The 944,155-nt window shown below is 38.3% G+C and overlaps 1 protein-coding gene, 1 long non-coding RNA gene and 1 other non-coding gene across 17 annotated transcripts; all 3 read right to left on the reverse strand.

Annotated features, from left to right (window-relative positions):
- Positions 1–23,854: 23,854 nt before the first annotated feature.
- ESRRG (estrogen related receptor gamma) lies at positions 23,855–667,441 on the reverse strand. Of its 15 annotated transcripts, none has more exons than XM_012459661.3 (9): positions 620,928–621,045; positions 471,009–471,100; positions 276,769–276,913; positions 205,033–205,448; positions 176,401–176,517; positions 88,766–88,876; positions 84,992–85,153; positions 39,560–39,829; positions 23,855–27,752 (listed from the first exon to the last, which is right to left on the reverse strand). In XM_012459661.3, exons 4-9 carry the CDS (start codon positions 205,433–205,435, stop codon positions 27,508–27,510), a joined length of 1,308 nt encoding a protein of 435 aa, XP_012315084.2. In that variant the 5' UTR covers positions 205,436–205,448; positions 276,769–276,913; positions 471,009–471,100; positions 620,928–621,045; the 3' UTR covers positions 23,855–27,507. The 15 variants fall into 15 exon arrangements, with proteins under 15 accessions (XP_012315084.2, XP_012315092.1, XP_064239575.1 ...); XM_012459669.3 differs by lacking the exon at positions 276,769–276,913 and adding an exon at positions 388,465–388,632; XM_064383505.1 differs by lacking the exons at positions 276,769–276,913; positions 620,928–621,045 and adding an exon at positions 667,404–667,441.
- A 160,516-nt stretch (positions 667,442–827,957) lies between these two features.
- Positions 827,958–828,037, reverse strand: LOC135277652 (small nucleolar RNA SNORD45). Its single transcript, XR_010345258.1, has one exon. It is a non-coding gene; the product is annotated as a small nucleolar RNA SNORD45 (small nucleolar RNA).
- A 23,942-nt stretch (positions 828,038–851,979) lies between these two features.
- On the reverse strand, positions 851,980–873,386 carry LOC105722029 (uncharacterized). The gene is made up of 3 exons (XR_001108468.2): positions 873,309–873,386; positions 854,773–854,927; positions 851,980–853,654 (listed from the first exon to the last, which is right to left on the reverse strand). It is a non-coding gene; the product is annotated as an uncharacterized LOC105722029 (long non-coding RNA).
- Positions 873,387–944,155: the final 70,769 nt, after the last annotated feature.

The following is a 944,155-nucleotide window of genomic DNA, read 5'->3' on the forward strand; positions in this document are numbered from 1 at the left end:
TGATATAAGGAGGTTATAAAGGCTAAAAACAAGGGCTTTATGATAAGACAGACAGAGGTCTAATCCTAGTGCTGCCTCTTAGGTTTATATGTAACCCAAGGGATGTTATTTCATCTTTGCAAGCTTCAGTTTCCGCATTATCAAAGTGGTGGCAATAATAGAATCTACCTCATAGATACTGAGTATTTAATAAAATATGTAAAGTGTTAAATATAGCACTTGACCCATCAGAAGCATATAAATAATAGTAGCTACTATGCTAAAATTCTCTCTAGCTAATGGTCGTGCATCACAATTTCATAATATCTAAGGAGACCTAATGTGAATCTAAGGAGATGAGAATATTTTTAATTTTTTAATTATATTATTATTTTTCTTTAAACCCATTGCTTTTCCTAATTGTCTTCTTTGAATACTGGGAATGGATTCTCATCAACTTTCTTTCTTTTTTTTTTTTTTTTTTGAGACAGAGTCTCGCTCTGTTGCCAGGCACCAGGTTGGTGTGCAGTGGCACAATCTCGGCTCACTGCAACCTCCATCTCCTGGGTTCAAGCAATTCTCCTGCCTCAGCCTCCCGAGTAGCTGGGACTACAGGTGCACGCCACCACACCCAGCTGATTTTTGTATTGTTAGTAGAGACAGGGTTTCACCGTGTTGGCCAGGATGATCTTGATCTCTTGACCTGGTGATCCGCCCGCCTCGGCCTCCCAAAGTGCTGGGATTACAGGCGTGAGCCACCGCGCCCGGCCACCTTTCTTATATATACATCTTTTACATATCTAGAACCATATGATTTTACAGCTGGGAGAGACCATGAAGATAGTTCATACAACTTCTTTGTTTTACAGATGATGGAACGAAGTATTGAAACAGTGACATGACTCCTACAAAGTCACAGGTATAATTATGAAAAATAACGTATTCTGGGCCCCCACCCAATGCTCATTCCAGATAAAACTCGCTGAATTTGAAGGTAAGTCATTATTTCCAGCTGTTGTCCATTGACATGAATTCTTTTAAATGTTTCTTATGTATCATTCTATCCTTTTTATAAGCGTTGCTTAATACATTTTGGGTTCTCTGGTCATTGTTGAAGCCTCCAGGCTAGATATATTTACCCTATCTGGTGTCTAATTTGCAGACAAGGTTTATTAAAGGATTCTTCCCTGATCCTGATCCTTGATTTTCTGTACTATGGTGTCAACTCAAAGGATATACACTGACACTTTCCTGAACACCCCTGGTAAAGGTTAGTCTTCTCTTTTGAGCTCTCATAGCTACAAATACATGGATGTGTTTGACCCCCTTCCTAGACGCTACAACCATGGAGGGCCAAGCTCACACAGCTACTCACTCATCACCCAACAGGTCTCTGTGAAAGAGTCACCAAACATTCACCTTTATTTTATTTCGTTTTATTTTATATTATTTATTGTCTATAGAAGAGCAACTTCCAGAACTAGATCAAGAACACACTGGCGTTTGCCTCTGACTTCTGGGAAGTAAAGTAAAATGGAGGAGAATTTGAGTTACGATTCATCCTCCCATTTAACATCCACTTGGCTCTCACTTGACATACCAGACTGTCCTGTTTTTCTTTTTTCACAATTGACTTTTTTCAATGTAAGTGTCTTGACTCAAAGATTGTGTTCCATGGACAGAAATATTCAAGGTTGTTATTTGGTATAAAGATTCTACCGATGTTCTAATTTTTAAAAAGAAAAGAATTTCCAATATCTATCAATATTCTACTCGGAAATCAAATACTGGTTTCTGGGCCAGGCATGGTGACTCATGCTTGTAATCCCAGCGCTTTGTGAGGCCAAGGCAGGTGGATCAGTTGAGACTAAGAGTTTGAGATCAGCCTTGCCAATATGTTTAAACCCCACCTCTACTAAAAATAACAAAAATTAGCCAGATGTAGTGGTGCATGCCTGTAATCCCAGCCACTCAGGAGGCTGAGGCAGGAGAATCACTTGAACCTGGGAGGTGGAGGTTGCAGTGAGCTGGGTGACAGAGTGAGATTCTGTGGGAGGGAGGGAGGGAGGGAGGGAGGAAGACAGGAAGGAAAGGAGGGATGAGAAAATACTGGTTCCCAAATAAAACTAGCAGAGAGTAACATCCTAGCCAGAAATCCACTTCATTACCTATAGTTGTTGAATGGAAGCTTAATATGAGGGAAACAAATGATTTCTTTCATTTTTTTAGTTTCTCTTATCTTCATCTTGCTTTATTCAGACATTCATTTGTTCTCATAGGCAACTTAGGATGATGGATAAATCCCAAACTGTGGAGTCATGCAGAGCCAGATACAAATCTTAGACTCTTATGCCTGCTTTCTGAATGATTTGTCTCTTTTCCTGTTTTCTAACCCCTAAAATGGAGATAACACAGATCCCAGAGTGATCCTGGAAAGATTCAGTGAAATTTTATTATTTCCTTTTCCCCTTTTATTTTCTTTTTTATTGGCCCCATGCTTCTTTCCTGTGATTAAACTTTTACCCTGCTTCCTTTTGATGAAGGCCAAAAAAGTATAGATTTGATGTGAAAAGTTTTATATATCAGTTATGCCTCTTTGAAATCAAAGATTAAATTTTGAAAACTGCTTTCTACATAACTTTATTAAAGCTAATTTGAAATAAGCAATTAAATCCCTCTCCAATTCCAATGGGTAAGTTTACAGGATGTATACAGAAGGCTAGATAGTGACAGAACCAGTTTCAAGTAAAATATCTCTATTTTTTAACCTGAATTCAATGAATATAACCCTTAAACTGAAGGGGATGGTTGTGGGCAAAAAGGTGAGAACAAATTCCCCATCCATAAAAAGCATCTGGCACAAGGAAAACAGTAGCAAGTCCAGATGGTAATAAGCTCTGACACAGACCAAGGAATACTCTATGGGCAGAAATGCCATATAGATTGTGTATAAGAAACCACAAGGCCGGGCACGGTTGCTCATGCCTCTAATCCCAGCACTTTGGGAGGCTGAAGCGGGCAGACCACCTGAGGTCGGGAGTTCAAGACCAGACTGACCATTATGAAGAAACTCCATCTCTACTAAAAATACAAAATTAGCTGGGCATGGTGGCACATGCCTGTAATCCCAGCTACTTAGGAGGCTGAGGCAGGAGAATAGCTTGAACCCAGGATGCGGAGGTTGTGGTGAGCTGAGATCACACCACTGCACTCCAGCCTGGGTGACAGAGGGAGACTCTGTCTCAAAAAAAAAAAAAAAAAAAAAAAAAACTCACAAAAGGCAATCTTGAAAAATTAAAAATGAGAACTTTTGTGGCTGAATAGCTAGAATTTAGTCAATATATTAATAATACAGCTTTATAGGACTTTTAATGTATTTATGTTCATGCTTTTCCTTAAAACATATTACAAGGTGTGTGACAGTTTTAGCCTGGGCCCTTACATTGGCAAAGCATCGTTGTTACTGGGAGTTGAAAGAACCAATCAGAAAAGCAAACACCCATGGCACCCAGTGGTTTCCATGCTATCAAATACGGTACAATTGGGAGATGAGCAGTTGACCTCTAATTGTTACCATTCAGCATGTATTTGGTGGATAACTTTGCTTAAGGTCTTCTGTACCAATTTATTCCTCTTCCCTTCTACTTTCTCTTCAGGGAAGCTAACAGCTAGTTTTTCTTGGTTCATCTATTTCTTATTCAGGGATGCCTTCTTCAATCTATAGAGGCTGGATTAGAGCTCTCATTTTATACTCCTTAGTGGGCAGTACTTCCTCTGTTTAAAGACTTACTATGAATTTAATCTTTTGCTCAGAGCCTGGCCTCCCCATAACCCAGAACCACATGAATTCAGGGAATGCGCCTGTTTCTTCCCATTCTTCCCCAGATACCACAGTGCCCAGTGTGTGATAAAATTTCCATCTATGCTTCATCAGTCTGTGTCACAGACATTGTTCTAGGCACATGTCATATACAGGAATGACAAAAATTGACAAAAACTCTGCTCATGGAGCTTATGTTCTAGGAGGAAAATGAGCAAAAAGCAAAATAAGTAAGGTATGCTGTATAGAAATGTCAATGGTGATGACTTCTCTGGAGAGAAATAAGGTAGGAAAAGGGGATAGAGAGACCCAGGCCAAACCTGTCATCCAGGAAATTTCAAAGCATGCATTAGGCAAGAAGCAAAAATAACTAATCAGGAAGCATCAACTTTAAGGAGTTTTATAAAAGCAAAATAAAGCAAATAGTAAACGATAGAGGAAGAATAGAAATTAACCTATCAGCAATCATATAAAACAGGAGAAATAAACACATCCAGGTTTGTTTTTTGAGAAAACGTTGTATAAACCTTGGAGAGACTGATTAATAAATAAAAGGAGGGTATACAAATAACCAACATTAGAAATAAAAATGGGAGCCTCACTATCTAGGCTGAATTACACCCCCCAAAGACATGAGGTCCTAGTCCTGGGAACCTGAAAACATAACTTTAATTGGGAAAAGAATCTTTGCAGATGTGATTAAGAATTTTGAGTTGGGAAGGTAATACTAGACTAGCCTAGTGCCTAAGTGTTATCACAAATATCTGTATAAGGAGGAGGCAGAGGGAGATGTCTCACACACACAAATGAGAAGCTATGTGAAGATGGAGCAGAGAGAAATTTGAAGACACTGGCCTTGAAGATTGAATTAATATGGCCACAAAGCAAGGGATGCTGGCAGCCACCAGAAATAGAAGAAGCCAGGAGTGGATTGTTCTCCACAGCAATGACTTCCAACCTTTTTGGCACCAGGAATTGGTTTTGTGGAAGATAATTTTTCCACAGATGTGGTGGACAGAGGGGTAGAGGATGGTTTGGGAGTGAAACTCTTCCACCTCAGATCATTAGGCATAGTTAGATTCTCTTAAGGAGCATTCAGTTCAGATCTCTGCATGTGCAATTCACAATAGGGTTCATACTCCTATGATCTCGCAGGATGTGGAGCTCAGGTGGTAAATCTCGCTTGCCCACTGCTCACTTCCTGCTCACTTCTATGCGGCACAGTTCCTAACAGGACATGGACTGGTTCTGGCCCATGGCCTGGGAGTTGGGGATCTCTGCTTGAGCCTCCAGAAAGAACACAGTATTGCCAACAGTTTGATTTTAAACTGGTAAAGTTTATTTCAGACTTCTGGCTTCCATCACTGTAAGAAAATCAAACTCCTGTTATTTTAAGCTACCAAGTTTGTGGTGATTTGTTTCAGCAGCCATAGGAAACTAATATAATCACTCTACTATAGATCCTGAAGTCATATTAACTAGAGAAAAGTATGAACAACTTTATGCCAATAAATTTGAAAACATAGATAAAACAATTCCTACAAAAATGCCAACTAATGAACACGATATAATAATAGATAAAATACACTGATATCAAAGCCAGACACGAACCTCACAAGAAAATTACAAGCCAGTATCCCTGATGAACACAGATGTAGGAATCTTCAACAAAATACTGAAAACCAGAATTAACAGCATAGTGAAAGGATCATTCACCACCATCAAGTTTATCCCAGGGATGTAAGGATAGTTCGATGTACATAAATGTGTAAATGTGATAAGCTACCTTAACAGAATGAAGGTCAAAACCACATGATCGTCTCAGTGGATGAACAAATGCATTTGATAAAATTTACCATCCTTTCATGACTAAAAACTATCAAACAAATTACTTATGGAAGGAATGTACTGCAACGCAATAAAGGCCACATGTGACAAACCCACAGCTAACATCATATCCCATGCTGAAAAGTGGAGTTTTTTCTCTGAGATCAGGAACATAAGAATGTCCACTCTTGACACTTCTATTCAATATGGTATTAGAAGTTACAGCCAGAGTGATTTGGCAAGTAGAAGAAATAATAGGTATCCAAACTGGAAAGAAGTCAAATTATCCCTATTTGTAGATGGTATTATCTTACATATAGAAAATTCTAAAGACTCCACTAAAAACTATTAGAAGTAATGCATGAATGAGTAAAGTTGCAGGATATAAAATAAACATACAATAATCGGTAGCATTTCTATATGCTAATCACTATCCACAAAAGATACCAAGCCAGGCATGGTGGTTCATGCCTGTAATCCCAGCTCTTTGGGAGGCTGAGTTGGGCTGATCACTTGAGCCCAGAATTTTGAGACTAGCCTGGGCAACATAGCAAGACCCAATCTCTACAAGAAAAAAAAAAATTAGCGGTGTGTGGTGGCACGTGCCTATCGTCCCAGCTACACAGGAGGTCAAGGTGGAGAATCAATTGAGCCCAGGAGGCCAAGGCTGCAGTGGGCTGTGGTCATGCCACTGTACTCCAGCTTGGGTTACAGAGTGAGACCTTGTCTCAAAAAAATAGAAAGAAAACAATCCCAAAGACCTATACAATGAAAATCATAACACGTTGATGAAATAAACTGAAGAAGATGGAAAGATATCTGTGCACTTGGATTGAAATCATTAATATTTTTAAATGTTCATACTGCCCAGAATAATCTACAGAGTCAATGTAATCTCTGCCAAAATTCCAATGATGTTTTTCAAGAAAAAAATCCTAAAATGTGTGTGGAAGCACAAAAGACCCTGAATAGCCAAAGCAATCTTGAGTAAAATAGCAAAGTCTAAGGCATTGCATTACCTGACTCTAAAATATACTAAATAACTGAGGTAACGAAAACAGCATGATACTGGCATAAAAACAGCATGGTACTGGCACATAGACGAATTGAAAGGAATAAAGAGCCCAGAAATGAATATATGTAAATAGGGTCAATTGATTTTTGACAAAGACACCAGGAATACACAAGGGAAAGGAGAGTCTCTTCAATAAATTGTGTTGAGTCAAGTAGACATCCACATGCAGAGGAATGAAGTTAAACCCTTACCTTACACTATATGCAAAGATCAACTCAAAATGGATTAAAGACTTTCAGACCTGAAACTGTAAAACTACAAAAAGAAAACCTAGGTAAGGAACTCCATGAGCCTCATATGGGCTGTGATTTTTTCTTGGTTATCAATCCAAAAGCAGAGACAACAAAAGCAAAAATAGACTAATGAGACTACATGAAACTAAAAAACTTCTGCACAGCCAAGGAAACAATCAACAGAGTGAAGAGACAATTTACAGGCTGGGAGAACATATTTGCAAACCATACGTCTCGTAAGGGGTTAGTATCTAAAATATGTAAGGAACCCAGAAAAACTCAATAGAAAACAACTCAATTTAAAAATGGGCAAAGGGGTGACTCTTTCTCTTGAGTACACACACACACACACACACACACACACACACACACACTCCCCTTTCTTGAGCATGTACTTCTAACTTTGTTGTAAATCTCCATACTTTCACTATTTTCTGACTCAGTCTTGAATTCCTTCTAAAGAAGGTGTCAAGAGTCTGGATACTGGCTGGGCCAAGGTCCCACTCACATTTGGACACCCCTACCACAAACCCACCAGTATCATCTTTATGGTAAATAAGCCAGGAGCATCATCACTCTCATTTTAGGACCATCAGCAGTTGGTCATGCCAAGGACAAGTCAAGGCTAGAAAATGGGGTGCAATGGCCAGATAACAGGACCCTTAATTTTAAATATCATCTTGCAATTAGATTTATTTAAAACATTGGGAGAAATGGACTGAAATATCATATCTTCATGACTCACTATCAGAACTCTGACCGTCATGGAAATTGCCACCTTTGTTATGCTCATACCACTTTAGGGGAACTAAATGGGGAACTAGACAACCTAGATGATCCCCTTTTGAAAAATGTACCTCCCCAGAGCCTTCTCCCACTTCCTAACCCAGACCCAGTTCCTGCCTTCCCAGCTCCTCCCTCTTACCCAACCCCACCTTTGACTCCCCAGTCTTCTGTTAGTTCCACCATCTCCAGCCTGCAGACTCCTGCTAGTCCACCTCCTTACCAGCCTGTATGCCCTTCCCTCCCAAAGGAACAGAGCCATGCCAGGGTCACCAGCAGTGGTATTTTCTGCCTTCCTGAGTTTTCTAAGTTATGCCCACTTAGGGAGGTGGCCAGTGGGAATGCTGGCCATCCAGGTACATGTACCTTTTTCAATGTCTGATCTAGCACAATGCACAGACAGGTTGGGCCAATTTTCAGAGAACCCAACTAAATTCATGGAGGAATTTTGGCCTCTCACTGTCATTTGCACTAACTTGGGGAGATATTCATATTTTCTTGCCCATGTGTTGTGCCCATGAGGCAAAGCAGTGTATTTGGGTAGAGATCCAGGCTTATGCTGACAGCTTGTCAGCAGGAGATTCTGAACAATACACTGTGGGGGCCAAGCCTGTGCCTAACAATGACCCTTTCTGGAACTACCAACAGAGCCAGGCTGATCTAAGAATAAGGAACCATATGGTGGTTCCTTACATGAAAAACATGTAGCACTAAGCCTGTGAAAATCAGATAATATGATAATATAAGAGAAATAAGGAAAGAATGAAAACCCAGCTTTGTTTCAGGGATGCCTTGTAGTGGCCCTAGGAAAACATACTAACGTTGACCCCAGTATTGGTACTGGCCAAATTTTACTAGGGAAACACTTTAGTAACCAGTCAGCATCCAACATCAGGAGAAAATGACAGAATTGGCTTTGTGACCCCAAATGCCTATTAATCAAATGTTGGATGTGTCTTTTGTGGAGTTCAATAATAGGGACAGGGTTGAAAAGCCTGAAATGACCCAGTGTATCAAACAATGGGATAGTCAGCCAGCCCAAATGATAGCAATTGCTATAAGCAGTGCCCTATAAGCTCAGGGTCCCCCAGGGGGATGCTTCACTCATGGACCAAATAGGCCGAACAGCAAACTTACAGGCAGTGGTTGCTGCTTCAAGTGCAGGAAGCCAGGGCATTGGAGCAAGAAATGTCCCAGCCAGGGCAGCCCACCTGGACCCTGTCCTCACTGCAAACCAGGAGGGCCATTGGAAAAGGGATTGCTCTCAGCTCCAAAGGGAGAGGACACCTGATGCTATAGTAATAGCCAAAACTGAGGACTGAAGGGGCCTGAGGTTCCTGGCAGCTCCCACAAAAGGCATGGTCATCACAACTGAGGAACCTCAGGTCACTCTTGACCCCGTAGGTAACGATATTAATTTCTTAACTGACATGGGGGCCAGTTACTCTTAAACAGCTACTCTGGGCCCTTATCCCTCAAAGAGCTGTACTGTCACAGGTGTCAATGGCACCCCCAAAATCAGAATGCTTTACTTTACCCCTGAGCTGCAGGTTAGAAAACGACGTGGTAACTCGTGAGTTTCTAGTTATGCTAGCGTCCTCCTTTTTTATTGGGACAGAACTTCCTAGCCACCCTCTGAGTTATTTTACAGTTAGCAGGGCCTTGGGAGCCCTTCTTATTAGCAACACTTCTTTTGTCTAAGTCAACCTCAGAAAAACAGGATATCTCCCTCAAAATAAGGTCTCAAGTAGACCCTCAATTGTGAGACCAAGAGACCTCTGAGAAAGCAATACATTCTCAGTCAGTGATTGTCTCTTTAAAAGACAAAAATAATTTCCTACACAAGTATCAATATCCCCTCAAACCAGAAGCTAGATGAGGTCTACAATCTCTAATAATTGACAGGTTTTTAAAACACGGCCTCCTGGTTCCATGCTGCTCTCCTTGTAGTTCTTTTGCCCTCCCTGTCCAAAAATCCAAGTGGGGAATATTGTCTAGTTCAAGACTTATGAGCCATGAATCAGGCCATAATTCCCTTGCATCCTATAATGCCAAATGCTTATCCATACTTACCCAAATAATGGGAGACAACAATTGGTTCACGAAACTAGATCTCAAGGATGCTTTCCTTTTGTATCCCTTTGCACCCCAACCCTTAGTATTTGTTTGCTTTTGAGTAGACTATCCTGGAACTAATATTACCCAGCAGTACAGCTGGACAGTACTGCCTCTGGGCCCTAGGGATAGCCCTCACTTGTTCCGAAATGACTTGGCACAAGAATTAAGGGAGAATAGCTAGAAAGGGGAGTCATACTGCAATATGTGAATGACATCCCTATAATTCAGTCCCATTAAAGAGGACTCACATAAGGATGCCACTCAAGTCCTAAGCTTCCTGGGAGAAAGAGGACATCAAGTCTTTCCATTCAATACCTAGATTTCTAAACCAGAACTAAAATATCTGGGATACCTTCTAAGTCCAGAAAACCAGAGACCTTGTCCATTGAACAACAACAACAAAAAGCTACCTCCACAAATGAAGAAGAAATGTAACTTTCCTGGCAAGGGCAGGATTTTCCAGGATTTGGATCCTAGGATTTGGGCTCATTGCTAATCCATTGTATGAGATCCTAACAGGGCCAGAGCATGAACCACTCAAATGGTCAGGGAAACAAGAGACTTCAGCTTCTAGCTGAAAAAAGAGATGTTTGTGCAATGATAAACCACACCAGTTGTTCTCATATTAATAATTCAGGATTGGTTAAGCTGCAAGTTCAAAAGAGTTAACAGCAGGCTACCTGGCTGTGTAATTTCAATGACCCCACCACTCCAACCATCTGGGTCTCCATTGAAGGCTATCTACCAAACGTGACATGGTTCCCACTTTTCCTGGGACCTTAATAGCTATCTTATTACTACTAATCTTTGGTCCTTGCTTGTTTAGCCTCCTAGTAAAGTTTATGTCTTCTGGGTTGCAACAGTTCCGAGTCAAAATGTTGCTCATGCAAGCATTCCAACTAATCTCTGCCTCAGATTCACTCTCCTAATGACCCACCCACGGAACCCTTAAACTAGGCAACCAGAGATTTCCATGTCCTCACTAGGCAGGACCAACGCCCCTAATCAACAGGAAGAAGATACAGAAGACCTCCCTCTTCAACCGTTAAGATTGAGGGATGGAAATCTGAGAGGAAAATGAGATAGGAATAATATGGGGTGATTGCAGAAGAATAGAAAATGCCAGGCAGCAGTTACACGTGACTAGCAAAAGGAAAAGTAGCTGTATAAGCAAGGGGCCAATGAGACCCTGAAAACCAGGGTGTGGACCAAGCTGACTAAGACAGACTGGACCCAACATGGTGATGGGTTTGACCTACGTTTCACCCATAACCTTATTATATGCTTATTAACATTCTAAATCACACACCCACCCAGGCCATGATGGTTCTGGGAGCATCCATATTTGTTGTAAAAATGGGTGGCACCTTGAGGAATCGCCACACTGTTTTCCACAATGGTTGAACTAATTTACACTCCCACCAACAGTGTAAAAGTGTTCCTATTTCTCCACATCCTCTCCAGCATCTGTTGTCTCCAGATTTTTTAATGATCACCATTCTAACTGGCGTGAGATGGTATCTCAACGTAGTTTTGATTTGCATTTCCCTAATGACCAGTGATGATGAGCATTTTTTCATATGTTTGTTGGCCTCATGTATGTCTTCTTTTGTAAAGTACCTGTTCATATCCTTTGCCCATTTTTGAATGGGCTTGTTTGTTTTTTTCTTGTAAATCTTTTTTAGCTCGTTGTAAATTCTGGATATCAGCCCTTTGTCTGACGGGTAGGCTGCAAAAATTTTTTCCCATTCTGTTGGTTGCCGATTCACTCTATTGACTGTTGGGTGGGGAGTTGGGGAGGGATAGCATGGGGAGAAATGTCAGATATAGGTGAAGGGGAGGAAGGCAGCAAATCACACTGCCACATATGTACCTATGCAACAACCTTGCATGTTTTTCACAGGTACCCCAAAACCTAAAATGCAATTAAAAAAAAAAAAAAAATGGGTGGCACCACAGTTCTGAGAAATCTCCACTTTTTCCAGGAATCTTCATGAATATTCCACCCCTTGGTTAAACAAACCCATAAGGATAGAAACGCCAAGCCCCCTTGCATGTGACTCTTTCTTGAGGACACCAGCAGCATCCCCCTTTCTTGAGTGTGTACTTTTACTAAAAAAAAAAAAAAAAAGGCAAAGGATCTGAATAGACATTTTTCAAAGGAAGATACAGATATGTGAAAAAATGTTCAAAATCACTAATTGTCAGAGAATTGCAAATTAAAACCACAATGACATGTAAATTCACACCAGTTAAAATGACTACTATTTGAAAAGACAAAAGAGAACACATGTTGGAGAGGACGTAGAGACAAAGGAACCTTTGCACAATGTTGGTTGGAATGTAAATTAGTACAAACATGATGGGAGTTACTAAAAAAAAATTTAAAAACCTTCATATGATCCAGCAACGCCACTCCCAGCTATATATACAAAGGAAATGAAATCAGCACTTCAAAGAGATATCTGCACCTTTATGTTTATTGCATCATTATTCACAATATCCAAGATACAGAATCAACCGAAGTGTTCATCATGGATAAAGAAAATGTAGTATATCTACGTAGTAGAATATTATTCAGCCTTAAAACATGAAGCAAATCCTGTCATTGTGGACAACATGCATGAAGGAGGACATTATGTTAAGTAAAATAAGCCAGGCACTAAAAGACAAATAGACAAATACCACATGATCTCACTTACATGTACCATCTTCCAAAGTCGAACTTGGAATTAAAGAGTAGAATAATGGTTATCTGGGCTGGAAGGAAGATGTGGGAGGAGGTTGGTCAAAGGCTACAAAATTTCAGTTAGACTGAAGAATTAAGTTCAAGAGCTCTTTTGTGAAACATGGTAACTATAGCTAATTACAATGTATTGCATTTTTGAATACCGGGAAGAGAATAGACTTAACAGATTCTCGCCCCCTGCCACACACAAGTAAGTATGTGAGGTAATGCATATTTTCATTGGCTTTTTTTTTTTTTAAATGAAGAGATACACAATTTGAATGGTGTAATAATTGTTTCAAAAATACAATCTCAAATCAGTACCTTTATCTAGAGAAAAATGTCAGGCACATACCATATCCCTGACAAATTTTACCATGCATTTACCAAAGAACACCATCTCCTATGAATTGTTTAAAAGAAAAAAGTTAGAGGTATTGTTCTTCCAAATTGTTTGGTAATAATCTTAAAAATATCAATGCCTGAAATCATCTTACAAAAAAAATTGTATTTTCTTATCCATAAACAGATAAAAAAAATTTTTTAAAAATACAAGCAAGCCATATCCAGAAATATATAAAGAGATTAATACACCATGTTGAAGTTAGATTTTTTTTAGAAATGCAAAATTAATTCTACTTTAAAATAGCAATCAAAGTAAGTTGTCACATTTCCAGATTCGAGAAGAAAAATCAGAATAGCTCAATAGGTGCAAGAAAAACTATTTTTAATAAAATTCAAAGTTCGCTGGGCACAGTGGCTCATGCCTGTAATCCCAGCACATTGGGAGGCCGAGGCGGGTGGATCACCTGAGGTCAAGAGTTCAAAACCAGCCTGGCCAACATGGTGAAACCCTGTCTCTACTAAAAATACAGAAATTAGCTGCACATGGTGGTGGCACCTGTAATCCCTGCTACTCCGGAGGCTGAAGCAAGAGAATCACTTGAACCTGGGAGGAGGAGGTTACACTGAACTAAGATGGTACCACTGCACTCCAGCCTGGGCTACAAGAGTGAAACTCTGTCTCAACAACAACGATGACGACGACAACAATAATTCAAAGTCCATGCCAATATAAAAATTCATAGAAATCAGTGGAGGGGAAAAAAGGAAAATTTCTTAGTCTATAAAATGGTGTGTATAAGCAACTTATATCAAACATAATGCTAAAGACTGAAAGCATTTTCTTTTGGGTAGAAAATAAGGCAAAGTTACCTCCTGTCACCACTTTTATTCAACATGACCTAGTGGTCTTTACCAGTGCAATAAGACAAAAATAAGAAGCAAAAGATAGAGTTGAGAGGGGAGAAATAAAGCAATAATTATGTGTGAATAATATGTTTGTAAAAAATTCAAAAGATCCCACAGATAAATTATTAGAATTAATAGGCAAGTTTATCCAAGTTAGTGGATGCAAAATCAATATGTAAAATCAATTTTAATTCTATATAGCAGCAAAAAGCAGAACATGAAAATTTTAAATTAGCTAGATTCCCTTTATAATAGCAGCAAATTATTTATAGTATTTATATGTTGTAAAAACTCAAGATAATTTTAAGATGCTATTTTATAAAAACATCAAAAATTTCAAGAAGACCTAAATAAAGTTGAGAGAGATAACATGCTCATTAATAGGAAGTTTCAATGTAACATAGATGTAAATCTACATATTGATCTATAGAATCAATGCCATCCCAGTTAAAATATTAACAGGTGTGTGTGTCAGTGTAAATTGACAAGATGATTTTATAGTTTATATAGAAATGCTAAAGCCAAGATACTTAGGGGAAAGACACCAGTAAAGTGGAACTGCTCTGTCAGATATCAAGCCTTATCATAGGTGTTTTAGGAAGTAGTTAAGAATGTGTAGCCTTGGTACAAAGATTGTCGAATGAATAGAGCAGAAAAGGAAAGCCAGATAAAGACCCATATATTACACAGGCAACACTTTAGAGCTGTAGAGAAAGGTCAGACTTTTCAGTAAAGGGTGTTTAGACAACTGGATGTCCATGTAGAAAAACAAAAAGATGTAACACTTAACGTCCATTTTATATCACACAAGAGTGAATTCCAGCTCATTTGAAAATCTAAAAGAGAAAAGTAAAACAATGAAATCTTTAGAAAATAATATTTGATAGTATTTTTATAACCTCAAAGAAGAAAAGTATTTTTCAAACAGAATTAAAGCACTCACTATAGAGAAAATGATTGATAATGTGGATCATATTAAAATTAAGAACTTCATTAAAAGAGACCATTAAGAATAAAAATTCAAGACAGAGTTAGAGAAGTTATTTTCTTATAACTGGATCGTACCCAGAATACATTAAAAACATCTACAAATCAATAAGTACAGACTACCAGAAATTTAAAAGGGCAATTCACTTAAACAGAAACTTCATTAAAAATTAAGAAATGTCTAATAAATGTATAAAAAGTGTTCAATATTATCAGTCCTCAGGGAAATAAAATTGAATACTTCTATGAAATACCACTGAACAGTCATTAGAATAATTAAAAATTTAAAATACACAATAAAATTCAGACTTTTAGAAAATTCTCCCACACTGTTGTTAGAAAAGTATATTGGTACAACCACTTAGGAAAATAGTTTAGGATTATCTATTGAAATTGAAACCCATATAAGACCGTATGATACAGCAGTGCTACTCTTAGGAACATATTAACAAATGCATGTACATTTAGGTCATGTGCTATGTGCAAACAAGTAAATTCACATTAGCATTAGTTGTAAGAGCAAAAATTCTTTACAACCCAAATTCCATCATTTGGTAAAACAAACAGTAGGATACAGCAATGAAGATAAGCAAATGACTACAAAGCACAAAATGGGTGAATTTCTCAAAAGTAATATTGATTTAAATAAGCCAGTCACAAAATATTATACACTGTATATTTGAAATTATAGAAGTATCAAAAGCAGATAGACTTCTGCTATGATGTTTTGGATGTATGTTTAGAAGGAAAAATGGGTCACAGTTACCTTTGTTTTGAAGAAGGGGCATAGATATGTTTTGGAAGCCTACAGTGTTTCAATTATTGACCTGGATGATGCTTTCATAAAGTTAGTGTTTAACTTTATGAGAATTCATTGAGAAATGTCTACGTTTTATGCACTTTGCTATGTTTAAAAATGTTTTAAAGGGGATATTATGTACTCTTAAAAACAATGATAGATTAAGATGTCACAATGATAATGATCATACATGTAATTGATAACACAACCCCCAAATACACAAAGCATCAACTGACAGAAATAAATCAATAATTGTAATTAGAGATTCTGAAACATTTCTCTTAAAAACTAATATCAACTAGACAAAAAGTAAGCAGTTAGGAAATATTTAAATAATAACAATATGTTAAAAATAGGTACTTCACCTACCACTCAGAATATTTCCATTTTTTTTAAGCTCAAGTTGAACTTTCTCAAAAATTGGGTAGACAATCACAAAAGAAATTTTTAAAGAAAAACGTGACTCAAGAACATACATACTACGTTCTCTGAAAATAAGCAACATATAAATCATTAACAAATATTTTAAAATACATCTCTGTGAATATGTATATACATACACACATGTACACCAAGTTGCTAAAAAGTCTCCGTTTAAAGAGAAAATCATAAGAAATACTGTGGAAATCTTAGAACTAAATGCCAGCAAAAGCACTACATGTCAAATTTTGTGGACAACTGCTAAAGCAGTATCTAAAGGGAAATGTATAGCTTTCAACACATTCACTGAAAAAATAGAAATTGAATAGAAATTATCAAAGCGATTGTGGTATATTGAATTATTGTTTGTTCATTTACTTTTCTGTATATCGACACTCGGCTATGTATATTTGTGGTTCATCCCACAAAACTGCTTTGGACTTAGCCACACGACTGACTTTGGCTAATGGTAGGTGGGTAGACAGGAGACAAGCAACGGGCTTGAAATGTATTTGTGCCTTGAGACTTGCTTTCTTGTACCTCGGCAATCATCCCTACAAAACCATCTTCTGAGTAGCAGCAGCCTGGACCCCAGAGAGAGATAAGTGGAGCAGGCCCCCACCATTCAGACCTACAGGGTGAAGCAGAGCCATTCAGTAAAGTCCTGTCTAGCCATGACAACCACCTCTAAGAAATAAGTGCTTATTTTTATAACTCATTGAGATTTTGTGGTTGTTATGCAGCAAAAACTGACTGATAGAAAAATCAGAAGTTGAGTTTCTGCCACAACATAAACCTAAAATATCTGGAAGTAGCTTTGGGACAAAGGCAGTGGGGACAGTCTATGGAGAGCTGCAAAAGACTGTTATCTAAGGCTGGGGGGCAGGCGGGGGTTAGGGAGAAGGTAATTTATGTTACGTTCTAGCAATCCATTTGTAACAGTTTTGGCTACAGTAACTTGGAAGAAAAAATGAATCTAACGTATTTATGGACTTCGGAAAGATGGCTTATAGTCAAAATGATAAAAGCATGAGTTGCTCTAACTGCCTATAGTAAGATAAATGGATTTATAATAAGGAGAAAGAGATGTACTCAGAAGTAAACTGGTCAGTTTGCAAGCTAAATTAGAGGGAATATAGATCATTTACTTAGAAAATCCAGGACTATAAACATTGTATAGATATTGTAGAAATGAAAGAGACATGAGGGAATGAGATAGTATTCCTTGATCTAAGCAACAGAAGTAATTCACTCTGCATTCCACCTATTCAAAATTTAAAATAAAAAAGTATTATTCAGTTTCAAGAAACTGCTATGATTGTAAGGAAGTTCAACAAAGTTTCTAAGTACAAAATCAATATACAAAACGAAATAGCATTTCTGTTCAAAAACAAAACAATACACTAACATAAAAAATAAGGTAATTTACAAACGCTGCAAATCTATAAAGTATCTAGGAATTAGTTGAGGAAAGCACAAGACTTGTGATACAATTTAAAAAAATCTCTATTAAAGAAATTAAGAATAAATGGAGAGATATACATTCATTGAATTTGATTCATAAAAATGTTAATTTTCTCCAAATTGCTACATTAAAAGTTCTAATATTTACAGAAGTATCAGTTTTAGAATTCAAAATAAGATTTCAAATTTTAAGTGGAAAAATAAAATTTCCCAAGTAACTAGCAATTTGAAACATAAGACAAAGCTTGTTGTCTTAATATTTTGTGGCATGGGAGCAGGATACACTCTATCAGATATTTAGATGAATTATAACACTGATAATAAAATAATATGGTATTGTGGCAGTAACATATAAATTGTCCAAAGAACAGAATAAAATACATGAAATAAACTTCTTTAAGTATGGTAGTTTGGCACGGTATCAAAGTGACATCATAAATTGGTGGGGAAAAAGGTTGGGATATAAATAGAATCCCATACACATTAAAAAGATTCAAATTAGGTTGAAGAAGACCTAAATGTGATTAATTATAAAAATAATTGGAAAAAAAATTGAAATAATATATTTTAAACTCTGGAGCCATAGGATGAAATCGATGAATTTGACTTTATCGAAGTTAATAATTTGTAGTCAACAAAGGCAAAGGTCAATGTTATGAGATGCATGACAGAATAGGGGAAGATATTTGCAAAAACTGAAAGTGACAGGGATCAATATGTAGAATATACAAAGAACTCCTGCAAAGGAACAAGAAAATGATAGGAAACCCAATATTTTAAAAAAGGAAACCTTAGAAATACAAAATTCACAGAAAGGAGAGACAGAGTAAGTACAAAAACAAGGAAAGAAGCTCAGATAAATAGAAATCTGACCAAAAATACACTATTTTAAAAATAATGAGATTAGAAAAAATACGCAGATAAAATGCATTTGCTGCTGAGGGGAAATTAAGCAAATATACTGCTAGTGGAAGTTGAAACTAATCTAATTTTGTAGGATAATTTCTGTAAAGAAAATATATAAATGGTCAATGACCTAGTAACCCCATGCCTGGACATATATTTCAGAAAAATAATTACATTGATACATAAGAAAAAGCATCTGAAGATGTTCACTGTAACATCACATATTGCATTAAGCTTTGAAAGCAACCTTATTGTTCATCACAAGAGGAATGGATAAAATATGATATATGCCTTCAATGGCTTGCGACGTGGCAGATTTCCTCCTAAAACACAGATAAGTCTTAAACATCTAGTATAGAGTAAAAAATAGAGTAAGATAGCCGACACAGCACCGTTTCTGTATATTAAAAGTCTTACATAAACTAACATACATTTTTCAAGGGCTCACAAGGAAACATTGTAGAAATGAAAGAGACATGAGGGAATGAGATAGTATTCCTTAATCTAAGCAACAGAATTAATTCACTCTGCATTCCACCTATTCAAAATTTAAAATAAAAAAGAGTACTATCATTCAGTTTCAAGAAACTGTTAAATATAGGGTTAGTGTTTTAAGATATGAGGTTCAGGAGCTAGAAAAGGTGCATTCAAATTTAGCTGACGTGTGTATTAATTATTTGGTTCTTGAGCAAGTTATTTAAGTTCTCTGAGACTCCTTTTCTTCATCTATAAAATGGAGATATTAATGACATTTCCCGCATAAGGAAATTGGGAATATTAAATTGTATGATGTATTTAAAGAACTTAACATAGTGTCCAGCACAAGAGTTAGGCCCATGACTGGTTTCTGACTGAACCTGCATTGTGCAGCATCAAGTCAACCCTGATTCTACACTACTTTAATGTCCACTCAAGAGAAATTCCCCAAAGCAGCCTCCCATGCACCTGCATCCCAAACACCTGCGTTTTCCTCCTGTCCTAAAGACTTTCTCCCTCCTTGATTATCCTGGAGTCTTATCTAGCCTCTCTTGGAAAAGACTTAAAGAGGAAGAAAGAAATTACATTTTCAACATATTGAACTTTTAAAATAGATACAAATTATTTCCCTAAATTATCAAATTTAATCCTAATAACAATCCCTCAATGGTATACTTATCCCCACTTATCTAAGCAGAATATACTTAAATAGTAATAGCACCACACAGCTAGTTAGTGGCAGAGTTGGATTTGAACCTGTACGTTACAGACTCAAAGTTTATGCATGTAACCAGTATGGTGTACTGTTACTCTTTATCACAGCACCATCAAATCTTATTAAACCCAGACAAGTCTTGTGTCATAGAATTCCTTGTGTATAAAAACATACTCATATTAAACGTCTATTTACTTACTAACCAGCCCAGAAATAACTCTGAACTACGTACTTATTTCTGTGGAGAAAGTGACTTTTTTTCGGTATGTACAGTTAAAAATATAGGCTACAAGTCTTTTGATTTATAAGCATGAACAAATTTGATACATTAGGGATGGCCAATTCATTCTGATTACAAAAGGAAGACCCAGGCAAAATAAAAGTCTGGTGAAAATAAAGAATATCTGAGAGATTGTTACAAAAATAACTGCAAAATAGTTTTAACATTAATGTCTAGTATTCTTCATTTGTAATGACATAAAATCTAATGTAGACGACGGAGCGATGGATGCAGCAAACCACCACCAATGGCGTGTGTATACCTATGTAGCAAACCTACATGATCTTAAAATATAATAAATCCCATATTTTAAGGGAAAAAGTCAACACTTGCATGGCTATAGACCTCATTTTGGAAATTGCTGTTATGATTTTAACTTTCTATGCTGCTTTTTTAAAACAGCAAACAGTTCTTCACTTCCCAACAAAACTGTGAAATTCGACTGAGCATGACAGATTGAATTTGAGTGTGAATAGTGTGATTTAATGCTCCTGCTAGTCTGAAATGTTTTCCTATCAGGCCCTTTTAGCGACCCCTCCCAAAAGTTTGTTTGCATTATCTAAAATCAGCTCCCCAAAGTTCAGCCCATTGTGAAACACACAGGCCACTATTATTTTCACCATGCTAACCCTTTTTTTATTTTCTCACCGTAAAGTCCATTTCTAGTTTGATTGCATTCAACAAAATTTGTAGTCTAAAGCTTCACTGTTTCAGAATCCTTCATCAAAGTTGTGATATAGGGCTTCTGGCAAAATTATCCAAATAATCCCAAATACTCCAAGATGTTGTTTTCAATTCTTTTTTTTTTTTTTTTAACTTTAGTCTTTTGTGGGTCGGGGTCTCACGATGTTGCCAAGTCTGGGCTTGGACTCCTGAGGTCAAGTGATTCTCCCACCTCTGCCTCCCAAAGAGCACGATTACAGGTATGGGCCACTGTGTCCAGCCTGTTTTCAGTTCTTTGAAAAAATAATACTGTTAAATGTATATTATGCTTAAAGAGCATTTTCATTCATGGGCTCTGCTACGTCCACTGTGTTTCTTTTTCATGTACACACATATACACTTTTGGTTTATGATAAATCAAAAAATACTTCTTACTTGGAGCAATGTTTGAAATTCTGTGACCTGCTATGGCAATATATGACTATACTGGTACTTTTTTTTAAAGACTGCACAATACATGAAATGGCTAATTATTAATCTGGCTGGCATCTGTAATGAAAAAGGGGGCCATAGACTTAGTACATAAATCTCTTGTGTTGCTGCAATCATAATATTCCTGCAGCTATGGTGTCACTTATTGTAATTTTTCTGCTAATAAACAAATTTGAACTAGCCAGGAATCCTAAAATTTGAGACTACTTGTTTATCTGAAATATACTCCAGAGAAATAGTAATGTCGTTCTGCTTTGAATTTAATTTAAACAGAAAAAGGCAAAACAAATCTCGATGGAGGATATTTGACAATAATAAAATATTTCTCCCAGCGGGTGAGCTGGTAGCAATTGTATTGTGCAATCCAAGCTCACGTTTCAGTAGGTCATTACCATCATAACAAGCCCTTGGACCAACTGGCATGGATATGCAACATTGAGCCCCTGATGGTCACATTATTTCAGACCTTTAACTTCATGAAGAACAAGACAAATACTCCTGGGAAACCAGGATTATATTTTGAACTTCCTTTCTTTTCTATTCATTTCATAATAAGATGCAATACACAATCAATCTACACTTACTTGTTTCATTTTGTTTTTTCCGCACTACCAGGGGACATGAGAAGCTAGATTTAGAGATCTGAAAGGCCAGATGCACTGACTTAGACACGTTCTTATCTACTGGTCTATGGTGCTATCCATTCAGTATGTAAACCATTGTGGATGAAACAGAAACCTTAAGCATAACTCTCTTTTTCTTTTACAAGTTAATCACAAATTAAATTTTATAATCAAAGTGCATCTAAAGTCTTTTTTCAGAGGCCCAAGGATAAAATATTCTATCTTGTTTCTACCTCTCACCTAAATCAACAACTTGAAAATATAAGTAAGAGAAGTCCTTCCAAGAAATCAGATTTTTATTTTGTTGCTTTTTTGTTTGTCAATAGGGAAGGACATGTATTTTAGATCCCACCTAAATTAATTCTAAAGCACATTAATGAGCCAAATGAACAGGATTTAAAAAGTTGTGAGATATTCTGCAAACAACTTTTGAGCAGCCATCCATCTCCATCTTTATATGGAGACATAACCGGAAGAGGTGGCTTGGGAGTCATCGAATAAAATGTATTTTCCATTTGTTTTGTGGAGGTCAAAATAATCAAAGTGTGTTTCATTGGTTTTGTAAGAAAAAGTTAAGTATTTTTGTTTTGTTATTTAAAAAAAAATCTAAAACCCTAACAAAAATTTAGAACCAATATTAAAAAGTTCATTATTTTTGGTTTATTTGAGAAAAGCATAAAAATTTAGAGGAAGTGTTTCTCCATTTGTCTTCATATTGGATTCACCTGGAGATCTTTTCTAAGCATTCCAAAAACCCAGAACACATCGTGGATCAAGGAAACCACAATCTCTGTGGGTGGGATGTGAGTATCAAGAATTTTGACACACCCCAGGTGATTTCAATATGCAGACAAATTTGGGAATCACTCGCTTAAAAATAAATCGTTTGCAAGCAACTGGTGAAAATAGAAGTGATTCCTTAAAACAAACATATAATGCATTTGTCAGAGGTACTTGTTTATATATCCAGAAACAACATGCTGAAATGTCAAAATCCTGCTTCATTTTCTTTTACACCTGAGGCATCCATGATAAATATGTCAGTACCAGAAAAGTTGTCCTGTAATAATTCTAAATTATAGGAACAGCAAGAAAATTCTAATAGGAATTCTTAAAAGTGTGTGTGTGTGTGTGTGTGTGTGTGTGTGTGTGTAGCATATTTTACAATGAGGACCTCACTGGAAGATTAGACATGATTTTTCCTTTTAGATTTGTATCTTGTATTGTTTCAGTCCCACCCAAGCACTTAAAAAATATCAAAAGTAAAACATGTCAGATTTTAGGTTGAACTGTTGCCACTCAAATGACATTAAAATATAAAAAACACAGTACTGAGCTATCTTGGTAGCTAGTGCATCTCAGTGATTTAGGTAATCTCATGCCCCTACAACCAATTCAGTTTAGTGGCCTTTGTGTCATCAGCTTGCTTCTCCAGAGAACCAACCACCTCTGAAAGGTGAGAAATGTGGTGGGCAAACACAATGACAAAACACCCTCAAGATAGGCAGAGAAGCCAAGAAAGCACATATTAGCACTTCCGTGATGGCTCCAGGAGGGTCCAGTGGAAGCTGCAACTTGACCCTGCGCAGCAAGGGCTGTAACCTCTCTGAGTGTAAACGGCAAGAGGAGGCCATTTGCTGTCAGCAGTGCTGTTTAACCCTCTTGAATTCGAAGACAGCTCCTGCTCCTAATTCACACGGATCTCTAAGCTCTGCTTGTGGACTTCCCATTAAGGAAATCTGGTCAGCAACTCCACTGCTGCTCCACACAGCCTGCAACTTGCCGAAGAGCTCGGAGCAAGCGCATGATTTAATTGTTGATAGAGGGAAATAATGGGTATCTCTAGCAGGTTTTAATATGATCTTAAAATAGGGGGAGAGTTTTCTGTTATGACATTGACATAGAGGCGATGATTCTGAGTAATGCAGGATGATGTGGAGATGCTTTAAGATTAAATAAGAGCTATATAAAGGCTTGTCAGAATGAATTCTAATGTGCCATGAGACACTTTGCATACTCTTAAATATGCAAAATGTCTCTTGGCACCCTAGAATTCATTCTGACAAGCCTTTATATAGCACTTATTTAAACTCTGACTTTATTTTTAGGGAACAGGTACTCGGAGATACTCTTTGAATGGAAGCAACAAAGGGCAGTGTTTATTGATTTGGTTCCTTAGTGGGGGAAAAAAAGAAACACAATACAAAAGAGCAGTCAAAAGTGGAAGCTTGTTTAATATTGCTCTACCATCATCCTGAAAGGCATAATAATTTGAGTTACACATCTGAACTGATTGGAGTTACAGAATCATATCTCCTTTTTGCATTTAACAATATATACAATATAAAATAAATACATTTACACAAATGGACATTTGCTGGAGCACACAGTATGGTACACATCACAAAAATATACAATTGATTGCTTTACAGATGTGAAGCCCATCTACAGCTATAGACATGGTTTTATTATTATTATTTTTACTACTGGCTATAATGCAACTCCTGGATTATTATAAGCAGTTTAAATTTTTTGTCCTTTTACGATCTTTGCACATAAGACTGCCATAAAATGTTTTCCTAGGCAGGTAAACAGAGACGCTTAAATAATTAAAATACAATCACCAACACCCATTTTCTCTTCTATAAGAAAAATAGCAGTTTTAAATTTTTTATATCTTTTATGTTATCATTTAAATGCAAAATAGTGGAATAAATACAACAATCTGATCTGATTGAAACACAAGTGTAACTACAAGGAGTCACACAATCATATTGCTTTAAATAAGAACAAACCTAAAAGAAGCAAAATTAAAATTAAAATCATATGGCTAAAACATACACCTTTATAACTTTCCAAAACGTCACATTAAGTAAATGGTCTTGCTTGAAACTTGAAAAGACTTCTCTCTAGTGAGGTTTAAGATGAGCATTTACCCTAAAGCCCGTGCAGTTCTTTTAAATCTACGTTTTAGTTTTATTTCCTATTTGTGAGATACTTAGTCTTTTGTAATGCTGAGAGTTACTTAAACTGAAAACTTAAAAAGTTGTATCTCGTTTTTTGAACAATCTCCATCTCATGTTTTCAGTTGGTTGGCTCTGACTTCTGAAGCCCAAGTACTTTAATGTGATACAGTGAAAATAATGTATATATTGTATATATTTTATTTATATATAGTGTAGTTGAATAGTAGCAACTTAAACCCTGCACAAACTTTCTGGAAAATAATCTTTTTAAACACTTACATATATAAATAATCTTATAGAATCAGCACCTTTTTTCCCAGGAGTTGTATTTTCTGTTGTTATTTTTAAAGGGATGTGCCAATTTCTGAACTCCTATCACAGCTATAAATTTCAAGTTATTGACCATCTGAATGAATTGCTAATGATGATTTATCTAGAATCACACTACAGTCACTTCTCTACTGAGAAACCACAATCTACAATATAGTCCCATATAGCTAATGATAGATACACAGTATTCCTAGCACTGGGTTGATGTTTCATCAACCCAAGGTATTTTGTTTAAAGCACACAAAGTAGCAATAGTTTTGGAAACGAATCTGCACCAAAAAGTTTTGCAACAACACAGAGCGAGTTAATAACAACATCTGAGAGATGATTGAGTGAAAGCCATATATACAGCATTTAAAAATTAGACTTATCTATATTCTTGAAATATTCAAAGTTTTATTTCTAAGCTATACATTGGTATTCTATAATAAACCATTAGAGAAATTATTCCTTGTTTTGAAAATATTATGATTTTGATGTGTATCTGTTCATAATGAATACTTGTTTGGAGTTTCAATCTCTTAATTATTATTAGGAAGAACCTTATTACTGGTAAGGAATAGAATATACTACTGTAGTCTCCTGAGGAATTGTACATCCAATATTGTCTCTAATTCTACCCTGTGTCTAAAAGCACACACCACAAGAATCCAAACACCACAAGAACAAGACAACAGTCTTTGAATGCAACATAAAATTCAGAAAAGCACAGCAAACATGAAACATTGAAAAGCTGAACTACATTTCTTTTGTTTGTTAGGATTACAATTTTAATTACATCTGTGTACATAGAATAAGACTGTTCACATAGTACAGGGAGCAGCTACTAACACTGGTCCATTGGTATAGCATTTGATGGAGGTTACTGTTTATTGGTTATTCAGCGACTGTAGATTTCGGGGCATCTAATTGATTTCTTCATTAGATTACACCTCTTAACAGTCTGGAACCTGACTGACTTTCATGCTGTGACAATACTGGTTGAAAAGCACATATATTGGCTTAGCTCTTGGTAAAAACTGCAGATTAATTTAAACAAAGATTCCTAAATGAATAAACTTACAAGGATTCAATTTTAGAATTTGGTCAGGCGTTTGCTGTCTTTGATGATTTTTTTTTTTTTTAATTCTGGCATTTGCCTTATTGCCTCTTAAATGAATACTGGCTCACAGCTCCTTCTGAGACAAGGTCTGTAACTTTGCAAACAGGCAGTATCTCATTCCTAACTGCCGTGGCAGCTAGAAATCATATGGCAACTGTACCTCCCAAGTACAGAGGTGCACTCCTGATAATTCTACGGATCTATAGCCCATGTGCAGTGCTTATATATGTGACTACTCAGAGTCACTGTAGGTGTAATCTAATCCTTTGTGTCAGTGAACATTTAGGTAAACTGGAGCTCATGTTAAGAAATTGATGTTTGGGACCAGACTGGCACACAACATAAATTGCATCCGTGATAATATGCACCTTCCCTTCAACTATTGCTTGAGTAAGTTAAATTCCCATATTAATAAATGGCTGAAAAGTGGTAAAGCTGGTACAAAAAAATCTCCATTTGTAAGAAGAAACAAAACATTTTTAAAAATCTTCCTTCAGGATTCATTTGTCCTTCATTATTGTTCATAATTGTTCAAAGCCAGCACAAAATTGCAGTATTCTTATTTCTCTTTAGTATTGCATGAATGAATAAAGCTTAAACTATTCCCTGAAAAAGTTACATAGTAGCTAAACTAACAAATACCTGGAAGACTTGAAAAAACAATTAAGGAATCAAATGGCTGTAACTGATCTAGATGGAAAAGCAATGATAAGAAGCAGCCGATGCAACGTTGCTTAAGTTGTCTAATTAGAGGCTGCTCCCATGAAATCTAATACTGCACTCAGTCAATTCGTATATGTTGCACTGTACTTTTAGGTATGTTGGTTCTCTTTCTTTGATTCCTTAGTCATTGGGGACGGTATGGTTCACAATAAGTTCACTGGCATCCATAATATGGATCTCCATCCTTTGGCAGGGCTGGCTTCCATCTCTCTTCAGTTAGAGACCTCTTTTAAAAGTTCAGCAGCAGAAGGAAGAAAAAGAAAGAATAGAAAGAAGGTCAGGAAGAAAGAAAAAGAAAGAGGAAAGGAAAGGGAAGGAGGGAATTTTTTTTTTTACAACTAAAGCTATTTAAAATTTAGAACAAAGTGGGAGGATGAGGAAAGAGGGGAGAGAGTAGGCAAAGAAAAGAAGGAAGGCAGGCAGGCGGATGAAAAGAAAAGAAAGGAGATGGGAACTAGGAACGAAAGAAGCCAAGAAATAATGGAGGGGGGAAGAAGAAAGAGAAAGACCAAAGAGGAAGATAAATGTGGGAAGAAAGAGAAAAGTTGATAGAGGAAAGTAGAAAGAAACTCATCAGGAAGCTACGGAGGAATCTGAAAGCTGCTTCGTAGTCTTGCTGCTAAATTATCGGTGCAGTCTGTTGATTTTTGATGTTGTTAACTAAACTCTAAGTTTCTTCGACGTCACTCTTGGGTTTATTTTCCCTTTTTCAACGTGCAGGATGGGAAGGCCCAGGGAGCTTTTAGTCAGACCTTGGCCTCCAGCATTTCCAAAAAAAGTTTGTGCATGGGGACTTTGCCTTCTAGTTTGATGTTGTAGAAATGCTGCACGGCCTTGGTAGAGGTCTGCCTCAGGAGTGGCAGTGTCATCAGCATCTTGCCAGCTCGACGAGGGTCTTCCATGTGCTGGCCAGCTTCATAATCCTGTAGCGCCTCATGTAAGACATCCTGAAGCTTTTGAACGGCTTCAACATCTTCTATGTGCATGGAGTCTGTGCAATGAAGCAAAAGATATAAGTCATCATATTAATAACAAACCTATATAGACTAGAGTTATAAAATTGGTTATTTTTGAACTTCTCACATTTCTACAATCTATTTCTACATTTCCTTACATAATTTCAAATACTAACTTGGAAGATGGGAATTATTAGAAAAGATTAATTATTTAAAATGTGTATTTTTCCTCCTCAGGCTGAGCAAGAGAAGGCTTTCTTCTAACATATTATAATATTGACTATTTTATTCATTGACTCATCCAGGTATATATTCATTCACTCAGCAAACAACCATGGAAGGCCATCTATTAAAAGTATTATTCTTAGTGCTATGTAGGGGAAGCCTGTTTAAAATTCTGATATTGCTTGCAAAAAGCCAATATTTCCCAAAAAGGAGAAAAAAGTTGATGACTAAGATCCTAAGAGCTCCATGTGAATACGTGGAATCTAGCGCTATACAGAAATCACAATAAATTATTTATCCTTTTAAGATATTTAATGTTCTAGTATGAGTTCATTAAAGCATCCTGACATAGTCTGCTTCCCTGATTAAAAACAAATGGTATCTTCAGATCACTGAGTTCTGAAATATTTTTCACATTTGTAAAGGTGAACTTTGCCCTTAAATGACAAATTTGAAAATCTAATTCAATCAAGCAAAGAAAGGGTTAACAAGGTTGCCACAATTATTCTTGTGAGAAATGTGAGATGTGGGGAAAAAATAAAAGTTACAGCTCCAGCTCTAAAGCAGACACTTAATTATATACAAGTTTGAATCATTTAGCACGTTTTATTGATTCTGATGACAGTTTATCTGTTAATTACACATAATGGAGTCTTTGGGGGATTCTTCATGTTTAATAATTCTAGTTCTCTGAGAATGCTGAGCTCTAAGATATATGTAGTTAGCCTAATCTTTCATACAATTCAAACATAGATCACATGAACAAAAAGAGGGAATGTAATTTAAAATCAAGTGGCTAAACATATAATAAGAAATACGGCAAAGTAATTAAAAGATAGATGGATATAACTAGGAATATATCTTAAAAATTTATTTGTATTTTATTTAGTGTTCTTTTTTTCCCTTTACATTGGCATTTTGAATCATTGCACCACATCATTGGTGAACTGACCACTATTAACAATAGGTAGTTTAATGACAACTCCTTAAAAAATTTTTGAATAATCTGGAATAAAGTTGCTTATTGCTCAACACTCAATTTCTGCCTGGCAGAGCAAAAAAGAGGGAATTTTTCCAAGTGAGAAATAGTGTTGATAGTGGTGCCCTGGAGCAGGACTCAAGTCACTCCCCAACATACGCCTGGCCTTTCCCTGTGGATTGTTTCTACCCAGCTTCTCTCCAGTCTGGTTCCTCTCAGCATGGCGATCTCATCCACCTCCTATAGTGCTCTTAGAAACAAACATAATTCCTAAAGTTGTCTAAGAGTTGGTAAAGTTAGGGACAGAAAAAACAGTCATAGAGATGATGGCAACATGCTCTGATATTCTTTCTATGTTTGCACTTTATTGCTACCTGAAAGAAAAATGGGAGGCATGGGGAAACACTATGGTGAGTCTTTAGGTAGACAAAAGACTGTAATAAGGACCTTGTGCATAAGGGAACAGAGATGAGTTGGACTTTCCCAACTTATCCGGAGTCTAATGATTAGCTCTCTACAGGAAAACGGGAATAGATGGAAGGAGAAAATGGGAATTACACACTGCAGTGAAAAGTCAACCTTGAAATAACTATTTTCCAACTAGACCAAAAACACACCAGAATAAAAATAATACATTTACCAGTTATTTAGCACCTATTTCAGGTGGACATGGTCTCATTTTACCTCCCCAAACCCTAGAAGACAGGTGGCACTGGTAATACATGTCAGACTCAGGTATAAATTCAGGATTCTTCAAATCAGTCATGCTTCTAGAATACAGAACACTAAACATGCATTCCCTTAAAAAATGAGATGAACTGTTCTCTGAACACATCCCATACAAACTCCCATCTTCATCAGCCATCTTTATAACATTCCTAATGAAGACATTGCCAGGCATATATTAATTATGTAGATTCTCCTTGACAACAGGCAAAACTAATTATTGTCTTCTAAAAATTTTCCTAAATATGTCTCCAAATTCTATCCTGTGGTCCTGTTCTAGTAAGAACAATACAGGATAAACTTCCTTTTCCTACATGGCATATCTTTAAATGCTTGAAGTCAGCTACACAGTTACCTTGGCCCTACCCCTAGTCTTGCTTTTCCCACTACTCTTGCCCAGCAGGAGATATATTATAGGATGTCACGGGAAATGAGGCGAGAACAAATAGCAGAGAGATATGCTCACAAACAGCAATTAAGACTTCAAACTATTCTTTAAAGGCTGTGATTTAGCATGAGAGATTTAAAAATGATTTAATCAAATTACTATGATAATTTAACTTCCCATTTGCAGAAAAGATTCTAACTCATTTTAGCTTTACCCATTCTCAGATCTGCTAATACTTTAAATGCAAACTCACTAAATCTGAACTATTTAATTAGACAATGATTCAGCTGGCAGACTGCTGAAGAAAATATTAATCTCCATTAGGGATCCTAGTTCAAGTTCTGGATCTGTGGTTTTCATCTCTGTTTTGTTCTTTTGGTTAAATTTACATGTTGGCACCAGGCTCAATAGAACTGGTATTAATGTATGTAATTATTTAGTTTTCATTGTTTGTGCTAGTTTCTTTTTAACTAGGCTTTAAAGGAAATAGTCCTAGTGTTTGTGCTAATGGGAACCAGCTAAACTTAATAGAAATCATGAGTTTATGAACTAACTAGACAGGATTAGGCTACATATTAGAAACACTGGGTGAGGTCTTAAAAAAACTTGGATACTGGCCCCAAGTCTAGTAAGTCAGAGACCAGAACTAGGATATCAGCATTGCTAAAAAATCTAGGTAGTTCTACTGCCAAGCCAGGATTGAGAACTACTGCATTAGACAATAAGACAAACAAATACTATTCTAAAAGAATCAAGATTTCAAAAGATGACCAGAGTGTATATGACTGAATTTAAACCTGAGACTGACATGCATTACCAGTGCCACCTCTCTTCTAGGGTTTGGGGAGGTAAAATGAGGCCACATTCACATTCATAGGTGCTGAATAAATGATATATGTATTTTTTATTCTGATTACATATAGACAACACATATAATGGCCTATATATTAAGTCTCAACACCTAATAATAAAATAGAACCTTATAACATCCAATATTTTACTCTGTGAAAGGGATCCTAAAGGAATGTGTCTAGTTCCGATCATTTACTTTGGAAAGATGGCTAAATATCATCATCCTTACAGCTGTAAATTTAGTAAGACTTAGAGCCACTGAAAAAGTTTTATTTTTATATCCTCCCTAGAATAAAACACTGTCTTCTCAATGATAAAAAATATTAATCACTGGGGGCACAGGCGTAGCTACTCCAAAATACCTAAGTCCTACTTGGGAACTTTCTTCAGGACTTTTAGACCATTCTTGGCAATACTTTCTTAATGGTGCCAAATCTCATTTTGAGTATGGAATTGAATATTAGATACAGACACAGTATATTCAGAGTCAAGCCTAGTATATAACATAAACCGTCAGTGTAAACTTTTCTGTGAAGCACAGGACTTGATTTTGTTTGTAAACTGCCTACCTAAAGATGGGTAGTAAGGGAAGGATGAATGGGACTCTCTCCAATCACTGAATGAATGAAATAGAATGTGATGGAAAGAATAGAGAATTGGGAAAAGGTCTATTTCTATGAAAGAATTTGTATCTTTGAATTTCCATATGCAATATACATGGCACCTAACAGAGTGGTTCTTCAGGTAGCAGTTGGCTGGGTACTGAGGAAGACTGGGGGATTGCCATTGCAAATTGACTCTAAGTTAACATATATAGTAGAATTTTTTTTATTATACTTCAAGTTCTGGGATACCTGTGCAGAATGCGCAGGTTTGTTACATAGGCATACGTGTGCCATGGTGGTTTGCTGCACCCATCAACCCATCATCTACATTAGGTATTTCTCCTAATGCTATCCCTCTTCTAGGACCCCTCACCCCCCTACAGGCCCCAGTGTGGGAATTTTTTTAACCTCTCCAAATGTTCTCATTAAAAAAACAGAGCAACTAGATGGCAAAACTAAAAACTCAGGGACATCTATAGAAAAACTAGGTGACAAGGTATTCCCAAAATATACATACATTCACACACACACACAGTGCCACAATGATGTCTATGTGTCTGCATCCCCAGCTCTGTACTTATGTAGACAGATGATGTTGGCCTGGGAAGAAAGGCCAACCCTGGAAGGTACTTCAAGTGCCCAGGCTGTAATCTGATTCTAGGCTTCAGTCAGTAAATATTTAAAATGAACATGGAACATTTTGTCACACCAAATAGAAAGGATATTATCTACAACTACTAGGTTATTAAATAAGATTTCAGAAGCCAACCCGAAGAGGTTCCCACTGACAAAAATGGGACAATTTGAGCTTCCAAAAGGATTATAATTGCAATTGATTGAAATCCATTAAACATGTTTGAATACATGTGTTTATGATAGTTTTTTTTAATATAGGACACCAATTATTCAGAGAAAGCTAGTAAATAAAGAGAAATAATGAAGCGTTTATACTACCTTTCCTAAACAAATTGTATCACTGATAGCCAAATAAGAGATAAGAGAAAGCGTTATTTTATACATATCCCACCTGCTGAATGAAAAGAGGAAAAAAAAGACAAAATTACAAATCACTATTTTTCAACCCCCAGTGACTGATTAACTTAGGTAACGAATGCCAACAGTTGCTAACATTACAAAAAGAGACTCAGCCAAATAAATAAGATGGATCCAGTTGCCATTTTGCACAAAATGCAAAGGGCAGAAAAAACATGATGAACTTCTCCAAGACTATGCAGTCTTCAAAATCCAGACAGTGGAAAACCCTGTAGGTCAAATGCCCTGGCATCTTCAACTAATAAATTATAAGAAAAAATGAAGAAGGAACTTTGGAGTATAGACTTAAAAATGCGTCCATAATTTTTTATGAGTAAATGAGCAAGACTAAAGTGTAGTAACTAAGTATGCACATTTATTTTAAAAACTATAGTAAAAGGAAGTGATGACTATAAAACTCAGGATAAGGTAGTTATTACTTTTGTGGGAAGGGAAGGGGCTGAGATAGGAACAAGACACCTGAAGGGCTTTCCAGGGTTACATTGCAAGTTTTATTCTTGATCTTGCCTATATACTCATTGTGGTAGGCTGAAAAATGGCCATGAAGATGATATTCAGGTCCTAATCTCTAGTACCTGTGAATGTCACCTGCTATGGCAAAATGAACTTTGTAGATGTGATTAAGTTAAGGATCTTGGTAAGGGAGATTATCCTAGATTATTCAGGTGGGCCCTCAATGAAAACAAAAGTGTCCTTGGAAGCAAAGGAAGAAGGCGGCAATGTCACCACTGAGGTAAAATGCTACACTCCTGGCTTTAAAGATGGAGGAAGGTGCCCTGAGCCAAGGACTTCCGCCCTTGGAGCTGGAAAAGGCCTGGAAACAGATGTTTCCCAAGAGTCTCCAGAGGGAGTGAAACCCTGTCCATATATTGTCTTATGCCTAGTGAAACTGATTGACTTTTGACATCCAGAACTGTAGGAAAAAATATGTGTAATTTAAAGCCATCAAGTTATGGTCATTTGTTAATGCAGCATGAGAAACTCATACACTCATTAAGGTCTATATTTTTGTGTAATTTTTTTTTGTGTTTTCTTTTGCATTAAAATGGTGAGATAGATAAAAAGAAAGAAATTTCTGATGGAATGGTCTCTTCTAGAAAGTAACGAATCAAGTGGAATTCTGTGGAGGCTGTAGAAACAGGTAGCAGAAATATCAAGGAAGCTTTTCAGATACCGAGTAGGGAGCTGAATAAAAAAAAAATCTAGGTTTGTTCCATCCCAGAAATCTTATGATTTTATTACTGAAAATAGTAATAATAATTCTGATTTTTCTGCTTCACCATGGTGACAATAATAGAATTTTCAGTTTCACAGCTCTCCATTAAGATACCTTTAGGTTTTTTTAGAAGGCCTGTTTTCCTCCTTTCCTGCTGTGGCTATAAAGCTAGCTTTCTTTAACATTTACATCAGCCACACAAATCACTCTGACTGTATTTATATAAAATGTTGAACCACAGAAAACCTCCATGGTCGTGGTTGTAGTTTCTTTCCTTCAGCCTTTCCTTACAAATCCCAAATTACTGTTAATTTTGTTATGTTTACTTTGCAAAATGGGATTTACCCAATAGGTCTTTTCTATTTTTCTATAATTACTCAAAGCCCCCGCCCCCCACCGCCTCTCTCTCTCTCTCTCTCTCTCTCTCTTTCTCTCTCTCTCTCTCTCACCGCACCCACCCCACCCAAATCTTTTCTCTCTTTCCAAACACTTTTCCAGGGCTTTCTAACTCATTTTGCTAAAAGTCATAAAGACAATTACAGTGTATTGGGTAAGTGAATGTTGATATCTATTTGGGTGGTGAATAGTTCAACATTCTACAACATCATAGATGATCTGCACCATGCTAATGATCTTTCGTAACAGAGAGCTCATTATATTAAAATATATAGATGAAAATAATGTTATGCTATAATCATTCCCTGGAAATAAGCAACTGCAGAGTATTTTATGTGCTTATTGCCCAGGTAATGAACACATACTACCCAAGTATTTACCCAGGTAAATATTGGAAGGCCGAAGCTATTTGCAGCAAATATTTCCTAAACCATGCCAAGACGGAGCAACCATTGAACATGAAACATTTAAGAGTCAGCTTTTATTTTTTTTTTAACCTAAAAATTACAATACTGTAATATGTTTAAAATTTAAGGGTTGTATTAAATTTTTAAAGCTCACTTCCAAAATATATTATTCTAAATAAAATAACCCAATGAAGGCAAACTTGAGTAAAAATCAAAGAAAAGTAAAGTAGGAGATGGAAGGTTGTAATTTTGATTTCTTATTTACCTAATACTATTACTTATGGTTTGTTCTGAGTAAAAATTAGGAACAAAGTTCTACCTGCCACACAAAGCTTACATATATTCATTTCTCATAAAATGTTACAATTTCTTGGTAAACATTTCATGTCCAATTCTGTTGTCACTTTTCTGGGTAGTTTTATAGTCCTCTAATGCCAAGAAGATGGCAAGATAAAGGAAGTGGGCAGGAAATTCTCAAATTGAAAATACTAATTTAGGCTCTCAGATATGAAATTGTAATGGGTGAAATCTTCTGCATTAATCCTTTTAAAAACATGTATATAATTATTTGTGGAATAGAAATAGCTTATTGATAGCAAAAGACAGAAGGTCCCACCTTCTGCCTCATAATAACCATGCATGATTATCAGCTTTCTTTGCATACCTGTAAATATATATTGGGCATGTCTAGTGCACAGGTATGTTGTGGGAATCAAATAAGAGAGTTCCTAGAAGCTTTAAAAAGGAAATGTCTACAGAAAGATTCTGAAAAAGGATTCTCCTTTGACTAGCAGCTAAAACTATCCCCAGAACATCAAATCAACAAATTGTCAAAATTTTGTAAAATTGGCTAAGGCCCAGTTGTTTTACTTTACATACACACACACACAACACACACACATATGCATGTATATATACATGTATCAAACCAAACTGGCCACCTTTCTTCAAAGTAATCTAAAATGTTTAGGCCATTTAAAGGATATTAGACATTATTTAATTCACCTGCCTTATTTTACAGATGAGAAAACAGTTACATATTTAGGCCACGTACTCCCAAAGGAGGTGAAATTTGGAATTAGAGAGTAGAAAACATTCCTCTTTTTAGGCACAATGCTTATATATGCATAAATGTGTGTATACATATGTATATATGTGTGTATATGTATGTATGTGTGTATATATGTCCTAAACAGATGATATTACTATTTCATTGGGTGGTTATTACAAAAACAATATCATCTAAAAAGGCTTCCCTAATAGTGATAGTAAAAACACACTAAGCCAAAGCTATATTGAGGGTCCAAATATCCTAATTAAATATGGTGCCCATTCCAGTATCCTACAGCAATCAAAAACTTTCTATACCTTGGAATTAATTATACAACTCTGCATACATAACCATTTGTCCTTAAGAACAGAATGCTGTCATAAGGTTGTTATTATTTATGATTTTAAATTGATTACCAAATCATTACTTGTAGCTTAATATCAATAGGTGCTATTATTCTGGAAATAATGTGTAGAAGTAATAAAACTCAAAACATGTTTATTCTTGAATGAATTGGGCTCACCTGGCTTCAGGCTGGAATAGGGCAGGGGTGACAAAGGCTGGGATATGAGTGGTTGCTTTAGGGATTGAAGGTCTTATGACTTGAGCAACAGAGAATGGTCAGACTAAAGTGATTCAGTAGCTTTAACTGCTTTTAATCTCACAGTATATAATCTCAAACAAACAAATTCTTAACATAAGAATCAAGAGATCCAATCAAGAGAAATAAATCCCATTACATAATCTTACCTAGGTGCTTATAGAAATATTTTACTATATTTTCTAATACAGAGATGAAATTAATTATAGAATCATAGAATTCCAGAATTGGAAATAATTTGATATTAGTCAAACCTCTTGTTATATGCATGAAAAAACTGGGTCCCAAGAATTACAATATTGTGACATAGAGTTTTCCATCCCACAGATATATCAGGGATGCAATAATTACCCAAGCGCTTGTTAATACTCAAAAATAAGAGAATACATGGCTGAAATGAGCCTGTAAGTTTCTTATCTTCAAAAGTAATTGGAACTATTATTTAGGGTTTTCAAAGAAGATGTGAGCGTGAAAACTGCAGAATTATAATAGTTCATGACATATTGCTGTTTCAGTCATATACATGAAGATAGAGTTTCCAGTGATGTTCTGGTCTTACAAGTATTCCTGAATTCACTTATGACAGAAACAAAGCTACAAAAAATATGACAGCCATTATCAGGAAACCAAATGCCTGTTTTCCAAGCATAAGCACAACATTTATAATTAATTATTGAATAAAGACAGATGTTTAAAATAAGGTAAAATTAAGATAAAGGAGAAAATGGTTATTATATCTACATCCATGCAGGAAAAGCTAGGATATCTACCTAAATTACACTGAAATAGATTTTCTTTATTGCACGAAAAGTTACTTATGTTAATCTGGAATTTCTAACACACACACACACACACACACACACACACACACACACACACAGAGAAACCACAAAAAAACAGAAGCCATTTAGGGTGTCTAGAGTATTACGATATTTTTATACTGATATGTGTATGGGCAGCTTAAGAAAACCACATTGGATCTAAGCAAGTTCGAATCTACATTCAATATTGGATCTACAACTTTATTGCTGTGCTCCAAATAACAGTCAGAAATGGAATAAATAACATATTAATAGTATCAAAGAAAATTACTTTCTGAGTTGTTTGCCCCAAACTAAAATGATGGGGCTTGCAGGTTAGATGGGCGAAGAAAAGGCCATAATTACACAACACAGTAGAAGTGGCACAATTTAGAAATTAAAATAGTACTTAGCGCACTTAATCAGTTATTCTTTAGTATGAACTCTGATTCAATTGATTTTTCATGTATTGAGGGGCTAAATGAATGATGGAATCACCTGTAAGAACATTTTGGGACAGACGTTTTTTGAAAAGAAGCAATGCTACTCAACTACCATGATAAGAGAAAAACGGAGAGCTTGTTGACTATTTCTGACTTTACACATGAAAAGTAAATAAACCAGTTATTTAATGGCTTTCTAATCATCAGTCACTGCTATGAGGTAGTCATTTCCTCTCCCAGAAGCAGAATATGTGGATTAGGACATTTAGCTATCAGAAATATTAATGCTTATACTTCTAAGCAACAGAGACAGAAATGCTGCTACTGATTAATTCATGTACTCTATAATACTTAGCCATAAAGTATACATCCAACATCTAAAATCATACAATTTTAGCAATTTTGTTGATAAAGTTTTAGCATTGCTCAGCATTCATGGTTAGTTAATAATTTTAAAAAGCGATTTGAAACATCAAAGATATAACACAGGCTTAGTACATTTTAAAAACAACCAAGTAAATGTTTTAAATTAGAATTGTTTCAAGATTGCCAAGAAAAAATTCTTCCCCAAACCACTGTTTGTTATAAAATATTTCATCTAATTATGAGAGATGCTATAAAGTGAAGTCCAATCAAACTAATAAATCCTCAGAAAATTTCTCACTTTGATCTTCTGGAAAGGGAGGGCAGGGGGTTCCTCAGGGTTTATAATAACAATGTCCTTTGTCATAGGGAATCATATTTTATAATTTCACGGGAGAGCAGGAGAAGAGGGGTGCATGGTGTGAGGAAGAGGGTTATATTCACAATTAAAACTGTGAAATGCTAAACTCTATTATGAAGACAAATAGGAAAGTACAACTTCATTGTTGAAAACAATTTCCCTCCTATCAGTCCAAGGATTCATGCATCAATATTGTAGATGAACTGTTAATTACAAAATCAATTAAAAATTATTTCTAAAAACAGTCACGCGTCCCTGGCTCTCATGGGGGCAATTTGGGCAGAAGGTCTCATCTCACTAGGACCGCGCCAAATCACAAAGTCGTCATCCACAAGTAAGCAAAAGCAATCTGGTTTTTCATTTTTCAGCGCGGCTGAGCCCAGCCTGAGATTGATCGTCACATATGGCCCCAGAAAACAAACTGTCAATACCTTGAATGCTGCAGAATTTGAACAAATAGCCGTCCGCCCATTCAAGCCACTCATTGCATCCCATTTAACAGATTTTATCGACAGTTTCCTTCTTGTAATTAAAGGGAAAACTACTGGCCGGCAACCAAGATAAAGTTCAAAGATAGGGTCAAAACAAAAGCAGATGGAGGGGCACGGTGTGACTGTCAATGGTACATAGCATCAGAGCATGTTATTGACACACAGGTATCTAATGATCGGCACGTCATTAAGGAGGGATCTATCCTGAACTTTATGCAAATGCTAAAAAAGACTTAAGACCATAATAAAGCATTAAGAGAGGCACGAAGGGAAAAACAACAAAGCACCAACGATTTTTACTTATCAGAGGTTGCTCTCTATTTTAGCACCTTTCAGTTCAAATGCTCAGAACAGTTACTCCCGTAATTCTTAACCCTTACTGCATAGGCAGAATTTGACTTCTAAAGAACTCCGGAATGTAAGAAAATAGTAATCTTTGATAACCCAAACTCAAAGCAACACGAAATATATTTTCCCAATTGCATAATTTGCGTTTTTCAGGGAAAAAATGGTTTGTGTGTACCAATTCCCTTGTTTGTTTTAACTTATGTGTAAAAGACAATGGAGCTAATTTTGTCTCGGGAGTGTCCATTTATGCTATTCCTACAGGAGCTTTTGCTTTGCTATGATTCAAATTAGTAGATGCATTAGTTGATAAAAGTTTCAAAGCATTCAATAAGCAAGTCAAATGAAACTAATTCCTTTTAAGTATATTTTTCCTATTTCTAACTTTCCACTAGAAAGTGATACTGATTATAATTTTTATAGTTTTGCTGATTCATACAAAATTTACAAACTAGGTGTAGCAAATCCCTAAAGAAGTTAAGGAGAGGGATAAAACTGACATATAATAAAATATAACAATGACCATGTCAATATGCCAACCTGAATTAGCAAGAGCTATAGCTTTGAGGGTGACAAATTCTTCTTTCTCCAGCTTCATGCTCTTGTATTTCTTTACCAGCTGCAGGATAGCATTATTTAGATCAAGAAGGCCTGCTAATTTGGACTGGTCTTCATCCATTATATAATCGTCTGCATAGACAAGTTCATCCTCAAAGGAAAGAGATCGGTATACGACACCAAGGATCAAAATTTCCATCCAAGCACTCTGCAGAAGGCTCATCTGGTCCGCCAGGGACAGCGTGGAGAAGCCTGCATGGAAAAATGGGCAGATCAAGTTACTTTAAAGCCATAATTTCATAATGCAACATTAGTTTCATATGGTAGCCAGCTTCTGCATCACTGCTCAAAATTATGCTGAGCTTTGATTAGAAGCTCTTAAAATTTTCCCTGGATCACTTTGCAAACAGCAAAGTGAAAGTCACAAACCAGCTTTATCAATTTGTGGGTATTTTCTGTAAGTTTTATAGACACAGCTTAGGGGAATATAATAGAGATGTAGTTTTCTTTCATTTGAGAAGAAAATACCATGCAATTTTTATACTTGATTTCTGGTTGAAGTCTTCAGGAACATCTTATAGCAAGTCGTCTATCTTATCTCTAAAAACTACTATTGATAAACAGAATGCAAGTAAAAAACAAAAAGCTAAAAAACAAAGGTAAACAAACAATTTAGGCCACAGAGCTCAGCACACCATGGAACATTTCTGTATGATATTAATAGTTACAAGCATAATGGATAATGAGTTACAACTAGGGGAGCTTTCTTGATTGGATATTTCCCCCCACTGATATTTAACATGAATTTCCTTTAAAATTAGTGATAATTGGCATAAAAGAAAGTGGAATACTTAGCAGCCTGGCCTCCTCACCAAATAGAAAAGCCCCATTCACTATTGTTATTAAGATCCAGATATTTAAAAAATTAAATATAAATAAAAAGGTAGCAGGGTTTGGTGCAAAGGAGTCAGATTCTGAATGTAAATGTTGGCTCCAATTAGCTACTGGCTCTTTAACCCTGAGCAAGACAAATTGTATCTTAAATTTTGCATTTGGGAAATATAAAATATCACCTACCTAAACATTAAGTTTAACATGCAATTCATTAAGTGCTGTATTATTAATATGTTATTTTTATCTGACTTATCTAGCTGATCAATTCTTTTCTGCAAATCTGGAATGCATTCACACATGCACATTTAAAGTCCCTTCTGAGCTGGAGAAAACATATGCAAAAAAGTTAAAAAGAAAATGTTCAATAGAGAAAGATGAAGCAGTACAATTGAGGCTACTTAGGAGTGAAGATGTATATTTCTATGTCAGAGAGACTAGATCTGTATTCTAAAGTGAAAATACCTATGATCAGATGCTTTTCCCAAGTCCTAAAAAGCAAATGCTTCTTAAAACTTCACTTTTATTTCCAAGTATATACCTAAGACTTCTAAGGGTAACCCCCCCACCCCATGGTTTCTGAGGAGAGTGGTACCGTCATTTAACGTCCTGCCACCAGTAATTCTACAGAAAAGGAGGATCATTTTTAATAATGCAACTTAAGAAATCTATTTTTGCTCCCTTTCTAGACATTACTACCCACATCATAAATACCCACTGATGCCCGACCTTTTTAGGCTGCTGCTTATGGTCACTGTTGCTGTCCTTTTCATTCATATCAAATTGTGCATATCCCATATGATACTAGAAACTGCAGCACGGTAAAGAAAAGGAAATGATTTCCTGACCTATTGGTGGAAACTAGTGGTTTGCCATTTGTACCATTAATTATAAGCGCTTAATAAAATCATCAGAAGGGATGAGTCAAGCTTTTCTTAAGGGAGTCTTTAGGGCATATTTAAAAAATGCATTTCTTTCATTGTTTATTAAGGTGCTTACACGTTATGTGACAGGATTTCTTTTGGACTGGTTGTGTAAGTCTTTTTTCTTATCATGTTTTTGTCATTGCATTTGGGGTTAAATTAATAAATATCCTCTTAGAGATACAATAGAGGATAACATTTTAAACAGCGATTCAACAGAGAAAACAAATTATTTAACCTAAATAGATTTGGCTCCAGGTGCTTTTAATTTTAGCAGTGTTATATTCACAATAAACAGAAAACCACACTGCTCTTTTTTCTATCCCCTTCCAAGGAAAAAAGGTGAAGTATGAATCCAAATATCTACCTCAAGAAAACATACTAAGTAGGAATTTCTTGTGTAAATTAAAAGACCAAAAAATCATCTAGAAAGTTATGAGCAGAAAAGGAATGCATCCTTTCAATTTGCCGGAGTTTTCCCGTTCCTTTTCATGCTCCCAAGCCGCAGTTTTTCTGCAGCAGCAGATGGACAGAGCGTGTAGCCTGCAGCACCTTCCTGTGACAGCCCTATTCTCCCTCCCAGACACTGCTGTTAGTAAATACATTTACACATTCTCCAATCTCCACACATCTTTCTGCCGAATAATTAAAAGCAGGATGATTAGTTTATTGAGTGGAAGGAGGAACTTTTTTATTGCGGTCCATCCACGATTTTATCAGGGCCAGCACTTTTACGGTTGTCAGGGGGGTGCAGGCATCCAATTTTTCTTATCTGCCTGATTAATACAAACGCTGTTTCAGGACGCATTAATTAACAGATACAAATCTACGTTCTCATGGAAGGATCAATACGGAGAAGAAAAGAGGCATCAATGTGAATTTAGTGCTGATGATGGAGAAGGCACGCTATCGACATTTACGTGCACGGAAACTTTAAAGTTGCACCGGGCCCCCTTTGTCCCTGTGATTTACAAATTAACAATGTTCCAGCCATTACAACGTTTCACACATTTTTGGGGGGTTTAATTAAGCAAAAAAACAATAAAATTTCATTTTTAAAGTTGATCCTGCAATTTCTTCTATGTTGATGGGTGTCTGTGCGTGTGTGTGTGTGTGTGTGTGTTTGTGTGTGTTTATCCTTCCTGTACAACAAACTTTTCTTTTGCTTCTCTATGAAATAAAGAGAAATAAGGAAAAAAGGTGAAGAAAAGGCTCTTTTTTTTTTTTTGGTCATGGAGCATGGAGAGATGGATATAGCACAAAAGGTTTGACAAGTTTGCTTGCTTGATATCCTCAAGTATATTTCAGCTGATTAAAGGAAGTATAATTTTTGCAAATCCACAGGAAAAAGAACAATCTATGATTTAAAAAATAAAAGTCTGAACTTCTGTCTTTTCTTGGTCTAGAAATTGCTCTCTCATTTTAACTCTTTCCTACCACACCACCGAAATCTGGAAGTTAGTACAAAGCACTCTCCTGCCCAAATGCCTGAGCAGCAGTTAGACGGACTTTTGTTAGGAGATAGTCATATTCACCTGGTCGCTAAGGAGGCCAAATACATAATAGAGATTTTATCTTAATTCCATAAAATTATTTTACCTCTCCTTTAGGAGCGCTAGCTATATTGCACACACATAAAAGCACAAGGATAAAATAACATTTTTATCAATAGACCTGAGCACTGTATGAAATTCTAAATAAACAAGGTCTAAATGAAAATGCATGTTTTAATAAGCTGAGTCTAAGAAATTTTCTTAAAACAAACATAATTGCTCTATTGGCTTACACATGCTCGTATCCAAATGATAATTACTTGTTTGTGTTTTTATCAGGCATGTAACGGTATTTTATAGCTCTTGGGCTGCAAGTTAGAGGTCTTCATCATCTGTGATATTCAGCTATCTTTGGAGAGAAACCTCTTTCCCAAGTGAAATAAAATATGCTTTGCAGTTGTCCCGTGTGAACTTCATGTTTTGTACATCACGGGATCTTAATCTTTGGCGTGTGACAGGTTATAGTTTTAAATGTTCAGCCATATTACAGCTTTTTAAAATACACTGATACCATGGCACATTTTTTCTTCCCCAGCTACAGCCCATTCCGTGCATATCACTGACAACTCGGATCTCTCTTCATCTCTGTCCCAGAGTCAGTGCCATTTAATGTATCTCAGGCATTTTGCTAGCAGAATGACTCTCTACCTTGACCCGCAGTTAAATAGCATGTTTATCTGCAATGCAGTGTGCTCCAAATAAACCAGATGACAGTTGGGAATATCATCATTTGGAAGGATTGAAAAGCTTCTCAAGAGGCAGGTACCCCTGAGGTAACAGGCTTGAAGAAAGCATGTTTTGTGCCAACCGTCTTGCCTTCTTCTACTGGAAACTTCAGAGGTTGACAGTGGTGCCATGGGCACTCATCAAGCACTCTTTTTTTAGCCTGGCAAACTGATGCACTTTGCAGTCAACTTACAAAAAAGGCTAAGCATTTGAAAGTGTGAAGGGCAAAAAATATCTGACGGCTAGTCTTCAAAAATACACTTTCATTTCAGAAAGCATAAATGTTTATTTCCTGAACAAAGTGTTGACAGAAATAGGCTGCAGCGCAGGCATTTGGGTTTAACCCCTGCTAGGCATTTTCTTCTCGGCTGCTCTCTTGAAATAGAGAGCAAGCATTTTAAATCTTCAGGGCATCTGTTAATATCAGTTAATCATGGCATTGATTTACCTGATCACAGTTTTTGAACTGTAGTTTTTCTGTTCCACAAAAAAAAAAAAAATCAACATTTTTCAACAAATAGCATATCATGCTAGAATTTTAATGATGCCATAATGACTCACTGAGATCACAAACGAAGTTCATTTTGAGAAGCTGATTGAGCAACGTGACATAAGCTAGATAATTTTGTCTCCCATACAAATAAACCTAATGTTTACAGGAACCCGAGAAGAAAAGAATAATAGTGGCACTAATATTTGGTCTTAGCTACCAATAGACAACAGATGCATAACCCTTGTTAGAGATAAACTTATTTTGTATTTTTAAGCCAGATGTTCTTTTCACATATGGGGCAGACATATCACTTTGTCCTATGATTCACAAAACACACAGCTCAGGGGCTTGTTGGAAACTTTATATATATATAATGTTTTATATATAGTCTCTTACAGGAGACTTTATATATATATACACTTTTTTTCATAAACTGGAACTCAGTAGGAGCTAGTTAAACAGCTACAGATGGTTAACTGCTGAAGTGAAAGCTGGAACATCTACATGGTGCTATCAGAAGCATTTTATTTAAAATTTTTCTTTAAAAGGGATGATAATTATATTGTTTGTACTTAAGCTTTAGATACAATACCTATACTATTCTTTGAATCTTTACTATTTTGAGCTGACCATGATTCAGATTTCACTAATTTAGACACAATCACAATTGGGTGGAATGTAAGAATAATTGACAAAAATGGAAAGTAGCTCCCTTGCTAACTAATCATTTGTTTTAACATTTGTTGATTCCATAAGAAATCTGTTTCTTGTGCTCTGTTTCTATACTTTAAGTAGGTTTCACATAAATTTTATGGAACTATTATTTTTAAATAGTGGTTAAACAAGACAAGTACAGATTCCTAAAATCTAAAAGGCAGGACTCAAGTTTTAACACAATTTTATATATAAGGGCAGAATTGACCACCTTCTATAAAACTAAGCAAATGATCGAAGTAGTTGTGAGAAATTAAAGGAGAGGAGAACAGAAATGCAAAGGTAATACCTACCAGTCTAAAACAGAATTATCACTATTAACTGAATTTACGGGTGCAATTGACCACTGACCACTCATGCTGATTATATAAACAACCAAATGAGTTTGCAATTAGCCCAATCACAGGAACAGAAATGGAAAACATGCCCCCATAGCAGTGGTGTAATGCTTTCTTTTGCAATTATTCCTGGTTTTCCAGTCCAGCTTGCTAGAAAAATTTGAAATATAATAGCAGCTAAGAAAAAATATTACAAGTGGCAATACAGGAAAAACTCAAAATGATGACAAGAGTTTTTGTTTTGTTTTTTTCCTGTGAGTGGGTGGTTTTTTTAACAACTGCCAACCTACTTTCAAAAGTACTAGAGACAGGGCCGATGAATGCCTCATAAGAATGTAAAGACATCTACATGGAGTGTGTAGCTCCTCTTTGGAAGTCCTTACTTGCCCTTACTTATCTACTACTTCTGAATGACTGGAGAGGATCTGAAATAATTCCCTTAGCTTTTCTCAAACGCCCTCTTACTTGACCTCAACTTTACTTCTTCTGACCTTTCATCTAAGCCAAAAGAAGAAAGAAAAATGGTTGGGGGACATGGAGGGAAGTATAGGCTGAGCTGCCTTAAAGAGGGAAATCTAATGGCTTGCTTTTCCTACAACCTTTATTTTTTACTAGTTGAAAATAAGTTCTGCCTGGCAAGCTCTCCTTTTTGATGTGACTGAAATTTGTTTGACCATCAAGAAAAAAGGAAAGCAATGCCATATAATATAGGGCTCTAAAAAATATTTTTAAAAATAGCATTTTCAGTCTCACTTTGGGATTAGATGGATACCGAATAGGGAAAAACAACATTTGGAAGCCACACTTCTGATTTTGAAAGAAAAAGGATCTATGCTTGAATCCGACTTGCTTTACTGATGCACTGGTAGAACCAGGCCAAGCAATATCCATAGAAAACCAGTCCCACTTGGGAATCAGATATGCAAACATTATCCTCTTTAGGAAATTCCCAAGGGGTCCACATCAAATTTGGTCTAATAGTTTAAAAATCAAGCCTCCAAAATAAACACATACGTGTGCTATCTTGGACTTTGGAGAAGGCTGACAGACATTTCCACAAGCCTTTAAAGAGTCTGTGGAAAACATTTAGCAACAAATACCCATCAGATAAAGGTTTATAGCCATGAAGTGACACCTGAGGGGAGAGGAGGGAACTATGACTTTGAGGTCTAGAGACCTGACTACAACCATTGGTATTAACATAGCCCCTGTGATGAGCTGACTTGTGCCATCCCAACCAGAAGATGTTAGAGTCCTAACCTGCAGGACCTGGGTACGTGACCTTATTTGGAAACAGGGGCTTTGTATATGATCACATTAAGATGAGGTCATTAAGGTGGGCCTTAATGTAATATGACTGTATCTTCATAAAAAGGGGATATTTGGACACAGAGATGGACATGTACAGAGGGAAGATGATGTCAGGACACAGGGAGAATACCACCTACAAGCCAAGGGATTCTTGAGGCCACCAGAAGCTAGGAGAGAAGCATGGATCAGATTCGCCTGCAGAGCCTGCAGAAGGAACCCAAACCTCCTGCCACCTGCTCTTGGGTTTCCAATCTCCAGAGCTGTGAGCCAATAAATTTCTGTGGTTCAAGCCACCCAGTCTTTGGTATTTTGTTTTAGCAGCCTTAGCAAACTAATACAGACCCACAGGTGACCTTATCTGTCTATTGCAAACTGTAGACTACACACTGCTGATGAATCTTCCAGTTCCAATAGTTTCTAATTCAGAATAACAAACAGAGCTACTTTCATGAAGCACAAGGCTGTCTGGGTAGTGGTGAGCACCTCAGACAAAGGCCATGGACTGGGAGTAAATAGACCTAGAATTGGGTGCCACCTCTGCCACCAAGGAACTGTGGGACTCTGAGGAATGACTCAACTTCGCTGGTTCCTGTTTTCATCTGTAAAATTAGAAAATAGAAAAAGTATTTCTGAAGGTTTATGCCAACTCTAAATTATTAGGCTTCCAATGGTTCTACTGTAACAAAATTCAAATCAACTAATATTTAGAGCATCTATTGTAAGTGAAGCCCTATGCTCAGTACCATTGGAATATGCAAAATGAATATGATGTAATCCTTGTCACCTAAGATTTTATAGCACAGTAAAAGTGGATAACACCATAACAACCAAAAAAGAAAAGTATTGTAAGGATGGATCCAAGTACATGTCTATGCAGAAAAGGAGAGATTGGTGCTTGGTTGTACACATTCTCCTAAATGTATCCATATCCATCACTGTCTCTCCTCCCCCTACCCAATTTTGGTTAGGCCTTCATCATCTTTTCCAGGTAAATTTTAACAGGCTCCTTACCAAAATCCTTTTATATCTGGTATTTTTTACTTCCATCCTACCCATGGCTAGTCAAGCAATCTTTAAAATATGAAACCTATGTCATCCACTGATCAAAATGCTTTCTTGGTTTCCATATCTCCTACAAGATAAAACGGAAACCCTCTGGCAGAATATAGGATTTCTTTCACTGTTTGTTCCTTTTTTCCTTTCCTGCCATATTTCCTAAAAAGATTTTCCCTAGTAACTCCTCTGTGGATGGCCTAATATGTGAAGTGAGCTCATTTTCCTAATCCTAATGTCAAAACCCATAGCTCCATTACTTCCCTAAGCACTGCCATCCACCTGCCGCCTCACCCTTGGCCCTTCATTGATCTATCACCAAGTTTTTCTTTTGTACTTGTGAAATCATTCTCAGATACACACACTTTTTTCCATTCTCGTTGCCATGATCATTGTCACTGGGTAGCATCTAAGGGCACTTTTAAGATATAAAAGTGAAGATGAAGGTGAAGGCATAAGCAGGAGACACAGAGCTGAGTGTAAGTGACCCCTGAAGTAAGGGAGTGGATGTGAAGGTCTGCTGCTTGATGGGTAGATCTCTATCCTCTGGACCATGGTTTGACATGTTCTAGATAAGCTCTTCAGGGTGGAGATCTCTGATTTGCTTCCTGCTATATCTCCAGCTCCTTAAGCTGTGCCTGTCACATAGCAGGCACTCAGCAAATATGTGCTAAATGAATGAATAGATAATTCTTCAACAGCTCATTGACTGGGTTTCAAAAAGATGAGAGGTTAGGACAGAAAAGGCCATTCCAGAAACCAGATCCCTCCCCCACAGAAAATATGTCAACATATAACAAAAAGTGGTGCCTAATGCTGTTTCATTAATTCAATGAATGTTCATTAAGGTACTGATTTTGTGTAAAGCTCATTGCTTATAAGTGCCTATACAGTATATAGGATTTTTATTTGGAGCCACTTAGACTCTGATAAAGTCCTGCCTAAATTTATTAACCTCAGCCAAGTCCTCTTTAATTTATAAGTTGATGTTTCAGTCAAATGGACTAGCTGCTTCTCTTACATATAGAAGTAACCCTTCACAACAGACTTCATGAAAATGTCACAATTACTTTTTTGTTATTCATAAATACTGTCATTAATTTCTCTACCTATCCTAGTTGTATCATTATTTTGACAATATACACATTTATATTCTGTAGCTTGGATTTTAAACCTCTGAAATACTAACCTAGTCAAGTCATAGATGAAAACAATGCCCATGGCTTCTTTCTACTAGCAGGAATAAAATATTGCGTGTCTACTTTTTTAACAAAAATTTTTAGGTGATTCCAACGTAATTTTTGTCAAACCCAAGAAAGAGCTTCTCCTGAGAACATTTTCCACACTAAAAACAGTAGCAAGAAGATTGAGAAATCCTGGGTTTTTATCATCATGGGCTGCTGCTCTCCGAATCAAAAACAGCAAAGAGGAGAGAAGGCAATAAACATGCAAACATATGGCATCTCCCTCTGAGTCCAGTCTAGAACAATGGATCCTCACTAGGTAAACACTCACTTGTCAGAAGTACTTGCAACACTACAGTCATTGCAGCACCAAGGGAGTAAGGGCCCTTCCTATTTTAAAGCAGCAGATCAGACAGTTACAAACAGCAAAGAGGGTTCTTGTCCTTTCACTGTGTCTGTACGCCCAGGTGTTAATGCAGTCTAAATGCCGTTTAGATATGTTTGGGGTTTATCAAACTAGTTTGTGTATCCATTCTTACATAATAATTTTGAAGAGGGACCGTTTCTACCTGCTGTGGGAACCAGTATAATTATACTGGTTTCTACCTGCTGTGGGAACCAGTATAATTATAGATAGCTCTATGCTATCTCTGGGCAAGTCAAGCAGAATCTATTTAAATCTGAAAGAAATCAGGTAGGACCTTGAGGAAAGGAAGCAGGAACCAAAAATATTTTTTAATAGGTCAGAACCTGGATCATATTATTTTGGAAAAACTTTGTTTTTCCATTGACTGTTGGCTGAGAGTTTGGATTCATGAGAAAATTATATCTGTTGAAGTTTATAATTTTTCATTTAAAATAGAGAGATGAGGAGAAATACAAGCAGATGAATTTGGTGAATGTAAATTTTAGGATCAAAAATGTGCTTTTTCGGTCATGCAAAATTTTAATAAACTAACCAATATGTTATTGGTAGAGCATGTCATTTGTCGGGCTTCAAAAAGAGATCAGCGTGGCTCTAAAACTCTTTAAAACTGTCAGGGAGGCAATCCCAACTGTAATTTTTTTAAACAACAAATGATTGGCACTTCTGCCTTCCTTCCTACATTTTTCCTTTCTATTCTTTTTTCCTTTCTATTTGTAACCCAAAAATATATTTCAAATATAACATTTTTATGAATTTTCATTTTGCCACACATGAAGTTAACAACAATATTTTTAAAGAACTGCTTTTCTTGGGAATATTCCACAATTAAAGGGAATTTATAATTAGTGACTGAGCTGGCCAGGCATGGTGGCTCATGTCTGTAATCCCAGCACTTTGGGAGGCTGACATAGGCAGATCACTTGAGGTCAGGAGCTCGAGACCAGCCTGGCCAACATGGTAAATCCCCGTCTCTTTTAAATATTTAAAAAAAAAATTAGCTGGGCATGGTGGCATGTGTCTGTAGTCCCAGCTACTCAGGAGGCTGAGGCAGGAGGATCGTTTGAACACAGGAGGCAGAGGTTGCAGTGAGCTGAGATTGCACCACTGCACTCCAGCCTAGGTAACAGAACAAGATGCCACCACACACACACACACACACACACACACACACACACACAAAATAATAGTAACTTCTATGGCTGCTTCATTTCTGTTATTTGTAATCCAACATTAGAGTCTAATATTTTAAGAACCTTTTAAAAAGCACATTCTATACACTGAATAAATTAGAAATAAGCTGTAGTGAATTAGACAGATTATAGATATATTAAGGTCTACCTATTATCTATCTCTCTCTCTATCTTTACTGATGTAGTACAAAAGACAAAATTAGAAGGAAAAGGGAAGTGCTCAATGCACCCCAATCTGATTTTGGATTAAACACTGCCTATTCAAGTAAGATGAAAGTTCGAAGTTTCTCCTAATACCACTTGCATTAATGAAGGTAGAGTTGCTGACTTTAAGGCTCAGGGTATCTTGTCAAACAGATCTTTGCGTATCATTGTGAAGGCCACAGTCACACACATTAAGGCACAGAATGACATAGGCATTGTGAGAACCTGGTTCATTTCATATGAGTTAATCTAAAAATTTGAAAATTTTAAGCTTCCACATACAAAAGAAAGTTGTGATCGTCTTGTGTACTTGAACTGAAATGACCAAGAATCAACTCTATCTGGGATCTCTAAAAGACAAATCACTTATAATTTCTATATGGCCTTTAAAAACATACCTTCAAATCCTTTCAGAGTTACCTAATTGACCCCTTGATATAGAAATACAAATTCCAATAAAAACACTAATTATCATAGATGTAGTGTTTGTGGAGTTAACACCCCTCCCCTTGTCTTCCTTTTACTAGTTACAAGTAAAGCAGAAAAAAATGAAAATCCTTTAGGTGTGCTTTTCTCAATTTTCCTAAAATAGAAAGAAACTATAACTCAGTGTCTCTAACATATGCCCTAGGAGGAGGAGAGGCAGACAAAAAATCAGGAGGTCTTCTGCATAAATGGAAGTTAAAGGATTTACAGCATAGGCCATTAAAAACAAAGTGCCATATGTATTCATGAAAGAACGTAGAAGAAATATGTTATCCATGAGATGCATGTCACAGATATGAAATTATAGCACGCTGACCCTGAAACTCTACATTCAAATAATATTAGAAATCCTCACTACTGATGCTTGAAGACCTAGGCATAATTTGTGTTCTGGACAGCATGGAAAAACAGCTTATCTGAATTCCTAGCTCTGAGAGTTCGGTTTAAAGTCAGGCTCCCACACTATTTTTCTCTGTGGCTAGTGAAGATCTGTTTGCGAATATTTACTCCCAAGTTCGCGGCTGGTGTTTGCTGGCTCAAGCAGAGCTAAGTCATTATGGCTTGGCATACGTTCCACTGGGGAGGCGACCAGTTATCTTCTCATTGACAATTGAGGCAACCCCTTCGATTCCTCTCAGCCCTCCCTTCTTCCTCTCTACACTATCCCCCGTTTGGATGACTGGCCAAGTTAAAATGAAACCAAAACAAAAACATCAAACAACACAGCTCTGAGAATTCCTCAACCACATGAATGCAGAATCGTTATCAGTGGTGAAAGGCTGCCGGTCATATATATTTACTATGGATATATGATATACAAACCAAACCTGTGCCTCTTATAATTCTTTTGAGAAGATCCTCCATTCACAAGTAGAATGGAGGAGGCAAACGTAGCTGCAGTTAAAAGCTCTCATGCTATAATTCTTCTCCTCCCCAAATGAACAAGAGCACCCACAGCAGTGCCTCGCAGCTTTCCCGCTTTGATCTGTGGGAGAGTGCATTTACCTTTGTATCCCACCTCTCTCCTAGGCCGTGACCATTTCCTTTCATGCCACTGAAACCGCGCAAAAAAACCCAGGAAATCCTGGAAGTTTTTAGATGAGGTTGATTCAAGGAAACATGTGAAGGAAAATGCAAAGATTCCCATATTCGGAAGTTGCTCCGATTCCTAACTAGATTTGAGTAGCATGAAGACTACCTCTGGAGGCAGGCTCTTCTGTCTGCAACCGTCCAAAATGAAAGGGGGAAAAAAAAGAGAGAGAAAAAAAGCTGCCTGATTCTAATACACCTAATTAGCCATCGGCAGACTCTTAATTGCATACATTAGGATGATTCCATAGTGGAGATTAATTCTAAATATACCCAAGCAGCTGGTTAAGATGCCATGGATTACAGTGTGGACTGTACTTTTCCACTTAATTAGATATCAAAATTAAGCAGCAACAAGCATTTTGACATAACGGGGATCAAGCCGCTGCTTGGTATCCCAGAGCTGCACTAAAGTGACCGCTAAACAGAGCCGCACAGATGGAGAGATATTAAATGCCGCACTGGAAAGTAATTTCAAATAATAAAATATCAATATTTACATTTTAATTACCCCTACTGAGAGCCCCTCTGTCATTTTCACTATTGCCGACGCAGCAAGGGGTAGTGGAATGACATTGCGGCTCTGGCTGCAATGACTATTTTGTTTCCATTAAAGAATGACAAGTGTTTTAGAGGCAGTGACACTCGGTGTGTGAACAAGAATGACAGCAGATCAGAAAATTCCTATTAAGGGACTAAATGCCTCAACAAGAGAATTTACTCTGAGCACCAGCTCCTCCTTGAAGCACATAATCCTTCCTAAATTTTCTGCTGAAAGTTTATTATTGGGGAGGCCCAAGGGAAGTTTTAGTCTCCCATGAAATATTTAGATCCGTAAAACATTATATGATGATTGTCAATTTAAAAACAATAATACTTGACGGGAACAAATATCCAGGAGTTATGTGTAAATCACAGCGAGGTTGGGGAGTTTCTTTTTTTATATTCTCTCATTTAAATTGACAATAATACCACGGATGATGTTTCCTGGAAGTATATCTATTTCTTACCGAGTACATGGATGAAAGCTTGGGATACAGCTTAGAATAATTACAATAAAAATATTGGACTTGTTTTCACTATCTTTTCTTTAGCATTTTATTGTACCTGACTAGCTCAATTATAATTTCCTTAACATAGAAAATAAAGTTGAGGAATTAAAATTTGTATGTGTAAATGTAAATGCACATCTGTGTGTATAAATACTATATACTTTAGTTTCCATTATTATTTAAATGTAGCAAATTCCTAGTGGCTCCTACAGGCCCTCACCGAATTTAATTACTTTTTATGGGGTGTGAAGATGAGATTATGAAAAAAAAAATAAAAGGTATATATTAGATGTGACATGCTGCATTTACAGGATAATAAATGAAAACGGTAAAGTCTTCCTTTGGGGATGCCTGTCAAAACTGTAGAGATCTTGAAAGAATTTTAATGCCTCAAGATATGAGAGAGTATATAAGAAAAACTCCTTGGTCAGTATACTATAGTAGGCAGTTAACTGACCCCCTATCTCAGAGCCTGCATTTATTTAATGTGTAGAGATGAACAACCATAAATGTGATAAATGGCTACAGCAGGAGGCTGAATAGAATTTTTCAAAGAAAAGAAAAGGGAAGTCGGGGAGTTCTAGAGATCCTTAGCAGTCTCTTTTACTTCCATTCCTTTTAAAGCATCAGTTTTGAAGTTGAAGTAAAAACTTGATAATAGGCATGGTATACTAACGTGTGCTCCCTAACTAGGGACGTTCCTCTTAACAAAAAATAAAAGTGCATTGGAAAGTATTTCCTAAGCATCCCTAATGCTTTTAGGACAAGACAGATCCCCATTTCTCAGCTACTAGCACCTTTTAATTTCTGAAAGAGCCACGGTTGAAAATCTTAATTAATTGTTCCATACTGCTTCAGGATCATTATGCAATGTAATAAAGGCCGTGTAATTATGAAATTTTACAGCCATTATCAAGGCTGATGGCTCGTATTTCATCCTCAGCTGGACCCAGTGGCTTTTAGGCACTCGTCTCCCCTTTGATGAACTACAGACAGATCTATCAGGCCCAAACAATATCCAGGCGAGGCAGCTATAATAGCTACCTACAGATGAAGCCATAGATAAAGATAAACTATAAATCTACACACACAAATGCAGGCACATCGCCTGGGGATGACAGAGGAGAGAGGATGAGACACTTGGGAAGGGTAGTTGCTCCCATGAAGGCCGCCTCCTGTGCTTCTCACCCATTCACTCCAGAATGGGGTGGATTTTATAAAAGACAGCGAAACCCAAGTGAGCATCTCATTTATTCTCCGTATCTCGAAATCAAATGAGAGAAGGAAAGGGTGTCCATGAGCATTGTATTTAGTGCATTATGTAAAGGGCAGAGACTACTCAGATATCCTAACATCTATTTCAGTAGTGAAAAGAAAAAGCTAGATATATGGGGTTTTATTCCCAGCACATAGCACTAACACAGCAATCCAAAATAAGTACTCTGAGACAAATTCGGTTGTGGCTCATGAGCATCTCTTTCATAGATATTAACATTTTTTAAACAACAATTCAAGAACAACAAAAATCCATGCTGAAATGTAGACAGGGAAAATAACATTGTATTTATACATAACTAAAACATTTGTAGTTCGCATGTATTGACTCATTTTGGAATGTAGGAATTCATGTAGCCTAAGAACTGATGCACCTATTCTGCTTCGCATATTTCTGACGTATCTCTTTTGGTAAATTAAGCATTTCCATAAGTTATTTTAAACATAAATGTAAGACAGTCATCTAGGAGGTTCATTTGACAACCGTAGGAGTACACTCCAGGGAACATCTAGTTCAACTCTGCCTTTGGGTTGTGGCAACATCATGGAGTTGATGCCTTTGGTCCTTATAATGGCATCAGCCTTATGATGGCTCCTTTCATGAATCTGACCAGATAGCTTGTCTGCAATGTGGCTTATCCCAAAGAAAAAGCCCATCAATGGGTCAATCTGATTCAGCCTGCAAGCTGAAATGATGCACTATGCAGAGAAGGCAAGAAAAGTATCAGGATGTATGAAGGCTGAGTGTGGGGTTGGTGACTGACAGAGAGTTAGGGTGTATGTGTGTGTATAAGAGGCAAGGAGGGGGTACATATACAAAAGGATGTCATATTGGTTTAAGTGACATCAAGTCTCCAGAAAGCACAGCTTGAGACTGTTCACTGAAAGTATGGATTAAAAGTGAGAGAAAACTGACTTCAGTGCAATCTCAGCTACTAACTAGCTGTGTAACCTTGAGCCAGTCACTGAATTGCTCAATTTCCTCATCTGCCAAATAAGGTTGCTAGACTGAATGATGCTCTCTCTGGTCTATGGTATGCCCCAGACTGAACCTTCCATTGAACTTCTTTGGTGTTCTTCAGTATGGGCTGGGAAAGCATGGATCCAAAACAAGTCTTTCCTACATGAATGGACAGTCTCCCCACCCGAATCAAGGCTGATTGTATTTCATCCTGCAAATGTGATCTCACCTCCCATATTTTAGATAAATGAAAGACATCAGATATAAATACCCTTGACCTATTTCCCTTCTCATCTATACCAGGACTAATTCTTAACATCTTCCCACTTCCTGAAGTTAAAGAGATTGCTCCTTCTTACCAAGGAAGGCCTTCCCTATGTTCTCAATCCCATGTGCTCTGGACATATTGAAGATTTTGCTCCATCAGTTTTCTGCTCAGCCCCTCTCCATTTCTTTTTCTTTTCTTTCTTTCTTTTTTTTTTGTGATGGAGTCTTGCTCTGCCAGGGTGGAATGCACTGGTGCAATCTTGCCTCACTGCAACCTCCACCTCCTGGGTTCAAGCAATTCCCCTTCCTCTGCTTCCTGAGTAGCTGAGACGACATGCAAGTGCCACCACGCCCAGCCCCTTCTCCGTTTCTTATACCTATTAATCTCTCCTTCTCCTCAAGTTCCATTCCTTCTTCCCTCTATTCTAATAAAATCTTTCTCCAATACTGGCTCCTCCTCAATAGCTAGCTCTGTAACTCTGTCTGTACACCCATCTGTCTGTCTGTCTGTCTTTCCATCTCTATTCACTGCATCCCTTCACTACTAAAATTACTAAAATTCCTGATACAATGGTATATATGAACTTTCTCATTAAATTCATCTTCATTCCACTAGAGTCTGGATTGACCTAACTGCCCAATCCCATGACCTGTTCAGATCCGAGTTGATCTCTCTGGACTATTTTGTCCAGACTGATCCCTCTCTTACTTCCTGAAGCTCTTTGCTCCTTTTGCTTGTACAAGACGCCTTTCTCTTGGTCTTTTTTTTTTTTTTATGCCAATCCTTTTCAGATAATACTTTAAATAATTCTGTGCTCACTTCTTCTCTCCTTCCTCTACCTGCCCTTTCATTTCTATGGATGTAACAAAACTATATCACCAGTACCCCCTTCTCCCCAAAGAGCTAGACCTTATATTTCTGGTTGTCTACAGGTCATTCCCATCAAAATGTCTCATAGGCGACTCATATCAAAATATCTAAAACGGAACTCATTTTCCTCCCAAACTTAGAGCATTGTTAAATGCTGAACCACAAAGAGTTGAAATTTGGGAGTTAGTCATGTTTTGACTTCTATATCCAGTTTTCCCTATGAACTATCTCTTATTTCCAAATCTTATTTCTAGTCCCACTGTCTAGTTCAGTTCCTCGTCGTCTTCCATCTGAACTAAGTCAATAGCCTCCCAACACAATTTCCCTGACTCGAGTCTCTCTTCTTCTAGATCTGTATTAATCAGGGGTTACTTCTCCCCTTTTGTGATGGTTTCTCTCATTGTCAGGGCCCGATTTAGTTTTCTTTCTTCATTTTTTGGTAAGAATAACGATGATGATGACGATTATTACTATAAAAATGTGTAAAATTCACTGAGGGCTCACTAAATTCCAGTCACCATGCTAGCACTTCCATTTATCATGAGCTAGGCATTATGAATGCAACAAAAGAAAAATATGGATTCTCTGGGGCTTCACATTCAAGGGGAGGGGAGGAATAAATACAAATATAGGAGGCAGTGATATAATACTGCAATAGAGAAACATGTACCCAAAACTATGAGGGAAAACGGGCCCTGGGGATGGGGCATGGGGAAGGAGGAGCTGCTGTTGTAAGCAGTGGGAGATGGGGTCAAGGGAAGCCTCACTGATAACTGAGGTTTGAGCAGAGATCTCAAGGAGGTGAGAGAACAAGTCCTGCATCTGTCACGGTGCTATAGACTGATGGTTTATATCCCTCTAAAATTCTTACATTGAAATGCTATCTCCCGAAGCCATGACATTAGGAAGAAGGGTGTCTGGGAGGTGATTAGGTCATGAAGATGAAAAGAGTCCTCATTAATGAAATTAGTGCCCTTATAAAAGAGACCAGAGAGCTCCCTTTGCCTCTGCACCATGAGAGGACATGATGAGAAGAGAGCCGTCTATGAAACAGAATAGAGGCCCTCACCAGACACCGAATCTGCCAGCACCTTGATCTTGGACTTCCCAGCCTCCAGAACCATAAGAAATGCATTTCTGTTGTTTACAAGCCACCCAGTCTATGGTAGTTTTGTCATAACAGCCCAAACAAACTAGAACACCAGAGCTTTCAGGCAGAGGAAATGGCAAAGACGGATATACTAAAGGAGCCTTCTTGTTTTGGTTCGGAGAATTTTGCAGAGGCCAGTGCAGCTGGAGAGTAGCAGGAGATGCTGTGGACTGGGGAATGGGGCAGGCATGTCACAAAGGCTTTGCCACTTGTGCCAACTTTTGCAGCTTTTACTTTAAGTGAGATAGGAAGTCGCTGGGGGCTTTGAGCAAAGAGGAGACAGGATCTGATTTGTATTTTAAAAGTTGACTGGGTATGGGATTGGAGGAAGGCAGTCAAAGCCATTTCATTCTCACGGAAACCTTATGGAGCATACATTATTCTCTTTGCCACTTTACATTTGAGGAAAGTGAGGTACAAACCCACTTCAAGTCACATGACTAAAATTATTAGAGGTATGATTTGCACCAATGCCATTTGAGAACTTAGAATTTAACCGCCACACAGCACTGTTTGTCTTCCTTGTTCCGCCTATCAGTTTTCCTTTCCCAAACAAGCCATGCTGTTTTGTACTTCTGTGCATTGGATATTTCTTCACCTTTGCGTGAAATGCCTTTTCCCTGCCTTTCTGCAGGCAAATTCCTCTTAAACGATCCAAACATATCTGAAATATTTTTCCGTAATCATTTCTTTAATGACCTCAAACATAGAGGCACTTCCTTCTCTCCTGCTTTCTCCTCTACTGCTTTGGCCCATTTCTATTACTGCAACGTGTTGACACTGCTGAAGTCATTATCTCTTCGATGATATTAAACCATACATTCCTCTTCGTAATTCTAGTGCTTGGAAAATAGCTCTGTTTTTGTTTTTGTTTTTTGTTTTTTGTTTTTGAGACGGAGTTTTGCTATTGTTGCCCAGGCTGGAGTGCAATGGTGCCATCTCGGCTGCCCACAATCTCCGCCTCCTGGGTTCAAGCGATTCTCCTGCCTCAGACTCCTGAATAGTTGGGACTACAAACATGTGCCACCACACCCAGCTAATTTTCTTTCTTTCTTTTTTTTTTTTTTTTTTTGTATTTTTAGTAGAGACAGGGTTTCTCCATGTTGGTCAGGCTGGTCTCAAACTCCTGACCTCAGGTGATCTGCCTGCCTCAGCCTCCCAAAGTGCTGGAATTACAGGCATGAGCCACCATGTCCAGCTGGGTTTTTAAAAATTAAATTGTTTTCGTGTGTGCATGCCCAGAACTTGCAAGGCCTCAAGGACCTAAATCTTAATCCATGTTTGCAGAATTGAAAAATCAACAACTGGTGGAATGGTCACATCTTGAACAAGGACAAAAGCATGAGCCTGTGAGAAGCGCTTAAGAGCATGGCAGCTAGACTCTTCCTGGCACCTATCTCCCCACCCTATGACTGTCTGTCTTTCTGCTCTAAAGAAAATGGAAATCAGAACATGGTGAAGCCTTTCCACTGCTACCACGCAGCTAAAGGTGACTCAGGCAGCTGAGTAATTCCTCCAGGGAAATGCAGAAAAGCCTGAGAAGCTTGAAGAGTTTGAGAGAGAAAATGCATCAAATGCATCCCCTAGTTTTAAAAGAACATGTTAAAACCTTTTAAATGGACTCTACCCATCTTCTTGTCCCTCAGCTTAATACCAAGTTACTGCTACACATTCTTAGGTTTACATCTTGAGCAAGCATACACCCAATTAATAGCAATTCTTTCAAGGTAGCTCTGAAAAGTTAAATGCAACAGTATGATGAAGTTGCAAGATGTTTATTAAATAAGGTCCATAAGACCATAGAAAATAAGCTTAGGAAATGATTTTAGAAGTTATCATATGCAAAGTGTTCACGAAACAGGCAGGGAAACTAATGACACTTAGATAAACAAATCCCACCATTATATCAGGCATGTCATGTCAATTAACAATTACTCTAGCAAGCATAAGACTTAAACATTTGTTGTCATGATATATGTTTAAAACAGATTTTTAGATGCATGTTCATTTCTCAAATTATAATTCTAATTTTTCAAACATAGTCTAGGAGATGAGGAAGACCATTCTAGTTGCACAAATAAAGGCTAACTTCAAATCTTTGGAGGGATTGCTCCTCAGTTATAAAAAAGTCAACCTGGAGACACACACACACACACACACACGCGTGCACACAAATACACATATATCTGTTTTAATGAATATATTTAATATATAAGTAAGCAAATATATATAAAAAATATATATATATATATATTAACCAATCCACGTCTTAGCTAATGGTTAAATATATTTGCTGACAATTTCTTTAGTGAATTTGAAGACTTTTCATATATATAAGCCTTTAGTAAGAATGGCATGTCCCTGACATCACTTAAAAATATACAATTTTAGGCTGAGCATGGTGGCTCACACCTGCAATCCCAGCACTTTGGGAAGCCGAGATGGGTGGATCACGAAGTCAGGAGTTCAAGACCAGCCTGGCCAATATGGTGCAACCTCATCTCTACTAAAAATACAAAAAGTAGCCAAGCACAGTGGCAAGCGCCTGTAATCCCAGTTACTTGGGAGGCTGAGGCAGGAGAATTGCTTGAACCTCGGGTGGTGGAGGTTGCAGTGAGCCGAGATCGCACCACTGCACTCCAGCCTGGGCGACAGAGTGAGAAACTGTCTCAAAAAAATTTAAAAAATAAACAATTTCAGTTTGGTTGCTTATTATGGCTATTAATACATAGGTTATTACATGAGATAATATACTTGAAAACACCAGGACAGTCAGTTCCCCCTCCTCCCACCTTGTTTTCTGCCACCCTCTCTGACCACTACTCCAACCACTTGGGCCTTCTTCCTATTCCTGGAATATCCAAGCACACTCCTGCCTCAGGACCTTTGCATATGCTGTCCTTCCTGTCCATTTTCTGTCTCCTTCACTGGAGTTTAAATTCCACAAGAGTGGGGATTTTTTTGGTAACATTTGTTCACTGCTGATTGCTAGTGTTTACAGCCTCACACATAGTAGGTGCTCTATAAAATACTTGAAAAAATCAATGAAAAGATGAATGACAGTGCACAACATTAGCAGCATATTGTGAATTTAGTAAGTTTATAATGGAATGTGCTCAAAATACATTAGTTTGTTGTCTCACCATTGATGCAGAGAAAAACCAATTAAGTTAATTTGAGATGTAAAAATACATACAAAAATTTTTACTACCAAAGTATTTCTTAATTCTACCCTCCAAAGAACAGCAAAAAGTTACTTTAAATTTTATTAGAAAAATGTTAAAATGAAGTGGAAAATGAAAAAAAATCAGAATTTAACAAAGAAATTTAAAATAGACCCTATTTCTGCTAACCTAATCATTCTTGGAGATGCTGTCTAGCCACATTGTATGTAGAATTTATGTACTTTAATATTTCCACCTTATCACATACCTATTATAGAGTTAACCTTGTGAGCCTTCTCCCTTATTAATATTTCCCATAGAATTCATATACTGCTATTATATTTTCATATTCCAAAGAATCTCGGAAAAGCCAATAGACTCAGAAATTCCTATATAATAAAACAGGTGTAAACTTCCATATTAGATGCAGAAAAAGATTCTCTAGGTCATGTGGTACACATATTTTTCATTTATTACGCATTTTAAATTAGAACTAAAGGGTATAATATCAGACTTATAATTTAAGCCTCTAACTGAAGACCGGACCTGGCCATAGACAAGGGACCTTGTTTAATTTGTTGAGTATTCTATCTTTTCGACCACAAAATATGTGCCCAAATATTCAATAAATGTAGCAACTCACAAAAGCAACTTCTCTGTATCAGTCAATATTATGTTTAAAGTAATGTTTTCAAATTTTTCATTTCTAAATTTGATTTTAATATAAATAAAAGTATTTGCAAGTAACTTGGCATTTAATAACAGTAAAGATGTAGATGTAATGGTGCTACGTGCTAGTTTCTGTTTTAGTTTCTCTAGGATCAAGGCCTAGAAAGCCTTGAGTAATTGAAATACAGGAGAAACGATAGCTAGAAATAAAGACTAATTCAAAGCCAATTATATCCCAATGTGAACCTTCCTTTATTGTAGTACTTTTACTAAGTTATGCTCTTTAGATAGAATCATTTCTGTTGTGCTTGATTAGGATTTCTCACTACTTAAAATTCAACAGTAGAATTATTTCTAAAAAAAAAAAAAATCAAAGAATTTGCCTTTTTACTCCTACTGAAAACAGGCAGTTTTTCAAGAGGTTTCTTTATAACCCAGGAAGATGACATTTACTAATGTGTTGAAGAGACAGAGATTCTCTTTTGAGTCAGGCAACACTAATAAGAAAGATATGGTTCAATGTCCTAGGTATTCTTCCAAGTTTTATTAATTAGGTGGAAAGCTTTTCCCACTGGAATAGTGCAAGGTATTTATTAACACTTCAACCCACAAATAGAACAAATGTACAGCAAAGGAGGTAATTATTAAATACACCAGCCCCTTTATCTACTTGGCAGGAACAACCCAAAAGACGGCTTCTGATTATGATCTTTTTCATGATATTTTAATTGTGCTTCTTAACCTGCTAAATTAAAAACTACAGGGCAATCTCACTTAGATCACAGACAAAAGAGATCATATCAATTTGCAACAAAATGTATGAATGCTTCTATCTGCTTTAATTACACCAAGAACTTAACAGCAAATTCAATAGGATCACAGAAGGATTGAGAGCTAAATGTTATCTCTTAGTCAGTGGCATTATCATCTCCTGTATGTTGTTACACATTATGGAATGTGAACCTCAGTTTAATAATAACTTTGGGAAATAATAGTATTGAAGTAAAGGAGGCTTGCTCAGCTATTTGAGTCTTTGGTTCTGTGTGTGTATGTTTGTGTGTGGGGTGTGTGTGTGTGTGTGTGTGTGTGTGATCAGCTATTTATACCCTGGTCAGGAGCTTAAGATGAGGGACTATATAAAGAAAAACTATAATGACCAAAGTCTTTGCTTGTTAAACAAAAAGCTAGGATACAGAATATGATTTACAAATATTTTTTAACTTTTCTTTTTGTTCTATGTCTGTAATCATTTTTAGACCAATACTCTGACTGAATTCCTTTCAACCAAACCTTTAGTTTTTCTCAAATAGTCCGTTTACCTTTATCCTGCAAACCTCACACCAAACCTTCTTGTGCATCCCTGAGAGTGATCACACAGAAGATTCCTGGGAACTTCGACTACTAAGGGTTTGGGTTTTTCATTCTGGCCATAATTTGAGAGCCAAACCCAAGCCATTCACTGGTAATGAACTGATCTGAGATATATTCTTTGGTAATTCTTCATGAACTGGATATACTACATTTTGTGGATATAAGGTGTGTGTGTGAGACAGAGAGACAGAGAGAGAGAGAGAGAGAGAGAGAAGGTTTTCTGATTCTAGTACTAATCCTGGTTGATCAATTCCTATCCTTTTCATCTGGTTTACAAAGGACATCCCTTCTAATGCTCACATTCTGTTGAATTCTGTTTTTTTCTCTTTCTTGAACTATTTTCTATGTTTTTCCCAGATGTAGGACTTCTTGCTTAACTACTTCAGCAGGATTAGGCATTTTTCTCTCTTGGAGGAATAAAAGGATGCAATTCTTTTTGATTCCTTATAAAGCAACTCTTTAAAATTAGCTATAGCTCTTAAATACAAAAATAAATGAAATATCAACATGTAGCTATGCAAGACACAGCCACATCTCCACAACAGTGGATGATGCATCACATGTATCCCTAGAATTTCCTATTAGGTCTCAATGTAACAGAGAGAATTAAGAGATAGAAAGGTGCTATATGAAGGATTGTACTTCAATAATATTCAGAAAACTACCATTTTTCCACTCTGGATTAGGATACCTTGTAGCATTTATTACACACATCTCTAATTGTCCTTTAAAGCTTTGTTTTTAAAACTTTCACCTTTTTATACTCATTTACTAAATAGACTTAAACTTCTTAATAACAGCAACTGTGTTTTAAAACATTGAACTCCACACAAAAATATGTCGATAACATTGTAGGATTGAATTTTTCTTCTATATACCTATTTATTCACTTATGAATGTAGCTCTTGGTCCACATTTTGTGTGGACAATAGAGTCTTGCATGTGTCATGCATGAATAATTCCATTTTGATGGGTACTGGTTTTAATTTAGTATTTATTTGCACTCAAATTGTTCTCAATTAAGTCAACTACTTGCTATCTCCTCCTCCCCAGCACCCTTCCCCCAGCAGATGGCATTTAAAAATGCACAGCAGTGTTTTTGAACTGGGGAATTTAGTGGAAGAACCAAAAATGCTAAAAGTTCCACAAAACACATATGTTTCAATTCAAAATAGCCATAGCACCCTATTGACAAACACTGTGAATTAAGTGCACTGTAGAAATAAACTGGAAATTGACTACCTCGTTACCATGTGCAACAATGCACATGGGACGATCTTCAAATCACTGACAAGAAACTGTATTCTGTTATTGCCTGCAGCACTGTGCTATCCATCCACTAAATCCATGGAATGACACTGTTTTTTGGGATTGTACTGTTGTTTCCAAATCTGCTTTCAAGTCTATCATTACATATTCATCTGGAAGTTTTTGAAGTTTTCTATCATCATTAAAAATGTTTAGGGATAAAAATATATTTTATTCTTTTGTACAAACATCCAAGAAGTTTCTTCCATGCCTCTCCTAATCCCTGACAACTCTTGATGAGTAAAGAAATAACTGCCTTAAAACTCAAGGTTTGAAGATCATCTTGACAACATGGGTTTATATCACACAAGGATTTCAGCAAGCATCTAATTGTGTTTTATTATCTTAGTATTCATGTTTAATTGTTGCCTCTTTAGAGGCTTACCATTAAAATTTGGATTACAAATATATGGAATTATAACATATACTATTACATTATTTTATGTATTTCTAGTGCTTCACTGTGAAAACTATGATTACTTTTTCAGTGTCGTCTCAGTCTGTTCACTAGGAAAATAGTATCCACCATCAGATGAATAGGGTTGGAACACTATTCTACACTTTGCAGGATTTTATTTATATTTAACATCATAACGACAAGTAGAGTTACTAACATATCTTTTTAAGAGATAGTACAGTTAAAAAATACAAAGAAGAGATTGTAAAATTTATTTTTTTTGCATTTATGTTCAATAATGCTGAAAATGCAAAAAACAGATTTGTTTCAAATATTGAATGGAAATTTTTGATAACTTGAATTCACATGTATTGTAAAATGTGAATAGCAATTACTTGAATGATGCTTTTCAGGACACAAATGTTCATACAGAGTTTACTGTCTGCATTTGGAAATAAACTTTGGCTCTTGGTTTCCTCATTCAGACAAAATAGGAAGATGACTACGACAATCTCACAGGGATGTTGTAGGTATCAAATGCAAGTGAATATTTATTTGGAATGGTTTTATAATCTAAACATCATTGTGCATTTGATAATCATTGTCGTTATTATTTTTTCACCAATAATAATATTAATTCAGAACTGTAAAGTGGGGAGACATTTCACATAGGTGAATTTCATTATCTAAAACTTCAAAACGTGTTTTAATGATTTTAATCACCCTGGTTAAATTCCTAAAAAAATAATTATATATTTCTCAGTCTTCCTAAACAAAGTCTATTACATACATATTTAATTTTCTTGCTGACTCAGAATCAGCACAGTATCAGGAACCAATCAGGAGATGCAGGGTTGTAAGAAGATCCCCTCCAAGGTTATTGAGGAATATGGGGGTACCCAAACCCACATTACATAGCCTCCAGTGCTAGGCTTTTTAGTACTTAATCTGTATTTTATATTTTTTCATGTAGGCTCTTTTAATTGCCGTCCATGGGATTCCCTTTAGCATCAGCCTCCCTTCAAATTTGCTGTGGAGTAGAAGAGTCAATTTAGTTAGAATGGTACATAGAATGAGTTTGAAGAGCTGAGGGACTCTATTCCAAATACAATACTTTCTCAGGTTACCCAGAGAAAAGTTTTTTTGGTAACATTGCTGTAAGGAGTTGGAGTTATTCAAAATTTGATATGATATTGTCCTAGATGGAGAGAAACCAAATTGAAAGATAGTGACATAAAACTGACTTTAATAAAGCATAAAATATGGTTTTATGGGTGTTTTTCCTCTTAAATGATTAGGAAAACAATTTAAGAATTAGAAAATGACAGTAAGAGTTGAATTATACAGCCTCTTCTATAGTTTTGAGTAATTGCCTGGTATTTATTCAATATAACAATATATTACATATAATGATTTTTTAAAATGTACCTATTTATTTTATTCTTTTGGAGACAGGGGCTCGCTCTGTCACCCAGGCTGGAGTACAGTGGCATGATCATAGCTTACTGTAGCCTCGACCTCCAGGGTTCAAGCAATCCTTCCTCAGTTTCCCCAGTAATTTTTTTTTTTTTTTTTTTTAGGGATGGGTCTCACTATGTTGTCCAGGCTGATATTAAACTCCTGGCTTTAATAGATCCTTCTGCCTCTGCCTCCCAAACTGCTAGGATTATAGGCATGAGCCACTGCACCTGGCCTGTGTTAATTATTTTACATAAACTTTAAACAATTCATTGTCAAGCTTGTAACATATGCATCCCAATGCATAAGTTCTAAAAATGTCCAGTTTAATATTAACATTCGGAATTATTCTGATGTTATTTGCATAAATTCATATAAAAGATTTATCTGTAAAAAATTCAAATGTCTTCAAATATACATAGCATTGAGCTGAGTATTTAGAACATTTATCACTTATTGTTTAGAAATTTTTCAAAATGTTATTTGCTACAATGGCCTCTTTCTCCCCATTATATGTGAATATGTAATTAACAATGTAGTAAATTTCTCCCATGAAATTTGCTAGAAAACCCTTAATTCAAATGTTCCATGGCCACTTTTTAGAATTCACTATTTTTTTTTGGTTTTATTTTTAAATACCAAAGATAAAATGTACTGCTTGGCCACAAAGTGCTCATGCAAATATACCCTGTCTGCCCCCAAAAAATTTATTGATCTTATTGATCAATATGACTTCTTGTCAAGTGAGAGACTAGAGATGATAATAAAACTATCCTACTTATGTATTAATTTATAAGATCTGCAAAATTGAATAAGAAACTAAAAAACTCACTTGTAGGATGGTTTAAGACAGATTTCTCAACTTCAGCACTATTGACATAATCCTTTGATGAGGGCAGGAGGTGGGGGGATTGTCCTGCTCATGGCAGGCTATTTTGCAGCAGTTCTGGCATCTATCCACTGGATCTCCCTCCCCTGACTCTACTGTAACAGTCAAAATGTTGTCAGACATTACCAAATGTTCCCTGTGAGGCAAAATTGCCCCATGTGTGAACTACTGGCTGATGATGATGTAAAACATCTTTTCTTTCCTAAATGAATTATTTGTTGTTGAGAATAATGGTATCAGAAAAGCTTGTCTGAGTCTGTGTAGCATTTCTGCAAACCTAATCTACACAAACTTGAACAAGAAGGCCTCCTCTATTTCCTAAACTTGTTCCCAAGCAAAATCTCCATCTCTCATAGCAACAGGAGGCCAGCTTCATGGGCGTCCAGACTGTGCAGGGAGCCATGCTCAGTTTAATGCTCTTCTGTCGACACCTTGAAATTCTTAATCATTTTTTAACAAGGGGATCGGCATTTTCATTTTGCACTAGACTTTGCCAATTATGTAGCCAGTCCTGCAATAATGATCAAATCAACATTATCAGATGCATCAATGAAACCTATATTTCGTCAGCATAAGTTCTGGAGATCCTGTTGTGCTAAAAAAAAATCAGGTTGAAACTTCAAAAGGACTAGTCTATATTAGTAATTTGGTTTAGCACAGTGGATAATGATCAGGGTTTGGACTCTAATGGACCTAAATTTAAATCTCACCTCTGCTATCTTTTATTATTATTATACTTTAAATTATGGGATACATGTGCAGAACGTGCAGATTTGTTACATGCACACACACACACATATATATATATATATATACACGTGCCATGGTGTATATACACATGCCATGGTATACACATGCCATGGTGGTTTGCTGCACCCATCTACATTAGGTATTTCTCCTAATGCTGTCCCTCCCCTAGCCCCCCAACCCCTGACAGGCTCTAGTTTGTAATGTTCCCCTCCCTGTGTCCATGTGTTCTCATTGTTCAGCTCCCACTTATGAGTGAGAACATGCTCACCTCTGCTATCTTACTAGCTTTGAGATCTCAAGCAAGTTGTTTGACTTCGCTACGCTTCGGTTTTCAGTTATAAAATGGTAGGAGAGGCCGTTCTTAAGTCTGGGTTGAAGATTAATAGAAATAATGTATGTAAAACAATCAGTATCAGTCCCGGCACCTAGCAAGAGCTCAATGAACATAGCTGTATGATGCTGATGATGACAATGATGCCAAAATCCATTCTGGATTGAGATGAGAAAGAGTAAAATTCAACCTCAAAACCTTCATACAGTTTTTGAAAGCAGAGTTCCAGAGTTCAATGTTAGTCCCTTAGTTTGAATTACTGACAATTTTTTTCCCATCACTGCTAACAAAAAAGTTTCAATTCTAAATTTTAAAAATGCTATCAAGTGCTTAAAACTTAGCCATACATCTACACGCCCAGGTACAATTGTCCAGAGGAACACATTTAATGGGGCTGCACATACACATCTGCTGACATCACCCTGTCGATGGTGCAAGCGTGTGTGTTAATACATTTCATACATTAAAGATGTAAATTTTATTCTTCAAGCTGAAAGCCAGGTGATTAATTCTCATAGCATAGTGATCAATTGGTGCAGATGCTCCACCTGTATTAATGTTTGTTTTTGTACACATTAGTAGCAGGAGTACACCAATAACGCAGGTGTCTGACACAGAGCTATGCAACATTCCCTTTAGCCGGCAAACATCGAGATCAGTAGTTAGGTTGCACGTAGCACTGCCAATTTTTTCAATTAGACCCATTATTGATTTGATGAAAAAGCAAATTAAACATACCATGGTGGTATGTAAATTGGTTAGAGAGAGCATAAGGTTCTGGTACAAAGCTTCAAAGGCATGAGCTATATGGCTTTCATCAGCAGTAACTCATAGGGGTTCCTGGCAATTGCTGCTTTATATGGGGTTCCTTGAGTTACGTGGGCTGGCTGGCAAAATAATCAATGGCAAACACCAGGACTGTATTTTAAAAATTCACATCAGTTTGGCAGAAAGAAAAAGAATGCTGGAAATCAAACTTTGAGTGTATATGGAGAATAGAAAAGGTATGGAAGCAGCATAAGATTGCTTTTGTAAAGTATGGCTCATTTTTAAAAGGTTTGGCTCTTTTACCTGCCCACCTGTATGGCAAGCAAGGTGAATCAAACATGAGTACACTTGTGACATTTCAGAAGTTGATTATGTTGATTCAAAAATTTGTCTTGACCTCTCTGTCAAGTGATTGCATGTTCTCATTGTCTAAATTTGAAATCTCCTGGCTTGGTCTATAGCCAGAGTCTAATCCAACTTTTATAATTCCTAAAAGTTTCAAAGAATGTTCTTCTTTCTTTGATAAATGAGTCTTCAGTTCTGCTAACAAATGAGGCAGAGGTATTGAAAATGGATTTGTTTAACCCATGCTATAAGTTTAAAAAAAAGGAAGAAAGCTAATACTTAAGGTTTAAAATTAAGGAAAAAGGAAGTTAATACTTAAACCTTCTACTGATATCTCTCCATACATTTATTTTCACTTAATTACTAAGTGAATATAGACAATATAGATTACTCTATATTGTGCAAATCCAGCTGAGATATCACTTTCTTCAAGAAGCCTATCCTGTTTCCAAATGTTAGTTTCCACCATGGAGCACCCATAGAATGCTGTGCTACTCCATCAGTGTACGTAGAACACTGTTGCAATTGCCTCTTTGCTTGTCTGTATTCCCCAATAGACTCGAAGCTTTAAGAAAGTGTGCCCACATCTACCTGGCTTACTTTCGTATCCTACAGCCTTGCAGAGTAATTACCATAAAGGCACCCAACATATTTAAAATAATTACGTAAATCGTGCAGTGAAAAATGTAAATTTGTTGATTTTAAATGAGAGTTTTTATTAAGTAAGATTCCAAAGAATTTGCTTTTCTCACTGCAAATACAGGACCTAGCAGGCCAAAGGATTGGTACAGCAAATGTTAAGCTCTAAATGTTAACTATATAGAATATGACAAATCTGTCCAGACAAACTGGAATCTCTCAATGACTGTTTGAAGTGGCACCGAAATAAGCAGCAGGTGCACCGAGGTCATATAAATATGTTCTTAACATCCTATTTAGCAACTTACACTGGAGAAGACAAATAACTTTTACAGAGAAGAAAGAAAAAGGACAAAAGTGATGTCAGTAACTAGGTAAGGCTAAGACCAAAAAGGAAATCAGAGAGTTGCAAATTTTAAATATCATAAGATCAATGATGGAAAAGAACTTTTTATATCAGAACTCAAAAGAGAAAAAGAGATAAGAGAAAAATACTGAAAAGGAGGGAAAAGTATGACTACTGATATTGAGATAATCAAATAGAACCAAGAGAGATGGGAGGGGGGGAGGTCCTCCATTTGTAATAGGACAATTTATGCAAATAAATAAAGAAATAAAAGGGCAAGTGTCACAGTTCATCAGCAGATATTGAGTTGCCAGGCTAGCATAATTAGGGAAAAGACATTTAGATCAGATATTCCATCCAAACAATTACACTGCTTATCCTTTGAATTATAACATCTTATATCCACCAAGATTTCTGTATGTGCCGCAAATTAACACACTCTTTGCCTTTCCCGGCAATATTGGGGCACTGCATACATGTATATTTTCACAGAGAAGTGTGCTTATATCAAAAGAATACATTGCCCACACAGAGATGCTCCAAAATGTGAAACTTAGAAAAATAAAGTTTTTGTTCACTTTTTCCCCACTGAAGGAAAACTATTCCATCAAAACACATGAGGATGGCATAAATCACCTGAAGAGTTCCTGATTGTTTTTGTTTTTATTTTTACACTTGTAAGTTCATTTTTTAAAGGGAGGAAGTATAGAAGATTGAAGCTGGCACTGCCAGCAGTTTCTGATGGGAGAGAGCATATGTTTTCTGTCATGTTGGCATCTGACTGCAACAGTCGTGCGGAAGTCAGTTCAAGTCCTTACATCAAAGTTTGCTTGCCATTGTGGGGACGTTGTTAGAAGTTGAAAAAAAGCAATGTCCATTTGAAGCTTGTCTGTGAACTTTGCATGAACCGCTAGGAATAATGTAGTGTGATGACAAGCCAGTTATACCTTCCACTAAATTTGCTGTCTGGAATGAACTGAAATAGTGTTTGGTTTGTGTAATTACGTCCATCTATCTTTATATTCCAGCGGCATATCGCAAATTGAAAATACTAAAAATTGACTGTTGGTTCTGATATTTAATGATTGCCAAAGACAAGATGATGATTTATTGGTTACTTACCGATGTGACACATTTGCATCTTATTAGACGGAGATTACTATTCCTTAAAATGCGGACGAGGCCTGATCATGTCTGATGGATTGATTTGATTTGCAAATGTAATCAAACTAATAAGAGGGAAAAAATGAGCAATAATGCCTTGTTTTTCAACTGGCAATCACTCCGCTGCCAACAAGGCTGATATCCCTGACTAAGCAGCCTTTACACAGTCTTCCTGTCACCTCAAATAAACAAAGGGATGCTAAGAGCTTGATAAGAGGATAACAAGCCAAGTATGGACGCAACATGGAGCCCACACCTCTGAACTGTGCTGTTGCCAGAGAGAACGAAAGTCAACGGCAGGAGATGTAGCACGACCTTAACAATCTTGAAAAAAACGATGGTTGTAATCAGTTCTATATTTCCATAGTAACTCATGGTCAATGAAGAACCTTTTCTTAGTAAAGATACTGCCATTCTCCTTAATGCAGAATATAGGTCTCTGTTCATAAAGGGACCCCGTTTCTGAAGTAGTTTATTTAAAATCCAAATGGTTTCAGAACAACGATGCATAGGGAGTTTGAGAACAGCATAAAAGCCCTTTCAGGCAGATGCTGGCTCTCTGGTTAGTTCACAGATGATGGCTGATACTCAGAACACAGGAATAGAGTGTGTAGAGCAGTCAAAGCTGAAATACTAGGCCAGGAGACATGGTTGACATCTGACTTACATCACTCTCAAAACACTCCTTCAAGACTTTTGAATATGTGAGACAGAAAAATTAAAATTATGATCACGAATAGGCTGCCCAACAACAGTCTCAAAATAAAATTTCAAAAAATATTTTGATAATGCATAAACCATGCATCATAGTCATAAAATACTCAGTCTCCCAAGAATAGCAGTGTTAGTAAAGCTTATCATATAGTAGGCTCTTAATATATACTTTGTTTAGTGCATAAATGAATAGGCATGAGCTTGCTACAAAAATATATTGCACATGGTATTTTTGTTGAGGAATTGAATATTACAAAGTGTTTAGGAAAATGTCAAACTGAAATTATAAAGCTAATTACCATATTCAGATGTCTCAAAAAATATCCTAGTTGATGTTTTGTGATAACCTGACTACCCATTCTCAGGCCATATAAAATTTATTCAACCCTACCACTATAGTATGGTTAGATTCAAATTAAATAATAAATAATTCTATTCTAACTATAAAAAATTGCCTTGGCAATTTGAGTTAAAGTTTCATGGCAAATACACAGACATGTTAACACCCTCATAGAGTGTGAAGGGTCAGATAACCGATAGGGTTAATTAAAACTCGTGGATTATTCACAAGCTAATTTTAGCCAAATGTTATGTAGTGATCTGCCAGAAACAGTGTTTGTTCAAAGATAGCATCAGTGCTTACATGGTATGTTCAAAGATGCTTTATAAGTAAGGCACACCTCATGAATTCATGTTATTTTATCCTTCTGTTGTCTTTACTATTTAGCTCTGCATCAAGATCCTTGGCAGTTCTTCCATCAACCAAACTCTCGGCCGCTTGGGCTGTTGGCCATGTTTCCCCAATCATAAATCTCAGTCAGTCTCTCTACTATATCCCTCTGCACAAAATAGAAGGATTCTGAACAATATCTATAAGTTTATCCTTCAGAAACAGATTTGATTGGACATATTCACATAGTATACCCAGGCTATATCAAATAACATAGGTCTATTGTTTATACTTTGTGATAATTTTTCAAATGTACCAATATAATTTTCCTATAACACATTCACTGCTATCCATCTATCTTCAAGAAATATAGTATATTGTCCATATAAATATACACACATATATAATGTGATATAATATAGAAAAAAGTTAAGATGATAATTTTTAAATATCTAATACTATGCACAAGCAGGTATAGTTTACTCTTCTCTGAAAAACTGTTAGTGATAATGGTAAATATCAACAGTGCACAACTGAGAGTTAATAGACCTGAGTTTTAGTCTCAGCCCTGTCTGACTAGCTTGTGACCTCATGCAGATCATTCTACTTTCTTGATCTTAAGCATCTTTATCCATAAGTGAATGTGCAAGTAAAGGCATTTAACATTTGTTGAACACTTGAAATTGTATGTCAAAGACTGGATCGAGCACTTTTGCCTATGTTAACTCATTGGTTTATTTTAGCAATCCATACAGTAGATATTGCTAACCTTAACTTATATATGAGCAAACTGAGTTCATGGGATGTGGCAATACCAAGATTTGAACGAGCGTCTCTAACTACAAAGACATTACACTGCTAACTACAATATGGTGCCTCCTCTTAAAATACAAAGTTCTAGCAAATTATCTCTAAAAGCCATTCCGGCTCTATCATCTCAGAACTGACTTTTTGGGAAAAGGGATCTCTCTTTGCTATTATTCCATATATTATAAAGGGGGATTACAAAGCTTCCTCTAGACATGCTTTTAAATAAACAATCATATTTTGAAAGTTTGGAAACATCTATTAGAAAACCTTCTCTTTTAGAATAACAGCAATTCACAGAAACGAAGCTGAAAAATCTGCAGTAAATATTCCAGGTTTTTTCAAAAAAGATGATTCTGAAAAAACATTATAGTTGAACCTCTGAGAATGCATTCCTCTTTTAGGTATACAAATCTGTGCTGAGGACACCCTGCCACTGGGCTTTGCCATGACACAGACAAATAACAAGAATAAGAGCAGCTTGACTTTTTTTTTTCCTAAAACGCTGACCATGTCAGGAGGAGTTAGTTTCTCCAGGAACTCACAGCTGCTCCTTCTCCCTCTCTCCCTCTGCAGCCCAGGCCACCATGTGCCCTGGCACAAACGTGCTGACTGGTGGAGGAGGCCCAGCACTTCAGGTAATTAATCCTTTCCTAATGTAGGTTAAGCAGGTGTGAAGCCTCCCTCATACAGAGAGGAGGTGGCTGCTCTTCGGAGACACCCCTAGTGTTACGGTATTTAATTGGGCTCAGATGATTCTCAGAAACTGGGTAGGTGTGTTGCTGATCTGGGCATTCAGTTTTCAACTTGCTTAAGCTAAATCCAGTTGAAGAAATTGGTCCTTTCCCCTTCTTGATTTTCTAATATTAACAATTTGTGGTTGCCGGAATAATGCCCATTCTGGCAATGAAAATACAATTTCCTCATTGGAAGCACAGTTATGTGATTAATGGAGACTAGTAGAGTTTTAGGATTAACAAGTTGAATTGACTATTGCTCTCAGAATTATCATGGATTGGGTTTATTCATTATATTTCTCTCCTTTCAAAAATACAATGCACTAGTACTTTTAAATTCATATGAAAACAACATTTAACTGCACCACAAGAGATCCAAGGGTACATAAAAAGCTAAAATAAAACCCTACTTTGAATTTATATACTTTGTATATCATTCCTGACACTTTAGGAAAAAAAAAACCTGGCAAAAATTAATATAAAAAAATTGTGGACTACGCCAGAAACAAAAATTTTAAAAAGCGTTTTTTTCTGGGGAATAAAAGTTTTCTTAAGAGTCATAGCAAAGTACGTATAAACAAATGGAGGTGTTACAACCATTTAACATACAACATAAAATGTTTATACAGTTGCCAATGAGAGTGATTTTTGGCAGGTTAAATTGGTTCTTCTAATTGAATTCTTCTAATTGAGGTCATATATGATGGCTGAATTGGGGAGGAAGCAGCATGACTTTAGTGAAATTATATGCCTATAAGAGTCTAGTGCTGTGGACACACCTGGTACGGTGCTTAGATATCTCATTTGAGGCTGGGCACAGTAGTTCAGCCTGTAATCCCAGCACTTTGCGAGGCTGAGGCAGGTGGATCATCTGAGGTCAGGAGTTTGAGGCCAGCCTGGCCAACGTGGTGAAACCCCTCCTCTACTAAACATACAAAAATTAGCCGGGCGTGGTGGCGTGCACCTGTACTCCCAGCTACTTGGAGGCAGGAGAATCACTTGAACCCAGGAGGTGGAGGTTGCAGTGAGCCAAGATCATGCCACTGCACTCCAGTCTGGGCAACAAGAGTGACTCTATCTCAATAATATAAAGATATCTCATTTGAGCTGAGTGCAGTAGCTTGTGCCTGTAATCTCAGCTACTTAGGAGGCTGAGGATGGAGGTTTGTTAGAGCCCAGGAATTCCAGGTTGCACTGAGCTATGATCATGCCACTGCATTCCAGCCTGAGTGACAGAGCAAGACCTCATCTCATAACAAAAAAAAAAAAAAAAAAAAAAAAAAAACCTAACTGTAAAATGTCATAACATGGATAGTTCGGGTCACTTTTGATGTCAGTTAGTACAACTTTCCTGTTACAGTTGCTGAAAAGTAAAGAAAAGAGAATAATAAAAATGTATTGTTAAAGGGAGAGTAGCGCTTTGACCATATCTATGTGGCCTCTTACTGTGGGTAATAAGGAAAATTCATCCATTGTCGACAAGAAAGAGGGAAATGAACAGCAAAGGACTTTGCTGTAGCTTTCGCCTTCACTGCCCTGATTCCCTCAACAGAGGTGATGCAACAGTCTATTAGATCTCAATATCAAAAATATTCCCTGATATTCCTCACACCTTTAATTCCTCCCCAAGTGTCCATATTGAGTTCAGTTCAACTCCCTTTCTCTTTTCTTTATCCACATCAGCACCGTTGCCTTTTACACATCAAAACCACACTTTGTTTCTTGAACCTGGTGGTTACTTATTCACTGAACCTTGGTCTAACAAGGAGGTAGGCTGACTCACTCACATAAAAGAACACAGCCAAGGTTGATATTCTTGGGGTAAAAAAAGCATACAGATGAGCAAAGGTACATGGCTTTTCTCTACTGAGGTTTGTGATCCGAAATTATTTCAAATTCTCCTTCTAGTGGAAAAAGCTCTATCCTTTAAAACACATACACGCTTTACTATAAATCACTAGCACTTCCAAGGTAACAATTCTATTTTGTGTTTAAATGGACTTGAATATTTCTCTTCCAAAATAATTAGGTTACTTTCCAGTTTTCATGAACTAATTTTGATAGGTACAAAGCTGGATTATCCGGTTATTATACACACAAAATACAGTGCATCCTCTCGGAAATTCTAAGTTCAGCTAAATAATACAGGTGCCCCCTTTTAAAAAGAAAACTGAATAGTTAAAACAATGTTAAGAAATCACTTTTCTGCCTGTTTAAAAAGTGCTTTTAAATGACTGTATTCTATCAAAAACTCCTTCTCGGACGCCCGGTATCTCCAGCTGCCACACAATTTATATCTCTTTCCTCTGCTCTTTGTTTTTCAGCCATTTTCCCTGAATGTCAAAGTCAATTTAGTGCATTTCACTTTGCTGAATAAATCAGAGGCGAAATCCTTGCTAAAAGTGAAAATTTGATTTGCTAAAAGGAGCTTAGGGCAACTATTAATCAATATATCCAGAGTGTCAAAGCCAAGGCCAGGATAGACACGCATTCATTTGGAGATTGGCTGAGGCAGATAAAGGGGGACGCAGGGGAAAAAGTGCAACCGGCCCACTGAAGGGAAGTGGGATTAGGGTTGGAGGGAGGGTCAAAAAGGAGCAAAGGGGAAAACAAAACATTCTGTGCATCGTGTTCTGCACTCCTCCCCCAACTTTTCTTTTAGAGGTGGAAAAAGCTATTTTAATCAAGCATTTAAGCATATATGAATTATACGAATTATGCCAGCTTTTATCTAACAATTTTCTCACAAGACCCATAAGGCTTTCTCTTTTTAACTTATCAAATAGCTTAAGAATAAGTAAAAAGTCAGAGGTAATAGATCCATTAACAAAAACAAAGAGTGCCAGGAAAATAAAAGATATGACCTGGGCCAGGTCTATAGGATGCCAAATTTTTGATAATCCTCAGTTAAGTTTCAGGAAATTTCAGGCTTCTAAAAGATTATAATACATAGTGAACTGAATGATTGAGCTCTTCCTGTCACTTTATCATTTAAAAGAGCTTAGCAATTACCATGAACTTGCCTTAAAATGATAACATATTTTAAGACATAGTACATATAGAAATCCTTAACACTCAGGAATTGTTTTCAAATGTATTGGGTAATCTTTCTCTGTGTAAGATGACTCAAAAGTTCCAATTTTAATCTTTACAAAATGCAGTTCAAATCAGGTCATCATCAGTTAAAAACTTCCAATAGCACATCACTGCCTTTGGAATAAAATCTGTTTTCCTTAGCATGAAATTCAAGGTTTTCTAGGATGGGTCCTTGCAGATGTCTCTGGCCTCAAGTCACATCTTCTTCCCATGCTCCTCCTTCTCAGTTTCCACGTGACTCTGTAGGAGAGGACTATCATGGCCCTCATCATTCAACTATAGTTGTCAAATGATCTCTCTGAATTACCCACCACACTGTGAAGATCTTAAAAGCAGAACCTGTGCTGTATTCATGTGTGTATCCTTAGTGCACAGGGCCTGACCTAGAGGTCATTAAATGCTTATGCATGGAAGGAAGGAAAGGAAGGTGAGGAGGGAGGAAGAAACTAGGAATAAACTAAGAAGTAACTGTTAAGTGGTAGAGCTAACATTTTTATATGGTTGAAAGTCTTGCACAACTACTCACTTCTGCTCCAATTTACCTATAACTTTCAATCAGATTCAATGCTCAGTGATCTGAAGACAGTCAGAGAGAGAGAGCATCTAATCTTAGCAACCAATCATTTAAGGACTTTGCCAACTCTTCACACGAGCAGCTAGTGATTTACTTGTTTTGGTAAAATTTGTAATCAGGAATGTTTCGAATATACTTTTGTCAAAACACCTTGATTTTTATTGATTTAAAGATGATCATACATTTCTTTTTTAAATTCACTCTCCTTCCCTTTAATCTTTCTGTTTTTTAATGTATAGATAAGATTTAATGATAGGGCGAATATGTTATATTTGCCTTGTTATAAAATGGAGGTGGGTAATCTGGAACAAATGACGATGAACAAGAGAAAAATAGACAAGGAATGGAAAGAAAGATATAAGGAAGCCACTGGTAACAAACCAAACCAAGCCAAAACCACAACCAAAACACATTAAGTGAAATATACGACGTGTCTGCGTGTCATTTATCAATGGTGTATATCAAGGTTCCTGACTCTCGGGTTTGCTCATCTATGAAGTGGGACTACTAAGATCAAAAATTACCTACAGAATTGTGGACATCACATAAAAGTTTGTAAGGGTCTTTTTGTAAACAATGAATAACTATGGAGATGTTTGTTATTTTTATATTTAAAGCTTAACCTCATGAAAAAATAAAGCTGAATAAATTCAGATCTGAAACTAATAAAGTTGTAAACCAAGTAGATTATCACAAATATATGCACAAACATGTATATGTATTTATGCAGATATATATCCATCATTCAGGGTAGGTGTCCTGTCATGTACAACTTTTCAATTTCCTATAATACAAAGTGTAGTGTTAGAGATATAGCAGACGCTCAAATACTTAAATTGCATTCGGTGATTACAATGAAATGATGATTTCACTTTGATCACAGGTATACAAAAGCATGGCTATGTATTGATGGCAAATGTATTTTGGGGAGTCCTGGGAACAAGCAGAAGCAATGCTAGAATGGAGGTCACGTGAGCACAGGATATTCAGTATGATGACAGAATTGTATATTAGGTCAAAAACAATGGCACGAGCCGGGAGGACAGGCCTCTCTGAGAATTTTTCACAGCTTTAGCTGGTCTCTTGAACTAGCTCTCTGCCTAGGAAACCTAGCTACTTCTGTTAGTCTACTTCTTTGTTTCCAGCAAGGGTAGCTGCAGAAAATGGAGTCCCTGAGTAATACTTCAGATTATTTTTTTCAAAACTTGTTTCTCAACTTACTGGTTCCTGTTTCTATGCCACAGTTGTGACTTCAGAAAGTATTAAACTGGTAAAATTTCAGTTATTTGAGGTTGGACTAAATTGTTTAGAAGCTAACGGTCCTGCCCATCTAGAATAAAATTACAACAATATCCACACAGTGATTCTCTTGGTTAAATAAGCTTTCCTCCTCTCTCTATTAAAATTGAAGTTTGTTTTGAATTTTTATAAATTGCTTTTATGAATATGAACTTTTTAGATCAGTTGGTTTTAATTGCAATGACAATCTATGTGCAGTGCCTGAAAAAAAAATGAATACTGAATGCTGCACATTTAGATGTTTTGGAATTTGAAAATTATTTATACATATAAATAATTTGCATGCGAATTTTTTTCTCATTTGATTTCTATCTTAACTGATACTGAGAGCAATTAAGTAACTTACAAAAAATTAATCAACTATAGCTCAGGTTTTCTGATTTTACTTTCAGAATCATTCGACCCCTATTAATCACAATTACAGGTATATAAGTGCCAGGTACATTAAAGATAACCTTTAACTATTTCATAATATTCTTTTTTTTTTTTGAGATGGAGTCTCACTCTTGTCATCCAGGCTGGAGTGCAGTGGCACGATCTTGGCTTGCTGCAACCTCTACCTCCTGGTTTCAAACAATTCTCCTGCCTCAGCCTCCTGAGTAGCTGGGATTATGGGTGCCTGCCACCATGCCCAGCTAATTTTTGTGCTTTTAGTAGAGACAGGGTTTCTCCATATTGTCCAGGTCTCAAACTCCTGACCTCAGGTGAACCACCCATCTTGGCCTCCCAAAGTGCTGGGATTACAGGTGTGAGCCACTGCACCGAGCCCATAATTGAATATTATTACAATTTAAACAGTCTTATTAAGTGCCAAGGTTTTGGGTCTTATATTTAACTTTCTTCCACTTAACTAAAAGACTTAACTACCTCCCAGCTCTAAAATCAGTAGGTTACATACACAAAAGAAAAGTTAATCCTGAAAAAAGAGGCTGCAAGTATTTTACTTCATTCATAGCAAAGTAGAAATATTATAAGTCTATGTAAATTGAGTTATGGCATGGAGTAGAGGGTGGAAACTTAGAGTCAATTGAGAGTTTTGTGCTATGCATATTTTTAGTCACCTAAGCAATAAACATTTCTCAAGTGCCAATGATACAGATCCAAAACAGAGTATAAGGTGTTACTATCATATGGTATAACTCACCCTTAGTGAACCATGTCCTGTTTCCTGCACATCAATCACACACATATACACATGGAAACAGTTTACATTATAAATGGAAACATAACCTTAAATTATTTCTGCCATATTTTATTGTGCTTCTGCATGTATCCTAATCACTTAATGGTGCTACCATTTTAAGATAACTGTTTTACCCATCAATATCCAGTAAGGAGTATTTTGAAAATGAAACCTCCATAATTTTGGTTGGTGGATAATATAATCTTAAAAATTGGTCTCTCTAAAATTTATTAGAACAATAAGTATATCTTCAAGCATTATCTTTAACAGTAAATATTTACACATTCTTTTCCAAAATATACCTAAACATAGAAACCTAAACATAGAAACAGTTTACCCATGTTCTTTACAGATTCCTGTAATTGCTAGAAAAGTCTAAATGCTTCTGAGAAAACTATAAAAAGTTAAGCCAATAAGCAATTTTTGATATGTTCTCCTAACTAAATTTTTTATTTAAAAAATGTTTCAGGGCAAATAGTAAATATTGGTTTATGTGGTATAGGTTTTTGCTTCTTATGTGAATACATATACTTAGACCATTTTGTTATATCGTCTTCTTCATGTAATTTTTTTAGAGCTTAATATCTCCTGCCTCCAGTTAATATGAAGAAAAATTATAGTTTTCTTTTCTATTTGATATCATTACAATAGATATCATTTGAAAAATGTAACAGAGGCCCCCAGACTTGAGCAAAGTCCTCCCTTCTTCAATAGGTAATTATTTAATTTGTCATGTTAAAAATAAGCAGACCTGAAAATTTGCTATATTAAACAAGGACAATTTTTTCTAAAATGCATTCATTCACTTAATTGTTAAAATACCAGTCTGTTCTTTTAAACTAAGTTGTCTGGCAAGATACATACATATATTTAAGCCGCTTATATAGGTCAGCTAATATGGGTTATGCCTTTTAAAGCATCATCTGACTAAGCACATTCTGCATTTTGCTAACAAAGTTATAGTACATAATAATATTTTAATCAACCAAAAAGAACAATAACAGATCTGAATGTTGGGCTGATAATCGTCTTATCACACTCTGTGAAACCTAGCTCTAATATTTGACGGAGCCTCCATTACTTGGCAACCCATTCTAAAAAAGGCCAACAATGGAGAGAGAATGAAGTGGAGTGTGCAGTACCTCCGTATCTACATAAAAGAGATTAGAGGCGACAGCGTTCCATTTTACAGCTCAATCATATTGTGTTAGCATGCGCTTATCCGAGCGCGGACGAAATTGAAAGAGAAATAAAAAAGAGTCAGGCAGATAGGAACCAGAAAAGCGAGGCATGAGCAATTTCCAAGGATATAAAAGGATGCTAATGGCTGGGCCCTGTCATTCTTAAAAAGGGCTATTAGGGCACCATCATCTGTTCTTGTGCCCTTATGCTCCTCCAACTAAAGTCAAGCATTTTCGAAAGCCCTTGTGATCTTTTTTCTTCTTTAGATAAAGTATGGTCATGTTTCATAACAACACACTTTCCCATTTATATGATTTATTAATGTAAGTCAACTAATTCTATTTACTGATAAAACCCCTTCCATATGTATTTTCAATATTTTCTTTTGTTGTATTCGTCACTTTTTTATGTAGCAAAAGAAAGTGTATAAAAGTATATTAGAAGTAGCACAGAAAAGCTACCCATTTTAGATGCTAAACTTAATTTTAAATATATATATATATGTATGGGTATAATTATACAAACTGAGAAGAGCATAAAGATAACAGGGGCTTGAATTTTAGTGTGTTAAAAAATGACTTCGCTTTAACATAAGCTTTACAAAAACAAAGAGTTTTAAAGTTAAGACCAAAACAGATCAAATTTCAGTTCTGATTTGGCTTTAATTCTGGCTATGACCCCAGTTATCAGGACTGGTTCACATTATCAAGAACACGATTTCATTTTTCTCGAGGCAGAAATGTGACTTTAACCTTTACTTTCTCCATGCCTTTACCTCCCTGTCTCTCACTCCATATAGTTGTGTGATCCTCTAACGACCAACCTCCTGAACCCAAGGTAAGGCAGCAGCGCACTTTGATACCAGAACACCCTCTCCTTCTACCTCAAGCACTGTATGGCATAGGTATTGTTAAAAATTTTTTTGAATTTCTGTTAACTCTTGTTTTGCTAATCCCTTTCTGAAAAGCCAAGATATTCCTCGCAATCATTTAAAACACCCTCAGGGTATCATGAAAATCAGAGCTGTGAATCATCACTCCACAGTGAACTCTCCTGGCATTTGCTATAGAGAGAGAATAACGTCAGTCCCCACCAATTCTAAGCCTCAGCTTAAGACCGAACCCATAATCGTATAGTAATTGTTTCCAACACTGGAAATGGTGTTACTCATAGCTATTTAAAGTTGCTATCTTTACTAAAGTCACTAGAGCCCCTTTACTGTGACAAGTCCCTTTGTAAGCTGACATTTCTACTTGGATGCATAGTTGGACCTAAAAATTTATCAGACTTTCCTTACTAAAAAGTTCAAAAGAAATTGTTGACTTTTATTGATCTTTATTATGTTTTATCAAACTGATATCAACATATTGGCTTTACAGATCAGGGAGAACTTGAGCAGAATTCTCTGAAATAATGGGTAGTGTGGAACCCTAGTGACATAGCTTTTCATGCTGTTGTTAATAACAATACTATCATCATTATCATTTTGAAGTAGTTTATTTGAATGCCATCAACTGGCGACTAAAGTATCTTGATTCTCCTCCAGGAAGCCATGCTGAAGGTACTGGATACATCTGTGAACTTGCACTAGTGTTTTTACCTCTCTCTGCCTCAAATCTCCCTATCTTGGAATTGAAAATAATAATACCTGATTCCTGGGTTAGAACAATGACTTTCAGTTTGGGGGAGGAGGGTCAGGCTGGTGCGCTTTCAGCTCCTGGAGGACATTTGGCAGTGTACGAAGACATTTTTGTTTCTCACAATTGAGGGGTGCTACTGGCATCTAGTGGGTAGAGGCCATGGGTGCCGCTAAACCTCCTATAATGAGCAGGGCAGCCCCTCATGACAAAGAATTATCTTGTCCCAAATATCAATAGTGCCAACGCTGAGAAACCCCGGGTGAAAATAATTATATTTAACATGTATATAATAATATATTAATATAAATTATGTATATCAATTGTCTAAAAAAGTATGGACACTTCAACAAATGTTAGTCTTGTTTCTTTGGTCTCTCAAACCCTTCACTAACACTTTCCTTACAAATACGTTTTCATAAACTGTTGAAGTACATTCTGGCTGTTCCCACTGCCATAGTCAACAATTGTCTTACATCTCGTAATAAATCCTTTCTTTTTATTTTTCTAAAAGTCATATAGATGTGATTATAATCCAACTGCAATATCAAATATCCACATGATCAAATTCTTATTCTTCCTTTAGATGTAGTAATCCTTGGGTAGGTGTCTTCTAAAGAATATACAAGCTCACCTATTTAAGTAGTTTTGACTTAATTTGGGGGGTTTTATTAGCAAACAGTGTAAGACAAAGTAGCTGGTATAATACAGAGTGATGTTTAAATTAGTTTACAATTTGCTTGGCCTCATCTAGAACTGCAACGAACAAAGCCATTCAGAAATGTCAGCTGTGTTCCTAACCACTGTAACAAATTGTCGCCTGAACGCTGCACACCTAATGACTTCAAATTAGCTTCACTGCGGTATCGCCTGACAGTTCGTTACGACTGTTAGCAACATAGCTGGCGTATCATGACCAATAAATTGGTTTCAGTGTGGGCTGGGAAAGGGACTTCCATCAATTTGATTAAAGAAATTACTGTAGCATCCAAAGCGTAAAGACAAACTAGTTTAAGGAGACAGAAGTAAGTTAACTGTACCAGAAAAACATTGCTCATCATTCGAAAATTTGTTTATAAACTATCTGAAAATTAAAGACCAAACAAAAAATAATTCAAGTAGAATACTTAAATTCTCAAAACTTACAAGCATGTATATATTTATTCATATTACAAGATGAGTCAAGAAAAAAAAGAAGAGAAATATTTTTAAATGCTAACTTTACCACATAGGAAAAGTTACCATGTGCATTTAATATTTATTTTCACAATTTATCTGTACAGTTAAGATAAATATCTAGTAAGCCAAAGCAAAGCTTGTGACTATGACTAGCAATTGAATATAACTAGCCACTAGGAGCAAAACTAGTGATTTCTCGTTGAGAAAATAGTACATTAGACTACCTCTGACAAAAACACTTTTTAAAGTGAAAAGGAAAAGGAGAAGTATTTGCTAGGAAAAAGGTAAGAATTTTAACAATGGATAAAGGATTTTTTTAAATTTATAATCCCGTTAGCTTACCCTGGCAGTAGTACCCGTACACATGAAAAACTAACACGAACTCAAGGTGGTACCAGTATAACTAATACAAAGTTTAAGGATTCTATTAGGATATGCAAAGCTCTAAATTATGATTAAAAATAAACGTAAAGATTTTTTTGTTAAGTCCAAATGAGAAAAATTTGAATTTGCCCAAATCTATATACATAACCTAGGGAATTAATTGCAAACTTTTCTTTTTCTTTTTAGAAAATGTACCTGGAATATGCTTCGCCCATCCAATGATAACCACCAACTCGCGGTCCGCCAAGTCACACAGTGTAGTGAGGGCTTTAATGTCACTGTCGGGGACAGTCGGGTCAGGCATGGCATAGATCTTCTCCGGTTCAGCCACCAACAAATGTGAGACAATCTTGTTATCTGCAGGATCAGACCAGAGCACTACAAGATCACTAGCAGTATCATCCCTCTTTTATAAACCCTAGAGTATTTTGTGTTTTGAAAAATAATCCAAATAGCCTACAATAAACCTTAAATATTCCAATTATGGCTGAGATGTATATATTAAACAGTGTTCAGCAAAACTCATAGCCAGACATAAGCCACTGCAGTCATGATAGAATGTAGTCATTTTTTTCTTCTTTGCTCTACCTGCTTTTGCTGGAATGAAGCATCTGTCCTGTAGTGAAAATTTTTATAGCAAACAGATAAGAGAAGTTAGATGCTTTCTGAGTTTGTGCTTTGATTCTTAAGTGGGATTTGGGGAAGTAGATTAAATGGTATACAACAGCTTACAATAAAACCTCCAGTACACCATTGAAATATAGACCATAACGCAGGAGGCAAAGAACTACTAATGCCCATAGTCATAATGGGCATGAAAGTCATTAATTGTCTTAATTCCTTTAAAGAAGAGCAAAGGTCAGAGCCCTTCTGCCTTGGTGAATTACTGACTATATAACTCTATCTCCGTGGGATGCATTCAATAAGAATTTCTTCTTTCTCCCACTCCCCACACATCCAGCCAACCTTCCAAATACAGCTAATATGTTTCCATAAAAATACTCCTACTTAAATGTTACAGTCATTTTCTCTTCTGTGTGTCAAATTCTTTAATCCTCTATTTTCATCTGTTGTCCTTAGTTCCTTCTCTGGTTCAGATTTATCTGTCTGAAATTTGTGATATATGCTTTAAAAATCCTTCACAAAATAAACACTAGAGACAAATGGAGAGCATCACATCAAATGTGTTTTATTGCTCAGGGGCATGTGAGAGTTTATGGAAGGGGCTGTAAAGCCTTGCTAACAGAATGATTTTTCTTGTTGGCCCTATTTTCAATTTCTATATGTAGCTTAAGATTTTATACTTTCTTCTAAGTGAGGAGATACAAATGGGTAAGAATAAACCCATATATTTAAACGTTCTATGTACTATTACGGTAGAAACCAGGACTTTAAATGAGATTCTTGTGAACACAGCCAAAGTTCCCAATGTGTTTACCAGACTCTTTGCCTTTTGCTATAAGTTTTTAACTTTTTAACCCAATAGAGAAGACTTCACATAACTTAGAATTAAACATAGCATTCTTTTTATCTCCTTTCATGAAAGAATGAGACTTGTCCAAGCTATCGTTAGCACTTTTCTAATATAACATTTAAAAATTTCTAAATATGGCTCCCATATTCATTATACTTATTTCAAATCGACAACAGATAATATTCAATCATCATCAAATGGAGTAGGCAGATTTGGGAGGAAATATTCCCCAATACTGTTTTCTAGAAAAGAATTAAAAATTAAATAGAGATTAATTTTCAATTTGCAGAATCTACAGAAAATGGCATTCTTTTAAATATGCTACAGAAACAACACCCTGTATTTTCAGTTATGCTTGGAAAAGTTTCAACTCTCATTGCTCTGACAATGCAACAAAACCTGTCAGCAACCACTAGATTCTCAGGATTAGAAGCAAATACAATAGCAAAGAGCAGAAAAACATATCCAAAGGTAATCATGATTCCAGTTTTTTTTAGTACAGGGAACATAGCACTGGCTTTATCCGAGTCAATGGATACTTGACATGAGGGGTCAGAGAAATCTGGTTGAAGTTTAGAAATTCCCATCATTCAGAAAATGGAATAGCCGGCAGCACTGTTTCTAGGTAAATCTTATTTAATGTTTCCCTAATTAGAATCAATAGAACCCAATTTTCATTCCTGGGCCTTTGTAGTACACAATCAGTCAGGGTCCAGAAATCTCCCCAGCCACTTTCTCAGAAAAGCCCGAGCACAGTCTCTTGACACTTATCTGACAGGATCTGAAAATTAAGTTTTATAAATGTTTGTTACAAAAACACACTAATTGGATGGACTAAGGAAAATTAACACAGAGGCCTTTAGATAATGACTAATGATTTATTAGGAGTCCTCTTTATCTCAGACAAATGGAGCTCACTGAAATTGCTGTAATCTTCTTAGAGGTACTTGACAAGCCACTTCCCAATTTCTCAGGTTAACGAAGAAAACTATGGATGTTTCTCTATCCTTTCAACTTACAAATGGGGTGGCACTCATTTTTCTTTCAGTAGAGGAAATTATCAATGGTTTCAGTCAACGTTTGTATAAAATAAACGAGAAACGGGCAGTCTGTATATTAGTGAATTCAGGAAAACTAAACCTCTAATGAAATTAAGCATTAGTGTTTATTGCATTGTATTGTATTATCAGAGACTTTTTTATTATAATGTGCAAAATCTGCTTAATGCAGTCCTCGATTGTATTTTCAGAATGCCAAACGGCTTATGCCGGCTGAGGAGAAGATGCCAGATTGGACAATTGAAGGTATAATCAACATAATGTTTTTTGGAAAGGCAAAAGGAAACTACGCCATATGTTCACTTAAGCTTTAATTTTATGTAAAACTGGTTGTTTTTCCTTTGACATAGCTAAAATGTCCTTTCATTTACAGTTCAGGGTCTGTTTTATTTATTTAACAGATTCCCATATGCTCACATATGTATGATGCACAGCAGTGACCCCTCCTGGAGAATCTGAATTAGAAGTAGACACCTCTTCCTTTGAAGGCAGATCCAAAATTACCCATGTCTTTCCTAGAACTGCTATAGATGCATTTTCCTCTGGTGAGTGCCGGTTGCGTCTTCTTAGACAAAGAGAGCTAAACGTGAGAACTGTTTTCACCAAAGCACTCCTCCAGGCCCAGTAGGAACCCTATTCATAAACATCCTAAAACGCTAGTTCTATTGCATTCTATTGCACTACAACTATTAACTGATTTTTCAGAAAATGGGATACAGTTATTGCCTCAATCTATAGTCCAACTCTTTTTAGTTAATGACAAAAAGAATGGGGCTTGCATTTTAGCAATGTACCAGTCATCCTTTCAAATTGCAACTTGGCCACATAAAACCATGAGCTCTTTAAAAACAATTCATACCGCCCATAAGGGCATCTCAGATGGAACCAGCAACCTATGCTTGTTATTAGTAGTGCCCATTCTTGTTTTAATCTATTGCTAGCTAGTGTGTTAACCTTCTATAGCTTCAAATTAATGAGGCCCCTAATGTATTTTCATTGGGAGGTTGAGCAGTCAAACTCATTTAGTTAGTGAAAACTACAAAAATCACTTTCTTGTGAAATCTGAAACTAACAGCTCCAATGAACTAATGATCACAGTATGATCCATTTTATGTACCTCTGCAAATAAAGATAACCAGTAAACGTAAAATTCACACTGTATAAGCTATGCATTAATATGCTTATGCTTCCACAAAATGACTAGGTAAAAAGAAGGCTGGAGAGAGAAAACCACAGATATTTTTAAAAGAAAAAACAAGATAATTAGCTGAGTTTCTGTTGCTCCTCATGGACAATCCTTGGGAATAGAGCCACTGTTCTCCAACAAAGAGAAGTCTCCTTGGAGTCAGTAGGGATGGGCATGCCAAAGCTGATGTATGTAGGGCCAACTGGGAGGATTTCACGTTCTGGGAAACCAGACACATCTGCTGTACTTACATGGCTTTTTGGCTGGCTGAACCAGCTGAGGGTTCAGGTATGGGCTGTTCTCCGCATCTATTCTGCGCTTGTACTTCTGCCGACCTCCACGTACTCTGTCAAGACGCACCCCTGTGAGCAAAGACAGGCACCGGCTTACTATTAAGGTAGCTACCTTTGAGACCAATCAAATGCATAGACAGTATCCCCCAAGGGCACATAGGTGACAAACAGTAGAATGCAGAATAGACCAGGGGTACTAGAATAATGTAAATAAGTGGTGGCTAAATCAAAATTGCCAGAAGTTGAAAACCAAATCTGCCAGCACATGACAGACCCAAAAGACATTTTAGGCAAAGCCATCAAGGTCACTATTTGCACATCAAAGAAAAGGCTGATTTTCGTGTGGATTAAGAAGCCACTATTATTTGGTGGTAGTATAGTTTCTTAAATTAAAGACACTGGTATTTTGTATCCTCTTCATCAGTCAGCCCTGAAAGCTCAATGTGTAGGACCAAGTAGATCAAGAGCTATCCAACTCTCCTCCAGTCTTCCAGAGGCCTCAGTATGGACCTGTGGAATTGAGCTGAATAAAGAGCACCAGCACTTTGGGAGGCTGAGGTGGGTAGATCACAAGGTCAAGAGTTCAAGACCAGCCTGGCCAACATAGTGAACCCCCATCTCTACTAAAACATACAAAAAAATTAGCCGGGCATGGTAGTGTGTGCCTGTAGTCCCAGATACTTAGGAGGCTGAGGCAGGAGAATCACTTGAACCCAGGAGGTAGAGGTTGCAGTGAGCTGAGATCCCGCTACTGCACTCCAGCCTGCATGACAGAATGAGACTTCATCTCAAAAAAAAAAAGAACACCTATGTCCCATGTGTTGGGAAGAGGGAGGCTGGAATTACACGGTACAAGATTCAGTCCTGTGAGATGCAAGAATTGTTCCATATCAAAATGTCAATATGTCTCTGAAGGGGAATGTTATTTACATTTTGGCACAAATTTACATTTCCTCTCATATGTAAGAAAACTGAGAGCAGGTATAGGCTGAATACAGGACAGAAAGAGCTGCTTCCCAGCTGGGCTTGGTGACTCACACCTTTAATCCCAGCACTTTGGGAAGCTGAGGTGGGCAGATCACCCGAGGTCGCCAGTTCAAGACCAGCCTGACCAACATGGGGAAATCCCATCTCTACTAAAACTACAAAACTGGCCTAGCATGGTGGCACATGCCTGTAATCCCAGCTACCAGGGAGGCTGAGGCAGGAGAATCACTTGAACACGGGAGGCACAGGTTGTGGTGAGTCAAGATCGTGCCATTGCACTCCAGCCTGGGTGACAAGAGCAAAACTCAATCTCAAAAAAAAAAAAATAAAGAGGAGCTTCCCAAAGAGTTCCAAAGTCCTGGATGTCGAAGGAAGGGCACGTCAATAGGAGAGAACTGAAGGGTGAAGCTGGAAAGTAGGCAAAAGTAGTCTGTCAGGAATAAAACTTTTTCCCAAAAAGTGATGAGTTGGGTCAAGATTCAAAGGGGATTTTCTGGCAGTGGATTTAAAAGATTAAGGAAAAAAACCAAGGGAATGAATTGGATTAAAAACATAGGACAATTTCATTAATATCAGGAAGTGATAGGGAAGAGCTTGTTAATAATCTAGTTTCCAGCCTGTAATTATAAAGTTTAGCACAGGACCACATAAATCCCTACCAAATATAAGGATGATTACTTGGGAGCAGAAGTGAGGAGACATTCTTTTTATGGTATTAGGTTGTACCTTAATTGATATAACAATGTAAAATTATCCATTTATAAGTCCAACCATGTAATTCATTGTACATAGTTTGGTATTTCTCAAACTGTTTAGGAAAGAGATTTGGTTGAACAGCATCATCAGTATTACTACTTTTACTCTCTCACAGCCATTAATATGCAATGGGCTCTGTGAAACTCTAAGAGGAAGATACATAGCACATGCAATGTTTCGCAAACCAATTGAACCAGAGCTGGGCTTTTTTGGAATACTTATTAATGTCATGCAGAATGTGTGAGTTGTGGGTTATCTGAGTTATATGAAACAATTTGGGAAAGGCAGATATATTTCTGTGTGAATACTTACAGTAAGTATATTACTTAAATATTAAAGATTATTAGGAAAACAATTTTTCATATTATCTTAATAATACTACTTTAAGAGTTGATTATCTTTTAGTGGAACACACAAATATTTGGTTCTAGATAAAGCCTGAATTGTCATATTGAAACATCAGAATACAGTGTAAATAAAATCAAGAGACAACTTTGAGAAAAATTAAATAGGTTAAACAAACAAATATCAAAAACCAAAAGTTAGGTATGGTTATTAACCATTCACTGAAAATTTCCATGCATGTTGGTCACAAAGAAGTTATATTTTTTTTATTGCTGCCTTTAAAGCACTTCATGCCTCCAGCAGGTGTGTTCCTTTGTTCATCTAATTCCTAATGTTCTATTTTTATTGCATCCATATTTAATAAAGTTTAACGCCTTCTACTTCTCTCCACTTTTATCATGATTTATCTTTTTTCCATCTTTCTCTTCAAAATGTTCTTCAGAATACTTTCCCAGTTGAAGGTGACCACATTTTATCTGGTCATCTAAGACACGTTCAAACCTGTTTCATTACATGAGTTTTGCAAATTCAAAATCTTACTAAAAAATTAAAAGCATATGACACTAATTATATCCTCACATATTTGTCATCCAATTCCAACCCAATGAGAACATTTAATCTGATATTATTAGAAGTGTAAAGAGAAGGCAGGGAGAGAGAAACCGACAGCAAAAGCTAAAGAGAGAGGAAACATTTTTGGACATCTCTACAATTGTTAGAGCCAAGAAAGCTGACAGAATAAATCTTGATTGGGTTTGTAGACTCCCTAAATTTGCCTTTCATGCTTGTCAAAAAATGTATTCACCATTAGCAATATGTCCTCATATATTGAACAAAACATGACATATTCTCTAACCTAGAAGTCAGAGCTGGTGAGTTTCTGGCAATAGAGTTTTGTCCATCTTGAAGGCCTGTGGAAGATCATGGCTGAGTGACTTGATTCAAGGTCTTGGTGGAAAACAATTCAGACATTCAGTTATATCACATTAAAGCCATCAAGTGGTTTAGCCAACTGGGCTAAGTGTACAGAGAAAGAGCAACAGTGAAAACTAGCTGTTATACATCATGAAGAAAAAATGCACATCATTGATTGACAGGGTTTTTATTATGTGTTACGGGTTTTTTTTTGTATTTGTAGAGACTCATTCTTTAAATATTATCAAATATATTCCATTACTATGCATTTCTATTTCAACTTCACAAGGTGACTACAGAAAAATTCATATTACCTATTCCATGCCTCACAAATCTAAGAGGGTGCTTTCTTATGTATCTACCCCACATCCCTTCCTGTGTGTGTGTAGATCAATAACTATCCATACACTCATACATCCATCTCAGCCTTCCCATCTATCCATTCATTCATCCTAACTACACACCTATCTAGTGAAAAACTTTTCACCTAAGTCATGATTTTACACTTTATTTCCTAAAATAAAGATTAATTGGACAATGCATTCTTTTATGATTTGTAATCTTATTTATATGATAGTAGGAAAAGATTAGCTATTGAGACTTATAAAAACAGATTACGTAATTATAGTAAGAGTTGACAGGGACTCCAAATGCAGTAATATTCTCCTCAAGTTTAGATAGTAATTAATGGTAAAAATTTCTAGAGCCAATATATTTTAAAGGATCATAATAACTGATACTTGTGAATTTTTCATTCCCTGTAAAAAGCAGACAAATATTTCCAATTTCAAATATTTCAAATAAAGTAGAAAACATTTCTACTGCTTTTAACTCATTTTCAAAATCTGGAAAAATCTGTCTTTTATGCATTGTGTAGTGGGATGATGATTTTATTATTGGTAACTTATGGTTTATCTGACTTCATACTTGGTGAACTGTTTGAACCAAAATCCTAGTAACACACAGATGCAACTACTTCGACATCATAATGAAAGTAATCATCAATTTATTCAGTTAACATTGAGGGAAAAACACTACCAGTAAAACCAGTTTTTCCCCTCAGGACAATCATATAAACACCTACACACAAGGGATATAGGTCTAAAAGTTAAAACAGTCCAAACATGTCTTCAAACATGTGACAAAGCCTCTTTATTTCTGCAACATTGAAAATAGGTTTATTCATGTAAATCATCATAATATATGCACTTAAATTCAATAATGTTATTTTAAATGGTCTTATAAAACAATACTGTACAGATATCCTTAAGATATTTGTATGGTTTCAACATAATTCTATTTTTAATGTTTTTCCAGATAAAAAAATTTAAAAAAATTAAAAACACCAATACAATTAAAGCACCATGTCAATAAATGAGGCAGGATCTCAGAAAAATCAAACATTGGATTATGAAAAAGCACCTCTCATAATTTTTAGGAAAGTCAATGGAAAATAAACTCTCCATAATTGGGATACTACATTTCTCATTAAAAAGCAAATTTTATTGTGATAAAAGGTAGATTGCAAAGGACAGAAGTATTTAACTAAAAAGTAATGCTATGAAGTTTAAAATATTCTAAGTCAAAAGCATTGAATGACAATTCTATCTCTATCACCATTTCCTGGACATAGACTTAAGCCATGATTTCTTATTAGGAGGAATACATGCAAATAATGTTTTGAGTTAAAAATAAATATAAATCTAATAAAAAATGAGGAGAGGCCAGGAAAAGAGAAATATAATACAAATTACCAAATAAGATGATTTTTATGTAATTGTTTGTAACTACAACTAAGTTATAGTAATTTTGTTACATGCTCTGGACTAAAATTTTTAGCCTTGTATATATCAAAATGAAGGATAGCTAATAATCAATCTTTAAATCCCTATGAGCTTGGTCTATTATCTGTAATCACAATTTTGTGAAGATTAAAGTTTTCCTTATTAATGTTTTCAACTATAATTACATAATACTCTATCTTAAGTACTTTATCTTAAATATTATGCAAAGAATGTGTCAAAGGAAATAAAGCATAGTTTGCAAGTCAGAATGGTTCAGTTCTTTAGCTCTTTCCATAACTATTTCTATAAACATTGATGAGTCTCTTATTTGCTTTTCCAAATATAAGATGGATATAAAGAACATATCTTCCATGATGTTTTGCTATAATGATCCAATAACATTATATTATGGTTATTATACAAATGTACTTAAAATATTTTCTAAATCTTAAAATGCCAAGATCATTTATTGAACATCTATCTGCATAGAGTGTTACAATCTATCCCATCACAATTCTGTAGGTAAACAGATTTGAGATATGATGGAATGGTAAAATAAAGGATAAAAGCCAAATAATAATACTATTTGGGCCGGGCGTGGTGGCTCAAGCCTGTAATCCCAGCACTTTGGGAGGCCGAGGCGGGCAGATCACGAGGTCAAGAGATCGAGATCATCCTGGCCAACATGGTGAAACCCCGTCTCTACTAAAAATACAAAAATTAGCTGGGCGTGGTGGTGTGCACCTGTAGTCCCAGCTACTCGGGAGGCTGAGGCAGGAGAATTGCTTGAACCCAGGAGGCAGAGGTTGCAGTGAGCCGAGATTGTGCCACTGCACTCCAGCTTGGCGCCTGGTGACAGAGTGAGACACTGTCTCAAAAATAAATAAATAAATACTATTTGATGTCTAAGTGATTTATAGAAATATCTAGTATCTAGATATCTAGTATCTAGATATTTATAGAAATATCTAGATATTAGAAATATCTAGAAATATTTTATTTCCTGCCCACTCCTATCACTAATAATATCATTTAGATTGTGATTATTTAGAAGAGATACAGAAACAAATCAAAATTCTATTTTTTAAAAAAGATGCTTTTCCTGAGTTTAGCTGTAAGTACACAATGCAAAGTTAGAGAATTTATAATTATCTAATTAACCTAATACATTTAAAATATTCAAACTAACTATTTTAGCAGAAACAAACAATATTTATGATCACAACCTGGGAAATCCAGATTTGTCATAAACAAACAATAATATAATCCAAATATTTCCACGGAAGGTGGCAAAGCCTGTCTCTATATACCTTTTCAATCTTAAACACAAACAATATCTGTTTGGACTCCACTTGAAAACCACTTTTGAAGAAGTTTAAAAATAAGAATTCTCCCAGGAAATAAAATACCCACAATGTTCAATGTTTGACAAGATTGGAAGTTAATTAAGGCAATTAGATTTTCTATTCATGTGTAGATTGCCATTATCTTTTTCTTAAATAAAAGATTTTAATAGTTGGCATTACCTACCTAACAATGTTTCACATTGCTTCTTCTTTCAAATACTGCATTTGCCTACATTGCCACAAGGGAATTGCAAATCTTATACATTGTCAGAATTTACAAAATTGAGAAAGCCAGAGTAGGGCAAGGAGGCAAAAAAAATAAAAATGCTGCGAGGCGAATAAACACCAATAGAAGTAAAACAGTTCAGCCCAAGGTCTTCTTAGGTCAGCTAATTTTGAGTCTACATTTTTTGTCCAAATGCAAATTTTTATAATATTCTGTAGTCCAAAGTCAAAACTATTTTTCACATCTTTAATAGCACAAAGTCAGAGGCATTTCATAGGATAATAAAAAATCTCCCCTTCAGAGAATTACACAAGGAAACTCTAGCCTACTTTCCTAATTTACAGATAACATATGTATTATGTTCCTAAATACAAATTTGCAGAAAAGCATTAATTATATAGACCCCTGGAATACTTAAGAAAGATGCAAATATTCACATTAAAGTAATAATGATTTTGAAAAGATAGTTAATGAATACTATAATAAGCAAACTGTTGTGTTAAATAAATGTCATCAAAGATAGACTGTAACTGAGTATTGGGAGCAGACTGGAAAGGCAGGACTTCTGAAACAATAAGGTAAAGAGGATGGGAACTTCTTCCTGCACTATACGTCTTCCTCATACAGTAATTACCTTTGCTGCCTAAGGCCACCTCCCTCCTTCCCCTGGGAAAGAGAAATATCCAACAGCACCCTTGAATTCTCCTGAGATTTCTATGAGGGAACCATCATAAACAGAGGATAGAGAAAAATCCCTTTGAGGAGCAGCAGGAAAATAAGCAAAGGCAGATTTGCAGTATCAGCCACAGCAGTGGGAATTTTAGTGCCAGCCCCTGATGGGGTTCTCCTTTGGGACAATATCCTGAGAGAGGGTACCCGTTTAACCTAGAGTAGCTGTGCATATTTACAGGCTTCTCAGCAAGAGGAGTAGTGAAAATTATTTGTATATTCACATGTATACTCCAAGGAGAATCTAAGCATATTAAATTCGTGAGGCTCATATAAGATAATTAAAGAAACCAACCGCTAGATATTTTATCTAACTATATTGCCTCTTCTCAAAATAGATTACGATACTGTTAAATACAGTTCATGATTTAGCCTCTTTCTTTCTGTTTCAACAGTTTAACTCATTATACCTACCTCTCCCTACCAAGCAATATCTTCGTTGTTAAATGAATTAATCAGTCTGTGCATGAAGTATCTTGGGATAAACCAAAATCATGGCCAGTGACTAGCAGTCTCTGGTTATTGAAAACTTACCATGTGCTAGGCAATGGCTTCATGACTTAACACATACTAACACATTTATTCCTTATAGCAATTCTATGAGGCAGATGCTATTATCATCCCATTTTACAGATGAGAAAACTGAAACTAGTAAGAGGCAGAAACAGGAGTGGAAGTGGCGGAGAATGGCTGCAGGATTCATTTTTTTAAGCACTATGTTTAAACGGCTTCTCTGCCATCAAAGTCCATTTTTGGAAAAAAGCATTTAGTATATACTCCAAAAGCAGAAACACAGGCAGCTGAAAACCCATTATGGAGGTAAACAATACCTGCATCATGATATGGGGCCCATATAAAAGGCAGGCAGAATGATGAACTAGCAGGAGGAAAAAAGAATGAACACTCTTACTCAAAAGGGCTAAGTGATTTTGCATCTATCACTTTGTAAGGTGATTCACCTTTAAACGTTTACAGCTATGAGACCGTGAACAAAAACCTAAAGTGATAAAAAGATTTCATTCCTCTTTTTTCCCACTGAGGCAGGGACTGAAGGATATTAATTTCCCTGCTCCTGGTCTTCAGACTATCACTGCATATTAGACAAGGCGTGTTTTTCAAGGGCCATGGAAGCAGAGCCACCTTCCAGTTGAACTTTACAGTTCGGGAGGGAGACCCACAGAATCGATTTTCCATAAACTCCCCGGCCAATGATTACATTTACTTATGCTGGAATATCATGACAACAATTCAGAAACTTTGGAAGCTGCTTGGCTGCATGTGGAAACATTATAATGTCTGATGATATAAAAGAGAAAAATCACACAGGGAGAAAAAAATGCATATCCATTAGGCGGGCTTTTTTTTAAAAAAAAAAAAACAAAAAAACAGAGTCCTCAGTCACTAAAAGAGATAAAAGCCATGACTCACATTAAAGCTTCCTTGCTCTACAGATGAATTAACAATTAGCAAGGGGAAGTCTTCCGTTTTCGTCTCCTGATAGCTATCTGGACTATTAAACATGTGAGGCTTGCATAGGAAATTACAAAGGCTTCCCTCTGTTTCAGATTCAAGTTGCACCCAAAACACAGTTGTGGATTTCTGTGCATAGGGCATAACCCCAAAGAAGTCCCTTCTATTTGTTTCCCTCTCCACATCTGATTGACTGCTCTTGGCTGGTTCTGGGGATCATGTGCTAAATTTATAATCTGCATCGGAGCTGAGATTGCAATGACAGAAATCGGAAATAACCATAAACAAAATATTTAGCAGGGGAGATCTTCTACCAGAGGTAAAGTTGCTTCATCTGAAGCATGGAGCCCTAATCTATGACACATACAAGTACAGATTATGTCATCTGCAACAGGTGACAAGTTTTAATTGAATGTCTTCTGTCTGCAATTCTGACAAAAGGTGAATGGAAATAAATGAGTCTGGCAAGACAGCCCTGAGCCTTACAATACCCAATATCTCATTATTTTTAAACAGCTATCTATAAACTGATGCTGACAAGCCTTGAACCTTTTATTTCTGCTCAAGAGGAGGTGGCTGTGAAGGGGGGAAAAAAGAAAGAAAGAAAAGGGGCATCCAGAACATTACATTAAACATGCAATACCTACCATTATCACTTCCCCAACGTAATTAAAGGAAATCTCCTATTCAAAAGGCACTATTTCTTACTTTGCTTGATGTCAGAGGGAGAGAGAGAGAATGAGAATGAGAGGATGCTTGGCCTGCATTTGCTAAACATAGGGACTGTCTGTAAAGAAAAAAAGAAAATCTTCCCTTTCCTTCTTTTTGCCTGTTAAAAATTTCATAAACTATTTTTAAAAAAAAGATATTACGATGGCTTATGCCTATCTAAACTATATTTTGTCTTGTTACTATTTAAGATGAATGAATCTTCTCTTTATCCTTTTCCAAATTGCCTTCTTGTATGAATAAAGTTATGAATTCATGGGTAAAGACATGAAATGGGGTTGTACATCAACATCAGGAAAAGTGATTCTACTAATTCACAATTAAATGTGACACTGGCAGCAATAAGTTTAACCCAATAATAATAGTAATAACAGTGCACAGCACCCCATGGGGATGCTCTGTATAAACAGAAGCACAAATGTTATTTATGCAAAATTCAATGCCCTGTAAAATGAATTAAATATGAAATCAACCAAGCAGGTTTACAAGTTGCTGGGTTGAAAGCCCTCAGTCACTTTGTTTCACTTGATGGAGATGAATATAGTGGAATACAGTAGAGTCTAATGATCAAAAAAGCAGACATGGATTTAAAATATAGATTTTTTTAAGGAAATAGATGGCAGGAAAGGTGCCATAGGAGCCTGGAGGGCATTTGGTTTCAGCATATGTGAATCTAGATCATACGGGCACCTAGGAAGAGCTTATCAAGCTCAAAAAGGAGCTTATGGAAATTCTAATACGGGAAAACTTTATGTCCTGGCCAATGTGTCAGTAATTCACTAAAGACAATAAAATGTATTACCAAACTCAAGCAGAAATTCTGAGGGTCAATTATAACATACCAAAAAGAAGCATGATGTTTGCTAATATTTCTCTGGCGATCACTATAATTTGGCAAAGCTGAAATTCAAAATAAAGTAAATCTAGTATAAAGGATATAATATATATTCCCAGGTCATGTGTAAAGGGAATTATACCTCTTTAGGAAAAAATGTTTCCCCTTAGGAAAAGATTAGTTCAATAGAGATTAAATGTAAATACAATACAAGTGAGAGATTTCTTGTTCCACTGTGACACTTCTTATTTCTTGTGACATTGGTAGCAACAAACTTAACACAGTTATAGTAGTAATAACAGTGCATAGTACTCCCATGGGAAGGCTCCGTGTAAAAGAAGCCCAAATATTATTTCTTCAAAATTCGATACCCTGTACAAATTAACCAAATATAAAATTAAACAAGCTGGTTTTCAGGTTGCTTGGTTGCAAGCCATAGTCACTTTGTTTATTCAATGGAGAGAAATACAGTGGATTCTAATGACTCCATTGTAAGTCTTAGTAGAACAAACAAGAAGTAATGAAGGAACATAAAGGAGTTAGAAGGATACTCTAAAATGGGTTGATTCAGAGTCTGATACAAGAGAATACAGTGGCTTCCATCCCCTTCTCAACCAACTCTATATACCATTAGTGACCCCCATTAATCTACCCATTGTGTTATTAAATAGTCATGAGGAAAGTTAGTAAAGAAAAAGAAAAGAAAAACAGCAGAGATTATGAGAGAAAGGTATAAGCTCTGTAGAAATTCAGAAATTGAGAAGAAAGGCACAAAAGATTCAGAGTACATTCTTAGCTGTCTTGAGCCCTGAGCTATCCACAGTGGCACATAGTCCCCTGAGGGCACATTTTCAAGCCAATTAATATACAGTTTTCTTCTCCTAGAGTTGACAATTCAACTCTTGAGGAATGTAAGACCTCATGGGAAAAACTGAAGTTAGAGAATTATGAGTAGCAGTGAAAATAAGAAATATATATATATATAAATGATATATACTCATTAAAGTGAAGAAAAATATGAAAATACTATAGATGACAGACACATTAAGTAAGTAATGTTTCTTGTTCAATTTATTTCCATTTAGCATCTTTTGATCTCTTGTATGTTTTCAGAATCTCAATTCAATCTGGTTTCAGTAAGATGACTATAAATTCTGTTTGCTTTGATGCATACAATATGCATATAAAAGGCATTCTATTTTGACATCTGGATTACAAGCTAAATATTCAATGTTATTTTTATTTTGCTGCATTGACCAACTAGGTCTTAATATGGAGCCATTCCAGATTCACATTAAATTGACATCATGGTAACAATTTGGAGGAGAGTTATATATACGTGTATGCATAGTTACATGTCCATCTAAATATAACAAATTTTTTTTGTCAAGGAAATTAACAATTGCGAAAGTATATACTCTGAGGGCCAATGAGGAAACTGTACATGTGAAGTATTGTGGTATGGTGAAGTCCATAGCCTGTATTTTTGTTATTAAATTAGAATAAGTGAAACATATGTGGAAATATAGAAAACAGCAATGATATAACCAGACACCAAACAAAGTCTTGGCTGAGGAAAGTTTGTATTTGTATCAAGTCATGAATTTCCTGACAGACTTCCCCGTGTTTCGTTATTATATGATGTGTCATAGGAAGGGAAACTCCCAGTCTACTCAATGTGGTTCTCAATGCAAGGCTGCATCTTTATATTCCAGTGTGTGCCAAGAAAAATACAAACACACTTTTCCATTCACAAGGCAGCTCAAGGCTAGATGTCGAGAGTGGAAACTCCAAATGTCACTCCCTCATAGAGAAGGAGGCAGAATTCCCCATGAAAATTTCCTGGTATTTTCCAAATCTAATTATCTTAGTCTTTTCTGTCAACTGTCTCCCTCTATGTTTGTGGAATATAGACTGGACTAACTGTAAACGTCAAGGTATTTCATTTGTTACATATATTCAGCTTAATTCCATAAAAATTTGAGAGTGGACTGCATTGTGAAAATGACATACTAATTGAAAAAGCTCCAAAGGGTCAAAATATAATCAAATGATTTTGGTGTATGTTTTAAGTGTCTATTCATCATCATGAGCCATGCAGTATGTTTCACGTGCCTGCTACACAGTAGGCACTCAAAAATACTGAATAAGTGAATAAATAAATGTACAACAGGCTTTACAGCCATGCACTAATCAGATTTTTGTATTTCTTTCGGTAATTCTAAAACTGGAATGTACACACACACACACACACACACACACGAATCTCCTGTCAGTTTTCTCAGTCATTCTTGATTGGCATGATTTTCTTAATGTACTAGTATGCAGTAACTTAAGAAAAGTATAGAAAACCTGAAATAACGACACATGAAGCACTAGAGGAAAAAAAAAAAGAGTTGGCTGAAAGGTAGACTCTCAGAGTTTTATTTTTTACTATTCACTATGGACAACATAAAACAAATCAGTGTTTGATTTGCTGGGAAAATCTCAGTTAGATATTAAGAAGAACTGACTGATGAGAGAATTATATTTAGATACTGTATATTGAACAAGAAAGATCATAGGTTCCTATACTTGGGAAATTTGACAAATGAAGAAAACCATTCTCTTGCTGAGACATTTTTATTGCTCTCCTGCCTGGAAGCAGATGAATGAGTTAGATCACATGTTAAGCTCTCTTCCAGTTCTAAGAGTCTATGAATGAAATGGTGTACTTAAAAAGATGGAATTGACCCACAGATTCAGAGTCAGACAACTGCCTTGGCAGTTGGAAACATCAACATACTTCATATCTTAAATCAGGGAAGACTGGAGCCAAATGGATAGCATTAATGAACCAGAAGAGCAGAAGGCTTTCTGGCACAGGTTTTAGCGTTCCCCTCATACTGACCTTGGCCAAATGCATTTCCTTTTGTTCTTGATGATAATAAAGCGAATAAAGTGCCCATGTTTGAAAAATGCTTCTAGCTTATTACTGCATTAGGAAAAGATCAATGTCTGTTGCACATCACTGTGGAAACTGAAGTATGGGAAATCATATACAGCTTCAGATTTGCAGACATTTACAACATACAGACTAAAGTAAGCTGAGGAGAATAGGACCAAATAACATATTTTGAAAGCAATCGATGAATGGATACTGACTATTCTGTTATTTAACTGAATTCCATCTAATGTTTTAAAAGTCGAAAGGCATTTGGCTAAATATGACCAGATTTCATTAAATATACCACAACGGTGAAAATTAATGTTTCATCTCAACATCTACAGTCACCCTTTAGACAGAAACCACATTATATATAGATAGATATGTATAGCTCTCTCATATGTATATATATGCATACATGTACATATATCCACACATATGGATACATACATAGAGATAAATATAAAAACACAAACACAATTATAAACCAGTAAAACATTATCCAATTTCTTTATTTTTCTGATAATGATTCGGCCCAGCCAAATGATTCAGTGAGAATTAATTCATTTGCACAAGTTTCCTCCCAAAAGAATCCATGTCCTATGAGTTTATATCAGCATTTACATCAAGTCACAAATTCAGACAACTACAGTGACTACCTACACAAAGGGAGTGAATGAAATGGACTATGTGTTAAAAAAAAAAAAGAGAGAGAGAGAGAGAGAAACAATGGGTGTGAACTGTGTTGAACCCAATAGCATTTACCCCCAAAGGACACAACCACTGCTCAGAGCCAATCAGATAGCTATTGCCTTACGGGAGTAGGGTGGGCAATCTTGAATGTGAGTCCAGTGTTATCAGTTTCCACTCCCAAAAGTAACCAGCAATCTGGATGTTTCTATAAACTCATTCGATGCTTAAGTGCTTCCCAAAAATATTTTCTAATTGTCTGGCCCTCAGGCCACCCGTTTCTAATCTTTGGTGTCTATACCAAAGATACACAGGGCCTAAATGTTAGAAGTTTCCTGATAGAAGTCAAGTTTGACAATTGGCTGGTTAAATTAGCCACAGTGTAAGTTGGTCACTATTTAGAACTTACTCTTTTATTTATTTAGGCTCTCCATTATATCTGCATAGATTAAGTTACCTACCTACTTAAGTTGTTCTATAGGCTATATATTGAAATCCTGATTTTAAAAGGTCATTTGTAGGGCTTTAGGTATAATACTAATGTATAAAATACATATGTTTCCATTTAAAAACATTTCAAACAAGAATAAAACTTTAATCGTCCATATCCAGATCTACTACCTGTTAAAGAATGCTGACATATTTTGGTCCAAAAATCCCTCCTAAAGAATTTCTTGCTAAGCTCTGGTCTCCTCTGGGAGTTATAGCAAATGGCAACAAAGGCTCTCTTTAAATTCACCCATTACATTTACTAAATGTTTTCATGCTCTGAAGGAATGCCTTTCTGCTGAGTAAAATCTGTTGGAAACTGCAAGTCAATTCTTTTTTTTTAATTATTATTTTTTATATGGAGTCTCACTCTGTCACCCAGGCTGGAGTGCAGTGGCACGATCTCAGCTCACTGTAGCCTCTGCCTCCCAGGTTCCAGCGATTCTGCTGCTTCAGCTTCCCAGGTAGCTGGGATTATAGGCATGTGCCATTATGCCTGGCTAATTTTCGTATTTTTGTTAGAGACGGGATTGCACCATGTTGGACAGGCTGGTCTCTAACTCCCGACCTCAGGTGATCTGCTCGCCTCGGCCTCCCAAAGTGGTCATTTCTTAATGTACAACTGGTGATCTCCATTGTCACTCAGATTACACCAAGTTCATCATCACTGATAATTAGCTGACAAAGAATTTTTCTTCTGTTGGCCTGGACCCTTTTTCCCTAAATTCTTGCATTGTATGAAAGGGAAGGTCTTTAAAGTGGCAAAAGAGGAAGAGGATGCTGAATGCTTTTTGGAACAGCCCTGGGAGGAATTAGGTTTTAACAGTGCTTTCTTAGGGTTTGTCAATCCTAGAGTACAAAGGAGCAGAAGAAACTGCTAGAATAGAAAACCAAAAGGGATGGGAGAATGGGAGAATGACCAGGAAAAACTTTATAAGAAAAAGAGAAGAGAAGGGAATTTAACTTAAAAAGACTATTGAATGTTTGAAGAAAAAAAAACTGTAAATATGAAAGAAGGCAGTAAAAATCGTTTTTCTATCAACCTTTTAAGATTATGCAGGCATATTATGAAGAACTGTCCATATGACAAATAGCATATTACATAGGGTGAAGAAATGAATCTTTAAACAGCATATGACACATACTGGATGGCCAGCAATGGATCCTAGACCACCAGAATGTTAGTATAATTGCAGAGAGACAGTAAAAATATAAACTTGTTAGCAACAGATGAAAGGAAAATGCATACACCTACTGAAGTAAATGGTTATTCCAGAATTCTTGTCAATGCCAAATCACTTCAGCAACATGGATCTCTGACAGAGGTGCTGGCTTCTCCCAATGTACGTATTTCAAAAACTCACTCCACAAAGCCTCTCATCTCTGCTGCCATTGAGAGAACTAGATAGGAATCCCCTTGGAAGTTGTCATTACAGTGCCCTCATCAGTCAAGAAGGTTGCTGTTGGGCAGCATGAGGCATCCCCTCCCTCTACAGGGGTTTCATGGCTGGCCTCTTACCATTCAGAGTCCCTGCTAGCTAAGAAAGTGAAAGACGGTGAAACTGAACTCAAGTTACCATACAGTAGGTCAAGAAAGCACAGAAACTGGGCCACCAAAGTAGCCCGGGAATATGTTTTAATGTCATAATAAAGACACACCCAAGACAATTAAAAAAGGAAAGAGGTTTAATTGGACTTACAGTTCCATGTGACTGGAAAAGTCTCACAGTCATGATGGAAGGCAAGGAGGAGCAAGTCACATCTTACATGGATGGCAGCAGGCAAAGAGAGAGAGAGCATGTGCAGGGGAACTCTTCTTTTTAAAACCATCAGATCTTGTGAAACTTATTCACTATAATGAGAACAGCATGGGAAAGACTTGACCCCATGATTCAATTACCTCGCACTGGTTACCTCCACAACATTTGGGAATTCAAGATGAGATTTGGATGTGGACACAGCCAAATCATATCACCATGTCATAAAGGAGAGAGCAGAGCCAAGAGTTAATATATGCTTTGACATGAGAGTACAGTGAAAAGCCACTCTTCTTCTCATTCTTGTTTCCTTCCCCTCTTTGGCCAAACACTTTAGTTATGCACGTACATATAGGACCTATAAGATCTCTCTACAATAAATCATTGTTGTTTCTACATCAAGATACTCTCTGTTTTTTGTAAATTCTATTTTTTTTAAAAAAACTTACAAGTTATAAATGGGAAAAAAATACATTAGTAAACTCTTCTGAGCATTCCTTGCATAGCCACTACTCAGATTATTTCAGATTTTAAAAAATTTCTCAGTAATAAGAAATTTAAGATCCTTTATAAATTTTCATATTACTTCTACATGTACTTTACTTGTTACTTATAACATCAAGGAAAATCAGAAAGGTACCAGTAGTAATCTGATGTTACAGATGGGGAAATAGAGCTCAGCTCTGTAATTACCTAGCTTTTCCTCCCTAATGTGATTTACTTTTTTATTGTTGAGGATGTGGTTGGAGAATATCAATGTGTAACAAAGTAGTTTTAAGACCAGCTGTATACTAAATGATGGTAGGTATTAAATGTTTCAGATGCAATAGTGCCTGAGTTTTTCAATACAAATTCGTTGTTAAAAAGAATGAAATAAAAATGGCTGGAATTATTTTAATTATTGGCTCTAATAAAGTGAGAGTTCATTCATCTGTCAACATGCGTTCATTCCCAAATTGATAAAAGTTTAAAAAGCTAATTATGATGGTAGGGGCCTAGTAGAAAGGTAAAAAAAAAAATCATCTGCAGAAAATATTGCTAGGTATTTTTCATGTTTCCTTGATGAGTATTATGGATTTTGTTTTTCAAGGATAGGATACATTTAGAGAAATATAGAAAAATAAAGAATATGGCAGAACTCTATAGATTTATATTAAGTCACATTTAGTAAACTGCCAACATGCTCTTAACTTTCATGTTAAAGTCTTTCATGTGGAATTGCACCAATGTGCTCTCTAAATTTAAGCTGCAGTCTCTAAATTTGAATCATATCTCTCCTATTTAGAAGAGAACAAGGAGAACAGATTTGAATTTAGAATACGTAATTGTAAAATTTCTCTTGAAATCAAAAAGTTAAGACTAAAAGAGTAAATAAACCTGAAATATTCACTGAAAAAATAAATGGAAGAAGAAATTTGATCCAACATCTTTGAGAAAGAAGTCTACTTATTCAAAAGTCTACTTCTTCAAAAGAAGTCTATTTATTTTAAACAACATCAAAATAGATTTTTGTGGACAGTTGTGCATAAGTTTTAAAAATCATTATAACATTCTATTGATTAAGGCAACATAAATAGAAAAATAGGCCAATCAAATCATATACATTGTACTGACCCTAATAACTGATTCCAATAAAAAGTATATAAAATATGGCTAAATTTTATATTAAAAAGTTCTTTTTAAAAAATCTTAGTAAAAAACAATATCCCACTTTTCATATTAAAATATGGAAAATTTAAACAAATAATTCACAGCCAGAGTAATGATTCTGTAAATTAAACATTCAAATTTTCGTAGCCATTTCCACTCTCCTGTATTGTATAAGCCCAATTTCTGAAGCTATTTGGGTTTCAGCTTCTTTACCAAAACAAAATTTAGCATAATTTTTTTAGGATTCTGGAATAAAACTTACTTTTATAATATTTCAAAATAAAAGCTTCTAAAGAAATCATTGCCATAGATGAAAGATGCATTTTGTAAAAATAGTAGTTAATGTTTTCTGTTAAATCAGGCTTAAGGTAAATTAAAAGCAAAGTTAAAAGGTGTATTAACTATGGCCATTAGAGGAATGGGCTAATTATTTCAGAAATAGAATATATAAAAATTAAGTTAAATCACAGAATACTCTATGTCAACTTCTTCTCATACAAAGAAGCTAATAACTGAAGTAACTTTTGGGCTTTGTTTTCTTTTTTTTTTTTGATTTTTTTTTTTTTTTTTTTTTTTTGAGATGAAGTCTCTCTCTGTTGCCCAGGCTGTAGTTCAGTGGCACAATCTCAGCTCACTGCAACCTCTCCCTCCCAAGTTCAAGCAATTCTCCTGCCTCAGCCTCCAGAGTGGCTGGGACTACAGGTGCCCACCACCACAACTGTCTGACTTTTTTGTATTTTCAGGGTTTCATCATGTTGGTCAGGCTGGTCTCCAACTCCTGACCTCCAACTCCGCCCACCTTGGCCTCCCAAAGTGCTGGGATTATAGGCATGAGCCACCACGCCCAGCCAACTTTTGAGCTTTCAACACTTTATTTTATCAGCACCAACATAATACTTAAGGTGACATTTTATCTTCCTTGCAACTTCAATATCTGCTGTCCAACAAGTACCTGTATGATGAGTGTTTAGTAAATAATATCACATTACCGATACTTAAATATAAATTAGACATTATAAAGCTTATATATATGTGTGATAAAAATCACAATCGAAGTAAAATAGCTTCATGTAAAACTTAGACATATATTTCATAGTATTTTGAGCAAGAAATTCACGTTTGCAAAATTATAACTTATTTCACAATCCATAATGTTGCTTCAAACTAATGCTTTGGACCAAAATGGAATTACATTTTTAAAAAACTCTAGTGCATTTAGTAATGGTTAGACAATCTATACCTTGATTACAACATGTGCCCACTCTGAACTTTAAAAAGAAGGAATAGCAATTTTATAGTAATCTGATAAAGACGCATTTGGACCTTTGGGGAAAGAGTTAATGAATTATAGATCTGAAACCAGGTTTCATGGATTCACTGTGAACTTTCATTCTAATAGTTAAAGTAGATGTCTATCAAACTGCTTATGAGGACAAATTTATGGAAAATAACCAAGAGTAAAGCTTTGTTCTTATTAAGAAACATGAATATGTATGTAATTTTAGCCAGACTAAATTAACCCAAAAATGAATAAATAAAAAAATAAGGACAATAATTGTTGTCACAAGAGAAGACTTGTCTCCCTTCCCCCTCATAAAAGCATTTATGTTCAGAATTTTTTAAAATTTCACATTTTTAAATAAAACCATTTGGAAAGAAACAAAAGGAAAAGAATCTGCAAGGAAACCATTAAGGAGTAAGAAACATGTAGAGTTCACCTCCTTGGTAATAAACCTTCTTAAAACAGGGAGAGCCTGCAGGCTAAATACAGCGCTTGATATAAACATAATACATGAAACTTAGCAGGCAAACAGTGTGTTACTGCTGAAGTGTGTCCATTTCCCAAGCATGACTATTTAGAAAGGTTACATTGAGCCATTAATCCTAATTTTACATTAAACATCTTGTGAAACTGCATGTGCTCTGAATAGAGTAAGATCCTATTTTAGCTGTAACAGTATAAGTAGGAAACAAATATAAAATGTCTCATAGATATTCCTGTGAATTCTTCTGTGTCTTTGTGGGTTTCGTACATTGACATGTATTCGCCCTGGTGGATGCTCAACCAATTATGTGAACCAATACCAATAAATAAGTGAAATATACCTGTGACTTCACCTTTATTTTCAATCTAATAATTTAACTTGATAAATGTCCATTGATCATTAGGGATTTTTGCATATGAAACTGGTACTGTTTGAGTTTAGCAAATTTACAAATTATATTGCTATTATGTCTCTTGTCCCTTTGGGCTACTGATTCTTCTGTAACCTTTTGATTTCCAAAGATCTGAGAGTGAGGAGCTACAACAAACAACAACAAAGCCAAAGCAATCTGGACCGTTTCTATTACTAAATTTAACGCTGGCATTATCAAACATCAAATAGAAATAAATAACTGTAATTTTAAGGCCTTTATGTTCTAGATATTATTCCTCACCATTTCAAAGACTTTGGAATAAAATCAGTCATTACGCCCAAGTGATTTGTTAATATTTACAAAGCACTTTCATATATCATCTTATTTTAATTCCTACAATTCTGTGCTGAAAGTATAGGATTACTGTCTCTGCTTTACAGGCTCAGAGAAGTTAAGCAATTCATGACTAATACTCTGCACCTGTTTTTCTGATTCCAAGTCCTCTTTAAAGAGTATCAATACTATCATGCTGATATTTCTATTTTCCAAAATTCTAACCATTTTTTTTTTAGTAAGAAGAAATAGAAAAAGAAGGGGGAAAAGGAAAGCAGATAATTCATTCATTCACTCTCCCACCCCTAAAACAAGCGCTTTGGGAATCTATTGGGTCCTCCTCTGAGGACTTACAGTCAAAAGGAACAAAGTGAAAGGCAAGAATCCATAAGCCACTAACTGTGTATCATTAAGATTTATGACTGAAGGTATAAGGAAAAAGAAGATGAAGTCAAAGCAAATGCCAAAACTCAGATTTTAAAGGAAAGAAAAACAGTGCTTCTGACCAAAATGGAAAACCTGGAAGGTAGAATCTGTTTCTAAAGAAAGATGAGAAGTATGGTTTTATACTTGAGATGACTTTGGGAAATCCAAGATGTATCGCACAGAACTCAAAACTGAAATTCTTACGAATACAGGGCTGGTTTTGTAAACTTAAGCCACCAACACAGATACATGAAAATATAAGTGCAGATTTGCTTTGCAGTATGTAGAATAAGCTTGTCCGACCTACATGTGGGCCATATGTGGGCTACATGTGGCCCAGGACAACTTTGAATGTGGCCCAACACAAATTCATAAACTTTCTTAAAACATTATGAAATTATTTTTGTGATTATTATGTTTTTTAGCTCATTAGCTATCGTTAGTGTATTTTATATGTGATCCAAGACAATTCTTTTTCCAGTGTGAGCCAGGGAAGCCAAAAGATTGGATACCCCTGATGTAATATAAAAAGACTAGGACCAATCTTGGAAACCAGTCATATACAGAGGAGAAGCAATAAGTGTAGCCAGAAAAGAAAACTAATAAAGGATGATTTTTAAAGTAGGAGGGAGAAAATTGGTGACTACTGTACCATCCAAACTAAGGGAAGAGAAAGCATTAAGAAGTGAGATTCAAATCCCGGCACTTAGGAAGGCTGAGGCAGGTGGAGCACTTGAGGTCAGGAGTTTAAGACCAGCCTGGCCAACATGGTGAAACTGTGTCTCCACTTAAAGCACAAAAATTAGTTGGCGTGGTGATGTGTGCCTGTAGTCCCAGTTACTAGGTAGGCTGAGGCAGGAGAATTGCTTGAACCTGGGAGGCAGAGGTTGCAATTAGCAGAGATCGTGCCACTGCACTCCAGCCTGGGCAACAAGGTGAGACTGTCTCAAAAAAAAAAAAAAAAAAAAAGGAAGATTCACAGAAATTTAGCCCAAAAAAATGAAGTTGAAAAAATATATATAACAGCAATTTAATGAAAACATGGCAATATTACTGCAAGGTAATAAAACTTAAAAGTGAGTATCTTAAAAATAGTATAAATGTGGCCTGGTGTGGTTCATGCCTGTAATCCCAGCACTTTGGGAGGCTGAGGCAGGCCGACTACGAGGTCAGGAGATAGAGACCATCCTGGCCAACAGGGTGAAACCTTGTCTCTACTAAAAATACAAAAATTAGCTGGGTGTGGTCGTGTGTGCCTGTAATCCCAGCTACTTGGGAGGCTGAGCCAGGAGAATCACTTGAACCCGAGAGGCGGAGATTGCAGTGAGCCAAGATCGTGCCACTGCACTCCAGCCTGGTGACAGAGCAAGAGCAAGACTCCATCTCAAAATACACACACACACACATACACACACACACACACATACACACACACATACACATATATAATATATATAGTATAAATGCATATTGTCCAAGATACTTCTTTTTCAATCAATCCTGATGAAAATATATTCAACATTACAGATCCTTATCTAAGCCAGAACCCTCTAATAATATGAGTACTATATAATAATGCATCATATCATTATTAAACAACAAAATGTTAGTAGTCTAGTATCTTCTAGAAAAATCACAAAGCTACATACTTCCAACAGTTCTAAGAATCATAGTATGAAACTGAATTCATTTTGGTATTTTTGTTGTTGTTAAATTCCAGAAAAAACAATCTCATATGAAATACCACTCTAGAGTGCTTTACTCTGAACGTTATGAACTTAAACTGTACAGTCAACACTGATTTATATAATGATGTCACATGTTAAGAACAGGCAACATAATTTGGATGAATACATTTTTTTAAAAAGTTCAAACTGGCTTCTTCCCTCTGTCTGGAATTTAACAAATACGAAGTCTACTGAAATCTTACACCCTGAAAAATTGTTTCACTACAAAGGACATTAATATGCTCACCAGGCCATGCCTGGCCTGGTGTTACCATCTTGGTATAATCTGGCAAAGGTGATAATTTGAAGAAAATTTGTGTACTGTTTTTCAATCTATGGAGCACTTCACCTAGCTTACCTTAACTGATTCTCATATTTGCTGTATGAGATAGGTATTATTATGCTTCTCATTTTAAAAATGAGAAAATTGAAAAATCCATCACAAGGTTTGTGGATTGCAATGAGCAATTCTAAAGATTTAGTTACAGAATTTTGGAGAAAATGAAAGCAGAAGGCAATAGAATTGTTTCTAATGGTGAAAACCAAAAAGACTGAGTATTATTCTGTAATTTCAAGTCTTTAGACAGTTTTGTCTGATACATCATTAGAGTATGGACGAATGTCATGAACTATAAACCCAGTCTCTTTTTATACAAGACAGTATAAGTCACAAGCCAGTGCCTCAATTAGACTCCAATTCAGTAACTAAAGAAGGGGATGATAACATACGTTCCTTTTTCTGTCTCCTAAAGCTTACACTTTGTTGCAACTTGACTTTCTAAGCTTAAGCTTTACTGACACATGATCACAACCCTGTGATAAGGTGATGTTCCATTTATACAAACAACTGTAGTATCATAGGAAGATACTTGATTTTTGGCCCTGGTTTCTGGTACAGTGCTCCTAATGCCTTTGAAATTTCCTGAGTGAAAAGGGTGAGAAGAACCTCCTTTTTACTAATGAACTGACTCTGGACAGACCCCTGGTTAGCTTCAGAATTGGGGCTGGTCACCAGAAATACCAAGCCTTGATTAAAAACTTAGAACTTTCACCCACACTCCCATCAACCTCCAAAGAGAAGAGAGGGGCTGAAGACTGAGTTCAGCACTGATGATCATGATTTAATCATTCATGCCTACATACTGGAACCTCTGTAACACCACCAAACAGATGGAGCTCGGAGAGCTTCTAGGTTGATGAACACAACAACGTGCCGGAAAGGTGGCGTGCCAGAGAGAGCATGGAAGCTCTGTGCTCTTCCCAGTCGGGCTTATGGGACTGAGCTCTTTATTGTGTGATCTGCTAATAGCATTGTATAGGGTGTCAGAATTGAATTGAAGTACTGGATACTCAGTTGGTGTTTAGAGAATCAGAGAACTGGTTGTTGGTGTTGGAAAACATTCAAAAACCATAGCAATGGTATCTAGATCTTGGTTTCTTAAAATCTTTTTATACCACAAATTAATATTGCTCCTTGGAGACACGGCTGATGCTGAGGCTATTGCATGGAACACACAAAACCAACCTGGACCATTTTTTTGTGCCAGAAAAGTAAGAAAATGAACCAGTTATGGGGATGTGTCAATAAGTTACAAGAAGGCAGCTTGAAGGGGCTCTCTCTGGATAAATCTGGGGTGATTTGAGGATCAAAATAAATAATGATAGCAATGGATTATAACTCATTGAATAAAACAGGATCCATGAATCTATCCTGACATAAATAAATAAATGAATAAGCTGATGAGGAATGAAATAATTACACAGTCTCAATTTATCATGTGACAAAATTCTTATTATTCTCCAAGGGGAAAAGAGCAACTTTATAGTGGAAAAGCCTGGTAGATACCCCTAATTGAGTGACCAAGCTAATGTCATCAGTAATGAGACAAAGGGCAATTTGTGCCGTCTGATATAATGCGATGAGATCACTGCATCACTTCTGTGAAATTCCTGCCAAAGATGCATAACCTGAATCTAATCATGAAGAAACACCACAATAGCCTAAATTGAGGAACACTCTGCAAAATAACTGGCCTGTAATCTTCAAAATTGCTAGTCATGAAAGTCAGGGAAAGAATGTCAATTTAATTAGAAACTCGTATTTTGTGTCAATGAAATTATACTAGTCTTAGAGTTTCCAGTAATCCTTTGAATATCTTTATTTTTACTTCCTTCCATGTGGCTCACACTCTCTTTTCTTTCATTCTCTCCTTTTTCCATATCTCTCCTTTTCTCCAGACTCCAAAAAGTTACTGTTGCCTAGAAGTAATATTACCAAAATGCTCATTTTACCTCCAGTGGATCTTGATTTTCTTTTTCCACACTCCTTATATTTGCCATTGATATTAATGACAGTGGCATTGCTACAATTTCAGGATGGTGCTACCATATACCTTTTTTATTTCAGACAGTCTTGCTGTCACCCAGGCTGGAGTGCAGTGGTGCGATCTTGGCTCACTGTAGCCTCCCACCTACCAGGTTCAAAAGATTCTCATGCCTCAGCCTCCCAAGTAGCTGGGATTACAGGCATGTGCCACCACGACCGGCTAATTTTTGTATTTTTAGTAGAGACAGGGTTTCGCCATGTTGGCCAGGGTGGTCTCAAACTCCTGACCTCAGGTGACCCGCCCACACTGGCATCCTAAAGTGCTGGGATTACAGGCGTGAGCCACTGTGCCTAGCCTGGTGCTACCATCTTGGTATAATCTGGCAGAGGTGATCATTTGAAGAAAATTTGTGTACTGTTTTTCAGTCTATGGAGCACTTCACCTAGCTTCCCTCAACTGATTCTCATATTTGCTGTGTGAGATAGGTATTACTATGCTTCTCATTTTAAATATGAGGAAATTGAAGCAGATTCAATCCATTACAAGGTTTGTGGATTGCAGTGAGCACTTCTAATATCAGTACCACACAGCTGTCTTCCCTGTATACAAGGAACTGTCTGCATTTCAGCATTATAAAAAAGAAGAAATCTATTAGAGAAAGAACGGCCACTGAAATAAGTTAGTATTGTTCAGGTTGCTCAATGTGAATGAATAAGTCACTATGCCATCTCAATTAACGAATGGAAGACTGTAGTAATCTATCTTCTTTTCTATTGTTGCTTAGCTTTTTAACTAAAATAGATGGTCTTCTATTGTTAATTTTTTTTTTTTTTGAAAGAAGTAAAGAGGGAAAAAAAGAAAATGATCAAAATCAATTATAGTTGTTGGTGAATTCCATATATTTGAGGCACAACTTTACTGTTTTAATTAAATGGAAATATAGGCTCATTGTTTTAAAGACAATAAAAAGACAATTCAAACCCTGACATTGGGCCATCCCTATATCCCAACACCATCTTTTTTAAGTGGAACATCTAGAAGAATCAGGCTAACCATGGTTTAGAAGATTGGATTCTGCTAACAGCAACTATAAATAACTACCTGCATTCTAATTATTCGTCTAAAATTCCAACTAATTACAAGCCCACGGCTTTGTACACTTCTGTAAAGTTTGGATCATTGTCTAGTTTGAAGTAATCTGATAGAGTTGCCAACTGTGAAGTCAAAAGGAATTGCATATCAGTTAGAATGGATTCCCCCTAAATAATTCTAGGATTTATTCCATTCATACTGACTGATTTTTTTTTTCTTTGAGACAGTATCGCCCTCTGTCACCCAGGCTGGAGTGCAGTGATACAATCATGGCTCCTTGCAGCCTCTGCCTCCTGGGCTTACCCATGTCAGCCTCTCAAATAGCTGGGACCACAAGCACACAGCACCATGGCCAGCTAATTTTTTTTTATTGTGTAAAGAGAGGGGCCTCATTTTGTTGCCCAGGCTGGTCTCAAACTCCTGGGCTCAAGCAATCCTCCTGCCTCAGCCTCTCAAAGTGCTGAGATTATAGGCGTGAGACAATTTTAATAGTATGAATTTTGAAACTCAAGAGAAACCTCTTATAAGGTACCTTATTGGCATAAGGAAGCAATTGTGACTTCAGATTTATGAGAGTTGAGGTCAAATTCCTGGTTCATCTCTTCTCAGATGTGTGTCCTTTATGTCTCTAGGCCTTAGTTTGCTCATATGTAAAATGGGGATAAAAATACTATGTCTCTCTTAGACCCATGATGTCTAAACGAGATGATGTGTCTCTGGTACAAGACATGTTCATTATTAGCATTTACATTTGTATTACAAATATAAATACTCTCATCTCTGGAAATCAATGTAATTGAGGCACAACAATATTATTTAAATTTCTTTGAATACTATTCCAAATTGGAATATTTTAAGGTTAGCAAAATGCCTGAGAATATCTATTTGCTCAATATTGCCATCAGCCCTATTGTGTGGCCAGAGATCTAGCCTAGAAGGAAGATCTTAGGCAAACTGTCTTCTATTAATCCTACTTTTAAAAGTGGTCCTCTAACTCCACCTCATCAGCTGATCAGAGCACTCAGCATCTAGAACCAGCTAGTGAAATCTGAGCACTCAATTAATAATAAAGTGAAGTGAAAAAAGAAATGATTGGTTTGAGTTTGAACACAGCTGTATCTATCACTTTCTTGCTATGTGACCTTTGCATACATCGTTCATTAACACCATTATCACCTTCCTCCTCTCCTGGACACTTAGGGTTTAGAAAGACAGCATCTCTGAAAAGCACAGTACCTGGCACACAGCAGACACTCTGTAACTATTAATTTGCTATGGCCCTCATTTCACTCCCTTCCAGGAAGATGCACGTAAGAAGGAAACAATTGCAATGCAAAGAAATTCGTCTTTGGTGGTAGAACTTTGGGACTTGGTAGTACCCTAGTAGCGAAGATATTTTGAGGCCTGGAGTATTTCTAGCATCTGTCATATCACAAGAGGCAACCACTTCAACCATCCTGCAGAAAGTAGACTATGGCTAGAGGTGATGTTTCTATAAACTCCCCAAGGAAAAATTCTACAAGCACTTGTGTGAGAGCAAGAAATCTATCTCCCCTTGTTCTATGAAAGAGGACAGGGACTTGTATTTTCTAGACAAATGTTTGAAAATGAAAACAACTAGTATGATTAAAACTAAACATTATATAGTACATTTTTAAAATGTTTAATGATAGAAAACATAGCTCAGTTTTACAAAGGTGATATTATTACCTGAGAAGCCTTACGTATGTTTAAAATTCTCTAGTGCTCATGGCACTTAGTGCTCATCAAGTTAAGAACTCAGGTAATCTCAAAAATGACAGGGCATGATACATATAGAAGTAGGAAACTCCAATGTGGCACAACAGCTATATTCTCGCATAATCAATTATAATTGAATTTATTTATTTTTCCACTTGATAAAATATATTCTAGAAATGCATTGAGAAACATGCACAATAAGAAGCTGTTTAAATTATTTTAAATAATTAAATATCAAATAATTCAAAAAATAAACTGCTAGTATCAAATGTCAAATGCATAAAATGTCAATTTCTCGGAAAGGGTGCAGCACATTTCATTTCTATTATGCTTTTAGCACCTTTTCTCTATTTCTGGAGACAAATAAATTTTGAGGAAGCCTAATTAGCTGTCTATTCAAGTACAACTCAGTGAAAAAGCTAAGGGTATTCCTGGCTGTTTCCTCTCAACTTCTGATTCCTTAGAATGCTGAATTTATGCTGAAACTCCTTTAGAGCCCCTGGGATCAACTGCCAATTTTATTTTCCTTAATGCTGGATTATGAAAACAATTAAAGCATCAGTAGTATTTTTTCCACATAATTTTGGTAGAAAAATGATAGGACCTTAGAAAAAACACAGCAAGTTGGGTGTTTTTAGCAGTGTAGAAGAAAAGACAACGGTTTATTACCATGTTTCATATGCATGATTTTGACGCATGCTGCCCCAAAGCCAATTCAAACAGTAATGGGGACTGCCGGCAACTTCGTTTACTCTGGAGAAGAACATGCGTTTCTTACGTTTCTTCCAGCTTGAACAAGCCCCATCCCTGGGGTCAACTGGCTCACCAAGAAAGTCGGATGAGGAACAACATAAAACAGGATCGCTGCTCTAGTTTTCCCTAAATGCTCTAGGTAGCTGTCACTTTACCCTGTGTACACCGCATTCCATTACTGCCCAAAGTAATAAAGACTTCTGTCACTGCGAGAGCTTTTCATCTTCAGGGCTCCTTTCTCCTCTCCTGATAAGACTGCCAACTCCACTCTCTGTAAATGAGCTCATGTGAACACTTCATTTTCAGTGCGTGAAAACAAAAAGGGCCACTGCCCAGCTTCAGAGATGGAGGGGGTAGTGCTCTCTCTTCAAAGTCAGAGGAGGATGTTTGAAAGGGATTGAAACTGACCTAGGGAGCCTCCCTTGGAATAAGGAAGTTAAAGCGGAGCCATTATAACTCCTCCACTAGCTGCACTTTTATTTTACAATGCCTGAAGACTTGGGAGTGCAGGGAGGGTGAGTGGGAGGAGAACAGACCAGCTATCTCTAAACCAATTTCTGTTTGTGAACATTAAACATTTGCATTCACTTTGGCCAACACCACTAGCCAATATCAATGCTCCAAGTATATGTGAGCTGAACGTTTCACATGTGGGACAGATGGCTAAACCATTACAATGCAGTCAATTTCGAAATAAGTGAATCCCAGCTTAGCCTTCCTCGTCCAAACAGTAACTAAATTTAATTTTTTTGCAATCAGTGGCATATGTTTGCATCTGTCTACAATATGACTTGGGCCAAATCTGATCTGGCCATGGCATCCTGAGTACTAAGGCTATACAATTCCTAGTGTTAAATTTATTGCAGATACCAGAGGGGGACAGGTTAATTAATTAAAGATATATATTGGGTATTTTTTGCCCTTTGGAGATCTATACCATGTTTGTGATGAAGGTAAGAGCTGCTGACCAACTACAGGATTTTCTCTGTTGTATTTTTCTAATGTTTAAAATTTCCCCATTCAATACTAATAATAACTAACAATAATAGTAATAACTGGAACCCACATTTACCCACATTTAATTGTCTATTACAGCTAAGAGTAATTGGTTTTATCTGTTGGCTTCATTGTAGTCACCCAATTCAATTTATTCAAATGTGTGCAATGTGCTTATAATGCGCCAGGCACCGTGCTAGGCATGGGACAATACCAGAGCATTGTTTCCAGGGCTTACTGTCACAGTCAGGCCGGTACATGGGAAAACAATTACAGCTATATAATGCTTGCTTTTTAATAAAAGATGGGCTAGACCCTAGAAGGGGCATAAGAAAGAAAATGTAACTCTTTCTGGAGAAGTCAAAGAAGGAACTCAGGCATCACTGTACTGAGCTGCTAAGGTGTCTATGTGCATGAAGAAGGTGGAAGGATATTTCAGTCACAGAGAACAGCTGTGGCAGAAAAGCAGGTAAAAACAGGATTTGGAACTGTGTTTTCCAACATGTGTTATATAACTTAATTAAAATAAAATAAAATTTTAAATGCTGCTAGTCAGTTACCTTGGCTGTATTTCAAATGCTTCCCAGTCACATGTGGCCAGTGGCTATCATATTGGACAGTGCAGTCATGGAACATTCCCATCGCTGCAGAAAGTTCTGTTGAACAGTGCTGATTTGGAAATGTAGATTATTGAGAAGAGAGATGCTACAAAATGTGAAATGTATGAAGGGACCTGGTCCTGTAGATCCTGAGAAATCTCTCAATGAAATGGGGATTCCAGTTTATAATGCTTGAAGAGCCACTGGTGGATTTAAGCAGTGAAGTAGTGTGGATAAATGAAGAAGACAGAAAATGAGTTACTTGATCATATCTGTATTTTAGAAAGAACTTCATTCAACCTATACTGTGAAGGGTGATACGCATATGTACATCCACATTCACATACAATATTCCACAATATATATATCAACCATACAGGCTTTTCCCTTCTTTATTGTTTCAGTGAATAATAATAGTTAACATTTATTAAAGGTTTATTGTGGAAGATGCACCACCCTGAATACTTCACATGTATTAACTTATCAAGATCAAGGAATAAAAGGGTATCTTCAAGATACATGTTGACTTTTAAAGACCAATATTTCAATTTAATCCTCCATTTATATTGTTTTATAGGACTAGATATATAGAACAGCGAATAGAAAAACGGTAGAAAAACATAATAGACAGGTTGAATCAATGGTGCAATTCATCCTGCCAACCAAATTTAATCTCTAAGCAGGTTAGCTTGGCACCTGGGGACTGAGTGGACTATGGCTGCTACATGCATCTGCAAACAGGTATGGCATTTGTGGGAATGCCAATAAAAATCTCTTGAACTGCATTAATGGGAACTTCTCTATATAGAATATTCAACTAAAATCCCTGAAAGAAAGTGTTGATATGGAACAACCCATCTTGTGAAACTGTAAGAAATGGAGGCAACAATTAGAAGCAACAATGAGCAGAGAATTCTCCAGTGACCTGCATCTCACTTAAATGGTGAATTGAGGTGGCTGGATGTCTGGCCAAGTCTCAGCTTTCTTTGTTTTCTTGGGAAAGGTATTTTACTCACCATCCTAATCGCTTAAAGTCATGCTGTGCTCCTACAGCAAGTCAGTGAAATATCCTTTCTTCTTTAATGGCTAAAACTTGATCCAGGTTTGGTGGGGTGGGGGGAAGAGGCTTGATACAGTCTGGGATCTGGGTTTGCTTGTAAGCTACCTGTATACCTCACCACTTTCCCATAATTCACTGAGTCAATCAGTCAAAAAGAATTAATTTAGTCCCTACTGTGTGCAGAGAAGAGCATATGGCATACAAAGACACAATTCTGACATATTTTAAAATCCGGTTAAGAGAGAAAACAATACCTATAGAAAAAAATATTAAATAATCAATATTTAATATAATATGTTATAAATTGAATGCTTGAGTGCAAGAGAGACCTGGGAATTTAGGTAAAGTCATGTGCATGGTATATGATGATATAAAAGAAGATCATCTGAAGGAGATTGGTTGTAAATTAAATTGCAAAGTGTCAGAAAACTAGAAATATTATAGGTTTAGATATTCATAAGGGGTTCCAATAAATTTTTTCTGATTTATAATAAACCCACAATTAAAGATCTTGAAAATCTAAACGAGAGACATAAAAGATAAAGCATAACAAAGCTAGTACTGGTTCACAAGTCATTTTAAAAGAAAGAGTAAAACCACATCAGAAAGCATATGTCCTAACATCTCACAAGTAGAAAACTTTACACAGTGTGTACTTTCCATATAATTTCTTGAAGCTTTGCTATTTACGATTTCTAATATAATTAATGGGGTGTTTTTAATGCTTAATGCTAAAAATCCTCTGATCTAACTAATTTTGAAAATGAATTATTCCACTTAACAAGGAAAAAAAAAATCCTTTCGATTTTTACCCAAGTGCTACAGTTCTCCAAGTATTCCACATTTTCAGCTATTATCCCTTTCTTACAAAGAGCCCACTTAATAATGTTCACTCTAACAACCTCATTTATTTTCCAGAAAATTAACTCAGTTTCAACCCTGATTAATGATTTCATCTAAATGAATCAAATTAAAAATTGAAAATTATATTTCAAAAGCCAAAGAAAAAAAAATTGACCATTTCCAGTTAACAAATGATCCTTTCAAATATTAAAAGATGACCATGAAGAGTGCGTGATAGTAATGAAATCTGGCTCGGGCCTGCTGCTTATCTGGAGTTCATGGAGGAGGAGAATTAACAGGAAAAAAAAAAAAAAAGAAAAGAAAAGAAAAAAGAAAAGAAAAAGGTACCCTATGCATTTTTAACACTGAAATCCCTTGGGACACCAAAGTGACTTCCACTTAGGTTTTGCCTATAATCAGTGTACCAAAATAATATGAGCATTTCCCTGTTAATTAAAACTGGTTAAGCTAGAGATGCCCCTCAGCAGAAGGGGGATTAAGAAGTCACACACACTAATAGCCCCTGTTAACAAAACCTAAACCGTGCAAGAATGCTTCATGCTATGATGTCTTCTCTATGAACCGGAAACAGTCCATGAGGAAAACAAGCAACAAATTAGGGAGAAACTTCTGGTCTGATAACGTTATTTTTTAAAAATCCATTTTGGCCCGGGGTTAGGGAAAGGAGGGGTGAATAGGAAGAGCACAGAGGATCTTTAGGGCATTGAAACCATTCTATGTAATACTGTAATGGTGGATACATGTCATTATACATTTGTCAAAACCCACAGAATGTACAACACCAAGAGTGAACCCCAACATAAACTAAGGACTTTGGGTAATAATAACGTATCCACGTGGGTTTATCAATCGTTAACGAATGTACCAGTCTGCTGGGAAATGTTGATAATGAGAGACAAGGCTGGAGGGGGTGGGTCAGGGGATATATGGAAACTCTCTGTACTTTTTGCCCAATTTTGTTGTGAATCTAAAACTGCTGTTATTAAAACAAAAAAATAGAAAAAAAGAAAAAAACAAGTTCAGAGATAAATGTGCAGGTTTTTTACATGGGTAAACTGGAGTCTTGTGGGTTTTTTGTGCAGATTATTTCATCATCCAGATATTAAGCCTAGTACCCACTAGTTATTTTAAAAATAAAGTCTTTTTTAAAAAAAATCCCAAATAAATCAATCCAGTCTTGAGGTGTAGAGATGACTGCATTTATCTGAAGTCCTGTGAAAGAACTTTACAATTAGGGACCACGTCGTTATTACCCAGATTTCCTGATGTCATTCAGTGTTTTGAAATGTACGCACATCAAGAGTAAACAATGCAGAATGACGGGTCTCACAGCGGGTCACAGAACACAACCGCGCTGCTCCGGTTGGACGCAGGCTGAATCCTGTTTCCTGGACACATTTATTCAGCCCAGTCTTTCCCGTCTGAATACTGTTAAAGATAAAATAGTATCTCAAATTGTGAGCGAGAAAGAGCTGCTTCGGCGTTCCTCCCCCATTCTCTGCCTGGATTGGACTCCCGTGGGTGGCTGAGGGCCTCGCGGGGGCCTCGGAAGCCCGGCAGCACAGGCGGCAACAGCGGGTGGGGTTCAAGGCCAGCTCGGAGCGCGGGCTCCCGCCCACCGCCACCCGCAGGCTGCCCGGGGCTCCTGGATGGGCGCCCGGCCAGGGGCTCTGCTCGAACCATGGACAGCTGGGTGGAAAGGACGCCCCGTGAAGGACACCCGGCCGGCAGCCCGCGCGCACCCCTGGGCCTCCTGGGGGCTCCCTCTGCAGACTCCCAGGGACTTCCTCCGAGCCACCAGGGAGGGCGCTGCGCGCATCCAGAGCCGACGCCTGGCTTTAAACAGAAACCGAAGCCCGCTCCACCTTCGCGAAGGAGGGGAGCTCCCAGCGTACTAGAGAGGAAAGCTGGAGGGAGCGCATCAGAGACACAAGGGCAGATGAGGCTTAACACATTTCCCAAAGAGGATGCCTTGTCGCGAGTTGTCTTGGTTATGACAGAGGAAGAAGACTTCAAAGTGAATAAGCAAGGGGGTGCCCTCATTCAGGGCAGAAATGTGGTAGCTTTGGGATTTACCTATTTCGTGCAAGTTGCATTCTTTTCAGTGGTACTTCCCATGTCCCTTGCAAGAGCTGTTGGACCCACTCCCCTCTTGCCCACAAGCTGGAAGATTATTTCATTAATCACCACAACAGGAGGCACATGTTACTTAAGATTTACAAGGGGAAATGAAGGCATAGATGAAGGGGCTTGCATCAAGTTCAAAAAAGAGTATTATGTTTATAGCTCCTTAACTATAATTAGTTACCTGCCAGGCTTTATATAACATACTCTGTAAGTTTCTGGAATTTTTAAAAAGTACCCCACTTATCTTTAAAAACTGAAATCCATTCAAAGCCCTACAACTAATAGGGCCTTTGGGAGCGTTATTAAAATCCCCTCAATTAATAATAACAAAATGAAGGCTTAAAATGGTTGAATGACTTTTCCAAGATCACACATCTAGTAAATAAGCACTGAATAAAAATGCATGAAATGTTCTGCTTAAATTCCTCAATTTTAAATATAGTTGTTATTTTCACATACCATTGAGGCTATTATCCCCGTTAGCAAAGAAAGTGCTGTACTGAAGGCAGCTTTCAACATTTTCAGGGATTGTGTAAAAATGCTGAGGGGTAACTATGCTGTACGTGGTTCCTCTTCTATTACATTTCCTAGAGGAGGCTAAATGGCTACACACCCTCACTTGTCATGAGCCTGAAAGACTTTGTGTCTGTTCTAGACATACATGTAACAAGCTTTTGATGCAAAACATAATGCAAAAAATAAAATATTGTTTGTGAAGGCAAAGATTCGTCAATACCAAGTATGATCTGTTCCTATACACTTTTCAAACAATAAGACTGGGATAAGAAAATCAGAACTAGGGCCAACTGTAACAGGTGCTAATAGAATTTTTCCATGAACTATTGTGTCAGTTTAATCCCCAGCCTGACCTGGAACACTTTGGTCATTTTAACACCAAGCCTCCCTGGATTATCTATTCTGGGTTAAATGTTCCCAAGTGGATTGGTGATTTGTGCAGCAGAGAGAAGATCTGCAAGGATTATTCTAAAATTTCACAAGAATTTCCCTGACCTATACTATATATTAATATGAACTATGTTTTCAAAATTATGATTCAATGAATTGCCTAGCCAGGCAACATCTTCAGTTTAAACACTGAAATGATTTTCCACAAGCTCAAGGTTCAGAAAATAAGTGTAAATGACTAAATTAATTTAGTCTTTAAATTAATACCTGATCGATAATCTGACGTTGTTTTCATTGTCTACATGAAAACAAAAGACAAAATAGTTTTTCAGCTAGATCATAACTTAATGTTAAACTACACCTGTATAGCCCCTTCTATATAGATGGAGAGACTCTTTTAATTCAAATGCTATAGATAGCAAAATCTGATAATGGAGATCTTATATAAGCATTATCTTTTTACTTGAATTACTGAATTTAGCTGCTGTCTACATTGATGAGAATAATACATTAATTTTCTTAATTTTATATTTGCTATTACAGAAAATCCCATTTTAATGATTAAGTGTGATAAAATGACATTTTTGAATGAAATTAATGTATGTAGTTTAAAATGTTTCGTTTTCATTAGCATTCCCTCTTATTTTTTTTTTTTAACATTAAACTCCTTTGCTTATTTTAAAATAAAACTCAAAGCCCACATTCCACGCAAAGTTTTTCAAAATTATCATTATTCATCCATTCTCCAAAAGACTGATAGGATCTGTGAATTGACCCTAACTTTCATTGAAGTAGCATGCAAATATTTGTTATAACTTTACCTGTCTGCCTTATCTGGTTTGATTTAGCTAGATGTGGAGAGATTTGTACTTAATCCTCACCAGAAAAAAGACACTATTGAATGCTAAAGGCTCTGTGAATATTCTACAAAAGATCTTTCATTGCAGATCAGTTTAAGTTAAACAAAAAATAAAAAACCAAAGATAGTTGTTCACTGACCTCAGTAATTTTCAAGCCACTCTATTAAACCTGGAGATTCCCAGTAAAGAAGACAGAAAAATTGGCTGAGTGCAGTGGCTCATGTTTGTAATCCTAGCACTTTGGGAAGCCGAGGTGGAAGGGTTGCTTGAGGCCAGGGGTTCAAGACCAGCCTAGCCAACATGGCAAAACCCCATCTCTACTAAAAATACAAAATTAGATAGGCATGTTGGTGCATGCTTGTAATCCCAGCTACTAGGGAGGATGAGATGAGACATTAGAATCAATTGAACCTGGGAGGTGGAAGTTGCAGAGAACCTAGATGGTACCATTGCACTCCAGCGTGGGCAACAGAGTGAAACACTGTCTCAAAAATAGAAAAAAAAAAAAGAAACAAACAAATTGTTTAACTTATGCCATTACACCCTAGTCACACATTCTAGCATCTTGTGAGGAAATGAGGATGTGAAATTAAAAGAAAGAGTATATATAAAACTAGGAAACTGCTGGTCCACCTTTGTTAGAGTCCAGACAGTGAATTAGAAACCACAGTAGGCCTTTTAACAGGGAGAATTTAATATGAAAACTTGGTTGAAAGGGTGTTGGAGAATTACAAGAGCAAAAACTGAACAGGCATTTTAACTACAGGAAGCAACTATTGCCTCTGGAAGTTGTGGGAACAAAAGGAAGTGTTCAGCACATCAGAATCTAAAAGCTCAGTGAAGAGGCCCTGTTGGACTGAGGCTGATCTCAGAGGAGTGAAAGCCAGTGGCCGGTGCTCGGCTTTCCCAAGTACACAATGGGGCTTGATCTGAGAGTGCCACAGAGAGCTAGAAACTGTGCCAAATGTCAATGCCAGGGCAAACGGTCTTCGATAGAGCGGCACTGTCAGGAACACGTTAATAGGAAACAGACACAAGGATAAAATCCTTTCTCTCTCCTTGTGTCCTGAATCCCAGCCCCCACATCACAAAGAGTGGGTTTAGAGCTGAGAGACTGTAGCCTAATAAGGGGCATATAGGCTTAAGAGGGCTTTCATAACTGGATCATCAACCTCATCTCTGAAAAACAGTGACCTTTCCATAAAAGTGCATCCTATGACATGAGAATGGGATTGGGTCACTTTCTTGATCCAATAATCTGTTGCTAATACCTAGCGTTCACGCCCTAACTACCCTGCATACATTCTTTTCCTTGGCCTGTATCATCTAAGATATTTACCTGTTGTTCCTTGTTCTAAACATGTATTCTTGACCTTTTTAACTTAAAGGCACAAATTATATCATCATTTGTTACCAAATCCACTATAACATTTTGTGTAGGATGAATTATACTTGGAGTATATCGAAACCCTAGCCCTCTGCCTGGCTTTAGGGCTTCTTTGGCTCATTACCAGGTGGACAGGTGGATAGAAGGAGGAGGGGGAGATGCTTATATGAGTGGGGTATGAATATGTGTGTACAATGAGGTTGTGACTGTAAAGAAACACACAGCGCAGAACTAGGCCAGTAAATACAACCAAGAAACAGAGCTTAAGCTAGAACTTAATACAGGAGTTTTCTATTCTCTTCTCTTTTTTGCATTAATATTGTTGGTCAGATTTGCAATGTTATATGAAAACAGTACTATGGCACATGAACCAATTTACTGAACAAATAGCAGCTGTAGCAAAACATCTGTTTGGGAAAGAGGAAATATAAACTCATAAAATCAAATGAAGGCAATGTGATCTGTACTTTCACAATAAGCGAATACTAGACATATGGAGCAGTTTGCAAAAGATTATCAATCATTCCATTAAAAAAAACAAAGTGTGAAACAGGTAACAATATGATGTTCACACAACACATTAGCCAGTATCTGAGCAAGACTTTAGAAAAGGGTATGAGAATGTCTCTCAGGAACGAGAACACCTACCAACATCTCCCTTGCAAAAGGAAATTTTTAAAGTATACAAGAGGATTATATCTAAAAATAACTATATGTGTCTATGTAGACTGACACCAATAGTAAGATGATTGGTGTGATATAATTGTACAAGATTAAAGAAAGTAATAATAACAAAAAGAAAGAAAAATTTGGTGTTGTGAACTCAGGAAAGACATTTGTTATATTATGCATAGACCTGCCTTCTAGTTCATTAGAGCCAAAATGATTTGCTTTCTGAAGATCAATCATTAGAGGAACTCTAATAAAAATTTCGATGAAACTATAAAAGAGAAAAGTAAACCAAAGACTGGGTTTCATCCTTATGCACCCAGTCGGCAAGAAAAGCAAAAATCAATAAAGAGAGCTTAAATTAAAAAAAAAAAAAAAATCTTTCTGAAGAAGCTGTTGGCTATCTTCCTAATAAGAAGAAAGCCGATTTTGTTTGTTTGCAATACTTTGCTGCCCCTGTTCGCCTTCTCTTTGCTTCACGGAGTTTAAGCTAAAACTAAAGAAAGATGTAATACATCCCAAAACAAAATCACATCACTGGTATAAAGCAAATCAGAGAGCAGTAATAAATGTCAGAGCTGTAACAGCAAAGGCAGCAGCTAGGTTCCTTCACTCCCACCCCCCAACCCCAACCACCGCACACTTAAAAGTGAAATACCTAGCTGTTATCTTGGTGCCTGCAGAGCCTCCCCATTGTAGATTCAATAATACAAGAGGCTTCTTATCAGCGGCTGGGGTGACTGATTGGAGCTGTGATATGTTTAGACAATGCACTGTATTTAACTGAATTTACAGATGCCCCAACTCAGACGTGGTAGTAAACGCCAGAGACTAATAGGAAATTAAACATGTACAATGGACTAACTCCATTTGCTCTCACACAGTGTAATGTGTTTAGTTAACTTACTCATAGTCACACTTTATCTTTTTCTCTATGGATTCTCTGGGATATGTTTCAAATTGGCCAGAGATTAAATCTTCTTTTCAATTTTTTGTTACCATTTTATTGCCGCTTTCCCTTATTATTGGCCACTCTTTCTCTTGCAGAGATAAGCTAAACAAGATGACCCTCAGCCCTCCCCCCCAACCCAATTATCAGATAGTCAGCAAGGAACGCAAGGGTACAGAAGATTCCATAATATTAATATTAATATAACATGAGAGGAACAAAAATCAGTCACTTATTTGAAAGCAATGGTGTATTTAACTCATTTGAAATTTAAATGTGAATTTTAATGTACCTGGTATGTAACACATACATACAGAAAGAGACAGTGTGGGAGCAGCATGCATAGGTCAGGTTAAGAATTATTTTAACTCTTCATTGTTCATATATTTGCTAGCAAAAATGGCTTCAAGTAGGCATGTGTCTACATAACTGCATAGCACCATTGTTGAGGGGTGGAAAGGAAAAGATGTCACTATGCTCCGGTGCTTTTCATCTGGTTAACAGAGAAAGGTAATTTATTGTTAGATAAACCCACAGATTGATCTGTGGATATTCTAGGGAATCCTTGAAAGAGGCTGTTCACAGAGAACTCTCTCGTTATATAACAGCAATTGAATCCATAATGGTTTTGTTGTCCTTAGGAAACTGTAAAGGATTTCTACATTCATAAAAGCATGTTACCCAGAAAGTATAAAAGAACTCTTGTCTATTCCAATCACATTCAGACTCCTGAGAGGGTTAAAGACAGTTCCAGCTGAATGCTGACCACAATCCCTACACCCCCATGACCCTGACTGGGAGAAAAGTGGATGGAGTTAGATGTGGAAAAAACTGGCCACCAAAACTGACAATAGTACAGGTTTGACCGTCATGACCTCTCTGTCACTTGTTTATATTTATTACATAGACAAGAACACTGTGGCATCAGCCTAACTTACAAAGTAAAAGTAAATGAGATCCAGGGTGAGCACAATGATCAGGAAGGCTGGACAGAGTGGGCGCTTGTACGGCAATTTACATGCTTTATATTTGAAAGAAAGAAACTGAATGGAGAGATGTTAGAGCATCAACTCTGTGTGTGTATATTCATGCCTGTTTCTGAAACACCATTCCCTAGACCTCACTACAGAATGACTCGAGTCTGATAGACCAGAGCACTCACACCAGTGACCACGACCTTAATATTACATTTTCTTCTCCTTTATTCCCTATTTTCTTAGTGGCTATTTTTTACTGAGAACACAACTATTTTATTACCAAAATTTTGCATTTAAGGAGAGGTATAAACAAAATAGAAAAGAAATATGTAACTATGATGATCAAATGACAAGTGCCTGAATATCATAATCCTTGCAATCAATTCTTTGCTTGGCTTTTTTAAAAAGCAAGGATACCAAATGAAAACACCGAAAGTGCATGTAATCAAACAAAATCGCTAATAAGTTTATATAAGTCAACATCCCAAAGCATTATTTCTCCTAGATCAAAATTTTTCTCTGTTGAAAGAGCAGGGTGGCATGATATCAAGGAGTACTAATGTCATTTGAAAATCAAGTTATAATCAAATAGCCATTATTCAGTAAAATGGACTTCATAGTAATCATTTCTTTCTATAACTGAGCAGTCCAATAAATGTTACTTCTCTTAATCAGTTCTGATTGGTATTTGCTATATGAGACACAGACAAATCTTTGACCAATCTTTAATTAGTATCACTGATGAAATATTTATTCTTTTAATTTGAATTTAGAAACCCAATAAAGCCATGTTTGCATCTTTTATCAACTTAAATATTATCCTCCTTTATTGCTTTTGTCATGACTGCAGATTCTGAAGATGTTCTCCTAAAACATTGCGTTATTTCTTGTATGCACAGTTGCCCTGGTCTCATTGCTTTTGGGGCAAATATTTAATATAGGCATTCAGGTCATAAATTCATTTCAGTCTTCTTTCTTAGGGGATCATGAAGTAAATTTCCTCGAAGTGATGAAAGGAAAAGAGGAAGATATTTTTAGACATCCTAAGACCTTTTTAGGGAATCACTGATTCTCCAAATTATAACTAATCCTTCCTGGAGCTCCTGGAGTTCGATTCACAGAAATGATAGGACTGGACAACATTACTGGGCCCTTGTGCATGGAATGTGTGGTTCTAGTGCCCAGATACTGAACTCAGAAGCCAGTGTTCCATTTTTGGCTCTACTACTGATGAGTGGCCACCTTTAGCTTAATCTGTCTTTTCAACCAGAGGCACTGTTAAACAGTTCCTTACTCTGATGGTTTGTAGAGATCTAAGCTTATTTAAAATAGGCAGAAATCACCAAGCATATTATTAAAATCTAATGAAGCAATCAGATTGCATCTTGTTATAAAAACCACTTTACCAATTTCCTCTAGTTCACAAAACACCTCCAAAATTAATATATCCAGAGTAACATAGCAAAAAAAGAGGAGGAATTATCTTCTGAAAGATGTAAAAATAAATGACATATATGGGTCTTCTGCACAGCACAGCGGTCTCCAGTACATATGAACATCTTTCCTGGTTACAGGCTTTGAATTTTCTTTCACCTTCTCTTTTGTACTCTATAATCTCCAACGAAAGCTAACACTTTCTAACAAATCTATCAAAAATTAGTAGATTGCGTAGAACCTTAGATGTTCATAAGAGCTGTGCTTGTTAATCTATTACACACACTTCATGACATCATATACCACTGGTACATAGGATTTCCCAGTTACATTTATTCTACATTTACTAATGAGATTATTTGATTCATGTCAGACTTAAACATTAGATTATAAGCTTTTCTAGAACATGGATCACACTGTCTTTTGTTTATGATTATATACTTAAAGCCTAGCACAATGTCTGGCATATTAACATTCATCAAATGAAAAGAACACAGACCGTCCCTCAAAGAAGCCAACACTTATTCTATACTTGTCTCAGGAGAGCCTTTGAGTGGGTCACACCTGTATCTACCCTGGAGAGCAGATTTCATTGTTGCCACGGTTTTTGCAGCACAGCCCTGAACCCCAGGTGAGCATAGTCCCTGGCACTCCTGTATTTCCACTTCTTTCTAGAAATAACAAAAGTAATATCTGAAGTTTCATAATTCAGTAATATCCATTTTATGAAAAAATGAAAAGTAGAATCCCTAACTACTTAAGTCAGATTCAATAAAATGGAATACTCTGTGATTCACTAAATAATCTTAGCTAAAAACAACTTTAGAAATAACTAGTCTATCTCTTCTCAAAATAATCTGCCATGAAAAAGACAGGAGACGTAAGTATAAAAATAGCAAAATTATTGACACATTAGTTAACATGTATGTTGTAAATTCTGGCATTTCTTGTCAAAATCTTCATTAGGGGTTAATTCTGTCAAACAAAATCTTGGCCTACATTTCTATTTGGTGGTAGCTGTCAGCTTGTATTTTGCACGTTTCAATATTATTTAAAAGTCCTTTTCCATATTTAATATATGATGGCTTACTGTACCCTTCCACTGGCATTTATCACCTCTCAAGAGTGATCAGTCTCCACAAAAGTGAAGTTCACTGTCACAGAAGGGCCTAGCCCTCATTTATTTCCCTATACGGTATTTGGTACAGAGGCAGAGTGTACGATAGCAGGTGTGCCTTCAATTTAGTGGTCATACATTTAGCAATGGAAATATAAGTTATTAAAATAGACTTGTCATCTTTAAAAGAACATACGACACCCTTAAAGTGTAGAGAACTGTACAAAATTCAGTGCTTCTATTCTCTTTTGCTCTAGGTTCCAAAATGATTCTAAAGATGCTGCCACTGCCCAGACCAGAATTGCCATTGTTGGCAGGATAACACTGAGTCGAGAAAAATATAGGTTTACGATATGCCCATCAACCAACTTAATCCCTGCCTAATTTCCCCATCTCCAAAATAGGCTCAGTTGATGCAGCTTGCAGGCTTGAAGGAATTTGAAGACTATTTAGAGGAACATTTTATTTTTCCATTTGACTTAGCTTTAGTGTGATAAGAGCATCTTAAACAGTCTCTGATCATTAGTGTTTGAGGGGAAGGTGCACTGCAGTATAGGAGAAACAAGTTGTCTAAAGCACTTAATTTGATATTCCTTTCCCCCAGCTCTGCCACCTACTAGCTATGTGTCTTAGGAAAGGATACCCAAATACTTCCTCATCCTTAAGGATATAAGGCTAGCTAAGTGCTACCAAGAAAAAAATGTGTGTGTGTGTGTGTGTGTGTGTGTATAAATATATATATGTATGTGTACATGTGTGTATTTTATTTGTTGATAATATTGAGCACTAATCATGTGAAAAACAACATCTTAAGTGCATTACATGTATTAACTCATTTATTCCTTAGAACAAACCTGTGAGAAAAAAGGAAAGGAAACAGCAGTTAAGTAAGTGCCCAGGTTTACTTAATCTAAAACGGCAGAGGCAGAACTGGGATCTAGCTATTGTACTGCCTATAAGGAATAACTAACATTATAAGAAGCGTCTCAATTGGGAGGCCAAGTCGGGTGGATCACCTGAGGTCAGGAGTTCGAGACCAGCCCAACCAACCTGGTGAAACCCTGTCTCTACTAAAAATACAAAAATTAGCTGGGTTTAGTGATGAATACCTGTAATCCTAGCTACTCAGGGTGCTGAGTCAGGAGAATAACTCACTTGAACTCAGGGGTGGTGGGAGTGAGGTGGGGATTGCAAGTGAGCTGAGATTGCACCATTGCACTCCAGCCTGGGCAACAAGAGCAAAACTCTGTCTCAAAAAAAAAAAAAGCATCTTGTTCACAGTTTGGCACATGGCAGATATTTGACATAAGTCTAAGTTGTCACCATTTGTCTGTTTCTTGTGTTTTCTTTTCATATAATAATCAGATTCTCCTAGAGTAGCCTGAAGACCTAATTCAATTGGTATACCAGATCTTAGCAGGGAGTCACTAGATACAAAGTCTTGTAAAAGTATATATAAATGTAAAGACTACTTATAAATGTAACACACATATAAACACACACACTCATGCACTCATGTGTACACTCAAACACACATAGGAAATTCAAATAAGCCTTCAAAGAAAGTCTCCTGAAATATCTGCTGCCAATGAGTTTATCATCAGAATTGATGGAACATGGACTCAGATCATAAAACTATGTTGGGTTTAGGGGCAGTGAGATGAGGAGGTGAAACAAGAATAAAACATAAAACTTATTGCCTGCCCTCAAGGGCCCAGAATCCGCTGGGGGACTCTAAGAACTCACTGTCATATATTTTGTACTGTGCTAGAGGTATGTAAAAAAAAATAATAAATCCTATGGGAATATAGGGCAAAAAAAAAATTAATTCTTTCTGAGGATTCACAAAATAGAAGTGATTTCTTTTGGACATGTTGAGAAGGGCATTCCAGGTTGAGAGAATGAACTAACAGAAACACGGAGGCATGAAAAGCACATGCTATAAGCAGGCAAGTGGCTAAAACATCTGGTGTCTAAAGAAGGTTAGGGAGAGAAATTGTGAAGTTCCAATTGTGAATGGCTGCCTATATAACTACTAGGGAGTCTGGACTTTTTCTTACGCAGTAAAAAAGGCAGGTCGGGCACAAGGCACCAAAGACATATAGACTGGTGGAGATTATTTCAGTAACCCAGGTGAGAAAGGGAAATAACCTGTACTAAAGTAATGGCAAAAGGGATGAATAGAAAGAGATGGGTTCAAAAGATCCTCTGTAGGTAGAATCCACTAGGCTTAGTAACTGAAGAGATGTAGGGAGCGGGAAAAGGATGAATTCCAGGATGTGTCTAATGGTAGCAATCTATATATTTAATGATCTTTACACTTACCCTTGAAGGAGGGAAGGGAGGAAGGAAGGGGTGAGAATAGAACTGTTTCAATCCCCGGGTGTCATGAAATTTAAGCAGATTATCTGATATCTTGGGTTACAGAGAAGTCATCAAAAGGAACTTGTTGTCGCTCTTTATCACTTCCCAAAATGAATACATAATACTCGTTACAGTTCCTTCCTCTCCACCCCCCTCATTTCTTGTTTCCCTCGCCACTCCTCTGTGGTCTGTCCTCGCATCAGCAGGGCTTAGCCCCACAAGGTGGGAAGAATCCATATAATCTGCTCTCCCATTTCACTCATAGTAACGTTAGTGTCACAACCACAGTTGACCTAACACTCCTCAAAATCCCACAATAAAAATTCAGGTTCTTCCAAAACTGCTTTGTGGGACTTATTTAACCTAAATAAGGCGATGTTTACATCTGAGCCTGCAGCAGCGCAGTGGAATAACTTAATAAATGGAAGTAGCAGAGACACCTTTATGTTTCCTATGCAAATACTGCTTAGAAAAGCCATTAATGGGAATTATGGAAGGGGAAAGTCAACTAAATACATGGGCCAGAGTAAGCAGGATGACTCAACTGGTCTTCAGGGGCCTTCTCCTCTGCTGGTAATTTTATTAGAACCATTACCAGTGAAGAAATTTTCAGCTTTTCGAATTGAACTGTAAATTGTTCCTGATTTCCATAGCATCTTAAAGAGATTTCAGGGGGAATTTTTTTTTTTTTTTTTTTTTTTTTTTTTTTTTTTTGGTGTGGAATGATTCCCTGCAGACTACGGGAAGTCTCTTGGAAATTTCTGGGTTACTGCTGGGAATTTTTCCTGAAATGGATTCTTCTTTAGAAATCTTTTGGTCATCTATTTAAATAATATATTGGAAAATCTCTGTATAAAGATTTGTAATATGCTCCCAATTTTCTGTTTATAGGATTCATAAGAATATTATTGTCATGGTAACATCTTGTAATGGTGACAATGTTTCTATTAATTGTTATGAAACCCCATACCACTGCTTTAATCTCTGCATAAGAAGTCATTATTTTTTAAAGTACCAAATGTGTTTGTGACAATTCTTCATAACCCAAATTATTTCTGGCAGAGGTGCTAGGAAGTTTTCCCTCTTTATTTATAAAACTACATTATTTGTAATTCTGGGAAATAGACTACGAAATGACATGGAAAGTACCTTAAAATGTTTACGTATGAGACCATGTAAAGCCTCATAATAACTACTGTGATATAACATTGTTGTGTTCAACCGTTACATCATTTATTTTATTCAAAAGTGTGTGCCTCTCTACATATACCCATTTTAGCAAAATTGTATTTTACTGTTCATGTCATGCTTAGAAAACTTCAGGTGACATTAATAATGCTAACCATTCACAGTGGCAACGTAAAAATTCCTTTATCATTCTCCTTTTTCTTCTAACTAACAACAGAAAGTGTATTTGAAAGATGATGGATACAAATGGGAGAACTGGTTTTAGTTTTCTGAGAACAGTATCTTATGCACAAAGCTTTTATCTTATTGTTAACCTTCTAACACAAATAGATTTCCTTCTGCCATTTCCCCTCCTTTATCGTAAGTTTCACGGGAGAGTCTTTGCTGGGTTCGCAACTTTGGTGTCTTCATAGGGCCACATTGTCCAGGCTGCACTAAATTCTAAGTCCCTTCTCCCTGACTTCCACACCCTGCTTTACAAAAACACACCATTTTGCAGATCAAAGAGAGACGATTTATGCTTTCATCCAGCTGACGGACGATTAAATTAAAACAGATCAGCAGTGCGGTGCATGGGCAGGTGGCTCCCACCACCACTCTCGGCCTCAGAGCGATTAAATCGTGGCGGAGATGGAGGGCCTTCCGCTCCCATTCCCGCACTTACAGATCAAACGGTGACAAATGAGATGTTACTGCTCTTGTAAAGCAAGGCTACAATCTGTCAAAATCCAACATAATTTGTGACCCTCTGTGACATCCTCTTTCTCTTTTTTTTTTTTGACATTTGAATACAGTGATTGTACTAGAGTCAAGTCCATTTAAGTGAATATAGTCAATTCTATCTAAAGGAATACAGCCTGTTAGCTAACATGGTAGCTGAATATATATCTGGTGAGTACTCCAGCGACCCTTTGTGTTAAGTGCATACCATTAACAATGAATTCTGATTTTTTCCAAGTTATATAATTTGATATCTTGACAGCCCAGACACTTAAAGCACTACTATTTGTTTTAAATGGCTTTATTTTATTGTTTAAATGTCAGTATCAAAATAAAGTAATGCATACAGTCTTGTCAGTTCTAGTGCAGGGGGAAGTGTTCCTGTTGAGAAGAGTCTTGAAAGAGTTGGTTCTAAAAATGGACTCAAAAGTCAATTGCAATGTCTCTTGGCTGAATCCTTAAATGACTCATGAAACATATTTATACGGCATTTTCTGTTTAGCTGGTGCATTTAATAAGGCACTGAAGCATAAACAGCAAAGGGAGCACAGCATCTTAACTTACTGAAGTTGACATTATTGCCAGGTTTGAAAAAACAGTGACTATGGGAAATAATGGAGAAATGCACAACAGAACCCAAGGCCCAGATACAGACTTCTTGGTGTGTTTTAATTATATAATCTGCTGGATTATTATAGGTGACTTGGTCATAAAGGAGCAAAATTAAAAATTCAAGAGACTGATTAAACACAGTTTCTAATATTTTTAACTACTAGAATGGCAGGGAGAGTTGACTCTCCCATGCCTCCACTCCACTCAGAACTGTGTGGGGGTGACGAGCCTGTCACAGTTCAGAGCAGCCATTGACTTTCTACTTCAAAGTGACTGAGGAGCTTTTTCAAAAGACTTTTGTTGACCACAAACCTTTAGGCAGGTTAACACCAACCTTCAGGGAAATCACTCTGAATAACTTTGTTTACAAAGAACAAAAGTATATCTAGACTCTTTGAGCACTTCTTTCCTAAAGAAATCGGGTTATAGTTTAAAGTTCTTTGGCATACTTTTCTACTACGGAGCTCGTTCTGTGATCTACATTAAGTGGACATACTCAGGTTAGTCTACCCACGCTGGTCTATTTCCTTAACTTAGGGCTTGTTTACATATGTCTTAAGGTAACTTTCCTGCTTGATGTATAATCTCCATTAATACCTTTGCTTCAGAGGCCCAGCTAGGTACAGGGCAGACCCCAGAGTAGTCAGCTGGGCATTTCAGAGTAGTCAGCTGGGACTGAAAAGTCACCTCTGTGTTTGGCATATGGCATTGTGAAAGGCCTCTACCCCTACCATCATAGACCCTTTTATCCTCTCCAGGTTTTAATGCTGTCCTCGCTCTAGTGTTACCCATATGCGGAAAGAAGGATAAGATCTACAGACCTTGCCTATTTCAAGGCAGGGTCCCAACCTCAGCCCAGTCACATTATGGGTGTCAGGCATTTGCTTTCTATAGCCAGGAAAAAGCATCTCACCCTCTATAAGAAGGTTCCAGGGCCTCAGGACAATGTGTCAGGAGTATACTAGGGTCACTGTGGTGGATGATCATAAAAGAGGGTCCACTGGATCCTGACGATCACTACTGTGTGCCCACAGAGACCTGGAAAGTACCTACCCCAAATCTACCCAAACCTGCAGGTGCAGGTGGCTTTTGTTAACACTGAAAGCCTACCAGGAGGTTGGTAGTAAATTCAAGATACACATTCTACTCTGAACCATTTGGGGGAATGGGCACACTGACACAGAAAATGCAGATTTAGCGAATGCTCTCTTCACAATCATCTTTCTCAATCAAAAAGTGCTAGATTAAAAAACAAAAGTGGACTGGGAGCAGTGGCTCATGCCTGTAATCCCAGTACTTTGGGAGGCCCAGGCGGGTGGATCACGAGATCAGGAGTTCGAGACCAGCCTGACCAACATGGTGAAATATTGTCTCTACTAAAAATACAAAAAAAAAAAAATTAGCTGGGTGTGGTGGCACACACCTGTCATCCCAGCTACTCAGGAGACTGAGGCAGGAGAATTGCCTGAACCTGGGAGGTGGAGGTTGCAGTGAGCCAAGATTGTGCCGCTGCACTCCAGCCTGGGCGACAGAGTGAGACTTTGTCTCAAAAAAAACCAAAAAACAAAAAACAACAACAACAAAAAAAAGTGCCCGATAAAAATCTTTAGAAAGGTTGATTTTTTTGCCTCTTCATCAGTTTCCCTACATTTTGTTTATAAATGCAAATGTGTTAGGATTGTGTGTTGATCTGTACCTGCTGTGATGACAGAGGGCAGTCATTCAGGCTTGCCAACTGGCTGCATTTGTGAACAGATTACCTCCTTTACTTTTTTGTGAGTTCTGTCTGGCTCCCGTTTCTGTAAAGGCCTTTGCTGATTTCATAGGCCGCCACAAACCACTGAGCTGATCTCTTCTTACTTTCCTCCCTCTTCTCTCTATTATCTCTAAAAGCACTTCCTGCTTTTGACATAGATTCTCCATTAGACACAGGAGATACAGGGCAGGTTTTCACCTTTGCCTGTAAGCACGAGGGGAGGAAAGAGTAAGGTGGCAGAAATATTACTAACTTTAAAATCTTCCTTCTACCTCCAAGATGAGAATAAATGTCCCCCAAAGATTCCCTGAGATATGCATAGATAGTTAATCCCCCACAGGAATCTCCTGTCACCTCAGTTTTTTTTCTTCTTTTAATGGAATAGAAGACTCTCAGTGTATGAAGAGGTCTTTTCAAATGAAACTACTGTACTGCATCTGTCAGATGACATTTTCATAATACAAAACTCACCCAACATGTTTCTTTTCAACATTTTCAATGTCTGTTATATGATATCAGTTAGAGCTTAACTTCCTTTACCCTAACGATTTCCTAGACTTTTATTAGATTGGCCAGCTAAAACTCACATATTCCCATTTAACTTCTCAAGCAACAGAACAGAAGGCATGAGTGGCTGATGTTAACCAAACCAAAGGCCACTTGAGAATGCCACTAAAAGAATAGTGGCTGAAGGTTATAAATAGGTGACACTATTTATAAAGCATAAACAAAATGTTTCATGATGTGTAACATAAAGCCCAAGCCGTCCTATTGTTAAAAACCTGCTCCTGTGCCTAATGTCTACATAAATAGCAGCAGCAATGCAGTATCATGAGCTGCTTTGTTTGGCCTCAAGCAAATCACAGGCATATTCGATGTAACATTTCCTACTAATTGCTGGTCGGCCTTTAGAAAAAAAAAGTTGAGGGTAGGGGACTTACAAAGTGAGAAAATGTAGTGTCATACAGCAGAGTTCTAAAGAATCTCAATTATTTGAACATTCAGCAATGATCATATATTGTGGCACTTAAGTCCAACAATAGCATGTTGATAACAGAAATGCTAATCTCTTGACCTTAACCCCACCCAGCACTTGTTGCTCCTGAAAGATTAATGTTATCTCTCTATTTAAGTAACCCACATATATGTCCAAAATTAGACTGTAAAGCAAGAGCCTGCTTGGCTAGAATAAAATGGTTTTTAACATCAATTTACAAATACTCTGAAAATGCGAGTCACTTTCCCTCAGCTGAATGGCTAATGCTTTACAAGATTTTGTGATACCCAAACCACTGGATGTCAGAAAGATTTAAGTTCAAATCAACATGCATTTATTCTATGGTAGAGCAATATGGAAGGCTGATGGCATGAATATTTTACGGTAATACTTCAATATTAAAATCCCCATATTGAGATTCTAGAGTAACATACAAATTATATTTAACCATCAAAAAAATTCATGGAAGTACTTATTAGAATATCAGTAATAATAGTCATTAAAATTTTATGATCACTTAAAAGAACACTAAATAAAGACAGTTTAGCAAATGCCCTATTTACATATTTTAACAAGACTCACATAGTAATATCAAAATCACACATTGAATTTGAGAGTAAAATTATACTTGCCCTCAAAAGAACAGATACATTATGGATGTACCGTGATAGGTTTGCGTGTTTTCCCAATAGTGGGGTGAGTTGCACTGATTCATTCACACAGCCTTTTTGGATCAGCTGCAACATTATACAAGATCTGACTAAGAATCAGGGGTTCAATCTACAAATAAAGAACAGAATTAACTAAGCAGGCTATACAGGATTGAATCTGCCACCTTAGCCTCATTTGGTACCATATCCCATTTTGCTTAGCTAAAAACTTACCCATTTATCTACCTAATTTACATATATATAAATAATAAGTATATAATAATTCAGACATCTATATGTACCCACTATGTGGCTTGCTTTCATTTTCAATATTTGACAGTATTTATGCAAGTTGTAGCCCTTAACTGTTTTGATATTTAGCATCCTATTTGATTTTCACAGCATCTTAGAATGCTAAAGAAAATAATTTTTGAAATTTTCCTAAATCCAGAGGACAGCATAAATCTTAAAAAAAAAATGGTGTGATTTGTTTTCTTGGCCTTCTATGTTTAAGGTTAGGAGTGATCACAGTAAATTCAATGAACTTGAGTGAAGAGTAGGTCACTGAAATTCTGAAAGAGAGATATATGTAGGCACTCAGGGAAGATGGGTGGCCTGGGGTCAATGACCAAGCCTACTGAGAATGGCCCATGCCATTGACACAGGTCACTGTGGTTTCCTTGGCACGTGTGATTTACTGGCACACATATCCACTAGAACCCTTGTAGACTTTGTCAGAATTTGAGGCTCATGAGTGGCAAATTAATCTGGTGAGGCATTCAGCTCCACCAGATCCCATGAGGAATACAAAAGTCACACCAATATACACATTCTTAGCTCTTTTCCTTGTTTAATGCATTTACAACAATATCTAATATTATGAAATCAGAGAAGGGAAAGACTTCCTAATATCGTACAGTTCTGATGGTTGAAATGTATAGGTATGTTCACCTTTACGCACACATGTACCTGCTCACATGTGTGGAAGAGGGAACGTCAGTGAAATTATAGAGATTCCTATAATTAGAAATTTATTAAAATATATAAAATACAAAACAAAATGTCAAATGATGTTTCCACAAATCTATCTAACTAGGCAAAGAAAACACATCATTGGAAATATTTGGGGCCACCTTCACTCTATTGTGGATGATCAGTTCATCAAACAGCCCATTACTTTCATTGTTCCTGCTTCCTCTCTTCAAAGAAATGAAAAGTAAGATCTCTTACCTTCATTGGCCTTCAAATAAGTGGCTTGAGCCACAATTCATATGGAAGCTGTAGGAGCTTTCCAGTAAGGGAATTAATTTTTTCTCAGCCAAACTGTATCTAACACTAAGCTAGAAATATTGTTATGTTCTGAAATATATGCAACAGTGACAGAAGACAAAAGACCACAAGTAATATATGGGTCCTTGTTCTGAAGCTTGCTTCCCTTTCCAATCATGAGTTTTGAGATTAATATTAAAATCCAATTGTATTCTTCACAGCATAGAATGGTTTGTTTAGTTGAAGAGTTAACAGATGCCTAACTGAAAAAAATCCATGGAGTACACCTAATACATGTGGCCAGGAGAGTCAAATTGAACTAGAAATATCTAGTCAGTAAAATGCCTTAAGATGTTTTTAAGCTGAAATGCTTATTCAATGTGAACTAGAAAAACTCTGAGAAGACAACACTGAGTCAAGAAGACTGAAAGCACACACTTTCTCTATGATCTTTCTCAACATTTCAACAAGTCAAAAGTAATCCTGCTATTAGATATTAAAGATCTACATAAATACATATAGGGAAAAAATTTTGATATAACTTAAGAACCTTCCACTCTCTGATAGCAAAGAATATAGTGTAGCCTTTTTAAGCCTAGGCTCAGAAGCCAATTTCTGGGTTGCAATCCCAACTATGTAACTTACCAGCTGTGTGATTCTGATCAAATTATCCAATATCTCAGTCCCCCAAGTTCGTCCACAATATGGGTTAAAAATAGTACCTAATTCATAGCATCGTTTTGAGAATAAAATGATTTAATACATGTAAACCATTTAGAACATGCGGTCAGCTCTAATTATAAACCATCGGTATTATCTAATATGTTTAAGACCCATCCACCACTCCAGGACCAACTTGCTAGTTTAAATGTTACACTGCCCTCAGAGAATCCTTTTTATCTAATTAATTTTTCATCCACTCAATTATTCCATTGTTCATTTTCTCAAAAAGAGTTTGGAGAAGGATATACCACTTAAGGACTGGCAAACCTATAAAAAGAATAAAAGGCCTACTTGTGACAATAAGCATGCATTTCTGTGAGCTGGAGTCATCAACTAATGTAAGTCAATCCTCCCTTCACCTCTAATTCATTCACATTGCATTGTGGTAACAAAATGAATAAGGAGTTTAGCCATTTATATGTGACCCAGGAAGATGCTTAAGACATATTTTATTTGACCTAGAGAAAAAATATGTAAGTATTTAGAAGAATGTCCATTGCTGATAGGTGGTAATATACCCTTATCCACTATCCTTTGAACTGTGTCTCTAGTTACCATTTGGAACATCTCTTCTACTTAAATATTCTCTGTTTTAAGAAAGTAGTTCAAGGCACAGCAGTATTTTGAATGATGTAGAAAAAGGAATTAATCTCTAGATATGTTTGGTTTACCAATCTGAAATCTGCTATCCCTTGAGATAATATCAATATTGACATCATGTTTGGACACAAGATGTCAAGATGCAGAGTGTTTTCCAATGAAGACTCCCATCCCATTTTGCTTTTACAACAGCCAATGAATATGGATAAGGTCCTGGAAGCAGCCCGGGATATGTATCCACAGTAGAAACTTAATGTAAGTGGCATATAAGTGATATTTATGTATATAATTTTGCTTACTTATTCTAGGCTAACACACACAAAGTACTAACCTTGACCTACCTACCCTATCTAAACTGGCAAAAATCCAGTTTATTATCCAATTTAAGGAATTTTTTTCTTCACATTTTATTGGAAAATTATGCCCATCTAGCTTATGGCACTACTAAAAGAAACATCCCAGTGATCTGTGTTTAAAAGACTTTTGACAAAGATGTGCAATATCACGAGCCACACAGAGTAATTATTTTTGTCAATTCCATACATTGAATCAAAAGATGACCATTGGTTGCAGCCCATTTGTTGCTGGGTAAGGAAAAAGGAGATGGAGAAAGATCTTAGCCCACATGTGCTGGGTACATGATGGTAAAGCCACACCCCTTAGAAGAAAGGATTCCTTCTGATACTCCTCATCTCCAGTCAACATCTGAAGTTGTCCACAGTCCCATTTCTACATCGTCATCTTGAGGAAAATGAATGCCCCATGGTTGATCAGGCCATCAACCACTGAAGACAAAATTTTACTCTCCAGAGTCATCTTGGCTTTGCTGTTCAGAACTGCAGACTGATGGCATATGGGGATTAGTCTATTGCAACAGATGGCTCCACTGATTTTCCTCATGAAGTGATTATTGCTCCTTCCAACAATATTCCCAAATCCAGTCAGGCACTGGGTCAGGTTAATTCTGCCTTAGGAATGTTTCTCAAGTCCATCTCTTTCTTTCTAGTCCCACTGCCACCAATCTCACGAGGGCCCTCATTGTTTGAGACTTTGTATCTGCAGTGATGTGGTGCTCACTAGACTGTGCCTATGCTCTTCATTCTGCCATCACAGATACATGCACAACTATGACTTCCCTGCACAAAGGTCTGAGGTGGATGACTACTGTCTACAAACTACAGGGCAAATATTTGGCCCGGAATTCAAGAAACACATTCTATGAGTTGGACTTTATCTACTTCTCTATCCTTAGCTCCAAATTCGCCTTTTACAAAAACTTGACTCTAGCCAAAATGATACTTACTGTATCAGGAAAACACCATGCATGTTGTCCTTGTGAGACTGCACTTGACCACAATGACCTCAATGTAGAAAGTCCTTTCTCTTGACCTCTGCAGTTCAAAGAACTAACGTTTCTTTAAGAACAGTAGAAATTTGGTGCCTGCCATGTTTATACGGGAACTCATCTCTGCTTTCTTGAATTATTAGTTCTCTTTTAGGCATTCTCTGATCCTTCTCAACTGAATCTTCAGCCCTTTAGGAATACAGACTCCATACTTGAAATTCCCCACATGTTAGAATGGCCTATACATTATAAAAATTTTGTTTACTATGATATTAAGAGAAAGGCATGTTTCTTCTTTTTATTAAGTAGCTCCAATGGAAAACAAATAATTTTATATATATATACACACACACACATATATATACGTACATATATACATATAGATACACACACACACACACACACATACATTTCCCATAAGATAGTGTATCTAATGATTTCATTAGAAGAAAATGCCTTTATCGGTATTCTGCTTCTTGTAAACTCAGAATTTTCCTGAAGAAGAAATTTAGATGCACATCAACCACTCTGGTTACACATTTCTTTATCAAAATGCTCTACATTAATTTGAGCATATGAAGCCTGAAAATAAATAAATTACTAGTGTATTTTGAAAAGAATCTCTCTATTTTTAGATGAGATTAGCATTTATTAGAGATACGGAAGAAAAGAAAAAGGGACATATAGCCATGTGAAGTAATCGAAATACTTTTTACAGAAGATATCTTCATGTTTAAAATATTCATCCTTTTTTTTCCTCTGGAAGAACCAAATATTTATTTTTATAGTCACAGTTCAATGCCACTTATGACTAAAATTGGCATCAGTTGAAATCATTAAACTCTAACTTTTAAGAACAAATATACGCAGAACAGGAAAGATATTGCTTGCAGCATGATATACATTAGCATCAACCATATAGGTGATATCATTTTTATCTTACTAAATTCCTGCATCCTGTACACAACACACCCACATGTGGAGACCAGAACATACCAACATAAAATATTCCCTGCCCCTGTTCTTCTGGCAAAGAGAAAAGGTGCCAGTGACAAAACTATACTATTGAGGGACCAAGGAAATTGAAAAGTTACTTTATCAAATTCTGAGGCTGTAAGGAAACATAAAACAAAGCTAGACAGATGCTTACAAATACTGATATGAATAACTAGACCATGTAGCACTAAAAACTTACCCAATGTTACATTAAATACTGACCTTTCTAGGAGACGTACCTTCTAAATTGTGTTAAAGTTAATAATAACTAAATATGAGAAATACACTGAGGATTCACTCGAGTCGTATACAGGCTGGAATGGGCATGAAAGGAAAATGACCATGTGTGGATACATAGCAAAGTGCCCAGAAACACAAACAAATACAGAACAAAGACAGGTCTACACTGAGAGCAGGCATTGATTGTGCTCAATGGTATATATCCAGGTGACTCAAATGTACTACACCAGTGGGATCATTATTTATGACTCTAACACTACTAGCCAACTCCACACCTAAGACCAATAATGTTTGGAAAAGATCTGGAACACTCTTTTCCTCTAAAATATGCTAAGCCATTATGGTTGCCACTAACACCTAGTTAGAACCATAATGCTTAGCATATTTTAGAGGAAAAGAAAACCCAGGGAGGCACAAAAGACTGATAAGCAATCACTAAACACCAGCCTTGGTCTCTTTTTCCCTAAGTCCTAGGCAGTAGGGTATTAGAACTCTAAAAGGCTAAAGAGGAATTCCTAGAGCATGAATAGATACATGACTTTGCTCATTTCCAGTGATACTGTGAGTTTCTGTTACTGCGTTCAATTATCAGTGCAAAGATGAAAAAGCATTCAGATACTTAACGGTGTCTAATAATAGTAGACAGTTTAGGACAGAAATAATTCCAGACCTCTAAGAAACCTGTCAAAATTTCCCAGAGGTAAGAAACAATGACCCTACAGTAGACTGTGGCCATGACCCTCAGGTCCAAGTGCTAACTCTAAAAAAGTGCCATGAGATATGTGATGATAGCTGATCAAGACATCATTTTGACGCCCTATCTAGAACAGATAATACCCTTTGAAATGAATATTCAGCACACCTGCCTTCAATACCACATGGAAAATCACACAGAGGCAAAGGAGAAAAAATGACATTCTTTCTCAATTTAGGCTATTTGTGAGTTAATACATAACCCAACCTTCATCTTTACGCTTCTGTTCTCAAATTAATATCTCCATCCCTGAAACTCTCACCCAGATTCAAGCTTCACATTTTTAATTGCTTCTAAGTCATTTTGATTTGGATACCCCATTATTACCTAAAGTCCAGCATACCTCAACCAAACTCATGATGAATCTCAGTTCAGTACTTATCAGAGGGCTCAGCTTATAGGGAAAAGAGAAAGCGCTCTAAAAATTCATTAAGTAAATCACTATTTCTTCTCATCCCAGTTTCTACTCTCTATTCCCTCAATTCTGTTTCTCAGCTTCTGGTATCCTACTTTGTTTCTCTGAAATAATTGAGTCATCTTCTGTTGCAGCCCTCCTTGAACCCTCATTCAAAATACTCACCATATCTCAATTCTTTCATCAGAGACTCTCTCAAATTTAACTCTGAATGCTACCACTCTCAGACAGTTACCATATTATACATGGGCCAATGAAAGTGTCTCTTCTTTTAGCCCAATTACAAACTGTCTGTTTCTCCTTTCATTTAATTCCACTATTTCTACAGGACTCAGATTCGTGAAATAATATAGCTTTGTTCCTTTCTCAGAAACATACACTAGCTGAAAACTGTTGTTACATCAACTCTTAACTACCACATCTATTCCAATGTCTCTCTAAACTGAGTCCATCCTGTTTATCAATCCTTATCACCTACCAGATATCCCAGTAGTACCATTTGAAAGTTTTTGTCCTCATTATACTCATGAAAACTCTTTACTGTTGCTTATTTGGCCAAAAAAAAAAAAGAAAAAATCTATCTAACACTTGTTCTCCATATGAAGTTGATTCTTATAATACTGTCTTACTTTTCATTTTGTTTCACCTGGAAACATCATGCTTCCCTACACAAACACTAAATTCCAGGTGTCTAGAGATGATGATATAAGCAATATACGGTAGTAATTAAGATTCGAACTCTGGAGTAGACTGCTTGGGTCCAAATTCCAGCTCCAGCGCTGAAAAATTATATGACCTCAGGCAAGTCTTTTAACTTCTGTGTCTTTGTACTCATCCTTATCTGTAAGATGGGGATAGTAATATCTATTTCATATAGTTGTAAGAATCAAATGAGTTTATATAAAAAGAGTGCTTAGAAGTGGACACGGCATGGTTACTCTCAATTATTCTGTTATTATGTATTTCTTTAGCTACTATTCACTGTTTCTTTCTGTGTCCCTATATCTCTTCGTCTTACTGTCTCTATCTCCATCTCTGTATGCCTGTCTCTCTCTGACTTCTCTTTCACTCCCTCTGTTTTTCTTCTCCTTCACAGTCCAGATGGAGGAAAGGATTGTTCGTATTCATTTCTTCTATTTCCTGACATCCCAAGCGTTTCTCAAAGCATCTGATTTCTGCCCACATCATTCTAATGAAACTGTTCTTGTCAAAATCGGCTTTGACCTCTTTGTTGCCAAACCCAGTGATATTTTCAGTTCTCCTTACTGACCATTCTCTAGCGTTTCACATTTCTCTTTACCACTTCTTCCTTCAATCTCCGTTCTCTGACTTTCTGCAATACCACGTTCTCTTGGGTTTTCCTCATACATTTTCAATCTTAATCTCCTTTAAATTCCTCTTCTCCTAACCTCAACTTATTATTAGCAAACCCAGGACTCTGTCCTGAACTCACTTCCCATCTTGTGTTTTAAAGAAATTTCCCCATGGCTTCTATCTTTCATTCCCATACAAACACTGGCAGCTTCCACAGTTTCACCTGCAGTCCAGATCTCTTCCAGCACTCCATCCTGTATACTGGATACCGCAGCTCCACTATCACACTTCAAACTCAGTACATCAAAAGCTATACGCATACCCTCTCCCCTCTCACTCCCAAATCCTGTTCATCGTGGGTGCCCTGGGGCAGTGAAATGCAGCACCATTGACAGTCAGGGATGCCTGTGCCAGTCCTGATCCAGCAACCCCCCCGCCACATTCGGTGCATTCCACTATCTTATTCCCTCCTCACCACTCTGTTCACTTCTTTTAAGGCTTAACTAATATTTTACTTCAGTCTGTCATTGTTTCTACCCTAGATTACTGCAGGAGGTTCCTCACTGGTATCTTTGTAACTGGCCTTGCCAGCTGCCTTATCCCTTGGCCACACTGCAGTCTGACTCATTGTTCTAAAAATGAGAATCTAATCATATCAGCCCCCAGGTTAAACCCTTCATTGGATCTCCCACTCCTGTCTGGATGAAATGCAAACTCTTTAAAAATGCTCTTCTTCAAGACCTCACTTACCTTGCCAGCCTCATCTCCCCCATCATTTCCCTCCTTAGACACTAAAGAACCGGAATGGACTACTTGTCATTCCCAAAGGTGCCATTCTCTCTAGTAGATTCTACTCCCTCTATTTGGAATTCTTGGTGCCCCTCTTCTCTGCTTCCCTGCTTAACTCTTACTTTTCCTTTAAGGTTAGTTTGGCTGTCACTGTGCAGAAAGCCCTCTATAATTTCACAAATTTGAATCAGGCAATCCTTCTTTGTGTTTCATTTGTATCTCTGCATACCCATAATATGGCAATTATTGCTATCTTATAATCATCTTCTGTCCCTCTTAAGAGACACAATCCATGCCTTATTCATCTTTTGAGCCCAAGTGCATGGCAGAGTAACCAGTACCTAGTAGCTGTTTAATATGCATTTACTAAATGAATGAATGAATGAACCTAACTGCAGTTCTCAATTCATAATGGGCATCATCATATTATTTTTGGTCTAAAAATATAAATGTTTAAATCCAAGAGTAGCTTGAATGAAAATATAATGTCTCAGGAGACAAAGATTATATCAAGAAAATTAATAGTGTCACTCTTTCCAATAAGGAAAAAACTTGGTAAAAATATTGGTGGGTGTGGGAGTGAAAGAAACTTCAAGGGTAAGTGATCATATCATCTTGGAGCTTATAATCACCAAAGAAGATGATGCAAAGAATGCCCATCTATGTACCTTAGACTCTAAGATATATATATATATATGTATGTATATATACATATATAAGTGGATATATATAGTTCTTTAAAAATTTAGAGTGATATGTATGTCATGTCAAGAAATATAAAACCACCCACACAACTTGACCCAGTTTTGCCTTTTACAAATTTACCCTAAAGAAATTATTCAAAAGAAGAAAAATACTATAGAGATATGTAGAGTGATCTTATTTATAATACAGAAAAAAATAGAAACAATAAGTTATCCCATGAAGCAAATAATTAGGTTAATTGTAACATTAGTTTTTAATGATATACCACTTAAAAAATACAAAAGTATATGTAAAAATAATTTATATACTAGAATTATAACTACAAAATATATGGATACATAAAGAGATCATATAAAATTTGTGTTTTCTGTAAGTTTGCTTTCCATAAGTCAAAAATTAAAACATTATATTCAATAGGGAAGTCAAGTTTGGTTTAGTGTCTAAGCAGAGGAATGATGAGGGAGGTGAGGCTGTCAAGATAAGTGAGATCTTGAAGAAGAGCATCTTTAAAGAGTTTGCATTTCATCCAGACAGTTTTTAGATATTTAATTACACTTATTAGATTTCTAAAATTAAAATCATTATGTTGTTAACTAAACCTAATGTTTTTAAACATAACATTTAATATTTTAAAAATGCTAGATTTATTATGTGCTAAATTGCTAACAATTTCAAAGGGAAGAAGAGAATCGAGTATCTTTAAAATCCAATGTGGCTAATGGTAATGTAAAGTGATCATTTATTGAACATCTATTATAGACTAGGTTCTTTAAAACATTTTATCTTTTCCTGCACCCCAATGTTTATTGAAGTAGTATTCACAATAGCCAAGACATGAAATCAACCTAAATGTTCATCAATGGATGCATAAAGCAAATGTGGTGTATATATACACAATGGAATACTATTCAGCCATAACAAAGAATAAAATCCTGTCATTTATTGCAACATAGATGGAGCCAGAGGTCATTAAGTAAAATAAGCTAGGCACAGAAAAATAAATACTGCTTGTTCTCACTCATATGTGGAGCTAAAAAAGTTGGTCTCATGGATGTGGAGAGTAAAATAATGGTTATCAGAGGCTGGGAAGGCAGAAGGTAGAAAGAGAGGTTGGCTAATGGGTATAAACATACAGTTAGAAGGAATACATTCTAGTGTTTGATAGCACATTGGGTGACTATAGTTAACAATAAGATATTGTGTATTTCAAAATAGCTGGAAAGGAAAGTTTGAAATGTTGCCAACACAATAATAAATGTTTGAGGTGGTGGATATGCTAAATACCCTTCTTTGATCATTATACCATGTATGTATTTATTAAAATATCACACATATCCCATAAATATGTGCAATTTTTCCACATCAATAAAAATTTTAAGATTAAAAAATATTATTTTAGCCCTTATAATTACTTTACAGTGTAGGTATTGTTCATTCCATTGTATAGGTGAGAACTTTGAGTCTTGAAGAAGATAAATGGCTTATCTGAGGCTCAAAGATAGCAAGTGGTTCAGTCAGAGTCAAACTCAACTACGCCTCTGTTCTGGCCTAGAGCCTTTCTTGCACCAACCTATGGCAGGACACTTTCTCACAAATTTAAATTTTAGCAAACAAGAACATTGAAAGTGCAGAGAGGGAACAATGAAAATATTCAAAAGGAAGAAAAGAAATTATAAATAAGAAATGCATTTTCCCAAATTTAGCCAAGGTTTATAAAAGATAGCAAAACAACGAATATCTTTTAGTCTGTTTTAATTGTCTTGCTTTTCATTTGCTTGGGAAAGATGGTTATAGTATGTACTTATTTATCTGTTAATGACAGTTCCACTTCCCCCCACAAGACAACTAAAGCTCAAAAGACTTGCTGACCTCAAAGACAGCAGTGCTCAGCCAATCAGAAACCCTGCCTGATCTCTGAATGTGAATCAAAGAAGAAGGGACTGTTGAGAACTCACTCCAGGGCCCACTGCAGCAGCACTCAGCGCCCAGTGAGAGCGGCTCCTGTGGTGGCCACAGCAGTGTCCTTAGGGGCATCTTCCTGGGTACTAACTTAACCGTGGTTCAGTCACTCAGCTTCCTGCAGTCCCCTCCCATTCCTGAGCCAGTTTCTTTAGTATTCCCATCTATTGTTGAGCCGCTGATCTTCCTGCCCATATCTATTCCTTTTTTGTTTAACTAACATCAATTTATATTGATGGCAAGAACTTGGCTGGTGACATAGTGTAACAGAACATATGGCCAAGTGACAATATTACTCTTTTGTCAGAGCTTTTTCTCCCATTTTCTCCATCAAAGAGAATGATCCTCTAACTAGATTACAAATGAATAAACCACAAAATAAAATAATAAGTGAGCATCTACAGACTTTAGTAAATGTCAAATTTCTTTTATTAAAAAGTATTAAATCACAGGGAAATCACATCTGGAATGCTATGATAATATGCTTATGAAACTTGCATATTTCCTAAAGGAAAACTTAGGAATAAAAGAATCCCATCTGCGGATGTGACCAAGTCTAGATTCTCTAGAAGAGGGGAAATAGAAAGTTTTATAAACTACAGATCCTCATGTGTATCCCTTAACAAGTTTTAGAGTTAATTAGGCTCAAAGCCCCATAAGCAACCCCGCGCTCACTCAAGCACACAATAATTGTCTTTTGGTATTGAATTTTTCTTTCTTTCTCTACTCTGCATTTTCCACATTTATTTTCTATAACAAATAGCAGTTAGTCCTTTAAAACAGAAGAAAACATTTAAAGGTCAAATCATATCATATTATAGAAAACCTCATATCCTTTTTTGATAGAGTTATTCTCCTAGTGGGTGAGTGGGATACCACAGACATCTTGATAGTGTTTTCTCCCAAGGACTTAGCGAAATCCACATGAAAATCCTGTGGACAAGACAGCAACACGTGGAGTAGATGATAGTAAATTTAGAAGAATTCAAGGCTGAATGATATTAGACTTAGGCAATCTCACACCTGGATGTGCTATCTTACTCAAATGTGTATTCATGAATTGATGTCAATCTGCAGGGGAGGAGAACTCCAGAGGTGGATTAGACACTTTTATGAAATGAAAATGTCAACGTTAGTTATAAGGACTTGAAGATTAAGAATGCAAATTGATTATATTTACAGGCTACCCGAAGAAGAAAATACTTAGCTTATATAGGATAGCAAAGCTATTCTAAAGGGTACAATTCAATCAGATTCTTTTTTAAATGTAATAAGGCTAAATTTAAAGTTCAAGTTAGAGTGATAAGTCAATTAGGTAAATAAAGAATAAGACAGTGAAAATTCAAAAATAATTCAACAAAAAACACCTAAGGACTGGAACCAATGAGAAGGTTAATAGCATGAACAATACGGAGAGAGCTGTTGCAGCCGAGGGATCCGAGTGAGCAGTATTGAGTCATAAAACACCAGTATTTTGTGCAGGTCTGAGAACTATGCTTTAAAGAAGAACATTTATTATGTTAAAAAAATAATGAAAGGAAGCTACCAGAATAAGGGGTCTGCAATTAGTTTTTGGGAAGAGCTAAAGACAAACGATAGCTTAACTTGGAAAAGCATGAAGTTGGGGTGGAAATGAACAATTTCTGATTTTGAAAGTACTGATACATGCACAAAAGCATAGACTTCTGTGTGACCGCAAGGCAAAAGTAGGGGTGATCAGCTGATGTTCAAAAGAGGCAGTAGAGTGATTTACATTGGAGAGAAGAGTCAGGGCATAGATAGCCAAATAGAGTAGAATCAAAGGCAACAGCACTGTACTGTAAGTTATTCCATGGAGCTAAGGTTTATTTTTCTCTATCTGTGTGCCCAGTGGCTCTGCCAGAACCCAAAAGACTTAAAGTATAAGAAAAGTAGTATTTCTGGAATTTGTAACCAGTAATGTCTATGAAAGGGCAAGGAAATCCTCCAAAGCAGATTCTCTAACCCATGTTCAAGGGACTTGTTTCCAGAATTTGAAGAAATGTTACATATGGTTATGATGGCATGATTTGATATGGAAAGCCTTGCTCTTTGTGGATGTCAATAATGAATAAAACACCTGGAATCCGTATAAGAATAACTAGTTCATAGCTACAGATTTTAAGTTTGTATCTGTAAACTTTGAAATCTCTTAATTCACAGGTGCCATTTTTTAAAATGTATAAATTTCCTGGTCACTCAATCCTTTTCTTTCACCAGGTCTCTGTGCCTCTACCTCCCATGCACCTCACCCCTGAATTCCTTTCCTTTTCTTTTTGGTCACGTTGTATCTGGTTCTTGCTCTCTCAGATGCCAACTCAGCTTCCTCAACACGTCTCAGTCCTGCTTATTTCTACTTCCACTCTGCTCCATCTAGTGGAATGCTGATTTTTACAGTGTGGTGCCAGCTTAAAAAAAAAAAAAGTAATACTCTACTTTGCTTGTAGGGTCAAGAAATAAACACTGAAACAAAATCAAACTTTTACTTTTGATAGATAAATTAACTATCATTTTCCAAATACCTGGACAGAAACCAGAATTCCACAAGCACAGTTACGTGAAGAAAGTGGAAACACGTTCAATCCAATAGCAGCATTAGGCTCAACAAGGGCTATTCCATCAAGAAATAAAAGAAAAATGATTATTATTTTCTCTGTTATTGAAGGTTTGTTAGCATGGCCCTCTTAATATAAATTATTTGATAATTAGGAAATCTGCTTTAGGGATCATTAAGAAGTTGTTTTTTATTCTTATACTGAATGATAAAAGTTAAACTATTAGGAAAGTGAAAATATTCCTATGCTTTGTTTTTGTACTTACAGTATGCAAGGTATACTTGGAACCATGTGAAAATTAATTTCATCACAAAGGCAAGGGTCTGATTCTCTGGAAAACATATATTTCTCTATGCAGACAGTTATTTTTACAATATTCATAGGGTATGAACTATACAATCAAGCTAGAGCTTGATAGTGTACTTTCTTCAGATAGATCCTGATGTATCTGTGTCGATTATCTTCATGATTGGAGTAATGGATTTTAGAGCTAGAAAGTATCTTAGTGTCTACAGCCACAGATGTTAATTCATGTCCTTTCTATACTTCAGTGTACACTCTGTGAATACAAATAACTCTGTTGAACCTGATGGGATCCAACCTTTATTTATTCATTTATTTGTTCATTCATTCATTCATTTTAGAGACAGGGTCCCACTCTGTTGCCCAGGCTGGAGTGCAGTGGCACAATTATAGCTCACTACAGCCTTGCACTCCTGGGCTTCAGCAAACCTCCTCTCTCAGCCTCCTGACTAGCTGGGATTATGGGTGCGATCCACTGTGCCTGTAGGATCAAATCTTAAAGACTCAAGCTAAAAGCCAATTTGGAGTAGATTCTCTTATGATTTTATTTCTGGAGTTGAGAAGTACATGAATAAGCATGGGGCCAATTATTATCATCGAATGAATAAAATGTCTTATTTTTAAATTTAACTGGGGACAGAAAGATCATAGATATCAACTAGGAGGGAAAGAAATAAAGTTCATTCTGAAATGACAGCAAGTCTAGACATATCCTACCCTCATGCCAACACCATTGGCTCATTCATTCATTCCCCCGTGTTGTAGCCATAGTGCTCCTCCTAAAACATACATCTAATCTGGTCCCAAATAAGAAAAAGCAAAAGCTTCAAAACTTCTCATTAACCTTGGGCAAAGTCCAAAGCCCTTAAATGGATTTCAAGATCCTTCATTATCAAGTCCCTGACTCCATCCTCATCACTAGTAACCTGCCTCTTCACATCGCTCATGACCCTTTGACCATCTACAACAACCTTCATGTCCTCAAAGGAGCAAAGCTCTCTCAGCCCCTGAGCTTGTGCATCAACTGACCTCTCCACTCTCCACTTGGAATGCCTGCTCTCTTTCCCTCCACCCTTCACGGGTTAATGTCTGCTTATTCTTCAGGTCTCACTTTGCACATCACAAGACTAGGACAGATGCTCTTCCTTTCTGCTCCCATGACACCACCTTGTTCTGTTCCCCAGGGCCAGTTAGATGGCAAACTCTTCAAACTCCTGTTCACCTAGAACTCTTCATCACCGAATAGCACTGGGACAAGAGACGGTCGATATACCTTTGCTGAATAAGTCAATGTATAAAGAAAGGAATGAAACCCAGACATCAGGGAAGCATTAGCACATAAGCCAACGAACTGACAGTGGACATTTCAGGGTTGTTTTATTAAACATAAAAGAGAGAAGGAAAGATTTCTTTTTTTTAAGCATGAAGTATAAAAGCCACATAATTTTGCCCATTGGGTGTGTATGGATATAAGACATGACTGTGAGAAGAAAATCTAAGATACAGTTAGCAAGTCAAGTTAGAATGGAATAACCACGAAAAATAAGTAAAATTTCCCTATTGGACTTATTAGCTCCAATATCTAAGTCACTCCCTGGGGAGAATTTGGCTCTTATATAGGAATGCTAACTTTTTTTCACCAGAGCAGAGTCTAATCAAGTGTGTAAATGCTGCAATACACCAAATGGCAGAGGAGAATTAATATTTCCCTTGTGGGTTCCTGAAGTGTCTTACCACCGGGAAGTAACTTGTGCACTGAACAGAACAGGGATCATTAGAAACAGTTATGCAAAACTTATGAACAGAAATACCCTTGCTTTATGTGAAGGTTAGAATTTGATGATCTTTTTTTGGTGCCCTTGGGTGGAGACTTAGGTAAAATACCAAGTATTACCCACAGTCACAGAGCTCAAAGGAAAGGAGGGGAAAATGCCAGTTTACAGTTCCTGTGGTTGTCTATTGCTGACTTCAAACACTGCTTGAATAATGTTCCCAAGTTAATTCTTCACTTCTAAAAATTTTAAAAGAAAAAGTGTCAGGCATACACGGTAATTTTTGAAGCCAACTGCCTCCCCACAAATTTCCCACAAAAATGAAAACTCTGACACCTCCATTATAGATAAAATCCTGGTGAAGTCACTGAAAACATTCAGGAAATAACTTGACTTCTAGGCACACATTGCTTTCCTTACCACGAAGTCAGGATTAGATGACCAACAAATACTAGAATAAGTGCTATGAAAAACTGTTTGCTTCCTGACAACAGCACTTATGAATTTTTGTTTGTAACTTTCATTCTCTGTGATCAGAGAGACTTCAGTGCTCTAAATCACAATCGTAGACTATCAGGCTGAATTATTTTCGCCTTCAACATAGAATGATCACTGAATTACAGTTAGACTTTGGGAGTCGTGTCTACCTGCTCATCAAACTTCATTTTGACAATATTTAAAACTGTTAGTAAAACTAACATATGTGCATGCACATGTGCATATGAACACACACATACACACACACACACACACAATTAAATCTTATAGGAAAAGGCATCTACCTCTGCCAAATTTCAGCTGGGAACAAATTTTTATGGCTAGCTAATAAACCTGCTGAAAACAGGGGTTGATAATGGAAACCCTCCCGAGCCCTTAACTACAGTGTGCACGGCTATAATAAAAAGAATTAATGCAGTCAATTTGTACTACTGTTCTCGGAACAAAAAACCCTATTTCAACCACAGTCTTTTCAAGAGCTGATTGGCAGCCCTGTCCATTTCCCCTCTGCAGTGTTGTCAGGAGTCTTCAACATGATAATGAGCCTGTCACCATATTCAAATAGCCCTGTGACAGCATGTTTTGTGAGTGTGACGTCCACTGCAAAGGGTCTGTCAAAAAGCACCTTTCAGAAAATGAAAAGAGAATGCTGTCCTGATGATAAACCTAATTTCTCCATAGATAAAAGAGTGAGATTTTTCATCAGATTTTGTCAGTGTTGTGTTGCATTTATCTCTTCAAATGTTCCTGTTTTCTTTTTTAAATATACATACATTTAGATTTGTCAGTGACGGGGAAAAATGATGATGAAACACATTTTCTGTTCTAGGAAGCTGAGTTCACTAGGTTACCACAGAGAGAAAAGAAAAAAAAAAATCCTGATACTTTCCTATCACATTAAAAACTGGCAGAAAAGTAGGAGGCTAACTTGTTAACTCCTCACCTAATAAACTTCCAAGCATGGAACTCAGATTCCATGTGCTTCACTCACTAGGCCAGTTGCATCCCCAAAAATACCCACAGGAAGTTGCTGTGTTCAAACTGTGTCTCTATACAGTCACATTCTCAGCACACATGAAAATCTGTAACCATGTTAATATCAAGGAGAGAGCTCCTACTTCAAGATTCGCGGGCTACTTATTATCTTGGTAAATAGTGATTGTTTTCCGAATACTTGGAAAATGCATTTATATCATATTTCAACACACTAAAGGTTTTTGTGTGTGACTAAGATGTTTAGAAGTACTATTATTAAGGGAAAATAATCCTTCTTGTGTTATGAAGACTTATAAATAGCCCAGGTTCTCTAGAACATCATTTAATTTTCTTCCTTTGTTCCCTCCCCAGTGTAGACTGAATCTCAATGTGTTCAGTATTAATGCAAAAACCTAATTTAGGTGGTTTCTCAAAAGGGATCTATGTATGTGTATAAGTATATGTACTATATATATAAAACACATACCACACTTATGTATATTTATTATACGTATATGAAATAAATATTCATACGTAGGTACACATATATATGTGTACATAATACATGTACACACACAGTAGAAAGAATATGAAAGTGTTTATTCTTTGTTAATATTAGTGTCTCAAAATTTAATAAAATTTACACGCACGTGCCCAAGGAAAACAGGGAAGCTCTCTGGCTTTGACAGTGGAAGAGGTGGGACAAGGATTGGGATGAGGAAGCAGGGGGACAGGAAGCCAGCAAAGAACTGTCACTTTCTCCCTCCTGAGGTGCCCTCCATAACCCCTTAAGCAAATAAACACATGCCAGAGGTCCCGAAGGCTTCTAAGAAAGAAAACATAGGAAGAAATGTACATCTAATGCCTACTTTATCTAAAACTCTATGACAATAAAAGAATCTTATATTTTAGAAAACACATATTCTGACCAGTGTACTACTATGTCATTTAATTCACTAATATGCCTATATTAAACTATATCAAAATACCTTTTTAAAGATATTACCAAACATACATAACCTTATGTCGCACTACCCTAACTTTAGCTAATGGCTCAACTGACATAAGTCCCATTTTCAAAGCAATATTTTCTTTCATTCATCTCTTCCATGCAACTTATGTATCCATAGGTGATGACAGCATTTGTGAAAGCTTTTCGCTATTTATAAGCAAGTAAACAACTGGAATTTTCAGTTTTCCCATTTCAGCTAAACACAGTCTGAATTATATCTCATTTGAGTTAAAGTCTGACTATGTCAGAAGGACCTATTAAAGAAAATGATAGTTTCATGTTTTTGTATGTATCACAGATACAAAGCTGACATGACTAGGACTTAGCTGAAAATTAATACATTTTGGTGGCTGAGGAGGGTGCTCTCAATTTTTGCAATAGCGGTTATCTTATCCTGGATATTCCAGGAAGCATTAAAATTTAAAATGCAAAAGAGAGATTTTTGTAAAGGTATGATTTACCTGTACTAGTCAACAGTTACTGAAGCTAAAATTACTGAAGAGCTTTTAGGGGTTTTTATTTATTATTATTCCAGAGTAAGAAATGGCAGCAAAGAAAAAAAAGGAGGGAGAGGTTCCCCAATATGTGAAAAGTCAATGCCTGAAGAAGAAGGTAACTCATTGAGGCTCAGCAATAAATTTGACTGATTTTAAGTTTGTCAGCTGGAGGGAACTATTATAAAGCCAATAAATAGAGCTATAGACAGCTGACTTTGTATAATATCCTGTTCCTTTGCCTAAATGTTTAAACTACTGGTTCATTTGAGATTTTGTTTTTTTTAAGAGGGAAAGAGAGAGGGAGAGAGATCACAAATTGAGCTATCCTCAACATACAAAGCAAATTCTAGAATCTTGAAGACTTTCATTGTCTCTGAAAGTCATTGTCACCACCCTAATCCCCTCATTAAAGCTAAAGAAATGCTAGGATGGCATTAAAATGAATGCAAACCATTTGCAGCAATCTCCTGCTCACACCACCTCCAAATGAAGGCAGGCACATTGCATAATCCAGGCAGCAAGAGCTCCTGACAGGTGGATGATTTATGCTCATAGTCAGAAGAATCGGAGAGCCTGCGGAGGAGACAGCATGAGCAAGGTGGTGGCGAGACAGATGCTCTCAGTGGGCTTGCAGGGGTTGGCAGGCTCCAACTAGTTCAGGTGCAACCTGGACACTTTAAGTGCTGAACTCCTATTGCCTAGATTCCAACACTCTGATGTGTCATTTGCAATATTATATGCCATGTACACAATGAATAAACTGTCAAATCCAGGCAAGCATTGTACACATACTGCATGTACCTCTTGCATACATAGATGTTATGTACACAATGCCCAGCATATAAGTGAAAGGAAATCTCTTTTTGTCAAATGATTATTATGAGACAGATGTAAATATTCTATATCTTCAGGATCCTCAGTTCTGAAAATATTTAGCCCAGGTATGGTGAGTGGAGAGTGACAAGATTTCCTAACAATTGGATCAATATTAAAGATTGCACAGTGGGACTAGGAGAAATACACCTCAGCAGAAAACCGACATTCCTGTCAATTATATTAATTATTTTTCAGATACATGACATGTTTTCATGACATTTTATTCGAGAAAGCATTTGAATATTTGAGAAGAAAATGAATAAGAGATAGATAAAAGGAAGAATCACTACAGAGTTGAACTGCTTTGAGATCAATTTTTAAAAGAGTTTTCCAGAATTTCTCTCAATAACTCCAAACAATAACAATCTGGTAAACATTATGGTATTGGTTAAAAGGGTAGATAAACCTAATTACAGTTATTGATGACAAATTACTGTGACTCCACTCTCTAACAGAAGGTATTAGCCAGCATTTTACTGGTCAGCAGTAAACCACCAATGAACAAAGAAATTCACCCCATAGATCTGCATAGAACTATATACATCATTCCTTTTCCCCGTTCAGCTCAGTATCTCTGAAGCATAAAGCTTCAGGCATCAGTGAAAGGGATAAGCTTCCAAATGTACAAGCTTCGGGTTATGTTGGATGAATGTGATTTTACTTTCAACTCCTAGATATTGTAGGGTCAAAGGTAGAATTGCCAATGAGAATTAAAGAGCCCTTTAATTAGATAACAGTATTCAAAGTCTTGTAAATTCCCAAGAAGCCACTTTGCAAAGCAAGAGTTACAGTGTTCTCCTGGGGGAAAAGATGGGCAGTGGGCTTTTTTTTTTCCCCCTCAGCTATTCACCACTATAAGAGAATTTTTTAAAGACTAAAATGGAATACATTGTAAGTAATTCAGAATGCCTCCAGACTTTACAATTCTCCCTAGAGAAAAAACTCAAACAATTTGAAGTCTTCACAAACTGCATCCAAATCCTTTTTCTAACTTCATTAAGCTCCAGTACTTAAAAATCGTTCATAGCAAGTACTTTAATTAGAGGCGAGCTGGTGTGGGATAGCTGGACAGGCAGTGCATCCACCCAGCGAGTGGGCTGCGTGGGGGACAGTCTCCACCTCACTGATGCAACTGGTGAAGGGACAGACTGGAGTGCGGATACATTTCTTCCTTCCCCAAAAGAAAACGGGAGGATACGTGTGGGTTGGTGGGTTACAGAGAAAGATTCAAACATCATTCTGGCCTCATCAGTATTCTGGCAGTTTACCACGATACATACAGAAAAAGAACAGAAAGTGTGTTAAAGAATGCAAGTTTTAAGGGGAACGGAGATCAAAGTCATCTGCACTATGTAAGCCTATTTTTTCTTTCTCTGTTTCCCCTTCTTCTCTCTCTCCTCCCTCTTTTTCTCTTTGTTTTCTCTCTCTCTCTCTCTCTCTCTCTCTCTCTCTCTGTCCACCATTCCTCCTTCCAAATCCCATACTTTGAGACTGAAACCATGAAACCACTGTCATGAGAACTGTAGTACAGGCCCAAAACCGGTATCAAAGGATATAAGTGTCACAGAGAATCCTGATATGCTGTCATTAATTTAATGTTCTGGGGTCAATACAAGGGTGGAAAGGTAGCAGGGGAAGGAGAAAGAGCAGAGAATAGAGGGGAACAATTGCTATGCATGAGCAATTTACTTCCCTGGCTAGAATAATGTCTTTGAGGCAGAACTTGAAAAAGCAAGTAAAGAACTCACAGGTTCTAAGCTACCTGCAGTTTTGAACCCAAGTTGTTTGGAGATTCAAAAAAAGCAACAAGAACAAGTGGTTTTTAAGGGACAATATGGTTGTTAAATATTCTAGGTGGTGGTAGAAGCCCTTTCCTCACCAATAACATATCTTTTTTATCCTGAAATGCTAGAACTGAATGAACAGATTAGCATGTGCAAAAGTAACTGTAGATGCCTTCATAAATTACACCTGAGAAAAAGTTAGCACTGTCCGGATGAGAAGTGATTCCATGGATTCAAGGTCATTTGTTTCTGGTCCATGACAGACTTTCTTGCTGTCGCCCCACAATCTACGGAGGGGTCTCCGTAATTCTGGCAGGTTTTGCTGACCCTGCCTGTCACCTCCAGCTCTCCTGCACACAGGAAAGGGTCTTGGGCCAGAGTCACACAGAGCATTATCAGGGACCTCTGACCTCAGTGAGTCACGGACAGCAAGCAATGTGAAGGCAACCTAAGCCTGCTGTGAACATAGCACTTGGTCATTTTGGAGGGAAAAAAATTCCAGCAAGATGACATTTGAGACCGGGCAGAACAGATTCATCTTTGGTGTAGCTACACAAAGTCCTAAACGTTTGGGCAACAAAATAATAGTGATGATAATAATAATGAATATTTACTGAGGACTTAACATTTGTCAGGCACTGTGCTATGCATTTTAAATATATTATCTTACTTAATCCCCACAGTGAATTCTGTAGGACAGACATTATTATTATCACTATTTTACAGATGAAGAAACTGAGGCTAGAGATATTAAGAATCTTTCCATTAATTGGTGACTTAATAGCAACTCAGGGCTATCTGTTAGCAAATTCTATGATTTTATTAGTATGCTATGTGGAATGATGTGTTTATAATACAATTCCAAATGTATTCTCTTTATTTTTCAAATATACTTAACCTGTAACTTTGTAAGACATTATACTGCTTACTGAAATTTTGCAATGGGAAAAATTAATGACCATAATATTTCCCTCCATTTATATCAGCCTTGAGTTTCTTTAAAATACCCAGTCCTGAAGAAAAATAAAAGCCAAAATAAAGAAAAAGAATAAGGTATGCCTTAGCACGTCATTTTAGAAGACTTTTCATCAGTGACGTCTCTCATTGTGATCAAAAGGAGACAGTAGTAAAGTCCCTGAAACTAACCTCTGCTTCTCTGACCCATTAGCTATTTTCCGATGTGCAAATCGCTCTGGTCTCCCAGGACTATTTAAGAGTTCAGCTGACTACAGCACTGTCTCCTTTTGGGTTTCCAGTTAAAATCAATGCATTAACTGAGGCTGCAAGTTAGATTCTAGAACTGCGAGTTGAGTAAGACAGGTGAGGAAGGGAAGAATTCCTAGCTTTATAAGCTTGGGAACTTTCAAAGAGGCCAGTTCCTGAGTAGCATTAAAATAGAAATAGAATTACTTGTAAAAGCCGGGGGATTTTGTTCTTTCCTACCTTAACAAAACTTTTGATAGGTTTTCTCTGCTGGAGTACATAACCAAATAGTTAAAGATTTGTGAGATAATCAGGAGATTCTCTAACATTTCTTAGGTACCCAGGGTTTGAATTGAATTTCTGTTCCTTTTACTTTGTCACCGTTAGTGAAGCTTTATTTTTCTACACTATCCCCTCTGGATCCTAATTAATGACTGCTGGGGAGACCTGCAGACATATACAGAATCGTTGAGAAATACATTTGTTCACAGACCACAGATTTGGACCAGTTGTCTACAGAGCATGAAAGTGATGCTACAAACAGAAAATGAAATGATCAGACAACAACCTGGACAGCGTCTAGGGGTCAGATGCTGGGCAGTGGCAGAACCTCTTCCGCCAAACAATAGGCTATGATAGTCTACATGGAAGGGGTGCTGTCCAGAAATATACATAGCTTAAACATGATTCAAACCATCTCTAAGATACAGCAGAAATACTCTACACAGAGATTTCCAGCAATCACTTTCTAGTCCTACAGAGAGTAATATTTGCAGAAATCAGAAAATGTTCTTATTATTCCACAGCCCTCCTGTTTTAGAATGACTACAGCAAGGAATGATTCTGGAATTTGTAACAGGCCTGGCACCAAAACCATTCCCTAAAATAATGGTCTCGTGCTCACAAAAGGAAGTAATAGCAGAGAACAGCAGCTTCCACGTGACTTAAAGGATATTTCACCTTTTGACATTCTGGTAAGATTAATTGAGAAAAGAACCAAAAGACTTCATTATAAATATCAGTACAGCATATGAGCTTCAGAGTCAGAAAATTTAGGATTGAATCCTAGCTTTACCATTTAATAGATGTCTGATCTTGGGTAAGTTATTTATATAGCTTATTTAGAATAAGTCTTAGTTGTTATCTCTTTTATATTCACTAACTTATCACATGTCTATGGAGAAGATAGATTAAAACGAACACTATTCCTCATGTTTTTTCTTTCTTTTCCTTTTTTTGGATTCCAATTGCTATGTTGTCAATGTACTCAATATACTTTTGATCAAACAGGATTTCTGAAATACAGTTCTGTCATGGTCATATGCACATAAAAGAACACTTGTTAGTAATGTATATAGTAATTAAAATTTTCTAAAAATCATTATTTTTGAAAAATTAAAGTATACTGAAGTAGGCTTTAAAAAGAAAAAAAGTCGTATTTTATTGAGCACCTAGTCTATGTGGTCATTACTGTATAGGTGCCATGAAAAACTAAAATACAAACAGTTCCTGTCACCAAATTGTTTATGCTTTGCACCATGAGTCATCCCAGTGAAGATTAGAATATTAAAAATTAATAACACCTATTATTTTCCTAACGCTGTTGTTTACCAGATACTGTGCCAAGAATATTACAGATATTATCCCATTTAACCCTCAAAGCTATCCTGTGATATATGTATAATTACAAGCTCCATTTCATAGATAAGGCTTAAAAAGGTAAAGTAACTTGTCTGAGACGGCAGACAAGTACTATAACTACTACAAGACTAGTACTACTTACTAGTAGTAAAGTTTACTGTGAACCCTGAGTCTATATCTGCACTATCCAAGATGGTAGCCACCAGCCATGTGGGGGCTATTTAATTTAAATTAAATAAAATTAAAGACTGACTTCTTCAGTTGCATTAGACACATTTCAAGGGCTCGATCAATAGTCACAGACTCCATTTGACCCCGAGTCCATGCTCTTTAACTTTATGCTCTATTTCCCTCTGTAGAAAATGAAATTAAATGCTAAATAGTATGAAACTGAATATAAATACTGGTGAAATTCTGCAAGGGGTAACATCTCTGTAATTTTAAGTCTTTAGGCTTATGCAGGATCATAAATTCCACAAGGATAAAACTCATTTGACCATGTTCACAAAGTGAATGGTATGGAGCCATCTCTCAAAATACATTTGTTGAACGGATGAGTCAAGGATGGATGAATAAAAGTTTGGAGATAGACTTACAATCTGTATTATTTGGACTGATAGATAGCAAACAACTCCTGAGAGGAACAACCTCACTCCAACTCTAGATGTTGTAAAGAACAGGATGGACTTCTGCTGTAGCAGATAGAAATATTTACACAGATCAAACCATAAGGCAAGAATCCACTTTCCTTCCAACTACTTCCAAATAATGTATGAATTGATAGTAACCTAAGACTGGCTAAGGTCAGAGTAATTGCCATTTAATTGGCTTCAAATATACTAATGATTATGATAATGTTGATACTGAAGAACTTAATAGGCCTGGAGACAAATGTCTAAAAGAGCGGAGAGGTGAATTCATGGGGAGCAGGAGTAGGGAGGGGACCATTACGGAATTCACAAGTTTGGAAATCACAAAATGGTAATTCAGTAGAGCTGTGAAGAAATTTGGCTTTTAGAGAAAACTATCTGAAAAACAACAAAACCAAAAAAACAAAACAAAAACAAACAAACAAAAACTTCAGAGGGTGAAGGGACAGAAAGTTGTATTTGTGCCAAAACTTCTGTGTGAAGAAGTGTGGTTGGGGGATATTAATTGGACAATCCAGGGAGAAGCCACTAAAGAAGGGCTCAGGTGGCCTCGAGGAAAACGCTTATTATAGCTGAGAACGGAGAGGGAGGCCAGGCAAAATGGACTGGACCTCCTGAGGGGGCAACGTGCCGGCTTGAACTGATACACAAAACCGGAAATTGGCATAGAAACCAGATCTAAGTAGAAACACATATTAAGTTAAACCAGGTAATGTATATTACCTCATTTTTACACATTCTTCTCCTTAAATTTTCCACATCCCCAAGATACATACAAATGCTAGTAAAACGGTACAGACATAATAAATTATGATTACTCAGACTATGTAGAAAAGATTTAACAGATGAAAATGTAATTCTTGAGAAAAATAGGATAGGGAATTTGATCCTAGATACACACAATCTTTTGAGAAACAGGTTAAGCAAAGGGCAATTGCTAAGATACCCTCCCTTTGGGTTTTGCCATAGGTCCCATTTCATCTCAGACAGTCATCTGTAAAAGAAGAGTATCTTACAATTGGGGCTTTTAAAATAGTAGAAATCCTGACATTCCTGTCAAAGGGCTCTGTAACGCTTCCTGCTTCCAAAACCATTTCCATATCACTCTCTTCTAATGGCATGATTCATATTCATGTCAACTTGAAAAAGCATGGAAGCTGAAGTAAGGTAAAAACAAATGAATGTTGTGGATAATCAGCTGAAATCCGTCACACCTGAGGGTCCGTTACTATTGTGCTTGGGCTGCGCAGTCTACTTGGGAAAGGCTGAGTGGGAGTGGCAGGTCCTGATATTTGTTCTAGTAGCCACAAAGCAACACTGGCTTTCAAAAAGCACAATCTGCCATTCACTTAAGTCTGGATTGCCAGCAAGCCCAAGGATGGACTCCCCACTAGTACCATCAGGCTCAGGGAATTTGGCTAGCACCAGGCACCTCAGACTTCTGCCAGCTAATTGGCTTTGGGGAAGCCGCTGACCTACTCTCCACTGAGTGGCTTTTGTGAACCTGGAACCTAGCCTGCTTCTCATCATTGATCAACCTTGGCCAAGCCAGCTGGCTTGTTCCTTTGCAGACAGCTTGCCTTAGGGAAGCTGGTTGGTGGCTCCTCAACCTACTAAGCGAGAAAGAGAGAGAGAGAGAGAGAGAGAGAGAGAGAGAGACAGAGAGGATGAACTACAGAACAGTCTCTCAACTCAGTGGTGTCAGTGGAGGGGGATTTAGAGATGAACAAAATCATGCCTAAAATTTGATATATTCATAGGTGGAGTAGAACTCTGCATAGCCTTAACCAGAAAGGTAACTAACAATTTAGGAATGGGGCCCAAATGAAATAAAACCATGAAGCACTTCATTAAACAGGTCTTATTCAAATGTATACCTGAATTCCTTTAGTTACATTTAAGCACAATGTCATCATCATCGATATCAAGTTGATATACATATGCATTGGTGACAAGAAACAAAAATCTGTTGTTTGGAGGCTGGTGGAAAAAAATTCCACATTAAACAGAGTCCTATATGGCTCTGGCCACCCCTCACCACTTACCAGGCTAGACTTCCAGGGCCTGAGCAAATGTTCAAGCAGGTTTCCCATGCTTGGGGCAAAATCCAGTTTTTTATAATCCAAAAAGAATAAAAATGTGTAACATATTAGATAAAAGCTGGCTTCTGATTTCAAGTTCACAAATGGAAATGACAAATGGGGACAATCAAATAAGTGATTAACTTTAAATAGTATCCCTCCTAAATCAGCTGGAAGAAAGCAAAAAGAACTGTTTCTTAGGATTGCAGTCTTTCTGTCCTCTCTAACACAAATGCAGGGAACACAGGTTTATTCAGCTGAAATAATTTGTAGTGCTGCAAATGGTTAGTTCACATCAAAGATTCCATCTACTTTATTTCTAATATAATTATGATTTTAAAATATATGCATAAATATAAAATTGTTTTGGAGAACCAGGCATGCAGGGAGTATGTGATAGTCTCCTATGAGCCACATGGATTATATGCAGACTCATGGACAAATCTTTAAAACATTAGAACTTCAATTTTCCCCATTTATATAATAGATGAGGTTATAATACTCCAGTGGCACACTACGGCCATATCCTCATAACAACTGAGGCAATATGGTGCACAAAGTCAGTGGATCAAATTCATTCCTCTCTGCAAAAGCACAACTTGTAAGAAACGTGGTTCTGGAGTTCATTTGCTAAAAACTGAGCCAGAGACTAAAGCTATGCTACAAGGCAAAATTTTTCTCTCTGTTCCAATTTGGATTTAAATAAGATGTCATACACTGACAAAAACACAAACCCCTAAATAGAGTTCCCAGGAATTGAACAGCTTCGGTATTACTGATGTTTATTCACATAGTTTATAACTGCTAAGTTCTTCCAAAGTTTATGTTGAGATGTCAGGATTCTCAGAGTGGGAAGTCACTGTAAAAGACAGTCCAGTCTAATCCTCACATCATACTTGAACTTGTTCCCTACGGCATCTCTCACAGTGCTGGGAAACTTACTGCCTTCCAACACAGTTCATTCTATTTCTGGACATTAAGCGAAGAATTCAAAGCACTGAAGTGAGCCCTAGTTCAAAAAAAGGGGGAAGGGTTACTCAAGTCATCTTTTAAGAGCTCAGTATCTCATACATCTTTTAAGAGCTCAGTATCTCATACCCACGGCCTCTGAAGAATCACAAGTTAAATACATACGTGAATATTCCTAAAGTTCTCAAAGAATAACTACATTAAACAAATACACAGCAGAAGCAGTAGAATCAAAATATCTGCTACAGAATCTAGACTCCTTCATACACGATGAGAACACTGGAAGGTAACACAATCTCTCGAAGCTTCCCTTTCCTCTGTGAAATGGGGAAATACTTACCACTGGGGCCATTGTAAAGATTAACAATAACAGCAACAAAAACTCCAACCGAAGCACACAGCACACAGCCTAATGTATATTCAGCTCTCAAAAATCTACGTTATTAGTCTTACCTTCAAAATCTTTACTATTCATTTGGAGACTGACTATTCAAGTTTCGTATCAGCAAAATGTGAAAAAAAATCACCATCTAGTAATGCAGTATCTGTACATAAAATAACTTTTTGTTGTATCTTAAGTACATTCCCAAAAGGCTTAATGTCAAGACGAAGCTCACAAAGAAGGTGTTCTTCCCTATTGCTTATATTATAACTTGGGAGTTTTGTTTAATACTCTGCATTAATGAGAGAGCTTCTTAGGATAATATTACAACAGAGAGTGCAAGAAATACCAGTGAGGTCAACGCAGTTCTATTAACTGTCATCTAACACAGAAATATTTTCCTTGAATACCATTAAAGCTTTCTCCTTTTCTTTGTTCTGCTTTTTGAAGGCAGTAGGAGCCCAAATTTCCCTACCAATAATTTGTGTTTTCGACTTGGCAGCATAATGATATTAGACTTGAGGAAAAAAAAATCACCTTGGCAATGTCTTCTTCAGAGGTTTTTACAAAAGATATTTTGTTAGGATAAATTATACTAAGTAGGCTCTTTAACTAAGCAAAAACAAATCCACTTGTAACTAAATGACCTGAGTAGCTTTATATTTTTTAAAGAGAACCTACCTGGAAAACACTACACTCTTTATATGAACATTTGATTAAAATGGAAAGTATGAAACAGAAGGGTAATTAGACAAGTAAGTTGCTCTTTGCTACTCCTGCTGATAGGATAAACTCAGAAGACTCTCCGAGTTCCCACTGCCATATATAAATCAAGACTCAAGCTGTGGTTGCAGCAAAACAGTTCTGGGATAATTTTTCTTTATATCTTGGGGGTTCAGGCCAACTGATTGGAGAGATGTAATACAGTTAAATGAATAAATGTATAATATGCACTCTCTCATATATGTGCGTATATGTAGACATGCATAAATTGCCTTCTCTAAACTAAAAAGGTGGAAACAGAAAATGTACCCCACGGATTGCACTGAGATCACTCAGACTAAAGAGAGCATCTGGACAACAAATCCCCTTATGTAAAAGAAGAGGATCTCCATACTCCTACCATTTCTTCCACTCAAGGATTTCCTAAACATTACGTCAGTGCTAATTAATCTATGAGTCAGAACAAAAGAGGAACACCTTTCATTTTATAGACTGGCAATTCTTGATGGATTTAAAATGATTTGTCAAGGTAAAGGGTTTAAGCTGGGCAAAAATGGTACGACCCTTTTGAGATACAGTGTCCTCAACCTTGCCGTTTGACCTTCACAACTCCTGATGCACTTTGCCTTCTCTAACTCACAATCAGTGCAATACTCTAGCCTGCTCAGTTATCCCAAAAAGACTTTTCCCGGATCAATCTCCATCATTACCTCACTTCAGCGGTCGCATCAAACTTTAGGTGAGAAGCCTGGTTTCGTCAGAACAGAATCCTAAGGAAAAGTCACCTCCTAAAGAATGTCACTTATTTATATTCCTTAAGCTCAAACCCCTTGTTAGACTCATAGACTCTGCTGGTTATTGGGATCTCCAGGACTTTTTCAATTTTCCCCACCCCCCTACTCAAATAAGTAGTTCAGGTCACTATTGGCCTACCAACAGGTGCAGGCAATCAACCCAAGTGTGGAGCAGGAAAGACCCCTTATTTGGCCAAGGCTGCAACACAGCTTGGCAAAGATACAGGGTGGTCCTGGGTATATGACATACTTGGCTTTTAATCCCATTCCCACTTGGTCTGCAATGGGACTGTGGGGAAGTCACTAAAACTCCCTGATCTTGGGTCCCTTATCTGACTAATGAGAATCTGACACCCAGGTTCCCACTTTTCTAAACTGGGTGGGGTCTTAGCATGATAATTAAATCTCAATATCCTGTATTCTATCACCGCAAATGGTGACTTATTCCAAATGCCACTTCTCAACCTCTGTTTTTACTTTATCTGGAACATGGGCACTCACGATTCTACTATACTGTTTACACTGCCTGCCTGGGATCTGCATACGGTGTGTATTTTCTAGACCATTACAAAGTGGGAAAAAACATACAGACATAACATTGAGCACCTCTGAAATTAAAAGATACTTTATGTTTTTTGTCTTTTCTTTTTCTGGGACAGTTTGCATTCTGTCACCCAGGCTGAAGTGCAGTGGCATGATGATCTTTGCTCACTGCAACTTCCCCGTCCCAGGCTCAAGTGATCCTCCCACCTCAGTCTCCAGAGTAGCTAATACGACAGGTGTACGCCACCACACCTTGCTAATTTTTTATTTTTATTTTCGGTAGAGACAAGGGTTTCATCACATTGCCCAGGCTAGTCTCAAACTCCTAAGCTCAAGCAATCCTCCCACCTCAGCCTCCCAAAGTTCTGGGATTACAGGTATGAGCCACTGCTCCTGGCTGAAAGATATTTTAAAGAGATCAAATCAAGTATGAAAATCAAATATGGGTATCAGTAAAAGACGTAACTATCTGATTTGTTTTGCTTGTTTTAAATAACTTATTGTTTCCTCTAGATGAAATATTTAGAAGGCATTTAAATTATATAAGCTTGCTGTTCTCCTTTCCTACTGCTGTCAATATTTTTATTTAAAAAGTAACAATAAGACTTCAAATAAAATCTGACTGGTAGCAATCACAGCAATCTGTGTTGAGATTTCAGATGCCCATAGAAATAAAACCATATTGACTGCACTTCAATATATTGACAAGAGTTGGGAGGAAATGTGAGGAAATATAGAGCAAAAGTTTTCACACACAGGCAAAAATACACAATCAATACTTCAATTCCTACGTATTTAAATACCTATTAATTGTTCTACTGTGCCTTCAACTTTCACGTCTGTTAACTTTGAAAAAACAATGATATATTTCTTGCCCCTCTAGGAAAACAAAAAGCATCAGAAGAATTTTCAGTTAAGACAAAATTCACAAATAGCACAAATCACTATCCATATTTCTCAAACCAGAGCTCCTATTGTAGTTCCAACTTCATTGATATGGTCATCATCATCATCATTATGGTGAGTCTCTTGGTGTCATATACTGGTATAATGTTTATGTAGGCATTATGCCATTTTTAATAATATATATATATAATTTGAGATAAGAAGGAATAAGAAAGAATACAGTCTAACTGCTCCCCTGAAGATGCAGAAGTAGAGACTCCCAGAGATGAATGGACTTGCTTCAAATCACATCACAGTATTAGGTAGTTGAGAAATCGGAATTCAAAGCTAAACCATAGGCCCGGGTACAGTGGCAATTGCCTGTAATCTGAGCCCTTTGGGAGGCCAAGACTGGAGGATCGCTTGAGGCCAGGTGTTTGAGAACAGCCTGAGCAACATAATGAGATACTATTTCTAAAAAAAAAAAAAAAAGCATGGTGCCATGTGTCTGTAGTCCTACCTACTCAGGAACCTGAGACAAGAGGATCACTTGAGCCCAAGAGGTCAAGGCTGCAGTGAGCCAAGATTATGCCACTGCACTCCAGCCTAAAGGACAGAGCCAGACCCCTTCTCAAAAAGAAAAAAGAAAAAGAAAAAAACTAAAATGGGGGGAAAAGCCCACAAAAATGTACTTATGAAGTTAATGGGATCTTACAATTCTCCTTGCACATTTTAAAATGTGTGCCTTTTGTTCCATTTTCTTTGGTGGAACATTAGTTTTCGCCTCCTCTGCCTTCTCTTCTTTCTTCTCTTCCTTTTGCTTTGAAGACAAAGGAGTAAGTTCTCCTTTTTGAAGCTACAGCAGTAATTGTAAAGCTTTCTTCACCTCGACTGTTGTCAGTGAAAACCTCTGCTTGGGTTAAAGCCCCTTTTCCCTTTTTATACTGTTGTCTCTCTTCACTTGACCTAAGGTCAGATATTAAAGATTAAATTTCGTCATGAAATTTCTGAGCAAATTTACACGTATTGATGTGCTTCTATAAAAAGTTTGGAAAGCACCCCTAAGGCCATTGACATTGCCAAAGGATAACAAATGACGTGACCTTGGGTTGGTCTAGCAAGTCAAGCTCAAAGTGTCGCCTGCTAAGCATGTACTAGACCCTGTATCTACGTTAAATCAATTGGTTTTCACAAAAACCTCACAAAATAAGTTCCAGCTTCAATCTCATAATTATAAATAAATAGGCTGAAGCAAGTGAGTCTTAGAGAAGTTCTTTAACTTGCTCCAAGTCTGAGAGGTGGTAGAACCAGGGCTTGAATCTATGAGCCACCTGACCCTGAAGCTTGACCCTTACTGTCTCTGCTCACAGTAACTCATGTTGGCGGCATCCTTACACTAGGCAACGTGGTATGCTAAGCTCTCAACCTGCAATATCTCATCGGCGATTTATAACACTTTGCAAATACTATTAGCAGTGCCATCATTTTACAGATGACAAAATAGGGCTGGTGGGGGTGGCTTATGCTTGTAATCTCAGCACTTTGGGAGGCCAAGGTGGGAGGATTGCTAGAGCCCCGGAGTTCAAGACCAGCCTGGGTAACATGGTGAAACCCTGTCTATAAAAAAAATAAAAATAAAAATAATATACAGACGACAAAATAAGAGATTAGAAAAGTTAAGTAACATTTTTTAAGACAAAGGAAAAAGCACACTTTTTGGCATGAAATAACAAAACTGGTCCTCTAAGTTGCCTCGATGCATCTACACTTTGACATGCATGCTGGCCTGGCTAAAGAATATGTACGTGAATGTGAGTCTTTTGCTCACTTGCAACAGTAAAAGAAAAATATTTGAGTTGCCAAGGTGAGAGCCATCATGCCAATAAACATCAAAACACTCTTAATCCTTTGATCAGTGAATTCTATACCTAAATAAAATAATTATTGCTTTCATAAAATGTCTCTGTTTGCTACCGACAGAGAGCAAACTGAGCTAGTATGTCCTGCAATAGCCTTTAAATAACCAAGGAGAGAGATCAAAATAAAAATAAATCTTGACCAGATTTATAGGTGCACCTTGATTAGTTCTTGTTATTTTCCTTCAAATAAGCAACACCCGAAAAAAATGAAAAGGGAATGTTGAGACCAGATATCATGTAATAGATGGGCTTTGTCTGACATACAGTATGGTATAATGCCGAAAAAATAATGCTGGCCCATCAGTCGTGACACCTACCAGCTAAGTAGAGCAGAGAGAAAGACAAAGAGGATTTCTCAGGATGCTGAACGGGGCCACCACTTGGATTTCAACAAATTATCATTTGTTTTACTGTACTTCTCAAAGTTTTGTTTTAGCGTAGCATTTTGTCACTTTCTCTAAGACAACAGGTTTTTCTTTTGCTTCAACTGTTAACATTTTTTTGAAAAATTCTACCATTAAAATCAAATGTAGTTTATTCAAGTATAATTCCATTGCTTGCTAATGAGAAAGTATGTCTTTTAAGAATTTTAATTATGTACAATGTGATGAAACTGGAATTGTTTACCTACTAAGCCATCTCTTTCTCCTTCACACTCCCACTAACACTCAGATCTTCTCAAAGTGAGATGCCATAATTAATAGAAATGCCAGTCAATAAAGCTAAGGATTCTTCTTTTTAAAACGTTATAATTCTCATTTTTCTGTAAACTACCTTTTTAACGAAAACTTCATTTCCTTCAGGCAACACTTTATTTACGACGGATTTGGCTAGTTGAATAAAAATACCTGTTAAAGGAGAGAAAGTTCCCTTCAAAGCTGTTGAAATCTGATTTCATTTCAGATTCTAGGACTAATGTTGTTTTTTGTTTAAATAGATTTTGTCTGTCAATTTGCAGACCTGCTGTGCCATCAGCCTGTATGGACTGCTGTGGTCAACACGGGGGTTGTAGCAGCAAATTTTATTATGGACTGGTAATTGAATTGAACAGGTTTACATTTGAATAGATTTACTACATCATGATCTCTGACATACTGCATGGGACTGAAATCCCTGTCCATCCATAAAGATACATTTAAGACAGTATCATTCTCTCCAGGCTTAGAAAGCAAGTCTTGAGCCAAGGAGATGGCCAAACATAATTGTGCATTTATATGCAGGGTACAATGCAATATTTCACTGGATTTTTTAAGCATAAAAGAACAAGAATATTCCATTTTTACTCATAACCATCCCATTCTTTTGATTTGGTGGTTGCAGGGAGGTGGGGGGTGGTGGTTAAAGAACTGATATTCTGCCATCAAAGTGGGCATTAAGAAGTAAAGGAAAATAAATTATTATTTGTGTATATCAGCAACAGCAGCAATTCCCTAGAAAACAGATACTTGCTTGATAACAGCAACTGAAGAGGTGTGAATCATAGATAAGCACTGTCCCATTCACTTTTACCAACAATGTTTAATTAAATACAGTTCACACCTCTTCATTCACTCTTAACACCCTTCAGGACTGTTCCTGCTAGAAATCACAATGGAAAAAATATTTAAGGAAAAATATCTTTTATTCTTCCTCCTTAAACCTGGAAAAGCAAATAGTTGTATAAATTATAGTAGTAAGTCAAACTAATAAAAAATATTATGTATTCCTAGATTTGGAGAAGTGACTCCATGTAACTGAGTTTTTCAAAATAAAACCTAAATCTAGATCAATACAAAGTGTTCATTGTTATGTTAATTTTAGAACTTTTTAAAAAATGGATTTGCTTTTGAAAAATAATGATTTCTTAACTTTCAAGGATTTGAAATCACTCTTAATTAAGCCTTTTTGAATGAGCATAAGTTAGGGTTGAGTCTCTACAACGAAACTAAGTGGCAACATAACCATAATTAAGGCCAGAAATTGACTGTCAATCACTGATCATTAACTTTCAGAAATATGTTTTGTTTGTTACTCTGCCATAGGGTTTAAGGCAATGGTAGCTTATGTTCCACTTCACGAACGTAAGCTACCACCATCATCCTAACTAAAAGAAAAGCTCTTTGTCATGTGAGTTGGGCGGCTGTTGTCTTAATTATATGTTTTCCTTTATCAAAAGTGTCCTTCTGGCAATTGCGCATAAGTTTTCTCTAGCAAGAACCACCTTATCTGTCTTTTTCACTGTTGTATCACTGGAGCCTGGAATAGTGTCTGGCACAAGGGAAGACCTTGATACATATTCAGCAAATGGATTATAAATGTCAAACATGTTAACTCTGAAAAATCCTAACAGGACCAAAGGCTATACTGTGAAACGTTCCCCCATCCTCATTTTCATTCACCAATGTGACACTCTCACTAATCTTTAGGTATCCTTCCTTCCTTCCACTTTTCCATGTATACACATGTGTGTGTCCAAAACAGTGTGTATCCACTATCATCCATTCTCCTTTCCATCTCTCTCTATATATACATATATATGTATACACACACACTCTCATACACACACACACACACACACATAATGAATCATACTATTTACTATTAGAAAACTTGTTCTTATAGATATTTACTTGGTAATGTATCTTAGTCATCTTTTCATAAACCTTTTTTATAACGTTATACACTTCTTTGTTTTTAGCTCTTTCTCAAGGGAAGAACAAAGGTGAAGACTAGAAGAATTTGAGAGGGTCTTCTCTGTTTCTATTTGACAAGTAAAAGGCAGAGAAACACGATGTGAATTCCACATATCCAAACATAATTTGATATACTCATCTTCCTATAACATTGTTAACAGTAAAAATCTTGAAAGAAGAAAAAAACAGGAAAAATTATGACACCGCGTGATGGCACACACTCATTGACACTCTGGTTCACTCTTGGTGAATTAACATGTGAGCCTATTTGGATTTAAAAGTTAAAAAATAGAGGATCTCCAGTAAGAACAAAATATACTAATAGGACAAGCCCCAGAAACAAAGCATAGTTCTATAGTTCTATAATGCAATGGAAGTCATACATTTAAATATTTAATGAATCTAATTTTTCATCAAACATTAATTACCACTTTTTCATTGTGCTACTTTATAAAACTGTGTTTATTACAAACTCTGGTGGATGTTCTGAAGAAAAGGAAACAGAACATTCTAAATGCAGTATGTAAAATGCATATTTACAAAAACACACAAGTACAGCAATGCATAAAAGAACAAAAACTAAACGGTAGGCCTCACAAAGAAAACTTTTTCTCCATCTCCAAGCTAAAATGTGAGTTTCACTAGAAATGCTGAAATATACAAATATTTCAGGACCTTTGACATGTGTGTAATAGTTGAGTGGCATCTAGAATCGATGGGTTCAGTTCCTGGCTCCACCAATTGTAAACTGTGTGAGCTTAAGCAATTTGTTTGGCACAGAATACATGTCACTATTACTATTTTATGCTGGTTGTTGTTATCCCCCACTAGAAGCAAATAGAAAGCAATTTTAATATCATATTTCAAGCTCGTAGTGATAGAAAATAAAGTCTAAAAGATAAGGTTGGAAAATAATAAAGAGTGCTTTAAACTCAAGATTAATTAAAAAAAAGAAAAAAAGAAAAAAAACTCTCTGCAAACCTAGTAATGAGAAGAAAACCAAAAAGTCAATGACAGTAGCCTCTTGGTTTGTCTTCATCTCCTTTGCCTTCTGCAATGTGTAAAGAAGGAAAAAGCACAACAGTTAAGCATACCTGGTGTGTTCAGCTGTGCATAAGAGTCTCCTACCTTGTCCCTTCCTGTCGATGTCAGGCAGTTACCCATAAGGTATCAGAAAGTCCAGGTCTAAAGAAGGAATATTCTGCCATCGGAGTCAGGGTACTTACTGTTACCTCATCTTTTTCTGGTTTCTCTAGAATTGGTGGAATTTCTTGCCTCCCATCCACACACCAAAATCTAAAGCTCAGGGGCACTAGCAAAGAGCCTTACCTTCTTTCAGCATGCCCACTTTTAAACACTTCATGAAGCGGCAAGCCTGGCAGGATTTACGTCTGCGCTTTGTGATTTCACATTCATTCGTGGCAGGGCAGCTGTATTCTATATTGCCTAAAACACAAGTTTGAAGAAAAGTTGTCAGATTTGCAGGATCCAGGAAACATTAGCATCCCAAAGGCAACGTCAACTCTATTATTCTTACTCCCCCACCCCAAAAAATGTCACGAGACTCAAGAGAAATGTCAGAAATGTCATCACGCTGGATGCTCTGCTATAATCAAGAAGCTATATAATCATGAAGCACTTCAAAAGACGAATTTTAAAATTAGCCTTCAGAACATTATGCTGAGTCCACCCATGCAAAGTAAGAGTCTTCCAGAATCTTGCGATCCAAAAGAAATTTCAAAATAGATTATGTTCATGAAACACAAATATCAAAACCAGAGTCTTGGATTGTCAATCCTGGATTCATTTTGGTTCCTCATACTTTGGTGCATTAGGCTTATTGTCTTTCTGACGTTGAACAAGGTAAACTTCACTCTGGAATATGACATGTAAACTAATCTGGGATGTTAGAGTAAGCTCCTAGAGGGCAGGGACAGAAATTACACAGTTGTTGCTACGGCACTTACCAGAGCCTTACAACACAATTCTTTGCTTGGTAAATGCTTATTGATGATGGTGATGATAAGGAAGATGATGGTCATCATCATTATCATCATCATCATGAGGTTTGTTACATAATTTTCATAATTAATTCCAAACACTGAAGTTCCCTGATGTTAGAACGAAGAATAAACTGCCATGAAATTGTATTTTTAATATGAGACTGTATCATTTATGGTAGTACCTACATATTTAGAATGATACCTATGAAACTAGCAGAAGATCCAAACTAAATTCTTTTACAATTAGTACCAATGACAGTGTGTGGGATGTGCTCTGGGGCTGCCTACAGCTTTATAAAGAAGCTGCCTTTAAAATAAAGCCTTTCTCCCCTATCAGCTCTGTCACATACTGCTTGAAGGTCTTTCCTTACTTCCTAACCCTTTCCCCTTGTGATTAAGTGCATTAGTATCTTAATGAAAATGCATTCTGTTTATTGCCCTCTTGGGAAGGGGGAGGTCATCACACCAAATGCATAAATTGTCATCAGAGACGGTCCGAGCATAATTGCAATTTTGCTGCTCCGTGTTTGCAATACTCAGGGTCCATCCAAGTCCCCTGAAACATGCGCAGTTTCTAGTAATTAGCATAGAGTCTGCCTGGGACCACAGCATTGATGAAATATTTCAGAGTTAATCACACTTTGTAAACACTGATTTATATTGACTACCTTTCTCCAGACTGATGTCTCCTCATTAAATATCACATTAGTGGATTGCAGGATAGTACAAAGACTCAACTACTCAGCAACTGCTAATTCAACAGGAAGTAATACCTAACCACTTATAACTACTGAAAATGGTTAAGTATGCATGACTTGAAAAAAAAAAACACATTACAATTTGAGAAAGCCTATCAAAATTGCCTAAATTAGCATTCTAATTCAGGGCATTTATAACAATAAAAGCAACTACTTTTTAACAGCAGGTTAAATAATAAGAGTAATATTAATTGCATCAACAGAAGTATATACCATTACCTTCCTTAAAGATATTATTGATGCTATTACTCTTAGAAAACCAAGGATAAGTCAAAGAAATCAGGGTGGCTGGGTCACAGCTAAGAGTAAAAGGATTTATAATCTGAACTTTAGATGAACCACTCTTCAGAGTTTCTTTAACCATCTCTGAATATTTATTTTGCATCAAGAGTGTTGCTTTTAATTTTCTAAGGGTTAATTAGTATTCCATGACTAGAACCTTCCATCCTATACAGCTCTTCCTATACTTACTCAAAAAGAAACAGGCCTTTGCTGTCTTAGGAAGGACTAAACAGTGACTGGTTAAAAGGATCAAAAAGCAAGAAAAAAAAAAGTTTGCCAAACAGCATTCCTCTCCTTTCTTTCTGCCTGAAAAGTCAGTATGAAGTAACACTTCGTTCACTTCCCTTATCAAGGCATGAGTGCTAGTCCTGCATACCTTTAACCCAGTGCTAAAAGCTTCTACCAGGATGAGCCACTGCCACAAACGTAATCACCATTCTTTGAAAACCTGTTCCACTTCCTCTTTGAACACTGTATCCTCATCCTTCACATCAACATACTTCTGGCAAGAATGCGCATCAGGCATGTGTGAGCTCACACCTGGACTATGGCAGTTATCTCCTCCCTGGGCTTTTCACCTCCATCCTGACCCACTCTAATCCACGTGGTTGCTTTGATCATGTCATCACGCTAAGTTTTAAAAATCAATAGATTTCTTTGCCCTCCTGAATGAAATACAAACTATAAGGCTTACAAACAAGGTCCTCTCTCAGTCTTTCATCTACTTTTCCAGAAATATTGCTATTATTACCTTACATCAACTTTTTGAGGAAGTCAATTTGATTTATTCATTTTTTGCTAAGTATCCTTCAGATTTTCCTCTGAGAATTATCTACCTTTGTCACTTTTTTCTTTTCAAAATTATTTCCAAGTCTCCTGTTCAATTCCAACTCCATTCGAATCTTTCACGGGAACTTCTCCGACTATCCCAGCAGAAAATGATTTCTTGGTTTTCGTATCTTTTTGGGTACTCTCATCATATCCAGACAGACACTATTGTGTTATACCTTTCACACGCATGTTACCCATTGGATGGTAAGACACTAGAGGACAATGAACATTTCTTATGCATTATAAAAACCATCCAGGCTGGGCAGGTGGCTGTAATCCCAACACTTTCGGAGGCTGAGGCAGGCAGATCACTTGAGGTCAGGAGTTCAAGACCAGCCTGGCCAACATGGCAAAAGCCCGTCTCTACAAAAAATACAGAAAAATAAGCCAGGAGTGGTGGTGTGCACCTGTAGTCCCTTAGGAGGCTGAGGTGAGAGAATTGCTTGAACTTAGAAGGCAGAAGTTACATGAGCCCCGATCATGCCACTACACTGTAGCCTGGGCAACAGAGCAAGGCTCCATCCCTCTCCCCTCCCCAGTAAAATAATATAGTTAAAATAACTTAGAATTCTCTTATCTCAGGGTCATTATTATGAACATGAATTATGGTGCTTTAATACAGTGTCACAGGATCAAGTGAGCTGCCCGTCTCACTAGGAAGCAATGTTAAAAATAGTAGGAAAACTACTATTTCACATATAATCACAGAAATAGAAAAAAGGGCCAGGTGCAATGGCTCACACCTGTAATCCAGCACTTTGGGAGGCCAGGGAAGGTGGATCACTTGAAGTCAGGAGTTCAAGACGAACCTGACCAACATAGTGAAACCCCATCTCTACTAAAAATACAAAATAGACGTGGTGGTGCACAACTATAATCCCAGCTACCCGGGAGGCTGAGGCAGGAGAATTGCTTGAACGCAGGAGGCAGAGGTTGCAGTGAGCCAAGATGGCACCATTACACTCCAGCCTGGGCAACAAGAGCAAAACTCTGTTTCAAAAAAAAAGAAACAAAAGGAATTCTAGTTAACATTTTGATATCGTGAACAGTAGCTTTGACAAAAATGGGAAAAGGTGCAGCAAAAGGAAAAATATTATGCAAAACAAACCACAAAAGCTTCTGTGGAGTAAAGTGTGAATAAAAGAGGAAATCGTAAAGGAAATTATAGTATATGGGAAATAAAAATCCATCCTGATATGTATAGGATAAGAATAAAAGAAAAATAAAATAATACAGATAGATGGTACCAAATGAATTATTTAATTTTTATCTTACTATATAATTCCTATCAATATTAACAAAATAAGTGCTCTCAAAATTGAAGCTACATTGGAGAAAATATTTAGGATTGGTTCAATAATAGCAGCTAGATCTATGAATGACTCATCTAAGAATAATTATGTAAAGATTTTTAAATCTCTTCAAAAGGCAGAAGGGAATCTGTCAAATAATGATACGAGAGTTTTAGATCACATTTAAAAGACTCTGGTCTCCTTTCTATCCATTACATTCCATAATTCTTCACTGACAAAGGGAAAGGTAAAAGCAGGGGAGGTTTTCCTAGTGTCTCAGAATGAAATCTTGGAGTAGGACCTCTGCCTTATTCCTTTTGAATCCTCAGTGCTTATCAATGAGCCAGGAATTTTGTGTTATGGCTGGTTTGGGACAGAGAGAGGTGGTTTCTGATACTAAGGAGTCCACATAGAGGAAACAAGACGTGTAAACAAACAATACAGTTTAGTGGGTGGTGCCATGGTTCAGGATATAGTATTGGCACGTACATGTATTCCCACAAACACAGGGATGATGCTTAGGAAGATCAGCAAATTCTTCACATAGGAGCAAATGCCTGAACTATGCCATTAAAAACAAACTAGTAACTACGTTGAGGTAAAGGAATCTTCCCAGAGCTACAGCAAATACAACATGGATGTAAAAATTTCCCCATGAATGGATGGATGGAAAACACAGTGGTCCCAGTGTCTTCACAAATGATATATTTTTAGCTGAAATGTGTAGAAATTGCTTCTGATAAACTGGGCCTCTTTCACAGATATTTTCATTCAATAAAGTTGCCTTGACACGTATGGATAATAACCTTGATTTCACTAAGTAACTCTGGTTTATATCTTGAAAAACAAGTCAACATCATTCTAAATCATTTATTTGCTGGAGGAAAACCTCTCTAATTTCCAAGCCCTCCCATTGAGTTATTTAGTTCACTGTTGTTGGCGATGATGATCACCCACCCAACAAAGTCTTTGATCCATGTTAGAGTCTACAGAGATTGTGCCCTTGAAAAACCTTCCCTGATGCTTTTTGTATTCGATAAAGAAAGCATTTTATCCTAAAAATGTGCTGCCCCAAGCACCTGCGTAACAATGTTACATCTATTTTGGTAATGGTTCAAAGACATGACTCCCAGTAGACCATGTGATCTCTATGGGGCACTTGTTTTCCTTCCATTCTCTAATAGTGGAAACTAGACAAAAGTATTTCCAATAGCAACTATGGGCACCTGGAATGTGAACACTGGATATTCATTCAGGAGGATGCAGAAGTTATTGTTCACAGCACAGGATTTTCATTTCACACACGGAGTTTTCCTGGATTATAGGTTGCTATTTTCTGGGGCACAGTTGTTAGATGGCACCGGGGACTGAATTGAGCAGCTACTGATGACACAACTGGAATTTTCCCAGTTTTGTCAATAGCTAGGGAAGTGCGCTCTGCGGCAGAGGGAACCAAATCAACATGGAAGCTCTGGGTTTTTAAACCAGGCTGACAAGAATGATAGAGCCATTTATAATATCTCCTGGCGGCTTTTCAGAAAGTCCCGGGCTCTGATTACTTATTTCAGAGTCTTTGGTACAATTAGTTTGCAGGCAATATAATTTTCTCACTTACTGCTTAATAGAATCTTGCAGCTAGCTGGCGGTAGAATAACAGGGTGTATGTAAAACTCCAGCCTGGAGTGCCAGTGGATAATTTGTATATTCCTTTCAGTCACTTAATGGACTTTTACAGTTTGTCAGTGAAAGGGCTGAATGATGCAAATTAGCATGGCATCTCAAAATAAAAATATATGTCAAATCTTTATTCCTGAATCACATCACTCCCACATGGTAATGATGCATTTGGATTTATGTAATTCCTAAGACCTGTCCTCTTTTTCATACATACAGACACCATAATTGTAAAGCCGATTTGAAAGCGTCTGTATATTTCTCCCAATTGTTTTAATTTTATTAACAGAACCAAATGGCTTGCAGTGACCCACAGGGCACTCCAAGTGAGGTTTATCCAATTGTTTTTTAACATTAAGTGATTTAAAAATAATGGGATTTGCCTCAGTACACAATTACAGAGCACTAAAAACATGCAGGCAATAATCTGTAGTATTTTTGTTTTAAATGCCCTAAAACAGAAACAAGAAAAATAGAAAGAAAACTCTCTCTTTATTGTATATTAGTAAAGGTTTTTCCATTTTTACAGTAATCCAACTTTCCTTTTTTGCTTTGTTTTTCTTTCTTGTTTTCAATGCTTTGTTTCTAGCTACTCTCGGCTCATTTCCACCTGAAAGAGAAAATACTACTACCTATAGCTGAGATTTGTATTAGAGAATAATAATTCATTATATATCTTTAGCTTTAACAAGTCATAATTACATCAATGCACACATAAGTTAAGGGAGCTATTTGTTTTTCAAAGAATGCATCCAAAGTTAGATTTCAGCTAAGTTATGTAGGAACACTACACTTGATCTCAAGGGATTCCACCAAATACTTTTTGGTGCTTCCTTTAGAACTGCCACCAGAGCCACTTTACAAGCTATAAACAGGGGTTGGGAGGCACTATATTATACGTCATTTTCATTTTGACATGAAGCCAGATGATTTTTGTTCATTACTAAATTTTAAGTCTACCCTTAAAGGTCAATGACTTGCCGTCACCGAAGCTATTGCGAGAATCTGTCTCAGGCTCTAAAAGAGAATTTTCAAAAATACTACAAGGAATCGGTAGTATCACTGTACTGATGGGACCCCAGATCACCCGCCAGGTGAGGTTGTGGCATACTGAAGCGGAGGAAAGGAGGGTCTCATCAGGTTAATAGTTAGACCTGGCTCTTACCAAAGCAATTTCATACACAGGAGTGTGCTTAAGTCTCACGATCTTTGCCTCTGTACTGTCTCTCTACACTATAAAAAATGAGGTGGGGGACAGGAGAGTATAGACAAGGTCTTTTTCTAGTTGATTCTTTAGCATTCTCTAGGATTAAGTTCTGATAATCATAAGTGTAGTGTATAAGAGGCATATAGCATAGTGGCGCAAATTGCTGCATTCTCGAGGTGAAACTCAAGCCTCACTCCCAAGTAGGAATGGATGATGCTGTGCCTTTAAGGAAAAAAGATTGGAAGGATATCCACAAGCAGGCAGGCTTTTAAACCCTAAGCAATCTCTAGCCACTGGAGATCACACACTCTGGGTTCATCCTACCGTGTCTTTTGTTTGGGACAGTCACCAAGGCTGCCGTCTGTGCCAGTATAGACCACCTCCATGTACAATATTTCTAACAATAAAATTCTATTCCTCCATGGTATTGAATGAAAAATGGGCCGGGCACGGTGGCTCACGCCTATAGTCCCAGCACTTTAGGAGGCCGAGGCAGGTGGATCACGAGGTCAAGAGATCGAGACCATCCTGGTCAACACGGTGAAACCCTGTCTCTACTAAAAATACAATAATTAGCTGGGTGTGGTGGTGTGCACCTGTAGTCTCAGCTACTCGAGATGCTGAGGCAGGAGAATTGCTTGAACCCAGGAGGCGGAGGTTGTGGTGAGCCAAGATTGTGCCACTGCACTCCAGCCTGGGTAACAAGCGCGAATCTCCGTCTCAAAAAAAAAAAAAAGAAAGAAAAATGGTTAGCATTTAAAAATGCTGTAAAATGGGGACAAATTCCTTAGTCTTGACTTTGTTCCAGTTTAAAAAAACTAGATCTTCCCTCAGGTTCCCCTGAATTTGTACACATGGGCATTCCTTTATCAGTTTAATTCTATAACTATCAACTAAACACTAGTCATTGTGCATGATCATTTTAAGACAAAATTTTTGTATGCCCATTGTATGTACATCTTTAGCATATTACTTTGCATATAGTTGAGAAAAATATCTGAAGAGAAATGAGTGACAGGAGGGGAGGAAAAAAGAAAAAAAAAAGGCCAGGTGTGGTGGCTCACACCTGTAATCCCAGCACTTTGGAAGGCTGAGGCGGGTGAATCACCTGAAGCCATGAGTGTGAAACCAGCCTAGCCAAATGGCGAAACCCCATCTCTACTAAAAATAATAATAATAAAAAAATTAGCCAGGCATGGTGGTGCATGCCTGTAATCCCAGCTACTTGGGAGGCCAAGGAAGGAGAATCACCTGAACCCAGGTGGTGGAGGTTGCAGTGAGCAGAGATTGTGCCACTGTACTCCAGTCTGGGCGACAAAGCAAGACTCTGTCTCAAAAAAGAAAAAGAAAAAAAAAAAAAGGAAGGGAAAGGGAAAGGGAGAAATAAAATGCAAACCTAGGTTCAAATTCCAGCTCTGCCATTTTATTGGCTGTGTGAACTTGAACTAGTTGCCATTGTTACCCTGTTTACTAAAGCACAAAAGAGGAATAATCATATCTGCTTTTAACTTTGTAAGAATTACATGAAATAAAGGTATTAAGATCATATACATATAGTTTTGGTCCCTTTTCTGAGGAAAATGGAGAGAAATGTCTTAAGATTCCATGTATGATTATTTACCTTGAATCCTAAGACTTTAATCTGGAGTTTGCAAATATTATAAAATAAAACGACCTTCCTCAGATTTATGCAAGTCTGTGAAAATGAATATGCAATTCACTCAGAGACGCTGAAAGAAGATTTTGTCTTTGCAACACTTGTAGAGAGAGCATTTAGCTATGTTTTACAGATATTGAGAAGGAAAGGAAGACAGTCATTCTTACGAGTACCAAAATGTCTGAGAAGTGAGTTTCTGAGGCATGAACCACATCTGGTGAACAATTCCTGTGTCTACCTTGGAGCACATACAGTGACTCTTGCCGGGTGTGATCTGATTAGAACAGAGGGCAAAGGATTTGCAAAGCTCTTCAAAAATCTTATCCCAGCCTCATCTCTTGCCACAGTCCCAGGTCGACTTCTACCTCATCTCAAGCCCACCTTCTTCTCTGATACCCACATGGCATTACTTGAAATTCCTAGAAAGTAGCATTCTTTCCTGCTGCTCCTCTATATGTGCTGCTTCTATCATTTCTTCAGTGAGACTCTCCAGGGGCTCCCGAGACTGACTTAGGGGTCCTTAGGGGAGTAACTAGTTCATCCTGCACTTACCTTTCAGGCGAGTCCTTCTCTTAGCACTTAACATACTTCATTATATGTGTCTGTGGAATTGCCCCCATCCTGTCCCAACTGCGTATTCTTTGAGGGCAGGGTCTTATTCCCTTCAGAATCCTCTGTGTCCAAGAGACTGTCAGGTCAAGTCAATGACCCATAGAAAACACTCATTTGTCAACTTAATTTTTAGTGAGTCTATTATTCATTCCCCCATTTTAGTGTTTAGCCCTAAATTATTCATTAAAAATTTAGAATGGAAGCATTAGCAATCCACCAACAGTATATCAGTTGGCATAAAGCAACACAGATTTATAGGATATTGGATTTCAAAGAGATTCTAAATTCCAGTTGCTTCAGCCCCCTTGTTTTATGTAGAAGACCATAGAAGGGGTAAAGATGTAATGACTTATCTGTTATCACTAGAACCTATGATCAGTCCACCCTCTTTACAAGAATATGGGCTAGTTAACTGCAGAAATGAGACAGAAATGAGACATCCCAACATCCAGTTCAATGGCCTTTAAATGCATCCATAAAAACTTAGATATCAATACCTAAGAACTGGATAATAACAAACACCAAGACTTACAGGTAGTCTTTGATGTGCTTTACATTATGAACTCCCATTTTGTGATTAGAGATTTCAGGCAGAGAGAAAATAAGGTAACACACCCAGAATCATATAGCTAACAAGCGCTAGAGCCAGGATTTGAACCCAGGCAATCTGGATCCAAAGTCTGTGCTCTTAAATATGAGGCGATGCTGTCTAACTCTAATCTTTCACAAGTAATTAACTGAATGTTGTTTAGAACAGAAATAAAAATGAAAATTCCATCTTCTGAAAGAGCGCTTTGTGTAGCTGTTGCTGTTGCTATTGTTGCCAGTCAGAAAGGAAATTTTGATGCCTGACATAGGAGCCTGAGAGTGATAGGTTCAGGGTGGATCTTGGCATTGTCTTTTGCTGTTGTCAGACTCGTGGTGTAAGGGCAGCTGTGGGATAGGATAGGGTTGCTTTTAGAGAACGGAATCTCTCAACACCTCAAAAAGAAATCCCTCAACTCGTCTCTGTACCAGTATGGTTGGTGGCCAGTTTAATTCCACAGAAACCAAACAGACCATGTCACCAAAGCAACAGGTGTCAGGATATACACAATGCATTTTAACAATCCCAAAATAATGCTATTGTTCATGATGGAAAAAAGAAAAGAGTAATCCATAATCATGAGGGTGTGTCCTGAAATACACTTAAAAGGGACTGATAAGCGTATAATAAAAATACACTGGTGAAAATGATGGAGAAGATAAACTTTAGTCTCTTCCAAGGACTAAAGAAATTCAATGTTTTTAGTTCTGATATAACGATATCTTCTTGTAAAAAGGCAACTGTTTTTTACAGTGTAAAATGCATCTCTTACATGATACGTACAGCCTCTTCATCTTAGTTTTTAAGTTCTTACACAGATCATGTCACAGAGGTCCTTATAAAAGAGCTCAAAGATGACCACTGCCACAAGAAATACATAATATCTGAGCTGACCATAACCTCCAAATTTGCTGTGCTCTATATCCAACATCAGTTTTATACGTTCTTCTTCTACCTATCAATTTTAAACAACCTTGATGCAAGTCTGCTTATCTGTCTTTCAAAACATGCAGTAACAACAAAAGGCTCAATAATAAAATATTCTTTGAAAAGAAAACAATGCTAATACACCTAATGCATTCAGTATCTTTGGATAGAAAAAGCTTCAATATGTACTTTCTATGGTACATTTGACTTTTGCAGATTGGCACAAGTCTATATGACCAGTTAGCGGCATTTGGATGATACCCTATATGATAAAAGCAGTTGATTCTTAAATAGGAATTTTACTTCTTGGGATTTCCCTTCTACATTAAACAAGTATGACCTTTCCGAGTACCATCCCTAAGTGCTTCTGTTCTTGAATGCTATCAATGTGCCCGAAGTTTGTCAGAAAAGAAAAAATGGAATTGGAGTTTTAAGATCAAGTTCATATATACAACAAATATCAGCAACCTCTAAAATTAATACTGATTTGGGGAACTCCTTGACATAAGTAATGGTCATTGATCTGTGAGTAAACTGTAGGAGGCAGTATAACATACAGATTCCGAGCTAACATACTGGAGTCAAATTGGGCTGCCTCATTCTACCGTTTTCCTGGTGCCTTTGGAACAGCTCTTAAATTTGAAGTTACTTTTATGAAATACATGTGGATGGGTATAGTAATTGATATGTTATGGGATTGCTATTAACATTAAGTAAGATCATGTATTTAAGATGCTTAGCAGAGTTCCGAACAGGGAGCAAGCATTGATTATAATATTAGCAATAATTACAGCGTCGTTGGTATACTCAGGGAAGGAATGCAGAAGAAAGAGCTAAGAGGGACTCAAGAACTGCCAGGGCGCTGGTTCTCAGCACAGAAGTGAGGAAGTGCTGGCCAGAGAACTTCTTCTGGCCTTGTGCTTTTCGGCCAAAAGACAAAGAACTGATGTCTGAGTCAAAAGGCGCTTTGTGAGAAGCAAAAGCTAACGACAAACCAACCAAAAGACTACGCCGTGGACCCAGTCATGAAAGAAGGTAATACATTCAAAAAACAGTAATTATCTCAAGGGTCAGGGAACTTAGGGCTGCTGGCTGGACTGAGAGAAAGACAAGGAAAGCCCAGAAAACAACGAAAGCTCCTGGCATGTAGAGTCTGTACCCAAAGTTTAAAATAAAATCTGAATACCTGAAGTGTCTGCTATGTTAGGGATTTCAGATAAGTGCCTCGCATTTCCTTAGGAAGAGTAAGAAAGATCAGTATAGAGGAAACTTAGCAGTGAGAGTGGGGTGGGGGGGGGGGGGGTTCCTGTTTGATGATTGTCCAAGGGACACAGGGTAAAAATGCCTCCTCCGTTTAGGGATACTTGTTTAACTCTAACTCTTCCACAGAGGAGCAGGGGTTTGATTGGCAAGCTTTTTCTGAAAGGCCCAGATTGTACGTATTTTTGTCTTTGCAGGTCATGCAGTCTCTGCTGTGACTCCATAACTCAGCTGCTGTAGCACAGAAGCAGCCACAGACTATACTAGAATAGGTGTGGCTGTGTTCCAATAAAACTTTCTTTAGCAAAATGGATTTGGCCTGCAGGCCTTGGTTTAGCCATCTCTTGTCTAAACCATATGGACAAAAGGCTGCAAGGACAAAAATACTTTACAGTCTATTATCCATTATTTCCTTTCTTGCTCGTGACTCTGTAAGGTAGTTTTCCCCAAGTTAGGTACAGAAACTTTTTTTTTTGAGACATAGTCTCGCTCTGTCACCCAGGCTGGAGTGCAGTGGCACAACCTCGGCTCACTGCAACCTCCACCTCCCGGGTTCACAAGCAATTCTCCTGCCTCAGCCTCCTGAGTAGCTGGGACTACTGGTGTGCACCACCACACCCAGCTAATTTTTGTATTTTTAGTAGAGACAGGGTTTCACCATATTGATCAGACTGGTCTTAAAGTCCTGACCTCATGATCCGCCTGCCTTGGCCTACAAAGTGCTGGGATTACAGGCATGAGCCAAAATGCCCGGCCTAGGTACAAAAACTTTTAAAAGAAATCTTGGTAAATTGATAACTGAAAAGAACAAATGGAAGAATGAATTTGAGAACTTTTGCTTTAAGTATAACAAAATTTGAAATTGTTCTCCATATAAAACATAGTTGAAAGCTCTGGGGCACAGCGAGGTTTTTCCAAAAGCAGGAGGCACTTTGGGAGAGTGAAGATGCTCTGGAGGCAAAAGTGGGAGGAAAAAGGTGCACTCAAGGCCAAGACATTGGGCTACACTCCTTCCTTTGAAGACTTTTGTGCTTATCTCTGATCGTCCTCAAATGGAAACTGTAAATAGTACTCACTAAAGAGAAAATGGATATCAGAATGCAGATTTGGGAAATGTATTCAGATTCACTCTCAAGGTGCATTCAGATTTTCAGCTCTACATTCTAAATTAACAAAGACGTCCTTGAACTAAGCCGTCTCTAAGTAATGCTCTTTCTAGTATTACTCAGAGTTGCCCTTAAAAAAGTATATGAAAATCAGGGTTATTCTTTTTTAAGTCTGCTCAAATTGAGATAAAATAAGATTTAATTCCAGAGAAGATACCAATTTTTTCTTAAAAATAAAAATTAAAAAAAATACTTTTCTTCTTCTATCATTTATCATAAGAAAAAAAAAAAAGACCCAAACAACAACAAGAAAAAGGGATTGATTCTGAGCTGCCTTCTGGCATGGTCACAAAGTTTATGCAAAGGATAATTATTCTCACATCAAAACAGGAGAGAAATAAGCCTCTTTCTTCCTAAAATCAAGAGTTAAAAAATACAGTGGAGACAGATTTCTAGGATCAGTCTAAAACTAACAAACAAAAATCGGGTGGAGAAATGAATGTTAGCTGATAAAAATCCAGAGAACTGACACAGAAGACAGAGATGGTGGTGATACTGAAGAGTTGTGCTCTCAAGCTTCACATTTAAGGAATTTCCAAAAATGAATTACAAAACATTTAGGTATTTTTAAAACTTAGTTCTGCCTCCTTTATAAAAACCTTGAATACCGTCTAATCATACCATGTGGAATATTCTTAATTCTTCATTTTTATTTTAATAACTTCAACAATTTTGCCCATGGATTAAAATTCTGTCAAGAAAAATACAATCTAAAATAATTCAATCTTTTAAAAGCTTTAAAAATATACAAGGCAGTGTAATGAGGGGGTTAGGAAGATAGGCTCTGGGTTCAAGATTTCACCAATTATTCTTTGGGCAATTACTTCTCTGGGCCTCAATTTCCACATCTATAAAAGGAGATAATACAATAATGATATGATTGCCTACTTCACTGGGATGATTAAAGAAATAAGATAAATAACATAAAGCAGATAGAACAATGTGTGACATTTCGTAAAATCAAATATATTCATTATTATAAATTAAACTAATATATTCATTATTACTATTAATATTACTATAGATGAACAAATTCTTCCTCTAAAGGCATTGCATTAAACTTAGGAATCTTAAAACAACCATGTACATTATCCATATATATAATTACTTATGGATAAGTCTAAGATGATCAAAGATTATAACTTTGATGTATAGATAAGTTTGTATATATATATATAAAATATATAAAATCTCTCAAAAATATTTAAACAATCACCTCCTACCCATTAGGATGGTCACTATTGAAGGAAAAAAAAAAAACCAGAAAATAACAGGCACTGAAAAGAATATGGAGAAATTAGAACTCTTGTGTTCTGCTGGTGGTAATATAACATGGTACTGCCACGCTAGAAAACAGTATGGGAGCTCCTCTAAGGATTATAAACAGAATTACCATATGATCAAGTAATCTCACTTCCTGGTGTGTATATATATCCAAAAGAATTAAAAATAATTTCTCAAACAAGTATTTGTACATACACCCATGTTCACTGCAGTATTATTTACAATAGCCAAGAGATGGAAGCAACCGAAATGTCAGCTGAGAGATGAATGCACAAAGAAAATGTGATATATCCGTACAGTGGAATATAGTAGTCCTCTCTTATTTGAGATTTCACTTTCAGCAGTTTCAATTACCCAAGGTACAGTACAGTAAAATATTTTTAGAGAGAGAGACTGCATTCACATAACTTTTAGTACTGTATATTGTTATAATTGTCCTACTTTAGTATTAGTTATCTTTGTTAATCTCCTACTGGGCCTAATCTATAAATTAAAGTTTACCATAGATATGTATGTATAGAAAAAAAAAAAAACTAGTCTACCTAGGGTTCAGTACTGCCCATGGTTTCAGGTATCCACTGGAGGTCTTGGTACACATCCCTTGCAGATAATGGGGGACTCTTGCATTATTCAGTTTTTAAAAAGAAATCCCGTCATGCACAACATGAATGAACTTTGATGATATTATGCTAAGTGAAACAAACCAGTCACAAAAAGACAAATACTGCATGATTCCACTTATATGAGATATCTAGAGCAGTCAAACTCATAGAAACAGAGAGTAGAATGGTGGCCACCGGGGACTGGGGGTAGGGAGAAATGAGGAGTGGTTTCATGAGTGCAGAGTTTCAGTCTGCCACGACAAAAATGTTCTCATGAGCTATTGGACAACCATGTTAACTATAGTTAACACTAGTGTACTATACATTAAAAAATGATTAAGATGGCAAATTTCATGTTTTTTACCAAAATCATTTTTAAGTTTAAGTGTCATTTCTTTTAAATAAAAACATATTAGCTTTTTTTTTTTTTTTTGAGATAGAGTCTCATTCTGTTGCCCAGGCTGGAGTGCAATGGCAAGATCTTGGCTCACTACAACCTCCACCTCCCAGGTTCAAGCGATTCTCCTGCCTCAGTCTCCTGAGTAGCTGGAATTACAGGCATGTGCCACCATGCCTAGCTAATTTTTTATTGTTTTTTTTAGTAGAGATGTGGTTTCACCATGTAAGTCAGACTGGTCTCAAACTCCTGACCTCGTGATCCTCCCACCTAGGCCTCCCAGACTGTTGGGATTACAGGCATGAGCCACCGTGCCTGGCCACGTATTAGCGTTTAAGCATAAAAGCTAAAATACTATACCAGCACCCTTTACCTAATTTTGTGTTTATGTGAAACTTTTTAAATTGTATAAATAAGCTCCAATGACTAGGACTTTTTGCATCACTGAAGCCTCATTATCAGCAACTTGAAAAGAAAGTGGAAAGTGAATTAATATAGTTTATAACTTGAGTGAGTTAATGTATTTTCCAACTTCTAAGAAATTGTCTAAGTTTATCCAGTCATATATCAGGAAAACACATCACTGCCCTGGGCTTTACCAAAAAAAGAAAAACAAATTCTGACTCATGAGTTTTATTCATGTCAAAATTCTGAACCCCACCCAGCCATACCTCACAACTTGCCCAACAGCTTCCACAGCTTGACTTTTAACAAGAACTGATGTTCCCCTTAGCATCAGTTCTTGCTAATCGTGGATTTAGCAAATCATATTGAGCCATAGTCTCCTCCAGCTAGTTACCAGGCAAAAGTGACCCACATCAATAGGAACTTCTGACAACAGACCTCTCACCATTCATTTTGGTTTTCTTTCCCACATTTAGAGTGAACGTTCTAATATACCCTACCTGGCTTTAGCCATAACCAATTTTGAATTTACTGGAGGAGTGGCTTTTACTATATAATTATTTGAACATATGTACAAAAACATGCATTTTGAAAAATGTAAAGCAGAAAGTGCCATTCCTATTGTTTTGCACGCAAGCATTTAACATGTTGTTGGGTAGACTGGGGTTATTCTCACAGGGTCTGAATCAACCTTATTTGTCATGACTGGGTTCTGGGGTAAGGGAGCACAGGGAGGAATAAAGGAGAGCTATTAGAGTGTTAAGAAAGGCACGGATGTCTTTGTTTGGGAGTTTATCTCGTAATCAAAGAACTGCCTCCAGTACCTTCATCAAAACAAATAGTCATCAGATAATAGAGATTATGGATGGCATGTACTCTGGGGAAAGTGCAGGGATCTGTAGGCAAAGAGTCAGCCACACCCGCTTCCTGAAAGTCCATTCGCAAATGTAAAATTCTACCTTGCAAAAGGCAGGAAAGACAATGGCATATTTATAAGAATTAACTGGCGGTGGCTCACGCCTGTAATCCCAGCACTTTGGGAGGCCGAGGCGGGTGGATCACGAGGTCAAGAGATCGAGACCATCCTGGTCAACATGGTGAAACCCCGTCTCTACTAAAAATACAGAAAATTAGCTGGGCATGGTGGCACGTGCCTGTAATCCCAGCTACTCAGGAGGCTGAGGCAGGAAAATTGCCTGAACCCAGGAGGCGGAGGTTGCGGGGAGGCGGAGGTTGCGGTGAGCCGAGATCGCGCCATTGCACTCCAGCCTGGATAACAAGAGCGAAACTCCGTCTCAAAAAAAAAAAAAAAAAGAATTAACTGGAAGTGATCTGTGAAGTCTTTTAGACTGGAACATAAAGACACACAAACTTCCTTCTTAACAGTTACTTGCTAGGAGATCTCATAGACTTAACAGGTTGTAATAGGTTAAGGCAGGCTAAAAGAACTCCCCTCCCCCGCCAAAATAAATCACTGTTAGAAATGGCAAGGCGACAGCTTCCTTCCCATAAGAGAATGATTGAATCGAGAACAGGTATGTTTGGGTGGCCCAGATGGGTCAGGATAGGGGATGCTCCCACACTGGAACCAGAGAGGCACCAGGACTTATGCCAGCTGCACCCACAGTCAGCACCTGAAGGGCAGTTTTCTGTCAATGCTACTACTTCTGAGGACAAGAGCTCAGGTGAGCCATGGGGAACTGATTTTATTTTTTGAGTGCAGAGGGTTTTATTAAAGAAAAAATAAATAAGAGTAGAGGTTCTGATTCGGTATGCATATGTAAAGAGAATTTATTCCAGAACAACATCCTTATTTTTTTGGATTCTAACATAGGCCATATCTCACAGTAGAATCCATGAAATATGGGCTTATGTTAAAGATACATTATAAGTTCAGTTAAAGTATAAAGATAGGACTAAGTTTAGGCAAGGCACAGTGGCTCACACCTGTAATCTCAGCACTTTGGGAGGGCGAGGTGGACAGATCATTCGATAGGAGTTGGAGACCAGCTTGGCCAACATGGTGAAACCCTGCCTCCACTAAAAGTACAAAAATTAGCCAGGCATGGTGGTCTGTGCCTGTAATCCCAGCTACTCAGGAGGCTGAGGCAGGAAAATCACTTTAACCCGGGAGGTGGAGGTTGCCGTGAGCCAAGATATCACCATTGCACTCTAGCCTGGGCAATAGAGCAAGACTCTTGTCTCAAAAGAAAAACAAGAAGAACTAAGTTTAAAAACTATCTAAAAGCTTGTCCTTTTATTTTGTCCTTTTATTAATTGTAACTATCATGAATTAACAATATTGCTATTTTAAAAAGGTATTAAACAAATAAATAAAAATTTAATATCACCAGAGGAATATGGAACACTTACTATCAGTTCTTCCCAATCACTGTGAAGTAACAGAGATAGTAGGAAAGAAGGTTACCCATTTTGTAAACACATTGTTAGGAAGATTAATTTCATTTGCCTAATGTGACAGTGATTGCCTAATGTGACAGTGCCTATAGCGGGGCATTAAAAGTTTTATTGCAAATTTGTGTCCATCCTGAATGCCACTGGCATATACTCCTTACATGGGATAGGCTCTTATGTATTGTCACCCAACAGGAAAATATACCCTACAAGTCAAAGCTAAAATGATGTGCCTATTTTAAATGACTTTCAAAATACAGTAACATAATGCTATGTGTTTTATAAGCATGTAAATAACACCAGAGACTCTGTTTTCTGCAAATTAGAGTTTCTAATATTTGAAGGACAAAAATCTAGTGAGGATCATTACATTTTGTTCTGTTTTTCTTTCCTGGATCAAAGAATAACCATGAAATGAAATCTCTGAAAATAATCACTCTGATTTTACAACAACCAAAGATCTAACTATTTTCATCAGCCACTCTGTGACTTTCTTAATTTACATTGATTCTGTTTTCTAATTAGCTAGCCAACACACACACACACACACACACACACACATTCACACATATATGTCATAGTGCTCACAAACGTGTAGTTCAAACAGGCTTGAAATATGCCAACACAGAAAAGAGACTAGAAAATTCTGAAGGAGTAAAAATACTCTGAAAAGGGAAATAATAGATTAAAAAAAATCATGATAGAGAATTTGGTTTTAGTTTCATAAATGATATGTACACAAAACTGCCTGGGAAATCCTTTGGCGTAAAAATCACGTATTTCAATGTTGCCTACAGGGAAGATAAATAGAGTGTTTTGGTTTAGAAGTTACCCACACTATGACCAGCAGGTCAAATCCAGCCCTGGGCTTGTTTTTGAATGCCCTCAAGCTCAGAGTGGTTTTATATTTTTAAACAGCTTTAAAAAAACAAAACAGAGAGTATGGAACAGAGAAGGCATGTAGCCCACAGATCCTAAGATATGTGATAACCTATTTAAACCATCTAATTTATTATCTGTCTCTTGAAAGAGCCTGCTGACCGGTAGTTCTCTGACAACCTCAGAAGTATAACAACTTAGGTGAATTCCCAAAAGTCAGAACAAACCATGGAAAAGGAATCACTACTCATTTGTCCCAAGAAGTGGTTCCAGTAAGTCAAAACTGCAAATTATGCTGTTTTAGGATACCCATAAATACAGTATATCTTCTCCACCAAAAAAGAAAGTCTGCAATACTAACTTTTACTATTAAACACTGGACCTAATAATTAAAATAGCAAGAGTAGAATGATATTTGTTGTTTATAATTTGGCAACATTAATGCATTTCAAAAACTTAGACATAATTGGCATCAAATGCAAGAACAGGTGGAAAAGTCAAACTTATAACAAAAACAACTTAAGAGTTAGAGCAGGCTGGGGATAGTGGCTTTGGAAGGCTGAGGAAGGTGGATTACGTGAGGTCAGAAGTTTGAGACCAGCCTGGCCAACATGGTGAAACCCTGTCTCTACTAAAAATACAAAAATTATCCTGGCTTGCTGGTGTGTGCCTGTAGTCCCAGCTACTCAGGAGGCTGAGGCAGCAGAATCGCTTGAACCCAGGAGGCAGATGTTGCTGTGAGCCGAGATGGCACCACTGCACTCCAGCCTGGGTGACAGAGGAGACTCTGTCGCCAAAAAAAAAAAAAAAAAAAGTTAAAGCAATGGCAATGAAAATATTTCTTTGGAAAATATTACTTCTATAATTTAACACTGCATTCAAACTGATAATCACTGCAATTCATCAAGTCAATTTAGACATTTCCATCTTATTTTGGATTTCAATTTTAGAACATATTAGAGTTTTAAAGCTACCATTTACCATAAACTGAGGTAGTTATTTTCTCTAGATGCTATTTGGGTTAAATAGGATACATTTTATTATTTTCCTTTGGAAGGTTCTTATCACGTACACTCAATTTGTAAGTTCTTACTTCCCCTATGGCTAAAAACATTCTAAGACTGAAATAGTACATGATAGCAAAAGAAATGCAACACCAGGAAAGATCCTCTAGGACTACAGCCTGCTTCAGGAAGGAGTCATACAATTCACATTGTAGGAAAGCAGTTGGTCGCATCAGATCTAAGGGCTATGCCCACATGCCTTTAGCATACAGCTTGCAAGCAAATGACTAATCTTTAATGCCCCATGTATAAGGTAAGATTTAGGCTCACATTAATGCCACCTTAGCCTCAGACAAGGAAAGCCCTTGCCCAAAGGCTATGGGCTTTAGAAAGTATACATAGCACAAGGAGCCTATTCAAAGTGCAAAGGCAACAAAGGCCAGCTGGAGCTGTCCCCTGCGTACCCCATGATCCTGAGTACCTGGGGCCCTCCAACACCCAGGCTAAATCACCACCAGCTCATGGAAGTGCCAGGGCCGGAGCGGGTCTCTATCCTGGGTCTGTCCTCTGGAAGCTAGACTGGACTAAATTCCCTTGTGGTGGGCACATGAGACTGTGTGTGGTCAAGGAACAGCTGTTTGGAAGGGGTCACTGGGCCTCAGATGTGTGGGCAAGGGTGTCTACACTAGGTACAAGATCGGGAGACAGAGGAGTGGGAAAGAAAGGGGGCTGCGGGCTACGAACCAGCTTTCCTTGCACTGCCTCTCACTGACACAAAACTGCTCCTTGGAGTCAAAGTCTAAATAATAAAAAGTCAGTCTTCCAGGCCGTTAGAAGGTATATTTGGTCAAATAAGAGACTAGAACAAATTTCACTTAGCGATTTGTTATCCTGATTTATAACTCTGACATGTTTACAGATACTATGCGGTATTTGGGTGTTTGCTCTATACTTGTTCCAGGTCCCAGAGTGTCCAGAGTGGACTTAGTTCCCATAATGGTCACTCCCACACCTCACGCAGAGAAGAGATGCTACTAGTCCAGCGCCTAAATCTCACACGTGAAGCTTAACTGAGAACTTTGTGTTTTATGTAAGTTCCACAATTCAGGCTTGCTTTTGGATGTATGCAGTTTCCCATCCATATTCACAGGGAAATAAAGTTAATCGAGCCTCATAAGCTAAGTATAACTAAACAAATTTCCAGACAGCTCACCTAAATGCCTCCAGTCATATAAGGGCACCGTCAGTGCGACGTGGCTACAGGGAGAGAGGGTTTATGGTCATAGCCAAAGGGCAGAGACAGCTGTGGGCTCAGGAAGGTGAGTACGAGTGCTTCTAGTTTAGCATCACGGACAACTCTCTGTGCTAGATTACATGAACCATCCAGTGTCTGGGTACCCCAGTCATATTCCCAACATCAACCAAAATTAATGATTTATTGAACATTTACTATGGGTCAAGTAGTCTTATATTCATTCTCTCCTTTAACCCTTATCACTTGGGAAACGAAGGAATGGAGGGGTTAAGGTCTCACAGCTGGCAAGTGGCTGAGACTTGGGCCTAGCTTTACCTAAATCCAAAACCCACGCTATAAGAATGTCTTTTTAAATCTCGTATTTTTAAATATACAATTTCCTCTTTTTCAAGTGTGGGGGAAAGAAGAATACTTTAACACTATAATGAGCAGTTAGAATGGCTATATTATCTACACAATGAAAACTATTTATAAAATTATTTTCCTTATTATAGGACATAAAAACTTCAGGGGGCTAGTGTTTTGTGTATTAAATAATGAAATATGTATTGACTTACTTGGGTATAAGGATGTTTTCCCTCTCTTGCCTCCTTAACAAGAGTCTAGGAGAAAGTTTTAATGAGAAGTTCCAAAAAGAAAAGGAGTGCAAGGGAGGGGAGAGGAGGGAAGGGGAGAGGAAGACCTTATTTATTTATGAATTAAAACCAAAGGAGGGGAGGGGAGGGGAGGGGAGGAGAGAGGAGAGGAGATGAGAGGAGGGGAGGGAAGGGGAGGGGAGGGGAGAGGAGGGGAGGGGAGGAGAGGGGGATGGATCTCATTTATTTATGAATTAAAACCAAAGGAGGGGAGGGGAGGGGAGAGGAAGACCTTATTTATTTATTAATTAAAGCCAAAGCAGGTGAGAGGAAAGGAGGGGAGGGAGGAGGAGAGGGGAGGAAAGGGGAGGGGAGGAGAGGAGAGGAGAGGAGGATGGACCTTATTTATTTATGAATTAAAGCCAAAGGAGGGGAGGGAAGGGGAGGGGAAGAGAGGGGAGGGGAGGAGAGGGGAGGGGAGGGGAGGAGTGGGGAGGAGAGGGGAGGAGTGGGGAGGAGAGGGGAGGAAAGGGGAGGAGAGGAAAGGAGAGGAGAGGAGATGAAGATCCTATTTATGAATTAAAGTCAGGGGAGGGGAGGGGGGAGGAGAAGGGAGGGGAGGAGAGAAGAGGAGAGGAGGATGGAACTTATTTATTTATGAATTAAAGCCAAAGGAGGGGAGGAGAGGGGAAGGGAGGTGAGGGGAGGGGAAGAGAGGGGAGGAGAAGGGAGGAGAGGGGAGGAGAGGACAGGAGAGGAGAGGGGAGGGGAGGAGAGGAGAGGAGAGGAAGACCATATTTATTTATGAATTAAAGTCAAAGGAGGGGAAGGGAGGAGAAGGGAGGAGGAGAGGGGAGGAAAGGGGAGGAGAGGAAAGGAGAGGGGAGGAGATGAAGATCCTATTTATGAATTAAAGTCAGGGGAGGGGAGGAGAGGAGAGGGGAGGGGAGGAGAGGGGAGGGGAGGAGAGGAGGATGGAACTTATTTATTTATGAATTAAAGCCAAAGGAGGGGAGGGGAGGGCAAGGGAGGGGAGGGGAGGGGAAGAGAGGGGAGGAGAAGGGAGGAGAGGGGAGGAGAGGAGAGGGGAGGGGAGGAGGAGGGGAGGAGAGGAGAGGAAGACCTTATTTATTTATGAATTAGTCAAAGGAGTGGAGAGGAGGAGAAAGGAGAAGGAGAGGGGAGGAAATGGGAGAGGAGGAGAGGAAACAAGAGGAGAGGAGGATGGACCTTATTTATTTATGAGTGAAAGCCAAAGGAGGGGAGGTGAAGGGAGTGGAGAAGAGGAGAGGGAAGGAGAAGGAAGGAGAAGGGAGGATATGGGAGGAGACGATAGGAGAGGAAGACCTTATTTATTTATGAATTAAAGTCAAAGGAGGGGAGGGGAGGGGAGGAGAAGGGGGAAGGAAAAGGGAAGGGAGGGGAAGAGAGAAGCGGAGAGGAGAGGAGAGGAGAGGAAGAACCTATTTACGAATTAAAGTCAGGGGAGGGGAGGGGAGGGGAAGAGAGGAGAGGAAGACCCCATTCATTTATAAATTAAGGCCAAAATTGGAATTTGAAAAAAAATCAGAAGAATAACAATATCACATCCCCAAAATTACTATGCCTAGAAAATGACATAAAATCACTGCTGCCATCGTAACCCTATTGGATGACAGGGTAGAGCGGTCAAAGTTCGGTAAAAGTATTTTGGTCAGCAAAACAAAAACAAAGAAGCAAAACCTTGACTTCTATCCAACTAAATGCTGACCTAATTCAATAGTTTTTCAATGATAACTTGGAAATAGTCAATAAGTAAAATAAATATTCCTTTCTATTTACCTTTCATTGAAATCCATGATTAATTGCCTTTCACAACAGAAACAGCACATTCAGCTTGAAAAAGAACAATTTGTATTACTTTTCTCAAGATATGCTCTGGATGTATGTTCTTTCGGTTCCAGTTTAAGAAGTATTTTTTCCAACTTTTTAAACTTATGTATTATATACTTGATAACCAATCCTAAAAATAAATTATTAAAATAAGAAATAAAGATATCTCATGCCTGTAATCCCAGCACTTTGGGAGGTCAAGGCAGGAGGATCATTTGAGACCAGGAGTTTGAGACCAGCCTGGGCAACATAGGGAGAGCCCATCTCTACAAAAAAGTGAAAAATTACATAGGCATGGTAGTGCATTCCTATAGAGGCTGAGGGGGAAGGATCACTTAGCCCAGGAGGTCGAGGCTGCAGTGAGCCAAGATCAGGTCACTGTGCAACAGTCTGGACAACACAGTGAGACCCTGTCTCAAAAAAAAAAAAAAAACAAAAAAGAAAAGAAACCAAAAAGAAATAGAAGGAGGAGGAGGAGAAAGAAGGATCTAAACAGGTGATGGCCTCCATGAAAATGCCGATGGAAGCAAGTGTCCCTTAAGTCAATGAGAGCAGAACCAGGCCCTGGTGAGGCAGGAGTCACATTTATGTAATGGCCTGGCCATTAGCCCTCTAGTCCAGAAAGGCTTGTTGTCAAGGGGCGGTAAATAATTTCTTCTTTTTCCTCAGACAGCTTTAATGGCGGGGGAGGGAGAGACTACGATCTGTCTAGAGTGGTTTGGCTGCAATGCTGTCTGAAGGCGTGAGAATGAACTCCAAGGCAGCTTCAGCATTGGAATAAGAGTCTGGGCCACATTCAACATCTTTGGTGTTCAATCGCTATCACTACTGTATTTGGCCACAGAAAGAAGGGGCCGCTCCAATCCTCCTTACAATTACTGCTCTAATTATTACATTATACTTTCACAATTTAATCCCTTTTTTTGCCTCACTGCCTTTGTGGGGCTAAGTGAGCACCACAGTGTGATGCCTGATGATGTAGCTAGCGGGGCAGCCTCACCAAGTGCTGCGCAGCTGCCAGCTACAAGCACAGCCAGGTGGGCAAGTCCAGAGTGCTAATCTGGACAGTGACATCTCTGTCTCCTGCTCAAAATCCTTGAAACTTGCTCTCTCCAATATGGAGTAAAACTGAGCACATACATCAATGCCAAGAATCACCCTGTGCTTTGCTCTGTTAAGCTTTTGGTAGCATTTCAGCATCCTAAAGAATAATCATGCATAGAATTCTAATTGTTCCATTCTAATGATTGCTCAGTAAATAACTATTGCCAAGCTATTAATATCTAACCTATAAGATTTTTTGAGACAAGGATCAGGAAATTTTTTCACATTGTTAATCTATCATTACCAAACATACTGAAGACCCAAGGGTTTAATCCCCTCAAACCCAAAAACTGGTATTTTCTCAAGGCAGGAGACATTTGTTAGAGGAATTCATCTCAATCTACAACCTTTGGGAAGAAAGCTTTAATAAAATGTGGATAAGAGGGCACTCCAACCAGCCTGCTGTCTGAATCACGGTAGGTTCTCAGTAAATATTTGTTGAATAAATGGGAGTGGTTTTCACATTGAGAACCTCTTGCCTATATCAGCATACTCAGTGCTCATGAATTTATCCCAAAATATTTGCTTATCTTTGTGTAGTTAGATGCAGAGCTGTGTAAACTGAGTTAACAAAATCAAATTCATAACAGTTTAAATTGTATATACTCTGTAACCATAAGGATTATAACACTGTTGAACAGTGGCTGGTAAACACCCAAAGATTTGAGGTGTGCTTTCATGCTCAAGTTTTGCAGTGTTAGCAAATAGGCTGAAGAGATCTCTCAAATGCCCAAAAGTGATCAAAAGCCTATGCACAGACCACCACTGTTTTTAGCTTACTCGCTTTCCATGTGATTTTATATTTCATTTTAAATTTAAGTATTCTGAGGTTAATGCCTTCAATTTATAGATGAGGATGAAGAAGATAAAGATCCAGTAGATGAAAGATTTTTGAAACAAAATGTCAATAAATATAGCAATGATGAGCCAGAAATTATACAGATACAGTTAGGAAGATATTTAGAAAATTTGTATGTACTGCACACTAACTTGGCTTTGTGTTCTTCATTTAAAACTATGGAAGGCTATGAAAAGATTAGGATTAAGTATCTCATCTACTATGTAAGAGTGTGATGCCTTGAGAACTGTGCTTTAAGTAAATTTTTTTTTTTTTTTTTGAGACCATGTCTAGCTCTGTCTCTCCAGGCTTGAGTGTAATCATGGCTAAGTGCAACCTCCAATTCCTGGGCTCAAGCAATACTTCTGCCTCAACCTTTCCAGTAGCCAGGACTACAGGCACATGCCATCATGCCCAACTAACTTTTAAACTTTTTATAGAGATAGGGTTCTCACTTTGTTGCCCAGATTAGTGTTTTGAACTTTTGGCTTCAAGGGATCCTCCGGCCTCAGCCTCCCAAAGTACTGGGATTACAGGCATGAGCCACTACAATTGACTAAGTAAATATTTTGATTGTGTTCTCATCAGTCACAGATTAAGGAAGCTATGTAACAGACAACAAAAAACCAAGGGAGAGACAGTACAGCCTATTCCACTAAGGACTGTCACTAAAATCTTCAGTGCAACTCATGGAGAAGAGTTAAATTTCCAGATGCTCTTAAAAGGGAAGGTGGGGGCCAGGCACAGTGGCTCATGACTGTAATTCCAGCACTTTGGGAGGCCAAGGTGGGCGGATCACAAGGTCAGGAGTTCCAGACCAGCCTGGCCAATGTGATGAAATCCCGTCTTTACTAAACATACAAAAAATTAGCCAAGCATCGTGGCGGTCGCCTGTAATCCCAGCTACTTGGGAGGCTGAGGCAAAAGAATTGCTTGAACCTGGGAGATGGAGGTTGCAGTCAGCTGAGATTGTGCCATTGCACTCAAGCCTGGGTGACAGGGTGAGACTCTGTTTCAAAAAAAAAAAAAAAGGGAAGGGCCAGGCACGGTGGCTCACACGTGTAATCCCAGCACTTTGGGAGGCCGAGGCAGACAGATCACGTGAGGTCAGGAGTTTAAGACAAGCCTGGCCAACATGGTGAAACCTCATCTCTACCAAAAATACGAAATTAGTGGGGCATGTTGGTGCATGCCTGTAATCCCAGTTACTTGGGAGACTGAAGCAGGAGAATCGCTTGAACCTGGGAGACGGAGGTTGCAGCGAGCCAAGATCATGCCGTTGCACTACAGCCTAGGCCACAAGCGCAAAAATCCGTCTCAAAAAGAAAGAAAAAAGGAAGGTAGGAGACTGCTCTATGTACACATAAAGGGTTTCAGAATCATGTTTTGTGAAAATATTTAAAAGGATTAGTACTTAACAAATATTACTTCCTTTGTACTTTGAACACTAGCACATCACAGAATTATGAAGACTCCAAATAAATTGGTTTCAGTCCTGTTCAACAAGGGATCATTAGATGCTGATGGTCTATGGTCAGTGGTTAATGAGCAGTAGCATGATCTGGAGCAGTGGGTTTAAACTTGAATTAGCATCAGGATTACCCAGAGGGTTGGTAAAATGCAGATTGCTAGACCCACCCTAAGAGACTCTGTTTAATACATGATGGGGCCTGGGAACTTGCATTTCTTACATTTTCCCAGATGATACTGATACTGCTAGTGCAGCTACTGCACCTTCACAGCTGTTGGCAAAGAACACGGCACAGTATAATGCAGTGGTTCTTAACTGTGGCTTTACATTAAGTGTCACCTAGGGAGCTTTCAAAAATCCCCCCATCCCTGGCTGTGTCCAAGACCAATTAATTCAGAATTTGGGGACATGAGCCCTGGCATCAGTATTTTTTTTTTTGTCTTCCATTGATTCCAATGAGCTGGCAAGCTTGAGAACCACTGATATGTGGGAAGATAAACTTGGTGTCTATAACCAGTTATGAAGAAGACGTATTTTGTAAACCACTGAGCAGAACCATTGGTGTGCTGCGGATCTTCAGTATATATATATTTTTTTCCTTCCCCTATTTTCTTCAAAAGTGGATCACAAGAGATCTAAAAAAGTGACACCTAATTTTCTGCCAGAATATATATCTATAGCTTGTTAATTAACTGAATTCTGTATCTGTAGATTACCAGTTTAAAAGGGCATAAATAAATTTCAGTCCTATTTTTCTAAATTGCATGGGGGCAGTAATGTTATTTATAAATCTGGTAATCTAGGAAATTTGGGGTATATATCACTTATATATGTTGGAGGTATATTTTAACATTCAATGACATTTTATTGGTATAATTTGGAAGTCTTTTTATAGTAATTCATCTAAAAGTTAGAAAAAGTATATCTAACCATAAGAAAAAAAGAAAGATGAATAGGTAATGACATCTGTCTAGAGCAGTGGTTCTTTCTATTGGTCCCTGGACCAGCAGCATCATCAGCATGACCTGAAAATTGTTAAAAATATACAATCTCAGGCAAGCCCCCTCCCCAGATCTAACGAATCAGAAATTCTGGAGGTAGGATTCAGGAATCTGCATTTTAACAAGATTTCCAGATGATTTTAATGCACACTCAAGTTTGGAAATCACTGGTCTAAAGTATTTGTTATTTCCATGCATATGTAAGAAGATCCAAAGGGGTCAAAAGCACTTAGTCCAATGTGCATTTGTACAGTTGCTATATAGACTCACATAATATAATAATGTGGGTCTATATAATAATAGTAATAATAATAATAATATGCTCTAATGATAACTATGCCCTTGTAAACTCTAACCAAAGTTTATTATCCTTGCACCATTAAAGCTTAACAGTAAGAGGAAAATTAATAGGTATGGAGTACATCTGGGGGAATTTTATCCTATAAATCTTCCACTATCAATTGTAATCTATTTCTCTTTTTTGTTCAAGATAGAATTAAGACTATGGAACTTGACTTATAAGAATACGAAGTAGGAAAAACAAAAAACAACCCATCATGTGAGTTTGGAAGAGGGGGAGGGTATTCCCAGATCCAACACTAACCTTGAATTGTCCTCTTGAAGAATGCCTTGCAGGCTTCACATGAAGCTACCCCATAGTGGTACCCAGAAGCGATGTCACCACACACTAAACACAGTCTCTTGGGCATCGAGTTGAGCATGTATTCACACTTGGTCTGGGGATCTTCAACAATGGTGCTGGAGCAGTCATCATATAGTTTCCTGACAGGCCCACTACCTCCCAGGATAGGAGCAGAAGGGTAGAGAGGTGGCGAGTCAAGTCCGTTCTGATGGCCATTCATGGTTGAACTGTAGCTCCCACTGGCGTCTGACGAGCCACCAGGGCTGTGGTGGTTGACGCTGTCCGTCAGGGAGGCCGGGCTGGAAGGTTCCGTCTTGATGAAGGACGAACAGCTGGAATCAATGTGTCGATCTTTGTTTGACATTCTGCAGAGAAGCCTGAGATTGACAGAGATACAAAGAGAGAGAGAAAGAGGAGAGGGTGTCAAACACAGAGACCAAAAGAACAAAAGAGATGGTGAAAAAATAGAGAAAGGGAAAGGGAAAATTAAAAGGAGGGAAAAAAACAACAGAATTCATACGTTAAAAACATTGCTCTTTGAGAGTGTTTCCTAAGGGCTAGGGACTACACATCATTCATTCTCTAGTCAATACTTCTTGTTCTACAAGAAGGTAATCAGCATAAGGGCATGACAGGGTTACATCAAAGGGCCCAGACAGGCCATAAACAAAAGCTCTAAAGCGTCCAATTGCTTTTATTTTACCTTTCTCTTGGAGAACCAGTGTCAATATCTAAATTAACTCTAGATTCTAAATTTATCAATGGAAGAGGTGGTGATTTGCAAAGTCTATATCATTTCTAAAATTGTATTTATCCTCACTCTACCTTTCTTTCCTCATTCTGATGCTGCAATCATTTTATTACGAGCAGAATAAAACTTTTGTTTTCAAGACCGAACAGATGATCCTCAGCTCTGTAATTACTGTGTGTCAGCATGCTTCCATAAGCATAACTGTGTCTTTTATTGATCTGACTAAAACACATAGGGAATATATCCTCAATCACTTTGTTCCTTTATTTAAATTGCTCTATTTCATAGTCATTTGGCAATATAGAAGGACATCAAGTATAAAATTCCAGCCAATATTTAAAGATTACTTCCCAAAGCCTGCAAAACTTAGTGACTGATCACCAGTATTGATTAATAAATACGTGCATGTGTTTCTTGTGTGTGATTTGCCATTGTTTAAAAGATGAATCAGTAAAAGCCATTTGAGCCTTCAGTATACCCATGAGTCCATAAATCTGATATTATATTGTCTGATATTATAAAATCTGATATCATATTTATATTCAGTAAAATAGAAATGTATCAAATTTTGTCCTAAAAAAAGATATTTCCGATGGTCCTTCACCCACTTCTGTCATTTAACATTATTCTTCCTAAAACGAAAAATGTTGAAGCATCTATTCTGACACACTGTTTCTCTTATCTAGAAGACACACTTCATCCCTTTTGTTGGTCTCACTAGTGACCAAATTTTTGGAAATATAATTAGACGAAAATATATCATCAGTCTTATTTTCTTTTTGTTTAGCCATTGTGCAAAACCTCGTTTAGCAAAATCTCTAAGAACCTTCTGAGAGCCCACCATAGAAAGAAGAGGTGACAATCAAGAAAAGGACTTGGATAATTGCTTCCCAATGGAAAGCTGATTTATGGGAATCCTTCTGGGTAATGGTCATTCACTAGAATTTGGAGGACTCCTCACAAGATAACCAAAGAGATGCAACTATCTCTTTCACTATATATCTAATGATATTTCATCACTGCACAAATTTTACACCCTCCTCCAGCTTCTCTTTCCCCGATTGTTCTGTTACTTTCAAACAAAGAAAAATATGGAACTTTTCTGGCAGGAAGATTCATGTAACTCTTCCAAGAAGGCGATCTCAAAAGCAAAGCGTTGAGGCAAGATTTGCCTCTTACCAAAGATATTTCACTTTGAGAAATTTTGCACAGCTTTCTAAAGTCAAGCAGTATCAAGATGTGAAGAAAGCAAATAGGAAGGAGAAAGCCACCAAAATATCTTCCTGCTTTCACCCACCCACGTGTGTTGTCCTTCCTCAAGAACTAGTGAAAGAAAAAAATAGCCCCCTCGCCAGCCTGAACTACGGCATCCTCTTTCTTCTGCATCTGCTGCCTTGTACCCGTCACTGCTAATGAACGTTGTAATTAATAGATCGCTCTCCTTGTCTCCTTAGCACTCTGGGCTAAGCACTTTCCTCAAGTCAACGTTTGAAAGAAAGCGGGTCGACACTGACTTACAGCAGCCCTGCGAATTCCTTTTAATTTAGAGCACTTACACCACCACTTCACTTATTACCTTATAATTACTGGACTGCGCGCACATACATTATGATCTTAGACTAGAGTTAGAAGTTATTAGGGTACTAAACCATGCTTGCTCCCCCTTCCTCTCTCAAGCACTGAATTTCTCACAGCTATGACAATTAACTCTTTCACCATCTGCCTACAAGGCACCGTTTTTTAATTTAGAAAATGTTTTTTTTTCATCCGGAGGAGAGTTGCTTGGAACTGCTTGATCACAAAACATATCATGATTTCTTCAAGCACTCTTTTTTTTTTTTTTTTTTAATTTTTTCCCTCTCTCTCTTTTCCTGTATCTTCTATGGTCACTTTCACCCCAATTTTTTTCCTTCAGGCCTTTGCTCATGGACTTGTAAAATTTGCAGAACCCTTGATTTAAAGAACAAGGCCAGAAATTACCCTCGCATTTCTGGATCAGTTATTTACTAAGCCATCAAATATTTATGTGTCAAATGCATGTCGTTAAAGTCCCTGAAAATAGGGACTCTCCAGCAAGCTGTCTCATCCAAAATCTCAGTCCATAACTTGGCAATAGCCTGGATAAAGCAAGGAAATTCAGGAGGTACAAGCTGCCAGGGAGGTCCTTGGAACAAAAGCAATATCTTCTCCTAAACAAGGTCTGGCCACTGGAGCCATAAATGAAAGTGAACCAACTGGATTTGCGCTGTAGGTTGAACATGTTTTTGCCCTGCCATGAACTGCTTCCTTAATTAATATCTTTTACCCAGTGGAAATAGTAAAAGTCAGAACTGCCATTTATCAAGCGCTTATTATGTGCCAGGCACTGAGCTGAGCTCTTCACAAATATTACCTCACTGAATCCCCAAGATAACTTTGGAAGAAAGGTATTTCTCTTTAGGAAAATGAGCCTCAGACCTTTCAGAATTTGCTGAAGGTCATACAGCTAGGAAGCAGTACAGCCTGAATTTGAACTCAGGTCTGACTCCAAAGTCTGGAGCAGAAATGTCTTGAAGCCAACAGTTTTTAATGGTGTTTGTTTACTCAATTTTAAAAAATAACCAAGCAAGCAAGGTAGAGGTGGCATGCAGAGATACGCTTTTCTTTTCAGCAATGACATCCACAGACCACCCATGAGTGGAGAAGGGCTGAAGGGGCCACTGCGCTGGCTGCAGGTCTGTCCTACTGCCTCACCCACCCCAGGATTTGGAGTGACGCCTAAACAGAATCTCTGAACGAACACAGTTGTCTCCTAATTACTACTTAGCTCATTACAACGAACACTTCCTAGACACTATTATGTTATAACCTAAAACTACAGCGAGTCTTAATTCTCTGCCTCTCTGTCTCTGAAATTCTACAGCTCTATTATTCAAGCCTGAAATATTCACAACTATCTATAAATTCAATTGTCAGCTGGTGGGTTTTATTCTAGACTTCACTTCAATCTAAAATTAGAGGCACTAAAATTCACATTAACTCTAAGAGGAATGTAGTGAATAGGACTTTATTTCAAAAGAACACCTTTTTGTCAGAAAGAGCCATTTTCAAGATGATGGCTTTATCTGTAGCCAAAGAGAATAAGCCCAATTCCACATTGTGCTGTTAATGCAGAAATTTTAAGTCATATCGGATTAATAAAAATATAAATTTAGTTAAGAATTATGAATAGAAATAACATGTGTTGAAATATGTGGGAAATGTTTATTTTAAAGCCTTAATATGGTTACCATTATTATTTTAAGAGAAATGATGAAACGAACAGGGAGTAAGACCAGCTAGCTCCCTTCCCAAAACCTCTGAATGAACCCCCTGAGAATAAACTGGAGGGAGAAATAACAGTGTCAAGAATAACCTTTTGTTTCTACATGAGACACTAGATTTGAGGAATTTAACAGACGTCCTGAAATTTCAGGGCTTTAAAAAGCATTTCAACACAATTTGAGATACAGCATCAAATAATTCTGATGATCATACTTCAACCTAGGAAGTCACTTCCTAGCCCTGCTTAGGGTCAGCAAGGGTAAAAATTATCTTTGGTGTAGATACTAATGATTAGGCAAATAAAATGTCTTAGTTGTTTGACTATTTAAAGATACAATTTTTGAAAGTTAATTAATGGTGTGTAGATGTGTCCACATAGAGTGAGAGAAAGAAAGAATAAGAATCAATTAAAGTTGCTGCTGTAGGGGAAAAAAGGATAATCTGTGTTAATGTTCGATTTATATTGTAATTATCAAGCTTAATTGTTTTCGGAGATTCCACCTACAACCAGGTAAATGTGTGATCGTGAATGAACTGCCAGGATTTTGAATTTCCACATGCATGTGCTGATGTTCAAAGTGGTCTACATTTCGATGGTAGGTCTGAAGCTCAGCCAGTACTTTTATTTGTTAAACACTGGTATAACAATAATGTTCCATAGGGCTATACATTATTAACCCTTTCATTGAAATTCAAGTTTTTAACAAGCAGCTGCATTTCATCATGTGAATTTTACACAGATCTTCAATTCATTTGCTACTGTATTTCCCCACTAAAACAAATGTATAAATGAATGGGAAAATGGGTGCATAAAATTCTCATAAGGAATGTGTGTACAGGTCATCTTAGATCTTCTTGTTGGTTACACTAAGGCAAGATCTTCTGCAACTTTTATTTATACCAATAAAGAACCTTTTGGTAGGCTAAATAAATGTCAACTAAAGAAGTCAACACATTTTCATTTCTTCTTTGTCATCCTTAAGGGCCTAGAAACGTCATCATTATAAATTCCAAATGCTTTAAAAATTTGTTTTCAATATTTTTGTGTAAGGACACAACACAGCAAACCTGCAAATTTACATACAAATACAGAGATAAGAAGAGTTCCCAGCTCCTCTGTATGACTCAGCAGAATCATAGAATTTCAGGGACGGAAAAGAAGGTTATCAAGTCCCACCACCTAATCACTACTGATTCAAAACAAAAATGAATCTATGGGGATTGGTTGATTTTCTACATTCTGAAATCACCAGACTAAATATTTAAGTATTTGTGTTTTAACAAATAGAAAGCTCTTAATAGCCTACTGTGTGTGCTTGTGTGTGCGTGTGTGTGTGTGTGTGTGTGTATGTGTGTTTATGCTTTTAGAAGAAAACCTCCAGACTAATGCTGCAGCTCCCAGAGGTACAGGCTTCAGAGCCCATGACCCCAGCAGCTCCCATGGCAGCCTGAGTTACAACTTCAAGCACGCTACTTTACAATGAGCTTTTTTTCCCCCTGCTTCAACTAATTGCACTCTCGTAAAGTGGCAAAATGTGAATCACTTAGTAACAAAATGGGCACCAGCTGCTATTGTCAGAGAATGGTGATGCTGAAGAAAGGGAAAGCAACCGAATGAAGTGTCATGTCAGAAATCAACGGTGCAACGTGTGATTTGAGAAAACATGACTACTTTACAGAGACAGGGTGTCATTATGGCATCACAGTAATACGATGCTTTGACAACTGCTGGGTCTAACATATCATCATTGCATTAAGGTACACTGGCTTAGTTGGGAAAAGAAGAGAAAGGATTTTTTCTTTTAATAAGAAATATCTTAAGGTCTGCCTGGTTAACCTAACAGAAGGAGATCGTTAATTGTAAAGGAAGAATTGTGAATCCTGACCCACACGCTTAGAAAGATAAAAACACATGGCAACTTATGCACACATGCTTCTGTATAATTTTAAGACCTCCTTTAATAAACGTTGAGTCCTATCTAATAGAATGGATTTCCGAATATCAGAATCACAATGATTTAGTAGTGCTGCTTCTTGATTCTTTGAACAAATAACTTGTGCACTTAGTTCAAAAGACTCTGTCTAACTTACTCCATCAAGAACAAGAGTAAGGAAATGACTGCCATCAAAGCTGGTGCCTGAGTTGCTGACAAGAGATAGAGCTATGTAATGTGGAGACATGGGGCCAGCCCCCTAAAAAGGACAATCAGAGCTGAAAGCTCTCCCAACTCTGTAAAAGGCTCTCTGCTCTACCAAAAAAGGAAATTCAGTACAAATAATTAACACGTCCAACTTATATCTGGCTGATTATTGACACAAAAATGTCCCATGAATTATAATTTCATACGTACTGACCAAACTCTTACCAGGAGGACCTCACTGAAACCCTATGTGCTTTTAGAGTTGTAGAGTTCAACGGTCCTTCCTCACTTAATTTTTTTCTAACATTGGGTTGATCAACTATCCTGGTTTTAGCAGCAAAATCCCATGTCCTGGGTACCCCTGAATCCCAGGTAAACCAGGATGGTTTGTCACTCAATCTGACATATAAAGATACCTACGAAATCCCATGTCTTCACTCTTACAAAATCTAAGGGATTTGGAAATGGAGGCAATTCATTTCTCGTAATAGAGGCCCAGAAAGACAGCAAGAGAAATGTACTAATAAGATTAATTAAACTAATGAGGACTAGGGGTGTCATAAGTATGTATGTGTTGTAAGTGTCTGTGGACACAGCAGCATCCCGTTTTACTATGTCATGCAAGCTGGAAGTGACTGCTGATTTTCTTACGTCATCCAGACTATTTTAGATGTAGGAAATTGCAGTTGCTTCAATTTGTATTGCCAGGTGATTTCTTATGCTTCCTGCTTGATAAACTTTATTAATGGGAAAAGAAATGGTCCTGTGATATCACAATGTGTTGCACATTATGATTGTTGACAGTTTCTGTATTTAAGGATTCGATCGGATGCAGAAGCGCTTAGTGGTGCAATTTATCCTTAGCTTGTTTTCTTGGACCTATTTCAATCTGGGGGTGAGCATCTCTTGTTTATGGCTCTAAATACAGTAAGTGAGCTACTGACAAATCAATAAAACTGTTAAATGCGTAATAATGCCGAGTAATTGCATACATGATGCTTTGCATAATTAACTGAGCTTTTCTTTAATATAATGGGCACTCATGTAATATAGAGCAGCTATAAGTCTATAAAATATACACAGTTTATATGAACCATGATTCTGCTTAAAACTCTGGCTAATCATCTACATCGGCTTTGAAGGGAAAACTCTTCTCCACTGCCAAGTCCAAATCAATTCTTATGACATTACTTTATAACTAACATGATATTTAACTGATGATGGTTATTAGCTATTCTACAGATTGCATTCAAAAACTGTAACAGTAGGGGGGGAATACCATTTAGTTTAAACAAACTTCTGCCATGTAATCAATATTATTGAGGCAAATTAAGTGTTTTAACAAGTGTGTATATTTGCTCTAATGCAGCTTAATTAACTATATCCTCACAACTGTTCAACTACATGACACCAATGGATCTGGAAAGAGAATCTCGAAAACCTCCTAGACAGAAACAATGACGCACAGCAGATGGAAAAATAAGCATTTTGTCTTCGATCCCTGAAAATATTTCTTACTTTCCACAAGTTACTCTTCTGTTAAAGAAAAGCCCGAGGACAGCAGGGCTTTGGAATAGTGTTGTGCTACAGTCAACCATTTGGGTAGTAGATGTCCCGGTACTGACCAGGTCACTATGCCCATGGTAGAGTGTAACAGCCCTAGGCAACGGGTGGGGACCACCACTAAAATGAAAAGTTTCTATGAGACTTAAAAAAAAAAACTACCTAAGATAAATCGTTAAAATGAAGCTTACAATATATGCTGAATGTAAGTAACATTTATTCGGTGTTAGAGATTTACTACGGCACGAGCAGACCTCTGCAGTAAGCTTTCTAGGGGAAAGCTATAGTCTCCTACTTCTACAAATCTCTGGTCTTTCAAACAGAAATATGGATCAATAAAGTTTGCTTGCGTTCAGACAATTCTGTTTTCAAGCAGTCAAGGAGCACACCGAAGTGAACTCGACACAACAGAAGGGGACTGACAGCTAAATGAAGACCTTCCCACAGCACCGCACTAGAGAAGAAATAAACATTCAACTCATAGAAAGTCTATGAACTGATCTTTACAAATTACAATTGAATATAGATGCTTTGCACACAGACACTCCAGTGATAAGAGTTCACAAATCAAATCCAGGTCAACGAAAGCTCAGACTTCCTGAGTTTCCCTTTCCTATTCTCTGCTACACTGAAATAGGAAATGCAGATGCTATCAGAAGTTGATATAAGGATATGGAGATCATAGTATTGATGTCACTCTTTACTCATTAACAAAGTGTTTTGAAGAAAAAAAAAGAAAAAAAAAAGTGTTTTGAAAAAGCAATTACAATGACCAATAAACTAGCTGCCTCTACAGACATAGGCCAGTTCACTAGGAGAGGAACTCTAAAGGGTACTCTGCAATTGAGTGAATCACAGTGGTGAGAAAATCTAAATGTTAGGTAATCATTATTGAAATAAACGTTGCTTCAAGCACATATGAGAATTTCTGTGTTAGATGGAGATTTACAGTATAATCAGAGATAATAAACCACATCTGTTGGGTAGCAGTTAAACTATATTTATAATTTTACTTTAATAGCTTAGTCTGCAGTAGTTAACATCTGGATGTAAATGCAGCTGGTCTTGGGCAATCTATAGCAGAGGTTACTTTATATTGTTGGTATCAGGTGTTGTCCAGCTGAAATAGGAGAGTAGTGAGGAGGCAGGGAGGAGGAGAACTCAGCTAATTATTAGTTCAAAAATTTCCTCCTCTATCCTCTTTTTAAATAAACATTTCAATGACTAGTTACTTGAAGAGAAAGTAAAGCTAAAACACACAAGCCTGTATTTGCAGGCAAGGAAAAATAACATATATCTGCACATATATTTAATTCAAGCCGTGGAAATGACTAAGGATTTATTTTGTAGCATGACAGGTTTTGTTGAAAAAAAAAAAAAAAAAGGATTATTCAGCAGCAAGATAGCATCCAGTGAAGCCAATAGAAGCCATCGAAAAGCCCAGAGTTCAGATCAGGACTTGCTTGTTGTCTGTCACATTCAGAAGTCCAAATACAAACACGCAGAGAACAATTTCTAAATATAATTTGCTACTCTAAAAAATCTACTTTAAAAAAGGGACTATACCAAAGTCTTTGCAGCTTGCTTTTCTTCTCTTCTCCTTTCCCAGGGAGTCCTGACTTCTTGCAGCACTCGACAGTAGGAGACAGGGGTTCTAGCTCTGGATCTAGGCACTGCGTAGCCTGAGACAGTCATTGTACCACCCTGACTCTCAGTTTTCTCATTTACAAAATGAGAGTATCTGCCTACATGCTTCCTAAAGAATTTCTGCCATTTTTGAAAACCATATATTCTACTCAAATAAAAACCACACTGGCTTGTGAGTCTGATTAGACCTTGAGAGCAAGGGTTATTGTACTAAGGAACACTCTTCAAACTCCCAGACTTCCATTTCCTTCTCTGCTACTGCACTGAGTCACCATTCAGGGACATGGCAGGGCCCATGTCTGTGTGTGTGTGTGTGTGTGTGTGTGTGTGTGTGTGTGTGTGTGTATGTGTGTGTGTTGCAGGAGAATAAGTATTTAAACAAGACTCACTCCCAGTAGTCTACAAAAGGAGAAACAGAGACGTGATCATTTTAGGGGAACTGGGGAGTGGGACTCTTGGTTTTTTCCTAGAAATGGTTCTCTTTTTGCTCATTACGTTTTTGGTGGGAGGCGTTGGCGGAAGGGCAATTCCCTGCAATCAGTGTTTAAGTGAATGTTTGTCCCAGTGTGTGACACCACGCTGTCAGCAAGCAGCGGGGAGCTGTGGAGTTGTTACTACATTTGATTTGACTGCCAGTAGGAAGCTTCATTTCTACCAACTGTTAGTTGCTCGCTCAAAGAATCTTCTCTTCATTTTTGAAGTGATTTTTCCCCCCCTCTTCTATTTCTCGTTCCTTGATATGTCGGAAGCCCAAATGTCATGTAGATATGTAAGAGGTAACCTTAGTTCTTGGCCCCTAAGCTTGTCAGATCTGAGAATCTGGATGTAAGGGACCCATGCAAACTGATCAGTGTTCCTCGTCTCTCATTTAGCTTCTCCAACATCTGAAGATTGCGTTTTAATTCAGACTCCCTAGACCATCCCAAGGTCGACACTGGTATAAAATGATTCTGCCACATTGTGGCCATGTCTTTATACACTGTAGGGTTTATTTTACCTAACAGAACAGGTATTTCTGCAGCCCTTATTCAGCGAAAATAAGTGTTGTCATTCACCTTTTCGTGAAATTTTGTTGAAATCCATGCCAGTTTTGGTGACTGCTTCTAGCACCTTTAAAACATTTTTCTGATTTGGTAACTTTGGTAATTAGGAGTCTCAAATAGTGCCTCTGACAACAACTTCTGACAATGAAAAGCATCTTCAGAAAAAACACGAAAGAATATGCATGAGTGAAAAGGGTGAGAAAAAAAGAAAAAAGAATCCCTGAGAGATATTACAAAAATTCAGGCTGAATGAAAAAGTAATTAACACTAAAGAGCTAAAACTGTAATTAAGAAAAATTTCATTAAGGGGAGGCAGGCGAGCCTGCTTTTCTAAATATGACAAGGTGCTGTGTAAAAATAAAATAGAAGCAGGTTTCGGTGAGTGGAGCAGGAAAGCCATGTCTTTAACCAGATCAAATTCTCGAAATTGGCTGTCAAGACAGGATTGTTGTGATTTATACCCGTCTATCAAGTGCACGAACGAGAGACAGAGAGAACAGAGGCAAGCTGCTGTCGCTTCCATTCGCAAAGAACCTTTAATTTCCACAGCACCATCTGTTACCAAATCTAATTCACATTCCCCCTTAATCTGGTTTAGTTCCATAATACTAATTCTTCCCCAACCTTTATGAACACAAACCACACAAAAACATAACAAAAACAAAACAACAAACAGGGCTTTGGTTCTTGGTGAGTGAGAAATTGAATATTACAGAGTTAAGGTGTTAAGGCTCTGGTGACTTATGTGAAGCAGGCTCTCTTCCATTAAAATGTATTCCTGGTAAGGGGATTTGTTTTCAGCCAATGTGGAGATATGAAACTGTTCATATTTGGGGTAAAAAAGATGATATAAAAGTAGGCCAGGGACATGAAAGCAGAGATTGTCACAAAATACAATTGTTGTCAAGTTTAGTCACTTTCAGAACTGGCTATAAAATCACTTTGTCATAGCTTTCATATAGAGAAAGGCCGAAATTGTATTTTTGGTAAGGAAACTTGAGAGAGTGATGTATATATTCAGAAAGAGTAGAGGAGAGGAGGGTTGGGGAAAAAACCTAGGAGAAATAGAAATGGAAAACAATTGTATATATCTTAAAATAAAGAGATGCATATGGGTAAACACACATTAACTCCCCTCAATCTAAGATTCTATTAGCACATCCTTTTGATTCACCATTGCTTCTACTCTTAGCCAATATAATAACTGGCATTCGCAATAATGAGTCTGCAGAGCTATAAAATTAGAAAGTGCTTTCTGCATCAGAGAAAGATTAAACTATGCTCAGTAAAGATTTAGTGTTAAATGTATTTTATTGCTTTCCAAGTCTGTGGAAATTTGTTATCTCTAAAGGCAATAGTACATAAAGATCCACAGGCATCCATTACAAATGCAAAAAAGGTACCATGTGAATACTGGGGTGAGTTTTGATTACATATTTAGTCAACTGGCTCACTACCTAAGTCTTCTACAACCATTATAGGAATTATCCTTTTGTTCTTTAACCCAGTATTACAGAACACTAGCTAGGTTATATAATACCATTCCCTTAGTTTCAGAAATAATTGGAGAGACTGTGATATAAAATTTATTTTTATCACAAGTCTGATTATCACCCATAAATACATTTTTATAGAGAAGACTTTAACAAGTAAAGTCCATAGTTGAAGTGATAGTATCTTAATATCCAATTTTTTTAAATTCAAAAATGTTGTGATTTAGATTGGTAAGAAAAAATTCTCATTTTTCTGATTAATTAGCTATACAGATAATTTCAACTATTAGACGTAATAAAAGTCTGATTTTTTAAGAGACGTGGGAGATTATGAAAGGAGATAAACTGTTTTATAACACTGAAACAAACAAAAGACTTGAGACCTGAATAATATGCCTACATGCACAAATAGATTATCTATATACTTCCTATAAAAAATCTATGGCTATCATAAACAAATGTAACTGATTAAAGATTATACAGATTATAAAATATAAGGCAACACTCAAGATTTTCATTATTCAATAAGGAATATGCTAATTCAGATATCCCTAAATTATAATATGTATTCTGTAATTTTTAGAGTTTCTATTTCAGTTGCAAATTAAAGAAAATTTTCAGTTCTTCACACACATAAGAGAGACTAAAATTCCTAAGACCGACAACAATAAATGCTGAGGAAGATGTCCAACAACTAAAAATCACATGTGTTGCCAGCAGGGTATAATATGACACAACCTCACTGGAAAAAAAAACATGTTTGGAAGTTTCTATTAAAGTTAAATGGGCACCATATCACAGCAATTCCACTCCTAGATATTTACTACCATTGAAAATATATCCCCACAAAAAGAACTGTTTAGGAATGTGAATCTCAGCTTTATTTATAATATTAGCCACAAGCTGAAAACAAATCAAGTGTCCATCACTAATGAACAAATAAATTGTGAAATACATATACTTGTGTGTGTGTGTGTGCATGTGTGTGTGCATGTGTGTGTGCTCAACGGAATCCTAGTCAAAGACAAAGAGAAACAAACTGTGATAAATACAATGGCATGGTTAGATCTTAAAAACATCCTGGCTAAGTAAAAGAAGCTAGATGCAGAAGAATACATACTCTAATGTTCTGTGACGTTTCAGAAGAAGGAAAACTAATCATGAAAACAGAAATCACAGTGGTTTTCTGGAGCAAGGAGTGGGGATTGCCTATAGGGGAACAGAGGGAAATGCAAAATTACAGGCAAAACCCAGTTCAAATTCCAGATTTTTATCTCTTAGGTCAGCTCTTTTCTTAAGTAAGGCCTGCACTGAAAAATATTCTACTGACTTGAATAAAGTGCTTTTCACATTCAGTTTTTTAAAAACTTATAAAATCCTTGCAACTGTAAACATAACATAAATGCATTCATGTGCATATTTTGAAAGAAAAGAAAGCTAAACTGCTTTCATTAACCATTTTCTTCCCTCACAATATTCCCAATAATAAAATGGCTTTAGGAAATATGCAATATGTGAGTAGTCATAATGTGTCAATATAAGTCAGTCAAGGCAGGCTTAAAAATTTTCTTCGTTTGGTTTGTTTTGGTTTTTGTAATAAGGAATTAGATGCTATGAAATACAGAATAAAGAAAAATGTAGGATTTAGTAAGTAGAAATAAGAAAAAGAGGACAGTCATTTGATTTTTTTAAATATGGTTAAGCTATAAGTATACATATACAAAGTACAAAGTATTAGGGACAAAAATATCACATGTAAAACCTGAGAGGTAAAATGATACATTTCAAAGGAAATGCATAATTTCTGAGAGGCTATCAGGAAAGCAAACTTGCATAGCAACTTCAATAAATGTAAAAGTTACTTCATCATCAATTTGCCAAAAGCTTCTGATGTAGGGACACCTAGATAACTTTCCTTAGCAGGAAAGGAAATATATCATACAGCACATTTATTGCCTTCTTTAAATTTCACACACACAAAGGTTACGGCATTTAGTTTTAAGGAGAAACAACATAATTATACAGCTAATTCATATTTTCCTGAAAAGGGGTTTCTGCATATTAATAAAACTCTGTGTTTTAATAAAACCCTGAAGACAAATCTGGCCAAGTTCACCATTCAACCCTTTCAATGGCTCTATATATGCTACAGGATACCAGATCTCTTAAGCAGGGTGTCCAGAACCAGCCTTCCCTAAGCTAACCTGACCTTTCTCTACAACCTCAGCCTTGTATCTTATACCATCATGCATGGTGTAACAACATGTCAGTCAACAACAGGCCATAAATATGACACTGGTCCTGTAAAATTATAATGGAGCTGAAAAATTCCTATCACCTAGTGACGTCATAGTGCAATGCATTACTCACATGTTTTTGGAGATGCTGGTGTAAACACATTGCACTGTCAGTCATATAAAAGTATAGCACGTACAATTATGTACAGTAGGTTGTATTGATAATGATAATAGACGAGTATGTTACTGGTTTATGTATTTACTATACTTTTTAATCATTATTTTAGGAAAAAAAGAGTTATTTGTAAAACAGCCCCAGGCAGGTCTTTCAGGAGTTATTTCAGGAGAAGGCACTGTTGTCATAGGAGGTGACAGCTTCACGCATGCTGCTGCCCTCAAGACCTTCCAGTAGGACTGGATGTGGAGGTGGAAAACAGTGAAATGGATACTCCTGACCCTGTGTAGGCCTAGGTTAGTGTGTGTGTGTGTGTGTGTGTGTGTGTGTGTGTGTCTTAGATTTTAACAAAAGAGTTTAAAAAGAAAAAAAATCTAAAAAATAGAAAACCCTTATAGACTAAGGATATAAAGAAAAAATATCTTTGTACAGCTGTACAACATGTATGTGTCCAAAGCTAAGTGTTATGATAAAAAGAGTAAAAAAGTTGTTTAAAATTTGAGCAGTTTATGGCTAAGCACAGTGGCTCACGCCTGTAATCCCAACACTTTGGGAGGCCAAGGTGGTTGAATCACCTGAGGTTAGGAGTTTGAGACCAACCTGGCCAACATGGTGAAACCACATCTCTACTAGAAATACAAAAATTAGCCAGGCGTGGTGGCAGATGCCTGTAATCCCAGCTACTCGGTAGGCTGAGGCAGGAGAATTGCTGGAACCCTGAGGGCAGAGGTTGCAGTAAGCCAAGATCATGCCACTGCCCTCCAGCCTGGGCGACAGAGACTTCGACTCAAAAAAAAAAAAAAAAAAAAAATGAGCAGTTTATATAAAGTAAAAAAGTTACAGTAAGCTAAGGCTAATTTATGATTGAGCAAAGAAAATTTTAAAATAAGTTCAGTGTCACCTAAGTGTACAGTGTTTATAAAATCTAGTAGTATACACTAATGTCCTAGGCCTTCAATTCACTCGCCCTCACTCACTCATTCACCCAGGGCAACTCCCAGCTCTGCACATCGAGTCATGCTAAGTGTCCTCTATCAGTGTTCTATTTTTTAATCCTTTTTACTGCATTTTTGTTATACCTTTTTATGTTTAGCTATGTTTAGATATACAAATACTTACTATTGTGTAACAATTGCCTACATTATTCAGCACCAAAACATGCTGTACGCGTTTGTAGCCTCTAGGTTATACCACACAGCCTAGGTGTATAGTGGGCTATCTGATCCAGGTTTGTGTAAATACGCTCTAGGATGTTCACATAAGGAGATTGCCTAACGATAAATTTCCCAGAACATATCCTTGTTGCTAAGTAACACATGACTGTATACATGCAATGCTTAACACTTTGTAAGACGCCATGCTAACAAGCTTTTCACACTGCTTTTCCTTCTCTCTGGAATTTAACTCTCTCGCCCTGAACTCTACTTTCTGCACAACTTCCATTCATCAGTAAAAGTTCAATTGGGTTATTATTTCCTCAGCAAGTCTTTCCTCACACTCCTTCCTTTTGGTGTTCCCATAATACTATGAGCCTATTTCTATAATTGCAGTTAACATCTTTTGTGTGTGTGTAATTAAAAACAAAAAAAAACAGAGATGAGGTCTTGCAACGTTGACCAGGTTGGTCTTGAGCTCTTGGCCTCAAGCAATCCTCTTGCTTTGGCCCCCCAAAGTGTTAGGATTACAGGCGGACTCACCACACCTAGCTGTAGCATCCTTTTTAATGTGCAGTTGTCCCTCAGTATTCATGGGGGATTGATTCCTGGATGCCCCTCAGATACCAAAGTCTACAGATGCTCATGTCCCATATAGAAATTGATGTAGGATCTGCATATAACCTGTGCATATCTTCCCATATACGTTACATCATCTCTAGGTTACTTGTAATACCTAATACTATGTAAATGCTATGTAAATAGTTGTTATACTCTATTGTTTAGAGAATAATGACAATAAAAAAGTTTTTACATGTTCAGTGCAGATACAACCATCCATTTTTTTCTGCCTTTTTTTTTTTTATCTGCAGTTGGTCAAATCCATGGATGCAGAACCCACAGACATGGAGGAATGACTATACATTTACGTTTTCATCCTTCCACTGTGAATTAATTGTTTTATATTTCTATGTAACCCTATTTCTGGGTTATTGAGTAAATGAACAAACCATTAATTCACACACAGAAAAAGTTGTGGACTTTAAATGTTGGGGCACAAATTTCCTAAATAAAAGCATTTTTCATAAAACCTCAAGAACCTGTAAAATAAAACATTAAGCATAGAAAAACTATTTTTACAGAAGACAAAACAAAACAAAACCAAAAACCCTGCTGGTGAAGTAGTAAAACGATTACAAGATTTTTAACTGGAAGGCCTGGTTTTGAGTTCACCAGCACTGTCATTTGCTAAAGATAAACTCTGACATGGTATCTGCAAACCTTGCTTGCTAAAGCTGTTAAATGGAAGGTATCTCATTGTGAATTTTAAGAAGATTAAATAAAAATTATTTGCATTGAATCAGAAGGATATCAGTAAGCAAGGAAGAAAAATACCATTTTAGGGTGAAGGAGGATGCCCCCAAAAATGAGAAAGCAGAGAGTAGGCTCAGAGAATGTAGGAGGAGGTGGTTCTGAAGAATACCGTAGGGGACATGGAATCAGCAATGGGTTCAGAAGCCCATTGGGACCAGATTGCAGAAGGTTTGCAATATTATGCTACATAGATTAGATGTCACTTTGTAGGTAATGGGAAGCTATTGCAGTCAGCCAATTTGTGTTTCTTTACTTTTCTTTTCTTTTTTTTTCTTTTCTTTTCTTTTCTTTCTTTCTTTCTTTCTTTTTTTTTTGACCCACAGTCTCACTCTGTTACCCAGGCTGAGTGCAGTGGCATGATCAGAGCTCACTGAAGCCTCTAGACCTTCTGGGCTCAAGTGACCCTCCCACCTCAGTCCCCTGAGTAGCAGGGACTACAGGTGCGTGCCACCACACCTGGCTAATTTATTTTTATTTTTATTATTTTTCAGGAGAGACAGGATTTTGCCATATTGCCAAGGTTGGTCTTGAACCCCTAGACTCAAGCAATCCACCCGCCTTGGTCTCCCAAAGTGTTGGGATTAGTCAGGCATGAGCTACTGCACCTGGCCCGACTTTTGTTTCTGTTAAACACTGTTTTAGCTCCAGCATTTTCCATTTATTCACTCGTTCATTCCTATCATGTTTTAAGCCTATAACCTGGTAAGCAAAACACACCACATCTTTGAACTCAGTATTTACAGCCCAACTATGAAGCTATTATATTAAATGAAGCTCCATTTGTCATGAAGATAAATCATGAAGAAATGACCTGAACTAAGATGATAGAAAAGAGAATGAAAAGAAAGGAGATAAGTATTATAGGCATCATCAGAGGTTTTTGGACTCCTAGTATTCTGCAAATAACATATAATAGCTGGTCAAGCTATGATTTCTTTGACAAAGTACAATTTTTAATATATAATATAAAAAACTAATGCTTTGTCATGGAACTGATCATTTTCTTGAACTGTGGTAGTTACAAAAATCTCATATATGATAAAATTATATAGAACTAAATATACACACACACAAATGAATATGAGTAAAACTGGTGCTATCTGAAAGGTCCACAAACTGCAATTACCTGGCTGTAATATTGTACAATAGTTATGCAAGATGTTACAACTGAAGGAAACTGAGTAAACAGGATTCTCTATATTATTTCTTATAACTTCATGTGTTTATAATTATCTAAAAATAAAAAGTTTTTTAATTAACATTTTCCTTGAGGGCTAGAGTATAGATTGTATTTGATTTTGTATCCTCTGTACTTCATATTATGCTGAGTTCATGTCAGCTACTTCATAAATGTGTCACTTAATAGATGCTTGTTGAATAAGTAAATGAATAAATAAATGAATTACAAAGCATCACATCAAGTAAACACATCATTTCTATTTATTAATGTTATGAACCCGATCTTATGAGTTTCCACGTCTGACATACCTGTTTATGACATTAGTTTAAATAACAGAGTCATGAGTATCTGACTCTAGATACCATGAAGTCAAGATCATGAAGATGCTGGCATAGATGCTTGGATAGTTCTCTCTTTCGTGACACCTCTCAGTGTATGGTGAATTCTCAAAATAATGTTCTTAAGAAATACTGATATAATTTCATATGTCCCAAAAAGATATCTAGAAAGTTTTTTCTTTTTCTTTTCTCTGCTATGGTGAGAAAAAAAATTACAGTCCTACTGGTTCTCAAGACAACCTTGTAAGATGAGTGTTATCTCCATTTTACAGATGAGGAAACAAGGCTGGGGTAGAACCAGAACAAAACTTGAATTTTCTATCAAAATTCTCCTACTCTGCACTACAAAATGCTATACTACAAAGATTGAATATCAATATTTTATAAGAGACAACTTAATATGTCAACTGTAGACATATCTATATTTAACACTTTAATCTTCTAAAGTTTTTTGTATTCTTTAGTTTTCTTAAACAATTGTGCACTCAGTAAGTGCCATAATGTACCTGTCTTGACTATTTGACCCCATGATAACAAAAATGTGACCAAATTAAAATAAAAACAAAAAAGGTACCTTAGTCCTTCTTAAATGCCCAAGAACAAAGAATAATAGTGTTAAAAAGTCAAAATTACAGAGCAACTTAAAAAATAGTAGGATTATTTATATCATCAGATAATAAAACATACTAGGATGATTTATACCATAGTTACTCCTTAATTGGTACAGGATTAGAGCCTTCTAATGAAGAGAAACTGACTTATTTCACACCATGGAAAACTGGAGCTAGATATTAGGTAGAACTTCCTGCCCAAATACTTTCTGTCATTAATTAACTGCATCAATATATATAATTAATATACATTAATTAACTCACTGTGCCTCAGTCATCTGATAAATATAATAGGGTACTGATACCTTTCCTATCTAATGTACAGGAATGTTGAGACTCAAAAGATAAAATAGTTATCAAAATCTTTTGAAAAGCTTAAAGTATTATGCAAAATTAAAGTACTATTAAAATTTGTAGAACAAAATATCTTTTTTGTTTGTTTGTTTGTTTTGAGATGGAGTCTTACTCTGTTGCCCAGGCTGGGAGTGCAGTGGTGCCATCCTGGCTCACTGCAACCTCCACCTCCCAGGTTCAAGTGATTCTCATGCCTCAGGCTCCCGAGTAGCTTGGGGCTACAGGCATGCGCCACCACGCCCAGCTAATTTTTGTATTTTTAGTAGAGACAGGGTTTCTCCATGTTGGCCAGGCTGATCTCAAACTCCTGACCTCAAGTGATCTACCCGCCTTGGCCTCCCAAAGTGCTGGGATTACAGGCATGAGCCACCACACCCAGCCCAAAATATCATTTTTAATCTTTGGAATAATCAAATATTAAAGAAAATTTGCATCTGATTTTGGAATACAAATCCACATTTACCTGGAATACTCACAAAAAGTTATTTAATTTTTGAGACTTACTGTGATTTGAGTTTGTTTAAGCACTTTAGCAATGTAGTCTGAGTTTTACCTATCTTTCATTAATTTATACAATGTTATACCAAATGATTTCCTTAATTCTCTGTACCTGAGATTAAGAGGTTATGCTAGCTGTTTATAGCACAGCTTTAATTCAGTCAATTCACAAATCTTTTGTGAGTACCTTCTAAGTGCAAGGCATGGTGCTAGCTGGGATAATGAGGTCTTTTTCCAAAGGAAAATGTGGTGAACTTCAGGGAAGGTTAAAATAGCCAGGCTAAGAATTAAGGTTGTGTGGAAGTTATGCAAGAAACTAATGAGGTCAGAGCCCTCCATCAGATTCCATGTGGATAACAATTAATTTAACACAGGTCGGGGGAAAATGTAGACACAACTTTTAAAACTGCTTAGCTAGATTCAACCATCTTAGCCACTAACCACAAGGAAAATAAGATAAGATAGTGTGAAACCTATCTGTCACTACTTCTGGAAATAAAAGTGATTCCTGTGTATAAAGGCAGAGTCTCAACCAAGAGCCTTGAAAACTTCTCTGTGAAGTTAGTTTAACAATGCCCAGTATTAACTGTTCTCAGCCTCAGTAGCTGCTCGCCACACCTAGAGACTTAAGCCCCTGTCCCCTCCATGTGCCCCTAAGATGTTGACAGTTCATCTGTTCAGTTTCCAGAAAGGAACTAGACATGGCAGGGATATTTATTGTTCTTATCCAAAGCTCAGTCAGTAGGGATTATTGAGGGAAAACAGGGAAAGGAAAAATTAGTGCAATCCATCTCGTGAAACACTTGGCCAGTGTTACATATTAGCTAACTAGTTAGATGTGTAAGATTGCAAGTTTGCAAGTTACCTCCAGAAGCACATATGTCCCATGCAGATTCTGCTCATAATTAGGCCTCTTTTTTTTGGGAAAACCATGAAACAGTAAGTGATGGTCAGTATAGAGGCATTAACTTTACAGATTAAAAAATAAACAACATGATGGTCAATAGTGAGAAATAAACTTAGGGGGTGTCAGAGAAAGAAATGGAAATGAAGTAAGGAGTTTGATTTTATCACTTCAGAAACCTCTATCGAAGAGACGCCTCTCTCCAATGTCTAAGGAACCAAAGCGTCCGTGGCTCAGGGAACTGAACTTTAGGGAAAACAAATCTCCTGAAAAATGGTAACTTCTATCCTAGCCTATGCCCACATGTACATATTTCTCCCCACTCTCCAAATTTTGGCTGACAGATTAGCTGGTTCAGATAATAATAATGCTGACTGATGTTATGAACTTTATTCATTCATCTTTCTATCCCTGGAAACTTACAAGGCTGAGGGCTGCATGCTGAGGCCATCGCAAGCACATGCATAAGGTCATCTGTTTATTTACCTGCATGGCTGTATCAAATATGCTGTCACATTTAAACTACAGAGCTACTAAAATATCTGCCACAAGGAAACAAATAATGATAGCCAAATGATGGTGTGTGATTGGTTGACTGTACTGAGTATAGGGGGTTGTTACCTAGTAGTTTTCTTAAATATGAAATCAAAAGATTTATATTATGGGTGATAAGGGCAAGAATGCTGTAAAAGTGAGAAAATATGGCAACAGTGTGCTGTACATCACCAATGGGATAATTATTTATCTAAAAAGTTGGCATTCTTAGACTTCCAACAAGCAGTGTATGAAATTCATATATTCAAAGGAGACATCATAATAACCTGCCGGCTGGTGGTGATGGATCTGTTTTTAATCCAAATGACCACAATCTTCAGTCTACCTGTCACGGAGGGCCAGAAAAAAATGGAATTTTCCTTTCATAACTCTTGATGTTGAAAGAGGAAAAACCTGGAAGAATGATAAGTGGCTCATTCCAATGGACAAATGGACATGGAGCTCAGAGAATGAGTGTGAATAAAAGTCATTGTTCCTTAACTAATGCCATTTTCACTTGTTACACCGAAAAAAAAATGGAGCCAGGGATGATTTCTGCCCCCTTCATGTCTAAAACGCAGGAGTTCAAACTGCAACAAAAGCTGGAAAACCTTCAACACCATGTGAGTTAATTTACAAATTACCTCTTGCTGAAAAAGTCAGGGAGAGGCTGGTATAATATTTGTCTATTAACTAAAACTTATTGTACAAACACAGCAAGAAGAGTGACGCTGTAGTGCTTTATTGACTAGAAAGCCTCGCCTATGGATTTCCTCCTTTGAGGTTTAAAGGAATTCCTATTTCTCATTTACAGTCTATCAGAAAAGGTATATGACCTGCATTTTTTAATTTATATAAATCCACTCAGTCAATCAGCCTGGGCTGAAATTTAATGGATGTATCAGTCATCTTTGGTCCGGGGAGAGAGAACGAAGCATCAACATCTACCACCTCATCTCTGCTCCCTCTGCTATTATCCCCCCACTATTTTTTAACCTCACTAGCTTAGGTACCTCACTTAACTATTAAGCGGGAAGTCTTGCAAAGTTGTTGTTTTTAAAGGGAGAAATCTGAGTAAAAATAAACTGATGGAAAATATAGGAAGACTCTGGCTATTTTAGCTTTTAAAAGTCTTCATTTTCCCATCTGTGTCATGGCAATATCATTGCACATTCAGCAAATATACAGTAACAAGATGTTTCCTTGACAAATTAAATACTTTCTAAGCATTTTATCAGATAAATAAAATATCACCAGCGGAGGATAAAATCAGCTCAATCAGTTGATTTAACCTGTCCTTCGGGAAACTCACCTGAAATAGATTAAGAACCACCTCTCAGACACAGACATACACAAACACACACACTTATGCACTCATTTGCTCAGACTCTTACACACATAAGCTTGACTCTCATGCTACCGCTAACAAGGCTCATCAAGGCCTCCTAACATCAAAGCCAGATAGTACTGTTTACTGGATTAGTATGAAGAGGGTATTCCCATGCCTTTCAAAAGATAGGAGAAACTGAAGATGAGAACCTCTTCAAATATCTTTAATCTCAGGATAATATGCTAGAATCTATACTTTCTCCTTATCTACCCTTAGTAGATGACTTATAGTTTTATTTTGACATTTCCTTTAATATAAGAAAATATTATATTTTTATAGTTCTATTCTTACCCTAACACTCTAGGCAGAAAAGAAACTAGCAAGTGGCTAGGTTTCTGTCTTTACTTTGCTTTCCCCTTTGCTAATTTCAGAAAGTGAATCCAGCAATTATAAGTAGTGTGAGACTGATAAGGAGTCACACATGCAAGAGAAATAGGTTCAATTCAAGCTTCCCTGACTAATCCTTATTATGACTCATTTCGACTTCAGAATTTGTCGGTTGAGGTAAGAAGCTAATTTGGCTTTGAGAAGTAAAATCTCAGTTTTGTACTTTCCTTCTAGTGCTATTAACAACCCTATTATTAAGAGCAAGTTTGTTTGGGGGGGGCATGAAATATTTATTGAGTGCCTACTCTTGCCAAGCATTTTTTGCATGCTATTTTATGAGATCACTGGACTTAACATCCTTTAAGCAGCAGCATAAATTTCTCTGGCTTTCAAACTCATAGTCTGCACCATACTATCTTGCTTCCCAAAATAAAGTGCATTATTTTTAAAACCTGCACCAAATATCACTCTCACTCTATGACCCTGAGATTAACAGTCTGACATCCTGACAGGACATGGTAGCAGAAAGGACTTGAGAGATTTCTCTTAACTGCTTTATGCCTCTATGCACAGATGCTGCTCCTTCTGTTTGCACTCATCAGCAGACCTGTCTCCTCTCTTGCCATGGGTTCTCTCCTGCAAATACAACTAGGTTTTAATCTATATGTTTTAAGAGAACAAAGGAATCTGGCAGTATGCCTGGACCAGCTGTGACATCCCAAAACAAAAGATGACGAGGCCATGCTGACTGTCTTCAGTGCTTAAGTAAATACCACCCTATTTATTAGCCTCGCTTTTGGGAAACCCCAAATGGTCACCTTACCTCCTGACTCACGAACCCATAAAAATGCCCATGATTTATTACTGCATCCCCCTTCTTCCCTATGAATGGGATAATGAAGTTATTTATGGGAGGCTATTAAGAAGCAACATGGATGCTACTATTTGCTACTTACCCATATAATTAATAACACCATAACTGCTACTAGAAAGCAGTATTTAAAGTAGTCAGACCAGCATAAATACGGCTGATTTGACTAAACTGTCAATGGCAAATTTCAAGAAGAACCACTAAAAGGAGATTTACTTTTGAAATATATATTACAGAAAGGCTTTTATTCACATTTATTTTATTTATATTTTGGTTCTAATGAAATCACTAGACTTACCAATTTACTAGATAATTACAAAGTCAGAATTCTTAAAAGCAAGTAGTTATCACAATTAATTTTCTTCTGGGTATTGACAAATTATAATATCTCCCTTTTACAGTTTCTTACATATAGTTGGGCCATAGCTTTCTTTAAAATGTAGCATTGCGTCTTGAAATAACACCTTTGATGACAACGCTGATCAAATAAAAATAAAATTAACATCTAGATTATGGATTCTCTGTTCTTATGAGAGAGGGTGAAGAATGAAATCAGTAAAAGACTAAAAAGAGATGTGCTGATTAATATTCATTTACTAAGTTTCAGTTTCCATTTTATGGAAGTAAACACACTCTAGACTTCCCCCTTTGAAACAAATATATTTTTATGTGATCTTAGGATAAAGTAAGTTATTAGATATTCCAAGCAAGCCAGGCGCGGTGGCTCACGCTTGTAATCCTAGCACTTTGGGAGGCCAAGGTGGGTGAATCACTTGAGATCAGGAGTTCAAGACCAGCCTGGCCAACATGGTGAAACCCCATCTTTACTAAAAATACAAAATAAAATAGCCAGGCATGATGGCGCGTGCCTGTAGTCCCAGCTACTCGGGAGGCTGAGGCAGCAGAATCACTTGAACCCAGGAAGCGGAGGTTGCAGTGATCTGAGATCCTACCACTGAACTCCAGCCTGGGCAACAGAGCAAGATTGTCTCAAAAAAAGATATTCCAGCAAAGTTGACTCAGGCATATGAGTTGGTGAAATCATGTGCATGTGAAATATTCTAGTCCTGTCCATATTAGATCAGAGAAGTTCTAATACCCTAACATCATAATAAAAGAGGAGAGAAAAAAGTGCTCAGGAGGATTCTTGTCAGTATGTCTTCAATTTAAAAATAACAATAAATGAGCACGGTGAGTTGTGGTGAATACAAACCAATCAAGGCAGTAAGAAGAAAGCTTAAGTATTCTTGTAAATATACAGTTTAAAAAATGTAAAATATTTAATTACTTTGTACATCTAAGGAGCCTCAAGGTATCTATAGATGTTCCCTGAAGTTGTCAAACAAATACTGAGCCAGCTACTGTTCTTACAGTTAACAAACCACTAACACGTGCAGGGGTGCCCAATCTTTCAGCCTCCCTGGGTCACACAGGAGGAAGAATTGTCTTGGGCCACATATAAAATACAATAACACTATGATAACTGATGAGCTTAAAAAGATCACAAAAAAAATTCTTATAATGTTTTAAGAAGGTTTATGAATTTGTGTTGGGCCGCATTCAAAGCCATCCTGGGCCACATGTTGGAAAAGCTTGATAGAGATTACTTTTAATTAAGTTTTGTCTCTGTCAACTTTGTCCTTCTTTGCCTGTCTACAGTAGCAAATGGTGTTCCAGTGACTCTGTGAGAAGTAGCCTGCTTTTCAGGAAAAGATAATTTAAGAATAAGTGAAGGTCTTTAGGCCGGGTGCGGTGGCTCATGCCTGTAATCCCAGCACTTTGGGAGGCCGAGGCGGGTGGATCAAAAGGTCAAGAGATCGAGACCATCCTGGTCAACATGGTGAAACCCTGTCTCTACTAAAAATACAAAAAATTAGCTGGGCATGGTGGTGCGTGCCTGTAATCCCAGCTACTCAGGAGGCTGAGGCAGGAGAATTGCCTGAACCCAGGAGGCAGAGGTTGCGGTGAGCCGAGATCGCGCCATTGCACTCCAGCCTGGGTAACAAGAGCGAAACGCCTTCTCAAAAAAAAAAAAGAATAAGTGAAGGTCTTTGATACTAATTCTGGATAATTTTTTTTTTTTTTGCTTTTTTTTTTTTAACTGCAAGGAAAAATAGACAATGGCTTTTTTTTTTAGTGGCATGTTTTCAAAGCTGGGTGGATGTGTGCATGTGTATTTGTGCGTATGCAGGAGAGGGATTGTTGTTGAATGTGGGGCTGAAAAGAGAGAGGGCTGGGATGCCAAAGGAGGAAGTGTAGAGCCAGAAAAGACTGGGTGAGAGGGATAAACTTCATCTTGCCTAACTCACCTGAATTTTATTGACTGCCCTTAAATTTTACAGAGTTGCTTGACATAAGGAAAATATCTCATTTTATATGGTGCTGGAAAATGATTTTGGATGCAGATAAAAAGGCATCATCTCAAGTCTTTTTGGGGAAAGACTGGGTATAAATAAATTTTCTCAAAGTAAAAAGTACTGAAAACATATGAAAAGGATTACTAGTTATCTTTTGAGTTAGCAATGTGATTCATTTTCATGTATGTTCTGTTCCTCATATAGACATTGCTTATTTAAAAGAAGGCTAGCACTTTACTGGCTCAAAAAAAAAGCAGATCTTTTAAACACTTTACTGGCTCAAAAGAAAAAAAAAAGCAAATCTTTTAAATTTACTTTGGAACTGAATTGAGTCAAGTAGGATACTGTAAACTAACCCTAAAGATCCAGTAAATTTGTCCAGGCTCACACCTATAATCCCAGCACTTTGGGAGGCCGAGGCGGGTGGATCATCTGAGGTCAGGAGTTCAAGACCAGCCTGGCCAACATGATGAAACCCCAACTCTACTAAAAATACAGAAAAAAATATTAGCTGGGCTTGGTGGCAGGCACCTGTAATCCCAGCTACTCGAAGGCTGAGTCAGGAGAATCACTTGAACCCGGGAGACAGAGGTTGCAGTGAGCTGAGATCACACCACTGCACTCCAGCCTGGGAGACAAGACCTCTATCTTCAAAAAAAAAAAAAAAATGTTTAGTAAATTCTAAAGTGCAAAACATTACATGCCTTTTTGTACATATGGAGCCAGAGGAAATATTAATAAACATATTCTCTTTTTCATGACTTTATCATAGGTACTCAGTTAACAAATAAGATACAAGTTATAATCACTAGATATATAACGTTATCCATATGTATATGTCCGTGTTAATCTATAATGTAAAAATGGGAGTAGATATTTTTTAATCATAATTTCAATAAAATCCCCCTACCCACAGCCCAAAATGATACTATGTTCTGAATGATTCTGAGGAAGAAAAATAGGACGGAAAATTTATTTCAAGTCTGGAAACTACGAATTCCATTCCCAGTTGTAAACTTTGATTTACAATTTATAATCATTGTATAAAAATTAGCTCTTCCTAGACCTCAATGACACTATAAATTAGTAAACATATCTTGTATATACAAAATGTTACCAGTAAGTCTTTAAAAACCAGTATATTTAAACTTTCCTAATTGCAATAGTGTCTATTTCAGTATATGACTTGACTCTAGTTTACAATTTCTTTAAGTATTTCTTTTCTGGTCTAATCAAGTAGGTACCTGTCCATGTAGTTTATCTAGGCACAAAACACACAGTTATATAGAGATTTATGTGTTTGAAGACTTTCATTTAATATTTAGTATATATTAATGTGTATGCAAAATCCAGAACAATGCTTTGTGCACAGTAGCTAACTAAAATATTCTGACTGGCCACATAAACAAATAGAATTGATATAGAAATTATTTTCTAATTTTTTATATCTAGTAAGAAAAAAAGGACAAAATCTGTGTGAATTATTAGTCACTAAAAAGTCAAATGTGTTATCCCCATTTTAAAAAATCTGTTTCCAAAAGGACACACAGTTATTTTATTTTGCTAAATCAATACCCAAAAATATTACCTTTCATCCGTTACACTTACGTTGAAAGTCCCAAAGATTCCCTACCTGGAATGGCCTATAGTTGAAGTGCAAAACAGACTGAGCACTATCTAAATCTAGATAAAACTCATTGGTTTGTAATCCGCGTAATGATCTATACATCTAAATCTATATGCAAATCGGATGCTTTCATGCATTAAAGCATTCCAAAGCACCCAGGACCAAGGGAGCAGCAGGTTCTTTCAGATGCTTCCCCTGTTACTCTTCTTCTTTCCATTTATTTATACTAGCTACCTAAATAATTCACACTGCCTGCTTTTCAGCCCGAATGTTCCTCAGAAGAGGCCTACAATGAGCTATTGCAGTCACCAGATGGACTCACGAATGCAGCAGGTGGGGCAGATGGCAAGGCGCCCTGTCTGATGCTGCCTGCCTGGGCATGGACTGCCTTTTCCTTCCAGGTACATTATCATCATCCTAACACTGAGCGGTGTGTAGTTTGGGGGTGGGGTGGAAGTGGGGCACTGGCAAATCCTTTACATGCAATACTAGAGAAATCATAAATTACCAGCTGCCCTCTTCCTCCTCATCCCCCACCCCCAGCAACCCCTGATGTTTCACGTTGTTGCTTTGTTAGTGGGTTTGTTTTTTTTTTTAAGACTTTGGCGAAGGTTTCTGAAGCATTCTGGCACTATACATTGAAGAAGAATGCATCCATTTTAAACATACTACCTTAGCTTTAAAAAGTGAAGAGAATTCAAAGGGAGTGATATGGGAAAAGCCCGAAAGACTATGGGGGGGAGGAGAAAGCATATTCACAAATATTTTGCAAAAAACCCACAAACGAAGCAAAAACATAGGTGAGATGACTCAGCTCAAGTCTGCAGCGCTTACATAAAACTTCTTTGCATATATGGAGTGGAAAAGATAAAAACCATATGTTTACAGCCTTTTGATGTAGCAGAAAATGCTGGCTGTGCCCACGTTGCAATAGTTCTTTGTCTCATATTTCCAGTGCCATTTCTAAAAGTGTGGCATTTCCCTTCCAAAGTTTGTAACCCTATAATACTATAACACAAAGAAACTGCATTGCACATCACTTGTAATTGGAAACTTGCAATATCATGGTGCCAAGCTATCCTGAGACAAGCACTCAGTAACATGTAGTTTAAATTTTAATTGAGCATAAACACTTGACAAAAACTCTCTCGAGATATCTCTGGCATATTCCAATTGGCAATGGTGCCATGATACCATGATTTTAATTCTTCTATAAACTTAACTGATGCCAATATAAATCTTATTACCTAACTTCACTAATCATCCAATTATAAACATCTAAAAATGTGAAAGACAATAATTTTAATGACCTGAAGCAAACCAATCTGTATCTTCAAAAATAAATAAGTAAATAAAACACCTAAATAAAAGGCATCCACTGAAGAGATGCTGCAAACAGAGAACTGCTTTGAATTCAGTCTTCGAGTCCTCAGGCAAATTGAAATCCCAGGCTTTTGGGAACTACCAGGCAGTGCTGTAGGAATGCTGGACAAAGACAACAGCCGTGAGATTATCTCAAGAGTAAGGGCAAGGTTTTCTTATAAAAAATACTTTTCAATAGTCATTTACTTTGATTGGAACGAGTTTACTAATTCAAACCTTTTCCTCAAAGTCAAACAATATTAACCTCCTAGAGTTCAAACAAATCTTTCTTACCTTCTCTATACCTGGGAAATATACTGTCTTACATGATCTTTTAATGCATTTTTTTTCTTTTCATTAATCAGTCTAAAAAACCAAACCATATACAAGTAATGTTGAGCATTTTAAGATTCAGTGGCAACTTTGGTGATCAAGCCTTCACAAAGAGAAAGAATCTGGCCCACCTTTTAGCTGAAGGAACACAGACCAGGTCAGACTTAACTCCTGCAAAACCCCAATCACTTTGTGGCCACACTCGGGATCTAAATGCACAATTCCTAATTACATTCATGATGTGAACCTCACATCAGTTCTAAAAAGCCAAAACCAGAAAGTTAGGGTGAAAGTTTCGATTTGCTTCAGTTTTATGTAAAACTACTGCTACTTAAAGTCCTGAATTTATTTTCTGAAGACTGACCCCTGTTTAAATTGGAGACTTAGGTATGAAAATTCCCATTTTTAAATGTTTTGCATGCATTCATATATTTTTATCATTTATTTCAGGATCTTAGTGCTTAAGACAGTGTCTGCACGTAGCCAAATACTTTTGAATGATCAAGAAAATGCAGTTTAATGCACTAAATTGATAACTTTAATGATTTTAAAAACTGCAAAAGAGCACGTGTAATCTTTGTGGATGCAATGTGAGAAGTTACTGTAAGCAATCAATTTGACACCAGACAGTCGGTTACATGGAATACACTTCAAGATCAATTTTAAACTGATATTTTCTAAACCTGATTTCATTAACTATCATTAAGCTATGCACCCACAACCCAATTACTGTACATAATGGAGGATACTTAAAAATACTAAACAAAAGAGAATTAACACTTCTTAAGAAAAAATAAACTAGAAGGCAAGTGGTGTTAAATTAACTTTTTAAGATAGTAACTGTGGAATGGAAACATAATTTTTAGAATGTATGTAGTTCATAAAGATTTGAATATTCTTGGTATATTCAACATGCATTAAGACTGTCATAATTAAACTAGTAGGCAATATTACTTCTAAAGCAAAATTAGTAGCAAAGTCTCAGAAAAAAACAGCCATTTTAAAAATAAAAGAATAACTGTAAATAAAAAAAATGAAGAAATGAGTGTGTAATTACAGCTTAAGCTTGGAATATAAAAGATAATAAAATTAATATATATCACCAAGATGCTACTGAAAGAATTATAAATAAAATTTTAATTTGTTACATTTCAATAGTATTCTTTTAGTAAAGTTTACATTATATTCTCAAATAGATCCACCTTATATAAATGTCTACATTTGAACACATTTTTGGAATGCTAGAAATCAGTGTAATGACACTGGTCACTCGAGAAATGCAAATCAAAACCACAATGAGATACCATCTCATGCCAGTTAGAATGGCAGTTATTAAAAAGTGAGGAAACGGGCCGGGCGCGGTGGCTCATGCCTGTAATCCCAGCACTTTGGGAGGCCGAGGCGGGTGGATCACAAGGTCAAGAGATCGAGACCATCCCGGTCAACATGGTGAAACCCCGTCTCTACTAAAAATACAAAAAATTAGCTGGGCATGGTGGCGCGTGCCTGTAATCTCAGCTACTCAGGAGGCTGAGGCAGGAGAATTGCCTGAACCCAGGAGGCGGAGGTTGCGGTGAGCCGAGATCACGCCATTGCACTCCAGCCTGGGTAACAAGAGCAAAACTCCTCTAAAAAAAAAAAAAAAAAAGTGAGGAAACAACAGATGCTGAAGAGAATATGGAGAAAATAGAAACGCTTTTACACTGTTGGTGGGAGTGTAAATTAGTTCAACCACTGTGGAAGACAGTGTGGCGATTCCTCCAGGATCCAGAACCAGAAACACCATTTGACCCGGCAATTCCATTACTGGGTATATACCCAAAGGATTATAAATCATTCTACTATAAAGACACATGCATACATATTTTTATTGCAGCACTGCTCACAATAGCAAAGACTTGGAACCAACCCAAATGCCCATCAATGATTTAGACTGGATAAAGAAAATGTGGCACATATACACCATGGAATACTATGCAGCCATAAAAAAGGAAGAGTTCATGTCCTTTGCAGGAACATGGATGACACTAGAAACCATCATTCTCAGCAAACTAACACAAGAACAGAAAACCAAACACCACATGTACTCACTCATAAGTGGGAGTTGAACAATGAGAACACATGGACACAGGGAGGGGAACATCATACACTGGGGCCTGTCGGGGGGTGAGGGGCTAAGGGAGGGATTAGGAGAAATGCCTAATATCGATGATGGGTTGATGCATGCAGCAAACCACCATGGCACATATATATACCTGTGTAACAAACCTGTACGTTTTGCACATGTATCCCAGAACTTAAAGTATAATAATAAAAAAAATCAGTGTAATGACAATACATTCACATGCAAAAAGCTTACATTTGAATGAATTCAAAGAAGAGTTATGTGTGTGTGCATGTGTGTACATACATGTATGTGTGTGTGTGTGTATATATACACACATATATTCAATTTTCTAATTAATTAAATTGCTATTTTCTTATTTCAGATCTCTTGCTAGATATGGCCAAGTCTGGAAGTTTCAAAACACATGTTTTTCTAAACCTAATAAAGAAAACATATCCAACTTTTAATCTAACATATAATATATACTAGAAATAGTTTAATTTAAAAGAGAAACATACTTTTAAATGCTCCCTTCTCTTTGCCAAACAAAATATTCACAAAGTGACTCAGATGCCATAATTCAATGCAATGCCCCATTCTCTGAATTCATGCAGTCCCCTTTATTAACTGTGATTTTTTTTTGCCAGCTTTTTTTTTTCCTACGTAAGTAGTGCTGATTTAAAAAAAAATAAAATGGAGGGAGTATGTATACTCTCTCATGAATTACTGATTGTACTTATTTGTGGTTTGCCAACCTCAGTGAAAATATAAATTAAGTCACATAATTAAACACAAAAAAATCTTAGAATAAACCAAGCAATAATTTTTTTCTAGAGCTGGAAAATACAACACACCAAATGATGATCAACGTTTAGTTTGTGAATGAGGACAGTATCTTTGCAACATTAACCTGTAATCCTGGTTCAGAATTTACCCAATTTTTGTTTTATTCTGCTTTTCCATTCTGAGAGTCTTAGAATAATTTTCTACAAGTATTTTGAGTTTATAGTTTAAAAAAAGAGAGAAGTGAGTGCACGCTCCCTCACATGCCTTCTCTGTGCCTAAACAGAGCCATTTACATAGCTCATTGAACACTGTTTAGTAAACAAAGCGGGTACAAGTCCAGAGTGGCTTCTATCTTCTAGTCCTGCGGTCTTTTTAAAAACAAGGCAGGGGTTCTGTTTTTAGTACACACTTCGGTTCAGTGTTAATCCTGTTTTATGTTGTTCACACCTGCTGCTGACTAGCAGCCTGCTGATGGGCTGGGGCTCACGCTGCTAGGAGAAATCCCACTAAAACTAACGAAGAAGCTGGACAAAAGCTACTGTACAGAGCTGGAAACAAAGCCCGCCCAGGGTCCAGGAGACAGGAGAAGCAAACCCCACAAAATCTTTCCTCTCATTTGCAAATAAGGCTCTGACATCCCAAGTTTGCCACTAAACAAAAAAAGGCAACCAATGGCTTTTTTTGAAAGTCCAACCACCATTGGGTTATTTATATTCCTGAGCTTTTTATGTCTTTTAGTAAAATGGATGCAAATACAGTTTTAAAAATGCTGTTGTCGTCAGGTGCACATGTGAGTCACTGAGTCCTTAGCAAAAGAATCTGTACTTAAAACAAACATAATTATTCATTTAAAATACTCCACGGTTAACCTCTCTATTCATAGAATTTTGCATCCAAAGTGAACAGAGAATAAATACATTCCACCATCAGTGTCCACGGTGTGGCCGGGACAATGACTTGTGTACTAAGACTGCTCTCCTCCCACTACCCCCACCACCCCACTGCACTGCATGTGCCTAATAGCAAACATCAAAAGGAATGATTTCTTTTTTGATCTTAGTACCAGCGATAAATCAAATTCAGTGCCACAGACGGGGGGAAATGCACTACTAAGGGAAAACTCCAAGACTGACAGTGGGACCAGGCAGAGACATTCGCTCAATCAAGTTTCAGTAAACGATGCCCACCCTTCTCGTTGAAACAAGATGTAAGCTGTTGTGCATTTACCCAGAATGAGAAAAACGTACTGAGTCCTGACGGGACCCCAAGTCAAGAAGCACTTCGTGCTGACATTTGCAGCAGTGGCATCAGAGCCCCTCCCTCCTACCTATAGACCGAGTCAATTTCCTTCCTATCTGGGAGCCAGGTTCTGCCCGCAGGTGGGCAAAGAAAGTTCCTATTGGCCAGTGAAGGGCAGCTCCAATAGAAGCTGCACATCTGGGTGGGCTTTGGGGGGGTCAAATGGTGGCTCTGGGATCATTTTATTACATTTCCTGAAGCACCTTTCCCGATTGCAATAGCCAATAAAGCATCTCGTGCTCCACTGCCAACTCGGGGAGTTCTGCAGCTGCCCGCTCCACAGTGGTGCACAGATTTCATGGAGCACAGTTTTAATACTTCTCTGGGGGAAGCACAAAAAGCGCTAACTAGCATATTAAGGTTCTCGGAACGAATGTGAGGATGAAATATTTGAGGTGTTGGTATCTTTTCTCCAACTTGTTTTGAAACCATCTACCTTTAGCAATGTGCTCTTTCTAGGAGGTCACTACTGTTTTCTAACGGGAGGATTCTCTGGCATTTGTGGCATGGTCTTCATCAGCAGATACACATTTTACATGGATTCTCAAAAGCAGCTAAGCAACCACAGAAGACGTATCAGCTAAATGCACACTTTTTCAGTGTGTACAATACTTTATACTTGGCAGCTCTTTAATGATGTTAGAGGAAAAAAGTTGCTAAAAATGATATTATAATATACTTGCCATAATTGTGTATAGAATTAATGTGTCTCCTATCATCTGTGACAGCCCATCAGAAAAAAAAAAGTTGTTGCTTTCAATTTGATTATGGAATATGAACAGTATAGAAATAAATTCAATTATTGTGTTGAATCATATGAAATTACTGATATTTGACCATTATTTGACCTACAAAAATAGCAACTACACGTGATTCTGCCTAATATAATTAGAATCCCATTACCTTACTTTCATTCAACAAAACATGATGTTTCATCAAGGAATTTTATGATTTCAAACTTTACCTTCCTATTGCTTTTTCCCTTCGAAAGCCATATCAATTTAAAAATATATATGTATCAAGATGAGAGAACTTATCTAAGTCCATTCTAAGACTTGAACCTATTAAGGCCTTGAGCACACAGGCCCTAGTGGTGAAAATTTCATTTGAAATGAAGTTTTTTGCATGTAAGAACATTTACCTAATCAATGGAGTGTTTACTATATGCTCACCTTTTGGAGAAGCCACTCAGCAATGCTATCTAACGCCAGAGCAAATGCTTCATTCCAAGTGCCAAGACTGCACAATAATGGAATATGATAGAAAATCTTATCTTTGAGGTCCTTGACTAAGGGACTTGAGACATGGATGATTTTCTTTTTTTCCAGCAACTTTGTAAGTTTACTCAGACGAAAAGATTTTAATGTATCAGCAGTAGAGGAGGTTTTCAGATCAAATGATATTTAGTGTTTTGCGTGTAGTATTGGAGACATGATGAATACTCTCACATTGGAAGGAAAAAAATATAAGCAGCTGTGCGCTTGATCAAGGTGCGCTACCCGCTGCTGCCTCCCAGCACTGCTGCTAAGCTTGCCCACTTCTGAAGAACGTGAAGACCACCTTATTTTGATTATAGTGCTTTCCTCGGGCAGGAATTTTTATTTCCGTTTGAATCTTAAACCATTACATTTCCAGTGATGCATTTTTATGTTTACAATTGACTTCTTCATAAAAGAATGAAACCTTTGAGCAACAGCTCAAAAGCATGAAGGTTGCCTGCAGTAAGTACTTAAATTATTTTACACCTAAATGGAGCCCAGTTGTTTTTAGTTAAAATTTAATAAACCTTAAACTGATGACCTTTCTTCCACAGAAAGGTCCCGAGTTGCAAAAACGAACTTTCCAATGAAATATATTTTAAGGAACTAGTGCTGAACAAAGGGCTATTTAAAGCTGAACGCTTTGTCAATTTATCAGCTTGTGAACATTCTGTTCCTGAATTCCCCACTGCTGCTGAATGTATAGAACGGCGGTCCCTTGCTTAATCGAATACTATTGATTCGAGTGTGTCACAGTGATCTCATTGAGAGTAATCAATAGTAATCCAAAATCAATCAATCTGCTCTTGCACTATCATTTATCAAAACTGAATACGCCAAATTATTTGTAGGCGTCAAATTACAAAGAAGAGAAAATGGCAGAACTGGGAGAGTTAATGGTTTATATTGAAGAAAAAAACCAATATCTCTTTTTTCAAGGGGAGGTGCTTTAAGATGGACTATTACTCAGACAAATACATTTATCTTCTCATTAAAGAATCCTAACTTTATAATTAATCTAATTCCTTTCTTAAAAAAAAAAAAAAAGATTTCTCCTGTAGGAGTTTGCTCATTCAGCACAACTTAAGATGCCCTAACTTATTTAACCAGAGCACATTAGCATTTTACAAGTCTGATAAGCTAAGTTTCAAATACCTGTAACCCATCTGCTGAAAAAACAGGGAAACTGGATTGACATAGGACATAACTGCCGATGTTGAATAGAATTGGAGAAAGGAGTACTTAATTTCTCCAGAGAATGTGCAGCAGAGATGCACCTGCTTATCAAAGAAGCTGCAGTTGATGCTGAAGTTTATCAGCATATTCACCTGTAGTTTCGTCAAGGTAATAAATCCCTCCATTCATTACAGCACACTCAAAAGCACCCCTCCTATTTAACTTGAAAGAAAAAAGGCACAGAGTGTCTAAAACATTTACTTTTGCTAATGTAAAAGTGTTGGCATTTTACTTCATTCCCGATAAGCTGGTGCCAGTAGAAGTGATTATTCTTTTCTTATTCAAAGCCTATCAGCATTTCGAAAAGCTCTCTCAATCTTATCAGGTGTATGAACAGCACAGTTAACTGAAAACAGTTTGTACTGCTCCTCTCTCTTTCTGCCAAGCTATCTGATAAACCCCCATCTAACTAACTGTATTTACACACAATCAAACATAAGTTGTATCTTCTATGCACTATAGCCAGATTCCAGTTTACCATGGGTTTTTCTGCTGTGACATTAACTTAACAAAAATGTCAGCCTCCGGTATCCCAAACTGACAACAATCAAGAAAACACTATAAAAGCACTCAACTAGAATGCACAACAAACAGAAACAAAAAGAAAAACAAATATAAAAAGTTGAAGGCAATCTCTTTGGAATTCAGAGGGAAAATGAAGTATACTCTGTATGCAAATATGGGTGAATATCATGCACTTACCTTTTACCAAAGTAAATGATCCTTTAATAAAACAGATGAATAGAAACAGAAATTGTAAAGGAAAATACTGCTGGGCTAGAGGAAGGGAAGGTGTTCAGGAAAGTGTTTTAGAACTGAGCAGGCATTCCCCCCACATTTCAGGTTATCTCAATGTGGCAGCAGAGAAGTTCTATAATGTAAGCAAAGGAAGACAATAGACAATATCACCGAACTTACCCCAGAAACTGAAGACAAGATAGAAAGCAAGGCTGTCACATATGGTGACCACATTCTCAGGATAGATTTTCCAATCATTAAAACCCTCATAAATGCTCTAGACATTAAAGTTTTGTTCACTATAAGAAAATAAAGAAATAAAAAAAATACAATTTGAGTTTTTAACCTCTTATTATTTTTCTTATTCTTCAGACTTAACCAACTGAATAGTTCAATATAAAGGTATGAAAAAAGAATCATCATCCACATTAACGTAAATAGATGATCTGTTCTCTATTTCTATCTATTAAAAAAAATGCTTAAACTAGTTCATGGTTCATATGAATTGAAAGGCACACCTAATCATTTATGGGTAGTACTTTGGAGCATGAAAGATAACAATGACATTTCTAGAACATAAGAGAAATCGGAAATCTACTTGAATGACTGAGTAACAACAAATTCCTGACCCCAGGAAAGAATCTCTGCCTGAGCTTCTGTGCATAAATTGTCCATTTGTTCCTCACCTCCCTTTGCTGAATGACTAAGAGAGAACAGAAAAAGGCGGCCACATGCTCCCACCTGAGCCCAACTCCTGATGCTGTCTAGACTCCAAGAACAGAATGAGCCTTCCTTTAGATGTGTAGAGCAATAAGATGAATTAGCCAAGTGTGTAGTTCAGTACAATTCAGCTGATGGTTGCTTTTCCATCTGTGACACTATGATCCCATGACTGATGAGGCAGGTCTCATTCAAGTCTATGGATAAAAGGGATGCTTCCGTCATTTCATAGGACCCAGCACCAACTGTATACAGTCACTTTCTCATAGGAAAAAGGCATGGTTCTCACCAACCATATACATCTGTCCCTTTCTTTGGTCATGAACGGTTGGTTACGGGTATGATATTCCTCCTCAAAATATTTGATCTGTTTTAATGGATTAATGGCTGAAAAGAAATTAAAAATTGTCAGAATATTCTTTTATTTATTAAAAAATGAATACAATTTAACATGGCCATCTTACATTTTTGGAGAAGTTAATGTCCTAGGATAATTTGGAATCATGGAGGGCAAAGGGCAATCAAATTGTACAACCACACACTTTATTTCTTTTTCCTCTTAAATCAGTCCCTTAGTTTATACTTTTTTATATGACATACTATTTTGGTTAATTTTGGATGCAGTTCTGGACATATGATTAATATGCATTTACTATTATTTCCAAAGCAATACAAGTTCTTATAAACAGTAACACAATTGCCTTGAAAAGTATCCTTTTAAAACATTTTAACTCACATTGTATGAAAAGAAAATATATTTATTTAACAAGTCCTTTGTTCAAATTATCAAAAGCCACTAAAAATGAGTAAAATCTTTCTATAGTAGATGAAAAAGGAATTATCATTTACAAAGATATTGTTCTGATCATGTAAAAAAAGAATTTAGTGTGCTTCTGCCTATTTTCTATGCATAAGTTCTTAATTTACTTTTTAAATTTTCTTTTTTTTTTTGCATATTGAATATGCCATACAAAAAGAAAGCATAAGATTTTTTTTTCTTTTCCAGAAAACGTATGCAAAGTGAAACAAAAAGAGATGTCCCTTGATAAAGGTGGATTGTCCATGTTGCTTTGGATTCTCCACTTCAAGTTTTTCTTTACTTCACAAATAAGAGCAACTGAGGTTCACCACATCAGAGACTTTTTGTCTTTCTAAACCTATTTTACTTTTAAGGTAGTAGAAAAATCTCAATGTGCCTAAGTTACTCCTTTTTTTTATCTCTAGGAAACTTACTATTATCTATGCTATCTGTATTCCTACAGTTCATTTTTAAAGATAAGTAAGCAATGAAGCTGTTTTTTCATTACATTTGTACTAGCCATCAATGTGATATAATATGAGAATTTATTGGTAGCTTCCCTTTTATTTAGTATCATCTTAGCCAACTGTTTGCAGAGAAGGTATATGATGAAGCAAAGTTAAATTGACACGTCTGTGATATGCCTGACAGCCCTCAGTATGCCCAATATTAATTTGTTTTCTTTGGCTAGGTAAGTTCTGCCAAAGCATATTACACATAATGTGTACTTCCAACCAAAATGATGAAAAGTATATAAAATGTTGTTTCACTCAAAGCAAAATGAGAAGACACAGAGGAATGTAGATGACAAAGGCTGCTTTTTATAATTAAAATATAAATGTACTTTTCAGTTCTTCTTTTAGAATTTAATCTTAAGTAGGCACCCCATAAGTTTTAGCAATTTGATAAGTATTTTATAAATTTTAAATGCCAAAATCAAGTGTTTTTCTTTTCTATATTGTTTAAAAGAATTCCATATAGCCATATGCTGTATTTCTAATTCTTAGTGTTGCATGTTATAGCTACATTCAAATGCACATAAAGATCTATGCCAGTATACTGAAATGGACTTTAATTGGCCAGAAAAAAAGCCAATTTCTTTAAAACTGTACCTTTTATTGTTTTGCCTGAATAAGTTACCTTCCAAGTATACGTGCATTGTCATAAATTAAAATGACAAATCATTTGAAGAAATCAAAACATAAAAAGCAAGGTTTCTTCAAACATTTAAAAATATTTTTAATAAGGAGAAATTTGTGTATATATACACATATATACAACACTCACTAAATCTAAACTCTCTGAATTCAATAGTTAGGATAATTGATTGGAAGATACACTTGGAAAATCCTGGATAATTGATTAAGAGAACACATTTGGAAAATACTGAGAAATATTGTCCAAATCATAGAACAAGAAACATTCATCACTTCTGGAAAGAAAAAGTAGAGTTGAGTGATGTGTGCTAAAACTCTGAATGGAAATTATTTTATTAGCTAAGATTTCCTAGACCTTACAAAGCATAAGTCTAAAAACGAACTTGAAACAAGAATAAAAGGCCAGGTAAATCCTTCAAAAGGCTGTCACTTCTCACCCTCAGATAATAAAGGAGCTAACTTTGATCTGATAGACTGGCATAAAGAAGCGGTTAGCAGAATTTTTTAAAACACAATAGCAGTAAATTTGTTAAAATGTTATGCAAACAAATAAAGGTAGGCAATGAATCCAGAAATTTTAAAAGGAATATGAATTAGAACAAGAATTAGAATAGAAAGAGTAATTGTATAAGTGCTTTCTCTCAACACTCATTCAGATTTGCTAAGTAAAGTCACAGATGTCTAAACTTACCTCTTAGAATAAAATTAATAAATTCTGAAATCTATAATGTACTTTATAGAAATATAACACTTATTAATTATATATATATATTTGCTTTTGGAAAAAGAGCAAATGACATATTTATGTAGTGCAGATAAATGAAACTCATATTTTGCATTTGTTTGAAAGCGATCATGCTTTACATTAAGATGTATTTGTCAGGCCCAATTGTGTAAGAAAAGAATGTAGCCAAGAGCCAATTCAAAATTGTTTCTTGGATATGGGCCCAAACCATTAAATTATACATTTAATATCAGTAGTTTCTTTCCTATTTTACAAATTATTTATGATTTCTAGATACTGAATACATGAATGATAACAATGTGAATATTCTAAAATCAGAAACAAATTGACTTACTAGGTTACCTGTTACCTGTCTAAGACACAGTAGTTAAATAAACTCAGTTTAAAATCAGACCTGTAAATACCTGAAATACTAATTCCAGGTTAAAATCATGCCTGGCAAATTTAACTGGCAACTAACTGATTAGAGTAATACTTGAGATCTACTTTATTATATAAATGTACATGAATGAATACTTTTGCCAGCATATCTATAATCTACATATATTACCTCTTCCCAGATACATGCATATTTCACATGCATACTATACATGCACACAAATATACTCCTGTGTATCCTATCAACTGCTTTGAGTTTTAAAGTACCATGTATATTTATTTATTAATAGTGTAGATCATGTATATCCACATATACGTGACTATCAAAAAAATCAATGGCAAAACATACAAAATGCAACAGAAAGATTGTCAAGCGGCAGAAATGCTTGGTGTCATCCTTGCACTATCAAATATACACATAAGTATGATTGGAGAAAGAGAGGCTAAATATTTCACTGTCAGAGAATGTAGAGAACTGCAATTCATTCCTATCTCTCGTGCTTTAAGACAATGACAATTTAATACAATGCCACTGGATGTAAAAGAGATAAAAACTGAACAAACTGGGCCAGTGTAATCAAAGATTTTCTCCAGAGAGCTGGCTAGGGCCGGAGCTCATATGCACTTATAACAGATCAACATTGTATTGTTTCTCTCTTCCATGAATTTGCTATGAAGGAAAATTCAGAGCAAAGCTTAACTGCTGCAATGACTCTAAAGTTCTATTCAGGTCCCTGAGATCCTCTCCTCTTATTTCTAAAAGCTTGATAGGTGATGCTAAAAAGTTTATTTGGTATTAATTGGTTTAATAGAAATCCCTGCTATTAATTGCCATTTGTATGAAAAAGTATCTCTCATCAGCATATAATTTATTTTATAAAATAATATAAAGCCTAACCTTCAGTGCTAAACATCACTTTACAAGTAAGACAAAGAAATATTTTGTTTAGTCACTGAGCTAAAACAAATGTTGAGGAATTTTTCGTAAGTGATACGGACTTGAGATTGGGCATTATGCCTACCTCCCAAAAGAACGTTTCTTCTTTGTCTGTAATTCTTGCAGGAGTGAGGTATTGTGAAAGTATTGTTAAATAGAATCATAGAGAAGTTAGCTGCCCTCTTTGATGAATAGCACCAGGTATCTAAAATTAATTGCAAAAGTATGGCCCGGCTAATGAGATGGTCCTTATCTTCTCTCAGCACAGGAAGCACAAGTATTTTTCTGCTGGCTCAATATTTTACAAAAATGCCTAAAGTGTTATTAACTAAGAAAAAACTGATTAAATTACCTCAAAGAAATAAATTATTATAAATGGTAAGATCTGAAAAATTTAGTGTTAAAACTGATTTCCTGCATTCTTTTTAAACCTTAATTTCTTTTCCTTTCTCACTTTAGAAAGAATAACAACAAAAAAATCTTTCCTCCTGCTTCTATTAGCATTTTTAAAAGCTAAATTAAATACTATTCTTCATAAGATGGCCAATATATATTACAGGTCAGATTAAATCAAAGAAATATATCAAAGGCCGTCAATTTAGGGAAAAAAAAAACTGAACAATGATACCTTATTGGGGGAAAACACTAGAAAAATGATCATCCATGCAAGAGAATTAATGGATATCCACAAGGGCTTTGCTAATAACATGGGTTAATTACTGCTGCAACACACTAGGCTCAGTAAATAAAGCAGCAGTGCCATAAACACATTAAGATGAGAAACCATCATTATAAGAAGAAACAGCCAACACCAGCACCCTTAGCTCTGCCCAGGAAATGGAAAGCTGTTTTTCAGTCCTTTCTATAAAAAACGGATTTTTAAACTTACCACCAAATGTGTATAGGGTAATACACACCCTGACACAAAGGGCTAGTGGAACATGGAGTGCCCATCATTTATCCACCACTCCCATTCAACATATATTTCATTAACTCAGAAACACTTTTTTTGTTTACTTCAAGGAGAAAATCATATGTTACATAATACTCATCATCTGGCCATTTCAACTATATATAGTTTGGGACATGTACAGTGATTATTTAATTTTTAGGAAAATAGAATTAATCTGCTCACTTTAGTAATGTAATGGGCAAGGTTACAAGACTACAGCTCAAGAATGCTCACAACTAATTGCAGCTGGTTGTCACTTCAAGCAATTTACAGAGAAATCACCTGAAAACCCCACCAACACCACATACCTTTAAGGCTGCAGGTGTTTTCAAGATTTGTAGAGAAAAAATAAAAAACAAAACAGGAAGAAAAGTCATGTGAGCTCCAAGTCTAGAGTTTAAGTATTCTTACTTGAAAAAATAAACTTTAAGCGTCTGTTCCGAGTTCTCAAATAATATCACATCTAAAGTGACTTAGCCAAGCTCTTATCATTCCCTAAAAAAAAAAGCATTCCCTCTGATTTTGGCTTTTTTTGTTATTACTGTTACTGTATACATTTTTTCTTTCTGCCTATTTTATCACCTATAATTTGACATTATGGAGTTACTTTGGGATAGTTGCATTTTAAAATTAGTATAGCTTTAAAAAAGAAGAGATGATAAAAAGAAATACATGAAAACCCTGAAACAGAATGAGTGAAACATACAAAATAAAACTTGTGTAGCTCCAAACATGAATCTTAAAATACGAAACTTAAATTTTCAATGTCAGGACTTCAGTCATCAGGCTGAAATTTACTAAACTGTTCCCTCCTCGCCTTGTCTGTTTTGGAGTGTTTCAGTTGCCTTTCCTTCTTCCAACAGCTGTGACAACTGTTAAAACAGTCAGTAAAATTAAGTCCGCTCTATAATCCTGTAGTCAATGTTACATTTTAATCAGAGGTTGAAAGGGATTCATGTGATGAGCACACTCATTTAGAATGATTAGACTGACACATATGTCAAAATGAGCAGATATATTATTTTCATCTATTTATGCTATCAGCTATTACTGCTATTAAATGTGAAACAAGCTTTCAAGTATTATGTTCTTTAATGTGCTGGCACATTTCCTAAAATAAAAAAAATACATAGTTAGAGGTTAACATTTTAAGCTCTCTTAATGGTGGTCAGTAAATTGTAGGAATCTTTTTAACAGCCTCCAAAGCAGAAACTGTCCAATATTTGCCTCTAAAACTGTATAACTCTGGTTTCATTTCTGTGTATATACACACACGTGATGGGGTTTAACCCAGTACAATTACTATGAATATTAATAGCATGTATAAATTCTGTGGTTTATTAATTGAGACAGAGAGGCAGATGTGTTGCTTACCATTAGATCTTTCTGTCTGTCCAGTGAACCACGTAACCATCAGAACTGCATCCAGACAATAAATCTGTATTTTTTTAAAGATGACTTTTAATTGAGCCAAAAAGAAAGCCAGTTTGAATCTTGCGCCAAAGCCAAAAAGGACATGTGCCTTGATTTCATTTAAATGCATCTGCTTTAAGAGGCTTATCTAAACGAATTATTCAAATTAGCTATAAGAAGTTAAATTCAAGGAAACTACTTCAAAAAGAAGCCTCTGGGGGATTTTAAAAGTTTGTTTTCTTTATTTATTTACTAGAGAAAGTTCAGAATCTGGATGTGCTTCGATAAGCCATTCTTCCTGATACGAAGACATTTTAAACTCTCCAGTTCTACAGCCCGAGGTACACTAACCTTCAAACTACACTTGAGTGGGCAGTCCTACCTTTGTTTATTTTTCATTTTTATTTTCCCACATCTTAAGGTTGTTTCTTCTCTTGAGTGTTTCAAACTGATGCAAGCACAGCCTTCTAATCTTTCAGTTCCTCCTGAATCTATCTCTTGGCTAATATTCCCTGTGTTAGTGTGGATGTGGGTAGGTGTGCGTGTGAGTGTGCATACACACACACTCACACTCACGCTCAAACATACAGGAGCAGCCACTGAGACTGCGAGTCACTTTTCATCTCTTAATTACAAAGCAATGCAATATGCAGTCACTAAGGACAGCTAGTGGACATCTACCTATAATGCACTACCTCATCTTCCAGAGTTTTATATTTTCTTCACAATCTATAGAGATAAATGTTTGCCAAGGGCACTCTTTTCAGAATTATAACAGTTGGTATTACTGTAATGTGAAAGCAAAGCAATATAACTGACTCAACAGAAAGGGAGATAAACCAGTGACAGCTCCGGTGATATACTAATATTTTATCTTAACAGTGGGTTGAAATTAAGTTTATGACCTACTCATTTACACAAAAATGCCTAATTTACTTCTCGTACCCCTTGCTCACCCCCCTTTAGTAATCTAAATATATATTTCCATGTGCATAAAGATATTCATAAATACTAATTAAACTGCATGTAAGAACGAAAGTACTTTCCTATATTTTCTGGACATAATAAATGAGACAAATTCACACTCTGAGCATTGTTTATTTAAGGGGAAAATTTTAAAGTCACTACTGTTTCTTCTTTAGATTTTTTCCCCCTTAAATATTTATAATGTGTGAAAATCTCATGTTACTTAATGGACTGATTTGTCAGTTAAGTGCTGACTTAACGCTAACCATGCAAATAACATTATTCTAGCCCAGAATTGCATAGTGCTAGTTTTTAAATTGTTCTCTGAAGGAGAATTAGTAAATGTGCAATTTTGCCTCTAACTCTGCGCGGTAAGAAATGACAAGGAGCTGAAAATATCTGTCAAACTGCAAATACATAAGAGGCACTCAATAGTATAAATCATTTTGAATATTGTATTTTAAAACATCTTTCCTTGGGAAAATGGGTCCTAGTAAAAGATGCATTTTAACAGTTCACTGAGCATTTGTGCCAAGTGCCTATTCTTAGCACCTGAATAAGAAGTGACTGTCACACAGCTGTTTTACTGACAGTCACTGAGCTTTGCCTCAAAGGTAACATTGTAGTCAGAGAACAATTCTCGACTTACTGAATTAGGAGATCACCCTCAACACAAAAGGCACAAGACAGACACAAACAAGCACTCGTGCACACAAAATACCCAGGGCATTACCTGAATCAGTGTGTAAAGATACAGTCTGTCCGCCCCCACCCCCGCACCCCCACGACGAGTTTAAAAAGGAAAGAAAAAAAAAAAGGTACCTACTCTTCCTCGTAGTGCAGGGAAAAAGATTCAGGAAGGCAAAGTTCTACCGAATCCATGTGCGACCGGCAACCATTATTTGTGCACCCCAGCTATAAATCAAAGTTTCCTTGACAGAGCACAGTGCAATTAACACAAATGTTCTCCTAGTGACAAGCCTATAGGCACAGCCAGTTGGGACCAAAGCTCTCACACTCTCCTAATCAAGGACTTAAAGCCCCGATTGGAGCTTATTAATATGAAGTAGGGCTTTACATATGCAGTCCCACCGGCCCAGCAGCGCAGCCGATTGGGGGGCCTCTGCCCAATCAGGAGGGAGGCGACGGGAGGCTGCACGGAGCGAGCGGAGCCAGGCAGGTAGGCAGGGTGCAGAGAGCCGAAGGGGGCTGGAAACTGAGAGTGGGCAGAGAAAAAGGGAGCGGAGAAGGGAGCGATTGAAACGCTCCCAATACATACTCTCGGGTTTGATTTTTTTTTTTCCTCCCTTCTCTCTCTTTTTTTCTTCTGGGAAGCTACAAAAGAAACATAACTAACTTAACTCTCTAAGCACTGGAGGGATTTGCCTTTGATTTCTAACCTAAGATCTCTTTTGCCTTGAAAAGGAGAACTCACGCAGACTCTCAGTTAATTTGGGAAAGGATTCTGCGGAAGGTAGAGAATTAAGTTTGTCCTGCCGTTGTCTGTGTTTTTATTACACCGGGGGCTGGTGCTTATTTGGTGCTGTACTTTCTCATGTATTCCTAATCATGTCTTTTCCTGTTTTCCTGATGTATGCTGGGCATTCAAAAAAAAAAAAAAAAAAGGCATTCTTGTAAATTGTTTGAGCATGTGAACTGGGATTGCCATCTCTGAGGTGGAATGCAGTTTTACACAACTACAGAAGAGGAAATAGTGACAATACAATTTGAGAGAATGCCTAAGTAAATTCTATGTGTAAACATTGCTATACCTGCGACTGTCTCTCTACATACAGATAAAACGCATAGCTTTTCAAAACAAAGGTAAACAACCGCAGGACAAATTGGCTTCTTCAGTTTTAGGGGTGGGGAAACTGACGGCTGTGGGGGTAAATAGCGAAATAAATCTCTCAATGTATTTTGAAAAAATAAAGACAGCATTTTTTTTTGTAGGGAGATTATTAATAAACAGTACACTAAAAGTATTTATATATATATATATATATATATATATATATATATATATATATAATTTCAATGCAAGCTTCCAAACTAAGAAGCATATATTTATATATATGATTTTACCCAAAACACACAGCTTTCAAATAATACGCGTGTACATATTTGTTTCTATACATAAGGCATCCTACATGCTTTAAAAAAAAATCAACCCAGAAACATTTTGTAAACCCTTACACAGTCTGGTCACTATAAGAACTAGTTTCAAACATATATAATTTACAAAACTGTTCAAAAAAAATAACAGGAAGCTATAAGAAGTGTGGCTTTTCCTCCTTCAATTGTGTATACCATGTCTTTAATTTCCATATAACAAAGAGTTTGCTTAGGTCCTATTTTAATCTACAGGATTTTTTTATACTAGCAAATGTACATTGGAATAGATACCAGCTATTTATGGCAAAGAGATAACTGCTACCTTATGGAGAGTGAAAAACCCACAATTTTGATATAATTCAGCTCTACTGCTTACCAACCTTTACGTCTTTAAGTCTTAAATGATAGAAATAGTATAATCTTTGAGATCAAAATAAATTAGTTCAGATATTCATCGAGTGTTAAATTCACAAAATTAGGACTCAACTCCCTCAACCCTCTCAAATTTTCTAGGTCTTTAAAAAACAAAACACTAAAATAGAGCAGGCACATTAAAATTCAGAATATAAAAATGACAGACATGATTTGGTCCCCCCACAGAAGAAAGCAATTTCACTGCCTTGTATTTAGCTATATCTAAGATATAGGCCTGATTCCTTTTATTTGTGTTCTAAATGCATACAAGTTTCTAGATCAGAACTCACAGAGCAAAAACTGTGCCTCAGAATACTGTATAAAAGCAGGTAGTAAAAGCTTAATTACCAGTAGCATTATGCTGTCTATATTGTTAAATGTGAACTCTGCAATTAAGATGTAAATTTGGTTGTGAGCAGTGAATTAAAAGAGCTTTGAGATGTAGAAGAAAATCCAAGCATTCTACAGACACTGAGAGGGAAAAAAAAAAGTCTATTCAGTCTAAAATAAGACATGTAATCATTTTACAATTAAAAAATAAGTAAAACAGGCATTTTGCAAAAGAAACATAATTTTTCTAAAATACACTGAAAGAAATATGGAAGGTAATACTGCATTACAAAGACAAAAAATCCTTTGGTTCACATGATTACTATCTTGATTTCTGAATAAACTAAAATTCTCAGGGTAAATAATAGATTCAATTGTGCACACTTTGAAAAAGATATACCAAAAAAAAAAAAAAAAAAAAAAGAAAGAAAGAAACTTTCTTTCCTGGTTTGGCTACGGATATTTCTTTAAAAAACATAAATTATTTAATGTACTGAATGCATCTTAATGTACTCAAAGAATGCATTCCGATTTTGCACCTGTGTAGAATCCTGTACTGTGTTCAGTTTCTTTGCATTATCATGCTGTGACAGAACCTGTTTATTACTCCTTTGAAATGGCTTTTTAAAGACAAGATTTGTAGTCTATTTACCGATGGACCTCAAGTCACCAAATTTCGTATAAGTGATCTTTTATTTCCCAGAATTTTCTTATTTCCCTTTGGGTACTTATTTGCCCTCATTATGATCCATCTGACTTCACTGGTGTATCATTTTAAACATATTTAGACTCATACTTATGCATAAGTCTTTTTTCTGTGCTCACAGAGAGACATGTACAAACATACAGTGTTGTCCCCACTGATCTTTCACTAACCATATTTCATCTACGCAAGGTGCAGTGTTCACTGAGCTCGCTGCTTTCTGAGTGACCAGACATGTACTAGGTTTGTAGAGTTGGATGTTTTCCCCTTGGGATCAAAGTGTCACCTGTACAAGTCAAGGACCTAAGGACTATACTTGTTGTCATGAATCCAGTTTAACCAATTTAAAATTTTTAAAAATATCCTCTTCACTAAACTTGTGAGACAGCTTCCAGAATATTTTATAAATATACAGCTCAGGGACCAGTCATCTCAAGAAACTTCCCTGGTCCCAGAATTTTCTCACCTTGAAGGAGAAAAAAATGGGTAATCATAGGAAATAAGTGTACCAGGAGTAATACTGAGCTTAAACCTTCATGAATCTCAATTACAAAGAATTTGGAAAAATACAAATAGATAAACAGCCTAGGATACACATATATTGCCAGTCTATACACTTCACAATCTTACCACAAGGAGTCGACCCAAATCAAGAAAAACTGAACCAAACAAAAGGATCTCTAGCGATTGTTTCACAAAGAATATTAATAAATTAGTTAATATCAGTCTATTATGCATCAGTCTCTGAGTGTATGCAGAGTTTCAATCTCTTCTTCCTTAAACAATGCAGTCACAAATATCCAAACAACTTCATTCTCAGTCCCCAACTAATGCACAGTCACCAAGCAGAGAATACACTTCATTTCTATTTGAAAGAACAGAATGGAAACAAACAAAACTCCAGTGGAAAAACAGGAAGATTCCTATAGTTGTATACACCAGACATTTTACTACATTTAAGTCAGAATCATTTCCTGCAACACTCTAACAAGGAATTCTTATGTTGCTAGAAGGTGATGAGAAATGCTTAGTCTTCCTGTTATTGCATATTAACAGCTATTTTTAGCTCCTACCTTGCTTTTCTGAAAATTAACAGGACTAATCTGCATTAAATATTCAAGTTTATCACTGTCATTTTTGAAGCAGATTTTTATTTTATGTTACACATTTGTCATTTGTTAAATATGTAAAACTAAACAAGGCATAACAAATTTAGATTTTCAAATTGCCTTGTAATCTTTCCTTGGGATCATAACATTTTTGAAAAGCTGTTTAACTTTTTGAACTGTTTTCCCTGCTGTTTTAAATGTGTCATGTATAATATAATATACCATCCCACAAAAAGCAAGCCAAGACAATTACAAGCTACTAGCTTTAACTCCAAAAGAATATCCACAACGAAGAACCTTGGGAAAAGAACCTAAAATGACAAGCAAGGCACCAGGCTCCCTTCTACTCCTCTGAGCTGTGTGGCCATGGGCAGGTGGCCTCACTTATCTGTCCCTCATTTCCTCATCTGAGAATTGGGATTTCTATTGTGCTATAAACCTGCTTAAGCACACACCTTTCCCGCTGACAACATGCAGACTTCTTTCGAAGTCAGGATGACTACTTTACACTATATTACCACCAGACCTCTATCAATTCATCATTCCTCATTTTCTGTTGCCTTTCATTTCTAGGGCACAGGCTTTGATATTTAAATTATTGTCTCGATTGGCAAGAAGCAATCATTTCTACTGAAAGTGATCGCTTCCACAGAAGCACTAATAAAAACCTTTCCTTTTGACAAACCTCTTGTCCTATAAACCCATCCCATTCCCAAATTATGGAGTCTATATAAAAAAAGCCCATTCTCTGGGGAGCAATTGTCTCACCTCCATAACACACCAAACTCTTTCCCACTGTGTTTGTGAAAGTTGATGGAAAAAAAAAGAATCAGAGAACGACAGAGAAACAAATAGAGGCAATTCAGTTTCTGTTTAATTAATTCAGGATTATTTCACTTTCATTTTGTCAAACTAATAATACACATAGAGAAATGTCAGTAAAAATTAAATTATAAACTACAGTAGCTCCAATGGGAAAACTGACTTTAGTTAGGTTGTATTTCCATCATACCCTGGTAAGATTCCAAATGCATTTTATAGTATCCTACAAGCTTTCTATAATCCGTATGGCATGTATTTACAGAGCAATACTTAACGTTTTGAGATTATACATTAATAAATGAGTTGCAGTTATATTCTTTCCTGAATGTTAAGCACCATGAGCTAAATGCAGAAAACATTCAAGGTCAATGTCCCGTTTTAGACCTTTTCAGGCAGCTATAATATTATGATAATCAAGCTTAAAATATTCCTATAGAAAGAGTAAATTAGCCTTTTCACTTGAAAGATGATTATGATAAACAATAAACCTAAGAGAGGACAAAATCCCTATTTTTAAAAGCCATAAATTGTTGACTCAATCATGTGTGTGATAGTGTTGTCCAAAATAAAGGGTAGTTAACTCTGAGGGGAAGGTGGGGGCAATAGTGGAGATAGAGAAGGAGGGGGAAGTGGAACAAATATGACAGATTCCAGAATAAGCAATCCATGCTTTGATACCGGTAAAATGATCAAATTACCTACCTTAACCACCCCATTCAACATAGAGTATATTTGAGTCTAAAAAAAATATATCATGAAACATCAAAAAAAACACAATGTTATTTTTTCCCGATGTATATGTATGTTTAATACAATTTAAAAGCTCCCTTTTCCTATGGCTTCTGTTAATCCTTTTGTCCGAATTTTCAAAGGACTAGTTAAAAAAAAAAAAAAAAAGTAAGATATTAACATCTGGTGTCCATATAAACAGGTTTAAAGAGTTATACTTTTTTTTGATGTTTGAACTCTCTGACACACTTCTAAGATTTCTTTTTATCAGTGACTATGTTTGATAAGAGTCTCTTTCCCCCAACCAAGGCAAATTAATTAGAGGTGTGTGGATTTGTCGTAACTCGTAGAAGGTTTTAGAGTAAAAGGTTACAGGCCATTCTGGAACATGCCTTGGGCTCAGATTCCAATTACGAGGGGTGAGGCTTTGGACTGGAGTCAGCTTCACGCATCTTAATCTCAGTTTCTCAGCTACTAAATGGGAATAACAATAACAACCTTGTAGAATTCTTACAGGGATTAAGCAGGTTAAACCAATGTAGCACAATATCTGGCCCCAGTTTGGAGGACCATATGATCCAGTGGGCTGAGGAAATTTGGGCTTGTGCCAGTTGTCCCAGCATAACAATTTACTGTAGCACCTTCTTACACCCTCAGTAGTACCCCCGTTTGGAGAATAAATTTTATTGTCATCCTACAATTAGTGAGCCTTCCATAAATGTTAGCTGTATTATTTTTAAATCTTTAAAAATTATTTTACAAAATTTTAAAACTGAATAGAGAGAGGCAAGAGAAAGGCACTGTAATTCATTTGCCTCCGTCTCTGAATAGGAAGACACTTGGTACAGAAAAGAAAGTGAAGTGCAGTTATATTACATTATGAATTGCTTGCCATACTGCCACATATACATTGGCTGCAAGAAATGAAAGGGAAAACTAAAAGATGTTCCACTTAAAGTTACCATCATGTTTTCTGCATGGGTATGAGGAAGACAGACTTGGGAAAGTTAACTGATTCTGCTGACTCTCCAGAGAATTCAATTGTACATTGTTCAGCAGAAAGAAGGGGAGAGAGAAATTGCTCATACTCCATTTCTCTTCCTTTAAGACACTTCTTCCACATCCCTCTACTCTAGCAGTTCAGTCAATAATGCTGTTGATTTTATTACTATCCCAAGCACAAGCTCATTCACTTAGGAGCTCTTTTGATCAGATATCCCAAGAACTCAATTTCTTCACAAGGCTTTGCTCTTGTTACATTGAATGGCCACTAATCTATGGCAGCACAGAAAGTCTGGGCAATGGGGAATTACAGGCTGGGAAAGACCATAGGGATTAAGAGTCCAGCCTGGTTACTTTACAGGTGAAGAAAATCAGCCTCAGAATGGTTAAGAGCCTTAACCCAGGTTACACACCTAGGTAGTAGGAAAGCTCCTATTAGAAAAGATTACATTTCTCCCCTTTCCAGCGCTTGGTTAGCAACAAGCTACCAATGTTAATGTCACAATTGTTGACAATATACTAGTGCATAGAACTCCGATGGAGATCTGAACCCTCTGAGGACAAAGGTCCCCGTAAAAGCCAAGGGACATCTGACTCTAAGAGATTAATATCCAAGTATAAACCAAATGGTCCTCCACTTTCTCTAAAAGCTTAGAGAGATTAAAAAAAAAAAAATCACATACTGAAAAAGAAGTGGGAATGTACTGGTAGAAATAAATTCTGTCTTCTCCCCAGCTAATTATTGTCCTTCTATAAGCATATTTTAGCTATCATTTCCTTCAGGGATTCAGTTTTGTTAAATGACCACACCTTTCCCTACTCTATCTGATTGTAATCCATCAGCTGGGCTGGGTCTGACCGTGTCCCCAGGGCCAGTAATGGAACTCAAGAAATATTCCTGTCAATGTTATAGGAACACAATGGATATGTCTTGGATGAGTGAATGAATGAATGAACTAATAACCAATGCTACTACTCAGTTTATTATTCAGTTTAAGGGAGACTGCCAAATTTAATGAGATAATTCAGCTGGGTAACTAGACTAATATAGAAAGAATTTAAAAGATGAGTGGAAAAAAATAGGTAAATGACGAGGCAGAAGGTTCATAGAAAAAGATAAAAAGGAAGAAAGGATTGAGGATGAGGCCTACTCCTTGCTACACTAAGGCGCTCCAGCACTTCATCATCATTTATTCTTCTGACAGCTAAGGAGGAGCACTGTAGAATCATTGCTTTCTTCCTCCACTTTCTAATTTCCATGTTTTGCAAATATTCATATTGACTGAGTATTGGATAATGAAAACAATTAGTATTCAAACAAAACCAAACAAAGCTGCCATATCAGGACCTAAAACTGTGACCCTTCCCAGGGTAACATGGAAACATTTTCTCATTTAATCTGACAGCAAGTGCTTTTAAAAATCATGATCCTGCCAGATATGTCCTGAAAACAAATTTTTTTAAGTGCTCAAAAATGGTTCTTGTATGCAACATAAAATTTCTATATTAAGGATTCTAAGTGCTTTTCATTTCCTAAAGATTTCTTTGGTTAAGTGTCAACAAGGATCCCATGAAAAACGGTCACAGAGTTCCTATTTCTTTTTTTTTTTCAGAGTTCCTATTTCTATGAGATGTTTTACTGGAGCAGCAGTGAACACCGAATACTTTTAGTGGGGAGGTGGATTTTTCCCCTTATGGAGAGAAGAAGGAAATCAATCAGCAGAAAAAGACAAAGGTTTTCCCTTTAGGCCACTCTTTACTTACTCCCTGAAATTTTTTAAACAAGACCTGTGTGTTTTGCTTGATGATTTCATTGCAAGAGCAAGGCCCCGATGAGAACATATCACGTTCTAGAGAGCCAAGCATTATTTCTAGAAAACCACATTTTGGATGCAAAAAAGAGTGAGATTTCCTGGTTCAATTATTAAACACTGTATGCATGTATCAAAATATAATATGAACCCCCAAAATATGTACAACTATTACATATCAATTTTAAAAAGAGAGAGTGAGACAAAGAATTCCTCTCCCGTTTCTGTGGTACATTAAATTACCAGGAATGGTGATGGGCGAAGGGCATGAGGACTACTCGGACACTGAAATCCTGGGGCTCTTCTCTCACCTGCAGTTGGTAACTAAGTGCGCAGCTATTTGGATCACGAACGTTTACCCAATCAAACTGTGTTACAGAAAAGCAAATAATTATAAAGACCCTTTTTTCTAGAGTTCAGTTACCAGTTGATTTAGGAAACTAAATAAATCAAAGACCATTTTCATTAGTGAGAAAAGATACGGATTAATTCATCTTTGATAAATAAGAACTTTAAACAAAAAAGTGAAATTTAACAGGGGCAGATTTTTTAAACTTTTATATTTTTAAAATAGAAAAGTTAGCTGTTTAGAACATTGTAAAATTCTAATTAAGAAGTGAAATATCCAATATTTTTGCTATAATTTAACATGAACAAAGAATTTTCACGTGCTTCTTTTATTCCTCATGACAACTCGCTGTAGCAGGTAGAAACTTCATTATATTATCATCCCCATTTTATAGGTGGCAACACTGAGATTCAAAGAGTTTATTGATAGCCCAATGGCACTCAGTTTTCATACTGCAAAGTTATCATCTGAATTTACTGTTTTTTTTCTTTTTTTGAGACGGAGACTTACTCTGTCACCCAGGCTGGAGTGCAGTAGCGCAATCTCAGCTCACTGCAACATCTACTGCCCAGGTTCAAGCGATTCTTTTGCCTAAGCCTCCCAAGTAGCTAAGACTATAGGCATGTTCCACCACGCCCAGCTAATTTTTGTATTTATAGTAGAGACAGGGTTTCACCATGTTGGCCAGGCTGGTCTCAATCTCCTGACCTCGGGTGATCCGGCCCCCTCCCCCGCCCCTTGGCCACCCAAAGTGCTGGGATTACAGGTGTGAGCCACTGTGCCTGGCCTGTTTTTCTTTACCTGTTTTTTTTTTAATTCTACCTCTTTTGCACTCCCAATCTCAAGCTGTTTCCTATAAATCTTTTTGTATCCTCTTAAAAGGACACATAGGTGTATTGAAGATTATTCATCAGCATGTATTTTTGCTCACCAATGAATAGTTTTGTTTTAGGAAAATGTAATAAGGCTGTTCCTAACAATTCTATGCACTATTCTTACTTTCTTACTCAGGGAAAACTCACCTTTAGGTGCCTGCTATGTACCAGGCCATGTATCAGTTTCCTGGAATAAACACATACAATACTGGTGAAAATTTACAATACGAAAAGGAAACCACTGGGCATGGTGGTGTGCACCTGTAGTCCCAGCTACTCCAGAGGCTGAGGAAGGAGGATTGCTGGAGTCCAGCAGTTCAAGGCACCAGTGTGCTATGATCGCACCTATCTATGAATAGCCACTGAACTCCAGCCTGCAAACATAGTGAGACCCCATCTCTAAAATTTAAAAAAGAAAAAAGGGGGAAACCCTGTGATCTCAATATTTTCCCCTCTTCATTGAGAATCTTACTCTGGTTTAGTATAGCTCCAAATTGACTGTTTTCTCTTTCCCAAGTTTCCCAGCCACACAACCACAATAAAATTCTAGGATACATGAGCTAAGAGACCAAGAGACTTAAGGAGGAGCAAATCATTCTTCATTAAGACAGAAACAACAACAATCCAAAAAACACAATTCAACTTTAAAACTACCATATTTGCTTAGAATTTTTCAAAGATTCCCTTCTTAATAAAATAGAACTGTGATCAACCCAAACAGCGGAACAGCTCTTAAACATTTGTGTTTCCTTCAGAATTATTCTATTTCATCTCTGTAACCTTTCCAGCATGCAGTATAAGGGGATTTTTGGTCATAGTACCAGGTGTTTCGGGGCCTGGGTATGTTATTGCTAAGAAGATCTTGGGAAAAAACTTGCCTGCATTTTGCCTTCCCTATCAGCAAAGATGATGAAATAGACAATCTTAGCTTTAATGGGCTTTTCCTGTGGTGAGAGCTTTCCAGTACTGCCCACGTTCTGCCCCAACATTGACTTCATTGCCATCAATTGAGCATTTAAATCTATTCAATTATTCAATCCTAATCAATATTTTGAGATGTAAAGAAAGTAAATGTAAATGTTTTGTTCATTTTTACCAGACTTAATTCATGTGCTCTTATTGGAGGAGAAAGTTACATAACTATAAATAAACAATTGCAAAAAAAAAATGTGTTGGGGGGGCTCCTTTCCTTGTAATTCTGGCTCTCATTTAGTCAGCTATAATATTTAGCAACAATGCACAGGGTAGATAAAACACTCTCAGGCCAGGCATGGCGCAGTGGCTCACGCCTATAATCCCAGCACTTTGGGAGGCTGAGGTGGGCGGATCACCTGAAGTCAGGAGTTCGAGACCAGCCTGACCAACATAGTGAACCCGTCTCTCCTGAAAATACAAATTAAGCCAGGCGTGGTAGTGGGTGCCTGTAATCTCAGCTGCTTAAGAGGTTGAGGCAGGAGAACTGCCTGAACCAGGGAGGTGGAGGTTGCAGTGAGCAAATTGCACCACTGCATTCCAGCCTGGCTGACAGAGTGAGAGACTGTCTTTTAAAAAAAACAAACACACACACACACACACTCAAGTGTTTCCTCCTTTGGGAAGCCTTCCTGAAGGGCCACCAGACAGAATCAATGGCTTTCTCCTCTGTGTCCATTATGCTTCACACTCACTGGTCTAACTGGTTTGTGTCAAGGTAGATTGTCCTCATGTGTCTCTGCCTTCCATTGAGTAAACTTCTTGTGACCTTTACTCCTCTGCACTGTGCTGAGCACTGTAATCTAGACATTTTAGACTCTCAACAAATATCTGCCAAATAAATTCCTGATTTTGGCAAAAATATTCACAATCATTGATATGGTTTGGGTATTTTGTCTCCTCCAAATCTTATATTAGAATATGACCTCCAGTGTTGGAGGTGGGCCTAGTGGGTGGTGTTTGGTCATGAGGGCAGATGTCATGAATGGCTTGGTGCTGTCCTCGCAGTGATGAGTGAGTTCTCACTCTAGCAGTTCATCTGAGAGTTGGGTGTTTAAAATTTAAAAGTGTGTGGCCCCTCTCCCCTCTCTTTTGCTCCCTCTCCCACCATGTGACACGCCACTTCCCTTTCACCTTCCGCCATGATTGTAAGCTTCCTGGAGCCTCACCAGAAGCAGATGATGGCACTTATGCTTCTTGAACAGTCTGTAGAACTGTGAGCCAAAATAAACCTCTTCTCTTTATAAATTGCCCAGCCTCAGATCTTTCTTTATAGCAGGGCAGCAACAGATTAACACACTCATACAACTTGATATTCTTTTTAATGAGTTTCAACTTTTCTATGAAAAAATTTTGTTGATATTTTAATGGGGCTAATATATTAACTCTTTCAAAATTAGCTACTCATTAAATGAAACATTTTGACTTATGAAGAAAGGAGTGTTATTTTTGAATTTTCCCCTTCTACGCTATAAATTGAAAAAAAATGTTGGCTACATATTTCCATATTCATCTTTTTTTTTTCTTTTTGATGAAGTCTCCCTCTGTCACCCAGACTGGCAGACTGGAGTGCAGTGGCACAGTCTTGGCTCACTGCAACCTCTGCCTCCCGGGTTCAAGTGATTATTCTCCTGTCTCTGCCTCCCAAGTGGCTGGGATTACAGGTGTTTGCCACTACATCCGGCTGATTTTTATATTTTTAGCATAGATGGGGTTTCACCATGTTGGCCAGGCTGGTCTCGAACTCCTGACCTCAGGTGATCTGCCTGCCTTGGCTTTCCAAAGTGCTGGGATTACAGGCATGAGCCACTGCACCCAGCCTCATTTTTTTTTGTTTTTGAGACAGAGTTTGGCTCTGTAACCCAGGCTGGAGTACAGTGACATGATCATAGCTCACTGTACCCTCAAACTCCTGGGCTCAAGGGATCCTTCTGCCTCAGCCTCCTGAGCAACTGGGAATATAGGTATGTGCCACCATACCCAGCTAATTAAAAAATTTTTTTGTAGAGACAGGGTCTTGTTTTATTGCCCAGGCTGGTTTCAAACTTCTGGCCTCAAGTGAACCTCCAGCCTCAGCCTCCCAAATTGTTGAGATTATAGACGTGAGCCACCACACCTGGCTCATCTTTTTCTTAAGACAGGGTTGTGCAGCAATGGCAAATCCCTGCCCTGTCTCCACCCCTGTCACCCATAAGAGAACCTCTAGAACAATCATTCACTAGTTTTCAATCTTTAACATTATAAATACATCTGCATACTTACGTAGCCCTGACTGGTATCAACTAATTAAATAATTTACTTAAAAATTTCAGGCCAGGCACGGTGGCTAACACCTGTAATCTCAGCATTTTGGGAGGCCAAGGCGGGTAGATCACGATGTCAGAAGTTCAACACCAACCTGGCCAAGAGGGTGAAACCCAGCTCTACTAAAATTACAAAAATTAGCCGGGCGTGTGGGCGGGTGTCTGCAATCCCAGCTACTCAGGAGGCTGAGGCCGAGAATTGCTTGAACCCAGGAGGCGGTAGTTGCAGTGAGTTGAGATAGCGCCACTGCACTCCAGTCTGGGCTGCAGAGCGAGATTCCTCATCTAAAAAAACAAAAAAACAAAAATTGCTCTCCTGGGTCACTATACTCACGTTCACTTGAGAAAGATAAGAGGAGGGGAATTCTCAAGTGTCCATTACTAGGGTATTAATGAGTAACCTTTCTAGACCGTTTGATCCATTCAAAATATAAAGCTTCTAGGGACTATTTTAACTGTGGTATTTATCCCCTCAAGTTGATGTCACACTGAATTTTAGGGTCAGGGTAAAAGTACCATCTCTGAAGTTCCCCCATCTTTCTCAGAGAAGCAAGATGTGGTAGAAGAACAGCTGAGGAAGAATCTTGGTCATTTGTACCCTTGCACTAAGTGCTGCATTTTGCTGGGCTTCAGTGAATGAGAGGGAACCAGTGCAATCATTTTCAAAGTGTGGATTCCAGACCAGCAGAATCTCCAGCAACCAGAAGCTGGTTGAAAACACAAATGATCAGGTTCCACCCCAGACCTACTGGGTCAGAAACTCTAGGGGTAGAGCCCTCCAGGTCATTCTGGGGCATGCCAAGATGTGGGAACAGGATCTCTGTAGACCTGTTTCACTCTAAAATTCTACAGCTTCATCATCAGGAACAGAGCTTTTATTAAAAACCAGTGACTCAGAATTTGCTCTGTTATTCGTATATGCTCCACCCCCAGACCCTAGGTTTTTCAAACTTCCTGTTTCAACACGCAGAGTCTTAAAAATCAAATCCTGCAAAAAGAAATACCAAATAAATCAATAACTAAAGTGATGCTGGCTGCTACAGCTCAGTTTGCAGACAGGAATGTGCTCCTTGAACTTTTAAAAACTCTAAATTCAGTTCTTTCTCTGGTTAGTATAAACCTCTTGGTTCACTCAGCTGCATCTGCTTTAAAATTTGAAGCAAAAGCCTTAATTGGAGGAGACAGATATGGTGACCAGAAAAGCTGCAGACAGTGGTTTCGAGCCTGGCTTCTGCTATTCTTTAGCTGGTAGACAGGTGAGCTGGTGGGTTAAAGTCTTACATGTCTCAGTTTCCTCATTTTAAACATGGTGATGACTCCAATCTCATATTGTTGCTAAGGGGATTAAATGACATGGTCTATATATCATTAGTCTCAACCTTTGAAAAATTCCAATCTTCAGGCCTCACCCCAGCCAATTAATTTAAAATCTTTGGCATCAGGAGTTTTGAAATCTCCCAGGTGAATTCAATATGCTGCCAAAGTAGAGACTGAAACCCACTGGTAAATTACTTAGCCCAGGTCCTGGAATCATTATTTTACCATTATTGAACCACATAAAAGACGTGTATGTAAGAGCATAAACTTTGATATGAGATGGCTCATTTTAATCCTGGCTGTACAGACTGTTGGCTGTGTGACCTTGGGCAAGTACCTGAATTCTTGGTTTTATCATCTGTTAAGAACAGTTAACAAGAAGGGATTAAAATAAAAAAAACAAACTTATCTGCTTACTCCATAAAATTGTTGTGAAAACAAATAAGATAAATCCAAACTCACTGTGAATGATGCAAGTATAAGATTTGTCCTTACATACAGCCCACAAAAACTATCAGTGGCTTGTGTTAGATGCCAAGTCACCAAATGCAAGTGACGTCCAGACCTTCACTAGTTATGCAGATGAAACATCACTTTTTTTTTGAGGCCACACTAATTCCCCAAAGCTCAACCATGATCTTAGGATGAGATAATCTGGTTCCACATTGGAATCACCTGGAGACTCTCAAAAACTACAGCTGCCTGGGTCTCACCCAAACTCAGTGAAAATCTCTGAGGGTGGGGTCCATACAGAGGTATTTTGGGATAAGATCTACTGGGGATTCAAACTGCAGCCAATATTAAAAAGAAGGAAAAAGGTGAAGTTAACCGGTGGGGAAGGGACTTAGGGTAAAGTGAACACCATCTGTGGACTTCTGCTTTTGTATTGACACAATGCTGAGAAACCAAATTTCCAGGGATCCATCAGTTTATGAAACTTTACTAAAGTAAGTCCTATACTGCCAACCATCTAAGGAGAAAAAAGTGAACCATGAAATGCTTATCAATGAAGAGCTAAGTATAATGTAAAAGTCTCTTCTAAACACTATGCTTCAGGGTAAAAACAGATGTGAAATGGTTAAACAAAACCTGTGGTATCACAAGACAATAAAATTTAGTTGCTTTTCATTTTCTTCCTTATATTATTATGTATTGTTTGAATAATTTTATAATGAATGCAGATTGTTTATGAATAGAATGTAGTAAGGGAAAAAATAGATAAGTAGGAGGAAAGTATGAAATGGACAGACAGTAAAATAAATGCTAGAGCTGAGAAAGATGGAACAGCGTGCACTTATCAGTAAAAAAATTCTAGGATTCTCAAAGTGCTGGCAGATTCCTGAATACACACCAATGTTTCACTTCTCTCTGCCTAGCAAAATCTTACTTATCCTTTTTTAAAAAATTGTTTATTATTTATCTTTGAGACATGGTCTCACTGTCACCCAGGCCTGTCACACAAACTGGAGTCCAGTTGTGCAATTATAGCTTTCTGCAGCTTCAAACTTCTGACCTGAAGTGATCTCCCACCTCAGCCTCTCGGAGCACTGGGATTACAGGTATGTGCCACTGCAACCAGCCCCTACTTATCCTTAATACTTAGTTTACCTTGGAGTGGAGGTCAGGGTAGGCTCCCTGTAGGATAGAGACCTCAGCATCCCTCTATCATCTTGATTAACCAAATGCTATTGAAGTTTTCTTTGTATTTATCTGATTCTCCCATGACTGTAAGCCTCTTGAGAGTAAAACTGCATCCTGTTCATCTTTATAAATAATCCTGACACTGATAGACAAGTGCATAAAAGGTATCTCCAAAGATTCATTAAAGTGAAGAAAAAAAGCTGTCTGGCTGTGGGAAACAGGCAGAATAAGATGTGATATAAACATAGCTCTACATAAGCTATTTTTTAAATAAAAACAAAACGAAGACAAGTCCTACCCTTGTAAACTATCTTCTGTGATCTTTCGGACTTTCTATTTGAGGTTAACAGTGAAGAGTTTCCAGCATTCATTGTTCAGTGGGTTTAACAGAAAGGTGCTCTGAAACTGCAAATCATTTGATCCTCTGATGATTGGTATGTAGAGTTTATACCAGTAGTTCTCAAAAGGAAGCATCAGTATCACCCAGGAACTATTAATGTAAATTCTCACCCCGTCTCGGAGAAACCCTGGGGATCAGCAATCTGTGCATTATCAAGTCCCCCAGGTGATTCTGATGCATGTTCAAGTTTGAGACCCACTGGTCTAAACTAAAAGATTTAGAAGAAATGAAAAGCCAGCTCACTGCTAACTCCTTTTCAAAGTCAATTTCACTAATATGGCTCTCCTATATGTGCCATGGAACCCCAAACTCTGATGAGCAAGTATTTCAGAACAGACCAAGACACATCTCAACTGTCCTCCCGCCCCTCAGGAGAATGAAGTTTGAGATGCAGAGAACAAGCCTATCTCTTTCCTACAGCGTATCCTGCCAGACTCCATTCCTCACTCTGTTCCCTGCAGATTGTCTTGTAAATGTGGCCACAGACACATCTTCAGTCCTGAGTCCGACTCCTGACCTCGGCTATGTTAGCCCCTTTGCAGCTGAAGAACCACCCCTTGGATCACTGACTTGCTATTATTCTATGCTTAATAGCCCCGACCTGTGCAATATTTTTTTATCTGGCTATGGTCCTATCTCTAAATTCTCTATTTTGAATGAATACCGATTTTGTGACATGAAGTCTGCTATATAATGAAATGCAAACAATGAAAAGGCTAAATCAGTTTACAAAAAATCTATTTGTCAAACAGTGTGGAGATGTTCCCAATTTAGTCTGGGCAGTTCATGCAGCTCTTGATAAGGGAGTTAAAAACCTAGCTGTTCACAGAATGAAAATAAAGGCATCTGCACCACAGATATATTTTCCTTTCAAAAGTCTTTGTTGTAACTTGTAGCTAATTAAATGCCCTTACACAAGAGGTGCACACACACAGCAAAATCAGAGAATATTTTTACAAGGGAGCCCCAGAGAAGAGAAGAGCGCAACACAAGCTTCCCACTACCATCTCTTATATTCCATTTACATTTCTATACAGCTTCATCAGCCTGACAAAAAAAGCACAAGGGGAGGCCTTTTTTGTTCAATTTTGGACTAGAGAGATTTCTAAGCCCTGCAAAGGAACGTGCTTAACATTAAAAAAAAAGAAGAAAGAAAGAAAAAAAGAAAGAAACTGTAACCCTGCCTTAGATGCTTGTGGAGAAATAATGCTTTCTACACACCTTTCTGTATCACCGACTGAGGAACTAAAAAATTATCAAGAACTTAAAGTGTTCCATTTTTTTTTTAAATTTGTAGTGTTTTCTCCTCACTCCTAGAGATTATTTGCAGGCAGAGGTGCCCCTGTATTAAGCTCCACATTTATTGGAGTGGCTTTGAATTTACCATGTCACATTCATCAAAGTGAGATTTTATATATATATTGACGTTCTTTCATTTTTCCACCTTCTGAATTTAACTATTTCATTGGGCAGAATTTAAAGTGTTAATTCTCAGATGAATTTTGTTTTAAGTCATGTACGAAATTGGTTCTCAATATAACTGGCATTGAGTTATCACAGTCCCCCTTCTCTCTTCTTTCACGCCCCCGTCCCCATATGGGAAGACTGTCCAACATAATGGAATAGCATTGGATATAAAAACAGAACATTGTCTAAACAGAAGAACCATTACTAGAGAATCGAAAGCTCTTTGGGGTCAGGGTAATTTATATTATAATTATTTCTTTATACCTGTTCACAATCCTGTGTCACTACATGTGTGGACCCCTCAGGCTAAAACACCAACCTCACAACCCCTTTTTAACACTCCCCCACCCCTACGCACACCCCCAAAATACCCCCCCTACACATACACACACATATACCTCGTTTCCATACAGAAACTCAGATCACCTCCTCTCCGGAGGCATCTCTTATCCTGCCATTCTTTAGCATTTTCATATCTGTACATAATTTTACTTCTCTTATTAAACTGTAAGCTCCTTGAAGGCAGAGACCCTGTCTCATCTCAGAATGCTTGGAACACAGCTTAGGGCCTGACAGATTGGATGTTTTTGAACAGGCTATTTAATGAATAAATGAAGGAATGCAAGCTTAGCTGAGCAATTGCTTTCTGAGCTTTGAATTCTTACTATTATGAGCCAGACGAATTCATGCAACCCTCTTGATGTCAAAAAATACCACTTTCGTACATGGGTACTTGGAATACACTTGTCAACTTTTAAGTCCTATTGGTTCTGACTCTAAATCATCTCTGCATTCTCAAAGTTAAATTCCAACTGCCTGAATTTCCTCACTGGTGGTTTCACTGCTCTCCCTCCCTCTGTTTTTCTGCTTCTTTATAATTCATCCTATATGACATTCTCAAGTACTTTTACCCCACATTTTCCACAGTTACAGAACAAAATCAAGATTCTTGTAACCTGAAATTCAAGTCTGTTCATAACCTGACCAAAACCCCCTTTCCTGGCAAGTTTCCCACAATTCTACTTCAAAGAGCCTGGATATCACAGTCTTCACTGAACCTAACTTACCAAAGGCATTCCTGTTTCCAGGATTTTTGCATCGGCTATTCCCACCATCTTCTAGTTAAAGGACACACATTTGTAATGCTCTTTATATATCTGATATGTCTTCGTAAAGCAGGTTAGAGCCTTAAAAAGGGGCATGGCCAATTCGACTTGAGAGAGGGACAAAAGAGGCAGATTCTCTGAGCTGTGTCTCTACAGACTTTTGGGGGAGAAACAGTTTGTGGTAAGTAAGCAACCTTTAATGATAAAAGGGAGGAATGGAATCATATTTCTCCAATGGAATGTAAGTTCCTTGAAGACAAGAACTACCTGGTTCATCTTAATATTCCCAATAGTACCTAGTAGAGTGCTTTGTATGCAACAGTTGACCAGTAGATATTTCTCTAATGAGTCTCTATCCATTTCTGTCCTAACTCCATCCAACCCTTTCTTACAGTACCTTGCATATACTAGGTACTCAATAAATGACAACTAAATGAATGAATGATTTCTTAATCTTTCCATTCCTTTTTAAAATGTGAAAGTGGGGAGAGGAACAGAGTAAGTAAAATTTCAGTTACTGAAAAAAATCTTAAGAACATGAATCATTATGAACATAAAATATGCTTATTTTATTTACACACCAAAAATAAACTGTACAGGAAAACAAGTAAAAATGTTGAATTCACATCGCCCTCTGGTGTTGGACTCTCCCAGACAATTAGAAAACCTTCAAACTTAACAGTTTAGGGAGATTTTACATCAAAAGAGGAGCATTCTACCTTTCCTGATCAATGCAAAATGAGTGTCGCATCGAATGAGAAGTGCAGCATCGTTCAAATTTGCTTCAGTTGTTAAAGATGAAATTGTTAACTTCAACAAAGTATGGAGCCTTCAGTATATTTGCTTAATGGAGTGAATTCCTCCTTCTGTCAAAGTCAGTATGTCTAACCACGATAGTCATTAGAGACCAATGGAATGGGGCTGTTAACTGTATTACGGGTTCTCTTTATAAAAGGTGTGCTTTAAAATCTAGGATAATATGACTTTTCTACAATAGCACAAAATGAAAATTTATTTATTTGTTAAGTGTGAGAAAAGTCATTGTGTAGAGAATGAAAGTTACAACACAGGCACAGTCTATTCATTTGCTATTAATGGTGTATCAGTGTGTCAATGCAGCTGAACTAAAACAATACACCATCCTTAAAGTGACTCTTAGGATCATGGAGAGAACCCTGGAGTAAATATCTCAGTGCAAAATCATCATACTGGCTATGGCATAGAATTCAGAAAGTTCTTTATATTTTTTAATATTGGTATTGGTCTTCGGGGTAATTTAATTTAGAGAGCTGGTTTAAATTTTCCAAAAGCTAATAGTATGTTTTGAAGGCAGTCTTAGACCCAGAAACATACATTAGAAAGCAGATTGTGCCGTGATTCCTTTTAAGAGTTTTGCTAGCAAGCTGTTAGCCATTAAGTGCTATCACCATTGTCATCATCTTCACTGTTGTCATCATCATCATCGCCATTCGTGGGTAACACTCATCATCATCATCACTATCACTGTCATTGACATGATGGTCAGTGTTGCTAAGTATCACTAGTTGATGATGTGCTAGGACTGTGCTCAAAATTTCACATCATTTAGTTCATCTGAACCTCACAATAATCTTCATAGCATTCCAGTTTTATGGATTAGGAAACTGAGACTTAGTAATTTACTACAACTTCCATCATAGGTAACTTGCAGAAACAATTCTAACCCTACTGATGGAACGAGCAGGGTTACCTTTGGCTCTTAGTCATTACACTGACTGCCATTAAGTACCAGATTTTACTTGTGATTCCCCTGAACATGGTGCTACATGGAGTGTGATTCTGCTCATTTATCTGCTGTAGCCCTCTTTTTATCTTAGTGATGAGCAGAAAGCTTTGCTAGGAGAGTTTTAAAGGGTTAAGTGCTTTAAGAGAACAAAGCTGTAGAGATCAGTCTTGGGTGGATAAGGAACCGTGAGGGAGTAAGAAATACATTGTCCATTAGAACCTCTTCTACTGTGCCTCTGAACAAATGACAATAAAATAAAGAACATGAAACTTCTGGGTGTTAAATCTATTTATTTATTTATACTATATTTGGCAAGCATTTATTACATTGTTGTTAGCACTGCACTAGGCGCTAAACAAAACATTTACTCGCAGCAGAAATGCAAGCCCACATTCTTGCCTTGGAAAATAAACATCAACTGTACAGCATTCATAGGGTAACTCATTTGATGTTTTAATCAACTCCATCTCATCTGAGTCTAGTACCACACACTTGGATATGTGCACAGACACACACACACAAGCACACACACACACCTCTGTACACACTCCTTAAAGCAAAGGTCCAACAATGCCCAAAACACACAGATTTCAGGCAAAAACTTTCCAAATTCATCCAACAATTAAAAATAAACTGATTTTAAGAAATGCACACACATAGGACTTATAGAGGTTATTTCTACATCTCACCATCTTTATTCCTGGCAATACATGCTGTGTTACCTATGAGTAGTCTCTTTTTGGCTACAAATGTGTCCCATCTTCCATCTGTTCTTCTAGCAATATTGCTGGCCTACTGCCACTGAAGCTACATCAGCCTTCATGATGTCGTCTGAGTAGGTTTTCTCAAGTACCCGTTCATTTAGCTCTCCAGGTGAGGGTAGGCATGTACATTTTTCTGTAGTCCTCTAAGCAGGTTTAACTTTGGTTCCATATTAGCAAATGTGTATGTTTCTGCTCTATTTACCAAAGTTTGCAACCTATTTTGCTAGGGTAGAAAAGAGAGTCTAAAGTTCCTCAAGAAATTGCTGGCTGAGCCATGAGAGGGCTCAGCCCAGGGTCTCAATTTTTCTTTTATAATGGGATGTCAGTTAGAGGTGTACCTATTAAAGACAATGCACCCTGGATTTTGCTATATTCTTTCACATGTTGCTTTTCTTTCCTTCTTCTTTTTTTCTTTTAAGTCGAGTTTCACTCTGTCACCCAGGCTGGAGTGCAGTGGCACAATCATGACTCACTGCAGCCTCAAACTTTGGGTTCCAGTGATCCTCTCACCTCCAGCCTCCTAAGTAACTGGGACAGCAGGCACACACCATCCTCCCCCACTAAGTTTTTTTTTTTTTCCATCATTTTTTCCCAAAGACAGGGTCTCACTATGTTACGCACGCTGACCTCCAACTCCTGGCCTCCCGCGATTTTCCTGCCTTGGCCACCCAAGTTGCTGAGATTACAGGCATAAGCCACCATGCTCAGCATGTTTTTGCTTCTTTCATATATTTAAGTAACGTTTTTCTCTATTCCAGACACTGTGCTATGCATAGGAGCTTTTACCCTCTTGACTTGAAGGCTGAGGTTCTCCCTGCCCGCTCCTTTCCCTTTGTCCAGTCTCTCACTGCATGTATTCAATGCAGGCCGGTTAATCAGTTGGTTAGGAGGTTGGGTAAGTTTCCATGTCAGCTCTGTGTATTACTAGGAGTTTGTCCTTGAGAAAGTTACTTAACCTCTCTGCATTTAGTTTACTCATCTGTAAAAGACATACTCAATAAAGAACGGCTATTATCTTTAAATTGTATTATGGTGATGTATATTTATATTTCAGTCTTCATGTGGAAGGCAATTATCTATGTATCAAACTCATTCTGTAAATTGTAAAAAAAAGTATACAAATGCAATGTGGTGTGATTATTTAATACAGGGTTTAATATAGGCTTTAATGTAGAGTTTGTGTCAAAGAGGAGTGAAAAATATTTGTTGAACACCTACTATGTCTTAAGCATTGTTCTGACTGCTTTACTTATTTTGCTTAACCTTAAAAAAGTTCAGTGATATAAAAATAGTAACAGCCTTCTTTTATTGTGCAATTATCTAACAATAATATAAAAAGTAGATATTATGGTGATAATGATTCTGATTTTATGAAGAAATAAAAACAAGAAAATGCAGTTCAAACATTAACTTATCCAAGGAAACCTGGCTAGTAAGTGACAGAACCAGGATATGACCCCAGGACTATCTGCTGGCAGGGTCTGAGCTCTTTCTGCTAAAGCACATGCTTTTCCTAGATGGAAGCAATGTATAATAGAAAAAGCCCAAGCTAGGCTGATGAAAAGAAAAATGATACCGAACTAATAAAATATTTATATTTAGAGGCAAAATGCCCTCATTGGCAACATATTAATTTAATGTATACAGTGTTTTATATCCCAGATAGTATGGCATCCACATAACTGCAAATGACAGAAGTTACCAAAGCTAACGTTTAAAAGAATTCTTTGCTTAAAGTTCTTAATTTTCATAGTATTTTTGCTTGTCTAATAATAGAATGATGAATTTGAAAATGTAGGTAGATGTATTCATTTTTAAAGGTGTCACTTGGAACATTATACCATTTATTTATATCCTATAGCTGATTAGTGACCTGACCTGTTTAACAAACGTAAATGGTAAATGTTTGGTGAAATAATAAATGTACTCACTGAATCTTCATCTCCTAACTTGAAGATCTTAGAGAGTTGTCAAATGCTAAATAAACAGAGACTGGTCCCTTTTTCCAAAAACTGTCTGCTCATCAAATATATGAAGCACGTAAACCACGTGCATACACTACCTTGCTTTGTTTTATGCTATGCCTGTTTGTAAGAAATTATAATCATTTTCCTTAAGATGGCCTAATTTAACTTAATTTTTCCCTCAACATATTCATAAGACCTTAGCTTATTATCGGTAATTAGCCAGTATGGCTTAGCAAAGGAATCCTCATCAAAGAACTCATAAAACAGGCTTATAATTTGTATTTTGTAGACTTTATTTTATTAATTTCTAGCACAAACATCTCACTTTAAAGCTTCCAAAATGCTTGCACATTCCTAATCTCATTTTACCTATTTGTGAGTTAAATCATGTTAGTTTTCCAGTTTTATCAATTATGAAACTGGGATTCTGAGATGTCATTTAAATTGCCTGGGCTCATAGCAACCCATAAGCGGCAGAGACAAACTTGGGAGTAATTACCCCCATCCCACCAGGCTTCTTTCTGTCTTAGCTCTCTCCTTATTCTTCTGCCTCTCTCTCTGGCAATACCATGTTATAGAAATAATGACGGTTTTCATATACCTCTTTGTCCCATGAGCTGGGTCCTTGCAATATCATTCCTATGGTTCTGTTCCTCTGCACAGCTCCTTTATAGCATCATGAGGATATAATGATAGGGTGAAATCCCTCCCCCCTTCCCCCACCCCCAGCAACACAGCTTCTCTCCGATTTCTCTGGATATCCCAGACACAGGAAGGTAGGACAACTGGGTGTATGGGCCACAATGATTGCATTTCCTTCCAAAATAGTTACAATGATTTTTGTTAACTAATCCACAGAGACAGACAAAATGTCACCAGAATGCCCAGCCACTCTAATCTGTCTGGGACCCCATTTTTTAAAATGCAGTAGTAGCAGAATAAGACAGACATGCAAGAGAGTCAAATGTTTTCCCAACTGCAGAAGCAAACACTTTGCCAGTAATTCCAAATAAGTTAAAACGTGGCCTTGCTTCTCTCTGTCTCCCTTTTTTACTATCAGTACCAAGCCAAGAGTCTAAATATTCATAGAATTATTTGTACAGGCTGTTGTCCACCTTAATGCAGATTTTCAGATTTCTTCTGCAACTTGCTGTATCTCAACACACAGGATCCTCTTTTTTCTCTTGTGTTTGCTCAAGTTACACAAGTAAGTTCATGAACATTTTGTCAATGCACAATTTCTGATTTGTGTGTGTGTGTGTGTGTGTGTGTAATATAAGTTGTCCCTGCGTTTATAAAGTGACGGGATCTGGAAGGATGGTGTCAGGCCAGCCAACGTTTTCAACTCACTAAAATCAAGTGCTGTTATTGAGACACATGAGCCAGAACATGGCACAGAAAGAAAGTCCACAACTGAGTGCAGTGACCCTCTCCAACTAGAAATAATCTTGAAACATGGTATATGAATGTGATCTCCTGGGGGGCACCACATACCTTGGTAGACAGGGACAGAGCCAGGGAGTGGCCCATCCATTTGTGTCTACGCTTATGGGGTGGCAATCTTCAGTTGCCTACGGTCGACGCAGAAAGACAACACCTGCTTAAATCAAATCTCTCATCCATCCCTTTTAATGTTTCATGGCTACATGGTCTTTATTCCAGTCCATTCTCTTTCTAGCACTCTAAGGAGCAGGGGGAGCAGGCAAGAGACCCAGCAGCAGTCTGCTTGCCAGGAACTTGCACAGCTAAGGTGTCTAAATATTTTTTTTTTGCACTGTTATGCCATCACTTAAGGATCAATTAACTGGCTTCTGTGGCAAACTGCTGTTCAGTGACTGGTGCCATCCTGTGCGCTGGGCAATCTGACACCGATGACCAACGCTCCCCGTGGTTTGCCCTGTCTCTCAGGTTCCCTAAGACCTTACCGACGGCACCTGTTAAAGCTGCTTCTGCTAAGCTGTTCTGCATCTGTCTGGCTGGATTTGGACTTCCTGGATCTCTGACTGAATACAAAGTGATTAGAGAGCCCAGTGTTTGGCAACAAGCGCGATGGGGAGCACTCTGTGTGTGGGTCCACAGGAACACAATGTGTTCTTCATAACCCCATGCAGGGAGCGCCCAGCTAGATTCCCTGTGCTGTGGAGATCAAAATGGTCTCCTTTGTCGTCAGCTGTTTAACAGCAGCTGTTTAATGTAATTCCAAATGATTTGCTTGAATGAAGTTGTCATTCTTGCAGTAATCTTTAATTTAGTAAAACACATAGCTGAGTAACGCTATTTTTAATGTTATTTTAGCTTTAAAAAAGTTTCCAATCCCCATATTTTTCATGTCAATGACAAATCAAATCATTACTGGGAAATATAAATTATGCAAAGGAGAAAACTAGATATTAATATCAGTATTTTGCTCCCAAAGTTAGTCAAATGCTAATATGCAAATAGAGGTTTATCAAAACAAACTAAAAAGAAGTATAATGAAGTTAACAGAAGAACTTTTGCATCATAAACATTGTCCTCATTTATCACTAAATAGAAATCGCACCTTTCTTCTGAGGACTATGTCTTATGTTAATAAACTCAAACAGCTAGTCCAGGAAAAACATTTTAAAGATTTAATGTTTTAAACATTTGGACAATAGTGCTCCAACAATACAAAGATGACCACAAATCAACCTACCTTCCTTCCTTGTTTCCTTCCTTTCTTCCTTCCTTCCTCCTTTCCTTCAACTTTATTGATTATCATCCATTGCAGTTTGTAGAGAAGTCTGTTTACAAGGCAAAAAAATGCCTGGCCTCTGTTCTCAGGCAATTCTGCAGTTCTCCTGTGAACAATAGAGGGCACTGATGCTTCTAATCTGGCAGACATCGCCTCAGAGAGAACGAAATCGCTCTCCTACTTGTGGCTTGCCTCCTAGCTAGCCAACCTCTGGGTACCACATTCCATTTGTGACACACATTCTCTCTCCTAAGAAAGCTACCTTTATGCTTTCTCTATTCGTTGATATTCTATGTCCAGTTTTCAAAGCACTGCATTAAAAAGCTGTTCTTCAGTAATAGTTTGTGATCTTTTTAAAAAATATCTCCTGGCTTTTCTGCTTATGAATGGGTGTTCTTGAAGCATTTTTTCTTACCTTACTGCTCTTCATCCTAACTCTATTTAAATACAGTTCATTCAGAGATGATGCTACTTGCTAGCATCTTGGCTTAAAAATGAAAACTCCATAGGCTAGGACCCTTTATAAATACGTCCTGACAACCAACTGTCCAGTGACATGTATTTATCAAATGTCACAAATTAATACACTGATAGGCACCAGGCCACCAGCTGAAGAAGGACATACTGTGATGCAGTTCTTTACGAAAGAGAACTATTTACCTTTTTTTTTTTTTTTTTAACTCAAAGCCATAACAATTTAAACTGTTTCACTTGAATCAAATGAGATGCATCATCCATTTCCCTGATGTGCTTTCAGTAAAGAAGAAAAGCATTCATACGAAATACCTTAGCAGAGTGCTCTGTGTTTAACCATTTTCTCACCATAAAAGCTAAAATCACCTAATCAGAAAACGCTCTATCATTTTACACTGAATGGTTCATAAGAACATAAAATTCCATTTAGCACTGCTACCAGCTCTCATCATCTACCCTTTTAAAATGCTTACCCATCTTTCTCATTGCTATTCAAAGAAACAGATTTATTTCTCACCCTGGAGTTGGGAATTTTGGCATGCCAGATTGAAAATGTACCCAACACCAAGTAGTGGATGGGTTATTCTTAGTCTCCTTACACGCTTAAGAGAAAATGGGGCAGTGTATGTCTCTAAATCAAGTGAAGTTCTTTGGAAACTATGACTTCAGCTGTAGCGAGATTAGTGAGGCTGTTGTCATATTAGAAAAAGAACTGGGATCATGAACAATAGAAACGCTAGTCACGGCAAAAGAGATGAAGGGGCAAAATCTTAGGGACTGTGAGAAGAGGTTGCAGAATTATTACCATATTCATCATACTTCTGAATTATTTTAACTTTGGTTATGGAAATTAGAGAAATTCCTCCAATGCCTTTTTGATGTCTCTGAGCAACCACTGACATTTGGTGGGGGTATTTTGCCTCAGCCCAGCTGTGCAAACCCCTTTCATCATTTCTCTCCTGTTCCTTTCAACTGCCCTTTCTCTGTCTGCCCCTCCACTCGCTTTATTCTTTTCCCTTTTTTCCTCCCTGCCTAGGCATCAGGGCCTGGGAGCCACAAGTAGACCCAAAAGACGCAAGGGTGGCTAGAATAGTTCCTGTTTCTTCCCTGATGAAGTCAAGGGAAAAGGCCTCCCTAGATAACCTGTCTCATTTTCTCTTCTTTGCTCAAGGTTTACAAAATAAAAATCAGAATCGTTTGTGTTAACCTTTCTTGTGTGTTAGACTGTTTATCATATTAGATGGAAGAATATTCAGCTGATTTGTTTTTTCTTTTTGGAAGAAGCTGTTGCCATGCTGTGGCTGAGCTCTCTGGCAGCCAACAGTGCCTTTGATTAGAAGGCAACTTCATAAATTACAAACCACCAGAGTGAGAGTCATTATGTAGAATGGGCTCTGCCATCTGGTCGTCCACTCTCTACATGATAAAGGCCATCATCTTTGCTCTGTGGCTTGGTTACCTCAAGGGGTCCTCAGCCACAGCACTGAAAGAAAATAGTTCCAAGCTCACTTGGCCTTTTAAACCTAAACAACTCAGGCACTTGGAAGGGCTAGTATTCCCATTTAACAGATGGGGAAACTGAGATGTAAAAGAGTTAAGTATTTTTGTAAAAAATCCAGTACTAAAAATGTATAATTTGCCCTTTGTTTCAATAGCAAGAGATCAGAGTCCTCTTTTTTCTGCTTTCTCTCTGTATAAGAAATTTCACAAGCATTCCATTTCCATTTTCTGAAAGGTTCTATCAATGGAAATTACGGGCACAGGTGACAGGAGAGAATGAATTTCTTATTGAACTGGTAGGCACTCTGCAACAATTCATCTCTGCTGCCTCTAAAGAAAAAACTAAAAGTTTTTTAGTGAAGTTGATAAAATGCCAGACAGGAACTAATTCTTTACTTTTATGTATGTTTCTTTCCTGAAGCAAACAGGAGAAACATACCTCTCTTTACCTCTGGAAAGCAGTTCAGAACACACTGCCAGAGGTCCTATTCTCTTCAGAAAGAACTTCTGGGCATTTGAACTAAAACTGACCAAATCAAAGAACTGTTTAGCCCAGCATGGATTCAATATGAGGGGAATTACTAATTACTTGAGTCTGAGATATTTCTTTCTTCCTATATTAATGTATTTTTAGAACAGTAGCGTATGGTGGCAAGAACATGTATTCTGGACCAGTGGCTGGGTGCCATCTGGTTAACTAACTGGCCCATGCCTTATTAGCTATCTGGCCTTGGGCCAGTTAGTTAACTTTTTTGAACTTCAGTTTCTTCCTCTATGAAATGGGTTTAGAATAGAAACTACTTCATTGGACCACTGGGAGAAGTAAAACAGTAAAATTGTTACAGTGATTAAAACAGAATTGTTTCAATGAAAATCTTTTGCTGCCTTCTCACTAGTTTTTTTTCTCTCTCTCAAGATTAAAAGTTATCAAAATAAAAGAAAGTTAGATTCATAATCACCAATAGATTTATATAAGGATGATGAGGATGATGTCTTACTTCTATTAGTGGAAATAATATGTTTGGCTTTGCTGTCTTTCTAACCTATAAGCATTACCAATTAACATGGGCAAATGATAACTGAAGGCAAACAACCATACATCTTTATATTGATCACACACACACACACACACACACACACACACACACACACAGTAGTACCTATCATTAGAAGTTCCTATGCATACACAAACATGTTTCTTGTATTCCTGTATCAAAAGTTTGAAACTGCACACTAGTGCATATGTTTCTTTGCAAAGATATGACAATTCAGTTGGATGCTTTCAATTAACGTTCAGAGACTTCTGCCTGGCCTGTAATGTCAGACTCTTTTCTTATCAAAGAAGGTTGGAATTTATGAGACATGGCAAGAGAAAACCATCAAAGGGTACTTTTAAAGTCCATATTAACGATTACTGCCAGCCTCCTTTTAAAAAATAGTATAAGAAAATTTCAGGAAAGGAGATCAACAAACTAATACTACTGCAGCTTACAGGTTTCCTTTTATCTAATTCTATGTTCTGATTTTAAAAAATTGATCTCAGAGATGCATTTGTGCTTTCTGCATATTTTATAATAGTTGTGCAAATATATAAAAGTGTATATATTCCTACATTCATGTGGTATAGTCCTTTAACAAAGTATACAGGTATAGTCCAAATAAACTTAAAGCATATATAATTTCCTAGATGAAAAGCAAAGACTCTTTGGAAGTATTAAGGATTATGTATCATGACTTCATGTCAGAGTGTAAGAAACCCTGGCTTCAGATTTAACAGGAGGGAGAAGGTGGGGAGTGGTAAGAAGGACCGGGTGTGCATGCATTGTCTACGTTTTCTTCAGAGCAGGAATAAAACCGGTCGCCAGTGATCTTGCACGCAACATAAAGCTGGGCTTCCTGGGCTTGTGCTGCTCAGCTGTGACTCCACTCAGTGCTATCAACTCCGTGTGGCATTTGGTTATCCTACCATTGTTGCTCGCAGGCCTTTTGTCAGAAACCATGCTGATTTTACTGCCAATTTTTTTCTTCCCAAACCATAAGAGCTTTCAAAAGTAACTTAATGGGAAGCAGCTAGACATTGTAAAAGAAAAGGAGAAAAAAACAACAACAAAAAAAACCCAAACCTTCTTCCTTCCAAATATTCTGAAATATAAGACCAAGAATGAATGTGACCTTGACCCAACTTATACATTTCACCAAGTGGTCTAAGTCCTGGGGAATCCCAGGCCTTCCCTCCAGAACACTTACACACATACTCACATGATACAGTGCTGTTTTAGGATTAACTTTTACAAAAGAACAGAAGTACCTCAAACTTTTACTCTAGAGACCCATATCTTTTCAGTATTTCCAAAAACATTTAAATTGTGTTTTCCCCTCTCTGTCACACTGCAAAGGTGACAGTCAACTATAATCATTCAACATCCTTTTGGGAGCGTCTTTCCTTCTGCATCCTTAGTTCAGATTTACCAGCAACTGTTAAAAAATATCCCCCTGGGAATTCTATATAAGAACAATGAGTTTGGCCTAAGTTACTGCTGTGATGATTCAGAGATAATCATTCAGCTTCCGGGCTCTATTTAGATATTTATTTCAGTCACTAATTTCAAATTTTATTCCTTAGTAGCTAAGTCAGTACAATCAGGCAAAAGAGAAAGAACTTGCATTTTTATTTTATTTTATTTTTTTTGCCACATTTTAATCTAGTTGGTTAAAAGATTTGGTGGGAAACTTTGAAAATAATGAATCACACGTTCTCAATGATTTGTGGATTTCACTCTCAAACGTTCCTTTTCTATTTCAACTCCATTATAATGGATAATTGAGAACTGACTACACAGATGGGGAATGCATCCATCCATTCATTCAACAAATATTTCAAGATGATGACAGGGACATCAAATTTGCTACATGTAACTAGGCTTTCTTAGGCAGATTACGACAGACTATGGAGGAAGGATAGTATAGTTTTCATGTTTATATATTTTGAGTATTTCATGAACACATTTACAAAGAAAAATAAAAAGAAAGGGGCAGTATCACAGATATTTTATGGATTCCAAAGCAATTCATGATTTTATCACATCTACTGTTTTTTTAAATAAGATATTTTTAATAAAATCTGACTTTACTTTTTTCAAAACAGCAAATTGGTGAATTTTTGATGTTTTGTAATTTCCCAAATTATGGTTTTATATTAAATGTCATTCCTCCCAGAGTGGTAGCAAATTGCATGATTTGTCTTTAAATCAAAAATTAATTTGTGAATTTCAAGTCATGATTTGTCTTCATTCCACTTAGACCAGGACTCTAGATCTTAGAGCCGCCCAAACTCAGCTACCGTATAATGTAAAGAGGAACATTTGGTTAAATAAATGGCCAAATTAACAAAGTGACTACATCACGCACCTTTTACATGGAATTTCTTATCCTGAATTATCAATTATATACAAACTACATACTATATAGAAAATAGCTTTGTTATATTCAGTAGCATATTATACTGTTGTTGGTGAAAATAAAATTCCTCTTTACTCCTATTTCCTTATATTTACCTCACATGGTCCCCAGATATGAGGACAGAGTGACCTTTATAACTCAGTCCATGCTGTCAATCCCCAACACCCAGTCTCCAAATTCTGTGGAGTCTCAAGTAGCTGAATCAGAGCATCTCAAGTAGCTGAATCAGAGCAATCAGTAGATGTTTATAGAAGTGAATCTTCTTTCTTTGGTGTAGACCATCAATGGCAGAAACAACAAGAAACAGTATGCATTTTTATGCTAAGGATTTACTTTGCAATACATACTGTTCGAAAGCTTTTCAACTTCTATTCCAGGGGCTACTTGCATCTGCTAATTTCAAGGATTCTACTTAAACAGTGAATATGTTTCTCCCGGATGAGGGCTCCCTATTAGTAGCAATACAGAGATGTTGCCTGACCGTGCCCGTCCCTGCACATTACAGAATCTAAAAAAACTAACTTGCCCCCAGAAACCTGAAATAGTTTGGATCCAAGTAGTGTGCATTCCCAAAACTCTGTTGTACCCCAGATAAATCTAGCTTCTTGCTGCCAGATCTTAAGGAAGCCTGTGTACTTTAATTTTCTCATCTGAAAAATGTAGATAGCATCTGCTCTATCTAACTTACAGGCATGTGTGGAAATAGATGCAATAAAATGGAAAGCCTGGCATTCAATAAAATCCATTCTCTCCCCAACCTCATTAAAACCAAACTACTGAAAAAAAGCAACATACAAATATTAGGGTTTTTTCTTTTTTTTCTATATTCCAGGATATCAGAATGATATGTTATGGTGGACAAGTTCAAAGAGTCTGGGAAATGTGCCATTTCTTGGTCCTGGAATAAGAGAATCACTTAGGGTGGGGGGATTGAGAAGATTATTTTAACCAGCCAGGCATTCCTACTCATTTTTCTCTGTGTATCACCACAACAGGAGCTTCAACGAGAGAAATCCGTACTTATCAGAATCAAGAAAATCAGGTTCTTTCTCTCTTTGACAGATAGAGTTCTCACCATGGGTCCTGATAAAGCCTTTTCCCCACTAGGAATTGAGAGATAGCTCATTCTAGCTACTTTAAAAGAGAACAAGGCAGGGAAGGGGAGGTATGGATAAGATTTCCAAAGCTAGAGAACTTGCAAATATCTAAAAAACCCAGTATTTATTTCAAGAAATTAAAGAGTGAAAAGTTGACAACTGAAATAACAGAAAGCTGAAAAGGAATACTCTTAGTACTCTCATTATATTCTATCACGTAATAGAAAAGTCATACAATTTAAATGTGCACAGCAATTCTCTATGCAAAGAATGGTCCTCATTGGTTTTGAGAATATCTTTGGGATCCAACAGGAACAGCATGGACTAGAGTAGAGATTGAAAAATATTATCCTAAATAAACCCATATCTCATAACTGGTAGATTTCTAGGGTATGCAAACCCATCTCCCCAAGACCAAGGTGGGAGATGCCAGTATACAAGAACCGCTCCACCATTCGGCTCTCCTCATAAAGGCATTGCCATAGCTCCCAGAACTCCTATCTAAGGTTGTCATTGCAACTTTATGCAATGTTTGGCTCTAAACAATTCACTAATTCAGACTGTAAATCTTTATTATAAAGATTTCCTTCTCCTAAGCAGTAATTCTCTCTGCTCTGGTGGGGAGAGGAATGATTTGTTTTTTCGTTACTGGTTATTTATAAGATATCTACTCTAGATTAGTCCTGCTTGAGTGACATCCTAAATGGCTCCATTCCCCAGCAGTACTCTACTTCTGATGGGGGACTGACAACCTCTACTTAGAATGTCTTTCATGGTACACAATGAAGTGTAAAACTGCTGTGAAAAAGCTCATGTTTCAAAACAAACCATCTCTATAATAAGCACTTAAAACACTTTTCATTAATATATTTCTTTGTGTATAAAACAAAAGCTTAATGCTGGAACATGGCCTTTGACGAGATATATATATATATATATTTTTTTTTTTTTTGCAAAAATAAACACTATTTCACTTTTTAGCTAGACCAAAATAATGAAAATGTAAGTGAGGCTTGCTTCAGATTTTACCCACATCCACACTCTTAATGCTGGTGCAAATTGTGTTGTTTTCAACCAAAATATTAAAGTTCAACAAAAATCCAAAGGCAAAAAGCTTGAATTAGTAAATATAGAATCTAACAACCTTTCTATCTCAGGTATTAGCAAATATCTTTGATCTAGAGAGATATAGTCCTGTCTAATCCTTATCTGAATTTGCAATTAAGACTTCAGAGCCACGGATATCTGTACACAGTTCTGTACACATTTCTGCTCTCTTAATTTTAAATGACTGGAACCAAATCAAATCAGGCTTCAAATACATTGAAAAGTAAATGTCTAATGTCTAATTGAACTAATAGATAGTACTCTTTAATACAGCTAATGCTTAGTGCCAGCTTTAGGAGCTCGGGAGCTGTAGAAATATGAGAAATGAACAAATAAACAGCATGAATAAACAAGAGGAAGAAAGAAAGAAAATCCTCCTTGGAAAACCTGTCATGAGATTATGATGACTTGATTCTTTAATATAAATATAAAAGTAAGCAAATTCATATTGATTCCTTCCTGCCATACCTCCTCCTCCCTTGAGCTAAATGTGCTCTGAATTAGATTCCCATTCACTTCCATTAATTGTCACCTCCAATAGAATATTGTAAGAGCCTCAAAATGAAGCACTTATGAGTTTTCTTTTTCAATCTCTTGTGGGCTTCTCTCAGTTTATCGCAAATGAACAATCATGTTGGAAGGGGCTCCGTCTGTTTAATGTCATTAGCGATTGTTTCATAAAACAAACAGCCGCTCCACCATTCGGCTGCAGTTAATCTTAAATCTAAATGTGGCGGCACTCAGGGAGAGCCTCAGACGTGGTTTGTTCTCACCAATGCAAGTCTCTTAATCTATTGCAAGTCAAGGCGCTTATCTCTCTGCTCAGTTCAGAGCAGGGATTTCTTTGTCCAAATACTAAACCAAACCCAGTTAACATTTTGAGTCCAGAATTTTTTTTTTTTAACCTCCTGGGCAATTTTTTTTTAAAGCGACTCAAAGTCTACAGTATATTTATTTATTGACTGTACTATTTTACAAATATTTTCCCAATACTGACAAAGTCAAATTCTTTTTCAGGTTGGCGCCTACAAGCCAGCCTAATCAGTGAGTTTGGGAATCCTGATAAAAGGCTAAACTGAGAACAAAAACACATTTACAGACCTGGGAATGATGGGTACTTGGAAAGTCAAAGAATTCTGGGGGTTATATGCTCCCAAAAGAGTCTGATTACCTCCGCAAATGAGGCTCAATCATTATTATCTTAACAATAATATTATTTTTTAGCATAGGCATGGTCTTGAGTACTTACTATTAATTTTTTCATGGAAATAGTCAAATAACCCCTAAGGTATTATTATCCCCATTTTTGGATAAAGTAGCCAAGCCTGAGAGAGGTAAAGAAACTTGCAGGATGTCACACTGCTGGTACCAGGCAGACCACAGGAAGTCACACTGCTGGTGCCATCATTTAAAAAAAGGTCTAACTGGGTTTGAAGCATATGTTTCTAGCCATAAGACCCTATTAAAACTGGCCATCACACCAATTTGAAAATCCATGTCTATAACAATCATATATTCTGCAGTTCCTGGGAGAGTTCTAATTTGCAAGTTTTTGTGCCTCTGCCAGATAATGTGCCCCAGATTTTTAGTGGAAAATATTATGGTTCTACGCTACAGTTTCTAGCAGCAGAAGTCTGCCTGTTGCTGCTCAGGCTCAGATAGCAAAGGCTGCTTCAACAAATAACTACCCAATTTGCCACCAGAGCTTAATGGAGGGGCTCTGTCCAAGTTCTCTGACCTAGTCTCCCCAGGTAGAAACTTTCAGGTTCCAGGCACACACAGCCCCGTGTGCCCCCCTCAAACCTCCTGAGGGTCTCCTCTACCTACCACGTGCTTTCCCCCCATTCACTCAAGGCCTTTCAACCTTTGCCTGCTCTTCTGTTGAGTTTTTTTTCTGATTTTTAAAACCCTTTTGTTGTTTCTAAATTTCCACCAGCTCCCAGATAAAACCAAAAGATACTGGAAGGCAGAAATCAAAACATGAAACTCCTTACATAGTATTGAATAGCCACTCAGTGAGCAGATAAGCTGGAAAACATTCACTGAGTACCTGTTAGTCCCAAGCACTAGAATATTTGCTTCCTAACATACCTACTATGCTAATAGAACAATGTTTTTCTTGCTCTAATAATTTGTTAAAGAGAATCTGAAGGTCACACCTCATTCATATCTCTCTGCTCTGGCCTTTTGGAATGATTTTCAGCTCTTTAGAGGGGATGAGGAGACAAGCACTTTTACCTCCAAGCATTGGCATAAATGGTTCTCTCAGCCTAGTAGAGTATCATCCCTCTCCTTACTTGCCTAGCTCCTGCTCAACCGTCAGATCTTAGATCACATGTCACTTCTTCAGGGATATGCCCTCATTCACTGTATCCCTAAATGGGACAAGTGTCATCGGTTTCCACAGCATCCAGGATTTCCCCACATCCTCTGCATGTCTCCCACATGTCTGTAAGCACCATGAGGGGTAGGTACTGGTCCACATGTCTCTAAGCACCATGAGAGGTAGGGACTGGTCCATATGTCTGTAAGCACCACCAGGGATAGGGACTGGTCCACATGTCTCTAAGCACCATGAGAGGTAGGGACTGGTCCACATGTCTCTAAGCACCATGAGAGGTAGGGACTGGTCCACATGTCTGTAAGCACCATGAGGGGTAGGGACTGGTCCACATGTCTGTAAGCACCACGAGGGGTAGGGACTGGTCCACATGTCTCTAAGCACCACGAGGGGTAGGGACTGGTCCACATGTCTCTAAGCACCACGAGGGATAGGGACCGGTCCACATGTCTCTAAGCACCACGAGGGGTAGGGACCGGTCCACATGTCTCTAAGCACCACGAGGGGTAGGGACCGGTCCACATGTCTCTAAGCACCACGAGGGGTAGGGACCGGTCCACATGTCTCTAAGCACCACGAGGGGTAGGGACCGGTCCACATGTCTCTAAGCACCACGAGGGGTAGGGACCGGTCCACATGTCTCTAAGCACCACGAGGGGTAGGGACCGGTCCACATGTCTGTAAGCACCATGAGGGACAGGGACCGGTCCACATTTCTGTAAGCACCATGACGGACAGGGACTGGTTCACATGTCTCTAAGCACCATGAGGGATAGGGACTGGTCCACATGTCTCTAAGCACCATGAGGGGTAGGGACTGGTCCACATGTCTCTAAGCACCATGAGGGGTAGGGACTGGTCCACATGTCTCTAAGCACCATGAGGGGTAGGGACTGGTCCACATGTCTCTAAGCACCACGAGGGGTAGGGACTGGTCCACATTTCTGTAAGCACCACGAGGGATAGGGACTGGTTCACATGTCTCTAAGCACCACGAGGGGTAGGGACTGGTCCACATGTCTGTAAGCACCACGAGGGATAGGGACTGGTCCACATGTCTCTAAGCACCACGAGGGATAGGGACTGGTTCACATGTCTCTAAGCACCATGAGGGGTAGGGACTGGTCCACATTTCTGTAAGCACCATGAGGGGTAGGTACTGGTCCACATGTCTGTAAGCACCACGAGGGATAGGGACTGGTCCACATGTCTCTAAGCACCATGAGGGGTAGGGACTGGTTCACATGTCTGTAAGCACCACGAGGGGTAGGGACTGGTCCACATGTCTGTAAGCACCACGAGGGGTAGGGACTGGTCCACATGTCTCTAAGCACCACGAGGGATAGGGACTGGTCCACATTTCTGTAAGCACCATGAGGGGTAGGGACTGGTCCACATGTCTCTAAGCACCACGAGGGGTAGGGACTGGTCCACATGTCTCTAAGCACCACGAGGGATAGGGACTGGTCCACATGTCTGTAAGCACCACGAGGGGTAGGGACTGGTCCACATGTCTCTAAGCACCACGAGGGGTAGGGACTGGTCCACATGTCTCTAAGCACCACGAGGGATAGGGACTGGTCCACATTTCTGTAAGCACCACGAGGGATAGGGACTGGTTCACATGTCTCTAAGCACCATGAGGGGTAGGGACTGGTCCACATGTCTCTAAGCACCACGAGGGATAGGGACTGGTCCACATGTCTCTAAGCACCACGAGGCATAGGGACTGGTCCACATGTCTCTAAGCACCATGAGGGGTAGGGACTGGTCCACATTTCTGTAAGCACCATGAGGGGTAGGTACTGGTCCACATGTCTGTAAGCACCACGAGGGATAGGGACTGGTCCACATGTCTCTAAGCACCACGAGGGATAGGGACTGGTCCACATGTCTCTAAGCACCACGAGGGGTAGGGACTGGTCCACATGTCTCTAAGCACCACGAGGGATAGGGACTGGTCCACATGTCTCTAAGCACCACGAGGAATAGGGACTGGTCCACATGTCTCTAAGCACCACGAGGGGTAGGGACTGGTCCACATGTCTGTAAGCACCACGAGGGATAGGGACTGGTTCACATGACTCTAAGCACCATGAGGGGTAGGGACTGGTCCACATGTCTCTAAGCACCATGAGGGGCAGGGGCTGGTCCACATGTCTGTAAGCACCACAAGGGGTAGGGACTGGTCCACATGTGTCTAAGCACCATGAGGGATAGGGACTGGTCCACATGTCTGTAAGCACCATGAAGGGTAGGGACTGGTCCACATGTCTGTAAGCACCACGAGGGGTAGGGACTGGTCCACATGTCTCTAAGCACCACGAGGGATAGGGACTGGTCCACATGTCTGTAAGCACCACGAGGGGTAGGGACTGGTCCACATGTGTCTAAGCACCATGAAGGGTAGGGACTGGTCCACATGTCTGTAAGCACCATGAAGGGTAGGGACTGGTCTGTCTTGTTCAACACTATCTCCCCAGCACAAGGGACCATGCCTGGTACAGAGGTGGTGCCCAATAAATACTGCCTACATGGATGGATGAATAGGAAAAAAGGTGTGTATCTTAAAATAATTTTTTTCTCATAACCAATCAAAAACTTCTCACGTTCTTTTAAAATGGAGATAGAATATTTACATTCTGAAGAATATATTTAAGAAACAATGTAGAGAAGAATATGACTATAAATAAGCATATATCTCTCTATATATGAATATATAAACATATAAATGACAGTTAACTGATATCCATGGCCTGGATTTTTGCTGTTTTAAAATTCAAATTGAAAGCCCAGTATGGTGGCATGCATCAATAGTCCCAGCTACTCAGGAGGCTGAGGTGGGAGGATCACTTAAGCTCAGGAGTTTGAGGCAACACTGAGCTATGATTACACCGCTGTAGTCCAGGCTGGGTGACACAGGGAGTCCTTTTCTCTAAAAGTAACATAAATTAATTAATTTAAATTGAGAGGGAATAAAGGACATTTTGGATGGAGTTAAACACATCCTAGAAAAGATAAGGGCAGGCTTTAGCAGAGGGATCAGAAGAAGGAGGACATGTACACTTCTCCTGTTTTGCAGTTTTAAGCAGGAAAATCACTATTTTATTAATATGTATCTAGAATTCAATTCAGTTTAACCAATAGTCATTGATTGTTAGCTGATAGGAGAGCAACTCTACTAGGCATTATGAGGTGGTGAGAGGTGATAAAACATCCCAGTTGTAAGAATGTATAAGCAGAGGGCTGGGCGTGGTGGCTCATGCCTGTAATCCCAGAAGTTTGGGAGACCAAGTTCAGGAGTTTAAGACCAGCCCTGACCAACATGGTGAAACCCAGTCTCTACTAAAAAGACAAAAATTAGCCGGATGTGGTGGCGAGTGCCTATAATACTAGCTACTTGGGAGGCTGAGGCATGAAAATCGCTTGAACCCAGGAGGCAGAGGCTGCAGTGAGCTGAGTTCGCACCACTGCACTCCAGCCCAGGTGACAGAGTGAGACTTTGTCTAAAAAAAAAAAAAAAAAAGAATGTATAAGCAGACTGTCCCTGCCAGTGCCTACTATCTAAAGAAAACAACACTTAAAAACAGGAATAACAGCAACAAGGCAATACTTTGAAAGAAAGCAAAATTAATTTTCTACCTGTATTACCAAACCTTAAAAGGCTGTGCTTTCTGCATTGGGCTTAAACATGACCACATTTTGAAATACCTTAATACTTGTCAAGTAACGGGAAAAGTGATATGGCTCATTTACAAGTCCTGTCTTCCTTTCCACTAGTTCATAACTTTAGGTATACAGCTTGGAGCTGTCCAGCTCTTCCATCCAGTCCCCAGTTTTCAGGGAATCAGTTTCATGCTTTACACCCCGAGGGTGTATATGTAGTTCTCCAGATGTCTGACTCTCAAGTACTGCCATAATCGTACCTTGTAGTGGCTATTAACAATAACAATAGTAATACCAACACTCTGCCAAGTGTTTTAGCCCCATTGCTTTATTAATTCTCACAATAACACTCTACGATGGGTGTCATATTATTAAATGCCCTTTTTTTTCCTTCAGACAGGGAAAATGAAGCTTGGAGGACTGTGTAAATTGCCCAAGGCCATGCAGCTATTAAGAATGAGCACCCTGTAGTAATAGATCAGGCTAGGGAGCGGTTTTTTTTTTCTGCAACAGTCCTTAGGCCTAAAAACTTGCCTTTATTCTTGAGCTCAAAACACTTTCCCAAAGGAAAGGGAATGCCAATGTAAGTGTAGAAGGACCTTACTCAAACAAATTCCTGGATTATTATTCATATGAAATTCTCAAGATTATAAATTTCTGAAAGCCTATGAAGCAAGCATTTCATACATGATTTTTGGATTAAACTCATAAGTTACCTAAGAGTGCTAACTCCTCTAGAAATTTTCTTTTGATCAGTTCTCATCATTTATACGCTAAAAAGCAACTAAAAAATGGGTTAGTGCAGGCAAGAACGGGAGATGATTATATTGCGAAACCATCTACAATGGGAAATTGCATTGATGTGAGAAAATCAGTTGCACTCATTTCCTCAATTCTTCATGTTGAGCTTTCCTTCTTAAATGTATTAGATATATTTTCATATAACATTTAATAAAAATGTCTGGAGTGTGAGTATTTTCATGCCATAACATGTTGTTATCGGCTATGAAGGCTCTTTAGGAGCACCATAATTTTCAATACATCACTAAGAAAAACAGTCTTTATTATTTAGAAAAAAAATTCTTTTGCTCTCAGCTGCAGTAGTTACACTGATTTTGAACTTTTTGGTTTTACAAATCCCATTTGGGTTCACACTACCTAACCAGTAAGGTGAGGCAGAGGATAAGTAGGAGAGGGAGTGTGAGGGAAAAAGAGGAGAATGAGACAGAAACCTGAAATCAAAGAGAAAACTGGTCACAATATTAATGTATGCTTAGCATTTTTGGCTAAAGTCGATTATTACCTTCCCTGATATTGTAAGGTTAAGTTCAATTCTATTTTTTGATTTGCAGTTGTTCTTCCCAGTTAAATGTACTCCCACATTCAGTTGTTAAAGTTTTCACTGTGCACAGGCAGTTACACATGATGAAGAGGGCAAAGGTTTTGGATCCCAACAGGTGTAGAGATGGATGGATCTCAGACAATTACCAGCTCCGGGTAAACTGCTCAAGGTTTATGATCCTTGGTTTTGTCATCTATAAAACAGAATAATAATGGCCTATGTAGGTTTGTGATTATTAACTATAATATAAAAACTTATGAGAATATTTTGCGCAGAGTAGGTATTCAATGTGTTACAGTCATATAGAGAAGATTAATCAGGGAGAAAAAAAGTGAATAAAATTCAGGACAGATTGAAATAAATGCTGGGATAGTTCAAAGCAATGTCCTACAAGGTATGATACTTCTGTGGCTATCAGAATCTGCAGGGGCTCTTGTTAATCACACAAATCTCTATGTCTCATCTCAGACATATAGTACAGAGTCTCCAGGGGCTGGATTAAGGAATCTGCAAATCTGCATTTTCAACAAACTGCCTAATTGATTCTTTTCTTTTCTCTCTCCCCCACCGCTCCCCCTTTTTTAAATTAAAGAATGGGTCTTGCTAGTCTTGCTAGGTTGCCCAGGCTGGACTCTTTCACTCATTTTTTTTTGAGACAGGGTCTCATTTTGTCCCCCATTGCGTCGTGCAGTGACGCAATATTAGCTCACTGCAACTTCTGTCTCCCAAGTTCAAGCGATTCTCCTGCCTCATCTCCTGAGTAGCTGGGATTATAGGTACGTACCACCACGCCTGGCTAATTTTTGTATTTTTAGTAGAGATGGGATTTCATCATGTTGCCCAGGCTGGTCTCAAACTCCTGACCTCAAGTGATCTGCCGGCCTAGGCCTCCCAAAGTACTGGGATTATAAGCGTGAGCCATCACACCCAGCCCAGTCTGTACTCTTAACTCCTGGTCTCGAGTGATCCTCCTACCTCAGCCTGTCAAGTAGCTGGGACTATAGGTGTGTGCCACCTCACTGGGACCTAGCTGATTGTTATGTTCACTAAAATTTGAGATTTTCTCCTAGAAAGAAAAAATAATTTGTATCCCTAAGAGATCCAACAGCAAACGGATGGCTCATTTAACCTGTGATCATTCTAGGAGGGTTGACTTGCCAAGGGTCTAATTGTAGGACTACTAATTACAGGGGTAGGGGAACAGCAGATACTGCAGGAACCCAGGAGGAAGAGCAGTGAAACTAGGCCACAAGGCCCAAAGTGAGAGGGCTGCTGGATTGCAGAACTTGGGAGAGGGAGAGTCGTGTGAAGACGCCTCTCTTTAGGTGACCCTGGACTGAGCGATACTTCCAGCACAAGGCTTGGTGCGGGGAGAAGGGGCAGGAATCTGGATTATAAATATCTTGTTCTTACTCTTCTTCCTCTCTCCAATCTCCTACTGAGTTTCCCCATTGGTCAGAGCTAACTGGAAGTGAGAGAACCCAGGAGCCCTGTTACCATTATTTATCTTATTCATTCATAAGATTCTCTGTGCCACCTGGAGCAGAGAGCCAGTGGGAAAGGCTGGAGACTGCCCTGGAGGGACAGGTATGTGTCTGGCCTGGAAGAGAAGAGAAGGGGTGGAGGCAGGAAGGGGGAAGACATCCCAAATAAAAGAGCTCTTGAGGTTGACACCAGTAATAGTGATGATAATGGCTCTATTTACTGAGTTTTTATTATGTTCTGCTGCTCTAAGGACTTTCTACCTATTAAGTTGTTTGATGCTCTCAACAGCCTGATAAGGCAGGCCCTATGATCACCCCTAGTCATATAGATGAGAAATCCGAGGTAGGGAAAGATGAACTTCCCTGTTCAAGGCTACAGCTAGTTAGCAGGAAGCCAGGTTTATCTGGACCAGTTTAGCTAGTTTATCAAGTTGATCCAGTCCCGAGTCTGTACTGACAGTTCTCCTGCTCTACTCTCTCCAAAGACGCTGTCTGAGGGAAAGTGGGTTCCATGCTGAGGAAAGAAGGTTAGCAAACAAACAGAGGACAGAAAGGTGCCTGGCGTGTGAGAAAAACATGAAACATGGTGGTGTAGTCAGACACTAAAGCATCTGGAGAGAGACAAGAAAGCCTCGAACATCACACCTTGGAGTTGCTTTTTTTCCTCCTGGCGGTAGGGCGCTCCACTGCCTGACAAAGCTTTTGAACATGCTGTTCCTATAACGTGGGTACTGAGCTAATCCCCGGACTTTAGCTGAACCCGACATGCTGAGGTTGAAGACAGCTTTATTGTTACTCACAAATGGAGTATTACGGATCCCTGGTTCTTTTTCACCTTTCATTTCTTGCGACTGATATCACTTTTTATATCAGTAGCAATAGAAACAGAAACTCAAAATATCTCAAGGCAGTGGAGGCAAAAATAGAATGTAATAGTAAAGCAAAGCAAAGCAATCTTCGTCACAAATCTTGTAAAGTGAACCTGTCGGGTTTTGATCTCTTCATTCAGCGCATTTGTCCTCGCGGAGGTGCACTCACTTGGAAAAACTGGGACAAAGGAAGCCGGTCCTTATTACTATGTTAGTATTACATCTCTCTCTTTTTCTCTACTTTCTTATGCTTAATCAATTCTCAGCCCACCACAAGGATGGAGATAACTCCCTGCATCGGATATTTGAATTTATAGCTGCTGCTGTTTGGGGCACTCTGGAGGGAGGTACAATTATGCAAAGAAGACCGTCTGTGTGGAGGAGGAGTGAGGCAAATGTAAGGAGAGAGTGGGTGAAAATCAACCCTGACTTTTCCTTGATTCTTACTGATGCCCCCACTTCTTCCATCTTTCTCTCTCATTCTCACAGCCCCAGTCCAAATTTGGGGATTACTAAGATAAAAAAAGAAATGAGAAAACTGTTCATTCATTTCCTGGAACTTTTCCTATATCATATGAACTGCTTTGGGACAGCAGCACATTTGATAGGTTTCAGTGCTAAAAAATATCTCAACGGTGTGGAATTCTGTACCTGACTTAGTGGGAAAACCAGTGTGATATTTGATGTGATGGCAACAAATGCTTCATTATATATCAAGAAGACGTCTTTAATTTTTATCAGAAGTTACACCAGAGACACTGACCTATTGCCAGCATTGATATAGTAAGAAAGTCAGAGTCTCTTTAGAAGGGTCTACCTTATCCATCACTGATCTCAATAATTCTGCTCTCTGGGGTCAGACATGACTCAGACCAAACGCCTCTGGCTGTAGATCCAGTGTTCTCTATCCATTATTCAGTTAGCATAGATGTTATATATTTGATTGTGGTTATTACATAATCTTTTTTCTGATCTAAAGCAATTTTTCTGCCCTTACAAATAAAACTTGATGAAGCTCGAATCATTTATAACCACTGAACTTAAGAACTTGAAGTGATCTTACAATCACAATCCAACTCCCTGTTCTAACAGGCAGGAAAACTGAGGTATAGCAAAGGGAAAGGCACTTGTCCAAGGTCATAATAAGTAGTGAACCTGACTCAAAGTGTTCTTTTTGATTTGTCTTGTCATGCTGACTCAGCAAACTATCCAGCATTAACAAGGTTTTCCTTTCTTTCCTAGTTCCTCATATTTTTGAAGTCACATTGCCTTCTAAAAAAAGAAAAGAAAAAACCCACACACACAAAGGAGTGGGTATTGCCCAAAATTTCAAAGACACTATTTCTGAAAAATAAGGGCATAAGGAAAGAAAGAGGGGGAGATTTTTGAGCCTATGGACTAAAATGCCATCTAGATATGTTCCCCGCAATCTAATCACCTGCAGTGTTTATCATGGGTTATGGTAACAGTGAGTTTAAAGGTATTTGGATAATAAGATACTGGGTTTTTGTCAGCTATAGCTCCATGATGTCTGTAAGTTTCAACATATCTCATGTTGGAAAAATATAAGCAATCTTTAAGCCTTTGATTGCTACTAGTACAGTTTACTTAAACAGATACATAACTTATACAGTGCAAAGCAGATAACTGAGTAATTAGAGAGCAGTCACATGCCCGTGGCTGTGTGAATGTACAAATGGCACGAGAGAATCCTTCACAAAATTTTCTTCTTCAAATGAATTTTCTCATTATGATACCTTATATTTAGTTTGTGCTTCAAAACTTAAGTATGTATTTGCTCCCAAGACAAGATGTGGGGACAAAATGGGTAGGAAAAGTGTCACCTATTAAGAAAAGAGGGTGATTTAAAGCATCAGTTAACTTTGTTCCCAAACAACTCTTCCGTGAGAAGAAGGTAACCCATTAGAAAGCTACAGCTGAGATTATTAGCTAAAATAAAAATTTTAAAGTCAGGGTGAAAAGTCAACAAATTATTTGCACCTACCCACATTGTTGGTATGTTTTATTATTGAAAGTGGCCAGCCCATTATGTGCTAAGCATCAAACTTACATTGTCTCTAATCCTCACCAAAATCCTGAAAGGAAAGTGTTATAATTCCACTTCCAGTTGAGGAAATCCAGGTACTGTTCCCTGAGACCAGACTATGGCCATAGCTAACAAGAACAGATTCTATTCTCAAACTGAAGAATGGGTCTCCCCAAATTCCAAGGTATATCTCTGAACTATGCTTCCCTGTTTTAGCCTATAAAACACTCATATGCATTGAGGAAGGGTTGGTGTGAAATTTCAGGAGAAGAAATGATTCTTAACATCCTTATATCTATAGTTTCCTTATACAAGCCCTCTTTAAAAACACTTCTTGGAGAAAGGATAAATCATCTTTATTCATTGACTAAATATAATTAACCTGTGAGGTAAATAGATACAGATATAGATAGATCTATCTATTTCTCTAGCATCTATCTATCTTTCATCTATCTATCTGTATTTTAGTAGTAGGATCTTACTTTGTCACCCAGGCTAGAAAGCAGTGGCACAATCATAGCTCACTAAAGCCTTGAACTCCTGGGTTTAAGTGATCCTCCTGCCTCAGCCCTCTCAGTAGCTAGGACTACTGGCATGTGCTACCATACCTGGCTAATTTTTTGATTTTTTTGTACACATGGGATCTAGCTATGTTGCTCAAGCTGGTCTCAAACTGCCGGCCTTAAGCAATCCTCCCTTCTTAGCCTCCCAAAGTGCTGGAATTACAGGTGCAAGCCACTGTGCCCAGCCCCCGGGAGGTAAATATTGTATAAATAAGTTCAATACATAAGGAAGTTCAACCTTAAAAAAGTTAATATCTTGTCTAGGATTACACTCTACTAAGAACAAGAGTCACGAATTAAATCCCACCATGTATATTGTTTAGAGTCTATGCTATACCACTGTATTTTAAGCCTTAAAATAGAATTGACATTAAGTCACATTTTTATGAAATACTTCATATATCATAAAATATATGATATACTTCAACAAATGCCTAATGTATGTTATTGACACGAGAAGCATGGAATAGATGCTTTAGGAAACTGAGGCAAAGAAAAAAACTAATGATTAAAGATTGCCTCCTGACCTCAGAAGCCAGCGTAGGATTAGGTTACCTCAGGAGACAATTGATGAGAATTTAGCAGGAGAATTGAGGAGAGTGAAGACCATTATGGCAGAGAATGTTTGATTAATGTCCCAAAATAAGAATGAACAGTATAATTGCATTTCAGACGAAAGAAAGACCAACTATAATCAGAGCGATCAAGGATGCTTCCCAAGGGTGTCCTATGAAGTAGTCATTGAATAATGGGTTTTCAAAAGATATTCCAGGTAGACAGAATAACTTAAGTAACCGTGAAGAGAAGGGAAAGAGTAAATGAACAAAATTAGTTTAAGTATTTTGGCAAATAGTGTGAGATGACATTGGGAAAGATCATTTAAGATCATCGAAGGCCTCAACATCTTTTTTTTTTTTTTTTTTTTTTGAGAAGGAGTTTCGCTCTTGTTACCCAGGCTGGAGTGCAATGGTGCAATCTTGGCTCACCGCAACCTCCACCTCCTGGGTTCAGGCAATTCTCCTGCCTCAGCCTCCTGAGTAGCTGGGATTACAGGCACGCGCCACCATGACCAGCTAATTTTTTGTATTTTTAGTAGAGATGGGGTTTCACCATGTTGACCAGGATGGTCTCGATCTCTTGACCTCGTGATCCACCCGCCTCGGCCTCCCAAAGTGCTGGGATTACAGGCGTGAGCCACTGCACCCGGCCCGAAGGCCTCAACATCTAAGCTAAAACTGTGGGTAACCATGGAATATATACTAGGTGAGGAGAACAATCTAGTGCATACACGAAGCAGTCACATGTAAGTTGACCAAGAGTGCTTCCATAGTCAAGAAACTGTTATAAGGTTACTTAAATATAGTATGAAAAAATGTGAATTATCTTCTATTATAGGTAGGCACACCAGCCATAGGAATATGGCAAGAAATGACAAAATCAGGAAGCAAGTTAAATACAGATTGTCAGGAATTTTCAAGTGACTGATAATGTGTAGAGATTTATAAATGTTAAATTTGAAATGCTGAAAGGACATCTGAATTGAAGTTGTACTCAGAAATATGGAAATCACACAAAGACATGAGGTGACATGGAAACTGTGATTTTAGATTACTCTTGCATAGAGATGGTAGATAATATTGTTAAGGAAGAGAATAGAGAACTAATAGAGAGGAATATTAACTAAGGAGAAGTCCACTTTTTAGAAATAGAAACGAAGAGACAGAGCTACCAACCAAGGAAAACGGAGAAGTGAATTAGGCTAGGGCAAAAAGAGCAAGGGAAGCTAAGTAAGCAGGTGAAAGATAGATAGAAAATACCACAGACACAGAGAAGGAAGGAGAAGAAATGGGAAACAAGGTCACCCAATTTGGCAACAGGAAAACCCTGGTGAGTCTTGGTGGGCTGATAACTGGAGGCCAAGGGTGTACATCCCTTAAGAAATCTGGTGGTCTATAGAAGGAAAATAAATAGAACTGACTCAAAAGTAGCCTATAATATAGATGAGTTGAACTTTTTGTAAGCACATAGGAGACTTGAGCATGTAAGAAAAGAAAGAGACCAGAGAGCTAGTTCCATTGTCCTGGATTCTTCTGCATTATTTAGCATTTATTAATAGTTTACTCAGCTGAGCACAGTGGCTCAAGCCTATAATCCCAGCACTTTGGGAGGCTGAGATGGGCAGATCACCTGAGGTCAGGAGTTCGAGGCCAGCCTGACCAATATGGAGAAACCCGTCTCTACTAAAAATACAAAACTAGCCGGGGGTGGTAGCACTTGCCTGTAATCCCAGCTAGTCGGGAGGCTGAGGCAGGAGAATCGCTTGAACCAGGGAGGCGGAGGTTGCAGTGAGCCAAGGTTGTGCCATTGCACTCCAGTCTGGGCAACAAGAACAAAACTCCATCTCAAAGAAATAAAACAGTTTATAAATGTTTGCATCTTTTCACCAGTCTGTGTTTCCAGTATGAGCCAAAACCTTTAAGCATTGGGAGATAGGTCAGCTATTTCTTTTCGTTCTCCACCTAATGTCAAATCAGAGTAGAATACAAACATTTTTCTTTCTTTGACCATATTTCTGTGTATATATATATGTATATTTCTCAGACATTCAAGTTTCTTTTAATTGAAAGAAAAAAGGAGCACATAACAATGATTATTTACAATAAATAGCAGGTAAAAAATGTTAAGCATAATACACATGACACTTTACATATATTACGTCATCTCTTTAAAAACACACATTTTAAGCAGTAACAAAAAAATACCTGTTTCATCTTTGGATTACATTTTGTATGTAACTATTCAACAATTCCTGCTCTTTTTTTCAAAAGCTGATAGTAGATTCATTGTCAAGTCTCTACCACAATGACCTATCCATTTATCTTTCCATTCATCCAACCATGCATTCACCCACCTACCCATTCACCCATCCTTCCATTCATTCATTCATTTATTCATTAATTCACTGGTTCACCAAATATTCCTACCCTATGCTAGGTACTGGATGAGATAAAGCATCAGCCTTGATTTACCAATTTCACTTTCTGTCTTGTTTTAAGAGACACTGTCTTGCTACATTGCCCAGGCTGTCCTCAAACTCCTGGGCTCAAGGGATCCTCCTGCTCCATTCTCCCAAGTAGCCAGGAGGCCATCAGGCACTTCAATTCCACTTTAATCTCAAAGGTACATTTCTTTGCCAAATGAACAAACTAGATTTCCATTAAGTGGAAAATTTTTAAAGTCCAATAAATAACAAAAGAAAATTATACTTACTTCTTACATTAATTTTACTCATCTAATAAAGATGCTCAATAATGCTTTAGTGCCAATACACATACGCTTATAACAGTATGTAAAAAATTCATTTGAAAAATTTAAATTAGGCACATTTCTAATTTAATGTCTTATAATTTTTGCCATAGCATATGCATAGTTATCTAATAAGTAAAATATGTAGAACAAGGAAGAAGAACCCTGCCCTAAGGGAATTTATAATATATTCTAATGTATTCTAATGGTGTGTGAAATATACATCTAAACTCAGAATTTGTCAAAACTTTGTAACTGGGAGACGCTGACAACTATGTCCATGTATGCATCTAAAAGATTCCTGCCATGGGAAAAAAGTCTTTATTTGATGATGCTCATATACTGTATTTAAAAGCTTCCTTACGTACTGCAAGAACAATTAATAGGCCTCCACTTAGAAATATTTTGAGGAAATAATGTGAAACAGCCCTGCTGTGTTTATTTACTGTATTGTGGTATTATTTTTCATGTGCTATCATCAGATATACAGGTGATATATTTATTTATAGTATTTTTATTTTTAAGTTTATGGTGTTTCCTTTTTTTGAAAGACATAGCTAATGAGGTAAAAATTTAAAAGTCAAATCCCAAATTGTGTGGTGAAAATGACACTGCTACAGTATTCAGGGTCCTGAGTTCTGGTCTTAGCTGTCTATGACCTTAGGTGAACATTTAACTTCTCATAGCCTCTGAGGCAATCTTTTTATGAAGAGGAGATGGCATCAGCATAAACTGATGGCAGTTCTATAAAGTGGCAGCTTCACACACTGAGATACCTACAGGGTCCAGACAGACACCAGGCACATTCAAGCAATTCAGAGTAGTGGGATCCATGGTGAGTTGAAGAATGGAGGCCGCATCTAAATGCATTCACATTCAGATCTAATAAAACCACAGCCATACATTGCTCAGACCAATAGTCAAAGAAACAAGCAAAGCATACCTGCAGTCCTCATACAGCCAGCTGGAAAATCTGCATGGACTGTAAATTTCCAGTCTTAAAACTGTGTGTCTATGATGTTGAGCTCCCAAAAGAACTCTGCCCTCTCTTCCTCTGCTCTAACATCCCAGAATTCAGCAGCTCTGGAAGAAGCTGCACATGACTAGTTGGGGAAGATTCTTCAATTCCACAGCCCTTTAAAAATTTCTAGATGTATATCACTCTATCTTTATCCAACAGCTAGAGCACAATGTGCGAAAAACAATGATGACACTAACATATGAACGCTGAAGTACCTAAGCTTCCTTCTCTAACATAAGTTTTCAAACTGTCAAAGCATATTCTTTGTCATTCCTCAATACATAAGAACAGCATCATTAGCTTGAAAGGTATATGTTATTTACCAGTGACCTCAGAGAAAGTCTGAGGTATTTTGAGGGTTTTTTTTTTTTTTTCCACTTATCAACCTCTTCTGGCTTTGGAACTAGATTCCCAAATAACTTAGTGAGTCTGACCCACTGTCAGATTACCCAAAGAGAGGCTAAGAAAGGTACTGGGCAGCTGCAAGTCAGGAACACTAATACATTTTTAAAAATAAGTTGATATTTGATGTTTCCAAAAAGAGGAAAAAAAAATCTCTGAGGGAAAAACCAGAACATTATTGATTTCTTAAACTATCTTTTAGTTTATTTGTAATTACCTCTAGATCGGAGATCGGGAGATGAGCGTCCCTTTCAACACTGAACATCGTTTCTAGAGGTCTTAGTCTGCCCTTGATCTGACCATTCAGGTATGCAGAGAAGTCAAACAAACAAATCAGGGCATGAAAAATAAATCTTAACCAAGGAATCTCAATCAAGTAAAGACAAAAAAAACCCGAACTTAAAATGTGTATGCCTTTCTGTAAAATTCATAGTGAAATATAGTGTAAACTGTTTTTGTTTTCAAGAGATCGGAATTAGAAAACTGGATAGCTTACCAAGCAGATAAAATATTCACCCTGGAATTCATGCATTTTGCATGCAGACACATAACTTGTTTTGGGTTTAAAACTTCCACCAGAAATGCAATGATCCAATATAAGCAACATATAGTTTTATTTACTCCATGGACTTCCTTGATGTAGTTATGGTATCTTACTTAGGGAATGTATTTCTGCACCAGTGATCCCACTGAAGATTACTGAGCACCTTTGGGATCTTCCCACTTTTGAAAAAAACTGTCATTTGTAGTCAACTATGAAAATGCTTTTGTATGAATGATATTAGACCTAATCAGAGCGACAAAAAAAGAAGAAGAAGAAGAAGAAGGTCTCAGGGCTTCAATAAATATCTGAAAGATAGAAAAACATTTACAAATCCCCAACACGTGGTCTCTAAGGTCTTTCATGAAGAAAGAGGAGAGAGCTATCTTTTATATAAGGGAAATAGTCAGACTTGGGTCTTTTGAGAAAGCAGCTGCAGATCAGCTTGTTTTGAGGCTAAAACAGATAAGATGAACAGTGGGGAGTAAAATGTATTAATAGGATCGTGCACTTTTAGAAATGAGAAGGCCTTTATAAATCAGGCAGTACAGCCCCTGATAGGCTCCTTGTCATAGATAAGATTGCAGCCATAATATGCCAGAGGACTGAATGGATTTTATACATAAGTACTAGATGATTATAATTTTATTATTAAAAATAGTAAAGTGGTTACTAATATCTTAAAGTATGATCTTTTGCTTATATACCCCTGCATTTAGTCTTCATAACAATTCTATAAAAAGAGAGCATTAACCACCATTTAAAGACGAATGCATTCACAGCCATAAAGGCAACATAGCTGAAGAGTGGAAGAGCCAAGATTTGAACCCAAACATAGCATCTTGATCTCAAGACCACTGCACTTAGCCTCAGTGCTTCCTTAGAGAGCTTGGTCAGAACTTGCTGGCAGTAGCAACAGAATTGGTATTTTGGTAGCTCTCCCTGCCTCCTTAGCTTCTGCGTGGGGAAGCCTGAGAAATCATTTAGGTTCCTTTCAAGATGATGATCTAGCCCACGTTATAAGTCTGCGGCAGGGGCCACAGTTTAGCCTGCATTAGAGTGCTGCTCACGTCACGGGTGTGAAAGCACATGATGTTCCATTACACAGTGTGGTGGGAGGTTATGAATTGCAAAAGCAACATGAAATTCTAAACTTAAGTCTCCTCTGTACATCAGTCATGCTGTGCTATCATGTTACTTTCTTTATCAATGAACATCTTTCTTGCTCGACCCTCCAAATCTGTCTCTTCTTCTCCTTCAAATATACACTGCATACTTTCCTAAAGACACTGTCAGGTTTCAAAGCCATTGTTCATAAATAGACTTTGAAGTAAACAAAAAATCCTCATGACATATTATTGAAAAGGCTCAAATGCAGCACTAAATCCACACTCTGAATAAAAGCATGTGAAAACTGACTGTATACGAACAAGATCTAAAAAGGAATACAGAAACAATTAGTTAAGGTAGTAAGACAGTAAGACAGTGAATAATTTCTTCTCTTCTCTTTTTTTTTTTTTTTTTGGAGACAAGAGTCTTGCTCTGTCCCCCAGGCTGGAATGCAGTGGTGCGAGCACAGCTCACTGCAGCTTTGGACTCCAGGGCTTAAGCAATCCTCCCATATCAGCCTCTTGAGTAGCTGGAACTACAGGCACACACCAACATGCTTGGCTATTTTTTTTTTTTTTTTTTTAAATTTTTAGTAGAAACAAGGTCTCACTATATTGCTCAGACTGGTCTAAAACTCCTGCACTCAAGCGATCTTCCCATCTCAGCCTCCCAAAGTGCTGGGATTATAGATATGAGCCACTGTGCCCAGCCTCTTTTCTTAGTTTTTAATTATTGAAAATGCTATATGTATTGGAGTAAAAATGTGAACATAGCAATATCGCCCAATTTCCAGTTTGCCATTTGCCTTCTGTCACCTGTTGTTCCTCTATCTATTGTATAACAATAGGGTTTCCTGGGTTCTAAGATCAACTTCTTCTTGGTCTTCCCACGCTTCTTATGGGAACTCATTCACTTCGTGGCTTTAATTATCTCTCTGATCTTTATCTCTAGCTCTTGAGCTCTGCAACCATATAACCAGTGGCCTAATGTATGACGCGACTTGACTGTTCAACAAGCACCTCAAAAGTCATCACCCCCTCCCCAGACCCATTCCTCTTCCTGTGTTTCTCATGTTGGTGAATCACACCACTCTATTCCCAATTACTCAACCCTGACAGCAAAGGGTATTTCCTACCCAAATAAAACGTCACATCTTTTTTTTTTAGACAGGGTTTCACTCTGTTGCACAGGCTGACCATTGCAGCCTTGACTTTCCAGACTCAGGTGATCCTCCCACCTCAGCCTTCCAAGTAGCTGGGACTATAGGTGTGCACCATCACGCCCAGCTAATTTTTGTATTTTTTGTAGAGACGACATTTTGCTATGTTGCCCAGGCTGATCTCGAACTCCTGGGCTCAAGCAATCTGCTTTCTTTGTCCTCCCAAAGTACTGGGGTTACCAATGTGAGCTACCATGCCATGCTGTTTTTTATACAATATCACCCCCAATTTATCACTCTTTCCTTTGCCCATTGCCATTGTCTTAATTAAAGCTACTCTTGCCTCTCATCAATACTATTGCAAAAGGCTCCTATAAGCAATTTCCAGCTTAAAATCTCACCTTGATTCTCTCCAACAAAACCAGAGTGATCACTTTGAAAGGCGGAGCTCTTCTTATCGTTCCTCTATGTAAATCCCTATAGTAGCTCCCTTTTATTTTAGATTAAGGGCACAGTGCCTAACATGGTTTACAAAGTGCTTTTTGGCCTGGCCTGAGCCTACATTTAGAATCCTTTCCATCACCACTTCCTTCCCTACCAGGCTTATTAATAACAAACCATAGTAACCATAATCTGTTCTCTCATAATACCTTGTCCTTTGCACAATACGGCAACCACTCCCCACTCCACTCCCAACACAAATTTTCCCTGACTTAACCTAGTGTCCTTAAGGACTTTTCCTTGCCCCAAAGGCTGACTTAGATGCACCAAGTTGCATTTCAAGGTGATCCCAAGGATCTCAACCCTAGCCCCGTTCTAGCACTTAGCACACTCTATAATAATCACCTCTTCGTAGATCTGCATTCCTTCACTGGACTTTATACTCACCAAGGGTTGGAACGACATCTTATTCATCATTGTGTCCATAGCGTAGTTCCTTATACACTTAATTATGGAATAAATGCTAAATGGCTACATCTAAAGGTCAAGACCTATTCAAATATTCCAGTATGTTGGCATGGACACCATTCCATAGAACCACCTTCAAAATACATTGGTAGTAAGGGATTTTATTGAGTTCAGGAGGTAAAATAATATTCCATCACTTTCCAGATGACATGACAAGAGACAAGGACTAATCTCAAGACTTTCCAGTCTTGATTATATTAAAGAAGAAAGTAGTGATGGTCATGGAAGCCAGTGACAGGCAGCACTGAGGCAACACTAGGAGTGTGGCCAGATGGGGACAGGGACAGAAGAGCCACACACCTTGACAACCATTGGGTATTGCATGTGCTAAGGAGAGCACCTAAGAAGTTGGAAGACAAAAGAGGGTCTCTCTAGGCACTTTTAACCCTAGGTTGGCCTCCACATCCAGTCTTCTCTTAACCTATTGAAGTGTATCTATCAATATTTTAGATTTATCCTACTCTCTCTCTAGCCCAGTACTACTGGCTTGATTCATGAGAAGGAGCATGATTCACCAGTGGGGCTTGCCTACACAGGCTGTAATCGGCAGTGACGTATTTTGTGACAGTTCTGTATAAAAGATGACTAGCATAAATAAAACACACTGTATATTATGGGGTAACAAAATATAAAAGCATTACAGCTCTATTCCTCCAGCGACAAGGAGCCAAGATTTCAGTCCATGAGAGACGGCATTCTGAAGCAACGCTAGGAGTCTGCCTGGCAGCTCCTCCCATGCCCAACAGCGTCCCCGCAGTAGAGCTGTCAGCCAGTGCAACGCGAAAACCCTCTCAACAAGAGCTAATGAAGAGCTGCCACAGACATTTATGATCTCAAATCACACATCCAGAGTGCTGTTTCACTTTTCATCCTACTTGTTTAGTCAAAGAGGTGTTTCTTTGTAATCTGTTACAGATCACTGAAAATGATGGATAAGAATCAGCAAGGGGTTGTGTAAAGAATCACAGTGCTAGAGTTAAATCTAAGTCTGAATTTTGACTCCATCACCGAATAATTATATCCTTATTAGATACTCATGGAGACTCAGTTTCCTAATCTTTAAAATGGGCATCTTGTCTTTTTCATCTCTATAGTCCCAACATCTAACACAATGTAATAGTCCTATTGTAAGTGATTCACGTTCTTTCTCTCTTTCTTATACACACACACACACACATACAACATACAACACACACACATAAATTTGGCATTTACTATTCTGAATGCAGGAATGTTTTCTTGAAAACCTGATAAAATTTTCAACTTAGATATCTTATTGTGGAATGATACAAGTACTCTCTATTCCATTATCTCTCCCATGCTGACTTATGAAGACAACCAGGGCTGCCATCAACAGTCAAACCTAGCATTGCCACCTGCCTTCACCTACCTGGTACCTATCACTGCAAACTAATTATCAGAAAAGCAACATGCTCAGATTAATTAAAGAGTAAGAATCTGGCCGGGTGCGGTGGCTCACGCCTGTAATCCCAGCACTTTGGGAGGCTGAGGCGGGCGGATCACCTGAGGTCAGGAGTTCGAGACCAGCCTGGCCAATATGGTGAAACCCTGTCTCTACTAAAAATACAAAAATTAGCTAGGCATGGTGGCATGTGCCTGTAGTTCCAGCTACTTGGGAGGCTGAGGCAGGAGAATTGCTTAAACCTAGGAGGCAGAGGTTGCAGTGAGCCGAGATTGCGCCACTGCACTCCAGGCTAAGTGACAGAGTGAGACTCCATCTCAAAAAAAAAAAAAAAAAAAAAGTAAGAATCTAAGAGTCATTTGGGGTACCTGGTCTTGGATCGATAGAAATTATAAAACGGACCAAAGCGAGAAACTTGTTGAAGATTGTAATAGGTGGGCTTTCTTGGAAAGCAAGTTCTGAGATTTGTGTGCTGGAGGTGAGGTGTTATTAGAGAGTGCACCTCAGAACTGAGTGACTAGGGAAGTAGAAATGGGCAGAGGGAGGAATTTAAGTGCAACGTGGTGGATCCCACCAGGAGCTCCGAAGTTCAAATGGCTCCTCAGAGTTGTCCTTATGAGACAAGAGAGCTGGTCCTTTGTACCTCAACTTAGACCAATCATTGGAGCCTTGGGAGATGCATGGATAATTCTTGGGGAGGGACTCAACTGTAAACCATCACTTTTGGTAGCAGAGGGAATGAATTTCTTGGTCCTGGAAGAGTCTGAGCAGCACACCGCAGTGTCCACTACAGAAGTGTGTGTCAGGCTCTGACTGTTAGAGTCTATAGATCACTGGGTTGCTTGGCAGTCAAGCAGCAGTCTCTAATTACCTTTCTTAGCCCATCCCAGAGGTCAGAAAGTGGGCTCCCTGTGACCCTGAAGTACTTCCTGACCAGGGAGTGGTCAACAGGCACCAACAGACTATCGACATGCAGGAGGAGCCATACCTTTAGCTGAAATGTATAGCATACCCATTGCAATATTGTACTACTCGATTGGAAATAATAAGCCTTCCTCTACTTTTGAGAGGCATCCAGTTGGGATTAAACCTATGTGGAAGAAGTATCTAACTTCATTGTTCTGAAAGGAGGAAATACTAAGAAATGAGACTCATTACTAACATCTGAGAAACACTGGAGTTGAGAGAGAAAGTAAGCTTTTGAACAGAAACCAATCTATGCATCAGGTTCTCAGAGAAACACAGTGAATCAGCAATGTTAATCTGAACCCATGGGCCTCTTCCTCAGTCACTCCATCAACTCTATTTTGCCAGTGCCAAAATAGTGCCAGAATACAGAGCTGAACTGTAAAGAAAATCCCTTCCTTAGTGGTTATTCAGATTGCTTTCTATCTCTGTTATTATATGGAGGCTTAAGCTTTTGGCATATATATGTATGTATGTATGTATGTATGTATGTATGTATGTATGTAAACGGCTAGGGCAATATCCTAATGCAGCCTACCTTAGAAAAACTTGCCCTGTTTTTAAAAAGTACTGGTTACAGTCTTACTTTTTGAGTTGTAATGGATTTAAAATTATTTTAGCACATCTTGCTAACAATTTAGTTGCAAATATTGAGGTAATTAGAAGTACCTTTGAGATCACAAAAGGGAAGATATGATTCACATAGGCAGACATTAGAAGAACATAAGAAAAGGTTAGGATTTGGCATTTGGGGAATGATCTTGGATGACTGGCTTATCTCTCTGAGACTCAGGACTTTCATCTGTACAAAGGCATCATAATGCACCATTAGATTCAAGTTAAAAATCAAACAGGATGCCATGTATCAAGTGACTGGCAGCCAACATCTTCTATACACCCAGGATAGAAGCATGTTTGTTAGTTTCTTCTGCCTTGTCTTCTTCTACATAAACTCATTCAGGAAAATTGTTTAAAAGACCATGTACATGTTTCTATGGCTGAGATCTATAGCAAAAAGAAAAAAAAAAAAAGTATGTCAAGAGGGCTCATGCAAAGAAATTGTGGCTCATGTGCAATAGCCAGTGATTAAACCTTAATACAACTTGACAGTTTTAATTTTTATATAAATACCACCAGGGCCTATCATTCACATTATGGATTCCAAGCTTAACAAATGTAATTTAGAAACAACAAAGCTGCTTTTAAAGGAGTACTGTCAAAGCGCTGACATTTCCAAAATTGAAAATGTTCCATATATAAGATTTGAAATGGAAAACCCAGCAATTCTTCTCTTTCCCTGACAGAAGTTATCAGGATGGACCCTGGGAATGCTTGGACATTTTTTTAAGTTGAGTTATTGATAGATTGGGACAACTTCTCATGGAATCATACATATTTAGATATAGAATAAAAGCTAGTAATTGCTGAAATTTACTGAACACTTACTAAATCAGATACTGTGCATACATTATCTCTTTAATCGTCACAGAAATTCTGTGGGTCTGTCACTATCAGTATCTTCATGTTATCAAACAGAAAACTAGAATAGAGACATGAGGCTCTGTGCCTTTGGTTCCAGGTGATTCTCCTCTAATCTATATTATCTCTATAACAAATCCCATAGAGGGAGTGGGTTCCTACAAATGAGAAAACAGAGTCCAGGGAACAGAAGGGATTTTCCAGGACTTACAGTGAGTTAGTGCCAAGGCAATGAGCAGAACCAAGTACCGAGACCCATGTCATTCCCAGACCTACGTTCATTCTCACATGCCTTATGTCCTCTCTGGATTGTAGTTCTAGCACGAGAAGTTAAAATGTAAAACAAAGCTTCATTGACACAGAACTAAGTATTGTGACTCTATTGAAAGATCATTTGTTTATCAACAACATATATGGATCTGCACATTTCTACTTTGGCATTATATTCAACCAGTATAATTTCAAAATAAATAATTCTGTGATATCGTTTAATATGAGTAACTAAGCACTTATTTTTAACCCAAGTTAAAATTAATAAACAATGTCAACCTCTTATCCAAAACAAATAAGAAATACACCTGGCTTGTGGATAAGAAGTATATAGAGGATGATAGTATATGTTACTATTTTAACTTCTTCACTATTGGCACAACATATTCATGCTTTAACTCAACAAGCATTTATTGAGTACTTACTATGTGACAGGCACCGTGCGCAGTGCTAGGAATGCATCCCTGAACTTGCCTCAATCTTTGCTGGAGAGTAAGGCCATAGTGAAAGGATGTAAATGGATGTAGTTTTTGTTTGTTTGTTTTAGAGCAGTGGTAAAAATCGCAGATAATAAATACCACATTTGCATGCATCTCTAAATGGCCTTCAAATTCTTCCCATTTCTCAACATCCAACAATGGATTTACCTGTGTGAGCATCAAGTCAGTCAACATTTATGTAAAGTCTTCTGCACTGTGGTCACTACACCAAGTATACCATCATAGTTCGAGAGAGCTTATATCTTAGTGGACTAATTAGAGCAAGTCAGAAGGCAGCCAGCACACACACCACTTCCGGTACCTAATGCAGAAGAGATCGCCTTTACGCGTGCAAATAGTCCCCTCTTCGCTTCTGTCTCCTTTCATGGTTACCTCAGAAAGCCAAGCAGGTAATCAAGTAAGACAAAAATCATACGGGAATGGCAAGCCTAACTTTTTTTTTTGAGACAGAGTTTTGCTCTTGTTACCCAGGCTGGAGTGCAATGGCACGATCTCGGCTCACCGCAACCTCCGCCTCCTGGGTTCAGGCAATTCTCCTGCCTCAGCCTCCTGAGTAGCTGGGATTACAGGCACGCGCCACCATGCCCAGCTAATTTTTTGTATTTTTAGTAGAGACGGGGTTTCACCATGTTGACCGGGATGGTCTCGATCTCTTGACCTCGTGATCCACCCGCCTCGGCCTCCCAAAGTGCTGGGATTACAGGCGTGAGCCACCGCGCCCAGCCCAAGCCTAACTCTTTAACTCATTTCCAGATAATTCCTAAGAATTATTAATGAGCAAAATAGGAGGCAGATTGGCCAGTTTCATATTATGTCCTGCACAATGGTAGCGAGACATGCCGTGTACAAATGCTGGTGATTTCAAGGTGACAAGCCTCTGATTAAAAAGTCCGAAGGTTGATAAGTCTCATGATAAGGTTGGGGTCACCTGGCCTTATGGTCATCTCAGCTGACAAAGAGGAGACTTTTTAGAGAATAAACCCTAATAAGCTTTTTAAAAGCTGGGCCTCCCTTTCCAAAATAATTATGACACACCATTTTTTCCAGCTTCAAAAAAGAGACTGATTTCACATTCTTTGTTATTTGCAAGTCTTGTGTGGGGAACTCACTGCAGACCAATTACAAAGGCCTTGGCTTTCAAGCAAAATGCAAGAGCTCTTAAATACAATAGGGCTGGTAGATCTGCCCTATAAATCCCTTGTCTTTTTGGTCCCAGGGACAGATTTGCACTTGTTACAGGATGACTGAGTAAGTCTCACATGGCGTTGCCACTTGAGAGTAATGGCACGATTCCTTCCTTCTTGGGGTATTAAGTATTTTCTCTCTGTCTCTGTCTTTCCCTGTATATATTAATATCTAATTTCCATATTGGTTATCAAAATGCAGGCAAACATTTTCTGTTGTTGCACAGGGAAGATAGAGGACATTTTAGAAACTCTAGAGAAATTCAAGCCTCAATCATCTTCTAACTTACTGATTTATGTGAAACAATATGCATTTTAATAAACTATCTTTTGGCTTTTCTTTTTTAAAGTTAGCACTTAACAGCAGAATTTTAAAGTTAACACTTAACAGAAATTAAGGCCATTTTCATTAGAACGAACCTCTAATGAACTAGTTTTTTATTTAAAAGAATACAAGTTCTGCTCTCAAGAATGCTATAACATTTTGTCAATAGTTCAGACAGGACTTACAATCACCATTAATGAAAGCCCACTGTGAGTTTGAGACCTCCAGTTTATTTCTTTTACCAAATGTGGGATCTAGATAAAAATAACTTTACAGTAAACATTTTCCACCTTATAAATAAATAAAACAAGCATGCCAGAGAAGGTGACGGGAAATGTGTGGCTGAAAATAAAAAATATCCCTTGTCAGTTTTAACAGGTATTCAATCTTTTGAATCAATGAGAAATCTGGGGAGATATTGTTCTCCTTCTCTTAAAAAAAATCCTACTGGGATGCCCTCTGTTCATTATAAATAGCCTTATGTATAATTACCCAGAAGATGAAATAGAGAAGAAATGAAATAACTCCAACCTGACATTCCTGCTAAGAAGGGGAATATTGGAATCTCCTGGTGGCTGGGATTCCATGGGGCAGGAGAATGATCCATAGAATTAAATTAAAAATGCTTTTCAGGTGATTCTATATATATAGAATATATATATATATACACACACATACACACACACACACACACACACACACACACACCCACCCTGGTTGAGAACTTAGAAACTATTTCCTTGGTTTACCTGATCATAAGTCTCAATTACATTGTGAATGGTTCCAATATCTATTCCCTTAGAAAAATACATGTACCAGGAGGGACCCTCTGCAGAGTGACTATGTCTGAGGAATAGGACTAATTATAACTATCACACATATGAGATGTGTGTGAGAGCTATGGTACTTTACCAGCTGCACGATTACTAGTATTAATGTATATAGAAACAGCGCGATCTGCCTTATAACACAGCTCCTTCAGAAATTGTCTTTTACAAGTTCATTTTTTTAATCTTTAATCTTTAATTAAAATAAAAAAATAGCTTAAGTTACTTTACCTCCTCAGAAATCACATTTCCTGATTGTACCTTTCGTTTCTGTTGTGCATCTATAAATATATCTTCTCATGCTAAAATACCAGGTGCTTGTGTATTTAGTTTCCCAACGTCATTGGGAATTGAGGTTCCCAGCTGAGGTTAAGCTACTCCCTCCACAATTGGTCACAAATTCCTAATAGAATTCAAGTCCTCCTAGGTCCCTTTCTCAGACCTTGACAGTACCGCAGTAATATCTAGAGTGACAAAACTACATTCGAAGGGACCTCCCAAAACTTCCCATAGGACACCTGCTTCAGCTTTGTCCTGACTCTTCTGATGTTTTCAAGGCTGGATTCAGTCTGAAACATTTCCCATTCTTGGTTTATAAAATCTCTTGCGCCCTCTCTCAGAGAATTAGAATAAAAAGAATACTGTTGGGATTTTGCAGTCGTATTAGCTTGCACTCTTGCAGCATCGGATGGTTTCCCCATCATTCTGGGTACCATGTACTTGCTTTGCACCACGCCTCGTGCTTTTGTTTCTTATCTCTTAGTTAAGGCAGCTCCTCCTGAGTGAATTAAAATTTCATTCAATTAAACCAGGCCATTAAAAACAGTGTTCGGCCATTCATTATACCAGCTAAAATTTCCTACGATCCCACAATATTCCTCTGAGAGTTTCTTTTTTATATGTCTTATTTTTTCCTATATCTAATGTTTAGTGTTTTCTCAATATTTTAACATCTTTTTCTCATTTTCCATATCTCTCCTAATGTGTTTAAAATAGCCACGATGTCATAGTTAATTGTAGTCAAGATTTTTCTCTTTTTAGATAAGAATACTTTCGCTTTGGATTAAAATAAGTTATATGCAGACGCCTTCAATTTACTCCATAGTAACTCTCTATCTAAGTTACTTCTCATGAGTCATAGTAAAAAAAAGAACTCCTTATATATTTTATTTTTATGAACACAACAACATACACATTCTAGACTATATGGTAAAAATATATATATAAAGCACTTGATTAAGATTCTGAGTTTTAATAGAGAACGCAGTTCATAAAATGGAACAATTTATTCTAGATTATCTAAAAACAAATATGTACTAATGAGTTTCTCTATGGTTTCACTTACTTATCTTCAATAGAGTTAAGGAATTATAAAACAGATGATTGTATCAACGTTTCACTGAGCATACTTCATTTAAAAAAAAGTGATTACTTGGCCCTAGTTTCCTTTCTTCCTTCTTCCTCCCTTTTGCCCCAAACCCCCAACAAAAAGCTTACCAGTTGGTTAGTCTCTGTGTTATTAGTTCGTGGAAATGCTAGTATTATTTAACAATAAAAATAAAAATCACACTCAAGTGAGCACTGAATTATTCATGCACTCCGATTTTACATAATTTGGCCATCCCTCTTTTTATTGCTATTTCAGTTTCTATCACTAAATAATTCTCCACTAGGTCTACCTTGGATTCCTGTGAACAAGGAGATAACACTTGCAAAATGTTCCCTCCGAGACGATGGTCTGAGCTGATGTCCAAACATTTGCAGCCAAAGCCTGAACTATGAAAACAGCAAGGAATACCCTCAGTGCCCAGAATAAAAAGTAGAGTCTTAACAAGACTTTTTTCAAAAAAAAAAAAAATCAAATTTCTTTAGATTTTAAAAATCTTTAGTGACACAAAAGCTAGCAATATTGAACCATCACGGAAAAGACTTTTAAGACTTTCACTGTCACTCTGTATTTTCATTATAAGAGCATACAGACCCAAAGCATCATTTAAAACACAATTAAGGCACTTAATGTGGTTTTGGCATTAAAAGTTACCATTGGGCAATGTCAATCTCTCTCTTCAGGAGTAGAGGAGGGAAAGCAGCTGAGCAGGGTATAGGAATAGAAACACAGCTTGCACCATCAGCATAATGTCAAGCACTGTGAGGTGAGCCCATATTACGGTGGTCAATATTCTAGACACTATGGTGTTAGGGCACTGTCTGCACTGGCCTGTACCTCATGCAGCAAGCCCCTCCCTCAGGGTAGTAGGAATTTTGCTCAGAATGGGAGGGATAAGCTAGTTTCAGTGGCAATGTTGAGACAAAAACTGAAGAAAGCAAAAAAGAGAAAGAAGACTGCTATGCAATAAAAACCAAACAACCAAAAATGGTTGTAAAAACTGCATTCTCAGCCAGAGAAGGGTCTCCTTTAAAAAAAAAATCAGTTTGTTTTTTTGCTCATTTCCAAAATATAATTTTTAGCAAGTCATTAACCTAAGTGACGGAAGTGTAAACTAAACCTTTGTAGCAACATTCTTTAAATGTGCAGTGTTAAGTGTGGGAAAAGAAAAAAAAACACAGATGGAAAATACTATAATGAACTGACATGTTCTATTTAAAAACTGTTTGTCAGCCGTAGTTAAGTTGACACTGTCAGCATGGCAACAAATCATAACATTTTGCATGTTTTGCTGCATGCTTGAAGCAAGGATAGCAAGCACATCGCATGCCTAGACCATAGCGGTGGGAGTTTAGGGAACAGTACAATCAATGGAATGGAACAGAACATGTCTGATCTGCTGCTCCCTAAAGGTCAGCCACCAGGGAAGTGCAAAATGTCTGGTGTGCTATTTCTTTGTGTCTATCAAAGAAAACTGCTGTTCACAGTTTTTAAAATGGGATGTGAGTGGCCCAGGAGTACTAAGGGATTCCCTCCTCTATATTGTTTAATCGTTGCAGTTCACTTAGAGATTCATGTGCTGCAAGCATGAAGACCTGAAATAGACTTCCTTCCTTTCTGGCCTTATCACAGAGGAAAACAAAAGCCAATATTTCACAGAAATTGGGAAAAAATTAAATATAATGGAATATGATCTCAAATGTTGAATTTATACAGAAAGCAAGCAAATACAGGTAATGGCAAATAATCTGATTTTAAAAATTTGTATTGAGTGACCTACTAGGTGCTAAGCTCTGGGCTAGTAAATGTGGGGTTAACACCAAAGAAATAATTTTAAAATGTTTGCTGCCCTCACAGAGCAAACAAACACATTGAGAAAGTAAAACTAACAGAAACACACACATAGACTCCTACATAAAATGATATAGAAAATAAGCATCAATATAGCCACATATAGTCCAAAAACTTCATTTTAGCTAATACTAAGGGAAGTTCTGGATAATCCATAAAGCAAATAACAGAATGTTGGCTATATTAGAACAAGTACATATATGTTTTACACTAATATCATCAAATTCCAGTCTGATTTCTCTACAGAAGCATTGGAGTTAGTCAGGTAAGATTTATTGACACACAATAGCTAGGCAAAAATATAATTACACAATAGAGAAAATACACACTAAGTGTCTAAGACTGTACTTTGCACATTTTGGAAACCTAAAAACCATCTGCTGAATGAATTTATCATGTGATAAACATCACATTTTAGTAGAGGCATACCTTGTTTATTGCACTTAGCTTTATAGTGCTTTGCAAATACTGCACTTTTTACAAATGGAAGGTTTGTGGCAACTTTTCATCAAGCAAGTCTATCAGTACCATTTCTCCAAAAGCATGTGTTCACTTTCTACCTCTGTCACATTTTGGTAATTCTCATAACATTTCAAACTTGAAGGTGATCTGTGATTGATCTGTATTCTTTAATGTTACTGTTGTGATTGTTTTGGGGCACCACAAACCGTGCCCGTACAAGGCAGGAATCTTAATCAATAAATGTGTGTGTTTGAACTGCTCCATCAACTGGCCATTCCCTCATCTCTCTCTCTCTTTCTCTCTGTCCTTGGCCATCCCTATTCCCTGAGACACAACAATGTTGAAATCAGGCCATTAAAAAACCCCAGAATGGCCTCCAAGTGTTCAAGTGGAAGTGTTCAAAGGAAGAATTGCATGTCTTTCACTTGAAATCAAAAGCTAGAAATGGATAAGCTTAGTGAGGAAGGCATGTTGAAAAACAAGATTGGCCATAAGCTAGGCTTCTTGCACCAAATTGTTAGCCATGTTGTGAATGTAAAGCAAAAGTTATTGAAGAAAATTAAAAGTCCTATTCCAGTGAACATATAAATAATAAGAACATGAAGCAGCCTTATTGCTGATACACAGAAAGTTTGAGTCTCTAGATGGAAGAACAAACCAGCCACAACATTCCCTTAAGCTAAAGCCCAATCCAGAGCAAGGTCTTAACTCTCTTCAATTTCAGGAAGGCTGAGAGAAATGAGGAAGCTGCAGCAGAAAAGTTGAAGCTATCACACATTGGTTCACGAGGTTTAAAGAAAGAAGTCATCACCGTGATATAGAAGTGCAAGGCTAAGCAGCAAGTTCTGATGTAGAACTACAGCAAGTTATCCAGAAGACCTAACTAAGATCATTGATCAAGGTGGCTTCACTAAACAACAGATTTTCAATGTAGATAAAGCAGACTTCTATTGGAAGAACATGCCATCTAGGACTTTTACAGCCAGAAAGGAGAAGTCAATTCCTGGCTTCAAAGCTCCAAACAACAGGCTGACTCTCTTGCTAGAGGCTAATACAATTTGTGATTTTAAGTTGAAGCCATGCTCACATACCATTCTGAAAATCCTAGGGCCCTGAAGAATGATCCTAAATCGACTCTGCTTAGATTCTATCAGTGGAACAACAAAGCCTGGATAATAGCACATCTGCCTACAGCATGATTTACTGAGTACTTTAAGCCCACTGTTGAGTCCTTCTTAGAAAAGGCAGAAGCAAAATATTACTGCTAATTGACTATGTACTGGTCATCCAGGAGGTCTGATTGAGATGGACAAGGTGATAAATGCTGTCTTCATACCTGCTAACACAACATGTATTCTGTAGCCTGTGGATCAAGGAGTAATTTCAACTTACAAGTCATTATTTAAGAAATACATTTTGCAGGGCTCTAGCTGACATAGATAGTGGTTCTTCTCATGAATATGACCAAAGTCCATAAAAAAAAAAAAAACCTTTCTGTAGAGGATTTACCACTCTAGATGCCATTAAGAACATTTGCAATTTATGGGAGCAGGTCAAAATGTCAACATTAACAGGAATTAGAAGAACCTGATTTCAATTCTCATTAATGACTTCGAGGGATTCAAGACTTCAGTGGAGGAAGGAGCTGTAGATGTGGTAGAAATAGCAAGAGAATTAGAAGTGGAGCCTGAAGGTGAGACTGAACTGCTGCAATCTCAGGATAAAATTTGAATAGAGAAGGATTTGCTTCTTATGGAGGAGTGGTTTCTTGAGATGGAATCTACTCCTTGTAAAGAGGCTGTGAACATTGTTGATACGACATTTAAAGGATTTAGAATATTCCATAAACTTAGATGATAAAGCAGCAGCAGGGTTGGAGAGGATTGACTCTCATTTTGGCAGAAGTTCTTCTGTGGTAAAATGCTATCAAGCAGCATTGCGTGCAAGAGAGAAATTATTCATGAAAGCAGGAGTCAATCAATGTGGCAAACTCCATTGTTGTCTTATTTTAAGAAATTGTCATAGCCACTCCAACCTTCAGCAGCCAACGTGTTTATCAGTCAGCAGCCATTAACATCGAGGCAAGACCCTCCATCAGCAAAAGGTTTATAACGGTGAAGGCTTAGATGATCATTAGCATTTTCAGCCATAAAATATTGCTAAATTTTTAAATTAAGGCATGGACATTATTTTTTTTTCATTAATGCTATTGCACACTTAATAGACCATAGCATAGTATAAACATAACTTTTCTGAACAGTTTCTGTATAAACATAAGCAGTAAATGAAAAAATTTGTGTGACTTGCTTAATTTTATATTTGCTTGATTGACGTGGTCTAGAACTGAACTGGCACTATCTCTGAGGTATGTCTGTACCTGATAGATTTTGGAATCTAATATTTTCATTTCACAAAGGAGAAAGCTAAGGTCTGTAGATTAGTGCCTTTTCTGGATCTGTAGCAAGGCTGAACTAGATAACTTTTAGATGCAGTATTCTTCACAATCCCACATTTTCTTTCACTGGTAGAAATCTAAATGATAAAGCCTCATAAAGGAGAAAGGCCACCAGACTTGGAAGCGTAAGATCTGTATTCCAGGTCTTTGGCAGACACTGCTACTTGTCCATCCAAATCTGTTCCACCCTGTTTCCCGGACCCAAGGCGAGGCTGCATTTCCCACTACACCAGCCAGGTAGGCAACATAACTAAGCTCCTACCAATGAATTATGAGCAAAAGTGCAATTTTCACTTCACTTACTCAAGAGAAAATATCCTGACGTGAACTTTGCTCTCTGCTCCTTTCCTTGGCTAGAATGACCAAGGCCAATGAGACTTTCAAAGTCATGGGTTGAAGATGACCATCAGGCTGGGTCTCCTAAAAAACTGTGAGGAACAGAGCTGCCTGACAACCTGAAGTCATCACTTTGGTCAATTACATGACAGAAAAATAGGCATCTGTATTATTTATTCCACACTGTTTTGGAGCATGTCACAGAAACTTCTTACCCTTAGCTTATTCAGATCCTGAATCTAACACTGGGTAGTATGATGCCATGGGAAAGTCACCCACTTCTTTTGAGACTATTCCCCATCTGTAAAGTGGATACTGTCATATTTGCTTTTTTTAACCTAATGGAATAAGGACATAAGTGACTCCATAAAATGCGTTCATACAAACATAGAATATAAATCAATATAGGAGTTCAAAGGAAAGAGCAATTCCTTCTAGCTGCAGTGACCAGATAATACTAAAGAGAAGAACTAGAGATGAATCTTTGTAAGGTTTGGATAAGATTTTAACTTTCAAAGATGTGCGAAGATGGGGAAAATTATGGTACAAGACTAAAAATATATAGTACATTTTTTAAAGAACAGCAGAAGAGAGTTTGGCTATAGTAGAGGAATCTGGTAGAAGGGTAATAGGAAACAAGGCTAGCAAAATAAATTTGAGGGCCAGATTGTAGGGAGTAAAAAAGGCTTGAAAACAAGAATAATGAATCATGATCAGCTGTGGTAATTTCATCCTCTGTTTGGTAGAGGATAGATATCTGCGTGAGACATTGTTATATAGAGGTACATTGCTTGGATCTGGGACAGCCATCCTGTGCTGTTAATGAAAAGGCCAACAGAATCAGAGAGATGCCAGAACCTCAACATTGTGAAACAGTTGAACAAAAATAGAAGTATTTATCTCCAGGATTTTTGTGATAGAGGATAATCAAATGCTTATTTTTTAACCAACATTAATTGGTATTTCTGTTACTTGTAGCTGAAAGCATTCTTTACTTAAGGAGTAAGGAGTGTAAGCAGTGAACTCTATTACAGAGAACAACATATCAGGGTGATAGAATCTGGATATTTTCCCCACCCAAATCTCTTGTTGAATTGTAATCCCCAGTGGTGGGAGGGGAGCCTGGCGGGAGGTGTTTGGATCATGGGGGCAGATACCTCACGGCTTGGTGCTGTCTTCATGACAGTGAGTGAGTTCTTGCAAGATCTGGTCATATAAAAGTGTGTGGCACCTCCCTCCCTCACTCTCTTTCCCTCTTGCTCCTGCTCATCCCATGTGATAGGCCTGCTCCCCCTTTGCCTTCTGCTATGATTGCAAGCTTCCTGAGGCCTCCCCAGAAGCAGATGCCACTACGCTTCCTGGACCGCTTGCAGAAACATGAGCCAATTAAACCTCTCTTCTTATAAACTACACAAGCTCAGGTGTTTCTTTATAGCAGTGCAAGAATGGTCTAATACACAGAGGAAAGATTTGATCTTTGAAAAGATTCCTTGCAAACCATCGCTTTAATTTTGCAGACACATGCCCTTCATGATCAATACATTGGAGCCATAAACCCCCCCATACTCACAGTCATATTCTAAGATATATTTACAAAAGTAATCTTGGAATTCACTTTATAAGCAAGAATATTTTTTCATTATTCACAATTTATATACTTATTTTATAAGCATCATCACTTTTATCATGCCACTGGTGAATAAAAATTACATATATTTTCATAAGGAAGTCAGCCAGTGCAAGTTTTTTGATAAAACTTTAGAGCTAGGAAAAAGAAGCAAAAAATCAACTAGATCTTCTGCATAGTTTTGTAGATAAGGAAATTCAGATCTAGATACTGTACTAAATGCCTTGCTAAAATCCTAGAACGAGCCCTTCCTTCCTTTCTTTTCTACAAAAATTACAATTATTTCCACTGCCATCCAGATTTTCTCTTTGTTCTCAGAATAAGAAATATGAGAAAAATTATTTCAAAGCTCTAAGAGGAAGGGCTAAGTTTTCCTGGCATTCCCTATGATTAGTCCATCTTATCAATAACATATACATCTAAAATATCAAATTTAAAGTGGAATATTTTAATAAAACATAACCAAAGGTGCCTACCTAAGTGCATACACAATGACAGGAGGCCCTTGGTCAGCCTCATTCATGATCTCTCTGCTACTCATGCACATTTGCTCAATATCTCATTTTATATCATATCCTGTATCTGGACCTTTTCTCCAGACCTAGTCCTGTGTTATACAAGAACTGGCAGTCTGAGCACAGGTACAGTAATAGAAAGTAATACCAATATAATTTATTCTTCCTGTCCTTCTAGCTATTACTCTATATATTTCCAGTTTTTCGTTCCTCCAGGTAAAGCAGGGGAAGGCTAGGGGAGACAAGATGCTTAGATATTTACAGCCCTAAACTACTGCTTCAAAAGCAGCTATTCAAGGTCTGGGCACGTTGGCTCACACCTGTAATTGCAGCACTTTGGGAGGCCAAGGCGGGCAGATAACGAGGTCAGGAGATTGAGATCATCCTGTCTAACACGGTGAAAGCCCGTCTCTACTAAAAATATAAAAAATTATCCGGGTATGGTGGCGTGTTCCTGTAGTCCCAGCTACTCAGGAGGCTGAGGCAGGAGAATCACTTGAACCCGGGAGGTAGAGGTTGCAGTGAGTTGAGATCATGTCACTGCACTCCAGCCTAGGTGATAGAGCAACACTCCATCTCAAAAACAAAACAAAAAAAACAAAAAAAACAAAAAAACTGAATGGGAAAAGGGGAAGGTAAAAGTCGAATCGGCCTAGGCATTGTTTTCATATTAGAAGCAAAGATGAGGTGGTGGCATTAGAATACATATAGTCTCTGGCATATTTTCTCAAGTTGAATAAATGCTACTTTAATAGACTTCTTTATATGAAGTAATTTAGTCATTAAGAAGAGAACGATGCAGTCAAATATGCCACTTCAATCTAGATCAGTAATAATTTTGCAAATGTACCCACAAAAATTTTTCTTAGATCATTTTACAACAAACTCTGCATGAAATGTCGTGGTGCACGAAGAAAAACTGCTTAGCTTCAGTTGGTTTTGATGCCATACCATAGGAGCCATAGAGGGGACTCCTTCAATATAGCTTTTCATGCTGTTCCCATTTCCATTTTCATAAGGCTCCATGATCCCTTAGTGGAAAGAATTGCTCATAGTCTGCTGCAGATAGGAATATGATCAGCAACCTTAAATCCCTTTCTTTGTAAAATCAGAATCATGCAATTCAGTTAGAATTCAGAATTTCTATAAAACAAATTTCCCAGACTGGTGTCTGATGTTCCTGCTCCTTTTGGCAAATCCGTATTTATCCTCTATGTGCACCACTCCATCTCTAAATTTTACTGCCCTTTTGGTCCCATGGTGTTGGCTGAAATCTGGATATTCCTGCTTATGCTTCTTTGTTGCTAATCTTGGACACTGAGCAGGTCAGTATTTGGATGGATGACTGGGGTAGTAAGCCTCTGTGATTCCCCAAGTGATTCCCCCATCCTGGTATTTATGTATTTGCATAGGCCCCTCCAATGTTGCACCAGGATTTGTCTGTGTGACCAATGGAATGCGGCAGAGGGGATGGTATGTCATTCGGAGATTAGGTCATAAAAGACACGCGACTTCTGTTTTTGTCTCTCTTTCTCTCTCTCTCTGATAATTTGCTTTGGGCGAAGCCAGCTGCTATGTTGTAAGCAGCCATATGAAGAGATCCACAGGGTGAGAACTGACACATCCAGCCTACAGTCATGTGAGCGAGCCTGGAAGTGGATCCCCTTGCCCTATCATGTCTTCAGATGACTGCAGCTCTGGCCAATACCTGAGTACAACCTCATGAGAGACCTTGACACAGAACCACCCAAGTTACTCCCAGGTTCCAGACTCTCAGAAAATGTATAAGATTATGCATATTTGTTGTTTTAAGCTGTTAAAGTTTTCAAGTCATTTGTTATGTGGCCTAAAACAAACCAAAAGGCACCATTGGTTTTTGTTTTGTTTTGCTTTTCTTCTAATTTTTAAGTGACTAGAAGATAAGAGCCACATTTATTCATCTTTCGGTTTAGCAAGTGCCTAAGAATGTAGCAGATCCAATAACCATTTTCTGAATGAATGATCCTCTCCTTCTTGTTTTTATCATTAAAGTAAATTCAATGACAATTATACTTCTAGACTTCTGGCTTAACTAAGGATTTTTTTTTTTTAAATACTGCGGTTTAAACCAGAGAATACAAAAGAGAAAAAATTCTGAAATGAGATCACCTTTCAGAAGGTCCAATTTTTTAAATGCTCCTACCATTAAGAGTTCAATATAAATTTACAACAAAGCTCCCTGAGCAATTTAGGAAGCCTTGGCCTTCTGCCTTATAAGCATTCATGATTACAAACTAAAACTTGGCCTCACCAGCTAAGACATGACAGCATAATGGGAAAGACTAAAGGCTGACGTAAGTGTAAAAGAAATAAACTCCTGTAGGTCTTGGGTTTAGGGAGCAGTATTTATACTCAGTATGACTTGGGGAAAAATTTCCTAAAGGTGAGTATCCCTTGGTAACCTAGACAGCTTGGGAGGAATCCAGGAGTCAGTATCTTAGTTTCCATAAGTGGGAACTATATCCTGCAGTAGCAGGCATTAGTCCTGATAGATACTTCATAGTATATCCATCCCTCCAGATCCACCAACCCCCATAGTCTGATAAATTCCTATTGGGAAAACACAGGTTACATAAAGGGGTAAAATAATCCCATTACCATGTAGAGAAATAAAGATGCATCCATTTGGAAACCTCTTAGGAGACGTGCTTGTTTGAGCTAACATTTACTAATAGAGCAACATTTCTTTTTTTTCCCCACTGACTAAGCCCCTTTCCTAGACAATGATCTCCTCTGGGAGACAGTTATTAGAGTTATTACTCTAGAGTGTTAGTGAAAAGGGTTCACTGAGTAGAAAGAAGAAAAGCAAAGGTTTTGCTCAGCACAGTTGAAGTTTCACCAAAGGGAAGTTCGAGATGCATGAATGAAAAGGACAGCCATTCACTAGGAAATAATTTCCCTGGATTGCACAGGCTACACCTTCAGGGACCATGAACCAGGATAATCTCTAGGCTTCTCTTCAGGGAAAGCAAAGACCCAGGGAATGCCGTCTTTCTTGTCCCTACCCTAAATTAGCTGACAACTAAATACAGCTCAAGAAGCCAATAGCCAGAATCATTTATTTTTGTCATCTAAGAAATTCACTAAAATATTAAAAGAGAAAAGAACTGAATGTGGTGGTACAAAAAAGGGCCTCAGGTTCAGTTAATTTTCATTCCAGAAAACAAGCTTTGATTCTTGTATCACTTGATGAAGACTGCTTACCTCTGAAAAATGTGAGAACTGACCCAATAACAGGAGGTAACATGTTCCAAAGATGAAACCTTAAACCAGACTCATCGGAAAAATAAATGAACAACTATGTTTTTTAATGTACATCTATTTTTCATTAAAATAAACAAATAGACTAAAAAATACATTAAATTTTGTTTTATTTATTTTATTTTATATTTTTTTGAGACAGAGTCTCACTCTGTCACCCAGGCTGAAGTGCAGTGGTGTGATCTCAGCTCACTGCAACAGCCTCCTGGGTTCAAGCGATTCTCCTGCCTCAACCTCCCGAGTAGCTGGTACTACAGGCATGTGCCACTGCGTCTGGCTAATTTTTGTATTTTTAGTAGAGACGTGGTTTTACCATGTAAGCCAGGTTGGTCTCAAACTCCTGACCTCAAGTGATCTACCCACCTCAGCCTCCCAAAGTGCTGGGATTACAGGCATGAGCCACTGGGCCTGGCCTCTAAATTTTAACATATATATATTTAAAACATGAATACAATTCTAGGAAAACAAAGGCAATTTAAATTTTGAATCTTGGTATTCTGATGTTAAGAAGGTGAAGATTGTGATGCCTCCTCTCTCTCAGGAATCATCTGTAAAACAAGGAGACAAAAACAGAAATACATTCTCCATCGTTGATGGAAATAGGGGTCACAGGTCAACCTGAACCATGGCTTATGAAGTTGCAAAGCCGAGTGCAGAGTAGTAGCTGACCAAGAGGTACACAGGAAGTGAACCATAAACACAGACCAAGTGGGATATCAACAAGAAGCAGGACTCTTCACCCCAAAATCTCGGCATCATGGGGCATTGCATCCCAGGTATTGGTGTGAGGAAGGGGTCAGGCCTGTGAGGCATGGGCATGAAAATAAGTGGGGCTGGCTGAACGTCTGCCTCAACATCCTCCACTTACTTCCTAAGAGGCTTAGCAACCATTCTTCCTCCCTACTTTGTCTTTGTAAAAAATTAGCTAGAGAAGTTCTGATAACAGAAATACAAGAAGCAGAGGGGTGCTGTGGAATGCCTTGCTGAAAATGAGAGCATTACAGGAAAGTCTGCACACCCTTACCCCACTTCCCCACTGAGCTCCCAGATGCCCTCAGGGAATTGTATATCTCCAAGGCAGAACACTGGAGGACCCTGCGCTGGAGAAAAAGAATGTTCTAGAGAAAAGGTCCAGAGACACCAATATTTTAGGATTCCCTCAATAACAACAACAACAATAGCAAAACGGGCTCCCAACAATATCACCCTCAAGTAGAAAGAACCATTCACAGTCCCTGTCATTGCATCTAAGAATCACTATTGTAATGCCTCACTCTTAAACATGAATGAAACAAGCATTTGGGCGATTTCTTCTCCTGTGTTATTAATAAATACACAGTTTTCCAAATCTTAAAAAAAAAATCCTTCACTGGCCTCTACTGTCTTTTCTAGGTTTAATCCAATTTCTTTCCTTCTGCCTGCCGCACTTCCTGAGGAACCTCATCTTCCTTAGCTACAGGCATTTCTTTAACCCTGAGGTCTGATTTTACCACCAGCCCTCTCCACAATTTCTAAGGCACAAAGCCAGAAACTTCTTGGTTGATTCTCCTGCTTCTATGATACTCTTTCCCAGTCACCCAATCTCAAAATGTCAGCATCGCTTTTTTTTTTTTTTTGAGACAAGTCTCACTCTATTGCCTAAGCTAGAGTGCAGTGGTACGATATCAGCTCACTGCAATCCCCGCCTCCTGCGTTCAAGCGATTCTCTTGCCTCAGCCTCCTAAGTAGCTGGGACTACAGCATGTGCTGCCATGCCTGGCTAATTTTTTTATTTTTAGTAGAGAAAGGGTTTCACTGTGTTGGCCAGGCTGGTCTTGAACTCCTGACTTCATGATCGGCCCGCCTTGGCCTCCCAAAGTGCTGGGATTACAGGCGTGAGCAACCACGCCCAGCCAGCCAGCATCACTTTTTGAAAAACAAACTTTATTTTTTAAGAGTCAGGGTATCCCTATGTTACCCAGGCTGGAGTGCAAAGACACAGTCATAGCTCACTGCAGCCTCCACCTCCTGGGCTTAAGCAATTCTCCCACCTCAGCCTCCTGAGTAGCAGGGACTAAAAAATAAACTTTTAATTTTAGAATCATTATAGACTTACAGAAAATTGGGAAGATTAGAGTTCTCATATACCCCACACCCAATGCCTCCTATTGTGTTGTGTTGTGTTTTGTTTCATTGAGACAGAGTCTCACTCTTGTTGCCGAGGCTGGAGTGCAGTGGTGCAATCTGGGCTCACTGTAACCTCCACCTCCCGGGTTCAAGCGATTCTCCTGCCTCAGCCTCCCAAGTAGCTGGAATTACAGGCGCGTGACACCACTCCCGGCTAATTTTTGTATTTTTAGTAGAGATGGGGTTTCACCATGTTGGTCAGGCTAGTCTCACACTCTTGACCTCATGATCTGCCCACCTCAGCCTCCCAAAGTGGTGGGATTACAGGCGTGAGCCGTCATGCCCAGCCTCCTACTGTTAACATCTTGCATTAAGATAGTACGTTTGTCACAATTAACAAAACAATATTGAAACATTATTATTAACAACACTCCATACTTTATTCAGATTTTCTTAATGTGTACCTATTCTTCTTCTGTTTCAGGATCCCACCGGGGATGAGGATGTCACATTACACTGAGCTGCCCTGACTCCTTAGCCTTCTCCTGAGTGTCACTAAATACTTTCTCCGTTTCTGTAAGTGGGAACTATGTTCTACAGTAGCAGGAGTTAGTTCCGATAGACACTCCATCGTACATCCATCGCTCCAGATCCACCAACCCACATAGCCTGATAAATTCCTATTGAGAAAACACAGGTTACATAAAATCCCGTTACCATAGGATTTTCCTTGTTTTTGATGACCTTGATAGTTTGGAGGAGTATTGGTCAGGTCTTTTATAGAATTCCTCCACTGAGATTCGCCTGATGGAAAGGTAAGGAAACTAAGGTAAGAGAGTTTAGTTCACTCAGCGAAGATCACATATTTCAGTCTATTTGTCAAATCTGTTCATTTTTCTCTATCACCACTATCCCTACTTGAAGCCAAGCTACCATCACCTCCATCTGGACTTCTGCAAAGGCCTCCTAACCAGTCATCCTACATCCACTCTTACTACCTGGATGGATTCCCTTGGCAGATTTAACAATCAATTTAAAATTCCAGTCTGGTCATGACACTGCCCTGCTGTCGCCTAAGCCCAGGGGTTGTGGGTTTGGGAGAGGGAGACCACAGGTGTAGAACATTGTTTTCATCACATCATATCAAGGGTGCACACAACCAAAATGACTTATCACTGTTGATGCTGACCTTCATCACCTGCTTAAGGTAGGGTTTGTCCAGATTCTCCACTGTAAAGCTATCCCTTTCACCCCTTATTTTATACTGTACTTTTTGGAAGGCAGTTACTATGTGCAGTGCACACTTAGGAACTGGAGTCATGTTCCACCTCCTATAGGGCAGAGTATCTATAGAGATTGTTTGGAATTTTCTCAGCATCACTTTTGACCCCTCTTCTGTCCTTTCTCCTCTTCCTCCTCAATTTGTGCATTTTCCCAAAAGTAAGCAGCATGGTTGGGCCTGGAATCAGATCCTCTAATGCAAAAGCCTGACTCTTTTCATTGAACCAAGAGAGAAATTTAATTATTCCTGGAACCTTAGAGCTTGATCTTTCCTTCTTCTTTCTTTTCTCTTTTCTTGACTTTTTTTCTTTTCTCTTTTTTCTTTCTTTTCTTTATTTTCATCAACACGTACTTCTTGTCTGCTACCTCCCAGGCATTGTATTAGCTTTAGAAACACAATAGTAAGCCAAACATAGTCCCTGAGGGTCCAAAGGCTTGTTTTTAATAGTGCCATCCAATTGAGCTAGGGAGTCACAGAAGGCTTCCCTGAGGAGGTGACCTTCAAGATCTGAATGGTAAGTCTACGAACAGAATCCTCTATAAGTAAGAGAGCATTCACAATAGAGGCCCTGCATGTACAATGGTTCTGGCATGTGAGGGAGTTTGGAGGAAGCCCTGGAGTACAGTGAACAGGGGAAAGAGGATGAAAAAGGCCTCCAGAAAGGCAGGAAGGGCTGTCTCCGGAAAATCCTACGAGCTACTTGTGGTCACAAACAGCCTGGCAATGTCATGACCGGATTGGAATTTTAAATAGATTGTTAAATCTGCCAAGGGAATCCATCCAGGTAGTAAGAGTGGATGTAGGATGACTGGTTAGGAGGCCTTTGCAGAAGTCCAGATGGAGGTGATGGTAGCTTGGCTTCAAGTAGGGATAGTGGTGATAGAGAAAAATGAACAGATTTGACAAATAGACTGAAATATATGATCTTTGCTGAGTGAACTAAACTCTCTTACCTTAATTTCTTCATTTGTACTAGGGGGATAATAATATACCTGTCTAGGTGCTGTTGTAGAGTAATGGGTTAACATATGCAAAGCATTTAAATAAGTGTTTGACTCATATTAATATTATCATTAATAATACAAGTTAAATAATCATGAATAGGTATCTAAATTATCACAGATTTAGACACAAATCAGCTGGAAAAATCAATCCCCTCACTGACAAAATGAAGAGGCTTGGCTATATAATTTCCAAGACCTTCTGTAGCCCTAAATGGCTAATTTTCATAACCATTATTCTTTGCTTGTCCAAGAAGACCATATGCTCTGATGTATGCTGTCCCCAAAGAGCCCACTCAATAAATGTTACCTTGTCTTATTTAACCTATACCATTGCAATTCCTATCAGACCCTTTCAAAAACACTGACAAAGAAGGAAAAATATTTTCTTGACTAAGCAATTGCAATAAACATGAAATCGATTTTTTTCCCCTAAACATTTCATATTGAGGGCCAGCAGAATTTGGTCTACCATTTCTGTTAGCTTCAGAATGGTTCTGTCTTGCTTTTTCTTCCATATTTTAAAAGTATTTCCCCAGCAAGCTTTATACATCCCAGGACACCAATCACACAACCACAGTTTAGATGATGATTTTGATTCCTCAGGATAGGAGGTGACGATTATAATCCCTGAAGCAGGGAGGCACAATGAGGAGGGCCCTTGGCCTCCAGGAGCTCACAGTTTAGGGAGGTAAGGCTAACCCATATGAAAGAAGACCGATTATAAGACTGTATAAGAATGGTTTCTCAATTCAGACTCTAGATTGACTGGAAAGAATGTATAGGAAAGAAAATGAAGAATATGCAGTGACAGAAAGAGCCAAGAACACTGGTATATATTATCACAATTAAGTTTTCCTATCAGTAAAATGTTTACAAAATCTTACAAACCAGGGGGACAAAATTTTGCTCTTACCAATCCCAGGCACATTGTACATTCATAAACACAAACTAGAAAAAGCAAAACAGAAATATTCCAGGCACTTCCACAGGACTGAGTGAATTTATCTGGAAAGATAACTCTATATGTTTCATTAGTCAGTAATTTGGGATTATCACTTACATAGCCCAAGAACCATGTAATATTCTTGAAGAAGGGGAGTCTCCCCCACAAAAAAATCCCTGCATTTAAAATATCCCCGCAAATAAAAATATCCTTACTTATTGCCATGAGGGGGAGAGGAATCTCAGCACTTTCAAATGAAATTATGCTAAAACAAAGAAAAGAAACAGAAGGTGCTAACTTAAGAAATGTAGACTTAAAATTCATTGTAAATAAGCTAACATGCAGGTAAATTTGAACTAATAAAACAGATGATTTTACTGAAAACTTAACACCTCTCAACACAGCTGTCTGCCCAGTCAGGAAACCATTAACATATTGTCACCAATGCCCCCAGCGCATTAATGATGTGAATTCTAAAAACAATCCAGAACAACAAAAGGAATGAACCACCGAGGAGCCAATGGCACACAGGCTTTCTCAACTGCCCTTTCATGGCACACCTCTATACACTGAAAAATTTGCAAAAGCAGCAAGAACACAGGCTGGAGAGAAAAGGGAGAAAAATGGTAGACAACTTTGAAAAGCAAGTACGAATATTTCAACCAACACTTAAGACCGCTTAAGAAACATCTATCCGAAATACACAGTTAATAAGCAGGGATACACATATGGGGTTGTTAAAAGCCACGAAAGCATCCCTTTAATAATGATAAGTCATTATATACAGTATTGTATTTTAATAAGAAAGAAACATCATTTTATCAAATTGAAATACCAAAGCAGGGGTCCTTAATTACTTTTGTGCCAGAAGCTCCTTTGAGAATCTGATGAAAGCTGGGGACTTTCTCTGCAGAAAACTGCATATGCTCAAAAATTTAGGATTCCATTTCACAGAGTTTACTAATTCCCAGCTCTGCCCATTGTCAAACCCATCCCTACATGAGTTCTCTGTTGCCTTCTGGGTTCATGTGTTAGAGGCTTATAAACCATGAGTTTATAAAGCCCTGTGGTAAAGAAACAAGCATTCAGAACTTGGGGCAAGAGTTTGAGGGTATTAATATATTAACAAACAGAATAGGAATAAACACATCATTTAACTGATTTTGCGGTATACAATGGTATCCACTTAGTTTCACATCAATTCTTTTTTTTAAATGTTATTGTATATTTTAAGGCATGTTTTGATATACACATAGTGAAATGGTTATTATAATCAAGGAAATTAACATATCCATCATCTCACAGTTGCCCATTTTTTATTTATTGCAAGAGTACCAAAAATCTACATTTTTAGCAAAAATTCCAAATACAATATTATTAACTGTAGTCATGTTGTACATTAGATCTCTAGACTTGTTCATCAAATTTATCTGCTATTTCAGAAAAAAATTAATTGATTTTCTTTTAGATGGGATCTTTCTGTGTTGTTCAGGCTAAACTCAAACTCCTGTTTTCAAGCAATCCGCCTGCCTCGGCCTCCAGAGTAGATAGGACTACAGGCATGCCGGCAGTCCTGGTTCCACGTCTGCTATTTTGTGTCCTGTGACCTATGACTACCTACCCCATTTTTGACAACTCCCTGCCCTCTGTCCCTGTTAACCACTGTCTTATTCTTTATTGTTCTGTATTCAACTTTTCTTTTTCAAAGATTCTATATATAAATGAGATCATCCAGTATTTCTTCTTCTGCGTCTGGCTTATTTCACTTAATGTACTGTCTTTCAGGTTCATTCATGTTGTGGCAAATGAAAAGATACCCTTCTTTTTAAAGGCTGAATAATGTTACATTGCAAAAATACGTCAGTTTCTTTATCCATTCATCCATTAATGAACATGTAGGTTGCTTTCATGTCTTGGATGTTGGGAATAATGCTGCAGTGGACATGGGTGTGCAGATAGCAGATATCTTTACAGGTAGTGATTTCATTTCCTTTGGGTATATGCTCAGAAGAGGGATTATGGGGTCACATGGTAGTTCTATTTTTTAATTTCTTTAGGAATGTCCATACTGTTTTTTTACAATGGGTGCAGAAATAAATAAACATGCTCACTAAGAGTGTACGTTTCCTTTTCTGCACGTTTGCCAACTTTTCTTATCTCTTGTCTTTAATCAGAGCCATTCTAACAGGTGTGAGATATGTCATTGTGATTTTGATTTGCATTTCCCTAATGATTAGTGATGTTGAGCACCTTTTCATATACTTGTTGGCCATTTTTCTGTCTTCTTTGGGAAAATGTATATTCAGGTTCTTTGCCCATTCTTTTAAAAATCAGGTGGTTTTTCTGCTATTGAGTTGTGTGAGTTACCAATTCTTGATAATTAGGAGTTGATTTCTGCTCCGGAGGGAATCCTGCTTATCTGTTTTTCCATCTGGTCCCTATTGTGTACATTTGAGGCATGCCATTCCTCAAAAATACTCTGCACATGGAAAGTAGAAAACATTTTTATGAAAAGGAAAGACAAAAATGAATTAGTTGTATACTTGTTAGCTCTGGTCATCAGTTTGTTTATTCAGTCAACAAACCCTGAATACTATGTGTCAGAATAACAGTTAAAAAAAGACAATGTCCCTTCTTTCAAAGAGCAAACCGTCCAGGGCAGTGACTGGAGAAGCATCAAACTAGGCTGTGACGCTGTGTGGACAGCCTGAGGTGTGCTTTTTTCTGCTTGGGGAAGTGTGGAAATTGAGCTGTATAGAGGCCAAGCAAGTTTTACCTAGGGAAGGAAGGAATAGCAATGTACATCTTCCCAAGAAAATGGGGCATTGGGACAAAGGAAGTGGGAGAATTGCAGTTTGGTTGGGTCAAACCGGGCACGTTTGGAAGGAGGGCATGGCAGTAAGGAGAGTAGAAAAAGAAAAAATTAACTGAGAAGTATCTGATAATGCCAAAAGCTAGCTTAAAATATCCAATAAAAGTTGTCATTGGAAAAGAAATAGAAATGCATGAACGAAATCAAATACCTATATTCAGAACCAGCTGCATAATTTGTGGGGCCCAGTGCAAAATGAAAATAGGAGGCACCTTCTTCAAATACTACTAAGAATTTCAAGATGGCAACAGCAGAGTAATACACCAAGCACGGGACACTTCTGAGCATGGGGCCCTGTGTGACTGCACAGGGGACACATCCATGAATTCTGATTGTATTAGAGAATTTCAGATGTGTATGCCCATCCTTTACTACCCCTGTTAACTATCCCACATTTCTCAAAATGGTGGCCAAGAAGCACTTAATATGTGCTAAGCTGGGAACTTTATTCACTTAATTTTCTCAGCAAACCTATGAGCTAGATATTACTATCCCCGCTTATAGATTATAAAACCAAAGTTTAGAGACGAAAGCGATACTAAAAGGAAAAGTGATTTGATATATCTTGAAGACATTGCCTCAATTCCTCATGCCATGCTGTTTTAGTGAGTGCTCAATTGTCTTTTGGATGTGGGTATTTTCATTTCTTTCTATAGGTCCAGATTCTGTGACATCAGCTAGGGAGTTTGTGCTCATATTAGCGAAAACTGGAGTGCGAAGGGCCACATTTCACCATTTCAATGACATCACCCAACAGCGTCCCCCAACAGCTTTCTCTTATAGGAATGTGGGGTGGATGTGGAGGGAACAAAATGTTAGCACACTTAGAAATATCCCTTTTCAATACAAAGTTCTAAGGATAAATTATACATTAAAACAGCATAGCCACACTACAAGAGTACAAAATCTATTTTAAAAGAAGTTATTAAATCTTCAGAACCTACAGTAATTTCTGATTTCTCCCTGCAAACCTCCAATTAATAGTTTGTTGAAACAAAGGCTCAGTAGAGTGTTCAGATTCATGAGTGTCCCCTGCCCCATTATCAAATGCTGCTGAATAACCAATGTATGACCATCAATAAAATCCACTTTTTCCACTTACAGATGAGAATAAAAACTGCCATAATCACAATGGAATATCAATTCAACAGTAAGCACCAAAGAATCTAAATATTTACTAAAATCCCTTAGACTTTTTCCTAGACTTTTTTTTTTTTTAGCTTATTTGAACAGGTCATTCCTCTTACATTTTGTCTGGGCCTTTCTGTGGTGCATTCAGGGCTCTCTGTGGAGCCTCCGTCCTTTGGTCTTAGCTGTACTCACACAATCCCTGCAGCTCGGAGCCCATAGTGTGATTAATAGCTCTGCCAGCCATTCCTATTTAAAAACTATTCCTACTTTATGTCTTTTTTCCTACTCGTCCCTGCTTTTCTCTGATCCTTATTTTTTTACCCAGCAAAAATTACCTACTGTCAAGAGTTTTATCCCCACTCTAAAGCCTTGTAACTTTATTCCACATTGTTTTGTTTTGGGGAGCTTTTGTTGAGTAGATAATAGGGCAAAGCCTATTCACACAGTAAACAAGTAACTGGCCGAAAGGTTCTAATACAGGTTAATAATCTGCAGTACCTCTCTCCCTCCATCTGCCTTCCTATTCCAAATCCACAATTTAAAGGCCGAAGGAAAAAAAAATATTCAAACCACCAAATGGTATATACCCTCTCACACCAAGCAAACAGCACTTCCCTTGTTCTGCTCTGCACTGGAAATGTAAGTTGCATTTTCAAAATTATTCTGTCAGCCCTGTGACAATTTAATCTATTTATTTATTTATTTATCCAGTTTCTCAGCTCCGTTTGGGTAGCAATGTCTCGTCAATATCTCATTCAGGTGTGGCATGGAAAAGCCTAACAACCCCGGGCCTGCAGCCAAGCTTACCAGTGACTGACGCTTGCTTAACTGAGCAAAGATTTGCTCTGCACAGAGTGGGGCTTGACTATACAAGAACCAGTAGTGACAGCAAGGATGCCGGCTAGAATCCTAACAAAGCTACTTCCAACTTGTGCTCAGGCAAGTGGAACCGACACTTAAACTGAATGTTAAGGGGCTTCAATCTTGGTACTTTTTTTTTTTTCATCATTTACCTTCTGAATAAACCCTGGGATTTTAGAGGGAAAACAGCACATTAGCACACTTAAATCACAAATCCTTGTACCTTTTTAAAAGGCTGTTGAAGATTTATTAACTTGTAGGAGCAATCATTTAATTGCTTGCTTCTGCTACACCACACACTTTTTTAAAAAAATGACCAAATTAAACCTGCCGCACAAATTTGTGCTTTGAAGTTCATGCAAAAGGATCATTCCTTTGAGGGAGTGATAAAAAGAAGAATTGAAATGCTCTCCTTTGGTACAAATGTCCACACATACCCGCCTTCCCCACCCGAGATGCCTTCATATTACAGAAGCAAATCTTTCTCGCTTAAATGTTTCTAATTCATTTTCTAAGCCAGGTCAGAATTTCATTGTCACATTTCCCTCTGCAATTTCAATGAAAGCCCATAGCATTTACAAATGGAGGAACATTGTACTTACAATTTTGGGATGTGTAATGCAGCTGTGTATCTTATGAAAAAACTGTTATGTTTATTTTTGCTGTCCTTCCTGTTCAAAGACAACAGCACTCTTGGTATAGCTGAAGAAACTAGTGAGACACAGAAAGTCCTTTCCACACCACGAACATGTGAAAACTATTCTTTGAATCGAGATGCCGTAGCAGTTAGCAGTCTGTTGTTTGAGACTTTTGTCTCTCAGATCAAATGCAGCCCAAAGCCAACAAGATGATTTAACATCTAACCTCACTGAATTTGGTGACATGCAACTGCAGAATCAAATATTTAGACTAATTTCCCACTTCACCGATAAAAACAGTATAGACATGAATCAGTACACACACAACAGTCCCCCAGTTTGCACATTTGTTGAGTTAGCTAGCAATATTCCGATGCTGTGTGTGGATAACTACACAATGTCAGAGTGACAGAGGCAGTGCATCTGGGTTTTAAAGTGCTGGATGCCTCTTACTTGGAAAACAGCTCTGTTCCATTGCATCAGACACCCAGTAACAAGATACCATGAACCTATGTGAGCATCACAAGTCCAGGCGGGTCACAAGTGAAATTCCCTTCGTTGCCAGCTGAGATTGACATGTGCTGTTGTCATAAATATCACACTGTCCAATTCGGTCAAATTGGTGGTCTTGAGAATAAACAAAGGTACAGTCTGTCAAACCGAAAGGCATTTGCTGTGCTCAAGCGTTAGGCTTCCATAATGACAATTTGCTGAATCTGTCATTTAAAACACTGTTTTGTAATTGGGGGAAAAAACGGATTTTTTTTAACCTTTAGGTATTTGGTTTTGTTTTGGCTTTATTTGTTGTTGTTTCAGTCTGTTTGTCAAGGCATTCAAGCCCAGAATACTACAAAGGTAAATACGTACAGCCTCCCTGGCAGGGACATAACAGTGTCTGGATTTTGAAGGAGAGAAGATGACTGGAAGGCTGTTATAACTCCCTCAAACCCCAAACCTGGTTAGCTGGGAAACAGCATTTCTTCAGAGCCATCCTTTCTTTCCTCTGTGGGACCGGGAACCTGGATGCTATAATTGAAAGCCAGTGTATTAAGCATAACACATCAAACTACTGTTAACACCCAGCCTCCTGCAAGGCTGCCTCCTAACAGCTCTGTTTTCTGCCTACAGTATGTGCAAGCAAGTGGAACCATCACATGCCCTGCATGCTAAAGGCCGCAGCCTTTGTCTTCTCCAAGTTCTGTCTATTTCAGAGGCTAACACGCAGCAATTAGTCTAATTAATGTGAAACAATGAGCTGTGTTACCACTTATCAAATTGATTGTTCCCCTATCAAAACAAAACAGGCTGGCTTTTTGATGTAATTTCAAGAGATGATTTGAAATGTCATGTTGCTGCAAGCCAATTACCTTATGACTAGAGTCACGGTCAACAGAATACATAATTAGCATGAGTTTGGGAAGGCTGCTTACTGCTAGTATGTTAATTAACTGTCTTTTGTCATAAAACAAAAAGGTTGTACGAAAGGTTTTGAAATAGGTCTTTTTTATTTACATTTCTTTGTGCTTATCAATGTGAGGCATGACAATGCAAAAGAATAGAAAATTTTAATTCCACTCCTTCAAATTAATACTCAGCTGCAAGGTCAGGCATAATGTGCCGGCTGCAATACCGTTCACCTCACTCTAGTCCTGCCCCGGTGTATTATATTACTCGTGGAGTTAAATTAAGTATTGGGTAAAACTCGAATGTAAGAAATACTGAGATGGAGGAAACAAATCCCCTAATAGACTTCTTTGGGGTCTCAAACATGTTTTTGTGCATCTTGCCAGGGCTGGACAGCACTCGGCTGCCCTGGGAATTATATTCCGGTGTCAGCTTTCTATTTCAATCTTGAAATTTGGAGAGAATAAACCCATCATCAAATGATGTTACTGCCTTTACCTCACTATGGTAGAGACAGAATGCATAATGGGCACCTGTAGGCTTGTAAAGGAATCCTATCTGCGAGGCCAGGGCTCCATAACTCATCTGTAGCTTCCTCTCATAGGTGATAGCTTGGCAATTCCACATTCTTGATTAAGGAACCAATTCTGTGTTTCTGGAGCTTTAATGCATTCTAGGGGTAGCTACCATCAGTAACTGACAATTAACAATCAAGTTCATGGCAGACTTACGCCATGGTTTAACATGAATATTAGTAAACTAGCTTCTGGTTTGGAGGACAAGTTGGAAGTCCCCTAAATTCTAATACTTTTGTTCCACCATCTAACGGCGTTGTTTTCACCTGCAAAGACAGTTGGGAGAGGTTCTCTTGGGCATCTCACAATTTTCTATGAGAAATGTGTTACCATATTGTGGGTGCTTAAAAACGCTTCACTTTTTCTCTGAATGTGGTTCAGGTCTGACAGTCATATTAGAAAGTTACTCAGGAGTCTGAGAAAAACACACCACTTTGCTATTTTCGGATCAGTTTAATTTACAAACTAGACTTTCTGTTCTAACTTGTTTCCATTTTTCAACATAGTTTCTTTTATTTCTGTTGTCATTAAAATCCTTAAAATATGATATGAAAAATACTAAATAAAGGGGCAATGCTTTTTCTTTCGGAGTGTGGGTTTCTCATTTTGGTGATGCAGGGACAAGAGCGTTGGGGTCCAGTTATTTGACAGGAAGGAGGCAGACCTCAGCTGTGCTAGACAGGAGAGGACAGTAAGTTTCTGATACTCTCTTTATCTTTTTGCAGCAGATTCTCTTCCCTCTGCCCATTAAAAAAATTCATCGGCCGGGCGCGGTGGCTCACGCCTGTAGTAATCCCAGCACTTTGGGAGGCTGAGGCAGGTGGATCACGAGGTCAAGAGATCGAAACCATCCTGGTCAACATGGTGAAACCCCGTCTCTACTAAAAATACAAAAAATTCACTCTATTGACTGTTTCTTTTGCTGTGCAGAAGCTGTGGAGTTTGATTAGGTCCCATTTGTCTATTTTGGCTTTTGTTGCCAATGCTTTTGGTCTTTTGGTCATGAAGTCCTTGCCTACGCCTATGTCCTGAATGGTTTTGCCTAGGTTTCCTTCTAGTGATTTTATGGTGTTAGGTCTTATGTTTAAGTCTTTAATCCATCTGGAGTTAATTTTAGTGTAAGGTGTCAGGAAGGGGTCGAGTTTCTGCTTTCTGCATATGGCTAGCCAGTTTTCCCAACACCACTTATTGAACAGGGAATCCTTTCCCCATTGCTTGTTTTTATCAGGTTTGTCAAAGATCGGGTGGTTGTAGATATGTTGTGTTGCCTCCGACGCCTCTGTTCTGTTCCATTGGTCTATATCTCTGTTTTGGTACCAGTACCATGCTGTTTTGATTACTGTAGCCTTGTAGTAGAGTTTGATGTCTGGTAGTGTGATGCCTCCCACTTTGTTCTTTTTGCTTAGAATTGACTTGGCTATGCGGGCTCTCTTTTGGTTCCATATGAAGTTTAAGGTGGTTTTTTCCAGTTCTGTGAAGAAGGTCATTGGTAGTTTGATGGGGATAGCATTGAATCTGTATATTACTTTGGGCAGTATGGCCATTTTCACGATATTGATTCTTCCTAACCATGAACATGGAATGTTTCTCCATCTGTTTGTGTCCTCTCTTATTTCGTTGAGTAGTGGTTTGTAGTTCTCCTTGAAGAGGTCCTTTACATTCCTTGTTAGTTGTATTCCTAGGTAATTTATTCTCTTTGTAGCAATTATGAATGGCAGTTCGTTCTTGATTTGGCTCTCTTTAAGTCTGTTATTGGTGTATAGGAATGCTTGTGATTTTTGCACGTTGATTTTGTATCCTGAGTCAATAGAGTGAATCGGCAACCAACAGAATGGGAAAAAATTTTTGCAGCCTACCCATCTGACAAAGGGCTGATATCCAGAATTTACAACGAGCTAAAAAAGATTTACAAGAAAAAAACGAACAAGCCCATTCAAAAGTGGGCGAAGGATATGAACAGATACTTTACAAAAGAAGACATACATGAGGCCAACAAGCATATGAAAAAATGCTCATCCTCACTGGCCATTAGAGAAATGCAAATCAAAACTACATTGAGATACCATCTCACACCAGTTAGAATGGTGATCATTAAAAAATCTGGAGACAACAGATGCTGGAGAGGATGTGGAGAAATAGGAACACTTTTACACTGTTGGTGGGAGTGTAAATTAGTTCAACCATTGTGGAAAACAGTGTGGCGATTCCTCAAGGACCTAGAAATAGAAATTCCATTTGACCCAGCAATCCCATTACTGGGCATATATCCAAAGGATTATAAATAGTTCTACTATAAGGACACATGCACACGAATGTTCATTGCAGCACAGTTTACAATAGCAAAGACCTGGAACCAACCCAAATGCCCATCGATGATAGACTGGACAGGAAAAATGTGGCACATATACACCATGGAATATTATGCAGCCATTAAAAACGAGGAGTTCGCGTCCTTTGTGGGGACATGGATGAACCTGGAAACCATCATTCTCAGCAAACTGACACAAGAACACAAAATCAAACACCACATGTTCTCACTCATAGGCGGGTGTTGAACAAGGAGATCACATGGACACAGGGAGGGGAGCACTATACACGGGGGTCTGTTGTGGGGGAGTGGGGGGGACAGTGGGGGGTGGGGAGTTGGGGAGGGATAGCATGGGGAGAAATGCCAGATATGGGTGAGGGGGAGGGAGGCAGCAAATCACACTGCCATGTATGCACCTATGCAACAACCTTGCATGTTTTTCACATGTACCCCAAAACCTAAAATGCAATAAAAAAAATAAAAAAAATAAAAAAATAAAATACAAAAAATTAGCTGGGCATGATGGCGCGTGCCTGTAATCCCAGCTACTCAGGAGGCTGAGGCAGGAGAATTGCCTGAACCCAGGAGACGGAGGTTGCAGTGAGCCGAGATAGCGCCATTGCACTCCAGCCTGGGTAACAAGAGCGAAACTCCGTCTCAAAAAAAAAAAAAAATTCATCATGAATTGTTATTATGGTCTTTACAGGGAGTAGATGGGAGAGAGAGAACCAAGATGAGGATGGTTACCTAAGCAGCCTGGCTCATTAAATAGTATTAATAGCTAACCATTGCTGAGTGCTTTTTAGGTGCCATGTACAGTACCAGTCCCTTTTTAAATTTCAGACAAACCGCAAAGCCCAATAGAGTCATGGGCTTAGTATATGAGTAGCTAATAACAAAAGAAATGTGCTAATTTCACAGCTGGGCGTGGAGACTCTAGAGCGTCTGACACTCCTGTTTCGGAATCAAAAGGTCTTAGAACCCTATAGTTGAGTGAAATCTTAGAAATATACTTAACCTAACCACCCTTCCAGTGCGGAATTCTTTATTCTTTTTGAGACAGAGTCTCGCTTTGTTGTCCAGGCTGGAGTGCAGTGGTGTGACTTGGCTCACTGCAACCTCTACCTCCCGGGTTCAAATGATTCTCCTGCCTTGGCCTCCTGAGTAGCTGGGACTACAGGTGCATGCCACCCCACCTGGCTAATTTTTTATATTTTTAGTAGAGATGGGGCTTCACCGTGTTAACCAGGATGGTCTCGATCTCCTGACCTAGTGATCCAGCCGCCTTGGCCTCCCAAAGTGCTGGAATTACAGGCGTGAGCCACTGCGCCCAGTAGTAGAATTCTTTCTATACTGGCCCTGACGGATTGAAATGAGACTCCTTTCAGGGAGCGGTCTCTTTGATGGAATTTAGAGAAACATCCAAATATGTTCCAAAATTTTTTGGATTCATGCTGATAAGAAAATTTAGAATTCTTGATGTTTGGTTGCTATTATGTTACTCTAAAGCTAAGGCAGGGTTCATTGATAACGTGAGGGGCTACACCTCTGAACTTGGGTTACTTAGAAGGAAAGACAAAATCCATGTAAAATGGCTTGGCTGAATAAAAGTCCTATCTGAATGAGAATCTTGGGTGAGTCTTAATGAAAAAGCATCAATGAATCTAAAATTTATTTATTTACTTATTTATGTATTTATTTATTGCTATAGGCTCTGTCATCCAGGCTGTAATACAGTTGCACGCTCATGTCTCACTGCAGCCTCAACCTCCCAGGCTTAAGCAATCCTCTCACTTCAGCCTCCCAAGCAGCTGAGACTGCAGGCACATGCCACTCCACCATCTACTTTTTATATTTTTTGTAGATGAGGTTTCACCATGTTGCCCAGGCTAGTTTCAAACTCCTGGGCTCAAGGCATCTGCCTGCCTCAGCCTCCCAAAGTGCTGAGACTATAGACATGAGCCACCTTGCCTGGCCTGAATATAAAATTTTAAATGTGGAGACTATAACATCAGGTTTGCTAATAAACAAGTGTAAAGGTTTACTTGTAGTATTATTTGATCCCAGCTCAGGTCCCAATTTAACCATTCCTCAGTTAATAAAAGTCATTAAGAATAACATCAAGTTTCATATGATATAATTCTGTCAAAGGATTTTCCTTCTTTTTTTTCCTTTTTTTCTCAAGTGGTAACGAAAGAAGAAAAGAGTTATAAGGGAAGGAAAGAAAGGATGGAGAGCAGAAACTGTTAAGTGGCTATTAGTTGCCAGGCACTGTTCTAGCTTACATGTCTACGTACCTTTGTACAGGGGACTAAGCTAAATTTTTGTAGTGCCTCATTAAGTTCACACAGCAACCCTGGAAGGTGTGTACTATTTTTCGAACTGTATCATTTTTCCAACGTTAGTGATAAGTCAAGAAGCCTTAGAAAGGGTAGTTAATTAAACCAAGGCTCTGAAACTAACTTTGACTCTAAAATTCTACTCCTTCCAACTATACAAGGTGTTTTCAAATTTTATTTTAATAGCTGAACAAGGGTCTGACTGCTTTTTTATAGTTAAAAAAAAAACATGAGAAGACCTCCAATTGTCATCATTAAAAATGGAAATGGAACCAAATGAATTGGGGACAATAACTAGCTCCATCCTATGAAGCGGTATGATGAGTTACATTTCTCTCACTTGAGTCTTGAGGATGAGGGATTTAAGGAATGCTGAGTGATAGCAACATTTTTGTGCTGAATTCCAAGTGTTTTCCTGAAATTTAAGAACATTTTAAGACAAATCAGTGTGTATAAAAAACAAGGTATTTTGGAATTTTGTTCTCCTTAAAAGCTAAAATTTCTCTGAAGTGTTTTCTTCAGTTTTAAGCAAACCTTGAACACGCGCAGAAAACAAGTACTCAACGGAAAACAACGTCTTCGCCAGCCATCTAACAAGTGGGCCCCAAGCCGATGGGACTGTTGCTGCTCTTACTGCAAAGGTAAAGGTAGAGGAGGGCTCTCTGGAAGGACCGGGGTGTGGCACAGCGAAGGGGCATGAAGTGAGCTGTCCCCACAGACAGATTGTTGAAATGGCAGTCAGGCACTTGGCTCGCCTCCACCACCTTGCACAGAGCTAAACGTCACTTTATGTCAGAACAAATTGGGCAAGCCTCAAATCTTTTTGTTTTCTCTGACTTCAGTGAGATGAGCCCATAAGCTCAGGGAATGAGGAGGAGAGAGACGGAGAGGGGAGGAAAAGAGGACAGTTCAGTTCACATGAAAGCACTATGACATAGCTACATGCCTGAAAACTGTTCCTGGGAACTCTTAGGATCTTCTGTGAGTGGTGGTGGTGAAAACAGAGAAGCAGCAGAGCCAAGTTGCCACTTTCCTGCATTCAGATGACCAGGACTCAAGTTCCTTCCCCAAACCTGCACCGGACACCTCAAGACATGCCTTCATGCCTTTGTGCAAATGGCAGAAACACTTGGCCCTTTTTTCTATGCCATCTATTCCTTTTGCTCTTGCTTACAACCTGCTTATCTATGTTCAGAGCAGACAGAATTACAAATTAATCCTTACATGACTTCACAGTGGCATATATGTCAGTGTTTCTGGATGTTAAGTCTCAAAGAAAATGTAAAAGTCTGGAAAGAATCCAGGTGGGAAGATGGAAAGACAGTATACACCGGAGAAGACACGATCGTAGAGAACAGCTGGATAGCCTCAAAGCATACTTGATAAAAAGACAGTGCTATATAAAATGTGGTGATCAGTAAGAGAGGGCAGAGTATTTATATATACATGTACGTATAATATATATAAAATATATCATGGATTATATATATAAGTATTCATGATATTCTATATGATATGTAGTTTATATATAAAATCTGCCTCCTCAAGTATTGCTTTTTGGAAAGTAAAGCTAATTCTTAAACAAAAATGGATGTGTGTGTGTATGTGTGTGTGTGTGTGAGATATACATGTATATATATAACTCTATGATATATACAACTATTATACATATACATGTAAATAATATATATAACTATGATATATATACACATATATGTAACTATGATATATATGTATGTGTACATATACATATATATAACTTTATGATGTATATATACATATATCCATTTTTAAGTAGCCCACTTTCCAAAAAGCAATATATTTAGAAACAGACCAATAGAAGATGCATAGAAAAACTAAAACATAACCTGCCTTTATGCACAGCCCTGATCATACCAGATCTCTGGGCTCTGTTTTGAGAGGCAAAAATAAATTTCAGAAACTAAAGAGAATAACAATGAGTAAAATACTGAATTACTGGATTTAGCACAAATATGAAGAATGTTAATTCTCCAAAGATTTCTTTTTTAAATAGGAGATGATGGTTGCTCTTGAGGAAGTGTTTGGTATGGGAGAAGATGGGACCTATCAAATAAGATGAGATAATATAAATATTTCATTTAGTCGTTACCATTTCTTTATGATGATGAGAAGACATTATTATCATATTTTTTATTCTAACTGATAAAAAATGGTCAATCTTCCACATTTGTAATGGGCTACAGCACACTAATCTTAGTTTGGCATGAAGCTCATACAAACCACTCAATATTTTCAATATAAATGTAATGACTTCTGATTTTAGGGAAACGTAGCAATGTTAAAAAAAAAAATCACTAGTTAACTCTAACCTCTCCTATTGGTCATTTACATAAGTATGTGCACTTGCAAAAAATAAAATAAACTTTCTGCATATTCATTATGAAGAAGACGGATGACAATCAGTAGGAGAGACAGCAAATTTCTTCTTGAGGATTAGGCTCCAATTGGTTGAATTTCAACATCAACCTGGCAATTTTACTATTAAGTCAGCAGAAGTGAGTTCTTATACGCTATGCCACTTACTACCGGAGAACATCAGGCAAAGGGAAAAGAACACCCTAGAATAAATTGTGCATTATTTCTGGCATTAGTTAAAGGAACAGAGCATTATAAGAAAAAAAAATACAGTACCATTGATTTTTACAGGTGTTTAATACAGATAAGCTGAAAAAAGGGTTTCCATTTTAAGCCTAGTGATGGCTAAAGATGCATTCAAATATGTTCAAAAGCAATCTAAAGTCTTCTAAAATGGTGTTTAAGCTATTCAAGCAAAACATAAATAGTTTTTGTCATAGTACTGAGGAATGTAGAACAAAAACAGTGTCCAAGGAGCTGACTCTGGCACACTGCCGGCCACTGGTCAAATCAGGGGGGTCATTAAAACAGAGGTAATACTGTTTATCCATTACATGATCACAGGTTATTTGGGAAAAACATTAACAGACTGTCCTTAGAAAGGTAGGAGGCATAATTACCCTGGAAATCTCCAAGTCCCACTCTCCAGAGAAGATACCAAAAGAAACAATTATATTAAAGAGTCAAACATATGCTGAAGAGAGTTACTATATAAAATAAGTAAATCCATGATTTTTTTAACCTTGTCTATTTTTAACATATTTCTTTAAAGTTCAATTTGAAAGAATAGAAAAATTTTTGCTTTTACCAGACAACCATAAATAGATACACATTGAACTGCTTTGCAAAAACCAAATTAAAAAATACGGTTACGTCTGCACATCCATTCAAGGGATAATTTTTCTATTTACTTATTTTGGGGAGTCCCTTGGTCTCCAATTTCTGCAGAGCTATTTGTTCATACAGTAGATTGCATAATGAACAAGGAAAAAAAAAAAGAGCAACTATTTTCGACCACACAGACCTAGCATTCCAAGATGCTATAAGAACGTGAGAGATAGGTGTGTTTTGGGCATTCTTTACTATGAAATAGGTTTTGTCTTACTCTCTTTAGCAATCAGTCTTTCTTTCTTAGAAATAAATTTGGTAACTCTGGCTCAAATATAAATTCAATTCCTATGGTTTTCCAGCTCTTGTACATCTTTTTAATCCACCCCTTTTCCGCCATGACCTTGGCCAGATACTCACTTCTCTTTCTCATTACTACTGTGATCATATCCTTACTGATGGTATAATGCGTGTACTTGCATAAACATTTGAGAAGGATTATTGTTGATCAAAGTCCCTCAGGTCAATTGATCAACAAGCATGAATTTAGGGTCTGTTTTCGATGCCATATAGCAATGAGGACAGGGCTGATATAAATGAGGACAGAGGGTGTTCCATATACACAAATATCAGCCTCCATAACAAGTATTGGAATAATTACAAAACATGATGTCAGCTGAGACAAAAGAATGCTGTGCAGCTGAACAGCTGAATGCTGTGGATTACAAGCTAGTGGAGTAACCAGACTTAAGCTGGATGGGGTTGTTATATGGATGCCCAAACACTAATAGATCCCGTGAGCTGTGATGGCTGATTCATGTTCTGGAAATGCTAGAGTAGAAAACCCACGACTGAGATACTTTTGTCTGTTCAACACTTGATATGTCAGAGGACCTCAATTAGTAACCTTGCCAGGCCTGGTTAGTGATAATTCTGGACAGTAAGTGGCTCAGCTGTGACCCTCTGTGTGTCTCAGAGTTTCCATATGGGAAATGTCATGGGACTCCTTTGTGTTATAAACGAAGACTTTGTGGTATCAGTAACTTAATAACATTCTGGAATCCCATTATACTTGTAATATTATGGAACTTAGTTATAATGGGTCATGGAGTATGTCCCAACTCAGACAATAACAGAATCTGTATAATACAAAGTCATAACTAGTGTCTATTTTAATTCTACATAGGTTGGGTGATAGGGTGGCAAGAACATAGATTTTTTTGAAGCTAGAAAATCAAGGTTCAAATCTTTGCTTGACCAATGGTGAGCAATGTTTGGTAAGTCATTTAAGTGTATCAGTGGCTTATCTGTAAAACGGTGAAATAGTAAAACCTGCCTCTTCCAGGGATGTCATAGTGAAGCTCAGGCAGGTGGGTATGCATGAAAATGATCATAAGTTCCTACACACTATACCCACATAATTGTTATTCTCCTTTACCTAGATTTGTACTACAAAGTCCTGATTATGCAGCAGGGAAACCATTCAGAAAACACACTCATTTCCCCAGGAAAGAATTCTGACCACTCTTGTGAATTTGAGGGATAGTATCTCAGTTGCATTAACTGGTGTTTATTAATGTATTATGAACCTCTGCTGTGGCATCTGATTCACAATAAAGAGATTAAGCATACTAATTTGTCATTTATTTTCCAATGCCTGCTTTCCTGCCTGCAGCACCACTAATATCCCAGGAGCTCCTCAACCCAATTATTTCCTATTTTACATTACTGCTGAAAGTAGTGCTAATGTGCCCAAAAGGCTTTAGTCCTTGGTCATGAAAAAAAAGAAAAAAAAGCTTCTTCTCTCCCTTCCACAATGCTATTGTCGTTTACTGAGAAGAAACACCCCCGGACCACTGGGCCCCCCGGACCACTGGGCCATATCTAGTAATCAAACCAAATTAGCAGCCTGACTGCTCTGTGGACATGAACAGCAGACCTGTGCTTATTTAGTATTTATTTTTGGGGTGGAAGAGAATTCCATCTGTAGAATGAAATTCACAACCTAGAGGGAGTTGAATTATATGATGGTTATATACACAAACTGTTTTGTTTGCTCGTTTGGGGAATTGCTGGTCAAAATCACTCAAATAACTGGTGAATTCAATTTTTTTCATCTCAAAATATTAATAAGCAGTTGTTTAGCCAAACCCAAATATTAACATGCAAACTAATTTGTGAGTATAGACACAACTCATTATTAATAGAAGAAGCATAAAGATTCCTCATTTTCTATGCTTTTAAATCCAGCCTTATAAATAGTTTTTAACCTTACCATGTAATATTCTGCTACCTTCCTCCATCTCTCACTTTGAAATGTGCTTTTTGCTCATCCCAGGAGTTTCTGTATTGCTTAAGGCAAAATACTCCAGCATAGCATACCTCTACAACTATAAACTGTAAACATTTCTCAGCCTTTTTCTGTCCAAGGCTCAGAGCCCATTTAAATGTCTGTGGATAGTTTCAGAAACATACAGGACTCCACAGTCACCAAAAGTAATTACTGTCAATACTTGCCAATTTCCCCAAGAACATAAATTTATATTTTAAAAAATTGAAAATTTGAGCCTTGAGGAGATACTGACTGAAAACAGATTGTTATTTATTTCAAATATGTTCAGCACCAAATCTGAGATGCAGCAGATTAAGTTAATCTCTATGAGGTTATTTCTTACCATTATTTTCTTAAATCCTCCCCTCACTTTAATCAAGAATAGGAATGTTAAGGGCTTGACACAGGGAAGAAGCATAGATTAGTGGTTAGCATAATAGCATCAAAGCCAGGAAACGTGACGTCTATTCTGGGCCAAGTGGTCTTAGGTGAGCACATCATTTACAGCCTCAGTTTCTCCATATAGAAAACCAAAAGCGTCGCACACACTGAAAACAAGAGCTTCACTGTGGTGACATTGTTCAGTGCTGACTATGTGTCAGGCACCAAGCTCAGGGCTTTAAAAGGATTACCTTGTACCCATATAATCTACTTCGAAGTAGATAATATTATTATCCAGATTTTACAAATAAGGTAACTGAGGTATAGACACGTTAAGTAAATGGCCACACAGCTGGGAACCAACTGTGGAGGCTGAGCTCTAACCTACAGGCAACACCGCTCTATACATTGTTGGTTTGGCGTCACTGGAAGGGCTTTGTGGAGTGGGGTATGCTACATACCTCATCCAGAACATTTCCAGAATAGTGGCCCAGATTTTCCCCTCTCCTCTTGGGGATCTGTGCCACCTGCCCTGGGAAAAAGACCACCCGGACTCAGGCCTCCCTGGCCTGGCTGCACCTGGTAGCCCCCACATACTGTGGTTGCGACACAGCAGTGCTTTATCTGCCAACTGAACCCGAGACATTTGTATTTGGTTCAGCGCAGCTGGTGGAGGGAGGCTCAGATTTCCACCGCGCTGAACACAATGAAGCAGCCCTGTCACAGGACCATTACGAAAGCACATGCTCCCTAGCTAATTTTTGTAGCATAAGGGTGTAGACTATTTAAAACTATTCCCCGCCTCCAGCTCTTAAATGCCTGCCTAGGAGTCAAGTTCATCCAGAGGTCTATTGACCATATGTTATTTGATGTCACTTTTTTTCTGTGTATGGGGGAATACACACACACACACACACACACACACACACACACACGCACACACAGAAACTGGCTTCCAGGGGAAAATGTTTGTGATTGCCAGCAGCCTGGATACCAAATGGCTCACTTGCAAAATGTAGAGGAACAATGCTGCAGCTCCTCTGCTCGACCCTGGTGTCTGCAGGAAAAGCCAACTTGTACTTGACTTGCACAGATGCTAAAGGAATGCCTCTTTCACTACCAGCATTCATCGTGGGGCATCAGAGTTAACTCGCCAAAATGGGAGCAGAGGTTTTACCACATCACATCCTGGGGTACTGTATGGAGCTTGGTTTCAAAATATATCACATTCCTGGGTATTCATTAGAAACTGTGGTCATTTAATAATAACACATCTCATAATTGTGGACTTAATAGGAGCTATTAAAAATGATAAGTATGTGTGGTAATGCACATGCTAATTAGCTCAATTGAACCATTCCACAACGTACACATATTTCAAAACATGTTGTGCCCAATAAATATATACAATTTTTATTTGTCAATTAAAAAAAAAGAAGAGGTACTGATCTTCACATTCCGTGATGTTGGTTAAACAGTGAATACTAACATAACGCCTTTTGTGGCTAGGCCGAAAACAAATAAGCATTAAGCTACAGTAAAGGAATCACACTCTAAGAAACACACTCCAGTACTTCAACATATCTGGAATAGGGTTGAAAATGGTGCATGCCTGAGTTTCCTGAAATTCCAGAGTTTTTACATGCAGTTGCTAGATCAATATTTGCACATTTAAAATATCTAAACCGAGTTAAGAGATGTTTGATATCCACTAAAATCTCACTGAAGGGAAGAGAAAAAACAAATGATACATACAACTTTTAAGATGTTTTGAAACTAGTTCCCCAATAAAGAAGTCTTTCAAAGAGGGCAAACACTGAAGATTTGCTAATAAAGAAAAATATCTTCCCAAATAAGTGATTCAAAGTGGGGCATCTCTCATGGCTTCATTATCTTACTCAAGGTTTAGGAAAAAACATTTCTTAGACTTTCAATATTCAGATATTCTCTTTACAAAACACTGACTGCCTTCTTTCAAAAATCACAACCAAATTTAAACAGTTTTGTAGGAAAGCATTAAAGAGTGCAAACTGTTGTTAAACGAAAAACTAAAAAATAAGAAAATACAGGTTTTGTGGTTCAGTGTAGAGCAGGCTTTCTGAAATGGGGAAATATTTCAGGAAACTTATCCTAAACATGCATTCAAATAATGTCTGAAGTTGTAAAAAGACCTTAGGAAATGAACTCTTTTCCTTTCCACAAATATTGAGCAAACAGCTACCAGATGCAAATGAAGTGCTGAACTCAATCCTTGGTCTTAAAAATGTATTTCAATAGAATAGCCAATGTATCATCTAAGTATGAAAAAGATGTACCATAATAGCATTCTGAAAAATGAATTAGGAACACATTGTCATCAACTCCAGGAAAAATAATAAAGGTAGAAAAGATTAAGAGGCAAGCATATCTTTTGGAATTGTAAAACGGGTTTATAGGTCTTCTAATAACAACTTTTACTCAAACCTTACATAAATAGGCTTAGATGATACAAATATTATGTGAGCTGTGTGGACACTCCCAGGTTCCTAATCATGTTTAGGGATTACTCGACAGAACAGAGACATTTCATTCCTATTGGGCCGAGGGATTACAGCAAAGAAACATCTAATATTCCATTTTTTAATTTCATGCATTTTTTATTTACCTTTAATGATGCTGTATATATTCATCATCCTGAAATATTAAAACAGTATGAAAAAAGTAATAAATTGGTGGAAAATTTAGGGAATAGGAATGCAACAGCACGCAAATCATACACTATCAAGTGCTTGATACACATTTAAAATTACTGCCTGCTACGGCAAAGCCAAATTCCTAGCAGATTTCTGAAGCACAAAGTCACAATAAGAAGATCAGCAGAACAGACTGAAATAATAGAATATTCATCCCTCTAATCCATATGCAATTCTTTAGGGCTTTTTTTTTTTTAACAATGCATATGAGGTCTGACTGTATTCGGGATTTAAATAAGTTGTCTCCTTCTTGCTCCTCTCTATTTTTGTAAAAAAAAAAGAAAGTATATACAGTTATCATTTCTGCACTGCTGCACCAACAATGACAAGGTTAGCACATTTCCTCACACCTCAAATGAAACAATAGCATTTTTAAACAACAAAAGTGTTAAAAAGAAATCCATTTATTCATCCCACTAAAACCTCCTGAAACAGCTTTTTGGGAAGAAGAAAAGTTGTCATTATTCATAGGGGAAATGAAGTGATGTTTTTGTCATTTAATTACCAATTAATGGATTGATACTGTAATATAATATTGCATTTAAATACTGAGAAGAGCTAAGGTTGGCATTTTATCTTTGCTTCACTCACCTTCCTTTGCAGGGAGATGAGAGTGCCTATCAGGCGTTATTCAATATTGTAACAAGGATTAGAAAACTGCAGAGGAATAAGGAACCATCATCTGGTTTGGCATGGGAACTTCTGGAGAGCACTTGAAACTCTGAGAAAAAGAAAGGGCACACTGGTCATCAGATGCCCTGTTCAACAAGGTGCCTGCCATGGTCCTCATCCTCTTTGCCTATGTTCTCATTGCCAAGCGTTAGCAGCCATTGTCCAGGGGTGTAGTGTGTTTTTTCCTTCTCCTTCAACTTTTAAGTTCCTGGGTACATGTGCAAGATATGCAGGTTTGTGACACAGGTAAACGTGTGTCATGGTGGTTTGCTGCACAGATCATCCCATCACCTAGGTATCAAGCTCAGCATCCTTTAGCTATTCTTCTGGATGCTCTTGCTCGCTCCTCACCATCCCCCGCAGACCCCTGTGTGTGTTGTTTCCCCCATGTGTCCATGTGTTCTCATCATTCAGCTCCCACTTGTTCGTAAGAACATGTAGTGTTTGGTTTTCTGTTCCTGCATTAGTTTGCTGAGGATAACAGCTTCCAGCTCTATCCATGTCCCTGCAAAGGACACGATCTCATTCTTTTTTATGGTTGCAGAGTATTTCATGGTGTATACGTACCACATTTTATTTATCCAGTTTATCATTGATAGGCATTCGGGTTGATTCCATGTCTTTGCTATTGTGATAGTGCTGCAGCGGACAAACGTATGCATGTATCTTTATAATAGAATGATTCGTGTTCCTTTAGGTATGTACCCAGCAATTTCCTTGCTGGGTCAAATGGTATTTCTGTTCTAGATCTTCGAGGAATTGCCACACTGTCTTCCACAATGGTTGAACTGGTTTACACACCCACCAACTGTGTAAAAGTGCTCCTTTTCCTCAGCACCTGCCAGCATCTATCTGTTCTTTCTGTTTGTTTGTATATGCTATGCCTGTCTTTAATGGGCCTTGATTGTCTCACAACAAGGAGGAAAATCAACAAAACAGAAACTACTTCAAATGCTTCCTATTCTTTAAAGTTTTCTGTATATCTTCCTCCTTTTTTAAGAGGCTTTCTTTTCCATTCACCCAAAAGCATTGGCCCTACCTGTGCTAATGTTAATAGCAAATTTCTTGTGGCCCAAATCACATTCCACCTCGTAGAATGGTCCTTTGCCATATAAGCATGTCTTTTATGGGATTAAGTACCTTCAGGGCAAAAGCTGAGTCTTCTTTTTCATTCTTTTCTCTCATGCAGTACTGATCACAGCTCTCTGTACCTAGTGGGTATTTAGTAATTTTTTTTGTCATTGTCATTGAATTGATGGAAGCTAGTTAAGTGTTTTATTTGGTTATGTTCAGTGCTTTTCAGTTCACCATTCAAATTAGACAGTCCTACCAGTTGTGGACACGGTTGTTACTATTAATAATCCTAAGCAGAGGCCTGTTTTCCCACCTCAAACACTGACCCTAACAGCAAAGAGAGTACACAGCTTTACAGAACAATGGAAATGTGTACAGGGTATGGAGCAGACATAACCAATACAACTGTAGAAATAAAAATTCCCATTATTGACAAGTAATAGATAAAATGCCAATCTAAGCTCTTCTCAGTATTTAAATGCAATATCATATTACAGTATCATTTGGGGAGAAAATAGGGTTTCTTTATGGACAGTGATGCCACTACATCCAAATTTAATAAGTGTGGTCAGATTTGAAATAAGAAGAAAAGTTTTAAGTAAATTCTCATATTCCAGACTATAGTTCTTAAGATCCTTTGCCAGTCCCTCTTTGTCATTTGTATAGCAGTAATGTGCACCATTTTCATCCAACACTCAGTATATTTCATAGTCAAGATAAACTGAGAATTCAGTTTTCTTTCTTCCATTCCTTCTTGAATGTTTTAAGTTTATTCTTTCATTCCCCTTTAAAGACATGCAATAGCTTGAGAAAAAAAATATTCAAAATATGGAGTGATAAATGGCAAGAAGGAAAGAAAAAAAACTCATAAAGGTGATGTAAATTGTAGAAAAAAATCAAACCTAATGTCTTTTACACTCCCTCTGCCTTACGTCAAAGCAAACAGTCCTCAATTCTGATCATGACACAGTGATCCTATCTACGACATGATATCATCTTTTTTTTTTCAGTTCAAATTCCCATGCCAGTAAGCCTTTCGACTCTAGGCACTCATTCAAAAATTCAGGAGTGTTCTCAAGTTCTTGTGTGAACCAAGATGTGTCAACCCACAGCAGGTGGTTCAGCTGCTCTGAGATTCTTTGCTGAGTATATCCAGCCCTTGGCTAAAGCCTCTAACAAACAATGCATTGCTGTGCAATTAGCCACCGTTCTTGTTAAGGTTAATAAATTACCTGCTATTTATAACTGTTGACAACAGGTCAAGGGTGTCACATATGATGGGGTGGAGAAAATAGTAAAAGTTTGCTAACCTTTAAATTCTATACCAAACACCAATTCCATTCATGAAGGCTTGTCTTCCTTCATGAAAGCATCCCTTCTCTTGTCTACTTATCTTCTTTATGGTTTCATGAACTTTGCTTTCCCTGCCTTTGTGGACTGATAATATTTTATCAGACTTTTTGAAAATATTTCTAAAACAGAAATAAATGACATTATGAAGTTTTCAGAGCCTGACTTGTTTTTATAGATTCAGCTGCATGTGTGTTAATTCGTTTAAAAGAAAAGTCTGAGCTAATAAGAATACACCAGGGTTAGCCAAGTGACATAAACAGTTGGAAGGAGAAGCCATTGGTGACTATGGGTGTCACCGGTCTTACTTGCTCCCTCCTTCCAGGACAAATGTGTCCTTTTACCCTCACCAGGACGTGCAGAATTCCCACTTTCCAGCCCATACTTTCCCTATTTTGAAGTTACTATTTAGTAGGATTTTCTATTTGCTGGAAAATATTCTAAATGTTTTATCCATTCAACTGAACCATTTGAAATTCTAGAGTTTTTTTTTTTTTTTTTTTTTTTTTTTGGTGGGGCTCATAATGGTTAAATATTAAAAATTCCTAGGCCAAGCACAGTGGCTCCTGTCTATAATCCCAGGGCTTTGTGGGGCCAAGGCAAGAGGATCACTTCAGCACAGGAGTTTGAAAGCAGCCTTGGCAACATAGTGAGACCTTGTCTCTACAAAAAAATTGTAAATTAGCTGGACGTATGGCATATTCCTGTAGTCCTAGCTACTCAAGAGGCTGAGGTGAGAGGATGGCCTGAGTCCAGGAGTTTGAGGTTGGAATGAGTCAAGACAACGGCACTGCACTCCAGCCTGGGTGAAAGAACAAGACCCTGTCTCAGGGAAAAAATAAAAGTAAAAATAGAATAAATTAAATTTAAAAAACAATAAGAACATTTTAAAAATTTTAAAAAAAATTTCTTTGTTTCAGCCTAATGTCTTATCTCACTTGTGTCTGACAAAGCTATTTTCTGGTGGATAGCATTATACTGCAGTGCCACACAACTACTCACGTACGAAAGCTGAGCTTTAAAACTGGGTCTGTGTGGGTTCGAAGCTTGGTATGCTGACCTCCATGTTCTGATGTCCCTGGGTAACTCTCCCCTGCCTGGCCAAACAGAAGGGGGGTGAGATCTTTGTCACAAACATATTCATCTTTTAAGTGTTTGGTAACTCTTACATGATAAATCACAGTATCTCAGATTGGGACTGTCTACATCTCTCAATAAGGATGGAGATGTGTTTTTTTAGAGTAGTGTGAGATGAAATCATTTGATGGTAAATTTCGGCCTCTGCATAGAAATGTACTGTACCCAGCCTACATGTAAATATGGAACTCTGCCCAAGTAGTTTTAAAAAGTCACTCTTCTAAAATGAGATTTCACTAAGAAATACGGATACTCTCTAATTAAAGTCTGAATAGATAATAATCTATACAAAATAGCTAACACTTGGAGGAAACCAATTAACAAACTCAGCTAAAAAACTAAAACTGTCTCACATGTAAAAGAGATGACCAGCAACAAAAGAAAATTTATCTCTTGAAAACAAATAGTGGTATCAAGGTTGTCATTGTACTTCTTAACAAAAATGCTCACAAATCAATAAATTTAAAGAAAGAATCAAGGCTTTAAAGTGGTAAATATTTTTCCCAGTCCTCCTCTTCTAGGTAAATCCATTGGCACACACCTGTTGTTATTTAACAAAGTGAATTAGGCAGGTGTGTGGAAGGCTTATCTTTAAGTCGTCAAGGATTTCTGCTACTCCTGAGTCTCAGGCTGCTTCCGGGTATCATGGATTATCAGTGTGTTCCTTCATTTGTTTATATAAATGGGCCAATGGCTGTTGAAACACTTCAGAACACTTAGCTAAAGCAAACAAAGCTCTTGAACTTTAAATATCCAACAAGAGAAGCTATTGACAAGTAGGACTTTACTTAGCAAATCTCAGTATTATTTGGAACCTTAATACAATCTTCCAGATTGATAAAGAAGCCATACAACCCAGATACTTATCTTCATTTAGATTCTGCATAGAAGACACTGTACTGATTTTAAACAAGTTTCCAAAAACAATGCTGCCACCTAATAGTTTTGCTTTGGTTTTTCTCTTTCTTTTTTTAAAAATTTTTGTTGTTGAGATTGAAGATGAGTTTACCCAATTAGAGAAAGGCAAGAATGTCTTTGATTTGTAGCTTAGCCTTCCAGCTTTCTTACTTCCTCCCAAACTGAAAGGTATTTCAGAAAGATATCCTGTGATAAGAACCTTAGATTAACATCTCGGCACCTGGATTTCATCTCAGTATTCCTATTATCTGAAAGAATGTGCGTAAGTCACAAACCTTCCTGAGCTCTCTCTCAAATCTGTAAAAAAAAAAAAAAAAGGGAGAAGGACTGGACGCAAAGACCTCTTTCAACTCGAATAGCCAATTATTTTACTATTCAATGTCTTTACAATGATGAAATCAATTGATTGTTTTATATTGATAGCTAGAGAAAGATGCTACAGTACTGTTGTATATAGGTCGCAGTGGCTCATGCCTGTAATCCCAGCACTTTGGGAGGCCGAGGCGGGCAGATCACCTGAGGTCAGGAGTTTGAGACCAGCCTGGCCAACATGGTGAAACCCTGTCTCTACTAAAAATACAAAAATTGGCCTAGTGTGGTGGCACACTCCTGTAATCCCAGCTACTTGGCCAGCTGAGGCAGGAGAATCACTTGAACCCAGGAGGTGGAAGTTGCAGTGAACCAAAATCATGCCTGCACTCCAGCCTGGGCAATAGAGTGAGACTCTATGTCAAAGAAAAGTAAAAAATTAGGTTGCATAAAATATTCTCAAGTGAAAGCAATGGATTCTTTGTTTTGTTTGTGTTTAGGAAGAAAATAACTGCTTCTCTCATAATTCTTGGAGATGTTGGTATTGCAATGGTGTGGAGATGCGGGGTTTCAGATTTCCTTTGGAATTTCATAATCTTACTTTAGTTACTGCTTGGATATGGCTTTCCTTTTAGCACTAAAAGGAAAAACACAAAAGAAAACTCATTTTTTTTTTTTTAATGCTGAGAAAATATGCAAATATATGACTTAGAAGTGGCGGTGGTTATAGCCTTGGGCAGGTACAGGTGATCAGCAAGAACGAAGCCAGCCCACAGAAAATTCATTCTTATTTAAAAATTTAAATTATTTTCATTTTCCTTTCTAGGTTGACAAAATACTAAAATAGAATAAGTTGAATTCTAGCTTGTCTCAACTTTTAGGTTTTCTAATTTAACGGACATGTTTATCTTCTCATTTCAGACTTAATAAAATCACCCATTTCTGGTAGGAATGTAAGCTTTCTTTACAAGACACGAGGCATTAGACTAAAATAGTTTCTCAGCAAAATTCCAAAACTTCTACTGGCTCCTGGCCTGTGATTTTTTTAACTTACAGTGCGGGAAGCATTAAAGTAGTATTCATATCTTTAGCTACTGATTGCCCTTCATTGCAACAAAAGAGTGTTTTGTATATATCCTCTACAAAATGGTCATGGCTGAACTCTGCAGGACTTGAGGGCAGGCTCCAACTGCGACGCATTCTTCTTATTTATCTTTTTTCTGATATAATCACCAGTAATGATGAAGCAAAGTCTAGAGAAGCTGTAAACTGACTTTCTTTCCCCGACATTCCCTAGGGCTGCATTAGGGAGCAATGCCTAACATCTTGTCAAATGCCTTGCTGTGTTTTAAGTTTTTCTGTTAGGCTGGGTGTGGTGGCTGATGCCTGTAATCCCAGCACTTTGGGAGGTCAAGGCAGGCAGATCATTTGAGGTCAGGAGTTTGAGACCAGCCTGACCAACATGGTAAAACCCCATCTCTACTAAAATACAAAAATTAGCCAGTCCTGGTGGCAGGTACCTGTAATCTCAGCTCCTCGGGAGGCTGAGGCAGGAGAATCACTTGAACGGGGGAGGTGGAAGTTGCAGCGGGCTGAGATCATGACACTGTACTCCAGCCTGCACTCCAAGACACTGCAATTTCAGGCTTCAGAGTGAAATTCCCTCTCAAATAATAATAATAATAATTTTTTAAAAAGTTTTTTTTGTTTTCTGTTTTTTTTTTTTTTTTTTTTTTTTTTTCTAAGCCTATATTAGGCAGAGTGTGAACTATGGAATGATAAAATGTAGTTTTAGGTACAGATCCTGAGGGGAATGGCTTTTGAAATTCTCCGACATACTAAGTTATAATTGGGTTTTAATGGATAAAATAGCTGAGCAATTTAAATGTTTAGAAAAGAAAACAGTCTTTCCTAGAGTTTATGAAGTGGTAAGCCTATTTCTTATAATGATTAACTGTGAGTCATCCTTTCAAATACAAGCATCTATTAGCATATGCTTCTCACAAGAAATGCTGAAGGCACTCACCAATTTACCGAACTAGCATCTTATTACGGCAAATTTGTTGCAGATTTTTATCTGAGAAATGAAGATGGGAAGTAACAAACCATGAGCCACATTGAGTTTGCTGTCTACCTGCCTTGCTTTACCAGGTGAAGAACAATGTTTTAAAAACATATGATCTTCTCTGGATGTGGTCTTGCTTGGAAACAGAGAATGCTCTAGATCAGGAGGTCTGTAGTCTACAGAATGTGACACACGGACAGAGGCCTGTCCTGGAAGACTTGATCCATCTGCTTGTTTCTTACCAGAGTTTCCCTTTGCCATCAGTTTCCAGTCCCACACCATAAACATCATGTTGGCAATGGTGAGCCCTCTTCCTCCTTTCATGTCAAAGTATGCAGGAAACGCAGGCATCGTTACCTCTACATGTCATTTCTGAAGGCTTCTGGGCCCAGAGACAAGTCCTTCTTCCACATCCTTCCTGCCCCTTAAGGAAAGGTTTGTATGGAGAAATCACTGGCTTAAGCCTCAGGAGAACAGTGCTTGGAACTGAGCTCCATCACACATTGGTTATACAGCTGAATACTGCTTAAATGTTCTAATGAAAACAACACAATGTGGATACAGTAATATGCACATTGGGTTGTTGTAAGCATCCACTGAGATAAAGCAGATGCAGATAAGGAGGTTTGCAAATGCAAAGTATCATCGTAAGGGAAATCGGCCCTTTGAATTTTTTTTTAGCAACAGTTCAGGGGCTGAGAGACGAAAGAGCCAGAAAATCTGAGATAATGATTTCAAAGTTATATTTAAATTAATATAACTTAAATGGAAGATAAATGGGAAAGAGAAATAAGTTAATAAATACACAAGGCAAATAAGTTTGGTTCTTATTGATGTTGGAAGTGTTTGTAGTGGTAAGCTGGGCGGCTTTGGGCTGTAAACAGTCGAGACTGCTTATGCTCTGCAAAGCATTTTAGTCTGAGAAGAACTAAAGGTCACATGACTCCTTGGCATCAGCATCCTAACAAGGTCCTTCTGGAAATGTAACGATGGGGATCTTCAGCTCAGCACTACTGAAAGATACATAGTTGCAGGCAGATGGGCTTCCCATCCCGATTTATCCAGATTCAAACTAAATCTATTAGCTCTTCAGTGGCAAAAACATCCCAACCAATGAAGTCCACCTATTTTCTGAGTTGACAGGTCAATCAATGTTGATTTTGCAGCATCAAGTTGGGAGTACAAACTCCTATTCAAGTTGCTTATATTTTCCTTGCTAACAAAACTAGAGAAGCAGCAAAGTTTATCTAAAATTCTCATCTTTCAAGATGTAAAGGATGAGCAGGTAGAGTTACTTTGCATTTAAACTAAGTTCTAGTGATAAAGTGCGCAAGTCACTATGATCCTAGCAAACTGTTTAAGGAAAACGCATGCACACCCCCACAGAGACATACAGACGGCGTGCAATCAGTATGTCAATGCACACTGGCTAAAGGTACACTTCTAATATAATATATTTTATCTGGACCAGTAAATAAATGGTATGATAAAATGTAGTATTGGGATGAAATGTATAGTGTAGAATAATGAGAGCTGGTACACCTATTGACCTTGAGCTTTGAGTGCTTGCTGTGTGTTCTGGGCTCGCCAGCCATATCAGAACAGTTTACAACCCAGCTCAGAAGTCAAGATGGGTGATAAGCAGAGGTTAGTGACAATAATGCTATTGTTAGAATAACATTATTAAATTATTACAATATTATTTGATATCATGAGAAATTGCTCTTATAAACATTTCCCAATTCATAAAACATTTCCTGGTTTAATTTCATCCCTATACTAATAAGCCTCAGAGGTAAGTATCCTTGACTCTATTTTTCAGATAAGGAAACTGAGGGTAAGGAATTTAATCTTTCTGAGTCCAACGGTCTTTCTTTTAATTGTAGGCCATACTACACAAATTCCAATTTCAGATTTGATCCCAGAGTCTTTAGCTAGAATGACGTTATGATTGCTCTGGTCCTTGGTTCAGAAAGGAATCTGAAATTGCTCCTTCATACTTTTACACACTTTGGTTCTAGAAGGGCCTGGTAAGCTTTGCAATAATCAGTTGACTGCATGAAGTGACCTTCAGTATCTGCAATTTTCATGAGGGCCCTTTAAGCTCTTCTCTTTTTCCCAACTATATGAGCAGGGGGGTGATCCCTGCTGTCCATCACAGACATTGATATGGAAGCCCTGATTGCTTCCAAACCAAAAGAAAAATACAGCTCAGATCTACAGATTATGATCATAGAAAAAGCCTGAAAGAATTATTTTTACTTAATGTTAACAGTGGCTTTCTGTATGTAACGGAATGATGAGTAATTTTCATTTTCTTCTTCAGGTTTATCTTTATTCTTAAAATATTTTATAGTAAATATGCATTATTTTGTTACTAAAAGAATTAGGTTAAAAATAACAGTGATAGACTGGACTAATTTTAGTGAAAAAGAAGTCTCTAAAATGTTCTCTCTTGTTGTACTAAGACACTCACCTTATTCTGTCCTGGTTTTTAAAACATATTCAAATGTGACCTATAGTTACACTGTATTTATTCATTGCTCTGGTTTGTCTTCTGATTTCTAGCATCTGACAATAACTGCAGGGAATGCTGAGATAAATACTAGCTCCATCCCTCACTAACTACACAACCTGGAGTAATTCAGCCTCTCCATTTCCTCATCTATAAAACAGGAATAATTATGAACTACATCTTTGTATGCAAGTAAAGTTTCTTAAAATTCTCTAGTTATCCACAATTTTTCCTCTTCATAAATATAGAACTTATTTCATATAATTCATTTGACATCTTAAATTGATAGTTTGTATATGTATTCTATCTCACGAATTGGTCAAACGTATAAATGAATGAAAGGGTATGCATGGGTACATACAGTATCAAGTATGATGTATGAATAAAGAAAGGTAAATAAAAGCTGGTCACTCACAGTCAAGTAGGTCCTAATAGATCCATGTAAATAATCACAATACAAGTTAAATGGCAAGAGAAATCGAGGAAGAGGAAGCTTAATTCCAAATAGAATCCGAATCGGAAGCCTTCATGTATAAGGTAGCATTTGAAAAAGGGTCTCGAAAGAGGAGCAGAATTTCATAGGCTGCAAACTGGGGATCCACATGCAAGAAAAATTGAGAACTTCTGAATCATCTTTACATCTCTACCTCTTAGTATTGTGCCTACACAAACCATTTCCTACCATTTCATTGTTCATTATTCTTTGCTTAAAACTAACTCTTTCCTGGTTGAAAAAAGGATTGAACATTTTTCTCAAGCTCAAGAAAGAACCAGAGCCTGCACCTTGGAGCTATTTCCCAGAGGGAGGAGAGCCTGGGATCTTCATAGCCCTCATAGCTACTATGGAAATGGATTCCCATGACACTTCACAATAATCCCGTTACTGAGCCAAAATTGTATATATATTCTGCAAATTTAAGGATTGAAAACAAGTTGTGTTTTTGTTTGATTACTTTGGGTTTAAAACTCTGAAATTACCTTAATGTATTTGCCTGTTAATTATTTACCTGTTCGTTTGGTTGATTAGTTGGGTTTTTTTGCAAAGCACTTCCTTCACAGAGGTGGAGGGAGACCAGGTTTTGTATGTTTCCATATCTGCCTGGTGGAGATGCTAACAGTTCCTGTATCAGAGGGTTCTTATTAAAAGCACATAACAAGAGTAAGAGTTTTATAAATATTTAAAACAGTATCAAAATCATGTAACCAGAATACACACACCTTCGCCATGATATTTTCCTTGGTATTGTAGAGATTGCTTATTGTCTTTACAAGTACTGGCATTTGTATTTTCTAAAAGTAGAAAACTCAGGCACAGGGAAAAAACCCCAAAGAACGACTGGTCATAAAATGTTAGGTTTTTAATTTTTCCATGCCTAACTGATGAAACCAAAGGCTTTATTTCAGTGACCAATCACTTTGTTGCTGTGTTCTCATTGATGCTGGCACCCAAACATAAAGATGTCCTCTTGCTAGTGGCTCATCTTTTACCTCTTCTCTTTTATTAACTCATCACCCTAGTCTGCGTGTGTAGTAGTTGATCATGGTGCGCATCTCCGTGAACACTTGTCAATCTGCCGGTGTCTCAATGCCCCGTGGTTAGGGATATATTAATATATTCAACATTACACAGAGAAGGGTCTCAAGTCCTTGTTAAAGATGAAAAACACTAGGATACTAGGATACAAGTATATATGTATGTCCTTAAGTGGCATTTATTTTATTCTTTTATTTTAGAAGATTAAGCTATCTCAGTAAATATGAATCATATTGATAGAATGGCTGTGAAAATCAACTACAACCAACAGCCCCTTTGTTTTGTTAACCTGTGAAGTTTATTCTTTCTCCAGTACTATAACTGCTACTTGAAGAGCACCAGAGCTCCTGACACACCTGGAGTGTATCTGTGAACATATACACATGCACAACAAGAAATCATTGAGGACAAGAGGGGTGAGGCAATTGTTAATAACCATCAACATCAATATCACAGGGTCATTCACTGGTTACTGACCAGATACTGTGCAAGATTCTTTCAGAGATATCTCCGTTTAGTCCCTTAGAACTACCCTATAAGGTAGATACTATGATTCCCATTTTACTGATCGAAAAAAAACGAGGCACAACAAAGTTAACATGTTTAAAAGTCTGTAGTTCATAAGAGCAGAAGCTAGGACTTCAACCCAGACCTGCCTCACTCCAAATGCCAAGTTTTTGTTTTTTTGTTTTGTTCTTTTTTTCTTTTCTGAGATGGAGTCTCACTCTGTCACCCAGGCTGGAGTGCAGTGGTGTATTCTCAGCTCATTCCAACTTCCGCCACCCAGGTTCAAGTGATTCTCCTGCCTCAGCCTCCTAGGTAGCTGGAATTATGGGCGCCTGCCACCACGCCCAGCTAATTTTTGTATTTTTTAGCGGAGATGGGATTTCACCATGTTGGCCAGGCTGGTCTCAAACTCCAGAACTCAAATGATCCACCAGCCTCGGGCACCCAAAGTGCTGGGATTACAGGTCTGAGCCATGGCACTGCATCTGAAATGGCACGTTCTTAACCACTCTACCTCACTGTCTTCTCACTTCAGGAGAGGGATTCACGGAACGAAGCAGTGGCTAAAATCGCAGCCAACTTGATAATGCACAAACTGTGGTATCAGTAAAGGCCTAAGCAAAGCCATGTTTCGAAATGGAAGCATCAAGGCACTGACAGCACACACGCGCGCACGCGCGCGCACACACACACACACACACACAGGAATTTTATTAACATCCTTTCCCTGCTGAAACTTTTAATGCAGCCCTACAATGTATTCATTGCAAGGTGCCATTAGGGCCAGGCTCACTTCAAGTGTTACCAATTCATGGGCAGATTAGAGGGCACATTAATAACGTAGTTAATATGAAGTGTTTAGAGCCTCCACATCGGTGACAAATACGACTCAGCCAAATTTCCTGACCACTGAGGCCACGGAGGAACAATTTGGTAGATTTCATCAACAGTTCTAATTATGTTCCTGTCAAGTCGAGAACGAAGTAATCCATAACTGGGGGGTGCTCGGAGACAGTGGCACAGAAGAATAATTTATGCCCAAGGCACAGGGTCCTTTCTGTACTTAGTGTGCACAACGCTTGACTAACAAGTGGGTTCAGAAAGGAATTTATTAGGGAAAACACAACCCTCTCGCTTTGAGAGGCTTGTCAGGTGTAAGCTTATGAGGAGTTATGAGGTAATGACTTCTAGGAAGTCTTGTTTATACAAGCATCTGGAGTTCAGGACTCTCGGCAGCCTCGGAAACTGCAGGTTGTAAGTCGCAGGATCTTGGCTCCAAGCCTCTCTCAGACTTTTTTCAACCGCTAGATTTGAGCCACGTCTCTTGAGAGGATTTGCGGGCAGACTTTTAAGTGTGACAGGAGGGGAGGCTGGATAGCGGGAGCCAATGAGGAGTCAACTTAGGGAATAGATTTTTTTAAAAATAACAGTTCAATCCTCAGATAGCATTATCATCGGAGATACAGGGATAATGTTAGAGGGGGGGAAAAAAGGGACCCTTTTACGAAGCTATAAATAATGTGCTAATGGAATGTGCAAAGGAATTGTTAGGAACAGTAAACTGAAATGTCATAATACCCTCAACCCCGGGCGTGCTCTCACCTCCTACAACTGAACTATGAGACAGACAATTGGAAAAGAACGGGGGGAGGAGAGGAAGGAAAGGGGAAAGGTGGGGAGGTTGGGGGAGGAAAAACATCATGCAATGTTTGAGTGATTTTCCACTGCGATCTATATTGGGATGCAGCTCCGGCTCTCTGCAACAGGGTAATTTTATACATGGCATTCTTATTAAATATTTCAAAGGGGGGAGGGGGAGGAGGGGGAGGAGTTACGTGTCTGGTGCATATTTTTTAAGAGTTAAAGCTGGCATTGTTAGCAGAGCTTGGTTATTATCACCGATCAACTGTTAATTAAAATAAAATGAAGCTTCTTAAACTTCAACACCTTACTGCAAATTATGCAAAAAACACAACTAATTGCATTATTAGCAAAAATTACATTTAAAAATAGCTTCACACAAAGAACTAAAATTATCCCATCTAAACTCGCTTTTACCAAATGAAGCCTGAGGAGACAGAACTCTGAGGGAAACAAGGGAACACAAAGGTTTCTCAGCCTCTCATTCAACAGGGGGAGGAAAGAGGAGGAGAAAAAGAGAGAGAGATAAAGAGGCAGAGGGGGGGAAGAGAGATAGAGAGGAAGGGAGGAAGGAAAGAAGAGAGAAAGATTACTAAATGCCAATAGAAATCGTGAATAATGTGTTATTACTTAAGGTAAACTATTCATATTAGATAACAAATTTAGATAATTCCTACTCTATACAATATAATATGCATTTGGATATAGCCAATTCCTGATCCTCTACAAAAAAATTTTCCAGGCAATGAAGTGAGAAAAACCAGGACTCATTATTACTAAGACCTTCTTTGGTTTTGAAATGTAGGACCTGGTCAGAGATGGGATGAAAATAAAGCCCAAGAATGGTGAGAAAGATGTTTGCAAGTCACTGGGCACTTACATGTGAATATATATACATTTTTAAAATAGACTATTATTTATTGTTCTTTTTTCTCCCAAGATGCTTCTCAACTTCTCCTGGGTAGAGCCAAGAGCTGCCTGTCTGCAAATGATTCTTCACGCTTTATTTTGCTACACAGAGACTTCAGGGTGCCCACAGGTCCCCTTGGGCTCTCTCATGTTGTACAACTGGCAATGTGCTAACAGCAGACAAGACGTTGCATTTGTTCCTATGAACAAGTGCTACACAATGAATGGCTCATTTTCAATGAATCACTGTGCATTTAAGATAATTTTATTTTTTTTCTTTTACCACACCCCCTTATTTTTAAGGCCACCAACATCTTTACTCAGGAACAGCAGGTGTTTTAGCAGAAAGTAAAACATTAGATGGACAAAAGGACAATTATAATATACATTTCTGGGAATTCCTTGCTCAACACTGACTGACGCTGCTAAGCTTTGACTGTTAGTCTTGGCCAGGTTTCTCCGGTAGGTGGAGAACACTAGCATTATTATTCTAATCCAGGAGAGCTAGAGACAGGTCACCTGCTGAAATGTCATCCTGCTTCAGGATGTTTATATAAACAGCAACTGCCTCAGGAGCATCTTACATTCAACAACTCTGGGAACGAAAGCCTGCAAGCTCATTCAGCAAAATGGCCACATTTGCTAAGAGAGTAAACTGGCCCATCTGGTGGTGCAACCAACACATCAAAGTCTGGGAGAAGAAAAGCCTATGTAGTTTTCCTACACTCTTTTTAAAATTCCTCTACTGGCTGGGTGCAGTGGCTCATGCCAGTAATCCCAGCACCTCGGGAGGCCAAAGCAGGTGGATCACTTGAGGTCAGGAGTTCGAGACCAGCCCGGCCAACATAGTGTAACCCCATCTCTACTAAAAATACAAAAATTAGCCAGGCATGGTGGTGGGCACCTGCAATCCCAGCTACCCAGGAGGCTGAGGCAGGAGAATTCCTGGATCCCGGGAGGCAGAGGTTGCACTGAGCTGAGATTATGCCACTGGATCCCAGCCTGGGCAACAGAGCAAGACTCCATCTCAAAAAATAAGTAAATAAATAAATAAAAATAAATTCTTCCACTGCCATCATGCTTTTTACATCAATTAATTTTATTTGTTTCTCTGTAGGAGACCCTAAATTCTCCAAGATTTAGGAGAATAACAGCAGTACCGAACAATTGCGGGACACTGACTGCACGAACACTCACAGTTCCAGCAGGGTCAGCGTGTCAGGATCCTTCGCATTGTAAGTGCTCAAGAAATTACCTATGGATTGACCATTTTGCAAGGAAAATTGCGTATTTTCTCAAAAAACACCCGTTATACTTGAAATGTTATGAAAAAATTATTCAACCACATAGTATTTTGAAAATGTGTAATTTAGAAATAACATATATGGTGAGGAAATCAATTTAGTCATAAGAATTCAATCAGATCCACAGCATTTGATATCCAGTTCCAAGGCTGTATGTATTGTTATTAGCATTAGCTGCAATTTCCTGGGCTATCTGTTCTAATATTTACGAGATATCTGCCTGTAGATTTGTAGGCTTTATAGTACGTTGATGCTTTACTGCTTCTAGGTAGTTTGGTCCTTCTTCAAAATCTAGACTCATCGTTTCTGTGACAAATTTGACACACAAAATTAGCCAATTAGTACCATCATTTGTTGTTCTTTTCCTACTCCTCTTTAAAGAGAGCAGCCAATAGATACCGCTTAAGGCTAAATTTAGGGGAGAGAAAGATCATCTGTCTAAATCAAGGTGGTTAATCCAATTACCAAATTTCTCTCAGTATAGTTACCCTCAGGCTACTGTATATTATTGTTCATCTGAAAAGTGCTCTTCAGAGACTTTGCTGGGAAAGATCTGCCAGCATTGTGCTACCCATGCACAGCTCTATAGAACAAGCAAGTGGTAATAAAATAATATGGATAGCACATATGTTGAGGCTGGCTCGAGGTGGGCCCCAACTGTCATGTAATGGAGTTATTCTTTATGCAATGGCATTCAGAGTGTATTAACCATCAAAACTGAGGTAAGACCATGAGACTCCAGCTCCTCATTTGTACCATTATCATGGGACAGCTCTGTCCAAATAACTGCTGCAATGAGGGTGAAATAAAATATACAATTCACACATTTTGCAAGCTATAAAGCTGAAAGAGAAAGAGGAAGAGTCAAAGGTGACTTAGAGATGGGTACTGTGGCTCACCCCTGTAATCCCAGCACTTTGGAAGGCTGAGGCAGGAGGATCCCTTGAGCCTAGGAGTTTGAGACCAGCTTAGGCAACATAGTGAGACCACCATCTCTCCAAAAACTAAAAACATTAGCCAAATATAGTGTCTTGTGCCTGTAGTCCCAGCTACTCAGGAGGTTGAGGGGGGAAGATCACTTGAGCCCAGGAGTTTGAGGCTGCAGTGAGCTGTGATTGCATCACTGCACTCCACCCTGAGCGACAGAATGACAGCCTGTCTCTAACAAAATAAAATAAATACAGTAAAATAAAAAATCAATATAACCCTACCTGTAATGTAAAGGACCAATGAAGAAAAGGCATATATTTTTTATTTTTTAAAAAGATGACTTGGATATTTGTCAGTGGAGATGGATATTGGAGTAAATGGTGAGTGATTAACAAAATCATAGTGAGGAGGTGATAGCCTGGAAAAGAAGATAAAAAATGTTTGAGAATTGAGTGTCTTTGACCAGCATTTTGCAGTGTTGTTGAAAATTAGAAGAAAGGCCAAGACTGGAATGTACAATTGGGTACTATATGCATAGATATGAGCTTTGAGGCCCTACCCATGGAAGAATAACGACCACAGATACTAGCAATTAGAAAAGAAAATGTTGTCTAAGAAACAGGGAGAAAGTCAGGCATGGATACGGTCATGAGAGCTAAAGAAGAAGAGTCAGTAAGGAAAAGGCCGTTAAATACAGCAGCGAGCACTGAGACAGTCAGTGGTTTTGGTGATTGGAAGATCACTGGAGCCTTAGAGGCAGCAGTTGAAGTACAGTAGGGAGGCAGGCTCCAGATCACAAGGGGTTAAAAATATTCTGTGATAACCAGGTGGAGATCAGGCCGATGAAATATTTTAATGATAAAATTGGTAAGGAAGAAATGGCAGTAGCAAGGAAGGCAGCTGTGGGATTTTTTGTTGCTATTTGCTTTGTTTTTGGAATAAGAGAACTTCGGCATGTAAATGGAGGGACAAACTGATAGAGTCGAATCTTTGGTAACACTGTGTTAAAAGAAAAACTTCAGCTGAATTAATTTTAAAGGAGTTTAAATGAGCAATGAACGATTCACAGATCGGGCAGCCCCCAGAATCCCCGAAGATTTAGAGACACTCCTGCACAGCCACTTGGTGGAAGAAGATTTATATACACAAAAAGGGAGTGACGTGAAGAAATCAGAAGTGAGATACAGAAACAACTGGACTGGTTACGCTCAGCGTTTGCCTTATTTGAACACAGTTTGAACACTCTATAGTATATGAGAGGTTGACACGGCTGCTGGGATTGGCCAAGATCCAGCCACTGTTACAGGCCCACACTCCCAAGTTAGGTTTTCAATCTCATTTACCTATTAAGTTACCTTGCAGTTTGTCCTCAAGGACTCAAATATAGAGAAGTACAGAGTCCTTCTCAGGCCATATTTAGTTCACTTAAACAACCAGAAAGGTTGGTATCAGTTCTGGAAAGGAGGTACATCCCACTGGAGGTGAGAGAGGAGAGAAGACGCCTAAAGCTCCATTTAACTTGACATTGGAAGAGAACAGCAAGATGAAGTGGACGATGACTTCCAGTCTCTTAAAAGAATTATAAGCTACCAGGAACGGGAGTCAGGTCAAACAGCAAAACAAGGCTCAACAAATAGACGGCCATAATGTTTATATTACAACATTTAATGAGGGAACTTAGCTAAAGCGAGTTTTTAATGCCTTGCAAACAAAGCCACTTGATTTATTGAAGCTTCTACTTTTTATTCCATTGTTCTGAAATCATGTGGCCCTAGTTCAATAGAGTCCCATTGTATCAAAAAGGAGAGTTTAAGAAAAAGTATCTGCTTAATCATGTGTCTACCTCTCCATCAAGTGAAATATTTTATGAGCTCTACGTTCTGCTTGTGCAGGACGAGAAACACAGGAAGTGCTGTATTTTCAAAAAAAAAAAATCCGGAATGATAAATTAGACATCTATATTTTTATCGTTAGATCAATTTTCAAACCTAACAAAAATAATTAAGGTAGGTTTTGGATAATTCTGACATATTCACAGCACAATTTTAGAAACAAAACAAAAACTTCCTTGTCCTCTAGTTACCTTGCTGTTATTACACCCTCTCGTTTCATAAGGCAAGAATCAGTCTGTTAACCTCCATAAAGAAAACTTTGGGACAGGGAGAATAAAAGAAAACAAGAAAATTAGGTTGCTATCTTATTAGGGAGTTAAAATCCATCAACAATAAGTGATTGAATTTAACTGCATGTCTTTTGTTATTTTATTTTACGTTTCACTGTTTTTCTTTCTACAATCACAGGCCTACCAGCACTGTAATCTCCCAGTGGGAGCCAGGCACAGCACAATCAGATGACCAGGGAGGCGGCAGGAAAACAGGTGATCTCTCTCTTCTTCCCTCTCTGTGTGTACAAGGAGCCCGGCATAAATGAGTTTTACAACAGCCACCAGCCATTGCTTATTTTTTTCTGAGCAATCATCAATATCAGCATCAAGTGGTGCAGTGGCTCCACAATGAGTCGTGGCGGCGGAGTGAGCCCAGCATGCAGACATTTTGGCTAATTTAAAGTCCTCGCGCGGCCGAATCAAACATGACAAGACGATGGCAAGAAGAGAGGCTATTATCCCAAATGAGAGTTGGTAGATGGCTGAAATTGGTTTGAGTGGCAGAGACAAAAGAGGGGCAAAGAAGAGAAATAACTGAGAATGATAATCCCAGATAAGGCAGGCTGCTATACATACGGGTGTACCAACAAAAAGACACACACACACACACACACACACGGACACACACACTCAGAGCAGAAACACAATTGCTTTCAAGCTGTAGTACTGGATGGATCAAGCAGGCAACCAGCTTATAATAAAAATAAATACTAAATAAAATTACATATGATAAGCATTTATTCAGTCACAGGTAAAGATACATTTTACTTTTTTTTTAAATAAAAAGTGCTACTCCATTAAACACATCAATGATAAGAAAACAAAATAGCACCATTACTGATATGGAGAAAGACTTAGTAGTAGAAGATCAAACCAGCCACAACATTCCCTTAGGCCAAAGCCTAATCAAGAGCAAGGTCTTAACTCTCTCCCATTCTATGAAGGCTGAGAGAGGTAAAGAAGTTGCAGAAGAAAAGATGGAAGCTAGCACAGGTTGGTTCATGGGGTTTAAGGAAAGAACCCATCACCATGACATAAAAGTGCAAAGTGAAGCAGCAAGTGCCCAGTTCAAAGCTGCAGCAAGTTATCCAGAAAAATCTACTTAGGATCGCTGATGAAGGTGGCTACACTAAACAAGAGATTTTCAACTCTTTCTATAGAAATTTCCAATTTTAGAATACTAAAACTGTCATTTCATGTTCGAATAAATGTGCTGATGTCTAATAGCCATGACTATAAGGAAGAAGGGGAGTCGCTGATTTAGGACTGGCAAATTTTGAGTTAAAGATAGGTCAGTGAGTTGGTGCTGAGAGTCCAGAGATACCTTGGTCATCAAGAGATTCCAGGAGAGAGGGCTGGAGATGAGGAATTCCGCATGAAAGGCAACAGGGAGCTAAAAAAGCAGGCTGATGGGGTCCTGAGCCACGAACCTTGACCACAGCTTACGGTGCTGTGGCTTCCAGCCTGTGGAAAGACGACGTGTGGGGAGCTGTCTTTTGTAAGATTAAGAACTTAAAAGGGCTGAAATGAATTTTGTCTAATAGCTATGGGTGCAGACTTTTCACAAAGTAGGTTACAAGGTCAGCCAGCTTTCAGAAGCTGTACATTGTGAGGTGTTTTTGTCGCTGTCATTCCAACAGAGTAGATTTAGAGTGGCATGCAGCGGAAGCCCGAAGTATGGATATAGCCGAAAGTCTCTCTACCACAGCCTAGGCTTGGGAGATGAGCTTTTCTTTAGTCTCTTCCCCACAATTATGTCTTAAATAACTGCACATGAGAAGGCATGAAATGGAGATTAAAGCCTCCATGACAGCTGGCTCTTGCATTCTGTCTGCACTCAGCTGGTGAAACACCTTTTTCTTGCCTTAGACCTCCTCCTTAGCCAAGCACCTGAAGCCAGCAATTGCAAGGCAAGAGTGAGGTCATTATGTGTTCACTCATACCATACATTCTCAATATCAGGTAAAAACTGGTTCTCATGTTGGTAACGATGAAACAGGCTCTAGTGTGGCAACAAAAATTGGGTTTAATTGGTTTTTCAGTCTCTCAAAGTGTTGTCATTAGTACATGAAGATCACACCACTGACAATTAGCATTTATACACGTTGTCATTTTCCCCTAATTTTGATAATGCCTTTGAAACACTGACACTCCCTTTTCTGATACTGTAGTGACTAGAAGCACACATGGGTAAGACATTTAATGAATTTTAGAGGAATACAGTGATTTCTTTTTTTTTTTTTGAGGAGGAGTCTCACTCTGTTACCCAGGTTGGAGTGCAGTGGTGTGATCTCAACTCACTGCAACCTCTGCCTCCCAGGTTCAAGCCATTCTCCTGCCTCAGCCTCCCAAGTAGCTGGGACTACAGGCACACGCCACCACACCTAGCTAATTTTTTAATATTTTTAGTAGACACCGGGTTTTACCGTGTTAGCCTCCCAAAGTGCTGGGATTACAGGCGTGAGCCACCACGCCCTGTTCAGTGATTTTTTTTTTTAAAGAGGATAAACAACTGGCCTAGCAGGGATCAAATTCCTGACTTTAGCCTCAACTTTGCTCTAAGCAAGTAAATTTACCTTAAATAACAAATGTTTAATGTGAAAATAATTGTTAAGTAGTTACACAGGCATACCTCGGAGAAAATGTGGGTTTGGCTCCAGACCATTGCAATAAAGTGAATATCAAAATCAAGTGACTTACAGGATTGTTTTCTGGTTTTCCAGTGCATTTAAAAGTTATGTTTATACCATAATATAGTGTGCAATAGCATTATGTATTAAAAATCAGTTTAAAAATATTTTATTGCTAAGCAATGCTAATGGTCACCTGAGCCTTCAGTGAGTCATAATCTTTTTGCTGGTGGAGGGTATTGCCTCAGTGTTGATGGCTGCTGATTGATTACAGTGGTGGTTGCTGAAGGCTGGGGTAGCTGTAGCAATTTTTTAAAAAGGACAACAATGAAGTTTACCACATTGATGCAGTCTTCCTTTCAAAAAAGATTATCTTGCACACAGGGTAAAACTTTGAAAGAAGTTTTATTACCCACCATAAAACTTCTTTCAAAATTGGAGTCAATCCTCTCAAATTCTGCCACTATTTTATCCACTAAGTTTATGTAGTATTGTAAATCCTTTGTTTCCATTTCAACAGTGTTCACAGCATCTTTGCCAGGAGTAGATTTCACCTTAAGAAGCTACTCATCTGTAAAAAGCATTTTCTCATCCATTCAAATTTTATCATGAGATTTTAGCTATTCAGTTGAATCTTCAGGCTCCACTTCTAATTCCAGTTATTTTGCCATTTCCACCATATCTTCACTTACTTCCTCTACTGAAGTCCTGAATCCCTCAAAGACATCCATGAGGGTTGGAATCAAGTTCTTCCAAACTCCCATTAATTGGCTATTTTGACCTTTTCTTATGAATCACAAATGTTCTTAATTACATCTACAATGGTGAATCCTTTACAGAAGGTTTCCAATGTACTTTACCCAGATCCATTGGAAGAATCACTGTCTATGACAGCTATAGCATTAGTAAATGTATTTCTTAACTAATAAGACTTGAAAGTCATAATTATTTCTTCATCCATGAGTTGCAGAATGGATGTTGTGTAGATGAATGAAACCAACATTCATCTACATGTCCATCTCCATCAGAGCTCTTGGGTAACCACAGATTCATGTATTTTTCATTCATCTGTTGTGCAGATGAATGAAACCAACATTCATCTCCTTGTCTATCTCTCTATCAGAGCTCCTGGATAGCCAGGGGCATTATCAATGAGCAGTAATATTTTAAAAGGAATCTTTATTTTTGAGCAGGAGTTCCCAACGGTGGACTTAAAAACCATTCTGTAAACAGTCATCCAGGCTTTGTTCCTTCATTGATAGAGCACAGGCAGAGAGGGTTTAGCATCATTCTTAGGAACCCTAGGATTTTCAGAATGGTAAATGAGTAATGACTTCAACTTAAAGTCAACAGCTGCATTAGACTCTAACAAGAGAGTCAGTGTGTTCTTTGAAGCTTTGATGCCAGGTATTGATTTATCCTTTCTATTAATAGCTAGGAAAATTCTAGATGGCATCTTCTTCCAATAGAAGGCTGTCTCATCTACACTGAAAATCTCTTGTTTAGTGTAGCCACCTTCATCAATGATCCTAGGTAGATTTTCTGGACAACTTGCTGCTTCACTTTGCACTTTTATGTCATGGTGATGGGTTCTTTCCTTAAACCCTATGAATCAACCTGTGCTAGCTTTCATCTTTTCTTCTGCAACTTCCTTCCCTCTCTCAGCCTTCATAGAATGGGAGAGAGTTAAGACCTTGCTCTTGATTAGGCTTTGGTGTAAGGGAATGTTGTGGCTGGTTTGATCTTCTACTACTAAATCTTTCTCCATATCAGTAATGATGCTATTTGTTTTCTTATCATTGGTGTGTTTGCTGGAGTAGCACTTTTAATTTTCTTCAAAAACTTTTCCTTTACATTTACAACTTAGCTAACTGGTGCAAGAGACCCAGCTTTTGGCCTGTCTCTGCTTTCGACATGCCTTCCTCAGTAAGCGAAATCATTTCCAGCTTTTGATTTCAACTGAGAAGTGCGTTAAGTCTTTCCTTCACTTGAACACTTAGAGGTCATTGTAAGGTTACTAATTGGCCTGATTTTGATTTGCTTGTGTCTGAGGGAGTAAAGAGGCCCAAGGAGATGAAGAGCGATGTGGAAACAGTGCCTTGCTGGAGCAATCAGAATACATATAACATTTACCGATTAAGTTCTTGGTTTTATATGGGTATGGTTTGTGGTCCCCAAAACAAGCGCAATAGTAACATCGAAGATCACTGATCATAGATCACCATACGAGATAGAATAATAATGGGAAAGACCGAAATACAGCCGAATACTGCAAAAATTGCCACAACGTGACACAAAGAACTGAAGTGAACACAGGTTATTGGAAAAATGGCAATAGGTTTGCTGGACACAGGGCTGCCACAGACCTTCCATTTGTAGAAACATGTAAGATCTGTGAAGCTCAGTAAAAAAAAAATGCAATGAACGAGGTATACCTATAGTCATCATAACTCACCCCAAATCGGTGGCTCCCTTGTTAAAGGTTATTGTGGATCTTTAAATGAAAATAGAATTTGTTTTTCTAATTTCTGGGGAGGGACTGAGAGAGATGCAGCAGCACAGAGGAGAGAGAGAGAAACACACACACTCAAGGTAGACTCCCAGCACTGGCCTCTGCACCCCACAGCCCTTTTCCCATTTGAGAAGCTCTTAGAGCACAGAAACAGACCTGTTTTCAGGGTAAACATCTTACTTTTAACACCAGGGCTGGCGATCTGGTCAGCATCAGTTTGTACACTATCCTTGTCCTGAGGGATTTTACAGGGATTCAATCAGGAAGAAAACTGTGGAAGGACATGAACACTGGGCCAAAACAGCTGCCAACTTCATTTAGGACGGAACTTTAACATGAAGGAACAAGGTCTAGGAGCATTTTGCAGCCCACTTTGGAGAGCAGTTAAGAATAATGCCTCCTCAGGACAGTGGCAGGCCAGGTGAAAACCTGAAAGAATAAGACAGGTAGCTTATGGCAGGTTTACTTTATCACGTCAGCACCTCTTAACCTCCCCTTCAGCCTGCGGGGCCAGATGTAGCTTGCAGTTTGGAATAAAAGACAAAAAGGCAAGTGTCTGGTTCTAACATAAAACCTTTGGAAAATGCACGTTAGTTCATCCAGGTTCAGCCAATAGAGCAATCTTTACTTCTTCACTAATTTTTACATTAAAAGAAAGAAAAAAACAAGAAAATATCTCGGTTTAGAATGGCACGGATGATTTTTTTTAAAAAGCAGAACATTATTTTCCATAATCAGGTCCTGTTTTGATATCTAGCTTTCATTTTTTAAAGCTAAATTAAGTAACCCTCTAATACAAAATAAGCTTTGAACATTTAAGAGAATAAAATTAATTGATCTAGAATCTTGTTGTCAGATTGGAAAAAGTAAAGCCAGAAGATAAGTCTCTCCGTTATCCACAGAAGCAAGAAAGACTAAAACAAAGCACCCAACAACCAAAGATCAATTTTGATGCAGGACCGTCTTACTTAGGAAATCTTTGCCGTTAAACCTATTCACTGTGCCTAGTTCTATGGGAGGTTCTTCATTTTCCTTTTTGCCTCAGAGTTGAATTTATGTCCTCATACTGAGGCTTAAGAGAACCCCTGTTCATAGTTCAGAAACACATTGCTTTCTAGGGAAGTCCGACGCAGGTCTGTAGGCCATCTCATCCATCCTGTGCTTGCAGGGCACGCACTACCAGGGGAGCCCATTAGGAAAGAAGGACACACTGAAGTCTGAACCAAAAGCTGTCGGAGAGGGAACACCCGGATGCTTGTTGCAGCAGCTATGGCTGAGATTCCATTTGTCTTCAGAGCATCAGCAGACAATATACATATTCTGTCACAAACTCCACTTCTCTCTTCAACCCAGAGTGTCTTTAATGCAAGAGGCAGATGTGCTTTTTGCCTGAAGATGTGGCAGCGACCAGACTGTCACCCAAGACTCTAATTAAGTGGTATGTGACATGCCTCTAAGGCAACCCAGCCAGAAATCAACCTGCCTATTTTACTGAGTAAAGACATGCATCTTCATCTACCCATTGGCAGGAAAGCAATACTACTAATCCAAGAAGCTAAGATGCCGTGGCTTTGATAGTACATTTATACCACAAATCTTTGAAGAGGTAAAAGATTGTTGAAGACTGCTTTATTGCCTCATGTGCCAGCTATGATCTGACATACACAAATGTAGGAATATTATTCTTTTTTGAGCTGATAAAATTTCATAAAAACCAGTAAACTGGAATCCACGCTCAGACCAATGACATATATACCATCCAAACATTAGTGACTGTGAACCAACACTGGTCTGGATTGATCTTTCTTTATGCCTTAAAGAGACTAAAACTACACTTTCTACCTTGTCCAAATTCATGATGATCAGGGAACTGGACAGAAAACCTGGTTGTTCCACAGCCCAAACACTCATGAATGGGAAATACATTCGAGAGATTCTTTTTTTCTTCTTAAATTTCCATGCATCTTTATAACACTGTCCCAAGAAAGGAGGCTAAGAATCAAAATTTGTTTTTTTAAAAATATTTTATATGAGATTTGTGAGGCTATTTTTGTGACTGTAACATGGCAAGCAGGGAGTTTCAAAATTGTGGTTTTATTAAGGAATAGAAGACAACCTTTTTTCAACAGGGTTCTACAAAATATTCCATCAGCAGAAGTGTTAGGCAGGTCCAAAAGACTACCTTTTCCAAGGTATTAAATTAAAAGATGTTGAATTACGTTAAACGCCCCACATTGAATTGACATTTCCCCTTTTTTAATGCAAGCTAAGATTGATGAAAAATACCACTTATCTACATTAAGGGTCAAAATCTCTCACAAAAGGAGCTTCTGGTTCAACACGTCAGAGCAGAGTCAGTCTTCCATAATCCAGGGACCAAGACGCGGATCACATTCTGATGATCCAATTAATGGTGGGATACTTTGCAATCATCCGGCAAGCAAGGCCCCTAACAGATTGTGGGGCTGTAACATCAATTTCTTAAGTGCATTTAAAGGATTACAAATGTTAGTCCTGGCTTGAGATTGAAACACCTATTGAGGTGCTCTGAACCACATTACTGTAATTGGGTACCTGAATTAATGTCATTTCTTCTGATGGGTGAGTTGAATACTTTGGAATTAAGAGTTCTTTTTGCTGTATTTGAGTTTCTCATTCTTTCTTCCTGGTTTTTTTTTGTTTCCTTGGAACATAAATCTGAATTGAAATAACTCTTTTTTAATCCAGATAGCTTTAATTACAGCCCTCAGGAATCCAAGTATTGTCCTCATTTTACCTCGTTTGGGTGCACCCTTCTTTGAGCTTGTTATCTTAATATGCAGTGCTTAGACAATGAAAATACAGTTCTTTTCTTAAAAAATCTAAGGGAATAAGGGGAGGGGGGGAAAGGAGAGGAAGAAGGCTCTGCTTCTCCTTCCTTCCAGCCACATGAACCTTGTTATGAACACGGAGGATGGCACTTGAAATTCATTACAGGCCTGGAGCATTAAGGTCCAGATCCTCCCTAAATCTTTCACTCTTTCTGAGGTCAGTTAAAGTTCTGATTAAAGAAGAACTAAGTAGATGGGTATTGTCCAGATATTTTAAACTTCAAAATAAGTATTTTTACCTTCTTTCCCACCTAATCTTCATTAAGTCCCTCAACTAAGGGGAAATCACATAGCGTGAGTGCTTCAAACCTCCCTGAAGCTTGCTATGTACATTGAATGAAATCGAAACTCCTCACTTGAGTCTAAAAGGTCCTACATGCTCTTCCTGCTCAGCTCTGATGTCATATTCTGTTGCTCTCCCACCTATGCACCAGGCTGTGTCCTCCTGCAGCTTCTTCCTGTCATCTAAATCCACCACGCTCCTCCTCCATTAAGGTCCTCTGCCTTGGGCATTCTACTCTGAGACTTTACTCTAACTCCTTTCATATTTCTACTCAAATATGAATTTATAGAGAGTTCCCTGACTCTGCTATAAAACAATACTGATGCGCCCCCATCCTTCTCAAGTCATGCACTCCTTCTTCCCTACCTCATGTTTCTTCCTAGCAATCGTGCATGTGTGTGTAGGTGTGTGCACGTGCATGCAAACTAGTAATATATGCACTGCACACACACATTCAAAAACAATGACTGTACAAATAGGAACTTTGTTTCATTCACTACTAGAAGACAAGTAATCAGAATAGTACCTGGCACACTTCAAATATTTGTTTAGTTGGATCGAACTAATTTTTTGCACGGCTAATTCTGCCTCATTATTCTGGTCTCAAACCCAATATTTTCTCACAGATGACCCCGGACACCCCTTATCTAAAGTAGCACTTTCCCTATACTCTCCTTTATTACCTTGTTTTATTGTCTTACTATCTTTTACCAACATCTAAAATATCAATGTATGTATGTACGTTTCTATGTTCGCATATGTTCAATTTCTATTTATTCTATTTCTTAAAGTTTATGAGGGTGGGAAGATGTTTTCTGTCTTGTTCAATTCGGTGTCTTTCGTGTTAAGAACAGCACTGGCATGTAGAAGGTGTACCATAAATACGTGTTAATTTTATATGCAATTAATTCAACCGGAGGGAGCCAAATGTACAAGAGCCTTTACCAAAACCCGGTTGTAGATGATTCAAATTTTCTTCACCTGGTACAGGGCTAACATTCATAGGGTATAATTTATTCCACCTACTCTAGAAAAACAAAGCTGGCCATGGTAGTTATCGTCGGCTTTGGTAAGGAGACATAGAAGAGCTGTGAAGAAAAGTCTGACTTAGAGAAAAGCTGACTCTGGACAAAATGGGAAAATAGGTGATGCCTGTCAAGCTGTGCCCCCACCTCTCCTGTTCTGTGCCTTTTCCTGATTTGTAAGCTATACTGTTTTATCCCCTCTATTCTGAAGCATCCAGTGGCCTCCGTGTCAGTACCTGACTCAGTTTTCCCCTCCCCTGAAAACACTCCTACTCTGGAAATTTCTGACTCATCCTATCCTTGTCTTCCTTCCAAAACATCTAGATTCAGGCATCATGTTCTCCCAAATCTCTACTCTTAGACTTAAGCTAACCTGGCAAACCTCATCAGCTGGCACTAATATTGAACAGGACCCCACTTTCCTGGAAGAGTGATACACCCTCCACTCAGGATGTCTCCACTCCACTCCTCTCTGGGGAAGGGAAAGAAAGCTGCATTTCCATTGCACCAAGAAAACCATCTACAAAAGGTTCCCAGTGTCTCCTGTCTTTCTTTCCTTTGTCACAATAACCACTTAACTGTTTTCATTCCTGATAGTAAAAGTAATTTTCTAAAAATACAGTTGCAAATTTAGATCACGTAAAAAGAACAAAATTTAAATAGCCTATAATCCTAAAATCCATAAATAATGACTTTGTAGTTTGTTTCTTTTTGGTTTCTTCTGTCTGGACGTTTTTACGTGGTCAATATCATACTCTATATTTAGTTTTCAAATCTACTTTTCCCCACTTAATGCATTGTGAAAATATTTCCATGTCTACGCATTCTTGATCACCATCTTGGGCAGGAGAGCATATTTCAATGTAGGGATTCATTGCCATTGAGTTAACAATGCCCTATAAGAAATTACTAGGTAATTTAAAATTTTTTACTTATAAACAATGAAACAACAAACATATGTCTTTGTCTAGAGGAGTAGGCAAACTTTCTCTGTAGAGGTCCAGATAGTCAATATTTTAGGCTTTATGAGCCATATGGTCTCTGTCTCAACTACTCATTTCTGCTGTAGCCAAAGACAATGAGTAGATAAATGGCCGTGACTATGTTCCAATAAAATTTTATTCACAAAAACAGGCAGTGGACAGAATTTGGCCTGAGGGCAGCAGTTTGCCAACCTCGCCCCTGGTCTAGATCTCTGATTGCTTTCTCAGGATGCATAAAAGTGGAATCACTGAGCCAAAGGGGTGAACATTTGTCACAGATATTGAAATACCCATTATTCATCTTCAATAGGGTTGCATGCTTGATTTTTCACAGTAACAAAGTCACTAATTTAGTTATCTTAGAGGAATCCTGACCCAATTAACATTCCTCAAAAGGGAGGGAAACTGGGTCCCAGATAAAGCTGAACCTGGATCTTCTGTTTTATTTGACATTCCCCTTATGTAGTTCTCCTTAAAGACAGTTTTTTCTTTTTTCTAACTAATTCAGACACAGAAAGCAAGTTTCTCAGGAGTACTGTAATAGTGGAGTCACTAAACTAAGAAAAGACACAATTTCTTGAATTCTCAGGGCTTTGATAACTCAACATTCCTTCCAGGTAGATAATTCAATGGCAGTCAGCAGCAGGGTGACTACTGCTTTTTTCGTTTAAAATGAGTAAGATAAGAGGGTTGTTAATCACGTATCATGATTACTGCTTAGGCCAGAAAAGCGAGTTGACAACACCAGTTATAGTACATCAAGGTCTGCCGTGCACAATTTCTGCTACTAGGGCTCTATGTTATTAAAGTTTGAAGATGTGTGAGGGTATAAATGACTTCTATCTAAAGTTTTCAAGTAATGTTTAGTATTTACACTATCAATCTGCTCTAATACGGCATTATGTTGCAATTTTAGTTTTACTTAATAAACTGTATGGGGTTGGAGAGCCTATTTGCTATTTATCTTTATTCTCAACAGAAAAAGGATTTCAATAAATTCTCAAGAGAATTCAAAAGGTACCATGATTTAACTAAAGTAGAAAGGAAAGGGATAAATTTTAATTCCCAAAATGATTTTCTTCGGGGGAGTATGAACATTTTTTGCATTCTGTCATGTTTTCTTTTTGGCTACACAAACACATCTTTTCCTTGCAACCAATCAGAGATGATGGGAGCCAGGATGAATCTCATGAGTCATTTCAGTCCAGGCTCTTGTGTCGGCAGAGCAGTTTTCATTATTCTTAAGTATATCGTCGCTTTCTAAACTGGGAGTGTCCAGGTCTGTGATTCTACTATGATATGAATGGATATTAAATCCTGGATGAACCTGCTCTTCATTGATGGCCTATTATCAAAGCATCATGACTGCTGAGCTGAGGGGTCCACACCCAATTACAGACATTGGACATCTCGTTGGCAAGAAACACAGTGGCAGTGGCTATGTCCTCTGAATTTCTAATGTACAACAATATGTTCAGGGAGCAGAAAGTGGACACTCCATTCTTGTCTCCTGTGGCTAATATTTTAAATCATAAATAAATGCTCTTCCAAGGTGTTGGAATAGGACAGGTTTTCTCGACCTCAGCATTATAAACATTTAGGGCCAGATACTTCTTTGTTGTGGGAGGCTGTCCTGTGCATCGTAGGATGTTTTACAGCATCCTTGGTTTTTGCCACCCACTTAGTGACAACCAAAAATGACTACAGACGTTGGCAAATGTCCCCTGTGGTAATGGTGTGGGCTGAAATCATCCTGGTTGAGAAGGATCTAGAATGGCAACACAAAGGCAGAAAAACATGCAGAAGTACCCAACACACTTGGCCATCTCCTCCGCCAAGTACGGTTCTGGGATGGGAATGAAGCAAGCAACACAGTCCCGAGAAGAGACGCCGAAAAGACTGAGCCCTCCAGGGCCATGTGAACTTTTTCCCTACCTGAAGCTTGGAATTTCTGGCTTGTTGTGTTCTGCACTCATCTCAAAGCTAGATATGAATTTCTTGGCTTTTGTTTTTTTGACTCATTAGGTCGCCCTGCTCAAAATGATTTACACAGAGATAATTAAACTTAAGCCCCAAGGACTAGTTAACTGTTTAGCAGTGTATACATTTCATATAACCATTTCCATACATCTAGTTTTAAATTCATTAACAAAAATTAATAGCTACCCAGCTCTCTATTGCGCAGCATGTTGCTATGGTATGCTTGCTAAATTACCCCTTTCTATCACTCCTCCAGAGATCTCATAGACAGCTAAACTTTGCTATGCTGGAAATGTTGCCTACCAATTTGCAGCAAAGCTCATATTTACTATATTTAGTATGAATAATTGACTGCACTTCAGAAAATATTTGTCTCTGTTTGGTGTGCCTCTGGAACATTCTATCAGCTTTAAAGAACAGTACATGCACTTTTTTCACTCTTTGAGGAAACACTGAGAAACATTTAATAGGTAATATTAGCACTGAATATGCATTAGAAATATGTTTTTTACTAATATTGTCCTTCCTCTTAAAGTCCCTTAACTGCATTTAAATATCTTGTATATTTTCCTCCTGGCGTATTTTATGAGGACAAAATGCCTTTCTGATATGAACTACCTATGACCCATTGAATAATTATCTTTTTATTTCTGAATATCAATATAAAAAGAAAAATGAGACAGTAAATCTCTTTTCTATAAACTTATTGCCACATTTATACACATTTTAGAATTTTTGGTAATTAAAATATATTTTCCATTAAAAAAATAACCTCTAATCATTCTTCACCAATATTTACATTGTTCACTTCAGGTTTGAAAAGGAGTCAGGGTGAACTAATTCATTGTTTACACTCAGAATCCTAGGTGGCCCAATCCCATAAAGGTAGTACAATGCACTGTATCTTTCATTCTTAGTACTTATCTTAATCTTAATAACTAGCCAGACAACTGACTCCAGAGTCTGGGGCTTATCAACTGGAATTCGTCACATGAACCCAACAGAAGACAAGAAATACATTATGTAACAATGCTACACAAATCATATCTCTCGACATTTAAAGGTATGCATTCAAAAGGCTATGTAAGGCTTTTATTTATTTATTTATCTTCTGCTGAACTCAAATTCCACTTGTTCCTATTAAATTTGATAGCAAATGAACACAAATGCTCTTGTTAGGTATTATCTGCAAACAGTTTACCCCTGAGAGATCAAAAGGATTCATCCTACTTCATTTTAGCATTGGCTATCGGGAACAATGTGCTTAAAAACTTTCTTTGATATGGATTATTTAGGAAACAGATTAATAAGAAAATTAAAAGGCGCATGCTCCTCAAATATTGAGAAATGTCAACTACTTTAGTAGAAATTTCAGTATTTTCCCATTAGCAGTTTTTCTGGATTCCTTTGAAGTAGCTTATACAAACAACAGTAATATTGAGCCATCTGTACTACAGTTTCCCCAAACCATGTTTTGGGTTAAAAACAGGACATGACTCTTTCAACGATTCACATGGGAAGTCTCTTCTTCAGCAGAAAGAAGTTTATGAACTCACTTGTTTTGATGAATGTAAATATTTCTAATTGAAATTTAAACTTTTCATTCTAAATAAATGGAGGCTCTGAAAGGTGTAATGCACTTTATATCCTTCTACAAGATAAGATTTATTTCTCTTACCAGTCTTACAGAACATTCATTATGTCTATAATGAGCTAAATATTTTTACTGAGACTTCAAATAGAAATATATACACAATTTAAAATGTAGATGGCCAAATCATCAGCATCATCCAAATAAACATTTTCTTTAAAATTACTCTTTTTGAAGTTTATTTTTTCAAATGAAATGAATAGTGAAAATGTGGGTTAAATGACAGCTGGACTTTGCTATTTACCTATGTTGTCAGTATGAATACACTTTCTAAGAAGTGCTACCTAACACCTTTCCTATTCTCCACAAGAAAACATCAATTCATTAGTTAGTTTAAGAACTCTTTTTTTGTTTGTTTTTGAGACGGAGTCTCATTCTGTTGCCCAGGCTGGAGTGCAATGGTGCTATCTCAGCTCACTGCAACCTCTGCCTCCTGAATTCAAGTGATTCTTCTGCCTCAGCCTCCTGAGTTCAAGTGATTCTTCTGCCTCAGCCTCCTGAGTAGCTGGGACTACAGATGCACCACCACACCTGGCTAATTTTCGTATTATTTTATAGAGACAGGGTTTCAGCATATGCCAGGCTGGTCTCGAACGCCTGACTTCATGATCCACCTGCCTCGGCCTCCCAAAGTGCTGAGATTACAGGCATGAGCCACCGTGCCCAGCTAGTTTAAGAATTCTTAGTATTAGCATATTATTTTTGGTGTGAGTGACAGGAAGTTATTAACACTTGCATTGTTACAAGGGATGTAGTCACTATGCAACTCTCTATAGGTAGTTTTAATCCAAGACCTAACGTAGAAATTGCACCATGTTGGAAAAGGCTAAAAATAAGATATAGGGAAAGATGTAATATAAATGTTTAGCCTCCTAATTATATAATACACTGGATTATTATCTCCTTTATTCCAATAATCAAAGGTGCATTTCTTGATGGCATTTCAATGTATACAAAATTAAAGGTGGCAGAGTTTAACATGAAAAGATATATATCATTTCCCCTAGGAATTAAACTCTTCCTGTGATCTGTAATAAATAGTGTGCTGTTTTACAATAAGATTGATGATATTGATCATAAGTTTCATATTTTTCACTGAATCTATTGATGAATCATTTACCAAGAATGAATGGGACAAAATATCTATGGAAATATTGCTTAGTTAAGAAAGAGATGTGCTTAGATAATATCAAAATATTTTTTTCAAGGCTGTCATGTAAAGTGCTGATAAAGGTTTTATCTTGCTGGAAGATATAGCCCTCTAGACACGTGTGTCTAAGCACTAAAAAAGGTGTGGTTTACATGCATGTGTTTAGATGTGTAGTTTCTTTAACTAGTATATAACACTTCCTCCACCAACATGATATTTTGTTTTTATTGAATACATTCTATACTTAATCAGATATCATGATGTAAGTATGTTTTTTCTGAACTCTTAGAATCCTGGCTCTACTGGAAGAAAGATTAAAGATCTATTACTCACTAGAAAGATACTTTTTGTAAAGATAGAATAACTACACTTCTCAGAGTACCCACTCATTACTGAAAGCTGTGTGCTTTGAGTCAGCAGACCTGAAGCCAACAAGATGCATTTGCTGCTTTTCTTGTTTTGGCATTAAAGTTAGTTTTAAAACACAGCAGTTTAGGAGAAAACTACTTGTTATGGACGAAACGTGTGTATTACACCAAAACTCTCAAGTTGAAACCCTCCCCGTTCCCCACTATGTAATGGTATTAGCAGGTGAGGCCTTTGGGTGGTAATTAAGTTAAGAGAGTGGAGCCCTCATGGATGGGATTAGTGCCCTTATAGAAGAAGCTAGAAAGCACTCTTGCCCTCTTTCCATTGTATGAGGATACAGGGAGAAGTTTACATTCTACAAACTGGACGAAGGCCCTCACCAGAACTTGATGATGCTGACACCCTTATCTCAGACTTCCAGCCTCCAGAACTATGAGAAATTAACTTTCTGTGGTCTATAAGCCACACAGTCTATGGTGCTTCCTTACACCGGGCTGAACGAAGACACTACTGTGGGCTGCTAATTTGCAGAAATGTGCATCTCTTATTGACCCTGCTAAGGATCCTTTTATTTTTTCCTGAATATCATAGAAATAAACAAGAAACATCAAACAAATATTAGGGAACTCGTATTTAGGGAGAGTAGAAAAATCACCCAAGTGGGGCCACACTGATACCAACTTTACAGAATAATACAATACAAAAAATAAATCACCAAATGGATTGGTCAGAAGAAGAGAATTCAAAATCTTGACAAAGTGCCCTTAGAAGGGACGTTAAGAAAGAAAAGCAATCTAAGAAAGAACTACATGCAACCTATTGCTGCTGAGAAATTTGTCAGATAGATGAATAAAGACTTAAAGCAAAGGAAACAGAGTTTCCTAAAGGGGTTGTTTATGGCTGGTTTATTTGAGACTTAAGAAATACCCTTTTAAAAGTATTCTTGTGTCCAAGTCCTTCACTCTTGAAATTCATTATCACTACCTTTAAAGAGATTAATGGTAAACGCTTGCTTCTTCATAGACAGTACTGATATACACTGGGTTCTTGGCACTCTCTTACAAGAATGTTAATAAAGAACCACTATTAGTTAATCAAGATGGTGAACACAACCATGGTAAACAGGACATTGTATAGGAAATTCTTTGGAGTAGAAACCGTGGTACACATATTAGCAACTGAAGACATAAACAAGATCGGAGAGTTCTGATATAATTGCAGAAAGCAGCTCACTTCTCTGCTAAGCATTTTATTATTTAGTACACATTTTGGCAATTTAGCATATCTTGTGTTTTATTTCTACAATGAGATTGTAAAATCCTGGAAGGCAAGAAAAAAAATTTGTTCATACTATCCTGTTTAATATAAGACAAAACTGAGCGGAGGCAAGCAAGCACTTATGTGTTAAGTTTCACTGGATTTTGAATAAAATTTGGTTTAGAGGATGCTCAAAAAGCACAGAATTTTTACACAAAAAAGTTGAATATATGATTTTTCAAATTAAGATAGTGAAGCCCTAAATGCCAGAGAATCTAATCCAAAGTCTGGACATGTATGTCTAGAGATAGGATTCACCCCACTTTATCTTCTTACTTCCCACCAAGGTTCTTTCTACACTAAGATTAATTGTTCAACTCTCTTGAAACACATTTGAGTCACTCTGACCATGCCCTCACTTATTTTTCTAGATCCCAGGAAACCTGATATGCACCAGGTATGAACTACTTGTTTTACATATTTTCTGTGAGATTTTATAAAAGTGCTTCTAGCCTGCATCTCAGCCTGTTAGAACCCCTGTCCTTTGCAAATAGTTCCCAGACTTTGTAGTACTCTACATCTCAGTCAAGGACAAACACATAGCAAAAATGTTTATACTCTGACAGGTATGCAATATGCTGAAGGACTGAATCAAGTAATGGTAAAAAGAGCCTAACCTCTTTTGTACAAACTGCAGAGCAATGTAAAAAGGCCAACTGGCTAAATGGAAGCAAAGAGAAATGACAAGTCCTTCCGATTTAGGCTTCACTTTCAGAGTAGACCCTATGCCTTTATCAACCTACCTTTCACATGCTGCCAGTTCGCTCTGAAATATCCAGCGTGGATCAAGCCACATCCAACTTCAGAAAAGTTCAATGGTGCACATTCTTACAAGAGAAATCATAAAACCCAAACTCCCTTATATAATATTTGAGATCTTTCCTATTTTGTCTTCAGCTCAGTGTTCTATTTAGCAATCACACTCAGTTTCTTTTTTATTTATTTATTTATTTATTTGAGACAGAGTCTCACTGTGTCACCAGGTGCCAGGCTGGAGTGCAGTGATGCGATCTCGGCTCACTGCAACCTCTGCCTCCCGGGTTCAAGCAATTCTCCTGCCTCAGCCTCCGGAGTAGCTGGGAATACAGGTGAGTGCCACCACGCCCAGCTAATTTTTGTATTTTTTAGTAGAGACAGGGTTTCAAGATGGTCTTGATCTCTTGACCTTATGATCCGCCCGCCTCGGCCTCCCAAAGTGCAATCACACTCAGTTTCTACACACACCTTCACTCTAGAGCCTCCATTTTTCTGTTTCTTTCTCACATTTTCTTGCCTTTATTCATGCAGCCCCAGATCTCTCAATGCTTCCACAACATACACACTCACTAAGAGCCCTGTCTCACACACTCAGTGTATCCACCCATCACATTCTCTCTCTCTTCCAAAGACCAGGTAAACACACTGGTCCTCCAAGATGCCATTCCTTATCCCCCAAGTGCTAATAAAGCACTCATTTCTGCAAACTTCCACAGCGAGTTGCTTTGAGTGCTGTCTCTAGCTTTCATCTTTTATTTCATCTTTCCTACATTTCAAGCACTTCATGATAATTTCTTGGTGAAATGATTCAACTGATTAAATTGCGTATCTATCTCGTCATTGGACGTGTACTTTTCACCATTTGTAGTTTTTTGAAAAGCCTGTTTATACCTTCCAGAACATGTGTGTCTTCTGTTGAACCTGAAATACTGTGCTAATCCAGACATAGAGCATGAGCCCAGACACAATGCCATCGTTACCTTGTGAAGAAGCTGGGAGTTAGGCTCAGCTGGCTGCTTCTGCAGCTGCCACAGAAGCTCCCTAGATGTATTTTTTACTAGAGTGTAATATTCTTGAAGATCAGGGAGTTGTCTTACCCATTTTTGTACACCTTGAAGCATCTAACGAATACCAGGTAGGTACTCAAATGTGTACACAAGTCTGAGGATCAACAGGAACTGATACATTTTGTGGAGATGCAAGTGAATTAACTGCCTAGACTAAGAGCAATCACCCTTTCCACTTTCACTTCTCAGGGCAGGAGAGGCAGAAAGGAGTGCCTATGGGAGAAGTGATAAAGTCTATATGGAGCTTGAGATAACTACTTATGGCTGACAACAGTCTTGGCTGATAGATATCAGAGTTCTGATATAAAAAGTAGCTCACTTTATCTGCTAAGCAGTTCATTGTTTAGTACACACTTTGGCAATTATAGCTTGTGTTTAATTTCTACAGTGAAACTGTAAACTGGAAGGCAAGGAAAGTTTTTTTTTTTTTTGACAAAATTGAGCTGAGGTAAGCAAGGACTTACATGTTAAGTTTCACTGAAATTTGAATAAAATATTGGTTTACAATATGCTCATAAAGCATAGAATTTTTGCTCACGTTTGGTTGCTCAACTTTTGGTCACACTGAACAATCCTCTAGAAGTGCTGAGTCCTCTGAAAATCCCAGAAAGCTCCTGGCTGGAGAGTCTGTCTGGTCAGGCTTTAAGCACTATGGGTCAATGTCAGGCTCCATTTTGGAAGAATTTGTCCCGTATATATTTTCATCCTGAAGAGGAAAGGGTAACGCTTTTTTTCAAAATCATTTAGGACCTATGGGCCACTGATATGACACTTGGATTCAATACTCTGAAACAAAAACATGTAAAAGTTGGCTTGAGCAATAACAGGGCTTAGGTACAAAGCCATGTTCCTGGCAACGGCATCTAAGAAACAATAAACAGTAGCTCTCCCTTTAAAGTTGTTGCTGCTGTTACTGTAGCTGACTTGATGCTTCTTTGGTGCCAGTCACTGGGATAAGAGCTTTCTGTGAATTATCTCATTTAATTGTCAGAAAAAAATCTCTGTGGATACTATTATGTCTCCATTTTTCAGATAAGAAAAGTCCAACTCCGACAGATTTAAAAACTTGTAAAAATTCAAAAGGTAAGGTAGAACCTGAGGCCAGCTAAAGTGCAAAACAAAATGCTTTTCGATTGTTATGTAAAGATGACACTGCCGAGGCCGCAACGAGTCTGCCAAGGTCCAGCAAGTCTGAGTCTGAGGCACGAGGAAGAAAGAGTCCGCTCTGTGACACACAGGGTGCTTAATCTACCCAATCAGGTATCTCCACCTGCCCCCTGCTCCCCAACAAGGCAAAACACCTGTGAACCAACCAGATAAATGCAGCTGCAAAGATCCTGCTCCTGCTGCATCTGCATAACATGCCTCGTGACAGTTCCCAACTTGGAAATGCAGTTGTGCAAAGGACTGTGCAGAGCATGTTTTCCCTCCCACGCTTTCCATTCTCATTTCTTTCTCTCATGTTTATGGACTTTATCTCAATTTGAGTGAAGGCAGTTGGGCTGAATAACGATGAGGTGCTTCCTTCAATGCTGCACAGTGATAGCGTGATAGTTTCAGCCAGCTTGGAATTCTTCAAATATCTTCTTTTTGTTATTATCAAAAGAGGTGACCTACTACCTGGGGCATTGTGTTGATACCTATGGATACCAAAGAGGCAAAGTATTCGATATCCTCTTTTTTTTCCTGGTCTTCCCTGGGATTGTGACTCACTTACTTTCTTATTAAAAAAAAAATTCTATTAAAAGAAAATATACAATAGAGTTGATACACAGTGTGTTCAATATAAAGAAAAATAGATCAATGGATCTCAAGCTAATGTAAAGGAAAATTTCCTGGAAAGCATGCTCTTTACATTTTCCACATAGATATTACCAGTGACTTAATAAGTCTGTCTCTGCTTCTCTGTTCAACACACACACACACACACACACACACACACTTTGGAATGAACAGAAGTGATTTGAGAGTGAAGAAATTCATCTTGACCTGAAATTCCTCTTGGAACAAGTCCATCTCTGACATCAAAACAATTTCTGTCAAAAAGTGTCTGGGTTCAAGCAACCCACAAAATAGCAGCTTATTTAAAAACCAAATCCACTCCTTATTGAAAGTGGTGATATTTGAAGCACACACAAGTAAAACTAATTTAACCTTTGGAAAGTTATCTCTGGAGAGAAGAGTCAAAATCCCTTTATAAGATTTTTAAGCACTGCAATTATTGACGAAGAGTATATTACTTCAGTTTTCTCTGATAAGGAAGAGGAAAAAAGGGAAAAACCCACAAGAGACATCAGCAGCTGTCAGGCTATTTTCCAACTGCAAAGAGGTAGTTTACAGTGGGCTTGTGCCAGTCTCTTAAGACCCAGTTAAGAAGCCTTTTTAAAATGCCTTAAAAAGCCAACTCATACATTAATCAAGTTGAGCCCTCATCCATACTCACTGCAATACATCAATTACTATGTCTTTTTTTTTTTTTTTAAATAAATTCCAGTTGACAGCAGACACCTTATTAAGGCCCACTAAAATGATACAATAAGTAGAAGGCTATTAATATTGCTCTTTTTTTTTTCTCCTTGCTATTGTCTTGCTGCACTGGTCTGCAAACAAATTCAGGCTGCATTACAATTAATGCCAGTGGAACTCCTTCTAACGACTTCCAGCTTGCTAATTTTTTACGCTAATAATAAAAAAAAGGCATTGCTATGCAAGAACGACCCCCTTTTATCATGCTAGCATAGCACACCAGAGAGTGTCTGCTATTGTTCACATGAAAGACAATTAAACCCTGGAACATCAAACCTAAAAATGACAATCTGCTAACCAGCACTGGGCATTGCTCAATGCTTTTCTCTATTTTCTGAACTGATAGAATACAATTCTCTGAAGACATTTCTTTCCTGTTCTCCCTTAACCACTCTTTGGGGGGGAAAAAAAAAAAACTTTAAAAAATACCCTTTGCTGATTTATGCATTTCTGCTTAGAATTTATTAACTGTCTAGGACCGATTTCACTTCAACACTCCTATTGCCTGCAGGTTTAAATTCTGGACACATAACATGAAATGCACCAATCTCACTCACATAGTATCATATTTAAAAATAAACATAAAAGTATTCTTTAAAAATGCACACAATATAAAAGTCTAGAAAGAGAAAGAAAAATCTAATTCTGCAACTCTGTGTATCTCATCTCTGGGGACCATGTGAGAGAGTCACAGGGTGCTCTGAAAACTAAGTCTAGTCCAGATGCTAATTTTCCACAAAGCCAAAATAAAAATAAATAAATAAATAAAAAGTCCCCTCACTCTTAGCAATATAAGGATTTATTCACCAAATCAACATGCCCATTTACTGGAAAAATACCCTTTATTCCTTTATTTGAGCTTCAATTATAATATACAGAATAGAAATATACCCACATAAAAGTTCACTGACTTTCTCAAAAAATTTTCAACTTTTGACTGACATTTTTCCCATGGTATAAGGAGAACTAAAATAAGTCAGAACCTCTGAGTTGCAACCTTGGTCCTGAAACTGGAAAGTCTTGGGTCTCAACCAAATCTTGTAATCTCTCTAAGTGTCAGTTTCTTCATTTGTAAAATCATGAGAAAAATAGCTCCTTCTTCAAGCACAATTGTAAAGATGAAATGAGAAGATGGATATGAAAACTCTCTGAAAATTAAACCATAATACATTGTAATTAAAATAAATAATTAAGGCCAGGCAAGGTGGCACATGCCTGTAATTCCAGCACTTTGAAAGGCCGAGGCAGTTGGATTGCCTGAGGTCAGGAGTTCGAGACTAGCCTGGCCAACAAGGTGAAACGCTGTCTCTACTAAAAAAATACAAAAAAAATTAGCTGAGCATGGTGGCGGGTACCTGTAATCCCAGCTACTCAGGAGGCTGAGGCAGGAGAATCACTTGAACCTAGGAGGTGAAGCTTGCAGTGAGCCAAGATCGGGCCATCACACTGCAGCCTGGGTAAAAAGAGCGAAACTCCATCTCAAAAATAAAATAAAATAAATAATTAAATGAATTTGTTGCATGACCTCACTAGAGTTGCACTGAAAGCTTTATTTTCTGATTAGTAGTGAGTGACTCTCAAATGCTGAGCATGGCCACACCTTATATATTTACTCAGTAAGTTTTCGGTAAAGGGGCCAGGCACTATTCTAGGTTCTTCGCATTTGGCATTTTACTGCATTTTCACAAGAACTCTCTTGTTAGGGATGATCATTCTCTGATTACAAATGAGGAAACTGAGGCCCAGGGAGATTTGGTGATTGGCCTAAGTGGTAGAGTTGAGATTTGAATCACGGTACTGATCACATAGAAGACACTCAATACATGTCCCCAGCTGTGACTCATTCTTAAGGTGACTTTCCATGGTGGACATCTTGTATAAGAGAGCAGTTCTGAGAAGCAAAATTAAGAGATGAGTTCGGGCAACCTGTATTGATATATGGGCTCGGACCCTAATTGGCACTGGAACTCTAGGTCAGCCATTAATTCCACAGTTTTTGCATCTGTAAAATACAGGCAATGTTTATCTCCTGGAGTGGTTGTGAGAATCAATTAAGTCCATGTATAATGTTTAGAAAAATACTCAATAAATGTGAATACGTGTTATTACTTTATCCTCCCGCGCTGTGTGAGAAACTCTAATATGTAAAATAAGCATAAAATAGGATCAGTAGCTTCCGCAATTAACCAAGATAAAGCAACAAGAACCAGACTTACCCTCCCATCTCAAATGATAAAAACACAAACAAAATATGCAGAACAATGAGTAAGATCTTAGAATGAGGTAAGGAGATATAGTGATCTGAGAGATTAGAAACAAATAAGGTAAGACCTATGATCGTCTCAGCTTACTCCCTTGAGAGAGGCTCCAGGCCAAATGCAAAAAAGTAAAGTTAGGCAGAGGTCAACAGACTCCTTCAGTTCAGGAGACATATCTAAGAAGCTCAAAAAAATCAAGGCAAGAGTAGAATAGAGGACTAGAGAAGATGGTGCTGCAAAGATAGAACACGCTCGAAATTTGCAGATGGTCCTTTTCTTTTCTTTTGAGGTAGAGTCTCATTCTGTCGCCAGGCGCCAGGCGCCAGGCTGGAGTGCAGTGGCACAATCTCGGCTCACTGCAACCTCTGCCTCCTGGGTTCAAGCAATTCTCCTGCCTCAGGCTCCCGAGTAGCTGGGACTACAGGCGCACGCCACCACCTCCAGCTAATTTTTGTATTTTTAGTAGAGACGGGCTTTCACCATGTTGGCCAGGATGGTCTCAATCTCTTGACCTCGTGATCCGCCCACCTCGGCCTCCCAAAGTGCTGGGATTACAGGCTTGAGCCACCGCACCCGACCACAGATAGTCCTTTTTAAGTGTTCAACTGAATATTAATCGGTGCACGCATGCAAGGAAACTATTGAAGGCTGGGAAAAGAATCATTAAAAAGTCTGGAGATACTAGTGCCCGGTGCTTACATTAAGACGAGGAACAGCGCTTGCTCTCATCACCCAGATTGGAAAAAAAACTCATGATTCATGGGACGTTGGGTGGGGTACACAGACAGTTCTTTACTCAAAAATGGTAAATAATTAGCTGTAGACCAAGCCCTGTTCCAGTCTACCTAACAAATCTTAAATGTAAGAATCTAAAGAATGAAATTACTTCCAAATAACTGCATCCCAGAAAAAGCTCAGGGATATTAACAGAAACACAAAATATCCAACATATAAGAAGATATAATTCTCAGTGTCTGGTATTCAATCAAAAGTTACCAGTCACTCAAAAGAAGTAGGCATATATAATTCAAAAGTGAGAAGAAAAAAAACGATCAATTGAAACAGATCCCAAAGTGACCCAAATGTTAGAAATAGACAAAGGCCAGGTGCAATGGCTCATGCCTGTAATCCTAACACTTTGGCAGGCCAAGGTGGGCAGATCACTTGAGGCCAGAAGTTCAAGACCAGTTTGGTCAACTTGGTGAAACTGTGTCTCCACTAAAAATACAAAAAGTTAGCTGGGTATGGTGGCACATACCTGTAATCCCAGCTACTCATGAGGCTGAGATAGGAGAATCACTTTAACCTGGGAGGCAGAGTTGCGGTGAGCCAAGATCATGCCACTCTACTCCAGCCTGAGTGACAGAATGAGACTCTATCTCAAAAAAAGAAAAAAAAGAAAAGGAAAGAAAAAATAGCCAACAAAGACATTAAAACAATTATTATAACTATATTTTATATGTCTCCAAATCTGAGGCAAGGGAGATTTATACACTACAGATTAGTGAAGCTCTGCAAATCACCAAATAAGAAACATAAAGGAACTGACACCAGGCATATCATAACCTAGTTGTTCATAATGACTGGTCAAGTATAAAATCTTAAAAGTAGCCAGAGACAGGAGACACTATGTGGAGACCTGAAGGTAAATAAAACAGAGATTTCTCATTGGAAAGAGTGAAAGCAAGAAGACAATATATTGGAACAATATATTTAAAGAAAGAACAAACTGTCAACTGATAATTTGAAATATTATAGCTTTTGAAAACAAAGGCAACAAAATATACTTTTGCGTATACACAAAGGCTGAAATAATTCATCACAAGCATAGCTGCACTACAGAAATGTCCAAGGAAGTTCTTGTGACAGAAAGAAAATGATACCAGATGGATACATGAATTTACACAAAAGAATGAAGAACACTGGAAATGGTAACTATGTGAGTTAATATATTTGTTATTATTATTATTACATCACTTTAACAATGTACTGTTTAAACAAAAATGATAGTAACAATGTAGTGTGGGGTTTATAATATATGTAAGAGCAAAACATGTGACAAGAATAGCACAGAAGTTGAGGGAGGAAACATGGAAATAAATTAGTGTAAGTCTCAAACAATAAATGACGAGATATACTATCAGTTGAATGTAGTCTGTGATAAGTAAAATGTGTATACTATAAACCCTAAAATAATAAAGTAAAGAGTTATAGCTAATAAGCCAACCAAGGTCATAAAATAGAATCATCAAATTTGTTCAGTTAATCCAAAAGAAGATAAAAATATGAAGAGAAAGAAAACAAAAACAAAAAAATGAAATAAATAAAAACTAAATAGAAAAATGCTGGATTTAAACCCAACATATCAATAAACACATTAAATATAAGAGGTCTAAATATTCTAATTAGAAAGGAATTTTCTATAGCATTATAAAGTATAAATAGCAATAATTTAGTGTATATTTTCAAATAACTAAAAGCAGATTTTGAATGTTTCCAATACAAATAAGTGATAAATGTCTGAAGTGATGAATATGCTAATTACATGTATCAAAATATCACACTGTATTTCATATGTATAATTATTATATGTCAATTAAAAATACTAAAAGCAAAAAGATTAAAAAGTTAGAGATTATTAGATTGGATAAAAAAGCAGAACTCAACTATATGTTTCCCATAAAAATAAATATGCATGAGAAAAATCTTTGTAACCTGGGCTAGTCAAAAAATTTTTTTCTTTTAGGTACAATATGAACAGTATAACCTATAAAATGGGAAATTGATAGACTTCACAAAAATTAAAAACATATATGCTCTTTAAATAACACTGTTGTGAGAATGAAAAGACAAACCAACACTAGCAGAATATGTTGTAAATTGTAAAATCAAATAAAGACTTTATATCTAGAATATAGAAGGAATTATGAAAACTCAATAACAAGAAAACAACCTAATAGAAAAGTAGGCAGAAAATTAGAACAGAAACTTCAACAAGGAAGATATATGAATGATAAAGGAGCACATGAAAAGATGCTCAACATCATTCGTCATTAGGGAAATGCAAATTAAAACTACAAGATACCACTACACACCTATTAGAATGAATACAATTAAAAAGTCTAACTAAACTAAGGATTTGGAGCAAGTGTGATTCTCATATACTGTTGCCGAGAATGTAAAGTGATACTACTTTGGAATACAAACAGTTTGACAGTTTTCTGAAAAGTTAGATACACAGTTAATATATGATCCACTCTCAGGTTTTTACCAAAGATCAACGAAAGTCTATGTCTATGCAGACTTGTAACAGTTTCTTTTTTCTTTCTTTCTTTTTTTTTTTTTTTTAGAGGAGTCTTGCTCTGTGGCCCAGGCTGGAGTGCAGTGACGTGATCTTGCTTCACTGCCACCTCCGCCTCCTGGTTTCAAGTGATTCTCCTGCCTCAGCCTCCTGAGTAGCTAGGATTACAGGTATGTGCCACCACGCCTGGCTAATTTTTGTATTGTTAGTAGAGATGGGGTTTTACCATGTTGGCTAGGCTTGTCTCCAACTCCTAAACTCGTGATCCCCCCAAAAGCCCAGGGTAAAATAACACAAAAATCCACAGACAGTAAGTGAATAAACACATTGTAGCAAATCCATACAATTTGATGGTATTTCAGTAATAAAAAGGAGCTAACTACTGATTCAACAACATGGATATATGTTAAAATAATTATGCTGACTGAGACATACCAGATAAAAAAGAATATATACTGTAGGATTCCACTGATATGAAACTCCAGAAAATGCAAACTTATCTGTAGAGGCAAAAAGCAGATAAGTGATTACCCTTGAGATGGGGGAAGTAAGTCAGTAAAGGGGTTAGAGAAAAGGATTATAAGGCAGCAAAAGAAAACTTTTGGGGTAAGATTTGTTTATTAAGGTATTGGTTTCATGGGTGTATATGTATGTCAAAATGGATCCAGTTGTATACTGTAGTGTGTAGTTTATTGTATGTAAGTTATATCTCATAGAGCTGTTACAAACAAGGATAGGAGCATTGTCCATAAGGCATTTAAAAGTTAATTATTGAAAGAAAACATACATACAAAATTAATTTAATGAATAAGAAGATAATATAAAGTGTTTTGTACAAAATACATGAGAAGTAGAGACCGGTGATTCTAAAACTTTGATATGCATCAGAATCACCTGGAGGGAGTATTAAAACATAGAATCACCTGGAGGGAGTATTAAAACATAGATCGTTGGGCCCAATGCCCAGAGTTTTCTGATTCAGTAGGTCTGGGATGGGGCTTAAGGATTTGCATTTCCAGCAGGCTCTCTGTTAATGCTGATGGTGCTGGTCCCAGGACCACACTTTAAGAATCACTGATATATAAGAGAATAGGACAATATAGAATAAAGGGCCAATTTAGAAAAGGGAGAAATTACAGCATTTCTTGAAAAGCTTTCTTTTTTCCTTAAGTTCACAATGTAACAGAATTCAAGTGAATAAAATTTTATTTTATTCTCAGAATTTCTTTCCTTCAAAATTTTACTATGTTCCTACTGAAAATTCCACACTTTGCAAGTAGATCTCATACTACCCAGTTGCAGGATTCACTGGTTTAGAGAGTCAATATCCTCTTAGAGAGCAATTAAATATCAAACCAGTGAGAAAATTAAGAATAGGGCGAGGGTATATTTCAACTAGTCAAACCTTTTATTCCCACTTTCTGCCATATTTCAATTATTCTTCTCCTATACCCTTTTGAGAAACGGTTGTTATTGTAGGTTTAAAATAAATAAAAATAGTTTCTCTTTCTCAGGAGTCGCAGGCTTTGTTCTTTGCTATTGCCTCTCCAACACTTTTTCTCCTGCCTGCTCACTTTCATCTGGCTAATTCTAATTTGTCTTTTAAACCTAGGATAGACGGCACTTACGTGCAGAACTTTTCTGGGCACACTTCACGCTCACTCTGCTGCACAGGAAGCGCCTCCTCTGTGCTCCTTGTCTCTACTGCCTCTGCCATCTTGCACTAAATCATCTTATCTTACTCATCCCATTTTTTTTTTCTACTTCTTAAATAATGTATTTCTCTTTAACTTAATGAAATTGCATTTGGGACATCCTAGCTTCTTTGATCCCCTCTGAGTTGCAGAGTGTTAGGGATAGAGAAGGAGGGAGTCAGAGGTCACAAAATCTAGAATCATAAAACTGGAGAGACTGAACATGGGATGAAATTGTAAATATACAACATATACTTGCATACAGGCACATACAAACATTTTGGGGGTTGTTAATGACTTCCCTAAGGATAGTAATTTCAAGTGGCACCAATCTTTAACCCAGATTGAATCACAGGACAAATGAAGTTTCCCAATTCCTACTCATGCATTTTACATATTTATGGTCTGCTTTTATAGCTTTTGATCACAATTTCCTAGGAGGCAGCTGGTCCCTAAATCAACAAGTCAGGAAAAAAAAAAAAAAAGAACAGCCAAAGTCCAGTCCTGTTAACAAAATTACCTATTGAGGAGGTCAGTGCTGTTTGAAACACATATAAAACATGAGAGTGATTTTTAAAATGTCTGCTATTGGATGAAGGTTACATTTAAAGATTCCAATTGTACTTTTGTATGACACTATACTTCTGTGGTAGTGCTTTGCCCAAAACAAAGGTTTAAGGAAATAAAAATAATAAAAATGATACAGAAAATAAAAAAACACTTTTCTGAAAATTTTCATTTCAACCAGAAGGAAACATGTTACAAGAAGGCAAAGCAGAGTTAGGAATAACTTAGTGTTTCTCTCAGGAATAACTGTGATCTTCCACACTTAGGGGTTGATGGTCAGGGGTGACTTAGATCAACTCAAGAAGGAAGCATCTGGGGCTGTCCACCTAAGGAGATGCTGCTCAGAGACCCAGCACCTTGGGAGAACACTCCAGGTTCTCTGGGGAGGTCAAGAGTTTGGGATTCAGGATCATACTGAAGAAGCTCAGCCCAGCAAAGTAGCTGACCTAGGATGTAGGCTTCTGACTTCCGGATTCTACTATCATCATCAGAGGCCCAAAGTTGGGGCCCACACTCAAAGAGTATAACGATTCCCAGCCTTCAGCACAACAGGAATTGACTAGAAAAGAAAGGCCTTTATTCCTCTGACAGAAAAACCTGATTCCTCCCACCCAAAAAAAATGATACTTTCACCTTGTTCTCTTTCTCAGTGGATCTATATTTTCATGAATGAAGAAAAGTATTGAACTCTCCGATTAGGAAGGTTTCTTATAAGAAGGTTTCCAATAGGCTTCAATTTTTTTAAGCTACGCAGAAAAACAAAATTTACCGCAAAGGAATAAAGAGCACTAACCAAAGAAATTTCACTCTCATAGATTTTGTAGCACCTCAGAACTTCCTTTGGAAGGGAAGGACAAAGCGGCCATTTGCTCAGCTTAGATCATTTGGATTGAGACTCATATGTTATTTTAAATGAACATTGCTCAGGTAGTTAAGCCTTAAAAATCAACCATCCTTGACAATTGTCCAATTTTTTTTTTTTAAAGTCTTACCTTAAGGGTTTCAGAAACACATTTACAAAGTATGCTGTAGTGGGAACTAGTCAAGTTTCCTACCTGGTTTCATAGCACAATTGGGACTGCTGGTCTTTGTTCATTTTTGTCTTTGAAAACTTTGTCACAATTAAAAGAGGGAAAAGTAGTAAATTTAAAAAGTAGTAAACTACAGTTGTTTAGCACTTGGAATGATACAAAATTCCAATGCACATTAAAAATGTAATCCAATAGAACATTGAATTTTCAAGATTTTACTTTCACCGCTTGACTTATAAGGTTAAGAAGGAAAGTACTGAATTTCTCTCCTGACACTAGAACTGTCTCTTATAATGGCATTCCTTTTGAGAAATCAGAACTGAAGTTTTCTTTGCATTCTCTATGTGCTGAGTCCCTATATTGGATAATATTAGCATCTTTTATATCCATACCTAATATAACATTCCTTTTTCCTATATTGTACAAGTTCCAGAGTCGTAACGCTTTATAGTAGTGCCAACAAAAATGTTTAAGGAAAGGCCATCCAAAAGCAGACATGACATTTTGCAGAGTCTTCAGTTTATCTTTAGAATGTATAATTATAAACTGTGCTTGAAATAAGCTGCCCAGATATTTGTGTTAACACAGAAACTCTGTTACCATTAGTTCTTGCTCAGTAAATGCAAATATTGTGAACATGCTGTTTAACGGCAGCAAATATCATGTCTCCCATTTTTATGAAAAGTAATATTGTAAAACATGCTATCAAGTAATCAACATATTTATTAAACAGTTCTCCATACAAGCCATGTACATACATACACACATTTTATTGGACAGTGTAGTAAGTAACCACAGTTGAAGTGTTCATATCCAGTATGAGACATATGTACATCCGCTTTATATGGTACAAATATAGCAATACAATGACGTTATAAAGATTGCTTTTATTGTTATTTAAACATGTATGTTCTTATCAATATTGAAATATGTATTTTTTAGGGAAAAGCAACCAGCATGCACATTTGTTTCTGCTGAAGACCTACCTTTTTAAAATAACCATATTAAAATCATAAATATTAGCTCTCCGATGTAGAAATATCTGTATCTCATGACATCTTTATCTTTCTATTTATTTTTTTTTTGAGATAGGGTCTCACTTCATCACTCAGGCTGGAGTGCAATGGTGTGACCTCAGCTCATTGCAGTCTTGACCTCCTAAGCTCAGGTGATCCTCCCATCTAAGCCTCCTGGGTAGCTGGGACTACAGGGGCTTACCACCACACCCGGTTGATCTATCTTTTAAAGGAGCTTAAGATATGTCCACAATTCTTCCTCCAGGTGGCTTTTCTTACAGTCTTCAAACTCTGGCATCTGTGATTAGATATTCTTTCATTTTGTGATGTGGTTTTTCAAACTTAAAAAGAGACTATAAAGTAATCTCTCTTCTTTATTTTCTGCTACATAGACAGTTTTTAACCTTAAATATTTTACATTTCCCTAATTACAAGTTTCTGTCATTTTCTTCATCAGTGTTCAAACTGTGAAATGAGAAAAAGAGATATTTGGTTTTAAAAAATAAAATGATGAAACTTTGTGATACTGGTGTTCTTCAAAGGCCTTTGAGTCTTCTCTTTCAGTATGTATGCAACATGCATGCTGACATGGTCTCAGGAAGTACATTAGCTGTAACTATCTTTGCACTATGCATATGGGAAAACTGAGGCATAGAACAAAACCACTTGTCCAACATCTTGTAAAAACTGTAAGTATACACAGAAACTAATCGAGAGGACATACTTTAATTCAAGTCATTTATCAAAATAATTCTCCTTTTGCTTTGATAATATGTTTCTAACCTTTCATTTTTACACAGCCAAATTCTCAGCTACAACCAGAAATTCGATCCTAATGTCATTAAGAGCTTTGTCTGCTATGTGCTTTGCAAATATTTCCTTCCAGCAAGGGAACTGTTCTTTCATTTTCTTAATAGTGAGAGTGCAAACATTTTAAATTTTGATGAAGACCAATTTATCAATTTTTTGTTTTATGGATTATATTTTTAGTGTCACATTTAAGAACTTTTTACATAACCCTAATGATGATTTTCTCTTATGTTTTCTTCTAAAAGTTTTATAGTTTTATGTTTTACTTCTAGGTTTTTGTTCACTTTTAGGTTTTGAGTTACTTTTTCTACAAGATGTGAGGTTTAAGTGAAGGTTTAATTTTTTATTTTTTATTTTTATTTTTTGCCTACTGATGTTCAGTTGTTTCAACATCATTTGCTGAAAGGATAAAATTGCCTTTGTATCATTATCAAAAACCAACTGGTCATATTTATGTGAGTTTGTTTCTGGATTCTTGTTGTCATCCATTGGTAATTGTCTATTTCAATGCTACACTGTCTTGATTAGTGCAGCTATTCAGTAAGTCTTAAAATCAGAAAGTATGATTCCTCTAAGTTTATTCTTTTTCACAATCAGTTCAGTTGTGCTGGTTCTCTTGCCTTTCCATAAAAACTCTAGAATCAGTTTGTCTATGTCCATAAGAAAATCCTCCTTGGAATTTTATAGAAATTTCATTAAATCTATTATCACATTGGGGAGAATCAACATCTTTACTTTGTTGAATCTTCTGATTCATGAACATAGACTATGTCTCAATTTATTTAGATCTTCTGTGATTTATTCATCAGTATTTGTAGTTTTCAACAATATATCCTAGAAATATTTTATTAAATTTACATCTATATATTTCATTTTTGGAGCTATTATAATTTTTATTTTTAAAGTGCACTTTCCAATTGTACACTGCTAGTATATAGAAAAGCAATGATTATTGTATGCTAACCTTGTAACCTGAAAAGTTGCTAAAATCATTGATTATGGCTAAGAGTTTTTTTGTAATTTTCCTGGGATTTTCTACGTAGAAAATCATGTTGCCTGTGCTTTATTTATTTCCAATCATCTTCTAGTACAATGTTGAATAGAATTTTTATAGGTAGGCCATCCTTGCTTTGTTCCTGATTGTAGGGAGAAAGCATTTAGTGTCTCACCATTAACTCTATTAGCTGTAGATATTTTGTGGATGGACTTTATCAAGATGGAGAAGTTTCATTCTATGCCTACTTTGCAGAAAATGTTACCATGAATAGATGTTAAAATCTGGCAAACATTTTTTCTGCATCAATTGACATAAACCCGTGTTTTTTGTTTATGTTTTTTTCTGGAGGATTACATTGATTGACATCTAATATTCAGCCAGCTTGGCAATCCCAGTTTACAAAATAAACCCCACTTTGTTATTACGTGTTATTCATTTTACATCTTCAAAGATTTGATTTGTTAGTGTTTTATTGAGAATGCTTGCATCTATGGTCATAAGAAATATTGCTCTGTATCTCGCTCTCTCTTTTCTTTTGTTGTCTGGTTTTGGTATAAGGGTTACTCTTTGGAGGCCGGAATTACTCCTTTGGCCTCATAAAATGAGTTGGGAAGTGTTCATTCTTCACCTATTTTCTAAAGATTTTTTAAAATTGGCATTGTTTCGTCTATAATTATTTGGTTAAATACAACAATGAAACTACCTGGGCTTGGAGATTTCTTTGGCAAAAGGATTTTTAACAATAATTCAATTTATTTAACAGGTATTGGTTTGCCTAGGTTATCTTGGTAGTAATTCATGATTTTCAAGAAATATATTCATTCTGTCTACATTGCCAAATTCCTTTACATTGAATTTTTCATGGTATTATATTATCCTTTTAATGGTTGTAGGATCTGTAATGATACCTCCTATTTATTCCTGATATTGACAATTTGTGTATTTCATTTTTTCTTTGTCAATCTTGCTAGAAGTTTATAAATTGTACTGATTTCTAAAACAGTGCTCATTGTTTTAGTGATTTTATCTATTGTCTTTCTGCCTTAAACTTTATTAATATATGCTTATATCTTTATTATTATACTCCATTCTACTTACTTTCAGTTTTCTTCTTTTTCTGTTTTATTAAGGTGGAAAGTTAGAGTATTAACTGAAGATCTTTCTTATTTTCTAATAGATATAATGCTATAAACTTTTCCTGTAAGCACTGCTTTAGCTGTATCACATACATTTTAATATGTGTATTTTCATTTTCATTCAGTTGAAAATATTTTCTAATTTCCCTTGAGACTTCATCTTTGACCATGGATCAACTAGAAATGCATCGTCAAATATTTGTTTGGACATTTTCCTATCTTTCTCTCATTTGGCTTATGCATTAATTTTGTAAGATCAGAGAATATATTTTAGATTATTTCAATTTTTTTTACACTTTAAACATTGGTTTTATGATCTAGGATATAGTCTATCTTAATCAATGTTCTATGTTCCTTTGAAAAGCATCTGTATTTTCCTGTTATTTGGTGGAATGCTCTAAAAATATTAATTAGATTCAATTGGTTGATGTTTTTGTTCAGTTCTTCTATAATCTTGATAATTTTTTCTCTCTTAACTATCACAGAGAGGAATTTTGATGTCTCTATAATTATAGATTTGCCTATTTCTACTCTCAGTTCTCTTAGTTTCTGCTTCCTGTATTTTCAGTGCACATTTACAATTGTTACATATGCTCGGTGAATTGATCCCTTTATCAATAAGTGGAAACTTTATCATCCTATAAATCCCTTTATCCTTTCCTCTTTATGTTGTAGCCACCATACATATCAGATCTATATACATTGAAAACTCCATCATTCAACGTTAAATGTTTTGCTTTAAATTGTCAAACAAATTTTAAAGAACTCAGGAGGAAAAGAATAGTCTATTATATGTACCCCAGTACTTAATATTTCTTTTGCTGCTCTTTCGTGCTTGTTCTAAATTTCCTTCTGGTATTATTTTCCTTCTATCTGAAAAAATTCCTTTAGAAATTATCTTAGAGCTGACTTGCTGGCACCAAATTCTAATTCTCCTTTATCTGAGGACGTCTTTAGTTCACCTTCATTTCTCAGCAGTATTTTTGCTGAATATAGAATTCTGGTTTGGCAGTTCTTTTCAGCACCTTAAAATATGTGTCACTTCCTTCTACCCTCTATGATTTCTGATGAGAAATCCACAGTCATCTAAATTGTTCCTCTACAGGAAATGCATAATTTATCTCTGCCTTTGTTCAAGAGTTTTTTATCTTATTTTTGTAGCATTTTGATTATGATGTGTCTAAACATGGATTTATTTGGATTCATACTGTTTGATTTTCACAGAACTTGAATCTATGGGTTATTTTCTTTCTTCCAGTGTTGGAAGTTTTTGGCCATTATTTCTTCAAGAGTGTTTTAGCACCACACTTTCTTGTCATCCTGTTCTAGAACTCCTATGATGCAAATGTTAAACCTTTTTTTTAAGTGCCACGCATCTTTGAGACTGTTTATTTTTTTCTCTAAGTTTATTTTTTTCTCTGTTTGTCAAACTGGATAATTTCTATTGATTTATTTTCAAGTTTACTGATTCTTTCCTCTTCCATTGCCATGCTGCTATTGAGCAGATCCAATAAGAATTTTATTGTGAGTTATTGTATCCATCAGTTCTAAAATTTCCATTTGATTTTTCTATTTCTTATTTCCTATTGCCGAGGTTTTCTACTTTAACTTTGTTTCAGGAGTGTTTGTGACTGCTTGTTGGGGCATTTTTTTTAAAAAAAATAATAGTTTCTCTGAAAGTCTGTTAGAAAAGTCCAACATCTGTATCACCTAAACATCAGTATCTGTTAATTGTCTTCTTGATGTAGGTTGAAACTTTTCTAGTTAATTCTTATTCCAAATAATTTTAGATGATATCTAGAGACATTTTTAATGTGTTTTGAGACTATATGTCTTGCTTAACTCTTACGGAATATGTGATACTTTTGTTTTAGCAACCAAGCAAACTGATGAGATTCAGCCCACAAGTTCCAACTGACCTTCTCAGGATTATGGTACAGTCTCCAAGGTTTTTGCAGTGGTATTCGGATTTTTTCTGTGCATGCACTACCCAGTGTCCAGTATGGACATAGGTGCAGGTGGATCTGTTGGTTTAATTCTGGAAGTTTTTGATATACTAAATTAGGATCAGATTCACACTCGACTGGTGAGCCCAGGAGTTCATAAACATCTTTTTTGGTTGTTTTTGTTTGTTTGTTTGAGACTGAGTTTCATTATTCTCACCCAGGCTGAAGTGCAGTGGTGCGATCTCAGATCACTGCAACCACCACCTCCTGGGTTCAAGCGATTCTCCTGCCTCAGCCTCCTGAGTAGCTAGGATTACAGGTGCTAGCCACCATGCCTGGCTAATTTTTGTATTTTTAGTAGACATGGGGTTTCACTACATTGGCCAGGCTGGTCTCGAACTCCTGACCTCAGGTGATCCGCCCACCTCAGCCTCCCAAAGTGCTGAGATTACAGATGTGAGCCACCGCACCTGGTCAGGAGCTCATAAACATCTTTATAAGGTCACTTTCCCAAGCTCTTAACCAGCAGGATTCTCTCAATTTTCTACTTTCTTGGGATCCTCTTTTCAGTCCTCTAACTAGAAATCTGGGGCTTTAGTTATCCTATTCAGCCACATATGCCCATGTTTTTCCCACACAGTGCAAGGAAAGAGACAAAGACAGAGAGGGAAAGTAACACGGATGTGCTCTACCCTCTTGGAACCACAGCTCCACTGAAATGAGAAGAAGACTCCTCTTATTCAGGCATCTGGTCCCTGTAGGCACCTGTTGCCATCATTGTTAGCATTTGGGGCCTGGGTGCAAGGAACAGAGAAAAAAGAAGAGAGGGACACAAAAGAAGGAAGGAAAGAAGGAAAGAAGGAAGGAAGGAAGGAAGGAAGGAAGGAAGGAAGGAAGGAAGGAAGGAAGGAAGGAAGGCAGGCAGGCAGGCAGGCAGGCAGGCAGGCAGGCAGGCAGGCTAGTCTCTGCCTCTACCACTCCTCAAGTCAAACCAGTGGTTTTCTCCTGGAGCTCTCTCTGTCCATTTCTGGGTTTCAACTATGAGATCAAGTAAGAAGCTACTAGAAAGGAACAATGATGATAAACTCACCACAAGTTTAGGAGTAAGTCCAGTTCTGATCTCCTACTCTTCGCCTTTCAAAATTATCACATAGTGACTCTGAATTCCATCCAGTTCTTATAGCTAACATTCAGTGGGAGACACAGGGTAAATTGTGTGTGTGTATTCTATTATATCCAAACCAAAACTCAGGAAAAAAAAATTTTGAATTCCAAACTGAATGTATTATGCACACAAAATATAAGAAATAAAATTAATATAAAGTTTGATGAATAATAAATACCAGTGTACTCTCCTCTAAGTTAAAAACTTAACACATAAAGTAGTCCCTGAGAAGCTCTTGTGTCTTCCACACTTAGCCTTTGCCCTTCCACACAGAGGTAATCAGTAACTTGACCTGAGAGGCAACCATTTTCTTGTATCCCTTTATAGTTTTACCATTTTAGTATATAATTCTGATGATTAATATTGAGTGTCAACTTGATTGGATTGAAGGATGAAAAGTATTGTTCCTGGGTGTGTCTGTGAGGGTGTTGTCAAAGGAGATTAACATTTGCATCCATGGACAGGCAGAGGTACACCCACCTCAATCTGGGTGGGCACATCTAATCAGCTACCATCTCAGCTAGAATAAAGCAGGCAGAGAAGATGGAAGAGCAGTCTTGTGGAGTCTTCCAGCCTTCATCTTTCTCCCATGCTGGATACTTCCTGCCCTCGAACATCAGACTCCAGGTTCTTCAGGTTTTGGACGGTTGGACTTATACCAGTGGTTTGCCAGGGGCTCTCAGGCCTGTGGCCACAGACTGAAGGCTACACTGTGGGCTTCCCTACTTTTAAGGTTATGGGATTCAAACTGATCCATCACTGGCTTCCTTAATCCTTAACTTACAGACAGCCTATGGTGGGACTTCACCTTGTGATCGTGTGAGTTTCATATATACATATATCCTATCAGTTCTTTTCCTCTAGAGAACCCCAGTACAAACCCTGAACAAGATACTGTTTGACTTTTATTTTTTATATTTTAATTAACTTTTTAAAATTAAAATTATACAGAAAAGTGCACAGGTCATACTTATAGAAGTTGACTATCCCAACGTGACATTCTTTTTATCCATTACCTGATCCACGTATCACCAGCACCCCGAAGTCCCCTCAGACCTCTCTAAATCACTATTTCTACCTTCTTTCCCAAAGGTAACCATGATGCCGACTTCTGGTATCTCAGATTATTTTTATCTGTGTCTGAACTTTATATAAACAGAAGCCTACAGAATGCATGATATATGTTTAGCTTCTTCTCCCTGATGCTACATTTATGAGATCCAACCTTATTGCATATAGCACAGTGGTTTATTTTCATTGCCACATAGTATTCCTATATATGAATACTATATTTATATATTTTTTTATACTTATTACTTCATTCTCACGTTGATGAAAATTCGGGTTTGTTCCAGTTTTTGGTTGTCATAAATATTATGAAGATGTTTTGTATGCGTCTTTTGGTGCATATTCTGTTGGGCATACACCTGGAAGTAGAATTGCTGGGTCAAAGGCTATGCATATGTTCAGCATTAGTACATTCTGTCAGTTTTCCAGAGTGGTTTTCCCAATCTACACTCCCACCAGCAGAAATGGGCATTCTAATTCCAGAAGGAAGGTACTTTTTTTAAAGACAGAAAGAGCCTTATTTAGAGGGAAATGTCATCATCTAGTATGGATATCAGGCAAAAAATGAAAAACTATAATGACAGTGCTCCCTAGACTTCTCTTAAATCTGGGCCTTCAGGCTTATGACCAATATATTCACTAGAAGATGCCCTTCTAAATTAATAAGCTAAAGGAATAAAAGAAATAAGAAAAGTTTTAAAATATGAAATAAAATAAAGGCATATATTCCCTGGAACAGGATAACAGAATAAAATATATTCTGTTATGTTTATAACAGAATATAAAAAGGTATATATTCCCCCAACAGTATAACAGTAATCTTGGATTATCCCACACAGAGATTAAAATATTATTTTTGAATCAGATTTTTTTTAACTGCAAAGGCTCCAACCTTTAATTAAATGGTTCAAGACCCAATAGATCTTACAACGTAGGTACTACAAACATTTTTGAAAAGTTTTAAATAATAAATAACCACATATGTAAAGTTATGAGCTATCTTTCATTACTGACATTCTGGAGGAAATATAATGGAGCTGCCTGGGGAATGTTTTCGAAAGTCTCAGAAGGCCCTACCTGTTAAACAAGAATCCCCCACCAGCCTGTTATAATGTCAGAAATTTCCACTATAATTCCCATTTATATTAAAGACAAGTTGATCATTGTATCTAGAAATATATATTTCCAGGGAGGTGGAAAAAACATACAAAGGAAATCTACTTTTTTTTTTTTAAATGATAATATCATTTTTGTCACATTTTGTTTTTTTTTTCAGGCATGATCAATGCTGAGGCATTTGTACACTTGCATCTTATGGTTTTGGAAATTGTGAGATGATTGATCACTGATAGTATCATTCATAGAAGCCATAGACCCAATTGTTCAGTCATGAGATAACTGACCTGAAGCAGATTTAACCAGCACCTGTCATAATGCTACAGTCCACTGAGCTACCCACTGTCATGCTAAATGCTCAACATGAAATAATAGGTAGGGCCTGACGTGGTGGCCCACACCTGTAATCCCAGCACTTTGCAAGGCCAAGGCGGGTGGATCACAAGGTCATGGGTTCAAGACCAGCCTGGCTAATATGGTGAAACCCTGTCTCTACTAAAAAAAAATACAAAAATTAGCTGCATGGTGGCAGGTGCCTATAGTCCCAGCTACTCAGGAGGCTGAGGCAGGAGAATTGCTTGAACCCGGGAGGCGGAGGCTGCAGTGAGCCAAGATCACGACATTGCACTCCAGCCTGGGCAGCAAGAGCGAAACTTTATCTCACACACACAAAAAAGAAAAAAGAAAAAAAGAAACAATAGGTATCTTGACTAAAGACGTTACACCTTTTAATAGAGTAATCCTGAACAAAACAAATACATAGTGTCAAAGATAAAGGAAAGTAGTTTTCAAACCTTTCCAAGTAATGTTAATGTGTTATCAGATTCAAGAACCTCTTCACTAATGTGTGTGTGTGTGTGTGTGTGTGTGTGATCTATGAAGTATGGAAGAATAAAAGTTTAGACACACTACAACAAAACGATATTTGCCCTAATGAAAACCTTAGTCTAGTAGAAAAATAGTACATGTTAACACTCTGTTTAGATCCCCCAATTGTACTTACCATGTTTCATTATAATTATTTATGCATCTGTCTCATTCACTATACTATTAATTCCTTATGGATAGTAATCATCCCTAACCCACCACAAGTACCATCCTCGTTGGACTGTGTAAGACTCATCTCATGTTATATATTTGTTCTCATGCCCCACCCACAAAACAGCAAGTATTCTCGATCATATATGTTAAGTATTCTTGTAAAGTTTGCAATGCTATTTTATGTGTATGTGTTTAATAGATGTAAATGGTATTATGTTATGTAATCCATTATGTTTCCTTATTTTTTTCATTTAGCGCTATGCTTTACCAATCCATTCACATTGCTATGTACACACCTAGACCATTACTTCTAACCTCTGAGCAGTACTCCACATGTACACCTACTGAGTTCTATCTATTCATTCTTTCAGTGATGTACACGCCAGCTCCTTACCTCCACAAATAATACTGCTTGTAGGTACATCATGGACAGTGTGAGAAGTTCATTGGGAAGCATATCAGGAATAAAACTGCTGGGTCATGCAGTATTCATATACTGGCTACAGCAGTCTACAGTTCCACAACATACATGAGGAGTCTCAAATTTCCATATTTTTGCCAACATAATGTTATACAATACCTATTTCTAATTTTTGCCTAATTCGCATTGTGGAATTTGCATTTCACTTAATGAGTTTGAGCACTAACTATGCCAGCTAGTTCTTTAGGGTTCTTCTTCTATAAATTGTCTGATCATATACTTTGTCTACCTTTTACATTGAGATGGCTTTTTCTTCTTAATTTGTAGGCTTCTTTTTATACATTAGATACTAATCCCTCATCAGTATTAGACACTGTAAGTAATTTATTTTGTTCTCTTGGGCATTAACTTTAATATGTTCTTTGTAAAATATAAATCCTTAAATTTTATATAAATAAGTTAATCAATGTCTTCCTTAATTTATGCCTTTGAGATTTAAAAAAATTCCTTTTCTATCTGTAGATCATGAAGATATTTTCCTGCATTTTCTTCTATTATTTTTATTGTTTTACCTTCCATGTTTATCTCTATAATACATCTAGAGTTTGTCTTTGTAAGAGTTGTTAGGAAGAAACCCAATTTTGTTTCCCTCCATGGAGTAACATTTTTAAAAAGCAACAATACACAGTCTGTCTTTTCCCCATTCATGTTTTGATGCCACCTTTAGTAAATTTTAAGTTTTCACAATTTATGTTTCTCTGTGCATTTATTCAGTACTATTGGTTGCTTGTCTTTTCAAAATGTTCAAAATAGGCTGTTGAAGAATATTGTTCAAAATACTAAAAAATACTATAAAAGTATTAAATTATAACTTGATAAAAATATGGGTAAACTGCTAGGAGATTTTTATTCTTCCACATAAATTTCAGATTTATGTATTGTATTTATCCTTATATTTCCCAGTACACAGCATAGTGTCTGAGATGAAATAGGTCAAATAATATATTTTTGAATGAAACAGATTAAATGACAACTATGTAGATGGACCAAAAAGCACTAGGTGAGTATAGAGGCCAAAGACTACATGTGAGATGAGAGAAACTGGATTTTAACCAACAATTTGGCCTTAGCACAGATAGTTTAGTACTAAAGGCAAACAGGTGAACATATAGCTACTGAAATATAGTCCATTTATGTAATTCTTTAGCAAATCTGCTTTGCCATCTGTCTTTGTCTCTAAATAACTTGGAGTTCAAGAGTTTACAGGGGGTTGCAGTGAGGCTCAACTTTCTGGTAAATGGTTATAGAGCATTGAACTCACTCTCAAAAGAACAAACAAACAAAACAGTGTTGACTTCCTGTCCACTGCCATTCATCTCTCTCTGCAATTGCCATGACACTCTCTGATTACTGATATTATTATCCCCAGAAGATGGTTCATGGGAATTCTCATCCCCTGCTAGGCTGTCCCAGTTTCATAAAGTGAAAATCTGGTTGGCTTACTCTTGAGGGGAAAAAAAGGCCACCAAAAAAAAAAAAAAAAAAAAAAAGAAAGAAAGAAAAGACTGTTTTAAAAAAGATACCAGCTGCTACGATGCTGCATTAATGCAAACACGGCAGAGTGTAGAGAGGATGTCTGTTTTGCTGTTTCATTTCTCTTCTTCTTTTCTACTCCTTTAGTGACAATATCACCAGAGAGTTAATGGAAGTACTGTTGTGGAATTTTCTGAACAATAAAATGACTACCCTCCATAATTACCTCAATCCCAATATCATCCTCTCCCTAAACTAGGCAAATTTAGCAGCAGTCTTTCCTCTTTTAATCTGTCTGCATCTCCCATTGCTTTTTCCAAATATGGTATACATATATGTAGCTACACCACATCTAAACTAGCAGTTTACATATCTTGGTGGCACCAATGAAAACAATAAAACATCACTAACTAGGATGTCTTGAATTCTGTATTTGTTAACTAGATAGTCGTTAATCTGAAATGCCTCTGTTATCAATAAGGTGTGTATTTAGTTAAAATTATTATAAATAAAAGTAAATTACTTTAAAAAGATAAACTAGGCTGGGCATGGTGGCTCATCCCTGTTATCCCAGAACTTTGGGATGCCAGGGTGATTGGATCATTTGAGGTCAGGAGTTAGAGACCAGCTTGACTAACATGGTGAAACTCCATCTCTACTAAAATACAAAAATTAGCAGGGCATGGTGGTGGGTACCTGTAATCTCAGCTACTCGGGAGGCTGAGGTAGGAGAATTGCTTGAACCTGGGAGGCAGAGGTTCAGTGAGTCAAGGTTGCACCACTGCACTCCAGCCTGGGCAACAGAGCAAGCCTCAAAAAAAGGGTAAGAAAGGAAAGGAAGGAAAGGAAGGAAGGGAGAAAAGAAGGAAAGAAGGAAGGAAAGAAGGAAGGAAGGAAGGAGGAAGGAAAGAGGGAAGGAAGGAAGGAAAAGAAAATAAAATGAACTGTTTTCATGCACCTTATATACTTTCAGAATGCCCATTAACATTTAGAGGATTGATAACATTAATGCTAAAAACAAAAACCATGGAGATAATTTTGTCTAGCATTTATCTTGCATAAATTAAACTAGCAAAGTTCAAATGTTTCTACTTTTATGTACATTACATGCTTTTTATAATGAGTATGAATAAATGATACCAAAGAAAATCTTGGTAAAAATTGGAGTGAACCAGCTCCTAAATAAACTCTCATTTTTTTTCAACATATTCCATAATTTCCTCACTAAAACAGGATATTCTCCAGATGTATAAAGACTATAGAAAGCAGATGCAGATTATCCTCAAAATAATTGCAAAGCTTGGTAGCTTGTCAAATATAGTGTCCTCATCTGAAGAAATTATAGTTAGCAAGCATCAATAACAATGGAAAGTCATTTTTCAAAGATGTTAACAGATGTAAGCTACATTTCCTGTGCCCATGAATTGCCACACCAACTTCCTCTGGTCCTAGTCTAATACTGCACAGAAATAAGGGGGAGTGGGGATGGAGCCAGGGGTTGAAGGGGAGAGAGGAGTGGTATCTTTATGAAAGGAGGAGTAAAAAAATCAATAATAAAATTTTTTTTCTATGTATCTAGGGTTCCCGTCACCATCCTTACCTACTCTTCTGTTGCTACCTCTCAGCTCCCCCAACAACAACAACAAAATAGGATTCATTTTACCATATTGGTCAAAGAAAATGAATACCTGACCCTAATGATAATTTGACGTTAAGGAAGCCAGATGTGTACTACAGAAACATATGAAAGGAGGATAAAAAGTTATGGACACATTCAAGCAAATGTTTCAAGGGGAATGAAGATTTATTGCATAAATCTAATAGGAAAGATGTGTTGTGAACCATCTGGTAAGTGACTTATATAGCCCCATACATTAGCATCTGTTGTCATGTTTTCAAAGTACAGAATTCCAAAACTGTGCTGATGCGTCTTCTGAATGCAATGAGTTTGCTATGCACTGGATTTTTTTTTATCCTTAAAAAAAAGGCTTGGACTTGACCTCTAAATAAAATTTAGAATGGTGTTTTATTGATTCACATAAGCACTCTCCCTATGATACCTTCATTTAGCCCTCACAACCATGTTATGGGCAGGTGGGCATTATAATTATAATCACCATTTTTTGGATGAGGTAGTTGAGTTCAGAGAGTGCCAGTGATTTTCCCAAGGTTATGTGGATGATGGGTGCAGAGCCAAGACCTTAAGCTATACATTCCTTGATTTCTTCACTTCTTTAGAAGGTCCAGCGGCTTTGAAACAAAGTGCGAGCTTTGACAGATACCAGAGAATCCATCCTCCTGTGGCTCACCAGACTGCTCTGAGCAAGGCGTAAAGTCCTTCAGTGGAAGGACTAAGGATTCTGAGTGCCTTGCAAATTACCTTTCCCAGGGGAAGAACAAAGGGTTGTTGAATGAATTAATGAAAAAAAGGAAAGCCAAGCAATTCCTAGCACCTAGAATATACTCAAGAACACAATAGATGCTGGAATAAATAAACAAAATACAGATTATGTCCCAGTAAGACTAACAAGATGAAAAAAACTAAGTACGAGTTATTGTAAGAACTAAATTGTTCAATATAGAGCATACGTATTAGAGCAGTCAAGAGTGTCTCACAGAGAAGTTAGGATTTCAGCTGTATTTGGAAATAATGAACTTATTAATAATACAGAAAATGGGTAGGGGTAGAAGGTGGCCTTTAAACACATTAAAATGAAGCAGAAGAAAAACAAGTTTTTAAAAGTAGAATTAAAAATCATTTCAGTAAAATTGAAAATGGATTTATTTTAATTTTTAAGTTTATATAATAAGAAACCTAATCATTTCATACTTTTTCAGCTATCCAAGAGGGAAAACATGTTTTGATATTTTTACTCCTTTTTTCTTTTTTAAGAGAGTCACAATTTGGAAGTCATTGTCTAAAAAAAAAAAAAAATGCTATCTAAAAGCATAAGCCTAAATTAACTGAAATCTACCTCTTTCCTTATTTAAACTACATGGAGTACCAACAATGTGCTAATACAATGGCAGACCCACAGGCATGTTAAATCCTAAGCAGGGTTTTTTCTTAAGATACATTACTCATTGTGAGTGCCATGAACACTTGCTTAAAATAAAGAGTTTGAATATACAGGTTACAGAAGGGAGACAGTAGCAAATGGAATGAGAGAGATTTGATTGCTTCAATGCAGCCATAAAGCTTAAGCTTAATCCAGCAGAGTAGACAAAAAGGTAAAGCTCTAAGTCTGTCTCGTCAGAGTCCTTTTCCATTAGGTATGTCTTCCTGCTCCAACATGAGGTCCCTGCAGTATAAGGTTTCATCAGAGGCAGGTAGAACAATTAATTAGCTGCTGCTCTCCAACTAATACACCCCCTAATGGTTGCACCACAAAGATTCAGGGACATGCCTATAAGAGCAGTCAGTTCCAGGTAGTTACCGTGAAGAATATCACTGCAAATGAGGATCAATGTCCAACACCACTTTGGAATAGTAATTTCTTAATTCTTATTCAAATCTGGCAGGCAAGATAATATAACTTGATCTGAATTGGCCATGTGATCCTGATGGCGTCCTGCTAATGGGCTGTTCACTTAATTTATGTAATTTAAAAAAATTAAATAGTCATATTTTAAATCCCCACTGCAGTCCTTCAGAATGAAAGTACACGTTTAAAAGTTCCAGTGTCTTTGTAAATCAGCATTACCAAACTTCTTACCTTGTTGACTATGTTCTCCTAAAGTTTTACCTTTGGTTGGGTCCCCTTTTAGCTTAGGAGGGAACATTCCAGAATCCCATCAGCAAGTCACTGAAGGCTCTGCTGCGGGAAACTAGGTTTGTCAATTTGGTTTTACACTGAAACATAAATCTCTTGCTTTATGAATATATAGTAGGAACACAGCATGCTGTGTGACAGATATATTTGTAAAAAAGACTTAGATAGCAGGGCAAATGCCATGTTCAAAAGGCAACAAAATCAAATTCACTCTTTGTTACACACACGATTCCAGAGAAAACACATTTCAATTCATGAAACATTTATTGAGAGCCTACTATGTTCAAGGCTTTGTGCCAGATATTGATAACATTATCTTTGTTTTTAAATCAATTTATTTGCCCTGGTCTATGTGTGCAGTGGCTGACCGAAACTTCCTTAGGTTTCTCTTGGGTTCAAGGTTTAGAATAATCATACCAGCAAAGGGAAGGCTTGTCAGAGGCACTCAACACTTCTCATTAGCTGCTAAAATCTTTGCTTTGGGCATTCTTCAGTACCTGGAACAGTCTTTCAGTCTCCCCTAGTCTAGGACAAGACACCCTTCTCTGGCACCTTCTGTCAATGATTCAAATAGAGAAATGGACATTATGTCTCCCTTAGAACGTGCCTGAACACACATTGGCTGTTCTGTGCTCTAATTGCAGTGAGGTTTACAGCTGCTTTGTTCTGATTTATAACTAATTTCTTAATAAATTAATGAAACTGTTGGGAATAGCCACACGATACAGCAGTACATAAACAGGCCACCAGCTGCATTCCACACGAATTTTCTGCCTTGTTCTTTTGTTTTTCTGTTTTTGTTTTTTTTGTGTGTTGTGTTTTGCTTTTGTGGAGCAGGAAATAGGATGAAGTCAAATGACTTTGTATTCAGCTAATCCTCTCCTCTCAGCTTGTACTGGGTCACCGAAAGGAAGGAAAAATCAATCACTACATCATATAGTCCAACTATTCCAAGTAGGAGGAGAAAAGTGGCTAGATGACTTATGGTTTAGAGCAGATTTAAGGAAAGCAGCAAGATACATGATAGAAAGAGAGAGACTTTTGATTTACTTAAATAGAAATAGAATTATATTAAAATCTGTGTTCATTTAATATATTCACTTAATCATATATAAAATATATATGAACACATAAGATATACACTATATCAACATATATAGTACATAGTAGAATACACAAATAGGATATATGTTCACTGTACAGACATATGGATATGCCTGCATACAGAACAATGAGACGGAATTTCACAGATTGGCTTCTAAAGATGTCTGGGGAGAGGAGGCATGGGATGAGGGGTGCTGAGGAGCAGGAGGAGTATGAGGAACCACTAATCTGAGCAGTTCCATTTTATCCATCTATAAATTAAGGCTCCAAGTTTCCAACTTAGATTTTGCTTGGGAAAAGTCACCCGTTTTCTCACTACGTTTTTTGTTGTCATTTTTCTGTTTATTGAATGTTGATGCAATCTTAAAGTTATTTTTTTAAACGATTTCCATCGATTTCCTTATTCATCCGTCTTAGTTTTATCTTGCCAGGGATTTTCTTCTTTAAAAAATACTTTGAGATCATTTTAGATTCATAGGAAAGTTTTAAATTTATTAATGTTTCCTTTAGCATCTTCTAACGCTGCACTATTTTTCATTTATGCTGCTCCCCAAAGATACAGGCTCTCTTTTCCTCATATAGGTTGATCTACACATGGCCCTCCTCCCTTCCCTCTGATAAAACAAGCTGTGCTTACTCCCAGTTCAATTCCTTCCACTGGTTCAATCACTACTCATTCATTAAGGCCAAACTCATGCCTCATTCCTACATAAATCCCTTCTTAGAAACTCCAGCCTGTAACCATCTTCGTCCTTTCTTTTAACTCCTTTTCCTCTCTTTGACCTTTCAATTAATGTCATCGGTTTCTGAAGATAATTTGCATGTTGTGTAATTCATTTTTAGTTTTGAATTACCAGAGTTTAATCCTATGAACAATCTCTGAATATCTGTGTCCCTTAGGTAGGAACAACCAGCTGAACACAACTAGGATCTTCCTCCCTACCCTGCTCCAGCCAACCTAAACTGTATGTATCCACTTCATTTTACATTTCACTTGAGACAGTGGACTGTCCTGTAAGGTCACCTGGAGCTGGACCAGGGAATTGTCTCTCCATATACCTAACTGGCCAAAGCTTAAAACAATTCCATGTCTTCTGATCTATTTGGCTGGATAACATAAGAATACTCTTTTGGTCAAAGTGGGGAGACGCTCATTTAAACTAATAGCTACAATCTCATATTTTAAATGCAGTAGAAGATGTAGTCATAGAGGAAATATATGTAATGGCAAACAAAACATATAAGAAATAAAAGTCACGTTTGCGTATGAAAAAATTATAATAAAGAATTGGCAATGCCAATATCATAATCCATGAATTTGCTGCCTTTAAAAGCTTCCTCATCCTTCCATATACCTGTATTCCCTCAAGAATTCATTTAACAGCTATTTTTATTCCACTTAAAAATTGTGTTTTGCTTTTCTATTATCTTAATTACTAGATTGCCAGGATCTACAAATATTTTATAACTGCTTCCCTCCCTCCCTCCCTCCCTCCCTCCCTCCTTTCCTTCCTTCCTTCCTTACTTTATTATGGGGACTGAAGTGCAATGACATAATCACTTCTCACTGCAGCCTTGACCTCCTAGGCTCAAGTGATCCTCCCACTTCAGTCTCCCAAGTAGCTGGGACTACAGGCATGTACCACCATGCCTGGCTAAGTTTTTTTTTTTTTTTTTTTTTTAATTATAAAGTTCTGGGATACATGTGCAGAACATGCAGGTTTGTTACATAGGTATACACGTGCTATGGTGATTTGCTGCACCCATCAACCTGTCATCTACATTAGGTATTTCTCCTAATGCTATCCCTCCCCTAGCCCTCCACCACCTGATAGGTCCTGGTGTGTGATGTTCCCCTCCCTGTGTCCATGTGTTCTCACTGTTCAACTCCCACTTACGAGTAAGAACATGCAGTGTTTGGTTTTCTGTTCCTGTGTTAGTTTACTGAGAATGATGTTTCCAGCTTCATCTATGTCCCTGCAAAGGACAGGAACTCATCCTTTTATGGCTGCATAGTATTCCAGGGTGTGTATTTGCCACATTTTCTTTATCAAGTCTATCATTGATGGGCATTTGGATTGGTTCCAAGTCTTTGCTATTGTGAACAGTGCTGCAATAAACATACATGTGCATGTGTCTTTATGGTAGAATGATTTATAATCCTTTGGATATGCCCAGTAATGGGATTGCTGGGTCAAATGATATTTCTGGTTCTAGATCCTTGAGGAATCACCACACTGTCTTCCACAATGGTTGAACTAATTTACACTCCCACCAACAGTGTAAAAGTGTTCCTATTTCTCCACCTCCTCTCCAGCATCTGTTGTTTCCTGACTTTTTGTATTTTCTGTAGAGACAGGGTTTTGCCATGTTGCCCAGACTGGTCTCAAACTCCTGGGCTCAAGTGATCCACCCAGCTCAGCCTCCCAAAGTGCTGGATTTACTAGTGTGAGCCATGGTGCCTGCCTCTTAAAACAACTGCTTTTCTTCTTTGGGCAGTTACCCACAACCCTTTAAGAAAATATCATTTTCCTCACTTTTCAGATTTCAAACCGATGGTCCAAGTGCCAATATAATTTGTCCACAGTTATTAAATATATAAAGATTTCAACTCTGTTCTGGCCAATTCTAAAGCCCAGATCCTCCCACAGAACCACACTGACTCAACATTTAATATATACAGTATTTCGGCTACATAGCAGTTAAGTAAACTTTCCTGGAATAGCTGAATTGCTATACGCTACGTTCTTACTGAAGAAAATACCTTTTTAATTTCATGTAACTGATTTCTTTTTTTTTTGAGACGGAGTTTCGCTCTTGTTACCCAGGCTGGAGTGCAATGGTGCGATCTCGGCTCACCGCAACCTCCGCCTCCTGGGTTCAGGCAATTCTCCTGCCTCAGTCTCCTGAGTAGCTGGGATTACAGGCACGCGCCACCATGCCCGGCTATTTTTTTTTTTTGTATTTTTAGTAGAGATGGGGTTTTACCATGTTGACCAGGATGGTCTCAATCTCTTGACCTCGTGATCCACCCGCCTCGGCCTCCCAAAGTGCTGGGATTACAGGCATGAGCCACCATGCCCGGCCATGTAACTGATTTCAAACTTGAACTATCAGAACACAAGCACTGTAAATTCTGAGACTCTCTATGCTAGTACATGTCTAAATTAGGTCAAGAAAAATCGGAAAATTTACTCTTGGTTCTTAAACATGCTGTCACTTTTATACAAAGATGATATTGCATGTACATCCTAGCATGCACTTGGAATTATTCCCTAAAGTGATAATTATTGTTTACTTTTTAACGAGTATGTATACTATGGTTCTGTTTATGGAACCCCATCTTTTTCTGTTTATTAATGTAACTGACCTATTCATAAATGCTTTAGAATTTTCTGCCACATGCAAAAACTCCCACTCACTTCCTCTGAATGGCTTATTTTTCCTCTCTGAATAACTACAAGGTACACATCCTCACTGAACTGTATTAAAGGATATACCTAAATGCATTCACATCTCTTCATAGACCTTTCATATAAAAAGGACAGAAAACATTTCTTTAAAGCCATAAGAAGAAACATGTTCTCCATTTAGAAATGTTAGTTTTCAGTCTCCTGGTGACAAAAAGGAGATAATCTTAGATGCATTAGATGCAGTGAAGTTCTATTCACTTTGAGTATTCATTCTTATGGTGGTTTCTCTGCCTGATTGGTTAAGGAAGACAACACAATTTGTAATTGATTTTTTTAACCACTAAACAACTAATTTTGTCTTCCAAAAAAAGCTCTAGGGTTTATTAACTGTGCAATCACAATTTACTGAGGTCCTCTCGTCAAATTAGCACTGCAACAATGCAATTTTTCCTTTATTTTACTTCTATTTCAAGAAGGGCTTTCCACTATGCCTCTTATTAAGACCGACAGTCACTCTCCTCTAATTTAGGTGTTTTTCTCATGGCAACAATTCATTATTACAGCTGCAGAATTTTTAAAATCCAATTCTGGGCTTCCTTTTCCTTATTTCCTACAGCATCATAAAATGTGCTGTCTTCAAATTGTAGTAACCACAGGCTCTTCAAAGGAATATGCTCTGTTGTTCTTTAGAAAAAGGAATGTCAGTCTAGGAATAATTTCTGAGACTCTTTGCTTGCTTGTTTTATTTAATCATGTGTTTTACACTTAGACTTTATAATAATAAGATTCAATAAACTGTACTGTTAAAATCCTTTTTTTTAAGTGTTCATTTCTTTCAGTGTGTCCAGCAAGATAAATTTACTATAGCTTACCTTTCTCCATTTTACCTGTAGGGGTAAGGGATTCATACAGACTCTCACCAATATCTATATCAAAACTTGCTTCTACAGAGTCACAGAAATATTCTTTATCTAGTTCCTGGCACCTACCTTAACAATTGCCCCTCAAAGGAATGGCCAATATCCCAAATGCCAAAGACTGCATCTTGGAAATCCAGAAATAGAGCCCTGAAGATCAATAGATGTGACTGAGAAAGCGTTTACATTCTCAGGGGTAGAGTTCACTGTATTTCTAAGCAGATCTGAGATATGATCCCCAGCCACTGTGAATGGAAAGGAAACTAGATGCCATCAGAGAAAGATACAAGTACTAATGCAGTGAGGTAATGCGGCAAAGAATAGAAGAGTCAAGGAATGAAATGCTGCCCTGAGGAATCTTAAAATAAGCTTATCCTTGCATCCCCATCCTCAGAAGAATGAGAAAAGGCAAAGGACAGAATATCAGAGTCTAAAACCTCTGGAACTGAGAAGTGTGAACTTTCACTCCCTGTGCCTATCAACTGAAGTTACACCCTGAGTCGTTGGAGCGTTATCTCAGCATGTTTTCCTAGGAATGTAATAAGCGAAAGATTGCTGACACCCTTCCAGTTTGGTGGGAGGGGATCAAAATGCTGACTCTCCACACTGAGATATCCAACAGGGGTAGCCCTCTGACTGGCCATTTCTAAGAAGATTGCTGAAGCACAAATTTCAAGCCAAAATGCCTGGGAAATGGGCAACATAGAGGGTTTTTGCACATGCTAGGCACACGGCAGCAGCCTTTTTTGCAGAAAGCAATTCAGCAGGCTGTCAATCAAAGGTCCTGAGGCTGACAGACCATGGACACCCACTTCTGACCTTGCTGGGTCATCAGGACAAGGAGCATAGAAAGTGGCTGACAGCCAAAATCCCCGCAGTGAAAGAGGATTAAATAAAACTATTTATAAAAGAAGTTTTCTCCACTCTGGTCTTTGCAAACCCATTGTGCACCATACTCTGATTTCACCTAAATCTCTGGAAGGTAAATGAGGGGCTGCCAGAAAAATAAAAGTGCATCACTCTTAGCAATTTCCACAAAAGCAAGTATTCATAGTTTTATCATTTTTTGTTTTGTTTGCCAACAGTATTTCTCAGTGGGTAGGACGACTCACATATTCACTGATTTCGCTTTCCTGATAAATCAATTCTCAATAAATCAAGTGACTTTTAGGTGAATGTATGTGAAGACATTTAAATATAATAATTGTTTTACTGTGTCAAGAAATTGGAGAAAAGATGGAAAGGTCCCTTTTTATTTACTTTAAACCAGGGTTGAAAATACTGAAATCTTATATAGAGATAGCCCAGCACGCAGGAAAAACAATCTTATCTCCGCATTAAATGCTTTTAATAGGCTGGGTGTGGTGGCTCACATCTTAAACTCAGCACTTTGTGAGGCCGAGGTTTGAGGATCACTTGAGGCCAGGAGTTCAAGACCAGCCTAGGCAACATAGGAAGATCCTGCCTCTACAAAAAATACAAAAATTAGCCGTATGTGCTGGCATATGACTGTAGTCCCAGTGATTTGGAAACCTGAAGCGGGAGGGTCACTTGTGCCTGAAAGGTTGAGGCTACAGTGAACCGTGATGGCGCCATTGCACTCCAGCCTGGATGACAAAGCGAGACCCTGTCTCAAAAAAATAAAAATAAAAATAAATAAATGCTTGCAATAAACTGAATTTGCTTGCTTGAAAATTGGTTGAGTTGGGCTGTTTTATAAAGCCTATATCATTTTGTCCTTATGAATGAACTTTGATAGATTAATGGGCCTAAAGTCACTTATTAGAATCTAGCCATAAGCTATGAGTTGCAGATGCAAAAGTGAATACAATATAATTCCAACTTTATCATTCAGGAGTTTGTGGTTCAGAGGGGAAATCTTACGTATAACTGACCACTAAGATAAAATAAATTATGTGACCCTATTACTGCTCCTGTTGGTCTGGAAATTATAAAATTAGGGTTTAACAGTGAACACTTACTGAGCAATTCCAATGCAATGTATTTGACTCAATAAACTGAGTCAAATACATCCCCTTATTGCCCCCACCCTGAAAGTGTTCTCCATTGCTTAGTTGGACACATGGATACATCAACCTGGACACATGACCTGTGATATAAAAACCCAAACTATGGGAGTCTTGCCTAGACCAAATAAACACACATGTAATTTAAAAATAAATACAAATTCACACACATACACAAAAACACAGGAAATTGTGTACATGTCTCCCCTGTCGCACTGTTTCTTTTACATGTTTGGGTCCCTACTATGAAAAATCGTCCATTTAACTTCCCCACCCAACTTCCAAACCTTAGAGTAATAACTTCTAGGGAAGAAGAAATAATAAAGAATGATTACACAATCTTATTTGGGCAAAAAGCTAACATATGGGTATCAAGGCCAAAAATATGGATTTCAAGAAAAAACATATGGACGCCCATATGGAAAAAAAGGTTTCCTGGCCGGAAACTCTGTTGTTGCATTTTTTATGCCTATATGTATGGTACAGTTTTTCCCTTTTCTTGAACAACGCTGTCTGCCGACAGATTATAATATTATAAATTCACATGCAAATTTCATAAAATGCTCCACTGTTATCATCTTTATTAGATTTTTTTTTATATTCTCTTAATCCTTTTCATCACTTAATAGCTCAACAAGTAATGGAGTTTTAGGAAAATGGTGAAGCTTATTACAATCAATCCTGTGGCTGAATCTCTCCTTGATGCTCAACTAATGAAACTTATTTTTCTCCAGAACCTCAAATAGAAAATCCTTTCCTTTGCACACATCCGCATGCATGGGGAATTGCATGTGCACACACACGTGCACACACACATGCATGAGCAGACACATACACACATATTAGGTGGTTCACTTATGATCTGGAAGAATAAGGCTGCTTTTGTCTTGAGAAGCCACACAAGCTTGGCAACAGTCACTTGCTCATGCTCATCAGTTTAGATCCTAGACAGGACCTACACCACGTAGATAGCAAAACATGGGTCAACTAACAGATGTACTCTCAATAAAGTTTCTACATTAGTCTCTTAGTATTTATTCACGGAGACCCTTTTTCTTTAGGGGGCAGAGGAAATAAAGTTATCAAGAAAGAAAAGGAGGTTTTTAAGGAAAGCAAATATACCCTTAGAGTGATGCCCACTTTTAAGCAAGTGGATTCTTTGTGAGAAGATATTTAAATTTAAAGTTATAAAATGAATAAAAGAAAACATTATTTCATGGAAAACTTAGAGTGCCCCTTATGGCATTCAGATAACTAGAATGTAATATTAAACTCTGATCTTAGAATATGATACTTTATGGGTATCGGGTATGCCCACCAAGAAGGAGACCCTTTCTCTAAAGATCTGTTTATTTTGCAGTTTTAAGCGGGAAAGGGGATACTTTCTGATTTTGGGCCCCTGGATCCCTAGATTTCTAGTAAGAGCATTGACTTCTGAAGGTTCCCTACAGGGTTTACATATTACCTCACCCGGGGGAAAGAAAATTAGCCTCTATGTAACAAAAATCATATTATGGGGAGTTTAGCTGTGGTATTTCAAACTATGAGGAAGTATTTCCGTTCCTTCTATCCTCTTTGTGAAAGCTAAAGTGGATGGTGGGGGGTTGGAGGACCTCAGTTCATGCAGGCTAAGTCTGTAGGATTTGTTCTGAACCAATTTATACCAATGGTCTAGAAGGCAAAGAAAGTAAGGAGAAATTAAATTCAGCGAAAGGACGAAGCAGTGGCAAGCTGATCTATGGCAATGAACACAGCACTGTCCTCACATACTTCAACAGCACTCAGCTATTACAGCAATTACAGCCAGCACATCTGAATTATTTAATCATCCTCTCCACCACCCATCCTGCTTGGCACCTCTAGAACCAGAATAAAAGCCCAGCTCCTTCCCCAACTCTTTATGTTCTTAATATATGATGGCCAACCTTGCCTTTTTTTAAGGAGATTTTCTTCAAATACAGGTTACCGTGATCAGTCATTAACCATATTCAGTTTCTGCCCACAAGAATAAAGTCCAAATTTCTTAGCTGCACATTTAAGACTGCTCACAATCTGGTCCTAAGCCACCTTTCCAAACTTCTGTTCAGTGATTCCTTTTGATACATACCAGACTCAACAAACTATTTGCTATTTGTTGAAACAAAACAAATATGAGACGGGCTTCTAAGCTTTTGTTCATGGAGTCCTTGCTGCCTTGAATGCTCCCTGATCCATTCTGCTTCCTTTAACAGCATGTATTGAGCAAACATTCTGCCAGGCAATATCACAGATAATGGAAATCTATTGATGACCAAATAGACACAGTTCCTGAATGGAGGGAGCTTACAACTTACTCAAGATCGAAACCATCTTTTGAGGTTCAGCAAGAATTACCCCATTCAGTATCAGATAAGACTGAAATTCCAGTGTCTAATGTAGTGTCAGGGCCTCATGAGGCATCCAGGAATAAGTGAAAACTTTAAGGATATAAATAAAATGAACTTTAAAGATAAATCATGAGAGAATTATGTTGCTATTAAAGAAAGATTCAGCCCCTTCATTCATCCAGTTGACTGTGTCATTTGTCCTAGACACAGTGTCTGGCAAGCAGTAAGCCATCAATAAAAGAACCAGAATAAAGGCAATATATCTTTATTTAACCATAAACAGGAAAGGACATATTTCCCTCCTTCAAGGAGCTTAAAATCTTAAAGAAATGTGTAAGATGTAAACACACAGGCAAGAAATACATACTGTTTCTAAGTATGTAGAAATACATACTGAAAAGCTTATTGGAAAAACAATGTTGGCAAGGAAAATGATATGCTACAAAGTAAAAGGAATGTAAACTTTGTCTGTTTAGTGATCGCTCCTGAAAGGTGCATTTGAAGGAAGGCCACTTCACAATTACTTAGGGAATCCAATGCACCAAACTACAAGAATCAAAACTAATTCGAAATTATTTTCTAAATGCAATGTAATGTTTGATTCAATTAAAAGAGATGCTGTGATTTGGAATGGAGTCAAAACAACACATTATTCAATGATTCTGGAAAGGCTTTTTCCAAAATGCATGTTGGCTTCAGTGTATGGAAAAGCTGACCTCCTGACCTGGAACAGAGGCAAGTGATTTTCATTATGTTTATACTGTGGATTTTTCTCATCTCTAATCCTGGTTTGCTAAATTGAGTATTCTGCTCCGATTATAACCTATGTTCTGCTTGACTGTGGATCATCCTGCAAAAGCTATAACTATGGGTCAGATCAGGAAACTATGACCTGGTAGTGAATTTCATTTCATAGACTCAGGAACCAAAATGTACACAGTCTTAAAAAAAATAGATGCCTTAAAGCCAATGCTCAATTTCTCTTTTAAAGGTCTTTGGTCATAACTCCCTGAGTCAGGTAATTTGTCCTGTAAATATTCTGAAAGAGTCCGAATCAACGAGACAAATGCAAAATGAACCATGCTAGCCAGGTCCTATGGTAGCCAGAGTGAATCATCTATATTTACACAACCCCTCAATCAAATGCTTGGGTAGAGTAGCTGTGTTTATTTCTCTTGGTGGCATCTAATCTCTTTATTAAGTTTGTTGTCTTTACACAGGAGCTAGTGGGCTATAACTTAAAGGCTCTCTTTTTTTCCCTCCTAGCTGAAAATCTTTTTTTTAGAAAGAAGAAAAGATGAGGGAGCTGGGGACTCAGGAAAGAGGCAGTGTGGGGAGGGAGGAGGAAGAGAGCGATTACTTGCCAAACCAGCACATGTTCACCAGAGAACACGGTCAAGTGGTCAGGAGCAGCACTGATGTTAATTAGCAATGAAATAAGGAATGAACCAGCATTAGCCCCTAGACTAATCAATGGGAAAATCACTCCAAGCAGCAGCTTAATGAAGTAGTATACAGCTGTTTATTTTTAGTCTGTTTTATCCTGATTCCTACCCCATCCCCATTAAATTTTTTTAGAAAAGATTTAAACTTGCTAAAATATATTTCTTTTCAAAGTCTAATACAGCTCTGATTTATATATTTCTATTATAATTCCCTATACTTACGTTTTTTCAATCAAAATGGCAAAGCATACAAATTGGCGGGGGAGGGGAGGGGGGTGGGGGTAAATAAACACCTCCATCATGCCAGAAATATGCTTTCTTCTTTTTCCTATCTTTAGATATACATCCATATTAGTTTCATTTTCAAAACATCACTGCATTTCCTTGAAGTGTAAAATGGAGCTAATTTTTTAATAAGTGCACTGTGAACGAAATACTATTGACAGCAAATAAGACCCTGTCTCGATTCTTTTCACATGTGAGGAGAATTACTTAGAAAATTTTTGCTTCTTTCTTACTTTTAAAAATATGACTGTCATCCATCTAAGAGCAAACTCAAAAAACCTATTAATTAAGACCTACTGATCTCTGGGATTTATTGATAGAAGGCACATCATGACATATATGGGGATCCAAAACTAAAGGGCCAATTAGGGTGAAAAAATCTTTGTCATTTTATCAGGATGGTGGAAAAACAGGGTAGTCAGTTTAAACAGAGTAAGTCTCTCTGAGAAATTTTTCTTTGGCTCTAATTGGAAGATAAAATTTTCCTCTGAAGGATACAAATGTTCTTCTACCTTAGAAAGTTCCGATAAACTAAAGGGACTTCTCAAATGAGCAAATGTTATTCACAACTCTGAAACCAGAGGTAGAGTCAACTTTTCCTTCTAATGATGGGGATGTTAGTGAAAGCACATTCGCTAACTACAGTCAGACTGACTTGAATGAAAATGTGAGTTATAGGGCAAGGGAAGGCAAGGAAAAGCAAAAAAAAAAAGGGAACCAAAAAGAACTCTTATCTTGTGCCTCATTTTATTTTCTCCTTCCCTTTTTCTATTTGTCAATAATTTGACAAGTGGCAGCATTCCCCTATTATACAGAAAAATTAGTGTTTGCAGCAAGTTCAAGTAGAAATCAGAACTTAACCATAAAGGATAGAAAAACAGGTTCCCTTGCTTTCTCTTTAACTAGAGATTCAAAATCCAAAGTAAAATATGAGGCTTCTCCTTGTACTCACTCCTCTACCAAGTCCAAGTGTAAACACTGACTTTATTTATCCCAAGGATAAGGGTACACGAATGATTGGTTTTATACATCACATCAAGACCAATGACATATACACATATTCTCTCCCAAATAAAGTTTATGCAAACCTTATATCTGAAAAAAAAAAAAAAGGCTAAAATTTTAATAGATCGATGTTGAGGGTCATTAACGGGGAGGAAAGAAGAACTCATGTTACTGGAAGCAACTTCTGACACTTGGCCTGAGCATCGCGATTCAGGGCCATTGCAATTTTTCAAGCACATTTTCCACAGAATGAAGTATCTTGAGAAAACAAAAACACAAACACAAACACAAAAACAAACCCACTGCTAAATGCAAACCTGGGAAACAACAGCACTCAGGTAATCCCCTTTATAGGTTGATTTGATAGCTCGCGGAAATCGAAACAAAGCACCCAGCACTAGAACACCAACAGCTGGCTGGGAAATTGCCGCAGATTGTTAGGGGGAGCTGCAAACTAGAGATAGGCAATGAAAAGGTTAGAAATGATAGTTAAAAAAAGACAAATTACTCCAAAGACCATATTCTTTAAATCGCTGAAGCAAAACATGTTTATTCGATTTGTTTGTATGCCTATTACAAAAATGCTACTTTGGGATTCTAGGAACCCAGTCTGTCAATTTTTCAGTTTCTGCACTTTCATGGTTGCTTAGAGCTGTTTAATGCAAATACACTTCCAATAAGAGATTTCATGCCCCTAAATTACACCCAGTTAAAAGCGAATGAAAATGTAAGGTAAATAACTATAATCAGCCATATTATCTTTCTCTTGGCACCTCTCACTTTACAGGCATATTTAAAGACATCTCTTGGGTCCTATCCTTTTTAACAAGCAGCAGCGTATTTCCTGGAATATTACTTAAGATGCTGTGCAGTGAACATTACACAGGTTAAAATGTTACCTAGAGACCTAGAAAGAATCGCATCTGTTGCAGAGCCATCTTTTTTTTTTTTTTTTTTTTTTTTTTTTGCCACATTTTGGAATGTCTGAGAAGATGAAAGGGCATTTGCTGTGGAGGGGATGAAAAGAGATGAGAAGAGTTTAAGTTTGTCTTTTATGTTTAAGTTCATTGATCAGCCGTTGTGAAGAGCATGGAAGTTTGAAAAGTAACCCTGGGAAGAAATGAATGAGGAGGAAAGAAAATGTACAAATGAGAAGGACCCAATGGATTTGCCATACAAAGTACCTCTGAGTAAAACCACTAAATTACTCTTGGGGTTGTGGGGAATTGAGATGCCACTGGCCATTTTTGCCTTAGTTAACCTTTTTTGGGGTCAGTAGTTTCTCAAACATCAATGTGCCTAAGGATCACCTTGTGAAGTGTTTAAGATTCAGAGTCTTGAGCCACCCTGAGAGATCTGGATTAAACAGATCAAGGAATCTGCATTTTTAACTAGCACTGCCAGTGAGTTTGTGGACTACACTGAGAAAATGGCTCTACAATGTTAAAAGTACACATATTTTTTAAAAATGACAAATGCCATTTCAAACAGACTTACAACCCATTCATATAGGCTTTCCCTGCAAAGTACACAGTTAGGACTTACAATCAAGCCTACAGGAATAAAATTAGTGAGGGAGCAAAGGAGAGCAGGAGATTAGGAGAAGAATCAATAAATGGCTCAAATATGTGAAATAACCTTGTTCATCCAAAACACCGGATAGTGTTGTTCTAACTGTCATCGTAGGGTTCAATTGCCTCAGTTCAATTTTAGGAAAACTGGCAATCATTTCTTTTGCAGGGGGGACAATTTCTGAAGAACCCAGTCATTTAAAAAAGAAAGTGAGCTATCACCCCACTATTGACAGAGCAGTTACTAGCTCAGTGTCGGTGTACTCAGATGGGCAGCCTGGCAGACAGGGAGAAGGAGCTGTCTCTCCTGTCACCCGTTATCAGTGAGACCTTGGGCAGGGCCTAGCTCATTTCCTGGCACCCAATAGGCTTTCCTCATCTGCACAACGAATATGCATCCATGTGTTAAACCACCACCACGTTGCAAATTATGAGCTTGAAATGAAATAATAAAGCTGTGTCCTTAGCATAGAGACTGGAACGTGAGAAGTGCAGGGGGAAAAATCAGAGAGATCTGATTTTGTTTTTACTCAAACCAAGCAAGAAGACTTACATTTCAGCAATACAGTTTGCACCATGAATTTCTCCACTCAATTTATGAGAATTACTATTCTGGTGAAGTGACCTAGGGAATCATTAAGATTTGCCAGTAGAAGGTGGGACTCATTTCATATACTGTTACCCTTAAGCCAAGACTACCAGGAGAAGTTGGCATGTTATGTGACACCATTGACCAAGAGGTAGTCATAGCTTTTATACTCTGAAAGTGCATTTGAATTTCATGATCATTTAGTATTTAGAATTTTTCCAGAGAAACCAAGTCATCAATGGAGCACAGATTTCTAGGTCACCCCACCACAGCCTACAGAACACATAAGTAAATGCACTATTGTTTTTATGGGAAAACATGTCTATGGAACACTAGGATACATTTCCTTCTACTGTTGACCCAGGTGGAAAGGAAATCTTAGCCAGGCTGTAGGGAAGGCCACCCAGCCCTAGCCTCTTCTGCTCAATACGCTCCCCTTAGCTCAAGTGCCTCAGGACTGGAACAGCACATTCTCTCCTCTGGCAGGAACTTGAGTCACAGGTAGGACTGGAAACAGCTTCTAAGAAAGTGGTAACAGGGTGCGATTGAGTGATCATCTGTATATATATTGTTAATTTTCTCTAAAAAGAAATCACGTGGGCCATTTTCAGGAGATGAATGGCTAAGAAACTTTATAGATAATGATGCAAAGGTTTCATGGCTAAGTACTAAAGACCCCTGGACTTTGTTTCTGTATTAGCACTTGACCACTGTCATTAATAGTATAATCTGGGACACTTGGAATTTAGTCTTTGAATAAATATTCTTATTAGTGGCTAATTTTATAGAGAATCTTGACAGTGTTTATATTCTTCCAAATCACTGAGAAGTGATTAAAAAGAAAAGCATTTATGTCATATTTCTGCTCTTCATCCACTAATTTTAGCCTTGAAAACAAAGGCTTCGAAGCAGTCTCAAAGGCATTGTGTCATCTGTGTCGGGCCACTGAAGATGAGGAAGAGAAATATTTCATTTATGTTTTGCAATTCTAGGGCATCTAGGAGATCATTTTAGAATTTCCCCCGGAACAGAGTATCTGCTGACAATCCTCTCTGACTTCAACATGTGAATACTTAAAGGTAATTACCAGCCATGGTGGAAGTTACAGGGGCTCTGCATAAGCCCTCCTGCAGCCTTGTTCCCCATCTGCATACAATGCAGTTACAGACCTCACATGGTACATACAGAAACTATCAGAGATACTTGGATGATGCCAACATTGACGTGCTTATGAGGGAAGACAGGGAACGTTTGGCCAAAGCCCAAACAAAAGGTGGGTGACAGAAGCAGCAGAAGCCAATCAGCCCACCAAGAAGGTGAGTCTGGCAGATGCTGGCAGCTACAGAGGCCCAAAAGGTAGCTGGATTACCTGCCAAGTCTCTGAATGTGCAGCCATAACACATTGCTTCATCTGAGTTATGTCTTATGCCTCCGGCTTGTACATCAGAATCACTCACTGTTTATCACGATGCACTAGACAGGTGTTTCCCTTCATCCCTTTGCTTTTGTAAATTCAACAATTTTGTCCTCTCTATATGCTATCACAAAGCTGCTTAAGAAATCCAAATTGGCTTTTTCACCCTTCAGAATCGGGAGCTTTTATAACCTCATTATAAAAGATTTAAATAATAAGGCATAGATACCCATAAATAAGGGTTGGTTGCACTTACTACAGACTTCCACGGTCAGGAGCTATAGAGAAAAGTCAAAGAAGATGAGTTATCTCAAATAATGTGCCGGTGCTTCTGGGCTGACAACTCACAAATCTGGAATTTTAGAGCTTTGCCAAAAACAAATTAAAAACCCTAAATATTCAGGTTTGATACAGGATGCGTACTGCTTCCCCAGAAGTGTGGGGGAAGATATCACCCACTCATGTTGGTGTTCAGGCAGCTGACACTGGAAAGCTCCCAGAATAAAGCAGTAATGGGAACACTCCCTGAAGCAGTTAGAGAACTGAGCAAAATTATATCCGGTGTGTGAATGCATGAGTGTGTGTGTGTGTACTGTTTGGTGTGTTAAGGGGGCAAGAATTTTGATCTAGTGTGTAAATTTAATCCTAAGCTATGCACCTTATTACCTCAAACTTTCATATGAAGAGTCAGCCTCTCATTTTCTCTTTTGGTCCCAAATCATAAGGACCTTGACACTTTAAGGAGAGGACCAAGGGTAGATTATTTAATAAAATTTTAAACCACGGCAGCTTGATCCCCTTTAGTTACACTAAGGGCTCACAGGTAATCATAATACATTTACTATATCTGTATCTTTAAATTGCAAAGTGTACACTGGAGAGAAGTCCGGGACATGTAACCATATCCAGTTCTCGTGAATCTCAGATAATGACTATGTAGAGAAATAGCAGAAGTTAGAAGTGCACTAAGGGTGTCACATTGCCAAGTGAAATAAGCTTCTAGAATATTCATGCAGGGAGCCCAAATTTCTCACTTGCTAGCTCCCAGCTGTCAAACCAGAGGAAACTAAGGCTAGACTATGAGAAGCAATCTCAGATTCGCTGCTGCTGGGGGTGCTTCTTAACCCTGTGACGACGTATCTATGTTAGCACAACGTGGTTGGAGTTGAAAAACTACATGAAGATGTGCTGGGAGAGCCAAAAACTGCATCTACCTTGTGTGTGTGGCGGGGGGAGGGGGGCGGTGGGGGTTACAGCATCAGAGTCAGAAACAGATACGGGCACAGAATCAGAGTCAGAAACTACAAAAGTCCTTGAGAATTTATGTGATTCCCTCAAGCAAAGAATTACAGAGAATTAATTCCCCCTTCTCGACTTCCTGACATATAGGATACTAGATCTGATTTTAAGAGATTCTCCTCAGTTTATAACTCAAGTCATCACCTGTCTTTCTGCTTTTTCCTTTTTCTTTTTTTGAGACAGTCTTGCTCTGTCTCCCAGGCTAGAGTGCAGTGGCATGATCATAGCTCACTGCAGCCTCGACCTCCCAAACTCAAGCAATCCTCCCACCTCAGCCTCCCAAGTAGCTGGGACTACAGTTTTGTGCCACCACATCTGGTTAATTTTTTAAAGCTTTTGTAGGAATGGGGGTCTCCCTATATTCCCCAGGCAGGTCTTAAATTCCTGGGCTCAAGTAATCTTCCCACCTTGGCCTCCCAAAGTATTGGGGTTGCAGGTATAAGCCACCACACCCAGCCTTCTGCCATCTTTCTAATGTTTACCTGCATTTTCTTTAACAGTATAGTTGTATTCTTAAAAAATAATCAGTGACAAAATGCCTACCAATACTTCTTTAATTTTTTTTCAGGGGCAGGGGTCTCACTCTGCTGCCCAGGCTGGAGTACAGTGGCATGATCATAGCTCACTGTAGTCTCAAATTCCTGGCTTAAGTGATTCTCCTGCCTCAGCCTCCCAAGTATCTGGGACTACAGGTATGTGCCATCATGCCCAGCTAATTTATTTATTTTTAAAATTTTTTTGTAGAGATGGAGTCTCACTATGTTGCCCAAGCTGGTCTTAAGCTCTTGGCCTCAGGGGATCTTCCTGCCTCCACCTCCCAAATTGCAGGAATTACAGGCAACTCAACACTTCCTTTTTATATCTAAAGTCCATCTACGTGATCTTCTCAAGACATCTCTCCCAACTGCTATTTCCTAAACTTCTAATTCTGAATCATCTCTTCATTCTCTGTATCAATCCTGTATTGTGTCAGCTGGGTGCAGTGACTGACGCCTGTAATTCCAGCATTTTGGGAGGCTGAGGCAGGCAAATCACCTGAGGTCAGGAGTTTGAGACCAGCCTTGCCAACATGGCAAAACCCCATCTCTACTAAAAATACGAAAATTAGCTGAGTGTGGTGGTGGGCGCCTGTAATCCCAGCTACTCAGGAGGCTGAGGCAGGGGAATCATTTGAACCCGAGAGGCGGAGGTTGCAGTGAGCCAAGATCATGCCATTGCACTCCAGTCTAGGCAAGCAACAGAGTCTCAAAATAATAATAAGAAGAAGATGAAGAAGAATTATTTCTGCTTCTGTAACAAAAGAGAGGAGAGAAACCACTGTCTTCTCTGTTCATGCTCCCGTGTATTGCCCACATACCTCTCAATGCTGGACCTATTCCTGCCATCTTTGAGAGTTCTGTAGTGAGCTGATAAATAGTCCCATCTTTTCTGAGACTTCCGCCAGCTAAGGAAGCATGAGAGCTTTTGAAATGGCTGTGCAGCTCCATATGAAACACAACACTAATGGCTGAAACGACACTCAGTTCAGAGGCTGCTCTACCTCCCGGAACACGCTGATCTACTACATGACCACACGTATAGCACTGGGTCTGCCAGCCTTTTTAGTGGCAGTTCTCTACTGTTGACACATTTGGCCTGTGGTTCCCAGTGACTGCTGGCCAACTGAACTCCATCCTGTTTGCACGTTCCCACTTGTTGAAACAGTACAAGGCTGTCATTGTTTCATCAAGCATTTCTGAGTGGCCTTTGTGTGAAAGGCACAGTACTGGAGTTGCTTTCACAGCCCAGTTTTAAGGGACCACCTGTGCATAATCATATACATCTGTTTATTTGCATGTTTGTTGTGTGCGAATACACGTTTCTCTGACCTTTGTAAAACATACCTGGAATCATGTACACTCTTATTCCCTTAGTCTTTTGTGTGCCCCAGGCCCATGTCATGTGGCATAGATTACCAGTGCTACATAATGCCGCACTGCGGGGGATCCCTGTCATGCGAAATGACCACTGGAGACATGACCCAGCCTGTTATTCTTCATGGAGTGCTTTGTGAAAGACCGTGACTCTTGTAGCACAAGGCCAAGCTCTTTTTTAAGCTAAAAGGCACTTAGGCAAAGAGATGCATGTGTGTTTGTGTGGCTGTGGCTGAATGTGCAAGTGTGTGGTTGTGTGTATGCAAGTGCGTATGTATGCAAGTGTGTGTGTGTGTGTGTGTGTGTGTGTGTGTCAGGAGACTATAGAGGAAAGAATGGAAAGAACGAGATTATAGGTCTGAGGCGATATGGTTAGAATCTGATTGCTCAGCTGTAAGGAATGGAGGGTGTGAACATGATTCACAGAGGAAACAGCAGGCAGTGGAACCCTGTACAGCTGGTCCCTGCTGGCCTATATACTCAGGGGACAGACTGAATCTCATTTGGAGAAATACTCAGAGATGCAGAAGAGAAAAAAACACTCTGAAGAGTAAGAAGTGCCTTGGGGAATTGAGGATGAGGACAGTGGATGTCCTGGTTAAACTAAATGTCCCTGACATGCCATCTACACCAACCATCCTCTGCAGCTCTGGCAGCATGCTACCAGGTACGGATCATTATTTGGTTAAAAAAAAAAGGCACCTCTCTGCAGGATCTGATTACGTTCTTGGTTGGACACTTGAGCATTTGTTCTAAGGAGGACGCACAAAGCCCAGGGCACAAGAAGGAGGAGGGAGTGGGCCTGATGCAAAGAGCCTGGGTTCACATCTCCACTCGGGGGAAATCCCTGAACCTCTTGATGATTCAGTTTCCTCACCTGCAAAACAAGCATAGTGACCGTAGCTACCATTCAGGGTTGCTCTAAGTATTAAAGATTATTTCAAAAATGCCCCTAGCACCAAGAGACTCAGTAAGCAGTAACTCCTTTGAAAATTCATCAGAGGGCTAAAAGTTTTAGTAGGGTATTTACTGCAGCTGCAATCATCACCCCCAACTGATAATTAGTTAGATAATAATTTCTTAATTCTCTAAACGAGATAAACAACAACAGTCTCTCACAGATGACATAGTGCAACTGACATTCCTCAAATAACTCAGAGGGTTCTTTTTCTACCTGCAGATGTGATGATTTCACCAGAGACAAGTAGCTTAATCAAACCCTCTGTTCAACTTCAAAGTTTAGGGGATATCATGGTAAATGTAGTAAGAGACTGCTAAAATTAAACAAAGTCATTAAAAAGCGTACATAGTGTCTGTTATAAACAGAAACAGCTTCTTTTCTCCCAAAGATACCTATTTTTTCCCCCTTATCTATTTACTGCTGGGAACTGCTGAGCTTAACAAAGTAAACTTGGCTTTACTTATCAGAGCGAGCTCAGGAAGCCCTAAGGGGAGGGGTAACACAAACACCTGAGAATGAGATGTTCAACGAGAAGCCCAGAAGACAGCTTTCCGCCAACAACTCCTGGCTGTGGCGTGATCATTAGGCAGGCTCAGATATTACAAATACAAACGGGTATCTGCATTGTATGTGACTACAAACCCCAGCCATTGCCTGGAAGTCTACGACAAGGCAGGCATTCTGGGGTTCGAAGCGGTTGCTGGGATCTTTGCATTAAGCAGTGATACAAAGAATGCACAAAACAGAACGTTACCCTCTTCTGAACTGCTCAAGGAAAATTCCTCACCCAAAATGAGATTAAGGGCCCAGTGCAGATAGGGCAGCCTTTCAATACCATCCAACACAAAATAACATTTTATTTCATTCAAACTAGAATGGTTTCAGAATTCTTGTGAAAATCCAATATAGGCTGAATTTTCCTTCATACTATATGTAAGGAAAGATTAGCCGAGCAAATTAAAGATGCAAGGAATACTACAGGGACAGAACTTCAATAAACCTTAAGAATTTCCATGCACAGTCTGCAAGCAGATACTCTGGCTGTCCATCACACACAGAATGCACTGCGCACACCTTACTGGGGGCAACAAGGCTGAATGCAATCGGGTCTCAGCTTACCTGCCAGCCTCAAGTCCAGACACTCCTTCATTCACTAGGCTGCAGTCTTGTTGCTTTCTTTTCCTGTTCTTTGAACCACCCCAGCTCATTCCCACCTCCAGGCCTTTGCACCTGCTCTTCTGTCTGCCAAGAACATTCTACTCTCAAATCTTCACAGGATCAGCTCCTCCTCCTTGTTCAGCTCTCGGCTCAAAGGTTACCCCTTAAAGCTCAATCTTCCTCTGACTGTTCAGTTGTTCTCTATCATATCCTCAATTTATTTTCTTCCTATCACCACCCTCTGGATTTCCGGATGGTCCTCTTTGTATAGTTACGTAGTCACAGAGCACCTCCATGAGACATTAAGGTCTGTGAGTGCTGGGGGCTCTGTCTCTTTGTCACCACTGTAGCCTCAGGGTCAGGAGCAGGGTTTGGAAATCAGTGGACTCCCAGAAATATTTATTACAGGAAAATTAATTACAAAATATCTAATATATCTGTCAAAGAATTTTCTTTTTCTTTTTTTAATTTTTTTTGAAACAGGGTTTCACTCTGTTGCTCAGGCTGGAGTACAGTGGAGCAATCTCGGTTCACTGCAACCTCCACCTCCCAGGTTCAAGTGATTCTCTTGCCTCAGCCTCCCGAGTACCTGGGACTACAGGCACGTGCCACTATGCCCTGCTGATTTTTGTTATTTTTAGTAGATAGGGGGTTTCACTATGTTGGCTAGGGTGGTCTCAAACTCCTGACAGGCGATCTGCCCACGTTGGCCTCACAAAGTGTTGGGATTATAGGCATAAGCCACTGTGCCCAGCCCTGTTAAAGAAATTTCGGAAAGACCTCCACCTAGAAACAATGTGAGGATATCCACATTATGTACTGGTGATTAACAAAACATCCTACTTTCCTAAACTTTATATTTCAGACTTTTTCCTAGTTTGAACTAGCGAGCTGTCTACCTTTCCATTATATATCCCCTCTATTCCATGTTATTTATCTAAACAGAAAAACTATCAAACTCTATATACATTTAATAAACTAAAATTAACATGCTGCTGATAGTTTTATTTCCTTAGCATCACTGGGAAGCAGCAGAACATACTCCTGAAAAAAATCTCAGCCCCCAGGCTAAGGTGGAGGGAGAAGCTAGATGGTGACTTGAACTCTCCCAACCCACGTAATCCTCAGGCATCTACAGGCTATTTGGGCCTTTGTCCATCACACACAAGGCCAGGAAAATACAGCCTTAATGGAACAACAGAGCCCTCCCTTGCCTCACCCTGGGGATTCGCTGTCCCTCCTACTTCCCTCCCTACCAGCCAACTTGACTCAACAGCTTCATAGACTCCAAGACACATTAACATCCTGGAAACAAAAAATGGGCATTGTGAAAACACACTTATCATAATGAAGAGATTAATGTCACACACTAGCGATTGACCTGAAGATTACTTCCTAGGACATGGGACCCAACACCTGGAAGAGTGAAAATAAAGAAAGAATCCAGGGAATTTTTGCAATATTACCCACATCCAAATGACCAGTGTAGAACTTCTCTTTCCCTGTCTTAAAGAAGCAGTTCATCACATTGTTTCCTTTTTAATTTTTGTACATTTAGAGATAAAGATCATATTTCTAAAGCAAGAAATGAGATAAAGTGCTAAGCACGAGTTCATTCACAGAATCCAGAGGTGCTGCTAATGTTTTTTTGTATATATTGGTTCTCGTCTGCATATGTGTATATATTTGTGTATATGAGAGTATATGGGGGGGATGTGTGTGGATATGTACATTGATTTGGAACACTGTAAAAGTTGGGGTAGGACCTGTCACACTGGGAGAATCTCCAAGAGCTAGAGCATTCTGAGTAGGTAATACTCTATGTTGTAAACTGCTCATGCAGCAGGACTGAGGAAAAGGCATCGCCTGGCCACCGGCTGTTACTGACTCTGGGAAAATGAAAATACAGCATCTCTGCACCTGTTCACCTGATGGTGAAGGAAGGAAAAGCCATTATCGAGTGACAGGAGACAAAAAACCAAAATCCACTTCAGCAACTCATCCCACTGCTGGTGATTAATCTCACACTCCCACAGCCTGATGCACATTAACCAGATAATTAATAATTTCTTTAGGGATTCCGGCTCGGCAACTGTTTTATCAACCTGCACAGCATTAGGAGGGAGATGCTGCATTTGTGATCAAATGTCTGGAACTGGGAAAAGGACTGTAGATGAACAGTGAGGGCTTTGCAGCAATTTGTGAGCCTACTTCAAAATGAACAAATATGGTATGAGTCATCCTGAGTAATTTTTTATTACTACTGTTGGCCACACTGAAGAGCCAAGGAATGGCACCTTCCCTTGTACCCCCGTAACCACCACCACCAGTAGATACTCACAGACTTGAAATCACACGGGTCTACTACTGTGTGTGCAAAATAGAATATACCAGGCATATCTAAATTCTAGAAATGCATATTTTTAAAGAATGCATAATCTAAGACACTCCCCCATCAAATCAAAAGTTTCAAAGGAGTGTTTGATCAGAACAATGCCAGTTGACGTATATTCTGTTCTTGCTGGCTCTAATTCACATCTATCTAAAGGAAGACAGGCACAAAGGATCGAGATCACCCTTTCTGAGTACCCTGTACAAATGTACCCTTTTCCTCTTATGTTAAAACATATTCCACAGGGAGAAGCCAAAACCTCTTTTTTATATGTATTTTTATTAAGATTTTAAGACTATGAATAAAATCCTAAGGAGAATAATAAATTATAAGCACTACTTATTAAAAAGGCTCTCCATTAAAATTCCAACTTATTCATGTTCTCTCCTAATGAGGAAAACAGTACATTGAAAATATTATTACAAATTTCTCTCAACTCTATCCAGAATACTATTTGGATGGAAAAGAAACAAGAGTATAATCCATCCTTGTCGGAAATCACCGTGGACTTGCCAGCAGAAACCCTGAGTTGAGGCCTGCCCACTGTGTCTTGGTATTATATCCTCCAGCTTTCCTGAGGGAAGCTATCACAGGCAGGCAAACAGCACTCTGCATGGGCTTTGCCATGGGAGTGTTAATCAGGATGGTTGGCAATTACAGAGCGTGTCCACCTTATGTATACCCAAAGGAGAAGTTGCCCTGAGACGTCAGGGCTAGGATAGCCGGGGATTCACTCAAGAGTGGATCACACAGACAAGGCAAAAAATTAGGACTGAGAATTTGGGGGCTAGGAAGCAGTTCAGAGCCAAATGAATTGTCTATTTCCAGAAAATTTGCAGGACGGTAATATAGGTATCTTCACACACACACACACACATAATTTCAGCTTGCTAGGACAGCCTGTTTTTTTTCACCCTGATTTTCAGAAGTTTTTAGATTATACTGTATGTCTTTATGAGAGTCCCCTCAAATCATCTTAAAGTAAGATAACGAACTGGACAAAAAGAAAAAGAACAGAGAAAAACAAACTGTAAAATTTTGGGCAAAACACAAGCTCACATAACAAAATAGACCCAGAAGGACCTGGGATTTACCTAAGCGGTTGGGCATGCCCTAGGTGCAAGGCAATATGCCATAGGGTACACACCTGTAGAAAAATAAACATAGAGGATCCTCCATAGCATAGATTTCACTCTCTGATTTGGGTTTGGGAACAATTTTTTTCAATATTAAAACATATATTATGAAGTAGAATGCAAATTTCACATGCACACAACAGATAAAGCAGGGATTGAACATTTTGTTTGTTTGCTACTGGCCATTTCAGGCCAGATCCTCACAAAGCACACATACATATTCCTCGACTTCTACTTCTGGAGTACATGGGCAGAAATTCCGAGAAACACTTGACTAGATCACATTTATAGAAAAGGAAAATGAGATCCAGTGCTTTGACCTTGTTGAGCTTTAGACTCTAAACTGAGGGTAATAATACTTCACTGGCTGCCTTCGAATTTATATATAAAGAATATCATAATCTATGAAGCAAGTGATAACGCTAAAATCTCAATCAAAAGCACATGCGATTTAGATTCACAAAATTTCAGTTTTCACCAAGAACTCTACAGCCCTCCCCTATCTAAGAAAGTAAGAGCACAAGGAAAGACCTGGTGGTATGAGTTACCAAATCACAATACCATGGATGGTAACCAGTTCCCATCAGGTAAAACTAGACCAGAAAGAACTGACATCATAAGGTATACCAAACACTCCTTGAGGATAAAAGTCTCATCTCATTTATTTTTGTTTATTTATATATTTTTTAGATACAGTACCACTCTGTCACCTAGGCAGGAGTGCAGTTGTGCAATCTTGGCTCACTGCAACCTCCACATCCCAGGTTCAAGCCATTCTCCTGCCTCAGCCTTCTGAGTAGCTGGGATTACAGGCATGCACCACCACACCTAGCTAATTTTTGTATTTTTAGTAGAGACAGGGTTTTGCCATGTTGGCCAGGCTGGTCTTGAACTCCTGGCCTCAAGTGATCCACCCATCTCAGCCTCCCAAAGTGCTGGGATTACAGGTGTGAGCCACCGTGTGAGCCTTCTGATCAAATTTATTTGTGACCTCCTGGACCAAGCACAAAGCTTACACTAGGCACCCACTATATTAGGCACATAGTAAATGTTATCAGAGCCACTATTTGTTGAATAGAGATCTGGGGGACAGACTCAATTAAACTTTAAAGTACTAAATTGTTACGGGCTCTTTTCAAAAATGAAACTAGCACCATTAATAACAACAAACAAAACACACAAATGAACAAAAACAAAAGAACCCAGAAACATGAATGTGGTTCAGAACAAAGAACATTGGATGTAGAGTAATAAAACCTGGCTTAACTCCCTGACTTTTAAAACATTTTAGCTTTATAAACTTAAAGGGGGTAATTTCAATCAGATACAGCCTATTTCCTTGTTAAGATAAATTGAATAATAATACTAACCTTACAGTGTTGTATAAGGTTAGTATGTGACTTGTGCTGAGGAATGAGTTTATATAAGAAAAACTTGTCAAATAATAAAGTACTAAAATCCCTTCGTTACTATCCATTATGATGCAAAAGCTCTGCTGAAACACACACACACACACACACACACACACACACACACACACACACTGTAGGTTTTGCTCTCTCTCACATGGCTTGATTCCAGAGCCAACTAAACCAAAATCCTTACAAACTAAAACAGTATTTTTAAATAGCTACACACCATCTCAGCCACTAATTATTTTTAGAATTTTACTCTATGCAGCTAATTGAAAGTGTTCGGTCCTTTCCATTCATTAGTTTTATTACAAGCACTCCACTGAATTAAAGAAAAATCTGCCATCACCACCTTCCTTGAAACTTTCACTATATTGTCACAAAGGCCTTGACCTTACAAAACCAATTCATGTTAATTCAGCACAAGTCACAGGACTGGACAGAGGATAAAAAATCGGCATTTCTAATAAATAGGACACTACTGAATAAGTTTGATAGAAGGCTATTATACTCTTGATGTCAGGAAGTGGGGCTGACAATGCTTTCTTTGTTATGGTGAGGGGCATTATACATCACCGACTATATGGAGACTCTATTGACCTGGAGCCAACCAAATGTGTGAAGGGAAGCACTCCTTAATAGGATTGTTACTTTATTAAAAACTTTCGGGCCGGGCACAGTGGCTCACGCCTGTAATCCCAGCACTTTGGGAGGCCGAGGCGGGTGGATCACAAGGTCAAGAGATCGAGACCATGCTGGTCAACATGGTGAAACTCTGTCTCTACTAAAAATACAAAAAATTAGCTGGGAATGGTGGCGCGTGCCTGTAATCCCAGCTACTCAGGAGGCTGAGGCAGGAGAATTGCCTGAACCCAGGAGGCGGAGGCTGCGGTGAGCCGAGATCGCGCCATTGCACTCCAGCCTGGGTAACAAGAACTAAACTCCATCCCCCGCAAAAAAAAAAAAGGAAAAAAGAAAAACTTTCTTATGTACACTGATAAGAATGGGACTCTGAAAAGATGAATTGCAAAGATCACTACTAAGAAAGCTTTGAGACCGTAGGTATGTCTACATTAAGAAGCAAATACCCAAGCCCAGGTAACTCTATACTTCAACATAAATGTTAAGTCCATACATCTGTTGCTTTTGTTTATTAGTAATCATTTATTGAATAATATTTCTGTACAGTGTACTTTATACATGTTTATTCCACATTTATTTAATCAATATACATCATTTTATCTCGTAGGCCTTTTAATTGTCATTTTATAGTTGCAAAGAAAAAAGAAGAAGCTTGGAAAAGTACATTACAGTTGAAAACTTATGTTCATACAAAAACTTGCACACAGATGTTTATAGCAGTTTTATTTTTAATTGCCAAAACTTGAAAGCAAGATTTCCTTCAGTAAGTGAAAGGATAAATAAACTATGGTACATCCAGACAGCGGACTATGATTCAGTGCTAAAAAGACATGAGCTATCAAGCCTTGAAAAGACATGGAGGAATCTTAAATGCATATTCCTACGTGAAATAACTCTATGTGAAATGGCACACACCATGTAATTCCAATCATATGAAAAGGCAAAACTGTGGAGACAATTAAAAGATCAATGGTTGCCAGAGGTTGGGCAAGGAGGAGGGATGAACTGGTGAAACACAAAGGATTTTTAGGACAGTGAACCCACTCTGTATAATATTATAGTGGTAGATACATGTCATTGTACATTTTTCCAAACCCCTAGAAAGCACAACACCCAGAGAGAACGCTATTGTAAAGTATGGATTTGGGTGATAATGATGTGTCAGTGCAGGTTCATCAACTGTAACAAATGTACCACTCTGGTAGGGGACGCTGATAATGGAGCAGACTGTGCCTGTGTCAGAGAGGGGTATGCGGAAACTCTCTGTACTTTCCTCTCAATTTTGCTGTGAACCTAAAACTGCTCTAAAACTAAAGTCTATTAAAAATAAAAGAAGGGCCGGGTGTGGCAGCTTATGCCTGTAATCCTAGCACTTTGGGAGGCTGAGGCGGGTGGATTATGTGCGCTCAGCAGTTTGAGACCAGCCTGGGCTACATGGCAGAACCCTGACTCTATCAAAAATGCAAAAAGTTAGCTAGGTGTGGTGGTGTGTGCCTACAGTCCCAGCTACTCAGGAGGCTGAGGTGGGAGAATAGCTGGAGCCTGGCAGGTAGTGAGCTGAGATTGCTTGAGCCTGGGCAACAGAGCAAGACCCTGTCAAGAAAGGAAAGGAAAGGGAAGGGAAAAGGGAAGGGAAAAGGGAAAAGGAAAAAGGAAAGGGGAAAGGAAAGGAAAGGGAGAGAGAAAGAAAGAAAGAAAAGAAAAGAAAGAAGAAGGAAGGAAGGAAGGAAGGAAGGAAAGAAGGAAGGAAGGAAGGAAGGAAGGAAGGAAGGAAGGAACGAACTACAAGGTAAAGAAAAAAGGACATTAATTTCCCTAACGTCTTTTTTTTTTTTTTTTGACACAGAGTCTCATTCTGTTGCCAGGTGTCAGGATGGAGTGCAGTGGTGCGATCTCAGCTCACTGAAACCTCCGCCTCCTGGGTTCAAGCAATTCTCCTGCCTCAGCCTCCCGAGTAGCTGGGACTACAGGCCCGCGCCATCATGCCCAGCTAATTTTTGTATTTTTATTAGAGACGGGTTTTCACCATGTTGGCCAGGATGGTCTCTATCTCTTGACCTCATGATCCGCCCACCTCGGCCTCCCAAAGTGCTGGGATTACAGGCGTGAGCCACCGCGCCCGGCCTCCTAAAGTCTTACAGTCATTCAAGATGGCAGTGGTGGGATTGAAATGTAGGCCTATGTAATCTCAAAGCCTGTTTGCCTTGTGCTTATTTATATTTTAAAAATATTTGGGAGATACACATATCTTCACTCAAATCAGCCTCTTTTACATCTGTCCTTCCCCGAACACATTTGTGATTTTATCCATAATAATAAGTAATTACATCTTATTAAATTAGTACCTACTACATGTTCAATTAGATACTACTGATACAATAATTATTTACAAACCATGAGGTATGTCCATCTGACACCATGTGTGTGGATATATATTATATTGAATATAGTATACACACAATTACACATACACACACAAACACATATATATATACAGTCAGCCTTCTGTATCCTTGGGTTCCACACTCCTGGATTCAGCCAACCATTAATTGAAAATATTTGAGGCTGGGTGGCATAGCTCACACCTGTAATCCCAGCACTTTGGGAGGCTGAGGTGGGCAGATCACTTGAGGCCAGCAGTTCAAGACCAGCCTGGCCAACATGGTGAAACCTCATCTCTACTAAAAATCCAAAAAAAAAAATTAGCTGGGCATGGTGACGCAAGCCTGTAAACCCATCTACTCAGGAGACTAAGACAGGAGAATCGCTTGAACCCAAGGAGTGGAGGTTACATTGAGTTGAGATCGCACCACTGCACTCCAAAGCAATACTCTGTCTCAAAAAATGAAAAAAGAAAGAAAGGAAAATATTTGAAAAAAAAAAAAAATTGGATGGCTGAATCTGTACTGAACATGGGCAGATGTCTTTTCCTTGTCATTATTCCCTAACCAATACAGTATAGCAACTATTTACACAGCTTTTACATTGCATTCCATAATGTAGAGATGATTTAAAGTATATTGGAGGATGTGCATACGTTACATGAAAATATTACACTATTTTATATCAGGGTCTTGAGTATCCATGAATTTTGGTATGGGGGATGGCTACTGGAAACAATCCTTCATGGATACTGAGGAATTAATGAATATGCATCCTTTATATCTATGTTTTTCCAATGATATCAAAGGAAAGTACAGAGACCATTATGTTTAATATTTAGGGTTTTAAAATGTGTCATCATTGCTCCACATAATCAGTGGATTGTGGCTTCGAAGATAGGAGACCTGGGTCCCAGCATGAACACTGTACTTTTTCCAAGCTTACTCACTCTGAGGCCCTTGCCGATCCCTCCAGTGTGTTGAGTCTGTTTCCTATTTCTAAGATGGGAATAAAAATAGCTTCCCTGTCTACTTCAAAGGGTGGCTATGAATATCAAATGATGCAGTGCCTGCGATAAGCACTTTACAATGTATAAAACTCTATATGCTGTAAGTCATTGTTATTAATGATAATTATAAACCTTGAGGAAGCCTGAGAAATTAGCTATCATTATAATTACAGCAGTAGTTGCAAGGTTTTTACCCTTTTCTGACTTTGAGAGGTCCACAGTCATATCCAGAGGAATTAAAATAAGGAGAAAAATTTTACAAATCAATGCATACTATTTCTACACTAACAAACAGCTAACTACAATGCTATATTTGAAAACAGAAATGACAACATGGAAAGCAGCAGAAAAGTTAATTCCAGTGGGTCCTGGTGAAGAAAAATCTATTTCAAGTTCTTAAAAATCATATTAGCCTCCCACCCCTGTTTTTTAACTTCACGCTATCTTCCTGTACTGCTATATCCATGAGCCCTGCTATCATCAGAAGATAAAGCGAATCCGCTGGCACGCAAAAGCCTGAGTTCTAATCTCAGCTCTGACACGGGGGATTAATAAACAAATATTTGTAATGTTTTCTGAAGAGGAAAATTCCGGTTTTTTATTAGTATTAGCAGCATATTCATATGTGTACTTGACCCTAGTGTAGTATTGCATATTTAACATTGATTGTTATATGAGCATCATCACAGAAACGAAATAAAATGTTCCTTATAAAAATGCTCACTCTTTCCCCATTTTAAGTTAAACCCATTGCTAAGAGGTCATTTTTCAAACCATCAGTGGCCGTGCAATTCTCTAAAAACTTTCAGCTTTTCTCAGAAGGAACACTCATGTGAAACATCTCAGTATGAGAAAAAGGCTTTGACTATGTAAATATGTCTAACGGTCTGCTGACATTACCAACAAAACTGAATTGTGCAATTTTCAAAAGTGCTCACCTAACTAATAGTGCCAGTGGTTGTTACCCCTTGATACCTCCTCTGCCAAGCCAGGAGAGTAACTGATACCAGTGTTCCTGAAGCTCAACGTAATAATCTGGCAGTGGTCCAGATGAGGTCTATGAAATCTACGAAGCTCTGGCCACCATAACCACTGACTGGCCGGAGCACAGAGGGATTCAGAAGACAGACAGGCAACAGGGAACATACCCTTTACCTCTTTCCTTACTCCATCCAGAAGCCTTGGTCTCTGAGAAAATGTTCACAGCACAGGAAGGATTTGTTTTTAAGGACTAATTTCCCAGACCTTTATTCAAAGATCCAAATAGAAGTTGAAGAACCTGGAGGGAGAACAGTGCTGCTTGTCGCCAGTGTGGCCAAAGCCTGCACACAATTTCCAAATTTCTTCCTCAAATTTCCATCAGTAAACATGGGAGGGTCCCCAGAACCTCTTCCATCTGCTGAATTTCCCTTGGTGTGACTGCCAGCAACTGCCACACCTCCTGAGGAGTTGTACTAGCGCACATCCTGTGGTTGCTAGTTACCTGGTTCACCAATGTGTGGGGCAACTTGAAGACGACAAAGAAGATACATAAAGCAGCAAGGTCACCACTGCTCTGCCTCTGAAAGGATGCCCAGGAGCCAGGTGGCCGCTCAACCTCACATCTGTTCGTTGGTACGAAGAGGCCAAACGTGTCACCACAACTTACAGAAAACCAACCACGCGTTCTGCTCTCCTCAAGGAGGTTGCAGATGGGGTGGAGAGGAAGAAGGGAGGAGGTGCTCTTTCAACACTTCAAACGTTCAAAGTTCAACACCCTGAATGCAACATTTTGCATTCATACAAAATCACATCAATCTACCATCCAACCCAAAACAGTCAAGATAGCTTAAAAAAAAAATGGGAAAGGAAAACCCTGGAAACGAGTACTTGATTACAAAGAGAAATTTGAACTGCTGTTAACAGTAGCAGAGGCAAGGGTTAACTGCTGTTAACAGTAGCAGAGGATGCAAGGGTGAATCTATTCAAGAGAGTCTTCTGAGGAAGGCTGCAAAAAGAGCCATGTCAACTCACATCCAGGTAGTGCTGAGAAAAAAATCCAGGAATGGCTATTTCAGCAAATCAGGAGCTTGCTGTGTGCACCGGAAGTGCTGATGGTATCACAGTGTCCCTCTTACACACTGTACTACCTGGAGCTTCCAAAGGAAACAGCCAGTGACAGTACCCTCGCTGGTATGCAGCGTGACAGTTCACATCCAAACTCTAGGAGATCTTGTGAACTATTCGCCAGGGGAGGAAGATGGCTATTTTCCTTTATGTCGTACTTTTAAGAACTTTCAGTCATTTGTGATTCTCTCTTTCTCTACCACTGTGTGTGCGTGTGTGTACATGCGCCCACCCACTCTCCTCTCCCTTTCAGCCCCAATTCAAGCATTAACCTTTGATGTAACATTTTTGCTCCTCATCAGAATGGAAAGAATGAGCTTCAGAGAAGCAATTGAGTTGAGAGAATAAAAAAGATGACATCACTTCAAACGTGGACTTGCCAGAAAATTATCCTTTCAAGTGCTCCCCTGTGTTATCAGCCAGGGACCCTCAGCTCTCCCTGACCGCTGCATGCTGCCCCTGTTTCAAATCTTTTGATCACCATTTGTTTCATGTCACCGTTCATTATGCCCCCCATGTGTGTATGTGTGTGTTGAACTTGTGTACTTTTCAAAGTTCCTGTCAGTGCTCACTTTATAAACTCCCAAGTGAAAGAGAGGAATTCATTAGCATCCATTATTAGTTTGATAATTCTAAATAAAGTCAATACAAACATTTACATGGCATTTGCCCAGGAAGAGGATCAGGAATGAGAATTTGGGGACACATGCTCATGTTCTTTCTGATACACGCACCGCCAGGTACGCGCAGCAAGACGGCCCTGGGGATGGGTCCTATACCACTGCTGTGTTCCTCTTTTCCTCTAAAGTACAAAGTAAAGAGTCTTCTAACGTTTTCTTTTTCGGAATTCATTCATGTCAGATGCAGACCATTTTGAGAAGTGCTCAAATACCACCGGATTCCGTTCCTCCACTCCTCACCCTCATCTTATGAGCAAACACAGTGAGAAAAAAATGTATATACATTACAGCCAGAGTGATCTGGGTTCAAATTCCACTCAGCCTCTGCTTTTGTCTTTTTTCTTTTTTCTTGTTTTTTTGCTACGTAACTGAGCACCCAAAACTCAGTGGTTATAAACATCCACCATTGTATTTGCTCAGGAGTCTATAGTCGGGGCGGAGCTCAGTGGCACCATTCAGTTCATCTTACTGGTGGTTGCTCACGTGGCTGCATTCAGCTGGCTAGTTGGCTGGGATCTGGGCTCAACTGAAGCTCTCTCTCTCCTCCCCTGAAGTCTCAGTTTCTCTCCCTTTTCCTGTGTCTTCTCTACATGGTCTCAGCATGTAGTCTCTCCAGCAGGGTAAACAGATATGTATTTTTTTTTTTTAACCAGGTGACTTAGGGCTTTCAAGATTACAGAAGTGAAAGCCGCCAGGTCTACTTAATGCTTAGGTCTGGAACTGGAACGAGATCATTTCTGCCACAGTCTATTGGTTAAAGTGAATCCCCAGGCCAGCTTTGATTCCAGGAGTGATGACTACATGAGTGTGAGTATAAAAGACATGGTTCACTGTAAGCAAGCAATGTAGCCAATTACCACTGACACGCAACGAGTCACCTCATCTATACACTCTGATGTTATGTTTCCCATCCATTAAAAGGGAACACAATAATTCATATTTTATAGAGATCTCACAGTTAAACATGATAATGAATGTGATGCGGTTAGCACAGTGACTGACACCCAGTAAATACTCTGTAAGTGGTCTCTTTCGTATATCCCAAAGTACTCGGAAATTTGTGAGTCCCTTCCTGCAACTGTCTACGCCTCCTACAAGAGCAGAGTCCACAGTTCATGTTAGCCATCTTAGAAATCACTCCAGCACCTAGTACAGAACCTGGCATTGTGTGTTTGTTGAATGATTATGTGATCAAATGAATTGGTACTCACTGTCTCCATCCACTCACTTCTACAACACATAGACAGATTGAGCTATTTCACAAGAATTTCTTATCCGCAAATTAAAAGTTATCAAATTCAATGTCATGAGCAATCATAGCAGTCTGGAGTTCATCTTCACCTCTTTTTAAATATAGTATATGTAGCAAATTCCCCAAAAATATTTTGCCAGATTTCCACTGCCTCAATTTTAAAACTCAGGCGCACTATAAGAAATATGTAATCCATATGTCTCTGATTCATTTTTACCCAGTTCATCAAAATGCTGTTTTTGTATTAAATGTCAAAATGCCTTTTATGTCTTTATTTATGAGCCCTTTAAAGTTGTTGTTTTTAAATGATGCTAGAACATGTTTTGCCAAATTTAAAATCTACAAAGACATTTGTAATTTAATTCCAAACATCAGCTTCTGGGACAGTTAATTTTGTTTACTCCTGGGAAAATTCCTCTTTTCAAATATGGACTTTTAAGGTTATTTTAAATAACCCACATTCTCATATTCTTCATTTTTAACATACTAATGAATGGAATCAGCCATTATGTACACAGAGAGTTTGGAAAAGCAATATGTGGCCTGCTGACTCGGTCACCTGATTCTGCCTCAACTCTATAAAGTGGTGTGGGGAAAATGAGCCTGCTGTGTGTTACCTATTTTTAAGACTAAAACAAATTGCAAATTTTTATTCTCTATAATTCTAGATAGCGCAATCTTCTCTGCATTGATACACTATATACTCAGCTTATTCCTGACATTCAAACTTCATCAAATCCTCTTCCTGTCTCTAGAGACTTCCTGTCTCTATTATTGTTTAATTTTTCACTATGAGATTTAAAAATAAAGATGATAATGACCTAATGGAACTTTTCCATAACTCAAATTTCTGTGATAAACTATGCTTTGAGTTAAAATTTTAAAATATTTACAATAAAGCAGAATGTTAGCTAAAAATAAAAATAAAATATATATATATATAAAATAAACTCTGAACTCACTTATTAATCTAGAAAATGAGGATAATGATGTCTATACTACCTGTATCACACACTTATGAATATCAAATGAATATAACATTTATAAACTACAAATAATATTAGTGATAATACTTAATATCTGGTATTAGCTGTTACATATTTTTATGTCAGTTTCAAATATAACCCTGTATAAATTGACTTCCTTATCTAATGTTTCCATTTCAGAGTAAAAGTACTTATATCCATCCACTAAGGAAACTATGGGAAATTAGCTTGCCCTAACTTTGAAACTCACAAACAGGAGGCCTCACGTGCTTATTGGCTCCGGTTTCAAGCTCTTTCTCCTAGTGCCAAGGGTTTGCTAATTCCAAGTCACCTGCTGAGCAGGGGGTGCTACTCTTTCCCTTCGTAGAGAAAATGCCATCCATGTGGCATGGATAATTTTACGTTCAATTTGTCAAAATGTTAATCATTTCAGGAACAGCACTTTGGGGGTTGAACTGAGAAACATCATATTTCAAAGGCTTTGGTGAGGAGACCAATTGTACAGCTAGAACACTCAGGCTTGGACTGAAAAGCAGCTCTGAAATTTGAACACCAACCAGTATAAATCTGTTGCTAGGTTAACAGTGTTTTCTATTAAACAAAGTTGCTTCCTTAATAATGTATTAAAACAGAATATATTCTATTTATTCTTCTCTTACAGAATTCAAGGAAAAAACAAACACCTTATCACCATAGCTAGGCCCCTTCTCTAGAAATCAGATAAGAAAAACTCACATTCCACATCTGAATTAGTCTTACATGGCGGAGAAATATCATGTTTCTATACCACCACAGACCTGACCCGGGTGTTAATTTGAATTTTAAGCAGAACCAAGCTTTTGTTTGGGTCCATCCCACCTGTCAGTGTATGGTAGGAGAACAAGATAATTACTTCCTCTTATTTCAAAATGCCAAACACCCAAGTAAGAGTTCCATGGAAAATGAACAGTGCACCTGTATTAAATTTTATTCTAAAAAGTCTAAGACTGAGTATCACTGGCATCTTGTTATGTTATTCAGGGAAATGGTGGCAGATGCCAGACGAAGCCTACAAAAGGGTAGAACTACGATACAGGAGATGTCAGAAATGCATCATGGAAAAACTTGCCAACGGCAAGATGAAATTGTATAATATATCATTCATTCACGTAGCAGTGCTTCCTTTGCAGAAAATACAAGGTTGAAATGCAAAGTTATTTAGAGAAGGAAAAGAGCAATGCTGTGCTTCCACTACAAGACTAGTGTTTATTTAGTTCATCAAAATTCTAAAGATTGTAGATGTGAAGGCTTCTTTAAAAGTCACGTCCAGAAGGTGGTATGGATTCCATTCAGGGAAAATAATGATTTAAATATTTCAAATAGAGTTGATCAAGATAATCAACATGAGTCAAAATTACAAACTAGACCTAGAAAATAGAGAATTCTAGTGTGGGAACGTATGTGAGTGTGTGAGCGTGTGTGTGTGTGTGTGTGTGTGTGTGTGTGTGTGCGCGCGCGCGCGCACACATTTTTCCGTATGTACAATTGTGTGCCTGCATTTGCCGGCCATGGTATAGCGTTTCACGTTCATTATAAGAATTAGATGAGAATATATAATGATGCCTTTTTATCTTTCAAGTTAAACATAAAAGAAACAAGCCAGAATAGATTGTTACTGATGTACAAAGAAAGAGACTTATATGGTGGTTTATAGGATTTGGAAAAGAAATTTCTGAGACAAATGAAATCTAAGGACAGTCCCCAAACACTTACTTACTTCAACACAATGCTGTCACTTGTTACAGTGCTGCTTTTTCTGGCTACAGGGTTTCGATATGATCCAGCAGATAACTGGACATCTGCCCCAGGATCTGTCCTGGAACATGGAAGTAGACGTTTTAGGAAGGAGCTGCATGAAAAGGTCATTATTATGGGCATTTCCTTCCCTAAATATACTGAATGCATCTTAGTTTAAAATTATTACTGTTGTAGAGGCAGTATTACGCTGTGAGCAAGGCACACGACTCAGAATTGGGCAGCAGAACTAGGTTTAAATCCCAGACCCAACACTACCTGCTTCTGTGACCTCGAGCAGTTTTACCCAACTTAAAGATTTCCCCATGCTCTGCTGTCTCATTGAGAAAATAAACTTCATGAGGCAAATGGTATCCTGAATGGTACAATTACTACATGACTTTGAATCCAGATATTCAAAGGGTGTAACATCTAAAAAATAAAACTGGCAAGATCCCATTTGATGGTAAAAAAGACATCACGTAGATGCCAGACACATCTTTCATCAGAAGGCGGAGAGTAGTAGCAGCGTGGAGGAATAAGACAGTGTGTTTTCTGCCTCTTAGTCACATGGTGACTTTTCGCAAGTACTGAACTGAACTTACTCTGCGCTCCCTCTGTGTTCCATTGGTAAGACAAGGATAACATAACCTACTTCTCAGGCTTTTGAAATGTAAGAGACATAGGGTCACGCCTCTGTCTAAAACTTCCCAAGGGCTTCCCATCTTCCAAAGAGAAAAGGATACATTCCTGACAATGGGCTGCAAACTCCTAAGAACTTGACCTCTTATTAACTCTGACCTCCCCTAATCCTCCTACTGCAGTCTGGTGAGGGCCTCTGCACTTCCTCACTTTGCACTCTTCCCCAGAACCTCAGTGGCTATTCGCTCACTTCCTTCAAGTCTCTGCTTCAATATTACCTGCTCAGTGGGGCTTTTCCACTCATCTTATTTTGAACTGCAACTCTTCTTTACTCTCCTGCTTTCTCTCCGTAGCACCTACCACCTTCTCATATAATGTAAAAATTTATTGTATTTATTGTCTTAACTCCTTTCACCGGAATAAAAACTTCAGGAGGGTAGCAATTTGTGTTAATTTTAGTCCCTGCTGTATCTCTAAAGAAGAACCTGGTACTTGGGATCACTCAAGCAATATTTATGGGATGAATACATTTATTGTGTGTTATCAAATGGCACCCTATCTATAAGGTACAGTGCCTGGCACATGATAAGACCTTCATAATGACAGCTACCAGTCCTGAAGCGTGAAGGTTATAATCTTTGGAACTGTGAGTGGGTATGTGCTGCTTTCGGCCAGTCAACAATGGGATAACACCCGGCTACCACCAGGAACTAACTGGAAGGCGCTGATCTATTGCTGGTTCTCTCTCTGACTCACCATGTGCCTTGGGCACACCAGTCTCTGCATCTATAAACAAATACCATAATATCTACCCTCCAGGGCAGAGAGAAGCTAAGGAAGGCTCTGACTGTCACTTGGTTTGCCATCACAGATGAAGCGTACACAGCAGTTTTTAAAACATTAAATAAAATTTAAAATAATAGGAAAAACTGCAGCTTTTCCCACCTGATAATCTTTCTGGCTCCTAAAAGCATCTTTCAGCCAGCACTCCCAACGCTCTGCCTAACAGGGTTTCAGACACAACCTTTTTAGTTTGAGTTGCAGTTAAGCAGTAATGAGGGAAAACCCAGCCTGAGACTTTCCTGGGGAAAACTAAGGATCAGGTTTGTTGGTCAGGGCAAGTCATTCTTTTCATCAGGGTAGGAAAATACAAAGGATATAGTGCTGGTCACCTGTTCATTAGCTGGGTAGAATTACTGCAGCTATGAAGGTTAATAACTACACAAGTAATTAACACTTCCTTCATTTTCATACTCTAATCCTATAGATGCAGGATTTCAACTTTGGTCCCTGAGTCCGAGGGAGGATGAGAGCAGAATGGCAATGAATTGGATTGGCTTTGGAAAGGGAGCTGGGAAACCCGAAGATAGCCCTGGGTTTCCAACCACTTTCTAATGAGGTACAACTACAACACGTGAACAATACCAGCAAGCACGTCAGTCTTTCCTGTGGGTTTTGTTGTTGTTAACAATTGCAAGTTTTTGTGGCAGCAAGAGCCATACTGTTGTGCGCCATACAGGTATTTGACACCCCGATCTTCCACTAAGCCTCCACGCCTACCCTTTCACGCCTGCACATTGTATATTTGGTGTCACTGTTTATTAAAGATAACTAATGCCTTAAGTCTTTATTTACTTCTGTTTATTGCTATTTTAGCAAGAGTCACCAGAGAGCAGCTATGCTTCTGGTCCACTCGGGTTCTTTAATCACTGTTAGTAGGTAAAATCATCTGTGACAACTAATCCAAAAAGCAGATTATATTTATTTTGGCTACAGTGGCTTGCAATTCGTTAAAATCAACAAAGCCTTTTCATTAGCCCCCTGCTGATGTCCTAAAAACAGACATTTCAAGGGTCTCAAAGCACTGAGCTACACATATGCAGCCAAGCTAATTCTGACAGATTCTCAGTGCCATTCTTAACACAAAATCTTATTAAACTAACAAACAAGAAACAGAACCCCTCCGCTTCCATACAAAGGCTTAATTAACATGCCTAAACTCCAAAATCAAAATCATAGCTGCGAAGCTCCCTGAATGTGGAAACAAAATAAACAGAGACTGTGTCATTCGTTAAGCAAGATTTACCAAAAACTGGGACCTTTTCTGTATTTTTTTTTTCCAAAAAAAAATGTGGGAAAGGATTAGAAATCAGAACCACGGTGCCTGTTACTCAACAGTTCTGCATGGGCGTTCTGGCCTTCAAAAGCTGGGATAGTGATTAACTGGACTGTTGGTGGAGTCAGCAGATCCGAACAGAGGATCAAGATCTTATTCCAGAGGTTGCCAGAGATTAGAAACAGTGGCAGCAGGTTTTAAGGACGGTATCATTCCATCAACATTCCACGCACCGGCTTTCTCCAACCCTCATTCCTATAACCACGCCGCTGCATTTTTCTGGCATATTTCTTTTACTTGCCTGACCACCTGGCTGTCCAGTGTCACAATGAAGAGCCTCTTTAACACTGAATTGGATTTTCGGGTTCAGTGTCAGAAACGGGGGCGTTCCAGGGAAGATGCTCACGGGAGTGACTCAGCCATCACTGCACCACCAGGCAGTGGCCATAATTAATGAATGTATCAAAAGGTCTACTCAAGGAGCAAAGAAGGTAGACAATGATTTATGTTTACCTAAGAGGAAGATTATTTAGCTTTGCAAGAAGCTTTCAAAATGAGGGAGCCCAGAATTATTTGGAGATGGTGTGATACCTCCCCAAACCGAAGAGAAATTCAAGGAGTGAGCAAGCAGATCCAGAAATGAAGGGCAGTGGGAGAAGACAGAGGAAGAGGTTTTCTCTCCCACATTTCTCCCTCCATAGCTCTGATTGGAAAGCTGCTATGATTTGTGTATTTCCACGACTGCTACTGCAATGGAATTACTTGTTTGTCCCTCCAGCATAATCCTGAACATTGTCAAGTATGATTACCAGATGATATTTCATGCAAGTCTCTATCCTAACATGCAGATTTCCACGGGTTGAAAGGGGAAGCCAAAAGCGGCCCTGGAGAGCAGTGGCTTGCTTGGTTCTTAAATGCACATGTGACGAGCACATCAGGCTGCCTCCGAGACCAAAAGGTCCAATTCGCCTTCACCAGGGCCAATCCAGCAGCCCCTTCAGCCAGGACTTCAGCTTCTTCTGGTTTATTCCATAAGCAAAAGAGCTGTCTGTTAGAGCAGATAATAAATCCGTCCTAGAAGCAAACGCCACATGCAAAGCCTCTCTGAAATCAGAGTTTTGTCCACAGGGAAAAGTGAGCCACATCTGATATACAAGTTATCATTTTGCCTCTCCATAATTAAAACTATTGTTGCCATGGCAATCCAAAGAGTGTTGCAAATACAGGAAAGGCTCATGTTGTGGCTTTCTGTTGTTGTTGATATAGTTTGCAGTTCCAGCCAGGGTGTATTTATGACAGGGCAGAAATTTGACTTGGGCACACAGGAAGCCATAGCGGGTGAGGTGTGAAAATTTAAAACTTCATTATGTACCCGAGATACTGTTTTCAATTGTCCCTCAGTCCCCAGCCTGACTTATTCCATAGATATTAAAAGCATACGGTATTTCTTATACATATTCACCTCTAGTAGCTCTGCCAGCACACTCTAAAGCTTCCTGGTTTTCTTCTATATCGTCTGCTACTATCTACCCAAGAAGATCTCCAGGTTGTTTGAAACAGGTCCCTTTTCTGAGCCATCTTATCGGGCAATAGGAACCACAGGCAGTTTTCCCACAGGGAGACAAAGGTCTGGGGACTTAAACAGGATGGCTCAACAGGCTGCATTACTGTTGTCGTATAAAACACGTTGAGACAAGCAAGACAGCAGCGGTTGCCCTGAGGAGTATTTCAATTTTATACCTTCTAAGGTTATTCTCGAGTAAGGAGAAGAACACTCCCTTGAGTACTTTTTTTTTGTTTTTTGCGGGGGCAGGGGGTTGAGTTTTTGTTTTTTGGGTTTTTTTTTGCGGGGAACAGGCTCCCTCTTTTTCTGGCCTATTCAAAGTGGGTCAGCTTAGCTGGGTGGGGTGGTTCACGCCTATAATTCTGGCACTTTGGGAGGCCAAGGCAGGAAGATTGCCTGAGGTCAGGGGTTCGAGACCAGCCTGGCCAACGTGGCAAAACCCATCTCTACTTAAAATACAGAAATTAGCAGGCCTGGCTGTGTATTTCTGTAGTCTCAGCTACTTGGGAGGCTGAGGCAGGAGACTCACTTGAACCTGGGAAGTGGAGGTTGCAGTGAGCTGAGATCAGGCCATTGCACTCCAGCCTGGGTGACAGAGCTAGGCTTTGTCTCCAAAAAACACCTAAGTGGGTCTGCAGTTCACAGTTCATGATCTCACTAGAAGAAAACAATCTGAGCGAGCATAAGAAAAAGACCACACAAACAACTCCACAGTCCTCGGACAACCCTGAAATCCAGTACATGGCTGCACGTAAAAAGCTGGGATGGATGGACCAGGGTTTCCCAGACTTGCCCGACCCAAAGGATTGCCTTGGGCACTGATTAGAACACAGATGACAGACCCCCGCCCTGGAGTTGCTGCTTCCACAGATGTGCACACACCTGGGAAACACCAGATCCAGTGAATTTGGCCAGGTGCCCTAAAGGACACACCACACTCTCATAACTGAGTAAAACATTAAATCCAGAGCCAAAGAACCTGAGGAGACAGAGGCCTTGTTCCCCGGCCTGTTCTGCAGGAATGGGTAATTCAGCTCATCCACTTTCCCTCCCAGGAAAACTGAGAACATCCGTGGAAAAAAAAACCACTCCTGTTAGGCTCCTATGGCTCTTACACATGAAATGTGATTCCATAGAGTCCAAAGACCAAATGGTTTGGCAATGTTTATTTGGCAGAGGAGTGAAGGGGAAAGAGTTATGTTTAGTTTTAAAATTTTATTTTTCAATAAAAAATAATAGGAGAGAAACTAGACATTTAAAACTCAGGAAAATGAACTACTTTTTTTTTTTTTTTTTTTTTTTTTTGGTCTGAGAGGGACACTTGCACTTGCAGCAATAGAGATACGAAAAAAATGTATAATGTTTCACTTAATGCTGAGGACAGTAGCTCAAGATGTTGAAAGAAGCATATAATATTTCCCCTGGGGGATCTGAAGGTAGCAGTGTAGGTGACAAAAAAGCCTGGAGGATTGAGGTAGAGAAGGAAGCTTTCATCTGGTCAGATGAGTAGCTGGAGTGCAGGGTGGAATGCTGAATGCTGAATGCAGCACACTGTCACTAAGTGAGCTCTCCCTGCACGAAGAATAGCCCAACAGAGCCCCAATTACTATATTTCATGGACACTCTGTCTCACTGGAATACAACTTGTTAGGGGATTCCTGTCTAGAGAGAGATTCTCAAATAAACTTTTATTAAAGACTAGATGCTTAGAAACGGCAACTGCTTCTTTTTAATTCCAAAAGCAATCTGAACCGTAACTCAATAGTTCTGCCGTCTGATAACTGAGTAAAATCTAATGCTGTTCCTGAAATTTTATAGACACTCCTCTCTTTCTAAGTCCATGAATAGTGTATATATACTCTTCAAAGGCTCGATTTTTCTCTTTTGTAGCAAAATGGCAAGAGCCTATGGGAGTGCGGTGCCTGGGGCAATGTTCCTTTTTGCTTAGAAGCGACCAGCTAATCACCTGCAAGTTATAATAGACTACAAGGGAGGCAGCCTGAAGACGGCCCCTCCCCACCCCGAAGGGCAAGGGTTAAGTAGAAACAAAGAGAGGGAGGCTTTCTTGGCCTGAGGGACCTCTGCAAAGTGACCAGTGAGAATCTCCCCGAGGATGGATCCAAGGGGCTGAGGAGCAGCAGTTAAAGATCAGAGGTAACTTGAAATGGGCCAACGTGCTGAGCTTCTGAAGTAGAAAGAAAAAAGATAATACTTCCAAAAAGCTTACACAATCTTAGGGCCAGCCATATCTTGGAAAGTGACTTGCTCTGCCTTTAGGCTGAGAGGTTGAGCTTGATGGGTATGGCACGCCATGGGCCCCTCTCTGCAGGCTGAGCAATTTCCTTCAGGAGTATAGCACTCTTTTACTCCAAGGCAGGACTGGTGCCACACGGGATGCTGGCACTGAGGGATGGGGTTCCCAGGTCATGAAAGACAGCACTAGCTTCACACGGGATATGAGGAAATCTGGCTATTCCTACTGGTGTACTTTAACCCAAGAGAACTTAGAGCAGACAATTCAAAGGGCATTAAAGGCTTAGAAAACTGTAGCTAAGAAGTTGTTAAGGGAAAAGAGTTTAATCCAGTTCCAATCTTTAACTGCAAAAGAATTCAGGCACGTGAGGGATTTTCATGGGGTGAGTTTTAGTAATTCTTTTCTAGTTACTGAAAAGACAAGGAGAAGAAAAGGGCCCAAAATAGTCTAGTCAAAAAGAAGAAAATCTTGAACATGAGGGATTGGAACCTAATGGTGACCGTGGAATCTCTTTCTACGTGTTGTTGTTAATTATAGAATAGATACGCATCAATCTTGTGCTGAGGGCTCTTCCTGCATAAAATTTGTAGAATGGCTTTGAATTAATTGGCTCTTGCTTCACCAGTGAATTTCTCCCCTGTAAAATACCTGTGGCCAAACTCCCTTTTAGCCTCCACTTTTTCCTCACCTCTTTTCCTCAGTGTCTCCTCTGAGAGGATATCTCACTTTTTTCTGCCCCTTCTAGCCATCCCACTTTTCCATTTCAATAACAAGGTAAGGTTAAAAAAAAGGAGCATCTCTCAACCCCACTTCTCAGTATTTAATATCATTAGAAATTCACAGCATCCATCTTCATTGCCTTCTTCACATCAAGACTGCCATGACCCGATGGGAACATTCCCTTTTCCTCCTGTCACAGCCTCCATGTTCGCCGACATTTTTGATGACTTTCCCCAGCACATGGATGATTCTTCCGTCTACCCTTTCCTCCCCTGATCAAATCCTCCAGCTGCATGCCACTGACCATCTCCCAGGTTACTAAATCATGTGGAGGATTATGTATTTTAGGATTTAAAACAATAGTCTCCTATGGAAACAATCCAAATGTTATCAATAAACGAATGGAAAAACAAAATGTGGTATCTACACATAGTGGAATATTATTCAGCCTTGAAAAGAGTAGGATTCTGATACATGCTACAACGAGGATGAACCTTGAAGACACTTCACTGAGTGAAATAAGTCAGACACACAAAGACAAACATTGTATGATTTTACTTATTTAAGGCACCCAGAGTAGTCACATTCATAGAGACAGACAGAATGGTGGATGCCAGGGACAGGTGGGGAGTAGAAATAGGAGTTATTGAATAGCTACAGAGTTTCCATTTGAGATGATGAAAAAGGTCTAGAGATGGATAATGCACAACAGGAATGTACTTAATGCCACTGAAATGTACGTACACTTAGAAATGGCTGAAGTCATCAACTTTCTTACCACAATAAAAAAATATACTGGGAAAAAAAAAAACAAAAACCACCGGTCTCCCAAATCTGAATGTGAACATTCAAGTCACACCTGATTGTTTCAGAAGACACTTGTTAGGCTCTGCTAACAATTAGTGGTAAGAGTTTGTCACTCAAATTCATTCCTTCCTTCCTCCCTCCCTCCCTTCCTTCCCTTAAGAAATATTTATTGTACAACTACTCTATGACAAGTACAATAAAGATGAAAGTCAATAGAATTCACAACCCAGAACAGAAAAGGGACCATCAAAAAGAAAACATGTCTCCCATCAAATTTTAAACATAGGAAATGAATGCTTGGAAACATATAACAAAGACCTGACCCAGTGGGTGTGAGGAGGGGAGTTGGGAGAAGGAGTGCTTGGAAGAAATGTTTTTAAGCTGAGATCTGGAATTTGAATAAGAGTTGGGCAGAAAAACAAGGAGTACATAGAAGAACATTCCAGACAGAGAGAATGGTATTTGAAATGAGAAAGAATGCAAGGCTAGTGTATTACAGGTGATTTGGCTTCGCAGTTTAGGAAAGCAGAGAAGCATGTGATCAGGCTTGAAAGGTGGGCAGAGAGTGGACCACAGGGAGCCTAGGAGATGGCATGCAGTCTTTTAGACTTTTTGGCCTAAATGTCAAATTAGAATATCAGACCAGAACCCCCAGGTCTCTTCCTACTTTATGATGCTATTCAACTATAAAACGCTACGTCAGTGATCCCTTTCCAAGCACAACTGCTGTACCAGTCCTGCCATAATCCTTCCCATGTTCTCATAGAAACTGTACCTGATTTCCAGCCACCAGGAAACCCCCTAACACCTATACTGTATCACTCTTACCTTACCTAAGTTATTAGTCACCACCTGATTTCATTGGACATCCTTCGTCTCTGAGTCCAAGAGAGACTCCCTTGCCGCTCTCCTCACCTCCTGGACATTCTGCCAAGTTTATTATGCAATCTGCCTTTCTGACTCACATCCGCTTCGAAGAGCCTTTCTCTGACTCACTTCTTCCTTTTCTCACACATCCTTCTTTTTCTCTTTCATCTTTATCTCCCTTCTAACCTCGTTCCTTCTGCTTCAGATATTCTCAGTCTCTTCTATATCCATATTGCTTTTTGGTTCTCAAGTGCAAAGGCAGAGGTGAACATGGCTCATTACCAATTTGTTCTATTTAACTTCAACTTTGCCTTCCACCATGAATACCAGGTGATCCATTTATTCATCCCATGAGCATTCCCTGGCTCACTTCTTTCTGAGGTTTATTTAGAATTATTCTCCCCTCAAGCTTCATCCCCCGATTCTCAGAATGACTTTACATTCTATTTATTCTGTGAGTGTCCTCTCTGCCCTTGCCTCTGCTGTCCATGGGTCTGTTTCTAGACATGAGTTTAGTGTTCTAGTCCTTGTCAGGGTAGATGAGACTCACTGTGTTAAAGACCTGGAAACTGCAGAGAAGTATAATACATAGTTCTTGTCCTTCCAGAAATTTCGATCTAGTTAAGGACCTGTAGAAATATAGCACTATAATACATTGCTGTTATAGCATGAGTCTTAAATGGTACTGACATACACTTCAACATCTAGATTTCTTCTAGCTCAAGATGTCAGGAGTCTGCAGGAAGGAAGTAACATTGAAGTTGAGGCTTGAAAGATAAATGGGATTCCAGTTAGCTTGTCAAAGGGGTATGGAGGAGGTCCCAAAAAGAAGGAACTGCAGATAGGAAGCACTGTCTGTGGAACACACAAGGTTCCACAATGATTAAGCTCTTTAAAGTGAAGAAGAGAAACTAGAAGTGGGTGATGGGATAATGCTGTGGAGAGCTTCACTGCCCAACCAGGACAGATCTCACTAGAGATAATGGGAATTCATGTGATTTTAGTGAGGAAAGCTGGTATGTTAAGGGATGTTATTCTGGTGTGGCTGATATGAGGATTGGAAGTTGAGAGGCTAATGGCCAAGTTCAGTTAGGGAGCACCTGTCACTGACTGGTCCCAAAGCAACCAGGAGAAGGTACATGGATATTAAAGATGACATCCATGTTTCTCCTAATTCTCTTATGAGGACCCTTGTCCCTTGTCCATCCCTGATCACTTTGGAGGAAGGTATTCCTTACCCTTATTGACTTATTATTTCATTTCTCTAATCCCATCTTCAGAGTTTTGTCTTCAGCTTAAAATACCTTCTGTGGCCTATTCTTTGTCTAAAATAAGAGAAATTCAGGAAAATAATTCTCCCTATGAAAAACATTTTCCCTTGACCCACCCTGAGAGACTGGTCCTTCCCTATTCTGGAAAATGGACTGTCTTTCCAAAGTTTTCCAGCTCCCTGGCTTGCTCTTTTCCTCCTCTGGAAATTCTCCCACCCCTGCTGCCTTAGCCTTAGAGGTTTATCTAGGATGTTGCCCTCAGGTGGACCAGCCGCACCCCGCCCTCCCAGCCACCCAACTGGCCCAGGTGCCCTCCTCAGGGTTCTCCTGGCACTCTCAGCACCCTTGGTTACAGCACTGACCAAACAAAGCAGAAATCCCTGCGCTCTGCAGTCGTCTCCCTGACTCATCTATGAGCTGTGGGAAGCAGGGATCATACTGAAACGACATACAAAATATTTAGAATAAAAAAAAAAATTTCTTTCTTTCAGGGGAGACTAATTAAGACAGAAAATTGATAAACTACAAAAAAACACAAAAGAAATATAATTTGACTTCTTCTCTTCATAAGAGACAATACAAACCAAAATTAAAAGGTAAAAATAAGACAAGGAGTGGTGGCTCATGCCTGTAATTCCAGCACCTTGGGAGGCCGAGGCAGGCAGATCACAAGGTCAGGAGTTCGAAACCAGCCTGGCCAACACGGTGAAAACTGGTCTCTATTAAAATACAAAAATCAGCCAGGCATGGTGGCCTGCACCTGTAATCCCAGCTACTCAGGAGGCTGAGGCAGCAAATTGCTTGAACCAAGGAGATGGAGGTTGCAGTGAGCCAAGATTGTGCCACTGTACTCCAGCCTGGGAGACAGAGTGAAACTCCGTCTTGGGGGGGAAATAAAAGGTAAAAATAAAATAAGGAAATATTTTTATAACACATTTAAGAAAAAGAGGTTAATATTGTTCGTATAAAAGAAGTTTCGACAGAGAAGGAAAATGAGAAAGATTTTAATAGAAAAAAATTGGCAAGGCAGTAAATCCAGAAGATACAAAGGACCAATAAAACTATAAAAAATGCTCAGCTTCATTAATAATTTTAAAATTGCAAACTGAAATAAGATGCTACTTCCCAATAATAAACTGACAAAAAGTAAAGTCTGTTAGAACCATGGGTAACTAGGAATTGGATCCTCACACAATGTTGGTAGATGTGTGTCTGTGTTTTTGTTTTTGTTTTTTCAGAGACAATGTCTCTCTTGCTGTGTCGCCGAGGTTGAGGTACAGTGGTGTGATCGTGGCTCACTGAAGCCTCGAATTCCTGAATTCCTGAGCTCAAGTGATCCTCCTGCTTCAGTCTCCTGAATACCTAGGGATACAGGTGCATGCCACCAAACCTGGCTTTTTTTTTTTTTTTTTTTGTGGTAGAAAAAAGGGTCTTGCTACATTGTGCAGCCTGATATCAAACTCCTGGCTTCAAGCAATTCTCCCACTTTGGCCTCCCCAAGTGCTAGGATTACAGGCATGTGCTATCATGTCCAGCCGATTTATATAATTGTTTTAGATCCATGGACAATTTCTTATAAAACTGAAAATATAGATACACTTTGGCTTAGCAATCCTACTCTAGATAGCTATCCTACAGAAATAAGACCACAAGAATTAAAAAATGTCCTGCTTTCAAGTCACAGCTATTTTACTTGGCCAAAGCTTTTATCTTCTCTGTAACTCAATTCCCCCATCTTTGAAATGGGATAATGGCAACTACCTTATAAAGCTATTTCCAGGATTAAATGATTTATTATATTTAAAGCACTTAACAAGTGTGGAACATATAGAAAATATTATAGAAGTTGTTATTCTTAATTTCCAAATTTTCTATATTGAACATATATGACATATATGCTAATTATAATAAAAAAGTATTTAAAGAAAGACAATGACTCCCAATCATTTCTGAATCGAAGATAAACCACTGGCCTAACTTAATGAGATGGAACCATTTTCCTAATGTAGCCCTGCCTTCTCACAGTTTTTCATTTAGGCTTTCCAATTTTCTAGCCCCACCTCTACTCCCACCCCATGCTTGCCTGGTAAATTTCAAGAACTGGCTTTCAAATGAAAAAAAAAAAAATTGGGGGAACTGCCCATTTCTGTGGTGTAAATACTCCCTCCATGGCTGATTGGAGCTACCAACATGACATGGTGAGCATGGAGCTGATGAGGAGATGCAGAGCAGTGCAGTGTTCTAGGCTACTTCCATACTTCGAGAACATGGATAAGACCAAAATGCGGTGAAGAAGAATAATTGGCAAATGATTAATTTGGAGTATTTATTACTTTTGGTTTTTATATAGTGATTTATTATATGTTCATATTATTCAATTTTTAAGAAAAATAAATTATAACTGGATCACAAAATTCCTATAAATTTAACAGTTGTCTCTGTTGGTAAGAACAGGTTCTGGTGCATCACTGAACTCTGCTTCAAGCACTCTGCACTCTTATTCCTCAATTGCATTCCCTCTTCAACTCCAGCTTTGCCTCCCTCCTGATCTGCTCCCCCACCTTCCCTCCACTGACCCCTGGCCTATCAACTCTGCAATATCTTTTTGCAGGATGTCAGCACCCCATTGGCCCTTCCCTTACCCAATTCTATTAGCAATTTTGGAGAATATTATACATTTAGCAGCTCAGTATGTGTATTTTATTGTCCTTATTACTGATTATTTTGTGTATCATCCTTTCTCCCAACTCAAAATTAGATTCTATTGGTGTATTAGTCTGTTTTCACACTGCTGATAAAGACATACCAGAGGCCAGGTGTAGTGGCTCACCCCTGTAATCCCAGCACTTTGGGAGGCCGAGGTGGATGGATCACCGGAGGTCAGGAGTTCAAGACCAGCCTGGCCAACATGGCAAAACCCCGTCTCTACTAAAAATACAAAAATTAGCCAGGCTTGGTGGCAGGTACCTATAATTCCAGCTACTTGGGAGGCTGAAGCAGGAAAATTCCTTGAACTCAGGATGTGGGGGTTGTAGTGAGCCAAGATTGCTCCACTCCACTCCAGCCTGGGAGATGGAATGAGATTCTGTCTCAAAAAAAAAAAAGAAAAAAAGAAAAAAAGAAACAACAACAAAAAAAACCATACCCAAGCCTGGGTAATTTATGAAGATAAAGATTTAATGGACTCACAACTGCACGCGGCTGGGGTGGCCTCATAATCATGGCAGAAGGCAAAAGGTACGTCTTACATGGTAGCAGAAAAGCCAGAATGAGAGCAAAGAAAAAGGGGTTTCCACTTATAAAGCCATCAGATCTCATGAGACTTACTCACCAACATGAGAACAGTATGGGGGAAACCACCCCTATGATTCAATTACCTCCCACGCAGTCCCTCCCACAACACATGGAAATTATGGGAGCTACGATTCAAGATGAGATTTGGGTGGAGACACAGCCAAACCATATCAATTGTTTTTTTTAAAAAGAGGTTGTCTACTGAGAGAAAGGGCTGGGAGAGTGCATATCTGTGACTCTTTTGGTATTTCACCTCCAATGTCCACTTCACTTAGGTTAGAAAACCATTATTTTATACATTATAAGTCTTAGCACAATGAATGCCTGGTATGTAGTAAGCACTCAGTAATTACTTGTAAACTGAAGCTTTAAGATATTTAAATAGAAAAACAAAAACTCTGTTAACTAGTAATTGACTAAAAATATAAATTCCTGGTCGATGTAGGTACAATAACAGGAAAAATTAAACTGCTTTTCCTACTCTCACATTCAACACAGAACACTTTCACGTTCAGATGCGTGGGCTTTTGCTTTTCCACACAGCAGTTCTCAGTGGTCACCAACTGGGTGCCCTACAATTTAACTCAATTCTGACATTCCTACCTGGAAATAGCATCAGATCCCACAGGTGAAGGGCTTGGTCCCACAAAACTTCCCCCAACTTCAGACATGAACTGAAAGTTGTAGGCTACCTACAACTGCTGTTTGATTTGACTACAAATTGGAGCTTTCCATAACCCTCTTCTCTGGTTTGATTAATTTGCTAGAGCAGCTCACAGAACTCAGAGAAACACTTGCTTTTACTGGTTTATTATATTTATAAAGGATATTATCAAGAATACAGATGAATAGCCAGCCAGATAAAGAGAGAAAGGTATGTGGGAAGGGGCATAGGGCTTCCAAGCCCTTTCCAGGCACATCACCTTTCCAGAACCTCCCCACGTCCAGCAACCCAGAAGCTCTCTGAACCCCGTAGTTTAGGGATTTTTTTTTTTTTTTTTTTTTTTGAGATGGAGGCTTGCTCTGTTATCCAGGCTGGAGTACAGTGGTATGATTTCAGCTCACTGCAACCTCTGCCTCACAGGTTTAAGCAATTCTCCTGCCTTAGCCTCATGAGTAGCTGGACTTACAGGCACACGCCACCATGCCCAGCTAATTTTTGCATTTTTAGTAGAGATGGGGTTTCACCATGTTGGCCAGGCTGGTCTTGAACTCCTGACCTCGTGATCCACCCACCTTGGCCTCCCAAAGTGCTGGGATTACAGACTTGAGCCACCATACCCAGCCCAGTTTAGGGATTTTTATAGAGGCTTAATCCTGCAGGCATGGTCGATTATTAACTCAATCTTCAGCTTCTCTCCCCTTCCTGGAGGATGAGGGGTGTGATTGAAAGTTCCAAGCTTCTAATCATGGCTTGGTTTTTCTGGTGACCAGAACCCATTCAGGAGCCCTCCAAAAGTCACCTTATTAGAGCAAAAGACACTTCTGTCAAACAGGAAATTCCAGGGGATAAAGAGCTCTGTAGTCAGGAATGTGAAGGTCGGGGGTGTTGTGGGGGCGGCAGAGAACAAATATATATTTCTTATTATAAATCACAACCTCATAGTAGATGTTTGCCTTCTCGTAGCACGTGTCCAAGAAACAACAATAAGGTTGTGGTAGTTGTACTGAGGTATAATCATGAGAAAACAAGTTAGCATGTCAGTATCGTTCTTATAAAAGAAACGAAATAAATGCCTTTTATGAAGGATCTGATTCACAAGCACAGTACCATTAAGAAGATAAAGTGGTTGATGACTATTAATGTGAAAATGACCACCATTTGGATGTTCCTGCTGTTTCACATTCTTAGAGAATTTGGGGATGGGTAAATGTGTGTGCGTACACGCACATGTGCACACACACACAAGTATAAATATATATGGCCAGACCATATACTTACTGTAAAACAATCTTAAACTCCAAGTATGATTGCTATGAACAAACTTCATTAAAAATAGTATTTAGAGATCAAATTGTTTTACTCTTCCTTACTTTGAAATAACATTATAATTAACTTTTCTCTCATGGACCTTGAGAAAAAAAAAAAAAGGAAGAAGACAAACAGCAAGAGACAGCTAATGGCCTTCATATCCCCCACGTAAATTTTAGCTTATACTAAAGCACCCAAGGACAAGCATCAGCAGTAAATCATATAACCTACATTTCAGAATCAAAATTGCCACACTGCATCCTTTCTGAAATCAGAGGAGAAATTTTAGATTGTTATTTGCTCAAACCTATTTGCGTTCCCTGGGCACATACCCAGTGGCAGGACTTCACCGAGAGGCATTCTCAAGCCATCCTGAGACATCCACTCTGCAGGTTAGCCACACTTGTAAGCTCAAGAACTGTATGAGTGGGTTTTTCCCTTTTAATTGGTACTTATCTTTGCCCTCAAGAAAGAAAGATGTTTTCATATACTCTGTGTAGTAACAAAAAAGAAAAAAAACTAAAATTTTTTGTTCCACTTAGCCAGTCATAAGCTTTCCTTTAATTCTCAGTAATAAATAAATAGAATTGACAAAGACATTAAAGATGGAAACAATAAAAATAGTCAGGAAGTACAGAAAAAAAAAGATTGCCATGATATTCTGTCTTGTTTTGCCAAAAAGGTATTAAAGTACCAATGATATAAAAATAGACTTGAACAATTTTTTCTAAAGGAAGGGGGGGTAGCTACTCCCAGAATACATAAGATGGGTCCTAAAGGTTTCATTGATTAGTTGATAAGTTTGCCGGTGAATGATTAGTCAATTAGTCAGAAAGGTTTGAATTAGTTACTAGAGCTCTGCCTCCCATGAATAAATGTGGGGAGTACTCTCTCTCCCACCCTCTGTGACAGATGATATCTGTTTTCTCCTGTGAGTTTGAATTTAAGAGCCACTGAAGCTCAGCAACAGTATATTCTGGCTCAAATGAGCTGAAAATTGCATTCAATTTGAATTTCAAAAATGGAGGGGAGGAAGCGGTAAAAAAAAAACCTCAGCACCCATCAAGTCTCTACACTCTTCAACTACTTCCTGCTGCTTAGCTGCTTTCTGCCAGGCTGAGGACCTGAAACCCAGGATGTGTTGCAGGGGAAAGAGCATCGCTGGATTCCTGCCCAGTCTGAGTTTAAAAATAAACTTTTTATAGTTAGGATCAAAGCAAACCTCACTTTTACACACATGCATAATGCAGAATGTGACCCACCAAAGAAATAGATTTACCTTTTCCAAACTGAGATTGGCCTGCTTTATTATTTTTTTTTCTTTACATACTCTGGAGGTGATAAAGGTGAAGGTGTTTTTCTTGAGAAACTCTGGAAAAGCAAATTCCTTTCTAAATAATTCCTCTTCAGCTCACTTAAGACCCTCATTCCTTGTGGCTGGATGTCCCACCTTCACCTGCCTCACGTCACAAAGCAGATGTGTTCTTGAAAAGTTGAGTGTATGGCTATTGATTTTTCAAATCAAATCATACTTTAAATGCTCTAAGAGAGTTGGTTATTTAAAGGAATGTTGTGATAAATTATATTTTAAAGCCAAGCTATTTTTAGTGTACAAATCATTGCCCCTTCCTGCAATGGCATAGTAAGCATGAATTTGAAGCACATCCAAGTTTTCTGAAAGCAGGGCACACCTGTAGTCCATAAGAAGTAGATGTAAGTATCACCAATATTTAAAATTAAACTGATGTTATGCAAAACAACAGATGATATCCCAAAATCATGTAACTGAACGATCTGGGGCCAGAACTCCATTTTATGATAGTTCGAGCTGAAGGAGCAGAGAGAATGCCAAATTCATTCCAATGGACTTCAAACATGAAAACATATTCTCCTGCTGACTAAATTATTCTCAATTTGCAAATTAAGCAACCTGGGTGCCATGAAAAAGGTAATTCAACTTCCAAAGTGCCATTTTCCTCACTGAAGCAGGAATCTGCTGAATGCTGTTCAAAAATATGCCTCATTCCAGAGGGTTCAGTAGCAAGCACCATTGAAAGACATCATCTGCAGTGAGTGCACACAGATTCCTGCACACCTACTCTGTGCTGGCCTCTGCTGTAGGAACTCAGAGTAACTAATAAATCAGAGACTCTGCATTAGAGGAGGCAGGGGCTCTTCATCCTTCCTGAGTTACAAACCAGTGTGAGAGTAGAGTGAATGCCAACTCGCCACCAAAAGAACCCTTCCATGCTATGATCCTTGTATGACAGTCATTACAACTACAACATGGATCCAAGTGAAGCACCTGGGTGGCGGAGATTAATTGACTAACTGATGGTAACCTGGGAACGTTAGTGTTATATAACTGTCCTTCAAAAATGGAGTGAAGTAGACAGATATCCCTGGAAAAATAAATGGGTATTCAATTGGAATCTAATGGATACCAAAAACTTTTAGTAAGCTCGCAGAAGGTAGAATTAGAAAGAGAAGGATCCCTATCTCAAACACAGGACAGGATGTAAAGAAGAGTAATATTTTACTTCCTAGGCATCAGTGAAAGACAAGAATTAAGAAATAGTCTGACTTTGACAACCGCAGCTTACTGGTCAATATAGCGAATCAATAGAAACAAGGGCAAAACCTTTTCAAAGCACCCACATGATCACTGCAACATACACTCAGTTAAGTCCAATCTGCCAGAATATCCTACTTACACACACACAAAAAACACTTTAAAGGCATTAAAAACGATGTTTTTACATTTTAAAAGGCAGAATGCAGAAAACATTTTTCCTTACTATGAAATACCTGCCAGCCCCACAATAGTAGTCAAAGATGCCAAGAGGCCACTTAACCCTCTAATGTGTATCACGTGGCATTATGTTATGTAGATTTTAAAAGAACATTAATATCTCCTAATCTTGTAGGGAGCAGCTTACCTTTCAAACTGCGACAATGTTAGCGTAGGATTTTTTCCTTACATCTTCATAATTTAATATTGTTTCATTGATGAACCAGTAAATTGTCAGCTCTATTCATTTATGTGACGTGAGCAAGGATCCAACCCAAAAAAGGAAAAAAAAAAAAAAAAGGTAAGGTCAATTTTCTTGGCCACTGCATTTAATAAAATCTCCCAGGCAATAGAGTTAAGCACACATTAATAGCTATGACTTAGTATGCTCTGCCTTTAGCAAGTCTTTGATTTTCCTATATATATACTCAGGGCTGCATTAACACTCCAACGAAGGTACAGTTCTCATTTCTTATTTTAAGATTTCTTCCTTCTCAGCTTTATCAGATTTATTAATCTCCTGCTACTCTCTTATTTATAGCAAATGCTCTGGTTAGGGTTTCAAAACGCTTTCCATTATAACACACATATATAACTTACAGAAAAAAAATTCTTCCAAGACCAAGGGACATTCTACTTATTTCATATTAGTCTCAAAATAGACGCATTTCTCCAAATATGAAGGCTGTGTGCCCTATTTCTCTGATATTCAGGAAAAAGCACAAGAGGGTAGGTAGAGAAGCCCAAGTTTTCTACGTGGAAGAACTTAAAGCTTCTGTTTTAAGTAAACTCCACAGTGGGTTTTCACTAAACATACACTAATGATGTTTTAGGTAGATGTCTCTTAAATGAAGCTACTGGGTTGAACCTAATGAAGTTGCTTTTACTCTATCTAATTTTGACCTACAAAAATGGCAATTCCATATGATTTAACTTAATACTTCACATATCTTTACTCATATAGAAAAGTACTGTTCAGAGCAACAAAGCAATCCCCTGGATATCCGGGGAAATTCTGTCCTCAACTTGCAGCTCAGCAGGTGAGAAAGGAGAAGGTTGTGACCAACAGGAGGCTGGAATGCCCTTGACAATTTGTTTAGTGCATGCATGCTCTGGTAGAATTTATTAAGTAAAAGATGTGGAGAAAATAATTATTCAGGTGGCACCAGACCACTTTGCCTCACATCCCTTGAGGCATAAATGTGGTAACTGTAGACTCTGGGGAGCGAACACTTCAAATATGCCTGTATTTCATTAGAAGACCCTCACTGGGACCTCTAAATCTATCCACCAAAGACACGCTTCAGACTCATAGCTTTCCTGCTCTCTTTCAAGAATGAAGTTAAAAGTAAAATGCTTGACAAATAAACTAGATTGAAGTTTCAATCCCAACTTGCCCCTACACCCAGTAACTGGAATCATACATTGGTAATTTGCTATAATGCTAAAGAGAAACTGTTCGAATACTAGAAAACAAAGGGATCATTTTAAAATAATTTCTTGCATAAAGTGAGCGGAAGATCAACTAAGACAAGCGACCAAGGAGGTTTTTGGTGCAGGTAGGAATTTGACAGGGTCCAGGATCAAGAAAGGAGGGTGCTCTACAGAAAGAAATAGAATGGTGTTTAGAGCATACTGATGAGAGAGACAGGAGGTAAGATGACTCGAATGTGAGAATCCAACCCTATTTATTTTCTAGGATTGTGAACATAAGAGACTGTTGAAAAGCTGTAATCTATATAAGTATAAAGAAACACTATGGAAGAACCCACCCAAAAGACACTAGAGGGTAAGACGCCTAAGAAGACCTAACTTAGACTGTTACTTTTTTAAAAAAGAAAGCACAGGACTCAGGAGGTATAAAAACAGGACTTGAATCCAGAAAAGTCCTTCAGGTGCTGATTTCAACAGTTACGTGGCTGCTTTCTGTGTAATATTGCTAATGTTCACAGTCAGTGTGGCCATAGATTTCAAGTTAACATTTAAACTCTACAATTTGTCATACTCCATCTCTGAAATCGCCGAAAATTTGAAATAATGTTAATATTATAACAATAATTTTTAGGAACCAGTCTCCTTTTGATCCCACACAAACAGCTATCTCTAACCAGAGGCATTCAACTCAGGAGGTTCAGAGTTTGTAGGCAAGAAAAGATGGTGGGGCATTGGAAGGATGTGTGGAATCAGTTCCTGTCACCCCTATGATTTCCTCTTATTACAAAATGCAGTATACATTTCCCTAGATAAATCTTGTTTTAAATGGTGACAACCAATCCAGGTGAAAGATTTCTTATTCAATACTATCGGTAATTTACTAAGAATAGGGAAGAAAAATGGTTGTAAACGGCCTTTAGAAGTGCAGTAACAATATGATGGAGAAGCTTTTTGTGGGTAACCCAGGAAATGCACTACGATTTATCTCCGTTTTCCCTTGCCTGCAAATATTCTAAATTCCAAACAACCAGTTTTATTTTATTTTCAGTTTTAGATTCAGGGGTGCATGTGCAGGTTTTTTACAAGAGTATATTGCGTGATGCTGAGATTTGAGCTTCTACTTATCCTGTCACCCAAACAGTGAACATAGTACCTGACAGGAAGTTTTTCAGCCCTTGATCTTCTTCCTCCCTCCCCTCTTTTGGAGTCCTAGTGTCTATTGCTCTCATCTTTGTCTGTGTCTATCCAATGTTTAGCTCTCACTTATAAATAAGAACATGTAATATTTGGTTTTGTGTTTCTGTGTCAATTCACTTGTGATAATGGCCTCCAGCTGCATCCACATTGCTGCAAAGGACATGGTTTCATTCTTTTTATGGCTGCATAGTATTCCACACTCTATATGTACCACATTTCTTTATCCAATCCACAGCTGATGTCCAGCTAGGCTGATTCCATGTCTTTGCTATTGTGAATAGTGCTGTGGTATACATTTGAGGGCAGGTGTCTTTTTGGTAGAATAATTTCTTTTCCTTTGGGTATATATCCAGTAATGGGATTGCTAGGCTGAATGGTAGTTCTGTTTTTAGTTATTTGAGAAATCTCCAAACTGCTTTTTATGGAGTCTGACCTAATTTACATACCCACAAATAGTTAGAAATGTTCCCTTTTCTCTACAACCTCACCAACATTTGTTATTTTTTCACTTTTTAATAATAGTCACTCTTACTGATGTAAGATGGTATCTCCCTGAGGTTTTGACTTGCATTTTTCTGATGATTAGTGATGTTGAGCATTTTTTCATATGTTTGTTGGCCACTTGTACGTCTTCTTTTGAGACATAATCTGTTTACATCCTTAGCCCAGTGTTAAACTTCTTTTTTCTTGTTGAATTGTTCAAGTTTCTTGTAGATTCTGGACATTAGTTCTTTGTAGGATGCATAGTTTACAAATATTTTCTCCCATTCTTTAGGTTGGGTTGTCTTTCTTTTGATAGTTTATTTTTCTGTGCAGGAGCTCTTTAGTTTAATCAGGTCCCAGGTGTCGATTTTTGTTTCTGAACAACCAGTTTTAAAATGTAGACTGAGGCAGAACTCACAACTGTTTTGTAAGCTGATGATTGCCTATCCTATACCCAATTAATTACTACAATTGGGGATATAAACTTACTACAAAAAAAATTCCAGTATTAAGAACTATCAGGTGCAGTTGCCTGGATTTTACATTGCATTATTCTTAGGGGGCAGCTTTCACATGCATTACAACGTGAATGGTCTGCACCACCATGGATGTGTAGTATGGGATATGGAGAAAAAGTCTCTGGATTCCCTTTTCTAGCCCAGAGAATATTTTTAAGACAAATATAGATAACTAAATTACCAGTGTCCCTTCACTCACAAAGTCATTGACCCCAAGGCAATAGGACTTAAACCATCCCTACCATCACCAGCAGCTGCCTCTGCATTGTTGCAGGAAACTTCTTAGAAGGGGAATGACCTCTCTAAATACAGAAGAAGAAAGATCTGTTCTTCGGGTCTCAAACAAGTTCTAAGAATAGATATTCCAATTACAGAAGAAGCCACTTAGTACATGATATTCCAGAAACATGGCAGCATTACGGTGGAACCCGACCATTCACCCAGCTGTCCTTGGGGAAAAAACACATTTTGAATTCCAAAACCTTAGGAATATATCTTATTGGGAGGGGTTACCTGTAATCTACTTACTACACGCAGATACAAAAGCCTGATCAGCATATACTCTCAAAAAGTGAATGGATAGCAGAAATCAAGATTTTTAAAAGGGGAAACACACATAGTTCCTTTAATTATTCTGAGTATAATCTTAGTGTACAGCCAGGAAAAGATAAACAGAAGAAATTCCTCAGCTTTCCAGATCCCTTACTATATGTTATTCATGTGGGTCTAAATAGGTTTGATTATTTGAAGTTTTTTTTTTTTTTTTTCAGGATTTCGATAAAGGCAATCAGGCAGGATTATCTTGGGCAGGCACAGGATATACAAGCAAGCTACTGGATGCTGGGGAGATGTGGGACAAAGACAACTTCAGCTCCCCCCGGCAGGAAACTTGCTCTATTAAGAGATAAAATATCATGATATAATCTATATGATGCATCTTTTAAAACAAAAAGTGCCTCAAAGATTATGAAATAGTTTTGAGAGTGGAAAATAATCCATCAATTTAAATACAGCTTTTTCAGTGACGGGTACCATATAAGGCTCCCCCAGTTAAACTGAGGCCAAACTTAGAATTCCAGATTTAGATCTCCCAATATTTGCCACTCTATATTTAGTCTTCATAAATTCAATAATATTGGCTACTTTCTGATGCAAATGCTGATGGAGGAAGCTTTTCTGAGGGGACAAAATATTTTTAAATAAGAGATTTCTTTATTAAGTTGGCCAAGATCCTTGATTCTAGCATTTTGCCAATTATTTTCCTTCCACTTTAACCCTGGAAACATTAAAAGTTAGTAAGGAAAAGGGAAGGGAAAGAAACAAGAGAAGAAGACATAAATGAAAGTCTTAGAGAAAAGAAAAATGATGGGGAAAAAAAGGAAGGTTAATAAAGGAGGAGCACATGGCCTCCATTCACTCAAACTCACAATACCATTAATGCACCCAATATCAAATGCAGTACGAGTTCTTCTTGGTTTATCATCCCCTTCCCTGGAGAATGCAAGATGGCTATTGTTGATGAAGATCTTGGAGATAATCCACCCCATTTTACCAGTAAGGAAAGGAGAGCCCTATAAGGCCAAGGGACTCACAAAGTGATGCCTAGAAGCCAGAATCACCATAGACCAGTCTAATGTTCTACCAACTATATCTGCTTGGAAGTGGTAATGGCTTTTTCAAGTCTTAGACAACCGCTAATGACAACAAGAGTGAGGTAAAATGGAGATGCTCTTCTCTCTCTGGGGGGAAAACAGAGATGATCAGCTCACAGTATTAGGACCTACAGGAACAGTTGGGCAAGGCTGCAGCTGACCCAGCTTCCAGGGTAATCTGACCGTTGCAGAACAGCACACTGCGAATTTAGAGGGACAAGCTCTAAGCCCAGTTTTCTCATAGTTCCAACAAACTGTCTCCAATGGTCATTGTGACATAACATTTCTGATGATTAATTAAAAGCTCTTCATTAGATCAGTCAGCTTATCATTAACAGCTCCCCCTATCTTTAATAGAGTAAATAGAATGATGTGAAATAAATGAGAGAGAGCAAGAATTAGATAAAGCCTAAACCCAAATGAAAGCACCCTCTGCTCTCAACCAAGGAGGCAAAGAAACAAAAGGGGAGGGAAAAGTGGGTTTTGTTAAAGATGAGAAGACAGAGTGCTGAGGAGGGAAATGTGGGGAGGAAGGAGGCATTTGCTCAATCAGTACCTATTTTCAGAATTTCCTTCAAGCTGGCTTGAACTGAGAGCCATCAATTATTTAAAAGATGTAACATGATGCTTCCTTTGTTGAGGCAAATCTGCAAGCAGACCCCGAGAGAAAATAAAAAATGAATTAGGCAGAATTTATTAGTGCGCTTGAAGAAAACAAAGATTTAGCTATTGGAACTGATTCTTTTAGAAATAGTTCAATTTTGTCTCCCAAAATCCACAAGCCTTTCTTCCCTCTCTCTATACCTATTTATTTATTATTTTCTACAGTAGATCACACAAAAAGGAGAATGAATCATTTCCCAAACTTCTCCTTTCTTTTCAGATTCAGCTTGATGTACTGTCTTCATTTAAATTACAAATACACTAATCTGAAACACTGTTTACCAAGTAGCATTTTAAATGAAAGAGACAAGAAATTGCATCACTCACATTTAAAAAATGACTTTAGACTCTGGACCTCATAAAAAACAGCCGACAGTGTTCTCTGCCTTGGCTGCTGTATTTCAGTCCAGTGAATGAAATTCAATTAGTGGGCTTTGTACTTAGAACATTATGATTCTGATGGTTGGTCTGATCAAAACTGGTGTGCCAAGCCTCAGTTCTGTTTTTTTGGCAGACCACAGTTAAGGAAAAATTCAATAGAGAAGGTTGGCAGGAGAAAAGTTAGTTTCAGAGGAGCTTACTTTTCACCAACAGAAGAAAATATGGGAGGAGGGAGCTGCTCCCTGGAACAGTTCGTTATTTACTAAGTGAATGAATTAACTTTTTGAGAAACCTCAGTACCTGAGTCTGTCATTACCAGTTTTAGTACTTTCCAAAAATAGCAATTGGCATAAAGTAAACCAGTACTAACTAGAACCAATAAATCCCAGATTTCATTCATCTTTAGGTTTTGATCAGCCTCAGCTTGTGTTTCAAATGAATCATAGAGAGACCACTGTCTTCATGATGCTATCAGAACCCTCCCAAGTAGAACGAAGCAATGAGCACCTCATAGGAAATGCCAAGCCTTTAGAGTGAAGACTTAAGGTAATCATCAGTTCGAGAGGTGCTGTATCTTTAACACTTCTGAGGACAAACCCACACACAGCAAAAGCAACTGGATGCAGCACAGGCCCTCACATGTCTTGACCAGCTAGCTGGACTACTACACTATGATTCAGGAACACCACACCCACATCTGCATGGACCAAACAGAAGAGTAAGAGCAAATCAAACTGATCATTATATGGCTTGATTCTTTGGCCAGCAAAAGCTGACAAGTAATAGTGAAAATTTCTAAAGGATATATAGTCATTGGTCTATTAGTATTGATTGATTAGTCAATTAAGATTTGAGCATCCATTTAAATTTTAGCATTGTTTTCTTAAAACACAGACCACCCCCATATCCATCCGTCCATCCATCCATCTATCCTTCCTTCCTTTCTTCCTTCTCTTTTCTCTTCTTCTCTTTCTCTCTTTTTCTTTCTTTCTTAGAGAATCTCACTCTGTCACCCTAGCTGAAGTGCAGTGATATGATCTCAGACCACTGGGTTCAAGTGATTCTCCTGCCTCAGGCTCTCAAGTAGCTGAAATTACAGGCACCTACCACCATGCCCAGCTAATTTTTGTATTTTTAGTAGAGATGGTGTTTCACCAAGTTGCCAGGCTGGTCTTGAACTCCTGACTTCAAGTGATCTGCCCTCCTTGGCCTCCCAAAGTGCTGGGATTATAGGCGTGAGCCACCACGCTCAGCCTGATTTTTCTGCTTCTCTCACAGGGAATGACACCACCATCCAACTTCCTTTATAATCAAAAACAGAGGAATCATCCTTAGCATCTTTTTTTTTTCATCACCATTATCCATTTCATCTCCAAGTTTTTCCCTCTTCTTGGAAAATGATTACAGGAACAATCAAATGAAATTCCAAGAAAAAAATGTAAATATATATATCCCAGAAGTGGCATCTGTCTTCTCGGTACACTCATTGGAAAGTCGTGCTAGACACTTTACATATTGCCTGAGCGTGACCCAGGATTTAAGCCAGATGAGTAGCCTTGACTCACTGTGCCCTTGGTGCTATTTTTCTCTGACTCAAAATTCTATGCCCACATTTGTTGTTGATACGAATATATCATATTGATGGTTTTTTCAGATGATAAAGAGATTCATTCTAAAAATGAATCTTTCCTGTATCAAATACCAAAGGCAAAATGCATACTTACTGCCTTCCCATAAATGGGCTTCCTCAGATGTCCTTTTTTTCAGAATTAGTAAAATGACAAGCTAGAGTGGCTTATTCTTAGCTTTCTAGAGCTAAGGCTGTGCGTATTTACACCAAAGATATTAGCAAACAATACAAACCAGGTGAGGTGGTTTTATTCCCCCCTGGGAGAGCCAGTTACCAGCACATCACGAAAAAGGATTTTACTTTGATTGTTTTCTTCTTAGCAAATAGAAAGATCCATAGTGTCCTGCATCAACTCCCATTTTTTTCTTCTTTTCCTTTTGCCACGGAAACTAACCAGCAGTCCACCAAACTGGTTTCCTCTTGCTCCTTGACACACAGCTAACCATTTTCTGGCCACTCTTGCACTTATGTAAGGCCATGAGATGAGTTTTCCTCCATGGAAAGAGAGTGGAAGTGACGGGAGCCTCCCTATTCTTGGTCCATAAAAACCCTCCCGCTCACTGTATCCCACGTGGTCTTCTTTTCTGCAGATGACAGATATAGGAAACTGTGGACGCTGTGTATTGAGGTCAGAGAGCCACAAAAAAGAAGGATCTTGGCCTTGAAATCATCACTTGAAAGAGACCCCAATCAGGAACACCCATTAGAAACTTTTTGTGAAGGAAAAATTAACTTTTATTATGTTTGAAACATCAAATATTTGGGGAATTGGTTTGATATCCCAACCACTACTGCTGTAACTAAGCACTTTTTCCCCTCTTCTTTCAACAATTCCTCCTACCAGCTACTGTGATAAATCTGGAGATGAGAAATGGTCAAGATTAGGAAGAAAGAAATAGGGGACCTGGCCACGCACAGTGGCTCATGCCTATAATCCCAGCACTTTGGAAGGCAGAGGAGGGCGGATCACTGATGTTGCGTGCCTGTAATCCCAGCTACTCAGGAGGCTGAGGCAAGAGAATCACTTGAACCTGGGAGGCAGAGGTTACAGTGAGCCGACATCACGCCACTGCACTCCACCCTGGGGAACAGAGCGAGATTCCATCTCAAAAAAAAAAAAAGAGAAAGAAAGTAAAAGGAAATAGGGGACCTAATAGATACTGTTTTCTCACCTAGAGTTTTTATTTCACTTCAGAGTTTTTGGTTCTGTGTGCTAGGGCAATTCATTTAGAAAGTCATCAGCTAGAAGTGTGTTATTTCCATATACTTGCAGTACAGGGTGCAGCTTATTCTTTTTCCCTACGGTGATGTCACCTAAATGAAATGTTCCAATTTAGAATCATTTCCACGTTAGAAATATATGAAGCATCCAATCCATATGCCCTACAACTTGTCAAGGAAATTAACTATAAAGACAGTATTGATATTATGCAATTAAAGTGAGAGCTCTTAACATATTTAATTTCCCCCTGACCTGACTTTCTTCAGTCATTATGGACAAAAAGTATGAATTCATTATTTGCAAATAGCCCAGATTGTTTAATGTATTCTAAAAGAAACTAAGACACCCCCTTGCAGGCACACGTGTGCGCGCACACGTACACACACACACACTCAAGCACACATGTTTCTCTATCAAGGGCAAAAATAATAAAGAAGGTAAAGATAAGAAACATTCTAAGTTGTTAACAATGTAGACTTAGTGTAGTAGAACTACAAACATGTTTTTAGTCCATATGTTGTATCTTTCTATAATACTCAAAGTGAAAAAAGGAAGGGAAAGGAGGAGGGAAGGGTGGCAGGGTGGGAGGGAGGAAAGTAAGGGAACAAAAAAACTGTCTTAACCTTTCCAGACTCTCTACTATATATAGTGTCATGTACCCCCTCTCCCCCATACACTGGTATGAGGAATATATTTGGGGGTATTTGGGATTGTTGTGTTCTCAAAAATTTAACAATCATGGCTCTGAGGCTTAATCACTTGTATGTGTTACAAAACCAGATGGTTCAAGTGGGTGTTTGTTTACAAGCTCTTTGCATAAGGTTTTTAGCTGTTTTTTAGACCAAAGCTGACTATTTCCACTAAGAAATAAGGCACTGAGGAATTAATGAAAAACCACTGGATTTCATAGGTCCCTGGGTTTCCTGCCTTCACTCTGACACCGTTTGGTGTACTTTTTCAAGGATCTATTTAGGGCTCCCAAAACAAGAACATAAGCTTAGAGCACTTTGAGTTCTAGTTTATGGGACTCCAGCATAATTTGGAAGGAGGAGGCCTCTCCCCTGGGCTCAGCATTGTTCTGGATGCTGTCAGTGAATCAACTGGGAAAGAAGAAAGCGCTCCGCCTTCCCAACACCTTCACCGTGCTGAACCTCTTGAACTTATTATGTTTCCTGTTTTAACTGGCTTCTCCCACTGAGTTGTTTTGACCAGCTGTATCCATCTCCAGCTCCCTCCTTCTGGATTTAGATGAAAGGAGAGAGAAAACTTTATTGGCGATTCTCCTGTTCTTTGTTTCCTGTACGTTAACCACATGGCTACTATCTGCAAACATGCAAAGGCACAGGTTTATTTACTGCAAAATAAGGGAAATAAGGTTGATTTCTTAAGGGAGAATAAAAGGGTTCATCAAGGCACAAACTTTTATGACTTTGAAAAGATGAGCGTGTGTTTCTGGTTTTCTGGATGAGAACGTCACCCCTCTCCTAGCACACTGTCCACTCTGTATTTGACCTTCTTTCAACAGAAAGAGAGGCAGTCAATGCTTGCTTCTCTTCGTTTTTAACAAGATTAATCATGTCCATCATAGTTAGCACCCATATTATTAATGTCTGAGATCATAAGTATTACCTAAACTGGTCTCTTTCCTGTCACCACCTAATCAGTTCCAAAAATTTACAATATTTGAGGTGAGAAAGGCAAGGACAGTACATGAATATCTTGACATTTTTGTGAACTTGTCTCTGTCATCTTCTAAAACAAATGAGCAAGAAATTATAAACTAACTGAAAATGTGTTTCATCATTATCATTTGAGTCTTCTCTCTTACTAGTTAGGGGAGGGGAAAGAAATGAGCTTTCCTAACTTCTTTTTTTTTTTTCTTTTTTTTTTTGAGACAGAGTCTCACTCTGTCACCCAGGCTGGAGTGCAGTCGTGCCATGTCGGCTCACTGCAACCTCTACATCCCGGGTTCTGGCCATCTGCAGCCTCATCCTCCCAAGTAACTAGGATTATGGACGTGTGCCACCACACCCAGCTAATTTTTGTATTTTTAGTAGAGAAAGGGTTTCACCATGTTGGCAAGGCTGGTCTCAAACTCCTGACCTCAGGTGATCCACCCACCTCGGCTTCCAAAAGTGCTGGGATTACAGGCATGAATCACCGAACCTAGCCCTCACTTCTTTTGAATTACTTCACCAAAATGAGGTATTATTTGACTGCATTTTCAGGATAAGAATGTGCTTCATTTACTATTAATTTTGTCTAGAGAGCAACATGGTTTCTGGCCCATAATCAGTGTTCCATAATTGTATGTTGAATGAGCTACTAGATACGACTATCTTCCAATTCTAACAAACTCAAAACTTAATTTAATATATGTCATTAGACTTTACAATGTAATATAGGACACCTAGATAAATTAGCACATTCATGATTTATGTGACTGTTTTGCCTCTTATTCTGAAGGTAACTTTTAAGAAAGAGCTTTTTCATTGTTTATAGCTTTTAATAAAGAAAAGTGTATCTGGTGGAATTCAAAAGACTTGAAATACTGCCTAGATTGTCAACAAAAGAAATCAAGCTTAGAAAATACTTGTCTGTGGAAAAAGCATCCACCATATAGTAGTAAACTCTCAATTAAAACTTATTAAATGAATTCATAAATAATAACCAGTTTCATATCAAGGTAAAGATCTAGGCTGAGTGCAAAAGGTTAAACAGAAACTCAATTCCTGATTTGCTGACTATCCTATATTCTATTTATTTGTCCATTATTATGGGCAATGCTTATTCTATTTATGACATAGATCATTTTACACAATTACTGAAGATGTTCAAAAACTCTTCCAGAAATTCATATTATTAGTTGTATCCCTATTCTGAAAGCACATTTCTCTATTTTAAAAAAAATATGTGGAGTATCCACCTAATCATAGGGGTCATATACAGAATTTTCATGAGGCATTGAACATGAAATTTAGTTTAAAATTAGTGGTCACATGAAATGAGCATGTTTAAAACCAAGAAGTGATATCCTCTAATCACAATCCTCTAACAAACACTAGGAAAATCTGTGATGGTCTCAGCACACAGAGAACTACTTCTCTGCAGATCAAAGGAGAGTGGAAAACACCAGCAGTAGCCATGAAATATCACTTGTATCCACTATTTATGTTTTATATCCTGTCAACAGCAGAATGTTCATTTAGCATCAGACACAAGTTATTCAGGGACTTAGATGATGCAGCAAGTGTCAATACTGATGTTACTATTTACAGCCCAATAAACTATACTTTGAACAATATTAGTAATGTAAAGCCTAGGTAGCACTCCTAGTATTAATGCCTTAATACAGATATATTGCTATGAGCATAGTTTACAGCGTGGAACATAAACACAAATCCAGTGATACTAATAAATCACTTTCTTGACTGCTTAAAAACGTACTGCCAAAATGGGCTTTATGCATTACACAATGGAGCAGAAGGCAGTGATATATATTTAAATTTTCCATTTTTAAGCTGTCACTCAAAAACTTTCATACTTTTTTTAGCTTATTGATCTTACGGGCTTGTGATAAGACTTCAACTGCTTGGTTGGGCTGTTTTTAGCTTCTGCTTCTTATTAAAAGAGCTAAATCAGGAATCACAAAATGCTACTAATTTAGCACTTTCCAATAGAAATGAAAACTAAAAACAGCACCAAAATAGTGTAACCCTCATGTTTTATTGCCCTAGAATCCCAGATTTAACTACTATATAGCATAATAATGGGTATAATGGAACTATTTATCATTATATATACGTATGTGTATATATATATATCTATATAGATAGATGTACACACACACAGCAAAAAATACAAGCTTGTATTAAATATACTAAAACGATTGTGACAGGATTCTGACTCTTATTAAGTATTTTGCACAAGAAAACACACATACAGACATACACATGCTATATATACATGTTTTTGTGCGTGTGTGTATATATATATAAAATACATATTAAAGGTTCTGCAGTTCTATTTCCCACTTGTTCTTTAATTGACAAAGAAACATACATCCTTAATTCCTTAATGTTTTAACCACTTCTTACCTTCAATTTATACCCAACAATCTAAATATCCTCAGTAGAACAGCTGGAGTGATTGGCTACATCTGATCAACCAACTTGTGTAAACGCTCTCCACCCCACACCCTGCCAATACTCCCACTTGTTTTTGAGTGGCAAATTATATATCACAATCAGAAAACTTTCAAATGCTGATTTGGGGCTCAGAACCCTGTCCTCTCAAACCTGCGGGTGCTCTCACATTCGACTTTCTACAAGTTCTTCAGGGTGATTTGTTTTCTCCCCTCAGTGCTGGCCCCAAAGTTCAAGGCTTAGTGTGGAAGAGATAGTGGCCCTCATAGCTAATTGCCCATATTTCGCAAAGGGCAGCATGGAAAGAAGCCAGAGCCTCACGAGGACAGGATCCATAATAAATATTCCCGTGATGAATGAGTTGTGTGGTCATGGTCAGGGATCTTATTGCATTCCTGAATCTTACCCACTCAAATATGACAGAGCACTAGGTTTGTTCTTATTTCCCCCATGGCATCCTCCTGTGACGTCCTAACCAGTAAAGATGGTGGTAGCCACTGTGAAACAGACACGAAATTTATTCTTGGCAAAAATAGCTGCTGGAATTTTTGTCGCGATCATTATATCCACCTTCTGAGAGGATCCTGAGCAGCACGCAAGATAGCAAAATCGGTTAAAAATACACACATAAGTTTTTTTTTTTTTTTTAGTGTATTTAAAATCATCAGTCTTCCAGAAACAGCTCCTATTGTCAATAATTTTAAACTTCCTGCAACATTTCCAACTGAGCCCCCAGATATTTCCTGGCATTGCCTTGCTGTCAGCTACTACACATGGACACCACCGAGAGTCATCAATTTTCTACAGAGCTCGCTGTTTCATTTTTGAACCCCTTACTTCCACTAATTCAACTGCTTCTTTGAAGACTGCCTCACAATCACTCACACTGGGCCACTTCGGCATGTCTACAATCTGCATATGTATATGTATGTGGGAGTGTGCACACCCAACCACAGAGGTACATTTCCATTTCTCCCCCACATAAATATGGTGATGAATTGGCCGCTTAGAGCTTTTCTGACAGCCAGTCGAAATGGTAGCGACAATGACCAGGGGATGTCCTAGTTCCTCCATGCAGAAAGATATTCAGCGCACGTAATAATTATCCATCCATCTCGTTCACACTAAAGGCATGGCAATGCAATTTGGGCCTTATAATCAAGACCATATGACAAAAACCAAGGCCATTAGGGACCAATTTCGAGTATTCTCTGCAAGACAATGATTTTCCAACTGCACTTACATATGCTGAATAGTTACCTCTGCACGACCGCACCTGCTCTCATTTATGTAACCCCTCTGTTTTCCAAAGCCTTTCTTAGTAATGCCATAGAGCAAAGTTTTAAAGGCTTGCAGGCTTTTTTTTCCCCTTCATTATTTTTTTTTCATTTTCCAAAGCATACTATGAAAATGCTGAGGGCAAAATTTCTTCTCAGGCCAATGACCGTATTTCAGAGATTTGTTCTCTTCTGTTCCCCATCCCCTGGTACCTTCATCCTCACTCTTGGCCCTGCTTGCTTTCCTTTGAACTGAAGCATGGTCTTCAGTTCAGGCCCATAATTACTTCACATATACTTCTGACCTCACCACTTCAGGTTCAGTGACACAATAGTGTTATCTCTGAAAGGACGTGATATCATCATAAATCACAGAGCTGTACAGGCATAGGTGCTATTTGCAAAGTGGGAAGAATACTAAAATTATTTTGAAATTATATAAAATACAGCTCAGGTATTCTTTTGTGTCTTATTTACAATGCTTAAAGAAATGATATAACAGATATAAATCTTAAAATTATAATCTATCATTAATGATGTATCAATTTGGGGGGCAAAGGAAAAAAATCATAAGACTAGTAAGAAGGAAAACATTAAAAAGCCTATGCAAAATGGAAACTGGCCCAGACACTTTATATTACTATCATTACTTTAGATTTTCTATAGATTCCATGATCCTTCCTATTTTTCAATTGATGAAGAGAAGATAAACATGTCTAAAACATCAATTAATTGTCATCTTGGTTCTTGAGCTTATGAGCCAAGTTATATCATATCTTGTCTCTGAACATATTTTTTTAGATTATGAGATAATGGGCTTGTTAATATGAGTGCAATCAGTATTTTTTTAATTGCACTGCTCCATGGATTAAAAAAATGCTATAAGTAATAACTCAATATAGTAAAACAATAAAAACTTTAATAGAGCCCCTCTCCACTGAAGAAGTCTTCACATCTCTCAGATGGCCATTTTCAGGAAAACTCTGTAAAGATACTCAAGAACTCCCTATCCCTGCATTGGAGCCATGAAAACCAAGTTCAGTTTGCTTCATTCTGTACCCTGGAAATTCCATCATTATTCCTACTTCTTGCTGCTTAATTTAACATGATGAAGCTTGGCCTCTTCTAGGGAAACAAGAGCAGAATGCATTATGCAATTTTCAATATAAGGCACTCAAGAGCTCCTAATTACTTGATTTAGGCATATGTAAATAAGAAGACCTTATATAAAATGAGTCAAAGATCATGCCTTGAGCGTTCCACCAGTTGAACAATATTCTGATTACCTAATCAGGTTCTAAATGTATGTATAATGTATGCCTCAGAATATCAAGGCTATCACATATAAAGCAGTATGGTTCACGTTAATATATATGCTGTTTCTTCAATTAAGATACTTGCCAGCTGACAGGCAGAGGAGTAAGTTGTGACATCTCAGTAGTGATCTTGCCTGAGCATGTGTGAACTTAGCTGTTCATCTGATTGTCACTTCATTGGTACTATTTGCATTGGCAAAAGCGTATGGAATTGAGTTTCTGTTCCCTTTATTTTTAGTTGACATGTAATAATCGTACATATTTATGGGGTATAGAGTGATATTTCGATACATGTATATAATGCGTAATGATCAAATTAGGGTAATTAGAATATCCATCATCATAACCATTTATCATTTCTTTGCATTGGGAACATTCAAAATTTCTCTTCTAGATTTTTTGAACATATACACTGAATTATTGTTAATGACATTTAACTCACAGTGCTATAGAACACCAGAATTTATTTCACCTATCTAGCTGTAATTTTGTAGTTAACCAACCTCTCCCATCTTCCCCTCACACCTGCCCCTCTCAGTCTCTAATAACCATAACTATACTCTCTATTTCTATGAACTCAATTTTTTTTATCTCCCATGTGTAAGAATATCTAGGGTATTTCTTTTCTTTGCCTGACTTATTTCACTTGATATAATGTCCGTCAGGTTCATCCACGTTGCTGTGAATGATAAGATCTCATTCTTTTTTAATGGCTGGATGTTATTCCATTGTGTCTATATACCACATTTTCTTTATCCATTAATTCATTGATGGTCACTTAGGATGACTCCATATCTTGGCAATTGTGAATGGTGTTGCAATAAATGTAAGAGTGTAGATATCTCTTCGATATGCTGATTTCTTTTCTATTGGATAAATACGTAATAGTGGGATTGTCGGGTCATACAGTAGGTCTATTTTTAGGTTTTTTTTTAAAGAACCCGCCATGCTGTTCACCTTAGCAGCTGTGGTAATTTACATTTCCACTAGAAGTATATAAAATTTCCCTTTTCTCTGCATCCTCATCAGCATTTGTTCTTTTTTGTCTTTTTGATAATAGCCATTCTAAATGAAGTGAAATGATATCTCATTATGGTTTCAATTTTTGCAATTCCGATGACTAGTGATGTTGAGCATTTTTTCAAATACTTATTGACTATTTGTGCATCTTCTTTTAAGAAATTTCTACTGAGATCTGTTGCCCATTTCTAATTGAATTATTTGTTTTGTTTTGTTTTTGCTGTCATTTGTGTTTCTTGTGTATTCTGGATATTGGTCTCTTGTCACAGCAGTCTGTCAGTTTGCAAATATTTTCTCCCATTTACAGGTTGTCTTTTGACTTCATAAATTGTTTTCTTTGCTGTGCAGAAGTTTTTTCAGTTTAATATAGTTCCATTTATCTACTTTTTGGTTGCTGTCTGTGCTTTTACAGTCTTATATGCAAAATCTTTTCCTAGACCAACGTCCTGAAGAGTTTCCTGTATGTTTTTTTCTAGTAGTTTTATAGTTTCAGGTCTTCCAGCTAAGTCTGTAATTCATTTTGAGTTTATTTTTGTATGTGGTGAGGGATACGGATACAGTTTCGTTTTTCTGCGCACAGATATCCACTTTCCCCAACACCGTTTCTTGAAGAGGGTGTCCTTTCCTCAATGAATATTCTTGGCACCTTTGTGGAAAATCAATTGCCTATAAATATGTGAATTTATTTCTGGGTTATCTATTGTGTTCCATTGGTCTATGTGTTTTTATATCAGTGCCATGCTGTTTTGATCACGATCGCTTTGTAGTATATTTTGAAGTCAGGTAGTGTGATGCCTCCAGCTTTGTTCCTTTTAGTATTGCTTTGGCTGTTTGAGGTCTTTTGTGGTTACATATTATGGAATTCGTTTTAACTTAAATTTGATTATCTTAAAATGCCTTCAAAAAAGATTGACCTGTGGTGATGCACTAGGAATAATGTCATTGGGTATGAAGGAACTATCCTGTTAGATGCCTTGCTGTGCAGTTAGAGACAATAGATATGGCCAAGTCTTCCAGAAAAAAAATAATAAAATTTTGAAAGCTAACAGAGGTTGGCGTGAACAATTCCAATGTCACTTGCATGGCAATATTTCTCCATCAAAATCTTTCAATCAAGGTATAAATAAAACCAAAAGGTTAACCAAATAGGAAAAACCACAAAATAAAAATTAGATGAAATCCTAGTTCCTGCAAGTCTTGAAATTATATTTCAATCTTAAAGGTATTAAAAGCATGTTATGAAAAGCATCATATCACCGTGATATTAAAAATATTGACTAGTGGATAAAAGTGATTCCAAAGAATTTAAATGTGAAAAGGACTTGGTTAGTTTCTTTGCTGAGCATGGGGAATATCATTTTCTTTTTGCTTTCTTCCTCACTGTTTGCTTCTTTTATTTCATCTGTTGGTTGTTGCTCATGTCCCAGTCCTCTAAATGTTAAAGAAGCTAAGTCCTTGGATCTCTTCTTTTATCTTTCTACACTCTCCCTAGGTGGTCACAGCTAGTCTCCACAAGTTTGAATACCATATATACTTACAGATCCCAAATGTATAACTTTAGCCAAGATGTCTCCTGTGAACTCCAGAAATATTTATCTATCTTCCTACTCAGCACATTTATTTGGATCTAATATGCATATTTGTCTAATATGCATCTCAAAATTAACATTTCCAGAAATGAATCCTCATTACTCTCACTCTTTAACCAAATCTACCTTTCCCCAATATTTTGCATCTCGTGGTTGGTTGCACAGCCCAAAAACTTTAGAAGCATCCTCAACCCTTTCTTTCTCTAACACCACCCATGCAATCCATTTGGCTCTTCCTTCAAAACACATCCAGAGCTGATCAGTTCCTCTCATTTCATCTTCACCACCTCATTCCACAGAACCAGCATCTCCCTCCTGGACGATGGTAATGGCATCTGGACTGGTTTCCCCGTCTCCACCCTCACCCTCTTCAGTCTATTCTCCATAGGCAAGCCACAGTGATATCTTTTTCTTTTTTGAAAGTCTAAGTATTAAGTTACTCATTAAATAACTAATTATTGCCTATAATAAGATGCACAGATTTTAAAAGTAAAGTTTGATGAGTTTTGACTAATACATACATTCTTAAAACCATCTCCATTGAGTTACAGGACATTTCTATCATCCCAGAAAGTTTCCCTTATGATCCTGTCTAGTCAGTCACCTCCCAGAGGAAACCAGTGTTCTGATTCTTATCATGAAAGCTTAGTTAGCTTGTTTCAGAAGGTCACATGAATGGAAACATATAGTATGCCCCACCATGTGTGCCTGGTTTTTTTTTAACCACATCATAACATTTATGAGATGCATCTGTTATTGACAGTATTCATAGTTATATCATTTTATTGATGAGTAGTATTCTATTGTATAAATATCCCCTAATTTGTTCATTATTTGTTGATGGACATTTTGAGTTGTTTCACACATTTTAGCCATTATGAATAAAGATGCTATAAACTGCACAAAACTTTTTGTGGATCTATGCTTTTGTTGTTCTTGAGTAAATACCTAAGAGCGGAATTGCTGGGTCATAGGTAAAAATCTTTAGTTTCATAAAAACTGCCTAGTTTTCAAAGTGTTGTGCTATTTTACACACTCACTAACAATGAACAAAAATTCAGCTTACACTACATATTTGTAAGTATTTGTCAGTGGGTTCTTGTTGATACTGTTTTAATTTTAGCCATTCTAATGGGTATACAGTGGCATCTCACTGTGGCTTTGATCCATCTTTCCCTGATAACTAATGATCGTGAACATATTTTCATATGCTTATTGATCATTTGTATATCTTCTTTTGTGAGGTGTTTGTTCAAGTCTTTTGTAAATTTTTAAAGAGTGATCTTTTAAAAATATGTTAGGTCTTATCACTTCTCTGCTCAGAGCAATCCAATAGCATTTCAGATCACTCACTAGGAGCCAAAAGTATTTACAACATCCACTAAAGCACAACACGATCTGCTGCTTGGGTAACATTATGATCTCATTTGCTAGTACTGCTCCATCTGCTTAGACACTTCATTCTCCTGGTGTCCTTGAGAATCCAATCACCAGACCTCTCAGAGCTCCTGTTCCCTCTGCAGGGACTTTCTTATCCCAGAGATCCACCTGCCTGTTTTCTCATTTCCTTTAGTACCTTCTGGAATATTCTGCACAAAATAGCAACCAGATCTCCAGCATTCCCTATTCCTTTTATCCAGTTTTATTTTTCCCATAAGACCCATGAAGATGTGATTATTTTTACACTTATTTTTTAGTTCCTTTGCCCCTCTTTCATTCCTCCCTTTTGCACTTTCATCTTCCTTCCTTCCTCCTTCCCTTCCTCCATCCCTTCCTCCCTCCCCTCCTCTCTTCCTCCTTTCCTCCCTTCCTCCCTCCTTCCCTACCTCCCTCCCTTCCTTCCTTCCCTCCCTCCCTCCTTCCTTCCTTTTCTCCTTCCTTCTTTCCTTCCTTCCTTCTGTTATTTATGGTTTATCTCATTCTACCAAAACACAAGCTCTACGAGGACAAGGAACTTTTGCCCATTCATTCCACAACTTTTGCTCCTACTGATTCCTAGATCCTAGAATAAATTTTTAGCCCTCCAGAAGTGTTGAGAGGACTATATTTTTGAACTCTTTACCAACTTAAACACATAACATTTTAGTCTTCAACTATATTTTAAAAGCTGCAGATATATCTATTTAAAAGAAAAAAAACCCTCAAACTGTGCTCCCAAACACTGTACTAAATCAATTTGATTTTTAAGAAATGAGGCTAGGAATGTTTGCTCATGCCTGAAATCCCAGCACTTTGGGAGGCTAAGTCAGGAGGATCACTTGAGCCCAGACATTTGAGACCAGCCTGGGCAACATGGCAAGAGCCTATCTTAAAAAAAAAAATAGCTGGATGCAGTGGCACACACCTGTAGTCCCAGCTGCTTGGAGGACTGAGACAGCAGGATCCCTGAAGCTCAAGAGTTCAAGGCAAGAGTAAACTATGATTGTAGCACTGCAGTCCAGCCTGGGTGACAAAGCAAGACCCTGTCTCTAAAATAAATAAATAAATAAATAAATAAATAAATAAATTTTTTTTAAAAAAGTTTTTAAAAACTGAGACTGAGTGAGCATGTGAATCATATAGACTTCCTAGAACAAAGTGAAAAATTATATATTTTATATATTTATCTATATGTATACATACTTCTGTACACATACATGTATAGAGAATTTGTTAAGTAAAGTAATAATAAAATAGATAAATAAACTAACCTGTACTGGGTGCTTACTGTTAACCCTCACAAGAATCCCAGGAGGAACTATTTCCACTTTACAGATAAGAACATTGAGGCTTAGGGTGTTTAAGTAACTTGTTAAATTCACACAGCTGGTCAGTTCTAGAGTCAGGATTTAAACTGTATTACATTTTATCAGTTTGCCTAAATATTATGTATGTGTGCATGTACATTGAACTTGAATTAGAAATAGAACAATTAAGAATAAAGTCTGAAAGAAAACAATCTAGTCCCCTGCAATGCTTTCACAAGATTATTATCACATACATATTTTACAGTGTTTAAATATTCTTTTTGTAATTGTTAGAGACTATATATATATACACACACACACACATATAATATATGTAAGTTATGAAACATAACAGAATAAACTCTTACGGATCTATCATCCAGCTTAAATAATGAGTACTGTCAAACTATTAAAGCTACCTGTCTTCCTCAATTCCACTCAGCTACCTTCCTCACCAGAAGTAAATGCCACCTTGAATTGTGTGCACATCACTCCTTTGTTTTACTTGGAAATTTGATTAAATGAATGTGTCCTTAAGTGATATACTGTTTAGGTTATTTCTATGGGATTTTTCAAGATGGTATCATACTGTATAGAGTCCTCTCTCGTTGTTTTTTGTTTTCTCATTAAATACTATCCTATTACGACTTCTCTATGGGTTTGTTTGTTTGTTGAGACAGAGTCTCACTCTGTTGTCCAGGCTGGAGTGAAGTGGCATAATCATGGCTCACTGCAGCCTTGAACTCTTGAGCCCAGGTGATCCTCATGCCTCAACCTCCTGAGTAGCTAAGACTATAGGTGCATGCCACCATGCCTGGCTAATTAAAAGAAAATATTTTTGTAGAGACAGCATCTCTCTGTGTTACCCAGGCAGGTCTTGAACTCCTGGCTTCAAGCAGTTCTCCCACCTAGTCCTCTCAAAGTGCTGGAATTACAGGCGTGAATCACCAGGCCTCACCCAGTTCCTTCATGTTAATACTCACAGCTGTGGTTCACTGATTTTAATGCTCTACTGTATTCCTTGTAGGAACATACCAGATCTATTTGTTCATCCTTTTTCAGGCTTCTTCCATCAGACATCAAAACATATTACAAAGCTACTGTAAGACAATATGATATTTATACAAGGAGGGAGAGACAAATTGATCAATGGGACTAAATTGAGAGCTTACAAAAAAGACCTTGCCAGATGGTAACTTGGAATCTAACAAAGTAAATCGCAGATCTGTGGGAACAGGATGAACTATCAGTAAATCGTGCTGAGATAACTGATTAATCTTAAAAGAAACTCTACCTTATATAACACACAACAAATTCCAGCTGGACTAAAGGTTGTGAAAAGCAAACCTCTACAACTTTAAGAAGATAATATAGCAGAATATCTTTATGACCTCTCAGTCAGCAAAAAGAAAATTATTTTTCCAACACAAAAAATACCGACCATAAAAAAATGATAAAGTCTATCTGATATGAAATTATTTTTATCAAAGGATACCATAAAGAAAATAATAGAAACCACAAACTATTGGAAGATATTTACAAGTAAACTATCTCTTATTAAGAATTTATTTTTTTCAGTATATTTCTACCTTCCCTGAAATAGTCACAACTTAAGAATTTTATTGTTTCTTTGTCTATTTCTTCCTAGAGCTTGGAAGAGTAGGTGGTACTTGATACATTGCTGATTAACAAACTTTTATTTTCGGCTGTTTTCTATGGCAGCATATGTAAAATTTTACCTTGTTTTAAACAAAGGCTACTAACTATAGGTGGCATTGTTGTAACATATATCATGTTCTCAATTACCTGTATGACAGCAAAGACTGATACTAGTAAAACTTCATTTAAGTTTCTTAATTCAATTGAATAAGAAGGTCATTGACACTTCAGTAATTGCTACTGAAAACGATTTGGCTAAAAGAGAAACACACATATATACACACAAAATAAATTGTGACATAATCTTTATGACAAATTATTCATTTTAAAGGAATTACCCACTATGATTCTTGTTACAGGATCATTATTGCAATTATTTTAGCTAAGAAATTATTTGACACCTCTAACCCTACAGTCAAACATGACATAATTTATACAACCATGAAGAAAAAAAATTGTCAGTGCTTTCTGCTATTTTTTAAACAGTAAATAGAAAGTTCAATTTTTAAGCTTTGTTCTTATTCAAAAGTATGGAATAAACACAAAGGGATCAAAAGAACTAGCAAGAGAAAGAAAGTGGTTTTGGGAGAATCTGAGAGCAGCCCTCTTACTACAGATGGCTGCCAAGCTGGTAACCTCAGTGTGAGGCCCTGGCATTGCCTAAGTACTACTGAATGCTGGTGACCTGGTTATTTCCTCCCAAATAAGGACCTCTGGTCAAGTCTTTTGAGTTTTTCTGCTTTATTCTCTGTCTTCATTCCAAGAAGACAGGGCTTAGTGTAGCTAAGTGCCTAAAATTCCCTTGTCTGTGAATGTTTAAAAACGTGTTCCCACTTGAAAGCATGGCAGAGACAGAGGTGTAAATGAACATTTCAGGCTACAAATTTAATCTGTAAAGTCCTGCATCTGTTGTCTCATCCATTAGATGGTGTGTTTCCACAAGTAGGAACCTTTTTTCTTTACTTTTCTTTTCTTTCTTATTGTTAAATTATAAAAATTACCGCTAGGCTAACAAATCTTGTTGCTAAAAAACAAAGCCAGCACACTACCAGAATGTATGAATAGAAGTGCACTGTATAGGAACGATTGAAATCTAATCACTTTAAAGTTTTCTAAAAAGGCACTGTATTTCAGGACTACATAACCAATATATTACACAGAGAAAACCTAGAGCTTAGAAAAGAACAGTCAACATGAACATAGGTGTAGAAAATAGCGACTGAGAATGTATATACAATTAATATGACATGATGGGAAGTCAAAAAAAGAACCAGGCAGAATATCAGTTCCTGTGTACAGAGAATGGCTCCTGATATTGTGAAAATGTGGAAATTCACACACCTGGGTTAGAGACCCATATGTGTCACTTACAAGCCATATGACCCTGAACAAGTTCTATAATCTCTCTTGGTTGTTTCTTGAAAGGACAGGAAAACAATATTCAACTCACTGAGTTGCTTGGAGATTTAATGAGATGATGTACTTAAAGCACTTTGTACGCTATAAGACACTATACAAATGTGATTCATCTACCTAAAGAATAATAATTAAAACAGATTATCCCTGAAGAAAGAACAAAAGGAAATGGGTTTATGAAATTATAGTGAAAGGGAAGTATATCACGCAGTGGGACAAGCATCCTGGCTGTGACACTGATTACTAGGGAAGCGACAGGGTTGGTTTCTGAGGTTATAAACCACCATTGCTTGAGAGAGTTAAAACAATCTTGCCTAGAGGTAAAGTCATAGAGTATGTGACTCTTTCTGATGCCACCCAGGATAAAAATAATTAGACTCAAAGTTAATACAATTCATTAGATAGTTCTGTCTTCTAAAGACAGGCTGAAACCATGTTTCCTGAGGTCCTGAGGAATCTAATAGCATCAAGCCATGTAATTCTAGAGCATTTGCTGGCTTCCTCTTGTACAAGTTGAATGAAGACCTGTCTATCCCCCTCCATTATTCTAAAATGAGGCTTTAAAAAAATGAGCCACCAATCTATAAAAATAATTTGATGACATTTTGCCAAATATTAAACCATGCAGTGGTGTCCTTAGGGAAACCTGGGAAGAGGAAAATCACATTGTGCTCTCTGATCCCTCCCACAAGGGACACCAGGGGCCTTCTTTGTGCAGGGCTGTATGGAAAGTACAAGGAAGGCAGAGAAGCTAAAGCAGACACAGTCTCTGCCTCAAAGTGTCTCAGTCTAGCGGGAGAGTCAGCCATTACTCAAAGCCACATTAGGAAAAGAAGTAATCTGAAGAGATTTGACTGACAGAGAGAAGCCGGTAAGGATTCCCTAAAGATGAGGAGAAGAAGTAGATATCTAAGAAAAGAGTAGGAATTAACAAGGCAAAGATACTGTCTGGAGATTTCTAAGCAGAGAGAACAGCAGGTGCAAAGGTCCTGTGGCAAAAAGGACCACAGCAATTCCAAGGATCTAAAAGAAGGCAGGAGGATGGGTGCACAGGGTGGAGGAGATGAAGTGAGATGAGGTGCAAAAGGTGGGTAGGGCCAGACTAACTAGGACTTTGAAGGCATGCTTAGGATTTTGGTCTCTATCCTCAGAGCAAAGCAAAGTCACTGGCACAATGTAAATAAATATAAGTGAAGAAAAAGTAAATCACAGAACAGATGTAAAAATTGCATGTGAAAGAGATCAAGGATGGTCATAACTGCTTTGCAATGAAATGGATAAAAGATCACTGGCTGCCTCCTCAAGTCACAGGTCTGCTGCCAGCAACGTTATCCACTCCACGACCCCATCCCCAAAGGATACTGTGTAGCCTGATCTTCTCCTTTTCCCCAAACAGTGGGTAACTCATTTGCCCCACAGAAGCTGATGATGGCCCTGGAGAGTTCAGATAATGGCAGTATATGAAGAAATATGCATTTCCTAAAGTGAAACAAGTGTATGGAGGGGTGAGGGTGGCAGCTGACACTGAGTGTCAATCTGTATGTGTCTACCTAACCCTAAAGCTACACCTGGAAGGAAAAATCATTATCCAAACTCACTTCTTCTTTCTGGTCTAGATAATGGCTCTCTATATTAAAAATGTTCCTACTATTAGTAGTTCCTTATTTATAAAAGGAGAAGAGAAGGAAAAAAAGAAAAAGAAAAAAAACCTTTGGCAGGGAAATAATAACAAAATGTATGATCCACAGAGGTGGTAGGAAGATATAACGTTATTTTACATATTTGATATAGAGCCTAAATTAAGTCATAGAAAAGAGGCCATGAATCTTCACAGCCTCATTATCAAGCTTCCCTAAACCTCAAATACAGAAAAATACATTTCATAAACAAAGACCCAATAGGATTTTAATAGTTCAATAAATTTCACAGACATTTGCACTAATCACATTTCATTACATCTTTAAAAAGAAATTCCATTTGATGGAGAGTCAGATTTTGACAGAGAGCACGAAATATCTTTTGGGAAGCTAGTTTTGGCTAACCATGAAAATGCAAGTCAAACGTATTATGGACAAGTCAAATGTTACGCAACTGAAAAGTTACACATATGCCTTTTTTTTTTTTTCCTACTTCTGAACTTCATTGTGTCAAGAGTCAATCTCTAAATCTCTCAGGACACATCTTCCTCCAAACCTTCCCAACCCGAATGGCAAGAAATTCAGACGTCAGTGTAAGTTGTCAGCCCCTCAGACGTTCTACGATCCTGTATGCCTATCAGCAGCTCCATTTTCTCAAGACGTAGATGAATTTTCTAACGCAAGCTTTCATCTATTCATTACCAATTTATTGAAGACATTCTAGTTTGAATGTTATCACCACAATAATCCCATTTCCAGGGAAAAAAAGACATTCATCCAGTACTACTCAAACCAGGGCACCAGAAGTCCTGATCTTCTGTGGCTCCATGGTATGGCTGAGGGGACATGTCCATCTAGAGCCTATGCCCCTCTTCTAGGAATTCTCTACTCAAGTGGTTCTAGGTCTGCTTCAAGCCTGACTCCATCCTCCCAGTGGCTGACTGTTCTATTAGATACACTCCTAGGCCTGAAGGGAGGCCAAAGAGCAGCTCTATTGCTGCTGATTTGGATATAAATGTGTAGACTCGGGCATCCATACAGGTGTGCACAAGGCACTCTGAGATATTGGAAGGAGCTGGGAGTAGAAAGAGGGTCAGATTAGGGGTTAAGGGCTGAGAAACAGTTCTTGTCATGTTGCCATGGTCTGGTGCACCACTCTAAGAATTCTATGGATTCTAAATTAGAGTTTGGCCTTCCAGGTCATTCTTAACAGTGCCTTTCAAAGTTTAATGTACTGACAAAATACCTGGAGGTCTTGTTCCAATGCAGATCTGATTTGGTAAGTCTGGGGTACGGCCTGAAAGTTTGCATTTCTAATGCGCTCCAAAAAGATTCTGACACTGCTGGTATGTGGGCCACATTTTAGGTAAAAAGGATCATGAAGGTACATTTGTCAAGGTAGAAGAATAGAACACATTTTATTTAACAATGTATAAGCTTGATTTGTAGCTTTTAAACATTTGTGGTACCTGGGTCTCCATTTGGACTCTTGTCCTAGCCCAGCAAATGTTAGGGATATTCTTGCATTTATCTTTCATCAGAATGACCCACCCACTTCCATAGAAATCTCATTTTAAGGGAAGAATTATGTTGGAGTACAACGTGTCGACAAAAGATTATTTGTATCCATTCATTCTGCTTCAAACGATGCACCAGATGGTTGCTCAGGCTGTCTATACGTACGAATTTTGATACTAGGAGCAAAGTAAGGATTTGTTGTCTGTTGGCAGCAAATCACTTACTTATCTTCACTATTCCCAAGTCCTTGGGCTCCACCTCTAGGAGTAATCATCTTGTAAACAGAAACCTGGACAACAAGACCAGAAGGTAGAAACTTGCCACACTACTAGGAAAACATATGTTCAGTGGGTACAAGCTCACCTGTAAAGGATTTAGATATAGAAACATCCCCCAGGATGGCCTTCCTTCCATGCTTGCTCCTCCGTGCCCTTCCCCCATCATGATGCTCAACTTCAGGCTCTTGTTTTTTATTCCCAGCATCCTCCTGAGGTCCCAGGGAACCTCAGTCTATTCCTGCTGAGCCAAACCCCAAGCTTCTCCCTCGGCCTGTGAAATTCCATACTGCAAATTCCACCGTATTATAAGCCACTGTAAACCAATGGCCTTCCAGCTGTCAAAACCCATGCATCCAACAGAGGGAGGTTGCTTTTATAAGAAACAGAAACATATACACACGAAAGAGAAAAGGATGGGATCCCACTCTTGGTCTCCGTATTTGCTTCTGGCTGGCCCTACTTGCATCTCATGTCACATCTCACAGCACTTCAGCTTTGTGTACACGTCCATTTGAACTGGACTACCTGAGTTTCCTAAACAAGATCTTACATTTGGCCTTGTTTCTACTCTTTTTAAGAAAATAAACTTTACTGTTTAGAGTAGTTTTGGTGTGACAGCAAAATTGAGAGGAAGATACAGAGACTTCTTACGTATCGCCTACCTACCGTCCACATACACAGCACCTCCCCCACCATCCATTAATATCCCCCACCAGAGGGGGACATTTGCTACAGTTGATGAATTTACATTGACACAGTGTTTCCACCCAAAGTCCATACTTTGCATTAGGGTTACTTCTTTGGATTATATAAGGGTTTAGATACATGTAGTAGCAGGTATCTATTATTATAATATCATACAATATAGTTTCACTGCCCTAAAAATCCTCTGTGGCTCACCTATTCACCCTCCAGTCCCCAACCTCTGGCAACCACTCATCTTCTGAACTGTCTCTGTAGGTCTCTGTCTTTTCTAGAAAGACGTATCGTTTAAATAATATACTATATAGTCTTTTCAAATTTCCTTCTTTAGTAACATGCATTTAAGTTTCCTGTAAGTCTTTTCATCACTTGATAGCTCATTTCTTTTTAGCAGTGAGTAATACTCTGTCTGGATGTACCATAGTTTATTTAACTATTCACTATTGCAGGACAATTTGGTTGCTTCCAAGTTTTGGCAGTTATGAATAAAGCTACTATAAGCATATGTGTGCATATTTTTGTGTGGCACAAGTTTTCAGCTTATTTAGGTAAAAACCAAGGAACATGATTGTTGAATCATAGAGTAAGAGTGTGTTTAGTTTTGTAAGAAACTGCCAAACTGTCTTCTAAACCAAAGTGACTATACCATTTTGCATCCTTATCAGTAATGAATGAGAGTTCCTGTAGTTTCACATCCTCATCAGCATTTGGTATTGTCAGTGTCTTGGATAAGTGCATAGGGGTATTTCATTGTTGTTTTAATTTTAAATTCCCTAATGACATCATATGATATTGTCTTTTCTTATGCTTATTTGCTATTTATATGTCTTCTTTTGTAAGGTTTCTGTTCTGATCTTTTGCTCATTTTTTAATTGGGTTATTTGATGTCTTATTGTTGAGTTTTAAGAGTTCTTTGTGTATTTTGGACAACAATCCTTTATGAGATGTCTTTTACAAATGTTTTCTCCCAGTCTTTGGCTTGTCTTCTCATTTTCTTGACAGTGTCTTTCACAGGGAAGACATTTTTAAGTCTAATGAAATCGATTATTTATTTCATAAATTGTAACTTTGGTGCTGTCATCTAAAGAGTCATTGGCATACCCCAGGTCATTTACATTTTCTCCTATGTTACTGTCTGAAAGTTTTATGGTTTTACATTTTACATTTAGGCATATGGCACATTTTGAGTTAATTTTTGTGAAGAGTACAAGATCCATGTCAAGATTAATTCTTTTATTTTTGCATGTGGATGTCCAGTTGTTCATGCAGCATTTGTTGAAAAGGCTATCTTTTCTCCTGTGTATTTCCCTTGTTCCACTGTCAAAGATTAATTGACTGTGTTTATGTGGTCTATTTTTGAGCTCTCTATTCTGTTTCATTAATTGATTTGCCTATTCTTTTGCCAATACCACACTGTCTTGATTACTGTAGCTTTACAGTAAAGTAGTATCTGTTTTCTGATTTTGTTATCTTTCATTCTTGTGCTGACTAGTATGTGTCTTTTCTCTGTCTCTATAAATTTAAGAATTTATGGGTTGATATCCACAGAGTAACTTGCTGAAATTTTGATTGGAATTGCATTGAATCTATAGGTCAAGTGGGGAAGAGCTGACATTTGGCAATATTGTGTCTTTCTATCCATGAACATGGAATATCTCCATTTATTTAGTTATTCTCTGACCAGAGTTTTGTAGTTGTCTTTGCATAGCTCTTGTACACATTTTCTTAGATTTATACTTAAGTGTTTTACGTTTTGGGGTGCTAATGTAAATAGACTACTATTCTTCTGCAAGAAATTTTCTTCCTCTGCTTCTACTCTTCCTAGACTAATTCATATCAAAATTTCAGGTCTGAGTACTTATTACTTTGGGAAATCTTTCTTACACACATATTTAATCATTCATTCATTCACTCATGCATTTACTTAACATATACATGGTCTGTCTACTATGTGTTAGTTGTTATTCTAATCTCTGAGGACATGGCAGTGACCTAACATTTCTACTCTTATAAAACTCACATTCCAGTGGGTAGAATAAATGTAAACATAGAAAATCTGATATTAGTAACCCACTTGAGAGAAGATATTCATTAAGTATTCAATGAATGAATGAGTAAATGAATGAATTAATGTTGACGTTTTCTGACCCTTATGGTGTTCAAGGAACTTTATTTTTGGTTAAGCTTTTTCCTCCATCAAACTGAAAAAAAGAAAAAAAATATATAGGTAGAGGACCTATTTTATGTTTCCACTGACCACAACCCATTATCTAACTTAGTTATAAGTTCACCTTCAGTGCTTAGTAACTACTTAAATGTTTGATTGATGATGTTTTAGGAACCATATTTTGGATTATTGTCCCTTCTATAGAAATTTTTTTTTCTTTTTTTTTTTTTTTTAGATGGAGTTTTGTTCTTGTTGCCTGGGCTGGAGTGCAATGGCACAATCTCGGCTTGCCACAATCTCCGCCTCCTTGGTTCAAGCTAGTCTCCTGCCTCAGCCTCCTGACTAGCTGGTATTACAGGCATGCACCACCATGCCCATCTAATTTTGTATTTTTAGTATAGAAGGGATTTCTCCATGTTGATCAGGCTGGTCTTGAACTCCCTACTTCAGGTGATCTGCCTGCCTTGCCCTCCCAAAGTGCTGGGATTACAGGTGTGAGCCACTGTGCTCGGCAGAAATTTTCAAGCAAGAATGTTAAATTTGAGATGGAAGATGCCTTTCATAACTGAGATGTTTGAATTCTCTTGAATCTGAGGGGAAGAGACAAGGGCACATGAAAGAATCACCACCTTCTTTATTTCAAATTCAAATTTCTCCCTACCCCCATCCCAGATTCGAATTCAAACAGCTATAATCCCATAGCTTTACACCAGAGTGAAGTTCAAGTGAGCCACTATTAGGCAGAAAAATGCTGAGAATCACCAGTGGAAACCACCAAAGTTTTACTATCAACTAGAAAAATGAAGAAGAGAAAATGCATCACTAAAAATCTAATGTGCAGTTGGGTAAATGATAAACCAATTTGGATTAGTGAATACTAATTGAAAAACTGCATGACAAAGTATTTTCCCATTAAAGTAGGAATTTGCTAAAGGCATCTTCAATTATTTATCATGCTTCAGTAAAAAGCTTCACATATTCTAACAACATAGTGCATTCTTAAACTTTGCCTCCTGATGGAATTTTTAGCACAATGGCTACCTAGCTCAAATAACTTTAAAAATTATATGCCAACGACCTTGCCAATGTTCTTTAATTTTTATGAGGTTCTTTTTTTTCCTCTGGTCCTCACACCTAACAGAACAGATGTTTTTAACTTGAGAACCTAATTATTATCTATGAGTGTTAATATTTTTAACCTAATCATTGCTTATCTGCATCCCAGAAACTCAGAGTTCACTGTTCTTTGCTAGACAAGTAGAATATTTAGAAGTTTTGACCATCTAAAAGGACATTTTAGATGAAGGACTATCTCCCTTTGAAGTTCACAAATATTTGAATGTCCTTTCAATTGCTTGGATAACTTACTCTTCTCAAAATCAGGGCAGAGGTGACTGCTGGGAGCCAAAATTGTGGATTCCAAGCCTACAGGGAAGGGAATATATCTGGAACATAATACCCTGTTGGTGCTCAATAAATGTTTATTAATGAGCCCCATTTTTTTGACCCAGGCATAGAGAATAAATCCAAGGAAGGAAGATTATGCAAATAGACAGAAAGGTCACCCAGCCCTACATGGGGGTGTGGCCCAGGGTGGGGGCAGGACCAAGTCATTCAGGTGACAGGACATTCTCCTGGGTGTATAGCAGTGACCCTGGCAACCCCCATTCCAATAGTTATCTGCTCCATTATAAAATAATGTAGAAGAACACGTCAGCCTCTGACTGCAGAAAATACTGTTTGAGGGAAAAAAAAGGCTCTCTCCTCACAACAGTTTGAAGAGATTCTTAGGCCAGAGGACTCTTGATGGAGAATAGACAGTGAATAGAATCAAAATGCGAGCTGTAAGAATCATTAGTAATTGGAATATCCACACTGCATAACTGCAGAATAGAGGAAGAGCACTCATTAAGCCAGACTTAGCAATATCTTTACAGTGAACAGATTTATTGTGAAAGTGATGTGTTAGAAAGAAGTACAAGTATTGGAAATGTATGTCATCCAAACTGATGACATTGGCCAAGGGCCTCTCTAAAGGCAAAAGTCATAAAACAATATTCCCCCTCTCTGGAATAAAACAGAAAAGGCATGAAACAGTTACCAAAATGCCTCAAAAGATTCATCTGTTATTTCTTCTCAATACTGCGGAGAAAAAAGTCTGTATGATTTGGCAACAGTCATTAGCTATTTTAAATTATTGTTTTTAATCTAGTAACTAAAACCGAAATTTGTAATGGTTTATTTTAATAAAATATTTATGATGCTTCAGGAAAATAGCTAAATAGCTCTGATCTGAAAATGAACAATGAGAATGAACTAAATTGATTTCTCCCCAGTAGGACACACAGCTCAAAACACACACACGTAAAAGACTGACACGTCAAACATGAAACTGTATTTCGTAGACATCGTCTTCTTTTAATTGAAATCTTATCTGAGGTGAAGATTATCTCTTTTCCTTCAGCTACACTAATCTCTTCTAGCCTGAAGGCCCATAACTGGTGAATTATTAAACAATCATATTTGTAGCAGCAAATTGATTTCTGAGAGATTCCATATTGATTGAGATATTCAGGACTAATGATTTTGAGGTTAGGGTGTTGAGACATTATTACCTCTGATGAACTAAATTGGTAGGCATTTTTTTTTCTATTTATATTATTTTCCATTAATAGTTCGACTTACACTTTAGCCTTGAATCCACCTATCAGACCAATAGGAGTGCCAGGTGGCTTTCTCAACTACCAACCCGATATGCTAAAATTATGCTAGGTGTTGGCTGCATTCATAAAAAGATAGCAACTGTGATAGGTGAGCCAGCTGGTTAGCAACCTATCAGGAGCTGGAGTCAGAGGTATAGTTGTTGGCTTGGCTAAGTAGTCTGGCTCCTATCTTAGTAACTCAGGAAACCTCCCTGAACCATAAATCACTGCCAATGGGCCACATAAGAATCACTGGATGAGAGTGAGGTGGCCAAAACTGAGTAAATTAATTGCTAGTTACCAGAAAACAATAACACCAAGTACATAGTCAAATATACTTCACTGTAGGTCAGAATCTCCACCTTCATACACAAAATATAATCCATGTTCACATACAGCATTAGCATCTAACAGTATTAGGAATGTGTCACATTGACTCTGCTCGTCAACGGACTGCCTGGGTCACTGAAATGCTGGAACCTCATAAGGTATGGTCCCAGCACTTAGTAAGGAGAATTATCTTTATGACATCAATTCTGTAGAAAACCCAAGTTTAAGTGTCTGCTCTACCACTGGCTGGCTGCATACGTTTAGTCAGAGTATTTAACGTCACCAGGCCTCTGTTATTTCATCCGAAAGATGAACTAGTATGTACCACATAAGTGCAACAAGAACAAAGTAAATAAAAGCTTTTTCATTTTTAAAGTACAATGCAGGTGCCTGTAAAAGTTTGCGTTGTTCTGGTTGATATTAAAATGAGAGATTAAGGTATTTAAGGTATGGGAGTCTGTGATTTAAAGATTTTCCTTCTCTTTTACCCTACATCTAAACCATTGCCAAATCTGCTTGGCACTACCTTTGAAGGATACCCAGGAAATCCAACCACTTCTCCCCACCTCCATGTCTACTGCTGGAGTCCAAACCACTGTGTGCTCTCCCTGGAGAACTACAGCAGCCTCTCAATGAGGCTCCCTGCCTCTGTCCTAGCTCCTTGTCAGTCTATTTTTTGAAACGACTGCTGGGATGATCCTTCAAAAAGGTAAGTAAGATCGTGTCACTCCTCACCTCAAAAATCATAAGAATGATTTTATCTCATTCAGAGTAAAAGCCACAGCCATGACACCGGCCTAATGAGCCTACATACCTTGTAGTGCTCCTGTTTCTCCCCTGACATTACCTCTCATTGCCTTCTCCTTAAGGAACTTCAGCCCAGCCTCTCTGCTGTCCTCACTTTCCTAAAATATATCACACAGCCTCTTTCCACAGAACGTTTGCACCTGCTGTTCCCATTACCTGGAATACACCCCTCCCAGACATTTACACAACCACTCCCTCAATGTCTTCAGATCTTTCCACAAATGTCATCTTCCTGGTAGAGCCTCTCCTGACCACTCTATTTAAGATATAACACCACCCACTTCCATTCTATTTTTCCCATCATCTGACATACTATCTATGATCCTTCTTTATTTGCTTAGTTTATCACTGGAATGTAAGCTCTGTGAGAGCAGAGGGTCTGTCTCCTTTGTTCACTGCTGTATCCCTAGGGCCCAGAAGCAGTGCTGGACCCATACACAGATGTTAAAGAATAAAAAGATGAATGAATGAATGAATGAATGAATCCCAAATCTAGCTACTCTAACACCATTCTTGATTCTTACAAACCAGTAAGTGTATCCCTGGTTTTTAACATACTGTATGTTCAGGCCCCTTTCGAAAACTGTGTTATCCTACTTGTCCCTACCCCCGTGGTTATAACACAGTAAATCAGTCACAAACCCTGGTGTAACTCTCGAGCTTAAAATTACAGTAGAAAAAGATTATTATCATAATTGGATTCATTATCATTAATATTTCTGTTTAAAGAACGTAAGTAGGTAACTTTCAACGATATTCATCTTTCCAAAAGTCTTTTTTTTTAGAAAGACTATAGTTAAAAATAATTTATTATATATTTCAAAATAGCCAGAATAGGAGAATTGGGATGTTCCCAAAACAAAGAAAAGACAAATGATTGAGGTGATAGACATCCCAGTCACCCTGATTTGATTATTACAGATTGTAGCATGCATCAAAATATCATATATATCCCAAAGTACGTGCAACTATTTATTATATATATTTTTTAATCTTTCTAATTGACTTAAGTTTCTGAAACTCCTGATTTGACAATAACCTAGACCTGACTCTTGTAGGTATTCATTTTCCAAAAGGGAAAAAATAGCAACAAAAAGATCTCAACATTTCTTAAACTGAGATTCATAATATTTTTATTCCTAAACCACATATACATTAGTCTCCAAAGTTCTCAGGGTAAAAAAAAATAAAAAGGTTTATAATTTTTTAAACAGAAAAAAATGGGCAGCAGCACTTTAAAACTTCTCAGTTTGAAAGGGATATGTTTGGTCAATGATCTATTTTTATTTCTGCTCTGCTGTTTCTCGAGGAGTCCAATGACAAGGACCTGTCCTTCAAAGTTTTAGTCTGTGGGCACAGAATTAGCATTTTCAATTACTTTCCGTGGATGAACTATGCGGGTCTCTTTCCCTCCCCACCCCCAGCCTTTTCTCTCATTCTCTCTCTCCCCTTGGAGGACAGGGAGGGCAGTTTCTGGGTTACCCGTCCTTTTGAGTTTTTAAAATTTTCTTTTAGAATTTTCTCAGCAGGCTACAATTATGCTTTTAAAAGTAATTTATAAATATTTTTCCCAGAAAAAAAGAACTGCAAATATAGGATTGAAGTATCATATGATATCTGCTTAAACTGTTGACACTATCTCTTTTAGTTAACAAATTTGTTTTATGTCATTCTTAATCAACAGACATATATTTTTGTTACTCCTATTGATTCTGCAGCAAAGCCAGTTAATGTTATTATTATCTTGGATATATACTCAGAACAGTTACCCTTACAGACGTTTTTAATAAAAATAAACAACAACTGGGGGGACTCATAAATGAGATCAGATTGTTTCATCAACCAAGGAACAACCATTTTTCTATTTCACACAGTTTACATTCCTTTTTCAATGTCCTCTCTCTTACCAACCATTTTAAATACAAGGAGCTGGTCAGATCAAGGACAGACACGGAAAGGGGAAGACAAAAAGAAGCAACCTCTGTTTATTTTTTTATTAAAGCCAGCATCCAATGAAGGAAAACCAGAAAGTACAAAAAGCTAGGTGCAAGGGTTGAGCCCAGGTAACAGGAGCCATAAATTCTTCTATCGTAAGGCAGCTGCCCTGCCAATTTGGCGGAAAATCTTGGAGGGCCCTTTCTTTATTCTGGCTCTTGTCTTTATTAAATCAGAGAAATAAATTATTCTCAAGCACTTTGGAAATACACAGTGCTCACTAAAAAGACACTGAGAATTCTGAAACTATTCAATTCTTAACCTTTATATATTCTGCATCTATACTTTTAAATCTTGAGGGGAGGTACTAGAGAAAAATAGATAGTCAGGGATCTAATCTCTTTGATTGAAGAGTCCCCATTTAATTAGAGGTTAAGAAACAGGCAACAGGCACAATAACCAGGACATCTCTTACGTCAGTGGGAAAGAAGTACATTTGTTGAGCACGTGCACATGCTGGTTCTCTGCGACATTTTTCACATATCATTTGAAGGAACAGATCCCCAGGACAAATCACCTTACCTTCTTATCCCCAAAAACTCAGCATGAAATGGTCTTGACTCATGACAAAGATTCCAAAAAGGGCTGCTTTCCATGACAGATCCAACCACCTTCTAAATGTCCATGAGCTTCACAATTCTCTCAGGGCTGAAGTTTTCTTTAGAGCATGTTAAGCAATTTATCTAACACCTAATAGAAACTTCATTCCAAGTTTCTTGGAAAAGTATATCTAACAAAATTCTTAGTAAAGCCCTTGCTTAATCAAAAAAGTTTGAAAAAAACGGTAGATATGAAAGGTGATAAGTATGAAAAATATAAATTACTCCAGTAACTCTAAATGAGTAACCCATTTAAAGCTATGTAAGCAAAACCCAGCACTTCAAAGTAGAAAATGCTCATGTGTGTGTGTGTGAAAATGATCATTCCCCTTCCCTCATCCACTCCAGCCTCCATAGCTTAAAATAAAAAATAAGTTGGAGAGAATTAAACTAGGACACTACTCCATGAGGTTGCAAATGTTTAAACCATTAGGTGAATCTCTACACCACGTCTGTGCTATTGGCTGTTTTATTAAGTTTACCTTCAGCAGATGTAACCTTCGTAACCCAATGTCTCCATAGGTCTGACATTTACCTGGCAATATCTTTTTAAAGCAATATCCTTCAATGCTAAACACCTCTTAATTAGGGGCTCATTGAACAAAGGTAGCATTCATCTCTTCATTTACAAAGAGAGGCAACAGCAGCAATGGTAGCAATTTTTATTTGTAGGAACCTAACTGCCAGTTAGACTCATTTTTATTACCCTTCAATAATGTGCTTTGTGTTTTCTTTTGTGCTTAAATAATGGCTTGTAGTCACATGAGTCTGTCTTTCCTCCTTATTACTCTTATGATTTTCATGAAGAAGGAAGAAGCAAGAGACAGTTTAGGTAATTGTATTCCATATCCCGCCTAAGCCAAGTTCACTAGAGGGAAAATAAGTGAATACGGAGCTTCCCTCACTCTTTTCATTAGTTTAATTTTAGTGGCCACCACAGTATGGAGCATCTAGAATGGAGATGGAGTCATTTCCTTTCTTATGTAGTACTCACTTGGTACAAGTCATACATATAGTCATGAAAGAGTGAAAGCCAATAGAATCTTGCTCTCTCTCTCTTATTTTCAATGTGTTGCTTTCATTGTTTGGAGAAATCCTGGGAGTCTTATTGGAACAAAAAATTACATACCTGCTCCATTATTGGCTTAAAATTTTTTTTAGCAAAAACTTCCTTTACTGTCCTCTAGACTCACACATTTACTCTAGGGTATTGGACCTATCTGTCAAGCTCTTAGGAGTCAGGTCTTAACGAGACCTAATGATATTAGAAGGAAAAATCCTTACAAATGAGACACTATACAAATTTTCCAGGGATGAGAGAGAGATATATATATATGCCTAAAATATAATGTGAACTAAATTTTAAAAGTAGATTTTTAGCTACATGTATCATCTTTATTTTACTTAATATTTGTAGATGACTTTCTCAAACTCTTCTACATACAACGTGAGGACTGGGAAGCTACTTAAAGGTAACCCCTTACTGACTGGAAGAAATGGAAGCACAGAAAATAAGTACAGGGCCAAGGTTCCACAGTTGGCAGGTGCCGGGGCCTCCAGGAATCCAAGTGTCCTGACTCCCTACTCAGCATTCTTTCTTCTATGCGCCATTTATCATGCCAGGTATCTGCAACCTCTTGCAATGATGGGTAAGAATAATTAACCAGCTGGATTACTGTGATTTGAATGTCCTCACCAAAACTCATGTTGACATTTCATTGCCATTATAATAGCAGTAAGAGGTGGGGTCTTTAAGAGGTGATCAGGCTATGAGGGCTCTGTCCTCATGAATGGATTAATGCTATTAAGCAGGAATGGGTTCATAATCTCAGGAGTATGTTCCTGAGAAAAAGGATGAGTTTGGCCCAATTTGCTCTTGCCTGTACATGCTCTCTTGCCCTTTATCTTCTGCCATGGAATGATGCAGTGAGAAGGCCCTTGCCAGATACTGGAGCCATGCTCTTAGATTTCCCTGCCTCCAGAACTGTAAGAAATGAATGAATTTTCTGTGTAGATTATCTAGTGTGCTGTATTATGTTACAGCAGAAGATAACTAAGACACGGAAGAATGGGGAAACTGAGACAAAGAGAAATTATTTGCTTAAAACGAGAGCTGGCAAATGACTTCCAGTGGGCCAAATTCACCACCCCTAACTCCCACCCCACCCCCCAACCTTTTTAAAATAAACTTTTATTGGGATACAGCCACCACAGCCACACTCATTCATTTCTGTGTAGCCTAAAGTTACTTTTGCACTACAATGGCAGAGTTGAGTAGTTGTGACACAGACTATATAGCTGGCAAGGCAGAACATATTTATTCTCTGGTCTTTACAGAACTAGTTTGCTAGTAACTGGCCTAAGGTACACAGATAGTGCCAAAATTGGTACTAAAACCCATGTCTTATAATTTGTTTCACACAGAGAATAAAATTTATTCTAGTCAAACATGCTAATACTCACCCTACCAGAATCAACAAGGATCTTCCAGACAGTGTGGCCTCAACTCTGCAAAGAGGTATTCAATATCTGTCTTTTGACCTCTGTCCACATTTCTAGTCTCATGGCCAACCCAGTGTCTCAGTACCCCAACGCTATATGCAGTGCTTCTAATGCCAGTCTCTTCCATGACAGAGCAGAAAGAGCCATCTCTATGCAAGTACCCTATTCTCTTCCCCTAAGGTACGGTACTTTTGTGTTGCAAAGGAAGTTTTTTTTCACATATCCACTAATGAAATGAGAGCTGTGAGCCATTTTGGCTTCTTGAAGAAGGAGCCCAAGGTCTCCTTCCCTTTTTGTCTTCTTCAGCTATATTTTCCCCAGAGAGCTCAAATTCCTGGAGCTGATCAGGCTACATGCTTAAAGAAGTAAAATATTCCCAGGTCCAAACATCACAGTGACTGTGTGCACATGGGCTGGGACCTCATCGCTTTTGCTGAATTTTGAACCCAGGTGTTGTGGATCCACTATCAATAGATCAGAGAGACAATATGATGCCGGTCAGTGGAACCACAACACCTGGGTTCAAAATCCAGGATCAGCTACTTACCAGCTGCTTGACAAGTCACTCAAACTGTGCCCGTTTCCTCAACCTGTAAAACAGGGATGATAACAACCCCTACCTCATAGGAGTACTGTGAAAATTAAATGAATTAATTGATGTAAAGTACTTAGAACTCTGACTGGCTCCTTAAGTAAAGACTATAATAAGTGTTTAATAATTAGAATGAAAACTTAGATTGTAGAGGAAAACTGGCACCAACACATTCCACTATTATATAATCAGCTTGCCCATTTCAAAAGAGGGTCTAATAGTGATTTAATAAAAATGCACATATTTCACTGAGCTACTCACTCTTCTTAAAGTCATTCCTGAAGCTCCAAAACCTCCATAACCCAAGGAGTCAATATTTAAAATAGACACCTCCCAAGGGAAGTGTCTAAAGCATCACATTGCTAAACTTAAGGACGGTTCCATACAAAATGCTATCTTTCCCCTTTCTTTTCTCTCTACCCGATTAAAACCCTGACTTTCCAGTCCCAATTATTTTGTTTCATGATGTCCCCCTCTATGGTCTACTAAATCCTACTTTGTCTAGTTTTATTATGAATTTGTGTAGCACTAATGCTTGCCTTCCATGTTATGCCACCGTGCACAGAATGATAACTTTGGTTAGTAAAATTAACTGGCTATTACCTCCATGTCTGCTGCTGATCCTTGCTTAAACACAGTCCTGTTGTCTAAGTTTGAGTCATGTGTGTTCCACTGCCTTTTAGACAATTCCAGCTACATGTCCCAGAAGAACCTCAAACCTGAGAACATTGAAACAATGCATGATGTTTTACTCCAAGTTTGTTTTATTATTTCATTCCCCATCCCAGTTAATGGCACCATAACTTACTAATATTTTCCACATTTTCTAGAAATGTATCTAATGAGTGACCAGCCATATATATCTTCATATACTGAATATTTAGTAAGTCCGTGTGACCTCTTCAACTCCACAGGAACTGCACTGTTTACACCCACATCATCTCATCCAGGACCACTGCAATAGCCTCTAATCTTGACTGCTCCCCCATCCTCTTCAATTCAGCTTCCATGGGGCTATTTCTGTGGCTGAACCACTCCTCCATAATACTCACGTTACTTAATTGGCATCCTCACTGCTGCAGATAAGCACATATCCCACTGCATGGCATACAATGTCCATTACAACTCTGCTCATTTATTGAACAATCTTGGCTCCCTGTCTTGCCTCTACTCAGTCATCTTCCATTTTATGCTTTAGCAATATAGAACCAATGTAGTTGCCAGAACAGAGCAGGCAGTCTCCTGCCTTTCATATGCTCTTCTCTCATCCTGGAATACCATTTCCCACCTTATCCATAGGGAAACTACTATTTATCTGTAAAGTCTCAGCTCAAAGTTTACCCGTTTGCAACCTTTCCTGGCTACACTATTTATTGAGTACCTACTACGGCAGATATCATGCTAGTCACTGATTATGTAGCAGAGTACATGACACAATACCCCTTCCTCCATGCTACCGCTGCCCCAATGCATCTTCTCATTACAACGAGAATGTTATTAAGTGGGAGTTATGTATATATCTGTCTTTCCATTCTATCATAAGCAAAATAATAAAAGATATGTGGAAAGAATGAAAAACTATAATTTGTCTCTTCAACTAATCTGTCCTCTGGTTTCATTGGATTTCTCAAACATCATAATCTAATACAAGGCTCAGTGGTCAAGAGTACCGGCTCTGGAGTCAGACAATCTCAGTCCCAAACTTGACTTCACTATTCATTTGCTCTATGACCTCGGACAGCCTACTTACTGCCTGTAAAATGGAGACAATACTGGTACCCTATTTCAAAGTGCTGTCATGAGGAGTTGATGGAGCAATTCACGTAAATAACTCAAAACAGCACCTTGCACAAAACAACTCTTCAATATTAACTTTTATTATTTTATATTTAATACTGCTCACCTATGCATATGAGTAACAAATTACAGAAAGAAATAAAAATTAATTTATTGGTTCAAATAGTTACTTATGCTATAATTTTTATTACCCATATAATCTCCAGTTGTGTTGAACCTAAAGAGTTAAACACACACACACACACACATATACACACATACACATGCACACAGACACACACACACATACATATGCATTTTCCAAACCAAGACATGTCACCTGAGGATGAGGGTCGGAGAAAGGAGTGCTGCTGGTTATGGATGTTAGATAAACAATTTTTTCTTACAACAAACCCCTGGCACCCTGTTCTCACCATGTCATGGCCTGTGATGACTTAGTGTCTCCCAAGCATGACCAAGCGATTAGCGGGGCTGTGTCTGTGCATCTCAACAGTAATGGGAGCTCTCTTTCCATTTGCCATGTATTGAAGCCTGAGCGCTTCGCTGCTTCGTGCATTTTCAGCTTGATGAATTCATTATTCTCCATATTTTTCTCCTCCCTCCTTCAGAGAAAACTCTTTCCCCAAAATGCCAGGACTATTTTTCCCTTTTTAAAGATGGGTGATTTTTAAATGCAAAAATTTTACAGCAGTGTGTAACAGCTTAGCTGCACCCAGTGCCACTTTGAGAAAAAGGAGGAAATAATGCAATGTAAGTTCTCTGATTCAAATACCACAGTACAGCCTTTCTCTGGATAGAAACATGCAGGTAGAAGTTGGATATTTTCTAAGAAAAAAGTACTTTCTTTTTGGATCTGGAAAAAATGAGTCAAAAGTTTTATGCTCTGGATGGGCAGTGATAGGCCGTCTAAGCAAAAGATCTGAGCACTTATCTCCCATTCTTTTGTTTTTTTCTCCCCATAAATAATGCACTGCCATACCTGGAGTATATCTCTCACCACTCCCCCCATACAGAGAGCATCTGCCCCTCCGACACTGTACTCATGGATAGAAATGCAACTGGAGGGTGATAAAGGCAATTTCTGCAGAGCTTATGGTTTTCTAAAACACCTTCAGGAGAAAAGAGAAAGAAAGAAAAGTATTCAAAAAGAATGGAATAGTAGAGAGTAGAAGAGCACCTTACTTAAAACCAATCTTTGGCTTCCAAACTTAGCGATTTCAGCCATATAATCCTGGGTTTCAGCAGCAAGAAAACTCTAAGGGAGAATACTCCACTCCACAATAAGCAATAGGCAAAGAGCTTCCTTCTGTGATTTCTAAATCAAGACCCAGAGTTTAATTAGCACTAAGAACTCGGCACATATAAAAGGTGACATCACAGACACTGTTTATTCCAGCCAACTGCTGATGCCTAGACCACAATCATTAACAATTTTATCTTCACATACAAGATGACATGAGTCACCAGAGAATTATATCTATGAGCATTAGGATAATGGTTTAACGCTCTGGCCTTGGAGTCAGACCATCTGAATTTGAAACCCGACTAGTTATGTGACTTTGAACTGTTTTTTTTTTCTCTCTAAGCCTAAACTTTCTTATGTGTAAAGTGGGAATGGTATTACATATCTGATGTGTATCACACAGATTAAATGAAAGAATTCATGAAATGTGCTTAGCACATATAGCTATTAGAATTAGCATCAAAGACAGTGGTATTGTTTTTGTTTTTTGTTTTTTTGAGACAGGTCTCACTCTGTCGCCCAGGTGGGAGTGCAGTGGTGTGATCTCGGCTCGCTACAGCCCCAATCTCCCAGGCTCAAGTGATGCTCTGACCTCAGCCTCCCTAGTAGCTGGAACTAACAGCATGTGCCACCACACCTGGCTAATTTGTGCGTTTTTTGTAGAGACGGGGTTTTGCCATGTTGCCCAGACTGGTCTCAAACTCCTGGGCTCAAGTAATCCTCCCATCTTGGCCTCCCAAAGTACTGAGATTACAGGCATGATGTATTAATTTTTTTGGTGGCGAATTCTATGATATATCTTCAAAGACTTATTTCCTTTTTCAAAAGCAGGTATCAAAGATCTTCCTGGGTTAAAAGTTTTGTTGATATCATTGTTGCAAAACTAGAATTTCTTTTTTATTTTTTCTTGAAACTAGAATTTCTAATGTTACCCAATAAAATGTATTCGTGTGTGCAAACGATAAGGATCTACTCCAAAAAGTCAGTAATATGTAATGACAGCAGCATTTTTTGCAATGCATATCAGGTTATTATAAAAATGCATTCTTCTATCAAATGATATAAAAGAGAATCTGCCTGCTAATTGGGTTTCTTACACAGAGGTCTTATCTCCCAGAAGGTGAAAATGTCCTAAATGGATATCTCCTCCATTTGGTGAAATATCCTTATAACCTGCAATCCTTCTCAGAGGCACAACCTTGCTGTGGTCACAGAAGATGACGCTTCAGATCTAAATATAGGGTCATGGTGCTGGAAGAGCGGGTGGAGAGATAATAAGAAGGGAGGGTACGTGGAGGCTCATGTGCTATAAATAACCAAAGAACATGACTACATTTAGAACTTCCCATGTGTAGAATTCAAGCAAATCTTGTGCTTTGTTTCTTGAAACAAAAGAAACAAGAGCCATGTCCAGGTTTTGGGAGCCCCTGGCAGGAATATACTCTTACGTATATTTTTTCTTTTGAAGAACTGAGACTCAAAATAAACACTCATGATCATTTTAAGATCCTTCTAATCCCCAAACTGCATCCATACTACACTTAGAGAAGGACCTGCCCACACGAGCTGACAATAGCTTCATGCAAAATAACTCCCTAAACATAAAAGGGTATTTTGGCAAAGGCTTAACAAGCAGAGTACATATTTCAGTTGTGAATATTTCTCTAACATCTCCAATATGGAAACTTCTTATAATATTCTGGCAGAAACAAACATCTGTTTGGGGACGACACCTGATAATTTTAACTACTCCTATAATGGGAAAGTGCTGACTAGAGGAAATGTTTACAAAGAGTCTTTGTGCAGTGAGGATGGCCCAGGTATCTATAAAAATGTCTGCTCAGCAAAAGCACAACCAACATTGCTGAAATCCCTGGGCTGTCTCTACTAAAAAGTTTTCTAGGCTACATGCCACAGAAGAGAATCCCTTAGTGAGCCCACAGGAGAATTATCTGCATAATCCTTGGCTATTCACAGATATTTGGTGACTAATCTGCATTCCTGTCAAATTGAAAGGGGTCTACACGCCCGTGGATTTGTGGCGTCCCAGGAGAAGTCTGGGTTCATAAACCAGTGAATGAATCCCATTAACACATATACGTAGCTTCTTCATCTGTGACATCAATGACATTTTTTACTCGCCTATTTCTGAATATTCTTTATTAAATAATAAACTCAAGAATAATTTCGTACAAATCACCAGTGTATGTATTATTCTCTATTATTTCAATGGTTTCCTCACAGGCAAAAGTAAGGCTCCAGTTCAGAATTGTGGCTGGGTTTGCCACCATGGAGCCCCTTTATGGCAGGTCCAGCTTCCAAGGCTACTTTTTCAAAACCTAACCTGTAAAAGATCAGCTGGAGAGAATCTTGAATAACTAGGAACTTCCTAACATATTTGTAAGTATCAGAGGCAGGTGTAGTAGGGCAGGAGCTTCTTTTGAACAGCCTAATAAATCACCTCTCAGTTTTTCCCAACTCCACAGGAAAGAGCCTCTAGTAAAGGAATTCTTTAGCTAGCAGCCTTTCCCAACCCACCTCACACACTGGAAGACGTGAGCCAATACAACCCGGAGTAGCACGCTGGAAGCTTTACCCTCAGATCCAGGCTGGAGAAGGAAGAGGTAGTACAAGGTTTCTCCAAATATTTCAAAGGCAGAGTTGCTCCCTTCATGACTAAATCCCAATAAATGGCTTTATATCTCCCTGTGCTGGACTAATCTTCCCCATCTCTATATCTTTGACATTAATGGTATGATTTTCAACTTAGGAAGTTGCTTTTCCATTGGGTTAAATGGAATAAAACTCACCCCTTCTATGTTGTGTAAGGCAATGTTGGTCAAGTCTTCCTTGAATTTGTCTGACATCATTCATCAACTACCATAATCTTATCATTTATGGGGGGGGCAGTCAGAATTGCTGATAGCAAAACTCTTAGAGGGTAAATGTATTCAAACTTTTACCTTAGATTTGATCCAGAAGAGTAAGGTTGAATATGAGCTGGCTGCCAAGGTAGATGGCATCTGTCACACAGAGACAGGCAAGGAATTAGAAAGCAAAAAGCTAAGTAAGATTTGTACAAATGTATGACAGTCCTTGGGAACTAAAAATATAGGTCTCTTAGACAGGACATGAAATAGGTAAAGACCATGACAACTTCTAAAACCATGCTATGGGGCTAGGTGTGGTGGCTTATACCTGTAATCTCAGCACTTTGGGAGGCTAAAGCGGGCGGATCACAAGGTCAAGAGATCGAGACCATCCTAGTCAACATGGTGAAACCCATCTCTACTAAAAATACAAAAATTAGCCAGGCTGGTGGCATGTGCCTGTAGTCCCAGCTACTTGGGAGGCTGAAGCAGAAGAATCACTTGAACCCGGGAGGCGGAGATTGCAGTGAGCTGATATCGCACCACCGCACTCCAGCCTGCATGACAGAGCAAGACTCCCTTTCAAAAAACAAAAACAAAAAAATGCTACGGACAAAGATAGCCTGACCACGGAGCTAAAGACATCTAATCTTTAGGTCCCCTCACTATGAAAGCTCCTCTCAAGGCCCTGTGTACACATAGTTGTATATTTTGGTGACATTTTGTATAGCAAGATATTTTGACCACAATTGATCTCTGGATTTCTCTCCCTATGTCTCTTAGGTTGGGTGACCCAGGAGTGACCCCAGACGCTCCTGAAATTTGGCAAAGGAACAGTTGAGCTGTGAATATATTTATTTTGGGTTTAATAGTTTATATTTAGGTGGCTCACAATCACATATAGTTAAATTATTGTTAGTTATCCCCATGCAGGAATGACTTGCAGGAATTCTTCTACCACTCTATCCACCCTGTACAGGTATCACGTCTGAGAACGCAGGATCAGAAATTGTATAGAGATGTAAACATGGGGCCTGGCTCCAAACCTATGGGTTATAGAAGAGAAAGAAGGTTTGAGGCCAGGTGTGGTGGCTCATGCCTATAATCCCAGCACTTTTGACGCCAAGGTGGGCAGGTCACTTGAGGCCAGGGGTCAACCAGCTTGGGCAACACAGAGAAACCTCATCTTTATTAAAAAATAATAATACAAAAACCAGCTGGTGGTGGTGGGGCATGCCTGTGGTCCTAGCTACTCAGGAGGCTGAGGCTGGAGGATCGCTTGAGCCCGAGAGGCAGTTGCAGTGAGCCAAGATCACACGACTGCACTCCAGCCTGGGAAAAATAAATAAATAAAATGAAATAAAACAAGAAAAAAAGGAAGCATAGACCCAGTCTGGAAAATTCTTCTAAATCTCACAGTGCATATATGAAAGAAGTATGATAGAGTTTTTCCAAAAATTCGACGACAATCCTACAAAATTTACACAATGTTGCCAATAATGAGTAGTGTAACTAAAAGAAGCCTTTTTAAACCATCAATAATAAAAAACAAATTTCAATCAACATGCTAGAGAGAAGACTAAATGTACTTTCTATTCTCTCTATGGAAAATGACATTACAAAACTTTTGTTGTCAAAGAAGAGGCAATCAAAGTGCATGTAGCCCAAAAAATATAGAAAAAAAATATTTTACAGAGGAGTGTCAGACAGTTAATTAGAATTTTGTTATTTTTCTGGATTTTTTAAATGTTGTGATTTTTGTAAGCTTTGTTACATTTAAAATGTGTTGTGATTTTCTTTGTTGTTGTGAATAAATAATCACTTTTGCACTTAATTTTGCAATTTTAGTTTGATATCCTTTCTCTAACATAGCTGTGCTTAAGGAAAGACAGCATGCTTCCATGCATGGCCCAGTTTAAAGAAAAGCCATCAACCTACGAGGGAGCACAATGCTAGTGGCACCAGGGACTCCAAGGGGAGAACAGTCACTGCTGCCGCCTGGTCTAGCTTCCCTCTCCTGCTTAGAAATGTCCTTCTCATACTGAAGGTTTGGGATGTCTGAATGTGTGTGTGCTCTAACAACGGATGTGATGATGCCATTACAATGCTACTTCCTCTTTGAGGGGAAATCTAATTTCAGGGGAAGAAGACAAGTGAAGGGATGCTGAGGGTTTTATCTCTATTCTGTAGAAGAGTTTGGTCAAGAGTCTGATGGAGTAATCATTTCCTTTCTACCACTTTCTACCCTATAAGCTTAAATCCAGGACAAGCACTCTCTGGGTACAGCAGAAGTTGCCAGCTCCCCACTCCCATCCCTTCCTTCCTTACCAAGTTAGTGAAGGCTGGCTTAGCTGCCATCACCTAAAACTTTTTTTTGCCTTTGGGCATTCTCTGGCCATCATGATGGTTTGCCTGTCTGCTTGCATGGCAGTGGAACTGTACCCGGGAATTGATCCCTCACCCAAGCTCTAACCAATGATTGACAGAAGAGTTAATATACAAATATTCCATCTTTTTCACCCTTTGGTGACATCACTCAAAAGCTTCCCAGAGTTTCCCAGTAAGACTGAACTCCAGTTATCCATAGTGTAACTCAGTAACAAAACTTTTTATTGGCTGCCTTTCCTTCTGCCTTACTTCCTTTTCTACTATGATCACTCCCTGATAAACTATGTGCCCTCGAATCTTTGTCTTAGAGTCTGTTTCTGTGCCTCAAACTAAGGTCTTGGGTTACTGAAGCCTCATCAGAGAAAACACAATTGGAAGAAAGTAAAGGTACATAGAGAACTGCATAATACCTATTACTTTACCTATTATCAAGTTCAGAAGCCATATGTGGCCAACAGCATCACTGATTTCTAGTCACCCTGAATGTGAGATTTGAGGGGGAGAAACTACATACCATCCAGATTTAGGTATTTTCTTATCACTGGAGAAACTTTTTGGACTACCCGTAAAAGACTGTTTTTGATCTCTCATACTTACCAGTTGTTTTCCTTGTTGTAACTTTCAACACTCAGGGTATGTTGGTTGTGAACACAGGAACTCAGCAGCAAAACTCACTGACTCCCTCTTCCTACCAACTACATGGGGCTCTTTCAGGTTCCCTGTCCATCTAGCTCTTAGCTGTGGACTCATTCTTAATTTCTGTCCTTCTGTTTGAGAACCCTATTCCTCAGATCCACTGGGTTCTGATACGGTGGCTTGAATGTTCAATCCATACTTAGCTCCTTTTTAGGGGTAGCTATTTGAGCTTCATAGCACCATTACTTGTACATTCCCCTGGCTTAGATTCTGGTACCTTCAAGTGTTACTCTAGATATCTTCCTAGATGATTCACGCTTTTCAGACAGCAGCAGTGGACACTTCTGGGCTTCCTTCTCATTTAACCTTAGTCATTTACCACAGCCCCAAGGAGAATGTCTATCATGAACAAGTATTCAGACAAGTATTCATTCAATTGGGACTGCAACAATCACACTTCCACTGTGAGACCTGAAAGGCAGACGTTGCAGTTGGAGTCTTTCTTGCCCACACAAGTATGAGTGCCTACTGTTTGTATTTAACGACCTGTCTGAAAACTCTGGAGTCGGTACTTTTTCATATAACAAAACTCAACACCATATATGTGTGTCGTTTTATTCAAAAATGGAGATTTAAGTGGCTCACATATGGAATCCCAGCACTCTGGGAGGCCGAAGTGGGTGAATCGTTTGAGACCCAGAGTTTAAGACGAGCCTGGGCAACATGGTAAAAACCCATCTCTATCTCTACAAAAAAATACAAAAATTAGCTAGGTATGGTGGCATGTACCCAGCTACTCAGGAGGCTGAGGTGGGAGTATCAATTGAGCTGCAGTGAGCCATGATGTCGCCACTGCACTCAGCCTGAGTGACAAAGAGAGACTCTATCTCAAAAATATAAATAAAGGTAGGGGAGATTTATAAATTTATCTAATGAATGTTTTCTCTAGTTAAAATTATCAACCAATAGGTGAAAATAGGCTTTAAAGGATTCCATCAATAAAAAAACCAACCCAAATTTTTGATAGTGTGTATATACATGTGTGCATTTAAATATAGCCCCAAACTTCCTTCATGCAATTTTTTTTTTTTTAGACAGAGTGTCACTCTGTCACCCAGGCTGGAGTGTAGTGGCACAATCTCGGCTCGCTGCAACCTCTGCCTTCTGGGTTCAAAAAATTCTCCTGCCTCAGCCTTCCGAGTAGCTGGGACTATAGGTGCGTGCCACTACACCAGGCTAATTTTAGATTTTTTGTATTTTTCGTAGAGACAGGGTTTCACCATGTTAGCCAGGCTGGTGTAGATCTCTTGACCTCGTGATCCACCCGCCCCAGGCTTCCAAAGTGCTGGGATTATAGGTGTGAGCCACCACGCCTGGCCCCTATATGTACTTACATTCACCTATGACAAACAGCTCAGTGATGGCTTATGCTTTCCTTCATATTCAGAGAAAAAGTGTGTCTCTGCAGCTTCCTGTTTCCAGGCAATATGAGTTGGTTTCCATGGGCTTCTACCTATGGCTCAGCAACAGTTATTTACAAGTCACTTTAAAGTTCTGTATCACTAGTTGCTGGGATGTTTCAACAGGTTCCTAAACTTTACACTCTAAAATGAGTGGCTTGGCTTTCGTCTACATGAATAGTGTGCCTGGGGGAGGAGACAGAGAAAGATATCCCGAGCTTTTTTATAATGTGTCTTAGTTGAGATGTGGATGGTTAACAAGCTAGATAATGATCTGTAGGAACACTGAGAAATTCTGTTATAACCAACAATTCTTTAGAGTCAAAAAATTATCTGAACTCACGAAGGAATGTCACCAGAAAATTTTCCAACATGGTTCTACTCTTGGGTCAAACCATTAAGATTTTCACAGTGGTGTCAGTGAAGGGATGGCATGAAAGGCAAAGATAATGTTTCTAGAACAATGGATGCTAATTTTGTGTAGCCCCACCCTAAAAGATGGATGTTTTGCAAACTGAACCAATGAGTCCTATTGTTATCAAGTTGAATAATAGCACCACTTATCCAAATTTCAAAAACATTTTTTAAAGTAAAAAGCATATATCTTTAAAAATAATCAACACAAACAACGTTTTAGCCCCATTTACATAGTTTTTTTTTTTTTAACATTTGGTGCATAGTACCTTTCTGTATCATAAAGTTTAGCAAAAAGAGGTAAAGCGTTAATTTCTTATATAGTTGACCCTCGAAAAACATGGACTTAAACTATGTGGGTCCACTTATATGTGGATTTTCTCCCATCTCTGCCACCCCTGAGATGGCAAAACCAATTCCTCCTCTTCCTCCTCCTTAGTCTACTCGACATGAGAATGACAAGAATCATGATCTTTATGATAATGTACTTCCACTCACCAAATAGTAAATATATTTTATCTTCCTTATGATTTTCTTTTTTTGAGACGGAGTTTCACTCTTGTTACCCAGGCTGGAGTGCAATGGCGCGATCTCGGCTCACCGCAACCTCCACCTCCTGGGTTCAGGCAATTCTCCTGCCTCAGCCTCCTGAGTAGCTGGGACTACAGGCACGCGCCACCATGCCCAGCTAATTTTTTGTATTTTTAGTAGAGACGGGGTTTCACCATGTTGACCAGGATGGTCTCGATCTCTTGACCTCGGGATCCACCCGCCTCGGCCTCCCAAAGTGCTGGGATTACAGGCTTGAGCCACCGCGCCCGGCCTATGATTTTCTTATAAAATTTTGTTTTCTTTAGCTTCCTTTATTGTAAGGATATAGGGTATAATACATATAGCATACAAAATATGTGTCAAACCACTGTTTATGTTATTTTAAAGTTTCCAGTCAACAGTAGGCTGCTGGTAGTTAAGTTTTGGAGGAGTCAGAAAGTTATAGGTGGGTTTTCAACTCTGCATTGTTCTAGGGTCAACTGTACTGTGTTGCTATTTCATGTGGTCCAATAAAGCAGGGGTCCCCAACTGCCCCCCCACCCCATGTAGGTCCGTGGCCTGTTAGGAACCTGGCCACATGACAGGAGGTGAGTGACAGGTGGGGCAGCATTACCGCCTGAACTCTGCCTCCTGTCAGATCAGCAGTGGCATTAGATTCTCACAGAAACAGGAACCCTATTATGAATTGTTCATACAAGGGATCTAGTTTGTGTGCTCCTTATGAGAATCTAACTAATGCCTGATGATCTGAGGTAAAACACTTTCATCCCAGAACCACCTCATACCCATCCATGGAAAAATTGTCTTCCACAAAACCAGTTTCTGGTGCCAAAAAGGTTGGGGACTGTTGCTATAAAGAGAACTAATGTTCTGCCATTGAAACAACATAGAATCCTTGCTCTGATTTCACAACATTTTTCCTGTCCCCAGCCAACCTCTCAGGAATCCCAAGGATTTTATTGTTGCTGTTGCTGCTGCTGTTATCATCTGTCATTGCTAAAACTTACTAACTCAGCATATATTCATTGGGACCCTACTCTGGGCAAAGCACTGGATGAACAGATGAACAAGAAAGTGTCTGCCCTCGTGAGGTTTACATATCTGATGGGGAAAATAGATAATTAATAAGTAAATATATTCCCATTAGAGAATTGCAGAATAGGATAGGATGGGATGGAATGAGATGGGATGTCATGGGATGGGATGGGATGGGATGGGATGGAATAGAATATTCCTTGAAGAACAAGAAGCAGGAAGGGGAGGTAGACTGTGATAAGCCATGGCTATGTTAGAGAAGGTTAGAACAGACCTCTGAATACATGCCATGTCTGATTCCAATGTAAACTATAGATTCTGCAAATAAACATGAATTCTCTCTAGATTGCAATTTCCAGGTGTGTTTTACTTGTGCCACTAAATGTGCAACGTATATATATATGTGTCTATGTTGTAAATCACTTTGCCCAACTTTCACTTCATTCCATCATTGGGATACACCTGGGTTGTGATTTTTCATCCCTAACCTTTCCCAAACTGTATGTGATATGCTGGTTTCAGAGGCCAAAAACTAACAGGGTGTTACCAAGTTGATTTTGGATTCCCACGTAGTCTGGATTCTTCACACCAAATGAATTAGTTGGGCCTACATAACCTCAATTAAAATGGGAATGGGGGCTTCACCTTGGCCATACATACTAAACCACATACAGTGTTTAAGCTTCCAAGCTGTCAGTCTTTGTGACTCCCCTTCAGTGATATTTAACCACTTATGACGTGACTTTGAAAGCTTTTGAAAGTCTTATTCGCTAATGGAAAAGCCTCTTACATATTTTATAAAACTAAACAAACATCAAAGTTAACACTCAAATGCATCTTGTTTTTCCTAAACTCTCGGAGCCTTATCAGCATCTGAATCTCTCCTGCATGTTCTATTAAAACAAATAGTGCAAGAGTCTTTAATTATTAGGGATAAAATCAGATTATAAGCTCCCTGAAGGTAAAGATTTTATTTTACATTGATTTGTTTCCCAGTACCCAGCATAGTGCCTGACACAAAACAAATGGTCACGAAATGTTTGTTTCATTGTATTAATCGGGGGGACGTTGTAAGATATTTAACCACATGAAACACTCGGCTTTTTTTTGGTTTTCCTTTAAATGTTATTAGATATCTCCAAAGTTAAACTGTGACTGAAAATAAAAATTATTTATAAACATAGATATCAAATTCCATTATAAGTGTGCTTCAAACCAAACTCTGTCTGATACTTTACAGATTCCCAAAATTTACAAAGAGCATGCAGGCTTCATGTATACCATTATTATCAAGGATTATGATCACAGTGATTATAACAATAGTTACCATTAATTAAGTGCTAGCCGTGGTGCACGATGCCTCATTATGTCCTTCGCTCTTTGTTCAGCAAGTCACCACACAATGTCACCTCCCACATCAAACAGGCTTCCTCTAATCACCATCTAAAATATAACCTCCACTGGATCCCTCTCACGCCTCACCTTGTTTTATCACCCACCCACTGATACATTTGTTTCAATTGTTTACTAGGTTTAGCTCTACCAACCCAAATGTAAGTTTCACAAAAGTAGGAGCTTTAACTTCATTTTTTACTCTGAGGTCTTTAGCAATTAGTAGAAATTCAATAAGTAGTTGATGAATGAATAAGTTATTTTATTCACATTTTAAAACAACTCTGCAAAGTAGAACATTTAGCTCCAGGAAATTGAACCCACATTTCTCTAAGTCTCATACTCTTCCTGGTACCTCATGCAAACATGTGTTAAGTAAACAAAAAGGTGAGAGAAAGCCCTCCTCCCTCACCTTCTCCCTCCTTCTCCTGCCTTTCTATGGTATAACTGAAATCTCTACTTCTCTCTTCACTTGTCCATTTTCGGGGAAACACAACGAGCAAAGTCCACACATATTAATCATTTCTCATGCTACTTTTATAGAACTTATATGCAACCCAAGAAGAAAATATTATATCATTTGGAGTTTGGGAGCAGAGATAGTTGGATTTAAGAGCCATCTCTGAGTCACCTGAAGCATCCCTGCCTTGTGGACATGGCCTAAGGCAGAGACCGGAATCAGATACGTTGATTACTTTGAACTCACCCGGAGATGATGAGGGCAGATCCAAGGTTAGGGTGACAGATTTTCCCGTACTGCAGTCTTGCCCATTTATATCCAAGACCCTCCACCTCTGAGGTACCCTGTTGAATGACTCACTCCTGGCTACGTTTGTGCCTCAAAAAATATTGGGTAGAGATTGCGCTCACTCTGGCTCCAGTTCCACAATGATCTCACTCCAGCTCCTGGTCCATAATGATGAGGTTCTGCCTGAATTATAACCTATAGCAGATTTTCAGTTACTTCTTTCAGAAAAAGGGACTTTTATCTTCCTTATACTTCAAATTTTATCTCCAGGTAAATATCACTTTTTCTCTAATATATTTTTATTTCATGAATATGATGGATGAAAACAGGAGCCAATGTTTTAATTGCTCTAATAAAATGAATCATCTCTTTCCTTCTCATTTTACTCCTTACACAGACTTTTTTAAAAATCTGTAAGTGCATTTCTGAGAGTTCCTGAATGTAAGCATATCTCTGAGCTTGCTAACTACATTTTCCATAGTAGGTTATTTAAAATGTATCTTTAAAATAGATTACATGTCTCAGGGGACTGGTAACGGGCTATAGAGTCACTCACTTTGAAGTTACCAGTTCAAATTTTGTCTAGATATTAGGCAGTGAAAAAAAAATCATTTCAGCTGACAATTGTTTGGCTTACTTTGGTGAAAGATGAGTTAGTAGCTCCTCTCCAGTCCCAGGTACGCATTTTACAAGTACCACCATCATCTGAGAGGCATTGAAGGAGACCCTCCCAGTGATGGGGGACCCAGAAGGGATGTTATCTGCACAAACACACACACACACATACATGGGACTGCACACACATATAAACCCATGTGTGTAAACACACACACACATTCTGGTACAACTACTTTGACTGTGCTCATCCATAAGAGACAGTAAAAATGCATATTTTAGCCTAGTATTTGAAAACACTCAATTCAATCCTAATCGTTCGACAACTAAATTTGCCTACAACCCTCAGTGATCCTGCTCTTGCTCTGCAGATTTCTGCACACAGATGAGAGTACCTTCACAAGTCAACTTTGCTGTTCACTGTGATGAAACAGAAGATGGCATTTGTCTTCAGGGATGTCAATCTGGAAGCTTTTAGGAACACTAGCCTGCACTTTAAGTTCAAAGACGACTGAGATGACTCTTCCGAAATAGAACCTTTCCTCAGGACTCAGGAGACCAAATGCCATTCTTGACCCCTGCCCCTCCTTCATCTCTTGCATCCAATAGATAAGCGTAGGCTGTCCATCTATTCTCTTTATATACCCTGAATTCATCACTTACTTGCATCATCACCACCTTAGGGAAGGCCACTGTCATCTCTCACCTTGATTACTACAACTTCTCACTGTCTGTTAACTGTCTGTGGTTTTCCTCCATGACACTACCAGAGTGCCTCTCCAAAATGTCACTTCTCTGTTTAAAACCCTTCAGTGGCTCTCCAATGCCTTCAGGATGAGGTCCCTACTCCTTAGCTTAGCCAATAAGATTTTTAGGATTTCACCCCTGTGGGCTCCTCTACTGTCATTCCTGTAAGGAGCATGCTTCTAATGGCTAGGCATGAATTGCCACTTTCCACCACTTCTCTAGTTACTGTTAAATTATCCTTCTTGACTCAGCCTTGCTGTCATTTCTACCAAAAAGTATATCCTGATCCTTCCAAGTTCTAGGTTGGGCGTTATTCTTATAGCCCTATCATTTCACTTACCGTTTCACTTACCATTTCACTTATATCTCTTTCAAACAGAATCTGAGTCTTATTCACTGTCAAGTCCCTGCTTACTAACATCTAGATTCCAGATATTATCATCTAGGTTCTAATAATATAAATAAATAAATAAATGAGGTCAGAAATTTAAGAATGGCTTATAGCATTTCCTCTATTTAGTGACCATATTTTGTCCTGTTTATTTTGTTCTACCATAAACCAACTTGTGTCCTGAACCCATTGTAGTGTTTTCTTTCTTGCCACTTACTCCTTTGCATCTAAAGCACAGGACAGCAGAAATGGAGAATGGACTGGAATCTTCACTGAACTCCAAGAATCAAAACATGGGTTACTAAGGAAAATCAAGTAATAACCTTTCCAGAAGGGCTTTTATTTAAAAAAAAATTAAGGGCAGTTTATCCCCTGCTGAAATATTTTTAGGCATGATACTACCTGAAGATAATGAAATAGTTTGGATCATTTGTTTTTGCTATAAACAAATCTGAGTGCAGATTTAAAATGAGGGGAAAGAGTCTAGGATAATTTCTTCTATGACCATATCTCTGCTTCTTTGGATTTTACAGAGATGGAAAAGAGGAGGAAGAGTTAGGTAAGATGATATGCTACATTTTAAAAGGAGAGTATAAAAAGTATATATGCAGAAGACTAGAGTAGAAATGGTAAGTACTCAAGTAGAACAAGAAATGGAAATGGGAAGAATGGACAGGGTACTGGGATGAGAGGAGGAAAAGCAGAGAAGAGGATAGGCAGCAGTACAGATAAATCAGAGGAGGAAAAAAAGTGAAAAATAACAGGCAAGAAGAAGGAAAGGGGGAAAATGGAATACAGTAATTTACGCATACCTGGGTCCTTATTTTGACAGTTGAATAAGTAAATGAATAAGTGAAGGTGAGAAATAAAGATGAGAAAATAAAGGTGAGAAGGAATAAAGGAATAGCCAAAAAAGGTGAAAATATTTACAATCTGATTCTAGTCTACCACGTTATTTATTTATAATTCCGTATTCATTATACTCAAAAAGTGCTGAGTCCTCCCCTAATCCTGTCAATGAAGAGCAAAACCCTATCACAACAATATTTGAATTGCTTGAATCCAACAGGTGGAGGTTGCAGTGAGTTGAGATTGTACCACTGCACTCCAGCCTGGGTGACAGAGCAAGATTCTGTCTCAAGAAAAAAATAGAATAATCTGAGTGCTAATATCATTCATTCGTTCATTCATTCAGCCAATGTTCACTAAATATTCTCAGTGAGCCAAAAAAAAAGAACAATCTGAGTGCTAATATCATTCATTCATTCATTCCACCAATGTTCACTAAGTACTCTCAGTGAGCCAGACACTATATTAGGTGTTAAGAATTTGAGTGTAGGACACACAACCTATGCCCCTAAGGAGACTGCAAAAAAAAGCATTAAATATATTTTGCAAGTTGGAAAAAATCTTCTACTTTATATTGCACAGGCTACATAATCTGTGAAAAAAAAAAAATCAAAATCAAAAGTAATAGTATGTCTTGGCCAAAAGCCACAGGAAACAGGGGCATTTTTCTCAATAGAATTAGATGACATTATGACATGTGCCCATTTAGAATGGAACTGCAAATCATAAAAATGCCAAAAATGTGGAGAAGAAAAACATTAAAGGAGCTAACAGCAGAATATTAAAGACAGACATAATTAAAGAGAGAAAGGCATAATAAATACAGGGTACTTTAAATTCTCTTTGTCATAGGGCTGTACTGCAGTTTGACTCCCAATCCCATTAAAGTCATTCTAAACTGATTCCCTGGGTATAATGAGCCCCTCTTGATAACACCAAAACACTTGGCCTCTCAAGAGCTCCTTAAAGGCAACCCTGCAGAACATGCCACTAGCAGGATATTCCTGCAAGGAACTAGCAGCCACTTCATTTAGCAGCCTGGCATGCAGTGAAACAGACCAATGTCTGGCTTTTACTCCCCGGATGTACAGCAAAAGAATGAACAGCTTCCCTTTGCCCATGAGGGGAGACCTTTAAGGTACATATTGCAACAACATGGTTCTACCTTTGATATTTCCTGGTTATAAATGTCTTAGACTTTGAGTTGTTACATTGTAGGTTTTCTGTAATGAAGTCTCTTAATGATTTTACATTTGGGCTACAAATTTTAGCTTCCTACTTAATTTGAATAAAGAGAGAATTTAAGAAATTTCCCACTGAGGTCATCTTTCCTAAATATTTTTGATAATTCTCTATGGAAAAGGGCTTAAAATAGGATCAGAGTATTCCAAACACGTTTTATAATCAACACTATTCTCTTCCACCATACAATACTAGCAAATATAAGGAACAGACAAGTCAGTGGGACATCCAAGGAACCCAAATTATTACATTACCATTTTCCTGGACCCCATTAACCTTGAGAGAACTGTAAAGGTCATTAGTTTGCATGACTAAATCGCTTTCAGCAATTTCTCTAAAAACGTAGCACCAATAACTCTTTCACCCATGCTCAGGGATTTTTTTTCCTTCCCTTTTTTAATCATGAAAGACATTTGCATGAAAACAGGATCTTTGTTTCCTAAGGATTGATCCACTTGCTACTTACTGTTGCTTCTTCTGCACCTTGGTGACATCATAGCTCTGGCTAAGGAGCTAATTTTAAAATCACAAAGGACTGTGATTTCAAGTGGAAGCAGCTAACCTCTTGTGAAACAAAGACCCTGTTTTCAAGCCATTGTTTCTGACAATAAAATGCAAGAAACATTAAACAACTAAAATGTTAAATAGATGTTTTATCTGAAAATAGATGTTAACATTGTCTATGATTCTCTACTTCTTAAAGCTGCAGGAAAAAGTTAGACAAATAAAAAGACAAAAGAAACTAAAAATGAAATTTTGAATGTTAACAACATGCTTTCTGTACACTTTTGCCAGTGTTGTTTGCCTGCAAACATTGGACAATCATATTATCATTGTATTATACTATCCTCATTTCAAAGAGTGATAGCAATCTGAAAATAGGCTTTGAAGATGGCATATTTTATCTAGACATTACTTCTTTTTTGCAAATATAAATCCACTTATAATATTGTTATCGTTTAATTATCCCTACATACTTTAATGTTTTGCTTACATTTTGTTATTTCTGTTATCACAATTAAGAATCACTTTTCAGTGATTTTAATCTCAGCAATGTGCATATATGAGGATAACCCTAATCACTATTTATGAGATAATTAGAAATATTCCTTTGCATAGCATGAAATAAAACTCTATATCTTGTAAATTTCAAGGTATTGAATAAGAAGAATATAAATGGATTTATAACACATTTTAAAGAATTTATACAATTTATAAAATCTCATGACAAAATTATAAATGACCATTGAGAGCACCTGGGTGATGTCCACCCTTTGAATGAGGTTTCAGAAATGATAACAAAGCATGGACATTCACATTTGCATGATTCCTGCAACCCATGGACCATAGGCTGGAGTTAGTGTGCCACTTCTCCTGTATACTACTGAGACAATCACACATGGCATGGTCCTGTTTCCTGTGATTATTTGTGGCTCTCCTGGGCTTGAATACAACAATGTGTCAGAAAAGAGAAGGCTGTGGGTCAGTGTCTTGGGTGAACTATTTAGTTTTGCCCTCTCGGGACCACAGACTGCATGCCCAGCCCCAATTACCTGAATCAGTATGCCCAGTTCTTGTGTTAAAGGAAGACTGGGGGAAGACAAGAACTGAAACTGGGTTCACATCTTCTAATTGTTCTCACAAAGCCAACTCACATGCACACGTCACAGCAGCAGCACGGTTTAGGTGTACGCAAAGGTGTTGTTGTAATGGGTACTATACTTAAGAATACTTAAATAAAAAGAGCCACTCTTTATCAAGCACATATATGCTAGGAACGGTGCTCAGTACTTTACATACATTATCTCATATTTACAATAAACTTTTTAAGGTATTTTTTTCTCTGTTAAGGAGAGGAGGTGACTGAGACTTGATGGAGGTAATTAGACCACCTTTACACAGTTGGTGTGGATATACTGGAGTTCAAGCCAATCCCAGGTCTGTCTGACTCCAAATTCCTCATTTTTCTTCCTAGTTCAAGAGGTATGTACCATGGACTTAAAAACTAGTGGAAAAAGATCCAGTATTTTACCAACACCCAGGCTGAAAAATCTGTAGATTCACTTACTCGCTCAGCAAGCATTGGTTGAGTAGTTACTCTGTGATGATTCATAGTTTGTGAGAGGAAATGTAGTATTTTTTCAAAAAAAAGGATGGTTTAGAATCTCAGACTGACTCTAAGATAAACTGATAAGCCTCTTTCCTAGCTTCTGTGATCTGACCACGGCAAATCACTCAACCCTTGTATCTTCAATGTGAAACGATTAGATGTGACTATTCCCATGTTTGCTTCTAAAAAGGGAACCCCTTCATGCTTCTGTTCCAATTCTCAAACAGTATCTACTGTTATTCTGTAGCAGATATACCAGTAACAAGCATTCCATGGAAATGTGGGCTAAACAATGACTTCATTACATGAGCATAATCTATTTCATACGTCTTTGCTGATCCCCAAGTTTTTTTTCACATGTAAAATGTGCTAACTGGAGTGCTATGTTGCCATCTGAATGCTGCTTAATGCTTGCTTTATTAAACATAAGTGAACAGCTCCTGTATTAGTTTGCTAGGTCTGCCATAATGAAGTACCACAAGCCAATGGCTTAAAAAACAGAAATTTGTCTCACAGTTCTGGAGGCTAGAACTGTGAAAAAAATCAAGACGTCATCAGGGTTGACTCCTTTGGTAGGCTAAGAGAGAGACTGTTCCGTGAATCTCTCCTAGTTTTTAGCGGCTTGCTAGCAATCTTTGGAGTTCCTTGGTTTATGGCATCATAACTCCAATCTTCACGTGGCATTCTCCCTTTGTCCCTGTGTCCAAATTGTCCCCTTTTATAATGACACCAGATATATTGAATTAAGGCCCAACCAAATAATCTCATCTTAACTTGATCTTCTGCAAGGACCCTGCTTCCAATAAAGGCCCTATTGTAAGGTATAGGGAGGTAGTTATGGCTTCGATATCTTTCGGGGAGACACAACTCAACCCACAACAGTGATCCTACATAAAGCTTGATTTCTTTAGATGTTTCATAAATTTTAGGCTCAGATGTCTCCTTGTTGCACTAACTCCAAGTGAAGGACCATGTAGCAACATCGTCACTGGAAACCCACAGAAAAAAAAAAAAAGACAAGACACAGCTTCACGTTTAGAGAGAGCAGGCACTCAGCAAAGCACTGGTCTCATGCAACAAGGGCCCATGCACTCTGTTTCCATTTCATAGAAGTCCATGCCAATTGAAACGCCAGCTATCTATACTATGCACATGCTAAAGACAGATGCACTTTTCCATTCAATCAGGGACAATTCCATTCAATCAGGGACAATGAACCCTGCTGTGTCACATAGGATGGCGGCCTCAATGAGATATATCTTGATTTAATGGAGAAATAAAAGTGATATAAGATCATAAGCTAAGACCATCATAAAGTGCATGCAAGCACCCTATACTTTAATACTCCCAAGCTGCTTTTTAACTCTGAGTGAAACAATTTGTCTAATGTCTACAGAAATGGTTCAACTAATTTCCTCCTTTAAGTAATATCAACCTGTCTACTATAATACACCTTAGTGGAAGCTGCCTTCTTTTCTCTGGTTCTTTTTTTAAATGCTGCAACTCTATAAAGATATAGGAATGGATGCAGTGCTTATTTCTCAATGGCAGAAACTATCCCACAGAAATAAAGCAAATCCACACTTGATTACTGTCTTTAGAGACCCTTTGCAAGCACCAGAGTCTGAAAATAGTCAAGCAGATGATAACAAACTGCCTTAGGCAGGAGAAAGCAGCCACAGCTTTTCCCTATGCCTCCATTAATAATTCCTTCATTCAATCATGCGTAATTTTTGAACACCTATTTGGTCTCATGTTCACTGTTTTAGGTTTAAATAGGGTAGTGGGTACAGACTTCATTGAAAATGTAACATTTGAGAAAAGACTTAAATTATAAAAGGCGTTGATCCTGAAATGTATATAAAGAATATTTCAAGTAGAGGAAACAGCCAATACAAAGACCCTAAGACAGGGGCAAGTCTGGTGAACTCAAGGAATAGCGAAGAGACCAGGGTGGTTGAGGCAGAGACAATGAGAAGAGAGGAGTTGGAGGTGAGGTCAGGGAGGAGGTAGGGACCAGTTCACATAAGGCTTTCTTGGATACTACAAAGGCTATGATTTTACTGAAGGAAATGGAGAACCATACCAGCATTTTGAACAGAGAGAATGAACAGACTTTTGTTTTAAAATCTCTTTACCTTAAAAGTCAAAAGTGAATGGCCAAGAATTGATAGCTTAAGCCAGTTCAGCACATGGAAATGGCCCTTCACAATCCCACCTCAAATCTTCAACTGCTAATGAGTTTGGCACTATTATAATTTTTTTCTTAAAGAAAGGAACACCAGGTGTAGTGGCTCACACCTGTAGAACCAGCACTTTGGGAGGCCGAGGCAGGTGGATCACCTGAAGCCCAGAGTTTGAGATCAGCCTGAGGCCCGGAGCTTAAGATCAGCCTGGCCAACATGGTGAAACCCCGGCTCTACTAAAAACACAAAAATTAGCCAGACATGGTGGCACACATCTGTAATTCCAGCTACTCTGGTGGCTGAGACATGAGAATCGCTTGAACCCAGGAGGCAGAGCTGGCAGTAAACCAAGATGGCACCACTGTACTCCAGCCTAGGCATCAGAGCAAGAACTCTGTCTCAAAACAAGAAAAAAGAAAAGAAAAAAGAGAAACAGAGATTTATGCATATTGTATGCATAATAATCTTTATTTTAGGGTAGATTCTTTCCTAAAGTTATATGAGCTTAGATTCTATTTCCTACTCATTAAAATTAAGGGTTGATTCTGAAAGTTATCTATAAAATTACATATACACAGTATTAATATCTGTAGGAGCCAGCCTCCATGGTGGTCTAGGATGACTTTTGCCCCTGATATTTACATCTTTACAGTGAATAAACAGTGAATGATGACTGGCCAGTATGACCAATACAATATGGCAGAAATGATGGTGTGTGAAGGCTGGGTCATAAAAGGCATTGCAGGTTTTATGTTGTTCTCTTGAATCACTTGCTCTAGGAAAAACAGCCATTGTGCTGTAAGGAGAGGCCCACGTGGAGAGGAACCCGCTTGCCAGCCATATAAGCAAGTCACCTTGAAAGTGGGTCCTCCGGCCACACACAGGCTTTCATTTGACAGTAGCTCCAGCCAACAACTAGTGACTGCAACTCCCTGGTGACATGCAATCCCATGAGTGACCATGAGCCAGAATTGCCCAACCAAGCTGCTTCTACATTTCCAATGGACAGAAATCACAGAAATAAAGTCCTCACTATTATTTTAGCCATGAAAACTTTTGTTACTCAATCACAGATAACTGTTACATTTCAAATAATCTGCACAGGAATTATCAGTTAGCTGTTGTTCAAAACATTTACTTTTGTCAAATATGCTTTTGAATTTTTGAACTCAACTAAAAATTCAGTAATAAGATCACAGCCAGATAAAACTACATCAGAAAGTTGCAAAAAAAAAAAAAAAAAAAGGACCTTTCATTTGACTGATATCAAATCAAAAAAGTACTGATTTGAAGTGATATAGAATGTTGGAGAAAGCATGGACTTTGAAGTCAGAAAAAAAAATGGTTTTGAATAATGCTCTACTTAATAGTTTGAGCAAATTACTTAAACCAATCAACCCTCAGTTTTTCAATCTGTAAAACATGGAAAATAATACTTAGCTTACACTGTTGAAAAAAGTGTGAGATAATGTGTAAAAAATAATTTTATTCAATAAACATTAATTTCTCTTTTATTAAAACGAATCTGGGCCATGTTTATTTTGTAAAGACAAATACTCTAAAAATAATAATTTAATGTATTATGTAAGCTTTATTTGGTTGTCTCATCGCTAATATTAATACTAATACTAGGTTTGAAATATTAATATTAATACTAATAGTAGGTTTGAAATATTAATAATACTAATAGTATTAATATTAAACAGTAATATTAAACAGTATAATACTAAATAGTAATATTAAACAGTATATTAAACAGTAATATTAATATTAGTATTAATACTAATATTAGGCCTAATATTGAGCTAACCAAACTCAAGAGTATAATCAGTAATTCATTTGTTATTGGCTACTGAAAAGGCATTTACATTTTGGAAAGAGGAAATAACTAAATAAACACTTTGCCCAATCAGATTAGCCATAATATTTGTGTGACTTCTAAGGCTAGGTCAGATATGAGACTTATTTTTAGTCTGTTGTTTTTAATCATAAATGTAATTTCAATGACCATATGACATATGGGTACTGACATGGATGGACCAAAATAATTTAAAAAATAGAAGTCCTCATTAATTCAATAGCACAATTAACTGAGTTTGTGACCTCTAATTTGGAAATATGGTTTGATTCACAATTAATATTCATAATTATCTTATTAATCATAATCTCATGAATAAATAGTGTATTGTCTTATAGGGCTAAAAGGGAAGAAGGAGTTAATACAGGAATCTTGATCACAATATCTACGGTATTTACCAATGCATAGACTGTGTTAAACACAATCTATATGCCAGGTACTGACATAAGCACTGGGGGTATAAAAACCCAAAATGAACCTGCCCCTGCTTCCAAATAACTTAATATCTAGTGTTCTCTCTTTGGTTACTTCTACAATGTAAAACTGACAGACAATGAAGCATATTTTCCCCAGTTCTTTTATTTATCTTGCCTGTTTTCACAAGTTTTAGAGAGGACTTTAAAAGAAAGCAGAATGGATTACTGACTGATATGGTTTGGCTGTGTCCCCACCCAGAACTCACCTTGAATTGTAATAATCCCCATGTGTCAAGGGTGGGGCCAGGTGGAGAGAATTGAATCATGGGGCTGGTTTTCCCCATACTGTTCTGATAGAGAATAAATCCCACGAGATCTGACGGTTTAATAAATGGGAGTTACCCTGCACAAGCTCTCTTGCCTACCATCATGTAAGTGTGCCCTTGCTTCTCCTTTGCCTTCCACCATGATTGTGAGGTCTCCCCAGTCATGTGGTACTGTCAGTCCATTAAACCTCTTTTCTTTATAAATTATCCAGTCTCCTGTATGTCTTTATTAGCCGCGTGAAAACTAATACACTGACCAAATTTACAGTGAAGTAAACAGTACCCAACCCAAAGTTTCCCTCAGATATGGTAAGCTATGGGCATATAATCTAATTATTTGAAAGAAAACAGATTGTGCTGGTTAAGAAATTAATCCGTATAACTATATCAACCAATTAATTTATTCTGAAAATATTTATTCTCATGAATGATGCTGCCTGACACTTTATAGTGCCTGTGAAATGAGAATAATATTATTTTGGTGTCTAGCTGCCATGATAAGTGGTTCATCACCTTGAAATCACTGAACTAAAAACAGTAAAAGGGACTTTGGACTTTTGGCTACCAAGCACACTTGATACGTTTTAGTGGTTTCCTCACCAGTCCTATTGTTTTGTTTTTGACAATCAAACTGTATTTAGTTAGTATTAATGATTCTACTCTTATTAATAAAAAGCTATTTATTGCCAATCAGACTTTGTGATTTGCATAAGATAACTCAGTGTTGTCAAAAGGGGGAAGTGAGTTTATATCAGCCAAACCAAGACCAAAACCAAAGAGACGTCTTAGTTAGCTTGTGTATATTTTGATTTTATATCTTATTTTCATTAGACTTTGAAAAATACTGAAAATCAGTCATTCCCCAATTACTTCCTCCAAGGATTTTAAATGAGAAAAACTATTCAGATCCAATCACCTCCTTTTAAAGATGATCATGACCAGAGGGGTTAGATGATTAGTCTAAGAATACAGCTAAATAGTGGCATAAGCTGAACAGGAAATTAAGTATTAAAACAAAGATCGGTGCCTTTTCTCCACTGTGCTAAAATGATTGGTTTGCTCATGACAACCACCAGCTCAATCAGACAAGTCAATAAAAGTTTCAATCACAATTTTTGCTTGGTTTACATACATAAGCCCTCTAAAAGAACAGGAAACTCTTAGGACACGTAGGATAATGTTAAACAGATAGGAAAACTAATAGGAGGACTTGTTATGTAATGTTCTCCTTCTCAAAGTGTCAGCATCAACCGAAGAGGTGGTTCTGCTGTTTATCATATTTAACTCAAAAGATAACCTCACATTTACAATACCATAAATTCTCCCTAACAATGTTGTATAATAACATTAGAGTTGGTTCTTAAATGGTTCTTCTATTAGGAAAAATATTTTTAGCAGTAGGTCTAAAACCATAGCTTTCTATGTCAAAATTCTCTCTTCTTTTTTTCCATGCATTTTAAAGTCAAGTAGCCTATACAAATTTACAGGAAAAGTGCTTTCGCTTACTTTTAATGTGTCAATTTCAGAGCCAGTCTTCATTACTATGTTAATCACTGTGGTCTTTACTGATGGATATTTTATCCCAACATGTAACAACTTACTTACAGTAGAACAATAACTAATAATTAGAGACAAAATTGGTTCACTCTTAAAACCCAGAGACTAATGATTAACTAGCACAGCTGAGTCCAGTTTAAATTGGAATGGCTTTGAACTCATAGAATTGAGTCCTTTGGCTTACCATCAGACTTCTTGCATATTCTACAACAGAGTATAGAAAAACAAACATACACTCAATGTTCAACATAAGTTATTCTGAGAATGAATTTATAAATCACTTAAAAATGTTAAAAAGTAAAATGTAACTAAATAATATGATTAGGTAATATAAAGATCCATAGTCTTTATTTAATATTATTTGTGTTAGGCTCATCTGAGTAATGGACATATACAACTTTTATTCTACAAATAACACCATTGATAATTTGGCTTAGTAATCTTAAATTATATATATATGGTAGCATACAATATACTACAATATACATATAATTTCAATAAGCCTCACAGGTTATGTGGAACCAACATTGCACTACAGTTACATTGGAACTGCCTTAATAACACTGATTGATTTTAACTGTAGGTTGAGTATCTCTTATCCAAAATACCTGGGACCAAAAGTCTTTTCTATTTTGGATTTTTTTTGAATTTGGAAATATTTGTATATACATAGTGAGATATCTTGAGAATGAGACTCAAGTCTAAACACAAAATTCATTTATGTTTCCAATATACCTTATATGCATGGCCTAAAGGTAATTTCCTACAATACTTTAAATAATTTTGTGCAAGAAACAAAGTTTTAACTGTGCTTTGACCGAAACCCATCGAGGTCAGGTGTAAATTTTCCACATACGGCATCATGTTGGAACTCAAAAAGTTTCAGATTTTGGAGCAATTTGGATTTGAGATTTCCAGATTAGGCATGCTCCACCTGTATTTAGTAAACTGAACTGCAGTCAAAGTAATTTTTTAACTGCTGTGCTATTTTATTTATTGTCATCACCAGTAAAGTCTAGCTTCCCCATAAGTACTTTATAAATCATATCACCAGTTTAAGGCTTATAAATACTATTTTAATTCTGTGTGATTTAATGCTTTCAATAATCCATCAGGATTTTTCTTTAGATCTTTAAAAGGACTATAATGAGTTCAGAGATGATAGAGATTAAATTTACACAATACGAGAGTGAAAGGAATATTTCATCACCTCACATACATGTACGTGCAGCAGTCTAATGTAGCAGATTGTTCTACTATCCCAAAACATTAAGATGTGAATATGACTTCTCAATTCCCCAGAAAATTATGTGGGTCAAGCAGGGGAGGGCCAGTGCTGGTGCCATTACCATATGATTTCAGGCTAAACTTTTTAAGATATTTTCCCATGCTTCTATGTCATTGTTAACTCAACAATTTTAGCCTCTTCTTCTAAAGGGGGTGAAGGAGAAGGAAAGAAACACTAAGTCAATGAGATTTTCATAACAAACTCTAGAGCACTGTTATTGTGCTACTGGATAATTCAAGGACATTATACTCACCCTCAGCTCAATGTCTAAAAATACTTGTAAGGATTATTGTCAAAAACCATTTATGACTTCCTTTTGGAGAATAAGAGAATAATAAACTTCAGTCTTGTAAGTATCTTTATCAGAACAGTCTCCATGAAAATCTTCCCCTTCCTTTCTTTTTCTTAGGCTATTTATTTTGATGAAACTGAGCTTTCTAAACCTATCAAAGGAGTATTTACTTGGACTGACTGACTTCCTTCCTCCTTCCATCATTTCTTCCTCCCTTCCCTCTTTTCTTCTGATGCTTATTCACTATATATGTACTAAGCATTTACTATTTGCCAAACACTGTTCTAGGTGCTATACAGTCAGGGGCAAATAAAGGGGAAAAAACCCCAAGCCAATTATGGAATTGGGGTGGAAGCAGGTGCAGTGGGAGAAAAGGGCATTAAGAGATGAGCCTGGCCAGGCTCGATGGCTCACGCCTGTAATCCCAGAACTTTGGGAGGTCATGGTGGGCGGATCATGAGGTCAGGAGTTTGAGGCCAGCCTGGCCAATATGGTGAAACCCCATCTCTACTAAAAATTCAAAAATTAGCTGGGCATGGTGGCATGCACTTGTAGTCCCAGCTACTCGGGAGGCTGAGGCAGAAGAATAATTTGAACCCAGGAGGTGGAGGTTGCAGTGAGCCGAGATCACACCATTGCACTCCAGCCTGGATAACAGAGAGAGACACTGTCTCAAAACAAAACAAAACAAAACAAAAACAGAGAAAGAGATGAGCCCAAGAAAAGAGTCATAATGCAAACAAGAAGAATGATCTATCAAAGGGAGCCAAAGACCTCAGATTTTCTGCACAGTGTGTCTAGTCTTATATTATAGTTTTATCTTTCACTTGCCATGCTCAAACGTATCCTAAAGTAGAACTAGGCACTTAGACAAAACAACAGCTACAACAGACACTTCCAACCCAGTGCAGCAGATATTAAAATCTTCACCATTGCAAACCATTCACCTTTTAATTCCTTTCAGCCTGAAAGCCACTGTGTGATATGGGCAAGGTAACCATTATTCTCCCCATTTTACAGATGAGTAACCTGAATCTTAGCAAAGGGATTGTTCAAGGTTACAAAGTTCAATTGCAGAACTAAGGTCTGGAACACAGCCCTCTGATTGCAAATGCAGAGCATTTTCCATACATTATTTCTCCACAATTAGAATATATGCTCAAAGAAAGTATAATCTAGCAATTGAATTCAAACGCTGGACTCCAGTAACTGCTCTAGAATATCTACATAATGAAATACAAGAAGGCGACCAGTGGGGAAAGATTTCCTTGAAGTTGCTTAGGAAACATACTATACTTATTTACATTGTTTGCACTCTCTAGGCTGGTGTTGCTAGTGATTGTGAGAACTCTTGGAGTAGAGAGAAGAGAAGACGCATATTGATAATGAACTAAACCCCAAAGGCAACACAGATGTCTGTGACCAGTTGCCATGTGAAACGGCATCCCAACTTCTACTTCCAGAAATCTTAAAGGTCTTATTTTATTAATCAGGGACAAAGGCTCTTGATATACAACTTAAGTTCACACCTCCAGGGTTTTGCGCTGTGACTGAATTGAAATAAATTCCACTTGCTTCTGTGGTAAAGAGACTTAGTTAAATAGACTAGTGTTCCCCAACTAACTGCTAACTAAATCTTCCCACCAAAAACCAGGTATACTCTGCAGGAATTAGAAACCAAAGAAACACCATCTTGAGAAGTTAATCAGAGATTTTAGTAGTCAGATTTCAATGCCACCTAATGTGATCATATTTGAGGAGATTATTTCTGTATATTTCCAGAAATTTATTTGGAAGCAATTAAATATTCTCATTCTTCATGGTAAAAAATATTTTATGGCTCAATATGTCACATTCACTTCTGTCTCTGTAATTTCACCTGCTTCCTTGTTACTAAAATGCTTACTGCTCAAGTCAATCTGACCCATCTGAATTCTATATGCTTAAAACCATGTATTACCCTCTTACCCCTCTCACAGTACCACACAACACAGGGCCCACAGGGCAGTCTACATATTGGTTGACTTATTTTTTTTTAAATGCACAAAAGATTGCTCTTTAAAATTCATTCCATAGGATGGTAGATAATGTACATTTTTGTTGAGACTGGCCTACAGGGGATGCCACACCTTTAAAGAATCAGGTCCCTGGCTTTGAGGCTTAAAGCTCTCCATTCCAAAAGACACAGAGGCACAGCTCAGGTCATTCAAATAAGCTCATGATGTTATTTGACTTGAAAAGTAAACAATAATAAACAATTAAAATGGCAAGCTATAAAACAAACATAAAACTTCCCATTGTTCCGTGATGTGCTGCTACTACATTAGCTTCATTGTCTATTGTTCATGGTGTTTGGCAAGAATACTCTAGGTCTGAAAGTTGCTTAAGGAACACTGGGAGTGCCAGACCTCTAGATCCATGTCTCCCATGAGCATATCCCATTGAGTATAGTTTTCAAATTTTAAATGGCTCTAACTTACACTCAGAGCATAAACATTAGGCCAGCCATAGGCACTTTTTATTGATAGGGTATAATATGAAGAGATTTCGCTGTAGGGGGAAACATCAGCAAATCAGAAATGCAGAGATGATCCCAGCCAGCCCAAAATGAGAGGGGCAGATGTAGTCATTAGCAGAGTTTCTGATGAATAAACATACCCTCTTGCATTATTTTGCTGTTTGCCTGTTCTTCATGCTGTGTCTCTTTGGCAAAAGAGAGCCAATATCTGGGTCTGAAAATGACTGTTAATCACGTTTTTTAAAAACATATTTTAGCAAAGGATGAAAACACTCACAAATGCAGCTGAAATTTTTAAAAAGAGAGAGAAAGTGAAAAGCAACCCCCCTGCAGCCAAACAACTCAGTGTGGGCACAGTGTCATGTTGACTCATCTCTGAAGACCAACTGATTTGTAAAATCATCAGAAATGTGGTGGCTGGCTCTGATTACCATTGTGATTTGGGGGTGTATTTATCCTTCGATAGAAAATCTGTTCAAATGAATTCTCCCATATATATGCCACCCGTCAAGCAATGTGCTAACAGTGATCTTCACAAAGAACTGAGCCTTGTCAGAGGTTATCTTTTCATTCAAAGGTACCAAATGAAAGATGGAGATGTAACTCCACACCAAATTTTGCCCCATGAAAAGAAAATATAGAATGACTATCTAAAGAGGCCAAGAGAGACTTTGAATAAAATAGGCAAAGACCAGGAAAACAATGACCATGAAGGGAAAATTATGGGAAATATGATTACGGTAGGTGTGTGCAGACCAGGAAGCTAACGTAGGAAATTAGGAGGATAGGGAAATTTAATTCTCTTCTCTAAAATATCAGCCCTTTACCTCCTTACCTATCCTTTGAGACAGATTAGGTCTTAAAATGCCTTTGATCTCCGGTAGACAAGTTACAGCACCAATAGGCTAAAATATTCATGGGCAACAGCCTACAAATTCCAACAAGCCATGTTAACTACTTAGATATACTGAGGATACCAAGGTTACCACCAGACGCCATCAACTCATAGTACCATATGATCTGCTTACTATGCAAATATGTACATACATGCAAAGTCTGATTATTATAAATAACTCATTTCCCAGCTGCGTACACACTCTACAGAGAAAATGACACATTGCCTGACTATCACTAAAAGAAGCCAAGTGAATGTGATTTACAAAATCAGGCTTCCAAACCTGTTTCTCCTGATTTTAGGTTTTGTGTGGAACATAAAAGGAAGTCCCAACTGAAATGAGAGTTGTCTGGCATTCAGTAAACAGGTTTATGGGTGGGCACTTCAATGCCAGGAACCAAGGTTGGCCTCCCTTGAGCTAGTCTGAGTAGTGACTTGGTAAACTGTGAATTAAGCTGAATTATTGCACTGGCTCTGGAGGGAACAGAGGCTGTGAGTGTCTAAATGGTTGCATACTATCCCGCTTCTTCTACACATTAGCTAATGAGTTGGCTGCCTACATACCAAGCATTTGCTAGATACTCTCCCAAGGAAATAAAATTCTTCATTCCTCACTTGAGTAGGTTCAGTCAAGAACCTACCCTCTCCTCTCCTCGCTTTGGTATTGGTTTTGTCTTGGAGAAGACATAATTTCCACAAATGCACAAACACACACCTCACTGTGGGTACCTCATAACCAGTTATTAGTCTAAATTCTCCAGGGATTCTTCTGCGAACAGATTTGAGTCGGGGGTTTTACAGTGAATTGTGGCTGAATAAAAACCTAGTATATTGGAGAAGTTGAATGTCTGTAATGGGTACTTTAGTTTAAGGTTATTAGTTATGAGATGAAGCTCCAGTGCTAGTAAGAGGCCTAAGGTGGTCACACCTAGGGCTGTGAGCTTTAGGTGGTGATCCCGACTTCTCAGCTTTAGGCTGTGATTGCCTTCCTCCTCTCGTCCCTACTCTGTCCCTAGGCTCACCCTTTGGCCCACCTCAGCCTGGAGCTCTAGTTTCTCAGCACTTACCTCATTTGAACTACTTATCTCTTTAGCCCCGAATTTTGTATACATGGCCTTGTTTTCACTTCTCTTTGTATTAGCTTCTACACCCTCTGCAAGATTACAGATTCCTAGAAGCATATTCAGGTTTTGAAGTATCTGAAATGCATGCAGTTGGAAAGGGACTCTCTTTAAGAAGACGCGTACACAAATATAAATGTAAAGTGATAAGCAAAACTTTACATTTTGGAGGGGACCCATGAAAGTGCAGTGACCTAGAGCTTGAGTTTTATCCATTTCTTAATAAATCTGCCTCTGATGTGGATGCCATCATTCTAGTGGATTGCCATTAAAGGCTTTTGGCCCGTCTTCTGAGAAACCCATCTATTTCTACAGCACTTAAGACTTTTTCCTTGAGAATTTGAGATTTTAATAAAACTTGAAAGTGTTTATGCCCACAAGAGGTATGCAATCAATATCTGCAAATGTAAATACTAAAAATGATGAGATGTGATCACAGGGGCCCCAAACTCTCAATGCATAAAATGTAGGGAGAAAAAAAGCTCATGAACCCCACACGTTACCTTGGAAACTGCTACTGCTGCATACCTAGCTTGATAGCATTTGAAACAGCGCCTAACCAGACAGTATTAGAAAACCCTTGTTTTGAGTTGCTGATAGCAAGAAAACGACACTGACATGGGCAGTTTAGAAAAGGCAAACTCAGAGGCTAAGCTTAGGCTAAGGAAATTAGGAAATTACAGAATACAAGAACACTTCTGTTCTTTCCTTCCACAGGTTTCTCAAGCTGCCTCTTCCTCAAGTAGCTACACGTGGCCAGGGAGTTCTCAAGCTAATTTCATACATGGACCAGTGAGCAAGAATTCCTGCTCCTTTTTTTCTGAGTTCTTTGAATACTGCTGTATTATATCCTCAGGATTTCTATTCATAGTTTGCCCCAGGGCTATTGTAACAAAATACCACACACTGAGTGGCTTAACTACAGAAATATATTATCTCAGCTCTGCAACTTCGAAGTCCAAAGTCAAGGTGCTGACAGGGCTGGTTCCTTCTAAGGGCGTGAGAAAAGGTTCCAGGCTTTCCCTGAGTTTCTTCACATCATCTTCCTCCTATGCATGTCTGTCTCTGTGTCCAAATTTCTCCTTTTTACAAGAGGATCATTCTGGATTGGAGTTTACTCTAATTGCCTCATTTGAACTTGATCACCTCTGAAAAGACCCTGTCTCCAAATAGAGTCACATTCCTATGTAGTGGAGGTTAGGACTCCAAAATATCTTTCTTGGAGTATACAATTCAACCCATAACAAAACTATGAGCAGCTCTCTTTATTAGATGCTAAGAAAAGTATACAGCTAAAGTGACCATTAGTTAGTTCACTGAGCAAAGCAGATATAACCTTAGGATGCCAAAGGAGTGTTTGAAGACTGCATTACATTAATGCCAAAAAGTCAGGTTGAGAACATGATGCTGAGTAACAAGTATAAATTTGGCAAAGAATAATGTACAATTGCACAACCTTTGTTGCTTTGCTTCCACGTTCACGGACATTTGAGCAAGTAAACTCAATACATTACAGCTTTTTGAAGGACAAACAGTCCATAATCACTGACAAACTATAGTTCCTTTAAATGCCCCTCTGCCAGATAATTTAGGACTCACAAAAAAGAGAAGTTAAGACCTATCACTTATCCCTAAAGTATGACATTAGGCTTTAAATGTATTTCATCTCCAGATGAAAGAAGCGGGAATTGTTTAGTGCTTACTTTTTGGAGCATACATCAGCAATATCAGGACCTGAGGATGGCATGTGAAATCATTTTAATTGCTAGGAGGGCCAGTCACCATTAGCTAAATGTCATCCTCATGAAAGAGTGGCCAAGCACAGTGCTCCACCTGACTGGCAATTAGAATCTTGTCTAACCTCCTACCTTTAAAATGAGGGGCTGAAACATTAGCACACCAGAGTGAATGACGAGTGTAAATATGATATGATGATCATGAAAATGAAAACCAACTCTCGAAGCAAGGGGAACAAGATATGAACAATTACATTTAGTGCGCCCCCAGGTGAATAATGCTTGATCAGAGTGATGCTCCGAAAGCAGAGAAGGGTGCCCATCCGCCCTTCTCTTACTTCTTGCATCCGCTTGGAGGATTCCTTTGGCCTTTGTTTTTTACCCCTTTTCCCTCCTTCCAAAATAAAATTTACTTTTGTGACTGCTGTGGGTGTTTGGGTTCTTATTTTAATTTATTTTAAAGTTTGATTTAAATTTGGAACCTGCATAAGACTTTTGACATTTATTTCTGGGGGTGTTTTCTGAAGCTGGATGAAGTGGGTGTTGACTGACAGACAGGTTGCTATGGGAACAGCTGTCATTGCAGAGACTAAGGCTTTATTTCGTACTCTTCTTTTGTCAGGCAAAGGTTTGTGGGATATTTTAAAAATAGTATAAGTGCCCCAGAATTAATAGGAAATTGTTCAGTGACTCTTTTCTAACATACCTATCAAAACCTGCAATAGTTTCATTCTGTACTGCTCTGTTCTGCATATGGATTCATAACTTTTTTCTTTAAAACAACTGCTTTCCAATATGGTTTTCTCTCATTGGTTGTTTGTTCTTTACATTTCCCCTTGTGATATTGGCCCTCTATAAAATCATACAAGTAAGAAAATCAAAGTAATAAAAAGCATCCAACAGGTGGACTTGGACCACCTATTAGCTCTATCGTGGGGCTTAATTTACCAGGCAACTTCTTCATCTTAGGATTTTAAAGAGTAAATTCAGGAGATATAACACATACAAGTTAAAAGAGGAGCACGTAAGTTATCTTAGACTTAAGTTTGGTTCAATTATTTTTATCTCCATTTATTTATTCTCTACCTTTAGTAGCCTCTTGGATATTTGAGTAGATGATTAAAAAAGATGCAGGAGTTCTGCATCAAATCCTAATCAGCCCCAAATCTTCTATTTCTCAGGTTGCTCATTCCACAGACATTCATTACAGCTCCCAAACCAATTGAATTCTGAATACATTCCAAGCATCACTTAGAAAAATGACAAAAAAAAAAAAAGCAGAAACCCCATTGAACAATCTGCTCTGTAAATAAAGACAATTGACCCTTCTCTAAACGCAGCTTCCTATGAACCTGAATTCAGTCATTTCTGTTTTTTTACAACAGGTACCTCTCCATGCTACTTCACATATCGACACAGTGAGGAACCCTGTATAGTTAGCTTTCTGGATTTCTGAAATTAGTGCAGGGGCTGACTGTTTGTATTATTTTGCAGTGTTTGGCTGCATTCAATTTCTACCATCTCTTTACTGGTCTTTCTTTGCTCTCTTTTATATGAACGTCAAATTTTGCATTTGTTAAGGGCCATCATCCTGATGCTGCTGGAAAAGCAAAATTTTACCTTAATAATTTTTCAGATGTATGTTACCTAAATAAGAATTAAACTCATAGTTTAGACAAAGTAAAATATATAAAACATAAATTCATTTCCTTGAAACTTGCTCAAACTCATATCTTTTCTTTCATCATTCCATTAGAGGAGGTTTATAGAATATTTTTTTCTCTACACAGGAGCTATAAGTGTTTATGCCATTTTGATACATGGAAATTTGTTTTATTAACTGAAATTGTGCACTCCGTCATATTTTCTCACCTCCTGAAAATACCTACATAAGATGCAAGAGATTCATGAGGATCTTAATTTTGTATGGTAAGCATGGTTTGACATTTCAGGAACCTCAGATTTTGTGCGGTGGGAGAGTGGAGAGGGCGGCTAGATTTGTATTTTTTTCTTTTTTTTTTTTTTTTTGAGATGGAGTTTCACTCTTGTTGCCCAGGCTGGAGTGCAATGGCACAATCTCGGTTCACTGCAACCTCCACCTCCTGGGTTCAAACAGTTCTCCTGCCTTAGCCTCCTGAGTAGCTGGGATTATAGGTGCATGCCACCACACTGGCTAATATTTGTATTTTTAGTAGAGACGGGATTTTGCCATTGTGACTAGATGAACTCCTGATCTCGAACTCCGACCTCAGGCGATTGGGGGAGGCTCTATTTAAAGTGAGAAAGAAATATGCCTAGAAATTTTGTGTTGATCTTACCTTCCCCTTCCTGTGGCTGATTTGAGAAGTAGACTAAAAGGGAGATCTTAGAACAGAGAAAAATTATGAACAAAATAAAAGACATTAGGAAAAGAGGTGAGTATGAGAATAAAAATCAATCTAAGAAAATGCTCAAAAGTGCTGAGAAAATATTACCATCACGTAGACTGAGAAGCTCTGCAACTTACTTATCATAACTATAGCACTGTATAGCATTATTTGTATATTTTTAACAAAGACAGGTGCCTTTCCTTTTTTTTAAGATTGTATAATGGAACAATTACTACATTTTGAGTCAGATGAGCTGGAATTTGGCTTTTCATGTGATCTGATACATGATCTCAGCCAAGTAACAGTTTAGTTGAGACCATCTTGTCTTTAAAATAACACCTTGCCTACCTTACAGCCCAGAAAACATTTAGTAAAACTGTAAACTACTCTCCAAATCTAAGTTGTTATTATTGTTTTCATCTTTCTTCTCCTTCTTTCGTTCATTCTCCAACTTCCGCCACCAGTTATCTTTATCATTCTCACGCTCATTGCCATCATCATCACTGGGGGAAAATATCTGAGCTGGAAAGCCTGTTTTAGCATTTGTTCCCTGTAGTCATACACTTAGAAATGATTTACCTACAAACTCAAGAACCCTCAAAAGAGATCTTCCTTATATTTCCTCTATTTGACTCTGCTGATGTATCTCTAAAGCTAGGTGTTCTGCTATATTTTGCTATAAATAGATCCAATTTGGCTACTGACATTAAATTGATAATCTGGGTAAGCAATGAGTATTTACGTAATTCATTTGCAAACTGTAATTGTCAATTAGGATACCTGATGCCTATACTTCTAGGCATGTGTCCATATAGTTTATCCTCATGCAATACAGGAAAATTGAAAATCCAGTAAGTAAACTCTTTTACTAAGAGACATAACCAAAAAGCCTGTTGTCACTTTTTAACAGACTGCAAATCAATAAGTGATGTAGGGCTTTACTTTTTGGTAGCATTAGGATGTTGGCTTCAGCAATAAGCATGCTATAGATCAGAAGTTGGGATAGAATGCTCTGCTGTGATACACAAGTGAAAAGCTTCTTATTTTAGAACTGTAGACAGTTAGCTTACCCAATGATCAGCTCTACTATCTTGCAGAGTAGAGCATAATCTATGCCCATCACACTAGTCTTTTCACTCCAGCTTCTACTCAGGGAGGGGGAAAATGCAATATATTATAGTGAAAGTTACCAATACACAAATGCAGAAGAACCTAATATAATAAAAATAACCCCTCTCAGCCTCATTCACGCTGAGAATAAATGAAAATGTTATTATTCATGCTGCTGTCAGACAGGATCACATCTGAGTCACATCAGACACAACTGAATCTAGCTTGATTTTTTATTTACAAGATCCCTGGAGAAAAGAGAATCTACAGAACTCAAAAAAAAAAAAAAAAAAAGGAGAAACCTACTTCACTATTTGCAGTGTTCACTTTCAGGACATTTTAAATGATCCTGTTTCAAGTTACAGAAAGAGGGAAAATTGGAATTTAATTTCTAGGTTGACTCCTTCCCAAATTTGTTATCTTAGGCAAATCACTTAACTGTTTAATGCCTCAGTTTTCTTCATGTGTTTACAGTGAGGTAACAATAGTATCTACCCCATAGGATTTCTGGAAAAAATCAATTAAAATAAAAAATTCTTAAATATCCTGAAAACTCTATTGTGCTATATAAATGTTAGTCGACAGTAATAGTTCATAGTGGCAGCAGTAGCAGAAACAGCAGTAACAAAAGGCACACACCATCGATTGCATAACCCCTCAGCAGGGCCATAATCAAACACGTTAATATTCCTGCAGCAAAAGATATGAATATTGACACTTAGTGGAATAAACAAAAGAAAATAAATTGCCTGCTGTCAGTCAAGGTCAGATTTTGCTCCCAAGTAAGTTTCATGGCCAAATGTATAAAAGAAATTTAAAAACAAAAACCAACAACAACTTTTTTTTGGATTTCAGAATTATGAGTAAATAGATTTTGCATTTGAACTAATAAACCAACATACGAGCCACACTTTACTATGGAAATAATGGCTATTAACTTTCCAGCCATTCTGCATCTCAACTAAATTATTCTCATTTCACTTTCCTTCCTAGTGTAATACCTCAACTTTTAAAAAAATTTATCGTTCACTGCCCCCCTTTTAATACTTTCCAGTCTCCACATTGCTTGGACAAGTTATCTAGCGTAATAGGAAGACAAACACTTCCAAATGTGATAACAGTTTCCTAGACTGGTCTTCCTATTTCCCTCCAATCCATCCTCCACCCAGCAGTGAGAGATCTTCTTAAAATGAAAATTTAGATGTGACACTTTTCTGCTAAAATCTTTCAATGCCCTTCCATAATTCTACTCAACAAAGATCTAACTTTTTAATATCGTGCACAAAACCTTTTCTGAGCTGGTTCCTGCCTCTCTTTTCAGCCTCATTTTCCTGCTCAGCCCTTCCTTCCCCATCCATAAAGCCCATATTCCAGTCCAGCCAAATGACTTGCATTTGTGAATATGCAATTTCTGTGAATATACAATTTCCCAGTGAATATACAGGTGAATATACAATTTCTTACCTTTCCATTTTGTTCACACTGTCCCTTCTGCCCTGTCCTTCCCCAATTAGGTATGTCAGGTGACTATTACTCATCCTTTGTCCATCCTCTCAAACAAAATTTCATCTCTGAAGTCTACCCTGTCCTCTTCACATTTCTTCTAACACTCATGCCGTCTTAAGCCAGCGTCTATCGTGCCCTTATCACATTGTCACATGGACCACATTATGGCACAATTACTTGCTATAATTATGCATCCACTCCTCTTCCCAGACTCTTCAAGTAGGCATCCTTGGTATAGCAAACCGGCACAGACACTTTACAAAGTGAGTGCTTAGTGAGCATCTGCTTCATGAATAAAAGTGCTTCCTATAACTTTTCATCAAAACTACAGATGTTCAAGGTATATGAAAAGCCACCACGCACTAACTTTAAAGTTGGAGAAAAGTTCAGATGTCTTTTATATCTCAGATAAATTTTAGGTTTGTTCTCCAACTGTAGTTCTCACGGAAGAACTATTAAACAGTCTGGTGCTCAAGTTGAACAAAATTCTCTGCTTTTTACCTTAGTCTATTTCTAAAACTAGAAATACAAAGCATTCAAGTAGGTATCACCAGCACTAGACAAGATTAGAATTTAGCCAACAAGAGCTTGCTTTCAAGTTGGAAAGCTTTCAGAGAGAGAAAAATGCAGAGAGAGGACTTAGGTCCATAGAATTTTCCATAAAGGCATGACTTTCCCACCACTTCCAAGGGAGTTACTTTATGTGTTGGTGACATTTGCTCTACATGACAATGCCTGAAAATCCCTGACAGCTATCACACAAGCATATCCATGGGAAGGAGAAAAATGTTCCAGGAAGGAAAATGCTTAGATTGTGCAAGGACGGTCTTGATAGGAAAATCTGCAAGGACCAAAACACATGTCTGAAGAAGTCAGATACTATTCAGAGACACTACTAACTAGTACATTCCAAGTATATTTGGGATGAATGATTAAAGATACTTTATGTATTAGGAAACACCAAGCCTGTCATATTGGTTCTTTTCTTCTACTTATCATTTTTTTCTTTATAGAAACCAGGTTTCTTTTTAAATTAGGAAGAGCAGAGTCATCTCCAGGTGGGAATGCCTCTGTCTTATCTTATTCATCCTCCATGCCCAGTATGGCGTCTGTCTCATAGAAAGTTGTTGTTCGTTGAACAAAACTAAAAATTTTCACTTAGAGAACATACTTTTAAAAATCTCTGTCAACATCTTAGCTCTAATTAGGAAGTATTTCTAATTTACTGATTTTGGTGACTGCTTGGAGTTAGGGCATGGTACTTTTTTACCCAAGGATCAGGTACCCAGATAAAATACTACTTTCCATGGACCTTCAGCCACAGGCTCAATCAAAGCCACAGAATAAGTGACAGAATAGTCTCCTTTTCCTCCTCTTCCCTAAATCACAAAGTTCTTGGTATACCCTCACATGGTTTTGCTCAAATAAATAAGGAGGCATGAAATAATCTGTGGGAAAAATAGCACATAAGTGACAATGAATTTTAAGTGACAATGAATTAACTGCTAAGGAGAGTTGATATCACAGTTCCATATTTTAAAAACAAAAATGTAGGAAAACTCTTGTAAAATTTGACAGATGTGCAGAACTTCTGGGTGAAGTTTGTGAAATATTCACTCATCCATCAGACAGTCTACCTTCTACCTTAGCCTAGAGTGCTATTGCTTAACTGTAGGGATTATGTACCACAACATTTTACAATGAAGAAACTGAGCCTTGAGAGGTAACTTACGCGCGTTCACACATTCTAATATCCAAAGGGAAAGACTGCCTTTCTCTCCTTCCTAGCAGAGCTTTGTCTTGATAACAGCCCTACTTGAAATGGAGAAATGACCAGTATCTTCTACCCTCCACATAAAATCCTTCGAAGATAAAAGCACAATTACAGATTTCAGTGGGCCCTGAACACTTGTTCGAGGGGGGCAAGGACAAGGAGAACAAGAAGTGAAATGGGACAGAGGAGCTCTTTCTCTTGTTTAAGACTTATAAGGTACTGTTGAAAAATCTACAGATAAGCATCTTAAATCATGGTAAATTACACACTGCATGCTGGTGACTCGGTCATGGAAAATTATGAAGCTACGTGATGTCTCATTTGTTGTGCTGAAAACAAATGTAAATAAATTACTGAGAGAATCTCATTTACATTTAGAAATTCATCCTGATGCATGACATGACTACCAATTTTTTTAAAGATACTTTGAGAAGAAATGCCACTCATTAAACCCTGATCATGAGGATCCTAGTATGAGCTTGATTTGGTGCAGGGTTTTCAAAGCAAGGAAAGGCTACCCTTTCATGATAGGAGAACCCCCAACCCTGTCCCCTAACCCTGTCACTCACACACACACACACACACACACACACACACACTCACTCACACCAGGGAGAGGAAGCAGCATTAGGCTCGTGGTTGTTTCTCTGTTTCTAACGACCCATCTGCTGTTCCTCATGTTCACAGACAACACTCCGGACCCACTGTTAGCGGGACTAGCTGGTTGCCCAGTAGAGGGGATGGTTTGTGGTGAGCTATTCACATTCTCTCACCCCATTCCACCCATGACCTAAGGCAGCTGGCAGGGGTTAATGGGACAGAATGGAGTTAACTGGCTCCTGCAGGGATCAAACCCATGACCGATCTCATTAACACTCTGCTTTGACCAACTGAGCTGCAGAGCCATGGACTCTCATTGAATAGGAATTGGTCATCAAGTGGCACAGATGCCCTGCACTAAGATGCAGATGACCTGAAAAGGCAGATATAAAATACAGGAGATTGATGGGATTTGAGCAAAAACCTTGAAGGGCTTCAGGTCTAGGGTAGCTGTTAGGCTTGTTGCCATGCTTAATTTATCCCATCCACCTCTCCATGACTCCATTCAAATCACCCAGGGCAAAAGCAAGGACTTATGAAACAGGGACAGAGAGTTACAGCACATTGAATGTAATGAGAACAAATCAGGCAAGCACTTAATAAAAAGTTTTGAGAACTGTTATATATAGTCTAAAAAGCTATAGCTACAAAGGATTGGACCGCTGTCTCTCGCTGAAATTACACTACACTTAGCATCCTCTGTGCAATATTGCTCCTTCCCCATCGGATAAAATAACCCATCCTAACACCCTGTCTTCTAAGTGAGGGCCTGGGACTTAAACTTTTTTCCTCTGCAGCTGTGACTATGGGTTCGCTTTCCAGCTCTTAAATTGCCTCCCATCTTTTTCTTTTCCCCATTCTAAATAGATACTGCAAAAAGTTGTTAAGTTTTGCTTTCCACCCCACAAGGGTAAAATACAACCATTTCCTAAATAGGGATATTATGGTGTGCTCTGCCTCATCCACAGCAGAATATTTACATAAGCCTGAAGAGGTCTGAGAGTTTATTGGTTAAGGGAAAAATAAGCAGGCCATGAAATAATTATTTTTCATTGTGCCCTGCCAAAGCCATTCAGCCAAAGGCTAAATTGAGCTGCTATTGTGATTATTTGAACTGTGGAGCCAAAAGTCTTTGCTGCAAAGCATCCCAGCTGTCCTAAATTTTGTTCTGATGGTTAGTTTTCATTCTGGCTCAGACCCTGCCAAAAAAATGGTCCCTAAAATAGGCGGGTGGAAGGGTTGCTTTATCCAGACCCACATCAATTACCGATTTAGGGCCATTCGGAGAACTTGATTATTAACAAATCACTTCCTGAAACTGTTATGACAGGATTCCCATATGCAAACGGCAAGTCACTCATTTTCACACAGTGAGGTGAGGAAATTAAAACTAAGACTTCACAAATTCGCTGATGGTCACTTTTTTTTAACGCTGAGGCACATGAATTCTTCCCAACGGTCCTCACAGCTGGAAGGCTGCAGCAACAGCAGTTACCCAGGCTGGATTAATGGGGGCATCGACCCTGTGCTTGCCGGGCACCTCGACAGGTATGTGTAGTGACTGTAGCATTTCACAACTGAGTAAAATGGCCCTTCCAGGGCTTTCGGATGCAAGGTACTCTTTGTTTGTTCAATGTGGCATCCCCTACATCTGGAGCAATACCTGCCCATTGTAGGCACTCAAGCCGTATGTGTCGGAAAAAAAGGAGGAAGAAAGGAAGGAAGGAAGGGAGGGAGAATGGATGGAAGGAAGGCAGAAAGGGAGGCAGACTACCAATCCATTGGGGCCTAGAGTTTCAGTTAGGGTTGCCTTCTAAATAAATATTCCTTTTGTGTGCCGGGATGAACACATTTCTGAAAATGAACCTAGTGTGGAGACACAAAAAATAGCCAAATCAGTTATATTTCATCAAACCATTACTTTTTTCTACTTTGGCCAAGATCCATTCACAACGGAAAAAAGAAGCTAATGCAACATATTAATTTAATGCATGTACTATGAAAATGTACACTAGCTTGAACAAAAACCAATGTGTCTCTAAAAGATTCCCTAAGATTTTCCTGCAATTTACATTTCCATTAATATATTTCAGAAATGGAATCAGCTGCAATTGTACATCAATACCATGTAAACCAATAAGGCCCATCTAGAGGTAAAGGAAGGATAGCAGAAGACCAGACACCAGGAGGAGGGATTCTCGGGGAAACTATTCCTGTTATCTGTACCTACACGACATCCAGAGGGAGTTTCCTGGAGCTTCAGGTTACTCCCACTTTTGGTGGGAGAAGTTTGATGTGCCATGAAGCCAATTCTTCAACGCAGGGATAGAGCCTGGAGACACTGAATCACCCTCTGGAGTGAGGGTGGGTTTTTGTCATTTCAGGAATTACTTGGAAGGAAGGCAAAATCTTTAAAAGCAAAATTTCTTTCTTTTCTTTTTTCTTTTTTTTTTTTTTGAGACGGAATCTCACTCTGTCACCCAGGCTGGAATGCAGTGGCACAATCCTGGCTCACTGCAACCTCTGCCTCCTGGGTTCAAGCGATTCTCCTACCTCAGCCTCCCGGGTTCAAGCGATTCTCCTACCTCAGCCTCCCGAGTAGCTAGGACTACAGGCACCTGCCACCACACCTGGCTAATCTTTGTATTTTTAGTAGACACAGGCTTTCACCATATTAGCCTGGCTGGTCTTGAACTCCTGACCTCATGATCCGCCCGCCTAGGCTTCCCAAAGTGCTGGGATTACAGATGTGAGGCACTGTGCCTGGCCAAAGCAAAATTTCTGTAACACTAGTTGCAATTTAAAAGGTCATTTTCACACATATTCACGCAACTCTAGAAATCTCCTTCCTTGAGATGCTTTCCTGGAACCATCACAAGGGCGTGGACTTCTTTGGTGTGTCTCTGTCATGAAATGATTTTCTCCCTGACCATTCACTTCCGCACCCTAACCCTTGCCCCAAAAACTAAAGGTTAGAGATGGGAAAGGGGAATATTTATCCACCCAATAATTAGCACCTCTGTCAAACATCAGCCATCTCTGACTGTCCATCAGCACTAACTAGCTCCAGATCAGGCTATGAAGTTACCATGCGTAGCAATGCATGAGCAGAAGAGCCATCTTTTAAACAGAGATGGCTAGCAGATACAGTCATCACATACAGGGAAAATCAGGATATCATAAAGCTAAAAGATATATTTGAAAAACAAAATGGTTTTGTGATTAACAGCAGGGACATAATTGTAGAGTGTTTCCAAGTAAATTTAGAGGTGTACATTACTTCAGGCTAGGACAGGTAGGTAGTTTGGCTGCTTCGGAGGACACCACCAGAGGTTAATGTCCTTCCCAATCACCCACTCCACAACTACCCACCCATACCCATGCCAATCCCCATGTAAGGGACAAATAAAACAAAGCCTGGAGACATGAGCGTCATTCAAACATTCACCAACAAATGCAATTACTTTTTCTTTTTCTTTTTTTTGGTTTTGTTTTGTTTGTTTGTTTGTTTGTTTGTTGAGGTGGAGTTTCACTCTTGTTACCCAGGCTGGAGTGCAATGGCATGATCTCAGCTCACCACAACCTCCGCCTCCTGGGTTCAAGCAATTCTCCTGCCTCAGCCTCCCGAGTAGCTGTGACTACAGGCGCACGCCACCATGCCCAGCTAATTTTTGTATTTTTAGTAGAGACGGTGTTTCACCATATTGACCAGGATGGTCTCGATCTCTTGACCTCACGATCCACCCGCCTCAGCCTCCCAAAGTGCTGGGATTATAGGCGTAAGCCACCGCACCCGGCTGCAATTACTTTTTCTTAATTCTTAATCTCTCTTTTTCTCTCCATCTCATCTTTCCTTTATTGTCCCCATTTCTTCTTGCCCACTTTATCATCTTTTACGTCTTCCTAGGTCTCAGGACTTCCTTCCTAGCAGTTGTAGGAATGATAAGCACTTGCTATACCAGGAACTATTCTGAGTGCTTTAATATTCACCACCTCATTTGATATTCACAACAGCTCTATGAGGGAGGCACTATTATTGTCTGTGTTTTATTATAGATGAGCAAATTGAGGTATAGAGAGATTAGGTGACTTGCTCCAGATTACTCAGCCAATTAACAGCAGAGATGTATTTTTAAAACATCCTTCCCACTTACATAGGAGGAAACTGAGGCATGAAGAGTTTTAGTAAAATGCCCGAGGCCACTCAGCTTGGAAGAAGCAGCACCAGGACTGTAGAGCCCCTGCATCCACTCACCACCTTCCTCATTATCCTGCTCAGGACCCCAACATTAGAAGGCTTGAGGGACCAGAAGCAATGCTGAAGTCAAACAGCTGTGCTCAATAAGTCCCAGAGTCTACAGCATCATTAGATTAAAAAATGTATTTAGAAATCCAGAGAATCAAGAAAAGGCATCCACAGAGTGCTTTTATTTTGTGAAAACAAGGCAAGAATTATTTAGCATATGTTCCTGCAGAACGATTTTGCCAGTTTCAGTCATTAAAAATAAACACTTAGTAGGATGACATCTATTTCAAATAGTTGCAGCCAAAAATAAATCTCTGCTTAAAAAAAATGTCTAAATAAAGTCATTCCAGGGCTTTTGGTTCTAACTTCTAGGGTAAATCAATTGGGAAAAAGTATATGCACAAGAAATTTAACTGTTTTTGGTCAAAGACAGTGGGGAAATCAAAGGATGGCCACAGATCATTGAAAACTCTATTTTAGTCATTTCAAACGCTAATGTTCTTCCTCCCACCTGCCAAAGCTGTTCACCAGAGAAAAAAGAGTAATCTCTACAAGCCTGGCCCTTTGTCTTTGGCCATAGCCTTGTGTAGAAGGGTCCAAACACAGTTCTATTGACTTTATAGAAACTCAGGATCAGGACATAACCAAAGTCATGTGTCCTGAAAATTATTGGGTGAATATTCATTGCACTACCAAATTGTTTTTAAGAAGAAGTGTCATGTCAATGTCCTAGGAAGATTCTGGAAAATATCTAACATATGGTTATATAGTTATACTACCATTTAACTTCCATAGTCCTGGTAAATCATTTTCATTTTGGTTTTCTATTCTCTCTTTTACGTATTATTCCTATCTGGAATAATACACGGCCTGAGATGAGAGAAGAAATAGCCGAAAAAGGAAAATTCTTGTAAAATGATAAGAACTAAGCCCATGACCCCCATCAGAGGACAACCTTTGCCCCACTGTTCTCCACTGAGGTCAGCCGTGCATGGTGATTTAACACCTTGCCTTTAGTTTCCTGACCTCTCATCTGGCCTGCTGAGCCCCACACAACTTTCTGCAACTTGTGATTTAATTCCTATCTGAGTTGGAGGCATAGAAAGAGCTTGACCTGTCACCTGTGTGGCAGTCGCAGCTCTACCTGCTGACTAGATGCTCTTCTGGATCCATCCCATTGGCCAGATGGAGGAACAAAACATCTTCTCCTTTAAGGAACAGGAAGCAATGCCAAGAAATGCTTTGTTTCAGTTAAACTTAGCAGAGAATCAGAACCAAATCAGTCATATTTATTAAAAGACCCTGCAAATGGTAAGAGTTTTGAAGACACCACTCACAGTTAACTAAAGAATAGGTAAAATGTATGTGCATTCAAGGTGGTTCACTTCTTCCCAAAGAGTTATGGGTTCAGGGCAGGTGAGGGCTCCAGTTTACAGGTTATTAAATAGCACCTCTGTCCTGAGTCTGGGTGAAATGGTGGAATGCTTTACATTTGATAACATATGTGGCTATCCACTTGTGGGTATCTAATTTGGAGTACTATTAATGTGTAGCCTTTCCTGGCAAATCTGCCTGAGGGATTAGTCACCCCCAAAAAAGTTGAGTTGAATATTAACCACATTAACTTTGCAGCCTGCAACATACTGTTACACACAAATGGCCTACAGTGCCTTGTGGATGACTTGTTTAACAAAAAACATTCCATGCAGGGTTCCCACTGCTGGAAAAATTGTGTTCCATCAAAAGGGATAACCACCCTGCCAGTCATGGCTGAGAACCCCTCCCTCAACCATACTCACACACACAAAAAGCCTAGTCTAGGGTATCATGGTTTTATTCAATTGCCAGATTTTCTCTGACCATGTAAGACTCCTTTTCTTTCAAGGCTTTACTGCAGGTCAAGTCCTCCAAGATTGACTGAAAAGATTTATCTTTAAAGGTAAGAATTTTAAATGTTCTGTGTAGATTTTTTTTAAAATCTCTCACCATAAAGGCCACGTGTTCCTTCTATTCCCCAAACATACTGTCCCCAAGAACAATTTCCTAATGTCTGTAGTAATTCCAGAAAAGCCACATAGAATTACTATCTCCAGTAACCAGAAAAGGATAAATACATCTTGAACCCACATTATAAATAGAAACAGTCACTGATCTTCTGCTCAGTGACAAGAAGACCAGCTCACCAAAACCCTACTAAATTACTGTCCTCTTTCCTTACACTCTAGTTCTTTGTTACATGCATTCTTCAGCTCTTACAAACCAGCCTTGCAGAGGTGATTCAGTGTAATTAGAAATCAAGTTAAATCTTAGGGCCTGGAACCTTTATTTCTTCATAATGTTGTACACTTAATTGCTCCTGCCAGTTAGCAATGCAATTATGTTGTCTAGAAATGGAGACAAACAATAGATTTTAGTATTTAAACAGGAACTGAAACTGCAAGCAGAGAGCCACAAACCACACCATTAAACTGGAATTAAAGCTATATGTGAAAAGAAAAAGTTGGCCCAGCAATCACCCGCCTACCATTCAAAGAGAAAGTACAGATCAGAAGGAAGATGGAACACAGGACGCGATGCTTGAGTTCCTAGTTTAGGGTGGGATTTTATGAAAACCCCAGGCATAAAAATATGACGGAATAAAGTAGACACCAATACAGGACAATACTTGCCTGTTAGTGACTAAATGAATAAAAGAAGCCTCTGTATTGAGAGTGTCCCTTGCGCATAATCATTGCCTCAATGCAGCCTGTCTCCAATCTCCATGCCTACCAAGATTTTCTAAACTAATGCCTTACTAACAGGGTTAGAAAAGAGAATAAACAACCACCAACTGAAATTCATTCCATTTTCTAGAAATCGTAATAAGAATCATGAAAACTCAAGTGACGCGCAGATTTGGCCTTGCACGTCCCTCTGGATCCCATGCCTAGAATTTCTTTTCCTTTTTTTTCCTTTTTTTCTTGAGACAGAGTCTCACTCCCTTGCCAGGCTAGAGTGCAATGACACAATCTCTGCTCACTGTAACCTCCGCTTCCTGGGTTCAAGCGATTCTCCGGCCTCAGCCTCCTGAGTAGCTGAGATTACTGACACACCACCATGCCCAGCTAATTTTTGTATTTTTAGCAGAGACAGGATTTCACCATGTTGGCCAGGATGGTCTTGATTTCTTGACCTCATGATGTGCCCGCCTTGGTCTCCCAAAGTGCTGGGATTACAGGCGTGAGCCACTGCACCCGGCCGGCCCCATGCCTAGAATTTCTATACACACCACAACCCCATCAGCTCCAGCAGTGCAACAATCTTCTCATTATAATCTACAAAGAGATATTCAGTCTTCCAGAATAGCAGCTTCCTTCAGCTTTATAGAAGAAATTAGTTCAGCCTCTATCTCCATTATCTCTCCATGTAGAGACCTGAAAGGACTTAAAATATGCAAGAAACAACTAGAGTAGGTGTCTCCAGAAGACTCTTCTGCTGGAAAGCCTCTACAGAAACTACAAAGTCTGAGAGAACCCACATTGGAGAATGCAACTCTCCTCATACCTGCAAAGAATTGTGGCTGGTAAATACACAAGTCCAATACCACTTTGGAGGGCAAACATGTCAAGATATTTGATGCCAGGTTCAGAGGGGCCTAAGCTTTGCCTGTTACATGAATCTGCAAAATTGCAGAGCCCCTAGTGAAAATAATTTCTCCCATGAGAGGGGTGAGAGAAATTTCTGGGTGCAATTTTATGTCTTTGGGAATAGCAAATTTTAGGAGTCTATCATCATTATTTCCTTCCAATTATACAAGTCGTTTTTCTGACAAAATAAAAATTTGGCAAAGAATATTTTCAAATTCCAGGAAGTTTTCACAAGATGGCAAAAAAAATACATATGTAGTTCATGGGTTTGTGCATGGGCCATATACTTAATTACGTGGACATCTGGCACCAACCCCAGAGCAGAATTCATTAATGGCTCTGTCTAGCTTCTATCCGGCCTTGTGCTTTCACTGAAAAAGCCTCGTCCCAATTGTTTTCTAGACCCTACCTTAAAAAAATACTAAGTGTTGCACCTTATGCCCCTGCTTTCTGAAATGCAATCATTGCACCAAAAACTAAGTTAGCCATCTCTGTACTACAACACTGGACCCTCCAATAACTATCTCCCATCTTTATCTTTAATTTATCTTTAATTCAAAAGTAATTGTGTACCATTACAGCTCAGAGTTTAAAACGAGCTCTCTACAAAACTTAAAAAAAGAAAAAGAAAGAAATTAATTCTAACCCTTACCTTTGGCATCTTATAAGACTTTTGGCCATGACTTACCTGTATAAATAGAAAGAACTAATTTACTACAGAAATGCCCATGGGCGAACATGTACTAGCTAATGAAGTGTTCAGCTTTTGCATGATTAACCAGCTGGTGGGGGTAGTGTAAAAGCAGAGGGCATAAAATAATAAGAAAAATTGATTAGCAGTCATTTTTTAAAGTAGTCCACGAAAAATTCCTTTTTTGTACTCACTAGCTCAGAAATGGACTGTAAGCGGAGATAAACTTGAATGATTCACTAGGAAACTGAGCAGGCCTCACGGCTGCTGTTTGTGTCTTCAAAATTCTCTAAGTAGGGAGGCCCAGGTGAAGCAAGAAAAGACACCAAACTGCTTCCAAACGGACTGACTTACACAACAGGTCCTGCCAGTTGTCATAAAGTTAATTTTCTAATATGTTGCGAAATGCATTATAGAAAGTTGAAAACTATGACTGGGCTCTGTGTCCATTCAATTTTCTCCCTGGAGCACTCTGCTAGACCACACTTGGCTTTAACTACCGCCAGACCAATTCATTAAGAAAAAGGGTATAGTCTTGAGCCAGAATATTTATACACTTGACTCAGAAACAATCTATTCTAGGGGACATTTTCCCAAGCTAAATGCACTACAGAGGCCTTTCCTATTCATAAAATTCTTTAGCAGGTCTGCAACTCCCTTAAGGGAAAAGAAAGGCAGTCAGGTCCAAAAAGGAAAAATGCACGCTGACCAAAAAGAAAGGAATGCGTAAAGAAAGACGCAGGTTTGAGGTTACTTATAAAGCAATGAAACTGCTTTCTTCCATTTGCTTTGATTACACAACTAATATTTACTCAGCTTAGTCCTCCCTTTAGCACAGGGACAGGTATTTTCCAGGCAGGGAAAAGAGAAAAACTGAAGGTGGGTATTCCTCACTAGCACACCAGACTGCATTCTCCGATCCCATCCTTTATCCGGGATGTTGCCCATGTCAAAGAAAGAATAAGGTAGTGCAGAAGCAGTGCCTACATAGAGATTATTTCTCTCCCTTTTCCTTTCTCTTTCCTTCTCGCTCTCTCTCATGGACATGTCCATAAACCAAGTGATCAAAGCACAAGCCTTCCCATCCCTTCACTCTTCTCTGTGGTGATAGATAACAGCCCTCTTTCCAACCAGACCTTTCACAGATGTTCAGCAGACCATAAGTAGAACCAGACACCGAGCTATGCATGAGATAAACACACCACCACTACCAGAAAATCAACCATTTCCCTATGACTCCCAGGTAGAGAATCATTAATCCCACTTGACGTTTTAGGTTTTACTGTGGAAAAGCTCAGTGTGGTGGGAAGGCCACCACTGGCAGGTCTAGAGATCCGAGTTCTAGTATGAGGTCTGCTGCTAGCCTAGCTATGTGAGCTTGGGCATACTGCTTAGCCTTTCTGATGCCCAACTTCCTCATTTGCAAAATGAAGAGTTAGACAAGAAGATCTCTAAGCCTTCTCCCTGAGGTCTGCAGCATTCTTTTTTCTCTGCTCATTGATATGTCAATAAACAAGAGGAGAAAGGCTGAGCATTTGTCAAATTTTACATTATAAAGCTGTTCCAGGGTTGTGCTGTCCAATGCAGTGGTCACTAGCCACATGCAGTGACTATCGGGCACTTGAAATGTGGCCAGTCTGGATTTCAGAGAGTATCCCCAAAATGCAAAATATCTTACTCATAATTTTTGTAGTAGTTACATTGAAATGCTACCCTTTAGAATAAATAGAATGCACCTTTAAAATCACCAGTGCCCAGCTGGCTCCGTCAATAAAACATGAGACTTAAAGTTACCTGTTTATTTTTATTTTGTAAAATAAAGCCGCTGGAAAATTAAAAATTAAAAATGTGGCTCACACTGTATTTCTGTTGCACAACCAGGCTGTACAGGAGAGTTTGGCAAACTATGGCTTGCAGGCCAAATCTAGTCAATGGATTGTTTTGATATATCCTGAAAGCTAAAAATACTTTTTACATTTTCAAAGAGTTGTTATAAAAAAACTGTGTTATAGAAACCACATGTGACCATCAACGTCTGAAATATTCACTATCTTGCCCTTTATAAAAGCAGCTTGCCAACCGCTGCTCACAGCTCTCCTTTCAGTTTGGGTACAACAGTAATACCCAAGTCTTCAACATAGTGCCATGAACATAAGATGAGAGAGAATTCCTCTACCCATCTTCATCTTCCCACTGCTGTCCTAAATGTGGTGGGAGAGAGTAAGAAGAGAATCGCAGAAAGAGAAGGAAAGGAGAGTCCACACTCAATGCTTGTATTTTCCCTGTCTAACCACAGTAGCAGCAAAGCTTACACACATTTCAACCCCACAGCTTTCAGGTTTCTTCTTAAGAGAAAATGGCTTAGCATGAAGAAACTGAGCCAAGGGGGAAACGCATGACAACTTTAACCTAATTTTGTAGCATAATTTGGGGGGACAAATATACAGTGACCAATTGATTTGGTTTGGCTGTGTCCCCACCCAAATCTCATCTTGAATTATAGTTCCCATAATCCCCATGTGTGGTGGGAGGGACCTGGTGGGAGCTAATCGAATTACAGTTTCCCCCATACCATTCTCGTGATAGTAAGTTCTCAGGAGATCTGATGGTTTCATTAGGTGCTTCCCGCTTCACTCAGCTCTCATTCTTCTTCCTGATGCCATGTGAAGAAGGACGTGTTTGTTTCCCTTTCTACCATGATTGTAAGTTTCTTGAAGCCCCACCCCCAGCCCTGCAGAAATGTGAGTTAATTAAAACTCTTTTCCCTACAAATTACCCAGTCTTCAGCCGTTCTTTATAGCAGCATGAGAACAGACGAATCCACCAACTGTCCCAGTTTGCCAGGATCAAGAGCTTTCTGGGAATGTGGGACTTTCCCTTGCTAAAGTGCTAAATTCAGGACGGTTCCAGGTAAACCAGAATGAGTTAGGCACTTTGAATTTGACCAATAAAAAATATGGTACCATGTTATATAAAGAATGCACAACTAATCACATTTTTAAAAATAGAAATACCTTCTTTAACAAGCTACCTGTTGAATTTTTACCTTTTCTACTTTCATTGCCTCTTAATTACCAAAAATTAAATTTTCAGTAAGTTTTCCACTGACCATTCAGTTCTTTAATTTTATGATTTTGGATAAGATCTCTACTGTTTCTGGGCCTCACTTTTTCCTCTATAAAAATACACTCAGTAGATAGTGCATTCTTCCCTGTAACTTCTTGGGGAGGATAAAACAGTAGACTCAAAGAACTTTGAGTCAATTGAGGATTTGCAATTCAAGATCCATGTTCAATACAGAATGACTAGACAACAATTGTCCATAGGATGGATTTTTAAAGAGTTTTAAATTGTTCAACATTGTAATTGATTGAACTGGAGATAACATAGAACTCAACATGATCCAGCTTCTAAAGAAAAAATTATATAAATGGCACTTCAAACCCCAAAAAGTTATATATTCCATACATGTAATCCTAATGGAGATATTTTATTATTTGTTTCATTATTGGGGGTGATTGTTTTGAAAACTGTGGATGAAATGATAGCACATAACAGTTTCACAAACAATTGAAACTTCAAGCAAGGAATTCCCCGTCTCCCAAATGCTATGAAAATATTCTCATTGTTTAGGAAAAGATGGTGTCATTCATTGCATATTAAACACACACTCTCTCTGTTTCATTGGGGATGCTCTATTGTGCAATAATTGGTCCCCATTGTTACATGCACAATTTGGCTGCTCACATGTAAAAGTAAAACCTCTTAAATAGCTATCTCCACTGATAGCCTTAGGCATAGACGGTCCCCTGTGGCCACATGCCTGCAGCAACCCATGACTAAGTCTTATGGAAGGGGAGGGGGAGATTAAAAGGGGGTACACCGGTAATCCTCTATTTATATTAGAAAGGCACCCCTGAAACCTCATTAGCAATGGCTGAATGCTGTGTCAAGTCTCAGCAAGGGTTTTGCCCAGAGTGGAGCTTGCTAAGGTAAATGTCGTGGGCCATGCCCAGGACAGAGGGAAGACACTGAATGACAAAAAGTTCTGCTGTATCCTAGCCCTTCTGCTCTTTGCAGAAGCATCTGTCCCTTTTTTTTTTTTTTTTTTTGCAGTACCCAGTTTCACCTATGCTAAACCCACAAATCTCAGAGGCCATTTCCTTCCTTAACTAACTATCACTGAGGCCTCTCTACCCCTGCCAGCTCGTAGAGTAGAGATGCCTTCTAAATACTGAAGACATTTTGGTTTCCTCCACGTTATTGAAATTCTCCCTCCTACCTTCTGAACTCCTTTTACGTCAAAGTCACACTTTGGAGATTTTGTAAATGATTAGTGTTAATGTTTTGATGTCTTTTTTTTTAAAAGAGACATGAATTTATTAAGCCAAAAATAGATGTAAAATGTTCTAAAATTATATTGTGGTGATGGTTATACAACTCTGAATATACTAGAAGCCATTAAATTGTATACTTTGAAAGGGAGAGATGTATGGCATGTACATTATATCTCAATAAAGCTCTTTTCAAAAAGCCATAGAAATCCAAATAACTTCGTTTGGAAAAACTAAGAGGCATAGTTCTGAGTTAGCTTAATTTGACACAGTAACCCTCTGCTGTGAATAATAATAGCTAAAGTAGCTTGAGTGGGTTCTTTGGAGTAGGCAGTTCATAGAGGGTCTTATTTAAAGTTCATAGTAAGCTTATGAGGAATGAAACACTGTTATTTTACAGAAGTGAACTAGATACTTAAAGAGATTAAATGCCTTTGTTAAAGCTATGCAGTTACTAGGGAATGGCACTGAGATTGGAGCCAAGGCCTTCATCTCCAGAGCTCAGTTTCTGAAACATTGTGCTCATCTGAATATCAAGAACTTGCTTGGTTTTTGACAACAATTATCCTGAATGAAGGATTCTGAAGACCCAGATAAGTTCTTTCATCTAGCCATGGCTTGATTTCTTGATTTTATACAATAAGACCTACCGAACAGTTATTTACATAGAATAGATCCTCAATAATCTTTCATTTAATATGCATTTGCTGAAAATAATAACGTCTATGAGATTTTGCAACTTGAATTACATTTTAAAGCATCCAGGGATAAAGTAGCTTGCTGTAGAAAGGGATCTCTATGGCCCCTACATAAATAAAAATGGTAAACGTCTTTCATACCCACATAGCCTCATTGTTAGGCTCCACTTATTTCAAGCAAGGTATTCTGACAACTGTTAGAGTTTTACAGTTTGAGACACATCCTTCTGAAAATTCTTGGTCCCCGATGGTCTGTCTGAAATGCTGCGACTCCTGGATCTAGCTCAGATAGGCCCAGAGGATTTTCTTTCCAATTCAGTGTAGTCTTGTGAACCACTGGGCGACCTGCCCTTCTGTAGCAAGCTTCACTCTGGCCACAAAACAATTAAGCACATTGTTCTGTCATCCAGGGTACCGACATCTAAACCACTAGGGCAATCACTGCTTCCCCTGAGACAAAAGCCAACTTTGTCCTGCAAAATCTTTTTCATACAGATAAGCAAAGATGGGAGAAAGCCCAAGGCATGGAGCATGTGGGGCAGCGTTGGTCCACGCTCCTGCTTCTCTTGCATCCTATTCAGAGGCCCAGGAGGACAGGAACCAGGCTGCAGTGCACGATATGTAACACCAGGTACGTTCTGGGCCTACTGATAATTTTAACAATACAGAGGAATGGTGGGTAAGCAATGCATGATGAAATATTACATCATAAATTAGAGGGTCAAGATCTAGGATTTCCTGCATTGCATGGGAAAAAAAGGAAGATAACACCTTCTATGTATCTGTAGGTTACTTTATTTTTAATAAATCTTTAAAAAAAGATTTCCAATTAAATGTCAAATCCTCCTTGCTGATGGAGAACAAGATACAGCAGGCTAGTCCAGAGTTCAAATCCCAGTGGATTACTGGTGTGACCTTGGCCAGATTTCTTTGCAGGACTTGGCCTGAGTTTCGTCATTGTTGAAGTAGGACTAATAATATCTACCTCATTAAGATTGCTGTGAGAATTAAACAGATGATGTATAAAAGTGCTGAGAGGCCTGGTGCAGTGGCTCACACCTGAAATCTCAGCGCTTTGGGAGGTGGAGTTGGGAAACTCCCTTGAGGCCAGGATTTCGAGACCAGTCTGGGCAGCCTAGTGAGACCCTATCTCAGCAAGAACAACAAAAAAGTGTTGAGCAAAAAGCCAATATGATGTCTTAGTAAAGAATAGCTGTTGTTGTACTGCTAGTCCTAGTGGGTATTTAAGAACTCAGAAATTGAGGAATCAGACCAAGGTTACTCAATATTGCCCATCTCAAGGCAGGCCTGTTTTCTTACTAAATTTCAGATAGTTTTCTCCCCTAGGCAATCTTCTTCACAAAACCAGCCCCTTCCAAATGTCTCTGGCCACAGAAGTGAGCTATAAACAGTACTAGGCCCTATGATATTTAATAGGATGTTTAGGTTTAATACAAAAGTCAAATACTTTAATAAAGTAAAAACTCTAGGGATTCTGTAAAATAATATCAGGAGCTGAAGGCAGAACCATTACAAAGGAAGCCTAAACAACTTGTCAGAGTTTTAAGGAAACCTAGGATTCTAATATTAGCCCAAATACTACATGTTCTCACTTATAAGTGGGAGCTAAATGATGAGAACACATGAATACATGGAGAACAACACACGCTGGGGCCTATTGGAGGGTGGAGGTTGGGAGGAAGAAAAGGACCAGGAATAATAACTAATGAGTACTAGACTTAATACCTGGGTGATGAAACAATCTGTACAACAAACCTCCATGACACAATTATACCTATGTAACAAACTTGCATTGTACCCCGGAACTTAAAGTTAGAAAAAGTGCATAGGCAATGGAAACCAGTCAATCAGTCAGGAACATGACACTTCCCCGATGCTGGTACTAACCTCATACCTTTTTAGCTCTCCTCAGTCATAGCAGATTTGGGGGCTGACCACCAGAGAAGAATCTCTCCTCCCAGGCCAGAGGAATAACTTCTAAGCTGCTTCCTGTGGACCACAAGGCTGAGTTTGTTCTGTACAAATGGTAAGGGACTGACAAATGTCTCAGGGAGCCTGATCCTGTTCCCTGATAACAAATACTCAGTTTTCCTTTTTATCTCTGATCTGAGATTCCTCTCTCATACTCAGATAAGGTAGATATTTATCCCCTTCTTCCTTAAAGAGAAGACTATTTGCACTACTCCAAATGCTTTATATTTTTTCTTATTTCGCTGTATTAGTCTGTTTTCGTGCTGCTAAAAGACATACCTAAAACTGGGCAATTTACGAAAGAAAGAGGTTTATTGGACTTATAGTTCTACTGGGTCCTTCTCATAACATGTGGGAACTATGGGAGCCACAAGATAAAATTTGGGTGAGGACACAGCCAAACCACATCATTCCACCCTGGCCCCTCCCAAATCTCATATCGTCACATTTTAAAACCAATCGTTCCTTCCCAACAGTCCCCTAAAGTCTCAACTCATTTCAGCATTAACTCAAAACTCCACAGTCCGAAGTCTCATCTGAGACAAGGAAAGTCCCTTCCACCTATGAGCCTGTAAAATCAAAAGCAAGTTAGCTACTTCCTAGATACAATAAGGGTACAGGCATTGGGTAAATACAGCCATTCTAAATGGGAGAAATTGGCCAAAATGAAGGAGCTACAGGGCCCATGCAAGTCCAAAATCCAGCAGGGCAGTCAAATCTTAAAGCTTCAAAATGATCACCTTTGACTTCATGTCTCATGTCCAGGTCATGCTGATGAAAAAGGTAGGTTTCCATAGTCTTGGGCAGCTCTGCCCCTATGGCTTTGCAGGGTACACCCTCCCTCCAGACTGCTTTCACAGGCTGGTGTTGAGTGTCTCTGGCTTTTCCAGATGCATGGTACAAGCTGTTGGTGGATCTACCATTCTGAGGCCTGGAGGATGCTGGCTCTCTTCTCAGAGCTCCATTAGCCAGTGCCCCAGTAGGGACTCTGTGTGGGGCCTCCAACTCCACATTTCCCTTCTGCACTGCCTTAGCAGAGGTTGTCCATGAGGGCCCCACCACTGCAGCAAACTTCTGCCTGGGCATTCAGGCATTTCCATACATCCTATGAAATCTAGGTGGAGGTTCCCAAACCTCAATTTTGACTTTTGTGCATCCACAGGCTTAACATCATGTGGAAGCTGCCAAGGCTTGTGGCTTCCACCCTCTGAAACAACAGCCCAAGCTGTACCTTGGTTCCTTTTAGCCAGGGCTAGGGCAGCTGGAACACAGGGTACCAGGGTACCTAGGCTTCACAGAGCAGGGGGGGTCCTGGGTCCAGCCCAGGAAACCATATTTTCCTTCTAAGACTCTGGACCTGTGATGGGAGGAACTGCCATGAAGACATTTGACATGCACTGGAGACATTTTCCCCATTGTCTGGGGGATTAACATTTGGCTCCTTGTTGCTTATGCAAATTTCTGCAGCTGGCTTAAATTTCTCCCCAGAAAATGGGATTTTCTTCTCTATAACATCATCAGGCTATAAATTTTTCGAACTTTTATCCTCTGTTTCCCTTTTAAAACTGAATGCCTTTAACAGCACCTAAGTCACCTCTTGAATGCTTTGATGCTTAGAAATTTCTTTTCCAGATACCCTAAATCATCTCTCTCAAGTTCAAAGTTTCACAAATCTCTAGGGCAAGGACAAAATGCTGTCAGTCTCTTTGCTAAAACAGAACAAGATTGACCTTTGCTCTAGTTCCCATCTAGTTCCTCATTTCCATCTGAAACCACTTCAGCCTGGACGTTATTGTTCATATAACCACCAGCATTTTTGTCAAAGCTGTTCAACAAGTCTCCAGGAAGTTCCACACTGTCCCACATTTTTCTGTCTCTTCTGAGCTTTCCAAAGTGTTCTAACATCTGCCTGTTACCCAGTTCCAAAGTCACTTCCACATTTTCATTTATCTTTTTAGCAACATCCCACTCCTTGTACCAATTTACTGTATTAGTCTGTTTTCATGCTGCTGATAAAGACATACCCAAGACTGGGCAATTTAAAAAACAAACAGGTTTGTTGGACTTACAGTTCCACGTGGCTGGGGAGGTCTCACAATCACATCAGAAGGCAAGGAGGAGCAAGTCACATTTATGTGGATGGCAGCAGACAAAGAAAGAGCTTGTGCAGAGAAACTCCTGTTTTTAAAACCATCAGATCTCGCAGGACCCACTCAACATCACAAGAACAGCACAGGAAAGACCTGCCCCCATGATTCAATCATCTCTTACTGGCTCCCTCCCATAACACGTGGGAACCACGGGAGCCACAAGGTGAGATTTGGGTGGGGACATAGAGGCAGACTACATCATTCACTAAATCCATGATAAGTTTTCTTTAAAGCACTTAAATAAAGGCTTCACCCTACCAATTATGTGTACTTGTTTTTATACATTTTGATATGTTTCCAAATTGCATCTCATTATATTTTGTTCCTCCACCTTGAATACAAGCTCCTACAATTTGAAGACTGGCTTTTGTTTTTTCAACCCCATCCCAGTGCCTCCCGAATGGTAGTATTCTGTACACAGTCGCAAAGTAATCAACGTAACTGCATCCACTCTGCCTTAAGCTTTGTAGGCTAGGCTCCATGGAAATATATGGAAATAAAGATAAAAAACCCTCCCTTACACACAAACACATGAACACACACCACACACAAGAGCAGGGCAAAAATGAGAGAGAGTGTGTGTGTAAGGAGAGGGGTGGCAACAATGGCTAAATTATTTTAACATAGTGATATCTCACACAACATCCCTAATTGCCCTCATGTTCTTAAACCTTCTGGTTCATAAGAACTGTGTTGCTATATTTTTTTAATATTTCAGGCTGGTGGTGGCAAAATGGGTTATTTAGACTGTAAGAAAATAGGTATTTGGACTGGTCATGTGAGAAAAAAGCCACCAGGCTGGTAAGTTCAAATTCCATCTCTTCTGTGGCTTTGCTGAGAAAATTAGGAAGTCATTGCCTTGTCTCCCCATCTAGAGTCCAGTGAAGAAGGTAGCTAAGAGATGCCTTGACCCCAGTCTCCACAGAGAGAAAAATACCCCCTTTTTTTCCTACATCATCTGCCCTTGGACTGGAATTTCATAATTCTCTTCAACTATTCATTTTTTTACTTCAGGATATAGTAAGTAAAGCTGTTGCTTTAGTTAAACTTTTACAGCAGTAAGTTAGCGATCAAAAACTTTTTTTATGCTGATGACTGTTTTAGTTTTGGAAGATTTCAGAGTTTTTCTATTAAAAATTATTTTTTTCCTCTCCTGTGAAATATCTTCACATTGCTAGTACACCTTTACCCTTCCAAAAATCCTGAGATTATTTGTTATGATTATGAGAAATCCGAATTATGGAGGTTCAGTAATTTGCCCAATAACACACTATCAGCAGAAATTTGGGTTGAGATTCAAACCAAACCAATTTGTCTCCAAACCCTACTCTTTGCACTTATGCTAGCTACGCAGTGGGACTCAATCGATGCGGTTGGGTCCACGGATCCACTTAACACAGATGGAAGCCCAGAAATTTCCTGGACCTAAAGGAAATACATACACGATCAATTACATCAACACAGGGCATTCTGAGTTTGATTTGGAGTTTCTGGCAATATATCCCATTGCCCTGTAGTATATTCTGTTACTCTTTTGTACATTGGGTACCCTCAACAGTTCTCCTACATTTAGTTCAGTTCCTTTCCTGCCCCCCAATCTTAGTTTAAAATTCTCCACTGAGTGGGTGTAGAGAATTTTAAACTAAGCATGAAAAAATATTCTCATCTTTTTCATAAAAAAAAAAAATGAAATCACAGAGGCCCAGGGATCTCTAGCTAAGAGGCCCCATAGTCAGAAACACTGTAAAAAGATCATAGCTGACACCACAGTTGGTGAAAATAACAGCCTGCAAGCTGTGCCAAAAGCCCTTTTTCCTCATCTAATCCCCCATCATTCTTCTGATACAAGACAGCAAATGCATTAAATCCTTTAAACATTCATAGCAAGTTGGTATAAAGGTAGTACATTTTAAGAGTTGAAAGAATGTCTATAAACACACTCACACACATACGTATACATCCATCCACAAATAATACTACATCTTTTTTTAAAAAAATAGGTTCAGTAGAGACTTAAAATAGTTATTTAATCTAATTGATGCCATGTATGACAGTAAAGAAGCTAGCTACGTCCAAATTAGATTTGAGGAGTACATTTTCCGTCTTTTGCTTCTCCAGAAAAATCAGTCTCCACAACAAGCCCAGTATATATAGTTTTTATTTATTGTTTCCTCCCTGGAACATGAAAGTGGTCTTGGATATCAGAGAGTAAACAGGCATCTGACTGTCACCCTACCAGCTGGCAGATTCAAGTGTCACAGCTAGAGCCTACACCTGCTTAGTTTCCTACAGAATCCTCACTTTAATTAGAATTAGATATTGGTCTGTGAGTATGTGTTCTAATTTTATTTTAAATCTTGCTTTGGCATGCAATATCTTTTTAGATTCTTTGAAGGGAATAAATATGCTTATCCCAAGGAACCATCAGGGTTATATTCAAACCAATGCACCCAGTAGGTTCACATCATTCTGGCATGTATCATCTGAAGCTCATGAGAACCATGTGAGAGCCCTGTCATTCGGCTGTGCTGCTGTCATATTTTGATGGTCCCTGATAGCATTCCATTTCAGTCTGAAAGAACCCATCACTCTAAGAGGTGGGCTTGCTCTAACCATAGATATGTATTTCTGCTTTAATAAAATGTAGAATTATTTATATTATGGATAGCTCTATTTGTTTTTCTTGAATCACTCAGCTATACAGTATGCTGAATGACATATAAATATAGAAATTATGGAAATAGAGAAAGCATTTTACCCAATGCAGATCCTGAGTTGCTAAAATGAGTCACTAAAATTTCTCTCTAGGGTGGCATTTCAAATCTAACCTTGTCCCAGATAACAACTGACCACCAATTTCTTTGATTCCCAAGAATGGAGAGCTCTGCAGTGTGACTCAAGCACAGAGCATTTGCTGTTCCAGCTTGAAGCACTCATCTAGGAGGAAAGTAAAGGGGAAAACACATACAGACAGACAGACACACACACACACAAACACACACACACACACTGCATGTGCTCTGACATCCTGCAGCAGAAGAATACACAGAATTCCACTACCCGTCCCTAGCCCCCGACACTCCCCGTTGCCCATACTCCACAGGCCCATTCTAAGCGTGCAAACAGTATAGGTACAAGTGTTTGTAAACAAGGAAGTGTGAAGATATTTCTAATTCTAATTATAGACAGTCAGAGCTAAAATTAGAAACCCGATCTGTTCACTTAAAAAAAAAACAAAACACTTTTTAAAAGCTCTCCAAAAGGGTTTATTTAAATGAAATCAGCCAGTAAACTCTGATTTGGCAAGGAGTGGTGAACTCTGGTGACACAGCCAGGGAACTGCTGATAATCAGCATTGCCACTGTGCCATATGGTATGCTTCCTCGTTCCTAGTGAAGAAAGCCATGATTTTCAACCTTTATCATAGTATGACACTGTCTTCTCTGGGACAGGACATTAATGATACCTCTTTTACTCAGTGTCCTGGTATCTCCCTTCATAACCTCAAAACCATGTTAAAATGCATTCTCATAAATTCCTATTTTTCCTTTTGCTCCCAGCTCCAGCGCAAATTTAATGCCAAACATTAAGCATTTCTTGGTATTCACAAACACACTCACACACACAGACCCAATAATAACCTCTGTACAGATGCTCAAGTCTCAACATCCATCAAGAAACTCAGCTAAGAAGACAAACTTTACACATCTGTAGAGCGATCACATCACATTCCAATCCTAGACCTAGCAAAGTAAGCCGCCCTCACCCATTGCAGCTAAATTGGGCCTCAAAGATGCTTTCCATAAATGGAAAGAAGGAAGCTGGTTCAGTTACAAAGAGGAAGCTTTTCGCTCCCATTTACACAAACAATATAAAATTGCCAGACTCGACCTGAAAAGTTTGTGTCATTTTCAAAGCCTATCAATAATAAATGAATAGTGCACAACTTATTTCTAATTAGCCAAAATTCTCAGTCATATTTCCTAAAATGAAACACATCGTTTGTTGACCCTTTTTGGTCTTACAATATCAATTCCTTGGTACTTTTATTAAAGAGCCATCATCTTAACCAGAATTTTTAATTTAGCTATTTTTGTACTTATTTTTATTACTCTTACATTGAGCCAACTTCTCAGGATAAGAGGCAAAAGAATAATGGAGATTTTCTGTACCCACATCCTGGCTCTTAAAAACATATATAAACAACAATTTAAGTCATATTTCTAAAGATAAAGTGTTAATGTTCTTTATATAGATTATGCCCATACTGGAACAAGTCAAAAACTAAGAACTCAAAACAGAGAGTTAAAGGTCAATTATCTGGGATTACAGAAAATGTAGATAATGGTCCCTCCTGAATACTCATTCATTACCTATTAGTAACAACTTCAATCTCATCCCTTCCCTTATACCACTACCCACAGCTCTGAACAAAAGAAAAACAATCTGCCAGATTTTAACTTTACCTTTCTCCAATTTCTAGAAAAGATACCAATAGGAATAATGTAACCAAAGGCAAATAAAAACAGAAAAAAAAATGTGAATCATTTGACTATTGTGTCCTCAATCTCAAGACCCAGTCAATTATTGAATAAGGCAATAATCACCTCTCAAGTTTACTGAACTAGGTAGCAGACTTTGAAATGCAGAAGTCCAGATCACGTCTTCTTTCTCCATAGGATGCATAATTGATCCTTCTGACATTCTGTCTACTGACCACCCTCCCTTTTGGCTACATGGAAGTCCTTGCCCAGCTTGGCCTCTGTGACTAGCCACTGCACGTTAGCCCCCCTAACACCCTGGGCTCTCCTGCCTCCCTAACTTTCTCAACCCTGGGGACCCTCCCGCCACCTGCACACACTCACTGTGTTCATTAACTACATGGCTTTACTAAAAAGATTCATGTAATGACACAATGGTATCCCATTCCAAGTTTCTTCTATATTAAATTGAATTAATGTGACCCAATCCTGGAAATCTTTAATTCACCTCTTGTTTGTTCGTAAAGTAATCCACATACTAACTATTCCAAACCTAACCCGTACACCTCCTCTCCCTAAGCTGACCTCCAACTCAGGTTACCGGTGAGGCAAAAGTGTAATTGCAGCTCCAGATAACTTGGAAAGAGGCACACAATCATGGACTATAAATGACACATAAAGTCTCAGTCCATTTTCATATTTTCTGACTGGCACTTTTTAAGAAATAAAAAACAGCTCTGCAGGAAAATGGACTTCCTGCCGAAAGCCTCAGCAAAAACAGCCACCAGAATAATTCACTGGCACTGGGTTATTAAAACCCCTGACAGGTATTACTTAAGACGTTAGAAAATTATTCAGGCACATGTGTACACATATATCTATCTTCTGTGCTTGTGTGCTCACACACACAGACACACACACACACTCACATTTTTAGTAAGTACTCATTAAGCTATCGGAGATATTAAAACTAATCACTGCAGTTTTCCTTTAATGTTATCCTCAGCATAAAGAGAAATGAGCCCATTGCCATTTATTTTAAAATCATTCTTTATAAAAAATAGCTAATCTCCAGAAGCACACCTGGTTTACTGAAGTGAATACAAAGATGCAGCATATAGCCTTAATGTGCTCAGCTGGGGAAATATATTTTTTTAAATGAGCATTTGTTAGGGCTTTATTTGCAAATGCAAAACTATCCAAGGCACTCTTTGTGCATGTAGAGATTTTTCATTTCAAAAACCACATTAATATAGGAGGATTCCCATCAACCCCTAAAAGCAGCAAAGAAAATTAACCCTTGCGGGATTGTAAATGACAAAAACCCCATAAGACCAGGTCAGAGGAAGTTCAAAAGCCAGGAAACCATCAACACAACCCCAAAGTGCATCCAACAGAAACTTCTAACAGTCTTCCCACAAAATCTCCAGACTCATATATTTAAAGTGAAAGGATCTGCAGAGTTGACTCAGGTATTAAAAGTGGGAGAAAAAGGGAGACCTGCTGGAGTAAACCCATGAACTATCCTTAGGACCTCACGAAGGAAAATGATGAGAAGTCTAGAGCTTTCCCTGATCTCCCGAGATGGCTGGTCTCTGTGAGGAGGCACGAGGTTGCCCCAGTTGCCAAGGATGGGATATTGGAAGTTTTGCACGGCAAGGCCATGTGGGATAGTATGCGTGGCTCTTCGCCATGTTAACCGGGTGTTTCCTAGATACGATGGCAGGTGTCATTTTTTTTCCATTTGATCAGGGAATGTAATACATCTTCAAAACAATTTTCACCCAACTGGCCAGAGATGTTAAAATCCAACCCTGAAAGACTCCCTTGGGCACTTTCCCTTGGAGGCACACTGTCCTTTGCTGCTATGTTTCTTTTGAAATATGTAATTTTCACACAAAATTCTTTGGAGTGTTTGCTTCTTTAGGATTTTGTATGTATTTAAAAATAAAATCAAAGTATATAGTTAGTATATATGGAGATGCTTTTCCATTTGGGAGCTAAAGAAAATAATAATTCTGATAAATGACAAGGAACACAACAAGAGCAAGTAGGTTGGCATTTCCAGTGCTAAAATACATAATGTCCATGGAGCTTGCTGTGACCCCAAAGAGTTCAGGCATGTCTCCAATAAAAGGAATTATGTCAGGAACCACTGATATCCATGCTGCACATTCCTTTCCAAAAAAAAAAAAAATCCCTAAAATTAGTGCTACCTTTTTCTACTTATACCCCTGATGGATACTAGCATAATACCAGGAGATACTTTCTAACTTTTCATTTTATATCCCTATAGCACCCAGCACAGTATCTTACACAAAAGAGATGATCAAGAACTAGCTGTTGATTGACTGAATGAATTCTCCTGCTGGCACTAGATCAAGAAAGACATGTTAGCCAAATGTACCTAAATTAGGTTACTCACTCCTTGGCTTAAAACCCTTTGATGGCTTTCCATTACGTATTTTCAGATAATATCCAAGCATCTTCTAATTATTTAGCTCCTACCTGCATTCCTAGCTTCATTTCTCATCAAGAATTTTGCAAGTATTTGGAGCATAAAGTAATAATACAAATAAAGTTGATTTTCAAGAGGAAAATCTTAAGAATCACACAGAATGGGATAAGAATGGAGATATGGTGGCTCACACCTGTAATCCCAACACTTCAGGAGGCCAATGCAGAAGGATCACTTGAGTCCAGGGGTTCAAGACCAGCCTCGGCAACATTGTGAGACCCTGTCTCTACAAAAAAAAAAATAGCCAGGTGTGGTGGTATACACCCATAGTCCCAGCTACTCAGGAGGCTGAGGCAGGAGAATTGCTTGTGCCCAGGAATTTAAGGCTGCAATGAGCCATAATTGTGTCACAGGCACTCAGCTTGAGCAATAGTGATGAGATCCTGTCACACACACAAAAAAGGGAATGGAAGATATGCAACATCATTGGAAGGAGAAAACATTACTCCCTGGTTGGTAAGATTTGTTGTAGGTTTATTGAATATATTAACATATGTAAGTGAAGGCTGTGATCAGCCATGGGATATGCCGTGGGAGAGGGAGTACCAACCAACAGACTTACGTATCATCTGGCCTCAATGGTAAGCCTGTGCCTACCATGAAGTGGTTGTATCAAACTCCTTACCATTTGAATAATCTAGTTACCATCTTCTAATTTAATACTCATCTACCAACCTTATGATTATGATATGATTTCCTAAAGAAGTATCCATTTTTTAGATTGATGTAAAGCTGTATATCCTACTGATTACTAAATATCTCCACTTGGATGTCTCATAGGAACTTCAAATTTGGCATGTCCAAAAATGAGCTAATCCTCCCAACCAATTCATTTTCCATATTTTGTGTCTTGGTAAATGGTGTGGTCATCCATCCATAAGAACCAGAAACCTGGGATTCTCACATTCAATCAATTCACCTCGTCTAATTAAGCACCAAGTACTATCAATTCTACCTTCTAGATATTTTTCAAATCCATTAACTTCCCTTCATCCCCATTGTCATTACTCAAGTCCAAGCTACAAATATCTTTCTCAGCACACCTTGTTTCTATTTTTAGTAGGGAGAATTTTTTGAAATAATAAATAGATACATTAAATCCTATTCTGTTGCACCTATCCATTTTCACAGCTGGGTGATGATGATCATTATCCCAATGGGGGAAGCAGATGGGAATCACCAAGAAGAAAGAAGACATTGTTCAGCTTTGAGTCTCAAAGCTGACTTGCTTGATCTTTGTAGCTAGACAGAAGCCTCAAAAGCCAGGCTTTGTACAAAGAGAGAAAAGGAATTCTAATCCCATAGTTAAGTGCTTTGGCTTTTAAACTGGATTGTAGTGTTTGACCATAGGCCAAGGGAGGGAGAATATGCAATGGAACTAGAGAAAAAAAAATGTAGCCCACATTTCCAGGCCAGGGTATCAGGGGAGGAAGAAGAAGATGGACAGAGATAGCTGTAGCAGACCAAGAAATATGTGTTGTAACTCACTTCTCTGAAGTGCTGGATCAGGTGGCAGCTGAGGAGTTTTTCTCTCCTTCCTATTTGAGTCTGTCTTTCAGAGTCCTCCCTAACTAAAGCCGCCCAGAGTAAAGGTGAAAGGAAACACGAGTTAGCAGAGAGTAAGTGTAAGTAGCTTCCCAGTTGTTCCTTTGCCTTCAAGGTAGTACAGTAGGATCCAGGAGGTCTTGTGTGCTCAGTGGAAGGACAAGGGCGGTCAGTGATGGTATGGTTAGAGAGGCCACAAAGGGCTTGCGCTGAGAGGTGGAGAGTAGAGCGTATTCTATTGGCTTCCAGATGGAACACGGAACCAGACTTCAGACAGCCATGACGCAATAGTGTCAGAGAGAGCTCAGGAGCAATGAGGCAGCAGAGAGGACTGCAGGCCCCAATCTAGCTGAAATAGAACAGACATTGAGTTCAGCTGCAAATGGAGGCAGGACTGCATGACCAGGCCAACAATAAGGGTGCTATTCCTGCTGAGGGCAGCAGGGAGGACCCAGAAGTCACCCAACACTCCTGTGCAGAAACCAGGCTCCCTTCAGCCAAGACCACAGGCACAAGAAGCTCTCGCATTCCAACTGGATGGATAATTCTTGACTAAGAAGTTTCCTGAAATGAGCCATCTTAAAGGAAAGGAGAGTAACTGAATCTGGAAGGACTAGGATACAATGTATTTCCCTGCTACCCACTGGCGTCAGAACTTACAAGGAAAATCAGATTAGCCATAGAAAATGAAGACGCCTACATTTTCTTTATACACCACACCTTAGCATAGTGTGAGTAAATTCTGCAATGTACCCTAGCCCCACTCTATCTGCTCACAACTTGTAGCCACAGTGGGTTTTGACAATGCACATTGACTTATACAGTACAGGTTGTAAAAACACTTCCCATGTCTTCCTTTGTCCATCGGATAGTGATCAGAATCCTTAATGTGGCCAATCGGCCCTTCATAATCAGGCCCGCACCACCACCACCTCCTGCCTTGCCTAGCTCCTCTGTCACTCCAGTGCACCAGCCATCATGGTCTCCTCAGAGTTTCTCAAGCTAACATTCCCTCCACACTATCTCCAAAGCTCCTCCTTCACTCCAAATCATTCATCATTCATCACTATTCATCATTCAAGATGGAACTCAGCTATTTCTTCCTTAGACAAGTCTTTCTTGACTAGGATTTTCATCTCTGAAAAATTCTTGGTTACACAAACTAATTTTCTGAGTGTAGGAATTCTCAGAGCCTTTACTACACCACTGTGAATCTCCAAGAAACAGAATGAAGCCAGCACAGTCTCCTAAACCTATTTGCCTGGGGTACACTTTTCTCCATCTCACAGAATTGGTATCTGCAAGAAATCATTTGGTAATTGCTGACTCATGAGTCACAGAACCAAGAATCATCTCTTTGAAACCAAAGGATAACTAACGGTAGTAAGGCTTCTGGGAAAAGAGATGCAATACTATTCCTATCAAGGGAAGAAACTGTTGGATTTCTTCTGAGAAGGTGATAAGGCAGTCATATAGCAGAGACTGGAAGAGGAAAGAATAACTTGTGTGTCCATCAGAACTGTCAAGAAGATCTAGAGGTGAGTGTCGGCACTTGCCCTGTGTAGGGCACTCATGATCTCCCTGATGGGCAGGACCCTCCACCCAATGTCTTGGCACATGGTTGCAGCCTGAGCTCCAAGCACCACCGGCTGCATTAGAATTGGTTCCAATCCAGGGAGGCCAGCCAGTGCCACTCGTGAGAAGTCAACAGCAGCTTTTCTGGCAGCCAGAAGAAAGAGGCCACAAGAAAAGAAAGTGAGTCAGAATGGAGCAGAAAGTGAGGTGAAAGCAGCTGGTCTTCTCTGCTCCCACTTGGGAAGACTGGATGGAAAGGGCTTAGCTCTGAGATACAGATGGCATCGTTCTGCATAAGTAAAGTAAGTACATCTATGAACGAGCAGAAATATGAGAACACTTCACAACAGAAGATTTATGGCATTATCCACATGGAGCAAACGTCACTGTAAGTCAGATGTGTTTGAATTCCATTCAAGGGAATTTAATAACTGAGATGTCAAAGAACCTTATTAGAAGGCAATCTTACCTATGTGATCCTCTGACCTGGACCTCAAGGATCATCTACAGTGATGTGCCAAGATATTTGAGCCAGGGGGGTGAAAAAGAACTTCTGGCAACACAGCTTAATAAATGGATTCTTTGGCCCAGCGAAGTTGCTGAAGTAGTAAAACGAGACGCAGTCCAACAAAAATTAGGTTACACATGAGAAAGATCTTGATAAAATATAGCCCTTCTCTAGAAAAACTACATTATTTTCTATTAGATGGGAGAGACCACATAGCCTGTGCAGCTTTATTGTCTGAGGTCTTAGGTCATTTGGGGACAACTGGATTTTGAGCAAGAGGAGCCAGACATTCTGTACATGGTTTGAGAAGCCTCAAGCCTCAGCACCTGGAAGCTGCTGGCAAGAAAGCTAAGTCTCTCCTCCTGTTCATAAGAAGCTACATAGAGAGGCAGGTGACTGGGAATCAATTGACACAATGGTAATCTCCAAAAGTCAGTACTCTCAGAATGACCTTATGATTGAAAGAGCAAAATTTGCAGGGTAGTAGGAGAAAGCTCAGGCCATCCACTACCCAAACTGAGATTTGGATCATATCTCCTGTTCTCTTAGCCACTGCGTTTTCCTCAATGTGTTTGTTTATAAATGGTCATAGCAGATAGACTCTCACCAAAATAAATGAACCACTAAACTAAGTCTGGGGGCAGCCAGAACCCAGCTCACTGTGTTACTTGGCCTTGAATGCCAGTACCCGCTATTAGTATACCCTTCTAGGGCTCCAAATGATAAAAATAGTTGAGTTTTAGATGACTGCTCTGGTCAAGGAACATTGCTTTGGCCATTCAGGTTAGAAATAGCCAGGTGTGGGAAGGACTCAGTGAACAGAACAGACTCCAAGGTGGAAAGAGGAATCTTTTTTAAGGCATGCATGCATATAGGCTGACAAAGGGAAAAATGAAATCAGGAAGAAAGGTTTTGTGAAAGACTTTTTTCCTCCTTATTTCATATCCAGGATCTAAGGCCTAGTACTGGCCAGGAAGCTGAAGTCAGCAGTTACATGTCCTCAGGTGGTTCTGAGACAAGAGTGGAGGGAGTGGATAATGGGGCCGGGTGTGGGGGCAGGGGGACTGTAAGACTGGGTCATTTGATAATTCTTGGCTTGAACCTAAGAGGGTTTCCCTTTGGGTATTATCCTGAAGAAAGCTCCAGGCAACCTAAGGCGGATCCTTTACTTGTCACTTCTAAAAGGCGAATCAGTTAACACTTACAATGGCTGACTCTGTTCTGCTGTTTAGGTTCACATGCACCTTCTAATTATAAGAAACAGGCTTCTTGGGCTTCTCCAGGCAAAAGCTGAGAGTAAGCCAACATTATTTTTGCTGTTACTGCAACATCCAAATAATTTTCCATCTGCTAGAGCCTCCGATTAAAAGGGCAATGATGATGAGTCAATGCATGCCCACTGGCATGGGCCATCCCTTACTTATGTTTCAGAAAGAATCACTGTTCCATTTTCTGTCTTAGGAGGTGAGAGAGAAATAAGCCATATGGAATAGGAGTTGGCCTGAGAGACAAGATACCTGGGTTATGGCCTGACCATACTTTTAAATAGATAAATAGCCAAATGCAAAACAATTTAACCTATCTGGAGTCCTATTCCAACCTCCCAACCCTGTACTCCATTTTTTAGAGACAGAGACTCACTCTGTTGGCTTGGCTGGAGTGTAGTAGCACAATCATAGCTCACTGCAGCCTCTAACTCCTGGGCTCAAGCAATCCTCCCGCCTCAGCCTCCTGAGTAGCTGGAAACCACAGGCTCACACTACCTCACCAGATATTTATTTATTTATTTATTTATTTTAGAGACAGGGTCTTGCTATGTTGCCCAGGCTGACCTCAAACTCCTGGGCTCCAGCAATCCTCCTACCTCAGCCTGCTAAGTTGCCGGGATTACAGGAACAAGCCACTACACTCAGCCTATTTCCCATTTATGAAATACACAAAGGTTCTGTGAAAATAAGAATGGCAAGAGCATAGAAATCACTTTGAATAAAGTCCTCAATCAGAATTACTTCAAGGGGTAGAGGAAGACATACTGAGAATGCAAAATGGAATTACACCTTGGATTTTGAGATTGAACTCTAAAACTACGAAGAAAGTGTCACTGCAACTTCAGCAGAAGTGCCACAGAATGAATTGAGATGATTCAAAACAGATCAATTTTAAGATTTGGTGCAGAAAATGATCTTCATGTATCCAAAGGCACTTTGGGCAAGCCTGAAGCAGATGCCAGGGCAGGTTTCATAGTGACTAAACACATCAACATCAAAAGAATCTCCATCTGTAAATCATTTCATGTGAATTCTTTGTTATAGCTTGAGTAGTAACCACATATTACATTCATGTTAGAATGTTATTCTGTCTCACCCTCCATCTTTCTAAAAGGATCTAAGAGAGACCTAGGTGTTCAGAATCAGAAATTTAATAACATCTTTAACAAAATATCCAAGAGTTCTTCAAAAGAACCAAATGTTTCCCTTGACTTGACAACATTTCTAGACTTTCAAAGGGACAACTGCTAGTCAAAAACCAAATAAGCACTTTTTTTTTTTAGATGGAGTCCCACTCTGTTGCTCAGGCTGGAGTGCAATGGCATGATCTCGGCTCATTGCAACCTCCAACTCCCTGGTTCAAGCGATTCTATTGCCTCAGCCTCCTGAGTAGCTAGAATTACAGGTGACTGCCACAATGCCTAATTATTTTTTTTAAGTAGAGACAGAGTTTTTCCATGTTGGCCAGGTTGGTCTCGAACTCCCGACCTCAGGTGATCTGCCCGCCTCGGCCTCCCAAAGTAAGCACTTTTAGAAGAGGATGGCTTCTGTCTTCCTATTGGGGTGAGGGATAATGAGGACTGCAATCTGGCTAATGTTGATCACTAACAGCAGCAGAGTATTCCTTAAGTGGCTTCTCAGAGGCAGTCTGGAGCAGCTGGTTAAGAAATCTTGCATCTTCCAGCCAGAGTCCATGGACTAGTCACCCTTAATCACTAAGAAGGCTTTACATATCATAGGAGCTTTGATGAAAATAAATAGACCACCTAAAGATGGACATGGAGACCCAGAGGTACCTTGCTTTCAACTTCCTTCATTCATTCTTCCTTGGTCACATCAAAATTGCATATCCTTTGCCAGACACAATGACGTATGCCTGTAATCCCAGCTACTTGGGAGGCTGAGGTGGAAGGATTGCTTGAGCCTAGAAGTTTGATACCAGCCAAGGCAACATAGTAAAATCCCATCTCAAAAAAAAAATAAAATAAAGAAACAGAAAGAAAAGGCTGGGCATGGTAGCTTATGCCTGTAATACCTTTGAGAGGCCGAGGCAGGCAGATCATTTGAAGCTAGAAGTTTGAGACCAACCTGGCCAACATGGTGAAACCCTGTCTCTACTAAAAATATAAAAATTAACTGGGCATAGTGGTGTGTGCCTGTAATCCCAGCTACTCAAGAGGCTGAGGCAGGAGAATCACTTAAATCTGGGAGACAGAGGTTGCAGTGAGCCAAGATCACACCACTGCACTCCAGCCTGGGCAGCAGAGCGAGACTCCATCCCAAAGGGAAAAAAAGAAATAAAAAAATAAAAGATATGCATGCCATAATGAGGTTGGAAAAACAAAATCTACAAGTGCTGTAGAAAAATTATGTCACTTGTGTTTTGGTCATTAGATGTCCATAGATTATTCAAGAATAAATATTAATACAAAAAATTGCATGTTACCAAAATGATTTCTTATGTTCCAAATAATTTGCATGGCATGACAAATAAATTATTGGCTTGTTCCTAAAATGTGGTGGTTGTTTTGTTTTTTACCCTGATAGTACAGAAGAAGAGTCCCTTTGTGTTCTTCTGCCAGCCACCAAAGGGCTGGCTATCGTCATGGTCATTATCACCAGACATGGGGGCAACATGGGAAGAAGGGGTTGGCACATTTTTCCAGGAGTAAGGGCATTTGGAAACTCCATGGTGGGTCCCAATGGCACAAAGGCTCTTGTGTATGGTACTACTTTACAAGAAAGGCTCAGTCAATTCCTCAGCAGCTGTGAAGTTGTCAGCCGTGGCATTCTTTACAAAGCTGGGTGGCTGCTTACTGCTGACATGTTTGGTTTTGAGCTCTGAAAAAAAAAAAAACCCTCACTGGAATGTTGAGCTAGGCAAAGGCAGCAGATGCCCACAATGAAAAAGCCCATTGTATGTCAGGTGCTTAGGAAGTTTCTGGAAACTATTGACAAAACATGAGTATTTTTCTACTAAGTTTGCACTGAGCCATTTCAGTTGTTTTTCATCAAAATCTCTCAACTTCCCCCTCCTGTACTTGACAGCCAGACTAGAGACGATCCAATAGGCTATCGATCACGCTCTCTTCTAAAGGTCATATTGGGGGGAACATAAATGCCCAGCAAACCACACACTTCTCTAAGGAAGAGGCACATTTCATTTGCCTTCCCATTTAACCTTATATGGGCTTTTATTAATACCAAGACTCAGAAACGTCTTGGAAATGTCCATGTGAGATTTGGTATAGTACTTGTGATCATTTTCTGAGATTTCCTCAATTTGAGGATTGACTCAAAAGAAATGACAAAATACATGTGACAATCTTCCTAGATGCCAGTCTAAGCAAAGACTACTTAACAGCATACTTCAGTATCTCCTAGTGGAAGAAAAACAATCTCCCTCTGAGAAGGTTGAAACACCAGTTCCTGGGACTAGATCTTGCCACAACTGTGTCTATTTAGGTTGTAATGACCTGAGCAAAGCTAAATGTATGGCTACTATGGTTATTATACGGGTGCCTGGCAATAAAATACTACGCCTTAGCAAATAAAGAGACATAGGAGGTGAAGAGAGGTCAAAGAAAAAAACAGATGAGAAATCAATGTCAAAAGAGGTCACTTTATGAGCTTCAAAGGGAGCTATAGTCATTGATTATAATATCACTGAAACAACACAGGCCCTGTGAGATCTGAAATTACATTTCCAGTCTGAATTTATAGAACTCACTGCAGACTCTGGTTGTGATCGTAGCACATTAATGGGAGCCTACCAAGTAAGCATGATTTAGATGGGCACAGGCAGAGGTGAATTCAGTTTTTCCTGGGTTTGGATGACTAGGTGTGTGATCAAGAAAGGTTTAGAATGGGTTTCTTCTGCAATTTCAGAGACATTGCTGGTAATAGGGGCTGGAATTAACTTTCAAAAACACAAATCTGATTATGTCAGTGCCTTGCTGACCAACCACCAATAGCCCTTTTTTTTATGCACGATAAGGTTTAGAATCCTTAGACAATAGGCAAGGCGTTTCTTATGAGGTGTTGTGCTGAACCCCTATTAACCTCAATAGGTAAGGCATGAGGTTCAAGATGCAAAAGAAGAGACTCAGAGCCAATAAACAAGACGTGGGGTTTCATTAGGGAATTTTAGAGGGGAGAGAGTCCAGTGGTGACAGGCTGTACAGGAGAACCACCTGATGTACAGAATGAGTCCAGTGGGAGTGAGCTGGACAAGATACCCACTTTCCTACAGCCCAGCGGCAGGCTGAGTGGGGAAGAAACTGTAGCCACTTTGCAAACAGCATGCACTTTATACAACGTTTCAACTCAACACCCTTTCCTTAACGGCCTCCGTCTAGCAATCTTCGTGTATTGCAAAACTCAGGGCTTCAATCCCCTGTACAGCCTGTTTTCCATGCGATAGGCCTGGGTTCAGATGTTCCTTACAGACAAAGAATGAATCTCCAGGTTGGCCACTTCTGGATTCCCCATTCAGATGTGTCTGCCACACAGGGTCATTCTAAGGGTTTACCTAAGTTATCACTCTCAGGTATATTTACACTACATGAAGCCACCAGAGTCTCCTTTTCAGATCATCTGAAACTCCAACCATATTAAAAATCTTTCAGTTTTCCAAATCCAGTGTCCTCTTCCCCACACCCAGATGTCTACACAGTTGTTTTCTGGCTGAAATGCCCTCTCTACTCTAGTAAAATATTCCTTTATTCTCTTCTTGTCCCATTTCCTTGCTATAGCAGATCCTAGGCCCATCAAATTCTATCTCCTGTTCTCCTTGGGCACACAGCTACTGCCCTTCCCAGCTTCCCTTGCTGTCAGATAGGTCTACATGACAGAACTCTGGCTAGTGGAACATGGGTGAAAAATATGTTTAACAACTCTGGTCCCTAAAATCCTTCCTGGAGATCTTCCATGTTCTCTTTCTCCCAGTGATTCCAATTCTGAGGCCCTTGAAGATGGCCTTGGGTCCCTGAATAACTACGTGGAGCAGAACAGCCTACTCACCAAACCCTGCAGTCCGTGTTAGACTGTGGCGTACGTGAGAAATACTTTAAGACACCAAAAGGATCAGGGTGTTTGTTTCAGCAGCTAGTCTACTTTGACGAATGCACTCAACCAGATATTATTAATTACATTTTACTTGTTGTCATTGTGGTTATATTTATAGGTCACCATATATTTATTTCTGGAAGAAGTCTGGGTTATAAATAGAAATTCATGTTTATTAAAGGAAAGAATTTATACTAAAACAAAAATAAAACTATACCAGACTTTTTCTACTTCTGGGCTGACTGGCAGAGTTGTCTAGAATATGGTGCCATTGAAATTGTATTCGGGGGATCCAGAATAAAGCCCTTCTGTGGGCCAGGCTACATTCCGTTCTCCTGGGCTGCTGTTTCTCAGATGTACACCACTAAACATAAAGGACATTGTTTACAATACTATGAGGGTAGGGGGAATTCTGGAAAGATGTTGGCAATGATGGAAGAATAATTTTTCAATCTTTTTATTTTTGAGATGAAGTTTCGCTCTTGTTGCCCAGGCTGGAGTGCAGTGGCGCGATCTCGGCTCACTGCAACCTCTACTTCCCAGGTTCAAGCGATTCTCCTGCTCAGTCTCCCGAGTACTGGGACTACAGGCATGCACCACCATCCCTGGTTAATTTTTGTATTTTTAGTAGAGGCAGGGTTTCACTATGCTGCCCAGGCTGGTCTCAAACTCCTGATCTCATGAACTGCCCTCCTCAGCCTCCCAAGTGCTTGACTACTGCACAAATGGAGCAACTAGATAACAAAACCCCAAATCCCGGGCAATATTTAAAACAAAACTAGGAGACAAAGTTTCCTCTTGAACCCCAAAATACAAGTTAATGGGACAAACCATCAACAGCCAGAAATTCTGCATGGAATCAGCACCTGGGTGGGAAGACGAAGGAAACAATGGGTATCTATGGACCTGAGAACAAGAGAACCCAGAAGAGCTAACAGTGCTCACTGGTAAGTTCAGTGGGCCACTGTGAAACAACAGCTATCACTGGGAGGGGTTTTATCCTCTTTACCACCTGAGTACAAGGGGCACATGGGAAGGAGGACTGAGGGAGACAAAGCAGTTTGCTCCTCGTGAACTGTGCAGCCACCAGGCACCCTTCCAGCATAAGCCTCCACCAATGAGAAACTGCTGAGAGCAGCTTCACACTTGAGACACAACAGAGTCTAAAGAGAGAGAAGGTCTTGGCCAAAGCAATTGAGAAGAAAACAGGGAATCTCAGGAAGCATCTACCATATCTACCATATTTTTAAAATACTACACATACATGAAAAGGAAGTTCCATAAAGTTAGTGAGATTTCCTGAATCGTATCTCATTCTAAAATGTCAGAAAAATTAAGTTCACATAAAAATGAACAATGTAGTATTAAGGTCAAGGTCGAATCCCATAGAAAGTAATTATAATTACAAAATAGAATAAGGAGCAGAATAACATCGCTAGAGACAATAAAAGCATGCTGAGTCTGGGCACGATGGCTCACGCCTATAATCCCAGCACTTTGGGAGATTAGGTGAACTCCTGAGGTCAGGAGTTGGAGATCATCCTAGCCAACATGGTGAAACCCCGTCTTCACTAAAAATACAAAATTATCCAGGCGTGGTGGGGCACGCCTGTAATCCCAGCTGGTCAGAAGGCTTAAACAAGAGAATCACTTGAACCCAGGAGGCAGAGGTTGCAGTGAGTCGAGGTTGAGCCACCATACTTCAGCCTGGGTGACAGAGATGGGACTCCATCTCCAAAAACACAAACAAACAAAAGCATGCTGAAAGCTGTAACCTATAATTTCAAAAGAAACTTAAATACATTAAGAAATGATACAAACTACCAAAGAACACTACCATCTAATTAGAAAACTTCATAAACAAGGTGGTAGGACTGAAAAAAATAATTTTAAATAAAAGAAAAACCGCAGAAATGTCAACTAAACTAGAAAAAAAGAAACAGAACAGATAATCTATTAATAAATATAAAAGGTGAAAAGGAGGAAAACTACAAACTCAAAAAGCAATCAAGAGATAAAAAGGATTTAAAACAAGCTTGTCCAACCCACAGACTGTGGGCTGCGTGTGGCCCAGGATGACTTTGAATGTGGCCCAATACAAATTCATAAACTTTCTTAAAACATTATGAGATATTTTTTGCAAGGTTTTTGTTTTGTTTTGTTTTTTACCTCATCAGCTGTCATTAGTGTTAGTGTATTTTATGTGTGGCCCAAGACAATTCTTCCAGTGTGGCCCAGGGAAGTGAAAAGATTGGACGCCCCTGAATTAAGAGAAAAAAAATAGTGAACATAGGCAAAGAAAATTGAGCATATGGATAACAAGAAATTATGAACAAAAAAAGCAAGGGAAGAGAACAAATACAACTATAATTAAGAAAATGTCCTAAGTACAAAAAAATTGAAATAATATTGAAAAGTTGTGCCATGTATCTGAAAATATTGACCTAAAAAATATTGACCTCTTGTTACCAATACAAGACATATTCTAGTAAACTCTCTGAATTTCTGAGCAAAAAGAATACATGGCTTATAGTCTAAAGAAGATTAAACTATCATCCGACTTTCTAAAGCAAATGCTTTAGGCTAGAAGAAAACAGAGTAGCCTGCTTAATATACTAGAAAAAAGAAAGGGGTTTCATATCTAGCAAAGCTGACTTGCAAGTGTGAAAGACTCAAACAAACTATTATGAATATAGACAAGAACTTAGGGAATATTGCTCCTATAAGTCCTTTCTGAGTAGCGTATTAGAGAATGAGCTTCCGATGATCAGATCAAAATAATAAGACAGAACATCAGCATAAGGACTGGTGGTGAATATTAATTATGTAGTTACCTGTGGACTTAAGTTTAAAGGGGACTGAGAACAGAGTATCTGATGTCTCTATGCTCCGACAACGTAAATAGAGCATAACTATTTAAAAATGAAGGAAGTGGGGGGAACCATATGCAATGAAAAGTTGTAATGTTTTCAATAACCACATAAGTGCTGGTACTAGTATTGTCCTCTTGAGATTACTGTGCATATAATATGTGATAAATCAATGATTACTGTTAGAATATTATCACTCTATCACTCCCTGTGTCCTTGACGGTTCAGATTTTTTTGGGAAGGAAGGAGATCTAACTAATGCAGAAGAGGCTAAATAAAATTCTGTAATAGTAAATTTGAATTGGAGTACTAGTAAGAACTCATAAGTTCATAGAACACGTAATACAATAAACTATAGATATTATAATGCAGATATAGAATAAACTATATAAAATATAAACTAATATAAACTATAAGTAAAATGCAAAACTATATAATAAAGTATCTGGGGGTGCCAGGGGAGGGACAGCGGGGGGTGGGGAGGTTAGGGAAGAACAACATGGGGAGAAATGCCAGATATAGGTGACGGCAGGGGATGGAGGCAACAAACCACATTGCCATGTATGTACCTATGCAACAATCCTACATGATCAGCACATGTACCCCAGACCTAAAGTACGATTAAAAAAATTTTTTAAAGCTATAAAATAATAAAAACTATATAAATGAACAAAATAAATTATAGTATATAATAACTATAGTATATTATACAATAAAATACTATATAATCTCAGGGATCAAACCTGAGTGTGATCCACTCCCAGGCGCCAATTTACAGGAAATGCAGGGGGCAGAGGAACATACTGAATTGCACTGTGAGCCTGAACTCAGGCTCAGGTGAACTATATATTATATATACTAATATACCATAGTATATTATATAATGTATAGTACTATGTTATATTATATAATATACTATGGTTATTATATAATAAAGTATAACTATAGTATATAACTACATATATAGTTTATTAGTTTATATAGTTTTTCTAAATCTCCCCAATTCTATCCTCTACAAATGTTAAGAAACCATGACCAACACAGCACCAATGAGCATCCCTAGCACCTACCTAGAGTGTAGTCTTCAAATAACATTTCTTATCTAAGGAAAACATAGCTTCTTGGAGAAATGGTTGAATCAGGTCTAGGACAGGAAATGTATACGATATGCCTGAAATGTCTTGTGTTGCCCCATAGCAGGGGAGCTATCAAAGCCTTTTAAGGTTGTGACAAAAGGACTCAAGAACCAACCTGCAGTTGCCCCTGCTGGCTAACGTGGAACTATTTGAGCTTTGATAATGATTATAGTCTTGCCAACCACCACCTATAGTCTTGCCAAAGGGATCAAACCTGAGTGTGATCCAGTCCCAGATACCAATTTGCAGGAAATGCAGGGGGGCAGAGGAACATATTGAACTGCACTGTGATTACATAATATATGTAACCCAGGCTCCGAAGAACTATACCGGTCAAATGGCTACGGTCCCTCAATAGCTAAACTGTAAGGAAATAAAAGGTATTAAGGAGGAACTTAATGATTAAAAGATAGTTAAAGGACATGCCATTTTTCTAAATGGGCAAGACTAGATTCCAGTCTAGTGTTTGAGGATGCACACTGGGTGATAAATGTATTTTTTTTAAATATAAAGAAATTATTATTACAATAGAATCATGATTACTTATGAGGAATACAAAGGACTATAATTGGGTAAAGCATGTGAAGGGGTTTTGGAGGTGGCAAAATTCTCTCTCTTGTCATGGCTGTCATACAATACATACATAATAGACATATATGTATAGACTTATACAACATTAACGCAATATATAAACATACGATATACTAGGCCATGCATTGTATTCATGTGAATTTCTCTATTTGTGTTTTAATTACAAAAATATATATATTTTTAAAAGACTATGAGTCTCTCACTGCCATACAATCTCCTATTGAGAAGACAAGGTTGAAATAAAAAAGAATGCTAGCAAATCATGACTGACATCATCTTGTGAAGGTTCACAAATGTCTTTGCAAAGTTGTATTTAGTTTGGAGGATAATGTCGATCCTCTTAAAAGATTTCATGAGTCCAGCAATTGCCCCTTTCCTCTGAACTTCTTTTATATATATATAATATATATATTATTTATAATATATAATTATACATATTGTATATAAATATTATATATTATATATAAATATTATACATATATATAAATATATATTTTATATATGTGTGTATATATATATATAAATATATATATTTTTTGATACAGAGTTTTGCTCTTGTTACCAGGCTGGAGTGCAATGGCATAATCTTGGCTGACCACAACCTCTGCCTCCTGGGTTCAAGCAATTCTCCTGTCTCAGCCTCCAGAGTAGCTGGGATTACGGATGTGTGCCACCACTCCCCGCTAATTTTGTATTTTTAGTAGAGATGGGGTTTCTCCATGTTGGTCAGGTTGGTCTCAAACTCCTGACCTCAGGTGATCAACCTGCCTCGGCTGCCCAGAGTGCCAGGATTACAGGTGTGAGCTACTGTGCCCAGCATTTTTATATATTTTTAAAATTATACTTTAAGTTCTGGGGTACATATGCAGAACATGCAGGTTTGTTACATAGGTATACTTGTGCCATGATGGTTTGCTGCATCCATCACCCTGTCATCTACATTACATATTTCTCCTAATGCTATCCCTCCCCTAGCCCTCAACCCCCTTCTATCCCTCCCCTAGTCCCCCAGCCCCCAACAGGCTCCTCATCTGAACTTTTTAATGTCTCCACCATTTACCTGATTCTCCTATTTGTATAATTAAAATGAGAGCGCTAGAGAAATACGATGCAAAAGAAACCGTGGCTGTACAAGTAGCATCAGGCAGGTGAAGAGTGATGGGCTGGTGCCATGTTTGTGTATTAAGCCACCTTAACACTGTTTATTGCAGTTTAACAGAAACTTGCTCAGTTCTGCCATGCGTATAAAATTAAGTTTATCCTAAAATTTTTGCCTTTTCAAGCATCTAAGTTCCTCCATTTCTCAAAGAATATGCTAGGACCCAGAAGAAAAAAAGTCAACTTTGAGTAATAAAATCAAAACAACATTGAACGCTAGATAGAGAGAAAGAAGACAATAAATTCCTCTGAGAATTCCTGGTACCTGAACACTCAAAACAAATGTACAGGAATCTTCTTGAGAGTGTGGAGAAGATATTCCTTAGAAATAACTACTTCATACCCATTATTCTATTTTGAAATATTTTAAACTTTCCCGGGTCATCTTTTTTATTTAGTATGTTAAATACTTTTAGTGACCACAAAGAATAATTATAAGGGATCTTGTGGATTTGTTCTTTTTTTTTTTCCCCTCAAAAAAGGTCTTAAATTCTTCCATTCCAAATTATCTATCCAGTGGGATTTTCAGGAGTTAACAATGTGTAAAATATTCCTTGTTCAAGCCAAAGACAAAAATGAAGCTTTTAAAATTGCCCATGTCACAGTTAGGATAAAACAACCTGCCTATCACCAGAGCATAATTCAACCCCATATTACATAAGCATTACCTTCCCAGTTCCTTTAGAAAGAGGTGGAGTATGAAATCGCAAATAGATAACAAAATTTAAGCCCCCAGAGAGAGAGAGAATACGTATCAAAATAGCTAAATGCATGTAAATAAGTACTAAATTTAACAGGCATGAGTAATGCAAACCTCACAGGAGCCATCTTGCCTAGGACTGCTTTCATGCTTCCAGTTAGAAGGATATAAATGGGCTCTCCCCTCACTTAAATATGGAATAATAAGACAGTAGCACTGGACTATAGAGGAGGTAAGCCCAAATTCACAGAGGTTTTATTAAAAACAGGAAAAGGTCAGTCCTCTTCCCCCAAAGGAATGTCCAGGGCTTGTAGGAATTATTACTCCAAGATAGTTTCTTTATTAAATTCGCTGTGCAGAAATAGAAAGACAAGGCCAGGGGAGAACTAGAAAGACATAGAATGTCTTACTTTTGTCCAGCCTATGCACTGCCACGATCTAAATTTAATGCCAAGATACCTCCTCTTTACTGTATCTGCAAATCAGATATATTTAAAAACCTCGAGTAAATCCTTAATGAAGTAAGAAATTATGCAATTAAATAATCCACTAATGATAAATATATCATCTATGTGCTTTCCTCAAAATAAAACAAGATAAATTCAGAATATTGTGCCAGGTATGACACCTGCAAAATACCTCACTGCTCACCAACGACATGAAACACTCATCTACATTTTAACCTATATTTGCTTCTAGTTAAAATCAAGTGTTCATTAATGAATTAGTTTGAGTGAATTTATAGATCGAGGGCAGCCCAGCACTGCCTTGTTTAGCAAACATTTTTCAACATGGGCAGTCACAGGGAAATCTCAAGCCCAAGTTAAGTGCCAACTTAAAATGGATTCCTGAGACATCCCTGGTGTGTGAATTAATTCTATTTGTATTAATATTTGGAATGTCACGCAGGATGCCGCAGCTGGTTTTGCGTGACACTCTGGCACTCTCTCCACAGCATTTTTATCATTAAAATGACCATGTTTTAAAAGCAATGACATACCGCGTGAGAGACTTTTTATAAGAGTGAGAAGGATGAAAAGCTGGAAATTTCTCTACTAGCCTCTGCCTATTAAACACTCTAGCTTTACAACAGCAGGGCACATTTTAGTGTCAAAGAACAGGGCACTGTATTCAATTTCAGTGCAGTGAGGGGTTTGGGTAATCCTGTCTCTTTAACGTTTGAGATCACAGCACTTCTAGAAAAGTCAACAGAATCAGCTGCTCCAAAATAATGTCCACGACTCAGGCACACTCACACAAAAAACACTCCTTGTGAGGAGGTAAGAAATTAAAGCAACATCTGGCAGAGAAAAAATCTGTTCTGAAGAGCTGAAACCAAAGAGGAGTGTCAGAGCTTGAAGTCTTCTCTTTGGAAAGCTTCTGCAACCAGCGCTACTGGTTTTGTGGTAACCAGAACGGGGCCGGTTTAGATCAGTGAAAACCAGGTAGAGACGAATACCTCCCTTCCGTCTACAGTTTCAAATGTTTCTTAACATCAAACACTTTTACGACTTAGAAATGAAAACATCACCTGGTTTGGGTCGTATTTCTTTCGCTTCCGGGATTCCAGTGAAGATGGCAATAAAACTAATATGGCTACAGAGAGCAGGAAGAATCATGAAAACCAGGATAAGGTGCATGCTACTTCATCAGCTCTTAAATAATCAGGAAGGAACTCTATTATGTACCTATGTGACCAGCTGTTTTCTACCTCCGTTGAGATCTCACAAGCAGATCCATTCTGGGAGAATATCTGATCTGGGGCTTTGGGGTTTTATATATTGTTACCCTTCCCCTCCTCCTCCTCCCTATTTAATGGGTTCTAGAAAAAGCATAGGAGATTGCAGTTTCAGCAGACAGGGAAAAGAGGGCTGATATGCTTTACATAGTTATTTTTATATTTAATCCAAGAGCAAGAGAGGACTAAGCAACCCAGCTGACTCTAAAAAGCATTTTAGGAAGTTGGCAACTGAACAAGCCACCTCCTGCTATCTCCTACTGTGAAGTAACAGTATCCGGGGTATAGATATGTTCCTCAACGATATCAATAGCACAGATAATTAAGTTAGCGCAGCAAACTAGCTACATGCTTTGAAGTGTGGAGACAGTTGGTGCGCTAACCTTTCCCTCACCTGATAGGCTAAGCCTACAATCTCCTCACACATGTTAACAATCTCGTGACCTTTAGTCCGTCCTCATTATCACATCAGTTAGGTTACCCAACCACGTGGGGCCTACCATAAAAAGGGCTGCTTATAAACTGGGATAGTGAGTTAACAGGCTCAAAGACAGACTCTGCCTGGGTAGGAAGAACCTCCAACTAGAGGAGCTGAAATTCTCTAGATTAAGCTATCCTGTGGCAGGAGAGAAAGAGCATCACAGCGGGGGAAGAGAGACCAGCTGACCCAGGCATCAAACTCTGGAGTGCATCTTCTAAGTACACCAGTTACTGGATCCCAATGTCTAGAGAGTCACTCAAAGTGTTAGGGTAGAGACATAAAATCTGCATTTTAATGAGTACAATGGTGATTCAAAATTTGTGGTTCTCAGACTACATTTCTTAGAAAGGTAAAGACTGAAGCAAGTTTCTGAGGACTCCAGTAGTATGCACCTATTATCCAGAAACTAGTAAACCCTGTGGCGCTTTGTATATTTTAAGTAATTTAATCTTCACTATATAAACACATACAATAAATATGTGTATATATATATATACACACACACACAAATATATATATACATACTACATACATTTGTAAAATATACGAAGCATAGGGGTTTAGTATATGTATTTTTCATTAATCTTCACAACATGCATATATATATGTATATATACACATTTTATAGATGTTATATGTATATATGTATATATTGTATGTGTATATATGTTGTATATACATTACATAAATTCTGTGTGTATATTATGTGTATATATACATATATGTATGTATATATGCATGTTGTAAAGATTAAATATGTATATATGTGTATTTATATAAGGATATATGTATGTTATGAAGAGTAAGTGATGAAAAATACACACACACATATGTACAATTTGATTCATTTTATAACCACAGAAACTGAGGCTGAGCAATATTAAGTAACTTGATCCAAGGTCACACGCTAATAAGTGACAAAGCCACATGCAGAACCCAGATGTGCCCCTACCAAATGGACCCATAGAACACTATGGGGAGAGGCCTCAAAGAAGCTGCAGTCCTTCCTGATGTGTGTTTAATTCACCTGTATTTCAGGCCTTTCCTCCACAGAAGACAAGAGCAAATGAGGCCAGGAGATTGAGAAAAGGCTGCAGATAACAGGTACAAAATATCAGAAGTTGTCCAAAATACAGGCATTCCCTATTAATTGTATGACAACTTGCACTAATAAATTGCATGTAGAGATCAGCCTGTAGGTAGAGGGAAGCCTGCTATGAACAAATGAAAGATGGCTGTCTTTGAATCAGAAGGGGATAAAGAACATGGGAAACGGGTCTTTCTATTCCACTCTCTACCCTACCCTGGTTATGCCAGACCCTGTATAAACTCCCTAAACCTGAATATATCCTGACTGTGTTTTACTTGGGGTTTTTAATGAGGAAGAAATAGGGACAAAAAGAAGAGAAAGAAATTACAGTCCCTCCTCTAACACCCCAAAACAAATGTAAGAATGCCACATTTCTCTGACTCAAGTACCAGGCCTGGGGGCTTTATAGCTCCTTGATGGGAAGCCCTGCTATAGTAAGAAAAAGGCAGAGGTGTTTCAACTGCTACTAGAAAGATAAATAGCCTAGGATATCCATTAATGCCCCATAAATTCTGCTGCTCAGAATACTGATATCTTTCTAGTGATTTGTGATGTTTTCTTTTCCGGTTTTTGATGGCAACTTAGGTTTAATACAATAGACTGGTTTGGCAAAGGTAAAATGTCTAGCTATGACAAACTTAATTCCCTAGACTCGAAACCCCGAGCAGGTGTGAAAACAGCAAATCTAGTTAACTTCCCAATTCCCATAGAAATCTCCACTGGGAATATGACTTTCGATGTGGCATTTCTAGGGGAAATTCCATTGTTAAAGGTGTTCTTGGAGAATCTCCCATGAGGCTTGCTTAGAGAAATTTTACCTATTTCTCTTTCAAACATGAGGTGTCAGTGGGTCTGACCCACCCTGATGATGAATCTTAAAGGACAGCCTCACTTCCCTTCTGAAAATGCTCAGAAGGAGGCTTAGAAAACAGTCAACCAGAAGGTGACAGTCACAGGTGGAACTGGCCAGTTCGTATTTACAAGGCTGAGCCACACTGGATACTGTCTGTCATTTACACAGAACCTGAAGACCAGTTCAGTCAGATATGGCTTTTGGGGAGGGAAAGGCAGGCATGCATGGGATCAGGTGCAGAACTGGCAAAGTGAGAGTTACATAATCATTTCCTTTTTCTCCCTCTAGAAACAAATATAAACCTACTTTATGATGGCAGTCCTCATTTCCCAGAGAAGCACTTTTGCAATAATAACACTATAGAATAAAAGCTTGAGCAACCAGAGGCATTTAGAAAAATAAAGCCTCCCAACTTCCAAGTATTGTGTTGTCACTACTTTGTTCCTTACATTTTCTATCGGGAGCTCACCATATTCCTACATACTCCAGAACTGAAGGGCACAGTCATTGCCCCTCCCCAGTGGAGTTGCTTTGAGGAATAACTGAATTAACATGTGGACAGTCACTCTGAACTGTGTCTGGTACATTGAGTAAGCTCTCTATAAGTCATAGCTATTGATATGGTTGTGCTGGTATTGTTGAATGTGGCTCAATTAGACACAACACACATATTACATGCCAAATATTTTTAAAGCAAATATGTGGCTTGTTTGTAGTTTTCATCTGTATTCTATATCCCATGGGGAGAATTCTAATTATGAAAGCAGCCATTTAAAAAAGATTAAAATATTTAAGCTACCTACTTTCTCTCTTACCTTTTAAACTTTGTAAGTGTCTAAAGCAGGGCTTCTCCACCTAGGGACTGTTGACATTTGGGGCTAGACAATTCCTTGTTGTGAGGGGGAATGCCCTGTGGACTGAATGATTTTTAGCAGCATCCCTGGGCTCTATTCACTAGGTGCCAGCGGCAGCTTCTTCCCAGTCTTAATAATCCAAAATCTCTCCAGATGTTGCCAAAATGTTCCTTGGGGGACAAAACTGCCCCTGACTGAAAATCACTAGTAGGAGCCATTTTGAAATAGACGAATGAATTATAGACATAAGTTCTCTAAAATATGCCTCAAATGTGAGATGATATGCTCACACCAAGGATTTCACATACACCACAAATAGCATTTTACTAGACGTAAACTGAAACCCAGAGTCCCACAGGAACAGTGAGATGCTTGGCACTAGCAAGTTATGGTGAGCAAAATAGTCCAAACTTGTTCACATATGCAAACTCAACATTTAATTTTCTGCAAGATTACCCACAATAATTACAAAGTTTCTATAAGACAGCCTTAAAAGCTTGGAACTATGAGATCCATAAGAATTGATCCTTTATCTTCTACCTTTGCTGTGTACTCTGTCTGTGGAACACAGCAAATGAATGTAGGCAATATTTTTCTCTAATTTCTAGGAGTACTAAAGTGAAACTTTACTAAAATTAAATTATTAAATAATCTGATGGTGAGAAATACAGAGTAAACTCTAATGTACAAACAACACTAAGGTAAACCGAAGACCATTTTGCTTATAAGCATGTATCCTTCAGCAGAACATAATCGTTGCACATATAACTAATAGCTTGACACTCTAAAAGTAATGTTGAAATATTAGTTGTTACCGGTTAATGATGGTTTGAGGACAAACAGTTGACATCTATATGATACCAGTTTGTTCAGTCTTCCAGTTACATACAGTATTTTTGAGTCAGTAGCAATAGTTTGAACAAACTGTCTACCAGGAATCTATGGTCAAATGCTGACTAATGCCAGATCAACTTGAAGATTTCAGAGCCCTTATCGTAAGATATAATTTCTTTGTTATAGTCTTAGCATTAAGCCAGGCCAAGAAATCCATCCTAATACAAAGAGTTGTATTAGAATCTTACCTATCTGATATTAATAGAGTTCATGTGAGAGAAGATACACATTCATTTTTTCACCTTCTGATATCCACATGACTAATAAAGTCTCATTTCAAAGGGGGGAAAAAGACCCACAAGACTGACACCCATATTCTGGCTCAGTATCAGGCCAATGTGTTTTTCCCCTAAGGGTATTAGTTGCTTTGATGAAGGAATGTTGCACCATCTCCACGCACACTAGATCTCATTTGGTTGTTCCCTCTCTTTCTAAGATGATGTTACTGATAGGGATTACTCTCTCATTACATGGTAAAGTGGGTAGGACTGCAGACAAACACGGGACCTAAGTTTGCAAGTACAAGGTCATTTCTCTTTGCGTAGAGCTACTTCAATTCCATTTTCTGAGAAGCAGATATTATGATTCCATGCTACCACATGGTCTCACAATGACAGGAAAGCCTGAGGACTCAGGAGGGAAAATAAGTGATCTGCATCCTATGTGAGCCTTCAGGAGCCGCTGTACCCTGCCCTGTCTCCTTTCTTTAATTCTTCCATTGAGGACCAAGTCAGAATCCTTGCACCATCTGGTAGCCATGGATACCACACTCAACACACAATATGACCTTATGAGTTTTTTTTTTTTTTAATAAGGTCTCCAGGGGTGTTTAATCCCCTTCCTAACTTTCTTCACACTTAATCTCCAGTCCTCTACTGCACCAACCCTCTTCCAAGGCTGGAATCTCTAAAAGGTATAATCAACCTGGCTCTAGATGTCAGAAAACCCCACTTCTAGTGTTTTGCTATTTTTTTTTTTTAACAAGATGTGCCACTCTAAACAAGGCACGTTATCTTGCTAAATTAACTCAGCTGTAAAAGACAGATGACAACTTGTGACTTCATAAACTTTCACTACAAAAGTATCGTATATTATTAGAAGAAATACATTGAGAACAACAGTATAAGGGAGTCATTTTGCATGTTATTTCAGTGTAAACAATAAGAAAACAATCATCTAGTCAACAAGCACAGTTATTCTCAGGCAGCTTTGCTCATATGACCTTCTAAAGAAAAAGGTAAACAAGTCATCACTTTTCCCCCCTTCCAATTATTCTTCTCCCTTCTAGCATTAAATTACTCCAGTCCCTAACTTTAATTATTCCCCTCCACCTCCAGCATTTAAAAAGAATGGGCAGTTCCCAGTATTTTCCCAAGAAGTACCTTAGGGCCTTTGACAAGTGGTCTAACTTCAGAGATTATACTTGTGATGGTTAATACTGAATGTCAATTTGATTAGATTGAAGATGCAAAGTATTAATCTGGGGTGTGTCTGTGAGGGTGTTGCCAAAGGAGAGTCGGTGGTCTGGGAAAGGCAGACCAGTTCTTAATCTGTGTGGGCACCATCTAATCAGCTGTCAGTGTGGCCAGAATATAAAGCAGGCAGAAAAACGTGAAAAGGCTAGACTGGCCTAGCCTCCCAGCCTACATCATTCTCCCGTGGTGGCTCCTTCCTGCCCTCAAACATCAGACTCCAAGTTCTTCAGTTTTGGACTCGAACTGGCTCTCCTTGCTCCTCAGCTTGCAGACAGCCTATGGTGGGACTTTGTAATCATGTGAGTGAATACTTAATAAACTCACCTTTATATATATATATACATATCAGATATATATCCTTTATATATCATCTTCTTCCTTTTATCATAATATAAAAGAGACAGATATACACACACACATATATATATGTATATAATCTCCTATTAGTACTGTCCCTCTAGAGAACCCTGACTAATACAATAATTAACAATAATTAAACTGACTTAAGAAGGTTGCCTAACCTTGACTTTAACCTAGGAAATACAAGGATTTTGAATTTTCCTCTTTCACTCTGCCTTATATTGCACCTCATTTCTCACACAACAGTCTGGGCCTCTCCTCTTTTTCTGGTCCCCTATGCTGACTAAAACCCACATCTTCAAAACAAACATGCAGAGAAGGAAGTACCTCTTGGAAGGGAATTCCATCTGCTCTACAGACAGAGTGCCAGTCAGCCACATCACAGAAGCAGCAGGCAACTCTCTAGGGAAGACACCATAGTGTCTGGTGGACTCCAGGAAGCTACAGTACAAGAAGGCACAGGATTCTCTCCAGGCCCCAGCCTGGATTCTACAAAAATATAATGTTGTAAATCACAGTCCTCACATAATACCTTAAAGACCAGATGATGGTGTCCCAGACTCAAAGGCAATAGCAAAGCCTGCATAAAATAGTCACCTATTTCCATTTCCCAGAAAGACCTTCATTACATACAAAGAGGTGTCTCTCCTCCATCCATGTGTCCCTAAGTTCCTAGAAGTTGATTATAATTAGAAGAGATCATCAAAGTAGAGAAAAATCTTTCTGGGGCAAGGGTCTGGGAAGTGCGGGTAAAATGCAGAAAATGACTTTCATTTCGGCTGTAAGGTCCTGTGATCTTAGGGAAACTGCATAACTCAGTTTCTTCATCTGTAAAATTGGGAAGAATGTGACTTATTTAGCTCAAATATTTTTAAAAAATCAATTAAATGAGAGAAGTAAAAGCAATTTTAAAATAAAATCATCAAATAGTAGTAAATACCCAGTATTCTAATATAGATGACTCTAATTTATGTCTATATTTGCAAAAATACAACAGGACTGTAGAAAATCTCCCAAATTAATTTTTTTTTTTTTTTTTTTTTGAGACTGAGTCTCACTCTGTCACCCAGGCTAGAATGCAGTGGCATGATCTTGGCTCACTGCAACCTCTGCCTCCTGGGTTCAAGCGATTCTCCTGCCTCAGCCTCCCATTTAGCTGGGATTACAGATACACATCACCAGGCCTGGGTAATTTTTTGTATTTTAGTAGAGACAGGGTTTCACCATGTTGGACAGGCTGGTCTTGAACTCCTGACCTCAGGTGATCTGCCCCCCACTCGGCCTCCCAAAGTGCTGGGATTACAGGCAAGCCACCACACCTGGCCAATGTTAAAATCTGAAAAAGCAAAATAATGCTTCTAACATTGTTTGTCCTCACATAAATGTACCTGTACTTCTTTCTCTCCATGCCTCTTTCTGTGTCTGTATCTTTACATGAATCTCTGTCTCAAAAGGTAGCAAAATATAGTAGAAGAGTTCCCTGGATTCAAAGGTAAAATACAATAATGTAAATCTCAATTCCACTATTTCTAGTTGTGTTGCCTTAGACAAAATAATGTCTGAAATGGAGATGATGATCCTAGACAGTCTACTTCCAGAACTGGAGGGGTATGAAATGAGGGACACCTGCTTCTGCCTTTCTCTTTCCTCTCCACTTTCGCTTCTTCCTCCTCCTCCTTCTTCCCATTTTTCCATTAATCTTATCCACCTCTGTCATTTCTTCTTTTCCATAAGACAGAACTAAATCTGAGTTCTTTGATATTTCTGTGATTATTAAATAGCAAAATTCAGTTAATTAAGTTGCCTTTCATTGTGATTGCCTTCCATGTTTCTGGTATGAGTCCTCTGAATGCCCTAGAATAAATGCAGTTATGTATTGGGTCTTTCCTTCATTGAAAAAAAATTTTTTTTTCTACAAACCCTGGCAATTTTCTCTAACCTAATGAAGCAATATGTATATATGTAGGAAAGTTTATGAATTTGAGGCTTGGCTCTGTCACTCATTAGTCTGTGTGAACTTGAGCAAGTTGCATCATCTTTTGGGGTTCAATTTTCTCATGTATAAGATAGAGGTAACAATATCTATCTCATAAGAGTAATGAGAGAATTAGATCAATTAAGATACCAGTAAAACACATAGCCTAATGCTGGTTAAATGGTAAGTGAACAGTAAGGAGCAGATATCCTTACATTAAAACAAAAAATCAGTTTTATGTATTAATGGCACCACAACTAACTTCAATATTAGCAATCTGTAGGGAGAATTTCAAGATAGGATGCTGCCCCATCAAATAGCTCAGATAAAAACCTCTAATAATGACTAATACTCACTGAGCACTTACTGTACGCCAGACACTTTTCTTGGTAATCTACATGTGTTCATTCATTTCATCCTCACAACAGTCTGATGAAGTGGATACCATTATTATTTCAATCCAAGATGAGGAAAGAGATGAAGAATGGTTGTTACTTCCCTAGGTCACTGCAGATAGATGAGCCAGAATTCAAACCTCTGGGGTCTAGTTTCAGAGCTGTGATGTAAAGCATGTTCCAAAATCATATTCCTCCAGGAAAGGTGGCATCTTCTAGACCAACTGGTATGTTGCCAGTAATTTGTTACCAGTAATAAAGTACTGGAGTCTGCAGATTGTTTTCTTTTTAATTTAAATGAGTGCAGTTGCACTTACAATGTCATTCTTCCGGCTAAGTAACATTCTGATTTCCTCTCTAGTGTAGAAAAGAAAGCAGTGCAATCCAAGCTAAAGCTCTGGAGTTACTCAGAGCCCAGGGCTCATCTGTGGTATGTGCGTGCCACCCATCAGCATCAGCACCTCTGTCATCACCACCACAGTTATCACCACCGTTTCATTATGTATTGATCACTCTATGCCAGGCATGTGGTGATTCTTCACATACATTTTCTGTATGTGTTACAGCAGAAGAAAACGTTGAAAACCAGTGATCTACACCATTCCAGAGGTCTACTTATAAGGCTTTTCTCATAATTCTACCATATACCACTGGCCTGAAGAAGGAAAGAAGAGTACAATAATATTACTGGTATTTATTTTGTGTTAATCACTGGACTAGGCTTTTTACATATATAATCTTATATAATCCTCACAATCGGCCTAAAATATAGACATTATAGTTATTTTAACCCTGGCTCTACAACAAAGGAAACCACAGCTCAGAATGGCTATGTATCTTTCCCAAGGATTGCAGAATTTTGAAATTATAGCTTCAGGATTTGAACCAGACGTATAATGACGCTTTTGAGCGTCCCTTTAAGATAGTTTTACCATTTTCTAAACTGGGTTTTTTTTTTTTTAAGTCCTATGACACAAGCTCTCTCTTTTGTTATCTATTTATTAGAAAGTAGAAGCTCTCAACAAAGGACTAGATTGGGAATCTGAAATCACAAGTTATAGCCCTGGTTTTGCAGCTCACATGTTGTGTGGACAACTTATTTATCTATTAAAATGAGGAGTTTCAGCTCTAACCTGCTATATATTAGAAAAACATAACAAATACCCACAGTCATTCATATGATATCCAGTCATAGGATATCTCCCATTTGCCCTTGGGAAAGAAGATTGTAGAGAAAAGTCCACCGCAGTGATGTGCTTGTTGACTGGAGTATCAGACAAGGGTGGTTAAAGAGAAGGTTGGCTGGGAAGTGTGAGAAAGTCATCTACCTTGCAGCTGTCCCTGCCTGAATAGGACCATGGCTAAATGAGAGTCTCTCTCTAGAGATCTCTGCTGGCACCTTGTCTTCATTCCTTTCTGAACAACAACAAAAAAATCCTCATGAAGAATGTATTGCCTTCTATATACAACTGCCAAAAACCCAAGTGTAGGCAAAATCCATCTGACGGGATCTCTTAACTGCTTTGATTCAGTTCTTAAAGGAGATTAGTTGTTGGAAGGTCACAGAGAAGCCATCCTACTGCACATTGCAGCTTGGGGTTTCAAAGCTTTCACTACTAAGGGAATCTCCACGCTTGATGCCCCTTCTCTCCGTGCCGTTTAATCAATGAATCAACAAATAGTTACTGAGCAAGGCTTCCCTGGGGTCTGCAGGTCACTTCAGATGTGGCTCTCCTGTTCAATAGCAGGAGAAAGAAAAACGGATTTTTCTGACTCCTCTTCAAATTTCCATTTATAAAACCAGGGCTGGCATCAAAAGACTGTGGGTCTCCTGTCCCTCTTTTTTCGTTTCCTGAACCCTCTGATTCACAAATAAAAAGGAAATGTTATGAAGCTGGGACAATATATAAAAGCTAGAAGGGAGGAAGGAAAGAAGGAAGAAAGAAAAGGAGGGAGAAAACAAGGAAGAAAGGAGGAAGAGAGAAAGAGAAGAAAAGAGCAAGGGAAGAAAAGAAGGAAGAAAGAAGGGAGGGAAGAGAGGAAGGGAGGGACAGCAGGAGAGAAGAATGGAAGAATGAGACCCTTAGATTTCAAGAAGGCCAAAAGACACAGTGAACATGCAGACAATATTCCCAAGAGGTGTATCTTTGGTGGCATATACACCCCATGCTTACTAGCTGGTTAATTATTACTGTTCTTTAGTATATATGATTATCTTTGTGAACCCCTACTTTTAAACTTTTAAGATTGGTGTAATTATGAATGCCTTTAAATGTCCCTCTGCTTTAACTCTATGAATAGAATCATACCTTAAAGGTGCATTTAGCCTCAATACCCACAGTATCAAAAATCCCAAATACAAAAAAAAAAAAAAAAAGAAGAAAAAAAAAACCTCAACTATTTTTTCTAAGTAAGTTGCATGAAAATTAAAAAAATAAAAAATATAAATATTGCTTTTGGTTTTTAGTAATAATGTTACATAGGCAAGGCACAGTGTGGCTCATGCCTGTAATCCTAGCACTTCGGGAGGCCAAGGTGGGAGGATAGCTTGAGCCTAGGAACACAAGAACAGCCTGGGCAACAAAGCAAAACGTTTAAAAAAATTGAGCCCAGGAGTTCAAGGCTGAAGTAAGCTATGTTTGTGCCACTGCACTCCAGCCTGAGCAACAGCAGGACGCTATCTCAAAAAAATACTTTTTTTTAAATAAAATACTCTACTATGCTACAAAATGAATCACCATCTCCCAAGTGATGGAAGTTACCGTGGTGTAAAATCATCATCACTATGACAGGACCACACAATGAGGTGAACATCGTCCTTCTCTGTGAAGCACAGAGAGCAGGATTCTACTTCACTACATTTTTTCCTCAATCAAAAATACAGTCATCCCTCAGTATCCTTGGGGATTGGTTCCAGGACCCCTGCATATACCAAAGCCCAAACATAACCAAGTCCTGCAATCAGCCCTGCTGAACCCACATATACAAAAATCAGCCCTCTGTATATGGGTTTCACATCCCACAAATACTGTAGTTTTGATTGGTGTTAGGTTGCAAAAAAAAAACTCCACCTACAAGTGGACTTGCACAGTTCAAACCCATGTTGTTCAAGTGTCAAGGTAATAATGAAAACAACAACGGTTTGCTGGACACTTACTCTGCCAGACATGCTGCTGAATACTTTCCATACGTTATCTCGTGTAACTCTTTCAACCAACATTGGTATACATTATTACCCTCACTCTACAGATGAGAATGCGGAAGGTCAGATAGGTGAAGTCACTCTGCCTAAAATCTTAAACATTGTTAGGTCCACAGCAAAAGACCAACCCATGTCTGACTCTAAATATTTTGTTTCATAATCACCTTGTACCTAATGCTTTTAGTCCTTTATTTCAGCTTGGAGAATCAAGGTGAGGAAAAGTAAAAACAGCATATTTTTATTATATTTTACCCCCAAATTCACTTACACTTAGTGTTTCCACACTTGCTTCAATTTGTTCCTTCCCCCCCACACACAAGATTAATTACTAGAGTTTATTCTTTTATATCTTTTTGATAAACATAGCTGGTATTCGAATAGAAAACACGCCATCAGACCACAGCATTAATCATGACAGTCTGGAGAATTTTTCAGTCTAAGCATGCAATAAGGCTCTCCAACATCTTAAAAAGATTGATTTAAAAAAAAACTTAAATATAAGTACTATGTTAACACTTAGCACTTATAGTTCTAAACAAAGAGTTTGCCAGATAAAACCTGGAGTGTATGTAGAGGGGGCTGATGCTTTTACATTTTATTGAGCTTCTAAATTATAACCCTCATGCTTTTTTCATGTGCTGATTGGTTCTATCACAGCAGACGTATTAATAAAAAATGCACACCTGAAATTCTATCATTCAGTATGACACCTGTATATGTACAACAATGCATCTATTCAGAAGAATCTATATGTTAAAAAGGAGTTAAAAGAGGCATTATCTTTTGTTCCAGGATGACACAATTATTTATACCATCTGTGTGTGGAAGGAAGTATGGCTCAAGAAACCAGTTCAGGTCTGTTTCACCTTGAGGCTCAGCACACCTAGACAGAGTCCTTTGCTTAAAGTGCCTGTGGTTTGCTTGAGACTGTGACTCTGAGCATCTTCATTCCTGCATGCTATGTACTAGCTAGAGCCACCCTCCAAATCTGGATAAAGACATGGCTATGCTTCCAAGTGTCCCCTTTCCCCTCCAACTTTGGCTACTAGACTTCCTTCATTTATTTTTTGAAATAAGCATAGCAGGTAACAGCACACCAAACAAACCACGAGGTTAGCACTTAACACAGGTATAATTTGCTCATTTTTCTTGGTTGAATGCAAATTTAAGCATACAATCATTTTCACATACCAAAACCACCTCTACCAGAGAAGTGCAAATATTATTGTAATATCTGGTCCTTGTAGAACTCAAAAAATATCTGGGTGGATGGAAGAAAACCCTGAGGTTAGGACACAGTACTTCTCACAGTATCTGCATATGCTTATTACCATATTGCAGAAGTTGTTTCTAAGCAAATAACAGTTTTCAGAAAGTCCGAGTTTATGAATTAATCTAGAGACTCAGGACGAGAGAGAAAAGACAGTTGTACCGTTTAAAAGCTGAGGAACGAAATGACCTACTCCTCTTATGTCAAGACTTGAGAACTTCTAGTACGCAATTAGCATGACCTTCCACAAAGGAAGTCCTAAAATACAGACTTCCTTTTTGTTTCTAAAATAAAGGTACTTACCAGTGAAAATCCACAAGTCACCACACTTTGCCCAAAATCACACTGGCCGCCCTTCTCCATGGAAGCACAGAGTGGGACCTGCCAAGTTCGTGAGATAGCCTCTTGGGTTGGTTGGAAATAGGTAAGGGGGGAGGAAGGGGGAGAAAAGAAAGACTTTCCCTTTAAAACTGAACAGAAGCTGATACCAAATCACATGACCTTTTACCGTAATTTCTATTAAAATCATTTCATGTCTGGTTGCCTCTGCTCTCCTGGCTCATTTGTATTGTTTACAACAAGTCATTGCACTGGCAGTTAGTGGTGGCTGAATCCATGGTTACCCGTTTTTACATTCACTAGTTAAATGGAATGCAGCTCTGCTGTGGGTTTCAGGGAGCAAGCTCTTAAGAAACCACAATCCAGCTATCAATCAGACTAATCTGAGAGAAATTAATCTTATAAACATAAGTATTGTTGCATATTAAAAATTGATAGGAAGGGGGCACGGGCTTTTATTGGTTGGAGTTAATTGGAGTTACAAAAGTGGACAAGCTGAGATTTGACTTAGAGCCTCAGAATGTTCAGTCTGTGGTCTCCATCTGACAGCCATTCACGTTGTGCATCTAAAAAGCTTTCAAGGGTAATACGACCACCCTTGAAAACAAATCCACCACTTTCCAAAAATTCTGTGAACATTTATCTGAGCTGAATGTTCTTAGAATCTAAGTAGTGGCTAAATAGAGGTTTAACCAGACTGCAATCTTAGCAAAGTAACTTAAACAGATACATACAAGACAGTAAAACACCAAACAGACAGCGCTGGGTAGGATTCAATTAAGACAAAACCCGAGTGGAATGCTCTTTATGAGTAAATTAAAACTGCAAACTAATATGTTTTATTGAGAGCAAGAATTACAAATTCACTCTATTGTCCATGAATTTATGTGGTTAATTCTTTAAAAACATTCCCCAAAGCTAACTTGTTTCTCAAGATGGGCATGACCAACAATTACAATTCCTAATAAAAATTTAGAAGTTTTATAGTTTAATGCCCACAGTAATTGTCCCACAAGTCACATCTAAATGCTAAATGAGAACAGCAAATAGTTAAAGCTAACATATTACAACCCCATCTACTGCAAAGTCACTGTATCAGAAGCTAGAATTGATTTGTTTCCTCAGAACGAATTGAAAATGAATGTAACATAACGTCGGAAAAATCCCTCCTGCACTGCTAATCGGATATTGTATAATGGTTGATTGCAGCTTTGCCCTGTACTATTGCTGCCTAAATCATACATACTTACACGTTCTGGGTTCTTCCAAGAGTTTGGTGCAGTTTCAAGGACAAATGTCTTAAGGAAGCCTCTCTACTGTGCAGCAGGGAGCCTAGCTCGGATCTGATGACAAGAGCACAGTGCTAAATCTGACAACAGAGAAGGAAACTTCCTGTGTGAAGAGGAGATCTTGGAAAGTCTCAGGGTTAAAAAGGCTGCTTTAAATGTGCTGGTTGATTTGCTCCCTGGTTGTGTATACACAGTAGCAGCTGATCTGTGTTTGCAGCCCTGCAGAAAGGAACCTTTACTGAAAACCAATGGCATCACATTTCAGCGGAGCCGGTGCCAAGTGCTGGAGAGCAGAGCAACCTTTGACAACTTCACACAATTCACCCCAGCAGACTCACCACAGGTCAGAAAGGAATGTGGAAAGTATCTCCCCACCAGGTTTCATCTCAGGTATGTTAGCGCAGTCCTCGGGAAACCACACACTGTAACTGGCTGGATTCTGACAACAGTGTAAGGTATTCTCGGGACTTCTACGTAGTTCCTGTTTCTGCTGTCCTGACCTACCGTGTACTATATTTTAACAGAAGCTTTAACATGAATCAGGATTTTTAAAAATGTATTTCCCTCTGCTTCTTACAGAAACCTTTGTATTTAAGGCTCCTCTGTTTTTCCTCAGAAATAAACTGAGGACAAAATCATGTAAGATCGGGTAGTCTGGTATCAACTTCTGCATTCTGTCTCCTGATGCAGAGGCTGGAATTTTAACATTACCGTGTTGCCAGGGGCCATTTTAGTATTGTTCATTAGAAACTGGGGATGGCTACAAAACTTCACGCCAACAGAACCAACTATTGCAGTGAGGCTACAGGGATGTCAGGAACAGACAAGCCATGAAGAACACGACATATTCCACTGTTCAGTATCATCCTTAACATGGAAGAGAGTGAAAATTCTAGACCTTGCCAACTCTAGTAGTGAAAGTTAAGACAGAGTAAGAGACAGAGACAGAGAGAGAGAGAGAGAGAGAGAGAGGGAGAGAGAGAGAGAGAGAGAGAGAAGGTAGGGGCGGCTGCTAGTGGCAGTAACAAACTTAATCCAAGTCATTGGTTAACCACTTCATTAACTGCGAGTTCCTCACTGCCCTTCCTTTCTATTCTGTCCCTATGACAAGTGCAGGTTATGGTATATTATATGGTACTTTTCACTATTGTGCTTTTTACTTCAAAGGGTAGAAATCAGAACTGACAGTTTAACAAAAGGCCACGTAAAATGTGTCAGGCAGCTCAGGAGAATGTTCCCCTACTTATCTGAAAGCTGGCCCAGGAGCTGCCTGGGCATCTGGTGAATTATCCAAGGTCTTTGCTTTTCATTTTGACCACATATTGTTCAGGAATAATGACAATTCCCTTACATCTGAGAATCCACATCATGTAATGAATAGAGTCTGGGCTCTTGTGCCAAGTAGATTTAACTTCCTATCTCTACCACATTCTACCTACATGAGGTTGGAGTTTGCTTAAAAATCTCTGAACTTCTGTTTCCTCATCTGTGAAATGGAGACAATATATCTACTATACAAAATTTTTTGTGAAGTTTTAAAGAATAACACGTGTCAAGGGCTTACCACGGTGCCTGGCATGCATGCGTTTACAAACATTTACTGAGCCTCCCCTCAGAGCTAGGCACAGTGCCAGATGCTGGGGACACAAAGTCACGGTCTCTACCCTCAAGTGCAGTTCCACAAGTGTTACGTATTTCCTCCTTCCCTCCCAGAATTTGTGCAGTCCCTGTCATAAGGCATTAACACACTTTAAGTGCTCTGTCTCATTTGATCCTTCCAACAGTCCTAGGAGACAGATGAAGCTACTCCCACTTTACAAATGGGAAAATTTTGGCTTGAAGAGGTGAGGGTCACACAGCTAGTAAATTGCAGCCTAAACATCAATCCAAGCTCTCTGATTCTGTCAAGTACTCTTTAAGGTATATATATGAATTGACCACATAGGACTCGTATTTTGCATTATTTGATATTATACTTGTTATTTTCGCAGTGTCACATAGATATATAATGCACTTCCCTGCAGGTAGCATAAGTCCCTTAAAGAGAAGCAATGTATCTTAAAATTACTTTGTATTCTCAAAGAGACCTAGTATGATGCTAAAGATATTATCTGTTCAATAAATTTTTCTAAATTGGAAAAAAACTCAAGTTGGGTCAATTTTACTACCCAAAATCACCCTCACAGAAATCTGGAACCCTTCAATAAAGGATGGTTTGGAGGTTATATGTGGCCTTCGAGTGCTCATGCTGTCTATGTCATTACTTCCAAATAATTATATGCGTGTCAAAGTTCTTAACACTGACTCATAATTAAACTCTCTAAAGATTGTTTTCTTCGTTTGTTTAGCACATATCCTGTACATTGAAGCCCTAATGAATTCCGGTAAGAGTGATTAAATATTTACTTTTTAATTCAAGCCTGACCCCAAGACATCTCTTGATTTCTGGGTCCACTCCAGTTTCTAGGTTTAACAGTTCACACACTGAAGAGTTCTGTTGATCATTATCTTGTAAATACAGCAATCTCAGGTAGAGTCTGATTTTTATACATACATATTTGTACAAACAGCTCGAATTTCTTAAATAATTGTTGATCAACTGCTTCATTTTATGCATTAAAATATAGCCCATTTCTGATGAAAGAATTAATTAGACATTTATCAGCGAATCATACATAAAAATATTATTAAAAGGGATCTGTATAGTATCTAGAACTTAGATTTCAACTAATGCATTACAGTGCTTTTTGTTTGTTTGATTGGTATTTTTTGGAGTTGGGGCCTTGCTGCATTCCCCAGGCAGATCCAACTCCAGGCCTCAAACGATCATCAAGCCTCAGCCTCCCAAGTAGCTGGGATTACAGGTGTGAGCCACTGCACCCAGCACTTATTATGTGCATTAGTTCTAATATTATACCCTGGACATCTTTAAAAATAGAATTTGTAATACTGTTTATAAGTCTTTACTGCCAAACAATGATTTCTTCAGCCTTAACAAAAGTCCAGGAAATTTAGATTAATAGTAATGTCATGGCAAAAGCGCAAATGACAGGCAATATTTGAGATAAAGAACACAATAACCGAATATATTGTTTTTGTTTCCAAAGTCAGTCCCTTGTTTGTTTAGACAATCTGTGGCCATATGTAGGGGAAAGTAAATATGCTCAAGTACTGGCACTGCATACATTAGAATTATTAGGCTTGCTACCATCTTCGATGTCCTGCTGCCCTGCAACTACTTCCTGCTTCCTCCCTGAAGTAATATGTAAAGCACCAACCACAATGCTTGTTCCACAGTGGACAAGAAATGTACCAACCAAAGACCACTCTGGAGCTCAACAAATTCACGTCAGCATGGCCAGATCTTGTCAGCACAGAAAACTGGTGGACCCAATGACTCTTCTTCACCACCTAAAATCAAGTAACTTTACAGTTTATAAGCACTTTTATACCCAAATGTCTGACTCAACTCTTACATCCATCTTGAGAAGCGGACACTTTTATTATTCACAGTTTTATAATTATAAAGGTTCAAAGAATTAAATAATTTCTCAAACTCAGGTAGGCAATAAGTGATCCAGTAGAGATTTTGAAATGAGAGCTCTAATTCCAAAGTCTTTTCTCATAACACACTGTCCTTTCCCTCCAGGGGATATGTGCACACACTAGTTTACCTCTTTTTCCTTTTGGCATCACATCCTGCAGCTCAGATAAATACAGACAAAGCTATTCCCTGTCCTTATTCACACCCCCACATACCCATCTGCCCCCACCACACACCTCACCCTCTTCTATATCCAGTTGCTTCCATTTTTTCTTCTCTCACATCTTGGCCAACTACTTCAGAGAATAGCTTTTTTCTATCTCTATTTTTCCTCACTCCCACTGTTCAATGAATTTAGGTGTCAAAAGCCACATCTTATCACAAGTGATAAACTTAGAAGTACTGCTAATATTTCAGTATATCAGGCAAAGAAAAACCATATACTTTGCAACCAGTCTCAAAAAGTCCTGAAAGTTTCTAAGAATCCCTTTCAGATACTCTGCAATTGTTTCCGTCTCTTTTAAACTTCCTGTTATATGTCCATTCTCTTTAAACATCAATCATCCCAAGTCTAGATAAATGATAAACTATCATTCCGTTTTACTGCCTTTGTATTATGTTTATCACTTGTATCATAATATTCATCACTGATTCACTCCTGTAAGTAACGATTGGCTTTTATGGTCTAGTCTAGGAAAGTAATCAGCATTTAAGACTATTTTCTGTAGGACCAAAAAAAAAAGGTGTTTTAAGTATCTAATAATTAATTTACAATGAAATAATTTTAAGGCAAACCAGACTAAATTTCATGAGGCTTTCATTCCAAACCACAGATACTGAGCTCATTTACTACTCTATATACTAATATTTCTAGTCATGGCATAAGACCACACTTAAGAAAATAATCAGTTTATAGAATGGAAATAATAGTCATATGATTAATTGATAGATTCATTATCACTCATTCACTAAACTCAGAAACACATGGGGGAGGTAAGTTGGAGACCATTGAGTCAAACCCCTACATTTTAGAAATGAAGAAACAAAGGTTCACTACTGCCCACTGATGAAACGGGTAACTAGCTCATACTACAAACCCAGCTTAGCACTATTTTGAGTGACCTTTAGCTGAGAACTGACATCTGCTAGTATGCACATTAGCTACAAAGAACACAGTTCTGACTTTGAAGGTGATTGGGCCAAAGGATTATCAGGTATTATATCCCAATTCTGCAACCTTAGGAAAATAAATGTTCATACTAAATAGAAAATGAATTTCTAATAACTGAATTAAACTGTTCATCTAAATAGCCAACTTCAGATTTCTCTCCACACATAATAACTTGGAAAAATATATAGCCCGTGTTTACTATAGCACTATAGCTACAGTCTCTAAGAAAAGCTATAACTCGCTAACAATTTTCCTGATTTATGTTTGAAAACATACAGGGCATGAAATGATTTCTGCAACCTTACATTTTCCTCAAGAACACTGGTGAGCAGAAGATACATTCCAAAAATCATGTGGGATTGCTTGCCACGTCTACTTCTTTCATAGAAATGTATGATAAGCAATTATACATGCTCCACCAAAAACAGTCATTAGGTTTTTTTCCCCATTAAAGGAGGAAAGAAGAAAAAAGGAAGAATGGATTTTTAAAAAGCAAGAAACAGGAAAGAAAGAGGAAGGAAGGGAGGGAACTCTGACAAAAGGATCTATTTTCAAATAATGTTTACAATGTAAAACTGATTGCCTCTTAAGGAAGAAAGTGCAATAAATATTCTTCTAGAGAACAGCTTGTAGATAATGTATGGTTATAAGCTGTAACTCACTATACAAATGTTAGTTATTCTTGTTAGTATTTAACATATATGGAAATTTGCTTACAACCTATAACTGTGTTAATAAAAATAGGTATTTGTGAACATAAATTATATTAGTCATAAAATCAGACTTATTAACCTAATATATCTTAGAATGAGACCAAATTTAAATGGGCCACGCCACAACACAGATATCTGGAAACACTGTTTATCCTATCCCATTAGTATCTATCAGAATAGGAATGTAAAAGTTTTGCTATACTTCACATAATGTTGGCAACCTGAATTTAAATCTTCACACTAGTGAACAATCACTGTCAGGTATGCCTATTTTCCAAGTTAAAAAATAATCTGCTTGTATAGGGAAAGTAAAATGAGCAAATTCATTTGTTACCATCCTTTTAAATATCCAGGTTATTTATTTTAGCAGATACACCATCAGAAACAGCCATATAAGTAAATAAAATACTCTGCCTTGCATTTTACCACAGGGGTTCCAAACACATTCAACCTTTTGTGTGTGTGTGATAACTATGATCATTAACTTGTTTAAATGAACAAAGTATCCTTTATAATAGAAATATAAATAAAGGCCTGATTTAAAACTATAAATGACTATTCTTCACAACTATAGGTATTATCAAGCATAATATTATAAATATGCTAGTAAGCATCTGTATATGGTATACACGTCCAACAGGAATGGGAGATGAGATTTATCCCCAGTACAGTGGCAGGAGCAAGCTAAGGAGAGAGTGGCCTTTCCCAATGGGCTGTGAATCAAGGATGAGTAAAGGAATGGTATCTAATCTCCAAGAAAAAGAGAACTTCCTTCTCTATGTGACAGACATAAAGAGTTGCGATAATTTCACAGTAATTTGTATCAGGAATATACTACCAAGAATTTTTTCTTTAAGACTTGCAAGAATTTTTCCAGTTCTCTGAACCATAAGGCTGTGTGTATTGACCTTCTATTTCAAAAGACTGTATTACTTTCTGCAATCATCTCTTAAAAGAAGTCCCCATGGGCTCTGGCTCTCCTTTTTGGCCACCACGACCAATTCTCATACAAAATTGTATTATAAATTAGGTTCAAAATTATCTAAAGATTGTCCCTAAGAAAGATTTTTTTTGAGGGGAGGGGAATGTCGCTCTGTCACCAGGCTGGAGTAGCCTGTCACCAGGCTGCGTCTTCCACCTCCTGGGGTAAAGGCAATTCTACTGCATGAGCCTGCGTGTGCCTGTAGCTGGGATTACAGGCACGTGCCACCACACCCAGCTAATTTTTGTATTTTTAGTAGAGACGGGGTTTCACCATGTTGGCCAGGATGGTCTCAATCTGACCTTGTAGACCGCCGGCCTCACTCTCCCAAAGTGCTGGGATTACAGGTGTGAGCCACCGCACCTGGCTGAGAAAGATCTTTAAACTCTCCTATAGTACCACACTCACATCAGCTAGCACGAGAGGTGCAGAACACGTATAACTTACTCATAATTCTTTGCTCTGATTCCTAAAGCCCACTTACTCTACTGGGATGGCAGTGCCAGCCTAAAAACTGAATTGCAAAAGCCGTATGATTTCACAGCTTTAACAAGCTGACAACAAAGTGACAAGAGAAAACTTCTTCCTTTGCACAAGAAGCCCTGGTACATTATTTTGACTTTATAAAGATATTTTAAATGAATTTTTAAAAAATCACAATATTATGAAACTTGATAATCATTGCTTCAAAACGACAGACTCTATTGTTCATGGAAAAATTTTCCATTGGTTTTTTCATACCAGTGGTTCAATTGAAAGATTCGTCAACTACTCCCTGGAGAAATGTGAAGATCTGCATTTAAATGGATATATAGTATTTCCAAAAGCACAGTACCTAGAAGGCAGATACTGTCAAGGTTTCTTAGTGAGAATAACTCAAATTGTATTAGGTATATTTCAATACTGTAGCTATCCCCATTTAATAGGGCTCAAATTATATCCATAACATTCTTTTTCCTCTGTGCATTCTTCATAATATTGTCTTGAAAAGTTTAAATTAAGGCTGGCTTCATCACAAAGTTCTTGCAATAACAACAAACCACTACTACTGAACATATCATCTCTGATGTGTACAGAAAAAGGCCACAGAAGATAGCTTGGCCCGAAATGTTAAATAATTGAAAAGTATAATGACTTAATAGAGTAGTAAGCTTAGTTTACAATGCAGCCAATTTAAAACCATAAAAATACTGTGTAAAATTTTTATCTTGTGGTTGACCATTACATATCCTATCTATTATTCAAAAGTATCTCAACAGTGTTTTTCTTCATTAATGTGGCTTTTGGCATTTCCCTCAAAATCTTTCTATTCCCACATTTTTCCAACAATTTTGAAACAAATATATAGAATTTCTATATTATATCAAAAATCTCCTTTACTAGGATAATGAGACCTTCGATGTCTAATTGAAACCAATTTCATAGGGTCAATCTGTAAGGTGTACTTTAACCTTGTTGGGTATGATTTGTTTTGCATCTAACAGAATCAAGCACCTAAGACATTAAAAAGAAAAAAGAAAAGAAAAAGACTAAAGCTACTTATATTGACACATCTGTAAACAAAAGGAGAACTTCATAAATAACCCCCTTTCCTATGACACACTCATCCAAGGATTTGTCTGCATTAGAAAACGTCATAGGACATCAGAAAAGTTTTGTCTTGATTGTTCAGCTAAGGTGCATAGCACGTCTGTGCCGAAGAAAAAAGAGACACTTAGGATCTATTTCAAACACAAGCCCGTTACCTCTGGCAGGCTCTTGCTAAAATTCAAGCTGCAACCAAAATGTCCCCGTAAACAAGGTTACTGAGAACAGCCCCAGATATTCCTCTCAGCGACACTTTCCTCGGTAGCCCTTCGGCTGTCCGCGGCGTTAGTTATACCTTAAGTTGCTGCACTGCCATTCTCATGCTGATTCACATTCAGAACTCAAAATGAAAGATGAAATATCTTGAAGATCACTTAATATTGAAATACTGTTGCAGTAATAAGTGGTGCTCAGTCGGAGATGGGAACATGGTACTCTCTTGGTAACCTTTTAATTTCTGGAAAAATTGTACAGAATAAATTGAGGAGCACACACGGAAACCTAATCGATCGATCTGCTCTATTTTGTTAAAGCAACACCCATCACAAACTCCCTTGGCTCCCCAGGCAATTCCCAGTAAAGAAGACCAGCAGGTTTCAGCATATACCATGCACGAGGACTTCGATGCTATTTTGATTTATTAAAGAAAAGGAACAATATTCTATCTACATTCATCACCCCAGTCAATGGACAGTTTTATGTGCTGTATGATACCATTCGCAATATACACACGTTTAATTTTACTTAATGCGAGTTTAAAGAGTTATGAGAATTGCTTTGGTAAAAATAACAAAGCCATGCATAACAGACAAATGTACGCTTAAAAGATCATCTAGGCCTGCTTCCTTATATACTTAATTCCTTTTCTATATGAAGGAGGTGAAACCCCATCAATGTCACTTCATCTCCATCAGTGTCTTCATGTCTCTTCTTCCTGTCAGACATTCCTCAGATCTGATTTGAGAAATGTTCGAATTTCCCTCTCTTTTCCACAATGACAGAACTGTTTCTCAGGTTGGTTAACTCATTTTGATAACATCAAATCTGCTGGACAGGAGGGGAAAAAAAAAAGAAGAACCCTGAAACCACTCCCCAATCCCATTTTTTTGCCTGTCTTTTTCTCTAAGACATTTCTGACTCTTTTTCTCTCGCCTGCTGCTTCTGAATTTGGGCATTTTCCAAACACACTCCCCTATTTGGTCTTTGGGCAGCGTGAGAAACAAATGAGAGTTTCTCTTCAAAACTAGACCAAGTCATTCAGCTGCTCTGAAACATACTTCACAACATCCGCAGGTCTCTTGATCTTGACTTAAAGTATTAAGCAGGAGTGTTTTGAAAGTAGTAGGAGGTATATGGACCTAACAGCCTCTCTGAACCCACATGCTGAGAATTTCTTTTTTTCTTGTCTTTTTTTTCTTTTTTTGAGAGAGAGAGAGGGTGCTATTTTCAACATTGCCCTCTGGTTTATGTTAGCGAAATCATTTGCTTTCTGTGTGTGTCTGTGTCTTATTGCATGGCCACTGGTTCTGGTACTACAACACAAACACAGCAAACGTGCTTCCCTATTATAAGCAGACCCATGTGGCAATTCACAACATAACCTAGGCAAGCACAATAAATAAACACATACATAATCATTCCACAGCACTGAGGCAGGCAGGGGTTTCTCCAGGCCCTTCCGGACTCTTCCAGAATTGCTCATTAAGATTCTGAAAGGGGGAGGGGGTGCAGCTAGGAAGAGGTTGCAGGAAGGGAAGAGAAGGGGAGGAGGGGAGCTTTGCCCTCTGTGTCTTTCTGTCTCTGAGACTCTCCCATCACCAAACAAGGCGTGCGGGGGTCTATCCTGCAGAGGTACTAACAGACTTGAGGGGTAGAATGAGGTAGATGGTTTAAAAGAGTTAAATGATGGCCGGGTGACCTCTGTACAACTTCAGCGACTCCCTCGGGAAGGTGAAAGGGTTGGGGAGAGAGAAGGGAGGGAAAGAAGCGTAGAGGACAGGAGGGAGACACCTAGGACTACAGCAGCAGCAATCACCAGAAGGATTTTCCAGCCCATGACAGCAGTCCTCAACTCCTGGCGCCACCCTCTCCCCAACGACCCCTGCTCCAGATCCCCTCACCCTAACCCCTCCGGTCCCAGCGCCCTAACTCTGCCCTCACTCTTCGCCACTTTACCAAGCACTGAAGTCTCTATCCAGGAAGGGGGATGGGAGGGGTGTTTAAAGAACAAATCTAATTGCAATTAGAATTTATCTGTGTCTCCAGCACACACGCTGACAGTTTTGCAGTCACGGTAAAGCAAGTCTACAAGAGGTGGGCAGTACTTATGGTTGTGTTATTGAGGGAGGGGTTGCTTTTTTTTTTTTTTTTTTCCGAGACACTCTAAGCAAGTGAAGGGGGAAGGGGGTAGCAATCTAGATTTCAACCAGAACTGCAAATAAAGAATGCCCCAGATGCAAATGTCTGTCTCCAGATGTTGATGATAAGGATTTGGACCAGTTACCTTGGCAGGGTCAGAACTGCAGCAGGTTAATCAGGTGAGTCGTCGGGGATTTTAAAGAAGCCGAAGCCGGTTTCTTTGGCTATGAAAGTCTACGAAACCCCCATGCAGGAACATTGCACATCTTACACACGCCTCCTTTAACTGGGCTCCCGCGACCTCAGCAGGCGAGGGGGTGCTGGCCGGCCCGCCGGTGGCAAGGGCACAGCCCCCAGCTCTGCCCCCGCGGGCGCGGGGCCGGCCTGGCACCCGGGGTCCGCGTCCCGAGCGGCTGTGCACTCACCGAGCCGGGCTGCGAGGGGCAGAGGGGCGCCCGCGGCTAGCCTGAGCGCCAAGGCGCCTCCCTTTTCTCTTGGTAGCGTCGGTCCGCACTCCCTGTGACCCAGGACGTCATGATGCCTGTCTGTTTTCTCAATGATAACTTGGCAGAAGAAGAGAGAGGCTGCCAGGTTCTCCTCGGGTGGTTACGTGGTATGTGCACGATTCTGTTTGCATGCGTTTCTCCCTCTTTTTAAAAATAAATATCTATATTTTTCTAAAAAAAAAATTCCCGGCACTGTCATGATTTGATTGCATTATTGCGTTTGCATAATTGACGCCTCTGGGTGTGTATATATGTGTGCATATGCGTGTGATTTTTTTTCCCCTTTAAATCCTGCTGCTCCTGCCGCCGCCGCAGCCGCTGCAAACGGAAAGCAAGCATGCGTTCATCTTTTGTCTTTCATTTTACCTTCAGGGTGACATTCAGTGCCAACTGCTCCCTTTTGACCGTCGCCAATCCCCGCCTGGGCAAAATAAATTTGAAAAACGTGGGGGGAGGGGAAGGAAGAGCCCCTCAGCCCGAAAGCTGGGGTTTTCATTCCTTAGACTAGGAATCCCAAGCCTACCCAACCCACCTCCCAACCCTAAAAAACCATTTTCCCTTCTACCCACCGGGCCCAGGCAGAGAATCGGCACCAAGACAGCGAGAAGCATCCACCCAGGGCCAGACACTCATGTTCGCGGCTCGCACTTGCTGACTCGCATCTCTCAGTTGCATTCCCGGTGTGTAGGCCTCTCACAACTGGAGCTATTTTTGTCTCCCAGGGATGTTCTTTAAAGCCTTTTAAAAATCGGGAGGGGGCAGGGAAGAAAGAGCGAAAGGCAAGTAGAGAGAAAGAGACCCAGAAAGAAGCCCAGACCCCTACTTGAGGGACTCAACTGACACATCCTAAGATTTGGGGGGCTCCGGGCATCTGGCCCACCAGGGGAGTCCGGAAGGGCAGAAAGGATAACTAGGTTTTATTTAACTTATTCTACAACAGCACGAAAACTTTGTCTTAATATAAAGATGTTATTGCTAATTATTCACTCTATTTGTCATTTTTATAATTCTGCTCAGAATCACGAGTGGTCTCAGAATAATAATGTTTATTTCTGCAAATGTAAGAATGCATTTTAAGATGGTGTGGCCACATGACAGGTAAAGCACAGATCACTTCTTTTTCTAATATTTACTTTGCGTTATTTGTACATTGTTGGGTACGTTTCATGTAGCTTCTCTTAATTGAGTATATTACCTAACATGTGGCATATTTCTGATAAATAAATTCTAGCACCAGGTTTGGCAAATGCTTTGCCCTTCTTTATCATTAATTACCCATTTGGAGTAACAGAATGTGTTTAGGAACTTTTATTTTCCCCAAGCCTGTGGTTGACCTTGGTCACCATCACGTATTGGTGGAGTCACTTTCCTACTAATTCCAAATTCCTAAAAGATGACAGCAGAAGCCGAGGTTGCAAAAAATTAAGCACGGAGGAGAGTTTTGAATCTGAAAAGCACAGCTGATGGAGAGAAAAACTTTTGAATTCATCCATGATAATCTGCAGCTGCTTGAAGGTTTAAAAATAGTTTACCTATTTGAGAGGTTGGCTAAGTTTAATGAAAATAGCAAGTAACTTGCTAGATCTTTTCCCTTTAGAGTCACCGTCCAGGAATCATTGGCAAATTCCACAGGGAAGATATTGTAATTATGCAAAGACCAGATGATCTGAATTGGAGAAAGCAGACTAAGAGGGTCTGAGGACTATTGACTGATGGCCAGATCCCAAAACTTGACCAGTCTCTCTCCACCTTGACGACTGGATGCAGCTTCTCTGGCTCTCTTTGCTTATCTGTCCCCTTGGCATGCCAGAAGAATGAATCAGTGCCATCCTGTCAGGTGCTAGGATGTTACCAGAGTCAAAGATGTTTTTAAAGAGGGCAATGGCCTATTGAGAACCCAAGGAGGGATCACTATAGACGTTATTGGTAACTTTCCAGTAACTATCCAAGAGGTACTTGTTAATATTCAATCTACCAACCTGGTTCTCCCGCTTTTTTACTTATTAACCTTGGAATTGGACCCTTGAAGACTCAGCACAAAGCGAAAGAACCATAACAATTTGACTAACTTTAATCCTCTGAAATCCAATTTTGTTTTGTTCTTTTCAGACAAATGCCTTCCACGCTGTTTGTCACCAGTCCACATGCCAGTTCAGGCAGCCAAGTGGTTTCTTTCCCCAGGGGTGAAATGTTTGAGCAACTAGCAGAGTAGAAGCAGTGTACCCAAGAACTCTGAGGTTTGAATAGACCCTTTCTAAGCTCAGATTCTCTAAATCCAACTCTGTTTAGGAAAAGCTCTCTGTTGCTTATTCAAGTTTAAGGTCCACAGACTACTTTCAGGTCTTTATTTTCTGGCTTCACCCAAAATATAATAGTTAATATTGTTGGAACATGTTCACTTTCACTTCCCAGCCAAACCAAAGGGCATAAAAATGCTTACTAAGGTAGATGGAATGCATAGAAGGCAATGCCCTAAACTTTACTTGTGCTTAGAACTTGTAAATCTAATTAAACCTCCTCAACAATAGGGAAAGGGAAGTATTATTGTCCCCATTTCTGTATCAAGGAAACTGAGGCACAGAGAAGTTGAATGATTTGCTCAGTTACACAGCTGGGGTTCAAACTGAAGTGCCCTGAGCTCTCACCATCAAGCTATCTGCTTACCTACCTACCTATTCAACCTTATTTCCAACTACTGGCATCACTGAGCCATAGTCAGGCGGGTCACCCACTGCCCATCTCATATACTCTGTTGACTCATACTGCGATTCCAGTGTCCAAGTATTCAGCTCCCTCTTCACCTCCCAATTCCTTTCTGAACAAATATGCATTTTTCTGCTTTCTCTTCGGGTTTACCTAACGTAGTGCTAAGTACAACACTGGCTCTCATTAAGTATCTTCTGATGCATTAATTGACATAAAATTGCCTTATGGAGACCTAGAATGCCACTTTTCAATTTGACAGAAATTCAAAGTTTTATGTAGCAAAATTTTCCTCCTTTCAGCTGAAGCAATTGCAAGCTTATTTCTCCATTTTTTAGACAGTCCCTAGAAAACAATTTAGGGAAGCAGTTTATGATGAGGTAGAACTTCATATATGGGGAGTGGGAAGGGTGAGCAGGTGTAAAATTATAGTACTTGGCGAGGCGGGTGGATCACGAGGTCAAGAGATCGAGACCATCCTGGTCAAAATGGTGAAACCCCGTCTCTACTAAAAATACAAAAAATTAGCTGGACATGGTGGCGTGTGCCTGTAATCCCAGCTACTCAGGAGGCTGAGGCAGGAGAATTGCCTGAACCCAGGAGGCGGAGGTTGCGGTGAGCTGAGATCACGCCATTGCACTCCAGCCTGGGTAACAAGAGCAAAATTCCGTCTCAAAAAAAAATATATATATATAGTACTTGAAAAGCTACTGTAAACTTAATTATTATGACTTTATAGCTCTTATGAGTCTTTCTCTGCTACATTTTGAATTTTTGACTGTCAAGAAATTAAAATTTCTGTTTAAAAAGATAGGAAAACAAACAAGGACCTGCAGGCAGGACATGTGGGATCTAATCTTGGAGCTGCTGCTACTGCTCCCTGTGTGACCTCTGGCATATTATTTAACCATTCTGGGCCTCAGTTCCCTAAATGCATGAGGAAGAGTTGAACCAATCTCTGAGGTCCCTCTAGCTCCAAGCTTGCAAGTATGACACAGGATGTGAGAGAGAAGGAGAGAGAGCAAGAACACTCAGCCTGGAGTGAGACTGGTTTTTTTGAAGAATACGAAAAAGATGCTGGAGAGCTCAGGTAAAGTTAGCCAAGTTTATGTTTCTAATCCCTGTGTACAGTTAAAGGTAGCTCAGGAAAAAAAAATTCATACAAAAATGTATTCGAACCTATGTTTTCTGGTAGCTCATGCCTGTAATTCCAGCACTTTGAGAGGCCAGGGCAGGAAGATCGCCTCAACCCAGGATTTTGAGACCAGCCTAGGCAATGTAATAAGACCCCTGTCTCTACAAGGAATAGAAAAAATTATCAGGGCATGATGGCTTGTGCCTGTTGTCCCAGCTACTCAGAAGGCTGAGGCAAGAGGATTGCTTGAGCCCCAAAGTCAAGGCTGCAGTAAGCAGTGATCGTGACACTGCACTACAGCCTATATGACAGAGTGAGACCCCTGTCTTAAAAAAAAATACACATAAAAACCATACACTTTCCAAAACTGTCCTTTTTTATATGAGATAAAATTATTATACATTTTTATTAATAATAAAATACTATTATTTGAGACAGGGTCTGGCTCTGTAGTCCAGGCTGGAGTACAGTGGCCTGATCATAGCTCACTGTAACCTCAAACTCCTGAGCTCAAGCCATCCTCCGCCTCAGACTCTGGAGTAGCTAGGACCACAGGTACATCCCACCATGACCAGCTATTTTCTAAGATTTTTTTGTAGAGATGAGGTCTCACTATGTTGTCCAGGATAGTCTCAAACTCCTGGACTCAGGCAGTCCTCCTGCTTTCACTTCCAGAGTTGCTGGAATTACAGGCATGAGCCACTGCACCCAGCCCTCAAGATGAAATGATCAACAACCATGTGTACCAGTAGCTTACCATATCAGCCAAAATGTTATTAGTCATTATTCATGTGTGCCTAAAACTTTCTAACACTCTGAAATTGTTATATAGACCTAATTTGATATGAATGGATCCAACCTATTTTGCCTCGATGTCTTCAACTCATGCATAGCTTGAATTAAATCATGAAGAGTAGCAGTCTACAGAGACTTGGGGGCTAGCATCAGAATGGGACTTTTTGCATATTTTCTGTTTATAACTGAGTAAGCCTGTGTTCTTTTCCTTATTTGTCCTCATGTGTTGAATAATTACAACTCGTTGACTTTCTCACCAGGTTTTTGTTAGGATAAAATGAAGTAGCAGAAATGAGAAGGCCTCTACCAATATGACAAAATATTATCATGTCAGATGTGCCTCATCTTACATCTGAGTTGTGTTTCTTAAAAGTTTACCAGGTTAGCAGAGAATGTGGAGACAAGATTTCAGGTCCCATGGCTGAGAATCCGAGCTGATTTCTATACATCTTGCTAGTTATAGGATTTCACAAAGTCCTGTAGCTAGTGAAGGGCAGAATTGAAATGGCTATGCAAGCAAATTGCCCTCTCCACAGTCCATTCTCAAAAGACATGGTACAAACTCTGGGAAAGTAGGCAACCAATCACATCTCACCCAGGACCAAATTCATTCAAACACTTACTTAAAACAGAAATGTATATCAAGCCTCTGACATGAAAACAATTTCATATAGGGTAAATTCCTTAACCAGATTTCATTATAGCTCTAGGGATCCATGGATGAATTAAGAAATTCTTGAAGTTGTAGGCTGTGTGTGTGTCTGTGTGTGTGTGTCTGTGTGTGTGTGTGTGTGTGTTGTTCTCAAGAAAAGATCCATAACTTTTGTCACATTCTCAGAAGGGTGCATGACTTCAGAAAGGTTAAGAAACACTGATTTAAGTATTGTTTATTTAAAATTGTACTTAAAAATAACAACACATTCATTATGGCCTTGAAACACAATAAAAGCCTCAATCATCAAAGAAATTTATTTTCAAGGTATTTTATTTAATTGACATGGGAAAGTGTTTAAGCCTTTTAGAAAGATTTGAATATTGAATTAAAATGAGGTTTCTGCTTTTGTTTAAGCCAGCTGGGCAAGTCTCTGTGTGCTAAGCAAGGTGGATTCGTGTGGAAAACTATGCATTGTTTCAGAAAGTACAGTTAGGAGTCCACTGAAGCTGTTGAGGTGGCAAAGAATGGAGGACTGAAGCTGGACCTTGGCAGTGGGGAGGCAGGAGGAACTGGAGGGGTATTTGGCAGGAAACTGAAATCAACAGACTTAAATGTCTAGCTTGGACAACTGAATTAAAATGGTAGGATATTAAAGAGATACAAATAAAGGTTTTGGTAAGAAAACAATGAATTTGGTTTAAAATGTTAAATATAAAGGCCTCTGGAATAGCCAGATGCCATTGGCCTTGGGAAAGATTTAGAAGAGATTTATGAAGCATTGTGGCTTACATCTGTAGTCCCAGCTACTTGGGAGGATAGCTGGGACCCAGGAGTTTGAGGCTACAGTGCACCTTGATCACACCTGTGAATAGTCACTGCATGCCAGTCTGGGCAACATTGCAAGACTGCCTCCACATTCAAAATATATATATATATATATATATATATATATATATATATATATATATATATATATTTTTTTTTTTTTTTTTTTTTTTTTTTTTTTTTTGAGACGGAGTCTTGCTCTGTCGCCAAGCTGGCATGCAGTGGCACAATCTCGGCTCACTGCAACCTCTGCCTCCTGGTTTCAAGTGATTCTTCCACCTCAGCCTCCCGAGGCTGGGACCACAGGCGTGTACCACCATGCCTGGCTTTTTTTATATTTTTAGTAGAGATGGGGTTTCACCATGTTGGCCAGGATGGTCTCGATCTCTTGACCTCATGATCTGCCCGCCTCAGCCTCCCAAAGTGCTGGAATTACAGGCATGAGCCACCATGCCCAGCCTAAAATATGTATTTTTTAAAGAAGACATTGTGGCTGGAGAAATTTATTTGGGAATCATCAGTGAATTATTGGTAGCTTAAGTTGGTAATAAAAATGGGGAAAAAATATAAATATAAATGATCTAGGAGAGTCTGAAATAAAACTGCATTTATTTGAATGAGATCTCATTTTTAAAATATGAAATTATATAACACCCAAGGAAAAAGTTGGTGACTTTAAATATTTATAGACAACTCTATTTGTACCATACATTTCTGGAAAAAAACTACCCACCTCAGAATTTTATTTTACATTGTGGGTTTTCTGGATTTGTTGCATTGCAAGACTCAACTTTCTATTTGAGATAGTGCATTCTCTGCCTGGTTTTAGAAGGGAGAAAGAGTTTTACTTGGCAACCAGGTTCAACTGGAAAAAATTATCAAGATGTCACCTGATGCCACAAGCTACCAACTACGTTCTCAGCTATGCAGACCTGCCAGTTGCTGAACCAGCAGAGGAAACTCGGCGTCACGGAAAGAACACTAAACTTAGAGTCAGACAGTTGAGTGTGAGTCTTATTTTTGCCTTTTACTGCTTTTGCGACCCTGGCCAAGTCATTCAACTTCCCAGAACCTGGATTTCCTCTTTAATAACTGCCCTACCATCCTCCAGCAATCCTCAGGTAATGATCCTTAGAGTACTGGTGTTTAGGAGATCGCCAAAGAAGTGGATTGAGCAAACCCAATCACATGTTTCAAAAGCCACCTCCATGATTAACTTCCTCCAGGATGACGCCTCCCACTGTCCTCCCCATGCAGCCCACTGCGGTTGATCTCTCTTTTCTCTCTACTTCCATCCATACGCTGGTATCATTGTATTAATTCTTTAATTATTATTAATATGTCTGTCTTTGCTGCCTTTTGTGTAAAAGGCGTTTTAGTTATCTTTTTATTTCTGGTACCTAGCACACAGTAAGTGCTCCATAAATGCTAAGTGAATAAACAATGATCAAGGAGAACATTTGCCTGCATCTGTTCCTATTCTCTGAAAATGCTTAAGATGAACTAGAAAATAGAAAAATGCTGGGCTAGCCTTACTGCTAGGCCATAGTCTACATACAGGTGCTCTGCTCAGAAGGCACCTCTCCAGCCTGGGCAACAGGGCAAAACCCCATCTCTACAAAAATTTTAAAAATTAGCTGAGTTCCATGATGTGCACCTGTTGTCCCAGCTACTCAGCAGGCTGAGGTGGGAGGATCAGGATTGTGACTAGGGCTGAAGTTTTGGATTCTTGTCTAGAACATGACAGTTCTTTACACTTTCACAGACCCATAAAGCTTATCCCTTCTCCTTCAACCCATAAATGTGAGGCTGCAGTGAACCATGATCTCACCACTGTACTCTACCCTATCTTAAAAAAAAAAAAAAAAAGACACCTCTCTATTACAAAATTCTGACATTTACTGTTTACTAAGCTACCTTATGTGTACAGTTCTAGCAGGGAATAAAGTCTGTCATTTCCCGATCAGACTTAGAACTCAAAGACTGAACTTCCAGCCAAAATAATAACATTGACTTCATTTGACATTGATATGTAAATACTCAATACCAGGTTTTGACAGAAAGCTAAGAAAAAAAAAATGACAGCAGGAGAAGCCACTATAAAGCTAAAGGAGGGCTGCACAACCCAATGTCCTGTTTTCAGATTCCTGAGGAATTTTCTTAAGCTCTCAATGATCGTGTATTTCACATTCTAAATGGAAATTTTATAACATTTAAGTACAGGGTTATTGGGAAAGTTAAATGAGATAATGCATGTGATGTCATAATCCCTTGTCAAAGTAGGCAGCTGATAAAAGCAATTCTCCTCCCTCTCTTCCTTTCTTTCTTCCTAACTGCTTATCTTCCCATAAGAAAAGAGCATCAAGTTCATTGATTTGCAACCATGATCAACTTGTAAGCACTTCTTTTGACTAGGCTGCTAAAAAAATAAAGATGATCTCAGGGATTCATTTATCACCATGGTCCCTACACTTTGCCACACACTGGAATCACTTGGAAAGCTTTTTAAAATCCTAATGCCCCAGTCGCACCCATAGCAATTAGTCAGAACATCTGAGGGTGGGAACCTGGCAGTAGTGTTGCTTTACAACCCCCAAGTGATTCTAGTGTGCTCCAAAGTTAGAGAATCACTGGCAAATGTAGGGAAATGGGCCTGTGGCCAGTTAATTTTGTGGACTGAGCCTGTTGCAAACAGGGCTGAAGTTTTGGATTCTTGTCCAGAACATGACAATTCTTTACACTTTCACAGATCCATAAAGCTTATCCCATCTCCTTCAACCTTCCATTGGCAAGCTCTTTATAAATGAACCCCAGACAGAGTCATAACAGTGAGTTGACTGAGTACCAAAAAGCAAACAAAAAGGTACGTCATAAAACACTTATATTTGTAGTATTTTACTATTTAAAAAGGGCTTTCACACCTGATTTTATTTACTCTTCACAACAAGCCTGAATAGCTGACATTATTATTATGCCCAATTTATAGATGGGCATAATAAAGCCAAAAGGAAAGCTTACCTTGCTCAGGGACAATGTGGCAGATACCAGTCTCATACCGAGGTCCAGGATTCCAGAATTGATGCTCTTTTCCTGGAGCATTCTGCCTCAGAAGCCCCACTGATGATGGGCCAGTAGAAGCATATCTACATTTGAAGGTTGCTTTAGAGCTATGGTCTAGCTGCTCTATCAGATTAGGAGGGAAAACAGGAAGAAACGGAGGGTGGAAGGGAGGGAGGGAAATATTATTCATTATGTTTTGAGTTAAACAGGTTCCTTTCCAGGAGGCCTTTTCAAATTATTTAATGTGCCTACAAGCATTGTAAGTTTCCAAAACTTATTATTTCCAAAGCGACTGAACGGCGAAACCATTTTTAGCTCAGCATTTCTCAGGACTAACGTCCCATGGAATGTGATTTGATCTATGTTGCCATGGTTTTCCTCAGCTCCTTCAAGACTTTGTTAAAGTGGCACCCTCTTAGGGAGGAGCACCCATGTCACCTGATTCAAAACAGAAACATCGCCCTGCCTGCAGCCCAGTCCTCACCTGCTTTCCTGCTTTATTTTTTTTCCCCATAGCCCTTAACACCTTCTAATACACTTTGTAATTTACTTATTTATTTTCTTTACTGTCTCATCTCCTATGTCTGTAGGCTCTATGAGGACAGGGCATTCTTCAGTGATTTGTTTTCTCATGGTGATGGCTCCAAAACGGAGAAAAGTGCCTGGCACAGAGTAGCTGTTCAATAAACATGGGATCTGAATGAATGGCTAACAAGAAATGTGCCACGAAAGAAATGCAAAGAAGGCATCTTCTCCACAGTTAGGTGCCCTTTGAAAGTATCTTTTCCAGTCCTACTTATCCCTCATGATGAGCTAATGAAGTGGATATTATTTCTACCTTATAGAAAAATAAAATGAGAATAACAGCAATTAGACCTGTGAGCAGAGTAAAAAAAATTGGTTAAGCAAAAAGATTGTTAAGTTAGAATAAATTCTTTTTAATTTTCTGTGTTATTATTGTGGGATAAAGCACATATGGTGGATATTTCCAACAATATCTATGAAATATAATATAATATGAATAGCCATGAATTGTACCAAGGACCAATACATCAGCCTGGAAAGCTATTTTCTAGCCACCAACACCAGACCAGGCTGAGATATAAAACTTCAGAAGATCTCTGGTGCAAAAATGTTCATCGCCTGGATTCAGATTTTCCATCAGTCAAATTATTATTCTGAGAAATGTTCCCTAGAGTTCTCACGGCAGCCAGCCTGTAACACAGGTGTTAGTTGGATCCTCCTCACCATTGTACAAGGGCTCCACTATACAATAACAATGCTTTGCATCCAGGTAGAGCTTTTCTCTGTAAAGGTCAAAGTGTTGTGAATAGTCAAACATAAGCAGGGATGATGATGGCCCATCAAGCTCAGAAAATGACCCAGTTGACCAATTCCTCTCCAAACACAGAGAGTAACAATGAAGTAGAGAATCCATAGTAATAATGTTGGATGAATGCTTTGTTCCTCTACATTTTCTTTTTATCCAGAAAAAAACCTCACATTTGTGAAGTGAGTTATTTTAGTAATGAAAGTAGTATTTATTAAACACACCAGAAACTGCAAATCCAAACAAATATTTCCCTCCAAAATAGTCACTTGGGGAAGCTATGTAATTACCTTAGTGATCCTGAGACTGCTCTAAACATTCTAGGAATTCCTTTTTTAAAATCACCTTCATAGATGGTTTAGGACTCCTACAGAAACCCAGTTTCATTTCGTTAAGGCTGCACTTTATATAACAAAAATACATTTCATTCCCAAGCAAACTTGGTTGGTCAATGTAGTGGGTCATGAACTTCCCATCAAAATATCTTCTTAAAAACACAGCATGCCAGGCTGACCCCAATGCTCTACAGGAGGTCAAGGCTGGAAATGGGAGTTTTTCTTTGAACAATGGATCACCCCAGGTGATTAGAATGCCTCCAGTTTTCTTCATGAACTGTGGGTTAGAGTGCCTTGCTGGAGGGCAGAGTTGGAGTCTAAACCTTATCCTGAGCCAGTTAGTTGTATTAGCCCATTCCTGCATTGCTGTAAATACCTGATACTGGGTAATTTATATAGAAAAGAGATTTAATTTTGACTAGCAGTTCTGCAGACTGTACATGAAGTATAGTGCTGGCATCTGCTTCTTGTGAGGCCTCAGGAAGCTTACAATCATGGCGGAAGGTGAAGGGTGAGCCAGCACATCACATGGCAAAAAGTGGGAGCAACAGAGAGAGATGAGAGGTGTCACTCTCTTTTAAACAACCAGATCTTGGGTGAACTCAGAGAACTCACTCATTATCCCAAGAATGGCACAAAGCCACTCATAAAGAATCTGCCCCCATGATCCAAACAGCTCCCACCTTGATTATTATAATTCATCAAGAGATTTGGAGGGGACAGACATCCAAACTATATCATTAGTTTTCCTTTACTTTATGGCCACAAAGCGTAAATCTCTAACATCTAATCATTCACTGACATAGCATCTTTGGAACCCTTACCATTTGTTTTATAAAGAGGAATCTGTTGGTAATCAGAAAGTCAAGTGAAAAGTGTTGATGGTTAGCCGAAAACATGCCTCTATTAGACACATCTTCTTTCTTGCTAGGTTCTTTTGGCCAACCTTAAGACTTCAACCTTTTCCTTGGAGACAGTCCAAAAGAGAGTAAGGAGCAGAGGCTCCGGAATAAAACTGCCTGCAGTCAAACCTTCCTGACCACCTAATGAGGTGACCTAATGCAAGTTACTTAATCTGTTTCCCCCATCTGTGAAATGTAGCTAACACCTCCTAAGGATGCTGACAGGATTCAGTGAGATAATATATATGCAATGTTTAGTGCAGTGCTCATAGCTTTCAACTAATATTAGCTACTATTTTAAAACATGTGCTAGTGATTCTTAAATCATGAATTCTAAATCTGATATCTCAACCTCTTTCCTTACCATTAGTACATAGATGCCCATCAGCATTTCAAACTGACCAGATAGTAAATTGAATTAATTATTGGCCCAACTTCCCAAATGGTTCTAGCTTATTGGCTCCCAGTTTTGGTTCAAGGTATCATTATCTGTAGGGTCGTTTACTTCCCAAACCAAATCTATCTCAGATTCTTTCTTCTACCTCACTCCACCTCCCACATCAGAAAATACATGCACCCACATGCACATTCGTTTAGTTATAAAGTCATGTTGATTCTACCTCGACAAGTTTTCTTTCCTTTCCTTGTGGGTGTTATGTGTTTGTATTTTTAAACCAACATTTTAAAAGAAATTACTACATGCCAGATCTAAAGACTGTACATTCATCAATTCATAGAAATCTTTTAACAACCTTATGCAATAGGTGTTGTTACAGTTGTTTTAAATATGTAAAAATGGAGGCACAAAGTGATTAGGAAACTTGTTGGGGTTCAATCAGCAAGTAAGTATGGGAACTGGGAGTCAATCCCAGCAGCATGGCCCAGAGCTAAGCCTCTCACCACCATACAGCATTGCTATTATTTTTAAAATAATAATATATGTCATCAATACAACATACTCTCATGACAATCTTCTGATGTACATGCTGTTAAAACTCCTCTTTTACAGATGAGGGAATTGAAACCCATAGTGTATGAGTTGCCACTTCTCTAGTTTGGGTCTCCACTGTGTACTGCATGGGCTAATGAAATTACCCTCCCAAGTCTTCTCTGAACCTCTCTCTGCACACTTTTAAAAAGTTAAAATTTTTCCAATTACTTTACACTCAGACTTCTGAATAACCTTCCCCAAAGCGTGGTTTTGTCCTTCATTTATTCTTTAACACATATTTATTAAAAACTATATTCCAAGCAATGTTTTTCTAATCCATCACTCATAGGTAAATCTTACATGGCCCTAGCCTACCACAGGCTCTTACTCTTTGGGAGAGACTGGCACATAAGCATCATTTCTATACATTGTAAAATGTGTCCTGCAGAGTACCACAGAAAAAGGCCTCTAAGGTAGCATATGGGGGTGGGTGGGGAGAATGGGTCAAAGAAGGCGAAGCACAAGCTGAGAGGCTTATACAGTCAGCCAGGCAGCTGATAGGGGAGAGAGAAGGAGAATAAAGAAGACAGGGCCTGCTTGGCAGAACGGAAATATGAACAAATGCATAGAGACGCCTGTGAGCAGGAGACTGCAAATCATTCTGTCAAATAATTCTGTCATTCTGTGTCAAAGGGGTTTAGGGACTCAGTCCGGAAGGCTTGGATTGGAGATTTGTCTTGAAGCTTGGTTTATAGAGAGCACAGTTTTTATATGTTGACTCTGTTCATTTGAGCTTGCTTGCAGGGAGTGGAAGTTGATTGAGAGTAGAGGAATGGAAGGCTCCTCCCTCAGTCAACCTTGGCACTACCACTGGTACTGCTGGAAGATGAAGTGTAAGGCAGACAGTGAGAAGAAAGAGGGTTTCCCAAGCAACTCAGGGAGTCTGGACTTCCTGCTGCAATGAGCAACAGTCAAAAGATTTTGGGCCGAGCACCATGGCTTACACCTGTAATCCCAGCACTTTGGGAGGCCAAAGTAAAAGGATCACTTGAGGTCAGGAGTTTGAGACCAGCCTGAAGAATACAGCAATACCTCATCTCTACAAAATAATAATAATAATAATAATAATAATAATAATAAATAAATAAATAAATCAGCCAAGCATGGTGGCATGTGCTTGTGGTCGCAGCTACTTGGGAGGCTGAGGGGGGAGAATCACTTCAGCCCAGGAGTTTGAGGCTGCAGTGAGCTATGACTATGCCACTGCACTCTGGCCTTGGTGGCAGAGCAAGACTCTTCCTCCAAAAAATGATTAATTAATTAAAAGAATTTTTTAAAAGAATGACATGATTATGTTAATGAAAAGAATATTCAGATGATAAATGCTCCTCCAAGCGTCACAATTCTAAAGTGCCTTCCTAATGCCCAAAGAAGGGAGTTCCACCTCTTCAGCATTCCAGGAAGAAAAGCCCAGCATTAAGGCCCTAAGGTACCAGCCTATTTTCTCTGTTTTAGAAACAGCAAAGCAGACTCAAGTGGCTAAAGTAGAATTCAAGGTGGGACAGGGTAGGGCACTGAAAATAGTAAGGGAAAATATCAGAGAGATGGAGCCACTGGAAGGTTCTAATGGCAGGATTGACCGTACCTGGCTTATTATGAAAAGAAGCACTGTTTGCTGTGATCCTGGATATCACGTAAAGATACATAACTGTTCCTAGAAGAGGGCTTGGCACCCAAAACATCCTCTAATGCTGCTCTTCCCTCAGCACCCATTCCTTGTTAAGCTTCACAGATTCATACGTCTGTTCTTCCACATACTTATCTTTGACTCAAGAAGAAAATGACCTAAGTCCAAGATTGAACTGTCTTTTGTGTTTCTTGTAGCCCCTGTGAACAGTGCAGGTGTGGACACCACCTTGTTGAGCTACTCAAGGACAATGCTGGTACCTAGTGAGTTCTTAATTGTGGAAGATGCTGGAAGCTACTGTTTAAAACATATACAAAATGAGAAAGGAGCAAGTAGTAAGTCTCCATCAACTTGCGGTTAACACGGTAAAGTGGAAAAAAAGAAACTCACAGAGCCTGGATTCAGATGGAGCCTGGATTCGGAAAACCTCGCTTCTAGACACGGCTCTATCATTCACCAGCTGAGTGGCCTTGGGTAATTAATTCAACTATCTGAGCTTCATTTCTTCATCTGTTCAGTGAAGATGATTCCTGCCTCAGTATTGAGGGGGGAGATACAAATGAAATGAAATGAAATGGGTGAAAGCACTTTGTCAATGATGATAGGTTAAGGAGAGTGAGATATAATCATCTTATCAGTTGACTGGTCCCCAAACAATATCTTGAAGTCACAGAACTGGAATGTAGGTAGGAAAGGGTCTAGAGAACCAAGAGTTGGGGGCACAGGGCATTGGGCTTTAAGCAAAAAGAGGTGGAAAGAAACAGTGACTTCAACATGTGATGAGCAGCCAGTTTTTCCCTTCATAATAGATTTATATCCAATATTTTTAAATTGATAATAAAAAGTTTGATAAACTCTATGGTTTCAGATGCATCATAACACTTTCTTAGGGATGCAGCTTCCATTGTGAGTAACAAATCTTGGAGAAAGTTCACATGACATTTCATCTCTAGGAAAGGGCGTTTGAATGATCATGGTTAAGCATGTTCCACGTGATTTTAGTTGGACAGTGAAGTGCAACATTCCATCTACTTCCTATACCCTGTGACCCTCTTTCCCAAACAGGACTCCACCAGACCCACATGCAAATTCAGCTCAATTTGAGGTATGACATCCATCTGGAACCCTCATCAGAGACAATCCAAGAAGGTTAATAATATTACGTCATGATCATTCTTCCTTTGGTCTTGTGGTGACTGGTATCCTGACTTCAATAACTAACCTTCTTACTTCTATATCAAATCCCCATTTAGCTCTAGGCATAATCCTAATTTTAAAAAACAGTTATATGTTACACTCTTAGTGTGATTCAGGCAAGTGCTAAGTGATTTATTATTTTTAACATCACAATACTCCTACAAGGTAGGCACTGTTTTGTAATAGACTTTATAGAGGTTGGAGTTCAGAGAGACTAAATACTCGCTCGGGGCCATGTGTTAGTCATTGGGGAAATCAGGATTTGGATTGAGCTCCTCATCTCCCCTGCCTTACTCAGAATGGTCCCGGTGCTCACTGCTGGCTCCTGAATGCTGATCCTGTGTCTGGGTCCTCTCTAAAGTCTTCCTGTCTTTGTGGATCACTGCCAGCTAGCCTCCCCTGGACTCACTGGTTGGCTGGAATTGTCACCACTTACCACTTGCTGGACTTCCCCGATGCTGACTCCTGCAGGAGCATGCCTGTCTCTATGGTAACAGATCCTGCATACTATTCTCCTTAGATTTTCCTCCCCCATTCTGCACCTGGACAATCAGCCTAGCACCTGCCCCATCCTAGTAGCCATCTCTATGTCTCAAGTCTCAGTTTTTTCCAGCCTGTATTTTCCAAGCATGTGAAGTTGGCTGTGTGACCTTGGAGTCTCTGAGGCGAAAATGTTAGAGGTCATGACATGGATACCAACAAAAATACTCACTTTCACCCTATTTCACTTTCTAGATAAACAGTATAAACATTGAAACTGTGTAATTATCACATTACAAACTAAATCTCTATTCAAATCAGACTGTGATGAATTCACTTGTTTATATAGAAGTTAAACATGAATGCAACATCCCAAAATTGGCAGCCACAATGATACACTTAATTGCCATAAATAAAAAAGTGAAAAATAAACCAAACATTGCATGTTCTCACTCATAGGCGGGTGTTGAACAATGAGAACACACGGGCACAGGGAGGGGAACATCACACATTGGGGTCTGTTGGGGGTGGAGGGCTAGGGGAGGGACAGGAGTGGGTGGGGAGGTTGGGGAGGGATAATATTAGGAGAAATGCCTCGTGTAGGTGACTGGAGGATGGAGACATCAAACCACCATGACATGGGTGTACCTACGCAACAATCCTGCAAGATCTGCACACGTACCCCAGAACTTGAAGTACAATTAAAAAAAAGACTTTAGGCACTCCTAAGACTCAGAAAAAATAATAATAATAAAATCCTGAGATAAGGTAGATGTCTTTAAATGCAGTAGTCTCTAAGTGATACATTTCAAACAGTGTTTAAGGAAGAGAACCATTGCTTTTGAAAGTAATGGTACTTAAAATCTCAATATATAATCCAGAGAAAAGAGCGGCATCTCTGACTAAATGGCAATACAGATGAAGGTCAGACCTTTTCTAGGCTGTCCCTCTCTGTTCAGCCACTGTTCAGGAAGCTCCTCGTTTATACCACACACATACATCTACTCACACACTCACATACACACTCACACGACCTGGTCTCGGCCTTTTTTTTTTTTTTAAGCAATTCTATGACTAATTCCTGAAAGTATTTAGTTCAGCGTGAATTAAGATGACAAGGTTGTAAAAGACATTGATGGTTTAACTTTGGGAACTGGATATAGAGGAAGAAGAAAAGCTGAGTTGTTTTGCATAAAGAGCCTCATGGATCAGGAGGGATTTTTTGAAACAAAAATTCCCTTAACAGTCTTCTTGGTAACATCATCTATCCTGTTACAAGCTGCTTGACCAGCCTGAAGTTCTGCTGACATGAGGATCCTTAGCTTTGAATTTTGCCTCCTTCCTGCTGTGACCCACCCTATCTCTAGCCTCTCCCCTTGTAACCTTGACAACCTCCTTTGCCTGACTTTGAATTGTGAAAAACTCACTCCTGTCGCTGTAAAGTGGGTATTGCCATAAAAATTCTTCATGGCAAACAATAGATTCTGCCTCATTTTTATACTTTCACCAAGCTCTGCATGTCCATGATGATTTAAAAGTCCGTCTCTTGTCTCTTCCTTTTAGTTCATCACCTAGCTGGAACAAAAAAACCTTTAAACCAGATCAACTAAGACAGTCTTAATAGATCTAGATGTATGGATTAGACTGATCCTTGTTCATGTATTAATCTGTTTTGCAAGCTAAGCAGAGATATTATAGCAGAACTCAAAGTTTGATTAATTTTAATAACCTCTGGCTGATATGAATAGTCTGGCTTCATCTTACAGTTTGAAAGAAAAAAAAGTGAAATTTGCCAATCTGTTATGTTACATCAGAAAAATTAAAGATAAGCAAATAAGAGTACTTCAAAGTCTCCTGTTCCTTTGGAAACTTGGATAAGATTTCCTTCATAATGTTCACTAGATTTTGCATGATTCCAACTATTCTGCTTTGGATTAACAGTGTACCTCACATTAATTTTTATTACTGATGACTTTACCCCAGCATTCAAGCTACATCAATAACTTATTCATGGGTGAATCAAATGTCAGTGCTTCCCTGATAGAGTCTTGTGTGATTTCTAGTTATGTCTTTTTACTTGGAAGCAAAAACTTATATGTCACACTTTTTTTCCCCTTGGGGTTAGTTTGCAAAGTTTGTTTTATTAGGCAACAGACATAGGAAAAGGTTTCAGTTCTTCTTAATAGTTGCATTTAAATGCATATATGAACATTTCATTGTAGGTAGTTGGGACTGAAAGTTCACAAAGAAGTTACGTATTAGATATATGGTCTGTTTCAGCGCCCAAACTTAATGCTGAAAGGTATGAGAAACTTTTCTAAAATTCAGTCTGAGCTACTTATGCACAAGGGCCATAGGATTGGCCTCCATACAATTATTTAAGATGGTATAAAGAGAGTATTTTCCATCTTTCTTATGCTTGGAAATAGTTAGATTTTATGACTGCTGAGTCAGAGCCAAAAAATATAATTTTTGCCATAAAATACAACCTTTTCCTTTGGCTGTGGAAATTTATATGTACATATTTATGTGCATATATAGATAAAAATCTTCATAAACAGAGTGGCCCATTTGAGATGAACTCTATTTAAAGCATGTCATTTCTGACTCTGATGATATTACTGCTACATTTAAAAAAAAATCAGTGCCTCCCCATAACCTACCAAATTAAAAACAAATACTCTAAACTGCTATTCAAGTCTCTACCCAGTTTTTAAAAAATTTTTCCTGGTTTCTCTCCTAATTCTTGATGACACCAACTCTTAACCTTGCCAAAGAGACCAGATACAGTTGCCACTTGCTGAAATATTTGATTCTGTCTCAAACTCCACTACTATTTCCATTTGTCAAAATGTTAGTCATCCTTCAAATCTCTTCCTAAATGCTACCTCCTTTAGTTACTCCCCATCTCCTCCTATAAATATTTCTCTACAGCTTGGATTTCCATCATTCCTTGCAGCTCTCTCATGGTATTTGCCGCAACTCTGCTTTGCTGAATACTTATTGGTGTCATTTTCTTGTTATTCTTCCCTTGCTCCCATTACGCCATACAATCTTTGAGGATAGGAATGTGATATAGTTTGGATGCTTGTCCCCACCCAAATGTCATCTCCTATGTTGGAGGTGAAACTTGGTGTAAGGTGATTGGATCATGGTGGCAGATTTCTCATGAATGGTTTAGCACCATCCCCTTGGTTGTCTTTGTGATAGTGAGTTCTCACAAGATCTGATCATTTAAAAGTATATGGAACCTTCCCTGCCTCTCTCTCTCTCTTGCTCCTGCTTTCACCATGTGATGTGCCTGCCCTCTCTTCTCCTTCTGCCATGATTGTAAGTTTCCTGAGGCTTCCCCAGAAGCCAAGCAGATAGCCAGCACCATGCTTCCTGTAAAGCTGTAGAACCGTGGGCCAATTAAATCACTTTTCTTTATAAATTACCCAGTATCGGGGTTTTTTTTTTGTTTTGTTTTTTTGTTTGTTTGTTTTTTTGAGACAGAGTCTCACTCTGTCACCCAGGCTGGAGTGCAGTGGCATGATCTTGACTTACTGCAACCTCTACCTCCCAAGTTCAAGTGATTCTCCTGCCTCAGACTCCCGAGTAGCTGAGACTACAGGCACCTGCCACCACACCCAACTAATTTTTGTATTTTTAGTAGAGACAGGGTTTCACCATATTGGCCAGGCTGTCTCAAACTCCTGACCTTGTGATCCACCCACCTTGGCCTCCCAAAGGCTGGGATTACAGGCATGAGCCACCATGAGGTATTTCTTTACAGCAATGCAAGAACAATGCCTAACACAGGATATGTCCTGCTCATCTTTGCAGAATTCAATATCTAACTCAACCTCACATGAAATAGCTGCACCAGGGAGAAATAAAACAAAACTGTTAAATTAAATGGATCTTTAAAAAAATCTTTACAATAACATCTTTACAACAGATTGCATGGGCACATGTGTTGAAATTATGATATGTGATAGTCCATGAACAAAAATGTAACGGGACAGCCTAAAAGCTAAGGGCTTTACCCCTCTGAGGGATTTTGAACAACACCAAATGTATGAGAGGAAAGCATCAGCTGGTTTTCCCACCAAGGTGCTCAGGCATAAATCTGTATAAACCAGTGGAGAAAATATTCTAAGAGAACTTCTTGGAATGAAATGGGAACAGAAGCTTTCTCCCATTTAAACACTGTGCAAGGCTATTTTACATGGACATTGAGCAAAACGCAAAAGAAATGGACTACAAACTCTGTTCCATATACTTTTTCACAACACCAACAGACCCAGATCCAGAAACCATCTTAAGCCCAAGCTAAGAGTAAAAGACAACGTCCCTTTTCTAATGATCAAATGCATTCCCATGTGTTTGCTTGCTTATGTTCTGGGCTAAACTAAATGAAGCACCCAGTTCTGCAGACATCATCAAAGGAGCCTGGGAGATAGCAAACATTTTCTGTTTTTAAAGGTAGTGGAGGGGAATAGTCTAACGGAGAATTTCCCCCTACCATAAAATGCACTCCTGCCCTGGGGGTTAGCAGGAGGTTGCCTTCACCTACCCCACCTGCTCTCATCACCGAGGGAGCCAAGTATTCCAGATGGAAAGAAATCTCAAGGCATCCAGTAGTCAAGAAAAAATTGGGGGAATGAAATAGGCGAATGTGGCAAAGTTACAAAACATGAGTGGAAAATAAAGCAAAAAAACGCAAGAGGCTAGTGGCAAATGGCCACAGTTAATAACTAGCTCTGGTGTTAGTGAATTCTAAGAGGTTTTAATTTCTGGCTTCCAGAACATACCACATACTTAAAGCATCTTTTTGCTGGAGTAGGTGAGCCCTAACCTCCTTAAGGGGTAAATCATCCCTGTTTATTTGGTTTCTAATTCTAAGCCCATCTGGCTTGCTTTGTTACTAAGGAGAATGCTTTTCAAGGCTACATCCTGAAGTCCACGTGTCAGCCTCCTTCTCATCATCTGGGACACAGACACCAAACACATGGCGCCCAGGCTGCCAGCCCCACCCAGCCTCTGCACCCAAGGCAAACACTGCTGATCAATCACAGCATCCTTTCATGCACACTCCAAACCTGGCCTCAGGATTGTTCTCAGCACAGCACTCTGAAAAGCAACTACCAGTTAACCAGAGTGAGCTGAAACCACTATGCCATTCCTGTGCTATAGCAATCCCTTCAAATCACCTAAAATTGTTTTCTGGGTTTCCAAAATTGGACTACTTCTCATCACTTTATCCTCCTGTAACCCAGATCTTCAGCTTGCTCACAACCATAGCAAACCATTGCCTGTTTGCCTCTTTCTTGATGTGTTAGGTCATTCTTGCATTGCTATAAAGAAATACCAGAGACTGGATAATTTATAAAAAAAAGACATTTACTTGACTCATGGTTCTGAAGGCTTTACAGGAAGCATGTTGGCATCTGCTTGGCTTCCAGGGATGCCTTAAGAAGCTTACAATCATGGCAGAGGGCAAAGGCAGAGCAGGCACATCATATGGTCAAAACAGGAGCAGGCAAGAGAGAATGGGCGAGGAGGTGCCACACACTTTGAAACAAGAAGATCTCATGAGAACTCACTCACTATCACTAGGACAGCACCCAGGCATGAGGGATCCGCCCCATTATCCAAACGTCTCCCACCTTCACCAATGGGGATTACATTTCAACATGAAATTTGGGCAGGGACAAATATCCAGACTGTATCACTCGATATCATCCTCCCAACCAGGCTTATTATATCACTGACCATAGGGAAACACTGACTCTAATTTTTGCTGTGTCTTTTCAGTTTCCAAGCCTTTGCATGCCTCTGACCTTGAATTTTACCCAATTGACTCCTGGCTTTAATTTCCTACCAGTCAGCCCTGCTTCTACCAAAGTTTTTATCATGAATGCCACTCAGTGTTAATGAGTGTTCCAGAAAAGTCTTTGTGTTTTAATTGTTTGCTGCAAGGGTGAAGCCATATAAGAAAATGTCCTAGGGCAAGGTCCTCAGTTAAGAAATAGAATAGAGGTCAGTCACTGGGGACCAGGAGTCCGAGATGCCATCAGAGAGGCTCACTGAAATTGCCCCAGGGTCTCTTTTACCACCTCTTCCAACACATACCTTGAGAGCCATTAAGTCCCCAGGGCAGGTATAAGCTTAGGAGCCCACCACACTCCTCTCATGCATGGGATGTGACTGCACTATTTCATCACCCCAACCCTCTCAGCACCCAGCTCACCCAAACAAAAGGTCAACATTTTGACGCACCACTGTTAAAAGGTCACTGGGTCCTGCTGGAGACTATAAAATAGGGTGCACTATCCAGCTGAAGTTAACAAATGAATCATTCTGACAGGGAGACACACGATTTCAAAATGTATGTACAGATTAGTCCATGGCATTCAAAACTATAGGAACAATATGAGTGAGCCAAAGAAGAAAGTCATTTTCACAAAGTTGGCAAGACTTCATAAACTTCAGAAACTTTTCAAGGCAAAAGTGTTTTTGTAAGATTTTTCCGGATTAAAATTTCTTATGTCTCCCTCACCCCACTGTGAAACCAGAGAGGCTCCTGAACCATCTCCCACATTTTCAGCTGTTGGCTGTCAGTAGGCATACCTGCCACCAATATCTCCCTGGGAGAGTGGTCGTTGGGAGGGCTCTGATAGTCACTGCGAAAATTAAAGATGGTCACAAACTGTGTGCTCTTCCTCTCATTGAGAAGACTACAGACTCACCCACTGAATATGAGCTATGAGAATTCAGCAGAGTGACATCTGGAACTTCCAAGGCTTACTCTTAAGAAACTCTGCCACTTACATCCAGATCTCTTGAAACATTCTCTTCAGGACATTCCCTATTGGAATCCAACCAAAGCCACAGGGAGAAGCCACATGGAGGTACTCAGGTTGACAGCCCCACCTGAGCTCCCAGATAATGGCCAGCCCTGTGAGTGATGTATTTGCACATCCAACCCATTCAAGTCTTCTGATAAGCAAAGCCCTGCACCTGCCTGCCACTGCAGAAGAGACCCCAGGCAAGAACTATTGAGCCAAACACTTCCCAGATTTCCAATCCACAAAACCATAAGCAAAATAAAATGCTTACACCACAAAGTTTTGGGGTGACTTTTCACATAGCCATGTGAAATTTGCTCTCAGAAAGGGATTCTATCATAAAAATCTAAAATAATGGCTTTGGGACCAGTGGCAAGCACTAGATCTTAGGACCTTGAGGAGATAGTTATGAAAGCTGCAAGACCTTCAAGGAGATGAGAACTTGAAAGACTAAGAGAACCATATGGGGGTGCTGGATAAAAGGGCACCTGAATTAAATACTGGCCAACAGTTAGCAAAACTATTTCCTACAGTAATGTGAAAAATAGAAGAGGCAGTGTACCTAAAGATCTTGAGGATCTGACTAAGATTTCCAGGCAGAATGTTGAAAGTGCTTTTTGTAGTTGCCTATAATAAATTCAGGAAGAGAGGGATGGATTAAAGAAAAGATTGTTCAAAAAATTTTAGCAGAATTTAAAGGAATTACAAAGGATCTCGGATTTGCTGTGTTTCAAAATAAATTGCTTCTCATCTCCAGTCTCTCTCTAAAAGGGTTTTCAACATAAGAAATGGTTAATTACTTCAGGATAAAGATCAAATCCAGAGTCTTTCTTAAGACCTCAAGAAGGTTTAAATGGATGCCCCACAAAACTTTCAGCCACATGAAGGGCTTTCTAAGGATCTAAGAGCAAGCTTTGTAGACCCTCTCTGTGAATCAAGAGAATGTGTAAGCATGTGAACTGTGTTATTCTATAGGAGCTTCATACAGGACTCAAGACAGATAAGGATGTATCTTAAAGATATGTGAGACTTTTTATTAATAGAGTAAGTGCCAATAAGTCATGGGAAACCCATAGATTCTTTCAAGAGAATCGTATTGATAGAAGAACTGCCCACTTAGACTAAAAGAGACAGAGACAATACAAAATGGAAAGAGGCTAGACTGTTTCCTGATGTTCCTACCAGCAGGAAACTCTCTGAGGAAGTGGCTCAGCTGCAGACATGAGCTTTTTTCTTTTTCTTAAGGAAGGTTGATTTAAAGGTGGAACCAATATATCAGAGAGTAAAGACAAGAGCCTCAGAGAGTAGTTCGAGGCAGTAAGACTGGACTCTAATCAAGGAACCAGCAACGTGTGACTGGCTTGATTTCAGAATTGCTATGGATCAGTAACTGCTGTGTGTCTCCCATCTCACCTCCCCTTTTTCTGAATGAGAGTGTTCATAGGAGTTATCTTCGCTCTGTACCACCAACATATATTGAGTAGGAGTGGGGCAGGTAACTTATCTTCAGATTAAGAGAAATCATTTTCAAGGAACTGCCCCGCTCCCTGGGAGCTCATCCACATGTGGACATGATTTAGATGACAAAATCCTGAACTTTAAAGCAATGCTACAATAGGAAAACACTTTCAGGGGCTTGGGAGGGAGTATTTTTCATTTGGGAAGAAAAAAAATAGTTTGTTATCAGAAGGAAAACCTTACTTGATTAAAGGTATCTACTAACACTTTGTTACTCTTCCCTTTAAGAATCTGGGACAGGAACAGTGGCTTACACCTGTAATCCCAGCACTTTGGGAGGCTGAAATAGGAGGATCACTAGAGGTCAGAAGTTCAAGACCAGCTTGGGCAACATAGTAAGACTTCATCTCTACAAAAAAATTTTAAAAATAATTAGCTGGGTGTAGTGGTGCATGCCTGTAGTCCCAGCTACTCCAGAGGCTGAGGCAGAAGGACTGCCTGAGCTCAGGAGCTAGTGGCTTCAGTGAGCTATGAACATATACTACTGCAAACACTCTAGCCTGGGTAATAGAGTAAGACCCTGTTTCTAAAAGAAAAAAGAATTTGAACTGGGAGAGAGTAGGACTCCTAATACTATTTATAGATAAGACTCATCAAAGAGATTTGGGGTCTTTCCTTATACTGTCCCACAAAAAGTAAAAACTGTTAAGATTTAAAGGTTACTGTTAGTTTGATATACGAAACTTCAAATACGTAATAGGTAGAAGAAAATAACCAACACACAAAAAAATTTCTGGTGAGTGATGAATAAACTGCTGTGGGCCTTAGAGGTATCAGGAAGCCCCATGCACTTTTTGAGTTATGTTATCCCCTCACACCTGTGGTATCCCTACAGAGGGCAGCACCAGCAAGATCTTACATTCCTTACAGTGCCTGTCAGCCAGCAAGACTTTGCATTCTTGCTGCACAGCAATTTGAACAAGGCTGAAAAAAAATTAGTTTTCACAGATGAAGGTGCCTAATTGCAGCTGTGGTCTAACTTCAGGACAAAACAGAATGGGAACATTTAGGCTAACAGGAATGGGAACCAAATCAATGTGAGGTGCTTCTTCATTCCAATAGTAAATTCATTGGTGTTACTAACGTCTCAGAGTTGATTCTGAAAATAATTAATTGAACCTAAATTAAGTTTATTTACAGAACATTTTTACTGTCCTGAATGGGGTGCACCTGTCATTTGTGCATGGAGATCCAAAACGTTTTTATGGTTAATGATGTCTTTTCTCGGGGGGGACGTGCTTTGTGTAGGGAAGGGGGCAGCACTTCGTGTTGCTGAGGGAAAGAAGTTTCCATGTGTCACTGTGTGCCTCCACAATGCTACTCCTCCCTTTAAGAATTCCTTCTCTCAGCCAGGTGTGGTGGCTCACGCCTATAATCCCAGCACTTTGGGAGGCCGAGGCAGGCAGATCACAAGGTCAGGAGATCGAGACCATCCTGGCCAACATGGTGAAACCCCATCACTACTAAAAATACAAAAATTATCTGGGCATGGTGGCACATGCCCATAATCCCAGCTATTCAGGAGGCAGAGACAGGAGAGTAGCTTGAACCAGGGAATCAGAGGTTGCAGTGAGCCAAGATGGCACCACTGCAATCCAGCCTGGCAACAGAGCAAGACTCCTTCTCAAAAAAAAAAAAAAAAGGGAAGAAGAAGAAAAAAAAAGAATTTCTTCTCTCAGCTTTTAGGGAAACTATGACTAGGCATTTATTCTTACCTGCATTAAAATTCTCCACATGGGGAAAATTACGTTTAGAATGCAGCATCTTAAGTCTCCTCTCCCAGACTGAATAACTTGGGGGAAATATATTTATCTTTCTTCTTTGGATCTTCAGAGCACAGCACAATACATGCCATGTGGCTGCTATTCAATAAATGTCATTTGACATGAAAAGAGTCTTATCCATGCATGATCCAGAACAGCCCCTTCCTATCTGCCCCAACCAGCCTGGTTTCAGCATGATAGGAGGTAAAATTTTGCAAACTTGTGCCCTACAAGGCCCTACATGGCCTATAAACATTTCCCCCACCCACCCAACAACGTCTCTACTGCATCTCCTATGCTCATCCCCTTATTCACACTTCTCCAGCTTCACTGTCCTGCCTGCTCAAACATACCAGGCATGCTCCTCCATTAGTACCCCTGTACTTGCTGGCCCCTCTGTCTGAAATGCTCCTCCCTGAAACTTCTGTCAGGTCGTCGTCCTCATTTCCTTCAGGTCCATACTCAAAAGTCACTGTGTTGCAGATGCCTTCTTTGTCTACCTGATCTAGATGTCACCCTCCCATGCTCTCTTCCCTTCCTTTTTCTTTTCTTCATAGCAGGTTTCATTATCTGAGGACATATGAAACAGTTTCTTCTTGTCCATGTAACTACTCATATTGCTTACTAAGTATCTCTCCACTAGAACATAAGCCAGGAGAGCCCCAGGACTTTTGTCTGTTTCATAACTATTCAGCTCCCAGAACAGTGCCTGATACTTACTATCTGCTCAATATAAAATTGATAAAATAAATTCATGAATGAGTTTATAGCAGGATGACTTCCAATCCACAGAATAGCAGTTTCACAGATATTTCACAAGAGTAATTTTTATCCTAAGTGGATGAAGAAGGAGAGAAAACAATAAAATATTTATTAGTGTGTGTTTTCTCCCAAGATCAGGATCTCATACTCAGCCTGTTAAAATGTCTGGATTCTATGGAGGCATTATAAATAAAATAGATTAAGACAGGTACTTTTCCATTTTATAGATATAAATATCTTAATTATCTTGAGAGGAATGTATAAAGCCATCACTAGGGATAACAGTGATTGCTGGCAGGTCCTAACTCTGGTTGTCATCTCATTGGCAAGTTCCCAAATAGGGTAAAATGGTTTGCTACTAATTCAAACCAAACTAATAACAATCCCTGAGTTTCCTGATGTGTTTCAAGAAGAGAGCTCCCATAGCATCTATTAGACTAATGGGCGACATTTGATCAAAAAGCTGAATGTTTTGACTGTAAGGATGCCCACTTGAAATACAACATGGTAATAGAACAAATATTATGTCTTACAGTCTTATAAGGAAAGAAGTTTCTCATAACCCCTCAGTATTTCAAAACCTTACTGTCAGAATATTCTTACTTAAGTCTAACTTTGATATTTCCCGTTATAAGTTTTACATCACTGATGAAAGACAAGAAAGGAAAAGAGTCAGTCCTTCTGTTACTGAGAATGTGGCAACCACGATGCTTCCTACTTGCGAAGACAGTGTGGGCAAAGTTAGGGCTCTGCATTTCTCCCACATCTTGTTTGCTTTCCCTCCTCTTGGAATACCTTCCCCATTGATGACTCTGTTGATTATCTCTCTCTCTCTCTTCCTACATCAGCCCATTGGGCTAGTGGTAGGTATAGAGTTGGCAAGAATCTCTATTAGAAGATTGAGGATAAATTTAAACGTTTGGAACATTAAGAATGGGGCATGCAGTAACTGAAGACTCCTGAACAAATCAGTCAGCCTCATTCAGCATCAATTTCCTTATCTGTAAAGCTGGGGCTTAAAAAATGCTTACCTTATAGGACTCTTAAAAGTGTTTTGTAAACCCCAAAATACCATATTGATGATAGTTATTAACATAAACAACAGCATATATAGAGAAAGATAGCATAGAGGCTAAAAAGACTAACTTTGCCATTTGTCATAACTGGGTTCAAATCCTGAATTGCATACTAAACAACTATGGAACTTTGAAAAGCCACATCGCTTCTCTAAGCCCCAGTTTAGTTACATGTAAGATGAGGATAACAATACTTTATGGAGTTTTGTAAGGATCAAGTAAAATAATAAATAAATAAAATTTTAAAATGAAATAAAATTGGCCAGCCACAGTGGTTCATGCCTGTAATCCCAGGGCTTTGGGAGGCTGAGGCAGGATGATCACTTGAGGCTAAGAGTTTGTGACCAGCCTGGCCAACTCAGTGATACTCCATCTCTACAAAAAAACAAAAACAAAAATAAACCTAGCCAAGGGTAGTGGTGCATGCCTGCAGTCCCAGGTTACTCTGGAGTCTGAGATGGATTGATCACTTGAGCCTAGGAGTTCAAAGCTATAGTGAGCCATGATCACACCACTGCACTCCAGCCTGGATGACAGAGCGAGACCCTGTCTCTAAAAATAAATAAATAAATAATAATAAAAATTAAAAATGAAATGAAGATATTATGGAATAATAAGCACTCAACAAATACTTGATATTATTGTATATGTTATTAAACCCATTTCCAGGTTCAACTTGGTAATTTTCTTTGGCTTTCTCTTCACCAAACTGAGGTCCTTAATCTTCGCCAAATGACATCATATCTTCAGCTTCTCTGGAATACTTTTTGATACTGTCATTACTTTTAGAGCGTATTTATAGAAAGCAGTCTCTAAAATAATTTGATTTATAAGGGTCAAGCAGATGATGTATATTTAATGCTTCACCAAAAAGTTCAAAATTATTTACATTTCACCAAACGTTGCACTGACTTTGCTTTCACCAATTCATCTTTGTCACTATAAAGTCCATATCTGAAGCATCTCCCTAATCTAATAATAATAGATAGAAATTATTCAGTACCTACTGTGGGTCAGATCCTGTTCTACATATTTTACTGATAAAAACACTTAAAATTCTCCCAACAATGCTATGCAATAAGTATACCATTAATCCCATGATCCATGTGGGGAAACTCAGAAACCATGAGCAACATAATTTGCCCAGGGCTATACCACTAGTAAATAGCTAAGCAAAGAAATTAGCCCAAACACTCTGATTCTGAATCCTGGGCTCTTAACCCCTCTACTCAAAGTCTGAATGCAAACATTAGCAGATCCAAGACCTACATTCAGGTTGGCTATCTTTGTGGCCTGCAGTTACTGAAAAACTGTCACAGCTGTACTTTGCACTGTGTAGGTCTGGCCTCGGAGTCTATAGCTCTATCTAGTCCTGCTTGCCACAGCCAGTCATTAAAATCAATATGATTGGGCCATCAGTCACATGATGCTCAATTCTGATTCTCATCAAGATGAAAAAGAAGAAACTGCGGGTTCATTCAAGTCAACCACTGTTCCCTCTGCTCACATTAGAAAGGGATCATGTAATCTTACAAAGGAAGAGAATGAATCACACATGCAAAAAGAATGCATATAAAGGAGAAAAATACATGTCTTGGCCTCAGTTATCTGCATAGTTAATGTGGGGTTAAGATAGGTAGGGAGCCTTAAAAATGTAGATTTAAGACTGCTTGTGGTAGATCACACCTGTAATCTCAGCACTGTGGGAGGCCGAGGCAGGTGGATCACGAGGTCAAGAGATCGAGACCATCCTGGTCAACATGGTGAAACCTTGTCTCTACTAAAAATACAAAAAATTAGCTGGGCATGGTGGCGCGTGCCTGTAATACCAGCTACTCTGGAGGCTGAGGCAGGAGAATTGCCTGAACCCAGGAGGCGGAGGTTGCGGTGAGCTGAGATAGTGCCATTGCACTCCAGCCTGGGTAACAAGAGCGAAACTCCATCTCAAAAAAAAATAAATAAATAATAATTTTCATGCTACTTTGTGTTAATGAAATTAAAACAGCACTATTCATTACTGTGCACAAACAAGGTCTTGCACAAATCAATTTTAAGGGGTCCACATCCCTAACACTGCACAGAGCATTTATTGAATTCCCTTTGTTTCATCACAGATAGAGGCTGTTTGTGTGGTTATGACTAAATCCAACAGATTCAAAATACTGTTCTGTCACTCCGACTCCAAGAAACCATGATAGCTCTTCAAAATTAATCCCTTCAGATACATGCTGTGAAAATAACCCAACAATGGACCATGTAAATCTGAAACCCTTTCTAGATTTGCCCTAAAGACTGAATCCCAACCTCCTATACAAATGAAAAGAAAAAGAGCTAAAAAATAAATAGTATTTTTTTTGTACCCACAAACCCTTTTCCCGTGCATTCATTCTAATTTCATTTTGTCCTGCAGCATAAGGACATAGTTTGTTTTTATAGCACAATCTCTGTATTTTTCTTGTAGCTTGGTTGGCTTTGATTTACTTAGGAAAGACTATCCCTTGAGTAAACATTATATGATTTTAAAAATAACAGAGGCATTATTTGGAACAAAGGTTGGATTGGAAAGTAAATGTAAACTTAAGGTTCAATTACATTTTGTGTCATAATGTAAATTCTTAGCCAGGGTTTAAAACACTCTAAATTAAGCCCCAACTTGCCTTTCCAGTTGTTATCCTTCCGATTACTGGTGTGGCAGAAGTTGGGTGGGCCTTGGGGTCAGTTAGATAATTTATTCACTAACATTTGCTGGGCAAATACTGTGTACAAGTTAGTGTAATAAGTACTTGGGATACAAAAATGGAAAAGATTAACAATAATAATAGGTAGATGTTGCTCCATTCCTTTGAGGAGCTCACAGTCTAATAAAAAGAAACATATACAAAAGTGATCAAAAAGTATATGAAGTAATAGAAATAAGCTTAATGTTCAGTGAGATGACTCCTCTTAGATTTCTCCAAGGCACCACACATTCAAACTCTCTCCACACTAATTTTCTTGCAGGTTCCTGGCCTCCATGACCACCTCTGCCATACATCCAGGAACACAGGGACCATCCTTGACACCTCCCTCCCACTCCCTCATCCTAGAAATATTTAATTTCATACCTAATCCTAGAAATATTTTATTTCATCTCCACTATCACAACCTTAATTCAATATATCAGAATCTCTTCCCTGAACTAACGAGTCTAGCATCATCCAATCAGCTAACACTCAAATTCATTATTCAAACATTAGCCAGATTGAATTCCCCCCCAACCAAAAATCTGATTATATATTCTTTATCTCATTTAAAGTGACATCTCGTTCCTCTTAGAATAAAGAGAAACCTCCTTAACATGACTTACGGCATTCTTCAGAGTCTAGCCTCTACCTCTCCTGCCTCATCCTACTCCTCACTTTGCCATCCACACCCCCACTGAAACCGGTTTTTATTCAACCCTTTCATACATCCCAAATTCCCTCTTAACACAGGGTTTTTGAATCATGGTTCCCTCTACCCACAATTCATTTTTCTCATGTGGTTAGTTCATCTTTCACATTTTAGCTCAAACGTATCTCCTTGGTGAAGTCTCCCTTACTAGGCTTCCTGTAATGGACTCATAATTACAGCATTTTTTTCATCTTCATAGTATTTATCACAGTTATAATTTCACATTGTCTGTGGGAACATTTCATTAATGTCTGTTTCTGCCATTAGACTATAAGCTCCACATGGGCAGGGACCATATCTATTTCTGCTAAGCATTGTGTCCAATGCTTAGCACAGTGCCTAGAGACACTCATCCAATCCATTACATTTGTAGAATAAATGAAACATAACAAGGAAAAAGTGATGGACTTTGCCTGGGGGAGGGCTGGGATAAGGTTACAGGAGAGGCATCAGCTGTGTTGGGTCTTGAAGGATGTATACATACACACACACACACACATATACACACATATATATACACACTCATTTATTAGTCTAAAGGAACACATGAGCAGAGACAAAAGGAAATGCAACATTCCGACATTGCTCAGTATAACTGAAGCTGTGGGTGTGATCCGTTTTGGGGAGGGGAATAGTAAAGTGTCAGAAATGAGGCTGGAGAGATTCCGGGACTAAACCACAGAGGGCCTTTTGTGCTCTGCAAAGCAATTTGGACTTTTGCCATGGGAAATCACTGAAGGGTTGTAAAAAGGGAGTAAAATGATGATCAGATTTGCATTTTAGAAAAATCACTCTCCTGGTAGTGTGAAGGATGTCCTTGATAGGTTGATATTGGAGACAGGGTGACCAGTTAGGAGGCCATCTTACAAGTCTATGTGAGAGATGATGAGGCACGAACTGAGATAAAAACAGAGGATTAAGTGAAGCGGGCAGTTTCAACAGACATTTAGGAGAAGAAAATGACTGGCAATGGAAAGGAAGGAAAAATAAAAGTCAAAGCACACCGCCCTGTTCTCTGGACATCTGGGAGGATGGTATGGCTGTTAATCAAGTCAGGGAATATAAGATGAAGCATCAATTTGGGTAGAAGGCTGAGTATGGTTTTAAATTCATTGAGGTTTCATATCTGAGGGCCAGATTCTTGTACCAGAATGATGACTGCCTTCCAAAATGATATTTCCTCCTATTTCATCTAATAATGTTTCAGCCAAGAACCTAACCACCTACTAGTAACCATATTACAAAGCCTCCCTTGCAGCTAGCTGTGGCCATATAACTAAGTTCTTGATGGTATAATGGGAGCAGAAGGCAGCCTCTGTGCCATTTGCTTAAAAGGAAATTGCTTGTCCTGAATTTCTGCTCAGGTAACCATGAGTTAGGTTAACTATGCAAATGACACAACACCTTAGAGGAAGGCAGGGAAGCAATACGGAGATGAAGCAGACAGGCCAGATCAATCATTCTTCTTGTTGGACCACTTATTCTATAAGAAAGCAACTTTGCTTATTTCATCCATTATATATTGCAGTTCCATTTTTAAGGGATCTTATTTTATATGCTAAATAATATAGGCTTTCAAGTAAAGATATCCAAGAGACACCTGCCAACACTGTTCTGGATCTCCAAAAAGAGGCCTAGACTGACAAGGAAGCACTGATATTCATTAGCATGTAGACAGTAGTAGTTAAAACCATGGGAATAGACCAGAAAAAGACAAGCAGAGACACACCTGAATTTGCATCCTAGCCCCACCTCTTATTAGTTATGTGATTTTGACTAAGTTACCTCTAAGAGCCTATATTCTATAAGCCTGTGATGATACCTGTATTAACATAACTCTAACTGCTACAAAATATCATCATCACATCTCAGTAGCTTCTTACAATGAAGATTTCTTATTCAGATGAAGCCCAGGCATATATACAGCAGGACCCAGGCTGCTTCATCCAGCGGCTCTTTCTCCCTTAGGATATTAAATTCCTTCATTTACAGCCACTTCCATAGCCCATGGTAGGAAAGGCACACACACTTCTTAACCACTTTAGCCCAGAAGTGACATATACATTTTGTTGTTGAGAGCAATTATTTGATCCTAACTAGATGCAAAACAGCCTAGGAAATGGTATCCCCCTAGCAGTCACTTCTCAGCAGAAAAGCTATCCAATAGAGATGGTGCATGAATCTTTGGTGAAGCAGTGGCTTCAATAAAATTCTGCTTTGTTTCTCATGGAAATGAAAAATGAAAAGGAATAGATAATATATCTAACAGTATATCATGCCTAAGGAACCCTAAATAATGTTAGCACTCACCTTCTTCCTCATCATTCTCCTTGTTCCTCCATCCTACGTACACTTCTATTATGTACCGAAAAGGCCTTTAGTTTTTCCATTTCAGTGTATTAATTACATTCTTGCCTTTGTATACAAAATTTTAGGCGCAATTCTTCCTTTTTCTGCTCCACCAATTCTACCTTTTTACATTCACATGTATGTTCATTGTAGCCCTATTCATAATAGCAAAGGCATGTAACCAACCCAAATGCCCATTGATGATAGATTGGATAAAGAAAATGTGGTACATATACACCATGGAATGCTATGCAGCAACAAAAAAGAATGAGATCATGTCCTTTGCAGGGACATGGATGAAGCTGGAAGCCATTATCCCCAGCAAACTAACACAGGAACAGAAAACCAAACAATGCATGCTCTCACTTACAGGCGGGAGCTGAACAATGATAACACATAGACGCAGGGAGACAACACACACTGGGGCCTGTTGGGGGAGTGTTGAGGGGCATGGCAAGTGCACTAATGCATGCTGTGCTTAATACCTGGGTGATGGGTTGATAGGTGCAACAAACCACTAGGCACATGCTTACGTATGTAACAAACCTGCACATCCTGCACATGTACCCCCAAACTTAAAAAAGTAAAATAATAATTTTTTAAAAATACCCATTTTAAAAGACCAGCCTCAAAGCAATCTCCTAGAATAAGCTTCCTCTCATTCTTCATGGGCAGATGAAACCCCTTTGAGCCACTATCACAGCACATATAACCTGTGCATTTAGCGCTTTCCAGATGTTGGTTTGATATCATAACAATATGTGCACTCACCTTCCCTGACTGTCTCTGAGCCTAATGTGTAAGCTTCCTGAAGGCAGCAATTGCATTTAACTCCTCTTTGTTCAAAATGATCAAAAGAGTAAACTGAATTTAGACTTTAAATGGAAGACACCAACACTTAGAGATTTGAGATCTCCTCGCAATGAATGAAGAAGTAAACATTTATTCCACAACTCCGGAAAGGAGGAATAAAGCAGTTTGTCCCAAGTATTTACTCAGGTGATGACTATCTGAATTACTGGGATAGTACTATTTTTCTTGATTTCACTTTGTATATCCTTGAGGAAGCATGTGTGGTAAGACCCGCTTATGAATAAAGCATGTGCTTAAAGAACAATAAAGCAACATATCTTTAAATATTATGATACCTAAGAGAAACAAACAGCTCTGAAGAGGCTTCCTTAAGCACTCTCTATGTGCATCAATCAAGGTGGTGATGTGGCAGTTTTCTGGGTAATTTGATAAATGTCAACAACCAAACTATCTAAATCCATCCATCAGATGAATACACCACTCTTGAGTTATCTGAGCACTTGCCAGGTCACTTTGTTCTACTTAGTTATAGCCACTGCCTGAGGAAAAGAAGAAGAAAGAAAAAAAACAAGGTACTGGAACTTAGGTAGCTCACTGAAAATGCCTATATTTTCCTTTATCCAACAATGGTCCTTATGAAAGTGGGAAATACATAGAAAGGAGGTATTTTTCAGCAAATTAACTCATTCTATGTCCCTAGACAAAGGTTGGGTATCCCTCAAGTAGTAAACAGCCTTCCGTGTAACAAGATGGTATGTGATTCCCTCTCATGCTGCCCATCTCACACCAAATGGTCTAAGATGGCCTCAGAATTCCTGAAGCTGAACAACCCTCTGTCTTAACCATCACCCAGCTGAAGAGACCAGAGACACATCCAGAGATCCACTCCATGTCTAAGTTCTCACTCCAGGGCCTCTGAAGATAGCTCAGGGCTGATCTGTATCCCCAAATACTAGCTCTCTCAGAGTCTGCCCATTGCTTATCCTATATGCCAGTGCTCACTAGGATATCAGAACAAGACTACCCTGAGGAGGGAGGAAAGTGGGATTCCATTTTTATAATATACTCTATATCCATACCAGTACCACAAGGGTACTGGGCCTTCCAGGGGTCACATGACTTCACAGGAATATTCTGTATAGCACTAGACCTGTGAGTTACTATCCACACAAAGGATGCTGTGATAAATCTGGAAAACATCACATACCATAGTCCTCTCTCAGATATTCACAGTACATATCAGTACATTCTAGACTCTGAAACATCCTAGAGTAATAAATCCATTTTTGAGTTTATTGTTTCAGAAATGTATTTGTGTATAAGAAAAATCTTCAGACAAAACACTTGTTGACATCTTCCCTCCATAGATTGTGGGTTGGGTCCATGAGGTAAGGAACCATGCCATTTTGTTCATTTCTTTTCCTCAAGTGCTTAACATAGTATTTGATACTTTAATAAATATTTGACAAATTAATGAATATTGTGTGGTAGTAGGGTCCTAAAGAACCAGCTTTGTAAAACTACATGTTAAAAAAATCACATATCTATGGACTACTTCAAGTAAGAACAACCTCCCTGAACTGGAAGATTACTCGGAATCTATTTAAATCCCAATGTGTAAAGCAACATTAAAAAATACATTGGTATTTATTAATATCATGTGGTCAGACAACTTCTTCTTTCCCCTCAAACTGTCTTTTCTTAGTATCAAATTAACCTAACCAAATATTTCAAGATGTTTGGTACCTAGATCTCTGATGCTTACATTTGCTGTGTATGAGAACTCTTGAGGGTATTATTGAAATTTCTGAGTCCCAGGGATTCAGTATTTCTAGAGCAGGGCCCAGGGTGCTACATTTTCCACAAATAACCCAGGTCATTCTGTCATAGGTTTTTTGGATGGAATGGACCTTCAGAAAAGCTGATCAAGAGATACTGTGGTACAGGAGGCCTGAACTTGTTATCAGAGGCCTGGGTTTGAGTCTGAGATCAGCATCCAGACTAGTTGTGAAGTCATGGGCAGTAATCTCTAAGCCTCACTTTCTTCTCTGTGGGATTCAAAATACATTTCTTTATCTACCTACCTAGCTACCTACCCCACCCCACAGCATTGTGTAGGAAGAAAGTGTATATAAAACTCTACCTTGAAACCTAACAGATACTTAACCCATATTGTTCAATAAATCAATAAATTTGCCATTATTTCAACATTCTGTAATATTAAACAAATTATATCACACCTGTGGTACAGCACAGAAAGGTTTTCTGCTGAATATTTAGACATAGATAAAATGGCTGGACCAACTGTGCTATACAAACCTGTGCCATCAGCCTAGCAAATTCCATAGTACACTTGGCCCATGTATATGGACATAGTGCTGGCCAAATCATGGTGAGGGTCAAGCTATATGACATTGGCCACAACACATTGAATATTAAAATATTTCTTCTGTTTGGTACCAGATCTTCAAAAAGCAGACTCTTTAATCTTAAGTAGGCAAATAGCTAGAGTAAACTTGGCTTGGTATAGACACATGTACAAAAAGAAGGTTCCTGCTAATCAAGTAACCTCATTAATAATAACCATTGTTAAAAAATTAGAGTGCACTGGAATACATGTAATGATAATATGGTACTCTACATATTCAATTATCCCTCCATTCGAAAGACCTTTCTGGAGCCCACACTACTCAGGCTAATTGCTATGAACACTGCCCAACTGCACTGCATGAATCCTTTGAAAGCATTAGACATTGGGTTGTTTCCCAACTTTGTGGCATATTCCGAAGCCTGCTTTTAAATAGATCTGATATTACTTATTATTTACCTTTTGTTCATAAAATAATGAAATAAATGCTAAAACTGAAACATCTCTGCTTAAAAGATTATTAGAGATTTCCAATTAGTGGGGTGTCAATGACATTCCCTGTATATTGATTTATATTCATTTGCTTTTTGTGTTGGTGTTTTCTACTCTTCTGACTTTAAACACTTAAATTGTAAATGCCTGTCCAAAGTCTCATTGCTCTGTGGTTAATGCTAACAGCAAGAGAACTTTGCAAAGCTAAACTCATGCCACAATGTTCATTTTCTATGTATATTACTGCCTTTTGCTTATATGTTTTGGTTATAAGCTATCTTTTGTGCCTGTGTCTTATGTTTGCAGTAACGAACGTGATTAATGGCAGGGCTTATGCAGGTAAACAGGTGAATAAATCATGCCAAGTTTGGTGACCCCATCAAAAGATGGCCTTGAAACTCACCTCCAGCTGATGGTTGCCATAAGAGAATGCAGGAGAGCAGCCCCAGCATTGCTAGACCTTCCAATGTTTCAAGAGAAGTCTAACACATAATAGGTACTCAATAAGTATTTGTTGATTCAATACAGAGATTCAGATTTTCATCTTAAATCTCTAGATCATTTTATTCTAAGCAGCATAATGTGGTAGGTAATTGAGAACATGAACTCCTGAGTGAGACTGCCAGAGTTAAAAATCTAGCTCTGCCACTCATTAGCTATGTGACCTCGGGCAAGTTACAGAAAAACTCCATGCCTCAGTTTTCTAACTTGTAAAATGGAGGGAAATAATAGTATCCACTTTGTAGAATTGTTTAAGTTAACTTTAAAATATTTTTTAAATCTTGGGGCAATATCTGGTAGACTGTAAGTGCAACATTAAAAAGAAAACACACTAAAGCACCCAAATTTCTTTACATAAATATGCCTATGTAGAAAACACACTAAAGCACCCAAATTTCTTTAAATAAATATACATATGTAGAAAACATTTTGACATGTTATTCCTTTTTGTCCCTACAATAATTGTCAGATAAAGGTGTTATTCTGCAGATTAGGAAACTGAATTTCCCTTGGGATCCCTTAGGATGTATTCAGGTGACAGCCACACATGTGCTTGTTGGCCATGCAAGAGCACTGTGCCCAGGTACTTAGGAAGTATCCAGGGGTTTGCCCATTAGCACACTCCATAAAATGACCAATACAGCAATCTGATCCAAGACCTCTAGTGGACAAAATCAGAGGTCTCCAAACCGGTGTGCATGATAAATTTTCTTACTCAGTAACTAAACAATTAAAATTAAAATCTCATCCAAACCACTGCATTGGTTTTTAATCAATAAATTAATTGCCTAAAAGAAACCAATTCAAAATAATAGGCAAAGCCTTTACATTTAATAATATCCATTGATATTCTTACTCTTTTATAAGTTTTGTCTTAAAAATATTTTGCAATGATTTAGTTTCTCTTCTCTCTGACTCCAAGAACTTTCAGTAACTTTACAAGCATGCCATCTGACGACTGCGGCCCATGTGTTAGAAACTACTAAATTAAAAACACCGTGTCAACCTTTAGATTTTCCTGGTTGTTGTTGGTTTAAGGCAGCTCCTTAATGTTATTTAAACAGAGGAGATTATTTGAAATTTCTTGGTAGATGAATTTGATAATGATAATTAAAAAAAAAATAACTACTGTCATCCTAAGATGAAAGATCTCATTCATAGCTAGACACCTTATCTGAATAACTCAGGACTTCTGTAAAGAAAAAGGTCAATGTAGCCCTACCTGTTTCCTTTTCTTGAACAGCATTAACTTTACATACTCCCTGATAATCTGCATTTGGTAAAGTTGATTGGGCATTAAAGAAATGTCTTCTCTTTAATAAGGGTTGTAAATTTTTGTTTTGTGTCATGATTAATTGAGTCTTTTCATGGATATGTAATGTCTATATTGTTTAAAATAACTATTACTGTCTCCTCAGGCTGAGGTAGGAGGATCGCTTAAGTCCAGAAGTTGGAGACCATCCTGGGCAACATAGTGAGACCCCAGTCTCAAAAGAAAATACTACTGGGAATTCATCAAATTTAAAAACTTGTATGAATAACAGAACACTATCAACAAAGTAAAAAAACAAAAAAAACCCACGGAATAGGAGAAAATACAAATATGTGCAAATCCTGCATCTTAGGGTTTAATATTCTGAACGTATAAAGAACTCTTACAACTCAACAATAAAGAGACAAAAACCCCAATTTAAAAATTGTCAAGACTCTGGATAGACATTTCTCCAAAGAGAATATACAAATGGCCAATAAGCACATGAAAATATACTTGGCATCATTAGTTATTAGGAAAATACAAATCGAAATGACAGTGAATTACCACTTACACCCACTAGTCTGACTATCAGAAATAAAGCAAAATAAATGTTGATAAGGAATGTAGAAATTGGATCCCACGTACATTTTCGGTGGGAATGTAAAATTATGCAGCTACTGTGGAAAGCAGTATGGTAGTTCCTAAACAAAGTTAGACCCAAGAGAACAGAAACCATATGTTTAAACAAAACTTTGTACACAGGTCTTCACAGCAGCATTATTCATAATAGCTCAAAAGTGGAAACAACCCAAATGTCTATCAACTGATGAATGTGTAAACAAAATGTGATATATCCATAAAACTGAATATTATTCAGCCATAAAGAGGAATGAAGAACTGACTCATGTTACCATATGGATGAACCTTGATAACAAGTGAAGTCATACAAAGATAATAAGTGAAAGCAGCCAGATACAGAAGGCCAAATGTTAAATGATTCCAATTATAAAATGTCCAGAATAGGCAAACCTAGAGAGACAGAAAGCAGATTAAGGCTTGGCAGTGGCTGAAGGGGAGGGAAGAATGAGGAGTGACTGCTTAGGGGATGAGGTTTCCTTCTGCAGTGATAAAAGTGTTCTGGATTTAGATGCTGGTAATGGTTGGATATCATTGTGAATGTTGTAAAAAAAAAAAAAAAAAGCCACTGAATTATACTCCTTAAAATGATTAAAATGATAAATGTGATGTTATGTGAAGTTTACCTCACTAAAAAGTATTTACTTGAACCCCTAGTGGAAGAAGCAAGAAGCTTCTTCTTCCCATATAAAATAATGTCACACAATATATCACCCAAATGATTTTAAGGAGTAGAATACTGCATCTACATCTCGAAGATCGGCAGCTGAAACATCGTCCTTATTCCCTTTATTTCATTGTGCCACTTATCATTTGCCCTTTAATCTTTAATATCGTTCTTGGTTTGTCATATCAATAGCAGAAACTGCAACTTTACTTATTTACTTATTTATGCAGAGGAGGGTCTCACTAAGTGGTGCAGGCTGGAGTGTAGCAGTGGGATCCTAGCTCACTGCAGCCTGAAACTCCTGGGCTCAAGCTATCTTCCTGCCTCAGTCTCCTGAGTAGCTAGGACCACAGGCATGCACCACCAGGCCTGGCTAATTTTTCTTTTTCTTTTTGTAGATAAGGGATCTCGCTATGTTGCTCAGGCTGGTGTCAAACTCCTAGCCTCAAGCAATTCTCTCCCTTGGGCTCCCAAAGAGCTGGGATTGCAGGTGTGAGCCACTGCACTGGACCTGAAATGTCACCTTTCCTGATGTTACATCTCCACTTCCAAATGTTCACTGTCAATAGTTTAGCTAATTTGGCAATCATCAATTAATGAATATGTGTAAGAATTTTCTCTCTTCTAAATTACATTAAAATGTTTAATTAAAAATAACTGAATATTAATTATTCTGGTAAGAGGGGGATATAATTTTTCAGAAATCAGTAACTTGAATATTCTTTTAATTTATATGAGATCAATGAATCAGAAGCAATGATGTATTTGACAGAAAAAAATAAAGAACATTGGAGCCTAAGTATTCATCAAGCCTTCTTGAAAAAGAAGACATACGTTTTCTACACTTTTCCCCCACAAAGAAATGTCTTTTTTTTTTTTTTAATTATTAAGACATTGGCAGTAAAATATAGCTTAAATAAATGAGTCAATAGAATATACTATATTGCCCCAAATTTAATTTTTCTAAATTGTAAACTCCTGTCAAATAGGTTGTACAGGTGGATATGTTGAAACAATCTCATTTAAACACATACTTGTTAAAGCAATTAATGGCAGATTCAGTTGGATTAGGGAATATAATTCTAAAGAAGTATGCTAAAGTTAAATGAAAAGTTCTAAAAATAAGTTCAGTTGTCCATTAATTTCAAAGGTCCAATTTCCTGAAGCAAATACCCAACCTATGATTTTTAAATACCTCAAAGAAAATTTCTACATAAAAAGTCATGTTTATCTTCTATGACATGTCTGTTTAAATGTTAATATAACCATATTTATTAATGGCCAGGTTTATTCCAAATAGGCAGAAAAGAAAAAAAAAACAGTAAGCAAGCATTTGAATAATTCAGGTTAAAAAAAATCTTCACTTTCATCTTAAGTATGTGTCTAACTCAGGTGAAAGCAAAGGCAGTTTTAGCTAGAACTACCTGGAGATCTGAAGCGGGAGTAATCCTGTCCCACAAAATCCAAACATATCTGGTTCATGTGCTGTTATTGTAAGGAAATTTGAGAAATACAGCAACTGAAACCAACCTGTTGAAGGTGACCAAGAACTGGATGAAAGTAAATGCTTTTATTTTATGTGAAAGTGAAGTGAGATATTGGAGGGTGCAGAAGATTTGCAGGCTGCATACATATTCAGTGGTCAACACCTAAAAATGCTCAGCCAGAATACAGCCCTGAATGTGTGGCTAATACAGTCACATAATCAGAGAATTCTATTTCTTCACTTAAGGGGAAAAATTTGAGTTAAAATTGGTAAAACATAATAGGAGAGCATCAAGTTAATTGAATTTCCTTGTCAAAGAGTCACTTAGTTCTCTGAGTTCTCCATAATTCCCTCCCTCCTGCCATCTGGATTTCAGGCCTCCGCTCTTTGCCTTGAAATGTGTAAATTTAATGATCAAATAAAATCTTGGAAGGAGATTATACTCAGTTCCTCTACACACTCATCATCAAGAAAAAGAAATCCCAATAAGGGAGAACACAAGATTAAGATGACCCCATTGCTGGAGCTCTGGAGTTGCTGACCCAAGAAAGATGGTGCTGGGAGTCAGAGTAGAAAAGGAGGGAGCAAAGAAATTGTTCCAACTTTTAGGAAAAGTTTAGCCATTGCCTTCATCCTTCCACACCCAGTAATATGTATGTATGTATGTATGTATGTATATATGTATGTATGTATGTATGTATATATGTATGTATGTATGTATGTATGTATGTAGAGAGGGAGGTCTCTATGTTGCTCAGGCTGGTCTCGAATTCCCAGATTTCAGTGATTGTCCTGCCTTGGCTTCCCAAAGTGCTGGGATTACAGGTGTGCGAGACCTTGAGCTAGGCCAAGTAATTCTTAATTCCAGTCAAAGATCTAGCTGGGAAAAGGGAGAGGAAGAAATGGAATTGGTAGTCAGGCCATTTTAGTATGCACAGTCATGCTGGTAGAGAAGGCAGGATGGCGGCTGAGGGATTGCAAGTGGGATTGAGAAGCGTGGGGAATTTTAAGGCTCATAAAGTTATCTTGATGTGGGATGGTTCAAGCTGATTATAGCATCCCTGGCAACTTAGCAGCAAGTGGCATCACGAAAAACACAGTTTAGGAACTGTCAAGAGGTTATGCTTTGATTATTGGTAAAATGGTGGCCACCATTTATAACCATGATCTAAGGCCATCGAAGAAAAGCAGGGCCTGTGTGCAAATGGGCACAGGTACCCACTTCTGTCTAATTCTGCGTGCATGGAGAATTGTTGCCTCTTCTTGAGGGGTTACAGGCTCCTGGTTACTCTCTCCTTGCCTCCTTTTGGAGGCTATAGGTCACAGATTTGAAGTCTTTGTAAGTGGACAATTCCTCTTCCTGTCATTTTCCAGAGCTTCTTGAAAACGAGCTGATTTGGAGGAAATGAAATTTCTTTTCTTCACTAACTGATTTGGAAACAAATGGGCCTCCCCGTTCTCTGTCACCACCTCCCTTCCATACCCCAAAGGTTTGTCGTCTGGTTTTGTCTACATGTTGGACATGTCACCTCTACTCACAATGAAAATGAGAACTTGGGGTCCTTCTTGTCTAGAACAACAAACTGTGTGAACCCAGGGCTCTAGAGGCCACGCCACAGAGGCCTACTGCGGGCAAGGACAGGCCAGAAAGGAACCTGCTGTCAGGAGCACGAACTAGAAAGATATGGTCAGCCTTGCCACATAGAGAGCTGAGCAAGTGAGTCTCACAGCCAGAGCAAGTCACTTCCCTAAGCGACTGAAGCTCCCTAGTTCTAAGATTCCCGTCAAAGGCGGGAAAAGTCCCAATGTTTCCCAAAATTCCTAAAAGCGGAATGAATGATTTAGACTAACACTCTGTTCCCCGCTACCCAGGAGCCTGGCGCCTAGCACCCCACCTTCAGGACCCAGAGTTTATGCTAAAGCATAATTGCTGGAGGTGTTGGGAGCCTGTACTCAGGCCCTCTCCAACTTTGGCCAATACTTGAGCGATGCGAGTCATAGAAACATTGGGGATGGAGTATTTAAATGTGTCTGAAGGTCCTGAGGGTCGGGAGTTGTGGAGTCTAAGAAATGCGGGTCAATGCCTGGGCAGACGCATGCTGACTAGCTGGTCAGTAGCCGGGAACCTGGGGGTAAGGCGGGGTTGTTCTTGGCTAACTCCTTCGCTGGAAAGTCGTGGGCTTTTCAAACTGAACAAGGGGGAAAGAAAGTTAGCAATGTTTTTTTTTTTTAAAACTGTGCTTTTCCTTTATCGAGTCTCCCTTTTCTCTTTTCCTCTGTACTTCTGCCTTTCTTATTTTGATCTGTTCTCTCCTTCTTTCCTTCCCTTCCCCCTGGGGCTTAAGGAAAAGACCAGCCGCTAAGATAAACTCTCAACCAAAGAGCTGAGCGCATTTACTGTAGGGGAATGGGGCTGAGGGCTACTGAGATATCGCACCTCCAGTCCCTGAATTCCAACATTTAGAGGTCAGTGCCACCGGTTTCTGCCTAGGAAGATGTACTAAGTTTCACACCTACCCATATCCCCAAATGTTGCTCAGAGTTAGTGGCAGAAACTTGTTTCTGCTTTTAACTTGGCAGTCGAGTTTTGGAAAGCGGTTTTGGGAGGGCCGGGTTGAGAATCCGGGCAGCTCAGGACCAGATGTAGACGCCCTGGGTCCTGTCTGAACCAGACTGCTGCTGCAATGTGAGATTGGGAGGGAACTGGGGATGCGGGCTGGGAACAGACCGTACCTCAGCCCCCAGGGTTTCTGTGACGGGGAACTTCGGGCACATGAGCTCTGGGGAGTAGGTCTCCTCCAAATGGCACCGACACAGACCGGTGCTGAATCTTCTCTCTCTGCCAGTCTATCCGCAAAGGCCGCCTGGGCACTTTTGAGGGGATGTAGCTAAAAGAGGACTCTAACTGTGACATCTACCGAGGAAGGAGAAATTGGTAGTGCCTAAAAAGTTGATCCAGATGCGTGCAGTGAAGGTACAGGGTCCTGCGATACATAAAAGCGGTATCCCATTACCTGTTCTTAATTCCTCCCTACCCCCGCTCTGGCCTCTCGTTTTCAGCTCCACGGATCCAAGCCCGGCGTTATTTTTAGCTACAATCTTCTCTACACCCAGTACCCCTCAAAAGTGTGCCTCAGCTCAAGTGGGAAAGGGCACTTTGACCCACCATAAGCAAGTTTACAGCCTGCCACCGCGCACCTGCGAGAAAGAGCGCCTGGCCGCGACTCCGCGCACAGATCTTCCCCGCGCATGTGGCGCAGCGACGCTGGCTCCTCTCGCTCCGGGCTGAGGCTCAAGGAACCTCGCCAGTCTGCTGTACCCCAATCCCCTTGACGTTTGATTTCTAAAACCGCATAGTCTGTAGCTCTGGCATTTAGAAAAAGAGGACAAGGTCAAGGCCTATGGACCAACCGCCACGATCCGCTTGTGCCTTTGCTCTCACGGCATGCGAGTCCTGCCCCGCAGCCACTAGAAAATGGTGTCCCAGCGCCCAGTTTACCTGGAATTCAGGGACCTGACTCTGACTCGATTTCCGACTGGCCCCAGCCTGAGCCCATGTCCTTCCTCTCCTTTCCCCGCTTTCCGCCCAGGGCAGTTCTGAGATTTTGATTAAGAGAGATCTGTCCCCGCACCGCAGAGGGACGGTCCCAAATGACCAGGCTTCCTGGGCACTGCGTCCTCATCCCGAGGTCGGAGCCACTGCGAAAGGAAAGGTCTCCATCTGGACGCACCTCGTCCCCTCCCCCAGCACGCCGGGCCGCGCCCTGGGGCTGGCTCGGGCACGCGCTTTTCCCCCTCCTCACCCCCGCACAGTTTTATTCTTTATGAAACACACACACCCACCCCGCCTCCCACGTAAAGGCCAGTCTCGGCTCATTTTGTGCCCAGATGCAAACTCAGCTGGAAGTTGAGAGAAGAGGTGAGGGGAGAGAGGGAGATGCTGCGAAATAGAGAATGAGAAGGGAGAAATCAAAGAGGGAGGAGGGACAAGTGTGGAGCTGGAGGTTGAAGGGGCAGAAGCGGAGGGGAAGGACTGAGCAAGGGGCGCGCGTGGCTGAGGCGGCGGGGCTGCTGCGCCTCCTCCCAGCCTTTTCGCCCGCGCGCAGAGAGAGGTCAGGTGTGGACTCACATTCACCGACTGCAAAACTGCTTTCCTTGCTACTACCAGAGGACGTTTCGGGGCTCCCCAACGTCTTCTCCCTGGCTACAGGCCGCGTGAGAGCAGAAATAAAACAAAACAAATCACGGGACCCGACGGAGTCGGGCGGCTGGGCGCCTCCGGGATCGCTCTCACTTTGCACTCGGAAGCCGGCGCGAGGATTCGGGCTGCCGCGTGTAGCCTATAAATAGCAAACTTTTTGACCCAAGCAGCTAACAAATGAGAGGAGCAGACGTGCATTTTGCTCAAGATCCCCCCCCCCATTTCCGGGGACGACCTGACTCCCACTCCCGCCCCACTTGTAGTAGTTGTGAGAGGGCAGATTCGGAGAGAGAGATGCAATTTTATTTTATTAGAATTTACAGTCGTATTGTTACTTTTGCGGGAGGGAGGAAGAATCGTGCCATTTATCTGACCCTCCCTACCCACCTACCTTTGCTACCCTTCTCCCCCACCCAGCAACTGGCACTGGCTGGGAAGGACCAAGAGCGGAGCTCCCAGGGAGGGTGGCTGTGGAAGCCAGGGGGCGGAGGGGGATCCGGAGCCGGTTTTCCCTCTAGGAGTACTGGAGTGACTGGGAGGGAAAGCGGGAAGCACTGTCAGGAGCTGGCGTTTTCTTGAGGTACTGGGACAGGAATGTAGGTAATTCAGAATTTTGGATGGAAGGGCAAAAGGTGAGTGCAGAAGGCACAGAGGAGTTCCTGCAGCGCAGGTTTCCTTTCCCAGAAGCGACAATAACCCACTCAGCAACTTTACGTCAACCCTAGGCTCTGGCCTACCGGGAGGGCAAACGCGGGCACCCGGGTCCTATCATCGCTTGGGGGTGCCAGTTCTAGGGTGAGCGTGAGCTTCGGGATGGGGCAGTGGGGTTTTGCCTTGGGTTCTTTCTTACTAATCACCCCGCACGCCCTCACCCGTCCCTAGACGCCGTTTTGCTGCACCTGCTGCTCACACCTGCAGACGCACCGGAATCTACTTGACTGGGATTCCTGAACACAATTTACTGCCCTCCTTTCCCCTTTCCTTTTGGCCAGGCCGGATTGTGGGTCGTGATTGGCTCAGGAAGATTTTCATTTTCATTCTAGATGCTTCCTTAAAGCCTCCCCCACCCCAAGATAACAGACACTCGCTCGCCACACCAAACTCCCCAATTCAGGAGGCTGCTTCGCTAAATGTCGCACAGAAACCGAGGTCAATAGGACAGTCAACAAGGATGGGTGTGGGGATTGAGGAAATTGAGGATGTTGCAGCTGAAGCCAGGTACCGGGAGAGGAGAGTCCGCAGGTGCAGGAGGTTGCTCTGCTCCTCTGTGGACGCTCAGGCCTGCGTCGTGGGGGCCAAGCCCGCCCCGGGCCTAGCGGCGACCCCTAGCTGGGGGGGCGGGGGGAACCGAGGGCAGTGGTGCTTTTTCTTTCCAGTGCCCCGCCTCTGCCCAATGCGGTAACCTGCACCCTACACAGAGGTCAAACGCCTAACCTCTACTCGTACCCCAAAGGGCGAAAACCAAAAAGGGTCCGCCATGCAGTTTATGTGGTGGCGTTGCTGACCCAATCGCGCCTTTCCTAACACCGCTGCCCACCAGTTACCTCCTCTTAAACGCAAAAGTTACTCTGTTTGCCCCCAGAATCCAGTTTGGAAAGAGTGGAAAAATGCACAAGTGCTAAGGGGGCTGCGGCTGCGGGGTATGCCCGCCGCCCAAGGCTCCACGCAGGCGTTTATGCGAATCTCTTCCTTTCCAGTCCCGGCAAAGACCGCGCCCGGGGAGCCAGAACTGACGGCCCGCGCTTCACAGGCTGCGTCAAGGGCCTGGGTGGCCGCGCTGCCGTCCCTCCGCCCCGGTCCCAAGCGCGCTTAAGGGTGCGCGAAGACCGGCTTGGAAGTAGTACAGGCGTCCCGGGATACAGCTGCCGGGCTTGTGCGCCCCACGCCACCTACCTGTCCGGCCTTCCTGCTCCAATTGCTGACCAGATTACGGAGCCCGGCCTGGAGCCCGCCGCCTCCAGAGGAGCCCGCCGCCTCCAGAGAAGCCCGCCGCCTCCAGAGGAGCCCGCCCTCGCCCTCGCCCTCGCCCTCGCCCTCCCCCACGCCCTCGCCCTCCCCCACGCCCTCCCCACGCGCCTCTACTCTCTGGGACGCCCGGCCTAAAGCGGGGCGGTCTCTCGCGGGCTATTGGCTTGGGTCAGCTCCTAGGATTTCCCCAGGCTTTGCGGCCCCCATGTGGGTCTAGGCCAGCGCCTCACCTTCCACCCTATTCCATCTCCAACCCCCTTAGGTGCCCTCGCATCCCTCCTCCAGAGTCCAGGCTTTGAAACTGCAGCAACTTGGCAAAGAAAGCGAGTGGGAAGCCCTCCTAGCGGGCCGAATGTGGAGGTCGGGTGGGTGGGTGGGTAGGTTCTCACGGCATTTCTCAAGGTTCTGGGTGTTCGTAACTAGGGAAGCGGGCCCTACGGGGGCAGAAATGACAGACGCACGGACAAGCGTCCCTGTGGCTGTGTGCAGCGCGAGGTTCACGTCTATTGTTTTATGCCTCCGGGAAAGCTACCCTGCGTGATAGATCTTTGCAGATCCCATCACTGGAAGAAAAACCCAGGTGATAACGATTATCTCCCGCTCGCGCTATCTCGCCATCGCCCCAATTCATCTCCCTCTCGCTCCAGCCCCTTGGGGAGACAAGGAGGGCGAGGCGCTGGCAGGAGACTGCCCAAGCCGCTGTCCTCGGATGGGGCGGAGAGGGAGAGGCACGAGGCCACCTCATTCGTCCCTTTCTGCTCCGGGCTGGAAGACAGGACACGGAGGGTTTCTTTCTCTCTCTGCCAAGCCTCACGCTTCTTTCAAATGATTTTAGTCTGGTGCTCCGGTCTATCCATATACATTTCCAATCTCATGGCTCATAAACTATTAGCAAAATGGTTTCATTATTCACCTTCTGTATTCTACAAAAGGGTGAAAAGAAAGGAGCGGAAGGCAGGCACAGTGGGGGCGGGGGACAGTCGTCGGACACTAGTTAACAATGATGCCGCCCGTGTTTAAATCATGGCTCAGACTGCCTTCTTCAAGCCGACACTCAACAAATCTGGTCGGTTTCCAAGGATCTGTAGCCGACCCCTTCTCCCCCTCCCCCTCTCCTCTCTGTCTCTCTCTCCATCCATCACTATCCATCTCTCCTTAATACTTGGTATTCTGGAAGGACCAGATGAATAGCGGAGATACTGCAAATCCATTATTTGCTTCATTAGGTGTCATCAATAAGGCACGCCCTTTAGATACGACACACATAATTAATTGGTTAGATTTGCTATCCCCGACCCCCTTTGGGGTGGTGGTGGTGATGGGATCATGTGGTATTCCTGAAACCAAAACATGAAGTCTAGGTTGATAACCAAGAAGTTGACTTAGAGCTCCGTGTGGCCTTAAGGTGCCTTACTGGGCACCAAGTCCTCCTCTTGCTTCTGCAAGTGGGGAAGTTGCAATGAATGACGTGTGGGAGTGTGGGTGAATGTGGGCGTGCTGGCGAGCATCTGCCCCTGTGAATGTGTATAAGCAGGAGAATGGGGGGATGGGGGCCTAACAGATTTCAGAGAGAGAAAATGCAGTCAACAGCCCTTACTCAAGGTCTTTGTTGGATTCTGAGAAGTGTCTCTCTCTCTCTCTCTCTCTCTCACACACACACACACACACACACACAAAGTCTACCCAAATTAAAACACAAATAGCAGCAAAGTGACAAGTGGAGGCCTGAGAACTGAGGGCAAAGGGCCAAATAAGGTAGAAAACTGCGGGCAGGCGAGAGCTGGCAGATGCAGCAGAATCCGGACCTGCTCCTCGGGTGAGGTCCATGATGAAATTAGGTGTCTCCGAGAATACTGTTACCTTTCATATAAATATTTTTTTAATCTAGAATATCACTCCTCCTCCAATTCATACGTACTCTTCCCCTGCACTTTTTGAAAATATAAAGGACGCTAGGCAAGTGAGCTTGCGGTAATTATCCCTGGATAGAGAAACCAATCTGGCTGGGAGAGGCCCCTCTGCAATCGCCGGCGGCGGCGGCGGCACGCGGGCCCGCGCAGAGGCCGGGGACTCCCGGCGCTAGCTAGGTCACCGCGCCGCTCTGCCGCCGCTCGCCGGCTATTTAATATACATGGGGTGGGAACGGAGCGAAGCGGATCTCCGAGCCTGCCCGTCCTGCAGAAAAAAAAAAAAAATCAATTTGCTATTTATTTTTGAAATATATAGATTTAGGGAATTTTTTTCTAGCCCGACCCCCTTCAAGAACGGCGGCCCACATTTAATTACGTCTTTTAATGACTTTTCCCTTATTTGCCACAGCTATTTCACGTTAAGGGCGGGGGCGGGGTGGAGTTTCTTTGGGGGGTTTTCAATTCTGGTATCTTCAAAAAGATTTGCCTTATGTGTTAATTGCATGCTGTTAAGCACATCTGGGACTGCGTGCTGACCAACTCGGACCAACTTTTAATTAACACATTGACCCGGCGAAGAGGCAGCCGCCCAGCCTCCCCCTCGAAATATGTATATTAGCCGCGCGGAGGCGGCTCGGCCCTCGCCGCCAGATGCACGCGAGGAATTGCCTGCGTCGAGGGGCGGGAGGGGGTGCAAATTGCAACCGTTTTCTGTGAGCATTTTTTCTCGCCTCACCTCTAGGAAAACAACAAAGAAAAAGAGTAAATGACCGGCTCCTGGAGCAGGCTTCTTACATCCTTTAAGGTGTGCCTTGACTCCGGGCAGGGGGCTTGGAGGAATGGGAGGGAAGGCCCGCCAGAGCTATTTTCTAACCAGCCTGCCTTGGGCCTGAGTGAGGACTCCAGCCTGGGCTCTTTCAGTGGACTGAGTTCTGCTAATGAATATGGGAATGCCCTAGGATCCCGGTGGAAGGAGAAAACGAGCCACTGATTGCCTTTTGCGCTTCTGGTCTTCCTCCCTCCAACCTCCTCGCCTATCCCCGAGTCTCTCCGAGGCTAAGCCACAAACTCTGGGGCTCCGGGTCCCAGAAAAAGGAATACGGGTGTTCCCATACCCCCACCCCTTCGCCTGCTCCCTGCTTGGAGCACGCTGTCCTCAAGATAGGGTAAAGGAAATGAGTAGCTGTTTTTTAGGACTCCAGGCCCTTTCTCAGAGGTCTAAGCTATTCAGGGGTGATCTTTAGCTAAGGCCAGTCAAACCCAGGTTGGAGGGAGAAATAAACCTGGAGCACCTGAAGAAATGATGCCACCTGCAGATACGCAATTTCACCCTAAGTAATTTCATTCAGAATTGATGGCGTTTCACTGGATTGGTGCCTTCAAAGTGAGTGCCTAGCTTGCTTCCCTGTAGAGCACAAATGCGGGTTAATCCCCAAATACGTACTCATTTTCTATTTTCGCATCTAATCTCAACTGTCTCGCTCTTCTAAGTGCTTAGCTTCTGCATACAAGCCTATAAAAAAATGTCAGAGTGGTATTCCTTCTCCCCGCCATAAAGAAGTTGGAGTGAATCACTCCCAAGTCACCATTTAACGTCTCCTCCAGGTAACAGTTGAAGTTTCTTGTTTGACATTTTTCATTCCCCAATACAGAACTTTTCAATAAATATGCACTGCTAGCGTGAGGAGAAGTCTATGTCACAATAAATTCACAGCTATATGCTCTAACTATGTGGATGCTTTGGAAAATTTAATGTGACAAGATTGCTCCCCAAATTCCTTCCACTTCTTTTCTTTTTTTTCTTATTCTCCTTTTTTTGTCCTTCTCTTGAGTCTACTTTTCCTATCCACTTATCAGAAAATCTGCAAAATTTGAGACTGAAAGAATAGAAAAGATAAAGACAAGAAAACAAAGTTCTATTACTCAGTATTCCTCTCAGCTCCTCCACATCTTTTTATATTCAGATAAAGGTGTAATCAACGTGCATCTTTGGACAGGGAAAAACCAATCAGCTGGTAAATTACAATGTCCCTTTGCAAAGATAAGGCCTTTGGAAAGTTAGCACAAGTATCACCCAGACCCAGCTTTATTTCAAGTTTTAGTGGACCACAGCTACTTATTTTAGCTAACAAATTGATCTGCAAAATTGCAGCACACACCTGATATCCAGGGGATAAACAAGTTGGTAACTCCAGCTGGTTCTTCTTTTGATTTACTCTGCCTGGTAAGATGTATACTAGAGTGTTCTGATAAGGAAAAAGGAAAAAAAGGAGTCAGCAGTTTGATTCGGAAACTCTTTTATTGCTGAATATGGTTGCAGGTTTAAACTAAAGAATGTGTTTCTGCTGGGGACATTTGCATGACACATCCATATGCATTAGCAGCTGCACGGTGTTATATCATCAGTTCCTGTGAGCATTTATCTTTTTTCCTCCTGTCTTTCTCAAAGGAAGTAGGTAAGTGGCTTACAGGAAAACCATATAGATTTTAAAGATGCAAAAATCTTACTATTTCCTTCAGGCCCTCAACACCTAAGTGGCCTGTAACAACCTGTTTCTTTTGAAGATTTTGGAATATTTGAAGTAACTAGCCTCTCTGGTTACCTTTTGAAATTAAAATAACAAATCAACAGTGTGTAAAATATAATAAAGTAACTATCTAGAGAAAGGGGCCTTGATGATTCAACTCTGTGGTCAAGAAAAAGGCACTGTCATCAATGTCCTTTTGATTTGCTTAGAGACATTCCAGAGGAACTTTTCATTAGATAATTCTTTATGTCATCAGTCTTTACTTTTGGATACTTGATGGAGGTAATACATTTGAGGGAAGATAGCTAGGACCTTGGCATGTTGGCATGTAGTGATGGTGTCAGAGAGCAAAACAGCAGTTCTGGAAGATGTTTGCTTTTCCAGACATTGTATGATGGTACAGGGGCCATTGTCTAACAGTCACAGCAATTGTCTGCATTGTATCCTACCAATACCATATGTCATGTGTCTGATTCTCTGCGAATTCCAGTGGTCTGTAAGCCATAGGAACTACAATGTCAAATTGGAATCAGAAGGAAATTGAGTTCTTATTTTATCTGATTCAGTTCAGTCACTCACGGTGTTTTTTTAAAAAGAAAACTACATTTTAACATTGAGGTAACTGAGAAGTATTTGCACTAAAAACCAAGAGAAATAACTTAAGTCCATTTTTTGAAATCACCTTTCATTTTTGGTCCAAGTCAATGTTTCACGGAATTGTTTGCAGATAATCTGAATCATGCTCAGATGTTTCTATCAAGTCAAATTCAAAATGTAGGTATATGGCAAAGTGAATCAAAAACCTTACACACACACTCACATACACAGCAAACAAAAAGATAATCCTTAATCAGGAATTATGGTGACTAACAAGATATGCTACTAAAGATATTATGGTTTTTCATCCATTTTTGTAGCGTTTTTGGCACAAGAAAATGTATTTAGAAAAGAAATGAAATGACAATAATTAGTAAAATAGTGCCATCCATTTTTTCTAACATACTTGGAACTAATACCCACTATTGTACAAATGTCCATGTGCAATAGCACATAAATATGCATGAGTCTAAATAATAATCTATTTGAATGTCTTGTTTCCAAATGTTTGCAAATACTACCTTTGCATTGATTTGGCCTAACCAAAAAGTAGCCAAGATCTCTGCCATTCAATTAAATCCTAGGTGTTTTATGTGTCACATGGAACAACTTTCTCTTGCCCTCCATTACACAAAAGGTTTTTGGCAAAAAAAGAAAAAGGAATCCTCTTTAACTTTAAAACAGTAATTCAGTATAATCTGGGTAAAAGTAAAAACAGTTATTTGATATTACATAATGGAAAATATTACCAACTTCAGTATTTTACTCAACTATTTCAGTGATAATTAGAACATCCAGTTGTTGGGGCTAGCTAGCCTAGCTGTTTAGATGAGAACATAGTCCAGAATTGATCTTGCAGTTAATTGTGTCTGTATTTGAGAGTCACATATTGCATCCCTTAATCCAATCAGCCCTGGACAATTGTGTCCCAGACGTTATTGGAGGGCCAACCAGGAATGTTGATGAATCAGCACATACCAAAGAAAAACCTTATTTTAAAAAGAACATATGTTACTTGCAGCATTAAATACAGAAGAGAGGGAGTATATGTTTGTAATTCAAATGAAATCTTTTGGGCAAGATTTATCAGAGAGCAGGCAAAGGGAGGGAGCAAAGAATACCTAATTGAGGCTACAAGGAGAGTTTAGGCATGATGAAGAAAACTACTATACCTACCTTGATATTAGTATATAATTTAAAATTTTTATAGATAGGATGCTACTGCTTCTAAGTATATACATTTTATCTTTTTAAGGTAAAGAGATTTGTTTGTTTGCTTACTTTGAGATTGGACATTGATATTAAACATTTCTGGAAGTACTAATGGTATGAGTAACTTAGGATATAGGAGATCCAAAGGAATTACATAGTTGCTTATTCACCCATCTCTTGGTTATGCTTGCAGAATAATTCTATTTCTCCCTCAAAGACTTTGTCATGGGTCATAATATCATAGCTTCTTTGAAATATGATGTCTAACAAAGATAAAACATAGACCATTACAACTGGTCATCCTTGGTTTTGCAGATACAAATCAAAAAGCAGACAGAAAGTCATTAATTAATTCTATGACCATTTATTCATACTCATCATCTTCCCCTTTTAACAAAAAAATTACAAGGCATACTAAAATATAAAAAAGTTTGAAGAGACTAAAAAGAGTCAGAAAAAAAAAGTTTGAAGAGCATTAGAAAAAATATAAAAAAATATAAAAAAGTTTGAAGAGCATTAGAAAGAGTCAGATATGGCATGAATGTTGGAATTTTCAGCCCAGGATTTTTTAAAAATAAGATTAATATGCTAAAGGCTTTAATGGAAAGAGTAGAAAATATGCAAGAACAGATGGACAATGCAAGAGAGGTATGGAAATTTTAAGAAAGAAAAATAAATGCTAGAGATCAAGAACACTGTAAAAGAAATGAAGAATACCTTTGATGGGCTCATTAGTAAACTGGACACAGCTGAGAAAAAAATCTGTGTGCCTGATGCTATGCTAATAGAGACTTGCAAAACTGAAAAGCAAAGAGTAGAAGTCTGAAATAGAAAACAGCATTTCTAAGTAATGTGGAACAACTACAAAAGGTGTACAATACACACAATGGGAATATCTGAAGGCCAAGATAGAAACAGAAGCAACATTTGAAGCAATAATGACAGAATTTTTCCAAACTAATATCAGACACCAAGTCACAGATTCAGCAAGTTTGGAAAACTCCAAACAGGATAAACACCAAAAATCCCCCAAACTATGTGTAGGCATATCATATTCAAACTTCAGAAAATCAAAAATAAAGAAGAAATCTTTAAAGATAGCAAAGAAGAAAAAAATGTTATCTAGAGAGGAGCAAAGATCTGAATTACATCCAATTTCTCCTCAGAAATAATGCAGTCAAGAAAAGAATGGAGTAAAATTTTTCAAGTATGGAGAGAAAAAAACTCTAAGACATGGAATTCTGTACCCTGTGAAATTATTCTTCAAAAATGAAGGAAAAATGGATACGTTCTCAAAAAAAATTTGAGACTTTGTTACCAGTAGACATGACTTGCAAGAAATCTTTTTAAAAGTTCTTCAGAAAAAAATATGATATAGGTAAAAAAAATTCATATCTACATAAAGAAAGGCAGACCATCAAAGAAAAAATCAGTTAAGGTAAAACAAAAGCTTTTATTTTCTTATTTTTTTAATTAATTAAAGAAATAACAGTTTGTGCAAAATAATAATAGCAACAATATATTTTACCATTTATGCATATATATAGGCTTATGTAGGTGTATGTATTTAGGAAATAAATGACAGCAATAATACTAGGAATGAGAGGGAGGAATTAGAAATATTTTATTATAAAGTACTAATATTACCTGTGAATTAGTATAACATTATTTAGCAGTAGGCTTGGATTATTTATAAATATATATTGCAAATTCTAGGTCAACCACTAAAAAAAGGTTAAAATCAAGTAGTTTAGCTGATGTGCTAAGAAAGGAGAGAAATTATAATAATATAAAATGCTCATTTTAAACCTCAAAAGGCAAAATAGAGTGGAAGGCAAAATAGGAACAAAGAACAAGGGTAACAAATAGAAAACAGTAACAAATATAGTTGATATTAGTCCAAGTATATCAGTAACCACTTTGAGCATCAATAATCTAAATGCATCAATTTAATGACAGACATTGTCAGAATGTATCAAAATAGAAGACCTGACTGTATGTTGTCTATAAGAAATTTACTTTAACTATAAAGACACATATAGGTCAAAAGTAAAGAGATAAAGATATACCTTGTCAATACTAATCAAAAGAAGATGAAAGTAGCTATATTAATTTCAGACAGAGCTGACTTCAGATTAAGAAAATTTATCAGAGATAAAGAGGGGCATGATATAATGATGTAATACTTCAAGAAGACATAGCAATATTTAATGTTTATACACCTAGCCACAAAGCATCAAATATGTAAAACACAAACTGATAGAACTCCAAGAATAAATACATCATTGTATTATTAGAGTTGGAGACTTATAACCTCTCTAGCAGAAATGGACAGATCCAGCAAGCAGAAAATCAGTTAAGGACATAGTTGAATTCAATAGCATCACCAATCAACTGAACATGATTGACGTCTATACATGACATTGTCCAAGAACAGTAGTTTACACATTCTTCTCAAGCTCAAATGGAACATTCGTCAAGATAGAACACATTCTAATCCATAAAACACTCCTTAATAAAATTTAAAAAATGGAAATTACACAATGTCTGCTCTCAGACCACAGTGGAATTAAACTACCAATCAATAACAGCTGGAAAGTCCCAAAATACTTAGAGATTAAAACACACTTTTATACATGGGTTGAAAAAAAAAAAAGGAAATCTCAAAAGAACTTAAAAAATATTTTAAACAAAATGAAAATATGAAATATTTAAATGAAAATATTGAAATTTTAATGTTAGTGAGATGCAGGGCAAATACTTAAAGGGAAATTTATAGCATGCTTAGAGAAAAATTTATAGCATATACTAGGAAAATTGAATGCATATACTAGGAAAAAGATCCAAAGTCAACAATCTAAGCTTCTAACTTTGGAAAGCAGGCTATGAAGTGTAAATAAAATCCAATGTAAACAGAAAAAAAAGAAATAATTGAAGTTAGAGCATAAACCAATGAAATAAAAACAGGAAATAATACAGAAAATCAACAAAACCAATAGCTATTTTTTAAAAATCAATACAATTGAAAAGAATTTAGTTAAGCTATCTATGAAAAAATATAGAAGACACAAGTTACTAATATCAGTAATGAAAGAGGGAACATCGCTACATATCTTATGAACATTAAATGGATAATGGTAAAATATGAACAATTCTATCTCTATAAATTTGATAACTTAGGTGCAATGGACTAATTCCTTGAAGGACACAAGCTGCCAAAATTCACATAAGAAGAAATAGACAACTTAAATAGGTCTATATCTATTAAAGACATTTAATCAATAATTAATATTCTCAACAGAATGTACCAGACCCAAATGTATTTTCTGGTGGATTCTGCCAAACATCAAAAGAAAAAATTATACCAATTTTCTGCAATCTCTTCCAAAAGATGGTAACAAAAGAGTATTTTCTAATTCATTTCATTAGGCTAGCATTATTCTAATATCAAAAGAGGATAAAGACATAACAAGAAAAGACAACTATAGACCACATATCTCTCATGAACATATATGCAAAAATTCTAAACAAAATATTAGCAAACATAATTCAAAAATATGTAAAAATAATTATACACCACAACTGAGGGGGATTTATCCCAAGTATACAAGACTGGTTCAATATTTAAAAAGAAATTAACATAACTTATTATATCAACAGACTAAAGAAGAAAAATCACATCATCATATAAATAGATGCAGAAAAAGCATTCAATAACATCCAACATCCATATATGCTAAAATTCTCAGCAAACTGGGACTAGAGGGGAAATTTCTCAACTTGATAAAGAACATTTACAAAACAATCTACAGCTAAAATTATAATTAATGATGAAAAAATGAAGTTTTCTCAATAAGGTTAAGAACAAGGGGAGGATGTCCCCTCCACCCCTGCCTTTCAACATTATCCTAGAAGTCCTAGCTGATCCAATAAGACAAGAAAAGGAAATCAGAGATAAACTGATTGGGGAGGGAAAAAAAAACCTGTCTTTTTTCTCAGACCACATGATTGCCCATGTAGAAAATCTGAAATAGTCAACAACAACAACAACAACAACTACAAAACTCCTGGACCGAGTAAGCAATTATACCAAGGTTGCTAGATCCAATATACAAAAGCCAAGCACATTCCTATATAGTAGCAATGAGCAAATGGAATTTGAAATCTAAAAAGTATTACCATTTATATTAGAAAAACTGAAATGTTTACATCTAAATCTAACAAAAGATATACAAGATCTAAATGAGGAATACTATAAGACTAAAGAAAAGTATCAAAGAACTATATAAATGAAGAGACATGGATACAAAGACCCAATATTGTCAGGATGCCAGTTTTTCCCTACTTGATCTAGAGATTTAATGCAATCCCAGTAAATTTTCTCAATAAAATCCCAGTAAGTTACTGTGTTGATATTGACAGACTGATTCTGAAGTTTATATAGAAAGGCAAAAGACCCAGAATAGCCAACTCAATACTGAAGAAGAATAAGAAGTCACAGGGCTGACTACTCAAATTCAAGACTTATTATAAAGCTACAGTAATCAAGACAGTGTGGCTTCAGTGAAAGAACAGACAAATAAATCAATGGAACAGAATGGAGAGCCCAGAAATAGGCTTACACAAATGGAGTCAAGTGATCTTTGACAAAGGAGCAAGGCAATATAATGAAGCAAAGATAGTCGTTTTCAACAAATGACGCTAGAACATGTAGCTATATGCACATGTAAAAAAAAAAAAATGAGCCTAGACACAGATTTCACACCCTTCATAAAAATTAGCACAAAATAGATCATAGACCTAAATGAGAAACACAGAACTGTGAAACTCCTAGAAGATAACACAGGAGAAAACCTAGATAACATTTCATATGGTGATGACTTTAGATAGAGCCCCAAAGGCAGGATCCATGAAAGAAACAATTGATAAACTAGACCTCATTAAAATTAAAACCTTCTGCTCTGTGAAAACAATGTCAAGTGAGTGAGAATAAAAGCCACAGAATGGGGGAAAATATTTTCAAAACACACATATGATGAAAGACAATTATTCAAAATATACAGAGAATTATTAAAACTCAAGAGTAAGAAAATGAGCAACCCAATTCAAAAATGAGGAAAGACTGGAACAGATACCTCATCAAAGAAGATATACAGGTGACACGTAAGCATATGAAACAATGGTCCACATCATATGTCATTAGGGAACTGCAAGTTAAAACAAAATTGAGATACCACTGCATCCTTATTAGAATGGCCAAAATCCAAGACACTGCTGACACCGAATGCTGTTGAGGATGTAGAGCAACAGGCACTCTCATTCATTGCTCATGGGAATGCAAAGTGGTACAGCTACTTTTGAAAACAGTCTGGCAGTTTCTTACAAAAGTAAACATGCTCTCTCTTAACATATGATCCAGCTGTCACACTCCTTGTTATTCCCCAAATGAACTGAAAATTTATGTCCACACAAAAACCTACACATAGATGTTTATAGCAGCTTTATTCATAATTGTCAAAAATTGGAAGAAACCAAAAGATCTTTCAATAGGTGAATGGATAAACTGTAATATGTCCAGACTATGGAATGTTATTTAGTGTTAAAAAGAAATTAGTTACTAAAGTATGAAAATACATAGAGGAAACTTAAATACTTATTACTAAATTAAAGAAGCTAATTTGAAAAGATTCCATACTCTAATTCTAAGTACGTGACATTTTGAAAAAGGCAAAACTATGGAAATATTAAAAAGATAAATGGTTGCCAGGGGTTAAGGGAGAGGGAGAAATGAATAGGCAAAGCGTGGAGGATTTTCAGGGCAGTGAAATTTTTCTGTATGATGCTCTAATGGTGGATATATGTCATTATACATTTGTCATAATGCATAGAATGCACATCACAAGTTTACCCTAATGTAAACTATGGACATTGGTAATGATGTGTCAATTTAGGTTCATCAGTTGTAACAAACGTACCACTGTTGACAGTGGGAAAGATTATGGGTGTGTCAGAACAGGGAACGTATGGGAACTTTCTGCTCATTTTTTTGCTGAGAACCTAAAACTACTGTATAAATTTTATTAATTATTTTTAAAAGCCAATGATTTGCCATGATGTTAATAAATTATTATTAGCATATCTCACCTCCTAGGTACTAAGTCTTTCTGCTTTGTAAAATCTTTCCACAAATATTTTAATTTCTATTCATTAACAATGAGGGAGTATGAATACAATACTGAATGTGAAAATATCCTTGTAACAGCATGAATTAGTGCAACAAAATCAGCTCCAAGAAATATTTCCAAGACAGACAACAAGCATGGTTTGGAGGATTTTTAGTATTAAGTGGAATAACAATGCAATACTATCAACTGGGAAACATAATTTACATTATGTAACATTACATTTTCCAAATAACTCTTTTTACAAAACCCTTTAAAGGAAGTTTTAATACTCATTTTGCAGGTGAGGAGGAAAAATAACTTGGGTAGGTAATAGAACCAAGTATATGGCAGAGCCAGGATTCAAACACTAGTTTGTTTTACCCTCACCTGTACTCTTAAGCACTCTCCTAGTTTTATACATCAGTCTTCCATGAGCTGTGGTAATATAAGTCTAGCCCTCGGAAATGGACAGTCTTGACATAGTGTCAAAATCAAGTTTCTGAAGGACCATATTCTGGACCTGGTAAATTCTCCAGGACTGTAAAATACTACCATGGAAAGTCTCATGGCAGGCAGCAAAGTGACCTTTTTGGTGATGCCTCGATCTTCCTGTGTGCTTTTATTGAAAGTGAAGTGGCCACTTCCTAATAGCTACAAAAGAATCATTTGAGAATGTCTGAATTTGTACCATGGATGAGGATGATATAATATTAGCGAAAAGATAATAAAAGCAATTACCAATGGCATACAGTGGGGATATTAACTTCTATAGTATTTATTTACGAAATTATTAAACAAATTTGAAACTCTCATGCATGGATGGCTTCAGTAAATGCCTTTATATTTTTTATCATCCTTCATCCTTTTATTTCCTGTGCATCCAATTGTCTTGTCAGGATGGATTGAAATCATTTCCTTGTCTAACAGCTTTCAAAATAATTGCAAAGAATGCCCAGGCTTCCAAATCTTAGTGTTAGTTCTCCAAAGTTTACACTGCACCTCTGGTCTTCATCGTATTGCTAACCATATCGCTAAGCTGTAACTACTTTCCAAGATCTGTTCAAAGCCAGCATTTAAGAGCATTGCTTTCCTTCAGTGGGTTCTGTGAGGTGACTGCTATCAGCTCTTTATTACTTGGAAATGGTTGGGTGTGTGTAGTATTGCAGTTCTGCTCTCCATCTCTGTCTCTCCTACATGTGTTCTATGTTTTGTGGGGGCAGAGATTAGGCATTGGGAAGGCACAGTTTATAATCTGCTGGAAAGAATGCTTACCATATTGAGATTGAAACAAAAACAAAAAAACACCTTTCCTCTCCCCCCTTCTGTCCCATGGAAACACAGATTCCTCCTTACATCAGACATAAACAGCAACCATCCCCTTTGCCTATAGCCACCTGGAGGCTCTCTGGTTAGGCATTTTCAACCCATTGGAATGTAAATCATACATGCATGCATACAGCTATGTATATTTGTAAAAGAATAACCATATTTCCTACAAAAATTTAATTGTCTGGGCAACTCAGTTGTTTAATGGGGCCAAAGGTGAAGTTGCAGCTCTTGTACAGTCAGTTCTTCTCACTGGGTTCCCTGGTCACAGAGTGAACTTCCAGTCTCCACCGTCTCTTGAAACTGTTTATTTGGGGAGAAAGCAGGCAGATCACAAGCTATCACCACCCTTATTGAAGCAGCTCAGAGCTCATGCTTACTGATGATGTGTATTTAAATGAAGAGAGTAAAACACTGATACCCCTGGTCTCATACATTTTGTTTCCATTTACAGATCTATGTAGCATCCAGTCAGCACGGCCCCTTGGTGGGCAGGATTTTTTTCTGTATCATCAGAGCTGGTGTGGAGCAGAGTCAGGCTGGTTGTGCAGTAAATGTTTCTTCGGTGAGTTAAAGTTACAAAAGTAAACCCAGGTATAAAACAAAAGCTAACAAGTCCCATTGCTGGACTTTAAATTAATAAAAAAAGAGAGAGAGATGGAAAGAAAAGGATGCATCGTGACTTTTAAACAGACTATTGACTTTCACTGGGGTGTACAGCTCACATAGTGATTAGGAATCTGCACCGTAATTGTTCTTGTCATCCACACACTTGGCTACAGTCGATATCTTTTTATCGTATACATTTTTTAATCATGTATTAATAAACAAGAAGTTTGTATTTTATTGATGATTGGATTATAATATTGACTAACTCCACAATTCCACACATGGCTTTTGAAAATATAAACAAGGTCAAAATGTAAAGATCACAGAGAGTGCATCAAAGACATAAATTAGACTCTTTTCCAACTCTCTGTATGACTCTTGTGGGAGAGGAGGAGAATTTTGAAATTATTTATTAAATAAATGATTTAGTCTAGACTAAAGAGAATAACTAAATAAAGATTAAATTCAAATTATTTTATCCTACTGGAATACAAGTGGTTTTGCTTTTAATAAATTTTGGTTGTGACTAATTTGTTGAATAGAATTTGATTTAGACTGCTTTTAGAATCTTCATTGAGGTTATATAGAAATAAGGCCTCTGGCGGCTGGCAAACAGAAATTGTTCTGTTTGGGAAAATAGATTTTACTTCACCACCTGCCAAAATTTAAGGTTTTCTCCTTCCAAGGCTGAGCTCTTGGAAGAATTAGAAATTTTCCCTTCCCCTTCCCGATGTATCTTCCTTCTCTGCAATGCCATCCTCCCAGGCATGGTGTCTACTCCTGGTGCACGTCACCCAGCATTCCAGAGATACTTCAGCTAGCTGGCTAGACAGGGTGAGAGTACAAAACTGTACAAAAGTAAGACAAATTCTGGGTAGAAAAATCTCAGTATGATTCACTTCCAGTTGACAAGCTCTCGAATACTGCAAACATTTTAACCGTTCTTCTTCCCTCTTCGTTAAAGAAGGAAACCTAAGGATGGTTCTCATATCATTCTTAGTCACTGGGAAACTGATGGGAACACTTCTCTGGACCCCACCTTGGCCACCTTCTTTACACATGTGGCCTGTGAACTCTGTCTTCTCTCTTGTAATAAACCGTATTCCCATGCCTTCAACTTGATCAAGGCACTCTGGAAACCAACTCTTTGGGTTTTATATCTTTGTTTTTCTGAAGGTTTCCTTTGATTCCTGGTCACTCTTCAAACTGATGTCTTTAGCTTTCCTTCTGTGGTATGGTTAATTGCACCAATGTCAGTTTCTTGGTTTTGATAAGCTACCATAGTTGTGTAAGATGTTACCATTGAAGGGAAGCTGGGTGATGGATACGTGAGCTCTCTCTGAACTGTTGTGCAAATTCTTTTGTCTGCAATTATTTCTAAATAAAAAAATTTACAAATCAGATCTATTCATATTAAAAGCTAATTTCACCTAGAGATCATACTTACATGTGAGTAGAAATGTTGCTGCACTCTTGAAATAATCCTGTAACTCAGAATTACTGTTGGGGTGAGGTATCGGGGAGGGGAGATCATTTTCTTTATTACAGGAGTTACATTCTATTTTGAGAAGTTTTAACTACTTTTGGAGAGGGGCTTTTGGGAGGTGGATGATGGAGCATGAGGGGATGGGAGGAGAAACAGATTTAACCACAAGCATAAGAAAAAGATTGTTTTTTGATGTCTAAGAAGGAGATAATCAAAAGGACAGATATTTTGCATGTTCACATAAAGTTGTCTTTCTCACGATGAAATGTATTCAAATAGAATTAATACTTCTTTGGAGCTCTTCATTTGCATCTGTTAAATATGATAATACTTTATGTATATAGTAATTTACAAATTTCAAAATTCACATGTATTATCTCTTTGATCTTCATAAAAATTCTGTGACACAGGCAAAGCAGTGATTATTATTCCCATTTAAATATGAGAAAATCGTGGATCAGAGAAGTTGAGTGTGCTTTCTTAGGAGAACTGAGACTTGAACCTGTATTTTCTAATTTCTGGTCAGGTGTTCTTCTTAATGTACCATATGTTATTAAAATATCCAAGTTTGGAATTTATTTTTATCTGGCTTAAGGAGCAAAAACCACAAAAGTTGTTTACTTTGCTTTATCATAGCCGGTGGGGCGTGGGGGAGATAATTACTTTAAATAGTAGCAATATCCTCAGAAATCACAGGCTGTGAAATACTTAATGAACTTTTTTCCTCCATGTATCACTCTGACTGTGTTTCCTATGAGAAAGTCTCTGGGGCTGTCCCCCGCATATCTCTCAGCTCTCTGTTTTTCTGGTAAACTTTGACCCTTTTCTCTTCTACCTTGGATATCCTATTTTCATTTTTTTTTTAAGATAGAGTCTCACTCTGTCGCCCAGGCTGGAGGGCAGTGATGTGATCTCAGCTCACTGCAAACTCTACCTCCCAGTTTCAAGTGATTCTCCTGCCTCAGCCTCCAAAGTAGCTGGATTACAGGTACCTGCCACCATGCCCAGCTAATTTTTTGTGTTTTTAGTAGAGATGGGTTTTCACTGTGTTAGCCAGGATGGTCTTGATCTTCTGACCTTGTGATCTGCCTGCCTCGGGTTCCCAAATGCTGGGATTACAGGCATGAGCCACCATGTCCTGCCTCACCTTGGATATTCTTTTACCTTGCTTTAATTTAGAAACCAATATTGTTTTAACATTTTATCTTACTTACGTAATAGAACTTTCTAGTCAAGCTTCTTAATTTGAAGAGAGAATCAGAAGAATATTTTTCAATTTCTCATTTTTTTAAACTAGATTATCGATTTTTCCTAAGTGGCCCCTTTTAGTCTTATATGCGTATTTGCTTTTTGGGGCCAATTATATGGCCATTGACTTTCCCTAATCAATCAAGCCTATTTCTCACCAGAAAGTTCATTTTGTGTATTAAAAGTTATAGTCAACATATTAAAATTGCAATATAAAATGCCAGGGTTTTTTGTTTTTTGTTTTGAGACGGAGTCTCACTCTGTCGCCCAGGCTGGAGTGGGATGGCTCTATCTCAACTCACTTCAACCTCTGCCTCCCGGGTTCAAGCTATTCTTCTGCCCCAGCCTCCCAAGTAGCTGGGATTACAAGTATGCGCCACCACGCACGGCTAATTTTTGTATTTTTAGTAGAGACAGGTTTTACAATGTTGGCCAGGCTGGTCTCAAACTCCTGGCCTCAAGCAGTCGCCCTCCTTGGCCTCCCAAAGTGTAGGGATTACAGGTGTGAGACACTGCACTTGACTATATGTCAGTTTTTTCGTGTCCTTTTAAGATCAGCTACACATATTATGTGATTTTTAAATCCACAGATTTGATCAATCACTTCAAAGGATCATTTCAAAAACATTTATTCCTTCTTACACACTTATTGAATACCTTCAAGCATTTGAACAGATTTGTAACTTTATTTATTCTAGATTTATTTTTAAATAGTTCTTCTTTTATCCGAATTAACAAACAAAACATTCCCAATGAATAAATAACTTCTCTACATCTAAGAGATTAAACATATGCATATATGTATGGTAAACCTAAAATTTTCTTAGATTTTCCAAAAAAAAAAAAACCATAAGTGTAGTAAGCAATCACCTTATGTTCACAAGTCTAAAGCAATTGCTCAGTTTTACATCTTCAATAGGAGTTAGAAGGCTATCCTTCCATTGGAAGAGATTTTCTCATAAAATACGTTAAATATTAAATATCCACATATTCCTTTTAGCATGAAATTTCGGTAGTATGGCTTTTTTACTTTTTATTTTTAAATGTATTATCATACAGTAAAAATGACCCCTTTTTTGGTACAGTTCTATGAATTTTAACACATACATAGATTTATGTAACCACCAATAAAATCAGGATACAAGACACCAAAGTTTCCCTTTAATTCCTTTAAAGTTTCCTTTAATTTTTTTATATGACTGCACTCTGCCAGTCTTCACATGTATGTCTTTAGCTTTCCTTCTGTAGGCTACCAGCTATGCCAGTGTCAATTTCCTGGTTTTAATAATCTACTGTAGTTATGTCAGCTGTTACCGGGGGAAAGCTGAGTGATGGACACATGAGACTACTTTATACTCTTTTTTGCAATTTATTTTGGGTTTATAATTACTTGAAAAAGGAAATGTTTCTGTACTCTCTGTCTGGAAGTATTCCTGTACTCACAATTCATTTTCACATGAGGGGTTTATCTTTTTACTGCAGAACAGTTCCATTAGTCCCAAAAGCTCCCATATGTAATCTCACTTTGTAACCACACCCTCTCTCTACCCATCTGAATTGCCAAAGAGTCACTGATCTGATCCTTGTCATTATGGCTTCACTTTTTTTCAAGAATGTCATAAAGATTGAATCATTTGGTACATATGATTTTGTGAGAGGGGCTTCTTTCACTCAGCATAATACCTCTGACATTCATCCAAGTTTTTGCATTATTGATGTTTTTCTTTATTACTGAGTAGTATTGTATTGTACAGTTTTTTAATCCATTCACTCGTAGAAGGACATTTAGGTTGTTTCCTGTCTTTTGCAGTTGTGACTAAAGTTGCTATAAACTTTCATGTACGGGTCTTTGTGTGTACATGGCTTCATTTCTCTAGAGTAGATATGTAGGAGTGGGATTGCTAGAATGAATAATGAATGCCTAACTTTATAAGAAACTGCCAAACTGTTTTCCAGAGTGGCTATACCTTTTCACCATCAATGTATGAGAATTCTAGTTACTCCACATCCTCATCAGCACAGTGTATTGATAATTTTTATTTTGGCAATTTTATTAGTAGATATGTAAAGGTACCTCATGACGGTTTCTGCATTTCCCTAATGGCTAATGATGTTAACCATGTTTTCATGTGTTTATTTGCCTTCTATATATTCTCTTTGGTGAAGTATCCAAGTCTTTACCCCATACACCTTTTTGTTTTTGAGACAGGATCTCACTCCCATCACCCAGATGAAGAAGGCTCACTGAAGCTTCAACCTCCCAGGCCCAGGTGATCCTCCCACCTTAGCTGGGACTGCAAGTGCATGCCACCAAGCCCAGCTAACTTTTTTTTTTTTTTTTTTTTTTTGGTATTTTTAGTTGAGACAAGATTTTGCCCTGTTGCCAAAGCTGGTCTCAAACTCCTGGGTTCAAGCGATCCTTCTACCTCTGACTCCCAAAGTGTTGGGATTACAGGCATAAGCTACCACACCCAGCCCATTTTTAACAAGGATTGTGTGTGTCCGTGTGTGTGTCTGTGTGTGTGTGTGTGTTTTGACTGTTTTTTATATATTCTGGAAATAAGTCTTTAGTTGGATATGCGATTTGCAAATATTTTCTCCCAATCTAGCTTGTCTTTTAATTTTCTTAGTATTGCTTTCTTTTTTTTGCAAAGCAAATGTTTTAAATTTTGCTTAAGTTCAATTTATCTTTCTTTTATTTTTGACTTGTGTTTTTGATATCATCAGTAAGAACTCTTTGCTGAATCCCAAGTTACCAAGACTTTTTCATATGTTTTCTTTTAGGATTTTTTTTTAGTTTTACATCTTACATTTAGATCTATGGTCCATTTTGAGTTAATTTCTGTATCAAGTATGAGATTTAGGTTTAGCCTTATTTTTTGCCTATTGATGTTCACTTGCTTTAATGCCATTTGTTAAAAATATTGAAAATATGCTTTCTCCATCAAATTGGTTTAGCATCTTTGTCAATTGGCCCTGTTTGTGTGGTTCTATTTCTGGATTTTTAAATTCTCTTATACTGATCCATGTGTATATCCCTCTGTCAATACTCCACTGTCTTGATTACTGTAGCTAAAAGTAAGTCTAAAAATTGAGTGGTGAGATTCTTCCAACTTTGTTCTTTTTTGAAATTCATTTGGCAATTCTACTTTCTCTTCTTTACATATAATTTAGAACCATGTTGTCTATATCTACAAAGAAAACTCCTTGGATTTTTTACAGGAATTATGTTAAACTTATAGATCATTGGGGGGAATTAACATCTTTACTATATTGACTCTTCCAATCCATGAACATGGTATGTATCTCCATTTATTTATGTAGGTTTTCTTTTATTTATTTCATCAACTTTTTATAGTTTTCAGCTTACTGATCTTTTATATGTTTTCTTAGATTTATATCTGAATATTTCATTTTTTGGTAGTATTATAAATGTTACTATTTTCAATTTCAGTTTCCAGTTGTTCATTACTACTGTATAGAAATAAGATTAATTTTTGCGTGTTAACTTTGTGTGCTGCAACTTTGCTAGGCTCACTTATAAGTTCCATATTTTTTAAAATAGATTTCCTGGTATTTTCAACATAGACAATCATGTTGTCTGAAAGTAGTTTTATGTCTTCTTTTTCAGTCCGTATGTCTTTTATTTCCTTTTCCTACTTTATTGCATAGGAAAGCACTTTTGGTAGCCCCAGCCAAGTTTCAATGTTCATATTTTTGGTCTAATATAGTGTATACTTTCTAATCTCATCAGTTTTAAAGCTATTTCTTGTATGTATAATCATATGAGGTTTTATCTTTGCTCTTTAAATAGTAGTGTTCTTTTTTTGTTTTCAACCAAAGGAGTCACCAAGGGAGACCAGATAAAGCTCTGCTCATTCTTTATTAACTTTAAGCACTTTAAATGCCCCTACTTCTGGTAAATACTAAAGCATACTAAAATTCTTTCAATAAGCATAAATGATCCTAATAAATCAGCAAAGATTGTCAAATTCCCATTAATTTGGTGACTTTCTAATGAAGATTTTATCTTTTAAGAACACTAGGATATTATAGCTTTTCAAAAAAAAATTATGCATGAGATACCTGTTATGTTACAGAACACAGCTGGACATGGTTAAATTAATTGAATCATCTTTCAAGTAAAGAATATGGGGGAAGCCACTATCAGGAGATGATTGGAGCCCCAAGCATGCAGATGTCAGGAGGCTATTTCAAATTAAGGCAACTATTCAAATAGCAGATTTTAGTCTCTAATTTGCTGAAAAGCCAAAAGCACCCAGTCCTTGAGCCTAAAATAAGGATGGGTTACTGAGACAGAGAATCAAGTACAGTGATATAGTTGAAAGGTCAGTCCTGAGGAGTACCAGCAAAAAGAATACCTCTAGTGGTCATACTGGATTCCAAAGTGTTGGGCTGAAATTCTTACTTAAGCTCAACACTGATGTTCAAACAGTAAATAGGAATTAGAGGTGGGTTAGGGAGTAGGCTCCATGTGAAGAGAGGAAGGATAAATAGGCAGTAAACCACACAGGTTTTGATAGTATGAAACATATGTGACAGGTTTCATTCATCTTCATCTTTACCTTCTCCTTTTCATCCACCCCCTAACAATCCACAGGGGTCTTTTTTCTGATTTCCAAAATCAATTTTTAAATTAGAGATGTTTATATTTGAAATGTTTAGTTTCAAACATGTAGTTTTATGGAATTCATTCTATTGATCAAACTAAGTAAATATTTAAGAGTTCCGTAATTTCTGCTTTGCTTCTAAATAAAGAATCTCTTTCATTTTAGCATTTCTACAATTATCTTTTTTTGTTTTTTAGACAGAATCTTGCTCTGTTGCCCAGGCTGGAGCACAGTGGCACAATTGTAGCTGACTGCAACCTCCAACTCCTGAGCTTAAGCAATCTTCTTGCCTCAGCCTCCTCAGTAGGTGGGACCACAGGTGAGGGCCACATGCCTGGCTAACATATTTTTAAAATTTTTTTTTGTAGAGGCAAGGTCTCATCATGTTGCCCAGGCTGGCTTCAACCACCTGGACTCAAGCAGGCATTCTGCCTCAGCCTGCCAACGTGATGGGGTTACAGTGTGAACCACTGTGCCTGGCCCCACCTTTTTCTTGAAGAAGAAAACCATTTGATCAATTTGATCACCTAGTAGATATTTTAGAAACTTATAAGTGGTAAAGTTCAGGTATCTCATTTATCTAATTTCATTATCAGCAGCAGCCAAAGCATCATTTTGGACAGATTCTTGGACAGAATCTCCAATAAGAGCTCTCAGATCATGAAAAAACAATATATTTCTGTCACATATCACTTCATATTAGGTCATGATTCACCTTCAATTATGTTCTCACTTGAGATATAGGTCTAGACCTGCAAGGATAGAAAGCAACATGATAAAATGGGTTGAACAGACAATCCCCAGAAAGGCTGATACATTCTAGTGGTTTCATAACTCTGCTCAGGTTTTCTTTTACCTTATCACCCATCTAGTGTTATGGTATTGGAATATCTGATCATTTACCTCAGATTAGCTCTCCATATGCTTCCAAAATGCCTACTGGGTAATTAAACACCTTTTTTTCCCCTCAAGAAAAAGATATTTGTAGAAATGCTAAAAATAGATCAAAATCTCTTTCTGAATTCAAGTCACTCATATAAGTGATTTGGCTCTCGCAGCCTCCTAAAGGTCACCTGTGTGGTTATTTGCATTCCTTGTGCCATCAACAAATATAAATTAAGCCACTTGCAAGAAAAGGAACTTTAAATTTAGGCAATGGGCATAGACTGGGCCCAAAGGATCCATTTCCACTAAATGAGACTATAAAAACTAAACATGACCTAAGCATTCTTCTGCCCTCCAAAACAAGGCTCAAGATGACAGTAAAGCCAAGAAAACATACTGCCGAGAAGAAAGCAAAGATGGGACAAACACTCATCTCACCCTTTCTTGGTACAACAAAGCACAGATAATAAATACAGGATTGGAAGAACCAATGGTCTGATGCAGTAGCTTTTCTTGTTTCTCAGATTGTATTACTATCAAAGATTTATACACACACAAACACACATTTTCATAGTAAACTGTCATCTCTAAGATGTATTAGCAGGGGGCACAACCTCAAAAGACACAAAATAAGAGTTCTCAAAGGGTCATTATTTAAATATAGAACGGCACGTATTTCTCATCAGTGCATAATCTTGGTGTGTAAATATATACAGTGGAGCCTCTCCAGTACTTTACCCCAGTAAATTCACATGAAATAGCCTGCAGCGATCCTACTAGGTCAGTCTGTACAGCACGGGGCTGGAATCAGCTAGAAGACCGCTTAACAACAGTGAGGAAAAAGTAAGGCAGTTGGCATTTGGCATTGTGCTGTGTATTGTCTTTCTTCTTTGGGGATGTAGTGTGAGCTTTTTGTCATAATTGCTTTCCTTAGGAATCTTTGAAGAGTTTTTTGTGGTTTCTCTTATATTAATTAACCATGAAAAGGAAAGTGTCTTCTGTATCTCCCTGTCATGAAAAAGTTGCATCAGTTTGCTAATTCTAAGACCAAACTAAAATGTTCTACACCAACATTTCCCAAAGGACTGTTATAAGAAAACAATTTTAATGTCTAACTATGGTTAGAAATATTGCTTTAAACAAAGTTAAATAGATTGCTTTTCTGGGGGATTTGCTGTGCCTATAATAAGCCTATAATAGGTTTAGGAATATTAAGAATCTCCTAAAGTAAGACATAGTAGTCAGTGTTTCCAAACTTGCTTGTCCACAGAATCCTTTCTTGAGGAGCATCTATTTGAAATGTGTTTTGCCGAACACACTTGAATTAAACATTGCTTCAAGCAGGTTTCAAGAGAAACATACTTAAAGCCAGAAGATCTTGTTCTTCCTTCTTGCTAGCTAGTCCCAGGTGATTGGTGGCCGGGGACAATCCAAATGTAATTATTCCCTTTTGTTTTCTTTACATTGAAAGGACCTGGTATACAAGTCACTCTGCTTGGTTTGGTTTTACAGAGGGTGATACAAACATCCTCAACAAAACCATACACTCAGTAGGGGAACACAATTTTGGAGATACAAAATAAGCAGCCACCCTTTCCTTGGTTGATCGTATGTATATATTTAAAGAAATAACAGTGACAATTGGTCCTAATGTAAAATTTTGGTGGGGGAAAGTCCTGCAAATTTAAACTATACTCTTTCTTATCTTTTCTGATTTGTGTGCTATCAGTATATTCATATATAAAGTTTTACTCTGTGTGTGTACATTTATGTGAATAAATCCTTTGTAATAATATCACTTGAGGTATACTGATGATAAAACATATCCTGTACAGAAGAAATTCGAGTTTATTTTCTAGACCAATATAAAATCTCATTATATACATATTTCCTCATATATATAGAAAATACATATACCTATAAATATATGTGTATATATGCATATATAAATACACATGTATATATATTATATATAACATATATAAATATATATTCAATATATAAAAAATATATAGGACTATATATACAAACACAAACACACATAGAATGCAAGTATTGTGACATAGAAAACCATTTTTTCTGTTTTCCCCTCCATGAAAATAATCAGATGGTCATTCCTTACAGTAATTCAATAAGATTATAACTTCAGATCATTCTGTAGATAATTTTATTAACCTAAAATTTTGCTTTCAGCCAGTTAGTTTTCCATGGAACAGACATAGCCTGTGTCACATTCTTAAAGAGAACCTAATGAATGTAGGCTGTCATGATATGCTGTGTTGTAAGTGAATCCAAAAGTGAGAGAAAAAGCAGAAATCATTCTGTCTCATAGACAGGGGATTCAGTCAAAAATCTGACTGATTTTTTTTCCAACCAATTGATGAAATTTTTGATATCTTCTAACTTCAGTCTTAGTCTCTATGTTTTGAGAAAGTACAAATAAATATTTAAGTACACACAAAATGTACAAATCTAAGAAATGCCAATTAGTGGTGTCCACAAAATCCTGAATTGAAGGAAGATATTTCTAGGGGAAGGAGGCACAGTAGAAAAACTGACATTGCCTTCCTCATCTCCTTCTTTCTGTCCTTGCCTTACATAAAGTACCTTTTAACTAGACTTTAGGAGTAAAGTGAGGATGAAGAGTAGTGGAAAATTGGATGGAGGTATATTCAGTCTACCGAGTGAAAAAGAAATGAATGCAAATGACAAGAAAATAAGTTTGGCTAGAGCAGAGGGTAAGTCCCAGAAAACAACTACACTTCAATAATTTGGGGATGGGACATTTTTATCTTTCATTTGATGGAGAATAGAAGCAACTTGAAGTTGCTTATGTACTGAAACTTCAAGTTGCTTCTACTATCCATCAAATACATTGTATATATATAAAGATATATTACATACATATATATAGATGTGTTATAGATACATAGATAAGTTTAGATAGATACACTATATATGTGTATTGCTTTATATATCTATATATCATATATAGATGTATTATATATAGGGGTAAACAGATAGCTATAGATGTATACGGTGCATATCTGTATCTATATATAAAATTCACTAACAAAAGGATTCTAGGAAATTGGCTAAATTACCATATAAGGGAGAAATAGGAACAAATTACATTTATAGAAATGAATCTTGTTACAGGGATTATTTTCCTATTTATATAAAATGGTTTTGATTGAAATTTATAAATTAAAATTCCAATAACATGCTTATGGGCTGAATTGTGCTGCCACAAAACGTATACGTTGAAGCCCCAGCCCCCAGTGTGACTGTATTTGGAGATAGATGTTTGGAGGGTGGTTAATATTGGTGCTCAATAAAAACTTTTTGAACTGAATCAATGACCTCTCAGGGTCCCTTTGTATCTTTCTATGAGATTGATCATCTTTGTGAAGTAAGTCAGCTTTTCCCTACTCTGCAAAATGTCAATCCCACACCAGAGCATGACTTTAAGCTTCTCCCAGCCCATGGCTGGACAACATACAAGTTTAGCTCATTCACTAATTTAGAAATTGCTTGTCTTGAAAGAGTAAAGAAAAAACGCTGCTTTGTCAGCACTCTCTTGTTCTGTCTCCTTTTAAGTTCTAATCTACATCAGAGCATCCGTATCCTCTCCCTTCTATCTTCCAGCTCGAGCTGCTTGTAGGAAAGAAACAGTCCTAATAGCTTCCCAGTATCCAGAGCCTCTGCTTTCTCTCCACCTAGATCATTTACACTTCACGTCTGCCACCAAATCTCATGCAATGGTAAATAAGGAGGGAAATCTGCTTATCAAAGGGGGGTCATAAACTGGATGCTCATAGGATATTTTTTTTCACATGATATTTTTAACATTTAGCAATTTTGTAAATCATCTTCCCCCAGATATCTAAATTTCTGGTTCTTTCAAAATGTTGGAGCTAGGCACAGTGGTTCATGCCTGTAGTCCCAGCTACTCAAGAGGCTAAGGTGGGAGGATCACTAGAAGCCAGGAGTTTGAGTCTAAACTGGGCAACATAGTGAGATGCTGTCTCTAAGAAAACCTGAAGAACATTGGCCTATTTACTTGCACTGTCCACTTTCCCCCACAGCAGCACGCAGATGTTGAGGGGTAACTGCTCTCTTTAGACTGGTCCCGTACTCTACAGCTAAGCCCAGACTTGACTCATTTTAGGGATGCAGATACAGGTACCACCTGCTTCCTTTCCTCATGGACACAACCCATGAGGTCCCTGGAGGCACTGGGTCAATAACAGACGCTGGGCTTTGGCGTTTTGTCACTGATAAATGTGGGGGAGTAAGTGCACGGAGGCAGGTTGGGACTCATTCCTCCTGTGGTGTTGGTTATGATGGACAGCTGTCCCATTCTCAGCACAGAGGTTAAAAAAAAGGCTCAGAAACTTCCTTCCTACTTCATCCCTGGAGCCAAGGCTCTAGGACCAGAGGGAAACCTCACTTTCTGAGGATACCTGGAAAGGAGAACATGAAAGCACAGACCTGCAGAAACAATGCTGGCTTAATACCAGGCCCATGCGACTGACCAGTCCCACCACTGATCATGCCCAGGCCAGGACTGTGTTGGGTCATTTCCTGAGTATGAGGAAGAGGTAGACATCCTCCAAACTGAGAGATGCCAACTCTAGATGCCCCTGACCTAGGATTTCTTCTTTTTTTTTTTTTTCCTTTACTAGAGAAAGCATCTAGAGGGGCCTAAGAAGCCATGAAAATTAGGCTGAATCTTAGAATGAGTTCCATTTACAAGACTCAACAATAACTTCACATGTAGGGAATAGGGAATTCAGTTAACCTCTCTGTTCCTTGGTATTTAAATTTGTCTGAAAGTGATAACCATCATATCTAGTGACCTCCTGGGTGCCCTGAGCATTAATGAGACAATGTGAGAAAATTATTAAGTTCTATGGTAATGTTAGTCCTAATTCTCCTTTTTTAAAACTGCTCATTTCTCTTTTAGGAAAAATTTGTTAACTGAAAATGCCTAGTACTACAAAGAGTGTAGGAAAAACTAAAATAGTTATTGAAACAACTTTAGCAAAGAAAATAGCAAATTTACTCAGCCACGGGGGGGGGGGCCTTTTTATACCCAAATCTAAAGTACCATCTCCTCTTTATCATTTTGCCCAGCCCTTTTGGGGGGCATAATTGTAGCTTAATTTTGGAACTCTATTACAAGTTCTTCTCTTCTAAATGATTACAGTTAACAAAATATCTGAAATGTCTATGGAGTTTTTATATAGTAAGTGCTAAAAGATACGTTTGAATGAATGAAAGAAGGAATGAATGAAAGAATTTTCATTTGGTTTTAGAATAAGAATATAGTAGAGGTAAAGAGGTCAGAAACAATGGAAGAAAATTAAGAATGTTGCCCTTAAATGCTATGACACTCAAACTCATTCCTCTCCTTTTATCAACCAGCAAGTCCTAATGAAGTCCCCACCATGTCTAGCAATGGGAGAATAAATGATCTGTGAGACTTTGCCTCTTATTCGAAACAGTTTAAAACCTAGTTGGAGAATCACAGCAAACAAATATGCATATACACACATGGAACATTGAGAAATGATGGAATATAAACTCTGGGTTATGACTATATGCTCAACAGACATTCAGAGAAGGGAGAGATCACTAGAGATTGATACAGTCAGAGAAGTCTTATGAAGGAGGTGGTACTGAAATTGATCTTTAAAATACTGTCTGGATATAGTTATAAAAGGAGATGAACTTGCTGTATCCCCATCTATTTCTCACATTAACCCTGTGAGGTTAATCTCTTTCCATAAATGAGGAAACAGCTCAGGCAGATTAAGTCACTTACCAAGGTCACACAATTGAGGTCTATCTAACACAGGAGAGAGCTGTGTAGGTCTCTCCTCTACACAGCACGTCTGTTCTGTAATGTCTGGATTGTTGCATATCAGGATAAAAGCCAAAACTGGCCTTTTCTGGTCTGGTCCCTGCACCATGTAAGCCTCATCTGCTGCCATCTCTCCATATGGCCTCTGCTTCAAGCCACACCTTCTGTTTTAGGAAGCTTCCTAGCAGGAAACACATGGCACACTTAAAAGGGTTTAACTGAAAATAATAAGGAATTATTCTTAGAAAAGTGGATAGCTGCAGAAACCAACAAAGGCTGGCAAGGCACCCAGGGGGACTAGCAAGAACAGGAAGCCATTACTACCCCAGGACTAAAGAGGCAAGAGGAATAAATAGTGATAACAGAGTCTGGAGAGCACTGACACTATGGAGTGGGGCCAGGCAACAGGAGCAATAGCTTTACATAGGTACTGCCAAAATTGCAGCGAGAATAAGTACCCCAGCCTCTCCCCCGCCTGCCCTTGCATCTCCTACTGGTGTCTTCCATTGATCAAGTCTTTGGAAGACAGAGGTCGAGGAGATCTGAGAGATTCAGGCCAAATAGGTTGGTTCCTGGACACAGAGAAGGAAGGGCAGAGAACTGATCTTAGGGCCAAAAAGAGATACAAGTTGTCCCTGCCTTTGCTAATATAGCTACACCCGGATGGTCCTGCATTGCCTGGGTACCTCTTCTTCCTCCTTTTAACTCAGCTTAAGAATCATCAACCCTGGGAAACCATTTATTATCCACAGCTTAAGTTGGGAGCTGTCCTCTGTGCTTTTACAGTCTCTCTGCAGACGTTGATTATTGTGGTTATAATGCTGGAATAGACCCCACTTGAGCCAGATGCATCAGGGGCTGAGGAAAATTGCTACCCCACTTCCACCTGGCGCACACAAGGAAGCTGATCACATTGAACATTCAATGCCAAGCACGTATTTTCTAAATTTTAGATTTTTATTTGATTTTAAACTTAGTGAAAAGTTTCCCTTTTTCCTCAGATTCACCAATTAACATTTGGCCCCACTTGTCTTATAATTCTCTCTATATATAGACATTTGTACACACACATATATATATGTAAGTTTTTCTCTTTATTATTTGAAAGTTGGAACCATTGTATAGTTCTTTGCTAGTAAATAATATTTGTGTGTATTTTCTAAAAACAATGATATTCTCTTACATACTTAGAATGCAATACTCAAAATTAGGAAAGCTAACATTGATATAGTAGTATTATCTAGTCCATAGTCCATTTTTCAAATTTTGTCATCTGTGCCGATAATGTCCTTAATAGCTATTCCTTCTCCCCTTCCCCGTTCCAAAATCCAATACAGGATCATGCATTGCAATTAGTTGTCATGTATCTTTAGTCTCCTTTAATCTGGAACACTTCCTCTGCCTTTCTGCATCTTGACCTTGACATTTTTGAAGAGGACTGGATGCTCATTTTGTAGACTGTCCTGCAATATGGTTTTGTCTGATGTTTTCATGTGATTAGATTTAGCTTCTTCATTTTTGGCAGGAATGCCAGAAATGATATTCTGTCCTTCTCAATGTCTTACATCAGCAGTCACATGATGCTGTCTTTCCTGATATTCGTAATGTTAACTCTGATGATTGGTTAAGGTGTGCCTGCCAGCTTTCTCTATTATAAAGTTACTATTTAAAATTTCTAAATAATTTGTGGAAGATATCTTGAGCCTATGTAAGTACGCTGTTCCTTATCAAACCCCAACCACTTTTTTAAAAGGACAAGAGAACAATTCATTGGGTATAGTGAGCAACAAAAGGAAATGACATGCACATCCAGTCATTCCTAATTCCCTGTCCTTGGTGCCAAGGCAAGTCGCTATGATTGTCCAGGGTTGTGTCTTTAAAATCAGGACTTGTCTCTTCTGGGTCCATGTAAAGCTTCATTTAGGAGAAAACTGAAGGAGTTAATTTGAGTCTCAGTTAAAATAACAAACCGACCCCAACAGCACTTTCTTGGGATCAGGACTCAGACCACTTAGAATTCTCCTCTCTCCTCCTATCATCAGGAGCAAGGATCCCTTCCTGCCTATTCCACGTTCACTAAGTGTACATCAAAACCAGGCAGGCTTTCTACTGGCTTATTTACTTCTGAGGTCTGAGTGGTAGAAGGATAGCCTAATTATTATTGACCCAAGTCATTTTTCTTGCTTAGGAAACGATTTAATATTATTAGGAGCCAAAGTCTGGTAAAATTGGAAGCCAGAATAATCTTGTCCTCAGACCTTGAAGACTAATACAAGGTTAATGTCTTTGCCTTTTTAAAAAATGTAAGTATTTATAGGATTTTAGCTGGTACTTGTTTCTTATTCCATGTATCCCAAAATAAAATCATCACAATGAGAATTTGACGTCACCCGTAAGAGACTGCCTTGTAGCTATGAGCCACACTGGACTGGGATCTCCCTGAGACCAGGACTGTGCACCATTTATTTACTTGTGCTTCTCCCTTCATCTGGCACATAATGGGTGATCAGTTTTAGTTGGATAAAGAAGTTAAATGGCCTCAGTAGTTTAAATTATTCTTCCCTACACTCTATTCCTTTTATTAAAATATTTCAATCTAGAAGCAAAAAGAATTTAGTTCAAATCTATACCTTTTTAATTCTTTTGACTGTAGAGAATTAGAAAAGTTCCTTAAAAATATAAAAAGACATCTAAATAAATGTACAGATACCACTTTTGCAGAAACACTGTCTTTATTTTTTTAATAATTTTTATTTTGAAATAATATAAGATTCACAAAAAGTTGCCAGCAAGTACATGTGCATTCCTGTACACCCAGCACCTACCAATAGAATATATTGTCCAAACCTAGAAATTGACTTTGCTGCAGTATAAACAATTATAAGAATATAGGCTGTACTTAAGTTTTTCGGGATACCAGTTTTTACACTCTTTTTTTTTTTGTTTATAGTTCCAAAAAATTTTATCCAATCTATAGTTTTGTGCCACCATCACCACAATCAAAATACAGAACTGTGTTCATCTCTTTCATGTTATCACTTTATAGTGACATTCCTCCCCACAAGACTAATTTCTGGCAATTTTTTTTTTTTTTGAGACAGTGTCTTGCTCTTTTGCCCAGGCTGGAGTGCAGGGGTGCAATCTCGGCTCACTGCAACCCCTGCCACTTGGGTTCAAGCGGTTGTCCTGACTCAGCCTCCCAAGTAGCTGAGATTATAGGTGCACACCACCATGTCCAACTAAGTTTTGTATTTTTAGTATAGACAGGGTTTGACCATGTTGGTCAGGCTGGTCTCAAATTCCTGACCTCAGGTGATCCACCCACCTCGGCCTCCCAAAGTTCTGGGATTACAAGTATGAGCCACCGTGCCCGGCCAATTTCTGGCAACTTTCTATCTATTCTCTCTAATTTTGTCATTTTGACGATGCGGCGTGAATCGCATTATACTGCACTTAGGTTTCGCAATCGTCTTTTTCTCACTCAGCGCAATGCTCTTGAGGTTCTTCCAGGGCTTTGCCCTGAGCCTCCTTCTCTTTTTCTCCTTTTTTTTCCTCCTTAAGTATTCTAAGAAAGTTTTATTTTATTTTTGTACACATTTAAGATATACAGCATTATGTTTTGACATACATTTACTATGAAATGATTATTACAGTCAAGCAAGTAACATATCTATCATCTTACATAGTTACTGTTTTAGCATGTGTGATAAGAGTACCTCAAATCTACTCTCTTAGCAAACTTCCAGTATGCTATACAATATTATTTACTATAGTCTTTATATCATATATTAGAGCACTAGAATTTATTCATCCTACATAACTGTAACTTTGTATCCTTTGACCTCCATCTCCTCGTCTTCTACTTCCTGTTTCTATGTATTCCAGTTTTGTTTGTTAGATTCCATAATTAAAAAGATCATGCAATGTTTTTTTTTTTTTTCTTGATCTGGTTCCCTTAACATAATGTCCTCCAGGTTCATCCATATTTTGAGACTGAATATTATTCCATTGCGTGTATATACCACAATTTCTTTATCCATTCATCTGTCGATGGACAGACACTAAGGTTTTTTTCCGTATTTTGGCTACCATGAATAATGCTGCAATAAACATGGGGCACAGATATCTTTAGAAGGCAGTGATTTTATTTCTTTTGGGCTATATACCCAAAGAGGAATTGCTGTGTCATATGGGAGTTTTATTTTTCATTTCTTTAGGAGCCACCATACTGTTTTCCACGGTAGCTGTACTTCTTCACTTCTTTATCTCTATAATTCCTCAATTATAATTTCTCCTCGTCCTGCGGTTTTAACTATAAACTCTATGATGATGACTTCCAAATCTTTATTTCCAGGTTTCTAGAAATCCACTCTTGGATACTCAGATGTCTACTTGATGACTTTGTGAATGCTTAATACATTTCCCCAAATTAACCCGGCCAAAACAATTTCTTCTCAAAACTAAAAAGAACTGGAGAAAGTGCCTTTCAACACCCACTATTTGCCAAGACAGATATTAAGGCATTCTTCTTGATTTTTCTGTTTCTTTTACTTTCCTCATTACATTCTTTAGTAATTCTGTTGATTCCACCTACAGCCATATCCTGAGTTTGAATGTATCTCTTCTCTCTAGAGGAGTGTGCAGAGCAGAGGTTGAACACCTGGCCCTTGGTTCTTCTTTAAGTATTCTAAGGAACTTATTTTATTTTTATAGATATTTAAGATGTAAAATATGATGTTTTGATATACATATACATAGTGAAATGATTACTACGGCCAAGCAAATTAATATGTCTATCATTTTGCTTCTGGCTAGTTGTGAAATCTTGGTTCAATTGCTTACATTTTCTATACTCCCACTTCTAAATGAGGACAAAAATGAAACTTACCTCATGGAGTTTTTGTGATAATTAGTCCAGTAAAAATGTGCACACTTTTTTTTTTTTTTTTTTTTTGAGACGGAGTTTCGCTCTTGTTACCCAGGCTGGAGTGCAATGGCGCTATCTAGGCTCACCGCAACCTCCGCCTCCTGGGTTCAGGCAATTCTCCTGCCTCAGCCTCCTGAGTAGCTGGGATTACAGGCACGCGCTACTGTGCCCAGCTAATTTTTTATATTTGTAGTAGAGACAGGGTTTCACCATGTTGACCAGGACGGTCTCGATCTCTTGACCTCGTGATCCACCCGCCTCGGCCTCCCAAAGTGCTGGGATTACAGGCGTGAGCCACCACGCCCGGCCCCCAAAATGTGCACACTTTTAACAATCCCTAGTGCACAGTAAACCCTCAAAAAGTATTAGCTATTGTTAGTCACCTGTTCATAAATGCTATAGAATGACAATCATGTGAAAGGCAATATTGTAGGCACTGGGGTTATGCAGTGATATAAATGAGTAATGTACATTGGGTGATGATAGTATTTGTGGTTACTATGGAGGTTGAGTTGCTATGGAGTTTCCTTTAAGAGAACCTGCTATGGTCAGTTGTACGGGGTAGGGGAAGGACAGTGGAGGGGGGGAAGGGTGGGAAGGGATAATGTGGAGAGAAATGCCAAATGTGGATGATGGGGGAATGGAGGCAGCAAACCACCTTGCCATGTATGTACCTATGCAACAACCCTGCATGATCTGCACATGTACCCCAGAACATAAAGAACAATAAAAAAAAGAAAAAGAGATCCTGCTATGAGGAGCGTAGCTGGCTGACGGCCTCTACCTATCACATCTTTGGACATCCTACTGTGTTCACACAGGGCTAGATTGCCCCAAGTTGATCTTAGTCAGTACTAACCAGAAGGTGCTACAGCCAGGTCACTTCTGCTCAACATGAGACTCTTCTAACAGGCCATCTCTGCTCCAGGGCTTCCCACCAGCCTGCCCAAGGTTTTCTCAGAGCTGTATTGTAATCTGAGATCCTCCCTACCCATTCTTCCCTTCTGATCCTCCTCTTACCTCTATTCTTTTACTGGTGTCAGGCCTGTATTGCTGTATGAAGGCTCTTCCCACCCACTTCTCCTCCCTCTCCCCTTTATCCTTCTAAGGCATTTTTCCCTGATAAATCTCTCACACATCTAAATCCATCTTAGCATCTGCTTTTTAGGAGACCCAAACTGATCCAGTGCTAAAAAGAAAAATAAAACAAGGTCAGGGAGCTAGAAAGTGACTCAGAGATACACAGGGCATTTACTGACTGCTGATTTAATAAGATGAGCAGAATTTGTTAATCTGTGGGTAGGTGAGGTATGCCAATATCCTGAAGAGTGTATTTCAGACAAAAGCATTAGCAAGTGCAGAAACCCTGAGATGGGAACATTCTGGGTGTGTTTAAAGACCAAGAAGAACCGAAGATATCTGGCAAGACTTGAACAAAGAGGTGAATGGACTGTAGGGAATGAGGGCAGATAAGCAGTGGAGAACCAGATCTCTTAGGGCCTTTGCGGATTCAGTAAGACTGCATTTTTTTCTGTCACAGAAATGAAACACCACTGGAATGTTCTGAGCAGAAGATTGACATGATCTCACTTTTTAAAACATAAAAGCAGGATTGTTCTACCTGCTCTTTGAAGAACCCAGCTAAAGCTGGTGCATTCACAATGAAAAAATAAAGTAGGTATGGTAGGCAAGATTCTAGGTGGTCCCCAAGAACCCTTCCCCCTGCTGTACATAACCTGTATAATTCCCTCGCCTTGAGGGTGGGTAGAACCTATGATCCAGTTATTAATTAGTTAAGTTTGGCCTAATCAGGTAGACCCTTTAAAAGAAAAGCAACTGCAGCAGGTGCACCCCTGCTGGCCTGGAAGAAAGCAAAGAGCCATGTTGTGACACATCTATGGGGCCCACGGAGGAAGGAGCTGCAGGCAGCCTCTAGGAGCTGAGAGTAGTCCCTGGCCACTGACAGATACTAAGAAACAAGGACCTTAGTCCCACAGCTGTAAGGAACTGAATGCTGCCAACAACTAGTGTGCTTGAAAGAGCACTATGAGCCTCAGATGAAATTGCAGCTGTACTGACACCTAGACTTCAGCCTGATGAAATACTGAGAAGACCAGCTCACCAGTACCCAGACTCCTGACACATAGAAAGTGTAAGTTAATAATTTGTGGTTTTAATAATAAATTGTAAACAAATAAATATAATAAATAATAAATTGATGTTCTTTTAAGCCACTGTGTATGTAATAATTCTTTACAGAGCAATAGAAAACTAATCCAGTTGGCAATGGTGGAAACAAGCAGAAAGACCTGTTAACAGGCTATGCAGTCCTCCAGATGGTAGATGATGGTGGCTTGGGTCAGGGTAATGACATATCTTTTGATGGGCAAGCCAATAAGATTTGCTGATGGATTGAATGTAGAGTGTGAGATAAAGACATCAAAGATGACTGCAAGATGTTTGGCTTGAGCAACTAAACATTTGGAACAGTCAGTGACTGAGAATGGAAAGACTATGAGAAAAACAGATTTGATATCTTTTTGACAGACCGAATCGGTAAGAATCACAAATTCTGTTAAATTGAGAATTCCAAGTATACATCAAAGTGAAGATGTCCAGAAGGAACACGTGAGTGTATGAATCAGGAATAATGGGTGAGGTCCAGGTTGGACATAGGTTAATACATTTTGGAGTCACTAGCAAAAGCATGATATTTAAAACCTTAAAACCAGATGAGATCATAGCAATTATTTTTTTAATTTATTTATTTTACTTTAGGTGCATACTATATCTGGCATTTCTCCCCATGTTATCTCTCTCCACCCTGTCCTCCCTCCCCACCCCCCGCTGTCTCTCCCCTACCCCTCCCCAACTGCCCCCAGTGTATGATGCTCCTGTCCCTGAGTCCAAGTGTTCTCGTTGTTCAACACCCACCTATGAGTGAGAACATACGGTGTTTGGCTTTCTGTTCTTGTGTCAGTTTGCTGAGAATGACAGTTTCCAGATTCATCCAAGTCCCTACAAAGGACACAAACTCATTGATTTTTATGGCTGCGTAGTATTCCATGGTGTGTATGTACCACATTTTCTTTGTCCAGTCTATCATTGATGGGCATTTGGGTCTTTGCTATTGTACACAGTGCTGCAATGAACATTCACGTGCATGTGTCCTTATAGTAGAACAATTTATAATCCTTTGGATATATACCCAGTAATGGGATTGTTGGGTCAAATGGAATTTCTATTTCTAGATAATCCTTTGGATATATACCCAGTAATGGGATTGTTGGGTCAAATGGAATTTCTATTTCTAGATCCTTGAGAAATTGCCCCACTGTCTTCCACGATGGTTGAACTAATTTACACTCCCACCAACTGTGTAAGAATGTTCCTATTTCTCCACATCTTCTCCAGCATCTGTTGTCTCCAGATTTTTTAATGATTGCCATTCTAACTGGTGTGAGATGGTATCTCAATGTGGTTTTGATTTGCATTTCTCTAATAATCAGTGATGATGAGCATTTTTTCATATGTTTGTTGGCCTCATAGATGTCTTCTTTTGAAAAGTGTCTGTTCATATCCTTCACCCACTTTTGAATGGGGTGGTTTGTTTTTTTCTTGTATATCTCTTTTAGTTCTTCGTAGATTCTGGATATTAGCACTTTGTCAGATGGGTAGACTGCAAAAATTTTTTCCCATTCTGTTGGTTGCTGATTCACTCTAGTGATGGTTTCTTTTGCTCTACAGAAGCCCTGGAGTTTAATTAGATCCCATTTGTCTATTTTGACTTTTATTGCCCTTGCTTTTGGTGTTTATTCATGAAGTCCTTGCCTATGCCTGATCATAGCAATTATTACTAATATTTCCAGACCTGTCCAAGCCCCCTCCATCTCCCATCTGGACTTCTTCATTAACTTTCCAATGGTCCCACTGATTATACTGCCCTTTTGCTATCCATTCTCCATGCTGCTGCTGGAGGGATTTTCTTCAAACTCACATGCAAATCAGATAAGGTCATTGCTCTGTTCAATATCTTCCAGAGGATTCCCATCACACCAAATTAGTTAGCTTTTGTTATATTACAAGTCACCTCAAAATTTAGTAGTTTGAAGTAACATTCATTCTTGATTCTGTGGGTCTATTGAATAGTTATTCTGGTCTCCAGTGCTCAGCTGGAGCTGGATGGTCCACGACGGCATCATTCCTATGTCTTATGGCTGCTTAGTTGGCCAAGTCATAGAGGGTTTAGCTGAGATGTCTCTTCTCTTCTCCATGTGATCTCTCATTCTCCAGCAAGCTATACCAGGTTTCTTCCAACAGTGGACTCAGTTCTAAAGAGCAGCCAGAGAGCAAACCCCAATGCACAAGAACATTCCTAGGCCTTTGTTTATGTCATGTTTGCTAATCCCACTGGCCAAAGTAAGTCATTGGGCCTGCCCAGACTCTAGGAGTTGGAGAAATAGACTCTACCTCTTGATGAGAGCCACTGCACTGCAAAGGCACATTGCAAAAAGGAATATGCAAAGAGGAGCCAAGAAGAATTAAAATTGCACCTAGAAGACAATTCTGAATCCTTACTCTGGATTTCAACGTTTGGCATGATTTGACCCCTGCTCCCTTTTCAACATCATCTCATTCCACTCTCTGTCTCTCTTTTTAAGCGAGCTTAATTTTTCTGCAGCAGTTTTAAGTTCATATCAAAACTGAGCAGAAAGTAGAGATTTCCCATATACCCTTGCCCCTATTCATGCATAGCCTCCCCCATTATCAACATCCCCCACCATCTTCTCTCTTTTATACCCTAGGTCTTGAGCCAAAATGCTCATCTTTCTACAGCTTAACAAACTTCTTCTTAGTTCAAAGAACATTCTGCTCCTCTGTCTGGAATGTTTGTTTTCCCAGCTTTATTGAGGTTTAACTGATAAATCAAATTGTATACATTTTAGATGTACAATGTAATGATTTGATATATACATATATTGTGGAATGATTACCACAATTAAGTTGTCTATCACCTTACCTAGTTATTTTGTGTGTATGTGTAAGGTGAGAACATTTGGGATCTACTCCCAGGAAATTTTTGGTATCCAATACAGTATTATTAACTATAGTCACCATGTTGTACTTGAGCTCCCAGGAACTTATTCTGAAATGTGCTTCCCTAAAATCTTGGTATGACAGGCTCCTCCTTTGCATTGAGACCTCAGATTAAATGCATTCTTCTGAGACAGGCCTTCTTCTATATCCTGATCACTCTCTATCTTATCCTCTGGGTGAATTCTATTTATAGTATTTATGACCATTTGATTTCTTCTAGTTTGTTTGTGGGTTCGTGTGTATGACCACTACCCACTCACAAAAAAATGTAAGCTCTGTGAGAGTAGGGATTTCATTTTGTTTATTCCAAGAATGTCACTTTGCATATAGTGGATATTTAAGCAACTGTTAAGTAGCATTCTAAAATGCCAAATGAAGAGTATTTTTCTATTATAGGAAACTGAGAACTGACTACAATTGAATAACCCCAGTTCAGCTAAAATGTATATGAAATCTACATAACTAAAACTGATAAAACAATACAAAACTATTTTTAAGTAGGAAACAAATCTGTCTTTTAGACACTCGGGTTACATTTACTGTCTTTTAAAGGAATTTACAATGTTAAATTTCTTTTTAAAGGAGTTCCCTTTCCATGATGTTACTCAGATCTAACAGCGCCCAGGTCCTTGGATTAGTATCTTGCCAGCTACTCATTTTCAACTGTTCTCTTCTGATTCATAACAAATAGTCAAATATCCTTTAATGAATAGGAAAGTCCTTGATGTTTACTTCCCGTCCTTTCTGACACATTTGCCAAAAAGCCACTCATTAACAAATTTTATTTCTCAACTGACCAGCTGTTATGGATTGAATATTTGTGTCCTTCCAAAATTCATATGTTGAAGCCCTAACCTTCAAAATGGTGGTATTAGAAGGTGGGATCTTTGGGAGGGAATTATGTTTAGATGAGGTCGTGAAGGTCGAGCCTTGGGATGGGATTAGTGTCCTTACCAGAAGAAGAAACACCAGAGCTTCCTCCTCCCTCCATGTGGGGACACAGCAAGGAGGTGGTCATCTGAAAGCCATGGAGAGGGCCCCTCACCAGGACAGGACCATGCTGACGCCCTGGTCTCAGACTTCTGGAACTGTGAGGAATAAATTCTGTTGCTTAAGTCACCCAGTATATGGTATTTTGTTATGGCAGCCTGAATTAAGATACCTCCTTACCCTCCTTTCCCCCATTTTCTTTCTCTTTCTCATTGAGCCCATTTTTTTCTGGTTCAGCCAGTTTTAGTGGTTCTATTTTCCAGGGGACATCTGCAGCTTGTTGGATTTGTATTTTCTGATTAGTCCTTGCATCAGATTCATTTGTCTGCTCCAGCGCCATTCACTTTTCTCAAATGAAACAATTCTTGTCTCCTCTATTCTACTCCAGCATTCATCAACTTCCTCTCATATACCCCAGGGAAATTCCATTCTCCTGGCAATAGGCAGAGAACTTTCCAGGCACTGCACCGGATATCTTAAATCTGATTCCTAAACATCAATGTGCAAATAGAGATGAGTACAAATTGAATGTGGCTGGGGTGAGGTGGCAGAAGAGTAATATTCCTGGGATTCTAGAATACTGAAAGTGGCCATTGACCAAAGTCACTGTGCAGCGACAATGCTATGTGTTTACTTGCTGTTTTGTTTTCCTTCTGGGCATAAGAAGCCCTCATTTCCCAGCCTCCTTTGCATCTAAGTGGGGCTGTATGACTAGCTCTGTTCAATGATATGTTTGTGGAAGTAATCCATACCACCTTCAGGTTTGGCACTGAGGTTGGTGCAGCAAAGTGAAGAAGAGATTGGCACAATTAAAGAATGAAATTCTCTGAGGATTATCCATCAAGATGAAGGCATTAAGAAAACGTGACTGGCTAAAATGTTACTAAGCAGAGTTTTCTTCCCATGGGGTTAAATTATGAGATTAGAACTTGAGAAACATTCATATGATGCTCAGTAACTCCTGGTGACATCCACACAGAAGTTCATTTGAGATTCACAATGCACGGAGGAAGATCCTTATTAAAGACTAACAGAATCACACAAAATAAGAAAAAGAGAAAGTACAGAGAAAGTCTAGCTAGAGACCTGCACAAGAAAAGAGGAAATGGATAGCCACGGAGTGGGAGCAATTAAAATCACTAATGGTTATTTTCAGCAGTGGTCCACATTGGGCTCCCTAGAAAAGAAAGCCAACATTTTTCTGGCAATGGGAAAAAGAAACTGCCTGATTACAGGAGCTTGGGCAGGCATGGTGGGGTTAATGAATGCTCCTCGTACAGGTTTGCAAGCCACTCTTCTGTTATCAATTCCACATCATACTCCTGCCTTCGAAGGTAGTGGGGCTTGTGATAGGAACAAGCTTTGTTCTTATTGGCATTCTCCCTTAAAGACAGTTGGAATCCTGGTTTCTCTATTCCCGGCCTGTAGCAACCACTTGTAAGGTACTGTGTGCGGCAAACTGTCTGTCCAGCTGATTTCAGTGCAGCAGTAGACAGTCCCATGTGCATTATCTGTGTCCCACATCAAGCGTGGGCTTCAGTCTCTCTCTGCTTTGCCATCCCAGAGTTTTGTCTGAAGTCATTTCCAGGAAACAAGCCAGAAGTATAAAGATTTTAACCTTCCTGGAGGCAACCTTTCAAAGGTAGGGAAGGGAGTCATGAACACATGCTCTAGCCTGCTCCGAGTTGCTTCTACACAGCTGCTCTGAAAGCTCCCAAGGGATCTGAGACCCAGTTGTGCACCATAGGAGCCAGCTCATGAGCCCCCTTCCAGTCTCACATTCCCCACCTTCTCACTTCTTCTGTCTTGATTCATTTCCCATATGAGGCTCTGTTTCACTCTCTGCTTTTAGGGAAACCCAAGGTTCCAACTAGACTTTCCAACTTCCAGTGTCTTGTCAATACATCTGCTGCAGTTTCTTTTCTAACTCTTTTTGTCCTTATGGGTTTAGAGTTGTACATTTCTATTGTCATGTCTGTGGGATTAGTAAAAAAGTGGAGGTAGCGTGTGTCTTCAAGCTGCTCCTCTCCCCCTGCTGAGTCCTACCCAATCCTGAGCTTGAATGAAACTTCCTGGATCTTCTCATCAAAAGGTCTCCTCTTTTGCTTTCTCATAACATCCTACATTAGTCTTCATAACACTGAACACAATTTGTAATTTTATCTTTATTCGTTGTTTACCACTCAACCACTAGAATCTCAGCTCCATGAATTAGATTCTATATCTTTTTGTGTAGATCTCTATGTGTTTTAGTTCAATAAACAAAGGACTTTCCACTGTCTGACATGTTCTAAATGGTTCCAATCCCTCTAGCCCTCACTAAAGTAGTTAGGTGACTGCTCAGGTCAGCCACATAGAGGCTCTTCTCTACATCTCTCCTTGAAAAGGCTCAGCTTTGAACAGATTCACAATTATGTTATCAAGAGCTAGATGTCAGCTAGAAGAGGACAAAGTTATGCAAGCATGGACATGAGTGGGCAGCTGATTTGGGAGATGGAGTTGAAGAAAAGAAAAAGAATCAGGGCACAGAGCTAGGCTTGGTTTACTTTACCCGCTGCTCTGGCTAATTCAGTGCCTGACTCCTGGTGTCTTATAACTTGAATTACTCCTTACTTCAGAATTGCCCATAATGCTCCTGGTTCCTGGGGTCCTGATACTCTCCATTGCTTAGGAACAGGGATTCTCCCACCATGCTGAGACACCCTATACCTGCCTGAAGTAGCCTTTCGATACCATCACCAAAGATAATACATAGATACACTGAAGACCACCTTCACAAGACCTTCAGCCACATGGCAAAATATAGTATGAAAACAGTGCCTGCAAAGTAATTTAATTGAAGATTCTTGTGTGAGAGACAAAAATAAGTGATGTTTCAAATAATAGTATCTGAGATATTTTACAGATAGATGAAAGATAGTTTGATTTAAAGAACTATTAAAACACCACAAAGGGATTGAGAAGGTTCACCCTCCCCCTTTCTAGAAAGTCCTTCATGTGACATCCGTCTTCACACTGCCCCTGATTTTAAAACTAGCACATGTATGACATATAATACAACATTTATAAATTAAGGAAGCCCACCTCTTTTAAGTAATATTCTTTAAATCTCCATTTCTGTCAGTCCTACTATTTGCACAGTAACTGTAATAGGCGTATTTTTTGGAAAATAGTGAATAAAAACTGACAACCTATCTGGGGAATCTGAATGTATAATTGATAGGGGCATAAATTAATATGATTAGGCCTTTATTGGGTGCAGTGGCTGCCAAACCTACAAAAGGGGCCTGGAATGAATCACGGCTGTGGTTTCGAAGCTGATAGACATCAATATGTAATGTGGATTATCTCAAGCTTTCTCATGTGGTCCGCTTATGACAGCACTGAGCCTAATTGAAATTTTTATCTTTTTGTTGCATACAGACAGTTTTGGCTGGTCACTTCCTTTGGAAAGAGGAGCAAACCAGGTGATAAAAAAAATCAAGGTTTTCAGTGAAGGTCTTAATAAAATCGTTTTATAAAGGTTTTAGAAATTAGTGCTTTGTAAAGCCACTCTGGAGAACTTGACTTCTGGAAATTCCTTTGCACCTTGATTTTCTGAATATTAAGCAGGCATGTCTAAACCAAAGTAACAAAGACACTGAAGATTCTGTCACTTCTGTGGAAATTGATGGGTTCTTCATAAAATTGTGGTCTATAGTTTAGCTTTTTCTGACGTTGTGCAAAACCATTTCTTAATTACAATGATAAAACATACTTTTGTAGAATAACATCCATGTTTCCATAACAAAATTAAAATAATTTTTCCTTTATTCTAAACAACAAACATGTGCTTCCGTTAAATAATCATCCCTGCTTATTCGTATTCTTGCTAATACATGGCTTCCCACTGTATGTTTTAGATTATAATTCTATAATCAAAAACAGGAGGTCAAAGTTGTTATAGTTATAGAAGGACATGTTAAGTTTCAGAGATCAAAGCACTTACATCTGTGATTTTCCAGAACTTCATCCTTTTATAGCACATAAAATATTAGTGGGATTTTACATCTGCCCTTGGCAGTAATAAGTTTAAGACATGAAACAAGTTCAATATGATTTTGGGGAACATTTGTGTGTTGCAACTAGAAAGGTCAGTATGTTTTATGTACTTTGTGATAAAAGTAAGTGTTGATATCTAGGGACTGGACAATGAAAACTAATGAAGCATTGGAACTTTCTTGGTGACCTCATGAAGCAATTTACGATCCTTTTATCACCCCTAATATGATGTTGTCATAAAAATGATCTTTTAATTAAATGTAACAGGAAAACTCTGCACCCTCATCGGGTGTTTCTGGTCCTGGTGAGTTAACATTTTTAATAGCATACCTTCAGCAGGCAGCAATGTTGGATTTATAAAATATGGTTCGTCTCAAACACTTGCAAAGCTATTATCTCCATTGCTGTATCAACTTAAGAGACTGAAGAGCAAAAAGAAAGCAACTGGAAGAGTTACTCCTGTAGAAAGTTAGTGGAGTATCATGGAAAGACAATTGGCTTAGTACAGAAATGGCCTATCACACACTAAGCTCCTACAATATGCCAGGCATTCTGCCAAAAACTTTACCATAACTTTTATTTCATGTAGTTTGACCCTGGTTCTCTAGAGAACTGGATTCTGTATCTGACTCTGCTACTATTTGCTTGTATGATTTTGGGCACAGAATCCTACCTTCAGTTTTCTCTTCCGTAAATGGAGTGAGAGAGAAAAGAATTGCACCAGATGGTCTCGAATTTCAGCAATCAATTTCTATAGAAGCAATAGAATAAGGATAGAAAAGTGAGGAAGAATCAGAGCAAGGGACATTATTGAAGGTTACCATGAACCATCCATAGTCCTGGGTTTTATTGACATAGACGATCAAGATATGGTTCCTGACACAGAAGAACTTGGAGTCTTGCGAGGGAAATACAATGTTAATATAAAAGGTAAGTGTACTGGAAAAGGCAAGCCCAGAAGGCTATGAAAACAGAGGAGGTAGTGTAGGTCAAATGAAATGTTTAGGGATGGCTTCTGGAGGAGATGATGACTAGCTAAGCCTAAGTAATGAGGAATGTAAGTTGAGTGAAGAAAAGTAGGATTGATGTCCCTGACAGAAGGAAATAGAGAAGTAAAATGGCCTGGTGTATTCGAGGAACTGCAAGTGGTTTGCTATTACTAGGCCGTGCCATACAAAGTAGATAGTAGGGGGAGCAGAAATGGAAGAGAGAAGGGGGAGCCAGTCTAAGAACAGTCTTGCAAGCTGGGCTAAGGAGCATGGACTTTACCCACAGGAAGTGGGAAGCCACAGATGGTCAGGCTGAGTTTTAGAAAGATGAGTCTACCTACAAGAAGAGGGAAATTTAAAAATAGGACAAAAATGGAGACAGGGAGATTAAAAGGCTACTGTAGCATTTGTTGAAAAGATGAGCCCTGAACTAGAGAAATGGAATGGGTGTTGAGAGGAAGAGGCGGATATGAGAAACATTTAGAAGGTAAAATCAGTAGGGCTTGGGCTTAATTGGATATAGGATCAGTCTAGGGAGAAGGGCCAACTCCTTCAATTTAAAAAAACTGAAAGTCATTTAATCTAGTGGAAAAAGTCAATTGACCCTTTGTTATGGTGGTCAAAAATAAAAAAGTTGGTTAACTGAAATCTTCATATTTTCAAGTAGTTGGCGTGAGTCTAACTATCACTTGTCTACCACAGAAGCCAGTGGTAAAGAATGCCTGTTTTACCACCACTTTGTAGCTGGATAAATGGAAGTCCTTGATAATAAAATGATGCACCCCAATGATGGCGGGTGAAGGGAACAAAGTGAGCTCTCCTAGCTTCCAGTTCATACAGTTACTCTTTGTGTAATAGGACTCTTCTGTGACAGAAGGACTTAAAGCAATTCTTTTCAATTTGTATTGTTATTAGCATTCATAATTCTAAAAATATTGTTTTCTCTGCTAACATAGATATTTTCCCTAGTAAAATTCCTTAGTAGAACAGTTTTCCTAGTAAAAATTGCCCTTAGTATGTAAAATTCAGGTACCCAAATATTTGTAGCTATAATACTACAGGAAAGTGGACACATTTAAAATATCAGCACCCTTCAATTTAAAAAGGTAGCCCCAAATAATTCACTATTATAAAATGCTCTTTTACATGAAATGTGTTCCATTCACAGGAAGATTCTTGACAATGTAACTGACTCTTGATTTTTCCATGGCCATGGGTAAAGTGTAAGCATGGATAATTGGAAAAAAACAATAATCCCAAGTCTCACTCAACTAATCTTTTCAATCTCCTCATGTACCAACTCTTTTATCAGAGCTCCCATCATGTAATAAAATTGACCTACTTGAATTTTGTCTTTTTCTCCCTTCAAGACCTGTGGATGATTTCATCCTGGGACACTAGGGGATATGAAACACAAAGACCTCACACATCAGCTACAATAGTTAATTTTATGTGTCAGCTTGACTGGGTTCACGGATGTCTAGATAGCTGGTAAAACATTATCTTGCAATATGTCTGTGAGATTGTTTCTGGAAGAGTCTAGCATTTGAATCAGTAGGCTGAATAAAAAAGATGACCCTCTCTAATTTAGATGGACTTCATTTAATTCAATGAGGTCCAGAATAGAATAGAAAGGCAGAGAGGGAGAATTTTTCTCTCTCTCTGCTTGAGTTGTGACATCCACCTTCTCCTGCCTTGGACTGACACTTCTGGCAGTCAGGATTTGGACTTAGACCAAGACTTACACAATTGGCTCTCTTGGTTCTCAATCCTTTGAGCTTGGGCTGAAACAGTATCAGTGGCTTTCCTGAACCTCCAGCTTGCCGACAGCAGACTGTGGGACTTTTTAGCCTTCATAATTGTGCAAACCAATTCCTATTTTATGTATCCTATTGATTCTGTTTCTCTGGAGAACCTTGGCTAATACATTTGCAAACAAGGTGATATTTAGCAAAGACCATACATTATATTTAGAAAGTTGCTGAAAAAAATCCATTAACTCTGCACTCTATCTTTCAATCTTCTTCTGAGCTATGAAATCCTAACAACTCAAATCAACATTCTCTCAGCCCTGTGTTAACACAGGAATTTCTCAGGGACTGAGGTCAATGGTCCAGGAATTAAAATCAGGTAGGAAATAGCAACATATGGCTGTGGCCACTGGGTTGGAATGTGAATGTTAATAACACAGTACATTTGGTGCCTTGATACGTAAGTTTTATTCAGCATGATTCTATTATTTTCTCTCAGAAGGATGGCAACAAATGGATTTGACAGGACAGTTTTCATAGTGACCCTGTCTCTACTCTTACTGGTTCAAGCTCATTTTATATCTTGATTTGACTCTTTGAAACATCTTCTTAAATGATCTCTTTGCTTTCTTAATACCTTTAGAATAATTTGCACTCCATGCTGCAAGAATTATGATCTTTGACTTAACTTGTTCCCAGAGACATTTCAGTATCTTTCTATGGTTTATATGATAAGACCTAAATTCCTGTATTGGCTTATGAGCCATTTATGGCTCAGCCAGTGCTTCTGTGTTCAGCCTTATGTCCTGCCACTTTCCATTCCTGAGTTTCAGCCAAGTTAAAGCACCAGTAGGTCTTCAAAGATACGACCTTCTTTTATGCCTCCCCACACTAGCATAGTGCCTGCTTACCAATTCTTCAAGAGCCAGCTGGCCAGCAATACCGTAAGCATCTTTGAAAAAGTCAAGGCATGAAGGCCAGACAGTAATGAGCTGGGATCCAGGCTCCACTACTGACTGGCTGCATGACCTGGAAGGAATCACTCGAGTCTCTAACCAACAGAGTCCTCACCAGAAAAAATAACAGTAGTATCTACATTACAAGAATTATGGAAGAATCAAAAAATGAATGTATGTAAAACTTACAGTACAGTGCCTGGCACTTAGTAAGGACTCAAAGTATTGGATTTGACAATAGTTTTAGGAATTTTTAATCATTCTTTTATGCCTCTCCTAAGTCCAGATAAGTGGTCTACCAGCCATATTCCCAGACAGTTGCTGTAATTGTTTGAATGTCTGTCTGTCTCTTCTTACGGGCTCTGTGGGATGTGTGCATCTCACATGGAAGGCTCAGGACCTGTCTTTGAAGGAATTAATGAGGAAATGGAAAACTTCACTCTACTGCTCCTGTAAATGTAGAATAAGGTACATTTTTTTTCACATCCATTACAACTCAGTGAGAATTCCTTATGACAGTTTATAGCACATTATCAATCTCCCCTTTATTGGAAAATGGGCTTTAAATTTTTTTCAAGAATATGTGAAGGACAGCTAATGAGCCCATGTTTCATTGATTTGAATCGCATACACTGCTTTCTATAAAATAATTATTTTTTGCAGCACATTTTAGCAAACTACATGGTATCTTGGTAGTGGAAGTGATGGTGTTATTCTGTTTTTATTTAGTCATTTTCTCTAATCTTCCTCCCTGTTACTTATTACTACATTCTATTTAACTCTACTGTTCACTTTAGCTGTTCTTATATCTTTCTATCACGTATTTTAGTCAAGTGGGGTGAGGTTTGTAGAAAAAGAAGTGAAAGAGCCTTAGAAGACAAACATAGTAGGCATTGTTTGAGAGTGACTAATCTACCATCTTGAGACAAAAGTTGACTTTCTTTGTAATTTAATTCCATTAATATATAATAATACATGTAATAAAAATGTTATTTTTATTGTCAAAAAGAAACTATTGAGACACTGAAGCTCCCTAGAACGCTCGGATCCTTTTCTGTGCTATGTTTGTACATGTATGTGTACATGTATATGCATATTTATTTTTAATCATTTTTTACACTGAATTCCTAATACTTTTTCTGAGTTTTTAATATGCAACACTATCATTTAGAAATCTTTCCATGTTAGTAGGTATATAACTTTTAGTTTTTAAACTTATGTATAGTATTCCATAATATGGCTATAGTGTGATTTATTGGCCATCTACGCTTGGTAGACATTTATGTTAGTTCCATTTTTTATACTGTTGCAAACAGGGCTGCAATAGTAACACTTCTAATTTTGTCTTCTTTTATAAGGGATCTATATTTCTCTAGGAGTTCATGCTAAGAAGTGGAATTTCTATGTCTCAGTGTTTGGATTTAAGAAAATATAAATGTATTCTTATTTTTAATAAGAATACAATCATATGATACAAAATTCAGAAGTTATGAAAGAGTATTAAGAAATCTGCATTTTTCTGCTTTCTCAAGCTTGAAACACTTACCCCTGTGGAGCTGAGACACCAAGGAGTCCAGCCCATATGGAGAAGACATATGGAGGAGAACCAAGGTGCTCTAGTCAACAGTCCCAGATGAATTGCCAGATGACAGTCAGAACCAGCCAACAGTCAGATGAATGGGCCATCATGAGTGCTCCAGCCTACTCAGGTACCCAGATGACTATAGCCCAGCCCCCACCTCCAGATGAACCACCCTGCTGAGCCCCATCAACTCTAAGAATCATGAGAAATAGTAAACCATTGTTATTTCAAGCTGCTAGGTTCTAAGGTGATTTCTTTTCCCTTCATACTATGAGTATAGAGATTCAAGATGCCCTAAATATATACTGCAAGAGTTATTTTTATTTGAATAACAAAGATGTTAAAAATATTATCTCAGCATAGTTTTAATTCCCAATTTTATTATGAGTGGAGTTGAACATATTTTCATATTTCACTTTTTAAATGAAGTTGTATCAAAGTTGAGTCACCACTGGCCTAATTGCTGCAAATATCTCTCCTCCTCACTCCCCGTGAAATATACCTCAGTTATTTTTTTTTTTTTTTTGAGTCCCCAAAAGAGTACCTCCCACAAAAACATACATCCTGAAGTCACCAAGCAGTATCTTCCCCAGTTGCTCTTTCCTGTTTTATCCCTTCCCTCTAACATGGCTTGTGAAATCCCAGGAAGAAGTCTCAGTGTTGGTACTGCCATGCACTTTTTCATCCCACCCAGACCCAAAACTTTTCTACTGCTTATAAAATAGAATCTATGCTTATCAATAGTTGATAACATTACTGGGAATCCTTGGAGGATGATTGTTAGCACTAACACTTTTAGGGCTCTAGCTCTGCCAGCCATGAAGTCCCTGTGACGTTTAGAGAGCTCAGAGTGGATTAACTCAATGTTCTCATTTTAGATATAAGACAACTGCTCCTAGACAGATTGAGATATTGATTCCGTGTTACAAAAGAAGTCAGTGGTAATTTTAGGATTAGGGCGAGGCTCTTGACTTCAGTTCAATATTCTATACATCAACTACTTATAATTTTGAGTAAACTAGGCCAGGCATGGTGGCTCACGCCTATAATCCCAGAACTTTGGGACGCCAAGGTGGCGGATTGGTTTGAGCTCCAGGGTTCAAGACCAGCCTGGCCAACATGGCAAAACCCCATCTCTACAAAAAATACAAAAATTAGCTGGGTGTGGTGGCACATGCCTGTGGTCCCAGCCACTTGGTAGGCTGAGGCTGGAGAATCTCTTGAGCCTGGGAGGTGGAAGTTGCAGTGAGCCAAGATCATACCACTATACACACTTCAGCCTGGGTGATAGAATGTGATGCTGTGAAAGAAAGAGAGAGAGAGAGAGAGAGAAGGCTAAAAACAATTTGACTATAAAAAATTTGAGTAAACTTTTTATGTTTTACTTCTTATTCTGTACTAGAAAGTCTGCTATAGTCTTTGTTCAGTATTAGTTGGCACTCTTGGTTACATGTGATGGAAACTTAGACTAGCTTAAACGTAAGAGAACTATATTGGCTCTAGTAACTGTAAAGTCCCTGCATGGTGGTGTTCCAATGCCCAAAATGTATTGTCAGTGCTCTGTTTGTTTTCATCTCTCAGTTTTGCTTTTAGCTCTTGGCTATATTCCCAGGCAGGCTCTTTCTATGAGGCATAAAGAAAGCTACCAAGAGCTTAAGTTTTATACAGTCTTTTTACCTCACAATGTCCTGACGGCCTGCTTGGGTCACATGACCTTCCATGAATCAAATATCATAGCTAAAGGGGTGAAATACTCTGCCTGGGCCTGGGTTATAAGCCCACCCCTGGGAGCTGGGGCAAGGGTAGGGCAATATCATACCTAATTTGTGCTGAGTGAACTGGGTAACTGCAACATAGGGGAGGTGTGGTATACAAGAAAAAGAGTATGAAGCAGATAAACAAAGAGTTTTCTACTACCTGTATTAATATTTCTCCAGTCTCCTTTCTACTAGATATCGCATTAATAATGCCTGGTACTTCGTTGAAGTTTCTGAACTTTTGTGGATGAGCTTTCTTAACTAAAACCTTAGAAGGCAATTTAATTACCAATTCAGGATTTGGATGGTCTCTGCCCTTGTTCTGGGTGAGGCAACAGTAGGAAAATGATGCATGCCAGCAGACAGCTGGTACTACTCGGTTTCTTGAGTGAGCGTCTGCATTTCACTGGGCAGTTATGAAAACACACAACTTACACAACCATGTGCAGCAGCTCTGCTCATCACTCTTCAGTATCCTGAGAGTTAAATAATCTTCAAACCAAAATTGTCATCTTTACAGCATTTTCTTTTTAAATTAGCTTTATCGAAGTATAATTTTTGTAAAATAGAATTTACTCACTTGAGACAGTATCAGTCTCATGAGGATTTAACAGGTAGCAACCCCCAACATCAAGATATAGAACATTTCCATCATCCCAAAAATTTCCCTGTGCTCTCAGTCAGTCAACCCTTTATCCCTATGTCTGGCTTTTAACTACCTCTCACTTGTTTTCAGTCACTGTAATTCTACCTATTAGAGAATTTTATGTGATAGAAAGCATATGGTCTTTCATAAAGGATTTCTTGCACTTAGTCCGATACTTTTAAAATTCAAATATATTGCTGTGTGTATTTGTAGTCTGCATTGTATTATATGAATACACCACAATTTGTATATTTACCAGCTGATAGTCATTTGGGTTCTTTCCAGTTTTTGGCTATTATGAATAAAGCTACTATGAACATTCATGTACAACTTTTTATGTGAGACATAGGTTTTTATTCCTCTCAGGGAAGTATCTAGCAGTGCAATTGTTGAATTTTAAGGTAAATATATACTTAACTTTATAAGAAACTGCCAAACTATTTTCCAAAGTGTTCGTATCATTTTGCATCCAACCAGTAGCATATGAGATTTCCACATGCTGCACATGTTTGTCAACACTGGGTATTATCAGATTTTTAACTGTAGCTGTTCTAGGGAATGTATTAATATTTCATGGTGGTTTCAGTTTTCACTTCCTTAGTTAGACTAAGGAAATTAGCCTTCATAACTATTGATGTGAGTACATATTAGTGACTTATTGGCCACTTATGTATCTTCTTTGGTGAAATGTCTTCAAATCTTTTGCCCTTTTTAAAATTAGGTTGTTTGCTTTATTATCAAGTTGAAAGTTTGCTTTATTTAAGAGTTTGCTATTTAGCCTCACATTATGTCTTCACTTGGTGGGAGACATGTTTAAGTCAGCTAGACCTAAGTCAAAGAAACAGAGCATTGACTATCCCCGGTTCTCTGTTGGAGAAGAAACATATTTTCCCCTGCCTCTTCTGTATATAGAGGCAGCTCACCTAGAGTAGCCTTTCTGCCTCTTTACCCATCTTTTCATCAAGAGGGTGAGTTTAAAGAGCTAGCTGATTGGTGAATTTGGGGAAGTTTGTGAGTGTGCTCAATGAAGCTCTTGGCTCTCTGGGATTTGTTGTGCACAGAGACTATGTCATTTCTGCTCCTTTCCACTTTAATCATGCCTTAGCCTGTGGTTTTCCAGCCACTGCATGTGCCTGGGAGGTTTCATTCAATTCAGAAGATTCTAACAAGCCCATTTAGTCTTTACACTAAGCTTATCAAAAATCAGCTTTTCCAGTAAGTTCATTGTGGGAGTGATTATTCCATTATTTTTGTCAAATAATGTTACCCAATCAAGGGAATTATTATCCTATCATATTCATACATCTTAACCATGGCAAGATGGGAAGTGCATCACACAGGGAAGGTAGACTAGGAAATGGGGATATTGGAGGCTACCCAGTACCTTATACCACAAGAATAAGAAACTATCTGTACTCAGGACAGAAAGATACATGTCAGAATCTGCTTTTTAAGAGGTTTTAGGTGCAGACAAGCAAATTACAGATTGTGAATATCTTTAAGAACTTAAAGTGTGTTTGGTTGTTCTTGCATTCCTATAAAGAATTGCCTGAGCCTGGGTAATTTATAAAGAAAAGAGGTTAAATTGGCTTACGGTTCTGCAGGTTGTACAGGAAGTATGATGCTGGCATCTGCTCAGCTTCTGGGGAGGCCTCAGAAAACTTACAATCATGGTGAAAGGTGAAGGAGGAGCAGGCACATCACATGGTGAAAGAAGGAGCAAAAATGTGCAAGGGGGAGGTGTCACACACTTTAAAATGACGAGATTTCACAAGAACTCACTCACTATTGAAAGGACAGTGCCAAGGAAGATGGTTTAGTAAACCATTCATGAGAAATTCACCCCCATCCTCCAGTCACCTACCATCAGGCCCCACCTCCAACATTGGGAATTACATTTCAATACAAGATTTGGACGGGGACACACATCCAAACTGAATCACCAAGATAACATAGATCCCACTTCAACTCCTGGTTTTGGATATGACCAAAAACCTAGATATTAAAACAGTGATAGAAAACTTCTTTTAGGGCTTAATTTTCCAACTTAATCAATATTCCATATTTGTATTTATGTAGTCATTAGCTAACTACATTTTTGCTGTCTTTGCCAGTATTTCTAACAGCCATTTGCCCCCTTGCTTTGCCATTCCTGTAGGTTTATACTTCTATTATTTATTTCTTTTTCATAGAAATCTTGTAATATCTGCCTTGGGACTTATAAAATCTATTTTTATGCTAAACAATTCAGGGTGGATAATTTCTAAGGATCCATGTAGTCAACCTAGTTTGGCAGATCTCTAGGAAACAGATTACAAAACACCACTAATGTCTAAACTGAAAACCAAATTTCTCCCAGACTGATGACTCACAGTCTGGCTACATGTGGGCCAGTTTCTCTGGTGCAGGTTCCCAGGCAGGTTATGTTCAGGTGTCTGTCAGTTCTGTTATAATGAGCCCCAGTCACTTTTTTGGGGGTGACCAGACATCCGGGTTTTCTCAGAACCATCTCAATTTATGCCTATTGTCCTGGTATAATTATTCCCTATGCACTTTTCACTCTCAAAAATGTCCCAGTTTGGACAAGAAATTATGTGGTCACTCTATGATGTATTGCACTATACATTCCAAATTAGAACAGTACTTCATGCACACACACACACACACACACACACACACACACACACGTACGTGAAAATAGCAAATGTAAGTATTAAACCCAAACTCAGCTTATATGCAAAATTCAAACTGTTTAACAAATTTGACTCTATGCTTTCTGAATTCCATTATGCATTTTGTGGGCTTATTTCCATAGTTAATAATAAAGTTTTTTAATTAAAAAATTTATAAGCCTACCCGTTAAGTATTTTTATCTACCCAAACTAAGATAAGCAAGTAATGTATTCTGAAACTATGAATGTATCAATAATATATATTATTAGATCTCCACTTTTCGTTTCTGTTAAGTTGTACAAGATCAGAAATGCTCTACCATGATCTGTGATTTTAAAGACAATTATGGATCATAATAAGGTTGAGAAGGGAAAAAGAGACCGAGAGGAGACACTGAAGAGGTAAGTTAACATGGAGGACATACACATATCTAGGTCAAAGAAAACTGTGGGTGCAAAGCGTGGCAGCAGATAATCAAGAGGTAATACCTTTCAAGCACTGCATGGATAAGTTCACCCAAGCAGCTAAGATCAAATATCAGGTAAAGAATCCAAGGCAAAGAATGTAGAGATACCATGGAAATCAAGTAAAATCTAATGGCGAAACATTAATCTGCCCAAACTTAACTGATTATTTTCCTTCCCACTCTGGTAGAATAAAATTTCTGATTGTTATAGGATGAAATACTTGCTAAGGAAGGTAACTGAAGGTAGATGACCTGGTTTGGTGAGGGATCAGGCACTATTTTTATCGGAGACAGCATCTGGAATGACTTTATTTACTGAATATACTTTTAACAACTATTTGAGTAACTGTTATGCTTCCATTTTGTGCTATGTGGTGGATGTACAATTAAGAGGAAGAGAAGAAAACTACAATAATGATAACAAATAATAAGATCACTTAAGGAGCTTATTGTGTACTCCTTTAACTTTAGATTTCATTCTGTTGCTAAATATACATCTCAAATTTTACTCGATTGAATAAGCATGATACTTTTTATGACTTAAATGTCTAGTTATTAATTTAGAAAATCTTCAAAATTTTTTGGGGGCAGTGGATCTGTTTTGGTCATTGTCCTGGGTGTTAGGACTAATGCCCGAGAATCTCTCATTGTAAGCCAAAGCTCTAAAATGATATTTAAGCACATTCTAAATATAAGCACAATGCTGTATTATTGGGTGAAAGTGTTCATTTTCAAGAGACTCTTTTTTCCAAAAAGCTCCAGACAATTACACATTCATTGCTTTCCTTAAGTGCTATCAGTTACATAGCCGCCACATAGTATTTCAACATGAGGTTAATTGCAGCTAAAGAAAAGTTTATGATTAGTCCAGACAGGTATTTTTCTTCATTGTCTAATACCATAAATCCATTAAATTCCTATCCATCTTGTCATCCTCTCCTTGAAGACTTGGTTATATGACCTGCAATACTAGTTCAGTTTCGTGATTATAATTGTGATTGGCAGAGAGCTTTCAGAGTTGCAATAAATTTTGCTACAGGCAGAGAGGGATTTGGTACCACCCCAGTTCCATTGTGAAATCTGAATTTTTAACTATCTTATTACTGGTTGAACAGTCTCATTTGGAGGAAAGAAACAAAGCAATGAATGTGTAATTGTTTGGAGCTTTTTGGGAAAGAAAGAGCTCATAAAAATAATCAAAAATTTTTGCCAAATCATGTAATATTGTGCTTATCTTCATAATGTGCTTAAAGTACTATTTTAGAGCTTTAATTTACAATGCCAGATTTTCAAGCATTGGTCTCAGTACCAAGGACAGTGACCAAAACATATTCCTTACCCCCCAGGTTTTTGCTAAATAATTAACTGGGCATATAAATGATAAGAAAGGTGTTATGCTTATCCAATTCTTCTGGCTTATTCTTCTGGCTTTGATAATTCCAGAAATTTGCCTTGGAGGACAAGGTTTGAAATAGTTTATAGATATGTGACTTGTTGTCTTATTATTTGTCGCTGAAGCATACCACTGTCTTTAACCCAATATTCTGGAATTGTCCTGTGTCCTTGGATTGTTTTCATGGCCCACAGATAATCCTGGGATATAGGGGAAGCAGTAGGACTCTTGTCAGTGGAAGTGATCAACACAGTTTCCTCCACTCTATTTTTTATTTCTTTCAAAAAGCATATTTCAGGGACTTTCTGGTGTATGTGTGTCCGTGTGTGTGCATGTGTGTGTTTATAAACAAGTAGCCTATATGCCCATGATACATGTGTTCTTCCTTGAAATTTCAGTTGTTGACATGCTGGAAAAATTGGGTACGTAAATTATTTCTGCCCCTAGGCACTTTAACTTGAACGGCCAGCACTTTACTCCATCGGCCACCATAGGTCTCCCTGCCCTTGGCAGCATTACGGGGGTAATATTTTTTAACATGGATGAACAGCTCTTGAAAATTTCTCCAATGTATTAAGCATGAACAAGGCTTTCTTCAACATCAGGCTTGCATGTCTTCCCTTCACATTTATTTCTCTACAACAAACATATTTATTGGGGCCGTTATGAGAAAAATCTCCCTCTCCATAAATGTTTGTCTTCCCCTTTGTCCCTTTTATAGGATCGTGAAGAAATGATGGAAGGTCTTGTTGGGTGGTTGTGTGTGTGCCTGTATGCTTCCCCTCACCCCCCCAGGGAACTCCCTTTTATTGTACGATTGGCATAAAGTCTTTTATTTTTAGGCCAAACACTGTGTTTTGGTAGTTTGCTTTGGAGTGAGGAATGAGCTAAGTGACAAAATAGAAGATAAGCAGGACTTAAGAAGTAAATGAAAAATGCAGTATTCTCTGTAACAGCATTTGCCAAACATTTCTCCATTTACTGTACCCATTAGTGTCACTAAAGTGTACCTTGGCGTTACTGTTTTCACTGATAACGCTCTAGCCAAGGAGCTGCCCAGGATCAGTTTAAATTGTGGAAGTGAGATAAATGAATGCTGAGATATTAATTAAGTCTTCAAAATTTTTGTGGTTCTACATATAGCCAATAGAAAAGCAATCAAATTTTCTGACAATCACCAAGAGCAGTTATCTATGTGGTACAGGACAATATTGTTCAGATGGCTTGATGTGTGTTTCACAGCATCTTGGTTCATAATTAAAATAAAATTTGGGTACATTTGAATCCTGTTTGTGTGAATAATTATCATTTATGATTCTGTGGAATCTAGGATGGGGCTGGACAATCTAAGAACGAGTTTTATACTGTAGCCTTAGGGAATAAAGAAAGCTGTTATTATAATTATAGGCATACCTTGGAGATATTGTGGGTTTGGTTCTAGACCACCACTAATATGGTCTAGCTGTAACCCCACCCAAATCTCATCTTTAATTGTAACTCCCATAATCCCCGTGTGTCATGGGAGGGACCTGGTAGGAGGTAATTGAATCATGGGGTGAGTTTTTCCTGTGCTGTTCTCATGATAGTGAATAAGTCTCAGAAGATCTGATGGTTTTATAAAGAGTAGTTCCCTGCTGGGCATGGTGGCTAATGCCTGTAATCCCAGCACTTTGGAAGGCCGAGGCAGGAGGGTCACCTGAAGTCAGGAGTTTGAGACCAGCCTGGCCAACATGGTGAAACCCTGTCTCTACTAAAAATACAAAAATTAGCTGGGCGTGGTGGCAGATACCTGTAATCTCAGCTACTTGGGAGGCTGAGGCAGGAGAATCATTTGAACCCAGGAGACAGAGTTTGCAGTGAGCCAAGATCTCACCACTGCACTCCAGCTTGGGCAATAAGAGTGAGACTTCATCTCAAAAAAGAAAAAAAAGAAAAAAAAAAAAAGAGCAGTTCCCTTGCACACATATTCTTGCCTGCTGCCATGTAAGACATGCTTTTGCTTGTCCTTCACCTTCCACCATGATTGTGAGGCCTCCCCAACCATGTGGAACTGTGAATATATTAAACCTCTTTTTCTTCATAAATTAACCATGGTCAGGTATTTCTTCATAGCAGTCTGAGAACAGATTAATACAACCACAATAAAGCAAATATCACAATAAAGCAAACCATGTAAATTTTTTGTTTCCTAGTGCATATGAGAGTTATATTTACACTATGCTATTGTCTATTAAGTATGCAATATCATCATATCTAAAAATGGTGTATCTACCTTAATTAAAAATACCTTATTGTTAAAAAAGACTGAAACAGTCAACTGGTCCTTCAGCGAGTTGTGACTTTTCTGCTGGTCGAAAGCCTTGCCTTGATGCTGAGGATTGCTAACTGATCAGGGTGGTGGTTGTGGAAAGTTGGGATGCCTGTGACAATTTCTTGAAATAAGACAAGTGTGAAGTTTGTCTCATTGATCGAATCTTCCTTTCATGGAAGATTTCATTGTTGTATGCAATGCTATTTGATAGCATTTTACCAACAGCAGAACTTTTTTCAAAATCAGAGTCAATTTTCTCAGACTCTGCTGCTGCATTATCAACTAAGTTTATGTAATGTTCTAAATTCTTTCTTGTCATTTTAACAATGTTCACAGTATCTTCACCAGGAAAACATTTCCATCCCAAGAAACCATTCTCTGCCCATCAATAAGAAGCAACACCTCATCTATTCAAGTTATATTATGAGACCAGCAATTCAGTCACATCTTCAGGCTCCATTTTGTTCTTCTTCTCTTGGTAGTTCCACTGCATCTGCATTTATTTTCTCTACTCAACTCTTGAGCCTCTCAAAGTCATCCATGAGGGTTGGAATCAACTTTTCCAAACTCTTGTTAATGTTGATATTGTGACCTGCTCCCATGAATCGCAAATGTTCCTAATGGTATCTAAAATGGTAAATCCTTTCCAGATGTTCTTCCATTTACTTTGACCACTTTCATCAGAGGAATCACTACCTATGGAAGCTAAAGCCTTATGAAATATGTTTCTTAAGTAATAGGACTTGAAAGTTAAAATTACTCTTTGATCCATGGACTGCAGAATGGATATTGTGTTAATAGGCATAAAAAAATTAACGTCCTTGTACATGTCCATCAAAGCTGTTTGGTGACTAGGTGCATGTCAATGACCAGTAATATTTTGAACAAAAATCCTTTTTTCTAAGCAAAAGATCTCAACTGTGGGCTTAAAAAATTCAGTAAACAATGTTTTAAGACATACTGTCATCCAGACTTTGTCGTTCCATTAATAAAGAACAGGAAGAGTAGATTTAGCATCATTCTTAAGAGCCCTAGGATTTTCAGAAAGATAAATGAACATTGATTTCACCTTAACGTCACCAGCTGCATTAGCCCCTAATAAGAGAGTCAACCTATCCTTTGAAGCCAGGCCTCTACTTCTCCTCTCTAGCTATGAAAGTACTAGATAGCATATTTGTCCAATAGAAGACTGTTCCATTTATATTGAAAATCTGTTTAGTGTAGCCACCTCCATTAATGATCTTAGCTAGATCTTCTGGATAACCTGGAAAACTTGCTGCAGCCTTTACATCAGCACTTGCTGTGTCACCCTGCACTTTTATGTTATGGTGATGACTTCTTTTCTTAACCCTCATGAACCAACCGGTGCTAGCTTCCAACTTTTCTGCTGCAGCCTTCCCATCTCTCTTAGGCTTCATGGAATTGAAGAGAGTTAGGGTCTTGGTCTGGGTTAAGAGAATGTTGTAGCGGGTTTGATGTTCTCTCTAGGCTACTCAAATTTTCTCCACATCAGCAATAAAGCTGTTTTACCTTCTTGTCATTTGTGTGTTCACTGGATAGCACTTTTAATTTCTTCAAGAACTTTAACTTTGCATTTGCTCTTTGGCTGTTTGGTACAAGAGGCCTAGCTTTTGGTTTATCTAGGCTTTCAACATGCCTTCCTCACTAAGCTTAATCATTTCTAGCTTTTGATCTAAATAGACGTGCAACTCTCTTTCACTTGAACATTTAGAGACAATTGTAGGATTATTAATTGGGCTGATTTTATTATTTTTGTGTCTCAGGGAATAAGAAAAGCCCAAGGAGAAAAAGAGAGATGGGAGAATAGCCTGTCCATGTAGCAGTCAGAAAACATACATTATTAATTACATCTGCTTCTTTATATGGGCACAGCTCCTAGCACCCCAAAACAATTATAATAGCAACACCGAAAATCACTGATCACAGATCATCATGCCAGATATAATAATAATAAACAAATTTGAAATATTGTGAGAATTACCAAAATGTGACACAGAAACATAAAGTAAGCATATGCTGTTGGAAAAAATAGCACCCATCGACTTGTTCAATGCAGAATTGCCACAAACCTTCAATTTGTGAAAAAAATGCAGTATCTCAATATCCCTGAGGGATGCCTGTAATTATAATATTAGCTTTCTTTATTCCCTAAGGCCACAGTGTAAAACTCATGTTTATATTCTTCAGCTGTCATCCTAGATTCTACAGAATCTTAAATGATTGCCATCGACACAAACAGGATTCAAATGTACCGTAAATTTTGTTTTAATTATGAACTAAGACGCTGTGAAACAGGCATATTGGGCCATCTGAGTAATATTGTCCTGTCCCACAGAGGGATAACTGCTCTTGGTGATTGAGAAGCACAGTAAAGTGAAGTGCAATAAAACGAGGTGTGCCTGTATTCAAACCAATCCCTGCTCCCATCTGTCCATTTTCTAGAGTGCTCATTTACTACTTCATGGTAGCAAGAAAAGTAAGGCAGAGCATAGGCTTCCCTGTACCAAGTTCTGTATCAAGACTTCACACAATTCCCTTTTAGTCTGTTGGGGAGCTGGGCAACTGGGGTCAGAGCAGGAAAATACATTATTATGGTAATGATTAACCAGGTGAATTTGGGGCTCACATCCCCTCCAATATTTATGTTTGCAACTGCATTCCATCAGGTTCATTTAGAGAACAGGCAATCTGAGTGCGCTTCTTGGGAGATGTTTCTCAGAAAGCCAATGACCTGACTAACCCTCTTATTGGAAGCCTCTGGGAAAACCACAGAGACCAATGACCCACTTATGTCTGCAAAGCAAAGCTGAGCAAAGACAGCAACAGAGATCAACCTTGGACTCCAGTTACTGTTGTCATTGCTGATGCTGCTTCTGCTGCAGTTCCTTCATTAGCCGATCTATTTCTGGGGAAATTTAGAAAATTCTGTTTTTAATCTTCTCACCTTTAATATATAACTTCACTGCTGTACTTGAAGACATGAGATCAAATTCCAAGCCCTAAAGAGAACTTTGAACGTTGTATCTTAAAACATCTTGAAACTGGACATATATCCTACAGAGTTCTCTAATTTTTAGGACTACCAGTTACCACAGGAGTTATTTGTGTGGAAGCTTTTCTATGAGTGTATTTCATTTATCTTTTTACACATTTAATATTTTTGTAATAGAGGCAAAAAATTTGATGTGTGAAATGAATCAATCTTAAGTGTACAATCAAATAACTTATAACAAATATATGTGCTGTTCTCACTCATAAGTGGGTGTTGAACAATGAGAACACATGGACACAGGGAGGGGAACATCACACACCGGGACCTGTCAGAGGGTTGCGGGGGATAGCAGGGAGTGGGGGGCTTGGAGAGGGATAACATTAGGAGAAATACCTAATGTAGATGACAGATGATGGGGGGATGGATGCAGCAAACCACCATGGCATGGGTATACCTAATGTAACAATCCTGCATGATCTGCACATGTACCCCAGAACTTAAAGTAAAAAAAGAAGAAAAATAAAATAAAATAAAAAGTTGTTTAAAATGCAAAAAAATATGCACTCATATAACCAACAGCTTAATCAAGACATAGAACATTTCCATCAATCCAGAAAGTCTCCATATGCCCCCTTCCAATCTCTTTTCCACTATCAACTGGCAGAGTCTTGCTATGTTGTCCAGTCTGGCTTCAAACTCCTGGGATCAGGCGATCTTCCCACTTCAGCCTCCAGAGACTACAGGCATGAGCCACTGCACTCAAAAGCAATCACTATTTTAATTTCTATCATCATAGATTACTTTTGCCTATTTTTGAACTTGGTATAAATGTAATCATACAATATACATTCTTGTGTCTGGCTTTTTTTTAACTCAACACAATGTTTTGGAGATTCTTATGGCTAAGTAGTATTTCATTATTTAACTATAATGTAATTTACTTATTAATTCTCCTATTGATTAATATTTGAATTCTTTACTGTGTTTTTCTATTTTAAAGAAAGTGACTAAGTATGTTCCTGTAGAAGCCTTTTTGTGAATATATATTTTGATTTATGCTTGGCATCTATTTAGGAGTAGAAATTCTGGGATCAGCAAACCTTTAAATTGATGAAACTATCAAACAGTTTTCTGAAGTAGTTGTACCATTGGTTCTCACTTTCCATATCTTTGCCAAGATTTGGTGTTTTCAATCTTTTTAATTCTAGCTGTTCTTGTGGGTCTGAAGTAATAGGCCATCGTGATTTTTACTGTGGATTTCCCTAATAACATGACTTTGATCAACTTTTTAATGTATTTATTGACCATTCATTTAACTTTTTTTGTAAAAGTGTTTCTGCAGAGAGATCCACTGTTAGTCTGATGGGCTTCCCTTTGTGGGTAACCTGACCTTTTGTTCTGGCTGCCCTTAATATTTTCTCCTTCATTTCAACCTTGGTGAATCGGATGATTATGTAGCTTTGGGTTGCTCTTCTCGAGGTGTATCTTTGTGGTATTCTTTGTATTTCCTGAATTTGCATGTTGGCCTGTCTTGCTAGGTTGGGGAAGTTCTGCTGGATAATATCCTGAAGAGTGTTTTTCAACTTTGTTCCATTCTTCCCATCACTTTCAAGTACACCAATCAAATGTAGGTTTGGTCTTTTCACATTGTCCCATATTTCTTGGAGGCATTTTTGTTCCTTTTCATTCTTTTTTCCCTACTCTTGTCTTCATGCTTTATTTCATTAAATTGATCTTTAATCTCTGACATCCTTTTTTCTGCTTGATTGATTCAGCTACTGATACCTGTGTGTGCTTCACGAAGTTCTCGTGCTGTGTTTTCCAGCTCCATCAGGCCTTTTTTGTTCTCCTCTAAACTGGTTCTTCTAGTTAGTGATTCCTCTAACAGTTTTTCAAAGTTCTTAGCTTCCTTGCATTGGGTTAGAACATGCTCCTTTAGTTCGAAGGAGTTTGTTATTATTCACCTTCTGAAACATACTTCTGTAAGTTTGTCCAACTCATTCTTCACCAGTTTTGTTCCCTTGTTGGCGAGGAGTTGTGATCCTTTGGAGGAGAAGAGCCTTTCTGGTTTTTGGAATTTTCAGCCTTTTTTGCACTGGTTTTTCTTAATCTTCTTGGATTTATCTACCTTTGGTCTTTGATGTTGGCGACCTTCATATGGAGTTTCTATGTGGACATCCTGTTTGTTGATGTTCATGCTATTCCTTTCTGTTAGTTTTCCTTCTAACAGTCAGGCCCCTCTCCTGTAGGTCTGCTGGAGTTTGCTGGCGGTCCCCTCCAGACCTTGTTTGTTTGCCTTGCTCTACAGCGGAGGTTGTAGAACAGTGAAGATTGCTGTCTGTTCCTTCTTCTGGAAGCTTCAACCCAGAGGGGCAGCCACCAGATGCCAGACAGAGCTCTCCTGTATGAGGTGTCTGTCAACCCCTGCTGGAAGATTTCTCCCAGTCAGGAGGCATGGGGGTCAGAGACCCACTTAAGGAAGCAGTCTGTCCCTTAGCAGAGCTGAGCACTGTGCTGGGAGATCCACTACTCTCTTCAGAGCCAGCAGGCAGAACTGTTTAAGTCTGCTGAATCTGCGCCCACAGGCACCCCTTCCCCCAGGTGCTCTGTCCCAGAAAAATAAGAGTTTTATCTATAAGCCCCTGACTGGGGCTGCTGCCTTCCTTTCAGAAATGCCCTGCCCAGAGAGGAGGAATCTAGAGAGGCAGTCTGGATACAGTGGCTTTGTTGAGCTGCAGTGGACTCCACCCAATTCTAACTTTCTGGCTGCTTTGTTTACACTGTGAGGGGGAAAAGTGCCTAACCAAGCCTCAGTAATGGTGAACGCCCCTCCACTCACCAAGCTCAAGTGTTCCAGGTCAACTTCAGACTGCTGTGCTGGCAGCGAGAATTTCAGGCCAGTGGATCTTAGCTTGCTAGTGTTCATGGAGGTGGGATCCGCTGAGCTAGACCACTTGGATCCTTGGCTTCAACTCTCTTTCCAGGTGCATAAATGGTTCTGTCTTGCTGGCCTTCCAGGCACCAGTGGGGTATGAATGAATAAATAAATAAATAAATAAATAACCTCCTGTAACTAGCTCAGTGTCTGCCCAAACAGCTGCCCAGTTTTGTGCTTGAAACCCAGGTCCCTGGTGTAGGCACCCAAGGGAATCTCCTGGTCTGCAGGTTGGGAAGACCGTGGGAAAAGTGCAGCATCTGGGCCAGAATGCAAAGTCCCTCATGGAGCAGTCCCTTATGACTTCTTTTGGCTTGGGGAGGGAATTCCCCAACCCCTTGTGCATCCTGGGTCAGGTGATGCCCCACCCTGCTTCGGCTCACTCTCCATGTGCTGCACCCACTGTCTAACCAGTCTTAGTGAGATGAGCCGAGTACCTCAGTTGGGAATGCAGAAATCACCCACCTACTGCGTTGCTTTTGCTGGGAGCTGCAGACTGGAGCTGTTCCTATTTGAATCTCTTGCCAGCCACTCCTACACATTTTCTTTAACCATTCGTCTGTTGATGGACACTTAGGGTGATTCCAGATCTTGGCTATTGTCGATAATGCTGCAATAAATATGGGAGTGCTGAAATCTCTTCAATATACTGATTTGCTTTCTTTTGGGTATATAACTAGCAGTGATATTGCTGGTTCATATGACAGTTCTATTCTTAGTGTTTGGAACCCCTATACTGTTCTCCATAGTGTTTGAACTAATGTACATTCCCACCAACAGTGTATGAGAGATTCCCCTTTCAGTACATCCTCACCAGTATTCATTATTGCCTGTCTTTTGGATAAAAGCCATTTGAACTGTGGTGAGATGACATCTTACTGTAGTTTTTGCAACTTCCTGATGATCAATAATGTTGAGCACATTTTCACATAAATGATTGTCATTCGTATGTCTTATGTTGAGAAATGGCTATTCAAATCTTTTGACCATTTTTAATCAGATTATTAGATTGTTTTCCTATTGAATTGTTTGAGCACCTTATATATTCTGGTTATGAATCCCTTCTCAGATAGATAGCTTGCAAATATTTTCTCCTATTCTGTGGGTTGCCATATATTTTTGATACTATTATAACAATCTTCTAAATTTTATCACCCAATTATATAGAAATAGAGATTTTTTGTAGATTGACCTTATATACTACTACTTTGCTAAATTATTAGTTTAATACAGTGTTTTAAAAAAATTTGCAGATTCTTTGTACCTTCTACATCTATGGTTATGTTTTTTATAAATAAAGACTACTTTATTTCTTCTTCTGTTTGTCCTTTTTACCTTGTTTCATTGCATGGGATGGAATGTTCAATACAATGGTGAAAACTAGCGATTACATTCTTTCCTCATTTTTAGTTTTAAGGGGACAGTGTTTAATGTTTTACCATGCAAGTTGCTGGCCAATGGTGTTTCATAGATTCCTTTTATCATACTGATAAAATTTATTTTTATTCTTAGATTTCTCAGGATTTTGTTTTTTAAAAATTATGAATATGGGCCAGGCATGGTGGCTCATGCCTGTAATCCTAGCACTTTGGGAGGCCGAGGCAGGCAGATCACGAGGGAAAGAGATCGAGACCATCCTGGCCAACATGGTGAAACCCCATCTCTACTAAAACTACAAAAATTAGCTGGACGTGTTGGCTCGTGCCTGTAGTCCCAGCTGCTTGGGAGGCTGAGGCAGAAGAATTGCTTGGACCCGGGAGGTGGAGGTTGCAGTGAACCCAGATTGCGCCACTGCACTCCAGTCTGGTGACAGAGCGAGACTTCATCTAAAAAAAAATTATGATTCCATACTTAATTTTGTCAAATGCTCTTTTTCTGCACCTATTGAGGTGATCATGTAGATTATATATTAGCCTCCCTTTTTCTGTTAATGAGTTTAAGTATATTGATTTACAAATGTTAAACCATCTTGGCATTCCTGGAATAAATTCTAGTTTCTTATGATGTATAAACTTTTTATGTAATTCTAGATTTAATTTACTAATAATTTGCTAAAGATTTTGTGTCTATGTTCATGAGGGATAGAGGCCTAGAATTCTGTTTTCTTGTAATGCCTTTGCCAAATATGGTTATGGTTATGCTGACCCAAAGAGTACTAGGTGGTGTTCCCTTTATATTTTCCCAAAACATTTACACAGGAATACATTACTTCTTTCTTAAATGTTTCATAGAATTCACAAGTGAAACAACCTAGGTGTAGAGTTTTCTTTGTGTAAGGACCCCATCATTTATTTAATTTCTTCGATAGTGCCGGTCTATTCAGAGTTTAGTAAGTTGCATTTGTCTAAGGAATATGCCTATTTCATTTAAGTTTTAGAATTTTTTGACATTATTTATAATAGTCCCTCATTATAATATCTGTAGGGCCTATAAATATATCATTTATTTTGTTTCTGATACTGAAATTTGTGTTTTTTTCATGATCAGTTTTATCAGTTTGATTATTTTTCTAATGAACGAGTGTTTCGTTTTCTTTTTTGTTTAGTATTTCATCTCTTTCCACTTTTATGGATGTGATTTACTCTCTTCTACTTACTTTGACTTTAATTTGCTCTTCTTTTTCTATTTTTGTAATGTGAAAGCTTAGGTCATTAATTGTAAACTTTTCTTCTTATGTATTAGAAGCATTTAAAGCTACACATTTTCTTATATCACCTTTTTACCTGCATGCTATACGTTGTTTTTTTCTATTTTAAAAAATTCTGTTAAAATACACGTAACAAAAAAACTGACCATCTTAATCATTTTGTAATGTACAGTTTGATAATGTTGAATACAGTCACATTGTTGTACAACCAATCTCTAGAACCCTTCATCTCACAAAATTGAAACTCTATACTCATTAAATAAAAACTGCCCATCATTCCTTCCCCCAGCCCCTGGAAAGCATCATTCTACTTCCTGTCTGTGATTTGACTACTACCTCATATAAGTAGAATCATATAGTGTTTGTCTTTTTGTGACTGGCTTATTTCAGTTAGCATAATCTCCTCAATGTTAATTCATGTTGTAGCATATATCAGAATTTCCTGCCTTTCTAAGACTGAATAATATTCCATTATATATGTATACCCGTTTGTTTATCTATTTATTTCCTGATGGGCAGATATTGGGGCGTTTTCACTTATTGCAAATAATTATAATATAAATATGAATATATAACTATTTTTTGAGACTTTGATTTTAATTCTTTTGAGCGTATACCCAGAAGTAGAATAGCTGGATTATATAGTAATTGTATTTTTTGTTTTTTGAGGAACCACTATACTGTTTTTCACAGTTGCTGTACTATTTTCCATTCCCACCAATGGTACACAAGGTTTCCAATTTCTCTATATCCTTGTCAACATTTATTCTTGTTTTTGTTGACAGAAGCCATTATAATGGATGTGAGGTGTTATCTCATTGTATTCAATTTGCATTTACCATATGGTTAGTAATGCTGAGCACATTTTTATGTGTTTATCAGCCATTGATCTATCTTTTTAGAGAAATATCTATTTTTTTGTCCATTTTTATTTTGATTGTTCATTTTTTGTTGTTGAATTATCATTCTTTATATAGTCTGCATGTTAACCCTTTATAAGATATGACTTGCAAATATTTTCTCACATTCCATGAGTTGCCTTTTACACTGTTAATTGTGTCTTCTGATGCCTAGACATTTTAAATTTTGACGTAGTCAACTTTGTCTATGTTATTGTTGTTGCTTGTGCTTTTAGTGTCATATCCAAGAAATTATTACTGAATCTAATAAAACGAAGCTTTTTCTTTTTGCTTTCTTAGAGGAATTTTATAGTTTTAGCTCATATGTTGAGATCTTTGATCCATTTTGAGTTAATTTTTGTAGAGGGTATAAAGCAAAAGTCCAGCTTCATTCTTTTGTATGTGGATATCCAGCTGTCCCAACACTATTAAAAAGACTGTCCTTGGCCGGGCGCGGTGGCTCAAGCCTGTAATCCCAGCACTTTGGGAGGCCGAGGCGGGTGGATCACGAGGTCAAGAAATCGAGACCATCCTGGTCAACATGGTGAAACCCCGTCTCTACTAATACAAAAAAAAAAAATTAGCTGGGCACGGTGGTGCGTGCCTGTAATCCCAGCTACTCAGGAGGCTGAGGCAGGAGAATTGCCTGAACCCAGGAGGCGGAGGTTGCGGTGAGCCGAGATCGCGCCATTGCACTCCAGCCTGGGTATCAAGAGCGAAACTCCGTCTCAAAAAAAAAAAAAAAAAGACTGTCCTTTCTCCGTTGAATGATATATTTTATTTGGTTTAATGTGTCATATTTTTATTATTACTTTCTTCTGGCTGTTTTTTAATTTCCTTTGTGATGTTGTTTTTTAGACAAAGGATATATTAATATATCACTATATATTAAAGATCTAATAAAGATGAATAAAGATATAGTGGTATCACATTTTTTATACTTATTATTTGCATGGTATAACTTTTCTCATTCTTTTAGTCTTAATATATTTGTGTCTTTATATGAAAAGTGAGCTCTCTGTGCATAACCTGTAGTTGACTCTTATTGTTTTATCCAGTCTTACAATCTCTGCCTTTTAATTGGTGTACATAGTCTGTTTATATTTAAAATGATACTTGATATGATTATGTTTAAGTTTATCATCTTGCTATTTGTTTTTAAGTTATCTCAGCTGATTTTTCTTCTGTTTAGCTTTTCATATCATCTTTTGGGTTAATCGTTTTTAGTTTTCCATTTTAATCTCTCAACTGACTCTTTTTCTACATGACATTGATACGGTTTGGCTATGTTCCCACCCAAATCTCGTCTTGAATTGTAACTCCCACAATTCCCACATGTCATGGGAGAAACTCATTGGGAGGTGATTGAATTATAGGGGCTGGGATTACAGGCACACACTATCATGCCTGCTGATTTTTGTATTTTCAGTAGAGACAGGGTTTTGCCATGTGGACCAGGCTGGTCTTGGTCTCCAGACCTCAGGTAATCCACCTGCCTTGGCCTCCCAAAGTGCTAGGATTACAAGAATGAGCCACAACTTCAACCTCATATTGGCTTTTATTTGCATTTCCCGGATGATTCGTGATGTTGAGCACTTTTTCATATAACTGTTGGCCATTTTTATGTCTTTTTATTGGAGAAATGTCTATTCAGGTCCTTTGCAGTTTTTTTTTAATTGAATTATTGGTTTTTCTGCTATTACGCTGTGTGTATGTTTTTAATACAAATTTTGGATATTAACCCTTCATTAGACATGTAGTTTGCAAACATTTTCTTCCAATCTACAGGTTGCCTTTTCATTTTAGTGTTTTCCTTCTTTGTGCAGAAGCTTTTTAGTTTAACATAGTCCCATTTATTTATTTTTGCTTTTATAGCCTGAATTTGGGTGTGACAGCCAAAAAAATTGTTGTCAAGGCCTATCTCAAGGAGGTTTTATTAGAGCATATCATTTAATATTTTTATTGATTTGGGAAGGTTTCGGCCATTCTTTATTCAAATTTATTTTCCTATCCCGTTCACTCTCTATTCTTCCACTGAGACTCCAAGTACCCAAAATGTCACCCTGATTGATACAACCTCATGAGTACTGGGGATTTGTTCATTTAATTTTAATATATTTTTCCTGTTTTCTTCAGATTAGGTCATTTTGTTGTTTTATCTTCAAGCTTATTACCCTTCTTTTATAATTTTCTATTTGTTCTTCAGACCATACAGAAAATTTTTCTTTTAAAGCATTGTTCCTTTCCGTTCTAGAATTTTCATTTGTTTCTTCGCAGTTTCCATTTCTTCTAGATTCCTCACCTCTAGATTACGACCACCTTTTCTCTTATGCCTTTGGTCATATTTTTAACATTTTTTTGCATATATCTTGTCTGCTAATTATACCATCTGGTTCATCTCAATATTGGAGGGTTTTTTTATTTTCTCTCAAATATGGCTTTACATTTTTCTGCTTTTTTCCATATGTAGTAATTTTTATGGTATGCTGGACAGTGTAAATGATATGATTTAGAGTCTGCATTATTCATCTTTTTTTCAAGGGATTGTATACTGTTCTGTGAGATCCTCTGTTTCTGTCGGGCTGTTACTTTTTGTGTGGGCAGGTCTCGTTCTGATGTGAGCATGGTGCTAGTCACAAGACTCTCATTTCAGACATGATCTTTGCTACTAAACCGTGGTATTGGGGGGTTTCAGTGAAGAGCCCAATGTGCTCAGTGAAGTCTTTTCACTCAGGCTTGATGGGATGATTAATATTTTTCACACAACATGATCTCTGGTATTACTCTTCAGCTCTCAGACCTGTAGGAAAAAGTCCCTATTAGGTTTCACAACACCTCTCTCTGGGTGTGTGTTTCCCGAAACTTACTCAGGAAGCTTCAGAGAATCCCTACCTAGACTTCTGGGATTCCATCTCTGTGTAACTCTATTCTCTCTGGTACTCTGTCCTGAAAACTTCCAGCTTCTTTGAATGTTTAGAATTCTAATGTGTGCCTCTTTTGCTCAGGTAAACCTCTGCTACTCTTGGGTTCTAACTCCCCTCATCATGACAGATAAATGGTGCAGACAGGAAGCCAAAACAATCACGGGACTCGTTTGGTGTGTTTTCATTCTCTTAAGGATCACAGTTCTGCTCTGCTTGTTGCTCAGTGCCTGAAAATGCTTGTTTCATACATTTTGCCCAGTTTCATAGTTGTTTTTCAGTGGGAGGACAAGTTTAGTATCAGTTATCATGTCATGGTGAGAAACAAAGGCTTCATTCTGTTTTCCAAAAACATAACATGCCATGATCTGGTTTTTACAGGTATTATGTAAGGCCAATATGTATATCTGTAGGGAAAAACATCTTTTTCTTAATCAATATTAATCCATCTTCCCTAGACTCTGAAAAGTTCAGTCTGTTTGTGAGAGAACAGTGCCCAAATGGTACAGTATTAGATTCTACAACTACACCCAAAAGAAAAAGTACTTATTTAATTAAACATAAAAAATCTAAGGTCTTATGTGGCAGGATACCACAATATAAATTGTTAATAAATTTCCTTGGATACAAAATTAGGTAGAAAACAATTGGGGGCAGAGGAGGCAAGAAAAATGTCAGATTATTATGTTTTAGCCAGCTGTAATAAATGTTTCCTTTTATTCTCCTAATATAAGAACAAAGCATCAAATAAGTGAAGCCCTAAATAAAATGATAGCATTTTCATATATCTTCACAATCCACTAGTGAAGTGAAGAAATCCAGAAGTGAATCCTGTTGTTGTCCAAAGTGTAGGTGACATTCCTTTAATGTTAAAAAGTAAAACACAAACACAAACAAAAACCCATTGTCAGCCAGGATTAACTGGTGACTTATTTGGAATGCTAGCTGAATTGCTTAAAATGCCACAATTTCTGCAGCTTTCTTTTAGGTTTACATTCTTTATAGTACATTTTCATGGCTCAATTACCAGGCCAATTATAGTTTTCTCTTTTTATTTGTTCTTTTTTATTGTCACTCGGGACAAGAAAAAAGAATATTGGTGACAGTCATCTCATTTATGGAAGGCTTTCAACATTACTAATTAGAATGCTCTTCAGAAAGTTGACTTGCCAATGACATATTATAAAAACAGTTTTCAGATTAGAATCTTCACAGCAATGGAAATATTTCCTACAAATGGAAATATACAAATGTGAGCTGACTTGCTGAGTGAATGACAAGAGGCGTCTTTAGGAGTAGGTCTTAGATCCATTGTTTCCTTTTTAAGATTTTCATCATTGACATGGAGAATGGAGCATGCTCCTGGGTGTTATAAAAAAAAAAGCAATTGAAAAATCAAATTACATGGGTTCTTAATGCATAAAGTATGTCAATTCAAACATCAGGGTTTTTAAAATACTGTTTCAGGCTGGGTACAGTGTCTCATGCCTGTAATCCCAGCACTTTGAGAGGCTGAGATGGGCGGATCACTTGAGGTCAGGAGTTTGAGACCAGCCTGGCCAACATGGCCAAACCCCATCTTTACTAAAAATACACTTAGTTGAGCATGGTGGCAAGTGCCAGTAGTCCTAGCTACTCTGGAGGCTGAGTCAGGAGACTCACTTGAACCTGGGAGGCGGAGGTTGTAGTAAGCCGAGATTGCACCATTGCACTCCAGCCTGACAGAGCAAGGCTTTGTCTCAAGAAATACTAATAGTAAAAATTTAAAAAATGAAAATACAGTTTCAATGTTTGAATTAGATTGCAATACAGTTAATCATCTTAAATTTGTTCTGAAAAAGATACAAAATGTAAAAGCATGTATCATAGTCAATTCAGTGATCATGGGCAGGTATAGCATGCGAGAATTCAGAGCCAGAAGCCGTAATATTGAGAGCATGTGCAATAGTAGTGTACAAAGAGGAGAGTGTCCACACAGGGCTGGAAAGAGAAGACTCATTCTCAATACCCAGCTAATTCTGAAACTATGACTTTTTATGATGTGAGAAAAACAGAAAATAAATTCACTTTTGAAAGTCTGTTCTGAATGTTATCTTTATGATTTTAGAGATACTGGGCATTGTCTGACAAGTCATTTATATTTAAAGGTGTGTCTAGGAGTTGTCATCCTGTTCATATTTTTTCCTAAAGCATAAATAACTTGAATCTTTCACCTGTAAATTTAGTTCTGCCTGTAACTCTTAGGACAATATACTAATGTCTCAGTGTCCCATCCCTAAAAGTGAGAAAAGTCAGATGAGATTCCAGATTGAGGATTGCCTCTTGATGGACTGGCCATGGGAAGAATATCCAAGATGAAAAAGAAGTAAGGAGAGCCAAGGGGTAAGTCCTAGCCTGGGAAAAGAGATTGAAATGTGGAGGGAGAGAAGCAAGATCATAAACAAGGTTGATATAAGAGAGAGAGACTGAGGAGATTAAATACCAAGAAAATTGAGGAGGTCTTCGACTATTGCCTCATTACATTTATGGTTACACAGCAGATGGGTACGTTGGGCTGGCTTAAAAGTCAAAAAGGACAGTGTCTGAGATTCACCATCATTAGTCTTGCTGCTAAGTCTGGCTCTGACCTCTGATCCTCCTGGATATATAATAGTGCAATTGTCTTCTTTCTGACTTCAGCGCTGCCTCTCAGTTTTTGTTTGGTGTCTGGGAACTTACCAACACAGACTTCTCTGATACCGCTTACCTTTCTTTAAAAAAAAATTATTTTATTTTAAGGTCCAGGATACATGTGCAGGACGTGCAGGTTTCATAGGTGAAAGTGTGCCATGGTGGTTTGCTGCACCTATCAACCCTAGATATTATGCCCTGCATGTATTAGCTATTTATCTTGATGCTGTCTCTCCCCATGATTCCCCAACAGGCCCCAGTGTGTGTTGTTCCCCTCCTTGTATCCATGTGTTCTCATTGTTCATCTCCCACTTATGAGAGAGAACATATGATGTTTGGTTTTCAGTTCCTGTGTTAGTTTGCTGAAGAGAATGGCTTCACTTTCGTCCACTTCCCCGCAAAGGACATGATCTCATTCCTTTTTATGGCTGCATAGTATTCCAGGGTATATATGCACCACATTTTCTTTATCCAGTCTATCATTGATGGGCATTTTGGTTGATTCCATGTCTTTGCTATTGTTAATAGTGCTGCAATAAACATACACAGGCATGTATCTTTATAATAGAATGATTTATATTCCTTTGGGTATATACTCTGTAATGGGATTGCTGGGTCAAATAGTATTTCTGGTTCTAGATCCTTAAGGAAAGGTCACACTGTCTTCCACAATGCTTGAGCTAATTTACATTCCCACCAACAGTGTAAAAGCGTTCCTATTTCTCCACAGCCTGACCAGCATCTGTCATTTCTTAACTTTTTAATAATTGCCATTCTGACTGGTATCTCATTGTGGTTTTGATTTGCATTTTTCTAATGATCAATAATATTGAGCTTATTTTCATATATTTGTTGGCCACATAAATGTCTTCTTTTGAGAAGTGTTTGTTCATGTCCTTTGCCCAATTTTGATTGGGTTTTTTGTTTTTTTCTTGTAAATTTGTTTAAGTTCCTTGTACATTCTGGATATTAGACCTCTGTCAAATGGATAGATGGCAAAAATTTTCTCCCATTCTGTAGGTTGTCTGTTCATTGTGATGATAGTTTCTTTTGCTGTACAAAAGCTCTTTAGTTTAATTAGATCCCATTTGCCAATTTTTGCTTTTGTTGTAATTGCCTTCGACATTTGTGTCATGAAATCTTTTCTTGTGCCTATGTCCTGAATGATATTGCCTAGATTTACTTGGAGAGTTTTTATAGTTTTGGGTTTTACATCTATGTATTTAATTTATCTTAACTTTTATATAAGGTATAAGGTAGGGGTCTAGTTTCAATTTTCTGCATATGGCTAGCCAGTTTTCCCAGTACCATGTATTAAACAGGGAATGCTTTCCCCATTGCTTGTTTTTGTCAGGTTTGTCAAAGATCATATGGTCATAGATTTGTGATCTCATTTCTGAGATATCTATTTTGTACCATTGGCCTATGTGTCTGTTTTGGTACAAGTACCATGCTGTTTCGGTTACTGTAGCCTTATAGTATAGTTTGAAGTCAGGTAACATGATGCCTCCAGCTTCATTCTTTTTGCTTAGGATTGTCTTGGCTATATGGGCTCTTTTTGGTTCCACAAGAATTTTAAAGTAGTTTTTTCTAATTCTGTGAAGAATGTCCATAGTACTTTAATGGGAATAGCATTGAATCTATAAATTACTTTGGATAGTATGGCCATTTTCAAAATATTGATTCTTTCTATCCATGAGCAAGAAATGCTTTTCCATTTGTTTGTGTCCTCTCATATTTCCTTGAACAGTTGTTTATAATTCTCCTTGCAGAGGTCCTTCACACTTTGTTAGCTCTATTCCTAGGTATTTTATTCTCTTTGTAGCAATCGTGAAGGGGAGTTCATTCATGATTTGGCTCTTGGCTTGTCTGTTGTTGGTGTATAGGAATGCTTGTGATTTTCACACGTTGATTTTGTTTCCTGAGATGTTGCTGAAGTTGCTTATCAGCTTAAGGAGCTTTTGGGCTGAGATGATGGGGTTTTCTAAATATAGGATCATGTCATCTACAAACAGAGACAATTTGACTTCCTTTCTTCTTATTTTAATACCCTTTATTTATTTTCCTTGCCTGATGGCCCTGGCCAGAACTTCCAGTACTATGTCAAATAGGAGTGGTGAGGGAGGACATCCTTGTCTTGTGCTGGTCTTCAGAGGGAATGCTTCCAGCATTTGCTCATTCAGTATGATATTGGCTGTGGGTTTGTCATAAATGGCTCTTATTATTTTGAGATATATCCCATCAATACCTAGTTTACGGAGAGTTTTTAACATGAAGCAATATTGAATTTTATCTAAGGCCTTTCCTGCGTCTATTGAGATAATCACGTGGTTTTTGTGTACCTTTCTACCCTTTAGTCCTGCCTTGTCTTCCCACTGCTATCTTCTATCTGTCTGAACTTCCTAGGTTAGATAGTTTCCTGAGCCTGGGCTTGTCATCTGTATTCACACCCTTCAGACATAGTAGCTTCCCTGCCTAAAAAGTCACTTTTAGATGGTTTCTCCGAGGAATACAAATTAGAGCAGAGTATGTGCCCACCTTCTGATGTGGAATCTGGGTACCAGGAAGAAGCTATTGCCTTCCTGAAATCTTTTTTACATAAAGTAAAAGAGAAATTCAGGAGCCAGACACTTGTCCATTAAATTATGAATTCCTGTGAGAACATTAATTATTATAAGGCCTTTGTACCTTGGTTGGAATGAGGGACCTAAAAAACATTTTCATAGAGAAGAGGAGGAAAGGAAATAACTACACTGGTTACCTAATGTCAATATTCTGAAGGAAGTTATGAAAGCCAAGAAGACAATTGTATTATTTTGCATGAGCCCAGATTTGAGTGTTCTAGTTGATTTGTCTAAAACAATTGACTACAGGCAATCAAGCAAGCAGCCAAAAAATTGAGCCTTATATTCTATAGGCATAATCTCATACAGTGCTCTGAATAATAACATAAATCCCTTATTCTCCATTAGTTGATTGTTCTGAAATCATTATCGGAGATCTTTCCCACCCTTCACCATTGTCCCCGTACTCCACCCCACCTCTGTGTTCATTTATTACACACTTGTTGGGACTGTTGGCTGCTGTCGTGGTTCAGCAATGCAAGCTGTACTTCAGTGTTTAATTTTAATTTCCTCTTTTGCGTTCATCATAGCCCTTGAAGAATAGAAGGCAAAGAGACTAAGGAAGAACGAATTTTGAGATAATAGACTAAAATCAAAACAAATGATCATAATGGAAGTCAGAGAGTTTTAATCTATTTTCCAGATAAATATTTTGGACAGCCTTTCATGGAAAAAAAATTAGACATAAATTTTGTGGATGGTGGGTATTTTAAATCGATGGAACAGCTTACTTCTAGGTTGTACATAACTGTCTACTTCTAGCTATTACATTCTTGTGAGAATGAAATACTTTTGGTGCTTCCAAAGCATCTATACTCTCTCATCACTGTTCTTTTGTATGCTTTGTCTTCCATAGCTCCCCTGCTCGTAACACTTTAGCCTCTCTCTACTTCTTCCCATCTTACCCATCAATCATCTTAATAATTAACATCAAATCATAATTGTCATTGTCAATAAAGAGTTTTCCTTGAACTCTTAAGGCTGAATTAGGATTCCTTCACAGGTCCCATAACACCCTATTCTTGCACCTAAAATGTCATGTGTACGGTGAAATGTTGCTACCTTTTCATTTGCTCGTCCTCCAGTGAGACTATAAACATTTTCTATGGTTGTTTCTGTGTGTGGTTTACCATAAGAGCCCTTCTGCCAAACACCATGCTTGCCTTATAGTAGGGGTCCAAAAATATTTGAACCACCTCTACCATGTTGGATGTCTATAACCAAATCTCTTTTCTAGCCTCTGTGTCAATCTTAGAAATGAAATAACAGCATTTACAAAATTTTGCTGTAATTTCCAAATAAATTCTTGTTATAATTTTCATTTTCCCTCAGGATATTAAGAAATTAAAGCAAATCAACAGAAAGAGAACATAATTATGGGAATAGTGGACGTGGGCTGGGGAGTGTTATTGTTTTTACCTCCAAAAGAGTGTAGCAAATACAGTTCTTTCAAAAGGTCATTATCCAAAGGATTTAATCTGGTGCAAGGGTGGACATCAGGGTCTCTAAAGAGTTTAGTTCCATAATCGTTGTTGTAGGGAATTTTATTAGATTGGAATGGATCTCAAGGAAGTAGCAAAGTCTACTTTCTAACAGAGAAGAATAAAGCAGAAACTAGTCAGAGGACCAGGTCTTTAGGCAAGTGTGTTGAGGTTCAAGGCAGGAATATTAAGAAACTGAAACACAACCCAAAAACTGATACTAAAAAAAAAGTGGCATAAGTCCACACCATGAGTGTTGGGGGTGGAAGCTGCAGCTTTGTCAGTATGTGGACACCCAGGGCACATTGGAAACCATTCAGAAGGCAGTGGTCAAATGTGAATCTCCATAGGTACACTCAGGAAAGGATGAACAGAACCTTATTTTGTAAGAACTATTATAGCAAAGCCTCTGGCAAAATTTTTTTCTAGTAAGTTCTAAGATTGCACCCAATTAGAATTCTAATTACTTTGCAGCAAGTAAGATTTTACCAGTCTGTATACCAAGGGAGGTGGGGATAGTTTCTGAACAGCAGAGGGTTTTAAATTGGAATGAAATAATTTTTTTAGCCATCTAAAAATCAGGCCAGTTTTAAACCATCAACTCTCGGGTTGTTCATCATCCAATATGCTCAATATATATAAAATGACACACTAAAATTGACATAAAACCTTTGGCCAAGATGACTGGGCCAAGTTCATAAAATTGTTGAACCTGTTTGCTTTACAGAGTTCTTTTTAAAATCACAATTGAACAGATAAATGCTTTTTATACTATCAACTGCGATAGAAGGCCTAGTATGAGAGGGTTATAAACACACATCTCTACCACTGGATCTTTATATTGTTTTATAATGATCTGTTTCTGTGTCTGACTTCCTAGTGGATTGTGAGTTCCCTGAGAAACCCACTTCGTATTTTCAGATCACACATGGTGACCCACACTCGGTGTGGTATAGACTAAATAGCTGTCCTCCAAAATCTGTCTTCCTTTACTCTGATCACATCATTAGATTTTGGCTGTCTGTGAGTAATTTGGCAGCACTCTTAGTCATTAGTGGATATGCCCTCACTTTGTGCTGTGGTCTCAAGACAGAAAATCCAAATTATATCCATTGTATTATAAGCAAATGACAGCAACAAAATCTGGCAAATTCTCATTGATTTGGATCAATATGGTGTCACTATAAACCCAGTTGAGCTACAATCATGTTATGAATGTATTTGAAGATGTTTTTCTCTGGTAGCTTACAAGAATAAATGTTCAAATACAGATTTTTAACACCCGTTTTTCTGAGCTAATTTTCCTAACAGGAAACAATATCTTCAGAAGGGTTATGATGTAAAAATATGTGGCCTTTAACAACAGACTTTATGAGTAAAAAGTCTGCCTTTCTCACATGAAAGACTGTAGTAGGGTGTGTTATCACCAGGTAAACATTTTCTCTAGTCCTTTTCCCCATCTTGCTCTGCCCCTTTTCCTTATGCATGGTATTTTTCCTTCCAGAAATATATTGCTAGTTCAGATTCTTTCTCTTAAAAATTCTACTCAATATTCATTTCTGGTAGTAAGGATAGGCTGGTCTAGGAAGAGCATATTCATCAATATAAATCACATTTGATCTTTCCAATCTTTCCATTTATTCTGAGAGTCTTCTAGACCTTGAGTGAATGTAATGGTCCTGTGACAAAAATCAGTTTGTTTGAAAAGTAGACAAATATTGTGCAAACCAGCAGAAAGCATTCCCTGTGTGAAAAATACCTGATTCAATGATTGAAATAAATGATGGCATTAATGTAAAAGCCTATTTTTCTTCAGTCAAAACAATTAACTTCTGTAACAAACATTTATTGAGTTGACATGGGTTCAAAAATAATGACAATAAAAAAGCTTTTATTTAGTTTCAAATCAATGATATCAATTTGTTTCTAAACCCATTATTGCTGAATTCAATACTTTTTAAAAATTGACTTCATAATCTTAAAGTCATAAATAAATCTTTTGTGTTTTTAAGTAATAAATAAAGCGTCTATACTTTGGTGGGTCATGCCTCTTAATTTGCAAATGATCCATTTTCTGATTTTTGGTTATAGCTTATATCCAGGGTTAAATTACATTGCAACAAATTACATTGCAGTGAAAGCTTTCTTTAGAGCCAGAGCCTTTTAACTCTCATTGCCCCTACTTCAAACAATATTTGATGTAACAAAACCCTAATATAAGGAAAGTTTGATCCCTTGAGAGTTTTATAAAAGTGGTTTACCTAAATTTATTTATAGTTTTGCTGAAAGCTATGATAAGAACAGTTTTTGAGCTAAAACATGGTGTATATATGCAAAGGAATAAATAAAAGCCATATATCTGAAAATTATGAAACAGTTGGACTTGTGATTTATATAAAGTACAGATAAAAGATCAAACACTTTTAATCTTTTATTTTCATCTGGATTTTTGTTTTGTGAATAAATAGGCATAAGGGGAATGTTTAGATATATTACTGTTTGTAAAATCTACAATTATCTTCAATTACCATCCAATGTTTCTAGTACCCCAGCCCTGATGAAAATTGCTTCTTATATTTAGTAACAAGAGTATTGAATGATTAAAAATCTCCATGCCTTTTCTCTTACAGTTTTCCATAATGGGTTATGTGATCAGACATACTTGCATGCAGGCTATATGAATAATTTGTTGATAACAATAGTGAAAGAGAACTTTTTGTTATTACAAGATGATTTAATAAAACAAAGAGTTATTAGCTGTAATGTAAACTAATTTTTTCAATAGACCTATTTATGTTGTTTCTGCTTGTTAGAAAGTACAAAATTATAATCCTACTGGTAATTAGTAATCAAGTTGATGAAAATGCTGATATTTAGCATGTCATACTTATTAAAAAATTCACCATTTCTCTCTCTCTCCCTTCCTTCTTTCCTTCCCTCCCTCCCTCCCTTCCCTCCCCCTCCCTCCCTCCCTCCCTTCCCTCCCCTCCCTCCTTTCCCTCCTTCTTTCCTTTTCTTTTCTTTTCTCTTTTCTTTTCTTTTCTTTCCCTCTTGTTGCCCAGTTGGAGTGCAATGGTGCAATCTCAGCTCACTGCAACCTCCACCTCCCAGATTCAAATGATTCTCATAGTCTCAGCCTCCCAAGTAGCTGTGATTACAGGCACATGCCACCACACCTTTTGTGTGTGTGTGTTTAGTAGAGACAGGGTTTCACCATGTTGATCAGGATGATCTGGAGCTCCTGACCTCAGACAATCCACTCACCTCAGCGTCCCAAAGTGCTGGGATTACAGGTGTGAACCAATAGGACAGGCCGAAATTCACCATTTCTAATGTAGATATAGAGCCACTAGAAATCGTGGTGAGGGAGGTTAACAAAGTACACACTTGATAGTCCATTTTTTCCAAAGAAATGGGAAGCAGAGGCATTAATTGGAGATGTGTTATAAAGCTTTAGGAGACTGAGAGCATTTTGGAGTAATCTCTGATGAAAATAAGAGAAAAACCTGGTGAAGGGCAAGAAAAAAATTCAATTATATTTTGAGCCCCGTAATGTTGGAAGAGCATATATTTAAATGGAATCTTGAAATGTCATAAATATTTAAACACCTAATATGTGCTTCGTTGTTCTAGGCATGAGGGATACAACTAATATTTTATGTAGTTCATCTCCTGGAGGGATAACATTCATGGCATTTTTTCTGGTGTAAGAGTAAGAATAGAGAAGGCTGGTTGTTTAATTGCTCCAGATTAAAAAAAAAATTGAGAAGTAAATATGGAAGAAAGGCAAAAGTTTCATTCATTTCATGTCAAGAAATATTTACTGAGCACTGTAATATCTCACCTACTTTGACAGGAGTCAAGAATTTAACAAATAAAATCTCTCTTCTAGGAGAGCTTGTAGTTTACTGGGAAAGACAGAAGTGATAGCAGATCTTGTCACAAGCATGTGGTCAGTACCATGATGGCTATAACAGCAGAGCGTGCGGGGCAGAGAGAACTCAGACTGGGAAAGTGCCAGGGGATGATGCCTAGGTATGGGGATGTCAGAACCAAATCTGCAGATGGTATGGGAACCTTCTGTAAGTCCCCAGGACATAAAACAGCCTAATGGAATCCTTGCAGAGAACTCTACAAGAGTTGATCCTCTTTCTGCACTGAGGGTGAGGCAGGCAGGGCCTGGCAATGAGTCTGGGGGTACCAAGGAGATTGTATAAGGCCTTGGAGGTGAGCACAGCTAAAAAGATAGACGAGGTGATCAATTATAGGGTCAAAGCTGGGAAGCAAAGGCCTTGAAGCTAGGAGAGCTCTGACAGGCTGGAAAACATTTAAGGAATCAAAGACCTAGTCTCTCTATGTAGAAGAAGAGAAAGAGCAGCGAGAGCTTCCAGGAAAGTATGAGGTAGCCTGAGTGAAATACCTGAGTTTAAAGAGACTGACAAGGGCTTACACTATGGGCAGAGAAGGTCCAGAATGTCTCCAGGTTCAAGGGCTTGAAGGGGCTGGAAGTGAGGATCACTGGAGCCAAGGAAGTCTAAGAACTTATATTGGCTGGATCATAACATGCATTTTGTAATTTCTTGGAATGTGTCAGGAAGTGGACTCAAGAGGAGAATTGTAAGTTGGAGACTAGACTAGCCAATGATTATGAGGCAATAACCTGAAGTCATTGAGGTTATATAAGGGAAGGAGGGTTGGTTTAGCTAGACACCATGGACTTTAAAAGCAAAGGATTTTCTGTAAAGGTTTCTGTGTAGCACCTCCAGGCCCTTGGGATTCTGCCGGGTACTTCCTGGTCCCCAGAGAAAGGTACACATCAGAAGCCCTAACAGATAACTCGGTTAAGGCCTTCATCCTCTTCAGTCTTATCTGGGTGTTTGGTGTGTCTGCATAAACATGAGAAGGACAAGTAAATGACTTAAGTGTGCACAGTAAACCAGTGCTTGATCTAGGACCAGAATGAAAAGATTTTTGCCTGAATTGTGCTACACTAGACTTCACTGTTTTTGTTTTATGTGTATATGTAGATGTCTTGTTCAGACAATGTTTTTCAATAAGAAATTATTTATTTCAATACAAAAGTACTGGTGAAAATTATCTTCTTAGAATTGTAATTACACACCTTAATGAAGCCTTTCGGATAGTAAAAGCATTCTCTCAGCCCTGGGATTTTCTCTAGGCTTCTCACACTAATGTCATGATGCTGAGATAGTTTATCATCATGAGATAGCCCTAAACATTACTATGGATTCCTAAATTTGATAAAGTTTATTTCAATACACAGAGATAGAAATTTTGCTCACTGAAGAGCTGAGCCACGTGTCCAGGACATACTCTTAAGGGACAAACGTGGATTAAGCGCAATCAAAATGTTCAGCCTGCTGCAGGTTTCTAGATATTGACTGCTTGTCTTTGTATAGATAAAGCATCTGGTTGATTGATTATTGATTTTAATTTCAATGTTTTGATATCCTATTATTACAGATTCTCTTTTCTCAACCTCCCCAAATTGAATCTAGTCCTACAATGTTGAGTTTCTGTGGACCATCTCGACTTAAATCTTTCAGGTAGCTTTCCCAGAACTTCTTAGGCTTGCTAGTGTGACTGGAAGGGACACAATAATTTACTTAGAGGTTTTCTCTGTTATAATGCTGTTTTCATGGGAAGCATTGACTTGTTTTAATATTAGCTCTGAATAGTTGCTCTTCTAGCAATGTGATTTTTGCCTGACATGCATGTAACATTACTCCTGCTATTAAACTTTATAGTTTTACATGCTTTTATTCCTGCAAAAATGCCATTGCCAACATTACCATATTTTATCCTCAATACATCCTTTTGAGGCAGAATAAATGCTTTTATTCTCAGTTTACTGATGAGGAAGCTGTTACACATAGAGATGAAGTAATTTTCTCCAGGTCTGCAGACGACATTGACAGAACAGAGGCTAAAACTTGAGTCCTCAAGGAAGGAATAGAATAGGCAAGGAGACTGCTCTCCTATCTTATACCGCAAAGATAAAGATTTAGTTTACATAATCTTCTAATTCCAAATTTGGTTCATATATTTACTTACTTGTTTATTTATTTATTTTCTTTGTTTGTTTGAGACAGGATCTTGCTCTTTCACCCGGGCTGGAATGCAGTGGCACAATCACTGCTCACTGCAGCCTGGAGCTCCTGGGCTCAAGTGATCCTCCAACCTCAGCCTCTCAAGCAGCTGGGACTATAGGCATGTGCCACCACATATAGCTAATATACATATATATTTTTATACATTCACTAATATATATAAATTAAATATTAATAATAAATTAGTATTTGATATTCATATATTAATTTATAATATTATATATTGAATATATACATATTCAATATATATGCAATCAAAATGTTCAGCCTGCTGCAGGTTTCTAGATATTTCCTGCTTGTCTTTGTATAGATAAAGTATCTAGTTGATTGATTATTCATTTTAATTTCACTATTTTGATATCCTATAATTACAGATTCTCTTTCCTCAACCTCCCCAAATTGAATCTAGTCCTACAATATAATATGACATTATATTTTATAATTATAAATATTATATATTTATATATTTTATAATTATAAATATTATATATTTATAATTTAATAATGTAATTATAAATATATATTTTATAATATAATATAGTTTATATTTTATTATAAACATTATATTTTATATTATAGTATAAATCTTGAATCCAAGAGAGAAAATACATCTTCCTAAGCTATCTTTGTACTTAGAAGAGTAAAATATGTCCAAATGTATTTCTAAAATGAAGACAATAAAAATATATAAAATTAAGACAAAAAAGAAGACTTTACAGCCTGATACAGACCAAGAGGGCCTCCAGTCCCTGTGGGACTGTGCTAAGACACAGGTATCAGTGTGTGGTGAGGGGTTTTCTTGGTAGTGAATATCTATCAAAGGACCATAAAAAGTTTGCAACCTCCATATTCATTTTTAAATGCTAATTTTCAGATTTTGCTTCAAGAAACATGAAATATTCACATTTATACTTATTTTTCAGAAACTGGTATCTTCCTCTTTTAGTGATGCCTGAGAGGGCATTCATGAAGATAGCTGTGATCACTGACAAATGGAACATTCATTTTTTTCTTCATGACCTATCTTATATAGTTTCTCAATGATTATACAGTGGAGTTACCACATATAGCTCAATCATCAAAGATATGGAAGAAGTAGCTTTTTGTTTGTTTGTTTGTTTTATTGTTGTTGTTTTTTGAGACTGAGTTTCTCTCTGTTGCCCACGCTGGAGTGCAGTGGCACAGTCTCAGCTCATTGCAACCTCCGCCTCCTGGGTTCAAGCAATTCTCCTGCCTCAGCCTCCTGAGTAGCTGAGATTCCAGATGCCTGCCACCATGCCGGCTAATTTGTGTATTTTAGTAGGAATGGGGTTTCACTCTGTTGGCCAGGCCGTTCTTGGACTCCTGACCTCAGGTGATCCGCCCATTTTGGCCTAACAAAACGCTGGGATTACAGGCGTCAGCCACCGTGCCCGGCTAGGAAGAAGTAGTTTTTTAATAGCACCCTCTCTTAACCCCTAGCCATGGGCAAAAGGAAACCATCCAAATGCAACTAAATTCCATTATTTTATTTTCATTTTTTCCCCAAGCGTTCCCCTAAATTGCCATTCCTTGCCAGCTGTGGCACATTTGATATTCCTCATTAAGAATCAGCTTTATTGAACTGGAAATATCATTTTCTTACTATTTATTAATATAGTTTTAGGGGAATCCTCCTGTTTTGGTTGGTAGCTGTTCAGTTGGGTTTAAATATGATGCACTTGTTGGCTGTTTAGCCCCGTGAGGACTGTGCTGAGACAGACTTACTCAGGCTTCCTTTGAACACAGAAATGAAAATCAATAAACAATTTGAACTTCTTGGAGGAGAATTTTTCTCCTCTAATGAATATACAAGCTTGGTTACAGCTTAATTCAAAGAAAGAATTTAGTGAGTGTTTTTGCCTGCACCATAAGCATGACAAACAGAAGTCTCAAGTGACATGCCCCATGGGAGACTTAATGTTTAAAAAAAAAAACATCATACTCTCCCACCTTAAGCCCACATAAAAACAAGACAAGTCAACTGTAATAATATTTACTTGCATCAGAGTCTTGAAAAATGGCCCAGCAAGTGTCCAGTGATAAAATGTGTGCTGTCTATACACAAAAAGTTTTGAAAGTAAAAAATATACAGACAAAAAGAACTCAACAAGCTCAAACAAGTACAAATTTTATCAGTTAGGATTTTTTTTGTTTTCAAGTAACAGAAAACTCAACTCCAGCTTTGGTTAAGTCTCCAACCAGAGGCTCCTGTGATGTTACAAAGCCTCCCTCCTTTTCTTCCTTCTGTTCATTTCTTGTTGGTGTCAACTTCATCCGTATTCTCCATGTGGAAGCAAGGCATTTCACGTGACAGCAAAATAGCTTCCAAGGACCGGAGTCGAGCTTTTTTTTCCCATAATAGCTGGAAAAAAAAAAAACAAAAAAAAAACTGGGGCCTGCCTCTTGAAGAGGGTCCTGAATAGAGTCACATGTTCATTCCTATCTCTGTGGCGGGAGGGATATGATGTACTGATTCACTAAGGCCACATCCTGACATCACATCCTGACGTGAAGAGTGGGATTTATACCCTTTCAAGGCAAGTATTGAGGTGTCTGTCAGAAGTGATTTTTCAGAAGAAATTCAAGGTACTATTTCACCAGAAGACTGGTGAGAAGATACTTATTGACCAAAACCACTGGTAGAGACAGGTAAAACAGGTTTGAAGAATGTTTACTAAATTAGTTCATGCTACTGCTAGAATCATCTTTAAAAAGTATGGTGATAAGTTGGCCTGTACCCATAATTTATCACCAGAAACTTATAATGTTAAGCACACAGGTTAATGAATGATAACATTTTTAAAAATGTAAGAATAAAAATGCAACTGTATAAACACCAAGCCAATACTACAAATGAAATGAAATTAACTACTTTAGTTACAAATAAGATCTATTACAAATACCTGTGAAAAACAAGATTTCACATGTCTTCTTATAAATGATTCCAGAGCCATACTTTCCTTTTTGTTTATAGAATCTTATCATTAAGTTCCTGATTTTTCTTCGTGGTTTAGCAATATACTAACTGGAGCCACGAAAGGGGCAAGATGCTATATTTTGTACTCCACCCTCTTTTTCATATTTTCCTCTGGTAAAAGAGAAGGGGTATGCAGAGAAAAGAATCTGCTGAACTGACTTTTCTTTATCCTGTGAAAATCAGACAAAACATCCTTCTCCTGCTTTATGGCAAGGCCAGCTGAAAAACCCCACAAACAAGATTAATTCAGTTGATTAATGATGGATGATGGTTTTGGGGGGTTTACAGGTGGAAACAAACCACATGTCTTCTTGACACTGGAGAAAAACAGTTCTTTATTCTAGTCCCAGATTCTTGCTTTAACTCTCATCTACTGTATCCGTAGCAGTTTTAAAATATTTCCACAAATTCTTCAACACGACCCCATCTAAATGTTGGAAACTAATTCCCATTCCCTTGCATATGGGCTGGCCTTACTGACTTATCTTAAATAAATAGACTATGACAAAAGTGATGGTCTATCTGTCTTAGGTCATACAAAGAACTGAAGCTTCCTTTTTGTTCTTTGGCCTTTGGGCCCTTCTCTCTGAAGGAAGCCACTCGAAATATCAAGAGGAGACTTAAGCAGCCACAAGAAGAGGTTCTTTTGTTAAATAACAAAGCCCTTCTGCCTACAGCCAGCAAGAGGCTGGCTTCCATCTTCCAGCCATGTCAGTGTGCCATTTTGGAAGTGGATATTCAGCCCCATGCAATCTTTCATTTGCCTACAATCTCAGCCTATATCTGACTTCAACATTGTAAGAAACCCTTAACCAGAGCCACCCAGCTAAGATGTCGCCAGATTCATGACTCTCAGAAAATGTGTGCTATAATCAATGTTGTTATAAGCCACTAAGTTTGGAGGTAATTTGCTACGTAGCAACAGACAACTAATTTAGTATTCAATCTCATTTCCCATTGCTCTTCAAGACGCAAATTCTCCTGACATCTATCAACCAATATGTTAGTCAATCAGCCAAACAAGTATGTGTTTACTACTCACTCTTGCTATGCCCAGCATAATCTCACCTTTTAACTTGCAGACCTTTTCTTATCTTATCTTCCCAGACTAATCCTATCTGAACTCATGTCTTCCTTCATAAAATTTCTGATTTTATTTTACTAGTCAGTAACACACAGTTTAGTCCCAAATCTTGCCTTAATTGGCTTATATGTATTTGGCCATCTTTCCAAAGGACAGGGGTATGCAGATTTTAAAATATTCCTAAATGCATTTTTTGACTCAATAAGTTTTGATTAACTGAAGGAGAAAATTGGATCATTGAAATTTCTAAGTGTCTCTGTTTGTTTTGGAGCAAGTGCTGTGTTGCAGTTCCAGGCAGGGAACAGTCTGTTTTGCCCACGTTTTCCTTCCCACTTCATCCTTGCCTAAAGCAGGGGTCAAGAAACTTTTTCTGTAAAGGGCCAGAGAGTAAATATTTCAGCTTTGTCGATCATATGCAATTACTCAACTTCGCTATTATAGCACAAAAGAGGTGACAGGCAATAAGTAAATGAAGGGATGTGTCTGCATTCCAGTAAAGCTTTATGTACAAATACAAGTGGCTGGCCAGTTTGGGCCCACCTTCTAGGATGGTATTTCTCAACATTACTGCATCAAAACAATCATCTGCAGAGCTTTTAAAGTAAACACACTTACCACAAATGTGTTTTTAAAAACACCTCTGAAAATTCCTATAATCTGACGAACTTGGAAAACCGGGGGAAAACAATCAATCTTACTATGTCCTTTGTGCTAGGTGTACTTCATAGAGATCTGAGGCAGGAATCAAAAATTGCATTTCTTGATGGCTATGATTTCTGTGATTTCATAGGGCCACATGCCTCATTTAAGGCTATCAGGTTTCTCAAACTACACAGCTGTGTTTTTCTTATGTCAGGGAAGACCAACAATGGATAAAGTAATCACTTCCCCATTTCATTAAGGAAAAGTTAATGAAGAGCCAAGAAAAGCCCAAGAAAAGTTTTCATTTTTTACTTGGATCTGCTTCTTTAAAGGATGCATTCACACTACTTATATTTCTTCATGATGTATAATTTTCTGAAAAAGATGAATTCTTTGAAAGATTAAGATTCTGAAGATGTAGAATTCAGCTACGTGACATGAAACCATGTGTAGAGCAGAAACACTTAAATCTGACCAAAGAAGTGACTGTTATCTGCAGTGCTATGCTAGGATTTCAAATGTGAGGTTTAACTATTTAAAATAAAATTAGAACTGTAATTTTTGAAGGGGTTTCCTGTATGCATTCTAGGCCTGTCCTAGTCCAATTTAGCTAGTTATATAGTATTTTAGGTAAGACTGTCTCTCCTTTTCTTTTTGCATGAGTGATTTTGTTTAATAATTTCAATAAGCATAATCAAAGAGGAAAACATATCCTATTAACTGACCCTAATTCTCCCATACAAATCTTTGGGTATAACTATCATAGATGTAGATGTGTATAGAGCCTGGTTTAACTTCTTAACCTCAACGGTACTAACACTTTCGACTAGAAAATGTTTTGTTGTAGAGGAGGCTTTTCTGTGCATGGTAGGGTGTTTAGCACCCTCCCCTATCCTCCATCTGCTAGATTCCTATAGCACCCTCAAGTTGTGATAATCAAAAACACCTCCAGACACTGCCAAATGTCTGTAGGGTCAAGGATGGGTCGGGGAGGCGTAATCACCCCAGTTAAAAAATCACTGATGTAAAGAGTATCTATATATACCCTAAGCAAAATGGAGAATAGAGACCATTTTCCAGTCATCTTATATTAAGCTCCTGCCCTCAAATATTTTCCTGAAATAGATAAGCAAAAGAAGAGCTCGTTCAAGCTATAATTATTCAGGCAATTGACTCAATTCTCCTCTTTACTTTACATGTGAGAACACCAACAGTGATACTTAGCTCTCCTGGGCAAACTGTGCAGGGCACCAATGCTTCAGGAACACCTGAGGACCATCATTTGTGGGATCCCTCAGTAATGATTTTATAACACCCAGATGCTAGAAGAAGCATTTGCACGCACTGACCGAGGCTCACTGCATTTTAACAAGTCTGCACCCAGAGAATTTAAGAGAGTTTGAGCAAGAACTAGGCAGCATGCACCATCTGGTGTTTCAAAAAATGTATACCATAAGCCCAATTAAGAAATTATATTTAGACTATTTATGAATTGGCTTATTTTGAATGAAATAGAAGAAGCCTAACCTAAAAATAAATGAGCTGGCTCAGAATTTTCTCTTAAATTGAATTTCCTAATATATTATTTCATGATAATGGGATTTTATAGAATTCAACCTAAGGGATGTTATGGGCTGAACTGCATTCCCCAAAATTTGTATGTTGAAGTCCTAATGCTCAATATCTCAGAATGTAATTATATTTGAAGATGATGTCTTTATTTATTTATTTTTTATTTTTGAGATGGAGTCTCGCTCTGTTGCCTAGGCTGGAGTGCAATGGCACGATTTCAGCTCATTGCAACCACCGCCTCATGGGTTCAAGCAATTCTCCTGCCTCAGCCTCCCAAGTAGCTGGGATTACAGGTGCCCACCACCATGCCCAACTAATTGCTGTATTACTATTGTAGTAGAGATGGGATTTCACCATGTTGGTCAGGCTGGTCTCAAACTTCTGACCTCAGGTGATCCACCCACCTTGGCCTCTCCAAGTGCTGGGGTTACAGGTGTGGGCCACCAGGCCTAGCCTGAAGATGATGTCTTTTTTTTTTTGAGACAGAGTCTCGCTCTGTCATCCAACCTGGAGTGCAGTGGTGCGATCTCGGCTCACTGCAAAATCCATCTCCCAGGTTAAATCAATTCTCCTGCCTCAGCCTTTTGAGTAGCTAGGATTACAGGAGCACACCACCACACCTGGCTAATTTTTTATATTTTTAGTAGAGACAGGGTTTCGCCATGTTGGCCAGGCTGGTCTCTTAACTCCTGACCTCAGGTGACCTGCCCATGTTGGCCTCCAAAGCTGCTGGGATTACAGGCATGAGCTACCACGCCCGGCCAAAAATGATGTCTTTAAAGTCATAATTAACTTAAATGAAGTCTTTAGGTTAGATCTTAATCAAATGTTACTGATATCCTTATAAGAAGAGATTTGGACACAGACATGCACACACAGAGAAAAGACCATGTGAGAACACAGTGAGAAGATGGTCACCTGCAAACTAAAGAGAGAGGCCTCAGAAGAAACCAAACCTACTGATGTCTTGCTCTTAGACTTCTAGCCTCCAGAAGTATGAGAAACAAATTTTTGTTGTTAAACCCCCAAGTCTGTGAGATTTTGTTATGGCAGCCCAAGAAGACTAATACAGACACCATGCATAGCGTTGAACATGTGATAGAATCACAATAAGTGATCAGAGTTGTTGATATTTTTTATTATTTCACCAATATTATTTTCAATTAATTTCTAAAATCCTTTACTGTGTACCCCCAGACTCTTTGCTGTATGCTTGGGGATACCAATGTATGTAAGACAGTGTCAACACTGCTGTAGGAGAGCAAAGCAAGCCAGTTTAGAATGCAAAATGTAAAACAGCTTACTTAAAAGACGAAATAAGGTATGTGCTATTAGAGAAATCTATGTTTATAACCTTTTATTGCAGCGTCAACGTCTAAAAATGATTTTTTTTTCATAACTTCTTTGATAGCAAAACCTGACCTAAACTGAACTCATTCGATGGCAAGACTTGGCCTTAAGCTATTAAGGTCTTACTTGATCCCATTTTGTTTGAATATTTTTGTTTCTGTTTGATTGGCTATTTCTTTGCTGCTCCTCATGAAGTGGTGGCTCTGTAGTAATCCATCACACTGTCTGGCTTCCCCTACTTCCCTTTCTCACTTCCTTCACTCTCAATGCTCTGAAATTTCACCTCCACAGTAAAGCATCGAAACTTAATTCCTGCCCCAGACCCTGTTTTCTAAATAACCAGGTCAAAGATAATTGCTACAACGTTTTAAAAAGTATACCTACAAGAAGGGATTTGGAAATGGAACTCCCGGTGTGTGTGAAAGCCATAGGGAGGCCAGTGTAGCTGGTGAGTAGGATGGAGTAATTCATGGCAAGCAGCAGCATCACAGTGAAAGCAGTCATGGTTAGCTGAGATGAGATGGAAGCGAAGGAGAGGACTTTGAGAAATCAGGTGAAACAATGTTATGGGAGCAATTATAATTATAAGATTGGTGAGTGCAACATTTTGATGGAGTTGAAAACTTGCAAAAAAATAAAATAACAGGCTAAAGGTAGTTAGCATTTAACATAAGGCATACTCTAAAAGCCAGAGTCTCTATGGAAAATTTGAAAGAGATTCTTAACTCATGTGTCTATGAGACAGATGATGCTGAAAATCAGATCCACGGTTTGTGTTGTAAAGTGGTAGAATTGCAGAAGACTAAATGCAAAGAGCTTTGAGGTGTCCTATGACAGAGCATTGCCTCTAACCGGGGAGAAGCAGGACTCTGACACCTAGTATGAAAACACTTAGGACAAGCCTGAGACTCTTGAACCCCTGGATTTCCCTAACTGTCCTGACCAGCAGAAGCAGACTCTGTTGTATTGCTGGAAGAAAATAGCCTCCCCTTTCCTAAAGATCATGCAGCGACCACATGGGAAGTAGTTCCCTTGCAAGATGATGGCCGTTATCCTCAAGTTCCATCTGCGGGCTTACAGAATGCCTTAGCCATCAACATGATGACCCGTATACCATAACCTCAGACTAGACGGCTGCTTTTATAACAAAGATATGATAGTTGGCTTATGACCATGAGAGCCACTGGTTTTACCACCTACCCCCTTGTCCAAAAGCAGTCAGCTGCTGACAACTAAGATGCAAGATGTGGGACATTGTGCAGGGTTGGGCTGTTTTCCAGCATACAGCATGTTTATTAAGCCAAAGGATGCTATATGGAATTATTTCTCTAATATTAGAATACGTGGATTTAGGAAACAATGAAGTTGGAACATCCCTTGTCACACCCAGTGACTCACTTTTGGAGTTTATATTCCATGCACCTGCAGCCTAAGGCTCTACCAGGACAAAGTCCTGGTTGTCAGAGGTAGAACACTTCCTCCAGAGGAAACAGCAAGAATTCATCTGAACTGGAAGCTTTGACTAACACTTGACCACTTTGGGCTTCTCATGCCAGCACATCAGCAGGAGTTGCTGGCATAATTGTAGCTGATTATCATGAAGAGCAGTTGACCCTGATTACCATAAGAAGTTGGGCCTGCTACTAGACAATGCAATTAGACAGGGAGAAGTATGTCTGGATCCCAGGGGAATCATTTTTTTTTAAATTTCCAGGCCTAGTAATACCGTTAATGGACAATTACAGCAATTGCATCCCAATAAAGAAGGGCAACCAATGTCTCAGACTCCTTGGGGACAAAGGTTCAGGTTATCCCATCAGGATTTAGGTTTTTCAAGAGTTTGAGAAGCGTTATTGCCATGAAAGGACTAAGAAATTGTCTGGGCTTATGACTGTCCTCTCAGGAAGAAATAAGAATGTCTTATCACACACACACACGTGCACACACACACACAAGGCCTTATATTAAAGTATGCAAACTGGACATAAATTGAGAGAATGTGTGGTTCACAGCATAACTGTATTAAGCATTTCTTATTTACTCAGATTTTCTCAGCCTCATCTGCCTTCTAGAACCTCTGCTACTCGTTCTGCCAAAGGCAACACTTTGACCTAAATCTGCGGTGCTGCAACCTGAGCCCTATCGACCTCACACCCAAGTTTCTGATTTCTCCTTCTACTTACAGATCTGATGACATACCACACCACAAAATGAGGAATCTAGCTTCTCACGTAGTTGTCAGAGGGGCCCAATTAAATGCCCGGTAGTGGAAGGTACTTATCTGCTTACACGATGAAATTTGACCAATGGGGAAAGGAGGTGAAAAACAGTCAAGTAGATAAATTTCTTCTCTCTCTAAGGAACTTCTTATATGCATTTTTTTCAGTAGCCTATGGGAATATACACTGTGCAGTCTAGTGATATAATGGAACGGACTCTTAAGTTTTTAAGAGCCAATTGTATACATCCCTTTCCAGCTCTGCATTTAGTGATGTCACATTGGTAGCTTAAAATCAGCCATGGTTGGACTACTATTTACACCATGGAAATTGGCAAACACCACACTCCATGGAGAGATAGTTGTTAAATATTTACTGTACACATCACTGAGCTTAAATGACACAGTCGCTGACGGGCTATGTCTCTTCATGGGCAGTGGTTCTAGCTGTAACACATCACCTTGCATTGTTACTCAGCCTTTCCTGCCTCCTTTCCCTTTTACTTTACTCTGCCACTTTGTATCACTTCCCAAACAAATGATCAACATTTAATCTATACTTAGCCTTTGTTTACCAGGAACCTCAGCCTAAGGCAGGAGTTAAATGGAGTTGAGTAAAAGGATTTCAGACCTTTGTTGAAACTAGGGAATTCAGGACATTGTGGAACCCATTTTATACTATGGAAATGCCTTCTAGCAACCACATGCCAACTTGGTGGTAAGAGTGAAGAAGATGATCGCTGGGACATATTCATGTTTGAATAAGTGAGAGAGGTCTGGTATGAAACAGATTCCAGGATTATTGTATTTCACTCGTTGAGATGGTTGGTCTGGATTCAAGAGTGCCTAATAGAGATAAATACAGGAGTGGGCAGAAGACTGGGAGATCAGAACCAAAACACATTCGAGGTGCCCGTGAGAGCAAAAGACATGAATATTAAATACGAAAGAGTGAGAAATTTCTTGGAAAATAATGTTTTCTGGGGTTTCTCTAAAATATATACAAACAAATATTTTATTTCACATCTATTAATCTACCATTTGCGTTTGCATATATTTTCCTCTAGCCATTGAGGTCTTCTTGCTGGTCCTTAAATAAATCAACCTCAAGTGCCTGGAAGACTCAATGCCCAGATATTCATATGGCTTTTTCCCTCAATTATATGAGGCTACAGCTCAAATATCACCTCCTCAGAGAAGTTGTCTGGGAGTGCCCTATCTAGAATAGCCCAGTTCTATTTTCTCACTCAGCTTTAGTTTTCTTCTTAACCCTTATCACCATCTGGCATTATTTTGTTATTTTATTACGTGTTTATTGCCTATCTTCCTGAGTAGAGTTCAAACTCAATGAGGGCAGAGACATTATCCGTTTTAAATCCTAAGCACTTACAATAGTGCCAAGCACATAGTAGATCCTTCATAAATGTTTGTAGAGTAGATCAATAATTATTCACTATGAATTTATCAAATTGTTTATAATTAAATACATATTTTAAATGATGAATAATAATGAATTAAGACCCTGTGTGTGCCTAGGTCTCTCCTAGGTAGGGAGACTGTGAAGTTTAAGGCTTAATTTCCATCTCTCAGCAGTTTGCAGTTTCACTGAGGTCATAAGGCATACACACACAAGCAACACATAAACAAACACACTGCAGATTAGTGTGTGATGATATATCAAGTCTATTATGAGAATTACCTTTGACAACATCATAAGATTCCAGAAGAGAGAGAATGCTGTGCATTGGTGCGACCAGAGAGATTTTTGGAAGAGTTAGGGATTAATCACAATCATTAGAATTGGCTTGATATAGGGGTAAAGGAAAGAAAGGAATATTGTTTTGGTACCCCTCTGAAGCTCTTACCAGTATTGAATATGTTCAGTACAAGCAACCTATTGAGACCCCAAATAAGCAATCTATTAAGACCCCAAAATGGTTACTTGCTATTTGTCCACTTACTTTGTCTGCATCACACAGACAGACACACACACACACACACACACCATCTAGGAGATTAGATATGAGTTTAAGTTAATGCTCAAGCAGCTGTGTGTTATATTTTGAGCTCTGTTGTTAATGAGATGAATAAATATTGATTGGTTTAAGTGAAATAAGGAACACTAATTCAAGTGCTGAACTATGTCTGTATACCACTTCAGGAAGGGAAAAAAATAAGACAGATTCTGTTTGTCAGGGACTGACTGATGTCCGGTCCAATCTCCTCACTTGGTGTGAGCCTCTGATAAAAATGAAGCCCGTTGATTTATTTGAGTTTTTTTTCACTCTATTTGACAAAAAACCATTTCAATTGCCCTCATCAATTCTACTCTTTTATCCTGTTTTCAGCTCTTATTTGTGCTGTCTTATACTCTCAGCACTGCTCAACACTGGTTTAAATTTTCCATGTTTTAACTTGAATTTTTTTTTAGTCCAAGAAATTCATACACTCTAAGATTATTTCATTATCTTGGTTTTTAAAATTAGTAACTTAAAAATCAAAACTTTGGTTACCAGCACCTGAGGGTTTAAGTAAGTCAGTTCATAGACGCAGTCTCTCACAAAATACATTTTTTTTCTTGAGCTGATTTACAGATTTGTGCAAGGCCAGGAGTCTTTCTCTTTTCAGTTTCAGTGGTGGGATCATGTCTTTATCAGAGGCTCTTGAAGGAATGTTGGTTTTCTTAGTGATGTAGAAACAAAAAAAGCTAGAAAAGTGTTTTATTTCTAAAGCTATTTATCTAGCCCATAAATATCAGACAGATTAGCAACCCTACACTGGACATTAGAACAGTATCAACTCATTGAGGGATTTGTGCTGGTTTTCTTCTCTTATAGAAAAGGAAGATGAATTCAGTTCTTACTAATATTTAAAGCCACTCTGGAAATTACTCAAAGGTAATTCTGAAAGGAAAACACAAATTTCTCTTTTGAGTTTAGGAAAATGTTTAAATATATTCAATAAGCAGTTTCCAGAAGTTTGATGTTGAGAAGAGCAGTTCCAAGAGAAATAAAGAACCAAGTTAGACCAAACGAGCAAATCATGGTAAACTTAAATACTCATGGAAGACAAGCCAAGTAGGTTATTACTATTAGAGGCTTTAAGAAACTTGCACTCAGCAGTAAAGGAAGAAGAGTAAGTACTTGAAGAATAGATTAGCATTGAGTGTTAATGAAAAAGTCTCTGAACGAATGAATGAATCAGCAAACCCTACAGAATTTTGTTACTTATTGGTTAAAATACAAACATCTGTAAAAACCTAGATTTATAGCAGCAAGATCTGTAGATTTATATTCCTGAGTGATGTAATCCCATTGCTGTATTTGCTGAAAAATATTCTTACTTGAAGCCAGAAGGATTAATATTGCTTTTCTGGTAATACACCAAGAAACAGTCCGATGTATTTTAAAACAAAGAAATACAACACTTATAGTGTTGTACAAGCAACATTGCTCCAGGAAACACATTTGCCTGTCAGAGCCAAATAGCAATCCTAATTTAATGAACATCATCAATTTGCTGAGCCCATCGGGGAATGAAAGAGTCTTTAGGGAAAGTCTGAAAATGAACTGTACCAATTTATTACACAGCTTTTTATTTAGGGTGAAGTGCCTGAAATACTTGACCAAAAGATTCAAGAGTTCCCTCAAAAGTGAGTTTGTTATCCAAGATTATGCCTTCAATGTTGAAGGAAGAGGAAATAGTTATCTGTATATTAATCATACTTGCCCTGCTCCCAGGCAAGTTACTTATATCTTTGTATCATAAGGTCACTGCGAGATATACTTGCTTTAAGGAACAAAAACTCTTGTGCACAGTCATAAAGAAACAATATTCGATTCATTCATTTATTCATCATTCATCATTATTATCTCTCTTCCCATCTGGATCCTCCAGAGACAGGTGTGTGTGTAATTTGCACAGGGAGATGAGGGCTATATTAGTGCTATGAAAAAAGGACTATGGAAGCATAGATGAAAAAAGTGCCTAAATCTGCCTGAGGTATTGGCCCTTTTATAGAGAATTGCATTCCACAAGGCAAAATCTAGAACACTTAAAACAAGTATTTTCTGAAATATCTTGTTTTTCATGGTAATGGCAGCTGTGGGGTTCATCGAGCAAGCCTTAGTCAGGAGCCTGCGTCAAGCTGTGCGTGGGCCTTCGGACAGCACTTCTGACCTCTCAGATGCCAGTGGCCGTGTTTTCTCCTCCTGACATCCTTTCCTGGCAGTCACTGTTGGTCTCAGGAAGGCGGGGGAGCACACGCTTTCATAACTGCATTAAGCTGTACCAGCCCAGCTTATGAAGATGGGTCTTGCAGTCAGCCTGCCTTGCCTGTTCCCCACTCCTGCTCTCCCTGGATAATACCTTTATTGTTCCCTACAATTTGACATCTCCTTTTTCTGTAGGACTATCTGGTGGTAGCAGGCATCCTCTTTTGTCTTAGAACTTTGAGAGTAGAAGTGCCCTTTCTTTTCCTCTTAGCCAGCACATGTGATTTCTGTATTTATATATTTGTCTTCTGTATTAATGAGGCTGGGCACTGCAGAGGACACATATGCACCCCTGTGTCAACATGTTGAGAGTCCAGGTCTACCTGGGGACTTCTCCAGTGTCCGCGAGCTGGTACACTTTTCACACGATGCCAGGAGCTCACAAACAGCAGCAGAGGTTACTGGATGGGATCTCAAGTCACAATCTTCTCTGAATCGGGAGCTAAGATCACACTTGTGGGTTTATTTCTTCCAGATCACTTGATAAATCATCTGTAGCCTATTGTGGGATGTAGATGGTTATGGTAATTAAAAGGTGGGATGAATTAGGAAAAATTAGATAACATTAACAAGGACAGAAGCCATATAAATCGTTCTGAAAATTTCTTCCTGGAAACTGGATTTGTGATATTTTATTACCTTCCCCCAACATGCCAGTAGGCATCCTAAGATCAATAAAATTTCCTAAGATTCAATGAGCCACACTGGTCTCTGTCTTTACTACATTTCCCTGGATCCCAGGGAGACTATGGTCCTGATAGTTCCAACTGCCATTTACTTAAAATAACAAGTGATCTGTGAACATCCTTATGCAGAGGCCAGAAGTGAGAAGCAGAATTAGGGAACAGGGTTTACTTCTTTAATACCTACTGCATTAGGTTTCTGAGGCTGCCGTAACACAGCGTCATAAATTTCATGGCTAAAAGCAACAGAAATGTACTCTCTTTTGGTTCTGGAGCCAGCAGTACGAAGAAAGCTCTAGGGGAGAGTCTGTTCTTCAGCTCTTCCAGCTTTTGGTGTGCGTTCGTATTTAATGTGGCTGCACCACTCTGATTTCTGCCTCTCTGTTCATGTTACTTATCCTCTTTTGTCCACGTCTTCTCCTTTTCTGTCTCTTAGAAGAACGCTTGTCATTGGGTTCAGGGCCCACCTGGACAGTCCAAGAGCCTCTCGTCTCTAGCTCCTTCACTTAATTACATGTGCAAATACACTTTTTCCAAATAAGGTAACATTCACAGGTTCCAAGGATGTGGACATGGACCTGTCTTTGGGGTACAGGAATTATTAAATGTACGTGTCAAGTTCTCTTCTAGATCTCTCTACATATTACGTTAACTTTGAATTTCAGAAATCTGTATCCTGTGCATAGCTCTGCCACCAGCTAACTGTGTTACCTCAGAGTCATTTTCACCAGTCTGAGTTGCAGTCTCCTTGACTGTAAAATAAAGGAGTCAGATTAGAGGACATCTATAGTTTCTTCCAGGCCTTAACTTTTAGTAATTCTAGACAAAGGGAAGCCCTCGCCTTCCCGCCCCCATCTAGAAGGGGGCTCAGATAGGACTCTATTCAATAATACAGCATGTTAATTGTGCCTCCTGGAGGTGCGCCATGTGCTTCCCCTCTCTATCACCTCTGTTGACAAGAATCTCCCATCCTCTCCCTGAGACAAACACTGGTATATGTAAGATCTGAGTCCCTACTTTAAGCATTCCCTCCACCACCTAAGTACGATCTAACCATTTGTATTTTAATTCAAAGCTTTTATTATCTAGTATTTCTGTAACCATAGAGGCAGGGCAATGTTACCAATCCTGAGATTAAGTCCTACAGGAGCTAAACTACATTGGCAGAATGTTCTTTCTACGATGACCAGCACAACATCCATGAAAATGGTATCATCATAATGGCAATCATAATTTTCTATTAAAGGAATGGAAATAATAGAGTAGGAAATACAGAGCCCTAATTTTAGAAGGGTTGGAAGAATTTGGTTCAATTCTATGTATGCACCTAACATCCACAGTTTTCCAGGTGCTGTATTAGATGTTAGGAATACAGATGAAGATAAGACCCAGTACTTTCTTTTATGCGATCACCTTCTAAAAGAAGCAAAAACATTATGTTTGTACCCAAACAATGGGACTCACGTAGGTGAAGCTAAAGAAAGTTCTCATGAAAAAAAAAAACAATTAACAAATTGAATCAGGGCTAAAACTGTGGAAAGGGACCAAGACACAGAGCCAAAAACTGTTGGCTTCATTGGGAAATCATGAGAAAGCAGATGCCGGTTGCCCTGCCACTGAAACCCCAGAGGGTACAACTACTCGTGACCATCAAGGGATTAATGGTGCATTTAAATTGTTCCCACCAGAGGTTATATATGCACTGAGCCACAGTGGAGGCCAGAGCTGCATGCGACCTAATGGCAAACTCGCAAATCCCCCTGCATTTTTCTGAAGGAGGATTGATAACCTCCAAAGATATCATGGCAAATAGTTCAGGTATTTGAACTCCAAGAAGGCCTCAGGTCTCATAAGACCGACTGCCTGGGTTCTATAAATGTTGCACAGGGAAATCTGTCCTCTGGCCAGATGTAGGCCGTGAGCATGCACTTTGGTTGAGTGAACTCCACTCTGCAAGGAAGGAATTAATCATCATACTAACTAAGGCAGAGGATGCTGGGATACTGTGTTAAGTGCACCAAATGTCTCCACTAAATGTCACGGTGAGCCATGAGTTTGGCAAGCTCATACTCAGCTCCAGTTAGCATTTTCCTCTAATTCCCCAGCAGACAGTTTGGCCTGGTTGGCAGCTCGCTTGTAAGAGACCCAGAAATATATCATCAGTTCAGCTAAGCAAGCCCCAGAAAAGAGAGTCACAGTGGAAATAATGTCCAGGTTTAATCTCAAGTAGATTGACAGCGACTTCTCATCTGGAAATGGAAAAAGCATTGTCACTGAGAAGCAACTTGCATGGAAGAAAGCCAGTAAGGTTCAAGTTCATTTGTGTTGACCACAGGCCATCATGACAAACAGGCTAAGACAAAGCTCAGCATGGAGACACATGCTCATGGCAGCTCAGGTACATGGCAAATCGAAGAGCTATAGCATACGATAAGAGAAAACTACAGTCACGCTCGGTGCCAACCTCAAAAAGTGCCAGAGAATGCTAGGTGTCCTAATTATTTGGAATAAAAGCTTTCATGTGACACACAGGAGTTGTTCAGGGGCTGGAGCCATTTAACATTTTCGTAATTCTTTTCCCCTAATGCCAATTTTTTTCTTCCACTAAGCGCTAAGGGCTGGGAAATAGAAATTAGAAATAGAAAGAATAATAAGAGTCAATAATACTATTCTTACCCCGATTAAGCCTATAGTCGAGCAGAGTTACAGATATTAAATTGCCATACCAAAACATGTGAAATTGTAGTTGTGCTAATCTTTAAATGGAAGAAACATATGTGGCTCTAAGAGTACATAATAACCAGTGCGAAGCCAAAGAGTCCCAGTAAGAAGTTGAGAACTAAGCTGAAATTGGAGAACAAGTAGGTATTAACTTGTGGTATTAGACAGAGAGGACAAGTAACTGCCAAGGGAAGGAGAGAGACAGGTGAGTAGCCAGAGGGACCTCTGGGATCCAGGAAGATAGGAGAGAGAGAGAGAGAGAGAGAGAGAGAGAGAGAGAGAGTGGTGTGGGTATTGTTTTTTAAAGAGACCAAAATCCTGCAGAATGATAAAGTTGGAGTTCATATGGTCATATGATGACTGTATCCTACATGAGCTCTCTAATTCTTCATATATTAAGTTGAAAAGTTTTTTCCTCATTCATAAGGAAATTATGAAAATATTCTTTGTCCATTTTTGTGAGGCCAGTCTTGACACTGTCTTCATGTGTTGTACACCCAGGCCTATTCCTACCTCTGTGGCCTTTTCCAACATTTTTCTTTCCCACACTGTTTTGCATTCCACCTTTCCATATTGCTTGGCACACATAGCTGACAATGGACTTCTCATTCATGTGGTGGAGCCTATGGTTGGGTCTCTACTTCTGAGTCTATCTGAATTAAAGATAGTTCAGGGCTTTTCTATTAAAAATAGTGTAGTGTTCACAGACAAATTACTAAACACTGAACAAATGTTCCATTAGAAGATAAATTATTTCTTGGAAAAGGAACTTCTTACAATTAACATCAACAAGTTGGTTATATATTTTTTGTATTTTGCTTTTTGAGAAATAGCCCAAAAAATAGTCATTGCTTAATATTTTTATGGCCAAAATATATAATATATTCTATAACATACAGATTTTTAATAAGCCTCCTTAACTTGAAGGGAGTCTTACCAATCGATCTTCTAAACATGTTTCTATTTTATTTTTTTCATAGATATTTAGCTTTATAAAGTGTTTTCTGAATGGATACCAACACGCTAGATATTGAGTGATATAAATAAGATCAGTCAAAAAATCATAAGGTAGAACCTGATTCATCTAAGGCGTATAGTCTAAGCAAAGAAAAAAATAAAGACTCATTTATTCATAAATATTATTGAGCGCTTATTATGTGCCAGTGATGCACTAGAAAAATGTTCCTGCATTTGCAGGGATTTGAGTCTCTAAGCAAAGCTACACACTCAAAAAAAAAAAAAAATGTCCGCCATAATTTTCAGTCAACTTGAACACTTTTTATTAGCATAGAAACAAAACAAATTAGTATTCTAACTTTGCCACTATGTAGACCAATTACAAATTTAATCTATTTCAAATCTAATTCCCCACAATGTACTGACACCAAGCATTTAGATATAGTTTTATAACAAGAATATGATTTGCAGAATATCCAATACAAGTGACTCAATAAGCGTATACCAGTGTTTAGGAAATGCACGTGCTCTACGACCAGGAATCTTGCTGCTTATTATATGTCTCTTCTTTACAACAACTGTATATGAAGGACACGGACTGACAGATGAACAAGATTTTCATGAATTAAATTGTGTTCCCCACACATACACACACCATATTAATGTGTTGAAGCCTTAACTCTTAAATGCTCCTGTATTTGGAGACAGGGCCTGTAATGTTATATGAGTTGATAAGGTTGAGGCCCTTTTCTGATAGGGGTGATACCCTTAAATAAAGAGGAAAAGATACTAGGGCTTTCTGTCTGTCTGCATGTAAGAGAAAAGTCTTTGTCATGACACAGTCAGAAGGCGGCTGTCCGCAAACCAGGAAGAGAGCCCTCATCAGGAACTGAATTTGCCAGCACCTTGATCTTAGACTTCCATCCTCCAGAACTATGAAAAAACAAATTTCTGTTGTTTAAGCCACCCAATCTGTGGTATTTTGTTATGGCATCTTGAAGAAACTAATAGAAAAATAAACTAATATTTATTATCTGCTATGTTCCATTATCTGTGCATCATAAAAATAGCCAATATTTATCGAACACTTAGGAGGGAAAATATTCCTAGGGTATAGTCTTCTTTTGTATAGTCCAAGATGATTTACTGCTATGTCTACCTTCCAACTATAAGAATATGAAAAGATAGGAACATCCCTTCCCTTGGAGTCACTACCTAGAAATGGCAAGTTATATTTGATTGCATCCTTCTGGGTAGAACTTAATCACATGGGGGCTCTTAACTGCAAGAGAAGTTGAGAAAAGTTGTTCAAATAAGAAGTTCTATCATTGTCAAAGAAGGAAATAATTGATATTGAAGGACACCTGTCAATCTTTTCTACACCCACATCCTCAAATGGACTTAGATGTTCCTGAATCAAATGTTTAATGTTTGTCACTCTGCTGTTATGCTGCACCGCACCCTGACTCCTCTGACTAAGCTATTGGATAATGTTACCAGCTTTTTGGGGGTTCCTTCTGCAATGAAGCCAGTCTATCCAATTGGGGATTAACCCCAGTTGCTTATTGTCCTCATAATGGAAAGAACACAAATTTTTCTCATAACCAGAGAAGTAAAATGATTTGTTTAAAGCTTCAAAGATAGTATATACATAACTGGTATTTGAATTGAGGTTTTGGCATTTCAAGTATAATTTTGTTCCCACTTAACTACCAGATGACTTAAAAGTACTCTCTAAATCACTCTAAGACTCATGAATGGACTTATTTCCCCATATTAGAAGACATTTGTGAGGCAGTTTGGATGGTGAAGACCAGTTGGAAAAAATTGAAATAATTTTTGTGTTTGGTCTATTTCTTGCTTCTTAATTGAATTTCAGTCTCTGACTAATATTCCATGATGTGAATGTAACACAGCTTACAGTATCTCCTATCACTGTATATTTAGACTGTTTTCATTCTATTTCAGTGGTATTATAAACCACACTGCATTAAACCTAATTGTGCATAAATATTTATATGGGATGAATAGCGCAACTGTTATACACATTTTAAAGTCTGTTGATTGTCTTTGGCAATATTGTTAAACTGCTGTCCAAAAAGACTTACTAACATTTACTTCCATCAAAAATATATGAGACTAAAAGTTGAGATCTTAGATTGAGTCTCTAAAAGCAAGCCCTGTAATAAAGATCTTGATGCAAGTGATATATTCAAGAAATACTTCCTGGGGAGATGAGTAAGGAAGTAAGGGACATAGCAGGGAAAGGAAGGAAGCCATGCAAAAATGTACCCCCGGCAAGATGTTCCACAGAGGCAAGGGAGCTGGATATCCATATACGGATAGTCATTTGTCAGGTCCACCCTGGGGAAGAGGTAAACCCCAAGCAAGCATGTGTAGCACTCAGGTAAAGCAGTTCCAGTAACCTGAAGGCAGTTCTCCAAAGAAAAGCTTCAAGTTCCACTCATTAAAAATACAGGGGGTCGGGTGTGGTGACTCACACCGATAATCCCAGCACTTTGGGAGGCCAAGGCAAGCAGATCACCTTTTGGGAGTTTGAGACCAGCCTGACCAACATGGAGAAACCCCATCTCTGCTAAAAATACAAATGTAGCCAGGCATGGTGGCGCATGTCTGTAATCCCAGCTATTCGGGAGGCTGAGGAAGGAGAATTGCTTGAACCTGGGAGGCAGAAGTTGCAGTGAGCTGAGATCGCGCCATTGCACTCCAGCCCGGGCAACAAGAGTGAAACTCCATCTCAAAATAAAGAAAAAACAAACACCACACAGGGAAATTAGTAGTGGGGGCAGTGGAGGTTGTGTATGGAAGGTATCATTAGAAACCTCAGAAGATCTGGGCAAAGCACAAACATTTTCTGCTACAATCCACCCCTTACCTGCTCAAATTCTATTATATTTCGATTTATCAGTGCAGTGGTTGCTCAAAATTTCAGGGTGAAAATTCTAAGTGGAAAGTGAATGGAACAAGCGACAGTCTCTACTGCTACAAATTGGTTTTGAAGTGAGAATGTTTCATCAACCCCTCTTTTACCATCCATTCTAATTCTTCTCTACTCCTATTGAATTTAACAATAATGCTACGCCCTACTCACCAGCACATTCTTCATTGCTCCAGTGAAGGAAATTCCCTCTGGGCTTTCCTGAAGAATTTAGTCATGCATACACCTCTAAATCCTTTTATTCCTTTCTCAATAGTCTTCCAGGTCATTATTTGTTTCAGGCCTCAATGAGCTATTCTGGTGGCAGAGGAATAGTTCCAGGTGCTGTTGTGAGAGTGTTAAATACTGAGTCACAGAAGAGGGCCCTATATCAATCAGCTCTCCCTTACTCACCATCTTGATCTGGCATCCTCTAAATCTACTTCTAGTCATGCTCTCCCAGTATCTAGAGTACATATTACTCAAGTACTACAGATTTTTTTGGTAAATAATTCATTTCTTGCTTAATAAGGCCAAACTCTCCCCAGTTCAGTCATGCTGAAGCCTCAACCTGGGTGTCTGTCTAGTGAGGAGGGAAGGTGGGGGCAGATTCAGAGGAAAGCAAATATTGCATTTCAATGTATCTGCCTTAGTTGAGACTTCTGAGTAATCTCCAACCATGAAGGTGACTGCTATACTCTAGGTAAAGGAGAGAATTGCAATTTTGCAGGCTCTGACGGTCCAGTAGAACCTAGGGATCCAATTTTCCACAGCACATCTATTCAGACATACCTGTTGAGTCTCAGGGTCCCCTTTCTTTCTTGTTAGGGCCACAGTTTTGGTGTAGGGCATTTGGCTTGGTTGCTAAGTTCAGTCTTCTCTGAAGTTTGGTTACTCTGACAATTGAGCCCTATGCCTGGCCTTAAGTAGGTCCTTCCTCTGGCTGAACGATGTGTTTAAAGTCTTGCTGGCTTACATTTTATGCCTTAAGTTGACAACTGACTGACCTAAACCTGTATTTTTTTCTCTTTGATGCACCAATGACACTCAGTAACACCCAACCAATTTCACTGTTCTTATAATTATTAATTTTCTGTTTCTCTCAAATGCAAGCAATGTTGTGTGAGTCAAAGAATCCTTCCCATCTTTAGCCCAACCTAACAGAAATGGAAGTCTTACTAACTATGCTACTGCCAGGATAGTCACTCCCCAGCTTAGTACTAATAAAGGAACACTGCGTTTTCAGGTGGCCATCAAATATCCAATTCCAGAATCTGGTCTACATTTTCTGCTTCCTTGGACCACTTCTGCTATCAACTATCTCAGGGCCATTCTACAGAAGCACTCACTGAAGTGGGAAGTCATATGCAAACAATTTCAGAAAATTATTGGGAGAAGACCAGTAAATTAGAATGGGAAATGCAGGATAGGGACAGAGAGATGTCCAGCATGGGTGTGATCTCAGGCAAAAGTCATTCTAAAGGTAGACTTCAGCCTGATCTCAGAGGGAAATTCTGGAGTGTAAGTGACACCTCAGAGCTGTCCCAGGCTGAAGCAAAGGAGCTGGACTTCCCTACCTTTATATCTGTCTTTGGAAAACAGCCACCCAGTTGGATTGTAAATGCCTAGATATTTCCAAACCTCTGTATAGTGTGGGCACAATGGTTCCAATGACCCAAGGGCATCCTCCAGAGAAAAGCTGCAGGTGCTGGTCCACAGAAGGGCAGGCATGGAGAAGTGGGCGTGGAGGGGTCAGAGTGCACAGAGAGGTAAAGAAGGGATCCTAGGCATCCAGGCAGACCACTGATGTTTTCTGCTACAGTTCCATTTCTCTCTTTGTTCATATGCTTCCTTTTTTTATTTATAGAAATTCTAATTTTATCTTTTTATTTTTAAGATTCAAGTTTAACTTACCTTTGGAATGGGTATAGTTTGTATGCAGAATAAAATTTTAAAAAGTCAAAAATCATGTCGTGTAAAAAATCTTTCTCCTATATATCCTTTCAGAAATACCCCGTGAGACAGATGTTGCATGGTGCAAAAATCAGCAAGTCTCTTGCTTCATGTACATGTAATCTCTTTTTACAATTCTATCTTCTGATTTAAAGGAATCAATTCTTTTCTGCATGGAAGCCCAGAACAAAGATGACATCCCATAAGCAAAAGTGAAACAAACTAAAATTATTAAGTTATTAAGACATGACGTGCAGAAGAAAAGACTAACAGTGAGGTCAAATTCTCCATATATTAATTAGCAAATTATCATTGTACTGGAAAGCCATAGTGACTATTATAAATTTAGGGGGAAAATGTCTTAATCAACAAAAATGTTTCTCTCAAAAGAAACCATCTTCTGTGAATAAAGAAAAATCATGACAGTTGGCTGGTGAAACACTGGCTTATAGTGAAAGACCATGGATGGGTTTTAGGGTCATTCATCTGACTAGACCTTTAATGGACAATGAGAATTTTACTTATTTGAGAAAAAAAATCAAAGTGTCAAAGTAAAGAGAACAACAGGTAGGAATAAAATAAACGGATAGACAAGGAACGATGGCAGGAATAAAAGACTAAGTTCTGTGTATGGCCTTAGTTTTGCCAGGAACTTGCTGTGTTATCTTGGTCAGTTCACTTAACCATGTGCTTCCTTGGTCATCTGTAATCAACATCTAGGAGTATTATAGGGATGAATGAAATAGGCATCCCCAAAGAAAAGCGTTTAGATTGAGATAATCAATATAATTAATAATAATAATGCTAGAGTGAGGGATAGGGCTGGTAGGCAAGTTTTTTTTTTATTTGATTTACTTTTAGATTGTCACTATTGTTTAGCTATCTGATTGAACACAATATCTACTGAGATATTTACTGATTTAGTTTGTTCTCTGAGGCCGAGTCCACTCATCTTAGAAATGTGCAGTTTCACTATTAAGAATGCTGTTGTGGAAATCCAGGATATCAAGTGAAGACAGAAGACACGGTCAGCTCCTAGTTCTTACATTTTTTTGCCTGACAGAGCTTACCTTCGTGACCCTTGGTACGGTCATAAGTAGGTACGGAGGGAGTGTTGAAAGTCATATTGTGAATTTAATATTTGCACAAACTAGAAAAACCAAGTCTACAACTGATTTGGATATTCCAATTATCAAATGAATGGATAAAATTACCATTTGTGTTCATTTATTGTGTTTTCTACTAGCACAGAAATATTAATAACTGAAAGTGCTAGATCTCAAGTCTATTCATACTTACCTGGTGATTGCTGCAGGTGCCTATGAGATGTCTGCATATTACAGAGTGGGCTACACTAATCCTGAGGGTAGCCACTGTACCCTACCAGGGTCTAAAGTGAGTTGTGCTGTTACCTGAATTAGCCCTGTATTTATTTTGTATAGCTGCTGTAAGAAATTACCATAAACTTAAAGTGGCTTAAAATAGCACAAATTTATTATCTCAAATTTTGTAAGTCAGAAGTCCAGGTACAGTGAGCTGATATTCTGCTTAGAATATCAGAAGGTGGAAATGAAGGTGTTGGCAGGGCTGCATTCCTTTCTGAAGTCTCTAAGCATCTACTTCCAGCCTCCTTCTGATTGTTGGCAGAATTGGTTCATGCGGCTGTAGGACTGAGGTCCTGTTTTCTTGCTGGCTGTCTGGTGAGGACTGCCATTAGTTCCAGAGGCCTCTCTCCCATCCTCGCATGTTAGTTTCCTGCATCCAGAGCCAGAAATAGTGCATTGAATCCTTCTCACATGGAGAAGGAGTCAGTCTCTTCTCCCTCCTCCCCTTATGCTGCATCTCTGTGACTGGCTGTTCTGCCTTCCTCTTTCAAAAGCTTGAATGATTAGATTGGGTCCACCAGATAATCCAGGATAATCTCCCTATTTAAAGCTCTGTAACTTAATCATATCTGCAAAGATCCTTTTGTTGTGTAGCATAACATATTCACAGGTTCTGGAGATTAAGGTATTATCCTGCCAACCACAATCCCAAATGCCAAAAGATAGGTAATTATGGGGTAATGTGTCCTCATGTCATTACATTCCTTCTAGAACTATTTATTGTAACTATTAGCTACTGTCTTGTTTACCTGGGAAGTATTACCGAACTATTAGAAGCAGGTGAGATACTGGGATGGAGATTGGGGGGCATACGTTTTCTTTTCCTGTTTTTCTCCATATGGAGAAAGATTCTCTAGTAAAACACTCCTGGCCTCTCTTATACACTCCATTCTTCCCCACCATATGTGACTTTGGGAGGAGGACCAAGGACTGCAGGTTCAGCTCTTGTTGAGGGTCACATTTGGGATCTGTCTGCCCAGGGACTGCTTGGCTCTTGGCCACAGGCTAAGCTCAGAGGTAAATGCCTTGCCTCTATAGAGGAAGGCCTGCAAGTTTTGTTTAGTGCTGCTTATAACTCAGTGGATATATTCAAATAGATGAGGTCACTCCTCCACGCCAGTTCAACCATGAACAGTTCAAGCTTAGTATTTTAGATTGTTGAGTAATTACTACATGCAGAATAATGTTCTTGATACTGGGGAGTAGTCAAAGATGAATTAGAACTTCTAATTATAAGACAGCAGAGAAAAGATGCCTTTTCTCTTTTCTTCTCTCTGATGTCACTTCGATAGAAACAATATAATACGATAAATAATAGTTAAGTAGAAGAGGGATGAAAAAGAGGAAAGCCATATATGTAGCCTGATTTCTTCAACCTTTATAGTAGAGGAGAAAAGGTGAGTGTCAGAAGACATCAGTGTAACAAATTAAGCAGTATATGTTTAAACATATTTAAAGAAACACAGGAAAGCTCGATAAACAATATAATTAGCTAAAATCAAGTAAGGAATAGTGGAAGTTGGGAAGATATAAAAAATAGAGTAATTTTGCCATTGTTTGATGTAGGGAGATAGTAGATATTGCCTAAAGAAACAATATTTAACATATTTTTAAAAATTTGTTCTAAATGTATAATTTCTAAGATTATATCACTAGACAGAATGCAAGCTTTCAGAAGAAACCTATATTTAAAAAGCACAAAGAAAATCTGAATTATAGAATACAAGATTGAAAATAACACAAAAATAAGAGTAACATTAAAAGTTAACAGTTCCATAGCTGAAAGGTGTATTTTATATCAGTAAATATAAATGGGATATACTTTTCTATTAAAACATAAACTCTCTCAAATTGGATCAAAATGTAAAATCCAACCATATAATATATCCAATAAACATACTTTTAAAGCACATTGACAAGGCCAGGTGCAGTGACTCACACCTGTAACCCTAGCACTTTGAGAGGTCAAAGTGGGCTAATCACTTGAGCTCAGGAGTTCAAGACCAGTCTGGGCAACATGGTGAAACCCCATCTCTACTAAAAATACAAAAATTTGCCAGTATAGTGGTGCATGCCTGTAGTCCCAGCTACTTGGTGAGTCTGAGGTGGGAGGATCGCTGGAGCCCAGGAGGTCAAGGCTGCAGTGAGCTGAGATTGCATCACTGCACTCCAGCCTAGGTGACAAAGTGAGATCTTGTCTCAAAAAAGAAAGAAAAGAACAGAACATCAAAACACATTGACAAAGAAAGATTGAAAATAAAATGATATACAAAAGTTTATTATAAAATAAAAAGACAGTTCACTACAAAGGACATAAACTATTTTTTAAACATATGAAAAGGACTTTTCTTCATGAAGTACTTAAAATTACCATAGAAGTGGCTTTTCACCTATCAAATTCATAAAGATCAAAAAGTTTTATAACACATTGGTTGTCTGGAGGTGTGAGTAAACAGGCACTCTCCTCTATTGCTTGTGGGGCTGTAAATTAACCCATTTATGGAATGCAATTTGATAATGCCTCCCGAAATTACAAATGCATCTGCTCTTTGATTCAACAATCCCAGTTTAAGGAATTTATTGTAGAGTAATATTCATATATATGTACAAAAATATTCAATGGAGTATTGTCTATAAGAGCAAATGTTTGAGAGTAACTCAGATGTCCATCAGTCAAACTTTTGGAACTATTAAATATAAAAATATGTGTTAGTATGAAATTAAGATTAATATATATAATACATATAATTAAGTATAATTCATTGTATGTATTATATTATATATAATATGTATACTATTATATATAATATATTATGTATATTATATTATAGACATATAATACATATAATTAATTAATCTTAATTCTATGTAAATTAAGATTAATATATATGCATTATATTATATATATTAATCTTAATTTCATTATATTAAGGGGAGATTAAGAGGAGAAAAAGGTTCACTATCAAGGACCATTGCTGGCCCACTTGGGGTTTTTATACCATTTAGAAAAAGGTGTCCTCTTCTTTTGCATAGACACAGTTGTTGTCCAGACCTATTGTTTGTGAATGAGGCAGGAAAAGATTTTATCCTCACTCACTTCCTCAACCTCATACCCTTATGGAGGACAGAGCCATATGTGGCCACCTTGGCTCCAGAGCAAACACTTACATTCCTTTTAAAGATGGCATTTAAGAAACAAAGACATCTATTCTTTTGGCACGTAAGCATACGATCAAACAATTATCTCTCTTCTCTGAGCATAAATAATGTATTGATGATATCTTAATATAACCCACAAGGAAAATAATAATTGGCAGATCTTTAAGCTTTAATCATCTGGTGGAAAGAGTTGTATTTTATTTACCAGACCATCTCAATTTACTTTCTGAATTGAATTAATTGATTAGTTAATTTAGTGCTTAATACCACTTGTTACCTTTGAATAGCATCACTAAACTTTAAATTAGTAAAGTTTGTAAACAATGAATTGGACCACATTATCTCAGATTTTCATCAAATAAATGTTATCACCTACATTTATATGATGCCAACACATCCTTATATTTAATACATTTAAACTATAAGTCAGTTACCTAAAATTTTGGTCCATATTGTGCTTAGATACGGTTTGTATTAGAGCTGATAAAACAAATAAATGCTAACATTTTGGTGACACAATACAGGTGTTCCTAGTTGGCTGGTGTCTTTTCTCTTGAATGATCGGGATTCACAGACCTTTCCACCTTGTGCTTTGCCATGACCTTGAGTCTTGGACTTGTTTGCATATAACTGATAGAAAAGGAAAGAGTGAGAGCTGAATGCAGTGGCACATACCTGTAATCCCAGGAACTCAAGAGGCTAAGGCAGAAGAATCTCTTGAGAACAGAAGTTTGGGACCAGCCTGGGAAATATAGCAAGACTCTAGTTCTTAAAAAAAATAAATTAAAAATTAAAAATTAGTCAGGTGTGGTGGTGCACACCTACAGTCCTAGCTACTCAGGAGGCTAAGACAGGAGAATCACTAGAGCCCAGGAGTTTGAGGCTGCAGTGAGGCTGGAGTATGATTACTCCACTGCACTCCAGCCTGGACAACAGAGCAAGACCCCAACTCTAAAAACAAAAGAAAAGAGTGGAGAATCCTGCCTCTTAAAACCTCAGACAGGAAGCGCTAACTATTGCTTCTGTTATATTCCATTGAGAACTAGTTACATAGCCACACTTCAATACAAAGGCTTCTAAAAATATCTACGGCTGCACAGTTATCAGTCAGAAACAACTACACCACAAAAGAGGGAGCATGAAATTTTGATGACCATCTCTACCTTTGAGTTGAACATGGCTATGGTTATCTCACTGCATAGTTATCCTGAATTCATATGCTTGACCTTTTGTGAACCCAGAATTGGCCTATACATAAGATAGAAGATCTGAATTGAATACAAAGCCTGATGATTCTTAAAAGAATTGCCTACATGTGTACTTACATTGATTCCGTAATCCATTTCTACCCAAAGTCTGCTCTCAAAAGTTTACCTGATAATCTTGGTAAAAAAAATATATTGAGTTCTTCTACAAACTCAATCTGCACTTTTCAGTCTTTATACTCAAGCACCTTCACTGTATCTGACAATTGGACTGCTGCCTATTTCATAGTACTCTCTTCTCCTTTGTCCATACTCACCTCTTCCTCCCTGGTTCCTTTCCTAATGCTCTTTAAATGTTACTAATCCTGAAGGTACAATCCTGACTCAGCACGCTGCCCTTCCCACACCTTCCTTGAATGATCTTATCTTTCACATGATTAGAACTACCACCTGTATGCAGTCAGTACTCAAATTTATATCTTCAGATGTTATCTTTAACCTGATCTTTGGACCCTGCATTCATGCTGAACATTTTTCCTGGATATCACACAAAAACCTTTACCTCATTAAGTTCAAATGCACCTCTTTCTAAATCTGCTCTTTCTCCATTATTTGCTGTCTTAGCAATGGAATCTCTATTTGCCCAATTGCACAATCTAAAAACCTAGAGTTCAAGATTGACCATATTTATTTCAACTCCATTAAATTAATCGTAAGCATATCTGGCTTATGTTACCTCCTAAATAAATTTCAAACCCATTCCTTCCTATTCATTTTCTATTATTAATACTTTATTTTGTAACTTCAAATTTTCTCCTTTGAATCACTGAAATCACCTCGTTTTTGGTCCTTTACTACAGTCTTCCTCTCTTTAGAGTGCATGCATCTTTAATATTGATCTCACCCCAGATCTAGTTACTCAGAACGTCCCAGATGGGGCCAGCATAACCAATTTGAATTTGCACAAAAGAGCTTAAGTAATTTTTATTGCCAGTCAAATTTGGAAATCATTATATATGGAAGGCCCAAGTAACAGATTATATAGCAACCAATGCCTGTGTGTATTTTTTCATGTTTTTATGGATCCTCTCTTGATTTTCTAAGTCCCTAAAACAACACGAGTGACATGAGGCTCTGACAGGATATGTCTAGTTACTTAAACAACTTCAAGTTCACTTCAATTACCATCACTACAGGGTGATTGTGAACTGGAGAAAATCCTGGCTCACACTGTGAATTTTATATGCCCTTGTGTTTAGTACATTAGTCATGTCACAGAAATCTTTCGTGAGGCCATAATCAGGCAAATATTAGGGAATAGATCAATATATAGGCAATCTGAGATCTAATTAGGTCTATTGTATAACCCCAATGACTGAGCTATGAATACATCACTTAAAAGAAAGGCAACAGAGTAGAGAATAGGTGAGTTTGTGTCAGCATTTCTTAGATTTTGGCTACTTTATGCTGCAAGAAATTTGTTGGAAGAGTATTAGGGATTCACCCAATTGGCTGGAGGTAGAAGAAAGGGCTGGTCAGTGAGCAGAAATTCAGAAAGTTTGGAGGTCTAGGAAGCAGGAAATACAGCAGTCATCTCATTAGCAGGAATAGGCTGGTCAAGATGCTTACACTATAGCTCTTGGATAGAAGACCTGCAAGAGCAGGTCCAGCCATGCTTATCTTGTTTATCATTCAGAGTTCTCAGAAAGAATATCTAACTGATCAAAGTTAGGTCATTGCCAGCTCCCTTGATTACGCCAGTGGCAGGGAGAGAATGGATGCAACAGCACAGATTTCAAGTAGGAGGCAGGACTGATCACAATAAGGAAGAGCTCATTGCTCATAAGGAAGTCAAGTCTTATTAAGAAGAGAGAGTAAATGCTAAGCAGCCAATAAAAAATAAATACCAGATGGGCATGGTGGCTCGTGCCTGTAATCCCAGCACTTTGGGAGGCCAGGAGTTCAAGACTGGCCTGGCTAACACGGTGAAACCCTGTCTCTACTAAATATACAAAAATTGGCCCAGCATGGTGGTGCACACCTATAATCTCAGCTACTCGAGAGGCCAAGGCACAAGAATTGCTTCAATCCAGGAGGCAGAGGTGGTTGTGAAACAAAATCACACCAATGCATTGCCTAGGCAACAGAGCAAGATCTCCTCTCAAAAAAAAAAAAAAAAGAAAGAAAGAAAGAAAAGAAAAGAAAAATGAACAAAAATTAAATATCCATCCATAGCAGTGCACATAAGGAATAATGAAGAGGAGAAGAAAAAGAAGGGAGAAAAAAAAGATTGAGGAAATGAGGAAAATATTGGATTCAAACTTCACACAAACCACCACAGAGGAATTATTTTGCTTTGCTTTGTTGCTTTGCTTTTATTACTTTTTAAATTAATCGAAAGAAAATCTCTTATGAACTTGATAACAACATATCTGGTTCTAATAATCCTAGAAATCTCTATTTATAGACATTAAATGTGTGGTTGAAATTAAATATAATGCATGAACAAAATTTCAAGATACATTGAGGATTTGCTTTCTCAATAAAGTATACTACAAAGGGAATAAAGAAATTCTTTACTCAAATTAATGGTGAATTCTTTTGTCATGAGAATAGGAATTTATATTCATTTCAGTGAAAGCACATAAATTGTTCTAGACAAGAAAAACAAAACTAGCCCAAGGCAGTATTTTCATTATAGAAAAAGGCACATGTCCATGAATATCTAGTTTAATATTAACAAAAGTCACTCAATTAGCTATGCATGTGCCATTGTTATAAATATTTATTCACATCTCAGCTAAGTAACACTTACATCTTATAGTCACTGGTTCAGAGATTCAGATGTTATAAACATTACCCTTCTTGCCCTGGTGTGACATAGGGGATTTGAGTCCAAGAAAGTCCTGACTTTTCTCAACACTGGAAATGCAAATTTCTTTAAAACTTTCATCTTTGTGTTAAGGAAATTGCCTTTGTTGTTTGCTGATTTTACTTCCTCTCTAAAATTATTAAAAGAAAAAAAAACCCGATGAGCTAATATTGCCTCTATAATAATGAGTTATTAAAGATGTTAAAAATGGTTTCCTTTTTTCTGTCTCTTGGACAGAAATAGCTCTAGGTGGCCAAAGAAAAGGTAAAACACGTAGAATTCAGGTGAATGAGACCAGGATGACAAAGATTCTGTTAGGCAAGCAATTCTCTTGTCTGTGATAGGCTTTGCTGATCAGTTAGGGTGCTCTTTCCTGCTAAGCCCAGATGTGGATTCCGTAGCCTACATTCAATGCTCTTAGGTGTCGGCCTTCCATCTATGGGACTTGGCATGTAAGATGAGACATTGTTGCTATACGTAATTTAAACCAATTCAATTCATTTATGAGAAAAGATAAGTCTTTGCATGCTACCCTTATCAAAAAATGTATGACAGCACCAATGACTCAAGAGTCTCAATTTCTACTATTTGAAAGGTGCCAATCTGTCCAACCATTAGTTGTTAGAATGTCATATTTTTCCTTTTCCCCAGAAACTTGACTTTTTCTACCACCATGGAGAATAAATTTTGTAAACGCTTATATCCTTTCTTTTCTAGCCTTTTGTCTTCTCTTTTATCCTTCCCCCTGATGACCAGTTGTTTCTTACGTTAGCAGCCTCTGTGCTAGAAATTGAACACACACACACACACACACACATTCGCCACACACATGCACACATACACTAATTATTTTTATATGCTCCAGAAAAATTCTGTTTCAGAGAAGAAAGCAACGTGTTTTCTAAAATAAATATACATATTTCTCTACTCTCTGCCCCCTTAAATACATTCTACTTACAATTAAATTAATGTTTTATAAATATCTGCAATTTTATTTCACAAATACTCCAGAAATAACCTATCAAAAATATTTTTCATGTTTCAGCAGATTTACCTTTCTCCTTGATTTGTTAATAGTAAAACCTATTAAAATCTGTCTTTTAGAGGACTGAAATCTACCTCAGTTGGGCTCAAGCACTGCCCTCCTTCTTTATCTAGTAATTTATCTAGTCAGTTTCTACTTATTTATGCTTATTTCAGATATATTTCTTTTTTTTTTTTTTTTTTTAACAGAGTCTGGCTCTGTCACCCTGGCTGGAGTGCAGTGGCACCATGTCAGCTCACTGCAACCTCCTCCTCCCAGGTTCAAGCTATTGTCTCACATCAGCCTCCTGAGTAGCTAGGACTACACACACATGCCACCACGCCCAGCTAATTTTTGTATTTGTAATAGAGACAGGATTTCACTATGGCTAGGCTGGTCTCGAACTCCTTAACTCAAGTGAACTGCCCACTTCAGTCTCCCAAAGTGTTGGCATTACAGGCGTGAGCCGCCAAGCCCAGCCTTCAGATACATTTCAATGGTCACTTCCTCAAAGAAGCTTTCCTTACTTTTTCCTTGATTTAGCTTTAAGTTCACTTGTTACTGGTTATTAGTGACTCACACACATGCTGATGCTCTTTTCTTTACCTCAGTTTATGATCAGCCATTTATTGCTGCGATTTTTTTCCATCAGTACCTGTTGCTACTACTAGACTGTAACCTCATGAGATCAGAAGCTGTATCTACTTTTGTTTCACATTATATTCACGGTGCCTCACGCAGTTTGTGGCCTATCTTGTGGCTAAACAATAAATAATTGTTTAGCGGATTCGTATGTATTTAACTTCAAGGTATGGATAACTAATGATAGTTTAATATGTCATATATACTAAGTGCATTTTCAGGCCAGGGGAGAAAATATCTTAAAGGAATCTCCAATAGAAAATTTCAAGTATCTTCAACAGGACAAAGAGAAAACTCTCCCTGGGAAGGGGTAGTGCTCCTTCCTGTCACTCCTCAATGGATGCCACATAAGTGGGCTTCTAGTCCGTGCAATAAGATACAGAGAATAGTTGCTTGCATTCCAGCTCCATTTCTGTGACTGTAAACTCTCATCTTCCTCCAAATGGCCCTGCAGGATTGATGGCTCTACATCAAGCAGCTAGGTTAGAGTTAGGAGATAACTTAAGCAATGGGATGGTAATGTTCTCCTCGCCCTGGGCTTAAAGTGACCTGGATAGCACAGGATCCTTAGTACTGTCAGGCTTTTTTCTCTTTTCTGTACCTTTGGGTCAACATTATAAAAGTGATTGAAATCGCTGCCCTCAGTTGGTGTGGAATTAAGGAGACATTTTGGTCCTTATAACCATTAAAGTCTTAATTAAGTCAAAAGTGGGAACTCGTTACCTCCTGTGATGCTCATGTGGTCTAGCTTTCAGATTATATCACTGCCATAGGTGTGGGCCTGCAGTCTCTGCTTCTAACCAAAAGACACTTTTCACTCCAGAGTAGTCATCATACAATCTTGTGTCTCCACAAAGATGGTAGTCAACTTCTCACTGAATAATGCTTCTTTTCTGATTATCTAGAATGGCAGAAGATACACAACATTTGAGCTTCAGGACAATGTTGGAACTTAAAAAAATTCCAGTGCACTGTGAAAGACAAGTTATAAATTTCTTGAGAAAAAAAAGACTATCTTACCCATTTTCAATGGCTTTCTCAGTGACTAGCAATTGCTGATACTGGGTAAAAACTGTTCATTGGTTAACTGATTGTTTTTTAGATGGACTAATTGACACCATCAGTCATGGTACCTACACTATGTTAAATAATGTAGGAAAAAAGAATAAATAAAAGATTCCTCTTCAAAGCTTTCCTCTTAGTTCATTACAAATAAATTACAGTTTCTTCAAAGATTAATTTATTTTAAAGCTTTTGCTAATAATCTTAAAGTAGCTGTCAACCATAATGAAGAAATAAATGTATCTAGTGTTCTTAGTTCGTACACGTTAACCTAGATATTTGCTCTGACATGCCTGGACGAGCCCAGGCAAGTCTTAGATCATAGCTTATTTCCCTCCTTATTTGGAAATGTTATTGCTTCTCTAAGCATTCCTCAAGTTACTTCCTCTTTTCCTTTGTTCTCTGCCTTTACCACTTTAGGAAAGTTTTAATTTGTTAGCCAACCAGGTGCAGCTTAGACTGTGAAGTCCAGTTTCAGCCAATGGAATCAGGACACAGCAGTAGAGCAGATGCATTATATTAAATGGCCCTGCCTCCTTTGTTCAAGGTCCTCTGGTGGCAACATGGCTAGTGGGAGCACCCTTTCTGCAGAAAGTAAAGTTGCCTTGCTGAGAAAATTAAATTTATATTTGAGTGCTACTTCTTTTGTGGCACCGAAAATTCACATATAACAAATAAGAATGAAGATCAGTGGCTCTTGAGATGCTGATCCTAGGGCTACAGCAGGATCACTTAGACAGTGCTTAACAAGAGCAAGCTACCATGCGGCACCATCCAAATATTATGGTTTATTGTGCATGAGGTAATGCCCTGAAAACTGTATTTAAAAAGGTTCTCTATATGATTTACCAGATTTCAACAGATCTAAAATCCAATCAGCTAGCGATGGGAACATGATTTTACCTAGTTCTAAGAAAGAAAAAATGTTGTCAATTACACTGTGCCACAATGCTCATGATGTCACTGAAGTTGAATCCCAATGTTAGAGTTGTTAAAATGTGAAAACCCTGATTTAGATCATTTGGAGTGAAACTCAGGGTGTAGTGATATTGGAGATAATCATGAAGAAACAACATTGGGTCACAAGAGGAGGAGGAAGAGGACAGCAAATAGTTAAGTAAATACTATTAACTGGGAAAAACCTACAGCTGCTTTCTATTTATCAACGAATAAGGCTGCAGATTGCTTCATGTGAATCTACTTCTTTATGTTCCAAAACTCAGAACACTAGGTCAAACAAAGCTTTGGGTTTGGTTTATAAATTCATTTTTGTAAGAAGTATAAAGAAAATGAAATATTTAACCACATGAGTTATTTACTTAGCTGTCTTTTATGAAGGGAAAATGCACAAAATATGATCTTATAATTATAGCAAAGAGAAACAGGAAATGATATTTATGTCAAGGGTCAAGTAGCTCTGATGTGGCAATTTGGATCTGACCACCTGCATTAAGCTGGATAAGTCACACTTTATCAAATCTGCCTAATAGAAATATAGTATGAGTCACTAATGAAACTTTAAATTTTCTAGTAGCCATATTTCAAAAAGTTAAAAGGAACACATGAAATTTATTTTATTAATCTATTTTATTAAACACAGCATAAATAAATATTATCACTTCAATATCTTATCAATAAAATAATGATGAATGAGATAATTGACATATTTTTCAGATAGAGTTTACAACTCTGGTGTGTATTTTACACTTACATCACATATCAGTTTTAACTAGTTATGTTTCAAGTGTTCAAGTGTCCAGTGGATATTGGACAGTGAAGCTTTATATTCTCTCTACTAATTTACATATCTAAAAATTGTAAGAGTATTTGTCTCTCTACAATTGCTTCATGTTGATGTAGCAGGAAAACTTACTGGAATGGGTGTTAAACTCCTTTAGAGAAGATTTCTATCTCATTTTTTATTATCATAGTTATTTAAAAACGTAAATACAAAATGAACATGGTAATGTGTTCATGAAAATGAAGCTTGTATATATAACTTTATCTAATTCAAAAACAAATTATGTTACTTTGACAGGCATAGCCTTATGTATCTCATATACATATTTTGCATATACACATAGTAGATAAATTTGTATATATGTCAGCCTCAAAATCAGATTCAGATTTTGTTCATAAAAGGCTCTGAATTAGTAGCTGAAATATATGGAATATAAAAAATGTAAGACAGTCCCTGCTCTCGAGGAATTTACATTCCAGTTAAGGAAAAGTGTCTATACTGTCTCTAAATGCAGGAGCGCCCATATACTCTAAGATAATCCTCAAATTACTTTCACACACTGGGATTCTGTAATGTTAAATATAACGTGAAATACACAGCATATTAGATAGGTATTATATATCCTTTTGGCAGGCAGGAATATTCATTGTAATGAATTCATGTAATAGTTGACCTGTAATCTTATTAAGCATCAATTCTGATGCCATAGAAATTTGAATTCTCAAAGGATTTCAAAGTAACCCGTAGCACTCCTAAAACAGCTCTTGCTGGGCATGGTGGCTTATACCTGCAATTCCTTTGATATTACAGAACTTTGGTATGCCAAAGTGGGAAGATCACTTAAGCCCAGCCGTTCAAAAGCAGTCTGAGCAACATAGAGAGACCTCATCTGTACAAAGAATAAAAAATGTGCCAGGTGTGTTGGCCAATGCCTGTAGTCCTAAGTACTTAGAGGCTGAGGCAAGAGTATCCCTTGAGCCTAGGAGGTCAAGACTGCAATAAGCTGTGATAGCATGACTGCACTCCAGCCTGGGTGAGAGTGACAGGTTGAGACCTTGTCTCAAAAGCATAAATGAATGAATGAATGAGCAAATAAATAAATGCAGCTCTCTTGGTATCATCTTAGTTTTTGTAATGGTTCTTAATAAACCATATATGTTTGTCCTTGGAATGACATGACTGCAAAAATAAATACTGATTATGATTGTAAAATATAAAGATAATCAAATTTACCACTAGGAACCACAGAAACCATTGAAGTCAAGCTGTATTCTACATAAACATGTCCTAAATTTAATTTTTCCTTGAGAAGAATTTCCAAGTCAAAGTAGGAGACCCCCATGCCCCATGAAACCACGTGCTCAGACGCTGCCAATCGGCTATTACTTGGCTCTTTCTTCCTTTGACACCCGTGCCAGATAAATGCTAGATATGTCAATGCCTTAAGATTTCCCTGAATGAGAAATGGGAAATAAAATGCCCTGTTCACTTATTGTTTCAATTTAATATCAAGTTAAGAAATCCTGCTTGTGACTGAAATCCTGTTTTCTGAGTTGAACGTTCAAACAAACTGAAGTACAAGAAGCCAAATAGAGAAGTGCAGTGATAAAATATCAAAGATTCAAAGTCCATCTTATTTTAGTTCTTTTGAATCTTTCTCTCATTAGTCTTTTATTTTATATCCTTCTTCAAAATTGCCTAATGTCTGTTGGTTCCGAAGAGAAAATAGAAAAGGATCTTGGCATCTTATCAGAAGCCAAATTATTGAGTAGATTTACATTCCTTCATAAGGTTGGCTTAGAGATATGTATGTCTCCCATCAAACTCATATAACCTTCCCTCTGACTTAAACTACAGGTAATCAATTCCATGGCAATAGAAAGAGACTTACCTATTTCTTGGAAAAGAATAGAACAAACAAATGTTTGGACAACCACAGCTGTATTAATATACATGAGAAAGCAACAGCTAGTGTTATTCTACAAAAATGAATGAATGAATAAATAAATAGACTCTAAGCACTTTATTCTTCTCACATAATTTCTTCCCAGTGACATTATTGAACAGGCTGTTGAAAACAAACATCGTTAAATGAGAAAAGAAGAACAGCAGCCTTTCTTATTCCCCGCTGCAACATTTTCCAATGACGAATGCTCCCTAAATGGATTTAGCTTTTTGAAAAGAAGTCAGAGAGAAATCTGATGTGGCCCCCCTGACCCCTGGTAAGCACATGTATCTTCACCTGTCACATAACACACTGGCACTTGCTTACTTTTGAGCAAAGACTATTGATTTTGCTTATTGGCTGCAGGCGAGTCCATAAAGAACAAATTACAAAGTCAGAGGTCCACAGTTAGCAATTGCTTGCATGATAACAGGGGCTTCGCTTCACTCACACGGTTCACCATTAACATTCTCACAACCCCAGCCAAAGGAGAAACCTGGGTAAGAAAACTAGGTTGTGTTTTCAAGTGTTGTAAAGTCAGTGTTGTATACAAAGGTTTCTGTAAAGGATAAAACCACAGGAAATGGGCTACAGCTGTTGGGGATAGTACATGGGAGTGTGTACAAATGTGTGTGTACATTTCTCAGTAATGAAGGGAAAGCAGAACCCTTAGAGAAGAGAATACAGACAATTCCAGATATAGAAAAGGGAACATGGAATGGGCATCAGATGTAGCTGTGAAATTATTTTTTTGAAGCTTAAAATATAATCCTGTGGACTGATTTAGGTATATTTTTGCCTGACGGCAATTTATGAACTAGGTGATTTCTCAAGATAGCTTCTAGGCTAAAGAATGTATGATTTTCTTATAAGAGATTTAAGGATGGCAGAACATGTTTGCTCTATAATTAAACAAAGCCTATAGGTCAAACTTTTCAAAAAAAACAAAATAAGATGGAAAGCAATGGGACTCAATTCAACTTGAAGACACTAAGTTAACCACTCTTTGATCGATTCATTACTATCAGCACTTTAAATAGTTTAATCAACTGGATCAAGCATACAGTGAGCTGAATCTATTGTATAAACTCCTGAAATCCATTTTTCCATGTAACAATTTTCAATAGGGCTACAGTCCAAGATATGCTGATCACTATAGCCAAGAGCCTGAAAATCTGGGGGAAATTAGTGGACGTATTTACAATAATTATTATAGGTTATCTGACCTCTTTTGGACCGAAGATTAGAGTCTAAGTCTAAACCACAACACTCATAATTAAAGTGAAGAGACATAGGATTTTTAAAAAAATATACAAGTCATAAAATTCCTATATCATTCACATAAATGAATCTCCTAGCATTTCTAATTCTTCAGAGGGCAGATATTAAATTCATGTATTTAAGGTATGAAATAATTGATGGACATGGAGATGAAGAGTGGCTCTACTCTGAGGTTTCGTGGAACTTGATCAGGAAAATAATTATTTGAGAAATACATGCAGAAATTATCATCAGGTCATGTTGACCACATAGATAGCCAATAATCAAGATTACCGCAGAGCCCTGAGGTTCACACATGTGCTTTAACCCTAGCATTTAAAAAAATGAAGATGTAGTCTGAATTTAACACTTATTTGCTGAAAGTCATTTACTATATTTGAGCGGATGCCATGCTAAAGAGACTGATCCACAGGCCTTAAATAGCTGCACAGAAAGAAAAACTTCTAAATATACCTTCCCACAAGGCATGGACCCTTATGAATATTATTATGCATTAACATCACTTTGACGGAACTGCTGAGCTAGATTGCAGTTTTAAGTGAAAACTAAAATCCTGGTCACTTTATTTTAGATGACACCACAGAGATTCCCAGGTAAACTCACCCCAGAGAGAGTGTTCAAGAAATGTTTGGCTATGCAAATTACCTGCTAAAATGGATCTGGATGCAATGGCTTGCAGGAGGATTATGTGAGTTTGGAATGAAAATGACAAGTCCAGCTTGGGGCCCAGGGTATGAAACACAGTTGAGAGTTATCGGCTGCCCCCTTAGGCCTTATAAAATACACAGAATGTCGAGCAAGGAAAAGTCTCAAACTAAAGCCAAACTTTTTGCAGTCCCATGATGCTGCCCCTAACCTCCCTCCTATCTCCTTTGGAATCCCACAGCCCTCAAGCACATGGACTTTTTGCGTTGTCAGGTGGATGGAATAAGTTTGTCATCATCTTCAGCTAGTAGTGGCTGTGAACTGGTTTGGGGATTGAGAGAGGAGTTGGGACATTTATGATCTTCCACGATGATCGCTATTGCTAATTCTGCTGTGAAATATGTAGAGCATCTGGAGAGGGAATTCAATAAAGTGTGGCCAAAATAGCACTCACTTTATGCCCTGGCTTCTGGCAACCGTTTAAGACAGCACTGAGACAGATCATATGACTTCAGCCCTTGCAAGACCTCATCACTTTTCATGGGAGAACTGAAAAGTGCTGATCCTGGAGCGTTTATGCTGATGGAACACAGATAAAAATCTGCAGGTGTAACTTTTTTAAAATTTAGTACATGAAGCATAAAAAATATATCAGCCCCACTATACATCATCGAGACCCAAATGCAACACCATCTTGTAGATAGAAAAATACCATCAGACTCTTTCAATGTGTAAGAAAGCATATACAGACCTACGCCATAACAAATAAAAGGTTTAAAAATGCCCCCTCTGTAATGTGTAAGAGATATCAAGTAGGATATTCATGTATTATAAGCCTAAGGGTACATGTCTTTTCAATGAAAAGATATCAAATATTACTGACACATATTTTCATCACCTAATTTTTCATGGAATGAAAGCTTGTTCTGTGGAATGCTTGAAGAAATATTGAGAGGGAAAAAAGATAAAGATGAGGAGTTCTGTAAGAACCAGTGGTGGAAATAGCTAGACTGTAGATGAGGGGAGAAAAGAAGGAAATAATGGAGCTGTAGTAAAAGGATGACCTTCTGAAGAGGCACTGAAGTTAGGTCCCAATTTCCTCACCGAAAGGTGAATTGAACTATATTTTGAATCTAATTCAAAACTCAGTCCTAAGGACTCAATCAAGAAAATGAGCGTTGGGCATGCAAAGACACTTTGTATGCTTCGAAGATACACAAATCCACTTTTTCCTAACTTAGAAAGGCTTATAGTGAATCACAGAATATAATGAAATTGTTTTTGGAAATGGTTTTCATTGCCTGGTTCCTGTGGCCTGAAGAAATTAAAAGTGCTTTACCAAATTTATGCCATTCTATTTTGGATGAAAATATTAAGGTCATTCTTTATGTAGAAAAGGAGATTAAAAACAATATTGACTCACAGTGAGAAAGGGTATATAGGCAAAAATCTCACCCGGGTGTTTGGGATCAGCTGCCACCAAATTTAGGTTCTCAAATTTAAATCCTCACTTCCTTCCAAATGGCTCCTCAAACCTAAGATGTCTGAAATTCACACCATCTTCCACCCCACTTCACCCTGTGAACTTCTCTTTCTGACCTCAGTTTTGTAGCTCCATGAATGATGCAACCAATACTTGAGATGGAAATGTTGCTGTCTTTCTTTAAAAAATAGAGATAGGGTCTTTCTCCGTTGTCTCAGCTGGAGTGCAGTGTCACGATCATAGCTCACTGTAAGCTCAAATTCTTGGGCTCAAGTGATCCTCTTGCCTCCCTCTCCTGAGTAGCTAGGACTGCAGGCATGCCTTACCATGTCCAGGTAATTTTTAAAAAAATTTTATAGAGACGGGGGTCTCATGATGTTGCCAGCCTGGTCTTGAACTCCTGACCTCAAGTGATTCACCTGCCCCAGCCTCCCAAAGTACTGAGATTATTTACAGGCACGAGCCACCATTCCTGGCCCTGAAACCTTTCTATGAACCTCTTTTTTTTCTTTTTTCCCCTACATCCTCAGTCACCAGGTTTCACATATTGTATGCCTAAATAATCTGACCTATAATCTTCTCCCTCCAGTCCTTCAGTTCTTAATTGAGACCCTTTTAACACTTTCTCTTGATTATTATACTTCCTAACTTTGTACTGATGTAACTCAGATATCACTTACCTATCTTAATAAGTTCTCCTCACTGCTACCAGAGTTCTCCTCACTGCTAAAGGAAAACCTGCTTATGTTACTCCCCAGTACTAAAGCTTTCAATGGCTCCTTCTTGCCCTCTAGAATCAAATCCAAATTCCTCAGGGTGGCATGAAGGACATTTCCTCATCTGACCTCTGCCATTCTATTCAGCCTCATCTTCCAAAACCCTACATTCACCCATATTCACAGTCCACTTTTTCCAGCTAACTGGAGCCATTCCTCTGCCCCCCTCCACCTGCTTCCCTCAGCCCATTCACTGAACTAGACTTCAACAATGAATAAAGAAAAGAACTTAGGGCTCATAGACCAAAGATTTCTAGCCTGTGTTTCAAGATATATCAAGCAAACCATATTTTTACATTTCCTCAAAATGTGTCTCCCTTGTCAACTGGGTTCTTGCACACCACAAGAGCCCTGTGAGGTTTCAGACCATTGTCTTTGTTATGAGCTCTGAAAAACTCATTTTGAAATTCAGAGCTGAGTAAAAGCCTGAATCTGCCTTCTCTTCAAAAATATGAATACTATTATATGAGTGGAAAGTTATGTGTATGTAGGCAACTAGGAAACTCTAGGAGCTACTGAAAATTTTTAAAAGGCACCAGGTGGGATTTTAAGAATACTTTTTCTACTATAAGATCTTATCAGCAAAATAACAGGCTCTAGTCTAGGACATCTGATCCCCTAGGAAACCACTGAATCGTTTCAAAACAATGAAAAACAGTCACCAAAAATCCCAGTAACTGAGTGTCTATGAAGAAACTTCTCTAGTAAGCACCAACTTGTACTCCACATAGATATAATGTTTATATGGATTTTAAATTTATAAAAGATAATGTTCTAGCCCATGGAATTGAATAACACACGTCCATTTGTACATTAACACTTAAGAAATTTAAAGAGTGGACCTATCTACGTGGTACTTAGTAGAGACTGCTGTTTGGAGGTCCCTGAAGGACAGCACTGCCAAGTGGACAGAGGGAAGAATCTTACTCCTCTTTGCAAGAGCAATGGTGAGAATACCTAAGCATCTATGGCTCCAGAAGAAGCTTATTATTCTTGCAGGAGCCAGAAGGGAAAATCACGCTGATGGTCTTGAAACAGTCAAAGTCAAATATAACCAAGCAATAAAGTTTCGTGGACACCTCTAAACTGAAGCCTCTTGTAGATGCCTAGTTCAATACTGAAAAAAAAAATCAGAAAAAAATTTTTACAAGTGACACAATTAGCACCTAGGGAACTATATAGTTTGAGTTTTAAAGAAGTCACTTCAAGAAACAGCTCTCTCATCTTCAAATTCAGGTTCAGTCATTTCTTCAATTATTACTGTACATGTATACTAAATTGAGATTTTATTAATGCTTTTCTGTTGTTTGATCCTGCCTTCAGACTGTGGATAATGGCTTTATCTCTGTCGTTACCAAATAGAGATGAGATTCTTGAAGTACGTAGTTGTCTAAGAAGCAAACATCCTACAAACATACTTTTCCAGCTCTGAGAGAGATGCAAATCAAATTTTTTTATCATGATACTTGATAATTTCCTATCAGATGGTTAGTTTTACCTGCATTTCCAGAAGCAAATCCTAAGAGATGAATTAACTGTCCAGAAATCTTATGTAAGAAAAAACTATGCTTCCATTACATGAATCTCTGCTGTGATGGGTGATATTCCTTTAACATGAAAGGATATCTACTTCTTTGTTAGCTTTGGTTTCTTTGGTAGCATCATAGAAGCAGAAAAAGGATATCTCCTCTTCTTTAGATAATCCCCTCATTATGGTTTGACTTGGTTCTGTGTCCTAGACTCAAGAAGGCCAATGGGAACCAGTACTGCTCTTTCCTGCATTACAGTTCACGCGGTGGAACCTAAGAGATTTGTGCATGTTATTCATTTCTTCAGTAGTTCCAAGTACCACAATCTGCCCCTATTCCAGCCCTTTCCAATCTATGAGTTCTTAAAAAAGAAATGCCAGGCTTACATTACATTGAGAATGCTCTTAATTCCAAATTACACACAGAATGTTCTCCAGGGACAGATTGCTTTATCGCTTTAGTTTAGCATCTACCAAAAGAAAAAAAAGTCACTAATACGGTTGAAGATATCTTATTTAAACTTCTAGATGTGAGATCTTCAGCAACTTTGATTTCTAGGATGTTTCCAAGTACTTTGTGGTAGTATACTAAAATTACTACTAGTAATAACTTACATTTATTGAGTACTTATATGCAAAATGATATTTAATCCTTATAGCAATCCCATGAAATAGATACTCTTACTATCTCTTATTTTACAGATAAAAGTAGGCTTCCCATGTGCTGCTACACACATTATTACCAAGAGTGTAAGTACCCATTAGCAAGTCATCACCTCCCCAGAATGCTGAAACTGAAATAGGTCCTCCAGTTTCTCACGGAACTAAAGTCTACCACCCACACAGCTTTTAAATAGTGCAGCATTTTCCCTCATGGTTCCCAACATTGTGTAGATCTAATGTTTCAGAAAATGTGATCCCTCTTAAAGGCAAAATCTTCACCCAGTGGAAATCAATGTTCACTTTCTGTGTGAAATGCTTTACTGTAAAGAATAAACACTGTGTTTTGTGTATATGTCAGTCATAGAATATACTCAATATTGAATACTGTTGATGCTATCAAATATCTATCATTTATCTATTTATTATATCAATTTATTATAATGATCTATTATGATAATATAATAGCAACCTTCTGTTAGTATTAATTTTTAGCATTTCATGTTAATATCATCAAACTTTTGTCACAAAAATCAACCATCATTATAGATAATTTCAATTTCAATTTGTCTACAAAAGAACTTGTTTTCCTTTTCAACGTATCTAGGAGATTCTCTATACTGATAGGAGTCACAATTAAATCTGACAGAATTTTCTCTCTCTTTGACCACTCACTTATACCCTTCTTGTGGGCCTGACCTGCATGTGATTGGATAAGTTTCTTTCTGACTGTGGGATTCTTTCACTAAATAGGCCTGGTTCACAAACTAGACATTAACCAGCTTACATTAATATTTAAAGGAGTAATCAGGGACCCAAAGTATCTTTGATCTGGTTTTGTCTGTCTTGAAAGTTCAAATCGTAAAATTACAGCAAGTCAGAGCTGGGAGAAACCTTAAGAATAAACTTCAATTTCCACATACTGTAGAGAAAATGGAATTCCAGAGAGATCAAATGACTTATTTCTGAACAAACAGGATTAGTAGTTTCTGACTCATAGTTTATGGCCTGTGCCACTTTTTCACACAGTTTCATGATGGATATTCTAAAAGAGGAAACAGATTGTTGATTGAATTGAATAATCACAACACATGAAGAGAGGCATCCTGTTCATATATCTATAAAAGACAGGGTAGCAAGAAACCAGTACCAGAGTAGCCCCACTAATTCCTTGACTCTGCAGACACTGCGCTAGGCATTTTGTTTCTGCTATATCTTTCAAAACACACAGTAACTCCACAGAGTTTTCCATATGAGATAGAGAAGCTGGGAGAACTCAACTGACTTGGCTGAAGTCACCGATTTAGTAAATGGCCCATCTAGATTTTGAAACTAAGTTTTTCTGACTCTAAGCCAGGTTCTTGTCAGTATGATATGCTGTTTAGCATTTGGGCAAAGGGAGGTGATTTATTGTTTTAAAATAGAGTGATATATTTGAAGAGAGTGTTAGGAACTAAAAACTTGGCTTTCCTCTTCAGCTCATTGGAGAGACTACAGAGTGAAAAGTGTACTGGATGAGAATTGTTTGCTCGCTTACAGTGTGAACATTCTGTACTTTTCATCATAGCTGTTTGATATTTTAGGACTATTGATTAAGTGATTTTTCAGGCAAGGTACTTTATTTTATGGGTTGTTTTAATGTCCGGCTGCAACTCATTTTAGCAAAATGACATGCCTCTTTCCTGCCAAAGAGTATGTAATGTAGCATGACTCATCAGAAAAGTAACATGACACATCAAAAATAAATGCTCATGACTACTGATTCAGGTAGCTAATAAAGGCAAGAACATTGTATTATTTAGGTCTAGATAATATTCATGGATAATTCAGTATGCTCAAACCCCTAGAGATAAAGCTGCTAAGGCAAATGCACTGTTTCTGTGGACTTTGCTAAATCAAACCAGATGTGATGCAAGATACATTTGTATCAAAAGCTTTACTTTATAAATAGGCCCACCAGCCAGACTCATTTTCAGGTTTTAGAGCAGGACTCTGAGTGCAACCTGAACCCTTGTTATGAGAAATAATCTGTTTCAGAGAACTGAAGTTTCCCATCAGGTTTCTCACTTTGAACTAATACTTGTTTTAATCCTTTACCCTCATTATACTCCTCAAACCAAGGGTGGGAAGATCTTGCTAAAAGTAGAAAGGAACCACTGGTCCAACTCCTGCTTTATTGGGCTAGAGATTAAGGTGTATTTCAATAAAACAACATCAGTAACACAGAGATACACATTAATGAATACTCCCTTATTTATATGTTTTTATAGTTCCCTACAGTTTAAATAGCTTCTAACTTTCTAAATTATCAGTATAACCTAGGTACTTCATTTCTTTTATTTGGATTATTGCCATTCATTCCTTGGAAATGTAAAAAAGCACATGGAAGATTCTATACAAAATGGGAGGCAATTGAGCTGGTGGGGAAAAGCAGAGACCGGAGACTAATATGGACCTTAGTTCAAATACTCATCACATCATTTACTAGTTGTAGGGTCCTGGAAAAGTTAATCTCTTCTTGCCTCACACATTTCATCTATAATATCCTACTTTTTAGGGTGGCTATGAGGCTTAAATAAGATAATGTGTGCATACACATGTTTATAACAGCACAATTTGTCATTGCAAATATATGGAACCCATCAATCAATGAGTGAATAAAGAAAATGTGGTGTGTATATATATATATACACCATGGAACACTACTCAGCCATAGAATAGAACAAAATAATGACATTCACAGCAACCTAGATATAGAATTGGAGACCATTATTCTAAGTGAAGTAACTCAGGAATGGAAAACCAACATTGCATGTTCCCACTCATAAGTGGGAGCTAAGCTATGAGGTTGCAAAGGCATAAAAATGATGCAATATACCTCAGGGACTTGTAGGAAAGGGTCAGGGGTGGAGTGAGGGATAAAAGACAACACATTGGGTACAGTGTTCACTGCTTAAGTAATGGATGCACCAGAATCTTAGAAACCATCACTAAAGAACTTATTCATGTAACCAAACACCACCTTGTCCTCAAAAACCTATCAAAATTTTTTTAAAAAGTAAGATAATGTGTGTATAGAGCCTTTCATATAATAATTGCTTGATATGGTGAGGCTTTGTATCCCCACCCAAATCTTATCTTGAATTGTAATCCCCATAATCCCCACGTGTCAAGAGAGAGACAAGGCAGGGGTAATTGAATCATGGGGGCAGTTTCCCCCGTACCGTTCTCATGATAGTGAATGAGTTCTCATGAGATCTGATGGTTTTATAAGGGGCTCTTCCCCTTCACATGGCACTTCTCCTTCCTGCTGCCTTGTGAAGAAGGTGCCTTGCTTCCCCTTTGCCTTCTGCCATGATTATAAGTTTCCTGAGGCCTTCTCAGCCATGCTGAACTGTGAGTCAATTAAATCTCTTTCCTCTACAAATTACCTAGTTTCAAGCAGTTCTTTATAGCAGTATGAAAATGGACTAATATGTTGCTCAATAAATGGAGACTATTTTTAGCAGTAAAAATAATAGTGTAAAATAAACTTGGAATTTTCTACAAAGCCACAACTCCCCACAGATCTCTTTTAAAGAAGTGTAAATAAAATATTTATACATTTTCAACCATTTTAGGGAAACTTGAGAGACACCAAACTAAAGAGAAACAATTGCCCCATGGAGAAGATGGTGTGGTCCACTAGAATTAAGAAAAGTCCTAATAATTACTTTTTCCTGACTGGTTTTTGATTCATCATTTTTTAAATTATTTTAAGGCAAAATATACAATTATTGAATTTAAATTGCCATTAGTAACCATATATAGCACAAATTATATAAAACGCTTTTGTGAGTTTATATGTAAGTCTTTCCAAACGGGCTAGTATCCCCCAAGGCTAGAAACCTGATGTTACTTTGTATTTGCAGCACTTTTCATAGAATCTGAAACATAGCAGATGTTAAATAAATGTTGAGAAACTCATGGATAAATTATTTCTCCTATTTTTAGAAAAGAATGAAAAAGCGACAGTGCTTGTTAGATAATGAGTGATATGCTTTATATTTCTTATCAGATAATTATATTGTGTTTGAACACAGACATTTGAGAAGTTTATGGTAGTCAGAGTCATAAAGAATATTTTAAAAGTAACATTTATTGACCTTTCTCCTCATACTTACATTTCTTTTTCACCCTTGTTATAATTATTTTCTTCACACTTATACTGTAGTGTGTGTGTGCATATGTGTGTGTGGAGACACAAAAGTGGAAGGGTTTAAGTTTGCCTCCTTCTTGTTTTTTTTTTTTTAAATGTCAGTATCCAGCTGCATTAGACAAAATGTTTAGCCCAGACCAAATATATGTACACACTTCTTGCTATATTTACATGTAGTTCTATTTCACAGACTGGAAACCCAATTAGAAATAAAACACAATCAAAGAAATCTATATCTTACATCAGTAATTTCTGTTTGAAATAAATAAAATGTGAATTTAAAATGATTTTATCATTTACTAAAACTTTTAATCCCCAAATTGCCCATTCATGAATATTCCTCGTCATCAACCCTCTTGGCAGTCTTAGAAACTGATCTCTACCCAGTGACTGAAAGAAATTCTTCAAATAAATAACAAGGAACATTGACAATTGGTTATACGTTTCATGGAGCAGAAAACAAAACCCTAAAAAGATGAAAATATTTTTAGAGTGTCAACAAATCACATTGTTTTAAAAGTAACCATTTACTTGATTGGCAAAAAGGCAGATATGCATTTGTTTCTGGCCTAGCACTGTATATGGCACATAATAAGCACTCAGTGAATATTTGTTGAACTGAATAGACACAGCCCAGGAGTCAGTTTCAGCACTGGCAATATAGTGGGTATTCAGTCATCCCTATGAACAAATAGGATCAACTGTACAATAATCCCCTTCAGAAATTGATATTTAAAAATGGCTAGTTGAATCAGTATCTTGAATAAAACATTCATTGGAACCCACTATGATAATTAGCAAGCCAAAGGAAGCTTTTCTGCCATAGTCAACAGAAACACTGTATTGTGTTAGAACAATCCAAAGAAGGAAGTGGAGGGCAAAACAGAGCTGAAGGTGATATCAACCTCAATGCATGGAAATAAATTCACAGCACTGGCTTAAGGAACACCAGCATTGGCATTCAGAATAAATTAAAAAGTTTTAACCAAGGGAAAAACTATTTCTGTCACTGCAAGTAGCTCTTTGCTGACATAAAATGGTACAAGATACACTGAGCAGTGAACGAAATGTTCTCATGGTCTGATTATCTATAGACCTTTTCCCACATTCATTATCTGAAAAATTATGTTTTTGCTCTGTTCTCTCAATCCTGCCTTAGCAGGTAAATAAATTCATTAAACTATCTCAAATTACTGATAATAGAAATGATAAATGCAGCCCCTCTCTGCACATTCTTTCTGGCAACCACTACTGCTAGAGATGCAACAAGAAGGGCTCTTGCTGCAAAGTGAATTTGAAAGGCAAACTTAAAATCTATCCTACAGGAATGTAATCCATCAAATGTGACACACAGAAGCAACACTATGGATAATGGTGAGGAAATGCATGGAAGATTAGCTGAATTAAGAAGTATGTGTTTAAAATTTACAAGAAAGAAACAAACCCATTAAAAAGTGGGCAAAGGACATGAACGGACACTTCTCAAAATAAGACATTTATGAAGTCAACAAACATATGAAGAAGAGCTCAACATCACTGATCATGCAAATCAAAACCACAATGAGATACCATCTCTTGCCAGTCAGAATGGCGATTATTAAAAAATCAAGAAACAACAAATGCTGGTGAGGTTGTGGAGAAATAGGAATGCTTTTACACTATTGGTTGGAATGTAAATTAGTTCAACGATTTGAAGATGGTATGGCGATTCTTCAAAGATCTAGAATCAGAAATACCATTTGACCCAGCAATCCTATTACTGGGTATATACCCAAAGGAATATAAATATTTCTATTACAAAGATACATGCATGCATATGTTCATTGCAGCACTATTCATAATAGCAAAGACACAGAATCAACCCAAATGCCCATCAATGATAGACTGGATATACACCATGGAATACTATGCAGCCATGAAAAGGAACGGGATCATGTCCTTTGCAGGGACATAGGCTGGAAGTCATTATTCTCAGCAAACTAATGAACGAACAGAAAACCAATCACCACATGTTCTCACTTATAAGTGGGACCTGAACAGCAAAAACACAGGGACAGAGGGAGGGGAACAACACACTGAGACCTGTCAGGGAGTGGGGTGAGGGAAAAGATAGCATTAGAAAAAATAGCTAATGCATGCTGGGCTTAATACCAAAAAGATGGGTTGATAGGTGCAGCAAACTATCATGGCACATGTTTACCTATGTAACAAACCTGTACGTCCTGCCCATTTACTCTGGAACTTAAAAATTAAAATTAAAAAAAGGAAGTATGTGTTTACTACCTTGTACAAAGTGTGATAAAAATTCGTTCAAATATGAGAATTGGGCTCTGTGGGTGTGGTGATACTATAGGACATTTCTTACATAGTACATTTCTTAAAGTATTTTACAAGTGGTATTTGGGTTTCTAAACTCACCAGAGGAACACAACAAACAAAACAAAACAAAAAGAATGGTTAAGCTATTCTGCCTCTGATGAAAGAATACTATAATAAATAGCATGCGTCTTGCCATTGCGAATTCTGCGTCAACTAAGGAATAAGACAAAAAGTCAGCAGATGAAACCAAAGTGTCATTTTTACTACGGTTAAAGAATAATTTGAACAATACAGCATACACGGGATTTTGAGACAAATCAGCCTGCTAACTGAACAAGAGGATCTGGCAGACTTACCTGCCCAATCTCAAGCAAAGCTGGTGGATGACAGCCCCATCTTTCACCACTGCCTCTCACATGACAAGAAAAGAACCTGTCCTGGTGGAGGCACGTGGAAGAATGCCTGTTCGCTGTGAGCAGCTTGGCCTCAGTAAGAAAGGTAAAACTAGACTGAGCATTCCCAGTTCACTCTTTCCAATTTTGCCAGTAATATTTTCTATGTCAATGACAATGAATACAACATTAGAAGTGAAAAGCAGTGTTATCTTCTTCACAGAATAAACTGGCACAAAATTATTGATATTTTCTTGTCAACCTAGCTCAACTTAGATTTCCAATGATTATAACTTGATTTCATTCCCAAAATGAGTATTTTTTTTTTTTTTTTTTTTAAGACAGAGTCTCACTCTGTCACCAGGTTCCAGGCTGGAGTGCAATGGTGCCATCTTGGCTCACTGCAACCTCCGCCTCCCGGGTTCAAGCAATTCTCCTGCCTCAGCCTCCTGAGTAGCTGGAACTACAGCCGCGCACCACAACGCCCTGCTAATTTTTTTTGTATTTTTTAGTAGAGACGGGGTTTCACTGTACTGGCCTGGATGGTCTCGATCTCTTGACCTAGTGATCCGCCCACCTCGGCTTCCCAAAGTGCTAGGATTACAGGCATGAGCCACCGCACCCGGCCTATTTTCTTCTATCTACTTCCAAAATGAATACATTGTTAATCATAGATACTATGAACACCTTATTCTGGAATGAATTGATATTTTTTACTCTGCTTTCAGTAGTTTTTTCACACAGTCATGCCTTGCTTAACGATGGAGCTACATCATTAGGTAATGTCATCATTGTGTGACTGTCACAGAGCATACTTACACGAACCTAGATGCTTTAACCTACTACACACCTAGGCTATATGGTGTAGCCTTTTGCTCCTAGGCTACAGACCCGTACAGCATGTTACTGTACTGAATACTACAGGCAATTGTAACACCGTGGTAAATATTGATGTATCTAAACATAGAAAAGGTACAGTAAAAATACAGTATTATAACCTTATGGGACCACCGCCATATGCATGGTTCATCATTGGCCAGAATGTTGTTATATGACGCTTGATTGTACTTTGTAAATTCTGATTTATACCGCATACGTCTAGTTTCCGGGAGCACACCTGTATAATTATGTAATACAGGACTTAGCAGAGAACTACATGCAATTAGATGTTAAACGTGTTCTGACAAAAACCTGAGTTGAACCATATAGCTTATTTCCTGTACTTATCTTTCTTCCCCAGTAGCTATAATTTCTCCATCTATTTGTATACTAACAATTATACTATTTAATTTTGCGGCTAAGGGAATTAAGGAGATTTATAGCTAGAACAAAGCTACGGCCAGAGCAAGAGAACATTTCCTTTACTGTCAGCGCAGTGTGAGCAAACATAGACCATTGTTTTAGTTTCAGTCTACAGTATATCACTTTCTACTTATTAGAGGTTATTCATTATAATACAAGTGTAAAAACATGACAATATTGAGAAGGTTGGAAGAGGTAAACGATCATGATAGACCCTAGAAGTGAAATTCAAATTTACCAAGTTACCATGACCTTATCAGTTGAAATATGTCCCACTGGATTTGCTAACGAATAGAACTGGGAAAAGACTTTCTAAACTATTTGTAAGTAGAGGTACTTCTTTACCACATGGAGTAAGTTTTATGTTTTCATTCAGGCAGAGTTAAATGATTTGTTACTGTGTTTTGACATATGTTGCATCAGCCAGAATTGGATCTTATTTGCATTTCACACAATAACAACTAGAATTTTATTCTTATTTTTATATACAATGTGTAGAATTTTCCTGCTAAGATTTAAACAGAGGTCTTTCCTTTTCAGATGTTTGGTATACCAGATAAACTGAGGGAACTTCTGCGGCAAAACATACTTGTGAATGTACTCCACTACTTAGAGGGAGAAATGAAACCTCCAAATATCTCTCTCCTACCCCACCTCAAAAGAGCAAAAGAGGGAGAACCATGGAGATGAGTGACTGCTAGGAGCAGTGAGTCATGAACAGGCCAGAGGACCTACACTATCCTGACAGCAATGCCACTGGCAGCCCTCCATCCTACAAGTAAGACGCAAGGCTTTGGCCAGTGGTAATGAGTGGGAGCTGAACTAGATAACTCCTCATTAAGACCTAACTCTGGAAGGAAGCAAAACCCCCTTCCAGGGGAGTGTAGATTGGTGGTACCATCTGCTCCTAGCAGAGGCAAACACAAATGGTATCCGGAGGAAAGCACCTCCAATTTAATCCTGCAGAATCTCCACAGATACCGATGTTACAATTTAGAGTTCACAAAGATCATCAGCTCAAAAGAGAGCAAGTTTCCATTGGGGAGCGTTTTTTAAAAAGGAAAATTAAAAATCAACAGATGTAGACTCCCATGGACTTCATATATTTGAATCATCACAAACAGAATTGAATAGTCATATATGAAATTCACGAAGAACTGAAAGATGGAATCACACAAAAGTAAGCAGCTACAGGAGATTATCAGGAATGATTACGTAGATCTGAGTCAGACAAAGTGAAGTTCCAAAAGTGGGAATATAATTGTTGAGCAAAAAAAAACCCTCAGTGAATGGACTAAACAGCAGATTGAACACAAAGATAATTTCCTGAAAGATATAACTGAAAAATTAGTATGCAGCACAAATTAACAAGATATAAAACATGAAATTAAAATTAAGACAGGTAAAGGATAACATAAGGCTTAATATACATATAATCAGAGTCCCAAAAGAAGATCATAAGGTAATTTGAAGTCATAATTGCTGAGAATTTTCTGTAAGTGATGAAAAATATAAACCCACCTTCAGGAAGTTTAACATTTTTCAAGCAGAATGAATAAAAACGAATCCATGCCCAGGCACAGCATAGTGACACTGCAGGAAACCAAAGTCTGCATTTTAAAAAATTCATTTTTGTTGACATATAATAATTGTACTTATTTATTGAACACATAGTGATATTTCAATACATGTATACAATGTGTAATGATCAATTCAGAGTAAGTAGTCTATCCATTACCTCAAACATTTTCTTCATATTGGGAACATTTAAAATGCTATCATCTAGCTGTTTGAAAATATACAATAAATTATTGTTAACCATAGTCGTCTTACAATGCTGTAGAACACTAGACCTTATTACTCCTATCTAGCTGTAATTTTGCATCAGTTAACCATCCTTTCCCTATCTGCCCTCTCTTTTGCAGCCTCTAGTAGCCAGTATTCTACTTTCTACTTCTGTGAGTACAACTTTTGTAGTTCCCACATGTGAGTGAGAACAGTCAGTATTTATCTTTCTGTGCCTAACATATTTCACTTAACATAATATCTTTCAGGCTTATCCATGTTGCCAGGAATGATAAGATTTCATTCTTTCTTATGGATGAATTGTATTCCATTGTGTATATTGTGTACATATACCAGCTTTCATTTATCCAGTCATCTGTTGATGAACACTTAGATTGATTTCATATCTTAACTATATCGAATAGTGCTGCAATAAAAATAGGGGTGCAGATAATTCAATACACTGATTTCCCTTCCTTTGGAAAAATAACCAATAGTAGTGGGATTACTATATCATACGGTTATTATATATGGTGGTTCTATTTTTATTTTTTTTCAGGAAGCTTCATACTGTTTTTCATAATGGCTGTACTAATTTACATTCCCACCAGCAGTATATAAGTTAGCTTTTCTCTACATCCTCACCAGCATTTGTCATTTTGGGGTTGTTTGTTTGTTTGTTTTAGACAGAGTTTCACTCTTGTCACCCAGGGTGGAGTGCAGTGGCGGGATCTTGGCTCACTGCAACCTGTGTCTCCTGGGTTCAAGCGATTCTCCTGCCTCAGCCTCTCAAGTGGCTGGGATTACAGGCAAGTGCCACACGCCCAGCTAATTTTTATATTTTTAGTAGAGACGAGGTTTTGTCATGTTGGCCAAGCTGGTCTCGAACTTTAGACCTCAGGTGATCCACCAATCTCAGTCTCCCAAAGTGCTGGGATAACAGGTGTGAGCCACCTCACCCAGCCTATTTTTGGTCTTTTTGATCACAGCCATTCTAACTGGGGTGAGATGATATCTCGTGGTTTTAATTTGCATTTCCATGATCATTAATGATGTTGAGCATTTTAAAATATACCTGTTGGCCATTTGTATGTCTTCTTTTGAAAATGTCTGTTAGACACTGTCCATTTCATTTTTAATCAAATTATTTGATTTTTGTTTTGTTTTGTTTTGTCTTTTGCTGTTGCGTTGTTTGAGTTTCTTGCATATCATTCATATTAATTCCTTGTTGTATAAATAGCTTCAAAATATTTTCTCCTATTCTGCAGGTTTTCTCTTCATTCTGAAGATTATTCCTTTGCTGTACAGAAGCTTCTTCATTTGATATGATCCAATTTATCTATTTTTGCTTTTGGTGCTTATGCTTTTAAAGTCTTACTCATAAACTCTTTGCCCAGACTAATATCCTGAAACATTTCCCTTCCTTCTAGTAATTTTATTGTTTTGAGTCTTAAATTTAAGTCTTTAATTCATTTTCAATTTATTTTTGTCTATGGTAAGCAATGGGGATCTAGTTTCACTCTTCCGCGTATGGATATTGTTTCTTTAGCACCATTTATTAAAGAGGGTGTCCTTTCCTCAATATATGTTCTTGGCACCTTTGTAGAAAAACAGTTGGCTGTAAATATGTCAATTTATTTATGGGTTCTTTATTCTGTCCTATTGGTCTATGTATCTATTTTTATACAAGTACCATGTTGTTTTGGATTTATAGCTTTGTAGTACATTTTAAAGTCAGGTAGTGTGATGTCTCTAGCTTTGTTCTTTTTGCTCAATAATGCTTTGGCTGTTTTTGGTCCTTTGTGGTTCCATAGGAATTTTAGAAAATTTTTTTCTATTTTTATGAAAAATCTCATTGGTATTTTGATAGGAATTGCATTGGACTTATAGATGGCTTTGTGTAGTATGGTCATTTTGACTATGTTAATTCTTCCAACCCATGAACAATGGATAGCTTTTCTTTTTTTTTTTTCTTTTTTTTTTTCTTTTTCTTTTTATTTTTTTGGTCTCCTCTTCAACTTCTTTTTATCTTATTCAGAGCAATTGGGCAAGAGAAAGAAATTAGAGGCATCCAAATTGGAAAAGAGAAAGTTGTATTGTCCCTACTTGCAGATGACATAATAGTATATATAGGAAAACCTAAAACTTCATTTAAAAAAATACTCTAAGAACTGATAAACAAATACAGTAAAGTTGCATAATACAGGATCAACATACAAAAATTAGTAATGTTTCTGTACACCAAACTAGCTGAAATCCCATTTCCAATAGCTATTTTAAAAGTCTGCTTTAGTTGGGCATGGTGGTGCGCGCCTGTAATCCCAGCTACTCGGGAGGCTGAGGCAGGAGAATTGCTTGAACCCAGGAGGCAGACGTTGCGGTGAGCCAAGATCACACCATTGTACTCCAGTCTGGGTAACAACAGCGAAACTCCGCCTCAAAAAAAAAAAAAAAAAGTAGCTGCAAAGAAAAGGAAGAATACCTAAAAAAGAATAACAATTTGACTCCTCAACAGCAGAGAAATAAGCCAAAAAATAAGAAAATAATGATTTCAGAACACCAAGAGAAAATGACTATCAACCAAGAATTCAGTATCCAGGAAAATTGTCAGTCAAGAAAGAGGGTAAAATAATGGACATTTGATTCTATAATAAAGGTATCTTATTTTGTAATTTTATAATGAAAACATTTCCTATCAATAGTCCTGTGCTGATGGAAATTTTAAAGAATGCATTTCAAGAAGAACAAAACTGATTTATAAAAGGATTATCTGATATTAATAAAGAAATAGTGAGTATATAAAATAACCAAAAAATGTAAATTTAAACATTGCTTGCATCAAATAATAATAATGTTTAGTTTGTGCAGATGTATTAAGAGCAGAACTAAAATACTCTTAGCAATAGTCTAAATTCAAAAGGAAAAGTTTGGAGTTAAGTGTCCTGAGATCCTTGTAGAAGACAAGATATATGTGGTACCAAAATTCCAACTATATCCTACTATATAATAAATATTAATACATTTAAAGAGATTGAACTCATTAAGAGTGGACAAAAATATCCTGTTACATGCTGTTTAAAAAGCATACACTAAAAATAATACACCACAAAGAACAATTAAAGTGAAAAAAAGGAAAACTTTATCATTCAAAACCAAAAAGAAGCTAATTTTGCTATATCATTGTTAGACAAAGTAGGCTTTGAGACAAAAGCAATATTAAGAATCAACTACTTAATTGAGGGGAGGTATAACAGTTTTAAACTTGTATATTTCTATTGAAATAGACTAAAAACAAAAAAAGTAAAAATTTATAAAACATGTATGAGAAATTTTTTTTATTATTATACTTTAAGTTCTGTGATACATGTGCAGAATATGCAGGTTTGCTACATAGGTATGCACATGCCATGGTGGTTTGCTGCACCCATTAACTCGTCATCTGCATTAGGTATTTCTCCTAATGCTATCCCTCCCCAGCCCCATCCCCCATGACACGCCCTGGTGTGTGGTGTTCCCCTCCCTGTGTCCATGTGTTCTCATTGTTCAACTCCTACTTATGAGTGAGAACATGAAGTGTTTGGTTTTCTATTCCTGTGTTAGTTTGCTGTGAATGATGGTTTCCAGCTTCATCCATATCCCTGCAAAGGACATGAACTCATCTTTTTTCATGGCTGCATAGTATTCCATAGTGTATATGTGCCACATTTTCCTTATCCAGTCTATCATTGATGGGCATTTGAGTTGGTTCCAAGTATTTGCTATTGTGAACAGTGCTGCAATAAACATACATGTACATCTGTCTTTATAGTAAAATGATTTGTAATCCTTGGGGTATATACCCAGTAATCGGATTGCTGGGTCAAATGGTATTTCTGGTTCTAGATTCTTAAGGAATCACCACACTGTCTTCCACAATAGTTGAACTAATTTACACTCTGTGTAAAAGCATTCCTATCTGAAGGAGAAACATTTTAAATCCCCATTACATTGAAAGATTTCATGCTTTCTTAATAGGACAAGGAGAAAAATATAATAGTAGAAATATAGACAATTTGCAAATAATTTAGGCAAATCATATCATTTACATATTAAAAGAATAATATGGTCACGTCATTTTATTCTAGGAATGGAAGGATGGCTCAATGGATAAATAAAGGATAGCTCTATAAATGAAGAAAGAAATATAAAATTCACTATAAATTTAAAATTTTTTTTAAATAACATTTGCATAATATTACTATAAAGATATTTCATAAATGGGAATAGCTATTTCAAACTATCAGTCAAAATAATATTTCATGATGGGACACTAAATTGGTTAAGCAGCTGTACTCAATGTTTAGTCTCTTTGTGACTTATCATTTGATCTTGTACAAATTAACTTATGAAACTCAGTTTGTTCACCTATAAAATGGGGACAATAATTGAACCTACCTAAAAGAGGTTTCTATTATTACGTAAGTAATCTATGCCAGCCAAAAAGTAAGAGCTCAACAAATGGTAGCTTATTATTCCTGGAGGCAGTCTTATGAGAGTTAGAATAAAGGTATGAACACAAACTGATACTATTATTTGACATTGTACAGGAAGTTCTAGTCAATAGAAGATAAGGCAGAAATAAGAAAAAACTAATTTAAGAGATGCAAAAACACTGAACAAAATTATTATTTGTAGACAATAGAGTAATCTACTAGAAAATTCAGAAAACCCAATCGCAGACAATTAGAACTAGTAAGATTTGGTAAATTTACTCAGTTGGATACTAGTAAAATAAGTACCATATACCTATAGTTAGCAAAAATGTCATTTAAAATATTAATTAAAAATACATACATTAGAATAAACTGTATAAGAAATGTACAGGACCGGCCGGGCGCGGTGGCTCACGCCTGTAATCCCAGCACTTTGGGAGGCCGAAGCGGGTGGATCACGAGGTCAAGAGATCGAGACCATCCTGGTCAACAAGGCGAAACCCCGTCTCTACTAAAAATACAAAAAATTAGCTGGGCACGGTGGCGCGTGCCTGTAATCCCAGCTACTCAGGAGGCTGAGGCAGGAGAATTGCCTGAACCCAGGAGGCGGAGGTTGCGGTGAGCCAAGATCGCGCCATTGCACTCCAGCCTGGGTAACAAGAGCGAAACTCCGTCTCAAAAAAAAAAAAAGAAAGAAAAAGAAATGTATAGGACCGATATGTTTTGTCCTGCATATATAACGTATGAGACTATATTGAAGGACAAGAAGAAATATTTTTATAGAGAGACATCATTCCTGGGAGACCGAATATTGTAAAAATAATAGTTGTGCTGCCTTTTATATAATGCAGAAAGGGGAAAATAATGTATTTGTAAAATATAAATGTATAATCTGTATAATGATTTCACAATTCATCCAGAAGAATTTCCTTTTTAAATAATAGAGAAAAACTTTAAAGACAGTAAAAATGCATTGCAGTGCTAATTAAGAGAGATACAACTGGCATAAAGATAAACAGAAATGACACAGAAATCAAACACCAGAAACATACTTAAGTATTGATGGTTTTAAATCAATGGGTAAAAATCTGGATTATTTTTAAATCATTCTGGAACAATTGGTTAATTATTTGGGCAAAAACTATATAGTCTTAACTCATCGAACTGGCTGGTAGTAGAAACCCCTGGGATCCAAGTCTTCTTTCTCTTCTAATAGTAAATTCCCCTTTTCTTTCTGTAGAGAGATATGCTATCATAAGTAGATTTTAATTCTATGGAGACAGATGGTGAGTTATTTTTCAAGAACATTTTATGGCCAGCGGGTTAGGGTCCTCACATACCATGCACATGACTTCATGCCCCAACTCATACTGTTTCTCCTATCTAAAATATTCTTTCCTCCAGAAGAAATATTGCCTTTGTCATCAAACAGATATAGGCTTGAAATCTGTCAGTACTAGACAAGTTGTGTGACCTTAGGCATGCCCATTAACATGTATGAGGTCTGATTTCCTCATATGTAAACTGAGTACTACCTCTTTAAATGATCACTATGCTATTTAAATAAGATAATATATGATACTTGTATGTGAATTGCCCATAATGTATTTAGCATATAAGAAGGACACAATAAATGATGGCTATCAGATAAAATTTGTTTCTTTCACTTTCCAAATCTTGTCCATTCTGCAATGTCCAGCTCAAGTCCCAGTTTCTCTGTGACTTACTCTCCTCACAAATTTAGCCCAGATGAATCTCACTTTTCCCTTAATTTGCATGCTTATTTGCTGCTCATTAACTATAGCCTTTAATTGTATAAGATTTCATTTGTTACAAAGTTTGCTTTGCCTGGATAGGTACAGCAGCTACCTAATATCATTGGGTTCAATGTCGTTTTGTTATAACATGGATGAGAAAAAAAATTTCTTCCGCCAGGGCCACTGTCTGTGTGGAGTTGCACATTCTCCCCATGTCTGTGTGGGTTTTCTTGAGATACTCTGGTTTCCTCCCATTAGGTGAATAGGCATGTCTACATGGTCCCAGTGTGAGAGTGTGGGTGTGTGTGAGGGTGCCCTGTGATGGGATGGTGGCCTGTCCATGGTAGGTTCCCACCTGGGGCCCCAAGCTGCCCAGATGGTCCCTGACAACCTTCAACCCGGAACTGGAATAAGCAGGCTGGAAAACGAATGGATACAAATTATTGTCAAATAAATATTCGTCAACTCTACAATAATCATACAAATGCATGCCAATAAATGATGCAGTACAAAATTGCTCAGTGAGTCCGTCCTATTTGTGATTGTTTGTTTTTGAACTGCTTGGTGATAGGAAGTGCTTCTTACCGTGTACGCTATGCAAACATTTATTGCTTGGTTTAACCCACAACCACGGCAACGGTGGCCATTCACTGATTCACCAAAAATTGGGCAAATAATTATCTTCTTGTTATTCATCTTTCTTAAATGTATATGTAGCTCACCTTTATTTCAATGTTTAATATTATTGGAAGTGTTTTGGCCTTTATTTAGAACTTTGATTATGTTTTGTGACCACAAATATGCCATGGGAACTTAACTCTTGTTTATATCAATTCACCTATGATAAAGTTGGTTTTGTTATACAATGTTTCTCTTAAAGTCACAGCTTCTAAGAACTGAATAATGGCATTGAATTACATTGAGGACTTGCTATATTGACATATATTATCTTCCCTAGTGTTTACTACACCTCTCTTTTTTAATTTTTAGTTTTTGTGGGTATGCAGTAGGTGTAAATATTTATGGGATACATGAGATATTTTGACACAGGCATACAATCCGTATTAATCACATCAGGGTAAATAGTGCATCCATCACCTCAAGTATTCATCGTACCCTTGTGTTCCAGACAATCCAATTATATACACTTAGTTATTTTTAAATGTACAGTTAAATTATTATTGACTATAGTCGCCCTGTTGTGCTACCAAATACTAAATCTTATTCTATCTTGCATCTCTTTTCATTCCAATTGACTCCCAGCTCTAAACACAGTGCCAGGCACTAGTGAGCAAGCAGTAATTTACATATATTGTAAGCTCCTGGAGGGCAAAGACATCTCTTGCAACTTTTTTGCTTTCTACAGTTTAATTTATTTGCGTACACACAAAAAATGAGCTGGTTTAAAGAGAATTATTAACATAAAGCTTTTAGACTAAAAAAAAATAGCCAAAAATAGAGAATCATTTAATAATTTAAAATACAGACATTACTTGATAAGGCAACATGAAAAAGTTGCCAATGAATAATCATAGTTTGGGAGAAGTGACTCTATTCCATCTTGCCCTGTCCTTTTAGAATTCCCTCTGCAGCAGTTGGGTAAATTGATTCATCTCTTTCCCTTTCTCTGCCCTTCCCTTCCCTCTCTTCCTCCTCCTTCTTCTTTAACAGCTTTATTGAGGTATAATTTACATATGCAATTCACTCACTATAAGTATACATTCAGTAGTTTTTTATCAATTTATAGAGTTTCCTACATCTCTTTTGATTCCCCCTAGCATTAAACACAGTGCTGGATATTAATAGGCAGCCAATAAACCCTTACTGGAAGAATTTAGTTATAGATCTTTAAGTATTGAACCAGACTTCTTATTGTAGTTGGTTCATGTGAACTACTATTTAAAAACCAAATCCATTACGATGTGACACTTTTCCTGATGGCCTGAGCATTAGTATCTTCTCTAAGCCATACAGTTGGGTAGAGTACGGAGGTGTTCATACACGGAGAATTCAGATGCCGCATATGCATTCTGAGAACAGTTGCACAGTCAGCAGGTTCAGCCTTCATACTGCTTTGAAGATTGAACCCAGACAGTCTAAATTCTGTTTCTGAATAACCAAATACTCTTAACTTCCCAGGCAAGAACTAAACTCTTTTAACGGACAGTTCATTCAAGGGGTTATACCTGTGTGTCAGACACATACTTTAATAATGTATGTTAAAGGCCTTTACAAATTCCAAAGCAGTATACAAATGAAAGGAATTGAACATTGTGATTTATACTCACTTATATTTCCTGGGCTGATAGGTTCAGTCATTTAGAGGACAATGAGCATTCTTTGGAACCAACAACAAGAGAAAAAGTTTGAATATATTTTTCTGGATGAGAATGCGATAACAATTAAGAATTTTCTTTTAAAAGGTGAATTTCATGTTTTCCTTTTTTTAAAATGCTAGTAACAAATGTAATTCATAAATATGAGATATATTCATTTTTGTTAAACATTTTATGTTCACTATGACATTTATTTGTAGGCCATCAGAAATTCAATAGAAAATCAAGGAATTAAATAAAAGAATAACTTCACAGTTTATAACTGCATCTCATTTTATTTATACTAAGGCATGCTTAAGAATATATCATTTTTGCCATGTGGTTAAAAAATCCTTTATTATGCTTTAAATGTAACATAATATTTTTTAAATTTGATGTGTAAAATATAATAAGCTATTTTTGTGTGTGAAAAAAATATGTATTTTATTTTATTATAAGGAGTAAGTATGTATTGAAATAGTGCAGGAATGACATTAATGAGTATACGGGAAGATATGATCAGCTCTCCCCCACCCCAACGCCTCCACCACACACACAGCTTAAATCCCTTCAACAAACCCTCACTGGTCTAAGCCCATGGTCCTTAGTATGTTGCATAAGACCTTCCTATCTAACCTTGTCTAGGTCTAGAGTCAATTCTCTGGTCACCAAACTTACTTTATGTCCTGACATTATCAAATAATTTATAGTTCCCAGGACAATCGCTGTTATTCCTATTTCCTGCACATCTAATTCCCTTTATCAATATTGCTGCTCCTTCCTTCCCTCCACCTTGTTCTCCCAACCCCACCGCAAGACTGAGTGTCTGGAAAAGTTCCCATTCATCCTTTAAAACTGTTCAGATAGCTATTCTGGGAAGCTTTTCCTGCTTTGTACACAAATAGATTAAATACATTGCTTTTTTGTTATTGTTTTGGGAGGTACTATTTCTGAACCAAGAGCAGAGTTGTATTATTTAACCTTTTCCTCTCTTTCATAATTATTTATTTACATGTCTGTCTCCCCTAAGAAACTTGAGCTCCTCGATGGCAGGAACCATTCCTTATTGACCTCTGTCTGCCCACTGTTGGACACCAGGCCTGGCCATGCTCCATAAAGGTAAATCTCTTACTTGTTCTAGGCCTAACCAATTAATTTCATATTTTTAAAAATATATCCTGAAATAACTTTACAAATGATCGTATTCATTTATACTGTCACCAGAACACAAAAGTGGAAGAAGTTAAAGGCAAGTTTCACTCTCTGCTCACCTGCACTGGTTATTACCTTCTTCTTAAAGTTACACATGACCAGCAATGGTGGAAGTGTGGAGGGCAAGGGCTGGGGGCATGCACGGCATGGAATATGCTAGAAAATACAACCATATACTAGAAACGTGAAAATCATTACCTTATATTTCCCAGGTAGTAGGTCAGAAACAGAGATTTGGGGTTACCTAAAGAGTGTGGTGCCCTGAGTGCTTCTGACTGGGTCTTTTTATTTTTTATTTTGACATGGAGTTTTGCTCTTGTTGCCCAGGCTGGAATGCAATGGCATGATCTCAGCTCACTGCAACCTCCGTCTCCTGGGTTCAGGCAATTCTCCTGCCTCAGCTTCCTGAGTAGCTGGGATTACAGGCATGCGCCACCACACCCAGCTAATTTTGCATTTTTAGTAGAGATGGGGTTCTCCATGGTGGTCAGGCTGGTTTCTAACTTCCAACTTCAGGTGATCCATCTGCCTTGGGCTCCCAAAGTGCTGGCGCACGCCTGGCCTCTGACTGGGTCTTTTTATGAATGAGAAGATCCATGTCATAGTGTCCTTTCCAAGTACATTTGAAAAGTGAACATTTGTCAGTGCTCAGCTTGTTTTGGGCCAAGTAGGAGCTTTTATACCCTTCACTATTTACAGCTGACTACATGATTGTGGATTTCAAAATTATACACTTCCTCTTTTCCACGTTTATACATAAGTCAATATTATGTTTAAGTTCACTTCTTGTTTGGAAACAAGGCACATAAAATAAGAGTAATGTGTGTCATTTTTTATGTTCAGCCTCTTGGAAGCTAAATAATTCTTTCCCTTCTCTGGACTATATTTTCTAAAGATATTTCTTGTTTCACCAATAAGAATAATCACAGAGGACTTTTGCCCCCTAAGGTGTTATTTTGATCTTGGGAATTAAGCTCTAATTGAGCAGCTGAGAAAGATCCTGCTATAAATGTTAATGATGAAACCAGTTTTTTCTAATGAACTCCAGCTGATGAGGGGGAAGGAGGAAGGAAAACGGAAACAGCAAGAGGTATTGGGAGATGAGCTACACAGAGAGAGAAACAGTATCCCCAGTATTCATGTCCTCCTGGAACTTTAGAATGTGACTTCTTTGGAAGTAGTGTCTTTGCAGATATAATTAATTAGCAATCTCAAAATGAAATCATCCCGGACATAGTGTGGGCCCTAAATCCAACGGCAGGGCCTTATAAAAAGAGAGGACACAGAGAGACAGAAGGAGGAGACAGCCATACGAAGATGAATTCAGAGATAGGAGTGACGCCAGCATAACCCAGGAAATGCATGGGGTGACCAGAAGCTGAAGGAGGCAAGGAAGGTCTTCCCCACAGCCTTCAGTGGGAGCATGGCCCTGCTGAGACCTTGACTTCAAACTTCTAGACTCCAGAATGGTGAGAGAATACATTTGTATCGTTTTAAGCCACTAAGTTTTCTTATGGCAGCTCTTAAGAAACTGATATAGGCTGTATTTTTTTTTTTTGAGACGGAGTCTTGTAGGCTGTATTTTTTAATTCAGTAATTGCTTATCAAATATCAACGGTTTGTCAGACACTGTGGTAAGAGCTGATTTATACAGTAATGAATAAAATAGATATTAAACAAATGGACTACTTATGCTACTGTGAGAATATAAAATAAGGGTATAGTTTGAGGATTTGAGGAAGATTTTGCCTAAATAAGGCGAAGTATGGGTAGGAGTGTCCAGATGAATACGATTATCCAGATGAACAGGAGGCTGCAGGCCATTACAGTAGAGGAAAGCTGCAGACTCTAAAGTACCAAAAATCTGAGATATTTTGTTTCACCAATTGAGAAAATGTGTCTTGGCTGTAATGTTTAAGAGAGCAGTGGTGCAGGATGATGATGCAGGAGGACCTCATGTAAGTCTTTGTAGAGTACCTTCAATATTAGAGACTTTATTATAAGGGCAGTCACAAGCCTTTAGAAGCATTTTTGGAAGAGTGTAATGGGATTAGAGTCATTTTTATGAGGTCACTCTGGTTATCTGTAGAGAAGAAATTGGAGGAAGTCAAGAGTGGGTACAGGGTAAGCACATAAGAGGTCAGTGCAGGGGTCCAGGTCATGGTAGTGGAGACTGTAAGATGGAGTGCATTTAAGATACATTTGGGGGCCAGGGATGATAGGACTTGATGTACAGAGGTGAAATAGAAAGCTGGCAAGAATATACTATAGAATGAGTGGAAAAACTCAAAGAGGAGCATGTTGTGTGGAGACAATGACCCTGAATTTACCTTTGGGTTTGTTCTTAGAAGTGTCTTTGAGACATCTAAGTAGAGATGTAATGTTTGTCATCAAATATACAGTTATAAATTGAGACACTCTCTCTGCCCTGAAGCTATAAGTGCTGAGTCATCAGAATTGGGTTGTCGTTGAAGCAACGGGAAATGAAAGACATCACCTAGGAAGAAAATAGAAAAGAGAGAACCTGAGAAACAGAAGTGCCCCTAAAAGATACAGAAATGAACCTCTAAAAAGAAAAAAAAAATGGCAGGAAAAGCAGAGGAAGACTAACTTAGGAAGCCATGGAAAAGAAGTGCCTTAAGGAGAAAATAAGTCAAATGCCAATGGGCATCTTAGTAAGATGAGAATGAAAAATGTCTCTTGTATTTAGCAATGGAGAACATTGGTGATCTTACCAAAAATTATTGAAGTGGACTACGTTGTGCAGAGGTGGAGGAGGGGGTGTGCCAATAGATCACAGGAATGAGGAATGCCAAGGGGGTAGAGGATGCCCAGTCAGACTCCAATGCTAATCTCCACCCTGGTGTCCTGATTTTACAAACTGCCTTTGAAGCACTTCTCAGTTGCCTGGCATTGGGTTTCCATGCTCTTGTAAAATGAAAGCTTGAAATAAAGGTTATGTTCAATTGTGTAAAAAGAAAGTCGCCTCTCTTCACACACCTTAGGACACTGAGATTCATCTTGTTGCAATGAAGTGAGTTGGTGAAGCATTGCAGTAGAAGAGGAGGAGATGAGCCATCTTGGAAAGAGAAGAAAGAAATAAGCAATACGTTCAACCCTGGTGAAAAAATTTGTTCAGGCTCTCCAGCAGAAGTAGATAGGCTAAAAGTCTTTTTGCAGGATTTTTATTTTATGCAGCATGCTTGGTGACCAGCTCTCTTCCAGACCTTAAGGTTTAGAAATTAGTAGTATCTGCTTCTCCCACCCATTTATCTAAGCTAAGTCCAAATAATGTGTGTGTTTTTTAAAGGCTTCTAAGATGTTCTGACACTCAAATGATGAAGGAGAATCTCTGAGCCACCTAATCTCTAATGTTCCTTCAACCCCAGCATTTTACATTTCAAAGAGGACGGACACAATGGCTACACCTGCTTCAGTGGCTTGATAAAAGTTGATTCCTCATGTCTGATCTTTCAGATGGCAGTCTCCAATTATTAGTGGGGGTTTCCGATTTCATTTCCAAATAAAATTCAGTAACTACCTGAATTGATTGGAAATGAATCCAAGAAAGCTTGATCAAAACCATGTCTTAGGAAGGCATTTTCACAACAAAATCCAAAGTCTTGGATCTTTAAAGATTTGAATGTCATGGCCTTTATTTAATATATGCATTTTAGTTTAAAAATATGTATTTCTAATGAAAATTGTCTCATTTTGATAACAGATGTCCTTTCCAAGACCTTTGATTTTTGCAAGAAAAAGTGGTTTTGTCCTAAGCTTGACCCCAAAATTGAATATTTTCCAGCTTTTTTGTTTGCATATGTATTTGCTATAACAAAAATAAGGATTTCATAGTCAAGCTGCAGACAGCAACCCATGGGAGACATGATGTGATCACAGAGATGGAGGAAATGGCAACTGAAGCAGATATCACTATCACAGACTGGTAAGGATGAATCCCAGCACCCTTGCCAAGGAGGAGGCCAGTTTTGGGAAGGAATGTGCCAGAAAGCACAAAAGGATGAGCTGGAGAAAGAAGGGGCAACCCAGCCACACACAGGGGCGAAAAGGGCTCGCTTTAGGGCGCTTTCATTTCTTATTTGAGTCTCACAACACCCTGTGAGGTAGTACCATTTATTATTCCCATTTTTGAGATGATTAAGCCAAATCTTCAAGGAATTAAGGTACACAGCTAGAAAAAAAGGGCTGGTGAGACTTGAATCCAGGTCATATTGATAATTCCTAAAGGTACATGTAGCTTCTCTGAACTAATTTTTTATGTTCTTCAATGCCTTGCATCTCTGTGGGCATATAATAGCTTTCCTTCTCCTGACTAGAACATTTGTAAGAGCTAACCTGTGGAAAACTGATGTTGGTTCTCTTACTAGCATAAAGGACAGGGCTTATATTTGTCTCTCCTTTTAGTGAAAGGGAAAAACAGCACAAATAGCGTCTCATTCATATACTTCGTATGAAATTCTCAAGCCAAGTAGATATTTCTTAAATGCAAATAGTAATAGTACTTACCTCACAAGGCAGTTGTGTTTTAATGAGGCCATGCATTTACCTAATACAATACCTGTAATATCATATGCACTCAATCAATATTGGTCATATTATTTTGACCAGTACTATTATTTTCTGCCATATGACATAAATTTAAAGATTATAATTTTTAAATTAAAAATTTATTGGTGGTATTAGAGATTTCAGCTCTATTATGAATATTTGAATATACATTTCCAAACTATTTTAAATCTTTCTTGACTTGAAATAATTTGTAATGCAAGAAATAATCAGGAGGTGTTTCTCTTAGATTTGTTTTTTCATATGATGACTCTTTAACCAAATCTCATTTTTTACAGGTATGCTCAATCAAATACGTTCAAGGATTGGCCAAATTCCCTCTAAAAATTATTTTTGAACACATGTCTAATAATGCAACATTAGATACTAAAGAAATATTATACTTAGGCATTACTTTCTGTTATTTGTTGACAATAGTTATCCCATGTTCTGAGTTTCTAAGCGGAAGGACTTTAGCATGATGGACATCCATTTTAGTTCTCCTGGCCTCTGTTACCTCACTCACTCCTCCAAATGATCAGCTTGGTGAGTTTTAGAGAAGAAAGAGGACTTGCAAGCGTATCTCTTTTCACTCCCTGTTCTTTCTCATCTCTGCTCCTCCGTGCCATTGTGTTTACTGCCACAGGTTCTGTTCCTGTGTGGGGGCCCTGGAGACCACACGTTCCCCAGGGGTCCAGTGACGGTATGAGGGTCCTACACAACCAAGGCGCATTCTCCCACGGCTCCTTGTGCCTTGCTCATTTGTTTCTCTTTCAGCTGGTTCTGAATCCCAGTGGGAATCCAGGGAAACTATTAAGCGTCCAACAAATATGTCTTTATGGGAAACAACAAACAAAATAGTGGCTAATGATATCATTTTAATATCTGGATCTCTATAGAAAAATTTAAACAAAAAGAAATGCTCCTTACCCTTGAGAAGTTTATATATTTTGCTAGTTTTTATATTTTAATGGTTTATGTATTTTGACAGTTTTGTGGACCTTTAATCAGATGTTAGCACTTAATGAAATAAAGCAGATTTAGGTACATTATATGTTTTGATCAAATCCAGCAAACCCTAAGATGTTTTTTATAATTTAATTTGCAATTTGAAAGTAGTCTTTCCTTTTAGCCATCCAAGTGCCAGATTACATAAAATTCATGTATTAATAAATAATGTCATGTATGTAAAAGCGTTTTATATATTGTAAAAAACATTATGCATATGAAATTGTAAAACATTTTAGTTATAATTATTCCATATATAACAACCTTCCTCTATTTCTACCTGAGCATTTAACACTCAGGCATAAGCTGGTTATAGAGGATCTTAGACTAGCCACCTTCCTTTCTGACTCTAGAATAATTCTTATCAAGAAAATTTTGCCAAGTAGAAGTTAAATATTATTCTCATTTTCTAACTAGCAGTCTTTAACAGACAAAAAAAATCAATGCCATTTCCTCAACAGCAAATTATATTCCACTTCTGTACATTATAGCACTTTTCTTGGAGTTGATAAATAAAAAAAAATACTGATGGTCATTTAACTTACTAGAATTTACTTAAATGAACTGACAGAAAGAACTTAACTCTTAAAATAATTGATTTTTCTCTCCATCAGATGAAAAATGTACAATAGAGTAAATGAAAGTCTTTTAAACAAAAGTAATTTTCTATTCATTAAAGAAAACATAAAATACACTTATCCAAGCCTTTGAAAAAAATTACTTGCAAATTATTAACCTATTTTAAAGAAATAATTTTTAAATAGTGTTCAGAGCATTTCTCGACCTGGTATACATTAAAATGGAAAATGTTTTAAACCAAATAAATATTCCTACCCCAAGATTCTTGCTATATACTGGTGCAATAAAATAGCTGAATGTATGTAAGTGATTTGAAGATGACAACTCTCATGACAGGAAATGGCAGCAAGGAGACCTAGAAAAAGTCTATAATGACCTCGCCACACCATTCACCTCCTATTGGCAGTTGTCACTCCAAAGGCAACATCACATAAAAGCTTCGCCATCTGTAGCTTAAGTTTCCACAGTAGGGCAAAATTCCTTTACCTCTAACCCACCCTCTCAGACATCTCTTCTCTTCACTTTTGCAAACCACTGACAGTTTCACCTGGGCAAAATGTTTTTCACTCAGATTTCAGATTGATTCTTGTTATCATCCTACCCAAAATCTTTTTCTTTTTTTTTTTAAGACGGAGTCTTGCTCTGTTACCCGGGCTGGAGTGGAGTAGCACAATCTCGTCTCACTGCAACCTCTGCCTCCCGGGTTCAAGCGATTCTCCTGCCTCAGCCTCCCAGGCAGCTAAGAGTATAGGCACCTGCCACTATGCACAGATAATTTTTGTATTTTTAGTAGAGATGGAGTTTCACCATGTTGGCCAGGCTGGTCTTGAACTCCTGACCTCAGGTGATCCACCCACTTCAGCTGTGGATTACAGGTGTAAGCCACCATGCCTGGCCTTTACCCCACATCTTCTCATTACAAATGATCAATTGTATAAAAGGATATGCTGGTTAGTTATGTTTTTCTTAAATTATGTAGCACTCAACTCCATTTATTTGCCATCTCCTACCTTCTGGTTTGACTAAATTTTTCCATAGAGGAAACCTTATTGGGATTCAAACGGTGCTTTTTAAATTGAATTTTAACATATTTTGAACACTTAGCTTGTTTAAATGTTCTTGAAATCTAGGGATAGAAGAAGATTCGTTGTGAATTCTATAAACATCATCCATAATTTAGAAAATGTATAGAATTTATAGACATGAGTCTATAGTCCTCTATTCCAAAAAAGTTGTTTAAAAAGGAAAAATTCAACTTAATCTTGCCTATTTATATGATGTGAGATGATTAGCATTTGCTTGATATTTTGCCATGCTTTGTGGCTGAATCTTGTAGACATGTTCCAGGATAAAAGAAATAGCAAAGATTTCTTCCAAGAGCTCATCAGAGATCAATCCAGAAATTGCTAGATGTTTTATATCGGAGGAAATTAATAAGGCCATAACTTTGTTATTGTGCAATCTCCCAAAAAACAGTGATCCCCATCCTAGTTTCATCATAGTTTTGGGGCAGGTCCCTAATTTTCTTGGCCCTTGGAGAGGGAGCTCTCATGACCGTCCAATCAAATAATTCTCTAAAATCATTAATGTATTTAAAAATACTTAATATCTACAAAGTGCTAATGTCATTCCCTTTACCTGGATGTTCTTTCCTGCTCCTTGCATGAACTTTATTCCTGTTCATTCTTGGATATTTATGGCAGATGTTAGTGCCTTCATGAAGCCCCTCCCCACCCTTTCTTTAAGGATGGTATGATAGAATTCCCAGGATAATGTGACACATTCTACTCAACCAGAATAAGTAGAATAAGTCACATTATCCTGGGAAATTTCTTCTTTTTTGAATAACACATTTGTTGAGATATAATCCACATATCATAAATTTCATTCATATAGAGAGTACAATTCAATAGAGTTTATATATTCACAGCATTGTGTGTCAATCACTGTAATTTAATTCTAGACCTTTTTCATCACCCTGAAAAGAAACCTCATACCATTATCATGTACTCCCCACTCCCTCATCCCCCGACCTCCTAGCAACCACTAATTTAATTTTTATCTTTATAGATTTTCCTCTTTTGGACATATTCTAGAATGAAATAAAAACATGTGGGCTTTTGCGTATGCCTTCTTTTACTATTGTTTTTAAGGGTCATCCATGCTGTAGCATGTCATTTCTTTTTATGAACAGATAACATTCCATTGTACAGATATACCACATTTTGTTTATTCATTCATCAGCCGATGGTCATTTGCATAGTGTTCACTTGTTTTTGGTTGCTATCAATAATGCTGCCATGTACATTCATGAGGTCAAATCAAAAAATTCTTTAAAATTTTTTGAGATTAATTCATTAAAAATATGTGCATGTTTTATATGGGCATATATGTTCAATTCTCTTATATATATACCTGGAAGTAGAATGGCTGGGTCATATGGCAACTTCATGTTTAACATTTTAAGAAACTACCAAACTGCTGTACAAAGTGGCTATACCATTTTACAATGCCATCAGCAATGGATGAAGGCTCTAATTTCTCCACATCCTTGACAACCCTTGTTATTCTCCATCTTTGTGACTTTAGTGAATCCAATGATCATGAAGTGGTATTTCATTGATATAGTTTGAATGTTGACCTCTCTAAATCTCAAGTTGAATTGTAATCTCCAGTGTTTGAGATGGGGTCTGGTGGGAGGTGACTGGATCACGGGGGAAGATCCCTCATGCCTTGGTGCCATCCTCACCATACTGAGTGAGTTCTCACAAGATCTGGTTGTTCAAAAGTGTGTGGCACCTCCCCTTACCTCTTGCTCCCACTGTCACCATGTGAGATGCCTGCTTCCCTTTCACCATCAGCCATGACTGTAAGCTTCCTGAGGCCTTCCCAGAAGCCAAGCAAATGCTAGTGCTGTGTTTATACAGCACGCAGAACCATGAGCCAATTAATCTTCTTCTCATTACAAATTACCCAGTCTCAGGTATTTCTTTATAGCAATGCAAAGAATAGCCTAACACACCCAGTGTGGTTTCAATTTAATTTCCCTGATTAATAATGAGTCTCTCTACATAATTAATGATTCTGAGCATTTTTTAATATACGCTGAAAGATTCTTAAGTGTGGGTCCCAAATATTATTTATTTTACCATCTCAAGAGCCAAATGCAAACTGGAATATAGTAGGGATATATTTATAGTAATAATTATGAAAAGAATGAATACATATTTAATTTTTATCAGTATGTAATGATGAATTTTATGTGTCAAATAGACTGGGTTGAGAAATGCCTAGAGAACTGGTAAAGCAGTACTCTGGGTATGTCTGAGAGTGTGTTTCCAGAGGAGACTGGTGTGTGAATCCATAGACTGAGTGAGGCAAGTCTGCCCTCAATGGGACACCATCCAAATGACTGGGGGCCTGGATAGAACAGCAAGTTCAATTTCTTCTCTCTTTCCTGGAGCTGAAATCCTCCTCTTTTCCTGTCCTTAGATAGCAGAACACCAGGCTCTCTGGCCTTTGTACTCCAGGTCTTATATCACAGCCTAGATTCTCAGTCTTCCAACCTCAGACTGAGTATTATGCCACTGGTTCTGAGGCTTCTGAACTAGGACTGAGCTGCACTTATCAGCATCCCAGGGATGCCAGCTTGCAGACAGACTGTCATGAGACTTCTCAACCTCCATAATTGTGTGAGCCAATTCTCCTAATAAATCCTCTGTATGTTTATCTATATAATACATCTATCTGTCTATCTATTTTTCTGTCTATCTATCTATCTACTCATCCATCCATTCTACTGGTTCTATCTCTCTGAAGAACCCTGATGAACACAGAATTTTGAACTAAGAAGTGGGGCTGTTACTATAACAAATAGCTGAACATGTGAAAGTGGCTTTGGAACTGGGTAATGGGTAGAAGCTGGAAGAATCTAGAGCAAGCTAGAAAAACTCCATATTACCATGAATGAAGCCTTAAGGACAATTCAGTGAGGGCTCAGAAGATGAGCTGTGGGAAGTACCTAAATCTTCTTAGGGATTACTTAAGTGGTTGCAATTAGAATGTTGGTAGAAATACAAACAGTAAAGGCCATTGCGAAGAGGTCTGACACAGAAATGAGGATTATCTGTGTGTGAGAGAGAGAGAGAGTGTGCGTGTGTGTGTGTGTGTGTGTGTGTGTTATTAAGTGTATGCCCTTTAAGGTTTTTAATTGTGATTCTCTTTACATTTTATCCTTATTGGAATAGTTCTTGCATTTCTACAAAGTCACAATAAAAAGATAAAAGTAAATTTTAAAACAAAGGAAGTAAGATAATCAAGTACTTCATGTACTTTCTTTTATTCTCTTAACTCGAACTTCAAGACCTGCAAAAAATTATATGAATGAAAATAGTGGCTTTGGGACCCAAGTTTGTCATAATTTGGGGAAGTTTTGGTTTTTCTCAGTCGAAAGCTGTATTATTATAGAGTTAAAATATTATTACACATCAATAAATTCAGGTAATACATGTCAACACAGCTTGACCAGAAATTAGGAATATCTTATTGGAAACTGGCATAATGGCCATCTATATTATAAATTGGCAAAGAACTTGGCTGAATTGTGTCTGTGTCTTAGGGCATTATGAAAGGTGGAATTGAGCAGTGAACTAGGATATTTAGTGGAAGAAATTTCTATGCAAAATATTGAAGGAGCTGCCTGGCTACTTTTAACTGCAAATATTGTAAGATGCAAGAGGAGAGAAATGCTTCAAAGATAAAATTTACATTTAAAAGGCAAGCAGAGTGGAGTTCTTAACCTGGATATGTGAAGAGTGAAGGCATGATTAGGAGAACAAGGGCCAAACAACCCTCTGACAAAGGCATTAGCATGGCTAGAAGTAAGCCGGGTGCTATTCATCAATACAATAGGAGAAAGACCCCAAAGACATTTCAGAGATCTTCAAGTCTGCCCCTCCCATGACTGGCCCAGAACAGGATCTTGAGGGCAATTTTTCCAGAAAGGTGCCAGTGGGATATCAGTATTTGCTGCCCTTAAATGCTTCAAGTCTCTGCTTCTCTCATTCCAGTACAGCATTTCTTGGCCATCCCAGCTGTACCTCAATTGGGCCCAGCTGCAATTTGTGCTCCCACTCCAGAAGGTGTAAACAGTAGCCTTGGTGGTGTCCATGCGGTGGTAATTCTGTGGCTGTGCTAAACGCAAGAGCTGTGAGGCCATGGTAGCCTCCACTTAGACTTCAGAGGATGTCATGGACAGCTTGGAAATGCAGAGTAAAAATGTGGGGTTGGAGCCTCAACAGAGAGTCCCCACTAGGGTAATGCCTAGTGGAGCCATGGGGATAAGGCCACCTCAGAAACCCCAGAACTGTAGGGTCACCAGCATGCGACTTCAGCCTGGGAAACCTGCGGATATGAGATTCCAACCCAGCAGAGTCGCTGAGTGGACTGAGCCCAGGAAAGCCATAGGGGCGGAGCTACCTGATGCCTCGCGGGCCCAACCCCACCCTAGTGTGCCCAGGATGCAGGACATAGAGTCAAAGGTCAATATTCTCTAACTTTAAGACTTAATGTTGTTTTCTCTGTTGGGTTCTGGACTTACCTGAGGCAAGTTATTCCTTCTTTTTGACCTATTTCTCCCTTTTGTAATGGGAATGTCTATCCTATGCCTGTCCACCTGTTGTCTTTTAGAAGCACACAATCTGTTGATTTCACAGGTTCACAGCTGGAGAGCAATTCGACTCAGAATGAATCACGCCTTATGTCTCACCCATATCTGATTCAGATGAGACTCTGAATTTTGGACTTTTGAGTTGGTGCTGAAAACAAGTTAAGAAACCTCTAAGCCAATTAAGAAAGCTTATCCTAAAAATTCTGTCCTTCTAGAACCATTCCTAGTATCAATTCTCTTAGTCTGTTTGTGCTGTTATAACAAGATAATCTGAGACTGGCTAATTTATAAAGAACAGAGATTTAATTTTTGAAGTTCTAGAGGGTGGAAATCCAAGATCAAGGGCCCTACAACTGGGGTTTTTATGCTGCGTGATTACATGGAAGAAGGTGAGAAGGAAAGAGAGTGTGAGAGCAACAGGAGGTAAGGGGGCTATTGGGATGAAATGAATGTGTTTTTCATGTGAGAAGAACATGAATTTTAAGGGCCATGGGCATGTTTTGTGTGTGTGTATGGTTTGAACATGTTTCCCTAAGTTCATGTGTTGGAAACTTAATTCCCATAAAAGCAGTGTTGAGAGGTGGGAACTTTACGAGGCTCTGCCTTCATTGATGAATTAATGTTATCTCAAGAGTGGGTTAGTTAACATGGGAGTGGGTTCCTGATAAAAGGATGAGTTCATCCCCCTTATCTCCTAGAACTCTAGGAGCTAGAACTGTAAGAAATAAATACCTGTTTTTTTAATATATAAATTACCCAGTCTCAGATATTCTATTATAACAGCACAAAAAAGAGTAAGACAGAGAATTGGTACCAGGAATGGTTCTAGAACAGAATTTTTAGGATGAGTTTTCTTAATTGGTTTGGGGGTTTCTAGAATTGGCTGCCTTATCTGATTAGACCTAAAAGTGCTGAGAACTCTACTTCTAATAGTACAGACAGCACTGATAGTTCATGGTATAAACTGTTTCTAGGGATACACAAAACATCTGCATTTGATACTCCTAATTAACCACTTATAAAAGGCAAGGAACTTGGCAACTGTATATATGATACCTTCAAACATTTGTGGAAAACCATAAATAGCCTAAGAGCTTCTAAGTGTGTCCTGAGGGAGAATCTTCTCTCCTGTAGATGCAGGGCTGAAATAGCTGAAAATCAAATACAAGCCCTCATCATGTAATTGGTTGAATTGCAACCAAAGTTTAACGCTCGGTCTCGAAGGCTGTCCACAGTTAAAGTGAGGGCATTGGTTGGTAAAGAATGAGGTCCCATATAAAGTATGTGGTGGTGTCAGAAATCCCAGATGCGGCTAGGGACATCAAGCTCTTAAATTCTGATGAGTCTTGATTGCCAGCAGAAGTGACCTCTCCATTCCTAGCAACTGCACATTCCCAGCTACAGTGAGATCAGTCTTTCCACCTCTAACAGAGGGAATTAACTCTGCATTTGCCTGAGGAAATGGCAATGTCCTCCTCTGAGGCAGCTGTCAAGCGAGGCAATGCTGATGCTCCTCAGGACTCAACTCTACCACCCTCTTTGCTTCTAGATCTGTAAAGAGACTTAAGTCCTAGGAGGCCCCTAAGAGTGACGTACAAAGTATGGCCCACCAGGAGGTGCACTACACCGTCAAAGAGCTACTTGAGTGTTCTAATTTGTATAAGCAGAAATCTGGGGAACATGAATGGGAACAGATATTAAGGGTGTGGCATCATGGTGGAAGGAATATAAAGTTGGATCGGGCCAAGTTTATTGGTATGGGCTCACTAAGCTGAGATTATGCATTTAACGTTGCAGTTCGGGGAGTTCGGAAAGGTGCTAACAGTTTGGTCGATTGCCTAAAACATGGATCAAAAGATAACCCACCGTGAGTGAGTAGGAGATGACCTAAACACCCTATCTCCCTGTTTACAATAGAGGGAGGAATGTAAAGGCTTAGGGAGACTGGAATGCTGGTGTGGATTTGTCACTTAAAATCTACTCACCCACACATACCTTTCACCAATACTTTGATAAATAGATTTATAAGGGGAGCCCCAACATCCCTGAAGAATTCCATGATTGCTCTTCTCTGAAGACAGGTCCTTGAAGTGGGAATTGGAGTCACTCTATTGAATAAAAAGAAATGCAATGGTAATAACTGGATCCCAAGGTGGCAGAGGACAAGTGGCAGCATTCAATCATCCTTAACAAAGTGGGTGTAGGTACCACAATGGACAGCAGAAGCAAAGCAACATTCATAATGGTCTGACTCATAGATTCATACACTGAATGAATGTGCTGCTGGTTAGTTATTCATGATGTTCCTAGAAGTGAAATAAATAGTAAACCTACTAAGTGCTTATTTGATCTGCATTGGCAGAAAACTTTCAGGTCTAGTGAACAGAAGTTGAATTCAAATCATAAAAAGAGGGAATCACAGCCCCTCAATCAATTCCCAGACTTGAGCCAGTTTACAGACCCAGAACTCCTTGAATGAAGAGGAGGCTGTGTCCCCTCCAGGAAGAACCCTGATACGTTAGTGAAAATTTACTGTTAATCTATTTCCCATTCTTCCCCAAAGGGACTTACCACCATTTACTAGGGTAACTGCATGGGAGGAAAGAAAATAATCAGACCTTTCAGGGTTACTAGACCCTGGCTCTCAACTAACAAGAGTCTTGAAACACCACTGCAGCCACCCAGAGTAAGAGCTTCTAAAGGTCACGTAATCCATGTAGTTTTAGCTCAAGTCTGCCTCCCGGTGGGTACCCAAAACCCAGCCAGTGGTCATTTCCCCAGTTCCAGATGCGTAATTACAATAGACATATCCAGCAGCTGTCAGAATCCACCGATTTGTGTAGTGAGGGCTATTACAGTGGCAAAGGCCAAATATAAGCCATTACAGCAGTCTCTACTTAAGAAAATGGTAAACTAAAACCAACACCATATCCCTGGAGATGATTGCAGAGGTTAGTGCCAACATCAAGGCACTAACTTGAAGGATACAGGGGTGGTGATTCCCTCCACATCCTCGTTCAACTCTCCTATTTGACTTGTGCAGAAGACATGGATTCTGGAGAATAAGCATGAATTATCATTAGCTTAACCAAGTGGTGACTCCAATTACAGCTGCTATACAAGAGGTAGTTTCATTGCTTGAACAAATTAGCACATCTTCTGGTACTGGGTATGCAGTTATTGATTTGGCAAATGCCTTTTTCTCTCTTTATGTCTATAAGGCAGTTTGCTTTCAGTTAGCAAGGCCAGGAAGACACCTTTACTGTCCTACGTCAGGGGTACATCAACTCCCCAGGCCTATGTCACAGTCTAGTTTGCAGGAATCTTGATCAGTTTTCCCATCCACAAGGTATCACACTGGTCCATTACACTGATTTACATTCTGCTAATTGGGCCTAGTGAGTAGTGAAGTGTGACTACTGTGGACTTATTAGTAAGACATTTGCATGTCAGAGAGTAGAAAACAAATACAACTAAAATTTGGGGTTCTTCTGCCTCAGTCAAATTTCTAGTGGTCTAGTGGTGTGGGGCATGTTAAAAAGTCCCTTCTCAGGTGAAGAATAAGTTGTCATATCTTGTCCTTCCTACAACGAAGAAAGAGCTACAACGCCTAGTTGGTTTATTTGGATTTTTGGAAGCAACACACTTCTCATTCGTGTGTGTTATTCCAGTGCCTCCACTGAGTGACTGGAAAACCTGCTAGTTTTGAGCAGGGTGCAGATGAAGGCTCTGCAACAGCTCCAAGCTGATGTGCAAAATGCTCTGCCACTCGGGTCATATAATCCAGCAGATCCAATGGTGCTTTAGATGTGAGTGGCAGGTAAGGATGCTGTTTGGTCCCTTTGACAAGCCCCTATAGATGAATCACAGCAGAGGCACTTAGGATTTTGGACTAAAGTCCTACCATCATCTGTAGATAATTGCTCTCCTTTTGAGAGACAGCCCTTGGCCTGCCACTGGGCCTTAGTAGAAACTGAGCATTTGACCATCATTCACCAAGTTACCATGTGACCTGAGCTGCCTGTCATGAATGCTATGTTATCTGACTCATCAAGCCATAAGGTTGGGTGTGCACCTCAGCACTCTGTCATCAAATGGAAGTAGTATATACATGATCAGGCCTGAGCAGGTACTAAAGGTACAAGAAAGTTACATGAAGAAGTGGCCCAAATAGCCATGGTTCCTACTTCTTCTCCACTGCCTTCTCTCTCCCAGCCTGCATTTATGACTGCATCGGGAGTACCCTGTGATAAGATTACAGAGGCAAAGAAGACTAGGGCCCGGTTTATAGATTGTTCTGCACAATATGCAGGCATCACCCGAAAGTGGACAGCTGTAGCACTACAGCCCATTCTGGGAACATCCCTGAAGGACAGTTTTAAAGGGAAATCTCAGTGAGCAGAACTTCAGGCATTGCATTTGGTTGTGCACTCTGCTTGGAAAGAGAAATGGCCATATGTGCCATTTTCTATCAATTTATGGGCTGTAGCCAAAGGGTTGCTTGGATGGTCGGGGACTTGATTGGAAAATTGATGACAAAGACATCTGGGAATAGAAGTATGCATAGACTTCCGTGAGTGAGCGAAAGATGTGAAGATATTTGTGTCCCATGTGAATGCTCACCAAAGGATGACCTTAGCAGAGGGAGGTGCTAATAATCAAGTGAACAGAATGACCCATTCTATGGACATTAGTCACTCTTCTCCCAGCCACCCAATGGGCTCATGAAAAAAGCAGCCGCAGTGGCAGGAATGGAAATTATACAAGGGCTCAGCAACATGGACTTCTACTCACCAAGATCAACCATGGCTAGGGCCACCTCTGAGTGCTCAATCTGCCAGCAGCAAAGACCAACATTGAGCCACTGATATAATCCCTGGGGGGATCAACCAGCTACCTGGCAGCAGATTGATTATATAGTGCTGCTTTCATCATGGCAGGAGCAGCACCTTACTAGAATAGAAACTTACCTACTCTGGATATGGATTTGCCTCTCTTGCATTCAATGCTTCTGCCAAAACTAGCACCCATAGACTTACAGAACGCCTTATCTAACATCACAGCAACCCACACAGCATTGCTTCTGACCAAGCAACTCACTTCACAACCAAAGAAGTGTAGTAATGGCCCCTTGCTTGTGGCATTCACTGGCTTTACCACGTTCCCTGTCATGCTGAAGCAGCTGACTTGATAGAACAGGGTGATGGTCTTTTGAAGTTGCAGTTACAATGCCAGCTAAATTGTCACCTACTGTCATACTTTGTAGGGTTGGGCAAAGTTCTTCAGAAGGTTGTATATGCTCTGAATCAGCATTCAATATATGGTACTGTTTCATAGTGAGGATTCATAGGTTCAGAAATCAGGGGATAGAAATGGGAGTGGTACCACTCCCCATTTCCCCTCGTGACCAACTAGCAAGATTTTTGTTTCCTGTTCCCACAACTTTATGCTCTGCTAACCTAAAGATCTTAATTTCAGAGGGAGGAAAGCTTCCACCAGGAGACAACAACGATCCATTGAACTGGAAGTTAAGACTGCCACCTCGCCTCTTTGGGGCCCTTTATGCCTCTGAGTCAACAGATTAAGAAAGAAGTTGTAGTGTTGGCTGGGATGATTGAGCCAGGCTTCCCAAAGGAAATTGGAACTACTACTCCATGATGAACGTAAGGAAGAGTACGGCTGGAATACAGGCAATCTCTTAGGAAGTGTCTTAGTGTCTTAGTATTGCCATGCCCTGTGATTAAGGTCAATGAGAAATTATAACAACCCAATCCAGGCGGGACTACAAATGGTCCAGAACCTTCAGGAATAAAAGTTTGAGTTACTCTGCCAAGTAAAAAACAATGACCAGCTGAGGTGCTTGCTGAAGGGAAAAAGAATATAGAATGGTTTATAGAAGGTAGTTATGAGTATCAGCTATGACGGCATGACCAGTTACAGAAAGGAGAACTATTTCATGAATATTTCTTCCCTACTTCGTTAAGAATATGTTTGTGTGTGTATATACATATATTATGCAAATATCATTGTTTTCATTCTGTTATTCCTTTGTCATGTAACATAAGACATGTTGACTTTATAACAGTATTGAAGTACTGTTCATTTTAATCATACTTTAAATAGTACGATACTTATGGGATGTCAAGAGAATAGTAAACATTACCGAAAGACTTCTCTTGAGGGAAGTGATTAGTACTTTTTCAGTAGGCACCGTTACCTTGTTATTACCTTTGTTTGGAGATTAAGTATGGTTTAAGGAAATGCATGTGGGTGCCAAGTTGACATGAGGTGAACTCGGGATGGTTAATTTTAGGTGTCAACTTGGCAGGATTTTGAAATACCCAGAGAGTTTGTAAAGCATTGCTTCTGTGCTTGCAAGGTGTTTCCAGAGGAGACTGGCATGTGAGTCAGTGAACTGAATGAGGCAGATCTGCCCTCCATGTGGATGGGCACCATCCATTTGGATGAAGGCCCAGATACAACAGAAAAGAAAGAGGAAAAGAGATTTCCTTTCTCTTCCACTCTCCTGGATCTGGGATGCTCTCCTTCTCCCGCCTTTGGACATCAGAACTCCAGGCTCTCTGGCCTTTGGATTCCAGGACTATGCCAGTGTCCTCCCCTCCCTCCCCATGTCTCACTCAGGCCTTTGCCATTGAACTAAGAATTACATCATTCGTTTCCCCAGTTCTGAGGCTTTTGAACTAGGACTGGGCCACACTGTCACCATCCCAGGGTCACCAGCTTACAGATAGCCTGTCATAGGACTTCTCAGCCTCCATAATCATGTGAGCCAATTCCCCTAATAAATCCCCTCATCTATCTACCTATCTCTCCTATTTGTTCTGTCTCTCTGGAGAACCCCGGCCAATACACAGTACCATGCTTTGAACTCCTCACAAGAAAGGTCCGAAATAGCTAATGTCTATTATAAATATTCTCCTGAAATAGCCCAAATACATTGATGGATATTATATATAAATGCAAAAATCTGAATTCTTTATAAGCACATTTCTTAAAACTAGCAAAATATCTGTTTTTTGATTGATAGTTTACTCACCTATATTTTTCTCCATAGAAATCACTTTCAGACAAGCAGCGTGTCAGGGGTCTTTATGGGAACAAAATTTAACTCAAATTATGTTGTGGCTGTGTTTCAGCCAGGTTGACTACAGAGCTAGAAAACTAAGATCTGGTGTTTGTGGAAGGCAGAGGCAGATACGGATCTTGCACGAAAGCCTGTCCCCTGAAATTAGAGATGGATGAGAGATATGGACTTATTTTTTAGGATATGTTCCTTCCTGGATGTCAGATGCCATTTGTCACACCACAGATTTTGCTGTCTATCAGGATCTAGGTAAAAAGGTATTTCAGAGCTAAAGGAGTTTCTCTCCATGTGAGCATTTTATCCAAAGAAGCTGTCTCAATTTCTCTGAGAAGTTTAGAAAGTTGGAGAAAAGTACAACAGTGTGTGCACGATATTTGGTAGGTTAGTTTTGTAGCTCAGCTACTTCCTAATGTTAGAATCTACATTAATTCATTTATTCTTCCAGGGTGATTTCAACAAATCCACGTGTCCATGGTCTAAACGTGAACTACATGGCTGTAAACAGTTTTCACAGATGACAGATTTACTGCCAGTGAGTAACTGAGGAACTGGGAGAATCGACTTATTAAAAGTTGCAGGTAAGAGCATAGTTTGACAATATGCTCTAAAAGGCTTAAAATAAACAGGGCATACCTAGTCATACAGGAAGTTCTGTGATAGGATATAACTTGAAGAAATAATGAGACAATTTTGCAAAGATTTATGAGCACAAATGTTCATTATGGAATTGTTTATGATGGAGAAAACCTTTTAAATAATTTAACAGTCCAGCAATGAGGGTTTGATTTGATAAATTGTAATACAAACACATCTACATATGATGGAATTCTACTCATACCTTAAAGGTAATCTTATAGAATACTATTTAATGGGTAGAAAATTTTCAAGAGAAATTAATTAAAAATCAGATCATAAAAATATATGTAGACTGCAATCCTCTTTTAAATGTATATATGTATATGTGTGTTTATGTATCTGTATATATGCATATGTGTGTGTGTATATACACACACACATATACAAACACAGGAAAATACTGAACTCTGGTGATGTAACGAGTGGCTGTTTTGTTTGGTATTTTCCACATTTTAGATGAATAATTTATTATTAAACGGCATATTACTTAAAAACCGAAACAAAACAGAAAACAGAATTCCTGGTGTTATACCATGTATGGAGGAAGCCCAGGCCTTAGGTAACAATATTTTAAGTAGGACTGCTTTTACAGAGGTTTGATGAATGCGATGGAAGGGATACACATGCATATGCACACACATAAGCACACATACACAATAAAGTACTTTTTGATGCCATCTTTAACTTTCACTGTCTAATTGTTTAAGTCTTTTCAAATTGGAGTGACTAATGGGGAATGTTAGAGAGAATTCCCCTTCATCAGTCTCAGGTCTCCTTGATGGGCTGCTCTACTCGAGTAGAATTTCCTAGACTCAGTCACTGACCTTGCCCCTGCCCCAGAGAGAAGGAGTGACTTGTTTGCTGGTAACACTGGCTCTGCCCCTCCTGAGCTTTTCTCTCTCCTTGTGGAGGTCGCTGTTCTCAGGGCACATTCTCAGTTTCTCTCTGAGGTGATCTCCCTGCAGTAGTCTGGGAGAAGCCTGTGGCTGCTCAGCTGTGTTGAAAGTAGGTAGGGAAAATTGTCAAATGCATTATATGGTGATAAAAAGCCACAATTCTATTCATATCCTGAAATCCAGCTCTAATCAGTAATATATTTGATTTTTAAAATCTTCTCGTGTTTACAGAAGTCCATTGTTTTCTTATATGCCACCAGTGAACAACTGACATTTGAAATAAAAAACACAATGGTGTTTATATAAGCACCAAAAATCCCCAAAGAGACGTAACCTAGGTATAAGTCTAACAAAACGTGTAGAAGATCAATAGGAAGAAAACTAAAAACTTCTAATCAAAAGAAATCAAAGATCTAAATAAATGGAGAGATATTCCATATATGTGGATAAGAAAACTCAATATTGTCAAAATGTCAGTTCTTTTCAACTTGATCTAAAGATTCAATGTAATCCCAATCAAAATCCGAGCAAGTTATTTTGTGGATATTGACAAATTGGTGGTTTTAAAGTTTATATGGAGAGGCAAAAAACTCAGAATAGCCAATGCAATATTGAAGGAGAAGAACAAAGTCAGAGCATTGACACTACCTGACTTCAAGCCTTACTCTAAAGCTACAGTCATCAAGACAGTGTGTATTGGTGAAAGAATGGACAAATAGATCAATGGAACAAAAGAGAGTCCCAAAATAGATACACACAAATATAGTCACCTTATCTTTGATAAAGAAACAAAGGCAATACAGTGGAGAGAGGGTAATCTTTTCAACAAATAGTGCTGGAATAACTGGACATCTACATACAAAAACTCAATCTACACACAAGACTTATGCCCTCCATAAAAATTAATCAAACACAGATCATAGACCTAAATGTGGAATGCAAATCTATAAAACTAGAAGACAACATAAGAGAAAATCTAGGTGACCTTGGGTATGACAATGACTAAAAACCTAACACTGAAAGCAGAATCCATGAAAGAAAAAACTGGTAAGTGGGACTCCATCAAAATGAAAAACTTTCTGCCGGGCGTAGTGGCTAACGCCTGTAATCCCAACACTTTGGGAGGCCAAGGCGGGCACATCACAAGGTCAGGAGATCAAGACCATCCTGGCCAACATGGTGAAACCCCGTTTCTACTAAAAATATAAAAATTAACTGGGTGTGGTGGCACATGCCTGTAATCCCAGCTACTCAGGAGGCTGAGGCAAGAGAATCACTTGAACCCGGGAGGCGGAGGTTGCAGTGAGCCAAGAATGTGCCACTGCACTCTAGCCTGGATGACAGAGTGAAACTCTGTCTAAAAATGAAAAAAAATGAAAAAGTTTCTGCTCTATGAAAGACACTATTAAGAAAATTAGAAGACAAGCCACAGACTGGGAAAGGGAAAATATCTACAAAATACACAATTTGATAAAGTGCTGGTATCCAATATACAAAGAACTCTCAAAACTCAGTAATCGACAAACAACCCAATTAAAATCTATACCTGCCTGTCTCTTACCTCCATATGACAACTGGTTATTAACTTGGAACTGTAAGAAATATGTATTGTTTATTCAACCTTCCCTCTGGGAACAACAACAACAAAAAGATCCTTGATGGAATAACTTTATGAATGAGATGTATAAAGAAGGTAAAGTTCTCAGGCAATTCATGGGTAATTTACAGGAAGTTGGAGCTTACTGAGATGTTTATTGGAGAGAGGTGGGACAGATTAGCAGGAATGTACTAATTTGTTCCTACGGGGTACATTGAAGAGGTAGAGGCAGAATCTCAAGTGAGAAAACAAAACAAAAGAGGCTAGAGTAGGTTTGTTTGATTAGAGAAGGAGGCGAGACAGGGCGAAGTTTACAAACTCAAGCTTCAGAGGCAAGTTACCCTGTGTGAACCTTGACTCTGTCTCTTACAAGCAGTGGGAGCTTGGACAAGTCATTCAACCTCTTGGAGGCTTCAGTTTCTTCATCTATAAAGTGGGAATAATAATGTTAGTAGACACTTAATAAGCATTAGTTATTAAAACAAAGAGAATATCCAGGAAGATAGAATGTTCTCTTATGTTTCCTACCATATTGTTCACATTGCAGACTAGATCTTTCTGGCTAATTCTTTGGGTTAGAAGCATTTAACTTAAGGTTCTCTAAAGGGAGGAGCAAATGCAACCACCAGTTGAACTACATTGAAGCAAGGCATTCAGTAAATACAAAGAAAGACATTACAGAGAAACTTGAATCATAGGTTGAATATCTGGAGGTGACATACGCTTCCTGCTTAGAATTATCTGCAGAAAGATACAATGTTTCTTGAAAGGTAGTAATTATTACATCCCTATATGAAGCAGTAAAACACTTAACCTTGGATCACCAGGGATGCACCAATCTTTTATTAAACTCACCAAGCTTTGCATCTGGTCTCCATGCGATGGGGGAAACTGCAGCTAACATTTTGCTGTGACTTAATGTGACTTTGTATAGAGCTAAGATACATGGCCAGGGATACCTGATTCAAGTTACGCATGGACTTTCCTGTACATCAGAAATGACCAGCAGATGCCCCAAGGAAAGTTACTAAAACATAGTTATACCTCAATAAGCGCAGTTGTTATTCTTGATATTCTGCTAATTATTATTTTAGGGACAGTGTCTGGCTCTGTCACCAGGCTGGAGTGCAATGGCATGATCATAGTTCACTACAGCCTCAAAGTCCTGGGCTCAAGCAATTCTCCTGCCTCAGTCTCCCAAGTAGATGGGACTGCAGGTATAGACCAGGTCTTGCTATGTTGCCCAGTCTGGTCTCAAATTCCTGGCCTCAAGTGATCCTTCTGCCTCAGACTCCCAAAGCATTGGGATGATAGGCATAAGCCACTATACCCAGCCAAATTAATATTTTTTAAGAGGTTAAATGCTTGTTCTATACATCACACAGGAAGGAAATGAGGAACCAATATTAAATGAGGCCTGTCTGCCATCAAAACCTAGATGTTCTGAGCTGCATATGCTAGAGGGAAAATTTGAATTCTTATTGTAAGGTTGATGTCAAAAGCGCTAGTCAGGTGAATGACTAATTTGAAAAACTATACAGTCAGCACTGGAGAATATTTCTTTTAAATAAATTGGGTGTCTGTCAATTGGAATCGGGAGTTCCAATTGGTCAAAGTAAGCCAACAAAGTATTTCTAAATGAGTTCTGCTGATCGTATTTTTGAATATATAAGAATCATTTTCAATTAGTACACTAATTATTAGTATGTGGAAGGACACTGCTAAAATATTCAAAAACTTCTTCCCATTGATGAGTAAATCAGTCCCATGATATTAAGTTTATAATGTTTGCTTGCAGACTAAACTTTGCTTACAAGACTGTGCAAAGTTAAATGTCTGACTTTCCTATGTTTTTGATTTAATTGAAGTCTATATTTTAAGGCAATTCATATAAATATAAACACAGGACATGAGCTAAATAATTCCAGAAGTTTTGTGAAAAACTTCTGATCCCTGGTTGACAAAATATAATCGACAAAGTATCCCTCATTGTCTATTACTCACTCCTCTGCCCAAGTGCTAGAACTTCAGCTGAGCACAGAATGCTTTAATTTGGAGATGAAGAAGGGTTTTTTTTTCTAAGTAGAAAGCATACCACTGAGAATATGAATCACTAAGGGTGACATTAAATCTTGCAAAGAGATAATATATGTCCCTGTGGTGGCTCCAGAGACTAACAATAAATGTTAAATATTAATAAGAGTGTGGAAATCCTCATGGATACTGTCATAAAGTAGCACTAGGAAAGGTAAAAAGGCAGAGAAAATAAAAAGCATGCATCTATGCAGTGGTCTTTATCATCGTGCAGTGTAGGTTTTATATTTGGGGAAAAAGTAAATAAAGAGAAGCAAGCACAGAACCCACAGGGAAAAGCCAGATTTGGGGCCATATAAAATTTTAAAAATAGATCATAGTCTTCAGAGACAGGGAGGCTGTGGACTCTCCTCTTGTGCTATGAGATGCAAAGGAATTAGTCCACATTGTGAGGAAGAATCCCCTTATGAAGCTTGAGAGTGAATCCATTTGCTCTCGAGTGCATGGTTGTTTTTAGCTTTTGCACTTGCTTTGGTCTCCAGGGATGACAGAAACAATAGTGCTGACAAAGGACAGTAGTGTCACGCCATCACTCAGAGAGCAACGGCTGGCTGGGCTAGGCCTGGACTCAGCCCTACCTGGTGGCTCCTCTTCAAAGCCTGAAGCCTTCCAAGTCTCTGAGTTTATCAGCAGACCAATTATGAGAAAGAGAGTTTCTGTCGATAACACTGGCTCACCCTGCACTTATTTCTGAAATGAGCCCTACTTTTAGACTCTCTTCCTTCCACCCTGACTATATCAAGCCTGATGGATGGGGGCACGTGGGCCAGGCCAGAGTGGTCTCTGACTGAGAAGAAAAATGCATTTTCTCACACATAAAATAAAAACAGAAAAAAGGCAAGAAACCACTATATTTATATCCTCTTGAGGTTCAGACCCATGTCTACTTGGATTGCTACATTTAAAAAAAAAATCTGGGTCTACTGGCGGTAGTGAGCAGAATAGCAAAGAAAAGCATTTGAGAAAAATAGCCAAACCTAGTTGAAGGCTAAGTAGAGTGTGTGACTGCCCACGGGGAGCATGTGGAGACTTTCAGGGAGGCATATACTATCTCCATCAGGTGCAGGGGGAGCTGGATGCCAAAAACCAAAGAAGATGTGAGTCCGGGTGTGTTCTGGGAGGAAGGAAGGATGAGAGCCACATGGCAGGAGAGAAGGACCTTGAAAAGGACTTGGTGTGTGACCAGAGTACCTCTGAAGGGCCATGTGGCCTACACATCCCAATTTTACAATAGAACCTGGACTAACTCTGAAAGATGAAAGTGAAAAGTTGGAAAATTGGAAGAGTCTGATAAGCTTCTCACTTGGACTCATTTCATCCTGGAAAACAAAGAAAGATGGGGGAATTAGTAATGATTTGCAAATTCATTAAATATTATTTTGAGAACAAGAGGTAATCTGAGGGGTTTTCTTTTTTACTCTTTCTTTTGTCTATTTTCCATTTTTAATTGCAGAAATAGGTCAATGTCGCCTCACTTGACACAAGTTTGATCAAATTCTGCCAAAGATGAATGTGATATCTCTCTCTTCACAGCGTTTTTCTCAAAAACAGGTAGTCCACTTTGAATTTTCGTTTGTTTAAAATTAAAGATTGAATCAGATGGCCCCCAAACTGTTCCCAAATCCACATATTTTAATTAGGAAAGAAAATGTCCTTTTCAAGAATGCACAATTGACGAGGAGTGTTTTTCTTCTGTGAAAGCACTGCCCTCAGTGTGAGGGTTGGGGAGGAAAGTGAGATTTCCTAGCCCTCTTAGAGTTTAGAACCACAGAGCACAGAGGAAGTAAAGGCAGAAGAGGAGCCTTTGCTGCTCCTCACGCAGCGACAGGGCAGAAGAGCTGCATGCAAAGAGAGCTGCGCACAGACACGCCTCTGTGTGCCATCCAATTTCTTCTGCTTCTGAAAACTTGAGTTTCCTTAGTTGCACTGAAGCACATTTTATCTGGGACTAAAGAAAAAGGAGAATGCCATGGTAAAGTGGGTGCATGGTGTATCCTTACGTTTGGCAAGAAGAAAACCTGAGCTTCCTTTAAATAAACAATCACTTCTCCAGGAAGGCATCTTTTTGGGACAAAATGACAAGATCTTTATCTCCTTATTGTTTGTGAGTCGGAGCAATAATTCCCCTTTTTGCTGGGGGTCAAAAGATGACATATCTGATCACCATTCACCAGATACATATTTGAGAACCAGGAGGAGGGACTTCAGTGGCAGAATAGAGCTTAGTGTGTGAGAATGTGTTTGGTTGCAAGTAAGAAACTCTGACTTACCGTAGCATACTTTTCTGATGTAAGAATTAGGAGGTTTCTGGTATTGGTTCAGCAGTTCCATCGTATTGAGGCATGTATCTCTCCCATTCCCTTGGCTTTTTCTCATTGTTCCAAGACAGCTTCTTTAGACCCAGCCATATGTCAACATTTAAGGCAAGATAAAGGGAACTAGGAAAAGGGATGGATGTCAGCCACATCTGTCTCTCTTTATAGGGAAAATAAAGTATTTCCCAAAATTTTTCCCCAGCAGAGTTCTGACTGCCTCACACAGCCCCTCCATCTGCAAGGAAGGCTTGGAAGCCCAGCATCAGGATTGCCAGGGTTGGCTGTATTGCATCACCTGGAACTCTGCTGCCCTGAGCAAAACTGGATCATGTTATCAAGGACAAAGGATGGAGGCATCCTGGGAAGGCAAATAACAGTGTCTACCCAACACAGTAACTTGGAAAGAGTAAGGAGTTTATTTCAGACAGAACTGAGTTCCAAGGTCCAACTCTATGATTGATAAAAATTAATTATAGAGAAGTAGAAAAACTTGGGACCAGCCGTCTGGAAACCTGAATCCTTTGTCTCTCTTGTGTCTCCAAGAATGAACTCAATCGACTAGAAGACTCTGAGAGTTTCTTCCAAATTCCAGGCTCTGTCTGATGGGTCGTGACTAGGGTTTGGAAGGGGCATGGTTCCTGCCCTCACTACCAAGGAGCAGTAGGTGCTGCAGGGTCTCTCCCCCTCCCCAAGTCATCTTACCGCCTTGGAAGGTGTTGTGTGAGGCATAGGGGAGAGGCATTTTTGAGCACTTTGAGGTTGTAAGGTATATTGCCGAGTTAAAATGAGGAAACTGAGGCCAATGTGAGAAAATGAGAATCCAATTTATTCAGCTCCTGGGCGAGGTTCTGTGGTCCGGGAAGGGGCCAGAGAAGTCGCACTGGGCTTCTCAGGGTGTAGGGTTTTATAGGGAGTGGAGGTAATTGATTGGTCTTTAGGGAAACAAAGAGCAGACAGTTTCATTGATGAGGAGGGTTGATTGACTATTAGGGAAACAAAGAGCAGACAGTTTCATTGGTGAGGGGAAGTCAAGGTGCTGATGGGGCGAGCTGCCATTGGTTGCCAGGCAGGACTACTGGTTGGTTGACTGGCTGGGGAGGTCAATGTTAAGCTGCCATTGGACAAATCTTTGGCGGGCTTTTTAAATTTTGAAGGGGTCGAGTGAGGAATGCAGGAGTGGGTGTGTAGAGCCTGCATAGAGAGACCAGATAGGAGTGGGTGTGGGGAGCCAGCATAGAGAGGCAGGCATGGGGAGAGATAAGTGTGTCAGCATGGAGAGGCCAGCACAGGGAGAGATAAGTGTGTCCATTTAACTCCCAGTGAGGCAGCTGGCCTTACAGAGGTCAGAGAGACTTGGGTTTGAGTTTTTGCTCTGCCATTTAAGAATCTGACCATGCACAATTTACTCATATTACCTCTCTGTGCCTCAGTTTCTGTGTGAGAATATAATTTATATGTCTATTGCAGGGTAGTTATGAAGAATAAAGAAAATGTTTGGATGGCACCTAGTGCAATTTTTGGCACAAGAAAAACAGCATTCAATAAATAACAACTACTTTCATTATGACTGTTATTATGGGTGGTCATTGTCACGACTCTAGTGTTCCTAGACCTAAGCACAATGATGACACAGGAAGTTGTCTCCAGCTTCCCAAGCATTTTTTTTCTCCTCCCAAGCATTACAACCTCCCCCTTAAGTCCATGTGGGTCTATTTCCCTTTCACCATCATGCTCCCATCTATGTTTTCCTGACACCCACAGGCAGTCCAGAACTATTTATTACTCTCTTCTCTTGATATTGTCCTGGTCCCCTCAAGAACAGTGAAATGTTCCATTCATATTTCTTATCTGTATAGGTTTGCTTCCTGTACTTCACACTTTTCTATGTTCATAAACCACCACTGCTGGGCTAAAAATGAGCTGCTGTAGCCTGTATGTATTTATATCAAGGCCACTGGGGACATGGCCTTCATTCATTTCACTCAAATGAAGTTTTCACTTCATTTCTAATGGAAACCAGTGTTTGAGTGAAAGAAAGGGCCAGGCATGGTGGCTCACACCTGTAATACCAGAACTTTGGGAGACTGAGGTGGGTGAATCACTTGAGTTCAGGAGTTCAAGACTAGCCTGGCCAACATGGTGAAACCCCTTTTCTACTCAAAACACAAAAATGAGCTGGGCATGGTGATGCACATCTGAAATCCCAGATACTAGGGAGGGTGAGCATGAGAATCGCTTGAACCCAGGAGGCAGAAGTTGCAGTGAGCCGAGATCTTGCCACTGCACTCCAGCCTGGGGAACGAGACTCCATTTAAAAATTAAAAAAAAAAAAATGTCAACCCCCAAAAAGTCAATCACAGACTAATTTCTAAAACTAACAATCACAACACCATAAAGTCAGTGCATTCACTCCTCAGATACACAGCAGGCATGGTAAAAATGCATTGCAAAGAACAGCTCTCACCAGCTGATCCAACTTTGCAAATTAGTCCAGCCACCCTCACTTCTAGCCAGTCAGCCTTAGCCCAGGAGGCACTGAAATCAGAAAACCCTGAGTTAGTAAGCACAGAAGTGTGAGAAGAGAGCTTTGTAAGGACTCTCTTACCAGCTAAGATGAGAGGCTGACATTTTTCAAAGACAGAGAGGGGAAAAGGTGAGAAGCCAGCCTACCAAGAAGATATCTGCAGAGTTGAACCTATGGTTTCAACTTAGATATGCAACTTAGTTGCCAAGAGAGCTGTGTCTGAGATATCTTGGGAAGAAACAACATCCTGGATTGATGGGCTAGACATGAGGGAGTTTGTGGATCTAAAAGCAGTCCATCCAGCCTGTCTGCCCAGACTTCAGTAAAAGTCTGTCTTTAACTGTGCCACTCAGACAGGAGTTAAAAGAAGCCCACGCTAGAAAAACAGTTTCCATTTGGAAGATAAAAGTTGCTGAATTCTTACTCAGCACTTCAGGCCTTGTCTGATCCTAACTTTGTACCCAGTTTGAATTCTTTTTATACCCTGCATTATTTGTAAATTGCTTTGAAGACAAAATCAAGACTCGCCCATTTATTAAATTCCCCACTGTGGCTAACACAGAACTTTGCACATAGTACCATTCCCATTAAATGTTTCTTAAGCTGATCTGTAAAATAAGCCATGCTTAGGGATTTAAGAAACTAGGGGTCATGATTTTATTAGCTGTGATGGGATCGTTCCATATTACATACATGCAAAGCCATCTTGGGTTGTGGGGCAAGGCAGGACGTTTTGAGTCACGCTGACCTGGGTTTAAGTCCCTGCCCAGCCAGCTTTTTGCCATGTGACCTTGGCAAGTTGCTTTTTCCATGTGTGTTTATCTCTAGGCTCATCTCTGAGCTGCCTGTTTCCAAGCCTCAGTTTCCTCATCTGCAAAATAGGGATTCTTGTAGTACCTGCTGCACAGAAAAATCACAGTATCTACTTCAAAGACTCTACTTCTTAATAAGAGTAATCCCTCATAATCTTTGCGGAGGTGGGGGTTAAATGGGAATGATGGTTATACAGCTCTTAGCACATTTGCCAGCATATAACTGTGCCTCATTTAAGGAGAGCTATTAATAACAATAACAATAACATTACCATTTTCAATTACTACTTCAACTTTGAATTTATTTTGAGTGACAGTTTTCACTCCATATTGACAAATTAGTGACAAATTCCAAATAAATGTGCCAGAGCTTTCCTTGAACACTGGTGTCATTGTTCCTGTCATGTTAAGGTGGAATTGTGTTTTGATCATTTGATCAAGGTCTCTCTGCTTTCTTAATTGAAAATATTAAGATAATCCATTGAACACATGCATTATATGCAGTGTTATGGAGTTGCTTGTGAAATAACAAAAGCCAATGTTTATTGATCAGCTACCATATGCCTTGCCTTGTGCTGAGGGCTTGATATCCAATACTCAGAGCAGCCAGGACTTTAACTCTGTTTTACAGATGAAGGAATGAAAGCTCAAACAGGTTAAGTACCTTGCTCTGGTCAGAAAGTAACAAAGGTCTGATTTTCACTGGGCTCCAATTTCAAATTGTGTGCCCTTGCCAGGACTCCTAACATCTAGAATATTCGCCTTCAGGATCTGTACCTGGTGCCTTGCCCAGAAGTTTCCCAATGGTGATGCACTCCCCAACCCCATTTCAGCAGCTGAGGTGACACTCTACAACCTTTCTCCCAGGATTCCACTGTTGCATTTTAACCCTGTGCAGTTACACCATTGTATATTACTCATTTCAAAACCATACCTGATGTATCCAACATTCACAACGAACAACAAAAACATTTGGAGAGTAGATTTTCCTTCCCAGCAAACATGCACATTTATCTTATTCTCCCTACTTCTCTGTACACACACCTCCTTGTTCCTCCAGCACTTTCTTGCATTGCTCCTTCTGTTATTGAACACACATGTTACATTGTGTGCTTATAGTAAAATGGAACAAGTCCTCTTGCAAACATTCCCCATGATTCTAATTGTCCTTAACTCTTCTCTGGTATTTGCTGAGTTTGAAAGACCAAGATGTGAAAAGCAATACCTTTGGCACATAGGTTTGAAGGAATATGTACGGTGAATGTTCACAGTTGCCTTCAGTTCTCCCACAGATAAGCATTCAAGGAGCTCCTGTTACATGCCAGGTGCTGTGCTAGGCTGAGAGTGCTATTAGCAGGAATGGAATGCCTTCCCTCAAGGATCTTGTAGTCATATGGGGGAGACTGGCATGCAGAACAGGTTTTATTCTAATACGGTATGTGCTATGTTTGCCACTGAGAAAAGGCCATGTGAAAGGCATCCCTGGGTAGAGGCAAAGCAAGCCACAAATGCTTGGGATAAGTAGATGATGTGTCAGCTAAGTACAAGAAGCTTAATGTTACATGACCAGTGGATCTCAAACTGTAGTCCTGGAGCTATAGCTCAACATGGTGCTATGTGCCAGGAAGTATCCAAGTCCTGGGGACACAGAAGGGAACAAAATAGAATGGATAGAAATGGACCGCCTGAAGCTTACTCTCTGCTGCTGATGTTATGTAATCTTAGGTAAGTTAATTCACTCTTTGAATTGAATTTCTTGATCTTGAACAAGAAATTGAAGACGACAGTCACTAACATTCTTTTGTTGGCTTTAACACCTTAAGATTCTATATAATAAACATTTCCAAAGAGGTGAAGTTTTTTTCATGGAATGTTACTGAGTACACTGTGAGCCCTACACCATTCTAGGCTCTGGAGTTCACTGAGGTGAGGACAAATGTGCACAGTCACTGCTCCTGTGGAATTCACCAGCTGTGTAGGAAACAATTTTAAACAAAATGTATAGCTATGTATTACTAATTGTATTAGTTTATTTTCATATTGCCATAAAGGACTACCTGAGACAGGGTAATTTATTAAGAAATGGGGTTTAATTTACTCATAGTTCTGCAGGCTGTACAGGAAGCATGGCTGGGGAGGCCTCAGGAAGCTTACAATCATGGTGGAAGGTGAAGGGGAAGCAAGCACATCTTACCTGGTCAGAGAAAGAGGAAAAAAGGAGGGAGGTGGCACACACTTTTAAATAACTAGATCTTGTGAGAACTCACTCACTGGCACTAGAACAGCAAGGGGGATGTCCGCCCCCATGATCTAATCACCTACAACAAGGCCCTTTCTCCAGCATTATGGACTACAGTTCGACATGAGATTTGGGTGGGGACATAAATCCAAACCATATCATTCTGCCCTGGCCCCTTCCAAATCTCTTGTCCGTCTCACATTCTCACATTGCAAAGTACAATCATCCCTTCTCAATAGTCCTGAGTCTTAACTTATTTCAGCATTAACTCATAAGTTCACAGTCCAAAGTCTCATCTGAGACAAGGCAAGTCCCTTCTGCCTATGAGGTTGTAAAGTCAAAAACAAGTTAGTTATTTCCAAAATACAATAAGAGTATAGGCATTGTACTCCCGTTCCAAAAGGGAGAAATCAGCCAAAACAAAGGGGCTATAGGCTCCATACAAGTGCAAAATCAGCAGGGCAGTCATTAAATCTTAAAGCTCCAAAATAATCTCCCTTAACTCCATGTCTCACATCCAGGATACACTGAGGCAACGGGTAAACTCGTAAGGCCTTGGGCATTTCCGCCCCTGTGGTTCTGCATGGTATAACCCCCTCAGCTGCTTTCATGGTCTGGTACTGAGTGCCTGTGGCATTTCCAGGTGCATGGTGGAAGCTGTCACTGAATCCATCATTCTGGGGTCTGGAGGACACTGGCCCTCTTCTCTCAGATCTAATAGGTAGTGGCACAATGGAAATTCTTTGTGGGGGCTCCAAACCCACATTTCCCTCCACGTTGCCCTAGCAGAGGTTCTTTATGAGGGCTCCTCCCCTACAGCAGACTTCTGCCTGGACATCCAGGCATTTTCATGCATCCTCTGAAATATAGGCAGAGGCTACCAAACTTCAACTCTTGCCCTCTGCATACTCACAGGCCTAATACATGGGAGCCACCAAAGCATATGGCTTCCAACATACAGAGCAGTGGCCTGAAACATATCTGGGGCTCTTTAGCCATGGCTGGAGCTAGAGCAGCTGGGACACAGAAAGCAGTGTCCGGAGGTTGTACAGGGCAGAAGGGCCCTGGGCCTGACCCCAAAAACCATTCTTCCCTCCTAGGCCTCCAGGCCTGTGATGGGAGGTGCTGCCACAAAGGTCTTTGCAATGCCTTTGAGGCCTTTTCCCCATTGTCTTGGCTATTAGTATGTGGCTTCTGCTTGAATTCTGCAGCCTGCTTGAATTCCCCCTGCTGGAAATGTGTTTTTAGTTTCTGCCACATGACCAGGCTACAAATTTTCCAAACCTTTATGCTCTGCTTTCCTTTTAAATGTAAGTTCCAGTTTCACATCATCTCTTTGCTTATGCATATAAGCATACACTGTTAGAAGTAGCCAGGCTACAGTCTGAACACTTTTCTGCTTAGAAATTTATTCTGCCAGATATCCTATATCATTTCTCTCAAGTTCAGAGCTCTACAGATTTCTAGGGCAGTTGCAAAATGCCACCAGTCTCTTTGCTAAAGCATGGCAAGAGTGACCTTTACTCCAGTTCCCAGTAAGTTTCTCATCTCCATCTGAGACCACCTCAGCCTGGATTTCATTGCCCACATCACTATCAGCATTTTGGTCAATGCCATTCAACAAGTCTCTAGGAAGTTCCAAACTTTCCCTCATCCTCCTGTCTTCTTCCAAGCCCTCTACCCTCTTCCAACCTCTGCCCACTACCCAGTTCCAAAGTTGCTTCCACATTTTCAGGTATCTTGATAGCAATACTCTACTCCTGGTACCAGTTTTCTATATTAGTCCATTCTCACACTGCAATAAAGAACTACCTGAGACTGGATAACTTATTAAGAAAAGAGGTTTAATTGACTAACAGTTCTGCAGGCTGTGCAGGAAACATGGCAGCAGAGGCAGGGGGGCTCAGGAAACTTACAATCATGGTGTAAGATGAAGGGGAAGCAGGCACATCTTACATGGCTGGAGAAGGAGGAAGAGAGAGGAGGGAGGTGGCACACGCTTTAATACAAACAGATCTTGTGAGAACTGACTCACTGCATGAAAACATCAAGGGGTAAGTCCACCCCCATGATTCAGTCATGTCCCACCAGGCCCCTCCTCCAACACTGGAGATTACAATTTGACATGAGATTTGGAGGGGACACAAATCCAAACCATGTCACTAATGGTAAATGATTCGAAGTAAAAACTTCTGAAAATCATTGAGTTTTCTTAAGTAGTTTGAACTTGTTGGTGGCTTTATGTATGGGTAATGAAACTGTGCTTTTTCAACCAATCACATTCTGAATGACATTTGTCTGAGTACCAGCATGGGCCACATACAGCCACAGGCACCTGGGAGAATGGGAGAATGGGAGGTGTTGATGAGCCATTGAACACTGTCAAACACCTCCTTGGACCTTCTTTGGCGCTGTCTGAGAGCTCAAGACAACTGGCTGATTACGAAGAAGCCACAGAGAAAAATAGAGCACTCATGCCCAGGCTGGTGAGGAAAAAGAAGCACAGTTCTGCAGCAGTGTCAGATCTGATCTGAACCACGGCACCAAGAGATGTCTGTGCTGACACAAAGTGTTTGCAACTCAGGCTGCAAGCAGCCCTCAGTGAGAGGATCAGGGCTCCGCAGAGCAGCAGACGACCATCCTCAAAGTATTTCATCCTGGCCAATGGATTTCGGCAATGAAGAGCTCATGGGGAGAGCTGGGTTTCACTGTGAACAATTGTTTAAATCCAGGCTTAAAGAAGCAAAATGCTTCGTCCTCAGTCCTGTGGCATTTTGATGAGACAACTACAGGGTAAAAAAGAGAAGAGAGGAAACTGCATTTGAGAGTTCACCTCCTGTATATTTATGATTGAGAATTCCCAAAGTTATATCACTTACTGCATTTGGAAAAGAGAATCATGCCAGCCAGGCTTTATGCTGTGCATTTTCCTTAAAAGTTCTCTAGAAAGATTGTCAGATTCTTTTCATTGTGACCCTAAAACTATCCACATATGCTAACTGGTTAAAAATCCACATATAAAAGTCACAGTCTGTTTATATGATCCATTTAAGGTCACCTAGCAAGTGAGTACCAGAGCCAGGAATAGAACCCAGATATTCCAATTCTTCGAACTGTTATAATGGGCCAGTCTGCATTTCTTGTTTTATTTTTTGCATTCTCAGGAACTAGCAAAATTCTATCTTGGGGGAAAATGTAATTGGTCAATTCATAAAATGGAGAATTCACAGCAGAAAAAAATGAAGTTTCTATGGGATGAGAACAAAAAGGAAAGCTCCTGAATTTAATCTTAAGTCCATATTCCCAGGCAGACAGTAACATTGACTCTTTCAGGACTGGCTCAGTGCCAAGCACCACAAGTACTAGGTCTCTTTCTGAGTGTTTTCAGGACAAAGAACTTAGAAATGAGACAGGGCGAGGGTATCTTGTTCTTAGAGTAAGGAAGAGAGAACCCAAGAAGGATGATGCATCCCAATAGTTCTCTGTCTTCAGGGAACCTTCAGCACCTCCCAAACTGGGTATAGCTATGCTTTTCCAAAGGCTCTTAATGTAGGAGCTCTGTGACCAAAGGTCTTTGACACATTGTTTTACTGGGCAGTGAGAGTGACATCAAGTGGATGTAGGAGTGAATGAAACAGCCAGGTTAACTTGGTGCTGGGGTGGAAGATTATCATTCTGTGAAACTTGCTTCGGGTTTAAAGAGCTGTATTTAGGGTTTGGGTGTTTGGTTCTGTTCCAGCCCCTGTTCTCTCATCTACATACTTTATGATCTCTTTGCACAGGAATTTTAGTTATCTTTGCATAGGGCAGGTCATATTCTAAGCTTGGTTATTCTGGTGTCTTTGTGGAGACTGGGGAAGGGGATGTGTTTACAGGATTCATAGCATATAAAGTTGAGTTTGACAAATATTTCGGGAGCACCTACTGTGTACCAGGTACTGCTTTATGTATTGAGGATTTGAAGATAGCTCTTTCACTCTAGAAGTTCACTGTCTAATTTAAGTGAGAAAGAGAACAAAGGCAGCTGGGCACAGAGAAGAGGGATCTGCACTTATTCTACACCTGAGTTGAGTCTTGCTGGGATAACAGCATAACAAAAGCGTGGAAATGAATAACAGCATCAAAGGTGTAGATAAAGATTCCAGGACCATGAGAACAGCAGACTCAGATTTGGTTGAGTTGCCGCATTGTTCTAAGTTTTCTCTTCTGCAGGATAACAGGGTAGATTCCAATCTTGACTTTCTCTGAGCACATTTCCTGTGGAGAGAGTAAATGTGGAGGGAAATTTAACCGAGAGGATCACCCAGGTCTAAATGCCTCCGATGACGTTTGATTTTGTTTTTTAAGAGCAATGTCATAGCTTCATTTAAAGAACCCAATATTACAATATACCAAAGAATTTAGACCTTTGAATCTATTCAAACTTGTAATGAAAGATTTTTTTAAATTAAAAATTATGGTAAAATACGCATTTTAGCCATTTTTAATTGTACAGTTAGTGCCATTAAGTATATTTACATCATGCAATAATCACCACCATTCATCCCCAGAACGTTTCCGTCATCTCCAACTGAAACTCTGACCCCAGTCAACAATAACTCCCCCATTCCCCCAGCCCCTGGTAACCTGCCCTTGCTTTTCATCATTAAACTGTTTTGCTTTTGTTTAAGAAGTCCCAGGCTGCTTTGCCACAGATGACATAGGTAGAATTCTACAAGACAGTAGAGCAATCAAAAAGAGGCACTCCTGATGGAGGACAGCGTTCAGCTTTTTTATTCTAGCCACACTGCTCCTTAACTGTGCATTTGGAGGCCGCACTTAGAGTTTCTGCTTCCAACCTCGGGCATAGAACCTACCAGGGAGGCTGGAGCGCCCCCTAGAGTTTAGTGTCTCCATTGCAACAATTTGGGCCCAAAATACCAAATACCAAGCAAAAAGCTTGAACGGTGGTGGAAACGGAAGGGGAAAAGAGAGACACAATTTGAGAGCCACTAGGGAGCTGCTAAGTACAAGCTGTCCATGCCTCTGAAATAGCACTTCCTCCCTTCCTCTCCCCTCACACACTGGATTGCGTTTCATAATCCTGCCAACACTTAAATCCCTTTTGCTTCCTAGACTGTCCAGAGTAATTGATAATGCTGATGCTTTAGTAAGCAAGGCTGTTCTTCAAGTCAGTTTGGAACTAATGTTTCAGCAAGGGGCCACTGTGTTCCCAGGGATGGCAGAAATCAAATGAAATATAACATTCAGGCCCTGACCACCTCTGGTCCCAAAGGCTTGCTTGGAACTTCTCACAGGATGGAAGCCTTTCTGTTTCTGCATTAATCTTTGTTTGCTGGCCAAGTTCCAACTCAGGTAATTACATTCTCCCTTACCCAAATCCTCCCTTGGCAGATTTAGTCCTTTCGTATGTCTTCTTGCAGTCTTTAGTTTTTGTGGCATATTGCTCTTGACACAGCATTTTTCTGAAGAGATTCTACCTTTCAATGAGAGGGCAGAGATGGGTGGGTCCACTGGCATTATATTTTATCTGCAAAGAATTATACAACCAAGTAAAGGTGGGAAAGCAGCAATGACCAGAGAGCCCTAAAGAATGAAAGTGCACGTGAGACCCCCCGATCCATTCTCCTCCCTTAGGTAGGTGCATCATTAAACCACCGATGTTATTTATCTACTTCCTGTTATAAAGGCTCCATAACTCTCTAGAGTTAGCCGGTTTTATCACTCTTCTGGCAGGTGATTCTAACTTATTTTCAAATGAAACTCCTACTGCTTGGGTGTTGCCAATCTATCCTATGTTTCTTGTGTTGGATTGGCAAATGGTTTATTGTTCAGTTCCCCAGGGCTAATATCTAGGCTTAGTTTTTGGATAAAGTGATAATAGAGATTTTTTAGGTTGTATTGGATTCAAAAATCACTAAAATATGCCAGAAATTTCTTAGTAATTATATTGTAACTACTACCTGCCCCTCAAGATGTGATTAAGTTTGTGAAGTACTTCAACTCATGAAGCATTTATCGAATACCTGTGCCACCTTCCACCTAGGTGACCTTGGAGAACTTAACTAACAATTTCGTGCTTCAGTTTTCTCAGTTCGTAGATTGATATGCTTCAGTTTTCTCAGTTCGTAGATTGATAAGTATAACTACTTCGTAAGATTATTGTGATGATTAAATGAGAATGCACAGAAATCCACTATTAGTATCATATTAAGCAAATATTTTGGAATTGATCTAGAAGATAATGAAATGATCAAGAAATCTTTTCAAGAAGATAAGGATACCAAGATGACTAAGCAGTGGTCCCTGCCCTCCCATACTTATGGACTAATGAAAGTATCATAAGTTCTTTATCACTGTAATCCCAAAACCTAAATTCATGTCTAGCATTCCAGTGGGTGGCCAATAAATACGTGTTGATAGAATACATATATGAAGGATGTAAATATGAGCATACGGAAGGAAGATTTCTAATGAAGGACACTGAGGACAGCTTCATAAAGAAGTTTGCATTTGATCTGAATCTTGAAAAATGGATGATGTGGATAGATAGTGAAGGACGTTAAAGGTATTCAAGTAACTTACTGGAAGTGTGTTTCCTAATCCTTTCTGGGTCATGGCACATAAAGAAAATGATAATATTTATATAGGACACTGAGCAAAGGCAATCGGCTGCAGGTTCCCACCAAAGCTGAATAAACCTGGCTGCTCTGAAGGCTGAAGGAATCCGTATTTGGGGCCTATACATAATTCATTTGCATCTTACCATTTGGGAACCTCTATATTGGAAGATAATTCCCTAGAAAACAAGGACCTTGCACATCTTGGTCAACTTTGTATTCCCCATGCTTAAGATAGTCCCTGGCACGTGTTAGTTGAATGACAGCAGAGAGGAAAGCATAAGCAAACACTTAGAGTTGGTCTGTAAAAGGCAAGGGTGGGGCCGTTGAAGTACAGGATGCACAAGAAAATGTAGAATCTGGAAAGGCAGGCTGGAGGCAGATCTAGGAAGCTTTTGAATGCTGTACCTGATTGACCATGATTCAGTAAGGCATGGCCTCCATCAAAGACTTTTGATGGAACAAGGTGGTTTTAATGGGGAAGATGATTTTGGTGGACAATATGATGGAGAGAAAAAACACTGGAAGAAAAAAGTCAAGAAGGTAGATATTTCATTGTCTGGATGGCAATGAGGGCCTAATATAGAGCAGAAGGAATGTGAAGAAAGATGAATTTGATACTTGAGCTCAGAAATATTCAGTAGAACATCACTGGATTGAATGGGAAAAGGCAAGGCAAGAGTCATACTGCCACTAACTGGTTATTTCGTCTTTGGAAATATGCTTAACCTCTCTCTGCCTGTTTTCTCATCTACATAAAGAGAGACCTGAACTATCCTCTTCAGTCATGCTAATTTCTAATATTTTAGAATTCTGTAAAACTTGTCAAACTCCTAATCAACTAACAAGGCTTCCCTTCCTCAGCCCCATTCCTCCTCCACCTCAGCTTATGGTAACATTTCATCTTCTTGCTTTGGACTCTCTTCATCCTTTAAAAAAATGTCAAGTTAACACATTATTCAGTATAGCATATAAATCTTTAGGGTACAGGGTAGGGTAGTCTTGCCCTACTGCATCTGAAGAGTATTCACCTGGGAACTTCCTCACTCAATATTCTCTTAATCATTTGGTCTGCTACGGAGAAAGCTGACGTAGGCCCTTTTCTTATGAGTAAGAAGTGTATCTTATTCCCCATTGTCAATCCAAGGCTGGTATATGATAATGCCTGAAAAACATGAGGGATGAATGAATGAATGAGTCAATGAGGTGGTGAGGGGGAGACATCCTATGGCCCACATCTTACTGGCCTCTGGGAAGTCAGAGTCAGCTGCATTTCGCACTGGAGACTGGTGATGTCATCTTTTGCTTTTATCTTTCCTCAAGAGCTCCCAAGAACCTAAATGATTTTCTTAACCTTTGTTCTCCTATATCTGTTGCTGTCATTTGCCACTCAGCCCTTCCCACTCACAAGTGGTTACTTCCCTGTGCTCACTTGAAGGCTGGGGAATGGATTGCACCATCCTTTTCTCTTAGGACTAGAGTACCTATAGTTACATGTACAGAAATTCCATCACCAGGACCAACTCAGATTTTCTAGGATAGATACCTAGAATGAGTTAACAAGCACCAATACATTCTCTAAGCTTAAAAGAATATTATTGGGTAGCAATTGGTAAAGAACTTATTAATTAAGGATATAAAATAGAGAGAAATCTCCCAGGAGGCAAAAAGCCATTACAAAGACATTGTGGAACCAATCTAGCAGTTAATAGAATACTCAGAGGTCCTTAACAATAAATAAATAAATAAATATGATGTCACTTTAAAAAAATAGGTTATCACCAAATTAGTGTTATTAAAGATTGAAGGAAAACTTACCAAAAGACAGGTAAATTCTAAAGACAAAACAAAAAACCTCATAAGCATTTATTTTAATAAATCCAGCCTTTCTATTGCCACATCTCTAGATCCTAAACACATACCCACATCCCCACAAAGCATAAAAGTAAATTGAGATGGAAATTGAAGTCAAACTAGTGTTGTAAATGAGAATTAATAGTACATTTGCTTTTGCTCTGAGAGAGGGGCATCAGGAGCAAAACAAATAACTCATTTCAAATGCCTGTGAGTTGTTTAAGAAATAACTATCAAATTAACAAGAAATGCCAAACACTCTATTTCCCTCCTTAAAGTGTAAGTTTTCCCCCCTACAGATTAGCTCATCATATTAGAACAGCATTGTGTTTTTGAGAGGGATTTGGTGAGATAAGCCAGTGTGAGGATTACCCAGGAACGGGTTCCTCTGGGGTAGTGATGAAAATCTTACATACCTGTTCCATTAAAATGTTTATCTTCAGAATGACTTGATAGCTCCAGCCCTGTGATCAGACACTCATAGGGCTCCCCTGAAGCAATCTGCTTGACCATACAATATCACAGAGCACATGATCACAAGACCCTAATAACTCAGTGTGTTGGACCCTACTGAGCCTTTCATCTCTAAAAGCAGGAAAAACCAGACTGGAGAACTGTCTCCATGGGAGGAGCCGCATATATGTTAAGAGCATGGGAATGAGAAAAATCAAAGACATTAGCTACTTTAGTTCTTTGGAATTCAAATCTGCACCCTGGCAGCCTTCGGCACAATAGCATCCTGAGGGCACCCCCACCCAAAAACTAAGCAGGGTCAAATCTAACCTAGTCCAGTCTTCTGTATGTAAATGGTACATTCAGAAGTCAAACTTGATACTTGTTTATTCTACATTTGGGGGAAAAAGAGATGCACTTAATCAACATAAGATGGTTAAGTATAAAGAGCACCAGACATGGAATTCAAAGACCTGGTCCTGAGTAATGTCAGCAGCTCCATATCTCTATTATCATCAGCTACTACACTTTCTGAGCCTCCTCCTCTTTCATCTGTAAAAGGGAGTAAATTTATATTTGTTCTGCCTGCCTCACAGAGTATATATACACATCTGAAAGATCTTTAAGATAAAGAATGCCAAAGCACTATACATTCTGTAAGGTGTGGAAGATGATGATGATAAGAATTCTTAGCATAAGGCAATTACCTTAGTATGTCTTCAAGAAAAATGACTAGGCTTTGTGATAAAAGGTGGTTGAAATGGAAAGATAGTTCGTTGAGAAGGAAGTTTCATGAGAATGTAAACATTTATGATAGAAATGATTCAAGAGTGCTATTAAAACCTCATAAACAGACTATATGTATTTGCCTTTGATTTTTAGACAAAATCCAAACCATAATAATATAGTCTCATAATGCAATTAAGGATGTATTACCAACAAATAGCTGTTCACTGCAATGTCAAAGTTTCCTAGGCATGTCCCAACACTTCAGCTTATTCTTTTTCCATACCTGCTTCATCTGCACAGGGGTCTCTAACACTATTGCCTATCCTGGAGTTCAACATTCTTTTTCAACATTCTTGTTCATTATGTTTAATTTTCAAGTATCATTCTTCTTGATGAGAAAGAAAAGGCCAAATGGGAGTTGAATAATTTGGCTTTCTTGCTATAACCTGCACACTAAATATTACCCCAAACCCCCAAATGTGTACATACTCCTTTCGTCTTTGTCCTCTGTCTCCAAATACAGTTAGATTTTTTCTTTTATGTTTTTTTTTTCCAGTTTCACGAACTTTGCCCATAGTTGGCCTCTCTAGACCTAACTTTCTTCAGTTGCAGTTTTATATTTGAGTTCTTCAGAGAGTTCTTTTGTAGTCAGTTTCATTGGTCTGTAGATTAACCTATCAACTCTTTTTTTTTTTTTCCTGGTCATTGAGTGCTTGTGATTATTAAGCTAGAATTTTATTGCTTAGTGTTTTTCAACTGTCTTGAGTATCTTTTAGGATTTCTTTTAAAGACTTTGCTTATAGTATTATTCAGAGCTTAAGAACTTGGTTTATGGAGAATCCCTGTCTATGCTCAAGGTTCTCTTCTTTCATGTTACAAAATTTTATGGCAACACCTTGAATTTTCCCTACCATAATACTCTATTTTCACTGCTTTCAGGCTTTCTATTCCCTCTGCCTGAAACATTATTTAATGTCTATTCTTTAGATGACAGACTCCTTCTCATTTTTAGGTTTCAGTTTAATTTTCATCTCCTCAAAGTGGCCCTCCATGATTATAATAAAGAAGCCCTTAACACACACACACAGACAGTCTCTTCACTCTATGTATTGCATTCATAATATATGACATGACTGGTGACTGTCGTGTTGACTGATTTTCTTCCCTTGAGTTATCATTCCCCCACCCCCATCCCACTCACCAGCTATGACTGGGACCTTGTCCACCATGGTCATTGATGTTTCTGAGTCCCTGGCACAGGGTCTGTCACGCTATACCTATATATTGCAGGAATAAATAGTCTGTTTCTACATTATTCTGCAAGCAGGCAGGTTCTAAATGTTTTAACTGATGAAAAATGTATTTAAGGTAAAACCAATTTTTAGAGTCCAAATAGAATTAAGAGATTATTTATCCTAGAATTTCCATTATACAGGTTCAAGGAAGTGAAAAAATTTGTACAAGATTTTATCTGTTTCTTTTTTTTTAGAGACACAGTCTTGCTCTGTCACCCAGGCTGGAATGCAGTGACACAATCATAGCACACTGTAATTTTAATCTCCTGGGCTCAAGCAATCCTCCAGCCTAAGCCTCCTGAGGAGGTGGGACTACAGGTGTGTGCCACCATGCCCAGCTTATTTTTGAATTTTTGTTTTTATAGAGATGGGGTCTTGCTGTGTTACCCAGACTGGTCTTAAACTCCTGGCCTCAAGTAACCCTCCCACCTCAGCATCCCAAGGCACTTAGATTACAGGTGTGAGCCACTATTCCCAACTGGTTTTACTTTTCAGTGAGTTATAGAGCCTGGAGTAAAATCTATGTCTTTTGACTTCCAGAAAAGTAAGTATTAATTAAAGGTCCTTTTCCCACTGGCACCAGTCAACTTGGCTGTTCAACTTCGCCCTAACTGCCCACCTTAAACTCTGTACTCCAGCCAACCAAACCATCAATACATAGCTTGTTTCTTAACAGCAGCAATTCTCTATGTCACTAAGCAGAGACTTTCCCTATCCATCCCTGCTTATAGAAGTCCTGCTCAGAAGATCTTACCTTTTTGAAGTTTTTCTTGAGTAATCTCAATCAACTCTAGTTTTTTCAGATGCTCTGTAAATTGTTTAGTTCTTTTTGTTCCTGCCTTTCTGCCTAATGACAAATCTGGGACTATACTGTCATTCATATTTCCTCACTTTGGTATATTAAAAAAATGGGGACAATCTTTTTTCTTTTTTTTTTTTTTGAGACAGAATCTCACTCTGTTGCTCAGGCTGGAGTGCAGTGGTGCAATCTCAGCTCACTGCAACCTCCGCCTCCCAAGTTCAAGCGATTCTCATGCCTCGGCCTCCCAAGTAGCTGGGATTAAAGGCATGCACCACCACATCCAGGTAATTTTTTATATTTTTAGTAGAGATGAGGTTTCACTGAGTTGGCCAGGCTATTCTCGAACTCCTGGCCTCAAGTGATCCACCCACCTCGGTCTCCCAAAGTGCTAGGACTACAGGACAAAGGCAATCATGATTACAGGCAGATCTTAGAAGCAAAAGAACAATAATTATTTCTTTCCTCTATTTTCATTTCTCTCTACAGAGATAGGGTTTCTTTGCTTCATCAATTCCTTTCCTCCCAAACCCCAAACTAAGTATATAACCCTGTTAAAATGAGCCAGTTTCTTTTCTTTGCAAAAGAGAAGATGCTTTCACTGATTGCCAACCAACTGCTAGCAACTGTGTGAGTGGGGCCATTCTAGACCATCCAGGCTTCAACCTATCTGCCCTCTAACTGCAGACATATGAGTGAGCCTGAGAAAAATCCATCAAAAGAATTTTCTTAATGAACCCAGTCTGAAATTGACAACTAATAATGTGACCTAACAATGACTGTTGTTTAAAATTACTAAGCTTTGGGATGGTTTGTTACTCAGCAAAGGCTAACTGATACACTCGCTATGCATCCTACATTGATTTCCAGTCATCTTTATTTGCTGCAACTCAGGTGCACTTCCCTAGGAGATGATCCACTTATCCCCATTTCACAGAGAGGAAAAGTCAATGTCAAGAGGCTTTTCTAGTATTGATGCTCTGACATGTTTAATTCTTCAGACCCCATACATTAGAGATAAGTCCCCCATTAGACACTTTTTTTAAGGGAGCAGCTACTAAAAATGTTTAGAAAGGCATTAAGAAGTTAAGGACATGCAGACAGTTTCTAGAAGCTGGACTCAAAAACAATAAGCATGAGCTTAAGTAGGATTTATACAATTAATAATGCCAGAATATGATGTTGTTCATTTACTTCTTGTTCTCTAACCAGCAGTGATCAGTTGTGCACAAAATACCCAGGCTGTTCCAACATGGTAGTCACTAGAACCTATATAAAAATAATGACGATAATTACTGATAATATATATTAATTATCTTGTAAGTGTTAGTTACTTTTCACATGCATTATCTCTAATGCCACAATAACCACATTAGGAAGTATAACTTCCCTTTTACAGAAGAGGAAACTAAGGCCTGTAAAAATTAAGAAAGTAACCCCAAACCACACAGCTAGTAAGGACAAGAGCTGAAATTCAAACCAAGTTTAGCCTACGTAGTCTCTCCTGTACCATCTGCCTCCTTTGCATTGACCGCACTACAATTCCTGTTTCCTTTCATATATTACGGATGCAGGTCATGAGCCCCACTTTAAAGGATACCTACAGGGACTGCTCCTCAACAAGAAAGCAAAATCTCTCTCACGTATCAAAATGTAAGTGGTTTCACTTTCAAATACCTTAAGATTGTTATCCTTGGTATACCCCTAGAAAAGCCTCCTATTTGTCCACAGCATTTACTTTTCAATCCAAGTTTTAAGGTGGCAAAGGGGACTACGCTATCTCATTAACTAGATGCATTTTTTTTTCCTAACTCAGAGCCAAATAGGCTAAGATAGTATTATCTTTTCAAACTTTTGAAATGAATTCCTAAAAACCCCACAAAGGAGACTTCAAAATTTAAAAACTTAAAGAGGTCAACCTTGAACAACCTTTATAACTGTTTTTATGTTCCCAATAACAAAACAATGCACAGCACACTCATCCCTGTGAATGATCTTATGTACATCTTAAACTAGTAAAAATGGATGCTGTGCTTTTAATTTAAGTGATCATCTCTTACCTGCTGGTTACATTTTAGTATTTTCCTTCCCCTCAGTTATGGGCTTATAAAACCATTTCACGTTGTTGCATTTAATTTACAGGTATTTGTTTTCTGTCTGCTCCAGCTCCAGATGCCCTTATAATTTTGTGACTTCAGCATCTCACTTCCTGAACTTTGCCTCTTGGACCCTCAGTTGCACTATGTTTAGATGAGCTTGTGTCATCTCCTTGGCACCTGGCACCTGATCTTAGTCCTCATTATATCTTAATGTCTAGGACACTTCCTTCCACATATTAGGACTTATAAGTATTTGTCATATTGAATTATACCTTTCTGTACCCTCACTCTACCCAATGCCCTATGCTGTACACAAAAGGAATTCTCTAAATATTTGTGAACCATTAATTAATGGAAGAACAGTTGGAATGGCCAGACTATGGGGAGGTAATCGTGACCGTAGGCAGATCTTAGAAGCAGAGAACAATGTTCATTTCTTTCCTCCATTTTCATTTATCTTTAGAGAGACAGGGTTTCTTTGCTGCATCAAATCCTTTTCTCCCAGACCCCAATCTAAGTATCTTACCCTGTTAAAATGATCCAGTTCGTTTCCCCTGCAAGGCCAATTTCATAAGTCTAATTCTGCCAACTTTCATACTAGCCATTTTAAGAATTGCAGCAACTTAACTATCTTAACTATCTCAAACTTTTTTTTTTTTTTTTTTGGAGACGGAGTCTTGCTCTGTCGCCAGGCTGGAGTGCAGTGGTGCAATCTCGGCCCACTGCAACCTCCGCCTCCTGGGTTCAAGCGATTCTTCTGCCTCTGCCTCCCAAGTAATTGGGACCACAGGAACGCGCCACCACGCCCAGCTAATTTTTGTATTTTTAGTAGAGACAGGGTTTCACCATGTTAGCCAGGATGGTCTCGATCTCTTGACCTCGTGATCCGCCCGCCTCAGCCTCCAAAAGTGCTAGGATTACAGGCGTGAACCACCGCACCCGGCCAACTATCTCAAACTTTTTGAGAATTAAGTGACGAAAGACACTTAGAAAGCACAGCTTAGCATTCTTTCAGTTCCCTTGAAAACAGCGGATTTTTAAAGAACCAAATTGCAGAATCCAATTCAGTATGTAAATTACCACAAAGAAAAGGAAATAGTGGCAGGAATCCTCCCTTGGCAGGTTATATCTACTAAGCTAAAATTCATGCATCTGGAAAAAAATATGCGTATTAAAAAAAAAAAAACTAATTTCCCCTGAATTACGACCACTTCTGATTTTGTTCCTCTTACATCTGCTTCAACCAAACTCTCATCGAAATAAAGTCGTCTAAATGTCTTTGCTGGGTGATCAGGCAGCACCAGGACAGCACAAAGATGAGAAAAGAGCAAGGGAAAGGGAATATGTCACATCCTGACTACAGGGAAACAGTGCAAAACATCTAATCACAGCAGTGCCAGGGAACTCGAACCTGTCCAAAAAGATCCCAAGCTCTCCATGTTTAATTGCCGTTGATGGCTGCTGGTCAGTCATGCATGACAATGCCCGAGTGTCTCGCTGCTCCCTGCCTGTGCTCATTCCTGTCAGCTTTCACTCCAGGTGATGAACACAAGCCTGGGGACCATGCAAAAGGGTCTGGGCCAGAGATGGGGGTGGGGCGGACTGGAGAAACCCCTCATGGATGCAGAGCAGCTTGTACTCCAATAACCCACGGTGTAAGGAGAAAGAGGTCTTACAGCAGAATCGTTATAACCCCCTCCGATCCTTTACTTTTTTTCCCCACGTCTGCAGCATATTTATTTTTCTTGAGAGGAAAACAAAACTAGGCCACACCATGCAAATGGGTAGGACATCTGTGACCTGAGGTATGTCAATGGGCAGCCTGCAAGTCTCCTGTATAGTCAATTACATTTGAGCACATGCTCGAGGCTGAATAGAGAAATGTAAATTACACGTGAATATCAAAGAGTATTATCTTTGTTGGTGACTCTAGTGCTTTTAAACCTCTCCTGCACAAGAGGTTTAAAAGAGGTTCTGTTGGTTCTCACGGAAAGAAAAACTCCAAGTCTTGTGGGAAAGATGGCTTATCATGTCTAGTGTGACATTGATAACTTGGAAGGAACTCATCAGTCCTCTTCCAGTCTTAATTATTCAGTTTTAGTGTGAGATGAGTCTAGAATTTCTCTGGAGTTGCAGACCTCCATATAGGCTGCTTCGAGGCAGGAGTGAAGGAGAAATCTTAAAGTGTGAAAGTTTCAGGGAGAATAAAATGGATCAGTTGAGTTTAGGAACTACTCTCTGCAGAAGGCCTGGCCCTCGTTTGTATCCTGTGAAGTGCTGAGAACTCAACTTCTTTTTAGGCTTTAATTGCATCATCTCTAAAAATAGATATTTCTACCTCATGGAGATGCTGTGAGGATTAAATGAGCTGACGTCTTCTTAAGAGCTTCCTGTGAGATAAATGCACAAACTTAAGGCACATAAGGATGAGGATATATGACATATTTATTTTTGAAAACTTAACTTAGTGAGAGAGCACAATGGTAAATTGTACAACCTCTACAATTAGTCCTGGATTTGAATACTGACTCTTTTACCAATTAGCGATTTAGTCTTGTGTTAATTTTCTTATCTTAAAAATGAAGATATTTTTACCTGATAGGGTTATTTGTGAAAAAAAATTGAGATAATGGTAAATTGTACAAGCTCTAAGATTAGTGTTGGATTTGAATACTGTCTTTTTCACTAATTAGCTGTTCAGTCTTTTGTTAATTTTTCTCATCTTAGAAATGAAAATAATTATTTTTGCCTGATAGGGTTATTTGAGAAAAAATTGCGATACGTACGTAAGAGACCTGATGTATAGTAAATGTTCAGTAAATGGTAGGTACTTCCTACCTCCCAGCTCCTAGAACATATGCAGAACAAAAATTTAGAAATGAGATTATGATATTGAAAATTAAATCATCCATGGTATGAATGTAGTTGTTGTTAACTGGCAATTTGACATGAGCTGTGTTGTCAATATCTTACATTTTTTTTAGCAAGAACCAAAAACGAAAGATGGGAGCAAGTAAATTTTGTTTCATTATCATAAAGACTCTTTCCCCCACAATAAAATTTGTTTCATTTTTTCCGGTTATATAAACAACACCTGCTCCTTTCTAAAAAAATAAAGTAAAATAAGTCAACCACTGGAGTCATTATGTTAAGGAAGATATTATGTTAAGGAAGGTAATTCCCACATGTTCTCAATCGTGTGTGGGAGCTAAAAAAGTTGACTCACGGAGGTAGAGAGTACAAGGATAGATGCTAGCGGACAGCAAGGGTGTGTGGTGGGATGGAGAGAGGTTGGTTAATGGTTACAAGCATACAGTTAGATAGAATAGATAAGTTATAATGCTCCATAGCAGAGTAGGATTAGCCACAATGTATTACATACTGCAAAGAATCTAGAAGAAAGGACTTGAAATGTTCCCAACCCATAGAAATGATAAATATTCAAGGTGATGGATACCCCAAATACCCTGATTTGCTCGTTACACATTCTATGCATGTAATAAGTACTCACATATACCCCCATAAACATGTAAAAAATTAAGCATCAATTTTTTTAAAAGTCAACAATCAATAAAGGCAAAGAGAAGAGAGTAAAAATCACCTGAATTTCACCATCTGGTGATAACTATTATTAATATTTAGTAATTGTCCTTTCATGCATGTGATTTTGCATATACAGATGTATATATAAATCACAAATAAGATTATATTATCATTATAAGTGGTACGTTTATCTGGGAAACTTTTAAAATTCTATCTTTCTCTCTCTCTTTTGATTTTAATTTATGAAAAAGCATAACTGGTAATATAGAAGTGGCGGAAATTGACTTGCTACTCATCAAATCCTTTTCCTTTTCTTCCTGGGCACCCAGCTAGACTGTATTGGCCCACACCTCATGCAGTAGGTGTGGTCATGTGACAGTTTCCAGCCAATGAAATGTGAGAAGTGGTATGTACAATTTCTGGGTCTAGCCAATAAAAACTTCTTTTGTTTGATCTCCTTGCTCTTTCTTTACACTTTGGGTTTGATGCAGATTAATACAGTGCTTAGAAGTCTTGTGTTGAAGATAATAGAACAAAATGGTGAAAGGAAAAGGATTTCCTAAATCACTGCCTATAAGAGATCCATGAGGAACCCCAGGTTTTGGACTTCACATGAGTGACAATTCAATCTCTATCATATTTAGCCCCTGAAATCTCAGGGTTTATCACTACAGCAGCTGTGTTGCCTTAACTAATATTCATATCACTTCTGCTTTCCCCTTCTCCTCCTCCTTCTCCTCTTCTTTTTCCGTCCTCCTATTTTCCTTCTCCCTTTCTTCCTCCTCCACCTCTTCTTCCACCTTCTTTTGCACGTGCCAGGCATTTATTTGACTGTCCCATTATTTTCAATATTTTAAAATCACTTTTTATAAATGTGTTCCTTGTAAATAGCATAATTGAGTTTTGCTTTTTAACTCAATATGATATTGTCTTTCATTAGAAGAGTTGACCCATTCATCTTCAGCATAACAACTTATTTTTATTTTTTATAATTCCAGTAGTGTTTACCTATTCTAACAGCCATAATTAATCACATTTATATACTATTTTATAAAAACTACATACCTATTGTTGTTCCCTCTATTTTCTTTCTTCCACTGCTCCTACCCATCTCAATGAGACTTTCAGAAAGTTTTTGCTGACCCAGTCCACAGCATCCACACCATCTCTCATCCATACAGTGTTTGAAATGTTTTTATTCCCGACTCCTCCTGCCCCACAAACTCCTATTTTGCTTCGATCATTTACTTATTTTTCTTTTAGATCATCACTGGGATTTTCCTTATAGAATCCCATTTCTATTTTAGGATTTTTATTTAGCATTTATATTACACATTGCTAGTTACTCTATCATTACTCACTTAAACATCTATCATGGTGTGTTTATTACTCATTCCTTGCTTCCTCTTTTCTTCATCTCCTATCTTCAGATCTCTGCCCTCATTCATTATCTGTTTGACTAAAGTCTGTTTGTGAGGGCTTTCTTCTGATAAAGTACATAGAGAAAAATTATCTAAGCTCTTGCCCATCTAGCAATTTCCATCTCTTTTTCTTTTTAAAAATTCTTTTAGGTAATTATTATCTCAGCTGGGAATAATTTTCTTGGGTCAATCTTTATAACCAGTCATCCTCAGCTGCTATTCCAAAATCTTCCTGTTTTCAGTGCTGCACCTGAGAAGTCTGATGCTCATTTGATTCTTTTTCTTTTTCCTTTTTTAAGTAACTTGTTTGATTTAGAATACATTTTCTCTTGAAGTCCAGGAATTTTACAACACACTAAACTTGTGCTTTATTATCGGTCTGCATAGAACTTCATGAAAACTTTTAATATGTTGACTGAAGTCTTTAATTCTTCTATTACATGCTTACATTTTCCCTCATTTTCATTTATTTGTTTTTATCTTTTCTGGAACTCTTCTTATTTCTGCATTAGGGATCCGGGAACTACTAGATTTTAAAGATTTGATTAGTATTTTTTGAGGGAGAATTTTAATACTGTGACTAAGTCTTTTTTATGTGTTTTTTTGTCTGGTTTTCGGTTTTGGGGTGGTTTTTTTTTGTAGCCATTCAAGCTTCTTGCCTGTCTCCCCTAAAGGCTGTAGTTTATTTTCTGGGTGTTCTGCTTGTTTTCCCCTTGTCTTGCTCCTGATCCTCTTAAATGAATTATATTTCCCTTTTCTTTTTCAGGGTCAGCTCTTGCTGCTGAGGTATCTTAAGCATTTGCAATTCCATATAGGTTGGAGAAGCAGCAACCACCACCCTGTGAGTTGTTGATGTAACAGCCAGCAAGTAGCCAATTTCTTGTCGATAAATGGTTCCCCATTTCTCCAACTGCAGAAGTTTATGCTCCTCTAAGCTTTAGGGGTTGGTAGCACTCAGCTAAATCCTTTAGCAATCCCTCAGTGTCTCCTACAGGAACACTCACGTAGCTCAGCACTGCCTCCCTTCTCTGGTCCATGGATTTCTACAGGCCAAGTATTACCCAGGGGTAAAGAAATCTTGCCCCAGCTTTTACTACTCTCCAGGCCCTGCCTGTCTATGTATGCCATGGGCTATCAATGATGTCTAGATTGGCTGTGACTGTGGAGGACCATATTGAGGACACTGTCTTCCCAGAATCACTCACATGAAATCTTTCTTAAATCAAATGAGATTTGTTTACCCTGTAGCTATGAGTCATAAAAATCATTACAAGTAATGTTTTATATGACATTTAAACTGTCAGAAGCCCAGATCTGGGCCTGTATGTAATAGGAATCCATTTCCCTCTCTATCTCTTTACCACTTAATTTTGTGTATGTTTGACTATCTATCATTTTCAACTCATATTGTTTCATTTCGCGTATACATTACCTTTATAAATTATTAACTACTGCTAATATTTTCTTATTTGTTTTTTCGTTACATTGGTCTCTGTAAGTCTCTGAGGATAATTCTTTAGAATATCTACTACTCTAGCCTCTTCTTCCATTGTGAAAATCCAGACTTGGTGATTGCATGCCATTTACAAAGCCATTAAACATTCACATGGTCTGACCCCTAGCCTCGCTTTACCACCTTCCATTGCCCCTGCACCCAGGGACGGATGTTTAATTTTTTTTTAATGTGAAAGCACCTTTCTTAGAAGCCTCATGAACTATGGATGAAGAGCTACCCTTCCTTGGCTTTTTGCTGGGATAGAGCCACTGACTTGAACTATTTCTGAGAGTCGATTTAAAGCATTGCCCTCCAGTCTAGTGGGAGGAAAATTCAGTTTGTGTGCTCATTTGGTTTGGGGACAAAAATCTGACAGCTCTGTCAAAGGTGTGAATATTTTGCTAGCAAGTAACCAACTCTGACAAGTTGGACTTCATCATCCTTTGCAGCCTTGAGTGAGAGAGTGAGGCCTGTGGTGAGAATGGAGATGAGGCAGAATTGGAGATGGAGTTTTCTGGCAGGCAGGGAGTTTGGGCATAACGAGAGCACACATGTAAGTATACACGCAAAGAGCTTCTGAGGCTATGTATCATTCAGAAATTCGGATTTGGAATCTTTTCATGTAGATTTAGTAAAGAAATTCCAATGTCAGATGCTTTTTCAACATAACCAAATTGACACACTTAATTTTACATGAAATAGACAGGCATACATTTTTTGAGGAAGTATGCTGTGTACAGTCCAGATCAAACACTGGAAAATTCCAAGAAATGTGTTGCACCCTCTTCACTAACAGGATCACACTGCTGAACAACATTTTAAGACAGGAATTGGTCAAGGCACAAATGGTGAGAGGCGAATATGAATATTTTAGGAATTCAGAGACAGGAGAGATTGGTCTCTTACTAGATTACCAAATTCTGGAGTAACTGAGAAAAAAAAAATCTATGAGGAAAGTGTAGCTTGAGTTGAATCTTAAAATATGGATACATTTGGGTTTGTGGAAAGGAAAAAGAATATTTATATAATAAAATCACAGAAGTGGAAACAAACCTGGTGTGTATCATGCACAGCAAGGACATCCTTCTAATTCTGAGCTGACAGAAAAATGCACTAAAGAGTATTGTGATTTCCTCCTGTTAGAGTTAAAGAATCTTGAGGTTAAAAAGTTCCAAAGTCCTGCGTGATATTTTGAAATGCGCAGATCCTGGGTATTCTGGTGAACTCAAAAGAGCAGGCAAATGGGGAAATTCAAGCTGGGTTTTTGCTTGGTTGAGATGATCAGGAGGTGAATGGTGGGGATGGTTATAATGTCTGGAGTCCAAGAATGTGGTAGTCATCGACATTGCTATAAAACAGCACCAATTATCTATGTTTATTTGTGCTTTATTTCCTCTCTTGGAAAGTTACTTTAGTGTGTTACCCTTTATATTATGTTTTAGCTGAATCTGACATTCTGTGACATTGGCTCTGTGTGTTGGAACTTTCCATTGCACCAATGTGAAGGGTAAGGGAGAAATATGCTGCAGAAAGGAAGTGAAGTTTGCGTATGAGATAGCGTAGGTTTGGAAATGAGTCTCAGAGATCAGATTCCAGCCTCTGTGTCCCTATTACCTGCTGGATAAAGGGTCTTTAGCATGCATTCATTTAATAGCAGATATTTGAGCACCTACAATATCCTGGGCCCAGGGAGAAAGGCAATCAGATCCCATTCCTGCCCTCAGAGAGCTTACAGCTTCTTAAAGTACCTAGTAATCTCTGGAGTCATCAAATACAATTTGCCTTACAAAGATAAATCCTCCCTTCAGTATGCAGTCACCATGTTGACATTTCCAGCTCTAAAGGTCTTACTTCCCCCACAGGACAGGCTAATTTTAATCTCAGTTTTATAATAGTTGTAATTGTTAGAAAATTAGTTCTTATATTAAAGTGAAATTGACCTCCTTAGAGTTGTTCTCAAACCAAACTGAGTACCACTCTCCATAAAACGTTTTAAAAACTGCAGATTACCAAGTCCCACCTAATGCCCAGTGAATTGGAATCAACAAGGCAAGGGGCCCAGGATGATTCTGAGGGACAGCCAGGGTTAAGAACAGATGATTCTGAAGTGCAGCCAGGGTTAAGAACCTCTATCATATGTCTTCTTCTCATTCATTGTTTCTAGTTCTGGTCTCTGCAGTTACATTCAAAGAAGGCGAATCCCTCTTTTACTCAATAGTCCTTCAAATATTTGAAGACAACTCTCATGCTCTAACTCCCCTTACCTCCCCCTTTCCTGTTGTTACCTCTTCCACAAGCTGAAGATCTCCGCTTGCTTCATCAGTTCCTTATAGGATGTGAATTTCTGCACTCTTCACTACCATCATCATCTTTCATTAAATGGCTGCCGTCTTGTCAATGTTCTGTGGTGCCGAGATGCGTATAAAATCTAGATGTGGTTTGATCAAAGGGACCCTTGCTTTCCTTAATATGATTGCTGTGCTTCCATTAATGAGGCTTGTTTCTTGCAGTTATCTAGCTGCTTTCAGAGGCTATTAGTTCATTTAGAGTTTGGGTCAGTTAAGCTTTTCCACCCATTTGTTGTACTCATGTCATTGCCCTTTTAATCTCAGTGTAAGACTTTACCTTTATACCTTTACGTTTTAATTTCAGTTAGCATTATTTTGACTCTTAACATCTATCATCAATATGTTTGCTTCCCATCAATGTTTGGGGTAAATATGAAAACAGATATTCTAGGAATTAATTGAATTGTGGATAGTTGTCAGTTTCTTTTTCTTGAGCTCTCTTTTTAACAATAAAATCACTGAATATACCTAATGCAAGAAAAAGGGAAGGAGAAGAATAAGATGAAGAGGAGGAATAGGAAGAAAAAGAGGGAGAAGAAAAAGAAGGAGGAAGTAGGGAGGCAGAAGTGGCCCCTGAACATTTTGGAAACCCGAACATTTTGCAGGTAAATTTCCACCTGCAAGCTTTATGTTTAAAAAAAATGATCGCCAAATCTCTATTTCTCATCAGGCCATCCACACATATGCACTCAAATGTAGAAGATGTAAGAAGGAAATCTAATGAGAGTTTCATGGGCAGACAGTTACATGAATGATAGAAAACTTCTTAAAGTGTCTCGACACAAATTAGAGTGGTGCACACTTTATAATAAGGGCAGTGATAATCAGAATGATTTAGAGGCACTTTAATCAAAGGCTATATTGGAACGTGAATCCCAGAGGTGAGAAGGCAGTTATTAGTTCACTGAACCACCCCGATCCCTAGGCATTCATAGCTCAACTCACACTGAAGGATTTTAGTGTCTTTGTAAAAGAAAATCCCCTTTTGAAATTATTTGGCTTGTAAGGAGTGGGAATGGTCTAGTAAAGATAAGAAGAGATAAGGAAAAGAATTTGAAGTTGAAATGGAAAAAATGAGTTGGAAGTTGAACGGGAAAGAACTAGAATCTAGGTGCCTGCATATGATTCATAAGTGTTTTCAGTCACATTTAAGTTTGATGAAGGCATCTGGAAATACACATTAGCAAAATAGTTAAGCAGTGAACATATTTTTAAAAATATAATTTAGGAAATATATAAAGCATTCAGAAATCACCTGTTTGTATACTGATGAATTCCAGGTTTACATCTTCATTCTTGACTTCTTTAATGAGCTTCTCACTTGACAGTCCCACTTGGAGATCTGAAAGGCAAATCAAATTTACTGTCTTAAATAGAACTCTTGATCCTTATTCCCACTTCATAATCCTACTCTCCAATCTGTCTTTATAACCTCTATAAATAGCATTATCCAGTTTTTTGGAAGTAAAACCTAAAAATTATCTTTCATCCATTTTCCCTCCTGGCTTATGTTTAATCAACAAGGCTTATATCTCTTCTCCTTCCTCCACTGTTCATCCCTCAGCTAAAGGCAACAGTCTCTTCTCATGAGCAACTACATACACATCCTAACTATTTCCCCATCTTCTATATTCACTCCTTCTAGTTCATTTTCCACACATGCCCAGAGTGATGCTTTTAAAATATGTGAGATCATGTCACTCTCCTCCTTGTTAGCTCCAAGAGCTTTTCCATATACTCAGTAGAATCCAGGCTCCTCACTATGAGTTGCAAGGCCTCACACCATCTGTGCCTGGCCACCTCTTCAACCTCTTTCCCCGTTAGCAGTATCCACCTCACTTGCCTGCTAGCCAACTTCCCTGAGCTTTTTGCCATTCTTCAAACTAAGTTAGCATGATTTCATCTCAGGGCCTTTGTACCTGCTGACACACTTGTCCAGAGGAACGTCTGAGAGTGTGGAAGCACACTTTATAGAGTGCGAGGTTTGCTCTCTTATTTCAATAAAGTTTCTATTCAAATGTCACCTTCTCAGAGGTGACATCCTCTTCAAAATAATACCCTCTCTCCAACAACTCCATTATCATTTCTGTCTTTAGTTTTCCTCATAGCATTATCATTATCTGACATTAATGTTATGACAGATGATAGATAGACAGATGTGATAGAGGCAGATTGATATATGTGATAGAGATGATAGTAGATAGACAGACATTCAGACAGACAGATAGATAGACAGACAGACAGATAGACAGACATACAGACAGACAGACAGACAGACAGACAGAGAGACAGATAGATAGATAGACAGACAGATAGATAGTGATATGGCTTGGCTTTGTGTCCCCATGTAAATCTCATCTCAAATTGTATTCCCCACACGTTGAGGAAGGGACCTGTTGGGAGGCGATTTGATCATGCGGGCAGTTTCCCCCATGCTGTTCTCGTGATAGTGAGTGAGTTCTCACGAAACCTGATGGTTTCAAAGTGTGGCACTTCCTCCTTTTGCTCTCTCTCTGTCTCTCTCCTGCCACCATGGAAGACTGCCTTGCTTCCCCTTCACCTTCCATTATGATTGTAAGTTTCCTGAGGCCTCCCCAGCCATGTGGAACTGTGAGTCAATTAAATCTCTTTTCCTTATAAATTACCCATTCTCAGGTAGTTATTTATAGCAGTGTGAAAGTGGACTAATACAGATGGATGAACGGATAGGTAGGTAGTAGGTAGATAGGTAGGTAGGTAGGTGATAGATAGCTAGATAGATGAGAGAGGGAGGATGTATGAGAGAGTGGAAACAAACATGCAAGCTAGTGCATGAGCATCAGGATTCTTTCAAGGTTTCCAGGTGATTCCAGGGCTGAAAATCACAGAACTCGAGGACAGGAGCTAAACACATGAAGCAGACTTTCAACTGCTGGAATGGAACTAGAATCTCTACGCCATTCCTGGTCATTTTAGTTTTGTGATTTGTAAAGAATATCTCAGAACTCCCTTTATCTCCACTACAATTTTGATAAGTTACCAAAACAAAGAAGGCCAAGTTCGAAAATTGTTTCTCTTTCCTGAAGTCTCCTTTCTAGAAGAAAAAGAAGACGTTTGTAAGAGGAAGAGCTCGGTAGTTAGACAACCAGGCCTTGGATCCTGACTCTATTACCCGGGCAAGTGACACTTCTCTGTGCCTCAGTGTCCTCATCTGTAAAATGAGATGACAATATTAACTTCCCTTGTAGAGTTGCTGGGGACTAAATGAATTCTATGTAAAGGGTTTAGAGTGGTGCCTGGTCACAAAGCAAGTGATTTGAAAGTATTTGCTGTTATCTTTGAGCGAATGGCTCTCAAGCAGAAAATGCATGTGGAAAATTCCTTTAGCCAATGATTTTGAAAGTAGCTAGGGGGATTGAGACAGACCATTTTCTCTGAGACTCTAACTCCACTCAAGAACATAGTTGGTTAATGATTACATCCTATAAAATTTTCCATGTCATGTGCCTTTTCCCCACTAGGCAATAGAAAGTAATTAAGAATTATGGGAAGCGGATTCAGTGAGAGGGAAGGCATGCCTTTCTAGGGACAGGCTCCAAACCCTAACGAGGTTATTGGCACAGGTGTCTCCTGCAAATAAATTAATGGGGAGGCAGATCCAATCATTAATCTGTCATCCAAACTTGGTGTTTAGAGTCATTTGGGGAGATGGGGCTTCCTTTGCCCAACCTTGGTGGTGTCTGGAGCAAAGATTAGGAAGCAGAGTGATTTCATTAGGATAACAAGGCTGTTAAAGAACAATCTGGCTCTTTAGATGGTATTTATAAAGCATTTCAAAGAAACTGTGTTCTGACAGCTGCTGTCAGTCTCTCACATAGGAGCTGTGGTGATTTATTGATACAGCAGGGGAGCTGTTATTATCCTTATTTGTAAAAGTTTTACGCATACTAAGAGTCTATCTTGACTGGTTACAAACTTCCCAAAGACAAATTCACCTAATTGAAAGTTTCAATTTTCCCACATGAAGTTTCAGTTTAACAGAATATGATAAATTCTCAATTACATGGTGTCATATGTAGTTTTGTAAGCTGCTTCAATTTCTTTTTAATAAAAGATGGTAGGTAAAACTGCATTTTCAATTATCTATTTGTGGATTGCCCACCACTCTTTTTGGCTGGTTTCCTCTAGCTTGAGTTATGGAGCAATGTAATGCAATGTGACTCATCAGAAAATACAGAAGAGTAATTTTTTAGACAGAGGAATATATAATTATTCAGAAATCAGTGCTTCACAAAATATGTAACAGTGCCAAAACCAAATATGAGTGATTTTTAATTAACTGTAATCTCTGTCCATGCCATTATACCTTCATGGTTTAGCTAATTGAGAATTGACTATATGTTAAGTCAAATCATGGAGTAATTTCTTTTCACTCTTGAGTAGTGTAGAGAATGTAAACTAGACAATTGGGTTGCCAGTAGCAGTTAGCAGAGGGCAGATGGAGCCTTTGTGTCATTTTTAGGAATAGGCATAGCGCTTACTACTGTGTGTTTAAAAGAATGGGACTTTCTGAAACATTTTTATGAGCTCATACACCAGTAGGGTCACAGAGCCATTGACTTTTCTTGGGCTGGAAGGAAAGAGCTACTCAGAAACCATCTAGCCCAATTTCATTCATTTCACCATTAGTTTAACTGAAGCCCAGGGAGATAAAATGCCACATAGTTACTGCTGAGCCCAGACAAGAGAAATTAGTAAGTGCTAAGTCTTCAATGTTTATGTACAACTAGTTATGCTATTATTACTAGTTTCTAGGGTAGTCAGGGCATTGTCAGTGAGAAAATAAATTTTGTCATGACAGGAAAGAAACATTACTAATGAAGCAAGGAAATACTGGCATGGGTGGTATGAGGGCGTTTTAAAACATAATAGAGGCATATGTCTTTTGGAAAGGGAATTCTGGGATCAACTAGTAATTGATGGAATATCAGGGTGGGACCTCACATGACTAAGTAAAATGGACCAAACATTATTCACAGCCTAGAACACTAGGTAGCTCAAAGGAGAAACACTTGAAGCTTGACAGAGAGAAATTTTGGACAAATGAGGGAAATACTGATTTCTGTTGTGGGTAATACATTTTCTATCACATCAACAAATAGATGGAAGATTGAATAGGTTCTGTCAAAAATACAATCAGATCAAGTTAGGAAAAAGTTGAAAGTTTATTGTCATACAGTAAGAGAAAGTACAGATTGTGGTCTGGGAGACTTCAAATCAAGTGGGAAGAGGCTGGCCTTATAGCAGTGACAGCAGTTTTTAAAGCATAAAGGAGGAAGTATTCTGACCTTTGTGATTTGCTATTATACATTATCATCCTTTTTAAGACAAATAGAACTGCTTAAGCTGATTTGTCCATAGCTGATTCGTTTTATTTCACTGAATCATGGTAACAAGGACCTAAAGCCCATGTTTGTGTCCATGATTAGGGATGTCATTTCAGGGAAATCAGGATGACTTAAGTTTTGGTTATGTGGTTATGAGTGGTTGGCCTTAGGGTATATCTAACTGATGGCCTCCATATTTATTTTTAACAGTTCAAACCTAGCTTTATTAAGGGAGATGATCCCTCTCTTCTATATATATATACCTTATCACCACAGTCAAAGTCAACTGGATCATTGGTTGGGACATACACTGCTGTTCCAATTTTTTTAAATTTAACTTTACACTTCCCAATAGTGACCATTATTAAATGTGTAAAGTGGAAATTCTACTTTTATTTACTCAGGAATTGATACATACATCCCCTTTCAAACCTCTTTCGATCACCAACTTTTTGACCACTTCACCAGACATTATGATTTTGGTATACCTTTAAAAATGAAAAGTAGCTGCATGACTGAGGTCAATATTCCTCATTGCCACCAATGATATATCCTCAACTTCTCCCTCAAATTAACAAAACCTTTCTTTTCAGTTGACTACATTTACATATTCCCTTAAAACTGTTTTTCAGTTTCCCAAGGGAGGAATTCTGCTCACCATGATATGTGACAGTATTACGTGAGATTTCCAGGAAGTCTCTTTAGAAAGAGGATAAATCCTATTCCCTCTTTCTGCCACCCTGCAGCTTGACATGTGTGTGCGATGGCTGTTGGTCACGGCCATCTTGGACAGGAGCACAAGTCCTTAGACTAGAATTGCTGCAATGCAGCATCTAAAAGAAGGCTGGTTGCCAACACGGTGAAACCTCATCTCTACTAAAAATACAGAAATTAGCCAGGTGTGGTGGTATGTGTCTGTAATCCCAGCTACTCAGGAAGCTGAGGCAAGAGAATCAGTTGAACCCAGGAGGCGGAGATTGCAATGAGTTGAGGTCACATCACTGCACTCCAGCCTGGACAACAGGGTGAGACCTTGTCTCAAAAAAATAAAAATATAAAAAATTAAAAAAAATAAAAGAAGGCTGGGTCCTGATGACTTTGAGCTGCCGTCTCACTCTGAAGCCAGCTATCTCCAGCTTGTTTTCATATGACAGAGAAATTAGCTGTTTATTCACCACTTGAGGAGTATTGCTTACCGTAGCTGAACCTAATTCTAACATAACAATATTTCATTTTTCTTCTTCTTAGTGAAATTCAGAAACAGAATGATTTGAGAAAAAGCCTAAAACTACTGACTAAAATATAATATCAAAGTTTACTACAGTCAGTTATGCACACATTTCCTGTCTCCTGTTTTCTTAAGAGCTGCCTATGTATTCTTTTTCCCAGCCATGACTGCTTTCAGTCCTAGAGAACACCTCATCCTTGAATGCTAATCTTGTGATTCTAATGGCAAGCAATTTGGACAAGGAAATTGGCAGAGTATTTGAAATTTAAAATAGAAGTTCCTATTGCTCCTCCGCAAAACAACAAGACCCTCAAAAGTGCTTTTCTGAAGTATGAATGAAGAATCCATGCCATCAGAAATATATTTATCCTATATAATTTATGGCAAACTTATTTAAAAATGTGGCCACACATTCCTATCAATGTTTGACATACAACAGAAGGAACTTTTTATGTAGAATCAGAAAAATAAGTTCCAATCTTGGCTCTGCAAAGTACTATCTATATAACCTTGGGCAAATCATTTAATCTCCTTAAGCTTATCCCTTGAATCTAAAAAATGGCAATGATAGTAATAATTTATAGGGTTGATATAAGTATTAAATAATAGAGATGAAAATATTTAGCCTATTGCTTTTCACATAGCACTTGCTTTATAAATACTAGTTAATATAATTTAATTAATGTTGCATTTATGACAGTTTGAAGAAGACATGATTTAGAACTCAAGTCCAAGTTTTAAATGCACTTGGTGTCTTTGTCCATAAGTCTGTAGGAGCAATGCGGCCGACCACCATTCTTCTTGAAAGAATCAGCTTAAGAAAAAATCAATGATCGTAAGCTGCCCAAGGATACATGCAGCTTAATCTCTTAACACTTCAGTGTGTGAAACCATCCAACACCAACAACATTCTCATTTTTAGATAAGCCGCAGAACGAAATACACTTATCAAAAGTTTGGTTGAGATTTTTCTGTAACAAAATATCTCCAAGAAACGTCTGTGTTTACAAAAGAAATATACAGAGGGGAAATAGAAATTGCCCACTACATCCATTCACTTCCTCCCCTTTTGGTGTTTTGCAGGTCTGGCCTTTGGAATGATTTACGACTTTGGGAAGACCAATATTATAACAATGAAGAATTGGATGTTATGACTTCAGTAAGGATCAGAAGAATGGGATTCAGAATAAGTGTAGCCTAGGGTAGACAGCGGGCAGAGTATGGGGTGGATAGAACATGTGTTTCTGACTCAACTGCAGTAGTATTCAATTCATGGTGTTCAACTCAGAGATATGCAGCAGGGAGGGAGAGGTGAAAACAAAAGTGAAATTAAGGTTAATGTCCCACCCAAAGCACCTTTGTCATCTACAGGCACCAATCCCTTATACATAATCCAGCTGATCTTGGCAGAGTCTTCCACTGTCCTGGCCTGGTGCCATAGCACATGTCCCTGACTGTGAATGAAGGATTTAGGTAAAGAAATTTAAAATTCCCCTAATGAGGAGTGAAATATCTTTAAACGTTTGACCCTTAAGAACAGGCAATAATGACTACCAAACTGAGTTTTGTAACTCAAGAAAAGTTCATTTGCTTAAAGAAAACGCTAACATTTCAGTCTGCTAAATTTCCAGAATTGGGTGGGATCAAGAAAGAAAGGAAACAAATTAAGTATCAATTATACATTATACACACATACACACACATATCTATATATTTATCATGTGTCATGCATAATATATGGATATTTGGTATCTTTACACAAATTATCTATTTGATCTTAATCAGGAACCTTAAGAAGCATGACTAAAATCACAGAGCTACTTAGTGTTAAAGCCAGTAGTTGAACAAAGCCAGCTATGTCAGACCTGAAGGTTTAATTTAAAAACTTTAGTGCATTGGTCCTGGGGGTAAGGCTTAGCTGCTGGAATGTGTTTACTTTAGCCTTTCCTGAGACAGCAGAATTCATTTTCTGGCACACCTGAGGGTCAGTCATGTGCCCTGACCTGGAGAGTCAGTTCTATGCAGTGATTAAAGGCATCAGAGTGACCTGATCTGATTCAAATCCCTGTTCTAGAAGATTAGCTGTATGGTCTCACACAAGTAACTCCGTAAATCTTAGTTGCCTTTTTTCGAAAGCAAATAAAGAATGTGAAACATACCTCCTCCACTTGTCCTAGTCTAGTAGGAAGTTCTCATACGGCCTTGAATGAGCTCTGTCTTCTGGTATTCAACGTTGGGTTAACTCCACCCCCTTGAGTGCGAGCTGGACCTAGCGATTCACTTGTAGCCAAAGCTATATGGGATGCCACTTCTGAGATTAATTTCCAAAAGCTGTGGCTTCCATGTCAGGTATTCTTTTTCGCTCTCTTGCATTCTCTCTGGAATAAGTTCACGTATTCTAAGGGAAGCTCACTGCCACATTGTGAGCAGCCCCATGGAGAAGCCCATGTGGTAAGGAGCTGATGTATCCAGCGAACAGTCAGTAAGGGTCTGAGACCTGCCAACATCCACGTGAGTGAGCTTGGAAGCAGATCCTTTCCCAGTTGAGGCTTGAGAAGATTCCAGCCCCAGCTGTTACCTTCAATATAGCTTTGTGAAAGACCTGAGCAGATATCTTGACTGCAACTTTCTGGAAAACCCTGGGCCACAGGTACCTGGTAAGCAGTGCCATGATTGCTGGCCACAGAAATTCATTGATAAGAAAAGTTTGTTGTTTAAAGCTGTTACATTTGGAGGTAGTTAGCTACACAGCAAAAAAATAACTAACACACCTGGGAATAAAAGCAATATGACATATAAAACATCTAGTACAATGTAGACCCGCACACACACCAAAACAATCTGATAGTTTTTATTATTTTAAAACTTATTTTATAGAGGAAATGATGGAAGAGGAAGGCATGGATGCTGAAAGACAACCTTTGTCTACATCAAAATATTTCCTATAGCTTTCTGTGACATTAGGCAGCCATATCTTTTCTTTTGACAGCTCACTACCCTATGGCCCCATAATTGGGGAAAGGAAAATTGACTCAAAAATAATTATAATAATAAATGGCAAAATTCACTTGAGCTTTTGCCTATCAGTCAGATGTCACATTTGTCACTGGGCTTCTAGACATTGATGTGACCAGTGTCTTAGATCAATGGACAGATGACAAGAATATGAATGATCATAACAACAAATGTCAACTTTATTCCTTTAAATGCACTCAGTATTCTGTAGATAACCCGAAAGGTCACATCGATAGTTGCCACCTGCTATGTCTCTCGTTCCAAACACTATCAGACAACACGGTATTTCTGGAGCAGGGAAGGAAGTCAAATGCAACAGCAGCCTGACATTTGATAATAGATCAGGGCACATCATTGTCCTGTTAAGTAAAGGCAATTCTTCTCTGCCTTTGAAAGATGAACCAGTGCAGGTTCCCTTCCCTGCTTCCCTCAGTCAGAGGGGCAGCCACGTGCCCCAGACAGGTGAGTTGCTTTTCTCTTTCAATTACAGGTATCAGTTCACTAGATACATTCTCCCTGAACTCAAAGCACCTATGATATATTATTGTAGTCATTTCTCAGCAATGCAACTTTCCTGCGACTACTACCAAAGGCAAGCATCTAAGCTCATAATTTCCGTACTATGTAATGGAGAAAAGTCTGAATTAGTGAAAAGTCTAAATTTATAGTACACTTTAAAAGAAATGAAGTTTAGTGCTTTTTAATACATATAGTAACTTCAACTAATTGCCAAAATAAGGTTTGCTTCCTCTGGCTTTAATGAACAGATTAGCAGCACTAGCATTAGAAACACCATTTGCATAAAATTAATCTGCTCAAGTCCTTAAAAATAGTGTTCATAATGGCTTAAACATGCTCACTGCCTATTTATACTATTAATTTGCTAAGTAAACCTTTCTTTTTAAGTAGGGCAAAAGTGAATCATCAGTCCAGCTAACATTGAAGTACCACAAAATCCGAAAATAAGTGAAGTCTAAGTTATTATGTTTTTCCCATACAAAGGTGGTAAAAATATACGTGTAAAGTTAACTCCAAGTAAACTGATAGTGCAGATATTTTGTTAATCATTGAGGCAACAAGAAAAAGTAGATCAGTTTGAACCTGATTTGGCTCTCCTTTAGTTGAAAATGCCTTTTTTTCTAGAACCATTTCTAAATACGAATAAAATTCCACTTAAATTTCACTTAAACTGATTGATACTTAGTAGATAGTATAGGCAAGAAGCCTCTAGAACTGTGTTGGAAAATTTACTGAAGGATGGGGTTCAAAGTGGAGGATTCCAAATACAAACTCGATCACATATTTTCTTCAATTAGCATGGAAGTTCTTTGACTATCCTTTTAAAAAATATGACTATGTGGAGTAATTTGGCAATTGAGTGCTGACAGTACTCTCAAAATTATTCCTTAAATTCCAGGCAACCTCAATTAATATCTCAATATGGTTTGTGGGATGATATTTGACAAGTTAATTCTAAAATTCACCTAAAAGAAAGAAAATACCAAAAATAAAAAAGAAAGCCATGAGTATTTTTTAAAGAGTAGAATACTTTGGGCTAAGGATAGTAGCTTCTCCTACCAAATTTCTGAATATTTTTAAAGGGCTTAATAATTAAATCACCATGGTGTTGGTTCCGGAAAAAATAGATCAATGAAAAAGTAGAAAGAATTCAGAAACAAATCTATTTCAAAACACATTTATTTCAAAAATTATTTCAAGTTCAGAAACAAATTTATTTCATAAACGATATGAAAACTTCTTTTATAGTAATGGTAGAATCTCAGGTCAATGCAGAAAAATGCACCAACAAATTGTGTGGGAAGATTATCCATTTAAAAAATAAAAGGTTAGATTGCTACGTCACACAATTCACAAAAATAAATTACAGATTGATTAGAGAGCTAAAGGTTAAAAATAAAAGTGTTACAAATAAAGAGAAAATAAATGTATGAAAGACACTCTCAAATGAGACATAAAACATAAAAGCTGTGAAGGAAACAATGGATACATTTGACAGAATCAAAAAATTTTAAATTCTATGTTAAAAGACATTATAGCAAATACCAAAAGCTGAAAAAACATTGCAATCATCCAGAATAAAGAGTAATAATATGCAAAATATGTATGAAGAAACCTATAAAGAAATAAAAACAAACTGAATAGAAAAGGAAAGGAATAGGCAACTTCCAGAAAGAAAACTGCAAAGGACGTAGTCACATGAAAATATGTTCAACTTCTCCAGGGGTCAAGAAAATAATTAAAAATAAAACAATTGTCAAATACTATTTTTTCCACCCACTAAATTGTCAAAAATCAATATGTGATGGCAAATATAAGGACAAAGTTAATTACCAGTTAGTGGAAGCAATATCATTTTTTTTGGAGGGCAAATTGACAGCATCTATTCAAATAATATTTTAATAAACTTTCAAGGATTCCAACTGTAGATACATGCCCTCGAGCAACACTCATACGTGACGCTGAGAACTACGTATGAGGTTGTCTGTTGCAGCACTGTTTATAATAAGATATCAGAAATCACTAAATATCAGTAGAAGACTAAGTACATGAATTATGGCTCCTCTAGGAATTTTTGTTCACATATGCAGCATTGTAATTCAAGAAAATTAATTGGAATGTTAATTGTAGAAAAAGACTGGAAATGCTATATATGCCTATTAATTGGGAGGTAGTAGAATACATCTTGGAATATCCATACGAAATATTATACAGTTATGAAAGAATGAGATGTATCCACATATGCCAAAATGAAAAAGTTACAGGCACATTGTTAATGAAAGAATGACATTTCAGAAGTACATCGTGTACACTTCCAATTTTCAAAAAGATTATAAATATTTTATGTATATATGATATATCTACATACACATATATATATAAAAGTTAACACAAAAGGAAGTGTACCATAGATACATTATATACAAAACATATCATATGTATTGTATATGTATGTGTGTGTATATATATATTTGACTATATATTCATAGAATGCCTTTGAAATACAGGGAACTAATATGGAAATGTATAAAGCAAGTGGGGGTGTGGAGTAAGAAGAAGACTAAGCTTACTTTCCATCACATATTTTTTGTAGTTTGAATTTTTCTTATATTTGCATATTCATTTTCAAATAAAATTCATCACAAATAAAAACTATAATATCATTGGCATCATAAAAAATTTACGTAGTTAAAAAGAATAGGAGACCGGCACTTTGGGAGGCTGAGGCAAGTGGATCACGAGGTCATGAGATCAGGATCAGCCTGGCCAACATGGTGAGACCCCATCTCTACTAAAAATACAAAAATTATCCTGATGTGGTGGCACGTGCCTGTGGCTGAGGCAAGAGAATTGCTTGAACCTGGGAGGTGGAGGTTGTAGTGAGCCAAGATCATGCCACTGCACTGCAGCCTGGGCAACAGAGCAAGACTCTATCTCAAAAAAAAAAAAAAAAAAAAAAAAAACAGAATAGGAGAAATATGTATGTAGTGGCACAAATATATCCATGACAATGATATATGGTTAACAGTTAAAAGCATGTTGAGTAACAAAGTAACCAGTTCAATAACATTGGTGTTAAAATAAACAAAACAGACAGGTACATGTGTGTAAGTTTATATAAATGTATATATTTATGTAAAAATAAGTTAAAGGTGTATTTATATTAAATATACAATACACTTACATACAGACAGACTTGTTTGAAAATGCACAGGGCTAATGTAGGATTACACAGAGTAACCTGTTAACAGTTGTAGCCTCTGCAAACAGGATTAAATTAGTGGGGTGAAGTTAGGAGAGCTGATTTCTATATGTTTGAGTTTTTGTAATAATGAGAAAACCTTCGAAATTACTTTGATAATTTCATATTTTAATTTTGAAAAGCCAAAATTCTAGTATTAATTGTCTGCAATAACAATGTATGTCTAAAGTTCACCTGGCAAAATTAAATTTCTTTAGTATATGGAGTTTTCAACCAGCCTGGTAGTAACTCTAACTTTTCGCCCATACAAAGGCAACATTTAACTGATCAGACGCAGCCCTCCATCTAAGAGCCCCAGGAACTGAAAACCTGCTTAGTTATTCACTATGTAATATCTAGGTCTGTCTATTTCTTAAGGAAGAGATTAATACTATATCATAGTGGCTTTAACTTCCTGACTGAAAGGTAACCCAGCCTCCCCTCTTATAAAGCTAGTGTGCTTCCCATACTACTTTGAGGCTCATTTAGAACTCTTCCCAAGAAATAGAGTTTCGTGTTAAGTACCACTTTATTTATAGATGAAGCTGAAGCAGAAAAATTGCTGTGATTAATGAGATAACAATTCAGATAGCAATTCTCTCTCTCTTTCTCTCTCTCTCTCTCTCTCTCTCTCCACTCTCCTTCCCTCCCTTTCTCTGTCTCATCAATCTCCTATTGAAGTCCCAGGTAACCAGTGATCTGATTTCTGTTCTTACAGTTTTTCCTTTTCCAGATGTCATAGAAATCAACTCCTACTATGTGTAGTTTGGAGCCTTGCTTCTTTCATTTAGCAAAACTTATTTGAGATTTATGTATCAGTGGTTTATATATACATATATATATACCTAGTATTTATCGTATGAGTATATTACAATTTGTTTATCCATTCACCAGTTGATGAGCAATTGTGCTGATATTTGGCTGATATGAATAAAGTCACTACAAATATTCAAAGACAGGTTTTTATGTTGACTTATGTTTTTATTTCTCTTGGTAACATACATAGGAGTGGAATTGTTGGAACACATAGTAAGTGTGTTTCATTGTATACAAAACTGCCAAAGAGTTTTCCACAGCAGCAGTACCACTGTGCATTCCTACTGGCAATGCATAAGGATTCTGGTAGTTAACGTATCCTCACTAGAGCTTGATATTATCAGGGATTTTTGTTTTCTGTAACTATCTTAATAGGTTATAATATCTTAATATCTCATTGGGTTTTATTTTGCATTTTCCTAATGTCAAATGAGGTTGAGCCTCTCTTCACTTGTTCCCAGTTTCATTCTTAAATTTAAAAGTCTCAGAGGAGGCTGGGCACGGTGGCTCACACCTGTAATCCCAGCACTTTGGGAGGCTGAGGCAGGCGGACCACTTGAGGTCAGGAGTTGAGACCAGCCTGGCCTACTAAAAATACAAAAATTAGCCAAGTGTGGTGGTGCACGCCCGTAGTCCCAGCTACTCGGGAGGCTGAGGAAGGAGAATCACTTGAACGCAGGAGGTGAAGTTTACAGTGAGCCGAAATCACTCCACTGCACTCCATCCTGGGCGAAAGAGCAAGATTCCATCTCAAAAACTTAATTAATTAATTAATTGACTAAGAAATAAAAGTCTCAGAGGAGGCTCAAGTATATATTGATCAGTCATTGGAGTACAGTGAACTAAGGAGCTTCAGCTTGGCTGAAGGTGTCCACTGCTAATCCTAACTGAACAATGCATGAGTGTTTACATCCATGGCCTCTGGCACGAGGGCTCAACATTCAATAAACACTCTATTTTAGTAGCCAAATTAATGAGGGCTTCCTCACTTGCCTATAAACATGTTATTGTTGTCCCTGCATGATCACCTTAAGTAAGTGGGCTACTCTCTAATATGCCTGAGCATTCCTGATCCTCCCAGCCACAATGTGTGCTTGCCAAGGGTCAATTGTGGCTGTTCCCAAAGCCAAATTATACAACTTACACTTGCTATTGGAAGTATAAGTTAACTGAGTATTATAAAAATGGATTAAATATGAGGAAGAAAAAATTGTTTTCTAAGAAAACTAAAAATGCAAGTCACTAGAAAGTATTGTAGGATGAAAAGGAAGAAAAACATCAAAAGCCTGGGTAGCATTACAAAATCTGGAAGCACAGACTGCATACACTCAGATTGCATTACAAGTATCCTTAAGTTCTTGTAACATTTTAATAAAAAATAAATCTTGGAGAGAATATTATGGATGTGATTTATGTAAGAAAGACAATACACAAAAGTGAGCCAACACCTCACAGAAGGTTTTTTAAATGACACAAGATAAAATTTACTTACCAGGATCCAATTATAAATGTTAAATATGTTTGCAAGAGAATATTTGAAAAATAAGATAATAACAAAAAGAAATGTACATTTGATAGTCTTATTCACAGATTAAACCACAGTTAGCATTGTGGAGCATTTGGCATTACTGTCGTAGATATTTATACCATATATACAGCAATTTTTTACTTAACATTAATATTTATTTTTTATATTGTTAAAAGTTCACAAAATTATAATTTAATTGACTTCCTAATATGTTATCATGTAGCTACATTATAATTTTCTGGATCAACCTAGTTTCTTAGTCTACCTAATTTCAAACATTTGCGAAGTTTCCATTTTTCTACTTTTATAAATAATGTGTGGTTAACAATTATTGTGGATACTTTTTAAAAAATATTTTGGAGTATATCTTTATGATAGATTCTCTGAAGTGGATCTAAGAGATCACTGGAAAAGAACACTGCCTAAATTAGGATCTATTCTGATTAAAAATTTATTCCTATATCTATAGAAAATGCAGAAAAAAATAAAGACAATGCAGAAACAATATTTTAATATTTTCTTATAATTTTTATCATTTGAAATTTTATCATTTGAAAACATAATTATAATTATATTGTGAATATGAATATAGTCTTGCAGCCTGCTTTTAAATCTAAGTTTAAATCATAGGCATTTCCTTGTATCATTAAATTTACTTGATAGTATCTGTTTACTATTTGCCTATTAATATCTTTTTATGAACATATTATTGTGAGTGTATGCACCCTCCTAACATTGCACATTTAGGAGGCTATTTCTGTTTTGTATTTTTAAAGTTATAAATAACACTGAAACGAACATCTTTATCAACATCGGGTGACCTTTTAAGGTTTGCCTCCTAGATGTCAAATAGCCAGTGAACAGCAATTAGTGTTTTTATATATGTCACATTCTATTCTAGAAGGAAGGCATTAATATACACTCCCACTAACAGCCACTGCATGATTGCACATCTGTAAAATGCAAATGGTAACCAACTTAATTATGTAGACTAGTCACACCTGAAACTATTTATGCAAATGACCTAATTCCTTGGTGATCTTCCCCAGGTGTATGGATTTACAACTGGAACCTCTTATGAAACTGTTCTTTAGTTTCAAGAAGTCAGTTTATATTGCCATTGTATGAAGGGTGATTTAGAAAAAGTACAAACAATACAAACTTCCTCCACAGAGATATTTATCATTTCAGTTCATCTATCATTAGAGACTATCTTGGCTAAACCTCCTGGCTGAGGTTTAAAGGCCCCAATTGGTCATTTTCATATACCTATAGGATTCTCTGACTGCTTGAGTATTGATTTATCCATTTTGGAATTCCTTCTCATTGATTTATTAGGCCTATATATCTTCTAGTGGCCAGCTTCTGTCTATAAAAGGTGACTGAGAGAACTGTTTCACTATCATGTATTTTATAGCTCACTGACATTCATTTACTGACTCTCCTATTTGCCCAGTGTTAGTATTAGGGCTAATGGGTGTTACGAGTCTGACCTTGGTCATTGTGTATTTCTGGCCCTGCCAAGTACAGTGTATAAATAGTAAGTTTGTATAAATTATCAAACTTATATACCAGAAGACAGAGCATTTTGAGCAATACAGGTTTAATGTCATTTGAAATAAAGAACAGAAATAGAAACAAGTTTGTACAAGGAGAGATGAAATGTATTCCTCAAAAATACTTAACTTTAAAGAAAAACACTTCAAGTTGTTTTTTGCTAAAAGCATGGGAAATTTGGTGTAGAGGCAAGGGGGAGGGGAAGAGGTTAAGGCAGAGTGATCACATTTATAGGTGTGTCAGAGATTTTCCGGTTGATCTAAGCAGTCACAGGACTCTAATCCTGCTAGGCTCAGATACAGAAACCAGAGAAGTTGTTTGAAAAGCCCAACAGGAAGTCCAAAGGGTCTTTATTTACACATACTGCTGTTCTGTCTATGTTACCAGTGCCTTCACTGTGGTATGGACCCTCTCAGAGCTGCCTACCAGCATGAAGCAGTGGAGTCCAAGGGGTCATCTGAAATTAAGTTCAGTATCTAGAAATTCTGTGTGACCTTAGGCAACTCATTCATCATCCATGTTCCTCAATTTCCAAAGTTCTTAAATGAGAAAAGAGAATAACCATCCTGAGACACTGGGTAAAGCCCCAGTTATGGGCCGAGTTGTGCTGCCCCAAAATTCGTATATGGAAGTTCTAACCCCCGGTTCCTCAGAAGGTGCCTGAATTTCGAGAAAGTCTATAAAGAGAAAAACAGGGTTAAATGAGGTCATGAGGTAATCCTATATGACTCATGTTCTTATGAAATAAGGAGATTATGACACAGAGAAGCACAGAAGGAAAACCACGTAAGGGCACAGGGAGGAGAGGACCTGTTAGGCTGGTGCAAAAGTAATTGCAGAATTTGCCATTACTTTTAATGGCAAGAACCGCAATCACTTTTGCACCAACCTACCAGAAGCCAAGAAGAGAGACCTCAGAAGAAACCAATACTGCCAATACCTTGATCTCAGACATCTAGCCTCTCAAATTCTCAACAAAAATGTTTCTGTTGCTTAAGATGTCCAGTCTGTGGGCCTGGGTTAGGACAGGCCCAGCAATCTACTAGAGTACCTGACACTAGTAGGTGCTAAATAAACGTTAAGCCTTGTAGTGACAACATTGAGAGTTACAGTGGAGAGAAAACCGGGCGGATGTGCGGAGGGGATGGAGCGAGCCCACCCCCACAGGAACTGAGCGCCACTGTGGAGTTCTAGCCATCCACCCACGGCCAAGTCTGTCCTCTATTTGCAGTTGTATCCATAGCTTTTCACTGGTAACTTGCTTTTTTGCCTTCTGGTCCACCTCAAATCTTGCCTCTCCTTTTGACAGCTGCCTGTTCACCAAAGCCACTTCTCAACACATGTCATCAAATTTCACTGTCAAAAGGGTCCTCCATGCTGGCTCCCCACTCACAATCGAAGAGCACGGTGGCCTTCATCCACTCTCCACACTCATCCTGCCCAATAGAACAGGCAAGAAAGTACTCACTCACACTTCACCTATTTCATTCTTTCTTCCCAGTCATTCTGAAGCTATATAAGATAAATGTTTTCATTCCTATTTTACACATTTAAAATAATGAGACTCAGAAAGTTTAAGTGACTTCTTAATGTTACATGGACACCATATGATACATCACATGGGATCTAATCATCAGAGACTAAATCCTGTGCACTTTCTATCACATCATGAAGCAAATGGTAATCTAATTCACTGTCTTTCATTCAATATAATATACAAATAATAGGCAATACTGATGAAATTGCTCAAAAAGCTATATGTGATATCTGAGACACAAGAATCATAACCCAAATGAAAATTGTACTATAATATCATTCAGCTGGAGTTTCAATTATATTAAACCTCGATGTCGTTATTTGCAATCAACAAGAATGACTGAACTCTCAAAATATTCAAAGTACTGATCTATGAGGGTTAAACACAAACAGTACTACCATCCTAAAGCTTTAAATAAAATTCAGTTAAAGGGAATTTTTTAAAAATATTTATCCTATGCCAATGACTGCAATTATTTTATATATGTATTTATTGAACACTTGCTATGAACCAGTCACTATTCTAAGTGCTGGAATTATAAGTAGTAAACAGGAAAAACCTCCTGCTCTTTTGAAGCTCATTTATTATCTTGCTCAGTATTCAACAACTCTGCCACAAAGTGTTATATTTGGCATTTTACAGAGAAAGAAATAGAAACTTTGAGAGTTTAGGTATCTTTCCCAAAAGCATTCAGCAAGTGAGACAAAGACTCAGAATTTGAATCTTGGTCACTCAGACTCCAAAGCCCTGAGTAATAATTCCATGTTCCTTCTGCAATAAAGCCCAAACATTTATTGCTTGGCCTCAGAACAAATGCACAGTCATTTGGACACAGTGCACAGATCCTTGACAGCCATGGCTCTAGAGCCATGCTGTCCTGCTACACGTAGTTTTTTTTTGTTTTAGTTCTTTGTTTATTCTCCTTTCCCACCCATACTTTGCCTAACTAGTGCCTGGAGAAATGAGTGGGGAAAGATTCCAGCTGAGATAAAATTCAAGTCTGAAGTGAGCTGCCTGTCAATGGCAGCCTCCTCCCGTCAGTTGAGTTAGAAAATAACAGAAGGCCTTTGGGAGGCCGAGGCAGGTGGATCACGAGGTCAAGAGAACGAGATCATCCTGGTCAACATGGTGAAACCCTGTCTCTACTAAAAAATGCAAAAAATTAGCTGGGCATGGTGATGCGTACCTGTAATCCCAGCTACTCGGGAGGCTGAGGCAGGAGAATTGCTTGAACCCAGAAGGTAGAGGTTGCGGTGAGCCGAGATCGCGCCATTGCACTCCAGTCTGGGCAACAAGAGCGAAACTCCGTCTTAAAAAAAAAAAAAAAAAAAAAAAGAAGAAAATAACAGAAGGCCTTTCTTTGCCCTCTGACTGTGCCAACACCCAGGGGAGTCTACAGGAGGCAGAGACACCAGATATGGTCCTGGGGCTGTTAACCAGGTTGCCTCTAGGCCACTACCCGGCAAAATTTTGTCTATTCTCACTCTGAAGCAATGTAAAGCAGTCCTATTTGCAGCAGCTGCTGTCCTATTTGCAGCAGCGGCAGTGGGGGAGGCATGGCTGAGGCTGAGTGCTCCACAGAGCCTGCGGAAGCTGGAACAGGCAGAGAAGCCCCACCCACTTCTGAGTTATCAGGGCAGGAGCCTCATGCTCTCCAGGCACAGCTGCAACCGCTCAACCACGGCTCCAAACCCAGGCATCCCTGTGCTCTTTGGGGCCATGAGCAGGCAGGCACACACTTCCAGGCACAGCCGCAGCCTCTCAGCAGTGGCTGCAGGTCTGGCATCTCTGTACTCTCAGGGACCCAGGAGGCCCCCTCCCCTTGTAGGCTTAGAAGTGCCTGCTCCCTGCTCCAGGCACCCACTCTGATTTCAGAGCGAAGCTGAGGCCAAGCCTGAGTGCATGTGGCTGTGTGTGCACACTCAGAGCAGTGCTGACATGCCAGCTCCCTGTCACCTTGGCCCCCTCTGATGTCGATGAGCATGGGAGGGAGGGCAAGTGAGAGTTGAGAGCAGCTGGACACTGGCGTGCAGGTACCCCTCAACACAAATAGCCTGGGTGCTGTGGATGATGGCAGGAGGCAGGCAGGTTCCTGGGTAGAAAGGGGCAGATCCCCAGTGAAACCCACCTTCAAGCGGGGGACATCCCGAAGCCTGGGGGCCAAGCTGATAGACCATAATGGGAACTTACGGTGCTCTTTCTGGGCCTGCCCATGGCTGCCCACAAAGCAATCAGCATGCACCTCTTTCCCTCTGAAGTCCTTAAAAACTCCAGACTCAGCCAGACTCCAGGAGACAACCAGGCAATTCACCTGCAGAGAGGAGCTACCCACTTTACAGTCTCCTCTCTGCCAAGAGCTGGGCAGACCTCAGGACAAACAGCTGTGGAGAGGAACTACCCACCCCAGGGTCTCCTCTCTGCTGAAAGCTGAACAAACATTGTGACACCCTGCCTGCAGAGAGGAGCCACCCAATTTGGGTCTCCTCTAAGCTATTCTGTCACTCAGTGAAGCTCCTCTTTACCTTGCTCACCCTCCACTTGTCTGTGTACCTCATTCTTCCTGGACACAGGACAAGAACTCAGGACCTGCCGAAAGGTGGGGCTAAAAGAGCTGTAACACAGCCAGGACTGAAACACTCCCCTTGCTTGCCACATTGCAGGCAATAATAAGAGAAGAGAGAAGGAGAGAAGAGCTATGGCCCTTCGGGGAGCCCAGACCTAGCAGCTCCCCAAGCCAGGGCTGTGACCCCTTCTTTGGGGCTCTGCGGTTCCTGGTGTCTCCAAGCTTCCAGGCTCCACCACATTTCCCAGTGCCAGCCACAGAAGCTGCTTGAGGTATACGAGGTCTAGCTGCAGCCTCGCAGGCAGCTGATGCCCGCCACAGCCCCTACCTAGTTGTCTGCAGTGGCCGGACCCCACACTTGCTCGCTCATACACCCATCACCACTTCATACCTGACTCACTCTTGGCAGGCATGAGATTCAGGCCAGTAGTGCAAGCTGAGTGTTAGCCTGCTAGGCCAAGTGGGCAGAATGAGCCCAGCCAGCAGGCCTGAGTAAAATCTCTGGGCAAAGGTACCACTGGCCACAGAGGTTTCCGGCTGGCAAAGTGACACCCCAAGGGTCCTATGACACTGTGGCTAAAATCCCTGCACTATGCAAACTTTTCTCATCCTTCTTCAACCTCAGGAGGCAAGACTTGCTTAATGCTTCCTCTGGCTGGAATTTACGTGCCTCAGAAATGTAAATAAGCTGAATTAAGTCTGAAAAAGCATTCAAGTTCTCACAGAGGCTGGGTGTTCTGAAACCAAATCACATTCATCAGTATTTGTAGATGTTCTCTGCAAATATATTCTCTAACATTCTGCTAGAATTTTTTCATATGGGTTCAAGTAATGCAGAGCCTGTCTCAGGAATCTTGGTCTTGGTAGTTAGGACTATCTGGCTGTTTTGGCATGCAAAATAAAGGACAAAAGAGCCAGTCTGTTCGTGATGACACACCTGAGTGAGCGGGGGCCAGGCCCTGGTCTTTCTGTGCTTCTCTCTCTGTAGAGATTAAAACAATAGCAGTGCATCAATAAAGATCACAACTGCAGTGCTCTAAAAGTCATGTAGCTGGATAAAGCAAACTGGATTGTGTCTCATTTTTACTGTGTCTAATTAAATTCTTAGTATCATCACATATTGTACCGGGCATGGAAGAGCAGTGCCACCCTTAGATTTAGGTAAAAGGTTTCTTCTCCATCCTTCATCTGGCCGCACCCCATCCCAGGCAAAGAGTTATAGGGCCACCTGGAGTCCACACCGTCCATCTAGACCATGTTCCAGGTATAGAAGACCCCAGAATTCTCTGCTCAGATGGTCTTGAGTTCACTTTCAGGACTTACCCAGGCTTCTTCCTAGGGTCTGACCTTCTGAGGGAAAATTGTACCACTGATGTATGCATCCCTGGACTCAAGGGGTGCTGTTTGTGGAGGAGCTAGGCTTGGAGGTGAGGGCTGTGGTGTTCAAAGATGTGCTCCTCAGGTCATTCACGGTGGGAGTCTGAGCAGGGATAACAAGAGAAGGGGATGCATCTACAAGGTGGAGGCCAGAGGCTGGGGTCAGCTCTCTCTGTGTTCCAGTTGGAACTTGAAGGGACTGAGCCTGAGAATGCCATATTTGAAATTGTCCCTCTGTACTATTATAAAATAATACCTGTGAAGGTGGGAGAATGGAATGTATTATTTTTAGCAATTTTTATGTTGCTTTTTAACTTTAAGATATTTAGACACGGGCCGGGCACGGTGGCTCACGCCTGTAATCCCAGCACTTTGGGAGGCCGAAGCAGGTGGATCACGAGGTCAAGAGATCGAGACCATCCTGGTCAACATGGTGAAACCCCGTCTCTACTAAAAATAGAAAAAATTAACTTGGCACGGTGGCGCGTGCCTGTAATCCCAGCTACTCAGGAGGCTGAGGCAGGAGAATTGCCTGAACCCAGGAGGCGGAGGTTGCGGTGAGCCAAGATCACACCATTGCACTCCAGCCTGGGTAACAAGAGTGAAACTCTGTCTCAAAAAAAAAAAAAAAAAAAAAAAAAAAGATATTTAGACACATGGGATGTGAGCTTCCATCTGCACCCTTGTTCCTGGCCCCACAAATGTCAGTGATGACTACAAATCACACAAAATGCTAAAGTGGTGGGTCTCAGACTTTACTATGCATAAAAATCACCTGAGAAGCTTGTGAAAAATCTAATTCCAGACCACAGTCTTCCAGATAGTCAGATGCAGTCAGCTTGAATTGAGACTCAAGAAAGTTCATTTTTACGAATTTCCCAGGTGGTTTTGATAGAGGTAGTCTGATGACCATTCTTGGAGAGTCATGAAGTTCCCTCGTGGAAAATGATTTCACTGACAAAACACACACAAGGGAAACAGTGAAAGGGCAATTTTGAAGTATGATCCAACAAAATAAAAAATGAACTTTTACACAAAACCCAAATTAAAATATCTAAAGGATTGTGTCCCCTACGAAGCAATCCCCTTGGAGGTTACACACTTATCCTAAGCAGGCAGCCATTGCTCAAAGCATTTTGACACTGATTTTTTAAGATTGCCTTTGGAAGTAGATTATGAGCCACATCAGAAAGCCAATCTTGTTATTTCACATCAGTTTGCATTTGACAAAAAACAGCATTACCCAGAAGGATGATGCATATTACTTAGCAGATTTAGTTCTTATGTTTTCCAAGTCAAATGTGTAATAAAAGAAGATCTATTATATAAGCACACCTGTTTATGTCAGCCTCCTTCTGAAACTATACTGAAGCGACAATGAAGAAAGAAAAAAAGGCATAAATCTGCAAAGACAAAGAAAGTTAGAAAGAAGCTTCAGGAGGAAACTGGAATCAGTACTTTAGAAACTGGAAAATAGATGGAGAAGTGGCCATGAACTTGGCAGGCCCAAGAAATCTGAAACTTGAGCCTGTCATGAGGAAAGTTAGGAGATAGACTAATTTTACCTCAGAACCCTGCCCTGGGAATTGAAGACAAGTAACTCAAGGTGGCAGACGTGTAACGTGAGGATGGAAAAAAAGAAGATTCATTGAAAATTTGTATAAGGAAAAATTAGCCCATCTGGATCCCTTCCCCCAGCTGGGCAACAGTTCCTCCCCAAACCCAGCAGAAGTGAGTGCCATCCTCTGGAGAGTCCCACCCAGAGAGACCTGCATTCTGGAACACTGGTCTGCAAGGCAAGGATCAAACTCCTTACTAGAAATAGACCATTAAGTGAAAATCTGCTGAACACTGAGACCCTCTGCTCTTTTCTGCTTGGTGGCCAAAATGCAGAACTATACCCATGAGGAAGGAGACTGAGGACTATGAGAAATCCAAGAGGAAAGGCAAATTTAAAAGAAGATCCTGTAATCAAGGGTCCTTTTGTGAAATGGTCTGGTTCTCACCAAGTCACCTGTAGTAGGGTACATCAGTCAACAAGCCCCACAAAAACACATGAGGCTCTTCATGGTCTTGCTAGTCGCTGAATCTGAGATATAAACAGACAGCTCAAATCACCAGACTTATGAGGAAAATTTCTACCAAGAATAGCAAAGACTAATAGCAAGGAAACTGCGGAGAAGAAAGGCTATGCAGGGATTTGCGAAAAACTGTGAAGCAGATGAAAATATTTTCAAAACCCTATTAGTATCTTCAGAAAAGGCCAGGTGCAGTGGCTTACACCTGTAATCCCAGCACTTTGGGAGGCCAAGGCAGGTGGAGCACTTGAGGTCAGGAGCTCAGGACTAGCCTGGCCTACATGGTAAAACACTCTCTCTATTAAAAATACAAAAATTAGCCAGGTGTGGTTGCACATGCCTGTACTCCCAGCTACTCATGAGGCTGGGGCAGGAGAATCGTTTGAAGCTGGGAGCCAGAGGTTGTAGCGAGCTGAGATCGTGCCACTGTGAGACTCTGTCTCAAAAAAATAAAAAAATAAAAAAACTTCAGAAAAATAAGAGAAGGTATTAAAACCACACACAAAAAAAATCAGAGTGCTTTCAAATGATAGGAGAAAGAACTCCTGTAAATATCACAGAAACAAAAAAAAGTTGAACAGAATAAATAAAAAGTAAAGTTGAGCAAATCTTCCAGGTAGCAAAGGCCCTAAGACAGGAGCATACCTGGTATTTATAGTGTCTACTAGCAACCCAACTGAAGATGTCAAGGAAGCTGTTGAGCATGTTGGTCTGGGGCTTATAGCTGGTGAGTAAAGAGAGATGTCATGGAGAAGATCACGAGGGGAGTGGGTGAAGACAGGAAAGCGAAGAGGTTAAAGAACTGAACTCTGGGACATATCAAATTTAACAAGTCTGGGAAGTAGAGAAGACTAGTAAAGAAGATGGCAAAGGAGTGACCAGTGAGGTAGGAGGGAAAGAATGTCAGACTGACCAACGATGTCAGATGCCACTGATAAGTAAGATGTGGCTTAGGAAGTGCACATTGAATTTAACAATTTGAGCTCTTGATGGGCCTGCTCCTTCATAGCACAGTGAATTTTAAAAAGATCTGCACCAAGGCATGCCATCATGCATAACAGTTCTCTAGAGATAAAACCATTTTAAAATCTTCCAGGAAGGCCAATGGACAAACTAAAATTAAAAACTGGTGAAATATAGAGGACTAGGCTAGGATGTCACAGGTTGTCAGGAGCAACACTAGAAGCTAGAAAACATAAGAGAAATATCTTCAAAATTATGAGGTGAGGATCCCAATTTGGAATCTTGTTCCTAGCTAAAACTATCAATCAAGTGTACGTTTAAATGAAGACATTATAGACATGCAGGGCTTGGGAAAAATTTTACCTTCTATTACTGTTTTCTTAGGAAACTATTGAAGTATGTGCTCTATGAAAACAAGAGATCGAAGGCATGGAATCTAGGGATTTAACACATGAGAAACAAGAAGAATTTCCAGGATGATGGTGAAGAGCAATCCATAGTGCCATCTGGGTGGGAGCCTAGAGAGCTAGCAGCACAGGAAGCCAGAGAGCTCCAGGAGAGACATCGCCAACAGAAACATGAAACCAATTGAATTGTCTTCTATAGTTCAGCATACTGAAAGAGCTCGTAGAAATCTGTGGGGAGTTTGGGGATTAACTAATATCTGGTGAATAAAACCCTAATCTCGGCCGGGCGCGGTGGCTCACGCCTGTAATCCCAGCACTTTGGGAGGCCGAGGCGGGTGGATCACGAGGTCAAGAGATCGAGACCATCCTAGTCAACATGGTGAAACCCCATCTCTACTAAAAATACAAAAAATTAGCTGGGCATGGTGGCGCGTGCCTGTAATCCCAGCTACTCAGGAGGCTGAGGCAGGAGAATTGCCTGAACCCAGGAGGTGGAGGTTGCAGTGAGCCGAGATCGCGCCATTGCACTCCAGCCTGGGTAACAAGAGCGAAACTCCGTCTCAAAAAAAAAAAAAAAAAAACCCTAATCTCCTAACAAAAATCAAGTAATTGGCACCAGGAAAGAAAGATTGTGGAAAAAAGGAAATACTACCACAGATTGTGACCCAGCTGTACGTACTACTCTAACAGACCTAATAATGTAAATACTAAACAACGTCTCAGCCAAAATAGCAGTATAACTATTTTGGAAAGATAGGAGGAAAAGTGATATGTGGATGTATTAAGGCAGGGAAGTGGGAAGGTCAAGACCTAAATGGGATACTAGGTAAATATACTCTTTTTGTAGGAGGATATAAATATCTAAAACTGAAAAATCAAGAAAATCATGTTATTTAGAAATAGATTATAAACACACACATAAACAAGAAACACCCAGAATAATTGAAAGGGCTTGCCTCAGAGAAGCAAACATTAGAGTTGAGATAAATAGGATGAGAGGTATTTACTCAATGTCGTCTTACTTTTGGATCCTACTATATGCTTAACCTACAACAGGATCTAGGGCACAATTCCTGCCCTTCTTGTATCTTACTGCCTAATTCATGCTATACAACTCACTGAACTACTTTATATGTAAAAAAACTAAAAGATATTGGGTATAAGAAGGTCACACAAAGATGGTAGGATTTGGTAAGAGGCACTCCTGAAGATGATGATCAATTAATTAATTGAATAAAACATTTTTTATGGGCTTATACAAAGTAAGTGTGGGACGGGTGTGATGGCTCCTGCCTGAAATCCCAGCACTTTGGGAGACTGAGGCAGGCAGATCACTTGATGTCAGGAGTTCGAGATTAGCCTGGCCAACATGGTGAAATCCCATCTCTAGTAAAAACACAAAAATTAGCTGGGTATGGTGGCAAGCACCTATAATCCCAGCTACTTCGGAGGCTTAAGCAAGAGAATTGCTTGAACCCAGGAAGGAGAAGTTGCAGTGAGCTGAGATCGCACCACTGCACTCTAGCCTGGGCAACAGAGTGAGACACCATCTAAAAACAATAACAGCAATAATAATAATAATGGAAAGCTGGGCAAGATGGCCAAATAGGAATAGCTCTGTGCTACAGTAGCTTCCAGCGAGAACAATGCAGAAGGTGGATGATTTCTGCATTTCCACCTGAGGTACCTGGCTCATCTCATTGGGACTGGTTAGACAATGGCTGCAGCCCACAGAGGGCAAGCAGAAGCCAGGTGGGGCGTCACCTCACCCAGGAAGTGCAAGGGGTCCGGAAACTCCCTCCCCTAGCCAAGGGAAGCCTTGAGGGACTGTGCCATGAGGAATGGTGCATTCCGGCCCAGATACTATGCTTTTCCCATGGTCTTCGCAATGCGTGGACCAGGGGATTCCCTCGGGTGCCACACCACCAAGGCCCTGGGTTTCAAGCACAAAACTGGATGGCCATTTGGGCAGACACTGAGCTAGCTGCAGGAGTTTGTTTGTTTTTTTTTCATATGCCAGTGGTGCCTGGAAAGTCAGCAAGACAGAACCGTTCACTCCCCAAAAAGGGGGCTGAAGCCAGGGAGCCAAGTGGTCTAGCTCAGTAGATACCACTCCCACAAAGTCCAGCAAGCTAAGATCCACTGGATTGAAATTCTTGCTGCTAGCACAGCAGTCTGAAGTCAAGCTGGGATATTTGAGCTCGGTGAGGGAAAGAGCATCCGCCATTACCGAGGCTTGAGTATGTCATTTTCCCCTTACAGTGTAAACAAAGCCACCCGGAAGTTAGAACTGGGCAGAGCCCACCACAGCTCAGCAAAGCCACTGTAGCCAGACTACCTCTCTAGATTTCTCCTCTCTGGGCAGGGCATCTCTGAAAGAAAGGCAGCAGCCCGAGCCAGGGACTTATAGATAAAACTCCCATCTCCCTAGGACAGAGTACCTGGGGTAAGGTGCTCTGTTTTTTGGTTCATAAGGAACCAAAAAACAGCCCATATAGCCACAACAATCTTAAGCAAAAAGAACTAAGCTGGAGGCATCGTGCTACCTGACTTCAAACTATACTACAAGGCTACAGTAACAAAAAGGCTACAGTAACAAGGCTGCAGTAGCATGATACTACTACCAAAACAGATATATAGACCAATGGAACAGAACAGAGGCCTCAGAAATAACACCACACATCTACAACTATCTGATCTTTGACAAACCTGACAAAAACAAGCAATTGGGAAAGGATTCACTATTTGATAAATGATGTTGGGAAAACTGACTAGCCATATGCAGAAAACTGAAACTGGACCCCTTCCTTCTACCTTATACAAAAAGTAACGCAAGATGGATTAAAGACTTAAACATAAAACCTAAAACCATAAAACCCTAGAAGAAATCCTAGCCAATACCATTCAAGACATAGGCATGGGCAGAGGCTTCATGACTAAAACACCAAAAGCAATGGCAACAAAAGCCAAAATTAACAAATGGGATCTAAGTAAACTAAAGAGCTTCTGCACAGCAATAGAAACTACTATCAGAGTGAACAGGCAACCTACATTAAAAATTCTGCAATCTGTCCATCTGACAAAGGGCTAATATCCAGAATCTATAAAGAACTTAAACAAATTTACAAGAAAAAAACAAAGAATCCCATCAAAAAGTAGGTGAAGGATATGAACAGACACTTCTCAAAAGAAGACATTTTTGCGGCCAACAAATATAAGAAAAAAACTTATCATCACTGGTCAGCAGAGAAATGCAAATCAAAACCACAGTGAGATACCGTCTCACGCCAGTTAGAATGGCAATCATTAAAAAGTCAGGAAACAACAGATGCCGAAGAGGATGTAGAGAAATAGGAACACTTTTACATTGTTGGTGGGAGTGTAAATTAGTCCAACCATTGTGGAAGACAGTGCAATGATTCCTTAAGGATCTAGAACCAGAAATACCATTTGACCCAGCAATCCCATGACTGAGTATATTGCCAAAGGATTATAAATCATTCTACTATAAAGGCACATGCACATGTATGTTTATTGCAGCATTGTTCAATAGCAAAGACTTGGAACCAACCCAAATGCCCATCAATAGTAGACTGGATGAAGAAAATGTAGCACATATACACCATAAAATACTATGCAGCCATAAAAAAGGATAAGTTCATGTCCTTTGGAGGGACATGGATGAAGCTAGAAACTATTCTCAGCAAACTAACACAGGAACAGAAAACCAAACACCACATGTACTCACTCTTAAGTGGGAGTTGAACAATGAGAACACATGGACACAGGGAGGGGAACATCACACACCAGGGCCTGTCAGGGGGTGGGGGGCTATGAGAGGGATAGCATTAGGAGAAATACCTAATGTAAATGATGGGTTGATGGGTGCAGCAAACCACCATGGAACGTGTATACCTGTGTAATAAGCCTGCACATTCTGCACATGTATCCCAGAACTTAAAGTATAATAATAATAATAAAAATAGTAAGTGCAGGATCAAAAGGAAACAGAAGCAAAATGAATTGTGAGTAAATCAAACAGATGTGGCAGCAACACTGAAATTTAGGAGAAAGTTTATGAGTCATATTGAAGATAAAGCAAGAAAGAGAATTTGAAAAGTGGTGATGAAGTGCTTGGGTTAGGACAGAGACGTCTTTAAGCAGGAAAATCTCTAAATTTGAGGCCGTACCTGAGGTCACTAATTCTAGAAGCTGAAGATGATTAAAGTGGGATTGAAGAGTGTACAGCTGTAGAGGTGGGAAAGCCACGTAAGTGGCTGGCCCAGCAAGAAGGACACAAAGTGGCAGAGATCAAGATTAGAACCATATTGTGGAAATGGAGAGAAAGATAAAATGTATGGTTAGTGTACATTCGATTTTTATTTGATCGTTGAGCTCTTTACATTCACTCCTCTCTATGAGCTTGTGATCTCCCTTTTGAGGGAATCCCTCATTGCATGTGGTCTTGGTGGGTTGGTGTTCATCTCTCCATCTCCCAGTCTGGAATCTAAAAGGACCAGATTCCCCCTTTCTCTGCTGGATAGCAGGAGTGAGAGGTGAGGATGGAATATGAGCCTTCGGTTTGACAAATGGCATGTTTTCTCCTGGGACATTGAATCTTGAACAGATGATAAAAGTCTATGGAGCGAGTTGAAGGTGAGATTATTGCAGTGGCAATGCAGCAAAGGTGAAGAGACCTGACTTCCTCTGCCTGGGCTTCCAGCCCTCTCACCTTTTGCTTGCTTTATAAGCCATCCATCCATTCTAGGAGCTGCCTATAGCCTTTCAACAGAATCCCATTTTGTAAGATATTGCCAGATCTCGTTGCTCTTGCTTGCAGCCCAAATCCCTGACTGCAGTCAGGAGACCTATAGGAGAAATATTGTTAGGATTAGATGACTGACTGGATGGAGACAGCAGAGACAACTTCTAGGGGATGTATGGAATGGGCGATAATTGCCATTGCCAGAGATGGAAAAAAATAAGGATGTTGACTGTATTTGGAGAAAGACAGTGCGTTCACTTTTTTGGACTTGTGTTTCAAGCCTAAGTTATACACCCTTGGAACAGCTGGAGAAAGAAGATTGTGGAATAGCAAGATGCAGAGTTGAACTGATATGCTTGGAAGCAAAATGGGCATATGGAACAACATTCGCAAGAACAGATGTAATCCTGTAGAGGGGACTGTAGAGGAGGAAAAGTAGAATTCTAAATACAAGCTTTCCTACAGAGAGGCAACACACAGAAGCATATATTGATTTTATGGAGCAAAAAGTAAGGACTTGCAGAAAACCTGAACACATAGATGCCTATCTTGCTTTGTTTTAATATAAATGGTGAACATTTAAGGTCTCAGTATCCTAGTTAACACCGTGTGTGTGTGTGTGTGTGTGTGTGTGTGTGTGTGTGTGTGTGTCTCACTCTGTCACCCAGACTGGAGTACAGTGATATAATCATAGTTCACTGCAGTCTCAACCACCCAGGCTCAAGCAGTGTTCTCACCTCAGTTTCTTGGGTAGCTGGAACCACAGGCATGTGCCATCACGCCTAGCTAATTTTCTTTGTAAAGATGGAGTCTCACTATATTGCCCAGGCTGGTCTCAAACTCCTGGGCTCAAGTGATCCTTCAGCCTCAGACTCCCGAAGGGCCGAGACTACAGGTGTGAGCTACTATGCCCAGCCACCATATATCTTGATTTAGAAGAAGTCGATGACTTTGGATACAAGTACCAGAAAACGTTGACTCTCACTGGGATAACCACTAAAGGACTTTATGACCTTTGGAATAAGAAGTCCCCAGTTAGAACAGTATCTAGGAGTAGCATGTCAAGGCATCAGCTCTGCTTCTCTGAGATTCCACTGGCTCTGTCCTCCTGTGTGTGTTGAATCTGACCTCAGTTTGGCTCCCTTCATAGTGTCAAGAAGGCCATGTTAGTTCCAAAGACATTGAGCTTAAAAGGGTCGTCCTTGATGGTGCTCTTGAAAGTGAGAAAGGATTTTCAAGAAGTTCCATTCTCTACTTTCTCTCATGTCATATTAGCCAAGAACTGTGTCATCTGCCCATGCCTATACCATGATTGACTTAGACCATTCAAAATATATCCCAGAGGCTGGGGCCAGCCTGCCTGCATTATATGGCTAGGCGAGGGAAGAATAATGTAGAACCCTGAGCAAAACGGAAATGGAGACGATGAGGCTGATATCAGAAGGTTATTGACAAAGGCAATAATGGAGAATGGAGTCATGGAACCAACATTATTCCAAGGTGTGAATCTCATGCTGTACATTAAAAGTCAGTGGTTAAGTTCATTTAATTTTTGATTTGCAGGTAATCCTAGGCTATGCTTTACATTTTTATGGAATTTAAAAAGCTCCATTATTATACAATTCTAGTTTGAACAATTGCCAAGCCATTGTTTTTCAGCCACTGCTTAACTCTCTCTCTCTCTTTTTTTTTTCTGATGCAGATTCTGGCTGTGTCACACAGGCCGGAGTGCAGAGGCACGATCTCAGCTCACTGCAACCTCCAACTTCTGGGTTCAAGCCTCCCGAGTAGCTGGGACCAGAGGTGTGTACCACCATGCCCAGTTAAATTTTGTTTTGTATTTTTAGTAGAAACAAGGTTTCACCATGTTGACCAGGCTGGTCTTGAACTCCTGACCTCAAGTGATCCACCCACATCAGCCTCCCAAAGTGTTGGGATTATAAGCATGAGCCACCATGACTGGCCAGCCATTGCTTAACTCATATAACTCTCTTTTCTTTTCATCTGTCTCTAACCTTGACTACTAAAGCTTTTCAAAAATCACGTGACACAGAAGCTTAAGCCCTTCTGAACTATTCTGTTCACGGTGGTTCCTCCAAAGCCAGTGATTTGTGGGTATGGGGACAGCATTGACAATGGATGCCTGGGTCAGGAGTAATTAAAAAATGTCAATGGCCAAGGAGGTGGAAGTCGGTTCAAGCCCAACTGAGACATTTAGCTATTTTACTGCTGCATGCTTTTAGGCCTCTTTCAGCTTATAAATATTAATTTAAAGACTACCAACAAGGACAGTAAACGGATTTGGACATAAAACTTCCTGTCAGGGGTGATTTATATCCAATAAAAGAAGAGCAGGATAGAGAAAGCCTGCTTTGCTAAGTTTATGATAGACAGTGAAAGAGTACCATCAAAATAAAAAGGCTTTCAGTCTGCCGACGGCTGTGTGAGTATCTTCTTTTTAATAAGCAGCATGCTAGAATTGTATTGTTTGCTTTTATCAGTCCCTTGCACTGTTGAGGAAAAGTTCTCCTGCATTGCTAATTGAACTTGTACAGATTTATAGGCTCATGGCCTAAGCATGAGAGAGATTATTAGGACTTAAAAGATAATAGCGCCAGCAAGAAAATTAAAACTGCTTTCACCACTTATATTTCAATAGTGCATAACTTTTACCCTTTATACATCCTACGATGGCATACGAATTTGTTTGAAAGGAGATCTGTCTTAGAGTCTATGAGAAGTGATTTAATGCCAGAAAACTCTGCTGTCATTTTACTAGTACTACAGGGGGCCTAACCATGTGAGTCTGCAAGTGACTTTCAATTAAAAAAACTTTTTTTCCCAGGTAAAAGGTGAACAATTTGACACTTCCAGATTATTCCTGTTGGGAGATATTCTTCATGTGTCTTTCACGTGTCTGTAGATCTGTTAGCAGAGACACCCTCTATCTTGGCTCTAGACTCTTCTTTCCATGATGTTTGTACAGGGAACAGCCTCAGGAGAGAGATGGGGGGCAGACTTCAAGCTTCAAAGTCCTCCTGGAACGCAATTCACTATGTGTTCAGTGCCACCTGGTCCTCTTACGTAAGAGGGAACTGGGACTTGGGGAACTGATGCAAATGCTGAATCACTGGCTCCTGCCTGCCGTAAATAAAAAGTCCAACTTCTTCACTTACAAGCAGGTAAAATCTCAGACTCAGAGTTCATAAAAGTCGTCAGCAATGTGAAGTTAGAAAAGTAGTGTGTGTAATATTTAAAATAAAAAGGAAGCTGTTACCTACTTTAAACCATAATTCCACATCTAAAGGAATACAGTTTTCCTTTGGCCATAACCAGTGAGAAGCTAGTGTAATGATGATGATTAGAAAGGGTTATTAAGGAAACTTTATGTTATTGACTCTCTAGGGGGAAAAATTCCTCAGCCTTCTGACAAAAAAGATGGACTAAATGACAGAGTGGCAAAGTAATGTCCCTTCCGGTTCTTCAATTCACAAGGTTATTGAAATATTAAGAATTATTTAGGTAAACAACCCTATTAATAAATAATCCAAAGACCTGAACAGATGCCTTATTAAAGAAGATAAACAGATGGCAAGTAAGCATATGAAAAGATACTTTACACCATATGTCATTAGGGAAATGCAAACTAAGACAACACCGAGATACCTCTACACACCCGTTAGTGTGGCTGTAATCTAGAATCCTGACAACACCAAATGCTGGCAAAGATGTGGAGCAGCAGGAACTCTCATTGCTGGTAGGAATGCAACGTGATACAGCCACTCTGGAAGACGGTTTAGCAGTTTCCGACAAAACTAAGCATATACTTACCGTAGAATCCAGCAGTCATGCTCTGTTAAAAACTCATGTCCACACACCTGCACATGGAAATACAGCAGACTTATTCATAATTACCAAAAGTTCGAACAACCAAGATGTCCTTCCCTAGCTGAATGGTTAAACAAACTGTGGCACATCCAATCAACTATTCAGTGCTAAAAAGAAATGAGCAATCAAGTCACAGACATGAAGGAGCTTTAAATGCATATTATTAAGTGAAAGAAGCCAATCTGAGAAGGTTACATGCTGTATGATTTCAGCTATACGATACGGGGGAAAAGGCAAAACTATAGAGACAATAAAAAGATCAGTGGTTGCCAGGGGTTGGTGGGTGAGAAGGTTGAAAAGGCAGGACACAGAGGATCTTCAGGGAAGTATAAATACTCTGTATGTTACTAAAATGATAGATATATGTCATTATACATTTGTCCAAACCCATAGACTGTACAAAACCGAGAGTGAACTCTAACATAAACTCTGGACGCTGGATGATAGTGATGTGTCAGTGTAGGTTTATCAGTTGTAACAACCTCACCACACTGGTGAGGATGTCAGTCATGGGTGAGACTGCATGTGTGAGGGCAGGAGGTATTTGGGAACTCTGAACTTTCCTCTCCGTTTTTTTCTGAACTTAAAATTGCTATTAAAAAAAAAAAGTCTTTAAATATGAAAAAAATATTTATGGTAAGTAGAAAAACTAACATACTACTGTATATAAAAATTTGGAAATGTGTGTTTGCATAGTAACATAATCTTAAAATATTTTTAAACATGATTTTCAGTAATTTACATAATGTCTAGCTAACTAGGGCTAGGATCTTTGGCAATGTCTTCTGCTTTTCTCTCACTCTCTATTATCTCTTTGCTTACTATTGCAAAGCACTGGAAAAGTACCAGTGGGCAGGGGAACAACAAGAAATAAGACAATACATGCTCTCAATCAGGTTGACTGTCTAGTAACTACTGAGACACACACGAGTCAAATGAGTCACGAACAAGGAAGAGGGCGGGAGTACCCACAAGTTCCAGGTGAGGGCTCCACATGGGCATCCGGGCCTCTGGATTCGAAGTGGGATTATCTATATGCTACATAGTACCTGAAAATTTTACTCCAGGATCTGGTCAATGTCTCAGTGTGATGAGGTGAGGTCTAAGATATATGACGTTGTTTCTTTGAATCTACACAACCAGGAAAAACTATATTTGTCCATGGCTAATTTTATGTCTATTAGAAGTCACCAAACACTATTAGTTTAACTCATATCATTTCCAACATTCATACTGTCTAAATTTTCTGAGTATTGCTGATCTGAAAGTATCATCTCATTCCTGCTTCTCACAGTCTTGTAAATAAGGAGTCTCGTAACCTAATTCTGGCTCTGCTCTGAGCTCCGGTGGAGTTATTAGGATGCAATATGTTCAGCCCATCAAGAATTTTTTATTTTCTAGTGGCTGATTATTTTGCCCACTGAAAAAGCTGGAGGTCACACTGTAGATTATATGAACTATTGTGCCCGTTGTCCATTAGCCCTCAGGTGAATAGAGTGGCCCCTCCCTTCACTGTCCTCACTTCCAGCTTATGCAAAAGGAAGGATAATGTCATTAACCAAGGTCTCTCCCATTCACATCTTCGGAGATTGCGGTATTGTTCCTTTTAGATCATTAAGGGAAGAAATATGCTGAACATTGTCTCTTTTAAATGGACAAGGGTGGGATTTCTGCAAGGAGTGGGTAGTCTGATAAAACCCATAATAAAAAATGTTGAGGCTACCTCAAGGTCCACATGGAGATCACTCCAAGTTTAAAAAATAACAGAGATGTATTTGTGGAAGGAAACCCTGAACAAGGATGTACATTTCCTAAAGAGAACAGTATGGTTGAACAAAGCTTAGATGATGGAATTAACATGAAACAAAGGCCCTCTGAGGAAGATCAGTCTGAAAAGAAATGAAGAATACATAAAACTTTGTTTAATTTATGGAATTTATATGCTGCTGACCAGTAAGTATAAAGTTCCATTCCCTTGGTCCTCACTATCACTCATGTATTACTTGTCAGTAAATGTGATGCACTCAGAACATAACAGCTACGGTAATATTTCTGTTCCCACTGCAGCTTTACTACACCCATGAAACGCTGTAATCTTTAAATTCCCTCACTGTTAACATCTGCTGAAACATTATTGGTCCCAGCATAGCCAAGCTGCTCTGAAATTACATTTAGCAGAGTAGTTAATGCTAACAGTATAATTCTAGACGCAACCGTGTTTGAAAAGAGCTTTATAACTGGCGCAACGATTGTGCTTCCTTTAGCTTTTATTTCTTTCATATCTGTTTTGTATCATGATCTCATTGGTTTGGAGCATGCCATTGGAAAAAATAGCACATTATATATATATATATATATATATTGTTTGGTAAACACTACATTACGTTCTGACTTTTCTTACTGCATGAACAAAACTCTTTTTTCTAGCACTTTTTAAGTGAAGTGAAATTCCATTGCAAGATGCGATTATAAATATGTATCAGTTTGAGGCAGGAAATTAATCAAGTTTCTGTAAAATGGAGGTATTTTGTCACACTGTTAAGGTGATTTGAACGTTTTAAGTTGAAATTGTCTCAGGAATATGCTAAACAAACAGGTTGTTTGTGACTTCTTTTTTTTTTTGAGACGGAGTTTCGCTCTTGTTACCCAGGCTGGAGTGCAATGGCGCAATCTCGGCTCACCGCAACCTCCGCCTCCTGGGTTCAAGCAATTCTCCTGCCTCAGCCTCTCAAGTAGCTGGGACTACAGGTGCGCGCCACCATGCCCAGCTAACTTTTGTATTTTTAATAGAGACGGGGTTTCACCTTGTTGACCAGGATGGTCTCGATCTCTTGACCTCGTGATCCACCCGCCTCGGCCTCCCAAAGTGCTGGGATTACAGGCGTGAGCCACCGTGCCCGGCCTCGTTTGTGACTTTTCTTAATGAGAATGCATTCATTTTATAATCATAAAGTAGTTTAAATTTTTAAGAAAAAACTTTTCCCTGAAAAATTGTCTTTGTTATAAATGCAGTAATAGAAACATTGTATTGACATTTCTTTTAAAATTTCTTTTTATTTTATATCAACATATATTACTATAGTTATATTTACTCTCATATGAATGATGTTTAAACGTTTTTAAATGTGGGCATTTATCTGATCTAGAAAATGCTTGGTAGAAGCTAACGATATTGCTTCCCCAGAGAATATTCTTCCCCAAACCAAAACACTATAATTTCACCATCAAGTAAAGATATGTATTAATAATTTAATACTAAACAAAATCAGACATGTTTATTGAATTCTAATTTTGTTGAAGGCAAGAAGTACAGCTTACTAACAAGATCTAGAAAGTGGTATTTTTAAACAATTAGTGAAACATCTGAATATATGAAGAAAGAAAGAACACGTTCAAGGCTGTTTATGTGGTTAACTTAAACAGCATTTTGTAAAACTTTCCTTGAATGTACAAGATACCTGCCAAAGTTGGGGCCATATAATATAATCAACGATAATCATATAGAATTTATTAATATATATGTTGCTTCTTGAATTTTTCTGCATTTGTGTCATGTTAATAGTCTGTTGAAGCCAGGGAGAAGATTATATTCTTAGCTATCTCTGCAGGATCTATGGCATGATATAAGCAAGATCAAGACTTTCCTTTATAAAAAAGTGTTGGGTTTCTTTTTTACCCCTGCCCCCCCAAAATTTTCATCCTCCCTGGGTTTCTTGTTCCCCACGCCAAGAGCAGTTATATCCACTATGCAGAAACCTTGTGGTCAGAAATTCTTTGCTTTGCACTAGTGCCCTCTACTTGCTGGCCAGACTTTTCACTTGGGTCTGGCAATCCCTCTTGATTCAGTCTCTCTGGCTAGATTTCTGAGTGTCTGCTACCTATCTGCCTGTAGTGCAGACCCATGGCTTACGTGTGATCTGAAGCAGTGTTCCATCTTCAAGCAGCAAATGCCTGTCAAACTCCTGCTTGCTAGGTACCGACCCTCACATGATGATTTGCCCAAATGTGTTCTAGGACCGGAGTCCAGATCCCTGACTCTGCACTGATTGCTGGCTTCCCTCCCCAAGCCTACAATGCTCCCATCCTGGCTTTTATTCCATCACTCTTATTCTTATTTTTGGCTCCGTGAACCCAAACTTCTTTCCCTGTACTGACTTTCCATGGTTGATGTGATAAAAATAGTAATTTTTAAATGGTATTTGGTTGCCTTCCATGGTATACATACAAGTTTATAATAAAGCTCTAGACAGAGAAACAAACAAAAAAACCCTTAGGTTTTAAAACATATTCACAGAGTAATTTACCAGACAAGGCACAACGTTATATTATCATTGCATATTTATCTTTATTATGCTCATCCCCTAACCTTGTACAAGAATATGCATGGAGGAAATCTTATATTTGAGATCTAAGCGGTACCTGATTAATGAACAGCAGTAAATTATAACTTGCCAGCTGGTTTTCCAACATTCAACTGTAATAATAATCTGACTTCATATCTCCTTTTTCTCCTTCCCTTTCCTCATTATTACTGTAAAATTAAAAGCATATGGAATGATATTTATTAAGGCAAGGTGAAATCTGTAGAAAGTAGAAAAAAGAGACAGAAGAAGGTTATTTAAAATTATTATATTGGGGTGTGTGTGAGAGAGAGAGAGAGGAAGATGAAGAAAGAGAGAAAGAGGGACAGGAGAGAGAAAAAAAGAGAACATTTCCCCGTTTGTCCTTCATCTCCTTCGAGATTTGTCATCGACAGTGCAGGAAGGGGCTCTATCAGGTGACCTAAATAAACATAGCAGCAACAATTATTATTGTCTTCAGCTGCTACTCTTTTTGAAATTCCTTCCCAGCCCCTAGGAAATCAGTGAGCTCAGGCATCCCTGTTTATGCCTCACAATCCCTCTCGGGCTTCAGCTGACTGGACTAGAGGCGGATGCAGGACGCCTCCTACCACCATCACCACCCAAGGGGAACTCGCACCTGGCTTGGACTGAGCCAGTAAGGTTGTAGAGTTTTATTTTCTTACTCCCTTCTTTTTCCCTCTCTCTAAAGAAGATACACAGAAACTGGAACTAAAATGTCATTTAGAGCTGAGGTCACAATTGGAAGCACAGCAAACCAGAACAAGGTAAGTTTAATGAGCAGAACCCAAAATGTTGCCTTGCAGGAGAGATTAGTAGAGAAAATAATGGTGCAGAAAGCAGACACAAGCAGAGACAAACATGAAGTCTGGCTGTGCCCTCTTCCTAGTAATATATGCTTCCATGGGGTTCTCCTCTATCTTTAAAATAGCCTCCTCCTCTGCCTTGCTGGATTTTTTTTTTTTTTTTTTTTTTTTTTTGATCTGAGAGGAGGCGGAGCTCAGGCCCTAATACCAGCTGCTCACCTCCTGTTGTGCCCCTCTCCAGTTCCTTTTTTTTTTTTTTTATGAGAGAAAGAGAAACAGAAAGAAAAAATGGGAGAGAGAACAGGATTCTTGCTCTATTGCCCGGGCTGGAATACAATCTAAAAATAGGTATTAAAAACCTCTTTTATGCCGATAATTGTGCTTAACAATGGAGACAGGAAGGAATAAGGGAAGAAAACAACAAACAGCCAACCAATATTTCATTTAAGTCTGTGAAATGCTATGCAAATGCTGAAGAGTGATTTACTTCCAATTATGTAGTCACTTTCAAAATAGGTGTAATATGATACTGAGAAAAATGTATATTCTGTGGACCTGGGGTGGAGAATTCTATAAATATTCACTAAGTTTACTTATTCCAGGTCTAAGTTCAAATCATAGATGTCCCTATTAATTTTCTATGTCATTGATCCGTCAAATATTAACAATGTGGTGTCAAAATCTCCCGCTATTATTGTGCGGGAGTCCAGGTCTCTTTATAAGTCATTAAGAACTTGTCTTATATATCTGGGTGCTCCTGTATTGGGTGCATATATATTTATAATCATTAACTCCTGTTGTTGCGTTGATCCTTTTACCATTATGTAATGTCCTTGTTTCTTTCTTTTAGTCTTTGTTACTATTAAAGTCTATTTTGTGAGAGACAAAAGTTACAACTCCTGTTTTTTGGGGTTTTTTTTTTTTGCTCTCCATTTAATTGGTGAATCTTCCTCCATCCCTTTGTTTTGAGTCTTTGTATGTCGTTGCTTGTGAAATAGATCTGGATACAGCGTACCGATGGGTTTTGACTTTTTATTCAATTTACCTGTGTCTTTGATTGGAGCATTTAATCCATTTAAATTTAGAATTAATATTTGTGAGTTCAATATTGTCATTTAATGCTAGCTGGCTATTTTGCCCATTAGTTGATGTAGATTCTTCATTATAGAGATACTCTTTACGTTTTGGTAAGTTTTTGGGATGAGTGATACTGGTTGTTCCTTTCTGTTTGTAGTGCTTCTTTCAGAAGCTCTTGTAAAGCAGGCCTGGTGGTGATGAAATCTCTAAGTGCTTGCTTGTTTGAGAAAAATTTTCTTTTTCCTTCACTTATGAAGCTTAGTTTGGCGGGATATGAGATTCTGGGTTGAAAATTCTTTTCTTTGAGGATATTGAATATTGACCCCCACTCTCTTCTAGTTTGTAGGGTTTCTGGTGAGAGGTCTGCTGTGAGTCTGATAGGCTTCCCTTTATGGGTAACGTGACCTTTCTCTCTAGCTGCCCTTAGAATTTTCTCCTTTATTTCAACCCTAGTGAATCTAGCAATTATGTGTCTTGGAGTTGCTCTACTTGAGGAATATCTTTGTGGTGTTCTCTGGATTAGCTGGAGTTGAGTATTGTCCTACCTTACTAGATTAGGAAAGTTTTCCTGAGTAATATCCTGAAGAATATTTTCCAACTTGGATTCATTCTCTTCATGACATTCAGGTATACCTATCAATCGTAAATTAGGTCTTTTCACATAATCCCATATTTCTTGGAGACTTTGCTCATTCCTTTTTACTCTTTCTTCTCTAATCTTGTCTTCTCGTTTCATTTCATTAAGTTGGTCTTCGACCTCTGATATCCTTTCTTCTGCTTGATCAATTCGACTGTTAAAACCTGTGCATACTTCGCCAAGTTCTCATATTGTGTTCTTCAGTTCCATTAATTCACTTATGTTCCTCTCTAAGTTGTCAATTCTCATGAGCATTTCGTCAAACCTTTTTTCAAAGTTCTTAGTTTCTTTACATTGGGCTAGAACATGTTCTTTTAGCTCACTAAAGTTCCTTATTATCCACTTTCTGAAGCCTAAATCTGTTATTGGAATGCACTTGTTCTCCATCAGGCCTTGTTCTCTTGTTGATGAGGACCTGTGATCACCTGTAGAAGGAGAGTCATTCTGATCTTGGGTATTCTCAGCCTTTTTACGCTGGTTTCTTCCCATCATTGTAAGTTCATCCACCTGTTGCCTTGCTTCTTTAAGACAATTTCTGTTCCTTGCAGCCAAATTAGCCCTGACAAAGATGGCGGTAAAGGTACATTCTCCCTTCAAGGATCACACAATCCAAGATACCAGTGGCTGAAAGGGCACATCAAAGGTATCTGCTCTGAACAAACACATCAACGACCACTGATTCTCTGAAATGTAGACTTCTTTCTTTGCCATCGGTACCTCTGAATGCCTCTATCTGTTAAACTTTATTGTCATTGCCTTGGAGGTATAGTAAAAAATCAATTTGGAGAACTATGTCAGTTGCCTGTATGCAAATGGCAGAGAACAATAAAATATTAATATTTTACACATCATGTTATAGTATTAAATCAGTTTAAAATCAATAGCCAAAAAGTGTTAACATGGAATAAACATTACAACCCATGGAAAGATGGGTAATCTCAAACAACAGAATCAAACCTGAGATCACATTTCACATGGTCTTTAAGACTGCCTTTTGTGTTATATTCAGCAGGCTTGAGAGAGAAGACTTGGCTATTTTTGAGGGCATTATTTTCTGATTATTTATATTTTAATATTATTTGTATGTATATTTTCCACTTTCCCCCTCTCCCCATGTTTACTCAGGAAAAAAGTGCTTCTCTAACCCTTGGGACATCTAACTTAAGTTTTAATTCACATACTTGAAAAAATAATATAAATTTGTTTGGGATCATAAGACATTTTTAGTAATATTAATATTATATCACAATATATGAATTTTGAAACATTGTGGCATAAGCATTGTCCTAGGCATCACAAGGCCTTGGTTCTAATCCCAATTCTATTAAATTATTTATGTCACCCTGGGCGTATCTCTATCTTTTTGAGTCTACCCCTTCCTCCTCACTCCCAAATTAAGACACAAGAACACCTACTCTAAGGACACCTTATGAGAAAAAAAAATCAGAAATTTGAATGTTAAAGAGCTTTATAAATCACATGTCCTGGATTATTATGATGTTGGTGACAACAAATAGATGTGTGGTGGGTCTTTTGGCCAAGTTTGAAGACTCCTTCATGTGAGAGCCTCTGTTGAATGGAAGAAGAAAAGGCTGGATTCTTGATATAAGGCAAAACTGACAGGATTTATGAAAGGTTAAATATGGACTCTAAGAAAAAGCAAGGAATCAAAACTAAACAATAGTTGACAGTCATTCCTTCAACAGCCACCTTAACAGTATCTTCTATAAAATGCTGCCACAAATTCTATTTGTTAATTTAACACATGTTCATGGGGCACCAACTTTGTATTCAGTGCTCTGCTTACACTTTGGTATAAATCAGCAAATGAGCCACAGTTCCAGCTCTCAAGAACTGTGAGTTTACTGGAAGAGACAAACAATCAATTACAATACAGTGAGGGAAAATTGTATTGCACAGAGGAGAAGCATCTAACACTATTCCCCACGGGAAAATCACTGTTCCCCACGGGAAGGTGAGAGCTAAAGAAAGGCTTTGTGGAAGCCAGAGAAAAGGATATAGAGGAGCATTGGAGGGAAAAGGAGCCCTATATGTTCTCCTAGGACTTGGAATTTGTTCTGTAGATACTTTTTATATGCAGCGGATTTTCTCTTTAAGCACTTAAGGGATCCTGAATATAGGCTTTATTTTGAGGAGTCTGATAAAATCTTTTTTTTTTTTTTTGAGACAGAGCCTTACTCTGTTGCCCAGGCTGGAGTGCAGTGACAAGATCTCAGCTCACTGCAACCCCCGCCTCCCGGGTTCAAGCGATTCTCCGGCCTCAGCCTCCTGAGTAGCTAGGATTAACAAGCATGCATCACCATGGCTGGCTAAGTTTTGTATTTTTAGTAGAGATGAAGTTTCGCCATGTTGGCCATGCTGGTCTTGAACTCCTGACCTCAAGTGATCTGCCTGCCTTGGCCTCCCAAAGTGCTGGGATTAGGGGCATGAGCCACTACATCCACCCCTGATAAAGTCTTGATAAACTTCAGTGTTGAGAAGAGACTTGAAGGATAAGCAGGAAGATAATCTACAGAAGGGCGTACATATTGCTCTATAATCCCCTGTAGACATTGTGGGTATATATAATTTACATACGTAGTATTTTTGTCTTCTCAAGTGTAACTAGTAGGTTCTTTGCAAACCAAATCTTATGTTCTTCCTATACATCCCTGATAATATCTAATGCTTTGGTGCATATAAAAATATGATAAAACTCTCAATATTCGATATATTTGCAGTTCAAATCCCAGAGTTGGGAACTAGAAATGCTTGAACCCACTTTCTACACAGCCAAAATAAAGAAATCCAGGAAATTCCAGTGGTACAGCATCTGATACTCGCTCATGTTCCCCAAAGCAGGTTGCTTTGACAGCTTTTAAAAGTGTGTTGACAGAGCAGCGTGTTTATTAGTGAGTTCTCTTTGTTAGGCTGATCATCACTGGCTCTGAGCGCCAGCTTTTGTATGTTGAGTTATTGTCCTACATGGGTCATTCCTCTCCCAGAGCATCATCAACTCCATGTAGAATTAAAGAATTAAGGAAATCACCCTCGATTCACAAAGTAGTCACACAAGGCATTCGGGTGCATATCAGACTTTACAGAAGTTTGAAGATATGGAGGGACTTCTTTTGCAGCAAAACAAAACTTGAACATCACAGATCCCTACTGTTAACAGTCTCTGTGCCATATTGCTTGCACTGACTGGCCTTTACTCACATCTCATTCTCCTCAACCCTTCTCAGACCCTATCTCTATTTTATAATCTCCATATTTGCCATTTCTTATGCAAAGTAATTCATCTGCTTTTAGCTTCTGCCCCCTTGCCTTTTCAACTCAGCATTTCAGAGATAAATGAGGCCATGACTGAAGGTTTAAAAATGTTTGTAGGCCAGGCGCCATGGCTTACACCTGTAATCCCAGCACTTTAGGAGGCAAATTTTAAGGAGGATTGCTCGAGCCCAAGAGTTTGAGACCAGCCTGGACAACATAGTGAGACCTTGTCTCTACTAAAAATTAAAATTAAAAAAATTAGTACATGCCTGTGGTCCCAGGTGCTTGGGAGGCTGAGGCAGGAGGATTGCTCAGCCCAGGAGTTCAAGGTTGCAGTGAGCTATGATGGTGCCACTGCACTCCAGCCTAGGCAACAGAGTGAGACCCTGTCTCAAAAAAAAAAAAAAAAAAAATTGTAAGTGATATTTTCTATCTCAGCTCTAAGCAAAAGTTTCTTCCTTAATGGTGGTTTTTATTTCTCCAGTTACACATTCATTTAAATGTTTTGCAAACAATAGAAGAAAGCCGTCCAATAAATTTGTTCTAATTGTGTTTTACACTCCAGTTGTGACTTTTTAGAAAACGTGTTTTAGGCTGAGAAAACCACTTTTTAAAAATATTTAGAGAAGGATTAGAATTAAGTGGAAAGTGAAAGAAGAGCCATCTTGTGTATGTACTAAAAGTCACTCTGGGGCATGTTTTAGGAGCCCATTAATATATGCAGCAAGTGGTTGAATGTATCAAGTTTTAATTCCAAGGCAAATGTTAATGGAACACCAAAATATGCCCTGTTGGGTCTTAATGCTGAATTTTAGTATGATAATACCTGCAATGACACCTAAATTAGGTTAGAAGCCCCATCTGACTATTAGTGAAGTTTTCAAAACATTGCAATTTGTTGATTACATATATCAAATTCCATTAACAAAATCTATTTTTTTCACAAACAGTAATAAAAATTGGGCTCAAGTTTAAAATAATCTGATAGCACGCATTATGCAATGCTTCACTTATAAATACTAAATAATGAAATTGGGCACAAAGCCAGTGAAAGGGAACTCCTTCCCTCAGTTCTGAAGAGATTACTTTAAAATATTTGACTGTCTTACTTAAATGGGCTAAAAATATACAAGACAAAAAGCAATCACATAAGCCAACCATAAAGAGAAATAATTTTAAAAGACAATATCTAGTGTCATTAAAAATTTACATACCTATTTTTAAAATTGACGCTTATAACTGATTCAATAGTTACCTTGCTTTATTATTAATAAACAGAATAAAATGTGAATATGAGATACAGTTGTAATATAAGAAAATATCTAAGATTCTTTATATTTTAGACTGCATGTACAAGATTGTAGCAGCACATAAGAGGCACTTGATAAGTATTTGTTGAATGAATAAAGGATTAGATGAATGACCATGGAGATTAAATGTCTTACCAGAAAGTAAGTACCCATAGAATCATTCCTTTCTCATCTATAGACATTTATTTTGAATTCCCTATATATAAGCACTATGTCCAGTTGGGAACTTGGGACATGGTCCCTCTCCTTGAGGGACTCAGAATCTCATTGGTAAGAAATGTAAAGATCTGATATTTTAAGAATTTCTATAACTGAGTATAGCATCTGCTATAATTTGAAGAAAATGATACTCAAAGGAGCATGAATAATGACTACCCTCTAAATGTGTTCACTTTGGCCAATCTAGCAAAATAATGATAGTAGATATCTAGCTTTCTATAGTTAGCAAATTCCATGGGTATGTCAATGACCAGATAAGTTTAATACTTGTAAAAAGATACATTAAGAATGATTCAAATCACACTGCCATTGGTCTGCTCAGATCTTAAATGTTAGCATTCTTTAGGGCCTATCCCTAGAGATCTTTTTCTGAGAAATAGTTGTTCTACAGTTTCCACTAGCTGCCATTTGCTCAGGCCCAACTCTCCATTTCCAATAGAGATTTCCCCGCTGAGCTCCAGACCCAAACAAGTCCTAGATGGCACCCCTGGGATACCCCACAGCCATCTCTAATTCAATATTCCTAAAGCGAGTACAGGTTAAGATATCGGGTTCATGCAACGTGTTTTCTGTCAGGAGTAAAGAGAGAGTGTAATGGACGCAGAGGTCTTTTGGGCGATGGAAATTTTCAGGAATTACTAGTAATGATTGTACAACTTTCTGATTATACTAAAAGTTCTTTAGTTGTACACTTTAAAATAATGGACTTTATTATATATGAAATATATCTTAATTGTAAAAAAGAAAAATGATTGCCAACCTGCTCCTATGTTAATATTCCCAGTTATGGAGGTGCCACCATCAACTACCCACACTGGACTCTTAGGGCACATTTCAAGTCTGATGCTTCATTATATTCTCAGGGCCTGGTTCTGTGCCTAACTAATAACATAAAAATAATACAGTCCAAATAGTAATAATGAACAATTACACTTTGTTGAACAGAGAGATTTTAAAACCAGTCTTAAAACTTACTCTTTTCCTTACCCTCCACATCAAATCAGGCTCCAAGTCACACAGTCACTGTGTCAGTAGAAAATCCAGCTTCCTCCTCACTGTCATCAGGATGGTTGCCCGCATTCCAGGACTGTCAATCTAGATCTTATCTTCTCTATGTACTTTTCCCCACACTCATGATATTACAGAACAATAATTTTATTTAAAATTGATTCCCAACTGGTTTCCCTTACTTCAAGCCTTCCAGAAACTCCTCTAATCCCATCTCCACTGCTGCCCATGGGTTGCCTAAGATTCAAATTGGATCGTGTTTGCATTTTACTTAAAATGTTCAGTGATTCTCCATTGTCTAGAAACTCTAGTGACGGTGAAATTCCTTGGGATGCATGCATGAGTATTTGCCTTGACCCGTAGAGTTCACTGTACTTCCACCCCACACATCTTCACGTCCCGTATATTTTCCTGCTGTCCTCTTCTCTCAGATAGTACTGATAATGTTTTCCTTATGCTCCTACTCTATGCAGTATACACACCTGTGCTGGGTACATATTTTTGCTTATAATCTGTCTCCATGAATATACTTAAAGCCCATTGATGGCTGGGATCAGGCTTAACACAGTATCTACAGAGTGACAGTGTGTCCTGTGGAAAAATTAAATCTCAAAACTCTTGGAGATGACAGTTTGGCTCCACTAGCCCTGCAGTTCAGCACTCATATCGGATCCCACAAGTATATATTACCTACATTGAGTCATAGATAACACTTGAATAAATGTTTGGAAAGTGATCTAATGTTAATTATTTCTGTTTTTCTCTATTCCGTTGCTTTCTCTCCCATACTCTACTACACTCACTCACTTAGAGAAGAGCTGCACCATGGGGGAAAGAGAACAACATGCAAATGACAGAGTTTTCCCAGCCTAAGTATATCAGTGGAGTGTGATACGGCAGATATTTTAAACTGATAGTAATTTGGGGGTCACTTGTAGATTCGTGTTATTTCTGCTATCTCTTAGGGTGGATTATCTTCAGTCATTTGTTTATGCCTTTATTTGACTTCAAAATTAGTCATTTAGTGAAATTGCCTTGGGACCAAATACAGAATCTAAACATGGATTAATAATCAAATACAGGCTTGGTGCAGTAGCTCACACCTGTAATTCTAGCACTTTGGGAGGCTGAGGTGGATGCATTGCTTAAGTCCATGAGTTTGAGACCAGCATGGTGAAACTCGGTCTCTACAAAAAATACAAAAATTAGCTGGGCATGGTGGCGCATAGCTGTAGTCCCAGCTACTTGGGAAGATGAGTGGTGGGAGGATAGCTTGATCCCAGGAGGTGGAGGCTGCAGTGAGCCAAGATCATGCCACTGTACTCCAGCCTGGACAACAGAGCAAGACCCTGTCTCAAAAAATAAATACAGTCAAGGCAAAAAAGCGTGGGCATAAAATAATAACAAGTTTTGTCAGTGAAGATGATATTTAATAAGAAAAGAGAATTCCTGATAGAGTTATGATGAAATTGGTCAGAAGTAGAACACTGTGGCTTTATTATACTTACTTTCAGTAGGCACTTAATGGGAGTTTCTCAGTGTATTTTTCCCAAATCAAGATTTTGAATGGAATGAACAAGAGTATTCAATTTTAAGGCTATTGATTCTTTACCAATCCCTTGATTAAATAAAAGGTCCCCAGGAGAAGTAAAGTTGGCCATCACCACTCTCAGTTTTATCCATCATTCCATTATTGTAAGTCATTCCCACTATTGACAGAATCCTCAATCATTTATTCATTAAAAGACATTTTCTCTGAGTACCTACTATGTGCTGGATACTTCCTAGGTATCCCCCTTCCCTCTAACCCTCAAAAAAAAAAAAAAAAAAAAGAATCCCACAGTCTAGTTGGTATAGGGATAGGGACTTTAGTCTTCCTTCAGTAGTTAAAATCTGTTTGGCTACTTGCCCCCATATGGCTATTACCTTCACGGCTAAAGAAAGTAACTGCTCTTCTCAAGAATCTTCACTGGTTCTGCCTTTAGTGAAAAAAAAAATTATAAAGATCTCTCAATGTTTCAAAGATAACATATGCAATTAAGATAGTTGCTGGTTCTGCCCAGACCTGATACCTCACTGGTTCCAGTAACTGAATCCATGCCTTTTTCCCTATACAAAGATTCCCTCTTTGAACCCTGTGTTCGTGAATTCCCCTTCACCCAAGGTTGTGGCTCTGACTCGCTCCTCTGTAGTTCCTCCAGGCATTGGGGCATTGCCCAGTCCAGTCCTAGCTGCAGGAATACCAGTTCTTGTTGTCCGCCTTCCTGCAACTGTCAACTGCCTGCTCTTGTTTCTCTTGATCCTGGCTTCAGTGTGGCCAAGCCACATTCCTAATGAACCTCCCCTGCCTTCACTGTGTCCTGGAACTTTCCAGATTAGCACTCTGTCCTGAGACTCTCTGTTCTGAGGGCACGAGGGCTGAGCTCACTTTCATGGGAGAGGATATACATCATCCTACAAACCACTCCAGGGAAACTACAAATTAGGCTGGTTGCTGGTGATGCTGAGACTGGCCATCATGTGCCGTGGAGGGATGACTGGTCCTTTCATCCTGGAAGGAATTTGAAGTATCCAATTTAGTTATTTGTTTCCCAGTAATCTATCCCTGCCCTGAATTCCACGGTCCTAATCCTGGTACCTTGCTGCCACTGTGTGTGTGAGGAAGGGTGATGGGGAGAGAGAAAAATGGATAACAGGCAGAAAGAAACCATCTGACAAAGCTGAAGAACACTTGCTTCTCCAAAGCAGCTTGAATCTCCCTGCCTGGGCTGCCAAGTGAAGGATGTGATTAATGAAGAGATGTCAGAGAGATAATTCTTCCAGCCAGGAAGAGTGGGAAGGATTTTTTTAAAAAGAAATATTAGAGTTTGAATGGAAGGAAAGCAAGAAGAAGGAGCTTGTTGTGGTGGTAAAGAGTGCCAAGAAGAAATGGTTGTGCCAGTGCTGACTGTCAACCAAAGGACTAGCCCCACCCCACCTGCCTCCTCCAGCACCTACCCCTTCCAGCTCTTCCAGTGGAGCTGCAAACTATCTCCCCTGTTATAAATAGCAGCACAGATGTTGACAGAAAATGCTCCCTTAATTACCATACAAACTGCTTTACTTGAGTGAACCGTTTAAAGCAGCCTCCAAAGGAAGTTCACTCAAGCAATTCCGCAGATTACAGCTAATGAACAATATTTCCTCGCACCTATTTAGTGCTCATTAAAATGTAAAAGCCTTTCATTTTAAACAGATGCACAATAAATAATTCTTCTCTCCCTCTCTGTTTCTGAGCAGCTTGGATAAAAGCTGTGACGAGAGGGAGCAGGGCTGGACTGCCGGGACTGGGTGGAGGCTGTAAGAGAGACAGCCAGGCAGAGAAGGAGGGATGGGGAAAGGGAGGCCCAAGAAATAGCTGGGGGCTCATTAATATCCCAAGAAGCCTCTGCTTGTCTGATAGGAGGAACGTCCGTGTTTGGAGTTCAACAGACAGATCCTGGGACCAGACGTATCTTACATCCAGCACAGCCAGTCAGCCAGCCATGAATGAGTATAGCAAACAAAAGCCATGGCGGGCAATACTGTGAAGCAGAGAGGAGCCAACCCATGATAGAGCTGGGGGTGGGTAGAGCCTTTCCAAAGTAATAAATTACTAGTGCTGTGTTTCTTTAGACTGACTCTTATTTGTTTGGTTTTTTTGTCCTCATTTATTTTTAGGACTGAGGTTAGAAGATGAGTGTCAGGTAAACCTTGAGAGGTTACTTGTTGTCAATGGAACAGAGGGAGTCTATAAGACGTTTTCTTGTTCCTGCAGGACCTTATATACCCACTTGTAGTAGTTTGATGGTGTAACATATGCAGCAAAGACGGAGGGATCTTTTGTGTATTGAGTGAGTTGGAAATGGCGAATGGGGACAAAGATAGATTTTTAGAGGATTGTGACTGTTCTTTTTGAGATAAACAGCAAAAGAAAGTGGACTAGGGACTTGGTGAAATATATGCCTTGAGTGGATTTTAAAAACCTCTGCTTTATACAGAAAAATATTTTCCTCCTTAACAGAGGTATCACTCTTAGAGATTGGTGGGACCAAAATGATGAACTCTGTTAGTGGTAATGCATATACAGGAAGGAAAAAATCCCAAAAGGATCCCATCTCACCAAATTGGCAGTGACGAATGAAACTGGCAGAACTAATGTGTAATAAACTGTCTCAAACTTCAGTCAACTTGTGGGCCCTGTGTATAACATAAAGTTGCCTTAATGATCAAGACTGACCAAGAAATTTCTTTCTTTTTTTTTTTTTTAAATAATGGACAAGAAATCTTGATTCTATTCAGGAACATGGTCTTTTAGCCAAAATAGGCAGTACTTGTTTTAACCTTATTGAGTCTGCATGGAAATAGAGAGTAGAAAGGTGACTGAAACCCACTGTGTTAGTCTGTTTTCACGCTGCTGATAGGACATACCATAATTTATGGAGCAAAGAGGTTTCATGGACTCACAGTTCCAGGTGGCTGGGGAGGCCTCCCAATCATGGCAGAAGGGAAAAGGCGGGTCTTACATGGTGGGAGGAAAAAGAGAATGAGAGAGCCTAGAGAAAGGAGAAACCTCTTATAAAACCATCAGATCTCATGAGACTTATTCACTACCATGAGACCAGTCTGGGGGAAACCACAACCCATAATTCAATTATCTCCCACCAGATCCCTCCCACAACATGTGGGAGCTCCAGTTCAAGACGAGAGTTGGGTGGGGACACAGACAAACCATATCACCCACCATCTTCTGTTTTAGACCTCGTGCATTTATTACACAAGTATTGAGCACCAGACGTTGTGTCATGTATAGAGGATCCAGAAATGAGGAAGAGATGTTCCTCTAATGAGCCCCAAGACATGTAAAAGTCACTATGCTATAGTGCAATAAATAATGTTACAATGATATGGACCAGAAGCGCTGTAGAAGCTGAGAGAGTTGGGAGGTCCAGGATACTATTAATACCGGAAAACTTCATAATCTGTACTGTAATTGACAACATTGTTAATAGCCTTATTCCAGAGCTCAGCAAATACTTGATGTGAGGTATGGTTTTATTCGCAGAAGCGAAACGTCTGTTAGGGAGTGGCAGACTGACATCTGGGAGGGGACATACAAGTGTGCGTTTGAACCCGTTTCCATGAACATGAGGAAGGCATGGTAAAGAAGAATTAAGTCTGTACTTGGCTTTTAACTAAGGTCATTTGAAAATGGTCTTCAACACCCATCTCATTTGCTTTTTTATGCCTGCCAATTTAGTGTTGTATTCAAAGTGATTAATTAGTTTGTAGTGAAGGTTTATTAGGTAATCTTCCTGTCAATCAAAAATCACTAGGGTTTCAGGGCAGAATAAAGGGTACCCAGCTATTTTATAAGGACAGAGAATTTACATCATTATTGTATTCAAAAAAGGCATTATCTTAAAATTTTAGAGTACATAGTACATACAGGAGTTAATGTGGATATTATTGAAGTTGACAAGAGTGATTTGGTCCTCCTGAATATTTATGGGTTTTTTTCTATTAAGAAAAATGTATTTCTAAAGTGTAAATTAACCTTTCATATTTTTTCTGTACTACTGACTTAAACATGAAGTATTTTTACTTTTCTTATTCAGACCTATAAAAATATGAGAAACATAACAGATTAAAATACTTACTTAAAGCTATGTTATGCTTTAAACCAAGGTAAATCAAGGGGGTAATGACAATTCTAGAAATCAAAGATATTTCCCCAGTTAAGAATACATTCACGTTGTGCTATTCTAAAAACTAACCCAGACCTGTAAGCTGTATTTCCTAAATGACAGACCATTACTTGACATATTTTTTTCATCACTTGTATGTACCCGTGTGTGTAGGTGTGTGTATATTTGTGTGTGTGTTTGTGTGTATGAGTTATTTTACCACATTTAAATAAAAGTTGTATTACAACAATATTGCTTTCTTTGCAATTCTTAAAAGTTCATGTTATCTAAATGATTTGATGAAAATCTGTGGTAAATATTACTGCTTAATGTCTGTGTTTATACAAAAATAACTATGTAAGTACAATAAACACGTACTGTAGGCAGTAAACACAAGATGAAACTATTCTTTGAGGGTTTTACTTAACGTGCATTGCCAGCTGTTTCCTTCTGTCTATTACCCTAACAATCTTAAAGTTAATGAATTTATTTTTCCTAACGTAGACATAAATGCAAAAAAAAACTCTAGCATATATTGAGAGCTCAATAAATACTAACTATTATCATTACTGTTTTAACTGACAAAAGCATCTTTAACCTAAAGGAATTTTTAAGATTAAATTATAAACTACAATAATTTATTTCTGACAACAGTGGTAGTATGAACATTTTTAAATGTTAATATGGCTTTTCAGGGTCATTTGTGCCTTTACTTAAAATGTTTTGCTTCTTTGAATTTGTGCACATTTTTGTGGATCTTATGGAATAGATTACCTGAAATATTGCACAAAATATTTCCTCAGAAGAAACAGCTCTTACGCTGATCATGGGAACAGAAAAAAAAATTAATAAATCAGAATTAAAAACATAAAACAGCCCACTAAACACTACATAGCAATCCTAATTATGGTGGATTTAGTCTCTTTATTTAGAGCCATAAAGTGAATATGATTAGAAAGGAAAAAAAAACCATTGCGTGTATGCACACACACACGTATACATCTATATACACACATACATATAAACACACATGTATATATACATACATATATATACACACACCCCTACACATTTGTATAACTGATGCAAATCAATAACCCATAGCCAGAATTTTGTTTTTAAATATTCCAGGTAAGGACCAACAAACGGTGAATGGCATCATATCAGAAACTCTGGGATATAGCTTCAATTACCTTTAAATTCCCACAAATGCCTACATTTTAAAAAGAAAATATATTTCATTGATTTACAAAGGCCCATATAAATATAGATACGGTTTGGCCAGGGAATTGTAAATTTAGTCTCAGGTGGGCTGCACATTCAGCCTGAAATGAATCTGCAGAGAGAGGGAGAGTCTGAGTGTTACAAATTCAGTGGCTCTAGGGGAAATTTGTTAGAGATCATTCTGAAAGTCAGTGCTGCCTGAAAAATAAAAGAGAGAGCGAGGAAAGAACCCACCCCACACTGTGTTCAAATGATTTCCCCCCCCTAACAACAGCATTTTAATTTAATATTTCTTATATTTGCCCTTCCTTCTGCCTTGTGGATTTTCAGAAAAGCGGTTTGGAGCCATTTAGAGTTATGATTTTATGTATGTGACATGAAATGGTAATACAGGCTGTCTTGGTGTATTGCACGAAGAAAGAGAAACAAAAATTGAGCAGGCTGTCTTACTTGTCTCATTTGCCAGGCCCCATCATAAAAGAGTAAATGAGTTGTTTCGTTGCGATCCTTCAGAAAGATGTAATAACAGCGTTTGGTCCATAGGCACGCGGGAACGAGGCTACTCCGCACCCCCGCGCTAGATGGATGATACTGATGGCGAGTGAACATGCACATCCTGCCTGAATATGAACAACAGATTTGTCAGTGTGTGACAGGCTGACAGCCCAGCTCCCAGCTGCTTGTCCACTGTTGTTATATCAGTACCTTGTCTAAGTATTCAGCAAAGAGGCAATCTGCTTCCTCCATTCATGGGAGGCAGGTTGCCAGTTAAAAAACAAGTATTGGCTTCAGGCAGCGGTGCCAGAACGCATTGAAAAGATGCAATTTAAACCCTTGCGTGCTCCTCGGGCAACATATCACAGGCCTTAGAAGTCCAGTCCTCCAGATTAGGTTTGTAAAACAAAGAAGATAACTCAAAATGAGATCTATGCTGGCAAAACATCGTAATTTAGCTTCCATAAGTGTCTCAGCGGAGCTTGGTTATGAAAGGAAAAACATGCTTGACTTTGGCACTGGGAGTGTGGCTGAAGTGAAAGTTTGCTCAGCGTTTCCCCTATTACAATGTTATTTTTAAGGGCAGTTAAAACTGCGCCAGTGAGAATGTACCATGGCTCAGAGAGCTTTCAGAGTTAATGATGAGGATTAAAAGTTCTCATTTTTACCAGTTAGGCCCTGTGGATATGGTTGACAACTACTAACAAAATATTTTACAATGTAAAAACTGTGGAAATAGATGTATCATACTTTATTTGAATCATTATAAAGACCTTATTAAGTATCCAAAAAATTGTACTGTACCTCGTTCTAAAATCTACAAAAATTAGTTGGAAAATGGGAGATAATTAAAGTAGCTAACGCGTTATACATGCTGTTTTAATATTAAAGAGAATAGATTCAATACATTAAAGGGAAAAAAGTAGAAGAATCAATGCATTTCAGAAGAAATTACCAGTTTGCTTTGAATACCATGGATGTATCGTTCAGAAGTTAGAGCATCACTTACTGCTTTCAGCAGCCTGTTTCAATACAGGTATGTGGCAGTCTCTGACAGGTTGAGTAAGAGAAAACCCAAAAGGATTTATACCATGGTCTTTAATGGCTCCTTCAAAGCAGTTATGGCCTGTCAAACCATTAATAAGCAGTATTTAAGAGTCCCTAAGTACACATTTGCACAACAGTCCCCAAGGACTCGGGGGAAGCCATTATAGTTTGTTGGATCAATAATTATCATCATTTCATTCAAGTCCACTCCAATATGAAGAACTGGCTGTGGGGTCTTCTAGCATCCTTGCCTCAGGTCACAGGGTGATGGTAGATCTTGAGAAGATTGCAATGACTTTGTCCTCTAGTATCCCTGGAGACTCAGGCCCCACGTGCTCACCGTATCCACAGTCCTTATTTACCATGCGTAGGACTAAGGAGATACCTACATCCTTGTAAGTTTGAAACACTCAACAAATCCAGTCTTTAGCTGACTAAGAAAATCTATTTATTGATGTTTTCCTTAAAAAAAAAAACTTGAAAAAGAAATAACAAAATGAAGTTAGAAAGCATTCCTGAAAATTTAGATAGAAGTGCTATACATATGTTTTCTGCTGAAACATGATAGTCCAAATATCTATTCCTAGATGGCTAGTTGGATAAGTTATTAATCCTTTATGTAATGGAGTACTCCGAGAGGGGTCACGAAAAATGGTATTGTAGGAGACAAGAAAGTGTTCCTTATACTCTTAAGGGGGAAAAGCAGCTTAAAAATCTGTATGTTAATGTTTGGTGATTTTTGAAAATTACATACAATTAATTATATGCAGTATGGATAGATAGATGGATATGCAGAGAATGGAGAGTGAGAGAGTGAGAAAGAAGGATGTATACTATACTGTTAAAAAAGGATGTACAAAGTACTATAATGAAAATGTTTGTGTTCTTTGTGCTTTTCTGTATTTCTGATACTTTTCTCCATGACAGTGTGGTGGTTTTTTTTTTTTTTTATTAGAGAAAATATGCCATTAAAATTAAAAGCTGTCAACAGTAAAGATGTACCTTTAAATGATAGAACTTTCCTACTTAGTTAATTGCTACTGTTTATTTTCTGTTAGATATTTGTGATAGGCATAATATAATCCATTAATATAATGTGAAATATCACAAATTGAAAACCTGAAATTGCCTTTTATTTTTATTTGCTGTATAATTTGTAAATATTTTAATAAAGACTCTCTCTTTACAAAAATTAATGTATTTAATGAAAAGATGAACAAATAATAGTATTCCATTCCCACTCTGAGGGGATTGTATATTATATATCCTCCTCTAGAGGTAATGGAGGTCAACAGCCTCCTTTCACATCTCCTCCCTTGTTTGTACAAATATCTGTATCTATATATAGATACAGAGTCTTTCTTCATAAGACCAAAATTAGCTTCTAGTATATTATTTTGCACAAGTGCTTTATTCACTCAACATACGCACAACTTTCTAAACCCAAGCACATAGAACCACTTATTACTTTTAAGAGATTTTAAATTTTAATTGACCTATCTGAATGGTAATTTATTCAACTAATAGACATTCAAGTTGTTCCCAGTTTATGCTTTTACAGTGTTGCAGTACATCTTTGCACTTATGTATCATGGCTTTTATATTCCTGATAGGAAAATTGCTGAGTCAATGAGTATGCTCATCTTAAAATCTAGAAGATATATCCATATTCCCTTCCCCAAAAGCTGTTTACCCGCAATGTATGAGAAAGCCTGTTTCCCCACTACTTGCCAGCACTGAGCTTTGTAATACCGATTCTTTCCATTTCTATCAATCTGATGGATGAATAATGGTAGCTCCCTGTTTTGATTTGCATTTTCATAGCTACCGGTACTACTGTCTTGATCTTAGAACTAGGTTTAACGTGAAAAGTTTCTGTCTTCTAAATATTGGCATCCTCTGGTTTTTGTCAACACTTTTGATTTATTTTTTACCCCATGTTGGTAGTCAGGGCAGATCTAAATTAGGCTGCAAAAGTTGACGAGTTTTCCTGAAGACCTTAACATGACTGAGCTGACAGTTAAAATTAGATCACCTGATTGTAAAGACTGTGCTTATTCTGCTGAATGTTCGGACCACTGACAGAAAATATTTCAAAAAAGGCTTTTAGCCATTGTTTTTCATTCCCTTCCTTCACATCTCTCCCTTAATAATAAATTCTCCTTTTTCAGTTTCTCAGTATATTCACCCCTCTTGTTTTTTGGATTGTGTTATGATATTAGATGTTGATCTTCCTTTTACACTCCACCATGTCCATCCATTCTTTGGGTTAACTATCCAGAGTCATCCTTCTGCTCTGCATCAGCTACTTCTCTGACAAACTACTAGGTTCCAAAGCATTAATGACCAATGATGAGCTACTGCCCTGTTCCCTTTGGCAAGTGTTTGTATCTACACAGGGATATTACATCCATCTTGTCTTTACTCAAGACATTTCAGCTCTGAGAAAAATTAATTCCCTGACTCATAAGTGAGAGAGATGGTTGGACCAGCCATGCTATCCATTAAAGAAATGGATTCTGGAAGAAGACCCTCTTTCTCCTTTTAGTTTGACTGTACCTGTAGGCTCCCGTATTAGGACTGAACAGAAATAAAGCCTATTCACTTTGCTGTCTGCTTGCCAACAGTAGCTTCAAGGAATTGAGCAAGGTGGTTCTCTCTGAAATCACTGTAAATTTAGAGATTAAAATTCATAAATTATATACACAGTAAAATATATAGCATACATCTAGTCATATTTAGTGAAATAAAATACATAGATAATATAATTATGCCTATGTACAATGGACACTCTCATAACTGACTTTCCACATTAACCAAACCTCTGCATTTTCTCTGTAAAAATATCAACTGATGTTCATATCAGCTGAATCCTTGAACTATATTCCACTTTCTCTTAATAACTGTTTTTAGTATTGCCATTTAGGATTGTGTTTAAACTCTGAGATCATTTATGTTTCATTCCAGTATGACTACTTATGGGTAATGAGCTCTATAACTTTATAGCCTGATACACAATGGTGTACTTCTTCTATGTATTTACATGTTAGAATGGATGACCTATCTTCATAATGTTAATGTCTATTATGTGATTCTTTCGATGGGAGTATAGTCTTACATGTCTGCTTCTGTGTGTTTCCTGAGCTATCATGAGTATATAAAAATCCCTTCATAACTATCATAAATTGTCTAGAAGACACCACCTAGAAAATGTTCTCAGGTTTATGGATGTAAGTTTCTTTAACAATGAATGTAAAATATCAGATGAATGAAAAGAACCCACAATTTAGCTTCATTTTATTTGGTGATGTTGGAAAACTATCAGACCAGGCAACACCTAATTTAACGTATGTAACCATTATCACTCATTACCCATAAGGAGTCATACTGGAAAGAAATATAAACCATATCACCATATCCAGAGCCATTTGCTCTGGACATTTGATTTATGTAAGAGGTGCCATAAATCAATTTATCTAAGGCTAGGAATTGGTAGAATGATAGGCCACTTTAGATTGTATAGTTTGCGAACAGCTTCTAAGAAGGACCCTTGAGCTGAGACCTGAAGAATGAGGAAGAGGCAGCCATGTGACAAGACTGCAGGGGGAGCTATCTTTGATTTTTATTAGTCTCAGCTGCATTCAATTTCTCACAAGGTAGGAACAATATCCCCCAAAGTTATTTTGTGTATATGAAAAATAATCCAGTCTTCTACAAGCTGATCTCATCTCCATGGCCCATGTTTTGTTATGTTATTTTTACCAGTGATATAGTCATTGCATATTTCTTAATTTGTCAACTTAGGTAGACTCTACTAACTAGCTGTGAGGAAATTAACATTCTTCTACTCCTGTTTTGTTTCTTATATTACTATTTTTATTGTCAAGATTCATAATATTTATTTTTTCTTTGGTAATTATATTAGACCTTCCAAATATCTCATATAGGTTGAGTAAAAATTGAAAGAAAGAAACAGAATCTAAAATACTATGGTTACATAATTTTTTAATTTTTTTTTTTAAAGCTGGGGTGCAGTGACATGATCTGGGCTCACTACCACCTCTGCCTCCTAGATTCAAGTGGTTCTTCCACCTCCGCCTCGCAAGTAGCTAGAATTACAGGCGCCCACCATGCCTGGCTAATTTTTGTATTTTTAGTAGAGACAGGGTTTTGCCATGTTGACCAGTCCGGTCTCCAATTCCTGGGCTCAAGTGATTTGCCTGCCTCGGCCTCCCAAAGTGCTGGGATTACACATGTGAGCCACTGTGACCGGCCTGATTATGTAAATGTTTTAAAGTTTGAAACAAAGTAGTGTAGATGTAGCCATTTAGAAGAGATGGAATCATGCAATCCTACATCATTGAAACTTTGCTAAGGCAAACTTACAGTGTGGTAGATTCTGTTTTAATTTTTCTGACTCCATCTTTTCTTTCTCTATTTTCATATCCCAGGATGTCTCCTTTCATAGATTTTTTTTTTATTCCACTGGACCACTTACTCAAGTAATTTTTTTTTCCTATAGAGTTCAAAAGGGGGTTATTCATATTAAAGATTAAAAGCAGAATGCTTTCTGAGCTTTGACACCTATAAAATGTCTCTATTTTGCTCTTACTTTTCACTGATAGTTTTACTGCCTAGTAGAACTCTCGGTTCAAACTTTTCTCCAATCACTTTGAAAACACTGCTCCAGTGGTTCCTAGAACCCATTAGCTGTTATGAAAAGTCTGATGGCCATTTGACTTACATTCCTTTGTAGATAATACGTTCCACAAATACACCTCCCTTACCTCTTCAAAATGTATCAGTTTTCTCTGTATTTGTCCTGTTTGGCATTCAGTGATTCATTTCCATGTGAAGATTTCTATAGTTTTATTTATTTGTTTGTTTGTTTGTTTATTTAACTCAGGTAAATTTTCCTGTTTTTATTTCTTGGATTTTCTCTTCCTTCCATTGCCCACATTTTCTTCTAGTGGAACTCTTAGTAAATTAATATTAAATATGACTAGTCTTCATTATTCTTAAGTTTCCATATATTTACCATCTCCTTTCTTTCAGCCCTGGTAAATTTATCATTCATCTCCACTGTGGGACTCCTTATTTTGGCAGTTGTATTTTTAACTTCCGAGAATATTATTTTTCTCTTTGATTTGTCCTTTTCATGGCAAGTTCTTCAAGTAATTGTTATAGCCACACTATTCTCTCAAATGTCTCTTAAGATATTAATTAAAAAGTTTGAAGCTCTCTTCTGTTCACTGAATTATGGCTGTGCCTACTGGGGTCATTTGCACTGTTTGTGTTTTAGTTAACAGATACTCATACAGTTCTTCCCATGTGCCAGGCTCCATTCCAACCAGTTGCTCTTCTCTGTCTGGTCCCACTTCACCTCCATCATCTCATGCCACTACTCTCAAAAACCCTGCATTCCACTTCTACCAAACCATTTGTCCTTCCTAAAATTACATTATGTCCTCATAGCTCTGTGCTATTCTCTGAGTGATTACCTTTTCCATGAATATTTACCTTCTTCTCTATTTGCCAAATTCTCATTTGTTCTTTTTTTTTTTTTTGAGACATGATCTCACTCTGTCACCCAGGCTGGAGTGCTGTGGCACTATCTCAGCTCACTGCAAGTTCTGCCTCCCAAGTTCAAGCGATTCTCCTTCCTCAGCCTCTCAAGTAATGGATTACAGGCATCCACCACAACACCTGGCTGTTTTTAGTAGAAATGGGCTTTCACCTTGTTGGCCAGGATGGTCTTGAACTCGGCCTCAGATGATTCTCCCGCCTCAGCCTCTCAAACTGCTGGATTACAGGCATGAGCCACCGCTCCTGGCCCCCATTCATTCTTTAAGATCCAGCTAAAACATTGCCTTCCATGAAGACAGAGTGGGTCGTTTCTTCCTCTATACTTTAATGCTTTGTACAGACCCATCTTAAAGTTTGGGTCAAATACCAATGAATGTGACATTCTGAATTGATTGCTGGCCCAGACACTGTATTTTCTAAAGACAAAATAATTATTTTTTGCTTACACAACATTTTCTTTTAGATGTCACTTTAATTTAGGATTATTCTATTTGCTATAACCTCAATGTTATAAAGCCCCAGTCAGTTGTTAGAAATTGACCCTGCAATTAGCCAGCCATGGTGTCAGGTGCCTGTAATCCCAGCTACTCGGGAGGCTGAGACAGGAGAATTACTTGAACCCAGAGGGTGGAGGTTGCAATGAGCTGAGATTGTGCAACTTCATTCCAGCCTGGGCAAAAGGGCGAGACTCCGTCTCAAAAAATAAATAAATAATAAAATAAAATAAAAAGAAATTTATCCTGCAATATACACATGAAGAATACAGTTGGAGTTGTCACATAGCATGTATAATATAAGTATTTTCATTTGGAAGCAGGTATAACAAACCTGAAAATTGATTTTAAAATAACAGCTTTACTCTTTCTTGCTTGTATTTTCATGATTCAATGGGCAAGAAGAAATAAATATCCTCTGAAATAGAGAGCAATTGATAAATTATGAAGTGCTCTATAAGTATAAAATAAAAATAGTGTGAAAAGGAGGAATAAGTATTTTAATTGTATAATATTAGCCAGGATTTTAGGAAAAGATTATAAGTATCATTCTTTAATGTTACTTTGGTACACATGTGTGAATTTTACTGTAACCAAGAAAAATAGGCATTAGAAACTAACTGTTTTAACATCCTACGTTTTAAGAAGAGATTTTCTAAGCTGATATGAATCCTATTTAAGTATATTTAAGATCTCTTATTTAGAGTTAAGTGGAAGAAGAAAAGGCAAAATTGTCTTTGCAGATGTTGAGAAGAAATTCATTGCAGGCAATCATCATTTAATACCCAGTACTGACTTTTTGAACAACTGCTTTCTCTAAATGATAAATCAAATGTGTTGGCACTAACAATAATCTCTTAGAATATGAATGAGAAAAGCAAGAATATTAAAACAATAGAAACATTATCATAAAATATCAGCCATTATAGCAAAGAACAGCAAAGGAAATTGGGAAACTATTTTGAATTTTTTTATGGCTGTTAACACTGTCTACAGCAGGGACTATTGCATAAAAAAGCTAAAATATGGATTGGGCTGTAAATATTTACCCATTTAGATGTGTCATGTGTATACCAGTTGTTGGCATTGTGAAACTAACATTTGAAATGAAAGGATGGAAAATTTTGTGATAGACACACACACAAAAAAAAGAAAACAATTTTCTTAAATACTACAATGTCTCATGCTCTAGACAAATGAGACTACTTTCTAGATTTTAAATAAGCCATATATATACATTTTTTCACCTTAGTTTACATTCCTTTGCCTCCATTGGCTGAGCTTACCTCCATCTCTGTCTACAGAAGGCTTAATTTTCTTTAAGGCTCAGCAGGAAAACACCTGGTTTTGTTACCTCTATAGGCAGAAGTCATTAATTTTTGAACATTTAATGCATTATATAAGCTTTTGGGGTACTTGTCATAAATATTTTTGTATAAAGTTCCATAGCATTTCACTTTGCAAAATGCTTTACATAATATTACTTTGTGTGTATGAGGGGGTGGGGGACAGGGTCTCGCTCTCTTGCTCTGCCACCAAGGCTGGAGTGCAATGACACCATCATAGCTCACTGCAGCCTCAAACTCCTGGCTCAAGCAATCCTCCTCCTGCCTTAGCCTCCCAAGTATAGCTGGGACTACAGGCACACACCACCATGACTGGCTATTTTTTTAAATTAATTTATTACTATTATTATTTTTTAGAGATGAGGTCTTACTATGTTCCCCAGGCTGATCTCAAACTCTTGGCTTTAAGAGATTCTCCTGCGTCGGCCTCCCAAAGTGTTGGAATTACAGGCATAAGCCACCATGCCAGGCCTCGTTTTATCTTAATTTTAACCCTGTGGCAAAACAGAAGAAGGGAAGGGAAGAAACTGATGCTTCCAAGGGCTGGGGCTGCCCAAGACAACCCAGTGTGTGAGTGAAGGGCGAGGACTCTGCCTGGGAATCTGCCGCTTTTCTTGCATTCCATGCTGCGTCTCAGCGCCTTACTCTGATCTTCCCTTGTTAAGTTGAATGTCAGAGGAGGGCAGAAAGAAAACAGAATGAACAGATTGCTCTCAAAATCTCCAAATACTGACAGGGTTTACATGAATGTATGAGTCCCAGACATTTCCACACGGATTTAAACCCTCAATTTTATGAATCATTGTTTACCTTGTACATGTATCCAAATCCCATCCTGGTTAACCCGTATTCCATAAAAATGACCTTAGGCTCACCAGATAGACAGGTTGCCCAGTGCCCAAGGGCTTGAGAATTCAGTTACTAGCAAAGCATTTTGGTTTAACAGAATTCAGGGAGGACTCCAGTGCTGAGGTCAGCATGGACGCCTCTGTACAAAGAGCGCTATCCCATCCACATTGTCGTTACAGGGTGATTCTTCTCCTCTAAGAGGAAATGGAAATAACTCCATCCCTATCCCAATAGAGCATGTTAACTCATGGGTTTTAAGGTGCATTTTGTGCTATTATCTGTTGAGTGTCAGGCTGGTTTCTGATTTTGAAATGCCTTCCCTTCTCTTGCCTGCCTCTGTGACAGAGTGGCACAACACAAACGTGGCTTTGATCCCCTTCTTTACATTAATTCTCCTTTTACAGATATAAGCCTTTTTGTACCCAGCTTTGGTTTTGTTTTTATTCCTATTATTAAAGTGGTCTTTTGGCTACCAGCTGCTGCTTTTCAGCATTTATGAGGATTTGGCTGTTATTTATTTTTTTATTTCAGTGGTAGGGAGTCCAGAGTTCAACTCTAGCAAGGGGTCCATCAGACTGTGTTTTGCAGGTGGATTATGAATGAGGCAGGCCCACACCTTGGCTCTGATTTCAGCTCTATGGGCCTCCTCTTGCCTGGGAGCCTGTGGAAAGTTGCATTCCTGGAACCTCCCAGAGCGGGTGGATGTAGCGGAAGAGACGAAGGCTTTAGGCTAAATTGCCAAATCCTATATTTGTACACCAGCAGGCAATAAGTGAAGAAGCTTAAGCATTGCATTCCCACTGTCTGAAGTCTGCAGACCCTGCAATCAAACACTGAGACCATATTCTGAAACAATTGTGGCCGATGATAGTTTATTATGGAAAGAGTCAGTATCGCTCAGGATGCTTCCAATAAAACAAAGTGAAAAACAGGATCTCTTCATAATTTCTACTTCATGATCCACAATTTCGTAGATGATAGCTGAGCTCTTATTCAGATTTCGAAAACCACTTTGTGTACTTACGGGCCATTCGTTCACACAGGGCCCGAGATGGGGAAACCCTCCACAGGCAGCACCAAGCACAGAGACAGCCTGCCTTTGCTAAGCCCACCCTGAGCCTGCCTGGTGACCTTTCCCAGAGACACAGACAACCTCTACAGACTGAGTTAAGCGTGAGATCCAAACAGCAGCCAGCACTAATGATTTGCCTCTTATTTTGTTGTTAAAGTTGGGATTTATCGTCCCGCAGAATGATTTTATAGACACCTCTGAGTCAATCCTTTATTTCTAAATCAGAACAGCACAGTCACCAGCAGGTTTGACAACAGGTAAACTTTTGTAAATGCCAGCTGGCCTCACTAAGAAATTATACTCAGTGAAGGCATGGAGCTACATTTTCTTGTCACCTCTGGCAGACATTTTGTTTACAGATTTTGCTGAATGTTCCTCTTAGTTAAGGAATTCAGCTGGAGGCTGCCTGTGTGAAATAGTCACACTCATTTCTCCTGCATTCGCTTGAAAAATATTTTCCCTCAAATAAAATTGTGCAAGCAGCCACTCTGACTTTGGACAAGAAACCAATACTTCCATGGTATCTGCCGTGGACAAGGAAGGGTGGCATATTTGGCATTTCCATTCCATCATATATATTGGCATTTGATTAGAACCAGTATAAGATTTTAGACATATGGGCATTTTTTTATTCAATAGTTAAAATAATCAGATGAAAGTAAGGCTGGTATATTTTCCTTAGAGTCAGTCCCTTTGGCCTTTAACCATCTGTCTTTTCTCTGAACCCATTCCAATTCTATAAATTATATATGGAGTTAAGGTCACTGACCCTGGACCCCAGTTCTTTAAAAGAAGAAAACTCATCACTTTCTTCTTCACCAGCATACACCATCATACTCTATCAATAATTAATAGCTGGCATTCATTCAGATAAGATGGGTTTCCAGTCTCATTGGCTGGTGCCTGTGCCAGTCTGATTATGAACTATTTTGAATATCATTCCTGAATATATGTTGCATATTTCCAAAAAAGATTCTAAGTCCCTTGTGGGTGGAGAGTACAGTACAAAATTCTTATGAATCCTCACAGCAGCCAACTTGCTGATAAGCATATGGCAGATGCTCCATAAATACTTAGCAAGTGGCATTTAATTAGATAATAGGAAGTAGACGAATTCTGCATTGGCAGAATATGACTATCATTGGTCTCATTTCACTCTGTAATGAGCCATTTACCTAGCCTAATGACCTGCAAGGTACTGTGGTTATTTTCACAGGTGCAAAAGTCAGATTAAAGAATGCACCCAGAGGGGGGTCACAGAAAAACCCTTCGCTACTCATCAACACAGGAATGCACAAAAATGCCTATACCCAGTGTGAGGTGCACCAAAAAAACCTTTCCTGGCTCAACCTGCTGCCAGACATGATTTGGAAATAGAGAGAGGAGGTGAGACTCTTGGGTGTATTAGAACATTTCTGCCCATCGCCCCAGAGTAGAGCTGAAGTGTTGCCATCAACTGATTCACAAAGGGTTTCAGCTAATCTAGGCTGATATTTCACACTAGCTCATCTTTTGATTACTTTAATGATTTTTCTTAAAATAAATGTCTTTCAGCTTTTTACTCAAAACCCAATGCCCCCCACCCCCACTTTAAAAAATTTTTAAACCAACCAATACATACTTTCCACGTTCTAGAACTAAAGGGTAATTCTTGAAAAAAAATTTTATTCCTCCTTGATGTTTGTGTCTTTAAAATATTCTTGGGTTTATTAAACCCTCTCTGTGGCCATTATTTAGCAAACTCTACATTATTCATTGCCTATATTTTCCTAAAAGTCAGTCCCTTTAGCTATTAACCATCTGTCTTTTCTCTGAACCCATTTCAATTCTACAAATTATATATGGAGTTAAGGTCACTGACCTGGACCCCAGTTCTTTAAAAGAAAAAACCCATCACTTTCTTTTTCATTGTTCTGGAAAATCATGCTTAGGCTCTTGTTCAAGGTCATGTTGCCAAGTTAGTGTTCTTCTGTATCTATGATCAGGAGACTGACATGTCACGGGACATACACCAGGGGATACTGTCAAATGTTAGGTGTGTGGGTAATTGGAACATGGGCTTGGTTAGTATGCCTGTGCACTACAATCATAGTTTTATCATGTAAGCTAATGGCAGAAACAAGTTACAGGGGAAATAAAGTAGTTAAGGAAAATCAAAGTTTTTGAAACTCTTGATAACTATACACACACTCTATGCCAATGTGGATCGGAATATTCATTCAGTTAAATAAAAAAAATCTATTTAATAAACAATAACATGGCATATCTTTAAGTATTACATAATTTGGACTTTCCCAATTTGTCTGCATTGTGGAAGTGCCACCTAATCTTTGTAACTGAGAAGGACCAAAGAGTAGTCAAACTTCTTGGTGATGGACATTGAAAAACGGTGTATGAAATCTCCAGCACAGAGGGGTCACTTAGACATTTCCCCTCAATACCCCTAATGGCAGAACTCACTAGACTGACTGTGTGAGAAGCAATCGTTACAAGATGGAATGGAAAGACCAAAGGAAGTGGCTTCTGTTTTTCCCAGCCTTGCCATCTATGCTCTGCTTTACCCTGTGACACATAAAAACTATAAAATAGCTCAATGAAAAAATCACGTTATATATCATTAGTAAAATGATACTGTTATTTTATATAGTACTAATTCTCTGCTGGGTGTTGTCCAACAATTCAAGTAATCTATTAATTAAATATAAAACAATACTCAGTATTACTCAGCATTCTTTTCCAATCTTTTGAGTGTCCCTTGAAGGAATGAGTTTCCTCTATTGATAGGAATGAGAGGGTTAGAATTTGATAGAGTTTGGGTCAATTTTTAAAAAGGGAGTTTGGCTTCAGTGGCTCACACCTGTAATCCCAGCACTTTGGGAGGCTGAGGCAGGAGGATTGCTTGAGCCCAGGAGTTTGAGACCGGCCTGGGCAGCATAGTGAGACCCATCTCTTAAAAAAAATTAGCTGAGCATGGTGGTGCATGCCTATAGTCCCAGCTACTCAGGTGGCTGATGTGGGAGAATCCCTTGAGCCCAGGAGGTTGGGGCTGCAGTGAGCAGTGATTGGGGTGCTGCACACAGCCTGAGCAACAGAGGAAAAGCCTGTCCCCCCACTTCTGCCACCGAAAAAAAAAAAAGATAAAGAGAAAAATTAGGCAATGTCACTTAAAATGCTCTCTTGCCACAAGATAGAACTTTATTAAAACATTATAAGGTGTAACAGCTCCTATAAATTCTGAGATGACTGCACAGAGAAAAGTCAGTTGGTCAAATATAGTAGTACTTTTCAATGCTTTACAACACATTTAAGCATTAGCCAACATCCAGCAGAGAATTAGTATTATATGGAAGTAACAGAAAGCCCCTAAATTTAGCCCATACAAAAAAGGAACATTTATTATAAGATAAGGGGGTGTCTTATGGGATTGAAAACAAGACCGCAGAAAAGAATTACAACCGTGTTAGAACACTCGGGATGTATTAACCTGGGCAGGCTGTTATTTTAGCTTCTTGTCTGCTAACATAAAAATCTAAAAACTGGACAATTAACTGTCATTATAATTTTAGCTTTGTGTTATCTGAATCTAGGATGGATATTTAATAAATACTGGCTTGAGTATTTCAGCTTTTACTTTTTCCCTCTGTTAGGCATTTAATGATCTGTAATAAGAGCTTGAGAAAGTGCTACCTAAAAGGACTTGGTGCTCTTTCACAACATGAAAAATCTGTGTGTAATATGAATGCTTCACCCTCTGATTTGTCTGTTTGTTAATGAGATGTTTGGCACACATGGTCAGTATTTTGTCCAATAATATATTTTGCCCAAGAATGTAAAAGACCTGTCCTATGGAAGGAGCTCATATTCTCCTAAAGTGTACCCTCCCCTTCTGCCACCTCCATATTCCAGGTGATGTTCCTCTTGTCTTTTTAGAAGAGAACATCTGACAACCTTACCAGGCCTCTAGGGTTGCAGGAAACGCAAACATTTGCTCTCCATCTTTGTTCTCTCTGATCCCATTTCATTTTTTTTTTCTCATTTACAAACTTTCTCTGTTTGCTTCCCAATAAGCTCCCTTCAAGAGACCAGTCACATCAAGGCTGAAATGAAATCTCTTAGTCTCAATACTAAATTACCAGGAGTTTCTTCCACAGAGGGCCAGAGAATGGTAGTATTTAGAATAATTACCAGAAAAGGAGAGCTTGGGCAGATGACACAGGTCTACCATAGAAGACTGAGCTTGGTTATGGGCAAAGGTTTGGTGATTACTTAATCTGTTTTGCTCAGCTCAATTCTCATTCTCAGGTGCCTCTTTGAGAGTAGTTTAAGAATATCTGTTTTTTAAGTGTTCCTCTGGCGCTTCTTAAGCACTCTGAAGACTGACAGTGTTCTAGAATGTTCTCCCAAAAAGACTGAAAAGACAGAGTTTCAAACTAAGCATCTTTAACAAACAGCCTATCTGAGGAAATTGTGAAAGCATTAGCTGTTTTTAGAGTCCTGGGACAACTCTATTAGCCACTGGAGCTGGGCACTGGGTTCTGTCTCCCTCTCGTGGCTCTGCGCGATCAGCAGCATATGCAAGGGAGAGCCATGGTATGTTTCAGAGGCTGTGGTGGGTATGGCCAATGTTCCCTGAGTGACTTGCAGTCAGCTCTAGTAAGAAATTACTCATTGAGTGGCAGGAAGTTAAATTCTGTACTTTTATTGTTTATAGGTTTTAGTCGAACATATTTTTTTTTTTTGAGACAGAGTCTAGCTCTGTTGCCAGGCTGCAGTGCAGTGGCACGATCTCAGCTCACTGCAATCTCTGCCTCCCAGGTTCAAGCTATTCTCCTGTCTCAGCCTCCCAAGTAGCCAAGTATCTGGGACTAGAGGCGTGTGCCACCACACCTGGCTAATTTTTGTATTTTTAGTAGAGACGGAGTTTTGCCACATTGGCCAGGATGGTCTCAATCTCTTGACCTCGTGATCCACCCGCCTCGGCCTCCCAAAGTCCTGGGATTACAGGCGTGAGCCACTGCACCTGACTAGTAGAATATAATTGTTAAAACCTAGGGCCGGGTGCAGTGGCTCACGCCTGTAATCCCAGCACTTTGGGAGGCCGAGGCGGGTGGATCACGAGGTCAAGAGATCGAGACCATCCTGGTCAATACAGTGAAACCCCGTCTCTACTAAAAATACAAAAAATTAGCTGGGAACGGTGGCGCGTGCCTGTAATCCCAGCTACTCAGGAGGCTGAGGCAGGAGAATTGCCTGAACCCAGGAGGCAGAGGTTGCGGTGAGCCGAGATCGCGCCATTGCACTCCAGCCTGGGTAACAAGAGCAAAACTCTGTCTCAAAAAAAAAAAAAAAAGAAAGAAAAGAAAAAAAAAACACCTAATATCATTTGGAGCCACAGCAAAAATTTATTATTATTATTTATTATTTTTATTTTGCAACAGAGTTTCACACTGTCGCCCAGGCTGTAGTGCAGTGGCACGATCTTGGCTCACTGCAATCTCTGCCTCCTGGGTTCAAGCAATTCTCCTGCCTCAGCCTCCCGAGTAACTGGGACTACAGGTATGTGCCACCACGTCCAGCTAATATTTTTTGTATTTTCGTAGAGATGGGTTTTCACCATATTGTCCAGGATGGTGTCAATCTCCTGACCTCATGATCTGCCTGCGTTGGCCTCCCAAAGTGCTGGGATTACAGGCGTGAGCCACCAAGCCAGACCAGAAATGTATTAATAAGGGTGTGCCCATGGTGGGGACAGCTATGAAATTAGGAAGATTGTTTAATATGACCATATTCTTTGGGGTTTTTTTTTTTTTTTTTTTTTTTGACACAAGATCTCACTCTGTTGCCCAGGCTGGAGTGCCATGGCGTGATCTTGGCTCACTGCAAGTTTTGCCTCCCAGGTTCAAATGATTCTCATGCCTCAGTCTCCTGAGTAGCTGGGATTACAGGCATGCACCACCATGCCTGGCTAATTATTGTATTTTTGTTAGTAGATACTAGGGTTCACCATTTTGTTCAGACTGGTCTCGAACTCCTGACCTCAACTAATCTGCTTGCCTCTGCCTCCCAAAGTGTTGGGATTACAGGCATGAGCCACCACGGCCAGCCTTCACTGGGATCTTTAGGGAAGTAAAAATACATGAACACTTTTCTTCAACTCTCTCTCCCCAGAAAGCCTTTACTTTTAGGCAGAAAACAATTGATCACTTCATTAGAAACAGGAAAAGAAAAAGTACCTAATATAAAGCACCTCCTTACACCAGACTCTCTGCTAGGGTATTTTATGGGCATTACTTCATTTACCCCTAAGAACCCTATGAGGTTGTTAGCTATTATTGTTTGTAAATTCAGCAAAAGAGTCTGAAACTTGAAAGATTAATCCGAAATCATACAGAAGTTGTAGGACTGGGCATTGACTTCAGCTGGGAATAATTCCAGTGCTTGTGCCTTTTAAGTCATATTATGTCAACTTACGTAGTAGCAGCTATTGGTAAACCCTATCAATCATTCTTCAAGGAGCAGCTCTAATCACATCTAGCTATGCAGCCTTCTTTGACATTCCTTGGGATCTTTCCTTTGCCCCATATGTTTGATACTTACAAATTTAATACATTTTTTAAAAATCCGAAATTGGGATACATTGTCGTCATGGGTAGTGCACTGCAATTGGGTAGTTTTTCTCTTTCTTAATGACACATAAAAATTGAAGTGCATCTTAAAATCAATGGCATCTTAGATAATGAAATAT

This window comes from Aotus nancymaae, unplaced genomic scaffold (genome assembly GCF_030222135.1).
Source record: "Aotus nancymaae isolate 86718 unplaced genomic scaffold, 86718_ANA_hifiasm-v0.15.2.pri h1tg000032l_0, whole genome shotgun sequence".
Lineage (NCBI taxonomy): Eukaryota > Metazoa > Chordata > Mammalia > Primates > Aotidae > Aotus > Aotus nancymaae.

Bases quoted from the DNA above. Each gene is read 5' to 3' on its own strand.
- ESRRG (XM_012459660.3), bottom strand. From the start codon at position 436,842: ATGAGCTGGGGTGGTTCAAAGAACAGGAAAAGAAAGCAACAAGACTGC. The intron at 39,830-84,991 runs GTACATTTTCTA...TTTTCCATGCAG, and splicing joins ATGGGCGAAGCATATTCCAG to GCTTCTCCACGCTGTCCCTG. The intron at 27,753-39,559 runs GTTGGCATATTG...TTCATTGCACAG, and splicing joins TATAGCTCTTGCTAATTCAG to ACTCCATGCACATAGAAGAT.